The sequence below is a fragment of the Pleurodeles waltl genome, chromosome 1_1 (genome assembly GCF_031143425.1).
Source record: "Pleurodeles waltl isolate 20211129_DDA chromosome 1_1, aPleWal1.hap1.20221129, whole genome shotgun sequence".
Classification (NCBI taxonomy): domain Eukaryota; kingdom Metazoa; phylum Chordata; class Amphibia; order Caudata; family Salamandridae; genus Pleurodeles; species Pleurodeles waltl.
The window spans coordinates 435,428,508-436,400,939 of record NC_090436.1 but is presented as its reverse complement, the minus strand read 5'-3'; the positions used below and the strand labels follow the sequence as shown (position 1 = coordinate 436,400,939).

At 46.0% G+C, this 972,432-nt stretch overlaps 1 protein-coding gene across 1 annotated transcript; it reads right to left on the bottom strand.

Annotated features, from left to right (window-relative positions):
* Window positions 1–209,581: 209,581 nt before the first annotated feature.
* Window positions 209,582–788,700, bottom strand: LOC138284946 (baculoviral IAP repeat-containing protein 1-like). The gene is made up of 16 exons (XM_069224297.1): window positions 788,509–788,700; window positions 750,624–751,218; window positions 728,427–728,526; window positions 666,305–666,386; window positions 630,590–630,641; window positions 617,334–617,453; window positions 585,136–585,255; window positions 564,298–564,397; window positions 541,478–541,559; window positions 513,021–513,075; window positions 481,710–483,860; window positions 465,949–466,122; window positions 431,820–431,978; window positions 383,295–383,381; window positions 280,840–281,004; window positions 209,582–213,725 (listed from the first exon to the last, which is right to left on the bottom strand). Exons 2-16 carry the CDS (start codon window positions 751,213–751,215, stop codon window positions 213,388–213,390), a joined length of 4,377 nt encoding a protein of 1,458 aa, XP_069080398.1. The 5' UTR covers window positions 751,216–751,218; window positions 788,509–788,700; the 3' UTR covers window positions 209,582–213,387.
* Between the last annotated feature and the right edge of the window lie 183,732 nt (window positions 788,701–972,432).

Here is a 972,432-nt window from a genome sequence, read left to right as displayed (position 1 = left end):
ATTTAGGACTTAAAAAGTGTAAATTTCTAACTATGAGTTGGATTATCTAGGTCATTCCATTTCTTCAGAAGGCATTAAACCTAAGTTATCACTTACTCAAGCCATTACTGATGTTGACCCTCCAAAAGATAAAGATACACTTAGGTCATTTCTGGGCATGACAGAATTTTATTCACGATTTGTTCCAGGTTATGCTCAAGTAGTACAACCTCTAGGGTCTTTGCTTAAAAAGGGCATATCTTTTGTTTGGGACAGTTCTTGCGATGAAGCTTTCAATGATATCAAACAATTGATTATAAAGGCACCAGTTTTATCATCCTATATTTCGGGTCATAAATGTACCATCATGGTTGATGCTAGTCAAAAAGGGTTGGGTGCTGTCCTTTGCCAGTGGGTGTCAGGGCAGGAACGTACTATTGGATTTGCTTCCAGGAGTTTGAAGCTGGCAGAATCTCACTATAGTACAATTGAAAGAGAAGCTCTTGCGTGTTCTTGAGCTGTTGAAAAGTTCAAAACGTTTATATGGGGTACTCTATTTGAAATTTTTACAGACCATAAACCGCTATTACATTTGTTGAATGGAAACGGAACTGGTAAAGCGTCTTCCAGATTGGTTAGGTTACTTTCTCGGCTACAAGAGTTCAATTTTGAAATTTAGTATATTTCTGGAGGTCGAAATGTCCGGGCAGACTGCCTGTCCAGAATGCCACTACAAAGTGTTGGTCTAGATGATGAAAATGATGAAACCGAAGCTGTTGTGGCAATCATTGAGGATGTTTTGGATTCTGCGGGTAGTATTCAATATAAAGATTGGATGGATGCATCTCAAACGGATGCAGTTTTGCAGAAAGCAATAAGTTATGTAAGAGAAGGGTGGCCAAAAGAACGCTCTTTGCCTGACTCTTTAAAACCCTTCGCCCAAATTTCAGATGAACTTCCGTTAATAGAAGGAGTTTTGATGCGTGCAGATCTTTGTATTCCACCTACATCTTTACGCAGTAGTTTAATTGAGTCTGCTCATCAAGGGCACCTAGGTATTGGAGGTACTTCTAGAATCTTAAAAGAATATTTTTGGTGGCCTTCAATGGATACGATTGTTTCTCAATGGATTGACAAATGTGAAACTTGCTTGTTATCTGATAAACACTGGAAAACTTCACAGACACCGTTACATTGTGTTCCGGTCCCTGTTGAGTCTTGGAACAAAATTGCTTTGGATTTTGCAGGTCCTTTTGATTTGTTACCCTATGAACAAAGATTTCTTATGGTAATGGTTGACTACTATTCTAAATGGGTTTATTTTGAGTTCAATTAAACGCCAAACACAGCCTCTGTGATAACGTTTTTACACAGGATTTTTTATATTGAAGGGGCACCAAAAGAATTGGTTACTGATAATGGCTCACATTTCACCTTAACTCAAATGAAAAACTTTTTAGATTCACATAACATTAAACATCTCAGGGTTGCATTGTATTCCCTTTCAAATGGTTTGGTAGAAAGAATGAACAGATTTTTGAATGAGGGGATACAAACTGCGCTTGCTATAAATAATTCGGTGGAAAATTTTCTGAATAAAAAGGTGTGGTCTTATTTGATCACCCCGCATTCCACTACAGTGGTTTCTCCGTTTAGGCTGTTACGGAAAAGGGATCCTAGGACTGTAGTCTGTCCTGATTGGATTAAAAACTTAGCAGGGCAACCAAAATGTTATTCTTGTTTAGATTCAAATAGAATGAGAATTAATGTAACAACCAAACAAATGTGCAGAAAAGTCATTTTGATGCCACGCATCGTGTAAAAGAACAGAGTTTTACAGTGGGTGATTGGGTTTTAATCAAAAGTCCTGTTAGAGTTAAAAAAGGATCTTTTATTTATTCTTCACCAGTACGCATATTGAAGGTATCTAAAGGGTCCTTATTATTGGATAAAAAGGGGTGGTGGAGTAGAAGATGTGTAGTTAAACTGTCTTATGAACAAGCAAGAAAGATTTTGGATAACAAAAACATCCAGGAAGATGTTTTACAAGATACATCTCATCTGTTTTTTATTCATAAGCAAAGTGTTGATGTACTGAATGGTTCAGAAGCTTTTCATTCATTAGAGCATGGTGAAGAAATGTTAGACTCAGGTTCTTGTGCTTCAGAAATTAATAGGTTTGTTGCAGAGTCTTCACAGGTTGCCAAAGAAAGTATTCACTTGCAGGACATCACGTAATGTTTCTGTACCGTCAAGATACAAAGATTTCTTTCTTTATTAATGTGCTATAAAATAGAATGTTTTGTTTGCAAAAGGGAAAGAAGATGTAATGTAATATAGTCAGGTTTCGTATGATGTCACGTACACATGCACATGCATATTAAGAATTTCCTTGTATTATCTTTCGTGTTTTTAATTGTTTGAATATGTGTTCTGGCTCGCAGTGTTTAACTCCCTTTGTGTTCCGAATGTGAAATTACAGTTTTCACTCGGAAGGCACAGGAAGAGGTCGTTACGCTGTGGGCTCCTATTTTCAGTAAGAATAAACTTTAATTCAAAGTTTAACCTCACTCTGCTTCGGAACAGTTTGTTATTGACATTGTACTTTTCAACACCGTATTAACAACTTGATTTGAAGCAGGAAAGTGACAGTAACAATGCATGTGACTACATAGCATGAAGCCTCCTTCTCATTACAAATGTACATGTTGAACGTTCATATCCATAAGAAGTCGGCTCCTTTTGTAATTTTCTCCATGTTTTGGTAAGTTGAAGAACATACAAAAGCGGTCATGGCAGAAACGGACTAACATATACTAATGGGTTGGGGAAAAGCATAAAAGGACACTGCCATACATTTTACAGGTATGTTTTTGTTTGTAGGAGACTAGCCCATTTTGTCTCCATTTGTATAATTCTTCACACTGTTTTTCATGGTGAAAATTAGCCTCTTTAACTGACTAAAGTTCTCAAACATATGACAGCTCCTTGCAGCTAGTAATATAGCCAGTGTGTCATAAGCCCTAGTGCAAGCAAGGAAATGCCCCCGGTCTTGGTTATGAATTGAAAATACAGCATAGGGGCAAGGCCAAGATGGCAGCTGGGTAGTTTGCGTTTTCCTGTCCATCCAATCCTACCACCAGCGGACCCTGCTTGAGCCCCCTATGCAACTCTGAAACTGGGTCCACACAGTCCCCTCTGTGACCGGGCCCCCGTGCCGCAGAGAAAGAGGCAGAGCAGACCATGCTGGCTGGCTAAAGCTGAGTTGGCACCACAGCTGCACCCATTTTCAGGCAACAAGATGGCGGGTTCTGCAGGGACTTTGACACAATCTGGGCCGCAGTAGAACCAACTGCCTGAAGAAACCCTGCAGCGGCCCTGAGGTGACCTGGATGAGCTCCACTGCCCAGCTCACCGGAGAGCACTTGACAACGCTGAGCCTTGCTTGCCTGCCATTCCATAAGCACTGGCTGTGGCCTCTTTTCACCCATGGTGGCATTGACAAAGCAGAGAGCGAAATTGGACCTGTAGATCTGATGGGTCTTGTTGACAGCCGAAACATGGAGCTCGACTTCTAGAAGTAGGCCACTGCAGCATTGCCCCCTCCCGCCCCCAGCTACTAACCTCTATGGAAGGCATACACTCACTTCAAGCGCTGTGGCCTAGGATGTGCTGCAGCCCGCAAGTTTGAGGAGCCTTGGACCGGTGTTGTGTCGGTGTGTGGCGAGCTTGATTGTCCTTGGGCTCGGCTGCCACACCCTGCTCCACACAGGTTGAAGCCTTACCTCTGGTATCCTGGTAATGCCAACACCGGCCCTCCTCTTCAGCCATAGCATCCCTAAAGTGCACCAGGCCCCAACTGAGATGCCAGCGGGCTGCCTACACACTGTAAGAGGCAGACGGTGGCCACAACAGGATCTGTGCATGCCTGCTGAGGCAAAACACCTCTCCTGGACCAAGGTGGCCAATGCTCCTGACATTGTGAGAGTTCCCGCCCCCAGCTGCCCCAAACATGCACTGCGACTCCGTGCTGAATTTCCCTGGGGGTCTCCTTGCGTGGCCGAGTTTTGGGCCAAACTACACCCCTCCACAGGGGACTAAGCAGACTGCACACATGACTTATGGTGGAGGCCTCCTGGGGTCACGATGAGGAACTGTTTGGTGCCAGCAGGGGCCCACAGGTGAAGGGGAGAGCCTGGCACCACCAGTCGGTGGTGGCAAGAGGTGCTGGTCAGCTGAATGAGGACAATGTTTTTCGAGGCCACGGTGAGACACTGGGAAGACACCCAGCATAGCATCCAGATGAACCCAGGGCGATGGCTAAGGCGCAGTGTGGGGCCCCAAGCAACAAACAGCACTGTGTATAAAGGACACCCAGGCCTGAGTCGCCTATGGGGGCTTGCTCTGATGCTATGATTCATGTTGTACACTCTCCCCGCACAACAATCTGTAGGGTCCAATGCTGCCCTTGATTTTTGATTTCTTCTGTAGCAGAAGCCTTCTCAACTGTCATTGACACAGCAACAGCATGTCCTAAAAAGGTTCATTCTCTTAAAGAGATGTTCTAGAAACCCATAGGGAACCTGACCAGTCCTGACTGATCCATTGCCAATAGCGAGGATCTGCAGCCAGAGGGTGAGGAGATGGAGGACCTGGTGAATTGCTCCTTCCTAGAGGACTTTTTCACTTCTCTCAGAGACAATCTCCAGGAGGTCAAAAAGGATCTCTCTCAAGACCTAAAAACATTATGGAGAGACCTGGCTCAGCTGGGAGAAACAGTTTCCACCCTGGAGGATCACAAGATCAGCCGCGATAAAGAGATCGAGCAACTCCAGAAGGAGGTCATCCATCTAGGGGACCAACAAATTGATTTAAAAGCACATGAGGAAGATCTAGAAAAAACAGGTTGAGACGCAACAATGTATGTTAAAGAGAGGGCCCAACCACTGCAGAGGGAGATGACACTGAATCCTAGGTGAAGGCCGTCTTTGCAGAGATCTTGGAAACTTCTTCGGACACAGACATACAACTGAACCAGGCACACAGAGTGGGTCCCCCCAACCTGAGAACTCCAACCCGGCTGACATCCTGGTATGCATCCATGATTTTCCATTGAAAGAGCAGATTCTCTGTAATGGGAGAGAGACACATCCCCTGCAGTTCAGAGGTGATTCATTGATACTTTGCTAGGACCTTTCGGCACTACTGCTTCAAAAGGAACTAGACTTTCACCCACTGAATACCTATCTATTGGAGAAAGGTGTCTCCTACCCCTGAGGGCATCCATTTTGCATTGTCTTGCACTGGGACTGGAAACTTCACCAGGTCTGTTCCTTGACAGCTGCATCTGAAGTGCTGGGGATTCAAAGGGACACTGACACTGCAGCTTAGCCATGCCCCAAAGACAGGAGTCCACAAAGTTCTCCAGATGGCAGAGGAGCCTGACTACTGCTAGAGGCTTCCGACCTCACCTTGAAACCATAGCGCAGGAACGGCAGGCAGTTCTAGAGACGCTGTCTGGTGACTTCGACAACCAAGAAGCACCATGAAGCCAATGTGGGTCCCTTGTTTGCTTTAGTTAATTGTGGTGGGGTCCACTGGGGAGGGAGTGGGAGGGAAGCAGCAACACACTCACTGTACAATTGGGACGGCATGGGCTCTGGATGGAGCCCTCGACCTAGAGGGACATTGTGTTTGTTATGGTTCATATGGGGTGTTTTGAGGGGGTACTCACAGTTCCTATGGGTACATCAAACTTGAGACAGTCATCCACGAGGAGTCGAGCTGAAGGTGGACAGCCTACAGGGGGACTGTAGAGATCTTTTAGATAGAGAGAACACAAGAGCAGCTGCATTACACTCCTGCACCACACAATACCCCATGAACTGTTACACTTAGGGGCTCATTACGAGTTCAGGGGTCTTTTGGCAAGACCGAGGTGGTGGCGGCCGCCAAAAGATTGCCATGTTGGCAGTAATCTAACTGCCGCTAAGAGTCATACAGCTTAGCCTACAAAAAAACAGTCAACATTCCAAAACCGCCAAGACACTGCAGGACGGAAAAGAGGCGGTTCTACCACCAGCACCGCCAGCCCGACAAAAAATCTCTGATCATATTACGATCCACAAGTCACAAGAGCAGTTCTTCCATGGTGGAAAACTGTGGGCAGTGGGAACTGCGGCGGTCTGAACTCACATCAGTCAGCCCAACAAAAATTCTCTGATCATATTACGATCCACAAATCACAAGAGCGGTTCTTCCATGATGGAAAACTGTGGACAGTGGGAACTGCGGTGGTCTGAACTCACATCAGTCAGAGCATCACACCACATTGGATAGTTTGAATACTCCACACCTGACACACATCCACACACCCGTCACACCTACATTCTGCACTATATAAGACACCCCTACACAACCCACAATCCTGTGCAACCAGGACACCACACACAGGCACAGACAATCTAAAAATTTTAGAGATAGAAAAACCAACAATAGGCATCCCTACATATTTGTCAACACCAGGACAGCGCGCGCTCTACGGGCAACATAATGCAAAATGACAAACCTTATGCAATGTAATAATTCATGCACTGTGTGTTGATATTGCATATTAACTTTTTGCATTGCAGGTATTTATCTTGAAATGTCATTAATGCTGTTTGTAATGTATTGTTCATTTTCAAGCCTTTCCTGCAGCCTGGTTGGGTGTGGCATGTGGGCGGGGCTTGGGTCTATTTAAGGAACCCAGCCCAGCTCCACGTGCTCACCATTCAGAGGTCCTGGTGCAGAGCAGCAGCATTTTCCTGGGCTCCTGTTCCAGAGGCCTATTTGGACATTTCCTGGCCCTGTCCTCCTTATCCTGCTGATCTTCAAGCAGGGCGGTAAGACGGAGGCCGGGGTAGGCCCCCGACTCCGTTTCTAGAAACATTTGAGTATTTGGCTTTGTGATTTACAGTGTGCGTGATTTATCCTTGGCACTTAACACTTGCAGTTCGGATCGGCAGAGTGCACGATCATTTCGAGGCATTTGAATATTGATGGTTGAATCGGCAACAGTGTGCGCGATTCATTCTTGGCAATTAACCCTTGCAGTTCGGATCGGCAGAGTGCGCGATCACTTTGAGGTATTTGAATCTTGATGGTTGAATCAGCAACAGTGAGCACGATTCATTCTTGGCAATTAACCCTTGCAGTTTGGATCGGCAGAGTGCGCGATCATTTTGAGCCATTTGAATCTTGATGGTTGAACCGGCAACAGTGTGCGCGATTCATTCTTAGCAATTAACCCTTGCAGTTTAGATCAGCAGAGCGCGCGATCATTCCAGGTACTTGAGTCTTGATGCGCAGTCTGACAATAAGGTGCGCAATAATTTCTGGACAATTGAATCTTGAAACTTAGATCAAACAGAGTGTGATCTTTCTAGACAAAACAAGTTTAGTCAGTTTGCCTATTCTACAGTATCATTCATGAATCCTATAGCAGTTAATTATTTGGGAACAATTGTACTCATTGATTCTTGTTGTGATGTGATTGTTATTCTAAGGATTAACTTGAGAGAGTTCAATGTTCAGAGCATATGAGTATAAAAAGGTCAAGTTATTGAAAAGTTCTTGATCTCTCATGTTATTAGAGCATAAATAATTGAAACAAAGTTCATGAAGATTAATGTGAATGACCTTGCTATTGTGTTCTTAATTCTTGCTTCCACAGGTCTCCTTCACTGCTGTTCCCAACCTAAACCCCATCCCCCGCTTGGCCATTCTTTAACTCTGTGCTATGATAGCTAGTAGAGTTTGGAGCTGCCAAGAGGTGGACATATTGGGAACAGGCGCAAACTCAGAGGATCCGGTCTCGCTGACAGAATAGTGAGCCCACAAATTTTAATCCTCCTGGTTTGTGCTAGGTTTTCAATATGGCCACATTGGACGAGTTACTTAAGGTAATTATGCAGCTTCGATTACATGTAGTCGAATCTTAAAACATAGCAGCCAATCTAGCAGAAAGGGTGGATCAGTTACAAGACAGAGTGGGAAAGAAGGAGCTAAGTCCTATGGGTGCGGGTTGACTTAATCCTCCTCCTCAAAGTTCAGGAGGGAATCCTCCAACTAACATATCACTCACAGTTCCCACACCCATTCCTTTGGCTCCACCAGAAAGGTATTCAGGTGATCCTTAGAAGGTACAATCCTTTTTGACTCAAGAAGAATTGCAGTTCACCTGTAGACCAAACACATTCCCTGATCCCCAATCCAGGGTGGCCTTCTTGATTTCTTTTTTGACTGGAGACGCAGCCACCTGGGCAATCCCTCTCATGCGTCGAGATAATCCTTTGCTTTATAACTGGAGAGACTTTGTCCGAGAATTTGAAAGTGTTTTTGATCGAAGAACAGTTACTCTGTCTGCCGACCGAGAACTGTTAGAATTGCGACAAGGAAATAAGGATCTTGTCTCTTACTTGGCTAACTTTAATCGGCTGGTAGCAGAAACAGCCTGGCCTGAGGAAAAGAGATCAGCCCTGTTCTATCGAGGACTCAAAGATGAGTTAAAAGACATTCTTGCACAGATTGATCCTCAACCCACGGATTGTCAAGCTCTGGTAAATCTTGTTTTAAGATTAGACCATCGTCTTGCAAAACGACGGGGAACAAGCAAAAAGACTGAGAAAAATTCCTGGCGTGTTCATGAGCATAGAGAATCACAAGTTCATGGAGACAACAATCATGAACCAATGGAAATAGGAACCATCAGGCGGCCCTTAACGAAAGAAGAGAAAGATCTACGTAGAAAGAACGGACAATGTCTGTACTGTGGTCGAAAGGGCCATTTCGCTAAAGAATGTCCAGCAAAACCAAAAAGTAAACAAACCCCTACCAAGATGGTTGTAGCAAATGCACAGATCAATCAGGAAAACTAAAACACCCAAGGTGTAAGGAAGGGTTGCTCTTGGGTGTAACCGTGGACCCTTCACAAGATGCTAAAAAGGTTTTACTCGAGACAAGACATTTAAAATTATATCTAGAAGTAGTGGTTAAACAAAAGACTTATCTAAAGAAAGCCTTAGTAGATTCCGGGGTTACTGGTAATTTTATCGATGCACAATAGATTCAAACATGGGGGATCCCATGTAAGAAGAAGAAAACACCAGAAATAATACAAGCTGTAAATGGAAAACTCCTAGCTGGAGGTCCGGTGACTCTACAGACCCTCCCCTTGTCTGTGATATGTAAAGGGGGAAATGAAGACACCAAACATGTAGAATTATCCTAGGAATGCCGTGGTTAAGTTACCATAATCCTTTAATAAATTGCCAAGAAAGGAAAATCATGTTTTCTTCACGTCTGTGTAAAGAAAAATGTCTCCAGACATCAAGTGTCACAGATTCCCACAAATCCCACATAGTCTTAGGACTTGTATTGACTATAGACGATTAAATAAAATCACAGTAGAAAATAAATACCCATAACCCTTGTTCCCTGTCCTGTTGGATCAAGTTAAGAAAGCCAAAATGTACACCAAGTTAGACCTAAGAGGAGCTTACCACCTAGTCAGGATGAGAGAAGGTGACAAGTGGAAAATAGCCATTAAAACTAGATATGGTCTATTTGAATACACAGTCATGCCCTTTGGACTTTGTAATGCTCCAGCAGCATTCCAATTCTTTCTGAATGATGTCCTTAGAGAATGTCTAGATCTATTTGCAATAGTTTATATTGATGATATTCTAATCTATTCTGATAACGTAGTCGAACATGTACAACATGTCCAAAAGATTCTCACAGCCCTTCGGAAACATAATTTATATTACAAATTGAGCAAATGTGAATTTCATGTTACCACCGTTGAATTTTTAGGAGTCATCCTTACCCCCCAAGGCATGGTAATGGCAGAAAGAAAAGTGCAAGCAGTATCTGATTGGCCAATCACAAAAACTGTTCGAGATGTTCAGTGCTTCCTTGGTTTTGAAAATTTCTATCGTAGGTTCATAGACCACTTCTCACAGACAGTGGCACCAATCACCAAGTTACTACGAAAGAAAGAACCATTTGTATGGTCCCCAGAAGCTGACAAGGCTTTTTCAACCTTAAAAGAAGCCTTCTCCACCGCCCAAGTCTTGACTCACCCAGATACTAAATGTCCATTCATAGTAGAAGCAGATGCTTCAGATGTGGCAATTGGTGCAGTGTTATCGCAACGGAACAAAGATACCGGTCAGCTACACCCTGTAGCTCACATGTCTCGAAAACTAAACAAACCAGAACAAAATTAAGTCATTGCTGAGAAAGAACTTCTAGCAATCTGTGATGCCTTTAAAGAGTGGAGACACTATTTGCTAGGCGCCAAGTACACTATTTTACAGTATACACAGATCATCGTAATCTCCAGTTCATGAGTTCAGCTAGACTTTTGACTTCTCGACAATTACGATGGATGCTGTTTTTTGCCAAGTTTGATTTTGTGGTAACCTTTCATCCCAGCAAAGACAATCGCAAAGCGGATGCCTTGTCCAGACAAGACTCTACCATGTTACCCACAATCCAGCCCCCACGAGCTATCATTGCTCCAGACAAAATCCTTTGTATCCTTAAAACTGAAGATTTTTTTGAAAATAGTAGTAATTCTTTCACCATCGAAAAATGGCAGAAATGGGCTCAAGCAGAGCCCCAAAAGATCAATTAAACAAGGCCTACCTTTTCATGATGCATGTTTATTTGTTCCCACTACCAAGTTGCGCAAATTTGGGGCATATTTATACTCCGTCTGCGCCGAATGTGCGTAAAAAATTTTGACGCACATTCTGTGCAAACCTTGCCCCATATTTAAACTTTGACACCCGAGACCGCGGACGTCAAGCTCCCGCCATGTGCGTCATTTTCTGGATGCAGGAAACCACCTTGCGCTAATGATATGCAAGGTAGGCGTTCCCGTCCAAAAAATGACTTAAATGTCCGTGCGTCGTACTTATGCTACCGGGCAAAAATCCCGCACGGCCGGAGCAAAAGGAAGACATGGAGGTGTTTCTCATCCAGCGTGCATGCAGACGCAGAGTACAGCAACAACAACAGCAGCTTCTACAACACCAGCAGGGACCCCAAAGGCAACGCAGAAGGCAGGAGAGGATATTCCGCACCAGGACAACCCTTCATGGCCTCAGGGAACATGACATCATCCAGAGGTACAGGGTGAACTGGCAAGCCATTCAGCAGCTGCTGCACAACATTGAGCCACAGTTGGCATCCAGCTGGCTGACACCCTGCACCATCCCAACAGAAACCAAGCTGCTAGCTGTACTACACATGTTGGCAAGTGGCTCCTTTCAAACCACTGGCGCCCTGGTTGCTGGGATCTCACAGCCATCATTCTCTGCCTTCCTGCCCAAGGTACTGGATGCCATCATCAGACTCACACTCCACCACATCTGCTTCCCAAACACACAGCAGAAGCAGCGGGAGACATAACATGGGGTTTTACCTCATTAATGGATTCCCACATGTCCTGGGTGCCATTGACTGCACAGATGTACGCCTTGTGCCACCTGCTGCAACTGAACATCTATACTGCAACAGGAAAGCACACACACTCCATCAATGTGCAGGCCATTGTCGATCACCAAAGATTGATCACCAACATCGTGGCAAAGTATCCTGGGAGTGTCCATGACTCATTCATCTTCCGTCACTGTACCATCAATCAACACTTCCAGGATGGATGATATGGCAATGGACTACTCGTTGGTAAGTACAGAAACCTACTTATATACACACTGCACAGCAACCCTCTAGGACAAACAACACATACACCACAACAGCAACATGTGAACAGGAACACACTGAGGTTGTGACACCGCTAGGCATGTTTGATAGGTCTGTAGTGAACCTGTCATACATCTGAAATTAGTGTACAGTCAAATGTTTATACGTCAATGATCACAACGTATGGAGAGGTTTGGCTAATTGACACCTTGCAAAATGTAAGCGTCTCACTGATGTTTAAATTAATCCATTGCATATGTCTAAAAGTATGAGATGTCCAGGGTACATAGATGCTAACATGTTACCACCACTGTCAAACTGAATTTGTATATGGAACTATCATCTCACCCCCAGTGAAGACACAGGAACACCTGTATCACAAGTCACAAGGCTAGGGAGTACACACTGTACTGCAAATCCCAAAACATACTGCTGACAACCGGTCGGCAGGCAAACACTCGTTCAGCCAAGGAAACAACCCAATGCAGATGGTACATCCTAGAAGCCTAGGAATCAACACAATAACACAAAAGAGTCACAGACAACACAAGACAACTACTGGCCTGCAAGGTGATATTAATGGGGCAAGCTACATCAACATGATCTCAATCATTTTCTCTTTCAGCTGATCAGGGGTATGGGATCCAGCCATGGATTATGACACCATTTGGCAACCCAAGCACTGCAGCAGAGCGTGCCTACAATGAGGCACAGAGGAGGACACGCACCATAGTCGAGAGGACCTTTGGCATCCTGAAGTCAAGATTCAGGTGCCTCGACATCACTGGTGGCAGCCTCCTATACTCACCAGATATGGTCTGCAAGATCATTTTAACATGTGCCATCCTGCACAACATTTGTGTACGGAGGAACATTCCCCTATTAGAACCAGAGCCAGAAATGCCTGAAGAGGAGGATGCTGGCCTGCAACATGAGGGGGACCAACAAAACACAGCTGCTGGATTGCATAGGTGCCAACATATCGTGAACAATTTCTTTTGAAACAGCTCACCATCACCACTGTATCAACATATGTAAATAAACGCCTATAATAATCACCATATCATGGTCTGGGTAATAATTTTTGCTCACCTTTATCTCTAACTATCAGAATAAGAGTGTAGCCTCATGGAGCATTACTGACATACCGATCAGGACACAGAAATTTCCAAAGCAATTGTGATGCGTATTATACAACAGTCACATTCACACACACTGTAAATGACATATATCCTGTACATTTCACCTTTAACCCCTTCGCTGCCAGGCCTTTTCCCCCTCCTGTGCCAGGCCTTTTTTTGCCTATTTGGGGCAGTTCGCGCTTAGGCCCGCATAACTTTTTGTCCACATAAGCTAACCAAGCCAAATTTGCGTCCTTTTTTTCCAACATCCTAGGGATTCTGGAGGTACCCAGACTTTGTGGGTTCCCCTGAAAGAGGCCAAGAAATTTGCCAAAATACCAGGAAAATTTTGTTTTTTTTAAAAAAAATTGAAAAAGTGGCTGCAGAAGAAGGCTTGTGGTTTTTCCCCTGAAAATGGCATCAACAAAGGGTTTGCGGTGCTAAACTCAGCAGCTTCCCAGCTTTCAGGAACAGGCAGACTTGAATCAGAAAACCCAATTTTTCAACACAATTTTGGCATTTTTCTGGGACATACCCCATTTTTGCAGTTTTTTGTGCTTTCAGCCTCCTTCCAGTCAGTGACAGAAATGGGCATGAAACCAATGCTGGATCCCAGCAACCTAAACATTTCTGAAATGTAGACAAAATTCTGAATTCAGCAAGGGGTCATTTGTGTAGATCCTACAAGGGTTTCCTACAGAAAATAACAACTGAAAAAGAAAAATATTGAAATTTAGGTGAAAAAAACATAAATGTTTCTCTACGTTTTACTCTGTAACTTTTCCCTGCAATGTCAGATTATCGAAAGCAATATACCGTTACGTCTGCTGGACTCCTCTGGTTGCGGGGATATATAGGGCTTGTAGGTTCATCAAGAACCCGAGGAACCCAGAGCCAATAAATGAGCTGCACCCTGACGTGCGTTTTCATTCTATACCGGGTATACAGCAATTCATTTGCTGAAATATAAAGAGTAAAAAATTGCTATCAAGAAAACCTTTGAATTTCCAAAAAGGGCACAAGATAAGGTGTTGAGGAGCAGTGGTTATTTGCACATCTCTGAATTCCGGGGTGACCATACTAGCATGTGAATTACAGGGCTTTTCTCAAATAGATGTCTTTTTTACACACTCTCCTATATTTGGAAGGAAAAAATGTAGAGAAAGACAAGGGGCAATAACACTTGTTTTGCTAATCTATGTTCCCCCAAGTCTCCCGATAAAAATGATACCTCACTTGCGTGGGTAGGCCTAGCGCCCGCGACAGGAAACGCCCCAAAGCGCAACGTGAACACATCCAAATTTTTGGAAGACAACAGAGGTGATTTTTGCGAAGTGCCTACCTGTAGATTTTGGCCTCTAGCTCAGCCGGCACCTAGGGAAACCTACCAAACCTGTGCATTTCTGAAAACTAGAGACCTAGGGGAATCCAAGGAGGGGTGACTTGCGGGGCTCGGACCAGGTTCTGTTACCCAGAATCCTTTGCAAACCTCAAAATTTTGCTAAAAAAACACATGTTCCTCACATTTCGGTGACAGAAAGTTCTGGAATCTAAGAGGAGCCACAAATTTCCTTCCACCCAGCGTTCCCCCAAGTCTCCCGATAAAAATGATACCTCACTTGTGTGGGTAGGCCTAGCGCCCGCGACAGGAAATGGCCCAAAACACAACCTGGACACATCACATTTTTTCATAGAAAACAGGGCCTACCTGTGGATTTTGGCCTCTAGCTCAGCCGGCACCTGGGGAAACCTAGCAAACCAGCACATTTTTAAAAACTAGAAACCCAGGGGAATCCAAGATGGGGTGAATTGTGGGGCTCTGACCAGGTTCTGTTACCCAGAATCCTTTGCAAACCTCAAATTTTGGCTAAAAAAACATGTTTTCCTCACATTTCAGTGACAGAAAGTTCTGGAATCTGAGAGGAGCCACAAATTTCCTTCCACCTAGCGTTCCCCCAAGTCTCCCGATAAAAATGATACCTCACTGGTGTGGGTAGGCCTAGCGCCCGCGACAGGAAATGGCCCAAAACACAACGTGGACACATCACATTTTTTCATAGAAAACAGTGCCTACCTGTGGATTTTGGCCTCTAGCTCAGCCGGGCCCAGGGGGGGCAGAAATGGCCTAAAATAAATTTGTCCCCCAACCCCCCTGCCCCCCCGGGAGCGACCCTTGCCTATGTGGTCGCCCCCCCTTGCGTGACATTGGTGCCAAAAAAAAAATCCCCGGTGCCTAGTGGTTTCTGCCCCCCTTGGGGGCAGATTGACCTACAATCGGCCAATCTGCCCCCAAAGGGGGCAGAAATGGTCTAAATACAATTTGCCCCCCAGGGGAGCGACCCTTGCCTAATGCGTCGCTCCCCATCTCTAAAAAAACAAACAAACAAAAAAAAAACCACAAAAAAACTATTTGCCCAGGCGCCTAGAGGTTTCTGCCCCCCCTGTGGGCAGATCGGCCTAATACCAATAGGCCGATCTGCCCCCAGGGGGGGCCGAAATGGCCTAAAATAAATTTGCCCCCCTCACCCCCCCCCCCGAGGAGCGACCCTTGCCTACAAGGTCGCTCCCCTTGCGTGACGGCGCAAAAAAAAGATCCCTGGTACCTAGTGGTTTCTGCCCCCCTTGGGGGCAGATTGACCTAAAATCGGCCGATCTGCCCCCAAAGCGGGCAGAAATGGCCTAAATACAATTTGCCCATCCAGGGGAGCGACCCTTGCCAAAGGGGACGCTCCCCATCTGTAAAACAGAACAACAACAAAAATCCATGGTGCCTAGTGGTTTCTGCCCCCCGTGGGGGCAGATCGGCCTAATAAAAATAGGCTGATCTGCCCCCATGGGGGGCAGAAATGGCCTAAAATAAATTTGCCCCCCATGGGAACGACCCTTGCCTAAGGGGTCGCTCCCCTTACGTGAAAAACAAACAAACAAAAAAAACTCCCTGGTGTCTAGTGGTTTCTGCCCCCCTTGGGGGCAGATTGGTCTCATAAAAATAAGCCGATCTGCCCCCAAAGGGGGCAGAAATGGCCTAAATATAATTTCCCCCCTATGGGAGCGACCCTTGCCTAAGGGGTCGCATCCCACACCTAAAACACAAAAGAAAACAAATAAAAAAACAAAAGAAACAAAAGTATCCCTGGTGTCTAGAGGTTTCTGCCCCCCCTGGGGGCAGATCGGCCTATTATTAGGCCGATCTGCCCCCAGGGGGGGCAGAAAAGGCCTTAAAAAAAATGACCCCCTGGGAGCGACCCTTGCCCAAGGGGTCGCTCCCTTCTGTCAATTACATATAAAAAATAAAAAAATCCCTGGTGTCTAGTGGGGTTTCGAAAGCCGGATTGCAAGCAATCCGGCTTTTGAAACCCTCGGAGAGACTTCAGAGGGAAGGAAATACATTTCCTTCCCTTTGAAGCCCCTCCGGGCCTCCCCCACGTGATCGAAAGAGAAATGCTGAGCATTTCTCTTTCGATCGCGCTGGAAGCTCTGCTTCCAGCGCGATGGGGGAGGTTGTGTGATTGTCAGCGCGCGCTCGCGCGCTGACGTCACAGGGGGGGTGGGGGGTGGTCGGGGGTTGAAGGGGAAGGGATTCCCCTGTCAGCCCTGACCTAGGGGGGTGGGGGGGGTGGCCCTCGGGAGGAGCGCTAGCGCTTCTCCCGAGGGCAGCATTCAGGACGTAATGGTTACGTCCATGGCGCCACACGGGCGCTGCCATGGACGTAACCATTACGTCCCTGGCGGGGAAGGGGTTAAAGGGCAATAGCAGAGGACCACACCTATTTCATACATACATGTTGGCAACATGGTTCATCGCAGCATATGGCACACAAGTAAGACACCATCAGTCAATAAGGGGAAAAAAGGCCTCATACATGAGGCAGTGGATGTGTTATTGCATTGGTAACAGGAATGTATGACCAGACCCTTGACAGCAGTAAGTCGTACAGCACCTTTCTTTGCAAGGACTATCTGTGACTAGAATTCCATATAAGCAGAACATAGACAGCACAAGTGCCATACCTATGACAAACATAGTGCACATGACATTCCATGTACATGTCAGCCCATGTCCTAAGTCCTGACAAACCCATGCTCCTGGTCTCACCCCACCTGTCTTAAGAGGTCCCTGGAATGGTAATATGTGTACCCAGATATTCCCTCCTCTACACACACACAGACTAACAATAGTAAATCCAGTGTGCTTCACCCTTTAGTATGGTATGCCATTGTCATCGTACATCTGTCTGCATGGACGTCAGGTTAAATTATGCACTGGCTTGTAGTCTCTAAGCCCTGTTCTCACCTGTAGTTTACTTCCAATGTGAAAGGTACTGTTGGCCATTTGAACTCAAATCTCACCTACAGGACTTGTGAGAAACTGATGCAGCACACACCTGTGAGCACCTCCATGCAGACCAGCCATTTGAACATGCACTGCCCTTGCAGATGCTTGGAACAGCATAGAAGCTGCCATTTTGTTGATTACACTGTTATGCATTGCTAGAAAAATAAGATGTGTAACACAGCCCTTGGGTTTATGTGTCACCTTCCAAAACACAGGACAAACACAGTTTTCCATGTCAACTGTCTTGTTCTTCCTCTGACCACTCTTAGTCAGACTACTGAGTTATGTACCTTGTGAAATTGCTGGATCCTGATTGACCCTGCATCCTGCCAGCCTGACTGGAACCTGTCTGTGCGTTACCCTAAAAGTTCCTTGTGGCTACATATGTATCATACTTGCTTTCCCAACCCTCACATTCCTCCGGGGGTATTTTGTCAGGTGGTTCTTCAGTGCATACTCAAATACATTGTATAGCATAATCTGACTATTTATCGTACCATAATTGGGAACTTGTCTCCAAATACCCAAACCATGGCCTATCCCTTGTCTGGGTCTCATGTATGCATGAGTGACAAAGTGTGACAGTGTACCATGGCCGTATGCAGGGGTTGGGTATGGTGCCTCCAGCAGAACCAGCAACGTCAGATAATGTGCATGAAAAGTCCACACATGTTAGAAACCTGACAGTTCACACGCTGCATCACATTGCTCACAACATATTGATGGGCTGTGCGGGCTGAATAGCTGCAAGATTAATCAACACAGAGGCTACGATGTTCCCAGATGCAGCGGGAACTTTACAGGCCAACCTGTGAACAAATGTTGTAATGACACCTGCTGGAACAAGACTCCTGAGATATGATTTCACTCAGCACACCAAGGTTGCCCTGTTGACAGTCTCATAACACGTCTGCAGTGACAGGGTGGACCATCCCCATGTAGGTTCTTATATCCTCATTGGCTTTACTTCCATTGATCTCCGAAGGATACTCAGTAGATACAGGAATAGCCGCCACTGACTCATGATGAGACCTGAACGTAACTGTGACAACATAGACCCCTAAAAATATACAGGATCAACATTGGACCACACACATAAACCATACACCTCTGTGCAATTGATCACTGGAAATATGTGGACACATGCTGCTTCGGCTGCTGCTCCACCACTGCCACTGGAGAGTTGTGGCTCAGTCATATGACCACAACTGTGGCGTGATATTACATTTGTGGTTCACCTTTGGCTTTCCGTGTCAATAACATGGTACCCACTTAGTCTGTACGTGTGCCTGACTCATGGTGGGTTCACCAACAAGTGCATAGGAAACAGTATCCAAAATTCCAGGACATGTGATGGCCAAGTTTTGGACCATTGACATGAACAAGCGTCTGCTATCTATCCGGTGCATGTTTTGTCATTTGTGGTGTTTACGTTACCCAAAAACTAGGAAGTGCACACAACAGATGTTACTACATGTATGACTAACACATGTCCTCATTCATTTCCACACTGACTTGCATCTGAGGGTTGGACACATTGACTTCACATTCATACAAGCATATTTGCAATGATGCATCTTGTGATGCTCACACAGTGGGTCAACAACTACATTAGTAGCCAATGCACACACATTGAGCCATAGGCATTGAGGTATTGTACTAATGTGTGTCACCTTGCTATCCTCTCCTGACACCAAACATGTCCAATTTGTGCAATACAGATATGTAGGCCACACATTTGCCCATCTAGTGCGTCAGTCAAGAGTGAAAATCCTGTATATGAAGTAGCAGATCATGGTCCGCAGTAGTATGTCTCACATGTGCCCATACACCGTCATGACCAAAGTGGGTGCAATCAGCCTATCTCAGTTTTGTCACAAATGTAATATAACATTAAAATGGTAAAATGACCCAAACCCAGTTAATGCCTGAAAATTTTACGCATATGCGTCAAAAAATGACGCACAAGCGTCAAAAAATTACGCTTATACCCACCAAACCCCGCATAATGCCCTGAAAAAAACATTGCCCCTGAGCTGTATCTTCCACACTATACCTCAGATAATTAGTTAAGTGTAAAACTATTTCCAAACATATGGATGCGGGCTCAATTCTACTCCTGCACGTCGAAAACAATGATGCGCAGACTGCATGCGTCAAAATATTTTGACGCATAACGATAAAAACGCCCGACATTTTAGGCAGGTAGTGATGTAATAGGATATCCTGTTTACAGATTATGTACAGTGAGTGTACTTTCACTTTCACTTTGCAGTCTGTGATACTTCCTGACTGTGTGGCTGTGTTGAGAGTTTTGTCTGGTCAAATTGTGCTTTTGTCTCCTGTGTGGTCTATTTATTGTCTTTTTGTGAATAAAAATGTGTTGTTGTATCCTGTCTGAGTGTTTTTTGTGTACATTTGTGTTTTAAAGTATTGTCTTTGTTTTGTTGGGAGTCTGTTGTGGGTAGTGTTAGTTTGGGTATAGTTGGGTTGTGTTAGTTGTTTAGTTTAAGTATTTCCTGTTATATTTTCCCCCTATTCTCCTTTGTTCCCCTTTATCCCCTATTTCTCTGTTGCTGCTAAGATGTTGGGTAGGCCTCGTCTTGGCAAGATTGGTGAGGAGGAGCTGGGTGGATTTATATGGCTGGTGTGCCATTTCCTACCCCTAATGATTGAGGCAGGTGGGCGGGTGATACAGGGGTATCACACCGAGGCACGGAGGCTCAGATGGGCAAAGGTGTTGCATCATCTGCAACGGATTTATCGGACACCAAGGAACGACCACCAGCTGAAGCACCGGTGGGCTGACCTTATCTCCAGGGAGCAAGATCTGCCAGACCACCTGGGGATTGTGATTAGTGGCCCTGTTGGTGATTATAAATCATGGAAATGTGCACGTTTAAATGCTCTGTAGTGACATGTACTGCCATTTGATGGAGTTTGTTTTGACCAATGACTTTGTGTTTCACCACTGCGCATATTAGTTGCTCAATGTTCACCAGTAGCACATGGTATGTTTTGTTCAGTTTAGCCGCCTATGGGCTTTGACATGGCATTAGCCATTACTTTCTGTATTCAGGTTAGCTGCCTATGGGCTTTGACATTGCATTAGCCATTACATTCTGTATTCTGCCTATTGGCTTTGACATGCTGTATCCAGTCTAGCCGCCTATTGGCTTTGACATTGCATTCCTATTGGCTTTGACATGATGTATTCAATTTAGCTGCCTATTGACTTTGACATGCTATTAGATATTCTGCCTATGGGCTTTGACATGATATTATACATTGCATTTTATTTTCAGCTCCGCTGCCTATTGGCTTTGACATGATATTATACATTGCATTTTGTATTCAGCACAGCTGCCTATGGGCTTTGACATGATATTATACATTGCATTTTGTATTCAGCTCAGCTGCCTATTGGCTTTGACATGACACTAGACATTGCATTTGATATTTAGGTTAGCTGCCTATTGCCTTTAACATGACATTGCATTTGATATTTAGGTTAGCTGCCCATTGCCTTTAACGTGGAGTTAGACATTGCAGTTGAGAATCCAAGCTGTATTTTTCCAAGCTGTGTTTTTGCACCAGAGAACCAAGATGTTTTTCTCACAGTAGACTAGACATGATAAGAGAGAGTACATGGGTGTTGTTTTCTCTTCGCTTGAGCTTGGGAACAGGAGTAGTCTTGGAGATCTGGCCAGTCTCCATAAGGCTTGCTCAGTTTCCCAGGTCTGAGAGGAGGGGGCACACCTTTGTAACGGATGTAACAGGCTGCAGAGGGTCAGATTCGAATCTGCCGGACCTCGTGCTGGAGCTTGGCGCCAGCTGCCAGCAATCCCGTGTGGGTAGATGAATCTCTCTTTCTCGCGGCTGACAGGGGTCATCAGCTTGCAGACCTTAGAAAGATGAAGCTGTAGATAGTTCCCACACGGTGAAGTATTTGTTTTGCTTTGCATTCAATATCTTATAAATATAACCTGCTGTGTATATTGCAAACTGATATATTTTTTGTTTGATTAACGCGGACTTGAAAGCTACTAATTCGTCATTCATAAATATTGTGGTTGGGGAAGAATTAACAACAATAAAAGTCTTCTTTGACCTCAGAAGTGCATTTCTGTTGTGTTATGTTAGTGCTTAGAAACTAGATAAGAGGAAAGCACTACATGACATCAGATGATTTTTACAACATCTGCCGGCAATGTTGTTGAGTGTGTGGAATGCTACTTTTATCATACAGGGTCATATATCTACTTTGTTAAGGACCACAATTGCTAGCTGTTAGGAAGCAAGAGCTCCGCAATCTTACTGAATGCTTTTGCATTATGTAAGTTAGTGCTGCCTTTGTGTCAAACAGCAACACAAATAAGGAGCCAATTATGTATAGCTATAGGACACAGTTGCCTGTGAGGTATATAGATTTCCAAATAATTACCAACATTTGTTGACGCAACAGCTAGACTGACTTTTGAAACACTACATGAGGCTGAAAATGAGTTCAGGCTTCACGTCAATTGATGATAGCAATGTGGCCCGAACATATGTCTCATGTGTCTGGTGAGTGTGTAAGGAAACCGATCACGGAAATTCCTAAAATCTTAGGGATTATTGTGCCCCTCCTTCATTTCCGATACATGTCAGATCTGGATTTGGACACATAGGGAACAAGTTCTAGCTGCGCTCAGCTAACATCTTAGACTGGTATTTGGAGTTTGTAGTGCCACATTTCGTTTAGGGATGGCTGGCCAAAGGTATGCACATGGGTTCATATCTCTATGGTTGGTGCAACTCATCATAGCTGGGCCACATCAAATGAAGAAACTGTAACAACATGAGGGCTAACAACTGTCCCTGGCCCTCTGTACATTGTACCTGTGTGTCATAAATTAGTCATGGTCACAAGTGCTGGTTGACTGGTAATGCAGTCCTCACGGAAAGTGGCTTTGGATGTCTCTCTTGGATACACATGATGAGACGAATACACTCCATTATTATGTCTGCTCACTAATGAAGGAGCATGTTTGACACCACAGGATAGTTAGGGCCCTCATGTCTGCAGGTATGTGTGTAACACTCACTGGAGACCCATGGTTTGTACATGTTAGCCGTGCTATATCGGATGCAGTTTCATCATGTCTGAGAGGCTTTACTTTCTTATGTAATCTTACACATAGTATTTGTCTTTGGAAATGTTGTACAGTGCACAGACATTGAACACATTTCTCCCTTCCATGCCTTACAGGTGGACCGGCACCCTACACTGTTGGCGAGGTGGCTCGATTCGAGGACCCAGACAACTCCAGTAAGTGTAGATATGTCTGTTATGTGTTCTGTTTGCTGGTGATGTGTGATGGACTCCTGTGTGTTGGACACAAAGCAAGGTGTGATGCGCTGGCCAATCTTTTGTTTTATTCCATGAGTGGAATATCATTTTATCACCATTTTTGAGTTGGCCAATCCTTATCCTATTATCTTATTTAGGGATTCTAGGTCAGTCCTGTAGGCCCCACAATGTGAATAGGGATGAGTCATGTGGATAACACTTGAATCAGAAAGAGTCGCACTGGACCTAATTTGTGATTTAGTCAGCCAGTCAGACCCAAACTCTCCCAGAATGGGGCTGCCAAATGCTTACCCACAGACTTCTGCTTCCCAATTCACTAATGTACTTATTAAACTGTAGGTTGAACTTCCTAGCAGCATGTAGCTCCACATGTAGTGCTACGAGTATGTGGCACTTGAGTGCAATGGCCTAGGTATGAATGCAACTCATGGCCAGGGGTGTTCTTGCATCTCTGTGTCTGTTGTAAGTCATGGCTTACTGGTAGTAAATGATGTGGACAAAGGTCTGCATTTCCAAACATGAGTGGTGCTGGGATTGGTCAAGGGTTAGCTGTCTCCTATTTGGAGATCCTCCTTAACTGTGGTGTGTGTGTTGAGCCAAACACATGTCCAGCTTTCCTAAGCTTCCTGGGTGTCCTTGTTGTTTGAAATTGTTAGTTGTTAGTCCACCCCCCACCCTCAAACTCAGGCATAGGTTTGTGAATAGTGTACCTAGGACTGATGATACAAGTTTGGTACACAGACATGTAAATCAGTGAATCTTTTGTCTGAACCTAGTATACACACTCATGTTTCGCACATGAGTACTATACTAGCAAGTCCATTTACAACTTTCAGATCATGTGGCCATAGATTTCCATCCCGTACAATGACATTTTTAGCCCTGGCAGTGGTGGAGGATGTGCAGCACGATGGTTAGCTGACAAGTGGCAGAACATAGATGCCATAATCATTCCAGTTGTTACCCATCTTGTATGCTTTGGATGTGCTATGTGTGATAGAACCTTTGTAGGCTGGCTTGCCATGTACTTCCTCAGAGACAAACAATGATCTGTATGATGATATGAGCTGTTACACGTACAATCGATGTATTGTCTGATTTACTTCTTGTGCCATTTCACACAATGCAGTACCTAATGTTAGATTTTCTATTTGTCTTCACAGCTGAAAATATGACAGCCATCCAGGTCGGGGAGTTTCATCGGCGGGCAATGAGGTATCAACACATACTTCAAGTCGAGTCTGAGTACCGAAAAATGGCCCGCAGATACCGGCATGAATGGGCCTCCGAAGCCTGGAGGGCATTTACACAAGGCGGCCCTTCATTGCTCACCACAGCCCCCACCAGCACCACCACCACTACAACCCAGGTGGCACCACCAGCAGCTGGGACCGTTGCAGGAACATCCTCAGAAAGTGCTCCAGGCCCAAGCACAGCACCACCTGCAGGGCAGCCCACAGCCATGGACACTACACAGCCCCACACTTCATCGGCTGGCACCCAGACCACCCCAGCTACAGCCATTGACCCTGCTGCTTTTGGACATATGCAGCATAAATTGGACCGTGTCCTGTGGAAGATGAGTCGACTGCGGCAGGAGGTGCGACATGTCAACCGGCGGGTGCGGTCAATCAAGAGGGCCAACCTGCAGCAGATTAGACGGACATAATTCCCTCCCCTCCCTCCTCTTTCCTGGTTTTTATACTTTGTGGGTTTTGGGGGCTTAGTGTTAGGTTAGTAAAGGATGTTAGTTTAGTTAGTGTTAGTGGGTGGGGGGTCCTGAATATTTCTACTGTTTATTTTTAAGTATGTTGGGCAATGTTGGGGTTCTTGTGTGTTTAAAAAAAAAAATTACAAAAAAAAAAATATATATATATATATATTTGTTTAGTATAGGATAGTATGTGTTTAGGTTAGTAACTGCTGTCCTCCATGTGTCCCATCTCATAAGAGGGGTGGGGGGGCTGATGTTTAGAACGTTTTGTTAAATGTGATAAGTAAGTTTAGCTTAGGTTAGTTAGGGACAGTTGTGGGTAATGAGAAGTTAGAGTAGATTAGAGCAGGTAAGGCTTTTCCTCGAGTTTTCACTTCTGTTTTTACTGTTTAATAAATATGTAGTTAACCCTTTACAGTATGTGTGACATGCTTGTAGATCAAGGCCTTGGCATGAGTGTACAGTGTTTCTTTTGTATTACATTTTGTGTCCTATGCTGCTAAAAAATCCCAACTGAGCTGTCACATTGGCAGCTACCCCAAAGCTACCTTGCAAAGATTAGGCCATTCATTGCAACCACCAATCACAGTTACTATGGATCCCAACGTGTTTTTTTCATAATGTATGTTTTCAATGTCACATACAGTGCTTCCAGATTTATGATTGGGGACACTGTGTTATGTCTGACTGCAGTCTCATGTTCAAGGAAACCCTTATAATGTGAGTGGTAGTAAGCTCTCTTGTAGTATAGTGTACATAGCTAACATGGATCATTTGTTACACTGTTCAGCATGATTACTTATTTGGATGTAAACTCATACACCTCCATTCATGCAGTTTGGTGACTGTTCGATTATATTTGTGGGCAATGTTACATGTGTTAATTTTGCATTGAAGCAACATTTTGTAGGCACCATTTTATGGTTTAGATATCCCTTGAGGAAGCATTATTCTGTCCAACACAGCATTATGGTGTATAGTTTATCCTTTCCTCAGATATTACCCTCAGGAAGGGCAGAGTATGGTAGAATCCAGGCCACTGTGCATAGTTATCAGCCTACATTATTTCAGGACAGTTGTATTGACAAGCTATGATATTTGACAGGAGGCAAAATTCAGTGATCTTCTGCACGGTTGTTGTGTAACATTACACAGAGACAAAGTGTTTGTGTAAGTGCTATTTATTGAAAAGTGATGTAGTGCTATATGAACATTGTCCATGATTGTGAGTCCATTATAGTGACATCTTCCATTGTGATCCTACACAAGTGCAAAAGGATATTTCATTGGGCATGCTGGGGTGAAGTGTCAGACAGTGCAGAGGGACAGGATTTGCCAATGAGTTAGTGAGAGACAATCACAGGGCAGGGTGACAAGATAGACAGTGGTTTGCAGAACAGTGCTTGAGTACAGTTGTTGCAAGACTGGCATGTTACGAAGTGCAGGACCTTGGTAATAGGTGGCCATGTGGCAGGGACTAGTGCTTCAGAGTACTCCTACAGGTGAAGGTGATCTGTTCCTGGTCTTCATCTTCTGATGTGTGTGTTGCCTCCTCTGCCCTTGTTGGTGGTGGTTGTGAAGGGGCAACACACACCTCAGTGTGTGTGTAGACGTGGAGTCAGACATCCCACTAGCTGCTACCTGTGGGGGTCTTAAGGGCAGTACTGCTGCAAGGAGGATTTGCTGGTTCTTAGGAATAGCAGCCATATCACGATGATAGGCAGCCAGGTCGGCCCTGAGGGAGTCATGATTGCATTCATGCATGCAAGGTTTGGGGTGCGAGGTGTTGTGGCAACTCCCTTACTGCAGTGGTGAATTCATTTACAGTTTGTTGTAGTCCTTGCAGGATGGATGTTAGCGCTTGCATGGCTGCTGCCTGATCTGCAGATGACATCATGCACGAACGCATCCCCTCAAGGCTGGCTGCCATATTTTGCATCCCCACCCGCACCTCCTTGGCCAGCTCCCACTGTACTCCCACTACAGTTCTCTCAACGCTGGTGCCTGTGTCGTCAAAGTCCTCAGCTGTATTGGAGCTGGCAGGTTGCACAATTGGGGTGGTGGGTGGATCCTCTGCGATGGCTGCTTGTTCTGTGCTCCTCCTTCTGACTGAAGGTGAGGTCTGGAGGGTTCCAAGGACATCTTGGAGGGTCTGCTGACTGATGATTGTCAGCTTGCCATCCATGTTATCAGGGTAGTCTTGGACAGGCATATCCGCAGGAGATCCATCGTCCTCTGCAATGAAATAGGGTACAATTAGTGTGTCTGTGTTGTGGCATTTGTGATGTGACATGCCTGCCTTGTGATGATTTCACATTGTGATCTTGGTTCCTGTTCATTGATCCAGTCTTTCAGATGGGCATTCTCCCAGGCCTATGCCCCACCTGCATGTCACATGTATTGTGGTCAGTTAGTGGACTTGTCAGAATCACATCCTCTAAGTGTTGATTTTGGCCAAATAGTGAATTGCCACCTTCTTGTCCTACTCAACCCCCTCCTACTTCCATTCTCATGGTGAGACCTTTCACTCTGATCGCACTAGCAGCACACTTAACAATCTGGACCTGCCCCAGTCTCTGATCTTTCACATCCACCTATATGTAGTTGAAATGTAGCGTATACTATGCATAGCATTGTTATGGCACGATATGGATGTCAGCATTGGTAATGTGTGCAGCTGATGTTGGGGAATGTGTGGTACATTGGATTGCCCTGATTGTCGTAGTAGTGTCCTATTTCCTCCTCTGACTGTGCAGGTGTATTTCAGTGACCAGTTACATGTGTCCTCCCCCTCAAATCTGTTGTCTGAGCAGTATGACATTTGGGATGTTGCATTGTGACCCAGGCACAGGGTGGACCCTGACATATGCAGCATGGGTATGACATTAGTGCTGTGTACCTCCTAATGTTGATGACATTGGCTGATGTTTGCGGCAACTATGGGCATTCAAATTTGACATGACTGGAACATTTGTCTTGTTTCAGGGGATTGTTAACATTGTCATCCTAAAACCTCTACTTTAGGTGTGTGTGATCCATGGGGACGTTACTGCCATTGGCTATTTGACCAGCACACACAGCGGAGGTGGTAGTGGCAACTGTTGTCAATGTTACATTCCAGTTGTCAGCATGGCTAGAGGTTGTTAATTGGGCCCTAGTTAATGTAGGGGGTATAGTGGCTGATGTGTGACGGGATGTCAGTTTGACGTTGTGCCCTTCCCTCCTGGTGTGGCTTTACCTTTGCAACATCGTTGCCATGGCAGCATACCCACATGGAAAGGTTGTTGGTGTTGTGTTATGGTGTGCCCCAGCTTTTCTCTGTACAGGCAATGCCCCCCTGCCATACCCCTTTACCCATGCCACTCCATGTATATGATGACTTACATGCATTGTGTAGTAGGTATCCCCCCCCCGGTTGCAGTTAACATTAGTGCATTTTAGTTTCTCATGCCACTTACCCTACATGTGTGTTGTCTCCTGGTAGTCTGTGCTGTCCTGTCCTTGAATCCCTGTGACGATCTCCTCAGGGATGACGGCTGTGACCATCTCCTCCATGTGATCCAGGGGCTCCTGGTGTGCTGGACTCCCACCTCCAGTCTGCAGTGCTGCCTTCCTGGCCATCTTTTCATTGGTCCTGCGCTTGCAGTCATACCAGGGTTTCTTGCACTCGATGACTGTTCTGCGTACTACTGCCACACTGTTAATCTTTGTCAACAATTTGTTGCCATATTGCCTCTCTCCTACTGATTGGCAACTTTGAGGTGACAAACAGTTGGTGCTGGTGTTCCGTCACCTCTTTCACCAGAATTTCCTGCTCCTCTGCACTGAAGCGACACTTTCTTTTCTTTTCTTCTTCTTCCTCTCGTGGGTCATGTGTGGGTCCTCCTGGCTGGTTCCTGGTCTGTTGTCATCTTCCTGGGGTCTGTACAGGTGTCTGGGATCCATTTTGGCTTTCCTCTGCTGAAATGGCTGTGTTTGCGGTGAATTTTGATGCTATTGTGTCAAAAAACGCTGCATATCCGGTTTGCGGTGTCGTAAATCGGCTCACAGTCATTTCTGCCGCTTTAGCATCATTTTCCTTTACGACGTGACGCTGCGGAGTGCGTAAAAAAAAATGACTCACACCTGTGCATTGCGCCGCCGTGCGTCAAAGTATCAATTTGACACCCGCACGGCACACAGAAATGACGTTAGCCGGCGGTAATATTTTTGACACAAAACTGCGTCTGTGCAGTTTTGCGTCAAAAAGTATAAATATGGCCCTTAATGTTTCATTGGTTGTGCGTTATACCTACGGCAAGCCATCCAGGTATTCCTATGACACTTGAACTAATCCAACAATATTTTTGGTGACCTACTTTGACAAAAGACGTCAAGCAAGTGGTAACTAAATGTGAAGTTTGTGCTCGTACCAAGACAAGTCATTCAAAACCAAAAGGACTGTTACATCCTCTCCCAACTCCACTCCGACCTTGGGAACACATATCAATAGACTTTATTACAGGACTGCCAGTTGTTCAACATCACTCAGTAATCCTTGTAGTGGTAGATAGTCTCACAAAATATGCACATTTCATTGCTTGCAGGAAATTGCCTACCTACAGTGAATTGGCAACAATACTTTTAAATCAAGTGGTCCGTTATCATGGATTACCAAAAATAATTATTTCCGATCAAGGATCACAATTTGCCTCTAACTGCTGGAAAACATGGTGCAAAATGCTGCATGTTACATTATCAACCAGTCATCATCCTCAAACAGATGGCCAAACTGAGAGACTCAATCAAACATTGAAACAATATTTGCGTGCTTACGCTGAAAAAGCACTTCATTCTTGGGTATCAATGCTTTGGTTAGCTGAACTGGCCTACAATAACTCGTATCATACTTCTACTGGAGCGACATCCTTTTTCGGTCTATTTGGTTATCACCCAGATACTTTGCCAATCACAATTCCACAATAAAGTTCACTTACACCAGCAGTGTCAGAAACAATACAACAACTCCGTCAAACCTAGAAACAAATCCAGCAACATCTAAACAAAGCAAAACAAAAGTATAAAAAACATTGTGACAAAAAACATTGTGAGGGACCACAATATAAGCCAGGAGATAGAGTGTGGCTTTCCACACGCCACATTGATTTCAAGAATAGTCATATGTTTAATCCCAAATATATAGGTCCTTACACAGTTTTTCAACAGATCAATCCAGTAACCTACAAACTACAGTTACCAAAATCACTACGTATTCATCCGGTGTTTCATACTTCTCTCCTGAAAAGAGCTTTCCAGAAAACTCGCTCTAGACCAACTCCAGTACTGGTACAAGGAGAATCGGAATACGAAGTAAAACAGGTTCTGGATTCAAAATTTAGAGGTCGTACTCTCTGGTATCTAATATCTTGGAAAGGGTACGGTCCAGAGAATGACTCATGGGTCTCAGCATCTGCCATTCATGCTCCACGACTAGTGCAGTGTTTTTACTGCCTAAACCCAGACAAGCCAGACCCTAGAGCGCGTTCGGGAGGGGGGAGTACTGTCAACACCAGGACAGCGCGAGCTCTACGGGCAACATAATGCAAAATGACAACACATATGCAATGTAATAATTTATGCATTGTGTGTTGATATTGCATATTAACTTTTTGCATTGCAGGTATTTGTCTTGAAATGTCACTAATGCTGTTTGTAATGTATTGTTCATTTCCAGGCCTTTCCTGCAGCCTGGTTGGGTGTGGCATGTGGGCGGGGCTTGGGTCTATTTGAGGAACCCAGCCTAGCTCCACGTGCTCACTATTCAGAGGTCCCGGTGCAGAGCTGCAGCATTTTCCTGGGCTCCTGTTCCGGAGGCCTACTTGGCCATTTCCTGCCCCTGTCCTCATTATCTTGCTGATCTTCAAGCAGGGTGGTAAGACGGAGGTCAGGAAAGGCCCCCGACTCCGTTTCTAGAAACATATGTGTTTTTGGCTTTGTGATTTACAGTGTGCGTAAGCACGATTCATTCTTGGCACTTAACCCTTGCAGTTCGGATTGGCAGAGAGCAAGATCATTTCGAGGCATTTGAATCTTGATGGTTGAATCGGCAACAGTGTGCGCGATTCATTCTTGGCAATTAACCCTTGCAGTTCAGATCGGCAGAGCAGGCGATCATTCCAGGTACTTGAGTCTTGATGCGCAGTCTGGCAATAAGGTAAGCAATAATTTCTGGGCAATTGAATCTTGAAACTTAGATAGAACAGAGTGTGATCTTTCTAGACAAAACAAGTTTAGTCAGTTTGCCTATTATACAGTATCATTCATGAATCCTATAGCAGTTAATTCTTTGGGAACTCATTGACTCTTGTTGTGATGTGATTGCTATTCTAAGGATTAACTTGAGAGAGTTCAATGTTCAGAGCATATGAGTATAAAAAGGTCACATTATTGAAAAGTTCTTGATCTCTAATGTTATTAGAGCATAAAGAATTAAAACAAAGTTCATGAAGATTAATGTGAATGACCTTGCTATTGTGTTCTTAACTCTTTCTTCCACAGGTCTCCTTCCCCGCTGTTCCCAACCTAAACCTCATCCCCGCTTGGCCATTCTTTAACTCTGTGCTATGATAGCTAGTAGAGTTTGGAGCTGTCAAGAGGTGGACATATTGGGAACAGGCGCAAACCCGGAGGATCCGGTCTCGCTGACAATATTTCACTCAGCACTCATCCCACACCTGGACTACATACACCGCACACAATTTACTATCACACACAGTACACAACAACCATCACCCATTCACATCACAGAACCCACACCACATCACTGAATTTTTTTATCCCATTTTTTCACACCTCACCGTCTTTTCCACTACTACCATGTCCCCACAAAAACATCTGCGTTTCACTGATGATGAGTTGAAGGTCATGGTGGACGAAATTATCAAGGTAGAGCCATACCTTTTTGGAGCACAGGTCCAGCAAACATCAATAGCCAGGAAAATGGAGTTGTGACAAAGGATAGTCGACAGGGTGAATCCAGTAGGGAGTTAGCCACGCACAAGGGAGGACATCAGGAAGAGGTGGAACGACCTCAGGGGGAAGGTGCATTCCATGGCTGCCAGGCACTAGCTAGCGGTCCTCAAGACTGTTGGTGGACCCTCCCCTCTCCCCCTAGTTTCACATCATGCGAGGAAAAGGTGTTGGACATCCAGCATCTTGAGGGCCTAACAGGAATACCTGGGGGAGTGGAGCCTGGTAAGTCACTACACCATTCATGTCATCAAACAGTTTTGTCTTGCTTGCTTACTGATCACCTTTCACCACCTCAATGACCAAACCACCCCTGTGTCCAAAAGTCCAAGTACCCCTCTCGGGCATGCTGCATGCCAAATAAACTCACCTGGAACCACAGTGTTTGTGAATGGCATGTGAAGTACTGGGAACTGACAGCACTACAACTCCCAGAAGGCAATATTCCACCTGGAAGAAAACCAGAACAGTGTACTAATTTTCAAATGTCTTGCGTGTGAAACCAACAATCAATGTAACCCATCCTGAATGCACCACTGTTTAACAGTCCATGGCAATGATAGCAATGCAATAGCTCACTACCAGTACTATTACAAGCAAAACACAGCTACTTCTGTGTCCCCTACCAAAGTGGCCTTTGAGAAAACCTTCCAAACACTGCCATATGCTCACCTGGGGGGGAACTAAATGGCAAACTAGTTGCATTTGCAGTACATCCATACAGAGGCCTAGGTCAAATGGTAACTCGTATACTGTTTGCCAGCTCTGACACCATTGTGCATTGTTCAGCTGTTAGTTGAATCAATTATGCCATACACCTTACTAGGAGATAAATGTACATTTTCATTTCTTTACTCATATATGAGGGTATCAGCAGTCATCTAAACACCAACATACTCAAAGAGCTTGTAGCATGGTGTAGGCCATTTCACATTCCTGTGTCCCACATTGCATTAACCCAGATTTTGGAGCAGCTGTCATTGTCATATCAGGGGATTATGTAAAGGCAGTGTGTGCATCTCACATAGCATGTCCAGTGGTTAAAGTCAAACATTACTTGTTGCATCAATTACAGCAACTGTGTGTTCCACTTCTCCTACAGGTAACCTTGCCATTCTCACCATGGAGAGGACACCAGAGACTGCCACTACCCTGCTGGATGAAGGCCCTAGTGAGGAAACCACCCCTGGATGTTTGCACATTGAGTACGAAGCTAGCCCATCAGGGGCACCTGGTCAGTCAACAACTGTCAGCCTCACCCTGCCCACATCGACTCCTCCCAGCCCTGTTACATCCACATCACAGGCAACCATTCGCCCCCAAACCTGTGTCCTAAGGACAGTGTCTTCCATCGTGTGCCCCCCAGTACAGGTACCTGAATCTCCTCTTGTCACCCCTGACAATGATGGTCCTGCCACCAGTGGGAGTGGGCACACTGTGCCATAGGCGCAGGTATGTGGGGGTAGGGTGCATGGGAGGGATGGTGTGGGCCACAGGATGGGGGCTCCAAGGGACCCACAACTGACCAGGACACTATCTCCCAAGTCTTGGGAACATTCCCAAGGCATGATGGGCCAGGTACTGACCATGATGGGAGAGATCCAACAGCTGCAGAGGGACAACCACCAGGAAGCTATGCAGCAGGCCCAAAATGCCATCCTGGCTTTCATTGCTGGGGTGCTGAGGGGCATGAATACCCCGTCAGTAGGTTTTGCACCCAACATCAGGCCTCTTCCACTAGCAATGAAACATCAGGCACTTCTACATCTGTGGCTGCTAGCGGAATGGTGCCCTGCCAGGGGAAGGGAATGCCTCAAACACCCCACCCTCTGTAGCAGAAGCACCACCCCCCGCAAACGTAGATGTCCACTTAGACATCCAGGAGGAGCAGATGCCAAGACCAAAACCACTGCCAGGAAGTGAACCTCTACTGATTGGTTCCCTTTGTGTGCTACAGATACACCCTGTTGACTGTTCTGAAACCTCTCTCCATTTTCCTATGGTACAAGGACACTGGACTTGTGTATCCACCATGACTGAACTTTCACTGTTTTGTCTGTGTCATTTTTGTTTCTTAGCACTCATTTTGCTGTGCACTCCCCAATAAATACCATTTAAAAAAAAAATCAGTTTATTAAGTTTATCAAATTCTTTACAGCAATCCGGATATGTGACCAATTACAATGCCAACATTCCTGACATTAGAGCATCATGCCATATATCACTGTGCATACACAGATCTTAATAACCAAAAATTTAAAGTGAAGAAAGATACAATGGAGCGCAACCGATATAGAAGAAACAGAACTGCTCGCTAGCGGGCCAGTGACAGGCTGGGGTGGACGTGAGAAGAGAAGGAAGACGAGGCAAGAGAGAGGGAGGGGGTAGCAGCCACACGGGGAGGGCAGAAGGCAGTGGGGTAGCGCCGGCGGGACAACCCAGAGGGAAACTCCAACCACACGGAGCGACCCAACACTCGCATCCACTGAGCCTACATCTGTGGGGTCTATTGTAAGGGCGGCATCACCCAGAAAGCGCGGTCTCATCACTGTCACTATTCCCATGGCACACAATGCAAGGGCAGGCCTATGCAGCATCAAGGTGACTAATTAAACATTCCAGCCCGAGGCCTGGGGCTCCATGACCACCTCTATATATGTGTGCATTTATGTGTGAACATAGCGGCCTCAATTCAGGGTGGATGGGTATCGTCCTTATTTTCCAGCTGATCAATGAAGGAGTCCCATGTGTCCGCCCCCTTAACCATCACCCCCGTTTCACGGAGGGTGCGTAATACCTGCACCTCTGCTCTGGCCCAGTGTAACAATTCTGTTGACCAGCTATGTATGTCTGGGGCACTCAGTGACTTCCATTGTATCGCTATGAGATGTTTAAATAAAACAAACGCAAGGTCCACGCACCGATGTGCCTGCTTGCCCCCTCTGCACCGCCGGCGCACCCCTAGCAGGCAGGATTTGGGCGTAGGGAATAGAGATAATCCCGACCAGACAGCCGTCCGTGTTGTGTACCGGGGGGCACCTCCATGTCATATGGAGAAAATCGGCTTCTGAGTCCCCGCATCTAGGACACTCCGGGGCAGACTGAGGGAACATACGCTTAAGCCTAGTTGGGGTTAAGTAAGTCTGGTGTAGGTAATTAAATTGAGTGTACCGAAAATGGTAATTTCGTGACACCACACGTGTGGATGTAAGTGCTGCGATCCATGCGCGCTGAGTCAATGGTGTGGGCAAGACCGCATCCCACCTAGTCCTTGCCTGTGTCTGCGCCTCCTCAGGGCAAGCCAGTAATGTTTCATATATCCAGGATATGTCAGATTGTGTGCCCGCATCCAGTAGCAACTCGTGTAGAACCGGTGTCGTTTGTGGTTAATTGTTGCCGTTCCCCCATGTGTCGCACGCCAGGCGATGTAGCGCCCCCCACATGCAATAAACTCCCCCAGCCCTAGGTTGTATGCGTCTGCTAGTGCCTCATACGTTAGGAAGCGCCCCTCCTCAAAGATATCTCCTGTGGTCTGTATACCCTTCGTGGACCAGACAGCCAGTCCGTGTTGTCCAGCTATCCTGCCTATGCCCAGGATGGCAAGCAGGGGGATCCCGGGTGAGTATGGTGGTGGCCGTTGCCCCCCCTGCACATACTGGCACCAGACCCAGCCAGCCACATTCATCAGGGTATTACTGAGATGCTGCGGACCGTCCCGACCAATAAGCCATCTCAGCACATCCGAATGGCCTAGGATGGTGCCCACCGTCCGGCCTCCGAACCAAGGGGGTCTCGCAGCCAACGCATAATCCAATGTATCTGTGCCGCTGCATAGTACAACTCGAACTGCGGAGCGCCCATTCCCCACGCTCCAATGGCAGATAGATCTTAGTCAGGGCCACTCGCCGGTGCCCACTGCCCCACACCAATTCAGTCAACAGGCTGGTCAAAGGCTCAAAGAAGGCCTTAGGAAGCATCAGCGGCAAGGCCAAAAAATAGTACAATACTCCTGAAGAACAATCATTTTTGTGATCGCCACTCTCCCAAGTGGGGATAGCGGGAGTGAGCACTAGAAGGGTAAAGAGCCTCTTATTAACCTAATCGTCCGACCTAGGTTCCCCTCCCTGAGATCTGTGGCGTCATGATATATGTGTACCCCTAGGTATTTAAAAGTAGTGTAACCCCACAGCAAAGTATACGCCCAGATCGTCGCCCGTTGTGGCTCCGGGATCAACTGCATCATGAACAGACAGTAATTTGACCAATTTACTCACAGACCAGATAAATCACCAAATGAATCCAACAGCCGCAGCAGATCCGGGAGGGATTCGGAGTAGTTACTAAGATATATTAATGCATCATCTGCATATAAGGAGACAATCCGATGTTCTTCTCCGTCCAGAATGCCCCAAGTGTGGGGCCATACTTCTTAGCCGTGCGCAGAATGGCTCGATTGCCAGTGCAAACAGAATCGGCGATAAGGGACAACCTTATCTCATGCCCCTACCTATATCGAACCCCTCTGAGATAATCCCGCCATTCTTGACACTCGCTTTCGTTGAGTGAATGTAGTACTGATACCCAGCGTATGAATGTTTTACCAAAACCCATATGCCTCAATGCTTCCATTAAGATAGGCCACATACAGAGTGCTGTAGTATTGTCTAAAAGCCTCATTTATTTCCAGCTGTGTGTTTACTATAGTTCCGGAATCCAAACGGATGGCGCTTATAGGAGTATGCTGTTGCTCGCCTTTCACAAACCAGGCCAGTAACCTGCTTGATCGGTCTCCCTCAGAGTGCAACCGAGCTATGTGTTGTTGATAATCAAACTGCCATAGTCGCGAGTCAACCTCAGCCCATTTTTTCTTCAGCCCAATCAATCGACCCTGGTTCTCCCCGTCCGATGCCACTCCCCGCTCAACCTCGCGCAATCCAACATCAATGTTTTGTAACTCTCGAGTTAACGTATGGCGAACCCCCCGCCACCGACATGCACACTTACCACCACTTTGTGACCATCCCACTCGACAGCCCGTGACGACGCCATAGGAGGAATCTATACACTCCGCCAGCTCCGCACGGATGGGTCGGTCATGCAACAAGGTCGGCTGCAAGCGCCAAGTGGGGACATGCATGGTCGTCCTTCCCCACCATGCATCGACAAGCAGGGGCCAGCGGTCCGATAAGGTCTTAGCTAGGTATGATGCCCCATGGAGATGGTGAGTCAGCTCATATGAACTTAACAATAAATCTATACGAGTATGAAGACGGTGGACCGGGGAGAAGAAGGAGTATTCTCTATCCAGGGGGTGTAAGCCCCTCCAAACATCATGAAGCCTCCTCTCTAGCATCCAGGATTGCAGCGCCTGAGATAGTCTCCTGCTGGGGGCGCCCTCAATCGGCGGATGAGATCTATCCATATCTACATCTGGTACACAATTAAAGTCTCCGCCCCAAATACTGAGCAGCGACAGATCCCGTGTCAATTGCACAGAGGTGGATGGCAAAAATCTCCCTGCTTGGTGTTGGGTGCAGAAAATTCCCTTAATAGCCAGTTGTTTCCCATCCAGTTCCCCCACCAAGTGGACATATCTGCCATCCTCCTCTACTTGTGTGTGCTTTACTGTATAAGGAACTCCGGGGGCAATTCATGTTAGCACACCATTTGCGTATGCCGATGTCTTAGTGCCATAAACTGATACCGGCCCCTTCCTACCGAGATTAACCAGATCATGAACTGTAAGGTGCGTCTCCTGAAGTATATCTATATGTATTTCATGGCGTTTGAGGTAAGCATATATTCTGCAGCTTTTGGGGATGCCCTCACATTCCAAGTTAGAATATTTTATGTGGCCATGATGGCATGAATGTGGAGTACCACAAAGCCCCCGCCTGGTCGAGAGTCAGCTGCTCCCCAGGATTCACCCACCCGCCCACACCACCCCCCCATCCACCCCTCTACCCCGCCACCCCCCACCCCACGAGCATGAGAGAACTTGTGTGTAGAAAAGAAATAGAAAGAGATAAAGAACTTACAGAACCCCAAACAACAATAGACCTTGCAGCACAACCGGTGCAAACAGAGGCACTAGTCCGATCAAGTTCCATTCGGAAACCCATACAGGTGCAGGGGCACGGCTGGGGAGAGGCACGAGTCGACCTTCACTCACAGCCTTATGCGGATAGTCTTACTTTCTGTACGATCTCGGACACTCCGCCACTCGTGCACAGCCTCCCCAGCAAGGCAAGATCAAGCACGGCAGCCGGCTCTGCCCTCATCTATGTTGTGGGGAACATTTGCTCACTTGGGCCGTGGACTCCAATCAGCCATGACAAGAGCAGCTCCAAGCAGACTACGCACGTCCCGTGGTGCTCCTTTGTGTTTCGTAGATCTCAGTCGCTCTGACCCGCATGTATTGCAGTGCATTGTCTCAGATGTCATCAGCCGTGCGTGGGGTGAGATCAGGACTAAATAATAGCGGTGATGAAGGGGGACTTGATTGACACTGTGACGAGCCTGAATCTGTGTTTCTGACCTCACTTCTAATCAGTGTCTGGGTTGGCCTCTCTTAAGGCTTGCACCTGGCCGTCCGCTGCCTATGACCTGGACAGGTGCGCCTCGACCCCAGCGCCTATTTTCTTTTTCCTCCGAGGGCACGGGCTAGCTAATCCCCGCGTCTGACGTCCTCTTTGACTGGGTCCACCAGGCCCTTAGCATGCAGCCACGTCCATGCATCCTCCGAGGTTGGGAAAATGAGGGTCCTGTCCCCATCTACCACTCTCAGTCGAGCCGGGAACATGAGGGAATAAGCGATGTGTTTATTGCGTAGCAGTTCCTTCACCTTTGTAAAAGAGGCTCGTTTTCGCTGAACTTCCCCTGTATAATCCAGGTAGGCTGTGATAACAGTGTTGTCCATTAGGACAGGGCCCAGAGTTCTAAAGCCCTGTAGGACCTGGTTTCTGTCACAATAGTTTAGAAATCTTGTAATCAGCGGTCGGGGGGAATCCCCGGACGTGGCGGCCCACCCGTGATCCAATGGGCTCGCTCCACCACTAACATAGGTGGCACATTCTGTGACAGTACAATAAATTAAGTACACTGTTCCAAAGATAAAGAGAGTCAAAAAACACAGGGCTAGAGGTAGTCAGTAGTTAAGGAGAGCCCTCACACACCCAATAGGATGTCAAGCTTCATCACTGGGCAATCTCCTCGCCAGACCGGTGCTGCAATGCCTGGCGGGCCACCCCTATTACGGTGGTGGTACTTAACTGGAGATCATCTACCAAATTTGGTTCGACCTAGGATGAATACTGATTGTTGGAATACGTAGGAGAGAGGGAAGAAGTTAAAATTGGCTCCGAACCATAAACATCACATTTAATGAGTCAGGGATAGGTGCAGGCCAAGATTAAAAGAAAAAGGGGGGAGTGCTGATGGGAATAATGTTCCACTGCACTCCACACAAGGAAAAAAGGTACTGCCCCAAATCCTAGATAAATTTGGTCAACATGTTTCGCGTCTAAGTGGTCGTAATGATCCTGTGACGCTTCTTCAGGACCGTTCCTACTACTTCTCCTATACTAATGTGAAAAGATAAGTGCTGGATGGTCACTTACTTAATGAAGACTGCCCGTCATAGTCAGTTGGTCAGCCAGTCGCCCTGCTTAAAGTTGAGAACAGGAAGGTTCATTAGTGAAGGAATTAAAGTGCATGGTGAGAAGTAAAAGTGATCAAACAATAAAAAAACCAGTCCCAGGTGTGGCACATAAGGAAGTAACAAAATAAGGCTTACCATCCCATTGTAGAGTATGGACTTCATAGGAATGCACAAGCCTCAAACCAAGGGAGTAATGCTAGGCACAAAAATATTAGAGGAATACAAAAATTTGATACACAATAACAAGCTGCCACCTAAAGGTATCATGAAAAAAATAACATGAAAAAAAGTAACATGAAAAAAATATAGCATCAATCACAGATGAAGCACTATGTCCCTCCTAAATCAAAATGCAATTAGCTATTATGAGGGCTATAATGCTATGTCCAATCTTAGATAGCTGAGGTGGGTCTTACTAGCAGCTGTAAGCCCACAATCAATATCACAGAATCATAGTTTTAATAGCCAGTCGGGTAATGAAGAAAAGGTAAATAGATAGTAAAGCGATTGTCATTTCCATGCTGAATGCACTCGGTCCTTCAAATAGATTACCAAAGCGACCGATAGTACTCACAATTGGTAGTCCCTGGTCCGTGGCGTAGACCTACCCTGGGCCGCCCTCCTGTAAACAATGAGGGAGCGCGGTTCCGATTCTAATATATGGAAGAAATCGGACGCGATAACTCGCATGAAACCAGGAAGTGGTCCACCATCAGCCACAGAGTATGTGTACCGCAACAGGAAATACCAACATTCCATGAACATGCAGGTGATATGCAATGCCTCCTACATCATTACTGATCTCGTGGTCAGGTACCCAGGGAGCACACATGATTCTTACATCTTTCGCCACAGCGGGATTCACACAAGAGTGCTAGCTGGGGAGTTTGGTGAAGGATATCTACTAGGTAATGTCCCTCTGTACACTGGTGCATAGATGGCATACCCATGTCAGATGGCTCAGTTACTCATCACACCCTCTGTCCCTTCCAGGAGACAGTGCTTACGCATTGCGCACCTACATGATGAAGCCCTACCTCAATCCTACAACACCAGCTGAACGGAGATACAATGCAGCACACAGGGCAACCCGCAACGTGGTGGAGCGCACACTTGGACTGCTGAAGAGTCGCTTCCGGTGCCTCCACAAAAGTGGAGGGGTACTACAGTACAGTCCAGAGGCAACATGTAGAATAGTGGCTACTTGTGCAATCCTGCACAACATCGCTACAACCAGGGGGATACCTGTAAAAATCAGTGATACTGAATCAGATGAGGATGACAATCCCATACCACCTCTACAGCCAGCACACAGGACCAGTGCAGCAGAGGGAAGGCAAAGGCGTGCCGACATCACACACAACCATTTCAGACGTGAGTATTAATGACACAAATCCTCTGACAACTGTACCTGTAGTGAAAGAAATGTATTACCTTACGTCAGGTAATGTATGTGTGAGTAAGAAAAAAAACAGATGATGTGACAAAAGCAAACCAACGAATAACCAGAGTGATGCACTATTTCTTCATAGTGACAACAGCAGTCCAATGGCAGCAAGAGTCATTTTTTTCTACCACGCACACCACTCGGGTGCCCAGTTACGTCACTGGCACCTCTATTGCCACCCTCAGGGGCAGTGCTGTGCCTGGCACTGCGCCGTCTGGTGTCCGCTGCTGGTACCGCAACACTGCTGAGGCTGGAACTGTCCTCAGTGTCCCCCAGTGCTAGCTCCCTCGGAGTGGCTGATCTTGGTCCCATAATGTGTTTGATCACATTTGTGATCTGCACAAGTCCATTGACAACGTCCCTGCTGCTGTGTGCTGCCTCCACTTGCGCAGCCACTGCGCGACGGGCAATCAATGCTGTCGAATTTGCCATCCTGTTAGAGGAACGACAGTAGCTGCCAAACATGGTACGGAATCTGCGCTCCTGTCTGCGCTGGCTAACCCTTTCATGGCGCAGCTCCTGGCAGAGTTCAGGGACAGCACTTGTAAGGTCCCTGGTGTCCTGTGATGCCTGCAGCTGTCCCTCACGCAGCTGTACAATATTACTATTGAGTGAGTCAAGTTGGCAATGCAGGCCCATCATGTTGCGGTTATGTTTGCGCAGGTTTCTGTCTAATGCAAGGATCAGCTTATTTTGTCGACGCTGCTGCTGCAACATAGCAGCTTCCAGGCCACCGAATAAGGAGGGACCCTCACCTGACTCATGCTGCTGTGCCCAGGACTCTGTCGCAATCCTGCGTGGTGCTGTGGTTGGATGACACCTGCCCTCCGGAATCTGGCTGCGCCTGTCTGGTGCTGATGGTGTGCTTGGCCCTTCCTGCTGCTCATCAGAGTCGTTGCTGAGCTCTGGCAGTGGCAGTGCCCTGGGCCTGCGTTGTCCAGTCGACATGTGGAGGGACCCACTAGTGTTCGAATCTGAGGGCAGATGGGTGTCTGTCTCTCCTACACATGCAGATGGTGTGACTGCTGGGCCTGGCCCACCTGCAACAACAATATGCAGCATGTCAGTTCTGTATGTTACATTTTCTGTCAGACAATGGCAATAAAGGTACAGGTACTGCTCTACACGGTGTTGTGTGTGTTTTGTTTCTCTGGGTGTCACTATACCTAAATACATTGTTGTGCTACTTTCAGTTCTAGATTGTGGATTGCCACTCCCATAATGCATTGTAGTGCTGCCTCTAAGATGTGGACTGGACTACTTCTCACACTGTTTCACATTACTTGCTAATTCCTAAGGGGCTTTTGTGCATACACATATAGGGTTACAAAACAATATTGCAATTACCTTGGCTGGTACTCGGTGTGCTGGAGGTGTCGATCTCTGTGACCCCAGTCACAGCTTCAAGGAGGAGTGTGGACTCCACTAGGTCCTCCAATGGTGTTGATGGTGCCTCTGTGGGTGGACCGCCTACTGTACCCCTGGCCTCCGCAAGTCTCCTTGCCACCCTCTCCTTTGCACGGGACCGCAGGTCATACCACCTTTTTTTTATCCCTTCAATGGAGCGCTGTGCCACTCCAATAGCGCAGATTTTGGACTGTATGCCCAGCCATAGTCTCCTCTTTTCACTCTGAGGCACCTGGAGTGAGCTTTTTCCAAACAGGCTCCTCACCACCTCCTCAGTTAGTATCTCAAGCTCCTGGTCACTGAATTTCAGCTTGCGCTTCCTCTCACCCTTCTCCTGTGCTTGGCCTGGGGTATCCATCCTGGCTCAGGTGTTCTTGCTCCTTCTGAGTGCTGCTCTGTGTGGCTGGGCTGCTCTCTCTCAGGATGCTGATTTGGGTGTGGCACCTGAAACTGCCTGGGATGACTCATTTCCTGCTGGTGATGTCATCAGGCTCCTCCAGGTGTGCATTCTCGAACTTTCTTGCATTTTGCGATTTTTTACCGAATCGCAAAAAAATCACAATTTGCGATAATGCAAATTGCGATTCGGTAAATGGGCCTCGCAAATCACAAATAGTGAGTTTTAAGAAATCGCTATTTCCAAATCGCAATATTGTTACATGGCCAATTGCGACTCGGAAATAGCGATTTCTTACAAATCGCTATTTGCAATTCGCAGGCTCCAGTTTTCATACATATGGCCCATAGTGTTTCATCTGTGATTGATGCTATATTTTTTTCATGTTACATTTTTTTCATGTTATTTTTTTCATGATACCTTTAGGTGGCAGCTTGTTATTGTGTATCAAATTTTTGTATTCCTCTAATATTTTTGTGCCTAGCGTTACTCCCTTGGTTTGAGGCTTGAGCATTCCCATGAAGTCCATACTCTACAATGGGATGGTAAGCCTAATTTTGTTACTTCCTGTGTATCAAATTTTTGTATTCCTCTAATATTTTTGTGCCTAGCATTACTCCCTTGGTTTGAGGCTTGTACATTCCTATGAAGTCCATACTCTACAATGGTATGGTAAGCCTTATTTTGTTACTTCCTTATGTGCCACACCTGGGACTGGTTTTTTAATTGTTTGATCACTTTTACTTCTCACCACGCACTTTAATTCCTTCACTAATGAAACTTCCTGTTCTCACCTTTACGCAGGGCAACTGGCTGACCAACTGACAATGACGGGCAGTCTTCATTAAGTAAGTGACCATCCAGCACTTATCTTTTCACATTAGTATAGGAGAAGTAGTAGGAACGGTCCTGAAGAAGCGTCACAGGATCATTGCGACCACTTAGACGCGAAACATGTTGACCAAATTTTTCTAGGATTTGGGGCACTACCTTTTTTCCTTGTGTGGAGTGCAGTGGAACATTGTTCCCATCAGCACTCCCCCCTTTTTCTTTTAATCTTGGCCTGAACCTATCCCTGACTCATTAAATGTGATGTTTATGGTTCGGAGCCAATTTTAACTTCTTCCCTCTCTCCTACGTATTCCAACAATCAGTATTCATCCTAGGTCAAACCAAATTTGGTAGATGATCTCCAGTTAAGTACCACCACCCTAATAGGGGTGGCCCGCCAGGCATTGCAGCGCCGGTCTGGTGAGGAGATTGCCCAGTGATGAAGCTTGACATCCTATCCGGTGTGTGAGGGCTCTCCTTAACTACTGACTTCCTCTAGCCCTGTGTTTTTTGACCCTCTTTATCTTTGGAACAGTGTACTTAATTTATTGTACTCATTAGATTTCGGAGATTATGCACTGGACCACTAACCTCCCAGTCCCCCCCTTTTTGTGATACATTCTGTGACAGCACAGTTTCTTTCAACCAACACTCCAGGAACATTTCTGCATTGGGGAGCTCCGCTCTTTCTGGGATACCCAGGAATCTGACATTGTTCCTGCGCAAGAGGCCTTCTGCGTCCTCAGCCCTTCATTGCAATTGTGTTATCTCAGCCTCCATGAGTTGGATTTGAGCTTTCATGTCTGAAACATCAGGTTGGGCTGTGTTAAGCGCTGATTCAGTGATGGTGACTCTGTCCACCAATTTACGATGGATGGTCGGTTCTAAGGAGGTTGACTTCCAGCACTAAAGAGTCGATTTTCCCCTCCAGCAAAGTTTTAGTGTCCAACACCGCCTGCAGCAACTTGTCAAACTGGACTGAGTGAGTGGTCAACGTTTCAGACATCCTGTGTAGAGTGTCGGCTTGAGCGTCCGTGTCCCCCTCTAAGGATGAGGCTCCGGCCTCGGCGCTTGGATGTACCTTAGATGACTTTGGCTTGACAATGGTAGCTTGTGGTGCTGCTGTGCTATTCCCTGGATACTATAATGAGTCACAACTCTTGCCGCAGAGCTCGAAACCAGCCCGGACGGCTCACAGCCGGACAGACCGTGAAAGAGCCATGCCTCTTCACCGGCGTGGCCGAGCAGAATTACCCCCAGATCACTGTATGCGGCAACGCGGGGGAAGGCTATAATAATTGTGCTCCAAAGTTTTGGAGTACCAGGACCTGGGGGAACTATAAGACTGCTCGAAGCTTGTCCTTGGTGCCACTTAGGCAGGTTTCCAAAAAGCGTGCAATCCACTCCCTCCACATCATATCCTGGAGCATGTTGGCTGAACCTTAGCCAGCACCATGGGCCCCTCAGCCAGGTCAGAGGGGGTAGGAAAAGGCAGGGGGGAAAGGAGCCGATTCTTCTCGTTCTGGGTTGCTGTGTCACTTGGGTCGCCGGGTCATAGGAGGGAGGACACGACCCCTCATGCAACTGGGGAGCACCGCCAGCGCTCCCTGCGCACCACGGAGAATCCGGCCTGCCCCTCCAGGCTTCGCCACAGAGAACTCGGCACCCCGTACCTCCTGCAATTATTCCTTAAGGAGATCAACTCCTAAGGTGCTCGCGGCTCGACTCACCCTCGAGGCCCAGCCGCCGCACACTCCGTAAGGTTGGGCAGCCCAGCACCAGGTATCTGCACTAGGCCCACCGCGACGATGCGCGGGGGCCACCGCCGTCTGTTCTAGGCCCTTCCTGGCCCTATTTCACACCTGACAGCGGTCCGCCGTCTCCAGTTCTGGCTGTTATACTCCCCTGCCCGGCAGAGTCTTGCAACCACAACGGGAGGCTACGCTGTGTGCGTGTCATACACGGCCTCGACGAAGGGCCCTCTCACTCCACGGGGGCCAGCTGCCCGGCCACAGATATCTCTGGGTCCCGGTGTGTCGCTGAGGAGCACCGCGATGCTGCAGCGGGCGTCAGGACCCACAGGAACAGATAATTTTACAAATTAGTGTTGGGCCGCGAGCAGAGCTCTTTACAAAGCGTTCGCTCCGGCTGCCATCTTGGCCACGCCCCCCCAATAAATACCACTTAACCACAGATCATGTGTTAGTGTGATGTATCAACCATATATAACTGCCATGTATGACAAGTCTTGTACCAAAATGTTCCTCTCAAATATAAAACCTCTGTCATGGTCCTTACACATGTACTATATAACCAGGATACATATTGCATTGAGAATGTAATATATACATGACACAAATCACTTACATTGTACATTCACACATATTTATTAGGAGAATGCTAATCACCACATAGTGAAGTACTGCTGTTACCTTCAGTGTTTCAGGATAGGGGTCATACACTACCAACCCATAGACTACTGAAGTTAGGGACATCCTAGGCGGCAACATACCGCATTAATGTATCATCAGCTAAAGCCTTATCACATAGCCATACCATAGCTCCTAAATGACCATCCTCCATGAAACAGATAGAGGTCAGTACTAATGTCTCCAGTCATGGAACCTTCCCCTTACCATGGTAAGGTATCTGCAGGCTTGCCAATTACCTATGTCAGTCTTCAGAGACATGAACATTAGTCTGCAAAGTGGAAACACACTGACAGTTATGCACAAGTTGGTTCACATACAACACAAACCATCATGATGTTAGAGGGTCTGAATACCACATAATGACATGTGTCAGAGACAAATGAACACATACGTGCCACCATTGGCACACCTCCAATACAAAACAGATCTTTAGTGTGGAAATGGACACTACCATCCCACTGTCCTGACAGTCTTGGCATAGAACTCACACACCACAAATCTCATGCCAAACCGTACCTGGTTTAATCTATGCTCACTTCACATGTCATTCTGCAAATCTCATCTGCCTGTGACACTGTCTGATATTGGCAAACGAGCATGACCCAAACAGTCAATCTGCAAACTGTAATTGACAAACATAAGGCATAGGGCACAGTAATACACATACATTACACTGCGGAATCAAATGTACAAATGTGACTTTGAATGTACATTTTGAAAACATTAGACTATATACGTAACAGTTATGTACACAACTCCAAGTAACAATATGCATGCATAACTGAGTCATGGTCATAGGTGAGTAGAGGAGGTCTCCTCCAGACTTATCAATGCTGCGAAATCTAGCCTTCAGGAGCCCAAAAGTCCACTCCACGGCACGCCTTGTCCTTCCGTGGGCCTCATTGAAACTGACTTCCCCTGGCATGGCTGGATACCTCTCTGGGGTCAACAATCAAGGACGTTTTGGGTAGCCAGAGTCATCTGTAAGGTATGGTTACAACAATCCAAACATTAATCTTGGACATCCACATATCTGGTAGCAGAGAAAAGGTACAGAAACACATGACATATGTGACTAACCAATCAGCCAGGCCCTCTCTGTGTATAGTTGTGTCATTAGCAGTGGGATATTGCTGTTCCGCATGTTGAAGGAATCAGGGACTGACCTAGGATACTTTGCACCCATTTGGGAAATGTAGAGGTCCGCCAAACAGACCACTTGGAAGTTGATGGAGTGGAAGTTTTTCCTGTTCCTATATACCTGTTCATGGGCACTTGGGGGAACCCAAGCCGTAGGCGGTCACAACTACGGTGGACATTGCCATTGGAACACATTGCTCTCTTTGGCGGACTTGGGCTAATGATGATGTCCGGCTGCGGTGAAGGTCCTGTACGTGGCGGACGTGACTGCCATCTCATACTGACTCATGACGCTGCTGCCACCAAGACCTCCACGACCTGCGGTGCTGTGTACTGCCTCTGGGAGCAATCATGCCACATCCTGCAGGTGATAGGGCCCCTGCCTTCTCACCAGAAGAGCTGGAAAAGCTTGTGGAAGAGGTCCTACCGCTGCATGAACAGCTATATGGTGTACCAGAGGAGAAGGTAAGTGCAATGCAATACCAATGTTTGAAATGTTGAGTGCAGGATGATGTAAATGAAATGTGGTGGAATTAAGGATTGGGCTAATATGTGTGGGTCGAATGACATGTGATTAGTTAGATTTTGAGCCCTGATACATAGTAGGAAGTGTGTGATGTATGTACCCTGAGCCACATAAATACTGTACAACATCATAATTGATGGTGGTGTTAGAAATAGTTGTTTACTTATACCATGTTTAAAGACATGCTTGCGGTCTAGTCATATGTTTCAAGCCAACATCTGGTATTGGATATGCATGTTGTATGCCTGACTCCACTTCACACATGGCATGACTGCAGATGCTCATTGCACATATAAGGTGATGTTGGGGGAAGTGTATGTATGGCTACTTGCACTAACTTGTATTTGCACCCCACTTGTTTTGGTATGGTGCATTTGAGAATGACTGTCTCCTCTTGTCTGTGTCATCCATGCAGGTCAACGCACATCAGAAAAAGGGCATATGGTGTGCCATCTCCAAGAAAGTGCAGACCCTAGGGGTTCACAGCCGATGGAGCACCCACTGTAGAAAGTGGCGGGAGGACCTGAGACCCAGGGCCCGGGAAACCGCAGAGGCCCTCCCAAGGAGGAAGGGGTGCCTATCAGACCTTGACCCCCATAATGGCCTGCATATTGGCAGTGGCCTACCCTGAGTCGGATGGGCATTGAGGGCAGCACAGCAGCCACAAGGGAGTAAGTACTGACTTATCACATTTCATCCCTCTGACAGGTCAGTGCATGAAGTGATAGAATCTAAGCTGTGAAAATGTAGGAAGTGCAATGGGTAAAAGATCTCCTAGGAACACACAGATATAGATGTACAGTCTCAATATTGGTACACAGGTGTGCACATTCTATTGTGTATAGGGGCGTTTTACTTTCCTATGTTATCTCTTCTGTACAAAAGCATATGATTATGCACATGTGACTGTGTCATATGTGTTCCACTATACTGCTTTATATACGCTGCTGGTTGTTCCTTGTCACCTACAGATCCATACTCCCAATATCATGATGGTAAGTTGTCCAGGTCTTTGCCCTCTGTCCATTTTGATACCCCTTGATCCATATCTATGTGCATTATAGAGTCTGACAAGCTTCAGACATTCCTACTTTTCATGAGGTTTCAGATGAGTGACAACTTGTAAGGCTGTGATGTACATCTGACATTTTGCAAGCCATAATTGCTAATCTTACTCAGAGCTGTTAGGAGGTGTACTCCTTTTGGTAAGTGAGGGCTGTACAATGGCTCCTGTAATGTCTCATCTGAGTGGACATCCTACATGTTGGAAACCATGGAGGTATTGCTGGACTCCCAATGCAACACATACATTGAAATCAGAGCTCTGAATGTTTGTACCATGTACATGTTCTTTGGATGGTAAGTAGCTACACAGCTATTCCATTAGCCATTGTGTTGTGACAGTGATAAATAGGCCAAGACATCTTATTAACAGGTACATTCTTCACTTGTTTTTGCCAACATCATGTACACGTTGTTAGGCTCTGTCATAAATCAACATAGTAATGTAGCTAACACATACTTTTTTTTGCTATTTTGGATTTGTATTGAATGCTTTTAGGATGGAAACCTATTGTTTGCACTGACTACACTGCAGTGCAGGTGTGGTAGTTCACATTCACATGTGGGTGGAATGGTATGTGTAGTCAGTCATATGGCTTGCCTCAACGTTTATATCTCTATCATGGTATCCTCAGATGTAGTTTCTGTCATAGACATTTTCCTACAGTGATGTACGACTACTCATGTCTGAAGTGTGGTTAGTGATATTGCCACTCACAAGTTAATCTGTTGATGTTGCCACTCATCATGATACATTGAACTGTATGTGGCATTCATGCACATGGCAGGTGTCCATTGTATTTAAGGAGTAGGGATGCTACCTTTGGTTGTCTATGGGTAAATGCTGTGGGCTACCTAGGCCCCTATAAGTGTGCAATACATTGTTTACAGGTGGAGAATGACAAAGATGAATAGGTCAACAGTGTATGTATCATCCTTTTCAAAATCACTATTGGTATATGTGTTGGTGACATGTGTTTAGACTCTATCATACTCCAAATGTGGATATACCAAATGGAGTAGTTGCATGTCTGCAAATTCCATTTGGGAAGGTTGTGAACTCTGTGACATGAAATAGTTTTGGCTTGTACGTAACATGCTGTCTTGTGTTTAGCATATAAGGTTCCTTTCCTGGTAAATGACATCAGGTGATATTGTAAATACGCTTAGATATGGTGTATGTGATAGTTGGAAATTTTTACCTTAGCTTGGTTGTTGGTTGAATATGTTGCTGTGGATAGGGACCAAGATTCATGTTGCCAAGTCAGCTTGTCATGGAATGGTTAGTGTGATAGCTCTACTGATATGATAGTATTGTAGGTGTAATATAGGTGGGTTATGTGGTGTATGACATTGTTGTCATATAGGGGTGTGGGTGTGACATGATGTCGGCACCAACCTGGTTCTACATGAGGGTGTAGTACATCTAGATGTAATGTTGATGATATGTACAGTGTGATGTTACTGTGTTGAAAGAAACTTTCTGTTTTCCACCATCAGCATCGGCAGGCAAAGGAGACGGGGAACAGCCAAGTGGGGAAGCTGCTGGCCACGGGACCTCAAGTTATGATACCACTGACACTGAGGGACCCAGAGGGCGAGGGGAGTGTCACGGGGGAGACAGGATCCACCTCATCATCTTTGAAATCCTCCTCCAATGGACACTCCCTGGCAGTGGCAGACCCATCTGGGACCACCCCAGCACCATCTCTGTCCACCACCCTTCTTTCTACCACTGCCCTCCCTGTAATTCCCCACCCACTTGGCCGTGTCCAAGAGGGTAAGCATCTCCTTTGCTGCAGGCACCTCTGACCCAGCCCCTGTTATCCCTGCTGCCTTCAGTGAGGAGGCTATTAATATCCAGGGACTGGCAACTCAAATCCAAAAGAGTAATGTGGTCCTGGAGGGCACTCACAGTGCACTGGCTGGCCTACAGAGATCCTTTTAGGCTCTGGCCTCCACAATGATGGCAGCCTGTCACCCTTTGACTACTGTCCCCTCTCCACCTTCCTCTTCCCAATCCCAAACCCCTCTTCCCAGACCCAGCCAAGGCATACAAACAGACAGGCATGCATCCACCTCAACATCCAAAGGTAGCTCAGACAAACCAAAGCACCACAAGACGCACCACCGGCATGCACACAAGCAACATTCAGATGCACAAACAGCAACAGTCACAACCTGCCCTGACACCCCCATCACCCCCAGCATCACAGACAGCGCACCAGGCACACCTGCAGACACCATACCAACATTCTCAGATCCAGCCACTACACCTATCCTACCCAAAGACAGCACCACAGCAGACCCTCAGACATTCACCCGTCCCCACACCCACAGACACCACAGCCACAGACACTCCCACATGCAGCACATCCACCATACCTGCATTCACCAACCCAACAGAACAGCCACACAACCACCATTACATTTCCCAGCACCTCCACCCCCAGTCCAAAACAAATAAACGGCCTCACTTACCCACCCAACAGACACCCACAAGCATACCTCCCACAAACATGCACCCAAAACATCCACACCAACACCTCATACATGCACTCCCTCTCCGTCCACACCCAAACCCTTTTGCTATGACCGTCCCCATGTGTGTAAGAAATCTTTCCTTTTGGAGTTTACCCTTTTCCCTACTCCTCTCTCCTATGAAACCTCTAAATGTGATGTTTACCTCCCCAAGTCCATCGATGCCACCTTTAGGGCCTCCCCTACCCCCTGCAAGTGCCCATGCTCCTCCTCTCACCAAGAGGTCTACCCCTCCCAAGAAGATCCAACCCTCCCCCAAGCCTTAACCAAACCCCCCAACCAAATCCCAAAGTCCCCCTTCCCAAGCCTAAACCCAAACGCCCCCTCCGACACTAACCTCCAGACAGTCTCTAAAGGTGCATGCCCCCTTGATGCCCCTACCTGTGGAGGTTACATGGCAGTCCAGAGTCAAGTTTGGGGCACCATGATGTGCCTTTGCTGCTCATACCATGGACTACAGACTGGCACATGACTTACATCTCATTTTGTGAGAAATACATTAATACCAACCAGTTGTTGGTTTACAGGTTACATCTTTGTACTGCATTTCTTTGCCTAGGTTAGAGTTGTTCCTGGCTGACATTGGTTATGTGTCAGTATTTGTGTGGGTGTGGTGCTTCTTCTCCCTGTATTGTATGGCCAGTAAGTGTGGGTGTGTGCAGTGCTTTTGTCCCCCAGGGAAAGGGTGTGTGTTGTGGGATGGGTATGTGTATTTAGGCAACATGTTGTTGTCATGGTATTGAGTGACGCTTGTGTTGACATGTGTTTGTTGCTGTGTGCCTTTGTGTGTTCTGACTATGTGAGTGTGCGTGTTTTGTGCATGATATGATAGGTACGATGTGCTCTGTGTGTGATGTGTGTGTCGATTGGTCAGTTGTATGATTGTTTGATTGTGTGTGTGCGTTTCCTGTTGGTTTTATGTTGTTTTGTATGTCTGATCTGTCCTTGGGTAGTGTTGGTTGTGAGTGATTGCCAATGTGTTTATGATTGTGCAGTTGTAGTGTTGTTATAACATGTTGTGGTGTTCTGTGTTATTGTGTGAGACTGGGCCTGTGCTGTGTTTCCGTGCGTGTGTGTTTTTGACATGTGTGTGTGTGTGGTGGCCATAGTGTGTGTACTGTGTATGTGTGGTTGTGTGTGTAGCTGTATGTGAGTGTGCTTGTCAGTGTACAGTTACGTGTGTCACCCTTGCACCCCCTTCCCAATGGTATGTTGTGTAAGTGTACAAAAATTAACAATATACAACAGTAACAGGTAAATGTGTACTTACGGTTGCTGTTGGCGGCAGTGGCAAAGGATTCCGAAGTTTTCGGCAAGCAGGAGAAGCAGGATGATGTCTAGTTGTGGTTCCATGGTAGCTCCAGACGAGTATGGCTTCCTGAAGGTGAGTGTCTCCTTTATAGAGTTTGTTTCCGCCTGGGTTTCCGTGGTGGCGCGACTGTGGTAGAAATCTTGGCTGTGTGCAGCCTCGTAATATGTCCGGCGGCAACATGGTCTCCGCCCTGTTGCAGGTGCCTTCAGTTGTCTGTGGCGGTCTGTCCGCGGTGGCGGTGCCTGAGGTGCTTTGGCTGTATTCTGTGGGAATACCACCAAAGTCATAATTTGGCACTCTTCTCCCCCAGCCTGTCGTAATGAGGCCATTAATGTGAAAGGGCTAAACAAACCGGTTGAAAGACAAGCCATCCTATTGTATCTGGAACAATCAGGGGCAGATATCTGCCTCCTGCAGGAGACTCACTTGGTGTTGTGCAACTAGAACAGACTCAAGTCCCAAGCCTTCCCACAGCAATTCTTTTCCTCTGCAGGCTCCAAGATGGTGGGAGTAGCCATGTTGATCTCTAGATCCTTTTGAGGGACAGTAGGTGCTAAACTTACTGAAATTAGGGGCTGGCTGCTAGCATACCACATGCAAGTTGGAGACCATGCCTTTGTTTTTGGCTCCTTGTATGTACCTAATATGGGCCTGGAATGATTCCTCTGCAGTTCGTGGTGGAAGCCATGGTCTCCAGAGACAGACTGGTTCTGCTTGAGGGAGACCTCAACGTGGTATTCCACAACTACCTAGACTGCTCTGCACATAGACATGGGGGAACTGGGGAGATGTCTAAGGAGGGCATATACTGGTTCTGAGAAATGGGGCTGCAGGATCTATGGTGGGAGTGCCACCCACAGTCCAGAGATTATACCTTTTATTCCCATGCTCACAAGACATTGGTCTGCCTTGAATGCTTCCCGGGGTCTAAAGAACTGCAGGGCCTGGTCACCTTGATAGAAATTGAACCACATTCGCTCTCCGATCACGCCGCAGTGAGTATAGATCTCACCCACCCACCAACAAGACGTACACACCAGCCTTGGCGCTTATGTGAAACCCTTCTCCACAGCCCCGAAGTGGTCAAGTAGGTCACCCTAGCTATTAATAATTTTTTGATTATCAATGATAAGACACTTTTAGCTCACTTTTGTGGAAAACCTAAAAGCAGTGATTAGGGGAGAACTCATCGCAATATCAGCGGTGGACAACAAATTGCATTGGGACAAACGGGAACAATTACAGCAGCAGATGCGGGAACTGGAAAGCACACACCACCGTACTGGTGCCCCCAAGGTTTGGTGACAAGGTATGGCGGAGTCGGCTAGAAAACAACTTGCAGGGTTGGATCTTGACAGAGCTGGATATTCCCTTCTCCGTCTTAAACATTCCTTTTATATGGGAGGGAATAGATGTGGGGAACTACTAGCTAACAAGCTGCTAGCTCATTGACAGGCTGTGAGCATTGAGTCCTTAATAATGGGCTCAGAAACTGTGGGAGTCAGCCTGATAGCCTCCCACTTCCAGGACTTTTATAAGGACTTCTACTCGACTCAATCTCTACCCCCCAATAACCATGACCTCTGCCTTCAAGGTTTGCTCACATCACTGCTCTTTGAAGACCAACTGAATGGGTTAGATCGCCCCATTTACATATAGGAAATCATATCTGCTATAGCCTGACAGAAGCCCCTTAAGTCTCCTGGACCGGATGGTTTCCCAGAGTTGTTTTATAAGTCCTTCTGCAACACTGGCCCTGCTAATGACCTGGGTTTACAATTCGATCACGCCCCTCCATGGTTCCATCGTTGATGATGGAAGCATTTACAGTTGTCATACCCAAGCCTAGGAAGGACAAAAGACAGTGTGGGTCTTATGGATCCATTTCCCTCCTTAATGTAGATGCTAAACTCTATGAGCATCTTGGCTACCTGCCTGGATCTGCTCATGCTGGGCCTGATAGTCCCAGATCAGGAAGGATATGTCCTGCTTCTGCAAAGTAGCAATAACACCAATGGAATTCTACATTTCATTGACAAAGCCAAGGGCTCTAAACGGGAAATAATGCTCTTGGCCATAGATGCCGAGAAGGCTTTCAACTGCGTTCATTGGCACTACTTGGCGATGACACTTACCGATTTGGCTTTGGGGCGCAGTTCCACACTTTGATCTTGACCAACTACAGCTACCCGAGTGCAACCGTTAGGGTCAATGGCCAAACATCATTTGCAGAAGGTCGCAACAAGTGTGTCCATTTTCCACCATATTGTTTGCGCTATACAGGAACCATTCGCTGAAAGAGTGCACGACAACCAACACATTACCAGGGTTAATTTCGGCAGAGAATACCATACCATTTGCCTCTATACGGATGATGTTATTGTGGCATTGGACAACCGCCCAACATTTATAGAGGAGGAGGAGCTATTGGGTGGTGCAACTGGCTTCCAGATAAACATCCATAAATCTCAGGCCCTTAACCTCTTGGTACTCCCAGAAATGGAGGCACACTTTTCTTGTCGATACCCAATACAGTGGACATCAACATCCATTCCTTACCATAGTATACAGTTAGCTATGATAGTTGCAGACTCTGTTACCCTAAACTACCAGACTCTTCTTCTCCAGGTTACCAGGGATCCTGCACAATGGAGATTATATCAACACTCCTGGTTAGGCTGAGTTTCCACGTAAAAGATGACCAACCTCCCACATAACCTTTTTCTCTTTCAGACTCTCCCGATTGAAACTACCCCCTATGATGATCCAGTCTTTACCAGCAGCAATGCACTGCTTCATTTGGGCAGGCAGGGACCCACGACTGGGCTGGGCTGTGGAAGGTTTCATTTCTGAAACGGCCACAACAGGCATGGGGCCTTTAGTCTTCCCCAGTTACCAGATCAGTGTTGAAGTTATGGGACAGTGTAGCAACACATAATGGTTTAACTACAATACTGACTTTTCCCCGGGCCTCAATCAAACTGTGTTCCATCTGTGGCAGATGGCTACTTATTTGACAGAGACAGCTTTCTCCCCTTTGACCTCTTGCGAAAGGACTTTACACAGTTCCAGAGTCGGAACGACTACATTACCTGCAGGTCAGGCACTGGCTCTCGCACCCTATCATGTGTGTTGGAGCACAGTGCCCCCGACAGCATTTGAGAAGTGGCTGGTGACAAAAACCACAGACAAAACACACGGTTGCAAAACAAATAGCGTTTTACTGCATGCCTCCCCATTGCCTAAAACTCCAAGGCAGAAACACTGAGAACTTGAAAATAGGCAGACAGCTAATTCCGAAAGAATGGCATGAGGGGTATCATAGAGTTCACCACCAAATGTGCAATGTTGCTAGTATTGAGAAAGCCAACAAGATTATCACCTACTGGTATCTTACCCCTCCTTGTTTACACAAGGGTTACCAAGCGTTCAGCTAGGACTGTTGGCAACACTGTGGTTCACCTGGAACTCTACTCCACATTCTCTGGGAGTGCCCTAAGCTTGCACAATTTTGGGATGCGTTCCTTACAGACATAGATGCCCATTAAAGCACACAATTGCCTTGATGCCCTGCATACATGATCTTGGGGCTTTGCAACATGCTCACCTTCCGGTTCAAGACCTGGCAATAGGAGTGGCTCACCAGACCATCCCTGCACAATGGGGACACCCCACACTCCGGACACACAGGGGTTGGCTCCACCACTTATGGCATATCTTGGGTATGGAGAAACTTTCTTTCATACTGATATCCCAGGGGGACTCCTACAGGGAACTTTGGTAACCATACATCACTCTCCTGTCTAGAGAATACTCAGAACTGATATGTCCCAAATACTTACATTTGCTACACTTACCGGATATATCTCCTCCTACATTGACTGAACAGACCGGTGAGACAGACTTCACACCTAATGGCTAAGACATATGATAAATTTGAAGCTAGTGAGTACCCAGTGGGGCGGGGGAGAAACTGGGTGTGAGGGAGGGAATTGTTTAAATTTGTTGCACTGTGTTTTCATGAACCTTCTCATAAGCACTGTGACGCTTGTTGTTGTCTGACTATTCTTATATTGCCATGCGACAATAAAAACAGATTTGTACCATAAAATACAGCATAAGTCAGAATTCAGTGGGCCCCTCAGGCCTCTGAGCCATGGCGCCACTGCACCTGCTGCAAAAATACAAGCTACACCCCTGCTTTTAGCTGTTTCTGCCTCATTGATATGGAATAATATCATTGTCGTAAAATCGCATGATGCTTCATAGCACTTTTTAAAAGTCATCCCATTATCCTCCTCCTTCCAAAGCCAAAAGTTTACTGATTGCCAAAGCCAATAGGTCACTCATGGGCAAGACCTATTGGCTTTGCCAATGCTTAATGAAAAGTGGCCCTGGGGATGGGATCCCCTGGGCGTAAAAACTGTTTGGGGAGGGGGATCTGTCTGCTCCATCATCAAGACAAAAAAAAATAGAACCGCTGACCCCCGGGCCCTGGCCCACGCCGGGGTGGGATTCATTTTTTTTCAACCAGTGCTGGGAATCCTCCGCTGATCCAACGTGCCAACAAAAAAAATATATGGTTTTGGCCCCTCCCTGCCCCACTTTAGGTGGAGGGACTAATAAATAAAATTGCCTACAGGTATACAGACAGAGCACTGAAACTCTAATTTTAGTATCCTGTGGCAAGGTTATATAAGCACAGGGTGATATCGTTAAAGAAATTATTAGGACTCCACCATCTATTGGGTCTACATATTTCAGCCAATATCCTATGCCTGAAATTGTCAATTATCTTTTGTCAGGACTGGAACTCTAAACCCCCTTATACATAACAACAATTTGGAGCAGGATGAAGTGAAGCCAGAACAGTTGCATTGAAGTGGCCTGAGTTACACATGCCTGAGTTATATTCAATAAAACTGTGTGATAGACAGGTGACCAATGGAGTTTCACTTTGCCATACTCCTTAAAAAAACTGCAACAGGTCATAAGGATCAAGAATGACAGCAGGTGAATTATGTTATGTTGTGCCAGTGACATAACTAGCCTTGGGGCATTTAGGGCCATATTTCTACTTTTTGACGCAAAACTGCGCTGGCGCAGTTTTGCGTAAAAAATATTACCGCCGGCTAACGCCATTTTCGTGCGCCGTGCGGGCGTCAAATTTATACTTTGCCGCATGGCGGCCCAAACCACAGGTTTGAGTCATTTTTTTTTACGCACACCGCAGCGTCAAGTCGTAAAGCAAAACAACGTTAACGCGGCGGACATGACTGTGGGTCGATTTACGACCCCGCAAACCGGATATGCACCGTTTTTTGACACAATAGCGTAAAAAAAAACGCGAACACTGCCATTTCACCAGAGGAGAGCCAAAATGGATACCAGATGCCACTACAGACCCCAGGAAGATGACAACAGACCAGGAACCAGCCAGGAGGACCCACACAAGAACCAGGACACTTATAAGAAGGAAAAAAAGTGTCGCTTCAGTGCAGAGGAGCAGGAAATTCTGGTTAAAGAGGTGACGGAACACCAGCACCAACTGTTTGTCACTTCAAAGTTACCAATCAGTAGGGAGAGAGGCTATATGACAACAAATTGTTGACAAAATTAACAGTGTGGCAGAAGTACGCAGAACAGTCATCGAGTGCAAGAAACACTGGCATGAATGCAAGCGCAGGACCAAGGAAAAGATGGCCAGGAACAGGAAGGCAGCACTGCAGACTGGAGGTGGGAGTCCAGCACACCAGGAGGCCCTGGACCACATGGAGGAGATAGTCGCAGCCGTCATCCCTGAGGAGATCGTCACAGGGATTCAAGGACAGGACAGCGCAGACTACCAGGAGACAACGCACATGTAGGGTAAGTCGCATGGGGAATTGAAATGCACTAATGTCAACTGCAACCAGGGGGGGGGGGAATACCTACTACACATTGCATGTAAGTCATCATATACATGGAGTGGCATGGGTAAAGGGGCACGGCATGGGGGCATGGCCTGCACAGACAGAAACTGGGGCACACCATTACACTACACCAACAACAGTCCCATGGGGGCATGCTGTCATGCCAACGATGGAGCAAAGGGAAATCCATGCCAGGAGGGAAGGCCACAACGTCAAACTGACATCCCGGCACACGTCAGCCACCATACCCCCCACATTAGCTAGGGCCCTCTTAACAACCTCTAGCCATACCGACAACTGGAATGTAACTGCGACAACAGTTGCCACTACCACTTCCGCTCTGTGTGCAGCTCAAGTAGCCAATGGCAGTAACCTCCCCATGGATCATACACACCTAAATTAGGGGGTTGAGGATGATAACTTCAACAATCCCCTGATAAAAGACAAAGGCCCCAGTACTGTCAAATGTCAATGCCCATAGTTGTTGCAAACATCAGCCAATTTCAACAACAATAGGAGCTACACAGCACTAAGGACATACCCATGCTGCATATGTCAGGGTCCATCCTGTGCCTGGGTCACAATGTAACATCCCATATGTCATACTGCTCAGACAACAGCATTGGGGGGGGGGCACATATAATTGGTCACTGACATACACCTGCACAGTCAGAGGAGGAAATAGGACACTGCTACGACAATCAGGGCAGTCCAATGTACCACACATTCCCCAACATCAGCAGTACACATTACCAATACCAAAATCCATATTGTGTCATAACATTGCTATGCATAGGATATGCCACATGTCAAATACATTTAAGTGGATGTGAAAGATCAGAGATTGGGACAGGTCCAGATTGTTAAGTGTGCTGCCAGTGCCATCAGAACACCCACAGCCAGTAAAAGGTCTCACCATGAGAATGGATGTAGACGGATGGTTCAGTAGGACAAGAAGGTGGCAATTGACTATTTGGCCAAAACCAACACCTAGAAGAGATGATGCCGACAAGTCTAATAACTTAATAACATACATGTGACATGCAGGTGGGCCATAGGCCTGGGAGGATGCCCATCTGAAGGACTGGAGCAATGAACACGATACAAGATCACAATGTGAATTCGTCACAAGGCAGGCATGTCACATCACTCATGCCACAACACAGACACACTAATTGTACCCTGTTTCATTGCAGAGGAAGATGGATCTCCTGCGGATATGCCTGTCCCAGATTACCCTGATGACATGGATGACGAGCTGATAAACATTCCCCAGGAGACTATCCAAAAGGTCCTATAAACCCTCCAGACCCCACCTTCAGTCACAAGGAGGAGCACAGAACAAGCAGCCATCGCAGAGGATCCACCCATCACCCCAATTGTAAGACCTGCCTGCTCCAATACAGCTGAGGACTCAGATGACACAGGCACCAGCTTTGAGAGAACTGTAGTTGGGGTACAGCGGGAGCTGGCCAAGGAGGTGAGGGTGGGGATGCAAACTATGGCAGCCAGCCTAGAGGGGGTGCGTTCGTGTATGATGTCATCTGCAGATCAGGCAGCAGCTATGCAAGCCCTAACATCTATCTTGCAGGAACAGCAAAAAAACCAGAAGGAAATCAGCACAGCTGTAATACAGTTGACCCAACACCTACAACAGCAATCCTGTCAACGCATGCACGAATGCAACATTGAACCCCTCAGGGCCGACCTGGGTGCCTACCATCGTGATGTGGCTGCTATTCTCAAGAACCAGCAGATCCTCCTTGCTGCAGTACTGCCCTTAAGACCTTCACAGGGAGCAGCGACCGGGATGTTTGACTCCACGTCTTCTAACACTGAGGTGTGTGTTGCGCCTTCACAACCACCACCACCAATAACAGAGGAGGCAACACACACATCAGAAGAAGAAGACATGGAATAGATCACCTTCACATGGAAAAGTACCCAGAAGCACTAGTCTCACGGCCAACTATTACCAAGGTCCCGCGCTCTGTAACATGCAAGTCTTGCAACAACTCTACTTAATGACTGTTCTGCATACCACTGTATATCTTGTCAGCCTGCCCAGTGATTGTCTCTCTCCTACTCATTGGCAAATCCTGTCCCTCTGCACTGTCTGAAACATCACCCCAGCATGTGAAAAGCATTTCCGTAACCCCTTGTGTAGGATCACAATGTAAGATGTCACTCTAATGGACTCACAATCATGGACAATGTACGGATAGCACTACAGCACTTTTCAATAAATAGCACTTACACAACAAATCTGTCTCTGGGTAATGTGACATATCAACTGTGCAGTAGATAATTGAAATGTGCCTACTGTCAAATTACGTAGCTTGTCAATACAACTGTCCTGATACTATGTAGTTAGATAAATCTGCACAGTGGCCATGATTGCATCATACTCTGCCCTTCCTGAGGGACATATCTGATGAAGTGAGAAACCATACACCATCATGCTGTGTTGGACAGAATAATGCTTCCTCATGTGTTAGTCATACATGTAGCAACATCCGTAATGTGGACTTCCAAGATTTAGGGTAACGTAGACACCACATGTGACAAAGCATGCACCAGATAGATGGCAGACGCTTGTTTATGTCAATGGTCCACATTTTCAACATCCTATGTCCTAGAGTTTTGGTAACAGCTTCCTAGGCACTAGTTGGTGAATCCCACAGTGAGTCATACACATGCATTGAGGAAGTGGGTACCATGTTGTTTGCCCAGACAGACAAAGGTGAATCACAAATGTATGATGACACCACAGTTGAGGTCATAGAAGTGAGCCACAACTCTCAAGTGGCTGTGGTGGACCAGCAGACGAGGCAGTACGTGTCCACATATTTCCAGTGATCAATTGCACATAGGTGTCTTGTTCATGTGTGTGGTCCAATGATGATCCTGTATATTTTTGGGGGTGTAATTTGTCACAGTTCGGTCCAGGACTCATCATGAGTCAGTGGCAGCTATTCCTGTATCTATTGAGTATCCTTTGTTGATCAATGTGAGTAAAGTGGATGTGGACATGAGAACCTACATGGGGATGGTCCCTCCCTGTCACTAAAGACGTGTAATGAGACAGTCAACAGGGCAACCTTGGTGTGCTGAGTGAGATAATGTCTCAGGTGTCATGTTCCGGCAGGTGTCATTACAACATTTGTACGCAGGTTAGCCTCTGCAATTCCCACTGCATCTGGGAACATCATAGCCTCTGTGCTGATTATTCTTGCAGCTATTCACCACACACAGCCCATCAATATGTTGTGAGCATTGTGATTCTGTGTGTGAACTGTCAGGGTCCTGACATGTGTGGATTCATGGACATTATCAGAGGTTGCTGCTTCTGCTGAAGGCCCCGTACCAAATCCCTGCATACGGCCCTGGGACACTGTCACACTTTGTCATTCATGCATAAATGAGACCCAGACAAGGGATGGGCCATGAATTTTGCTTTTCACAGAGGATTGAACTCATATGGTACAGTTAAAAGGCAGATGATGCTATACAATGTATTTGGGTATGCATTGAAGAAGCCCATGCCCAAATACCCCCTGATGAATGAGAGGTTTGCTAACGCAAGTGTGGTACATATGTAGACAGAGGGATAATTTACTGTGACGCACAGACTGATGCCAGTCAGGCTGACAGAATGCAGGGTGAATCAAGATCCAGCAATTTGACAAGTTACATAATCAGTGATCTGACTAAGACTGTTTGGAGGACGAACCAGAGAGTTGACATGTCAAACTGTGTATGTCCTGTGTTTTTGAAGGTGAGAAATGAACCCAAGGGCTGTGTTACACGGCTTAATTAGTATCAATGCTTAACGGTGTATTTGACAAAATGGCAACTCCTATGTTGTTCCAAGCATCAGCAGGGGCAGTGCTTGTTGAAATGGGTGGTGTGCATGGAGGTGATCACAGGTGTGGGCTGCATCTGTTTCTCACAAGTCCTGTAGGTGAGATTTGCATTCTAATGGCCAACAGACTTTTTCACTCGGGAAGCAATCTACAGGTGCTAACAGGGCTTAGAAACTAGAAGCCAGTGTATTAATTGATCTGACGTCCATGCAGTCAGATATTCTATGACAATGGCATACCATAGGAAAGGGTGTAGCACACTGGATTGCTATTGACAGGCTGTGTGTGTGTAGAGGATGGAATATCAGGGTACACATCTTAGCATTTCAGGGACCTCTTCAGACAGGTGGGTTGTGACCAGGTGCATGGGTGTGTCAGGAGTTAGGAAATGGGCTGACATGTACATGGAAGGTCATGTGCGCAATGCTGCTCATATGTGTGGAACTTGTGCTGTCTATGTACAGCTTCTATGGAACTCTTGTCACAGATAGTCCTTGCAAATATTGGATGCAGTTGGAATAACTGCTGTCAAGGGTCTGGTCAGACATTCCTGTTACTAATGCAAAAGCACATCGACTGCCTCATGTATGAGGCTTGTTTTCCCCTTATTGAGTGATGGTGTCTTAGTTGTGTGCCATATGCTGCGTTGGACCTTGATTTCAACATGTATGTGTGAAATAGGTGTGGTCCTCTGCTATTGGCCTTCAAAGGAGAAATGTACATGATATATGTAATTTACGTGTGTGTGTATGTGACCACTGTATGTTACGCATCACATTAGCTCTGGGATTTTCAGTGTCCTAATCAGTATATCAGAAATGCTCCATGAGGCAACACTCTTATTCTGATAGTTAGAGATGAAGGTGTGCAAAAATAATTAGCCAGACCATGATATGGTGATTATTATAGGTGTTTATTTAAATTAGTTCATTAAAGTGGTGAGTATATTTAAAAGAAATTGTTCACAATATGTTGCCGCCTGCGTATACCAGCGGCCGTGTTCTGTAGTTCCCCCTCATGTTGCAGGCCAGCATCCTCCTCTTCCTCCTCTTCAGGCATGTGTGGCTCTGCTTCCAGGAGGGGAATGTTCCTTTTGATGCAAATGTTGTGCAATATTGCACATGTTAGGATGATCTTACAGACCATCTCCGGGGAATATAGGAGGCTACCACCAGTGATGTCGAGGCACCGGAACCTTGACTTGAGGATGCCGAAGGTCCTCTCGACTATGGTGCGTGTCCTCCTATGTGCGTCGTTGTAGGCACGCTCTGCTGCAGTACTCGGGTTGCCAATAGGTGTCATTATCCATTGCTGGATGTCATACCCCTGATCAGCTGCAAGAGAAAATGAATGGGATCATGTTGATGTAGCTAGCCCCATTGAAATGACCTTTCATGGCAGTAGTTGTCTTGTGTTGTCTGTGACTCTTTTGTGTTATAATGTCGCATCCTAGGCTTGTAGGATGTACCATCTGCATCGTGTTGTTTCCTTGGCTGAACGAGTGTTTGGCTGCTGACCGTTTGCCAGCAGTATGATTTGGGATTTGCAGTACAGTGTGCCCTCCCTAGCATTGTGACTTGTGATACAGGTGTCCGTGTGTCTTCACTGGGGGTGAGATGATAGTTCCATACACAGAATCATTTTGACAGTGTTGTTAACACGTTCATATCAATGTACCCTGGACATCCCATACCTTTAGACTTATGCAATGGATTAATGTAAACGTAATTGGGACACTTACAATTTGCAAGGTGACATTTAGGCAACCCACTCCACACGTTGTGATCTTTGACGTCTTAACATTAGGCTGTACAGTAATTTCAGATGTGTGACAGGTTCAATGGTGACCTAAGAAACATGGCTAGCGATGTCACGACCTCAGTGTGTTCCTGTTCACATGTTGCTGTTGTGGTGTATGTGTTGTGTGTCCTAGAGGGTTGCTATGCAGTGTGTATATAAGTAGGTTTTTGTACTTACCAACAAGTAGTACATTGCCATACCGTCCATCCTGGAAGTGTTCATTGATGGTGCAGTGACAGAAGATGAAGGAGTCATAGACACTCCCAGGATATTTAGCCACGATGTTGGTGATCAATCCTTGGTGGTCGAGTATGGCCTGCACATTGATGGAATGTGTGTGCTTCCTGTTGCGGTAGAGGTGTTCAGTTGCAGCAGGTGGCACAAGGAGTACATGTGTGCAGTCGATTGCATCAAGGACGTGTGGGAAGCCACTAATGAGGTAGAACCCCTGTTTTGTTTCCTGCTGCTTCTGAAGTGAGTTAGGGAAGCAGATGTGGCGGGGTGTAAGTCCAATGATGGCATCCAGTACTTTGGGCAAAAAGGCAGAGAATGATGGTTGTGATATTCCGGCAACCAGGGCACCAGTTGTTTGAAAAGAGCCACTTGCCAGCATGTGAAGTACGGCAAGCAGCTTGGTTTCTGTTCGGATGGTGCGGGTTGTCAGCAAAGTGGGTGCCAATTGCGGTTCAATGTTTCGCAGCAGCTGCTGAATGGCCTGCCAGTTCAACCTGTACCTCTGGATGATGCCGTGTTCCCTGAGGCCATGAAGGGTTGTTCTGGGGCGGAATATCCTCTCCTGCCTTCTGCGCTGCCTTTGGGGTCCCTGCTGGCGTTGTTGTAGCTGCTGTTGTAGCTGCTGGGCTCTGCGTCTGCGTGCATGCTGGATAAGAATCACCTCCATGTCTCCCTTTTGCTGCTCTACTGCTCTGCTGTTGCTTCTGTGTGTTCTGATTAAATACAGGTGTGTTTGCCCCATTTTAACACCTGCCCTGACCCAGGTGTTACATTTTGACGCAAATCAGGCTGTGAGTCATTTTCTGGCCCCGCCTCCTGGCCGTGCGTCGTTTTTGCACGAAAGCATAAATACGACGCACGGTCGTTTAAGTCATTTTTTGGACGGGAACGCCTACCTTGCATATCATTAACGCAAGGCGGTTTGCCGCATTCCAAAAATGACGCACACGGCCGAATTTTGATGTCCGCGGGCTCGGACGCCAAAGTTTAAATACGGGGCAACGTTTGCGCTGAATGTGCGTCAAAATTTTTGTCGCACATTCGGCACAGACAGAGTATAAATATGCCCCTTAAACTTAATGAGTGGGGGGAATCTGAAAGGTAGCCCGCAGCGCGGGTCTTATTGGTGTGGTACCGTAATTACATGGTGTAAAGCAATCAATGCTAAGATGGGCAGGTGGGCTCGGGAGTCCACCTGCACCAGCACTAGTGTGCCTACTACATTCCTGTCTCTGTTTAATTTATTGTAGGCGTGTAAGCCTTCGCACGTTGTCACGACCCAGCCCCCCCCCCAGTAGGTGCGAACCAATGCGCGGCACTGTATGTCTCACCAAGGGTGCAGTGCTCGTGCCACATGAGCCGACTGGTGCAGAGGACCCTGCTGTGCCAATTAGATGCAGGTGAGGCGGGCCGGCCACTCCAACACAAAGAGTAAGACATGCATGCATGTCTGCACCTAACCAGACAGTGCTGATCGGTGTGAGTGAGGAGCCCCTGCGGTTTCACACCAAAAAAAAGAAAAAAACAGGAAAGGAAAGGAGAATGAAGGAAAGAAGGGGTCCTGTGGCCTCGTGCACAAGTTTGTTACTGACCTGCAGTATTCAGAAGAGAAGTCCAAGCCCCTGTACCATCAACAGACATATGAGTCAGCTCTACAACCACATTCCCAAACAGCGCACAGTGACCCAAGCACATGGACAACATCCCGACAATAGAGCCGTTTGTAGTGGAAGGAGCCCCATCTATGTAAGTGCCCAGGTGGAAAGACTGGGTAGAAACAGTTTTGGTTTTTTCGAAGCCACAGAAGTGAAAAATGAACAAAAAGAAGCTATGATACTAAACATTCTGGGCAAGGCAATTCACAAAATTTCCAAAACGATCATAGAGGCAAACCCAAAGACTCATGAAATGCTAATAGCAGCACCTAAGGCCTATTTTGAACCGATGGCGAACTAAGATTACGAAACATTCATATTTCATCAGGCCAGGCAATATGCAGAGGAGCCAATTGATGCCTTTCATTCCAGATTGCAGGAGCTAGCTGGCACTTGTGGGTTTGGGGAAGAGATATGAGGTCAAATAATACAAGGATGCGCCTGGGCCAAACTCCTTGAATGCATCCTTCAGGAGTCAGGCAAGTCGCTGGCTGACAATCTAACGATGGGAAGAACCAAAGAACACTCAAAAGCCCTTGCCTCTCACAAGGAAGTGGCTCTAGAAAGGACAGTTTAAACAGTCAGTCAATAAAACTGGGCCCACACCCAGCATGAGCTTGCTTAACAAATCACACACCCCCGAGAGGTTGTGCAGCTATTGTGGTGGCCTGACCATTTGACCATTTGACCAGCAGACTGCTCACCTACGGGCAAAAAGTGTGCAGGATGATGTGCAGTATGTGCCAGACTCAACCACTTAGGGAAAGTGTGTTGTCCCCGCAAAGTACACACTCCCCTCACCACTGTCAATGTGGTGCCTGATTCCAAAGAGCAAAATAGTAACATGGATGATGACAGCTGTTAGAACTGGAATCCTGGACTTGGTTCCCCCTAATTTATTTTCCTCTGACCTCCTGCTTTTCTGACTCATTTTTTATGGGTTTTAGGGTTCTGTGCACTTTACCACTGCTGACCAGTGCTAAAGTACAGGTCTATGTACTCTAAAGAAATGGCAACATTGGCTTATCCATAATTGGCATATTTAATTTACTTGTAAGTGTCTAGTAAAGTGCATTAGGTGCACCCAGAGCCTGTTAATTAAATGGTACTAGTGAGCCTGCAGTGCTGACACTACAGTAGCCTTCAAACATCTCAGGCCTGCCACTGCAGAGCCTGTGTGTGCAGTTTTAAACTGCTGTTTTGACCTGGCTTGCCACTTGCCAGGCCCACACCTTCCTTTTTATTACATGTAAGTCACCCCAAAGGTAGGCCCGAGGGCAGGTTGCAGTGTATTTAAAAAGTTGGGCATGTACTTTCTAGTTTATCATGGCCAGGTAGTGAAAAATCTTAAATGAATTTTCCACTGCAGCAAAGCCTATCTCTTCCATAGGTTAACACTGAGATTTCCTTAAAACATATTTTAAGCGTAATTCACAATTGGGAGAAGATAAAAATATGGAGTTTGGTGTCTCTGGACACACAATTTAAAATAACAACTCATGGTGAAGTCGGATTTTAAATTGTTAGTATGAAAATGCTACTTTTTGAAAGTTGGCGTCTTCTTACTTTAACCATTCTGTACCTTAGCCTGTCTCTCAATACATGTCTGGGCTAGGTAACAGCTTCAGTTTGTGAATTCTCTCCAAACAGCCACAAACACAGGACACTCAGCTACATCTGCATACTGATGGGTCTTCCTGGGAAGAGAGAAGGGGAGGGATTTACATGTACACTTCAGTAGGTGGTATTCTGTCCCCACATAAAGGACCAAATACCCCTCACACATAGCCTGTCATGCAGTACTAGAATGAAAGGGCCCCTTGTGCACTTCAGATGACTTCTTTGAAGTCTCCTCCACATCAACTGCCTTTTAAGGTATAAGTACTGGACCCTAAACTCCACCAAACTAGTTAACTTGGGGCCCCTGAGGAGACTCTGCAACTAAGAGGAGCTACGCTGCCAGGAAGGACTGACACTTTGCCACTGCTTTGCTGTGTTGGTCTGCCCCATACTGACAGCTTTGCTGCGAGAAGGGACTGCCACTTTGTTCTCTGCTCTGCTGTGTTGGCCTGCTTCCTGCTACCCTTGCAGTGAGGGAGGACTGAACCTGCCCTCTACAGCCTCTACTTCACCCCAGAACTCCAAGGGCCTGCTGGCTTGCCCTCTGTTGTCTTTGAGGTCTCAGGGATATCAAAGAGCTTGCTATCTACTTCGCATCTACTTCCTACAGAAGGTTTTCTGACAAGGACCTGTATTCCACCTTTGGGAGCACTTTTGCACCTCTGCAACCCCAGCATGTGTGACGGGCTTCATTGCTTTTCTACTCCAACACCTGTCCGGCGCGCCTTCTTCTCTTTGAAATCAGCACTCCTGCGCCTCTGCAATTCCAGCGCACATGTAGCGCTTTCGGCATCAACGCTACAACACCAAAGAAAGCCGGTCTTGCAAAGCCACTGGGTTACCTGGTAACTCAGTACCCCATCGACGTCAGCCCTAGGCCACTTCCTGCATATTAAACAACTCGGGGTAGTCCAACCCAGTGAGGCCCCATTTGAGCACACTTGATTGCCTTGAGTCGTGCTGGAGTAGAGGTGTTGAGATACAGGAATCAGTCAAAGGACCTTAATGAAGCCCCTAGACATTTTTTTTTCTGAGCACCATGATTCTACATAAGAAGGAACTATCAACTTTAAGAAATTTCACATCTCTTTATGTACTGATTGGATTTTTTTTGTTTTGGTCTTATATTAATCAGATAAACTGTGGTTGAGTCCTTTTGTGGTGTCCTGCACTGTGTTGCTGTAATTGTGTTGCACAAATACTTTACATATTGCCTCTTAAGTTAAGCCTGACTGCTCTGTGCCAGGGTACCAGAGGGTGATATCACAAAATAAAATGATGGACGGAGTGTTGGCAGTTCGGGCTGGACTGTTCCCATGGGGAACAGGATCAAGACTGATTTGCATATGGCTGAGTCCAAACTGGAATGGCAGGAAAAGCAAAAAAAACTGATGGATTAAACCTAGATCTGTGACTGGGAGTGAATGTTTGATTTGTTCTGCATTCCATCCATCATCTGTTGTTTTTGCAAGGTACCAGAGGGTGAGCACAGATTAAATCAGGGTCTGCATCTGATTCACCCTGACTAGGATTGTGGTCCCTACTTGGAAAAGGTGCATACTTCCGCCAACTAGAGGCCGAGGCCCATATTTATACTTTTTTAGTGCCGCATTTGCGTCATTTTTTGCCGCGAAATCGGCGCAAACTTACAAAATACAATTGTATTTTGTAAGTTTGCGCCGATTTTGCGGCAAAAAACAACACAAATGTGGCGCTTAAAAAGTATAAATATGGGCCCCAGTTTCTAACATTGGTGATCAGTGATGAGATTAGGACTTTTATTTGTACAATGCCCTACAGTAATTTGGGGTACCATAGTGTTCACACCTAGATCATTTCAAATCAATTGTTTCTGTTCCCTATTGGTATTTTTCCCTACTCTCTTCCATTGGCAGTTTTAATTTTTCAATTCTCACTAATTGGCATTTTTTTTATTTTTACTCTAAATGTTGCAGCTATTTGGAAGTTCTGCACCTGCTCCTTCAAGGATAGAGTTTGAGCTGGCCAAGCTTGAGGATTACACTGTGGCCCAGCTCAAGGAATTTTGTAAGGGGTATGGACTGTCTGCAGGGAGCAAAAAGGTAGAATTGCAAAATGCACTAGGAGCCTATTCAGAAGCCCATGCCGAGGCCAATGAGACCTCAGAGGAGACTGAGGAATAGCTGGATGTGGAGAATGATTTGGACCACGGTCTGAGAGGAGGCCTCGGCCTGCTTTCTGTGGGGGGAGGCGAGAAGCTTACTCCCATGAATTAGGGCCCCTTCCATGACATAGAGCAGTGTGTCATCCAAGAGTGTGTCCCAGGAGGAGCTGAAAGACAGGTGGGAGGAGAGACAATTAAAGCTGTTGCTGGCTAAATCAGAACAAGAGTTAGAGGCAAAAAGATTGGCTGTGGAGGAGGAAAATATGATGTTGGCTCAGGAGTTGAACCTAAGAGAGCTGGATATCAAGGCCAAACAGGTAGAGTCCAGCAGTGATGGCGGCAGCAATGTTTCTATGCCCTCTGACAGGAGGGTCCACATACCAAAGGGTCTGGTGTCTGACATTGTAGTGGGAGATGACATTGACAAATGGTTTGAGGCCTATGAGATTTTTCTATAGATGCACAAGGTCCCTGAGAAGGATTGGGGAGCTAGTCTGTGGTGGCACATTGCTAGTGAGGGGAGAGCACTCTACTGGTCCTAGAAGGGAGAGACAGGATGAGGTATCCCTCATGAAGGAACCCCGAGTCAGGAAGATTTGTCTGACCCCAGAGAAATACAGACAGAAGTTCAGGGATAGTCAGAAGCTTTCCCAACAGGCCTGGGTTGATTGTGCAGATTCCTTTTCCCAGGCACTGGATGGTTGGGTGAAAGGCAGTGAGGTGAGAGATTACCAGAGGCTGTACAATTTGTTTGCAACAGAGCACCTGTACAGTCTTTGTTTTTACAGATCTGCACCACCTCCTTGTGGAAAGTAAGCTCTCTGACCCACACAGCTTGCTAAGGAGGAGGACTGCCAATTTATCACCTGGGTCCATAGGAAGATATCTGGGGGGGTCAAGCCAAAGGTAAAAGGGTCCTCACCAGAAGGTGGGGACAAAAAGAGTAAGGAGTTATCTAAAGGGCCCCAAACTAATACTGTGGGACATGACTCCCTTCCCCCTCTGAGAAAAAGAATTGGTTCCCTGAGAAAAAGGGCCACATTACGAGTTCGGTGGATCGTATTTCCTGTCTGCCGAACTTTCAACGGGAAGGTTGCCGCCATAGTGGCTACCTCCCTGCCGGGCTCATTAAGAGTTTCCTGCTAGGTCAGCGGGCGGAAACCTGAGTTTCTACCCGCTGGCCTAGTGGGAAACAGGCTACAGCATTGTCTCCAGCTCGCAATCGAGCCAGCGGCAATGCTGTAGCCTGCAGGATGCAAAACGGACAGTGAACATCGCGATGGTGCTGGCCAGGGGGACCCCTACACTTCTCATGCCAAGTGACTGGACAGTGCAGAGCCTCCCCCCCCGGGGTCCCCTGCACCCTTTCCCTGCCAGCCTTTTCATGGTGGTGGTGCTACCACCATGAAATTGCTGGCGGAGAACGAGGTCGTAATCCCCAGGGCAGCGCTGCTTGCAGCACTGCCCTGGCAGATTAGGACCGCCACAACAGCCAGCCCTCTGGGATCTCTGATCCTGGCGATGCTGGCGGTCCCACCATGGCCCGACCGCCACAATTAAAATATGGCAGTCATGATACTGCCAGGTTAGTAATAACCCCCCAGGTCTGCAGGGAAGTGGTATGAGTGCCAGCAGAAGGGGCACTCCAAGGGAGATGCAAAGTGTCCCCAGCAGGCACAGCCCCCCACTGGTTTGAAGTCATCGGGCTGACTAATGGTACGCTTGGGGAGGAGATGCCCCTAGAGAGTGCTGGGGAGGAAGTGCAGCTAACCCTAGTGTCCCTGAGTTAGAGAGAGATGGTCCAGAGAACCCACATGCCTGACAATACTAATAATTACAGTCAGTGGGTGTCCATCAATGGGCATAAGTGGAAGCTCTGAGAGGCAAAGGAGCCAGCATTGCAACCCTCAGGTGTCATCTGGTGTCTTCAGAGCAGGTAGTCCCTGACACGTTGAACCAAGTTGCTGTTGCTGACAACCACGAAAGCCACTACCCAGTGACTCAGATTCCCTTTGCGTTGGGGGAAGGGTCTCAGGTCTGCTGAAGGTCATGTGAGTCTGTCCATGCCTGTGGATTGTCTGCTGGGAAACGACCTGGAGCACACCATCTGGGAAGAGGTGGAGATGATTGGGTTACCAGAGTTGGTGTGCCCGACCACGCTGTCCATGGCAGCTCGAGAGGGTGGTCCTATGGACCCGAAGCCTTGAACAATGGCCCAGGGTTCTGCCAAGAAGAGAATGGGCAAGGGGTGCCTGAGAGTGTCCCATGGTCCAGGAAGAGGGTGAGCCTGAGGCCGATGTCCTGGTACCTACAGGAAAAGACATAGCTGAACTGGGGAACCTGCCAAAGCTGTCCACCTGGCATCAGGAAGTGGGCACCACCAGGGAAGAGTTTTGCAAGAGGCAGAGAGACTGCCCTACTGTTATGGGTCTTCTGCAACAGGCTGAGACCCAGGCAACTGGTGACGCCTTTGGCAACCATCTGATTTACTGGGAGAATGGGCTCCGGTATAGTGACCCTGAGGATCCTGGGCCTGGTGCAACCCCTGGTTGGTGGTCCTCCAGTGCTACAGATTGTTCCTACTAGGTCTGGCTCATGATGTGCCACTGGAAAGACATTTGGGTCAGCACAAGACCTTTGACATGCTTGTCACCCACTTATACTGGTCTCAAATGAGATAGAACACAGATGCATACTGTAGGTTCTATCAGACCTGCCAGGCGAGTGGCAAGTCAGAGGGAAGTGCAAGGCCCCCTGCAACCTTTACCTGTTGTGGGTACCCCTTTTGAGTGGGTTGGCATAAACATTGTGGGGCTTCTGGATCCCAAGTCAACCAGAGGTAACTGTTTTGTTCTGGTCTTGGTAGACCATGCCACTCGGTACCTTGAGGCTATCCTTCTGAGGAGAGTGACTGCACCCATTTTGGCCAGGCCACTGATGGAGATATTTACCCATGTGGGTTTCCCTAAAGAGGTGATATCTTACCAGAGTACCAACTTCATGTCCAATTACATGAGGCCTATGTGAAAGGAGTGTGGGGTGAACTATAAGTTATTTACCACCACCAAACCAGTGGGTAGGTTGAAAGCTTCAACTGTACCCTGAAAGACATCATTATGGGTCTACCCGAATCCATGAGGTGTAAGTGGGGTATCCTCCTACCATCTACCATACCTGTTGTTTGAATACAGAGTGGTACCTCAGAAGTGTGTTGGCTACAGCCCGTTTGAACTTTTGTGTGAGCACCCTGTGAGAGGGCCTATCACTCTGGTGAAGGGGAGCTGGGAGCAAGCGCCTAGGAGAGCCCTCCAGGAGCTGGTCCCTCCACAACCAGATAATACGCTTTAGGAAGCTCGCCCAAGAAAATCTAGAAGCCAGCCGAGAGGACATGAAATGCTGTTATGACCAGAATGCCACTTTGGTGGAATTTCAGCCTAGCCAAAAAGTGTGGGTCATGGAGCCTGTGGATGCCTGTGCTTTGCAAGACTGCTGGTCTGGGCCTTATGGAGTTAAGGAGAGGAAGAATGATGTCACCTATCTGATGGACCTTAAAACTCCTAGAAACCTTTTGAGGGTTCTACAATTGAGCTGCCTCAAGCTCCACATCAAGAGGTCTGAGGTGAACATGCTCTTGGTAACTGGCGATGGGGTGGAATAGGAGAGTGAGCCTGTCCCAGACCTCCTGTCTTACAAATAGCAGGAAGAGTCATTAGAGGCTGTCGGCCTCTCCCCTCCCCTGACCCTAGATCAAGAGAGTGACTGCCGCCAGTTGTTGGGGCAGTTTGCCTCCTTATTCTCCCATACCCCAGGGCTCACTATGTGGGGCACCCATGATATTGACACTAGGAGCAGTCCACCTGTAAAGAATAAAATGTACAGTTTGTCTGATAAGGTGAGGGATAACATCAAGGATCAGGTCTCCAAGATGCTGACCCTTCAATCAATCAATCTATCAATCAGTTATTTTTAGAGCGCGTTACTCACCCACAGGGTCTCAAGGCGCTAAGGGGTATGTCCTCAAAGGTCAGTCGAAGAGCCAGGTCATGAGGGCCTTCCTGAACTGAGGTAGCGATGGCAACTGTTTGAGGTGAAGAGGTAAGTTGTTCCAGCCTTTTGCTGCCAGGTAGGTAAAAGATCTTCCTCCAGCTGAGGTTTTCTTTATCTGGGGTACGTTGGCGAGCAACTGCTAGGAGGAGCAGGGAGGTCTGGAAGGGGAGTACAAGGTGATGCGGGGAGCCAGGTAGCTGGGTCTGATGTTGTGGAGGGCTCTGTCGGCATGTATGAGGAGTTTGAAGTTGATTCTCTTCTCGACTGTGAGCCAGTGGAGGTCTTTCAGGTGTTCTGTGATGTATTCACTGCGGGGGATGTTCTGGATGAGTCTGGCAGCGGCATTCTGAATTTGTTGCAGCTTTCTCAGGATCTTCTTGGAGGTTCCGGCATAGAGGGAATTGCCGTCAAGTCTGCTCATGATTGGGGCATGTGTCATGGTTTTTCAGCAGTCAGTAATCATCTGAAACGTTTCTGTAGGAGTCGGAGAGTGTGGAAGCAGGTGGATGGGACAGAGTAGACTTGTCTGGTCATCGAGAGCGTTGAGTCTAGGATGACACAGAGGTTTCGTGCGTGGTCCGACCCGCCAAGTGGGGGGCTTGCTGATTGTTGAGGGCCATCAGGAGTCATTCCAGGCTGAGGGGGAAGGTCCCCAGATAAGGATTGCGGTCTTGTCGGAGTTCAACTTAAGGCAGCTCTTCATCCAGGTGGCGACTGCTTCCATCCCTTCTCTGAAATTCTTCTTGACTGTTGAGGGGTTCTCGGTCAGGGAGATGATCAGCTGGGCGTCATCAGCATAGGAAACAATGTTCATACCGTAGTTCCTGACAATAGGGATGAGCATGGTCAAGTAGATGTTGAACAGCGTGGGGCTCAATAATGATTCTTGGGGTACTCCACAGATGATATCTGTAGGTTCTGACAGGTATGGCAGGAGCCTGACTTTCTGTGTTCTGCCTGTCACGAAGGAGTGTATCCATTGAAGGGCCTTGCCGCGTATGCCTACTCCGTGGAGTCTGGTCGATAGGGTGCGGTGGGACACTGTATCAAAGGCTTGGGGTTATTGAGCACTCAAACAGCCCTTGGTATAATCCAATGGTGCTGGTCCCCAAGGCTGCCCCCTAGGTATCACTCCTGAACTCTGGTTCTGCATGGACTACTGTGGGCTCAATGTGGTCACCAGGACTGATGCACACCCCATCCCCAGAGCTGATGAGCTTGGAGCTGCCAGAGCTGATGAGTTTGGAGTTGCCAAGTTCCTCAGCATGTTTGACTTAACTTCTGGGTACCGGTAAATTTCCTTGACCAATGGGACAAAAGAGAGGTCTGCATTCTCTACACCAGAAGGGCACTTCCAGTTCTCAGTCATGCCCTTCGGGTTAAAGAATGCCCCTGCCATCTTCCAAATGTGGGTAAATCCGGTCTTAGCTGGACTGCGGAACGTCAGTGCCACCTGTCTGGACAACATTGTGATCTTCAGTTCCAGTTGGAAGGATCACCTGTGCCACCTGAGGGAAGTGCTTTAGGCTATACATTGGGCAGGCCTATCAATGCCAGTTAGTGCCAGATAGGGCAGGGTTCTGTGGTCTACTTAGTAAACCAAGTAGGGTGTGGCAAGGTACAGCCCTTGTAACCCAAGATTGACACAATTCTGACTTGGAAACTCCTCAAGAACCAAACTGAAGTGAGAGCCTCCCTAAGACTCACTGGATATTACAGGAGATTCATCAATGGGTATGGCACCATTGTTGGCTCTTTGGCAGAGCTGACTTTCAAGAAGCAGCCACATCAGGTGATCCGGACAGAGGTGTGCCAGAAATCCGTTGACACCCTAAAAGAAGCCATGTGCACAGTACCTGTGTACAAGGCCCAAGATTTCTCCAAAGAATTTGTTGTTTAGACAAACGACTCCGAGAATGGCATAGAGGCCATGCTCTTACAGCTAAATGAAGAGGGCATAGATCAACCTGTAGTCTTCATCAGTAGGAGGTTATTTCCCAGGGAACAGAGGTGTAGTGTGATTGGAATGGAAGCCTTTGCTGTGTTCTGGGTGCAGCAGAAGATAAGGCCATCCCTGTTTGGTACTCACTTTCGGTTTCAGACAGACCACAAGCCTCTCAGATGGTAAATGCAGATAAGGGGCGAGAATCCCGAACTACTGAGGTGGTCTATCTCCCTACCGGGAATAGACTTTACGATGAAACACGGCACCGGAACAGACCCTGCCAATGTTGATGGTCTCTCCAGGTTCTTCTGCCTTAGTGAACAGAATTCCCAAGTGGCTCTGTAGCTCTCGCCGCTTTCAGCTAGGAAGGGACACGTGTTAGACCTGGCACCCTAGCATGGTTTCCCATAACTTTTTGCCCTCTGGCCTCCTGTTTTTCTGACTCATTTTTGCTGGCTTTTAGGATGCTGTGCACCTTACTACTGCTGATCATCACTAAAGTGCAGGTACGGTGTACTCTAAAATCATGGTAACATTCGCTTAACCACAATTGGCATATTAATTTACTTGTAAGCCCCTAGCTGCACTAGGCGTGCCAGAGCCAGTAAATTAAATGCTACTAGTGGGCCAGCAACACTGGTTGTGCCACCCACTACAAAAGCCTTCAAACATATCTCAGGCCTGCACTGCAGAGCCTGTGTGTATAGTTGTAAACTGCCATTTGCATCCTGGGAAGTATACCCACTTGCCAAGCCAAACTTTCCTTTTTATTACATGTGCATCACCCCTAGGGTAGGCCCTAGTTATCCCCAAGGGCAGAGTGCAGAGTATTTAAAAAAGTTGGACATGCACTTCTTAGTTTATCATGTTCCGGTAGTGAAAAATGTATTTTCAACTGCTGCAAGGCTTATCTGTCCCATAGTTTAACATTGGGAGTGTCTTAAAACATATTTTAAGTATACTTTCCAATTGGAAGAAGATAGAAAGTGGAGTTTGGTGTCTCTGGACTCGCAATTTAAAATCACACCTCATAGTGAAGTCGGATTTTAAATTGTAAGTCTGGAAATGCCACTTTTTGAAGGTTGGTATCTTCTTACTCTAACCACTAATCTGTGCCTCTCTGAATACATGTCAGGGCTGGGCTGGGCTGGGCTGGGCTGGGCTGGGTGACAGCTTCACTTTGTGAATTCCCTCTAGACAGCCACAAACACAGGACACTCGGCTGCATCTGCATTCATCTGCATACTGATGGGTCTTCCTGGGCAGAGGGAAGGGGAGGGATTGACGCTTACACTTCAATAGGTGGTGTCCTGTCTCCACACAAAAGATGGATTATCCCCCACAGATAGCCTGGCAGACAGGATTGGAATGAAAGGGACCGTTGTGCACTTCAGAAAACTACTTTGAAGCCTCCCCCACAACAAAATGCCTTTTTGGGTGTAGGTACTGGACCCTAAACCCCATCCAACTAGTTCACTTGCGGGTCCTGAGGGGACTCTGCAGCTAAGAGGAGCTACGCTGCCAGGAGGAACTGCCACTTTGCCACTGCTTTGTTGTGTTGACCTGCTACATACTGATTGCTGTGCTGACAGGAGGGACTGCAAAATTGCTCTGCGCTCTGCTGTGTTGGCATGCTGCCTCCTACCTCTGCAGTGAGGGATGACTGAACCTGTCCTCTACAACTTCTGCTGCACCCCAGAACTTCAAGGGCTTGCTGGCTTTCTGGCTTGTCCCCTGTTCTCTTATCAGTTTTTAGTGATTCTTTGTGCTCACCCACCCCCCAACCCTTCATTGTCTTTATGCGAAGTCAAGTAGATCAGCATACTCACTGACGAACTAGTAGATGAACATACGAAGGAAAAAGAAGCATTTCCACTGCCACAGCACTGAATTTTGACTGGTAATGTCAAATGATGCATAAAGCTGCGGCGCTCACGTTAGTGGCAGAAGCTCCATGTGTTCTGGTGCAGCGCATCTGCAATGTGCTTTCTTGGCCTGCTCCAAGGTATTTGATAGAGTGGAATAGATATTGCTTTGAAAGTAAACTTGTAATTATGGCTTTACCACTCCCAATAATCACTGTATTAAATAGTGTGTAGAGTGACAATTGCGCTCTGATGAAAACAATGGCCCGTATTTATACTTTTTTTGCGCGGCATTTTCGTCGTTTTTTGATGCAAAAACGGCGCAAACTTGCAAAATACCATTGGGGCATATTTATACTCCGTTTGCGCCGAATTTGCGTCGTTTTTTTCGACACAAATTCGACGCAAAACTAACTCCATATTTATACTTTAGCGTTAGACGCGTCTAGGGCCAAAGTTCATGGAGTTAGCGTAATTTTTTTGCGTGAACACCTTCCTTGCGTTAATGATATGCAAGGTAGGCGTTCCCGTCTTAAAAAATGACTCCCAGGCATGTGCGTGATATTTATACTCCCGGGCAAAAATGACACCCGGGAGTGGGCGGGGCAAAAAAACCCGCATTTGCGCCTCTTTTTAACGCCTGGGTCAGGGCAGGCGTTAAGGGACCTGTGGGCTTAGAATGAGCCCAGAGGTGCCCTCCCCTGCCCCCAGGGACACCCCCTGCCACCCTTGCTCACCCCAGGAGGACACCCAAGGATGGAGGGACACACCCCAGGGACATTAAGGTAAGTTCCGGTAAGTATTTTTTTTATTTTTTATTTGGCATAGGGGGGCCTGATTTGTGCCCCCCTACATGCCACTATGCCCAATGACCATGCCCAGGGGACAGAAGTCCCCTGGGCATGGCCATTGGGCAAGGGGGCATGACTCCTGTCTTTGCTAAGACAGGAGTCATGTTAATGGGGGATGGGCGTTGTAAAAAAATGGCGCAAATCGGGTTGAGGCGATTTTTTTGACTCAACCTGACTTGCCCCATTTTGAGACGCCCATACGCCATTTTCCCCGGCGCTGCCTGGTGTACGTGTTTTTTTTTCACGCACACCAGGCAGCGCCGGTCGGCTAACGCCGGCTAACGCCATTCTATAAATACGGCGCCCGCATGGCGCTTCAGAATGGCGTTAGACGGCGCAAATTTTTTTGACGCTAAACTGCGTTAGCGCAGTTTAGCGTAAAAAAGTATAAATACAGGCCCATTGTATTTTGTAGGTTTGCGCCGTTTTGCGTCAAAAAGCGGCGCTAAAAAGTATAAATACGGCCAATGTTTGGCACTTCACTACGGTTAGGCCAGTGTTATGTTATGGAGCTGGTATGGTATGGGGCTGAGCTATGGTTGTCCGATCACCCATGGCAGTTGGATATAATCAAAAGTGGAATCTGTTTCCAACATGAAACTCGACCCTGTACATCGTTTAAGGCTTGAACTTGTGTTAAAGTCGGGTTGGGTGGTCTCATTGGTCACTGTCATGCAGTGATGTGCTTTTTTTTTATCTAAGCCATGCTCCATCACATTCGTTATCAGTCAGGGTTTGGACTGAATTAATATTGAACAAAAATGTAAATTACGCAGCTTACAAACTTTATTAAAATAAATATTTGGGGACTTCTAACAGCCACATTACCCCAAAGCTCAGTACCATATATAGTCACAACATTAATTTTAGCAGAAATAGTTCTAATAGTGCAAAGTCACCGTCCCCCAGCATGAAATTGTGGACATGAACCTAAATTATCGAGATAAGAGTGGGTATTGCTATGGCTGACCAACTCACTTATGTATTTTATCTGATATCCACAGAATCAAACTTGTTTATTATTTGCAATCTATGGGTCTTGCTATGTCAGGCCTTCTGAGGCACATAAAACTATAAACAGCCATGATGGAAGATTTTTCTTCTTTGAGCTCAAGTATGTTCTGCTAACAACATACTTCAAAAGCAGATGTTAAGATTTCTCAATTTTTGCCAAGAGAACCACATCATCTGCATGACGCAAGTAAAGAGCAGAAACTCCATTATCAGCCAGACATTCCATCTTGTAGCTTTTAAGATGTCACTCCATAACACTCATAAAAATATAAAAGAGGTAGGAGCAAGCAAAAAGCCTTTTCTGACACCACGAACAACTTCAAAGTAGTCCGGTGTTTCCCCACGATTTCCATTACGGACCCCTGCCAGAGTGGATGAGATAAAGGACCTTTATTAAGTTCCTGTGGCTCCACAAGTCAAGGACTACTTCAACAGCCACATGTCCACCTTTTCAAATGCCATTTCTGGTCTAGGACGTCTAAATAAAGTCTGTCCTTCTCAAGGGTTATGTATGTAAACTGATGACACAAAGTCACCATCATGTATTTCTGCTTAATAAAATGTTAACTTGTAACATGCTTAACCATTATTTATATGTGTGCACACATTATTTTAGAGTTATATTTAGTGAAACAAGTGATTTATATGTCTTCGATTTAGGTATAGTTGAGATCTATGCATCTCAACATTGACATGAGTGGCCCAGGGGTTCAACTCCATTTTAAAGTCAATGAGTTGTTTGTGCTTGGTGTGTATAACTTTCTTATTCAGCTACAGAGACACTGTGTTCTCATTTAAAATTATTTTCTGTTAACGTGTTGTGTGAAGGTCATTTTTGTTGCAATTAATTGTTTGGAAGATGATTCTCAGAACCTACACGGGATGAGACAGAGGAAATGGATATTCTTCTGCTAGAAGAAATGGGAAAAGGAGATCAACACCAAATACAGTGGGAACACTGATTTTTGATTGGTTCTTAATCAATCTGACCCTGTGTAATGCATAATTTGGATGAAATTTCATGTTTTAACAGTGTGAAACTGGTATTAATGAGCATTTTCCCCTGTCCACCTTGGCAGGCGGACATCTCCTTTCACACTCGAGACCTAATGAACTTTATATTTCTGTTCAGAGACTTACTAGAGCAAGTACATTTCTCCTTTTCATGACTGGAATCTTCATTTGGTTCTATTTCGATGCTATATTTGCTGACAATATCTGCTTCAAAACTTTCGGTCTTACTCACAACCTTAGCTTAGTATAAGGGCTTTTCCCTTTATGGGAATCGAATTTTATCACGCTTTGCATGAGCTGTCTTTATTAATGTGGTACTTGCATTTGCCAAATTGAATTGTCTGGATTCTATTCATAGATGCTGTATTCAGGTGACTACTAACTTATTCTTAACTGATTCAATTAGAAATAGTAACTTTACAAATTTGTTAATAAGTCTTCATGGTTTGTAAAAATGCTCTTCTATGTCGTTCCTGTGGGGCAGACTCTGCTTCACTCACATTGATATGTTGCTGAATTTATGATTGTCACCTTAGTTCGAGATAAAGGTCCATTCCAGTGGACATATCGGAGATTCAAGTTTGGGAAGAGTTTGTCTGGTGTAAACACCATCGTTATCTTGATTTACTAAGCAGCTGGGCAAGAAACAGTACAACACATTCAAATCGTCCCCAATTCCTTACTTTGGTGCACCCTGAAAAGTATTTTCTGCTACCAATACTACGAACCGACATCTAAAAAGCAAATCAGGGATCACTCTATTGAAAAAAGTATATATAATTGATGGGTTCCATCATATTGAAAACTGAAGATAAAGCATGTCAATGTAGTGGTAAATTCTCTATATTTTCAGTCCAAAAAATAAGCTTCACACAGTCTTTAATTCAATTTCAAGTGTGAGCTCATAAAGCCAACGTCTTTAATTCAGACAAACTTCTTCAGAGTAATGGAATATGGCGAGGGTCAGATGCTAATAAATCACTTTTATTATGACTGTTAATGCAGTCTACTTCATAATTCATCCACATCCATGGTAAAGTGAACAGTAATTAAGACCCAAATCAGTATCTTTACCACATGTTTGTGATGGTATTCAACCATCCTTATCTCTCACACTATCAAGGTGGTAGAATAAAGTGGTTTTCACTGAGGCGTACTTAGTATTTGTCTCAAAATCTGGCAGAAATCTGTCCAGCCCAGCCTACCTCCCTGAGGGTCCCATGGTCACAGGAGTGTGAGTATAGTTAGGTTATACATCTTGTCAAGCATTGCGGTGTTTGTGGGCTTTGCTGAGTTAGTGTGCTGCGCAGTGGGGTGTCAATCTTGAGTCTAGGGGGACTCTGTTGTTGTGAGATTTCGATTGAGCATATTAAGAGAAACAGGCTTTCTTTAAGAGTTGAAGCTTTGTTATCAGACTTGGAAAAGTTTAAGTTCCCGGGGTTAAAATTAAGCATATTATGTTGTAACTTGTCTGTTACAGTTCATGGTGTCAGACTGCAAAGCACTATCAGCCACAAATCAGATAAGTATTTAATAACTCCAGTTGTGAGGGTGTATCAATTTAGATTTCTGTTGGTTAATCCTTTTGCACAAAGGAGAGACTGAACTAGTCAAGGGAATTTTCCATGGGTTGCGATTTCGCTTTGTGTGATAATGTGAGGAGGGCAGTATTTCTGTGTCTTCTTAGGTTATTCTTATTGTTTTTGAGTGTCAGTAATTTGGTATTGCGAAGCTGACCACTTTGGAGTTACAGCTGTTTTGAGGCGTTGCAAGTTGCGCCATAGGGTGTGGCACTGTTATTGGTTGGTTGGTGTGTGTGCCATGCTGGAATTATTCATTACGTCAGGGGGTCTCGCACTGTGAGTGGACAGTTCTGTGGTGTTGTGCTGAGATTGGAAGATTGGGTTGTATCGTTTTGCTCCATGATTTGCAGACAACTGCCAGTTATTTCAGTTGAAGCTGACCGAATTCATGATGTGTCAAATATAGAGTAAAGGTGAAATTGTTCATGAAATTAAGGGCTTTATTTAGTAATTATGTGAGAATACCTGTCCATGAAGGTGAGGAGGCCGCACACAAGAGGATGCTTGCTCATTACATGCCAACCAATGTCAAGGTACACATGTATTTGGCTTAAATAATGGAATAAGATCGGTTCAAATAAATGGTCCCTTCATTTCATTCCTATGCTACCTTCAATCTGATAATAATTGAGAATTTGAAGAGAGTGTTGTATGAAATGAAGCCCCCCTCTTGCACTTAACTAGCAGGAAAGCTACACATGGGGAATTAGGGACCATGTGGCACTGGTGACGGGGAAAGGGCTTAGATTGGCTGACTATCAACTGTGTCTACTACAGTAGCAGCATTGTATTCTAGAATGGTGGGCTTGATTTTGTATAAAAGAAGATCAATACACCATGCTTACTTCAATGTGCACCTCACCATCAGGGGGAACAGCCCGAAATTGCAAACTGATTGGATGATGACAGAGGGTTATTTGACTGACAATCAACTGTACAACAGGACATGAAGATTCTCACTAGTGCTTTTAGTCGGAACACAGTGGCATTTTAGAGCACACTGGACCAGAACTATACATTTTGCGATTTAGAGTTTGGACATTTTGCCCTAAGCACATTTTTGTGGAACTGTTGTGGCAAAAAGAACATTCCAATTGTAGAAAACTGTGTTTTTGGTTGAGAGGGTGAGAACCTTTCTCAAGCAGAAACCACAATCCCTGTCAATGAGAACCACAAAAGTCACTAAATTATCTTATGCCTAACCATGTGGTAGCTTGGCACATAAGCAGAGAGGCTTAATCTAGAGCAATGTGTTAAGTATTTATGCAGCACTGAAACAGTAATAAAGTGAAAACACAACACAAGACGACCCTAAACAATTTAGACAAATAGAGTAACATTTTATACATAATTTGACATCAGAAGGTCAAATTTCCAATCACTATATCCGGAGATATGGATTTTTAAAGTTTTTAGTAAAATCTAGCTCATTAAGGGCCAGATGTAGGAAGCTTTTTGCGCCTCGCAAACTGCGAAAAACGCAGTTTGCGAGGCGCAAAAGGCCAAACGCGATGCACAACCGCAAATTGCGAGTCGGTACCGACTCGCAATTTGAGGCTGCGACTCGCATATAGGAAAGGGTGTTCCCTTCCTATTTGCGACCGCATCGCCATGCTGAGTTGCTTTGGGACCGTGAATATGGTCGCAAACCAACACGCAGTTACCATCCACTTGAAGTGGATGGTAAATCATTTGCAAAAGGGAAGGGGTCCCCATGGGACCCCTTCCCCTTTGTGAATGTCAAAAAAAATATTTTTTCAGAGCAGGCAGTGGTCCTATGGACAACTGCCTACTCTGAAAAAAGCGAAACTAAATGGTTTCGGAAGTTTTTCGTTTTGCAGCTCGTTTTCCTTTAAGGAAAACGGGCTGCAAAAAGAAAAAAAATAAATGCTTTATTCAAAAGCAGTCACAGACATGGTGGTCTGCTGTCTCCAGCAGGCCACCATCCCTGTGAGTGCTTTGACTCGCTTTGGGGTCGCAAACTGCGACCCACCTCATAAATATTCATGAGGTGGGTCTTTGCGACCCCATAGCGAGTCGCAGAAGGTGTCTGAGACACCTTTCTACATTTCGTATTGCGAGTTGCAATTTGCGAGTCGCTATCACTCGCAAATTGCAAGTCGCTATTTTATACCCACCTACATCTGGCCCTAAAGATCAAAGCACCAACCATGGGTATTGAACTGTGCAAGACCAGGCCAAAATCAAAAGTTATGGCCAACCACAATGGAATGTGGTTCGGATAGACAAGGTGGTTTGGGCCCGGTTGCGGCTTATCTTTGGACTTAGAAGAAATTTTGAAAAAAAATTCTGCGAAAGTACAGTCAGCGGGACAAAGCAGCCAGTGGTGCCCGGCGAGGAGGGGTTAGTGTCAGGGAGCTGCTGGACGAAGTCGCGGTGAAGATTTCTACATTAGGACTTCGGACTGTAGCAGACTCGGACTACACATGGCCACATCCCCCTTCAGTAATAAGCCATTGAACAGGATTTGCTGCTGCAGCGAATAACTTAGTGGGAACCACCATAAAGTCAAGTCGAACGGTGAGGCACTTGAATGGATTGAGCAGGTATGTCCCAGTCTCCTGTCTGTTAGAGCACTTTTGGTGAAAAAATGTTCTATTTCATAAGTTTCTGTTTTTGGCTGTTTGGGTACCTTCAGTACCACTTCCAATGGTTCAGGACTGGGTGGGCACCATATGGAGGTCAGGACTCACTTCAGGCAGAGTCAAGGTGAGGGTTCAATGTTGTTGTAGCTTTTTATGCCCCTATAGCTCAGACAAGAGGCCAGCCAACCATCCTTTGACCATCCCTTGGAGTTACTCTTGTAGTCCTGGGAACTAACCAGCAAGGCAGGTCTCAAGCAGCAGGACAGTCCTCTGAAGGTACAAGGCAGGGTTCAAGCAGCAGTGCAGTCCTCTGGTAGCAGCAAGGCAGTCCTCCGAAATACAAAGCAAGCATTTAGCAGCAGGACAGCCCTCTTAAGTACAAGGCAGTCCTTCTGCGGGTCCCTTGCAGGTCCAGGAGTGAACTGAAGGGTGGGTCTGAGGGCCCTATATTTATACCTAGTGGCAGCATTTAGGTGGAAGAAACTTTACATTTTTCACCCCACAGATGGCTCTGGAATTTCTGACCTCCCTACCCAGGCTCCGAGAGGGTTGATGTCACAAAAGTCTAGCATGAAGTTGTTTGTGACCATGCTGAGGCAGTTCCTTTGAAATATAAGTAGGGCAGGGAACAGCTCCACCCCACACATCCTGGCCAGATGGCCCATCCTGCCAACACTTACACTTACTTGTTGTCTGAATGTCAGAGAGGAATACTTAAAGTTCTACTGCAATGCTAATCACAGTCATGTGACCCAGGAAACAGGCTGAAGGCACCAAATGGAAAAAAAATACAATGTTCTGAAAGTGACATATTCAGAATTGTAAGATATCATCAACGTTTACCATTAAAAATTATTTTAGATTACATTTTTCATCCCAAACGTGGCATTCCTATTTGTTCCCAATCAAAAGTTATCACATATATAATGTAATAAGGTAAACCAGTATTAGCTTGTAGGAGAGGTAGGCCTCACAATAGTGAAAAAAGGAATTTGGGAGTTTTTCACTACCAGGACATGTAAAACTTAAAAGTACATGTTAAACTTTTTAAATGCAATGTACCCTGCCACATGGGCTGTTTAGGGCCTACATAAGGGTAATTTATATGTATTAAAAAAGGAGGGTTAGGTCGGGCATAAAGTTTATTTTGCTTGGTCAAATTGGCAGTGTAAAACTGTGCACAGGCTGCATTGGCAGACTTGAGACATGTTCTAAAGGGCTACTTAAGTGGGTGGCACAATATGTGCTGCAGCCCACTTGTAGCATTTAATGTACAGGCCCTGGATGCATGTTGTACTACTTTACTAGGGACTAATAAGTAAATTAAATGTATCAATTGGGCCTAGGCCAGTGTTTCCCAACCTTTTGACTCCCGAGGACCCCCACTGAATCACTACTGGAAGCCGGGGACCCCCAAGAAATTTGTATGATATAAATTTCAAACATTAAAACAGTAATTCGCAAAAAAATACATAAACAAGTACATTCCAAACAAATACTCAAATTAGTAAATATATAATTATTTTATATCGGAAAAAAATTGCAAAAATTGGAAAACTTTAATGGGAAGGTTGGTGCTGCATCTCGGCAACTAACTTTTCAATGTTTGGTTTTATTTAGGAAAGTTGAATTCTCAAGTCACATTCTACATTTCCCAAGCGATTTTTGTTTTTACGTTTTAGATACATAAACTTTTTTATTTAATGTGTGGTGGGCAAAGTAAGTAAAACCATAAAAGCATCTCATCTCCATAGCCTCTCTGTCACATGTATTTAATTTGATTTATAGCACCTCTCTTACCAGTGAAGGGTGTCAAAACACTTTACAGGGGACTACAAGGTGTAGAATTCACCTCATCCATACTGTTAGGCATTTTCTAAGAGTACTTGGTCTTGAGAAACACAAACTCAGGATTCAGAACATAACACAATGGCTAGCCTTGACTTCAATAATAGCATACTCCTATGCAAGCAAACCTTTTTTTTATCAGAAATGAAAGAATTGGAAAAAAATATAATTTTCTAATTTGTTCCATGTACTTCTTTGTTGGCAGTTCATGACTCACTGTGCTAGATTATGATTGTGACTTATGAACTGCACAATAATAAAAGAATCTCTGTGACAAAAGTGGTAACCCACTGTGCTATATACATAAAATGTGGTTCTTTGCATGATACACCTTCTTTGCACCTAGCATATTAACCATCTGCACTACCTCCAATGAGTCAAAAATGCCACTATACAAACTCCCATCTCTCCAGCAGGTACATTAATCACCAGAGTTATCTTGACACTTTTATTTTTGTTGGAAAGCTTACACTGAACTTTGCAGTGTTTTAAAGCTGCTGCACAACTTAATAAACAGATAAAACAGCACGCACATGTTTCTGTAGAGGGTCCAGCTGGAGAAGTGCCTTCATGCCGGTCCAGGCCTGTCGACCCCCTGGAATGTGTCACGGATCCCTGGGGGTCCGCGGACCACAGTTTGGGAAACGGTGGCCTGGGCCACTTTTACCATGTTCAGAGTAGTGAGCACAAGCACTTTAGCACTGATTAGCAGTGGTAAAGTGTACAAAGTCCTAAGACCAACAAAAACAAAGTTCAGCTAACTGGAGGGAAGAAAGCCAAAGGGTTGTGGGAAGACCAACCTAAAGGCTGTCAGGTCTAACATCAATGTACCTTTGATCAGCAATGTGATTAAAAACTGCAATGAAAGATGCATTTCAGAGCAGATTGGATCAGAAACACTGATCAAACAGGGTCTTATGATTTCTCTGTAAGAATCATCAGGGGAAATTGTGCATTGTAACGCACAATAGGCTAGTAGCATAAGTTAGAATTCTGTATAAATTAAAGTTAATGTTCCCACAAGGGTTCAGGAGTGAACCGCCAGAGAAAGTCAAGCAAAGGATGAGCGCAATGCTGCATTTTAAGTCATACTGATTCAGTTACATTGATCAAAATTACCAGATTCATATTTCCCTAGTTGGGTACATATTTAGATGCTTCTATCAAAATAGCCAAGTTGAGTACACATTTCCATGCATGCATTACAATAAACCAGTTGGATACACATTGTTATGGCAATATCACTATACCAATAAGGCTCGTATTTTGATATAAAGTTTCCAATTTCTTCATGTGGGTTTACATTGCAATGTCTAATTCATATTTGCCACAGTTACGTTCATATTTTCATGTCAGTATCACCTATGAACTGACACCAACCCATTGATACTGCCGGTAGCAGGCAGCTGTAGTCTCATTATATACCTACCAAAGTATAATTATGTTGACGGTGTCACTCACCTAGGAATTAGTTTCACTGTCCTAACAAGCAGAATGCTTCCATTGACTTCAATGGGATTTTCAGCCACAAACACATGCCTCCATCATATTTGTAATCAGGGCCAGATTTAGCGCTGCTGGCACCCTGTGCGACAGTCTTTTTTTGGCACCCCCCTCCCCATGACCACCTCCTCGGATTCCCTAACTACCACCCCGAAAATGTGTCCCTCATCTCTCCATGGCCCTCCTTTCACATACATTCATTTGTTTTGAAGCGCTTGTAAAGGCTGGTTTTACTAATCCACTCAGCTATCCACATAAAATATAGTACTGTTCTTTGCGGGAGGCATATTAACCCTCTACACTACTTTATGGCGAGTCAAAGCTGCCATTAGACAAAACTCTAATCTCTCTCCCTGGCAGGAACATTAATCGCAAGAGGTATCTTGACATTTGAATTGCTTCCTGAAGGCTGGATGCACAAGGAACGTTTCAGCAGGTGCTTTTAAATTGCAAATTTTGAACTTATTACTAAACACAGCACCCCCTCCCCATTCCCCGCCCCTGATTCCAGGTCAGCACCCGGTGTAGCCACACCGCTCACACCACCCTAAAGCCAGCCATGTTTGAAACAGTAAGCAGTAGAAATATGTATTGTAATGTCCACAACACATAAAAATCACTTGATTAATGTCCTGATCTATTCTGTCTGCATCTACTATGGGTGACAGAGCAAGCACCACTGTACAACAATGCCTTTCATAGTTTGGTTTGTGTCTGCAATATATTGGTTTGACTCAGTTCATTTTAGGAGACAGGAGGAAAGGTCACAATGCCTCTGGAAGCAAGGGCTCAATGTTCTCAAGTACTCAGAGAAGAAACTTTCAATGCAGAGGAAACTTGTGCTGCTGACCTTCTGATCCTTGAGGTAACTGCAAGGGGAGAGTTAATTGCAAATCCCATGCAAGGCAATGTTTCTGCAGCCATAAATTAGTGATTATGCACATGAACTAAAATGTTTTGTGCATGAACCAGTTACATGAAAGTAACAATAACTAATTGAAAGCATTGAAAGCACAGGAGATCAATTTTAAAACTTTCTGTGAATTAAATTGAAATTTGTGCAAGTAAAAAGCTACATTTCCTCCCGCAAGAAATAGATCTTGATTCGCAGAATCTCAATCGTCAAATTTTTATGGGCACCGACATGTTTCACTAAATCAGAATATCTTCATGCTATATACATCTTCTGTGGCCACATGTATCCATGTGTGTGGAACTTGCGTAATTTGCTTTTTCATAATATGATGAAATTCTGCAAAAATTGACCAAAATTATGCAGCATCCAAACTGCACCATATTATTTCATGACAAATGCATCTTTGTGTCCGTTTTGGATAAGAGGACGCATTTTGCACTAAACAAGTGCTAAAAAACAAGATCTGCGAACAACAGATACTCACATACTGGACTCGTTTTTCTGACACGACTAGTCATTTTGGCATAATGGTGTACTTTTTGGAATTTGGATAAAAAGCTTAATGGAAAATGTGCAAGATTATGCCAGTGTAAAAGGAATTTCATCCAGGCCTCTTTGTAACTGGAAAATGGTTGGTCACATGGGAGTTCTGTGCCAGTATAGTGAGCAAACACAATGTTGTAGGTATTAGCAACCATTTCTAGTACATTATTTGGTGTGTCTAAGACTCTAAGGGCCAGATGTAGGTAGCCTTTTGCGCCTCGCAAACGGCAAAAAACGCCGTTTGCGAGGCGCAAAAGGCCTCACGCGATGCAGAAACACATTTTGTGAGTCGGTACCGACTCGCAAAATGTGTTTCCGACTCGCAAATAGGAAGGGGTGTGCCCTTCCTATTTGCGACCGCATCCCGATGTAGAGTTGATTTGTGACCGCGAAAGCGGTCGCAAATCAACTCGCAGTTACCATCCACTTGAAGTGGATGGTAACTCATTCGCAAACGGGAAGTGGTCCCCATGGGACCCCTTCCCCTTTGTGAATGCAAACATAAATATTTTTTCAGAGCAGGCAGGGACCACTGCCTACTCTAAAAAAAAACGAAACAAAAGGGTTTCGGTATTTTTTTCTATTTGCAGCTCATTTTCCTTTAAGGAAAACGGGCTGCAAAAAGAAGGAAAAAATAATGCTTTATTCAAAAGCAGTCACGGACATGGTGGTCTGCTGTCTCCAGCAGGCCACCATCCCCGTGAGTGCCTAGACTCGCTATGGGGTCGCAAACTGCGACCCACCTCATAAATATTTATGAGGTGGGTCTTTGCAACCCCATAGCGAGTCGCAGAAGGTGTCTGAGACACCTTTCTGCATAACATTTTGCGAGGTGCAAATTGCGAGTCGCTGGTACTCGCAATTTGCACCTCACAAAGTGTTTTCTTCCTACATCTGGCCCTAAACGTACACCTCGGAACTCAGCTCCCCTCATACATTTTCAGTTTTTCACTTGATACTGTCTTTATTCAATGGAAGGTACATGCATATTTGATGCACCAAGAACGTTTAATAAGACAAATTCCTGCGTCAAGAGACCCTGTTGGGTTGTGTGCAGGGTATAATTGTTGTTAGTCAGTCAATCACAAAACGCTATAAGAATTTTTCTTCAACTACCTTGGATACACGTCGCTAGAATCATGTTGACAAATCCTCAGCAAATTGCCTCTGGTGGAACACTCATGACTGCTATTCAATATACATGATAGAGGCAAAACATTGGCATTCAGTGTTTACTTTGTGCAAGGGATTGCAGGTGCCAATTCCACCTACATGATGCACTCCTAATATAAAGATATTCATTGGCCTAGTAGTTGCAGATGGTGGGAACCAGCACTCCGTTTCATTGTCATTGCCAAAGTTTGACCGAGAGCAACAAAGAGAAAGACAGAAAAGGGAGGAAGGGGGATCGATAGAGAATGAGAAAGATAGGAAAACCCACAGACAAGCAATAGCCTACCAGAGTGGGTAGTAGAAGAAAGAAGAGGTAGTATTCACAACTATGAAGCCTTGATATTTGGCAACCCTGTTAAAAACACAGGGGAGGCTCCTAAGAAAAACCTTGATCATTGCTAACATCACCACAGTGAGGTGGAGTCACAAGACTAAGGAGGACAGGGCAGTATTTTCGGCTTTCTGTAAATTGTCTATAGCGATATTCGTATACATTCCCCTTTCCTATAAACTCATAAATTTGTCTTCAGCTCTATACTGCCCTTTACTCTACCACTTAGTTTTCACTTTTATACTTGTGAAAACTCATTCCTCTATCCACTCACATAATTTCTATCTCCTCTGATCTCAAAATCCTAATGCACACTTTTGCCTCATTCACTTCCTATTCCTTCCAACAGTTGGTGATCCATTACTGACCTTGATACTCTTGTCTTGAAAATATATACATGGTATTCCCATTATTAGAGTACAATTTAATTGTATTGGATCTTTAGCCGCACAATATCTTGGGGAATGGTACCCTAAAGTTCACACGTCAATAATTTTGGGTTCCTGTTGCTGGTGAAACCATGTATATAATGCTGTAAGGTATGTCTAGAAAGCTGTTGGAAATGGCCATCATTTGTGTGGTGTACCCCCAGATTATTTTGTCTTGAATGCTGTTTCTGGCTGTGTTAACCAGAGGTAAAAGTGCCTGTGCTCCCCTTTCAGCATGATGAAATTGGCATATCCCTAATTGGCATATTTAACTTACTAGTCCCTAGTATATGGTATCTAACCCAGGGCCTATAATGTAAATGTCACCAGTGGGGTGCTATACATATTGTGCCATCCAATGGACTGACGGGACAAACGTAACGGCAGGCCTGCTATGTACAATACAGTGGAGCAGGTTTCAACTGCAAATTTGACTTGTCAAAATAACCCTACTTGAGAGGCTTAAACTCTCCTTTTCATTAATAAGCCACCCCTAGGTTGCCTTACTGTCCATTAAGTCTGGGTATTTAAGAGAAGCCTATGACATGTAAACGTTTAATATTAGTAATTTCCTTACATTGAACACTCAATTTTCACTGTAGCAGTGTTAGCTGTTCCATAGGAAAGCATTGCGATACAATTTAATATTGCTAGCTGCACTTAGGAAACACCAATGAGTTAATTCTTGGAAATTTTAAAATATTAATTACAACCTCAATTCACTGGTAAAGTTGTATTTGTGATGAATACTTTAGAACAGGTACTTTTAAAAAGTTGCCAGGTACCTGCCAAAAGCCTCTAGAAGCCCATTTGCATGAGCTTTCATTTGTCTCTCTGGGGCTAAGCATCCCCTTGATGAGGTGTGAAATTGATTCAGAGTTGAGACAAAGGTCTTCTGTGTGGGGGGGATGTTCTAATTCTCAGACAGATTAACCATCTGGGTTGTGCCCATGAACCCAATCAACTTCAAAAGGGCCTACTTTGTCACAGACAGATGAAGCTAACACCTGGGGCTGTCCCCTTCTCTGCAGCACTGCACAAAATCCGATTATACATAGCATCTCAAGGATAAGATATGCAGACTTGTGGTGCCCCCTTTGGCTGCAGCCTTGCCCCATTGGAAGAATCTGGACTCCAAAAACGTGACTAAGTCCGGAGGGAAATATGTTCAACGAGCAAAAGCATAAAAGTATTCGGCTGGTGAGGGACCTTCTCTGGGCGTGAAATTCAAATTTCCCCTTCTCTGAGATTTCTCATCAAAAGTCAATAGCTTCATAAAGACCTCACCCATTGGCTACTGGACATTTTCAAGCCCTATTAGGCCACAGCCTTCTGGGTGGTCCTTACCCTACTGAGGATTTTGGATTTCTATTACTTATATTAAGACCGAAGGTAAACCTTTTCACAGAGAAGAACCTGGTGCCTGCATTTGACTCACTGTCCATCTTTGTCTGCCTTAACTCTTACCCTTGTACCAGTAAAGCACAATGACAGAAGTTGTCGCTTAATGCTTTTTAGTGCTAATTTGAACCTTAAACATTAAAAATAACTCTGGTTTTAGTGATTTGATTTTTGTCATTTTGGGGTAATTTTATTTATTCAAATGTACTTTATATTTCAAAAATGGATTCAGATGGATTTCTTGGGTTATGTTTTGACTTAATACTGTTTGAGTACTGCATAAATATTTTACATATTGCCTTTAATGTATGCCTGCCTATTCTGCGCCATAGCTACCTCAGGTTAAGTTAGGGTTGAGGGGTTCATTCTGACAAAGATTGTGATTATTATTTGAGGAAGGTCCTCACTACCCTCAATCCTCAACTAATGCCCCAATTTCTTGCAAAGCAATGGAATAAAAACACATTACACATTTTAGCGGTCGAGTCACCATCCTGCTCAGCCAAACAGGAGGTATTAGCCGAAGTGAGATTATGAGTTCAGCGAGAACACCATGGGTCATGAGGGTGTCACCCTGGAATTCCAAGTGCTGAAAAATTAAATGCCAAGAATGGAATTACGGTAATACATGGGGAGTAGCATGTCAGAATTTACATGTAAAAATGGATTACTACAGATTGCTCCCAATACGAGCTGCAAAATTCGGTATGACTTGGTACAAGGCCAGGAGTACTGTTTGGTAATGTTGATACTGCACCCAGTATTGCTGTGCATCCTGCACTAGGCCACTTGCAATCAGCCCCTAAGGGTAGCCCATAAAAATTGGGAACTCTCCGCATTTTGACTAGGGGAGCAATGCTGGGCATGCCTCATCTTTCACGACAGGGCACTGCTGGATGCCCAAAGGCTTTGCAGAAAGTTACTAACATTCAGTACATTGCCATTGTTCATTTTCTTTAGTCAAAAATGCTTTAAAGTGTTAACGATGCGTTTTAAGTGAGTTAAAAATATAAGTACTAGAGCAGGACTTGACTTGATTAATTGGAGACCGCATCTAGATTTCCAGCTCTGGTCAAATAAACAGTTCATCTCCACAGTTCATAACTTAGGTATCCAGGGCCGGACTGGGAACCCAAAGCATCCCTGGCAATTTTGTCAGACCAGCCCCTGGGTCGGTGTGGCGGGGAGGGGAGGGCGGGGGGGTTTGGGGGGTATGAAGCACTGCTGCTTTTGTCCTTTTGCTACTGGAGGCCGATGTTTCAGTACTGCTACAAAACCGCCCCCAGTCACAAAACCGGCCCCCATCCTCTCCCAGCCCACCGGGAAAACGCCTGATGCCCACTACGGCCAGTCCGGCCCTGTAGGTATCAGACATACAAACCAAATAGAGCTTGGAATGAAATTACATGTACTACACACATCTATAATACACACATAATACCTCAGAAAACACAAGCAAGAGACTAACATTTGCTATTTGAATACATGCATGTCACCTACTTAGATCACTAATTTATATTTTAGTATATATTGTTGTTCATGTTTATATTTCAGCTAGGGCAGCACATGAAGGAATTCCGCTAAACATACAAAAACTGGATCGTTTGTGCATTCACGGTGTCACCGTGTCAGGGTGGAACAGCTTTTTTCTAACTCTTAGCACAGGCCAGACTTTAAACATTGGAACGTCAGCAGAGCCTCCACTCATCTTATGTCACGCGACCACGGTGAAATACTGTTTCCAGTGCATCGCAAGCCTTCCCAGCCTAGCAACAGTCGTCATGGATGGCTGGCTGTTCGATGCCAGAGATGTTAAGATGTTTAATGCCACAAAGAGCGGCATCCTCAGTTATGTATATATTTATTTCTTTATTTATTTTTATAAATCTTTTTATTGATATTATAAACAAGGGAGACAAAGCATGACAGCACATCAAGGACATTAATACCAACAGGCGTGTAGTGGCATCCGGACCTCCCCCCACATTACCATGTGCCCACAAATCAGTTGACCATCTCGTGGAGTTTACGTGAGCTCGGGTCATCCCTTGCTGGGTCCAGGGGAGAGGGATCAGTACAAACACCTCCCATAAGCGCATTCCAGGGCCCCCAGATCTTGGTCCGTTTGCAGGGATCGCTTATTGCTCTTAAGCATTCTTAGGCAATAGCAATTGACAATCACAGCGATTGTCCAGCAATAGATACATACTTGAGAACAGTTTGAAATACTATGGACTTGCATTTATGTTTTTGTTAACACAATACGTTACTCTAGCTAAGGCAGGTGAAACAAGTTTGTTGATTTTGAGTATAGTTATTGTTAAAATCTATGCCATAGATGATAAATACCGCATATGTCTTTATACATTAATGGTAATAAACTAGGTCAGCAGTTGTGGAAGTATTGAATATGACACTGATATATTTATTTTCATATGTTTACATATCAACAAGGTGCTTAGCTTTGTTCTAACAACCTATAACTGGTATTAATCACCTTTTAAAAATCCACCTTTCAAAGCCTACTTTCACTGTAAATTCTACAAAACTATATTTTTGAATTAGTAGATTATCTCTGTGTATTTGATAACAAGTGGGTCTCATGATCTAGTTCAGTGGTTCTTCAGCTTTAGACTTCTGTGGACCCCCACTTAATCATTACTGGAATCTAAGGACCCGGCTGAATCAATATTGGAGTCTGCATACCCCCAAATGAATCATTATCGGAATCAGGGGAGGACTGCTTAAGCAATTTTGATGGTTTGAACCACAAAACAATATACAAAAATACGAAAAAAAAATTCATCAAACAAATACGAACATTATGAAATATTTTATTTAATTCACAAATATAAAAAAATGGAAAAGTTGGGGCTTTCCGAAGTTCAATTGACACCCCCCACCCCCATCGTGCATGCTATATTTTGTTTGATGCACCTTCACTGCTCCCATAAATTAGTCTGAATATACCAACTTAATTTTTAGCCTCCAATTTAAAATTCCTTCACATTTACAGAATGCTTCACATTTTTCAATTATACGCTTTGCCTCTTTATTGATTTAGACTGTTAACATAATTTAATTTTCTAAGCTGCCGCATACCCCCTCTGTAAGAGTTGCAGACCGCCCAGAGTTTGGGGTGGGGGTTGCGGGGGCAGGGGGCATTGTCACTGACCCACAGGTCAAGAACCAGTGGTCTAGTTTGTTTTACTTGTCTAATGTTTTGTGTGAAGAACTCCTCTATCCCTGTGGTGAGGCCCAGGGTAGAGATATGCTTAAAAACATAAATTAAATAAAAATCATCCAGCAAATCTAGTTTCCTTATCGGCATAAGTGCCACTTAAATGAAATACTTACATGAAATACAAGGAGCCGCAGAAGTGACAATGCAGCGTTTGACATCACAGATTTGATCCCTTGTTCCGCCATTAGTTTCTCAGTTGCCTACAATTTCAGTTCAAGGGGATAGGGGAAGAGATAGGAAATGTTTACTTTCTTTTCTAGACAATGCATGTACAAACATATGAAATCGAGGGTAGCAAAGACAATGCCAGGGGGAGGTTGCTATTCCTTGCTGCCCATAATAAAGACTTCGATTTAAAATCATTTTTTTTGTTTGTGTTTTTACATTTCCTTTAACCAATACCACATCAACAATTTGCAGTAATGGTGGCTGGGGGAGGAAGATGTGTTATTAGGGCTCGTCCATTATACACACCCTCAGTAAGTAGTAGGGAACTGTAACATTATCAGACTCAACTACTAAAACCTCTGCCTTCAATTAACATGGATTAAAAAAAGGCAGAGCAGCCAATGGGATGTACTTGTTAATATTAAAAAAAAAATCAGGGACAAAAGGGATATGTGTCTTCTATTCAAATAAATATATGTTCTAAAGCAAAATGTACTGCATTCTCTTTGATAAAACTGTGGTACAAACCATCCAAAATGACTTCCAAAATCCTAGATATTGTTCAGATCACACAGATGCAGTCATAGGGGAGGATGAATGCAGCGATGTTGTCCATCAGTGGGCCGACATAGTCCGTGATGGTGCTGCCAAAGTTGATGCATGGTCTGGGTAACTGGGGGCAGTATTTAATTTATCTTAAACAATTCTAAAAAGTGTTATCAGAGCACTCTAAATGGTAAAACAATACATGATAAAATAAGACATATTACAGGATGAGGAGAAGTAGGGAGAAAAGGTAAATAGAAGTCTATAGAACTCAAATAGCTGTACCATTCTGAAATCCTGGTTAAAATATATTTTAGAATAGTGCTGAATCATAGCACTTACATGATGGTGGAGGTTCCATCTCTGTGGTCAGTGACCTAAGAGAATCTCTTGAGTTACACCTAGGCTTTGATAGGCCTTGGAGGGGGCAGTGAGCTTGTTAGCAGCTGTCCCTTATGAGGAGATGGTTATTTTGGTAAGAGGCTGTTCGTTAGGATCATTTTCACTTCCACAGGAGTCAACTGCGGAGTCCCCCAAGGATCCTCGCTTAGTCCCACACTGTTCAACGTATAGATGGCCCCTCTCACTGCCATCGTCAGAAGCCACGGTATGAACATCGTGTCATATGCCGATGACACACAACTCGTCATTTCTCTCTACGAAGACCCAGACACAGCCAAAAGGAACTTCCACTCAGGAATGGAAGCCGTCGCCACCTGGATGAGAGAAAGCTGCCTCAAGCTGAACTTCGACAAGACTGAGTTCATCATCTTCGGAAACGCCACCTCAGCTTGGGATGACTCCTCATGGCCCATATCCCTCAGCACCCCCCTGCACCCACTGAGCACACCCGCAACTTAGGAATCATCCTCGACTCCTCCCTATACACGACCTGCCAGGTAAACTCGGTCACCTCCTCCTGCTGGCACACACTCCGCAAACTTCAGAAGATCTTCAGATGGATTCCAGCAGACTTTCGCAGGACCGTCACCCACGCCTTAGTCACTAGCAAACTCGACTATGGCAATGTGAGGGAGGGATTCAGTCTCCATCTTCTTTCTGCCAATCTGAGTTTCCCTTTTTCATCATTGAGGTTTTGGTTAAACCAGAGATTTGATATTATATTTTTCTGTCTTTAGAGGCATAGAGGGGCTCTTTGTGTATGATTTCTGTCATTGTGTGGTTGTAATGTGCGGTTAGCTCATATACGTTCTTCATCTCCTTAGGGGGTACTAGGTTGCTCTGGAGGAGTGAAGAAAGCTCATTTCTACTAATATAATTGTTGTTTGTTATCCACTATTTGGGTTTCATGCCTCGTCCTTTGGGCCTCTGTTTGATGGTGGTGAGGTGGAACAGGAATTGATAGTGGTCTAACCAGTCAGTCTGTGGAATAGTCAAAGGTCACTGCCCATTATTTGGATATAATGGGGCCCAGCGTCGCCCCTTTGGTGTGGGTCAGTCCAGCACATGATTGTATGAGATTGTTATTAGTTCAGAGGTATTTTTGTGAGGTTATTTGTGTGTCTCCTTCATTCTTCCAGTGAAGGTTGAAATCCCTTAAAAATTGCATTGGAGTGGAGACGAGAGAGTATTGTGATGATCTCCATAAGCTGTTCCGTGAACAGATGGTTTTCTCCAGGTGGATGGTAGGAGAGGTGGAATTTAACAGTGGATTTACCTGCGGAGAGGAGTTCAATTTTCATATAGTCACAGGACGGAATGCTCTCAATAGTGAAGGTGGAAATGTTCAGGGAATTGTAGTGAAAAATTGCCACAGCACCCACAGGGTGGTTGACTCAGTTGAGGTGCTTGATGTAGAAGTTGGGAAAGGCCAATAGATCCATCAGTGAGGTAGAGGATTGATTAAGCCAGGTTTCAATTTGAAATAATAAATCTAGTTTTTGTGAGCAGACAAGGCTAACACTCAGGGTGTAGTTGGCAGTGATGAAGAGTTTGAAATTCAGGTGTTCCATGTTGCTGGTGGTGAATTTCGAGGTGGTGGAGCATTGGATGTATTCTTTAAAGATGATGCCAATTTCTCCTCGGAGTCTTTTTGTATTGTACTATTTTGCAACCTTGTATCCCAGCGTGGCGATGTTAGAGGCTGATGAAGGGGTCAGCCAGGTTTCTGTCAGGAAATAAGGTGTTGTGAGCGGTACTGTAATAGATCCCAGATCTCAGTGGCGTGTTCAGTGAGGGAGCATATGCTGAGGAGTAGGCAGAACAGGGAGGATTGAGATGCCGACGGCTTGGATGTGTGCTGTCGTGTGTGTTTGGTGGAATGGGTACAGATGTGTGGGGGGCTTGGGGTGGGTGCAAAGGGTGCATGTTGAGTGGCAGGTGGTGCAGGATAATACACCTTTGGTGCTAGACGGCGAGGCATGGTAGCAGCGCTGGGAGTAGCGACCAGGGTTCAAGGTACGGATGATGGTGATGGAGTAGCGACGAGGGGTGTGGAGGGTGGGAGGAAAACCAGGGGTCCTGTCATAGGATCCGGGGCTTTCACAGGATACGAGGCTTGGATTGATTCATACAGGCTTGCCTTTAGTGCGTCATCAGCGAATCACCGCTCCAGCTACCATTAAATAGGAAGGGGAGGAGCTTTGGGGTGGTGGGCGGGGCTCAGCAAGGAGGCAGAGACAGAGAACAGTGTGGTGGAGGAGGCCGGAAGGGACAGAAGGTGCAAGAGAGAGCAAAAAGAAGAGGAAAAAGAAAGGGAAAGAGGAGGTAGGAGGGCACTTAAGATTGTGAAAAACTGAAAACAAGGCAAAACGGCAGAGAACGAGTGCATGGCCAGAAAGAGGAAAAGAGTGAGGGAGGAAAGCACAATAGAGAGTGGCAAGGAAAGAAAAATGCAAAACGGAGAATGGCAGAAGCACGGAAAAGCAGCACAGAATGAATAAAAGCAGAAAAGCAGCACAGAATTTGTGACAGTGGGCAGAGAAATGCTAGAGAATGAATTATAATGGCGCAGAAAAGCAGCACAGAATGAGTGAAAGAGCAGTGAAAGGCACAAATGAGTGACGAATGCACAGAAAAGCACCACAGAATGAATGAAATGGCACACAAAAGCGCAAGAGAGTGAACGTAAAAAGCCCAATAAAGTGGCAAAGGAGGTCAAATTGTAAAGAAGCAGAGGAAGTGGAGAGAAGAGGAAGTTAGCAGGAATAAAAGAGAGACAAAGAGTGGAAGGTTGAGGAAGAGAGGGACAGGCGGTCAAGGCGTGGCACTAGGCCTGACCGAGGATAAGATAATTGCTTGTGCAAGGCAAGGTTCAGGCCAAACCTGCTTAATGGCTGGTCCATCCTGCAGTCTCCAATAAGAGCAGCCAGGGATGGGAGGGAAGCTTCAGGGCAGTGGCTTCTTGAGTAGTGGGAGGTGGGAAGGAGTGCTAGGCAGGAGAGGAGGCAGGAAGGTCGCTGTGTGGGCAGAAGGAGCGAAAAAGAGGATCAAATGCAGGACAAGCATTGGTAAATGCATTAGATTGCGTCTATGGGATTAATAATACGTTATGGGGTGTGGGAGTAGTGTATGAGTGAAGGGAGAATGGTGTGAGTGCTCTCTGCATGGTGAGTGGTGCATGAACGAAGTGTGTTCAGTGCAGAATGAGGACTGTGTGAGTGCACCCTGTGGAAGGTAAGAGGTGTGGGAGTATAGGGTGAGGGGTATGTCGATAGTATAAGTGCAGGATGAGCGGTTTGAGTTCAGGGTGAGGGTAGGCGGCGAGAGGAATGTGAGTGCTGGGTGGGAGTTATGTCAATGTATGGGAGTGTAGTCGGCACTGTGTGAGTGGTGGGTGAGCAGTATTTGACTGCCAGCGCAATATCAGGGTGACTGTGCAGCATAAATGGTGAGTGAGTGTGCAGGGTGAGCAGTGTCTGAGAGTAAGTGAAGTGCTTAGAAGTTCTTGTATGACAGAGCTGATATGTTTGTAGACAGAAGTAACTAGCGATTAGATGTTTTGTGGGCAGTAGGTGGCAGAGCTTAGAAGGCGCAGAAGGCACTAGATACTGCACACCCTGGCTTCAATCCCTACCAAGTGTTAGCAATTAGTATTAGAATGTCCTCAGAGTAATGGGTAAAAATGCTTAAACATACATGTACAATGTAAAATTAGCATTTGTTGTCAAAAACTCACATTGGGCGCTCCGGCGTGTGCTATGGAGGATCAAAGTGAAAGACCATGGTGGTCCCCTCAAGTTGATGTGGTTGAGAAACTTTGTCGTCTACCATCCGGGGAGTTTAAGGCATACAGTTAAAAAATCCTTTCTCTTTCAAGTCCCCTGTGCATGAAGGCAGTGCAGGCAATACATCTAGCTTTGGGGTAGTAAGGACCGAAGTCTTTTACTTATGGTTAACTCCAACTTTGGCCCATCACGGTAGTCTTGCGCAGTGGAGTGTTGAATCACAGGATCAGAGGATTACAGTCTTTGGAGCAGGTGTCTCCAACCAGTAGCTCGTGAGCTACTAGTAGTTCTCAAGCTACCCATAAGTAGCTCTCCTGTGTCCAGCCTAGCCTACAAAAACTGAAAAGTGTATATTTAAAATAAATATGTAAACTTGCCTGATGTGATCAGTATTAAAATTCTATAATATTCATAGCTCTGGATGATTTTCATTGAACATAAGTAGCTTTTACTGCAGAAAAGCCTGGAGACCCCAGCTTTACAGATCCGATCTGAGAGAACTGGATTTTGGTATAGGAGGTCACTGCACTGAAATGTAATTATTGTGTATGACTGTGTGACTATGTATGGCTGTGATGACTCTTGAATTAATGAAAGCAAGGGTCCCTGATATTGTCACAAACAGGATATTAATTGGTATGCTACGTAGCCTTGACTCGGGCCCAGAGTAGTGAAATGAATTACAGATTTTACTGAGTGATAAGAGACAAAGGGAGCTGGTGAGTGCAAATAATACTCTGGAGGACGTGGTTGACCAGTGAAGTGTGACAAAATCCAGTAGAGTGGAATTGACCCTTAAAACATCCTAATCAAAGTCATTTTGAAGGCCCAAAAAGAAGACCACCTGCTTTATAGCAGAAACTAAAATTATCTGCACTGTTATAGCTACAAGTGTTTTTGGAAGTGAAGTGTGATGTGATAAACCGTGATCAGTTGTTAGAGGGCTACAAAAAGGCTATGCTGGCAGCTAAAATGATTTACTTTCCAGAGCAACTGTACACCTCTAGAAATATTATGGACATACTCTTAAAATACATTGATGCAAAGACCTTTCCACGTATCAACCAGCTTCATCCGCCGCCCACAAGAAACACTTTGTTTTTTGATGACAAAATACATTTCAAACTTCTCCTAACATGGCCAGTGCTGCCAAAAGATGACCAGCAGGGAAGTCCTTCACTACTATCACCACAACCAGACTGCAAAAATTGATAAAATAGCTGAAACTCACCCTGATGGTGTTTTCCGTTGCATGAGAGCAGCTGAGAACAGTTTGCATTTGGTGATTATGGGGAAGAGCGGTGGCTTAGAAAGAGCTGACGTCACCAGTGCACTGAATGAGAGAAGTCAAGATTAGTGCATGTGTGGTAAACGGTAGCACTCACATGCCCAGCTAAGTTTGAAATTGAACAAGGCTGTGTATGAGAGGGACTGAGACCAGACTGCTGAAACCCATACTTGAGGCAGCAGACAGTGGGATTGATATCATCTGCAAAGGCTCAAGATTTTTTTGCTAGATTTTAATAGGATGCAGCTGTTGGATGGTTGGAACCTAACTGCACAAGGTGCTGAGTAGCAGCGGGATGCACACATCAAGAAACTAGATTCCCAGCAGAGCTTCAATAAGGTGCAGTACTTTCTTGATGGAGGATGGGGCATAAAACAAGTGAAGACAGGCACACAGCTGCGAGGGGCACAGCTCATTCTTCCTGCATGCTTGGTTGAACATATGTCGCAGCGGGGTCTATGCAAGTGCCGGCCTCTGCAACAAAAGGGAGCACTAGAGTGGGTGCCTGCTTCGGCCCTGAGGGGACAGGTGAGTGCCATGCCAGAACTGGGATCAGGAGGTCTCCACTGAGACCTGCACAACGCAACGAGCCCAAGGCACTCGGTCAGTGCTGTTGTTTCAAAGCAAGGGTGAAGATCTTGTAGTGACAGCAGGGGTGCTGACACACTTAACCCCTTCTGTGCCCCGGACGAGGTGGTCTCATCCTCGGCACCGGGCAAGACCACCTCATCCGGCTATGGGCCCCGGGGGGAGCGCTAGCGCTCCCCCCGATGGCTGAGCACCCACCTCCCCTGGGCAGAGATGGAAGGGGAATCGCTTCCCCTTTCACCCACACCCCCCCTGCCCCCCCTGTGGCATCTGATGACGTCAGCGCGCTTTCACGCGCTGACCTCATCAGAGGCCTTCCCCTAGGGCTGGCAGCTGAAATGGCACTAGACACCAGGGAGTTTTTTTTTTTTTTTGTTATTTGAAATAAGGCAAGGGCCGCTCCTCGGGGGGCAATATATTTTTTGGCTATTTCTGCCCCCAGGGGGGGCAGAAATCCACTAGACACCAGGAAACATTTTATTTATTGTTTTTTTGTTTTTTTTCTGTTTGGGGAGCGACCCCTTGTGCAAGGGTTGCACCCGGGGGGGGGGGGGGAATTATTATTAGGCCATTTCTGCCCCCCCCCCGAACCACTAGACACCAGAGCTAATTTTTTTGTTTGTTTATTTTTACTTTTTATGTTTGGGGAGCGACCCCTTGGGAAAGGGTCACTCCCGGGGGGACAAATTATTATTAGGCCATTTCTGCCCCCCCTGGGGCAGATCGGCCCTGCGAACCACTAGACACCAGGGTTTTTTTTTTTTGTACTTGCACATAAGGAGAGCGGCCCCTTGGGCAAGGGCCACTCCCCAGGGGGGGCAAATGATTTTTAGGCCATTCTGGACGCCTCTGGGGGCAGATCTGCCTAAAACTATTAGGCTGATCTTCCCACGGGGGGCAGAAAACCACTAGACACCAGGGATAATTGTTTTTTTGTTTATTTTTATTTTTTTATGTTTGGGGAGCGACCCCTTGGGCAAGGGTCACTCCGGGGGGGCAATTATTATTAGGCCATTTCTGACCCCCCGTAGGCAGATCGGCCTATTTATGTTAGGCCAAACTGCCCCCAAAGGGGGCAGAAACCTCTAGACACCATGGATTGGTGTGTGTGTTTTGCTTTGGGAGGGCAGCCCCTTGGGCAAGGGTCACTCCCCATGGGGGCACATTACTGTTGGCCATAACTGCCCCCCTTGGGGGCAGATTGGCCTATTTTTGGAAGGCCCATCTTCCCCCAAGGGGGGCAGAAAGCCCACCAGAGACCAGGGAAGATTTTATTTTCAAAATAAGAGGTTGGGGGAATGGCCATACCCACACCCCAAATAAATAGGGCCAAAGTTGTTCTGCCCACCAGTGGGCAGATTGGGCAATTACCCCCAATCCACACCCCAAGGGGTCAGAAAGTCTACTAGATGCCAGAGAATAAAAACAATAAAAGAAAATAGTGGGGTGGTGGCTACCAACCAGTATGGGCCTGGTTATGCCCCCACCTGAACTGAAGGGGCTAACAGTCATTCAGCCCTCCCCCGCACACTAAAACATCTTATCCCATGGCAAGCAAGAGGACATTTTATTATTTTGGGTTTTTGTTTTAAATTTGGGCCATGAGATCCTGGTAACTCTCAAAATCGCCCCACTTGGAATGGTGAGGGCTGCACTTTTATTTTACTTTGGGAAGCTGCCATGTAGAAAAATCCACAAGACCTAGACACATCTGAAAACTAAACATCTAGTTGATTCCAGGGTGGTGGGCTTCACATGCACCCGCACCATTTCCTTACCCACAATGCCCTGCAAACCTGCAACTTTGCTGGAAAGCACACATTTTTCCCAATTTTTTATGATGGAACCTTCCGGAATCTGCAGGAATCCACAAAATTCCCACTACCCAGCATTGTCTCATCTATAACGATAACATTTCTGCTGCACTTGTCAGCCTACATTTTTTTTTTTTAAGCTGCCCTTTTGGACCCACTTTGATTCCCCCTCAATTTTGATGTGTTTTTGGCTCATCCCTGTCACAAACATTTGGCCCACCCACACAAGTGAGGTACCATTTTTATCAGGAGACTTGGGGGAACGCTGGGTGGAAGGAAATTTGTGGCTCCTCTCAGATTCCAGAACTTTCTGTCACCGAAATGTGAGGAAAAAATGTTTTTTTTAGCCACATTTTGAGGTTTGCAAAGGATTCTGGGTAACAGAACCTGGTGAGAGCCCCACAAGTCACCCTGTCTTGGATTCCCCTAGGTCTCTAGTTTTTAAAAAAGCACAGGTTTGGTAGGTTTCCCTAGGTGGCGGCTGAGCTAGAGGCAAAATCCACAGGTAGGCACTTTGCAAAAACACCTCTGTTTTCTTTGAGAAAATGTGATGTGTCCACTTTGTGGTTTGGGGCATTTTCTGTCGCGGGCACTAGGCCTACCCACACAAGAGAGGTACCATTTTTATCGGGAGACTTAGGCGAACGCTGAGTGGAAGGCAATTTGTGGCTCCTCTCAGATTCCAGAACTTTCTGTCACCGAAATGTGAGGAAAAAGTGTTTTTTAGCCACATTTTGAGGTTTGCAAAGGATTCTGGGTAACAGACCCTGGTGAGAGCCCCACAAGTCTCCCCGTCTTGGATTTCCCTAGGTCTCTAGTTTTAAAAAATGCACAGGTTTGGTAGGTTTCCATAGGTGGCAGCTGAGCTAGAGGCCAAAATCCACAGGTAGGCACTTTGCAAAAAACACCTCTGTTTTCTTTGAGAAAATGTGATGTGTCCACTTTGTGTTTTGGAGCATTTCCTGTCGCGGGCACTAGACCTACCCACACAAGTGAGATACCATTTTTATCGGGAGTCTTGGGGGAACATAGAATACCAAAACAAGTGTTATTGCCCCTTGTCTTTCTCTACATTTTTTCCTTCCAAATACAAGACAGTGTGTAAAAAAGACGTCTATTTGAGAAATGCCCTGTAATTCACATGCTAGTATGGGCACCCCAGAATTCAGAGATGTGCAAATAACCACTGCTCCTCAACACCTTATCTTGTGCCCATTTTGGAAATACAAAGGTTTTCTTGATACCTATTTTTGACTCTATATTTCAGCAAATGAATTGCTGTATACCCGGTATAGAATGAAAACCCACTGCAAGGTGCAGCTCATTTATTGGCTCTGGGTACCTAGGGTTCTTGATGAACCTACAAGCCCTATATATCCCCACAACCAGAAGAGTCCAGCAGACGTAATGGTATATTGCTTTAAAAAATCTGACATTGCAGGAAAAAGTTACAGAGTAAAACGTAGAAAAAAAAATCTGTTTTTTTCACCTCAATTTCAATATTTGTTTATTTCAGTTGCTATTTTCGGTAGGAACCCCTTGTAGGATCTATACAAATTGCCCATTGCTGAATTCAGAATGTTGTCTACCTTTCAGAAATGTTTAGGTTTCTGGGATCTAGCATTGGTTTCACACCCATTTCTGTCACTGACTGGAAGGAGGTTGAAAGCACAACAAATCGTAAAAATGGGGTATGTCCCAGTAAAATGCCAAAATTGTGTTGAAAAATTGGGTTTTCTGATTCAAGTCTGCCTGTTCCTGAAAGCTGAAAGCTGGTGATTTTAGCACTGCAAACCCTTTTCTTTATTGCCAATTTCAGGGGAAAAAACTCAAGCCTTCTTTTGCAGCCCTTTTTTCCATTTAAAAAAAAAATAAACAAATACATTTTCACTGTATTGTGGCTAATTTCTTGGTCTCCCTCAGGGGAACCCACAAAGTCTGGGTACCTCTAGAATCCCTAGGATGTTGGAAAAAAAGGACGCAAATTTGGCGTGGGTAGCATATGTGGACAAAATGTTATGAGGGCCTAAGCGCGCCCTGCCCCAAATAGCCAAAAAAAGGCTTGGCATCTGAAGGGGAAAAGGCCTGTCAGCGAAGGGGTTAAAAGAAGTTCCAGGAAAGCGGATTGAAACAGTGCTTGGGCCATGAGAGGCTGATAAGAGTAAACGCAAGAGGGAGAACAGGAAATAGCATGCTACAGCCAATAGAAATGGAGGAAATGTAAGTGGCAAGCACAGGGACCAATGAAAAGCAAGGGGGCGGGATATAAGCTCTTTTAAGATACCTATCAACAATAGATTTTGCTGTGCAGGTGAAACCTAAATAAGGGGAGGTAAGAGAGCACTGCACCGTATTAATGCAATGCCACCTACTATATTACAATCAAACAGGCTACATTTTATTAGGACATTCCCTCTACACTACAGAGCATACGTTGCTGCCACTTGGGTTGTCAGTCACACATTTCATGTGGTATTAAACTTTAATCCATAGATCACTAGACCACTAGACCATTGATAAATCCTCTGAGCAAAACATTCTGCAGAGAATCGCGCACGCCAGCTGCCAGTGAAGCTACGAGAAATTACAGCACATGGTATGCCAAGGGGAAAGGGATATATACACACACTTTTTTATCATGCTAGGAAGGGAGAAACAGAGTTTAAGCATTCTTGTATGTAATGTTGCGGATTCAAATTGAAACATGAAAGGCACGGGCTTTTACTGGTGTTTACAGTTAGGCTAAATATTACACAAGTTTCACATTTGCCTGGCCCTACTTTGCCATTAGTTTTGACATAAGTGTTAGCTGCTTTCAACTGAAATTAATACATTTATAATAAATAAAATATAAGGACTTCCTGTCACAGCGCTTCTGGCATTGATTTGACGACTGTGTCAATTACAGTTTGGATCAGACCACATCAAAGTTTTTGAGTAGATGGCATGTCCTCTGTCTTGGCTGACAACACGGATTCTTTCCTGCTCAGCCTGCCGGAGAGCGGCAGCGCCAAAAAGCAAAGTAGCCTGCCACCACCATAATTCACTGCTCACTGGTCCCCCAGTGAGACATTAGCTCCTGTGTGCCGTGCATGTGATCAGGCTGGCTGCAGCAGCTCACCCCTTGTAGAGTGACTCTAGCCGCCGGTATGGCACGCAGTGCTGGAGAATCGTGTGTGCTGCTTTTAGGCGCTGAGCACTCTTCGGACTGCACTTGCATCACTGCTTGGTTATGGTTATGTTCAGAGGTGTATGAAAATATGTGAACAATTTGTCCCCCTTAAAACAAAAAATGTGCCCATTATGTATAGGAGGAAAAATAACACGAAAACATGTTTTACTATATTAATACATGATTTATTGTAATTTATTGTTTTCAAATAATATATTACATTATTGTATTTAATGAATATTTAAAACTAAAAAAGATAAACTTTCTAATATATTGTTTATCTTAAGCCCACTAGTGAATATTCAACAACTCACAATTTTCCTTCAGCTGGTGATAAACTGGGGAACCTGAAAATAGGATGTATTTTGTGTAGCTTGCAACCTCTGTTAATGGATGCAATATACAGTACTGCCCCTTGTGATGGCGCTGGTAACTACATTTCTCACAAACCTTCCAGATATCTCCGCTCATCCACACTCCTACTTGATTGCATCTCCTCTATATGGAAAACCACATTCTGCAGTTGAGCCTTCCGCTACATCGCTTCTAAAGCATGGAACAACCTTGCTTCAGCACAGTTTTCTATATCTGCTGGCTCTGGTGTAGTCATCAAACATATTGATCTACTGGTCATGTGAACCACTGAGTATTAGAAGATAGTGTGTCCGAGGAGCTAACATCAGAACATCAATTTCAAATGACAGTAAAACCAATTTGGCTCCACAAGAAAGATAGAGAGGAGGGTTTTCCAACTATGAAGGGTTTATTAGAAAATTAGTCAAAAATTCAAGCTTTGTTCATGTAATATATTAGTCAATCGAAGAGGCATAAAATTCAGTATTGTTATTCATTCCTCCCGATATTTATCAAGTAAAGAACAATGCAAATAATTATAAAGTACTATATGCAACATTGAAGATAAATTGTTTCCATAAAGGAATTCCATTAGTCTAAATGAAGCATCAGAAAGTAGCAAAGGATAAGCAACAGATGTCAGTCTGAAGTGCGACAAATAAAGGTTTGGGGGTCAACAGACAAAAGAGTTCAACAGTCTAACTCAAGAACCAGGGATGTAGAATATCAACAAAGTTAGGAAAAGGTCTTTCCTCAGTGGAGTGAGGATAAGATCTGCTCCAGCTATAACAAGATGCACAATTAAAATAATACAATTCGTTTATATGTTCTTCCATTTAACTCCCCAAAGATGGGGCCAGTCAGGCTGCTCTGTCATCTTGGATCAGGTAAACTCCACTCTTTCCCACCATCAAATGTGCACACCTTGAGCTTATCCATAGTCAGGACCGCCTGGTATAGGAAGATCTTCTTATCCCTTATGCACAGTGTAGATCACAGCAGACTGTCAATTAACCTAACCTTCCTACAAACAAAATAATGACCTACTGTTAAAGGTCATCTAACTTCTACAAGGGAAAGAAAACGTCAATGCACAGGTTGAAAACAATGTTAGGTTAGCAATGGAAACTTTGGGCAACTGAGGCCTAGTCGCAGCTAAGACAGTTTTATCGATGCACATTTAGTTAGGAGTTGAGAATTCATCAAGCTCATATATGGATACTTCAAATATATGTACATGGCCTCTTTATACATAGGTAGCTACATATAAATACACAGATTGGCTTATTGTTAGTAAAGATTTCGGATCATAAAATTTGCGCTGATCCAGTGCCCCCTCTGATGGCTAAAATAGCCATCACACAAGTATTTAAACACACTCATGAGTCCATCAACACTTTGTTAGTCATTACTGTTTGTGCCTAGAGTTCTCCGTCTCCCCAGCTCATCACAAATTCTACATTGCTTTCTTTCCTTGTTCTCCTTACATCCTTGCTCTCTATCAACATATTTCTCCCCTTCATCAGCTCAAATCCCTCCACTATGGCAAACAAACATACCACAAAAGTACCAACAATAAGGATAGGGTGCAATATAGAAGTCCAGCAATAATATTGCTGAGCCAGCTACCTATAGCAGAAAATTGTTCCCAATCACTTCACAGGCACCTGTCTCCTCCAATTCCTTCAACTCTTTTGACATACCAGTAATATTATTCACATACTTTCCGATCTCTTTGCTCTTTTCCGGGATGTAGTGCAGCACTGCTGTACCTTTGCAATCCTGTAGAATCCGCCATGTTTTGAGAGTAAACTATCTAAAACAAACTATCTAAAACAAGTCTATTCTGTAGTTTGCTATTTGTTCTGTATCAGTAACTAATGAAGCTTAAGCTGTACTAGTTGTAAGATGGTCAACAAACGTAGAATGCTTTCTGATCATCAAGTAATTCAAAACTATACCTACAAAAGGAATCATAGCGCCAATGATGCCTCGTAGAGTATGTGAAGCACTACTTTGCTTAACTCTACCAGGAAATCCATCTGCATGACTATCCATATTATCTACATCACATACTTTAGGAAACACTAATGCTAGATAGCAAGTTCCTGCCCAATTGCCAGGGAGTTTAAACTAAGCATTCTTTCTGCACATATAATAGACTTCCGGAATGACAAGATCCTTCCCTGCAAATATCTGATCTTTGTAACCCAAAATTTCAAACTTATGAGTACATTTACTCAACCACATTTGTTGATAATGTTGTGAATACTCACTTTCTCTACTTGTAAAACATAACTTCGTTTGATTTGCAAATCTAAACTCAGTTTGGATTGTATTCCAGGTGTTTTCTACTTTTCCTGTTCCTTTCCCCACACATTCTTCCCAATATCCCTCCCTGTTCTTGTCCTCTATTCACTCTCTACTCTCCTATCTTCAACATCACCAGTGAATTCCTTTTCAATTGGACTTAACAAACAAGTTCAATTTGTCTATTGGCATGGGCAATGTCAAGCTTACCTTGGGATCTAAGGAAGTGCCACGCGTTGGGTCTTTTGCATTAGCATATGGATTCAAATGTTTATACATAGGCACTTCTGAGTGAATCAAATCAATTACAAGAATTAGTATTTAAAGTAATCTCGACAGTACTGCAAAGTAAGGATTATACTACATGAAGTACCTTACGTAAGGGGCATGTGGTAGTAGGTCATACCTTCTGCAACAGATGAGGATGAATGGGTACATGCATAGCAGTCTATAGCCCGCATTATTCCTGTGTACTCATTCAGCACATTGAAAAACACATTAGAAGAAAAATTGCCATCTGAAGAGCTCTTATGTAAAATCTTGAAATCAAATCATACTGTTCTGCTGAAGCTGAATTAGTAGGGGTAAACTTAGAATTAGACTTGACAGGACTAGTTTCTCCAGAAGAACTTAAACCTACTCGTGGAGAAATCACGAGAATGAAAATAACAATCAACACTATAGCCACCAATATTCTACATTGATTTTTTTCAAAAGGATCACCATTGTTTCTCTATAGTCAGACCTCAGAAAAATATACAGCTGAAAACAGAAGGCTTAGGACCCCATTATGACAATGGCGGTAAAAACCGCCTACCGCCACAGTGACGGCCGCCAAATGATCCTTGCCGCAGCTACCATCTGTTCGCCGAATTATGACCACAGCTGGATTTCCGTCACAAGAAGGGTGGAAATCCATCTGTGGCCATACTGGCGGATGATGGTAAGTGGCGCTGCTACCACCAGCAGCGCCATGCTAGTAGACCTCCGCCAGCCGTATTACGATAAATAATATGGCCTGGCAATGTTCTGCTGCGGGCGCTGCTGGCTGTAGTAGTGCCCCGTCCCCTGCCGGAAGACCCCTTGGATCCACGTAAATCGCGTTTCCGACAGGGGAGGAAGGTGGGGGGTGTTGTGTGTGTGTGTGTGCATGGATGTGTGAGTGTATGCGTGAATGCGAGTGTGTGTTTAGTTTTGTTTGCGTGCATGTAGGAATATGTGTGAGTGCATGTATGAATGTGTGTGACTGCGTTTATGAATGTGTGTGTGTGAATGGTAATGTGAATGCGTGCCTGCGTGTAAGTTTGGATGTGTGTGCGGATGTGTGCATGAATGAATGAATGTGTGTATGCATGCGTGTATGTATGTTTAGATGAGTGTGTGTCTGCGTGTGTGTGTATGGGGGAGCGTGGATGTAGGGGGTGGGGAGGTGTCTGGAGAGGTTTAGGGGGAGGGGGCTTCCTATCAGTGACAGGGAAGGAATTCCCTGGCACTGATCGGGCCCACCAACATGGTTTTCGTGGTGTTACGAATGCAACGGAAACCATGGCGGTAGGAAGGGTCATGATACCGCTGGTGCTACAATGGCAGTCACCGGGCTGGAGATTGTTACCTCCAGCCCGGCGGCTGCTACCGCCATGGCGGCCGGAGTGGTACAGCCAGCCTGTTGGTGGTACTACCGCCACATTAGCTCCGACCGCTGGGGTCATAAGGACCCCCTAAGTACCACTGGTTGATTCTACTTTTGCAAAACTGTGTTATTTCAAACAATTACATTTATGTACAGTTGTCCTCCTTAGTCACCCTTAGCCCTACTTTATTTTCTTCTAAAATGCCAACCCCACTCTTCTGCAGGAGTCTTGATCCAAGGGAATCTTCAGAGCTCAATAAAGTTCAATTCTTAGCTGACAAGATGGCTGTCTAGACGTGTCTCAGGAAAGCTCCCTGGCCCGGGCACAAAAATCCTTCTATATCTTACCATGCCACCAACATCTAACAGCTCTAATTACGTGAGGTTAGCCTTGACGACATGGGGTGTCCTTTTTAAGATTGTCAGGTGGTTCCTGGACTGAGAAAAACCAACAAGAGTGGCCCCGGGGGAATAGTCACCGTTACTATCCCCAAGGTGCCAGAGAACCAACAGACGCATCAGGGAAGTGGGTGTATTGCCTGCTGGAAAGGAGTGTAAAGAGCAGGGGACACGGGGCTGATGACCGCCAAGTGACCACAACCTCAATACCTCAGAGGGTGCTGAGTGGAGGAGATGTCAGCAGAGAAGGCCTGCCTGGAAAAATGCAGGTTCCTGTGAATCGTGGGACCAAGGACTGAATATAAGCAGCACAGGGGAGTGCCCCCTAATTTAAACCTATGAGGGTGATGTAAAGCGGAGGACAAAAATTGAAAGCGGAGAGGGCCTGCCTAACAGAAAGTGCATCTCAGTGAGTCATGGACTGCTAAACCGAGCAGAGCACCAGACTCGATGTACAGAGGGCGGGCCCCTAAATCTCCCTTTAGTCTCTGGCGCATCCTATGAAGGAAAACCAGCATGCTGTGATCGGAATAGCCATCTGCCACCCAAACCTGCACTCTCACTGCCATGAGGTTCCTGAGCAGAGGGCTCTTCGTTGGAATGGGCCTGCCTAGAGGAATGCACAAAAGATAAAAAGCAACCCAGAGGCCTGCTCCACATGCAGGCCCTAAACTGGAAAGTAGGGGGAGGGCAGAATCTCTCTCCTAGCCCTGAATAGACACAGCGGAGGTTCGTCTGAAAACTCAGGCTGCTCTGACCTGCCTCGCCACCAGCAAATAAGTGGGATATACTGCCATAGAGAAAGAGGCTGAGACTCATGCTACGAGCAGTAAAGACATGAGTAGGGGGCAATAATTGAAACCACATAACGCAGATTGGAACCACCACTACTGCCTAGGAGTGGTGCAGGGGGCCTGTGAACTATCACAAATTTATCCGGACTATGGGGGTCATGATATGATATGACCAACAAATTATGACAATGGAAGTGAACTGGTTGTATTGCAGGCAGTTCACCACCTGTACCGCCAGGGGGGTAGGCCCGCCTGGCCGAAGGTTGACCACCTTTGACCCGGCGGTCCCCCTGACACCGCCCGCAGTATTGTGAGCATCCTTACCATTAGGGATTCCATGGCGCAGCCCTGCCACGGAATCCCTGGTGATAACAATACGGGCAACAGGAATGCACATTCCTGACACCACTGCAGGACTCCCCAACCTCCCTCTCCATGTAGGACCCTCCCCCCACTCCGACCCCATCAGAAGCCCCCCATGTCCCCAAGCAGTGACACCCTCATCCCCCGATCCCCATTCCGAACCCCCCGTACATCCACACAGGCACACATCACACATACATACATACACGCACACTCATTCACATACACATGCACACAAGGCCACGACACTCCCCACCCCCTGCACACACGCATTCACACATGCACACATACACTTGCAAACACGCACACAAACACACACAACAACCCTCACCCCCCTCCATTCACACAAACACCCCCCCATTCACGAACACAACACTCAACACCCCTCTCCCCCCTCCCCTATTGGTCAATCACCTTACCTGGTGGTCACTGTGGTCATCCGGGAGGCAATGGGGTCCATGGCACTTGCTCCGTCACCAGCGCCCCCCAACACACCACTGCCACGCCTGTTACTAAGTCGTAATAGGCGTGGCAGTGTTGTGTTGATGTGGCGGTGCCAGCGGAGCAACCTCCACTGCACCACCAACCGCCAGTATGGCTGCTGGTGGCTTTCCGCCCAGTTTATGGCAGAGCGCCACCACCAGTCATAATATGGCAGTCTGATGACGGCCATCACTGGCAGTCTTGCGGCTGGTGGAACTTCGGCTGTATACAATGTAATAATGAGGGCCTATATCAGGTAACTTCAGGAACTCAGCAAGAATTTTATGGGTGTCAAAAAATGGCTGTGAGAAAATAACATTAAATATAGTTTGATATTCCCTGTATGTCTCCAAATCCAGCACAAGGGTGAAGAGTCCTTCTATGACTCACCTCAGGAGGCTCATGACTGGATGGACTCAATGAACATCCAAATGAAAGACCTAACTCTCGAGTGGCGGGAATCTAGGCACGGGAGCAAGGTGCTCCAAATGTCAGAAAGAGACCACATCGAGAAAAGGCGAAACAGCCCAAATCCTACAGGGGAACGCATCTTGGTCAACTCTGATGGTACACAGGCTGGACCTGAGCCTCTTGAAACACAGAATCCATACTCGCCCTTGGACTCCATCCAAGAGACTCAAAATGATGATGCATCCATGGGATAACTAGTTGCAATGGCCAGCTAATCCATTATGGGAGCAGGGAGTGTAAAATGCTCTGGGGTCTAGAAACTGCAGGCCTATGATCTTAGATGATACTTTTTCCTACCACTTGAAGGTTTTGATCTATAGGGTTACAAATCCAGATCAATATAATGAGAAATAGAAGATGTGGCTGGTAAACGTCCAGGATGGGGAGGTCTAGGGAGGTCTCGGGCCGAGGCAAATTGCTGACCTCCAGGTTGGGGCCTATGACGAGTGCTGGTTCAGGGGTCGCAGTTAGTGAATACATACCTTGTTTCAATTAGGAGACTTACAAGGGTTACTAAGAGACTGGTAGGGTATCTGGGGCTGGGGCTGGGTTTATGGCTCTCTTGTCCGCAGGTTGAGTCAGGAGGGCTTGGTGGCCACTGCCCTTGGGAGCAGGTGAGTTGGGAACTGTTTAATGTCTGATTTCAGATGACATGTTTTTCTTGTTTGTTCTACACTATGATAACGAACTGTGGAAGAGGGAAGTTTCCATTGACAAGAAAAGATGCGGGCAGGGAAGAAGTTCACTACCCTCTATGCAGAGAACAGATCTGGTGCCTCATAAATTCATATGGCTAGTATGGAATCCAGGTATAAGTTTATAACATGGAATGTGCTGGGGCTCACTAGTCCAGTGAAGTGCAATACAACGCTGCAGCATCTTAAGCGGTATACAGTTGTGATAGCATTCTTACAAGAGACCCACATGTGGGTGACGGCATCATACATTTACAGGGGAGATGGAGGGGCCAGATCTGCGCTACTCAATACTCAGGTTATGCCAGAGGGTCCTGATCTGGGTAGCCCCAGAGATCCCATTTGAGCCCTCCAGGGTTCAGCGAGACAAGGAACAATGCTGTGTTATCCTAGAAGGGTCACTTGATGCCCATGACCTCTGTTTGGTCAATGTGTATGCACCAAACACTGACGATGGAAGTTTATGGGTAAAGTGGTGAAAACAATGCAAGTTCTGCATAGAGTGGAAATGATACTGGCTGGAGACCTCGATTGCGTATTAGATGGGGACTTATATTGCCCCTCTCGTGCAGGAGTAAACTAAGCACAAGGGCAGCCCTTATAGACATACTAAAAAGTCTGGAGGTGATTGACATATGGTGCCAGTGCCACCTGTCTTCAAGCACATATTCTTGTTATACACCTGCAATGGCCATGCACAGCCACATTGACTATTTTTTTGCTCAGTAAAACTCTGCACGTAGAGTGGTGAACATGCAATATCTGGTTAGCTATATCTCAGACCACTCATCTCTTATTCCCACCTACTTACTGAATAGGCAGTCTCCAAGGATACCGTTGTGGATACATTACACAATATTTTGACCAGAACTGGAAATCCACGGTTGGGCGGGCAGTAGAATGGGAAGACATGAAAGTGGTGATTAGAGGGGTGTGTCTGACCACTTCTGTAGGAGTGAAGCGCACTTTAGAAAATGATATCCCCGACAGGAAAAGGTATTTGAAAAATTGGGGAATAGGCTGCCCAAGAATGGGAAAAATCAGAAACAAGGTGTGAGAGCTTTGGGACCAATTAGAAAAGCTCACAAGAAAAACGATGCGGAGAAGATCATATTTTGAGGAGGATAAGACAGAGAGGATGCTTTCACACCTAATTAGGTCAGACACCGCACCATCTCCCATGTTAGCCATAAGAGAAACAATAGGTCGTACACTCCGCACGCAACAGGACAATAACGCCACATTTGCAGCATATTTTCAAAAGATGTATTGCATGCCGAAAGTGAAGTACAACCTCAAGTACTATTTGACTACCTGAGGACACTCCCACTCCAGAGCTTGGACCAAGAGGAAAGGGAAGCATTGGAGGCTACGATTATAAAGCAGAAACTCCTAGGAGAACCCTTGAATTCAGCAAAAGTAATGGGTGGCAAGGAACTACAAGCATAATTTTATAAATGTTACCCCCAGACACTGCTAGACAATTTGCTTGAAGTGTTTTTGAGGCTTTCGATAAAAAGGAGCTACTACAATCAATGACGTGGACACTAATAACATGGATCCTGAAGCCCAGCAAGGACCCGCTGGAAATATGATCCTAGAGACCCATCTTCATGTTAAATGTTGACCTTAAAATCCTAGGCCATCTATGGCCTCAGTGTCTACTCCCATATTTACCACAACTGATACTTGACGCCCAATCTGGTTTTGTCCGGCATAGGAACACCTTGCATAATTGACGTCGTTTGACACACATATTGCACTCACCGGGTTCACTGGATGGTCAGTATGTGCTGGCGTTTTTAGATATCGAGCAGGCATTCGATTCATTGCCTGGGACTACATCTGGCAGGTGATGGCAAAGATGGGACTCAGTCCTCCCTTTATTAGAGGGGTTCAAGTAATTTACATGACTCCTCAAGTGAGGGTATGCACTGAACGCAATGTGCAGCATGGCACCATGCAGAAGTGTCACCTATCTCCCCTGATCTTTGCCATGGCCATGGAGCCTTTAGCATGCAGACTCCAACATATATGTAAGGGCTAGGGTATAACAGTAGGATCTATGGAGCATATTGATTCACTGGATGCCATGTTGTATCTGCACCAGCCCGATATCTCGGTCCAAATTCTATTCAAGTTAATGACCGCATTTTGGGAATTGTGTGGACTTAAATTAAATACGAACAAATCGTTCCCGGTGGGTCCATCGGTTAATCGGCTGCTTACCGGACTACTGAACATGGGGTTACTCTGGACAGTGAACAAGGTGAAATATTTGGGTGTTTTTATTACGCATGACCAGACCCAATTCTATAATGGCAACATGGGTCGAGTACTGGAGAAGCTGAGAACCCCCCATCCCAGTTTGAAATACACTGCATCTGTCCCGGATGGGGAAAATAGCTCTTTTAAACATGGTGGTGTTCCCACAATTTTCATATATAATGCAAAATGCATTTTAAAATTTACCCCGGGCAGTGTTGAGGGAGCTTAATAAATTATTACTAGAACTCTTATGGCAAGGTAAGCATTGTAGAGTAGGTCTATCTACCCTTAAGCAGGAATGGGGGGAAGGGGCATGGACCTCCCAGACCTTGAATTATATTGCTATGCGGCCTAGCTGCAGGATACCATTCATTGGCTAGATGGGGAACCCGACTCAGGACGATCCCTATTGGCAGGGACATATGGAGATTATCAACTCAGGGCTCTCGTGATGAGGGGAAGACACATGCTGGGGGGCCTTCCACACCTGATAAGCCTAATGAGTGGGATCTGGGAAAGAACAGTGAGGTAGGTTATGAAATGGGCAGCGTATGCCCTCCACCTAGACTTCTGGATGTTTTGACCATTTGAGCAGATAGCCATTGTGATGTCCGTTACCAGATGGCAGGAAGGAGGATACATTATGCTGGCAGCTATATACCCTTAAGGCCGATTTGTCTCACAGCAGGATGCTATGACCATGTTTAATTTAGACCAAGGTCTGTTCCTCTACTACGCTAAGATACTTGATGGTTCTATAATAGTGGCCCATGTTTCCGGATGCTCCCGAGCCCTGGCAGCACTCTTGTCCATGGCAGGAGGGCGTAGGTTTATCACACACTTATACTAAGCATTGCGCTCTGACAGTGTCTTCAGCCACTACAGATAGAAGACACTTGGCAGCAGTTCACTGACGCACCCTCAACCCCAAACGAGTGGGCTAAAGTACATGGGGGGATTTGTAAGGTAGCAGTCAGTGCAAAGTTCAAGCTAATACAATGTAACATAGTCCATATGACTTATCTCTCCCCAAAGAGGCTGCATGGTATTTATCCGTCTAGAGAACAAAGATGCCCGAAGTGTGGGGCGGAGGAGGCAGACTTCTTTCATATGGTATGGTACTGTCCCAACTTGGTTTCATTCTGGGCACAGGTTTTAGATCACTTAGAGAGGGTGACAGGCTGGGATATGCCCCTCCCAGTAGACAAATGTCTATTGAGACTCCTCCAGGAGGATCCTAAATGAAAACTCAGTAGGCGCTATGCTATGTTGAATCTCATAGTTTCAAAAGAGAGTATTGCTATACCATTATATGGGCACGCATTCTCCCACATGAGATGCCTGGAAGTTGGATAAGGTGGAATGGGCGGGAGCAGAGGAAGCCCATCTAAAAAAGACAAGGCGCGATGAGAAAGCACAAGAGGTTATGATGGCTTGGGCTGGGATAACACAGACTTTATTAGAGACGTGAGACTCTCCATCCCCCTTTATAGATGCCCTGGAGTAGGAGAGGGAAGCAGAATGGGGTGGGGGATCCTGAAGTTTGGTCTCATGGGAAGCGCACACTGGAAAAGATATAGGATCAACAGGATGAAGTGTAGTTTTGCATCTGTGAAAGCTAATAGAGTGGGATTGGGAGGGAATGGAGGAGTTCTCTAGCCCATTGCCGGAAGGGATGAAGGTCACGAATGTAACATAAATGGTGTACGATAATCTTCTACAAATCATTCAAATACCAACCTGTATAATCACCATTTTCAAAGATTAAAATTGTGTTTTTCATGTGAAACTGTTAATAAAGATATTTAAAAAAGTTCAATTCATAGACATAGTTCACTTCTCGTGACAGTGGTCAGAAAACCAAAAATCAAGCAACTTTCAGTGTGATGGCCTCATTGACGGTGGTTCTTTTGGAACTATCCTTAACTATCCAAGTCATAAAAGATAGGATCAAGTCCACTTCCAGCAAAATATGTCAACTTAGGAGTACCTTCGACTGGGCATCCTTGTTCTCTTTGACCTCCTGGCTACTGGCTGTTGATCTTCACTGTCACTTTGTTCATTTAGCTCACTCACCTTGGTGACAGTTAGTGGGATGCTTTCCACTGATACACTTCTCCTCAGTCTCTAACAGCTTCCTGGCCACAATCGCCTTCTGTAGTCGCCACTGGTCACATTGCTTGTTTTTCTGGATCAGATCGTTCAGCCACTACTTCACTGGGTTGATTTACTGTGGTTACTCATGCCAACAGGGTGCCAGGCACGGCTTTCTGGTGACATAGATCATGGCACTGGTCCTTGCTTGGAAAGGCAATTTCTGCCTCAACCTGGTGCGAGAACGCGCAGTAGTCAAGAAACATCCTCTGAAATAGCCTTACGACTCTCCTCATGAGGATTTCATGTGGCAACAATCCTGTCCTTCTGTCAGGGGTACACCTGAGACTCATCAACACACAGGGTAAAGCATCTGACCGCTAGTAGATGTAGACACAAACCCTTTGCCAAGACAGGATTTCAGGTTCCCACTGACAAACCCTGTTTTTTCAGGCCATTAACTTTTAAAGCAGTCACTGCTCCAACTATAAGGCTAATCACACCATTTTCATGAGTTCCATGGTCTGACTCAAGAGAATCTGGTAATCTGAAACAAGGAATCAATTCTTGCAGCAATAGTTTACCCAGTGGGAAAAGAAGCACACCATAACTAAAACTTATCTCATTCCATTACACAAAGGCATTACATCATAGTCTAACTGCATGCGACTAAAGGGACCTCCTGATCTTCCTACATGACTCAATGTCACTGGTGTCCCCATTCCTACATTTAACTGTTGACATGTCACACAATCATGACACTGATTCTCAGCCATCACCCTAAAATGTGGGTTAAACCAATTCTGCTTAAACAACTGTATCATCACTCCCCTCCCTAAAGGTGAGGACCATGAAAGTGTTTCATCATGGGTGACAACAAAATGTTTGGCAACAAAGGGTTTTCATCTTCAGAAACCCAGATCACATCTTCATTCTTTACACAACCTGCTCTCACCCATTCCTGCTGGTCACCCGCTGGTGCCTCTTCCTGTAGTCTTCTGACCTCCTCCTATGTATCAGCAACAGTTAACAATAAATTCCTAGCAGTTTCACTTTCAGATTAGTTTGAACATTCCCCTCTGAAGGCATAGGACACATGAGCACATTATTGGGAACCTTTGTCAGCATATCAATTTCTGGCAGTGACAACATTATTTCTGCACCAAGACAAAAACTGGTAGCTTGGGAACACTTTACTGTACAACCTGTAGTATCAACAAAATGTCTCTCCTTGTAGCCCTCGTCTATAGGTCAGCTACCAGTTGACACAAAAACATAGACTTTGTTTATATACCAGAGAGACAATATAGAAGAGTATAAGATAGACACTATTTCTCAAACGAATCAACACAACGTACAAAAACAGAAGATTTTGTTCATCCTTTATGTTCTTTTTTCTTTTTCATACAAAAGCACAGCCTACGCCTTTCACTCAAAGTGAGCTTCATCAGGGCATGATCCGTCTCAAGAAAAAAATCCAAACAAAATAAGTATAGTAGGTACTGCAATCTTCTCATCAGAACACTTGTGTCGAGTATGATCGTCGAGTTGTAAAGCACTATGTATTCACAATAAATGTAACAGCAATACTCACCAGCCACCAAATGCGACAATCCTAGAGAAGTCCAGAAAACAAAGCCGTGTTCGGCACCAGCTCCGCGTCCCAAACCAAAATGTACCACAATATTATTTCTGTTCCTATGTGCTATGCATTTCACAACAGTTATCTCAATAAGCATTTGTAAAGTCTTGAGCAGCCCCATGGCAAATTGCTCATTGAGGATCGGAAATCCAGAAGATGAAGATGTTGTAAACCCTCCTTGTGACCACAACTGTCCAAAGTCATGGACCACACCGAAGCCATACTAACTATCAGTATAAGTGATGACTCTTAATTGGTCTGAAACACAGCAACTTCTAGTAAGAGCGACCAATTCAGCCACCTGGACAATGTTTACATCATGCAACAAGGAGGCTTCCACTACACCTTTTAAGGTGTGAACAGTATAATCAGCTGTTGTATTTTTACCTCTGTGGGGGGGAGGGGTCAACCCTGATGTTAGGCCTCTGTTTGGTTCACAACTTAGTGACGTTGAGACAGTCACGCTAAACCCTCCACACCCACATCCATTTCAGTTTCAGGCAAAGGTAATAATGTAGTAGGGTTTAAACACATACACCTGCTCAATGTAATGTTGTCTGCAGCCAGTATTATTTGTTAATTTATTGTGTCTTAGTTCTGGTCAAAAGAACCTCCACGGAGTGAGGTATGCTTACAGTAAGAGGGTAATGACTAACTATGCTTTCACTGTGTTTTATACAGACACAAACTGTCACCACAGCCTTTAGTCAACCAGGAAATCCTGCAGCAATTTGGTGAAGAGCGGCAGAAAAATAAGCCTCAGGCATCCTCGCATCACCATATGTTTGTGTGAGCACTGAGAGAGTGCACATTTCTCCCTCACAACAATAGACAATTAACCTTTTACTGTAATACGGTATTCCTTTAGCTGGGGCAAGACAGAGACTTTTCTGCAGCTAGAGGAAGCCATTCATGCTTTGGTTGTCCCAAGGTAGTAGATCTAACACATTTGTATGTCTTAGCCTCTGTAGGGGCTTTGTCATTAGGGAAAAGTTGGGCATCCACTGACAACAGTAGCTCACCCTTCCCAAAAACACTCCGACTTGTCTCTGTGTCGTTGTGGGGGGGCTTCAGCTTGAAAACAGCAGATATTCTCCCCTGTGACTCCTTCTTTCCTCCTTCCTCAGTATGATGTCCTAGATACAGGACTTCTTTCTGACAGTATTGCAACTTGCTTGGGGACACCTTATGTTCATTTTCAGCCAAATAATTCAACAGGGCAATAGTGTCTTGTCTGCATGTTTCTTGTGACGGTGATGCAATTAATAGGTCATCAATGTACAGCGTTAGGGCTGAATTGTGCTATAACTTCAGGGTCTCCAGATAATTTTTCACTATCTGGCTGAAGATCTCTGTACACCCTTGTGGAATTTGGCAATATACCAGAATTCTGTTTTAGAACCGAAATGCAAAGAGACACTGGCCCTCTATATGCAGTGGGATGGAAAATAAGGCTTGACACAAATCAATCACTGTGAACCACTCAGCTTCACAGGGTAAATAAAACAGTATTATGGCAGGATCGGTACCACAGACAAAATGGAACAAAATGGATCTTTCCTTAAATCTTTCTTAAATACATAGCTGGTTTTAAAATGACGAGAAGATACAACTATAAGTAAAAAGAAATAACCCCCCGAACCTAATCACTGAGCAGAGATGGTGTCTTAATTATTGCCTGACGTGGCAGTAAGAGAACCTATGTTATGTTTGGAATTGCTAAAAAGCCCCCATATTAGTGGGAAAACCCTTTTCACATAATTTTCTTAAATTAAATCAAGTGTGATGAAAAAAAATTAAACGAGGAACAATGTTTCACGATTTTTGTCATCCAATAATGAAATTCTCACAAGCCTAGAAAAACTGTTAGGAATATAAAAAATAACATGTTATTTACCTTCTTGACCCTGATAAGTCACTCCATTCATCAGCTAAAACCAAAACCAAAGATTCAAAGTTACCTTCTATATTGCCATTACATAAAGCCTACATATAGATGAAATAGCAAAACATCACATTCTCATTGTTGTGTCTATTTACTTGAAGCCGTTGTAAGAATAAGCCATTGTAACCCATACAGCCCCAAAACCCCCGATTACAAAAGGCATCAGAATACCTTATTTGAAAAGCGAAAACTCAAAATGCGTAATTGTTTGCACCTGTTTTCACCACAAAAGACGGAGCCTACTGTCTCATGTTAGTTTACCGATTATAAAATGGGCCGTAATACCTGTGTGGAATGATCCCAAACAAAAAGAAGTATTTGACATCCTTAACATGGTCCTGTTGTACCTACCACACGCCATTCATGAGTTGCGGCCCTCCGGTAAGAAATGTCAATCATGCTACAAACACCCAATTTCTGGCTCCATTTAGATACTGAGACATACTCCAGAATGCCATCAAAACAAAAAAAGAACTACATATTGACATGCAGACCACCACCAACGGTCGTAGCCATGTCAAAAAGGTAAAACAAACACTTGAGTTCCCTTCGAATTAGTAACAGAAAAGGTCAACATCTCACTTTCTTTAAATAAAAACCTGGAGATTCACTCTCTCATCGTAACCATATCGTCACCCTCTTTGGGTTGACTTTAGTTTGACAGATTCCCAAGAAACTTATATTCAGGGCATTAGATCTCACATGAACCTCTCAAATGTGTTTCACCAATGGAGATGACAAATAGTTACTTCTCACCGCCCTCATATGTTCCTGTATGCATTCTTCAAAAGCATGTGTGGGACTACCAACCTAAATAGTTTCAGATGCACATATCAGGATGTAATTAACTAATTGATGAAAGTTTGGATCTTACATGTCCTACTTCCATTATGAGTTTTGTGCATTGCCAGGCTAAACATATTACACATCCTGCACTTATAAAAGCCCATTGTTTTTTTAGGTAGCCAAGTTTGCTTGTCTTTCGCTATTGGGGGCAAATAGCTGTTGCACACATTATTCTTGATAGTCCTGTCGTAGTTGGATTCTTGCTATAAGGCTGGTTTAAGGATGACAGTACTTATGTTTGTAGGTGACTATGCCTATCCTGCAAAAAATTGCAACTGTAGTCCCAACCCTTCCGGCTCACAAGCAGTACCTCACCAGAAACCCAAACAGTTAAAGGTGATTTGTGGCAGCCTTTACGCATGGACTCAAGAGTATGACATCCCAGGGAGTGTCGTGGTTAAACGGAGATTACCCCTTTCTCACAGACCCATCATGTCTCAACCAAACACAGGCAATAACGAAGATGCAGTAAGGTTTCAACAGTTTTATTCAACATAATCTGCAATCTGCGATAAATTGCATGGGCTGCAATGATTAGGATACTGAGCAGTGCAAGAGACAGAACTGTAAAGACAAGAGTCGTGATTATAAAGACGCCCACCATCTTGCAGTAACATGGAAAGACATAGAGTGCATAATGTGTCCTACTACCCTATTCTGATAGACCTAACCTTCTACCTAAAGGAGAGCTGGGTATGTTAAACCTAATCTGCCAATGCCAAGTCCCTCAGAAGAGCCCCCAACCCTTGTTACCTTGGAATGAGGTCTCTAGCTCAGACTCCGTAGGAACACGAAGTCTGGGTCAGTGTCAAGGCGATGTGCAGCATCAATAGCAGCAATGGTATCTGGTCGGAATCCCTCTGATTATCTACTTAAAGTGAGGTGTATTTATACAGATCTACTTGGACCCCTGACGTAGGTTGTTCCCAAACAATAGATAACACAGCATGCTTGGGACGGTAATTAATATAAACAATTCCCTCAAAAGCGTAAAGAGGGAAAGTACCTAATGTGAACACCTACAGTTTGTTTGTGTTTGTCACTTGATTTCACGCCTTAGTGGGCTGGCACTGATAACATAAACTTAAACAAATGCCCTAACTATAAACAAGGCAGCCATCTTAAAAGAATTAATGAAATAAATGGGCTAAGGCAGAGCAAGCTAAGTAAGTTAAAAGTCACTAGGTGATGGGGACACGAGTCTTCAAGCCAAAGGCTAAGCTAACTCCTGTTATCCCATTAAAACAAACTAGGATTCACTACACCCTCCCAATTGCCGTAACAAGTATGACACCATAACTGGATGCCACCAAAGGTGAATGAATCCAAATGCTAAAAAACTACTCTGGACTAAAAGCTAAAGGCATAAAAATAAATTAAAAATATATTTAAAAAGTAATAGCTTAAAAAACAAAACATACAAAGAGACGTAATGTCGACCATGACAAGCACAGCAGGCCAAAGTAAAGACAATAAAAGCCTTCGTTGAACTTTGTTTGGTAAAAAAAAAAAAGTCAATCACTAATTTGTGGAACAATAGTCATGCTCTTGAAGAGTAGCTCCAAAGTCATCAACTAGGAAGTCATCAAAAAACGAGGCCAAATTGTCAGATGTTAGATCGATCACATGGGCGGATGGATTCACGGAGCAAAAGTGCGCAGTAGTCTCTTGTGCAGGTCCACCTGCAGTAGTGCCAAGTTCCGTAGAGTGAAGAGTCAACTCATTCAACACAGAGTTTTCCTAATAGGCCTCGCAGATCAGCCTTTGTCTCAGTGGGCACTACCGTGTATGAACCCTCATGGGGGACATTAGCAGTTCTTGGTCCACAAGAGGCACTGGCGTGATGGCAAGACACACTGTTGGCAAATGTTCGAAAAAGCACCATTCGCAGTGAAAGACAGGCTGCACGCACCAGAGGAGTGGTCAGAATGACAATGACCAATTCCACTCCAATTCCTCCAGCAAGGAAGCATCGAAGACCTGAACCATGCGTTCATGGCACAGTTGTGCTGGTGGTAGCTGCTCCATCGCTCCGTGTAGCTGTAAAGAAACAACCACCGCAAATCAGAAGAAATAGCAGCAGTATTCCGCCAATCAGAGCCAAAATTATAGGAAAGTCACCAAACACACTTGAAAAGAGCGAATGGATGGCCGACAGGATGACTCTGAAGTTAGTCTGGAAGATTGACACAAATCCAGACCCGACAGCCTTAAGGAAATGGACAATCCCAGTAGTACTCGAGGCGTTGAAAATTCTGGATACCAGCTCATCAAAGTGTAGGGAAATTGGTATTTAATAGGGATTGTATCTCGGCTGATGATGTCGCAATCTGGAGAGCATACGTCTCTCTAGCTGATGTCAACAAGACCTGGTTTTGAAACAGTAGCACCTTTAGTCTGCTCAGCTTGTCATAATTTACATTAATAGTATCAATGTGAGGCCACATTTCTGATACCTTTATCTCTCATGTGGGGGGGGGAATAAAACATATCAACAACACGTAACGACCTTAGAGACCGAAATTGTGTAGGCAATTCCTGGTCGCATACCGCAACAGCCTTGATCGCTCAGCACCATTGGAAATTACATGAAATGCTGGTCGAATCATAGAGACAGGAGTACCCTTCAGAAAACAGGCCAAGTTCGTGACCCCCGCATTGCAATGGCCGTGAAGGGACACCTGCTTGCAGATCATTGAATGACTAACAGTAGTCTCACATTCTCTTCCACTAAGAAAGACCTCTGTTTCGCTGTTCTGACATTTGCAATCAAAGGGAAACTCCCACTCTTCCTTAATATAGCTATCACCCAGATGCTCGTACCTGCCCACAGCAAGATGTTTTAGGCATTTCGAAAAACGAAAAGTGGAAATGGGCAGATTAATGATGCCATGTAGGAGCCATACTGTCGAAGGACTCTCTGCAAAAGTAAAAGGCAACTTTTCTAACTTCTCTATATGAAGCATGGTGAAACTCGCTTCCCTTTTAGCCATTGTCTTTTGTTCACTACCGTTAATGTATCTCCATGGAATACGGCCATTTTTCAGTGTTTGTAACATCCAACCAAGCTGCATAATGGAACGCAGCTGACTTTGTCCATGGTATAAACGGGACATATCTGTCTGAAAATCTATCGTAGACAACACTATGGGCCTCATTACGACCCTGGCGGTCATAGACCGCCAGGGTGGAGGCCGGAGGTAGCACCGCCAACAGGCTGGCGGTGCTACATCACAGCCGCGGTCGCCCAGCCGGGTCCGGCGGTTTCCTGGCGGATTTCCCCCGGCCGGGGGAATCCTCCATGGCGGCGCTGCATGCAGCGCCGCCATGGGGATTCCGACCCCCTTCCCGCCAGCCTGTTCCTGGCGGTGTAGGCTGGCGGGAACGGGTGTCGTGGGGCCCCTGGGGGCTCCTGCACTGCCCATGCCACTGGCATGGGCAGTGCAGGGGCCCCCTAACAGGGCCCCATTACGATTTTCAGTGTCTGCTTGGCAGACACTGAAAATCGCGACGGGTGCAACTGCACCCGTCGCACCCCAGCAAATCCGCCGGCTCCATTCGGAGCCGGCTTCATCTTTGCTGGGGCTTTCCCGCTGGGCCGGCGGGCGATCTTTTGAAGATCGCCCGCTGGCCCAGCGGGAAAGTTAGAATGGTCCCCGCGGTCATTTGACCGCAGGGCGGTGTTTGGGCGGTTTCCGCCCGGCGGGCGGCGCCCACCGCCCGCCAGGGTCGGAATGACCACCTATGTTTGTTAGTGAATAAATTCTGTTGGACAGAGTGTTCATGCCGTTATCGAAAACTGCCTTTTCTAAGTTTTCCTTACCTATTTGCCTTAAACGCGCAGCAGCTTCTATCTGAGAAAGTTTCCATATCTCATTCTACATAGCATAGATTAATCTTTCAGAGCGCTGTTTCATTGGACCTAGCAAAAAGTTCTGCAAGTCTACATCTTCAGAAAGCGCGTTAGGTGTTCTTTAACTGCGGTTAAAGTGTTAGACTGGACACATTGTTGGCACAGTTTACCCACACTGGATGTAGTGACTATCCCCGTGTGTTGACCTGAGACAAAGCAAGGATCTGGCCGGCTAATCTTGAAACCCCCTGAGGAATTAAAAAAACGCACCTGACAGCCATTGGTGTCTCCTGGCCAAATTAACCATCCGCCGGGACTGGAAAGTGAAGAATTATAGGTACCAGCCTGAACCTTTGCATCTAGCTCTCCCTCCGTGCTATTCAAGAAGAACTGCCAATCATTAAACTTCGCTGGTGTGGGAATACTGGGCGTGTTCATGTCTTATATTTTTGCTAACCCTAGGCAGGTCGTCTGACGAATCGTGTCATTTAGAAAGATAATTTGCACAGGAAACAGGCATTCCCTAAATAAGGCTACCCTGTATTTGCCAATCTTGTGTTCCCAATACACTCTTTAAATCAATAGTGTCCTTCCAGTGATCGTAACCTTCAACAGCAAGACGGGAAACAAAGGAATCTGAATAAATCAGTTTTGTGTCTGTTAGCAAAATTTTCCTAACTCTTGAAGGAGGTTATTTGAAAATATATGACTTGGAACTTTTAGTGTCATGCCCAGAAAAATAAGTAAATTTCACGAAATAACTTTTCGGGCTTCCCTCTGGTGGGGTCGAACAATGTTCCCACTGTGTGTAGTTGAGTACCGATCTATGTCTAGTTGCACGGTGCAGGTAGTAATGTCGCCAATTATTATAGGAGAACATTTCCCCGTAATTCATTGTATTTACATATACATCATCACTTTCAAATACTGAATAGTCCTTCATTTCAGTTAACATAGAATCAACTGTCTGGACATCCCAATCATCAGATACAATACTCAGTGTAATGACATCTGTCATAGATATTTTAAATACATATTGAATTTGAATAACCTCAGTAGTCCCGTATATTTCAAATGGAACTTTGTCCCACACAATCCCATCAGAAATGTGTACCGCTGAAATGTACACTGGGGACAAGTCTCTGCGGGCCTTGTGTGAGGAATGATATGGAGTTAAGACTTCATCCACAGGCTCTACAGAGGAGCGTTCAGGAATGTAATGACCATTTATGAGCAAGAAAAAAACAGTCACAAAACCAATCCATAGAAATAAGGCAGAAAATGTCAGGCTGAACCATAGATAGTTCCAGGGGTACATTAAGTAATTAGTTTTAAACCATAGACATAGCTTATATGTCTTTGAAACACTTTCAATCACTGGGGTGGATGAGTCTGAAGAAAAGTCATCAATATCGATGAAGTAACTAGAGGCAGTCTCTGGAAGTGCAGTACTTGTAGATGGGTCCACTTCACGTGGAGGCTCATAGCAGATGGAGCCATCAGTCTGTGTTTGGTATATAAAATGGCCAAATCTTGGACAGGAGTTGTCGTTGAAGTGGTAACAGGAATCAGCAAAAGCTCGTTTTTCGCCCTCCCCATGATCGAGGAGGAATTTGTTGGACATTGTTGCATAGTCCAAAGTAGTGTTGTTCATTCTATTCTGAAGTGGTATGTCCTGTTGGGTAGTGAGAGGGGATCGGGAACTACCCAAGGGTCATCTGTGTCTACTGTCCAGGATCAGCCACATGGTGAAGTTTGATGTTGTCAATAGAAATTAATCTGTTTCCTCGTGAACCAGGCAGCGGTGGCAAGATAACAGTTCTGGTACCTTGTACTCCCAGGACTGAGCCCGGTACTCTGTAGGATGGACCGAATTCCTTCTTCACAGCGATCTTTTCACAAACCAGATCCCCAACTTTAGGAATCCAGCCAGTGGAAGTTGTTGGTATATCCCTTATTCCTAAGGTGGCAGCACTGGTGGATGATTTATCATCACGATATTGCTGAAGCTCCTGTAAGACAGTGAGATGTTCATTTATGTCAAAAGGTGTTTCTGCTGCCACCGTACCAGAGCCATCAAGATCTGGGACATACATAGGTATCCAAAAGAGAACCTCATAGGGAGTGCGTCCCCCCAAGGACTGTCTCAGCAGATTATTCAGTGCTCTCTGAACCCCATATAGTTGATGAAGCCAGCTGCAACCAGAACCTAATGCTCTAGCTGTTAAGGACTGCTTTAGATCACGATTCCGCCTCTCCACAACCGAATTTCCCTCAGGTTGGTATGGAGAGGAGTAATGGAGTTCAACCCCATGGTATCCCTGAATGCCTTAGAGGCAAATGCAGGGCCCTGGCCCAAATGGAACGTTGCAACCACATATGTACTGATAAAGATCAGCAAGTCTTTTATAACAGTTCAAGTGTCAGCCGACTGCTGCGGCCATACCCACAGGAATCTAGAACAAGAATCTACAGCTACTAGGATGTATCTGTATGCACCATACGGCTGGAGTGGACCACAAGAGTCCAGGTACACACATTGTAATGGTCTGCTGGACACTACGAGGGATGTCTGTGGTGGGCGTTTGACATTGGAGCCCTTTATTTGCTGGCAAATGTCACAACAAAGGATGTATTGCTTTGCTTGTTTGTATAGCCCTGGCCACCAGAATCTTTTCTGCAAGAGTGTTACTGTGGCCGAAATACAAGCATGAGCAGAAGCGACACCCTCATGCACTGCTTTAACTAGATCTAATCTCTGGTCTTGGTTGGGGACTGCTCGGTCTCCAACCCCAGGAAGTGTTGCATAGGCAACATTCTGCGCACTGATGTGGTAAGAATATTTTGTAGGGTACCCTTTCGGGAGAGGCTTGCCATCAGCCGAAGCCTTCACAGCAGTCAGAATTTCATTATCCTATCTCGTATGAGAACGAGTCACTGCAGCCACGAAGCCGTAGCTAATGCGGATTTGACTGCTTCATCAGTTAAAGTGTTTCCGATAACGTGTTTTCCTACACGTTGGTGGCCCAATGTATGTACTACATGGACACACTGTAGCTTATCCTTAAGATCAGCCACCCTCCCTGATATGTATAGGGAAAGGTGCGAAAGACATTGTGACGCGAAGGGTTAATTAGCTTGAGCAGTGTAGATGAGCGTGATGCCTGCTGAAACCCCCGAACAACGTGGAAAAGTTCATGATGTTATTTTCAAGCTTGTTTGTGTAGGAAAATCCGTCTCAACCTTGAGAACAAGAGTGCAGGGAGAAGATAGAATGAAAACAAAGGCTGGGGAAGGGCTGAGCAGCCAAGAGACAAGTGCTGATAACATAGCTAGAAAATGCCAGAAAGAGATAGAATCCAAGCTTCGAGTTATTTAAGCACTGAAGTGCGGGTGAGGGATTTGAAGCTTGCAGATGGGGTTGTGAAAGCTGCCATCTTCAGACCCAGTGCTGCCTCCCTGTTTGCTGTTTAGAGACCGTGATGCTTGAGAGGGGGAGAGGTCCAAGTGGGCGGAAGAGGGCTTCCCAGCATTTTGTGAACTAAGTTAAGTTCCACACAGGGATGAAAGGCCTTTGTTTCTCTGCTCTTTTATTATGATTGATTATTATGCTTGCACTGTGTTTATAATCTGAAGTATTCAGCTCGTTTATATTTTGCTTTCTGAACATCGTAGTGTGAGCTTGCTGCAGTAATTGAAACATGCATTTTGGTATGCAGTTAATCAAAGCTAATCTGAAGTATTCAGCTTGTTTATATTTTGCTTTCTGAACATCGTAGTGTGAGCCTGCTGCAGTAATTGAAACATGCATTTTGGTGTGCAGTAAATCAAGGCTTATCTGAAGTATTCAACTCATTTATATTTTGCTTCCTGAACATCGTAGTGTGATACATTTTGGTTTACAGTTAATCAAAGCTTATATCTGTCAATGAACTCTTCGCTTATATATATATATATATAAATGCATAGATGTTCTTTGTAGTGTACTCATATATAAATAGATGCTTTTCATTGCTATTCTTATTCTACTATTGTTGACGTGCTAAACGGATACATTTAGTAAAGCTAAATTGTATTCATAATTGGCGTGTGGTCCTTCATTGAGCGTCCTTATTGACTTATACCGAACAGGTGTCAACCAGTCACCTGGATAAGACATTTTGGTACCAGAAGTGGGGTAAAAGTCAATAATGCCTCTTTGGGGACGTAAGAAAAACGGGGCAGAGAGCGGAAGGCAGCATGGGGCAGAAGCCAGATCCATTCCCGGGTGGTTAGCAACTGACCCGTTCTCTGGTGTGGCAGGACTCCTGAACCGGTGGGCAGCGCCAGTTTTATGGGAAGCAGTAGGTGAGAAAGTGACTCCTCTCTTAGTGGAAGATGCGGTCGGGAGTGTGAAACTAAGAGGGGCGAAGTTGGAGCTGAAAGCGGCAGGGCAAGTGGGATGGCTTTTCCTGTCTGCGCTCCGTATGGTATACAGGAAGACAAAACTGCTGGATGAGGTTGCAGCCTTGCAGGAAAGGCAGTTACTTATGAAAGAGACCATAGAAAGTGCAATGACTCAGGGTGATCAAATAGAGGCAAGGTGCACTGCATCAGCAGTATGAGTAGCAAAACAGAAGAGTAGGCAGAATCCTAAAATGCCCTCAACTGCGCAAGTGAGGGCACTGGTACGCAAACAGAAGAGTAGGCAGAAGCCTAAAATACCCTCAACTGTGCAAGTGAGGGCATTGGTACACAAAGAAAATTGGGATCCATATACTTGGGATGGAACAGTCTCAGATAATGATGACTGGAATTGGGAGGATGAGGTGGAAGTATTTGTAACAGAACTAGGTGGAGTTGAAAGTGGAGAAGGAAGTGTAGGTGAAGTTGAAGGTGGAAGAAGAAGTGTAATGGAGGTTCGCCCACTCGTGCAAAACAAATTAAAGGGAGTGAATGGTGGGCAAATACAGAATTCTCCTTTGGTGAGAGATTATACGCAGAGTGAGTTGTTGGAGATAACCCGTATGTTTAGGCAGATGCCTGCAGAGCCTTTGTTTAAATGGTTGGTGAGATTGTGGGACACTGGAGCAAAAGATGCATTACAGAATCCTTTTACGTTAGGTCCCATCACAGAAGGAGACCCGTTTGAGCTGGAAATGATAGTACAGGATGATGTAGATGATGTAGTGATGTGGAGCCTACGGCAGAGGCAGGGAAAAAAAAACGGGTCCCCTTACTAGGTTGGACAAGAGAAGGAGGGGTTGGCACTAAAGTAGCCAGAGTGCAGGAGTTTACCATCGTGAAGTGGAAATGATATCTGCAGCAAAGGGCAAAACCGGGACCAGCAGGAGTGTTGAAGTTACAAGAAGATACTCTAGGGGCAGTGGACTTGCAGGCAATGGCCCCTGCGCCAGAGCTCTCTGAAATGGAACCCTCACCATTTAAGACAGCCCCGCCTTTTGAACGACTCACTGAAGAAGAACAGCAAAATGCATGGTTCACAGATGGTACCGCCCGGTACTATCAAGGAAAAAGACAATGGCAAACAGTCGCATTCCAGCTTGCCACAGAAACGATGTTGCTGCGAGGAGGGGATAATGAATCAAGCCAGCTTGCACAACTGCAGGGGGTAGCAGCAGTGATCGAACAAGCCCCCATCAGAGAGAAAACATTTGTGTACACTGACAGTTGGGCCACTTACCAAGGACCAGAAAGCTGGGCCCTGACTTGGTGCAAGGATGGATGGAAAATCAAAGGCATCCCCATTTCGGGAGGCGAGCAGCTATGGGAAGAGATGTGAGAGAAAGGGCAAAAATGTCAAATCTATGTGGGACATGTGGATGCCCATTGCCATTGGATACCTCACTTGCATCTCTATTCAACAACACCGCAGATCAAATGGCCAAAACACGAACGGTGGTCATCAATGAGGAAGCTGAAGCTGCTTTAGCAAACAGGGCACATGCAATATCCGGACATCTAGGAGAGAATGGCACTTATGCATGGGCACAGCAACAACAAATTCTAGTCACTAAAGAACAAGTGCAAAAAGCAGTAAAGGAGTACCCCACATGCAACCTGATTAGACAAATGCCCTTGCAAAAGAAGCCTAGCGGCCATATCAGAAGAGGAACTGCAGCTACTACGGTGTGGCAATTGGACTATATCGGGCCGCTACCAAAAGAAGGAGGAAAAAGCTACGTGTTGACCATGGTGGACACCTACTCTGGCCTTATGTTGGGTATGCCCTGTAAGTCTGCAGACCAAAAGTCCACCTTGCGAGGGCTAAACTACCTGATAAAACATTATGGGGCACAAGATGAGATCCAAACAGATAGGGGCATACACTTTTCAGGGAAAACAGTACCGGCCTGGCGCAGGAACAGGGAATTTGGTGGATTTTGCACCTTAGTTATTATCCACAAGCTGTAGGCATGATTGAGAGATATAACGGATTGTTGAAAGAACAGCTAAAAAAGTTATCAGCACATGACAGACTTGCACAGTTGATTTGTGAACAAGCGTACACCCCACACATTGAAGAAAGATCTGCCCCCCGATAATACCCAGAGAGGTGAGGGAGGATTTGGAAGCACAGGAAGAAAAGTATGGGTGAACTATCCAGGGAAAAAGCCAGAGGCAGGAGAGATATTGAGTCAAGGGTTGGGGAGTACGTATATTGTACTTTTAAAGAACTTTAATGTACCTGTATTTTGTGCCTGCAGTGGGACTTACCCCACCGTCATAAACAATGACATCTGCGTCGATGACGTGGTTCCTGTGTGCGGTCAAACCAAATGTAGCAGAGAATGTCGTTACGGACCTTCATGTCACTTGTGCATCTCAAGCCGCTAACGTAACTGATGACCAGAGAAATGTTTCACTTTGCAACGTGAAGGTAACTGGACAGCAAATCCGACATGCCAACGGACTGAATGAGTTGCAGGGGACGCCAGCAACAGTACAGGCTTTGAATTACACGCTAAAGATGATATGTAAATATTGTGATGCCATTGTACCTTTTACACCAGCACAGGCATATCTGTGTAAACCTTATGATTGCTCTGACAAACCGATTATTTTTCCAGGACATATGGTGGTTGTTACAATGAACAATGGAACCAAAAGAGTTCGATACTCCAAACCACCAGCCTTCATGTTTTATGTAACCGAAAGACGCATGGTAAGCAACTTCCACAGTTCGATATAGAATAGGATGTAAGCAAGCTTTGCATGCAAGCATAATTAATCGTATTGTGTTACAGATAAATATTGCCAAGGGGAATATCTCAAAGTGTGATCCATTATGTGCACCATGGACACCACAGTCATGGCCCTTGCCAAAGTTACGCATTAGAAGAGATCTAGGGTCCTTGATAGCTGGGGCCACCGGAATCGGGGTAGGGGCCCTGAATTCTTTTGATGTTGAAGCCATTAGGAATAAGCTATCTTCTACAGGATATAGTACAGGAGAGGCTATAAAGTAATTTCTCGATGGGGGCCCACACACTCACAAGAAGTATTGAAAGTCCTGCGTGGGTTGTATCGCGATTGGCAATGGCATAATAATTTCACTTATGAACAATTCAGAAAAAGCTTTCAAAACACACAAACAGTGACTAACGGCATCCAGTGCATACTATGGCAAAGCATTGTTAATCAACAGTATGCAGACTTTAAAGCAGAATGGGGACAGCTTCAGGGTGTATATTGGAGACAACAATTGCATTTGCCTGAGGAAATCTGGGTAAAGCCCATACAGTTTCACTGTGAGGAAGAAATGTGTTATGCTCTTTTTGATATAGCAAAAAGTGATCTTCCTCCTGACATATGGTGCCCCTTTATATTGTTCCCCGTAGTGATAGGTAAAGAATGGTGGATACCTCACACTGACAAAAAGTGGATTGATCACACTAGATGTGCAGATTGGTCTAAGGGGTGGGTATGTACCCACACTGGATGGGTGCTAGATCCATGTCTCCACACAATACCAGGAGAATGTGAATGGTTACCTTATCCTATTAATGGCACAGACTTATATCAGATAGGGACAGAAAGCATATGTTATGTAACGGATTTATACAAACCACCGGAGAGCAAGCAATGTTTATGTGCAATATTACCAGCATTATTGACACAAGCACTCACATCTTGTACCGACCGACTAAGTTCACCATAACCACATTACAGACACAAATGCGAGTGCAGTTATAGTGGAACATCTTACTTGTTGTTAAGCTACCCAGATTAGAGGCAATCAGGCACTACGCACAAGTTACCTTTGCTAAAATTGATATGGCAACTAAATACACCAAGGATACAGCCATACACATGACCATAAACGCTAAATAGCTTACGCACACTGCTTCAGGCATCCAGCAAATAACTGAGCATCATTGGTATGACATCTTCTTAGGCTGGGCACTAGGAGCTATGAAGACGCTAAATATAGTGTTACATCCGCTAATTTGGTTATTGATTGTTTGTGTTACGCTAATGACTATACTATGTAGACTATATGTATGCACAAAACAGCTTTTTACTAAAATGCAGACGCTTAGAATAACGCTGACAAATATTCGTAGCAACCTAGCTAGCAGAATGTCAAAGTAAATGATATCTGTTTCACATGCATCGCGCTCATCTAAGGGGTGGAGTGATCAGTATAGGGAAAGGTGCGGAAGACATTGTGACGCGAAGGGTTAATTAGCTTGAGTGGTGTAGATGAGCGTGATGCCTGCTGAAACCCCCGAACAATGTGGAAAAGTTCATGATGTTATTTTCAAGCTTGTTTGTGTATGAAACTCCGTCTCAACCTTGAGAACGAGAGTGCAGGGAGAAGATGGAATGAAAACAAAGGCTGGGGAAGGCCTGAGCAGCCAAGAGACAAGTGCTGATAACATAGCTAGAAAATGCCAGAAAGAGATAGAATCCAAGCGTCGAGTTATTTGAGCACTGAAGTCTGGGTGAGGGATTTGAAGCTCGCAGATGGGGTTGTGAAAGCTGCCATCTTCAGATCCAGTGCTGCCTCCCTGTTTGCTGCTTAGAGACCGTGATGCTTGAGAGGGGGAGAGGTCCAAGCGGGCAGTAGAGGGCTTCCCAGCATTTCGTGAACTAAGTTAAGTTCCACACAGGGATGAAAGGCCTTTGTTTCTCTGCTCTTTTATTATGATTGATTATTATGCTTGCACTGTGTTTATAATCTGAAGTATTCAGCTCGTTTATATTTTGCTTTCTGAACATCGTAGTGTGCGCTTGCTGCAGTAATTGAAGCATGCATTTTGGTATGCAGTTAATCAAAGCTAATCTGAAGTATTCAGCTCGTTTATATTTTGCTTTCTGAACATCGTAGTGTGAGCCTGCTGCAGTAATTGAAACATGCATTTTGGTGTGCGGTAAATCAAAGCTTATCTGAAGTATTCAACTCATTTATATTTTGCTTCCTGAACATCGTAGTGTGATGCATTTTGGTTTACAGTTAATCAAAGCTTATATCTGTCAATGAACTCCTTGCTTGTATATATATATGTATGCATAGATGCTCTTTGTAGTGTACTCATATATAAATAGATGCTTTTCATTGCTATTCTTATTCTACTATTGTTGACGTGCTAAATGCATACATTTACCTGAAATTCTAGTAAAGCTAAATTGTATTTATAATTGGCGTGTGGTCCTTCATTGAGCGTCCTTATTGACTTATACCGAACAGGTGTCAACCAGTCACCTGGACAAGACACTCCCCCACAATGTCTTGTGTTTTATGGTGTTCCCTTAAGAATCTCTAAACCCGTTCAGCTTCCAATGATTAAGATAATCATTGTAGGACTGAATACAGTAATATGAGTCGCAGACTATTAAAGTAAGTTTTCCTGTCTCTTTGTGTTCTAGCACACAAATGAGGGCTCTGAATTCAGCCAATTGAGCTGTGGAGTCCCCTAGGGTCTGTGTGTAGGTATTGTGAGGGTGGAAGACTCCATCCTTCATTGCTCCACTCACAGCTGCGCAAGCCGCTGAGTACTGATGTTTGGTACCTACAGCTGGTTGCGCTGAACCATCTGTATAAATGACAGTATGGTAGTTGTCTAAAGGCAAAAGATGTAGAGGAGCGGGGCACTCCTGTTCGTACTAGAGAAATTCTTGTGTCTGGAGTTGCGGATTAATGATGTAATCAACATCAGTAGCGGTCAGAGGGGTTGCCCATTGAATCCAACGTGGATGTAATGCTTTAGCGTTAGGAACACTTGCTTTGGTGAGGGCCTCTAAGGCTAGCACTGGGGTAACAACACTGAAGCGTTTCCCTTGAACAAGTGGCCTCTCCTTTATGACAGCCATCTGAACTGCAGTTAAAACTTTTTCTGTTGGTGCAAAACGTTGTTCTGCATTGGAGTATAAGTGTGATTTATATGCTATGGGCACTGTGTCATCTTCATTGAAGGTGACATAAGTAAACCCAATGGCACCAGCAATTATTCTGATGACCAAATGTGTTTAATTGTCACATGCGTGCAAGTGTTTAGCTTCCAGCATGTCCTGTTGCAATTCCCTAAGGATGCATGTGTGTTCAACTGTCCAGTGTCTGCTAGAAAAATCTGGACGTATTAAGTCATAAAATGGCTTGATATGTTGTGCATAGTCAAGAATGTATGTTCTGCCAAAATTGAAGAAACCAAGTAAAGACTGTAGTTTCCTTAGAGTGTTTGGTGGGTGCAGTTGTGCACACTTCTCTAGAAAGTGCGGGGCCAGGCTCTTTCCCTCGTTTGATAGCTCATAACCCAGGAACAATACACTGAGAAAGGCAATCCTACTTTTCTTAAAGTTGTAACCGAGCTCTGCTAACTGCAATATTATTCAATCAACCCTAACAAGATGAATGTTGAGGTAGTCATCTGTGAGATAAATGTCATCCACATAGGATAACGCCTCGGGACCACTATCATGTAATATTGATGTTACTCGGGCTGAGAACAGCCCTGGGCTATGCTTATAGCCCTGGGGTAAACGGCGAAAGCGTCTTTGTGAGCCAAATGAGAATGTACTCAGGTCCCGACTTTCTTCCGCTAAATTCTAGCAGAAAAAGCCAATGGATATATCCAACGTTGTTTTATATTTTGTGCGCACTACGTTGTTTATTAGTGCTGTGCTATGTGCATTTTGTATAGCATATGTACGTGTATGGCTATTTAAATGTCTGTAATCTAAGACTATTCTATAGGAATGGTCTGGCTTCGCAACCGGAAATAACGGCACAGGGCTTATTCACTCCCTGATACCCTAGCTGAGTGAGGATCTCCCTCACCAGAGCTTTTGCTTCATGTTTAACGGGATATTGTGTCTGAGGTTGGGGTGTAGACCTGATGGGTATTACATGACATGGAGAGTCCTTGTCCCAACCTACATGATTGCGGTATAACGCAGGTGCCTGCGCTAAAGCCCATTTGACAGCATAGGCTGCTTTTACTGCTTCTGGAACAAGATTAGAGAAAGAAGGCAAAATTACATCTTCCCCATGTGGGAGCTTGCGGACATGTTCGGGTGGCCAATCTCCGTCGGTCAAAAGGATATCACAATTAAGTTCATCCCAAAATATCACACCAATGGTGTGCTCTACGTCTCCCTGAATTTGAATCTTCAAATCATAAACTCTATTGGGGGTGGAGTACGCACCCATCCCCCGTTTCAACTGCAATATAATCGCTAGTTGCTGTCGCATCCAGATGATCTTTCAGACTCTGGCGACATATCGTGACCTCTGCTCTGCTAGCTAACAGTGTCACTGCCCACGTCCTGTTCTTCAGCAACGTTCTCAAGTGTACTGGCATTTTTAACTGACAGTGCTGCCACCTTTTATTTTTAAACTGTGGCTTTTGTTGTTAAGTCTTTTCTTCTTTATTGACTGTAGACTGTATTGAGTCTTTCTTTTGTTTCACGTATTCAGGACGTCGGCCAGGACGGCCCCCTCTCTCGCTACGTCTATCCAGTGCGTCCTGAAAGGAAAGAGAGGGAAGTGAATCAGTATGTCTGTCTGGAGTTTTTATATTCTCCCTATTTCTGAGAGTGCACCTCCTTTTGGAGTTCTCCGGATGTGGAGAGTCTGCTCTCTGCTTCTGTCTATCTTTAAATTTTCTTGGCTTATCCCAGCGCTTTTTAAAACCCTCTTGCGCCTGTTTTGTACCTTCCTTAGGGGCGGTACTCTGTAATTCTAGCTTCCTCGGCTTGGCTCCCAGACCTCTACTAGTATAGGTATCGGAAATAATTTTTGGTAGCTGTCTCTCCTGTTCCAAATGTAGAGTGTCTCGGAGACGCTGACGTATAGCCAGTGCTACTGCTTCCCCTTTAATGTTACTGAGTATTACTGAGGAAACTGCGTCAAAGTTGCACATTAATTTCATCCACAAATCTAGGGCAGGTGCTGCCCCATGCTCATTCTGCATTTGTTTTAACACTTCCGGTAAATTGGCGAGTGTCGGGGTACCATGTGTGGTGATATAAATTGCAGCGAAGACTGTATCCCATGTCACGCAGTCATCTACCGAGGGAACCATCCCGAAGGGCAAGCACATTTTGAGAATTCTATGTTTCTCCTGTGGTCCCGTATAGGGAAATGTCTATCAAAAAGGTACACTGTTCCAAAAAACAAAATGTAGATTCTAAAGGGTGACTCAAGTATGGTTACCTCAGAAGCAAAAGCCCTGAGGTCTCATCATCAGGCTTGTTCCACATCAGACTGGTGCTGCAATGTCTGACGGGACCTTCAATGGGGTCACTAAGCCAAACTTCTATGCCAAACGAAAAAGGCAGTGAAGAGAAGAAAGAACATAAAATTGGCTCAACTTCCCTCAGGAAATTCCTTTAATTAGTAGCAGGGAACGTTGGTCTAGGTTAAAAACGAAAAGGTGAGTCTAAGGGAAACAATGGCCCTTGACTCTTTGAAAATGTGGTTGAGAAAACTATTTCTAACACCACTCTACAAGTCAACATGTTTCACTCCCATTCATGTCTTCACAGATCTACTGGCGCTTCTTTAGGATTGAAAAGAAAGGTCTTCTCCAACCAAAATAAACAAAATGTACAATGGTAATGATGTTTATAGCACAGATATCTAGTAGTGAGGCTCTACTCACACAATCATTAAATGGGCTCCTGCACATGTACCATACCTAAAATCAAAGACAAAACAATAATAATATACTTAATAATACAAAGGATTCTCTGACACCCATTGTATGAGAAATTACATGTAATTAATGTAATAAAAAATTAGAAGGATGTCATCCCTGTTCAGCTGAGGAGGATCTTCCCAAAGACCACGGACGTCTCTGTGTAATGGTACTTAGGGTGCCTGTTGTCTGTGAGACAGTGATAGTCGGGATGCCTGTAAATTAGTGCCTAAACACCATCGTTGGTGGAGCCATGTTGTAGTTGGACTCTTGCTCTAGGCAAGACTTCTGGTTTAAGGATGACAGTACTTATGTTTGTAGGTGACTATGCCTATCCTACAACAAGTCGCAACTGTAGTCCCAACACTTCCGGCTCACTAGCAGTACCTCACCAGAAACCCAAACAGTTAAAGGTGCTTTTTGGGAGCCTTTACGCATGGACTCAAGAGTATGACATCACAGGAAATGTTGTGGTTAAATGAAGATTACCCCTTTCTCACAGATACATCATGTCTCAACCAAACACAGGCAATAACGAAGATGCAGTAAGATTTCAATAGCTGTTATTTAACACAATCTGCAATCTGTGATAAATTGCATGGGCTGCAATGATTAGGATAATGAACAGTGCAAGAGACAGAATTGCAAAGACAAGAGTCATGATTGTAAAGACCCCCACCATCTTGCAGTAACATGAAAAGACATAAACTGCATAATATGTCCTATTACCCTATTCTGATAGACCTAACCTTCTACCTAAAGGAGAGCTGGGTATGTTAAACCTAATCTGCCAATGCCATGTCCCTGAGAAGAGCCCCCAACCCTTGTTACCTTGGAATGAGGTCTCTAGCTCAGACTCCGTAGGAACACGAAGTCCGAGTCAGCATCAAGGCGACGTGCAGCATCGATAGCAGCGATGGAATCTGGTCAGAATCCCTCTGATTATCTGTTTAAAGTGAGGTGTATTTATACAGATCTTCTTGGACCCCTATGTAGGTTGCTCCCAAACAATAGATAACACAGCATGCTTGGGACGGTAATTAATATAAACAATTCCCTCAAAAGCGTGAAGAGGGAAAGTACCTAATGTGAACACCTACAGTTTGTCGCTTGATATGACGCCTTAGCGCGGTGGCACTGATAACATAAACTTAAACAAATGGCCTAACTATAAACAGGGCAGCCATCTTAAAATAATTAATTAAATAAATGGGCTAAGACAGAGCAAGCTAAGTATATTAAAAGTAACTAGATGAGTCTTCAAGCTAAAGGTTAAGCTAACTCCTGGTATCCCATTAAAACTACCTAGGATTCACTACAGTCCTGCCCCCACTATATGGAGTGAAAAATGATAGTGTAGCTTTCATTGTTAATTTATTTGTTTGTTTCTTTTCTCGCATGAGCGTGTTTCTAGATGTTTTCCAAATTTTGGTCTTAGCCACCATAAGGGTTCTTGCTGAGTAACCTTTTTTGTAAGAATTTATTATAAAGTAGCTCCAGCTCTGTTTGGCAAATCGTGGACTCACTGCAGTTTCGTTTAAGTCAAAAATTTCACCATATGATATAGCTGTCACCTGAGCAGGTGGATGAGTCCTAGTGGCATGTTATAATGCACTGTAGGTTGTAAGTTTACAAAATAATTTTGAAAGGACCTTTTTGGAAATTGTGTAAGTCTCAATGTCCAAAAAACATATGGATTGTTTACTATATTCATGAGTCATCTGTATTTTATAATCATTATTGTTGAGAAAATCACAAAATTCCAACAGGAGTGGTTCTGTCCCTGTCCAGATCAGAAGGACATCACCTATATATTGTCCCTAAAAAATATATGTTCTGTTAGATGGGGGGGGGGGGCTGTTGCACCATGTATGTCTCAATTCAAAAAAGCCCAAGTAGATTAAAGCATATGAAGGTGAAAAATGTGAGCCGATGGCTAAAAGAGATGGAAGATTTTTTTACAAACGGTTGTAGGTTGTAGTAAGTTTTTCAGTTGGCGATCCCCGATATTGTTGGTCTGCCAGGTGGAGATGTGCTGGTTTTATGGATCTTTGGTAAAGAATATCGGCATTGTGTTGTAGGATGAGGGTTGTATATGTACCTGTATTCTAGATCTGTGATTAGGCATAGATCCCTCCATTTCCAAATCCCGCCTTCCAAATACCTTCTGATTGAAGGCATAGGATTATCTTTTAGTGCCATAAATGCCACTGGATCCGCCAACTGCCTGTCCACCTCTTCTATATAGTCATGTCTATTCATTATAACTATATTTCTTCCCTTGTCGGCCTCTCTAATTACCAGGGATTTGTTCAAACTAAGTTCATGGAGGGCTTTTCTCTCTCTTCCTGTTATATTCTGTGGTATACATGGATTCTTATTCAAGCCTCTCTTCTGAAGATCATAAACATATTTCATCACCATCTTATTGAAAACATAAATAACATTGTTGGCAGACGAAGTTGGTATAAACGTAGATTTGTGTCTAAGTCCATCTTCCTAAGTAACATCCTGCAATACATTCAGATCCTGTAAGGCTTGTTGTTCATTAGGTCCATCGTCTCCACTGTTGTCCAAGGATAATAATTATTCAATATCACATACATCGTCATTAATATATTCACTGACTACCCCCTCTCCAATGGGATATGCATGTATTCTCTGTTTTTCAAAGAAGATTTTTTAAAAGTTTCAGTTGCCTAGTGAACCTCAGACATCAGGCATATATCAAAAGCCAGAAATTGAAAAAAGTTCATAGAGATGATAATGATTATAAAAATGGGTGAATCTACACTTTCGCTAAGAAATTTGATTGTATCTCTATAAATGCCACTAATGCAAACGCAACAATGGATGTCAGGGAGCAAGTTAGAGATTTCAGTAATTTTTGGCGATGTAAGAGATGAGGGCTCTGTTAGTGATACAGCAAGCTCGACCTCAATTAACAACGACTCTGCTTCTTCCTGTGTTTTACGTGAGGCAAAAAGCTTCAAATCGGGCAACAAACAACATTTTGCACAACAAACAACCCCAAGTCCAGTAGGAAAAGAAGAACGGGCAACAGGAGGTGTAGAAACAAAGAACACACCCGGGGTACAAACGAGGGCCAAAGCAAAAACTAAAAAAACTTGGACACTGTGCTGTTTCAGGATGGAAGTGCAACTACCATTTGAAAAAAAGGAGCATACAATTTCAATTGCCAATTTATCTGATCATGTATTAACCAAAAATGAAATAAATGTACTAATCAAGGGTATGAGTTTCTGTTCATCCAGTCGGTTTGATACAACACAGATACATGCAGATCTTTTGAGGGTCACTAGACAAAGAAAACGTAAAAATTATTCTTTGAAAAACAGAGTATACATCCCTATGCCATTAGAGAGGGGGTATTCAGTGAATATACTATTATACTAATTATTATCATCTTTGGACAACAGTGGAGATGATGACCTTAATAAACAACAGATCTTACAGGATCTGAAAATATTGCAAGATGTTACTTTGGAAAGTGTACTTAGACGCAAATCTACGTCTATACCGACTTTGTCTACCAACAACGTTATTGATGTTTTCAATAAGATGGTGATCAAAGATTTCTATGAACTTCAGAAGAGAGGCTTTAATAAGAAACCATAATATCACCAAATATAACAAGAAGGGAGAGAAAAGCCCTCCGTGAACTTAGTTTGAACAAATCCTTGGTAATTAAAGAGGCCGGCAAGGAAGGAAATATAGTTATAATGAATACACATGACTATATAGCAGAAATCAGCAAGCAATGGGCGGACTATGTAGCACTAGGAGATAGTCCTGTGCCCTCAATTCCAAGGTGTTTGGAGGGCAGGTTACCGAAATGGAATGATCTATAGCTAATCACAGATCTAGAATACAGGTACATATACAACCCTCATCCTACAACACCATGCCTATATACTCTACCAAAGACCCATAAAACCAGAACATGCCTACCTGGCAGGCCAATAATCGCAGGGATCGGCTCACCAACTGAAACATTATCTGAGAGTATATTGATGGATTTCTACAATTATTTGTCAAAAATATTCCATCTTTTTTACAGGATACAAAGGATATGTTAAATAAACTTGAGTATATATCTTGGTCACCAGATATGAGTTGAGTAACATTAAATGAATGTACTCTATACTTGTATGCCCAAAATGAGAGGCTTAAAGGCAGTACGCCTTTTTCTAGCTATCAGATCAGCCTCTTCTATTGAACATACAAACATGTTGGTAGACATGATTGAATTTGTTTCAGAAAATAATGTTTTTACACATGAAGGAAAATGGTACCGTCAGGCCCAGGGAGTAGCCATGGGCTCATGTTTTTCACCATCATATGCAAACCTCTACATGGGCCTTTTTGAATTGAGAAATACATGGTGCAACGGACCATCCCCATCTGACGAAACAAATCTTTTTGAGGGGGAATTATATAGATTATGTCCTTCTGATCTGGACAGGGACAGAAGCCCTCATGTTGGAATTTTGTGATTATCTCAACAATAATGATTATAATATACAGGTGACTCATGAATATAGTAAACAATCCATCTGTTTCTTGGACATTGAGATTTATACAATTTCCAAAAAGGGCCATACACAATTATATAGCAAACCTACAGCCTACAATGCATTATTACTTGCCACAAGCGCTCATTCACCTGCTATCGTGTAAGCTATACAATATGGTGAAATATCTCAACTTAAACAAAACTACAATGAGTCTGCAATTTTCAAAACAGAGCTGGAGCTACTTCATAATAGATTCTTACAAAGAGGTTACTCCGCAAGAACCCTTACGGTGGCTAAGACCAAAATTTTGAAAACATCTAGATAGACTGTCATGCGTAAAAAAGAAACAAACAAATTAAATAACAATGAAAGATACATTATATTTCACACAATCTGTATAGATCTGATAGTAATGCAATATACGAGATATTGTTCAAACATTGGCATGTCCTTCTTACAGATAAGCCTTTAACACAAATATTACCATCTAAGCCTAAAATGGTTCATAAAAGGGGCAGGACTATCAGGGATATTATGTGCAACAGCTAGTTGCCCCCAATAGCAAAAGACAAGCAAACATGGCTACCAACAAAACCAATGGGCTTTTATAAGTGCAGTATGTGTAATATGTGTAGCTTGGCAATGCACACAACTCATAGTTTTAGTTTTAATGAAGTAGGACATATAAGATCCGAACTTTCATTAATCGTAACACCAAATTTGTTATTTACGTTCTGATATGTTAATCAGGAACTATTTGGTAGTACCACACTTCCTTTAATACCGGAATATATGAGGTTGGTGAGAAGTAACAATTTGTCATCCCCATTGGTGAAACACATTCGAGAGGTTCAAGTGAGATCTGATGCTCCGATTAAAAGATTCTAGGGAATCTGTCAAACTAAAGTTAACCCAAGGTGGGGAAACTGAGTAGTGGAACTGAGGAAGAATGAAGCACGGTGGATCATGAGACATAAAGCAGTGGAGGTAGGGATGAATCACAACAGCGAGATGCACCATTTCTTAGGGTAATATCATGAGGGTGAGCATTTCATTATGAGAGTAAGCTGTCCTTGTCTACAGTTTCACAATGTTGAGAAAAAATATGTTGAATCATATTTCACAATTGTCTAAAACAACTGATATTAAGGAGCTGACTTGTATATCAAGCAATCTTAGAATGGAGTTGATCATATAAATATTTGGTGACTTATGAATGGATAACCTAAGCCAACATATTGGTTTGACCCTGCACATTCTTGCAATGTTTATCTGTTTGGAGAGAGACATTGCATAAGGCTCTTTATCTTCTTACTCTAACTTTTCCTTCAGTTCTTTTGGGACTTCATATCATTAGATGTGAATTGTTTTTTATAAATATGGAAATAAAATGTTTTTAGGCTTCAATCCTCTGAAAATAATATTTTGGTATCCCCAGAGGGTCGCTTTATCTGACTTAGCATGTGAGTGGCAGACATCTTTTGTATATCAATAAGCCTATGATCCCCACAGTGCAACATTTTTAAACTGCACTTGCACAGGATATTCTGTTAGTGCATTTACAATGCGTGATTCTGGAAGGATAATGAAAAAGGCCAAAGATATGCCATTCATAATAAAAAATGTATTTGTGACCTGCTTTTCATTAAGCCGAATAATTGGTATCACTAGCAACGTGGTGTGATACCACAATCACGGTCAGAGGACGGTCCCAGAGAGACTTGGTAATGATACGGTTGGAGAGTGAAACTTCAGGTTTTTTTAATAAAGAAAGAGAGGTGTTGACCTTTTCTATTACTAATTTGAAGGGAACTTAAAGTGTTTGTTTTGCCTCTTTGACCTGGATGACCTGTTGGTGGCGGTCTGCATGTCAATATGTAGTCCTTTTTTTGTTTTGATGGAATTGTGGAGTACGTCTCAGCATTTAAAAGCAGCCGGAAATTGGGTGTTTTTAATGTGATTGACATTTCTTACTGGAGGGCTGCACTCATGAATGGCGTGTGGTAAGTACAACAGTATTTTACATCCTTCTTTTTGTTTGGAATCACTCCACATGGGTATTAAAGCACATTTTATGATTGGTAAACTAACATGAGACAGTAGGCTCCTTTTTTTGTGGTAAACAGGTGCAAACGATTCCGCATTTTGAGTTTTTCCTTCTGAAATAAGGGATTCTGGCACTTCTTGTTAACAGAGGTTTTGTGGCTGCATGGCCTACACTGGCAAATTCTGACAAAGGCTTCAAGTAAATATAAACTACAATAAGCATGTGATGTTTTGCTATTTTGTCTATATTTACGCTTTATGTAATTACAATATAGAGAGTAACTTTAAATCCTTGGTTTTGTTATTAGCTAATGAATGGAGTGACTTATCAGGGTCAAGAAGGTAAACAACATAGGTGGTCATTCCAACCCTGGCGGTCGGTGTTAAAGCGGCGGCTAACCCGCCAACAGGCTGGCGGTTAAAAAAATGGAATTCTGACCCTGGCGGAAACCGCCAACAGAGACCGCCACTTTAACACTCCGACCGCCACAGCGGGACAAACAAACAGCGCGGCGGTCACCGCCAACAGACAGGCGGGAGACAATGTACCGCCCACCCTATCACAACCCACCAATCCGCCACCTTTTCCGGGGCGGTAGCCCCGCCGATAAAAACACGTCGGAAACTGACATTTCAAACCGAAAACGCTCACCTCCATACACCCCACGAGGAATCTGGACAGCATGGAACCCGAATTACACATCCTACCAGCTATTGTATTCCTGCTCCTCTACCAGGCGCACGAACGCCGGCGCAGAAGACAACAGTGAGTACTGCACCTACAACATAGGGGAGGGGGAGGAGAAAATATTACGGGGACACACATATGCGACACCCCCACCCCCACCCACTACAACACACACATCAATGCATAGCAATACATCACTGTTACAACCCCCAAACCCCCCCGAAAGAATGCAAAGACAAAAGTAATAGATCATAAACAGTCGAATATATTGTATTAATGCCTTATAAAAATATCACACATTTAAAACTAATATATACATAAATATTAAAAGTCCGATAATTCTAGCTGTCATTGTCCGTGGACCACTGGGCCCAAATCACATGGGCAAGGCCCACACAAGATACCTGACACCAACGGAGAGAACACTGCAGGGGCATCAGATAGAAAAACTACAGGCACCTCAGGGGGAATGGAAGGGGGGGCACCTCAGCCACATGAGTACACGACGCCAGATCCACGAGGGGCCTCCATGGCCACTGTCCCATCCTGGGGAGTGCAAAGCTACAGTCTCACAAGTCTCTACAGTGGGTGGGTTGCCCACCGTGCCATCCTGGGGAGTGCAAAGCCACAGTCTCTCAAGTCTCTACAGTGGGTGGGTTGCCCACTGTGCCATCCTGGGGAGTGCAAAGCCACAGTCTCTCAAGTCTCTACAGTGGGTGGGTTGCCCACTGTGCCATCCTGGGGAGTGCAAAGCCACAGTCTCTCAAGTCTCTACAGTGGGTGGCTTGCCCACTCTACCATCCTGGGGAGTGCAAAGCCACAGTCTCTCAAGACTCTACAGTGGGTGGGTTGCCCACTGTGCCATCCTGGGGAGTGCAAAGCCACAGTCTCTCAAGTGGATAACAGTCTCCACTGGTACTGGAGGGGGACTAGTGCCCAGAGTGCCTCGTGCAGCCCTGCCCGACACAGATGCGGGCCTGCCCCTTCCGCCAATGGGCCAGCGGTGCTTGAGATGAAGGGCCCAGTTCAGCGGTGCTTGAGACGGCGGTGCCCAGCGGAGCGGTGCTTGAGATGAAGGCCCCAGTGGAGCGGTGCTTGAGACGGCGGTGCCCAGCGGAGCGGTGCTTGAGATGAAGGGCCCAGTTCAGCGGTGCTTGAGATGAAGGGCCCAGCGGAGCGGTGCTTGAGACGGCGGTGCCCAGCGGAGCGGTGCTTGAGATGAAGGGTCCAGTGGAGCGGTGCTTCAGACGGCGGTGCCCAGAGGAGCGGTTCTTGAGATGGCGGTGCCCAGTTCAGCGTTGCTTGAGACAGCGGTGCCCAGTTCAGCGGTGCTTGAGATGAAGGGCCCAGTTCAGCGGTGCTTGAGACGGCGGTGCCCAGTTCAGCAGTGCTTGAGATGAAGGGTCCAGTTCAGCGGTGCTGAGATGAAGGGCCCAGTTCAGCGGTTCTTGAGACGGCGGTGCCCTGTTCAGCGGTGCTTGAGACGGCAGTGCCCAGTTCAGCGGTGCTTGAGACGGCGGTGCCCAGTTCAGCGGTGCTTGTTTGAAAGGGCCCAGTTCAGCGGTGCTTGAGACGGCGGTGCCCAGTGGAGCGGTTCTTGAGATGGCGGTGCCCTGTTCAGCGGTGCTTGAGACGGCGGTGCCCTGTTCAGCGGTGCTTGAGACGGCAGTGCCCAGCGGAGCGGTTCTTGAGATGGCGGTGCCCTGTTCAGCGGTGCTTGAGACGGCGGTGCCCTGTTCAGCGGTGCTTGAGACGGCGGTGCCCAGTTCAGCGGTGCTTGAGACGGCGGTGCCCAGTTCAGCGGTGCTTGAGACGGCGGTGCCCAGTTCAGCGGTGCTTGTTTGAAAGGGCCCAGTTCAGCGGTGCTTGAGACGGCAGTGCCCAGTTCAGCGGTGCTTGAGACGGCGGTGCCCTGTTCAGCGGTGCTTGAGACGTCGGTGCCCAGTTCAGCGGTGCTTGAGACGGCAGTGCCCAGCGGAGCGGTTCTTGAGATGGCGGTGCCCTGTTCAGCGGTGCTTGAGACGGCGGTGCCCTGTTCAGCGGTGCTTGAGACGGCGGTGCCCAGTTCAGCGGTGCTTGAGACGGCGGTGCCCAGTTCAGCGATGCTTGAGACGGCGGTGCCCAGTTCAGCGGTGCCTGTTTGAAAGGGCCCAGTTCAGCGGTGCTTGAGACGGCGGTGCCCAGCGGAGCGGTTCTTGAGATGGCGGTGCCCTGTTCAGCGGTGCTTGAGACAGCGGTGCCCTGTTCAGCGGTGCTTGAGACGGCGGTGCCCAGTTCAGCGGTGCTTGAGACGGCGGTGCCCAGTTCAGCAGTGCTTGAGACGGCGGTGCCCAGTTCAGCGGTGCTTGTTTGAAAGGGCCCAGTTCAGCGGTGCTTGATTGAAAGGGCCCAGTTCAGCGGTGCTTGTTTGAAAGGGCCCAGTTCGGCGGTTCCGACCCAGGCATGGGTGTCACTCGCCACGTGGCATGTGGCTGGCAGGGCCTTCCTGCCCATCTGTCCGTTGGCTTGCGGGGCCCTCCTGGGCTGCCGTACCGGGCCTTTGGGTGTCCTCCTGCACACCTGGGAGGGGGCTGGTGGGGCACTCCTGGGCAGCTGGCCTGCTGCCGGACTTGTCGGGCGTGCTGCCCTTCCCAACCTTCCCAGGTCGTCTGTGGCCCTTTGACACCTTTGGCGGTGTGCCAGGTGGCACCCCACTTCCAGACGGAGCCAGGGTAGGGATTTTGGTCCCTGGTGTCCGTGGCCTCTCGCACCGGGCACTGCTCACTTTTGGGTGCTTTTCCGGGGGTGGGCTGGGCGTGCCTTGGCTCCTCGCTGGAGTTGTTGCCCCTGAGGGTGGGGGACTCCACAGTCCTTGGACAACAGTCCTGATAGGTCCTGGTTTGGTGGTGGCTGAGGTGCTGATTGCAGTCTTATGAGATGGACGGGGTGGGGGAGTTGTTGGAAAGAGGTTAAGGTTGGCAAGGAAAAGCAATTTTGAAAGAGAGTGACGGGTAGGTGTAGTGGGTATGGGAGAGGAGGAAGAGGATATGGTTGTAGGAGTGTGAATGCTGGTGTCTTTGGGTGCAGGTGCTTGGGCTAGAGGCTGTTGTGAGGTGGATGGCTGTTGGGTGGGTGGCTGCTTGCGTTTGTGTGGTTTGGAAGAGGGGGTGACAGACACACTGGGAGAGGACACAGGGGACGTGTACATGGTAGTGGGGGTGGTGACTGCACATGTGTGGAGTGTTCTGGTGGGTGTGCTGGTGATGGACGTAGTGGCTGAAGATGTTGTGCATGCAAGTGTGAGTGGAGACATCACAGGGAGGGAGGAGGGAGACGAGGAGGAGGGGGACACAGTGGAGGCAGTGGCTGTTGGTATGTCTGCATGTGGATGTTGCTTGTGTGATGTGTGGTGCTTATGTCTGGATGAGCTTCCCTTGGGTGTTGAGGTGTGTGCAGGCTGGTCTGATGGTGTGTCTGGGATAGGCAGTGGTACTGGGGATTGGGTCTGGGTGGAGGAAGTTGGAGGGGGGAGGCTAGAGACAGGGACAATTGCTGCCGTCAGTGCTGAGGCCAGAGCGTTGAACGATCGCTGATGGGCAGCCTGACCCGAATGAATGCCCTCCAGGTATGCATTACTCCAGTGCACCTCCCTTTCTACACCCTGGATGGCATTCAAAAGGGTAGACTGCCCAACAATGATGGTCCTCATAAGGTCAATGACCTCCTCACTGAGGGCAGCAGGGGTGACTGGGGCAGGGCCTGAGGTGCCTGGGGCGAAGGAGATGCCCACCTTCCTGGGTGAGTGGGCACGGGCGAAGGGTGAGGGGCTGCTGGCAGGGCGGTGCTGGTGCGTTGGGTGGCGGCTGTACCTGTTGTTGCGGGGGGCACGGCGGTTGCCGCCACCACAAGGGAGCTCCCTTCAGAGGACGAGTTGCTGCCACTGACATCAGCACGAGTCCCCGCTGTGGAGCTCCCCTCGCCCTCTGTCTCACTGGTGAAATCCGACTCAGTTGCATGGCCTGCCATGGCCATGTGAGATGCAGCTCCCTCGTGCTCCGATGCCACTTCTCCTCCACCTGATTATGCTGATGCACACATGAACAGGAAGACCACAAAAAAGGGGGGGGGGAGAAATAAAGACATGTTGAGTGCATGGATTTGCCGCTACCGTTGGCGGACAAGACAGACACAGAAGCCTCCTGCACTACGCCGCGCACTTGGGGTCCACTACGCAATCCGTGGGACATGGCCTACAAGCCTATCGACAACAACTGCACACATAGATGACACAGGGCCATGGATACCTGAACTTGGCACCCTACAGAGGTGGGGGGTGGGGGCACAGGGCCATGCCTTACGGAGGGGCCTAGCCTACAGAATTCGCCCTGGCCTAGGGAGGCCCACAGCCCTCCTCCCCCACCCAAACACCTCCACTGCGCGCAAAGTCACCAGAATGAGACTGTACTCACCCCCTTGTGTCTGCTGTGATGTCCTCACGCGCCCATCCAAATCGGGGTAGGCCACCGCCAGGATCCGGGACATCAGGGGGGTCAATTGACGACTGGCACCCCTCCTACGTTGGGAGGCCATCCCCAGCAGAGCCTCCGCCGTCTTCCTGCTCTCGTGGCGGATGTCCTCCCACCTCTTCCGGCAGTGGGTGCCCCGTCTGTTGTGGACCCCCAGGGTCCGGACGTCCTTGGCGATGGCACGCCAAATCGCGATTTTCTGGTGGGCGCTGACCTATGTGACATGTACAGGGAGAGAAAAATTGTCATCACCTTCTGCATGCTCAATGTGAGTGGCCCCCCATCCCCACACTTGCCATGTGGCACATGCTCTCATCTGTCGTCTGATGCATGACTCAATCGCTCCCCTCCCCACCATCTTTCATCCACCCGACTCAACCCAGGCATTGCCCACTAAGCATGGTCCCAGTGTACTTACCTGTTGGTCTGGAGGACCGTAGAGTAGCGCATACTGGGGGAGGACCCCATTCACAAGTTTCTCCAATTCTTCAGAAGTGAAGGCAGGGGCCCTTTCCCCAGTCGCAGCAGCCATTGTCTCTTCCAGACCGAGGTCACAGCAGCACTTGCAGTGTAGGTCCTCTCCTGTGGAAGATCAGGTATCGAGTGATTAAGCTGATAGAAAATGGCGGTCACGCCCGCGGCAGTGCGTACCGCGGCGGTGCGTACCGCGACCGCCGGCGCACATCATCATTGGCTCCTGAAACCCATAGGATTCAATGTGAACCAATGCGGCTTTGCGCCGTGGTCTTCGACCGCCTACCGCCACGGTGTGCCACGCCAGCGCATTGACCTCACATCCCATTGTCACACTTCACAGGTCAGGCAGCCGCCATTTCAAGGGCCCACATGGCTTAATTTCTACTGTGTCACACATACTTAGGCCTTTCCTCAACACTCATACACACCATTCAATGCATAGTGAATCGTGTTGTGTGCAAGCTGTGGGAACGTACCTGTGGGTTGATTGACTCTGTGCTCGCTGTTGTCCTTCCTAGGCACCGTCCGCTTGGCAATGGAGGAATCTTCCCGTGTACGGACCGCTGGTGGACCTGTCGACAATGGAGGAACGACATGTCATTCTGACATACAGGCTTGACCGAGCCACTATACATGAACTGTGTGCCCAGCTGGAGGCAGACCTGATGTCACCCATCCGCCAACCCACAGGGATCCCCCCTCTAGTGCAGGTGCTGTCAGTACTCCATTTCTTAGCAAGTGGGTCATTTCAAACAACAGTGGCCATATCATCAGGGATGTCTCAACCTATGTTTTCCAAGGTGTTGTCCAGAGTGTTGTCTGCCCTGCTCAAACACATGCGGAGGTACATCGTTTTCACTGAGGTGGGGGATTTGCCTACAGTGAAGGGTGACTTCTATGCCCTTGGACATATCCCCAACATCATAGGTGCCATTGATGGGACCCATGTGGCTTTGGTACCCCCCAGAGAAAGTGAACAGGTGTACAGGAACAGGAAATGTTATCATTCAATGAATGTACAGATGGTCTGTTTGGCAGACCAGTACATCTCACATGTTAATGCCAAGTTCCCTGGCTCTGTGCATGACGCGTACATCCTGCGCAATAGCAGCATCCCGTATGTGATGGGTCAACTCCAGAGGCACCGTGTGTGGCTATTAGGGGACTCTGGTTACCCCAACCTTTCCTGGCTATTGACCCCAGTGAGGAATCCCAGGACCAGGGCAGAGGAACGCTACAATGAGGCCCATGGGCGGACTAGGAGGGTGATCGAACGCACCTTTGGCCTCGTGAAGGCCAGGTTCAGGTGCCTCCATATGACAGGTGGATCCCTAATGTACTCACCAAAGAAGATGTGCCAGATCATCGTGGCCTGCTGTATGCTTCACAACCTGGCTTTGCGCCGCCAGGTGCCTTTTCTGCAGGAGGATGGTCCAGATGGTGGTGTTGTAGCAGCTGTGGAGCCTGTGGAGAGTGAAGAAGAGGAAGCCGAAGAGGACGACATAGACAACAGGAACACAGTAATAGAGCAATACTTTCAGTGACACACAGGTAAGAGTAGACACCGGCATATTACATTTACTTCAAGACTCCTACCTCTCTACTGTCTGACTTTTTCCCCCAGTGTATGGTAACTGTGTTGTGACCTTCCCTTCCGTTTTCAGAGCTGTGGACCCCACTGCGTGACATCTGCTTAGTTTCCCCATGGACTACAGCTGTGTGACAGCGGTTTTTTGGCATCAAAATGTGAATAACAATTTTGGCACTGTCATGTCTAATACATTTGTTAAAATCACAGACAGACTCCAGATTGTTTATGTGCAATAAGTGTGTTTATTCAAGTGCTCTAATTTGGATGGGTGGTTGCAAATCGGTGAGGGGTGATGGTGGAGGATTGTCCATGGCAGAGTCCAGACTATCAGGTTCACAGGTGCATTGTCCAAATGCCTGTGGGAAGTGGAGCAGGGGCAGTTTAAGGTTGGACAGGGTGACAATGTGGGACAGTGGGATGACAATCAGGGCGGTATCCTTTGCTGACGGGGGTCTTGACATGTTACTCTGTCTTCTTCCTGGATCTCAGGGCCCGCTTGCGGGGTGGTTCTCCTTCTGCAGGGGGTGGGGTTCTGGCCTGTTGGTCTTCTGTCGGGTCCTCCTGTCCACTAGCGCCGGCTGAGGTGGTAGCCAGTTCTTGGTCCATGCTAGTGTCAGGGGCCCTTTGAGGTGCCACAGTGGTCCGCAATGTGGAGATTAACTCATTCAGGGCCACTACGATGGTACCCATGGCGGTACTGATGTTTCTCAGTTCCTCCCTGAACCCCATATACTGTTGTTCCTGCAGAAGCTGGATTTCCTGAAACCTGGCCAGGACCGTCGCCATCGTCTCCTGGGAGTGGTGGTATGCTCCCATGATGGAGGAGAGGGCCTCGTAGAGAGTGGGTTCCCTAGGCCTGTCCCCCCCCTGTCGCACAGCTGCCCTCCCAGTTCCCCTGTTTCCTTGGGCCTCCGTCCCCTGGACCGTGTGCCCACTACCACTGCCCCCAGGTCCCTGTTGTTGTTGGGGTGGTGGGTTAGCCTGGGTTCCCTGTAGTGGTGGACACACCGCTGATTGACGTGTCCTGGGGACAGAGGTATGGGCCCGCTGGGTGGGTGCTGTGCTGGTGTTCCCAGAGGGGGGAAGGTCTGCTGTGGCCTGTGCCTGTCTGAGGGGAACCGACTGTCCAGATGTCCCCGATGGACCGGGATGGTCATCTAGATCCAGGGAGACAGAGCTGCTGTCATCACCGTGGGCCTCTTCTGGGGGTGGAGGGGACATTTGTGGACCCTCCTGCGCGGTGACCTGGCGTTCGGGTCCTGCAGGGTTATCAAAAGTATGGTTATTGCTTCTGTGTGTGCCAATGGCGTGTAATGGGTGGGTGCCCGTGTACCCCGGTGCCGGCATTCCTTTGTGGGGGCTGTTGTGACGGTGTTTTTGGGGGGGGGGAGGTGATGGGTATGCGCATTGGGCATGCTTTGGTGATGGGTGTCCATGCTTTGGGGCCGCATGCAGGGCTAAGTTTTGGGATGGGTGGGTTGTGATGGTGAGACATTTGCAAGGGGTAGTTGTAAAGGGGGTGAGGGTGGGGGTATGAGTTGGCATGCAGGTGGGGTGGGGGGATGAAGTAGTGAAGATGAGACTTACCAGAGTCCATTCCTCCACCTACTTCAGCGAGGCCCTCAGGATGCAGGATGTTCAAGACTTGCTCCTCCTATGTTGTAAATTCGGGGGGAGGGGGTGGGGGTCCGCCGCCAGTCCGCTGTACCGCGATGTTGTGCCTTGATACCATGGAACGCACCTTCCCCCGTAGGTCGTTCACCTCTTCCTGATGTCATCCCGATTTCTTGGGTGCTGTCACACAGCGTTGACCCTGTCCACTATTCTGCTCCATAGCTTCATCTTCCTGGCAATGGTGGTGTGCTGCACCTGTGTCCCGAACAGCTGGGGCTCTGCTCGTAGGATTTCTTCCACCATGACCCTGAGTTCAGCATCTGAGAACCTTGGGTGTCTTTGAGGTGCCATGGGGTGGTGTGGATGATGTGTGGGGTGGAGTGTGTAGTGATAGGTGGGGTGCTATTTAGTGGTGTGTTGTGTGAGGTGCGTGGAAGTTCTGTGGGTATTGGTATTGTGTGCCTGTGGATGCTTGTTTGTAGATTGTGGTGTTTCTGGTCTTCGTTCGAAATTTCTGGTCGTAAGGGTTTGTGGGTAATGTGGGTGTGTGTTTTATAATGTATTGGGTGTGTGGGAGTGGTGTGTGTATGTGTATCAGGTGTGTGTATTTCGAATTGTCCAATGTGGTAGTGTTTTGTAGGTGTATGTGTATTTCGACCGCGGCGGTGTGTACCGCCAATAGAATACCGCGGTTGAAAGACCGCCGCGTGGATTCGTGGGTCGTAATGGCATGGGTGTATTTCTGTTGACGTGACGGTGGAGGGTTGGTCATCGCCAGTTTATCGCTGACCTTTGGTGTGGCGGACTTTTGTGGATGGCGGTATTTTAGCGGTTTGCCTAGTGTGGGTCAGAATGACCGTGGCGGTTTACCGCAGCGGTGTTATGGCGGTCTTCTGTCTTGCGGTAAGCGCCTTTTACCGCCGAGGTTGGAATGACCACCATAGTCTTTTAATATTCCTAACAGTTTGTCTAGGCTTGTGAGGATTTAATTTTTGGTTGACAAAAAATGGTGAACCATTGTCCTCTGTTTTATCTTTTTTATCACACTTTCCCACTAATAAGGGGGATTTTTAGCAATTCCAAACATAACATGAATTCTCTTACTGCCGCCTCAGGAAGTAATTAGGACACCATCTCTGCTTAGTACTTAATTTTGGGAGGTTATTTTTTTACTTATAGCTGTATCTTCTAGTCATTTTAAGAACAGATATTCATTCTTGGGTGGCCATTTTAGCCAGCAATTGAGACACCATCCTATCTCTGTGACTACGAGTTTATGTATTCCTCTTGTAGATTGTGAACAATTTCAAATTGGGATTAATATAGCAGACATCTGTTGAAATTATCTGTTAATGTATTCATCTATATACAGCTTGATGTTGTCTCTTTCTTTCACAACAGTGTACATGTAAGAACGTATGGTTACCAACAAGGTAACAAATCATATACTGAGCACCTATATTTGTATTCGTGTTGATGTTACAGTAACATAAGGGTTCTGGCAAGAATTAATTTTGTATTTGTATCTCCCAGGTTAGTGTTTTTGATTTTTACTTGTTTTTTCCTTCCCTCTGGAAACCTTGTTTGTGGCTATCTTTGTGTTGAATCTGGGACAGGACAATTCCCCAGAAATAGGTTACCAGATATTCTATCTGCATGTCTTTCATGCCTTTTTGGGTTTCCTTGCTTTTCTGTTATTTTGTAATCCACTGATTCTCTTTTTAATGATGTCATATTGCTTAAACACTTCTTATTTCTTGACACAATGCTTTACATGGTGGAATTGTCATGAATCTTTTCTTATATTATAATCTTTTCTTCACAATGCGGTTCATCTCTTATAAGCATTTCTTATTGGGTTCTGCTAAGTTTGCGATCTCTTATGGTTGACCTTCTCAAGGTGGTGAAAACTGTAGTTTTATAAGGAAATTTCTTCTTCATTTGTATTCATTTTCTGGGCACTTTTTCACTTGTCCAAACAAATATTGAGAACGCACTTAGGGTGACGGCATTTAAGGTTTTAAACTATTTAAAGGATGTGTGATCTCTTGAAGATACTTCTTTTATTTGTTGCTTTCTTCTTTACATGTATGATCGTATCAGCCCTGAAAAAGTCCAAGGAATGGACGAAACACGTCAGCTAAATTATCTGTATTTCATCTCGTGCTTGGCCATTGGCTGAATTTATTGGATCAGAACAACTATTTAGTTGTCATGTACATTAAGAAGAATAAAATATACCAGCTGAACACAATATCAACAAATGGACTTTTGAGATCACTAAAAGAAAACCTTTTACATTAAAGATTTTTTAAAATTATGGGCTATAATGTTTCATGGTAGGGCTAGGAATTTTATGTAATCTGATGAGTGAATATACATGTGGGTTGCTCTGCTACTGAATTTCATGTAGTTCTTCGATCAAAAATGACACTTGGTGGCCGTTCACCTTACCATCTAACAAAAGGCCCTTCTGATCTATCTCCAAGAATGCGCCAAGTATGCAATCTTCCTCCCCTCTCAGGCACCATCATTGTTAGTGATCAGATGCATAGACTCCCTGATGCATAGAATACTGGAAACTGTTGTGAACTGCCATTAATCTGAAAAGAATTTGGTTTAGCTCTAGGAGCTCAATTTGCTTTATTGTCTCATAAGGACTTAAGCCGTCTGCATCATTGGGGCTTGGAACATGTGATGATTTGGAAGCCTCTGCATCTGCATGTTTTGTACTGGCATCTAATTAACATTTTGCACTTGACCATCACCTAACTTTCTATTTGGATTCAGTCTACACTCCTTCGCCCCAGTGGCCCCTCTTATTACAATAATTATAAGGATTAGACTTTTGGAGAATTGCCCCATCTATTCCAGTGTTCTGATTAATCAGCATTCCATGACCTCTACCTTGAGAAACACTGTTGATCGTATGTCCTTCACCTCGAAACACAACTCCTTGCATTTGACCACCAACACCTTGATGGTAACCTGCATTTCCTATGCAGGGACCATTCTGAAATCACTTCTGCACTAACTTTGTCTGCACCAACATGCGCTTCTCCTTAATCCTTTTCTGCTTCATTTCCAGATCAGTAGTGCAATATTTGACATAATGAAATATCTCATTCAAGACTTTACTCTGCCAACACATAACATTTTGTTGAATATGGAAACTGAACTTCAGATGCCACCCAAAATCAAATTGGAATATAAAACTGCTCACATTTCCTCTCTTAGGGTTTCAACACCACCCAGAAGTATTCATACTACTTAGCGTGTCACCTCTTATGTGTACTCTACAATTCTTTTGGAAAGTCTGACTTGTAGTTAAGTTGTCCTTACATTCAGAAGCTGCTTCTTCTTATATTTTTTTAGGCTTCAATAGTATTTAGGGTAACTTCCCTACACAGGAACTTAAGTTCCTCTTCATGGTATCCATCTGCATACCCCTCATCCAGATTTTCTTTGTTAATTCATCCAACTCTACATTGAACCTAACAACTTTTAGGGGCCCTGGGATGTCTTCCAGCCAATGAGGTTTTATGATGAATGAAAGAGCAACAGCTACTAATAATGTTGTCTGGATTCACAATTCTGCTACTGGGCCTGGTGCTCAGTGGCTACTATCTGGGATGTGCTTCAGATTCCGGGGGGGTGACATGTTTTGTTTAGCATGCAGGAATGCAAGGAAATGATAGCAGTAGTACTGATATCCTTGGGCTGTCACCGCTCTCCTTTATTCTCATTCGTTTTTAGATTGTGGCTTTCACTGTCTGGCAAGATCTTGATGTCACCACAACACCCCATAGCACAACACAGACTATACAGTATAAACATTTGGACGGTATTTTGTAGATGGTTATACTTTTTCAGTACTTCCTTTCATTTTACATATTTTCCATTTGTGTTGATATTTTGGGTAAATTACCAAAGTATAATGGGAAAATATTGTAATACATGAATATTGTGTCAACAATATTGATAACTAAAATATCGTGGGACAGAATATAGAAGGTAAGAATATTGTTTTTTACCCATATAATATTGTTTTTTAATTAGCTTGATAAATATTAGTTATTGTATCATGAAATGAAAGGTATCAGTATTACAATAATGTTTATATTTATATTTTAATATTGCAATATACTTCATCATTTTTAAAACATTTTACATTTAATTAGACATTTTTTTAATTTAGTATCAGGTTGTTGGGCTTGGATTAAGATGGGAAATTTGTAAATTGTTGTTTTATTTACAATTAATTTTTATAAATGTAATGTATTAATTAAGTTATGCAAATTAGTTATGTCATTTTAATGATTTGTTTTTAGCTCATTCACTGATCACTTTAGCCCCTCTAAAGTCAAACCCTTTCCCTACTGTTGCGTTATATTGGAACAGGAATAGTAAGTCTAACCCTTTCAAAGTCACAACACTTTCCCTGCTGTTGCTTATGTTGGATTTGGAATAGTAGGTTTGCCCCCGTGAGGTTTAACACGTTCCCTTCTTTCATTTATACTGGAGTAAGAACAGTAAATCGGAGTCATTGAAAGTCAAGCAGTTTGTTTACTATTGATTAGTTAGGATTATTAATATTTATAAAAAATATATATATATTATTTTCATTTGTTAATAAAATATATCATTTATATGTTTTATTTTAATTTAGTTGAGTTTGTACCAAGTTTATTTTTAATACAGTCTGAGGTATGCTTTTGTTACATATATGTTTGTTATTTCTTATTATTTAAAATTTGATGTAATTAGCTGTCTTGATTATTTAGACATGTGTTTAATTGTATATATTACCTAGTGGCGGTTGCCACTAGGTAGTTATAGTTAGGACCATGTTTCCACAGAAAATGTGTTTTTTAACTTGCCTTCATCCTTGGCTCAGTTTGATGAATCTTCACGAAATTTTCCAAAACAAGTGTGCCAGTGATTCTTGTTGCATACAGAAAGTTTCAGGGTGATCTGTCAAGCGAGGACAGAGAAAACTGGGGGGTCAGAAAAGTTGTGTTTCCCATGTTACTTCCCATAGGACCCTTAGAGACGACTTCAGCCTGAACCACTGGATGGACATTACAACTATTTGGCAGAAAGCTAGCTTTTGGTACGCATACTGTGCTTTCACTTATTTGGAGTAAATCCGTTCTGTCGTTTTTGAGAAATTTAGGGAAATCCAAATATGTATTTCGCTGGTCGCGGCAACTTTGCAATTATTTCACGAATATTTTATGTAAATGCGTGAATTTTCGCGAATGCACGTGCAAACAGAAGAGCTATAGTTGGCTGACCGCAACCTGATTAAAAAGTTGTGGTCGCCATTTTATTTAACAGGACACGGTCTCCAGGGGTGAAAATCCTAATTGAAAGTGGCATAAGTGGTCAGATCGAAGGTACCGTGACCCCAGGGGTATAATGTAGTTGCATTTTATGGGCAATTTAAGGGTTTAAAATAATTTTTATTGCCCAATATTTGTGAAAATTCACAAATTTCCACAACTTTTTTGCAAAATGTTCACGAATGTGAAAAAAATGGAATGAAAAATCACAGAATAATTCACACACCAATTCATTCACTCGTGCATGCACTCAGAGACTCATGCGCCCACTCACACACAGACACTCATGCACCCATTCAGTCCCACTCACACACCCACTTTCAGACCCACTCAGACTCGCCGAAAGACAACGGAATCTTCCTAGACGAGGAAGACAACACTCACCTGTTACATCTGTAAAATGAGTGAATTTCTACTTTTATATAACATACCATAGGGAGGGGAGTAGGAGGCGTATACTCACACTTAACATTACAGTGACAAACACACACATACAGAAACAAACACACCCACATATACACAGCACGCACACTGCAGCCAGCACACGCAATACACGTCAAGAACACACACTTATGCACTGCAACAGAGCACAGGCCCAGCCCCACCAATTCACAAACAACAAATTAACTCGTAGCAACAACACCACAACCGCACAAATATGAACACATGTCAAACACTCACAGTCAGCACTGCCCAGGAACTCCACATACATACAACACAATATTCAAACATCTGTGATGAAACACACACAATTACACCATCATACAACCTAGCAATCAACATACACATCACACACACAGAACATTGAACCTAATAATCCATGCACAACACATGCAGACTCAAACAGGCCAAACACACAAAGCCACACAGCACTACAACAAACACATATCTACACTAACACAACACACCACCATGACAACAAATCAGCTACAAACAAATACCCATCACACAAAACACACACAATCCTTGGGGGGAAAAAGCACTGCACACAACCTCACAGACTGCTCAGACAATACCAGAAGCATCAAGCAGCACACACACACACAAATACTGCCATACAACAAATGTCATCTAGGAACAACTGTACCCTGGGAAAGGAAATGCAAGACAAAGATGTAATGGTAAAACCAACAACTGGTTGGTTAAACCTTTATGTGGATCAAACTTGTACAAAACCATGTCCAAGGCCATTGGCCAGTCCATAGCTGTTGGAAAACAGCACCAAAGGCACTAAATGGTGCCCCTACTTGACTCCTGACTGCCCTCTAACCTCCACAGGTAGTGACATCAAGGGGGCAGGCAGGCACCTCCTGGATCCTGGGGGGTGATGGTGCAGGGGGGGTTTGGGCTTAGGTTAGGGAGGGGGTTTAGGCTTGGACTTGAGAGAGGGTGGATCTGTTTGGGAGGGGTGGACTTCCTCTTGATGGGGGAAGGGGCATAGGTGCTGGCAGGGTGTAAGGGAAGGCCTTGGAGGTGGAAGGGATGGACTTGGGAAGGGAAACAGAAATTTTAGGGGTGTCACAGGGGGAGGAGGAGTAATGAAGAGATCAAGAGATCAAACTAGGCAAAGAATGTTTTCTTGGACACCCAGGATTGTCATCTGAAGGGGGTTTGGGTGTTGAGGGTGAGGGTGATGTGTCAGTGTGGATGTTTTTGGTTTTTTTGTGGGATGTGTGATGCCTATGGTAGGATAGGTGTGGTGGCTGGATCAATGAATGTTGCAGTGGTGTGGTGTCTGCAGATGTGCCAGGTGCTATGTCTATGATGCTGGGGGTAGTGGCGGTGTCAGGGTAGATCATGACTGTTGCTGTGTCTGTAGGTGGGTCTTGTCTGTGTGCGTGCTGGTGGTGCTTATGTTTGTCTGTGCTACCCTTGGATGTTGAGGTGGATGCATGCCTGTCTGTGTGCTTTGGCTGGGTGGGGGAATGGGGGATTCAGACTAGGAAGAGAAAGGTGGAGGGAAGGACGGTAGACAGGCTGTCATCGGTGTGGAGGCCAGAGCCTGAAATGATTTCTGTAGGCCAGCCAGTGCACCGTGAATGCCCTCCAGGAACCTATTGCTCTGTTGGATTTGAGTTGCCAGTTCGTGGATGCCATTCACAATGCTTGATTGACCCACAGAGATCGACCTCAGGAGGTCAATAACATCCTCACTGAGGGCAGCAGGACTAATAGGGGCTGGGGCAGAGGTGCCTGCAGCTAAGAAGACGCCCACCATCTTGGATGGGCGGGCACGGACAACTGAGTGGGGAGCTACAGAGAGGGCGGTGATAGAATGAGGGATGGTGGACTTAGATGGTACTGGGGTGGTCCCCAATGGGTCTGTCACTACTGGGGATTGGCCACTAGAGGAGGATTCCAAAGAAGATGCACTGGATCCGGTTTCCCCTGTGGCACTCCCCATGCCCTCCAGGCCACAGGGTCCCTTGCTGTCGGTGTTCTTGTGACTGGAGGTCCCGTGGCTAGAAGCTTCCCCACTCGGCTGTGCCCCGTCTCCTTCGCCTGCCAGTGCTGATGCTGAAAGTCAGGTGTGGTCATCACATTCACAAGATCACACTTCCATCATACAGTACACATAAGTCACATTACAACCTGGTCACTCATTCCCCTAGGTAGTGCCAGAAAGTGGCAACATCATGTCACTACAGAATGTGATGTATGTCCCTCAATATTAATATGTTAAACACAAGCTAAGCTACCTAAGTGACACCTACAATACCATGAATGAAGTAGACCAATCACACTAACCATACCATTACAAGGTGACTTTTCCACATGATGCAGGTTCGCTATCCACAACAACATGGTCAAGCACTAATGAAGCAATAGTTTAGGAAAGTGAAATTGCTTTCACAGTGATCAAAAATACATACTCAGCACATACAAATATTTTCACCTGATGTCATGTACCAACCTGTGACACCTGTTATAAAGTAAAGGCAAGCAAGCCTGGTGTAAACAAGCCAAACCTACTTCATTTCACATACCTATAACCATATACAATGGACATATTCAAACCTGTAAGAACTCAAATTGCCATACATTGCAAGTTAAGGTAAAGGAGTCAGAACACATCATGCACACATGCACCAATAATGATGTATCAAGGATTGAAAAAAACAATGTGGACCACGTCATGTAGGTCATTGGTCTTCAGACAACTAACATCATCAGTCAAGTAAGGGGCAAGTTAGGTCTGACCAATGTCCCACACACAACCATAAGAAGTCAAGCAGAGTGTACTAGAAAACTGGACAAGTAAATTGTGCTGCAAGATGACATTCAGACCTACCTAATCATGCAATTAGTCCATCATTGGGCCACTGACTCTGTGGGTACATCAGTACACACACATCAGACATGCCAAGCCTTACATATGTCTGTGGAGGATTCTGTGGTCCAAAGCACATGTTGCTAACATGATAGGTACACCTACCATGATGCACCACTCAAGCCCAGATACACTTACATCACTACTCACATGTGTGTGTGAACTACCACACCAGGACCATATAGGTATCACGGCAAACATTAGGCTCCCAAACAGCGAGGACTCATTTGCCACAATGTTGTATTTTCACTGAACCTTTCAAATGATATATGATGATCATACATATCTGTCAAGGATGTAACTGTGAACAGGCTACCATTGCATATGTGTAATGCCTACAACAGTATGCCCAAGGGCAATGCTGTGTGGCCACCTTCCACTCACAGAACATTAGCAAGGTTGTAACATTCCTAGCTTCTGATATCAAAATATGTATACCCAGAGAAATGTTGGAACACATCAACGGTGTCCAGCATGCATGTTGTCTACTCTGATGAAGCATCAGAAATGTCTATGTACATCCTTCACTTACCAAGGGGGGTGACCTTGCAGCAGGTGTGAAGACGTTAACCATGTAGGTCATGTGACATGTCATCCATATCTACCACCTGGATAGGCAGACAATCATGGATCTCTGTTGCCAGTTGGAGCCAGATCTAATGCCTGCCATTCATTATCCAAATAGCATACCACCCATTGTACAAGTGCTGCATTTTCTAGCCTGAGGGTACTTTCAGAATACCGTGGCCCTAACTGCAGGCATGTCCCAGCCTATGTTCAGTCTTGTCTTGAAAGATGCACTCTCTGCATTGTTAAAACACCTTGACAGCTACATCATATTTCCACAACATGAGGATGTGGCACATGTAAAGGCAGATTTTTATGCTTTGGGACACATTCCACAGGTGGTGGGAGCCATCAATGGTACCCATATAGCATTGGTTCCCCCAAATGGCAATGAACAGGTGTAGCGGAACAGGAAGAACTTCCACTCCATAACTGTGCAAGTAGTCTGTTTGGCGGACCACTACATTTCCCAAGTATGTGAAAACTACCCTGGTTCAGTTCTTGATGCCTTTTTTCATGTGGAACTGCAATATTCCACTGCTGATGACACAACAGTACACAGAGAGGGCCTGGCTGGTTGGTAAGTGATATATCTGATATGTGTCAGTTTCTTATGTCTGATGCCAAATGTAAGTATGTGAAAGATTTATGTTTGCACACTTGAACAATTCCTTACAGGGGATGCTGGCTACCCAAACCATCCCTGGTTGTTGACACCAGTGAGGTACCCAACCACGCCAGGGAAGTTCACTACAATGAGGTCCACGGAAGGACATGGCGAGTCGTGGAGCAGACTTTTGAACTTTGGGCTCCTAAAGGCTTGAGTTTGTGCATTGAGAAGTCTGGTGAAGCTCTCCTCTACTCCCCCCCCAAAGTGTGTCAAATCATTGTTGCCTACTGCATGCCCCACAACCTTGCCCTGAGATGTTAGATACTATATATACCAGATGAGGGGGTAGCCAGCAGTTCCAGCGGGTGAGAATACAGAATTGCCAAGTGAGGATGACAGTGATAAGGATGAAGGTGGAGATAGCCGGTCAGATCTCATAAATCAGTACTTCAACTGACTGTAGGTATGTGTTGTTCTGTTACATACTTGACTCAGTGGGTTATTGGTGGGCTTAGAGAGGTTTGAGAAGGGTCTTTGCATGACAATCAGACAGCTCATTCATTGCCTAGCAGTACATAGCTCGGTGTGCATGCAAAATTGTACTTGGAGTTGTGCTTATCGTGATGATCTCCTTTGTTAATGTCTGTCACACTGTACAATCCGTATTACTATTGTATTTGGGACATGTTTGAATACGTCTCCCTTGCCATTACCTACCGACACCTTTTTGATCACATTTTCACTTTGCAGATTTCTTCACAAGGTCATCCTCATTTGGTAAATTCTGAATTCTGTTACAGACAGGTGGGATTAGCAGGTCTGACATGTGAGGTGAACATGGATATATCCAGGTACTGTATGTAATCATATTGGTGGTGTATGAGTTCCATGCCCAGACTGTCAAGACCGTGGGATGGTAGTGTACTGTTCTACACATTCAACCTGTGTGCCATGTCATCTGTGTCCAAGGATGTCAAATGTGTGATCTTGTATATCTGCCATGTCATCCTGTGCAATGCATAACCTCTCCCTTCTCATTGGTTTGATGTCGATGCTATTTAACTTGTACGTAGCTGTCAATGTGTAACCTCATTGCAGGCCACTGTGCATGTGTGTAATGACTTACATAGGTGAGTAGCATGCCTACTGATACCTGACCATTGTAAGTGAAAAGGTCAATGACTGGAGACTGTTATACTGACCTCTGCATCATGGCGTATGCTCATTAGAGTGGTATGGTAATTGGAGGAAGATAAAGCTTAAGTGGTTGAATAATAGAACCAATCTGTTTGCCTATTTGTATAGACAAAGGCGGTCATTACAACATTGGCGGTAAAAGCCGCTTACCGCCGTGCAGAAGACCGCTAACACACCGCTGCGGCCGCGGAATTCCGCCACAGCTATTATGACCCACATCTCGGAATCCGACAAAACTAAGACACCCACACAAGTCCGCCACACCAAAGGTCAGTGATAAACTGGCAAAAACAAAACCTCCACCGTCACGCCAACAGAAATACGCCCACACTATCACGACCCACGAATCCACGCGGCGGTCTTTCAACCGCGGTATTCCATTGGCGGTACACACCGCTGCGCTCAAAATACACACACACAAACAAAACACAGCCACATTGGACAATTCAAAATACACACACCTGATACACATACACACACCACTCCCACGCACCCAATACAATATAAAACACACACCCACATCACCCACAAACCCCTACGATCACTATTACAGAGAGAAGGCCAGAGAGAGACACCACCATCAACAAACTAGCATCCACAGGCACACAACACCATCACCCACACAACTTCCACGCACAAAACACCACACACCACTACATATCACCACACTTATCACCACACACACCACCCCACACATCACCTACACCACCCCATGGCACGGCAAAGACACCCCAGGTTCTCGGAGGAGGAGCTCAGGGTCATGGTGGAGGAAATCGTACGGATAGAGCCACAGCTATTTGGAGCACAGGTGCAGCACACCTCAATTGCAAGGAAGATGGAGCTATGGCGAAGAATAGTCGACAGGGTCAACGCAGTGGGACAACACCCAAGAAATCGGGAGGACATCAGGAAGAGGTGGAACGACCTACGGGGGAAGGTGCGTTCCGTGGTCTCAAGACACCGCCAGGCGGTTCAGCGGACTGGTGGCAGACCCCCACCTCCTCCCCACAACTAACAACATGGGAGGAGCAGGTCTTGGCGATTCTGCATCCTGAGAGCCTCGCAGGAGTTGGTGGAGGAATGGACTCTGGTAAGTCAAACCTTTATCTACCATATCCCCCACCCTACCTGCATGCTATCACACACCCCCACCCTCGCCCCCACCCCTATCACTCCAACTCCTCACAAATGTACCAATATCACAAACCACCCATCCCAACACCAAGCCCTGCATGCAACACCAACGCATAGACACCCATCACTAAAGCATGCCCACTGCACATACCCATACACCCCCCTAAACCATCATCACACAAGCCCACACACAGGGATGCCAGCACTGGGGTACACGCTCACCCACCCATTGCACACCATGACACACACAGATGCAATAATCATGTCTTTACACCCCTGCAGGACCACTACCCAACGTCACCAGACAGGAGGGTCCAGACATCTCAACTCCACCCACAGAAGAGGCCCACAGTGATGACAGCACCTCTGTCCACCTGGATCTAGATGAACAGCCCGGACCATCGTGGGCCTCGGGACAGTCGGTTCCCCTCATACAGGCACAGGCCACCACAGACCTTCCCCCCTCTGGAAACACCAGCACAGCACCCACCCAGCGGGCCCATACCTCCGTCCCCAGGACACGTCTATCAGCTGTGTGTCCACCACTACAGGGAACCCAGGATAACCCACCACCCCAACAACAACAGGGACCTGGGGGCAGAGGCAGTGGGCACACGGTCCAGGGGACGGACAGGCCAAGGGAACCCACTCTCCACGAGGCCCTCTCCTCCATCATGGGAGCATACCACCACTCCCAGGAGACAATGGCAACGGTACTGGCTAAGTTTCAAGAGACCCAGCGCATGCAGGAGGAACAGTATTTGGGGTTCAGGGAGGAACTCAGAACCATCAGCTCAGCTCTGGGCACCATCGTAGAGGTGCTGAAGGAACTACTCAACACCAGGAGGGACACTGTGGCACTACAAGGGGCCCCTGACACTAGCATGGACGATGAACTGCCCACCACCTCCGCCGGCGCTAGTGGACAGGACGCCCGCCACAAGACAACCACACCAGCACCCCACCCCCTGCAGACGGAGAACCACCCCGCAAACGGTCCTTGAGATCCAGGAACAAGACAGAGCACAATGCCAAGACCCCAGCCAAGAAATGAGACCACCCTGATTGTCATCCCACTGTCCCACTTTGTCACCCTGTCCATATTGAAACAGCCCCAGCTCCACTTCCTATGCCCATATGGGCAATGCACCTGTGAGACTAATAGACTGGACTCTGCCATGGACATTCCTCCACCATCACCCCTCACCATTTAACTTCCCCCTCCAATATTTTGTATTTAAATAAACACACCTAAAGCACCAAAAGATCAGGAGTCTGTCTGTGATTTCGAAATAGTGTATTTGCAATTACAGTGACAAAATGTTCTGGAAATTGTAATGTTAACATACCTATGTCACACAGCTCTAGTCCCTGAGGAATCTAAGCAGATGACACACGTTGGGACCCACACCTGTTAAACTGTAAGGGAAAGTGACAACTCAGTGACCATACACTGGGTGAAATCGACAGACAGGATAGAGGTAGAAGTGTAAAAGTACATGTAGTAGGCAGGAATGTATTCTCACCTGTGTTTCACTGGAAATATTGCTGGATGACTGAGTCCCTGTTCTGCATGTCTTCTTCCTCTGCTTCCTCCTCATCACTGTCGACAGGCTCCACAGCTGCAACAACCACGCCATCTGGACCATCCTCCTGCAGAAAAGGCACCTGTCGTCGCAAAGCCAAGTTATGAAGCATACAGCAGGCCACGATGATCTGGCACACCTTCTTTGGTGAGTAGAATAGGGATCCACCTGTCATATGGAGGCACCTGAACCTGGCCTTCAGGAGGCCGAAGGTCCGCTCGATCACCCTCCTAGTTCGCCCATGGGCATCATTGTAGCGTTCCTCTGCCCTTGTCCTGGGATTCCTCACCGGGGTCAGTAGCCATGACAGGTTGGGGTAACCAGAGTCACCTAATAGCCACACACGGTGCCTCTGGAGTTGACCCATCACATAAGGGATGCTGCTATTCCACATGATGTAGGCGTCATGCACTGAGCCACGGAACATGGCATTCACATGGGAGATGTACTGGTCTGCCAAACATACCATCTGTACATTCATGGAATGATAACTCTTCCGGTTCCTGTACACCTGTTCACTCCTGTGGGGGGGGACCAAAGCCACATGGGTCTCATCAATGGCACCTATGATGTTGGGGACATGTCCAAGGGCATAGAAGTCACCTTTCACTGTAGGCAAATCCTCCACCTGAGGGAACACGATGTAGCTCCGCATGTGTTTCAGCAGGGCAGACAACACTCTGGACAATACGTTGGAAAACATAGGCAGGGACATCCCTGATGCCATGGCCACAGTTGTTTGAAATGACCCACTAGCAAGGAAATGGAGCACTGATAGCACCTGCACTTGAGGGGGGATTCCTGTGGGATGGTGGATTGCTGACATCAGGTCAGGCTCCAACTGTGTACACAGTTCCTGGATTGTGGCACGGTCAAACCTGTAGGTGATTATCACATTTCTTTCCTCCATTGTCGACAGGTCCACCAGCGGTCTGTACACCGGAGGATTCCGCCATCTCCTCACATGTCCCAGCGGACGGTGCCTATGAAGGACAACAGCGAGCACAGAGTCAAACAACTCAGAGGTACGTACCCACTGTTTACCCAGAACACCAATCATACACAAAAAGTGGCCTGTATGTGTGTTGAGAGTAGGCCTAGGTATGTGTGACGCAGTTGGTAGTTAGGCCATGTGGGCCCCTGAGATGGCGGGTGCCTGACCTCTAAAGTGGGACAATGGGATGTGAGGTAACTGCGCTGGCGTTGTACACCGTAGCGGTAGGCGGTCGAAGACCGCGGCGCAATGCTGCATTGGTTAACATTGGACCCTATGGGTCCCAGGAGCCAATGACGATGTACGCCGGCGGTGATGGTACGCACCGCCGTGGACGTGACCGCCATTTTTTATCTGTTGAATCACTCGATACCTGATCTTCGACAGGAGAGGATCTATACTGCAAGTGCTGCTGTGACCTCGGTCTGGAAGAGACAATGGCTCGTGCGTTTGGGGAAAGGGTCCCTGCCTTCACATCGGAGGAGTTGGAGAAGCTCGTCCATGGGGTCCTCCCCCAGTACACGCTACTCTACGGTCCTCCAGACCAACAGGTAAGTACACAGGGAGCATGTTGTATGGGCTATGCCTGTGTGGAGAGGGCTGGTTGTAAGAAGGAAGGGGGCAGAGTTCTGAGTGAATGAAAGACGTTGGATGCATGTGCCACATGGCAAGGGTAGGGATGGGGGCCACTCACTTTGACGGGGAAGTTGGTAATGACTTCTCTTCTTCCCCTGTACATTTCATGTAGGTCAGCGCCCACCAGAAGAAGGATATTTGGCGTGCCATCGCCAAGGACGTCCGGACCCTGGGGGTCCACCACAGACGGAGCACCCACTGCCGGAAAAGATGGGAGGACATTCGCCGCTGGAGCAAGAAGAAGGCGGAGGCTCAGCTGGGTATGGCCTCCCAACTTGGGAGGGGTGCCCGTCGAACCATGACCCCCCTGATGTTCCGGATCCTGGCGGTGGCCTACCCGGAGTTGGATGGGTGCTTGAGGGCATCACAGCAGACACAAGGGGGTGAGTACACTCTCATTCAGCTGACTTTGTGCGCAGTGGAGTTGTCTGGGTGGGGGAGGAGGGCTGTGGGTTTCCCTAGGCCAGGGCGAGTTCCGTAGGCTAGGCCCCTTCATAAGGCATGGCCCTGTGGCCCCCAACCCCACCTCTGTAGAGTGCCAACTACAGCTATTCATGCACCTGTGTCATCTATGTGTGCATATGTCGTGCATAGCCTTGTAGGCCATTTCCCAGGAATTGCACCTTAGAGCCCAACAGCGCGACGTAGTGCAGGGGGCTTCTGTGTCTGTCTTGTCCGCCAACGGTAGCGGTAAGCCATGCTGAGTGCATACATGTCTTTCTTCTGTTCCCCCCCCTTTTTTGCGGTCTCCCTGTTCTTCTGTGCATTAGCATCATCAGGCGGAGGAGCAGTGGCACCGGAGCACAAGGGAGCTGCATCCCACATGGCCATGGAGGGCCACACTACGGACTCTGAGTACACACACCATTGGGACGGAGGGCGAGGGGAGCACCACGGCGGTGACAGGAGCTAAAACCAGCGACACGGACTCGTCCTCCGATGGGAGCTCCCTTGTGGTGGCGGCAACATCTGTGCCCCCCACTTCTACAGGTACAGCCGCCACCCCCCTACCAGCGCCGCCCTCCCAGCAGCCCCTCAGCCTTCCCCCGTGCCCGCTCACCCAGGAGGGTGGGCATCACCTTCGCCCCAGGCACCTCAGCCTCTGCCCCTGTCACCTCTGCTGCCCTCAGTGAGGAGGCCATTGACCTCCTCAGGTCCCTCACTGTTGGGCAGTCTACCATTTTGAATGCCATCCAGGGTGTAGAAAGGGAGTTGCAACAAACCAATGCATTCCTGGAGGGCATTCATTCTGGTCAGGCTGCCCTTCACCAAACCTTTCAAACTCTGGCCTCAGCACTCATGGCAGCCATTGTCCCTGTGTCTAGCCTCCCCCCTCCAACTTCCTCCACCCAGACCCAATCCCCTGTACCTCTGCCTATCCCAAGCACACCATCAGACCAGCCTGCACACACCTAACACACAAGGGAAGCTCAGGCAAACATAAGCACCACACATCCCATAGGCACTCACGCAAGCATCACACACATACAGACACACCAACATCCACTGCCTCCACTGTGTCCCCCTCCTCGTCTCCCTCCTCCCTCCCAGTCTCGTCTACACTCACACCTGCATGCACTACCTCTACAGCCACTATGTCCGGCACCAGCACACCCACCAGCACACCCCGCTCACATGCAGTCACCACCCACACTACCATTCACACGTCCCCTGTGTCCTCTCCCAGTGTGTCTGTGACGCCCCCTCCGAAGATACACAGGCACACACCCACCCAACATACATCCACCTCACAACAGCCTCCAGCGCATGCACCTTCACCCAAAACCACAAAACTTACACCTCCTACAACCACCACCTCTTCCTCCACTCCCAAACCCCCTCCAGCTACCCATCCAAGTGTCTCCAAACAACTTTTCCTGTCCACCCTTAACCTATTTCCCACCACCCCCCGTCCAACTCATAGGTCCCAAACTAGCACCTCAGCCACAAAATCTACGGGACCTGTGGTGCCTGCATGTGGAGTGCACCGGCCACCAGGACAGCCAGAGTGGCAGGGAGCCACAGCACAGCCAGTTCCCCCCTGTGAAGCACCAGAAGTTGGCCAGTGCCCGGCGGGAGAGGGGGAAGACTCCAGCCACCCTAGCCTCACCCAGGGGTACCGGGGGGAGTGTGGACTCAGCTGTGACTCCTCCCAAGGTGGGGAAGGGCCAGAAGAAAGCCGGCAAGTCTGGGAGGAGCAGCACGGCGGAGAAGACCACCATCATCCCCGCTGCCCAGGAGGCCCCCGCCAGCCCCATCGTCACTGCCCAGGAGGGCCCCGCCAGCCACAGCCCAGCTGCCCAGGAGGGCCCGCCAGCCCCATTGTCGCTGCCCAGGAGGGCCCCGCCAGCCACAGCCCAGCTGCCCAGGAGGGCCCCGCAAGCCCCATCCCAGCTGCCCAGGAGGGTCCCGCCAGCCCCATCGTCGCTGCCCAGGAAGGCCCCGCCAGCCACAGCCCATCTCCCCAGGAGGGTCCCGCCAGCCACAGCCCCGCGGCCCAGGAGGGCCCGCCAGCCACAGCCCAGCTGCCCAGGAGGTCCTCACCAGCCACAGCCCAGCTGCCCAGGAGGTCCTCGCCAGCCACAGCCCAGCTGCCCAATGAAGGACCGCCAGCCCCAGCCCAGCTGCCCAATGAAGGACCGCCAAGTCAAGCACCGCTGAACAGGGCAAGCACCGCTGAACAGGGCAAGGACCGCCAAGTCAAGCACCGCTGAACAGGACAAGCACCGCTGAAGAGGGCAAGGACCGCCAAGTCAAGCACCGCTGAACAGGGCATGCACCACTGAACAGGGCAAGGACCGCCAAGTCAAGCACCGCTGAACAGGGCAAGCACCGCTGAACAGGGCAAGGACCGCCAAGTCAAGCACCGCTAGCCCATGAGCGGCAGGGGCACTGACGCAACAGGGACCGTCACGGGTGAGTGATGCACTCTGGGCACAAAGCCCCCTTCAGAACCAGTGGAGTATCACATCCACTGCCTCAGTCCTTGGCAGGATGAAGCACTCTGGGCACAAAGCCCCCTCCAGAACCAGTGGAGTATCACATCCACTACCTCAGTCCTTGGCAGGATGAAGCACTCTGGGCACAAAGCCCCCTCCAGAACCAATGGAGACATGCATCCACTACCTCAGTCCTTGGCAGGATGAAGCACTCTGGGCACAAAGCCCCCTCCAGAACCAGTGGAGACATGCATCCACTACCTCAGTCCTTGGCAGGATGAAGCACTCTGGGCACAAAGCCCTCTCCAGAACCAGTGGAGTATCACATCCACTACCTCAGTCCTTGGCAGGATGAAGCACGCTGGGCACAAAGCCCCCTCCAGAACCAGTGGAGTATCACATCCACTACCTCAGTCCTTGGTAGGATGAAGCACTCTGGGCACAAAGCCCCCTCCAGAACCAGTGGAGACATGCATCCACTACCTCAGTCCTTGGCAGGAAGAAGCACTCTGGGCACAAAGCCCCCTCCAGAACCAGTGGAGACATGCATCCACTACCTTAGTCCTTGGCAGGATGAAGCACTCTGGGCACAAAGCCCCCTCCAGAACCAGTGGAGTATCACATCCACTAAATCAGTCCTTGGCAGGATGAAGCACTCTGGGTACAAAGCCCCCTCCAGAACCAGTGGAGACATGCATCCACCACCTCAGTCCTTGGCAGGATGAAGCACTCTGGGCACAAAGCCCCCTCCAGAACCAGTGGAGACATGCATCCACTACATCAGTCCTTGGCAGGATGAAGCACTCTGGGCACAAAGCCCCCTCCAGAACCAGTGGAGTATCACATCCACTACCTCAGTCCTTGGCAGGATGAAGCACTCTGGGCACAAAGCCCCCTCCAGAACCAGTGGAGACATGCATCCACTACCTCAGTCCTTGTCAGGATGAAGCACTCTGGGCACAAAGCCCCCTCCAGAACCATTGGAGTATCACATCCACTACCTCAGTCCTTGGCAGGATGAATCTCTCTGGGCACAAAGCACCCTCCAGAACCAGTGGAGTATCACATCCACTACCTCAGTCCTTGGCAGGATGAAGCACTCTGGGCACAAAGCCCCCTCCAGAACCAGTGGAGAAAGGCATCCACTTGAGAGACTGTGGCTTTGCACTCCCCAGGATAATGCAGTGGGCAAACCACCCACTGTAGAGACTTGAGAGACTGTGGCTTTGCACTCCCCAGGATAATGCAGTGGGCAAACCACCCACTGTAAAGACTTGAGAGACTGTGGCTTTGCACTCCCCAGGATAATGCAGTGGGCAAACCACCCACTGTAGAGACTTTAGAGACTGTGGCTGTGCACTCCCCAGGATAATGCAGTGGGCAAACCACCCACTGTAGAGACTTGAGAGACTGTGGCTTTGCACTCCCCAGGATAATGCAGTGGGCAAACCACCCACTGTAGAGACTTGAGAGACTGTGGCTTTGCACTCCCCAGGATGCAGCAGTGGGCAACCCACCCACTGTAGAGACTTGAGAGACTGTGGCTTTGCACTCCCCAGGATACATCAATGGGCATGGAGCCCCCTCGTGGCTCTGGCGTCGTGCACTCATCCGGCTGAGGTGTCCCCCCTTCCCTTCCCCCTGAGGTGCCAGTTGTTTTTCTATCTGATGCCCCTGCAGTGTTCTCTCTGTTTTGATCTGGTGTCGTGTGTGGGCCTCGCCCATGCATTTTGGGCCCAGTGGTCCACGGACTATGAATGGTGCAATACCTGGACTACTTGATCTTGGTTTATATTTTGTAAATAGTGTATATATGTATATATTTGCTTACTGAATTTTGATATATTACAATGGTTACACTCATTTCCTTTTGTCTTTGCATTCTTCCGGGGGTGTTGGGGGTGTAACTGTAATGTTTAGATATGCATTGGTGTGTGTGTGTTGTAGTGGGTTAGGGTGGGGGTGGGGGTGTTGCGTGTGTGTGTCCCTGTTTTTGCCTCCCCCTCCCCTGTGTCATAGGTGCAGTACTCACTGTGGTCTTCGCCGCCAGCATTGGTGCTCCTGATAGAGGAGCAGGAAGACTATCGCAGGAAGAATATGGAGTTCCGGCTCCATGGTGGCCTCCTTTCTTGTGGAGTGTGTAGAGGTTTTCCCTTCGAAATTCCTGTTTCCGCCGTGTTCTTATCCGCGGTGAATCCACCCCGGAAAAGGTGGCGGATTGGCCTGTCATAATAGTGTGGGTGGTACATTGTCCTCCGCCTGTCTGCGAGCGGTGACCGCCGCGCTGTTTGTTTGTACCGCCGTGGCGGTCTGAGTGTTAAAGTGGCTGTCTTTGTTGGCGGTTTCCGCCACAGTCGTAATTCCAAAAATTTTACCGCCGGCCTGTTGGCGGTCTTACCGCCGCTTTAACATCGTCCGCCAGGGTTGTGATGACCACCAAAGTCTGACATGTCCCTATTTTCATTAGTCTGTAGGGTACTTGTTATTCACACCTATCCTGAAGCTTTACATTGTGAAGCTGTACTGCATTGTGTGATGTTTGGCATGTTGGCAACCTATGTGCAGGAAAGTGCAATAAATGGGAATAGGAGTGTGTGCATTTGTATAAATGTACATATATCTAAAGCTAATTCAACAACACGTGTGAGATGGGACTTAACATATTTGGTACGTATGTGAATAACATGTGTAAGCAACAATTGTCACAGTTAACTGTTCAAAATAGCTGAAAAATGACTCTCAAACATGATATGTGGTTTAGTAGTGTTTATTTAAAAGTTCTCATGGATATTTAAGGAATGGGATCTAATCACTAAGTGCAAACAGTGAAGGGTTCAGTCATGCTGACTGTAGCCATCAGGTTAGCTGCAACAACATTTGGAGTAGTCCAGTGTCCTTGTGCGATTGGTAAATAGAGAGTGTTTGCAACACAGTCAACAGGGTGTATCTGTGACACACAAGGGGAACCAGTCATTAGAGGATAACTTCCTGGCTGTGGTTGATGCTGTGGCATCTGCTCCTCCTGGATGTTTTGATGGATGTCCATGTTTGCGGGGGGTTTCTTCAGCCACAGAGGCATGGGTGTCTGACGCATGTCCTTATCCTTGCAAAGGCTCCATTCCACTGGCTGCCACAGCTGTAGAAGGGCCTGATGTTACATGGCCAATGGAAGGCTTCTGCTCTTGAGGTCATAACTCAGGGTGCTATTAATGTCTCTGAGAACCCCTGTTAGGGAGGCCATGTTGGCATGGTGGGCCTTTCAATTTTGCAAGACTTCCTTGTGGTTGTCCCCCTGCAGCTGCTTAATCTCCCCCATTATGGTAAGTACTTGACCCATCATGCCTTGGAATTGTTGGTAGGCTCCCAAGGCTTGGGAGAGGGTGTCCTGGCCAGTTGTATCCCTAGGAGCCTCAATCAGCTGCCCTACACCATCCCTCCCAGGCACCCTACCCCCACATGCCTGTGCCTTTGGCACAGTCTGTCCACTCCCACTGGTGCAGGTCCTTCATTGTCAGGGTTTTCTTGAGCTGACCCCAGTACCTGTACTGGGGGGCACATGATGGTATTAACTGTCCCTGGAACACAGGTTTGCAGGTGACTGGATGCTTGGGATGTAGATGCAACAGAGCTGAGAGGGATCGATGTAGGCAGGGTGAGGCTGACAGTTCTAGACCGACCAGGTATCCCAGATGGGCCAAAGTCATCCTCAGTGTCCTCACATCCAGGGGTGTTGTCCTCACTGAGGGCTTCGTCCAGGGGGGAAGTGGCTGTTTCATGTATCCTCTCCCTGGTCATAATGGGTAGGTGACCTGTTGAAGAACTGGAACAGAAAGTTTCAGATTGTAATGCAACATGTGGTATCAAACTTTGACAGGTAGATATGCTTTGAGCCATGTACAGAACAGCTTAGCTAGATTCTCTTATATCACAGTGCTTTCACATGTATGTATGTATGTATGTGGTATTTATAAAGCACATTCCGACTCACAGGGAGCCTCGAAGAGCTAAAAAGTAGAAGGTGAGAGAGAAATCAGAAAACAAACCCAGCCCCCTTCCCGCCCGATCAGTTATACTGAAATACTGCTAAGGAAAAAGTAGGCCGAGGAGAAACTAGGCTATCGAGGAAAGAGCCAAGTTTTGGCCAGTTTCCTGAACCTTAAGTAGGCTGGTTCTTGCCTAATATTCAGCGGTAGTGAGTTCCAGCCTTTAGCAGCAGCCACCGTAAAACCTTTATCCCCCCATCTTGCTCTGTGTGTGCGTAGGACCTGAATTCTATATGCTTTGGCGGACCTCAGGTTTCTCTTTGGAACATACCAACAGAGCCTGGTGGTAAGATAACTAGGACCAATTCCATGAATTGCTTTATAGGTTAGGCAAAGTGCTTTAAAAGTAATACGCTGGGACACTGGAAGCCAATGTAGTTTCTTAAGACTCCCGCTGACTGAATTCCACCATGGAAGATTTAAAATTGCTCTAGCTGCTGCATTTTGGCCATTTGCAGCTTGTTAATCAATGTCTTATCCACATTAAGGAGTAAGGCATTACAGTAATCAACTTTCGACATTACTAGGGCTAAGACAGCAGAGACTCTCCATTCCTGCTTAAGGTAGGGAAAGATTTTACGGAGCATTTTAATCAGCCAAAGGCATGTCTTCAGAGTGTAATCTGAGGTAGAGCTATATGGGATTCAGGGAATTCCTATGACATACACCTTGCTATAGGATACCAAATTAGTTTGACAGTTGGATGTCTGTTGACACCTCATACCTTGTCTGCTGTGTAGCTTAATATTGCCCATGTTAGCTCACAGTTTGCAATAGTTCAGTATTGAGACACCAGACAGCTGCCGAGTGTGAACTAGAAACTGACCTGTACATCAGCTTAGGGGTAACCAATCTACCTGACCATATATATCAGGTTACACCTAGTAGAGCACACTGCAGATATGTGTGTTCCTCCCAGGTGAGTTGCTTTCAATGGGTTTTGGGAAGTAAAAGGGCTATTTTAGTATTAGTCAGAGCTGTAGCTGTGTGTTGGTGGTATTGCATTGGCAGATGCCCATGGCACTGCTGTCATTGCCCTAGACAGTGATATGGTGGATATTCAGGTGGGTTTAGTCGATTGTGTAGTTGACATGCAAGGTTATTTTCAATTTGTTACACTGTTCTTTTTTTTTAATGGTAGAACAGTGCCTGCTGGAGCTGTAGTGCTGTCAGTCCCTGTACTACCCACGCCATTCACAGACACTGTGCCCCCAGGTGAGTTAAGTTGAAATGTTGTATGCCAGAGAGAAATAATTGGACAGTTGGACACAGGGGTGGTGAGTGTGTTGGCTGCTAAGACATCAAAAGGTGATCAGTGAACATGCAAGACAGTACTTTAGAGTGACATTTTCAGTGTTGTGACTTATTCAACTCCACTCCCCCAGGAATTCCTGTCAAGCCCTTAGGATGCAGGATGTCCAAAACCTTCTCCTCCCATGAGGTGAACATTGGGGGAGATGTTGGGAGCCCACCGCCAGTCTTGAGGACTGCCAGCTGCTGCCTGGTAGCCATGGAACATCCTTGCCCCTGAGGTCGTTCCACCTCTTCCTGATGTCCTCCCTTTTGTGTGGATAGCTGCCTACACATTTACCCTGTAGACTATATTTTGTCACATCTCCATTTTCCTGGCAATCGAGGTTTGTTGCACTTTTACTCCAAACAGGTGTAGCTCTACCCTGATGATTTCGTCCACCATGACCCTCAACTCATCGTCTGTGAAACGGGGATGTTTTTATGGGGACATGGTAGTGGTGGACAAACAGATAAGGAAAAAAAATGAATGATGGGTGTGGGTGCTATGTTGTGAATGGGTGACGGGTGGTGTCTGAAGTGTGGATAAAAAAAATTGTGGGATATGGATGCTGTGCAGGTGTGTGATGATATTTGCAGTGCTGAGGGGTGCCTATTCGATGGTTCTGAATTTCAGAGTGCAGCCTCTATCTTGCATTGTATGGCGTTTTTGATGCAAAGGATTGTGGGGTGTGAAGGGATATGTTTAATAGTGTAGTTTGTAGGTGTGTCGGGTATGTGGATGTGTGTCAGGTGTGTGGCATTCAAACTATCCAATGATATGGTGTGGTGTATTGTTGTGTAGACCTCCGCGGTTCTCACCGCCATTGGTTAACCGCCATGGGAGAACCACTATCATGTTTTGTGGGTTGTAATTGGTTCAGTGGATTTTGGACGGACTGGCTGTGCTGGTGGTGGGACCGCCACTTTCCTGTACTCCAGACTCCTGGTAATGTCGGAATTTTGGCTGGATTTCTGCGGTCCTGGCTGTGTAACTCGCAATACAGCAGTCTGTATGACCGCCAACAGGGCAGTGTTTTGGCAGCCGCCACTGCAGCGGTCTTACCGTCAGACAGCCAAAACCATAATAAATCCCTTTATCCCATATATAATGCCACATATATAGATATTTCAACATGTCTAATTATTTTGTGACAATATTCTAGTCCACAATATTTATATATTTTTACAGTCTACATACAAAGTTAAACTCGGTATTGTGGTTCCCAATATTTATGTTGTAACATTTGCACACTGCAATATTTTTGTTACATGTATTGTCATACAAGCTTATTTTTCTAAGTTTAAGTGAGTGTTTTATAGCTCTTCTGACTTTTCTTTGTGTTTTTTTTTTGCATGTACCTTTCTTACTCTATGTTGCTGGAATTTAACAGCTTTGCGGAAATGCATCGAAGTGATTAAGGAAGTCCCAGCCTATCTGTTTGTAGTATGATTAATTATATAATTATATTTATTATATACCTCTGTTCTAATAATAACGGGTTGATTCAGGCGCATATATTTAAGTTTTTGTATGTTTTTTTACACATCAAACTGAGATCTGATTGTAATTTTGTAGTAAAATGAGCCTTGCCGTCCAGGGTTTCACTTATAAAACAAATAAGTGTCATGGGGTTATGTTTAGTTAAATAATAATATTACGTTCAGTGTTTCTATGTGAAAAAATATGAAAACAAAACATATGACCCGCATTATCATTTTATGACATCATAATACAAAAGTGTAAATTTAATGGTGCAAGAACACATCTCAAGAAATTAACTACACAAAAGACAAGCATGGTGAGAAAAAGTAATATACAACATGCTTAGTGTGCCCTACATTTTGGAGGTCAGATAAAATTGTTGTGGTTGAACTGGGAACTGAGAAATTCATGAGTCCTAATGCTCACAAGGACCAAGGGACCCCAACATCTGTTTTGGTTGGTTGAAAAACAGCAACAATTTGGGTGCAATGGGCTCCTCGTGCTTCTGGGTCCCTACATGTTTATTGTTCACCCTAGGTTTCGCTACATTTAAGTAACAAAAAATGCCTTCAGCAAACATTTCTGCTTCACATGCTCACTTGTTCTTTCTAAAAGTGATTTTGGAGACCTTATGGGTGCAGATTTACTAAAGGTTTGCATTAGCGCTTGGTGTCACAAAACATTGCAGTCAGGAGCAACAAATCAATTCTTATGCCCAAAAGCGATTGTGTGCAGAAAATTGACCCTCGCCTACACGGAACCCCATTTGAGCCATCTTTCCTATAATTTAGGCAAGAGGGTTATAGACAAAGCTAGATCTACAAAATTGGGGTATTCTGGCTTTGCCTCAGATCCTAACAATAATTAAAAGCAGGAGCTCGCAAGGGGTCAATTGTTAGATCGCTTGATAGATCTGCATGTTGGTGTGCTTTACCATAAATAATATAATTTATATGTTGTTGTCTACATGTGGGAATTTGTCCTCAAGATTCCCTCAGATATAAAGTTTTTGGTAGGTAGGGCAGACATGGTTGTGCACCTTATCTTGTGGCTGTGTGTTGCATGGAGTAGGCATTTTTAGCACGAGCACTACTGATGATCTCATTGGCAGGTGAATCATTATCATATGGTGCTGCAATTTGTACTATCATTTGTACAGCAAGGTCATTTTTAGGTCAAGTGCAAGCGCTCTGACGTGTTGTAATCTATCTCTGGGCTTTTAACCACACCCACCACACGCCTACCACTCGTTCATGGGCTTGCCTTTCAAAAATCCATCATCATTGGTAAATTTGTCCCTCCTTGGAGCAGTTTTTTTTACCGCCTTGGCCATCGACTGTGTACATGGATAATTGCATGTTTGGTGATACGTTTGACTGCAAGCAAACTTCTTTTTCCTTTTGTGTCTCTTTCACGCTCATAGTGACCGTGGTGCTTTGAATCGGCTTGCTTATGCCAACAGTTTTACTTTTCAATTTATGTGGCAAGAAAAGTCCAGTTAGGGATTTACAACGCTAATAGCTCTAACTCAAGCAAACGCAAGACCAATTGCATTGCAAATGCTTGTTCACCTTGTGCTCAGTTGTCTGATGCATAGTAAATTAGGTCAAAATCTTCTAATGGTGTCAAGATAAAACTAGCATTGGCAAAACCAATAACTCCGGATTCCATTTCCACTCATACACCAATCCAGTTGGCTTTGCCGATCCATGTTTATTTGCTCTCTTTTTATCCTTGTCCCTCTTTCAACAAATTATCTTGGGCATATTGTTTTGTTCGAACGATGAAGTGGATGTGCTGACCTGCTCAGTTCTTAGACTGCAACAGACCCCTCTGGGCTAGTTTCTGGTATCACTGACGCCCCAGCTGAAGTGAATGATTGCAGACAGTTGTTGTATAGATGTGTTTACATCCGAAAATGTTCTTTATATATATATTTAATTGTAGGCTAGTTGTTGTGATGTCTACCCTTTGTTTGAGGGGAGGGGGGATTGGTAGTGTGTTTATGTATAAAAGTAAATTTCTGTGACACTGAAGGTGAAGTGAATGCCAACAGTTGAATTTCAGACTGTGGAGGCTGAGTGGGGGGGATGCAATGAGTAAGCCAAGCCTTGATCCTATTGTCAAGTAAGAATGCAGTATGATATGGGTGATTGTACATGTACACGAGTGAATGAGACCCGGTACTCTCTTGCTGGATGTTTCTCTGATGCCTTATGGGATGATAGCTAAAGCTGTATTTGTAACTTGGAATGTTAGAGTGATGGCAGGTCCAACAAACCTCCTAAAGGGATTTTATGTGATAATATCGATCACAAATATATCAAAATGCAAAAGATTGTTGCAGGAATATCAAGAACAAACATATTGTGAAGTTAATAGAGGATTTACTATTCTTAATTCCACATCTATATACCTTGAAGATATACATAATATCAAGGTACATATGTTGAGTTAAGCAAGTAAATCTATACTACCTACATATGCTAACGTTCCTCAATAGAAGCACAGGCATGTCCTTCACATTTCTTTTAGAGATGCATGTGCCTAGACATGAGTAAACAAGATTACAAAGAAAGTGAAAACACCAAGGCCCTCATTACAACCCTGGCGGTCGGAGATAAAGCGGCGGTAAGACCGCAAACAGGCTGGCGGACAAAAAAATGGGATCACGACCATGGCAAAAACAGCCATCATAGAGAGCCACTTTAACACTCCGACCGCCAGAGCGGTAGCAACAAACACCGCGACGGTCACCGCCAACAGACAGGCGGAAGACAATGTACCGCCCACTGTATTATGACAGGCCAATCTGCCAGCTTTTCCGGGGCGGTACCAACGACATCGAAAGCACGGGGGAAACAGTACACTGAAGGGGAACCACTCACCTTTTGACACTCAACGAAAAACCAGGACGCCATGGGACCCGAACTGCAGGTCCTCCCCTTGCTGGTGTATCTACTAATACACCAGGAATTTGAAAGAAGGCGGCAGCAACGACGACGGTGAGTACTGCACCTAGCACACAGGGGAGGGGTGGAGGAAAAAGAGAGTGACACACACATGCAACACCCCCACCCTCATCCACAACACCATACACACAAATACATGCATCAACATTACATATACACTCCGTAACCCTCTGGAAGAACGCAAGAACAAAAGGAATTGTGTCAAATCTTTCATATATTAGAAATAGGCAGATAAAGTAAAAGATTTAAAAAAACAGGATAAACAAATAATTACAATATGTACAGAAGGCTGTACACTGTCCTTTGCAAATGTCCATGGCCCAGTGGGCCAAAAAATCATGGGCGAAGCCCACACTTGACTCCTGCCTCAAAACGGAGATTACACTGCAGGGGCATCAGGTCGAAAACACACAGGCACCTCAGGGGGAAGGAGAGGGGGGCACCTCAGCCGAAAGATGGTACTACGCCACTGCTCCTCGAGGCGGCAACAGGCCCACTGCTTGGTCCTGGGGAGTGCAAAGCCACAGTCTTTCAAGTGGGTGGTTTGCCCACTGCTTGGTCCTGGTGAGTGCAAAGCCACAGTCTCTCAAGTCTCTCAGATGGGTGGGTTGCCAACTGCTTGGTCCTGGGGAGTGCAAAGCCACAGTCTCTCAAGTCTCTCAAGTGGGTGGTTTGCCCACTGCTTGGTCCTGGGGAGTGCAAAGCCACAGTCTCTCAAGTGGGTGGGTTGCCCACTGCTTTGTCCTGGGGAGTGCAAAGCCACAGTCTCTCAAGTGGGTGACATGTTCCACTGGTTCTGCAGGGGGCCTTGTGCCCAGTCTGCTTCATTCTGCCAAGGATAGGGGGAGTGGATGCATTTCTCCACTGGTTCTGGAGGGGGCATTGTGCCCAGTCTGCTTCATCCTTCCAAGGATAGGGGGAGTGGATGCATTTCTCCACTGGTTCTGGAGGGGTCATTGTGCCCAGTCTGCTTTATCCTGCCAAGGATAGGGGGAGTGGATGCATTTCTCCACTGGTTCTGGAGGGGGTTTTGTGCCCAGTGATGCTGCACCTGGGGTGTGGCAGTTCACATTCCCTCACCTGGGTGTCTGAGGCACGAGATGTGCAGGGAACAGGTAGCATGATACTCCATGGCGGCAGAGACACACTCCATCCTGCGGCGACTTAGGCTGCAAACTGCTAGCAATGCCAGTGCTGGTGGTGGTGCCTCAAGGGGTGGGTGCAGGGTTCAGGACGTCTCCTGCAGCCTCCGATGGCTGCCCACTGGAGATGCTGCTGATGTCCGATATAGTGGCACCAGCTGGGCATGTGGCGGTGCATATGGCGGTGGAGGTGGGGGTGCGTGCGGCTGTGTCTGCGGCGGAGATGCTGCCGGTGCTGCCCGTGGTGCAGGTGTTTGCAGTAGTGGAGGAAGACACCAGGCCTTCTCCAGCAGCCTCGGACGGCTGCCCACTGGTGATGGTGCAGGTGACTGTCGTCGTGGCAGCGGCGGTGCAAGGGGCGGTGCAGATGGCGGGGCAGGTGCCGGTGCAGGTGGCTGTCATTGCGGCGGTGCTTACCGTGGTACAGGTTGCTGGCCTGTCAGGACAAATGGTGGTCACCAGTCCCTCAGCTGGAGGCTCCAAGCCCTGAAGTGACTTGTCCTTGCCTATGTGTCCCTTCCCCACCTTGGTAGACGCTGCTGGGACCTTGGCACTGTCCTCTTTGGTTTTGGATGAGGCCTTGCTGGGTGGGTGGTGTGTCTTGTCCGTGCTGCATGACGTCCCCTTCTTAACCTTGGCAGGTGGCGGAATTGGGTGGACTTTAGCATCTGTATGTGGCACACTGCCAGCCCTGACGGGTGCCCCCTTCGATCCTCCCGGACTTGCAGGGACCACAGCAGATGCAGAGTTGGTGGCTGAGGTGCTGGTCTGCGATCTAGACATCCTGGCCCTAGGGGAAGGACGGGGGAGGCGTAGGGAAGAGGTCAACGTTAGCCAGGAAACGTGTTTTTGACACACTGGGACGGGAAGATGGAGGGGGTGTGGGAGTGGAGGAAGAGGTAGTGGTTGTAGGAGGTGTACGTCTGCTGAGTTTGGGTGAATGTGCATGAGCTGGAGGCTGTTGTGAGGTGGATGGCTGTTGAGTGGGTGTGTGCCTTCGTTTGTGTACTTTGGGAGGAGGGGTCACAGACACACTGTGAGAGGATACAGGGGACCTGTGCATGGTTGTGGGGATGGTGACTGCTCGTGAGGGGTGTGTTGTGATGGGCGTGCTGGTGATGGAGGCAGTGGCTGATGATGTAGTGCATGCAAGTGTGAGTGGAGCTGCTACTGGGAGGGAGGTGGATGAAGAGGAGGGGGACACAGTGGAGGAAGTGGATGTTGGTATGTGTGCAGGGGTATTGTGCTTGTGTGAGTGCTTGGGTGCTTGTGTGATGATGTGTGCTGCTTATGTTTTCCTGAGCCACTTTTGTTGATGTGTTGATGTGTGTGCATAATAGTCTGAAGGTGTGCTTGGGATAGGGTGAGGTAGAGGGGGTCGGGGCTGCGTAGTGGAAGTTGGAGGGTGGAAGCTGGACACATGGACAATGGCTGCAATCAGTGCTGAGGCCAGAGCCTGAAATGCTGTCTGTTGGGCCACCACACCAGAATGAATGCCCAACAGGTATACATTTGTTTGTTGCAAATGCCTCTCGACACCCTGGACGGCATGCTGAATGGTTGACTGCACAACAGTGAGGGATCTCAGGAGGTCAATAGCCTCATCACTGAGGGCAGCAGGGCTGACTGGGGCAGGGCCTGAGGTGCCTGGGGCGAAGGAGATGCCCACCCTCCTGGGTGAGCGGGCACAGGAAACACACTGAGGGGCTGCTGGGACGGTGGTGCTGGTAGGGGGTCTGTACCTGTTGTTTGGGTGGGCACAGAGGTGTCCGCCACCGCCAGGGAGCTTCCATCAGAGGAGGAGTCGCTGTCACTGGTATCCCCTCCTGACCCCGCCGTGGAGCTCCCCTCGTCCTCCTTCCCACTGGTGCCTTCACCCTCAGTGGACTCGCCCTCATGAGCCATGTAGGATGCAGCTCCCTCCGTCGCCGGTGCTGTGTCTCCTTCGCCAGATGATGCTAATGCAGATAAGGACAGGGTGACAAAACAAGAAGGCGGGGATAGACAAGGGACCTACCCTGCCATGATCGCTCTGGCCTAATGGTACCCACAGCCCACATCCCCCACCCAGCTAGTTCCTAAAGCGCGCAAAGTCAGCTTTCTATAATGGTACTCACCCCCTTGTGGCTGCTGTGATGCCCTAAAGCGCCCATCCAACTCTGGAGAGGCAACCGCCAGGATGCGGAACATCAGGGGGGTCATGGTGCGACAGGCACCCCTTCCACAGTGGGAGGCCAGCCCCAGCTGGGACCCCGCCGTTTTCTTGGTCCAGCGGCTCAGGTCCTCCCATCTCTGTGGCAGTGGGTGCTCTGCCTGTGATAGACCCCCAGGGTCCACACCTCCTTGGCGATGGCACACCATATACCCTTCTTCTGGTGGGCGCTGACCTAGAGGGAAAAGACAGTGAAAACTGTAATTACTCACCCGTCCAGACCATCATACTCATTGCCCACCAGTTCCCACAACATGTGGCTTACATCCACACCACTCCAAACAGGCATTGCCCACACATCATGCTCACAGTTTACTCATCTGTTTGTCTGGAGGACCGTAGAGTAACGTGTACTGGGGGAGGACCCCATCCACCAGTTTCTCCAACTCCTCCACAGTGAAGGCAGGGGCCCTTTCCTCAGACACTCTAGCCATTGTCGCTTCCAGACTCAGGTCACAGCAGCACTTGCAGTGTAGGTCCTCTCCTGTTGATGGTCAGGTAGCAAGTGAGTGAATAGCTAGAAAATGGGGGTGACGTCCGTGGCGGTGCGTACCGTCACCACCGGTGTACATCGCCATTGGCTCCTGGGACCCATAAGGCCCAATGATAACCAATGCGGAGTTGTGCGGCGGTCATCGACTGCCTGCCACGACGCAGCACAATGCCAGCGCACTTACCTCATTTCTCCTTGTTCCTCCTCACAGGTCAGGCAGCCGCCATTTCAGGGGGGCACATGGCATGGCACCCAACTGAGTCACAGCACATATTGGCACATATACTGACTCTCAAATTCAAACACTCCTCCTGTGACATTAATTCTAACACAGTTGTGCTATCCATGTGGAAATATGACCTTCTGCTCACTGTTCTCCTCCATAGGCTACAACAGCTGAGGCAGATGATGAGATGGGGGCATCCTCCGGTGTACAGACCCTGGTGGACCTGTCGACAATGGAGGACAGACACATTATCATCACATTCAAACCTGATTGTGCCACAATCCAAGAACTGTGTGCCCAATTGGAGCCAGACCTGATGTCAGCTATCCGCCAGCCCACAGGAATACCCCCTCTAGTGCAGGTCCTGTCAGTGCTCTATTTCCTGGCAAGTGGCTCTTTTCAAACAACAGTGGCCATGGATGTCTCAGCCAATGTTCTCCAACGTGTTGACCAGAGTGTTGTCTGCCAAGCTGAAACACATGCGCAGCTACATCGTCTTCCCCCAGGATTTGGCCACAGTGAAAGCTGACTTCTATGCCCTGGGACATATCATTGGTGTCATTGATGGTACACATGTGGCATTTGTTCCCCCTGCAGAAATGAACAGGTGTACAGGAATAGAAAAAGCTATCATTCAATGAATGTGCAAATGGTGTGTTTGGCAGACCAGTACATCTCCCATGTGAATGCCAAATATCCTGGCTCAGTGCATGATGCCTATATCCTGAGGAATAGCAGTATCCCTTATGTGATGGGCCAACTCCAGAGGCACCGGGTGTGGCTAATAGGTGATCCCAAGGTCCCCACACAGTATAACTAGGTGTCTGGGCATTGGATTGTCCCAAATGGTTAGTGTGTGTCTAACAGTTGTCCCTCGATATTTTCAGGTGACTCTGGTTACCACTACCTCTCATGGCTACTGACCCCAGTGAGGAATCCCAGGACAAGGGCAGAGGAACGTTACAATGAGGCACAAGGGCGAACAAGGAGGATTATTGAGAGGACCTTCGGCCTCCTGAAGGCCAGGTTCGGTGCCTCCATCTGACTGGTGGATCCCTGTACTACTCACCCAAGAAGGTGTGCCAGATCATCGTGGCATGCTGTATGTTGCACAACCTGGCATTGAGACGCCAGGTGCCTTTTCTGCTGGAGGATGAGCCTGGTGATGGTCTTGTGACAGCGGTGGAGCCTGTGGACAGTGAGGAAGAGGAGGCAGATGAAGAATATGTGGACAACCGAACAAACATTATCCAGCAGTACTTCCAGTGACACAGAGGTAAGAGACTGTAACTCCTCTTCACATTTCTGTATACTTTTGGACATTGTACATGGCAGCCTCCTACCCTCTGTCTATAGCCACTGACTGTTCCCTTTGAATTACCTTTTTTCAGATCTGTGTACCCCATTCTGGCTCCTGCTATGTGTGCTGCTGCCCACCACTGTTATACATTGGTATAATTCAATGAACATAGACGTTGCAATGCTTTGAGAATGTTGTAATAATACATCTTTGCAATCATTACACTGACTCCAGTATGGTTTATATGTAAATGGTGTTTTTTTTTTGTGCTAAATAGTATGGGGGTACGGGCAAGGGGCTGGGGTGATGGTGGAGGAATGTCCATGGTAGAGTCCAGTCTCTTGGTATCACAGGTGCACTGTCCAATGGGGTATAGGAAGGGGAGTAATGGCAGTTCAAGGTGGACAGGGTGACATAGTGGGACAGAAGGGTGACAATCAGGAGAGTCTTATTTCCTGGCAGGGGTCTTGGCAATGTTCTCTGTCTTCTGCCTGGATCGTAGGGACCGTTTGCGGGGTGGTTCTCCTTCTGCAGGCTGGTGGCCTGTTGGTCCTGTGGCGGTGCCTCCTGTCCACTTGCGCTGGCAGAGGTGGAAGGCTGTTCCCCTTTGTTGTGCCAGTGCCTTCCTCATGGTCTTGCCCATGTCAACCAGCACCCCTGCTATGGTGACCAGGATGGTGTAGATTTTTGTGAGGTCCTTCCTGATCCCCAGGTACTGTCCCTCCTGTAACTTGGCCAGTACTGTGCCCATGGTCTTCTGGGAATGGTGGTATGCTCCCATTATGTTTGAGAGTGCCTCGTGGAGGGTCGGTTCCCTGGGCCTGTCCTCCCCCTGTCGCACAGCAGTCCTCCCAGCTTTCCTGTTGCCCTGAGCCTCTGTCCCCTGAACTGTGTGACCACTGCCACTGACCCCAGGTCCCTGATCGTCCTGTGTTTGTGGGGTTGCCTGGGGCCCCTGTAGTGGTGGACACACTGCTGATTGATGTGTCCTGGGGACAGTGGCATGGGCCCACTGGGTGGGTGCTGTCCTGGTGTTCCTGAGGGGGGAGGCTATGTGGTGGGTTAGGACTGTGGCAGGGGAACCGACTGTCCAGAGGTCCCTGATGGGCCAGGTTGGTCATCGTGATCCAGGCGTGCAGAGCTGCTGTCATCACTGTGGGCCTCTTCTGTGGGGGGACTGGATGTTGGTAGCACCTCCTCTCCGGTGACGTTGGGTAGGGGTCCAGTCGGGAGGCAGATGCATTGTTATTGTATCTGTGTGTGCCATCCTGTGCAATGGGTGTGTTTCCCTGTATATTTGTGCTTTCCCTGTCATCTTGGCCTTGTGTGATTGCTGATTGTGTAGGCTGGGTGATTCTCTCTACTGGGCATGCTGTGGTGATGGGTGTCCATGCAGGGCTGTGATGGGTGTCCATGCATTGTTGTTGCATGCAGGGCTTGGTATTGGGATGGGTGGGTTGTGATAGTGGGGTATTTGTGAGGTGGTGGAGTGATGGGGGTCAGGGTAGGGGTAGGAGTTTGTGATGGCATGCAGGTAGGGTGGGGGGGGATATAGTAGTAAAGATTTGACTTACCAGAGTCCAGTCCTCCTGCTACTCCTGCTAGGCCCTCAGGATGCATGATAGCCAAGACTTGCTCCTCCCATGTTGTTAGTTGTGGGGGAGTAGGGTGGGGGTCCACCGCCAGTCCTCTGTACAGCAATCTGGTGTCTTGAGACCACGGAACGCACCTTCCCCCGTCGGTCGTTCCACCTCTTCCTGATGTCATCCCTGGTTTTTGGATGCTGTCCCATAGAGTTGAGCCTGTCCACGATTCTCCGCCATAGCTCCATCTTCCTTGCAATGGAGGTCTGCTGCACCTGTGATCCGAATAGCTGTGGCTCTACCCAGATGATTTCCTCCACCATGACCCTTAGCTCCTCTTCAGAAAACGTGGGGTGTCTTTGGGGTGCCATGGATGTGGTGTGAGTGATATGTCCACGTGTGGATGTGCGAGGTGATGTGTGGGGTGATGTGTTGGGGTGTATACTGTGATGTGTGTGGATGGTGTATGCGTGATGGTGTTCTAAATGAGTGGGTGCTCTTTGCTTGTCTCTCTGTGCTTGGTCTCATTTTTTTTGTTATAAGGGGTTGTGGGTAGTGTGGGTGTGTGTTTTATAGTGGTGTGAGTGTATGGGTGTGGTGTGTGTATGTGTATCAGGTGTGTGTATTTTGAGTTCTCCAATGTGGTGTAGTTTTGTAAGTATGTGTGTATTTTGAGCGTGGTGGTGTCTACCGCCAATGGTTTACCGCGGTTGAAAGACCGCCGTGTTGATTTGTGATACTGTGGGCATATTCCTATTGGTTTGATGGTATGGGTTTTGGTACCGCCAGTTTATCACTGACCTTTGGTCTGGAGGACTTGTGTGGGTGTCTGTATTGTGGCGGTATTCTCAGTGTGGGTCATAATACCCGTGGCGGATTACTGCCGCGGTCACAGTATGTTGGTGGTCGTCGGCACGGCTGTAAGCTACATTTACCGCCAGGGTTGTTATGAGGGCCCAAGTGTTTAGCACATGCTATTCATTTTGTGCCAGAGGGGTTCTGATATGGGTCAGACTAGGAGTACTGGTTGAAAATATCTTAATGCAAATAGACAAGGAGGGCAGCAATGTTGTGGCAGAGGGCCACTCCATTTGCTTAGCAGCAGTGTACCGAATAATGTCTCAGTTTCCCTTAAATGCAATTGTCAGACCATGTTTTGTCTGTGTTTATATTAGGGATAGAGACTTCATTGGTGTAGCACAAATGGAGAAGGATAGATCCTATCTACCAATAACTGTAACTGCTAATGATGAAGTGGCATCTAAATTCAGGGACACTTTGTCACACTGTGTTTTCCATTACATAAGGCTAGCCATACACCCTCAAAACTGTGAATTCTCATTTTACTTCCTGGTCATAATTTGCACACCAGGCTGCATAATTCTCTAGAGGGCATTATAGAGTGGCATAATTTGAATATCTGTGCAGCACATTCTCAAACGAAATGGTTACTTACCAGTAGTAGTTTTGCAGCCTGAAGAGTTTCTGCTGTGCATTTTTCTGCCATCTAGTGGTTGGGTCTGGAATTGTCTCTTTTTTCCTTCTTTTTTTTGCCCATTTTGGGCATTGTCGACCACCATTTGGTGCTTAGTCTGTCCCCTGTATGACGTCAGACATCGCCCCGGAAGTTCCAATGGGAAGTAGCCATCTTCAGATTCTTCTTCTGTTCTTTTCTTCCTTTCTTTCTTTTTTCAGCTTGCTTTTATGTACATAAGACCTCTTTCTTACCTGTTTGTCTTGTTCTCATTCCCAGGGGGGATGCCCATGTCTATGGGCACATTTGCCATGAATGCTAGTGTTGCACCTTTTTTTCTCAATGAGTGTGCTTTGCGGCGGTAAGGTAGGCGTTTGCCAGTCAATGTATAGCATGTTTGGATTGTCCCCACAATCCATCATGCAATAGTTCCCTTTGTGATGGGTGATCCCTTACTGGATTTGGAATATGAAACAAACAGTTGCTTCCCTTTACAGACTTGTTTGGTCTCCTCCAGGTAGTATATCAGTGCTCTTCTCACATCCAGGGTATGTAAAAAAAAAATCCAATTGTGTATGTGGATTCTTAAAGAATAATGGCAACTAGATGGTCTGGTTGCCATGGAATTTTCTCACCACCTTAGGTAGGAATTGGGGATTTGTTCTGAGGACTACCTTGTCCTTGTGAATTTGCATGTATGGTTTCTATATTATTAGCACTGGAATCTTGCTTACGCTTTGTAGCAATGTGATAGCTATCAGAAAGGCAGTCTTAAATGTGATAAACCGGAGTTCTAATTTGTGCATAGGTACAAATAGTTTTGTCATCAACTGCGTCAAAACCTTCTTGAGGGGACGATTCTTTTGGATCCCTGCAGGAACCTCTTTATAAAAGGTGTTGTGAAAAAAGTTGTACATAAAGCTCCCATGATATAGGCCACAATTGCTGCCAAGTGTACCTAGAAAGTAATTGATTCCACTGTCCAGCAAGTGTGCAAGATAGGTTATTGATGTTTCCTGTCTAGATATTGCCTCCAAGGTATGCTTCTCTTTGCACCGCATGAGGTATCTTTTCCATTTTGATGCTTAGCATTTTCTTGTCGTTGGTTTTTTGGCCTCCTTTAGTATGCTGTTAGATTGAGTGTTGCTCGTCCCCTCTGCATCATGCTTTAAATGTGGTCCCCTGGTTGAGGGAGGTAACCAACTCTATCTGTCGTCTGTGATGTGAGGACACAGAAGATCTCCTCCATGTCCTCTGTTCATGCAATCATCTTGCACTAGAATGAAAAGCCCTACTAAAAAGCAAATGTAATGAAAAAGACACGGAGACAAGCAGTGATGGTGTGCTTTGCACCTGGTGACCTACAGCTGAACTGTGCTTTGGTGAAGTTTCTATTGCAGGTGTCACAAAAGCAGTATTTAATTAATCAGCACTGCCCCCCTTGTGAACCACAGGAGGTTAGCTCACAGCCCACTGCCTGACAATGGACTATGATGGCATCAAGCGATGCTCTGCTCACACTGGAGCAAGCAAAACCTTAAGTAGCAACACTCAACTATGTTTTAAAATTAGCTCCTATGGAGCGCAAGTCGAAATGACTGGACAATGTACATAATCACTTGATGGATACTTAGTAACATCATAAATGTTTTTTTTTCTTTTTACATATTGTTTATCTATTTTTATTTTTGTTATAACCTTAAGTAACTAAACAATAAATCTTCTTCTTCTTGTCCTTGTGAATTTGCATGTATGGGCTCCTGTATTGTCAGCGCTTGAATCTTGCTTGATCTTTGTAGCTATCAGAAAGGCAGTCTTAAATGTGATAAACCAGAGTTCTACTTTGTGCATAGGTACAAATAGTTTTGTCATCAACTGCGTCAATGCCGTGTTCAAGCTCCACATTGGGGCTGGTGCCCTTCTTCAGGAGACGATTCTTTTGGATCCCTGCCGGAACCTCTTTATAAAAGGTATTGTGAAAAAACTTTTACATAAAGCCCCCATGATATAGGCCACAATTGCTGCCAAGTGTACGTAGAAAGTAATTGATTCCACTGTCCAGCAAGTGTGCAAGATAGGTTATTGATGTTTCTTGTCTAGATATTGCCTCTAAGGTATGCTTCTCTTTGCACCACATGAGGTATCTTTTCCATTTTGATGCTTAGGTTGTCGTTGGTTTTTTGGCCTCCTTAAGTATGCTGTTAGATTGAGTGTTGCTCGTCCCCTCTGCATCGTGAGCAGATCTCGTTCCACTTTGATCTTGATCATTTGTCCCTTGGACAGTTTGAGTAGGTTTGAATACCACGATTGTCTGGCCATTGCGAGGCTATTAGGATGAGATTTGTCCCTGGTTGCCTGGCCTTCTCCAGTACTTTCGGTATTAGGGGAATCGGAGTAAAGGCGCTGGCAAATTTCCCTGACCAGTTTAGTGAAAGGGCATTTCCCTCTGACTGGTGGTGTGGAAACCTGGAGGTGAAGGCTTGGCATTTTTAGTATTCTGCTGATGCGAACAAGTCAATTGTTGGTGTGTCCAGAATCCGGAAGATTTTTTCTATGCTCCTTTGTATTATCTCCCATTCGTGTGTGCTGCTTTCCTGTCTCCTTACTCTGTCTGCCTCTATGATGTCCTTCCTCGGTATGTGGACTGTTTGTAAGTTGATCCCTTGTGGTATCACCCATTTCCATATTTCTTGGGCTAGCTTGCTTAGTGTAAAAGACTTTGCGCCCCCTTGTTTGTTCAGATAGAACATTGTTGTTGTACTGTCTGCCTAGATTAGAACGATTTTCCCTGATATTTTTGTTTGATAGGCTTTCAGGGCTAGTAACACTGTCTTCATCTATAGGAAATTGATGTTTTTGTTGCATCTGTCTTGCTTCACTGGCCTCGAATTCTCAAGTTGTCTTTGTGTGCTCCCCATGTCTTGTGAGATGCATCTGCTGTGATGCACCCCAATGGAGTTGCCGTCTTGAAAGGTCTTCCCTTGGTTATGTCTTTGGATGCCCACCACTTTGTCTCCTTCTGTATTCTCTCTGTTACAATCACTAGAGCCTCCCAATTCCCGGAGGTTTGTCAAAAGTTGTTGCCTAGCCATCCCTGGAATTGTCACAGGTGGAGTCTTGGATGGGTTATGTGGGAGATGCATGATGCCATCATGCCCATTAGTTTCATGACTGTCCTCACTGTCAGAGATCGCCCCTTCTGGTAAAGGTGAGTTTGTTCTGTGATTGCCTGCACTCTCTTCGGGTAGGGTATGCCTGTGCTTTCCCTGCATCCAGTCTGGCTCCTTGGAAAATATTTTCCAGTTGCGGCCTTGGGGATGATTTTTTTATGGTTTATGCTGAACTCCAGCCTCTGTAGGGTTGTGATCACTGTTTAAGTGTCTCTGACATTTTTCCTTTATATTTGCATTTATTAGCCAATCGTCCAGGTAGGGGTGTTCTTGAATCCCCTTCCTTCTTAGGAATGCTGCGGCTGTGCCAGGCATTTTGTAAAAACCCTTGATGCTGACTTTGTTCTGAAGGGTAAGGCCTTGAATTGGTAGTGAAGCTTTTCGAGTACGAAACTGAGGTGATTTTTGTTTGCCCGATTCATAGGTATGTGTAAATAGGCATCCTGTAGGTTTATGGTTGCCATGTAGTCTCCCTTTTGAAGGAGTGGAATTACTTCTTGTAGAGTTGTCATCTTGAAATGTTGTGTGGGGATGATTTTGTTCATAAACCTGCGGTCCGGGATCAACCCTAGTGTAAGATCTTGTTTTGGTACCAGGATGTAGGGTGAGTAGTTCCCCTTGTTTAACTCCTCTTTTGGCATTTTTTCTATTGCATGTATTTGCAGTTCTTTCACTTCTTTTCTTAGTTGTACCAGTTCTGTTCTCTGATATATTTTCTTCTTTGGTGGGTTTGGTGTTGGTTGGTTTGTGAGTTTTATACAGTAGCAGTGCTGTACCACGTTTAAAACCCAATTACCTGTGGTAATCTTTTCCCATTATTGTGGGTATTATGCTATTCTGCCCCCCACAAGTTTTGTGTGTGAGCTTGTGTGTGTTTTTGAGTTACTTGGATGTTTGTCCTCCTCTGGTGGGTTGGCGTCTTGCTCTCCCTCTACCTCAAAAGGGCTGTCTTGCGGGGTGTTGCCATTGCTGCTACCCGGTCTGTTCCCCGGTTTGTTGTGTCCTCCCCTGGGATGGTTATTGTTGCCCTGATGCAAAGGTTTCCCTTCCTGTGGGTCTTCTGAACGTGTTTCCTCCCCTCATGAAGTTGCCTCTGTATTGGATGGCACCCATAGCCTTTGCTGTTTCATTGTCCTTCCTAATTTGTTGCAAGGACACATCCACCGCTTGGCCAGACAAGGCATCTCCAGTGAAGGGCTTGTTTATGATGGAGGTCTGTCCTTCAGGCTTGAAACCGAAGATTCTGAGCCATACATGCTTCCTTAGGGTTGTCCCCATACACATTTGTCTACTGGCTGAGTCATCGGTATCCAGCGCTGATTTTAGGAAGGTGTTGGCAATGGTTTCCCTCTCTTTGATGATTGCTTTTGCCCTTTTCCTATCCTCTTCAGGTAGCCTTTTCATTAGCTCCTCAATCTCGTCCCATTGCTGATGGCCATATCTATTGAGGAGGGCATTGGAGTTTGCTGTGCGCCATTGTGTTTCTGTTACCCTCTCCATCCTCCCTTCCATGTCCGAACCTCTTGCTTTCCCTTTCAGAAGGAAGGCCTGTGGAGGAGTTTGCATAGCTCCTCCTTCTTGCCGTTGTGACTATGATAGAGTCCACCACTGTGTTCCCCTGGAGGTATATGGGGTCCTTTGGGGAAGGTTTATATTTGCTCTCCAGTCTTGGTGTCCCTTTTGCTGTAGCAGGTTCTTGAGAGGCCTCCTTGCCCTGGTCCGGTATGCTGGGTAGTACTGGGAGATACAGATTCCTCTTTCTTGATGGCATGAGGGTTTCCAATAGGAAGCAGGAGTCTCCCTCCTCTTCCTCTAAGGGTATGCCATATGTTTCTGCAGCCTTTTTCACTAGGCCGTTACAGACAGTGATGTTGCCAGGGCAAAGGCTTTGAAGGGTAGCTGTCGACCTCTTCTGGGGTCTCCGTGTCGAGGTTGTTCCAATCCTCCTTGAAGCTCCCTTTTGTTTCTTCCCCTCCGGGCCGTAGAAATCCTCCTATGCCTCTTCTTTATGGGGCTTGGGGATTGTCAGCGCCTCGAGTGCAGTCTCCTCCTCGACGTCTGTGGTTCTCAAAGGTTTTGGTGGGATTCTAAATTGCTTTAGTGCGTCAAACGCCTTTTTGCAATTTAGGACTGCTGCCATTTCGGCCTCTATTCGACACCTCTTCTTTTCCACCTTTAATGCCTTTTCAACGTCCTGTGTCTATGGTTGTTTTTTTGGAGTTGGATGTTCTTCCTCTGATGTTTTGGGGTTTTCTTTCCCCGTGGAGTGTTTTGCGTGTTTCAGCATCCGGCCTTCTTCAGTATCCCTGGTCTGGGATCCGTGGCCCTCATATGTTCGTGGCTGACTTTGAATCGTCGTTTTCTTGGACATCGGGGCTACCTTGTAGGACTTTTTATTGGGGATCTTCTCAAACGGGTTTCGTCGGTCTTTTTACCTTTTCAGGCTTCCTTTAGACGTCCTTCATCGTTTTCTTCAGCGCATGTTTTTTCTCTGCATCCTCCTCGAGAAATTCGATGTTCAACACCCCCATTGGTCAATTCTGCACCTCTGACCTTTTCTTCTTCGTTACTGGCTAGGCCGAGGTCCTTCAGGGATGCCTGAGGTTTTTGGCTCTGCATTGCTACGCGGTGTTCCTCTCTCTGCTTTCGACATGCCCTGAGAGTCTTGGGTACAAAAGCAGCACAGGCCTCGCAGCCTTCATCCCTGTGGTCTCTCAGCAGGCAGAGGTTGCAGACTTTGTGCAGATCGTGCTGGGCAAATTTGTGGTGGCAGTTCGGGCAAAATTTAAAGGTGATGTTTTTCATGACCCCTACCTTGCTTCGATCTCCTACCACATGCAAATTCTGCCAGGGAATATGTCTGGCTATCTCCTTCTCTCTGTCGCTCTTCTCGCCCCTCAATAGTTTCCCAAAAAATACCTGTTTTTTTCTCAACTTTCTCGATCCTTTTGCTTCCAGACCTAATGGCAGAAAAAAGAATCTGAAGATGTCTACTACGCACAGGAACTTGTAGGGCGCTGTCTGATGTCATTCAGGGGACGGACCAAATAGTGGTCGACAATGCCCAAAAAAGGAAAAAAGAAACATAAATAAAAGAAAAATGACAATTCCAGACCCAACCACTAGATGGTGGAATAATGCACAGCATGTGAATCCAGTGAATGATTCATGTTGCAAAACCATAGTTCTCTATCAGTGGCATTGGCGTAGAGAAGGCAACCAACGTATATCCTACAGGATGTCTGCAGGTCATAACACTACAAGATTAGATTTCACAAAGACTGCTAGAGACAGTATATAAAAGGAAAGGTTGTTTTATTAATATAGTTACACAATGAGAAGTGTTAAAAGTAGTCTCAAGGGGGTTTTATTACAAGTGTCTGTGGAGTGCACAGTACAATTTTACAAGATTTAACCCAGCTAAAAATGAGAAAAAGGATTGTGAGATTAAATGTGCAACTGACCCTCAATTCTGTGATCCATGGAGCAATATAATTTCATACATAGTGTGAAAAATTGGGTTGTTGTTTGAATAAGGGTGAACCCTGTTCATGCAACAGCCACAAAATTGAATAAAAGAACAAAAGTCCAATCAGTAGAACGTGAGCTATGAATTTAAAGTTAAAGCTTAAGGTAAAAACTAGCACCTATAAGATCAAAGCGCCAACTCTGGACATCTAGTCAAGCGAGACCTGGTCAAAGTCGAAAATATGTCCAACCACGAATGAGAGCAAATCGGATACAAGAAGTGGATTAGTTGGTGCTTACCTTCGGGTTTAGAAGAAATTCTGAAGAATAATGTTCTGAGAAACTAAAGTTCAGTGGGGCAGTGTTCGAAGAGGAAGCGTCATTGTGGAGCTGCTGAACAAAGGTGCAGGAGACATTTCTTCCTTCGGACTTAGTCACTTTTGGAGGTCAAAAACCTCCAGCGTAATGAGGCTGGAGTCTGTAGCCAACGAGAATTCTCGGAGGCCAGACACCCCTTTGGGCAAAGGACTGCTGAACAGGATTTGCTGCTGCGGAGAAGAACAAAGTGGGAGATAACGCGCAATGCACTTCGGTCAGGAAGACAAGCAGGTTTGTCCCTGTCTCCTCTTGGTTCTCAGAACAGTTTTTAGGGAAAACATTTTTAAGTAACAAGTTTTACATTCTGGCTATCTGGGCACTTTTAACAACACAACAAAGGGTCCAGGATTGTAGAGGCCTCACTTGGGGGAGTTAGGAGTCACTTGGGCTGGTTCCAGGTGCAGGTTCTAGATGGTTGGAGCCTTTTCTGTCCCTGAGGCTCCGATCAGGAGGTCAACCAACTAGTACTTGAAGTTACTCTGGTAGCCCTGGGTTCAAGCTGTGGAACGGGGCTCAAGCAGCAGGACAGGCTTCTGAGGGTTCAAGGTAGGCTTCAGGTTGCACAGCAGTCCTCCTATGTGCAGCAAATCAGTTTTATGGAGTAGACAGCAAGCCACAGGAGTAGGTAGTACTTTGAGAGTTCTTCCCAGGGTCCAGAAAGGAAACTGAAAAGTGGGCCTGAGGGTCCCAATTTTATACCTGATGGCTTCTTTGAAGTTTCTAAAGAATTCCCTTGTAAGTGTTTGATGTTTCCTGCTTCCTCTACTTTGGCTCAAAACTGGTTACATTCACAACGCAGGGATGACAAGTCCTTTGTGTGAAAGCAGAGCAAAGGCTATTCAGTTGCAAGTGGGACTGTGCCCAGCTCCGCCCTCCCCCCCATCCTGCCAGATGAAAGCCCATCCAGGCAGACCTAGTCCTTCTATTCTGTGGTTGTCTGGGAGGATTAAACAAAGTCCAACTGACAATTACACCAGTAATGTGACCCAGGAACAGGTTGCAGACACCAAATAGTTGGATAGGTAAATACCAACTTTCTAAATGTGGCATTTTCAAAACGGTAACTTAAAATCCGGCCTTACCATTAAGAGGATTTTTATTTACAATTTCCCAGACATCAAACAGGAAATGTTGACCTGTTTACAATCAAAACTTAGCACCTATTAAATGTAAAAGGCAACACAATATTATCCTATGGGAGAGCTAGGCCTCACAGTAGTTAAACATATGTTTAAGAGTTTTTCACTACCAGAACATATAAACCATAAAAGTACATGTCCAACCCATTTAATTACAATGCATCCTGCCCTATTGGCTACCTGGGGAATACCTTAGGGGTGACTTATATACAATAAAGTGGGAGGTTAAGTCAAAGAAAAGGGGGTTAATCTTGGCAAGTTGATTTGGCATTTTAAAACTGCATTCAGGATGCAATGGCAGGCCTGGGACATGTATTATGAGGCTACTTAATTGGGTTGCAAAATAAGTGCCGTTAGCCCACAGCAGCATTTAATTTACAGGCCTTAGGGCTATGGTATACCATTCTGCAAGGGACTTATAAGTACATTAAATGTGCCAATCAGGTTTAGGCTACTTTTCCATGTTTAAGAGAGAGAGTACAAGCACTTTGGCATCTGGATTGGCCTGAGGCAAAAAATAGGCCCATGAACCAAAATAAAAGCGGCCCCTATCAGCGAACCAGATAGGTATGAAGTGCCCCACATTTGCAAATCCGGACAGCTTTGAACTTATAAAGACACGCTGTATGAGTATTTGGCATTGTGTAATACTGCATTCCTTTTCGTTTGCTGCAGGCAATGTTTGTGGTAAAATCAATGAAATCGACTGTCAAAACCAGCCCACCTGGGCATATACCAGGCCCACAAACTACTAAAAGACCATCCCACACATTGATCTGTGAGTTCAGCCCTGTTTGGCACTGGTTGGCAGTGGTAAAGTGCACAGAGTCCTAGAGGCAACAAAAACGAATTTCAGCAAAAAGTGGAGGTTAAAGGGAAAATGTTTGAGGAAAGACCCCCCTAGGCTGACAGGTCTAACACTCAGATATATTAAAGCACAAGCAACACGTAGACTATTGGACATATGCCACAAAACAACACCGAGAGGACGATAAGTCTGGGAAAATGTTGGTCCAGCTGCTTTGATACACAGCAACCAGAATTGACTGTGCTGCACAGAAGCTACAGAAAAATGGCAAACATGTATGCAGAGATTCATTAGTTTTTTTGTGTGGAATATTACTCAAATCTATACTCTTAACCTCCAAATCCAAATTCTGAAGGGATCTGGAGCTTCCATGAGAAGTTCAGATTGATCCCATTTACACCTGAACCGTAGGAATGTGTTAGACAATCTCCTATTATCTATGGAGGTCTGAGAAGTCATTAAGGCGCTGAGTGGGGTAAGCCCCCTGGCTCAGATGGTCTTCCTGTGGAATTCTACAACACTCATTAAGCATCCTAATACTCAGATTGCTAGATCTCTATAGTTATATTATAAGGCCAAGTATCAGGGGAAGCTGCCTGCCACTATGATGGAGGCTAAACCAGACAATGAATCACCGCTTGAATTAGCATTGTACTGCCATTTGTTACTGTTGAATTTGAACTACAGGATATTATGCAAAGAACTAATGTCTAGGATTCAGTCAGTGATGATTGATCATCTGTCCCTATTAGTGATATTGTATCTCTGACTGGAATACACCGCTTAACCTTATGGTGATTGTTGCCCCGGATTTGAGTAGCTTTGAGGATTAGTCACTGCCCTCTATGGTCTTGCGAGGAATAAAGAAAGCATTTGATACACTTGGATGGAATTTTTTATCTGTGTCTCTATGCATCATGAAGTTTGGCTCCGTTATTATGGGATGGGTTAAGCTGTTACATATGCACCCAGTAGACAGAGTGCACATAGGGAGCGTCATATCCCAACAATGGAAGACAAGTGGGGGTGCCTTCTTTCACAATTGCATTGGCTATGAAGCCACAGGCATGCCATATGCATGAGGATGGCTTCCTGAGGTGAGTTAATGTAGATGGAGAATTATATATGACCTTCCTGTATGTTGATAATGTTCTGTTATATGACTATGACCGAGCTATAAAGACCAGCTTACCACTGCAAGTCTTTACCTCCACATGGCAGATTGTTAACCGTGTAATATGTGTTTGCTCCCCGATGCTGAACAAAATAAGATGCCGGTTTTGTTCATTAACCATCTCAATAAAGGGCATATAAAACTTTGAAAGCAGTTTTTATTATTATTATATCATAGATTTTTGTTGGATAACTACAGTGTCTAGATAACAGAATACATCACAAAAAGAATAATTGCATTGCTTCATAATAAGTTAACATTAATTACAAATGTATTATCATATATTATCAATGCACCCCCTTCAAATTGATCTTGATAAACATTAATTGCTCATGATTGGACATCTTTTCAACAGTTAAATGTGGTATAAAGAAAGGAACTTTCCCCGTTGTCGTCAAAGCACACACACATGCCAGAAATATCTGATGAAAGGATTACAAATGCCCACCACAAAGTTACATGTTTTGTTGGTGGTTGTAATAGATCCAGGTATAAGGAAACATCTTATTGTCAAAAAGGTTTTAATTAGCAGGGGGATCTATAATATGTTGTATCATACTAGATTGGTTTGTCACCTTACAATATGTGTAATATGATTTTAAGGTTTATAGTGTTTTATGCCACCCATGCGACCCATATCAGCCATACGCGATATCTTGCACACCAATTGTTTAGGTGTATTTTAGATGCCGCCAGTGTGTTCCAGAGGTTAGCATAATCTGCCTTGAAGCCCAACTTCTCCACCCATTCAGTACAAAACTGAATATAATTTGAGAATTTTAACATATTTTTTCAATCTTCAGTCCAAACCCTAACTGACAACAAATCTAATGAAGCCTGGCTTGGCACAAAAAAACATCACTGCATGAAGGTGACCACTGACTTCAAGCCTTAAAAGGTCCGAGCTCCATACCGTTAGCAGCCCTACAATCGAATAAATGTGTCTTTGGTGATCAGGCATCCATAGTTCAGCCCCAGATCATATGGCCTAACCATAGTGCAGTGCCAAACCAGGATATTTGTTTTCATCAGATCACAATTGTCACCTTACACACCAATTAAAACAGTGATTATTAGAAGCGGTATACCCATAGCTACTGCTTTACTTCCAAAGCAATTTATATCCCACTCTATCAAAAACAGTAGACCAGTCCAAGAAAACAAATTACCGATGTGCTGAACTAGAACATATGTTGTTTCTCGCCAAATCAAATCATATTTATTTCATTTAATTGAAACCATAATTGCACAATGTAAATGATAACAAATGTTCACAACTATTCAAAACAATGCACTTGTTCAGTGTACAGTGCAATCGTAGCAGCACGGCGAATGATAGCAGTGGGTGAGTAAATGAGAAACAAGCAAAGGGAGGGCCATTTCCAGGCATCAGTGACACCCCAACCCTTTTGTTTCACATGGTTGCCTATTGTATTGCTACCGTTTACGTAATACCAAATATAAAAATACAATAATAACAATATCAAATTTGTAGTAAAATTTCAGTAGAAGTGGTGGAAGGCATCAGGGCAGCATTTTTCTTCTTCCAGCAAACATTTGATCTCACAATGACTTGTCCATAAGACCAAATAAATGGTGCAATTGTGACAACACCAGAAGTGCTAATAAGGCCTATTGTCTATGCATTTTCTATAATATCAAAGTTACTCAATCCCCCTCACTCTGGAACATCTTCAATTTGATATTTAACTAAAACAATGACTTGTCCTCTCTTGCAATTGGAGCAAAAGTTGCAGTAAAGTGCATGAGTTGATGAAAAGACGGGACAGAACATGGAAATCCTGCATAGGGCCCCCTCGTATTCCTTTGGACCTTAACGTTCTTCATCATGACATGTGCAGCTCCTATCATACTTTATGTGTAAAGTGCTGAAGTAACAGTGAGGCTGAAAGAGCGGAGCTATTGTTCATACTTCCTTCTCATTGCTTTCTTTATCTAATAGCAGCTTGCCAGCTTTTATGAAGAATTTTGTGAAAACCACGATAACTCGGGGACAGTCACCTTTCAGACAAAGGAGTAAGGCATGGCGGCAAGTTCTAATACCGTTCTGGTTAAAAAGGTTACGCAGCAAAGCCTTACGTTCAGATACCAACTTGGAACAAATTGAGATGATGTGAGTCCAACTTTCTTTTATGAGACAGACAAAGCCTGCATTTAAAACTCGAAGATTTTCTTGTTCATTTTGGCGAACAATCATGAGTTTGGCCCAAGCTGAAGCATGCTTGAAGGAAATTGATTTTGATAAAAAAAGGGCATTAAAATAGTTAAGTATGGTTGCAGATGAGGTTGTTAGTAAGAATTAATCACTGTCTATGCATGGCTTTTTTTAACTAAATTCTCTCCTTGAGATCGTATTTATTTGTTTGTTTGAGCATGTTTTGAAGAGGGCATGCAACAGTGCTTCCCATAGATCGTTTGCATCAAGGGCATTCATAGCCAGAACAAACACCTGCGCCCACCGGTTTGTTTCTGGAGTTGCTATTAGGATATCTTTCTATATTTCAGCACGCAGAGTCAACCGGTCAGCTAGCCTCAGTAAATACATGTACTTAAGGAAAGAGCCATGTTGCACTAGTACTTGGTTTAATAGATCAAACTCCAGCGGCACATGTGCTGGAGCAGTGCTTTGTGGTAGACGAAAAATATGTAATTTTTTTTGCTTTGAGCAGAATTGAGAGCTTCCCCGGAGAGGCCACTGAACCAAAGCAAATTGTTGGGATTAGTTTTGGTTTTCTCACAGCAAGAACAGGAGCCAAGATAGGACTTTGCAGTTTGCAAAGTAAGGATTGGAAGGCTGCAATTAATGAGGTGGTTTTTGGCTTGTTAAAATGTAGATTTAAGTGGAATGATAAGCGCTCTTGCAGCTAGCCCCAAGATATTTATAACAAGTGCCTCTTGAGACCGACAGTCCACCCAGAAGCTAGTTACCTTTCTTCCGAACCTTCTTTCCAAATACTACAATCAGAGTTTTTGTGAAGTTCACCACCATTTATTTTTGGAGCAGTAGGCATGGCGATTTTTTAAGAGCCTCTAGAGCTAATGCCTATCACATTCAGCAGAGCTACATCATCTGCATATTGTAATGAGGCCACATGACAATGTCCCGGTTTTGGTGGATAAGATTTGGCATCGTCGAGGTGGGCACTTAGATCTGATATAAACAGATTGAAGAGCAGTGAGGCCATAATACATCCTTTTGATTGCTATTTTCGACAACAAGCCATTGTTTGAGCCACATTCAACCATTGCCCAGTTGTTTGAATACAATAGTTGGATGGTTCTTAGTAGTTTGCTGGAATGTTCCAGTCGGGCAGCTTTCGCCATTGGAGATTACGGCTGACATGGTCAAATGCTTTGGAAAAATTAATATAAGAGTTGTTTCCTGTTGATGATATATTTCTCAGCAATCCAAGAGAGTGCAACTAAATTATCTGTGGTGCTAGAATTGGCTCTGAATCCAATTTGATTGAAGGCAATTATCTTTTCTCTTCCCGCCCAAGCTTCCAGCTCTACCTATATTAAGCTAACAAGGATTTTTGCATCTACGTAGGGAAGTCATACTTGCCTTTCTTGTAAGTTGGTTGGAAAATTGAGCCACACCATGATTCTGGGACTACCTGCACAACAGAAATAGCAGTCTTGTTTGTAAATAGCTGCAGGAAGCCCATTTGGGCCAGGTGCCCCATCCCTTCTACATTTCTAAATTTTTCCCTTGATTTTACTTGCAGAGAAGAATAAGGTGGTTGCGCAATGATCGTTGTGCTATATAAGGATTCGATATGCCTCGCCTCACATGCAGCCAGATCTCTATTTAGTTTGTTGAACAGCAACCACAGAGATTTGGCATCATTGCTATTATATGCCTGCACAATGTCAATGCTCTCCTGTTCAGTTTGGGATCTTTTTGTTGAGAAGACTGCTTTTTTATATTCTCTGCGTAACTCACAGAAGTTTTCATACTGGAATGCGGGATCTGGATGAGCGTTGATAGCCTTCATTTCATTTGTCATTGCTCGGCATCGGATCTTTAATGTTTTTGAGTACCACTTTCTCTTTTTCTTGGGTTGAGTTCTCTGTAGGGTCCTTTTCACATATTTTGAGAGATGGATTTTGACTTCATCTAAAGAAGTTTTCCATGCCCTGATTAGGTCTTCATGGTCCCAATTTAATGTTGTGCTGGTCTGCTTCACTCTTTATAGCTAGCCATCCCTTTGCCAATGGCTGCCCGCATCCTGAGTGCCATTGGCATCGTGTGCCTGTACTAGTTCATTAGAGTTGTTTTTCTTGATATTCTAAGGTGACTGACCACTCTCACATCTTGCATTTATATTGAAGCTAACAACTTTATTGAAAAAGGGAAGCGTGACAAAAGGGTAGTCCAAGATGGACTCAGTTTTGAGAGATTTTCTTGTGGCAGTCATTGGGATATCACCTTGGCAGTGCCCACTATGTGCCAGATATACAAGAGCCTCAAAAATACAAAGGAGGGCATGGTTTATTTTATTAATGCAACTGTATTTTGAAGTTTGTAGTGGTATGACTCAGAGCACGTCCATTCTTCTTAATTTACCACTTCTTTTTCTTAGGTAATTAGCCAGGTTAAGATTCAATACGCCAGTAAGTATTCGAGGAATAGCATTATGCGTGCTTTCTGGTGCCATGAGAAAGTTTCAATCAGTGTTATATTTTTCTGCTTTTGCCTGGAGCCTGGTTTGATGTAAACATTTAGGATAATCATTGTACCCATTCTATTGCCAAAGTCCCAGCTGGATAAAATTAGGCCAAGTAAGTGCGGTGCGTCGGACTCCAAGCGACTCAAGCAGAATGACCTGCCCACCATGACATAGAATGAGAGGCTGCCCCTGGGGTGCCCATTTTTCTTGGCTTTTCCTGCTGGGGAAAATATTTCAACATACCCTTCCAGTGGCTGTTCCTCCATTTTATCATGTCTCCAGGAGGCAGATCACATCAGAATTCTTCATATACGCCTCACGTTTCTGGATCTGAGTGGAGGTTTTTAATTCCTGCTATGTTCCATGAGATAATAGACATGGAACATGATGTCCTGCTAAGTAGCTTGTTATCACAGCAAGCTAGGTTTTGTGTGGTTTGTTCAAAGGGAAGTTGCTGTGTCAAATATGTTATCCCATCTTGATTATCCAGGAGTGTCTCATAGGGATGTTTTGATTTAGGTTAGACAATACCCAGTTCAAATCTGTGGTTCGAGAAAATTGAGAATTCGCAATCCAACATTTGCGGCCTTATGAACTATTTAGTGAGATTCTTACAGGATCTATGAGGCTTCTCTCCATCAATGCAATTGCCGCTATTTTGTGTGTGGATGCTACATTAAATGATGCTACTGCAGTCAGGCCCAAAAAGGCACCACTGTGAAAGCTGTTGGTGACATTATTTTTTCAGCAATTAGTTTTATCATGCATTATTTACTCTTTCCTCTGTTAAAGATGCATCAACTATATTGTCAATAGGGCTTGTGTAATCCAGATCAGACACCAGTCTTTGTATAAAACATCTACACCTAAATCAGAACTTCTGCATATATTGCATGTACTCTCTCTCTCTCTCTATATACATATGTATATATATATATATGTATATATATATATTTGTGTGTGTGTATATATATATATTTATATATATATATATATAGATAAATATATATGTATAAATGCATAAATACATATGTGTGTGTGAAGTGAAAAACAAAGGTTGATATTATAGTGCAGTGTTGAAGTAACAGAAAAACTAATATTTAAAAAACATGAAATTCAACAGTTATACTTTACGAAGCTAATTAGAACTTCTGCCTAGTCATGCACTGCTTATCACCTCACACATGACAGCACTAAAGACATGTTAAATTATATAATTGATGACATCACAGATAACACCATAATAGAGTATGTAAACAGTCATATACAACATAAAGTTCTTGCGAACACGTGCAGGACACAGCATGGAAATAGAGTAAAGGGCTGATTACGAGTTTCACAGTTTGACCCTCAGACCGCCAAACTCGAGGGGATCAGGCCGTTGTCAAGCTGGCCGCCTCATCTCCCGTCGTATTACGTTTCCACTGCGGTGACCAGAGGAAACATTGTATTACGACGTTTCCTCTGGTCAGCCCGGTCGAAACATTGCAGTGGCATTGGCCTTGGCTCCCATAAGGTAGCTGAGGCCCCTGACATAGCACACCAGCACCCTCGAATACGCAATGCCTGCGCATTCCGAGGGTGCTGGCAGGGAGCCCCTGCACTGACTTTCTGCCAGACTTTTCATGGTGGGACCCCGCCATGAAAAGGCAGGCAGAAAGTGAAGTCATGATCAGCACAGCAGTACCAAACTTAGCACCGTTGTGGCTGACAATGACTCCGACCGCCGCCAACCCGTTGGGATCAATGATCCTGGTGGTAGCGACGACTGCCAGGATCATAATCTGGCGATTGGACTGCCAGGGCTGCGGCAGTCCGACTGCCACCGCAGATTCGGCGGTCCTCGGAATCTCACTAAACTCATAATCAAGCCCTAAGTCCTGTAGGCAAATGTTAATGTGCATGTTGAAAGTTATATGGTGCACCATTTGGAAATCAGTACAGTATTACTCCATGTTAAAGGTAAAAGGTGAGCGTAGTTGATGTGGGTTACAGAGGTATGTTTGAAGGTAGCTTGCGGTTTAAAGCTAATGCATGATGCAGACAAATGTGTTAGGTGAGTACAGTACAAACCCTTTTCTGAAAAGTGTTCAAGGTATAAAAAGGCAGAGACCCCATTACTTTTGAGACATTTTATTTGCTGGGTGGCAGAATAACATCCTCCAAATGTGGGTGACTTGACAGACATGCTATGGCCATTGTCAGGAGTGGTCCCAGCCAGGAAGGCAATCATTATTGCACCTTTTAAAATCGGATTCCATGGGGATCGGACTGTGAAAGGTGTGATAATTAGCTCCTACTTCAAGTGGTGCCCTTTAAAATGGGGCCTAAGATGCAGATAATGGTGCCTTGCGCAGCAAAATCCACATGTATCAGAATTTACTGGGCATTTTTCATTTGTAAAATTAGGCAGGTTTTAGAAAATTGAGAGGCAAGCAGTAACTACCACAAAACTCGTATTTCTGATTCCAGGGATGAGAACAGACAGGTCCACTCATAAGAGGTCCTATGTGCCCACCATGTGGTGAAGGAGCACGTCCATTATCACATGATTGGTGATAGAAAATTGCCACTGGTTTACCGTACTGAATTACTACAAACCCCATATTTCAATAGGACCCTGTCACAATGACAAGATATCAACAATGACGTCATTAGAGTTGTCATCAGTGATTACTAATATATCATGACGGATGTAACGTGGCAGTTAATAAGCAGTACAAAGCTCAATATATTATAACTGGTGAATGTCAGTGTTTTTTGAGTTTGTAAAGATATGTTTTTGTCCCAGTACAACATCTAACTGTAATGTCACTTTAACCTATATGTTTTTTTGTGAATTTCTATTTTTTTAGTACACGCTAATATTTTATTACCATACCTTACCATAACATTGCTTTAACCTTTCCCTTATTCAGTGAATTTCTCAGTTTTTTTTTTATCACATTCAAACTTGAACATACACCTGGCCCCTCAGATGACCTACTACCAACGTTGTGCACGACCTTTGGCCATGTACAGTGAAGGGTTGATTGCGGAGCCTGTCCTATGACCAACCACCTCCTGCACACAGCCTTGTGGCATTTCCAGTGGGGCCTGGCTAACCCTGTGGCAGCCATCTAACCTCTTGCTGCACACTGCCTTCAGATGTGCTTGGCAGTGGGTTGGCTACAGGGCCTGGCCTGTGGCCAGACCTTGCACCAAACTGCACTGTGATTAGCCATTGCCCCACTGCGTAGTTCTAACTTTCTGACAGCTTTGGTGCTTTTCTGTTCAGTCATATTTCTGTATTGGAGAACAAAGATTCGTATGAGATTTAGCATTGGAGATCAAAGATTGGGGACCTTCCCTTTTTCTTGACCTCCACTTGGTGGATTACCCCACCTGGAGTTGCCCACCTATGGGGGTTAGGTACAAGCCCTGAAGCCAACCCCAGCTGTGCATACCCAAAGGCCATGCATTGCAGGGGCCCAGGGGGTTTGTCCACCAGCAGTGTGGGGTAGGCCACCCACAGCAAGGGATTGCCTGCTGGCTGTGGGATAGGAGGCAGGGCTTCGGAAACTAACAGGCCCTGTGGCCAGCACACCACAGTGCACTTCCAGAGGTCGTGCACAGCAGGGGGTTGCCTGCCCACAGTGAGTTTGTGCAGAGCTGTGGGATTTGTTGTTAAGTATTCATGATGTAGAAAGCATTTGTTTTCGCTTGCTTCACTCCCAATACACATGCTCCTCTCCATGCAATACAGCAGAGGGATGTTATTGGATAACTGGCACTGTGGCCACAAGGCAGATGCAGTGCACATAATTCACCATTAACACCCCAGCAGTGCCTGCTCTGCTGGAACATGAATGTCAACAAAAATGTTTTTCCTAACTTGTGCAGTGCTATTCTAGAGCTGTTACAGTTCACACCTCTGCCCTATATTCCGCAAATGCGCTATCAAAGTTGGAGCCTCAGGATTTCTGACATTTGCCTGACAAAAAATATGATAAGATTTGTAATTTTCCCTATGACCCTGAAGTCTAACTCAAAAATGTAAACAAGGGAGATGGAAAGCGGACCCAGAGGGAAGGAAATTATCAAAGACAGATTTAATCTTTACAAATTATTTTTCAAATATTTTTCACTCAGAAAAGTCAGAACATAATTTAAAAAGATGAAAGAGGTGTTAGAATATTAGAATATAAGAAAAGCACTAATCAACTTTCCACAGAATTCAGACATTCGGTCATCTTCAGTAGCCAAAGGAGCAGATTTATGGCACTCCAGGAGAAAGGTCATGCTACGTACAGCTTCTGCCTCAGTTACCAACAGATGACCTTTCCCACGGCGCCATAAGAGTCTTTGAGCACCAAAGCTTGTGCTTTCATGCAACATGTCAAATGCAGGAGATAAAACTGCCTTGTATCTCTGGTTTTCATCCTTATCCCAGCATAAACATCCTAACTGCTCTACTTTTGCACACAAGCTGGGAGAGGTTGGGAGTAACAGGGCATTGAATGAAGGGGATGGACCTATGAGGTGGGGAAGCAGCACTCAAGGAAGACAGACAGAAAACAAATGCACTGTCATCGAGTGCTAAATGTAAAAAAGAAAAAAGAAACAGTAGTCCACTAAATGTGAGTAGTGGAAGGATACCAGCCAGTCAATCACAAGAGAGGCAAACAGGTTGTGTTCCAGGGAAGAAACAAACACAGGAAGATGAAGGCAAGCCACTGAATAGGAAACAAGCAAATGAGAGTGCTAAAACATCCAAACAAGAGTAAGCAATGGGTAGCCTGTACACCCATTGTAAGTTCACAATAGTTTTTTCCCACTCACAATATTGTTAGTGCATATTGTGGGATGTGTTAAGTGCTGAATCTACGGGGTGGTGCCATAGTGCCTCCAGGTTCATTGTATAATCCACCACCCTTATTTTGCATGCTGACAGATGCAAGACCAGAATTCTGACCAACGTAGCTTCTTTCAGACAGGCACAGCCCAATACTGGAGTGAAATATGTATGGAGTGGATATTTACGTTTACTAGCCAGAACGTTACAGACACACACAATAAATTAGTGAACTGTTGCATATATAGTGAGAAGGAGGGGAGGCGAGAGATGAATGAATGAAGGAGTTAACGTGTATTATAAAGCACACAGACACTAGGAGTGTCCCACTGTTATAAGACTAACAGTTCGTAGAGATACGAAAGTGTGCAAATGAAGCGACAGGGAAATGGGGCATAATGGGTCAGCAGGAAACATTAAAAAAGACCAAGTCAATGGAGAGAGGCATGCAGCAGACTAGTTTGAGTCAGAGAGTAACAAAGAGCATTGGAGAGGTGGATGCTAAGGGAAAGCAGCACACGGGGAGAGAGACTTAGAAAAAAAGAGTTCCCTGAATGTGAGCAATGAAAATGTATAAGCATCCAGTCAAATGGATGACAAAAAGGTTATGCTGCATGGGAGGGACAAACATAAGAATGGAAAGGCAAGGTCTGCTCTTTGAGGTAGGCGTGACCTAAAAATGGGACACTAACAATAGTCAGTGCTTAATTTGTGCTTGTTGTTTCCGGTGCGGTGCACCGGCACTTATTTCTGAGGGCCGGCACTTAGTTTTCTGCCTCAAGCATTTACTGCGAGCAAAAGACACGTGGGAAAGACGGAGGAAGAGTAAAAAGAAAAAGCGTCAGAAAGGGAAAAAGCAGGAAGCTGACAGAGTGAGCTGAAGGGGCAGGGAGTGGCTGTAGGTGGAGTGAAGAGGCCCGAGATGGCTTCAGGATTACGCTGCCTCACTATTATGTGCTCCCACTTTAAATTGCAGCAGCCGCGTGATTAAGAGGAGAGCTTTGAGCACCGGCATCTTTTCATTTACAAATTAAGCACTGACAATAGCCCTTCACTCTACTGCTTTTGCTATAATTCAAATACTTAAGTTTACATCAACTTCCAAAAAAGTGTCAGATTCTTTGCCTGGGGGTGCCGCTCTTTCATGGAATTGAACATTGCTACATCTTCTTCGTCGAACAGTAAACCATAAGTAACGACCTCTGTGATGCTGGGAAGTCTAGAGATGCATCGAACAAATGCTGTCATTGTGGTTGCATGGGCCTTAATTAGGTGTTTGGCGGCTTTGGCAACATTTAGCTCCCTTAAACAAGGCAGATTATCTAAGGTTTGAAAGAACTCTCTCCATCCAGATTCTGTAATTTCCTCACACAGGATACAATGCAGTGTCTCGAGATTCACAAGGCATCCATCTTTGGCTGCATTTGCTGAAACAAAATGAAACGTATAGTTGATATAGTCATCACTTCATGAAAAGATCAGACGATGTACATGGTCATTCCTTCACATTACTTCCCCACATTAAGTGTCCTCTAATTACCAAACTTCACTGCTGTACAGAAATGAACCTCCCAATGACTACCTGTGGCATTTGATGCAACAGACCTTAATTCCACCACCTTGCAGTTTTTCACCTCTATTTATATGAGGACATGCATTGTCCTGTTTCCTTTATTTACTCCTTGAAAATACAAAAAGATTCTCCCACAACATCAAGAAGTGCACGGCTACAATTCAGCAAGTTCTTTTCAGTTAAACACTAAACCCTGGCTCATAACATATACAACTAAGAACTCTGTATGGGAGTTGTCTTACACAGCCTGCTTATGGAATCAACCTGCCCTGGAAGTTTCAAGGTTATGTAAGCACTTGCACGTAATCCCTTTTGTATAGTACCTCAGGGGTCAAGGAAAGACTCTTCTCAGACGTCTATGGTTCTAGTATAAGCAGGTACGTGAAGACATTCTGCCTATCTGTCCAACTCGGAAATAGCATGTGGTAAGTCAGACAAGTACAGAAAATTGTGCTTCTTTTGAGGGACTCTCCATGATGTTCTTTGTGAATTCTAGGCCAACAGTGGAGCAGCTGAGCAGCTAGACACCATGGAGTGTTAAAAAAACATCATTACATTTCTAAAAATACATGCATATGTAACAAATATTTGTATATAATGCTAATATTTACCTGGGTGTAGTGTTTTTCTATATTTGACTGCTTAATTAGATAAAACGTAACAGGTAGCAAAGTATGAGGGCATGTTTATCAGCTAAACACATGCGCAGATATACCATTTTACTTCTCCATTTACTCTCAAAACACAAAAAAAATATGGAAAAACAAGAAGATGGCCAAAAAATAAGTATAGATAAGTACAGAGGGAGATGTGAAAAAAATAAATACCATAAACACCGGGAGCCCTAATTACAAGCTAGACTTCCAAGAAAACGATGGCCCAGCTAATGCATAAACAAAAAAGAAAATTTTTAAATCAGAAATGATTAGGTCTCTTTTCTTTTAAACATATTTTATTGAATTTTATAATGACAATACTGGTTACATAAACCTTCATGGTGTCACGTTTAGAAGACTCTGAACTCGTCCATATATGTCAGCTGATTAAACTGCAGGTAATCACCATTGTTGTATAAGGAAAACATGAAACATTTTCCCACAGTAATAGTAAATCGTCCCAAACAATATCCACTAATAACTGCAGTCACATAGCCCACCCCAATAGTTGCATCAGTAGTGATGAAGCAGAAAATAAAGGTTTTCATTTATTAGCGCTTAAACGTAGTGTTGAAATAATCATGTGTGACTTTAACCGAACTAATAAAGATTGTACGGGGACAAAATGTGCCCTCAGAGTAGTTTGCTAACATTTATAAGCGTGCTTTATATAACGTGATGTATTAGAATTGCACTAATCCGACATAATCGTAAACGTGTGCTATGATTTGCTTGTTTGAAATGTTTTAGCTTAGCATTACTTTAGTAGAGGCTTCGGCCTAGTTGCCTGGTCTCACGGTTTAGATACTCGTATTTTTCCAATGTGCTAATAAACGTGTATTTTTGCTTGAAGCTGTACTTTTCCACTGAGATCGTTCACATGCTTATCTTAAGGTTTCGTGCCAGCTTGGCATATTTTTCTCCTTACTCCAAGGTCAATCTGCAGGTGCGGACAATGGAAGCTCTGAAAGTGAGTTAATTGGTATAAAATGTTGCAACTTGCGTACCCATCTCCAAGGATAATGTATGCTTAAGTAAAAGCTTGAGAACTGTTGTTTTTGATTGGATAATTTGAAGCTAACCTATGAACCCTCCAATGGAAGACCCTACTGGACTTGAACTGTTGTCTATAAAAACCAGGTGCACGAGAAGAAATTAGCCATTACCAGCTCGATACCCGCCATTTTGCAGGACACCGTAGCTATTATGGCCCACCTTGCTGCGATGCCATTTTGAAAGAGACTCTGATGCTTTCTCTAATCGAGAGAAAGAGACTTTAAATGATTCTTGCCCTAGAGACTTTAACTTTGATCCCTTTGCATGAAGTAGTAGTTTTATTTTGCCGCCGTGAGGCAATTGCCCCGTCCACCCCTGCCCCTTTTGCCCCGTCCCATGCTGATCAAAACGGTACCCATGCTGATCGAGAAACGGTACCTGTGAGACGAAGATTTCCTTGTATGCTGATCGTAATTGGTAAATATGAAAGGAAATTGTACAATTGCATTGTGTTTCTTTTAGGTAACCAACTGCTGATTTTTGACAAGATCCCTAGTTAGGAGTTTTCTAAATTAATGTTGCTAAATTGTTTTGCATGAAGTCCCACATGCCGATGCTAATTTGAGGTTAGATGAGGATTCCTTCTGTTGCACGATGCAATTTGAGACCTTGTTATGCTGACTAAATGTATGCAATTAGCTCGTTACAGATCATAGTATTAGTGATTTGCATTGCTATCATCGAATGCCTTGTTATTCAAATGCTGCATAGATTGCACTTGTTTCGCCGCTATGGACAGCTATTAATGTTCATTTATGTTTATCGTTTGGTGTTGAGACACATTTATATTGTGCTAGCTTTGTTAATATAGGGAAATAAATTCACTAACTTTGAATAAACTGGTGTGGTTATTCCTGACTGAAAGGTCAGGGTTCGCCGAAATGTATTCTGGACTAGTTGTCAAGTGTTATGTTGATCAGGGTATTGCTTATGTTCGTTATTGATTATTGATTTAACGAAATTGACTGATTAAGGGTGTCGTGGGTCCCACTTAGCCAAAAGATTCATCGGCCTAAAAGAGCGTCCAAATACAGGTAAATTATTAGTGCGGACCGCTCTATCAGTAGATGGTAGCAGAGGACGGTTTCGCCTTTTGGGACCCCGTACTCTTAAAGTACATGGTGTTGAATTGACGGTTACGCCCTTTGAGACCCCACTCGAGAAGTTGAATTAGATTTTTCTTGGGTAAAATAGATTGACAGAATGATGATGGGCTAGGTCCACCGCGACTTTCCCGGGATCTCGGAGCTTGCGAATGAAGAGAATGGAGGTGTGGAATCGGCGTTGGCGGTACTAGTGATGGTATGAGTGAAATTAGGGTTTTGCGCTTGCACAGCTTATTGCCGCAGATTGGGTGAAAAAGGTTGCAAGGAATTTTTTTCTTTTTAGAGGATAGCGGAGGTGCGACTCCGAGTGTAGAAGTAGAGAAGTTGTCGAACTTCATAGAAATAGCGGAGGTGCGACTCCGAGTGTGAGAGTAGGGAAGTCGTCGAACTTCATGTGCGTGTGGCGCTTTGTGCATAAAAAGGTCCACGTGGTTGTTGTTGTTGAGACGGGCCCTGCGAGGTCAAGAGACTCCGGAGTATGTTGATTTATGTTGTGGTCTGGGCGGTTTAGTAGGTTGATCGGGCGTGGTCAACGAGTCGGTACGTGTGTTAAGGGAGTGAAAGGAACTTCGACTTCGGGCTTTGACAAAATTCTAAGTGCAATAGAATAGATCATTGACAAGTTGAGAGTAGGTCTGCGGGTCAGATTTGCTTGCGAACGTGGGGACCGAGAAAGATGGAATAACTGCTGAGGCTAGTGAAAAATCCCTAAGGTCCTGAAGCGATTGTGTTACCCTTCCTGTAGTAAACCAACAGATCTGTTTTATTTTTTGGTAGCTCGCGATACATGCAAGAAGTTGTTTCGAGAGGAGCTGAGTGAAGGAGGACTAGCCGCGAGGCTTTGTCAGCCGCAGTGTGTGTGAGTGTGACGTCACTAGGAGCCGCGCTGGGATAGGTTGGTTGCAAAGAAGGGTCGCGCACGGATTGGACGCAGTCCGTGGGGCTCGATTGGAAGGGGAAAGGCAAGCGAAGAGTATTCCGGGAATTAAAGTCACCTATTGATTACAAACTTTGTGAAATAAAAGACGAGAAAATGAAATTTTTTAAAGCATTAAGGAGTGCGATGAAGGGGGAGTCTTACATTAAAGCGAGCGTAGGAGAGGAGACGCCACCCGAAGGTACACCAGCTTACATTGTAATGGAGGAAAAAGGGGTAGCTCCGTGCCTTTGGCTAAAGCAATGGCACAAGCTGACAGAGAAACATGGGAGCGTAGCATTCCCGATCCATGGGACATTCAATATAAGGATACTAGAGAATTTGAGATTCACGATGTACGACATGAAGGTACCTCCAAGGCCAGCACAGTTTGAGGCTCTAGCAATTTGGGAACTGATGGCTAGACAGCAACAGCAAAATAAGTTCGAGAGCAGGATAAGAAAGGTAGAAAAGACACTAGCGGACGCTAGGTGGGATAATGCACAGAAGGTGTGGAGGTCAGATGTACTGCAGGGGATAAAATTGTTTCCCGCAATTACTAAGGAAGAAGAGGAGACAGGTAAGAAAGCTACCTGTAAGACAAACAGGAGGTGTTCCAAGGATAGAGAGGACGAGGAAAAGTTGAGAAGGGAAGAGGAGTTAGAGGATGAGGAGTTAATCATGCAATTGCTGAACGACCGTCCACCACCTTATGCAGAGAGTGGACAAGGTCCAAGTACCAGTTCTGCCCCTCCGGCATCGGTACAGAACGGTGAAAGTCAGAGTTCAGGAGCATCATCGGGATCTAAGGACCCGAGTCTACTGTTCACCCCGCAGATACCGCAGGTTAGGAGAATATATCCAGATGTGCCCATGTTGAAACCAGCAGAAAATTATCAGCCGCAGATTCCAGGATACTATAGCAGTGACAACAGTGCAGGAATGATTCTAGATCCAACCGTAAGGAGAGTACAGAGTGGTCACAACCCAACATTGGCACAAGCTGAATCAACTCAGTTTTTGATGCCTCAAAAGCAGATGCAAGGGGGAAATGCACATGCTCAGATGACGGGGAGTCAAATGGGCATGCCGGCAATGATGACCCATAGTGTGGGAATGAACATGCCTCAGAACATGGGAAATGGACAAAACCCAGATGCGATATCGCTACCCATTACTGTAGGTCCACCGGTACCTTTATACAGTCAGCCTAACTTAGGTATGAGCGGTCAGGGATCAATGCTGCAGAATGGGACCGAAAGGAGGTGCATAGAAAACACTCCAGGGATAACTCCGATAGCGGCTCAGCCAACTGGATCCGGATCCTTGATGGAGTTTAGTCCCATATGTGCTCAGTCAACACTGGTGAGGTCGAGTCCCCCACTGATGATACCGCTGTCATCGAATACTGAAAAGTTGCTGCAACCATCAATGGCAGTCGATGTGAATGCTACACTGATGGGGTTGAATGCGCAACAGCTGACACAGTGGTTCAACAGTCTAAATTCCACACAAAGTTCAGCCAGTGGGAAGGGAGAAGATTATCTGAATAGGGTCAGGTTGAACATGGAAGCACAAGAGTTGGCGGAAGGGACTATGGGTGTGAATAGGTTAGAGTCCTACTCGGAAGAAGAGCTGAGGTATCTATGTCCCAGGATTACGAAGGAAGTGAATAAGGTACATAAAAGCTTGCAGGAAATAGCTGACAAAAACGGGGTTGATATAGACAAGACAAAACACTTGAGCAGAAGCTATAGATTGGATTTTGGGACCACAGATTTTGAACACATGAGGTCAGCAGGCATGAAGGCGCACCTTAGAGAATTGCTGCAGAGTGCACAAGTGTGGAGGTGCTTAGACAAGTGGGAAAGCAGATGGGTAAAGAGAAAGGAAAAGAGGAGGGACAGTGCTACAGAGCTCAACGAGAAAAGACCACAGAGTAGCGAGGCAGTAACCATGTTACCAATGAGGGAGACAGCAGGGGGAAAATTAATACATGTACCATGGCACAGAAGCGACATTCAGTCATTTACGGATGATTTTCCCAAACTGAGAGAGAAGCCGATTGAATGGTATCAACAGACTGATAGGTTTGTGAAGCTTGCAAAACGTCTCTGGGAAGACCTGAACACCCTCTTTGAGATTGTGGTTCCGGCAGATTTGTGGGAGGATTGCAAAAGAGCTGTAGGTTGGCCGACAAGTGAACCAGAGAGAGACAGGGATACGGGTGCACCATCACCTATGGTGATGAGCTTGTACTACAAGGTGATTGAGCATTTGAAGACGAAGGTTGCCGCGAAAAATGTGGATTGGCAGAAGATCGATCGAACGGCCCAAGAGGCTAAAGAGTCGATTCATAGTTACTATGAGAGGTTGTTGAAGGCGTTTAAGAACTACAGCGGCACGGAAACATTAGAGGCGAAGGACATGCTTCATTTCGTGTTTAGATTTGTGGAAGGGCTGAGACCAGAGATAAGTCAGATGATAAAGTCGCATTTGATTTGTTGGCAGTCGAAACCGATTGATGAGGTGTTGAATTATGCGAAATACTGTAGCGACGAAATTGAAGTGAAACAGAAAAGGTTGAAAGAGAAGGTGATGATGATGCAACTTAAAGCAGCCCAGACAGGTCTGCAAGGTTTGCAAGGGATGCAAGGGTTCCAACAGCAGGTACCGCAACCGCAGCCGCAGTTGCAGGGAAATATGATGTTTCAGCCACAGGCCAGAGGCAGAGGAGGTTTTGTGAATAATGGTCCGGATTTGAACACTGTTGTGACTCGAGTGCAGGCAATGAAGAAGGTGATGCCGTGTCACGTGTGCGGAATTGTCGGTCATTGGAAACGCGAGTGCCCGATGGTGGTGCAGGAAGGTGCAGGTGTTGGTCAGCAAAACAATGATGTCAATGCATTTCAGACAATGAGGGGACCGAAAATGAGAGGTTCAAACCCAAATTTTCAGACCGTAAATCAGTTGCAGGGATTACAACCTATGCAGCCGCAGCAGATGCAGATGCCTCGTATGCAGATGACGCAAATGCAGCCAATGCAACAGCAGTTACCCATGGTACCTAATCAGCAAATGCAAATACCTTTGGCACCAATGAGTCAGCAGCAAGTGATGGTTCCTCCACAGGTTTTGGGTCAGGTAATGAGTACAAATGGCACAGTACAACAGTTCCCACTACACAGTGAGAGTGGAATAAACAATGTATGGGAGAGTGAAAGTTCAGAAGAAGAAGGAGATTGTGTGCTTGCAGCATCCTTGGAAGTTGATCAAAAGGGTCCGTACGTAGAGGGAAGAGTAATGGGTCATCGTGTTTCATTCTTGGTTGACACAGGAGCCACGCGTTCAACCGTTAAGAGCAGTGAAGTACCAAATTTGCCACTCTCAGGGAGGACAGTTCAAGTAGTAGGAGTAGCAAACAGGCACCTGACGAACCCAATAACAGATCCGGTACCAGTCAGCATCGGTAACTATCAAGGGGTACATCAGTTTGTGGTATGTGACTCAAGCCCGATAGCACTGTTAGGGAGAGACTTGTTGTGCAAATTGGGTTGTTCGATTATGTGCTCGAACGAGGGAATAACAATTCAGACGAGCAGTGATGGGGAAGAAGAGGACAGTGTAGAGGGGGACGAGATGGAAACTGTTGATGAAGAATATCCTCTGATTTGTCTTTTCCCGATGATAACTGAAGAAGATATTCCAGCCGAATTACGGGAAACAGTCGGAAAGGAAGTGTGGGATATGACAGGGAAAGAGGTGGGATTGATGAAAGGAGTGGAACCAGTGAAAGTGACTGTAAAGCCCAATGCAATCTTTCCCCAGACCCCACAATACCACATGGCACAAGACACCCTCATGAAAGTTGCTCAACTTATTGACGAATTTGTAAAGCAGGGAGTACTGAAAGAAGTGTTAAGCAGTCCATGTAATTCACCAATAATGGGACTAATAAAGCCAAGTGGAAAGGTCCGACTAGTGCAGGACTTGAGGAAAATAAATGACATCATAGTCAAGTGTTGCCCTGTCGTACCAAATCCAGCTGTGATAATGTTTCAAGTCCCTTGCGATGCCGAGTGGTTCTCAGTCATTGACTTGTCACAGGCATTCTTTTCTGTGCCTCTTCATGAGGACAGCCAATTCCTCTTTTGTTTCAAATTCCTAGACAGAGTGTACAGTTGGTGTCGAATTCCTCAAGGGTTCTCTGAGTCACCGTCAATCTTCAATCAGGTTCTAAAGAAAGATTTGGAGGCATTAGAATTGCCATTCGAGTCAACTCTAGTACAGTACATCGACGACTTACTGGTCGCATCTAAGACAGAAAGTGGTTGCACAGCCGATACCATTGCTCTGTTGAACCATTTGGGAAGGAATGGACACAAGGTGTCTCCTTCCAAATTGCAGTTCTGTCAGAAGAAAGTTAAATACTTGGGTCACCAAATAGAGAAAGGGTCACGGAGAATAATGAAGGAAAGAATAACGAGTGTACTTCAAATGAGTCCACCCAAGACAAGGAGGGAGGTGAGGACGTTTTTGGGAATGGTGGGCTACTGTCGCCAGTGGATTCCCAACTTCTCAACTCTAGCAAAGCCTTTACTGAAACTGACCCAGAAGGATGCCTTTGATCAAATTGAGCTGAAAGGAGATGAGATGGATGCTTTTATTGAATTGAAAGAATGCATGTGCAGGGCTCCAGCTTTAGGTATGCCTGATTACACAAAGCCTTTCACATTGTTTTGTCATGAACGTGATGCATGTTCTTTGTCTGTCTTGACCCAAGCCCATGGTGGCGTAAACAGACCAGTAGCGTATTTTTCAGCTACCTTGGATCCGGTCGCAGCAGCACTTCCAGGGTGTTTGCGCGCCGTAGCAGCAGTTGGTATCAGCCTCACTCAGAGTGAAAGAATAGTGATGGGACACCCAGTAACAGTCATGGTCCCTCACTCAGTTGAGATACTTTTGACCCGCTCCCGAACGCAACACATGACCGGAGCAAGACTCACAAGGTATGAAACGATAATTCTGGGCTCACCGAACGTGCAGCTGAAAAGGTGCACTACGTTGAATCCAGCAACCTTGCTTCCTGGTGAAAATGCTGAAATTGAGAACGCTGAAGACGTCGAGCACGACTGCCTTCAGGTGACTGAATTTTGCACAAAACCTCGACCTGACATTAAGGATGCTAAGCTTGATGAAAATGACCAAATTGTTTTCGTTGATGGTTCATGTCTAAGAGATGGGATGGGAATTTTGAAAGCAGGATATGCTGTATGTACTGTAACAGGTGTCTTGGAAGCGGGCTGGCTTCAAGGAGTCTATTCTGCACAAGTAGCAGAACTTGTAGCCCTTACAAGAGCATGTCAACTGTCTGCATTGATGAAAGTCACCATTTACACTGATAGTCAGTACGGGTTCGGAATTGTGCATGACTTTGGACAACTATGGTCACAGAGAGGTTTCCTGACTTCTTCAGGATCCCCAGTGAAAAACGGGGAGAGAATAAGGGAATTGTTACATGCCATTTAAATGCCAGCCGAAGTTGCAGTGGTAAAGTGTAGTGCTCATACGAAAGGACAGGATTATGTTTCTCTGGGAAATGCATATGCGGATCAAGTTGCAAGATTTTGTGCCTTGAACTGTATATTACTCAGGGATGAATGGAATTCGATAAGTGAGCCAGAACTCGAACCAGCTGAAGCATTTGCCTTAAAGGTCGTAGATACAATAGATGAATTAAAAGCATTACAGAATAACGTCAGGGAGGACGAAAGAGATTCCTGGATTAAATCACAGTGTATAAAGAGACCAGACGAGTTATGGGTTTCAAATGAGGGAAAATTTGTTTTGCCAAACAGTCTCTTATCACAGCTTGCGCGGTTCTATCATGGGCAAGCTCACCTAGGGAGAGATGCCATGATAAGATTGTTCAAAACTGATTGGTTTAACCCCAGATTTCGTCAAGCTGCAGAAGCAGTTTGCCATCGATGTGTCACTTGCCAGCAGATGAACCCAGGAAAGGGAACAGTTGTGAACGCGAGCCACATTGGTAGAGCAAGTGGCCCGTTTAGTCGAATGCAGATGGACTTCATTGAGATGCCTGTGCATGGAGGTCTGAAGTATGTGTTGGTGATTGTGTGCATTTTTAGTCACTGGATTGAGGCATACCCCACACGTAGAAATGACAGCCTTACAGTTGCAAAGCTACTGTTGAGAGAGTTGATACCACGTTTCGGATTCCCGATCTCTTTAGAATCAGATAGGGGAAGTCACTTCAATAACGAGGTGATAAAGTTACTTTGCGAAGCGCTGAACATTGAGCAAAAACTGCATTGTAGCTATCGCCCTGAAGCATCAGGACTGGTGGAGCAGATGAATGGTACACTGAAATCAAGAATGGCGAAAATATGTGCATCGACAAATTTGAAATGGCCTGACGCATTGCCCTTGGTGCTAATGTCAATGAGAAACACCCCTGATAGAAAGACTGGATTGTCTCCGCACAAAATTCTCATGGGCAGGGCTATGAGACTTCCTGCAGTTCCCGCAAACGCGCTTTTGAATATTACAGATGATATGGTGTTAGACTACTGCAAGGGTCTAGCTGACGTGGTTCGCTCTTTCTCTCACCAGGTGGAAGCAACCACCTTACCACCGATCCAAGGTCCAGGACACGCACTGAAAGCAGGTGACTGGGTCGTGGTAAAGAAGCACGTGAGGAAGTCGTGTCTGGAACCCCGTTGGAAAGGCCCTTTCCAAGTGATCCTGACGACAACTACCGCTGTGAAGTGTGCGGGGGTTCCCAACTGGATTCACGCCAGTCACACAAAGAAAGTGTTGTGTCCCACAGATGAAGAAGTTGAAGCGCTGAAACTGCCAGTGCCTGATAAAACAGTGCTGAGTGCTGAGACAGAACAAAACCGAACTGAAAGCGAACAGGCAGAAGCAGGAGAGAGAGAGATATTATTGGAGGACGAAGAGACCAACTCACTTGGGGAAGACCAAGGAGAAAGTTCAGACAGCGACGAAGAAGCTGAAGGTGACAAAGAACCTGAAGCAGCTGAGGGTAGCAAAGAGCCTGAAGCAGCTGAGGGTGACAAGGAACCTGACGCAGCTGAAAGTGATACAGAGCCTGACGAAAGTAACGGTGACGAAGGGCTCAAAAAAGGTGAAAAAGCAGGAGAGCCTGATCAGAGGAGGGCTTTCCCAGAAGCAGACGATACAGAAAAAGAAAAGGAGAACGTGATCGATTCCCCAGAAGGAGGGGACAAGGCAGGACAGAACGAAAAGGTTCAAGCTTCCACAGAAAGGGTCGCAGGTCCATCAAATGGACATGGTGCAAAGAGGAGACTAAGTATATCACCAGTAAAACAAAGGACTGAAGAAAGTTTGAACGACGGTGGAAGGCCAAAAGTGAAAGAGAAAAGAAAGGAAGTGTCTGTCGTGGTACCAACCTCAAGTGAAGGGAAAGACTTGACAAAAGAGGAAAGTACCAGCGAGGCAGAATCGAAAAGAGAAGCAAAATTGAAAAGGAAAAGGATACCGAATAGGAGATATTCCGGTCCAGAATGGGCATATGTAGCCAATGACAATTGGACTGACGAATTTGTATCTCTAAGCCTCGAGAACGAAGAAGAAGAGATACCAATAGAAAAGAAAAGTTTTATGGACTCTGTTGATTGAAAGGGTGATAAATGATATCGCTTGCTACAATATAACGTGAAACAAACAACCAGCTGAGACATTGCTAAACCGGATGAGACATTTGCTGAACTGATCAGGACTGAGTTATTGCCGAATTGAGACAAATGCTGCTAACCGATAAGTGACTGGCCTCCTGAAGAAAACTGTGTGAACATTGCGCTCGTTCAGCTTTGTAACTGAATTGCTAAATAGTTTCTTTATAGGTGCTTCTAGCTCTCTGATTCTATACAGATCATGACGCAAAACAGCAGAAAGAAATATTGTAAATATGTGTGTATAGGCTTGATAATTGCATGTGTACTAATAATAATGGCAATAGTGCTTGCAATGCATGGAAAGGGTGAGAATGAGAAAATTGACGCTTCTACTTTTGCTCCTGTTACTGTCACTGAACTAACCGCATTGAAAAGACTAGAATTAGATGAGAGACACTTGCATGATAAGAAGGAGCTTTCATATAATGTTTTCTATCGCTTGCTAACAGAATATGTTGAGACCATGGATGCGAAAGATTGTTATGTGTGTACACAGATACCGACATCAGTAAAGGAAGGGGTGACTTATCAACACATGCCTCTTACATACGGGATTACATGTAGTATAGTAATGTCTAGATTTTATGGTCAAACTAACATACAGTATTTTTACTCAAATTACGATGTTACCTTTGCATATGTTCCTATAATAGCGCAGCTAAGCCAGATTGCTAAAGATTGGGATGCTAAAATAATGAGGGAATTTTTCGAGCCAATGCTACCTTTTGAAACGGCTCACGCTCATAGGGAAAATCTTACCTGCTCGCTCTCTGCAGTAGAAATAAGCTTTTTAGATCATACAGATGATAGAAGGGCACAAATGAATGCGAAATTAGAAAAGGAGCTACATAAGAGGGCTTCAGTAGATAATTATGATTTTGCTGCAATAAAAACACAAGGGAGAATAGCTTTAGATGCTTGGCATGTAGGGAAGTTTTGTATATATCGAGGTGAATATTATTATGACAACATTTTTGTAGGAGCGAGTGAGTGTAAACATACGTTTATCTTTAAGGCCAAATGGACATTCATGATGAACGGACTTGACCCTGTCATTCCAGGTGTATATTACATTTGTGGGTATAATGCCTATTATCGTCTTCCAAAGGGATGGTGGGGGAGATGTTATTTGGGTATAGTGTTCCCAAAGGTTTATCAACTGGATGACCTATCGATGATTCAAAAGACATCTGGATCCCATCGTATCCAGAAAAGAGAGACCGCAGCTGCTGTGGTAGGAGATATATTTGGAGCCATGATTCCTTCATTGGGAGTTGTGCTGAATTCCATCAAAATAAGAAAGTTGTCTACTATAGTGGATAACATGTTGACAAAGTTTTCAGGTGCTATAATCCTGATAGATGCTGAACTTGCATCGGAAAGAGCTATGACTCTTCAAAATAGGCTTGCTTTAGACATTCTTTTAGCAAAGGATGGCGGCGTTTGCAAAATGCTTGGTGCACGACACTGTTGTACGTATATTCCTGATAACAGTGTGAAAATTAAAACTATGCTTGCTAATCTAACAAAAGAGAGTGCAGATTTGAAGGAATTGAAAGAACCAGGAGTGTGGGAGAAGGTTGGAAAAAGACCTGCTTCAGTGGGAAATTGGATTGGGGGAATTTGGAATGGAATATTACTAAAAATAATAGAGGGAATATTAATTGTACTGATTTGCATATTTGGAATTTGGGGAATAAAAAGGGGAATAATAATGATTATGGAAAGAATTAAAAGAAGAAAGGAAGAGAAAATAATGAAAAGAATGGCAGAAGAATACAAAGCGAAAACTAGGGGAACTAAAAGGAAAAGAGAACTGACAGAATTTTAATGGAATAAAATTTGTGGGCATGAGTTTGTGTGATGACAAGTAGTCATCAGAGGAGGGATTGATGAAGCAGAAAATAAAGGTTTTCATTTATTAGCGCTTAAACATAGTGTTGAAATAATCATGTGTGACTTTAACCGAACTAATAAAGATTGTACGGGGACAAAATGTGCCCTCAGAGTAGTTTGCTAACATTTATAAGCGTGCTTTATATAACGTGATGTATTAGAATTGCACTAATCCGACATAATCATAAACGTGTGCTATGATTTGCTTGCTTGAAATGTTTTAGCTTAGCATTACTTTAGTAGAGGCTTCGGCCTAGTTGCCTGGTCTCACGGTTTAGATGCTCGTATTTTTCCAATGTGCTAATAAACGTGTATTTTTGCTTGAAGCTGTACTTTTCCACTGAGATCGTTCACATGCTTATCTTAAGGTTTCGTGCCAGCTTGGCATATTTTTCTCCTTACTCCAAGGTCAATCTGCAGGTGCGGACAATGGAAGCTCTGAAAGTGAGTTAATTGGTATAAAATGTTGCAACTTGCGTACCCATCTCCAAGGATAATGTATGCTTAAGTAAAAGCTTGAGAACTGTCGTTTTTGATTGGATAATTTGAAGCTAACCTATGAACCCTCCAATGGAAGACCCTACTGGACTTGAACTGTTGTCTATAAAAACCAGGTGCACGAGAAGAAATTAGCCATTACCAGCTCGATACCCGCCATTTTGCAGGACACCGTAGCTATTATGGCCCACCTTGCTGCGATGCCATTTTGAAAGAAACTCTGATGCTTTCTCTAATCGAGAGAAAGAGACTTTAAATGATTCTTGCCCTAGAGACTTTAACTTTGATCCCTTTGCATGAAGTAGTAGTTTTATTTTGCCGCCGTGAGGCAATTGCCCCATCCACCCCTGCCCCTTTTGCCCCGTCCCATGCTGATCGAAACGGTACCCATGCTGATCGAGAAACGGTACCTGTGAGACGAAGATTTCCTTGTATGCTGATCGTAATTGGTAAATATGAAAGGAAATTGTACAATTGCATTGTGTTTCTTTTAGGTAACCAACTGCTGATTTTTGACAAGATCCCTAGTTAGGAGTTTTTTAAATTAATGTTGCTAAATTGTTTTGCATGAAGTCCCACATGCCGATGCTAATTTGAGGTTAGATGAGGATTCCTTCTGTTGCACGATGCAATTTGAGACCTTGTTATGCTGACTAAATGTATGCAATTAGCTCGTTACAGATCATAGTATTAGTGATTTGCATTGCTATCATCGAATGCCTTGTTATTCAAATGCTGCATAGATTGCACTTGTTTCGCCGCTATGGACAGCTATTAATGTTCATTTATGTTTATCATTTGGTGTTGAGACACATTTATATTGTGCTAGCTTTGTTAATATAGGGAAATAAATTCACTAACTTTGAATAAACTGGTGTGGTTATTCCTGACTGAAAGGTCAGGGTTCGCCGAAATGTATTCTGGACTAGTTGTCAAGTGTTATGTTGATCAGGGTATTGCTTATGTTCGTTATTGATTATTGATTTAACGAAATTGACTGATTAAGGGTGTCGTGGGTCCCACTTAGCCAAAAGATTCATCGGCCTAAAAGAGCGTCCAAATACAGGTAAATTATTAGTGCGGACCGCTCTATCAGTAGTATTTCTAAATAATCAACAGGAGCGGCAGCGCTCCTGGGCAATGAAATATAATCAGCTCATGGGTATTATTTCGGTTGCAGAGATTCGTTGGCGAGGGCAGGAAGCCCAGGTACAACTACTCAAAGTTCTCCCCAAGTACAAGAGAAGATTCCTAAGAGTCTTCCTCCCAGTCTTAGCCAATATCTTGAATGTCTGCCAGTACGGCTTCCCATGCCTGCGCCATTTTCAAGGTGCCTACTTCCTGTGTAGCTTCCCGTAGTAGTATGTCTCCTCCAATGCCCACTTTTCTAGCTCTCTACACCATTTCAGTATCCAGGGCCCCCCAGGTAATTTTAAATTCGTTGTGAAATCCGTTTTTGCCAGTAGGAAAGCGAGATCTTGGAACCTACTAGTGGCTTTAGTTTTGGGGGTATGTAGGAACCAACTTAAGAGACAGTGTCCCGGTGTGCAAGGAACTTCCCTACTCACAATAGTCTACAGAGTCTCCGTAATCTCTTCCCAGTAGGATCGTATCCGATGGAAGGACTACAACATATGTAGTAGATATGCCCCACCTCACCACATCTAGGACAGGCCTGATTCCCTATTTAAAAATAATGATGGATACATTCTGGGGTTAGATATGCCCTTTGTAAAATATCAAAATGAAGCAACTTGAAGCAAGCTTTTCTGTATATACGGGGGGTCCTATCAAGAATGGAAGCGCAGGCAGCCTCTGGTATCGGCATTCCCAGGTCACCCTCCCAGCTATTCTTCAGTTTCTCCAATGAATGACACAGGTCTTCCCCAGTGGCCTGGTATAAACAGGAGACAACTTTAATGGTACCAGTGGAAAGGGCTATGTAATGACTGCATTTGTGGGCCAGAGAGTCAGTAGCCCCCAGTAGCCCCCATCCGCCAGTGTTTCCAGACCCTCATGGTGACTGCTCTGTGTAGGAGGAAGTGTCCCTGTGGTAGGTCAAATTCTGACATAAGTCCCCAAAGGGAAGCAACTCCCCCTTTTTATACAGTTCTCCCGGCGTAGTGGCCCCTTCAACCACCCACTCTTCCAGACCCCTCCAGTCTCCTCCATGTGGTAGTTCTATCATTGTAAGCGGGAGATCTGGGGTATATGGGATCTTGGTATGAGTTTTTCATAAACATCGGGCCCAGCATCTAGTTATCAACCAGAATTCCCCTGTGTCCCTAGACGAGACCCGTTGCACCTGCAGTTGAGTCTTCACCTGGGCCGGCAGTGAGGCACAAACGGCCAAGAGTCCTGGCAGGTCTTTGACGGGCCGCCAGCCATTGTAGAAACCACTGGTGCTGAGCAGCCAGATAATATGCCTCAAAATCTGGCACTGCCAGTCCTCCCGCTTTCATTGGGCATTGAAGCGTAGCCAAGGCCACCCATTTACAGGCAGGCTCCCAAAGTAAGGCTACTAGCAAGCAATCTAAATCTCTGAATATTGCCCAAGTTATCCATGCAGGAAGTGTCACAAAAAGTATAGGAGGCAAGGGAGGGCAACCATCTTCAGCAGGGCTGTTCTACCTGTCATGGAGAGGGGGAGTGTTTTCCAGAAATCTATTCTTGATTTGAGGGATCTCACAGCCCCACCCACATTACCTTCAAGGAGGTCTACTCGGTCGTGGTAGATCTTAGCCCCCAAGGAGGGCAAACCTCTAGGAGCCCATTGCAGGTGAGACAAGACCTCAGGTGGCTTTGTATCCGGGGTTGCTGGAAGCACACAAGTCTTCTGCCAGTTTGCCTTAAGCCCCAACAGCAGGCCAAAATCCTCTAACATGGTCTTAGCCCTCTCTTGTTCACTGTGCATGTCCTTCAGAAACAGTAAAAGATCATCAGCACTGTGATGCCAGTGCCCTTCCGCAGTCAACCCACGGAAGTGGATTTCCAGTCGTGCCCAAGCCACGAGGGACTCCATGGCCATGGCCAGGGCAAAGAGCAGTGGTGACAAAGGGCACCCCTGCCACATTCCTCGCCCCACCCTGTAGCTTTGCAAGTTTTATGAGGAGGCCAGGTCCACATAGAGATGTAGATGATTTATTAAGTCTTCAGCAACAACCCCAGACATGTCCTATCCAGTCCAGTCTGCCCAGAAACTGTCAGCTTTTCCATTCTGCAGCCCACAATCTAGAATCTAGTAGAGTCAGCATCAACATTGCTAAGCTACAACACATTTCCCTTCTGCAGAACATTATACATACAGTACATATTTTATCTTGTTAAAAGTAACTTTACAAACATACATAGTCCTTGTGCCAGTTTGGTCTCCTTCTTTACTGTTCCTCTCTTTCCACCGCTGACTTTGATTCCTCGCCAAATTGTGCCTTCCCATTTCTTTTCTTCCTTGCTTTCTACCCACCATTCATGTTCAAACTCATTGCACAATGTTATTTTTCACACATTCCACTTTTCCCCGTGCTCCAACCATACATTATTTCCAATTACTTTTTTAATTTTCTTGGGTTCAGACCACTTTGTATGACTAGGTTTATTACTGCGCAGTTTTCAGCCAATCACCCATAGTAAATTTGTGTGTGCTCCTTTTCAATCTTTCATTATGTATGTGGACATATTTTTCTTGATACTTGCCTACCCTTTGCTCCAAAGCTTTCCTGTCTACTTCCTTCTTGCATGACTTGAACATCCATGCTAATCTACCTTTCAATAATGAGAAGGGGGTCTCTCTGGTAACTGAATGTGGTTTACTACGGTAACTCCATAACATCTCCTTAACGGCCTCTTTACAGTTCATTTCACTTTTCTCTGCCAATTGCACACTCTCCTTTAAAACATGATTAAATCTTTCCACAAGACCATTATCTCTTGGGATATACACTGTAGTTTTATGATACTTCTCTCCAGATTTTTTAAAGAATTCCTCAAACTTTTCTGCAATAAATTGAGGACCATTGTCACTGACAATACACTCTGGGAAACCCTCTCTCCTAAAGACCTCCATTAAAACTATAGCCCACCTTCCTTCTATTCCCTTGCCGCGGAATGGTCCACAAATGTCAATGGCTAGTTTTGGCCAAGGCCTTTCTGGAAGATTAGTCAATGTAATGGATGATTCTTCTGATCTGTGAGATTTATCATTACACATGCACACTGTGCAATGAAGCACAAACCTCTGAAATCTCTTTATCCATACGTGGCCACCAGAAACTTACACATGCCTTTCTTTTCATGCCAGACATTCCACCATGCCCCTCTTGCAATAAACCCATTAACCTCCCTCACAACCCCACAGGCACTACCAACCTTTCATTCCTTCTTAATACACCATCCACAAAAGATAATAAAGACCATATCATTTTGTACTCAGAAAGCTCACTTCTCCTGATTTCCTGATATCTATAACCGACACACAATTACTTTATGTGCAGTTTCCCACTAATAGAAAAACATTGGAGTTTGAGCAAATGAATAGGCAAGCCATATACTGTTAAAACTATTGAGAATTCATAAATAGGACTGTAACGGTTTTATACAAAGTTTTTGTTTATTATAACTTTGGTCTTTCAATACTAAGCCAGTATATCATCATACTTTTAGGAAGAAGAACATTCTTTTGGGCCTTTCTCCTTTATATATGAGGTACATGGGAAAAATAGCTGAGACCCGAAAGATAGAATGGAATTATAATAAGGAAGTGGGTCTACTATGAAGAATTCGTACATATGTTGCATTGTATTGAGGTCAGTACGAGACTTAACATTTTTAGGTGTATCTTATCCATTTAATTTCCAATCTAGAAATACAATCTGGCCCTCTCTTTGATTCTATAGCCTTAGACATCACTTTGGAACTTGTGAATATATGGACAACTAAGGTACTTACCTTTAGAAATAGTGAGTATGATCACCTAGGTGATGGCACTTAATATAGGTCCTATTCTATTAAATGAATTTTGGGGACTTTTTCGGAATACTATTCTGTGCATGGTTGGTTTTCTCGAAAGACATTCACTTTTCTATCACTTGAGCTCTTGGCTGTATTCACGGTTAATGTATAGCCATTTAACTATCTCTATAACATATAAGTAATAATGGCAACGGGCATCTGGTGTTGGTTCTCTTTCTACATTCTATATTACTATTATACACCTTGGTTGACTTGGTGTGTTTTTTAATCTATCTATAATGTGAAGTTATTATTGCAATTTCTATATAAATATTGAATAACTAGTAATACAATGTTTTGTATCATAATTTATCAGCCTTGAAGAAGTCCATTTTTGGATGAAACACGTGTCGGCTGATGCTCCATGTGGGCTCAACATACATCCTTTGGCCCACTCTCTTCTGAATTGGATTATCACAATAAGAATACACAACGTTTTCTGGGACAGATGCAATCCTGTGCATCTTCTTGTATTTCTTTTTTGTGCTTCAATTTGTTTTTTATGATATATGTTCTTTGTAAAAAAAAAATCTTTGTATACAAGACAAATTGGTATATATACTATAATAATATGAGAACTAACTCTGTTGCCGTTATCATATAAATATTATTTCAAGAATAAGTAGGAACGCACAATTTTCTTCTCGAGCCAAGCATTGGCCTCAAATACTTTGACATAATCAACATTTTGTGTGCTCCACTGTTTTTTTTTTTGTTGATGTTACTGGTTTTCTTTTCTAGAACTCTGGCATGCACATTATGGCAACAATGTGTCTTAGTGTATGAGCACCTTGAATTATCATTACAACTAGAGGACTGTGGGAATGTGCATCTAATGTATCTTCAGTGTTGCCAATCCTTTGTTTCATTCTCCTGATTTCCGCCTGCTTAGTAGAACTGGATAAGCATTCTGTGAGTTGCTTTACAACATCGTGTTCCACAGCAGCTTGTTTCCATTCTTCTTCTGTTATGGCACCACTGCACAATTCACTCACACTAGCCACAACTCATTCCTCACAACTGTCATGTCTTCCATCTACATCACATTTATTCAACAGTAATCTAGACAAGCGATCAGCACATACTTCAAATTGAATGAATATTCTTGTAAACGATATAGCCACTTGGCAATACTTGGTGTCGCCCTTCCTGATCCTTTTGTAGTGAATGTGTCTACTAAGGGTTTGTGGTTGGTTCTCAATTCGGATTTCATTCCCCCCACATAGGTTTTGACATGGCATATGCCCTACAGCACAATAGTGCCTCCCTTTCCACAACTCAGTATGTAACTTCCGCACCTTTAAGAGTTCTTGACACAAAAGCTACTTCCATTTCATGACCACTGGCATCTACCAGTATAATTGTTTCATCACGAGGAATGTATGGTTTTAATGCTGCGGCTTTTACAATATATGATTTGACCCTCTCAAACACTTGATGACATTCCTGTATCCATTGATTTATTGCACACACTTTTTCATCAATGCCCTCCATACATGTACTTTTTCTGTGACGAGGCGAAGACCGGTGGCGCCTCACTTACGGGCCGCGGTCAGATCGGCGGTACGCGTTTCGGACGGCCGTTTCTGCACGGTCAGCTTTTTGGCTAAACTTTCCCTTTGGGCACTGTTTACGCTGCCCTCGCTCTTGCCCTCTTTACTTGCTTACCTGTTCTTGCTGTTTTACTCTTCTTTTTTTCTCCCTTTTTTCTTTTCCTTGCCTTAGCCATGTTTATTCTTCCCAAGAGTCTGTGTTCCTTTCCCTGCATGCTTTGCTCTCTACCTTTCTATACTATGGCTATTTTTCCATTCACCAGAATGTGGTCTTTCCCAATCCAAGATTGTGTCTTCAATATGTTCTGTATGTCGCTTCCTGTTTTTCAGTATATAAGCACAAGTTGGTTTTCTGTCCCTTGCGTTGCAAACACTTCCTTCATGGTTGTGCTCCTCGCTCCCATATCCTGTGATTTTGGATTTCTCCTGTTTTTTTCCCACCTGCAGTTTGTTCCAGTTCTTTTTTGTGCATTTGTTCTTCTTTTTCCAGGAGTCCTTGATTCTGAGGTTTTTACCACGTTGGGTTTTTTCCTCTGGGACTCCTTCTGGAAGTTACGGCCTGCTTGGTGTTTTATTGTCAGCAGAACCATGGCTACTGGAAAGGGTCGCCTCTATCTTGGTCAATCCAGAACAAGCAGGAAACCAAGGGCCAGATGTAGGAAGCACTTTGCGAGTCGCAAACGGCAAAATTTGCCGTTTGCGACTCGCAAATGCGTGTTTCCTATGCAGAAATGCATTTTGCGAGTCGTTACCGACTCGCAAAATGCATTTCCGAATCGCAAATAGGAAGGGGTGTTCCCTTCCTATTTGCGATTCGCAATGGTATGCAATTCCATTTGTGACCGCTTATGCGGTCGCAAATGGAGTCGCAGTTACCATCCACTTGAAGTGGATGGTAACCCATTCGCAAACGGGAAGGGGTCCCCATGGGACCCCTTCCCCTTTGTGAATGGACCCCAAAATATTTTTTCAGGGCAGGGAGTGGTCCAAGGGACCACTCCCTGCCCTGAAAAAAACGAAACAAAAGGTTTCGGATTTTTTGAAATGCAGCTCGTTTTCCCTTAGGGAAAACGGGCTACATTTAAAAAAAAAAAAAAACTGCTTTATTGAAAAGCAGGTCGCTAACATGGAGGCCTGCTGACTACAGCAGGCCTCCATGTTAGCGAGTGCCTATACTCGCTATGGGGCCGCAACTTGCGACCCACCTCATTAATATTAATGAGGTGGGTCATTGCGACCCCATAGCGAGTTGCAGTCGGTGTCTGAGACACCGTACTGCATAGCAATTTGCGAGTTGCAAATTGCGAGTCGGAAGGACTCGCAATTTGCAACTCGCAAATTGCCACCTACCTACATCTGGCCCTAAGTGGTGCCCAGAGACTGGCTGATTATAGCGGTAAGAAGCACTCAAGTTGTGATATTTTCAGCAAAATGTTGCACAAACCTTGAATAATATTCGGCCAAACCGAGAAATGATTGTAATTATTCTCTGTATATTGGTGAAGGTGCACATTCAGTCGCTTCTAACAGCTTCATCTTAGGTTTAACCCCTTCGCCAGATAAAGTGTGACCGAGATAATCTACTTACAGCAAGCCAAGCTTGCATTTGTCCATGCTTACAGTGAAGCCAGCATCTTGTAGTTTACATAAAACTTCATTAAATTTGCCATTATGACCATCCATGTCTACACCCCACACTAGAATGTCATGAAATACCAGAACATTTGAAATTCCTTCCAATACTTTTCCTATCAGTCTCTGAAATACCTCAGAAGCTGATGCTAACACAAATGGCATCCGTACAAACTGAAATGCACCTTCTGGAGTTATGAATGAGGTAAGATGTCTATAATCAGAGTGTAGCCGAATCTGATGGTATGCACTTGACAGATCTATAGAAGAGAAATAATTTGCATCCTTAATAAATGAGACTATCCGATTTATGTGTGGTAACGGGCGACGATCTACCCATATGCTTTGATTTAAATCCCTCAAGTCAACACACACGCGTAACTTTCCACTGGCTTTAAAAGCTAAAACTATCGGACTTAACTACTATTCTATTGGCTCTATCACCCCTGCTTCACATAGCCAATCAAGTTCTTCCTTCAGTTGACCTCTTAGAGCAAGAGAAGCATCCCTTACTTTATGTACTTTGGGTTCACACCCACGTTTCAAAATTATGCGATGTTTAACATTTTCCAAATATCCCAGTTTGTCAGCAAACAATTTAGGATACTTCATGCACCATTTTGTTTTCTGAGCACCTTCCATCAATAACACTTGTTCAGGGTGGTTGGGCTCCAAAACTATGTCCAGAGCTTTCTGTTCATTCCACCCCTAAAGCACTCTTCCCTTCTCTACCACATACACCCTTCCTTTTGCCCACCTATCCTTGTATTCTAATTTACAATTGAAGTAACCTAACAGAGGTACATTTACACCACAGTAACCCTCTGGCTCAACATTAGGTGATATCAGTTTGCATTCCCTCAAACTCTTTCAAGTTTGCTTGTCAATTATTGTGTATGGAGAACATGAATCAGTCCAGAGTGTGACACTTATTTTATTCATATTGGTAATACATTTAGGCAGATCATACCCTTCTTTTATTTCTCCTACTATGTCTTCACATATCACTAGCACCTCCACTTTGTCTTCGTCCTCACTCTTATCCGAGTATACATCGCCATTGTCAGTTACGACATTTACAGTGCGTTTAATACCACCCTGAACATTCTGTTAGCACATACGAGAAAAGTGCCCTAGTTTTTTACATTTAAGACATTCAACCTTTGTTACAGAACAAGTTTCTGCATCTGCCATGTGTTTGGTGCTGCCACATCTGTAACACCTCCATTTCTCTTTATGCACAAAAGCCTTGTTTGTAGTATTAGTTTTTTTTTCCTCCTGCACCACACTTTGTTGTGATCCTGATCTTCCTTTAGTTCTTTTACATACCTAGACATACCTTCCACACATCTTGCTATATTTATAGTCTTTTGTAAGGAAGAATCTTCTAATTCTAATAACTTCTGTTGAATTTTAAATTGTAATATTGTTGGTCCTGGTGATAAATTAATCTTGTACAATTGTCTCATATAAATCACTGAATTTGCATGATACTGCTAGATTTCTTAAAGCAGATATGAATTGCTCTACTGTTTAACCAGGCATCTGTGCTATGGACCAGAATCTGTGTCTCTCGACAACTATACTCACTTTCGTTCCATAATTATCCTCAAGAGCTTTCACAGCATCCTTATACACCTCATCCAATTCAGATGCCTCTTCCCCTTTGCCATTTTGGTTACCTAGTGCTGAGTTCCAAGGCTTGGCTAATGTTTAAAGGACCTTCTTACCCTCTATGTCAAGACAATGCTTCAGTAAGGCTAATTTGCAGGATGAAGCAAATGTTTCCCCTCCACTGCTTCTAGACAGGTCTCAAAGGGCTCAAATCAATCTTCCCACACCATTATGGGTGAGCCTGGACTTTGTAGGAACGTGAGAGGGGCTATGATTGAAGCATCCATGCTGCTTATACTCTTAAATATATAATTGCTGTTTTATACCTCACCACTTTACTAAGACATGCTTCCACCCAATAAAGTCACTTCTTACTAAAGTCTTACTAAGTACAGTTGTAGTTAAATGGCTGATGACAAAACAAAAAATATAAATAACAGAAGTAGACATTGTCTTCTCATACACCAATTCTTTTCTTCAATAATTCCATCTCTGAAGCGCAGTCTGATTCCCACACGTTCCCTGCACCGCTAGCTCCACTGAACTGCTTGGTAACGATCCTACACTCACTACACACACGTATGTTGCGCTGCGTACCAACTAGCACCGTCAACCTTGCTGATATGTCTTCACGCACAGCTCGTGGTATGACAAGAGTCCGTTCGCTGCACGCATATACCCTTTTGAATGTCCACGATGAGTGCGCAAACTAGGTTACTAAGGTATAGCGAAGCGCCTCCTTTTTTTCTCGCTGCATGCAAATGCTGCTCGTTTTTGTTTAACCTTCTTTGCGCGCTCCACACACCGCAATTTCCTACTCCTGCCGTTTTATTTACTTTAGAAAAAGCTGCTGGTCCCCCGCCAAACTTGCAAAGTAATGTCGCTCACACTGCAGACTGACCCTTACCACCAATTCGCACACACTTGGCCACGCTGTTGAGGCTCGATTTTGCCTCAGAATGACAGTACATCAGGCTATAACAATATCAATGTCCAAGCTACAGTCACTTCATGGGTCACTCCCGATCCAGGTCCCGCTTGAGTCCAAAACCTGCTGAGAACACTGCTCTACGTGGAATACACTGCACTTGTAGCTATAGCGTGCAGTTCGCACATCAACACTTCCTCCAACTCCGCTCAGCTCATGATCCATGACATAAATTCAAGCAATAGTGTTACGTAGTGGCACCTTTAAATGGACATTTATCAGGTCAGATCAGCACAATCCCTCCATTCTCCATGAACTCCTGATTATGGTGTGTGAACAATGTGGTTATCTCTTCAATGTTAGACATGCAGGCTCAGGATGCTTTAGATGAGGACCAGAGGTCATTGATCATTCCATTGAATACTAGTTTCAGGTAAGGTTGCATCCCATCCGCATCGCCATTTATTATGAAGAAGCCAGGACCACGTATAGATGTAGATGATTTATTAAGTCTGCAGCAACAACTCCTTACAGGTCCTACCCAGTCCAGTATGCCCAGAAACTGCATGCCTTCCCTTCTGGAGTGCACAATCTAGAATGCAGTAGGGTCAGCATCAAGGATACTAAGATACAACACAGAGATCACCTTGTTTGCTCGGACCCTATCAGTTGGATCTGTGTAGAGTAATGTGGTCCAGGCTAGGAGCCCCTCTCCTAGGCACATATGCTTCATCACCTCATCAAAACACTCACATTCTAGACTATCAAAAATCTTCTCTATATCAACAGCCATGGTCGTCGCTTTCTCATGATCAACATCCCCATGGTCCAATACAGACAAAAGATGTCTAATGTTAAGACCCGAATTTCGCCCAGGTATAAACTCAGCCTGATCTGGGTGGATGAGTCTGGTCATGTAAGGCAAGAGTTGAGGAGCCACAATTTTGCTAAGTATTTTATAGTCGACGTTAAGAATCAAGAGCAGTAAATACACTTTGTAGTCACTGGGAGGTTTCCCTGACTTCAGCAATGGAACAATCAACGCTTCGAGTGCAGAAGCCAGTATATAGCCCGATTATCTGGCTTCATTATATAACGCCTCTAGTTTGGGGGCCTTTAGGTCTGTTTAAATGGCATACCTGTTGTGTAGCCATTTTAGTTATACCTCGATGCATGTTATTTTAGCATATAGGCCTGCCGCTGTGCACTTTAACCTAGATACATTTTATTCAGCTTAGTTTTATTATTCTTACAATAGCCACTTTTGCGGTCTTGTTTTATTTCTCTCTATCTAGCTGTTTTTGCCTAGGCCAGCACTATATTCTCAAACAAGTCATTCTTGCTCACTCTGTGCTTCTTTGAAGGCTGCAGTTAGATAGGTTGCCGGTGAAGGTGGTACAAGTTTTGTCTCTGACATTCATAGAAAACACACATCCTTACGTAGGGACATTTTCTCAGAACATCAGCTGTTTTATTGTAAAAACACTTCCCTGTCTCTTACACGTTAGAGAGAGATTCCAGCCAGAGAACCACAACTGTATGCTGATTGCTGAACACTTAGAGCTTAACATGCTGTGCTCTATTATAGCCTAGGTAGGAATTAGTCTATTGACTCTAGTGACAATATGGTAGTGTATTTCTATGCTTTACTCTCCTTGTCACAATTTTAATGTTGTCATGCTGTATCATCCTGGTTATTGCAGCACATGCTTTGCTATCTAAGATGCAGTCGCTTCATTAAAATCTTATTGAAACATATACTGCCTCTGTTGTCATTGTGTATGTGAGACTAATGTAACTGAGAGAAACGGATGAGACCTGGGTGACCACGGTTTCCCTGAGAAATCAATTATGTAATGCACTCAGCTGCCCAATCATCCTTGCCTTTGGGTAGAGATGAGGCACTGCTAGTTAGCCGGAACAAAACCCGGATTAGGGCGACAGGTATCACCTGCAGTGGGTCAGACTCAGTTTCAGTCTCCCACACCACGGGCAATTCTGCCACTCAAAATCCAGTTAGAATAATGAGAGCCTACGCTACATGGCGCTGCCAATGTTTGGCCAAGCTCTAATTTTTGGGTCCTCCTGAGTATCTCTGTCTCACTATATACAAAGACATCTCAGTTCTATATATACGGAGACATCCGTGGTATTGAGGATTTTCCTCCTCAGCTAAGTAGGGAACACCTATCTGATGCTGGAGGTTGTTCAAGCTTGAACTCTAAAAGGAAAATCCCCATTTGGTGTACTTATCTCTGAACAAATTTAACATCTAATATGGCGAGTCCGCAACAGGTAGTAATTGCAGTCAATATGAGACAACCCCTGACTGCACATTTATTGGCAAATGGCCCAGGGGGGTCCAGGCACATTTGTGGTGGATGCACATGCAGCTTATAGAACAGAACTCTTCTATTCTTGGGTCACATTTCCAGCAGTTGATGGGAACACGAACACATTTCATCACTATACACCTGCAAAAATACCTGGACAATACAGAGCATTCGCATATTTAGAAATACCTTTATCTTATCAAGAACATAATTATTGGCTTGATGGCGCCCTACCCCATACGATTTCACCAGTTGGGTTAGGTCCTTTAAGTAATGTTGGTCCTACCTGGCCTTTATTGGCCACTTACACGCCGCATCCTGCAGTAGCAAATCTAGCAGTAGCTGAAGTCCGTCACTTATACACTGAACAGACGGAGATATACAGACGATTAGTACAGTTTGTAATGCAAACATTAAATACAAACCCAGCACGTGCTGCTCCAGCGCAATCAGATGCAGTGACGCCAGGCCTTAACCCTGCAACTGTACATTCGATCATGGGTAAGGTATCCGCAAAACGAGAAGAAATTCCGTTTTGGTTAGCCAAAAAAATAAATGCACTGGAAGCAGTATTTCCCCATACGGGACCTCAGGATAAACATAGAATACAATGTGCTTGCAATTTGGGATGGTTCCACAATAGATAACTGTAATACATGGGGCAAGGTATTTGAAGCGCTCTATACTACCGCACACGGTATACCGACACCTGCCAACTTACCGGAAATGTCGAAAAAGATTCAAGATGAATACGGGGCTGCCCTGGCCCTGGATTTGATAGATGCAATTAATGGGCAACTTTGCCACAATATCCTCCATTATTTTAAGTAACCTTAAAGGGGAAGCGGTCGCCTTAGCTGCATGCTCCAGGATGTTCCTCAACAGGATCAAGAAAGTGAGCTGCCAAAGATTATCGCGGGGACCTACTCTAGTATTGGTCAAGATAGTCTGGGGGCCAGACCAATAAAACCAAAACTTCAGGGTAAATCTAATAAAGATTTTACCAAGCAAGCTCCTGAGGGTAATAAGAAATGCTGGGATATGCTGGGATAAAAAACAACAAACTCCTAAAAAAGAAAGGGGAGAATCTCCACGCAGGGAGACCCCACAGAATAGATAGTATCTCAGAAATAGAGATAATATAAAAACGCCTGACAGATATCAATATACTGATGCACACCAATCTTGTTCCTTTCAGGACTCATCGGAAAAACGCAGTGAGACCGAGACAGGAATCACAACGCTAAACAGAGGTTTCTGTTAAAAAGGAAGAGATATGTCCCCAACAAAAACCCCAATTTAAAAAGACAAAAGTAGCAGCAGTTGCAGTTCAACATGCCACTCAAGAAGAGGGTCCTCTTGAAGAACAGGAAGTGGGCACTAGCGTTGCTAGACAGTGCGGCAGAGGTCACAATAGTTTGCCAGAATCTTCTAGAGCATCTGGAGGTGAAAGCAACTGATGACTTTCTACAAGTAGAAACTGCAGACATGCGTGTCTCCATGCCTGATAGGGTGTACAAAGTAACGCTACAGTTAGAAGGAGACACTGAACGCACAATAGACGCAATCTTTTGGGATCGAGTAGTAAATATATATGATATTTTGTTGGCCGAACAAGATTGGCCACCTGAATTTGTCCGTACATGCCCATATGGGGAAGATGTTATTAAACCTTCTTTCTGCCCCTTGTTCCGGAGAAGCTCGCAGAATCCTACGCCATTGATTGGGCATTGGCACAGGCACCCGTGTTATATCGCAACCTCATAGGTTGGGACAAAGAATCCCCCTACCATTTAAGCCCTATTAAAAATCAACCCCAACTTCAGCCCGAATATCCAATAAAACATGAGGCTAAAGCACCAGTGAGAGAAATCCTCACACAACTGGAGTACCAGGGTGTAATTGAACCCTGCGTCTCCCCAATGAATAATCCCTTATTCCCAGTAGCCAAACCGGACCATTCATACAGAATAGTGTTAGACTACAGACATTTAAACAGTCATATACGCACATATGCTACACAAAACTCACATAGCACACCACTGATGAACAACATAGTGCACAAAAAATATAAAACACTGGACATTTCCAATGTTATTTTCTGCCAAAATATAGCACCTGAGAGTAGAGACTTAACAAGTTTCAGTGCACTAGGCTCCCAGAAAACATTCTGTCATTTACCCCAGGGGTACAAGAACAGTCCAGGACTCTTCGTGGCTTGTGTGACTTCAATCTTGCACGACACTGATCCTGAAGCATTGTCCTATGTAGATGATATCTATCTCACGGATGATCAATTGCTGCAACACTTAAGACGGGTAGCCCGCATTGATGTGGGATTTGCTGAATTTGGCTACAAATTCAACTTTAAAAAAAAATAGCCTTTCTCAGCATTCTGTTTCTGAGATATGAGCTATCGAGTGAAGGAAAGAGCCTAGCGCCACAATTCTTAGAAAAATGCGCACAATTACAACCTCCAAATAGCATTAAAAAACTTCAATCACTATTGGGTTTCCAAAATGTTGGCAGAACTTACATTCCAGACTATGCAACACGCATAAAACCTTTATATGACTCAATACGTCCTGACTTTTCAAGTACATTTTGGACAGTCGAACATACACGCATTCTAAGAGACCTGCGGACAGATATGCTTGCAGCACAACATTTACACACAAGGGACAACAATACACATTTGGTCATCAGGGTAATTGCTGGTGCCATTGGTTTCGCCTATGTAATCTTTAACGAGGGTGAGACCATCCCCATTGCATACAAATCACACTTGTACTCAGCAGCAGAACAACGCTTTTCTCCCACTGAGAAAATTCTCACTGCTGTACAGATGGCTGTCATTAAAGAAAGACCTCTAGCTCAGGGTAAACGCATTATTGTTGTCTCTCCAATTCCAGCCCTTGATGCTGTCACCAAAGCCAGCGTTCCAAACGCTAAAGCATTACATCCACGTTGGATACAATGGGCCACGTCTTTGACAGCCACTGATGCAGACTACATTTTTTACCCAAAATTACAAACTCAAGAACTTTTGAAATATGAATTAGAATACCTAGTTCCTTCAAATACACTGCCTATTGATCAGTATCAAAGAGTCATGTACACTGATGGCTCAGTGCAACCTGCAATGGGCACAAAGCATCAATACTCCGCTGCTTGCGCAGTCGTAAGTGGCTACATGGAGGATAATACATTTTGTCCCCAACATACGTATACCAAACCCTAGGGGATTGCACAGCACAGCTAGCAGAGCTTAATGCTCGGGGGATGGCACTGGAACAAACGGATCCTTCACTGATGATGCTGATTGTTTGTGATTCGTACTACTGTGTCCAGTCCTTCAATGAATACCTGCATTACTGGCACCAGAATGGGTTCAGAGATTCTAAAGGCAACACCATTAGACACAGAATTTTGTGGAGGAAAGCAGTGGATCTGAAGGAAACGCTACCAAAAGGCCATGTTGTACATACACTTGCACACCAGCGCATTGGAATACACGTTGCTGGGAATACACTGGCTGATGAAGCCGCAAAGTCAGCGGTAGCCACGGCCACTGTTGTTGCAGTAACCCCCTTTGGTGGGAAACCAGAAGAAGACATATGGGCTGCCGTGAAAGCTACGGCTGATGGTACGCCCTATCCAAAACCATTTCCTGCTAAATATTCCTACTGAATGGGAGGCTGCCTAAACGCTGAGGTTAAAATACCGGGTGTAGGGGTTCGAGATATTCCCAGCAAAGATATAAGACCAGAATTGATTAAAGCAGCGCATGAGGGGGCAGCATCTGCCTATGCTGGTGTGGCGGCTACAATATCAATATTACAAGCCAGTTATTGGTGACCAGGCCTATACAAAGAGGCCAAGCAGTATGTCCTTTGTTGTGACATCTGCCAACAAATTAAAGTTTCCACTGCTAAGTGCCCACTGCAGACACCCCTTCTAATTTCCAACAAACCTTTACAATGTGTGTACTTGGACCACTGTGATCCCCTAACACCGGACAGTGCATACAAATACATCTTAGTCGTTGTTGACTCCTGCTCCAGATTTCTATGGGTGTGGCCACAATGCTCGGCTGACGCTCAGACTGTTATTAAAGATTTGCGAGTCTTTATCGGTACATATGCAGTTGCGGCTTTCCACTCAAACCAGGGCCCTGCTTTCACCTCAATGTTATTCAGGGACGCCATGGCTTTGTTGGGGGTCCAACTCCAGTACTGGTCTCCATTTCATCCCAAGGGAAACAGTGTAGTGGAGTGACTAAACCCTTAACAGCCAGAGTCTGAGGTACGGGTCGTAGTTGGCTTAATCACCTGTATGGAGTCCAGAGAGCACTTAATAATCTGTCTAGAAGGTCCCTGGGGGGTCGTACTTTATATGAGTGCCTATTTGGAACTCGAATGTATGTTCCAGATCTTGATGGTCCTTGCGTGGAGGCGGCAGAGACACCCTTTGCCATAAACAAACGTGTCACAGTATTACAGGAATTACAACGGTTCAGTGACGACAACGTTTCTGCCAGTGCTGCCTCCACAGTAATTAAGGATGTACCTGTAACGCCTACAGGCTGGATTCCTAAAGTTGGGGATCTAGTACGTGAAAAGGTTGCTGTGAAAAAGGAGTTTGGCCCTTCCTATCGTGCACCAGTCCCAGTCTTGGGAATATACGGTACCAGAACTGTCACCACCGCTGGCAGGTGCCATAGAAAATCGCTTTGTATCTATCGACAATGTCAAGTTACACCATGTGGCCGATCCTGCATAGCAGACCAAAAGGAGCAGCCAGTAGTTCCCGAATCGCTCTCACTACTGGTCAAGAAGTTCCTCTACAAGTTGTAAGCAGCAACACTGACACCCCTCCGAGCTTGGGGAGGGTGGAAAATGATCTTGCATTGCTTCCACTGACGTCTAACAGTACTTACAAATTACTGATCAATCTGACACAACTTCAACACAGACAGATGGCGTCATCTATTCTGAGCCACCGCGGGAAACACCCACTCCACCTACAAACACGGCTCCAGATTTTACACAAACTGCTTCTGGATACTTCGCCGACATCAACAACAATGTATCGGGCTCATGCGCCTCTTTGACACCTGAACTGTCAAAACCACGTAAGCTGATAAATTGGCTTAAAGCAACTTACTTTATTTTTCCATGGAACTATCTGTGGCTTTCTTTGACTGTACTGGTTTTTCTGCTTTGGATTGGGTTGGTTATAACATTCTTTTTGTTAATACATGGTCATTTTCTTTCTGAAAGATCAACCATTGAACTGGTGGATGAGGTCCTAAAACCAAATTTTTCTTCTCACAAGGTCCGCAGAGAATTGTCTTTTGTGAACATTTCCGCTATACCAATTCCTGATGGGATTGTTTGGGATAAAGTAACATTTGATATATATACGGCCCCACACAGTTCATTCAAATACCATTTATGTTTAAACTTTCAATGAACAATATAATAATACCCGGAGTTGTTTCTGATGATTGGGATGGGAAAACAGTTGATTCTATTTTGACTGAATTGCAGTATTACACTGTATTTGAAAACGAAGATGTTTATCAATCTAAAGAGAATTATGGTGATATGTTTTTCTATAATTATTATGGGCACCATTTCATCCACAGAGCAAGTACCCTAAAGACGGTTTTTAATTACACACAATGGGAACATTGTCCAACTCTACCGCAAGGGAATTCTAAAACATACTCTGAAAAGTTTACATATTTTTCTGGGCACAATGTTAAAAATGCTGAGTCATTTTATTTTAAATTGCCACCAATAGAAAATGTACGCATATTATTGACAAATATGAAATTTACTTACTCGGATTCCTTTGTTTCCTGGTTGAGTATAGAAGGCTATGAATATTGGCTGAAGTGGATTGACTTGAAAAGTGTGGGGGGAACTAGACAATGGCAAATACGGGGGAAGGAAGATTTATTTAGAGCATGCCTGATACCTGTTCAAATTATATTTTTAAATGAAACTGTACAACAAACAGGTTGTTTAGGCTTAGCAAAGATTAAGGAATTGAACACGCCCAGTATTCCTGGACCTGCAAAATTTCATAAATGGCAAAAATATATAAATGCAACTGAAGATCAGCTCGATGAATGGGTCCAGAGTGGCACTCTTAATGCTTCACTGTCACGTCCTGGCGGGTGGTTATTGTGGCCAATAGATACCAATGGGTGTCATAAGCATTTTATAAACTCCACGGGGGTTTTAGAACTAGTAGGCCGAACCCTTGCTATATATCATCAAAACATGCGGGTATAGTAACAACATACAGTGTAAGGAAACTATGCCAGCAATGGTTAAAGAGTTCCTCACTAGATGCATTTAGAAAACACCTCAGTCTCCTGTCTAATAACACCGACTTACAGGACTCCTGTTAGGCCCCAGAAAACAACGCAGAAAGCGCTTCTTATATGAAGTATATAATGAAATTTGGAAGCTTTCCCAACATGAAGCTGCTGCCCGGTTGAGGCAAACAGACCAAGATAAGTTACAGAAGGCATTAGCTGTTGTAGATAATGGGATTAATACCCTGCTGATCGGATATACAGTACACCTTAAATAACATTGTCTCCTCTGCTAAAGACATCATGCAAACAGATATGTCTTCTTTACACCATGGACAGAGTCAACTAAGGTCCATTATGCAGCTGGGTTGGACACTCCAAACATTGAAGGCAGGTCGCATTCCCTGGCAACACGTTAGCGCAAGTGATATATTTATTACATTTAATTTAACACAACAACAACTAATGGCTAAGAAAGAAGCGAATTATGTTATGTTAAATACCGAAAAATTAGAAAAAATTTCTTTTACTGAGGCTGAAATACCATCTGCTGAGTGGTTAATACACATGGTCATTAATCTGACTATTTCCACACATTACGGTAGGCAGATATGAAAGGCTGAGAGATAGTTACATTCATGAGGTGTGGGAGCTGCCCTTCTCGTACAAATCTCTCAGTGGCATGAAAGAAGTCTTTCTTAGCGGTAGTGAATGCGAGACTTATGTCAGCCATTCGATGGTTTGTAAACAGCTGTCCTTGCATGGGGTGTGTAACGCGTATGCTGCGAACTTGGCTTGTTATCTGAAGGGAGTTCCAGTCCCCTTGATTAGACCTACGTTCCAGATGCTTTCAAATAGCAGCTATGTTCTCCTCAATGGTGAAGACTGTTGTGGGATGCGAGCCTGAATAGTTTATGTTGTTTCGGTCTCTAAGATTGTTACATGCTGCAGGAACGTACTTTTTCCTCCCACTAAATTAAAAGAGGTAGCTGACATTTGGCCCCATATTGCTACTTCTAATGTGAATTTTGACAAGTTGAGCAGACTCAAGGCTTTACTGTTTCAAAAACATGTGGCTCTCACATCTGCACGCAAGACCTACGCACTTCAGGCAGCAAGGTCGTCAGCAGAGATACAGTCCCTTTTAAGTACAAACTTTCCGAGACACTTTGGTGAACTTATGGGATGAATATTTAATGCATCCAGTACTACGGGAATCGCAAATTTCTTTAAAGCCGTTGGTTCTGGTTTCGTTCACACCTTGTCCTCCATATTCAGTTTGATACCATCAGCCATCCACTCAATATTCTCCAGTATTTTCAGGGGATTTCCAATAACTTTGGCTATATAAGTTGGCATTTTGCTGTTGATACTTTTCATGTGCAATGGCTGTCCCGCCGCAACAAGGAGGAATGAAAGCGCTCCCACCAGCGCAGCTGTGTTGTGAACGCATGATGCAGTACTTTGGAGCAACACTCCTGAAGGAATTGGAGTGTGACTGGTCTCTGTCATTTAGACCGGTTTTGCATTGTGTGCAGCCCGTGTTTCGGTGCCTTTGGTGCTCTTTCGAACATCCACTGGAAGTTTGTCTTTCTACGAAGCGCTTGCTTTCATTGAACACTTATCTGTTGATGTTCTCTCTGAGGGTTCATTACCGGACATGCGCATTGAGGGTGCGTTTGCTACGGGAAGATGCTTATGAGTTGCCCTTCCTGGAGGATGCGTCTCTTAACTCATTATTGGGCACAACACGGAACGCTGCTGCCTTGGCTGAGGCTCAGGCTATGGAACACAACTGCTCCATTGTCCTTCTGGGTGATGCCTTCCCAACTTTAACACCTGCCGAAGTGGAAGATTTCCTGTCCTCCATTGTTCTGGATTCAATTGGCAATTTTAAAAAATGGCTCTGACTCTTGAAATTCTGCCCTTTTTGCACCACATGTTAACATTTTAAATTGTCCTTTTATATGCTCATGTGTCCTTTTAACTTGTCATTATTGACATTTTATACATATATATATCTTAGGTTGAGTCTTAGGAGCTTTTATGTATATTTAGGCTTTGAGGGTGTTGTGTAGCCATTTTAGTTATAGGTCCATGCACGTTATTTTAGCATACTAGTTCTGCCGCTGTGCACTTTAACCTAGATATATTTTATTCAGCTTCGTTTTATTATTCTTATAATAGACACTTTTGTGGTCTTGTTTTATTTCTGGCTGCAGTTAGATAGGTTGCCGGTGAACGTGGTACAAGTTTTGTCTCTGACATTCATAGAAAACACACATCCTTACGTAGGGACATTTTCTCAGAACATCAGCTGTTTTATTATAAAAACACTTCCCTGTCCCTTACACGTTAGAGGGAGATTCCAGCCACAGAACCACGACTGTATGCCGATTGCTGAACGCTTCACTACAGCTGCTTATGCAGACTTCAGGCCTTTGCTCAGTTATGGGGGATGATGTTTTCCCAGGGGAACCTTAAGGGCAGAATTAGAGCTTAACCTGCTGGGCTCTATTATAGTCTATGTAGGAATTAGTCTATTGACTCTAGTGACAATATGGTAGATTTATTTCTATGCTTTACTCTCCTTGTCACAATTTTAATCTTGTCATGCTGTATCGTCCTGGTTATTGCACCACATGCTTTGCTATCTAAGATGCGGTCGCTTCATTAAAATCTTATTGAAACATACACTGCCTCTGTTTGTCAGTGTGTAAGTGAGACTAATGTAACTGAGAGAAACGGATGAGACCTGAGTGACCACTGTTTCCCTGAGAAATCAATTATGTCATGCGCTCAGCTGCCCAATCATCCTTGCCTTTGGGTAGAGATGAGGCACTGCTAGTTAGCCAGAGAAAAACCCAGATTAGGGTGACAGGTGTCACCTGTAGTAGGTCAGACTCAGTCTCCCACACCACAGACGATTCTGCTGCTCAAAATCCAGTAGTCTCATTAGAATAATAAGAGCCTATGTGACACCCTGGCCCATGGTCTTAATCGCGACTTTTATTTCTGGCTGGGTGATAGTCCCGCCAAGAGCTTTGCAGGGTTAGCTAGCCAGGCTAGAAGCATACTAGCCCAATCTCTCTCTCGATGCGTGCATGCCAAATGGTCCTCGTTGTCAAAATATCTGAGTCACTCGACTTGGACCCCTACCTCTTCTGTTTTGTCAAGGAGGGATTGCTGCAGATCTTGGTTACCCACCACCTCAACTCAACTTGGCGGAGGTCGTCTTCTGCTACTGAGATCTCTCTCAATAAGGTCCTCTTTATGCCCACTCCTGTAGTCAAGCACTGGTCCCTCAGTACCACTTTGAAAGTATCCAATTCCAACTGGATGGAAGATGCTGTCTCCGCATCATCCCCAAAATAGTGTGCTATCTTAAGTCTCATTTCCTCCCTGAAAACCTGATCTTTCAATACCTTATGTTTTAGGCGCCATGTGGGTATTAGGGGCTTAGGGCAATGCCATTCAAGTGGAGAAGGAGCAGTTTATGGTCTGAAATTGTGCGGGCCAAATATTCTGTACTAGACACCTTATTGTGTACATCAGGGGAACATAAGAAGGTGTCAAGTCTCACATGCAAATTATAAAGGCTAGAAAAGTAGGAGTAATCCTGAGTATGAGGGTGGGCGAGCCTCCATGTATCTACCAAACCCCATTCTCGCTGGGAGTCTGAGAAGGACCTGGCCACTCTAACTGTTGGAGAATCTAGTAGTGGGGGGGTGCAATTAAAATCACTGCCCATCAGTGTAGTATGTGTACAGCTGTGACAGAAATGGCCCCTGGTCCATGTTAGATGTGTAAATATTAATCAATGTCAGGTCTCTCCCCTCGAGCCCCTCTCTCACTACTACATATCTCCGTCAGGGTCTACAATGTAATGGATATGTTGGAAGGGGACTTCCAGCCCGCACCCATATTAGTACACCTCTGGCAAAGGCAGAATAGCTACAGTAATAGCCAGACCCTTCTTAGCAGTGAGATGAGTTTCCTGGAGGAAAGTCACATGTATGACTCATCTATGCAAAAATGATAATGCTTTGACATTGTGTGCATACTTTTAATATTCCAGGAGATAACCGTATATACCATTGAAGCAGTCATGAGGCATTATTATGCTATGGGCATAGGTGTTCCCTGCCCTTCCTCACTCCCCTTCCCGGCATTACCCCCAAAGTGTCTGAATCTGATACAACAGACCCACAGACGGATGCAACTCCAATATCCCCAATCTAACAAATTACAAACCCCTTCCCCATGGACAAGTAGGGCAGGACCCCTTATCCAAACTAACATGTGAACAATCCTAATATGCGGGCCATGCCACAAAATATGCATAAGAAAGTAGGGGTGGGACTCAAGCACGGGCCCTGGCTCCAGAGCCCCATTCAGTGTCCTTTGTCACATAGCCCCCTGCAGCTCTCCGGAGGGGTGGTTATGTGCAATGAAGTTCGATCCTCTGTTGGATTCAAGCAAAGGTTCCAATCAAAATGGTTAGTGTCAGAACATTTGCTGCCACAGAGTGAGCTATCTAATAATGTCATCAGCCAATCCCTGAGTGACGTGTGGCAATTGGATACTGGAGGTATCCTAGACACTAGATGGCAGGTCTGAGTCCTAGACGCCTTGCAATTTCCTCAGGTGTATGCCTTGGCGAACCTGGGCCTGATCGTCCTAATGAGGCCATTGCTCATTTCTGTTCCTCCCAGACCTCCTCTTTTCTTGGGGTTGTCGAAGTGTGTGAGCTACTTTTCTTCCTATTCCAAGGTCTGCAGTGATGCTGCTCCCTAGGTGTGTCACTGGGCCCAGGCTGTGGGTGATTATCAATCCAGTCTGAGACCTCTTGGGGGGATTGGAAAAACAAGGTTCCCCAAGTGGTTGGAACTCTGAGGCTGACTGGAAACATCATTCCATATTGTAGCCCCTTCTGGTGGAGATGTGCTTTAGCTTAATTAAAAGAACAGCAGCGTTTTTGGACTTCACGAGAGAAGTCTGGAAAGATTTTCACTTTGCAGCTCCTTCCAGCAGGTCACCCTTGCGACAGGCCTGGGCCAGGAAATGAATGCGATTCTTATAAAAGAGGAGTTTTGCCACTACTGGCTGCAGAGTTGCCCCGGGGTTGGTGTAGGACGGTCGGGCCCTCACTCAGTGGGCTCTCCCCAGGGCAAAAAATGGAGCGAGCACCTCCAGGGGGAAGTCCAATTGAAAGATAGTCTCCAAATAGGTTATCGTGTTGTCTCCTTACGACCGTTTCTGGAGGCCTAATATCCATACGTTAATGTGTTGTGACCTATTTTCCACGATTTCAGGGCCAAGCACTCTCCTCCTCCACTGACCGCTGGCACTGCTGACATGTCGTCCTCACATGCGGGCCCTCTAGAGTGCCGCCATCTTGATGCGCTCGAACGGCCGCCGGCCCGCTCTCTAGACACCAGTCGACTCAGGTGCTTCGGTCTCTCTGGAGGAGGCACGGGGTGCCTATCCTGTAGTGGCAGCTTCTGCTACCAGGCAGGCCCCCCCTGGGCTGCTCTGGGGTTACTGGATGACCTTGGATAGGGCACCGGGCTGACAGAGCTCTCACAGGTATGCCTCACTACATCGGTCCCAAGCCACACCCCCATCAGAAATGTTTAGGTCTCTTTATATGTTTGTTTGCATCCAACCTCAAGGACACAATGGTACAATCACAAAGCAGGTTCTGAGGTGCTGATTATTGCGCTGGTAAAACTTTGTGCTTAGACAGTAAGTGGATTATCCTTACATTGTCTTGAAAAAGAGAAGAAATGTCAATTTTTTAACTCACATTGGTGGTGCTAGACAGCCATGTGACTTATTTCACATGACGGAGCTGATCCAGGAGACAGCAGTGCTCACTGCCTCAGAGCAAGAGGAGGGGGATAATGAACCTCTACCAGGTATGTTGCAGTGGAGTGAGCAAGATGGCTTTAAGGACGAATCCTAGCACCCCAACCTTTTTTTCCAAGCAGGAAGAGAGGTATGAGTCCCTGCCAGATGGCTTCTCTGAGATTTTCTTCTTTGACACCAAGGGGGTCATTCTGACCCTGGCGGCCGGTGACCGCCAGGGTCACCGACCACGGGAGCACCGCTGACAGGCTGGCGGTGCTCCCTCGAGCATTCTGACCGCGGCGGTTCAGCCGCGGTCAGAAGCGGAAAGTCGGCGGTCTCCCGCCGACTTTCCGCAGCTCGGGGGAATCCTCCATGGCGGCGGAGCGCGCTCCGCCGCCATGGGGATTCAGACACCCCCTACCGCCATCCTGTTCATGGCGGGAAACCCGCCATGAACAGGATGGCGATAGGGGGTGCCGCGGGGCCCCTGCCAATGGCATGGGTACTGCAGGGGCCCCCGTAAGAGGGCCCCGCAAAGTATTTCAGTGTCTGCTATGCAGACACTGAAATACGTGACGGGTGCCACTGCACCCGTCGCACCTTCCCACTACGCCGGCTCAATTCTGAGCCGGCGTCCTCGTGGGAAGGTTGATTTGCCCTGGGCTGGCGGGCGGCCTTTTGGCGGCCGCCCGCCAGCCCAGGGCAAATCTCAGAATCACAGCAGCGGTCTTTCGACCGCGGTGCGGTGTTCTGACGGGGTTACTTTGGCGGGCGGCCTCCGCCGCCCGCCAAAGTAAGAATGAGCCCCCAAGTCTAATGTAATGCAGAATTGTAGAGTGCACTATAACCAGGGAGGGTATCCTAGTGGTGAAGTGCATGGTGCAACAACAGTATTAATCAAGCTATTGCATTTTTGTCAAGTCAAAGGCCACCTTGATGTCACAGAAGATGCAGTAACACATAGAGGTGAAGGTCACCAATGTGCTGGACCTCGGCATTACTGAGCCTTCACACAGCCCTTAAGGTAGTCCAGTGAAAGTTGTGCTTAAGAAGGGGGAAAGAAAACCCTGGTCATGAAGACCTTCCATGAGTTGATGAGTTTAGGATGCTCAATTTCTGAGGAACATCAACCTTACAAATGGGTGCTGGCAGAATAATCTGACCTATGGCTCCAAAGACTGCATTCTACACCCCACAAGGTCATACATGTTTGGGCTATTGCCTTTGGGTTAAGGAACACAAGACCTGTTTGCAGGAGTTGATAAAACATGTATTGCATAGCCTGGATGCATTCTATGTTGCCTACGTAGATGACACAATTGTGTTTGGTGACACAAAAACAGGTCACCTCGGTCACGTAGAGAGTTGCAGGCACAACAGCATGCTAAGCACACCGTGAAGGCAGCCAAGTGTCACATGGGGCAGAGCTTGGTGGTTATCCTTGGTCACCAATTGGGTCAAGGTCTGGTGGAGTCTCTCAGGTGCAAAATTCAGGCAGTCAGGAATCGGGAGATCCCGACTATCCAAGACCATGTGAAGTTATTCTTAGGCTCCTCTGCATACCATTGTACTTTACAAAGAAGTATAATTCTATCTTCCTTTTTCTGAAAATGCTAACATCTAAGGAATTGAAGTGATTCTGTATCTACTTAATGAGAATGGTAGGATTATCCAGTTACTTTAAAAAGATAACTTTTGCTCAAACTCTTCTGCCTAACCTGAAATGTCTTAACTATTTTAAACACTCTTTATCTACAGAGGTATTTGGATTCACGCCATAAAGTCCCATACTGACATTCTCAGTATGCACAAGATTCACCTTAAATGTCATGATAAGTAAACATTATGAAAGGAAAAGGGGATAAATTAAACAAAATTATATTTGATCACATTGACCTTAAAAGGCTTCTGTGCCTGCTTGTTTGGAATACTCTCTACGATCAAGATACATCACAACCCGAAAATTTCTGATTAAAGCCAGATAATCCCAAGTTACTGCTTTCATTGAAAAGACTGACCCAACCTGATTGGATGACCCTTTCCATTTGTGAGGATGCACTGGGCACCTATTGGTAGATGGCATGTGTGCAACTGCCCAGCGTTCAGTTATTTATGCTCGAGTTGCCTTGCTGCTCAAAGAACATTGTTTGGACACAGAGGCCCTTATTACGAGTGTGGCAGTTTTGAGATGGCCACCCTCGCAGTGGCGGTCCGACCACCATATTACGACCGTGGCGGAGCGCCGCCACGGTCGGACCACCGGTACTGCGGGTTGCCGCCGGTCGACATCCTGGCGGTGCCGGCGGCCGTAACCTGCAGTGCAGCGCTGCCCTGGGGATTATGAGTCCCCTCTCTGCCGGCTTCTGCATGGCGGTTCCACTGCCATGCAAAGGCTGGCAGACATGTGGTGCACCCGAAGCACCGCAACATTGCAGCCGGCTAGATTACGAGCTGGTGTCAATGTTGTGACCTGTTTCCCACTGGTCCAGCGGGAAACTCGTGATAGGGTCAGCGGGCAGAAAACCAGATTGGCGGTTTTCCGATCCAAACTCTTAATAAGGCCCAGAATCTCTGTAGACCATGCTGCTGAAGCTGCATTCCAGAATTTGAAACATTCGGTAACAGTAGGAAAAGGCATGCAGAGTGCCTCTCCCAGGGGAAGTTCCTGCTTTTGTCCAAAAAGGAGCTTCGGAACACATCCTGTAATTTGGAAGGGTAAGTAGCATTCTTGGAGGGGTAAGTGGAAACACAGACTGGAGAACGTGAAATTGAGTTAAAGTGATTCCTAAAGTAGTTTAGGTAATTTCTCTAAGAGACCCCAAGCCATTAAACTGTGCTTATTTTAATATGAGAGTGTGAGGGAGATGCCCTACTCCTAAATAGCTATGGAGAACACTCTTTAAGATCCTTAAAAAGACAACGGGATTCCCATGCATATGCTGATGGCACATTGTCAGAAATGTCAAGTTGTAGTTTTGAGGCTTTAAAATTGTATCTGGAAGAAGTGGCATTCTGGATTTACCATTTATCATACTCAATGACTGAAGATGGAGTTACTTTTGATGGGTAGTATCAGCTTGAAAGAACCCCTAAACCTTCAAAAATCCTGCCTAAACCTGGCATAACGTGCATGACTTTCTGACAGCTTTTGCCAAACAATTTATAATCATTGAGTTATCTGGGAAGCTGAGTTGAATCTGAATGTCTAATTTCAATGTGATTTTTAAATCAGATACCTTTCTTAGAAGGCTTAAATACATTGATTCCAGCCAAGAAGTATTATAAAACAAATGCTATAAATAATAACTTAAAAACTTGAATACGGGAATGGCTCAATGAGTGGGCTCGACCAGCATCAACTTGCCAGACTGGATGATGTCCACGATGCTGCCACTTGTTTTATCCTCATTAACAAGAAGATGGGGCATTTCTGGGGAAGTTGACTTTCTTCATAAGCTGCAAGTTTAAAAATAACTTTTGTTCAAAATCTTCTGTCTACCCTAAAAATGTCCTAACTATCGACACCCACTTTATCTAGAGAGAAATATGTATTCACCTCTTAAAGTCCCATGCAGATATTCTCGATATCCACAAGATTCACCATATATTTTATGATAAGTCAAGATTCTGTCAAAAACTATAACCACAAACATTTACTGTACCAGCATTCATTAAACACAATAAATTGTTATACAAGGACTCACAGTTTCTACTAAAAGACGAAAAAACAACACGGAAGGAAGGTACCTATTACTGAAGAAATCTATGTTAGGCAGAGAGATTATCCTGGCCATGATCCATATGCCGAAATCCAGCCAAGGTACTGTTCATTGTCCATTTCATAGGCGCTTTGAGTTTGAGGGGAACTAAACCTAGCTTATGACGGCCTTCTTAAAAGGTGATAAGACACCACCACAAAGCAATGTTCAAACTATTAAAATCAGTCTTACACAAATTACCATGGGAGGTACACAACCCTGAGTGGGGAACATCATTTTTTTCTCACAGAACTTACGCTTGTAAGATCTTTTTAGTTCCTCTTTCCTAAAGGAGTAGGAGTCCTGATATTATCACATAATGATCTACAGCGCTCCAAACTAAGAGCTAATTTTACCAGGGACTTGGTCACCTTCCTGCACATAAATAATCATACATGGCATTTTGCTTCTTCTTCTATGTGTGCTGCAGAATGCAGCTCACACACAGAAAAAGCAAAAAACGAGGAGGAATAAAAGTATTTCTCTTTGTTTTGCAATACCCTAGTCATGTAGGTTATCATTATCTGAATCAGGCCACTGGATTTGGGTGGCAGAATCACCTGAATTGTGGGGTACCAAGTACAATTCCACACGATCGGCCTAATCTGGGTTTTCTGGCTAACTAGCAGCTCTTCATCTCTGCCCAAGAGCAGGGATGATTGTGGCAACCAGCCGCATGACAGGAAAGACTCCTCAGGGGAATCGTGGTCGATCAGATGTCGTCCCTTTCTCTCGGTTACACTGGTCTCACACAGACAAAGACCAACAGAGGCAGAGTATTGTTCAATAAGGGTTTATTGAAGTAACTGCATGTTAGATAAAATGGCATGTATTGCAATAACTAGGATGATAAAAAACACACTAAAAGCAAAAGCGCGACAAGGAGTGTGAAACACAAAAACAGTCCCACCATAATGTCACTAAGAGTGATATATATCTTTCCTACCTAAGCTATGTTAGAGCACAACGTGATAAGCCCTAATCCGCCCTTCAGGGTTCCCCCCTGGGAATACATGATCCCCCCATACATGAGCAAGGAAACCTGTTGTCTAAAGAGACACCATCCCCATGTAGGCCAGGGATTAAGCAGTCTAAGCAAGCAGCTATAGCAAAGATGTTCAACAATCAGCATGCAATCGTGGTCATCTGGCTGGAATCTCCCTCTGACGTGTATAGGACAAAGAAGTGTTTTTATAATAAAACAGTTGATATTCTAAGAAAAGGTCCGCACGTAAGAATGTGTATGGTTCTGTGAATGTTAGAGACCACTTTTGCCGGGCAACCCTATCTGACTGCAGCCTTGAGAAAAGCACAGAGTGCATTGCTAAGAACATGATGCTTTCCTAGGCGAAGGAGCAAATAGATAGAGAAAATAAAACAACACCGCAAATAAGGCTAATCCTAGTAAAATAAAGTGATGCTACATAAAATGTAACTGGGCTAAAGGGCACAACAGCAGGCCTACTTTGCTGAAATAACATGTCTAAATTATGGCTAAAACAGCTATACAACACCCTGGGGTGGCGTCACCTGCCCCTCTGACGCAGAAAATTGTGTCAAAGGAGCCTATATTTACAAGGAGGCATAAAGCCACAAAAAGTGATGTTACACCTCCGTGTAAATATAGAGATGTGGTTCGCGCCACTGGAGCGTTGCAAAAAGTGATGCTCCGGTGGCAACAGCACATTGTAAATCTGGCCCCAAGTACCCTGAGGTGGAGGCTGCGTCAGGCCATTTTTCAAGACTGATATTCATAGTCACACTAAGGAACCTAAATCACAGAAAAGTGTATTTACCTCATAACCAGTAGAGGAGGCATTTTGGACTACTACTTGCAATACTATTAACCTGAAAACCCAAGAACTAGAAGAGAGAAATGCTGGAGCAATTACATTGCTAGAAAAACCTGCAGAGCAACAAATAGGGCAGATATTTACCTTTTCTATTTGGCCCTGACCAAAGACAAGCAAGGGCTGATCTTAGCATTCACGCTTAGAGCCCAATGGAATTGAGGAAGGCCAATGGAATTGAGCCCAATGGAATTGAGGAAGGCTGCCGAACGAATCCTAACAAAAGAATCTGACAAATTAGAGGTCTTACAAAACATCTATGAATCACTGCACAACATTGATCAAACCCTGTCCAAAGCCCCAGATGCTGCTACTCTAGTTACTATTTTTCACACACACACATTGCTTCTAAGCAGCCAACCAACAAGAGAAGTAGCTGTTTAGCCATTAAAGCACTGAAAACTAATTAATCCCCTAACCTGGACTATTCTGTGGTGGCTTTGACCTCTGGAGTGAAATACTCTTGGCAGGAGATGTTGGAACTCTTTTGGAACTCTGACAAATTCTTGTTTCACATTCTATGAGCCCACTCACCTCAGAGATTCATAGCACAATTGCTTGTGTATCCGAATATTGCAACATGAGTACGCGTGACTGAGTAGAACCAGCAAAGCGTCTCTATCGGGCTAATAAAGCCACGCCTCATAACATTAAAAGTCAACAACGGACTACCTTCAGCTCCCAATAAACGTAACAGACGCGCATTCGCGTGTGCAAGGCAACGCATCTCTTCCAGGTAATAGAGTAATCCCGTCTCCAGATAGAGAGAAAAAGACATATTGTGTTACGTTTATCGGGAGCTGAAGGTAGTCTGTCGTTGACTTTTACTGTTATAAGGCGGGGCTTTATTAGCCCAATAGAGACGCTTTGTTGGTTCTACTCAGTCACGCGTACACGCGTTGCAATATTTGGATACACGAGCAATTGTGCTATGGATCTTTGAGGTGAGTGGGTTCACAGAATGTGAAACAAGAATTATTTACAGCGATTTGGCAATTGGATAGTACCTTATTTTAACTTAATTTCGTATTGCAGATACACAAGCGATTATACAAGTTGCACTAAACCTACTTCGTTTTTGGAGAGGTAAGCCATTTTGGCAGAGGGACGTATTTTCTGGACATTTTGATCTTAGGCATTATATTCATTGAATATATTAATTATTATTTCACTCAGGTATATATACAACTCAACTAGTGGATTTTAGCGATTTTACGATAGAAGGGAGTACTGTGGATTTTTCATAACAGGTATCTTTTCATAAAATACTTTTTAACACTACATTTATAATTAAGATACTTATATAGTGACAATAATGAATCCCACTTGTGTGTGCATGTTTGTAACACATATATTTATAGAGGCTGGCATAGAGGTGTATGGTATAGGTGTTATTACTTATATGAATATTCTTCTACAATCTCTTAGAATATATTTCTGGTGTCATTCAAGGGATTTCCACTATACTAATTAGGATAATATGGATAAATATTTTGGTTGAACTATATGTATTGTTAACTATTTGATTATTTAGTTGTATTGAGGATGTAGATTGCAAGAATTTTGATTATTATTTAGAATTTATGTTATTGGCAGCCGCTTAAAGCCCTGATGAAGTCAATGGGGGATATTCAATCCAGATGAAACACGTGTTGGCTTGGCTGTATTTTTCTGTGAAGAAACAGGATTGGATTGGATTTACCAGTTAAGAAGAAATTAAAGAAGAAATGTTTGGATACTTGATTGCAGGACTGTTGATTTGATATATTGATTTTCAGTTTACTTATTGAAGAACAAGAGTGCTATTAGTTGTTGTTTATTATTTAATGTGTTGATGTACAGTCAAAATGTTTCCAGATTGTTGTGGGCTAAAAGGGAATTTACATGTAACCATTCAGATTCCACGTGTTTGGCTTTTGTATTCCACAACAGAGTGCAGTGAGCTTTCCTTTATTTGCTCAGCCGCTGGTGTGCAGCCTACTTTATTTTATTCTTGCTGTGTCTTCTGGTGGCAGCATTGGGGGCTGCTTTTTTTTTCTTTAATTCAATGGTATCCCAGGGTGCATTATTAACTTTGAGTGGTCATGGTTTCTTTGCCCCTTTAGAATGTGAAAAATCAAGTCTGTAATTGATGCCCAGTCATGTTGCAGGTTGGCAGAACATGCAAGTTTTTTAGTCCATCGTTCCAGGTAGTAAACAGAACCAAACATGCCTCTCTTGCTTACATGTAAGGTGCTCCACATCGGACTCTATAACAGTAGGATGATGCTCGCTTTCTGAGTGTCAATGACCGTGTGAGCTTCACATGAGGCCAGTAGTAAGGGGCTTGCAAAGGAGTAGTCCAGCGTGGTTATAAGTACTGTGGGTTCTATGTTTGGAAGTAAAGGGGATCTATCAAATTGAATTATAATTGTGTTTTAACTTTGATAATGGCTTAAAGTTGGTAGATGATGCAAAAGTGGAGGATGTTTGCCCTATTCAAGATGTCATTTTGACATCTAGATATGAATGATGGATTAAAAATACATTTTGATGGCATACATGAGTCGTCTTGGTTCAGGTTAAGTACCACTGCTGGGGATGGTTCTCTTTGTGAGTTGTAGGCACTTGAAGAGTGTGAGACTTTAGGTTCCCTCGCGATGGAAGAGTAGTTGTTCAAGAAATTGTAACAAGAGGAATCTTAGTTAAGGTGTATAGTGCCTGGTCCACTGTTGGCCCTATCTGTTGGTCTCTGTGGGCTGTTTGGAATGTTTGGTACCCCCCTTGCCATTAACAAGCATGCCTGAGGCAGTCGATAGGGGTTGGGGTGCCTGAATACTTACCTTTGGGGTGGTATACCCATGGGCATGCCCATGCCCATGTTCTCTGCTACCTGGATTATTGGTATCTGTGAGGCATCATTTCCCAAGGGAGTGGTACTCCCCAGGCGGGATGAAGTATTTTGGGGCTCTCGAAAAACTGGGAACAGTTTTGGGTGAGCAGGGTCATTGTTGTGGGTCCTGAAAGCCCGAATTAGTGGCAGAATGGACTCACCATTTGCAAAGGGAGTGGTACTCCCCAGCTGGGGTAGTGAGGTGTTTTGAGTCTCACATAAAATTAGGAACAGTTTTGGTTAGGAGGGGTCATTATTGTGGGTCCTGAGGACTGAGTTTAGAGCGGGCACCAAAGCTGCTAAACTTGTCTGTTTTTTCTTATTTTTCCAGAGCCTTTTCTTCTGCCTTCTGGTTAGGGGTTTGAGGGTTAACTGGGTTACCTCTGGGGGGAGATGGTGTGTCATAGGACCCCTTCCCAATCCGTTCATACTACTGTTTGTGGCCAGACTGGCATTCACTAAGGGCTGAATTACTGCTTTCAACAGAGTCCCAGCATTCCCTGAGCCACCTCAGTTCGTGTAAGGTGTGGCACATTCATTCATTATGTCCTCCTCCGAAGCAGTTGACTCAGTGATGTGGTCCACCGCTTTAACTTCTCCTTTTGTGGAGTTATAACTTTAACAGTTATCTACATGTACTGAAAGTAATTCTGGGAGTGTGCAAAGCATTTCCACTACTGGAGTACAGGTGCAGGTCTTGGTCCTGCCAGCCTAGAGTTGGGCATTTAGCTTGGCGTCCATGTTCATTATTTTTCAGTGCATTCTGGTTATTGCATTTACAAGAGATTGCATTAGATCGACCTGCAGTTCTAGTTTGTGTGACTGGCAGGTTAAATGTTCGTAGCGGCAAGGAGGGTTGAGTTGATTGACACCAAAGTGGCCTCATAGGGTTTTTTCCCAATTTACTTTGATTCCTCCACCAGAGAGTTTGTGCGCTCAGTCACATCTAGAAGTTTCTCACCTAAATCATTCAGTAAAAGAAACTTGCTGATTTCCATAGATGCATCTCCGTATCATTAATTTGTGGTTGGTGGTGTATTGGTGAGACCAGGGCGAAGGGGAACCTGGGGTCATCCATTGCCATCCCAGGTGCTTGATGAACTTGTGCGATCACCTTTAAGGGATGACCTAAAGGTGGAGGGGTGGAGCTGTTAGTTGTTAACCTTTCTTGGCAGGGACCCATGATTAATGAGGTAGATACCTGAAGAGTTCCATAATGGGAGCATTGCAGGTTTCGTTCCCGGGATGTAAGCACTGGCCCAGCTCAAAGTGGATGTAACTAGAGAGCTCACCTTTGGTATAGTGGTGCATTCTGCGGTATGGAAGGAGACAGCCAATGGTAGCTTATTGATATAAGGAAAATAGTGCTTGCTTGTATTTATGATCTTGTTGGCCATTGGTTGTCCTCCAAATGATAATGCTGTCTATAGTATACACATTTGGTCCTTTACTGATGCACTCCGTGTCTGTAGCTTGTTTCCACTTGTTTGTATACATTTTTTAAAGTAAAGCACACTTATGCTTCATATTGAGCATTTTGTGCGAGAGTTTCCACATATGTAGAAGTGCGTTAAGAACTCAGGTGTGTAAAGAACTCATGATACCTCTGCAGCTGCTGAATTATAAAATTACTTTTCAGTCTAGGAGCCAGGTTGTTTGTGGTAAACACTGGTGTGGCGGTGAGGCACTTGCCTACTGTAGCTTGAAACAGCCAGTGGCCTGCCAAGGTTGTAGATTTTGCTGCTGCCTTCTCCCCAGTCCCATGGTCGTGTCACCCAGATGGCTCATTACCGGGGGACAGTATGCCAACTCACTGTTGTCCAGGGGTGGGGGGCATGAGTACAACAATGGCAGGTACTGGTACAAGAAATAGCTGAAGAACAAGAGATTCAGTGGTGATTGTAAATGACTCCAAAATTGAGCTTGAATATGCAGTTAAACCTATTCAGAGTCCATTCGAGGTTTGTTGATTTGTGTCTCATTGGCGTGGCAAACACAGTCCATCAAATTCCAGCTAATCATTTTTAATTTAATTTTTTAATTTTTATTGTGTTTTATAAAGCACTCACATGACCATCACGGCATTGAAGCGCTGAACATAGGGAGAGCTGCTGAGGGCTACATTGTAGTAAGGGAATTAGGAAACAAAGTACAAAGAGTTTGACCAGCAAGATATAGTACAATAGGACACAGTATCAAATATTGGCAGATAAAAGTTTCAAAATAATTCTTTTATTCAAGATGTTTTTCTAATAGTACAGCTTTGACTTCTTTCTTGAAAAACTTGAGTCAGCTAATTGCTCTCGTTCAGGGTAGTAGGGAGTTCCACATTTTTTGGGGCAGATCTGGCGAAATTGGGACCATGGGTTTTCTTTTTTATTAATCTGGTTGGTTCAAGTATGAGAGATTGAGCACTTCTAGAATCCCTTCTGCATCCTGATAGCTTGATCCTATTAGCTATTGTAGGATGCTGGCCCTCTATGTAGTGTGCAAAACCAGGCACACTGTGTAGAGGGTCCGGGCAACCACACGTTGGTTTACAGACGTAAAAACTAGACCATCTAATGCTCTAATTGTTTAGTAGCTTGGTCAAGCAGTTAGGCTAATCTTGGAGAAGTGCAAAGCATTTGTTGTACTCACAGTATCAATAAGGCAAGACACCCTCAAATGAATACCTCAAGTTTACAAAAATACTCCAGATTTTTATACATTTTTTAAGGCAAAGATCATCAACATTGGGTACGTACTTTTTAAGTTATGAATTTTCAAAGTTTGGAAAATGTCTTAGTTCTGTGGGTAATTGCGCACCATAGAAATCAATAGAGAATTTAAAAATGCATATCAAATCAGGCAATGCACTTCCGAACGTCTCCTTTTGCAGATAAGGTGAGGTAATCAGTGGGCCCTATGAACCAGCTGTAGAAGTTAGGGCAACTCCCGGTTCTGGTGGGAGTTTTGGAAAAATGTCTTTGGATGTGGCGCAAGGCCACTGCAGGGACCACTTGGAAAAGCACTGCACTCCCCTTGGAGTATCGAGGTCTCAAGGGGTCGGGGACCCTTAGAATACAGCTGGATCTGTGGTGAAAGGCACAGGGCGGCTGGGTGCAGAGAGAATCTGTGAGCCAGGAGCTGTGTGCAAATGTGCCCTTGGAAGCAGGAGCTAGGTCACTTTGAGGGTCGCTTGCAGGGGCATGCTGGTGGGAGTTTCTGGTGGTTTCTGAAGTCCCCTGACTGAGGTTTCCTCCTTGTCCTTTTGCAGTCTGGAATGGACTGTCCTTCTGGGTGTCTGATGTTAGGTGACCAGTACCAGGGGTAATGGCATGGTTTAGACACTGGAGGGTGCAATGCCATCATACTTGGCACACTTGCAGAGTTTGTCCTCAGGGTCTGTTGGGTGTAGTTTGGTCTTCCTGCAGCATCCAGTTCTTTGGTCAGCAACCGGTCAGTGGAGTGGACTTCACTGGCTCATTGGTCTTTGTTGCAGTGGAGTGATGCCTTCACTCTGGAGGGAGATCTTCGGAGGTTTTTAGAAGTGTGGATGTCGTCTGGGGGTTTGTAGACTCCGTCCAATGTCCGAGCAACCCTTTCAATGGAGAATGTCAAGTTCTGGGTGCAGCAGGCAGGGTTTGGTACCATCTTCTTCATGCAGCAGGACCTCAGTTCTCAAGCCTTGGGTCTTCTTTGTTTGCTGGTCTTCTTGTGTCCTTGGAATCTGAATCTCTGGTCTAGGGGTGTCCACTGAGTACTGTATTTAGTGGGTGTTTAGGGGAGTATCTAGTAGTGACCAATGGGTCATCTACCTTAGGGTGGCTACACCAACTAAGTGACCACTTCCTGTGAGCAGAGGTTACTTCTATACACCTGATTGGCTATTTTCCTTCCATGCAAAATGGAGCAAAATGAAATGGAGGAATCACCTAGCATGCAACACCTTAGGGGTCGTGCAAGCTGGGGCTGAAAACTCCTCCTGTCCTTTGTGTGTTTTCCCATTGTTGCTCCCACCAAAAGTGGGGATTTGCAATGCGGGTGGCTATCTGCTGCTAGCAGCAGGCTTGGGGGTTGAGTTTCAAGAGTGTTAAGCCTTTGAAGCTCACTAGCAGGGCAATGCACATTCATGAGGAGTGGCGTGTTTACACCTCCACCCAGGAAGGGCTTTATTCTGGGACCCAGATAGCAGGATCACTCACCCCAGGGTTCCAGAATCTTGCCTGGTGGTAGCAGGCTTGTGACCGGCCAGCAACCATGCCAGGATTATTTAGCTTTGAAGTGTCACCACTAAGGTGGCCCCTTGGTAGCTTTTTCACTAAATCCAGTACTGGTACCAGTTTGGTCTTATCATTCTGAGTTGTTTGATACCAAACAAACCCAGGGTTCAGAGTAGCTGGGAAACTCGTACTGACCAGTGTTGAGCACATGCATTTAAAATGGCTGCTCTGTTCACTTACTATGTCTCAGGTTTGGCAAGGACACAGAAGGGGCATATTGCTCATGCAGCTATGCCCTCACATACAGTATAGTGCACCCTGCCTTAGTGCTAGAAGGCCTGCCAGAGGGGTGACTTACCTATATTGCATGCAGTGTATAGTGGACAGGGCACACAGGTTGTGTGCCATGTCGAGCTTGCATTTTAGGTTTGCACCAGGACACTCAACCTACAATGGCATTGCAGGGTGCATCTTGATGCATGGCCCTTGAGGGTGGCACCATCTGTGCTGCTGCCCTCATGGGCCTACCCTTAGTACCTCATGCCCTGGGTACCTACGTACCATTTACTAGGGATTTACAATGGTAGATAAAGGTGGTGCAAATTGTGCCAATGTATCACAGCTGTTTTGGGAAAAAGATCTGGCCCAGGGAACCTGGTTAGCAGGGGCACTGGGCCCTAACAACTTTGAGACAACATCAAATACCAGGCAAAATGTGTTGGGGGTAACTATGACAAAAGAGGCCTTTTCTCACAGCTATGTATGTAGGGCCAGAATTATGATGTGCTTTGTGTGTTATGCAAGCCACCTTTAGTTGGATCCTGGCTTCAACTAGGATCCAGTTTAGAGCTCTGAGTGATGGAGAGAAGAGATCGTAGCAATGTGTGCCTACTGAAAGTCTTTCTGTGGCATTGATTGTCGCTTTCATTGGAGCTAGGATGGCTTTAAGTAGATCTATGAGTGTGGCATTCCTGTAGTCCAGTCTTGGGAGCACTAGAAATTGAACCACTGTTTTTAGATCTCCTGGCGGTACAAAGGGTTTTAATTTTCTTAGGATGTGGAGATAACAGTAGCAGTTGTCGGCTTCACAGGGTGGGGAAAAAAGAATGAATTTGGTTTTCAGAGGGTGCAGGTTTAGCTGGCTGTGTGCTAACCAGTTCTGTCTTTTCATCAGTGCTTCATCTAGTCTCTGGATGTTTTCTTGAGAGAATAGTCTGATGTAGAGCTGAATATCATCAGCATAGATGTGATACGAGATTTCTGATTTTTGAAGAATTTCAGAGATTGAAGAGAGTTGGTGAGATTGAAGATCCTTAATTCTTGTTGAACGCCATTGGCTGTTGCGTCAGATAGGGTGGTACCTATTTTGACTCTTGTATGTCGGTCTTACAAGAATGAAGAAAAACATTTAAGGATAACTCCTGAAAGGCCCATTCTGAATTCAAGAGTTTCTCTGGGGCGTTTGTGGCTGACCATGTTGAACGCCGCAAATAGATCTAGAAGTATTAGGAGACAAGATTCATTTTGGTCTAGTGATGTTTGTATGTCATCTAGGAAGTTAAGAATGGCAACCTCTGTGTTTTGTCCAGGCCTGAAACCTGATTGGTGTTTGTCTAGAAGGCTGAAAATCTTATTGCGTTCGCACAGCTGATCGTGGGTGCATTTTTCTATCAGTTTAGCCAGGCAGATTGGATACTGGTCGGAAGTTGTTTAAGTCAGTATGTTCAGACCCAGGTTTTTTTTTGTTTTAAAGGGGGGGTACTTGACCCATCTTCAGGCATTCTGGGAGGGATCCTTGTTGGAGAGATGCATTTATAATTTTCATCCATAAGGGAGTGACGGAAAGGAGGATATCTTTCAAAAGATGCAGGAATGGGATAGTCGAAGTGTGTGGTAGGTTTCATTGACTTAAAGGTTTTCTGGATTTCCCTCTCCGGCAGAGATCTAAAACCATTCCAAAAGGCTCAGTTTTGATTTGGGATTATTGGGGTGTACTGGTCAGCATTCTTGCTGTGTGTTGTAAAAGTGGGGTTGATGGATTCACTAGGTTGTGTAAATCTTGGCTGGGAACAGAGTTGCATATGGTTGCAATTTTATCTTTAAAGAATGTGGAGAAGTTGTTACAGGTGTCAGACGAGTTGTTTTCTAAAGTGGGTTCTACAGGTTTTCCTGATTGTTGTTTTATTATCTAAAATACTTTTCTGGGTCTGTTCTTGGCTTTAACGACTTGAGATTTGATTGCAGCTGTTTTGACATTCAGGATAGCCTTTTTGCATGAGATTTTTTGCCTTCTCAATTGGTCAAGGTGTGCAGTGTTTGGGTCCTTCTTCCAAAGTCATTCCAGGTGTTTATGTTTTCTTCTCTCATTATTTATGCATTGGTTAAATCATGGTAATAAAGGTGAATTTGTCTGCCTTTTTAGCTGTGATGGGGCAACCTTTTGCTCTGTCTGTCATTTTGCTGTTCAATAGGGATGTGAGTTCTTGAATCGTTGTTTGTTCCATCCGAGGTTCCAGGGAAGATTGTCAAAGCTCCATCAGTTCTGTTCTGTTTACATTTTTGTAATCCCTCATCCATGTTTCTTCTCTTTTCATTTGTCCATGGCTTTTGTTTCTTGTGTGGATATTTGGAAGAGAACTTGATGGTGATCTGGCCAGTCTGTTGGGGTAATGTCTAGAATGTTTACTGATTCTGGTTTGGCTATGATGAGGTCCAGTGTGGCACCTTTGTTGTGTGTTGGTCCATTGCATGCTTGAATCATGTTGAGGTCCTGGATCCAGGAGCATGTTTTAGTTGTGCTAGGGGAGCAGAGAAAAGGAAGGTGGGTACTGTAACTAGTCTGTCTGGGCCTGGCCAGATAAACTAACAGAAAGGGGGCCAAAGTAATAAGAGGGAGGGCCACGAGCACTGCAATGAAGTTCAAAGAGATCCAGTAATGACTGAAAATTACTCTGAAATTGAGCCTGAATATGCACTTAAACCTGTTCAGAATCCCTAACAGAGTCCATTGGAGGTTAGTTGATTTGTGTCTCATTGGTGTGGCGTGGCAAACGCAGTCCACCAAATTCCCACTAGTCAGTGCTTTAACTGAGCTGGGGTAAGCAGGGAAAAGCAAGATTGGTGTTGGAGCTGGCCAGCCAGCCTGCAGAAGCGCCAATTGCAGATCACTGCCAGGCTGGACAGACTCACAGAGACAGGGCTGCAGTAATGGAGGTGAGGTAGGGCAGGGAGAGAGATTGCAAGCCCATTAGAGGCCCCAGTCCAGGGCCCAAGCAGCACTTCTGCACTTTAGGGTTTTGCCATCATGCCTAATGCACCTCAGCTTCACCTCGTAGACTTACCTCCAGCTGAGCTGCCGCCTGAGGTGCCTTTCAGTGTCCGCACTCACCACACCTGTGACCGACCCCACAGTGATCCCTATGCAGCCCTATGGTATTTCTTCCACTAATGAGTATCAGCAGGTCTGACTACAGCAGAGGGAGCAGTGATGCCTTTCTCTGCCCTCTCTACTGGCTCCTCCCTGCTGTGCCATCACACAGCATCACACATCACATCCACCAGTAAATACAACTAAGACACCTCACTCCACCTCAGGTGGGAGGGAAAGAAGCAACACTGGGAAAAAAGAAATGGTACCTCAATCACAGCACTAGCAGTCAAGGGACACTAATCAAGAGGACTGAATCTGTGTTAGATCCATGCTCCAATGAAGAAAGAGGAAGCGACATATGGCATTTGCTGGCCAAAAAGAAGCAGCAAAGAAGAGTGACAATGTTAGAAATGGGGTCTTTGGTTGTCAGTCATGTTACCCCCTGTCCAAGCAAGGACCCTCACTCTAATCCGGGCAAAGGAGAAACACACCTGGTTTATCTCCACTCACCCCCTTGTTAGCTTGGCACAAGCAGGCAGGCTTAACTCTGAAGCAATGTGTAAATTATTTGTACCAACACACACAGTAATACAGTGAGAACATAAAAAAATGGACACCACACCAGTTTAGAAAAGTAGGCACTATTTATCTAAATAAATCCAACATACAGAAGTCATAATATGAACTTTCAAAAGATTAAGAGTCTTACTCCATAGAAAACAATGGAAATGATGATTTTGCACAAAGCACCTGGTTTGCATCAAAAATAAAGCCGCACGGGCGAGCCTGCATCGGAAACGTCAGCGATGCGTCAATTCCTTACTCACAAGTGAGGCTGTGCATCATTTCTTCTCCGGTCGGGTAGGCGGTGCGCCATTTTTTTCCCTCGCAAGAGAGCGATGCATAATTTTCCAAATAGAGCACTTCGGATCAGGATGACTTTGATGCCCAAGGACGATGCATGGAAAATCTGGTCCCACGGTGTTAGAAAACCGTGCTGCGTGGGGTTTGCATCGTCATCACCAGCTGCAAGCAGGTGTCGCGCATTGTTCCTCCAGCCGCAATGCATTGATCTCCAAGCCACGATGCAGGTGGTGCGTCGAATTCAGCTGTGAAGCCGCCGATGCATCGTTTATCAGCCACATTGCAGATGGTGTGTAGAAAATTTCCCAGCACGGCGTTCTGTGCATGGATTTTCTGCTCTTGTTCTGCCAACTTCACTTTTCAATGGCCCGGGGACTGGATAGGGCACCACTTGGCAGGGCAGGGGTCTCAGCAGAGAGTCCAGGTGCTGGCAGAGGAAGTCTTTGATGGCCCTCAGACTTCAAAATCAGAGGCAAGCTCAGTTCAAGCCCCTGGAGATTCTTCTCAAGCAGGAATGCACAACAAAGTCCAGTCTTTGCCCCCTTTCACAGGAGAAGCAGAAACTGCACGATAGCCCAACAAAGCACAGTCATAGGCAGGGGCAGCACTTCTCCTCTGCTCTTTAGTACTTCTCCTTGGCAGAGGTTCCTCTTGAATCCAGAAGTGATCTTGAAGAAATGTAAAGTATGGAGTTATCGGTCCACTACTTATACCACTTCCTGCCTTTGAAGTAGGCAAACCGCAAAGGAAAGTCTCTGTTGTTCACAAGATCCTGCCTTGCCCAGGCCAGGCCCCAGACACACACCAGAGGGCTGAAGACTCCATTGTGAGAGGGCAGGCACAGCCTATTCAGGTGTAAATGACCACTCCTCTCTCCACTCTAGCACAGATGGCCCATCAGGATATGCAGGCTAGACCCCAGCACCCTTTGCCTCACACTGGCCCAGACAGGGAATCCACAAACAGGCAGAGTCATAGAATGGTTAAAGCAAGAAAATGCCCACTTTCTAAAAGTGGCATTTTCAAACTAACAATCTAAAAACCAACTTTACTAAAAGATGTATTTTTAAATTGTGAGTTCAGAGACACCAAACTCCAAATTTCGATTTGCTCCCAAAGGGAATCAGCATTTTAAAGTTATTTAAAGGCAGCCTCCATGTTAACATATGAGAGAGTTAAGCCTTGCAGCAGTGAAAAACGAATTTAGCAGTATTTCACTCTTAGGACATGTAAAACACATTAGTACATGTCCCACCTTTAACATTAACTGCACCCTGCCCATGGGGCTACCTAGGGCCTACCTTAGGGGAAGGTCGAATTGGCAGTGCAAGACTGCACACACAGACACTGCAATGGCAGGTCTGAGACATGTTTACAGGGCAACTCATGTGGGTGGCACAACCAGTGCTGCAGGCCCACTAGTAGCATTTGACTTACAGGCCCCGGGCGTCTCTAGTGCACTTTACTAGGGACTTACTAGTAAATCAAATGTGCCAATCAGGGCTAAACCAATCACCAATACAATTTACAGAGAGCATATGCACTTTAGCACTGGTTAGCAGTGATAAAGTGCCCAGAGTCCTAAAGCCAATAAAATCTGGTCAGAAAAAATAGGAAGAAGGAAGCAAAATGATTGGGGATGTCCCTGCAAAAAGGACCAGGTCCAACACAACCCCCCACCAGCCTAAAGCCAGGGGAGCCCAATCAATACCTTGATGGACTTCCCTGATTAGGGCAATAGAACAGGGACCCAGGCCCACAACAGCAGGGGCATGTTCCAGGTCCATGCCTTCCTGACTCCAGTTCGATCCCTCTGTCCATACTCTTAAGGCCCACTAAACTAACCCATGGGGAATCCTTCTCCTCATCTGTAGATACCATCTGTGCAGCACCTAACCTTACTTTGCTCACAGATGTATCCCAGGGGGCAGACAGTATCACCATTGCCAACTCAGTGGTGTTGCCCACTCCACCCCCAGGGTGTGACTCCTGTCCCCCCGCCAGGGGCAACTCTGTCCACCAGGACAGCAAGCTACAGTGGCCACTGACAGCTGTCAGGAATGAGAGCCAGGCCCCAGACCTTTCAAGGCTCTCCAACCACTGCGACTGTGGAGAGTGGGGGGCAGTAGCCCCAGGTACCTGGCACCCTTTGACCACTCTCCCTTCCACCAGGTCAGGGATGATAGCCTGACACTGGTCCTCCCCTTTGGGGCTCTGTACCTGTGGTATCTGGTATCTTACTAAGATAAAATAATAAGTGTAATGTTGTAAGATCGTTCTAAGCTTGGAATACTGAGAGCGCTCGAAGGCTAAAGTGTCAGTTGCCTGAAGCATCTGAGTGAGAGAGACGTTTTTCCTTTGGTGTAACTTAATAAAGGCTATGCGAATCAACCTACACCTGGAGAGATTACTTCTTTACACTGGTGATGAGTGCGGATACACACCGGCAGTGAACCCTTTTGATTTCAGACAGCTTCATTGTTTGATGGAGGAAACGTCTCAACACTTGAACAAAAAGTAACCTTCATTCAAGATTAAGGACCTTCGTTTGAGGCCACCGTTTGTGGCTAAAACAAGTATTTCTGCAATGTCAAGGACCCTTCGGAAGGCGTTGTCTCAGAGACCTCAGGTACTGTGATACAAGTGTTGTTACTGTGGAAATATATACTGAGGGAAGCGCTTTACTTTATTATTTATTATTAGACTCTGGCACTGACGTATGGAAACGAGCATTTTTTAAATTGTAGAGAGGCAACCTAAAGCAATTTGGAGAGTTGGTGCATTTCAAGGGAGCGACTTTTTCATAATGCTCTCACGACTCACTGTGTGGCTTCCAACACTGCACCTGATGCCCGCTCCACTCAGCTCTTCTGTGTGACGTCTCCACTCTACTAGCGTGCATGGATGTTGATCAGTGACGCGCACACTCTCTTCAATGGGAGGCACCCAGCATTACACGCCTTACACAAGTCAAGTTAGTGATGCACACACTCTCTTATGAGCTTCACGTCGCATGTACATACGCACTGGAGTCACGCTAGGAAGCCGGTGTGAGGTGTACACATTTCAAGATAGGTGCGCACTCGACCTCATAAAGCCAGAAATTTTTTGCACGTTTTCTACATAGAATCAGTGATGTGCACACTTTCTGGATCTTAAATATTAGACTGTTCTCCAAGCATGAAGAGTGTTTCAGCTCCGCCTTTCTTTTTGACTTCCCCAGGTGATCGACCTATAAAAGTGGAAGAACGTTTTCTTACACTATGCAGGTGTGTGTGGGGTGTCTTTAAGTGCAGAAAGCAAGACTTCGTTACTAATGTACTACTTAGGCTCTGAGGGTCAAGAATTCTTTGAACATTTGCCAGAGTTAAGTGGAGACAAGTGTGACAATCTCAATGAATTTGAAATATGTTTAACCAAACTTGATAAGCATTACCTACCAAAAGTAAGTATGATTTTAGAACGTTAGCATTTTGGCAAGCGTATGCAGCGACCCCAGGAATCAGTAGAAACATATGTCACAGACCTACATAGATTAGTAGCATCTTGTAAGTTTAACAATGCAATAGAAGAACGCATTTGCGATCAGTTTATGCTTGGTTGTGACGAGGAGAAAATAAAGGATGAACTGTGGCAGAAGGATAACCCTAATTTAGATGAAGTATTGGTTGTTGCAAAACGAATTGAACATTCCCTGGCATGTGTAGATATCCTTATGAAAGAAGGAAATACTGAACAATGTGGTAAAGTACAAAATATTACTAAAACTATCTGTAACAAAATTGCCCCTGATAAGAATAACGATAATTAGAAAAGTGTTCACAATAAAAAGAAAATAGTAGGGAAGTCAGATGTTTTTGTTGTGGTGGTCTGGGACATCTAGCTAATAGCAGGACGTGCCCTGCTCTGTCAGCCAAATGTCTCAGGTGTGGTAAAGTGGGACATTTTTGGAAAAACTGCAGAGCTACTCAAGTGATGTCTTATGTGAAAGAAGTTAAAATATTTGATGAGGATGAATATGAGTATGATGATGTCAACTGCAGGGAAGTCGTTCTTCAAGTTGATTCCTGCAAGAGAAAAGGTCCTATAGCTATAGTAATTGTACAGGGTCAATCAGTTTGGATACTGTTTGATTCAGGAGCAAAAATTACTCTGGTTCAAAATAATTTCTACTTGGATAACTTGTTGGGAAAGGTTCAATTGTTCACACCTGATATCAAACCATTAGCCTATGGGGGTAAGCCCATAAAATTACTAGGATATTTTTGGGAAGAGTTATCATACAAAGGTCGCATCACAGCAGGCAAGGTTTATGTCTCGTGTAAGGGTGATAGCATATTAAGCTAGATACACCAAGGAAATATGGGCATTATGCTAGATCCAAATGGCACACCTAGTATTATCCTAAAAGATAAACAATTTTGAGATGAAGTGGAACCTCACCAGTGATAAAGTCAATAAAAGAAAGTGTTGAAAGAATAACGACTTGTGGCAGGAGGAATTTATGGAAGTATTCACAGATAAGTAGGTTGTTTAACAAACTATGTCCACAAAATTGTACTCAAAAAAGGAGCTAAACCCGTAGTGTGCAAAGCCTGTAGTCTCCCTATTGCTTTATGAAGTTCTATGTTGGATGAACTTAACAAGCTGAAGGATGAAGGTAGTAGTGTGGAGACTGAAGCTACTGAGTGGTTATCGCCAGTTGTTCTAGCACGCAAGGCCTCAGGAGAAATAAGGCTTTGTGTTGATCCGAGGAGTCTTAACAAAAATGCAGCGGCAGACAAGTATCCCCTTCCAAATATATCTGAGATGCTAGCTTTACTGGAGGGAGCAAAGTTTTTCTCAACCCTGGATCTTACAGCAGCATATCACCAGATAATGTTAGATTCCACATCTATGAAGTGAACATCTTTTGTTATCCCGTTTGGTACCTTCAAGTTTACAAGGTTGCCGTTCGGTTTAAATTCGGCAGCCTGTGTCTCTCAATGAGTTATGGAAGATGTTTTAAATGGCGTGAGTGGAATTAAAATTTATCAAGATGATGTATTAGTCTTTGGGTCTTCTCAGGAAGAGTATAATGATAGAGTATGGCAAGTACTTGATTTAGAAATAGAGGTTTGACATTGAGAGAGAATACATGTCAGTTCAACCTCTCTGAGATAGACTATCTAGGACATAAGCTTACTGGTGAAGGAGTTAGACCTAAGGATCAATTAGTAAAGTGTATTGTAGACCTCCTTTCGCCCAAAAGCAGAGAAGATCTTGTCACTTTCTTTGGGATGGCAGAATATTTCAAGTTTGTACCAAGACTGGCTAGTCATACTCACACCATGAGAGAACTATTAAAAAAGGGAACCAAATTTAAATGGTGTGATAGTTGTGGAAATTAGTTTTGTGATATCAAAAATGCATTATGTGATGTGCCTTTATTAAAATGTTTTGATAGCAGTAGGTTATCCATCTTGGTCACTGATGCTAGTAATAAGCGTCTGGGAGCGGTTTTGAAACAAGTGAAAGATGGACAGGGTGAAACTATTATGTTCCTGTCTAGACCTCCTGTAGGACCCAAGAAACATTACTAGGTTATTGAAAAGGAGGCTCTATGCATATACTGGACTGTTAAAAAACTCAAGAAGGTTCTGTGGGGTGATTCTTTTTTAATAAGGTCTGATCATAAGCCAATGAAAGATGTGTTTATAAAGAAAAGTCTGGATGCTATTTCCTCACGCACTTGTAAATGGGTAATAGCTTTGTAAGATTATGACTTTAAAGTACAGTATATTCCTGGTCCAGAGAATAAAGTTGCAGACTACTTGTCACGTCTTGTCTCTGATCAGCTAGCTCAGACAGGTTTGGAAAAGTGTGGTGGAAGATCCCTAGGACTTTAGAGGACCATAAGGTGTGTGAGGTTACAGAAGGTGTGATCAAGGAAGAAAATTGGAAAATGTTATTGTGAAATGATGTAGTTTTACAAGAGGTTATTAAAAGATTGGTGGAAGGCTAGACTGAAAAAAAAACTGAAGAGAATTAAAAATGGACTATACGAGATGAGCTCTCTTTCAGAAATGGATTACTCTGGAGGGGCAACTAAGCTAGTGTCTCCGGTAAACTTAATGGAAAAAATTATAAACCTAGGTCACCAGGGTCACCAAGGGATATCCAAATCTAAGGAATGCATTAGGTCACATTTTTTATGGCCAGGCATGGATGTCCAGGTAGAGAGGGCTGTGAGGGATTGTTTTGGGTGGTTCTTGAGTAATACCGTTTTTAAGACAAGAGTAAAGCCTATGATGTTGAGAGAATTGCTGGTGAGGGCATGGCAAGAAGTGGCTTTGGATATTTTGGGTCCTGTAACCCGTAGGGATGGTCAGTTCTATGTGCTAGTCCTAGTAGAACCCTATTCAGGTGGCCGGAAATTCGCATAATGCTGTCCTTTGAGAGAAAGAAAGTGACTGAGTTTCTGGATGATGTATTTTGTAGGGAAGGTCTACCTGAAAGTTGGTTGACTGACAATGGAGTTCAATTAATCTCTAAAGAACTGGAGGCATTTATAGACAACAATGGTATCAAACACAAAAGATGCTCTCTATATTATCCAGAAACTAATGGAATGGTAGAGTGATTCAATAGCGTATTGAAAGAAACAATTCAAATAGTGAAAGTACAAAACAAAGAGTGGAAATTAGAAATTTGGGAGAGCGTGAAGTTATATAGATTGACTCCTCATTCCATCACAGGGAAAACACCTTTTGAGTTATTTAGCAGACATAAACCAGTAACTCTACTGTGCCCGGGGTGGATGAGAAATTAATGTGTAGGGGATGTTGCTGGGGATGCTCCTGGGTTGGACAATTGGTGGACTTCACAAAACGAAAAGTTAAAGAAAAGAAAACTCTACTTTGATTTGAGACATGCAACATCCCCAGCCAAAGTTAAAATTGGGGATCTGGTGAGAATAAAATATCCTCAAAAAATAGGGTCTAATAGATTCTCGGGACCTCTTAAAGTAATTAAATTGTTTGATAATGCTGTCAAACTGAATGACAATCAGCTTTCACAACCAAGGAGAAGTAGTCGTGGGACATCTAGGCCAAGTGTTTCACAACCAAGAAGAAGTGATCGTGTTTCATCTAGACCAAAACATTTGTGTGAGTTTGTTTGAACCTCAAGTAACAACCTCCATGTTGTTGTTGCTCTCAGGTGTAAAATTTCTTTAATATATCTCTCTATGATTTTGTCCTCATTTTAAAAAAAAAAGTTCTTATTTTTGTCTAGAATTTATGTTTCTGTTAGTTAGTCACTTGTTTTTATCTATTGGAGGGAAGGTGTGTGGTATCTGGTATCTTACTAAGATAACATAATAAGTAGAATGTTGTAAGATCGTTCTAAGTTTGGAATACTAAGATCGCTCGAAGGCTAAAGTGTCAGTTGCCTGGAGTTTCTGAGTGGGTGAGATGTTTCTACTTTGTTGTAACTTAATAAAGACTATGTGAATAAACCTACAACTGGAGAGATTACTTCTTTACAGTACCCTCCTCCTAGAAACGGTACCCCCAGAGTCCAGAATTGTCAGGGTGCTTGGGGAAGCAGTCCTGCACAATTCTCCCACCAGTGCAGGGGTGTTAACCTGCAACTGTTCTTCCAACCTGGGGTCTGTACCCTCAGGTTGGACCAGGGTCAGGGCTGAGGCTTCCCTACCGACTACCCTTCCTTCTGGGGTCCTGCACCCCCCCCCCCCTAGGAGTGACCCCCTCAAAATACAACATGGTAGGGGCACTGTTAGCAGTAGCCCCTCCCTCCAGGTCTGGGGGGACACCCTGAACCTGGCCCTTCAACCAAGGGTCTGTACCCTTGATTTAAACTGGGGTCAGGGGTGAGTCTCTCCCTCCCCTGCCCGTACTCCCAGGGTTCTGCACCACCCCACCATGGAGAGTACCCCTAGAAGTCACCCTGGTGTGTGAGGGGGGGGGATTGGGCAAACCGCCACCCAATCATATCAGGGTTTACCCCCGTACCTGACCCTCCACCAGCCTAGGGTCTGTATCCTCAGACTGGACTAGTGCCTAGCAATCCAGGAGTTCCTGGGGAGCACACCTATCCCCCATCAGGTCAAAGCCTGCCCATCCAACCCAGAGTCACCACCCTGAGGCTGGACCACTGCCTGGCAAGCCAGGACTTCCTGGGGGGCACACCTAACCCCCACCAGGGAAACACCTTCCATAAGGCTACACGAGAGTCTGGATGGTGCTGGTCCCCTGACCTCTGCCTGGCAGAGCTTGGTGCCCCCCAGCCCAGAAATGGTGTCACCAAGGTCATTCCTGGGGGGCTCTAACTCCTGACCCTCCAGGTTCTTCACTGGGGCCCGCAACCCCCTCTCAACCCTCTGTCTAGACTTCTGCACCCCCTCACTAGGAGTGGTACTGCCTGACACCAGAACTGGTGGGACACTGGCTACAGACGCCACCCAAGTTCTCCTGACACTATGGGGGTCTCCCTCAGCAGATGGCCCTATGGTACAGGCTAGGCTCCCCTCCTGGCATTCACCCATTGAGCCCTCCAGGACCTGGGAATGGATCTTGGGCACTCTGGAACTCAGCCCACCCTCATTCCCTCTCTTCTGAAACTGGACATGGGCTCCCTCACCCATCCCACTACACTGGGACCTACCTGGGACACTGCATTCCTTTCCCACCTCACCTGGTTGGGAAATACCTAGACCACTTCCTTCAGGAGCACCCCCAAATGCCTCTTCAGCCCCTCTGGAACTCACCCAGAGGACTGCTTCCAATGCAAGTTTCCTGGGGTCAGAGAACTCACACCCCACCTGGTGTTGACGTAGCACTGGAAAACAAGGACTGGACATATGTTCTCCAGCAATCACATTACACAGCTCCTCACATGAATTAACCAAACTACCCTTCACCTAACCATCTAGTGATTCAGCCTGGAAAAGTACCCCACATCACCCTCCTGAGACTGGTGAGACAGTACCTGACTGTCCCTGACACTCAACCCACACTCTTCAGGAGTGCTTCGACACTCCACAACCAGGTCCTCTATCTGGGGGGAACCCCTCTCCCTGTCACTCTCCCCTAGAGCCAGTAGAGTGTCCCTCCCACCACTAAGAATTTGACTCCCTATGCCAGTTCCCCAATCCACCTCAGGGATCCTTCACATCACTGGAGCTACCTCATACCCCTGAACCTCCTGGTGTATGTAAACCCCCTCCTTCAAGTTGGGCACCAAGGTTCTGGGCAGGTGCACTTCTTCATCAGTACTGAACATAAACCTTTTGCTGCAACCATCTGAGCTGGACTCAGCCTTCATGAATTCCAGCTTCCTTAATCCTAACTCATGAGCAAAGAGTATCCTTTTCTATTCTAAGGCCAGCCTTTTCTGCTCTATCCTCCTTTCGATCCTCGACTTCTCTAACTCCAACTTGTGAATCCTCTCTACCTGTCTGTCCTGCAACTCTTCAGGAGTCAGACCTCTGGATGACACACTGCTACCTGCCATGGATACCCTCCCCCAAGTGTAACAGGTACATCTGCTACACCATTGTGAACACTCTGCACCTCCCCATTCTCATCCTCCTCTTCTGTGTGCCCCCCAGCCTTCTTGGCTGTCAACCAGGCCCTCAGTGCCTTTAGCAGCTCCTCCTTCCTGGTGGAGCTCTTAATGGGACAGGCAAGATCCTTACAGAACTGTTTCAATTAAGCAACTTTGTAACTTTCCAGTTTCCTTAACTCAAAAACAGCTCAAGCTGGTGCATCTCCAGGTTGAGACATGATGGCAAATCAAAAGTGCAAAGTTCCAAGACAGAAAAAAGAGTTCCCAAGGAGAAATTCAAAGATCAACATAAAGATCACCAAAAATACGGAAGCAGAAAAAACAAGTCCAAAAAGAGCAAAAGCAAAAACAAGTAGTATGTGGTTAGGTAATGGTCTGCACTGAAAACAGTAGTGTACATTTAGTAACTGTATGTCAAGTACAAATACGAGTCCAGTCCTCACTGCTGATCAACAATGTTAGAAATGGGGTCTTTGGTGGGCAGTCAGGTTACCCCCTGTCCCGGCAAGGACCCTCACTCTAGTCAGGGCAAATGAGAAACACACCTGGTTAGCCCCCACTCACCTGCTTGGTAGCTTGGCACAAGCAGGCAGGCTTAACTCAGAAGCAATGTGTAAATTATTTGTACCAATACACACAGTGAGAACACTACAAAATGGACATCACACCAGTTTAGAAAAATAGGCCATATTTATCTAAATCAAAAAGGCCAAAACGACAAAAATCCAACATACACAAGTCAAAATATGAATGGTCTGGCAAGTAGCAATGTTTCAATAAATAAATGATAAGTATGTTTTATTTACAGATTTTTTACAATCAATTTAGCTTATTTCAGTTTTTAAGAATGTTTAATAATTTAATTTATCATTATTTTCTATTGGGCTCCACTTTAGTTTCCTATCTCCATAATTGTTTATTGGAGGGTGTTGCGGAATCGTGTAACTTACAAGAGTAAGTTACCCTTCTGAAAAGCTCCGGTAAAGCATATATATCCTTAGCAGGTGGACTTGGCGCTGCTTGTGATATTATTAAACTATAGATGATACTATGGAGCACATCTCAGTACTGCAATTAATGCCATTCAGGCAACTAGTGATATTTGTTTGGAGCTGCTATGCAGTGAACAGTAACAGGAATTGTCTAATACATACGCCCTTAATTCATCGAATTGCGTTTTTGGTGGATTCAGTTTATTTTTACATGCATCTAATAGAACAGCACAGAACTACATGAAAAATATAATACTCATACTAAATAGTAAAATAAATTAACTCAACTAATTTAGCAAGGCCACTATTTCCTGCAGTCAAACTGTAACAGAAGACATTTTTCTTTTTTTTTAAAGGCAAATAACGTACCAAGCTGTATCACACTTTCATCAGTTAAATTGCCATGGAATTTCAAAATGCGTAGAGATGGAAGTCGCTGGAGTTGCTGGATGATGACTGTTACTACTTGCTTTATTCCTTTCCCAAAAGGAATCCCAAGTTCTTCCAGATGAACTAAGGAACCCAGTGCATGTGCTGCAACAAAAACAGTGTTTTAGTCTCACACACACACTCACAAACACATACCCACACATAAAAGACACACAAAAGAATTATGTAAATAGCACAATATATGTGGGTTAAATATATATTGGTTAAAATACCCCCAACGTAGTTTATAAGAATATTGCAAGTCTCTGAGGATTTCTGCACCAACATATACAAGAAGGGTAAAGGCTGACTTCATTGATAAGGTGATCGAACTCCGGGGTGGCTTCCATTAACTGGTTAATGTACAGAAGATGGAACTATGGGCCAGATGTAGCAAGCATTTTGCATCGTGCAAACTGCGACAATCGCAGTTTGCACCATGCAAAATGCTCATCGCAATGCTCATTCACAATTTGTGAGTCGGTACCGACTCGCAAATTGTAAATGCGACTCGCAAATAGGAAGGGGTGCTCCCTTCCTATTTGCGACTCGCAGCGCGATGCTAAATTGCTTTGTGACCGCGAATGCGGTCGCAAAGCAATTCGCAGTTACCACCAGTGTCACACTGGTGGTAACGCAATCACAAAAGGGAAGGGGTCCCCAGGGGACCCCTTCCCCTTTGTGAATGTTGCCAAAAAGGTTTTTTCAGAGCAGGCAGTGGTCCATTGGACCACTGCCTACTCTGAAAAAACGAAACCAAATGGTTTCGTTATTTTTTTTATTTTGCAACTCGTTTTCCTTTAAGGAAAACTGGCTGCAAAATAAAAAAAAACTGCTTTATTTAAAAAGCAGTCACAGACATGGAGGTCTGCTGCCTTCAGCAGGCCACCATCCCTGTGAGTGCAGGGAATCGCTATGGGGTCGCAAAATGTGACCCACCTCATTAACATTAATGAGGTGGGTCTTTGCGACCCCATAGCGATTCGCAGACGGTGTCTGAGACACCGTTCTACATCAGGATTAGCGATTCGGAAATTGCAAGTTGCACCGACTCGCAATTTCAGAATCGCAAATTCTGACATTGCTACATCTGGCCCTATATTCCTTAGAACACAAGTTCACACCATCACACAAACTATTTAAACCACTATAACCAGATTTACTAGGGTTTGTGTTGCTCTTGAATCACACAAGGTGATGCAAAGCAATGCAAGCTCTTAACTGGGATTTACTAAGCCACGTGTGGTTCTATGTGGTTTAATAAATCCAAGGTAACACAAGGCAGAGTGTTGCCGTTTCCAAACATCCACCCATGAGCTAGGGCGCATTCCCAGATTTACAAACATTTGTAAACCTGGGAACGTGTCAAATTAGTATGCCTCCTAGGCATGATGAGGAGAAATATCTTTATTTCTCCCTGATATTTCCTTTTTCTATGTGTGATGCATTCCGCACCACACACAGAAAAACTTAAATGTCTTTAAGGATAGTTTTTTGTGCAGGAAGGTGTTCCTTCTTGCACAAAAACTATCCTGCTCATAACACATGCACTCTTGCACCATAGTGCAAGGTTGTCTGCATTGACATTAAGCAGCACAGGACTAGGAGGCAGGGGAAATGCACCACGTTTTGTAAATACAATGCATTTTTTATGTCTCCCTTTCACTCATCGTGGTGCAGCAAATTGCCTTGCTGCACTGTGTTGCGTCAAATGTTAGTAAATGTGCCCCTAAGTGTGTTGCTTTTTCATGTGAAAGACATATTATGACTGAAGTCATGAACAATATAGGCAGAATCTGCATAGTGAAATTCAACAAACTAAGAGATTAGTAATTTGTTTAAAAAAATATATTAGGAAAAGTTTAATGAGTTAAACAATGCTGTAGACCAGTAAGTGTAGAAGCATGCATAGAGATTCAATCTTTTCTGTAATTAGCGAAAGCATAAAAAATATGCATGTTGTATAAATATACCCTTTCTGCTGTCCACCGTTCATTTTAGAAAAAGAGATCAGAAGAATGAAAAGTCAGTTCTTGTTTTCGTTGTTTAAAGTGCACTTGTAGTTATGCTCCATGATCCTCCTTTCACCTTGGCTGCTTGTGTTGGTAGCAGGCATTGTGACATCACAATTCAACTGTAATAACTTATTACATTTGGGCATGTACATCACATTACAAGTCAACTGCAGTAAGAAACATAGAAACAGGCTTTTATACAGGCAGTGCAGGCTCCCATGTATCATAATTCTTATCAGTATATAGCTCAGTATATACCTCTCCACTCTAGCCCAGGAAGGCTCATCAGGATATGTGGGACACGCCTCAGCTCCATTTGTGTCACTGTCTAGAGGCAGTTCCCAAACAGCCTAATTTTCAGTCTGACCCAGACGTGGATTCCACAGGCAGACAGAAGCACAGAATGATTAAGCAAGAAAATGCCCACTTTCTAAAAGTGGCATTTTCAAACAGCCAATCTAAAAACTAACTCTGCCAAAAGATGTATTATTAAATTGTGAGTTCAGAGATCCCAAACACCTTATCTCCATTTGCTCCCAATGGGAAACTACACTTAAAAGATATTTAAAGGCAGTCCCCATGTTAATCTATAGGAGAAATAGGCCTTTTGCAGTATTTCACTATCAGGACATGTAAAACACACCAGTACATGTACTACCTATTAAATACACTACACCCTGCCCCTGGGGCTACCTAAGGCCTACCTTAGGGGTGGCTTACATGTAGTAAAATGGAAGGTTTGGGCCTGGCAAGTGGGTTACACTTGCCAAGTTGAATTGACAGTGCAACACTGCACACACAGACACTGCAGTGGCAGGTCTGATACATGTTTACAAGGCTATTCATGTGGGTGGCAAATCAGTAATGCAGGCCCACAAGTAGTATGTGAATTCCAGGCCCTGGGCACCTCTAGTGCACTTTACTACGGACTTATCAGTAAATCAAATATGCCAATCATGGATAACCCAATCATCAATACAATTTAGACATAGAGCATATGCACTTTAGCACTGGTTAGCAGTGGGAAAGTGCCCAGAGTTCTAAAACCAACAAAAACTGGTCAGAAAAAAGTAGGAGGAAGGTGGCAAAAGGTTTGGGGATGACCTTGCAAAATGGGCCAGGTCAAACAGTTCACAAATTTGTGAAGTGTGTTCACGCCACAAATACACTTGTAAGTGCGATACAGAAGGGAATTAAAACCCATAACACCAAATGAAAGACTGATTTATGAAGGAGACATCCACATTTAACAGTCTCTAAGTATAATAGCAATTAGATTACTCTTATTTTTTGTAATTCACCAAGTGTTGGGTGATTCAGTGAAAAATCTCTAATATCTTAATGAATGTAGAGCTCGCCTGTCCGGTTGAATAGCTGAATACAGTTGGCATGCGCAGCTAATTACTCCACATATTACATCATTAATGACAATGTCTATGCAATCATTGATATTATTACTGCAACATTTGCAGTAAAATTATTGGTGAGTTAGGGTGGCCAGAGACAGGGATTTTTCAGATTTTTGTCCCATCATAACTTTGCATCCATTTGACGAATATGTGCGAAACTTTGCAGACCTGCTGCCCCCGTTTCACTCTGGGAGGACTGACATTTTCGCAGCATTTGGTCAAGGGGGTGCAAAGAAAAAAGAGGGTGTCCCAAAACAGGCTTCAAATCCATTGCATTTTTCATAGACATTTGTATTTCACAAAGAGCATAAAACGGTAGCAGTTTTTTTACAAAATTTGGCAGTATTACATATAAGGCGCAGATGATTCTCTGGGGTACTGCATATGGGTAAATGGAAAGTTATAAGTTTTTTTCAACTTAGTGATATCTTGTAGCACAATATTACAAAAATACTAAAAGTAGAAAGGAAGTCCACAAAATAAACTTGACCGCATATGTAGAGTTTCAGATTTACTACATGAACAACTGAAAGTCTAATTTATGGTCACGTGCAAATTGAATCCTATAAACAAATACATAACAAATAGAATACAACCTAATCTACATACGTTTTCTTTGCATGCTCTCTTGCTCACAAAATAAAAGTGAACAATAAAAGCATATATTATGCAAACCAATAAACAAATACATAAGAAATACAATAGATAAAAAGTAAGAAAACACATAAAATCTGATTGCCACTCTGTAGTTATAATTAGTATTCCCAAAGCTAGGAATTCCTTGAATATTACCTCACTAATAACTTTCCAGCCATTTGACGAATCAGAAAACCTTCTAGATCTGCAGCATTTTCTACATTTTGAGATGATTTAAATTCTTGTGGTGAATCTTTAAGGGGGTACAAAGATAAAAGGGGATCCCAAAACATGCTTTTTCACCAATACATTTTACATAGATGATTATATTTGATGTAGCACAAAAATGGCTGAATGGATTTGCATGGCATTTGGCAGGATTATACTTAGTGACATCTGTCACTGCTGTACTTTCGCAGAATTTCACCAAACTTTGTGAAACTACTGTGATACATGGCTGTAAAATTATTTAAAATGTTATAAAAATAAATGTCCCCACCTATTACTATGTTAATAAAGTAGTTATAGGGAGGGACGTACTACTTACCTATATTTAAGACCCCAGCACTGAACACAGCCAAAGTGTAGTAAAAACAATATGGATGCCTTTTCATGCTCAGAAAACAGCCATTACCCAATTGTATACTGGCTTGTCATCACCACGTACCATGGTGTACTGCAAAGTTATCATGGTATACCTTGGCTCAAAATAACTCCAATCTATGCTATTACACTGTACGCAACACCACTGTATGCCATTCGAGTCTACGGGCCAGATGTATCAAAGGATTTTGCATTCACAAACAGTGCAAATCGGTAAATTCCACCATTTGCGAATGCAAAATCGCCTTTCACGATGTATGAAAGGCATTTGCAGTGCAAATTTAAGGAATCGCTAAATTAGCGATTTCTTGCAACTGCGACGAGATAATGAAAAACTCATGCTGCAATTCGCAAATAGCGATGTGAATTTGTGATTCGCATTCTGCGATTCACAAGTTCCGTATCGCAATGCAATGCATCAACAAGTCGCAAATTGCGAATATTCGCAGAATGGCTTTTTGCATGTGCAATTTACCACAAATTGAAATCAGGTGGTAAACAGCTGCAACCTATATAAAGAGGCCCAGAATGACTCAGCCTCTTTTCCACAATGGCTGCACTCTACGTCATGACGAGGAGGATGAGGATCCCGGCAGGTTTGAGGAGAGGGAGGAGGAGACAGGAGCGCATTTTCAGAGTGCGCATTACCCTTTTTGACCAGACAGAGGAGGAGATATATGATAAGTACAGGTTAAACTCAGCCATGATACTTGACCTGATAGCTGATCTACAACCCCTACTGCAGTGAAACACACACAGGACCAATGGCATACCCACCCATGTGCAGTTATTATGCTCCCTGCACCTAATAGCCTCAGGGAGCTATCAAGGGGCCATTGCAGCAGCTGGAGGTGTCTCACAGAGTGCACTTCACGCTTCTTCAATGCATTCCTCAATGCTATGCTTAGCAAAATCCATCAGCACATAAGATTCCCCAACACCCCACAAGAATTGCTACAAACCAAATACAATTTCTACCAGATTGCCCAATTCCCACATGTCACTGGCTGCATCGATGGGACACATGTACCTATCTGTCCACCATCGGCCACAGGGTATGTTTATTGGAACAGAAAGAGTACACATTCCATGAACATACAAGTCATAAGCAATGCCTCGAAGGTTATAACGGATCTTGTGGCCAAATACCCAGGTAGCACACATGACTCCTACATCTTCAGGCACAGTGGAATACACACAAGACTACTTGCTGGGAAGTTTGGCGAAGGATACCTACTTGGTAATGTAATAGTTGACAATGTTGCCCTGATGTATATGTAATGTCACGGATAACAAATACTCATTTAACTCTCCTGTCATTCTAGGAGACAGTGCCTATGCAGCGCGCTGCTTCGAACTTACATCCTGTCTGAATCCGGCCACACCAAGCGAAAGGAGGTATAATGCAGCACACAGGACGACACTCAGCGTTGTAGAGAGGACCTTCGGTCTGCTGAAGCGCCGTTTCAGATGCCTGCACAAAAGTGGTGGTGCACTGCAATACACTCCGGAAACACCTGCAAAATCGTGGCTACATGTGCTATGTTGCACAACATCGTAACAACGAGGGGCATACCAGTGGAACCCACAGAGCCTGACTCCGATGAGGATGACGATCCCTTGCCAACCCTTCAGCCAGCAGACAGAAGCAGTGCAGCAGAGGGCAGACGAAGACGTGCTGAGATCACGAGAAAACTATTTTTGATGTAAGTAATGACAACACTACGTCAACATTTATGTATTGCTGTAGGTAGCATCTTCATTCCCTCGACTTCAGGTAATATATGTGTGATTAGGACATAGGTAAGCACTATACACAAACAGGTGCTAGTAACAGTGTCACACTATTAGCACCATAGTATCACTGCATTGCTACATGATATGCAAGTCCCCTGTACCTCTCAACATTACTTTCTACATCCACCCACTCCACTTGAGTGCTCAGTGGTCTCGGTAGCACCTCTTGTTGCGGGTTCCAAGACAGTACTGTTTCTGGTACTGCGACTCCTAGGATCCATCACAGGGGCTGTGAGACTGCTGCGGCTAGAAAGCTTCTCACAATCCCCACCACCCAGTTTGCTGTTTGTAGCACTCGGTGCTGTCTGCATTGTCTCCAAAACATTGGTGATTTGCACCAATCCTTGTGCAACGTCCCAACTGCAATGTGCCAACTCCACTTGAATGCCCACAGCACGTTGTGATACCAAAGTATCTGTCTAGTGAGCTGATTGACAGATCTGCAGAACCCATCCAATCTGCCCATCAATTGGTAATGGCGCCTACGGTGGCTGACATGCTCCTGCTGCATCACAGTGCAGAGTTCCCTAATGGCATTTGTCATCTCCATTGCGTGTTCTGCTGCTGTTTGCTGTTCCCCCTTATGCAGCTTGCACATGTTTTCATTGAGTGACTCCAACTGCTTGTGCATTGATCCCATGTTGTAATGGTGAGACTCAAACTGCCTGTGCATTGCTCCCATGTTATGATCGATTGACACCAACTGCCAGTGCATTGACCTCATGTGTTTACATTGCAGGTGACGCACTTTCAGCATGGAAGCCTCAAGGCCACCAAACAGTGATGGGCCCTCACCTCCCTCTGTGCCCTGTCTGCCTTCCATGCAACGCCTCCTGAGGGGAGTGGACTGACACTGGGGCCGGGACTGCTGTCTGTCGGTGCATCTAGCCTCTGGGGGTGGTGTGGGTACTTCATCTGGGTTTTCATCAGAGTCCAGATTATACTCAGGGAGGAGTAGCACTCTTGCCCTGCATCTAGTTGGTGCTTGTATGAAGGACTCACTGGTGTTTGAGTCGGACTGTGGCTGACTTTCGCTATTCCCCACATTTCCACCTTTTGCTGCGTCAGGGCCCGGAACATCTGCAACAACAATGTGCAGCATGTCATTCTTGGATATGTACTCACACAGTTGCGTAGTAGGATTAAATTTACCCTGGCATAGTATCTCTGAGAGTCTTTTGTGTTGTGTATTTGTTTGGTCTTACACTATCTCGCTATTTATGTGGTAGTTGCACTTTAGGGGAGTGGACTACCACTCCCATAATGCGTTGTTATGTTGTATGTAAGATGTGGCATGGGCTACTTATCACACTGCATAGTGCCATAGCTATTTTCAAGGGCCATTTGTACATGCACATATGGGGAAACACATCATTACTGCCCTTACCTTTGCTGGTGCTGGGTGTGCCTGAGGTGTCAATGTCAGACACCACTGACAGCTTCACGAAGCAGTGTGGACTCCACCATGTCTTCCATTGGTGTAGACGATGTCTGGGTGGGTGGTCCTCCTCCAGTGCTCCTTGCCTCCTTCAGCCTGCTTCCTATCCTCTCTTTAGCATGTGAACGCAAGTCGTACCATCGCTTGCGTATCTCCTCGACAGAGCGCTGCGCAACACCCACTGTGCATATTTTGGTCTGGATGTCTGACCACAGTTTTCTCTTCTCACTTTCAGGTACCTGTAGTGTGATGTCATTAGGCTGTTCCAGGTTGCCGGTTTCGCAATTTGAGATTTGCAAATACCAATTCGCAATTTTTTGCGATTCGATGTTTGGAACTCGCAAATTGCGATTGCGATTTTTAAGAAATTGCGATTACCGACTCGCAATTTTCATACATCCCATTTTGCATTTGTTAAATAGTGATTTCTTAAAATTCGCTATTTAAGAAATGCAAACCAGGAGCTTGATACTTCTGGCCCTACATCACTCCACTGTACACCACTCCACTGAATGCTACTCCACTATACAATATTCCACTTCAAACCATTCCACTGTATGCCACTCAACTCTACTGTGTTCCACTGTATGCCTCTCCACTGTACAACACTCCACTGTACACTTCTCCACTGTATGCCACTCCACTGTACCCTACTCCACTCTTCACAGCTCCAGTGCATGGCACTCCACTCTACGCCTCTTCAATCAATCAGGATTTTTAAAGTGAGGCTAATCACCCAAAAGGGTATCTAGACGCTTTCAGGTCTAAGAGGCTCTTTTGAACAGCCAGGTCTTCAGGGCCCTTCGGAATTTTGAAAGTGAAGTGATGGTCCAAATTTGCGTTGGGAGGCTGTTCCAGGTCTTTGCTGTGATGTAGGAGAAGAAGCATCCTCCACTTCTGCTACAGTAGATGCGGCGAGTATTGGAAAGTGAAAGAGAGGCAGAGCGTAGTCTCCTCGGCAGTTCGTTGAAGTTCAGGTGGTGGTTGATGTAGACAGGTTCTTGGTTGTGTAGAGGCTTGTATGCTTGGGTCAGCAGTTTGAATTAGTAGCTCTTCTATACAGGAGCCAGTAGAGTTGCCTGAGGTGGGGTGTGATGTGGGTTCATCGAGGATGAGCGGGCTGCAGTGTTCTGAAGTCTCTTTAGGAGGTGTGCAGCGCTTCTTACGTACAGAAGGTTGCAGTAGGCCAATCGGCTGGTGATGAGGGCCTGTGTAACAGTGTTTTGTGTGCAAGGGTAGCCACTTGAACATATGTGGCATACGCAGCGTGAGGAAGCAGGTGGAGGATACTGTGTTGATTTCATGGTGAACATGTTGTCATTGATGATTTTGAGGTTCCTAGGTCTGATGACCAGCAGAAGCCGTTTAATGTGTTGCTGTTGTTGCCAAAGATCAGTACTTCTGTCTTGTCTGTGTTCTGCTGCAGGGAGTTGTTCCTAATCCATTCGGGATGCTTGTCATGCATCTGTGAAAGCTGGTTCTGGTGGGGTTGCTAGTGAGTGTGAGAATGAGTTGGGTGTCATCTGCGAACAAAAATATGTTGAAATCTTGGGATCTGATGATGTTGGCCAGCAGGGTCATATATGCATTGAAGAGCGTGGGGGTGAAGGATGAGGCCTGGTGTACACTGCAAGTAATATCCTTGGGTGTGGAGGTGAAAGGTGGGAGTCGGATCCTCTGGGTTCCTCCGATGAGGAAGAAGGTGATCAATCTGAGCGCGTCCCCTTGGATGCTGATGTTGAGTCATTCGATTAGCATGTAGTTAGATATGGTGTCGAAGGCTGCCGAGAGGTTAAGGAGGATCGGGGCTGCTGTTTCTCTTCAGTCAAGGACAGATTGGACGTATTTGGTGGCTGCGATTAGGAGTTTCGGTGCTGTGATTGCTGCGGCAGCTGGATTGGGAGGCGTTGAGTAGCTGGTTCTGCTCTAGGTGTGTCATGAGTTGCTTGCTGATGAACGTTTCCAGTACCTTCGCAGGAAATAGGAGAAGGGAGAGTGGCCATTTGTTTCAGAGTTTGCTGGGGTTGGTTGAGGGTTTTTTGAGTAGTGGTCTGACTTTGGCGTGTTTCCAGACATCAGGAAATCTTGCAGTGGTGATCGAGGAGTTGAGCAGGGCAGTGAGTTTGTGGCCGATCCTTTGGTTACCAAGGGTGAAGATGTGGTTCGAGCATGGGTCTGTGGGAGCTCCTGAGTGGATGGACTTCATGGTGGAGGTGTTGTCTAGGGATAGACAAAGAATTCCACTCTGTCAGCGGAGTTGGCTGAGCTTTGCCCACTCCGCGCTCCGTGCGGGGTTCCGAAAAACTCTGCGAGGTGATGTGGAGCAGTTTTGTTTCTCTCTTGTGGCTCACCAACATTAAGTTGGCGAATGCGAGTGAGAGAAATCGCTATGTTGGCGATTGCGAGCAAGGTTTCTGAACGTGGGTGGTTGTGGCAAATCGCTACTGCCTGCGTTGAAAAAGCTGCTGCTCCCGTTGAGGAAGCTGCCACTTGAGTAGAAAATCTACTCAAGCAGCAGAAAGAAGTTGGCACCTTCTGGCGCTCCACATTATGCTGTTCATGTTGATTTTACAGCAAGGTAGAAACTCCTGGTGCTGAAAATCAGCACGAAGCTCTAATGCTTGCGGAACTCCCAGTAGTGAGGCAGAGTGTTTTCTGCACTTTGAGGAGTTGCGCATAGCAGAACAGTCCTAGTGGCGGCCTAAGTGGAGAGGAAGTTCCAGGTGGTCAAGTATAGGTTTGTGTCCGTTGAGGTAGTATCTGTCGCATCTGTGGAGGAAGTCCATAGGTGTGGGTTAGGGTTCAAAGTTTCTGTATATGGTTGCAATCTTGTTGTAGAAGAAGCCGATGAGGTTGTTGCACAGATCTTGTGAGGGTGTATGTTGTTTTCATTGGTAGTTGGTTTGGAGAATTCCTTAACGATGTTCAAAAGTTCCTTGGTGTTGTTGCGCGGGTTTTCGATTTGTGCAGCTAGGGGTGTCTTCTTTGTTTCCCTTTGCAGGTAGTGGTAAAGGTTGAGGGAGGTCTCTGAGGCTGCATTGTCAAAGATGTACTTGCTGGTGCACTCTTTCTTCTCCCTCCACTGTACAAGACTGTACTATTCTGAATATCACTGTCCAACACTACTCCTCTCTAAGATACTCTTGTCCACTTTACAACACTATGCAATTCTTTATATGCCACTGCACCCCACTTTATTCCAATCTACTCTGACACAGTACTCCAATTTACTCCAATTCTGTGCTGTATGCCACTCCACTCTTCATCACTCAATGCCATTGTACTCTATAATACTGTATGACAATCCACTATACTACACTCTACAACACTGTACTGTACACAAACTCCACTCTACAAAAATCAACTAGACTGTATGCCACTCTACTCTTCTGTAGTCTAGATCACTTTCCAGTACTACATAATATGACACCCCTCTCCACTGTACTGCACCCTGGGCCACTATAGTTTCTGACATGCCACTTCACTCTATGACACTTTACTCCACTCTACACTACCCTATTTCAGTGTACTCCACACTACTATATTCCAGTCTACGAAACTCTACCACACTTTATCCCAATCAATGCCACAGCTCCACTGTCCAACACTCTACGCCACTCTATGACACTCAACTTCTCACTACAATATGCCACTCCAACATATGACATGGCATTCCACTCTACAGCACTCTCCTCCACTGTACTCTATGAACCTCCACTTGACAAAACTCCACTCTATGACATTCTACTTCACCCTACTCCACTCTAAACACTCTACTTTACTCTATGACTGTCTACGACACCCTATTCTATTGTTTGCACACCATTACATTGTACAACTCGCTGCTCTAGTCTACAATACTTGACCCCTCTATTTGAGACATAATACCACTACACTACATAACTCTTTACTCCAATGTATGATACACTACTATACTCTCCTCTATACAATTCCAATCTACAATACTCCAGTCTATGACAGTAGACTTTACAACACTCTTCTCTATTTTACTGCACTCCACATAACAACTCTCCACGTACAACACTGACTCTACGATTTGAAACACATTTTTATTGAAAAATTGCAAAAAAACATTGAAATTCAATTTAGAAAGATTAAAGCATAGTTATAGTTAGGAAAACGTATATCCCCTGTGCAAGCCAAGTTTAAACTACATAAACTTTAAAAATTCTGAAGTTATAGTTATTATTTTCATTTACAATTTATCTACTACCTTCAAATTATCTTAAGAAGTGGACCTCGTTACAGACTCTTTTCATCTCGCTAACCAGATAATACTAACTATATCTGGTCACTCTACCATGCATTGTGTTCTCACAAATAATGATGTTACACTATACAACACTAGATTGTACAGGACTTTCCGCCACTCTACTCACTACACTACACTCGTCACCACTGAACTATACAACACTCTATTCCACTACACTACACTCTTTGCCACTCTATGACACTGCCACTCTACGGCATTCCACTCAATGGTATTCCATTCCATCACGCTCCATTTCATGACATTCCAGCTGACAACACTCCACTGTAAAACACTCAGCTCTATTGTTCGACACACCACTACGCTGTACAACATGTCGTTCCACTCTATCATACTCACATCACACCACTGTATAACACTTTACTCCATTGTGCACTGTCACTTCACTCTACTCTACTCCACTCTAGTCCACTCTACAATACTTCACTCTATGACACTAGTCTCTACTACATTCTCCTTCTCTGTACTGTACTACAGTCCCTTTTAGGACACTACAATCAATGACACTTCACACTGGAATTCAAAACACATTTTTATTAAAATATAAACATACAATACAAAAAACGAAGGTTAAGGATAATTTATAGTTAGAAATATGTTATGTATTCTTTTTTAAACAAACCCAACTAAATGCACAAACATTAAAATTTGTAAAGCTATAACTTCAATTTAAATTTGATGCACCACCTTCAAAATCACTATGTTGCACACCTCCAAACACAGTCTTGTCACCTCACTCACCCACATTACATTAACTATAACTCATGCCTTTTCCATACACTGTTCCTACCCTTGCATACTACATCACTTATAGTATGTGAAATCATAGCATTCATAACAATACTTATAATTTCTCAAACAACATTATTTGTCACAACACAGTGCATGGTAGAGTGGCGAGTTATAGTTAGTATTGTCTAGTTAGTGAGCTGAGAAGAGTGTGTAACGAGGTCAGCTATTTATAATAATTTAAGGTCGTGGATACCAGACTACCCTAGACTTCCCTGGGTGTCTTATTCACAGACCTATCTGTTTGTTAGCATTCCCTGGGTGGCTGTCAAACCACGGCTAAAAAAACACAGCTACCCCCATTGCAAAATCACATCATTTTTGTGACAGGAAATGTTGATGTCTCAAAAATGTATATTGGAGACTTTCCTGTTGTGGACACTAAGCCTACCCACACAAGCAAGGTACCATGAGACTTGGGGAAATGGTAGGTGGCAGAAAATGTGTGGCTCCCAGCAGGTTCCAGAACTTTCCATCACAGAAATGTGAAGACAATGTGTTTTTTTAATCCTGGTTTGAGGTTTGAAAGGGCTTCTGGGTAACAAAATTGTTTGCGAGTCATACAAGTAACCCCACCAGAAACTTCCACCGGTGTCTAGTTTTAAGAAATGTACAGGTTTGCTACGTTTCTCTGTGTGCGAGCTGAGTCAAAGCCCAAAATTCACAGCAAGCCACACTGCAAAAAAAAGGAAAACTTTCAGTTGAAAAATGTGATGTGTCCATGTTGTGTTTTGAGGCCTTTCCTGTAGCAGGCACTATCCCTACTCACACAATTGAGTTACCATTTTTATTGTGACAGTTGGGGGAATATTGGGTGGAAGGAAATTTGTGGATCCCCGCAGATTCCAGAAGTTTTCCTCACAGAAATGTGAAGAAAATGTGTGTTTTTTTAGTCAAAGTTTGAGGTGCAAAGTTTTACTGGGTAAGAAATCCTGGTGGGAGCTCTCCAAGTCACGCCACCCTGGATACAACTATGTGTCTAGTTTTCAAAACTGTACAGGTTTTCTGGGTTTCCCTAGGTGCCTGCTGAGCTGAGGCCCAAAATTCACAAGTTCCCACATTGAAAAAAGGACCAGTTTTCAGTGAACAAAAAGATGATGACTATGTTGTGTTTAGAGCCCTTCCATGCTGCAGGCAGTAGGCCTACCCACACAAGTGAGATAACATTTTTATCGGAAGACATGAGGGAATACAGAATAGTAGAAAATGTGTTATTACCAATGGTATTTCTCTTCATTTGTGCCTTCCAACTGTAAGCCAGTGCGTGAGAAAGAAATCATTTTGATAAATGCCCTTTGGATCACATGGTAGTATGGGTACCCAAAAATTCAAAGATGTACAAATAACACCTGCTATACCACTAGGTAGTTATAGTTGGATCAGCTTATCCATAGAAAGAGTTTTTTTTTGTTTGATGATAACTATGGTCCCCTTTGACAAATCTTCACAAAACCTTTCAAAAGGAAACATTCATCCAACTCAGCTCCTTCCAGGAAAGTTTCAGGATGATCCATTAAACAGGGGCTAAGCAAAAAGGGAGGTCCCAAATTGCAAAATCCTGATGCATTTTGCATAGACTTCTTTGGACAAGGCTACAGTAAAACTGTTGAACGAAATTACACTAAATTCATCAGGAAGCGAGATCCTGGTCCTCAGATTGTATTTTTCTGTAATTTGGTGTAAATGCATTCAATAGTTTTTAAGAAATTAAGGGTCAAACATTATTGTATATTTTGTCAGTTGGTCTCATGGAGTCTCCAGAGAGCTTTATTTCCCTTTGGCCATTGCGCTCCCGCAGGAGTCAGACTCCTGCGAGCGCTCTGATTGGCTGCCAGCAATATGAGAAAAATGCTGCTGACAGCCATTACAGGACTAAGGGATGTAGTCCCCTGTCCTGAAGTTATAAAAAAATATACAGATATATGGGGGCAGGGTAGGGATACTCTAGCCCCTTTCAAGGACTCCACCCCCAGAGCCAAAAAGAAAAAAGAGGCAAACATTTTTGCAATTCCACAAGACTTTTGCTGGATCTAAAAAACTAAAAACAAAATGGTGGCCGGGCCGCATTTAAATATATTATGCCCCTGGGAGCCAATTTCAGGGGCTGATTTGTTGAATGGGTCCTAATCAAGGAGAAGCCATCTCCAGAGCCCACCCAAAGACTCCAAGGGTCAATGAGCTGGCCTCCTGTTCACAGCACAGGGACACAACAGCTGAGAAGCCTGCTGGGGCAAGTGGGTAGCTCAAAGTCTTCAACCCGCCACCACCATGCAGCACTAGGGACCAAGACCTGATGCACAAAGTTGCAACCAAATTCGCAAATTCTGTGAGTGTCATCGAGGTGCAGCTGGGACCCTCAGAAGATGAGTTATCGACCCAGGAAGGATTGGCCTATGACCGCAATAATGGGCGACTACAACTGGACTTCTACCAGCACTGTGAGGATTTCAAAGGAGATCGACCCTGTGACCAGGACCACCTCACCCCCTTCATTGAACAAGGAGTAGTTGCAGAAAGCCTCCCGTCAAATGCATCACATTCACAACATCCTTTGAGCATCTTCAGCATCCTTCATCCCGTGCATCAGGACCAATTCCATGGGAAAACACTGCAACGGATAAAAGTGCCTGGAAATGACTGAGGGCTGCTCCTCCTACTGAGGTTAACTGTCTCTGGGGACCTTCCTAGTCCACCTATCAGGCTCCCTAGTGAAGCTGGTCACCTAATGTGACCCTAAGTGATTGTATTCCAACTTGCCAAACTTTCTGGTGTCAAGTTCATGGCATTTGCCTATGCTTGTTGACAGTTGAGTAAAATAATCTGATTTACCCTTGGTGGATCTCTTTTGGTGTAGTGTCTAAAAATACATACAAATATAGTCTATCTGTATAAATTAGTGCCAGATTTCTTTGATGTCATGTTGATTTCTTCAATTGTTTTAGTGGTGTTTAAATGATTTACACTTGTTCCTTTGTGTAAGCCTTGCTGCTCAGCACCACAGCTACCCAGGGTTGAGCTGAAGGTTTAACAAATGAAACTAAGGGTCCTAAACGGGTTGGTAAGTGTATTTCTCAGTGAGGTTGTACAACCACACCATATAATACAACCCATTTCCTCACACAAAACCACACTTCTAGCAGTGCACCAGCGGTTGGCAGTGTTTTCTGTTCAAAATTGCAAACAGGGGCTCCCATAAATGTTTTAAGAAGTTTACACCTCTGTGGGCCTTAATGCTGACAAGAGCTGTAGACACATAACCCACCTCAATTAAGCAAATGGGAAAGTGGGATCCAATAAAGAGAAAGCTGTACTATATGTAATTCCCTTAAGGAGTTAGCCCCAAGTCCAGGTTCAGTAGCATCTTAACCCAGAAGCTGAGCATTATATGAAGGATATTTTAGATCAATTACAATATTAAGGTTTGATACTGCCTTCTCATTCCCCGCAGAACACTCCTCTTTTTCCAGTACTAAAACCTGTCAATTCTGTGATGTCAACAAATCTACTTTAAGAATTATGAAAACAAGAAGTTTATTTTAATAAATACAGAAGATTAGATCCACAACAAGTGCCGCAGAATCTGCTCCCCAACAGTTCTGCATATTCAAACATGCACACTGTACATTACAAAGTACCCTGTGTTTGGTTCACTCATACCTATATCTCTAGAATGTGCAGTTTTCAGACTGCGCTACCTGAAACACTGTGTTGCAATCAATTTATCACCCTTTACCAAATGATCCCTTTCAAAAGAAAGTTAATTTGATACTTTGCAAAATAACTGCAGACTGACATTGTTTTTTCTTTAGACCCACCTCTCATGACAAAACAGACGACCTTCTTCAACAACTCATCCAATTACAGTACTTTGCAGCAATCCTCCATACAGGCACATTTAACCCGATCTTCAACGTTAGCAATAATTCATTCTTCACCCTCTTAATCCACAGAAACATGTTGATCATCAACAGGCAGCCCTAATAAGAAATATGTTTTGACATTCTTATCACTTGCAATGTATACAATCTCAAAACTGAATATCAATAATTTTATTGACTAAGTAGATAACCGAGCATTGGCCTTCTTGATTTTTCCTTCTTGATTTTTCCACTAGACAAATTGTAAAACAAAGGATGATGATTGGTGTGCAGGCAAAATTCTCTACCCAACACATACAGTTTGAATTTTTCCATACCCCACATACAAGCAAGCACCTCTTCCTCACTGAAAGAACATATGGGATTCTACCTCAGTCAAACATCTGGACATAAACTCAACTGCCACTTCCTTGGAACAATCCCGTTGAGGCAAAACAGCCCCCATACCATATGCAGTACTGTCCACAGTCATATTTTGCAGCTTTCAAATTATGGCTGCAAAGCAGGAGCAGAGACAATACTTTGCTTGAAATTTTTCTGGCATACCTGTGATCATACACAATCTTGTGCTTCAATAAATTCCTATAACAATAAGTGACACTAGCATGATCCTTCATAAACTTAGAATCGAACTCGCACATCCCTAAACAAGAACAAAGTTGTTCTCTGTCTCATGGCTGTGGGTCTTTTATTATGCCATCAACAAGCCCAGGTTTACGTTTGGCACCATCAGCAGACAAAACATGCCCCAAGTACTCCGCTTCATTGACTCCTAATATGCATTTGTTCTTCCTCACCTTGACCCCAATTACCAATATTACACTGAGGACAGTATTCAAGACAATTTTATGCTTTTCCAATACGTCATCAAAACAGAATATGTTTAAGAATCACTTTCAAAATTTTGAACATTACCTTCTGAAATACAGATGCCGCAGAGGCCAGTCTAAATGGCTTTCTGCAAAACTAAAATGTACAATCAGGTGTTATAAACACAGTTTGGTACTATAAAGCTTTAGCTAATTCTATTTGTGACAGGCTGCATGTAGATCAATCTTAGCACACCATTTGAACTGAGTTACTTTTGTTATTAAATCATCAGTGCGAAGGACGGGAACATTTGCCACTCAAATATTGTTGTTAAGACACTTAAGATCGTGCTGATGCACAAACCATCTTTTTTCTATTCAGCTAAAACTACTGGGGAAGCCATAACCACTAGGGGAAGCCGTAACCCAAGCCATAACGTGGTATCCACTGGTTTCATTATACCATATTCCTTCATCTTAGTAAGAGTTTTTGTAAGTTAACCCCTCACACTGAGTGTAACCTTGCATAACATATGGACAATGCCCCTTTTCACCTTGATTGATTATATAAGACAAATTCTTGATGAAGGCAATTCCCTCTGGAAACACCACTAAATCCTGACATTCATTGATAATTTATGCAAGAGGAAGTTCCTGAAATTTGATAAATTCCTTCTAAAGATACTGGACATTTCCTTCCAAGTCTGATCACGATACCAAAATATGTATGATGCCACCTTCCTAGGACGTTAATCCCCTTCTGGGCCACATAAATCTTACCTTCAGAATTCCTCTCTTGAAAACAAGTGCCCATTTAGAAGTATCAGAGTAGATTAATTTTACTGCCTTCATAAGCAGTGGTAATAACATCAGGGGGTAATAAAGCTTTCTGAGTGCCTTCCTCCTTGTACTTATCTATGGCTTAGGAGCTCCTCTCTAACAGTTCTGCATATTCAAACATACACAGTCTAAATTCTTTAAAACAAAAAATTACAATAACTAATGAGATAATACATATGGGGATGACTGAGAGACATTCCAAATGTAAGAATGCCACCTATTCCTATAGAAAAGCTTTAGATTACACACATGTAAACACACACACACACACACAAACATATATATGCTATGTAAAATGCTCAAAGGCCAGGTCCAATAAAGAATTTAGTCAATGAAAAATATAAAACAAAGTTAGATATATCAAAGGGGTTTTTGTGTAAAATATAGCACCACAATCCCAGTAACTAACCACTTTTTCTTTCAGCAACTTTCAATAGGCTTATACAAAACTGCCTCAGAGGTATAAGAATAAATCTGGACTGTGCAGCAATGATTATAGAGATATTTTAAGAATATCCTGAGCAGCTATCATAAACTGCTGACATCTATCAGACGAAGCAGACAGGATAGCGACACTCTTAGACCGACATGATTATCAAACTAACAAAAAATATATAAAATTACACACCTTAATCTCATTTTCATGGATTTGAAGTATCCAGTAAGATGCAGGATTGTCAGCTAACTACTATCAGAAGCATTCTGCTTTACAACCTCTAAATACATTAAGGATGTCACAAGCCTTGATGGGGTTTCTTAACTTCAAGAGAGATTACTTGCCACATTCTGCTAAGTGAGTTAAGCTCCTATACAAATTAATTCCTCCCACATTTTCTGAAAAGAATTGGAAGAAAACACAAACAGCTATTTTACACAGACTGCAATCAGACATGTTAGAGACAAAATATTAAAGACAAGGGATAATAAAACGAAACCTAGTAATTAGGCTTGTACTCAACACTTCAGGCTGCACTTATGTGGCTTACAATGAATGACAAACAACTCCTACAGCGTACAAAACACATTTGTCTTTGTCTGATGAGGAACAATTTACTCCTCATGAGAAACATTCAACTGTTGTAAGACAAGCACATATTCCCCTTACCATCTCAGACAAAAGATTCAGAGTAATTTCCTCTATCATATTGGCCTACTTTTGAGGGCAATCAACATAAGTACATATTGTTTGGGGTCAAGTCCTGTCTAGTTTCCTTTGGGTTCGTCCATAAAAGACCGCCAGTACCTGAATGGTCATCAAAGATTCGGAGTGCCTAGCAGCAATGGAAGAATTTCTTACTTTTCCTTCAGACACTGGTCCTGTGTTCACCCCTAAGACGTTTATGGATGCTATGTCTGCTTTGGGAGTAAAAATGCTATAAGAGCACTTCAACACGTCAGAAGTAGTAAGTACTATATAAATAAATAAATGTGTATAAATATATATATATATATACATATACATATACATATACATATATATATATATATATATGCACACACAATTACAATATTCATATCTGTTCCACCCAGAACATTGAACCAACTGTGTGCTTAAACAACTCTTGACTGCTAGGGTACTGGATACAGAATTGATTTGTTTACATAGCCTCTATGGTGTTCAGACAGCACTAAATAATTTGCCTAGAAGATTATTAGGTGGCCACACCCCGTAAAAATTGATTTCCCTAGAAAGGTGGCAGAGTCTAAAATCAAATCATATGACCATCTTTCACAGTTATATTTATTGCACCCTGTTAAGAAAAAAATAGAACCAAATTGTCCGACGTGAAGAACTTGGACTTTGCCACAGCCGGATATAAAACTATTAAAGTTGGTAACAGGTGGCTCCCGGAGTGGGAGAGCAGCTTCAGAAAAAGATCCCTGACAAGAAAGTCATTAGACATTGTACAGACCACTTGTTCCAGTTTTTGGATCAAAAGGTACTCGCATAATAATTTTGTTGCAGCTTCTTGATCCGAAGGAAAGAGTTGATTGAATACAACAAAAGGCATTTCGCCCAATTCAGTTCAGCAGATCCTCATCAACACCAAAGTGCCCTTAGACTAGATCAATGCACCCGGTCCCTGCTCTGGGGGGAAGTCTGCAATGAAATCTTTACCCCCGTTCTGCAGTTTAATGAAACTGCTGTCTCCAAGTGCCCAGTATATCAAACGGTGAATCAAGTGATGCAATACAAGTGCCAGCTTCAACAAGAGGACCTGATGCTGCAAAAACAATAACTGCAACATCTGCAACTGCGGTTTACTATGGAACACCAAACAAAGCCACATCAATTGAAATGTTGCCACTGCAAGAAATGATGCAGTATGAAATGAGCTGTGATTCAGGTTTTGAAGCCAGAGAAATAATCATCCCTCCAGTTCATCAGTGCCTAAATGGCTTTCTGTTTAGTACTGTTTCTCTGACAGATATCTTTTTCCATCATGGTCATATATCTAGATTGCTACTGAGATCTGTTCATTTTAATGTGGAGTATATTGGAGATTATAATTTTGCTATTAGTACTTCGGAGCTACATTCCTGATAAAACAGTGCTGTGTCCTGTGGGTTTGGAACTGCAGCTGTATTCTTTTTCTCAAAGAGCTAAACAGGATAACCATACAGTGATTATTATTGTGCGGTATGGTGTTGGCTGGTGTAAGATTCTTTAGCAAATAATGGGTTCTACAGAAGTGATTCACATTCCCTCCATTTTGCAAATGTCCATGGACAACATCCTAATTCCAGGCCTTTTTGGAAATTCACAAGACAAAAACACTGTTTAATAATGAATGATTTGAGGTCACACGTGTAATTAGATTATGGCGATCCCTTTCTCAATGCAGTGTATCCTCATGAGGATTTCATCATTATGAACACTATTACATTCATTACACACAGTAGAGGCATTGTCGGACCACACCCATATATAGTCCTGATAATAATTTACAGAGAAGGTTTCTCAGTGATGGCAGGTCTGATCCATTTACAATTATTCAAGAACTAGAAAAGCTGAAAAAGATCCTGATCATGAATCACAGGTTTATTTTTTATACAGTTTGATTTGTTTGCAAAACATGTTTATGCATACTATAAAGGTAATTTTAATGAAACTAGTATATGGAGGACAACATTCTGGCAAATTGAGGCCATTGATGCCCTGTTTATGGCATGTATACTTCACAGAGAAAATATATGTTGGACCTGACAGCCTTTGTTTTGGTCTTACCCCAAATGTTTTGTTTTCTTATCTTCTGTTTGCTGAAATTTGTTTTTGTTGGCTTTAGGACTCTTAACTTTAGCACTGCTAACCAGTGCTAAAGTGCTTGTTCACTTGCCACTAAACATGGAAAATTTGGTTTACACCCAAATTGCACATTCAATTATAAGTGCATAGTAAAGTGGGGCTACCTGTACCCGGGGCCTGTAAGTTAAATGCTCCTAGCACACCTGCAGCATTCATTGCGCCACCCAGTGAAGTAGCCTTTTAAAGTATGTCACAGGCCTGCCATTGTCGGCTGTGTGCAGTTTTAAACTGTTAATTCGATTTTGCAAAATAGTCCCTTTGCCAAGCCTAAACCTACAATTTTAATGCATATAAGTCACTCATAGAGTAAGCCCTACACAGACTATAAGACATGCTACAAAGTATTAAAAGAATTGGGCTTGTACTTTAAAGTTTTACACATCCTGTTAGTGAAAAATTCCTACATTTGTTTTTTCACCACTGCAAGGTCTACCTCTCCCTTGAGTTACCTTCTTAAATTTAATAAGTGATAACATTTATTTGGGAACAGGTAGAAATGTCATGTTTACATTCAAATGAATTGTCACACAAAACTCTTTTTTATGGTAAAGTCAGATTTTCCATCATAATTCTGAAAATACCAGTTTTAGAAAGTTAGCATTTTCTTATCCTAACCACTTGATGCCTGCAGCCTATATTCTGGATCAAATGACTATGTGTAGTTGGCAGTTGGCCTTTGTGTATTTCTCCCAGACAGTAAGAAGGGGGACTAGGAGTTGGCCGGATGGGACCATCCTTCCAGGATTGGAGGGGCAGAGCTGTTCCCTGCCCCAATTACATTTCATAGGAGCTGCCTTAGCACACTCACAAAGAACTTGATACCAGCTATTGTCACCCCAGGCCTCTAAGAGCCTAGGTAGGGGAAGGAAGGGAGTTCTAGAACTAGGTGTGAGAGGAGGTCTAGAAATTTCTCCTACTTCAAAGCTGGCAGGCTGTATAGATTTTGGACCCTCAGACCATCTGTTCAGCACACTCCTGGACCTGTGGTTACTACAGAAGAGGGACTGCCTTTCTGTCAGAAGGCCGCCCTGCTGCTTGAAGACTGCCTTGCTATCTGAGAAAGGAAGCTGGACCTGCTTTCTTCATCCCGGCTACCAGAGTGACTCCAAAGGTCAGCTGGCTATCCTCTTGCTTTGAGCTACAGGAACACAACAAGCTTCAGAGGCCTCCCTGCAACTGCCCAGTTGACCTTCTGCACTGGATCTGCCTAGACCTACAACTTGTCATGCAGGAAGCCTGCTGGTCTCTGCTGGAGTGCATTCCTGATCCCCAATTAGGTCTTCTCTAGGTCCTGGACCCTTGGCTGCCATCAGTTGAGCTCCTACTGTGAAGAAAAGGAGAAATCCTGAAGTTTGGGCTCTTAGAGACTGTGAACTGGTCCGTTCACACTCTGATCTTGCCACTCACGATGACCACCAACACAAACCTCCAGGAAACCTGATGCGAGATCTGCAGTTTGTGCGACAGCATCAACAGCCTGCGGTGACCACCAACACAAAGCTCTAGCATCAACCATGACGCCGAAAAGGACCACTACAACGCTGACCATCTGCCCTGTTCTTTGCACTACAGCAACTACCACCTGTGACACTCTCCTTGCTCCTCACGGCCTCATCCACCATGAACTGTACTCTTTACACTGGACTTTGAGACAGTAACTTTTTCAACTGAACTAACCTGGTCCCTGTTGTCGCGTGGGCTCTCATTATCCTAAATGAGACTACTGGATTTCTAGGCAGCAGGATCGATAACGGTGTGGGGGACTGAGCCTGACCCACGTGTAAGGAACTCTGTCACCCTAAATCCGGTTTTTGCTCCAGCTAACTAGCAGTGCCTCATTGCTCCCACGGGGAAGAGATGATTGGGCAGCCGAGCGCATGACATCTTTGGAACTTCTCAGGGAAGTCGTGGTCACTCAGATCCAAACCAACTCTCTCATTTACAATATGATCTCATATACAAATGACTAAGACAGTATAAGTTTTATATAATGATTTAATAAAACGACTGTATTTTAGATAATAAGGCATGAGCCGCAATAACCAGAACCATACAACACAGTAGGATTGAAATAGTTACCAGGAGAGTAAAACATAATAACAAAGCGATCATTGTGTATAATAGTTTCTACTCTCCCTCTGCTTGTTCTATTTCGAGCACAGCATGTCTTCTAGCTTGCCTGTCTGTATCACTGGGGAGACATCAGCCCTCATACCTGAGCAAAGGCCTGTGATCTTGGTTCAGCATCTACAACGAGGCAGTCAGCGTCTAGTTGTGGTTCCCTGGTCGGAATCTCCCTCTTGCGTGTATTGGGACAAGGAAGTGATTTTATAACTAACATGTCAGCGTGATCACAAAATGTCCCTACACAGGAATGCCAAGTCTAAACTCCTACCACGTCTATCGGCAATGTACCAGACTGTATCCTTGACTGAAGCACAGAGTGAATGTGTTATGGAGAACTCCAGTGCTGAAGTAGGCAAAACAGTGTGATATGAATAAAAAACAATACCGTAGAACTGGCTATTTGAAAAATAACAGTACGAAGCCTAATAAAAAGCATTTAGAGCAAAGTGCACAGAGGCTCTAAGCTGCCAGCAAATGAATAAAATACATCCAGGGCAAAGTGCACAAAGGCCTAAAGCCTGAAGCTAAAGTGCAAAGGATACGTAAAACCAACCACACTACACTGTATCCAGCCCGGGTTCCATCGCGGTCAGCCTGAACTTGTCTACCAGTACAAGATATCCATGAGTGGTACTTTGTACTATTGAGCACTAAACTTACCTAAATCTTTGAAACTGCATATCTCTGGTTCTACTGGCTGGATTTGTATTGTATTGGACTCATTTTATATAATAATTGTTACTCTATCTGTTTAAATTGCTGTGGGAATTTTTTTGTGTTGTGTTGTGTTGTGTTACTTTACTACTGTTTGTGTGCTCCAAAAATACTTTACACATTGCCTGTGAGTTAAGCTTAACTATAACCAATGTCTCACAATATTTCTAAATGAGATAGTGCAGCAAGCCACATGCATTAGCTTTGCATCATTTTAAAGAATTAAATACACCATTCATTGCAAAACTCTTTGCAGGTTTTAAATCGCAGGGAAACATTACTGGTAACAATTCAACTGAAACCTTACAGAATGGAGAATATAATTTATCACTGTTTGGCTCAGATGGAATAGCTTTAAGACTAATAGATACTAAGGTATGCATGCATAGATTTTTGTCAAAAGCTGCTGGTCCACTGACCAGCAGACCAGCTCTCAAATACAACATATTATGATATGATTATGACTCTGCCGGATGGGACCACCAGACTGCCAAGGTGGTGGTCTGCGGAAGAGCACAAGGCCTCCGGACTCCCAACTGCTACATTATGAGTTCCCCACATGGCTGAGGGGAAATCAGCGGGGCAGGCACGGCCGCAGTACGCCTCGGCTATGGGAGCAAAGCAGCAGCTAATGCTGGCCACAGCACCCTTCCCCCAGCACGTCGGGCGCACTGTCCCCATGTACCATGCTCTGCATGGCACAAAGTGTGCCCAAAGATGTCACAAGCATGGGGGGGACATGGGCCCCTGCCTCACCCTACATGGGCTCATTCCCCCTGAGGCCTTGTATTGGGTTACTGCCACCCCCATGACCGCCAAAGTCGTAATCAGGCCTTATGTTTCTAAAGTATTTGTTTCATTGCAATGTGATAATTCAGCTTGCTGAAATATATTTATGTTATAGTTATTATGGTTTGAACTTTGTTTCTAGTTATTATTTTTAAATAATGAACAAGGTTTCATTGAAATTGATATCCTGATTTCTAAGTTCTTGTTTTTTTTAAAAGCAGTCTTTCACAGAATATAATGGGCTTCATTGATAATTGTTTATTCTGACTATGTTGAACATGGTGCCCAAAGTTTATAAACTGGAACAAAGCATTTTTAGATAGAGAGAACCTTCACTGCAGGGATTTGAGAATAAGGGACATCTGGTAGCTAGCTGTAAACACCTTTTCATGCTGAAGGCTACAGGCAAAGCACATCGATTCCTCTGTGCAGCTCAGTTTATCTGCCTGCTTGAGGACATAGCTGCTGAAACACAGAGACAGGAAAGGCAGCTGCTTTCTCCTTATTGGCCACTGCTCATATTGTTCACAAAGGTATGTGGGCATGAACCATCTATGAAACGTGAATAGGCTCCCTCAAGGTGCTAAGTTTAGCTTAAACTTAGTCAGCTAAGGGAAGGGAGAGGTTGGGGGCATAAATGCAGACAAATCCTGCATTACCATCATAATGTTACAGTATTTTCTATTGTTGTGTCTGCTGGCAAATATCATGGTCACTATCATGTTTATTTTTATATAGACTGCTGTGCATATTGTATTCATTAGGATAGGATTATGATTTTGTTAAATCCTGAAAATATATCCCTAGCTTCCTAGTATTCTTGAGTGTATCTATGCATTATAAGAGGATTGGGGTTCCTCAAACCATTCATGCGAGTCTCACAGGACTGATCATTACCTAATACACACCTAACATGTAAATGTTCAGTGGGTTGCAAGTGTTGCAGTCTATCAGGTTTTCTCTCACATGTTGGTAACATTTACTAAGTACTGACAGGGAGAGGGTCTAGAGAACCTTCTCTTGTGCCGTGTTCTGCAAAGAAATTCATAACATTTATCACCTGGATTTGATTATCATGAATTCTTGTAAAAGTTAATGTGGCATGTGCATTGGCCTTCAGTGTGGTCCCCAATGGTCACACTGACTCTACAATATTTGCTGCACAGCCTTTATGTCATGTACGATACTGGTATTTTATCAATCTGGCCTGTGTATTTTAGAACACATTATTTCAGCTTCAGTGTAGCTACCAGGATGTACCTTATGCAAACCACCATAAGATAGGCATTTTTATAGATCATTTTTGCAACTGTGGGACAGAGTATAGTAAACTTACTAGTCTAAGCAGGTAGGTGCCCAATCCAATTCTGCACATTGCCTCTTTAGAAATGGCCATTGCAACAAATGGAAAGTGTTTTTCGGCATCTAAGAACACCAAGACTGCATTTATTTGTGGTCAAATCTGGTGTAAAAGAGCAACCACAGGTCTGAGATTGTGTAAGTTTGCTCTTCCAAGAATAGACGCAGATGGTGCTGGTAGGACGAATCTCTCCATAAATGGCATCGATCTGCAACTACCTGGGCTGGTATTTTATTATCCATGCTTAGGAAGGATAAGGAACAGTAGGATGAATATGTTTTTTGTAATTCAGCCCTGGTTTCAATAAGAGAGCAATCATTGGCTCTATTGCTGTGGGTGGCAGGCAATTGGTTTGTATGGATTCGTTATAGACATCCACTAAGTGAGGTGTCAATTTTTCCTTGTATTCCTTATTGAAGTCAGCTAGAAAGCCATCAGAGTCAACTGTCTTTCAATTAGCAGTGCTATCCATAAAAATTTTAATTTAATCTATGATTAATGGCTGGACAGCAGCCAGTCCATGGTTCTCATACTGCTCGATCTGTTGGCTGCCTTTTAAACGGTCAACCACAAAACTCTCTTGGTCAGAATAGCCTTGATTGAACTTAATGGTACAGTACTGAAGTGGATAAGCTCCTACCTCCCAGATAGGTACCACGCGGTTGCTTTGCCCCCTTACCGCTCTGATTTTAAAACCATCTGCGGGGTTTGGATCTCAGCCCTCTCCTCTTTAATATTTACATGAGGCTGCTCATTACTCTTATCAAAGCCCATAATATCAGGCTGGTTAATTACGATGATGACACTCAGCCAATTATGTCCATCAATAATAACCAGCAGGATGTTGTTGACACTTTACAGAATTACGTGACAGACATTGCTAATTGAGTGAACACAAATTCCCTCAAATTTAAGGAGGGTAAAACTGGGTTTCTCTACTGTTCTGCAAATAAAGTCCCCATGACACTTCACTCTAACTCCTGGTCTCTCCCAACAGATGAAGAGCTGCATTGTCCTGAAATGGCCCACAAAACTATCCCTGGAGAACCATGTCAGCAAAGTAGCAGGTATTTGCTTTGCGCTTCTTCATGGTCTTAGAAAGCTTTTCCCACTGCTGCCAGCCCAGGCCAAATCTCAAATTATGCGCAGCATAATTTCAAACAGGCTAGGTTATTGTAATGCTCTGCTACTCAGAGCACCGGACTATCTCATTAACAGACTTTATGGAGTCCAAACGTCCGCTGCTAAACTTGCATTAAACAGACCTCATAGATCATCCACATATAATGCATTGAAAGAAGTGCACTAGCTTCCTCTGAAACAGAAGATAGCCTTCAAGTCTATGTGTATTATCTTCAAGGCAATTCAGGGCATGGGCCCTTTGCCCATCCAACGGAGTCTAAAGAGATATACCCCTGGGAGCGGCTTCCATTCAGCGTCAGCAAACCTCCTTTGGGTTACCAGATTACATAAGACTAGACAAGATGGATGAGCCTTTATGGTTCAGGCAGCACAGCTTCGGAATAAGCTACCAGTCACTCTCAGATCGTCTACTGATCTACTGCTCTTCAGGAAGGCCTTGAAGACCTGGCTCTTCTCCAAGTGACTGTGTTGTCTTTGTGTGATTACTTCAACAGATGGTATGTTCTGAAGAAAGCCCTCAACACCAGGATACCTGAAAGGTGACAGTTGTGCACTATAAATATGCTATAATAATAATAATAATAATAATAATAATAATGGCTTGATTAAAGGTTCTCTAAGCCTCTAAGATTGCCATCCACCTATGCTGGTGCTATTTCATTTAGGTATTTCTTTCTGGGATGGGTGATGTATGATTTTAGATGTATAAAGGTCTGTATAATAACTAACAAACTCTTGTAGGATCGCTGTAATACTGCTTCATAATTTGCTGTCATTTGAACACAATGGGCCTGATTTAGATCTTGGTGGTGTTACTGCCAGTCCGTGGTGGCGACGGACGCGTAAAGACTGTCAAGTTGACGGTGTTCTGCTGCCGTATTTGGATGTGTTACGGCTGAGCCGAAGACTGCCACAACAGAGTGCTCTTTCTAGCTGTCAGGCTGGCGGGTTCCCGCCGACCTTATTTGGATGTTACAGTCCTGTACTGTACTGGCGGCGGATTGCTGATGGTGGGAGATTGTTGCTGGATCCAATGGACATCGTACAATGGTACTGGCCATGGAATAGAGGTAAGCCTCACACACACACACACACTGTGCTTTAGCCATATGTTTCCCCTTGCATTACACACTACATAACACATGACACACACTTCTATCCATTGCCATTCCACTACAACAGAACACTAACATGCCAGAAACACACAATGCCATATATCCATGATACAACACATTGTTGACACTGCACCCACACACAACAACAAAAATCAACACAACTACACTCATCTACCCAAACACACTCACACACAAGCACAACTACACACATCACGGCAACCACACAACAACACTCACCTGAATGTTACACACAGCAACACAAGACACAACCAAACATACACAACAACATTGAACCCACATGGAAGTGGCACACATACAGACACAATCAAATCACCCACTCCAGCCCCCTCTGCCTCAACCAGCCAATCACATAGCACACACACATACACATACTGACTCACACACAACTGGTATCATCACAGGTACAGGTCCACTTGCAATGTGCACACATGGACATAGTCAATGGGTGGGAATGTAACTTCACTGTGGTGCCAGCATTCCTTTGGCAATGAATACTGACATCACAATGACAGTTGTGTATGTGTGCAATATGTGTGTCCCCTTCGATGTCCTACACAAATGTGTTCCCAACATATGCATGTCACAGTAATTCAAAAAATTACTTTGACATGTCTATGACTGTAGTGGTCCCGTGCCTAAATGCGGTAACCACACAATGTACACAGCCAATGCAGGTTACCTACCTGTGGGTTCAGCGACCGGGGAGGGGGTGGTGTTTTGTGTTTTTTCTGTGGTCCAGTGGCAGTAGTGACGGGAGGTGTTGTCCAGTCAAAAACGGAAGTGGAATGGGGAAAAAAGATAGGTTTTTACCTCATTTCCTATCCGTTCCACCAACTCAGGTCTGGAGGTATGACTGCTACAGTTGGCTTGGCGGTAAAGCACATCCAAATCTGCTTGGCGGTAAAGGTGGCTGGAGTCTGGCCATCGGCCCCAATTCTCAAGGCTGCCATCGAGGTGGTTAGAGACTCTTGGCAGCATCGGCAGGACTCATGTGGTCTCTCACCTATGGTCCCGCCAACATCTAAATCAGGCAGGAAGGTGGACTGCTAAGGCGGCGGACAGGTTTTCTGGTGGAAAACCAGCGGTGGGACCGCTACAGTCAAGATCTAAACCATGCCCAATGTTATCAATGTATTTTTTACGGTGTGCTTGTCACAGCAGTCAAGTCAAAGTGAACCTAGGCCTTCCTCCATCCATATTTTTTTCTATAGCATATTTACTTACATTTTCTCTATCTGCTTCTCAAAATAATTGCAATATACTATTCAAGGGCTGGATTTAGATGCCGGCGGTAACAGTTTTGCCATTGACTTTTCAAATGAAAACCTGTCTGCCCCATGACGGTCCACCCACCATATTCAGACATTGGCAGTGCCACAGACCAAAGCCCGCATTCGAACCACTGTCTCCGCCAAGAAAGACCACCCGAGTCGACGGTGCACTAGGTAAAAGTAGCTGACGACAGAACCCTAGACACCCTTCCCCCCTTTCAGATCTGGATGTGTCTTACCGCCAAACAAATGTGGCAGTCTGACCTCCATGTTTGAGTTGGTGGATTGGAGGGGAAAGCGGCTTAAAAAATTCACCTTTTTCCCCATTCCACCCCGTCTTCGACGGACACAACTGGACAACATCTGCCATTGCTGTTGGCACTGACCATGGAGAAAAAACGACCCTTCATACCCGTCGCCAGACTCGAAGATAGGTGCGTTGCATTGCCAGGGTAAATTGGGTGGGCATTGCATAGGAGGTCGGGCCACTGGAGGCATATACATGTCATAGTAATTTTTTTTTAAACTGTGACATGCATATGTCTGGGGCACGAATGGATCAGACACAGATGGGGACACACTGGTACACAGTTTTCATGGGCAAACGAATGCTGGCACCACAATGACAGTACATTTGCACCTGTCAACTGTGTCCATGTGTGCACATTGCCAGGGGATGTGTACCTGTCATGTTGTACTGCGAGTTGTGTGAGTCAGTACGTGTATGTGTGTGTGTGATGCAATTGATTGGTTGAGGTGGATGGCGCTGGAGTGGGTGATGTGGTTGTGCCTGTATGTGTGTCACTTGCACGTGAGACCGATGTTGTAGTGTATGGTGTGTTGCCATGTGACACATTCAGGTAAGTGTTGTGTGGCGGACGTTGTTGTGCAGTGTGGAGCTGTGCTTGTGTGTGTTTGTGTAGTGTAGTGTGCTGGTTGTTGTGGTTGTGTCCTTTGTAGGTGCAGTGTAAATGGTGTGTTTCTTCTGTCCGGATGTATGTCAATGTTTGTTTTCAGCATGTACATGTTGTGCTGGAATGGCAATGTGTTATTATGTGGTGTGTTGTGTAGTGTGTAGTGTAGAGGAACACATATGGCTAAGGGACAATATGTGTGTGTCACATACCACTCGTCCATAGCCCCTGCTATTGTACGAAGTCCATTGGGATCTGCCGCTGCCTCCCTCCGTCAGCAGTCCATCACCATTCAATCAACTTGCATAACTAACATCTAAAGACGGCGGGCAGAACACAGTTGGCTTCACAGTCTTTTTCGGGTCTGCCATTGTAGCAGCTTGGCAGTAACAACGCCAACATCTAAATCAGGGCCTAAGTCTCCAAATAACAACAGCATAGACTCTTTTTTATATTGTCTCTCTAAAGAGGATAATGAATTCAATAGCTGTTTAAGATGTATAGATTTTTAAAAAACATCTGTTTTGCCAAGGTTATTCCTTGGATGTACACCTTAAAAAATGTCCCATACTGTAAAGAAATGGGAAACTGATCCAATATTTATGGAGAAAAACTCTAGCATGGCGGGTGTATTTCTGCTCAAAAGACCTTATCTTATATGGCCTGAGATGGGATGCACCAATTGTTGGCCCCATTGCCCACAGGAAAGTGATCTGGTATGCTGCGTGGTAAGTATTGGAGATTTGCCATTCAAGACGTATAGGGCCTGATTCACAAAGGGCCTCCACACTTGTGGGCGAAAACTCCGCATTGAGAATGAGTGAATGAATGAAGTCTCATTGCAGAGATATCACCCAGAGTTTGGGGACTCCCCTATGACTGTGGGGCCCCGCCACAAGTGCGGAGGCTTTTGTGAATCAGGCACTGTTTTTCAAAATGAGCCAGAAATCAATTTGCGAAAATAAATTGTAGGCAGAAGAATAGTACAAAAACTTCTCTCACCCCCTCTTAATACCTACCACACATTTTGCAAATTAGCCAGCTTCATAATATGATGAAGAACATTTGCAGACTTCAGTATGATGATGTTGCGTCTTACCGGTTCTGTCATTTACTTGGTTTAACACTAGATTAAAGTCTCCGCCCCACGTTATGTCATTTGTGTTACACTGTGTACACAGGGTTAGTATTTCCTCATAAAGTTCTATCTAAGAATCCCACAACTTCTTCTTAGGGCTATTTAACCCTTTCACATTCCAGATTAGGAATCTAGTTTTAAGGGTCATTGCGAGTCACGTGCTAACTTGTAATTCTAACTTGCTGTGCCATAATCTTTCTCTTTGCCAATTTTGCCATTTCTGATATAATTTACCTCTAAGTGTAGCCGACATCAGGAAAATAATAAAACATCCAACATTTCCCCAACCTGTTTCCTTGCACTGATCACCTCATGTGAGTTTAATGTCCCAAGAATGCATCAAGAAAAAATAATTCAGCGTATAACTTTGGTGATACGCACATTGGGGAAAGTAGCAAAACAAGCTACCCAAGCCGTCGATTGAATTGGTTTGTCAGCTTAGAATGTAAACAGCAAGATAAGACACTAACCTGCATTTTCACAAGTAATACAAAATTGTTTTTGAGTGAGTTTGAAATTCTTATGAACCCAGGACCAAATCTACTAAGCATTTAGCGGTCACAAAGGATCCAATTCGCTGCTTGTGGCCATGAAAATGCTTTTACTTGAGTATTAATCTTAAGTTTTTCTTAAGTACTAAGAGGATATTTATGAAAGACTTGCATCGCCCTTGCACCACGCAATGGGGCGCAAAAGAGGCGCACTTCTTAAGTTGGATTCATCAAGCCTTGCCTGACTTGATAAATCTAAAGTAACGCAATGCAGTGCAAATCAATGCATTGTGTTACTTTGCCCTAGGAAGGCGTTCCATGGGTGGAGATTGGGTGTTCCACACATCCACCCATGGATTTTGGTGCATTCCTGGTGAACCTGGGAATGCATCAAAATCCTACGCCACCCGATGTGAGGTGTAACAAGGAGAAATATCTTTATTTCTTCTCATTACTTGCTCTTTCTATGTGTGCTGTGTTCTGAAGTACACAGAGAAAGAGGAAAATGCCTCAGGATTGTTTTTGTGCAGGAAGGTCCCTCTTCCTGCACAAAAACAATCTTGCATAGAACGCAGGCCCCCTTGCACTGTGGTGCAAGGGTGCCTGCATTGGCACTAGGCAGCGCATTGAGCAGGTAAAAGACAGGAATGTGCCATACGATGTTAAGTATGGTGCATTCCTGTCCTTTCCCTATCATGCAAAGCAGCAAGGTGTCTTGCTGATCTGTGTGATTTTTCAATAAATATGCCCCTCAATCACTTATCCCATTTTAGGAGTTAGAAATGTTTTCTGACTCCTAAAAGGGGATTCTAAATTCCGAATGGATACTGACTCAGTATCTGGAAGAGGTGCATTGTAGGTGTCCCTTCCAAACACCAAATAGCTATCTTATCTATAAATGCTTTTCAACCAAAATCAAAACATTGATATTTTACCAACACCTCAAAGAAGGTGGCAATACATTCACAAAAGATTTTAAACACAGTCCTGGTTTCCTTAAGGAAAATGGCTGCAGTAAAAATAAAAAAGGTTTGCTTCCTTTAAATTCACTCACAGACATGATAATCTGCTGCCCCAGCAGGCCGCCATCGTCTGACAGCCTCAAATAGTATAATAGTAGTGAATTGTAACTTGCAACCTACCTCATTAATATTCATGACTTACTTCGGATTGCTACCTAAAACGATTTGGAAATTTAAAAACTGATCTATCAGTTCATGGGACTGTTCCTTACTATCCGCATAAATTCTTATTGCAAATTCTGACCAGTAATTTGTGACCAGCAAATAGTACATCTGGCCCACAGTTCACATTTGTTTTTCTCATTGTTTCAGTTCCCTTGGTTTCCTGACTTGTTCCTGACTTTAACTTGCTTACGGATTATAATTTAGCTTGGTTTGCTTTGTTTTGTTCCTTGCTCTCTATTACCTGTTTTCCAGGATTGTTTTCAGCCTGCAGATCATCATTCCTGATACCGGCTTTCTCCACAGTGGCTTAAGTTCATTGTGCCCCGCCATTCTGAAGCCGGTGCACAGAAATTGAAAACTACTTTTGTTGTTGCACTGTTTCTGACTATGAACATTAGTAATCATTTGTTTTTCACATTCATAGTGAACATTTGAAATTTTTCTGTAAGAATATGCTGTCAGTCCTGTGAACCTGAAGAGACTTACACCAGAAGAGGTTGTGGAGCTCTGGTTGTCTCTTTTCCCTCTCATTCCCATTCCTCCTTTCCTCCAGAGATTGGTTGTGCTATTCATGCTTACTCATACTGGCGGTGTTATGCCTTTGAAGGGGATGGATTGACACCAAACTCAGCCATTCAAGTCATGCAAATCCTGACAGCAGGTACAGAGCCAATCGAAGTTGACACCACTCACAGAAACCGAGTAGTCCTGCACGGGCTCTCTGTTAATTATTTCCTGTGCCACTGTTTTCACAGGCATCATCCTCTTCTCAAAAGTTAGCAAATGTGCTGCTGTCAGATTGGATGAAAGCAAATTAAATGCTCTGGCCTTAGAGTGGTGCAATTATGCTGACATCCTAGCTGGCTGCTAGCCGCTCCCACATGCCCCTTTGTTTATAGTTCACTCCAGTAAACTGGAGGCATTTAATGGCTAAGGCTGAATCATAATCCTCTGTATGCAGAACAGGTTGTTTCTCTGCTTTCCTATAACATTTTGCATTCCTCCTAGTTTGTGAGGTTATGTCTCAGCAACCGGCTCACTGTAAATCAAATAGTTAAGAGACCATTGTCAGTTGGGACCAGCATGACCTACACTGCCTTCCTAAAAAAGCTCATTCAAACAAGATAAAGAAGCAAACTCTACCCCCCCAATTAGTGGGAAATATAACGTTTAAAGAAGGCTATAGCTTTCGTTGGATTAAATACTGCCTCTCTGAGCCAATTATGTTTTTTATTTCAACCGAACTTTGAAGAGACCCTAAAACACAGTGTAAAGAAATGAGGTTTTCAATTGGGTGCTTCTTGGGGATATGGGTCACACAATAGCCACAAGATCCTTTCAGATAAGCTAGCCAAAATCTCCAAGAATGATCAAGCATCAGTAGATCCTGAGGTGATGCAAAGTTGTCTTCCTTGAAAACATCGGAGGCAAGCTTGCATTATAGCATCTCCCAAGGAACCTTATGCCACCTGGTAGGTCATCAAGTGAAACAGCCAAAAAAATAGGAGCAGAGAAACTGAAGATCCCGCGTCTTCTCTTTTTCCTCTACTGGTTTCTAATTACTGGACTGTTGCTTTGTTGGGCCTTGTGAGCCTTGTGAGCTGAGTTATTTATATATCCTCCAATTAACAAGAGCTGACCATGCCACTCAGATTTTCTCTGCACTTTTTAATAGCTATTTATTCAATTTTTCTATTACGTATTTGAATTTCAATTTTTCTATGACATATTTGAATTTCCATAAGCACAAAAAGTACATTTATATCTTGAAAGCATATGCTCTCATTTCAGTATGTTTAGAGGGACACATTGCCTTCCTACATCCAACACGCGACCACGATATTATTAAGAGCTTTCAAAGTTGACAAACATGTAACAACAAATCAAAATGGTTTAACAAAGCAGAACAAAGTAGAAGAAACAAAAGAGTGCAGTCTTCACCATCTGTATAATTAAAAGGAAATAAGAATTCAAGGCTGTGCAATGTGAGAGGGTCCATGTCATAACATGTGAACCTTCAGTAGAAACCCTTGGGATGGCATGCTTATCTTTCATGGAGTCCGTTTATCTGATTTGGCCTCCAAGTCCAATTTGACCAGAATCGCGACCCAGTCTCCATGCAGGACGGCTCTCTGTATTGACATAATTGCAGCCACCTCAGCTTTAGTCTAGCTGTGTACATCGTGCAGTCATGCTGAAATACTGGAAGCTGCCACCACATTTCAACTGATGGTAAGATCAATGCCAGGTATATGAATGTATTGATTTAGTCCTATGCAAATAATTACAACAAACAGAGATCGGCGGCCACTACCAAATTTCCATCCATAAGATTGCTAAAACTGAACTGTTGCCGTGCAGTCCCATACCATGTGGTAAAATTCAACCTCTAGGCTCCCGCATCTTGGACAACCATCCATAGACATTGGATAGACTCTAGCAATTCTGGTGGGAGCTGTGTTTGATGAACATAGTTAATTTGTGTACACTTGAGTTTCTAATTTCTATTTATCTTTCTCACATATTCAAGCACACAGGACCATTCCTTGTCTCGAAGGCCCCTGTTAAGGCAAGATTCCCATTTCCTATCAGAGAAAAACACTGGAGCAAGAGCTCAGAACAAATACCATTTAAGCACATCTATCCATCCTGTGTGTCAGCAGCATAGTCAATACATCATTCTTGGGTGTTTGACTTGGCCCTTTCTGCTGGTTGTCCCCAAATCTTTTGCCTTCACCCTCCTGTTTTCTGAACCCATTTTTGTTGGCTTTTAGGACTCTGAACTTTACCACTGCTAAAGAGTACTAATGTGCTTGGTACACTTGGCCTACACCAAACTGGCATACTTAATTTACTTGTAAGACTCTAGTAAGGTGGTACTACCTATGCCCCAGGCCTGTAATTTAAATGCGACTAGTGGGACTACAGGACTGATTGTACCACCCACTTAAGCAGCCCTTTAAATTTGTCTCAGGCCTTCCACTGCAGCCTGTCTGCAGTTTTAAATTGATGTTTTGACCCAAACCTTCCTTTTTAATACATATAAGTCACCCTAAGCCCTGGACGGTTCAGAGGTCAAGGTGCAGTTCATTTAAAAAGTTGGACATGTTCTTTTTCATTTTACATATCCTGGTAGTGAAAACACCTTATATATGTTGTTCACTACTGCAAGGCCTACCTCTCCCTTAGGCTAACATTGCAGTTACCTTATTACATTTAATAAGTGATAGCTTCTACATGGAAACAGGTAACCAGTTTGTGAGAAACTAGGACTGATTGCAGAGGCCCCATAACTTTTTGCCCCCATTTTCCACTTTATGCTGGTGTTTTCCTGACTCTGATGGTGCCCTGGGTACTGCTAACCAGTCCCAGGGCCTGTGCTCTGTGTAAAATGGATATGCAAATTAGGCTCATTATAATTGGCTAAGTTAACCTACCTATAAGTCCCTAGTATATGGTAGGGCATGTAGGTTTAGGGACCACAGCATAGGTGGTGCACACCTAGGTGCATTGCTGAGGTGCCCAGTGTCATTTTAAAAGCAAGCCTGCCTTGCTGGCTGCTTTAAAATTAAAGTTATAGGCAAATTCGACTTTGGAATTAAAGGTACTTCCAAAGTCTTAAACTACCTTATTTTTACATATAAGTCACCCCTAAGGTGTGCCCTATGTGCCCCTAGGGCTGGGTGCCATGTAACTATAAGCAGGGATTTTATAAAAATAGATTTATAAGCCCTGGTGAGGTAAAAACAGCCAAATTCGTTTTTCCCTCATTGAAGTAAATGGCCTTCATAGGCTAGAATGGCAGACTTTATTTTAAATTTTAAAGTCTCCTTAAATGTTACATACCAAGAATTTGGTATCAAATTGATTGTTGTAATAAATCCCACAACTTCCAGTTGTTGGATTTAATATAACTAGTGCAGGTAAAAAGTTTAGACTTTACCTAAAAAGTTGCCAATTTGAGCTCTGCATTGTTTTTGCTGCTGTGCTCTGATTGGCCAGCCTGCAGCAGCTTCTGCCAGGCTACCTTGATGAGGTGTGAAGTGGCCTGACTTCACACAAAGGAATGTGCTTGGGGAGAGAATCTCCCCTCAGCAGATGGTGAGGCAGGAAGGGGGAGGGCTGCCAAACTGGTCTTCAAAGGCAGAGAAGGACATTTGGAGCACCCAGCAACACCCCCACATCCTGCAACCCCAGACAGCTAGGTGCCCCCTTGATTAGATTAGGAGAGGGCAGGAGAGGGGTGTGTTTATGATTTTTAGCCACACCAGTGGGTGGGCTCAGCCAGATGTAACCTCCAAAAATCAGATTCATTCATGTTGGATTTTTAGAGACTGTTGCCTTCTGGGATGGATTTTTGCCACACTTCCCAGGAAGTGGTCATCACAGGGGGACGACCCTGTCCCTGATTGGAGAACTAGGGCCCCCCTGCTTTTCACCCAGGAGCAAGGATAAAACTGGCAGACCTGCACCCACACCTCAGATCCCCTCCAGAATTCAACAAGAAAGGAACTAAAGAAGAAGAAGGACTGCCCTGCTGGACCCCTGGCCTGCACCTGGACCCTGCACTCAGAAGGACTGCACCAGCTGCACACTTGGGCTTCACCACAAGAAGGACTTTGCCTGGCTTCAACTGGTTCAAGGAGGGACTCCCTGTTTGCTACAGGTGAAAAATTGCTAAACCAGAGTCCCCTGCACCAACTCCTGAAGAAAGCGACCAGCTTACCACTGTCCAGTGGCCAAAAAGGAGTTTGCGCCAGGTGTATTCTGGGAGTTGAAGTCTGCACTTCCCAAGGACCATCACAGAACTTCTGGACCCTTGGGGTGAGCTGTGGACCCCAAAAGAACCTTAAAAGAACATCTGGGTGAAGCCCCAGAAGTTTGGAAAAGATTGGAGAATTTTTGAAAAAAAGCTCCATAAAGTGACCGACCCGACGCGGAAATTCTAGCCGGCTTGCCTCAACCGCGACCCGGCCTGACTTCGTGGTTCGTCCCGGTAAAGAAAAACATCCAAAAAAGAGACTAAGTCCGAACGTAAAAAGTTGACCGGGACCTCCCAGCCATCGTATCCGAGAAGGGCTCCATGGACGTCGGATCAAGATCCAGGTTTACCCCGGTCGAAGGATTTTCATCTCGAAAAAACGACTAAGTCCGAAGGTAAAAATCACCACAGAGGAAACCGACTTCGCGTATCCGGACAAGGGCTCCAGGAGGTCGGATTCAACTGGCAGGTTCGTCCCGGTGAAGAAAAACTTCAAAATAAAGACTAAGGTGGTCATTCTGACCTCGGCGGTAAAAGGCGCCTACCGCCGGTCAGAAATCCTCCATAATTCCGCCGCGGTCGCGGTAACCTGCCACGGTCATTCTGACCCGCAGCAGCCAAACCTCCGAAAATCCGACAGCCACAACAGACCGCCAGACCAGCGGTCGGCGGAAAAGTGGAGGTGACCAAACCTCCACCGTCACGCCAACAGAAATACGCCCATTCCATTACGACCCACGAATCCACGCGGCGGTCTTTCAAACGCGGTTTACCATTGGTGGCACACACCGCCGCGGTCAGAATACACACAAACGAACAAAACTCAGCCACATTGGCCGATTTGAATTCCACACACCTGATACACATACACACACCACTCCCACACACACAATACAATATAAAACACACACCCACATCACCCACAAACCCCTACGACAAAGAAAGAAGCACAGAGAGACACATCAGCGATCACAGAATACCATCACACAGAGGCACACTACACCATCACCCACACAATATCCACACACAAAACAACACACACCACCACACTCAACACACTTAACTACACATACTCCACCCCACACATCATACACACCACTCCATGGCACCCCAAAGACAGCCCCGCTTCTCAGACGAAGAACTCAGGGTCATGGTGGAGGAAATCGTTCGGGTAGAGCCCCAGCTCTTCGGCACACAGGTCCAATACACCAGCATTGCCCGGAGGACGGAGCTATGGCAGAGGATTGTCGACAGGGTCAACGCTGTGGGACAGCACCCCAGAAATCGGGAAGACATCAGGAAGCGATAGAACGACCTACGGGGGAAGGTGCGTTCCATGGTATCCAGGCACAACATCGCCGTGCAGAAGACTGGCGGAGGACCCCCACCTCAACCCCCACAATTTACAACATGGGAGGAGGAAGTCTTGAACATCCTGCATCCTGACGGCCTCGCAGGAGTCGGCGGAGGAATGGACACTGGTAAGTTGAAGCTTCACTACTGCTTCCCCCCCACCTGCATGCCAAATCATACCCCAACCCTCACCCCCATCCTCGAACCCCACCCTCACCCCCATCCTCACCCCCACCCTCACCCTCACCCCCACCACCATCCTCACCCCCACCACCATCCTCACCCCCACCCCCAGCACACCTATTCCCTGCCAATGTCTCACCATCACAACCCACACATCCCAAAACCTAGGCCTGCATGCGTCCACTAAGCATGGACACCCATCACCAAAGCATGCCCAATGCATATACACATCCCCCCCACAAGCCACCCTCACCAAAGCCCCCACACACGAATGCCAGCACTTGGGGACACGGGAACCCACAGATACACCCATATGCCACACATTGAAACTATAACCATACCTCTATACCCCTGCAGGACCCGACCGTCAACACACCGCCACGGAGGGCCCAGAATTCTCCACACCCCCCACCCAAGAGGCCGTCAGCGATGACAGCAGCTCTGTCGACCTGGACACCGATGACCAGCCCGGACCATCGGGGACCTCTGGACAGTCGGTTCCCCTCACACAGGCACAGGCCACTACAGACCCAAACCCCTCTGGGAACACCAGCACAGCTCCCACCCAGCGGGCCCATGCCTCTGTCTCCAGGGCGCGTCAATCTGCGGTGTGCCTACCACTACAGGGCACCCAGGATAACCCACCACCCCAACAACAACAGGGACCTGGGGGCAGTGGTAGTGGGCACACCGGCCAGGGGGCAGAGGCCCAGGGAAACAGGGCAACTCGGAGGGCAGCTGTGCGACAGGGGGGGGACGGGCCCAGGGAACCCACTCTCCACGAGGCCCTCACCACCATCATGGGAGCATACAACCACTCCCAGGAGACGAAGGCGACGGTACTGGCCCGGTTCCAGGAGATCCAGGTACTGCAGGAGGAACACTATCGGGGGTACAGGGAGGACATCAGAGCCCTCACCTCCACCCTGGTTACCATGGTAGGGCTGCTGCAGGACCTCATCAACACCAGGACGGACACTCAACAACAACAAAGGGCCCCTGCCACTAGCCTGGACCAAGAACAGCCAACCACCTCCGCCGGCGCTAGTGGACAGGAGGCCCCCGCACAACAGCAGCCCACCAGACCCCCACCTCCTGCAGGAGAAGAACCACCCCGCAAGAGGGCCCTGAGATCTCGCAAGAAGACAGAGTAGGATGTCAAGACCCCCGCCAGCAAAGGATACCACCTGATGTCATCCCACTGTCCCACATTGTCACCCTGTCCATCCTTGAACTGCCCATGCTCCATCTCTCCACAGGCCTCTGGACAATGCACCTGTGTGACTGTTACTCTGGACTCTGCCATGGACATTCCTTCACCATAGCCCCCACCCACTTGAAACCACCCATCCCATTTTGAGCACTGAAATAAACACCCATTTAGCACAAAACTATCTGGAGTCTGGCTGTGATTTCAAAATATTGTAATTGATATGACAGTGCAAATATGTCCTTGTACATAGTGAAGTCAACAAACAGCTGCCACAAAGCTGTAGTCCATGGGGAAACGAAGCACAGGATTCGTAGTGGGGACCCCAGATCTGAAATAGGGAGGGAAAAGCCACAACTCAGTCATCATACACTGGGGCAAATAGACAGGCAGCAGAGATGCAGGAGAGTAGTTCACATTCACTAAATTATGTTTGAATTGTTACCTGTGTCCTATTGGAAGTACTGTTCAATGATTCTGTCCCTGTTGTCTGTTTCAGCCCCGTCGTCTTCCTCCTCGTCACTCTCCACAGGTTCCACAGCTGCCACTACACCACCGTCTCGACCATCCTCCTGCAGGAAAGGCACCTGGCGGTGCAAAGCCAGGTTGTGAAGCATGCAGCAGGCCACGATGATGTGACACACCTTCTTAGGTGAGTACATTAGGGATCCACCTGTCATATGCAGGCACCTAAACCTGGCCTTTAGGAGGCCAAAGGTGCGTTCGATCACCCTCCTAGTACGCCCATGGGCCTCATTGTACCGTTCCTCTGCCCTGGTCCGGGGATTCCTTACTGGGGTCAGTAGCCACGACAGGTTGGGGTACCCAGAGTCCCCCAATAGCCATACACGGTGTCTCTCTAGCTGTTCCATCACGTAAGGGATGCTGCTATTCCTCAGGATGTAGGCGTCATGCACTGACTAAGGGAACTTGGCATTTACATGCGAGATGTACTGGTCAGCCAAACACACCACCTGGATGTTCATGGAATGGTAACTTTTTCTGTTCCTGTACACCTGCTCCCTGTCTCTTGGGGGAACCAAAGCCACACGGGTCCCATCAATGGCACCAATGACGTTGGGAATATGTCCAAGGGCGTAGAAATCACCCTTCACTGTAGCCAATTCGCCCACCTCAGGGAAAATGATGTAGCTCCTCACGTATTTCATCAGGGCAGACAACACTCTGGATAACACCTTCGAAAACATGGGCTGAGACATCCCAGAAGCAATTCCCACTGTTGTCTGAAATGACCCACTTGCCAGGAAATGGAGTACTGACAGGACCTGCACCAGAGGGGGAATCCCTGTGGGTTGGCGGATGGGGGACATCAGGTCGGGCTCCAGCTGGGCACACAGTTCATGTATAGTGGCACGGTCAAGCCGGTAGGTCAGGATAATGTGGCGTTCTTCCATTGTCGACAGGTCCACCAGCGGTCGGTACACGCGAGGATTCATCCGTCTCCTCGCCAAACCCAGCGGACGGTGCCTAGGAAGGACAACATGGAGCACAGAGTCAAGCAACCCACAGGTACATACTCACAGCTTGCACAGTAAACGATTCTCTATGCAGTGAATGGCGTGTCTGAGTGGCTATGCAAGGCCTAGGCCTGTGTGACGCAGTTGAAATTGAGCCATGTGGACCCTCGAAATGGCGGCTGCCTGACCTGTGAAGTGTGACAATGGGATGTGAGGTCAATGCGCTGGCGTGGCACACTGCGGCGGTCGGCGGTCGAAGACCGCGGCGCGAAGCCGCATTGGTTAACATTGAAGCCTATGGGTTTCAGGAGCCAATGGCGAAGGGCGCCGGCGGTGGCAGTACGCCCCGCCGCGGTACGCACCGCCGCGGACGTGACCGCCATTTCCTATCTACTTATCCACTTGCGACTTGAACTTTCACAGGAGAGGACCTATACTGCAAGTGTTGCTGTGACCTCGGTCTGGAAGGGACAATGGCTGCTGCGACTGGGGAAAGGGCCCCTGCCTTCACTGGAGAGGAGTTGGAGAAACTTGTGGATGGGGTCCTCCCCCAGTATGCGCTACTCTACGGTCCTCCAGACCAACAAGTGAGTTTAATTCAATATGGATTTGGGGCCACTGGCTGGCTTGGGGGCCTGGCGGGGGGCCTGGCGGGGATGGGGGGCATGTTGGGGCTGGCGGGGGGCCTGGCGGGGGGCCTGGCGGGGATGGGGGGCATGTTGGGCCTGGCGGGGGGCCTGGCGGCGGGCCTGGCGGGGGGCCTGGTGGGGATGGGGGGCATGTTGGGGCTGGCGGGGGGCCTGGCGGGGGGCCTGGTGGGGATGGGGGGCATGTTGGGCCTGGCGGGGGCCTGGCGGGGGGCCTGGCGGGGATGGGGGGCATGTTGGGGCTGGCGGGGGGCCTGGCGGGGGGCCTGGCGGGGATGGGGGGCATGTTGGGCCTGGCGGGGGCCTGGCGGGGGGCCTGGCGGGGATGGGGGGCATGTTGGGCCTGGCGGGGGGCCTGGCGGGGGGCCTGGCGGGGATGGGGGGCGTTGGGCCACTGGCAACGAAAATGCAGACAAACTTGAACGTGGTATTTCTCCCTCCCTGTACGTGTCACATAGGTCCGCGCCCATGAGAAGATCGGGATTTGGCATGCCATCGCCAAGGAAGTCCGGACCCTGGGGGTCCACCATCGACGGGGGACCCACTGCCGCAAGAGGTGGGAGGACATCCGCCGCGGGACCAAGAAGACCGCCGAGTCTCTGCTGGGGATGGCCTCCCAACGTAGGCGGGGTGCCTGCCGTCAACTGACCCCCCTGATGTTCCGGATCCTGGCGGTGGCCTACCCTGATTTGGATGGGCGCATGAGGGCAGCACAGCAGACACAAGGGGGTGAGTACAAGCATCATCTACTCTGTTGTCGCGCAGTGGAGGTGTCTGGGTGGGGGAGGAGGGCTGTGGGTCCCCCTAGGCCAGGGCGATATCTGTAGGCTGGGCACCCCCGTAAGCCCCTGTGTCCCCAGCCACCACCCTCAGTAGTGTGTCAGTACAGCCATCCCTGGGCCGTGTCATCCATGGGTGCAGTTGTCAACTCTAGGCGTGTAGGGCATGTTCCACGGAATGCGTAGCGGACCCCAAGTGCGCAACTTAGTGCAGGGGGCATCTGTGTCTGTCATGTCCGCTAACTGTACCGGTGATCCATGTACTCAAAATCTCTTTATTTCTCTCTCCCCCCCCCTTTTTGTTTGTCTTTCTGTGCTTGTGTGCATCAGCATCATCAGGCGGAGGAGAAGTGGCATCGGGGCAGGAGGGAGCTGCATCTCACATGGCCCAGGAGGGCCATGCCACAGAGTCTGACTGGACCAGTGAGACGGAGGGCGAGGGGAACTCCACAACGGGGACGACTGGAGCTTGCAGCGACACGGACACGTCCTCGAAGGGAGCTCCCTTGCGGGGGTGGCACCATCCGTGCCCCCCGCCATTACAGGTACAGCCGCCACCCAGCGCACCATCTCCGCCCTCCCAGCAGCCCCTCAGCGTTCGCCCCGTGCCCGCTCTGCCAGGAAGCCGGGCATCTCCTTCGCCCCAGGCACCTCAGGCCCTGCCCCTGTTACCCCCGCTGCCCTCAGTGAGGAGGTCATTGACCTCCTCCGAACGCTCATTGTTGGGCAGACTACCCTTTTGAATGCCATCCAGGGGGTGGAGAGGGAGGTTTATCGCAGCAATGCGTACCTGGAGGGCATTCATTCGGGTCAGGCTGCCCATCAGCGATCGTTCCAGTCTCTGGCCTCAGCACTGACGGCAGCCATTGTCCCTGTCTCCTGCCTCCCTCTACTAACTCCCTCCTCCCAGTCTCCTGTTCCTCTGCCTGTCCCACCCACACCATCAGACCAGCCTGCACACACCTCAACACCCAAGAGCCGCTCATCCAAACATAAGCACCACAGATCACGCAGACATTCACACAAGCAACATTCCGATGCAGACATGCCAACAGTCACTACCACCTCTGTGACCCCCACCTCCTCGTCTCCCTCCTCCCTCCCTGTGACGTCTACACTCACACCTTCATTCACCTCACCATCAGCCAGTGTTTCCATCACCAGCATACCCTCCGCTCCAGTCCGCACACGTGCAGTCACCACCCCCACTGCCATTTACACGTCCCCTGTGTCCTCTCCCACTGTGTCTGTCACCCCCTCTTCCACACCACACAAACGCAGCCACCCACCCACCCAACAGCCATCCACCTCACGACAGCCTCCCGCTCCTGCACCTGCACCCAAAGACAGCAAACTTGTCTCGCCTACAACCACATCCTCTCCCTCCACTCCCATACCCACTGTACCTACCACTCTCCATTGTCACAAGAAAATCTATCTCTCTACTGCTACCTTCTTCCCTGACCCTGAGCGGGGGGGCTCCTTCTCGTCGGGGTAAAAAGAGCACCTCAGCCACCACCAGCCCTGCAGCCCCCTTGACAAGGGTGCAGGGGTATTGGAGCCCACCAGCCCGCAGGTCTGGATCTTCGCCCAGCAGCAAGGGGACAGCCAGCCCACCCCCTGGGAAGAGGAGCAGAAGGCGGAAGGGCCGCCGCCGGAGCCCGGATTCGATATCCCCCCAGGACACTAGCCAGCCACCGTCAACAGCCACAGATCCAAAGGGAGGAAAGGGCCACAGACTCCCGACTAAGGAGGGCAAGGGCAGCAAGGCGGAGAAGTCAGGCAGCAGGCCTGCTGCCCATGGAGGACCCGTCACAGCTGCCCAGGAGGAGCCCGCAACCCCCATAGCCACTGCCCCGGGAGGAACCGGCACAGCTGCCCCGGGAGAGCCCACCACCCCCATAGCCGCTGCCCAGGGAGGACCCAGCCCAGCTGGCCAGGAGGGCCCCACCACCCACAGCCCAGGTGGGCATTGAAGGAGCACCATCCCCGCTGCCCAGGAGGGCACCACCAGGCAATGAGCAGTTGGCCATAGAATGGCCGCCGTCTCCAGCACCGCTCCGCTGGGGACCGCCGTCTCAAGAACCGCTGAACTGGGCCCTTCAAGGCAAGAACCGCTGAACTGGGCCCTTCAAGGCAAGAACCGCTGAACTGGGCCCTTCAAGGCAAGAACCGCTGAACTGGGCCCCGCCGTCTCCAGCACCGCTCCGCTGGGGACCGCCGTCTCAAGAACCGCTGAACTGGGCCCTTCAAGGCAAGAACCGCTGAACTGGGCCCTTCAAGGCAAGAACCGCTGAACTGGGCCCCGCCGTCTCCAGCACCGCTCCGCTGGGGACCGCCGTCTCAAGAACCGCTGAACTGGGCCCTTCAAGGCAAGAACCGCTGAACTGGGCCCTTCAAGGCAAGAACCGCTGAACTGGGCCCTTCAAGGCAAGAACCGCTGAACTGGGCCCCGCCGTCTCCAGCACCGCTCCGCTGGGGACCGCCGTCTCAAGAACCGCTGAACTGGGCCCTTCAAGGCAAGAACCGCTGAACTGGGCCCTTCAAGGCAAGAACCGCTGAACTGGGCCCTTCAAGGCAAGAACCGCTGAACTGGGCCCTTCAAGGCAAGAACCGCTGAACTGGGCCCTTCCAGGCAGGAACCGCTGGCCCTTTGGCAGACGTGGCAGGGCAGGATCTGTCTCGGGCAGGGCTGCAGGATGTCCTCTGGCCAACATGCCTCCTCCAGTGGCAGTGGAGTCTGTTATGGACTGTTTGGACTGTGGCTTTGCTCTCCCCAGGATGGCCCAGTGGGCAGGCCACCCACTGTATGGACTGTTTGGACTGTGGCTTTGCTCTCCCCAGGATGGCCCAGTGGGCAGGCCACCCACTGTATGGACTGTATGGACTGTGGCTTTGCTCTCCCCAGGATGGCCCAGTGGGCAGGCCACCCACTGTATGGACTGTTTGGACTGTGGCTTTGCTCTCCCCAGGATGGCCCAGTGGGCAGGCCACCCACTGTATGGACTGTTTGGACTGTGGCTTTGCTCTCCCCAGGATGGCCCAGTGGGCAGGCCACCCACTGTATGGACTGTATGGACTGTGGCTTTGCTCTCCCCAGGATGGCCCAGTGGGCAGGCCACCCACTGTATGGACTGTATGGACTGTGGCTTTGCTCTCCCCAGGATGGCCCAGTGGGCAGGCCACCCACTGTATGGACTGTTTGGACTGTGGCTTTGCTCTCCCCAGGATGGCCCAGTGGTCATGGAGTCCCCTCGTGGATCTGGCGTCGTGTACTCAAGTGGCTGAGGTGCCCCCCCTTCCCTTCCCCCTGAGGTGCCTGTCCTTTTTTCTTTCTGATGCCCCTGCAGTGTTCTCTCCGTGGAGTTCTTGTCGTGGGACTGGGCCTTGCCCCTTTGCTCAGGACCCCTGTGGTCCACGGACAGTGGTTGGACTACATTTAGTAGCTGTATATATTTTGTACATAGTTTATTTATTTATTTGGATTACTGCTGTCCATTTTTCAATATATCTGCCCGTTTGAGATCTCTTCTTTTGGTCTTTGCATTATTTCGGAAGGGGGGGGTTTGTGGGTCATGACAGTGATCTGTGGGAATGCATTGATGTGTGTGTTGTAGTGGGTGTGGGTGGGTGGGTGTGTGCCGGTAATCTTTTCCCTCCCCGGTGTCGTAGGTGCAGTACTCACCGATGTCTTCCGCGCCGCCGGGCGTGCTCCTGGTACAGGAGCAGGTATAGGAGTGCGGGGATGACCTGCAACTCGGGTTCCATACTGCCGGAATCTCGCGTGGTGTATGTGGAGGTGAGCGTTTTCCCGTTCGTAGTCTGTTTCCGCCGTGTTTTTATCGGCGGTGCTCCCGCCCCGGAAAAGGTGGCGGATTGGTGGGTCGTGATAGGGTGGGCGGTACATTGTCTGCCGCCTGGCTGTTGGCGGTGACCGCCACGCTGTTTGTTTGTTCCGCCGTGGCGGTCGGAGTGTTAATGTGGCGGGCTGTGTTGGCGGTTCCCGCCAGGGTCAGAATTGCATATTTTGGACCGCCGGCCTGTTGGCGGGTTGGCCGCCGCTTTATCACCGACCGCCAGGGTCAGAATGAGGGCCTAAGTCAGAAGGTAACTTTTTAACCGAGGCCTCCCGCGACTTGTAGCCGAGCAGGGCTCCATCGCGGTCGGCCTGAAAGTTTGACTTTGCCCCGGTCCTGGTGCAACCAGATGACCCGATTGGCGCTTTTTGTTTCTAAGCGCTAGAAAATAATAATACTTTAAAAATTCATATCTCCGGTTCCCCTGAACCGATTTTAATCGTTTTTGTGTCATTTTAAAGATAAAAATATAAGCTATTTTTATAAATTGGTTTTGGATTTTTAAACTGTTTCCTGTGTTTTATTTAATTACTGTTTTGTGATATTTGAATGGTTTACACTTTGGTCCTCATTCGGACCTTGGCGGGCGGCGGAGGCCGCCCGCCAAAGTCCCGCCGTCAAAATACCGTACCGCGGTCGCAAGACCGCGGCGGGTATTTTGACTTTTCCCCTGGGCTGACGGGCGGCCGCCGAAAGGCCGCCCGCCAGCCCAGGGGAAAACGACCTTCCCACTATGAAGCCGGCTCGTAATCGAGCCGGCGGAGTGGGAAGGTGCGACGGGTGCTACTGCACCCGTCGCGTATTTCACTGTCTGCTATGCAGACAGTGAAATACTAGCGGGGCCCTCTTACGGGGGCCCCTGCAGTGCCCATGCCATTGGCATGGGCACTGCAGGGGCCCCCAGGGGCCCCGCGACACCCCCTACCGCCATCCTGTTCCTGGCGGGCGAACCGCAAGGAACAGGATGGCGGTAGGGGGTGTCAGAATCCCCCATGGCGGCGGGTATTTTGACTTTTCCCCTGGGCTGACGGGCGGCCGCCGAAAGGCCGCCCGCCAGCCCAGGGGAAAACGACCTTCCCACCATGAAGCCGGCTCGTAATCGAGCCGGCGGAGTGGGAAGGTGCGACGGGTGCTACTGCACCCGTCGCGTATTTCACTGTCTGCTATGCAGACAGTGAAATACTAGCGGGGCCCTCTTACGGGGGCCCCTGCAGTGCCCATGCCATTGGCATGGGCACTGCAGGGGCCCCCAGGGGCCCCGCGACACCCCCTACCGCCATCCTGTTCCTGGCGGGCGAGCTGCGCCGCCATGGGGGATTCAAATGGGCAACGGAAAACCGGCGGGAGACCGCCGGTTTTCCATTTCTGACCGCGGCCAAAGCGCCGCGGTCAGAATGCCCAAGGGAGCACCGCCGGCCTGTCGGCGGTGCTCCCGCCCCCGTTTGCCCTGGCGGTGCAACACCGCCAGGGTCATAATGAGGGCCTTTGTCTCCTAAGTTAAGCCTTGACGCTCGATGCCAAGCTACCAAGGGTAGAGCTGGGATTAATTTACTGAGACCTAACTGTACCTATGTGGAGGTTAGTGGCTTGTTGCTAGGTGTAGGTACCTACCTGCCCTACCAATAACCCATTTTCCAACACAGTTCATATTTGGTGTCTTTCAAATTGTAATGAAAAGCACCTCCTATAGGACAGTTGTTGTTTAAATTAAAAGTTTGAAAATTTCACTTTTAGAAAATTGCCATTTTCGTGCCTTAGCCATTTAGTGCTTGTTGCCTTTCTCTGGGTCATATAACTAGGTATAGCTGAGATTAAGGCTTTGTGCATTCCTCCTAGACAGCCACACACAATAGAGAGCTTAAATGTGCCTGGATGGGCTGTCACTGGCAGGATGGGTGGGCGGAGCTGGGCACAACCCTACTTATATTTAAATAGGCTATATCCTTCCTCCATACAAAGGGCTACATATCCCCTGTAGTTAGTCTGGAGCCACGGCAGGGGAGGCGAAAACCTGTTCACTTCAAAGGGAAACCTCTTGAAGCTTCGACCACTTCAAAGGAAATACCTGGTTTAAATATTGGACCTCAGACACCAACTCTTCAGTACACATCTGGACCGGTGGAGGCTTTCAGGAAGAAGGACTGCTGTGCTGCTGAAAGGACTGCCACTCTGCTGGACTGCTGCCCTGTTGGACTACTGCCTTGCTGCTCTGCTGGCTTGCTGTATTTCTTCCATGCTGCCCCGCTGCCCTCCTGTCTGAATAAGAGGGATTGAACCTGCACCTAAACCCAGGAATCCCAGTGTGACTCCAAGGGCTAGTCTGCTGGCCTTCTGTTCAGAGCCACAGGGACATAACTTGCGTCCAACCACCTGAACCAGCACCCAGATACAGCTGGAGCAAGCCCCTGACGCAAGTGGAACCCCTCAGGTCCTGAACCCTTGCTGTATTGTCAGCAGAGATGATTTGAGGTTTTTGGGCTGTTCATGACCACAAACAGTTGGCGCCAATACCTTGCCACTCAAACTGGCTGACAAACACTGAACTGAGAAGGTAACTTTTCAGCCAGACTAATCTGGTCCCTCTATCCAACCCACACTCCATCACGGACAGCCTTGTGACCTTCTCCCAGTCTTGCATGACCAAATAGCAGAGAGTGGAGCTTTAAATCTTTCAAATTGCATATCTCTGGTTCTACTGATTGGATCTTTGTTGTTTTGGTCTTAATTTATTTATTACATTTTGCTCTATGTTTCTAAATTGAGACTTTTCTTATGTAGTGTTTTCACTTTATTACTGTTTGAAGTGCTGCATAAATACTTTACAGATTGCCTCTAATTTAAGCCTGACTGCTCTGGGCCAAGGTACCAGAGGGTTAAGCACAGGTTAATTTGGGAGTTTCATGTGCCTCACCCTGACAAGGACTGTAGTTGCTGCCTGCATCGGGTTTTTCCCCCTCCATGCTGCTAATGCTGCTTCAGTCGGGTTCGACCCCACTCAACTAGTAACCCAATTTTTCACACTGGGTGACTCTTCTATGTCAAATTACCATGTCAGTCATGCAGGATTTGTAAGGGACCCAAATGTGAGAAATTGGCCCATGCCTAAAACATACTCCTCTCTCAACAATTTAAAGATGTGGAACACTCCCTCATTATACAAGTCCCCTACTATCTCAATCCCCGACTTTGACCTTGTTGAAACGTTATGGGTTCTAGCTACAATTTTTAATCTAGGGAAGAATATGTCGAGCAAATATGCTACCTTTATTCCTCCTCACTTCAGATATTTATTTCAGCACCATTGTACTTCATGCAAGGGTCTATGGTGAATATTTGTTAATTTCATGTCTCTTGTCAGTACGGTCTCAACATATCATCCACCCAGACTCGTCTCAGTACCTTCCGAATCTCTAGCCTCTTTGTGCCACCTCATGGGCACTGCAGTAGTATTAAGATATGATAAACTTCATAACGGGGGAGAGGGGACACATAGCCCCCTCATCCAATGGACAATTAGCCTTCTCCTGAATTAGCCTTCTCCTATCTTGTTCCATATTAAGCAACAGAGGAGTGAGTTCAGTTATCTGAACAACCTTGGTGCTGTTCTCAGTGGGAGGGCCAAACAATAATACAGCAGACGAGGTAGCGTCAACATCTTAGCTACCGTAATCCTACTCACTGGGGACAAAGGCAGTCTGGTCAGAAGGGAATCACCTGCCTCATCAATGTCAAAACCCTGCCAAAACTACCTGTCAAGACCGCTCATTATTTTCAAAAAGTTGACCTCCAGGTATCTAAACATTGAACGCTGCCATTGATGCTAGGCATCTGACAGGACAACCTAATTTGGAGGATATCGTCTCAGGGAGGGAACTGCCATGACATTTCCTAGTTAATTTTCAAGCCAGAGGGGGCGTGGCCAAAGTGGCCAATATGGCGGACATCTTTCAGACTGACTCACTATACCTCCACAAAATCCAGCTTCATCCTGCCTTGCACTTGCTGCTGAAATCCCTGGTGTCTGACCCTGTGGCTTCTGCTCCCCTAGTGCATCTAGAGAAGAGTTTCCAGCTCTCTGTGGGTGAGGGGTAAGGGGTGCGGCCGGGTTGGAACATAACAGGCCTTGGCAGTCTGTGTCAGGCTGGACAGAGTTTCAGTGCCTGAATCCCTCTAAGCACCACGTCCACAAGTCGGACCGAGGATACGCCACCAGAGTCCGAGGAGTGAGGGTAGAGGGCTTGCCGGTGTCGTGACATGGCAGATCACAACATGAAACAAAGCCTGGGTCTTATGACACTGGTAAGGTTGCGGTTAGCTCTTTTTCATCCTGCTGTGTATTGGTGTACGGTTCCAGCAGCGAGGCTTTCCTGGCTGCAGGGTTTGGACCTGTGTGAACTGGGTGGTGGCCCACAGACTGCATAGACTTGGATGCTGGACCCTGGGCTTTCTGTGCCCTGTGGGGGAAAGCAACGCCAGGAAGAGTATGGCCCTCCTATCCTGGTTCCCCTTGGATAGAATCCAGAGTTGGATAAAGATGATGCGTCTGGATAGAGGGAGGCCAGAGCGCTCCCTAGGGACATACCTGCAGTAGACCGTTGCAGAACAGTGGCCCTGAACACAGTGGATCCCTTACTCCTGAGTAGAGCTTCTACCCTGAAGGTGTTGGCAGGTGCTAATGCTACTGTGGGAGCTAAGAGCTCCTTATAATGACTCAGCCACAGCGTTTGATCTGATACACCTAGCACTGCTCATCCCCTACCCCTGCTATACCTCAAGCTGCATCTGAACGAACAGGCGCCTACCCACTGTGACTCCTGAGGCCTCATGGGTTGCACTAGGCGCCCTGCTGGTGTTGGTCCCTACTGCCACGGGCCCAGGTGGTGTGCCCTGTGCTATTGTATGTGCTGCAAGACCGGCCCACACTATCAGCTGGTTGGTTGACTGCTCGTGCTGCCCTCTCAGCTATCTGCAGCACACCTGGACTTTGTCTCTCCTTTCGCAAGTGGATTGACCAACAGCGACTGTTCTAACAATGCCCTCCAGGGTCGAGGGACACACACCGGAAATATCTCAAAGTCAAGCCTGTTCACAGTAGAATAATGGGTAACGATATAGGTCCATCATCCCCGGCCCAAGCGATAATTGACAGATTCACTACAACATCGATGACTATGGGTAGTAATCGTGAGGATGGGCTGCTGACACCCCAAAAATGGGGAACTTATGGACATGGACATTATTCGCAAAGCAATCCATGCCTCAAAGGAAGTTTTGGAATCCAAAATTGAAATAAATAAAAGTGAATATGACCCTGCTAAGACCTCCGTAATGTTTCTTCTAGGGTCACAGAGGCAGAGGACATGGACTCTACCTTGGAAGACGATGTCAATACACTCAAATCCTTGGTCACCAAACTGCTCACTACTGCTAAACATTTGGACGCCACAGTGGAAGATACTGAGAATAGGTCTAGATGGAACAACTTTTATTTTTGCGGGTTCCCGGAGGGGGCAGAGAGGTCAAACTGGAGACTTTTCTTGAGTCCTGAAATGCTGGATACCAACTGAACATCTCTCTCAAATGGTTTGCACTAAAGTACACCAACTGGTCCCTGGCCTGCAAAACATCCCCAAGCGCAACTCTTGACCACTCATCGCCCATGTCTAACTTTCAAAATAAGTACATTATCTTTTGGGAAGCATGAAAAGGTAAAGATCTCTTTTTTCAACCCACACATGTTATGATATTCCTAGACTACTCCCAAAATGTACAGCAAAAGTGCAAATCCTTGCACAAGGTTAAACAAAAGATTAGTGTGATGAACCTGCAGGATATGCTGATGTGTCCCGCAACCTTAAAAGTAATACAAGATTCTTGCACACATTTTCATCACCCCCCGAGATGGCCTGGGAGTGGGAGGCCCAAAAGAAAATTTGCCTCAATCAATCCAAAATCAATCCTTCCGGCTGGAGTGTGGCACGCTGGGGCAGCCTCCACCAGGGACCTCCGCACCCCCCTGTTGCAGCACAAAACACAATCATTAAAGATTAGAGGCACTAACAGACGTGCATTCCAATCATCTGGATTGGATGGAAGCCTATTGTCCTTGGCAAACGGACAACAATGTGGAGCGTCACCCAACCAAAAACTCTCAGGGTCCAGGAAACCAGGAGGTTACTTAGAACCAACCACCAAAGCCACAGACTCCTTGAAATAAATGTGGCCTGGATGGCCACGACTCATAGCCATCATGCATACAAATATTCTTTCATAGTGGAGGCCCCCATCTTTTGCTCCAACAACTAGGAATAATGATTTTGTTGTATGGGGATTTCAGTCAACAAATGCTCCTGGAAGGGAAGTATGGGGTTTTGGAAGCTGGAGGTTAAGGGGACCGTTTTGTTTTGGTTAGCTTCAAAGTATTTAGTACAATTTTTACCATATACACAGTCACAATACACCATGCTCTTATTCATTCACTCCTAGCCAAACAACATATCACCAGAGCCGCTCCAACTGGACGGTTCACAGATGCGTGGTGAAGTCCGGGCCTGGGCCCACATGGGGCGAGATACAGCCTATCAATGGGAGATGTAGCAGCGGAGCAACGCGATTGTACTGCCGACCGCTCCCCGGACTCTAACCAGGCAACTTGATTAGCGGGTCCAGCTAATGCTGTCAGAATGGTGACCAGCGGCCGCCACAAGTATCAAAGGGGGCTGGTGGCGACTATGCTCCCAATATGGATATCTGAGGTCTGCTGTGGCCCCCCAGCACAGCTGTGGAATGCAAATGTAATTGGAGCAGCCCAGGGGACATGCCGCGGGTGAGTTGTGATTGCGCTCCGTGCACAAGAATCTGTTTGGGCCCGGACCGCACGTGAGGAGCCTCGCATGAAGACACCTGGGCCCATTAATGTAAACAAGTGCGGGCCCTGGTCTTAATGTTAGGCACATTGTTGCCTGACAGCCAACGCAACACTTGGTCGCCCTCGTCCAGAGGAGGGAGAGAGGGTCAGGTGAATGGTGCTGCTTGTCAGAGGATTAGGGGGCATGATATTGTGAGGATCGCTGGATCAGACACAGGGTGGGCCTTTAGCCAAGTACCGGCGCATGCTGGACTCCTTACGGTCCCACTTACTTGGACCTGCGGTCTGTCGGACACATCTTGCTGCCACAGTTGCGCCAGCCTATGAAGCGACATCCCCCTTTTTCTTTCAGAGGAGGCTCTTCTGACTAACAGGCACGTTATCACTGGACCAGGGGATGGATTGAGAAGCAGACGTGGGACTTCTACTGAGGAAGTGCTGCTGTGGATGACTGGGGGTGAAATACAGATGTGCGTGGATCTTCTGCTGTGTGAAAACCCCGTAGAATGGACTCAACTGCAGTGATATATGCAACAAGTAGAACAGAAGACCCGGTGCTGAAAACATCATATGGGCTGCACTTACTGGTCGACTGGCCTGTCTGGGTGAACTCCTATCAACTATGTATACGACACGCACAGCCCCGACCATATCTCCTGGAAGAGAGACTATTGTAGATGCTCTATTTCTCCCCCCCTGACTTGATGCTAAGCCCAGAGCCTGTAGGGGAGTGATGCAGCAGCTGCTAGAAAGCACCCCGATACTGGAGACCACAAACACACTAAGATAAGTGATATTCAGGTGACGGAGACACCTTTTTAGAGCCAGCGTTTGCCTGACCTTAATGCCATCACCTGGTCAATGGAGATCACAACAACTAGGACTGCCTGTGCTGCGGTGCACTTACTACCTACAGCCACCGGTAAGCGGGTCCTGGCAACCACAATAGCACACACCTATGCTAAGCCAATACAAGCCTGCTAAAACCAACATGGGACAACTGTGCACGATGGACCAGCATGCCTCCACGCACCCCCGGGTCTCACCTGCGATGCTGGCGCCGCCTCCGGACACACATGACCGCACTGATGGTCCTACCTCATTGGAAGGCAAACTGGATGCTGTATTAGCGGCAAATGAACACTCTAGGTCCTCACTAGAAGGCAAACTTGACACTGTTGTGACAGATCTTACCCTACTGCACACAGACCACTGGCTCTATCACAGTTCTTCTCAGTTGAGAGGGCCTACTGAGTATCTCAGAGATGTGGATGGGTGTGATAAATGTAGCCACATGCAGGCAGGTAAGCGTCGCCTGCATGTGGCACGACACTTCATGGCACGACACATGGGCAACAGCCCATCGAGCATGGCTTCTTTGTGAACCCCCTGGGTCACCACTTCAAGGTGTGTCAAGGGTAACAGCCGTCTGGGCTCCCCTCTGGATCTCGCTCCCTCACACATGCTCCTCTCTCTCACAGGGACACCAGTCTTGGCAAGCTGGCAGGAACTGGTGCTTCAGGCACCAGGCAGGTGATCTTGGTTTTCCTTGGGTGATGTCCTCTCACCCAGCGAGGAGACTAGCAGGCTGGGCTGCTAGTCCTGATTACAGGCAGAAGCCTTGCAGAGCTTCCCCTTCTCAGGCAGCCCGGCTGGCTACTTGGCAGATGACAAGCTGGGGATCTCAAACTTTTCCAGACACAAAAAATAATTTGGTGTCTGAGTCTTTGAAGTTTTATGTTGGGTTCTGTTCCTTTGAAATGGGCATCTTGTCCCTCTCCTTGTCTTCTTAAAGTATGTCTGTCACAGTAGGCAGGAGTCTGAAGCTGATTAACCCACAAGATTCATGGGAGTGACCAGAGTTCACACCTGGATGTCGGCCACAGTGATATTTGCATGTAAATGCTAATGCCGGGGCCACAGCCTTATTCTTTATGATTCCCTTTTCTGCCCCATCTCTCTCTTGCTGAGATGCATCCTGACCTTTTCCTTGTGATTGATTACTGAATCAAAGAACCTTTTGAAATGCACATGGAGAGCCTAGCTTTCCTTTTCCCAGTGTTCTGTCCCACCCGGCTTACAAGAATGAATCAATCCACAAACTCTGTCAGGGGGGGATGCCTCAGCTCCTCATGTTTTCACCAGGCAGCCCTGGGCTTCCTACATGGAACCCAAGGTCCTCCATGTAACATACCAGACCAGTGCAGCCACTCTGCACTCAGTGTACATTCACATTACATTCACTGTCCAGCATAGCTATCCTCACGCATTATGCTACCACCAGCATACTTACATACAGTACATGTTCTCACTTTGCACACAGTGCTTACAGTTCCCTTGTACTGTGCCAGTATGTCACTTTAAACACACACTTTCAAAATGCGCACATTTACCCTGTGCACACTGTACCACACTTCTTTCTCTGAGTAGTGTGTGTGTCCCGCGTGCTCACATGCAATCATCATGCTTACACAACGCACGCACTTCCACATCAACCTGATATGGGCAAAGGGTGAGTTAAACATACAGCAGTGTAACATTTAAACAGGTGAGTGAGCCTGTAGGCCCCACTCCACTGACATAGGGAGAATGGTCCTGTTCCCTACTACTATTCAATACTTGGTATGATGCCACCACCACACTTGTACTGGTTAACTCCTGGTGAAAGCCGTAGCCTTCCACCACTATGAGGGTAACGCTTCGGGTGCCCCTCTCGGTCCAACAAGACTGAAATCCATGAGAGAGGTCTACGTCATGGTACACACGCATGATCTGTGCTCACTCGCCTATGATAAAAAAAGTCAGCATTAGGGATCCAGACAACCATACAGTTGGGCACTCGTGGCAAGGATACCCGTCTTTACCATTTAGAGGAATTTTTTGTCCTAACAAATTTATTTAGAGATGTGTCATTTACTTATCATCCATGTTAGTACTCTGAAAAGCTTAACACATGTTTCTCTAGTAAAGCCTGGCTTTTCTTTACCATACTACCACAACTGAGCTAGGGATTTATTAGTGTGAATCCAAAGGGCCCAGTTTGGGGTATTGTGAGAGTACTACATAGTGAGAACCTAAGAAGCCTCACTGCATAATACTCCACTTTCCTACATTGGTGTGACAGGGTGGGATCCTGAACTTGAGTTGCATAGTACCACTTGGTCATAAGTGAATTTTGTATGAAAAATCCACAATTGACATTAAAACTAAAAATATGTTTTCATATTTTTTCAAATGACATGCTGATTGAAATTGTTAGGGCCCTATGCAGATCCCCATTCCAAAAGTATTCCAACTGTTTTTCCAAAGTTAGGAAAAGTTTAAAAGTTTCTTAAAAGTTTTAAGAAAAGGGTCCCAGCTTTCAAATAAAGTTAGGCACAATGGATGCTGACAAGAGTCTCGACCTGTCTGTCATCCCAGCTCCGAAGATCACTGATCTAAGAGTGATGTGCAAAGCTAGGGGCATTAGCTATAGAGTAACCAGGCAAAAGGAGGACCTTGAAAAGGCCCTCAGCTCATATGAGAGAGAAAGATTAGAGAGGGAGGGCCAGTCCTCAGAAGACTTTGATGAAGGTGAGGAAGATGCCTCAGCCCAAATTGAGAGTGATGAGGAAGAAGGTGAAGACCAAAACTCTCCACCCTTTCCCAGTCCCCCTTCACCAGTAGGAAGTGACAGAAGTCACACTAGCAGACCCCCTACTGGTAAGGTGGTAGGATCCTTTGAGGTTGAACTTGACCTCTTCTCACTAGAGGAGAAAAAGTTGGAGCTTGAGGAAAAGAGACTATTCCTTGAAGAAAAAGGGTCAAGTTGGGCTTGAAGCCCAAAGATGATGGCGCCAGCAATACGAACAGGGAGAAATGTGTGTCATCTCTCCGAACCCCAGTATGTTGAGGCTCTGGAGACTGAAATCAGAGCAACTGATCATACAGTTGTTCACCACTACAATATGGTTGCCACCTCTTTTTGATAATAATGGCACATGGAGCATCCTTTAAACTAGCAATATTGACTGACACTGGGTTGTTTTCTTGCAGTGGACTAAAAATGCACTATTTTGAGTACAGTAGGGGATTGAGGAAGTGCACCACCATAGACGTTTTGCTCATTACGAGGATGTCCCAGTTCAGTACAGACTTCCTCACTTGTCCAAGATGGCGACCATGTTTCTTACAAGACACCCAGAGTCTCTCGTCTATTTTTATGAAGGCGCTCCAGTCGAACAAGTGGCACCTGTAGACAGTCAACAGCTTTAAAGCCTTTATATACGGACCTCCTCTCCTGTTCAGTCTCCGTGCAGGCGAACAGAATGGGTGGGGGATAGGTCGCTCTTCGCACTACTGATCTGTGAGTATGATTTATTGTTATTTGTGTGATTGTGCTTAGAGGCATCATGTTGTGGAGCATTGTGTTACTTTCTAAAGTTATCTCTGCTGCTCCTTTCAGCTAGCAGCAGTGCGCTAGCCTCTGACCTTGACCTATGGGGCATTATATCAATTGTATTTAGGGTAAGGATCTCTACCTTTGCAAGTGCCTTTGATTTCACACACGGTGTGGTATCTAGATGTCTATATGTTTGTGCCTTGCACGTCAGGCCCTTCTGCCACTATATATGTGCTGTCTTTGTGGTGTGCCTGTTTTACATCAGTGTTATTAGGCACCCATGGTTGGCGCCAACTGCTTGACTTGGACTTAACAAGCATCAGAATTAGAGACTCAATCAGCTTTTCGAGCAGATGTAATGTTGCAGTAGAAAGGCATATACCGCACCAGAGATTTAGGACTTTCCTCTTTTGTTTCTCTCTTTTTCACAGGTTGGAATACCACTTGAATCCCTCCCTTGTTATAAAAACAGGGACCTCAATTTAAGGGATTTCCTCGGATTAGGAAAACAGACCTTTACCTTTACCCTTTACATAAAAGAGGTGTTACCCTTGTGGATACTGTTTTCATGTCACTTTTCACTTTATTTTCATGTTCTGATCTGACTACACGCGGATCACTTCCTTACACTTTAATTCTCTTTGGTCCTGAAGAAGCACCGCGGACCTGATTTAGTTAGCCCACTAGATGCGAAACATGGTGACCTGGTTTGTATAGGCTATGTGGGCACATTGAATCCCTGACATAGCCCATACTTGTTATATAGTGTTTTTAATCCCATCAAGAGTGCCACAGTATTAAAGGCTTTAGGTGGACTATCTTGGATGGTTTTAAATCTTTGTTTTTCCTTTTCTTTCACCTACCAATACTTCACACACATGATCCCGCACTATTAGGACACCCTCACACTGACCATCATCACCATCATATGGCATAAAGACAGAAGATCTCTGCTAAAGTGACCTGTCAAGGGGCTCGTAGGACACTGCAGCGCCGGTCCTAGAGGGAGTAGCCTGATGATGAAGCATGACATCCCTATGGGGTGTATGAGGGCACCACTAGACAATGCATCAGACTTCCCTTGTTTGGAACCAAGTGTGGTTTTCTTACCTGAGTTAGTGGTCTTTATTAGGAACAGTACCCTCTTTTGTAGTTAATGCCAAGCAGAGAAAAATAAACAAGCCCCCATTGTCGACCTATAGGCACATATCCTTCGACTAGAAAAACAATGCATTAAAAATTCCCTCCCTACCAAAAGACTTTCCCATGACAACTACAATTATAAGATGCCTGACAGTCCTGGAGAGCTTCATTGCAACATGTTTATCAACATGTAGATAAATCCAGTAAACTACTTCAATGGTTGGCCACCAGAAAGAGGACCTCAAGAGCCATCCCACGCATTGCGGACCACATGGGTGTATGGAGACGCATGTCCTCCACCGTAGCCACAAGCCTCAACGATTATTATCGCAACCTGTATGTCCTGGGCCCTCCATCCCCAACAGCTATATCTAACCCAATGTTACCTGGTATCCAGCTTCTATTTCTAGCTCTCTCTCAAAGGGAAAATCTTGACTCTCCACTTAAGATGGAGGAGATCAGCGATGCCTTGACTGATCTGAATGCAGGCAAGATACCTGGTCCGGATGGCCACCCAACTGAATACTATTGGAGGTTCCATGAGCTGCTTCCGCCCCCATAGCTGGACCTATACATAGAACCCAAAACTAACAGCACATACTCTAGGGGCTTAGATCTGGCAGCCATAGTGGTTGTGCACAGAGTGGGATGCCCACCTGACCATTGTGCCTCATGCAGGCCTATCTCTGTAATTAACATTGAACTCAAGCTTTTTGCCAAGCCTCTAGACCGACGGGTCCCTCAGGTACTCACAGATCATGTCCACTCTGATCAATGTAGCTTTATGCCAGGACGTTGTACTTGTCATTGTATCAGGTGCCTCCATCTCGAGTTGGCACGTAGATCAGTGAAACTAGACACGTACGCTTTACTTCTAATAGACTTTGAAAAAGTGTTTGACTCCATCCATTGGTCCTTCTTGGATGCTGTACTGGAGGGTAAGGGCTTTGGCCACAGATTCCATAGATATGTTAGCCTTCTCTACTCTACACCAAAGGCACAAGTTCACATCAATGTAACACTTTCAGAGCCATTTCCAATCAGACAAGGCACCAGATAGAGTTGCCTGGTATCATCCCTTCTCTTTGCCCTGGCAATTAAACCTTTAGCCCAACTCATACACTGCGATGCTCCAGTACAGGGTTGGAGATGGAGCCAAGAGGAGGAGGACCACATCTCCCTTTATGCAGATGATGTGCTTCTCTACGTCCGAAATCCCTCTGATACAGGGCTTCGGTTACAGCGGCTTTTGTCGCTCTACAAAGAAGCCTCTGGTTTGCACACCAACTGGGCTAAATCCCATTAGGTACCTATATCAGAAAATCTGAACACTAGTGCATGGCAGGTGTGGATTCCAATCCTTCGGCTCAGTTTCATATACTTAGGCATACATATTCTGGTGTTCCTGGAACTCTCCTGGTCCCTTTACATAACACCCATGGAGGTACGCATGAAACATAACAAAATTGGAGAGCTCTGCCAATAATTATTTGAGGTAAAGTGTCACTGTTTAAAATGATTATCCTACAGCGCTTTGTCTACGTCCTTCAAAATTTTCCATAAGTGATTTCAGCGCAGCGCTTTAGCACTCTCACGTCACACACTTGGTCCTTGCTATGGGCTGGCAAACCCCTCCCCGCATAGCATTTAAAAATGCTGCCAACAGTCTAATTATGGCGGTATGAGCATGGCAGACATACATTTTTATTATTGGGCTTCCTAGCTCATTGTGATCGACTGGCTGGAAGGAAGCTAGGGGAACCAAGCATATAAACTAGAATCAACTGGGTCTAGACAACACCCTGCATGTTCTCTACGGGAGTGCACTTCATCTGAGGCTTCTAGAGCCTACCTGAGTTGTTGTCCAGGTGTGAAGAGTTGCACTGCGGATGATGGGCTGGTAAAAAATAATTTACGCAGCAGACCCCACTGTGGTCTGGCTGCTGGTTTAGCCAGGTTTGACAACTAGAAGGTTTTGCCACATTGGACAAAATAGGGATCACATTTTTGTGAGATGTCTAGCGAGGTTCAATCTTGAAATCATATCACGATGTACAAGCCCAGTATTCCCTTGCCTTTCACTAATTCCATAGGTATTTACAGTTGAGGCACGCCCTCTTATGTTACCGAGGGAACATGGATGACCTCCCAGAATTTAACACCCTCAAATCCAAGCTCCTCTACGGCCCACTGGGGTAGGAGGTTATCTCCCAAATCTACAAAACACTTATAATTACCTCTCCCACTGCCTTGACTCACTTAAAACGAAATGGGATGCTTGGAAACAGCAACAGGGACTTCCAGTCCCAGGCAGCATTGGGCTAGAAGGAGGAGTCCTTATTAACATCACTTGTGCCTTTTGGCTGGCGCTATATAGTGTCTGAACTCACCCTGCTGCGGAGGATGCGCGCCGGGAAGGGCGAGCCCGTCCTGTGCCCGTCTGTGACAGGAAGAGGCAGGGCACCCCCACTTAGCCCTACACTATGATGCACAAGTGAGTGTAAGACTTTCCCATTAGCCCTAGGGAGACAAAGGAGATATACCCCTCGTCTACATTGATTACCCTTGTTAGTTTGTGCAGGGTAAATTCTGGGAAGTGTGAATGCTGGTATCCCCTGAGGTGAAAAGGCTCCCTGGCATAGCCATTGGTACCAGCCACATTGCCTCCGGACACTATAGAACTATTGAGACCTTAGGTCGTATAGGGACTTTGGCAGCTGTGTTTCCTTTTCCTTTTTTTACTTTTTTACGCAGCTTGATTCTGGCATTTGGTCTATAACTTTTGCTGTTTTGCTTGAAATATAAAGTGTGTGACGAGTCTCTTTTGGTGGCATTGCTGCCCTCACTGTGTGTCATCTGGTGCTGGGAGCACGAAACTGGTCTGTGTTGTTATCTAGTAGCGCAGGAGTTATAGGCTTTTGATTCCAGACTCAAGTGGGCAAACCTAAAGCCACAGATAACGCATGGAAGACCAGGAAGGCTAAAAAACTGGCAAAATATGCAGCAGTCAATTATAAGAGATGAAATTGAAGGGCTAATCGAAGAAGTTGAAGGGCTACTGAATAAGGAGGTTAGTGGACATGTCCCTGCACAGAGTAAGTCAAGGAGGAAAGGCATTAAGCCATATTTAGTAAAGAGTGGTTTAGCGCAAAATAAGCTGGAAGCTTCTGCTAACTCAACAATCAATGTGACTAATGGGCCATTGCCCAGCCCCTCGATAGCTGAGATAGCCCCATTTACAGAGCAGGAAGCAAGACACCCAGCCTCTATTTAAGGTCAATATGGTGTTCTAATAAGTTTATGCGCTACAGCCAAGTGAGATGGGGCAAGTCAGGAATGACGTAACCCTTATATGAAGGGATACTAGCTTGAGCCTCACTGCAGAGGACAGTGATGTTGTTGTCTAGTTAACTCTTGCTAGGGCCAAAATAGGTGATCTAAAGAAAGTGCTGCAATTACTCAGGAAGAAGGTAGACAAGTTAACTGACCTATTGGACAGGACCAAGGGGGAAGGGAGGCCTTGTCAAACTGACATTGTCAGCATGACTAACAAACCTGCAGGAGAATTGCACTGGGAACAATCTCAAAAGGCCTTTAGGTGTTGCTTGTTGTCCACCTTCACACAATGCACCTAATATCGTAAAGGCACCCAGTATGAGTGTCAAATTAGGCACTAGGGATTTGGATGGTGAGAGTAAGCGAATGGATACAAAATTAACAGTATGCCTCCCTGTATCATCACAATATGAATTACAGTCCCCCTCTAGTTGACTCTTGAAGAACACATAAACCTAATAAAGGCACTCGGATGTTGAGGAGAAGGGAAGACCCTTCGTGGGGAGGGTAGATCAAATTTTCAGCGTGGCGAAGAGATTTTTCTTATAAATGTCCCTAAGTTGCCTATAGGTTCTAAAAAGAATGAGGAATCCCTTATCAATAAATGTATTCATTGGGGCCATAAAGTCCACAATTGCAGTTCAATAATCAGAGAGGATACTGTTACAGTGAGGCGCTACAGTGGTACTCATAATGGCTTAGATTACATTGGCGGAAGATTTGCAAATATTAAAATAAATGATGGCCTAAATTGCTTTGGAGCACTAAGCCCCTATGCAAGATGTCACTAAAATACGCATTAAAAACACTCCTTCTGCAGCATTTCATCAGTTGGTAAACTTTAAAGGCGGTACTTCTTGTATACAGCCTTGAAAAAGGGATGGACGTGGCTGGAGCTGGCACTACTTCAGATATAGACTGACTCAATGAGCCACTGGCTTAGCACGCCCTTCCTGATCCCGAACTAATGTCCCCATTGGTCGAACATTACGCCAAACACCTTATGGCCTGATATTGAGTATTGATTCTAGTGACACGGTCAATGGTCGGGTTAAGTCGCCCATGTCTCCTAGACAGGTAGCCTTGGACATGCTCCAGTCGACTACTCCTGCCTTAAATAAGCACACCTTAGGAAATCAAGTTAAATTTATGTCATGGAATGTGGCTGGCTTGCAGGCCAAGCGATCTGACCCCGAATGGGGTGAGTTTATTGATGCCCACCAAATTATTTTATTACAGGAAACATGAGCTGTGGAGCCTGTCTACAGGCTGGGGTCTCTTACCTTTTATGCTAATAAAATTACAGTCAAGTCGAGCTTTTGGAGGATTACTCATTTGGATAAAAAACACTTAACACTATATTGATAGTAATTGTCGTAAAGGATATATTGAGTATCCTCATTGTAAATAGTGGTCTTTGTGTGTTTAAGCGCATAGTGGTGCTGAACATTTATGTTCGTTCTGTATATGATAGTGCAGAGTCCCCAATTGGACATATATTATGTTCCCTGGATGAGAATGCGTCATATCACTTTTGGACCGTGGTTATTCCAGGTGACTGCAACACCAAATTTGAACCTCTTGACTCTTTTTCAACTCTAACGGTCGAGGAAGATGCTGAGTGGGGCATTCTGGAGTTTACTGCGAATCTGACCATGAGGTGATCAAAAGTGGAGCTCCCCCTATTTGATCTTTTCATTTCAATTTTGGCTTAAGAGCTGTTGACCCCCTGTGTGCTGATGATGAATGGTTGTGTCATCAGCCGTGGTGGGTGTGTGCTGAGGACGGAACAATTCTGCCTTCGCCCATGGGGGAAGCGCTGGCGCTCCGCCCATGGGCTGCCCACTTTCACCCCCCCACCGGGGATGGCAGCAAAAGTGCTTCCGTAGGCACCCTCAACCCCCTGCAGTGAGCTCATGACGTCAGCCCACTTCCGGCACAACAACGTCATCACATACAGCTGGGACACGCTGGAAGCCTTTTGTATCCAGTGCATCCAGGGAGAGGACGAAAAGCTAAGTCCTTCTCCTGGGGGGTTTGGTTCTTTAGGATTTTTCAGATGCAGGGGGAAAGGACATTCCCCCTGCGCCTGTAAACAGTGGATTTCTGCTCCATGATCACAGGTGGTGCCGACATCGTGGACCAGCAATCCACACCACTGGGCCACCAGGGATTTATTTTGTTATATTTGGGCGAGTGACCTCTTAGGCAAGGGTGGGTCCCCTGGGGGGCACAATGTGTCTGAGTTGCAGCCCTCTCCTGAGGGCTGATTCAGCTGCTCTTAGGCCAAATAGTCTCCCCAAGAGGGGGGGTGGCTGAAACCCACTAGAAGCCAGAAATGTTTAAATTTATTATTGATTGCGGGAACTGATCCCTTGGGCAAGGATCGCTCCCCTGGTGGGGCATTTTATTATGTATTCCACCCCTCCGAGAGGGCAGATTGGCTGCTTTTAGGATGACCTGCCATGGGGGGAGGGGAGAGGCCACTAGGCCACCAGTGATTTTCCTTATTGTGGTTGGGGAGCGACCCCTTAGGCAAGGTTCACTCCCCAGTGGGCACATTACATCTGTATTTCACCCCACCCCACCCCCGAGGGCTGATTCGACTGCTTTTAGGCCAATCAGCCCCTCAGGGGGGCTGAAACCCACTAGAAGTTACATTTAAAATTGACTGAGGGGAGCGTCTCCTTGGGCAAGGGTCACTCCCCTTGGGGGGCATTTTATTATGTATTCCGCCCTTCCCAGAGGGCAGATCGGCCACTTTTAGGATGATCTGGTGGGGGAGGGGGGCGCAGAAGGCCACTAGACACCAGGGTTTCAGTGTTGTATGTTGGGGAGTGGCCTCTGGGGCAAGAGTCACTCCCCATTATTGGGGAAATGCTTTGGCCATTTTCTGCCCACCTTGGGGGCAGATTGGCCATATTTGTAGGACCATCTGCCCCACAGGGGCAGATAGCCACTAGACACCAGGAATTTTATTTATTTATATGTCGGCGATTAGCCCCTTTGGCAAGGGTTTCTCCCCTTGTTTGGGGCATGTATTTTGAATGTTTCTGCCCCCCTTGGGGACAAACTGGCCATTTGTTGGAGGTGGGGCAGAAAACCACTAGACCAGGGAATGTTTCTGTGTGTGTGTGAGAACTGGAGTTTGGCTGATGATCTGCATGTGTGGGCTAGCGCTTGGTTGGCGATGTGCATGGACTGTCGCTGAGTGTGGACTGACGTTTCGCTGACAATGTGTGTGGCTGCCATTTGAATGATGAAGGGCAGACTTCATATTGTTTTATATTGTTAACTGTTTTAGTTTATGTCATCATTTGTGATTATAATATTTATTTCTCCTTTTTCTAGTACTAAGCTTTTGTTTTCCTTTGCTGCGACTCCTGCTTGCGGTTTCGGCAGTGGTTGATCTGCAGTTGCATGTGTTTGGTAAGAAAAGGTGTTTTGTACTTTTTACTCCAAATGAGTCTAACTGCCCTGCAAATGCTGTAATAACAGCAACATATTTAGCTTCTGTTTGATTGTGTGTGAAATTATCTTTGGGTTTGTGCTCAATTTGTATTGTGTTGTCCTTTGTGTAATTTTCTTTGGTTTTTCCTTTCTAGTGGGATATTGTTGGTGCTTGCTGTGTCTGTGCAGTGTAGGTGCTGGTGAGTCTAGCTGTCTTTGGCAAGTGAGTGGTATTCTTTTTGAGTAGATAGGTCTTTGTGATAAACCCACACTTTGTTTATTACTTATTTTACACAGTGTTGGTTGTTGTTGACGTATTTGTCAAGTTACTTTTATTAGTAAGGATTATGGCTAGCCACAGGATTACTGCTCAGCAGACTGTTGGTATGCTTTTTTAATCTTCCTCTGACCATGATTATGAGACTGACTCCGCACCTAAGGCAGAGGAGGAATTGCAAGATTCTGGCAGTAAATTTTCTGTCAAAGAAGAATCATCTGATGATGAAGCCACTCTCAGTTTGGAAGAAGTGTTTCTTTTAGAGGAGGACACTGGTGTGCTGATAGTGCAGCCAGAGGCATCTGTATTGCAGCCTGAAAAGCTGAAGCCTGGGTTGCCCCAAACATGGTGCCTGCCTTTACTGGTGTCACAGGGTGTAGAGTGACTAATGAAAACTTTTTGCCTAAAAATTTTGTTTATCCTTTTTTTTTTAGAGATCTGTGTTCCAGGAAAAGAAATAGCTGTTGATGAGTCATACGTCCTGTTCAAGGGCCATTTGGATTTTAGGCAGAACATTCCTAGCAAGAGGGCACGTTATGGAATAAATATGTATATGCTGTCTGAGAATAGGACTGGATATGTCTATAATTTACAGGTGTACACTAGTAGGGATTCGAGTATTGACCCCACTTGTTGTCTGTCCACTTTTGGAGTTAGTGAGAAGAATGTGTGGGAAGTTGGTAAAGGACTTTTCTAACAAAGGTCACATTTATATGTATGTTCTACACTGGTGTGCAATTATTCAGGGAATTGGTCAAAGTGGACACTGTTGTTTGTGGCACAATCCGCTCTAACAGTAAAGGTTACTAAAGAGAACCTGTTTGTAAAAAGCTTCTAGTTGTGAAATTTGCAGAGAGGAGAGATGTCTACATGTTGACTACCATCCATGATGAAAGTACTTCACTTGTGACTGTTTGGGGTCAGGTTGCTGAAGTGCACAAACCTGTGTGCATTTTAGACTATAATGAGCACCTGGGTGGTGTAGATAGAGTAGATCAGAGGTTGGAATCTTACACTGCTGTTCATAAGGGTTACATTTGGTATAAGAAGTTGGCTATCCATTTATTCCACTTAACAAACTTTAATGCTTTTGTTGTATTTAAGAATTGTTCTCCAGAGTCCAAGATGACATTTTTTCAGTTTCAGGAGTCTCTGACAGGCAGCCTTGGTGTAGTGGAACAGGCACGTGTTCCTAGAGTTGAAGTGGTGGAGCATGTGGCTAGATTGAAAAATGGCCACTTTCCTGATCACATGTGGGAACTACTGTGAGCATATAAGTGAACTGCCTGTTCTATATTGCTTTGCATTTTCCGTTCAATTTCACAGTTGGCATTAGTGTCATGTATTTAGTTAGAGCTTTTATGTTTGCAGTTTTGTATTTACTTACAATTAGATTGTGTTTTCTTTTTTGTTAAAAAAAAGTGATGGCGGTGTGCGTGGACTGGTAGAGGTAGGTAGAAAAATACTTTAATAGTTAATAAAAACCATAAAAACATATGTAAGAAATACAATTACAGATATCAGTTGACCTAGAAAGTGTGCAAACAATAAAATGTAGACAGAAAATAAAAAAAGGTCCTCATAATTAAAACAAAGGAAACCCAAATACGATTCTGGACACAAACATAACCTATTGTTTTAAGAGAGCATAATCACAACCATCCCTATGAGGACGTATTGCGTCCTATTGTCTAAAGGTGCATTCAAGATTAACAAAACCCATACGTTGCTGATACCTATTGTCTATAGGATGGATTCTGATGTTATGTGACTGAACAATTCCCTTCTTTGCCTACGGGGTGCTAGATGAGCTTGCTGGAGCCGCCCGGGCATAAAAGATTCTCTGAAACTAGATTAATCTAATATTCAGATTTTCATTACTTGGGTCAAGAGCTGTCGTGACAACCCGACCTACAGGACCAGACTCCTAGGGTATTAAACTCTCTTCTCAGTAATTCCTTTCTTTGAGTTCCCATAGCTGGGCAAATGCAGACCACATGGATTAGGGTCTCCCTAGTTTGATGACACAGTCTGCAGGCCTGTGAATGCATCCCGGCCTCTCTTTTCCATTTCGGTAGGAAATCAAGTGTTGGTAGATCTCCCAACCTCTTCCATACGAGGGTCTGCTTAGTTTTTGGGGCTAATGAGGAGGACATGATAGGAGATTCCTTAAACAATGCTTATGAATTTAAGACCAACCATCCATGAGATCGGTTCGATAGGGCCTCCATTTCTTGTAACCGGCTTAAGTTTTAGCTGATTTGTTAACTCCTTTTCTAAAAGCTGGCGCCGGTAATGAGCTGCCCCACAGATCACCCACCTCCAGCCGTGCTATGCTATTTTCCCAGTAATCCTTAAAAATCTTATTGCCCCTCTCAAGATTGATTTCCTGCCAGACTAGATTTGCAAGAGTCCCTGTGAGTGCTAAATGTAATTTATAGCAGCCATTAACAAATGCTGCACGTCTTGCTAATGATTGCTTTGTTAGCGAGAACTCTAGTCTGACTTGGGCCGGGAGGCTGATCTAGGTAGTTGGAAGACTTGTTTATACGATTTCACTAATAACTTTTTAGTATGGCCGCCTCCGCCCTCCCATTATTTCTGTCCCATATGCAATGGTCGGAAGTAATTTCGCTCTCATTACCATGGTCATTGGTTTTAAGGGCCACCCAAGGATGGACTTTGCCAAGTTGCTGAATGCCCGGTTTAGGGCTTGTGCTTTCTCCCTTATTATTTCTTTGTGGGCTGCAAATGTGCCTTTAGAGTCAATCCTGACTACTTCCACAATATGCTGGCCATTCAAATACCACTTTCGGCGTAAGGTGGGTTTACGATTAAGGTTGATTATTTTGGATTTCCCATAATTTATTTCTAAATCATTAACCAGCGCATATCCTCCTAAATATTTCAAAGGTTTCTGTAAGCCTACTCTAGAATTACTAAGCAACAGCAGGTCATCAGCATAAAGTAGGTTGAATATTTGGCAACCCCCAAAGCTTGGTGGGTGGGCTAGCTGCTTTTCCAGGGCTGGAGATAGATCTGCTATGTACAGATTGAAAAGGAGCAGGGCTAGTACACAGCCCTGTTTCAGAACAACAGTGGTTTTGATAGGCCAGGATAGATAAGAGCCGTCTCCCAATTTGATTTTAACCCAAGTGTTAGAGTAGAGCATAATAATGGCATTTAATAACTTCCCCAGTATCCCCCACTGCTGTAGTTTTATCCATAATTTAGCCTTTGCTCAATTGATTACCAGGCTTAATACCATAAGGTTTGTTAGCGTGCCCTGTTTTTTAGCAAAACCTGTTTGGTTGATAGGGAGCCTGCCTTTATCCATGGCCCACTGTTCTAGGTGCTGCAGGATTCCTATGGAAAAATATTTTAAGTCAGCATCCACAAGGGCGATTACATGATAGTTGGAAGGTAAGGAAGCCTTCCCTCCCTTATAAATGTGGTAAATTATCGAACCCTTCCAGCTATCTGGGGCCAGGCCTGTTACTAGAATATAGTTGAACATTGTGGCGAAGAAGGCCGTCCATCTTGATGTACACTGTTTAAATAGGGCCTGTGGTAGGCCATTAGGGTTAGGAGCACAGTCTTGGATTGTTTTTTCTATTATCTTAGTTATTTCAAAAGAACTAAAAGTAATAGGCTCCTCTGGCTCCCTATTATCCGGAGTCGTTTCCCATTGGGCTATGGCTGGTGTCTGTCGGGGATATTTCTTTAAAATGAGATTTCAAGTATCCTACTGTTACCTCTTCTGTGATGTTTGCATTGTTTGCAGCTCTGGGGCCTTTCTCAATGTTGTTAATCAAGCTCCAGAACTGACTGGAGTTTGCCAGTGTCGATGCATAATGTAATTTTGCCCATAATGTTTCCTGCTTAGATCGTTTAAAGAGCCAGATGTCTCTCTTTAATAGTTTCCTTTCTTTCCGTAAAGTTTTTCAAATTAATTTGTCAGTCGGATATTTCTGTATTTGTCTCTGAAGCCTATTCACGTCCGATTTCCTCAATTGTATTGCCCGTGGCATGAGTATAATCCTTCTGTGCCCCAGGTATGCCCCCCTAAACCTGCCCCTCCCTGGAAATTGCTTAGTGAGGTTTTCTGTGAAGGACCCCCGTATGTCAACTACCCTTAATGGATCATTAGCCATATTTTCCAATTTCCCAAAATCTTCCTCTGCTTGGGCTGCGACCGACTCTGAGCTCCATTTTAGTCGCTTTAAGTTTTCAGAATAAAGTCCCCCATTGAGGAGGTTTGTTTCTTCCTGGATAGGCACTTGGCTCCGAATTGTAATTATTTGTGGATTATGGTCACTTTCTAAATGGTCTTGAATTCTGAAGTCCCTCACAAGTTTGAATAGGGGGGCCTTAACCAGGGTATAATCTAGGTATGAGACAACCTTTTCCGCAGCTCTTGTCCAGGCCGGAGGTGTGTCTGGCGGTAGCCGCCTATTAAGTACAAAGAGACCTGCTAACTCACAGCTCTTAATTAGCTTGGTACCAACTCTGTCTTTCTTTATCCGGAGTGGTACATTTTGAATGGGCAGTGGAACTGCTAGATGTACATGGTCCTCAGTTGGTAGGTGGAATAGATTAAGATTGAAATCACTGGAGACTAGCCAGTAAACAGGATTATACACATGTTTTATGTGGAGCAGATGTTTTAACAGAATGTTGGCTTCCAAATTTTTCTTTTTAGGATTGATGGACACATTAATCAGAACCAAAGGATCATGATTATTTTTTGCCCAGTTATCCAGGCGAACCCACAATACAGGCTGATCTCCCATCTGTCCTCTGGATGATTTCTCCCCAAGCTTAGAGTTGATGTAAATTGACAGACCTCCTTTTGCCCTTCCAAACGTTTTGTGTTTCACTGCAGGTATGTAAAACTCCTCATAACCAATTAGGGGATGATTCGTAACCCCCCATGTTTCTTGCAGCATTATGATGTCAAAGGAGCTCAGGAATTCAATAATCTCTACATCCTTTAGCTTTGATTGAAGGCCCTCTATATTCCATGAGCAGAAACTTAATGATCCTTGCGTCGGGGGTGTTTGTTGAACAGTCATTCAGAATTTTCAAGATAATCTGGGGGCTAGCATTGTTGAAAGCCAAGACCAATTGTCCTGTAAATGGCCATCTCTTGGGGGTTGTATGAATGTTATCTTTCTCTGGCCCTCTACTTCCCTTATTTCTATTTGTAAATCTAGTGGAGGTGTCACACCTTGACCTGGCAGGTCTTGGCTAGGTTCTCCAGCGAGGGGCTTCCTGGTTTATCCTCGCAGGACAGACCAGGTGGCTGTTTTGTTCCTGGTCATGTGACTTTTCTGCAGTAATAGATGTGGATATCTTTCTCCTAAATAGTAGTATACCTCAATTCCCCAGTCTTTTAGGATGCTTCTTTTTTCTATTATTTGCATTGGTAGTTCCGGAGATGCAAATATCACAACAGTTGTATCCGTATACTGGCTGCCCTGCGCTTGAATGATTCTTTTGGCAGTGATGTCATCATAACTCACTGGTGCCAGGTCTGAGAGTGCATTTATTAATTTGAGAATAGTGGAGCGGTTAAGCACATCTTGCGGACCTCTGGATTTACACTCTGGAATCCATAGTAGCTGCAAGCCTCGGTCCAGCATGGCTTGGTTTGAGCTGTCTGCCAAGTTTCGCTGTGCTATTATAATCTTCTGTATCTGCCCCTAGATAATGATTCCATACTGTCACATCTGCCCCCTCTAATTTAGTTGTCACTTCTGCCGGCCTACCGGGGGCGGACCTCTGCTCAACCTGACTGGGTACAAAGGGCCGCGATAAGATAGTTGCTTCCTGGTCCTTGGAGAGCCGAGTCTTACCTTCCGGCTCTGGCCCGTCCAGTGCCGGACCATGGGACGAAAGCCCCTCATGATCTAATGCCCAAGGCTGCATTGTCAATGAGGTGCTTGCTGTCCCCATATCCCCCTCCTGTACTATGTGCGGTAAGATTTCTATGTCGACTCTGGACACCATCTGAGTATTCTTTCTGCCCTTCCTTGCCCCCTTCCTCTCTCTCTTAGTCAGTTGATGGCCGGGCTGCCCTTCCAAATCCCTAGGTTCTATCAATTGGGATGAGTGTTCCAAAGCACTTCCTATTTTCTCAATTGCATTCCCCTCTGAGTTACTTGTCCTCGTAACGAATGGTTTTTGCGGGCTATTCTGGTTCTCCTCTGAGGGTGTTGGAGATTTGGGAGTTAAGGACAGCCCCACTGGCAATGGACTCTCCTTATCCATGATTTCTTCTTTACTTGCATGGCGAATCTCCTTCAAAATATCTTTGAAGATTACTGGCAATTGGCCCATGCGTTCTACTACCTCCTTACAAGAGCAAATGGTGAAGCCCTTAAGTTTTTTTTTTTTGTATCCTTGTTATTAATGAGTTTAAATATTGTAATTTACCATCAATTCCTGTGACAAAAACTGGCAGGGTATTTAACAGATATACCTGGATATCCATTTTGTGGGACTGGAACTGCAAAGCTGTTACAGTTGTCTGCATCAAGTTCAAAATTGTTGCCCATATATCCGTTGCAGGCGCCAGGGTGGCAGCGGGCTCATTAGAGTCAGTTCTTTGGGATGCCCAAAGATCTTGAGTAATCTGAGTGGATCGCCATGCGCCCCTAGCTTCTTCCGGTGCCCTTAATACTGGCTCCTCCTGGGCTGCATTTTATGGGCTGATGATGGGAAAGTGGTAGAATTTAGGTTAAAGGTACCTTGGGGGGGACTGGTGCCTCTCTCCCCCCCCATACCCTGCGGGGCGTTATCCTCATCACCCAAGAGGCTGCTTAGGCTATCCTGCCCGGGAGAGGCAGGATGCTGTTTGGGCTGGTTTCCCCACACCAGAGGGTATAGTACTGATTCCTGGTCCCTTAGAGTGGCCGATGCCCCCCCTGATGTAGGGGGGCACTCTTTAAGAGTCTTAGGCCCTCATTACAACTTCGGCGGTCTTTCTCCAAGGCCGTCTAAGCTGCGGGCGCCAGTATACCGCTGGCGGTATATCTGGCTCCCTATTTTGACTTTTCCACTGGGCCAGCAGACGGTAACAGTGTTACCGTCCGCTGGCCCAGTGGAAAATTCACATCAACATTGCAGCTGGCTCGTAATAGAGGAGCGGCAATGTTGATGTGCAGCGGGTGCAGTAGCACCCGTAGCGCATTTGGGCAGTGAAATGCATGATGGGGCTGTGCCTGGGGGCCCCTGCACTACCCATGCCAAGTGCATGGGCACTGCAGGGGCACCCCGAGTCCCCCTTACTGCCAGCCTTTCCATGGCGGTGTTTACCGTTGTGGCCAGGCTGGCGGTCAGGGACTCATAATCCCCAGGGCAGCGCTGCTTGCACCGCTGCCCTGGGGATTATGACCGCCAGGCGGTAGCCTGGTGGTATGTTGGAGGGGCCGGCGGTATGGCCGTGGCGATTGCGCCATGGTCATAATAGCTGGTGGAACACCGCCAGCCTGGTGGCGGTGTTACCGCCAGCTTACCGCCGGCCGCCAGGGTTGTAATGAGGTCCTTAATGTCTTTTGAGTCCATGGAGATAGCCCTTATGGTTCTCCCCTCCAGGATGCTGATAACAGGAGAGAGTGGTGGGGGCAGGGGATAGTTTTCTTTATCCTCTGGGCCTCTTCTCTGGTCGAGGACCTGATCCTGAGTCAGTATTAAGGAGGGTTGAGAGAGTTTGATACTTAGTACTCCTATTTGTTCCCCCAAAATAGTCTGTTATTTTACGAGGCTTGGATGCAGCTGGAGCTGGGGAAGCCATTCCCCAGGATTGGAGGATAATGGTCTCATTGAATGACTTGGCTATAGTCTCTACAATTACAAAGTCCTGTATTGACGTAGGCTCAGTAGGCGAGGTGGGAGGGTTCCTGAGGGACCTTGCAGGATAGACTATATTTTCAACTCCAGCTCTACTTTTGTTTGAACTCCAGTGGGCAGTAGTTCCTCCTTCCTCTTTCTCTTGCTTATAAGTGAGGTCCTGCCTCATATTTTGCCTGATCTCATCTCTGCTAACCGCAGTTGGGGCGAGTGTGGGCAGTATGGCAAATGGAAGCAATGTGATAGCAGCAAATGCAACAGATAGTCTCTCGGTTAAGCTGGCTTGTTGTGGGGTCGAGATTGGTTAGTTGCTTTATTGATTGATGCTTGATTGCTTACTTGCTTGATCGCTTATGAATGTGTGGCCAACCAAGGAAAAGGGTGTGGGTAGGAATGAACAAGGTCCAGCAGGTCCCTCCAGCCAGCCCCACAAGCCGCATCCAACCTAGCCGCGCCGCTTCCGCGGGGAGGCGGGGCACACACTCAGCAGTGGTAGCTAAACCCACTGCGCTCGCCATATTCAGTCACACACCCCCTCACCGTGTGCTCCTGAGCCACCGCTAGCCCAAATATTGACTGTTGTCTCTTATTCAGGGTCCACGGTCCACTGGGGTTGTCCCCGTCTCTGTCCCTGCGTGGGCTCTCTGCTGCTGAGCTGCACACTCCACAGGCTGGGCAGGCTGGGCGGCAGGTGGGCAGGCAGGTGGGGGGTAGGGGCCGATGGTTACTGCACACTCCACTGTGCATACTATCTCTCTGCCGTCTCACTGCCCCCGTGTGCTCGAGAGGGACAACCAAGCAGGATAGGCACTCCGGAGCGGCTGGCAGGGGTGCCTGGACCGCAGATGAAGCAGCAGGTAGGTCACAGCAGGGCCATGGGCAAGCCCCCCGCTGCCCACAGCACCACTCCTGTGCTCCTGCTCCCACTCCTGCTTCTGCGACGGGGGTCTACAACTACAATTGCGGCTAGGCGCTGCGGGGTCAGAGGCCGAAGAAAGTGGCATCAGATCAAAATGAGGTGGTGCTGGCAACTGCAGACCCGTCCAGGCCCCTCTAGCGCCGATGACCAATGACACCTGGCCGGCCGCCGGCAGCACAGGCCACAATCTTGCCGTTCCTCCGCTTCGCTTTGTGTTGCGCAGTCACACGCCGAACCAGAACCGGAAACAGAGAGGACCGGAAACCAGCATGGACTGGTGCTTAGCTGGTGGTGTGTGTGGACTGGCGTTTGGCTGGTGGTGTACGTGGAGTAGCACTTGGCTGGTGGTGTGCTTGGAGTGGTGCTTAGCTGCCAGTGTGCGTGAACTGGTGCTTGGCTGGCAGTGTGCGTGGACTGGCGCTTGGTCGGTGGTGTGCATGGAGTGGTGCTTGGCTGGCGGTGTGTGTGAGCTGGCACTTGGCTGACAGTGTGTGAGTAGTGACTTGCTGCTGGTCACTACACACAATGCTAGCCAAACCCCAGTCCACACACTCCGTCAGCCAGTGTCATTCCTGTGTCAGGCATGTGGGCGTATAAAATTGATAGGCCCTTGAATGGCGCTGTCTGTTGATGTGAGTGTTGTAAGGTGCTGGGCCTGCGTCTCGCGGCGTGAACGGTCAAGGTGTGTCACGTACGAAAGGTGTGTGAATGGACTGTAAAGCGGTTGGTGCCTTGACGCAGCTTTACAGCTCACAAGCTGTGAATCATCGCGTTTTTTGACCTTTCAATTATTAACAATGCATTTCATTTTTGTGAAATCTCTTGTTAATAAAATTTCATATATTGAACCATCACTCACCCTCGTGCCAAATCCAACCGGTATGTGGGTGTACTTGATGATTATATGGTTGTTCAGTAATAATGGTCTTTTCTGTCTTTCTCTGCTAGGGTGTACTTTGTCTCTACATTGTCTCTTGTTGTGAATGTTGTAAAATGGGCTGGGCCCGCAGCTGGCGCTGTGAATGGTCTTGTGTGTGTCATGTATGAAAGGAGTGTGAATGGCCTGTAAAGCGGTTGGTGCCTTGTTGCAGCTTTACAGCTCACAAGCTGTGAGTCAATAGTGCAGTTTTTTGACCTTTCAATTATTAACAGTGCATTTCATTTTTGTGAAATTTCTTATTAATTAAATTGTATATACTGATCCATCACCAGCCCTCCTTCCAAATCCAACCAGTATGTATGTTTTAAATAATGGTGGGTAGCCACAAGACGTTTTTATTGCTGTTCTCTCAGTTGGGAATTCAACTCACAAAAAAAACCTGCTCCGCTGTAATCAGGCATCAGAACACACCCCTGCCACACTAGGGGGGTCATTACAACCCTGGTGGACGGTGTTAAAGCGGCGGTAATACCGCAAACAGGCCGGCGGAAAAAAAAAAGGGAATTATGACCGTGGCGGAAACCGCCAACATAGACAGCAACTTTAACACTCCGACCGCCACAGCGGTACAGACAAGCAGCGCGGTGGTCACCGCCAACAGACAGGCGGAAGACAAAGTACCGCCCACAGTATTACAACAGGCCAATCCGCCACCTTTTCCGGGGCGGATTCACCGTGGATAAAAACACGGCGGAAACAGCCATTTCAATGGGAAAACGCTCACCTTAACACACTCCATGAGGAAGGAGGGCAGCATGGAGCCGGGACTCCAAATACTCCCTGCAATAGTGTTCCTGCTCCTCTACGAACATCAGCAACGCCGGCGCCGAAGACAACGGTGAGTACTGCACCTACGACATAGGGGTGGGGGGAGGCAAAAGTCACGGACACACACACGCAACACCCCCACCCCGACCCTCGCACACTACAACACACACACCAATGCATTTCCAAACATCACAGTAACAACCCCCAACCCCCCCGGAAGAATGCAAAGACAAAAGGAAATGAGTGCAACCATTGTACTGTATCAAAATACAGTAACCTAATATATACAGAAATATATACACAGTCCAAAGATATACATCACGATCAGTAGTGCAGGTATGCACCATTAAATGTCCGTGGACCACTGGGCCCAAAATGCATGGGCGAGGCCCACACAAGATACCTGTCCAGAAACGGAGAGAACACTGCAGGGGCATCAGATAGAAATACAACAGGCACCTCAGGGGGAAGGGAAGGGGGGGCACCTCAGCCGGATGACAGCACCACGCCAGATCCACAACGGGGCTCCATGCCCATTGATGTATCCTGGGGAGTGGAAAGCCACAGTCTCTCAAGTCTCTACAGTGGGTGGTTTGCCCACTGTACCATCCTGGGGAGTGCAAAGCCACAGTCTCTCAAGTCTCTACAGTGGGTGGTTTGCTCACTGTTACATCCTGGGGAGTGCAAAGCCACAGTCTCTCAAGTCTCTACAGTGGGTGGGTTTCCCACTGTACCATCCTGGGGAGTGCAAAGCCACAGTCTCTCAAGTCTCTACAGTGGGTGGTTTGCCCACTGTTACATCCTGGGGAATGCAAAGCCACAGTCTCTCAAGTCTCTAAAGTGGGTGGGTTGCCCACTGTACCATCCTGGGGAGTGCAAAGCCACAGTCTCTCAAGTCTCTACAGTGGGTGGTTTGCCCACTGTTACATCCTGGGGAGTGCAAAGACACAGTCTCTCAAGTCTCTACAGTGGGTGGGTTGCCCACTGTACCATCCTGGGGAGTGCAAAGCCACAGTCTCTCAAGTCTCTACAGTGGGTGGTTTGCCCACTGTTACATCCTGGGGAGTGCAAAGCCACAGTCTCTCAAGTAGATAACAGTCTCCACTGGTTCTGGAGGGGGACTGGTGCCCAGAGTGCTTCATCCTGTGCAGGACAGACGGAGTGGATGCAGGTCTCCACTGGTTCTGGAGGGGGACTGGTGCCCAGAGTGCTTCATCCTGTGCAGGACAGACGGAGTGGATTCAGGACTCCACTGGTTCTGGAGGGGGACTGGTGCCCAGAGTGCTTCATCCTGTTAAGGACTCAGGTAGTGGATGCTGTTCTCCACTGGTTCTGGAGGGGGACTGGTGCCCAGAGTGCATCACTCTCCCCGTGACGGTCCCAGTTCCGTCACTGCCCCTGCCGCACATGGGCTAGCGATGCTTGTGTTGGCGGTGCTTGCCCTGTTCAGCGGTGCTTGCCATGGCGGTCTTTGCCCTGTTCAGCGGTGCTTGACTTTGCTGTCTCTGACCTGTTCAGCGGTGCTTGCCATGTCGGTTTTTGCCCTGTTCAGCGGTGCTTGACTTTGCTGTCTCTGACCTGTTCAGCAGTGCTTGCCCTGTTCAGCGGTGCTTGCCTTGGCGGTCTTTGCCCTGTTCAGCAGTGCTTGACTTTGCTGTCTCTGACCTGTTCAGCGGTGCTTGCCATGGCGGTCTTTGCCCTGTTCAGGGGTGCTTGACTTTGCTGTCTCTGACCTGTTCAGCGGTGCTTGCCCTGTTCAGCGGTGCTTGCCATGGCGGTCTTTGCCCTGTTCAGCGGTGCCTGACTTTGCTGTCTCAGACCTGGGCAGCGGTGTGTGTCATGGCGGTCCCTCATTGCCCAGCGGGGCTGTGGCTGCCGGGGCCCTCCTGGGCACTGACTCTGGCGGTGGTCTCCTGACCAGTGACTATTGTGCTGCCCTCCTGGGCACTGACTCTGGCGGTGGTATCCTGACCAGTGACGATTGTGCTGCCCTCCTGGGCACTGACTCTGGCGGTGGTCTCCTGGCCAGTGACGATTGTGCTGCCCTCCTGGGCACTGACTCTGGCGGTGGTCTCCTGACCAGTGACGATTGTGCTACCCTCCTGGGCACTGACTCTGGCGGCAGTCTCCTCACCAGTGACGATGGGGCTGGCGGTGGCGTCCTGGGCAGCGGGGATGATGGCGGCCTTCTCCGCCGTGCTACTCTTCCCAGACTTTGGCGCTTTCTTCTGCCCCTTCCCCACCTTGGGAGGAGTCACAGCTGACTCGACACTCCCCCCGGGACCCTTGTGAGCGGCTTTGCCTGCAGGAGTCTTCACCCTCTCCCGTCGGGCACTGTCCAACTTCTGGTGCTTCACAGGGGGGGGACTGGCTGTGCTTTGGCTCCGTGTCACACTGGCTGCCCTGGTGCCCGGTGCACTCCACATACCTCTAACAGGCACCACTGGTACCGGACATTTTTTGGCTGAGGTGCTACTACGGGACCTATGAATTGGAGGGGGGGGGTGGTGGGAAAGAGGTCAATGTTGCTAAGGAAAAGTTTCTGACGAACACTGGGACGGGTAGCTGGAGGGGGTCTGGGAGTGGAGGAAGAGGAGGTGGTTGTAGGAGGTGTAACTTTTGATGATTTGGGTGCAGGTGCATGTTCTGGAGGCTGTCGTGAGGTGGATGGATGTTGGGTGTGTGTGTGCCCACGTTTGTGTACTTTGGGAGGGGGCGTCACAGACACACTGGGAGAGGACACAGGGGACGTGTAAATGGTAGTGGGGTGGTGAGTGCAGGTGAGCGTGGTGTGGTGCTGGGTGTTCTGGTGCGATTCCTAGTGGCTGTAGTGGTAGTGCATGCAGGTGAGAGTGTAGACGACACTGGGAGGGAGGAGGGAGATGACGAGGAGGGGGACACAGTGGAGGCAGTGGATGTTGCTGTGTCTGTATGTGGGTGATGCTTGTGTGAGTGCCTGTGGGATGTGTGGTGCCTATGTTTGCCTGAGCTGCCCTTGTGTGTTGAGGTGTGTGCAGGCTGGTCTGTAGGTGTGCTTGGGATAGGCTGAGGTAAAGGGGATTGGGTCTGGGTGGAGGAAGTCGGAGGGGGGAGGCTAGACACAGGGACAATGGCTGCCATCAGTGCTGAGGCCAGAGATTGCAGGGTTCGATGATGGGCAGCCTGACCAGAATGAATGCCCTCCAGGAATGCATTAGTGTGTTGCAACTCCCTTTCTACACCCTGGATGGCATTCACAATGGTAGACTGCCCAACAGTGAGTGACCTGAGGAGGTCAATGGCCTCCTCACTGAGGGCAGCAGGGGTGACAGGGGCAGGGGCTGAGGTGCCTGGGGCGAAGGTGATGCCCACCCTCCTGGGTGAGCGGGCACGGGGCGAAGGCTGAGGGGCTGCTGGGAGGGCGGTGCTGGTAGGGGGGGTGGTGGCTGTACCTGTAGAAGTGGGGGGGCACAGATGGTGCCGCCACCACAAGGGAGCTCCCATCGGAGGACAAGTCCGTGTCGCTGGTTGCTGATCCGGTGACCGCCGTGAAGCTCCCCTTGCCCTCCGTCCCACTGGTGTATTCGGAGTCTGTGGTGTGGCCCTCCATGGCCATGTGGGATGCAGCCCCCTGGTGCTCTGGTGCCACTGTACCTCTGCCTGATGATGCTGATGCACAAAAGAACGGGGAGAGCACAAAAAGGGGTTGGGAAACAGAAGAAAGACAGGTTGAGTGCATGGCTTACCGCTACCGTTGGCGGACAATACAGACGCAGCAGCCCCCTGCACTACGCCGCGCTCTTGGGCTCTACAGATGCAGTTCCTGGGATATGGCCTACATGGCTATGGTGGACATCTGCACACATAGATGACACAGGGGCATGTATACCTGTACTTGGCACTCTACAGAGGTGGGGTGGAGTGGCACATGGCCTGCATTACGGAGGGGCCTAGCCTACGGAACTCGCCCTGGCCTAGGGAAACCCACAGCCCTCCTCCCCCACCCAGACCCCTCCACTGCGCGCAAAGTCAGCAGAATGAGAGTGTACTCACCCCCTTGTGTCTGCTGTGATGCCCTCATGCGCCCATCCAACTCAGGGTAGGCCACCGCCAGGTTCCGGAACATCAGGGGAGTCATGGTGCAACGGGCACCCCTCCCACGTTGGGAGGCCATCCCCAGCTGAGCCTCCGCCGTCTTCTTGCTCCAGCGGCGAATGTCCTCCCATCTTTTACAGCAGTGGGTGCTCCGTCTCTGGTGGACCCCCAGGGTCCAGACGTCCTTGGCGATGGCACGCCAAATATCCTTCTTCTGGTGGGCGCTGACCTACATGACATGTACAGGGGAAGAAGAGAAGTCATTAACAACTGCACCGTCGAAGTGAGTGGCCCACATCCCTGCCCTTGCCATGTGGCACATGCATTCACACTCCTTCATGCTCGCAGAACTCAGCCCCCTTCCTTCTTACATCCAGCCCTCTCCACACAGGCATAGCCCATTCAACTTGCATGCTATGTACTCACCTGTTGGTCTGGAGGACCGTAGAGTAGCATGTACACGGGGAGGACCCCGTCCACAAGCTTCTCCAACTCCTGTGCAGTGAAGGCAGGGGCCCTTTCCCCAGACGCACGAGCCATTGTCTCTTCCAGACCGAGGTCACAGCAGCACTTGCAGTGTAGGTCCTCTCCTGACGAAGATCAGGTATCGAGTGATTGAACAGATAGAAAATGGCGGTCATGTCCGTGGCGGTGACGTCCGTAGCGGTGCGTATCATCACCGCCGGCGTACTGCGTCATTGGCTCCTGGGACCCATAGGGTCCAATGTGAACCAATGCAGCATTGCGCAGCGGTCTACGACCGCCTACCGCGACGGTGTACAACGCCAGCGCAGTTACCTCACATCCCATTGTCCCACTTTAGAGGTCAGGCAGCCGCCATTTCAGGGGCCCACATGGCTTTATTTTCAACTGCGTCACACATACCTAGGCCTGGACTCAACACACATACAGACAACTTTTTGGAGTTTGTTTCGTGTTCTGTGTAGATGTGGGTACATACCTCTGAATTGCTTGACTCTGTGGTCGCTGTTGTCCTTCCTAGGCACCGTCAGCTGGGACATGTGAGGAGATGGCGGAATCCTCCGGTGTACCGACCGCTGGTGGACCTGTTGACAATGGAGGAGCGACATTTAATCATCACCTACAGGTTTGACCGAGCCACAATCCAGGAACTGTGTGCCCAGTTGGAGCCTGACCTGATGTCAGCAATCCGCCATCCCACAGGAATCCCCCCTTAAGTGCAGGTGCTATCAGTGCTCCATTTCCTAGCAAGTGGGTCATTTCAAACAACAGTGGCCATGGCATCAGGGATGTCCCAGCCTATGTTTTCCAACGTGTTGTCCAGAGTGTTGTCTGCCCTGCTGAAACACATGAGGAGCTACATCGTTTTCCCTCAGGTGGAGGATTTGGCTACTGTTAAAGGTGACTTCTATGCCCTGGGACATATCCCTAACATCATAGGTGCCATTGATGGGACCCAGGTAGCTCTGCTCCCCCCCCACAGGAGTGAACAGGTGTACAGGAACTGGAAGAGTTATCATTCAATGAATGTACAGATGGTATGTTTGTCAGACCAGTACATCTCGCAGGTAAATGCTATGTTCCCTGGCTCAGTGCATGACGCCTACATCCTGTGGAATAGCAGCATCCCTTATGTGATGGGTCAACTCCAGAGGCATCGGGTGTGGCTATTAGGGGACTCTGGTTACCCCAACCTGTCATGGCTATTGACCCCAGTGAGGAATCCCAGGACCAGGGCAGGGGAAAGCTACAATGAGGCCCATGGGCAGACTAGGAGGGTGATCGAACGCACCTTTGGCTTCCTGAAGGCCAGGTTCAGCTGCCTCCATATGACAGGTGGTTCCCTATTCTACTCACCAAGGAAGGTGTGCCAGATCATCATCGGCTGCTCTATGCTTCGCAATCTTGCTTTGCGACGCCAGGTGCCTTTTCTGCAGGAGGATGGTCCAGATGACGGTGTTGTGGCAGCTGTGGAGCCTGTGGACAGTGATGAAGAGGAAGCAGAGGAAGAAGACATTGACAACAGGGACTCAGTCATACAGCAATATTTCCAGTGACACACAGGTGAGAACACTTTCTTTACTAATACATTTACTTTCACACTTCTACCTCTATCCTGTCTGTCAATTTCAAGCAGTATTTGGTAACTGAGTTGTACATTTCCATTACGGTTTCACAGGTGTGGTTACCAACGTGTGTCATATGCTTGCATCCTTCATGGACTTGTGATGTGTGACATAGGAATGTTGACATTACTATTGAGACCGGATTTTGTCATTGTCATAGCTATTTTGTGCTTCAAGGGTGTTTATTGAAGTGCTAATTATTGGACGGGTGGTAAAATGGTGATGGGTGATGGTGGAGGAATGTCCATGGAAGTGTCCAGTCTATTAGTCTCACAGGTGCACTGCCCATGTGGACATAGGAAGTGGAGCTGGGGCAGTTCCAATATGGACAGGGTTACAAAGTGGGACAGTGGGATGACAATCAGGGTGGTCTCATTTTTTGGCGGGGGTCTTGCCATCGTGCTCTGTCCTGTTCCGGGATCTCAGGGACCGCTTGCGGGTGGTTCTATGTCTGCAGGGGGTGGGGTGCTGGTGTGGTGGTCCTGTGGCGGGGCGTCCTGTCCACTAGCGCCGGCGGAGGTGGTGGGCAGTTCATCGTCCATGCTAGTGTCAGGGGCCCCTTGTAGTGCCACGGTGTCCCTCATGGTGTTCTGTATGTCCTTCAGCACCCCTACGATGGTGCCCAGGGCGGAGCTGATGGTTCTGAGTTCCTCCCTGAACCCCAAATACTGTTCCTCCTGCATGCGCTGGGTCTCCTGAAACTTGGCCAGGACCGTAGCCATTGTCTCCTGGGAGTGGTGGTATGCTCCCATGATGGAGGAGAGGGCCTCGTGGAGAGTGGGTTCCCTTGGTCTGTCCGCTCCCTGTCGCACAGCAGCCCTCCCAGTTCCCCTGTGTTCCTGTGCCTCCGTCCCCTGGACTGTATGCCCACTGCCCCCAGGTCCCTGTTGTTGTTGGGGTGGTGGGTTATCCTGGGTTCCCTGTAGTGGTGGACACACAGCTGATTGACGTGTCCTGGGGACGGAGGTATGGGCCCGCTGGGTGGGTGCTGTACTGGTGTTTCCAGAGGGTGGAAGGTCAGTGTTGGGCTGTGCCTGTGCAAGGGGAACCGACTGTCCCGAGGCCCACGATGGTCCGGGCTGGTCATCTGGATCCAGTTGGCCAGAGCTGCTATCATCACTGTGGGCCTCTTCTCTGGGTGGGGTAGAGATGTCTGGAACCTCCTGTCTGGTGACGTTAGGTAGTGGTCCTGCAGGGGTATAAAAGCATGATTATTGCATGTGTGTGTGTCATGGCAATGGGTGGGTGAGCGTGTACCCCAGTGCTAGCATTCCTGTGTGGGGGCTTGTGTGATGATGGTTAGGGGTTGTTATGGGTATGTGCAGTGGGCATGCTTTAGTGATGGGTGTCCATGCTTTGTTGTGTCATGCAGGGCTTGGTGTTGGGATGTGTGGTTTGTGTTATTAGTACATTAGTCAGGAGTTGGAGTGATAGGGGAGGGGGTGAGGGTGGGGGTGTGTGATAGCATGCAGGTAGGGTGGGGGATATGATAGTTAAGGTTTGACTTACCAGTGTCCATTCCTCCACCGACTCCTCCGAGGCCCTCAGGATGCATAATGGTCAAGACCTGCTCCTCCCATGTTGTAAGTTGTGGGGGAGGAGGTGGGGGTCCGCTGCCAGTCATCTGAACCGCCAGGTGGTGTCTTGAGAACACGGAACGCACCTTCCCCCGTAGGTCGTTCCACCTCTTCCTGATGTCCTCCCGATTTCTTGGGTGCTGTCCCACTGCGTTGACCCTGTCCACGATTCTTCGCCATAGCTCCATCTTCCTAGCTATAGAGGTGTGCTGCACCTGTGATCCAAATAGCTGTGGCTCTACCCGTACGATTTCCTCCACCATGACCCTGAGCTCCTCTTCCGAAAACCTGGGGTGTCTTTGGCGTGCCATTGGTTGGTGTAGGTGATGTGTGGGGTGGTGTATGTGGTGATGAGTGTGGTGATGTGTAGTGGTGTGGGGTGTTTTGTGCGTGGATGTTGTGTGGGTGATGGTGTTGTGTGCCTGTGGATGCTAGTATTATTGATGGTGGTGTCTCTCTCTGGCCTTCTCTCAGTAATTGTGGTCGTAGGGGTTTGTGGGTGATGTGGGTGTGTGTTTTATATTGTGTTGGGTGTGTGGGAGTGGTGTTTGTATGTGTATCAGGTGTGTGTATTTTGAATTGTCCAATGTGGCGGTGTTTTGGAGATGTGTGTGTATTTTGAGCCCCGCGGTGTGTACCGCCAATGGAATACCGCGGTTGAAAGACCGCCGCATGGATTCGTGGGTCGTAATAGCATGGGCGTGTTTCTGTTGGTGTGACGGTGGAGGATTTGTTTTCGTCAGTTTATCACTGACCTTTGGTGTGGCGGACTTGTGTGGGTGTCTCAATTTCGGCGGATTCCGTGATATGTGTCATAATAGCTGTGGCGGAATTCCGCGGCCGCGGCGGTGTATTGGTGGTCTTCTGCACGGCGGTAAGCGGCTTTTACCGCCAATGTTGTAATGACCCCCTAGGTGTCTTGGGTGGGACCCCACTGATGAAGCATGCCACCAACTAGGTTGGTGGGTTAGGAGTCATTTCTTTACAAAACCTAAGGGTGTTTTTTTCACAATTTGAGTGTTTCGGACATCACAGAAGTAAAAGACTGGGTAGCGTGCTCGCTTTTTGTCTAGGGAAAATCTACCTACTCTAGTTATGTTAAAAAATTAGACACACAGGGGAGTTCAGGGTGGTGTTCCTCTTGTGGATCCCAACAACTTTCCTTACCCACAATGCCCTGCAAATCTCAAAATGTGGTTAAAATTACATTTTCCTTGCATTTCTGTGCCATATTCTTCCAGAAACAGAATAAACCACAAATTTCCTACTGCCCAGCATACCCCTTGGTCTCCTGATAAAAAATTATACTTCACTTGTGTTGGTGCCCAAAGCAGAGTCAACCTTAAAACATATAGAAAAAACTGTGCTTGTGAACATGCTTTGGTCCCCTATCAATCTCTACATGTTTTGGCCCTTTGCAGGCACTTGGCCCACCCACACAAGTGAGGTATCATTTTTATCTGGAGACCAAGGGGAACACTGAGTGGTAGGAAATTTGTGGCTCCCCTCAGATTTCAGAATTTTCCATCACAGAAATGTGGGGAAATGTGTTTTTAAGATACAGTTTGAGGTTTGCAAGGGATTCTGGGTAAATAATAAGAGCCACACAAGTCACCCCATCCTGGATCTCCCTAGGTGTCTAATTTTCAAAAATGTACAGGTTTGCTAGGTTTCCCCAGGTGCTGGCTGAGCTAGCGCCCAAAATCCACAGCTAGACACATTGCAAAAAACAGTCCGTTTTCAATGAAAAAATGTGATGTGTCCACGTAGCGTTTTGGGGTGTTTCCTGTCGCGGGCATTAGGCCTACCCACATAAATGAGGTACCATATTATCAGGAGACTTGGGGGAATGCTGGGCATAAGGAAGTTTGTGGCTCCCCTCAGATTCCAGAACTTTGCATCACAGAAGTGTGAGGAAAATTATTTTTTTAAACAAAATCTGAGGTTTGCAAGGGATTCCGGTTTCCTCTAGGTGTCTAGTTTTTTTAAAAGGTACATGTTTGCTAGGTTTTCTTAGGTGCCAGCTGAGCGAGGGCCCAAAATAGACAGCTAGGCACATTGCAAAAAAACAGTCAGCTTTCAGTGGAAAAATGTGATGTGTCCATGTTGCGTTTTGGGGCGTATCCTGTCTTGGGCACTAGGCCTACCCACACAAGAGTGGCACCATTTTTATCAGGAGACTTGAGGAGATGCTAGGTAGAAGGAAGTTTTGGCTCTCCCCAGATTCCAGAACTTTGCATCACAGAAATTTTCAGGTTTGTAAGGGATTCTGGGTAGAAAAATGTAGTAAGAGCCATGCAAGTCACCCCATCCTGGATTCCCATAGGTGTCTAATTTAAAAAAAAACGTAGAGGTGGAAAATGTGATGTGTCCACGTTGCGGTTTGGGGCGTTTTGTGACGCGGGCATTAGGCTACCCACACAAGCAAGGTACCATTTGTACTGGGAGACTTATGGGAACACAGATCATCAGAATAAGTGTTATTATCAATTGTCTTTCTCTGCATTTGTGCCTTCCAAATGAAATATAGTATGTAAGAAATAAGTCAATTTAAGAAATGCTCTGTAATTCACATGCTAGTATGGGTACCCACAAATTCAGAGATATGCAGACAACCACTGCTTCTAAACTCCATATCTTGTGCCCATTTCAGAAAAACATAGGTTCCCTGGATACCTATTTTTCACTCTCTATATTTTACCAAATTAATTGTTGTATACCCAGTACACAATGAAAACCCATTGCAAGGTGCAGCTCATTTATTGGCTCTGGGTGCATCAGGTTCTTAGTGAACCAACAAGCCCTATGTAACCTCGCAACCGGAAGGGTCCAGCGGACGTAACGGTATTTGCTTTTGAAAATCTGACATAGTTAGAAAACGTTACAGATGAAAACAGACAGAATTGGCTGTTTTTTCCACCTCAATTTCAATATTTTCTTTTATTTTGAACTGTTACTTTCTATAGGAAAATCTTCTAGGGCCATATGTACGAACACATTTTCCCATTGACACAGAATGGGAAAACCCTTTGCTATATCTGGCCCTTAGTCCCAGTAAAATTTCAAAAACTGTGTTAAAACGTGGTTTTCTGATTCTAGCTTGCCTGTTTCTGAAAGCTGGGAATTTGGTGATTTTAGCATCACAAACCCTTTGCTGATGCCATTTGCAGAGAAAAAAACAGATGTTTTCTTCGGCAGCACTTTTTTCCCATTTGTTCCCAAAATACCCAAACGTTTGCTGTATTTTGACTAATTTCCCGTTCCCCTCCAGGGGATTCCAGAAACCCTGGATGCTGGAAAAAAGGACTCAAGAAGGAAAAGAAAACCCACTTCCTACAAAGGTTCTGCCAGCGGTCACTAGATACATCGGACCGCATATTTATGTGAAAGGCCCATTGAATTCCAGGGCACACTTGTGGTGTACGCTTGGTTTAGTTGCTGAGGCCTGAACTTACCGACATGTGTGAGATCGGGTCTGACGTATAATATACACACAGTGTGTGATATATGTTATGCTGTGCATTTCTCTGCACAATAAGTAGTAGATGGATGGATAGCACTAGAGACTGACTTTATGGATGGAACCTCTCTCTCTGTATATTTTAAACAAGTCTTGGACAATATGTCTGTGCCCTGAGGAAGGTGTGTGATCTGTTGGCCACATTACACCGAAACGTACGTCAGCACTTTAGTTTACGAGGAGGAAACTGGAAGTTCCTGGACTGTACATCTGAAGTATAACATGCTTACAATTTATAGAGTAGAGGACTATTTAAGGAGGAAACATTGTAAGAATCCTTCTACGAAGAGTCTGAATTGGAGATGAACTTTGATCATTGGAGAACCATGAGTTATATAGATTTTGTATATAAATGAAGTTATGGACAAGAGGGCCTCCTCTAATGAAATAGTTGATGATATATGTATTGATTCATGTATTTGCTTATTTAACTTATTTTTTTAGTGATGAAGGTATGTGGTATACTTGAGTATGAGTGTTGGCATTGAGAGAGTTTTCCAATTTTGACCTTAGAGCGCTCGTATACTTATACATAAATCAGGTATTTGTGATTAATTTAATATTAAAAAATAATTCTATATACTATTTATAATAGCTTATTGTTATATGTATGATTATTTTCTTATGCTCAACCAGTGTTTAATTTGTGCTTGTTATTTCCGGTGCTGAGCACCGGCACTTATTTTTGAGAGCTGGGGCTTATTCTTCTGCCTCAAGCATTTGCTGTGAGCAAATGACACATATGGGACAGACGGAGGAAGGGAAAAACGAAAAAGCGCCACAAAGAAAAAAAGTAGAAAGCTGCTGGAGTGAGCTGAAGGGGCAGGGAGTGGCTTTATATGGATTGACGAGGCCTGAAATGGCTTCAGGATTACGCCGCCTCAGTATTCCGTGTTCACACATTTACTTGCAGCAGCCGCGTGTTTAAGAGGAGGGCTTTGGGCACCGGCACGTTTTTATTTACAAATTAAGCACTGTGATCAACGTTGTTTATTTTTTTAGGATTCTTGTTGGAACCTTTGTAGGAGGTGGGTTTTCTTTTCCTTCTTTTGCTTATCCCTGTCCCGCTCCTCATCATTCATTCTGGGGTACCCGTTGTGTTATTTGGAAAAAAGGACTCATACTTGGTGTGGATAGCTATTTAGACAAAAAGTTATGGGGGCCTAAGCGTGAACTACCCCAAATAGCAAAAGACTTGGCACAGATGGGGGAAAAGGCCTAGCAGCGAAGGGGTTAATGGGATTAGTAAGTCTGACCATTGCCCTCATCTGACTTTTAAAGGAGGGTTGTATACAAACTACATACACTACGTCTTGTTAGAGCTAAGGTTTTGGTCATACCTGGCTAATATGATAGTAGCCAACAGTGCAGATAGCGATCATAACGTCACTAAATTTTACTCAGATATTTTTGGTAAGGCTCCTGAAAGTATTGTCAATTCTTTTATTAGCCCATTGAATTGTACAAATAATGGTTGAAATGTAAAATGGGCTACTATTAGTGAAAATTACTGTATTAAGGCCGATATTTATTATAAATTAATTAATAATTTTGGGGCCTTTGATTCGACTGTGCACCTTACAGATAGTATGTTTAGTTATACTAAACAACATGAGCAATTATTCGGAGCTTTAAAACTCCTATTTACGAAGTAAGCAGGGATGTTCGAGATAGACATAAAACTCACCCTTTGTTCTCAGTAAGCTTAAAGGCTTGCCAAGGGGAACTTGTTAAAAGCCATTAAGACTGGTACTAAAGGGGAAATAACCCTGGCAAGGAAGTTGTACAAATCTTGTCCGCTCAATGCTAAAAAAGTATGGGAGGATTGGCAATGGACACAGACGCTAATAACCTTGGGGAAACCCAATTACCAAACATTTTGGAAGATAGTGGCAACAGGAAACGGATGTGGTAATTCTATTGCTGAAGTGTGGGTTCCACCAGAAAGCTGGATCGAACACTTCAAAATGTTATTCAGCAAATATGAAAATGGCCATTCAGTTGTTCCCACAATAAACGATAAAACACTGACTGCATCTTTGGCTACATGCAATCTAAACCTCACTAAGGGCTACCCAGTAGTGCTTGGATAAAGCTAGATCTGCTCTTTCATATACAAAAAAGAGAAAGCTCCTGGTCCAGACAGCATACCTGTGGACTTATTCCACTTGAAGTCTGAGATCTGGATCCCGTATTTAAATTTGCTAACAAATGAGGGTTCACCGGGGGAGGAAATCCCTGAAACATGGTGAGGTGCAATCATTGTTCCTATTCATAAAAAGTGGGCTAAATATCCCCACTAACTACAGGCCAATCAGCCTAATAGGTAGCTCCCAGAAGATCTTCTGTCAAACAAGTTTTAGTCTGGATCCATGAGTGGATGAATGATCATAAGGTTCTTTCAAACTATCAGATGGGTTTTTGGAAGGAGATGAGGACAGCGGATCAGACATCCCGTTTTATGATGATTGTCTGTTGGAAATATATCACCATTGAGGTGGAACGACCAACATGGCCTAACCCTGCTTATCTCTATTGAGAGGGGGTACGCCAGATCTTCTCTTTTCATTGTTTATGAATGGAGTGGTGGATGATCTGTCCAAATGCCAGTACGATGCACCAAAGATAGCTGGTGTGTGTGTACCAGTACTGCATTTTTGTTGAAGATATCCTGCTGATTTTGCATACATTTAGGGGATTGCAACATTTGCAAGTTCACTTTTTTAAGTTTAGCCAACTTAGAGGTCTTAAAATGAATGCAGGGAAGTCTAAATTGATGGTAATAAGTTCTCATTGCTCTTTTAGAAACAATCTGACTGTTGATGTAACCTTAATGGAACAAGCAAAGAACTTTTATTACTTGGGAGTTAGGCTGTTGGAGAAACTCACCAAGGAGCTCCAGTTCCAAAAAAGCAATTCCCTTTTGTCCCATAGGTCAGCGGTGATTGCCAGTAAACAGATTATCCCTCAATAGAGCTGTTTCCCCAGTGTTTGAGGTTTACCATGCGGTGGCTATGGGTGGAGCACTTTATGGGGGGGAATATGGGGTATGGTCGACTCATCAAGGCTCACCATTACAGAAAATAGTTTCATTAGGTCTTTAGTGAATGTTCCATCCAGTACTCCTCTAAGACATCTAAGGTGGGACTTAAAATTGAAGAGAATCGACCATGTCACCCGCCTTAAAGTGTTGACCTATTGGGTCAGGATTTGGACAACTAAAGAGTTGACTCCCTACAAAGTAGCCCTGCAGGAGCTAATTTATCTTGATAAGAATTGTATTACCACAGGGCTGAGCACTGTGAGGTCTTTATTCAGCGATTTAAGTGTATTAAGTGTCCACAATGGACAGGAGCATAACCAAATGAATAAAAGGTCTTTACTGGGAGCATGTCCTACAAAGAACGTGGCGCGAATCAAGGTCTGAAGGGCTTGTGGACAAATTTCTGAGCCATAAACCCTTACCACAATTTGAAGCTTACTTTGACAGGGCGGTCCCAGCAGAGGTCAAGTCCCTGTATATTCATTTTCGCATCCGCACACTACCGTTAAGATCTTTCACTGCTAAGTGGGAACCTGGTGGCTCAGGGTCTAAAGTTTGTCCATTCTGCCCTAACACTACTGAAAATGTATTACATTTTGTACTGCTCTGTCAAAAGTGCAAAGTCCCAAGAGCTAGATGGATTCTCGCATTCTGCCGCAAGTTGGGTGTTAAACAGTGTGCAATAGTTCTATACATACTGAAAACTGATACAGTTGAAGTTATTATATTTGCCATGTCAAGATATCTCAAGTGGGCCTGGTCTCTCCGCTTAGTTGCGCTGATGGCTGGGTCATGAGGTGGGCTTGTTAAATGTTAAAACTCCCCTGTTATTGGTTGCCCCTGACTAGCAGACATTTTTTTGGTCTATAGCCAAGGTATTCTTTGTTCAATGGCACAAGAACTACCATTAATTTATTGCATCATTCACTTTAGTCCATCTGGGTATGCTTTAGCTCTTTGTCCTTTAATTGTAACTTTTACCTAGTATATTTATATGCATTTTATGTATTCTTTATTTTAGGTGTTTTACCTTGTGATATTTTATTGCTTTTTTGTTTGTAACATGTAATGTTGTTTGTTTGTGATGATGCACTGTACTTTTATGGATTAAATGGCCAAAATAAAGTAAATATTAATCTGGGGTTGGCACCATTGAAGAGGCTAACTGGAGGGATGCTTGTATGTCCCGTGATAGATACATACTGGGAAAACATAGCAGCGATAATGACAAAGGTTCTGGGGCAGGCAGTGGAATTCACCCTGAGGGTGGCAGTGTTGGGTATACTGGAGGAGTCGGGTCTCCCCGGACACGAACAATCCCTAGTAGGTATCACCACACTCCTGGGCAAACGGGATATAGCACGTTACTGGAGCACTGCCACAGACTCTAGTCTAGCAGAATGACCTCTGCCATGGACTGGTGTGCTAAGAGCTAAGATTGAAGAACCCATATATAGAGCCCAAAGGTCTCAGAAGAAACATGATAAGATATGGGGGTAATGGTGGATTTATTCAGGTATAGCAAATGAGCATTGAAGAGAGGCAGGGGAGGGTGGGCTGGCCACGTGGGGCAGTGGCACAGCTGGGGAGAGTGAGGGAAACAATGGGTGTGGGTCCTTGTAAACATATGATGCCATGGTGTATTTCAAACTTAATAAAGTTGGGTATGAAAAAAACAATTTCAAGCCAGAGACTTGCACAAACTCCATCAGAACCTGCAACACTGCAGGCAAACTATTTGTAACGTTTCTCAAAAATAAGAGAACATTGTTCTCATATATTGACATGATATTTAACCCACCCTGGAGCTATAAACCCACGGGAGATTTCTTCGGACCTTCTGGTGCAGGATGAAGATAGGGAGTCCCCAGAGCATGCACACCGTGGAAACTGTTGCAGTTGCTGACTTGGAGCTGAGGTTGCTGTTGCAGTTACAGCGTTTCTTGGAGCAGGCTGCGGTTGATCAGAGGTCAGAAGAGTCTGAAGTTGTTGCAGAGGATTCCTGAAGGAAACTCGCAAGCAGAATCTGAAGAGATCCCACAGGAGAGACCCTAAATAGCCCTGAGAGGGGGACTGGCTACCTTATCAGGGATGGACCTATCAGGAGGGGTCCCTGACATCACCTGCTGGCACTGGCCACTCAGAGCCCTCCAGAGTGCCCCCACACCTTGCAAAGCAAGGTGGCTGAAGTCTGGGACACACTGAAGGAGCTCTGGGCACCACCCCTGGGGGGGTGATGGACAGGGGAGTGGCCACTCCCCTTTCCTTTGTCCAGTTTCCTGCCAGAGGAGGGGAGAAACGGTCCCTGAACCAGTGTAGACTGGTTTATGAAAGGAGGGCACCATCTGTGCCCTTCAAAGCATTTCCAGAGGCTGGGGAAGGCTAACCCTCCCCAGCCTATAACACCTATTTCCAAAGGGAGAGGGTGTAACACTCTGCTCTCAGAGCAAATGCTTTGTTCTGCCTTCCTGGGACTGGGCTGCCCGGACCCCAGGAGGGCAGCACCATGTCTGTGAGGTAGCAGCAGCTATAGCTGCAGTGTAAGCCTCACAAAGCTGGTTTGGCAGTACTGGGGGTCCATGGTGGAGCCCCCAGGCTGCATGGAATTGGCTCCCCAGTATCAGATTTTGAATGGGGGGACAATTGCATGATCTTAAACATGTTACATGGCCATATTTGGAGTTACCATTGTGAAGCTACATATATGTATTGACCTATATGTAGTGCACGCATATAATGGCGTCCCCGCACTCACAAAGTCTGGGGAAATGGCCCTGAACTATGTGGGGGCACCTTTGCTAGTGCAAGGGTGCCCTCACACTTAGTAACAATTAGTAACTTTGCACCTAACCTTCAGCAAGTGAAGGTTAGACATATAGGTGACTTATAAGTTACTTATGTGCAGTGAAAATGGCTGTGAAATAGTGTGTGCACTATTTCACGCAGGATGCAGTGGCAGTCCTGTGTAAGGGTTTCTCTGAGCTCCCTATGGGTGGCAAAAGAAATGCTGCAGCCCATAGGGATCTCCTGGAACCCCAATGCCCTGGGTACCTAGGTACCATATACTAGAGACTTATAAGAGGGGTCCAGTATGCCAAATGAAATTGGTAAATGAAGTCACTGGCCTACAGTGACAAATTTAAAAGCAGAGAGAGAGCATAAGCACTGAGATTATGGTTAGCAGAGCCTCAGTGACACAGTTAGGCACTACACAGGCATATACATTAGGCCACAAACTATGAGCACTGGGGTCCTGACCAGCAGGATCCCAGTGAGACAGGCAAAAACATACTGACCTACATGTGAAAAATGGGGTTAACATGCCAAAGGAAGATGGTACTTTCCTTCAGGGGCCTACTATACATGCTTTCCATTGTTTCAAGAAGTAGCAGATCCTATGTCATTTCGACACCATAGCCAAGGCTCCCCCATTTCACTTTATACACTTATAGGTGTTGGCCATAACTCATGGCATGGGTACCCCTCAGCCTCTTCTCGTGACTTTCAAAAGGGTATGGCTGCCCCACGCAAAGTCTAGGAGGATCTGAGTATTGGAGATGGGGGGCATGCTATTTTCGGGTGGTTAATAATGGAGCATTATTAGGTTGGGTCCTTAACAGGTTCCCACTGTTAACTGGCTTTTTTTTTTAGAGCTACGCGTTCCCTGCTTGTGAGTGCTCTATTGTTCCAACTGAGACATGTTTACATATCTTGTCAACTGCATAGTTCATATTAGGAATGTCCATGTTTGGATTTAGAAATAAGAGAGGGACAAGGGCTAACAATAAAATCTCAGTAGTCTATGGATGCATCTGCATTTTAACGGTGACGCTCACTTGGAGCTTGGCTTTATTAGAAACTGAGCTTGGTGCCTCAGAAGTGGTCTCTTTAGGGTATGGAGAAGTTGTGGCTAGCTCACTAGCCATAAACATCTCTTCTGACTCATAAAACTTCCTTGAAATGCTTGAGATCAATTCACTGAGAGGACACTGCAATGAACTCACGACCAGTTTGTATCCTTTCTGAGCAACAGATCCCAGTCAGTTCAACTGGCTTCTTTCAGGTCCTATCCTCATACAGCTAAGCGTGGTGTTCCGCAGGGTTCATCTCTTAGCCCCACATTGTTTAATATATATGGGCCTGATATAGATCTTGGCAATAAAGGTCCCGCTGCTGACTCTTCGACTGAAAACCCATCCGCCCGTGTTGGTGGCCCCATAGATGAAAGCCCACATTCAAACCATCGTCTCCCCCAAGAAACACAGCCATGTTCACGGCGCAATAGGGAAAAGTGACTGATGTAGGAACCCCAGACTTCCTTCCCTCCGTGCACATCTAAATGTGCTTTACCGTCAAGCAAAAAGTGGCGGTACAACCTCCATGTTTGAATTAGCAGATTGGGGAGGGATAGGGGTGAAAACTCACCTTTTTTTCAGTCTTTGACTGGACAACACCTGCCACCACTGCCGCCACTGACTGACAGAGAAAACACGTCTGTGCCCTCCCCCATCCCCAGCTGAACCTGACTCGAAGGTAGGGACACGGCATTGCCAGGATATGTTGGGTGGGCACTGCATTGGAGGTCGGGCCACAGAAGGTATATACATGTCACAGCATTTTTTTTAATCACTGTGACATGCATATGCCGGGGACATACGTGAGTCAGACATGGATGGGGACACACTGGTACACAACACATATCACACACATACAGAACTGTCATTATGCTGCCAGTATTCATTGGCAAATGAATACTGGCACTACAATGACAGTATATTCACACCTGTCAACTATCTCCGTGAGTGCACATTGCCAGGGGACCTGTACCTGTCATGTTGTGCTGCAAGCTGTGTGTGTATGTCACTACATGTATGTGTGTGTGCAATGCGATTGGCTGCTTGAGATGGGGGAGCTGGAGTAGGTAAAGTGGTCGTGTCTGTATGTGTGTCACTTGCAAGTGAGGCTGATGTGTACGTTGTGTTGCCGTGTGGCACATTCAGGTGAGTGTGGTTGTTGTGTTGAAGTTGTTGTGTAGTTGTGCATGTGTGAGTGTGTTTGTGTAGATGAGTGTGTAGTTGTGTTTGTTGTCATGGCTGTGTCGTGTGTGGGCGCAGTGCCAATGATGTGTGTATGTTGTGTCATGGACGTATATCAATATGTGTTTTCGGCATGTACGAGTTGTGCTGGAATGGCAATGGGTTATTGTGTATGTGGTGTGTTCTATAGTGTGCAGTGCAGGGGCACCCATATGGCTAAGGGACAGTGTGTGTGATTCACTTACCTCTCTTTCATAGCCCCTGCATTGTACGAAGTCCATTGGGTTCTGCTGCCGTCTCGCTCCATCAGAAATCCGTCGTCATTTACTATGCTCGCAGAACTGAAACATCTAAATACGGCGGGCAGAACACAGTTGACTTGACAGTCTCTTTAGGTCTGCTGTTGATGCAGCTTGGCGGTGCGACCGCCAGCATCTAAATCAGGCCCTTAGATATAAATTATCTTAGCCATCACTAATGATAGGGATAATATATGCATTGGGGGAGTAAGTAGTGAGTACTCTTATGTGGATTTCGAAAACTATGTACAGCAATTATTCAGCCACAGCTTTCACGTTCTGAAGGATCACAAAAACGATTTTGGCTCACATTCCCTGGATCTACTCAGCATTCCAAAATAAAGATGTTCTGTCAAGAGTGCATTTTTTCAAAGTGAAGGAAAAATCATGAGATTTGCCCCAGGCATTAAGCGCTCACTTTCAAAGGTGACAAAATATTGCTGTTCCAGGATATCTCAGTGACCGTACTTACGAACCACAAGGAAAAGAAAGACTCTGCAGCACACCTTCCCTGTATAGGGCAGTCTGTAATGCCAGTATAATGCTTCCAGACATTAGACAATACCATTGGAGCTGCTGAATTACTGCATTTATTTCATGACTGAGGACCCATCAATTCGACTAGGTACATTACTATGGGAAGAAAGTTTACCTCCATGATATTTATTGATAAAGGGGAGAGTCCACACGTCAGACAGTCAATGATCAATGTATGGAAGATGAATGTGTGTTGACTAATTCAAAGGGGATAGTAACAGAAGAATCCCCTATATGGCCATCGCTTTTATGGAAGGAGTTGGCAAGTATGAAGCGATTTAAAGTCAGCTGTATGAAACCATTTTGTGGTTGCAAAACTTATGAGTCGCAAAATCATAGGGTTTGTGAACACAGTATAGTGCTTTGCCATGTTCTGAACTTACTTAGTGATTTGGTAAAGCCTTTCAGAATTGCAAAATGGGTTTAGCGACTCAGTCTGAATGACAAGTATGAGTGGGCTTGGCAATAGATTTGCAAAGGGGAATCTGTCCCATTTGGATTGCTTCAACTTTGGGAATTGCATTGGGTGGCATTGTAGGGTGGGAGGAAGTGGTCCTTAGAAGCAGCACCAGTTTCTCTAAGAAATACAGGGTGCTTTTAGAAAAAAAAGAAACAGTTTCCCATTTGGGAATGCAAACATAGGAATGGTGGTCTGCTGGCCACCATCTATGTTAGTAGCCAGATCACAAATAGCCACTTGCCTAATTAATAATCATTAAGTAGGCCATTCTGCACCTTCTACGACTGGAGATTTTGCCACATGAGATATTAGTACACAGGCCGCAATAGCAAAATAAAAGACTGGTCTTAAAACGTGGTTGCACAATTTGCAACCACTTTTTGTGACCAGTCTGTTTGTTCATCTAGCCCTGAGGTGATAGGCATCTCTAAGTTGGGAGCCCTAGATGGGATAGGAGGAATCATAACATTGGCTCAGTTGCAAACTCCAGATATCTCCAACACAGGAATTCTAGTCCACATGCCTTTTCCATACCTTGGCAAACCACATTCCTTGAATGGACAGAGCTGTCTGAAGATAGCCCTCTGGAGAACAGGCTTTGGACAAAAAAAGTTAAATAAAGGTGCCCTGTCATCTGTATATGGTACCCTTGTTGATAACACATTTGATTCCTTACTTTACCTTAGGAGTGGGTGGGTAAGGAATTAAGGAACCCTAATGGATTGGCGATAATGCACCCCAGAGACGTCACTATCTGAGTAGGCCTGAATCTCATTTAATTGATGATTCTCCATAGAGTATAATATATCAAAAATATGTTGCACAAAATGGGGTTTGTGTCTGATAGTAAATTCTTGAAATGAGGTGTAAGAGAAGGCAAACTTATGCATATGGTGTGGGAATCGAGTACTATCTAAACATACGGAGTAAATGTGCAGGCAAACATGCCGAAGGGCTGAGAGCAGGGATGCCTGTGAAGATGCAATACATGATTCTTGACATCTCCAATGATGTACATATGACATGGAGAAAGCTAAGGCTCAGCTCCCTTCACAAAAAGGGACATTGAAAGGGACATTGCAAGGGATTGGAGAAATGCAGAGCTTGATTCTCAATCTGCACTTGCAGTGCATTTTTTAATACTACAAAACGTATTACAAAATGTAAGCTTTGTCTACCCTTATATGTGCAGATTTCTCCGTCCCGACTGCGTGTGTCTTCGTAGATGTAACTCCAGCTTTCAGCAGCAAATGTGAGAGGGACACAGGACAGTGGGTGGCAAAAGGGGCAGACTTGCTACTAAAGGAGATGTGGTTAGGGAACAGTAAGAGGTGTTTAGAGCGAGTTACGGAAGGGTTTATGGAGGGACATCACCCACCCACACAAAAGTAGGCAAATTGTATTACTCTGGGAGTAGGGACATATAAATTACACTTTTGTAGTAAGTTACCGTTGGAGTTTGTAAATACTAAAAGTAGTAAACTTACTACAGAGTGTAAACGTAATCAAAAGTGTATCTTACCTTTGTGAATCAGACCCACAGTGTCCAACCAGAGAAAGATCGCATGCAGCCATGGGGCAATGCATGGAGGCTGGAAAGTGGCTGTGAAAGGAGAGATTGTCAAAGCAAATCCCATATAATTTGGAGACCCTGGAAAGAACATTTTAAACCAGACAATTTGAGTGGGAAAGTAACCCAAGATTAGGTAATCTCAGGTGGAGGGAATGGTAGAGATTTATCCCATTGGCTGAAAAATAAGTGAATTGTTTATGCAACTCCATAAACTATGGAGAACCCGGAGAGAACAGTTTGAACTGGATGATGCCTAAGGGCGTGAGAACAACGATTAGGGCATCTCTGGTGGAGGGAATGGTTGAGAGTTATAGCACTGGCTGAAAAGACTGGATGGACTGCATTGTCATTGAAAACTCCATAAATTTTGGAAACTCTGAAGAGAACATTTTGGATTGCAGATGCAAAAGGGAGAAATTTCCAAGATTAGGGCATCGCCTCTGGGAAGGGAAGGTAAAGGTATGTACAGTGCTTAAGTTGGCAGATAATAAGTGCTGGTGCCCAAAAGTGAATCTCAGAAGCCCAGCCGGCACTATAAAATATCAGCACACCGAATACCAAGGCTGCTAGTGCTGAGTCCAACCCAGCCTCTTCAATCCACCACCAGACACTCTCTGCTCCTTTATCTCAATCTTGCAGCTTCCTTCTTTCTACCTTTGTAATTTTTTTTTGTCTTTTTCTTCTTCCATTTTCCCCCGTATGTGTGTTTTTCACTCTCTTGTTCTCTGGAAATGTCCAGTGAAGACAAATAAGCGTTGGTACCCAAAAATGAGTGCAAGTGGCCACCACCGGCAACCGCCAGCTCAAATTAGGTATTGCTGCCCATATTTATCAATATTTTACACAACACAGCTATAAAGATAACAGATATAAAATAGAAATAAAAATATTTCTCCTCGTTGTGCCTCTGGTGGGGAGGTGTACAATTCTGACGCATTCCCGGGTCTACCAGTGTTGGTAAATCTGTGAATGTGTCAGAATGCATGGGTGGATGCGTGGGAACACCCTCGCTCCAACCACTGCATGCCTCCCTGCCGCAGAGTAATGCAAGGCAGTGATTTGCTCTGCCTTGCGTTACTCCAGATTTAACAAGCCACTCAAGGCCACGCAAGGTGTCCTTGCATGGCTTGGTACGTCTCATTTAGGTTTTGCGTCGCCCTCGTGTCCTCTTGCGTGGCACAAGAGCGATTCAAAACCTTTGTTTTGACCCCCTGGCTGCAAAAGAGCCAATGTGTTCCCAACTACACAACCTGTCTGACTAGTTGATGTACAAAGACACGGTGCTCCCTGCTGCTGTATGTTGTAAACTATTTCAGTAATTTACTGTTTTGTCTTCATACTTTCCACTCAAGGAAAAATAATCGTGCACTTTAAAAAAAAAGACAAGCCTTTGAATAAGTAGGAGAGTTATAAACCGTAAATGTCTGAGCTGCGTTTTAAGTGAACTTGAGTTACTCTTGTGCTAGTGGGGGGGAGTTCCTTACCTTTGTAGTCTTGAGGGAGATAACTCTGCACTCTTCTCACTCACAGTTTCAGGAACTTTTGACCAACTCCTGAGCTGCAGGTGGAGTGATCTCCTTAATTATAGCTTGTTGTGTGCTGGGATCTTGTTGAATGTAGCCTTGTTTGTATGAACTCTTTGGCTTTACTCTGCCTTGCCACGCGGACAATACACAACGTCTTACAAAGAATTCTATGGCTGCACGTGGAGCTAAGTGCAGGGGGGATCAGGCTCATTCAACCTAGGTGTAGCAGAGTACAGGCCGTGGTGTTTCGGGACTTTCCAACTAGGAACCGCTGTAATAATGCAATCTAATGAAGAAACTTAAGTGGTTTTTAACTGATGAAATTTTGACCTATCAAATAAAATGTAAAACATACCGAAATCTTGTGATATATCTTCGATCATAACATGCACGCCACCGAGATCCAGAACCTTAAGTGATGCAAAGCGAGGCAGTGCTGCAGCTAGAAAAAAATGTAACATCCAGAAATCACATTAAAAAGAGTGGTAAGTAATGGCCATTACATTATTACATTACACGGACTGCAAATAAAAAGACCAGGCCACATTCTGTCATGAGAAAAACATGGTCCAGATTCACAAAAAAACATTACCTCTGTTGGTTTGCACCCGCATTTAGTGCACATTTCTTCTATATTGTAAAGTAGAGAGAGGAAGACATGGTTTCACAGGAGTAGTTTTGGAATTCATTTATGAATTTACGTTTCGCCCAGGCAAAAGCATTTTTTCATATGTAAATGTACATAAGTATCTTTACAGAGCATAAATAATTTCCAAACGTGCATCAGTGGATGTGCCCATTTGATTCCTTTGAAGCAATCCCACATTGTAAGGATGAAATTGAACCACCTGGTGATCTGCATATAAAACTTCTATCCTATCTGAGAGCAGTATTAAAATAAACAGAAAATGAAAATGCAATGTACTTTGAAGAGATTTTGCTTACTCAAAGCCATTTTTTTTTTCCCTTTCCAATCGGTTGGAAACTATGTACTACTTAATAAAACTATTTAACTCAAAAGCATTTTGTGTATTCAATGTTGGAGTACCCTGCCCTCCAAACTCTTGGTCTACACCATCTATTTAGAGTTGGGCACTGTCTTGTTTCTGCTGGCTGCGAGTCCGCCCCAAGAACATCAGGCTGTTGGTCTAAGTACTTCAGACCATCCTCCCTATTCAGGACAGAAATTCTGACTTTCTTTCGTGTTTGGGCTTGCCAGGACACTCCTTGCGGTCCGCAACAGGAAAAAATAAAAATGGCCCCCATATGCTGGGAGTTGAGAGGAAAAAATCATTTAGACGGTGCTTCCTTAGTAGGAATCACAGCTGTTGAATGACCTGAACTTGGAGCAGATGCAGGGTGGTTTACATACAATCTGGAATTCTTATTGTCACCTCTGTTTCAGAGAATAATTGCTTGTCCAGAATCGGTGCCTTACAAGATTCTAACCAGAGTTAATGCTACCAGAACCACACATTTCTCTTATTACTTTCTAAATTAGAACAAAGAGCCCACACAACGGGGTGACAAATAGGAAGGCGATGGATTGGTATAGGCAAATAAAAAAACAGGCCCTCCAGCAGAAGGACCCAATAAACTTCCTTATTTAAAAAAATAAAATGATAAAACATTAGGAAGACCAGTAACACATAATGGAAAACCTCAATGAAAGGATAATCGCTGCAAGAATCTAGGATTCATTGAGGTTAAAAGCCTTATCAATGGGCCCTAAAATAAATTAATATCTAGCATGGCTTAACTAGCCACAGAAAAACCCCTCAGTAGGCTAAGGACCAGCAGGCTGCTTCCAGGGGTTGATGGGCAGAGGGATCTTCAGCTAGTCAGCCTGGCTAACAGCTATGGGAAAATACACATTTTCCTAGTAGATGTGTATAATTTGTACCCCCAAATCCTCCTGGAGACTATCAGACTCACAAGGTCCATTGGGGCTGGAATGCACACATTTCCTAGGGCGTCTATACAGGGACATCTTAAGGATTTTGGGGGCCTTGGGCCAAACATATCTTGGGGGTCTCTGTGCAGAAAAGAACTTTAGAATTTATGATCCGAATTCCAGCTTTTTCATTCCCTTTTTGACCACGTCACTGACAGTGCACAGGCACACACGTCCAGATTCTAAGTATGTTTACATCTATTATTCAGGGTCAGTGGTATGTGTTTGGATAATGTAACACAGCAGTACCTCACTGGCATTACTGCAAATAATCTCTGTCAGACCCTACTATCGCTCATATGTGAGATCCTGTTTTGATCTAAAAGAAACTTTTTTATGGATGTTGCTCGAAACATAAACAGAACATTGCTCTGCCAAATGTCTGTTATAGACTCTCATACATCACCCACATTAAAAATAAATTAAACAGAAAAGGTATTTAAAACCATCTGTTTAAGAATTATTTAAGGCCATCAGGGCAAGGCTCTGTAGAACAGCGCTGGCTCTAAGGCGCCCCCTCGAAAGGCTTTGGTCTTGCGCCAGAGCACACTTTGCCCACGCCGTAAAACGTCCCTGCTTCTATTCGCTCCCAGTCCGCGGGTGGTAGGGAGAAACTGATATACGCAAAGCGAGATGCAATATTCGTACTTCCAATTAATCTAGGACATTTACAGGATCTGTATTGTCAACTGCCCTGACGATTACTGCATTGTATTATATTTAGGGTGTTTGTACTCACCTCATTATGGATTTGAAATAAGTACAAACTTCTGCTGTTAGATTAGCAACCGCTAGTTTTGATTTTGTAAGGGAAATGACCCCTGATATATGTTGGAGACTTTTAAGTGATATATTCCAAACCAAGTTTTCTGCTCAGGGAAAGAAAAATCTCCGAGTCTAAATAAGGCAAATGGGGGAAGAGTAGACTTTCTGTCTTGGGAGAGAAAATATAGAACAAACTCTCCTCCTTACGAAAGCGATACTCTTCCACACTCTCTTCAGGAAAGGCCTCAATCAATATTTCATTATTACAGATGGCAACACTTTGCCTCTAGGCGCACCCCCTGTCCTGCTCAATTTTCAATCTATGGGGCTAGCTCTAAGAAATAATTTCGTTTGTAGAGGTGCTCATGAAATGCAGTCACTCATTCTCACTCACAACGTCAGCATTAAGTCCAGATGAAGAGGCCATATGCTTATATCCGACGGGAAAAGGAGAGCAACATGGCTAAAGATGGACGCTTTCAGCCAGGACCTGGAGCCAGATGTCAACGTGTAACTGCAATTATGGTGACTGAGTCTGCATTTTGCTCAGTGAAGCAAAGCGAAGCCTAGAAATAGATTAATTCGTGGGGCTGAAAGAGAGGCACAACACAAAGTGAGTGGAATATGGGGTTGCACCTATATGTTCATGAAAGGATCATAGACGTTGTAGAAGATGGCTAACTGAACAAGATTCTGGCTAAACCGACTTTGATAGCGGATAGAGACCCATCTTGCCTGATCTATGTGGACGCATTAGCTCACGAAACACAGAATACGTCAAATGTGAACCTTGGCACTATAGAAACCAAATCCTTATCCCTACCTTGGTTACTGTTCGCAATAAATCAGTCCAGAGAAGCTGTAGTCAATCCATATCTTCATAGTAAAAAGAAAGGTCTCCATTCATCAGCGAAAGAGATGCTTTTCTCCAATTTAAATTGCTTCTCTTTGTGGGATTTAACAACTTTAAAAAGTAAAGACTTATATTACTGCTATTTCTGTACAGGCAGCGTTATGTTGCAATCATAGGTATCCCTGTACATTTATTAACAGGCTGTTTTCCAGGCTTCTGGGTAGTGCCAGGTGATGTGTTGAATTAAATGGTTTGAGCACTCTGGGTCCCTGTTTTGTGTTACCAAATCTGCATGAATCTGTGCAGAGTGGAAAGACTCACTCTCTCCACTTGGGTACTTTGCGGTGACAGTGAGAAGATGCAATGGCATCAGATCTACCACATCACCGCTAGGCCATATGCATAAGATATTCATTGGAGTTCTTGTGCAAGGAAGACAGCAGGCAGCCTTGATTGTAACTTTGTCTCCAGGGACATCGAGGGCTTCCCTAGTGGGCAGAATGACGAGGAAGTTGCCGCAGAGTCTAGAAGGGAGCCTGAAGCAACAGGAACCAGATGTAAGCCTTGGATGGCTGCAGTGAAGGGGGTTCCAGCGCTGTACTGCATTTGTGTCTCCCAAAGGTAGGCTGGAGTTTCTAAAGGGAGAAATCCCCCTGCCCTCCAGAGATACCAGGAGTTAGAGCAGGTCAGGCCCCACAACAAAGGGCCCCTCATAAGAAGTCATTTATTGGAAAACGGCCTGACTAGTGGGCCCAGAATGAAGCAGACCCGCAGCACAAAGGTTTTGGGGATTTTGTATAGCAGTGTTGAAACAGGCACGAGGTTGGAACAAAGAGGAAGTGTCACTGGTGCTGGCCCCGAATTGTTATGTAGCATTAAGGACACCTCCTTGAGGGCGTGGCCATGCTGGGGACCAAGATGGCTGCACAGCAGTGAAGCTCTGCCACCGTATGCCCTCAATTGCTGCTGCAAAGTAAATTGTATCTTGGCATCACTTCATGGACCAGTGGAGAAATGTGTCACTGGTCCCTTGGATGCCGCTGAGCCACCTGCAACAGAGAAGTGACCAGCGGCCAAACTCCACAATATGTTTTTATGGCTGATGAGACGATGCAGGGGTGCCCCGTGTCACCCCCTCCTCCCTGCTGCACCTGGGAGGACTGGGTCAAACTACCTGAACAAATTCACCTGCCATAATCTGCCCTTAACACCAACCTCGACCGTTGCTCTGCACTCTCCTCCACCAACAACCTCTTGTATCTTCGGGGCTGGCTGGGCATGAGCTCCCCAAGCTGCTCCCCTCAAGGCTACGCGTTATTAACATTGATTGCCGAAGTAGCCCACAACATGCCTGAGCATCTTGTTCACACTGTTGTGGGCAGCTTAACAGGACCGATCCTTGTACCACTGTGTACATTGCCTGATTGCTAGCCCACTGGGAGGCGAGTTGTTCCTCCCTGCATACCTCATATACCTAAGCCCACTACTTAACTATGGGTCGGGGCGACCCACATTGCAAGTGGCAGTTTGAGCATGCTGAAGAATCTGAACGTAGAAGCCTTGAGAGCGCAGAAGATAGTGCAGCTGGACCCCCCTCCCCAAAGGGGGCCACCATTATATCCAAGCTACATGCAGGTTTCATGGCCATCAATGCCCATTTCGACAACTAGCAACCTAACAAACCACCTTGACCGCATGGGTGAACGACCGTCAAAAACTGCGACTTGATGGTGCTGAAGACCGCATTTCGACCCTTGAGGATGACGCCGGCGGCATCCAGAAATGGCTGGAAAAAGTGGAAAGATCCTAAGAATAGTGGCAATAAAGAACAAAGATTTAGAGGCACGATCTCAACGGAATAATCTACGCATTGTTGGCCTCACGAAACATATGGACACTGGTCATATGGATCTCCTCATCAAACACCGCCTCCTCGATCTTGTTGGGCCCGAAAAATGTTCTTCTACCTTCACAGTGGAGCGGGCACACAGGCCCCTGAGCCCTAGACCACCCCCGGCACCCAGCCACAGTCCTTCATCGCTACATTACTTATTTATCAAGACCGCGATCGGCCTGGAGATTGGTGCGCGAGGTGGGCTCTGTTACCTTTCAGGGTATGCAACTCTCATTCTACCCCAATTTTACTATTCTTTGCAAGGGACCTGCCACAACAACACAAAAACTGCACTACGCAACCTGGAACTTACATTTGCAACATTGTATCCAGTCAGGATGAGGGTGCAGGTAGACAGCAAGGCTCAATTTTTCAATAATCTGAAGGATGTGTTGGCCTTCTGTAAACTATACAGGAAAGGTAATTCCCCAAGTCATGATAAGGCCCTAGCGTCACCCAACACATCACATCAGATGACTCAGGAGTCTGAACTGGCTACATCTGCCTGCTCACACTGATGCTGTTTTGACACCTATATGCCAATTCACCCCCGGCGTTGCTAATCTGCCCACATCACTGGACACTGGCCTCCTTGTCATTGTGCTTTCCTTCTGCAACATCAAAAATACTTTTGCCTATTACGATCACCGGGCTTGGTTTGGCGCAGCGTTGCCCTCCCCCCAGGCGTGCATCGCCCTTACAATAATTTTTTTATTGTGTTGTTACATCTCTGTTTAAGTGGATGTTGTTTTCAAGTCTTCTATGGATTTGCTGTGCACTGTTGGGTCCGGTGTGGGTGGAGGGAGGGGCACTGTCAGTTAATGTGATGATATTTTTGTACGATCATCACGTATTTGGATTTCTAACATACACAAATATTGTAACACAACAGTTGTGCATGGTTCACATCCATATTGCTTCTTTACATGCAGACACACAGGGACCATGACATCTCACTAGAACTTAAATTCGTGACATGGAACATCAGGGGCATCAACAATCCACACAAGGGCAACCTGGTCCTTCAGTATCTCAGCCGGCAGTGGATCAATGTTGCTTTCCTCCAGGAAACCCACCTATTTTCCAATAGGCCTCACCACCATGCCTCTCACTGGGGCCCACTTAGATATTTTTCAAGCTACAGCACATATTCCTGGGTGCATGCATATTAATCCACAAATCCATACCATTTCATCCTACAGCAAAATACACAGATGCAAACAGGAGGTATGTGGCACTTACGGGCTCACTGACCAGTCATACGGTCCTCTTTCTTAATATATATACGTCCCAAACACAGACAATCCAGATTTATTTTATTCTGTCCAGTTCCTGCTAGACAGTGTCGATGTCTCACACATTATCATGGGTGGAGACCTTAATCTCCTTCTCGATCCTCGACTAGACTCTACGTCTCAGGCCCCTAGCATTAAACCACACTCCCTGCATGCGTTTCGCTCCCTTAATGATGCTCATGCCCTACGGGACACCTGACATCTCCTGCGAGGCGATGTCCTGGGGCATAAATTTTATTCAGCAACCCATGACACCTGGTCCCAGATCGATCACTGGATACTTTCAACTACCGTCATGCCCTGGTTGGGGAGATTAACACTCTTCTGTGTACATTATCGGACCACTCCCTTGTGCGCTTGGTAGATTGGATCCCATGTAGCAGGGGTCGGGAGAAATATTGGCGATTCCCAAGGACTCGGTCTCAACACAAGCAGTTCTCTGGGAAGCCTTTAAAGTTTATATAAGAGGCATTGTTATATCCAAACATTTCAGGGTTCTGAGGGCAATTTGGAACTCGATCACCCACCTTTAGGCCGATCTCCAAGCCATTGATTACCCTGACTCCATCTCAAGCAATGGCTCTCAGCAGGCAAGATGGCATACGCTTCTCTAGTAGTTCAGGGAAACCGCTGAGCAAGAGGTTTTGTTCCTCTGCAAGTACACCAAGCCTCAGCCGTATGGTGAGGGGGGAGACCGGACCACACTTTGGCCCGACTCCTACATCCCCCTTGCAGCAGTTCTCATATTCCAGAGCTCATTGATGACTCCGGTGCTCGGCTCACTGATAATAAAGAGATTCTACAGAAACTGCTCTGTTATTATACTGCATTATATAACACGCGTGGATCTAGTGAAGAAACAGCTCTCGACAATTACCTTTTCGAGATTGCCATGGTCTGCCTGCTACGCCCCCAATAGCAGTTGCTCTGCAAAACCATTGTTTGTGAAGAGATTATCCAAGCGATTGATGCTCCAGTAAGCTCAAAAGACCCTGGACTAGATGGCCTCTTGGGCACTTTCTATAAAATGTATAAGCAGATACTTGCCCCTCAGCTCCTAGAGATGTATGCGGAATCCTTAGAGACTGGATGTCTCCCCCACTTCCTGTGCGAAGCAGATTAACTTTGACACTAAGATACTGGCGAAGATATTGGTCACACATTTGTCCCTGCTGCTTGACCAGATAATTTCTTCACTGAAATCAGGCTTTGTAACTTTTAAGACCCAAGGACACAGTTGATAAGGAAGGAATGCTTTCATAAGATTTGCAGTAGCAACAACTGAAACACATCTTCTCATCTCACCAACTGCCTCCTTCTGTCCTGGAACCCACACTCTCGAATCCAGCAAAGAAGCAACCAGTTGCTAGGATACAACATCTCTCCCTTCTGTATAATACACAAATTACTTACATAAATATAAATAAATAAGCAAACAAAACATAGTTAACGTAAAATGCATTGGCAAACGTTTACGCTGTGAACTTGCATAACATTATGTACAAACATAGGGGGTTATTACAACTTTGGAGGAGGTGTTAATCCGTCCCAAAAGAGACGGTAAAGTGACGGATATACCACCAGCCGTATTACGAGTCCATTATATCCTATGGAACTCGTAATACGGCTGGTGGTATATCCGTCACATTTGGGACGGATTAACACCTCCTCCAAAGTTGTAATAACCCCCATAGTCTTTATGCCAAAAGGGTTTTCTTTTGATGCGATAACTCCCTTTGTTTGCAGCATGAGGCATTTTTAATATTATTACCAGGAACATATTTTAGTTCGAAATTGTACCCTTGCAAACAATATATCTACTTGGCAATTCTTGGGGTAGCTCTTTCAGCTCCTTTTGTGGCAAATATCTCAACCAGGGGTTTGTGATTGGTACGTAATTCAAAAACAGTCCCCAAGATATATGTTTATAAATAGTTTACCTTGCTTCAGCACTTTTTAATGTTCATGAAGCAAATGCTGCCACGCGCTTATGTCCATTTTTTTTCTGCATCAACACTGCACCCAATCCATATGCACTAGCATCAACTACAAATATAATTTTGTTCCTAGGATCATAAGGTTTTTAGGCCACTCCCTGCACGATCTCATTTTTAATACCTTCAAATGCTAACTGACATTCGGCTGTCCACTCGCATTTCATACCCTGTTTGACCTGGCGGCTTTTTGGCATGTCTCCCTGTCTTTTTGCCTTCTGACCTACTGTTTTTATGGTATACTGGACTCTGTTTTTGCTGGTTTATTGTCTCTGTGCACTTTTCTACAACTAATCAGTCCTAAAGTACAAGTGCTCCCTATGTAAATTGTATTGGTGATTAGGTTATCCATGAGTGGCATATTTGATTTACGGGTAAGTCCCTAATAAAGTGCCCGAGGGGTGCCTAGGGCCTGTAAATCAAATGCTACTAGTGGACCTCCAGCACTGATTGTGCAACCCACATGAGTAGCCCTATGAACATGTCTCAGACCTGCCACTGCAGTGTCTGTGTGTGCAGTTTTGAACTGCCATTTCGATCTGGCAAGTGTACCCACTTGCCAGGCCTAAACCTTCCATTTTACTACATGAAAGGTACCCCTAAGGCAGGCCCTAGGTAGCCCCATGGGCAGGGTGCAGTGTATTTAGAAGGTAGGACATGTACTGGTGTGTTTTACATGTCCTAACAGTGAAGTACTGCCAAATTCAGTTCTCATTGTTGCAAGGCCTATCTCTCTCATAGGTGAACATGGGGGCTGCCTTTAAATAACCTTAAAGTGTAATTTCCATTTGAGAGCAGATAGAGAACTGGAGTTTGGTGTCTCTGAGCTCACAATTTAAAAATACATCTTTTAGTGAAGTTGGTTTTTAGATTGTTAGTTTGAAAATGTCACTTTTAGAAAGTAGGCATTTTCTTGCTTAAACCATTCCCTGACTCTACCTGTTTGTGGATTCTCTGTCTGGGTCAGTTTGACAGTTGAGCTGTTTGCACCTTTCCTTTTGACAGCGACACAAAGGGAGCTGGGGTGTAGCCTGCATATCCTTATGAGCCATCTGAGCTAGATTGGAGGGAGGAGTGGTCACTTACATCTGAAAGGACTGTGCCTGCCCTCACAGAATGCAGTCTACAGCCCATGGGTGTGTGTCTGGGGCCTGGCCTGGGCAAGGCAGGATCTTGTCAACAGCAGATACTTTCCTTTCAAGTTGGGCAAGTGGACCCCAAACCCCAGACTTTTAGAATGTTTCTGGATCAAGAGGAACCTCTAGCAACACACAAGGATGATGGAGGGAGTGCTGAAACCTTTCAACTACTCACCCCCAGTCACAGATCTGGGTTTAATCCATTGTTCTTTTGCTCACCAGACCATCCCAGTTTGGACTCAGCCATATGCAAATTAGTTTTGACCCTGTTCCCCATGGGAACAGTCCAGCCAGAACTGCCAGGCCAGGTCCTCCCTGGACTGGAAATACGCATCCTAGGATCGGTTTCAGGGTATCACCCTTCATCAGCCAGGCTAGCTTGAATCCAGTAGCACAGTGAGCAAGGGACCCAACTCTGGGCATACCCTTTCCACTTAGGGCAACTTTAGCAACACAAAAGGATAATGGACGGAGTGCTGAAACTTTTCAACCACTCAGCCCCAGAACTGCCAAGGAGAAGAGTTGAAGAGCTGGAGGAGGAGTACTGCCCCATTGCTGTGTTGCTTTGCTGGGTAGGCCTGCAGTTGCTGCTTCTACTGTAAAAGAGCGCAAAGGGTGAACTTTGCTGTTTATCCTGCTTGAGAGAATTCTCCAAGGGCTTGGAGTACAGCTTGCCGCCTATTGGAAGTCTCAGGAATATCAAAGACTTCAGTTTCATCTGTCTACAGCATTGGGAACTGTGTGTTTTGTGCTGTTCAAGAAGAAAAACCACTGCAACGCCATCAACGACGCCGATGACTGCACCGTGACCTGCTGACGCCGCACGGAGCCGCACTGCCCCGCTTCGCACCGCAACCCTGGTCTCACCGACGCCGCCATCTGATGCCGCCACTGAGCCGCTGCTTGCACCGTGACCTGTGGGCCCCGCACTCCAACATCGACACTGCAGCCTGGGCATCCCCGACAACGACGTTCCTGCTGACACCGCTGCCTGCACCATGGCCTGTGGAGACCGCTCGTGAAGAACACAAAGCACCGCCCCGTCCCACACCGTAGCCCCAGTCCACCAATGCCAGCACCATCGACTCCTGTGTTGTCACCAGGCGTCCATGCCTGCACCACGACCCGTGGATGCCGCACGGAGACCGTCCCGTGCCACACCGCTGACTTGGACCTACTGACGACAGCGCATCAGCAACAACGACGCTGCCTGCACGTGACCTGGTGACACCACACGCCGCACCGCCCCGCTTCACACCGCAGCCCTGGTCTCACGGACGCCACTGGACTCCGTCACAAAGCCACTGCCTTCACCGTCACCTGTGGGCACTGCGCATCACATTGTTCTGCTTCGCACCGCAGCCCCGAAGCATCCACGCCAGTGCTCCTGACTTCATCAGCCTGGAGTTTGATCCGCAACGCAAATGACTTCAAGGGCCCAATGACCCCCGTACCGACCTCCAGAATTGACACCGCAACGCCAGCAACACTGCTCTCCGGATCTCATCGCAAGGATGGCGACGCCCTGCAATTCAAAAGGTACTGTTTGCGGGTCTTCCCGATACCTTAGCTGGCCCCCAATGCCGCAGCTGGCCTGAACTTTTGGTTTTGTTGATCACAACACCATAACAGCCCCAGGTGGAGCTATCGACTTCAAGGAACTGTATTTTTAAGTTAATTCTTGTAAAATTCATATATTTATTACTGTATGTTGGATTTTTCTCATTTTGGTCTTGTTTATATAAATAAATATTAGCTATTTTTCTAAAACCGGTGTGGTGTCCTTTTGTAGTACTTTCACATATTACTGTGTGTTATGTGCAAATGCTTAACACATTGCTGCTGAGATAAGCCTGACTGCTCATGCCAGGCTAATAAGGGGGTGAGCAGGGGTTATCTGAGCAGGTATCTCTCTTATCCTGACTAGAGTGACAGTACCTACTTGGACAAGGTGCAAACCGTCTGCCAACCAGAGACCCCATTTGTAACATACCCTTTTTCATAACAAAATGTAAAACGTGTATCTTGTCAGAAATGTTTTGTACAAATTTCAAATAGTATTCAGCAAGACCAAGAAATTATTGCAGTTGCTCCTTATCTGTGTAGGTGCACGTTCAATCACCTCAATTAACTTAAGGGTAGGTTTTACTCCTTCCCTTGACAATGTATGTCCAAGATAATTCACTTGTGACACTCCAAATTTGCACTTTTCCTCACTGACAGTCAACCCAGCTTTTTCTAATGTAGCTAATACATTATCCATGATGGAATCATGCTCTTTGGCGTCTACACCCCACACTAAAATATCATCCTGGAAGATTAGCACATTAGGAACACCCTTCAAAATGCTACTCATGACCCTCTGGAACACCACTGATGCTGACGCTAATTCGTACAGCATATGTACAAATTGGAATGCACCTTCCGGTGTAATGAAAGATGTGAGATGTTTGGACTCCAGATGCAAATGTATCAGGTGATAAGCATTAGATAAATCAATAGATGAAAAATACTTTGTATCTTTAACACTAAAAATAATTTCATTTATGTGCGGTAAGGGATGACGATCGACCCACATGCATTGGTTAAGGTCTCTCAAGTCAACGCATATGCACAACTTCCCACTGGCTTTCCGCACTAGTGCTACGGGACTAAGCCATTCCGAGGATTCTATGGGCTGTATCACACCAGCTGCACACAGGTGATCAAATTCCTCTTTGAGTTGGGTTCTTAGAGATAAAGGGACATTCCTCACTTTGTGTACTTTAGGTATACTATCAGACCTTATTAATACAATACGATGCTAAATATTTTCCAAACAACCCATTATATCAGCAAATAACTTAGGGTATCTCACTTTCTAACTTGCTTTTTGTACTTTCTCAGTAAGTAAAACTTGTTTAGGATGATTAGGATCAAGTACGATACCTAATGCTTTTTCATCTTCCCATCCTAATTAATCTCTGCTGATTTTCAAGATGCATTTTGGGGGCGATAACCTTCCTTAATGGCTCCCAATCAGTCTTAGTTTACTTCTAATACTTCTACTTTGTTCTTCGCTTCATCACTAGAACACTCATCACAGCATTCACTTACTACATTTACTACACGTTTGTTTCCCTTGTGATTATCAGATTTGCAGACCTGAGAAAAATGTCCAGCTTTTTCACATTTGAAAAATTTTGCTCTGGTGGCTGGACATGTCTCTGCGTCTGTATTATGTCTAGTACTTCCACACCTGTAGCATATTCTTTTATCATGTAATACAACTGCCTTATTATTCTCAGCATAGCCCTATTTCCCTTTATGCACCATTTTACTTTGATATGTTCGCTAACCCCCTTGTCTTGTCCCTCATATGGGGCCAGATGTAGCAAAGTTTTGCGAGTCGCAAATGGGCCGATTCTCTATTTGCGACAGTGCAAAATCGGAAATGGGATGCAAAACCCCCATTTCCGACTTGCAAAAAGCGATGGGACCCGTTTGCGAGTCGCATCAGTTGCGACCCCATTTTGCAACCCGCAAATTGCAAGTCGCAATTTGCGAGTCGCAAACCTTATGCAATTGCAACTCGCAAATTGCGACTAGTCGCAAAAAGACCATTTTGCACTTGCAATTTACCACGAACTCAGAGCAGGTGGTAACCATAACCAAAGTATAAAAGGAGACCCAGAAGGCATCTGGGTTACTCAACATGGCGGATATATACCTGATAGCAGTGAGAAGGAGAGTCCACGCAGCCCAGCAGAGGAGGAGGAGGGGCCACAGACAGGAGAAGATATATAGAACAAGGCAGACTCTTTTTCAGCAAACTGAGGATGAGATATACGATAAATACCGCCTTAGCAGCGCAGCCATACTAGAATTAATTGATTTACTGAAACCACAGCTAGAACACCAGACTCTGCGTGGCTGTGCCATCCCTACGCATGTGCAAGTGCTATGCTCACTGCACCTCTTGGCCTCAGGGAGCTATCAGGGGGTAATTGCTGTGGCAGGTGGGGTATCCCAAAGTTCAGTGTCAAGGTTCCTCAGGGCATTCCTAGATGCCATACTCACACACAGGTCTCACTTCATATACCTACCCAGGAATGAGGCAGAAATTAACAGCACCAAGCTGGACTTTTACCGCATTGCCCACTTTCCCCATGTCATAGGGTGTGTAGATGGGACACACATTCAAATATGCCCCCCTGCAAATCTGGAACATCTTTTCCGCAACAGAAAGTGTACCCACTCACTGAATATTCAGGTTGATTGTGACGCCCATTATGTCATCACGGACATTGTAGCTAAGTTTCCAGGCAGTACCCATGACTCATACATGTTTAGGCATAGTGGGATACATCAACGCCTGGAACGTGGGGAATTTGGAGACGGATACCTCCTAGGTAGAGCTACAGACACCTTGCAGACATACACACAGGTCACTGTGCACAACAATCAGGACTTCCTAACAGTGTACTTTTTGTGCCCAACAGGTGACAGTGCATATGCTCTAAGGCCATGGATCATGACTCCGTTTTTAACACCCAGCAATGAATGTGAGAGGCGATACAACAATGCACATAAGAGGACCAGGAACCTTATTGAGCGCACCTTCGGACTCCTGAAACCAAGATTCAGATGCCTCCACCGCAGTGGAGGTGCCCTCCAGTATACCCCCATTACAGCATTCAAAATTGTGGTCGCATGCGCCATCCTCCACAACATAGCCACCCGACGTGGGCTACCTCTTACCCCTTCAGACCCAGATCCTGATGATGAAGAGCAAGAACAACCACATCGCCATCATGGGGATAGGAGTATAGCTAATCAAGGCAGACTGAGACGAGAACACATCGCAACACAATACTTTGGAAGGTACATGTCAACTCCAACCATACTCACCTATTGACCAAAAACTCCATTTGTTAAGTGGAACAAAAATAACTATTTTATTAGTGCAGAAATGAAACTATTTACAAGTAATGAATGTCCATGGGCATGAAAATGCACACCAGGCATGTGGCACATTGACGTCATGTGCCACTTCTAATGGTCCAGGGTGATCCCTATGACCTTCTGCCCCTCCTGCCAGCCTGGCTGGTCCCTGGTGCTTCCGTGGTGCTCTGCCTGCTACTCCTGAGCACCCTGCTGTCAGTGACAGAGACACTGCTCACTGTCGAGCCCTCCTCACTGTCCTGGGGTGTTTCCCCTGTGCCCCTAGACATATTCCGTGTCTCCATCAAGTCAATGATGTGGGTCAGACGTCCCAGGCCCCTAGCCACATCCCCAGCGAAATGGCACATTTCCACCTGCAGCCCAACTGTCCTCCTCGACAGGCCTGTGATGTTCATGGCGAGCCTGCCGATGGATGTGGCCATCCTGTCCAGTCTGTGCAGGAGCTGACGGTCCCTGCGCCGCCCACCCTCAGCCTGGGCCAGTAGTCCTCCCGCCAGTTCCCTCATGGCAAGGGCAAGGTCCCCAGTGTTAGTGCAGATCATGTCCATCCTTGAGTTCAGGTGCTGCATGCTGGCATGGTTATTGCGCACGAAGCGGTGCAGCACACCACTAATCCTCCCTGAAATTCGATTTTGTAGGCGCTGACCATGCAGCAGATGTGCCTCACTGGTGCTGGGAGGTAGTTGCCCGGATGCAGACTGCAGCCCTGATGTCCTGGACCTGCGACGCCTGCGCAGCGGTGGCTGCCCTGTGATTTCACCTATCTCATCCCTGCCTGTTGCTGGGGCAGCCTCTTGGGATACTGTTGCAGAAGGTGTGGCTACTGCAGGGATGCTGTTGACCGTGCAGGTGGGGGTGCTGGCGGGTCCTGAGGTGTCCTCATGGGGCTGGCTGATTGGAGTAGTGGTGGTGTCTTGTTGGAGACCTGTGGGACATGGGGAACAGACTGTCACTGTCTACTATCTGTTGCACACTTCCTAATAAACATTTGCCTATGAACTGCCTACTTGACTACATTTCCCATAATGCATCACTCTGGCATTTGCTACCCTGAAATGGAGCTATCTTGGTTGTGCATGCCCCTGTGTACATCGTGGGTGGGGGTATGCCATTGATAGGGGTACAGGCATGTCACATGGTACTCACCGGTTGATGTGCTGGGCTCTGAGGTGTCCAGGTCCCCAAATCCAGAAACTGACTCCTGCTCCAAGGTTTCCTCCACGCTTTCTTCCAGGGGTGTGGGTGGTGGCACAGACGAATCTCCCCCTCCTGTGCCTCTCATCTCCCGGAGCCTTTCAGCCACCCTCTCCTTGGTCCGGGAGCGGAGGTCATACCACCTTTTCTTGATGTCATCTATGCTCCTGTGGCTCACCCCCAGGGAATTTATCTTGTCCTGTATGTCCTGCCACAGCTGTTTCTTGGTGGCTTCAGGAACATTGAGGGCTGATTTTCCAAACAAGTCATCATAGTGCTGACAGCATTCGTCTGTCAGCACCTCCAGCTCCCTCTCTGAGAATTTCTGCTTCCTCTTCCTTGGTGTTCCTTCCATGGCAGCTGCTGTTTGTCCTGTGTGTAGTTCAGCAGTTTTAAAAGGGTGTGGTCCTCCCTCCTCCCAGGTGTATTAGTAAACTTCCTGTCTGTGATGTCATCATCATGTGCCAGGAAGTGTTTCCAGAATGTTCTGGAGTGGTTTCTGGAGTGTTCTGCTGCACCTGTAATCAATTAACAAGCTAATCGCAATTTGCAACATCCACTCGCTAATTGCAAGTTTGTTTTTTGCACACTCGCAAAAAGCGACCTCGCAATCGGCGGACTCGCACACTGCGTTGCGAGTCGCAATTTCGGCACTTTTTTTTGCCTGCATTCCAATTTGCGACTCGCATTTTGCGAGTCGCACCAACTCGCAAAATCCGAGTCGCAAATTTTTTGTTTGCTACATCTGGCCCTAAGTTCTTTGACATATATTGTTGTGTTTTCTATCCTACGCGCTATGTTAATAGTTTTTTGCAAATGTGGATCCTTCAATTCTAACTAACTTTCTAAAATATTGCTGGTCCTAGTTTATGAATTGGTTTCTTATAATTTCTTTGTATAAGTCTCTAAACTTACATGTAGAAGCAAACATTCATGACACAGCCACATGTTGTCCCGCACTTTCCCCTGGCAATTGAGATCTTGGAAAAAACGTATGCCTCTCCATAACTATACTGTTTTTTTACCAAAATTATCCTGCAAGGCTTTCATGCCATTTTCATATTCATCTGTAACAATTCTCTTTGACACAGATTTACCATCAGCTTCACCATAATGGTTAGATGTAGATGTACGTGATGATATGTGCAATGTTTTTGGCACTTTCCTTCCTTAAATGCTCAAATTATGTTTAAGAAGAGCTAACTTACGTGATGCAATGTATGTTCCCCCCCACAATGGCTTCTAGATATGTCTCAAAGGACTCTAACAAATCTTCCCATCACATAACAGGGGTACCAGGAGTTTGCAAAAAATTTGGGGATGCAATTATAGATGACATATCCATACTAACTGGTATACTGGTGTAAGTTTACTCTATGAACTTGGCAAGAAAAAAATCAGGTTAATTTTGTAAACTTATGTCAGAGCTATAAGCTTGTGACCGAGACTATATTAACTTTATAGCTGTGCATTTTGTTTTTCTGCAAGTTAAAAAAAATAACACATTACACTTTATTGTAATAAAAAAAAACTAAAATAACCAGGTAATCACCATCGTCTGGGAGCAGATGAAACGCATTGTTTCCTGATGTCCTTACGACATTAAGTTTTCGAAAATGAACGCGCTGAAAATGGCAAGTTTTCTCCTCTAAATGCACATAGATCACCAATACTACGTTTCCTTACAAGCACACAGCTGATCGTGAACTTCACAGATCACGTTCCTTTATGAAAGCGCAGTCAATTGTGATTATGGACCTTTAAGAGGGCACAGACGATCGTGAGTTTCCTTCCTGGTTTGTAGGGTTGCCAGACAATAACCAATAACACTACTTAAGGTGAAAGACTTTTTTAAAAATGTCTCTATCTTTAAATCAAATAACTGCATTTACCATGATGCATTGGGGCTATTTTATGCTGGAGTGTGAGGCAGTGTGCTCCCTTTTTTTGTGTGTCTAATTGAAGGCTCCCGTGAGCCTACGAGCTGATAAGCTCTGGTGAGGCACCTGTTTGCCTACTGAGTGGTACAAAAACCTGTGAAGACGTTCGGCGGCATTTCAAGCAACCCCTTCAGATATATTTTCTCTCTGCTGATGATGGCCGAAAGCCAGAAACACGTGTCCAGACATACGGCACTTGCTGCACCTACTTGAGGTGAAAGACTTTTTGAAAAATTTCTCTATCTTTAAATCAAATGACTGCATTTACCATGATGCATTGGGGCTATTTTATGCTGGAGTGTGAGGCAGTGTGCTCCCTTTTTTTGTGTGTGTAATTGACGGCTCCTGTGAGCCTACGAGCTGACGAGCTCTGGTGAGGCACCTGTTTGCCTACTGAGTGGTACAAAAACCTGTGAAGATGTTCGGCGGCATTTCAAGCAACCCCTTCAGATATATTTTCTCTCTGCTGATGACAGCCGAAAGCTAGAAACACGTGTCCAGAGATACGGCACTTGCTGCACCTACTTAAGGTGAAAGCCTTTTGAAAAATGTCTCTATCTTTAAATCAAATGACTGCATTTACCATGATGCATTGGGGCTATTTTATGCTGGAGTGTGAGGCAGTATGCTCCCTTTTTTTGTGTCCAATAACAACGGATGTATATGTGATGTCACACGTCCACTCCCTCCTTGTGATTTCAATTTCGCTTGTGAATTTCCTGAGCCATCAGATTCACCCACATGCGCACCCAGACTACCGGGTGAGTCCTACTGTGCAACTCCAAAATGCACGCTACAAGCTTTAAAACACTGTTGTTGAGCGATAAATGCAGTGTTGCACAATGAGTAATGGATAGCCAAACCCCACACACATTAACACACGCTGCTTATGCTTTTCACCTTTATAGATACCAGTCCATGCGCATTAACGCGCTTTGTTTTTCATTGAAATTCAACGTTGTCAAGGTACAGTACTCGCGCGGTAACATGCGCTGCTTGACAATGAAATCCAATGTTGCCAAGCCGATGTTTGTTTCTAAACTTAGCTTAGTTACACATGCACACGGCGGACACCCAGAGCACACACTTGTTCAATCCTTATTACTCGAGATTTTAATGTTTAGAGTTTCTTTTTCACACGTCAACCTTCTGTCACAAACTCACTAGATCTGACTGTTTATCCTTCCAGCAGGCTTTTAACACTCATGTATTCTAACGAGTCCAGGGATATGCGATGAGAACCAGGGGCTGTCCAAAAGTGAAAGTTGTAGAATCCAAGTTATCTTGACAGTGTCCATAGTTCGGCATCCCATCCTCGTCGCCACTTTTAAGACTCCAGGACACAGTTGATAAGGAAGAAATGCTTCAATAAGATTTGCGGTAACAACCTCTGAAACACGTCTTCTCATCTCAGCAATTGCCTGCTTCTGTCCTGAAACCCACACTCTAGAATCCAGCAAAGAAGCATCCAGTTGCTAGGATACAACAGTACCCAGGTGCTCCACTTCTCACAACTTGTGCACCATCTTCGCCGTGCTCCACAGAATCTCACCTGAGGTGCCTGCAAGGTTGTACTTCTTGATGCCGAGAAGGTGTTCGATCCCCTCGAATGGCCTTTTCTACTTGCCACACTGCGTAAGTTGGGCCTCCCACGTGGCTTTGTATCCTTGATATAACTACTGTATACCCAGCCACAGGCTCACATTCAGGTCAACGGTTCCATCACCGCCTCGTTCAATATTACCAGAGGGACTAGACAAGGTTGTCCCTTTTCATCTATTCTTATTATCATAACTATGGACCCCTTGGTCTGCCACCTCCGAGAAAAACATCTTCAGTGTGGACTGCAGTTCCGCACTGGCCCCCTCCTCCTTTCCTTGTATGCGTACTGCAGCGGATCCTATCTAATATTATTGGGACTCAGGAGGTTAGCTTAGGATTTTGGCTTGCAGGCCTGTGTTCTTGTCCCCTAGTGACTTTTAACCTACTTAGCTTGCTCTGTTTTAGTCCATTTATTTTATTATTTCTTTTAAGCTGGCTGCCATTGTTTATAGTTAGAGAAATGTTTTGATTTGCATTTTCAGTGCCTCTCTGTGAAGGTGTCACTATCAGCGTCATAAGCAAGTGAAGTACGTAGGTATTCACATAATGTCCCCTTCTCATTTACGGGTGACAGGAACATAATGTACACTTGTTGGGGATTGTTTACATAATTGCCACCATAAGTATGCCTCCTTATCTACTGTTTGGGAACATACCTGCATCAGGGGGCATTCATGGTCTGAATAAATAAACCACACACAGACAAGTTTATCACAGGGATTCCTACCAGATGCCATAGACGCCATCCATGCTGCACATCACCTCGCTGTAGAATCCAGCCTTTGTGTCTGACCTAAAGACCTCATTCTAAGGTAACAAGGGTTGAGGCGGCGCTTCTCATGGACATTGTACTGGCAGATTAGGTTTATCACACCTAGCTCTCATAAGGTTAGAGATTAGGTTCTCCATGCAAGGGTTTTTCACACTTCATGTTTATTGCAAAATGGTCGGGTTCTTCGACTCTCATCTTCACAATTATGCTTCTTTTTTTATTCATTATCCTAATCATTGCAGCTCATGCATTTTACCGTAGATTGCAGTTATTTTAATAAGCAGATTGCAAACTTTCCTGCATTTCCTTCATTGCCTGTGTGTGACTGGGACTTGTTACTAATGAGAGAAAAGGGTAATCTCTGTTCCACCATGACTCCCCTGAGATGTTGCACTCTAGGGTCCATGCGTAAAGGCTGCCACAAATAACCTTTTACTGATTGGGTTTTTGGCGAGATACTGCTTGTGAAGGTTGGGCCGACAGTTGTGCATTGTTGTGCAATTGGCCTAGTCACCTACAAACAAAAATGCTGTCTCCCCTAAACCAGCAGTTTTGCCTAGGAGCAAGAGTCCAACTACAACAGGACGATATATTGTCAGAAACCCAGAAGAGGACATGACCCCCTCATACAGATGGTCACTAGATTTGGCGAGTTCTCAGGGCTCTGTATTAACTGGGGGGGGAAACTGAATTGTTTCCCCTCAGACTCCATAAGACCATTTACATGCACTTACCCCCTGCAGAGGAATGCAGGGCCCGTTCACTATTAGGGTATTTGGTTACATAGGGACAAGGAAAAGATATTTCGGCTGAATTATGGCCCTGCGACCAACCTCTTAACCTTGCAAATCGAGCAATGGTGTCGCCTTCCGCTATCTATGGCTGGATGTATAGCCATCATCAAGATGGTGTTCCTTCCCGGGTTTTTGTACTTGTTTTGTGACATTCTGATCCCTCTCACTAAAGCCTTTTTTTTCAACCATCAAGGCCTTATTACTTCAATTGGTCTGGGCAGGCCTGAGGCCCAGGGTGGGTTGAGAGACACTGGTGCTGCCCTATGTCAGAGATGGATTTGGGGTCCTCCATTTACAACTATACTATCTTGCTGCCCAATGTCAGCACTCACACCACTGGTTTCACCCGGATGCTCACCTTCCCTATGCCATACCTGAGCGTGATCAAGTAATCCCTGTGTCTTTAGCTTCCATCCTCCCGCTGGGTATCACTTTAGATCCCACGGATATACAACCACTCTCCACTACTTGCTGGTTGTGGCGGCGGCTTCTTCGATTGCTTGGGGGCGACCTCCTCTATTCTTCTGCTCTTCCACTGTACAATAATCAATGGCTCCCCCTACGCAGGATAAATTGGTACAACATACTCTCTTACACCACAAGCTTCATACATTTGGGACCTTTTCCTCAGGGATATGCTCTGTCACATGGCGATGATACCAGATTTGTGAATGCCACAGTGCTAGATCTCTTCGCCGTGCCCCACATACATAGTCCCCTGTGTGCCCAGAATCCCTCCTACACCCTCGCCCCGGACGATTTCTCCCCTTTGACTCTGGTAATAGATAATCTTGAGAGTAGCTGACTATTTTCTAAACTATATCACACCTCAATCGAGTTACTACCTACCCACGACTCCCGTCTGATGGAAAAATGGGAACTTGCTTTAGGTCAACAACTGTCAGATAAAGTGTGGACTTTTTGCTGCACACAGACCAAATCCCCCAACCACAAACACAAATTGATACATTACAAATTACTCAAACGCACCTACCTCTTGCCCAGCTCACTGGCTAAGTGAGATCCTTCTTGACCCTCTCTTTGTCCAAAGTGTAGGGCCCTTGACCCTGACTTCTTCCACGTGCCTTGGAACTGCTGTTACATCGGCGGGTATTGGAGAGCCATTTTTGCACAGCTATCCACAATGGTCAACACAACTATTGCACCTGATCCACTAATGGCCCTGGTGGGCTATGTAGTTGAGATACCCCTGGGGTCTCCAGATTTGTGGCAATATCTCTTTTACTGGCCAGGAGGGAGATTGCCCAGCGCTGGAATTGCAAGAGTTGCACAACTCCAACTGACTGGATTTGTAGTCTGATACACTGCAATACAACCAGCAAGATTTACGCGTCCCTTCTACTACTGCCTTCCAGATCACATGACATATGGCAACCCTTCAGGACTTTTCTTACCCTGCAAGAACGCTGTGATGCTGAATGAAGCTAACAGTCCATGCCGCTATGCCCTTGCATATATATTTTCCTCTCCCCCTACAGACCATACTGATAGCAACACTTCACACATACCCTATCCTCTGCTGCCTCTGCTTTTCTACCTCAGCCCACACTGCTCCCTGCCTTGTCTGCCACTGTAATTGGTGGCGTACCTGACTGTGTGTTACCATATGTGTATTGCGCTGATGTTTCTGTAGCACCATATGGTTTTCCACACGGACTGTTGTGCTGATTGTTTTTTATGTTTATTAAAAAATGATAAAGATTTTTTTCAAAAAGCATGCCTCCTTGAACAAATGAGAGGACCAGCCCAGCAGGGCCTCAAAGTGAAAACACAGCTGAGGGTAGATGGAACAGGTGCAAGACCACCGAGGGGAGATAGTGTAAGGTTCAGGATTAGAGCAGGCACATAAGCAGTTGCGCCCAGCTCCGATCTAGCGTTCTGCGGATGAGAAGCAGGCCTGCTCAGGTGCCACTGATGAAGCAAGAAGGGAGTCAGGCAGTCAGAGGCGGCTCACCTTTTAGAGGTAGAGAGAGCCAACGTTGTTACGACACCCCCTGCCTCAGTAAGATTGACCTTTGGGTCTACAAAACTGGAGAGAAAAGAAAGGGGCAAGGAGATGTGACCACATACCAGGTGGAGGTAGAAGCAGGTGAATCAGGGTGCACAACTGAGATGAGCACTTGATGGACTGTCGGCCTGGGGTTGGGGGCAGAGAGGCCATGGACAGATGGACAGCCTGGGAACAGCCTTCAGGCAGCATGGCTATTGGGGAGGAAATGATTGAAGGAAAGGAAGGAACATCCTTGGTAGAAGATGGTTTGATAGTGGGGAGGCAGCATCACATGGCTTTGAGGTGAGGGCCTGGTGGACAGGAACATCTTAAGTGTAATGTGCTAACAGGAACACCCTAAGGAACAGACAGGGAAGTGCAGCAGATAGGTAGCATGGTAAGAGGATTAATAGAATGAGGTGAGCTTGTTGTATATCCATTTTAGTAATGTCTTTAGGCACAACATTTTAGCAACAAGGCCTGCCGCTTGTGCCCTTTAGCCCAGTTACATTCTATTCGGCTTAATTTTTATTATGTCCGAATTTGCCACATTTGTGGTGCTGTTTTATTTTCCATATCTAGTTGTTCTTTCACCTAGGGAATCTTTGTGTTTCTAGCAAGACATTCTTTTCACTTTGTGCTTTCCTCAATGCTGCAGCGAGATAGGATTGCCAGCAAAGTGGTACACTACGTCTCCAACATTCACAGAAACATACACTTCCTTACCTGGGGACATTTTCTCAGAAAATAGGCTGTTTTATTATAAAAACACTTCTCTGTCCCATGCACGTTAGAGGGTGATTCCAGCCAGATGACCACGACTGCAAGCTGATTGAATTTGCTACAGCTTCTTGCTGAGACTACTGGTTCCCTGGCCTATATGGGAATGGTGTCTGGCTAGACAGTAGGCTTCCTTGCTCAGGTGTGGGGGATGATGTCTTCCCGTGGGGGAATCCTGAAGGGTGGAGTAGGCCTTATCACGCTGTGCTCTAACATAGCTTACGTATGGTGGAACTTTTCCAGTGTTTCACTTTTCTTGTCACCATTTTGCTTCTAACATGTTTTATCATTCTAATTATTGCAATTCATGCCATTTTATCTAAGACGCAGCTGATTCAATAAACCTTATTGAACCATTCTCTGCCTCTGTTTTGTCATTGCATGTGTGAAGCTAATGTAACTGAGAGAAAAGGATAAGATCTGATACACCACGATTTCCCTGAGAAGTCATTCTTGTCATGTGCCCGGTTGCCACAAATCATCCCTGCTCTTGGGTGGAAGTGAGGCACTGCTAGTTGGCCGGAAACCGGATTAGGCCGACAGCTGTCACATGGTGTGGGTTTGGACTCAGTTCCACACAATTCAGGCAATTCTGCCGCCTGAAACCAGCAGCCTCGTTAGGATAATGAGAGCCCACACAACAAGTGGCAGGCTACAGACTAAGATGGAGTGAATGGGTCCAGGCAAGGGAGAAAAGGCAGCTGTCAAAAAGGAGTGAAATGGTGAGGAGGGCACCAGTGAGAAGAGACTAAGGTGGGCCAAGAGCCCAGGCACTAGGAGAAGCACCCAGACTGGAACTATGACGGCAACTAGGTGATGCGTGGGAGTGTGATATGACAGAAGAGAGTGGTGATACATGGCAGGGAAAGGCATGGGCAGGTGGAGGTATTTTAGTCTTGTGTGATTTTAGAAAACAAAGAAATTAGGGGATAAGTGTCTAAAGACAAGGGACACAGCTGTGAGCCCAACTTCAGAAATGATGGGTATGGCAAGCCAAAAACCTAGTAGTGGAAACTGCAGAAAGTATATGTATATGGAAGGGCAGCCAAGGGGGAGATACTGGGGAATGAAATGTCAGGGTCAAAGCAGACAGAGTGAAGAGTAAAACCCATGAACAATGTAATGATGATGTAGTGGGAAACATAATGGGTTCCATCTGAAGGCAGCAGTAGCTAAATTGAGATGGCACTTTATGGGCATCGCAGCACCACTAAGGGGCGTCTGAACACTGACAAAATAGAACAGTATGGTTGGAAAATATGATGGCATATTTGTGACACATTGTAAAGAGAGGCCAGCAACAGAGGATGTAGAGTACCTACTAGAAACGATGGGTGGGCAGGGGTGTTTTATGTGGATAATAGCATCTTCTCTGGATAAAACCCGGAAAACAGCAGTTTGATACCTAGATGTTATCAATGAAGGAGTTACATATGGATTACGGGTGTGTATGGCAGTCTATAATGGGGTAGGTGAGAATACAGCCTTGTATAAGCTGAAGGAGTGATGATACCAGTGACAGACATATTGATGGAGTAGGTACAAGAAGACAGGATTGCAGGAATGTTGAGGAAATTCCAAGAGCAGACCAGACACGATTGCCACTGAGAGTTGTCCAGAAGGAACCAAAGGGGGGATTTCAGCTGAGTTATCACCTTTCTTGGCCTTAGGGCAATTGGAATAATAACAACATTGTCCAGAGTGTGGGTTCAGTTTCTTATCCCGGGATTGTTGAAACAGTTGTGATGGCCGAGAACGCAAGACTAAGGAGGAGCTGAGGAAGCTAGACAATAATGCAGCTTTTCCACTGTTACTAGGACACCTGGATTATTTTTGCCCACTAGGAATTTAATTGATGGCCAAAAGTATTGTTAAGGAGGAGATAAGGGCTTGCTCTGGGGCATTTAGCATTTTTGCAGCATTCAGTTCATTCATGTAACAGATTGTGAGAACTGTATAGATGTCTAAGCTAGTTGTGCCACTAAACAGCTGTCAGAGCACTCACAAGAGTAAAATTTTAAGAGTATGGTGATGTAATAGATCCTCTGTGTGAAAGGCAATCACGCCAGGCTCTGGTTCAGGATAAATTTATTTCTTGAAGCAGTTCAATCATAATAGGGAAATGTCCTTGAAATCATATACAATTAGCCTCCACAGCCAACACGTGTTTCGTCCAATGAGAGATCCCTCTCACAGACTTCATCAGGGCTGTAAAAATGAGAACACATTTGTATCTAAGTACATGTCATCTCAGACAGACAAGTTAAGAGCAGAAGTTATCGTGAAATTTGTGCAAGTCAAAACATGCTATATGTGACTTAGTCTCCCAAAATTTGGACAATAGAAAATATGCTGCAATCCATTTATAAAGGGTCAACATCTTGAGTCAAGTTCTCATAACTAGTCAATACTCAACCATTTAGGAATTATATCACCAAGTGATGATGTGTGAAGAGAGTTATAAATGAATATGAACGTCACCAGAATGAGAGATGTAAGGAATGTAGAACAAAGCATATGTATATACAGAATGAGAGAAAGAAGGAAAGAGAGAGAAAGACCTATTATCCCACAGATATACATTATCAAAGTATCAGGAAGATCAACAAAATAAATATAGATAGATATAGATATAAAGTACCAGTCCTATAATAATAGATATCCCGATCTGATATTGCACGAAAATGTGTCCAAACCTATGATAACATCGGAACTATGAACCCCATCAGAGTTGAGACATACCTTAAAGTCAGGTACGGCCTGTGTTCAACGGTACTCTTATCGTGGTCTAGGCAATCTATAAAGGCAATAAGTGCGAGTGACTATTGTGATGTCTAATAATAATATGAGGTCTAGTAGAATTATTCGTGCCACCACGTCTAATAATAACCAATCCGGTCTAACACTGACCTCGTGTGATGAACGCAGTTAATTATCACATCCCAGTATAATACTGCAGGAATCCTAATATGTAATCTGGAAACGAAATAGAGGAAACGAGTGCCATCATTACGAATATAGTAGGAAACAACTCGATAGAAAAACTACTCAACGTTATGCTCGAGTAGTTGAGTTCACAACACCCCTCAGGAACGCTCACCTTAATTAAATATGCTAGTATCATTATGGGAACATCGTAGCCGTGGTCAGATCATTGCACAGCGTTCCCTGTGACCGAGATCTATCATCGTAGAACGAGCGTCTGAGAACCGGCGCTTTTGTTCGTGATCACGTTCTTAATGATAACATAGAAGAGGGACTACAGTCAGCGCGCTGGTAAAAGAACAGGCGCCATCTTGAAAGGGAGTTGATATAAAGTAAAAATATAAAATATATGTAAGCGAACAAGTAAAACCTATTTCTGAGCCCAAAATTTGCATCTAACACTTGCAGAATAGTAAAGATACGACCATTAGTCATTAACACCAGCAAATAACTATAAACAATATAAAAGAAGAGAAACCACCTGCTTATACAAATACTAATCTATTTGGGACATCGTTACCGCTGGAGCACACTAAAAACAATTAAAGCAGACTCCGGGTTTGCCTAGCCTTAAGAGCGGCTGATAGTGACTTAAGCCCAATATCTAGCCCAGAGATGAAAAGAAAGTGTATTGATATAATAACCACTACCTAATTTGGCACGAGAATGATGAGGGGAAATCAGAGACAAGATATTACAACAAGTAAATGAAATGTCAAAAGTCGTTGGTTGTAAGGGAAACACAATAATCAAGAATCACAAGGTGTATAACCTAGAAGTGCAAATTCTGAGAGAATGCGTTACTAGTAGTCAATATATAACAGTATTATTGATAATCTACTATGATACATCCAAGTTAGTCCATAGTGTGCCCTAAAGAGAAGTTTACATATTGTTCATAGACAAATTGGTGAAGCATCATATATACAGTGTGCCCCGTTGGGCAAGATACAACATATCTTCCAATAGATATAGACACAGTCCAGCATGGAAGAAAGTTAGTGAGGAAATCAACATAAAAAGAACAAAATTGGGGATTATGATATACAGAGCAGTGAATAAATATATATACACAACTTTAATCAATATCCTATTCACCCAGAAAGTACTCCATTTCAAAATTTGTATACAGTCCATCTTCTACCGCTCTGAGTTTTAAGATCCATTGGCATTCCCTTTTTCTGAGGGCTAACTCTCTGTTGCCTCCTCTAGGATCTTTATTGATACGGTCAAAGCCAAAAAATTCGAAACCACATATATCATTCTGTTTGCGGCAATGCCGAATATGGCTTACTATAGGGTATCTCTCGTCTTCATGTCGTAAGGCTCTGAAATGTTCACTCGCCCTAATTCGCAGAGGTCTGATGGTGCTACCTATATAATAAAGCCCACATTTACAGATGATCATATAGATGACAAAATTGGTGTCACATGTGATATTATAGTCAATGTTGTATTGTACCCCAGTAGAGCCTGTGAATGTGGTGATCCCAGACCTGATCCATCTACACATTCCACAATGGCCACATTTGAAGAAACCTTTGCCACGGCTGGTAAGCCAATTAGTTGGATTGGGTTTATTGCGGTAATTGTAGCATAGAAAATTCTTGAGAGTTCTGCCCCTTCTATAAGTGAACACCGGGGTATCCGGAACCACTCTTTTGAGAGCAGGATCTGCTGTTAGGATGTACCAATGTCTATTCATACATTTACGTAACAGATTGGCAGTTTTGGTGTAACTGGTGACACAGCGGATTGTAGAGTCTCTTGTTCTAGATTTTTTACCCAATGTATCAGACCTCTTAACACGCATGGCTCTAGTACGGGCTCTGTCAATCACTCGGATGGAGTATCCCCGTGCTTTAAATCTCATGGCCATGTCTTCTATACATACGTCAAAATCCTCATCTAGACTACAATTCCGTCTGGCTCTTACCATTTCGCCAAACGGTATAGAGTTGATTTGATGGGCTGGATGTGCACTCCTTGCATGTAAGATAGAATTGCAAGAGGTACTTTTTCTGTAAAGTCTGCTCTCAATCTTGTTGTTAAAAATAAAAAGTTCTACGTCCAAAAACGAAATGCTGGAATCACTATGTTCTGAAGTGAATCGAATATTGTAGTCATTGTTATTAAGATAGTTTATGAAGTTATCCAGTTCTTGTAGGTCACCTGTCCAGATCATAAGGCAGTCATCGATGTATCTACCCCAATATAGTATATCTGAGACCCATTTACTCCCTTCGGTGCTCCAGATCTTTTTATGTTCAAAAAATCCCATAAATAGATTAGCGTAGGATGGTGCAAATTTAGATCCCATGGCTACACCACGTTTTTGGCGGTACCAGTCATTTTTAAAAAGGAAAAAATTGTTGTTTAAGATCAAATCAACCATATCGATCAACATTTGTGTATGGCCATATAGACCTGCAGATCTCTTGTAAAGAAAATGACGTAGCGCTTCTTTGCCTTGTTCATGAATAATACTAGTATTACATCAAGTGTGACTAGAATCATACCTGGCTCCCAGGTAACGTCTGTTAGTATGCTAAGAATATGTTTCGTATCCCTAATATATGATGGTAAGTTCCCCACAATAGTTTGTAAAAAAATGTCAACATATTCTGACAGTTTTTCAGTTGGTCCACCAATCCCTGATACAATAGGTCTCCCTGGGGGGGAAGTGGGATTTTTATGAATTTTAGGTAATATGTATATACAGGGATTTCTGGGTCTGTGTACCCGTAAGTACAAGTATTCCTCTTCTTTGAGCAGTGATCGATCCAAACCATCGTGTATAAGCTTATTAATTTTGTTGGCGAGAGCAGGGATAGGGTCAAATGCAATCTTTTCATAGCAGGAAGCATCTGTGAGTTGGCTATATATTTCTTGGTCATAATCTGCGGTGTTCATAATCACAATATTACCTCCTTTGTCTGCCTCTCTGATGGTAATCTCCTCATTATTCTGTAAAGATTTTAAGTACTGCATTTCTATCTGAGTGAGGTTTTGATGCCAAACATGTTGGCGAGATTTATTGTGTAACTCTAATTTATTTAAATCGTGCCAGACCAATTTAAAGAAAGTATCCACACAGTTGTCCTTAGTTAATGTCGGTATCCAATCTGATTTCCTCCTCAAACCACTCGGGAGTGAGTCAGATGGGATATCCAGATCTGATAGAATACGTGTTATAGTGTTAGGATCCTGTTCACTATCCGCAATAGACAGGAGAGTGGCCGTATCTTGTACATCCATAATGGACAAATGTTGGTCGTCATTATGACCAACAAAGACGGTGCTAGTGTCTGTGCGGTCAGGGTGATTGGCAAAAAACTTTCTCAGTTTGAGACGTCGAATAAACTTGAAAAAGTCAATTTTAGTTCTCTGGAAATCCCCAAAATCTCCTGGGCAAAAACCTAATCCTTTACTGAGAAGTGACAGACCGTCGGTTGTGAGTTCCAGATTAGAGAGATTAATCACATTGATGGAGTCTCTGTTGGGTACTCCTATTTCCCCCTGTTCCAAGACCTTGTTCTCATTCCTTTCTTTGAGTCTGTATGCTCTACCTCTGCCCCCCCGTCTGGTTTTTCTGGTTCTGCTCTGCGTCGACTTCCTTCCCATTGTCCCTGTCTTATTCGTTGGACCTCCGCTAAAAAAGAGGGAGTGCCCTGTTGTTCTATCCTGTCCTGTCTGGAGATGTTCGAATTAGAACTTATATCACTAATGTTGGTAGATACACTGTTTAGTGAAGATGAGGAGCCAGCATCATAGTTTTTTGGAGGTTCACACTTTTTAACTAGGTGATCATATTTCCGGGAAAATGTAAAAAATCCTTCCATTTTTATAATCTAACTCATCCCGCTTTAGTTTGCGTGCTTTTCTTTGTGTGATCTCATTTTGATGAAGTTCAATAATCTCATGTAGAATTCTATAATTTTTGGCAGTTGGTTCTTCCAAATTCATATTTTTAATTTCTAGTTCTAAAGCCGAGATTTCTGTTTGCAATCTAGTCACTTTTCTCTCCGAGTTTTCTATAAGAATGTTCATTAGTCTAAGTGAACTTGACAACAGTTCCTGTTCCCAGCTGTCCAGTAAATCTGGGTCAAGGTCGTCAAAAGTGGGAAAAATATGTGAACGTAGCCCTCTCGGTATCCTGTTAAGTTTTACATATTGTTTCAATGTGGCCCCATCCCACCATTTAGACACTTCTTGCTTCATTCGTTTTTCTAGTTTGAAAAATTTGTCTCGGAGTCCCTCTTTCTTTGATTGTTGGGCACCTAATGAGTGTGACTTAGGTATAGTTCCTGTCTGCTCTAAACTGCCAAAGATATCTGCAGCTAATTTATCCCGATCCATGTTTACAATATCAGTTACAAACACACACTGCAAGCAGTATAATAGTACAAATGGTCTGGAGCAGCACCCCTATGTGCAAGAACACAAAATTAGAAAATAGCCGCTAGGAAGAAGGTCATAGGTAACGGGCGCTCACAGTAAGTCCATGCAGTCGAGTTCACAAATTAGTTATGTCATGGTGCTCATGACAGGAGGATCTTCCTGACTCCTCCAATGTTTCAAAGGAAACTGACAGTAACAACAAACAGCTGTCAGAGCACTCACAAGAGTAAAATTTTAAGAGTATGGTGATGTAATAGATCCTCTGTGTGAAAGGCAATCACGCCAGGCTCTGGTTCAGGATAAATTTATTTCTTGAAGCAGTTCAATCATAATAGGGAAATGTCCTTGAAATCATGTACAATTAGCCTCCACAGCCAACACGTGTTTCGTCCAATGAGAGATCCCTCTCACGGACTTCATCAGGGCTGTAAAAATGAGAACACATTTGTATCTAAGTACATGTCATCTCAGACAGACAAGTTAAGAGCAGAAGTTATCGTGAAATTTGTGCAAGTCAAAACATGCTATATGTGACTTAGTCTCCCAAAATTTGGACAATAGAAAATATGCTGCAATCCATTTATAAAGGGTCAACATCTTGAGTCAAGTTCTCATAACTAGTCAATACTCAACCATTTAGGAATTATATCACCAAGTGATGATGTGTGAAGAGAGTTATAAATGAATATGAACGTCACCAGAATGAGAGATGTAAGGAATGTAGAACAAAGCATATGTATATACTGAATGAGAGAAAGAAGGAAAGAGAGAGAAAGACCTATTATCCCACAGATATACATTATCAAAGTATCAGGAAGATCAACAAAATAAATATAGATAGATATAGATATAAAGTATCAGTCCTATAATAATAGATATCCCGATCTGATATTGCACGAAAATGTGTCCAAACCTATGATAACATCGGAACTATGAACCCCATCAGAGTTGAGACATACCTTAAAGTCAGGTACGGCCTGTGTTCAACGGTACTCTTATCGTGGTCTAGGCAATCTATAAAGGCAATAAGTGCGAGTGACTATTGTGATGTCTAATAATAATATGAGGTCTAGTAGAATTATTCGTGCCACCACGTCTAATAATAACCAATCCGGTCTAACACTGACCTCGTGTGATGAACGCAGTTAATTATCACATCCCAGTATAAAACTGCAGGAATCCTAATATGTAATCTGGAAACGAAATAGAGGAAACGAGTGCCATCATTCCGAATATAGTAGGAAACAACTCGATAGAAAAACTACTCAACGTTATGCTCAAGTAGTTGAGTTCACAACACCCCTCAGGAACGCTCACCTTAATCAAATATGCTAGTATGATTATGGGAACATCGTAGCCGTGGTCAGATCATTGCACGGCGTTCCCTGTGACCGAGATCTATCATCGTAGAACGAGCGTCTGAGAACCGGCGCTTTTGTTCGTGATCACGTTCTTAATGATAACATAGAAGAGGGACTACAGTCAGCGCGCTGGTAAAAGAACAGGCGCCATCTTGAAAGGGAGTTGATATAAAGTAAAAATATAAAATATATGTAAGCGAACAAGTAAAACCTATTTCTGAGCCCAAAATTAGCATCTAACACTTGCAGAATAGTAAAGATACGACCATTAGTCATTAACACCAGCAAATAACTATAAACAATATAAAAGAAGAGAAACCACCTGCTTATACAAATACTAATCTATTTGGGACATCGTTACCGCTGGAGCACACTAAAAACAATTAAAGCAGACTCCGGGTTTGCCTAGCCTTAAGAGCGGCTGATAGTGACTTAAGCCCAATATCTAGCCCAGAGATGAAAAGAAAGTGTATTGATATAATAACCACTACCTAATTTGGCACGAGAATGATGAGGGGAAATCAGAGACAAGATATTACAACAAGTAAATGAAATGTCAAAAGTCGTTGGTTGTAAGGGACACACAATAATCAAGAATCACAAGGTGTATAACCTAGAAGTGCAAATTCTGAGAGAATGCGTTACTAGTAGTCAATATATAACAGTATTATTGATAATCTACTATGATACATCCAAGTTAGTCCATAGTGTGCCCTAAAGAGAAGTTTACATATTGTTCATAGACAAATTGGTGAAGCATCATATATACAGTGTGCCCCGTTGGGCAAGATACAACATATCTTCCAATAGATATAGACACAGTTCAGCATGGAAGAAAGTTAGTGAGGAAATCAACATAAAAAGAACAAAATTGGGGATTATGATATACAGAGCAGTGAATAAATATATATACACAACTTTAATCAATATCCTATTCACCCAGAAAGTACTCCATTTCAAAATTTGTATTCAGTCCATCTTCTACCGCTCTGAGTTTTAAGATCCATATAGATGACAAAATTGGTGTCACATGTGATATTATAGTCAATGTTGTATTGTACCCCAGTAGAGCTTGTGAATGTGGTGATCCCAGACCTTCTCAGTAAAGGATTAGGTTTTTGCCCAGGAGATTTTGGGGATTTCCAGAGAACTAAAATTGACTTTTTCAAGTTTATTCGACGTCTCAAACTGAGAAAGTTTTTTGCCAATCACCGTGACCGCACAGACACTAGCACCGTCTTTGTTGGTCATAATGACGACCAACATTTGTCCATTATGGATGTACAAGATACGGCCACTCTCCTGTCTATTGCGGATAGTGAACAGGATCCTAACACTATAACACGTATTCTATCAGATCTGGATATCCCATCTGACTCACTCCCGAGTGGTTTGAGGAGGAAATCAGATTGGATACCGACATTAACTAAGGACAACTGTATGGATACTTTCTTTAAATTGGTCTGGCACGATTTAAATAAATTAGAGTTACACAATAAATCTCGCCAACATGTTTGGCATCAAAACCTCACTCAGATAGAAATGCAGTACTTAAAATCTTTACAGAATAATGAGGAGATTACCATCAGAGAGGCAGACAAAGGAGGTAATATTGTGATTATGAACACCGCAGATTATGACCAAGAAATATATAGCCAACTCACAGATGCTTCCTGCTATGAAAAGATTGCATTTGACCCTATCCCTGCTCTCGCCAACAAAATGAATAAGCTTATACACGATGGTTTGGATCGATCACTGCTCAAAGAAGAGGAATACTTGTACTTACGGGTACACAGACCCAGAAATCCCTGTATATACATATTACCTAAAATTCATAAAAATCCCACTTCCCCCCCAGGGAGACCTATTGTATCAGGGATTGGTGGACCAACTGAAAAACTGTCAGAATATGTTGACATTTTTTTACAAACTATTGTGGGGAACTTACCATCATATATTAGGGATACGAAACATATTCTTAGCATACTAACAGACGTTACCTGGGAGCCAGGTATGATTCTAGACACTTGATGTAACCTCCTTATATACTAGTATTATTCATGAACAAGGCAAAGAAGCGCTACGTCATTTTCTTTACAAGAGATCTGCAGGTCTATATGGCCATACACAAATGTTGATCGATATGGTTGATTTGATCTTAAACAACAATTTTTTCCTTTTTAAAAATGACTGGTACCGCCAAAAACGTGGTGTAGCCATGGGATCTAAATTTGCACCATCCTACGCTAATCTATTTATGGGATTTTTTGAACATAAAAAGATCTGGAGCACCGAAGGGAGTAAATGGGTCTCAGATATACTATATTGGGGTAGATACATCGATGACTGCCTTATGATCTGGACAGGTGACCTACAAGAACTGGATAACTTCATAAACTATCTTAATAACAATTACTACAATATTCGATTCACTTCAGAACATAGTGATTCCAGCATTTCGTTTTTGGACGTAGAACTTTTTATTTTTAACAACAAGATTGAGAGCAGACTTTACAGAAAAAGTACCTCTTGCAATTCTATCTTACATGCAAGGAGTGCACATCCAGTCCATCAAATCAACTCTATACCGTTTGGCGAAATGGTAAGAGCCAGACGGAATTGTAGTCTAGATGAGGATTTTGACGTATGTATAGAAGACATGGCCATGAGATTTAAAGCACAGGGATACTCCACCCGAGTGATTGACAGAGCCCGTACTAGAGCCATGCGTGTTAAGAGGTCTGATACATTGGGTAAAAAATCTAGAACAAGAGACTCTACAATCCGCTGTGTCACCAGTTACACCAAAACTGCCAATCTGTTACGTAAATGTATGAATAGACATTGGTACATCCTAACAGCAGATCCTGCTCTCAAAAGAGTGGTTCCGGATACCCCGGTGTTCACTTATAGAAGGGGCAGAACTCTCAAGAATTTTCTATGCTACAATTACCGCAATAAACCCAATCCAACTAATTGGCTTACCAGCCGTGGCAAAGGTTTCTTCAAATGTGGCCATTGTGGAATGTGTAGATGGACCAGGTCTGGGATCACCACATTCACAAGCTCTATTGGGGTACAATACAACATTGACTATAATATCACATGTGACACCAATTTTGTCATCTATATGATCATCTGTAAATGTGGGCTTTATTATATAGGTAGCACCATCAGACCTCTGCGAATTAGGGCGAGTGAACATTTCAGAGCCTTACGACATGAAGACGAGAGATACCCTATAGTAAGCCATATTCGGCATTGCCGCAAACAGAATGATATATGTGGTTTCGAATTTTTTGGCTTTGACCGTATCAATAAAGATCCTAGAGGAGGCAACAGAGAGTTAGCCCTCAGAAAAAGGGAATGCCAATGGATCTTAAAACTCAGAGCGGTAGAAGATGGACTGAATACAAATTTTGAAATTGAGTACTTTCTGGGTGAATAGGATATTGATTAAAGTTGTGTATATATATTTATTCACTGCTCTGTATATCATAATCCCCAATTTTGTTCTTTTTATGTTGATTTCCTCACTAACTTTCTTCCATGCTGAACTGTGTCTATATCTATTGGAAGATATGTTGTATCTTGCCCAACGGGGCACACTGTATATATGATGCTTCACCAATTTGTCTATGAACAATATGTAAACTTCTCTTTAGGGCACACTATGGACTAACTTGGATGTATAATAGTAGATTATCAATAATACTGTTATATATTGACTACTAGTAACGCATTCTCTCAGAATTTGCACTTCTAGGTTATACACCTTGTGATTCTTGATTATTGTGTGTCCCTTACAACCAATGACTTTTGACATTTCATTTACTTGTTGTAATATCTTGTCTCTGATTTCCCCTCATCATTCTCGTGCCAAATTAGGTAGTGGTTATTATATCAATACACTTTCTTTTCATCTCTGGGCTAGATATTGGGCTTAAGTCACTATCAGCCGCTCTTAAGGCTAGGCAAACCCGGAGTCTGCTTTAATTGTTTTTAGTGTGCTCCAGCGGTAACGATGTCCCAAATAGATTAGTATTTGTATAAGCAGGTGGTTTCTCTTCTTTTATATTGTTTATAGTTATTTGCTGGTGTTAATGACTAATGGTCGTATCTTTACTATTCTGCAAGTGTTAGATGCTAATTTTGTGCTCAGAAATAGGTTTTACTTGTTCGCTTACATATATTTTATATTTTTACTTTATATCAACTCCCTTTCAAGATGGCGCCTGTTCTTTTACCAGCGCGCTGACTGTAGTCCCTCTTCTATGTTATCATTAAGAACGTGATCACGAACAAAAGCGCCGGTTCTCAGACGCTCGTTCTACGATGATAGATCTCGGTCACAGGGAACGCCGTGCAATGATCTGACCACGGCTACGATGTTCCCATAATGATACTAGCATATTTAATTAAGGTGAGCGTTCCTGAGGGGTGTTGTGAACTCAACTACTCGAGCATAACGTTGAGTAGTTTTTCTATCGAGTTGTTTCCTACTATATTCGGAATGATGGCACTCGTTTCCTCTATTTCGTTTCCAGATTACATATTAGGATTCCTGCAGTATTATACTGGGATGTGATAATTAACTGCGTTCATCACACGAGGTCAGTGTTAGACCGGATTGGTTATTATTAGACGTGGTGGCACGAATAATTCTACTAGACCTCATATTATTATTAGACATCACAATAGTCACTCGCACTTATTGCCTTTATAGATTGCCTAGACCACGATAAGAGTACCGTTGAACACAGGCCGTACCTGACTTTAAGGTATGTCTCAACTCTGATGGGGTTCATAGTTCCGATGTTATCATAGGTTTTGACACATTTTCGTGCAATATCAGATCGGGATATCTATTATTATAGGACTGGTACTTTATATCTATATCTATCTATATTTATTTTGTTGATCTTCCTGATACTTTGATAATGTATATCTGTGGGATAATAGGTCTTTCTCTCTCTTTCCTTCTTTCTCTCATTCTGTATATACATATGCTTTGTTCTACATTCCTTACATCTCTCATTCTGGTGACGTTCATATTCATTTATAACTCTCTTCACACATCATCACTTGGTGATATAATTCCTAAATGGTTGAGTATTGACTAGTTATGAGAACTTGACTCAAGATATTGACCCTTTATAAATGGATTGCAGCATATTTTCTATTGTCCAAATTTTGGGAGACTAAGTCACATATAGCATGTTTTGACTTGCACAAACTTCACGATAACTTCTGCTCTTAACTTGTCTGTCTGAGATGACATGTACTTAGATACAAATGTGTTCTCATTTTTACAGCCCTGATGAAGTCCGTGAGAGGGATCTCTCATTGGACGAAACACGTGTTGGCTGTGGAGGCTAATTGTATATGATTTCAAGGACATTTCCCTATTATGATTGAACTGCTTCAAGAAATAAATTTATCCTGAACCAGAGCCTGGCGTGATTGCCTTTCACACAGAGGATCTATTACATCACCATACTCTTAAAATTTTACTCTTGTGAGTGCTCTGACAGCTGTTTGTTGTTACTGTCAGTTTCCTTTGAAACATTGGAGGAGTCAGGAAGATCCTCCTGTCATGAGCACCATGACATAACTAATTTGTGAACTCGACTGCATGGACTTACTGTGAGCGCCCGTTACCTATGACCTTCTTCCTAGCGGCTATTTTCTAATTTAGTTGTGCCACTACCATGGGGATAGTCTTTTCGTAGGGAGGGCGGGCAATAGACAGCGGAAAGTAATTGGCTGATGACAGTACAGAGACAGTTGTCCACTGACTTCGGATGCTCTTGTGGCTGCGGGAAAAACCGAAGGGCCCGCATTGGTCATCAAGCTCCTGGGAATGGAGTTAGATTGGGTGGGCACCGTGTCTTGCTTATCAGTTGATAAGCTGCAATCAATGAGAGCATGGTTGCACGAGGTGGGTAATGAATAGATATGTTAATAGATTATTTAAATTTGGCCCGCATGGGGAAGACACCAGGTATGGCACTCCACAGACAAATAACTTTTGTTAAGAGGGGGCAACAAAGCCACACGATTGGACAAGAATTACTAAAAGGATTGGGGCAAGACTTGTGCAACTGGGTTAACTTTCTGGATAGCTACGATGGGGTTTCAATGTGACCACACACTGACCCAGTGGCTTACACTGTGCAGCTTTTTCCACAGCACTGAGCACTGTGGCTAGGAAGCCGACTCACATGGCTTACAACTTGGAGCCTTTCTTACACCTGGACTTGTTAATGACATGGCTCAACCCTTATCGTGCTTTCAGTTGGCAGGACCACGTGGACTACCATAGACATGGGATGGCAGAAGAAAAGCAGGATTACAGGAGGTCGACACGATTCAGCTGGAGGAGGTGTTGCATGCCTTGTCTACTGGGAGATCATAGCAGTAGGCTGAGAAATTTGTCAGGAGCAGACAAGGCGGCCTGCAATGGACTGTGCATGTAGGTAGGGAGGAAGGGAGGAGCGCATTTCATAATGTTATGGATAGTCAAGAACTTGTCTGCGGTGAGGGTTCAGGGAACTTGGCAGGTGTGAGGCTCAGTGGGAGGTGCTTTGGGAGCTAGGATCAAAATGAGAGTGGATTTGTGACAAGGAGATTGGTAGATGGGGTCAGAGAAAGGGGCAGGACAGGGACCAAGGATCAGGCAGTTAGGGTGGAGTTATTGGCAAGTTAATGGGGGTCAGGCGAGATATGTACACGCATCTGCCTGGGAGTGCTGGGCTACCAAGTGACTGTTACTATCCTATTACTGATGCATTTGGTGCATATGAGTTGATGGAAGCCACGGTCTGTGTAGGTCTTACAGAAGGAGACTTGGCAAGGGACCAAGGTCCATTGCTTACAGAAGATATACTGGGATGCGTGGGAAGGGAAAAGGCACAAGGCATGAGCATGGACAGACAGGTGCTGGATTGCTCGGGAAGTGCTTAAAGGGGATGGATTTTTGCATGCTAAATTTGGAATGTACACGTTCAGGAGTGGGACAGCAATGGAAGGATTTCAACTGGGTCGGGAGGGAGGTAGGTGGAAGTCCAGAGGTGTCAGGGGCTGTGTGAGGCCTGCGATTTAACAGGGGCTTAAAAGGGTAACGGGTGTTTTTTCCTTGCTGATACAATTGGGGGGGCCTATGGGGAAGTGCAAGGCAAGGATTAGGATTGGCAACCATCCATTAAAATATGGGCAGGGGAGCATGTCAAGAGACATAATTATGGCCAACAGCTGGGCTTGCATATGGAGCAGATGGCAATCTACTTGCATGGCTGGATAGGTATGTGATGGGGCAATTGTTGCCAATAGTGGGGGTGAGGAGAAGAATGAGAAGCAGCCTCAGCCCCTTGTTATTTTCATTTCCTTGGGGAAAATACGCTGCTCTAGCCCTCAGGGAGGAAGAGTTGATGAAAAGTGAACGGTAAGTACAACTGGTCTCCTGGTATGGTACTGTTAAGACATTGGCTAAATGGGTTTTGTTCGGGCATAACATTTGGAACAAAATACTCTGTAATAAGGGGCAAACACTGAGTTGATCCCACACTGTGTGCACATTAACTTGCCAGTTTTGTCTATTAAAGGTGTTATTTGGGGCAAGGGTGGATCACTTTAACTATCCACACTTGCATTTTCCCTTCCATAACACACTTCAGATGTTATCTAGCGGTATAAGAACATTATATTCCGCGACAGAGACCTGGACTGGGTCACCTCCTTTCTCACCGGCAGAACCCAGAGAGTCCGCCTCCCCCCATTCCACTCGGAGGCCACCGAAATCATCTGCAGCATACCCCAGGGTTTGTCCCTCAGCCCGACCCTCTTCAACGTCTACATGGCCCAACTCGCTAACATCGCACGATCCCACAACCTCATCTCATACGCCGATGACACCCAGCTGCACCTCTCCCTCACCAAATACTCCACCAAGACCTACCTCCACGAAGGAATGAAGGCCATCGCCGATTGGATGAAGAGCAGCTGCCGCAAACTCAATTCCGACAATACGGAAGTCCTCATCTTCGGCTCCAACCCTTCCGTATGGGATGACTCCTGGTGGCCTGCAACTCTCGGAACCGCTCCGACTCCCACCGACCACGCACGCAACCTAGGATTCATCCTGTACCCCTCACTATCCATTACCCAGCAAGTCAACGTCATCTCCTCCTCCTGCTTCAACATCCTCCGCATGCTCTGAAAGATCTACAAATGGATACCCACCGAAACCAGAAGAACAGCCACCCAAGCCCTCATAAGCAGCAAACTGGACTACAGCAATGCCCGTTACGCAGGAACCACGGCCAAACTCCAGAAGAGGCTGCAACGCATCCAGAACACCTCTGCACGCCTCATCCTGGACCTCCCCCGCCACTGCCATATCACAGACCACCTGAAAAACCTGCACTGGCTCCCAGTCAACAAGAGAATCACCTTCAAACTCCTCAACCATGCTTACAAAGCACTGCACAACACCGGACCAGAATACCCCAACAGACAACTCTCCTTCTACACCCGACCCGGCATCTCCGCTCCGCCAACCTCGCTCTTGCAATCGTCCCACGCGTCTGCAGAACTACTACCGGCGGTAGATCATTCTCGCACCTAGCTGCCAAAACGTGGAACACTCTTCCCACCCACCTGCGCTAGGTCAAAGACCTCCTTACCTTCAGTAAACTTCTCAAGACCTGGTAGTTTGAGCAGTAGCAGCACCTGCCCCCCAAACTTCTCCCCCCTCCCATCCTCAGTGACTTGAGACCCTCACGGGTGAGTAGTGCGCTTTACAAATCCCTGATTGATTGATTGAATATAAGAATGATAGTCCATGCACCAATATCTCTCCATCAGTGAAGTAATATGCACATTTTCCCCAAGCAACTCAGCAACAATGGTATGGTCTGATACACATCAAGCTTCCAGAGGTTGTAAACATTTCAGTAGAGGAGCTAATTTCCTTAAGACCATTCTCCTGACAACAGTTTTCCCTGTACATATCCCAGCACATGCCCATCGTACAACCACCTTGACTTTAACCCATTCAACTTCCACGACTCTCGTGGACCCTCATTCCCTGAGAAGTAACGTTTTAGTTTTAGTTTAGGGATAGTACCGTTAAAAGACAGGTCCTGGAGTGTTAAGATCTGAAAATAGCATTTTGGAATATATGTATTGGCCATCCCAATTTCACAGTCAGCAACAAAGAGTTATGGTTGTCAATAGACTTCCCCAGATATCCAATGTTTGTTGTGAAGCACACTCCTACCAGTGTTTATCAGGAATTTGTCCACCCTAGTATACAGTTTGTGTACAGGTAAATAAAAGGAGTACAAAGTGAGGAGCACATCATCCAACCAACTCTCCACCATAAAATACTCTCCCTTCATATGCTTCCAAACCACTTCTTTTTGAAATGGGACACCAGGTCTCATCCAGATAAACACTCCACAGATGTACAATGAAAAGGCGATGAAGTACAACTGTCTCATTCACCTCTTCACTATCTGAGCACCTTTATTTTTATCCAAGTGTTTTTCTTGTATTAATTGGGGAATGTGTGCCCCTTCTCTGCAGATAAGTCACAGCCCAGTGACTCTTACATAGATTTGCCATGCTCCTGACGTTATATGTCAAGAAAGTGTAATCTCTCTGGGGGATCATGTTGCATGAGGGGTGCATCTTACCCTCTCACCAGTGCACACATGTAAATCATATCATAGCTGTTCACTGTATTGATGGGACTAGGTGGGATACAGTGTCAGGGCTACTCACTGGGGTACAAAAAGAGTGGACCCCACTATCTGGGGAATGATACAGTAGCCATGACCATACCAGTACCTCTGTCTGCATGATATCACCTTGTAAGTCTATTGACGGGATGGGAACATGCTGTGGCAAATGCAGTTGAATCATTATTAAGATCCCCATAGTGCGAAGGACAGCAATTATCTTCAACAATATTCCTAACAGGATTTGGCTCTGTGTTGCTTACAATGGAGAATGCACAAAATGCAGTGCATGGAGCTGGGACACTATCCACCTCACCCTCACCCTTGCATGAGGCCAACTTCTCAATACTAAAGTACCCCCTTACAGCAGGAATGAAAACAATCAACCGGTCAAAAGAAACCTCCTAAACATTAGCTATAGTAAACTGACAAATAAAAAGATAATTAACGGAGCATTAGACAACCACCCTACCTCAGACTCATCAAGGTCCATTGACCCCATCCTTTGGGAGGTTACCCCAGCAATGTGCCACAAAGGGGCCATCAGACATCCAAAATAAACTGTATAAATGTTCATCATAAACAATTTAATTTAAGATGTCAAGAAGCAAGGAAAGAAAGGTGTAGGAGAAATTGGGAGTAAAGGCTTCAAAGAGCCCTATCCTCTTGCCACAATTTCAGAAAGTACATTTCTTGTATTCCCAGGTGACCAGAATCTAAGTGGTCACCAGGGCATACTTACACAGAGAATCATCTCATGACATGCCTACCCCAGGCCTACAACTAGATTTAGACAATTTAATTTGCTATCATAGGGAAAATAGCTAGTTCTATCTATTTATTTGCCATGAAGTCTTTGAGTCCACCCCCTATTTTGTTGAAGGAGAATCCAGTGATGATCGGGGTCCCAGGGCTCCATATTGCTACAACTGTGGCTATCGCCACAGTTCAATAAGAATTTGTCCATCTATTATTTCCAGTTTGTATGCATTGTTGTGTGGGCAGACCAAATTTCAGTCCAACCCCATGCCTTGACGTCTTAGTGAAGAGAGATTTCCCATTCAAAATTACTTTAAATTGGGCAAGGAAGAGTAGCATATGCATGCACTATAGTTTGAAAAGCTTCTTCTTTACCTCTGGAAATCAACAGTGTGCTTGGAGCAGGCTCCAGTTGTGGTTATTTCCTTGACAGAGAAGAACTTGTAAGACCCTTTGAAGCTAACATCAAACACAGCCTTTCTTATGGAACAGCTCTATGATTGGACCCTCCACCTTCTCAGGAAGGCATACTATCCTGATGTAACTTCTTCTAAACCAGCAATTGGTATCATCTGCATGGTAAAGCAGTGGCATTTCCATTCTTTGACATGGGGCCTAATTGTGGTTACTGTCATTTCAGTCACTGCTATCTTTCCTGGGATCTTACTTTAGTTGTCTCTCAGTGGTCCATCTGCCAGGACCTCAGTGTTTATCTTATTCTTTAGGACTATCCACATTTCGGGGACTTTCAAATATGCAATGCAATCTTTGCAGTCTGGGGCATTCCGGTCTTTGCCCGTTCATAAAGATGTGAGCTATTACATTCTCACCCTCCAGGAGGTCTGGGCCCATCTCTTTAGATAAAGAAGCTGGCATCTGGACTTCATTGTCCTCATCATTGAGGGTCAGAATAGCCACAGAGTGACTGGAAGCATTCACCATTACGCTCAGGTCTGCACCTCATTGTTGTCTTGGACCCGTTTTAATTAGTGGTGGAGGAGGAGGAAGTGTATGCAAGCTTCAAACTCAACCTGGTTCTTTCCTACATCACCCAACCCAGGGAAAGTTGTTATTGTTTTAAAATCTAGCCTTTAATGAAATGGTTTGATAAGAGATGCCAGTAATAACAATGTACCATCTAATGCCACAGCCTGAAAAAACAGCGCATATAAATTTTGTGACATATTTTTAGGCACATCAGATGGAATAGGAGGAAATCAGTACAATAAGGATAATGTAGATCGAACTAGAACATTTAACAATCAAGAAAGGTGGCCACAAAGCACTTTACGGTGTCTGGGTAGTTAAGAAAGCACCCAAGTGTTTATGAGTTAGGTATGCCTTATTCCTAGATGCTTTGCATGGGTTTTAGGAGAATGGCAGCAAATACCTGCAGATGTCACCAGGCCCATGGGGACTACTATGATTTAAAACTTTGTGTGATTATGCTCTGTGTGTCCAAGATTGATTGCTTAATGTGGTTTCTTGTCAGACTTTCTAGCTATGCTTCCAGGCAGAATCCCAATCTGAGGCCACAGATAGTCTGCCTGCAATGTTAAGAGAATGACGAAAAGCATCTACTTCAGCCTGTGCAAGCTTCCCTAGGCCATGCTTCCAGTTACTGTGGTCAAGAACTAGTGTGGATTGCCAGTTCAAGGAAATCACGCTCTTAGACAGAATCAATGCCAAAACCATGAATTTACTATGAGACAATGTTTTTTTGATCAGGGGTCAATCCAAGACTTACCAGTGGACAATGCAGGTATTGGCTACCAATCCCACCTTCTGTAAATCACCTCACAGAACCAGAACATATGGCTAAAAGAGGCATCTCTTTTGCCACAACTAGGGCAAAAAACTATCATGTCTGGGAACACGGCCTATAAGTGAGCTGGTGTCAGGTATGTACAGAATACAAACTTTAACTGTAAGGGCTTGAACAGCACATTCTTAGAAACACTGTCTATGTGGTAGGGCACGTGCCTACTCAATATATGTGATTTCTTCCCTTAAGCACTCCTCCCACTTGGCTCTCAAGATTGTCAAGCTTTTTTGCACATATCTCTGATTGACCTATAAAGTAACTGTGTGATGGCAGTGGCTCCATGTCTGAAGAATGTTTATTGTTCTGCCCGTTTCACGTACAGCATCCTAATTTCCCCATGTGCACCTCACCCCCCTCGATTGCGGATAGTGTGCCACAAATTGGACTCAAGAGAGCTCAAATGTGTTACTCAGTTTGTCAAATGCTAGGAGCACATCAGAATCATACTGCAGGTCCACAGTAGTAATTGTGTTTCTAGGCCACACTGTTGGGTCCACCACTGCAAAGATTTGGTTACATCAAAGAAAGGTGTTGGTTCTAGCAGCAATTTAACATGCTCTGTACTGGTAGGCAACATTGGAAGAGGCACCTTCTCATTTTAGGTCAGCACTGTGTTGGTTCTGAACAAGTGAAAATTAAGAAAACATGTGCTACCTTCATAGAGAGCCCAAATCCAACCAGGAAGCAGGTCATGTGCCTCACCTAACATTTAGAATGTAGTGTTGTGGGCTTACAACTCAGCTAGTAATCACAGTAGTGTCTTCACTTTCACAATTAGGTCAGGGATCAGGGTTAACAAGCTCCCATGCACCTGTGGCGGTCTGTATGTCTTCAAAGCTGATCCCTGTCCCAAATCAGTAGAGCCCTGTGCATCAGGTGCATCAGATGCTGCTACAGCTATAATCTCACTGCACGAGGAAGAGCAGGGAGTCCCAGTTGCTTCAAGTGTGAAAAGAGAGCGGCGTGAATGGACAGGTTGCTATCCACCTTGTGATCAAGTACCCTGTCACCTCTTTTGCCAATTGGAGTCCAAATCCTGAACAGCATACCTTGAGGAGGTGGCCCCTTCTGACAGAGCAACACTATGGCCCTCATTCTGACCTTGGCGGGCGGCGGAGGCCGCCCGCCAAAGTCCCGCCGTCAGGTTACCGTTCCGCGGTCGAAAGACCGCGGCGGTAATTCTGACTTTCCCGCTGGGCTGGCGGGCGGTCGCCTTCAGACCGCCAGCCAGCCCAGCGGGAAAGAGGCTTCCACAATGAAGCCGGCTCGGAATCGAGCCGGCGGAGTGGAAGCTGTGCGACGGGTGCAGTTGCACCCGTCGCGTATTTCACTGTCTGCGCAGCAGACAGTGAAATACATGTAGGGGCCCTCTTACGGGGGCCCCTGCAATGCCCATGCCAGTGGCATGGGCACTGCAGGGGCCCCCAGGGGCCCCGCGACCCCCCCTACCGCCATCCGGATCTCGGCGGTCCGACCGCCGGGATCTGGATGGCGGTAGGGGGGGTCGGAATCCCCGCGGCGGTGCAGCAAGCTGCGCCGCCGCGGAGGATTCAATGGGGCCGCGGTACACTGGCGGGACCCCGCCAGTGGTGCCGGTCCGACCGCGGCTTTACCGCCGCGGTCGGAATCCCCATTGGAGCACCGCCGGCCTGTCGGCGGTGCTCCCGCGGTCCTCCGCCCTGGCGGTCAAAGACCGCCAGGGTCAGAATGACCACCTATGTGCCACACTGGTACTTCAGACCTAAGCAACATGGCCACCCTGGACTGCACGGTCCACCTTGGCTTAACTTAGGGTAGCCCTCCCCACCTGCACATCCCATCCCAGGTCGAGGAATGGGTGATTGGCTCGGATCCAACATCATGCTCCTGTCAGGAGTCCTTCTATGGCAGAGAGCAGTGATAATGGCCAAGCTGACACTCTCACATATGCTGTGCCACTCCCCACTGCTCCACTGCCAGTCAACTGTCCGGGATCAGCTATCTCAAGACAGCACAACTAATCCACTTTTGCCTCCGGTTCATGTTTACTACAGAGGATGGATCAGAGAAGACTTGAAAGAGATCAGCTGGGATGGTCCTGCACAGTAATCTTTCACCAGCAGATAATCACCACTAGGCTTCACAACTTCAGGGTCTAGACTCCTTTGCTTTTCAAGCAGTATATTTTTCTTTGAGTAGGAGCTCATCTACTGAAAGATTAGGGCTAGCACAGCGTGTTGGCCACACTGTCCTCTTTGAAGCTACCTAATCTTATGATCAGGCTACTATGTACCTATCCTGGTACAGAAGAGTGGAACGCTTGAATTAATCACAGGCAGTGATGGTTAGCAAAAAAATGATGGGCTAGGATGCAGCCCAAACATTTCTATCCCATTGGACAGCTGAACATGCTTACAACATTGTTTGGAAAATGTGCTATCTTATCATGAGGCAACAACAACTTTTCCCATTAAAAAATTACCCAATATAAGCATGTAGAATTTTTAATTAATACTATTTTTACATTGTAAATTGCCATGGAGGCACTTATTCATGGGTGTAGCTTTCCATTATCGATACTAAAGCAGCCTCATCACTTGAATTAACCTGATTTTAAGAAGCCATTTAAGCCAGTAAAGATAAATAATGCAATTCTCCTTACCCAATCCTGCATCACTAACAATCACCACACAGTGCTTACGTTTAAAAAAAAAATAAGTGCCAGGACCCATGGCTTTCATAGGAGGCAACTGTGACCTGAATCGCTCTCTCTCTCTGCCTGTGCAGCCAAACGCCAGCACCACTGTCATCTGCTAACCATCATTCTCCAACAAATGTGTCCTTTATGTATATTGTATGTCACTCAAAGTTCTAAGAATGGCCTGGGCGATGTATTGCTATTTTAAATGTAAAGAGGAATTATTTTTAAACACCCCTCTGCTCCACTTTGCTGAAAAAGGGAAAGACAGCACCACCACGTGGTGAACTTTCACAAATAAGTGCCTGTGTTGAGAAATAACCAAACAACAGCACAAATTAAGCACTGTCACCAACAATAGGAAATCCACAAAGTTCCTGATTGTGTTTTGATATATACTGTGACATCATTCACTGGATAGCCCCTTTTACTTCATCCATATACACTATGACCATCTGGGGTTGTATTACATAATTGACGTGAGCAGCAGCTTTCTGAGCCCGTGGGAACCTTAGTATTACAGAAGGGGCTGCAGGCACGTGCGCATCTTCTTCAGTGATACAGATTACACCTTTGAACATGTAGCACTGGCACAATCTCAAGGAGGCATTTTCTCATTTGCAGTGGGTGTGGCTTCATGCACATGAGGGAACCTTTGCCTGTGTGCCTGTGCCACGTTACAGATTGGGGCACAGAGGCAAAGGAGCAGTTACGAGGCATACTGACACACAAAGAGGTGATGCACAGTAACTAGAAGCAGAATGGGGCACTTCGCCCAGACATAATATGGGCTCAGGAGTTAACCTCTGACCTTCTTTAATCCTCTGTTGCTGCTGTGGACAAGAGATCGGCGCGCTCTTTTTTTTCAAATAGCTCACTAAGAAAAACACCACTCTCACTCCTGTGCTCCACGTAAAAGATGGACGAATTTGTATTGCGTAGCAGCTGAAGGGAATGATAGGGCCTTTGTGTAGTATCCGTAGTTGCATCGTCATGACTGGGCCAATTTGTAATATTTTAAAATAGGTGCTATTATTTGAGTGAACATCTATGTGAAGCATAAACTAGGATTTTCTTCACTGCATATAAGCTCTACCATTACAATTGTGGTTCTAACATATAATTATTTAAATATTGTTTTTAATCGTTCTTATTATCAGCATACATAAAATGACAGAGGAAGCAGTGTTCTTACCAAGGGGGATTATTTCTTTGTGCTGAAAAAACCTTTTGAGTCTGATTTCCTCGAGGTTCTCACAGTTTGACAGCGCATTGATCAGCTCCTCAAAATTGTAAAACCATCCGCATTCCAGATGAAACACTCTGAGACTCTTGCAGGTCTGAAGACATTCGACTGTAAAAGCAAGCATGGGGTTGTAAGTCATGGTGCACCAAGCCGCAACGAGGAGCAAATTTCAAAATGTCACCCAAGGACCAGACCGCGCAGACGTCCTTCAAGCTACATTTACGAGGCATTTGCACATCCAAGCTGGATAGAAAGATTTCTCTGCTTGCAAATTACTATTAGTGCTGAGAAAATTTCACTAATATAGTGGAAAAGAGGTGAGGAACCATTGTCCCAGGACTGTGGCGGGGGCGCGGCCTTGAGGTGGTTTTGAACACCCATAGAGCGAAACTTTGTGCTCAATGCGCCATAGGTGAGACACCCTCAAGCTGTTGTATACGAAGAGGACGGACTTTCTACCAAGTGTGGACCCCAGGTCGCTAAGTACAACGTAGACAATGGCAGGGGGTCAAATTTGCATCCGATTTATCCACCTAAGGTAGTCACAAAGGTGAAATAGTATAACAATTAGCATAGTGCAATGGTGTTTGATCAGTGGCCCTGTGGTTCATTAACTATTACACTATCTCACTTATATGTAACTATTATCTTAGGTGGATGGATCAGTGGACACATCTGACCCACGGAACCATTGTCTACTCTGTACTCATGCTGGGTGTACACCCAAGAATGACATTTATCTTAACACTTTTGATCTTACAGTTTCAGATCAGTCACCTTTCCCTTTGCACGTTTTAACACTCATTAGATTGTCATTTATCGGCCAAAGGGGAGACAAGGAAGCCCTCTGATAGGGTTTCCAGGGGGTCTGACAGGGCACAGGTTAAAAGGCAAGGGGCAGACCAGAGCACCTGACGGACGCAGCACAGGGGGCAGGAAGAGCACGATGCCAGAAAAAACACACAGGCTAATAGGCTGGCAGGAGACCCACACTGCACAAGGGATCACAGGAGGAAGACAAGTGCTGTGCAGGGGCTGTCTGGCTGTAAACAGAGAGAAGTATAGTACAGGGGAGTGTTGGGCTGGGGAACTGAGCACAATGATAGGTTCAGTAAGTGACCAGGAAAAGGCGTGAGTGGGGCACGCTCTAGACAGAAAACGACTAGCAAAAGATGTGGCTGCGGATTGAGAAAATGAGTGATCCTTAGGAAGAGGCTGAAAGGACGGTGGCAGGGAGTAGGTGGGAGAAATGGAGGAGTCTCTCCCAGTGGTGGCTCCTGTCAATAAAAAGTGGTGGGGCAGTGCGGGGGAAAATAATTTAAAAAATTATAATGTGCTTACCTGCCGCTCGCTGCCTCGGTGCTCCTCTGCTCCCGGCAGTCCATGGGCCACACTGCACAGGCTCCCAGGCTCCCCACCCAATCCAGATGCTGCTCTCATGCTGGTAATGCTATTAGTCAGCATGAGAGAAGATCTAGGATTGGGCTGATTTGCTGCTCACATAGGGACAGGGAGACTGTGCCTCTTCTCCACCAGGCTGTGCAACACAGTTCGGTTTGGAGAAATCTAAGTGCGCATGTCGGTTTGGCCATTGTCAGACAGCTGGCAAAACCGACATGCGCACTTGCAGCACCCACCACTCCTTCTCCATGCTGATGCTGCTGTCCGTAGAGTATGGCCCCACCTTGCCCTAGACATGGCACAGCCTCAGCTCAATCAGTGAAAACATAAAATGACAATAAAATTGTTTTATTATCATTTTATTTTTCATCTGTTGGATCTCAGCAGTGGGGAGATGCTCCTCCGCTACAGCAGAGAAGCCGCCGCTGGTCTCTCTGCCACATAACAAGTGGCCTGCGAATGTCTGTGTTTCTACTGGAACCGTGCAGATGTAACAAGCGCCATTTGTAACATGCAACCTCTCTCTGTGCACAAAGTCTATGTGATACTACATTGCTATGCTTGTTTTCAGTTATTAGCTACTGTTATTCACAATGGTATTCATACTTTTAATGCATACACAGTTAAAGTACGGTAATATTAGATATTCAAGATGCACATGTATTAGACAGATGCATAAAAATAGCAAGCACAGCACATGAGCACACTCTCCTACAAATTGTGAGACTAGTGTTCTCACTACACGCCTCCACAACAAAAGACACCTCATTCTCCCTGTGGAAAATAATACAAAAGGAACGATTGTGCATGCATTCGGGGAGTACAACATAAGCATCCAGGGAGCTATATCTCAAGAATGCCCAGCATCTTTCTGCGGACTCTCCAGGTCAAAGGATGTATTCAGTCTGATCAAGGTTTGGATCTCTCTCTGTCACTTCTCATGGTAGGACACCTTCTCTGCTAGTAATTAAGGTTAGGATTCTTAGGAAATATAATTAGTGTATACATACAATATTTGGGTTCTTTATTCTGTATACGTTCTTCATGTTCACTATTGCCAATATGACTGTGATGGTTGCTACCATTTTGCTAGATATGTTCCATACTAGGTTAGTGAACAATAAAGCTCCATAATCTATGAACCAGATGCATACACATATCTGTAAGTAATGGGAGTTGGGAAACATGCAAATGAATCTGCAGAAGTCTCAAGCAGGGCTCTGTGTCATGCCCAAAATGGGCCCTTCTTCTAGTATAATGTAAGGGAATAGTTCATGTGCTCTGTGCAAGCAAGTGTATATCTTCATGGTCTGGGGGCCAAGAGAAATCTCCCAGGTGTGACCAAGTAACTCTTGATATGCATCAAGGTGACACATAAGTAATATACTGGCTGGATTCGAGAGGTATAACAGAAGTGCATCCTAGGAGATGGGGCAGATGTACAGTCTCTCTGAAGCAGGTCAGCAGCTGAAAGACACTACGTGACAACTAAAGCTCGTCAGCTACAGGCTCAGGTGCAGAGTCACAGCAGTCAGTGGCACATGAGGCTCGGCGGAGGGAAGACTGCATGAGTTCAATGAATCAGTCAGTATCGCCGGCACAGTGGCAGAAATCTGAGAAGACTTGTTAGACCTTTCACCTTTCGTGTATCTAGCAATCAGATGCTTCACAGTAACAAACCCACCTAAACCAGGGAATAGTCATGTAATACTATACTGGCAGAAGAACAGGTGACTGTTTTGTGAGATTTATAATATAGCAGAACATTTGGAAGGTGTATGGCATTTGCATCCTTTGGCAATTTCGGAGGTGTTTATTTGCTCACAGCAATGTAGTTAATACTTGTTTGACTTCTTTGTATAATTTATTAAACAGCATAAATTGGGGGGCGGGGGTGGGAGCAAAACATTATTGGGGTATTCATCAGTTTCATAACACCTAATTTACCAGGACCAGTTGAAGATGCTTCATTTTTCTACGTTGTTGTTGGGGGTTGCTTTTATATTGCTAGCTCGATTTGTCTACCCCTTTTAGCTTACCTGTCTGCTGGCAGTAGAACTAATGAACCCAACATATACTGAGCTTTGGAATCGTCCCTTGCTCCCTATTTGACGTCTTTCTTTATCTCAATATCATATTCCTGTTTTCTTCCCTCCCTATTTTTGTTTTTGGACTGTCCGAGAAGCAATTTAGTCTTATTATATATGTATTTTGGAATGCTTTTAAAAAAAATCAAAGATGCTTACTGTGTATTCATGAGCACGGTGTTTATCTTGGGGTCCCAGGCTGGACCTGTGATGCCAGTACTGACTTTGCCAATGCTTAGTAAAGAAAAGAAGATTCATAAGTATTTTACTTGTGAACTTTACAATGGTAGCAATGGAAATGATTAACCACGCATCTCTGGAAAAGGTTTCTAGGCTGTAGTTCACGAAACAATAATGGTTAATACTATCCGAAGATCCTCGTCCACTAAAACCCATCTTGCATTCTCATCAACCATTATTGAATGAAAAGGAATTATTGACAAAACACGTGTCAGCTGTCTCTTTTCAACTATGATTTGTCTGGACACACCTGACATCATTATTTGGCTGCTAACTACAACTGCTGGCCTTCTTGGCCCAAGGATTAAAACACGGGTATTACACATTATTTACCGTGAAAACGCTTGTGTTCACGTACAGAGATTGTAATGTAACCTGTCTGAAAAAAACATAGGAACAAGTTCCCTCCTAAAAAACCTGATGAACAGGACCTCACAGTCAATCTCTACAACTTTCTAAGCTCACGTTCGTAAATTTCACTGATTGTTGTTATTCTCCAGGTGAGCTTCAGTATTTTATTGTCCCAGGGTTCCACATCGTGCAGAGTGCTGAATGTAGTCGCTATTGCGATTAGGGAGTCGTAAAAATGGTGGTTGCTGGCATTTTGCTCTTATGATACTTAAGAACACATATCGTATTGTGAATAATGATGAATTATTTTCACCACCCGCATACAGGCTATAGATAGCCATGGTATCATGAAATTGTTGTAAGCAATTTCCATATGCTTGTGTTTGTGTTCCTAACACAAGATCCTGAAGGGGCAGACAAGTGGTGCCATCTTTCCTGGCAGTCAAGTCACATTCCCTCTAGCAAGTTTCATTTGACTGTGGCAATGGTGCACCTACCCTTTACACCCTATGAGTTAATTACGTCCAAAACCTGAACAAAATGGTTGTTCTAAGTGCTAGACTCATCAAAATTCATCACAACTTTTTTGGTGAACGCATATGCCTCTTAAATTGGTTTTTAATCTGCATTATTGATTTTAATCATTCCTGATCGTTGTGTTTAAAGTGTTAATCCACAAAAATGCTTTTTCATATCAGGTTCGTATAGCATGTTTGAAATTAAAGCTTGAAATCACCAGGTTTCTTTGTTATATGTCACGTAAACATAATGTAAAATGTTCTTAATCCTGCAATCTGACCGATTTTGAACCATCATCTTGAACAGGTGTGTTTAGCTCTAATATCTAAGTTTACCTGGGGTGGAGGTTTCCTAAATATATCTACTTAACATTAACATGTTTATTTACAAGTAAGTAACAGATTTCTTTTGTTCAGTCATGGTCTAATATCTAGAGGAGGCAATGTATGAAGTGGAATAAAGTGATATTGCTTTGGATTTTCGAGGCTTGTTGAACTATACAGAGGGTGCTTAATTTGCAAAAGAAAAAGTGCAGAGCCCAAGGATTTGTTCAGAAGCCTGCGGCCGGCACTGCTGAACGTCAGCTAGCCGAATACCAAGTCTGTGTAGTCATCGTTGCACCTCAGGCCTCTTTATTTACCTACCAAATCCTTGCCCCTTTAGCTCACTCTTGCATGTTCTATTCACTAAGTGCCAGTCCCCAAAAATGAGTGTTTGGGGCTGCCCCGCCGCCACCAACTCAAATTAGGCAATGCAGACATCAAAAAGTTGAGAAGAAATGTGGCAACATACAACAGGCAGTTGACAAAATTCTGATTTATTTAAATAAATAATTTTAAACTGCAAAATATGCACTTCAACTTCAAACCATGTAATTAGAATATGGAACAACACAGATTACTAAAGTCATTAATAACCAAAACTGCCAAAGTTTAAACTAAAAATTTCAAGTAAAAGCGACTAAAGTAAACCAAAACACACATTTGTTAATCCAAAAGGTCTAGCATTTAGGTCGGGTCCCATTTGAGCACACTATTTGCTGCAGGTTTGTACAATATTAGCTGTATCACAGGTCTTAATATATGTATAATTTGTGCACTAACTTAATTGGAGTCCATGATGGAATTCCTAGGGTTGATAATTTAGGCTTCTATTTGCTTGACTATGTTAGCCTTCTTTCTGCAGGCTAAGATTCCATGTGATCAATTGTCAGACATTTCTGTTTGGCACATTACAAAGCCAGTGAAGGATTGTTCTATTTCATAGTGTCTAAAGATCTTCTAGCAGGCCACCATGTGCAGGTTCCATGCGAGGCAAACTAAAAGGCACAATAGATCAGTCTCTGTGTTCTTTCTAAAACAAATAGGGCATTGTCTTATGTCCTGTGAAGCAAAAGCAGGATCCAAGCATGAGGGGCCCTCTCTTGCACTTTAAGCCCTAATGCTTGAAAAAGTATGACAGTCCATAGCAATAGGGGTGGAACAAGCAGACTGGCTAGTTTCTGGCAAGTGATGTTGAGGTATGTCACTTTTACAACAGTCTTTTTGCAACTTCTTACCTTTACAACAAATCTTTCACAACACACAAGCCTTTACAATGCCTACCTTTAGAAGGCATGTATGCAGGAGAAGGTAAGTATCTAGTAGTAAAATGAATATTTTAGGGTACAGGGGCAGGAATTAGTAAAGGGAGGTAAGGGTTTTGTATGGTTCAGGGGCCGATAGAAATAAAGTGAAGTAAGGGGCGTTTTAGGGATCAGGAGTGGGTGGATGATAGATAGTCATCTTTTTGCCCTGTTCACCCCAAGTTTTGTTGCTAATTGGTGCTGATGGTAACTGACTCTGATTGTGCCCTGGGCCAGTGCTATGTTAAAACACACACATGTAGTAGAGTACACTAGGTATTAGGGTAACCTTCCAATTGGCCTGACAGACCCTGTGAGTCCCTAGTATATAATAGTCCAAGGGGGTACAATCTGCCTAAAATCCCCTAGTACATAATAGGGCATGGAGATTAGGTGCCCAGCAGAATGTCTGCACCTGTTTGTCTGCTGTGTGCTTTGTCTGCTTAAAATGCAGGCCTGCCTTGCAGCCTGTCTTTAAAAGTTCAATTTATATTATTGCATGACAGCCCCTATAAGGTCCCAGTAAATAATATGGCAAGGGGGTGCCAACTACCTGTAAGACCCTAGTACATAATAGGGCATGTAAATAGAGGGCCAGCAGAATTGCTGCTCTTAGCAAGTGGGCACTGCTGGAGGTTTTTGGTCATTTTTAAATGGAGCCTGACTCTGCAGACTGCATTTACATGGAAATGGTGTCCCAATTCGACTTTGCTGCTATGAGCACTTTAAATGTGATGATCTATCTTATTTTCACATATTAGGTCTCCCCTAGGTGTCCGGAAAGGGAGGGGGTTAGGAATCATGTAACTATAATCAAAGGCCCTAAAAAGATGTTTTATAAACCCTGGTGATGGAAAAACTTGTCATTTCATTGTTCCTCCATTGTAGATACTGAGTTCCGTAAGCTATCACAGCAATATTGAATTTTATTGCAAGTATAGTAAGGAAAAGCGCTGAAAAGTCATTCAAGGACTTAAAAGATTTGTTTTGATAAATCCAGCAATTTGACATTGGTGAATTTTTCATAACTTGTACAGAAAATAAGTTATAAGGATTTTCTTTCTGTAAGCCAAAATCAATCCAGCCTTCTGAAGGTCCCCTCTGATTGGTCAGTGCAAACAGGATTAGCAGAGCTGCTTTGATTAGGTGATAGATGGTGTCCAGGTGAGAGGCTATCTGGTGAAGGGCAGCTCTGCAGCTGCACAGGAATGCCAGAGCAGGGGGAGGGGTAAGAAAACTTCAAGCCTCAAAGGAGAGCAGGACAGGCAGAAAATGTCAGGTCACCAACCTCCACCTTTCAGCCAGATACCAGGCTTAAGGAAGTAATTTGCAGATATCAGGAGGAGGAGAGCTATGGAAATGAGCCACACTGGGGGTTGGTTTAGTCAGCTCTGACTGCTTTGCTGCAATTTCAGCCATCATTGATTTTGGAAGAATGGTGCTTTGTGGGAGAGGAATATGCCACACTTTGGAGGAAGTGGTCATGCATCTGGGTGTCACCCTGCATTCTATTGGTCAGGGGTGCCCCCCTTCCTGAGGCCCAGGAGCTGGGAATAAATATGTGAGAGGTGAATAGCCTCTCAGATCTGCTGCCTGAAACTACAAGAGGAAGAAGGACTGCCTTGCTGGAATTCAGATCTGCACCCTTGGCCTGAACTTCTGAGTGAACTGCGCCTGCTGCACCATTCGGTACTGCAGCCCTCTGGACGGTGCCTTACTTTAAGAAGGACTCAGGAGTGGACACCCTGCAGCTACAGGTTAACAGAGCTTCACCTGCATCATCTCCAGCAAGAGTCCCCAGCCTGGAGAGCATCCAGTGGACATTTAGAGATTTGGCCAGGTGTATTGTCGGAATTGTGGTCCAACTTTCAAAGGACCACCCAAGAGATTCCAGACTGTCAGGAAACACCTCCAGAAGTTTGGAGACGTTTGGAGAATTTTGGTAAAGTTGGAGCTTTGTGTTTCTAAGCACTAGAAAGTGTTTATTCTTTAAAAAAACATATCTCCGGTTCCTTACATTGGAGTTTTGCTGTTTTGGTGTCTATTTACTCATACAAATATATCCAATTTGTTATAAATTGGTGTGGGATTTTTATTGTTTGTTGTGTCTCACTTATTTACTGTATTGGTGTCTTTGAATGCTTTACACTCTTGCCTAGTAAGTTAGGACTGTCTGCTCAGTTACAGCTGCCAAGGGTTGAGCAAGGGGCTAATTTACTGAGACCTTTACTGAACCTATATTTGCTCAGTGGACTTATTGTCAGTGGTAGGTTTATACTTACCACTACCAGTAACCCACTTTCCAACAGTAGAGGTAAAGGGAGGTACAGTTTTTTTAAGTTTCAAGGGCAGGTAAAGGTAAAGGGATGAGAGGTTTTTAGGATTCAGGGCAGGGAGAGGTAAACAGAGTAGGGGGTATTAGGTTTTCAGAGGCAGGAAGAGTTAAATGGAGGTAAGTGTTTTTTAGGCTTTAAGGGGGGGTAGAGGTAAAGGTGGATAAGGGGTGTTTAGGGTTCATGGATAGGTAGATGTAAAGGGGTGTAAGGGTTTTAGGTTTCAGGGAGGAGCAGAAATAAGGGGAGGTATGAATAAAAAGTGTATATGTTAGACATTGGGTCTCTAGTTCACAGAGATATGCGCCCTGTCCAAATAGGGACCACAATCCTAGTCAGGGTAAGTCACAATACACCCTAAATTATCCTGTGCTCACCTTCCGGTAGCAGGCAGGCTTAACGTAGAAGGCAATGTGTAAAGTATCTGTACAATAACACAGTGAAAACAAAATCAAAAAGTACTCCACACCAGTTTAGGAAAATAGATATCTGAATAAAACAAGACCAAAACGACAAAACTCCAATACGGACAAGTCAAGAAATCACTTTTTAGAGGTTTAAGTAAGTCTTAATCCATAACAATCAATGGATATATCTCTTTAGCACAAAGTACCTGCAAATAAAGACGCTGTAGGTCGCAGAGGTGATGAGGCATTGGAAAGTAAAGCAATGCGTAATTTTTTTTCGGCACAGCGGACGTGATGTATCGATTCTTTCCTCACAAGCAAGGTGATTGTGATGCGTTGATTTCCCGGCACGCAGCCTTGGTTTCCTTACTACGGTGTGGGATTTGATGACAAATTAACACCTAGGGACAACGCGTGGAAAATCCAAATGTGCTGTGATGAGTCAATTCTGCAGGTGTTGCATACATTTTTCAGCCGCAAGACAGCTGCTTCTTCGATTCTGCCAGGGTTGCGTCAATTCTTTCAGAGTGGTGGATATTCTCTCTTAGGTGAAGACTTTGATGGCTCTGAGACTTCTTAACAGGAGGTAAGCAGACAAGTCCTTGGAGATCACTTGTGGGAAGGCAAAGTCCTTCCAGCATACTCAGGGAGCAGCAGGCAGCAGGGCAACAAGCAGGAGAGCAGTCCTTCCAGAAACGAAGCCCAGATGAGTCCTTTGGGCAGCACTGCAGTCCTTCTGACAGAGTACAGTTGTAGGGCCAGAAGTGTTGGCTTTGAGGGGGTCACAGACCCAGTATATATACACCCAAATGTGCTGTTCAAGTGGAAGAGAGTTCAAAGAGAGGTTTTGAAGTGCAACAGTTCCCCTTTCAACCCAGTCCTGTCTGCCAGGAGATCTGTTGGGGGTTATCAGTCCTTTGTGTGGGTTCAGGCCACTGACCTTTGAAGTGTAAATGAGAGCCTCCTCCACCCTTCCTGCCCAGGAAGACCCATCAGTACGCAGATGCAGCTGGTGTCCTGTGTTTATGGCTGTCTGGGTGGAATGCACAAGGGGAGCTGTCAACCAACACAGACCAGACGTGGATTGGAGACAGGCTGTAAGGTGCAGAGAACAGTGAGCGCAGAAAACTGACTACTTTCTAAAAGTGGGATTTCTAAAATAGTAATGTTAAATGCAACTTCAACAGTAAGCAGGGTTTCTCCCTACCATTCCAACCATACCAAGCATGACAATGCACTCCTTTCAGATCAGAAATTACCACTCAAAAGTATATAAGTGAATTTTCAATGCTGACCTTTGAGAGGAGCAGGGTTCACGGTAGCGAAAAACGACTTTGAGAGTTTTTTGCTACCAGTTACCAGGACATGTGAAACTTACAAGTACATGCCCTGCCTTTTACGTGCATAGCACCTGGCCCAGTGGACTACATAGTGCCTACCTTAAGGGTGACTTATATGTAATAAAAGGGCAGCTTAAGGCTTGACAAGTATTTTTAAATGCCAAGTCAAAATGGCAGGAATTTGCAAACACAGGCCTTGCAATGGCAGGCCTGAGACATGCTTAAGGGGCTGCTTATGTGGGTGGCACAATCAGTGCTGCAGGCCCTCTAGTAACACAAAAGGATGATAGATGGAATGTTGAAACTTTTCAAACACTCACCCAACGTCACAGATCTGGGTTTAATCCATTGTTCTTTTGCTTTCCCAGGATGCTTGCTTCCAGTCCAGGGAGCACCTGACCTGGCAGTTCGGGCTGGAATGTTCCCATGGGGAACAGGGTCAAGACTGATTTGCATATACCTGGGTCCAAACTAGGGTGGCATGGTGAGCAAAAGAATGATGGAGTAAAACCCAGAGCTGTGACTGGGGGTGAGTGTTTGAAAAGTTTTAGCGCTCTGTCCATCATTCTTTTGTGTTGCTAATGTTGCCCTAAGTGGGATGGGTATGCCTAGAAGTGGGTCCCATGCTCACTGTGCCACTGGAGTCATGCTAGCCTGGCTGATGAAGGATGATACCTTAAAACTGTTGCCTGGCCTGGAAGTTCAGACTGGACTGTTCTCACGGGGAACAGGGTCAAGAGTAATTTGCATATGGCTGGGTCCAAACTGGAATGGCACGGCAAGAAAAAAAACTGATGGATTAAACCCAGATCTGTGGCTGGGGGTTGAATGTTTGATTTGTTCCGTATTCTGTCCATCATCTGTTCTTTTTGCAGGCCCACTAGTAGCATTACAAGCCCTGGGGACATATAGTCCACTTTACTAGAGACTTAGAGACTTATGGGTAAATTAAATATGCCAATTGGGTAGGAGCCAATGTTACTATGTTTAGGGGAGAGAGCACATGCACTTTAGCACTCGTCAGCAATGCTAAAGTGCACAGATTCCTAAAACTAGCAAAAATAAGATCAGAAAAATAGAGGGAAAATAAATAATTATAAAGGAGGAGTCGGGGTTCCAAGTATTCAAGTGTATGTATACGTGTGTGTGTGTGTGTGTGTGTGTACATATATATTTCTACTGAAAAAGCAAGGGTTACAGGGACATTATAGTTAGTTACTGAATTTACACGCACAAAACCATAGCAAGTGAGCTGTTACAGTTATTTCAAGTAACTATAACTCGTGCCCCAAGGTAACTATAACTCGCGCCCTCGCCATGCACAGTTTTCTCATCAATAATTCAGTTGCAAATGTTGTGTTCATAATATCAATGATGCCATAGAAGATGTCATCAATGGTGTAATATGTGGGCTGATTAGATGTGCATGGCACGTGTTGTAGTTATCTTGGGGCATGAGTTATGGTTAGTTGAAATAAATAGAACAGTCCCTGCAACCTTTGTTTTTTCTGCAAATTTCTATGTTTTTTGTTTAATGCAGGTGAGGGTTGGCTGCAGGGCCTGACCTTTGGTCAGACCCTGCACCCGACCCCCACATGCAGCCACCCCTTCATGTATCCAGCCCCACATGGTGCACGGCCTTTGGGTCTGTGGCCAACACCCTGTTGGCATCCAAACCTCGCAATGCACGGCATTTGACCGTGCGCAGCAGAGGTTGGCCAGAGGCCCAGCATCCAACCCCCTTTGCAGCCTCCCCACCCAAAGGCCGTGGCTGGGCGCAGGGCCTGTGGCCCGCATGCATCTAGTTCCACACCATGCACGATCTTAAGCTGTACGCACTGGGGGCAGGCCACAGGGCCTGCAGACAACTCCTGCAGGCATCTAATCCTGCGCCACACACCGCATTCAACTGGGTACGGTGGGAGTTGGCCCCAGGGCCACACCTACAGCGAGGCCCTGCAGCCAACCCACCCAGATGTACTTAGCCCCTCACATGGCCATTGGCCATGCACAGAAGGGGTTGACCTGCCAACCCCTCACAGGTATCCAACCCCGCGCCTTGCATGGCCAAAGGCCATGCACAGCGGGGGTTGGTGGGAGTTTGCTAGACTTTGTAAGCATCCAACCCAGTGCCAGGTGGAATTGCATACAAAACACCCTTGCTCTGCCTTGCATGAGTAGAAGAAGTTGGGAGGATTTGTCTTGTACAGATCCTTCAACTGGGGCAGCTGCTATGTTTATATTTTCAAGTTCTTTCTGTGAAATGAGTATCGGCATCAGAATGGATTTTCACCTGCTTATTTAAAAAGAGTCCACAGTTTGGAGCAAAATGTCTCCCCAACTGGAGTACTTTCTACTTGCTAAATATTAAGTGCTACCTGCTTGGGTAAATGTATAGTGCACATTCTACACTACCACTGCATAAGGACTATGAGTTATTGTCTCCAATGAAAATGTGTGCCGGCTCCCTGCCCCCTGTGGGAGTCAGCATTGCTCTCGTACACAGGGAGCAGCTAAAAATGCTGCTCCCTGCATGCAGGAGCAATCATTTCATCTGGAAAACATATGAGAAGTCCACTTCCAGCGAGCGGGAGCAGTTTTCCTGCTAGACCTGTTGGGACCAGACTTACAGTTGTCAAAGCTCCCACCAAGCAAAGGCAAACTGCTGTCTCTCAAGGGTGGGCACCTCTGAAAACAGGTAGCTGGCCCTGGGGGGGTGATGGTCCCAAGGGCCATTAATAGCTCCAGGAGGGGGGACTGAACGGTCCCCTTTCTTTAGTTTGCATAGTTCCAGCCACAGGGAGGTGTTTGTCCCCGGGGCTGAAAACATCCCTAGAGGAGGCTGCGCACCTCCCTCCCTATTTTCCTTTAGCCTTGCCCCGGGGAAGCAGAGGTCCCAGGGCCAAATATGGCCAATGGAGCCCCCCTTCCCCTTTCATGTACGTTTGTGCCCAGGGGAGGTATTGGCCACCTTCCTGAGACTAACATGTCATTAAATGCAAGGGCGGCCACTCCCCCCCACCCCTCCAGCCCCGGGGACTGCCACTTTCTCGGGGCTAATATTCAAAGCAATGCAGTGGGCTGCCCAGCCACCGCACAGACTGGGGAACTAATATCTAATTAAATGCGGGGTGGTCACCCAACAACCCAACACCCCACAGCCCCGGGGACCACCACCTCCCTGAGGTTAAATTTAAATAAGTTAGGGGGACTGTTTGGACCTTCTGCTCCAGGAAACACCACCTCCCTGGGCTAATTGCAATGTTGGAGGGGGGCACCCCAGGTTACAGGGACGTTATAGTTTGGTTCTGAATTTACTTGTACAAAAACTTAACAAATCAGCAGTTATATTTAGAGTTATTTCAAGTAACTATAACTCATGCCCTAAGATAACTATAACTCTTGCCCCAGCCATGCACAGTTTTATTGTAGGAATCATTTTACAACAAATGTTACAGTGATATTATCAATGATGCTATAAAAGATGTCAAGATTGCTGTAATATCTGGGGAAATTAGCAGTGTATGGCGAGGATGCAAGTAATGTTATAGTTAGGTGAATTTGTCCAAACCAACTTTAACGTTTTGAACTAAAAAAAAAAACATAGAAATTCCCCCCCGATAGAAGCGCAAACTATAACTTGCATCACTGCCATGCACGGCTTATGACCTCACATATGACATCACCAATGGCATATTCTATGACATAATTTATTAGATCACTGATGACATCTCAAATAAAACCATTGATGTCATCATCCAAGCTTCATTTTCCTGCATATTGCTGTATAATTTACTATAGAATTAGAGGTCTGACAGTTAGCAGAAAACAGCTCAGGAGAAGATCAGGCATCATTATCACCAACAAAGAAACAACTCCCTTATGTGTTGAAAGCAAGCGTATATGCAACATTTACCCCAGAGCATACATTTTACATGTAGCTTAGTTCACATTAACAAGCAACCACAGATATATTTGAAACCCTCATTGAGTACAGTGTTTAATCTGCATACAACTGTTCAGAGAAAGCCAAAAACGTGAATCCCAATTCCAAAACAAATGCTCAACTACGGACACCTTTTACCTGTTTCTAACCCCTCGCAAACACTGAACCTACATTAAGAAATGAAGTTGACTTCAGTAGAGAGCTGAGTGCTGTAGAGTGTTTACGATATAGAGAGAGTTCATTCTATACCACATTTTTCGCTAACAGTGAAAATCTCATTAGAAATACACACAGGATATTCAAAAGAATCTACTAAGAATAGTGCACATTCTATGCAACAGTTGTCAAAAAAGACACTAATTGCTTAAAATAACCAAGATTTGAAGATGCTTAAGATCATACTAACTGCTCCCTTCATACTGTGGAGAAAACTTTACAAATAGCCCTTCTTCTGAAGCAAACCAAGGACAGGCACTTGATTAGGTTATTACCTGGTGCACCCACTCTTCTATGGTAAGTATACATTATGATGCTGACATGATTCTCTCTAATAACTAAAAGCTACTTACAAAAGTTAGTATTAGCTACGTAGAATCTTTCTCCTGTTGGAAACTTTTTCAGCAGAACCAAAACGTTGTGTGGAGCATAATGAATGCAATTCAACTGTCACTTGCACACAGAGTTACTCTTTAATGCAGACATTTAAAACGTGTTCAATACCTCCACACAGCTACTTTGCATTAGGAGCACATCCACTTTGTAAACACTTACATCCAAAACCTGGACCCAGGCTGTACAAAACTAGTTAGAAAAATATTATGATAGTTACCCGCCACTATGTAAACTGTCAAACTAGCACACTCATTGGATTATGTCATCAATGATGTCATTTGAGATATCAGTGATGTCATAAATGATATCAGAGAACATGTCATGAGTGATGTCATATGTGAAACCATAAGCAATGCATGGCAGGGGCTCAAGTTATACTTAGCGCCGCTTAACTATAACTAGTAAATTTCTGTGTTTTTCAGTTAAAAACATTAATGTTACTGACAAATTTCCAAATTCACCTAACTATAACGCTACCTTAATCTTTGTTTTTTTTACAGAGAAAAAAAATATGCATATAAATATGTGTGTGAGTGTATATGTATATATATATATATAACCTAGTGGTGGCCGCCACTAGGTATAGTTAGGACCATTTTTTCTTTAAACAGAGCATTGTTTGTTTTGTCAATAACTTTGGTGCCATTTTATGAATCTTTGTGAAATTTTTAAAACTTATACTTTGGTCATTTACGTCATTTAAGCTGCTGTCTTGAAAGTTTTGGTGATCTGTCAAGGGATGGGGGCGAGAAAAAGGGTGGGTTCCAAAACACTTTTTCCCCATTCTACGTCAACGGGATTTTTCAAATTTTTGAACATCAAACCCCTGAACAGAATTACACCAAGTGTGGCAGAAAGCTAGGTCTTGGTCCAGAAAGCATGCTGATTTTGTGTAAATCCATTCACTGGTTTTAGAGATACTAAAGGCTAAAAAATATAGATACCTGGGCACACGATTACTCCACAGATCCAACTGGCCCGCACTGTTATCTTTTTTTAAAATTGTTATTTTTATTACGTTTTCAACTAAAACAGATGTGCACCCAACAAAGACAGTAATGTGCCCCTTGTAGGGCAGTATTTTAACACAGGTCAAGACACATACACATATTAAAATATACACTTGAAGTAAAGATAGGGCTTATATTAGCATATGTAACCTGCAAAGGATAGTGAACAGACTTTACAGTCAGCATTGAGAGGTTGAGAAGTCAGCGTGCGGCGAAATGCCTATTGCAGTTAAAGCAGTATCCTGGGCAGCAGGGCGGTTGTGTACATGGGTGTCCATCAGCTCTGGATCATTCAGAGTTAGCAAGTAGTCTTGTAACGGCTGGCAGATATCTTTCAGGCGTGAAGTGGGGGGTTGTAGAGAGGCATATACTTTGCTTGTTGTGTCACAGTATATAAGGCTTTGGAGCCATGTCTGTGACATGGGTGGGGTCTTAGAGCCCCAATGCAGGGCTATCTTGCGTCTGGCTAGTAGGAGGGCTATAGCTGCGAAGTAGTTTGGAAATAGTCTCCACATAACCCAGCAATGCCATTGGGGATCGGGGTAACAGTGGCCTCCAACATTGATGTAAGAATAGTGAAAACATCCCTCCAGTACTTCACCACCCAGTCACAAGTCCATGTCAAATGAGCAAAATTTGCACTATCTACATTACATTTCAAACAAGCAGAAGATCAAATAGGGTCTAGTTTGGCTAAGACACTGGCTGTCATATATATTCTGTGGAGAAATGTGTACTGTATGAGCTTGTGCCTGTGGTTAAGGGATGCCGTACACACTTGGGTGCAGTATGCACACCATGTTTTATCTGATAGTTGATGTCCCAGCTCCGTCTCCCAAGACCCCCACACCTGTTGGTCCTGAATGGGGAAGAGCTTAAGACATGTGTGATACAGCTTGGATATTAAGCCAATGCTGAGTTCAGCAGTGATAAGTAGTGTGAGGGGTGGGAGGTCCTCCGGTGCAAGTGGATAAGAAGGTATAAGGGCCCACAGTGCCCTTATTCCTTCAAAGTGGCAAAGGACAAAATGGTCTATATATGTTGCGGTCAAGAAACAGACATCTTTAGTCCGCAAAAACACATGACCAGCAGAAAGAGGTCACCGAGGGTAGAAAGTTGGAGAGAGCAAAGTGTGTCGCGCCCCAGTTTTTCCTGTGGGAGCCAAGGATTCTTTCCCAGTGGAATCACCGATGACTATATCAGGTTGCACGATAGAAGGCGCACCAACCATCGCCACGCCCCAGCAAGTTGTCTGGACGTCCGTGAGGTCCAGAAGGAAGCCAGACGGGAGCAGTGATTGTAAGCAGGTGGGAAATGCCAGGTCGCTCTCCGGTATGGCGTATGGTAACTGGGCGTTGGTACGATACCAGTAGTATGCATAATGGCATTGTGTAGTTAAGTAATATAACTGAAAGGAAGGAACAACAAAACCTCAGTGTTCATATGGAAGTGTTAGTACCTCCCAGCGTATGCGCAGTCACTTCCAGGGCCATATCAATCGCGCCAGGAAGCTCTGAAGTGTAGTGAAAAATGAATTTGGAAGGGGAATTGGGATGTTGACAAATAGATATAGGAACTGTAGAAGCATTTCTATAAGGGTGACAAGGTGCGCCATGGACAATGGAAGACGTTTCCAGCTGTCAATTTTGGTGTTCAATTTATCCAATGTGGGCTGTAATTTAGTCAGAGTATTGTTCCCTGTCTCTGAGTATGTAGATACCCAAATAATTAACCTGGTCAGTGCACCAGGAGAGAGGAAACTCACATTGCACATGGGCAGCCACCTCCTTGAGGGGGAACAATTCCGACTTAGTCCAGTTAATACATAACTCTAAAAAGTCACCAAATCGGGCTATTTCTGTGAGCACCGGACTCAAGTTAGTGGCAGGGTGCCGGGTAAACATGAGAATGTTGTCCGCATAGAGGGAGACCAACAAAGGCCTGGCCTTGAATTTTAGTCCTCTTTTCAAGTGTTTCTTTCGTAGATGTCGTATGAGAGGGTCCTTAGTGATATTGAAGAGGAGGGGGCAGGAGGCAACTCTGCCTTGTTCCTCTAGTGTCAGGGAAGGTAGGTGTCAATGTGCCATTAATTCGAATCTGAGCAGTTGGACAGTAAAATAGTATGATCCGGGAGGCGAAGCCTCATGGTATGCCAAGTTTGTGGATGGTTGCTTCCAGGAAAGGCCATTCTAAAGAATCAAAGTCCTTCTTCACGTCTGCAGAGCAACTGCAGCCAGAACATTGGGGGACACTCTATGAAGGGCTGTGAACACGGCAAAGAGAGTGAGAGACGTGGATCTGTTGGGCACAAATCCACATTGAGCAGGCAAAATATTTTGATTCAGTAGCAAGGACAATAGGTTAGCCACCAATTTAGCCAGAACTTTGTTGTCAAAGGTCAATAAGAACAGTGGTTGGTACGAGCCGCACAGACTGAGGTCATTGCCATGTTTTAATAATAGATTAATCACTAGTTCCCGGAGCGTGGGCGAGAGCACCCCGTTATCCAGGGCCTCCTGGTACATGTCCAGCAGGTGGGGGTCAGGAGGTGCTTGTATGCCTTATAAAAGACACCAGTAAAACCGTCCGAGCCGGGGTGCCTTTGAGCCATCTAATGAATCAATGGCAAACACTATCTCTTCTATGGCTCAGATACGGCTGTTGCGCCAAGCTTAGCCATACCACAGCCACCTCTTCAAAATATTGCATTATTGCAGGAGAGTAGCCTGTTATGGGAGTGGTGTAAAGCTGTGTCTGCACTTCGGAGGTGTTCGAAGCCATAGAGCTGCCAGGCTGTTGTAGCTCGGGGATATAGGAAATCAGCCTGGGTGTCCTTAAAAGGCATGCCAGGGTACGACTCGGTCTGTTGCTCTCACCATATTGACGTGTCCTGGTGTATTTACCCTGGAATTTTGCCTCACGTTACACCAATTCCCGAAATTCGTCCATCAGGATGGCACAGGTGTGCAAGTGTCACCTCGCAGCCTGCAAGGTGTCTCCATGGTCAACGTCCTCTAGCACTGGCTCAACACGGCCATTATTCCAACGGATGGCTTGCAGAACAGCTAAATGCTTAGCTATGCTGATCCCTCTAATGTAAGCCTTAAAGGCATCCCACAAAACAGCTTTGGATGTAACTGAAGCCGCGTTGATGGTGAAGTATTCTGTAATAGTAGAACAGAGGACTGAGCGGAATGCTTCATTGTGTAGCGCCACGGGGGGTGCTCCACATAGTCTATGAAGGGGATGTGTAGGTCGAGACGGACTGGGGAGTGATCAGATACAATGCGTGGGAGATTGGAAATAGAACCGAGCCAAGGTTATGTAGTAGGCGGCATCAGCCAGAAAACTATGCGGGACCAGGTATCATGAAGGGTGGAATAAAGTATGTATGTCAACACTGCAGCAGGAGAGAGCTGCCAAGGGTCTCGTAGTGAATGGGTCCCACACATGTCTTCTAATGTTTTGAGGGACTGAGGTTTGTTAGCGGGATGCGGGACGTGTTGTCCAATCGTACGTCTTGGAGCAAGTTGGATGTAACCGAAGCCGTGTTGATGGCAAAGTATTCTGTAATAGCAGAACAGAGGACTGAGCAGAATACTTCATTGTGTAGCGCCACGTGGGGTGCTCCACATAGTCTATGAAGGGGATGTATAGGTTGAGACGGACTGGGAAGTGATCAGATGCAATGCGTGGGAGATGGGAAACAGAACCGAGCCAAGCCCATGTTGTAGGCGGCATGAGCCAGAAATCTTTGCGGGACCAGGTATCATAAAGGGCGGAATAAAGTGTGTATGTCAACACTGTACCGGGAGAGAGCTGCCAAGGGTCTCGTAGTGAATGGGTCCCACATATGTCTTCTACTGTTTTCAGGGACTGAATTTTGGTAGCTGGATGCGGGACGTGGGGTCCAAGAGTGCGTCTTGAAGTTGAAGTCACCCCCAATTATCAAATGATCCGCGGGTTCCGTATCAATGTGATTTTGGAGTGCATTAAAGAAATCAGGTGAGTCAACATTGGGGGCATTTATATTGAGTAACTCAATCCTACGGACAGCCAGGATGGCCCTCACGAGGAGATATCTACCATGTTCATCTATGATATTGTGCTGATGATGAAAAGGTAAACTTTAGTGGATCGGGATATATACCCCACATGAGTATGAGCTGTTTTTAAGTAGTATTGATGGGGCCCCACTGTTTAGAAAAAGTGCAGCTGGAAGTAGGTGACAAATGGGTCTACTGCAGAAACACAACCTTTATTACAGCCTGGATAGGTATTGTAGGACCTGTTTTCCATTGCATGCATTGTTTAGGCTTCTCATGTTCCAGGACACTAATGTAACATATAAGGCAGGCCGTTGCTTTGCCTGTGTATCAATCATCTGTAGGGGAAGAAATGGTACCTATGTGTCTTGAGAGTGTGCACATAACAAAAAAAAAGAAAAGCAAATAAATAGCATAACAATCTATATACAAACATTCCCACCTCTCCCACCCACACCTGCGAGGGAATGTCAGATGATACCCAAATAAGAACTAAAACATGACAAAACCATTACATCATATAACGTGGTGTCAACCATGGAGGGATGACAAAGCTACAGCTGGTGGCCCCCGTGTCGCAAAAGGTATGTGGGGAACAGTACATTGCCTTTGAGGAGCTAGGAGACCAGACCACTCAACACAGTTTGTCAAAGCGAATATGTTTGGGCACTGGGCAGGTTAGCATGTACAAAGAGCAGGCCCCAAAATTGGGGGGCACATGCAGCGCAGCCTTTAATGATCCCAATCTTGACTGGTCGTTGGAAACATGTCTTGGCTAGAAGTTCCAGGGGTATGTGTCGGGCATTGACTTGGCGACGAGCGAGCTGAATGTGTGGTCTCTCTGGAATGCTTCAGGTTTTGTACGAGTAAATTCGGGAACTTAACTATAACATACCTGAAAAGTTTTTTTTTTTAAGTGGATATATAAATATATATGTATGTTCACTGAAAAAACAAAGGTTAAAGTGACGTTATACTTAGGTGTGGTTATAAGATTTTACTTAACGTTACAAAAAAAATCTGAAATTTTATGAAAACATTGAAGGTTAAAGTGATATTATAATTATGTGTGGTGATAAGATTTTACCTTATGCTAAAAAAAAACCTTGAAACACCCTAAAAAAACAAAAGGTTAAAAACTAAAGTTAAAACAAAATACTGAAATTCGTCAGTTATAGTTAACTCAGCCAGGTATTATTTGGGCCCTTGCCATGCACTGCTTATCACCTGTTAGACCTGTCAGCCTTACTGTGGTCTCCCCCCAAACATTTTGCCTGCTTGCCATGTGTTGCTTCTGACTGTTTTTGTTGGTCTTATGACACTAGGACCTTTACCACTGCTAACAATGCAAAAGTCCATTTGTTTCTTTCCTAAACATGCTAATGTTGTTGTATACACAACTGGCATATTCAGTTTACATATAAGTCCCTTGTAAAGTGGTATACCATATACCAAGGACCTGTAAATTAAGTGCTACTGCTACTGGTAGAATGGCAGCACTGCCTGTGCCACCCACACAAGTAGCCCTTTAAACTTGTCTCAGCCCTGCCATTGCAAAGCAGGTGTGAGTAGTTGTACTGTTACTTAGACTTGGCATTTAAAACCCTTTGCCAAGCCTTAAACTCCCCTTTTATTACACATATATCACCCCTAATGTAGGCCCTAGGTAGCCCATAGGGCTGGGTGCTGTTTAAGTAAAGGTAGGAAATGTACTGTTAAAGTTTGCATGTTTTGGTAGTGAAAAATGCCTACATTCGTTTTTCACTACTATGAGGACTACTCCTCTCATAGGGTAACATTGGGAATTCCTAAATACAGTTTTAAGCTGTAATTCCTGATTAGAAAGGAGTAGCTGTCTCCCGTTTCATATCTTTGGAATGGTAATGCTAAATCTTCTTTATGGGTAATGCTAAATTTAACATTACTATTTTAGAAATGCCACTTTTAGCAAGTAGACATTTCTCTGCTTTTACAGCCCTGAGTACCTGCAGTCTGTCTCTAATACATGTCTGGGGTGGGTGACAGCCACACTTTGTGCATTCCCTCTAGTCAGCACAAACAGAGGAAAGTTAGATGTGTCTAAGTGCTCATCTGCATTCTATTGGCTCTCCCTGGGCAGGAATGGAGGGAGGGGTAGACACTAACATCTGAATAGGTAGTGGCCTGACCCCACACAAAGTTCTGATTACCTCCCACAGATAGTCTGGAACCAGGGCTGAGAAAGAAAGGATACTTGTGCACTTCAAAGACACTTCTTTGAAATCACTCCCACTTCAAAGGCGCAGTTGGGTATAAATGCTAGGTCTCCGACCCCAAGAAATTAGACACTTCTGGACCTACAACTGGACTCTGTCAGAAGAACTGCTGTGATTAATCCAACATTGTTAATCTGCTGGATTGCTGACCTGGAAGCACTGCTTTTCTACTGTACCGTCCTGCTGCCTGCTGTTCTATGACCCTGCTCAGGGAAAGCTGGACTCTACCTAGCACCCTAAGTGATCCCTAAAGGCTTGTTGGCTTGCCTCCTGTTGTTTGAGGCTTTGGGATATTAAAGTTTCTACCCTGCTCCTGTGCCTGGTTCATTGGAAGTGGACCCAGGTGCTGCTTCAGCTGGAATCGACACGCCTACTGCGAGGGGTAGAACTGACACATCGCCGCTATTGTGCGAGTATAACCAGCATATTGCATTCAGAACTAGAACTTCGCCATCAACATTGCATCGGAACCACTGCCTTCCCACCGCTCCTGAAGGAAGATGGACACATCCTTTCTCTGTGTGGAGAAACCTGGCACTTTGGTTTCAGAACTGACGCTTCGCAACCAGCACACTGCAGCACCTGTACCTCGCCTTTGGAACTGAGGCATCGGCAGCACTGCATGAGTAAAATCAACGCATCTTGTGGCTGTGACCAGGATTAAGGTACTTTGATCAGCGCTCCCTGAGTGGGTCCTGTAGCCGGCCTGCGCTCCATCATGGGTGGCCTGAACTATTGACTTTGTCCTAGTCCAGTGCAACCAGATAACCCCCAATTAGCGCTTATTCCTTCTGAGCGCCAGAACTCTTTTTATTCTTTAAAAACTCATAACTCAATTTCTACTCATTGGATATTTGTCGTTTTGGTCTTGATTTACACAAATACTTTACACATTGCCTCTTTAGATAAGCCTGACTGCTCTGTGACAAGCTAATAGAGGGTGAGCACAGGTTATTGTTTAGTGTGCGTCTGACTTAGCCTGACTAGAATTGTGGTTTCTGCTTGTACACAACGCATACTCTGACAACCAGAAACCTAATTTCTAACACTGTTGATCAGCTGTGAGAATAGGACTTGTGTTTGCGCAATACCATATAGGAACTCATTGTGCATTACAATTCTATACTAAGACCAATTCAAGTCTTTTTCAATTCTCCCTAATTGGCCTTTTTGGATGTTTTTGCTAAACCATATCTCACTCTGCAGAAGAAGCATCTGCACCTGAAGTAATTTATTTTTGAGCTGGCCAAGTCAGAGTGTTGCACTGTGTTTCAGCTGAAGAGCTTTTGCAAGGAGTTTCAGGTTTTTATGAGAGGCTTCACTCGGGAGGTGGAGCTGCAGAAGGCTTTGAGAGCCTGAGGGGAGGCCCGAGATGCAGGGGCTGAGGTCGCAGAGGAGGAGGAGACAGAAATTCAAGAGGAGGATGAGCTGATCCTGGAGTATGATGTGGATCTGGGACTATCTATGGAGAAGGCCAGCAACTTGCTGGAATCATTTTGGTTCCCAGACCAGAGAGCAGCATTTCATCAAGGAACCTGTCCCCAGAGGAGCTGTCAGAAAGGAGGGAGGAGATCATGTTGGAGCTTGATACGCTAGAACTTGCTTTGGTTGAGAGAAAGCAGACTCTAGAGGCGAGAAGGCTGGTGATAGAGATCAGGAAGATGTCCCATGAGCTAAGCCTCAGAGAGCTGTACATAAGAGCCCTACAAGTGGAGTCAAGCAGCAGTAACCTGCAGTGCTGACTACAGAAGTAACAGTCCGGATACCCAAGGATTTGGTGCAAAGTGATGTGGTGGGGAATTACATAGACAAATGGTTTGCAGCCTATGAAGTGGCTCTAAGAGTGCACAAAATCCCACAGGAGTCCTGGGGTGGTTGTTTGCAGATGTACATGTCTACAGTGGGGAGGGATACCCTTCTCACATTAGAGGTGGGGGCCAGAGATACTACACTGAAGACCATACTAGTCAACAATTTTGGGCTGACACCAGCGGTTCAGGGCCAGTCAAATGATTGCATCAAAGAGCTGGGTTGGCTGCTTAAATTATGCTAGCAGGGCAGTGAGTGATGGATGAGGGACAGCCAAGTAGATGATTATTCTGGGGTGTACAACGTAATTTTGAAGGAGCACATGTTTGATCTTTGTTTTACAGAGCTACACCAACACCTGGTTGATAGTAATCGTTCTGACCCCAGGAAGCTCGCTGAGGAGGCAGACATCTGGGTCAGCACCACAGTTTCTAAGAAGGTATGTAAGGGGGACTCCCAAAAGGTCATCAGGGTTCCCATCAGAAGAAAGAAGGGGAGATAGAAAGACAGAGTTCAGGCACTCAAGTGGGGTAGTGTTTTTATCAGGAAAGGCAAGGAATTACTGGGTAGTAGGAATTTTGTGGATCCTAGCATATTCCTGTAGTTTGTGTGACAGAAATGCAAGACAAAATAGAGTTTTTATTCAACATTTCAGCTTTGCAGGGTATTCTGGGGGATCCACACAAGTCACACCTCTGTGGACTCCCCGGATGTCTAGTTTCCAGAAATGTCTGCCTGCCTTACAAAAGCAGTTTGTTTTGTGATCTATAATTTTCATGTCTCCACAATACGATTTGGGCGGTGGAATTTGGGCCTGAACTAAATTGGGTGAACTACCTTTGCTTCTTCCCTCAATCAGCATGTTCTTTCAAGGCACTCAAAAAACACCTTGTCACATACCAATCGTCTCAGTCTTTAGCACCTCTAGCGCCCAGTCCAACAATCATTATTGGTGTTCCCAGTATCATGTCCTCCTCCTCGGATTCCCTCACTACCCCCCAGCAAAAGTGCTCTTCATCTCTCCATAGCCGCCTGCACATACATTTCATTTGTATTATAGTGCAGGTAATGGCTGACTTTACCAATGTACTCACCTATTTACATAAAATACAGATTTACTCTTTGCAGTAAGCATATAAACCTTCTGCACTTCTTTATGGCACCAAAACTGCCACTAGACAAAAGTCTGATCCTTCTGTAGCAGAAACATAATCACAAGACTTACTTGACTTTTTTATTGCTGCCTAAAAGCTACAGTTGAAACGCGTCAGTTGAAGTATGTGCATTGCTTTGAAGACGCAAGCTGCATCTGCAAGACAACTGGAGGCAAATATATATATATATATATATATATATATATATATATATATATATATATATATATATATATATATATATCACTTTTATATGTGGGTCTGGTTTTCCTGGGTGCCAAACGCAGCCCCCAGGGAAACCACACATGCATTGACAAAAGTGATATATATTATTATATGTATATATATATATATATATATATATAGAGAGAGAGAGAGAGAGAGCGGTAGATAGAGCTTGAAAAACAAAGTGGTCAGATAGTTGCTGGGCGGCGCACTCCACTGCTGGTGCCCTATATATAGATCTATCTATATATGTAGATAGATATAGCTAACTATGTAGATAGATATATCTACGCAGACAGATCTATCTACATAGATAGAGATATATGGTTTCCTTGGGGGCCATAATGCCCCCCTGTCAAGTTCTTTATTTAAAAAAAAACAATTAGCCCCTGGGGGGTGCGCGATCGAGCGAGATCGCACCCACCCAGGGGACACTTAGCTTTAATTAAAAAAAATATGCCCCTGGGGTGGGGAGGAGGGGGGCCCGTTTTCCGAAGGGGGCACCCCCCCAAGTGAAATCCCTGGTGTCTAGGTGTGTTTCCTCACCCTCAATCGCAGCTGCGCTGCGACTGAGTGCCAGGAAACCCGTTCAGGAAGGCCTCATTTGAAAGGGGACATTCTCCCCTTTCAAACGAGGCCTTCCCGAATATCGGGAAGGCCATGTGGGGCCGTTTTCCCCATTGGAGCAGGAAGCGGCCTTGCGGCTGCTTCCTACTCGAATGGGGAAAACAAAACTGTAACGTCAGTGTGCCTCATGGCGCGCTGACATCACAAAGGGGCAGGCCGGGGGGAGACATAAAGATCTTCCGTGTCTCCCAGGGGGTTTTAAAAAAATAATAAATCCCAGGTGCAACGCACACGAAGATTTTTTTTACCCCCTCCCTGGTGTCGGGCACTGGTCGTGACCTGCACCAGGGAGGTAGTGTGGGTGTCGGCCACTGGCCGACGCCCGCACTAAACGGGTTAAAATGGTGCTTCCGGATGCAAACAAGGACAGTGTGCCCTACTAAAAATAATCCCTGCCCCCAGGGATGCCAGAAACTCTAGATCTAATCATTAGCAAAAGGCAGAGTGGCTCTGTCTTTCATAATGCAGGGGACACATGCCACGCTTCAAGGGGGGGGCAGTCAATGCACCTCCTGATGTCCTCTTTGCCTCTACACCAACATCCATAATATGGTACAGAACAGAGGTAAAGTATTTCCCTCATTTGCAAATGAGGGACTATCCGTTTAAGATGGTGGCAACACTATGGTGGTCATTATGACCCTGGTGGTCTTCTGTCCGCCAGGGTTAATGTGGCGGTATCACCACCAACAGGCTGCCAGCAATGACTGCCAAATAATGACCATGGTGGTGAGCCCTTCCACAGACAGCCAATGTACCACACCGACACCGACCGCCAGTGTGGTATGAACAACGAACACGGCAGTAGCCACCTACAGGCAGGCGGAAGAGAAGGATCAGCCCACCATATTATGACGTACAACACAGCCAGGATTTCGGGGCGGTACCAACGCCACCAAAAGCCTGGCAGAAACACATCATGTAAAAGGAGACATTCACCTCCAGGTACACAGAGGAGTCCACGCCCGCCATGGAGCCAGAACTGCAAGTCTTCCCGATGCTGTACCACACCATGGCCGTCCTGGAGCACCAACACCGACAAAGATGACGACGGTGAGTACAGCCGCCTAGCACACAAGGGAGGGAGAGAGGGGGGGAGAGTAACACACACACACGCGCACAACACACAGCATACACACGCCACACACCCAGAACCAGCTGCAGAGGAAACCAACAGTAACAGAACCCCAGAGTAAAGAAACCCAGGACACACACACAGTTCCAACCACTGTAATCCTGTTGTATGAATATGTAAAATGCAAAAACATACACAATTGCAGAAATAAATACATGTAGGCCCAAAGGCCAGTCGAACGTCACAAATGCCCACAGGGCAAAGTCCAAGCCCCAACCAGACCCCCGACAACAACGGGACTCCACTGTTCTGGGGCATCTTGTTGGAAGTGGGCAGGCACTTCAGGGGCAGGGAGCTGGGGGAACATTCATTGAGAGGGGGCTTCCTGCCCACTGGTTCTGGAGGGGGCTGCCTGCTTACTGGTTACTGATGGTGCTCTTTGGCCTCTGGTTCGGGATGCTGCTCCATGGCCTCTGGTTCGGGATGGTGCTCCTTGGCCTCTGGTTCGGGGTGCTGCTCCATACCCTCTGGTTTGGGATGCTGCTCTGTGGCCTCTGGTTTGGGATGCTGCTCCATGGCCTCTGGATCGGAATGCTGCTCCTTGGCCTCTGGTTTGGGATGGTGCTCCTTGGCCGCTGGTTCTGGATGGGGATTGTTGGCCTCTGGTTCCGGATGGGGCTCCTTGGGCACAGTTTTGAGTGGGGCCTCCTTGGCCATGGTTTCCAGTGGGGTCTCCCTGGCCATAGTTGTGAGTGGGGCCTCCTTGGGTATGGATTTGTGTGGTTCCTCATTGGCCTTGGATTTTGGTGTGGCCTCCTTGGCCAGGGATTTTGGTGGGGCCTCTTTGGCCTTGGATTTTGGTGTGGACTCCTTGGCCTTGTATTTGGTTGGGGCCTCCTTGGCCTTGGATTTTGGTGTGGCCTCCCTGGCCTGGGATTTGGGTGTGGTATCCTTGGCCTTAGATTTTGGTGGGGCTCCTTGGCCTTGGATTTTGGTGTGGCCTCCTTGGCCTGGGATGTGGGTGTGGCCTCCTTGGCCTTGGATTTTGGTGAGGCCTCCTTGGCCTGGGTTTTTTGTGTGGCCTCCTTGGCCTTGGATTTTGGTGTGGCCTCCTTGGCCTGGGATTTGGGTGTGGCCTCCTTGGCCAGGGATTTAGATGTGGCCTCCTTGGCCTTGGATTTGGTTGGGGCTACCCTTTTCCTGGGATTTGGATGGGGCCTCCTTGGCCCAAGGTTTTGGAGGTGGCCCCATGGTCCTGCCAGTCTGTTTGGGAGGGGGTGGCACTTTAACCCTCCCTTTTGGGGGCGGAGGAGTGTCCTTGGTGCAGGGGGGCTGGTGTCGGACACGTGCCCTTTAGAGACTTTGGTGGTGGAGGGTGCTTGAGGTACTGGGCTGGGGTGGTGGGACCTTCCTCTTATTGGCAGGACGGGGAGGGAAGAGGTCAAGATGGGCAAGGAAAAGTTTCTTAGGGCCAATGGGGCAGGATGTGGGAGGAGGAATGGGAGTGGAAGTAGAGAGAGTGGTTGTAGGAGGAGGAGGTATGCTGGACTTGGGTGCAGGTGCATGGACAGTGTGCATGGGTGAGCTAGATGGCTGGTGGGGGTCTGAGTGCGAGCGTGTGTGTGTCTCTGGAAGGGGCATACAGGGTTGGGGAGGACAAACAGGATGTGTGGATGGATGTTGTGGTGGTGTCTGCAAGTGAGGTGGGTGTGTTGCATGAGGTGGTGGTGGTGACTGCGCATGTGGTGTGTGGGGTGCATGTCTACGGGCCTGCTGTTGTGGTGACTGTAGGCAAGGCTGTGCAGGTGGCAGGTTCTGAGACTGTTAATGCAGTGCATCCAGGTGTGAGTGAGTATGTGACTGTGAGGCAGGAGGAGGAGGGGGACACAGTGGAGGCAGTGGATGATGTGTGTACATCTGTGTGTTAGCTGTGTGAGTGCTTGTGGACTGAAGTGTGCTGCCTGTTTTTGTCTGTGCGAGTCTTGTGTGTTGTTTTGGGTGCATGCTTGCAGGAATGTGAGCGTTTGATGGGTTGGGGTGAGGAGACTGGGACTGGGTAGTGGTACTTGGAGGGGTAAAGCATGAAACAGGGACATTGGCTGCCATCAGTGAAGATGCCCGAACCTGAAAGGATCTCTGTAGTGCCGCCAAGCCACCATGGATGCCCTCCAGGAAGGCACTGCATTGCTAGATCTTGGATGCCAGTCCCTGGATAGCATTCACTATGGTTGACTGCCCTACAGAGATGGATCTCAGGAGATCATAGCCTCCTCACTGAGGGCAGCAGGGCTGACTGGGGCAAGACCTGGGGTGCCTGGGGCGAAGGAGACTCCAACCCTCATGGGTGAGCAGGCACGGGCAACTTGGTGGGGGGCTACTGGGAGGGCGTTGCTGGTACGGGGTGGCAGTAGAACCTGTAGCTGGGGTGGTCCCAGAGGGGTCCACCACCACCAGGGAGCTCCCACTGGAGGATGAGTCAGAGTCAGTGGTATCACCTCCTGTCCCCGCTTGGTTCTCCCCTCGCCCTTCATCCCACTGGTCCCCTCAGCGTTGGTGGACTCTGCCTCCTGGTTACACATAGATAGGTAGACAAAAGGAGAGAGGGGGGATAGAGAGAAAGGGAGCACAGGGGTCAATCTCAACACCAACAGCACAGATGGCAGACACATCACTGTCATACATTGAGACTGAGAATGGGCAGTATGGACCACACTGGCATCCCATTGGCTAATTACCACAGCAGGTAGGACCCAAACACTGCGAGCTACACACTAACTGGAACCAGCTAAGCCCTGTCAGAGATGGGAAGCCACCTACCTATCTATCTAATACATGGTTTCCACCCTATTAACCTGAGGTTGATCACGCAGCAATGTCTGAACTGGCATACTGGGGCATCCACTGACTAATACCATGCACCCAAATCCCATGCCAGGCAACAGAGTTGGTTGACAAACACACTGTACTCAGCCCCTTGTGGCTGATGTGATGCCCTCAAGCGCCCATCCAGCTCCGGGTAGGCTACCACCAGTATGCAGGCCATCAAGGGGGTAAGGTTCCAACGGGCACCCCTCCCTCGTTGGGAGACCGTCCCTCAGCGTCTCAATGTTTCCTGCGGTGGGTACTCCGCCTGCTGGCCCACCCTGAGGACTAAGATGGTGGACTGAAGCCGCACGGAGCAGACAGGGCCCTCTGCCTGAGGGGAATCGATTAAGACTGAGAGGCAGGTGCGGGGGTGAGGCCGTGTGCTAGGAGCCAGTAAGTGGGGTGGCAGCGCAGAGGACCAGACCCACATCTTCTATTCCATCAACGTGGGCCTGGGTGGAGGAAGGCTGAAGACATGCACGCTGCCAGGCTCAGCAGAGCGCAGGGGGCCTCCCCCAGCTCTATTCTCTTGTGTCTCCTTCTGCCCTCATTTGATGCCAGAGGGCCCGGCCTGTGTGGACCTGGCTAGCCCAGGGGCATCTAAACAACTAAAAGCCCCCCCTATTTGGACAACCACTGTATCCTGGGCCGCGACCAGGCCCCTGCAGAGGAGAGGACCAGAAGTACAGTTTGGGCCCTAGCATTGTGCCCTGTGAGCACGCCTCCCTCGGGTGGGCTCCAGCCGCGCTGCCCTCTGGGCAGTGGAACACCTGGAGGGCCACCACCAGGCCACGCAGAACTGGTGTCTGAACGCCTAAATGGCCTTGTTTGGAGCACAGCCCAGTTGGAGTTCAGTCTGCCTACCTCTGGGGTGTGACAGCCATGTGTCGCTTTGGCCTTGACCCACCTAGACCCACCGAGGCCCCGGGTCTGAGGCTCCGTGGCAATCCCTGTTGGTGAATTATTGCCGGCCCATCGAGGCCTGACTTCAGTTACAACTGCGGAGGCGTGTGGTGCCCTGTGATGGGCCCCTTTTGAGTAATCCACCAATCCATTCCTATCATGGACAAAGTGTTGTGGGGTTGGGGTATATGGTTTGGGGCGACAGATGCTTCCCGAGGGGCATTATGGAGTGGGGGGGATTGGGGGAAACGGGAGGGTTGGTTGAGACAAGTTTAATTTTTTTTGTAGTTTTATGCACTCTAAACCTCTTAATCACAGGTAGTCACATTGGTCCACCGCTGTTACTCCAGCCGCTCGCTTCGCCCTGGTATGCACCTGGCTCAAGGGCCTGCGGGCCAGGGCCCATGCACTCGCTAAAAACCCCTGATGCTTCCATCCACTGACTCCCCCCGCCCTGAGAGGTGTCCCTACACATTAATTTCATGGAACATCAATGGCCTCCTTTACAAGATTAAGGCCCTCATTATGAGTGTGGTGGTCTCAAGACTGCCACACTCGCGATGGCAGTCAGACTGCCACAGACAGGGCGGTCTAACTGCCCTATTAGGACCATGGCAGAGCAGCCACGGTCCAACCACCGACACCACCAGGCTGCTGCCTACCTACAGCCAGCGTGCAGCCTGGCGGTCCCAGTGGTTATAATCTCCCAGGACAGCTGGGGATTACGAGTCCCCATACCGCCTTCCCAGGCTGGCAGAATGGGGGCATTCACAGCTCCATTGCGCATTTCACTGCTCAAATTACAGGCAGTAGAATGCGTGACGGGTGCTGCAGCTCCGCCACATTGGCGCCAGCTCCATTAGGAGCCAGTGTCAATTTTAAGGCCCTGTTCACCGCACGGCTGGTGGGCGGAAACGCTGTTTCAGTAGTTTTGGGCTGGTGTTAGGAAAATGGCTTCTTTAGTTGAAATTCCTGTGGTAGAGTGGCTGTGGCCTGCCAGAGAACATATGAATGTTGCGTTATGATAGAGTTGAAGGGGCTCATGGGTGTGCTTTAACTGCGAGGTATGTTGTAGCATTGTCTACCGTGGTAGGCCTATCAATCGCTGGTTCTATCGAGGCAGCAGGATGAGGAGAGGCTTTATCTGTCAGCATGTCACTCACAGCCTGCTGGATGACAATAGCATCTGCATGGTTCATAACAGTAGTATAGACTACATCTATAGTCTGAGCAGGGACCAGCAGATGGGTGAAAGAACATCCTGTTCTGTAAAAAGCCTTAATGGCTTCCACTGATGGCCTGCCCATAGGCCGGGCTAAATAGGCAATTAACAATGGGTGTCAAACAAACAGGAAGGGGAGGTGCAATTGTAGGAATATGAGAGATGAGCAGAGAAGGAGGGCATCTTTTCACTGCGGAACCAGCTGCTTCATTAGATGTAAGAGCTGTGCATACACTAGCATGTGCACAGGCCTTAATTGGTATGCTGGATCGGGAACAATAAAATGCAGATTGAGAAGACAAGGTATAGGGAGGAAAGGAGATGAATGAACCTGCAGGTAATGGCAACATGGGTGTGGTAGCAGCAAGGGATCTCAAAGAGGCGGACAAGCAGCTGCCTCCATGTAAATCTGCTGCTGCTAGAAAGACTAGACTACACCATCAGCGCTTTACCAAAATGGCCATCGCGGTAAAAAATAGAGAACATTTTTTATTTGCTAACTCACTCCAAATTCAATTAATATACAGGACTAAAAACAATCGTTTACTAGCATTTGACATAACATCTAAATAGACAGTTATCCTGGCAAAGTGACAAATTATTAGCAGTAAACATATTCTAGCAGCAAGGAAACTCAAAGAAGCGCCAAACAGCTGTCTCCATTTGTATTTGCTCTACAGTGCCTAGGGCCCCTGAAAACACACGCCCACTGTGCCCTGGGGCACTATACATAAGACTGCTCCAGAATGCTACCCAAGGGATCTACTTGAGGCCACTCAGCGAGATGCCACCTTGATTACTGATGCCTCCCTGGAAGGATGTTGATCGCATGCAGGCATTTTTACAGAGGTACACTGTCCCAAAAAGGAGTGCAACATTTATCAACCGTTGGCCGTAATACAGATAAGGCGCAATGTCCATGTGTGTGCTGCATCTCATCATTAATAGGGTGTGCTGGGTGCAAACAGGAACAGCGCACCCTATGACAGATAATGTGCTGCCGCCAGGAGAGATGTGAACTCGCAGCTGCCTTGCCGGCTGTGCATTTGTCAAGGCAGTACAGCACGCTTGTTTGAAGCAACCTCTGCTTCTGCTACCCCAAGTCCCAAAGGGTGCAGAAAGCTGACACACAGCCCTTGCTCCTCTAGCGACTTTATGTGATACAGGCCTTGGTCTCCGCCATCACAATACCACCGCATCACAGTAGTAACTGAGAGGGTAATGTTTTAACTTTAGAGTCCAGAAATTGTCTCCCTATACCCCCATGTCCTTCCTCCCTTCTTGTTTTCTGTCTTACTTCAACCTTCAGTGCTTCAGCAACACTCACAGTTCACTTCTACTGTGGAGGAGACATGGGAAGGCAGCCTACCTCACAATCTGATCACACATCATCGATGGTTAGTACAGTCCTGCTCTTTTTTCACTGTCCCAAAACAGTGAACGTTTGAATACATTTTCTGCTGCCACTTTCATCTCCTTACCGCATTGTTCACAAGTTCCTTCAGCAAACATCAATATAGTGGGCTCATAGTCCCCAGACCCAGTTAGAACTATTTATATTATACAGAGAGTGGAGATCAGAAGAAGTATCTTCAAGGAAGTCATTGCATGAATGCTCCACAAATCCCCTCTCCATAAAACGTAATGGGCATTTTCTTGTGCAGAGGTCATGGCCTCTCCTTAAAAATGCACATACCAGGGAGTACCAACACGGGTTCTAGACCCACATTATGCTGCCATGTTGAATTCTGCTTCAAGTAAATATCACCCAGACAGTCAAGGATCATTTCAGTAAACTGGAAAGGGGTTCAGCCATTGTCGTTTAACCTACCCAAAAAAATAATCCACAAAGAAATACAAAAAAGCTGACCTAAATTAGAAAAGCTATATTAAAACATTAATGTATAAAGTGCTGGAGCGTAATCAACTATAAAAGTTCAAGCCTACAATCTGCTTGTATATACACCAAAGAAAGTCATCCACAGTACACAAACCGAGTTTCAAAGCAACAAGAAAATGAAACCTACTTAGCTTTGACGAGGCCTCTTCTCCAAACCCTGCACTGGAGAGTGCTAGTTTTTCCAAGTTTCTGTGTTTATTAAAGTTTGTGAGTATTTCACTAGACATCTTGCAGTATTCATGTAGTTCCAAAGAGAGTTCCTTTAAGCAGGAGATTTTGTACAGTTCTGTTAAAATTCGTTCTGCAAGTAATTAAAAGAAAATGATCAACTACTGACTTTGAACTTATTAAAGCTGCCGGACGTAAAAACAAATGCAGCCCGACACAATATGGCAGTTGTCACGAAATAAACAAATATTTTGTTATCAGTATAAAAGGACCATCTATTAAATAAAATTATATTTGATCAACAGTGACATACGGGCATTTCCCCGGTCATGCTCCATCCAGAATACGCCCTTCTCGCCATTCTTTTTAGCCCTCAACCCCCAAATCTTGTGGAGCATACCCTTCCCCCTGCAAGCCGCCATTCTGAGGTTTCCCCAGGCCTTCCTGAGGCTACTGTTTTGTGGAAGTCTTCATCACACAACATACTAGGGACTCTGCACTGTATCCCACTAGACCATTTTGGGAAATCCATGACATGCAAGTAACATGCCTCTACTGGATAGTTTGTCTTCTGTACAACTGTAGTTTAGAGCTGGAGATCATGTTCAATAAAACTGAGGTTTAGCAACCCCCAGGATACAACTCATTGCTTGACCCATTCTTCAACCGTAGTTTGTGGTTAAGAAAATACTGATCAAGAGGGATTATTTGAAAGTGTGGATGAATTGGCATTCTGAGTTCTAGAAAGAATATGGCCAACTTGAAAACCATGAACACTTTTCCAATCATACTCAGTATTCCTATGTTGGCTTAATACTCTTGCATATTTCTATAACATTCAACATATGGGTGTGGCTATATCACCCATATATTGGTTTGATCAGTCACCTGCTTACATCTCTTCCTCTCTAAAACCTGCTGAACCATCTAACCCAGCCCGTTATCTCAGACTATTGAGGTCAGGCACAAAAAACTAAAGTAACATGGAATACGAGGTAACCTCCAGCATTTTCACATTTACATTTCTAAGCCCTACTGATCCTGAAGTACTATTGAAAAGTCACCACCACAAGATTTCATCCAGTCCTCACAAGTTCCACTCACTGAACATCAGAGAACCTAAGGCATGACTCACAGACGAAAACAAAAAAAGACCTACCTTGCTTTCTGCGTGGTCACACTGGATTTTTCAGTTTTTGCTGGACCCTATATTTTTGTTGGATTTAGAATTATGTTCCCTTTACTACTACTACCCTGGAGTAAACTGCATTATCGAATTGGCATACTCCTAATTGCCATATTTAACTTGCCTATGTTATGCGTGTGTTATTCACTAGAGTGGCAATGGAAACATGGCTTCAGGCCCACAGCATAGTTTAACAGTAGCAGTGTAAAACCTGCTAATTGGCCTGTCAAAATAAACCTGTGACAGGTTTAAATGTTAATATGCCACCTTTATGTAGACCTAGAAAGCCCTCAAGGCCAGATGCACTGTTTTTAAATGTAGGACATGTAGAAATTTATTGTAAGCATGTCCTTACAGGGACTAGCACCACAAAGCTATTTTTCACTCTGGCAAGCCTAGTTATCCTATGTAGAAAACCAGAGTACAGATTAAAATCCTAATACTGTATCTTGAGAATGGGACTAGGCAGCGGTATAACGAAACTTCAGGGGCCCCTCCTTGCAATGAACATGAAGGGGCCCCCTTCCAGACTCAGCCAGGAGCTCTGAGGCTAACGTACTGTACTGAGGTGCCCCCTGTAGCTCAGGCGCAGAGGGTACGGGGGCCTATGTTACGCCACTAGGACTAGGCAGAAAAAGAAGTAAACAACTATTATAATAGTTATTACAAAACCAATTTGGTATGGTAAAGTCAGATTTGTAATAAATATTAAGGAAAAATGTTTTTAGTAAGTCATCTTTTTCTTGCCTGAAGTGCCTGGAAGCTAATTTAAATTTGCTTTCCAACTTCTCCCAATCACTAATTAGCATGTGAATTGATGTAAAAAAAAAAGAAGGGGTGAAATGCCTACCAGGTGCAAACAATAGGCTGATCTTAATGGTCAAGGATCACTCCTTTGAGCTTCACAGAATATGGGGGGTGGAGAGTGTGAGCATCCTTTTTAAGTTTACGGTGTTAGATCCTGCTGGAGTGTCAAAAAATGCTTCACAGATCTGCTGGGGTTAACATCTCACACGTGGGGCACACATAAAAAGAAGAAAACAGGATTCCAAGATAATTCTTGTACATCCGCTGTCTAGTTACTTGAGAACCCTGCTTTTGTCCTACCAGATGTCTGTCTCTGGGTTTTACATACAGCACTTGGGACTCACTTGAAGGGAAGGAAACCGGATACCAAGTGTTTATCCACTGTGTGGGTGCTGAAAAACACTGCATTTGTCCTACCAGACTTCTCTATTTGGGTTATTAGGTTTACAGTGGCTGTCTCAAACTGGAGTTTAGTGTTATATGTGGGAGGACACTAGGTTTACGAAGGAACTCTCCCCACACACATGGCGCCAGCCCTCAGAGCCCAAGTGGATTGTGGCCAAAGAATTTCATAATCTTGAAAATGCCCAAAGTAGGTAGGGATGGCCACAGGACCTTTAACTCCATCGGTTAGGGTGTGTCCAGGAGTGATTTCCCCTCAGTTGCATGTGCCAATCATAAATGTGGTCTCTCCAGGCACCTACCTCAGAACATTACTTGACATGAAGAAGAAAAGAAGTGGCTTTGACATGCTGCCTGTGGCTTGAGAGAAACCCTGAAGGTCTGGACCACCTCCCTCTTGTACCCAAGACAAAGAAGTGGACACCAAGGATAATAAGGCTGCTCTCCTGTGCAAGCAACAGGGATGTAACAAGTTACAAGAAGCCTTTTCCTGCAACTGCCCAGCCCACCAGTGGCAACTGGACCTAGACTAAACCCTGCTGTTGGCCTATGCCTTGACACCCTCCGATTGCACCGCGACCATTGGTTATTGTTGGCACTTTGTGCTTCTTGGCACTAGTCCTACTTTAAACTTAAAAGTTCATATCTCGGGTAGTCTCGGACCTGTCCCCCACCTGCTTGGGGACCCACCAGGGATGCACATTATCCCCGCTTCTTTTTGCCCTAGCGATCGAACTGCTGACAAAAATCATAAGGAAGGCTCTGCTAATTAGCGGATGCGCTTGGCCCACCTGATGTGAAGACCACATTGCCGTGTACTGTGACGACGTACTCATTTATCTGACCAACCTAGCTAGTTGTAGACCCCGGTGTCTGCAGCTGCTGAAATTATTCTCTGAGGCCTCGGGCCTGATGCTTAACCCCAGCAAGTCCGTACTGGTCCCGTTGCATTCTGCAAGGAACTGCTACGATTGGCAGGACAACATCCCTATTCGATGTAACAGCTTCCGATACCTGGGTATCAACTGTGGCCCTTTTGCCTATGTTAGCATGGTCACTTAACATCACACCACTCACCCAGAAGTTTAGGGATGACCTCCAGAGATGGCAGACCCTACCCATTAATGGCCTGGGAAGAATAGCACTGTATAAGATGATGATCCTACTCTGTTTCCTTTATCTTCTCCAGAACTTTCCCTATCAGCTCCCCAAGCAATGGTTTAAAGAAATGGTTGTAGTGGTGTGGCAAATTCTGTGGCACAACTCTCACCCACGACTCGCACTTCACACCTGTCAGCGCGACGTACATGAAGGGGGGCTAGGAATGTCCAACTTATATCTCTATTATCTAAATACACAACTGCTGGTATTTAATGATTGGCTGGGAAGCGGGTGGTCGGACCCAGCGTACCAGCTTGAACTCCTGACAATGGGCTTCCCCAAGCTGCTTGAGTTATTGTATGGTACCCCCCTCCCACAAGAGATCCCTGAAGTGACAAGAATGGTACTTACAGGGTGGAGGGCAGCGCAAAGGGAGACAGGTGGTGGGCAAGTTTCACCCAGCAAACTCCACTGTGGCGGGGAACGTGGCTTTGTGAAGTCTCCGCCTTGGAGGGTTTCCATAAATGGGATAACATAGGCATTTCACTTCTAGGAGATGTCAGGGTGGGTTACTATATGCTGTCCTTCCAGGAACTCCAACAGCAGTACTCACTCTCCAAGACCCGGTTTCATAAATACTTGCAGCTCCGACTGCACTAGGCGCCCACATGCAGGCTGGTATGGTCATCCCTGAGTTTAGTCTGGCAGGGGTGAAAATCCTAATGGGTGACTTGGGCAGGGTCCCAGGTATACCACACACCTTGATCACCAACACGGCAAAACCACTCACTAGTCTCAGAGCGCGATGGGAGGGCTGGCTGAGTCAGATGGAAGAAGAGGACTGGCGGGATGCCATAATGGCTTCAAGGAGCCTGACCATAGCTACCTTTCTCTGATTGGTACACACATATTACCTATACACTGCATGCCTTACCCCCGACAAAATGCAAAGAGCAGGTCTCCGACCTCATGCTGATTGCCCCCGCTGTGCAAGACCAGATGCAGACTTTTACCACATGGTTTGGGCTTGTCCACGCATAGCAGCGGTGACTGCTGAACTCTCCAGAGTACTGGCTGTAGAGGTAGAGGTGACCCCGCTGCCAATCCTTTTGGGTGTCCTCGAGGGAGTGGGGAACAGCAGGGCTGAGCGTACCTTCCTGGGGATAGCATGCCTGGTGGCTAAACGAGATATAGCTGCCAGCTGGAACTCGGAGGCAGCACCAACGCTTGCCCGGTGGAGGCGAGGAATGGACTGGTGTGCCCAGCAGGAAAAGCTAGTATATTAGATGCGAGGATGCCCAGCTAAATATAACTAAGTGTGGGGGAAATGGAAAGGGTTTCGCAATGTCTGTTAATGTGAAGTCCCTTAAATCTGGTAATAACTGCTAAATGTGTCCTTGGACAACATAATGTATTGAAGATATGTTCTGATGAAGCCCAGTCAGGAATTGTACATTGCGATGTATCTGAGGTGTACATATGGCCTGTTGATATTACATTGTTGCAACAATAAAATCAATAAAGCTGTTTATCAAAAAAGAAGTTGATATCACTGTTTCGCTCCTACTGGATTTTTGTCAGTTAGGTGTAATTTTGTTTAGTAAATTGTAATCTACGTTTTAAATTCACTTTGGGATTTGTATTGTTTTGAATTTTGACATTATTACTGTTTTGGTATCGCATAAATACTTTATACATTGCCCTAACTTAAGCCTCTCAGCTCTGTGCCGCAGCTACTAGGGAGCTGACCACAGGTTAATTTATTGGCTTTGAGGGTTGTTTGGACCTGACCCTTTTTGCAGGGTCATCCCCAAACCTTTTGCCTTCCTCCTCCTAATTTTTCTGACCTCTTGTTGTTGGCTCTAGGACTCTGAGCACATTATCACTGCTGATCACTGCTAAAGGGCATGTGCTCTTCCTTCTTAAGTTGGTATGGTTGGCTTAGACCTGATTGGCCCATTTAATTTACCTGTACATCCCTTGTACAGTGATATCTCTATACCCAGGGCCTGTAAATTAAATGCTACTAGTGGGCCTGCAGCGCAGCTTGCTCCACAGAAGTAGCCTTTCAAACCTGTCTCAGGCCTGCTAGTGCACAGCCTGCATGCACAGTTTACTGCCACAGGGACCTGGCATCTGAATTTACTTGCCAGGCCTGGAACTCCCCTTTTACTACTTGCAAGTCATCCCTAAGGTAGACCCTAGCTAGCCCTATGGGCAGGGTGCAATGTATGTCGAAGGCAGGACATGTGCCTGGTTGAGTGGCCTGTCCTGGTATTGACAAACAGCCTATTTGGTTTCTCACTGCTGTGAGTGCTGCCTTGCTCCTAGGATTGCAATGTAAATGCCCTGCCTTATGTCTAGGGGGTATTGTCTGATCTATGAGGGGTAGCGCAGGCATGTTTGGTGCGGTTGTAATGGTAGTGAGAAATGCTGCTTACTGGTTTAGGTGGGTTTTTTATTACCATTATAGAAATGCCACGTCTAGAAAGTGAACATTTCTCTGTGCTTATGACTCTGGTGTTCTGCAGCATGAGTCCAATCCATGTTTGAGGCAGACTGACAGCTGGGCTTTGTGCATACTTTTCAGACAGCCTGTACACAGGGAGGGTGGAGGTGTCACAGCAGTGCACCTGCATATTGAATGGTCTTCCTGGGCTGAGATGAGAGGCGAGGCACACCTGCATTTGTAAAGGCTGTGCCCTGGCATCACACAAAGGGCTCCTTTACCCCCAACTGATGTCTGGAGACTGTGCTGGAGGAGAGAGGGAACACTCCTAGAACCAGTTGGAACTGGTTTGAACCTCTTCTCCCCCGTTTTGCGAAAGGTTGTTTTCCCCATGTTAGGAGAGACATTAATGGACTACTGACCTAGACACAGGATGCTGCTGGAGGGACTCACCAGGAGCTGTTGTGCTGATCTGTGATCTGCTGGTTCACTAGGAGAAACTGCCACTGACTGCAACCCTTTGAGCTGGCCTGCTTGTTTGGGCCCTACCGCCCTGTGCTCCCTTTGACTGTCTCCAGGAGCTGGGTGCTGAGTGCAGGAAAGGCGCTTTGCTTTGTTTCCCTGAAGCACAGGAAGAGTGCTTTGCTTTGTTTACTAAAGCGCGTGAAGAGCGCTCCATCACTTCTTGCCACTGGGAGGAGCACTTCTATTTGTTTAAGTGTGTTAGGAGTGCATTTTCCTCGTCTTTCCAAGGGAGTAATCACTGCTGCAACACAAGCGGGTCTAGCGCAGCCCCGGGCACAGGAGAATGAAGGGTGGAGCGATTGTGTTCCGTCTGGTGCCTCCAGGGTGAGGAGCATGGAGAAGAGTGCCGCTGGGGCACGGGCTGGCACCATTTATTGCAAAATCACCACTGCGGCCCGGGACGCTAGCAAACTAGATTGCGTGTGGGTGTGTGCAGGAGCCGTGGCAGGAGGGAAGGGAACCTCATTGGAGGTCCCTCCCGCCCTATGGGCTGCTCCAGGGCCTAGATCGCAGGGGCATTGCGCTCGGGGGAGATGCGTGGTCCCCCAAGGTGCGAGAGGCTGTGTGAGCCTCTGTTTCCCTCACCAGTCAGTGAGGAAGCCTCAGCAGAGGCTCCGCCGGACGGAGAGGAAGTTGTAAGGTGACCCCCTTCCGAGGAGGGGGCACCCCTCGAGTAGGACCCAGGGAGTAGAGGGTAAGTCCCTCTTCCAAGGTCACTGCGTGAGACACGTGTGAGCTCAGTGCGTTTGCAGGCCACGGGGACCTTTTTCTGACCCCCCCCCCCGCGAGAGCGGGTCAGGGCTATTGGGGGCTATTTGGAAGTTTGTGGCTAACAGGGAGAGATCACCCCATTGGAATGGAGGGTGTGTGTGGTTCCCCACCCCTCACATTCTGCGAGATGGATCACCGGGCGGAAGGGGATCCTCAACTGAGGTACCATTCCCGCAAAGCCGGTTAGGGCTTCATCTACCATGAAAGATGCGCTGGAGTCCCTCTATGTGGCCCCAGAGACCTGGCTTGTGAACAGACGAGGAATGCTTCATGGTTCTGGGCATTTCTGGTGGTTTGGTGCCATTTGTGCAATGAAATTCTTACTGTTCATGATACTGTTTGACCTTGTTGGTAACATGTGTTTTCCATGATGTGTGCAGTCCTGATCTTATGGTGACATTGGCGCAATATGATTTCTATTGTGTTCATTCATGATACTGTTTGACCTTTCTGGTGATATGTGTCTTACCATGATATGTGCATTTTAGCAATGTTTACCTGACTACTACTTAGGTTGCAGGATAACCAGTAACCTATGTGTTGTATGTGACTACTGCTGGCTTTTGCAGAGTAATAGTAACTGTGTAATGTTCTGACATCTCCGCGTGTAGCAGGGTATTACTGACAAGTTGTGTTTGGTCTAATGAGGTTGCGTACAATATACTTTATTTTTATATAAATGGGTGTTGTATTTCCTTTGTGGTGGTGATAGTGCGTCACATGTGTTGTCTGCGTGTTGTGTAATCGCTTTACACATTGCCTCTAGGATAAGCCTAACTGCTTGTGCCAAGCTACCAAGGGGAGGATCAGGGGTTATCTTGGGTGTGTAACTCTCTTGCCCTGCCTAGAGTGGGTGGGTTCTGCCTGACTTAGGCGCATACCCTTGGCAACCAGAAACCACATTTCTAACAAGGATTTACCCTGAAAAGGGATGTGATCATTTCTTGAGGTGGGTAGTCACCCATCCCAAATAATTATCCAATTTCCTACACTTGTCAAATGCATCATCAACATTGCAAATCATTCAAAGATCTTCTGTATCTGTTAGGAGCAGACCACCCTTAACAGTGACACTATATTCAAACACCAACCCTGCAAAACCTTTTTGAATGTCTTCAAGTCCATCTTCTGCAACTCATTCTATTTGCCTTTCCCTCCCAACAGCTCACACAAGGCCAGATACACTACTTACCGGTCTTAATTTGCAGCCAGTACTTTTGCAACCAGTGAGGAATTTTAAGAAACAGCCTATGCACAATTAGGTAAGTTCCTCAACTTCCAAATTATAAAGGGTATCTGTCCAACCTACCTCATGAATATTAATGTGACTCACTATGATTGGAGGCGCTCACAGGGATGGTGCTTTGCTAAGGTCATCAGGCTACCCTCTCTGGGATTGTTTTTAAATAAATAAATAATTATTGTAAATGCAAGAAACAGGGATGCATTTAAAATAAAGTTCCCTTGGGGCTACTGCCAACTCTGTAACAAACGTTTTTTACATTTACAAAGGAGACAGGGTCCTAAGTGTTTACCTTCCCTTTTGTGAATGCACTACAACCTCTTCTATTGTGTCAGTAAATTTTCAATGTTTTGCAACTGGATTTCAGTTGCAAAACACGAATACATATGATATTAATTCACTATTTAGAAGGGACTCCTACAACATGCCTTTTCCAGAAACTGAATCAGTATCTATTTCATATCCCACTTTACAAGTCTGAAAAATGTTTCCAACTCCCAAAATGGGATGAGTACGTTAACATACATTTTAACAGTCACAATCAGCAAATGGGAGCTTTTAGGAATGTTAAAATGCTTAGTACCTTTCACCCTAGTTCTCAAACAACATTCCAGGTAACCAAAAGGCCGCTGTAGCACTCAATAAATTGATACACCCATTATTTTTTTTTAGGTTCAAGTGGCCACAATCAATTTTTCCAAAATGGATGTAATGTCACCTGTATACTGGGTTAATTTGAGGAGGACCCCTTTACCTTGTACCAGGATTGCCAGTTTGAACATCCTGAAGGAGTTTAATTTATCATAGCACTCTGTTCTACAGATTCACCAGATGCGTTGGGACAAGAACATGATCTATCCAAATATCTAGTACTTCAGAATTATCTTCTAATGAGCAGTGTTGGAGCTGCTGCTTCATCCGCAACAAAAACTCTTGAGTCTTAAGTCTACTTTTCCAGTAATCCTTGCACTGCGGTGTATTCTCGTCAGTGCTCCAACCGTCAGAGGAGGAGCTACTACTATAAATCCGGGTTTTCCTATTCACAGTCGTGGATTCGTCTGAGGATCGTGATTGGGTGTCGATCTCGAAGTCTTCCTTAATATATGGAAAAACTGTCTCTCGTTCGAATCTATTGATGTCTTTTTGTAACTTAGAGATTTTTTGTTGTGTCAGGAACTCTTTGGTTTCATTGAGTTCCGTGTTAATCTCCAAGAGACGACTCTTAAATGCTGCTATCGTCACTGTTGCTTTTATGGACGCTTCTACACAGTTGATCTGAATGACTATAGACTCGGCTAGCCGTTTTGATGTGTTAATAATCAACACTAGCCAGTCACGGGTGCATTTCCATGCAATCTGTGCCCAGTCTTTCCTAAAGGCTAAATCTTGTAGGAAGATCCTGGGCACATTGGATACCAATAGGCCGTTGGGAGCGATATTGGCTCTCAAGTATTCGGTCATGATTGTCCCATGCATGACTGTCTTAATCAATTCTCTTTTCAGAGAGGATAGTTTGTCCCACTCTTCTTTGAGGCTCCCAGAGGGAGCTGAACCATCACTGGAGAGAATAGAGGGTGTCTGTAAAATAGCTGAGACGACATCATCGTCAAAGCTGAGGCCTTGGAAATTATCCATGGTCAGGAAAAAGTCCTGCAGCGCACCGCTGCTCAATATACTAACTTAACAAGGAGGACTGGGAGATTAGACTGGTCCAGTGTACTGTCTCCCTATACGCGAACTAATAGTAATTGTGTACACTGTTCCAAGAAAGAGAAAAGAGGGCGAGAAAGAAAGACTGTAAAGCCAATAATGTAGGAGTGCCCTCAAGCATCACAAAAGGATGCTGGGCATCATCATCGGGCTAACTCCTCGCCAGACCGGCACTGCAATGTCGGACGGGCCACCACACAAAGGTCGTGGCTCTTCAACCGGAAGGTGGTTTAACAGATCAGCTCAAATCCGTAGAATATGCTGACAGAGGAGAAAAGGAGAGAGGAAAATAAAATTGCCTATGAGCACCCAATAGCTAAATTTCATGTTTATAATGAGGGTCAGGCCAAGATTAAAAAACTAATAGGAGTAGACAGGGAATGATGTCACCTATACTCCTATAGGAAGGGAAGGAAGGAAGAGTCTCACTCCTACCGCTGGGTCGACATGTTTCGCGCCTATTCGGTCAAGGATTGATCCACTGGCGCTTCATCAGGACCATTTACTTGTAACTTCTCCTTCATATATCGAAAAAAGGGCAAAATAAACCAAAAAATATAGGTAAAGACCATAAATGCTGGGAGGTCACTTACAATCTATGGACCATTCGTCACAGTCAGTCTAATAGAAAGTCGCCCTGTGTAAAGAATAAAACACATATGTAAAACAGAGTGCAGTCAATAGACATACATTGGTGTCAAAATGGTGTAAATGTGATAGGTATCAGGTCCCAAAGGAGAAACACGTGGAGACAATTGTAAAAGTAACATTGACGGCTTACCATCCCATGTGAGGATAAGGCATCATAGGGACGCGTAAACCCTGTAAACACGGTGAGTTCACTAAATAAAAATTATAAAAGTGAAATCAAGTATGACTGAAACATTTATGGATGCTTGAAGTCATAACAGCACAGAATTTAACACGTTCAAAAAATTCAAAGTGAGAGAATTCCATGTCTGGGATATTCATATCTCTCTAACTATGTATTGATACATGGTCTCATAATATTCTCTATAACCACACTGTCAGGTCTGTCAATATCATACACACTCGTTTCTCTATCTCTAGAGAAAGTAGAGGAAACATCCCAGTGTAAAGACATGTGGGTATGTAACCCACCATGCATATTCAAAAGTGGGTACTAAAGGTTACTAATAAATAGTCAGACCTGGTTCAAACTAATAGCAAGTAAAAAATATCAGAGACAAGCATTATCAAAAAAAGCCTCTACGAGCGCTAACCGCTTGTTAGCTCACCACCTTAATATTAATGCGGGCTGTACACACGCAAACGGCGTGTCTGTAAGTCACTTACTTGACCCTGGTGTTTCACGGCTGTTCGCCTACCCCGGGACGCGTCCCTGAATGACAGGGATCGGGTGCTCCGGGCGCGTTTAAATCGGGTGCGGTTAATTCGCACAATTAGCCCTAAGTGTGTCGCGTCATGTTCGATGCCGGAAAAACCGACAAAGGACTAACGCGAAGGCTAGTGGTGGCGGCGGCCATCTTGGAACGGAGCATTTTCATGGTAAATACAAAGATGTATGATCACTATCATGTGTGGGTCAATCCGAATAGTCAAGGATATGTTGTGGGGGGGGAAAAAAAGCCTACTACTGTGTGTAATGATATCTAAAAAATAAAATATAATGAGACAGTAGCCCCAGTGTCATAGAGAATGGTGTGTCAGTCCACCATAAAATCTATGGTCTCGGACATAATGATTATCTCCATAGGACAATCAAGAAAAGGGGGTCAAGGAGATAGAGTCCACCAAGGAATATCGTCATTGAGACCCTCCCTAGCTGTTTTGAGTCGGAAAATCCACCGCTGTTCAATCCTGAACAAATATTTGGGGTCATTCTCATTGTATCTAGGTACTTGTAGGACAGTCCACCACAAATCATTGGGGCCATGTCTTGCTTCTAAGAAATGTGAACTCAATTTGGTCGTAATCCGTGCGCATCTGATGTTGCTACGGTGTTCATTAATTCTTAACTTTACTGGTCTCGTTGTCATTCCTACGTACTGTAAGTCACACGGGCATGTGATCAAGTATATGCAGTGCCGTGTGTTACAGTTGGTGTGTTTAGTCAAACGCCAGTCTCCAAAAGGTTTCAACTGAAGACTGTCTATTCGTTTGGTCAATGGGCACACGTTGCAAGAGCCGCATGGGTAATGTCCAGAGACTGGTGGAAGATTCCATAGTGTGGACTGCTCTGGAGAAACCTCCTGTCTTTGCGGTCGTGTGTGAATAATTAAGTCCCTAATATTTGAAGATCTCTTGAATGCAAAGAGGGGTCTCGCAACCTGTGATCCCCCGCTCAATAGAATATGCCACCTTTTATTGATAAGTCTTTTGACAGTATTAGAAAGGGGAGTGTATGTAGATACACAGGTAAGTCGTGTTTGTACATCTTGTCTGGATGGTTCTAAGAGGGCATCTCTATGGTTGTTTCTAGCTCTTTTATAGGATGTATTGATAATCTTGGTGGGATAACATCGACGTAGGACTTTGTCTTTCAACTCACTAGCCTGAGTTTCAAATGACTGTACAGAGGAGCAATTCCTACGTAGTCTCAGGAATTGGCCAAAGGGAAGGTTGTCGCGTAGAGCCTTCGGATGATGGCTGTCATATCTAAGTAGACCGTTTCTATCAGTAGTCTTATGAAAAGTATCAGTCACTAGTTTACCATCTACGTTGTGAATCAAAGCACAACAGGATGGTGAAGAGGAGATATGCATGTGGTGGATGCTCACATCAGGCAGCATTCCTGCTAATTTTAAAGCTGAAGCTGTCCATTTAACTCCAAAATGATAGAAGGGTTTGGCATATATTTCCATTACTTAAGTGGCACAGCATGCCATTCTCCCGAAATGGTAGTCTCGTAGAAGGGCACATAATCGCTAAAAGGACGGCTTCCCTGGAGTGGGATATAAAGTAGAAAAGGTTTAGACCGAGGGCACGTCCTGGTGTGTGCCCAAGAGGTGGAATACGCCAGAAAAGACATGATCAGTGGAAGCAGGACATCTATGAGAGGGCATGGTTAAGTCTAAAAGATGCATGTCACTGGGAATGGGTCTCTTTTCATTTGTAATGGTATCATGATTAATATGGTCCTTGTGTACTACTATAAAATCCATCCAGGTCGGATATTGAAGACATTCCCGTTCATGTTGCAGTTTTTCTGATCTAAGAGTACCTGCCTTTTGTGCCTAAAAATAAAATACATGATAAGCTACTATTTTAAGTTTTACCATCACGCAGCAGCATTTTTAATCCAATCCACCCTAAAGCGTTCGAAAAATTACGATTATTCATAATGTAGGATTACATGTCATTTTTATTGTCACTATCCAATTGTTATTACAGGGACCAAGCAGTTAGCACGCGAGGTAATAATCATTACTTTCTAAACAATAGGCCTTATATATAGAAAAACGTGTGTAATGGTTAAGTGCTCAAATTTCCATTGGTGATATTGTTCATTTTATTTGTTTATTCAGTAAACACTAAACAGAAATGCTGAACTGAGGTTACATCTAAAGTAACACATGTAATATATTCTAGTGCCCGGTCCACATCATACAGAATGCAGGCAGGAGGTTGCAGTGATACAGTGCTAACAATACATGAAATATGTAGTAATTGCCAGAAAGTACTTTGCCCAAGTGATGTTGGCAAAGGTGGTGCGGCCTTCAGGGGGTTTACCCTTATGCCAGAAGTTTTCAATTTGATGGGAGATAAGAAAGGAAGGAAAAGCATTTGAGTCAGGGTGGTTAGACATCTGGGCAATAAGGAGAAGGAGCAGGATGACCTGGCATGGGGGGTAGGAAGGGGGATAAGCAAATTGTCAGAGGGCTGGTTAAGTTCTGCACGAATCTGTAAATTAGAATGAGAAATGAATAAAGGGGCATGCACGATCAATACCTTGGGCAAAAATATCAAATGCTCATGGGTGGAGATGGAGTTAGACCTCAATAGTGATAGAGGGTACATGTTGCAGGATTTAGGATTTTTTGAAGGACATGGAAGAGTAATCGGGGAGCCCAAGAAGAAGCTGTTTCAGTATACTAGTTTACCAATGACTAAAGAGTTAACTATGCTTTTGAAAGATTGGACAATAAGGTCACGTGGAACTTATCCCTGTTCAGTAGGTTGCCTTGAGCCATGGTGGCAGTCTAAGTGATGAAGATGACAAACATTCTTAACCTTTCAAAGGTTTGAGGCAGAGCGTGAAGGTAGATGTTATCCGAAAAAGAAGCGATGGAGGACATTCTGGACTTTGCAGTAATTGATTTGTTAGGACAAAATCCAAATATTTTACCTTTAGAGAATTTTTCTATTTACAAATTGTCGTGTTATTTTTAACATATTTTGTTTCTTAAATTGAGGCATGCTAAACTATTAGACTTTAAAATGTCTCTGCTTCTTCGGTTTCGTAAGTGGAATATTAGGCAGGGCTTTGATCCAACTGCATTTTACTTCTTTTGCTGAGAAAGGGAAACAGACTTCAAAGGAATATTTTATCTAGCTCCACAAAAAGGCACAAATCAATTTGAAATTATTTTCAATTTCTTTGCTTGGACGTAGCAGCAGCACACTAGAGTATTTGTTACCTTGTGCTTTATTTTCCACTGCACACTTTTCTAGAATGTAAACACTTTTCATTCTATTACAAGAATAACCCAATACAGACCTGGCTGCCTTCCTGATCACCTATAGTAATGACTGAGTCAATTAATCTAACTTGACCTTTCGTCCACCTTTGATGCAAAATACCACAAGTGCTACTCAACGTTCTGCAAACATGCATGCGGTTCTCTGGTGTAGTCTGGCAGTGGTTCATTTCCTACCTCAAACAACTACAGCAATTCATTAAAAAGGAAATCCAAAGCTTCTGGAAACTATCTGCCTCCTGAAAACTGCCCCAGGGCTCAATCCTGTCTCTGTCATCTTCAGTCTCTAGATGAAACCCCTTGGAGCCCTTCTTACTGACAACAGCATCAAGATACATCAATACTCCAACGATACACCAAATCTCCACTACTCACCACAGCCAATAACTCAAAATATGTCGCTCCTTCAGAACTGGATGCCCTGCACCTATCTTAAAAGCAACCCAACTAAGGCAGATTACCTTCTGTTGGCCAGCATTAACAGATTATCACAAACTTTTATTTGTTTGGGTCAGGTTCACGCTTGCCCTCTTGCTTCTCCACCTAAAGGAATCACAAATAATGTAATTTATGATGCCATCTGTAACACTCTGTTAAGTCACAAGAAGTTATTTGAGGGAGCCAAGGAAGAACATTTTCCTTTACTTGTGCTTTTGAGAGTTTGCACGATTTACTTAACCACTCTTCAGCTGCACGTTTCATATGCAATATGTATATATGCAAGGATTTGCCTCTACCTTTAATGTCTTCACTCTTCCCTTAACTACGGAAACTTCATTTGTTGAGTGAGAAGCGCAATTACATCTGACATTAAATGAATGAAATAAGCGCATAAATGGAGTACCTGGGATATGTGCATCCTGCTTGCTGTGAATAACAAGAGATTCCATTGACGTCATCGAGAGGATGGCATTCTGCTCCTCATTGTTTAATTGAGAATTCTGGATGTAGCATTTGATGAAGGAATCCCGGAAGTGTTCAATCGATGGTTTGATACTTTCTACAAATCCACTGGCCTCACACAGGTGGAGCTCTATGTGCCGTGCAGCCCGGAGCAAGACTTCGAGATTCCTACAGTCTCCTTCTGAAAATGGCTTCTGACGGCCTACTTCAATTTTCATGAGCTTTACTTGATAGCCCTGAGCAGAGAGAAAGGGTCTGACAAAGGAGTCTTTGATTACAACCTCGTTTTTGAGAAATTGACTAATCCGATTTGTCTGCTCGGTTAGACTTTTGAGGCTCTGTAACACTTCATTAGCAAGATCAAATCCCATGGAGTAATCTGACCCAATAGTCTGGGGTTCCAGTTTAGGAAAACATTCTTTCACAGCACAGATATCCAGCACTGGCGTTCTGATAAAATCATTTAAAATAAGTTCTATTCTGCTAAGCAACGTTAGGCTTTCTGGATGTTTTTCTATGAATCTAAGTGTGGACTTGGAATGTTCAAAAGGAGAGCTCAGATTAAATGATAGTGTTTTTTCTTTGAGGAATTCTAGTATGGTGGTGGTGACACTTGAGTCATCAGTGTGTGATTCAGATGCATTCAGGGCAAAGTAGAGCAACTGATCTAATAAATAGATTTGACGCAATGCTGGGGCAAAATTTTGGCTCATAACCATAGTCAGAATTTGTTCCATGTCTGCTAGCTCAGGATGATGCTGCAAATGTTCTAGATCCCCTGCCGATGTCTCCAAGGCTGCCTTGTCATCCATTAAGTTTATTAGATGTGATAGAATTGTATGGGTTGCCCTAGAAGGAATACAAGTAGCATAAGTCAAAAAAAAGTGATAGCGTCCCACTATTTTCTGAAATGTGTCTATCTGCCGTAGGTAATGAAATCCTTTGTCCAAGACACCTTGCTCCTCTGATTCCAGGAGTTCGCACATTCTGAACGCAGCCAAAAACTCTTGAAATGAAGGGTTACAGAACCTGTAGATGGGACGAAGCCTTTGGGCAGTGAATTTATTTAACAGACCAAACCTGAGGGCATCGTCACCACTGACACCAGCCTCAGCGAGGTCCTCATCACTGAAATCAAAGCAGGACTTAAAAACACCTTCTAGAGCTAGCTCGCCACATAAGGCAATCACACCTTTTGCCTTTTTTCTTTCTGCAGGAAATTTGAATGTAGTGTACATCAAGTATGATTTAAATATGTTGGATTCTCTGAATATTTTAGTTTCTGGGTATTGCACCCATGAAGCACAGTGTGCAACTACAGAAAGAGGAGTGTTAAAAGCTGCTTGCAAGGTTGTAGATGCTACTAATTCATGACTAAATGCGCACACCAGTTTTAAATTGTGTGAAAATAGATTTTTTAGCAGATATACTGTACTGTATAAAGGAAACTTCAAGAAGTTTAGCACTGTATTTGCATTCTTCCTCACACTGCCACTGCAACTGCTGCGAGCTGCGAGAAAAACACATACTTTGTTTATGTGATTTTTATGAACTATTTCTTCTATAATTTCTGGTATTGATTCTCTCTCTCCATAATCATCAAAAAGAAACAAGACCTGGTTCTTTAGGCGCTGGATAATTTCCTTCAGGCTGGCTTCTGTCAGTGCTCCTGTGGACTTCAGCAGCTCTTTACTGATCATGTCAGACAGACATTGCCCTCTACTTGTGGAGCTCAGGGAGAGGTAGAACACAAGCCTGAACCGGTTTAACATGGGACAGTCTCCGGAGGCCCACAGGATTGCTATCTTCCTTAGCAGAGCGGTCTTCCCGCTGCCAGGTTCACCTTCAATCATAGTGATGGATTCCAGCTCTGAGAGGACCTCTGGGAAGGTGAGCATCTTGACCCGCTGATAGTTGGTGTCTTTAGTGACAATAACCTGATCGCCAAAGAGTGATGTCAAATCAATCGCAAGAGATGTAGAATCTCCAAAGGATGATATTTTACTAAAAGAAGAGTTCACGTATGCTCGGGTCAGCTGCCCATGCAGATTTTGCACAACTTCTGACCAATGCTCAGTATCAGGGGGTGTAGCTGTAAATGAAAACAAAATTAAATTAAATAATATGATAAAGACCATGTGAGAATGAGTTAAATATACATTAACTTGTTAGCGCCTGAGCTTGTATTGCATGATGGTCAGTTGAACGGGGATAAGTCATGGAGATAAAACTAGAGAGATACATATTAAAAAGCATGCATGAAAATGATATGATAGAAAGGTCTATAGGTGAAGCAACAGAAGCTTTGTACATTTGCCTCAAGGAAAGATCGGGCAAACCGAGGCAGAAAAATGGTTACTTGAGTTGAATGTTTTACTATTGTTTCAAATGAGGATAAATCTAAGAGGCATTTAATTTCCAGTTTAAATATGTTTCATCAAAATCTTTAAGCAGTTTAATATAATAAAAATTGGACGTATAATGACCTTAAAACATATTGAATCTAAACACACATGTAATAAGATTAAGTTAGGACACATTTTATTCCAGAAAATTACTCTTTTGTCAACATCAATAATGGGCTAATGTATCTAACTCAATCCTATAGCATCAAAGGACACTATAATAGCAGGTGCTCATCAGTTTATGTAACCTGGTTACGTAGGTGACATTGATGTGATTCAGAATGCAGTCAGTTCCCTGTGCAACTGATGACTATGCACCAAAGGTCAATCATCACATACATGGCATACAACGGCTTACTTTTCAAGTACATCCTATCTGTAATTTGGCCATTTGCAGGTTTTCTTTTCACTAATTGTTTAAAGCTATAGTTAGAGATTGTGACGTACACCAGTACACCAGTACATTACATAATCATAGCCAAACAATCCATTCCATTGTATGCAAAAGGATTTCTAAATTATGGTAATCGTTATAATGCAAGCTAAATATAGAATCAGGCTGAGAGTGCATAATCTCATACATCAGCCTCATTAGATGAATGTGAGGAAATGTGGTGTATTATATCATGTGGTTGTGAGACCTCACCTTGTAATACACTCATAAACCTGTCTTGGGTGCTGTCAGGCTCGTTTGTCAATCCGTAGCTCCACAGTGGTTAGCTGTGGCTTTGAGTAGTCAGGCTTAAACAAAGGAACAAGTGTAAAGCATTTAAACAGCAACAAAACAATTGAATAAGAAAGTAACGGGACTCAAGAAATCTGACACCAATAGACTGTACTTGTATGGATTTATAGAGACCAAAATGAACAAGATCCACCAGAGGGTTCCAGAGATATAACTATTTGAAAGAAACAATTAATAACAGCTTTTCACTTAACCGAGAGCAAGCACTGGTAAGCGCCACAACTTTGACACAAAGATTGTTTGAAGAAAACTGCCATCAAAGTTAAATGTGGTCACTTCAAATTACTTTGGGGAACCAACTCCGGCAGGGAGAAGGTAATGGAGGCAACAAGGTCCAACAGGACAACAAACTCCGCAAGACAGCAGTCTTCATTAAAGTTCCAGTGTTAATGGCAACTTGACATTAACTTCAATGAAATGGTCCTGATGCAAGGCCTCCGAGATGTAGATGCTTCAGTTGACGGGCGTCATTCTGGGGGCCATACCTCAGTCCATGAACACAGTAGGGCAACTTTAACGTTCCTTGAAGTCCAGATGAAGTCCAGCACTGAACCAGTCACCACTGGACTAGTGGCCTCTGGCTATGACGATACCAGTGCTTCTCTTCTTCTCGTGATAGCTTGCTCTCTGGACCAAACTGCATTCCGATGAGTCTTCTGGGTCAGTTTTAACTTTGGAGCATTGGGACTCGATCTCCCAGGCTGCACTTTGGTGAGGGTTTTGGCAACCAACTCGTCAACGCAGGCTTCCTCAGCTTTGTGGCCCTGGTGTCCAAGGCCAGTCCTTCTTCATTCCTTTTCTCCATGACAAATGAGAGCTGAAATATGGGTGCCAGGGGTGCCTCTTTTATGCCCAGAAAGTTTCCTCAGGTGATGCAGTGGTCACTAGCCAATGGGCTACTTGGATTCCTCCCGACTCATGACAACGTCCTGTGAAGTGTTGCATCTAGCTGTCCCAGAATGGTATGTTCTGCCCACTCTCAAGATGGCAGAACCCTCTCTCTCAGCCTGTAGAGTTTGGTAGCCCACCCTAGAGGTGTTGCTACCTGAGGGCTACACACCCTCAGGTGTTTTTCCCTATCTGTCCCAGATGCCAAGCTGTCTATCAGAACAAAAGAAGAGCCCCTCTCATGTATGTCAACCATTTACCCTTCACAGGTGTCTTTACCTATGAAGCTCGCCTTTTGGGCTCACACCCTACGTGGCTTCCTGCCAGGGAGATGAAACACCTCTTCCCACAGCAGGCATCTATTGTTCCCTTTCCTGGGTGTCGTTCAAGCTTCTCTCCAGGAGAGCAGGAGGATGTCTTGTGGCCAGCATCTGCAAATGGCCACTGGAAAACTTTGGAAATAGAGGGGTAAATCTCTAAAAGTTCCATTTGCTCAAATGTTACATTAAATTCGACTTGGAAAATCAAGTTGGGTTTAATGTAACAATTCTGTTTATACCCAGAGGTACCAAATTTAGTAGTCACATTCAGAAGATAGCATAGCTGAGTTGCCAGTTTGTAACCCTGTACTTGCCAATGGGGCTACTGGCCTTTTTCATGGTAAAAAAGACAATTCATGGTTTTTAACTGTCAGAACATGTAAAAGACATGTTCTACGCTTTAATATACTGCACCCTGCCTTAGGACTCATTAGGCCTGCTTTAAGTGTGACATATATATTAAAAAGGAAGGTATGGGGTTTGCCACTGCTTCAAATGGCAACGTCGAGTTAGCAGTTTACAACTGCTCTGTCAGTCAGCAGTGGCAGGCTGGAAGTCATGTCTCTGCTTTGTCACACTCATAGTGGCACAACTAGTACTGCAGTCCACAAGAGACACTTTAACTTACAGGCCTTAGGTACCCCTGATACCAAATACAAGGGACTTACAAGAACGTTAACGTATGTCATTTGGGTATAAGCCAATTAAACATGAGCCATGCTTAGTTCTGATTAGCAGGGCTCAGGGCATTTCAGGGTTGTTAAACTAGTGGTTATTAGTCCAAATGAGGGCAAAAGGTGGGGGTGAATCTGCAAAAAGCCTGCTTCCTCACAATAAGCATGATGTTAGTTCTAGCCTGATGCCTACACCAGCACAGGCTAAAGCAAAGTGATGTTCACTACAGTCAACCTCCAATACTATCCAAATGAGAGTAAAAAGTTGGCCTCAGCATACTGGTACCATAAACAGTTTGGGGAATAATTTTAGTAACATATGCCTTGACCAACGGGAACAACAAAATAGTATCCAAGAACCAAGACTTAGCCCACCCATGGTAAACTTTGTGGCCCTCTCCTTAAACCTTCTCATTGATCTCCGGTAAGGTGACCATCAAATAATGCTTCCAGACATGAAAATTCTTGCAAATTTCAGTCAATGACCATTAAGCCTCCAAGATTTCATAGTGAACTCCAGGCTGAATTTTATGATATTACACTTAGTTATATTTACCTATAAACTGGTAATGGCACAAAATTGAATAACCTTAGTAAATAAGTGATGAAAGCCAACTGTTAAGTGACTTGATGGAACCATGTCACTGGAATAAAAAGTGCTGAGAAGTTACACATGCATTTCACCTCTGAAGTAGCGTAATTTTTGGCTTCACCTCCTTAAATTACAGCAGCAATACAAATGTGTAACCGACATTGTATACTCTGTCTGCCTTACCATTATTAATGTAAAGTGAAGCATCAAAATGTATTATTGGAGATGTATTCACTGTAGAAACGAGAGATTATATACGTGTGTGCTCTAATGTTTAACTTTAACATGAAGATTTGTTGTTCTCGTTCACAGTGACACTTGTATTTCGATATTGCATTTATTGAAAGCACATTGCATATGTAATCATGAATTCATTTCTTCACGCTTTGCATTTATCCTGACATTATGCATGCACCTATAATTGTGTACCAGAAGTGCACATTGACAATGATTAACTTAAGTTAGCTAATCTAGGCCTTCATTTTAAAACAAGATGTATTTTTTTGTGTTCTGCATGTTCTTCTTTTGCAGGTGCGTGTTTGTGATTTCTTACTTAGAGAACGGAGTATTGTGTATTAGAGATAGAGTGGGCTGAGAAGAGAAATCAATGTAAAAAAAATAGAAGAAGCCTCCTATTCATCACATGTCAGGAACAAAGGTGCTCAAGGTTAACTTGGTCGTTCAAGCTCTGTGGGATGGGAAAATCAACACATTTTGCAGATGCTTCCAGTGACAAAGAGAAATAATTGGGTTTTCTGTGATGTGTTTAAAGATATGGATGCTCCTGGAATTTTCCACTTCAGTTAGAATTCATTGTTAGAGTTGCAGCAGATTGCTTTGGACTTGGAGAGGTGCAGACCTCTCCGCATTCCCTTGCCCTTAGTGAGCGTAGCTTTATGCTAACATTGATTCCCCTTTTTAGGAGACTTCTATTGGAGTCTTCAAGATGCTGACAACTACCTTGCTCCATTTTTTAATCCTTTGAGACTTACTCTGTACTTTCCCATTTTAGCAAAGAACTAGAATTAAATGCCCTTAGATTCATTCAAGTTTAGGAGTAGTAATCCAAATTCCTTTAAGGAATGTCAGTTCCTGTTTCTTAGTATCTGTATCACTGTGACTATAATTTCTGTATGCTTTATGATACTGAGAGTATATTTATTTCAGCATTTCAGCTTGCTGGTTCTGATTCTGATCCTTTATAATTTGATTTTGATATGCACCTATATTGGATTGATAACTAATTTGTAATAAACCTACTAAACCTTTCATATTGATTCCTGGTCCTCACTGTGTGGCCAAATAGCTAAATTGTAATACAGTTGCTAACTCTCTTGCTTTCCAGTCAGCTACAAGGTCCATCTGATGGAGCCTACCTTCCACTTCTATGCATGCTCTTACAGATGGTAGCTTGTCTAATGGTTAGCTACTAGAGCAGGGAGTTAGAATGACCTATTCTAGATTTGCCCAAACTCTGCCCAAGCCACTAAAATCCATGGTTCGAGTTGGAGAATTGATGGAGTTCCAGCAGTTAAAAAGAGAGTTGTAACAGAGGTGGAGACAGTATTAATAGGGTCGCGTGTTGCAATTGCTTATGTCTAGCTTGTGGTGTTTTGTGGAGACTGTTTGGTGTGATGCTGTAACATTTAAAAAATGTGTATGATGCTGGTGCTTGATGCAGAGAAGTTGAAGTTGTTATTGGGCCTGACATAGCCTAAGATCCATGGATAGTGATAATTATTGGTTGTAGAAAACACTGTGTTGTAATTGCTATGTTTTGTGATGTGAATTAGCTATTATTAGTAGGGTGAATCCCTAGTGCACAGGGAGAACCTACACCCATCTGGGTAATTTCTCACTGGTCGAGGTTTCATTCGAGTATGAGCCAGAGTCACTCTGGACCATTTCTTGTGTGAGCGAGTACTTTAATTTCTTTAGATGAGCAGACAAGGTTATTTGTTGAATTTACGTTGCGTTTTTAGAATTGAGAAGAGTGCATATGAGAAAAAATTGAGGGTGAGCCGCTGCAAGGAGACTGATGTTACAGTGTGCTGGTATTGACTGATATAGAGTGTTGTGCTTTTATTGACTGTTATTGCCAAATGAGAACTGTGGGTAAAGAGTTGCTTCCTGATTCAAAACAGATTTCTAATTTTGATTGCTGAAAATATTGTTGAAAAATGAAATGCCCTAAGGCCATATGATATCTAGGGCCATGTGTACAAACCATTTTGCATGGCGCAAACTGCGATTTTTGCAGTTTGCGCCATGCAAAACGGCCATCGCGATGCACATTCCCATTTTGCGAGTCGGTACCGACTCGCAAAATGGGAATGCGACTCGCAAATAGGAAGGGGTGTTCCCTTCCTATTTGCGACTCGCACCGCGATGCAGAATTGCTTTGTGACCGCGAAAGCTGTCGCAAAGCAATTCAGAGTTACCACCCACTTGAAGTAGGTGCTAACTCATTCGTAAAAGGGAAGGGGTCCCCAGGGGACCCCTTCCCGTTTGTGAATGTCGCAAAAAAAAAAATTCAGAGCAGGCAGTGGTCCAATTGACCACTGTCTACTCTGAAAAAACGAAACCAAATGGTTTAATTTTTTATTTTGTATTTCAACTCGTTTTCCTTTAAGGAAAACGGGCTGCAATACAAAACAAAAACTGCTTTATTGAAAAAGCAGTCACAGACATGGAGGTCTGCTGTCTCCATCAGGCCACCATCCCTGTGAGTGCAGGGAATCTCAAGGGGTCGCAAATTGCAACTCACCTCATTAATATTAATGAGGTGGATCTTTGCGACCCCCCCTGAGATTCGCAGAAGGTGTCTGAGACACCATTCTGCATACGATTTTGCAAATCGGAAATTGCGAGTCGCACCAACTCGCAATTTCCGATTCGCAAAATCTATTCTACCTACATCTGGCCCCTAGTGAGGAGAGATGTGAAAATACCTGTACGGGAGGGGGAAAAGGCACCATCCGAAGATACACCAGGTCATTATATGGCTATAAACATGGGTCTTCACACAGGTATTTGGCTGAATCAATGTTATACGATTACAGATAAAGACGGTACATTGAGGTTTCCACATTATGGGACATTTCATTTGAGAATCATTGAAAATTTGAGGAGTGTATTGTAAAAGATGAGCCCACAACCTAGACACGCACAGTACAAAGCACTTCATGTTTGGGAATGTGAAGCCCCTGCTTGGCAGAAGTAAAGATATCCTGGAAAAGTCTGAAAGGCAACAAGTACTTGTGAAGATGCTAGATCAGATGCGGAAAAAAGAAAGTGGAGGAATGATATGAAAAATTTAGCTAGATTGCACCCTGCATTGACAAGTGAAAGACTGATAAAGAAAAAGACAAGGGAAAGACAATGAAAAAGAAGGGGGAAAAGACAAAATACACAAAGAATATAGACGAAGATAGTGATGGTGACTCTAGCAATGACATTTTGGATGTGCTGCTATCAGCGAGCTCACCCCCATATAATAAAACCTAACATGAAGGAATGAGCGCTTCAGTTCCCAATGGACGTTCAGAAGTACCCTGTGCACCGGTAGACACAGTAATACATGTAAATCAAGCCCCAATGGGAGAGAGTTCAAAGATTAATACCTTTTTTCAATCCTGCCCCAGATGCATTTGCTGCTCCAGTCACTATGGGTCCCATAGATCCTTTACATAACCTGAGTCATCAGAAGCTGTGACACATGCTTTGACTGTTCCTACTGGAGTAAATTTGGCAACTGCTGTTCCTATCATCCCGGATGGGTAGGAAAAGAAAAATACTCTGTTGGTCCAGACTAAGGTGACTATGCCTCATGCTGCTTCTGTGTCTTCGATAGCGAATTAAGCAGGAATTTCCCCTATAGAAGAACCGGCCCAAAGATCACAACCTTTTGATATGTCCTTTTGGAGTTTACCTGTGAGTGTTTACCACAGTACTCCCAGAGGAGAGGTAGGGCCTAATGCTCCTGTAATGCTGGTTGTTCTTAGTGTGAAAGAATATGATGACTGGTTTAAAAAGTTAGTCCAGACCTCGAGGAAAGGTCCCTGTTCAGGATTAACAAGAGAGACACCTCTGGTCCTGATGAGAGAAAATGCAGTGCATGTTGTCAAATAAAGTTAGAACTAAATGAAATGATATCAGGAAATCTTGATCTTTCCTTATTAGATACTTACCAAGTGAAAAACCTTGTGTTTATGTATAAGGATGTCACAAAGTATGCAGAACAAGCACATGATAAGCTGCCTAAATTGGCTCAAAAATATGATGTAGACTTAAGTAGAACCAAGTCATTGCAGAGAGGCTACTGCATATGTTTTGATGAGGATAACATTTGCAGCATGAGAACCCCAGGAATGAAAATGCTGATTAATGAGTTGATTCATAGCACTCAAAAATGGAGAGAATTATATAAGTGGGAAAGCATATGGGAGAAGAAGAGAGATAATAAGAAGACAAAGGGAGAATCGCCCCCATCAGCAGTGGTAGGGAGAGAGGCTACATCAGCTTTTCCATTGAGGGAAGCACCTGGCTGGAGCAGGAGTGATCTTGCGTCATTCACTAATGATTTCTCCAAATTGAGAGAAAAGCCAGTAGAGTGGTATAGACAGGTTGAGCGGTTTGTGAAAATCTTGCAGGTCCTGTGGGTAGATTTGAATACCTTTTTCGACATTGTGGTATTGAGTGATTTGTGGCCAGAATGTAAAGTGACTACAGAGTGGCTAGAGAGGGAGCCACTGAGAAATCCATTGACAAATGCTCTGTCATCAGTAATGATGAAAAAGTATAAAGGAAAGATACCTGCTTAAGACATTGATTGGGTTAAAATTGACACGACAACACAAGAGCCCAAGAAGTCAGTGCACACCCTTCATGAGAGATTATTACAAATGTTTAAGCAGCACAGTGGAATGGAGACTCTGGAGATGAAGGACATGGGACATTATGGGGGTCATTCCGACCCTGGCGGTCCAAGACCGCCAGGGCCGGGGACCACGGAAGCACCGCCAACAGGCTGGCGGTGCTTCCCAGCCCATTCTGACCGCGGCGGTAAAGCCGCGGTCAGAAAAGGGGATCCGGCGGTTTCCCGCTGGATTTCCCCTGCATGGGCTGAATCTCCATGGCGGCGCTGCAAGCAGCGCCGCCATGGAGATTCCGACCCCCTTCCCGCCATCCTGTTTCTGGCGGTTTTTACCGCCAGGAACAGGATGGCGGGAACGGGTGTCGTGAGGCCCCTGGGGGCCCCTGCACTGCCCATGCCACTGGCATGGGCAGTGCAGGGGCCCCCTAACAGGGCCCCATAAAGATTTTCACTGTCTACTTAGCAGACAGTGAAAATCGCGACGGGTGCAACTGCACCCGTCGCACCTCTGCAACTCCGCCGGCTCCATTCGGAGCCGGCTTCCTTGTTGCAGGGCCTTTCCCGCTGGGCCGGAGGGCGCTCTTTTGGCGGTCGCCTGCCGGCCCAGCGGGAAAGCCAGAATGGCATCCGCGGTCTTCTGACCGCGGAGCGGTCATTTGGCGGTTCCCGCCAGGCAGGGTCAGAATGACCCTCTATGTGTCTAGCATAGTAACAGGATTGAAATCTAAGATTATCATGATGATTCAGCAGCGTTTGATTTGTTGGCAGAATAAGTCAATTGATGACATTTTGAGATATGCAAAATATTGCATTGATGAATTGCAGATGAAGCAGAAGATACTCAAGGAGAAATTGATGGTGGCACATAGGAAAGCCGCACAGAGAGGAGGAGAACATAGTCAGCATTTTGTAGGGAATATTGGCCCTATGCAAGGAGAGTATCAGCAAGGAATGCCAGCGATGCAAGATGGAAATGGGTTCCCACAGCAAGGACATGGCGTTCTGATTGATCTGAGTACTGAAACTGATGTAGAAACTTTGAAAAAGACGAACGAAAAAAGAACATTAGTGCAATAAGTTGAGGCAATGAAACAAGTGCAATGATTCTTCCATGCTAGGTATCTAGCTGGCAATTACCATGAGCACAGAGGTGACAAGAGCCTTGGCATGACAGACATCTAAGGGAAGCCAAGAAACGATAGTTGGAGAGCAGCCTCAAATAACTGTCATTAAGACCACCTAAGAATACTGCGCCCACGGAGTATAGTGGATAAGAGACTAGATAAGGCACTGAAGAGATAAAACAGCTGCAGAGCTCCCCTGCACAACAGTCACTCAGAACCTCTGACGATGTCAGTGCACAAGTTACCCTTGGATTGGGGATGAAGAACCAGAAGCTCAGACAGAGGCCTCCTATGTAGCACGAGACTATTCTATTCGATTAATTTCTTCACTTACTTTACTTGGGGGGAGGTAAGAGGTAAAGGAAAAGACTGGGTACTACCAACAGGGTCACTTGTATACTATTCCACATGGCAATAAAGCAATAGACGCTGATAGATGATACTCTAGGGAAGGTTCCAAAGAGAGCAGGTTCACACTACAGGGGGCTGGTGTTAAAGGGGATGAGGGATGCCGACTCCCACCGGGAAAGAAAAAGATGAAAAGACCGAGAAGCTGGAAATAAACTGCTTGTGGCTGTTCTGTGACAAACGGGTGTAAATCCTTGTGTTTTTTTTTAGGAAAGGGGGTCAAGGGAATGTGACTTGAGGCCTCCTCAGCATTGGGCGCGTGATAGCAGGTCGAAGTATTCCCCGCCCTTGAGGCATAAGCCAGACCTGTGACGACGAACTGGGGGGCATGGTGGATTCTCATGTTCACAAACGAGTTTCCCTTTTGGGCCTTCTTCACGTGGCTCAGGACGAGAATAATACAATGCTATTAGACTAAAATGGCCGGGGGCGGGGCAAGCCTCTGCTAATAAGGAAGGAGTGGGTGTGTTGCTTATTTCTTCCTCCTCCACCCCTCCCGGCTACTGCTGCCATTGGTCAGGACTCAGATGTGATTGGTGCGTTGGGGCAGGTGAAGGGGCACAGCAACACTACAAACTTGTCAGAACATCCGAGAAGTGCGTACATTCCAAGTTCATTCACATCATCTATGATATCCCCCTCGTGAACTGAGGGTACCCAGTTGGGCAATGTGATTTAGAGGCGGCCGTTTTCACGACCTCACCCTTGCCGTGGGCACCAACCACAGAAAACAATACTACTGAATGAAAGCCATTCCGTTAAACAACATAATAATTTAGCAGCTATTGTCTGGACTGCGTTTTTATGGCAATGACAGCCATAGTGTTCCATAGCGCGAGGACATGCTGTGTTTAGTTTAGCGCCCCTCAGCGCCAGGAGCTGCTGTTTGGTTCCCCAGTAATCCAGGCCATATCAATAGGTATCTTTCTGCTTCGTTCATTAGGTGTAATCGCAGAAGGCTCTTTTGCAATTATTCAGGACATTAGTTAATTGTCTGCTCGTGATATGCCCTGCATGAGAAGCATGCAAGCCAAGATGTACACAAAGGTACATCTTTAACCCCTTCACTGCTGGGCCTCCCCCTTCCCCAGTGCTGAGTCCTTTTTTTGGCTATTTAGGGTAGTTCACGCTTAGGCCTTCATAACTTTTTCTCCATATAAGCTATCTATGCCAAATTTGCGTCCTTTTTCCAACATCCTAGGGATTCTACAGGTACCCAGAGTTCGTGAGTTCCCCTGGAGAAGACCAAGAAATTAGCCAAAATACAACTAACATTTCGTTTTTTTCAGAAAAAAGGGCTGCAGAAGAAAGCATGTGTTTTTTCCCCTGAAAATGGCATCAACAAAGGGTTTGCGGTTCTAAAATCACAATTTTCTCAGCTTTTAGGAACAGGCAGACTTGAACCAGAAAACCACCATTTCAACACAATTTTGGCATTTTACAGGGACATACCCCATTTTTACTATTTTTATGCTTTCAGCCTCCTTCCAATTAGTGTCAGAAATGGGTGTGAAACCAATGCTGGATCCCGGACAGCTAAACATTTCTGAAAAGTAGACACAATTCTGAATTCAGCAAGGGGTCATTTGTGTAGATCCTTCAAGGTTTTCCTGCAGAAAGCAACAGCTAAAATAAAAATATATTGAAATTGAGGTGAAAAAAGCCATTTCCAGCCATGTTTTCTTCTATAACTTTTTCTAACTATGGCGGAATTTTTTCAAGCACTATACTGTTACGTCTGCTGGGCTCTTCTGGTTGCGGGATATATAGGGCTTGCGGGTTCATCAAAACTCCTACGTTCCCAGAGCCAATAAATGAGTTGCACCTTGCAATCGTTTTTCATTGTATACTGGTATACAGCAATTCATTTGGTGAAATATAAAGAATGAAAAATAGGTATCAAGGAAACCTTTGTGTTTCCAAAATGGGCACACGATAAGGTGTTGAGAAGCAATGGTTATTTGCACATCTTTGAATTCCGGGGTCACTATGTGAATTACATGGCATTTCTCAAATTGACTTCTTTGTTACACACTGTCTTACATTTGGAAGCAAAAAATGCTGAGAAAAACAAGGGGCAACAGAATTTGTTCTTCTATTCTGTGTTCCCCTAAGTCTCCCGATAAAAATGGTACCTCACTTGCGTGGGTAGGCCTAATGCCCGCGACAGGAAACGCAACATGGACACATCACATTTTTACTTTGAAATCTGTTTTTTGGAAAGTGGCTAGCTGTGGATTTTGGCCTCTAGCTCAGCTGGATCCTAGGGAAACCTAACAAACCTATACATTTTTAAAAACTAGACACCTTGGGGAATTCAGAATGGGGTGACTTGTGGAGCTCTTATCAGGATCTTACTTTCAAACCTCAAAATTTGGCAAAAGAAAACACCTTTTCCTCACATTTCGGTGATAGAAGGTTCTGGAATCTGAGTGGAGCCACACATTTCCTTCCACCCAGCATTCCCCCAAGTCTCCCAATAAAAATGGTACCTTACTTGTGTTGGTAGGCCTAGTGCCCGCGACAGGAAACGCCCCAAAACGCAACATGGACACATAAAATTTTTACATTGATAACTGACGTGTTTTTTGGAAAGTGCCCAGCTGTGGATTTTGGCCTCTAGCTCAGCCGGCACCTAGGAAAACCTAGCAAACCTGTGCATTTTTTAACATTAGATACCTAGGGGAACCCAGTATGGGGTAACATGTGGCGCTCTCACCAGGTTCTGTTACCCAGAATCCTTCGCAAACCTAAAAATTTAGCAAAAAAAAAAAACACTATTTCCTCACATTTCTGTGCTGCAAAGTTCTGGAATCTGAGGGGAGCCACAAACTTCCTTCTACCCAGCATTCCCCACATCTCCTGTTAAAAATGGTACCTCACTTGTGTGGGTAGGCCTAGTGCCCTCAACAGGAAATGCCCCAAAACACTATGGGGGTCATTCTGACCCCGGCGGTCTCTCGGCGGGAGCACCGCTGACAGGCCGGCGGTGCCCCGCAGGGCATTCTGACCGCGGCGGTTCGGCCGCGATCAGATGCGGAAAACCGGCAGTCTCCCGCCGGTTTTCCGCTGCCCATAAGAATCCTCCATGGCGGCGGAGCGCGCTTCGCCGCCATGGGGATTCTGACACCCCCTACCGCCATCCTGTTCCTGGCGGGTCTCCCGCCAGGAACAGGATGGCGGTAGGGGGTGCCGCGGGGCCGCTGGGGGCCCCTGCAGTGCCCATGCCAATGGCATGGGCACTGCAGGGGCCCCCGTAAGAGGGCCCCACCTTGTATTTCAGTGTCTGCTTTGCAGACACTGAAATACGCGACGGGTGCCACTGCACCCGTCGCACCTTCCCACTCCGCCGGCTCAATTCTGAGCCGGCGTCCTCGTGGGAAGGATGATTTGCCCTGGGCTGGCGGGCGGCCTTTTGGCGGTCGCCCGCCAGCCCAGGGCAAATCCCAAAATACCCTCAGCGGTCTTTCGACCGCGGAGCGGTATTTTGGTGGGGGAAGTCTGGCGGGCGGCCTCCGCCGCCTGCCAGACTTAGAATGACCCCCTATGTGGACACATTCAAATTATCAAATACAAAACTACCTGTTTTTGGGGGCGGGGCAGCACCTGCGTTTTTGGTCCTGGACTCAGCAGCCATCTAGGGAAACCTACACCTGAGGGAATCCATGGAGGTGTGACTTTGCGTGGATACCCCAGTGTTTTCTTACCCAGAATCCTCAGCAACCTCAAATTTAGCTAAAAAATAACATTTTCCCCACATTTCTGTGTGGGATCACTGCACTGGCAACAAATGTCATACCACCCAACGTTCCCCTCAGTCTCTCGATAAAAATGATACCTCACTTGTGTAGGTGGACCAAGTGCTTGTGACAGGGCAGAGCCAAAAAAAATGTTGAAATTGAGGGGGAACCAAAGCAGGTCCAAAAGGGCAGTTTGAAAAACAACGTTTTTTAGGCTGACAAATGGGGCAGAATTTTTATTGGTATAGATGCAACAATGCTGGGTGGTAGGAATTTTGTGGATTCCTGCTAATTCCGGAAGGTTCCATCACACAAATGTGTGATTTCAAGCAAAGTTGGAGGTTTGCAGGGCATTGTGAGTAAGAAAATGGTGCGGGGTGCATGTGAAGCACACCACCCCGGACTCACCCAGATGTTCAGTTTTCAGATGTGTCTAAGTCTTGTAGATTTTTCTATATGGCAGAGTCCCAAAGTCCAAAAAGTGGGACGATTTTGAGAGTTAGACAAGCTCTCATGGCCCAAATGTAAAACCAAAACCCAAAAAATTCAAATGTCCTCTTCCTTGCCATTAGGATAAGATCATTTAGTGTGCGGGGGAGAACTGAAAGACTGTTACCCCCCCCTTCAGTTGGGGTGGGAGCATAACCATGTCCATCCTGATTGGTAGCCACCACCCCACAACTTTTTATTTCATCTAGTAGGCTTTGTGCCCACCTGGGGAGTGGATCAGGGGTAATTGCCCCATCTACCCACCGGTGGGCAGAACAACTTTGCCCCCACTTATTTGGGATGGGGGTATGGGGGTTTTGAATAAAACCTTGCAGAGTGTTTTAGGCAAAGAATCCTGTAAAAAACTTCTATGTGAATGGTATATATATTCCCAACTAAATTACATAAAAAGTATCCGGTGGTGAACCCATCATGTTGGAGAGAATGCACTAAGGTGGGAGATTTGATCTACATATGGTGAGAGTGCTCAAAGATACAATCCTTCTGAAGGGAGTCAGTATATGTTCTATTTGGAATTAACTCGAAAGAGCTGCATTATCAATCTAAAGGTAACGAGCCTCTAGTCTGGAAAAATCTGGACGCAGTGAAGACCACCACTGCAGTCATTTGGCAAAGTAAAGTCCATCTCAGACACAACCTAATGACACACACCTTTGGCACATTATGGCAATTGAAAAGCTCTCTGGTAACATGTCTGATGAGGCCAAAGACTGTTATCTTAAATGGGAACTGTTAGTAAACTATTTAACCAAGGAATCCCCCGCAAGGGCCTATCCCCAAAAACTTAAAACATTCAGGCCCTCATTCTAACCAGGGTCGGCGGGAGCACCGCCGACAGACCGGCGGTGCCCCGCAGGGCATTCTGACCGCGGCGGTTTGGCCGCGGTCAGAAAGGGTAAACCGGCGGTCTCCCGCCGGTTTACCGCTGCCCTTAGAATCCCCCATGGCGGCGCAGCTTGCTGCGCCGCCATGGGGGATTCTGACACCCCCTACCGCCATCCTGTTCCTGGCGGTTCGCCCGCCAGGAACAGGATGGCGGTAGGGGGTGCCGTGGGGCCCCTGGGGGCCCCTGCCGTGCCCATGCCAATGGCATGGGCACGGCAGGGGCCCCCGTAAGAGGGCCCCACAAAGTATTTCAGTGTCTGCCTAGCAGACACTGAAATACGCGACGGGTGCAACTGCACCCGTCGCACCTTCCCACTCCGCCGGCTCAATTCTGAGCCGGCATCTTAGTGGGAAGGTTGATTTGCCCTGGGCTGGCGGGCGGCCTTTTGGCGGCCGCCCGCCAGCCCAGGGCAAATCCCAAAATACCCTCAGTCTCTTCTAATTAGGAGAGAGATGACTAACATACGCTATACCTCAGACATGAGAACTGTGATGCATCACATTGCTCTCTGCTTTTGGAAGCCCACCACTAAAGCCAATTTTGTGAGACAACTTGAACCTCTCAGTGTAATGTTGGATTAGGCATGATGTGGATGTCTCTTCCTTGGTGGGAGTACGGGGCAATTTAAGGGTCGGAGGGATAGTTGAGATAACTTCACCACTTACTCATTCAATACCTTATGCATGTAAAAGTAATAATGTAACATGCAAATTTTGAATGCAAATGAAAATTGCTGTATTGATACATGTGGCCATACTCCGTATTGCAGATGTTATCTAAAATACAATTAAAAATATCTTGTCAAAAGAGACCTCTGAAGATATCCATGTGCTAATTACCAGAAGATCAACAGAGAAAGAGTACCTAATAGTAAAAAGATGCTACTCAACATGTGGAATAACCACTTTGCAAGTTGTTTGTGGAATAATACATGATCAGAGGTCTCACAGTTTCGCAGTCAGAAGGGTGAGCTGCAAGAGACGCACTCACTCACGTCAGATCCAGGAGGCAGGAGGCGGAGGCGGAGTTTGTTGCTCGCATGCTGCCGGAGATGCCGGGGCACCGAAGCGTGGCTGAAGACACCGTGGCCAGATCTGAAGCTGGATTTCATGAAGGCGTTGCAAGGCGGTGAGGAAAACAACACGACCCCCCGTACGAGGCCCCCGTGTGAGAGGGGCTTATTGCACGGCCATATCAGCACCCCGGACCTGCTTCTGTGGGAGCAGCTGCGTTTAGGGGGCGCAGCACAGTGGCGTTGTTGGGGGTGACTTCTTTTGTTGGATCTTGTGCTTGGCCCCCCTTTGGCCCATTGCCTGGCTGGTTCCCTCGGGCAGCGGTTCCTGATCCCAGGCACCTGGACTTCTGGGCCTGTTCGTGTGGGGATGCCAGGGCCTGGGGGGGGGGGCCCGGTATGGCCTCGTTGGGCCAGCCACCCCATCTCACGACGGACAGATGGACAGACAGCCCTGTGACGGGGCGTCCTCCCTGGACGCAGCCCTCAGATGCCCCGGGGTACGTCTGCGGACGCCCGTGGCCCCGGGGGTACTTCTAGGGTCTCGTATCCCGACCCAGAAGTTTTTTTTGAAGGGCCACGAGGGACACCAAGAGGTTAGATGCTGCGGGGTCTTATGAAACCCTGGCAGAACAGGAAGAGAAGGCCGTCGCCGCCAAACACGGAGCAGTAGAAGATGGATGAGTTGATCGCGACAAGGAGAAAAGAACACCTAACCCAGCAGCCAAGCCTCGGACCTGGTGACCAGGAGGCAGCAGGACGCTGAAGCTGGCCACGCTCTAGGAAGAGCATGGCCTAACCAGGTATGGGAGGGGGGAGGTGAGAAAAGGGAGGTGCTTTTTTTGTTTTCCTTACCTTAAATTATTTTTGGATTTGAGTTTCTTCCCTACAATATTTAAACGGATACCCAAAATAAAAATAGAAGCCTGGATATAAGGTGAACTTTAACTTTTTCACACTCAAAAGATTTGTTGTTCGCTCTTACTTTAATCATTTTGTTTTATATATAGAAAAAGATGAAAGTAAAAACAGAACCAAAGAGGCAAGGGAACAGCAGGTTATGTTCTTTCTGACATCTTTATTTTTAAAAGTCATTGTTTTGTTTCAGTATGACTTATTGAGGACATTAAAAGTAGAACAGGACGGAAAGAAGCGCAAATAAAGATAGGAAAGTGAAATTAAGACAGAAAGAGAAGTAAGAAAAAGGATGGAGAAAGAAGCAAAAGAGGTAATTAAGGAAGCTATAAGATAGAATTATAACAAGAGAGGAAGGCAAGAAAGTAACAGCACAAGAAGAGAAAGAAAGAGGTAGAAAGAAAGAATCAGAAACAGTGAGCAGAAGTAAGGAAAGTAACACAAAGGAGAACATGAATACCAACCTTCTGTGTTCTTCTTGTCTTTACATGGTCCTCCTGAGTCGGTCCCTGAAAAACCCCCAAGAACAATAGAGAAGAAAACGTGAAGATAAAAGGAAAAGGGAAAGACGACGAGCCAAGACAGACCAAATATTACAAGATTTAGAGACTGTTAAACTCATAATTACCTTAATAAACTATTATAACTAAGACACGCGTATCGCTCCATTACTGACACTCCCCTACAGGCCCCTTGGTGGAGAGGACTTAATGCCTGGGCCAACATTGTCCAACAGTGTCCCTTTTAGGGAGACGGTGGCTTCGGGCAAGTACTTGACATCCTGCAAGTTGGCCCTTGTGATAGTGCCAGGGAGCGCATAAAATTGTTGCATAGACTGTAGGTAACTGGTTTTTGACGGAGGCGGCTGGCGTTAGGCCAGTGCAGCTTGTCTGGACGGTGTTGCCTTGCTCCTCCTGCCTTCCTGCCCCCTTCTGCCCTTCAACCTAAACGAGCCTCCCTCATTCCTTCCTTATTTCAAGTCTGCAAGTTTTAATTGGAGCACAGGTATCCCACAAGTGCCCAAAGTGCTCCTTTAAGGATTTAGGGACTTAAGGATCTACTCACCTGCACTGAGCACCATATTTCCTTCTCTGAGCTTCCCCAGATTTGAAGGAAGGGCTTCCATGCCCCTCGAAGCTCCATGAGTCTTCTCGTCTGACTTATTTTACAAAGTTGGAACCTTCGGCAAATGTGGGGAGAGAGATTAAGCCGGAGTCAGGCTGGAGTGTTCCTATGGAGCCTGCAGTTACCAATCCTTTACCCATTGCTTGTGGTTATCTTACAACAGAGACATAAGTCCACTGTCCAGTTTCTCCTGCCCCTCCCCAATTAGTATCTCAGAATGAAGTAAGCCAATCACCACCTCATGAAGGCCAGCCACCTGCATTTCTGTCAAAATACGAACTTTCACCAATTATCATCTCTAGTGACCACTCTTTAAACGCAGATGAGCAGGTGCCTTCTTTAGCGGCCTCTCCAGCAGGTTGGCCAGGCAAGATCGGTTGACTGCAGGCTGCTGTGACCCCCCGCAGGTTCACAGCATTCCCCCACCACCTAGCCCTCCGGCAGCCCAATGGACCCAGACTTCAACTGGCAGCATTCATCCAATGTTACCAATAAGGTCTTTTAACAGGGCTGTTCCCAGCCGGCAAACTGAGTTCATTAAAGGCGAGCTCAATGATCAATCGCTTTTTGACCTTTCCTGTCTTCAATCTGATTCTCTGAGCGGTGCTGGCAGGGAATTCAACCCTGTGCCTTCCCCTACGATCATGGCAACTGGTTCGGCCTGGCATCAGCTTCTGCAAACCCTCCAATCCACTGTGCTGGCTTTGAACTATCCCTCTGACAAACTGGACATCCAAGTTGATCTGCTGAGCATATTGGCCTCCTACGTAGCTGGCATTGATCAAAAAATTGAAAATCTCAACCAGCTAATTACTAGAGCACAGTCAAGCTCCAATTTTGTGAAACCAACATGTTGTTGTTCTCCGATTGTTGAAAGCTTTACATCCTCACCCACTTTTTAAAGTTCGGTTGTATGTGAAATCAAGAGACTATCCTTAGCTTCTGCGCCCCTGGTGCCCCCATCGACCCTAAGCTCCCTCTCCGATTTGGCCCAGGGGCCCACTCAACCAAAAACATTGGACAACTACTTTCTTCCAGCCAAGTGTGGAACCTCCATCAATCCTCGGCCAGTTGCTACTGGAGTCCTGGAGCATGTTACGACTTCTTCCTTTCCCGAACTTGAGTCCACAGTGCCTGCCCCTTCCCATTTCCCTTGCACTCCTGCACACCCTGTTTCGGTTCAACCAACACCCTCAGGAGCTGATCCCGTGGGTCCTCCGCCATTGAGCAAGAGGGAAAAAAAGACTGCGTAAACAACAGAACAATAGGTGGAGCCAACCCCCGCAAGGACTTTCAACAAACGTTCAACTGTTGATTCGTCCTGAGATGCAGCAGCTCTCGCAGTTGCAGGGTGCCCCCAGTGTGACATCACCATCCAATTCCTTGTTGACTTTATCTGTTGGCCCTTCCTCCAGATTAAGGGCCTGATTCTAACTTTGGAGGACGGTGTTAAACCGTCCCAAAAGTGGCAGATATACCACCTACCGTATTACGAGTCCATTATATCCTATGGAACTCGTAATACGGTAGGTGGTATATCCGCCACTTTTGGGACGGTTTAACACCGTCCTCCAAAGTTAGAATCAGGCCCTAAGTCTGTTAAGGACCCTTTGGTTGGCACTATTGTGCAGGAAACTGATCTCTTCGAGGATTGTTTGATCTCGGCTGAGAAAGGCAACCGAGGCAGTGTGTCGGTTTCGGTAGCCCGCATTGGGATAGTGGAGTGTCTGCTTGCCCTGCTGCCACACTGATTGTATCCAAAGCTGTTCATGGGATCACTGATGATGATGTTTTGGACCTTGGTTCTTTCCTCAAATTGCAGCCTGTCTGTAATTTTGCCACCTAGCCTCCAGCCCATCTCTGCCGATATTCCGGCTTTGGGGGACTCTGTGGACCTTCTCAATGCAGAGGAACAGCTACAGCCTTTATTCCCCTTGTGTCCCTCCACGATTCCATCGGATTGCTCAACTCTTAAACTTGTGTTCACCCCAGAATATCGCCCCAGAGGTCCTCATGACATATTGAATAGGGGGAACATTTTGATACTCTTTAATGCCATCCCGGATCTTAACTACATTGGTTCCAAGGACATTGCGTTCATTGAATTTTTTGGACTCTAGGGGGCCCCACCCAAGGGACTCCACCTTGGTTTCTTTAATTTCTGCCACAATAGCTCACTCTATTCTCTCTAAAAGAGATTTATTTCTCTGGTGGGGCATTACAATAACTCCCTACAAGGAGTCTGGTTACCCTGTGTTACTATCAGAATACCAATGTTCAACGACTCCCACAGTATTGAAGCTCTTTTCAATCTTGAAAAGTGCCCTAGGTGGCACCTCTACTTTTACTGGCACTTTTCGTACCAGCTCTGGTTCCCAGGGGTCTGCTAATTGGGTTGCCATCTACCCTCTCGCATGGACATCCCTATTGACCCTCACTGGTGGGTGGTTCTGCTCAAACACTTGGATATCTGTCCTTATGTTCATGGAACATCAATGGGGTTGCGCATAAGTTTGCCTCGGCTGACCTCTTAACATTTCTGAACAGTGACTATGTAGTCACCCTTGAGGAAACATGGGCTGAGCACAGCTGTCCACTGCCAGGGTATTTCGAAATATGGAAATAGGCCCATAGAATGAGCAAGAATGGCCGTGCTAAGGGAGGATTGGCCACCTATGTAACTGTTAAATTAAATGGGTGTATATCGCCACTGGTTTGGGATGATAACTGGATCCAGGGGATTATCTTAAGGAACGGGACTGCACAGCAGACCCTTATAGTAATTAATATTTACATTGCTCCTGGAACAAAGAAAAAAACAGGCAAGTTGTCTCGACTGATGCAGATTGTGGGCAACCTAGTTGGGGAATACCCAGGTGCTAATTATCTTATCACTGGTGATTTTAATACAAACCTGTTTCAGGACACAATGGAGGGTCTTGAGGGTCCCGATTGTGGTAAGCACCAGTTAATTCCCAATCAATCAAGGCCCCAGGGTTGTCTGCATTGCCCGTTGGAAGAGTATTTAGTGACGCACCTTAACAGTATGGGCTTTAATGTCCTGATTGGCCGTTTACCTGATGATGCCCCCCTCCGGTGGACAAGATCAGACCGTCGATCCCGATCCTATTTAGACTACACCATATGCAATATTGAATTATTTCCTTCCATTGAAAGGTTTTTGATTTCGGCCCAAAGTGAGAGCGATCACTGTCCACAAATTGTATGTAGCAAATCCAGATTTTCTGCACATGATGTGATGCGGACAGTGGGTGGTGGTGTTTGTTTCGGGTCACTAAAGCTCATAAAATGGAATTCTCCTGTTGGCTGCATAGTATTGATTGAATGGATTAATTTTTTTGACTCAGAGGGATCGGGCTGTGCGACCCCAATTCAGTTATGGGTTAAACTTAATTGACTTTTATGGTCAAAGTTCCACCAATCTGCACGTAATTGTGCTCCATCCCGGTCCGTTGCCATCTGTAGGGAAACTAGGAATCTAAAGAAAGCGCGTAATAGGCTGCGAAGGACAATCACAAAAAGTCCAGATTCTGAGTGTTTATTCATTAAATATAAACAACTGAGGAAAGATTACAGGAAGGCTGTTTATGATGACTATCAGTCCTATCTTAGCCAGTTTTGGGCTAAACTTTTAAGTGCAAGCAAAGATCCAAACCCCATGAAATTTTGGTCCCTTGTCAACAATTTAAATAGCAACCAAAGGGGCACTGGTGTTGTCGACATTTCAGAAGGAGCTTGGACCTCTTACTTGACTATCCAGTTTTCCACTAGCGAGCAGGATAGGAAACTACTGAATGAGGGGGCCCATAGATCTACTCTTTCTTTGTTTAATACAGGTCCCTTGTTTACAGGGTATTTAATTCCCTCGCAGGGAGTGAGGAAGTTCTTTCAATTAAGTCTTCCCCATATCATCTCGAGGGCTAAGCAATTTGAAGCCCCGGGTCCCAATGGCCATCCACAGGCACTATTTAAACAGGATCCTCTCTTTTGGTCTAACCATCTTGCACATTTGTTCGAGCACTGCCTCTTGACTTCAACAATGCTGGAGTCCTGGAGTGGTGCCATCCTTCATCCCCTATATGAAAGTGGTTCAAGGTCCGATCCTGCCAACTTTAGGATGATAGCCCTGCTGGACAATGAAGCTAAGTTCTATGCTAGTCTTCTGTTGCAAGATCTCCGTGCCTGGGCTGAATCAAAGGCTTTAATTCACATTGTCCACACAGGGTTCTCTGCTGGTTCAGGCTCTTCGACCAATCTATTGGCACTCTCTATTCTGATTGACAGGGCGATTGTGTCTGGTCTGATGCCTAATTGTTGTTTTGTGGACTTTACGTCGGCATTCGATCGGATCCCGCTGAGTGCCCTGTTGACTAAACTACAAAACTGGGGCATCCCCCCAGCACTCCTAGGTGCTATCATGGAACTCCATACAAACACTTGGTTCTGTATTAAGCTTGGTGATGGGTGCTCCCTCTCTAGGAAAATTCCCACCACCCGTGGTGTGAAACAAGGTTGTGTACTTGCTCCTCTTCTTTTTAATCTGTTTACTGCAGACAAGTCAACATCTCTTAATGCCGTTAACTCCCATACCCCCAAGATTGGTGGTCTTAGCCTTAGTCATGTGCTTTATGGCGATGATCTTGCACTATTTAGTTGAACTAAGACTGGCCTCCAACGGTTTCTTAACCAACTTGCACCTTATACTTCTGCAAACCAATTGGAAGTCAATTTGCTTAAAACAAAAGTGGTCTCCTTTGGGAGGAAAAAACACTTGGGCTTTAATTGGTATTATAAAAGTTTTAAACTGGTCTTTGCCAAGTCTTATAAATATTTAGGGGTACATATCGATTCCAGGGGCAGTTTTGTTAAACATAAGAAGGAAATTGAACTTAAAGCTGTGGCATTGCAGGTGGCCTTCTCTAAACTGTCTAAAGTTTTAAAGGGGCTGACCCTTCATTCCCTAATGGAAGTTATGTGAGTAAAGATTATCCCCTTGCTGGCCTACGGCCAAGAACTTTTGTTGGGCAAAGTCTCTTGCCTACTAAATAGGCTGGTCAATAAAATCTACAGTCTTTCATGTCCCCAACCTGGCTTCACCTGCGCAGGTACAGTTGGAATTTGGGCTTCCGGATTTGGTGGCAGTTGGTGCTGGTGCTTTGCTATAAATTGCACCAGGCCATGGACGGTCACTTGGAGGCAGTTTTGTGGCAAGAAATTAGTGAGTCGAAATTGAAGTGTACTTATTCTCATTTCTTGGTTGAATGTAAACGGCAACTAGATGCTGGTGATCTTTGGGCGAGTAATCCCCCCTACTCTCTGTTTAAACTAGATATTAAAAGGCTTATTCAATTGTACTCCTATCATTCAGACTGTTCCCTCCTTGTTCAAAGGAAGCATGCCTGGGCAGTAATTGAATCCTTTAAGCCAGGTATGTCTTCTAGTTTTTTCACTTGCCCCTATGGGTTCTGGTTAAAAAAGGCCTTTATTGCTTTAAGGATGGGAGATTGGTGTTTTTTAAAACATCTGCCCCAATGGCAGATATCCCCTGGGGACGGTGTGATATGGAGAGGCTGTAGTAACGCGGATGAAACCATTGATCATGTGGTTTGCCTGTGTCCAGCTTTATTAAAGGAGCGTAGATTCTTGCTTCGGTGCAAATGGAATAAACTGGGAATCCGCTCCTGTTGAAAGGCTATCTTCCACTCTTTGGACCCAGGCAACCCAATGTTAAATGTGTTATTGACTAAATGTATTAAAATTGCACAATCTAAATTCGATGGCACTGCGAGCAATGAACATGTATAATCGGAATCTTTTCAGCTCTTGCCACATTGCCTGTTATTGGTTAGGTCGAGGAGCTCTAACGGTATATGTTGATGTTTAGTGCAATTACCATTTAAGGCACCATGCACTTTAGGGCTGAGCCTATGCATTTTGTCTTTGTGTACTATGCGCGGTTCTGGGTTAGGTGGTTTGCTTTATTTTTTATATCGTAGGATGTCTTACACTTTTAGGCAGGATCGTCTTTTTTAATATGTCATGTGTGTCTAATTTATGGTGCGTTTTTAACATGAATTTAGTCTCTGAGGGTATTTATTCTTGATGGCTTTTTTGCTTCTTCTTTTTTTGTATTGGATTTTATTATCTGTACAATAACTTATTATTAATTCATTCATTCAGGTCCCATGAGATGCACAGGGAGGGAGTTCAAAGGCTTAGCAGTAAAATAAGAATGCTCTAAACTAATGGGGCTGTTTTGCCTGATCCGAAGAAGAAGAACCAAAGAATCAAAGACAGATCTCACATTGTGATTGGGTTTATAATGGGGAATGCTGGAGAGTGGAATAAGGGATAATAAGCGGTAGTGGGGGAGAGTATGAGACAACACTTTGTGGTATTTGTATATAATTCCCTTTGGCATTGAAACACAGTGGAGTTTGTTTAAATGGTGCCAGGACTGTTCACTGCATGATAAGCCAAGGCCCAAGCTAACAACTGAGTTTTGAATACCGCTGAATATGTGTAGTAGGTATTTGGGAAGACCAAAGTAGCAGTGTTTCCTTAGTCGATTCAAGGAGAAAGGATGGTCGGAGTTACACTTTTCCTACTAGAAAGAGTCAAAAGTGGAAGAATTATGTGAAACGATGTTGAGGCCAGACAACAGGAAGAAGTTACTATAGAGATGGAAGGCCTGAAAGAAAAGGAGGATTCAAAGTTAAATTTCTGGCTTAGGTCACAGGAACAGGAGGGTCACCTATAGACAGAGGCCATCAGGTATTTGTCCAAGGCAGAGCCATAGTTACCAAAAATGAGCAATTCCGCCTTATTTGTGTCAGGCTTCAGATGAAAGCTGAGCATTCAGTCAGAAATTGCTAACATGTAGTCACTGAAACACAGCTCAGCAGAAGGAGCTACAAAAACAATTACTGCATATCATCACAGTAATAATACCATTAGATGCCAAAGGATCCTATTGGTCCTGCTGAAGAAGTCATGTCTATGTTGAAATGTGCAGGGCTAAGAGAATTACCATGCTGGATCCCCCATGGCAATGGATGCAGCAAACTGAAAAGGGGGATGAGATACAGCATATTCCCAGCCTGGAAAAAAGGTAGACAACCTGTGCAAGAAAAGGCCTCCCACTGCGATGTAAAGAAGAGAAAGGAGTTTAGGGCAGTTTGAGTAGAACTATGGCATCTTTCAACATTATAAAGACATCATGGAGTGGTGCCCTAAGAAAAGACTCCATTCCATGGGCCTGATGATAGCCTGCTTGTGCTACATCCATGCAAGCCCTGGACTGCAAAAAAGTAGATAATTGTAAGTTGACTGCAAGTTTCACACATCTGGCAAGGGAAAAAGGAAAGAAATGGGATGAAAATTTACCAAAACAGCAGAGATGAACCAGACAAGTAGAGGAGGCCTTTCAAAATGAAGAACAGTGGCAAAGCAGGAATGGGTACAAAATTCAATGAGAAAGGGGGTAACAATAGGAGCAACCAGATGAAATGTCCTAATAGGTATAGGATCTAGAGGTGGTCCAGATTTAAGGGCGGTAAGCTTAGTAATGGAAATAGATTTCCTGGAAGTAGAACTTCGACACATGCTCACATGTAATCTAAAAGTCAAGAATTGGCCTATGTCAGACTGCAGGATTGGTTAGTTAAAAATGAATTGGAGAAATTTGAAATTTGGTTGTAATTAAAAGAACATCATGCCTTAACAAGACTTTATGTCACAATATCGAGGTCAATGATATTGCCTCCACAGTATTGACTCCATTATAATGTCAAGATACGTATATATAGGGAAGTACAGATTTACTGTTTTCAATTTCACATTTACTTACTTTGAAGATGTAGTAAAATCAATATTGTGGATTCAATACTGTTGCAGACGCATATTTAAATTTCAATCACAGTATTGTGACTCCCAACATTCCCCCACCCGCAGTAATTATTGTGGGGGGATTGACACCTTTACAAGAGGTGCAAAAGAACTGAGTGCGTGCTGCTCTTTTGTGCTGGGTTTTTAGCAACTTATGTTGTACAATATACAAAGGAGCATTGTGAATTAGCCAGTGGGTGGAAAATGTCATCAAGGTAGCATCCAAATCTCAAGCAGAAGAAACTAGTTGTCAGGGTGGCAACCAAGGAGACAGGGGCAGTAGCTGAGGCTTCTTTTAGAATGCTTGAAGTCACACCAGACCAGTTTCTTGAGAAAAGTGATGTAGGGGAAGAGAGAACTAGGAGGGATGAAAGTGACAGAAATATCAAAAAGCTGATCAATCCAGGGTAAAACTATTCACTGCTTGTACTCAAAACATTTCAGAGGTCAAAAAATGTGGTCTAGCGTGTGGCCAATGAGATTAGTGGGACAAAGTACCTTTCGATTAAGGATAATGATGTCACATGCCTCAAGCAAATTGTTTTCAGGGTAGTTATTATGACCTGCCCATATAATGAATTCCCAAATACGTATAAATGAGAAAACCTTAATTATTGATGATTCCTGAAGAACAAAAGGCGCAAATAATTCCACCAGTGCATTACCGGAACTGGATGTGGGCCAGGAGGTTGATAAATGGCAGAAAGGCACAATGACAGAGAAGGGGATACGAAAACATTGTTAGGAGGTGTTTCAGCTAACTTAAATGTAGCAGGTGGTAAACAAAGATTTCAACTTTTATTTTTATAAACAATAGCAAGGCCTCCATTGGCACATTTTAGGTAGCCCCTGTAAAGCATTTTATAGTCAGCCTAGGTAGTTGCAGCAATTTCTAGCAAAGAGGTTTCACCTAAGCAAGTAAGTACCATTTCCCCAATCACAGCTCTCACCAGTTATAGCTAGTTGTTGTCTGTTGTTCTCCAGGAAGGGGTTGCCCAGAAAGAGTATATGCTCTCCTTTGTTACTATGGAAAATGACTTGTGAGATGTCCTTGACCGCTGGTGAACAGCTGCAGCCCGTCCTCATGAGCGGAAGGGTTGAATTCTGCCAGGCCCTGTGGGCATGACCTCGTCAACCTGGCAAAGCACTTGGAGAAACTCCCCTTCATGACAAAGGGGCATGTCACTCATTGCTTTGGACCTGGGCACTTCAGTTTTAAGCCCTGAAGCTCCCAGGACCAAGTGTCTATCAAGGACACCTCAGCACAGCTTGGGGTGGAGTCTGCAACTCTCCCTGACCATATTCCACTCTGTGACGAGGTAGGGACTGCTGCCTCTTCTCACTGGCCGATCAAATGTCATCCAAATAGAAAAGGCAGCATTCACAGCTATCCTGGAACCTCCAAGTCTTCCCTTCAGAGATGCTGAAGCCAATACGTTTTATGTTTTGTAATGCTTGGTGCATGTGTGTGTGTGTGGATGTGGATGTGTATGAATGTATATATATTTGTATTCCCTGCACCCCCTCCAGTAACTTAGCCATACTCTTTATATTTCCACAATGGGCTCAATCTCCACTGCCTTACAAACGAGAAGTAACATTTTCCACCTTTCCCTCTACAAGAACTATTAGAACTGTCCTGAGTTTTACTGAGTCGGCCCTGCCTGGATTTAAACTTATGAATATCGGTGTGCAAAATTTGCACAATTTCCCTTTGCGCAATTATGTGAAATTTCGGACAAATTATGAGACACACTGCGTAATTACAAGAAATGCAAAAATTCCACCTGCCAGTATATTTTATTGCAAAATGCCTACAGGTGCCCAATTTGGATGTGCTGATTCATTCCACACTAAAAACAAAATGATGTAAATAACACAAGTGCTTCAAACAGGAGCTGCTAGCGTTCTGGTTGTTTGCATTTTTTAATGCGCTCACAGAAAACTGTGCATAATTACACAACAGGTATATAATAGCTAAATTTGGGGAATTAAGGGCAACAAGGGAATCATGAAATCTCCAAAATTACACATGGTTACGACAGCATAATGGAAATTTCACCAAGACCAACACAACCCAGACGTCAGCAGAGACTGCTCAACCTACTGGTAGGATCATTTAGGGCACAGGTGTAATAATAGAAATGTGTGGTCATGGAGGTACCACATCTGTACCAATGCACTGAGTTATTGTTTTGTAATAACACTGAACACATTAGGTAAATGTCATAAATGTTTTCCTCCAGCTAAAAGCAAATGGAATCCAGAAGCAAGAAAATATCCAGTAACATTAACACAAGTTAAATCATGGGATAATAAAATGTGGTAAATATATGATTACCTTGGGGACATTAACCTTGGATTTGGTGCAGTAATCTGAATGAGTTTGAGTGATCAAATGGGCTAATGAGAAGGGAACTGCTAAATCTCCTTCATTTACATAGTTTGATATGCGGTGCTAGACTACAGCCTCTAAACTAGGTTATCAACTTTATTGTTTGTGGGCAACCTGAGTATGGAAATTTGTGCCTAAATACCTCAATAGTTTCATGCCATAAATTGTGATTTAAGTGCCCATAGAGTGAACTATTCCTTAATGATTACAAGCTACGTTACGGATTACCTCATTGAAAGGGAGTTGTAGTTAAAAAGTTAGTACCAATTAATAGAATATGGGGGATTTAAAAAAATAGGTTTCCCTCTTAAATAAGGAGTAAATAAGGTATTGGTTGTTGACCTTAATGTAATTTTGAATTTATGACCTTTTGTTTTTCAAGTTACTTTAACAACATTTTGTAAGTGTAAATAGTTCTTATCAATATTTACATCTAAATTAATAGTTTGTGGGGCCTTTACGTTTAGCCTTTGTATTATCAGTATCTTCTTTTACCCCTAAATAGATCATTACATGACTAGACAAGCCAATGTAAAAACACCAAACACATGCAATCAAGAAATATTTGTACCTAACATACATATGTAGCTGTAGAATTCTCATGAATTTGAAATGTAACACTTTTCAGACGAACTCTATACCCTCTCCTTTACTCTCAAAAGAGAAGTGACCACACTGGGAAACAGAGAGAAGACTTTTTCAAGTGAAATTGATTGGTGATATGCTTACCGGTAACAGAAGTGCCAGTATCATTATTTCGTCCAATCATCTTGCTGTCAATCTCCTGAGACAGAAATGCAGGTAATTTACTATTCAAATGTGTATCTGTTATATAAGTAACATATATAGGATATCATATGACTATCATACTGAAATAGTGTGCTTGCTGCTATTGACCTCAGACCAACTGAGGTTCATTGGTTGATTATATTCAAACAAATTTTGGCCATTGAGAATTGTATCATACAATAAAACAAATAACGTGATAAAATACAATACACTGTCATGCAGTCAAACATAATGAAAAGCTAAGTAGAATTAAGACTTGATGTACATTGATGAATACACTGAGTTGATCAACAGGTTAACACATTTATTTCTTCAATCGTTGTAATTGTAATTTATTTAAATGTGTAATTAATAAAAACCAATGCATCATACATACGTTTTAAGGTACATACATTTTTAAGAAACTCCCCATTTTCAGACAAAAAATTTACTTTTTCTCTTTACATACAGTCCAACATTTCTAACCCTAACTTTCCTATTGTATATTACATGGGAAAGATAATGTTATTTAATGTTTTTTGCTGGTAATGACCTCCTATTCAGAGGTGAGCATATTATTGTCCGACAATTTTGTTGTAAAATACATCATTTAACAGTACCCTCGTCTTTGAACATGTGATCTGAGTAGGCTATAAAAGTAATACTTAAAAGGTAGGTGCTAAAAAATATTTTCGTATTTACTATATGAGCCCATGAACCAGCATGTACCTATGTTATATTTTTACTGATTTTGAACTTGTAGTAGTTGTTTTTTTATATCAACCGTAAAAACTTTGTACATTTTGCATTCAAGACAAAGTCAGAAGGTTTAAAGCAGGCAATCACTGCTTGTCTACAGGACCGTATCAACCTTTGGTTGAATGTTGCCTTTAATAGAAATTTTAGTTAATTTCGTAGGTTGTTACAAATACAGATCAGGTGAATTATATCTTCCAGTCCACATCCGCACAGCCTACACTGAGGAATTGTTACGGTGTGTTCCCATGGGGTCAATGGGCATTACCAGGAATAATGCCAAAGCGATGTCTGATGAAGGAATCCTTGTCTGCTTTTGACCACCCAGCCCCCAGATAAGGCTGATATTTCAGGAGTTTGTAGTCATTTATTACCATCAAAGAGTGTGATCTGGTAGCTAGTAAGCTCTTATCCATAATTACCGATCTTTTCATCACTCTTCAGTTTAAGATTTTTTTGAACGCGTAGTAGGGGAGATTTGAGTTGCATAATTCCCATACTTCCTAGTCTTCTAGGGCCTGATCTAAATACTGTCTTGACTTGGCTTTAGGATTTGAGCTTATCTCCTTCTAAAGTGCCTGGAAAAGCGGATTTCCTTTTGTTGACTGTAAATGTTTCCAGGTTTTGATGTAACTTGATTGCCTAGCTAGGCACTGGTTTAAATATCCAAACTCCTGCCTAATTTGTGCTTGGGAGGTGTACCCTGGTAACTGGAATAGAGACCTTAGTACTTTTCCTGTGATTCTGTTTAGGATGATGGCATCTTGTCCACACAGTGCTTCGCTGCCGTATCCTAGAGTTGAATTTAGTTTAGCTGTGACGATTTGCAGCAAGGGACGGTAGCTAGGACCGTTGAGCACCTTTCTCAGGGTGCAAAAGGCAAGCAGTAGAACATTTCCTTTTCTATGTAGTTCCTGCCTCTGAGGGAGAAAGGACCCCCGTTCATCAAATAGTACGCCCAGTATAGATATACTGATTTACTTGTTCCAATTCTCCCTTTTGTGTGTACCATTTTTTAGCTCTGGAGATTTTATTACTAATTTCCATCACTTTGTTTTTTTTCTGATTGATTTCCATTCCAATTTGCTCAGCATATTCCGATTACTTGACGGTAAGCCGTCGTAGTCCTACTTTAGTTTGACTCAGAAGTACTACATTTGGGGCGTATAGCAAATTGGAAATAAATATATCACCAAGCTTAGGAGAGTGCGCATTCGCCCTATTTAGCTTTATGATCAGATCTGACAGAAAAAGATGAAAAAGAAATGGTGCCAGCACACAGCCCTGTTTCAGACCTTGTTTTGTCTCAATTTCCCTGGAAAGGAAAGATCCGTCCCCTATCTTAACTCTAATCCATGTATCTGTCTATTGCTACTGAATAGCTCTGAGTAGATTCTTCGGTATTCCCCAGGAAGCTAATTTTTCCCACAGAAGACATCGGTGTACCAAATCAAAAGCTGATTTGAAATCTACAAAGCACAGATACAGAGGTTGGTTCCTTTGTTTGCATTTGTCAATGATAACGGAGAGAGTTAGTATATTTGTGGCCATTCTGGGGCCCTTTGCACAGCCTGTCTGATTGGGGGGAATAATGCTGTTCTCGGTTGCCCACCTGTGAAGATGCTCCAGTAGTAGCCCAGCATAGTATTTTGCCTCGATATCCGCTAGGGTAATCAGACGATAATTCTCTGGATGAGATTTACAACCTCCTTTAAATATTGGGTGGATTATCGCCCCCTCCAAGATTTTGGAATTGTACCTAATTCTATGCAGTTGTTATAAGTCGAGATCAGCTTTTCTCCCCAAAAGTCTGGATTCATTTTGAACAATGAATTTGGGATCCCATTTGAAACTGGGCCACCTCCACCTCCACTTTTGCTTTTCTTTATTAAGCTTACAAGTTCTGACGTTGTGAAGGTTATTTTTTCAGATTCCTTTGAGGGCTTTAATATAACTCCTTTGGGATTTGAGACATTTGTTGTCTTGTCTAGGTTTTTGATTGTTCCCTTATTTCCGCCAAAGTGATGAATTAAATAAGCGGACCATACGAATTCTGAAATATTGGAGCTAGTGATGGTCATTGGAGCTTTATTCAAGTCATTTACCATTTTCGAAAATCTCTGCGCATTTGATTTTTTGCTTAGGAATAAAGCCTTTGCCCAAAAATCATGATTTTTCTGTCTTTTATGATCCCGTATTGATTTCCGATAGATATTGTTTACATTTCTTAGGTCAGCCTTAACACAGCAATCGGTGGGATTTATCTTATATAATTTTAGGAGTCTATTTCGTTGTCTTCCTAATTTAATCATGTGTGCTAAAAATTTTATATTCTTGGTTGTTTTCGCTTTCCCCTGATTTAGGTAGTTCTTTTGCAACCTATCTGTGAGCAGACCAGCTGCGAATCTGTCCAGGAACTTCGACAAGATATTTATTGGGTCGCTAGCTGTATTGTTATAGCAAAGGTCTATTATCACCATTGATCGTTCTCCAATGGAGTCCAGTGATCCTTCATTCCATCTAAGTTTTTTGTAGTTTGTTGTAGTGACATCCCTTGGTGCAGTTGGTGCAGAATTAAATATGGGGATGCCACATCAAATCTCCAAGCATTGTTGACCATGATCACTTTTATCTGATTTTACGGTGTAGTACTTAATAACTAAAGTAAGTAGAAATAAAGAGGCCACAGTGTAGTCAATTGTTGCTTGAGTTCCAGTGACATAGCAGGTGGTTGCCGGCAGAGTATCCTGTGGAAACCTCCTGTTTAGGAGTCTGAGCCCAAGGGCTTCAAGATCTTTTACTAGAGAAAGTGCTGTTGTGCCTGGTTTACCTTGCTCTATTGACCCCAAAGACTGCTGTGTACTGCCCACAATGGATCTTGCATGGTAGTTTGGGCATCCCTTTCAAAGGGATTTAGTAAATTCAAATTGAAGTCCCCAGCTATTAGAAGCTCCAGGGAGCCTAAGTCCTGATGGGCAGTTAATATTATATCTATCAGTTTGGTGGATTTATGTTTCTTAGATCGTGCATCTGGATGGATGTAAACATTTATTAGCAGGAGTGGGCTGGAGTGTTCTTTATTCCATCCATCTAGCTTTACGAGCAGGAACTCTTCGTTTTCCTCATATAGTCGTGTACATGATATATTTAACCCTGCTGAAATAAAGATTGCTAACCCCCCCCTTTGGATGGCCGAACCTTTTTTCCGTGATTGCTGAAGAAAAAGACCCCATAAATCCATCAATGGTGAAGGGATTGGTAGCCCAAGTCTCCTGCAAAAAGATAATTTGATTTTTTTTTAATAGGTTTGTCAGATCCTTTTGTTCAGTGATTAAGCTAACCCTATTTATATTACAGGAGCAAACTTGGAGGGGTTTATCATGTGGAGTTACCCACCCATAGTGATCCCGACTACTAGGAAGTCACTGATGATTTTCCAAACAGATTGCTTCTGACATCCAACCCAAATCTAGCTGCATTAAGGGGTGCGTGTTTGGTACTTTGAACCCTGTGGAATGTTCATCATTTTTACCAATTGCGGATCTAAGAACTGAAAAAGGTTTATTTAGCACTTTTGGATTTGTTAGGTTCAACATATTAGTTTGATCCTCTAGAGGGTCAGGATAGCCTCTTTGTTTGGGTATACTCAATTTGATTCCCCATTTTAAGAAGGAGATTTTTTTCTTTGACAACTCTCCTAACCAATTGTGGTGTCTTCCAAGTTACCAGGGTTGATTCGTTTGATCCTCCTTCATTACTTTTGACCACCAGTAGAAATTCTATAGAAACAAAGATCCCCGCTGGGTCGGCGGGGATCTCGGCCGCAACACAGGAGCTGGCTCCAAATGGAGCCGGCGGTGTTGCGGCCGTGCGACGGGTGCAGTTGCCCCCGTTGCGCTTTTCACTGTCTGCTTAGCAGACAGTGAAAGTGGCACGGGGCCCTGTCAGGGGGCCCCTGCACTGCCCATGCCAGTGGCATGGGCAGTGCAGCACCCCCAGGGGCCCAGCGACTCCCCGTACCGCTCAAACCGCCAGGAAAAGGCTGGCGGTAGGGGAACTCATAATCCCCTGGGCAGCGCTGCTAGCAGCGCTGCCCTGGCAGATTACAATCGCCGGGGCCATTGTGGTGGGAAACCGCCGCTCCGGCGGTGTGACCGCGGCACTTCCGCCGTGGTCGTAATGACCTGGGAAGCACCGCCAGCCTGTTGGCGGTGCTTCCGTCATAACAGCCCTGGCGGTCTTGGACCGCCAGGGTTGTAATGACCCCCTACGTCTTTTAGAGCCGGGATAGCTTGTAACAATTTTAATATATTGCCTCTATTTAAGATATCATGTGAGCCCCTGCATTGATATTGATGTTCCAGAATTAGTTGTTTACAGTCTGTAGACGGGACATATTTGGGACTTCTTATAGGGTCCTCTGTGTCTTCCATTTTGGCTGTCCCCTTGTGTTCTGTTACATCTGACCGTGATAGAGATTCCGTATCTGACCAGCCTGTATTAGCAAGAGTTTGCCTCGCTGCTGATCTGTTTAGGGACTCTCCCTCCGAAAGTGGTCTAAGCCCTCTCCCTTTTTTAGACTGGTGCTGAGTCATTTGTGCCCCTATTTTAGTTACTTCACTCTCAGCATGTTCCAGATATGCAACTATAATTGTTATGCCTTCTTCGTCAAAAGACCTCCTATTGGTTAAGGGACTGTAACTTAGTTCAGCTTTCACCTCCCGTTGATGTAAATTGATGTTGTGTATTTCCTGCTTATTTTGGCCCATAACATTGGAATTTGGCAAAGCTTGTTGGCAATTATACTTCATTAACTCCACTTTGGAGTGTGGTACATTTTGCCCCTTGTGTTTTTGGAGAGTAGGGCCCCTTGTTTGAGAGTTGAATAATGGAAACAGTTTATTTGCAGTTAGAATACTTTTTATGTTTCTAATCGAGTCATAGGGCATTAACATATCATTACTTGTATCCAGATTTATAGCGGGGCTTGGCTTTGTAGCAGGAGGGCCCATAGAGGCCCCCCTATTTTGTTCCTTGCTTTTCGCAGTTTTTTCTTTGGTCTTTTTTGTATGTGGCTTTTCTAGGCATAGCAGATGCCCCACAGATTTGGGGGGGCAGGAGGAAGTGCACTTATTTGAATCTCAGGCTGACATCTTTTCCCCATCTCAGGGTATTTTAATAAGCGTGCATTTTCCTTTGGTACTCCTTCCTGTCCACATCCTCATTCTTCAGGGAATGCTATTACCTTGTCAGACATTTCCTCAGGGCAACAATGGGCTCTGTTGCCCGTATTTTTGTTGTTTCCGGCCTCCTCCCTTTGCCTGGGTGATTCTTCGGCTGAAATTTCATCCCCTCTTTTCATATTTAGATTTTCTTTAAGATTAGTTATCATTGAATTTAGCGCTTCTGGGAGTGTGGCCAGTTTGTTGATTATAGGCTCAGAGGTGCACTCTGTTATTGTCATTTCTGCAAGGTTCTGAGCTCACTTTATCAGATTGTTTAAGTTTGCCAGTTGCTGATCAATAGCTGATACTGAATTAGCCATAGCGTTCAGTAAATCCACCTGAACGTCCATTTTGGAGGACTGATAGGACAAGGCATCCTGCGTTAGTTGTGAGGTTTTGAAAAAGAGATCCCAAATAGCGTTTTGATCCAAATGATTTTGGGTATTTTGTGAGGGCAATATGTTCTCAGACTTTTCCTCCTTAGTTCTGAGTTCGATAATTTTTATTTTTAACGTGGCAGAGGCATTTGGGGATCTGTATTCAAGGGCGGAGGTATCCAGTTGAGTTCCTGAGGTTTCGGCTTGCTCATCATTTGGTTTTGCCTCCATTTCATGAAGGAAGGGTCCGTTAGAGGTATGTGCAATAGGGCTCAGATCCACTTGTGGACAGGAAGGTTTTAATTTTGGTGATTCTGGATTTTTGGAAACCTCCAAGGTGTAAATAGCTTCTGGAGGATGAGTCCCGTTCCACACTTTACAGTCCTCTTTTGGCCTCAAGGCAGGTAGAACTAGTGAGGAGTCCTTAGCTCCTTTAACAATCACATGTACCTCCAGGGGAGGTTGAATCCCTAATCGTTGAAAGCCAGTCTGATTTTCCAAAGATGGAGAGTTGGAAGTATTGGAGGACGGTCATGATGATGGGAGGGTCAGTAATTCTAGGTCACTGATTGAACCCCAGACATTTTCTTTATAATTGCCATTGGTTGTTTTTTTGGTGTTGCCAAGGGCAGTTTTTCTTGACAGCTCCTCCTCCTTGAGCTCGCTTTTATCGCCTTGCTCATATATCAAGCTGCTTTCACTTTTTATAGGGGAAATTGGGTGGGGTAAAGACCTGGAGCCGTTAGGTAAGGAAAAAATCGCATCCACGGGGTCCTTCAGAAAGTCAATTTTGCGAGGGACGTTCACCGATTTTTGAAATCTGTGAAAGAAGAGGTTTATCAGGGAAACCAAGAGTTGATGTTTTGACTTCATTTTTGCTTCTCATTTTGATGTTGAGTGCAGAGAGGAGGATTTGTTGGACTTCTTACTTCTTTTTGCCTGCAGCTGAAAAGCCCTTTCTTTTCCCGATCGCATCTTTTGCCATCTGTAAGGTTTTCCCTTAGGATTTTCTTTTTTTTTTTTCTTGCCTAGTATACACGCCGCCACACCTCAGGGTTGAGGGGCACGAGCATGCGTGGTTTTCCGTGTGGTACTCCTCGAGTGCCGCCCAATATTTATTGCTGGCTCTTGTTAGGTCGCTGGAGGTCTGAGCTTTCTGAGGCAGCCGAAAGGTCCCCATGAGACCAGCGGGGGCTTCCTCCGGACTTCCAGAAACCCTTAGATTTGTAGATTCGCCGCCTCACCCCAGGTGTTGAGGGGCACGAGCGTGCATAGAGTTCCTTGATCAGTTCCTGGGTCTTGCTGGGGCCAATGTAGAGACTGCAATTTATCTGATTGAGCCTTAAGCGCACTCAGTAGATTATGAGGATTGTGTTGGTTTACATTTGAGATTCTTATGGTCTGGCGACTTTTCACTAGTTCGTAGTATGGTGAGTATGGTTGAACCGTTGTGTCATTATGCTGCCACACAGAGTGGGCTGCAGCAAAGGTGCTGCAGGGGTGCCTTTTATCAGATTATGTTGCCCAGCTAGGTCACGGCTCCCTATATGATTTCCTGAGAAGTTTTAACCCTCGAGGGCGACCTCTAGGCAGTCTTAATGGAAAATAATGAAATTTGGAGGAGTATTGTCCCCTCTAGGCAGACTTAATGGCAATCTTAATGAAAGGAAAGAATCTTGAAAGGGTATTTTCCCCTCTGGGCAGTCTTGGTGACAGTCTTAATGGATAGAGTGAATTTAGAATGGGTATTGTCCCCTCAGGAGCCACTATGCCCAGCTTGCCAGTGTCAGACCTTATTTCTGCCTCCTGATCGCTTCCAGCTGCATCCGGGTCACTCCTCCGGATCACTCTGTGAGACCCCAGGCTCCGTCTGCCCCTTCTTTTCCTCCCTTCTTTCCACCGACAGGTACAGTTCGGGTACAGTTCCAGGTGCCCGACCGCCTCCCAATGCCGTCCGCCGTCCACCGCTGATGCAGCGCCCACACGGCCCCCGTACTGCCCCCATCTAGCTGAAGTAAATTTTACAGGGCTTTCTGTGGCTTTCTGGGGGCTTCGGGTGCGTCAGAGAAACACGCAGCCCAACTGCGCCCTGCTCCCCTGCTGCTTGCGCTCTTTATTTCGGCATGCACAAATAACGTCACCCTCTAGTCTGTCTTTCCTCAACGATTCAGGAAGAGGCTATTTAATCGTCAAGATGTCTCTTCTCTTTTCTGCCAACATTAAAAGGGGCCATTGGTCCACTCAGGAGCTCTTTCTTCAATCAGGGTGTAAAGCAGTCTTGTGCCACCTGACAATGGAAGGGTTTAGGGATGCCCTTGGAAAGTAAATCACCTCTGGATTTTGTTTTTGAATCCACCTTTACATTGCACTGTGGAAACAGAGCTAGCCAGCAAGCCCAACCCTTTCCAGAAGGGTTACAATGAAATGAATCTTATCACCTAAGAAAATAGGTCCTAGATTATCGCCTATGCACTGGTAGAACTCTCCTCCTGGATGGCAAGCACAGTTTCCAAGCGGAAGTCTCCACGCTTTATATGAGGGGGTGGGGATTGAAACCAGGTTTCAGTCATACGCCAGTGCAGCATGGAGATAAACATTTCAGCATTTTCTACTGAACATGCTGAATGGTTATCGGAAACTGCATTGATCTTGCCTAATTCAAGCAACTGTTAGAACTGCAGCTCCATAAATTTATCACACTATCTAGGCTCTTCCCTCTTCACCTTGGACTGTGTTACTTTTCTTACTTCCAGAAACCTAATACAGTCTCTAGAAAGCAGCCCGTACACCTTAAATGAAGGTCAATTTAACAGAGAAGACAGACCTTATAGTTACCTTTGCTGTTGATCTCTACAGGGAACTACAAAGTTTGCTTCAATACATCCTTTGTGGAGTGGAAATGTGGCAATGTGGCAGAAGCTGACTGGGTCAATGCTTTGGGCATGGAGGTATGGAGGAACACACTGAGGGGTATCTCATAAAGAAGTGGTACGATAAGATAAGAGGCGGTGGATGAAGAGGACATTTTCTAAGACACAGATAGCAAAGGCTGTACATGAAGGTAGACCCAGAGACCATGTTCATCTCACTCCTCTCGATGAACATATCCTCTTGACCATAAATCCCAATGATAGGCCAGGTAAGAACAAAACCCCTCTATCTTTTGTATACTACAGTTTCTTACAGGTTCACTTCCCTCCTCTTTAGAATGTAAATTGATAATGTTAGTCTTCTCCCAGTCCCCATGCCAAGTGAATTGGCAGAAACAGCTGGAGCAAGAGTAGCCGCTACTGTGGCAGGGCAACAATCAGGCTTGCATCTAAACACATCTCTAGCACACAAACACAGGTGTGTCACACTGTTATCAATACCACTAACATATTCCAGAAATGTGTATGTCTACGAGTGCTGTGCCTTAATACTGAAGTTACTGTATATTCTTTACATATGTTGAAACAAAAATAGGATAGGACGTAAACATCTTTATCATCTTTTACTTTGAAGGTGCTTTGTGGTCCTGTTATCTGTCCATCTGCCTCCTGCCATGACCTCCTCTTCTGCTCTAACCAGTGCACCGGCATGTGGACCAGCTACATGCCACAGATTGATTCAGAGGTAAGTCTCCAGCCAGATCAATGGTTTTCTGTATAAACATATCTCTCTGCAGAAGTGACAGCATAACTAACTGATTATTCCAAAACATAAAATAAACTCCAGGTTCAGCATCCGCTAAATACATTTTCTAATGGGAGAACATATATGTCTAATCTCTCTTTCCATTGACACTGCATACATTTGTCCACAATGCTGCTTCACTGGTAGATATATGTATTTGTCTCTTGCCACCACTCTATAAGACCATGCCCACACTGCACACAATTCCTAGTTGATATGTCCTTTTTCACATTACCTAACAGTCTCCCATGTATGCATGGGTACATACAAATGACAGCTGTAAATAAGGCTTTCGCTTTAGTAATGGGATGTTTATGTGGTGTTTGTGTACTGTGCTTCAATAACATTTCACTATAAATCATACTATTTGTATCGAGGTATTACCTAACTCTGTATTTGTCACGCTCAAGAGATTCAGTGGTACAAAGATCCCATGTGTCAATACAGTGCCCCAACCATCAGATGACTTCAGCTGACCTCCTGCAAGCGTCAATCAGGCTATTTAGCAGTTATGGGTCAGATAAGTCTGTGAGCACAATACATGAACTACTATCTACATCCGTTTGTAACTTTTTAAAATCCCTCCTCATTTCCAACGAATACTTGAGCAGAGATGCCCCATGAACTCCAGCTCCATTACACTGGACTTCGTTAGTGCGGGGATGTCATTTTACCCATGTACTGGATGAAGGTCACTCACTACCTGTGTCCAGCTACATAATGGTAACTTCAGACCTGGGCATGTTTGGTATCAAACAAGTCAGAATCATTCCCTAATACTGTTGTCAGTACTGGTTGTATGATTACATGCACGCTGGGAGCTCCTTAGAGGACCACCAGCAATGCTCCCACTAGTCTTCAGCAGTTTTCTGGGCAGCCCGCACTGCTGCCACCCTTCAGACAGGTTTCTGCCACCCAGCTGCTTGACAGCTCAGGTAGAGGAAGGCAGAGCAAAGGATTTCCTTTGGGAGGGGGAGGCAGCACCCTCTCTCCTTGGAAACAGGTGTTACATGGCTTGGGAGGGGTAACCTCCCCACGCCACCGGTGTGCTTTGAAGGGCACATTTGGCGCCATCCTTGCATAAACCAGTTTGCATCGGTCCCGGGAACCCTGGTCCCTGCTCTGGCACGAAACTGTACAAAGGAAAGGGGAAGTGACCACTCACCTGTCCATCACCCTCTAGGGGTGGTGCCCAGAGCTCTATCTTGAATCCAAGGTGAGCAGAGGCCCTGGGAGCATCTGAGTGGCTAGATCAGGTAGGAGATTAGGGTTACTGGCCCTAAAAAGGTTATAGTCTCCTCTGATCTACCTGTAGAATGTCTGCTATGTGATGACTTGGAGACTTCAGCTTGGGCTGAAGTGGAATTGGAGGCCCATGCAGCAATGCTGGGCATCCCTTGGAATATCTTTGCCCTTACCAGAGAACAGGCAAAGAAACAAAGGGAACAGGAGCCCTGTAGCCTGGAACAATGGCCCAGGAGGCTCCAAAACAAAAGAGCAGAAAGGGTCAAAACCCCATGCTGTGCAGACAGTGCATATTACAAAGGTGCTGGTGCCCCCTGCCGGCGGCAGCATTGCTGCCAGCTTGACACTGATGCTGCCTCTTTTCTGCTTTGCTGACTGGCAGAAACCTTGTTTTCCGCCCGTCAGTCCAGCGGGAATGTCGTAATGGGGCCAGCGGGGAAGGTAGCCAGTAAGGCGGCAACCTCCCCATCTGACGTTCGGCGACAGGTCTTCCCGTCCGCCAAAGTCGTAATCATTCCCATAGTTTTGCACCTAGGCGACTAGCCAGACACAGCTTGCTTTTTTCTTACCCTATGTAATATTCCAAACAGCGCCTGGGTCCTGGGTTATGATAAATACAGTTCTGATAAAAAGATAAAAAGGCATAATCTTTCCTGGGGTACAGAGACACTTGTTCTATTCATCAACAAGGAGCTGGATGCTTTTCAATTTTCTTTTAGCCTAAAAAAAATCCAAAAACAATGTTTGGGATTGTGCTGGGGAACTGATGCACCTCCCCTTCCTCTCACAATGTTTCTGTCTTTATGAATAGCACTGTGAAAAGAAGAAGCTGTGAGTCTGTGCCACAACAAGGAGCTTGATGCTGGCTGAATGTTTTCACACAAAATCCAACAGTGTCTGACTCATTGATGGGGCATGCACAAACAGCTAATAAAGAATCCAAAGAGTCTGGCTCCGTGCTAGTGCATAGACACAGAGCTCCTTGAAGGAGCCGTGTGTCAGAGCCGCAGCATTTAACAGATGCTGATTTGGATTTATTTTTCTAAGCCTATGAAAACAGATATTTTCCTTTTTCTGCTTTAGCCCACAAAATCTAAACTAAGATATAAATTGTTAGAAAGCAACAGAATTATGAATTTACCAAAGGGTTAGGTGGGTAGATTGCTCAAAGAGTTCCCAAATATATTTATTATTGAATTAAAAAATAATGAACACAATGGTAAACAAAAGAGATTTTTTACGTATAACCTTTTGCACAGAAAGCAGAGACAGAAAAATGATATACTATTTGTACCAGAAGGGCCTGATTTAGAAGTCAGTGGAGGGAAATACTCTGTCACAAACATATCTCATCTGCTGTATTACGATCCCACTCTATCCTTTGGGGACCATAATATAGCAGATTGGATATTGTGACATTTGTGACACAGGATTCCCTTTGCTGACTTCTAAATCGGGCCCTAAGTCTCTTCATGTTACAGAAATATGAAGTGTTTGCAGTTTGTTAAAGAGCCCACAAAACCCACAGCCAACAAGTGAGCCAAGGTTTGCAATTATTTTTTACTGTGCGTTGACCATGTAGCACTAAAGGTCACCCCTCAACCCTAAAGATCCGTGTTCAGTGGCCTTAGGTCGGTTTTGCTGCTGCCAGCAATGTTTGGGGCACTCATCTTTGCACTTTATAAATGATTTTAATGTGCTGGGTGTCCTCTTCTTACCTGCGCTTTGCTTACTGTTTTATATTGCCCAAGGACGCCGCTCCCCCATTTAAGAGTGAAAGCGCCTGATTGGGTGCCATTTTTTCTTCACTCCCGGTCCCCGCAGGGAGCCGCCATCTTGGGTGGCGATCTAGTTGCCACTTGACTGTCTCCCTGACCCCATAAAAGGGGGGCAATGCAGCGGATGCACGCAGCGGGTGCCAAAGGCACACCTAAGGCAAGCCTGTGTGCGCAAGTCCTTGCCCGGACAGGTCCAGGGGCCAGGGACCCTGGTCCATCTAATGTAGAATGGGTTGTCTACTTCCCTCATGTGCTGCCGTCCCTTAGACCATCTATTCCAGAAACATGGCAATCGCTTTCATTCTGAGTTTCGAGTATGGTCAGGTACTAACTGTCATTGGTCCCCCCAGATTGATCCAGGGACAGCCCCATCTGACCAGGACAGGGACACCAACACGTTTCTCCTGGCTATTGCCGGTCTCTGGCGGCCCACAAACTAGACATCTGCCTTCTCCTGGGCAAGCTGTCTCCGGTGGCCATGTTTCTAACTGAAACATGGCTTCATGGGGGGTCGTCTCCGGGCGTGGCCCTGGCACTCCCACACGGTTATTTGATGAACAGGTTGGACAGAGGCACTGCTGGGGAGGTGGAATCGCCATTATTCATACAGAGGTGGTAAAATGCACCTCTCAGCCTTTCTCCATTTCAGGCTGTGAAAGTGTGAAAGCTTGTCCTTTGCCCTTACACTAAATCCCCTGTACACACTTTCAGGCGTATCAATCTACCGTTCCCCGGGTCCCTCAGATGCTTTAATTCAGTCTCTCCCTGAATTGATCTCAGACCTAGTATGTAACAAACTGAACTTCACCCTACTTGGGGATTTTAATATCCATGTTGATGATACAAGCAACTCAGTGGCCAAAGGCCTTATTTAAGATCTTGCAGCTCTAAATCTGGTTCAACTGATCAATGGCCCCACCCATGCTAAGGGCCAATCTATCGACTTGGCCTTTTCCAATGTCACCAGTCTAACTTCTTTGCCTCCTCGACCCCGGGCCAGGTCAGACCACTTTCTAATCACTCTGAACCTCTCCATCCCTACGGTTCCCAGACCGCCACCAAGCATTAGACAACCACACTGACGCTGGCATAAGCTTGATGCTAATGACTGGGCTGGCACGCTCAAAAGCCTGAAACCTGCCTCCGTAGATCACACTACTCTTCGCAGAGAGGTTTAACAAGTGGATAACGAATGCCCTAGATACGGTGCTACCGTATACCACCAAAGTAGGAGGTTGAAGTAATAAAGGGACACAATGGTTCTCTCCCCACCGCCATCTTCTAAAAAAAGAGTGTAAACATCTTGAAAGGCCCTGGAGAAAGACCTATGACGGCTCACTAACAGCTAAGTATTGGAAAGCGATTAGGCATTACCACTCAGAAATCAAAACTGCGCAGGCATCCTACTACGCCTCCAGAATTGAGCAGTCTTCAAACTCTCCAAAGGAGGTCTTTCAGATTGTGCCACCAGGCACACACACTGATCTTATGTATGCATCACAAGAACACAGTAACAACTTAGCGCATTTTTTCCAAAAGAAAATCTTAGACATCTACTCAGCCTTCCCGGAAAAAATCTACCAGTCACTTGACTCTGTGAGTCAGCATGCGCCGCAGCACCATACCATCTCAGGCTTCCTCCCCCTTACAGTAGACCTGGTCACTAATCTACTTCTCTCCTTAAAGTCAGGTTCCCTGCTCAACCCAGCCCCAGCTATCATCCCACTCGATCTCAGTGCCGCGTTTGACACGGCTGATCATGGCCTTCTGATCCAGAGAACGGCAAAGGCTGGGATCACTGGCAAGGCTTTAAAATCACTGCCCTCCTTTTTGGAGGGTAGGACCTTTCAGGTCTTAGACCGTTCATTCCTCTCCAACTGTGTCTCACTCAATTGTGGAGTGCCCCAGGGATCCTCCCTAAGCCCCACATTATTTAATCTCTATACATACCCATTAGCAGAGATCATAAAACCGTATAGTCTTTCTCTAGTGTCGTATGCGGACGATACTCAGATGTTGGTCTCCTTTTCCACCAGATCTAATTTTGATCACTCCCTTTTCACCCCGTCTTCAGGCAGTAACCAAATGGATGTGTAACAGTAAACTTATATTAAATGAAGACAAAACAGAGGTGATGGTGCTGGGGAATTACTCCCCTCATGGGCCTCAACTTTCCATCCCAGACTCTGCCACCTCCAAAGATAACATAAAAGAGTCTGGTTGGACCCTGGGCGCACCATGAACCATCAAGTGAAGAAGATAGCAGCGACCTGCTTTAGTCTTCTTAGACTGTTAAGGAAAGTCTTTAAAATTATACCATTCATAGCAAAAAAACGAATAGTCCAGGCTCTGATTCTCTCACAGCTAGACTATGGCAATGTGTTGTACCTTAGCTCGCCTAAGTATGTGATTAGAAGACTCCAGGTGGTTCAGAATGCCTTGGCTCGGCTCCTTTTGAATATTCCCAGACATCAATCTACTAAAGCGGCCATTTTCTCTCTCCACTGGCTGCCGGTGGAAAAAACAAATAAAGTTCAAAGCGCTTTATCTTGTACACAGGGCATTGCACCACAGAGGGCCCTCCCTATTAAGATCAGTTGTTGCCTTTATACCCCTCTCAGGGCTCTCAGATCGTCAATGGCTGCTCTAGTCAGGCTTCCTACAATAAAAAGAGCGGGAGGTCATGGCCTTTCTGGGAGCCAAACTATGGAACTCCCTCCCCCCTGACCTCTGTCTGACCAGTTACAAACTCTCCTTCCGCAGATCATTGAAAACTATGCTATTTAGAGTCTAACCCTTCCCTGGTCTGTAGTGGTCCGAATTAGCGCTGGTAGGCCTCCGGGTAGCCATGCGCTTTACAAATACCTTAAACTAAACTAAACTAAACTTGATAATACAACATCTAGCACATACATATATGAGGTCAATCAAAGCTATAAATCCATGAATTTGAGTTTTGGAATAGAGGCCTTGTGTACCACTTCCATGTATTGATTACCTATCATGCTAGGTGATGGTGAGGTTTATTCAAAGTGTTTTGCGGACACCAACTTACAAGACAAAGTGAAAGAGATAAAAAAAAATCAAGTCATAATAGCAAATGTCCTATTATCCTGGTTTTCCCTACTTCTTCCACTGAAAACAGTAACCAAGAATTGTGGGTGGGACTGTAACTAAGGACAGTAAAGGCCCAAGACATGACTATGGAAAGCGCACAAAAGAAACTTAAAATTTGGGCGACTTTTGGGTTGTTGCAGTATTTTAAACCAGGATATTTGTAAAGGGGGGTGGCTAGCACAGAGGAAGCCACACCACCCTAGAATCTCTAGTTTTAATAAATGTATTGGATTCATAAGTTTCCCTAGGTGCCACCTGACCTCATATTTTGCAGTGTCTAGTGTGTGGATTCCTGCTCAACCCCATTAAAGATAACCATGTCTGACACACATAAACTCAGGAGACACAGTGGAACACAGATGTGTATCAAGTCTTGATAGGGACATGTTTCTGAATGAGGAAATCTGAACAGCATTACAGAATTTTGGAAATAAAATTCCTAAAAATCTGGCAAATGCAATGTTTTTTGCATTCCTGGTCCACCTAATCATGGTGAGGAAAAGTTGTTTACCCAGCGGCAAAAACTTTAGGATGTGTAGATGCAAAAAATATATGGTTGTTGTATATAACTCAGAGTTGATACCTGCAAATAAAAGACAGGCATGCTAATTGGAATTTCACTTTCAGTTGCTTTCAAATCCAAAAATGCACTTCATCCAGTTTAGTGCCAGAGGGCACCCTAACCCCGTATGAACTCATCCATGTCTCGTACTCACACACTCAAGAGACCCATTACTCCAGCTTGCTTGTGATGAGGGCCTACATGATGGTTTTCCAGTGTGCTGATTGGCAACAAACTGGAAATCTTAAGCATCTTTAGAGTATGGAAGAACGAGGCAGTGATGACTTGGTCAGTCATGCTGAGTTTGCTGTCAATGACAATCCGACGTTCTTGGCATGGGTGGTGGGGGTAGGCGACCAACCTAGCTCTCCTGGCCATCAGGTGGAGTCCCACTGTGAAGTGCTCTTCCTGAAGATCAAAATTTTGGTCTTTTCAGTGTTCAGCTTCAGACAACTGGTCTTCATAAGTGGGCAATATCAGTCATGCAGGCACTGAACTTGATCCGGGTACTAGATGTCCTGTCAGTGAGGGAGAGAATAAGTTAAGTGTCATTGGCGTAGGAAAGGACGATGATGTTGTGAGAGCAGAAGCCAGCTAGAGGCATCATGCACACATTCAAGAGGTTCAGGGTGGATCCTTGCGGAACTCCGAGAATGAGGTCATAGATGTCCGAGGTGTACGGTGCAGGTTGACTGCCTGAATCCTTCCAGGAGCAGATCCACCAGAGTGTGTTTCCTTGGATTCCGATGTTGTGTAGACACCAGATGAGTATGGGGTGGGAGACCATGTAAAATGCTGCACACAGATTCAGTAGGATGAGGGCTGTCATATATCCTCTGTTCAGATCATGTGGATGTAATCCGTGGCAGGAATGAAGGCAGTTTCTGTAGTTGGGTCTGAAACTTAAATGGATGGAATGCTTTTCAGCCATTGGTAACTATTCGGGCCACATCCCAGTCCCTTGAGTTTTGCACACCATGCCACTTCAGTTTGGACCCAGCGATGTGCAAATCAGACATGACCGTGCTCCAATGGGAACAATGGACTGGGATGTGGCTTTGGGTAATTACCAGTGCCTGAGATTCATTCAAACATTCAATCTATCACTTTTTGTATACTGTAGTGTGTCTCCCTAAGTGGAATGAGTATGCCCAAACGTGGGTCCTGTGCACACTGTGTCACTGGAACCAAGCTGTACTTGACCGATGAGCCCTTACTAGGGCAAAACCGGTCCTGGGTAGCTCGTGTTCTGGGTCATGGAGGACCTGGCCTGGTTGGGCGTTTCACACTGGAGCAGGGTCAAGACTGATTTGCATCTGGCTAGGTCCAAACTAAGGTGGTGTGGTATGCAAAAAAACAATGGGCTGGGATACAGCCTGGGTAATTACCAGTGGCTGAGATTGGTTTAATCATTTCATCCATCATTTTTTGTATAATTTAGTACCTGCAATGACAGCCATCTTAAGAGAGACATACTTGTGAGCTCAAATTAAGGCAAATTAAGGAGCAAACACATTGACGATATGTTTTCAAATACACATTTATTGTTGTTCGAGCTTTGCAAAAGTCCACTAAAAATAATAAATTTAAATTAATAAATTCAGCTCCTAATCTAGGCTTCATTCTCTGGTAATACTATAGAAATGTATGTATTTTATTACCCGAAATATGGCAATTATCCATGATAATTTATATAACAGCTTGTGTATTTACTCTACGAAGAAACAAGTTCCTGAAGTGCTTTTTGCATTGTGAGCTTTCAGTAAATCTGTTTGAATAGGAGATGAGTGAAAGGAACGTTTGCACTTTTGACCACACTGCTCCTCTGACTAACTCGAAATGTTTTAAGTTGTTGGCAAAGTGGCAAATGCCCAGGGGCCACACCTTCCAAGAGGCACCTGGGAAAGTGAATTTTCTCTCTCACTCGCTTCAGCGCATTTGTGTATCTCAATCTTTAATTTATAATTCGGTACCATTTGGCATTATAAGCAGAGGCAGCTCCTCCGTTAGGTCAGAGGAGCATCGCCCCCCCTGCCAGCTGCAGCAGCTGCAAACCTTTTACCAGGGCGGGCCACAGGCTGTGACGTGCACAGCACTCCCCTCGGTGCGCATGTATGTCTGGCCGGCCATCTCGGGCCAGCCAAACACACATGCGCAGAAGGCTCTCTCCAGCCCAGCAACACAGTTGCCGGGCTGGAAAGAGCCTACAAAGGCTCCTAGTCTGCCTGGGAGCACCCTGGCAGGGCGCTCCCAGCAAATCCTGACGCTGCTTTGAGCATTGTCAGGATTGGCCGCAGGGCAGGTTGGGAGTCTGTGCCTGCAGCAGAGGAGCGGATGAAGCAGTGAGGCGGCAGCAGTGGAGGTGTTTTTTAAAAATTATTTTTCATTTTTATTACCCCCTCCCCCCTGCATGCCGGCCCGCCCCTTCTGCTTGCCATGAGCCGCAAATGATTATAAGTTTTGAATTAGCAAATGGGTAAAAAAATTCAAAGTTGTTTCATGCAGGGCCACCAAAACAGGGACGGACGGAAGCAGGAACTGGCCAGAGCGCCAAAATAAAAGTGGCCTCCTATAGTGAATTAGATAGCCAAAAAGTGGCCAATCTTTGCAAACTAGGTCAGGTAGAACTTTTAAAGACAATGGGCCTGATTCTAACTTTGGAGGACGGTGTTAAACCGTCCCAAAAGTGGCGGATATACCACCTACCGTATTACGAGTCCATTATATCCTATGGAACTCGTAATACGGTAGGTGCTATATCCGCCACTTTTGGGACGGTTTAACACCGTCCTCCAAAGTTAGAATCAGGCCCAATATGTATAAGTGTTTTGCAAAGTATGGAAGACCTCATGGATTTGAGTATGCTGCAGGCGATTATTTTTTTAATACCAGGAAAATGAACAGTAAAATCCATCATATCAGACCATAAAACAGGTCAACAAACAGCCAAAAAAACAGCCTACACACTGACCTGTCAGATCAGTTCATTGAGTCCGATTGCTCTATAAGCCAATCGGATGCTGTACAAAAATCTTTCTTGCTTGAGCCCCCAAATTCATTAGGATGACACTGGGGCTAACTTTTCACCATGCTCTTTCACAGGATCCACTTCCACAGTAAGTAATGGCCAGGCTTAATGTTAGAGAATTCTTGAGGCAGCAGTAGGCTTGTCATTTAATATACAATGGCCCTCATTCTGACCTTGGCGGGCGGCGGAGGCCGCCCGCCAAAATCCCGCCGTCAGGTTACCGTTCCGCGGTCGAAAGACCGCGGCGGTAATTCTGACTTTCCCGCTGGGCTGGCGGGCGGTCGCCTTCAGACCGCCAGCCAGCCCAGCGGGAAAGAGGCTTCCACGATGAAGCCGGCTCGGAATCGAGCCGGCGGAGTGGAAGCTGTGCGACGGGTGCAGTTGCACCCGTCGCGTATTTCACTGTCTGCGCAGCAGACAGTGAAATACATGTAGGGGCCCTCTTACGGGGGCCCCTGCAATGCCCATGCCAGTGGCATGGGCACTGCAGGGGCCCCCAGGGGCCCCGCGACCCCCCCTACCGCCATCCGGATCTCGGCGGTCCGACCGCCGGGATCTGGATGGCGGTAGGGGGGGTCGGAATCCCCGCGGCGGTGCAGCAAGCTGCGCCGCCGCGGAGGATTCAATGGGGCCGCGGTACACTGGCGGGACCCCGCCAGTGGTGCCGGTCCGACCGCGGCTTTACCGCCGCGGTCGGAATCCCCATTGGAGCACCGCCGGCCTGTCGGCGGTGCTCCCGCGGTCCTCCGCCCTGGCGGTCAAAGACCGCCAGGGTCAGAATGACCACCAATATCTTTGTCTATAAACCTTTGCATGATTAGTTTGAATCTGCTGAATATGTGTGTACATTTGAGTGGAGCTGGCGGTACCTCTATTCTGGGAACTGGCTAGCAACCTTATATACTGCACCAGGTTTGAATCTCTTTGTACTAATGATGCAGATTTTAGATCACCAGCTAAGGGCCAGCAGACATATCAGGTGGGGATTTCATTACAAGACCTGAGGCTACCATTATGCATAAACCTTTTAATTGCCACTCCTGCAGCACCTCTAAAGAACTTTCCACAACAATGAAACAATCCAGAACTGGAATCTTAACAATCCAAAAATGGCACAGTAACAGAATGATCCTCCCCTTATAAATGCTGCTCCTGTTCAGATATGCATCTTTAAATATGTTCTGCTATTTTACTGGAAGTTCAGAGTGTGAAAGTGTGTTACTTTTATTCAAACAAGCTTCTAATTTATAAAAGCAGTACGAGAGATGTTAGTTGGAGTTCAATAAATTAGGAGTGTTTTGTAATATAGTTTTCTGCACTTGTGCTTGGGAAAGACAGACTAAGGCATTTATTTTTGTAAGGTTACATTTCTTTCCATATGGCACAGTATTTAGGGCATGGAGTGGTAATGGTCTTAATACTGCAGGCTTTTGAGGGATTCACCCGATGAAATGGTCAGGCATTTGAAACCGCGTGTGGTGCTTTTGGTCTGCTGAGTTCGCGCGTCCCATAAATGCGAGGCACGCATTCGAAAACGCAGAGGCTATGGTGACTACACATCCAATTTGTGATGCCGGCTCTGACCAAACGAGGAGTGCAGGGAACAGTTTGATTTTTGGCTCGGTGCCCACGCACCCGTGTTAAGAAGGGTGGGCAAGGCAGCGCGGTCACTGCTGAGTAGTCCAGCACAGGGAAACGTTTAGTTTGGCATTGGTGACTGTGCGCCTTTGTTTAAACTCAGTTGTGCGTCGAGAAAATCGTCAACGCACAACTGACTCGCCACCTCGAAAACAACAACATCCTGGACCCCTCCCAGTCTGGCTTCCGACAAAATCACAGCACCGAGACGACATCAGACGCCAAATGGGCAACGGCAAAACATCAGCCCTCATCCTCCCGGACCTATCAGCCGCCTTCGACACGGTCTGCCATCACACTCTGAGAACCCGCCTCCTAGAAGCCGGATTACAAGAGAAAGCCCTCGAGTGGACTACATCCTTCCTCTCCGACAGAACCCAGAGAGTCCGCCTCCCCCCTTCCGCTCCAAAGCCACCAAAATCATCTGCGGCGTACCCCAGGGCTCATCCCTCAGCCCAACATTATTCAACATCTACATGGCACCCCTCGCCCAAGTAGCCCGCCAATACAATCTCAACATCATCTCCTATGCCGACGACACCCAGCTCATCCTCTCCCTCACCAAGGACCCGCACACCGCCAAGTCCAACCTCCCCAAGGGAATGCAGGCCATTGCCGAATGGATGAGAATCAGCCGCCTGAAACTGAACTCGGACAAGACGGAGGTCCTCATCCTCGGACTCAACCCCTCCGCCTGGGATGACTCCTGGTGGCCAACATCACTAGGAACCCCACCAACACCGACCGACCACTCACGCAATCTGGGCTTCATCCTCGACTCCTCCCTCTCCATGTCAAAACAGGTCAACGCAGTCTCCTCCTCCTGCTACAACACTCTCCGCATGCTCCGCAGGATCTACAAGTGGATCCCAACAGACACTAGAAAAACAGTAACACAGGCCCTCGTCAGCAGCAGGCTAGACTACGGCAACACACTATACACAGGCATCCCGACAAAACACCTGCTGCGCCTCCAACGCATCCAAAACGCCTCCACCCGACTGATCCTCAACGTACCTAGCCGCAACCACATCACCCCCCACCTAAGAGACCTCCACTGGCTCCCCGTTGACAAGAGGATCACATTCAAGCTTCTCACCCACGCACACAAAGCACTCCACAACACCGGACCGGCTTACCTCAACAACAGACTCAACTTCTACACCCCCACCCGACAACTCCGCTCTGCAGACCTCGCACTCGCCACCGTCCCCCGCATCCACCGAAAGACATCCGGAGGCAGATCCTTCTCCTACCTCGCTGCCAAGACATGGAACACTCTCCCAACCAACCTGCGACTAACCCAGGACCTACTCACCTTCAGAAGACTCCTCAAGACCTGGCTCTTCGACCAGTAGCAGCTCCCCCCCCCTCCCCTCAGCGCCTTGAAACCCTAACGGGTATGTAGTGCGCTCTATAAATATATTGATTGATTGATAAATTGTATGTGAAGCAGCGTGTGGTCACAACATTTACTGTAGCATTTCCTTGCCGAGCGCTAACATTGGAAGGAGCTCTCGATGTTTCGTTACACATAAAAGACACACAAATATCATGTGATTTGGTGGCTATATTTGTTTGGGCTAGTTAGCAAGGAAGTGCATGCACAGCACGCTTGTGCTTTCAAAGCTTAATTTGTTAGCAATGGTCAGCAGCTATTCAGAGAGCTGTTTACAGGGAGGTTGGTTTATTTAGGAGAGGTTATAATATTGAAGCGTAGGATGGCATCAAATGATGGCAGTGTTGGGAAGTAGTTGGCAGAAAGCAGGATAAGTGAAGATAGTATTAAGTAATTAATTCAGAAGGAAGTTAGAACTTCTGTTAAGGAGGTAGTGGATATGAGTGGTGATGGTAAGGAAAACAAAGGATTGAGGATTTGGGGAGGGGTGCTGATCCTTATTGGACAAAGTGGCTGAGAAAAGTGTAAAACAGGGAAAAAGGCTGAGGGAAACAAAACATGTAGAGAAAAGACATTTGAATAAAAAGGAAGAAAGATAGATTAAACTCTATGATAAAGGTTGATGTTCATAGTGGCATGCAGAGCAAAGGTGTCCTTAGCGACATGCACGATTTGTCAGATGACAAGTTCATGAATGTTCATAGAGACATCATACAAGGAGTAGAGAAGATGTATGACAAATAAATTTTTGATTTGTATCAGGAAAAAGTGATTTGGGTTGTTCTTCAAAAGTGTTAGTTAAAATCACCCTAGAAGTGCTGATTGGAGGCGTATAACTGAAGATCCATGGGTAGTAAAAACTATCCATGGGTTTGAGATAGAGTTTGTAGAAGTACTTGTTCAGGTAAAAGAACAGAGAGAATTGTGCATGACACAGGATCAAAAGCTAGGGGATGGTGGAGAAACAGAGGCAATGTTGCAAAAGGAAGCTATATGTCCAGTGAAAGAATATTTAAAAGGGTTTGTGAGCACTTTATTTTTGGTGGAAAAAAGAACAAAGTATGGAGACCTGTGATAAATTTAAGGTTTCTAGATCGGTTTCTGGTCTACAGGCAATTCAAGATGGAGGGAATTCATCTTTTGAGAGATATGCTTTTGGAAAAAGATTGGTAAGTAAAATTAGATGTGAAGTATGCTTATTTTACGGTTCTGATGGAGGGAAGAAACCAGAGGTCTTTGAAATTCAGGTGGAGGACTCAGTTGTACTACTTTTATGTTTCCCATTTGGTATGTCTTCAGCACCATGACGTTTTACAAAGGTGATGAGAGCTGTGGCAGTTCATCTGATAGAAAGAGGATTTCGTATGAGTGTTTATGTAGACGACATACTGATAATGTCACAGGTTGTTGAGGAGTTAGTAGCTCAATTGAAGGTGGTGAAGAGGCTCAACAAAGAAAAGTACATTATGTCTCAGTCTAAGAAGGTGGAATTTTTGGGATTCCAGGGAGATACAGTGAGAGTGATGTTCGTACTGAAACAGACAACAAAGATAATAAAGAAAGAGGTTTGCATATATTGAAGAAGAAGAGTTTAACGTTAAATTACTTGGCAAGAATAACAGGGTTATTTTCATTATCAATCCAGGCGATTTTCCTAGTGCTTTACAAAGAGTGAAAGCAGAAGCATTAAAGAAGGGCTTTTGGTAAGGCAACAAGGTTGTGTTGAATCAGGAGGCAAAGGAAAGGTTGTGCTGGTGGCTGCATAATTTGAAGGCATGGAACGGGCAAGTAATTTTAGTTGGTGCGCCAGATTTTGTGCTAGAGACAGATGCCAGTTTGACTGGTTGGGGAGCTAGGTTGGGAGAGCAGGAAACAGGTGACACATGGTCAGATTTGGTGAAGAGCCAGCACATAAACTGTTGGAATTGACAGCATCGTTGTTTGCATTGGAGAGCTTCAAAGAAGTGTTACAGGGACAGATAGTTTTGATGACTATGGACAATGTGTCAGCTGTGTCTTACATAAACCACTTAGGGGAAGAAGATCTTGCAGTTTGTGGGACAATGTGAAGACAATTCGTTTTTTTAGTTTGGAACACAGGATAAATATGGGAGCAGCATATTTTCCAGGGGATTTGAATTCAAGGTATTTGACAAACTACATGATTGGAAGCTGGATCGAACCTGTTTCAAGAGAATAGATTGACTTTGGCATCCTTTTGAGGCAGATCTGTTTGTGAGCAAGTTGATGTTTCAAATAAACAAGTACTTCACATGGTTAACAAAACCAGGTGCACCTGCAGTAGATGCTTTCCAACAGAATTGGTCGGAGATGAGAGGTTATGCTTTTCCAACCTTTGCAATGATTCAGAGGGTGTGTTTGAAGGTCGAGAAGAGAGAGATCTCTATTGGTGCTGATAACACATTTTTGAATGTCTCTGGCGTGGTTCCCAACAGTTATGGAGTTGGCATATGAGGTTCTGTTGTTGATTCAGGTCGAAGAGGGTTTCCTGAGAAATGGAGAAGGGGAAGAACATCTGTTGATACTGAGCACAACACTGAACCTCGTTGATTGGAAGATGTCAGGATACATGGAGTTTTCCAAGGGCTTTTGCAAGGGGCTTAAGACTTGCTCGAGGAGTGTTGGGCCCCGGAAGATTTAGGTACAAAGGAATATGGAACATTTGGGTACATTGGTGCGTGGAAAGGAGTTTGGATCCCGTGGAGGCTCCTGTGGTAGAAGTGGTGAATTTTTTAGTTCAGCAATTTGAGAGAGGTCTAAGTTATTGTAAAATTAACTATTATAGATCAGCAGTTTTGGCAGGTCATATGCATGTTGGTGGAAGGTCTGTAGGATGTAATGTTTTAGTTTGGAGAGTTATGAAAAGCATGAGGCTTAGGAGACCACATCACACTAGATATGAGATATTGTAGGATGTATATTTGGTTCTGAGATGATTTCAGAATTGGTCAGTGAACAAATAATGAAATTTGAAAACTTTTACGCACAAACTGGCGACTTTGTTATGATTAGTGTCTTGCAGAAGAGTTTTGGATGTTACGTTTTTGGAGGTAAGTAAAAGAACATTTAGTCCAGATGGTGTGTATTTTGAATTTGGAAAAGGTCAAAGAGGATGTCTACTTCAATTTTTTATCTGAAGTTTGACGAATGCAGGAAAGTATGTGTGGTGGAGTGTTTCAAAGAGTGTGAGTTTAGTGATCAGGAGAATAGGAGTGGCTGCGAGATCAATTGTTTATGTTGTACGTAAAGCTTTTTAAAGCTGTGAGTTCCACCATGTCTGTAAGGTGGATTCAAGATATTGTGGGGAAAGCTGGCGCAAGTGTGGAAAGGTTTAAAACCCATTCTTTAAGGAGAGCTATGGCTAGAAAGGCCTGTTGGTCTGGTGGAACATTGGAAGGTATTATACATTTGCACAAAATTACTCTAGACCTATTGAGCACATGTCAAAGGTGCTGTTCAAGGGCTTTCAACATGCAAAATGGTAGCCGTCTTGTAATGAATGAAATGGCGATTCTCGAATTAACATGAATAGAGAATCAGGATTTCATTAAAGCCATTGAGGCTAGCATTATCCCTCCCTGATTGCTCTCCCTCTTAAAAAATATATATATCTGGGGTACACGAGTTATAAGATATTTTCAATTTGATGCATTGTTTGTCATAAACCTGTGCATTTTTAATGGTACATGATGTTGGTTTCAAATGTTATTTTCTTGTTCTAGATTCTCAGTAATGAAGAGGGAAGAAGATGGGTGTACCTGGTAGGGATAGAAGTCAGGAGTTGGGATGCTTTGCAGTTTCGCATTTAAAAGAAGAGGAACATTCTATAACAGTGTTATTCATGGATTGTTAAGATTGCAGTTCTTGATTGTTTTATTGTTCTTAAAGGTGCTGCAGGAGTGGCAATTAAAGGGCTTATGCATAATGCCAGCCTTAGTTTCTACAATGAAATCCTGATTCTCTATTCATGTCAATACAAGAATTGCCATTCTTAAGGTTTGGATACTTACACCTAATGGAACACTCAGGTGGGAACTCGGCTGAAGGTTTTCAGCAGGGGGCTTGTGCCCTATTACATTCAGGCAAGGCGTCTGAATTGGAGTCAGGGGGGTAATGTGGCTAGGTGGCTTCCAGAGCAATCTAACTGATTTATTACATTGTTCCTGGAAGGTATCCCCCAAAGTAACATGAATTTAGGCTGTTAAAGGGCTTGTAACTGTAACTGCTGAATATCTCATGCTCATGTTTTCCTATCGCTGGAGAAATGCCATGTGCGTTTGAGGCAATCATGCTCATAAATATGTCATAAGGGGGGGGCAATGGGGTCGAGGGATCGCAACACATCAACAAAGAGCATTTTTGGTGCGTGCTCTCCAATAACAATTATGTGTTCAGTTTAAGGATGCAGTGTCAATGAGTAATGTTGCTGCCCACATATTTTATTTTGTTCATCCATAGTAGATCTGACTGGACTTGTTACATGTTTTGAATGAAGGATTCATTTGAGCCTATTAAGACAGTTGTTCCTGGCTGGGCTGAAGAAACATTTCTATAAAGCGGGTTAGGGAAGGGTTGGGAACTGTTATTAGAAGGAGGGGGTCTGCAAAGGGGTAGGTAAAGGGGAGTCAAGCCGACGGAGGACTCAACTCATATAAGGGGGTGGATAGTGGTGGGAAACAGGGCATCACTGTCCTTGGAGAGGTACAAAAGGGCAGCGGTACAGAACTTAAGATGGAGGTAAGAAGAAAGGCTTGAGAAATCTGGATGTGTCGCTATGATGCGGGGACGATGATGACTCGCATGAGGGTACAGCGTTCTGAGTGAATCCCATCATGGGAGTAGTAAAAGAGTACTCCTCAAAGTAGAGAATACCAGCATGGAGGCCGTGGAGGAGGATTTTGGCACGGGACAAATGTTGGAAGATTTTTTCCACGAGTCTAGAACTTAAATTGCAAGAGTGGGTACCAGCATAGGTGAAGAGGAAAAGAGCATTGTGGAGGAGACTACCACAAAGGGGTAGACAACAGAAGCATCAGTCTGGGACAGATGTTATGTGCGGGTACCAACATGAAGGCAGGGACTTAGCATCATGAGGAAATCAACAACCTTTCAATTGTTCCCGCTCCTTTCTTTCCTTCAAATGACCCTCTCCTTATCTCCTTTTCCCTGCACGTCTCTTCTCTCTGAGTGTAGCCTACTCTAAGTCACATGCTTGTCTCGTGTAATCTTATTATTTTCCCCAAATTGTCTACACCTAGTTTTATAGATCACAATGTTTCCTTCTTTGAAACCATATTCCTGCAACCTAGCAATTCCTAATCTCCTCTAGCCTATCTATTCATTCCAAAAACTATTTGCAAGAACTACTATAGCCTCTGCGAATGATTACACATAACTCATATTAATTTAATCACGGAGAAACTGGAGTAAATACACGAAATGGTTTCCTAGGAGCACAAGACTAATTCCAATAACTACTTAAATAATTCCTAACCTTCCGTAATACTGGGCTTCTCACCGTAAAGCTCTTTATCCCTTTGTTAGGGGATCCAGGAGCTATATAAATATAGTTACAATACAATACAGTATAACATTACCTCTGATGGTGACGCAGTGAGTTGATTCTCCAATGTGATTCCATCATCCTCCTTTGACATCGTACTGAGAAGGTGCTTACAACTGAAACAAACCAATCTCATTTTAAACATATGTTGCAAAATCAAAGCAAGGCTTTATATTGTAAATAATGTACATCAATTAATTTCTATAAGCAATTTTTATGATTTATAAAAAAAAATGATTATCATTGATTTAGATCTTCATTAAGAAAATCTATGCTAAATCATGTCCTTTCAATGCACTTCTTCAGAAATATGGTCAGATGCTAAAGCACAGCACATTCTTACATACGTCTGCACACATTTCCTTCACAAAGCATGTTTATCTGTCACATAGAATAAAAATACACGAGAACAGGGGCGGGTAGGTATAAGGCAGTGTGAACTAGGACAAAGAAAGCCATTGGAGTGTATGCAAGAAGCCCCTTCAGAATTCACAGTGAAAAGACGGGGAGTATCTGAGTGCGCATTTCTGTTTCTACAGTTCTCCTACTTCAGCCAGTGGAGTCAATGCTGGCTCAGCCAGTGGAACCTTTGACTTAGGGCACATTAGATATTTGACCTCTGGTCAAAGTATTCAGACCAACAATCCTATTTAGGGCAGATGTTTTGCTATAACGTTTTCCTGACTACTACATGGTGGGAGAAAAGTCCTAGTGTGCCATTTCTTCTTTTTCAATAACAAACGGCTGCACTGGGACTTTTTTTTAAAAAGAACAAAAAACTTTGGTAAGTGGGGACATTAAACAATCAACAGAGCTGCCAAACAGCAGTTCTGCTGAAGATAAAGAGATCTCTGCCAGGTGGAGATTTCTTAAGTATGGCGGTCGTTCTCCACGGCAAAGTACATCCGACCACTGTATTGACAGACTGGATGCCATACTTTCAGTGAGGGCATTAGTCCTGCCAGCAAAATGTTTAAAATCTGTTACACTACATCCAACAAACAAGCCTGTTACTTTGTTCTCAATCAATCAATGAAACATTTATAGAGCGCGGCAAATCACCCGTGAGGGTCTTGAGGCGTTGGAGCTGCATGCTGCTGCATGGAGGAATGATCATTCAAACATCTAGGTCTTTAGTTCCCTTCTGAATCGCTGGATTGACGGTGCAGCCCTGAGGACCAGAGGGAGGTTGTTCCAGGCCTTGACTGACAGGGTTCCATGCTGCAAATGTTACTAGGATGTATTACTGAAACACTATACTATAAAATCTTTTCCTATTTGTTTACAACAACCAGTCACTCAAAACTGTGAAAGTACCATTGACTGGTCAGTACCAATATCTAGATTAATTACTCCACTATATTATCTCTGCGGCTAGCATAAATGCTAAGAACTTGACTACCCTTTTTGTCTTAAGATTTCCTGCATTTGGTCATACCATACTCAGACCTACCAAGGACTTAAAAGACATAATGAGACATTGAGAAGACTTAATTACACTTATACTGACCTCACACAAATAAGTTGGTATTCTTATTTATATCACACCTGTTTGAGATTATAGGTTTTAATTGGTGTAGTGTCATGATTAGGAGCAAACTTGTGAAGAATTTCCTTGTTTCGTTGACTAGATATTGTCTTGGAGTATGCTTAACCTTCACAGTTCCTCTTTTATAATATCCACATGGTTGGTTAACTGATGTGGAGAATCAGGATGTACTATAGCAATGGACTTTTATAAATAGTTCATATTGTACTTATTCTAGCCATGAAGATGTCAATTGTCACAAATTTGTAGATGAAACATGCGTTGGCAAGTGGACCTATGGACAGTCGTGGCATAAATGAAGCACAGACGAAGCAAAAACAATATTTTGTGAATGTTGCTCTTTGAGAAATTATTGAAGTGATTAAAGGAAATCTTTCAAGTTTTGGACTGTGTTCTGTTGAGGGCCGTGGGTGGCTGATCCTCCCTTCTTAAGTACCAATCAATTGACTAGGTGAATTTAAGATTTATGACTGCAAATAAATAACTGTTTGTTTGCTAAATATATCCCAGACAACCTTTGCAAAATTTAGAGAAATTCAAATTTGTATATATGTCTGGCCACAAAATATTCGCGAACAAAGACGAGCTTGTGCAGGGAAATGCACAGCTCTGAGTGGCTGCCAACACTTCAAACCAGGAAGTGTTCCCAGCAAAAGAGTAGAAAAACAGAAAAGAGGCCACTGACCCCTTAGCATTGGTGGGTGGGGGGGGTCCCAGAGGAACCACCCCAGAGCCCAAAAACATTTTTTAAATTATTTGTTTGCCACAAGTTCTCAATATTCGCAAATTTCAGTTAAACGTTTTTTTTAAAACAAGTGCAGGCTCCCGCACTTGTTTTTTTTATAGGCCCCTGGGTGGGCCAGGTCCCAGGGGCATAAAAACCACCACCTCCCCGGAGCTTTCAGTTTTTTATATGCAGGGGGTACATGCCCCACCAGCCACCCACCCTCACCCCACCCCGGCTGCCCTGGAGACCCCCTCCTCCCCAGGGCTTTCCTTTTTATCCAGGAGGGCCCACAGCCCCCCCTGCCTTCAAGACCACCACCTCCCCAGGGCTTTCCTTTTTATCTATGTAGGAGGGCCCACGCCCTCCCTGCCCTGGAGACCACCACCTCCCCAGGGCTTTCATTTGTATCTATGCGTAGGGGCCCACAGTCCCCCCCCCCCGAGGACCGCCACCTCCCCAGGGCTTTTCTTTTATCTATGCGGGGGTCCTGCAGCCTCCCTGCTGCCCTGGGGACCGCCACCTCCCCAGGGCTTTCCTTCTAAAATATGCAGGGCCCGATCCCCACCTCCTGCTGCCCCGGGGACCACCACCCCCAGGGTAAATATTTTAAAAAAGAAAAGGGGTCCCTTTGGGACCCCCATGCCCCAGGGACCACCACACCCCGGGGCTATGTCCTAGTTGAAGGGGGGGCACCCAGCCCCCCTTGAGGAGCCACGGATTGCCCTTGGGACCGCCACCCCGCCCCCAGGGCTGGCTCCTGCTATGTCCCAGGGTGCCCACACCCGGGAAACAGCAGTTTGTTGTGGCTTAGCTGCAGCTCTGCAGCTGCAGCCAAGCCACAGCAAACACTTGGGTTTTGACAGCAGGACCTGTAAAGCAGGTCCCGCAGTGAAAATCAGAAGTTTCCACTCTGTCCCTAAATGCTTCAGCAAGCAGAGAGCTGCTGCCAAAGTAGCTCCATGCTTGCTGAAGCAACGGTGCTGTGAGGGAAGCCTTAAGGCTTCCCCTGCAGTGCCATGTAGCCCGTAAAGGACGTTTAAAAAAATATATGGGGACCACGTGGAAGCCCTTAAGGGGCTAACAAAAAAATAAAAATAAAAACAGACCTTCATACTTCAGACATTTATACTGAGCTTGTGAGTTCCAGTCCAGCTGGACTCATTTCAATTTTTTTTAAATAATATCATATTTAAAAAAAATATATTTTTTATTTTAAATTAGAAACAAATAAATTATTCTAAGTATATGAGACATCATAGACTAAAAAACTCCCTTGCTCTCCCTCTCATTTTCTTTCGATATTTCCCTTTCAGTCAATTCTCCCAGATGGGTCCGTGGGCTTGGAACTTGACACAGCCACAACGGAGCGCTCATGCAGGGCTAAAGACTTTTATTGGAACAATTCCTGCACAATATATGAAACCCCACCAGAGGGAGAGGAGAACTGCTGTAAATTAACCCACCGGAGGGCAAGAATCGTTTTTGAGGCACTACAAAATCCAGCATGCTCTGGTATTGGGAGCCCACTAGGAGGCAGGAGTAAATATAATTAGTAATAATGTGCAACAGCATTGTTGGTTTGCCTCACACTCAACTGTGAACAAGGGCTCTGGAAGTCCGAAATGCATTAGGTGGAGAAAAAAGCAGGAAAAAATGAAGTGCCATGAAAGTATTGGATTTGTTCCTGCCTTAAATTAATAAATGGCCTGAACAAGAGTGTGTTTCTGTTTTCTGGGCACAGTATGGAGAAATATACTGATATATAAATATATACATATATATATATATGCTAATAAGTTATATACATGTCTAAACTTTAAGTAACAGGCAAAACATATGGACTTCTGCACAAAGACCTATAAATAAATGATTCAATATGTCTAGATTGCTCACAGAAATTAGTAGTGTCACTTCAATGATTAAAAAATAAGCTTTGTCATCTACTAAAATGTTTTGTTTTCTTTTGATTTAAAAAAAGGGGCATTACAGGCAGACATTGTGCTCCGCTACACATGGCACACCAACTTCTGACCCCCCCAGTGGGCTTCCTCAAGGTGATTTATTTAAGAACATATATGAAGGGAGATAGGTCACTGGTCCCTACATAAAGTAGGGGTACACTATGTCTCAACCCTAGATGGGGTGGCCTTGCAAGACGCTACTGCTTTCCACATGATGCACACTGAGTAGGGGTTAGGACTTCGTAATCAGGCATAAAAATGATTATCCTTTTTTCTACATTATTCTGTCAAGCTCCTGATCTAGACCATATTTACACTGCAGAAGACATCTTGTTCTCAGATGGATGTAATTCTAAGAGGCAAAACACCTGATTTAAGTCAAGAACTAAAGAAGAAGTGATCTTCTCACTGGATGAAATAGTAAAAGCTAAATTGGTGTAAGCATGGCAGAGGTTGAATAGATTAAAAGCAACGACAACTCTACCAACCTCCGGGAAAGCTTGAGCAACGTCGGGGTGAAGCAGCTCATCACTGACCCTACCCACATCGCAGGACACATGCTCAACCCTATCTTCACCTTCAGCGATAGAGTCAGGTACATCCATACCACTCACCTGGTCCAACCACCATAGAGTACACTTTACCATCTCCAGACCCACATACCCTGGCACCGTGCACCCCAGATCCATGTGAAGAAACTAGAAAAAGGTATCAGAAGACTAGTGAAATGACACTCTCCACCTCCACCTCCCACTCTACCACAACCATGTACAAGCAGCAAAGAGCTTCTCCCAGTGGATCACAGAATGCGCTGGCACCATTGACCCAGCCAAGACAGCCAAGGTCTAAGAACCAAGCAAAAGAGCAAGCTGGTTCACTGAGGAACTGCACTCCCCCTTATGCAACTGCTGACAACTTAAAAGGAAGTGGCGTTTTAGCAAAAACAAAAACGAAGACCGCACCACCTTCAGGACCGCCTTCAACCTGTACCACCACCTCCTGAAAGAAACCAAGAAGAACGCACTAGCAGACCGCATCAAAGCCAGCACAAACAACAGCAAAGAACCCTTCGCCCTCACTTAGGAGTCCACCAATCCCGCAGCCACAAAGAACGACATCACTCCCTCCCAGGAACTGTGCGACAACCTTGTGGACTTCCATGACAAGATCTCAGCTATCTATGAAAACTTCAAATGCCAACCCTCTGCCACAGACAGCAGCTCTCATGCACAAACACGAACCCTGAACACCTTCTCACCCATTGGGAACTTCTCACCATGCAAGACACTATTTCCATCATGAACTCCGTACACTTGGGAGCATTGATAGACCCTTGACTCCACCACGTCTTCAACCTCGGAAGCAAGACAATCAACAATGAGCTCAGGACGGTCATGAACACCTCCATCAAGGATCGTCCCTCAACTTAACCTTCCAACACCTAAATGATCCCCCTGGCCATCACCGTCAGATCACACATACTCAACATCATCTCCTAAGCTGAAGACACACAGCTCATCCTTCTCACTGTCTGAAGAGCCCTCCACCACAAAAGCTAACTTCCACAGATGCATGATGAATGTAGTGGACTGGATGAAGGACTACTGTCTCAAACTCTACACTGAAAAAACAGAAGTCCTTATCTTTGGGAACAACACCTCGCATGGAGTGACACATGGTGGCCTGCAGAGCTCAGCACAACCCACCACCCCAACAGACCATACCGCAACCTCGGCATCATCCAGGATAGCAAACTAGCTATGAAAAATCAAGTCAATGCAGTCTCATCCGCCTGCTTCCACACCCTTTGCATGCTCCACAAGATCTTCAGGTGGCTCCAGAGGCCACCAGAAGGCCCGCTACACTGGCCCTCATCACCAGCAGACTGGTCTGCGGAAACACGCTCTACGTAGGAATCCTCCTGAAGAAACACTAGACAATACAAACCTTAGCAGCAAGACTCATACTCAACCTCCCCAGAAGGATCCACATCACACCCCATCTCAAAAAATGACACTGGCTCCCCATTCAGAACAGATGCCAGTTCAAGATGCTGATTCACGCCTACAAGGCCCTGCACAACAAAGGACCAGCATAAATCAACAAATGCCTGACCTTCCACCAACCAACCAGACACCTCCAATCAGCTTCCCTCTCCCTCGCAGACACCTCACAGATCCATTGAGCCAACAGCAGAGGACACTCCTTCTCGCACCTGGCAGTCAAGGCCTGGAACAACCTCCCCCTGCACCTCAAGACTTTACCGTCACTACAGCATTTCAGAAGAGTACTAAAGACCTGGATGTTCAAATGATCATTCCTCCACCCAGCAGCATACAGCTCCAGCACCTCATGGGTGATTTGCAGCTCTCTATAAATGTTTGATTGATTGACATCCATGCTGTACGTATACAGAGGGGTAAATTTCTATTATACAGCAGAACCCTACATAATCAAGGAACAGTTGAGTACTGACTGTGCATGGCCATAAACACATGTGCTAATGCAGACAACACACACTGCACGCTGCAAGATGATCACATGGCTATTTAATGCCATTTAAGAACACTCTTGGGTGACCCAGCAACCAAATAGAGACAAATGGGGAGCAGAAACAGGCCTCATTTTCAATCACAAAGAATGGTAGAGGGTATTAGAATACCTGCAGAATATTTTCTGCAATGTCCTCTTCCAATGCATGCAATTCAATATGTTGCACAGGGTATATCTCACACTACACAACATCAATAAGATTTATCCAGGAATTCCATCGGAATGTCCCAGGTGTCATAGCATACCTATAGGGTTTAAAAACATGATGTGGGTTCGTGGAGGGCTGAAGCAGTTTTGGACTGAGGTACAAGAGGACATGTCCTGAACATCTGAAAGAACTGATATGAGACATGTGGAATGCTCCTTATTGACTACGTACCCAAAACTAAATAAGATAAGGTTGCAACAAGATTTATCGATCTTGTTAGCTGAAAGGGCCACAACTATGCCCTGGAAATCCTCTCAACTCTTACTCAAACTGCTGGAGTGAGCAACATTAGACCGAATGTATTAAAAGAAAAGCAAACAGCCTAATTATTTAAGTATACTGTAAAAAACATGTTAAACAAATTATGCATAAGTAATAAGAAGATGCGACTATTTTCTATTTTGCCTGAAATGACTGTACTATATAAATCAAATCTAAAAATGATGATAATTTTTTTTAAAAAAGGTACATTTCTAACTTTCAATATTTTCAAATCACGAGTTATGTGAAACGTGCCCTCTCAATTTACATCCTATTGCATATTCTAATTAAACTCAGGAGATTAGTCTTTACATGCATTCTGTTGATACCCTGCTGATGCTGGGGCTAGATAGTGTTTATAACTTCAGTTGTCTGTGGTCCACTGGCTATGGACACATAGATGAGCATAACTATTTAAGGACGGAGGTACTCCTGACTGTTGACGCCACCTGGATGAGCCCTCCAATCTCTTGTGCAAAATAAGGCACCACAACTGAGGTTTATCATCAACTAGTATCTACCACTGCTATTACAAGACAGTGCAGGAGTAAGCAGTGTTTTCCACCTCCAAATACTGATTATCACTCTTCTAATCCTCTCCTTTCCAAATTCATTTGTTGTACTGCCACGTTGACTATGAAAGCAACCACTCTTTGCTGAGTCTTGCAAACACCCTTTGCATCTTCATCACATAGAGAAGATTCTTACAAATGCCAAGCATAGAAAGAGACATTATTCTAACCCTACCTGCCAGGGCTAGCAAGGACCTCGGGGCAGCATGGGTCCAGGCACCGCCTACAGGACCTAGACTGCACCGCAGACAGGAGGCCCGCCCTCTACATCACACCACACCGCCCGATGCTTTTAAATCAGTGAGACTTCCGCTGCGTGGGATACCACAGCTGGCAAGTGTAGGAGGCTGGCCTGGCTTACAGTGGGCACCAATGGTACTTACACCTTGTGCCAGGTCCAGTTATCCCTTATTAGTAGAGTAGTAGTGTTCTAGCAGCTTAGGCTGATAGAGGTAGCTATAGCAGAGCAGCCAAGGCTGAACCAGGAGACATGCAAAGCTCATGCAATACCACTTATATCATATAGGTACTATGAGGGTCATTCTGACCCTGGCGGGAACCACCGAATGACCGCACCGCAGGGGCCCCACGACACCCGTTCCCGCCATCCTGTTCCTGGCGGGAAGGGGGTCGGAATCCCCATGGCGGCGCTGCAAGCAGCGCCGCCATGGAGGATTCCCTGGGCCAGGGGAAAACCGGCGGGAAATCGCCGGTTCCCCTTTTCTGACCGCGGCTTTACCGCCGCGGTCAGAATGGCCCAGGAAGCACCGCCAGCCTGTTGGCGGTGCTTCCGCGGTCCCCGAGGGTCGGAATGACCCCCTATATCATAAGAAAGACAATACTCATAGTTACTCAAAATAAAGGTACTCTATTTTAGTGACAATGTGCCAAAAATATCTCAGAGGATATAGGGCCAGATGTAGCAAAGGTTTGCGACTCGCAAACGGGCAGAATCGCAATTTGCGACAGTGCAAAATCGGAAATGGGATGCAAAAAGCCCATTTCCGACTCGCAAAAAGCGATGGGACCCGTTTGCGAGTCGCATCCGTTGCGACCCCATTTTGCGACCCGCAAATAGCAAGTCGCAATTTGCGAGTCGCAAACCTTATGCAATTGCAACTCGCAAATTGCGACTAGTCGCAAAAAGCCCAGTTTGCATGTCCCATTTACCACTAACTCAGAGCAGGTGGTAACCATTACCAAAGTACAAAAGGGGACCCAGAAGCCATCTGGGTTACTCAAGATGGCGGAGATATACCTGATAGCAGTGAGGAGGAGAGTCTACGCAGCCCAGCAGAGGAGGAGGAGGGGCCACAGACTGGAGAAGATATATAGAACCAGGCAGACTCTTTTTCAGCAAACTGAAGAGGAGATCTATGACAAATACCGCCTTAGCAGCGCAGCCATTCTAGAATTAGTAGATTTACTCAAACCACAGCTAGAACACCAGACTCTGCGTGGCTGCGCCATTCCTACGCATATGCAAGTACTATGCTCACTGCACCTCTTAGCCTCAGGGAGCTATCAGGGGGTCATTGCTGTGGCAGGTGGGGTATCCCAAAGTGCAGTGTCAAGGTTCCTCAGGGCCTTCCTAGATGCCTTAGTCATGCACATGTCTCACTTCATATACTTACCAAGGAATGAGGCAGAAATGAACAGCACCAAGCTGGACTTTTACAGGATTGCCCACTTTCCCCATGTCATAGGGTGTGTAGATGGGACACACATTCAAATATGCCCCCCTGCAAATCTGGAACACATTTTCCGCAACAGAGAGTGTACCCACTCACTCAACATACAGGTTGTTTGTGATGCCCATTATGTCATCACGGACATCGTAGCTAAGTTTCCAGGCAGTACCCATGACTCATACATTTTTAGGCATAGTGGGATACATCAACGCCTGGAACGTGGGGAATTCGGAGACGGTTACCTCCTAGGTAGAGCCATAGACACTTGCAGACATACACACAGGTCACTGTGCACGACTATCTGGACTTCCTAACAGTGTACTTTTGTGCCCAACAGGTGACAGTGCCTATGCTCTCAGGCCTTGGATCATGACTCCGTTTTTAACACCCAGCACTGAATCAGAGAGGCAATACAACAGTGCGCATAAGAGGACCAGGAACCTGATAGAGCGCACCTTTGGACTCCTGAAGGCAAGATTCAGATGCCTCCACCGCAGTGGAGGCGCCCTCCAATACACCCCCATTACCGCTTTCAAAATTGTGGTCGCATGCGCCATCCTCCACAACATAGCCACCCGACGTGGGCTACCTCTCACCCCTGCAGACCCAGATCCGGATGATGAAGAGCAAGAACAACCACATCGCCATCATGGGGATAGGAGTATAGCTAATCAAGGCAGACTGAGACGGGACCACATTGCAACACAATATTTTGGACGGTACGTGTCAACTCCCACCATACTCACCTATTGACCAAAAACTCCATTTGTTAAGTGGAACAAAAATAACTGTTTTATTACTGTAATTAAGAAACTATATACAAGTCGAAATTGTCCATGGGCAGGAAAATGCCAACCAGTCATGTGGCACATTAACGCCATGTGCCACATTTAATGGTCCTGGGTGTTATCTATGATCTCCTGCCCCTCCTGCCAGCCTGGCTGGTCCCTGCTGCGTCCGTGGTGCTCTGCCTACCACTCCTGAGCACCCTGCTGTCAGTGGCAGAGACACTGCTCACTGTTGAGCCCTCCTCATTGTCTTTGGGTGTTTCCCCTGTGGCCCTCGAAATTTCCCGTGTCTCCATAAGTTCGATTATGTGGGTGAGACGTCCCAGGCCCCTGGCAACATCCCCAGCAAAATGGCCCATCTCTACTTGCAGCCCAACTGTCCTCCTCGACAGGCCTGTTGTAATAATGGCGAGCCTGCCGATGGATGTGGCCATCCTGTCCAGTCGGTGCATTATCTGCCGATCTCTGCGCCGCCCAGCCTCTGCCTGGGCCAGCAGTCCTCCCACCAGTTCCCTAATGGCAAGGTCCCCAGTGTTCTGGCACATCATGTCCATGCGTCTGTTGAGGTGCTGCATGCTTGCATGGTTGTTTCGCACAAAGCGGTGCAGCACACCACTGATCCTGCCCAAAATTCTGTTCTGCAGGCGCTGACCACGCAGCAGATGTGCCTCACTGGTGGTTGGAGGAAGTATCCCGGATGCAGACTGCAGCCCAGATGGTCTTGTCCTGCGATGCCTGCGCAGCGGTGGCTGCCCTGTGCTCCCACCTGTGTCCTCCCTGCCTGTTGCTGGGGCAGCTTCTGGCGTGATTGTTGCAGCAGGTGTTGCTACTGCAGGGATGCTGCTGACCGTGCAGGTGGGGGTGCTGGCGGGTCCTGGGGTGTCCTCCTGGGCCTGGGTGCTTGCGGTGTTGGGGGTGTCTTGCTGGAGACCTGTGGGACATGGGGAACAGACTGTCAGTGTCTACTATCTATTGCACACATCCTAATAAACATTTGCCTATGAAGTGCCTATTTGACTACATTTCCCATAATGCATCATTCTGGCAATTTCTACCCTGAAATGGAGCTATTTTGGTTGTGCATGCACCTGTGTACATGGTGGGTGGGGGTATGGCATTGATAGGGGTACAGGCTTATCACATGGTACTCACCGGTTGATGTGCCGGGCTCTGAGGTGTCCAGGTCCCCAAATCCACACACTGCCTCCTGGTCCAATGTTCCTTCCACCCTTTCTTCCAGGGGTGTGGGTGGTGGCACAGATGATGGTCCCCCTCCTGTGCCTCTCATCTCCCGGAGCCTTTCTGCCACCCTCTCCTTGGCCCGGGAGCGGAGGTCATACCACCTCTTCTTAATGTCCTCGATTGTCCTGTGGCTCACACCCAGGGAATTGATTTTATCCTGAATGTCTTGCCAGAGTAGTTTTTTTGTGGCCTCAGGGACATTGAGGGCTGCTCTCCCAAAAAGCTCATCATGGTGCTGACAGCATTCCTCTGTCAGCACCTCCAGCTCCCTCTCAGAAAATTTGAGCTTCCTCTTTCTTGGGGTTTCCTCCATGGCAGCTGCTGTTTTTTTTTCTGTGTGAAGACTGGCAGTTATAAAAGGGTGTGGTCCTCCCTCCTCCCAGGTGTATTTGTAAACTTCCTGGCTGTGATGTCATCATCATGTGCCAGGAAGTGTTTCCAGAGTGTTCTGGTGTGATTTCTGGAGTGTTCTGCTGCACCTGCAAGCAATTTTCAAGGAAATCGCAATTTGCGACACCTACTCGCTAATTGCGAGTTCGTTTTTTGCACACTCGCAAAAAGCAACCTCGCAATTTGCGGACTCGCACACTGCGTTGCGAGTCCGGCTGCGAGTCGCAAAATCGGATCGTTTTTTTTTCTGCCATTACATATTGCGACTCGCATTTTGCGAGTCGCATCAACTCGCAAAATGCGAGTCGCAATTTTTTATTTTGCTACATCTGGCCCAAGGTCCCTTAGCAGGTAAGTAAAATACACAAAATATACACAACAAACCAAATCAGGTAAGTAAAACAGTCAGAAAGTAGTGCAAACACTGTGGAATACAATAGGTTGCAATAGGCCTAGGGGCAACACATACCATATACTAAGAAAGTGGAATGTGAACCACGAATGGACCCCTAGGCTAATGTAGTGTGTAGAGAGTCACTGGCAGTGTAAGAAAACACTAAGGATGTAAAAGATACCCCACCCCAAGACCCTGGTAAGTAGGAGTAAAGTACTGCTATTTCCCCAGAAACACACTAAAGTTGTGATAAAGGATTCTGCAAGGACCACAACAGACTGCAAAGCACTGAAGACGGATTTCTGGACCTGAAGACCTGCAAAGGAAGGGGACCAAGTCCAAGAGTCACTAAAGTGTCTGGGGAGGCAGGAGCCCACTAAACCCCAGATGAAGGTGCAAAATGGCTGCCTCCTGTTGGAAGAAGCTGAAGATTCTCCAACAACGAAGAGTGGTAGGAAGTTCTTCTTTGTGCGGAAGATGTCCCACGGGGTGCTGGAGGATGCAGAGTTGTTTCCTTGGCAAAATACCACAAACAAGCCTTGCTAGCTGCAAGAGTCACGGTTGGAGAAAAAGGGTGCTGCGCAGGCCCGGGAAGGACCAGGATGTCGCCGCTTGGTAGAGGAGACAGAGGGGGACCTCAGCAATGTAGAGGGCCCACGCACAAGCAGGAAGCACCCGAAGAAGTCACTGAACACGGGTTCAAGAAGACTGAACACGGCGGTCGTCTCAACACTGCAAAAGGAGGTCCCACGACACCGGAGATCAACTCAGGGAGCTGAGCATCGCAGGACGGAGTGCTAGGGACCCAGGCTCGGCTGTGCATGCAGAATTTCATGGAAATGTGCACAGAAACCCTTGTAGCTGCAGAACACGCAATGCACAGGATTACTGTCTGGGGAGGGGAGGCCAGGACTTATCTCCTTCAAATTCGGACAGTTGGACCACTGGACAGTCTGAGTCACTTGGGTCCACCACCTGTGTAGTCAGGATGAGAGTGGTCTCAGAGTACCGGTGAAGCTGAAGTTTGGTGCCTGCTGAAGCAGGGGGAAGATTCCGTCGACCCACAGGAGATTACTGGTGGCTTCCAGTGCAGGGTGAAGGCAGGCAGCCCCCAGAGCATGCACTACCAGGAAACAGTTGAGAAAGCTGGCAGGATTAGGCGCTACAATGTCACTGGTAGTCTTCTGGCTAGTTTGTTGCAGTTTTGCAGGCGCCCTGGAGCAGTCAGCGGTCGATCCTTGGCACAAGTCAAAAAGAGAGGTGCAGAGGAACTTTGGTGAATTCTTGCAAGTCGTTATCTGAGGAAAAGCCCACTGGAGAGACCCTAAACAGCCCTCAGAGGAGGACTGGCTACCTAGTCTGGTAAGCACCTATCAGGAGGGGTCTCTGAGGTCACCTGCTGGCATTGGCCACTCAGAGGCCTCCAGAGTGCCCTCACACATCTGGAAACAAGATGGCAGAGGTCTGGGACACACTGGAGGAGCTCTGGGCACCACCCCTGGGGTGGTGATGGACAGGGGAGTGGTCACTCCCCATTCCTTTGTCCAGTTTCACGCCAGAGCAGGGACTGGGAGTTCCCTAAACTGGTGTAGACTGGCTTATGCAAGGAGGGCACAATCTGTGCCCTTCAAAGCATTTCCAGAGACTAGGAGAGGCTACCCCTCCCCAGCCTTTAACACCTATTTCCAAAGGGAGAGAGTGTAACACCCTCTCTCAGAGGACATTCTTTGTTCTGCCTTCCTGGGACTGGGCTGCCAAGACCCCTGGAGGGCAGAACCATGTCTGTGGGGTGGCAGCAGCGGTAGCTGCAGAGAAAACCCCAGAGAGCTGGTTTGGCAGTACTGGGGGTCCATAGTGGAGCCCCCAGGATGCATGGAATTGACTCCCCAATACCAGATTTGGAAGGGTGCCCTCACACTTAGTAACTTTGCACCTAACCTTCAGCAAGTGAAGGTTAGACATATAGGTGACTTACAAGTTACTTAAGTGCAGTGAAAATGGCTGTGAAATAACGTGTGTGTTATTTCACTCAGGCTACAATGGCAGTCCTGTGTAAAGGTTTGTTTGAGCTCCCTATGGGTGGCAAAAGAAATACTGCAGCCCATAGGGATCACCTGGAACCCCAATACCCTGGGTACCTAGGTACCATATACTTGGGAATTATAAGGGAGTTTCAGTATGCCAACTGAAATTGGCAAAAGTGGTCACTAGCCTATAGTGACAAATTCTAAAGGCATAAGCACTGAGATTCTGATTAGCAGAGCCTCAGTGACACAGTCACTACACAGGTATACACATTCAGGCCACAAACTATGAGCACTGGGGTCCTGGCTAGCAGGATCCCAGAACACAGGCAAAAAGAAACTGACATACATGTAAAAATGGGGGTAACATGCCAGGCAAGATGGTACTTTCCTACAGCAAGGACCTCGGGGAAGCCTGAGTCTGGGGCCTGGCTACAGGGCCACATGTCCCTGGGGACACCTACAGGGCCCAGACCGCACAGCATCCAGGAGGCCTGGCCCCTTGCATCACGCCACGCGCGCCTAGAGGTGCTTTTAAATCACTGTGACTCCCGCTGTCCGGGACTCACCCGGGCGCATGCCCAGACAAAGACTGGGCCAAGAGCGGCCCTGTCAGTGCCCAGAAGCGGCTGGGCCACCCCCTTCGATTGTGTTGCCAGATTTCGGTAAGGCCTAAACGTTGTTTTTCAGCTGACACTTGTTTGGTGCCACGACCATGTTCTATATCCTCCCTGCTCTAATCAGGTTTTTTTTCAAATTTTCCTAAACTGCAGCGAAGGAAGCGCAAGATAGCGCCAGGCACTCCACCAGCCCTTCAGAGTACGAGTATGGACAATATTTTAACACGTGCGGTGGGCATAATTGATAAGGAAATAGAGTTGGCTGAATGCCGCCTCTCAACCCAGCTCCCTTCTCCCCGTGAATAACTGCTGATATAGCAGATAATCCTCACATGAACGTATGTGTCCCACTCACCCCCTCATTTTCACCTTCTCCCCAAGGATCACAAAGAAAACAGCAAACCAATGGAAAGATCCCCAGCCCCCTCAAGCTATCCAGTCTTCTATTCCGTTGGTCCCTGAGATTATGGTAGTGTGCTTGGGGAGTGGAAAAAACTTTGTGGGAGGAAAGAGAAAGAGACAGGAATTGGTTAAGTCTTCTAAGCGTGCAAAGGCTAATATGACTCAAGCCTCAAAGCAGAATAGCTCCCACAAGGGAGACGATCAAGAGTCTTTAGACTTATTGCAAGGTAGCATGAGGGACATGTTAAAAGAGGTGGGGAACTCTGCCCTGGACTTGAAACTAAAACCTTTAGTAGAGCACTTTAACACCATAGAATTAGAGCTTAAGAATTTGCTTGATTGTAAGAGGAATGGGGGGTCTTATACAAAGATGATTTACGCCCCTCTGTTGTAATTGCTGATCATAATCGCATACATTTAACTTTAGTCCTTAGTGGGCGGGGACCCTTGCCAATTCTCAAGGCAATTCGCCCCATCTGACAGGTGGGAGTATTTTTATGGACACAGCTAGTAGCGCCCCCAGTGCTGACAAAATCTCCAGTACTGAGGGGCACCTGACTGCTGTGTCAGCTTCTAGGTTGGGAGGCCGAAGGCTCTCAAAGGAGCCCACACTGGCTGATGGGGTTGTGGCTGAGCAGACACCCTGTGCTTGCCCGTGGCCAGATGAGAGGCCACACATCCCGCCTCAGTGCACTCCTTACATTATTATTTTAGAGAATGTTCCTCCCCTGCCTCTGGCTACTTTTGAATCTCATGTGTCCCTCTTAAACAAAGATCACTACTGGCTGTGGAAGCATTTAGGTTGGGGTTTTGATCTCTTCCAAGAAATTATCTCTGTCCGCAGGGTGCCCTTGATTGGCCCAACACCAAAAACTTCTTGGAGGGACTGCATAATTGTGAAATTCAAAATGCCTAGTTTAGTCTGAACTCTTCTACAAACTTTAAATCAACCTGCCTCTGACGGGGGGCATTAGAGAACTCCCTTTGGGCTTTTTATATCCCCCTGCCATCCTGAGACATGCCTTGGGCGTTTCAAAGCCCACTAGGAGTGAGAGCAGCCAGACTACAACAGGCAATTGCCAGACAGCAATCCTCACCTCTAACAGGTTTTTACCTCTGGCATCCTTGGAGGAATTAGATTAACTACCTCATGTAGGAGATCAACAGGGGGCCAATGATAGTCATCCCTCCATACACTTCGACAGAAGGCCCCGCCTCTGTGAAGTACTACCCAGTCACCCACAGATAGGAGATTCATATGGTAGAGGTGTTTTTGAATTAATCTTGTGGAATGTAGCGGGTTTGCACACTAAGTTAGAGAACCCAGACTGGGTAGGTCTAGTGTCCTACTATCACTTCATCTGCCGCCAGGAGACTTGGTTGTCCAAGCCCTCTTTTTTGGACAGATTTATTATCTATCACGTGGCAGCAATTCCGTCTACTTCAGGGCGTGCGAGAGGGCGTCCGGTAACATTCCTTGCTGTTGGATGGCATAATTACATTTTACAGTTGTCATTTAACAAGTCAATTATTACCACAACATCTTTACCCAGCAGTAACAAATATAGTAGAGGGGCTGGAGGATGCCCTTTGCAAGATTGTGACCGACTTAAGGAGGGAGGTTTTGCTTATGTGGTTGGGGAACTTTAATAATGAACCCTGTGAGAACTATGCCAACACTATTTGTGGCATTTGTGACGATTTGGACATCCACTGACACACTTTAAGCACACCCCCTATGGAAAGGCTTTAAATCGGATACTCTGCTCAAGTGATCTGGTATTTGTGCACCACCAGGGGCAGAAGGAGGGGCCCTCGATTCCCTCATTTACTGGCTCAGGGATAGGCATGTTTATAGATCAGATTCTGATTTCAACAGACCTGGTACCAGCTTCAGCACCAGCATTATTAGAATGTACAACGCGTACTTCCTGTATGAGCGACCACAACCCCCTAATTTTGGCATGTCACAACTTGACCCCAAATAAGGCCACTGGGAATACCCAGCAATTCTCCATCTCCCTTAATAAGAATAAGGGGCTAACTATTTCTTGGGGTAAAATAGATATTGAAGGTTTTTATAACGGCTTATTTGCCCAAAAACAGGGTGAGATTAATTTTATCCTTCGAGAGGATGCCTGTCCCCATGATGTAATCCTGGTTTTTACCTTTGAAAGAATATCTGGCAAGCAATTTAACTATAGGAATGAAAGGACTAGCCCGAGGTGGTTTGATTGAGCTTGCACAAAAGCTCATAAGGCGCTAAAGCAGGCCCTAAAGAAATGCCCACGAGACAGGGTGGCCATTGTGCAGGCCAGGAAAATGTACAGGGGAGTGATATTGAGGCATGGGAAAACCTAAGGCATGTAAGTGAGAGTAAAGACGCAGGGGCATTCTGGCAAGTAGCGAACTCCCATGTCTTTTCAGATGATGTGATTCCTAAGGTTGACTGCCTGGTTGCCAAGGAGGACTGGGTCAGCCTCTTTTCATCCATGTTTTGGGCCAAAGGCACAAGCAGATGACCTAAATAACAAAATTGTACTCACACTGGATCCCTTAGTGACTGTGAACCTATGTTCCTCAATTAGTTTAACTGATGTTACAACAGCAATTAGTAGTTGCCCCGCCGGGAAAGCACCAGGTCCGGATCAAATCCCGGCTGATGTTTATAAGTCAAACCTGGATTTCTGGAGACCCGTGGTTACTAAAGTGCTGAGAAGCGCAATTTGTGGGCCATTAGCACAAACATGGGAGGAGGCCATAATAGTCCCAATCCTTAAAAAGAGGAATAAAATACAACCTAAATCCTACCGACCAATTTCGCTTTTGGATAGTCAGTAAAGATCTTGGGAGGGGTGCTTCTGGCGAAATTAGAAAGTTGGGCCCTAGAGAACCATGGGTTATCTGATGTGCAATTTGGTTTTTGCCCAGGTCTCATTACAGTTGAACAGGCTCTAAATCTGTCGCTAATAATTCAGAAGTATACTAAGGCTAAGGGCCAGATGTACGAAAGGATTTTACCCATTCTGAGTCTATGGGAAAAAGCTTTCGTACATATGGCCCTAAGTTAGCTATTCTACACTTGGTGTTTATGGATTTGACATGTGCGTTTGATTCAATTGATCATGCTAAACTCTGGGAGATTATGTCACAGTTGGGCATCGATAGTGCTATCATTTCGCTACTCCAAAGATTACATGCCCATATCTCAGCTAGAGTACGGTATACCAAGCAGGAAGAACTTAAGGAACATTTTCCAACAGTGATGGGAGTAAGACAGGGTTGTGTTTTGGCCCCATTTCTTTTTCTACTCTAAATCAACGGACTGGAGGGTCACTTGGTTGGGGCTGGAGCCGACGTTCCTAAACCAGGAAATACCAGTTTTACTCTATGTAGACAACACTGTCTTGCTGGTGCACACAGCTAATGGTCTACAGGTTGTGTTAAATGCCTTTCACTCCTTTATGGAGAATCTAGGCCTTGCAGTTAACCATACTAAGTCGTTCATTTTGAAATGCAGTCCCAGTCTAAGACAAAAAGGTTTGTGATTGCAGAGGAAAAAGTTAAGAAAATTCCTCATTTTACTTACTTAGCGATTCCGTTTGATAATCAAGGTTTCTTATGAAAATAAAGATTTTGCAACTCTAGAAGTCCATTAACGCTGTCTTTAGGCTCTCGAAAAGATTTGGACACAAGCCTGTAAAAGAGTTATTGTCTATATATAGGAACAAATATGTGTCCATCTGTTCAATTGGAGCTGGTATATGGGGATACATCAATTGCACTTCTTTGCAGATCACACAAAGTAAGTTTATACTTAGGTTGCTGTCAATCCCCCAGTCTACTGCTGTTTCTTTTTGCAAACAGGAGGTGGGCCTGTTACGACTCGACAAGCTCATTCAAATGAAACCCCTCCTGTTATGGGCACGTGTTTGGAAGAACCCAGAAGCACACCTGACAAGGCTTATTTTGGCAGACTTACGAAGCTGGATAATATGTCGGGAGTCCCATGGTTGTCTTATGTCCGGAAATGCTTCGGGAGGATGGGTACCCCTGAATTTTATCATAGCCCGGATAGCCTTCTAGATGTTCCCACTAGAAAACTGAAAGGGCTTTTGTTAGAGTTAATGTATACCCCCCCCCATAGCCATGCTGGCAGCAAGGGAGGGAGAGATTTAATGAAAACTGGGACAGCCCAACCAGCTCTTTATCTACAAGTAATTGATAGGGAATGGCACAAGTTTCTTCTAACTAGGTTCCGTCTCAACACATTACATTTTTTGTGGCCTTTCCGAGCAGGGGGATGTGGTGTTCAGACTTGCCACCTTGCCACTGTGAAGCTCGGTCAGCTCAATCTACTCTTAATACAACCTTATTCTGCACATTTTATATACAAGTAAGGAAACGCTTCTTGCATCCCCACGTGAGGGAAGTAGGTCTTAAATCTTATACTGCTGCATTTGATTATCTACAAGGTTTGGGTAATGTAAGTGTGATTGAGACAGTATTGAACCTCATTTTAAGCATTTTAAAATTTGTATCTATCTATCCGTAACTTGAAGCAATTTTTTTAATAATGGCAAATCATATTGGCTGATATTTATATATTTTTTTTACGGTTTTGAGGAAAGATGGTTATAGGCTTTATTTTATGGGATTTGAGTATCTATAGGAGCTGGATTGTCTAAACGTGAGTGAGTCATTATCAAACTTTATCCCAAGCAGTTGAAAAAAGCCAGTTTTATGTATTTGCTAATTTAATATAACATCTTCTTTTTGTAGATGGTAAATTTTAATGTGGGATATATATATATATAATATATATATTGTATGTATCTTGTATGGCACGCTCTAGCCGAATAAAGTATTTACTGACTAACTGACTGACCTGCCCTTTGCTGGTTAGCAGGCTTTCTCTGATGTTTACAAAATCCACCAGAAGTGATGGATCCTATACTGTGATCTCGTATGAGTCCTACCATGTCACATTCAGCACAGGTCCAAAGTCCTAGCTTTTCCAAAATTAGGATTTCTCACCTAAGCTCTTTCTTTCCTATGATCCTCTTCACGCTTCCCATTGCCATACTGTATCGTGCAAGGCCGAAAAGAAACTATATGAAAATAAAGCCAGTGTTTAGGTCAGACTACCTTCAGCTGTCTTGATGACCTCATGTTATGATTTTTTTAAATTACAGTGAGATGAACAGCGGGAAAGCGGGTTTTGGGTGAAGCTCTTTTAGCCATTGGCTTAAATGTGTTTTTTGCATTTTGCAGTTGCTTTGGTCGGCTGTCTATCAACGTCGTAACATCTTAACGATGCTTACGTTGTCTCATTTGTGTTACCATTAGGTTTTGGTGATCGGGCTGAAGCAGTCCCTTTGTTGAGCTGCAGGTGAGGCATAACTTCTAGCGCTACAAAGTGGCAATCACAATTCCTCCTTGCTTCTTGATGTGTTATACTTTGCTGTCACGAAAGCATCTTCACAGCCTTACGGCTTAAACACTCAGTGCTATTACATAGGTGCTGTAAGGATGTTCCATAAACAGTTGTTAGTTCTCAGGCTCTGTTTCACTCACATTCTTTATTCTTTTCTCACCCAAGGCATTTAATATGTTTTAAGCAGTAAATCAACATATGGTAGCAATGGCTTATTTTTTCTCCACTTTGTACATATATGGCACATTCAGCTTTACATAACAACAAACTTTTTTCGTTATACAATATTGCCCCTTTTTAATATAACAACGTTTGCCAATTCCACTTTACGTTTTTACCCATACCTCTCTCTGCATGTGCCCTCTCCCTGCCCTTACCCGCCCCTACCTGCACTTTTCATAGGTGCTTCTCACTTCCTGCTAGCCTTCACCAATCGATCTCTATCTGCACCTTCCCGCCCCCTTCCCAGCCTGCACTTACATGACACACATCTGTTTGCGCCTCGCCCTGTCCACATCTCGGTCCAGCCCTCACGTGTCTCTGTCTGCACCTCTCCCAGCGTGCACCTCTCCTTCCCCAAACCTTTCCCTAACCTTGCTCAGCTTACAAGTCACGCTTCTCTTACCTCTCCCTGCCCGCCAGCCTTAAAGTCTGCACCTCAACCTGGCCGAACCTCTGTCTACCCATACACTTCCCATCCTGCACCTCTGCCCCCCCCATAAGTCTACCCTCCCCCACATGTACCTTTCCTTACATATACTTCCCCCCACCGGCATCTCTACCAAGCTGCACTCAACCTCCACCCGTCTCTGTGTTCGCCCTTCCCAGGCCTCTACCCCTCCATCTCACACCTCTCACCCCGCTGCAGTCCCGCGGCCACACATTTCACTTCAGCTCCTACGGCCTGCACTTCTCTCTCTCTGCAACTCTCCCTGTTTCATTCTCCTGCCAGTATCTCCCTCTCTGTCCGTACCTCTCCTTCCACGTACAACGCCCTGCCCCTACTTTCCCTCCCCTGCAATGCTCCTGACCTCCAGCTCCCCGTGCTTCTCCCTGCCTTCATTTCTCTCAGCCCCATCTTCTTCATACCCTTACTTCTCCCAGAATGCACTTCTCCCTGCTTGGACCTCTCTGCCTAGATCTTATCTGGCCTGCATCTTTCCCAGCCTGCACCTCTCCCAAACTGCACCTCTCGCTGCCTCTAACTAACCTAACCTAACTCTGCCTGCACCTCTTGCAGCCCATAGCTCTGCTTACCCATGCCTTCCCGCCTGCAACCAGCCAGCCAGCCGTCAGTTCTCTGTCCAACCCTCTCCTTGCATCTACCTGGCCCTGCCCACACTTCTCTGCCTCTTCCTCTCCATACCCACACTCCTCACAGTCTGCATCTAGCCCGCGTCTTCCCAATTCACACCTTTCTCAAGCCAAGACTCTCTCTAGCAGCATCTCTCCCAGCTCATATCGTTCCCAACCAGCGTCTCTCCCAGATTGTCTGGCTTTCGACTCTCTCAATCTCTCCCTGCCCAAACCTCTCCCAGACAGGTGTCTCCATCAACTCCTCTATGCCCAGCCCTCTCCCTATTAACACATCTCCCTCTCCCACTCTCAACCTGCTTAAACTCCTCGCTGCCTATATCTTCCCATGCCCACATCTCTCCCAGCCCACACCTTCCATTGCCCGTAACCCCATAGCTTGCACCGACCTTACAATTCTCCTTGCCCATACTTCCTTGGCACACCTCTCTCTACCAAAATCTCTGCTTGCCTGCACCTTTTCCCTTCCAAAATCTGTACACACACATTATTCAGACCTCACATTGTCACAGTCCATAGGCCAGGTTTATAAATGATAATGAAAACTAGACCTATTGAGTTTGCCAACGTTTGGTTCTTTATGTAATTGAAACTTTACTCCATGTGGCCTACTAGTGCTGTATTTCAACATTTTACCAGTAGCCAAGATAACATGGAATGATTGACACCATACATATTCCTTAAACATATAACGAAAAAAATCAATGTTTCACTGTATTACTTTGGGTGGTATTTTTTATGCTCCATCCAGGGATCATCGCCTTTTTCAAAACTGCAAAGTCCAAGTCCACAGCTAAAGCAAATCACAAAATCACTTTCACCTGTGGGAACAAACAGAAACAATGAAAACCACACATGTACAGCTTGTATCCCACAGCTTCTGAAGCCACCTCTCGCCTCTGCGTCTCCCCCACCACCGCTACCCAGAATGGTTGGTCTGTTCCATCTGGAATGCCTCAGAGTTGAAGGTGCGACGTGATTGTAATGCTGTAACATTGAGCTTTTTCATATACAATACGATGTGCATCTAAAGTGAAGAGCACAGATACCCAACAGGTCTAGCCTGTGCTATTTAAAACTAAAATAAATAAATAACTAAGGGCCTCATTTAGAGTTTGGGGGATGGGGTTACTCTATCACAAAGGTGAAGAATAACCCGCCTGCTGTATTACGATCCCATTATATCCTACTGGAATCGTAGTATAGTGGAAAGGAGTAACCCGTCCGCCAAACTCAAAATCAGGCCCTAAGTTAATTTCTGCCCTGGGGACAAGGCATAAATGTGGAAAATATGACAAGGTGTAGGTCAGGAAACATATGGGTTTATTCACCTGGTGATGTACCAAGTGCTGCTAACCCCTGCCAACCACAACTGCACTGTCATCTAGAATGCTGAATACAGCTGCACTGGGGGCAAACCAAGATGAGACAGACAGGGGGATGAAGGGCAAGCTCAAATAATGATGCAAGAAATAGAGACTAAAAGAATATATAACAAATATACAGTCAAGTGCAATAATAAAACTATACTATGTAACAAATCTCCCCTTTTTAAAACAAAACAAAACAACAAAACAAAACAAGGTAGAGTACAATGTAGGGTGCACTAAAGCAATACATAATAACAAGGATCAAATAATTTAGGACTTGGTTTCTAAGATGGTTTTCAAATTCTTTGCAGATATTTGTATCTGTCAGCGATAGAGTAGCGCTCATCTTTGTCTTGGTGAAGATAGAACTAAGATGCAGTTAGGCAGCTTTCCATCTGTTGAGTGAAAATCTCACCAGTACTACAGATTTGGTGAGGAATAGAATGATAGGCATTCTGGGAACTCTACACCTGACCAATGACCACCTCTCCATTTTTATAGTAATGAATGCCCACTTTGACCACTGTGTAGTATTTGTCACTGAATGCTTTTTTAATATTATGGTTGTTAAACATGATTCTATACCATCTTTCTACTCTTCTCGTATACCAGCTTTTATTATGTTGGGTCATGACATTGACCATGTTCAGTATGATAACTTTCATGGGAAGAGTAACACTAGGACATCCCTTGACAACATACCCAAGAATTCTCATTCTAACAAAATCACCTACTTCTGCTTGTGAAGCAGTACTCTTGCTCTGTTAGTCATGCCGTTTTTTAGGCTGTTTTTGTTTACCTTGAACATTGTTCCCGATCTTCCGCTGGGACAACATAAGACCAGAGTCTATCTGGAATCAATGTTCTCATACTCACCAGTGAAAAATCTGAGAAACAGGATGCCTTCTTCTTAGTAAAAATAAAATATAGGCTGACACCCATGGTAGCATCTGCTGCTGTCCTACAGGTATCAATTAAGCCATTAAACTTGCAACATAGTGTTCATGTGTTTTGTATGTTTTCATTTCTTCCATTTTTGTTGAGTTTAATTGTAACTAATTATTCAGCAAACCTTCTATGCAAAATACATCAGAAAGTAAATCCAAAATACTTTTAGTGTTTGGTTGCTCAAAAAATCCTTGTTTCAGGAAACTTGGAATGGTAATCAATAAGAACTAGAGAAATGTGTAAGTGTGTTGGAATTGAAAGGACCAACAAGGTCTAGGGTCAGCTTTTTCCACACAGATTTTTGCCACTGAATATGTAATATAGGTTGAGGTGAAGTAGAATATTTATTCTCACAGCAAACACATATCACATAATGTCACCCAGTTATCAGTACCAGCCTCCATGCAAGGGCACCACAAAAGGGTGCATAACAGATTCCTGAGTTCTGATATGCCCATATGACCTGATGACCTTTTGACTAAGGTTGACCTTATGACTTGACAAGGAATACACTCTCTAAAAACAAAATTGTCTTTTATTCCATGTTCTTAAGCACTATGGCCAGAAGACCTAATTGGATTTGAACGAAGGCCAACTAACATTAACAAGTTGTTTTACTTTCGAAAAAATGGCATCATTAGTATCAGCCGTAAGCCATGCCTCCCGATTAATCCCTCAAAAGGACTGGCCAACTACGTCATGGATAGCAGACACAAAATCAATCTTTTCATCTTCATCTGATCCATAGCACCTATGTGCATCTGAAGGAATGCATGTAAAAAAAAAAGCAGTGCTATTATTTTTCCCAGGGATAAATGTATCTACAAAGTTGGACTCTCGAAGCTTGGCACACAGGTAGACTTTAGAAGCAGTGGCTGACAACACACCTCCAGTTGATAAAATGTTTACTAAGATTATTCCAGGCTTATCTGCCCTTGAAGAAAATTTCCGTGGAGAAATACCTAATGAGCTCAATATTGTAACCATCAAAGTACAATGTATTAACATCAGGGTCTGGCATTTCACACACTACTGGATTATGCGTATATCAAATGGGTTTTTAGTGATCATGGTGAAGGGAGACCCAGAATCTGTTATTATCTCAATGGTCTTACATAACACATTAATATTGCACATTGCCCATGCAAGGACAGGGTCATCCTCTTCTGTTACACTACTGACGCTTCTCAGAACTATAATCAAATCATACCCTTAGTTTTATCACAGCGAACATCTATTTAACCCATGTAAGGAAATGCCTTCTTGCCATGGTTACCCCCTGACTTTTTGTCTTTGCTGATGCCAAGTTATGATTTGAAAGTGTGCTGAGGCCTGCTAACCAGGCCCCAGCACCAGTGTTCTTTCCCTAAAACTGTACCTTTGTCTCCACAATTGGCACACCCTGGCATCCAGGTAAGTCCCTTGCAACTAGTACCCCTGGTACCAAGGGCTCTGATGCCAGGGAAGGTCTCTAAGGGCTGCAGCATGTCTTATGCCACCCTGGGGACCCCCCACTCAGCACTTACACACTGCTTGCCAGCTTGTGTGTGCTGGTGGGGAAAAAATGACTAAGTCGACATGGCACTCCCCTCAGGGTGCCATGCAAACCTCACACTGCCTATGTAATAGATAAGTCACCCCTCTAGCAGGCCTTACAGCCCTAAGGCAGGGTGCACTATACCACAGATGAGGGCATAGGTGCATGAGCACTATGCCGCTACAGTGTCTAAGCAAAACCTTAGACATTGTAAGTGCAGGTAGCCATAAGAGTATATGGTCTGGGAGTCTGTCATACATGAACTCCACAGCACCATAATGGCTACACTGAAAACTGGGAAGTTTGGTATCAAACTTCTCAGCATAACAAATGCACACTGATGCCAGTGTACATTGTATTGTGAAATACACCCAGGAGGGCATCTTAGAGAGGCCCCCTGAAAACATACCCGACTTCTAGTGTGGGCTGACTAGTTTTGCCAGCCTGCCACACACCAGACATGTTGCTGGCCACATGGGGAGAGTACCTTTGTCACTCTGTGGCTAGTAACAAAGCCTGTACTGGGTGGAGGTGCTTGTCACCCCCACTGCAGGAACTGTAACACCTGGCGGTGAGCCTCAAAGGCTCACCCCTTTTGTTACAGCGCCACAGGGCATCCCAGCTAGTGGAGATGCCTGCCCCCTCCGGCCACGGACCCACTTTTGGCAGCAAGGCCGGAGGAGATAATGAGAAAAACAAGGAGGAGTCACTGGCCAGTCAGGACAACCCCTAAGGTGCCATGAGCTGAGGTGACTCTGACTTTTAGAAATCCTCCATCTTGCAGATGGAGGATTCCCCCAATAGGATTAGGGATGTGCCCCTCTCCCCTCAGGGAGGAGGCACAAAGAGGGTGTAGCCACCCTCAGGGCTAGTAGCCATTGGCTACTAACCCCCCAGACCTAAACACACCCCTAAATTGAGTATTTAGGGGCCCCCATAACCTAGGAAACTAGATTCCTGCAACCTAAGACGAAGAAGGACTGCTGACCTGAAGCCCTGCGGAGAAGACGGAGACACCAACTGCTTTGGCCACAGCCCTACCGGCCTGTCTCCCCACTTCAAGAGAAACTGCAACAGCGACATGCTCCCCAGGGTCCAGTGACCTCTGAAGCCTCAGAGGACTACCCTGCATCTAAAAGGACCAAGAGCTCCCAAGGGCAGCGGCCCTGTTCCAAAGAAACTACAACTTGCAACAAAGAAACAACTTTTAAAGGACTGCACGCTTCCCGCCGGAAGCGTGAGACTTTCCACTCTGCACCCGACGCCCCCGGCTCAACCTGCGGAGAAACAACACTACAGGGAGTACTCCCCGGCGACTGCGACCCTTTGAGTAGCCAGAGTTGACCCCCCTGAACTCCCCCCAGCGACGCCTGCAGAGGGAATCCAGAGGCTCCCCCTGACCGCGACTGCCTGCTTCCAAGAACCTGACGGCTGGTAAAGACACTGCACCCGCAGCCCGCAGGACCTGAAGGATTCGACCTCCAGTGCAGGAGCGACACCCAGGTGGCCCTCTCCCTTGCCCAGGTGGTGGCTACCCCGAGGAGCCCCCCCCCCCCCCTTGCCTGCCTGCTTCGCTGAAGAGACCCCTGGGTCTCCCATTGAAACCTATTGCAAACCCGATGTCTGTTTGCACTCTGCACCCGGCCGCCCCTGTGCCGCTGAGGGTGTACTTTCTGTGCTGACTTGTGTCCCCCCCGGTGCCCTACAAAACCCCCCTGGTCTGCTCTCCGAAGTCGCGGGTACTTACCTGCTGGCAGACTGGAACCGGGGCACCCCCTTCTCCATTGAAGCCTATGCGTTTTGGGCACCTCTTTGACCTTTGCACCTGACAGGCCTTGAGCTGCTGGTGTGGTAACTTTGGGGTTGCCCTGAACCCCCAACGGTGGGCTACCTTGGACCCAACTTTGAACCCTGTAGGTGTTTTACTTACCTACAAAACTAACCAATAATTACATCCCCCAGGAACTGTTGAAATTTGCAGTGTCTAGTTTTAAAATAGCTTATTGCCATTGTTGCCAAAACTGTACATGCTATTTTGTTAATTCAAAGTTCCTATGATACCTGAGTGAAGTACCTTTCATTTGAAGTATTGATTGTAAATCTTGAACCTGTGGTTCTTAAAATAAACAAAGAAAATATATTGTTCTATATAAAAACTTATTGGCCTGGAATTGTCTTTGAGTGTGTGTTCCTCATTTATTGCCTGTGAGTGTATAACAAATGCTTAACACTACCCTCTGATAAGCCTACTGCTCGACCACACTACCACAAAAAAGAACATTAGAATTATCTCTTTTTGCCACTATCTTACCTCTAAAGGGAACCCTTGAACTCTGTGCATGCTATTTCTTACTTTGAAATAGTACATACAGAGCCAACTTCCTACAACCCACTTCACTTAACTGGACTACTTCAAGTATGAAATTGTGTTTGATATTCCTAAATAACTTAGTAAAGTGACATATTTTGCCACATATTACAATGTTTGCCTAAATTAGGACGATTCTTGAAAGAGGCTATGCGAAAAAAATCCACAATGATGAGAATACACTGAATTTTTAACTCTTTTCTCTTTGGTGGTGTTGTAGTTTATTCCCTTAATAACAACACCAAAGACTTTGTTTAACTTTTCTATCATTTTTATCATCTTTAACTTCCTTGAACCATAAAAGAGATGTTTAACTGCAGTGACTGTTTTAAGTGCCTCATCTAATTTAGGGTTGCTCAATATCCACAATTGTTTTTACATTAATTTGAAACTTGTGTTGACCATTAACTGCTCTCTAATTATGTCCTTTCAGTTACACAATGTAGCTAAATTTAGGAGTGAGAAATTCTTCAAAAGGTTCTTTACCTTTCTGCCCTCTTGTGTAAAAGAACTGCCTTTCAAAACTGACACTAATGTTGGACTTAAATCCTTTCACTAAGGTTTGCATCAAATTAATTTAAATGACCAGTGTACTCAGCCAGGTCTACTGCAGGTAAATACCTAAAATTGTTGTGGCCTTCAGAACCAAGGCAATGCCATAAAATATATTTTTTCTGTTCACCAGCATTCTATCTGCCTTAATAGCTGTTAAATATGTTAAAATAGTTTTGGGGTTGATTACCTTTTCACTATAGAAATTGCTGAGGAGGTTTAAATTGGATGGTGAAGTAAACCATGAACCAATAAGAACACAATAATGGGTCTACACACAGAAGTAAAACTACACATCAGTAAATCTACTGTTTACAGTTACTACGTTGGTCTATTTAACATTTAAGAGTGTAAGTTATTCACAAATGTAGACACATAATCAACAAACCCTGAAATAGGGGATGGAGTTAGTAAAAAGTCAAATACAATCGTAAAATTACTATCAGAAGTGACAGTATGGCTGTATTTGACTTATGCACATGTGGGGAAGACCTCCACTAACAGGCTGGAGAGCTTCATATGGTAAAGTATAGGCAAAAGTTATAGAAGCTTATTGTTTTTTTTTTTTCTTTAAAAAAAAATAGACAAAATATTTTTAAGTAACATTTAAAAGAAAAATATTTTTGTAATGTTAATTAAAAAAATCCCACCTAAAGTAAAAAAGTATAGTACTTAATGTGCATTTAAAATTAAACTGTGATGTATAGAATTAATTGACAGTATATCCATTAATTTTTACCAAATGTTATTGTTATGCTATTTTTAAAATTTAAAAAAGATTAATAAAATATTTCTAAATTAATTAGAATTTAGAAAGTTATTTGATCATTAATACAAATGTATTATAGTTTTAAACTGTTTAAATAATGTTATTAATTTAGCATTATTTCCTATAGTGTTCTATTTTAAGTCCATATCTAAATTATTTTCTATGTGAGGGTGTTACAGTACCAGTAAGAGGCCAACGGGCTGCTTGACTTACTCCAGTTCTGAGCTGGAGTCCATTCCTGATTCTTTTTGGCCCTTTTAGGCTGCAGTAAATATGCCCCCCATTAACCACCCTACCCTAACCCTATATTATCCCCTCCTTACCCCTCCCACAGCCGATCAACTTTAGCCGTAATTCTTCCCCAGTTTCTATTGTCCCTCCCACATTTACTTCTAGAATGAATACTTGCACGTATGGTGACCTCTACAGTCAGGGCAGTGATCTCCTCCTACATAAGGTAGGAGAGACATAGACCTTTACACATAGATAAATTAATAATATTTTGTAGTACAATAGTCGTACTATTGTAATACTACTAGACACACTAAAAAATGCAGTTTGTGCATGAAACATTTTGGGGGGATCCATCAAGAGGGGAGTCCCAAAAAGCAAAATTCCACGCATATTCAATAGATGTCTTTAAGAAGGGCTACTGCAAAAACTGCTGAAAGGAATTACACCAGTTGTGTCAGGAGGCTAGATTGTAGTACACAGATTTTGCTTTCTGTGAATTGGTGTAATCCATTTAATAGTTTATGAGAAAAGAAGGTTGGAATACAATTATATATCTGGACAGATGGGTCTGCGAGAGGCTCAAGAGACTCACACAGGAATACCAATTTAAATATAGGGTGTTCTGATTGGTCAAAGGAGCTTTATTTAGTTTGGGCCATCTCGCTCCTATGGGAGTCACACTCCCGCAGGAGCAAGCACTATGTGTAAGCGAGCACTCTGATAGGCTGCCAGCAACATCAGGAAAATGCGGCTGATAGCCATTACAGCACTTGAGAGCTTAGTCCTCTGTCCTGAAGTAAAAAATAAAAAGTAATATAAGGGGGCATGCTAGGGCTACCCTGACCCCTAGGTCCTGGGCACAGGGGTAGAGGGGGGTTCCAGAGGGACTCCCCCAGGATCAAAAACAAACAAATTATCAGCAAAAAGTACTGCAACCCTGCAAGACTTTTGTGGGATTGAAAAAAATAGTGGCAGCCAAGCCAAATATATTAATTAGAAGGCCTGGGGAGCCAGACCCCGGGTCGTATTTAATAAGGGGAGGGGCTGCCATGTAGCCCCACTTGCTGAGCCATTAAAGGCCTCGGATAAAATTCATGAAAAAAGGAGAGGGCGGGCACATGGCTCCCCTCTCCGAGCCATTAAAGACCCCAGGGGTTAATCCCCTGGGGCTGATTTCAATAGTAAAGAGGAGGGGGACCACGCGATCCCCCTTCCCGAGCTATCACAGACCCCGGGCAACCCACCCCTGGGTCTAAATTAGTGTATATTGGGATGGAAGCTGTGCGGCCCTTCTCCTCAAGTCTCTAAAGGCCCCAGGGAGCCCATCACTGGGGCTGGAATTAATGAAAATGGGGAGGGGATAGCAGGGCCCCACTGAGCCATCAATGGCCCCAGGGACCCCATTCCCTAGGGTCAGCTCGCATGTTATGTCCCAGGGAGCCATGGGACATAGTGGTTTCCCTGCCTGCACCAGCACGGGCAAGGAAACATGTGTTTGCTCCTGCTTGGGGGTGTATTTTTTAATCTCCAGCCAAGTAGGAGCAAACACAAAGGGAGTCATTATGAATTTGGTGGGTGGAAACATTCATCCACCAAACTCCCGATGAGGATATTTCTGCAATGCTGGCAGTCTCTCCACCCGCCCCACTACACTTTCCCACTGGGATGATCAGCAAAAAACAAGGGCCTGATTAGGAGGTCGGCAGATGGTTTGAACCATCTGCCGAACTTCCAACAGGGAGGTTCCCATTCAGAGTTTCCCGCTAGGCTGGCGGGCGGAAACCAAGGTTTCTGCTAGCCAGCCCAGCGAGAAACTGGCAACAGCATTGTTGCGGGCTCGTAATCAAGCAGGGAGCAATACTGCTGCTGCAGGGTGCACCAGCACCTTGCAATGTTCACTCTCTTCACAGACATTTCTTAGTGGCGGTCTCCACTAGGTAGTTATAGTTAGGACTTTTTTTTACCTCCACCACAGCCCCAGGGACCACCAGCTACCCTGGGCAATTATTCATATATGTGCGGGGGCCATGCTGTCCCCCTGCGCCCATGGACCACCACCTCCCAAGGGCAAATTCCAATGTTTATATGGGGAGGCCCTACAGCTTCCCCCGCCGCCCCTGGGACCACAACCTCACTTCTTATACTGAATGCGGGGGGGGGTGCATCCCCCCACCACCTGCAGACCACCATCTCCCCGGGCCAGTTTTCTAATTGAGTATGGGGAGCCCAGCCCCCTCCCCCTGAGACCCAGAGACCACCACCTCCCGGCGTTATTTGTTTGAGGGAAGCCCCCCTCATTGAGCCACTGATGGCCCTGGGTCGGCTTCTGCTATGTCCCGGGGAGCCCACCCCCGGGACATAGCTGTTTGCTATGACTTGGCAGCAGCTTTGAAGCTGCCGCCAAGTCAGAGCAAACACTTCGGTCCGATAAAGGGAGAGCTTTCAAACAGCCCTCCCGTCAAGGGAGTGGAGGTTTCCTCTGTCTCCCTGCCCGGGGACAGCAGGCAGGGAGACAGAGAAAACAATTGCTCTCACAGAGAGGGAGCTGCTTTAGCAATGCTGGCTCTCGCAGGAGACGAGGGCCACCTGGGACTGTGGGGGCCTTATGGTGCTTGGGTGCCCTGGTCATACGACTGGGCGCTGGGGGATGGGGTCCCTGGGGCAGAGATCAGCATTTGGAGGGAGGCCATGCAGCCCGCCCCCCCCCAAGAAAAAATATAAATAATTAGGCTTTACCCCAGGGGATGGGGTCCCCGGGGCCAAGATTAGCCTAGGGAGGGGGGCCACATGGCCCCCTAAGCCAGGCTAAAAATAATAATTAGGCCACGCCCAGAAGAATGGGGTCGCCAGGTCCAACACTGGCCTGAGGAGAGTGGCTGCGCAGCTCTCCTCCCCCCAAAAAAATTTAATGTTTTGGCAGGGCTGTGGGGGATGGAGTCCCTGGTGCTGAGGGGGGCCTGGGAGGGGGGCCGTGCTGCTCCCCTCAGCAAAAAAATTTAAATGTTTAGGCGTGGCTGTGGGGGATGGGGTCTCCGGGGCCAAGGACGGCCTGGGGAGGGGACGCAGGACTCCCCTCTGCAAAAAAAAATTAAATATTAAGGCTGGGACACGGGTGATAGGCTCCCCGGGGAGGAGAGCAGCCTGGGGAGGGGGGGCATGCAGGGTTGGGTTGTTATAGGGACTGGCCACAGGGACTGGCCGCATGCCAGGCCCTACAGCCAACCCTTCCTGCACATAGCCAAAGGCCATGCGCAGCTCAGGGTTGGGTGGTTAAAGGAGTTTGCCGCAGGTCCTGGACACAGGTTGGGTTGTTATAGGGGTTGGCTGCAAGTTCTGCGGACGACTGTCGCTGCACTCAGCCAAAGGCTCATACAAAACCATAGAAATTCAGTATAGTTAGAGTTCTTTCAAGTAACTATAACTCGCATCCTAAGGTAACTATAACTCACGCCCTCGCCATAGTTTTGTACGAACAAATTCAGAACCTAACTATAACATCCTTGTAACCTTTGTTTTTTCAGTGAATATATATATATATACACACATACATGCATATATATATATATATATATATATATACATATATATATATAGATATTCTGTTCTCAAAATTACAAAATGGCACTGTTACCATTTAAATTATTTTGTACTGCACTTGTAGCTCATTAATGTTCATGTTTATGTACACTTTAGCTCAGGTTGTTGAGTATTATTTAGCCAGCACTTTTATTCTACTTTACCGTTTCTATATACAACTTAGTGCACAAATAAGACTATACTATATAAAAATACTATGTGATATTTATTGCACGAAAATCCACTTTTTAGCATCTTTTCAGGGCATACCCCATTCTAATTTATTTTGTCAGGGGAAACCTCAAGCATGCAAATGCGAGAATTTAATCCTTGTGTAAAATTACTTTACTCTGTCCCTTAAAGTTAGTTCACTGATTGGGTGAGTTAGGTCTTTGTGCAGGTGTGGCTCCACCATATGCGCGGAGGAGCGTCGCCTCTGCCAGCAGCAACCGCTGCAAATCCTTTTACACAGAAAGGATAATAAACTCTGTTTATTATCCTTTCTGTGTAAAAGGGGCGGGGCATTGGGGGTGACGAGCTGAGGGGAGTTGGCCGACTGTCTCGGGCCGGCCAAACACACATGAGCTGTAGGCTCTCTCCAGCCCAGCAACACGTTTGCTGGGCTGGAGAGAGCCTGCACAGGCTCCCAGCCTGTCTGGAACGCCCTGGCTGGGCGCTCTCAGCCAATCCTGACGCTGCTTTGAGCAACGTCAGGATTGGCACAGGGCAGGCTGGGAGCCTGTGCCTGCAGTAGCGACAGGAGAGGAGCTGCGCGTGGCGAGGTCAGCAGAGGTACGTTGTTTTTTTAAAATGATTATTTAGTAATTTTTTTCCTGTGCCCCCCTGCTCCCCCTGCCCCACCCAGCCCTAGCCACGCGAGCCACTCCTGTTTTTGTGGTAAAGTTCTGGTAACCCTTTATTTTAAAGTACCATGTTACCAAGAGCTATTCTTTCATTTCCGCTGTTCATGTAACTTGGTATCTCAAAATATGTAGTATTATGCTCTTAATCTTTCATTTCTAAGTGCTTTGTCCCAGATACACATAACCTGTGATCTTTATACTGTGCACTGAAATGTTATCTTTAAGTCTTTTTAAGTTGAGTGGCAGTGAGTCATACCTTTTTAAGCTAATCGCACTGTTGCATGCTTTTTATAGTTCCTTGGAAAAATATGTGATTTTCAAATCAGGATCCCATTCCCTTTGTGTGAAGATCTTTGTCATTGAGAATTCTGCGCAGAGGAAAGGGAATCGATTATGCTAATGCACATTTTTTTCCCTACACAGGGATGTTTTTCCCCATGGAGAAACCCCTTCCTGTACACTGCATTCAAAGTAGGAATCGATCCATTTCCTCTTCCACACTAACACAGGATTTATGCTGGCTTCTTTCCAGATTGGAAAGAGAAACATGAGACGTTTGTGAAGGCTCACACATGTACTTCCATGTGAGTGTTGACAAACATCCAAGACTAACTAAGCATTGAAACTTCCAGGAATGTCTTGGATACCAGCTGTTAAGTAGGATTTCTGGGTGCCATGATCACTGCGCTCATGGCAGAAATGTCTGCACCTGTAAAATAACCTACTGGATCTTTGTGAATTACTGGCAGGTTTAAGTGAGGTAAATTCAGTTGTAAACCTAGGTTTACAACAAAATTTACTTTTTGAATTCGCCCCATATTCTCTGTCCTATAGGATAAAATGTCAACTGTAGCCATAAGAAGATAAAGAACGCCTATGTGATAAGGAATGAAGCAAACAGCTTTTGGTGACGTTGCATCATATAAAGATGTTACAATGCGGACAAACAGCGCAAAAGGCTTTTACACAATTTTCGCTATTTGCTTAGTAATACCTTTCATGTCTGAAGAAAAGAGAAAAATTAGAGCCTGATTTAAAATCCGGTGGACAGGGTACGCCACAAACGTGATGGAGAACCCTGTCCACCAAACCCTTTGTCCACCCAACTCATTTAGAGATGGGTGTACCGTAATTATTCCATCTACAGAGTCCTCATTGGCCCCATAGAAGGAATACTTCCTCTTGCAGGGCTGACGGGGTACGTGCTGTCAGAGGAAGGACTTGACTCGATCTGCTCTATTTAGAATGTAGAGTGTAAAGTCTTTTTTTCGTATCTGTCACAGATAGGGTTTTCTCGGGCAAAAAAACCTGGCAGTAAGAAACATGAAAAAATACAATAATGACCCCCCGCCCCAACACATATCAAAACACATGTTTTTGATTATTTTGTTTTAAAACAAACTCCAGATTTGGGAGCTTGTTATTGAAAAACAAAGAAGTTTTGAAAAGCTTGACAGCAGTTTGTTATAGCTGATAGTACCACCCGTCAAACTTTGCCTACATTGACTGAAACCACCATGATGGTGGCTCCTGTCAATGTAGAGAGCTGTCTGGAGGGTCAGAAGACAACTCTACATTTGGCAGGCGGAGCTCCCTCTAGGTGGTGAAGGTACTGTGCTCCATCATCCAAATTTGGTAAACTCCATCTGCCAAACTCTTAGTCAGTCTCTTAGTTTGTTCTGTTTTATTTGACCAGCAAAGCAGAGCATAATTAAATCATTCCTTATTATAGTGCAATTGTTCACAAATCCTTTGTGGATTATTTCTTCTGTTGTGTGATGACCCAGAATTGTACAAAACCTTAATACACATCAACATTCTACTATCTGCCTCCAACCTCTGATGCACCAGAAAAGGTGACCAAAATCATCAATTATTACACTCAAGGACAGATACTGGGAAGCAATGCATGTAATTAAAGTACAGCATATTGGAATTCAAATAGTACATTCATCATTGTTGATAAAGTTTGATGCAGGAAGTTTTGTAACATGATAAACTGCAATATTGTTAAGTTATAAAATGCACGTTAAAAGTTTACATTTATAGCGGCAGTTATACATGGTTTTACGGTTGTATTAAGGGTAGTTTCATTACCACTCTCCCACTTTCACAGATGAAAATATGGGTAACTTCTCACCCTCTTCCCTTCTCCTACATTAAGACGCAGCAATGGTGATGCCCCGGGAGGGTGCTGGCTCTGCAGACTCTCAGCCAGAATAGCCAACAGGTGCAGAATCACAACAAAGGTGTCCAGAATCACAACAAAGGTGTCCATGCTGGGAACAGGGAGACCCATAGCAACAACCTGGACCTCTAAGCCTACTGAAGGGATTTCTCTCCTGGCCTACCTGGCTGATGGTACTGGACTTCAAGTCCCAAATATAAACATTTTCTCACCTTGCATTCTCATCAAAGCCAGAGTTTGGATCTATCTAATGGTAGAACAGCCAAGCTTTCTCATGGCTGCTTTGTAAATACAGTTATAGGTAACTAGGAGCCTTTGAAAGCGAGGGGCCTGGGGTAAACAACCCCAGTTTCCCACATTATGACAGCACACCATGGAGGCATTTTAAATCTAAACAAAGCGTACACATGTGCCACTTCAGAGCTTTGTAATTAGGAGGTTACAGGTTGGACACACCATCGACAAACATGCTGAAGTAATTTACATGTAAATACTTTTTAGCCATCAAGACAGTCACCAAGATGAGGAAAAATTGTTTAACAACGTGCAATATTGTACAGCATGGAACTCTTGCTAGAGTTGTTGACCCATCTGTGAACATTTGAAACTGGCTGTAGGGCAAGCTTACCCATCATTACAGCTGCACGAGGAATGACGGCCTCAAACTTTTTCACTTCCATGAACAGTGTGTGTTCTCGTCCTCAGTCTAAGGTGTCCTTTTATTCCTAATTATTACATTTGTATGCCTTTAACACTATTATCTGTAGGCTTGATGTTAATATTAATATACCATATGGCATTTGCACAATTAGCATAGTACTGCAAAACTACTTAAAGTCCTTCCTCCTGTCTTGCTTCTATGGATATGAGGGATGTAGGCGAGCGTGAGTGATGCAGAGCGGAGGTTCCTGGTTGGTTGGTGGAAGCGCAAAAGGTGATTGAGGTAGGTGGGACCCTGGTTGTGAAATGCCTTGTAGGCAAGGAAGAGCAACTTGAACTGGCAGCACTTCTGCATGGGGGAGTCAGTGTAGTTTTTAGAGGTGAGGTGTGATGTGCGTGTGGCAAGGAAGATTGAGGATTAGTCTGGAAGCAGCGTTTTGTCTGGTTTGCAGCTTGTGTAACAGGTGTACAGAGATGCCATAGTAAAGCAGATTGCCATAGTCCAGTCAGCTTGTGATGAGGTTCTGGGTAATCTCTTTTTGAATTCAGGAGTGAGCCATTTGATGATTTTTTTGGAGCATGCAAAGTATGTGAAAGCAGGCAGAGAAGACAGTGCTGATTTGATGTCTCATGGTGAGGTTGATGTCCAGGATGATGCCCATGTTTCTGCCATGGTAAGGGGCTGAGATCTAGTTCTTTGGACCACCAGGAGGAGTACCAGTGATTAATATCAACACTTCTGTCTTCTCAGCATTGAGTGTGAGGTAGCGGTCTCTCATCCAGTTGGCCACATTAGTCATGCACATTTTGAAATTACTTTTGGTGGTGTTGGTGTCTTCTGAGAGGTATAGGATGAGTTGGGTGTCGCCAGCATAAGAGATGATGTTGACTCCATGGGTCCAAATGATGCTTGCTAGAGGGGTCAAGAATATGCTGAAGAAAGTGGGGTTGAGTCAAGAGCCTTGCGGGACTCTGCAGATGAAGTCCTTTGTATTCTTCCAGTCAGGAAGGTGGCTATCCACTTGTGGGTCCTTGGATTCTGATTCTGTGGTGTATGGAGAATAGTGTGTTGCAGGAGACTATGTTGAAGGGGGTGGAGAGGTCCAGGAGGGTGAGAGCAGCAATGTGGCCTCGATCCAGTATGGTGCGCATGTCGGCTAAAGCTGCAATGAGGGCTACCTCGTGCTGGGAAAACCTGATTGCAAGTTGTCTGGGAGTTTGTAAATGTTCAAGGTAGTGGGAGAGCTGACGTTTGATGGCCTTTTCTTTGACTTTGGCTAGGAAGGGGAGCAGGGAAATGGGTCGGTAGTTGCTGAGGACTTCCGTGTGTGCAGATGGTTTCTTTAAGAGCGGGATGACTTTGGCGTGTTTCCAGACATCCAGGAAAGTGGTTTTAGCAATGGAGGTGTTGATGACGGTTGTGAGTGCCATGCTTATCGAGGGTCATAGCCGCTGTGTCTTCGTTTCTCATCGGGGTCCACTCTGTCAGTGGGGTGACCTTAGTGGTGGAGGACAGAGGTGAGACTGGGCATGGTTGAGAGTCTAAGTTCCTACAGATGTTATCTTGTTGTGGAAGAAATCAGAGAGGTGGTTGCAGAGTCCTTGTTATGGGGGATGGAGTTGGAGGTGGCTTCTGGATGGGTGAATTCCTTAATGATGGTGAAGAGCTCTTTATATTTGTTGTTGCTGGCTTCAATCTTCTGAGTTTTCTTCTTGGTCTCTTTCAGTTTATGGTGGTAGCTCCAGAGTGAGATATTGTAGGCTTACCTAAAGGTGGGCTCTTGTGAGGTTCTCCATTTTCTTTCTAACTGTTTGCATCGCCTCTTGATCTCTCTGAGTGCATCAGTGTACCAGATCACAAGTTTGATTTTCCTCTTTGAGTTGGCAGTTATGAGGGGTGCAAGGATGTTGGATCTGGTGGAGATCCAGTCATCGAAACAGTCCACTTTTCTGTTGGTGTCATCGCAGAAGATGAGGGATAGAGCTGGAGGGTGTTGAGCCATGTGACTTCAGTCATCTTCTTCCAGCTGAAGCTGGGGGTAAATATCCTCTCCGTCGGTGTGGTGAGTGTGATCGAGATGTTGAAGAGTATGATGAAGTGGTCCCTACAAGTGAGAAGGAAGATGTGGCTGACCTTGTCACTGGAGGTAAAGATGGGGTCTGGGGTGTAATCTACAGCATGCATGGACCCTTTCACGAGCTGAGTGAGACTGATGTTTGAAGGCTGTCTAGTAGGTCTGTGATCTTGGGGTCTGTGGGGTCATCAAGATGGAAGTTGAGGTCACCTAGGAGTATGAAGTCTTTGGAGTTTAGGGCAAATGGGGTGATGTGGTCAGTGAGGATGTTGCTGAAGTTGCTCTGGGATCCCTCGCCAGTATGCGAGGATCTCGCTGATGGCCAACAAGTTGCATTTTACCCCCCTCAGAAGTGGCCAAGAATTTAGGGGTGTACATTGACATCCATCTGTCCTTCAAATCCCAAATCTTAGCAGTGGTTAAAATCTCCTGTTGGATACTGAGGATGTTGAGAAAAATTCTTAACCTGCCCTAGGAAGCCCAGAGAACAGAAGTCCAGGCTCTGATCCTCTCAAGATTGAACTACGCTAACATTCTGTACCTGGGAGTCCCAGGCTAATTAACTCAGAGACTGAAAATGATACAGAACACAGCTATTTTTGTTTAAACTTGCCAAACACACCTCAATCTCCCACCACTGTAACCAATTGCACTGACTACCAGTGGGAAAAAAAGTTTATTTTTAAAGCTCTGACGGTGGCACATTCTGCCCTCTACAAGACTCGTCCCAAATACCTGTCCAGAAGGTTAGTAGAATACTGTACTAAAAGACCTCTACATTCACAGCCTGCCCATATTCCCTAAACTAAACAGAAGAAGTGGGGCGGTTTCAGTGTGCTCAGTTATGGCAGCCAAGTACCAGTACAAGCTCTCTCTGCTACTAAGGTGCATCCCAGAGAAGAACCTATTTTGATAACAACTGAAAACACATTTATTCAAACAGTAGGGTGGTTGATATTTTCCTTTTGGCCACCTGCCTCAGGGCTGGGACACTCTTGCAGTAGCTGTGTGCTTTAGAAATCCACTCATTCATTCATGGTAGGTTTGCGATCCATCAGGAGCTTGAAATGTGGTGCTCTAAGAAAGCAGTTTTTGGGTCGCTGGTGGTGGTGTATTTGATGGTGTCTCTGTGGATGATGGCGATGCCACCACTTGGTTTTGTGGTTCCGTCCCGGAGCAGGATCTTGTATGCTGGTGGGATGGCATTAGGGATGTCAGGGGCAGATGAAGGGTTGAGCCAGGACTCAGTGAGGAAGACGAGGTCTGGTGCCTGGGAGTGGATGAGGTGCTGGACCTCAAGTTGCGTGATTGTTGAGAGAGTGTGTTGAGGAGCATGCATGTGAGTGATTGCTGGTGAGCAGATGAGCCTTTGAACGAAGTGTGGGTAGTGGAGTCAGGAGTGGTGTTGTATGAATGGGTGTTGTTGGAGGGCGGAAGAGTATGGCCACAGGTGAAGTGGTAGTGTAAGCATGTGAAAGGATTGACCTTGGAGTGGGGTGAGGTGAAGCAGCAGGGGTCTTGGAAGTGTCCGAGGTTGCGACAAAGGAATTCCTTGGGGTAGTGTTTGTGGGTGACCAGAGGACCAGTGTTCCTGGTGCTGGGAGTGGCCCATGCATGGACAGGTGCAGACGGGTATGCCATTGGTAAGGGATGGAACACGCAGAAACTAGACTGGGCTAGCCCAGGAATTGATCCAGGCAGAGGAACAGCCAAGCCGTGGGTCACTGGGTGCCCAGGTGCCTACTCAGTGTGGTCACGCTGCAGCCTGCATTAAGAAGGTCTTAGGGTGAGCCGGGCTAAGGATCAGTGGGACCAGGGAGGACAGGAACTGGGCAGCGGCGGTGCAGGCAGCAAGCAAACAAGCAGGTAGCAACAGGAACGAGGCAGCAACTAGACTAAGCCAACCCAGGAACTGGTCCAAGTGAGGGACAGGCAAGGTGTGGCTCACTGGGTGCCCAGGTGCCTGGTATGTAACAGCTGGACATGTAAAAGTTAAGGTTCACTATGTCCTAACAGTGAAAACACCTAAGAGCTATTTTCATTGTAGCACGGCTAGTTTTTTCAGCAGTAAAACTATAGTTTATATTATTCTACTTATCCTACATTATGATGGTAATTTTGGGTTGGTAACAGCTTGAGAAATATTTCAAGGACTCTTCTTACTATTAAAACGAAATCTAATTTAATGCTGAAGTCAAAGTTTATCTAACTATTAAGGAAAAAGTACTTTAGGACATTTACCTTTTCCCTGCCTAAAGCCTCTCAGGTTTTTAATGTAATTATTTCAACTGTCACATTGCAGCTGATGCACTACCTGTAGTGAGGTGTGAATTGCCCCCATAACAGTGAAAAAGATCCTTGGGTGTGGGAGGGTGTTGCCCTTCCCATGACAAAATGGCCTGGGGAATGTTCCTAGGCACTTGATTAACTTCAAAGAAGGCTTACCCTGTCACAGGCAGATGTAGCTCACACCTGGGCCGGCCCCATTTTTTGCCCTTCTAGTCAGTCTGGCACCAATCCCTGTGGGAGGGGTAGCTACCCCAGAACTGGTGTAAAAAGACCACAAGGAAGGAGTTGCCCATTTAAATAGCCGTCGACACAGTAAGCTCTAACCAAGAGAAGAAAGGTTCAGACATGCTAGATTTAGAGAGAGAGAGGCACTGTGACATAGTTTTCACTACCACACACACAAAGTTCTGAAAAAGTAATTAGAATCACCCCTGGGAACATGTATGCCTTTTTTAGGGCGTAGCCAAGAGTCACCCTTACCCACACGCTGGAACTGGGCATAAAAGTGGTATCTACAGCACCCTCCTCAGAACACTGTTGGACCAGAGGAATATTAAGAAGAGTAAAACTCTGCTGTTGGAAGACCTGGGAAGACTGGGATCCTTGTGCCCAGGACCCTTGTACCCAGGACCCATGAAATGACTTGAAAGGGCATATGGCTGACCTTATGCGTGAGCTACAGGAATGCAACAAACTTCAAAAGACCTAATTCCTGCAATTCCTGTTGACCAGTTCCAACTGCACTGGTTCTGGGCACTGCTGATGGTCTCTGCTTCTGCTGAAGTGAGTCTTGACCCCTCAAGTGCTGTCCCCAAGGTCTTAGACCCTTGGATGTACTCAAAGTGAACTCCTTCCCTGTTTACTTCCAAAACCTGGAACTTAGAAACTTTTTGACAGGTTTTTGCTCTGAGAACCGGCTGCCCAGCAGATCATGTGCATTGCCTTTTGTTCTGAGTTCAACATAGCTCCCACTACATTCTTCACGGCAGCATTTCTTTCATTTAGTTGAATGAGCCTGATGAGGTTTCAGTACTAAAAATACAGGGACATAGCCAGAAAGGGAAACATAAAGGTATATGACTAGAGCACCATCTCTTACTGAACATATGTTTTCCTCATTCACCCTTAATCCTATTAGTGTACCTTGAAATTTCCACCAGTCACAGATTTTCAGGCTTTGCCCTTGCCAGGTCAGGTGATTGTTCCTACAGGATCATATTCCCGTTGTGTGGGATTCTTCAGAGTAAAAATGCCTGCAAAAGGTGAATAGGGACCCATGGGCAAATGCACACTTTTTTCTCTGAGGGGAAAAAAACTTTTCCATAGAGAAATCCCTTTTCCTATACCCCAAACAAATCTGGAGCTGATCCATTTCCCTTCCCACACCACAAGAGCAGTTCCGCAAGAGTAGCGCTGGAGTGACTGTCTGACTCATTCTAGGATGGAAAGGGAAGGGATGGCAGTTTAAGAATTCTGACCAGTGCCCATGTTTGTGACCATTCCGAGCTTACAAAGCAATTTGTGTCTTGGAACGCTCTCTTCCCATTCCTTGCATGAGATTTACAAATGTCAATCTCCCAACATTCATGGTGGAGATCTCCACACTCATAATTGTGTTTACAACTCCAAGGAATCGTTTTGGGAATTCAAGGAAGGCATATAAAATGTAAATTCAGTCATAAACATATGTCCAAGTCAAATCTATCTTTGTGAATAGGCCCATAATATTTATCAGTGAGGAGACAACACGACAACCAATATACACAGAAACGTGCAATGGGAAAGCTACGTGCTACATATAAACTATATATATAAAGTTTGTCAAATATATTTTGTGCTAAAGCATGCAAATGACTATATTCTGTTTTAAAGAACAGAAAAAGCTTGGGTAAGATAGATACATATGGAAACAAAGGGCCACCGAAAGAAAAGAGAGATCCTTGATGAAATAAACAAATGACAGGATACATCCATCAAATCAAAACGGGAGATTAGCTATGAGAAAATAATGTGGTTAATTGGCAGATATCTGCAAGTGTATCAATAGTTCTCGCTGATGTATTAAACTTTTCATAAGACCATTTCTTGACAAATCTCAAAACCTTCAGAAAACTGAGGACACGTATTTACCTCTGTAGAAAAATCCTACTTTTGCAAGCACGGCTGGATCTGCATGTGCTTCCTCTGGCCAATTTCTGAAAGACTTTAGTCGAATCTCTTCATCTTGATAGAGGTTTGAAATGGTTGAACCTTTTAGAGAAAATAAACAAAGTCTTAAATGGCTGAAGGTTTGGATCACCAACTGAAAAAGCATTTTTTCAGCTGTAAGCCAGAGCTAGTGGCTTTGCTAATTATTTGCTAACTGGCTAATTTGCTAATTGGCTTTGCTAATGCAAGCCTTTCCTTGGATTTAAGACATGAGTGATGAAAATGCCTGAATTAAACGAAAGTGACAATCTGTGAAGTTACAATTTTGGAACCAGTAACTATGGGCCCACGTCCTGGTTTCCTTACTAGTAAAATGTGGAACCCTGGACAAATGATTCAGTATCCCACCACATTTCCTTGCTAACATATTGGACTGGCTGACAATTTGGTACACTACTAAATAGAAAGCATCGAATGATCTTGTGCTTTATGAATCCTGAATCCCTACATTTAAAACTATCACAGAAGGAGGTACTGCAAGCCATTAACATTATCATCAAACTCTCCTAGGTTGAAAACCATTTTGGTAAATACGCAAACGAGGAATTCATAAAAGTTAGGGCTAACTTTGTCATTACAAAAAACAGTCCTGTGCAATAAATAGTATTGTTTGCCCCTGTGCCAGTCTAAATCCTGGGCCTCATCTTTTCCTGTTCCGGTGCAACATTCACTATTTTCTGCCTCGCCATATGTGCATAAAGCTGCAAGGGGCTCTAAAGTGTGTCAGGTGTGTTGCATTTCCCACCTGACAGTAGGCGCGGGGAACGCACTCCAGTAACGACAGGACACCAAGCTGGATTTTTGCTGCCCCCGCAAAGACCGGAGTCACCTTTATTTCCTCGCCCCTTACATCAGGGGACTACACCACTTGTAACCCACAGGCCGAGGTAAGCACGGCATGGTCTGGGGAGGATCCCCCTCCCAGTTAGACCAGTCCATGCTGCAACATGACATTCCTCCTTTACCACAAACAGAAATAAGGAATAACAAAACCCAAGACCCTTCTGAAAAACAGAATTAAAATATCTACAATGAACCCAGCATATCAAACATGTCTTCACAACATCTCCTGCACTCCCGTATCCCTGCAAAAAAAAAAGGTTCTGCACACCGCCTCATTAGGTCATTATGAAATCTCGTAGCTTACTGGACAGTAATGGTCTAGGCCGGAGATGGTATCTCTCAGCCCCAGCCCACAGAGGAACACTCACCACAGTCTCGGCAGAACCATCTAGTCCTGATGCCTCTGGCTAACGACCACCCTTGCCTCCATCAGATGTGACACCTTGAGAGCCCCCATTATTTTCTAAACACTTGCCTCGAGGTGTAGTGATCTCCAGCTCCGGGGTGCCTAGGCAAGTATCCCCCAACTCTTGGCCATCAGAGTCAGTGGGTGGTGGTGAAAGATCAGTAGCTGTAGTGGCCATGTCAGATCGGTATTGTTTGAAGAATGATATGTGGCGAGTCACTGACTCGTGGCCCTTTTGGGCAGTGACCAGGGTGCCTCTGATCCTCACAGCAGTCCACGGCGTCATCTCAAACGGGAGTCTAAACTTCCCACCTGGATGTCTATTCCGGACCAACACCTGGTCACCCACTTGCAGAGACACTGATCTCGCTCATCTCTTCCTTGACATTCGTTCATTGGCAGCTTTACGTTAGCACAATCTTTCACTCGCTTGCTCCTGCAGGGCCTTGGATACCTCGCATTGCGGAATGGTGTCTTCTATCTGTCTGTTCATACACAGAGCACTAGGTGATATATTTGTGGTAGTATGAGGGGTGAGTCTATACTCTCTCAGGAATGCGTACAAAGCACAGTCAACATTGTGGGTGTTAGCCACCGCTATCCTCAATACTTTATTCAGGGTTCACACGAAGAGTTCGGCCTCACCACTGGCCTGAGGCCAGCAGGGTGTGATCTTCCTATAGACAACACCATGCCTCGCGAGGTATTCTGCAAACTCTTGACTAGAAAAAGGCGGGCCATTGTCCATTCTGTGTGGTTCTGAATTAGACCATGAGTGGCCGTGACTTTTTCCAAATGAGGGATGACCGGCCCGCCATGGTTGTGTCCAGTATTTCCACCTCAGAATATTTGGAAAAGTCATCAATTACCACCAGCATGTGCCACCCGTCAGGCAAAACACCAGGGCTGTTTGGGCTTCCAGGTAACCACAATCGGCGAAACCCATTGAGTGGGTCCCTCTACTTTCTCAACAATGCCAGCTGTTTCCAGTTTTCATAACTCCTCCTCCATTTTAGGGCATAGATGGAAAGTGACCCTGCAATGTTTCAAGGCCACTGGCTGTATGGATTTGTCAATGTGAAGACGTATTAATCTTTCTTTCAGACACCCAATTCCATGAACAGCTCGGAATATTCAGCTATCAACCCTTCAATGTTTTCTTGATGCACGCTGAATGCAAACGACACCAGACCCAGCTGCTCTGCTGTTTGGCAGCTCAACAGCATGTCTGACCCTATCTTGGTGACGTAGATGTTGGTGCTAACCATTTGAGCCTCGTGCATAATGTCAGTTTTGAACACTCCTGCTAGAGGAAGTGGAATGGATGACCCAAACACTTTGGTGGTGGTGGTGTGAAGTATCGGTTTAAGTTGAAGGTTCTTCATCACCTGGAGAGCCATGATGTTGATGGAGGCTACCGTGTCTATTAGCGCCACCACTGGCTTGCCTCCCACCACTGTACTGCATTTAGGGATGCTTTTCCTAGGACGGCCTCCCGGTTGCATAGCATGTATTACATGTATGACGCCTTCTGATTCATCGTCATTCATATCCCCATCACCTTTGTCTGATATTTGAATTTGTGCCGCCTGCACTGTCTTGGGTTGGTTTGACTTCTTGGAGGAAGCGGATCTGCACAACTTGGCGAAGTGGTGTGGTTTGTTACAATTTGTACACCGTTTCCCCTAGGCAGGGCACTGTCCTTGATGAGGGTAGGACACTCCACACATATAGCATGCTCGTGTCACTGCACTGGACTTCATGCGTGACTTCTTTCGATCCACCAGGGCCGTGATAACCGCATTCACTGGTTCAGTCTTAACCAATTTTTGCAGGGCTGCCTCCTTATGGGCTGCGCGTGCTTTTGATAACTCCTTGTATCTCCCCAGTGTGAGCATATTGGCCATTGACATTCCCGGGACTTGTAAAATGTTGTCCCTCAGCTTGACCGAGGGACAGCCTTGTATAAATTGAGCCCGAATCTCGGCCTCCACATCTGGCAGGGTACAGGTTCTTGCCAATTCTCGAAGTCTCACATAGAAGGTATCCACCGACTCCTCAGGAAGTTGTCAAGCCTGAAGTAGAAGGAACCTTTTGTAATCTGGTTGGCTAGTGGCTCAAAATGGGCTGTGAGGGCTCTCTTTAGCGATTGGTATGTGAAAGGTGGCCCCTCTTCTGTGATGGACTTACTTATCTTGTGGATGGCCGCCCCTCCTAGATGTAAGAGCATGGGACGGTGTTGGTCATTGTCCAGGGCGACGGCTGCAAAGTACGTTTCCAGTCTCTCACCCATTCTTTCCACTTAGCCGCCGGGCTGATGGTGGGCCGTCAATTATGAAGGGTTCCAGCGTTGGTATGGATGACATTATGCAGCACAGGCGATGACAGCGCCCCTCCTAGTGACTTGTCCTGCACCTAGCATTCTGCGCACCCGTGAAGTGATGTCCTTGTGCACTACCAGTGATGGGCAGGTGCCTCCTTGGGAGCCCACAGCAGGGTAAATGGTAGGTGGTGTTAGCTGGAGGAAGAGTGTCCTTTCGTGCAACAAATGACAGTTCTATTGCGCACTGATGTGCCCAACGCTCTTGGTGCTTGGTGGGAAAGCAGCAAAGTGTGTTCTTTACTGCACCAAATAGCAGGGCTATTGACGTTTATGGTGTTTCACTCATGTGGTGCCTGGTGGAGGAGCAGCAGCTTAGCCTGTCGTTCGTGTGCTCCATTCACTTGGTGCCTGGTGGAGGAGCAGCAGCTCAACATGTGCCTGCCGTCCGACAGACAGATCTCCAGCATAGTCCAGCCCACGATGCTGCCGTAGTCACAGCAGCTGTGGTCAGGCCCAGGAGAGAAAAAGGAAGAAGCTCCTCGCAGCACATGGAGCACGATGGGGGCGGGGCCAGCACACCTTCAGCTGTGCGCGCTCAGCCCCTTAGTAGGTTGAAGGGCCCCCAGACCAGCATGCACATGGGCCGAGAACACGCTGGAGAAAGCATCCAGCATGGCTGTCCACAACGCTGCGACGCGGCGTTCGCGAGGCGTGTTAGCAGACCGACCCCTGTGACAGCCACGAGGACACACTGTGCGATGATGGAGCGTTGGGATGCCCACCCTCATCGCCAATTTGTTGCATTTCCCACCAGATGGTAGGCACGGGGAATGCTCTCCAGTAACGACAGGACACCAAGCTGGATTTTTACTGCCGTCACGAAGACCGGACTCACCTTTATTTCCTCGCCCCTTACGTCCGGGGACTACACCACTTGTAACCCAGAGACAGGGGTAAACGCGGCATGGACTGGGGAGGACCCCCTCCCAGTTAGACCAGTCCATGCTGCAACATAATAGGGTGAAGTAATAATACAAAGGAAAAGTTAGGTCTGTGCAAGGAGGGTGAGAGGAGGATGGGCGCGTCTGAAAAAGAGAGAAGGGAGGTCAAAGTGAAAATCATGAATTATATATAATTCTTGGCCACACATGCCCAGCTGGGGCAGTCCCCCAGAGTCTCACTGCAGGAAGAAAGAGTACCTGGTACTAAGGTGCAGATGAGGCATTATATTCCAGTCCTTGCTTGATAGTGCACACAGTAAGTGACAGATAGGCCTTGTGCCAAGCACAGTGCGGGTCAACCTGGTGGCATAAAACAAACACTGCACCACTGTGCACAGGAACCACTGGGGCCACCCGACTATAATAGGCACAGCACACATAGAAGAGGCATGACCTGTAGCATGGATGAACAGGGACTGCGGCCTGAACCCATGTCCCTGTTCCAGCTTATCCTGGGACATCGGAGGGGGTGACCTTTTCTCACCAATATCAAACAGTGCACAGCCCGCAGAGGGTTTCCTGCTGCTGCCTTTGGTTCTGTGCTACTCTGGTCAGTGACTGCAGTAGTGCTTCAAGGAGTGCATATATCAAACCACCATTCAATGGCCAGAAATTAGATGTTTCATGTTTTAAAATTGCTAATTATCACATTACTTGGAGTACAGCTGTCATCCTCACTAACCTCTACAGCCCACATAAACTACTCCAACATACTCCAACCTAAAAGGAAAGACACCTAACATGGTACAAAACGGGTCTTTGTTGGTTGGGTCGAATAGTGCCTATTACCCTCCTGCCTCTAACCGCCACTATATGCTCTAAAGAACATACAAAGTACAATCAATCAATTTATATGGGTAGAGAAAACACCTAAACTGGCGAAGCCCCTTGCCCAGATCCTCCCCGGTGAATGGGAACTTGGCTTCCCAAATGTGACCATATATTTTCAGGGTGAGCAACTAAGATATATGTTCAAACAGAGCAGAACGGAATCTGACAAATGCCGCTGTTTCATTGACCAAGTCATTCCAGGTACCCATATATAGAAAGTACCATGTCTACCCAAGAAACTTTGAGTATGGGGTCTCCTTTCTGCACAACACTGGCAGTATGGATAAACTTCCAGTGAGGGATGGACTAACAACATTCTCTTCCCTTCTTTTCAGAACAAACTAGACTTCTTGCTGGCCTGCAAGGGAGACCAGTGCATCAATTGGAGGGAACTAGGATGTAAGCGGATAGGCAACTTCTTTGACCTCATGAGACAAATCTTTTGAGACATTTAAAAGTGAATACGGTATAACAGAAACAGATAGAAAACATTTCTAACAAATCAGACACTGTACTGCAGAGCGTAATAAAACCCCAAAACTTCTAGACCCCTAACAGGATTTTTAAAAGGATTAATTACAAAAGAAGGAAACAGACATCTGATTTCAGAAATATACCAGCTTCTCATTCAGACAAATCATCTGGAGAAATCACCAAGTTAGAAGAGATGGGAAGCACAGATAGGTGGGACCTTCTCCAGTCAAGGTTGGGGGGCACATACTAGGGAGTCAGACCCACCTCCAGAAGCACACAAGGTAAAGAATGTCTCCTGAAAACAGCCACCCCAAAGGTAACACAAAGGGAACTACAGTAATTTGGGCTTTGCTGGAGAAGCCGTGGCACTGCTGACACCTTAATGCACTCTTTCTGGCATTGCTATCTAGATACTGGGAAGACGTTCTAAATGACATGGATTCAATCTTCAGAGATCAAATCCCCAGGTTTCCTGCATACACAATAGGGGCCTACCCAGCAGGCAAACATCCCCTGTATACTCACACAAAGGATAGCAGATGAGACTAGTTATCTGAGCAGTGAAACAAGTCTTTGGGACTAAATGGGTAAAAGATATGGCCCAAGAGCATAAATCATGGGACGGAAAAGACCTTCATAAACACTGAACAAAGGGGGAGACCTTCAGTGAGGCATGCCCATCCCCTTAATACACATCCTGTCAGTGGGGTACATGGACCTCAGACGCCCCAAATATCACAGAACCTTACAAATCACCACACAGGCAGAAGGAGTGAGCAGTGAACAGGGGATTTCTGACTACAATGTGATAAGGTGGTGGAGAGTCAAGAGTAGGAAGGGAAAGAAGAGAGATTATTCTGAAACCCTCTCACATTATTACAGTTTGTCAATGAGCAGACATTTATTTCCAGCTTAAGCCTGAATAAGACAGGCTGAGTAGGCAACGCATTTCAGTTCTCTCTGGTGGGGACAGAGTAGAGTTTTTTGTTACAAATACAGCTATTACTGCTAGTGGATGGGGTACAGTATATGTGTAAGTAAAGACATAACTTCAATAAAAAACGATTGACCCATAAAACCACTATCTGCTGTAATGATGAGGTCCGTGGAAATGACATTACAGAGTGAATCTCGAAATGGTGCAGCAGGTGCAGTCACTGAGTTCCAGGGGCCTGAGGAGGCAGTTGAACCCAATTATTTCTGCATTTAACTTCCAAACCAACGGTCAGGGAGGCCACTTTCTTCTCTTGCACTTAGACCCATGGCACTGTTGCTCTTCCATTTGAACCGATTGCACCTTTGCTATCTCGCTGTGACACACTGTTTGGTCCAAATTACAGCATAATCATTGGTGAAATTGCATCAGGTTCTCTGTTCCTAGCAGACTACCATGTCCCTAGGTGTTATGGGATTTGAATCCTGTTTTCGAGGTTGTCGATGAGTGTTTGAGGTAAAATAAACATGCCAAGAGCCTCCACTCGTACCACTGAATCCAGAGTACACAGATATTTACAGCCTCTCTCGATTACTTACGCACTTCTCTGGCAAAAGGCAAGTCTGCTTCAAACTTCTATGGGCTTTGTTAGTATGTTAATACCGCTGGGGAATTATTGTCCCAGATTTAAAACTGGCACCAAGAGTACAGAGGTTTAGAAGGGCCTCAGACAGTGATTTTTGATTTAGTGGAGGAAGGGATGGGCCTGCTATGAGGTGCATGCAAACTTTAAATAATATATGGCCGCTGTGAGTAGTGCATAAGTGTCAAAGCCTTGAACGCTGAGTGCTGTACAAGTCATAAGTTTCACCTAATATGGCTACAGTGCGTAATGAGCCGTTAAATCCAGTGTCACTGGATTGTGGGCTGGGTGCTGTTGAATGCCCAACCAAGCCATCAGATATGGCATGTAATCACTGCGCAGGCTCAATGTGAGGTCCCCACAACTCCAGCAAAACAGTAAAACGTAAATAAATGTATGCCCTGCGCAAGATGATACTTGCTCATAGACCTTTGAGATTCCCAGCTGTCATGTAGGTTGACAACAGCTCCGCACACCACAGGTTCAATGCGGTCACACCTCAGCTGCAACTCACATGTATCATCATCTGATACGCCAGCACCTCTGACTTACAGTGCACCTCCGGCCAGCTAGTCACCAAATTGTTGTAGACTAAATGCACTGGCATATTAATTTGAGTCATTACACTGATCTTTATTGCAGCTACAGCTCTGAATGACCGCCTCGCATGCTGGCCAGAGAAAATGTAAAAAATAGGGACATTATATTTCAAACAATACATAGAACCTCACAACGTTGAGTTTCTAGTGCAACTGCATCATGCGACCTGCGGTTCAGCATAACACGACCTCCAGCAACCTGCAGATCAACATAACAAGACCTGCAGTAATATAATACATTTCCCCAAGAAATTAATTAGTGCATGTTTGGGAGCCGTCACGCGCACAGCGGAGGAGAACTTTAGCACTTGTTTAAGGTGTGGCTTAGGATTTCTGGAAAGTGTGTTTCTCTACGGTGACGCACACACTAAGTGAACTTAAGGTGACAATTGGGAGTGCATTTCAGAGCAATGAAGTGCAAACCTTAATTATATTTTTGGGACACTTAGCTTACCTTTATCATATGTGTCTCTACAATTAGCCTGTCAACCATTTGTCTCTTGTGTATATCATTGCATATAGCTTCAAGGCAGATTAGTGGTGTTTTATATTCCAGTATTTAGGCGTCACCATGGTGTCTTACCATCTTTCTATTACTACACCACCAAACTTCTGACCACAGACTGGCGAGACTTCAATTCCTTGGGAACATTGGATACTTATGTTTGACAATGACTTGGTAGCAATTGATGGCCCAGAGTTTTCTGATGCACATAAGAAGGCTTTACTTTTGAGTAATCTGGGTAAAGAGGGTCAGCGTGTTTTTAGGTACTTATCTCAGGTGTTAGAAGCGAACACCGAACAGATTCAAGATGTGTTCAAAGAAGCTAACAGTAGGCTGGAGGTCAGATTCACTAAACAGGAGAACTTGGTCATGACAAGGTTCAGGTTTTATACCCAACATCAAACTGTGGAGGAGTCAATTGACAAATTTGTGGCTAGACTAAGGGAGTTATCTACCAAGTGTATGGTTGGTCCCATGACCGATGAACTAATTCGGGATCAATAAACTGTGCAAAGTAAAACTAAAAAGGCCCAAGAAATGTTGTGGACAGCTACGAACCCCTCATTGAAGGACGCAATAGATATTGCCAAGGTTACTGAACAATCCGGTTATTGAATGAAGGAGATGGAAAAGAATATAGGTCATGAAATTTCAGAGTTAGGGGCAGTTGAAAATCCAGATGTGGAAGTCGTCACTGCTGTCAAATCTCAGAAGAATTATTTGAAGAGATGTGTACATTCTAAGCAACCCATCACGTGCTGCAGCAAGTGTGGGAGCATGAATCATATGGCAGATTTTAAATTTTGTTTCACAACAAGAAAGAAAGTAGAAAATGTGGCAGAATAGGCCATTTTGCCAGAATGTGCAAGTCTTCTAGTCATGGCAACGTTGCTGTAATTTCAGAAACTTCTTATAGGGGCAATCAAGAGATTGACAGAATTTTGTGTGTGGAGAGTGAAGGAGACATTAGCTCGGGGTTCAACAGCAGTAATCAACCTCAGGCAAAGTTTGAGATGAATGGTCATCATATACAGCTCATGGTTGACACAAGGTCTATTTATACGATCATTCCCAGGAGCATTTTTGAGCATGAATGAAGTGGGATGGAACTGAAGCCCGAATACCTTTCCCCAGGGGGTATCAAGGAGAATCCATTTATATTTTGGGTGACATGGATGCAATCATTGAGTGGAAAGTTTTTGTGGTGGATCATGGACCACCAATCCTGGGGTGGTTACACCAATATGATCTACAATTTATTATCAATTATAGGGCACCTTCCCAAGTCATGGTGGTTACAGGCAAATCCTTGTTATACATTTTGGATATTGTAAAGCACTTTTTTGGAAACAAACTAGGTCAGATCAAGGGATGTGTACATAAGATCTTGTTGAAGAAAAGAGCATTACCTGTTCAACATAAGGTTAGTAGAGTACTAATTGTGGTGCGTGAGGAGGTAATCAAGCTGATTCAAGAGATGTTGGATGAAGGAGCCATAGAGCCTATGGAGGCATGTAGGTGGGTATCACCAGTTGTAATCGCTAGGAAGACAGATGGACGAATAAGGCTCTGTGTTGACCTTAGTTCTCTTAATCAGAGCTTCATAGCAAAAACATTTCCTCTCCCCCACATTAGTGAAATGGTACTCATGCTGAAAGGTGGAAGGTATTTCTCTAAGCTAGACCTAAAGAGTGCGCACCACCAGATCAAACTCATTGAAGATTCCAAACTACTCACTGCATTCATCATGATAGAGGGGGCTTTCCACTTTACTCACATGCCCTCTCAGTTGTCGTCGGCTGTGGAGAGTATTTCAGCGCATGATTAGTGAGGCGTTTAAGGACTAAAGAACATCTTGTATTTTCAAGATGATATCCTGATTTTTGGAGAAACCATTGAGCAGCGCAATGTTGTTCTCAAGCAGGTCGTGTAGAGAATCACAAAAGTGGGTTTAACACTGAGGAGGGAGAAATGTTCATTTTGGAGCACCAGGTTGAGTATCTTGGCTATACCATCTCTGAAGAAGGGTTCAAACCCAAAGAGAATATGTTAGCTAGCTCCCTCGCCTGGTGACAAGTTACAACTTAGGTCCTTTATGGGTCTCATAAGGTACTATTCTAAGTTTGTGAAAGGGTTTGCAGATACAACTGAAATTCTAAGATCTTTACTTAGAAAGCATTGTAATTTTAGTTGGGAGGGTGTGCAGGAAGTATTGTTTGTAAAGATCAAAAAGGACCTTTGTGAAGTTGGAGTGTTGGCACCCTTTGCCATTAACCTTGAGTCCATTGTAACTGTTGATTCCAGTGCAACAGGCTAAGTAGCCATCTTGTCCCAAAGACATGGTAATATGGAGAAGGCTGTGGGATTCACTTCTAGGACTCTTTCAACTTCTGAAAGAAATTATTCTGTGATTAAAGGAGAAGTGCTGGTAGCTGCTTGGGTGTGGAGTAGTATTGTACGAATGTGTGGGGGACAAAAGTTATCCTAAAGCCAGACCACAAGTCCCTGGTTAAAATACCCCTTCCTGGTGGAGCTGGTAAAGGGACAACATGACTAGGAAGATTAACAGTCAGACTTAAAGAGTATAGGTACCAAATTGAACATAGTCCTGGTTGGAGAAACATAGAAGCAGACTGCTTATATAGGATGTCTGTGGTGGGCAGCACTGATGATGCCCATAATACCTCATCCTGTCACAATGAGGGTGCTGTTGCCTCAATCCTGAATGCGATTGAGAGTGGTGAGGGTGCATTGCCGTGGATGAATGGCATCAGGAGATGGAGGTGGATGATGTGTTGAAGGTAGCAATCCGCATGTTGAATAGGGGTAGTAGAAGAGAGAGTTGCATGCCTGTGCCAGTGCAACCTTTTATCATGGTTTTAGATGAGTTAACCATGTTTGGAGATAGCGTGCACAGAAGAGGTGACAGATTTGTACCGCCTTGCGGCTTAAGGTCTAAACTGGAAACGTTAGCCCATGAGAGGCATTTGGGTCAAACGCTGACGCAACACAAACTTAAAGCACAATTTTGGTGGCCAGGTCTTGATGACCAGGTTACTTCCTGGATTGAGAAGCGCTATGTATGCAAAGAAGGAGAGAAGAGGCTGAAAGTGAGAGTGCAATCTAATTTGGGACATATTGAAAATCCAAGAAGGCCTTGACACAGCGTTTGTCTGTATTTCATTGATCCAAGAATGAGTTGCAAAGTGAGTGTAGATTTGCTTTGGTGCTTGTAGATATATTCTCCAAGTGGTTATGTGTAACGTTTCTGAGGGAGACCAGAACAGGAGTTGCTATTGGCAACCTCAACCGAATATTTTTTGAAGAAGAAATTCCATCTGTTATTAAAACTGATAATGGTACCCAACTTGTTTCTAACAAGATGAGGAAGTTCTTAACTGATTGTGAGGTCAATCATCACCACACTTCTCTTGTAACCCTCAGGGAAATGGCATAGTAGAAAGGGCAAATAGCATGGCGAAGGGAGCCATTCAAATAGTGATTTAGAGTGGAAAGGATGGGGAGAGGTCGGTCTAAACTGGTAGTGTTAGCCCATGAGAGAAATTCCATCTGTTATTAAAACCAATAATGGTACCCAACTTGTTACTAACGAGATGAGGAAGTTCTTAACTGATTGTGAGGTCAATCATCACCACACTTCTCTTATAACCCTCAGGGAAATGGCATAATAGAAAGGGCAAATAGCATGCCAAAGGGGCCAATCAAATAGTGATTTAGAGTGGAAAGGATGGGGAGAGGTCGGTTGAGAAGATGGTATGGCCGTATGCACCACTGTCCAAGAATCATCTTCAAAATCCTCTTTTGAAATAATGAGGAGCAGACCACTGAGTACAAAATTGGTTCCTGCCTGGATGAAAGACTGGATAGTTGAAGGTGGGCAGAAAAGTGGAGGAATGGGGGATAATACTGAAGGTAGGAATGGAAAATTAAAACCGGGTGATTGAGTGAAGATCAAAGCAGGGAGGTTCATGAAAGGGTTGTCAAAAATTCTATGTATCTTACAAAGTCAAGCGTGTGTATAAATTTCATTTGTTGCTGGAGAATGGTGAGCGCTGGAACCTTCGTAGGGTGGCGATGTATCAAGGGAGGAGAATGCCCCCCGAGAGAGAATGAAGGGTATGGCAGTTTTATGAAGAAGGGAGATGAGTTTAGTGGGACTAAGAACCACATCTAGTCATCAGTCTGCTATTTAGGGCTGTTCAGGTGTTAGTACCAGTCCAGCTATTAGTGCCAGACCTGCCAATCTAGCTGCCACCAGAGAGGAAAGGAGTGTGAGAGTATTCAGACCACCAGAATTTCTCAAGGACTATGGGCCTCATTACGAGGCTGCTCGCTCTGGCGGTCTTACCCCCGTGGACCTGGCGGTAAAGACCGCTACATCACGAGTTGTGCTGCTTGGCAGACGTCAAACCTCCACAACGCCGCCTGGCCCACCGGTGCGCTAGCACCGCCGCAGCCGGCGGTGAGCACCTCCAACCAGGACTCAGCATGCCAGCCGGATTACAAGGCTGCAGGCAGCCAGGCTTTCCGTGGAGGTCACCCTGCCATGAAAACCCTGGCCGAAATGTACCTGGCGACAGGATTCCCCATTCCAGTTGCCGACACACGTACCCCCACATGTCCACACACATGCAAACACCCTCTCCCCACCCGTCCACACACTCACAAACTCCTCCCCACCCCTTCACGCATGTATGCTTTCACATACACACCCCTCTGCTGACGCATACATTCACATAGACACCCCCACTCACTCGCATACATGCAGACACACACCCCCATTAACTCCCATACATGCAGACACACACCCCCATTCACAGGAACACACACGCACTCAAACATTCACAATCACATACACGCACGCATTCTCCACCCCCTCCCCCTGCCCCTCTGCATACTTGCACTCATACTCTACCCCCTCCGCATACTCACACTCACATACTCACACACGCATACACAGACACCCTCCGCACTCACACATACGCACCCCCCACATCTGCACACTTGAACACAGACACCCCCACTCACTCGCTCACACACTCATACACCCCCATTCACACACTTACATGCACAAACCACACACAGGCACCCAACACTCACCACCCCCACCCCCTTTCGGACGATCACTTACCTTCTCCGTCAAGGAGGTTGTCTGGGAGAGGATGGGTTATGGCGGTCTTGCATCACCAGCACCACCACACCAGCAAGACTCCGCCAAGCCGTATTATGGCTCATGATACGGCAGGTAGAGTCTTGATGCAGTAGTGGTGCTAGCGAGGCAACCGCCTCTTCTGAGTCTGACTTCTTCCTATAAATGGGTGGAAGTCCTCCAAAGACTTCTAATATGGTGGTCAACAGACCGTTAGCACTGGTGGTCTGTTGGCTGCAGCAGCTTCGGCGGTCTTCCCAAAATAAACGCCAAAGTCAAAATGAGGGCCTATGTGTATTAATGTTAGATTATATCTTAAATATTTAATATTAATTTGTGGACTTTCTAGTTATGGTTTACGTATTTTGAGGAAACTTATGTTTTTAATTGATACAATATTTATTTTCTTTCCTTTTCCTTTTACTTCCTAGTTGTCAATATCTTATTCTCATTGGTTTTTACCTCATTCACTTTTTAATACTGTTTTCTTTTTATTGTCAATACTATCAGCTGCTTTTGTGGAAAAAAATTGAAATATGTTAAATTGATGCAGGACATGCTATGTTGATCTGTAGGTTGCTGGAGGTCGTGTTGTGTTGATCTGCAAGTCGTGCGATGCTGTTGTGCTAGATCTCACAGATGTGTGATTCTATGTATTGTTTGAAATGCATGTTTGACAGTTTCTCTGGCCATCATGGGAGGCGGTCATTCAGAGCTATCACTGCAATAAAGATTAGCATAATGACACAAATTGATGTGCCAGTGTGTTTATTCTACAACACACCAAGAGTACAGAGGTTTAGAAGGGCCTCGGACAGTGGTTTTTGATTTAGTGGAGGAAGGGATAGGCCTGCTATGAGGTGCAGACAAACTTTAAATATTGTGTATTGGGCTGAGAAAGAAAAAATAAGAGAAATGAACATTACCAGAAAGCACTTTAAGAAGTGGGGTTAATCAACAGGAGCCTCTGTTGTGAACCATGAGATGGAAGTGGATAGGAACAGTTGAGGGCAGGCAGGGTAGAGGGCAACAAGAGCGGATGCAAAAAGAGTAGAGGAGTTAAAAAGCTCAGTTGGTTAGCAGGCTAATAGTGAGAAGCGAGAGTAAACGACAGGCAGCATGCTGGGTAGAATGGAAAAAGAGTAGTAATGGAAGCTGACATGAATGGCAGAGTACATCAAGGCTGGAAGGCCTGCAGGGACAAGGACAGAAAGTGTAGACAGCAGGCAGAATGACAGAGAATTACGAGGCTGGAGTACAGGTCAGGGAGAGTAGGGCAGTAGTCAAGCAGGGAGTGTACACAATACAGAAAATCACATCACATACCCAGAGCAGAGGAAATTACCCTACGGTCACCGACCCCAATGGCATCATGAAGAATACATAATGGTATAAACAAGGGTCTTTTTGCATTGTCTCCAGCCCAAAAATCACAAATGCCTCTACTCATTACCATCTTGTCTATATTCCTCATCCCAGTCTTTACTTTGTGAAATTGAGTCTCACCCTGAAGACAGATAGATACTTTGCTTCCCTAGAAAATAAAACTGTACATTTCAGCTTTGCCTCCACAACTACAAAGGTACACCTTGTCCCTTTATATACCAGTTGTTTCTGTCTCCATTCAGTAGTATTGGTCCTTTCCTGGGCTACTTATTAGAAGCCCAGCATTTCTCTGGTGTTTTCTTGCTTTCCATTGCTGGTCTGTTTTAGCAGGTGGGTATATGCTCCTTTGTGGGCTGCTCAGTGACTGTTTTGCTGAACTGTACATATCACCATTTGGGCACAGATAACAGGGAGATTTAGAAAACAAAACAGAGGACTTTATTTTTCTATTGGCTTACATCAAAGTGCAGGATGTTTCAAGTTAGAGAAAGTTAAAAGAAGCCTTTCTGTTTTTGCTAAAACAAATCGGGAGCCTCTTTCCTAAATTGGGAGTTTTGTCATGTATGGCTTACAGGGGGTGTCCTGTTCTTAAAGAAGTCCTGCCCCAGGTGGCACATGCTCTATCCATTTCCGTTTGGATTCCCAGCAAGAGGCTCTTTGACTGCACCTGGAGGGTTATTGCATGCACTCCCTGGGCTCTAGGGCCTGGTCAGTGCTTTTCTTGCTGATGTTGCAGTCGGTTTCTGTTTGCACTGAGCTCAGCTTTGAGGTCTGCCTTAACAGCTCCTCTCTATGGCTTCCACTACCCATCACTGCTTGGCTATGCTTAGTGGTGTTTGGGATAGGCGTACAAACGTTTGCCTTTGTCCCTCCTGCAGCGACTTGGGTGTGCCTGCTGAGATTCCCCCCGTAACTGAGTGTGCCTCTTTTGACTTTTTGAGGTTGGGAATATGTATGGCCATTGATCACTTTGCAAGGGCTTGTGCGCTTGTTCTTCTACCTCAAGGGAGGGAAGGGATACTGCTCTAGCGGCTCTCTTCATAATCTTTGGGCTAGTGGATGCAGAGCGGTTCCAGCCACTGCTTGCCATATGTGAGAGTGCACATGGCCTCCTTTTTTTGACCTTCAACTCTCTTTCTGGGCTGTTCTCTGGCCCAATGTGATGTGCTGGTTTGTTCCTGTGTGCTCTTTGGAGTTTTACGTTTGTGTGTATTAAGATCTGCCTAACTTTGCTCTTCTAAAACTTTGCATTCCTCAGAATACTGGTCCTCCCCTATCTTTTCTTCCTCTGCTGTAGGCATCTCTTTCGTCTGCAACTTACACTGCTAACTCAAGAGGCTCATGTCCCAACCTGTGCCCTATATTTCTTTTCTATCTGCTGGTGGCTTTTACAGGTGCTGAACATGGATGTAATTGCTACTAGTCTGGGTCCTTCAGTGGGTTTTCTGGTGGCATCCCCTTGCTTGTCTGAGAGTACGTGGTGAGCTAATGGGTGGGTCGTGCTGAGCATTATGGGATATTCATGCTTTGTACATGTCCTTGGAGCTGGGCCTCATTGCCTGTATTTTCTTTGAGCCATTCCATATTTCATCCCAATTGATTCTGGAGTCTCTTTTGATTACTTCATGACATAGCTCTGGGGACCTGGCTGTGTCTTACTTCCCCTTACTTCATTTGAGGCTTTCTTTCCGTTCTTGTCCCAGATTGGTTTCTGCTGGCTGAGGGCTTGGATGGTTGGACCTGCAGAGGCCTGACTGCGGCTTGTGTCTTCTCTGAGGACAGTTGGGTGCTGAGTTGAACTCTTAGTTTGGCTCTGTAGGGTCCTCATTTTGCCTGGTCCACAATTGCCTCTGTTTGCTTTTCTGATCCATTTTTTTTGTGTTGGAACCTCTGTTCTGATTCATTTGGAACAAGTGTTGGGTTTGGGCTGCAAAGCTTGTCTTGTGCCATGTGGCTGGTTTTGTTGTGCAGTTGCCACTGCTTTCTTGTTTAGTTAGTTTGTTTTCTGGCCTTTTGTGCTAGGTTGTTGGCTGACTGAAAGTTCATAGGACTCCTGGGTTCTTCCTGGCTAGTTTGGTTCGGCTGTGCCCTATTGCAAGTTCTTGCTGCTTTGTGTAGGAAGTTGTCCTTTCTAGTGTTTCTGGAGAACCTTCTGGTCTCTAGTGGCACGAAGGAGGATGCTGGTGCTTGATACAGCCTCATATGGCAAGACGAGGAGATGATACACCAATAACGTACTGGTAATCTTCATTACTCCAAGTGCAGGTTGTTCTCATTCCAATCTTGCACGCCACTCACCCATCTCCTTGGTGCTCTCCTTTCATGCATTCCCTGTCTTGCTAATCCACGGGACGTGGAAGAGGTGGGGTGACTTTATGCTGTCGGGGAGGTGTGGCAGAGCTTAATTGTTTATTTGTTTGGGGTAGTACAGTAGGTGCTTGTCCCCAGCACCAGACTACCCCTAACAAAGTAGGACTGGGAAAAGACAAATCAGTGCTGTATAGCTGGTTAGTAACTATCAACAAATGACTATGCAACTTTCATAGAACTTTTGGTACATTTCTTCATGATCAAGATGCAGCTTTGATCTTTTAACCAGTTTGCTTCACAGCTTTCCCAAAAGCAGCCAATGATTCATATAAATATATGTGGCCTATGGTGTTGCAGCAGGAGTGCTTTGGGTGTGGTAGTTACATTGCTGCTATCCTGAAATTGATGCAGTTTAGAGCGAAGTGGCAAAACAGGAGTTCACCTATATGGCCTGTCATCATCGTCACACTAAGTGGTTTGTTTCCCTTTTTGTGACTCTTTTCCTAAGAGTAACTTGCTCATCTGTGAGCCATAGACACCTTGCTTGTGATGGCAGTCAGGTGGAGGGCCACTCAAATTGCTGCTCTCTAGGCGCTGCTCTGCTGTTGGCTCCTGAGACTAGTTATGGGAGGGACTTGACTCCTGCGAGTTGTAGACTGGTGAATAGACTAAAATGTCCATAAAATATGCACACTGGCTAACTAGCACTGATAGAATGAATATACTTCAGGGAAGCTGCCTTCTGCCCTGTCTTGACTAATAAGTGCTGTCTGGATGGATTTCATTGAAGATCTACAGAAACATCACAGGAGATACTTTTATACAGCTGATTTTGGATGCTTTTGCCAGCTGGAGGTGTGCCGTAATGTGGACTCCAGTAAGGTGGTAAATCTCCAATCGAAATCTCTTTCAAAGGAAGAAAGACATCCTGCAGACTGAGAATGTGGAAGGGCAAGACAGAGATAATACTACCTAGCTCATTCTGATCCACCAGCTATATAATTTATGTTCACCAGACTGAAAGCTGGGACAGATGGTACAGCCAGCAATTTAGTTGCCTTAATCTGCAAAATAGAACTTATCTATGCCAGCCTGAGATAAAGCTGGTGCATTCTGAATTACAGACCTAGAAGATAGGGGAGAGCGGGTGGATTTATACAAAAGCTTGAATGCCAAACGTTTTAATTACAGTCTAAAGTTGAAGACTTTAAGGGACCCTCCTGTAGAAATAATGTTCTAATACTAGGCATATACAAAATAAGCAAAATAAGCAAACTAGACTCATAGAGACCTTTGTACAAAGTCTCCGAAAACCCTGTTTGGTGAACAAATCTTTTCAGCCCAATTTGCTTTTGACCAGGCACGTATGATACTATCTGCATAGTCTCCCCTGGGAGGACTCCCTCCCCAAAAAAAACAATCATAGCCCACCTGTGACAGTTTAGAGACGGAGATTAAATGATTGTTACAGCAAAGGAAAGGGGTGTTTTACCTTATGAGAGCTTAGAGGTGAGAATCTTACTAGGGTTTACTTAATCTGTTCAGACAGTCAGTAAAACGTTCCTCAATGGCAAAAAAGAGCTTTGCATAAAAAAGGTGCCATGCTGTCCCTTTCCATGTTCCACAAATAATACAATAAATGAACATGCTTCTTCATCTCTGACAAAGATGCATCAGACTTTGAATGTCCTCGCATCACAGAGAAGGTGGAGACAAATATTCACAGAGGAGTTGGAGACAAATATCAACATAGGAGGTGGAGAGAAATAGCAGGTTGGCACATGGGGATACTGGTTCACCCCTTGACAAGCAGTCACCCTGATGACCAAATGGCAGGGGTTTCGGGTACCACTGCAAGCCAGTTTGTAGAAGTCAGGTTAGTCATTCAAGTTGAACATAGGAAATGTCCCAGTGTGCCATCCCTAGATATCATAGTTATTTTCATGCAAAGATAGGAATGTAGATGGCACTGTTATAATTTCATAGGTTTTACAGCTGCACATTTGGTGGTGGGACTGGGGCTCAAAGAAGTGATGGTCTATGGCAGCACAAGAGCACAGCTGGAGTTGCATCAAGGCTCGCAGTTTAAATCAAGAGTTTGCTATCTTAGTGATAAATGGCATTGGGGATGGAGATGGTACAGTTGTAGGATTATCGGTCAGGGTGGTGGGAGGAGGGGGGTGTCGGTTTTTCATTGCTTGGCTGTAAAGTGATGCTGGCTGATAAAGTGAGGCTGAGAATAGACCCTGTCCTGCAAGATGCAATAATATTTACTGTAGAAAAAGAGGACTGAATGGTGGCAAATAATGCAGATGTTAACACAGCAGTATATGGACTGAAGTTACAACTACCTATTTGGACCGTATGTGTGTATAGGTGCACTGCGAATGAATAAATAGTGTGAGAAAAACATGTATATAGGTGCATTGTGAATGAAGAAATAGTGTGAGAAAAACATCTGAAGCATCAGGTCACATCTGAGGAGGTGGGAGGGCTCATTAGAATCAACATCACTACAGGCTACAAGCAGATAGTTATACAGCAAGTAACATTTTCCATTTGTAGCTTGTGCTGCTGTAGATAACATGCTCTGCATAGACCATAAAGCAGGGCACTCCACCTAAAGCAGTGGCTAGCATGCTGATGAAACAGAGAATTGAAATAAAGTTTTAAATAGTTTCACTGACTCTTAGCAGGTGTGAATGTTGAGACAGTAATGCTTAGTGGATATGTGTGGTGTTGACTGTGCAGCAGCCTTACAATTACCTGCTAGTGGTTTGTTACCTAAGAAAGCCATTGTCGCTTTTTTGTAGTAGAATGCATTATAGTCACCAAATGAGGAGCTCATTTTGCCTTAGCATAACATATTTGGATGCATTTAACTTTAAGTGTCCAACTTGTCTGTGAAATGGAATTTCCCAAGTGGGGTTTAGCGAATGCCACATAAAAGTTGCTTTGTCTTGCAAATGCCTTTTGTTCTAATGATGTAATAGATGATAGCCCTTTGATCTCCAATATGTGTTAAATCGTTTTGGCACAGCTTCAGCATGTGGGAAGAAGATTGGGGCTCAATGGATTAAATGACATCAAATGGGGAAACCCCCTTTATCAAGAAATTAGGATTTGGCCTCATTGCAACTCTATCCATGTAAACCTGGATGAAAGGCTCTTCTACTTCTAAAACCTGCAACTTGCTAACACTTTGCAAGGAAGTGATTGCTGCTAGGAATGCTGCTTTCCAAGAAAGATACTGTATTTCGAATGGGTTGAAATGGGGTTCCATAAAGAGGAAGCCAATGAGGTCCCATGTAGGACTTGCAGGAATTATTCTTTTAACAGCCTTCATTAAAGTCTTATTGACCAGAATTTTATATGAAGATGTATGTTGTCTGTTTTGTAAGCATAAAAATATGACAACATCACAACCTGTCAGTAAAACCAGTTAAGTTTAAACCCAATCATGAAAGGTTAGTATATGAATTAAAAATCGCACAAATGGACAGCCTCTTTGTGAATGCTAGCTTTCTTTCTAGAACAGCTGAAAGCTAAAGGAACGTTGTAGAGATGATGAATTATGTAGGATTAAACAATAATTTGGGGGGGGTGATCAAGGGTTTGTAAAAACTACTCTTCACATCTGAGGTCCTGGAGAATATCATAACCATGAGAGGTAAGGACAAATTGGTCTAAACTCTATTAACCGCTTAGGTGCGGGCGTCGGCCACTGGCCGACGCCCACACACCCTCCCTGGTGCGGGTCACGACCAGTGGCCGACACCAGGAAGGGCATTAATAAATCCTCGGGTGCGTCGCACCCGAGGATTTATTTTTTATTTTTTTTCCCCCCCCGGGAGACACGGAAGCTACCGTGTCTCCCCCCGCCCCCCACCCGCCCCTTTGTGACGTCAGCGCGCCGCGAGGCGCGCTGACGTTGCAAAGGTGTTTTCCCCATGAAAGCAGGAAGCAGCCTTGCGGCCGCTTCCTGCTTTCATGGGGAAAACGGCCTTTTTCACGTTCGGGAAGGCCTCGTAAGAAAGGGGAGAGTCTCCCCTTTCTTACGAGGCCTTCCTGAAAGTGTTTCCTGGCCCCCGATCGCAGCACAGCTGCGATCGGGGGCCAGGAAACACTTTCAGGAAGGCCTCGTAAGAAAGGGGAGACACTCCCCTTTCTTACGAGGCCTTCCTGAAAGTGTTTCCTGGCCCCCGGTCGCAGCTGTGCTGCGATCGGGGGCTAGGAAACACTTTCAGGTTTCCTGGCTCCCCCGATCGCAGCACAGCTGCGATCGGGGGGGTCAGGAAACATTTTGAAAAGGCCTCGTAAGAAAGGGGAGACTCTCCCCTTTCTTACGAGGCCTTCTGAAACTGTTTCTGGCCCCCGATCGCAGCTGTGCTGCGATCGGGGGCCAGAAACAGTTTCAGAAGGCCTCGTAAGAAAGGGGAGAGTCTCCCCTTTCTTATGAGGCCTTCTGAAACGGTTTCCTGGCCCCCGATCGCAGCACAGCTGCGATCGGGGGCCAGGAAACCCCACTAGACACCAGGGATTTCACTTTTGGGGGGCAGCCCCCCCCCCCCGGAAAACGGGCCGCCCCCCCCCCGGATAATTTTCCGAAAAAAATAAAAAGGTAGGTGCCCCCTGGGGAGGGGGGGGGGGCGCGATCGCGCCCCCCCCCCCCCCCCAGGGGATTTAAAAAAAATAAATAATAATAAATCAAATAAAAAAAAAAATGAAATGACAGGGGGTCGCCCGTGGCAATTTTTTTTTTAGATGTTGTAGGGTTTCCCTGGGGGCCATTTTGGCCCCCAAGGAAACCATACAACAACTAAAAAAAAATATATGTATATATCTATATATATATATCTATGTAGATAGATATATCTAGGTACATGGATATATCTATAGATATATCTATGTAGATATATATTTATATATATATATATATTGGTAGATCTGTATCAAAGAGATTTATAAAGCGCGCTACTCACCTGTGAGGGTCTCAAGGCGCTGGGGGGGGACGGGGGGGAGGGAAAGGGGCTAGGAGGTTCACTGTTCAAAAAGCCAGGTTTTGAGGCCCTTCCTGAAAAGAAGTAGGTTTTGGGTCTTGCGAATGTGGGTTGTGAGTGCGTTCCATGTTTTGGGTGCAATGTAGGAGAAGGATCTGCCCCCGGTGGTGGTGTGTTTGATGCGGGGGTCAGAGGCGAGAGAGAGGTCAGCTGAACGGACGTTTCGTGTGGGGGTGTGGAAGGTGACTCTCGTTGAGGTAGGCAGGGCCTGTGTTGTGGAGTGATTTGTGTGTGAGGATGAGGATCTTGAAGGTGATCCTTTTGTCAATGGGGAGCCAGTGGAGGGATTTGAGGTGTGGAGAGATGTGTTCGTGTCGGTGGAGGTCGAGGATGAGTCGTGCTGCTGAGTTCTGGATGCGTGTAGTTTGCACTTGAGTTTTAGAGTGGTGCCGGCGTAGAGGGCGTTTCTGTAATCAAGCCTGCTGCTGATGAGTGCGTGAGTGACAGTTTTTCTGGTCTCTGTGGGGATCCATTTTAATGTTTTTCAGTATACGGAGTTTGTTGAAGCATGAGGAGGTAAGAGCGTTGATTTGTTGGGTCATAGAGAGGGAGGAGTCTAGGATGATGCTGAGGTTGCGTGCGTAGTTGGCGGGGGTGGGTGCAGGGCCTTGCGTGGTGGGCCACCATGGGGGGTCCCAGGTTTTTTTGGTGAGGGCCAAAGAGGATTATTTCGGTTTTGCTTGAGTTGAGTTTCAGGTGGTTGGCTGTCATATATACATCACTTTTGTCAATATGTGTGTGGTTTCCCTGGGGGGAAAAGGGTCCGACATGTCTAGTGGCAGTTTTAGTGCCATAAAGAAGCGCAGAAGGTTTATATGCCTACTGCAAAGAGCACATCTGTATTTTATGTAAATAGCTGAGTACATTAGTAAAGTCTATGGAGAGATGAAGGGCACTTTTGCTGGGTGGTAATGAGGGAATCCGAGGAGGAGGGAGTGGGAGCACCAATAATGATTGTTGGACTGGGCGCAGGAGGTGCTAAAGACTGTGACGAATGGTATGTGACAAGGTGTTTTTTGAGTGTCTTGAAAGTACGTGCTGATTGAGGGAAGAAGCGCAGGTAAGGTGGCCTCTACTGTTGCACGTATCTCACACACACCATCGATTTTGTGACTGTCTACGTAGGCTAGTGTTTTAGAGCAACAGTTTAGCCAATAGCAGAGATGGCATCTTGATGGATGACTGCTGCCTGCACTCGGGTTATAGAGGACCGCTCTGACATAGGATCAGAGACTGAGACATCAGATACTGAGACAGCATCTGAGGGATAGGACAATGGCGCAGACTCTGGGAGTGATTTTTCAGTCAGAGGAGTCCCATTCGAAAACTCCTCTTCCAGTACATTATGAGGGAGGTGATGAGGACAGTCCTGCTGTCCCTTCGCAAGCTGTTCGTGCAACTGGGTAATAGTGGGTTAGGCCAACCCAGAGAGCAGGTGAATGCGGCGGCAAGCAGAGAGAGAGTGCTCTCTTGGGAGCTCACCAATTTAGTTCAGCCCCAAATTCCACCACCCAAATCATATTGTGGAGACATCAAAATTGTCTATGGCAAAACAAACTGGTTTTGTAAGGCAGGCACCTGTGTTTTTGGTCCTGGATTCGGCGGCCATATAGAGAAACACACTAAACCCAAACATTTCTGGAAACTAGACATTCGGGGGAGTCCACAGAGGTGTGACTTGTGTGGATTCCCCAAAGTTTTCTTACCCAGAATACCCTGCAAAGCTGAAATGTTGAGAAAAAACTCTATTTTTCTCGCATTTCTGTCACACAAACTACAGGAATATGCTGGGATCCACAACATTCCTACCACCCAGTGACTCCTCACCTGTCCTGATAAAAACACTACCCCACTTGAGTGCCTACACCTAGTGCCTGTGTCAGGAATGGATCACCCCAGGGTCAACAGCTGCCTCACGTAAGGACCAACATTGACCGTTGTGTGATCTATTCCTGTCGCAGGCACCAGGCCTAACCACACAAGTGAGGTATCATATTTATCGGGAGACTTGGGGGAACGCTGGGTGGAAGGAAATTTGTGGCTCCCCTCAGATTCCAGAACTTTCTGTCACCGAAATGTGTGGAAAACGTGGTATTTTAGCCACATTTTGAGGTTTGCAAAGGATTCTGGGTAACAGAACCTGGTCCGAGCCCCACAAGTCACCTCATCTTGGATTCCCCTGGGTTTCTAGTTTACAAAAATGTGCTGGTTTGCTAGGTTTCCCCAGGTGCCGGCTGAGCTAGAGGCCAAAATCCACAGGTAGGCACTGTTTTCTATGAAAAAATGTGATGTGTCCACGTTCTGTTTTGGGGCATTTCCTGTCGCGGGCGCTAGGCCTACCCACACAAGTGAGGTATCATTTTTATCGGGAGACTTAGGGGAACGCCGGGTGGAAGGAAATTTGTGGCTCCTCTCAGATTCCAGAACTTTCTGTCACCGAAATGTGAGGAAAACTTGTTTTTTTAGCCACTTTTTAAGGTTTGCAAAGGATTGTGGGTAACAGAACCTGGTCCGAGCCCCGCGAGTCACCCCTCCTTGTATTGCCCTAGGTCTCTAGTTTTCAGAAATGCACAGGTTTGGTAGGTTTCCCTAGGTGCCGGCTGAGCTAGAGGCCAAAATCTACAGGTAGGCACTTCTCAAAAAACACCTCTGTTTTCTTCCAAAAATTTTGATGTGTCCACGTTGCGCTTTGGGGCGTTTCCTGTCGCGGGCGCTAGGCCTACCCACACAAGTGAGGTATCATTTTTATCAGGAGACTTGGGGGAACGCCGGGTGGAAGGAAATTTGTGGCTCCTCTCAGATTCCAGAACTTTCTGTCACCGAAATCTGAGGAAAACTTGTTTTTTTAGCCACTTTTTGAGGTTTGCAAAGGATTCTGGGTAACAGAACCTGGTCCGAGCCCCGCGAGTCACCCCTCCTTGGATTGCCCTAGGTCTCTAGTTTTCAGAAATGCACAGGTTTGGTAGGTTTCCCTAGGTGCCGGCTGAGCTACAGGCCAAAATCTACAGGTAGGCACTTCTCAAAAAACACCTCTGTTTTCTTCCAAAAATTTTGATGTGTCCACGTTGCGCTTTGGGGCGTTTCCTGTCGCGGGCGCTAGGCCTACCCACACAAGTGAGGTATCATTTTTATCGGGAGACTTGGGGGAACGCCGGGTGGAAGGAAATTTGTGGCTCCTCTCAGATTCCAGAACTTTCTGTCACCGAAATGTGAGGAAAACTTGTTTTTTTAGCCACTTTTTGAGGTTTGCAAAGGATTCTGGGTAACAGAACCTGGTCCGAGCCCCGCGAGTCACCCCTCCTTGGATTGCCCTAGGTCTCTAGTTTTCAGAAATGCACAGGTTTGGTAGGTTTCCCTAGGTGCCGGCTGAGCTACAGGGCAAAATCTACAGGTAGGCACTTCTAAAAAAACACCTCTGTTTTCTTCCAAAAATTTTGATGTGTCCACGTTGCGCTTTGGGGCGTTTCCTGTCGCGGGCGCTAGGCCTACCCACACAAGTGAGGTATCATTTTTATCAGGAGACTTGGGGGAACGCCGGGTGGAAGGAAATTTGTGGCTCCTCTCAGATTCCAGAACTTTCTGTCACCGAAATCTGAGGAAAACTTGTTTTTTTAGCCACTTTTTGAGGTTTGCAAAGGATTCTGGGTAACAGAACCTGGTCCGAGCCCCGCGAGTCACCCCTCCTTGGATTGCCCTAGGTCTCTAGTTTTCAGAAATGCACAGGTTTGGTAGGTTTCCCTAGGTGCCGGCTGAGCTAGAGGCCAAAATCTACAGGTAGGCACTTCTCAAAAAACACCTCTGTTTTCTTCCAAAAATTTTGATGTGTCCACGTTGCGCTTTGGGGCGTTTCCTGTCGCGGGCGCTAGGCCTACCCACACAAGTGAGGTATCATTTTTATCGGGAGACTTGGGGGAACGCCGGGTGGAAGGAAATTTGTGGCTCCTCTCAGATTCCAGAACTTTCTGTCACCGAAATCTGAGGAAAACTTGTTTTTTTAGCCACTTTTTGAGGTTTGCAAAGGATTCTGGGTAACAGAACCTGGTCCGAGCCCCGCGAGTCACCCCTCCTTGGATTGCCCTAGGTCTCTAGTTTTCAGAAATGCACAGGTTTGGTAGGTTTCCCTAGGTGCCGGCTGAGCTAGAGGCCAAAATCTACAGGTAGGCACTTCTCAAAAAACACCTCTGTTTTCTTCCAAAAATTTTGATGTGTCCACGTTGCGCTTTGGGGCGTTTCCTGTCGCGGGCGCTAGGCCTACCCACACAAGTGAGGTATCATTTTTATCGGGAGACTTGGGGGAACACCGGGTGGAAGGAAATTTGTGGCTCCTCTCAGATTCCAGAACTTTCTGTCACCGAAATGTGAGGAAAACTTGTTTTTTTTAGCCACTTTTTGAGGTTTGCAAAGGATTCTGGGTAACAGAACCTGGTCCGAGCCCCGCAAGTCACCCCTCCTTGGATTCCCCTAGGTCTCTAGTTTTCAGAAATGCACAGGTTTGGTAGGTTTCCCTATGTGCCGGCTGAGCTAGAGGCCAAAATCTACAGGTAGGCACTTTGGAAAAAACAGCTGTGTTTTCTATAAAAAAAATAGGATGTGTCCATGTTGTGTTTTGGGGCATTTCCTGTCGCGGGCACTAGGCCTACCCACACAAGTGAGGTATCATTTTTATCGGGAGACTTGGGGGAACACAGAATAGCAAAACAAGTGTTAATGCCCCTTATCTTTCTCTACATTTTTTCCTTCCAAATATAAGAGAGTGTGTAAAAAAGACGTCTATTTGAGAAATGCCCTGCAATTCACATGCTAGTATGGGCACCTCGGAATTCAGCGATGTGCAAATAACCACTGCTCCTCAAAACCTTATCTTGATCCCATTTTGGAAATGCAAAGGTTTTCTTGATACCTCTTTTTCACTCTTCATATTTCAGCAAATGAATTGCTGTATACCCAGTATAGAATGAAAACCAACTGCAGGGTGCAGCTTATTTATTGGCTCTGGGTACCTAGGGTTCTTGATGAACCTACAAGCCCTTTATATCCCCGCAACCAGAAGAGTCCAGCAGACAAAACAGTATATTGCTTTCAGAAATCTGACATCGCAGGAAAAAGTTACAGAGTAAAACATAAAGAAAAATGGCTGTTGTTTTCAGCTCAATTTCAATATTTTTTTATTTCAGCTGTTATTTTCTGTAGGAAAACCTTGTAGGATCTACACAAATGACCCCTTGCTGAATTCAGAATTTTGTCTAGTTTTCAGAAATGTTTAGCATTCCGGGATCCAGCATTGGTTTCACACCCATTCCTGTCACTAACTGGAAGGAGGCTGAAAGCACCAAATATAGTAGAAATGGGGTATGTCCCAGTAAAATGCCAAATTTGTGTTGAAAAATTCGGTTTTCTGATTCAAGTCTGCCCGTTCCTGAAAGGTGGGAAGATAGTGATTTCAGCACCAGAAACCCTTGGTTGATGGCATTTTCAGGGGAAAAACCACAAGCCTTCTTCGGCAGCCCTTTTTTCCCATTTTTTTGGAAAAAACAAAATTTTCACTGTATTTTGGCTATTTTCTTGGTCTCCTCCAGGGTAAACCACAAACTCTGGGTACCATTAGAATCCCTAGGATGTTGGAAAAAAAGGACGCAAATTTGGCGTGGTTAGCTTATGTGGACAAAAAGTTATGAAGCCCTAAGCGCGAACTACCCCAAATAGCCAAAAAAGGGCTCAGCACTGGGGGGGAAAAGGCCCAGCAGCTAAGGGGTTAAATACTGCATTGACCCTGCTAGGGAAGCCTGACACAAAGATCAGGGCTAGATGACGCACAATCATTTCTGAACCTGATACTGAGGATCACTGCATTATCTTTGCAGGCGAATTAAGAGGGTCTTGTTTTAATACATACACAAATCCCTTCATTTTAAATGTCCCTGCTGAGCTAGTTAGCTTGGGTACTCAAGAAACCTCCAAGAGTGCTAGGAGATTGGCATCACTGGCTTTTATGATGGTCAAACAAGGTATGGCTCTCCACTCCGGCGGGAACAGCACATTGAGTATGTAGGACGGGTTGCTTGACCTCACAAAGTGACATGAATTTGAGGAAGATTATCAAAAAACAGATCCCTCAATATCACGCCTTAGAGACATCTGAGCACCATTTGTGGCCTACCTATTTGACAAGGACTGCTGCTGCATTGCTGTGGTAAACAAGAAGCATATTAAAGATCGTTATGTTGGTTAATATCAAGCCATAAGGTGGTGAGCAGGATACAATGCTGAAGCTAGGGTGTTTTTTGCAATGTCAACGTAGATTAATATATTCTGAAATGCTAAATTAAGATAAAAAATGTGCTTTATCCATATGTGTACATCTGGAAACTGATTTAATATTACAACTTCACATACTGGGAAACCCCTAAACAGCCCCTACTATGTAAATCACGTGTACAAAACCAGATAATGGATAGTTCCACACTCTATTATGCCTTCTACTCAGTTGCCATCTGTCTCTCAATATTTAAAATTGTTTATTTAACACCTCAAATGGTCCTAAAATATGTTCCTTAAATGTTGAATCTTATAGCAATGTGGAGCCAGGCTTGTCAGAAAGTTAATGGTGTGTCAGGCAAAACAATTGCAGACTACTCTCAACTTTACAAATCCAACATGGAATCAGGGCAAAACATTTGCTGGGGATAAATAACATGGAACTTGGCTCCACCTACTGTAGTTGCAATGTTACCCGCACTGTAATAGTACAGGTTAGGTCTGCTTTAATAGCATATTATTCAGTGGTCTAACTTCTCTAGGGGAGGGTGGGCATTTGGGGGGCATTCTTGGCAGCTGGATCTGGAGGCCCTGAGTCTGCTATCTTTGTTTCATTGTTTTGCATTGTGAGCCAACAATGAAAGACAAAACTGTGACATTTGGTGTAAAAAGGAAAGAGAGAGAGAGAGAGAGGGGGGGGGGACATATAGTCTTCCCTGCTTGTCCAAACTGTATGATCCTAGGCACATATTTTATCTCACAGACCCTCCTTTTTCTTTGTTATTGCACATGTGAGCACTTGTAAATACTTGAGTTCAGGATGTGCACTGTACAAGAACCTCTCATGTCTGATTAAATGGAATATAATGGTTCTCCATCTATGCTAAAAATCTAGGCCTTATTTTGGGTTTACATGACTATTGACTTGCCTCTTAGTTCACTAGTGTCATTGTCTTTGGGGTGAGCCATGAATATTTCTAAAAACTATCACTTTTAATTAATGTCTGTCTATGCAGTGATATAATCTGATGTACTAAGGTGAAACACATCCTTATGTTCAAGAAGTTACCTTTTTTTGAATTGTGAAGAGATTGTATCATATTTTTACATTATGCTTGTTGCACTGTATACATGCCAAATGTATTCATGGCTCGGATCGTGCACAGACTCTTAGAGACAGGCCAGACTCATGGCTCAACTCTGGCTCGGCTTGCCCTATTGATTTGTCTGCACACCCTCCTCTATTTGTGACTTGGGCTTTGTACATCGGGGCATCAGTTACTTGATAAAATGATTGATAACAGGCAAGGACTAGAATCATGGAGTCCGGCCCATATGCACCAATTTCACATATATACCATCACAGCTTCTTGTAGCACATATGAAAATTTAAAATAAGTCATCCCAGGACAGGGACTCAAGAGTGCTGTGTTGTATGTGACTGTAGTCATGAGTTCCCAGGGGGAACTACCAAGCCTAGGAGGGACGGAAGGGGCATGGCTTCAGCAGTGCTGACACTCTTCAAATGCATTCTTCATTTGGTATGGGGGCTAGAGTGGGGTCTACAATGTCCATGTCAGTTTTTCTCACCATTCTCATTTCACTAAGAGGTTTTAACTTGTTAATTTTTGGATCGGGGTCCTAAGTATACAAACTGACGGATTTACCAAAAAAGTAGTAAATATGCACCCAGAGAAGTACTCCTTGAAAGGGTACACATTTACTACTTTATGGAATCTACAAACATTGGAAGCAATAGGCTTGGAAAGCTGTGCCACTCTCACATATCCAGGTATACTAGTGACAATCAAACACCGTAAAGGTGATGTGATGAATGCTTGCAAACAGTCTAACCAGTGATAATTGCTCAGGGTAGTCATCAAACCCATCTTCTTTAACCCACTGTACCACTCTAGACAAAGGCCCACCTCATGCAAATCAGTAATATCCTTTTCCTCTTGGAAACAGTCCATCCCGAAACTTGGTCATCTAACACCTCCATCCTGCAGTCCACTGCTTTTACAAGTTGGAAATTTGAGATTCACACCCCCAGAATTTCACTGACCACACTACAACCCTGATATTAACACATTTTGTAATGGCATGCAAAGCCCGACAAAGCAAGGGCCTGGGGCAAAAAACCTCTGCCTCCCCCCTGATGGCACTACATGAAACACACACAAAGCATTTTTTAAAAGTATGGACCATCTAACATTTGATTAGCAACAAATCAATATCTTAATCTACTGTCTAAAGAATTAAGTTATCCTTTGTCTGTGTTCCCACGTTTTAACCTGAATGTCAGTGTGCATGCAAATGACATTGATTTGAGTGGTTCTTATAGGCAAGACCACCACATTTATGAGTTTCTGCGACTGCAGGGCTTTCCACCTAATTATCAGTATTAGCCACATAAGCCACCATTTGTTGTATAATATGCAGATTTCAACAAAACAGTGTTTCTGCCTCAAGCAGATCAAACGTTACTAAACAAAAAGTATCCCATGTAATGCTGCATGGTTGCACATACTTTTCAAAGCTAAACTGTTCACCTTTCCTTTGCTGATTCTAGTGTTACGCTAGTAGCAACGAGAATAATCTTTTGCTTAGACATACTTATTCTGTGTAAATGACAAAATAGCAAAATAATACTGTCACTGAACGTTCCACATTATTCAGCATAATTTGCCTTTCCTTGGCACAATTTAGTCAAATCAACTGCATAATCTGGCTCTTCATTGGTGCATAATTCCAGTGGGCATGCTATGAGGCCCTAAAATTGTAGAAACACATAAAATACTAATTTTCTTTCTTCATGGCAACTGATGTGCGCATAGTTCGTATAGTCAAATGGTGCATGGTGTTTAATCAAAAAAAAAAACGTGGCATCACGTCTGGCAGGTACGCATACTCAGGACAAAGCTAGGGAAATTTCCTCCCAACATTTACGGCAGCTTTTTTTTATTCTCCGTAAGATCCCAGGAGATGTTACAGAACAGAAATATCTAAAAGTCATAGATTCCCTAGATTACTCCAAGTCATAAAATGTACACCTGCAGAGGGCATTAATGTGCATGTGACCGTTTTTGACAAAACCACACTTACCCTCATGGCACAATGCGTGTTTCCTTCCATTTCTACCATGATAACGCACCTACTTTTGTTTTGTCAATAAATTTGCATGCATTTCGAGGATAGGAATCTACTTGCAAGAATTAAGTAAATACAGAAACCTATGAATTTATGGGTGTTTATCTACATCTGGAGGTAGAATCATACAGTAGCACGCACAAACAAACGTGGAATTTTCGCATTTGGGAGTGGAAAATAACGCAACTCCGATTTAGAGGTTATATCTTTCACCTTTAAAAAACACTTACCTGTATAGTAGTACCCCAAATATGCATAGGTATCTGCATTAACTTCACCTTCCTGTTTCCAAGTTTTGAAAGAATCCAGTCGAACAGCTTGATCCTCAAAAATGTTAGGAATTGAGCACTCTGTACATACAAAAACAGCGAATAATCTATGTAAATATGAATGTTAAAGGCTGCTATACTAATACACTTCTTCAAGTGCCATCTTTTCAAAACACGTGGAAGGGGAGTGACTTTATGGGGACCCATGAAGATCCACTTCATACCATCTGAAACCTCAGTTATGTTCGATCCGCGTAGGTGCCAGTGCTTAATTTGTATAGAAAGAAATACAAGTGTTCACAGTTTTCCATAGGAGTCTGTTAGGGTGCTGCTAAATGCCATGGTTACCCACTGTTGATTGCACCTCATACTTTTCTTCCACCACCATACACTTCCTGTCTCTTTAGCTCATTCTTTGTCACGGTTTCCCATCTTCATCTTCCTCCTTCCTTCCCCATCTGCTCCCTTTCTCTCTTTTCCTCTAAGTCAAAGTCTGGTGATGGAAAAAAGCCCCCATCCCTGAACCTTCACCTTCAACCACTGCCAAAAATTAAGCACTGACAGAAGCAAAGAAAAAGCAGCCCTCTGTGGGAACATGCCCTATATTTATAAGATACTAGCAGCAAAAGAGCTGGTGAAAGCTGAATGGTTGCTGGGATCGAGGTAATGGCAGCATTAAATGGGCGACAGTCGAATGATGGCTTTTGTTTTTTTCAGAGGTTTTTTTCAGTGAATTGCTGCTGGGAACAATAAAACACTGAGGACCCTCTTGGGGTTACAGATTGTGTTCTGTGGGATCCAGGGATATGACACATGGTGTATCACCTGGAAAAATGTCAGGTTTAAAGACTGTCAAGAACTAGCACTAGCTGAAACCTGAAGTAGGTGCCAACTAGGTGTTGGAGATATTTTTGATTAATAGCTAATGTGTGCTTAACATCATGAACATATTGAACTTAAAGCTATTTCACTGAACTCTATAGAACTATACTTTTTGGGAATGGCCAAGCCCTAGAGCTGACTTCATTTTATATTTCTGTGTGTCCATGTTTTTTCTTTTACCTCTCAATACGTGTAACAAAATGCACTATTGAAATAGTGCCTTGACACGCTGTTCTCAAAGAACTATGGAGGATAATTTCCTTCCAAATGTAACTGTTCTTTGTGCTGAATAACATATGCTTATTGTTACCCAACTGAATGGCTACTCATTTTATCAACCTGGGAATGATTAAAGACTGATTCGATCTGCCATGCACTGAACCTGTGACCATGAGGTCAAAAGAAGATTCCTGAAGTGGATGTATATGTCCACTGAGCCACCAGACCTACCACAATAATGCTTTTCTATTAACCAAAGTGGCAGTTGTGAGATGAGTCAGGATTGGTTCACACAAAAGGTGTGGTTCTCTATGCGGCTTGGCCTTCCTTTTGACTGCAATGCGGCCATGGCTTCAGATCACGCCTAACATCAAAGAAACTGTGCAGCAGCAAGAGCTAATGTCACACACCATCCAACTCATAGGACCTACCGCATTAGTAAGGCACACTAGGCATAAGGCCAAGTTCCCCAATACAAAAGCTTTCTACATTTATCTTCTGATCTCTGATTTGACCGTCAAGAAGGCCCTGAAGCCCGTGACCCAAACCTCTAGCTTTCAATTTTTCAGAAACCTTCTTAGCTTCATAAAAGTAATCTGCTCTTCTGGTATAATGGACTATTGAGAAGATCATTAAAACGTGCCTGTACAATAACAGAGACGCACTATGAAAACAAGACCTACATTTTCTAGACTAGTCTGTGTGTCTACCTTTGGTACCTCGTCCAACAAGGTAAAAAAAAATCATACACAAACACATGGAATTTACTTAATGATGATCTCATTTTACGTGACAAACCAGTGTTTCAGTGGCGTAACAAAAAGCCCCACAGCCCCCGTCGTGTTGGGGGCCCTTGAACCCAAGGGCACCCCTCAGCAAAACTCGTAGGTAGTAGCCCAGGGGGGAGGGGGCCCCCTCTATATACTTTGCAGGGGGGCCACTCAGGTTTCGTTATGCCACTGCAATGTTTGCATTCAAAAGAAGTACCGATATAAAGGACAGATTAGTAATGGCAAACATTGAACCTACAAAATGCACTATACAACACTGTTTGAATCTCCCCCCGATTGTTGGTCATTTTTTCGGTGTTGGAACTGTATGGCATGTGACACCGTGAAGTTGTAAAAACATTTACTCTGAATGGACTTAATTTCACTTCTAAGACCTTCTCAAATTGCACCACCACCAATGTCATTTATTGAAGTCAGTGCCCATGTGGGTTACCCTATTTTGAGGAAACAACACAACCAACACAAAAAATAATTGTACAACGTCAGTTGTAAATTAGGTGCAGAACCAAACATGCCCCGCTAGTAGAACATTTTGTTAAATTAAAAAATACAGCCAAAGGCCCCAAGAGCCGAGCACCGACTGCAGATTTCTTACACGTCATGGACCTGTCCCAGTATTAGTCACTTTTGGTGCGAGGCGCTGGATTGATTATCAGTCATTGTGGGGTGGTCTCTCATTCCTGATCCACTTACAGCGCTCGTCGGATATACTGGTGAATTGCCAAAGTCCATTAGGCGCCTCACAGCGATATCGCTCCTGTTGGCAAGGTGGGAGATAGTGCTCCGCTGGGGATCTAAGATTGCGCCTACCGCTGCCTCATGGTTGGCCGGTCTCACATACTGTGACACCAATAGTGAGCTGTACGCCTCGCTCCAGCCAGTTTCGTGTATGCCTAGAGATATCTGGCAACCACTGAGGGATTATTTAAATACAATTGCTGCTTCCTCGCTAGCCTCGCAAACTTCAACTGGTGCAAGCTCATGCTGATACCCACTTTATCCATGTTATTATCTACGTGTTGTTTCTTTTGGGCATTGTATGGCCCACTGCCCAAACAAGGCTTATAGTTATCACTACCATTGTATATGTCTTGCAATGATGGTCTGTTGATCACATGTGATGTTGTTCTAGCGGATTGTACTGCACTGCACTGTGTTTGTTCTATGTTATGACTGAAAATGATAAACAAAATTAAAAAAAAAAAAGCCAAAGACATGGTCTGGTGGGTGACTGAAGTGATCAATCCTAATGTTAGAACCAACAACACTAACAACCTATTAACAATGCATGAAAACAAGTGGATGTGGAAAGTTGATTGTGTTAAGAAGCATGGTTTGAACATTGCCGTGGAATGGTCCACGTTGGCAGCTCTTTGAAAGCGTCTTGAAAGGCTAGAGTTACATATTATAACCCCCCACCCTTTTGTTAGTGCCATATCACAGGATAAAACATTTATGTAACTTATGGTGATTTCAGTGTTTTCTGTTGATTTAACTGGCATAAGGATTCCTTGTCCACAACCAATTTTGATACTGTATGGGATTAAAAAGAAGTTTTTTAATGTGTTTTTAATGTGAATATTCCAGAAGCCATGCCCCAAAGATTTTGTCAAGGGGTTCTGAAACGTCAAATTAGACAAACATAGGGAGTCACGGTTGTTATGAGGACTTCTGAGGTAGCTGAAGTGGCACTTTTATAGTTTACTGTGTTCAAATGAATTTCCATAAGTATGGGATGTAACAGTTGGTCAAGCATGGTTGATTCCAGACAAATAGACTGTCTAGCAGTACTGTATGGTTCCCCTAGCAGTCTGGAAATAATTAATTTTGCTGACTACGGCCACTGTGTTTCAAATTTGTGATGATAGCTAGAAAATAATGTCTTGATTGAGATGTCACGAATATCTGGACATGTCTTGGTGTGGCCTTATTCCTCCGTACTGTTTCCAACATGGCTCCTTAATGTGTGTGCAATAATATTTGTCCCGAGTGATTTTCGTTTACGTTCTAATTTGCACATTGTAATGTTGACTTCTATAAATTATGATCATGATTGACCGGGTGTAATACAATTAGAATCACTAGTGAGTTTCTATTTTTCATTTTCTCTCCTTAATTTTTTTATGATGGCAGCCTTTCCAAATGTCATGCATCTCGCGTTATGGTAACTCATTTTCGGTCATTTTCCCACATTACCACAATGTCTGAGATTGTCAGGCAAGTCCCTAAGGGCAAGATGTAGGTAAGTACAAATTTACGACTTGCAATTTGCGAGTCATACCGACTCGCAAATTGCAACTCGCAAAAGTGCATGCAGAAAGGTGTCTCAGACACCTCCTGCGAATCGCTATGGGGTCGCAAAGACCCACCTCATGAATATTAATGAGGTGGGTCGCATTTTGCGACCCCATAGCGAGTCCATGCACTCACAGGGATGGTGGCTTGCTGGAGACAGCAGACCTCCATGTCTGTGACTGCTTTTTTAATAAAGCAGTTTTTTTTCTTTTTGCAGCCTGTTTTCCTTAAAGAAAAACGAGTTGCAAAAAAAAAAACTTCCGAAACCATTTGGTTTCGGTTTTTTCAGGGTAGGTAGTGGTCCATAGGACCACTGCCTGCTCTGATTTTTTTTTTTATCGTCATTCACAAAGGGGAAGGGGTCCCATGGGGACCCCTTCCCTTTTGCGAATGAGTTACCACCCACTTCAAGTGGGTGGTAACTGCGAGTTGGTTTGCGACCACATTCGCGGTCACAAAGCAACTCAGCATGGCGATGCGGTCGCAAATAGGAAGGGAACACCCCTTCCTATTTGCGAGTCGCAGCCTCAAATTTTGAGTCAGTACCGACTCGCAATTTGAGGTTGTGCATCGCGTTAGGCCTTTTGCACGTCACAAACTGCGTTTTTCGCAGTTTGCGACGTGCAAAAGTCTTTCTACATCTGGCCCTTAGTGCGGTAAAATCTTGTTCCAGTTTCTCACTTTGCTAGGTAAGCTCTGAGTAGTGTTTATCACAGGCCACAAGGTGGCGCTAGTATACAACGGGAGGTTTAGGATTCTCAACATAGTACAATATTTATATGGTTCCCTCGTCTTCATCGCTTGATTTTGCTTGCAAGAAAGTCTCACTCATAATCGTTGAAATCTCACTCATAATTACACTGAAATTATGAAAATGTCACATATTGCAATCTGAAACCTTGGCAGCTATGCATTAGAGCGGAACTCATGCTAGCATTCAGGCTATAGAGTGACTGATATAATCTCGTACAGACCGGGTGATTAATCAAAGGAATTGATTCCATAGCAGTTTTACAAATTTACAGCCCAATGGGGGGTTGGGTGGAGCGAGGGCTTACCCGGTCTCCCCCCCCCTCCGGGCTTATCGGGTGCAGATGGTGCAATCCTCCACGCAGGAGTTTAGAATTGGTGTAGGTGGTTTTGAGGTGGGACTTGTTTCGGGTTATATATAATTAGGGCGGGGTTTGGGGTGGCCTCTTTTGCCCGTGTCACACCTCAAGAGTCAGGGCGTGGCCGTTTTTCAGCTGTAGGTAGGCCTTTTTAGGATTTTCGGTTTCATTTGCGAGTTTCGGTTTCGCTGGAAAGTTTCAGTTAAGTTACTTTTCAGTTGATAATGGCTCATAGCAATGAGGTTGTGGAAGCTTTAAAAGTATTAATGGAGGAGGGTAGGGATGATTTGTTGCAGGCAGGGGTTCTGAAACAAGCTTGGGTTGGTCTTAAAAGGCCTAGAAGAGCCTCTGCTGAGGGTGTGGTGGCGGTAGTTATGGCATGCGCTCCACCTGTTCATGGCAGTAAAAAAATATGTAAAAAAGTATCACAGGGCGGCGGGCACGTGGCTCAGCTGATAATCTGGGCGCTCACGGTGAGGGGCATAATGTTCAAAAGGTGTTTGTTGTGGAGTCCGGTCCGCGAGGTAGGCGTTTATTAGAACACCATTCAGGGATGTCAGAGAGGCAGTGTATGGGAGGTAGAGGGAGAGGCCCTCATGGGAGGACTGCGTTGCGCAGAGTGAGATACTTGGGGGCTCACTTTGTGGAGGCACATGTGCAGTATGAATTAGGCATTGAAATCGACGAAGGCTTTGGTCTCGAGTCAGGTCAGGTGCAAGGCCTGCCTGACCCAGTAGAGGAAAGGCACTGGCGCGCAGCAGCAAAGATGGCCGCCCACATGAAATTAAATGAGTTGCATGTAATATCAGACTCAGAGATGGATACTGAATTGATTAATGAGGATGTTCACGCCGATGTTGCAGTTTTGGGGTAGGAGCAGCATTTTGTTAGGGCTGTACACACGAGGAGCCACAATTACTGCATAGGTTGGTAGCCCTGTTATAAATAAAGTGCAAAGATGGCATGTTAGGGAGAGTGGGATGGTACCTATGGATTTGGCATTGAGGCCTGAGTCTGGGAGTAATCAGTTAGTAGGAGGTGAAGAAAATGTTTCTGATGTTCGGAAAGTGCGGGTTGAGTAGGGCAGTTTGCATGGGAAAGGTTGGCTTTTTGAGACACAGTACATGGCGGCTGATGTATTTGGAAAGGGGTGTGACAACGCCTCAGGTCTTCATGGCTCTGGGGACATGGCCGGTCAGATTGCAGCAAGGAAGAGGCGAGCAACTTTGGTAGCACCGGTGAGGGTTCGGGCACCTTCAGGACATCGGTCAGAAGAGAGGGTTGTACCCACAGTGGGAAAGCTAACTTCGAGGGAGTGGCATGTTGAATCCGCAGATTCGGGACACACGCGTGACATGGAGATGCCGTCAACCAGCCGGAGCGCTGATTTAAGGGATGTTCAATTTGCTATACCTAACGAAACTCTAGATTATGATGATGATGAGGAGATAGAGGAAGGAGAAATTTGTGGTGAGGAAGGTGTGTTAGATGTGGGGGGCACAACAGTTGAAGGGTATAAATTATAACAAGGACAGGAGCATTGGTGTCTTACACGGTTTGTCATCCCAGACCGTCCAGCGCGATCGGATGTGTGAAAAGAATAGGCAGGTTTCTGCATTTGGATCTTTCAAGAAAGGTGAGAACAAAGAGATTTCTTTAACTAGGTTGGGTAGTGATACTACAAAGGGGATTCGATTGGCATCAGTAGCTGTGAGGAACAGTCCAATTGCAGTAACATCAAAAGGTGTGGGTAATTTTGGGGAAAAGGGCGATGGTAATGGAGCAAGGTCTCAGGGCAACAACATTGACATTGTCACTGCAGATGTGAGCGTGGATGGCAAAGAGGTGGTTATTGGAGTGGAATCTTCTTCAGTGGAGCAAGGAAAGGTGTGGCAGATGGGGGAAGCGTGAAGAATAAGAAGTTACCGTACATGGGGGCGTTGATGCCTTTGGGGGCGCATCTCACCCAGTTTATGAAGGAGACGATATGTACAGGTGAGTTTGTCAAAGTTTTTAAGCTATTACATAGAGAGGTTCAAGCAAAAGAAGGGTCTACAGAGGAGGAATGGGAGCTATCAAGGAGGCCAAGAATTCCCACCACAATTGAGAATTGGGCATCTACATTCTTAATTTTCACTAGTGTTTACTGCGAGAAGCATCAGGAGCGATGTGTTTCTCTTTTTAAATACATGGCTGTTGTGCGGCGTGCTCAAATGGATTATGGTGGTTTGGGTGGTTTAGATACGATGAGGAATTTAGAGCACGGATGGCATTATTTCTGGTAAAAGAGTGGGGTGATATTGAGGATGAGCTTTGCATGCAATGGTTGCGTACTTCCAAAACGGCTCTGGCTCTACACATGGAGAGTGGGCTCCCTGTCCCTTACAAGCCCTTTCAAAGACGTCCCTCCCAGGAGGGGTGGGTATCGCAGTTAGAGATCAATTCCCTCAGAACGGATCTTGTTGGTCATTCAACAGAGGTTCGTGCAAAAGGCTGCAGTGTAAATTTAGGCATGATTGCTCCAATTGTGGGAAAAAACACCTTTTGGTTCAGTGCTTTGGAGGCATGCAGTGGGGCTGGCAGGCAAATGGTGGTAGGGGAGGAGGCAGGGGTAGGGGTCAATTTCAGCAGGTGGTGGGAAAAGGCCCCTACTCCTATTAAGTTGGAGATTTTGTTCTACTGGCTGAAGTTTTATCCCAAGATTGAGGAGGCGAAGTTGTTATACTGGGTTTTTTTAGAAGGTTTCAGGTTATGTTATCAAGGACCACGAGTACGTAGATGGGTGAGAAATCTAAAGTCTGCATTCGAGAAACCGAAGTTGTCAGGGGGAAATTACTGAATGAATTGAAGGCTGGGAAAATAGTGGGTCCTTTTGATGTCTGGCCTTTTTCTAATTTAACAATTTCGCCTTTGGGCGTGCTTGAGAATAAACAGCACAGCGAGTTTCATTTGATTCATCATCTACTATGGCCAATGGATAAGTCTGTCAATGATTTTAATTCACTGGAGGATTCTATTGTTCATTACTCATCAGTGGATGAGGCGATTAGATTAGTCAGAAGGTGCTGGAGAAATGCTTTGATGGCAAAGTTAGACATTCAGTCTGTGTTTCGTTTGTTGCCAGTTCACCCAGAGGATTTTTCATTGTTAGGGATGCAATTTGATAATAAGATTTTTGTGGATAGAATGTTGCCAATGGGTTGTTCAGTGTCTTGTTCTTCATTCAAAACTTTTAGTTGTTTTTTACAATGGTTTTTTTCAACAGAAGACTGGTTTCAGAAACATTACTCATTATTGTTATGATTTCTTCCTGGTAGGTGATGCAGATTCGAATTTATGCAACACAGGTTTGGTAGATTTTCAGGATTGCATAAATTTGATTAGTGTGCCATTGGCTCAGGATAAGACTGAAGGTCCTGCCACTATTATTACATTTCTTGGCATTGAACTGGATTCGCAAAAGTTGGACGTTCGTTTGCCGGTGGAGAAGGTACAAAAATGGATTGCTTTATTGGAAGAGGCAATTTCTAAGGATAAGTTGAAGCTGTGTCAGGTGCAGGCTTTATTAGGTCATTTGAATTTTGCTTGCCGGGTGGTAAGAGTTGGGATAGCTTTTTGCAGAAGTTTGGGTTTAGCAGTCAAGGGTGCAAATTTACCACACCACAGAGTTCGGCTTAGGCAGATTTGAGGATGTGGATTTGTTTCCTGAAGGGTTCCAATGGTGTGAGCAAATTGTTGATGATGAATTGTTTTGGCAGGTGCAGATTTTTTCAGATGCTGCTGCTGCACACGGTTTTGGAGTTTTTTGGGATGGGCATTGGGTGGCTGAACCGTGGCACGATGCTTGGAGGGCTGTGCGCCATAGCATTGCCTTTTGGGGATTCTTTCTGTTAGTTGTGGCTTTGGTTTTGTGGAGGAAATTTTTGATGAATCGGAGAGTAGTTTTCAATGTTGATAATCAGACTGGGGTGAATTTGGTTAATTCTCAAAAAGCGCGGGATGAGAAAGCTTTGAAGTTGTAGCAGATATTCTTGCCTTATTGCTTGAAATTTAATATTCAGTTTAAGGGTTGTTACGTTCCTGGGGTAAACAATGACAATGCTGATGCGCTATCTCGTTCGCAATGGCAGAGATTCCTCAGACTAGCGCCGGGAGCGGATTTCATGAAGATGCCAGTGCCAGCGGAGCTTTGGGGTCTAGGGATGTGAGATTATTACAGTTGATCAGTCAATCTATTGCTCCCTCTACATTGAGGTCTTATGATAAGGCTTAGGCTGAGTTTATTGATTTTGGGGCAGCGAATAGGGCGAAGGGTCCCCACATCTTTTGGTATTGAAGGGAGGATGCCATTTGTTTTATAATGGCTCAAATTAAAAAGGGTCTCACAGCAGTAACTATCTTGGGTAAGTTATCAGGTGTGTCATTTTTTGGTAAGTATTTTTGGGGTTATGATCCTATGGAAGGGGAAATTTGTAGGAGGCTGGTGGCAGGTTGGGAAAGGGAGGGGGGTGCATTGGGATCGTAGATGCCCTATGTCTAGGGCTCTGCTAGCAGACATTTTGGGGGTGCTGAATCAAGTTTGTTTTTCAGAATGGGAAATAGCTTTATTATCTTTATGTATGTCATGGCTTTATCATGGGGCGTTTCGAGTTTCAGAGTTACTAGGCACCAGGGGTTTTAGTGGGTTACATCGGTCTCAGGTACGTTTGGTTAAAGGGGGAATGAGGTTATGTTTACTTTCATCTAAAACGGATAGAATTTATAAAGGTAGAGAAGTATTTTTTAAACCTTCAGTTATGCCAGTTTGTCCAATGCATTGTTGGTTGGTGTTTTCATCATAATTCCTACCTACTGAAAGTGAATATATATTTCAGCACGAGGATGGGTCTTTTCTAAATTTGTCACAGCTGCTGGCAGTACTGAGAACTGCTCTTGGTAAGTTGGGTTTATCACAGAATGTTTATGGTACGCATTCTTTTCATATTGGAGCAGCCACTGGTGTCAGAAGGGACGGTAAGAGTGATCAATGTATAATGGATGTGGGGCGATGGAAGTCCCAGTGTTTCAGGAGATATATTAGGTTTGGGCCTAATGATGTATGATCATTTGTTTTCTCTGATTCTTATTTCCTTGGGGTAATTTTGTTTTTCTTTTAAGGTTGTGTGGTTGGTCCGCAAGCAGAATGTGCCTCGTTGTGGATCATCGGTCATTTATTCATTCATTCATTGGGCTGCTAAACAAACAGAGTTGAGACCTTTTGGGAGACAGTTGGGTTTCAACGGTTCACAGGTGAAAGTTTTTTTGGTTGGGAAAAAGTGGTATGAGGTGGGGAGAGCTTTTGGCTATTCTTTCTGCAAGATGAGCAAGTGGGTTTTGTCCTGATTTGTGAGTTTTGCACTTAGGCGAGAATGATTTGGTGGATTTGTCAGGGACAGGTCTTATCAAAGCCATGAAGTTGGATCTGATTAGGTTGATTTCTAGTTGGTCTGGCATTCATGTTTTATGGACTTAATTGATGCCAAGGAAATTTAGGAGGGGTGCCAGGAGTTTTGATGGAATCGTGAAACAAAGAAAAAAGGTAAATAGGGAAATGAAGGGGTTCTGTAGACAGCGAGAATCTCAGTATTGCAGCATTCAGAAATTGTGCATAACAATGCATCCTTATACCGGCAGTACGGAGTGCATCTTTCCTTTTTGGGGAATGAGTTATACATTTTAGAGTTGAGGATCAGAATTGCTGAACTGTTAGGTGAGAATTTGTGGGTTTGTTGAAGTTGAGTTGTAATATTTGTTGGGGCAGGAAAACACATTCAGGTTTCCCTGGTTGGCAGAGATGAGAGACATTTCAGTGGTTGGGAGGGAGTATGGAAACACCATGATGGGAGGGCAAGGATATTGAGAAGGTCCAAAGGGATGGAGGGATGGAGGGGCAAAGGGAACAACATGAAGGGGACACTAGGGCACAGGGGTACTGGTTTTGGGGCAAGGAGATATGGGAAAGGACCATGGATTTTTAGTAGAGGGTGGGTTTAGGTGGATTTGTTATGAATTAGTTTTTTTAGGCTTTATGCCAAGGTGTATTTATAGTTACCAGACCTGTTCTATTAAAGCAGCCTTTTACCCCTTATTCAGTTTCTAGTGTGCCTTATTGATCCGTTTTCACCCGAGTTACCAATAAGATATATCCGAGAATACAGCCAGTTCCGTGATACATCTTACACCTAACCTCATACATTTAGCAGTGTGTAACGTATGATTCATACTTAATAGGGCTGCCATAGTTACTATCCCTGTTTTCAGAAGGTACCACTATATTTTTGTGTTTACTGAAATTTCTTTACGAACCAGTCAATCATTTTAAATATTCTACTGCATATAGCTGCATAATATTTGAGCAACTTTTAGCCCGGAATATGGTCAGCTTCTTTAGGAGGTTTGGCCATGCTGGGTAAGGGTATAAATATGGGGCAATCTTTTATGCGTAGTTGTTAGCGTTTATACAAGTGGGCAAACACTCTGATTTATTCATTGGAGGTGAGTTGTACTGCTTAAAAGGCTTCTTAAATTAATTTCCAATTTGATTTATACTTGCTGACTTTCTGCTCAATTTGTATTGCAGCTTCCTTCAGGATTTGCTTCTTCAAGTTTGCATTGTGGTTTTTCATAATTAATTTTCATCTGAATAATAAGATTCCTGTCAGTGTCGACACAGCTGTATGCCCCGATTTTGCTCTTTCTTTTATCTACAGACAACACAGACCACCTTTTTTCTGTAAGAAATGGTCGCAATGAATAATACCCCAGAATGGACTTTTCAAACATTAATCTTTGGTCTTACTTCTTTGTGAGATGTTTTGACTTGATTTACAAGTTTAATATTTGTATGGAATTATATGATTTGTACCTTGAATTGTACACAATGACTACAAGGATTTGTTTCTGATCTAAAGCTTGGTACGCACTGTACATTGGGATGAACTCCTTTATTTTTTATCATTAAATGTTTTGTTTTAATTTCGTTTCTTCTGTCACTACGTGGGCAGATCATTCAAGGTAAAACCACTATAGATAAATGATTTCCTTGTTGACCTTTAAACCTTTTTCATAGTTCATACCCCAACTCGCAAGGGATTACTGGGTTGCCCTTCCTCTTTTCTATGTAAACAGGAAAGATAGGCACATCTACCCCCTTGGCTCCATGTCTCCCCACTCTTAACCTGCATTGTCCTTCTCCAACCAAGCTGCCCTGTCTAAGCTGTGAAATGCCACCTAACACTTCTGCCCCCATCAACTTTATGATTACCACGTGACCAGTATCCGAAGGCCACACACACTGGCCCTGCCCATCACTCCAGGACAAATCTCTCTCTCACTTACCAGCACACATCATTCACAAACCCTACCGAGCACTACCACCACTGACCCCGACCTCTGCTGACTGCTTCCTTCATGTGCTGGCCCCTCCCCCACCTTTTACCACTGACCCTAGCACTCATCCCTCCCAAGCGACTGACTCCAGATGTTGGCCAACTTTGCTTGGTGCTAATATATACAGTACCTCACAATACGCTGACTTAATTATCATTTCTCCTGCCACCCTTTATCAACCTTAAGTTACCTACACTTGTATCGATTGGTAAGTATGCTCTGCAGCGCTAGTCCTAGGCATAGAGTTTCGAGAGAGAATATTCTAGTGTAAATTATATAAAATGACTTCAAACAAAAAATGCAGACACATTTGCAGTCCTACGTTTTCATTACAGTGTTATGTTATATGAACGAGATTTTACGTTTTATTATGAGTAAAGAAAATACATTTAACATAAGAGCTTTGATAATACATTTCAGTCAGAGCAACGCCACTGTTAAGTGTTTGAATTCGACAACTGAACTACTACCTAAGGGTTATTATTTAAAGCACCTGTTTTTCTTGGAAGCAAACGTTCTGCTTGCCTTGAAATGAAGTCTTTGCCCTGTAAAAGATGACAATAAAATGTACAATTACCAAACATAAAAAAGGTAAAATGTGTGGTGAAGTTCATTAGTGGTACAAATTCATATGTTGCTACTGTATAGTTCTATTCTAGCTCTATTTTATAAGGCTGTGAAAACAGAATTCAGCTAAAACGAAAATAAGATAACATATGCTAACTCTACTGCATCCAGTGTTTACTATATCTGTCGGGCAAGCAGTGGCGTAGCATGGGGGGTGCAGGGGGGGCCGGCCGCACCGGGCGCAACATCTTGGAAGAGACTCGAGTGCTAAAATCCACGGGTTAGGGGGCGCAAATTACTTGCCTTGTCCCGGGTTAGGGGGCGCAAATTACTTGCCTTGCCCCGGGTGCTGACAAGCCACGCTACGCCACTGCGGGCAAGAATCCATATTCTGCACAGATTTATATTAATTGCAGTAGATTACACATGTTGTGGTGGTCCCTCATTCTTGGTATGTATTAACAACAAACACAGTTTTGGACAGACTGTGTGTAGGGACATACAGAATTAGCGCTGAAAAGCCATGAATAACTCAGTTTTCCACTATGGGGTGTGCAAGTGGCAAAAGAAGAGAGCAAAGCTTGAGTTGTTTACAATCTCACGTGAAACCCCAAGGTGGAATTCTTTCCCTTATTGGGAGGTAACTATCTACAATTTAATGTATAGCTCCTGCACGAGCACCCTCTGCAAGTTGATTACATGGTTCATGTATGTAGGCAAAGGAAAGTCCTGGGACAGCTTCTCACAAATTGTCCTTCCCTAGTCTTCCTTGTGTGCCAGAATTCAATTATTACAGCACACAAAACCAGGTGTCCTGCACCAAACACCCAGTCCTTCTGGCCATTTTCCATTTCTTTTAATACATCTGAAAACAGAAAATAATACTAGGTGTTCTGCAAGCCTCCCCATCTTCGTCAGTAATACCCTCCCCTCCAGGGCCAGCTTTAGCACTGGTGACGCCCTGTGTGACAGTCTTTTTTGTCCCCCCCCCCACCCCAGGACCACTTCCTCAGATTCACTCACTACCATCCAGCAAATGTGCCCTCATCTCTCCATCTCTCCATATCTCCTGTTTCACAAACAGTCATGTGTTTTAAAGCGCTCGTAAAGGTTGGCTTTACTAATCCACTCAGCTATCCACATAAAATATAGTTCTGTTCTTTGCAGCAGGAATATTAACCATCTATGCTTCTTTATGGTGAGTCAAAGCTGCCACTCGACAAAACTCTCATCTCTCTCCCTGGCAGGAACATTAATCACAAGAGGTATCTTGGCATTTTGTTTCCTGAAGACTGGACGCACCAGGAACTTTTCAGCAGGTGCTTTTAAATCGCATGTTTAGTAAGTTATTGCTAAACACAGCGCCCCCCCTGAGATCAGCGCCCCCCCAAACCAGGCCAGCACCAAGTGCGGCCGCACCGCTCGCTCCGCCCTAAAGCTGGCCCTGCCTCCCTCCCCACCTTTTAAAAAAAACATAAAACACCTGCCAGCCTGGCACCTTCCCCTATCTCCTCTGGTTTCTCCCTCCTCCAGAGCCAAAGTCTGTAGCCTTCGCTCTCAGTGAGAGAGCATAAAACAGGCCTTGTGTTTACAGAGGGTCTGTGAGTCTCAGCTAGGGTGACCACCTGGCAGGAAGGCAGCTAGGGTGACCACCTGGCAGGAAGGCAAATTTTGGACAGTGACAGTAAAAATTTAGGAAAAGAGTCAAAATTCAGGACAAAAGTTCAGGACAATAGGTCATTTTTACAGACATATTTGAGGACATTGCGCAATTATAAAATAAATAGATGACAGAAGTCCAAGACAAGACAGGTTTATGTTCTTTAGTTTGTATTAAACCTTGGAGTGTTGAGCAAACATTCACAAACAGCTGGACAGATTTAAAGACAAAAAACTAGTAAACATATGCACTCCAAGCAGAATATGACAGTCGACATAAGAGGTAGGTTTCACAATTCTACCCCAGTACCATGAATGATCATGCCAGAAGATCTTAGTTGCTGAACACAGACTTAGAGTTCACAGAAGGTAGCAGTAGTAGAAAGTGAAAAAAAAGGAAATGATGGTGAGAAAGGAACTAGGGCAATATACAGAGAAGGAGAGACAGATGGAAGGAACAATGAGAGTAGGAAAGCAGATACAGAGAGATGCTGAGGATGACAGAGAGAAGGTTAAAAACAGAAGAAAAAGGTAGAGGGGGCATATAAAAGACGAGGTAGAGGGAACCGAGACGAATGGCTAGGTAGAGGACAGTAGGGAAGAGATAGAGAAAAGGGAACTGAGAGAGAAGTGCTTGAATAGGGAGTGAAATGATGTGAGGTTTCACTTTGTACTTTGGAACTTCAATTCCAATGCACCATATCCTTGAAAATCTGGTGCTGCTGTGCTCTTTCCCATTCATGCAGCGCAGCAACTTCACTTACTGCTCTGTGTTGCATGAAATGTTAGTAAGTATGCCCCTCAATAATACGACTCAAGTGTCCATACTTAAATTTTATCTTGGAACTAGCTGCCTTTTGGATAGTTTTGCACTTGTGACACAACATATGGATACATACAGGCATAAAATCAGTGCTTGTTTAAAAAAGGCAATGTTTCAAAGAATGAGGGAGAAATCCATCCAAGGCTCCAGCCCGGAGCCTTTGTCCAGCAGGTTACATTGTGGCACTATAAGATGCTGGGATTAGAACATTTGGTCATGTTATGTATGCTCTTCGTTCTCCATAAACGGGAAATTTTAAAATAAAAACTTCAAGAAAACCCTGATTATAATAAAATTGAATCCCTCTATTCATAGACTATGACATCCCACCAGTCATCCACAATCGAGAGTGTGAAAAATGAGGGAAATGATGCATTATACCACACACATATTATGCAGACAAAATGACTTGTATACATTTGTAAGTCAATGCAAAGGAAACGTTACTTGAGACCTGAGCCACTGGAATTATGCATTTCTGAGACTGCTGCAATTTTTGTATTATTATAGATTTGCTGCATTTGCCACATAATCCATCATCTGCTGCATATTCTGTAGATTTAACTCAAATGGTTCAAATGTAACTAAAAACGCAGCAGCACATGTTTCGCTGCAGTGGAAGACACTTTACAGAGCAGGACTGGCCACCTTTCTGTTACCTACTGCTATATTTGGGTATTACATTGGTACTAAAAGGGCGCAACCAATGTCCAGAGTGTGTTAACAAGTTTAAAAATGACAAAATAATTAAGTAATACTGTCTCAAAATGTGCCACATTACACCGCATAATTTGCCTTTTCTTGACACATAATTTACTCAACTCTGCTGCATAATTTGGCTCTCCTCTGACGTATAATTCCAGTGTCCCTGCTTAAGAAAAAAGGACCACAAAGTGTATGAGTCACATGTCACTTATACTGATGGGCATTATATGTTAAGAGTACTTAGTCTGGAGAATTACATACTCAGGATTTAAAACATAACAGTGATTGGAGATATTTTGACTAATACGTAAATATTATTATCAAAAGGAATCCTATTTAGCAATCTTAGACTAATGAAAGATTAAAATAAAACAGCAAAGGATGTAAACCCAGCCCTTGCATTTTCCATGATGCTGTTTGATTTCGGTTCATAGCTCACTGTGGATTGTACCTTACAAACTGCAATTATCAAAGGTGTCCCAGTGACAAAAACAATAACCCACTTTGCTGTCTACATAAAAGAAAACAATTCTTTTAACTTCATGTCACAGATTGTGCTATGCCTGAGGCACACTACACCTCTGTGCTACTTTATGGTGAGTCAAAACTCAGACAAAACTCAGATCTCTCAGACACATACACTAATCACCAAAGTTAAAACCGACGTTTTTATTATGACCTATAAAATACTGTCACTCAATCTGATGCCTGTGCTTTAATCGTGTAAGTAGTTTCAAAATGCAACTACACCTCTCCACCTCCCCAGACTTTGGGCCTAGTGTGGTGGCATCAGCTCCTGAATAAAAGCAGAATGCCATGTCCTAAACTGGGGCAGGAGGAGGCCCAACAAATGCTGTAACTCAGGCCCATTATCACTCTGTGTGCAATAATGGGCCAAACAGAATGAAAATGGGCTGATAGAAGCCTATGCCAGGCCGGGGAGGGGCTGCTGCAGGCCCTTGAGCTCACAGCAGGAGTCCGAGCCCGGGGGGCCCTGTAGTGAATGTTAGAGAACTCTGGGTCTTTTTACAGGGTGACAGCCCAGCTCCCTCCCATTACGGACGGACGGTCGGTGAAATTTACGGGCGGGTGTTCACCCTAGTCTCAGCGCCCACAGTGCTGAGAAGTCTCCCTCAGCCGAGGCTGCGCATTGGCCTGTGAGACGCAGAGGAGGTTGGTCTTGGCCAGGGTATACCAATGTGGCGGATATTGTAACCTATGGGCAATCATTCCACCATCTCCGACAGGTCTCCAAAGACCAGGGCAAGAGTGCTATATCATCATCCACCATAGCACCGCGCACTGTGCAAAACGTATGTTTTATGTTTTTTTCACAACTTTTATATCCGAACAGTGAATAGCAGGGGTTTCAATTGCGTTTTATTGAAATAGAAGCCAGACATACAGCAAAACATTATGAAAAATTACGTTGCATCCTATAAAGCCAAACATACGCGATGCACAGAACAATTAAAGAATGTACCAGCTAGAAAAAGTCAGAAAATCGTGGAAACATACAGAAAAACTGAAAATCAGAGAATGAGTGATGTAATATGTGAGGCCAAAAACAGTGTGTTGTAAAGGCCTTTGCTTCGTGCATTCATTGCAATAGAACCTGCTTGAGGTTCTACGTGTTTGTTTAAAGTGGGAGCGTTCCGAGTTGGTCAGCTGTTCCTGGCCAGCAAGGCAGCGACCACTCAAGACTGTAGCTCAAATAAACATTTCCCTGTACACACAACAGAAAGGTGTAACAGCATCTTCCTTTACCACACAGTACATGCAGGGGTGCAAGTTGTAGGTACCTCACTGAACTTTAATTGGTGAATTTCAGTGTTTTTTTTTGTTTTTAAACATTAATTTTAATCTAATTTACTACCTATCACCTTAACTTTTGTGTTTTTTTCATTGAATTGCTGTTTTTTTAAAGTAAGGGGAGATCATAATATAACATAAATAACTGAAGTGTTTCTATAACTTTTGTTTTTTCAGTGAATTTTTAAAGTTGTTTGAACATATTTCAAACATATTTCAGGGCTCACCCACGTACATATATTCAGCTGTTCAAAACCTCAATTAATATATTTTTAATATATTTTTTACTGGAAGCTAAACATCGGCAGAATTTCACTGTTATTTAGTGAGTTGGAAAGGATAAAGAGCTGAGTGAGTGTTGATGATCACTAGTGATATTTTTTCTGAAATGTATTCAAGGTCAGTTTGAGTAGTGTGGTGATGTGTTTCATAGCCTGGCTGATGAAGGGTGATACCCCAAAACCAGTCCCAGGATGCTTGTTTTTGGTCCAGGGACGACCTGGCTCAGCTGTTTAGGCAGAACTGTTGCCATGGGGAGAAGGGTCAAGACTGATTTGCATATGGCGGGGTCCAAACTGGAATGATGTGGCGAACAAAACAACTATGGATTGAGGCCCAGATCTGTGACTGAGGTGAATGTTTGACATTGTTCAGAATTCCGTCCGTCATCTGTTCTTTTTGCATTTGACAGAACTGCCGTGTCTAATCATGACTACTGGAGGGCTTTAAGCACCTCTGTACAGGATTCTCTTTGAAGTTAGTCTAAGTGCACATTCCTGAATTCTTAGTAGCTTTGAAACTGAACTTCTAAGGAGTTCTGTGCAAGAGATTCTTTAATTCTCTATATATTATCTTCACACTTTTGTCAAGTGCCATTGAAAGTACAAGGGGAACAGATACACTTGGGACAATTCACAAAGCCATTTATTTACATGTATGCGTTGTGGTCTATGCGAGATCAATAAATTAGAGAGCTGATTAAGGTCCATAAAGAGATTAACAAATGATGGAGCTGACTGAAGTCTATACCGGGACCTATAAGTGAGGGTGCTGTCTCATCTAGATGGGTCCGTGAGCGAGGAAGGTAACTGAGAACTTAACTGGGATCGATGAGTGAGGGATTGGTGATATCTACACAGAAATCACTGAATAAGGTGGCTGGCTAAAGTCTATGCATGGATCAAGGTCATGGAGCTGTCTGGGGGATCAGGGATCAGTGAGGAAGGGATGTGGTTGAGGTCAGTGCAGAAATCAGTGAGGTGTATAAAGGAGTCAGTGAAGCAGCTGGCTGGTGTCATATAGGAATCATTGAGGCATTTGTCTGAGGTCTATACAGCAATCAGCGAGGTCTATGTAGGGATCATTGAGGGAGCTGGTTGGGATCTATGCGGTGATCAATAAGTCAAGGAGTTTGCTGCATACAGCAATTAATGAGTGAAGAAGTTATCAGAATACAGATGGTAGCACACAAAGGAGTTGACTGAAATGTATACAGAAAGTGATGTAATTGGATGGGACGTAAACAGAAAATGAAAACATGGGTTGGGGTATAAAAAGATGGGAGAGAGGTTGTTGATATGAATGAAAGTGAGAGATTGGGGATGGGTGAACACAGAAAGGGGGCTAGCTTGGATGTATTGACAAGTAATGAAGCTCATTTAGGTGTATACAGAATTTTAGGGAGCTGGCTAAGGCATATGTAAAAACTGAGGGACTTTGCTGAGCTGTATGTAAAATGTGAACGATTGGCTGGTATGTCTACATAAAAGAAGGTGTTTGCAGTGGGTGAACAGTGAATGCGGGTACAGGCTGGGGTGTAGACTAAAAATGAGGGAGCTGGCATGGGTGCATTGAGAAAGAGAGAGATGGCTGGGGTGTATCCACAAAAAGAGGAAGCTGGCGAAGTGAATAAAGAAGTTCAGAGAGATGACTGGGAAGTATACAAAAAGTGAGGGAGCTCACTGAGATGGATAGAGAAGGGGTGGGAGCTGAATGTAAAGTGAGGAAGTTGGCCGGGGTATACACAGAAAATGAGAGAGCTGGCTGCTTGTAGATGGAAGATGACAGAAGACAGAAAAGTGAAAACGCTGAAACTGACTGGGTGTATGCAGAAAGTGAAGGAACTGGTTATGGTTTATGCAGATGTTTGAGCTGGCTGGGTTGTATTCTGAAAGAGATAGAGGACTGGCTGAGCATTTATACAGAAGGTGGGGCAGCAGGCCATGATGTCTGCAGGGATTTACAGAGTGAGAGCTGGTGGAGTTGTACTTGAGATCACTGGGCTCACTTTGGAGCCATCCCCACTCGCCCTAAATGCAGTCTTTCCTTTTCCTTGTATACACTGTACATTTATTCACAAGAGATAGAGAATTAAGTAAATGTAAAGTGTTCTTTTTTTGCAAAGATGTAATTAACAGAATACAGTATCTTTTGAGAATCAGCTTATTTTTAAAAAAGCCTTAAACTATTTAATATATTGAAATGCAAATTTATCAGGAATGTGACTTCATTTGACACCCACATGTATTCCAGTAGAAATCGTCAGTGTATTTGACACCAGACAAGCAAATGGACGCAAGTTGCTGTATGTCCCAATGTATAATCTGTTACAATTGTATTTTAAAGACCAATCAGATTGTCTATGTATTACAAAGGCGTTCTTGTATATGGGCAGTGTAGGGGCTCCCATGCCAGCACTTTCAAAATGCGCATTGTCTGCCATACAGACAGTGCCCATTCCGAGGGTGCAGGTGTGCAATGGCATTGGCTTCCGAGGCCGATGCTGCTTCACTGTTTCTGCCGGGCTGACCAGCGGAAACGTCGTAATACGATGTTTCCGCTGGTCAACCCGGTGGAAACATCATAATATGATGGGGGGTGACACCACTGGCATAATGGCAGCCTCAACCCCCGGCTCTGGCGGTCCAACGGTCGGACTGCCAAAGCCATAATGAGGCTCAAGATCACAATTGATCAAGCTGTCACCATAATTCATTCCATAAAACCGTTTGTGTTCAAAATAAAACATGTATGTGTTCTTCTGTAGTACTACTTTATGGACTCATATGTGCAATTCACAAAGTTAAGGGTGTAACTGTAGGCCTAGGCTGATCTCACCTTTCACATGCAGAGTTCTCCTCAGAGTGCATAGAACTAAGCTAATTTAAATAAACTTTTCAAATGTAAGTGTAGGATTGCCAATGGGAAGTGGGTAGAAAATTGACAATATGTATTGAAAATTGGATGCAAATACAAAAAAGCACAAAGCTTATGGAGCACGACTGATTGGGAAATTAAAGCTAACATTTTAATTTATAGATTCACATATTGTTCTTGCATCTCACTAATTCATAATTTATTCAATTACAGTTTTGTCATACTAGAACAAGATTTAGAACAATGCCCTTCTTGTGTAAAAGCTGTTTTCTTAATCTCTATTTGTAAATAATTATTCGCGCCAATCAAACAGCCCAGCTTTCTCTGTGCCCCAATACAGCCCAGTCATCAAGGAATGATAGGAGACTGGTAAGAGCCCCAGACCTTCTGGGAATTCTTGTTAATTGGTAAAAAGTGTTTGTACTGCTACCCGGGCCTATTTACAGTAGGCTCCCTGTGTTTCAGCCAGCATGGTGATTGCAAACTGCAGGTTTTTTTTACCCATGACTGTTTGAAATTTCCCTCCTAGTTTGTGACAAAAGACTGCATAAAGCCACCCCACCACTCCAATTTGAAAAGAAAAACACTACATACACCTCAGTGGCTAACCAGAGTGTTTATAAGAGAATGATTAATCTGCTCTGTGATTCAAACAGTTTTCAGAAAGTGTCTGCACCACTTGTTTTTGCCTTGAAAATGCCAAATATCCGAGTGTGCTGCAAGTTGTATTTCAGTAAGTTTTCAATCTGTCCCTTAACTGGAAAGTAGACTGATAGCTTGGAAGTGTGAATTCTGTCTTCTGTATCCAAGGAGATTCTGAATAGAGGAGCACCTCCCTCCTCCATTCCACAGGGGCTTGGGCATAAGTTAACTTAGCCCTTATAAAAGTTTCTATTGGTTGTTGCATATGTTGTTGTAATTGGTTGCTGGGGTTAGTATTTCTATTTGCTTAAGGAGTAGGGCTTCTATTGTGATTGGTACTAGGGCTAGAGTTCCTATTGGTCCGTGGTTTTAGGTTTTCTATTGTGATTGGTACTAGGGCTAGGGTTCCTATAGAACTGAGATTTTAGGGTTACTTTTGTGATTGGTAGTCAGGATTAGGGGTGTGATTGGTTAATAGGGCTAGGTTTCCCATTGGTTCTAGGGTTAAAAATCTGATTGGTTAGGGTTAAAGACTAGGGCCCTCATTACAACCCTGGCGGCCGGTGTTAAAGCGGCGGTAATACCGCAAACAGTCCGGTGGGAAAAAAAATGGAATCATGACCATGGCGGAAACCACCAACATAGACAGCCACTTTAACACTCCGACCGCCACCGGCGGTAGAAACAAACACCGCAGCAGTAACCGCCAACAGACAGGCGGAAGACAATGTACTGCCCACCCTATGACAACAGGCCTATCCGCCACCTTTTCCGGGGCAGAACTAACGCGAACAAAAACAAGGCGGAAACAGTACACAGAAGGGAAAACACTCACTTCTCCACACCCCATGAGGAACCAGGACGCCATGGAGCCCGAATTGCAGATACTGCTGATGCTGGTCTTCCTTCTCTTCTATCAGGAGCACTAAAGACAGCGGCTACAACCACGGTGCTTACTGCACCTACAACACAAGGGAGGGGGAAGGGAAAAGAGACACACACACACGCAACACCCCCACCCCCACCCTCACCCACAACACCATACACACAAATACATGCAGCAACATTACACATACACCCCCCACCCCCTGGAAAAATGCAAGGACAAAAGGAAATGATTTGAACAAATGTAATCATGTGAAATCTCATTATCAAAGTTAAAAATACAGTAAATACAATTATGTACACCAACTACACAAGTCCGGATAGTGCACCAATCATTGTCCGTGGACCACTGGGCCCCAAATGCATGGGCGAAGCCCACACTAGATACCTGACTGGAAATGGAGAGAACACTGGAGGGACATCAGATCGAAATGAAACAGGCACCTCAGGGGAAGGGGGGGCACCTCAGCCAGATGAACGCACAACACCACTGCTGCACGAGGGGGCTCCATACCCATTGCTGTATCCTGGGGAGTGCAAAGCCACAGTCTCTCAAGTCTCTCCAGTGGGTGGTTTGCCCACTGCTTTATCCTGGGGAGTGTAAAGCCACAGTCTCTCAAGTCTCTCCAGTGGGTGGTTTGCCCACTGCTTTACCCTGGGGAGTGCAAAGCCACAGTCTCTCAAGTGGATAACAGTCTCCAATGGTTCTGGAGGGGGCCTGGTGCCCAAAGTGCTTCATCCTGCCAAGGACTGAGGTAGTGGATGTCATTCTCCACTGGTTCTGGAGGGGGCCTTGTGCCCACAGTGCTTCATCCTGCCAAAGACTGAGGTAGTGGATATCATTCTCCACTGGTTCTGGAGTGGGCCTGGTGCCCAGAGTGCTCCATGTGCAGTGTGGCCGGTACAATTCACTCACCTGGGTGTGCGTGGCACGACATTGGCGAGGTACAGGTAGCATGATACGCCATGGAGGCAGCGACATACCCCACACTGGTGTGGCTTCGCATTCCACCTGCAGGTGCCAACAGTGATGACAGTAATGCTTCATGGAAGCTGCCCAGGGTCCTGGAACTCACAACCAGCCTCGGACCACTGACCACTGGGGATGGTAGGCATGTTAGCAGTGGTGCCACTGTCCGAGGACGTCGCGGGGTTGCTGGTGGTGCTTGCGGCGGTGCTGGCGGCGGGGTCTGTGGCGGCGGGGCTGAGGGCGGGGCATGTGTCAGCACCTGCTGAAGGAGAAAGCAGGATGTCTCCTGCAGCATCGGACGTCTGCCCACCGGGGAAGAGGCTGGGGACTGTCGCAGCGGCTGTAGACGTGCCGGGGGCGGTGCAGGTGGCGGTGCAGGTGGCGGTGTTCGCTGCTGTACAGGTTAGCGTGGACGTGGACAGAAGGTGTGACACTGGTCCCTGAGTCTGTGCCACCATGCCCTCTCCTGACCTGCCCTTCTGTTTTTGGCCCTTCCCAACCTTTGATGGTGGCGCAGTTGTCTTGCCACTATCCCCTTTCGTTTTCCCTGACCTCTTGGTGGCTGGTAATTTCGGCTTCTCCCCCTGGGATGTGGGCACCTTTTTCACCTTGGCATGTGGCGGAATGTCCTTGCCCGCACTACGTGGCACACTGGCAGCCCTGGGTGGAGGAGGTTGGAGGGGGGAGGCTGGACACAGGGACAATGGCTGCCATCAGTGCTGAGGCCGAAGCCTGAAATGCTCTCTGTTGGCCTGCCTGGCCAGAATGAATGCCCTCCAGGTATGCATTTGTTTGTTGCAAATGCCTCTCAACACCCTGGATTGCATTCAGAATGGTAGACTGCCCAACACTGAGGGATCTCAGGAGGTCAATAGCCTCCTCACTGAGGGCAGCAGGGCTGACTGGGGCAGGGTCTGAGGTGCCTGGGGCGAAGGAGATGCCCACCCTCCTGGGTGAGCGGGCACATGACAGACGCTGAGGGGCTGCTGGGAGGGCGGTGCTGGTAGGGGGGGTGGCGGCTGTACCTGTTGATGCGGTGGGCACAGAGGGGCCCGCCACCGCAAGGGAGCTCCCATCAGAGGAGTCACCGCTGGTCTCTGCTCCTGTCCCCGTCGTGGAGCTCCCCTTGCCCTCCATCCCACTGGTGGCTTCAGACTCCGTTGCTTCACCCTCCAGGGCCAAGTGTGATGCAGCTCCCTCCTGCTCTGGTGCCAATGCTCCTCCGCCTGATGATGCTATTGCACACAAGAACAGGGAGACCACAAAAAGGGGGGGAGACAGAAGAAAGACATGTTCAGTGCATGCAGCACCACTACCGTTGGCGGCCACAACATACAGTGAGCAGCCCTCTGCACTACGCCATGCACTTATAGTTCCTAGATTTTTCACAAGCCCATGGGGTACGAGGCCTAAGCCCAATTGCTGAACAACTGTAAGTCACAGGAGCCTGACTAGGTGTAGATGGCTCATACCACTAGTAGGGTTGGGCTGCCACATAGCCTGGCTCACAAGGGACCTTGCCTACCAGGATCGCCCTGGCCTAGGGGAACCCACTGCCCACTTCCCCCGCCCAGACACCTCGTAATGCCCGCAGAGTCAGCTGAATGAGAGTGTACTCACCCCCTTGTGGCTGTGTGATGCCCTCAAGTGCCCATCCAACTCCGGATAGGCCACCGCCAGGATCTGGAACATCAGGGGGGTCATGGTGTGACGGGCACCGCTCCCATGTTGGGAGGCCATCCCCAGCTGGGCCTCCGCCGTCTTCTTGCTCCAGCGGTGCAGGTCCTCCCATCTTTTATGGTAGTGGGTGCTCAGTCTGTGGTAGACCCCCAGGGTCCGGACGTCTGTGGCGATGTCATGCCAAATAGCCTTCTTCTGGTGGGCGCTGACCTAGAGGAATGGTATAGGGGGAAAGGACACTACTCACCCGGCCGCACCATCATACTCATTGCCCACCAGTTCCCACCCATGCCATGACGCTCATACACTCACCATCCGCACATGTAGGCCTCGCCCCCCCCCCATCTATCTCCCAGCCACACCACTCAAAGCAGGCATTGCCCATTCAGCATGCTCACAGTGTACTCACCTGTTTGTCCGGAGGACCGTACAGTTGCGTGTACTGGGGGAGGACCCCATCCACTCGTTTCTCCAACTCCTCAGAAGTGAAGGCAGGGGCCCTTTCCCCAGACACATGAGCCATTGTCGCTTCCAGACACAGGTCACAGCAGCACTTGCAGTGTAGGTCCTCTCCTGTTGAAGGTCAGGTATAAAGTGACTGAACAGACAGAAAATGGCGGTTACATCTGCGGCGGTGCGTACCGTCACCGCTGGCATACTTCGTCATTGGCTCCTCGGACCCATAGGGCCCAATGTTAATCAATGCTGAATTGCGCCGCGGTCTTCGACCGCCCACCGAGACGGTGTACAACACCAGCGCAGTTACCTCATATCCTCTTGTCCCACCTTACAGGTCAGGCAGACGCCATTTCAGGGGGCCACATGGCATTAATAATAATTGCGTCACACCTATCTAGGCCTGGAATACACACAGTTACAGGCACATTGCGGATTAATACATTTCTGCAAATGACATTTTGTGATACCTCAGTGTTGGCTGACTCTCTGCTCGCTGTTCTCCTCCAAAGGGCACGTCTGCTGGGGCAGGTGATGAGATGGCATCATCCTCCGGTGTACAGACCCCTGGTGGACCTGTCAACAATGGAAGAGAGACACATCATAGTCACATACAGACTTGATCGTGCAACAATCCAGGAACTGTGTGCCCAGTTGGAGCCAGACCTGATGTCAGCTATCCGCCATCCCACAGGGATATCCCCTCTAGTGCAGGTTCTGTCAGTACTCCATTTCCTGGCAAGTGGTTCCTTTCAAACAACAGTGGCCATTGCATCAGGGATGTCCCAGCCAATGTTCTCTAACATGTTGTCCAGAGTGTTGTCTGCCCTGCTGAAACACATGCGCAGCTACATCGTGTTCCCTCAGGTGGAGGATTTGCCCACAGTGAAAGGTGACTTCTATGCCCTGGGACATATCCCCAATATCATTGGTGCCATTGATGGGACACATGTGGCATTAGTACCCCCACGCAGCAGTGAACAGGTGTACAGAAACCGGAAGAGCTACCATTCAATGAATGTGCAGATGGTGTGTTTGGCAGACCAGTACATCTCCCATGTGAATGCCAAGTTTCCTGGCTCAGTGCATGACGCTTACATTTTGAGGAATAGCAGCATCCCTTATATGATGGGGCAACTCCAGAGGCACCATATGTGGCTAATAGGTGAGGCCAAGGACCCAATACAGTATGAATGGGTATCTGGGTATGGGGTTGTCCCTAAGGGTTAGTGTGTGTCTAACAGTTGTCCCTCGATATTTGCAGGTGACTCTGGTTACCACAACCTGTCATGGCTACTGACCCCAGTGAGGAATCCCAGGACAAGGTCAGAGGAATGCTACAATAAGGCACATGGGCGAACTAGGAGGGTGATCGAATGCACCTTCGGCCTCTTGATGGCCAGATTCCAGGGCCTCCATATGACAGGTGGTTCCCTATACTACTAACCAAAGAAGGTGTGCCAGATCATCGTGGCCTGCTGTATGCTGCACAACCTGGCTTTGGATGGCAGGTGCCTTTTCTGCAGGAGGATGGGCCAGATGGTGGTCTTGTGGCAGCTGTGGAGCCTGTGATGAGTTAAGAAGAGGAGGCAGAAGAAGAGGATATCAACAACCAAAACAAAATAATCATGCAATACTTCCAGTGAGACACAGGTAAGAAGATGTCACTGCCTCCCACATCTCATACAATTGTTGGAGCTAGCATAGGTCTGTCATTTTCACTCAGTGTATGGACCCCGACTTGTCACTTTGCCTTTCCATTTCACAGATGTGGGTCCCACTTTGTGCCCTCTGCTATATTTCCTCCTGGCCTACAGATGTGTTACATCGGTATGTGCACAAGTAAATTGGCATTGCTATATTCCATGGTTATTGCAATTACACATTTGTGAAAGCACAGACTGACTCTAGATTGTTTTGTGATTGAAGTGTGTTTATTTCTGTGCAAATAAGTGGAGGGGGTTGTAAAATGGGCTGGGGGGACGGTGGAGGAATGTCCATGGCAGAGTCAAGTCTATTTGTTTCACAGGTGCATTGTCCAAAGGGGCATATGAAGAGGAGCAATGGCAGTTTAAGGATGGACAGGGTGACAAAGTGGTACAGGAGGGTGACATTCAGGGGGGTCTCATTTCCTGCCGGGGGTCTTGGCAATGTTCTCTGTCTTGTTCCTGGATCTCAGGGACCGTTTGCGGGGTGGTTCTCCATCTGCAGGGGGTGGGGTGCTAGTGTCGTGTTCCTGTGGCGGTGCCTCCTTTCCACTAGCGGCGGCAGAGGTGGAGGGCTGTTCATCGTCCAGGCTAGTGTCAGGGGCCCCTTGTTGTGCCACTGTGTCCCTCCTGGTGTTGACAAGGTCTTGCAGCACCCCTGCAATGGTGACCAGGGTGTTGTTAATGGACTTCAAGTCCTCCCTGATCCCAAGGTACTGTTCCTCCTACCGCTGGGTCTCCTGAAACTTGGCCAGTACCGTTGCCATCGTCTCCTGGGAATGATGGTAAGCTCCCATGATGTTGGAGAGTGCCTCGTGGAGAGTGGGTTTCCTGGGCCTGTCCTCCCCCTGTCACACAGCAGTCCACCCAGCTTCCCTGTTGTCCTGTGCCTCTGTCCCCTGAACCGTGTGCCCACTGCCACTGCCCCCAGGTCCCTGATCGTCCTGTGTTAGTGGGGTTGCCTGGGTTCCCTGTAGTGGTGGACACACTGCTGATTGACGTGTCCTGGGGACAGAGGGATGGGCCTGCTGGGTGGGTGCTGTGCTGGTGTTTCCTGAGGGGGGAGGCTCTGTGGTGGCTTGTGACTGTGTCAGGGGAACCGACTGTCCCAAGGTCCCTGATGGGCCGGGCTGGTCATCTTGATCAAGTTGTGCAGAGCTGCTGTCATCACTGTGGGTCTCTTCTGTGGGGGGACTGGATATGTCTGGCACCCCCTGTCCAGTGACGTTGGGTAGGGGTCCTGTAGGGGTGTAAAGGCATGATTATTGCATCTGTGTGTGCCATTGTGTGCAATGGGCGAGTGACCCTCTACTCCAGTGCTTGCATTCTTGGCTTGGTCCTTGTATGATAGTTGGTTTGGCCTCTGTGTGGGTATCTGTACTGGACATGCTTTGGTAATGGGTGTCCATGCATTGGTGTTACTTGCAGGGCTTGTTTTTCTGATGTGTGGGTTGTGTTGGTGGGGTATCTGTGGGTTGTTGGGTTGATAGGTGTGAGGGTAAGTGTGGGTATGTGATGGCATGCAGGTAGGGTGGGGGATAAAGTAATAAAGATTTGCCTTACCAGAGTCCAGTCCTCTTGCTACTCCTGCAAGGCCCTCAGGATGCAGTATTGCCAAGACTTGCTCCTCCCATGTTGTTAGTTGTGGGGAAGGAGGTGGGGGTCCACCGCCAGTCCTCTGTTCTGCAATCTGGTGTCTGGAGACCATGGAACGCACCTTCCCCGTAGGTCGTTCCACCTCTTCCTGATGTCATCCCGTGTTCTTGGATGCTGTCCCACTGCGTTGACCCTGTTGACTGTTCTCCGCCATAGCTCCATCTTCCTTGCAATGGAGGTGCGCTGCACCTGTGATCCGAATAGCTGTGGCTCTACCCAGACAATTTCCTCCACCATGACCCTGAGCTCCTCCTACGAGAACCTGGGGTGTCGTTGAGGTGTCATGATGTGGTGTGGGTGATGTGTGAGATGATGTGTGTTGTGATGTGTGAGGGGATGTGTTGGTGTGTGTGTGGTTTGAGGTGCATGGATGTAGTGTAAGTGATGGTGTTGTGTGTCTGTGGATGCTGGTGTTGTTTAAGGTAGTGTCTCTCTCTGGCCTGCTTTCACATTTCTGGTAGTAAGGGTTTGTGGGTAATGTGGATGTGTGTTTTATATTGGATTGGGTATGTGGGTGTGGTGTGTGTATGTGTATCAGGTGTGTGTATTTCAAATTGTCCAATGTGGTGGTGTTTTGTATATGTGTGTGTATTTCGAGCGCGGCGGTGTGTACCGCCAATGGTTTACCAAGGTTTAAAGTCTGGCGCGTTGATTTGTGGGTCGTGATAGTGTGGGCGTATTCTTGTTGGCGTGACGGTGTCAGTTTTGTTATCGCCAGTTTCTCACTGACCTTTGGTGTGGCGGACTTGTGTGGGATCTGTATTGTGGCGGATTCCAAGCTGTGGGTCATAATACCTGTAGCGGACTTCCGCGGCCGCAGTGGTATGTTGGCGGTCTTCTGCACAGTGGTAAGTGGGATTTACCGCCAGGGTTGTAATGAGGGCCTAGGTTTCTATTGGCCAATAGGGCTATTTAAGCCTAGGGCCCATGGCGTCTCAGCCTGGGCATCAAGATTAGGAGCGGAGAGGACAAGGGCAGATGCCTGTTTGGGCCAGGTCAGGCCTAGGGCCAGAGATGCTGCCCATTTTCTCATTTACCAGAAAGAACGTTATTCCAACATCCAAACACAATATCAGCAAAGGCATTCAACTCCTGCACCACAAACAGACAGCATAAAGATTGTAATGTCTCATCAACCAACACAAAACCCCACATACCACACCTATACACATATCAACCACAACTACAACATTAAGACACCTTCATTCTCACACCAAACACAACTCTGTCCATTACTACTAACGCATCCAATCATCGCCCACAAAACCACATTATACGTTACTTTCAGCAATCCAGCCACACACTCCCTGTTCATACAAATCAATACTATCCTCTATTTGTTCCTGTCAGACCCCTGTTTTTCGTGACCAAACCTAAACTCAGACTTCCATCACACCATCTACAAACACCCTCCCCCTCCCTTCACCAACTACACACAACCATAGAATCCTTACGCTCCACCATACACATTACCTCTTCCAGTGATCTGATCTAAGACAAACACCCCTAACTCTCACCCATCACCTCTTAGACACCTTATACACTCTTCTCATAAACATATCATCACCCCCTGTAATATTCTAATACCACTCACCACCACTAACTCATGTGCAGAAAACCACTACATCAATATCTCCTCTCAATATTCCACCAAACCAAAACCACAACCATCAGCACATCAAAATAAGGCAATCTTTCATAATACTTTCCATCACACTGACTCCCACTCTCATGACTACACAAATAATACAAATCCTGACCAATCTTTACTCCTAAATTCTCACTCTTCACAAACATCTACCACGAGCACCCCAATACAGCAACATTCATGTACCTGTCTCTCATCCACTGCACAATTTAGAGCCTTACATTATGATCCACATGCTCCACCCCCCACCCCATACTCCTTCCACACTAAACAGATGCAACTAAAATAAACAGGCCACTCTTAACAACTTTGCATCCCCTTGTCTATTACACAATAAGGCTACTCTACAAAAAGCACTACACTCATCATGTCATTCTCAGGCACCAGGTGCACCACCAAAACACACAGACCCAACAAAATGCCTCCTAAGCTTGCTGGACAAGGAGCACTGTATAGAAAAACAGGACTATTGTGACCCTCATGCAGTTGTCACAACTAACAACATACCGGCTACAAGCTCAAAATGTACTGCTCACCTTTCTCCAAAACAAAATGACAATGCCACAAACACCCATTTTCTAAACTGTCTGCTCATAAATGCTCGATCCCTCTAAAAAAACAGGCACCACATCTACAAACTGCTCACTGACACACAACCTGACTTAGTATTCATAACAGAATCATGGTTAGGAGATGACATGGCCTCAGTGTTGCATGAAGCCGTTCCTCCAGGCTATGAAACTACCACACAAAACCATACAGGCAACAAAGGAGGTGGACAAGCTATTATATTGAAACGAGCAATAAATCTCAGTAAAACAGACATCTCCATTTAAGGTTGAGAGGCCCTCCTCACCAGATGCAACCCTACACCAACTTCCTCCTGTACTTTTCTCCTCCTTTCCAGACCTTCACCTAACAATTCAACATTCCCAGACACTTTATCAGACACTGTCTTTAACCTTATAACATTATACTCCAACCTATGCATTCTTGGGGACCTAAAAATTTGGCACATCCTAGATGTCATTTTTGCAAACCCAGAACTAGTTACCGTTCAAAGCAAAATGCAAATCACATGGTCAGTCCACCATTTGGTAATCTCGGACGCAAAACACCACAAATCCACACACTCTTTAGCACCTTACATACATCTATCCATCGACCATGAAACAAACTCAATTTTAAAGATTTAGAAACATAACTAAGAGCCAACACAAATCTAGAAACAATAAATTATGTTCCAAAACTTGAAGCTTTCGATAACCCAATACCACTCAGTAAAACTAAACAGGACAAAAGAAAACCGACACCTTGGAGAAACACAGAACTAAAAAATATAAAGCAACAAATCAGAAGGCTGCAACGGACCCGGCACAAAATGAACAACATTCAAGACAAACTTGAGCTACAGAAAATTTAAAGAAAATTCAAATCATCAATCAAAAAAAAGCTAAAAAAGGTACTACTCAGACAGAATCCAAAATGCTAAATCTGCAACTAAAGAATGTTATCAAATTCTCAATGAATTTCGAAAACCTAAATGCATGGAAGGAAGTTATCCCACTACTCAAGATTTCACAAGCAAACTGGCAATTCATTACACAACCAAGGCAGACACATTGGACTCCTATATAAAGCAAAAGAAAACCATCAGCACCAACCTGTTTCCTAAAATCCCCTCCAATAAACCAACCCAGCCCCTGCACTCCTTCAAACAAATATCTCAAGGTGAATTTATGTATTTTGCCAAAGCAAGCAGGCCTTTTGGCTGCCCTTCTGACCCTTGTCCACCACACATCTTCAAGAACATTCTTTTATCTACTTCTGCTGCTACACCTGTAAGAAGAATCACCAATAACTCTTTAACCTGACCTGAAAAAGGCATACATACGCCTGTTATTCAAGAAAACAAACCTGGACCCGCATGACCCCAACAACTACAGACCAATTACAAATGGACCTTTCATGGGCAAGCTGATAGAAAGAGCTGCATTCACCCAGATGTCACAATTCATTGAAGACAACTCCATACTTTCAGACTACCAAACTAGATTCCACCCAGGAAGAGGCACTGAATCCGCACTCATAGCAATCTAGGATGATCTTAAGAACACAGTCGACTTCAATAGACTTGCTGCACTACTTCTCGTGGACCTCTCAGCTGCCTTTGATACTGCTGAGCATTACACCCTAATTCAAAGACTTCACGAAACCGGCATAGAAGGGGACAGCTCTTGACTGCATTACATCCTACCTTCAAAACAGAACTAATATCATCCATCCTACCCCCTTCTCATCCAAACACTACCTCACAAAAGCAGGGTTCCCTCAAGGATCACTCATCTCACCTATGCTTTTCAACATCTACATGATGTCATTACCAGAAATGAGCAATGAATTTCAACTCACATGCTACAACTAAGCAGATGACACACAAATACTCCTTAAACTGGAATGCCCCAAAGACATTGGAATCTCACAATTCTTCAGTTGCCTCAGAGCCGTTGATCAGTGGATGACTTGGAGCCATCTCAAACTGAATGCTTTTAAAACCGAAATACTCACATGCGGCGACTGGAAAAATTATGACCTAGTGTGTGCCTGGCCTGACGATCTGGAACCACCTCCTCAAGTATCTAAGGATCTTAAAAACCTTGGAATTACCATGGACTCGAAGATAACAATGAATGCCCAAGTGGACAAATTAGCATGATCAAGCTTCATCACCTTGAAGACTCTGCGACGTATCTTTGCCCACCTCATATTTCCACACAAGATGCAGGCTACTATCTCTCTTGTACTATCTAAACTAGATTATGCCAGTGGCCTCTACCATGGATCATCTAATCTCTAAAGCCTTCCCAACCACCCCATTGATCTGCAGGGATGCAGAAGACAAGAAAGGTGATCATGTTAACAAATTCCACACAAGAACAGCCAGTGTATTATATCACAAATGTCAACAAGTCAATGAGAACCTGTCCAGAAAATCCTGTCTACCTGTGGCACATAGTAGTCATTGGATAAATGGAAATCACTGCACACACTTACCATAAGGGTGCCCATCTCACACATGTGTATCATTTCCATGGTGGGTCAGACAACACTCACTGTACACTTCACATGATGTGTCTAAACTCCAAACCTCTCACCTCATGTAGTTATATGCATAATAACCCTACCCTGTACGTACACTGTTAGCACTTACAGGAACAACATGACACAATCTAACTTTTAACCCAAATGCTGGGGCAAGACAAACTAATGTTGGAGCTGAGCAACTGTAACAGATATGCACATGGTGCTCTTACCTGCTCTTCTGGTGCACCATAGTGCTGTCCATCCAGGGGAAGGACCTCCTCCACAAGCTTCTCCAGCTCTTCTTGCGTGAAGGCAGGGGTCCTTTCACCTGTAGGACATGACATGATTGCTCCCAGAGGCAGTACACAGCATCTCAGGTCGTGGAGATCTTGTTGGCAGCAGTGTCAGGAGTAAAGTGAGAAATTCTGCAGGAGATAGCAGGGTCACGTCCGGCACGTACTCAACCGTCACCACTGGCGGACACTGCCATTGGCCTAGGACCGCCACAGGCAGCAATGTTATCCAATGGTTTGTAGCAGCCGCCTACCACCTTGGCGACTTCCGCCGGCGGTTGTGGTCGTTTCACATTGTCCAGTGGAGTAGGTCAAGCAGTCACCATTTTAATGCCTTTACATGGTGGTAATATGGAATATTTGATGTGTCACAATGCGATAAACAGTACTACATCCTCCACATTTGTGTTGACCTTGACTACAAATGTGCATTGTGCATTTACAGATAACTGGCTTATGTTGTAAAGTTGGCATGCTCATGTAAAAAAAAAAAAACGAGGGGGGACATGTCACCACGCTCTCCGCCATGGACAGACATGTGTATTGGGCAACTGACCACATTGAATGTCTGTTGTAATTTTCACTAAAGTATAATGTCAGGGATATATCTATGTATTTGGATATTGTGAAGAAATGTCAGTATGATGTCACTGATACCATTGTTATGTCATGTGTGACATGTTTTAACTTTTTCAATTGGCATGTCACATACAAAACACCTTATTTCCTCTCACATGTTTTTCCTGACATAAGAAGAGTCAGACAACCTTCAGTGTACCGTCCACTGACAGATTTGCAGATGATGGAGATTCGTCACCGGGATAGGCAGACATTCAAGGATCTCTGTCATCAGCTGGAGCCAGATCTCATGCCTGCCATCAGGCATCCAAATTGCATACCGCCCATTGTGCAAGCCATGTCTGTGCTGCATTTCCTGGCTACAGGTTATTTCCAAAATACAGTGGCCCTGACTGCTGGGATGTCCCAGGCTATGTTCAGTCTTGTCTTGAAGGATTTACTATCTGCATTGTTGAAACACCTGGACAGCTACATGCCCATGTGAAGGCAGAGTTCTGTGGTTTGGCACACATCCCATGTGTAGTGGGATCCATAGATGGTACCCATGTAGCCTTGGTTCCTCCACACGGCAATCAACAGGTCTATTGGAACAGAAAAAACTTCCATTTCATTAATGTCCAGGTAGTCTGTTTGGCGGACCTCTACATCTTCCAAGTATGTGCACGGTACCCAGGGTCAATCCATGATGCCTTCACCATATGTAACAGCGCAATTCCCCACCTGATGACACGACTCAAAGAGGGCCTGGCTGGTGGCTGTGTCACATTTGTCATGTATGTTTATATGCTATGTCTGCTGCCACATCTAATGATGCCCTGAACTTATGTCTGTACCCATGTTGCATTCCCTAATAGGGGACTTTGCATACCTAAATCGCCCCTGGTTGTTGACACCAGTGAGGATCCCACTCACGCCTGGGGAAGCCCACTTCAATGAGGCTCATGGAAGGACAAGGCGTGTTGTGGAGCCGGCTTTTGGGCTCCTGAGGGCAAGATTTTGCTGCATCGATAAGTCTGGTGGAGCCCTCCTCTACTCACCTGCTAAAGTGTGTAAAATCACTGTGACCTGCTGCATGCTCCACAACCTTGCCCTGAGGCAACAGATACCATACATCTCAGGTGAAGGGGAGCTAGCAGTGCCACCGGGTGAGATTGCAGATACGCCAAGTGAGGATGAAGGTGGAGACACGAGGGCTGATCTCATAATCAGTACATCACCTGTACATCACTTGAGTGTACGTATGTAATGATCTATGATTTAAATGATCCCTAGGGATACTATGGGGTTCATGGTTGTATGTGTAGGGTCTCTGTGTGATCATCTGACAGGGCCCTTGATGCTATGCAGTATGCAGCAGATGTTTTCTAGGTTTCACTGACTTGCACTTGTGACTTTCGTGAGGAACACCTTAGTTTTGGCACAGTCTGAGTCAATAAACAATTTGTCATGCAAACTTGTAGGTCATGTAAGCCTTCACCTGGCTAACATTCTGGTGTTACACTTTATCCTTCCAGGTCTCCTCACTATGGCATCCTTATGTTTCATTGGAAGAAGAATGGAGCAGGTCTGACATGTGAAGTGGACATAGATTGATGTAGGTACTGTGTTGTAATTCTATCTGTATTTAACCACCGGCTCCATCTTGACCACTGACTCCATTTTGTGCTTAGCTTAGCTTCAAACTGCATCACATTGGCAGGAATTTTTCTACGCACAGCCTGTTAACCTGTTTTCGCTTTTCTCACCAGGGAAGGGAACATAATATGGGGGAGGCAATACAAATAAGGATGTATCAGGCTGAGAATGTTTATGGCAGATCAGTCTCTATCGTATTTTTTTAACACTGACCTGGTACGGCCAGTGCTTGAATTTCACAACTTACTCAAAGGGAAGGGGGTTTCTAGAACCTTCCTCTTAAGTTTGTTTAAAGTATATAAGGTTGGGAGGCTTGGCAAGGCGTGGCACCTGAGAGATAAGGAACTCATCTCTGGGCATGGACGCATTGCTCAGAGGGTAATCCTATTGGAGTTGTTCTTTTTTGTCTCTCTTTTGTCTCAGTTGTCAAGGGGTCTACAACTTGAAGTTGGCAGACAAACGATGATGTTGGATTCAAGCCCCATGTTGATGCATTTTAAATTTTTGATATCTAGCTTTGCTGTGTGCATGCATGAATACGTAGTCACTGCATATATATATTATATTCATTGTTGATGTATTGCATTTTCTTTGATTATTATTATTCCACTGCTATGATTATTTTAGGAGTTGCACGTGTGTTGCTGCATTCACATTGTGTCCACATTATTATCTTTGTGTAACCTGGGAAGTGCCTTAATAAATTCATTACTTAGACTAAGCGCGCTGCATTCTTCGCATTCCTTTCACTTCGTTCCCTCTTGGTCTGTAGTAAAGCAGAACATGTGTTCTAACAAAATGGGATTTATGAGTGCCATGCCCAGGCTGCCAGGACAGTGGGAGGGCAGAGACCTGTGCTACACAATGGACTTGTTTGCCAAAGTAAGTGGGTACAACAGGGTTACTCTTTGTGAATTTGTGTCCCTATCACATGCAATCCAGTGCAAACCATTCCCTCTACCTTCACACTCTGTTGAGATATTTCATGTGTGACAGGTTTGTAGCTGTGACTGTGTTCCCTCATTGCAGGCCACAGTGCCAGTGGCACAACACTGACATAGGTGTGTCACATGCACACAGATATCTGGTCATTTTAAGTGGAAAGACCTCTGACTAGGGACTGCTGTACTGTTCTCTGTCTGTATAATGAGGTTTGTAGTTTTGGTAGGCATGATGTAGGAATGTGATGAGTGTGCATGGGATGACAATTACAATCATTCTGTTGACCTATTCAGTCAGACACAGCCTGACATGTCCATGACTTCAGTGACCAGTGGGATGGTACTCAAAGATACAAGAGCAAAAGAGTACTTTATATGGACAGACATGGCGATGACAGGCCTGACAATTGTGTTCCCTGTGTGCTGCACTGTGTAATGAAGATGGTTTAAATACGTTTTCAACTATGGTATTTGTGTAGTTAGGGATCCTCAGCATGGCATTACCTGTGACCTGTCCCTCCTGACATTCACCTACTTATGTTTCAATCAGGAACATGTGCCACATTTAAAAAAAAACACTCAAATTGGAGAAAAAGGCTCACACTACATAGATGCTGTTTTAGTACTGTTTATTTTGATGTGCACAGGATATTGGGCTGATTGTGTGAGAAACAAAAAAGGTCAAACAGTGAAGGGATCAGTCATGGTGGATGTGAACATCAGAGTAGCAGCCACAACATTTGTTGTTCCACGTCCAGTGTCCCACTATCATGGAAAACTGAAATGTTTCTAAGGAAACAACAACAACGTGCATATGTGGCAGACATGTGGGTTCCATCAGTCCGAGGTTACTTCCTGGCAGTGGGTGGTGTCTTGGCATCTGCACCTCCTGGTAGTCTTGGTGGACGTACACACTTGGGGGGGAGTTATCCATCTACAGAGGGAGAGGTGTTTGAGGCAGATCTTTCCCCTGGCAGGGCTTCCTTTCCATGGGTTCCTTTAGAGGTAGTAGGAGCTGGTGTAATTTGGTCAGTGGGAGGGGTGTGTTGTTTTTGTCTATCCCTGCGTAGGGTGTTGTTCATGTCTCTCAGCATCCTTATGAGTGAGGCCATGTGGCCACTGAGGGCCAACCACTGTTGCATGATGTCCTGGTGGTTGTCCCTCTGCATCTTTTTGATCTCCCCCCGCATGGCAAGTACCTGGCCCATCATGTCTTGGGATTGTTGGTAAGCTCCCAAGACTTGGGAGATTGTGTCCTGGTCAGAACTGTCCCTAGCAGCCTTATGGTGCTGATCCGAAACATCCCTTCCACGCCCCATACCCCCATGTGCCTGTGCCCTTGGCACAGTTTGGCCACTGCCACTAGTACCAAGTACATCATTGTCAGGGATTTGGAGTTGTGACTCCAGTACCTGTACTGGTGAGCACAAGATGGTGGTAACTGTTCTCTGGACACAGGTTAGGGTGCGCCAGGTTGCCTTTGATGTCGATGCAACAGGGCTAATGGGAGTGGATGAGGGCAGGGTGAGGCTGAGAGTTGTCATCTGACCAGGTTCGCCAGATGGGCCAGATTCATCCTCAACATCCACACAGCCAGGAGTGGTGTCCTTACTGAGGTCCTCATTCAGGGGTGAAGTGCCAGTCTCAGTAGTGGATTGAAAGGCCCCAGTGGCAGGTAGACCTGTTGAAGATGGAAAACAGACTGTTGCTGGTTGTATTGCGACCTTTGCCATCCTTTCCTAACAGTTAGTTTGGGACATGCATACGTTGGCCTTTTGTTTTGTTGCCCTTATGTGACAGTGACCTCAACTTTGAATCTCAGGGTGCTGCCCTTTGGGGTTTCTGAGGATTTATTTTCAGGTCACCATGCTACAGGATGTCTGGGTCTCTTGCCACTTCTCTGTCTGTTCACAGACCCATATATTGCCAGCAGTGGGGCATCATCGGTTTCATGCCTCCAAGTTGTATAAAAAATAGGTTTAAGTTTACAAACAGCTACACATTGTCATGTGGGTACTGATGTGTACATTAGATATGGTCTGACAATTCTAGCTGACTATATGAGACAGGTTACACCAAGTACAACACACTACTTAAATATATGTTCGGTTTACCCAGGTGCGTATTGTTCTATGGGTGATGGGAGTTAGAATGGCCAGAGTATCAGTGGACACAGTAGTAAGCAAGGTGTATGTAGGATCCCAGTGGCAGCTGTCCTTGGCATTCCTGTCATTAGGTGCCCTATGCCCACAGATTATACAATTATCAGCCCCCCCCAGGTGAGTACAGTTCTATGGGTGATGGGAGGTAAAAGGGACAAAGTAGCAGAGGACCCATTTGTACCAGTGTGTAAGTGGCTTTGTATAGGCATTGAGGTCACTGCCTGTCCTATACCCACAGTGTATACTGATATAAACCATTCATTTGAGTATTCTCCATTGTAAAGTTTTTGAGCGTGGCTATTTCAATTTGGTACACAGTTGTGAATTTGGTTCTGCTAAAACAGAGCCTGCTGGGAGTTGTAGTGCTATCAGTCCTTGCAATACCCACACCACACCCAGACACTGTGCCCCAAGGTAGGTTCTCTCCATATGTGAGATGACAGACACGCGTCTTTGGACAGTTGTACACAAGGGTGGTGAGTGGTGTGGCAGTGAGATTGGCAAACGGTGATCAGTGAGCATGCATGCAAATACATTTAGGTGACATTATTGTATGGACTTACCCGACTCGACTCCCCCAGGTATCCTGTCAGTCCCTCAGGATGCAGGCTGTCCAAGACTTTCTCCTACCATGATGTTAACTGTGAGGGAGGAGGAGGGGGACCACATCCAGTTTTATGTACTGCCACCTGGTGCCTGGCGGCCATGGAACGTAGATCCCTGCTGAGGTCATTCCACCTCTTTCTGATGTCCTGCCTTGTGCATGGGTAGCTGCCTACAGAATTGACCCTGTCAATATCATTTGCCACATTTCCATTTCCCTAGCGATAGTGGGCTGCTGGATTAGTGCTCCAAAGAGTTGTGGCTCTACCCTGATGATTTCCTCCACCATGACTCTTAACTTGTCATCTGTGAAATGGGGATGTTTTTGTGGTGGTATGGTGGTGGCATACGGAAACAAATTTTAAAGATAGAGTTTAGGTGCTGTGTGGTGAGGGCCTAATGGCTATGACTTGTGCTGTAGAGGTGCTATTGTGTGTTGTGTGTGTATGGTGCAGGTGTGGGATGTGTGGTTGTGAAAGTTGGAGTAGTGCCTAATATTTGTTTTGTGTATTGTTTCTTGCCTCTGTCTCTGTGTGGAATTTTAGTTGCATAGGATTGTGGTTTGTGAATGTGTGTGTTTTATAGTGTGGTTTGTGGGTGTGTATGTGTGACAGCTTTGTTGTTTTCTATTCCAACCAATGTGGTGTTGTACAGGAATGACCATAGAACCCCATGGTTCGGACCGCCATGGCATAACCACCACTGTGATTTGGGACTTGTAATAAGTTCAGTGGTAGGTTGACGGGCTGGCGGTGCTGGTGGTTGCACCACCTCTTTCCTGCTCTCCGAGTCCATGCAGTGTCTGTTTTTTTGTCTGGGTTTTGACAGACCTGGCTGTATGACTCGTAATACGGCAGCCTGTGTGACCGCAAACTTGGCGGTCTTTTGGCTCCCGCCACCATTGTGGTCTTGCAGTCAGACCACCAAACTCGTAATGATGCCCTATGTGTATACATTTTGGGACACATAGGGTGTCATGAAGTGTCTTTGAGTGTGTGTAGAGATGTGAATGATGCTAGATGTGTTGTCTATTTTTTAATTGATTAGTATATTATTTAAAACATGTATATCTGGTACGTTTACATGTCTACAATGTACTTTGTATGGGAGTCTGCAATGTGTAAAGTTATTTGACAATTTTTTCTAGCTGTTGGACCTTGTACTAGTAATGTTCCTCCCAGCATTCATTGATTTCCATATGGCTCCCTGGAAGTACCTGTGAGTGGCCATGCGAGGTGTGTGACTTACTTCAAGGCTAAACTAGATTAGATTTGAGCTCATTTGGGCTGTAGTACTACTTTATCAGATGTGGGTGTAACTTTTGTGAATTGCAACTAACTTACCCTTTGGTAGCTGTGACTTGGAATTTTGGTCCTTTTTTGCTACTTTATTATTAGCATAAGCAATATGTCTCTGGTCTCTGAATGCATAGACAATGATTAGCCTCCAATTTTGGCGAATACATTGATCTATTCTTCTCACATGATACATGGTTCCTCGGTCTGTTACACTATTTTGGTGTGTCACAAGTTCACAAGTATCCATGTGATATTAAAAGTAATATGATGTAACCATTACTAACCAGTGATTAACCATTGATTGGCTTCCTAGCCGAATGGCACAAGAAGCTTAAACATGGGTGTGACTTGTAAATGTTACAGACCTTAATTTACCCTTGTTATATGGCATTACAGATAACATATAGACAAAACAGCACCATATTAAAATTTAACAATGTACTATACAGCAACTGGATCATGTATTCACTTATATTACATCTGTCAAAGAGATATGGATACTTGAACACTTCTTCAATGCAATATATAAACCCTTGGGTGCTATAGGTCACACACTGGACTAAAGCAAGGGAAAGTGTGAAGCACCCAGTGAGCGGTAAATTGGAAGGCATGGGGTTGACCAGCAAAAGAAGAGGGCTGTCATGGTATGGACAGGTTTTTCTCTTTAACCTAGTGAACGTGAAGGCACAGGATTAATACATCCTCTTACCTTCAGTTCTCTTCCTAATCAATCAAGAACTTCCTTACATGCCATAATCTGTCAAGATTAATACATCTTCTTCACTTTCACTTCTCTGTTGCTGTTGTCTACCTCAATATGGAGCCCGGTTTTAGATTCAAATTTAAAAAAATCGTGGTACATAAATATCTTTCAAAATATTGTTAATACAAGAAATATCATGGTACAGAATATGGTTGGCAAGAATTTGTTTGTGGGGTAAATAATATTGTTGGCAAGTATACAGTTGTTTTTAATATTGTTTTCTTTAAAATAATTGTAAAAATATTGTTTTTAAAGTAAGTGTATTTGTTTTAGTTAATACATTAATTTTAGGTTTTAGCATTGTTAGTATAATTGTTATTAATTTTGAACATATAGTTGTTAATTGTAAGAGTTATAATTTATATAAAAATGTAATTAGTTATTTATAGTGAAATTGCTGGTTGTTCGGTTTGTAGGGGAATAGGGTGGGAAGTTAATTAAAATGTACATTCTAAATTGATTATTTAATTGATTTTACTTAGGATAACTGTTTGCTACAGTACATGTTTAAGTTACTTTGTTAATTTACATTTATATTTTATTTTTATTAGCAGTAAGTCAAAGTTTAGTAGAGCGTTGTTGGGATTGTAGGGGACTGGGTAGGACATTAAACTATAAATAATTTTAGTTAATTGGTCATTAGATTTGTATCGCAAAATAATTATTAAATTGATGTTTAATTTTCTTAATTATTTAATTGTTAGATTATTTTTCATTTAACTTTGTAAATTTTAATGTACATTTTGATTTTGTAAGTAATAATTATGTTTTTGTACTTGGCTGTTGGGTTTGTAGGAGAATAGGATGGGTAGATAAAATTAATTGATACTTAATGTAAACGTATGTTTCATTTAAATTACATATTTATCAGAATTGTATTGTTTATATGTTTATTATAAATGTATTTTTCTACTTTGGCATTGTTAGGAGTGGTATAGGGAGGGAAGAATTTCAATTTATAATGTTTGTGTAGTAATTGTTTTTTATGTAATGGAGTAATTGATTATGTATAATTTTAATGTATTTTTTCATGTTAATTATTTTGTTTTTTAATGAATTAAATTAATTGTATAGCAAGTGCTGTAAATTTGCAGGTGGAATAATTTTTTAAAATTTGTTTAGTATTCATTTAAATTAAATAATTTCATATTTTAAAATTTCGCAATTTGCAGAATAGGTAAGTTAATGCAAGCGTATTGTTTTACATTTTTATTTTGTTTTTAACACATTTTTCATATTTCTATTACGTATTATAGTATTTATATTTATACTTCCTTTTTATCACTTATTTACATTTTTTTAGTTAATTATTAGGACTTGGTTTACTAATTGTACCCTTCTGTCCCTTAGGGCCTGACTGAGAGTTTGGCGGACAGGATGACCTGTCCACCGAACTTCCGACGGGGAGGCTGCCACCATACTGGCTACCTCTCACCGGGCCCACTACGATTTTAAGGCCCAGCTGATAGGTGGAAAACAAAATTTCTGCCCATCAGCCCAGCGGGAAAGTTGCGGCAGCAGCATTGTCACCAACTCGTAATTGAGTACCCTTGAAAATTCTCACTGTCTGCTGTGTTGCAAGGGTGCTAGGTAGGGGGGCCCCTGCACCTGTTCTCCGCTAGCCATTTAATGGTGCTGAAACCGCCATGAAAAGACTGGCGGAGAACCAGGTCATAATCAGCAAGGTGGCGCTGACTTCAGTGCTGCCCCTGCTGATTCCGACCTCCGCCACTGTCAGCCCGTCGGGATCGAAGATCCCGGTGGAGATGGCGGTAGGTTGGCGGGGCTGCCCACCAACCTCATAATGTTGTGGTTGGACCACCACAATCGTGGCGGTCCAACAGCCACTGCAAGTGTGGCGGTCTAAAGACTGCCACACTCATAATCAGACCCGTATTCTGGATTGGGAATAGTAAATCTAACCCTTTCAAAGTCAAAGGTATTTCCTACTGTTGCTCTGACTGGAGTGGTTACAGTGAATTTAACAACTCAGAAATCCAACATTTTCCCTACTGTTCCTTAGACTGGAGTGGGAATTGTAAATCTAACCCCTCTAAATTCCAATGCTTTCCCTACTGTTGCTTAGAATGGAGTGGGAATAGTAAACCTAACCCCTCCGAAGTCCAATGCTCTCACTACTGTTGCTAATACTGAAGTGGGAATAGTAAATTGAACCCCCTCTGCGTTATTGTATATCAATTATATTCTGTGATAATATCTGCTGAAGTATGAATTTTGGGATATATATAATTACGAAATACTCTTTAGTTCAAGATGGCATCCGTTCTCATGTTGCTTACTCTGACGTTGTAAGAGTATGTCCCTTTTCTATTTTTGTAATTATTGCAATATCACGTTTGCGAACTTGACTTTATGTGATCCAGGCCGCTAGATGGCCGAAACCTTTGGATTCCACTGCAAAACTAAACACTGACGTTCATATATATATATTTAGACACATCCATATATTACCTATTGGCAGTCACCAGTAGGTAGTTATAGTAAGGACCTAGCTTACATAGGGAAAGCGCTTTTTGTCTTGCCTATAACTTTGGCGCTGTTCTGAATAATTTTCATAAAATTTACCACAAAATATGGCCTGCTGTGTCTTATTCTGCATGGTAAGTTTCTGGGTGATTCTTCAAACAGGGGCCAAGAAAAAGTGTGGGGGGGGAAGGAAGTAAAAAAAAGTGTGTTTCCGATGTTGATTTCCATAGGGATTTTGACCACAACTACAGCTTGAACTCCTGGACAGAATTACACCAAATATGGTAGAAAGGTAGGTCTTGGTTCAGAAAGCAACCTTTTTGCTATCTGGTGTAAATCCGTTCTGCAGATTTCAAGTTATTTAAAGAAAAACAATTTTGTATATCTGGGCGGAGACTAAGCACAGATCTCATGCTGAGATCTGATTGGCTGTCAGCACTTCAACCAGGAAGTGCTGACAGCCATCTTGGAACCAATATACATGATAGCACCCCAATGATATGCATTTTTGTGAATGTCAGGTTTTGAGGGCCACAAAAAGGAGAACATATAAAGGGTGAAAACAGATTTTAGTTACAATATAAATCATTTGTTCATGGTACCAAACTCGTTTTAGGAATTGCGGTGTGTTCTAAGGCGATTTTACCGTGTGAAAAAGCCTTCTGCTGGGATTTCATGAATCATGTTTGAGAGAAAACTGTTTTCTCACGCTTTTCCCATGCCATGGCAGCTGCTACAGAAGCCAAAATAGGAGCATATTTTCTGTAAATTCACACCATCCTTCTCAGCCATATGAAAAGGAAGTCTAACATTCTCAGTAAAACATGTACTTCCAACAGGAGCAGTCTGTCAGTTGATTCCCTTGTGTTCTACTGTAGGCTTCCTGAGTGTTCTGCAGAACAACTACAGCGCTAACAATCATACTTATGACAAAGGTGTGGCACACCTGAAGCCATCCTGATTGAATCAAACTGGTAAAACTTAAATCATTTAATTTAGAAAGGAACAAAATGAGGGGGTACATTTTGTCATTGAAAGTATGGTTTTTGCCATAGACAGAAAAATGAGGGCAAATTTTAAGTGAGTCCTCAATATTGTTCTGTTCTAATTCATTAAAACATTCCGACATGCGGACTGAAACAGGCACTTTCAACACCAGCAGCAAACTGCCAGTTATCTCCCTAGTGATCAGCTCACAGTGTTCAAATGAGCAACTAGAGTGCTAACATTCTGAATTCATGCCAGAAGTGTGGCACATCTGAACGCCATCTTGATGGAATTAAAGTGGAAACGTGAAAGCATTTTCTATTGAGGATACTGCAGTAAATAAGCACATTAGGGAGCTTCATAACAAATAAGTCCCCCAAGATGGCCACCAGAGAAAAAAAAGAGTCCAAATGTAGCACAAATATCACTGCCATGGTGCTCCCTCTGCTCCCCTGCATTTGTTCTCTGCCAGCCTTTTCATGGTGGTGAAGGCTAGCACAGAACAAGGTCGTAATCAGCAGGGCGACACTGACTTCAGCGCCGCCCTAGCTGATCACAACCAAAACTGCAGTTATCCCAGTGGTATCAGAGATTCTGTCAAAGATGGCGGTCCCCTGGTGTCAGACCGCCAAGATCGTAATGTGGTGGTCAGACCGCCACAGTCTCGGCGGTCTGACCGCCAGGCTAGTAATCAGGCCGTAAATGATTGGCTCAGAATCCAAGAATGTCAGGCTGACAGCAAAACTTGCACATGGTTCCCCTGTTGCAAAGTCTGCAGCTCTGTCGGTAACACCACATCTCTCCTAAGTGTAACAAATAATCAAGTGATCAACTGAACAAAAAAAACAAAGATAACGAATAATTTAACAGTGCTATGTCCCTATTTGAGAATTCAGAACATATGTACTCATTTTACTTTTTTAGAGCGCTATCCATAATTGTTATGGGAATAAGACCCTCTCCTTTTAATAATTTGTAAAGGAAATGCTTTAGGTATTAGAGTTTTGATTATATCAAGATGATGTCAGAAGTGACACACTTTTGAAAAAAAAATAGAATGTTAGCAATCTAGTTGTTCATTAGAATCCTGTGGGGAGGCAGAGGTCAGGGGTACGAACTGAGATAATTAATGGCAGGGAGGAGGGTGCAGAGGCAGCAAGTTACCACGCTGGACGGGCCGGAGGGGCAGTGGTAGTACAACAGACCATGGAGGGCAGGGGAAGTGGGGCAGAGGCAACAAACCATTTGAGCAGGACAGACAAGAGAGGTTGTCACAATATAGCAGTCCACTGAGGGCAAAAGGAAGATGCAGTGGCAGTACAACCATACATGCAAACAGACCCAATTCAGGCAAGAGACTCCATGTTTTTAAGTCCAAAAGAGCTTTATTTTATCTACCACCTGCATAAAATGTCCTCTTTCTCAATGTAAGTCAGTGGAGAAAATCGATTCCCCAGTTTTATTTCAAAATCTCCCTCCTACCAAGTTCAAAATGCTGGCAAATATGGTACAGTGGATCACGGGGGCAGGAGCAATGAGATAGGGACATGGACTCGGATAACAGAGGGCAGGGTGGAGATGGGCAGGGGCGCCAAGCTGACCATACAGGGCAAGCGTCAGGGGTTGCAGCAGCACAATACACCACACAGGGCAAGCAGGACAGCAGTGCAGCACAACAGACCATGGACAGCAATAAGGAGGGGACAGGGCTGTGCATATGGACAACAGAGAGCAGAGGGGAAAGAGGCAAGGGCAGCAAGCTGACTATACTGGACAGACAGAAGGGACAGTTGCAGCATAACGGACCATGAAGGGTACGAGAAAAGGGACAGTGGCAGCACACTGGACCATGCATAGCGGAAGGGAGGGAGCTGGTGGACAACAGAGGGTAGGGAGGTGGTGGATGGGGCAGCAAGCTAACTGTTCAGTGCAGGTGGGAAGGGCAGTGGCAGAACAACAGCCACACAGGGCTATAATGAATGAGCAGGGGCATGGACTTGGCCAATGGATGGCAAAAAGGATGGGGGGCAGGAGCAGCAAGCTTGGGTGGGAGCTGCACAATGCCATGCCAGGTGCTGCATCCAACCCCCCCCCCCCCACTGTGCATTGCGATGCGTATCTTAATTATTGTTAAAAAGTCTTAGAAATTCACTGAAAAAAACAAAGTTCAAAAGGAAGTTATAGTTAGGAATCAGAATTAAAAAACCTTAGAAATTCACTAAAAAAACAAGGTTACAAGGACCTAATAGTTATAGTCAGATTTTACACACACAAAACTAATGAAATTCCTCTGTTATAGTTAGAACTAAGTAACAATAACTCGAGCCCTAAGGTAACTATGACTTGCGCCCTTGCCATGCACTGCTAATTACCCCAGATATTACATCACTCATGACATCTTTGACATCATTGATAATATCACTGTAACATTTGCAGTAAAATTATTGATGAGAAAACTGTGCATGGCGAGGGCGAGAGTTATAATTACCTTAGGGCACGAGTTATAGTTACTTGAAATAACTCTAACTATCACAGCTGAATTTCTATGGTTTTGTGCATGGAAAATCTGAACCTAACTATAACGTCCCTATAACCTTTGATTTTTTGAGTGTATATATATATATATATATATATATATATATATATATTCCATCACAAATGCCACCTTTAGGCGGCCGAACACTTGACCTGAACGGCTGCTTAATTCGTGAATGGTGGCTTTATATATATGTATACTTTTAATTAAACATATCTATATATATATATATATATATATATATATATATATATATATATATATATATACACAAAAACACACATATATATTTAAAAAACTCATTAAATGTATTAAATAACAAATATATTACTTTTAAATAAACTACTTTAAATCATTGCATTAAAGTCAATATTCATTAAAAAAATATATATTTTCGCCTAGAGTAGAGAAAACGCTTGGTTTTGAAAGCATGAATATTTTTAATTTCTACCACAACATATACCAGCACTCTTACCGTAACACCTTTAAATCCATGATAATCTTGTATATACTCCTCAATTTCACTTTCCGTTTTTTCACTTCGAAGAAATATACACCTAAAATTTAAAACAGCAATTTTTCACATTATAAATGGGGCTAAGTAATATACTAGTGAGTATCTTTCTACATTTCTTAAAATCTGTGTAGACCTAAAATATCATCCCAGGAGCTGAGTGCATTTTTTTCTGTGCTTGTTCATTTGCATCTAGGTGGACCTCACCAATATTTTCCTAGGAAAAAGGAAAATGTTCTTCACTCACTGTAAAGTACATCAAGGAGAACCTTTGTAATAGCAGTATACTCTCCCCCAGCCTCACACATTAACTTGAATTCTATCTTTAATGAGCCTACAAGGACACCGTACCCATGTCACCCTAACTTCAACTGCAGTTGTGAGAACCTGTACTCATCTCATCTGACTAAACGAGGAGTTGCTGAAACTTGGACACTGAATAAACACCTTAATGTACACCCCTATACTTATGAAGGTAGATATTATATGTGGAACACAGTAGTCTGTGGCATTCCAACAATCATAACTGACCTTTTAGATTCCTGCATTATAGTCCCTGAAGCATCCCAAATAGTTTTTTTGAGGAGTTGTCCACTTCTCACATTCATGCCTATAAAAGGCTATTTTTGCTCAGAGTAGGATATTGCTTATGCCCTTGGTAGGGGATTAAGCATGCTTTTTTATAAGAGATATGTTGAAACTATTTTTTCTGCCTTGTAATGAGGAAGTTGTCCACCCAGGATGGCAGCCTGTCACCTGGGGCATTGCAATCAGTGAAACATAATATGAATATTGTGCTCTTTATTTTGCATAGGTTCATTGACCAACAATGACAAATCAAGTTTGCAAAAGTCTGAAAATATTCCACATCAGCCAAAATATATACTCAGGCCGCCCAGAACAATGGTTTGTTAGGAGAAGCAAAAACAATAATATCTGATAGGAGGAGATGCAGGTCTTTTTAAGGAGGTGGCACGTCAACAAATGGACGAAGTAAGAAGTGAGTTAGTAATACACATTTGGGGAGATATTTAAAAAAGAGTCAAAGTAAGGCCAGTTCACAGACTTGTGTGGTGTTATATGTAGGAAGACAATCAGGTGATGGCCTGGTCTCCTTTCCCATACTTCTGTGCCAATGTATTCTCAGAAGACAAGGCATGAAAGCACATTGGAGGCTCCATCGCTGTAACTGTGCCTCAGTAGATTAGGGGGGTCATTCTAAGTCTGGCGGGCGGCGGAGGCCGCCCGCCAGACTTCCCCCTCCGAAATACCGCTCCGCGGTCGAAAGACCGCGGAGGGTATTCTAAGTTTTTCCCTGGGCTGGCGGGCGGTCGCCAAAAGATCGCCCGCCAGCCCAGGGAAAAACTCCCTTCCCACAAGGATGCCGGCTCGTAATCGAGCCGGCGGAGTGGGAAGGTGCGACGGGTGCTGTTGCACCCGTCGCGTATTTCACTGTCTGCCAAGCAGACAGTGAAATACTTGTAGGGGCCCTCTTACGGGGGCCCCTGCAGTGCCCATGCCAGTGGCATGGGCACTGCAGGGGCCCCCAGGGGCCCGCGACCCCCCCTACCGCCATCCGGTTCCCGGCGGGCGGACCGCCGGGAACTGGATGGCGGTAGGGGGGGTCGGAATCCCCTCGGCGGCGCAGCTAGCTGCGCCGCCTTGGAGGATTCAATAGGGCGGCGGTACACTGGCGGGAGACCGCCAGTGTTGCCGGTCTGACCGCGGCTTTACCGCCGTGGTCAGAATGCCCTGCGGGTCACCGCCAGCCTGTCGGCGGTGCTCCCGCCGACCCTCGCCCCGGCGGTCTAAGACCGCCGGGGTCAGAATCACCCCCTAGGTCATGAATAATGGTATAATTTGCTCCATAGCATATTCCAAGCAGGCCTAAACATCTGTTACTTTTGAATGGGATGGCTATTGTTAGGTATCGACAAAGATCCTTACCTCCAGTGTGCTGGGGAGTAGCTAATGAGTAGCATCTTCAGTGACAGAATAGTATCTTGTGGTGCAAGGGTCATAATGTTAGGAAAACTAGGTTCTTTAATGGAGGAACAGTCCTCTGCTGTACCTGTGCTTAAGATGGCAGCTGATAAGTATAGAGTTAAACAAGTGTACAGAGTAACACACACAAACAAATTGGTTTGGAGGTTGTTCAAGAATATTGGTTGCACTTCTGTGCTGATCGCTGACAGTCGGCCTGTGGGTATCGGGCCACAGGATATGACAAATGTGGTGGTAATGATTGAAGACTAGTTTTTTTTTTTTTAAGAATTTCAAATGCAAAAAAAGTTGATTGGTTCACTTCACATATGATCTTCCCACTGTAGCAGATTGTTATGTAGTCAGATATAAAAAAATGTATAAAATGGGGAAAGATGAAAGGAAGGGCAAACCCCACAATAAGGGAATGTCACAGTAGAAAACGAGGGCATTCATTTTCTTACTGATCCGTAGTTATATACTATCAGTGTCTCCGGATGCAAAATGAGAGTGTCTGAGAGTGTTTATTACACAACCCTTCAATCGAGCTGGAGAAAGGAAGTTTGTCAGATAATTTGTTGTTAGTGGGACTTGGATAGCTTGTGGCTGCCTGTGGCGGAGTGCTGTGGCTCTGCACTACTGTGAGCGTGAAACGTTGCCGGCATATCTAAAGTTTTTTTTTACTTTGCATGTACATATGCATATTCATAAATGTATATGCATTCATGCATGTATGTATCAACATACATAAATATTTAGATACACATACATATATATTAATTGTTGCATCTAGTTGACTCCAGGTGCACATTGACTTTAATTGAGCATGAATAGTTAATATGTATATTTTTATTGTAGTGATATTGATGAGATTAGATATTACATCAAATGTGTTATTTGGTGGCCAATAGAGATCTAGCTCCATGTGCTCACAACCGCTGGAGCCTGGAAACCAGCTGAGCACATAAATGTACTTATATGTGTATTGCTAAAATATGTTATTACCTCAGAATTAGTGCTCTTAACTATTTTTATTGCAGCAGATATGTTCTTTCAAATGTGCCCTGTCTTGTTGGGTGAGCCTTAGCCAAGGTCTGGTGGGTGAGGGGTTTAGAACTGTATTGATAATTTGACCTGATGGTAGGCCAATTTAAGATCAATTTTAGTGAAATATGAGGACCCACGAGTGGCAGCTAGCATTTCCTGAATATTTGGCAGTGCGTGGTAATCCACCACGATATTCCTATTTAAAGATCTCAAATCAGCACACAAGCAAATCTCTACTGTTGTTTTTTAGTGATTACAACAGCAGAAACTCACTCAGAAGAGGCAGTGTGTTCAATAGTACTATCATTACACAAATCACAAAGGAAGCAGCTCATTCCTAACAGATAGTGGAACAGGGCTAACTTTATCAGTAACTGATATAGTCTTTCCTTTAAATTTAATATGAAATTCAAAGCCTTTGACACAACCAATATGTGAAGAAAAAACGTAATTATGTTTTTCCAGTACCTCTTCAAAGCTCATTGTTTCGGAATTCTCCTCCACAATTAAACCCGGCATGTCTCCTAGAACAATAGGATCATCCCAACCAGGTCTAAGCAAAATTCCTAGCTTTCCTAAATGTTGCCACCCCTACGATATTCCTACTTTTTTCTGCTACATACATTCTTGTTTTTACAAAGCTACCTTTAATCTCAAGTGTATCTTCAAAGTATCCAATGTGTTTATGTCAAATTCTCCAAAAGCTTTGGAATTAACTTCTGTTTTAGGTAGTGACACATTTTCCCACAGTTTACAGAAGGTATCATCACCCAAAGTGGTTATTGGTGAACCAGAATCTCCGCAATGTTAAGTTGTACAACACCAATGTGGACTTTTCCTAGCGGTGCCTTGAACCTGCCTGTGACAGTTTCAACTTTAAGAATTATATTTGTGCAAATTTGTTCATGAAACTCCTCAACCAAATTCACTTTAATATTAATAGTAGTTTACTGCTTTGATATTCAGTAGAAAAATTACCTATTTTTTTCACTTTTAAGACATTTTTCCCTAAAACTGGCCACATTGAATTGCTGCAACCCAAAAAGATGATGGACGGAGTGCTGAAACTTTTCAAACACTCCCCCCCAGTCACAGATCTGGGTTTAATCCATCGTTCTTTTGCTCACATGCCACTCCAGTTTGGACCCAGCCATATGCAAATCAGTCTTGACCCTGTCCCCATGGGAGAAGTCCAGCCTGAACTTCCAGGCCAGGTCCTCCCTCGACCGGAAACAAGCATCCTGGGACCCGTTTCAGGGTATCAACCTTCATCAGCCACTCTAGCTTAAACACAGAGTGTTGGACCTGGCCCTTTTTACAGGGCCATCCCCAAACTTTTTGCCTCCTTCCTCCTATTTTTCCTGACCTATTTTTGTTGGCTTTTTTGAACTCTGAGCACTTTACAACTGCTAACCAGTGCTAAAATGCATATGCTCTCTGTGTAAATTGTACTGTTAATTGGTTTATCCATGATTGGTATATTTGATTAAGTAGTAAGTCCCTGGTAACATGCACTAGTGGCGCCCAGGGCCTGTAAATCAAATGCTACTAGTGGGCCTGCAGCACTGGTTGTGCCACCCACATGAGTAGCCCTGTAATCATGTCTCAGACCTGCCACTGCAGTGTCTGTGTATGCAGTTTTAAACTGTAAATTCGACTTGGCAAGTGTACCCACTTGCCAGGCCTAACCCTTCCCTTTTCCTACATGTAAGACACACCTAAGGTAGGCTCTAGGTAGCCCCATGGGCAGGGTGCAGTGTATGGTTAAGGTAGGACATACACTAATGTGTTTTATATGTCCTGACAGTGCAATACTGCCAAATTCGTTTTTCACTGTTGCAAGGCCTAACTCTCTCATAGGTTAACCTGGGGGCTGTCTTTAAACATGATTAAAGCATAGATTTCCTTTGGGAGCAGACAGACATGTGGAGTTTGGGACCTCTGAACTCACAATTTAAAAATACATCTTTTAGTAAAGTTGATTTTGAGATTGTGTGTTTGAAAATGCCACTTTTAGAAAGTCGTCATTTTCTTGCTTGAACCATTTTTGTGACTCTGCCTGTTTGTGGATTCCCTGTCTGGGTTAGTTTGACAGTTGGGCTGTTTGCACCTCTCCCCAGACAGTGACACAAAGGGGGCTGGGGTGTAGCCTGCATATTCTGATGAGCCATCTGTGCTAGGAGGGAGGGGAGGAGTGGTCACTCTCACCTGAAAGGGCTGTGCCTGCCCTCACACAATGCAGTCTCCAACCCCCTGGTGTGTGTCTGAGGCCTTGCCTGGGCAAGGCAGGATTTCACAAACAAGTGAGACTTTCCTTTGATGTAAGCCTACTTCAAAGGCCTAAATGGGTATAAGAAGAGGACCCAAAACCATAGACTTTAGACACTTCTTGGGGTAGACACTCTACCTCACAAGCACTTCCTGGAGAAGAAACTTGCAACCAGAACCTGCATCTTGCCAAGAAGAACTGCCTGGCTGCCCAAAGGACTCACCTGACTGCTTTCTGTGAAGGACTGCTGCCTTGCTGTTGCCCTGCTGCCTTGCTGCTCTCTGGCTGAGGTGAAGAAGTGCTCTCCAAGGGCTTGGATAGAGCTTGCCTCCTGTTCCATGAAGTCTCAGGACCAAAAAGACTTCATCTCTTTAAGAAGGACTCCTTGTGCGACAAAATTCAACGCACAAACTGCACCGCTGTGAACATTTTACTGCACGCCGAACCAGATCGACGCAGCCCGACTTCGCTACGAGAAGATCGATGCAGCGCCAGCGTAGCAACCAGAAATTTGACACACGACCCACTGGATCGACACACAGCCGAGAACGGAATGATGCAGCCCGACTTCCAGAGAGGAATCAACGCAGCGCCTGCCGTGCGGTAGAAAATTCAACGCAACGCCCACCGGATCGACGCAGCTCCTGTGACTTCATCCTGCCAGCACAGGAAATCCACACACCGTCCCCGGGGTGCCTAAAAACCCCGCAACCCAAAGAGGATCCACGACCAAGCGCCGGAAATCGATGCACAGCTGTCCCTGCGTGGAAACTAAATGACGCATCACCGTGTGAGGCCCGAGAAATCGACGCACACCCCCTTGGTTTCCACGCTTCTCCTCCTCTGCGGTTCTTTGCAGAGATTTTTCACGCGAACCAGGCACTTTGTGCCTGTAAGAGACTTTGGCCCTCATTACAATCTGGCGGTCGGTGATAAAGCGGCGGTAAATACCGCCAACAGGCCAGTGATAAGAAAAATGGAATTATGGCCACTGCGGAAACCCCCAACACATACAGCCACTTTAACACTCGGACTGTCACGGCGGTAGCCACAAACACCGCAGCAGTAACCAACAGCCAGACGGAAGACAATGTGCCGTCCACATTATTATGACACACCAATCCGTCACCCTTTCCGGGGTGTTACCAACGCCATCAAAAGCACGGCAGAAACAGTACATAGAAGGCAAATGACTCACCTCTCGACACACAAGGAAGAACCACGACACCATGGAGCCAGAACTGCACATATTTCCAATGCTGGTCTACCTCCTCCTACACCAGGAACACGAACAGCGGCGAAGACGATCACGGTGAGTACTGCACCTAGCACACAATGGAGGGGGGTAGGAAAAAGAGAGTGACACAAACATGCAACATGCAACACCCCAACCCCCAACACTATACACACAAACAGATGCAACAACATCACATATACACCCCGTAACCCTCAGGAATAACGCAAGGACAAAAGGAATTGATTAAAGTGAGTGTAATATTACAAATTTAGACATATATACGTCCTTAAAGCAATAAACAGTATGTACAATATAAACAGATGGAGGGCAATGCCCACTCCAAACGTCCGTGGCCACAGGGCCATAACACATAGGCCAAGGCCACACTTGACTCCTGCCTCAATACAGAGAGAACACTGCAGGGGCATCAGGTCGAAAAGACACAGGCACCTCAGGGGGACGGGGAATGGGGGGGCACTTCAGCCGGAAGATGGTACAACGCTACTGGTCCTGGAGGGGGCTACATGCTCTCTGTGATGTCCTGGGGAGTGCAACGCCACAGTCCCTCAAGTGGGTGGTTTGCCCACTGCTTGGTCCTGGGGAGTGCAAAGCCACAGTCTCTCAAGTGGGTGGTTTGCCCACTGCTTGGTCCTGATGAGTGCAAAGCCACAGTTTCTCAAGTGGGTGGTTTGCCCACTGCTTGGTCCTGGGGAGTACAAATGGGTGGTTTGCCCACTGCTTGGTCCTGGGGAGTACAAGGCCACAGTCTCTCAAGTGGATGGCTTCTCCACTGGTTCTGGAGGGGGCTTTGTGCCCAGTGTGCTTCATCCTGCCAAGGAGGGGATGAGTGGATGCCTTCTTCCAGTGGTTCTAGAGGGGGCTTGTGCCCAGTGTGCTTCATCCTCAAAAGGAGGGGGTGAGTGGATGCCTTCTTCCACTGGTTTTGGAGGGGGCGTTGTGCCCAGTGTGGTTCATCCTGCAAAGGAGGGGGTGAGTGGATGCCTTCTTCCACTGGTTCTGGAGGGGGCTTTGTGCCCAGTGTGCTTCATCCTGCCAAGGAGGGGGTGAGTGGATGCCTTCTTCCACTGGTACTGGAGGGGGCCTTGTGCCCAGTGTGCTTCATCCTGCCAAGGAGGGGGTGAGTGGATGCCTTCTTCCACTGGTTCTGGAGGGGGCTTTGCGCCCCGTGTGCTTCATCCTGCCAAGGAGGGGGTGAGTGGATGCCTTCTTCCACTGGTTCTGAAGGGGGCCTTGTGTCCTGTGATGCTGATCCTGGATGGTGCAAGGTCACAGTCTCTTACCTGGGTGTCACACGTACAGGTGTTACAGGGGCCAGGACGCACGTCAGCCCATGTAGGCACGACTACAGACTGCTCACCGGCGGTGACGGCTGCTCAGTGGATGGCTGTTGCGCTGCAGGTGGCGGTGCTGTCAGTGGTGGGGGGAGGCTATAGCCCTTCCCTGCAGCCTCAGATGGCTGCCCACTGGGGCTGCTGCTGTTGGCAGTGGTGCTGCTGGCGGTGCAGGTGGTGGTGCTGCTGGCGGTGCAGGTGGCGGGGCTGTCCGTGGTGGAGGGAGGCTCCAGCCCTTCCCCTGCAGCCTCGGACGGCTGCCCACTGGGGCTGCTGTTGTTGGCAGTGGTGCTTCTGGCGGTGCAGGTGGCGGTGCTGCTGGTGGTGCAGGTGGCGGTGCTGCCGGTGGTGTAGGTGGTGGTGCTGTCAGTGGTGGGGGGAGGCTCCAGCCCTTCCCCTGCAGCCTCGGACGGCTGCCCACTGGGGCTGCTGTTGCTGCCAGTGGTGCTGCTGGCGGTGCAGGTGGCGGTGCTGCCGGCGGTGCAGGTGACGGTGCTGTCAGTGGTGGGGGGAGGCTCCAGCCCTTCCCCTACAGCTTAGGACGGCTGAAGTGCCATGGCTGGTGTTGTTTGCCCAGATGCTACTCCAGCCCCAGGCACCAGGTCCATCCTGCCTGCGGCGTCAGTTCCCTTTACATTGGCCTTGGCAGCTGTTGTTCCCTTCCTGCCCATGGCAGATGGTGGTGCCTCCTTGCTTCTGCCAGCTGGTGTTCCCTTCCTGCCCTTGATGGCTGGTGTTCCCTCCTTCCCCTTGCTGGCTGGTGGTGCCTCCTTCCCCTTGCTGGCTGTTGGTGCCTCCTTCCCCTTGCTGGCTGGTGGTGCCTCCTTCATCTTGCTGGCTGGTGTCCCCGTTTTGCCCTTGCTAGCTGGCGGCCCCTTCTTGTCCTTGGCAGGTGGTGCAGGCACACTGGCTGTGCTGACGGGTGCCTCCTTGGAGCCTCTCACACCTGCAGTAGCTGCAGGAACCACGGTGGCCGTGGACTGGATGGATGAGGTGCTGGCCTGGCCCACCCTGTCCTGAAGTGAAGGACGGGTGGGGAGGGGCAGGGAATAGGTCAAGGGTGGAGAGGAAAAGCCTTTTACGGACACTGGGGCTGGGAGAGGGTGAAGGTTTGGGAGTGGAGGAAGAGGGAGTGGTGGTAGGAGGTGTCAGTTTGGGTGCAGGTGAATGGGCTGGATGCTGTTGTGAGGTGGATGGCTGTGTGAGTGTTTGCAGTTTTGTACTTTGAGAGGAGGGGGCACAGACACAATGGGAGAGGACACAGGGGACGTGTGCATAAATGTGGAAGTGGTGACTACCAGTGAGGGGCGTGTTGTGATAGGTGTGCTGGTGATGAAGGTAGTGGATGAGGATGTAGTGCATGCAGGTGTAAGTGTAGATGCGACTGGGAGGGAGGTGGACGAGGAGGGGGACACAGTGGAGGCAGTGGATGTTGGTGCGTCTGCATCTGGATGGTGCTTGTGTGAGTGCCTGTGGGATGAAGTGTGGTGCTTGTTTGCCTGAGCCACTTCTGTGTGTTGATTTGGGTGCATGCAGGTCTGAAGGTGTGCTTGGGATAGGCTGGGGCTGAGGGGAATGGGACTGGGTAGAGGAAGTTGGAGGGGGGAGGCTAGAGACTGGAAAAATGGCTGCTATCAGTGAGTTGGCCAGAGTCTGGAATGCTATCTGTTGGGCCACCACGCCAGAATAAATGCCCTCCAGGTATGCATTTGTGTGTTGCAAATGCCCTGTTAGACCCTGGATGGCATTCAGTATGGCTGACTGCCCAACAGAGAGGGATCTCAGGAGGTCAATAACCTCCTCACTGAGGGCAGCAGGGCTGACTGGGGCAGGGCCTGAGGTGCCTGGGGCGAAGGAGATGCCCACCCTCCTGGGTGAGCGGGCATGGGAAACTCGCTGAGGGGCTGCTGGGAGGGCAGTGCGGGTACGGGGGTGGCGGCTGTACCTGTAGTTGGGGTGGGCCCAGTGGTGTCTGCCACCGCCGGGGAGCTTCCATCGGAGGAGGTGTCGCTGTCAGAACTGTCCCCTCCTGTCTCCGTTGTAGTGCTCCCCTCGCCCTCTGTCCTATTGGTGCCCTCACCGTCAGTGGATTCGGCCTCCAGGCCCATGTGGGATGCAGCTCCCTCCGTCGTCAGTGCCTCTCCTCCTCCGCCAGATGATGCTAATGCACACAAGGACAGGGTGACACAACAAAAAGTGGGGGGGGGGAGACAGAGGATACATTTGGTCAATACCAGCAACAACACTACCGTTGGCGTACACAACTCACAGGAAACAGCCCTATGCACTAGGCCATGCACTACCAGTTGCAATGCTAGTCACCAGGCCATGGGGTACAACGCCTAACACCATTAGCTGCACACCTGGAAGCCACAGGACCCTGCCCAGTAGTAGATGCCTACTAGCATTATTGGGGTTGGAGTGCATCTGGGCTTGCCCATCATGGAACCTACTGTGCCATGTTCACCCTGGCCTAAGGACAACCACAGACCAACATCCCCCACCCAAGTAACATCTTAATGCGTGCAGTCATAATTCTGAATCTGTACTCACCCCCTTGTGGCTGCTGTGATGCCTTCAAGTGCCCATCCAACTCCGGGTAGGCCACCAGCAGGATGCAGAACATCAGGGGAGTCAGGGTACGACAGGCACCCCTTCCTCGTTGGGAGGCCAGCCCCAGCTGGGCCTCCGCCGTCTTCCTTGCCCAGAGGCACAGGTCCTCCCACCGTTTTCGACAGTTGGTGCTCCGCCTCTCAAAGACCCCTAAGGTCCGCACCTCCTTGGCGATGGCATGCCAAATACCCTTTTTGTGATGGGCGCTGACCTGCAGAAAAAGATACAGCAGAAAAGGTATTATTCATACCGTCCAGACTGTTATACTCATGGCCCATCATATCCCTCTCATCCCCTTACGCACAGACATTGCCTACTGAACATGCAGCACTCTGTCCAGGACCCCTAAGCCTCCCCTACACGAGGCTTACACACACAGCACTCCATACATTCATGCCCCACGCATCGTGCTCACAGTGTACTCACCTGTTTCTCTGGAGGACCGTAAAGTAAAGGGTACTGGGGTAGGACCCCATCCACTAGTCTCTCCAACTCCTCTGAAGTGAAGGCAGGGGCCCTTTCCCCAGACACTCGAGCCATGGTTGCTTCCAGACACAGGTCACAGCAGCACTTGCAGTGTAGGTCCTCTCCTGTTGAATGTCAGGTAGCAAGTGAGTGAACAAAGAAAATGATGGTCACGTCCGCAGCGGTGAGTACCGTCACTGCCGGCGTACATCACTATTGGCTCCTGGAACCCGTAGGTCCCAATGATAACCAAGATGTGTTGCATGGCGGTCATTGACTGCCTCCCGCAATGGCGCACAACGCCAGCGGAATTACCTCATTTCCACTTGTCCCTCCTCACAGGTCAGGCGGCTGCCATTTCAGGGGGCCCAGGCCATGGCACCTAACTGCATCACAGCAGACATAGGCACATCAACAGACCTACACGTTCACATACTGTTTCTGTAAAAAAAGAAAGGCATAATAATCATAGTATATGTTTGAATATGACCATCTGCTCACGTTTTTCACCCTAGAGTTCAACCGCTGAGGATGAATAGGAGATGGAGACATACCCCCATGTACAGACCCCTGGTAGACCTAGCAACAATGGAGGACAGGCACATTATCCTAACCTACAGATTTGATAGGGCCACAATCCAAGAGCTGTGTGCCCAATTGGACCTGATTTCAGTTATCCGTCACCTCCCTCCCCCCCTCTAGTGCAGGTCCTGTCAGTGCTCCATTTCTTGGCAAGTGGTTCCTTCCAAGTGACAGTGACCATGGCATCAGAGATGTCACAGCCTATGTTCTCAAAAATGCTGACCAGAGTGTTGTCTGCCCTGATGAAACACATGCGCAGCTTCATCGAATTCCCCCAGGGGGTTGATTTGGCCACAGTGAAGGCTGACTTCTATGCAATGGGACATATCCCCAACATCATTGGTGCTATTGATGGTACACATATTGCCTTTGTCCTACCCCGGAGAAATGAACAGGTGTTCAGAAATCGAAAGAGCTTTCACTCTCTGAATGTGCAGATCGTATGTCTGGCGAGCCAGTACATCTCCCATGTCAATGCAAAGTATCCTGGCTCTGTGCATGATGCCTTTATCTTGAGGAATAGCAACATCCCATATGTGATGTCTCAACTCCAGAGGCACAGGGTGTGGCTAATAGGTGAGCCCATGGTCCCCACACAGTTGATGTAGGTATATGGGTGTGTGGTTGGCCCTAAGGGTGAGTGTCTGGCTAACAGGTATCCCTCGTTACTTACAGGTGACTCTGGTAACCCCAACCTCTCATGGCTACTGACCCCAGTAAGGAATCCCAGGACAAGGTCAGAGGAAAGTTACAATGAGGCACATGGGCGTACAGGGAGAATCATTGAGCGTACCTTTGGCTTCCTGAGGGCCTGATTCCAGTGCCTCCATCTGACAGGTGGATCCCTGTACTACTCACCCAAGAAGGTGTGCCAGATCACTGTTTCATGTTGCATGTTGCACAACCTGGCCTTGAGACGCAAGGTGCCTTTTCTGAAGGAGGATGAGGCTGGAGATGGTCATGTGGCAGCAGTGGAGCCTGTGGACAATGACGAAGAGGAGGCAGAGGAAGAGAATGTAGACAACAGAACTACTATAATTCAACAGTACTTCCAGTGACACACAGGTAAGACACTGCAACTTCACCTTCCATTGCAGTTTTGTGTTGGACATTGTACATGGCAGCATGATTTTCCTATTTCTATGGCCACTTACTGTATGCTATGGCATCTCTATTTTCAGATATCTGTGAACCACTCTGGCTCCTGGTGTGTTTACTGCTGCCCACTACAGGTCATACCTATGTATGTATAACTGTACATTGGAATTGCAATGTTTACAGCTTGTTAAACTAATACACATTTCAATCAATTGACAGACTCCATACTTGTATTTGTTCCAAGGGCTTTTATTTCTGTGATTATAAGTGTAGGGAGTATTGCAATGGGCTTGGTTTATGGTGGAGGAATGTTCAGGATAGAGTCCAGTCTATAGGTATCACAGATGCATTGTCCAAGGGGACATAGGGAGTGGGGCAATGGCTGTTCAAGGTGGACAGGGTGACAGAGTAGGACACAAGGGTGACATTCAGGGAGCCTTATTTCCTGGTGGGGTCTTGGCAATGTTCTCTGGCTTCTGCCTGGATCGCAGAGACCTTTTGCGTGGTGGTTCTCCTTCTGCGGGGGGTGCTGGTGGCCTGTTGTTCCAGTGGCGGGGCCTCCTGTCCACTAGCGTCAGCAGAGGTGGAGGGCTGTTCATCGGTGTGGCTAGTGTCAGGGGCCCGTTGCTGTGCCACTGCCTCCCTCATGGTGTTGGCCATGTCTGCCAGCACCCCTGCAATGGTGACCAGGGTGGTGTGGATGCCTCTTAGGTCCTCCCTGATCCCCAGGTACTGTCCCTCCTGCAACCACTGGGTCTCCTGCAGCTTGGCCAGTATCTGGCCCCTGGGCTCCTGGAATGGTGGTATGCTCCTAGGATGTTGGTGAGTGCCTCATGGAGAGTCGGTTCCCTTGGCCTGTCCTCCCCCTGTCACACAGCAGTCTTCCCAGCTTCCCTGTGCCTCTGTCCCCTGAACTGTGTGCCCACTGACACAGGTCCCTGATTGTCCTGTGTTTGTGGGGTTGCCTGGGGTCCCTGTAGTGGTGGACACACTGCTGATTGACGTGTCCTGGGGGACAGAGGAATGGGCCCGCTGGGTGGGTGCTGTGCTGGTGTTACCTGAGGGGGTGACTCTGTGGTGGTTTGGGACTGTGGCTGGGTCACTGACTGTCCAGCGGTCCCTGATGGGCCAGGTTGGTCATCCTAATCCAGGCGTGCAGAGCTGCTGTCATCACTGTGGGCCTCTTCTGGGGCAGGCGGGACTGGATGTTGCTAGTACCTCCTCTCCGGTGATGTTATGTGGGGGTCCTGTGGGGATGTAAATGCAGTGTTATTGTTTCTGCGTGTGACATCTTGTGCATGGGGTATTTGTGTGAGTTGTGATTTGGTTGGCTAAGTGATTGTTACTAGTGTGCGTGATGTTGTGATGAAGGTCTGTGATGGGGGTCAATGCATTGGTGTTGCATGCAGGGATTGGTAGTGGGATGGGTGGGTTGTGATGGTGGGGTATATGTGAGGTGGTGGAGTGATGGAGGTGAGGGTAGGGGTAGGAGTTTGTGATGGCATGAAGGTGGGAGGGGGGAAGTAGTACAGATTTGACCTACCAGAGTCCAGTCCTCCTGCTACTCCTCCCAGCCCCTCAGGATGCATGATCGCCAAGACTTGCTCCTCCCATGTTGTTAGTTGGGGGGAGGAGTTGGGGGTCCACCGCCAGTCCTCTGTACAGCTATCTGGTCTTGCAACCACGGAACACACCTTTTCCCGTAGGTAGTTCCACCTCTTCCTGATGTCATCCCTTGTTCTGGGGTGCTGTCCCACGGCGTTGACCCTGTCCACGACTCTCCGCCATAGCACCATCTTCCTAGCAAAGGACGTCTGCTGCACCTGTGATCCGAATAGCTGTGGCTGTACCCGGATGATTTCCTCCACCATGACCCTTAGCTCCTCCTCTGAGAACCTGGGGTGTCTTTGTGGTGCCATGGGTGTAGTGGGTGTAGTGTGTGTGGTGTGTGTGAGGGTGTGTGGGGTGATGTGTTGGGGTGTGTGCTGTGAGGTGCGTGGCTGGTGTATGGGTGATGGTGTTCTGCGGCTCTGATTCAGTGGGTGCTCCTGGCGTGTCTCTCTCTCAGTTGTAATTTTTTTTTTTTCATAATGGGTTGTGGGTAGTGTGTGTGTGTTTTATAGTGTTGTGGGTGTGTGGGTGTGGTGTGTGTATGTGTGTCAGGTGTGTTTAGTTTGAATTGTCCAATGTGGTGTTGTATTGTTAGGTTGTATGTATTTTGAGCGCAGCGGTCTGTACCGCCAATGGTTTACCGTCGTTGAATGTCCGCAGTGGTGATTCGTGGGTCATAATGCTGTGGGCGTATTTCTGTTGCCGTAACAGTGTGGGTTTTGGTACCGCCATTTTATCACTGACCTTTGGGCTGGTGGACTTGTGTGTGTGTCTGTATAGGGGCGGATTTGTATGTGTGGGTCATAATACGCGCAGCGGTATACCGCCACGTTCGCGGTATGTTGGCGACAGTCAGCATGGCGGTAAGCGTCACTTACCGCCAATGTCATAATGAGGGCCTATGTTTACTTTTAAAAGACTTGAGACTTTTCAGTGATATCTCAATATTTACTTATTGCATTTTGGTCGTTTTTACCAGCATTTATCCAGATAAATATTATATATTTTTCTAAACACTGTGGTGTATTTTTGTGGTGCTATATAGTTTTATTGTATGATTTATTGCACAAATACTTTACACCTTGCCTTCTAAGTTAAGCCTGACTGCTCAGTGCCAAGCTACCAGAGGGTGGGCACAGGATAATTTGGATGTTGTGTGACTTACCCTGACTAGAGTGAGGGTCCTTGCTTGGACATGGGGTAACCTGAATGCCAACCAAAGAACCCATTTCTAACACAGTGGCACTGTGAGCACCCAGTGGTATAGCCTGAAAGGATCCCTCCAGATCCTTTGCCTGCCTCAAATGCCTTGCACCGCTTGCTGACTTCCCGCACATGACGTGGACATGTTCCCTCATTAGTCTTTATTGGTGCAATGTGTTTGGCCAGCTGTCACTAATGCTAGGCACGATTCCTAACACTAACCCACTGATGGCTCTATGAGGGTAAGGGGCGATATTTCTAAAAGCCTGAGACATTACGCCGCTATCGCACTCTTACTGACCAAGAGAAAAATAGCACTCCTTTGGGGAACCAGGCAAGTGCCTACCATAAAGCACTGGCTTATAGGCCTGATTTATTGTGACAATGCTAGCGAGATATATGCATCTCTCCAGCCCCCAGCGTCTCGACCATGAGATATTTGACAACCGCATAGAGAATATCTGTGCACCCTTGACACCACTCCGCCCACTTCTCCACAACACACACACATGCACTGATGTGTGTTCTGCAGCTTATGTATTTTCTATTGCACCTGCATGTCTTTGAACGCTCTATTAGGTCAGTGTCTGTTGTCTGGCTCTTTATTGGTATGCCTTCATGATGAGTATGCCCGTTGTGCTTTCATTTTTTGTACATTGTATCTTAGCTCTCATTACATTGCTCGCTCCTCTCCTTATGACTCTCCATTTGCTGTTAGCATTGCTGTATATTTCGTGAAAATTATAAAGTTTAAAAAAAAAAAAATTATATGCAGAGTCCCACAGGGATCGTACCTCAGCCCCAATCTCTTCAACATATACATGACACTGCTCGCCAACATCATCTTATCTCAAGACATCACCGTCACCTCCGATGTCAATGACACCCAACTCACCCTCTCCCTGAGGGACAAGTCAACCACCACCAGAGCCAACTTCACCAACTGCGTGACCATCGTAGCAGTCTGGATTTGAACCAACTGCCTGCAGCTCAACTCCAAGAAGTACTGGTCTTCGGCAACAAGACCTCCCCAAAGGACTCCACCTGGAGGCCATCGGAGCTAAGGACCCACAGACACACAAGAAACCTAGGGTTCATCCTATATGACAAGCTCAACATGACAGCTCAAGTCAAAACAGTGTCCAACTCCTGCTTCCATATCCTACGCATGCTACAAAAGCTCATTAAATGGTTGCCTCAGACAACCAGTTGGAACATCACACAAGCACTCATCATGATTGCCTCAAAACACCAGAAGGACGTCACACAAGCACTCATCATCAGCAGACTTGACTACAGCAACACTCTACGCTGTAATCTCCAAACAACCCCTACACAGACTCCAGACCATCCAGAACACCACTGCAAGACTCGTTTTCGACCTCCCACCCCACACCCACATCACACTGCATCTCAAGAAGCTTCATTGGCTCCCCATTCACAAGTGCAGCCAATTCAAAGTTCTCACACACGCATAAAAAGTCCTACACAACACAGGACCACAATATCTGAACAGCCACATACACTTTCAACCCTCTGCCCTCACACTCACTTGCATACCTTCCCTGCATACCCAAAACCAAAATTGAAGATTGCTCATTCTCCTCCATGACACCCAAGACATTGAACGACCTCCCTCAACAGATCAGAGCCTTCTCCTCACTTTGTGGGTTCAACAAGATGATGAAGACCTGGATCTTCATATAAGTACCTTAGGTGCCCACACCTACACACCTGCCCAACAGCCTGGATACTGTAATGTCCTACCAAAACATTGGACTGTAATACATTGTTTATTAGCCCTCCGTGTTGTGTCTGCCCCTGCCCTGTCTGTCGCCCTAGTGTATCTGTGCATGTGGCTTTTGTAATGTTGAGAAGGCGCTCAGCGTTACAACAGTTGAGCTCCCATATTGTGTGAACAAACAAAGAAATAAAGAAGCCTTACACTTGGCTCCGTCTGCCTCGTCATTACAATACCCTGTCAGGTGAACAATGAAGTAAAACATTACTTTTCTTTTTTTGTATATTTGAACCAATCATCTGTGAATATCCTTAAATGCACTGCATTATTAGGGATATGTTTTTTACCATTTCATGAGGCCGAAAAAATTGCTGATGATTTGAGTGGGTTGTTGGTCAAAAGCAACTACATCTAGAACTACAACTTGGAACTATTCAAAGCTTTGAGCGAGTTTAAAAATCATAATCAACATATCCTACTGTTTGTCAATACAAAAATGGAGTGAAGTAAAGCACAGAACTATATGGTATATGTGAAAAGAAGAGAGCGAAAAAGTAAGCATAAGACTAACATAGATCCAGAATCATCCATGTTTGACATGGAGCAATTATGTTTTTTTTTTCTTCAAATAAACAGATTTATACCCCAGTCACAAACTGTAGCTATTTCATCCTGATAAAAAATACCTTGCCTGGACAGTATTTTGACACAAGTCCAGATGAGGTGTACTTGTCTGCCAGATATTCTGCTCTGCTGTCCAATGAAGAGAGCTGCATGAAATTGGATTATTATTTCGGCGGGAGACAGCCCACGGCAATGAATAATCACAACCATTCTCAGGGTGAACCTCCAAAGTCACAAAATTAACCTAAGCTCAAGCACCTGGGAGCCGTTGCTAAGAACAGACAGGCTTAACTTGGGCCATGTGTAAACTTTTTATGCCGTACCAAAACAATAAAAAGTTGATATGCAAAACAATAAAAATCTTAAACCAAATTAAAAAAAGAGAAAAATAAAATAAACAAAACAACACCGAAATGACAAAAGTCCAGTACGGGGACCCGGAAATATAATTTTTTAGTCCAATGATTCAGGTTGCTCCACCTACGTTTTTCTCCGTAGTAGCAAATCCGATTCAACAGGGCTTCACAGAGAAGTTGTCCAGCCTCTTGGAGCCCTTGTCAGTTACAGCCTGCAACCTTGCCCCACTTGAAGTATTCAAGCTCCAAACAAGTTATTAAGCCCAATGGTAGAAATCTTTACTGGGGGAAGGTATCCAACCAGCAAAGGGCATTCTCTTGGCACAAAACTCAAAATTATCCCACTAGGAGATTTCCCCCAAAAAGTCAACAGCTTCCCCAAGCTCTTGTCCAGCAGCTATCCAATGGTGTGGAGCTCTCTTCGGCAACAACCTGCTGGCTTGCCCAGCTAAGGATTTTGACTTACATTCAAAATACTAAGGGCCATATATATAAGTTGGCAGAGTACCCTTTCTGCAACATAATGGTCTGTCCGTCCAATTTGTTTTTGTCTTATAATTTGTTATTTAAGTTATTAAAATTAATCTAAGCTCAAGCACCTGGGAGCCGTTGCTAAGAGCAGACAGGCCTAACTTGGGCCATGTGTAAACTTTTTATGCGGTACCAAAACAATAAAAAGTTGATATGCAAAACAATAAAAATCTTAAACCAAATTAAAAAAAGAGAAAAATAAAATAAACAAAACAACACCGAAATGAGAAAAGTCCAGTACGGGGACCCGGAAATATGATTTTTTAGTCCAATGATTCAGGTTGCTCCACCTACGTTTTTCTCCGTAGTAGCAAATCCGATTCAACAGGGCTTCTCAGGGAAGTTGTCCAGCCTCTTGGAGCCCTTGTAAGTTACAGCCTGCAACCTTGCCCCACTTGAAGTATTCAAGCTCCAAACAAGTGATTAAGCCCAATGGTAGAAATCTTTACTGGGGGAAGGTATCCAACCAGCAAGGGGCATTCTCTTGGCACAAAACTTAAAATTCTCCCACTAGGGGATTTCCCCCAAAAAGTCAACAGCTTCCCCAAGCTCTTGTCTAGCAGCTATCCAATGGTGTGGAGCTCTCTTCGGCAACAGCCTCCTGGCTTGCCCAGCTAAGGATTTTGACTTCCATTCAAGATACTAAGGGCCATATATATAAGTTGGCAGAGTACCCTTTCTGCAACATAATGGTCTGTCCGTCCAATTTGTTTTTGTCTTATAATTTGTTATTGAAGAGACATAACAATATTGAGGTGCAGGTACAATGAACCATTGGACAGTACATAAGAAACAAAACCAAGCAACATCAAATATGAAAATAGAGAGAAAGGTTGTGGGTAAGGGGGAGGGGGAAGGGAAGAGGGTGAAGGGAAAGAAAGAAAGAAAAAATAAGGGTATAAAATGTATGATGCTATGAAACATTCCAATAATGAGGGCAGAAAGGCCGGTGAGTCCTGGGTGCGAGTAAGATCCTAACGTCAGTGGGTGAAAATGCTAGACACCCCGGGCTCAGAGGCATCGGAGATGGATGGGGAGAAGGACAAGGAAAAGAATGGAATAGAATAGAATAGAATCAAATGGAATAGAATAGAATAGATTAGGGAGACCAGCATCTTGATGGGTCTGGGATGGCGAGGAGAGTAAGAATGAGGGAGGGAGGGTAAAGGAGAGTGTGGGAAAAGGAGGAAGGGCCACAAGAGTACGTACCAAGAGAGGGGGTAGAGTAGGACAGGGAGATGAGGGAGGTAGGGACAAGAGGGAGGGAGGAAGGCATAGAGGCCCAAAAGGTAGGGTGGAGGGAGGGTAGGAGGCAGGTAGAGTGATGCAACTGGAGCAGTAGAGGCGTCATTGATGACTCACGTTCCTTGAGCAATTGTGGCATTGGCAATGGGGGGGTGGTGAGCACACTATGGACTGCCATTAAGAAAGGGCACCCATGTCTGCATGAACAGGGCGGACTGGTCTTGCAGATAGTAGATGAGGCATTCATGGGCGGCGGTCTGAATCGTTGCCACAGTCCTCACCTCCGGTGTAGGTGGAGCAGGGGATCTCCAATGACAGAGAATATAGATCTTGGCGGTCGCAAGGGCTGTGTGTAACAGGCAGCGTTGTGGACGGGACAGGCCTGGGTTAATCCCCCATATCCTGGAGGAGGATTGAAGAGGAAAAAAGGGGTATCCGAAGGGTCATGGAGGTACTGACCAAAGGGCCGGATCGAAGGGCATTCACAGAAGATATGTGCCAGGTCACACGAGTCACAGCAAATCGCCAGCAGTTTGCATGAGGTAGTAGTCCCGTTCTATGCAGTTTTGCTGGGGTCCAGTACCAACCGTGGATTGTTTTAAATAGACAAAACTTCAGACGGGCTTCCCGTGTGCCCCTACCTAGGGCCTCCATGATGTTGGTCCAGTCCTCCTCTTCAAACTCCCTCAAGAAGTGAGATTGCCACTTAGAGCAGAGACTGTCAAGGAGGGGCCCAACATCACGCACTTGGAACAGCCCCAAGTCCTAAGGTAGGATAGCATAGGCAAGGTCTGGAGGGTGCAGGGGTCAGTTTCCATGCAACGCTGCAGGCAGTGCTTTAGTCGCAGATATTGCCACTCTTGTTGGGGTTGGAGCCAATATTCCTCTTGTAGGTTTGTAAATGGCTTAAGTTCACCGTCTCTGAGGACCTGGTCCAGGCTTCCGATACCGGCTGTGCTCCATTGCGTCCAGTTGAGGGTGTCCCTCCGATGCGGAGCCCGTCGCTGCCCCATAAGTGAGCCCGTAAGTGGAGACGAGGGTGTACGTCGAGAAGGCAGTGTGCTCTGCATCAAGCTGCATGCATAGCCTGTTACATCAGGTTAAAAGGGCGAGGCTGGGAGGGGCCGACTCTACACAAGGGGTTTGAGGCCGCCCCAGCTGCAGATAACAATCATTCAGTGTTGACCCATTGTGGTGGGTCCGGTACCTCAGGGAGCATGTATGCTAGTTGGGAGAGATGGAGGGCTAGAGTGTAACGTTCTACCGAAAGGAGCCCCATACCTCCGCAGGAGCGACGTGCCATGAGCTTAGCAGGTGACAAACGAGGGAGGGAGGAGCCCCTCAAAAAGGCCCAAATTGCTGCATCTTTGAATTGGAGTGTCGATAGGGGCACCTTGAGGGGCAGCATACCTAGCACAAAAGTGAATCGTGGTAGAGTGACCACGCGCACCACTTGTACTCTGCCCCACATAGACAGTCCCAAATGGGACCACTTCTCGAAGTCCAGTTTTGTACGTGCTATGATTGGATCTAAGTTGTCCACAATCATTCGTTCTAATCCCCTATTAACAAGGATCCCAAGGTTTTTAAGATGGGACTGCATCCATCAGAAAGGAAGGCTGAACTCGTGGTGATGGTGGAGAGAGGCAGCGCTTCACACTTGTCCCAGTTTACCCGGTAACAAGATAGGATCTCAAAGCCATCATGATCTCTAATAAGGCCGGGATGGAACGGCCCAGGTTTGCTAAGGTAAGTAGGATTTTGTCTGCATATAAGTAGAGTTTGGACAGTGAGGAGAGGAGATTGGCGGATGGTGGCCACTAGCGGTTCCAATGCCAGCAGAAAAAGAAGTGGCAAAAGTGGGTGGGCAACCCTGCCTCGTCTTTCTCCGTATTAGAAAGGGGTCAGATAGGAAGCCACCACAATTAACCTGCGCCATGGGACAGTCATAAAATAGGCACAGTTTGGCAATGAATTGGTCACCCAAGCTGAATTTCTGTAGGGTTGCAAATAAATAGCCCCATTCAATACGATCGAACGCCTTTTCTGCATCGAGGGACAGGGCTAAGGCTTCATCCGGCAAGTTCCTAGCCTCCCAAAGGGCATGTGAAAGGGAGAGGAGATGGTTTCTGGGGCTGCGTCCTACTTGGGTATGGTGAATTAAAGACGGGATGACTTTGCGGACATGGGCCTTCAGGGCACTGGCAAGGATTTTGACATCCCCATTTAGAAGGGTTATGGGGCGATAGCTGCCACAAAGGAGGGGGGCTCTCCAAAGTTTAGGAAGGACCACAATCATTGCCCTGGTTTAAATAGAGCCCAGGGAGCCTTCCTGACTACCCTCCCGAAAGGTCTCATATACAGGAGTCAATGACCTCCTCACCGGCCCATTTATAAAATTGCACAAGAAAGCCATCCTCCCCTGGGGACTTATGGTATGAGAGTTCAGATATGGCCTGTGCTATCTCAGTCTTACTGATCCCCCTGTCAATTAGGGCTTGACCCTCAGTCGATAGGCGGGGAAGGCGAGCACCCTCCAGGAAGTTCTCTATTTGGTTAGAGCCAGTTACCATTTCTGGAGTGTACAATCGTCGGTAGAATGCTGCAAACTCATTAACAATATCCTGTGGTCGAGTGAGGAGCTTTCTGGTGAGGAATAAATAACGGGGATGGCTTGTGCCACTTCCCATTGGTGGAGTTGGGCTGCTAAAAGCCAGCGTGCCTTTTCCCACTGTTCATAGTGGCAGCCCTGCAAGCGTTACATCGCGTGTTCCGCCTTGGATGCAAACAGTTTGTTGAGAGCCACGCGAGCTTGCTCCAAACGCCTGCGCACTGGCAGCAAGGGGTGGGCTGTGTACAACCAAGTGAGAGAAGCAAATCTGTCTTCCAGTTCGGTTTGGTGAGCGATCCTTTGTTAGCCAGTACTGCATTGTGCATCATTTGCCCCTGTTTGGTTGCCTTTGCTGCTGCCCACAGTACCCTCTGGGAGAAAACAGAGCCTTTGATGTCCTGCATGTAGGCTAAGACATGCGCCCAAAGCTGAGATTTGCCCTGGGGGGGGTACGGTAAGGGTGTATGGCTAAGCACCAGGGTTTGCTGCCCGGAGTAGTTAGGCCTACGTCGACTTAGAGCAGGACTGGAGCATAATCAGAAAAGGGCAGATTCCAAGATCTGGGAGTACCGGACTTGGCATTGTATTGTGTATTGTGAGAAAATAGTCCAACCGTGACTGGGTGCTGTGCACCGTTGAGAGAAAAGTATATTCTCTATCAGTCAGAGGTGTAAGCCCCCAGTGGTCCACCAGTCCATGGTCAGAGTTCAAGTCTCTCAGTAATGCTCTATCCAGGTTGTTGCTGACGTCAATGGGGCCAGTCCTGTCAAGCACAGCATCTGAGGCTAAGTTCCAGTCACCTACGATGCGGTAACGGGAGGCCCCGATCTCAACAAGAAGGTGGCTGAGTTGGAGGAGGAACCTGCATTTAGATCCTGTGGGGGCAAAGACGGAGCCTACACAGGGAGAGTTATCCTCGAGCTTCAGTTTGGTGAACATGTATCTCCCGTCAGGATCAGACTACGCCTTGTCTGACAGTAATGGGTAATGTTTTATGAACAGGAACGCCACTCTGCACTTCCTGATCATCCCACCCCACTTCCTGATCATCCCACCCCCAACGTCTGCAGTGCCGGGCAGCTACTTCAGACTGTCCTACCCAATCCCGGTGCAGTTTACAGGATTCAAGGGCATCAAGGTGTGTCTCCTGCAAGAGGGCCACATCTGGCCGTTTCGATTGGCAATGAGAGTACCTTTTTATGTTTCACTTAGTGTGTCAGGCCGCTGACGTTCCATGAGAGAACATGGAGTGGACGGGAGGTGGGGGAACTTGACCAGTCATTGCAGTGGCGTGGGTGTATAACAGACAGAGAGGGGATTAAATGGGCCCAGGGGGAGAGACACCAAGTGAAGAGGAGGGGAGGGGGCAGTGATGGAAGAAGGGTAAGGCAGTTATGGGAGTGGAGGAATAGGACCCCCTCAGACCCAGGCCAGGGTGGGGATGGGGGAAGGAGAGGAAAGGCGCAGAGTTCTCACAGGAAGAGACTGAGAGGAGGTAAAATAGGATAAAGCGAAGGACAAAAAGGAGGGAGAGAAGGGGACGAGGTGGAAGAGAATTGGGGAGATGGAGCGGGAGGGGCCAGAAACCAGAAATTAGATGGTAAATGTGTCTCTAGATTGGAGCAAAGCCCCAAGGGCTGGAGTCTGTAAGTCGCAGGTCCAAGCCTGTGAAGTCAGCACACCAGGAGAGGCCCCGGAAGGAGGCAGGGCACACAAAGTAGGTAGAGGCATGGACAAAGGCCCATAGGGGGGGGCAACCTGGACAGGGGTGGATATTACAGGCACACTAGACATCATCAGCCCAGCATTGGACCAGGTGGGGCACACATCTCTGGAGGACCTCTGAGGGATGGAAAGAAACGCCCACAGAGGCCTACGGCAAAGGAGCGTAGTGATGGGAAGGGGCACCCAAAAGGGGGCAGGTAGTGAGGCAAAAATGAATATGAAGGCCGGGCAGCCCAGGTGAATGTCCGAACAGGTCGGGGAGAATCAGGATCGGCTGGAGACCTCACTGGAACTATCCTGGAATGGGGAAGGGTATACTGCCATCCAGAGAGTCAAGGCGGGTAGCAATGTTGGGGGCCAGTGGCTCAAATGGCGTTAACAGCTGATCCACAGAAACAATGTAAACAGTTAAACATAGCAGGCATATATACATTAGGTAGCAGCGTAGTAAAGTACAACAACAGCATATCACAGCTTACAAAACTACAATAAAACTCTAATATAACGTTCCAGTTGAGCGATAAGGGTTGGGGGAGCCGCAGGGATAGAACAGGTCAATAACAAAGCAGTTCAGCAATCAGTAGGGTATGGCTTGACCATTTAAGGAAGCGCAGCCCTGGGTACAGTGCAACACAGCATGGACATATCATATCCGAGACCGCCAGGGCTAATAGGACGGAAGCACCGCCAACAGGCTGGCGGTGCTTCCAGTCCTATTACGACCGCGGAGGAAGTGCCGCGGTCGCACCGCCGGGGCCGCCGGTTTCCTGCCGTTTTAGCCCCAGCGGTGATAATCCGCCAGGGCAGCGCTGCAAGCAGCGCTGCCCTGGGGATTATGACACCCCTACCGCCAGCCTGTTTCTGGTGGTTTGCACCGTCAGGAAGAGGCTGGCGGTAAGGGGTGTCCTGGGGCCCCTGGGGGCCCCTGCACTGCCCATGCCACAGGCATGGGCAGTGCAGGGGCCCCCTAACAGGGCCCTGGCCATCTTTTCACTGTCTGCATAGCAGACAGTCAAAAGCGCGACGAGTGCAACTGCACCCGTCGCACGGCCGCAACACCGCCGGCTCCATTAGGAGCTGGCTCCTATGTTGCGGCCTCATCCCCGCTGGGCCGGCGGGAATGTCATAATGGGGGCCGCGCGAGTGTGGCCGCATTGGCGGCCGCACGGCGGTTACCGCCTGGCGGGCGGCGGTAGCCGCCTGCCAAGGTCGTAATGACCCCCCATAGTGTCAAGATAACTCTTGTGATTAATGTTCCTGCTAGGAAGAAAGATGGGAGTTTTGTCAAGCAGCAGCTTTGACTCGCCATAAAGTAGCGTAGAGGGTTAATATGCCTGCTGCAAAGAACAGAACTATATTTTATGTGGATAGTTGACTGGATTAGTAAAGCCAGCCTTTACAAGCACTTTAAAACAAATGACTGTATGTGAAAGGGGGCTATGAATGGATGAGGGGCATATTTGCTGGGTGGTAGTGAGTGAATCTGAGGAGGTGGTCATGGGGTGAGGGTGCCAAAAAAGACTGTTGCACAAGGCGCCACCAGCGCTAAAGCCGGTCCTGTATATAAGCGTGCAGCAAGGTACTCAGCCTTCCACTGGGGAAGGAGTATAGTTCTCACGGCCCTATCCTTGGACCCCAGGGCAGACGGGTGTGCAAGTCCACAGAGGTCTCAGCTGGAGGCAGGTGTAGGTTTCAGAGGAGAACGGGACTTGTCTCTGTCTTGGAGCTGGGTGTGATTCCCACTGCTTGGAGCGCCTGGTGCCTGTCATCATAGGATCTCGACAACCTTTCAGGATCCATGCCTCTATGGTGAGGACCACCGTCGCTATGACTTCATCCATCCGGGGGAGCATGGTGAGGTGGTGCAACCGAGGCATTCCTAGGCGGCTGCGAGTGCAAATCCAAAGAGGTTGTGTCCATGGCCTGGGCCGACACACCATCCAGGAAGAGACGCTGGTCCTCTGGGTCATAAAAGTCTTTTGATCTGCCTCTTCTGGTGATCCACACTCACGCCGGTTCAAACAGGCCATATTTTACATCCATTTGGCAGAGCCGGGGGCGTAGGGAGAGAAACGCTTTGTGACAGTTAATTATCTCGCTTGAAAAATCTGCAGGGATTCGGATCTCATAGACCCTCGACCCTGTATGGACCGTGAGAACGGGCCTCCATGAAGAGTTGGCGGACCTGCACATGGCGCAGGAAATAGGCAATGATGGGACTGGGTCGGGAGGAGCCATCTTGCTGTTTCAGGCCCAAAGGGTGCGCCCGCTAGAACTCCAATGGGGGATAAAGCTGAGGCCCGTGCTCATGGGGAGTGTGCTTCAGAGAAAGGCTTGGACATCCAATACCTCCGTATTTTCTGGGAAAACGAAAAAGCGGATATTATCTCTATGACTCCTGTCTTCCAGGTCATTCAGCTTGCTGCAGAGAAATAGGAGGTCTTGACCCCGCTCTGGCACAATGCTGAAGTCGTTTTCTACTGCTGTAACGTGTTATTCCAGACCCGTCACATGCGACTGGAAACCTGCAATGTCCAGACAAATAGATTTAGTCTCAGCAGCCAGTAAGGAAAGTGTTGAGTCCTTTATCTCTAGCCTACGGTCTACTACTGTGATTTCCTGGAGTATGCGCTCCATGGTAGTATCCTGCGCTGGGCCAATGCGGGTGGTGGGCATGTCCGCCGTCTGTGTTCCCTTGGCCGAGGACATGGGGTGAGGGTGTTGAAAGGCTTCCAAAAAGAGGAGTTGTCATGCAGGCTTGCTAGTTGATTTACGGGTGAGTTTGCCAGTGGGCATTTCCGGACTGGGCTCCCAGGATTAAGATTGCGTACTGTGCTGCTAAAAGCCCACTGTCTGAGCCCAAAGCAGATTGCAGGTCACAATAGGTGTGGAGGGGCAGGTCCCAAAGTTGCAGCGATATAAGGAGCCGATCGCAGGGGGTCTTCAGCGGGGGTCAGGACTTGGCCCAGCTCCACTCCGCTCGGCAGGTTGAGGATCAGGAAGGAAGGGAGTAGTCACCCCAATGCCCTCAAGCATAAGAGAAAAAAGTTGGGGCCCCTTGGGCCATCTCCAAGTCATCTCAGGTGGTCACTGCTCCCGGCGAAGAAGGGGGGGGAGTGAGACGCCGCCGTTGGGTCCAGTGGACCCGGGCTTCTCACTGAGGCTTCATGGGCATCTTAACATGGTGTACAGACAGGTCCTACAGGGGCGGGGCGCTTCACATGGCTCTTCTTTTTCCAGTCCAATTGGGGCTCCAAAAGGGGTCCACGGGGTCTGAGGGGCATCCAGTCCCAGAGCACCCCTAGCAAGGCAGACAGCTGAGGTGGATGGCAACTCAGCGGATGGTTCCACAATTGTGCTTGTGCTAGGCCCCCATGTCCCTAGCAACAAACAGTCACCTATGGGGGCAGGGGGGACCTTCCTGTAGAGAGTAGGAGGTAGTTCCAGAAGGTAGAGAGTCTCAGTGGGCTCTACTTAATTCGATGTTGAATTGGCCCGTGGAGCTCCTCAATCAAGCAGCCATTGCGACTCATGGCCAGACCACGCCCCTGTCGGTCCAATTTAAATGTGAGCGGAACTTTGGTGTAACCGTTGCGGAGACTACCTTCTCCACCATGTCTACAGTCCTCTGACAGCCAGACAGAATAAGGGCCATCGGAAGTTGACCTGTATGGCTACCCAGCTAATTTAAATGGATTGACATACAGGTCAGTTTTCACTGACCGTCACTGCCAGGAAAAGCTTGGTGGTAAGGAGCAGTGAAAACTGTGAAATGCCCCCTTTTCCATTGGGGATAACTACCACTGGTGACGGGGCACCGTTTTTTGTTATTTTCAAAAACAAAATCCCACATAGGGTTTTTGTTTTTTGTTTAAAATAAAAAAAAATAACTTTGCCATACAGCTTTGTCATTTTGATAGGGCTGAACACTAAAGTTACAATACATTGGCAGAAACTGCTTTGACGGAAGCTCCTGTCAATGGTGAAATGTCCACTAGCCATTTAAAAAGTTGTTAGTCAGACCTCCACCAGGGAGACCGAGTAATTTCCTCTGAAGCCCTGGTTGAGGACAGCCCAAGGGCAAATATTAAATCAGGCCCTAAACTGAAGGTAGATGTTTTCACTGGGAGAAACCTGGTCCCTCTATGTGACCCACAACACTGTCTATGCTTTTAATGAAATCTGATGTTTGCATGAAAACTCAATTTGCATACAATTACAATTATGCTTTGGAATCGGCTAAGATTGACATTTTATTTACTGGACAAAATAAGCTCCTCTGACTTAAAAACAAGCACTGGCAAAGCACTGGTGTTGGTGTCCAACCATGGATGGCAATTCACCAAAATGCCAGGTGTAGCAGAAGTGATGTTAAACACCCTGTGACCTTCACCTCTCCTACATGCTTACACATACACACACATTCACACCCTTCTCACATAAAAATACCCCCACTCTCAAGCACATTCACAAAATACATTTACATTTTTTTACTTACCTCAGCTCCCAGGGTAAGTCAATAATCCAGCTAATTGTTCTGCATTTTTTGTTACAATAATAGTATATAATGTAATACTCTTCACTATTAGTGTAATTTAAAAAATGGACAGAAAATGAGGAGAGTGAAGTCCTAACCGATGTTCCTAAGGATGAGCTGCCAGAGTATTCCTGGCACTGAATTTGCTACCTCTGAAACCACAGGTTCCAAAGGCAGTGCCAGGGTTGCAAGGGGCAAGCCAGGGGTCACAGCTGCGACCCCTGGTAACCCTAAAAGACGTACATGTGTCCACCCTTTATTGGATCTGCCAATACTTGTTTTCTTTTGCAATAACTTTTAATGAAACCCGTTTAAAATGGCTACTTGTGCATTAGCACACATGGGCCATATAGAAATGGCTTTTATAATTAGGTTTTTAGAAGAAAAATCGAATTCATAGATGGTTGCCCAGGGGTGTGCATTTGCACACTTAGCTGCTATACAAAGGCACTTGGAGTATAGAAAGAGCCAGATTCTTTATAATCCATCCAACAAAAATTGAAGGGTACCTGAAACTAAGGAGAACACCAAAGGAAGATTATGAACATAAAACTAAGAGTAAAAAGTGCCACAGTGTTTAGAATAAAATCTAGGAGACGAAGGCCTTCTAGAACCCTGTACTACTTCAATTACATGAGGAGCCAACCCTTGCTTCAAGACTCAGCCTTTCAACCTCCAAACCACTAGGGTGAGAAGAAAAGGAAGCAAAGGGTTAGACGTCTTTAGAGGAGGGAAAAAGGGAGGTAGAATACAAATAGCGTAAACCACCATTTGCTTAAGAAGAGGAAACCAGGTTCTTATGGTCCAAAAAGGGAAGAGGCACCAAAATATGAACTTTCCCTTGCTGAATCTTCCTCAATAACAACTGAATCAACAGAAATTGAGGAAAGGCAAAAAACATCTTCCTCAACCTCTTTGCTGACTGAGCAGTGAGCTCCCAAGCCCCATGTTCTGGGACCCATGAGCAAAACCTTTGAAGTATCGTGTGGGCTCTCAATATATTAATTCAGGTGAGGCTGCTGCCAAAATCTTGGATTTGGGCGGCAGCATCACCTGAATTGTGTTAAACTGAGTCCAATCCTAAACCATGTGAAAACTGTCGGCCTAATTCGTTTCCGGCTAATTAGCAGCACCTCATCTCTGCCCAAGAGCAGGGATGATTTGTGGCAACTGGGTGCATGACAAGATGACTTCTCAGGGAAATCGTGGTGGATCAGATCTCATCCTTTTCTTTCAGTTACATTAGTCTCACACATGTAAAGACAAACAGAGGCAGGACATGGATCAATAAGAATTATTGAAACAGCTGCATCTTAGATAAAATGGCATGAAATGCAATAATGAGAATGATGAAACATATTAGAAGCAAAATGGTGACAAGGAAAGTTAAATACAGGAAAGGTTCCACCATACTGTCACTATGCATAATATATGTGATTCCTACCTAAACGCTGTTAGAGCACAGCAGAATAAGCCCTAATCCGCCCTTCAGGATTCCACCCTGGGACAACATCATTCCCCATACCTGAGCAAGGAAGCTTGTTGCCTATAGAGACACCATCCCCATGCAGGCCAGGGGACTGGTAGTCTCAGCAAGCAGCTGTAACAAAGTCAATCAGCATGCGGTTTTGATTATTCGGCTGGAATCTCCCTCTAACATGCATGGGACAGGGAAATGTTTTTATAATAAAGCTGCTGATGTTCTGAGAAAATGTCCCCAAGTAAGGATGTCTGTATTTCTGTGAACGTTGGAGACACAGTGTACCACTTGTGTGGGCAATCCTATCTCCCTACAGCCCTGAGGAAAGCACAGTGAAAAGAATGTATTTTTAAGAAACGCAATACTTTCCTAGGCGAAAGAACTAGATGAAGCAAATAAAACAACACCACGAATGTGGCAGATTCTGAAATAATAAAAATGAAGCAGAATAAAATGTTACTAGGCTGAAGGGCACAATCAGCAGGTCTAGGTGCTAAAATAACGCACCCAGAGACATCACTAAAATGGCTATACAACAGGAGTAGAGCATTTGCCTTGAATGCAAAAACTTCTATGAAACCAGCACAATTATGCATTAAGGAAATGCTGCTGATGGAAATCAATACACTCCTATGAAGTCTTTGCCACCATATAGGTGTTTTAATAAATGGAGAAACTGCAAAAAGCGAAAACGTGTCATGAACAAATGAATACATCTTTATCTGCCCCTTATAAGAAACACTTTACAGCATAGCTCAAACCACATCATTGCCATACTGGACACTTTTCAGTAAACAAATAGGCATTGGTTTGAAATACGTAGGGCATGAGGTTCAGCAGCTCCTCAAAGCATGACGCTCCCTCGATGGTAAAAAAGTGCTCACCAAGTCTGACAGGGAGAGATATTCTTGTACATGTCGGACATAGAAGTCCGACTCCCACCTCAGCACTCCTGGTCTCTGTCCACAAGTCAGGAAACAAAAGAGGAAGTGCTGGGGGGAATACTTTGTTATTATTGTACTCAGCTGAGGGTGGGTGAGATTTGTGGAAGCATTTCAATTTTGTTTCCTGTCCTGTGATTGGTGACAATCCTCATTATTTAAAGACTTGGTCGAGGATGAAGGACTTAGAGGTTAAAGTGTTTTTCTCTACAATGGTTAGCCTCCATAACCCCTTCACTGCTATGCCTTTTTCCCCCCAGTTCTAAGCCTTTTTATGGCTATTTCGGGTAGTTTGTGCTTAGGCCTCCATACTTTTTTGTCCATACAAGGTATCCACGTCAAATTTGTGTCCTTTTTCCCAAAATCCTGGGGATTCTGAGGGTACCTAGGGTTTATGATTTCCCTGGAGGGGACCGAGAAGTTAGCCAAATAGCAGCTAGTTTTGGATTTTTTGGCAAAAATGGGAAAAAAGTGCTGCAGAAGAAAGCGTCTGTTTTGTTTCCTTGCATTGCAAATGGCATCAGCAAAGGATTTGCGGTGCTAAAATCACTATCTTCCCAGCTTTTAGGAACAGACAGACTTGAGTCAGAAAACTACATTTTTCAACACAGTTTTGGCATTTTACTGGGAATTAACCCATTTGTCCTATTTGCTGTGCCTTCTATCTCCTTCCAGTTAGTGGTAGAAATGGGTGTAAAACCTAACGTGAATCCTGGAAAGCTATACATTTCTGAAAAGTAGACAGAATTCTAAATTCAGCAAGCAGTCATTTGTGTAGATCCTTTAAGGTTTTCCTATAGAAAGTAATAGTTGAAATAAAAAGATATTGAAATTGAATTGAAACAAAACAGCTATTTGTGCCTACGTTTTATCTGTAACTTCTTCTAACTATGGCAGATTTTCAAAAACGATATACTGTTACGTATGCTGGACCCTTCTGATTGTGAGTGTGATCACCGCACCAGCACAAATTTCCTACCACCCAGCGGTCCCCTCGGTTTTCTGATAAAAATGATAAAAATGATAACTCACTTGTGTGGGAGGGCCAACCACCTGCGACAAGGAAGGGCCAAAAATGTGTAGATTGCCCCTTTGGACCCACTTTGGTTGCCCCTCAGTTTTTTATTTTGTACGTTTTTAGGCTGACTCTGCTTTGGGCACCCACACAAGTGAGGTTACATTTTTATCAGGAGGCCGAGGGGAACGCTGGGTGATAGGAAATTCGTGCCAGTGCGGTGATCCCTCAACTTTCCCCCACAAAGAAATGTGACAAAAATGTAACCTAATAGCTGAATTTGAGGTTTACAGGGAATTCTGGGTAGAAAACATTGGGGGATCCATGCAAGCCTTACCGCCAGCACAATGCCATCCACACACACTAATAATATTCACACTAGGGCACACTATAATGGTCCATAATGTTCTTGGTTGTTGGAGACAAGAGTTCAATATATGTATGAAGTAGTAATCCTTTAGTTTTCCTTCTAATAATTACATGAAGAGGACAAACACGATAAGTCCAAAAGTGCAACATCCATGATTCTCTATTGATCCTTGCAATCGTTCATGAAGAGGACAAAAATCATTAGTCCATAGATGCACCAGCCAACACGTGTTTCGTCTACAAGACTTTTTTCAAGGCTGTAAGATGTAAATGCAAAACATAACATATGTATTCTAAGTTATGTGTAAACTATTATGAACAAAGAACAAGAATTGTACAAAAACCAAGAAACCATTACAAGAGACTCCAAGCACATAACATCTGGATATGTGACAGATTTCAACAAGTTAAAATTATTGGCCCTCATTATGAACATGGCGGGCCATTCCGCTCTGCCGGCGGTGGCAGTAGAAACCGCCAACAGAGGAGCGGGCCAGACTGCCAAATAATGAACCCAACGAAAGTCAGGCATCCCGCGAACCACCCACCGCCAGCAGAGGAGTGCCAACAACAATGGCAGAGTCCGCCCACAGGCCGTCGGAAAGGCCCAACCCGCCCATCAAATTATGAACCACCATTCCGCCGCCAGTTCCAGGGCAGGAACCACCGCCACACAAAGCCAGGCGGAAATGAACCAAATATAAGGAAACACTCACCGGAGTCCCGCAGAACACACCGTGGCAGACATGGATAGAGAGCTGCAGATCATGCCAGCCCTGCTCCTTGCCATATACCTCCACGACGAGACCGCAGACGAAGACGACAACGGTAAGTACCGCAACCTTCTGAACAAGGGAAGAAAGGGCACAGTCACATAACCACCCACTCCACCCACCCTGCAATGCCCCCCAACCCTTCACAGCAGCACAACCCATACCCCCCACAGCAAGAGGTACTTACCCGACACAGGGCTAATCCAACATGACTATAGTACATACAAATGCCCCACACCCATAACAAATGAAACAAAAGACCAGGGTTCAACAGCGTGCAGCCCAAACACAGGCCACACAGAAACTTTAATATGAAGCTCACTGAGCCAAACAGTCTAAACACGGCCAATGGCCAGTCCGTAAGGCGACAATTGCCATGGGCCCAACCTGACTTCCACAAGTGCATGGTACTCCATGTCATGGGGCACCATATGGGCATCCAGGCACCTCCCGGAAGGGGGCAGCGGGTGGTGGGGATGGGGATTTTTGACGGGGGTGGGCCTTTGACTTTCGTTTTGAAGGTGGGGGGGGCGGGCTTGTCCTTTGAAGGGGGTGAGGGCTGTTTGGATCGGGTGGAGCTAGATGGCCTAGGCTCAGTCATGGCCTTTTTCTTATCTGGGGAAGGGGCACAGGAATGTGAAGGGCGAACAGGGGTGGGCTGTGATGTGGAAGGAGCAGAAAGGGCAAGGAGGTGAGCACGTTTGGGGACAAGACGGGGTGAGCCAGTGGGTTGGAAGCGGTCAGCACGGGAGAGGAAAAGTTTCTTGGGAGCAATAGAGATGGGCGTGGATGAGGGCGTGGGAGTGGAGGCAGAGGATGTGGATGTATGTGGTGTAGAGGTGCGTGTAGTGGGTGCAGGTGACTGCTCAGTATGCTGTGTTGTGTTGGATGTCTGATGGGTGGGTGTCTTGGTGCATTTGTGTGTTTTGGGAGGAGGGGGGTGGACACAGTGGGAGAAGACAGACAGCTAGTGTGGATGTATGTTGTGTGGGTGTCTGCAAGTCTGGTGAGTGTGCTGCATGTGTCAACTACAGTAGTGGTGGTGAGTGCAGGTGTGGTGTATGGGGTGCATGTATGGCTTTCTGCTATTGTGGTGAGTGCTGGAAGAGGAGCAGCAACAGTGAGTGAAGGTGCAGTGCATGAGGGTGTGGATGTAGAGGGGACAGACAGGGAGGCGGAAGAGGTGGGCACACTGGGGGAAGCGGACGTTGTTGTGTGTGCAGGTGTCTGTTGGCTGTGTGAATGCTTGTGGTGGGAGGTGTGGTGCTTGTGTTTTGAAGTGTGTTTCTTGTGTGTTGATGTGCTTGTCTGGGTGTCTGAATGTGTGCCTTGAACAGGTGAAGGGAGTGGGGTGCTGGAAGGGGTAGAGGAGGTTGGAGGGGGGACGGAATGGCCAGGGAGACTAGCTGCCATCCGAGAGGAGGCCAGAGCCTGAAAAGATCTCTGTAGGGCAGACACAGCACCGTGAATGCCACCCAGATAGGCATTAGTCTGCTGCACCTCTGATGCTAGCCCCTGATGGCATTGAAGATGGTTGTCTGCCCTACAGAGATGGTTCTCAGGAGGTCAATAGCCTCCTCTGTGAGGGCAGCAGGGCTGACTGGGGCAGGGGAGGAGGTGCCTGGGGGAAAGGAGACGCCCACCTTTCTGGGAGGGCGGGCACGGGCAACTCGGTGGGGAGCCGAAGGGAGGGCAGTGATGGAATGGGGGTAGCGGAAGATGTCACGGTAGTAGTGTGTGCACTAGGGTCCGCCACCGCGGGGAGCCCCCATCGGAGGAGGTCTCAGAGTCACTACCTCCTGTGGTAGTAGCCTCCCCGTGGAACTCCCCTCGCCCTCCCACCCACTGGTCCCCTGGGAGTCGGTTGTCTCTGCCTCAGAGGATCCATGGGCCGCTGCCTCTCCACTTGCTGGTGCCTCAGCTCCCTCAACTGATGTTGATGCTGTACCAAACCAACACAAGAGAACAGGGATGGGGTGACAAAACAGGAGCGACACTTGTAAATAGCAGGTACATAATGGCCAGATTTACACCCACCCAGAAGACACACCCAACAGGCAGCACCGTTCATTATGCCCATGACCATGCCCTTGACTACTGACCAGAATACTGCTCTACACCCATCCCCTGGACTACCTAAGGAGGCGACGTAGGTGAGACCTGAGAAATACACCTCAACACCCTTTAGGGACCATAAACTAGATGGACACCAGTCCAAGTCGCTGCCTCTAAGCAGCATGAACCCTAATGCACACCTAGACATCCCTCCAGACTGAAGTATGTGAAATGAGTACTCACCCCCTTGTGACTGCTGTGCAGCCTTCATGCGCCCATCCAGGTCTGGGTACGCCACCGCCAGGATCCGTCGCATGAGGGGAGTTAGTGTCCAACGGGCATCCCTTCCATGTTGGGAGGACTTCCCCAGCTGGGTTTCATTGATCTTTCACGCCCAGCACCACAGGTCCTCCCACCTCTTTCTACAGTGGGGGCTCCGCCGGTTGTAGACCGCCAGTGTCCGTACCTTCTTGGCGATGGCATGCCAATGTGCCCTCTTCTGGTGGGCGCTGACCTAAAATGGCGACACAGAAATGGAACACAGAGGTCAGGCACTTGCACGATAGGAAAATCTGGCTAAACGTCCACTATGGGAAGGACAGTACTCTCAGACTTACAGGACAGTTGCACGCAGCATGCCATGCACCATGGCCCATCCAGGCTCAGAGGTGCACACATATGTGCAATCAACACCACCCATTACACACACACAGTGCCCCCCCAACCCAGACTCACCTGTACCTCTGGCTGTCCGTACAGTTTTGCGTACAGGGGCAGGACCCCGTAAACTAGCTTCTCCAGTTCCTCCTGGGTGAAGGCCGGGGCCCTTTCCCCTGCAACACGTGGCACATTCATAGCCAGAGGCAGGCCACAGCAGTACACAGAGTGGAGTACCTGTTCGCACGAGATCAGGGAGTCAAGTGATCAAACGATGACGAACGTGCGTACGTTCCGTGGCGGTATGCACCGTCACCGCCGGTGGCGATCATGATACGCCAGGATTCCCCATTGGCATCCATGTTAGCCAATGAGGGTGCGAACATCGGTAAACCCCGCCTTACGCTGTGAGGTCAACCGCTAGCGGTATGAGGTCACTTCCACAACGAAAGGGCAGATCTACAGTGGGCAGACATTTTGCCATCACCTACGCATCTAAAATTAATTACTACTCACAATGCAGGACATACTAGCTACATGAAGTACTGAGGCCCCTGTCCATTCAGTATTGTACCACACATGAAATACTCTGTACCCTCCTTGTGATGTACATGTATATTTGTCAGGTAGCAGTTATTATAGAGACACTACAATGAAAAATGCAGTGCACAAATGATGACAAGTGTGCCTATGTATGTGCCTTCATCACTCCTTTTTGTAACCCCTCGTAGGTACCGACCCTTGTGGCGAGGAAGGGCACCATCGGTGTACAGACCACTTGTGGATATGGGGATCATGGTGGAGCGTCAGATCATAATCACTTACAAACTCACATGTGCAACTATTCAGGACCTTTGTGCATTACTGGATCCTGCACTAACTCCAGGAAATCGTAATCAGCATGCCATTTCAACTGAAGTGCAGGTGCTCTCCGCACTCCATTTCCTGGCCACAGGCTCATTTCAAGTGACAGTGGGCATGGGTGCTGGTTTTTCACAGCCAATGTTCAGCCAGGTACTGAAAAGATTTCTGAATGCATTTGTCCGACATCTGCAGTCCTATGTGAGGTTTCCCCAAAGTACTGACCTACCTGCCATCAAGTCAGAATTCTATGCCTTTGCCAACATACCCCATGTCATAGGTGCCATAGATGGCACCCATATAGCTATCATCCCCCCCAAGAGTGAGTGAACAGGTGTACAGAAACAGAAAGAACTTTCACTCCATGAACATCCAATTGGTATGTACTGCAGACCAGTACATTTCACATGAGAATGCCATGTTTCCAGGTTCAGTCCATGATTCCTTTGTGTTGAGGAACAGTAGTGCGCCACAGAAGATGGAACAACTACCAGAGGACAAAGGGTGGATCATAGGTAAGTGTGCCTGTCCATAACTGCCACATTGCAGAAAACCAGCCTGTCTGACTAAGGGTCATATCAATGACGAGTCTGTATTGCACCATTTTCTGGTGATTCTGGCTATCCAAACTTGCGTTGGCTCCTGACACCAGTGAGGAATCCCAGGACGGATGCAGAGAGGAATTACAATGAGGCCTATGTACGTACTAGGAGGGTAACAGAGCGAACTACAGGTCTCCTGAAGGCTAGATTTTGTTGTCTACATATCTCTGGGGGCTCCCTGGCCTATGGACCTGATAAGGTGTGTAGAATAGTGGTGGCCTTCTGCATGCTGTACAACGTGGCAGTGAGACATTCTACCCCCCTCTTTGAGGTGGAGGGTGCTATAGGTCCTGATCAGCTACCTCAGAGAGGTGAAGAGAGTGATAGTGATGATGAGGAAGGGTAAGATGTCAATTCCAGGAAACAACTGATACAACTCTACTTCCAGTAACTGTGTGGGACTTATGCCTGTCATTGGGGTTAGTGACTAATACTGTCAGTGTACTCTGTCATATAGGGGGGGTCGGTAATGATAGGTGAAACATGGCCCACTTCTGCATGGTACTGACTGAAAATATACGCATTTCCTCCTTGCCACCATTTGGGCACACAGGACTCTCATCATGCACAGATTCGACAATAAAGTTGTTCTCTGCCAGTTGCATCCATACTCCACTTTGTTCACAATTTAACACAGGGGACAGTGTTACAGGTGTGAAAAGTGTTTTATTGGTTGAAGTGAGTGAATTGTGCAATTTACAGTGATGGGAAGTCATAAGGGTGAAGGGTCCTCAAGACCAACATGGTGGCAGCCTTGTTGGTAGTACTGATGGGTCCATATTGTCTAACAGTACTTCATATTGCCTCTTAGCAATGTGTGATTGGTGATTGGGTGGGATGGTTGCTTTGCATTTGTTGCAGAGTTAATTGTTGGAGGGGGCACTTGTTCTTAGCTGGGGTTCCAGTGCCATATCTTGGCCTGAGGGTCCGTTTGGGCGCCTGCTGTTGAGCTTCGTGGGATTACATGGTAGACCCTTGTGCTTCCTGTGAGGGTAGCTCCTGTGATGTTTCTGCTGCTGGGGTCATCTGATGCTGGTTGTCCGGTGCTGTTGTGGGGGCCTCTTGTTCGGGGTGGGTGTCAGACTGGTTTTTGACCAGCTGCAGCAGTGCTCCTGCTATTGTGGCCATTGTGGCATTGTGCTCTTTCCACTTCTCCATGGCCTGTTGGTGGTGTTCCTGCTGCATCCTCGGTCTGTGCTCCAGGGTGGACACAATCTGTGCCAACCTGTCATGGGTATGTTGGTAGGTCCCCAATACCTCTGATATCACATCCTGGGCTGCTGCATCCATAGTGTGGCCTCCCCCGTTGCCCACTGCGACCCTTGGACTTGCCCGGGACCCTTGCCTTCCTGCATGTTGGGAGTGGGAGACTGTGGCCTCTGTACCTGTGTTTCACCAGTCTGTGCCCTGGGTACATTGGTGTGGGGACGCCTGCCCTGGGCTGCTGGTCTTGACTGGATGGTAGGGGTGACAGTGGTTTCCTGGGTGGGGCTGCTGCATGGTGAGAGTCCAGGACTGTGTAAGTGGCCTGCCTGCTCATCAGTGTCCAGGGATCCTTCACCAGTGTCCTGTGAGGTGCCTCTGTCTCCCTGGGGGGCACTGGCACTCCTTGTCCCCTCCGTTAGGGTTGCATGAGTGGTGGTGCCTGTTGGGGGACATACATGTTACATCTGCATGAATGTTTGAGGTGAACAGGACTGGGCTATTTTGTGCTGGTGTTACTTTCTGTGGCCTTCCAGGGTGCCTTTGTGAGGTTGACATTGCAATTTGCGCCAGTGTGGGGTTGCATTGTGGTGGGGGGTGTTGTTCCATTGTGGGTACATGCAGGGGTGGGTCACTGTGCACAGCAGGAGGGATGTGGGCCTGTTAGTGGGTTTGTGGTCATGCAGGAGGGTGGATGTAGTGGCTGATGCCTGGGTGGGGTGTAGGTCCAGGTGGGTGTGGGTGGGGTGGGGTGGGGTGGTGCATGCATTACAGGTGTGGTGTATATGGGGTAATTGTAGATCACTTACCCGAGTCCATTCCTCCAGTGAGTCCAGTGAGTCCCTCTGGGTGCAGGATGGCCAGTACCTTTTCCTCCTAGTCAGTGTAATCGGTGGTGTTGGTGGTGGTCCTCCCCCAGTCTGTCCGCCGAGGTAATTTGTGCATCATTATTTGGAGGGTGGGATGTGGGTGTGCATGGCGGTGGCGGGGTGGGGAGGCCTGGGATTCCTGCCGACAGAGTCATAGTGGGGAGTGGTGGTCTGGTGATTTTTGGCGGGGTTGGGATTTTCGTTCATTATATGGCGGGTTTCCATTCACCGCCAACAGCGGGATTCTGTTCACCGCCGCCACGGCGGTCGGTGGTCTTTCCCGCCGTGTTCATAATGACCGCCATAATATATGTCCACAAGCAAATATAAATCTCAAACGGTGTATCATAAGGCCAATGACACCAGAAAACACCCGTGACCACAAACCCAAAGATAAATGTGGAAAGTGCGAAAGAAAGACCCACGCCAAAAACAGGTACACCATAGATATAAATGACTAGAACTTGTGCAAAGAAGACATAGCATAAAGATAGTGGACTAGTAAGGAAACATACCTCAAAATTGGACATAAACCGAATGTACTACGAAAACAGGTAGCCGCAATGCCGCTTTCACATACACTGCCAGGCAAGTGCCCCAATGGGGACAGAAACTGCCAAAATGTGTGGCCAAAAAATGGGTGTGACCCTTGCCTACGGGCCACTCCCTGACATGCCCATAAACATATCCTGGGGGGGCAGGTCGTGTGTGATAAGCACTATCTGCCCCCCAGTGGGGGTAGGGGCATTGGCATGCCCATTCTGGGCAGCCCCCACACCTACACAAAGAAAAAATAGTTCCTTGTGCCTAGTGGGCTTTATGCCCCTCAGGGGCAAATCGGGGGCTGTTGCCCATATCTGCCCTCCAGGGGGGCAGAAAGACTGTTCTCATTTTTGGGGGGGCAGTAAGAGCATTAGCATGCCATTCTGGGCAGCCTCAACATCTACTCTGGTGAAAAGAAATACTCCCTAGTGCCTAGAGGTATTTCTGCCCCTCCCAGTGTGGGCCACAAGCATGTGCTGTTTTTTTGGGTTGAGGGTGGGGGCATTGCAATGCCCATTTGGGCATTCCCAACCCTAGATGATTTTTTTTAAACCCTGGTGCCTAGTAAGCTTTCTGCTCCCCAGGGGGCAAATCTGGGGCTACTGTCCCCATATGCACCACGGGGGGCAGAAAGACTGTGCCACGTGGGGCCAGTACAATACCTGTTTAAGGTAGCCCCCATCCCTAGATCTACATAAAAAATAAATCCCTGTTTTCTAATGGGTTTTCTGCCCCCCAAAGTGGTGGAGTGGGGGGGTTTGGGGGACTGTGAAACGTTTTGAGAGGGGTGGGGGCATTACAATGCCAGTTTTGGCAGTACCCACACCCCTAGATGTATAGTAATAATAAATCCCTGGTTTCTATTGGGTTTTCTGCACAGAGGGAACAAACACCCTTGCCCAAGAGGCTGCTTCCCCACCCTGGCGCCTAGTGGGTGGATCCCTGCTTGTGGATCGCCCTCCTGTGGTGATCCCCAAGCAGGGGGATCCACTAGGGACAGGTACCATAGGGAAGGAGAGATTCTCCCCGTTCCAATGATACCTCTATAATCTGTCTCGGTGCTCGGGAGCTGAGACAGGCCTCTGAGCACCAAGGCAGAGAAAGTTAAATGAGCTGATGGGCTCATTTAATTTTTGTTTTCACTGAAATGACGACGGATTGCTCTTTCCCAGCTCCCAAGGCTATTTTTAGAAAAATCTAATCCCTCTTCTCTAAGCAGCAGAGGGATTTGATGGTCACATGCAGAGGACGCACACAACCACAGGTGCGCAAGATGGAACCGTTCCATCATGCACACGAAGGGTTTAAGCAAACTAATTAGAATAAATCAGAGACATGTCCCAGAGAACCCTAGAGGTTGCAAGGTGAATAAAACTTTTCCGTGCTAACGAGAAGGAAAGTTTCAATTCTGTTAGGGACAAGAAGGTGAGGATTATGCATTACTTTCTTCACTTAAATCAGCAGCCTTCAAAGAACATAAGTAAGAAAAAACATTAAGACTACATATCCCATAGACTACAGATCCCATTAACCTCTGGGAATGAGTCTCCATAACACCTACTTTCCAATCACATCACAGTCCAGTGTATATAAGTGTATGACGTCTCTTCCTGTTCCTCTTCTTCACTGGAGGAAGTTAACCTTGAACATATGTCCTATTCGAATTTTGTTTATCATAATCTACAAAAACAGAGAGGTAAACCACATTACTCAATCCTTTATAATGATTTACCAAGATATTGGACAAATCTATAACTCTATACATTGGTTCTTAACAGCGTGGGAAAGAACGAAACAACAAGAGAACCATCTGTAAACATGAATTAAAGCAACCAGACTTTACTTACTGAAAACAAATCACCATTAAGAGGGTAGAAAGTCACATATGGATGTTTTGGGGTGGGATAATCCTTGCCTCCTTGTCCTTAATAGAACTGAAACTTTCCTTCTTGTTAGCTAGGAAATGTTTCATTCTACGTCAGGACCAGAAGTGAGGATTATGCATGTTCAAAGCTTACTTACTACCAGAGCTGTGGCTTCAGAAATGTGTTTGAAATAAAACGTATTAAAGGTTGACTTGGATGACCAATTCGCCGTATTCATGATGTCTTCCAGTCTGCCACCTACCTGTATGGCCTTAAATGCCATGGCTCCCCTAATGGAATGATGCCAAATGTCTGAATGTCCATCCCCACTTCCTCCAAGATCCATCTTTGCCCCCTGGCATTGGAAGGTGACGAAACCGCTTTAAAAGGTTTCTGCAAAGTGATCAAGAGTTGCCTCTCACCTGCTGGTCTGACATCATTTGTAAGCTCCTCGTATGCCTTAATGCGTCTTACCACACATAATTCAGGACTGTCTGAAAAAGCAGGATAAGATACTGACCTGGTATTAGTATTAGGCAGTAGCCCAGATTTGCCCTATGTGGGAGCAGAAAGCCTACTAGGCACCAGGGATTTCTTTTTAAATTCATCTAGGGTGGGGGGAGCCCAGAATGGGCATTGTAATACCCACACCCCAAAAAATCAGCACAGTGTTCTGGCCCACCCCCTCTCAGGAGTGGCAGAAAGCCCTTTAGGCACTAGGGAGTATTTCTTTTCACCATAGTAGAGGTCGAGGCTGCCCAGAATGGGCATGCTAATGCCCTTACCACCCCCTCTTGATATAATAAATGTGACTTTCTGGAGTGAAAACTGATAGATATTAACTGTCTTGCCAATTCAAAATAAGTCTTAGTAACATGTTAACATCCCACAGACCCAAATATCTGGGTTCCGATGGATTAGAAAGTCGAATACCCTTCACGTTTACACACCCAAGGATGATTCCCAACGGGTGCATTGTCAATGGTGTCATGTCCAGCTGAGATGGCTGACCTAAAGGAATTGATTGTACTTTATGCTAGCTCTGACTTTGCCAGTTCTGCCAAAAAATGTAAGATCTGAGTAACTTAAGCCCGCAAGGGATCAAGATGTCTCTCCAAACACCAATGATGCCATTGTTTCCAAGCCGAACAATATTTCTTGATGGTGCCTGAAGCTCATGTCTGTTAGATAAAGTTTGCAGTGTCTGTTAAAAGGAAGGTGGTCGTTGTTCCAATGTTTCTGGAAACAATCCATGTCACGAGGGAGAGATGTCCCTGTAGGACCATGGGGTGAGGTAAACCTTCATGGTCACTGAGAGTCGAAGGGAAAGAGGGCTGTTTTATTGGAAAATCCCAAGAGAGTTCCAACAGAGTCAGGAATCATGCTTGCGACTTCCATATTGGTGTCACTAACACCAGTGATGCTGATTGTTGTTTGACCTGAGCTGCTACTCTGGAAATCATCATAAAGGGAGGAAAGGCATATTGGTGATCCTTTGACCAGTCCAGGAGGAAAGCATCCACTGTTACTACTTCCGGATCCGGTCACCAGCTCATATCATGTTAACTCATGGTTCAGTCGTGATGCAAATAGGTCCGAGTTGTACAGGGCCCATCTGTTCATCAGCATCAGAAAAACGATGCAATCCTGTTGCCAATCACTGCTGTTCATGAAGTTCCTGGAATTCCAGACCCCTATTGTATTCTGAATCCCTGGGAGGTATTCCACAGACACCAAAATCTGTTTCTGAAGACAATAATGTCAGAAGTCCTTCGCCAGATTTGAAAGGGTCGTAGATCCACTGCCTCCCAACTGGTTGATGTACTGAACTGCTGAGATGTTGTCCATCCGCTGTAGAATACAACAGGATACTCTGTCCCTGGTGAAGGATTTGACAGCAAATGGTCCAGCCAGGAGTTCCAGGCAGTTGATGTGTAACTCAATTTCCTCTCTCGACAATCAGCCCCCCATCGACACATGACCGCATGTGGCCCCCCAGCCCATACTGCTCACGTCCGATTCTATGAGAATGTCTGGGGTTGTCCTGAAGATCAATCTCCCGCTCCAGGCTTCCATGTGATCCATCCACCATCCTGGATTCGGAAGAAAGGGAGATTAGTTCTGAATAAGAAAGCTCCTTTCTGAAATGAGCCGCTTTCAGTCTCTATAAGGCTCGATAATGAAAAGGCCCCAGGAATATGGCTTAAATGGATGATGAGAGATGTACCACTACTCTGGCCAGCTGTCGTAGGGAGATTCTGTCCTGTCTCAAGACTTTTTTGAGTTACTTCTGTTTTCTGAAGACCTTTGACATTGGGAGACTCAAAGATGATTCGACTGAATTGATGAGAAATCCCAGGAAGCCCTTGTCCTTCTTCTCTAAGAGGAACAGATTGCCCAGAAAGCTATTTGGATGGAGTACTGACCAGTAAATGGAGTGTTTCTCCAGAAGCTCCGTCACTTCTGAGTCTATTAGACTCATCTCTGCGGTCGAGAAGACCAGGGGTCTAGTGTGTACCACTTGGGCTAGGGATCCATAAACTTTGATGTGGTAACCTCTGACTATCTGGAGAGCCCATGGGTCCATTGTAATCTTCCTCCAATTGTGTGCATACACTGGAAGTCTCCCCCCGCTAGATTTTGAGGGGAAAAAAGGACATTGCTTACCAGAATTTCCTCCAGGTGCATTTGTGGTTTTTTTACTGGATTGGTTGCCCTTTCCTCTGCTGGGATAGAAGGCTCCCTGTCGACCATTGTTCCAGTGGTTATTCCTCTTGAGCTGGCCTCTAGAGGAGCCCTGGTGATACAAACGGCCAGAGGAGTGGCCCATGGCTCATCTGGCCTCTGCAAAAATCTTCTTTTTTATAGAGGATTGTGCCTTGTCGAGAGCGGAGAAGGTTGCCACAAGTTTGCCAAGTTCCTTGACTAAAGGTTCCCCAAACAGATTGCCTTGAACAATGGCCCGGCTTCTGAAGTTGTGAGCTCCCCAAGTTTAGGGTCTATCTTGATGAGGATGGTCCTTCTTCTTTTGGCCGCAAGTGCACAGTCTGCATTGCCAAGCACACAGATACCCCTCTGCGCCCAACCATCCACTATGTCTGTAGACATGGGAACACCTGATTGTTTAAATTGCTCCGCCATCTGAATAACTTGGGTGAGGGGTCTGACTAGATCTAGAAGTTTATCTTGGCATGTCCTCCAAAATCGATCTAAAGCCTTCTTAGGGTCTCTCATATATTTACCAAAGAAAGTCACATTTTGGCATCTATATCCTGTGTAGCTGCCACCTTTCCTTTTATGGATGGTCTGTGACACTCAGCCCTATGTTTCACTCTAACCTCCCTTTCTAGGGGGTTGAGGATCGTACTAGCCACATAAACCACTACCTTTTGGTCTGGTGTCCATTCAGGAGATCTGGGATGATAGATATGATTGGGGTCAAACATATATGATGTTTCAGTGTCCCCGTCTGGGGAATCAGGGGGATAAGATCACAGAAGCCATGGTCTACCCGAATCTCCATTTTCCTCAGAGAAGATGCTTCCATATGATTCCACATTCTCTCTATAAGGGACCCCACTATTGAAGTCTAGGTTTGGTGTGACTGCATCGCTATTTTGTCTGGGGTCATCATCTGTCTGGTATTCACACACTCTTACAGAAGGTCTCTCTAAGTTTTTTTTTAAACTTCCAGGTGCCCCACATCACGCTTAATGGCCTCTTTTCCCCCATCACAGTTCCGCTAGGGCCTGCACCTAAGGAAGAAGGATTACTAAATACCCCAGTGATACTCTTCGCCAGTTTATCTACCTTATGTTGTAAAGGGGCCAGCACTCTAGAGATTGCATAGGAAAGCGCTTGGTCCACCCCTGCAGGAAGATATTGGGGAGGCCATTCGTCCTGTGCCTCTTGAAAAGAGAAATATTCACGATCACTCAGTTGATCTATAATAGGCTGAGGGTGTGAGCACAACAAAAAATATTATAATACTCCCAAATAATAATATGCTGGGCAGACTCCTCGCAAGAGCTCGTTCACTGTGTAAAAATGGGTGAAATAGAATGTAACCAACACCAGGTGGAGTTATGGTTGTGCGGTAATGAGGAGACAAAACAACCGCTGAGCGGTGTTAAATGCTAGGGTTGGTCAGCAGAATGACTTTGTGAGGGAATCTGAAAGGGAATTTCTTCACTTGTTCTTCTCCATAGCACACGAGCGAGCTTGGTGAAAGCGCTCCCAAGCTATCTTCATCAGCTGCAACCCGTCTGACAGGAATGAAGTTGGCGCAAAGAGTGCCCCTTCAGGACCCTTGAGGCATGAATGAAGCGTGCTTAGGCAAATGCCTACTGCTTATGTGGATAACATGACAATTATAAGACAATCCAAAAAAAAGCCCTTAATAATTTCACAACAATTTTAAATAAGCAAATGCACATGAATAAGAAAAGTTAAGAAGGCCTAGACTTAACTGGCGAGCAGTGAAGAAAGAGGAAGAGGAGGGGACGTCATACACTTGCATACACCAGACTGTGATATGATTGGACTGTAGTTGTTATAGAGATTTATTTCCAGAGGTTCATGGGATATGCAGTCTTTTTTTTCTTACTTATGTTCTTTGAAGGCTGCTGATTTACTAAAGTGAAGAAAGTAATGCATAATCCTCACGTTCAGTCCTGACATAGAATCCTGTAGCCTACAGGTCTCAGCAAAGCTGTGGATGCAGAAGATACTCGGTAACACCAAGGACAATGAGTTAATATTTGTTAAGTGTAATAGTCATGGAGTCATTATCTTTCAGTATAGGGTCCATTCAGCTCAATCGGGCACAGCAGAAAGTCGTGCAGCAAGATAGATGTAGGACTGGAACAGCTCAACAAGAGATGCTCATTGAGAATTTCAGAATTGTTTGGTCGTGCACAGAGTCTCTCCTGAATACTCTTTTCCAAAAGCAACAGGTCAAGAGTCTGCAAAGCTGTTTCAGAATGTCAACATGTAGCTCTCTGCAGACGCATTGTTATTGCTACATCTCTGAATGCAGGCTGTGTTATCCCTAGGACGAAGTGTCCAGCAGTTATTTTCACTTAAAATATACTAGTCCACCACCCCACAATCCTCTCACAACCTCCAATCACAAATGTAAGTGCCTCACTTCACTAGAGAATATTTACAAGCTTGTCGCATCTACCATTAAATTCCCAGAAATATACGTCAGCTACCTTTACATGGTGAGGTGCTTGTCATTTCCGTGGCCTGTTGAGAGCAGGGGTGTCATAAACGCCCCACTTTAGCAGCTACATCGGGGGGGGGGGGTGCTTTTGATGAGCTTCTCCTGCGCGCAACTCGACAAAGGCTCATTTTTAACGTGAAACGAAGGAAAGTGGGTGTTGAAGGGACGATGTAGGGATGTGCAAGTGAAATGGTGGATTACGGTGAGTAAAAGGGTGGATGGGGAGATGGATGAATGAATGAGTAAATAGATGGATGACTGAAAGAGTGGATGGATGAGTGAAAGGGATAATGGACAAATGGATGGATGGACCGCATGAAAGGGCGGGTGAAGGAAAGGATAGATGACTGAATGAATTAAAAGATGGATGTGTGGATGAGTGAAAGGGAGGATAGACGGATGGATAGAGTGACTGAATGGATGGATGAAGTGAAAGGGTAGATGAGTGAAATTATGGATGGATGAGTGAAACAGTAAATGGATGTATGAGTGAAAGCATGGATAAATGGAGTGAAAGGATGGAAAAATAAGTGAAAGGACGGATGAAGGGATGGAAGAGTGAAAGGATGGTTGGCGGACTGAAAGCGTGGATGGATGGATGGATGGATGGACGTATGGAAAGATGGATGGGTATGATGGATAGGTTTGAAGAGAGATGGATAGGTTTGGATATGGATGGGCGAAAGGACGTAATAGTGAAAGACTGACTGACAGATGAAAAAGTGAATGGATGAGAGAAGGTAAAGGTGAAATGCTGGACATCGATGAAAGGATGAACGGTTAGACACTTGGGTAGGAGAGACAAGTGAGCTCTTCTGGGGAGGGTTGCGATGACTTGCTTCGCTTGCTTGGTGCCATAAGAACTTTGGTTCGAAGTGGAGCGTATTTTAATTGTCTGGATGCTCCATTGCTTGAGAGCCTTAGGGTGCAGGCAGGCACGGGGCTTGGTCAAGATGGCGGCTGCATTGGATGCTTGCTGGGGAGCTCCGAGGCAGGCCCGACACTAATCCTGCCCATCCACCCATCGAGCTCATAATCCTGAACAGAACTGCCGAGAACCCTCGCTGCACACCATCGCTACCTTTTCCCGTAAAGGGGAAACAGTACTAGCACCAGGAACATTGTGGGCTGCAAATGTGTTCTTCTCACCAGAAGACATATGGACCTGCCTACATGCCAAAAGACTGACACAACCAGCAATGGAGGAGACAGTTGCTGGCGACTGGCTGGTACCAAAACCTCAGCGCCGGAAATGTTTAACCATCACCTCGAAACCGTCCGAGAAGTGGCAGCAGCAGAATAGGTACGTGCAGTGTCTGATGGCTCCCAAAAGAGCACAACTTCATTTGCAGTATTTCGGATGGATGAACCACTGACCTCTGGCTGGGAGGCAGTGCACTTCTCTACACAACGTCCTCAAGGACCCACAGATCACGCCACGATCTGCAGACGACTTATGAAATAAGTGAGGTTCCATTGCACAGAGAGGTCTCTGGAAAAGCTGTATACTGGTGAACCTGGTCGCTTCGCTGGTAGGCTAGGTATTTTGGGCACAATGGCTAGGGAATGCTACATTCTGGGCCTTGCCATGGGATTAATGATCGTTACTTTATCTGTGCCTTGAAAAGTAAGATTTAACAAGGAAATGTTTAGCCCAAACTTTATCTTTGCTGATCTGAAGGTTTTGATATGGAGCAATTAGCCGGGGAGTACCTGACCTGTGGGGATTCAAATGTTATGTTCTGGTTATTGTTATGAGTTTGTTTATATGAGGCCATTGGACAGATATCGATTCTTGAGAGATGGGGGAGGGAACATCCCTTGGACATTGTGCACAACAAAAATAGATTCTAGATCACCCTGCGCCCACAGTTTTGGGGACATCGTAAGTGTGTTAACAAGTCACCATGGGTACACACACGGTGCTGCACACTTCCCTTTATAATACAGTGATGTGGAATGTGTGGGGCATGGCAAGGCCAGCCAAATGCTATTGTGTTTATGCATACCTGAAACAACGTCATACACATATACCCATACTGCAAGAAATGCACCTAACAGCCATAGAACTTCAGAAGATTCGCACTAAATGGAGAGGTCAAGTATTTGGCACGTCCCCTCAGCATTTGCAAGTGGAGTTCTCATATGGATAGCACCTGGGGTCCCATACACGGTTAATGGGCACCATACAGATATCGGAGGTAGATATGGGGTGTTAGAGTGCCAATTAGATGGGAATCATTTAACATTTGTCTGGATTATTTGCACCTAATGCTAACCAAATAGAATTTTTTGAGAAACTCACCCCTGCCCTTTTTCATGACCTCACAGCACCAACTATCTGTGGAGGGGGTTTTAACTGTGAACCAGATGTTACTCGATCGGAATACCTAGCTCATATACTGTTGGACCATTGTCCACTGCAAGTTACTCTCCAGTGGGGCAGACAGCGTGCATGTATTCTTACCTGGCATCTCCAGACTGAGGCACTATCAGATCCCTCTTTTCGTGAAGGGCTTACTAACTGCATCCACCATTATTTGAATTAATAAGCGATTCACAATCCTAAGGGCTAGAGAATGGGATGCTCACAAAGTGGTGGTGCATGGTCACTGTGCCACAACCACCCTGGGTGTTCGTCAGACACTACAAGACGAGGTACTTGCAACAGAAAGAGAACTACACCCACTGGAACGAGCAGTAGCTGCCCATGAGAAAGGAGTTGAATGCCTTTGTAGTTTACAGGACAGACTTAAAAACGCAAAGACTAGACTAAACCATTATGATTACAAACAAAGACTGCATACATTACATGCAGAGGGGAATAGATCAAGCAGGCTATTAGCATGGTTGGTCAAGGAGGACCAAAAACGTGTTCAAATTAGTGATCTACGGTGAGAGGATGGTTTGCTAGCTACGACTCAGGCAGATATTAACGAGGATTTCTGCTACTATTATCGCTCTTCATATGGGGTAGAGCATGCTCAATTTGCGACCCAGATATCCAACTTTCTTGATGGGATCCCTATGCCGCGCTTGTCACCGATTCAAAGGTTCTGCATTAGACAACCACATAAGCCTCGAAGAGGTGAAGACTGCAGTGACATAAATGGCCTTCGATAAGAAGCCAGGTACACATGGGCCACCTGTGGAGTATTATGCTATATTCTAGGCCCTACTCACTCAACTCCAACTATAGGTGTTTGAGGAAGCTAGGAAGCAAGGCCAACTACAAGATTCACAAAGCAAAGCTCTGATAGTGGTTCTCCCAAAACTGGGACGTAACCCACTGGATGTCCGATCATATCTCCAACTGTACCTCCTTAATTCTCGACTATAGAATACTTGGGAAGATACTGGCGAACAGGCTTCTCCACAAGACTGAGATACTGGTTCATGACAATCAGTCAGGGTTTATACCAGGCTGCAGTACCTTCATCAATATACAACGGCTTACGGATTATACATGACATGCCTTCGGAGGCACATGAAAAGGTAGCACTGTCCTTAGACAATGAGAAAGCCTTTCACACCATCAGTTGGAAGTTTTTATTTAAAACATTTCAACACATGGGATTCAGAGAGGGGTTCGCTATACACAAAGTCGACGGCCAGGGTACAAACAGGTCAGTTAATATCAGACAGTTTCCCCATCTTCAGAGGCACCAGGCAGGGGTGTCAATTTTCACCTGTGCACTTTGTGATTGCCATGGAACTACTCGCCTGTTGGTTAGGGCAACGTGCAACAACCTGGGGGATTCCAGAGCTCAACTCCCACCACATTATGGGCCTGATTCTAACTTTGGAGGACGGTGTTAAACCGTCCCAAAAGTGGCGGATATACCACCTACCGTATTACGAGTCCATTATATCCTATGGAACTCGTAATACGGTAGGTGGTATATCCGCCACTTTTGGGACGGTTTAACACCGTCCTCCAAAGTTAGAATCAGGCCCTATGTCTCTATATGCGGATGATGTGCTGTTTTTCCTGTGTGACGTAAGGGCTTCAGTGCCAGACTTGATGCAGCTTCTAGACAGCTTCAGCACTGTCTCAGGGCTACGAGTAAACTGGCCCAAATGTTGTCTATAGCCTCTTGCCCCAACACCCCAAACCCCAGAGTTCCCCTTCATCTGAACATCATCTCAAATGTGCAACAATACGTTTGAGTACCTGGGTATGCACATTTACCACACTGACAAGGCTCTCAAGGAAAGCAATATCGACCAAGCGATACGCTCAGTCCGAGGCTCACTCCCTTTTTGAGGTTTGCTGCCCTTATTCCAGTTAGGATGGGTAGCTGTGGCCAAATGTTAGTACCGATCATACTCTCAAAGGTTTTTTTCCGCTATCTAAATAGACTTTTATTGCCGTTGATCTGGGGGATGGGGTGCCAGCGTGTTGCTTTGGCTACGGCGCAGCGGCCTCTACTGGAAGGTGGTATGGGGGCACCCAACATTTAATTATATTACGCAGCAGCCCAGCCCCAATGAGTGATGCGCTGGCTAGGAACTACACCGAGCGCTGAATGGATGGCAGTTATATTTAGACTTTAGGTGGTACGAGCGTGTACACCTGGCTCTCAGATGGTAAATGTCCTTCCCAGAGGGGATCGAACCTGATGATGCTGGCATGCGTGTTGGAAACAGTTTGTACATGGACACAACCCTACTCTTCCCTACTACCCATAGATCCCACTGGACCAATTCCTGGCCATGAAAGCAGTGGCCTCCCAGCACAATTTGACACAGATGAAAACAACGGGTTGGATACTATGGGAACCCTGTTTTAATGTGATACCCTCTTGTCCTTTGCTGACATAAGGGACATATATGAATTGAGTGCTGGTAATTTTTTGACATTTCCTGGCATCATTCGTGTGCTGAAATCTACATGGCGGAAGGGGAGAAACTCATCCTTGCCGCTTTTCATGACTCCACAGCACCAACCCTCTTTGGAAGGGGTTTTAACTGTGTACCAGATGTGAACTGGGACCGGTCTATCCCGGGGTGGTGGAACGAGTGACACTGTATAGCTGTTATGTGTTGCACTGATGGCTTCCACTGTACCAGACCCACAGAAAGCACTAGATCGACGGACCACAGTGCTCCCACAACCACTGACACAAAATGCTTGGACAAGGGCAGTACAAAATGTAAAGGAGGTAACTAGGAACCCCAGGTTCCGCTTCATGCAGTTTAACTACACACACCAAACATACCTCTTCCCACAGCAAATTAAGCATATCTTCCCTATGACAGCACCTGAATGCCCGAACTGCAGACTGTCTGAGGCTAGCTTTTATCACATGGTATGGGATGAGAATGTCCACCCTTGAAATCAGTGTGGATGAAGGTTACTATCATCATGGTGTAAATAACGGGCCACACACTGGAAGCAACTCCCGAGTCCTGTCTACTGGGCAGTCGAACTAAGGCCAAAGGCGAGAAACATTTACACAGGTTCACTGATTTAGCTTTTGTTTTGTTTAAGAGAAAAATAGCAATGCAATATAAAGAGGCTATGGTCCCAGACACAAGTGAATGGTTGGTTACATTATTGCAATGGGCGCGGGCAGAAGCTAGTGTATTGTGCAAACTGTGGGCTAGGGATTTTTCTGGGGTTGGAGGGGAAAATTGGGAGTGTACATAGTGAACATTGAGGCAAAAAACGACACATGCCCACCCTGAATGTAACGCATTGCTTTTGTGGTCACCTATATCAGCTGACGTTACTGGGGCCAAATATGGGTCGCACCGACCCACTAGGATGAGCTCTGGTCCCCCCTCCTTGATTACTGTTTATAGATGTATGAGAATTTCTGGTCTCCGTAATATACTGACCGGGAGATCCTTCCTGGGCTCCACCCTAATCCCCGTCCCCACACCACCTTCTGTTTCCACTTCCCTCCGACCCCCGTAATATTATATTGGAGATGTAAAATGCAATACTTTGATATCATTCTGTTTTGCTCCAAGCTCTGTAAGGGTTTAAATGACAGATGTGAAGTATGTATAAGTTATCTCCAATTGATTATATTACATGTGACCCTCTGAGCTATTTACCAGTTAAAACTAATAAAAAGATTTCATTCTATTCCACAGCATGGTTTTTTGTCATGTCGAGGTCTCAGTGTCACCACACCTGAAAGAGTGAGTTTCTGTTATGGTATGCCTATCAGTCTCTCCAGATCTGAGTATGTGAGCCATGTGGATTCTTTAGCTTAGTGTGTGAGTATTTCCTACCCACATATATGCCTCTCCAGATGCTTGTGACAGAGTCTTCATATTCTAGTGTCAGAGTCATCCCATCTCTGGGTCTTGAAATCAATCTATTTCCTAACCCACTATTGACGTGTTTCTACAACTCTGGCTAAGAAGATTACAGGGAAAAGAACTTGCTGCTTTGTCTCCTTAATTCGCACATTAAGATGCAGGGCTCGTAGTTCGAAAGAGGGAGGGACAGAAAGGGGAACTTTGGTTGCAGACTTGCCTTTAGCCTAACAGCGTACGGCTTGTGGGATGACAGGCCTTCAAGAGTTATGGAGACATAACCCACAAGGTGATGAGATACTCGCCCTGAACGGCACTCTTGGATTCCTGGGTGCTAGTTTAAGATTACGTCGCTCTTAGGAAGGATCAGTCCACGGACTGTTTGATAACTGTGTCTATTTTCTTCTACAGTGTAAGTTACTCCAGGATGTGCCTGATTTATTGGGCGATTGCGGCTGCTTGTAAAGGACTCTTTCACCAATGGCACTGTGGTGCCATTTCCCCTAAAGAAGACAGAACTACTGTACGGAGGAGTGGATGATCAGCACAAGAGAAAGGTTTTAGCGCTTAAAGGAAACCCAATGGTTACATATTGGAATGGTATATGAGGATGTTTCACAAACGTCTTGTCAGTCAAAGGATTCTGTGGTTGTTATATCAATAAGGAGCTGTGCTCCTTGTGGAACTCTTCCGACAACTCCTGGGGTAGGAATAGGTTTTTCCTGTCTTTAATAGTTGTCTGTTTCAATTTCTCAATTTTAATGCAGCCTAACTAGGTTTGTGTGTTATCCAATTAATATTGAACAGAAACAAAATATGTTTTAATTCTAGAAAAGCAGACCATAGAAATTAAACTGATTTTAGTTCACAAATAATAAACATAAATGTTTGAAGCAGAAATGCTTAATATTGTTCTTTCTATCACACACAAGTATTTTGAATTGTTACATAACACAAATGACCTATATATCCAAAGATACCAGTGGCCTGGGAATCAGTGTAAAACAAAGTCTTAAGTCAGTTGCATCCCTTTTTTCCAGATCTCTAATAGATTTTTGAGGAGATTTGTAATGTCTCTTGCATCTTTCATGGCGAAACATACTGGAGCTCATTCACAAAAGCAATTTTTGCACAGAAATTTAGTATTCTAGTACTACTACTTTATGTACTCACAAATGCTATTCATTATTATCTATCTAGAGATCTCTGTCTATGCCTACCGTATCTCTTCACGAAATCTTCACCAAGATTGTAGAGATCTCCGTACAAGGATGTATACTTTTTTGTAAAAAAAGAGAGAGGTACAAGAGAGAAGAGGTTGGAAAATGGAGAATACGTACTACTCAATGGACAGGGTTAAGGACAATTTAAGGAAGGCTTCAGTGCAAAGCTGCTAGAACTGGGGTCTTAGGTTGGCAGTCAGGTTACCCCCTGTTCAAGCAAGGACCCTCACTCTAATCAGGGTAAGTCACACACAATCCAAATTATCCTGTGCCCATCCTCTGGTAGCTTGGCACTGAGCAGTGAGGGTTAACTTAGAAGGCAATGTGTAAAGTATTTGTGCAATAAATCATGCAATAACACAGCATAACACCACAATAATACATCACATAGTGTTTAGAAAAAATATATAATATTTATCTGATTAAGTGCAGGTCAAAACGATTAAGATTTGCCAAGTACACTTTGAATTATCACTGTAGGAAATTATAAAATAAATATTTAGTCTTTAAAAAGCAACAAATTTCTCTTGCAAGCACAAAGTACCTGGTTTGCCTTCAAATTCTCCGCATAGCCCAGAGGAGGATATGCGTGGAAAACGGGGAGGTGTGCATTGATTTTTCTGGCGCACACAGACAATGCGTCGTTGAGTTTTCACGCAGGCCAGGCTTTGCGTCGATTTCTGGCGCGCAGACTGGGATCCTCTTCAGGTAGCGGGGTTTTCGGACGCTCCAGGGACGATGCGTTGAAATCCTGGGCATGCAGGACGAAGTCACAGGGGCTGCGTCGATCCGGTGGGCGATGCGTGGAAATTTCTGCAGCGCGGCTGGCACTTGCGTTGATTCCTCTCAGGAAGTCGGGCTGCATCGTTCCGGCTTGGCTTTGCGTCAATGCCATGGGCCGTGCTTTGAAGTTCCAGTCGCAATGCTGGCGCTGTGTCGATCTCCTCTTCTGGGAGCCGGGCTGCGTCGTCCTCATGTGCGGTGATTTTCTCACTGCAATGCAGGCTGTTTGTCATTTCTTGCAGGCTGTGCGTCGTTTCTTGCAGGCTGTGCGTAAATTTTTGCCGCACAAGGCGTTCTTTTGCAGAGATGAAGTCTTTTTGGTCCTGAGACTTCAAGGAACAGGAGGCAAGCTCTATCCACGCCCTTGGAGAGCACTTCTCAGCAGAGCCAGAGGTCAGCAAGGCAGCAGGGCAGCAGTCCTTTGCAGAAAAGCAGTCAGGTGAGTCCTTTGGGCAGCCAGGCAGTTCCTCTTGGCAGGTTGCAGGTTCAGGTTCAGGGTTTCTTCTCCAGTGGTATCTTGTCCAGAGGTGTCTGAGTTGGTAGGGTCAGAAACCCTGCTTAAATACCCAAATGTGCCTTTGAAGTGGGGGAGACTTCAAAGAGTGGCGTAGAAGTACACAAGGTCCCCTTTCAGTTCCATCCTGTCTGCCAGGGTCCCAGTAGGAGGTGTGGCAGTCCTTTGAGTGAGGGCAGGCTACTGCCCTTCGACATGTAAGTGCCATGCCCTCCACCCTCCCAGCCCAGGAAGACCCATTCAATATGCAGATGTGTGCAAGTGTGACTGAGCATTCTGTGTTTGGGGTTGTCTGAGTGAATGGACAAGGGAGCTGTCAACTAAACCTAGCCAGATATGGATTGTAAGGCACAGAAGGATTTAAGTGCAGAGAAATGCTCACTTTCTAAAAGTGGCATTTCTTAAACAGTAATATTAAATCCAACTTCACCAGTCAGCAGGATTTTGGATTACCATTCTGGCCATACTAAATATGACCTTGTTACTCCTTTCAGGTCAGAATCTACCACTCAAACTGTCTATGACGGTAGCCCTAATGTTAGCCCATGAAAGGAGCAGGCCTCACAGCAGTGTAAAGACAAATTTAGGATTTCTACACTACCAGAACATATAAACTACTCAGGTACATGCCCTGCCTTTTACCTACATAGCACCCTGCCCTATGGGTTACCTAGGGCCTACCTTAGGGGTGACTTATATGTAGAAAAAGGGGGGTTTAAGGTTTGGCAAGTACTTTTAAATGCCAAGCCGAAGTGGCAGTGAAACTGCACACACAGGCCTTGCAATGGCAGGCCTGAGGCATGAATAAGGGGCTACTTATGTGGGTGGCACAATCAGTTCTGCAGGCCCCCAGTAGCATTTCATCTACAGGCTCTGGGCACATGTAGTGCACTTTACTGGGGACTTACAAGTAGATTAAATAAGCCAATTGGGTATGAACCAATGTCACCATGTTTTAAGGAAGAAAGCATATGCACTTTAGCACTGGTTAGCAGTGGTAAAGTGCGCAGAGTCCTAAAACCAGCAAAAACAGTGTCCAAAAAGTGGAGGGAGGCAGGCAAAAAGTTAGGGGTAACCACCCTAAGGCTGTCAGGTCTAACAAAAGCATATAAACACGAAAACACACACAAAAGAGTAAGTCAAATGCTAGTAACAAAAGTTATATCTAACTCTACTAATGTAGCCCTACTGACAAAATAGACTTGAATCTACTATATTCATGCCCTGGAGTAAACCAAGAACCACAAGTGGCAAATCATAGGTATTGTAACACACTCTTATAGAAAGCAGTGGAAGCAAGGAAGAACACTAATAAAACACAAAAATAGGAACACAAAGGGAAAACATTTTCCCTTTATGTCTATAAAATATTTTTTATAAAACTGTTTTTATTACATAAAATTGTAAAAATAAAAACTGCATTAATTTTCTCTTCAAATTATCTAAAACATATGTTCCAATAAGGCTTCAACTCAAGCAGCACATGTCTACTGTAAAAGGGGGAGGGAGGAAACAGTCAGAATGCCACCACACTTCAAGAGGTGAAACTCATAAAAACATCATCCAATCACACACACAGTCTGCCAACTTAAAAAAACAAGACACAGAAAAAAAATGTTTGTTTCACTATGTTGGTGAATATTGTTTTTGCCTGACCCTCATTTTGGGGATACATAATTTGAGAAGGAAATAATAATTTACAGGCAAAAGATCAACATCTTTGTCATGTCGAGGAAAGCAGTAATTGCTGGATTCCACTTCTACCTGATGTGACCCTTAACATGGTTGCAGAGTGGGGAGATGAGCTCACTTCACCTACAGCCACTCCCAGACTGAACCTGCACATGTCAAAATACTGGCTGAATTCCAATACACAGCCACTGCATTTCTTCAGAAGGTCATTATATACAGTGTGGTCATCTTATAGGCAAGTTACTCATGATGTTAGTGACATTTACAGAGATACATCAGCAGCCAAGCACACCAGTTGGAAGTACACCTCCTCCAGCTGTTGCTAACAAAGCACTAGCTATCAGAACTGTATCAGAAAGGTAGAGAATGATGAGAACAATTTTAATAGTGTTCTCTCTGGATAGGGGGTGTGTTAAAGGCTGTGCATGAGGGACATGTGTGTGAATCTTGCCTATCTATAAAAACTGGGTGAAGGATAGAATGGTATGAGTGGTGATACAACTACTAGTTGAGAGAAAGGAACACTGAGTTCATATCTGGTCTTTGGTTGGGATCACCTGGAACAGACAGACCACATAGAAGGTCAAGGTGCATAGTGCTGTGCCCTCGCTCTTCGAGGGTTATGAGAAGAAGACACACTCTCGGTCAGTCTTCAGGAACAGCATGTACCTCCTGTATCCTGGAAAACTTTTCCTTCACTTGCTTCCTGTAGTCTTGTACTGTATTGACATAGTCTATCAACTCTTGTAATAGGACCACCTCCTCAGCTCAACTGGCGGTGTCGCGAAGCAGAAGTTGTAGATCCATGTAGTGATCAACTACAAAGGTAACTGCGAAGGCCGTCTCATCCTTACTATAGGAAACAGGAGGCCTTAAGTAAGAAACATGTACAGCCCTGCAAAATGTGCTCTCAGCAAACTGCCAGATTTTGAATGAATGAAAAAAACTAAAACAATGTACATGAGTGACATTGTGAGCTGCAAATGTTTTTGCAATTTTCAAAGACAATATTGTGATTTCTTGAGAATGTCAAGAAACCGAGGAAAGTAAAAGGGGTCTCCATTTCCTTGTAGTGACAAGCAAATGTATCAATGGTTTGCAAATGCTCCAGTGGATGTAGGGCACCGAAAAATTAACTGAAAAATTAACTTGTACTATTGCCAATCAGTAAATATTTGCACACCAGATGTTATCGATGATCGAGACCTTCCACTGTGGGAAGGACATCTGTAGGGATCAGGGAGCCAGACAGTGTCCCAATAAATGGCAACATGCTTCCTACTGTCAATTTCACAATGTGACACTATGGGGGTCATCACCGACCACGGGAGCACTGCCAACAGGCTGGCGGTGCTCCCACGAGCATTCTGACCGCGGCGGTTCAGCCGCGGTCAGAAGCGGAAAGTCGGCGGTCTCCCGCCGACTTCCCGCTGCTCGGGGGAATCCTCGCGCTCCGCCGCCATGGGGATTCTGACACCCCCTACCGCCATCCTGTTCCTGCCGGGTCTCCCGCCAGGAACAGGATGGCGGTAGGGGGTGCCGCGGGGCCCCTGGGGGCCCCTGCAGTGCCCATGCCAATGGCATGGGCACTGCAGGGGCCCCCGTAAGAGGGCCCCAGTGTGTATTTCAGTGTCTGCAATGCAGACACTGAAATACGCGACGGGTGCAAACTGCACCCGTCGCACCCCTGCAACTACGCCGGCTCAATTCTGAGCCGGCGTCCTCGTTGCAGGGGCATTTCCTCTGGGCCGGCGGGCGCTCTTTTGGAGAGCGCCCGCCGGCCCAGAGGAAATGTTTGAATGGCCACCGCGGTCTTTTGACCGCGGTGCGGTCATTTGGCGGCGGTACCTTGGCGGACGGCCTCCGCCGTCCGCCAAGGTTATAATCACCCCCTATATGTTGACATTGCAACCCCTGACAATTTATGCCTACAAAGTCACAGAAGAAAGCCTGCAGCACCCTGTAGGCCATCAGCTCAGTATTCACATATTTTGCAAGCATTTGCCTCTTCATGAATATTGATTCGGCAGGACTTTTATGACGGATTGGGTACAACCATTTTGTGTCCTGGTAGATCAATTCACAACGGTTTAGCGCAGGGACGATTTCTTCTCTGGAGTATAGGGACGTTGACCCCCTACTGAGTGCAGCTACGAGCATATCATTTTAAAATTCCTCAAATCTTTAAAGGATTGGGCTCGGCCTGGCTGGGTGAGGTCCAGTGCACATGTGGCGGTGGGCAGGGTTATGACTGTGTCCAACTCGACATGCGCACCTTGGACCTCTCAAATCTACTCTTGTTTAGGGTGTCTGGGAACCACAGCACAGGCCACAGTCTTTGTTGGAGCGCTGGGCTCACCTGCTCACAAGAATCATGACATTGGTCTCATGCTTTTATTGCTTGAAGCTGCAGGACAGCAAACTCTGAAATGGCTGTGGTGAGGTTAGCCTGTCCCCGCAGTCCCGTGCTTGGAGGCAGTGTGGCAGGCTGAATGGTTAAAGAACGTAGCCAGACAGTGGTTAGTTATGTGTCTTTAAGAGTGATGCAATGCTTTCCCCTCATGCACAGCACCCGTGACAGTATTATGCAAACTAGAAGTGGATGATAGCAATCACATTTTGTCACGGGTCCTTTGTGCAGTAAGTGGTGTTTGCGGTAACCAGATTTTGGAAAAGAGGAATTTCTTTTTGCAGAAGGAGAACAGATATAAAGCATGTCAGCTCTGGGGTGAGACGACTTTGGAATACTGCTCTGCTAGTTGAGGCCAGTAAATGACTATTGTACGATGTTTATGCTTTATGAAGTGCATGTTCAGCTGTAGAGAGAGAGTGAGAGAGCAAGAGAGAGAGTGATTGGAGCACAAGAGAAAGAGAGAAAGAAATCACTTTTTCAGATCTGGAGGGAATAGAGCTAACCTCTTTCAGAGGCAGGCATAAAGTATTTTCTGGATTAATAAAAAAAAAAGCATTAGAGTGACAAATATTGCAGAACACATACAAGGACACTTATACATCTGGCTAAAACATTGTATACTTTACTGACAAGTATATGAGCTATAGTGACTTTAAGAGATTCCATTATCAGAAATATTCCTCATCAGAGACAATTAAATTGAAAAGAAAGCTAGACTGCCCCTCCCCCTCTACCTTCAATAGGATCTGGCTTCACGTCAAATGTCCTCAGGTTTATAAAGTGGGCTAAAGTCTTTCTATTTGCCTTCAATGGCCAGTTCTTTATACAATGCACTGCTAACTGTGTCTGTTTCATGACTCTTGAATAACCAGAGGGGTTTTAAAATTGTATTTTTGACTATGTTGCTGTCGTCCTGGCCTGGGCGCTGCTGTTCTCCAGCTGGTCTGCATATGAACCCGGGAGAGACCCGGTTCTCAGCCCTAACCCGTTTAATTCCCCTCCCGTTTTTGACGGAGCTCCCTATGCCCATTTGACCTTCATATCGGCCTGGATGCGGTTTAGTTCTTTGCAATAGGAATCTCTCCTACCTCCCTGGAGCACTACCCTGAGGCTGGCAGGGAGCCCGCCCCTGGCGCCTTCCACCTCGGCCTATTCATTTGCAATCTCCCAAGCTAACTTGTGGTAGATGCTTTTCGTGCTCCTGACATTCGGCCGGTTTCGGATGGGACGTGTCCACCCGTGTCTGGTGTTTGTGCTACGAGGTGCATTTCCTGCCTCCTGGGTGGATCATGTGTTTGTGGTTGGATTACGCTGCAAAAATAAAACTGGTGAGTTCAAAGCAGACCCTGGCAATAAAATAACATTACTATTACTGCTGCTGTTCATGAACAGCTGGTGTTACATGTTGGGGGTGGGGGGAGAGTAAAGGGGGGTCATGAAAGAAAGTAGGACCTGGCCTTCCCCACTGTCACACTGTAGGCCGTAGCTAGAACTCTGGCACCCCTTTAGAAGTGGAGCTGCTCCATTTGGTCCCCAGCTAAGAAGATCCAAAAGTAGTGCAGGCCTTTTGCTCCATTGCGATGCTCCCAAGCTTTTCCAGAAGTCAAGCACAAAGGGAGAAATCTGTGTACCAAATGGCCTGAGGACACCACTGAACTACACTCATTCACAACAAAAACTCACTCTCAGCTTTTACACCCCACCACTTTCGAATGTCACCAGCCGCCACTGATTTACAGCACAGAGATTTGATCAAGTCTCATCACAGATGCTGGGCAAAAACAGCAGAGCAGTGCATCCTGGCCACTGTTCCACGTGGCCTATGACAAATACTTTTCTGTGAGACCACTAACAAAGACAAGAGCAAATGAACAAAGTAGATATTTTTTACTTACTCTGGGAACCATTTTGCATGCTCTTTCCAAGGATCATCCCTTTCCTCCCAGTTACCCAGACATCCCTTGCAGGAGAAACACTGCACCGTGTCCTTCCGTCCTAAAGGGTAAATATCATGCATATAAAAAAAATAAAATCCATCACAAACATAATTGTGCACCTGTTTTTGTTTTTTCAATCCTCAATTCTCAATGACATGGTGGTGCGAGTCTTCCTCATACAGTATTTGTTTTATCCAAAATATATTGTACAATACCCTTTCACATTTGAAACACATAAAGAAAGTTACTAACATGCTTTATGGTAGACTTAAACATGCAAGTCTACAACTATATTGTGTACGGTTATGAACATGATGTATGGAAAATGGCAAGTAGAGCATTTGTGAAATAGCACCTTTGATGGTATCAGAGGTATTGCCATAACTACAGTTGTACACTTAATATGCAGGGTTGTATGTCTATGGCAAATATATCATCTGACAGAAAAATTGTGGCATAAATACAATTTACAAAAATATTGTCCCACTGGGTGTGGACTTTCTTTTATTAACTCCAATGGGAGATATTTTTCTAAACATTATTTAAGACTTAATATTTTGCTCATAAAATTCTGCTACCATACCATATATACCTCACAACACTACCCACAAAGAAAACAGATATTACAACACGTCTGTTACCTAGTAGTGGCTACAACTCAACGGGAGTGTTGGGTATGGGGTATAAAAAAATAAATTTACAATTAAAATAACACCTACCTTTTCTGTTGGGAGAGACGGTTCCATCTTCTCTTCCCTGACTCCCAGAAGCATACAGGCTCCCAGACTACCCTAAGCCAATCACAACGCTGCTGTAACCAGCATGGTCTGAGTGGCCTGGTTCAGCACTCAGACAGGGAGTTTGAGCCTGGGCACTTTTTCCACCGGGTGTGCAATACTTCTAGGTGGAGACATACTAAGTGCACTTATGGTGCACTCCACTCACCTTCCAGCCCTCCTCCAGCCTAGCCCTGCCCTGCCCTAACTTGGCTCCCGAGGAAAAATAAAATGATAATAATGTTGTATTTTATTTTTATTTTTTTCACTGCACAAAGCAATGGGGCATCGCTCCTCTGCCTTACCGGAGGTACCACCGCTGCTGTTACCCTGAGAATCCTGTTATATGACAGAACAGCACTTTCCATTGCGACACACACCCTTACCACACATGTGTTACAACAAGAATGCCTTTACCATGCATAACCTTTACCACGCATGCCCTTACAACAAATTACATTGTAAAAGAATGTATGTTAATGCATATGCGTGATAAAGGTTTTTCCCGACCCCTGCCCTGAGTCCTAAATGCAGTCCAGTCCTCAGCCTGACCACCTCTTCACAGACCCCAAGCCCTTCTTAAAACTACCAAACCCCTGCCCTAAGCCCTAAAACCAGAGCCCAGCATGACATTCCCCCCTGCCCCATCCCTTCTAAAAACTACCTGACCCACTCCCAGACCCCAGAGCAACCCCAGCCCTTGCAAAAGCTACTCGACCCCTGCCCTAGGCCTTAAAACAAGACTCCAGCACAAAAGCACCCCCAGCCCATCTAAAAAATACTTGTCCCCTGCCTGAACCGTAAAACAGTACCCCCCACTATCCCCTGCCCGAGCCCAAAAACCATCCACCCGCTCCCACCCTAAAACCAACCCCGCTCCAAGCCCTAACACCATGCCTGCACCCTACCCCCCACCCTGAGCCCTAAAACCATCCCCCCTGCCCGAGCCCTAAAAACAGCCCCCCTGCCCCAAGCCTGAAAACTGCCCCCAGCTCCGAGCCCTAAAACCGTCCCCAGCCCCTGCCCTGAGTCCTAAAACAGTACAACCCCATCCCTCTGGTCAAATCCCACTTATCTCCTTCTCCAAGACAAAAAGCCAGTTTCCCTGAGGCACAGCGCAGGTCGTTCAGAGGAAACGGAAGGATGTCTCTGTATTCTCTAACGACTTGATAGCCTTTACCTCAATTACTATGCATAGCCCTTACCATGCATACCTTTACATGATAACTCATTGTAATGGTATGCCTGGTAATGGTAAAGGCTATTCATGGTAATGACGCATGCGTTGTAACGCATGCATGGTAAAAGCTATATGGGGAAACAGCAATTACAACACGGCTGTCACCCCTGAATAGCCTTTACCATGTATACCATTACAACAAATTGTTGTGTAAAGGTGAGGGTGGAGGAAGTACTGCTTTAGGGCTTGGGGCGGTTGGGCGTACGGTTTTAGGGAGGGGGCAGTGATGGTTTTAGGGAGGGGAGGGATGGTTTTAGGGCTTAGAACCTGGGGTACGATTTTAGGACAGGGGTGGGGAGGGGATGGCTTTCGGGCTTGGGGCGGGGGACAGGAGACGGGGATGGTTTTAGGGCTCAGGGTGGGGGGTAGGGACGATTTTAGGGCTTGGAGCCGGGGGTCGTTTTAGGCCGGGGTGTTTTTCAGGCTTGGGTTGGGGAGGATGGCTTAAGGGCTCAGGGCGGGGGCAGGGATGGTTTTAGGGCTTTGAGCGGGGGGACAGTTTTAAGGCGGGACAGTTTTCAGGCTTGGGGCAAGGGGATGGTTTTAGGGCTTGGGCCAGGCTGTACTGTTTTAGGGTTCAGGGCCAGGGACGGGTCTTTTTTTAGAAGGGCTGGGTGGTGTCTTGTGCTGGGGTCCGGTTTTAGAGCTTAGGGCAGAGGTTGGGTAGTTTTTTAGAAGGGTTGGGGCGTTGTCGCGCTAGGGCCTGATTTTAGGGCTTAGGGCAGGGGTCGGGTAGTTTTTAGAAGGGCTGGGGGAGTTGTGCCAGGGACTGCATTTAGGACTCAGGGCAGGAGTCAGGGAAAACCTTTTCCACGCATATGCCTTTAACATACATGATTTTACAATGTAATTCATTGTAAAGGCATGTGTGGTAAAGGTTATGCGTGGTAGTGGTATTCTTGTGGTAATGGCATGCATTGCCACGGAATGCATTCTTCCGTCATACAACCAAAAGCATTGTGATGTCAATCTCAATCCGCAATGTCACTGTGTCATAACTCTCTGAACACATTTGTGCAACCTGTAGGAAAAGCACACATTTGTATATAGAGCTGCCGGTGCACAGCACAGCTCATATTTACTTTATTATTTTGTTATTTCTCATGAGTGTATGGTAATTGAGTGACTGACATGTAGGAGACAAACCATTTCCAGCTTTAAAAAGGAAGTAGTTCTAATGAATATGTAGCACATGATACACATAATAATGTACTGAGTATTATTCTATAGTTGCAGGTGTAATTGATTTATGATGCATCCTACAGGTGACCTAGGGTGTGATGTGGCACCATCACCAATGACTCTATCCTTTACACAACCAGAACAAGCTTTCATCCTGGCACCCAGGAAGGTACAGAGAATCTCTAAAAGATATTTTAGAATACTGACATGCAACTGATGTCTCTTTAAAAAAAAGGAAAGCTTTATCAATGTTAGTCAACCTGGTGTTTTGGGTTCATGCTTGACAGAGACTGGGGTAAATAATAAAGAGCTGATCTATGTCATCCAGGTCTAAATACAGATTGTGGAAGCTAAATGTCAATACAATAGCTATGTGTGTCTGGCTTTGTAAAATCTTTGCATCATACTATGGAATGTGGAGGAGATGAGTTTGTGCCTCTGGTGACATGCTGATTGGGACTGGCTTTGTGGTATGGTGTTCCCAAAAATGTCTGACAATGCCAACTGTAGGAATCTAATGTTTTCGAACAGCAATATAACAATACAAGGTTGCATTTAAGTGCCCCCCCCAATAACCACCTCTGCCGTAGATTCCCTCACTACCACCCTTTAACAGAGCCACTCAGGTCTCCATAACCACTTTCTCTCATATGCGTTTAGTTAGTTTTATAGCACCACTCATACCAGTGTAGGGCAGGGTGTCAGAGCACAGAGACAATCTTTTGGAGGTGTGAAAATCAGTGTGTATGAAATGTTACCTAAGACAGAGGACTACAAGGTGTAGGAGTCACGTAATCCATAATGGTAGGCAGTATACTTTAATAGTGCTTGTTTTGGAGAAGCACAAACTCAGAATTTAAAATGTAACACCATGGTTGTGGGTTCTCTTTAATAATAGGAATTTATTTCTACCAAAATTAACCCTTTTTGCATTATAAGAATAAAGAAAGACTGGTTGTAAACTGCAAGTAACATAAGGATCTCTCTGACAAAAGCAGTAACACTCTGACCTTTTAGGGTCGAGTGTGCAAGCCCTCTGGCCACTGTTGTAATCTCTCTGTGGGCTTTTAACCACGCCCATGTCACGCTCATCACTTTCGTTGGTTTGTGGGCTTGACATTTAAAATTTGCTTGATTTCATTTGTGAAAGGCATGCAAACGTCATGCCTTTTCTGGTGTTTATCCCTCCTCGAGCGCACCGCCCAACTACTTTAAACAAACGAGGCTCCATGTTTTTCCTATGGTTTCTGGACTACTTTTTATTTTTATTTTGTAGTCAGCGTGATCTCGCTGGGTAGTAATCAAGCAGTGTTCATGACTACCAGTTTACTTCTATTGTTTATCCCAGCGCTCCTTGGCAAATTCACAATTGCAATTTATTTTTATTTTTTTACTGCAAGCATGACGTAGCTACAGTTAGATGAAGTAATATTCTTTTATTTTCTTTTGGTGGTATATGCTGGCCATAAAGATCAAAAATTTAACTGTTGTGCCAGAGTCTTTGCCAGTGCTTATTTTTCATGAGGCACACCTTCTGTGAAGTAGATTGTCTCGGTTCCCTTAGTTCCGCCTCGCTCTGCGTGGCGCCTTGCACGGACAGGCTAAGGAGGACGATTTCCCTGTGGTCCACGGTTTCTGGTGCTTCAGGGTTTCCAGTGGCTATAGGTGGGGGTCATTTCATTATATAGAGTGCAGTCAGTGCCCCCATATAGTGTCCGAAAGAGCAAAGTGTGTAGTTCTCTGTAAATTAATTTACTGCTTACTGGTCGCACTTAATCCTTGTTTTATGTAGAACCAGCAACTGCAGTGAAATATGTATACAGTATGGACCATTAATACCTACCAGCAAATACTAACAAGCAAAGTACAGAAAATAAAAAAGCAAAAAAAGCTGCATAGAGAAATGCTATCCCTTAAGGGCATTAGTTAAGCATTGACAATAACAAATACAACTTATCTACACTCTCATGCAGTGCTGCACGCACATCAGGACTGGGCCTGTGCCAGCTGCTGTCGTGTTAGTGGGTCACAAAGATAGCTGGGCTCATCTTGGTCAAAGATCACACAACTTCGTAGGTGGGCCAAATCGTGGCATGCCAATTACACTATGGTAGAAGAGCCCACCTGTCAGTGCAAGGGAAGAACCATCATGAGAGCAGTGCTCATTTAAGGGTGGGCCTGAGCCACCTCGGTAGAAAGTCCCGTTCAGGTTCTGTCTTACCTTTTTAAGGCAGGGTTCTTCCATGGTAGGACATATCCCAGCAAGATAGAGGGACCCATTCAATTGCGGTTGCGACTATTCCGTATGGTAGCAGGGCTCCTTAGGGCAGTGCCCACCTCTCCGTAGAACCAATGTGCATGATATTTTCCTTTTTAACACATGCTTTAAATGCGTACAGCCATTTACAAAATAGGTTGAAGTCCTTTAGGAAAGCAGAATGAAAATTCTGTCAAAATGTGTTAAATAATGAAGGTTAAATTAGTAGCAGAACTTTAAAATGTTATTCCAAAAACGTAATGGGCGTCAAAAAAGGAGGGGGCTGCACCTGTGTGTTCCCGATCGAGCACAGCAGCATGAAAGAGTATCAAGTGTCCAATGTTCACTGCTGCGCTCTACTTCACCGCCTAGAAAGGACAATGGCAGCTGTTGGCCTGCATGCTTTTCAGGATCTCTGCAGGCCAGGTGTGGGGGGCCTTTGAGTTAGTCTTGCGATATTTAAAGTGTAAAGGTGTACACCTTTTATTCACCAATGATGTATACTTACATTAAATAAGATCTGTTAACAAAAAGCAGGGAGAGTTCTCACAGTGACCGCCACAGAGAACCCTTTTTGTAGTTGGGGTGCTTCAAAGCACGAAATCTGAACATTTTGGGAGGCTCTGGGGGAAAAGATGTGGCAGGGATGGGGTGTTCCAGGGTTAGGAGATGGTTCCCAGTGGTTCTCTTCTTCGTTGAAATAACAAGGGTATAATGTGATCATTATGTGGTATGCCATGGGGCTGGGCTGGATGCTCCTGGGTTATGAGTTGGGACAGGGTGTTCGAGGTGCAAGGGAACGGCGGAGTTGGTGGTGCTGATGATAAGAGCTTGGACAGGTGCGTGCGCTTCCAGAGTAGGAGATGAAGCATGGTTGGTTCCTCCAGAGTAACTAGGATGGAGGGCAGGTGCCTCCATCTTGTGGCTGCTCCAAATGTGTTCCTCTTGATTGCTCATGCTTGCACAAGTGCTCTGGTTGCAGCTGGGTATAGATGTCGGTTGGTTTAAATGTTGACCACTCACAATTTAGTGAGGCACCTCCTTGTTTTTAGATCGAGCAGAGCAGCGCCGAAGTGCTGCTTTTCCGACGTGGTATTATCTATTTGGGCTTGTAACCACGTTCAACTCACGCTCATCAATGTAGTGTTGATGTAAAAATGGGCAAGCCCACTCCTCCGTGTTAAGTCAGGGGATTTACAGGTATCGACCCTGTGGTATTGCACCCCAGTGAGCGAGCCCGAAGTGACGACAGAGATGTAATATAAGGAAGAGAAAAACAGCGGGAAGGGAGTTGCCTTGAAACCATGTTGAATAAAGAGCATTCTTTTGCTAACGTAGAGTCCGCTTCTTTATTCACCTGGCGACAAGGGTGGACCTACCTGTTCGGGGTAGCGCCCGACATCCCGCGTGCGGCACCACTCTGAAACAGTGCCACGATTGCCCAGCGCCCTGCCTTGGCGCGTGCAGCGCCCCATCTCAGTCCAGCCCGCGGCTCTCCAAAAGAAGCCCAGCCAGGCGTGCCCCTTCCCGCAGTCGAGAGCAGGCGCAGCTCGGCTGCCGGAGGCCCGTGGAGCACCACCACGCCCTCCAAACTCCGTCTGCTCCTCACCGGGAGGCTGCGACCTACGCCTGCCTCAGTGCCTCGCCCAGCCGGACCCCCTGGGAATCCTTTGCTGTTTGCTGCCAGGAAGAACCCCGCAGTTTGCCCTCCACAGCCAGTTAAGGCTGCTTCGTGTCTCTGGCAGCCCAACGGTCCTGGGTCCTCCTTCCCCACAACTACCTGGCTACACATTGTGGACTTCCCGGCAGGCCCAGTAGAGGTCATGTCAACTGTGGACAACCTTCCTCCATTCCATGAGGTGAGGAGGCTGGTGACCCCAACCCCCCAACCAGACACTAAACACGCAGCACACCTTCCTGGCCCACAGGATCCCTCATCATGGCGGGCCTCCCTGCCCTGGAGCAGTTTACCAACACAGGAGCGCCCTCCACAAAGGCCGCAAGGTGGAAGGTATGGGTAGAGCACCTCGAAACCTAATTTGAGGCTTTGCACATTCAAGCTGCGCGCAAGACGCCCCTATTCCTCCACCTCGGAGGGGCGGACATCCATAAAGTGTCCAAGTCAGTAACAGAAGCAAGGCCACACACATATGACACTTTAAAGGGGGCAATCACGGTGCATTTTGAATCGTACGCAAATCCGGACTATGAGTGGTTTCTACTATGCCAAACACGCCAAACACCCAACGAGTCCGTTGACATCTTCTGCGCATGGCTGAAGGAGCTAGCCAACATGTGCACGCTTCCCGACGAAGATTAAATCTGGGTGCAGTTCATCCAGGGATGCTCCTCATCGAAACTCAGGGAGCGCATCTTACAACAGCCAAACATGCTGATGGGGGACATCCTTCCTCTTGGAGGGTCTCAGGAACTGTCGAAGGCATGCGCCGTGCACATGGAGCAGGCGCCGACATATCTGCGTTGGTTGACACAGGCGCCTCAATAAACCTTATGGCTACGGAAGAGTACCAGAGGCTATCCAAACCACTGCCGCGACTCAAACCCACCTGAGTACAGGTCTACGCATTTTGCAACACCTAACCACTCTAAATAGCTTGGGTTTTTACTGCAGAAGTCACCCACGACGACATCAACAGGTCCATTAGAATCTATGTATCCGAAGAGGGCTCAGGATTCTTACTCGGCTGCCAGACCGCCCAAGATCTCAACCTGGTGCAGTTCGCGTTTGGCATTCATGCTAGCACTCTGGAGGACCTAGTGAAAGAGTTCAGCTCTCTTTCCGATGGTACTGGCTCCCTGAAAGGACCACCCCTCCAACTTCACATCGATGAATCGGTGGCTCCCGTGGCCAGCAGACATCGGAGAGTGGCCTTCCACCTGCGTCAGAAGGTATAGCGAGAGTTACAGCTCCTGGATGGTCAGGCATCATTGAAAGGGTATTGGGCCCTACCCAGTGGGTGTCCCCGAACGTCATCACGCGAAAGCCCAAGCAACCAGAAGCTGTCCGAATCTGTGTGGACATGTGCTTTCCAAATCAGGCGATCAAGAGGGAGAGACATCTGACCCCAACCATAGATGACATTGTAGGGGAACTCTCTGGGTCCCGGTGGTTCTCCAAAATGGACCTCAGGTCAGGATATCACCAGATTGTACTACACCCAGACTCACGGCCGATAACCACCTTTTCCACCCACACTGGTCTCTGGAGGTACCCACAGCTAAATTTTGGTATCTCCAGTGCGGCAGAGGTGTTCCAACACACCATCAAGGGGGTCCTGCATCGGCTCCATGGAGTCCTCAATGGGAGCGACAACATCCTGGTGCATGCTCCAACCCTAGAAGACCACATGGGAAGGCTATGAGCAGTCTTTGTGAGGCTGCGGGAACACGGGCTAACGCTTCACAGATAAAAGTGTGATTTTCTCATGCGGGAGATATGCTTCTTTGGATACGTATTCTCCGAACACGGCATCGGCCCAGACCCACACAAAGTTAAAGACATTCAAGATGCCCCAGCTCCCACATCTGTTTAAGGGATCCGGAGTTTCCTTGGCATGGTCAAGTATTGTGGCTGATTTATGAAGAACCTGTCCAACATTACCGGCCCTCTGAGACAGCTCACTCAAGCTGACCACCAATGGGTATGGGACGAAGAGCAGGAGCGTGCTTTCCAAGCCACCAAGAATGCACCCTCTGCAGACACCACGCTAACATTTTTCGATCCCCATCGAGAGTTGCAGCTGGCTGTAGATGCCAGCCCCACAGGCTTGGGCACGGTCCTAGCGCAGAGACTAGATTGTGGTGAGTGGGCCCCCATTGCCTTTGCCAGCCGCACGCTCACGCCCACGGAGCAGAGGTACTCCCAGATTGATCGGGAGGCCATCGCCATCCATTGGGGGTGCCGCTACTTCCATCTCTATCTTTATGGCAAGTTGTTCTCAGTGGTAACTGATCACAAACCACTGCTGCCCTTCTTCAAAGGGTTCTCGTCAAAACCACCCCGAGAATCAAAAAATGGATACTGCAACTGTAGGAGTTTGACTTTACCGTGGAGTACCAGCCGGTAACGTGAAACTCTGCCTATTTCCTGTTGCGCCATGCCCGCCTGGCCACACCCGCAAGAGGTGGCGGAAGCTCAAGAGACTGAGGAGTACGTGCGGCTAGTAGTAGATTGGGTCAGGACCCTGCCCATACCACTCAACGAAGTGGTGGAAGCCACAAACCGTGACGAGTGTCTGCTGATCACGATAACAGCCACCAGGTCGGGCGACTGGCACCCATTTCCGCGCCCGGAGACCTTCTGAACGATCGATGCCCAAGCCAGACTGCAAGCCCTGTTCAATGTGAGGCATGAACTCTCAGTGAGCGAGGAAGGCTGCCTGCTGAGAGGGCTCCGTCTGGTGATACCATCTAGCCTGACTGCCCGAGCTGTATCCCTAGCCTATGGGGCTCACCAAGGTATTGTCAAATCCAAAAAACGGCTCTGGAACAAAGTCGGGTTTCCTGGGCTAGACCAGCTAGTGGAAAGCACTGTCAAAAGGGTTCCCTTTTTGCCAAGCCAGTGGGGCTCTGGACCCCCCAGCGCCAGTCATCACATAAGAAGGCCCATCATCCCCATGGCAAATGGTTAGTGCCAACTTCGGGAGCCTGCCTGATGGCTCATACATGATAGTGGTGGTAGATGACTACTCACGGCACCCTGAGGTAGAACTGGTGCAGTCCACATCCGCATCCATGGTCATCCCGAAAGTGGAGAAACTAATGGCGACCCACTGCCTCTTTTGGAGAAATCCGCACGGATAATGGGCCCCATTCAACTACCGGGAGTGGGCCGATTTTCTGACCTCCCCCAACACGAAGCATCGCCGGATCACGCCCCGATGGCCGCAGGCAAACGGTGAGGTAGAACATTTCGTTAAAACGCTGAACAAAGTGATTTGCATTGCTGCGGCAGAGTCCAGAAACATTGAGAGTGCTATCTACGCCTTCCTCCGGGAGTACCGGGTCACCACTCATGCTACCATCGGTGTGACCCCAAGCCAACTCTGTTTTGGGGGAACAGTGACAGACACCATTCCACACCACCCATCATGGGCAGCGCAGCCGCCGCTTTCAGAGTCAGTCTACAGAAAGGAGAACTCACACTAATGCCTATGCATCCCGGAGGCGGAGGACCCAAGCAGCTCAAGTCCAAGTGGGGGATGCCGTCCTGGTTAAGGACCGCCACCCGGGAGGCAAGTTCTGTTTGCCTTTTGAAGCGCAACCATGGACAGTGACCACAGTGAAGGGTACCATGGTGACAGCCAGCCGTGGTTTGGAGACTGTAATCCGCAACGTTGCAGAGTTCAAATGCCTCCCCGGAACTGTATGCACGATGGTGCCATCATGGCTGGTGCAGATGACTGAGATAGCTCCACCACCAAAGTACATACAATAAGCCAACAGGAGCGGGTGTCTCTACCGACACCAGCACAGACCAGGGACTCCTCTGCGAGAGCCGAGGTGCCTGGCGTGGGGCCAGGCCAGGTGTCAACGTCCAGGCGATCCGGGAGCGAGCGGTATCATCTGAGGTACAACCCAAACCCCTCCCGGCAATATGCAGACTTTGCACTTAACTGATCCTGACACCCGAGACACGCTGGCACCACTGCCCTTTCCAACACCTCTCTGAGTGCCCCTGTGCCACGATGGTCTACAGTTTTTGTGTTAGGGTTGTTCTCTCTCTTTTGGTTTTGTTTTGTTTCCCCCGTTGGGGAGGAATGTAGTGTTTACGTAAGAGTGGGCAAGCTCACTCCTCCGTGTTAAGTCAGGGGATTTACAGGTATCCCCCCTGTGGTACTGCGCCCCAGTGAGCGAGCCCGGAGTGACAACAGGGATGTATTATAAGGAAGGGAAAAACAGCGGGAAGGGAGTTGCTTTGAAACCGTGTTGAATAAAGAGCATTCTTTTGCCAACGTAGAGTCCACGTCTTTATTCACTGCGCGACCCTACAATCACTATCGCTCATTCTTGGGCTTACCCTTCAAAAATACTTTGTTATAATTGGTAAATGATTTACGTTTGTCCCTCCTTGGGGCGGTTTGGTTACCGCCTTGGACAATTGGACTAATTGCACTTTTGCCGATACGTTTGACAACAAGCAAACTTCTTTTTCCTTTTGTGTGTCTCCACGCTCATGACGGCCATCAGCTCACTTATGTGAAACTGTTTTACTTTTCATTTTCAATTTATGTGGTAAGAAAAGCCAGGTTAGGAGTTTACCACGCTAACAGCGTTAACTCGAGCAAATGTGAGACCCATTGCATTCCAAATGCTTGTTACATTATGTGCGCTTTGTGATCGGCATCGTACACATTCTTTGCAGCAGACATAAGTAACCCTCTATGTTACCTTACGATGAGTCAAAAATTCCACTAGACAGAACTCCGATCTCTCTCCAGGAAGAATAATCATGGAGTTATCTCAACATTTTTTTTGTTATCGGGAGGCAAGGAATGCGGAAGCAGGTGCTTTTAAACTCTTAATACACTTGCAAACACGGCGCCTCCACCAGAAGTCTGCACCCGGTGCGGTGGCACCGGTTGCACCGGCCTAGAGCCGGCCCTGTGTCAGTATAATACCATGCAGGAATCTTCTGTGGGAATCGACATGTTATTTTCTGAATTTCCCTTCGTGTTTTTTTAGATCTGTCCTTTGACATGCCTTTTCCTGCCCGTTTGGCTATTTTTTCAAAACAAAATCACACATAATACACATACATATAGGGACGTTTGGCCACCAGGTTTAATTTGTATATACATACACTCTGAAGTAGTTTGGGGTGTGCCACGTGCCCCTATTGCGAATCAAATGATACCAAAACGTAGGTTTAACAATAGTATTGCTCCTTCTGTACCTTTGTACTGTGTTCTTTTCCCTTGGCCATACTGCACTAGCCTTTCTGTTATCTTTAGTAGCAGGCGCATCAACAGACCTACAATTCCTATTTATGGGCTGATAGTTCCTCCGCTATCTCATTCAGACTCTAGCCACCGGCCAGCCCATAATAACATACGGGGTACGTCCAAGGCTTTAGCGGGCCGGGTCCTGCCGGTACTCAGCAATGGCAGTTCTAAAAAGCAGATGCTAAGACGGGTCCCTAACGGACTCTCCATTTTTGCCCTCTGTAGTGAAAATACGTATGTTTGACCACTGACTTTGTGTTTCACCACTGTGCATATTAGTTGTTCAATGTTCACCAGTAGCACATTACATTTTGTATTCAGCTTAGCTGCCTATTGGCTTTATCGTGGCGTTAGACATTGCAGTTGAGACATTGCAGATGAGCTGTGTTTTTCCACATGGTAAACTAAGCTTGTGTTTTTCATATTTTCTCCTACCAAACACGATAGCATGATAAGGAAGCGCATATTTTGTGTTTTTCTTTACTGCAGAAAACGGATTGACCTTGAAAGGCGTGTCTCGAAAAGGTGGCCAGCTTTCAACACATTCCTGTCAAGGTTTACCTAAACAAGCCAGCATTTTTTAATAATTCACATCTGAGAGGGAAGGCCTTTTAGAAGGCTTTTTCCATTATTATTTATTCTATAAAAGGTGTCCCTGGGCAGCCACAAGGGAATTTTCTGAGACTTCAGTCAGGAGTGGAGGTCAACTGCCTGATCTCCCGTGAGGGTGGAAAAACTCTTTCTCGCAGTTGAACAGGGGTCATCAGCTTGCTGGCATGAGAAAGATGAAGAGCGGTGATAGGCCCTATGGTGATGAATTTTGATTTCATTCTTTGCTGTGCAGTTATGCTATAATATAATCACATATATTTGCTGTGCACATTGCAGTTGAGAATCACTTTGATATATTTTCCTTTCATTGCTGTGACTATTTTTAAACGTGTGCCTCCAACCTACTAATCTCCTCTCTCAGGAACCTCGTGGTGAAGTAATAATAAATGTCTTCTTTAAACTAAGAAGTGCATTCCAGAGATTTTTGGCAGCTCAGTCATTAGTGAAAGCAAAACACACTCATACTCACAGAAAAAAAAATCTTAACTATGCAGCAGAACCACCCAGCCATGCCTTTGATGTCATTTCAGACTCGTTATAGTTCTTTCACAGTATTATCCATTTAAAACTGAAGCATTTTTAAAATGATGTACAACAATGCCATTGTTGTTACTTTGTTTATCTTTTGCAACTAACAACCATTTACAAAGCCAATAGTCCTGTCTTGTTTTAGGTGTAATGTTAGTTGCATTGTATTTGTAGATGAAATAACAAAAAGAAGCAGTTAAATACCAGTCCGGTGGCACACTATTGTAAGCAGAGATTTATAGTTTACAAGTTAAGCCACATCCTTGATTACATAGTCCACACCCCTTAGAGGGCCCCCCAACTTTTCAAAGCTTACCGGATGCAAGACATCTGCCAGAAAAATGGGGAAAGTTCTGCCCGCCTTATTTAGAGTGCATAGGCTTCTATGCCCTTTATTTAGGGTGTAAGAAACATCCACCAAATTCGGTGGAGAGCCTTTTGTTTTAGGCTACTTTCTGACTAACATGCGTCTGACCTTTATCCGGGCTGGCAGTTTCAAGAGATCCAATGGCCAGAATGTTTGTGTAACCATCATTTGAAAGAACACGGATATTGGTTCCCTGGCTATAGTCACTTTATCAATGGTTCACCTTACATGTCAGAGAGGTCATTCATAAATATCTTCTCACAGCCAGTGTGAGTGCGGGGAAAGCTAGGCAGGTATACATATGTCTTCAGATATTGAAAACAGTTGGGAGGAGTCTTTAAACAGTGGACAAAATAGATACAGAGAGTGCAACGTCGATCTACTTATTTGCGACCTCTGGGGAACCCTCAACTAACGCGCCATGACTACGATGAGGCCCGTCAAAGATATTACTATACACATGAACAACTAAAAAATTAAAGGATTTTATTACTGAGAGTCGCAAACATGTCGAGGTCCCCGTGCCATATAGGCAACCTGTTACTCATAGTACAAAAAAGGCTTACGTAAAGTACATTTATTATGCTTGAATGTATAGCTTCAAGGAGCAACTTTGTAAATATTAGCCGTATTGGTGGGAGATAATTATTTTTTAGGTGTTGCTCTTCTACAGCGTTTGTAATCTTTTAGTTGCCAGGGTAAATATATTTCATGAATGGAAAGTTTAAATAAATATGTCAAATATCGATTGTAGCTACGAAAATGCATTATTATTTCTCTGTTCGTATTAGAAACGTAAATACGTGTTTGGGAACATGGCACAGGGACAGCTCCTTGTGGCTTTCAAAATGCAGCTGTTTCCCGCTCATCTGCTTACTTACCCTGTTCTTAGTCTTGAAGACGATGTTGGAGTGTCTGTCCGCCATTACTCCGTGGCTTGTGGTATTCCCCAGACAGGCAGAGATGGGTCGCGGACATCCGCCTCTGTGCCCTGTTCTAAACTGAGAGCACATGGGCTCATTTTTAAGAATCCTTTGAAAAAAAACACATTACCTCTTCCCTTGGGTAAAGCAGGAGTAGATGAGAAAATAAGTTCCCCGGACAAGATAGAGGGGAGTATGTCAAAAGGCACACACAAACAAGGGCCCTGAGGAAGTTACAATTGGATAAGATGGAAACGATAGAGACAGGGGCGTTGCTTGGTCAGTAAGATTGGGTGGTTGTGAGCGTCAGATTATCCAACAATCAGGGTGGCATATAATGTTAAAACCTATTATAGGACAACCAGGGAGTATGAGGGAGGCCTAGGGAGTAGTGAAAAAGGAGAAGAATGCGGATTGGTAGGAGTACTAAGAGAAAAAACACATTATTTTGTGAAATAACCAACATTGCTGAGGACATTCAAAACAGAGGGGAGAGAGTGAGTGCATTTTTGTCTTATTTATGTAAAAATTCCTGATGAAATCTGACAGACATCGCACCATACCCAACTGAAAGCCCCCCTACCCAACTATTAATCAAAAAATACATTTATCTGTGGGTTTAACACCCCAAACACCCCCCGAAGCTACGTCCCTGGATAGAGGATAGTTCTCTAATGACTACCCTTTTCCCTCCACCCTCAGAGACTTTATAGTAAACTCATTGTTAGAAATGGGGTCTCTAGGTGGCAGTGGTTTGCACCCTGTCCAAGTAGTGACCCACAATCTAGTCATGGTAAGGGAGCCACACAGCTACAATAACCCCTGCTCACCCCCTTGGTAGCTTGGCACGAGCAGTTAGGCTTATCTCAGAGGCAATGTGTAGGTATTTGTAAGCGCACACAGTAACACAGTGAAAACACTACAAAATTACTCCAAACCAGTTTAGAAAAACAGCCAATATTTATCTGAGTAAAAGAAGACCAAAATGTCAAAAATCCAACGTACACAAGCAAAGATTTCATTTTTAGAAGATAAAATGCAATTGTAGTTCCTTGAAATCAAAGAAGCGCTTGACTAAGGCAAAGTACCTGAGATGCGTCAAAAATGAAGATGCGGGCCACCGGGGAGGTGATGCGTCAAAAGAGCCAGAGATGCGTCGGTTCCTCACTGTCACAGGGGAGGTGATGCGTAGTTTGCAGCACAAAGCAATGGTTCCTTACTGCGGTGTGGTGTCAAAGAAAATGGCACCCAGGGACGATGTGTGATGCGTCAGAAGTCAAGCCACGATGCGTCAATCTCATAGCGATGAAGAAGGCACTGCGTCGGAGTCAGGGCGGTGCATCATGGACTCCAGTGATCCAGTACTTGAAACTCATGCAGCAGTGGTTCTTCTGACACGCTGCAATGGAAAGTTGAGACCTGGGTAGAAAATGGTAGTCATTGCATCACGCGGGGTCCACACTCAGGTGCATGCAGCAGCGATGCGTCAAATTCTTGCAGTGATGCATCGGTCCGGAATGACGCAGTGAGACGATGCATGAGTTTCTCCTTGTAGCTCCAAAAAACTACTTCAAGAGCCCAGATTGGATTTGGCACCACTTGGTAGGACAGAGCTCCCAGCAGAGGAGCCCAGGTGCTGGCAGCTGAAGTGTTTGGTGTACCCGAGACTTATTAAGAGGAGGCAAGCTCAATTCAAGCCAATGGAGAACCATGGAAAGCAGGATGTAGAAAGCAAAGTCCAGTCCTTTTTACTCCCAGAACAGAAGCAGCAAGCAGTAGGCCAGCACAACAAAGAAACAGGCAGAGTGTCAGTCTCTCCTACAGCATCCAGCTCTTCTTCCTCAGTCCAGAAGTGTTCTAACTGTGTGGGGTCAGAGGTCCAGTACTTATCCCCATTTCTGTCTTTGAAGTAGGCAAACATTCAAAGAGAAGTCTTTGTAGTGCACGAGACCCTACCTTTCCTGCTGTGGCCCCAGACACACTCCAGAGGGTTAGACACTGCTTTGTGTAAGGACAAGCACAGCCCTATTCAGGTGCAAGTGTCAGCTCCTCTCACCACTCTAGAGCAGGAAGATCCTTCAGGATATGCAGGTCACACCTCACCTCCCTTTGTGTGGCTGTCTGAAGTGAATGTACAAACAGCCGAACCGTCATTCTGACCCAGATGTGTATTCCACAGACAGACAGAGGCACAGAATGGTTAAGCAAGAAAATGGCCACTTTCTAAAAGTGGCATTTTCAAACCTACAATTCAAAAACCAACTTCACCAAAATATGTATTTTTAAATTGTGAGTGCAGAGGCCCCAAACTCCATATCTCTGTCTGCTCCTAAAGGGGTATTTACACTTAAAGGGTATTTCAAGGCCATCCCCATCTTACCGTATAGGAGAGACAGGTCGTTCAATAGTGAAAACCGAATGTAGCAGTATTTCACTATCAGGACATGTAAAGAACACCAGTACATGCCCTACTTTTTAAATACACTGCACCCTGCCCAGGGGGCTGCCTTGGGCCTACTTTAGGGGTGACTTACATGTAGTAAAAGGGAATTTTTGGGCCCGGCAAGTAGGTGCACTTGCCAAGTCGAAATGGCAGTTTAAAACTGCACACAGAGACACTGTGGTGGCACGTTTGAGGCATGTTTACAGGGCTACTCGTGGGTGGCAAAATCAGTTCTGCAGGCCCACTAGAAGTATTTGATTTACAGGCCCTGGACCCACGCTGTGCACTTTGCTAGGGACTTGCTAGTAAATCAAATAGGCCAATCATGGATAAACCAATTACCCGTACAATTTAGACAAAGAGCCCTTGCACTTTAGCACTGGTTAGCAGTGGTAAGGTACCCAGAGTCCTAAAGCCAACAAAAACAGGTCATAAAAAAGGGGAAGTAGCCAAAATGTTTGGGGATAACCCTGCACACAACAGTATATGTACACACACCAAACAGTGTACACCCACACACCCTTTATCAGACAAGCAAGCAGCCATGTTCATACACCAATTTCCATGAGCATATGTACATGCACAAACATGCCATGTCTACACATACATTTGCACAGGCATCATCAAACGTTAATAAGCCTACCACTGTAGAGCCAAACAATTATCGTCATTCACATCCACATCCAGCATTATACATCCACACCACGATTATATGCTAACATACCATCTAGCATTTACCATTGCTCTAAGTTGTCACTCCAAGAACTTAGATAAATCATCAGGGAAACGTCTAAATACAATCAATGATTCTCTCACATACATCTCAGTTTAAGATTTCTGAACTACCAGGGGTGGGACATGAGGCTCACTTAGCACAGCAGAGTTTTGACAGAAGCTGATGATATTATTTATAAAACTTAATTTGAACAATTAAACAAAATAAATTCATAAACAAATAAAGTTGAAAGTGAGTTGAGGATGGCAAATATGTTTGTAGCAGCTTCACCACAAAAAATAGGTTGAGACATTTCCAAATTAAGGTGGGACTTTCACCTGTTGGTCCAACCCCTCAGTGCTAAATCAACCTTACCTCTCAACCCAGCATATAGTATTGGATACATCACACACTGTTTCAAACAAAAAGCAGCATAGTACCCAATATAAAAAAGCACATCATACACAACACCCCAACTATCATATATTCCTTCAACCATCCCACCTTCCTTCATACCCGCACCCACCCAACACCATATGGCAATACAACCACAATCGTATAGCCATTATCTGGACATCACATAGGACCACAAAAAGATATAACTCACCTAGAAAACTGTCAATGATTAACTATAACTTTGTGGACAAGCATCACCGACTACCACCTAAAGAAGACATCCATACAGTACTGAGTAGAGAGTGAGCACAAATCACTAATTATGAACATCTCCCTCAATATGTATAGTGCAACAGGAGATCAATGGCATAGCAGAAATAAGGAAATCCGAAACAGAACTAGACATTACTGGCAATCTGTCGAAATAGACAAACTTGACACCTTTCAAATTGAAGATCTTTAACTGGACCGATTCTCTATGAACCACTTGATGCTTGACAACAATACACGTTCAAAAAACTGCAAAATTCATTGAGATGCCAGAGGAAATGATAGTCAATATTGCATCATGGGTGCCAAGATATAGTTCTTGAAGCAAACCAAAAGGTGAAAAACAAAAATGTCTTGAGCCCTGATTTGATGATAAATGTAAAACCAGCGAAAACAGACTTTCAATACGTGCTTAAGGGAAACAACACACAAATCATCAAACACCGAAGCAAACATACAAAGCATTGGGCAATATGAAAAAAACACATCCAGAAATGTCAGTGTATTGTCTCAGAGAAGCAGCAGGGGGTGGTGGTGCAGCCTTTGCATTCTTAACTAACAATGCCTACTTCCAAGAATCTTGAAAAATAAACTTGAAAATGTGGCTACACGAGAAAGGAAAATTATCCAATCCCAGTTACAGACCCTTTAGCCTCTTCGACATCAATAAAAACACTTTATGAACATCATCTTGGAGCACATGCAATCATGTGCCGAAAACTATCATATCCTAAATCTGATCCAGGGCAGATTTATGGATCAATTCTGTTTCATTAGTTTTCAACCAAAAGCAAATTAACAACAGATATATAGGCCAGGGCAGATTTAGAAGACATCTGTCTGTCTACAACAGACGAAATACCAAACCCCTTATCCCACCACAAAGGCGTTCTGCCTCAAGAGGCAGACCCCTCTCTCTGGTGTGTCCTTGGACTTTCCCCATGCATTTGCCCTCACTGAAGGAGATTTGCTAAGGTTACAACTGAAAACAATGGGAGTGTCCAATTCCATGGGAATAGTAAATAGCCTCTATCCATAAGTGAAATAGGTATTACTGGAACTAGAAGCAAACTGCTTACCACCAACAGATGAGGAAAGCAAGGCTGCATCTTGGCTTTGATGCTATTGAATCTATATACAGACGACAGGTAAACTGACATACCAACAGTCTCTCAAAATGTACCTAAAATCAGGAAACCACAGGTTTCTTTGTCCCTCTGTGCTGATCACTCCATTCTACTGGTGACAAAAACGCCTCTGATGCCCAAATTAAACGAAGTTGAAAGATAACTTGTGCCAACAACAACCTCAATTTAAATCAGACAAAATCAAAGATCTAGGGCCTGTGGCCTCTGTGCTAAAATGTAAATCACTAACATGCCTGAGGGTGCCGCCAAGGCCAGCTTACTATCTGCCAAAATGTATGGCATCTTGCACACACAAAACCGTTGCAACGGAGTACCCTTTCCAGCAACATATAAATCGGCCCCACAGTCACACAATCCTAAGTATGTTGCACAGATATATTCAGAGGCTGAATGTGTCTGAATGACATCACAAAAGTAAATAAAGGTAACACAGCCACCATCATAGCCATACGGCCACAACCATACACCAACAACAAGCATCATACATACAAACCAAAAAATTGTTTAGACACACATCTACCACTATACACCTGCACAACCGCCATTGTATAAGATTTCACTAACGTTCATGCATTCACACAGCCACCATTTTGCAATGCTCAACAGTGTGTGCTTCTAAAAAATTTATTGCACCATCATGGAACGGGTTACACTCTAAAAACTCAAAATGTGCCAAGTAATAACGGGCGAAGTTAATTGACTTCGTACAGTAGAATTCGAACACAATATGAAACTAGCACCTTAACTTTAAGGGATTTCTTACCCTTTTATGTTGAAGACGCTATAAACAACATTAACTCTGTTTCGACTTCAGTTTTTTTAGGGACATACATATTTATTGCTATGCTATAGCAGTGAAAAAATGTTGCCCAATGAAACGTTATTTAGAGCAGCTGTACTGATAAATGCATGTTTACACCTTTATTACCACGGTGCAAAAATCTAATTCCACAAAATTCTCACACTAGAGCAAAATTTACATGCGAAATCACGGTTTAAGGCCTCTCAGATTACATATTACAATGGTTGTACACAGGGAAACAACTCTGCTAATTGTCACTAGGCTTCTACCATGTCATTTTACCTTAATGAAAACCTTTAACGCACTGCATCATGGTTTTTGTTACAAAAACATTTTAAAAAACCACAAATGCACACAAAATAATGCCATGGCATTAAACATATAGGGCCTCATTACAACCTTGGAGGGCGGCCACTGCCGCCCGCCAAGGTTTAACCGCCGCGCCCATTTTGGCATCCCCACAGGGCCGGTTGGCAGAAACAGTTTCCGTCCGCCGGCCCAGCGGGGATGTCGGCCGCAACATGGGAGCCGGCTCCAAATGGAGCCGGCGGTGTTGCGGCCGTGTGAAGGGTGCAGCTGCACCTGCTGCGCTTTTCACTGTCTGCTGTGCAGACTGTGAAAAGCAGTGTGGGGCTGTGCCTGGGGGCCCCTGCACTGCCCATGCCAAGTGCATGGGCAGTGCAGGGGCCCTCAGGGGCCCCGGCAATCCCCTTCCCACCAGCCTTTCCATGGCGGTTCCTACCGCCATGGACAGGCTGACAGGAAGGGGATTAAAACCGCTAGGACGACCATGGCAGGAAACCGACGGTCCCGGCGGTACGACCGCGGTGCAACCACGGCGCAACCACTGCGCTTCCGCTGCGGTCGTAATAGGCAAGATTGCACCGCCAGCCTGCTGGCGGTGCAATCGCCAAAACAGCCCTGGCGGTCTTTGACCGCCAGGGTTGTAATGATGCACATATTCAGTAGCTCAGGGTGCAAGATGCAATTTATTGCCACTGTTAAGGAAGGGGAGTGACTCATTCAAGGCTTCGCATCTTGCAAATCATGGCAACAAACCAGACTCAATAATAGTAATGAAGAGCATATTACATGCTGCACATCAACATATATATATTATATACCAATATGTAAGTGGAACTCTCTCTCTCTCCATATGTATGTGTATATATATATATATATATATATATATATATATATATATATATATATATATATATATACACATACATATACAGTGCATGCATATGACCTTACAATATTTATACCAGTACCAACACCTAAAGGTATAACGTAATTAAATACAAATACATACTCAAACAAATGATTATTACTACATTAATTGTCGTAATATGATAATATGCTATGTTACCTCATCTGTAAAATTACACTTTGAATTGTATTTCACTTCGAGGGCAAGGTCACGAGCACTGCATTTGTGTGAAAGATACTGTTTGCTTGGTTGTTGTGTGAGTTATGGATTGTGGTTCCAACAATGGTTATATATTTTAGGTACATACATATGTTTTACCTGTAAAGAAGAAACCTGCCCTTGCAAGTGTTTCCGGATCGGTCTTGGCATAGAAAGGCCAGCATTTGAAGGAGTACAGTCTCTGCTCCACAGCTATGTATATGTGCACGCTCTCTGGCACATTGTTCTCTTGGAACTGAACACGAACCTCGTACTTTGGGATGTTCCCCACTTCTTTACCTTGAATGAAGTCACAGGAAGGATGTATTTTCAAGTGGGTGCTGAGTGGAGTCGAGCCAATACGATGTCTGCAGAGAACTAACCCACAGTAGAAGCACTGAATGCTGTCATTTAAGCCTGTGCTAAAAAATCCAGCACTAGCCATTTCCTGGGGCGACCAAGCAGAGACATCTGTCCAAGAAATGAATGACTTTAATCTGGTAAATTCACTTCTCATCTGGTGGTTGTATGCAGGGTTTCTTTGTAACTGCTTACGAATCTTCTTAAATTCCTTTTCTTGCATAAGACAAAGTTTGGCATAATCTATTTTTAAAAATGCTGATAAAGCTGGGGGCTCAAGAAAGTCCTCCTCAGAGCACTCAGAGATTTCTGAGAGATCCTTAGCCTCAATTAAAATTGTGCTGGTAGCCATCACCTGAAAAATATGAAGAGCTGTGTCACTGCCTGTGTAATGCTTCATATGATTAATTACTAAAGTATAAAAAGTCTTAAAAGTTAAATTGAAACATCTGCCATTCTCAACTATCCTTAAGAGCTAAAGCATAAAAATAAAATGGTTCCTGTAAAAAGTGGTCACAGAAATTGTGGCGGCTTAGTAACGGAAACTATACATAGGAAGCTTGCCTAGGCCCTAAGAAATTAGCACAGGATATTGTCTGTAGAAAGTGGTATTTGCATAGAGGCATTTAGAGTCTCACCATGTTTTTCTAGGTATCCTACATTTCCTAAATTTTCCCTCTTATAATTATCAATGTTCAAGACACATTGACTTGCTAAAACAGTGATCCACCATATCAACACACTCAAGAGAAGGAATGTCAGTGGATCAGTTATCCCTTGCAGAGCTTTAGGTGATGGTAATTCAATTGTGTAGGAAGTATAGGGTTCTGAAGGCTGAATTTTATGGCTGTACTCTTTCAGTATTCCACTAAAGTTTACGTTGTGTAAGTAGCTTACAAATATTGCAAATCCCAGTCATGCAATCATGTGAATGTATGAGTATAGCCTAATATCCATAACAAACTCTTTTGCTTTTCTTTACCTTAGCACAAATCCACCTACCTGGGTATTTTGTTAACAGTACTATGTTTGTCGGATCAAGCAGTTTTTTTTACATAACTAACATGGTTTCACCTGGATTATAACTAGCTCTTTGTGTCCCATGTCACCCTAGTCTTGGCCTCTGTGACAAGCCCTGCTTTACCCCCTCTCACTATAAATTTCTTAATAATGTTCAGCAATATTGTTTTGTCCTTTTTGTGGTACCAGGTTTAGAAAAATCAAAATGGACAAAATGGACTTTAAAGAGATAAGCAGGCCAACTATGCAGATAGGTGACATCTCGCACTATGACGACCTGACTTTTGATCGTCATCCTTGTTACCTCTGTTGATGAAGCAAAAGCTACATATTTACAGAACCTCATGTCATGTATCCAGCCTCACCCAAAACACTGCTCTCAAACTTACCTTGCACAAATTCTAAGCCTTGGCATAATACCCTCTTAAATGTGCTCATTTTCCTCTCCAACACTAACCCCTCTGAGGCCCTACCTTATATCCATTCCCTGCCTCTCTCCAATATACATCCTATAAGATCCTTTACATTTTTTAATCTGCTAATCCCTGTGTTCCCAATCTGAACCCTTTTGCTTTAAAGTTGTTAAATCTAGTTGTTTTTTGTAAGATCTCACCCTCTCTCTATAAAAGTTCACTCCTTACTAATATATAAATGCATTGTTTTAAATTTGCAGTGGTACTATCTCTTTTGAAGAAACCATCGGCAGACACGTCTTCTCCCACCTTATCTCTCAGCGATCATTCATCTCCAAAATTCTTAAACATTGTGGGACTGATTCACAAAGGTAGACTTACACTTTTGTGCACATCTTCTGTTTGCTTGGTACTCACAAACTACAACTTTAATTTTACTAATAGTAATTTTATGAATGCCAAGACTCCGCAGTCAGGGCGAAGAACTTCACACATAAAAAGCTAAGACAGGCCGATTCTTTTATATACAGAGTCTCCCCAATGAGTGTGCAATGAGTTTAATTTTACTGATAGTAGTTTTAGGACTGCGGAGACCCAACTCTCGTGGTTGAGACGCCGTACATAAAAAGATAGGCCCCCCCCACCTGACTGCAGAGTCTCCGCAGTCATAAAATTGCTATTAGTAAAATTAAACTTGCAGTTTGTAAATACCAAAAAAATAGTAAACTTAGACAACAGTGTAAGTTTACCTTTGTGAATCAGGCCCTTTACATTCAAAAGTCTCATGGAATATCTTTCTTCTGCAAACCCTATTGGCCCGTTCCATCTAAATGTCAGTGTGATCTTTCCCACCCAGACAACTCGAATTCATGACGATAAGTTTATTACCTCATCACATCACAACAGATTATCTTTGTTTCTCAACCCCCTTGGCCTATCAACGCCATTCCACATTATCGACTACTCGATCCAGGCGCAACTTACTCACCTTCTTTAGAATTACAGTAACTGTGGCTGTTTGCATCCAGTCATGTTCAGTATATGGCTGAGCTATCCTATTCATTTCAATCACTTTACAAGTGGGTGCTCTCCAATGCTCAATCCCTTGTCCCTTTCCCCTCTCAAATTACACCCCCTCCATAAGTGTGATCACATCTTTCTTTGGCTGCTCTTACCACCAATATGGAGACAGCCTCATAATTGTATTCTCTTCACCTTCTTTCACTCCTCAACTATCTACAGCTATTGATCCCTGGCAGGCATGCACACTCATTTGAGATTAATTTATTGAAATCTTAAATCCCCTGCTTCACTTCTTCCACCAACTTAATCCTTCTCATCGTCTTTTTGCCAGGAATCATTACTGACTTTCCCACAACAAGAACCTTTGAAGCCCTTTTTAATTCTAAACTGAGGCTAGACACCTTTGTCTATACCACAGTCACAGTTGCACAGCATCAGCTGTTTAGTTTTAAAACACGGATTCTTATTTTCCATAATACAGTTGTGAATGGTAAAATGGAATTATGCAGCTTCTTGCTCCTGGGTCTCCCAAGTATGCCTTCTACTCTTTGACAAAGTTTTCAACTTTTTTGACTTGTGTACTCCTCTCTTCCCACTACATAAACATCTCTCCCACCACCCTTACCCTGATCTTCAGAATGATACACTGCCTGGCACCCCTCCATACCCCTGCAAAACACTCCAGCCAAACCCCAGCCAGATCTCATGTTCCCACCATCAAATGATGACAGTCACCAAACCACCATTTGCCTAATCCTATATTTTATCATTCTACATTTTTGGCTCTCTTAACTCCTCCTAGATTGTATGTCAATTTCCAGAACAATTCTCCTTCAAGAGTGCTTTAAAACACATTCTAAGTCAGGAATCCACAGGGCACATTTTTCTGGCCCATAAGCTCACTATAAATTTAGGAAAAATAGTATAAATCCATAAAAAGATGCTCAAGATTCATACTTCAATATCCCACTTTCTCAATTATGTCAACAACGTCAATAAACTGAACTCCTATGTACTAAAATTGGCCTTTGGAACTGCCTTTTTATTCAATTTGCTGCAGATTCAAATGTGTGATAATACTATGTGACTACACAAAATGGGTCATGTTCTATGTCCAAGCCTAGGGAATAAAGCATAAAGAAGCTGGGTCTACTTCCACAACTATACCAGGCCTAGACAGTCCCATCTGTACTCATCATATTGCATATAAAGTCTTGTATGAAGCCCAGGGTTCTGATGTGCCTCATCCTTACTTCCCTGAAGTTTATCCTCCATAGAAAGCATTTGTTTTCCTTGATGAGTATCACTGATGTTTCATCAGGTTTTAATTACCTAGTTGTCACATCGCTCTGGCATTTCTGCAATTCTCTGCCCCTTATCGGTGAGGTTCACATGACACTTTTGAAGGAGTTCTGTTCTCATTTTGTTTACATCTGGAATATCAACTGTCTAACGAGCTAGGATATTAACTGGCTGTTGTCTGTGACCTTTCACTCAATCTCATTATGGGACTCCAACAATGGACATTTATCCAGTGGAAACCAGCCCTTTTCTGTCAACTTCGTAATATAAACCACTTTTCATCTTTACCATGATCTAGTGTCCCCATTCTTCAAATCTCCTGGGGTGGTGGCACTAATCACTTTTCTATTAATGTCGCTTCTGCATCATTACGTTCCACTTCATGTATCTCCAACTAATTTGGCTAATGTTAGGAACAGCAAGTCTTTCACAACCTAAATATGGCTTCTAGCTCAATAGCTTTCTGTTCACAGGGTCCTCAAACTATCCCTGCACTAGCCTTGGACTAACTTCTCCATCTTGCTGACAGCATTCTCTAGATAACACAGTAATACCATTATTTTGGCTGGACAGAGATCAGCGGAGAACCTGACATACAGCTATAAGCAATGGCTCCTTCTAATTCCTCTGAGCAGATTTCCTTATACTGAAGCCACCTGTCGGAACTAGTAGGTTCTGGGATCTCTGATGGTGGCAATACAGAAGGTTCTATGGATTCCTGGTCAATATGGGCCATTATCCTAACAATCTATTACAAAAAAGAAAGGTAATAGCTGATGACAGTGACTTCATTTCTATATTACTTTAAAACGTTTGTTGACCAAGTTTGGAGCCTGAGAAATCTGGGTGGTGTAATGGGACTTTTTGGCAGAATGAATATCTTTCTTGTAAAATAGAAAATAATGGCCCTATTTAGAGTTTGACAGATGCAGGCTAACTACCAGAAAACAACAGATATCTGGTCTCCCCATTCCAATTATGTAGGGCTTCTAGGCACTGTGGGTCCAAATACAATTGGGGAGAACCTCAATTATTTTTGGCAGCTGTCCCTCATGTGCTAAACTCTAAATAAGACCATTAGTCACATATTGTGGTTTGCCCTACAACGTTTCTGCTTCAATTTCTGTTGTAGTTGACAAACCTTTAATTTGAGGTTGGCAAGATCTATAAAGCCAAGTGTTGATTTTGGTTGACTGCGGAGAGGCCATCTAGAAGATTTACTACATACAAGAATATGTAGCAAGTTAATTAGAAGTTTGTAAAAAGCTATAAGTTTTGGGGACTTGGTTCAATTTATGAACAGAGAAATCAGCACAGCTGCTTGCTCTAAATCTAGATACTTCCTGCGACCTTTGACTTGGCCATTTTTCGGAGTTCAGAGAATTTAATTTTGAAAGGGACTGCCTGGTGATCCTACAAAATCCGAGGTAGTCCAGTCACAATTTCCAGAGACAGGGATCTGAGGTTGAAAAAATGGTGTCGAATAGATGTCCTGAGTAGGTAGTTGGTTCATGATTCCTCATGACCAGATTAAAAGACACAAGGTCAATAAGTCTACACCAGTGGGAAATTCCAGCCATAAGCTAAAATATCCGAAAGCCATGACAGTGTCCCAGTTTAAAATGTAAAATGGCCGAAGATTGTAATAATGGAGGAAAAATAAAAGTGGTAGCTTGAGGGGGTTGGCAAATAAGTAGGAAGCTCAAAGTGGATGAAATATTTCCGAGATGCCCTACACATCACCCCTATGAGAACGACCAAAATGCAACCCCTTTAAGAAGGAAGTTTAAAACATGACAGGTGTTACAGCCAATATGACACTCATAAATAGTGCAATGAAGACAAGCAGTGAGTAAATGTCAGTAGTCACAAACAATAGTTTATAAAATAAAATGAGTCAATTATCTTCCATCATTGACATTTACAGGGTCTTTGAGTTCCAGGATAAGCTAAACGCAGGATTTGATCAACTGACTGACATATGTTTAAAATATGTTTCTAATTTGCCAAGATCATGTTCCTTGGTTCAACTGCGACTGGAATTAGGGCTGCACAGTATGAGATTTAAACTGAATTCACTTATATAATTTACTGTTTCCATATGAGCACGGCTACTCAGGGCTCACTTAAATCCCTGCTGCGGTTTGAAACCATAAGTCACCACAAAGTTAGAACAATGATCTGGCTAAGCCACCTTAAGATGATCATACATTGACTGGAAGTAGTAGAAGCTTGGAAAAGAACTATTATCAAATGAATCCTCTAAAACTATCATCAGACATCAGAATGCTCCCACTTAAATTATTATATATATATATGCATGTGTCTGGAAAGCAGAAGAAATCACACATCAGTCCTGGCCGGGACCAGGAAAACACTACAATCTGCCAAAAACATCCTTAGATTCAAGGAAAGCCAGGACACCTCCAAATGCGCTGTCAATTCATATAATTTATTGGAAAATCAGATCTCCCCAACGCGTTTCGGCCGTAGCCTTGCTCACGGATGTAGTGGGTTTAAAATAAACACCTTCCTTAAATAAGTACTAGACATACACAATGGACAAACCTACATGTGTCAATATTGCGGTGTCTAGAGTGGCAGCCATCTTTAAACATTATATCACAAACAGATTACAGTGTTCCTACCAAAATACTTATGTCTTTTTCATCCAATATGAATATTCCAATTATATAAAGATCATACAGAATGATATATTACATACTGAAAACCAAAAAAAGGACCCATAATATCATACACTTACTAAAAATTGCTACTTGTAAACCTAGTGAATAGTGCAATGAGTATTCCAGTAAAGCCCTATTAGGCATTTGATGTAAGGAATGTAGATGATAGATAACATATCCAATGGTAAACAAATAATATATACATTGTTATACTATGAATAGCATATATTTCAGATCGCATAAACAATATTACTGCAATCAAATCCAAGTGGGCATTTCATTGTGAGGGAACAAATATGAGAACCCATTGCAGATGCTAAGAACAGATCATTTCAATATTATGTATGGCCTATCATATAATTGCAGCATCCAATGTATATATTAAATACGTTCGAAATTATAAACACATTATATTTCAAATAGTGTATAGTGTATGGCACCTAGGCCCTACGATAAAAGGCAATTGCATTATGTAGCAACTTGTATCAACGTTCACTAACTGTCCTATAATTATATTCCCCCCAGCCGCGGCCTGTCCTTTAAAGCGGAGGGGAAACACCCCCCCACCTTTTGCCCCTCGTGAAGAGTGCCTGTCAGGCTGAGCAAAGTTCAGCCTGACAGACACTCTTCATTTTCAACTCAGGCAGCCAGGAGCAAGAGATGATTGATATGTGCAGACTCCTGGCTGCCTGAGCTGAACTTTTCTGGGCTAAAGAGGTCACAGCTCCTATGGGCGTGACGTCCTCAGCTCAGGAAAGGTGCCTCAAGGCCCTTCCCCTCAGTGATGAGGGGAAGTGTCACCCATTGACTCCGACCTGGGCTCTTCAGGTTTAAGCCCTGAAGCGCACAGGGCAAGTGTCAATCAGTGACACCTCGTCACTCTGTGACGAGGGTGGGACTGGTGTCTTCCATCACTGACTGACCTAAGGTCACACAGTGAGGGAAGGCAGCAGTTCCAACCCTCCTGGGACCTCCCAGGCAGAGCAGAAGGTAAGTGTGTGTGTGTTTTTTTTTTATGGACGTTTGGCACGTGTGCGTATGTTTGAATATTTGATGAGTGTTGTGAATGGATGTGCGTGTGCGCATGTGTGTGAATGAATGAGTGTGAGTGTGCTTCCCGCCCGTCCCCTTCCCTCCTAAAATTACCGGCCGCCTCTGATTCCCACGTGATTAAAAATAAATAAATTAGGCCAAACCTCCCGCCATTGACTTTATGTGTGCGCCCCAACAGTGAAAATAGAATAACACATGAATTGAAATCAACACCACATATTTAAAAACAAACTCATCCCCACGAGGCTCTATACATCTTTTAAAGTTCTTCCTTCTAGTTAAATCAAATGAACACACATTTCTACACTCAAATTCAGCCCAAAAGGATCAAGTGTATCAAATTCTATTATGTATTTGTATTCAAGTACTCTCAATTCCTGTTTTCTATTCCCTCCGCGACTGTTAACCTTAAGCTGATCAATCACTACAAACCGGAGTAGATTCTCATTCCCCAAATGATTGTTTTGGAAATGCCTTGCTACTGGGTAGCTCTGGTCATCATGTTTAATGGCTCTTCTGTGTTCCAACACTCTTTTTTTGGCACAATGTATCGTTCTGCCCACATAGATCTTCTCACATGGGCAGATCAGACAACAAACGCAGAAATCAGTATTGCAGTTGTAATGACCCTTAATGGTGTGTCCTTTCTTGTTACACTTCACTTTTATTTTCTTGCAGTTTTTACTATTCTTACATGCTTTGCATTGCATGCAGACATACAAACCAGCTGGTGCCCCAATTGTTGATACTTTATCCTGCACACGTATCACAAAATTGTGACAAAGATCATCTCTAAGTGATTTGCTTTTTCTGAATGTGCTCTGTGGTGTGTCATGTATGGACCTGCATATCACCGGGTCAGTTTGTAAGATGTGCCAACTGCTCTGCATAATACTCCTAACATTGTATGATTGGTTACTGTATGTTGTAATAAATCTAATTGTCTCCATTCTCATTTTTCAATATTAGGACAAGTCTTGTACAGTATGTTCTCCCTGGAGACCCTGTCTACCTTTTGTTTAGCCTTAGTCATATTTCCATATCCTCTTTCTTTAAATCGTTCACACATGATCCGTTGATAATCTGTCAAATTACTACAGATCCGCCGAGCACGTAACAACTCCCCATAGGGGATACTCTGGATAAGACTAGATGGATGTGCACTACGGGCATTCAGTAAACTATTCCCCACCGTTGGTTTCCTGTGTAGTCTGGTGGTTAGGGTCTTATTTTCTACTACAACTTCCACATCCAAAAATTCAATAAGAGCTGCACTGTGTTGTTCTACAAACTCAAGATTGTACACATTGTGATTCAGTCTAGATACAAATCTCTTAGCTGATATCTCATCCCCTCTCCAAATCACAAAGATGTCGATATAATGACACCAAAGGATTACTCTTTCATCAAAATCAAGTATTTCAGTGGACACCTGCTCCTCCCACCAGCCCATAAACAACTTAGCATAGCTGGGGGCGAAGCAGGTGCCCATAGCAGTCCCTTGATTTTCCCCAAAATTATATGAATTGACATCGCATTTGGAGGTGTTCTGGCTTTCCTTGAATCTAAGGATGCTTTTGGCAGATATAAAATGTGTTACCATTAATATCATGAGGTATTTTTTATTTTAAATGCAATAATAAACCTAATTAGTATATATTAAACTTTGAAATGTTTATTTAAAAAAATAAAATCAAACAATACACATGAACATATGAATTCATTCAAAACATAACTTTCAACAAAATTAACTACCTATTAAAAGCCAGTGCTTTAAAAAATTTAAATGTATGTTTGTATATGTATGTTTTTAAAAATATTGTTATACTTAATACTGCTTATTTAATATTGTTGTGATAAATATTTATAACCCCTAGGGTGCCCCAGACGATGTGGTCTCGTCCTCGGCACCGATTGCCCAGTTCTGAGGATGAGACCACCTCGTCCGGCTATGGGCCCCAGGGGGGAGCGCTAGCGCTCCCCCAGATGGCAGCGCACCCCCCTCTCTTGGGTAGAGATGGAAGGGGAATCGCTTGACACCCCCGTGGTGTCTGATGACGTCAGTGCGCTTTCGCATGCTGACCTCATCGAGGCCTTCCCCAAGCTCAGCTTCCAGCGCCCGAACCAAGGAGAAATGCAAAAGCATTTCTCCTCCGATCACGTGGTGGCGGCAGAGAGGCATGAAAGGAGAGGAAAGGCCTTTCCTCCCCTTCCATGTCTCTCTGAGCATTTCTGCTTGGCAGCAGATATACCACTAGACACCAGGGATTTTCTTTTTTTTTATATTTAATAATAATGAGCGCTCCTCGGGGCAATTTATTTCTTGGCTATTTCTGACCCCCTCGGGGGCAGATCAGCCTAATATTATTAGGCAGATCTGCCCCTGGGGGGGGCAGAAATCCACTAGACACCAGGGATTTTTTTTCTTTTTTTTAAATGTTTGGGGAGCGACCCCTTGAGCAAGGGTCGCTCCGGGGGGGGAAATTATTATTAGGCCATTTCTGCCCCCCCGGGGGCCGAAACCACTAGACACCAGGGATTTTTTTTTTTTGTGGGCTATTTAAAGTAGGGGGAGCAGCCCATTGGGCAAGGGCTGCTCCTCGGGGGTAAATCATTTCTAGCCATTTCTGCCCCCCCCCCCACTAGACACCAGGGAATTATTATTATTTATTTTTTTTATGTTTGGTGAGCGACCCCTTGGGCAAGGGTCGCTCCGGTTGGGGGGTAATTATTATTTGGCCATTTCTTCCCACCCAGGGACAGATCAGCTTCACGATCTGCCCCACCACTAGACACCAGAGAATATTTTTTTGGGGGGCTATTTCAAGTAAGGGGAGTGGCCCCTTGGGCAAGGGGCGCTTCGGGGGGGCTGGAATTATTATTAGGCCATTGTTGCACCCCCTGGGGGCAGATCGACCTTGCGATCTGCCCCCGGGGGGGGCAGAAACCACTAGACACAAGGGAATATTTTTTGGGGAGGGGCTATCTCAAGTAATGGGAGCAGCTCCTTGGGCAAGGGCCGCTCCTCGGGGGGCAAATTATTTCTAGGCCATTTATGCCAGCCCCGGGGGCAGACTGGACTAATATTATTAGGCTGATCTGCCCCCTGGGGAGGCAGAAAACCACTAGACACCAGGGATAAAAAAAAAAATTGTTTACTTTTATTTTTTTATGTTTGGGGAGCGACCCCTTAGGCAAGGGTCACTCCCGGGGGACAAATTATTATTAGGCCATTTCTGCCCCAGGGGGGCAGAAACCACAAGACACCAGGGATTTTTTTTATTTTATACTAACGCGTAAGGGGAGCGGCCCCTTAGGCAAGGGCCACTCCCCGGGGGGGCACAATATTTTTAGGCCTTTTCTGCCCCCCCTGGAGGCAGATCGGCCTAATATAATCAGGCAGATCTGCCCCCAGGGGGGCAGAAACCTCTAGACACCAGGGATATATATATTTTTGTATTTACTTTATGTTTTTATGTATGGGGAGCGACCCCTTAGACAAGGGTCACTCCCCTGGGGGGCAAATTGTATTTAGGCCATTCCTGCCCCCTTTGGGGCAGATCAGCCTATGTTTGATAGGCCAATCTGCCCCCAAATGGGGCAGAAACCTCTAGACACAGTTGGATTGGTGTGTGTGTATGTCTGTGTTTTGTTTAGAGGGGGCAGCCCCTTTGGCAAGGGTCTCTACCCATGGGGGCACATTACTGTTGGCCATAACTGCCCCCGTTGGGGGCAGATTGGCCTATTTTGGAAGGCCCATCTGCCCCCAAGGGGGGCAGAAAGCCCACCAGAGACCAGGGAAGATTTATTTTCAAAATAAAAGGTTGGGGGTATGGCCATACCCCCACCCCAAATAAATGGGGCTAAAGCTGTTCTGCCCACTGGGCAATTACCCCCGATCCCCCCCCTTAGGGGGACAGAAAGTCTACTAGATGCCAGGGAATAAAAAAATAAAAGAAAATAGTGGGGTGGTGGCTACCAACCAGTATGGGCCTGGTTATGCCCCCACCTGAACTGAAGGGGCTAACAGTCTTTCAGCTCTCCCCCGCACACTAAAACATATTATCCCATGGCAAGCAAGAGGACATTTGATTATTTTTGGTATTGTTTTACATTTGGGCCATGAGAGCTTGGTAACTCTCAAAATAGTCCCACTTGGAATGGTGAGGGCTGCACTTTCTTTTACTTTGCCATGTAGAAAAATCCACAAGACCTAGACACATCTGAAAACTAAACATCTAGTTGATTCCAGGGTGGTGTGCTTCACATGCACCCCACACCATTTCCTTACCCACAATGCCCTGCAAACCTGCAACTTTGCTGGAAAGCACACATTTTTCCCACATTTTTGTGATGGAACCTTCCGGAATCTGCAGTAATCCACAAAATTCCTACCACCCAGCATTGTCTCATCTATACCGATAAAATTTCTGCTGCACTTGTCAGCCTAAAAATGTTTTTTTTCAAACTGCCCTTTGGTTCCCCCTCAATTTCGATGCGTTTTTGGCTCTTCCCTGTCACAAACACTTGGCCCACCTACACAAGTGAGGTATCATTTTTACCGTGAGACTGAGGGGAACACTGGGTGGTAGGAAATATATCCCGGTGCAGTGATCCCACACAGAACTGTGGGAAAAATTTGATTTTCTTAGCAAAATTTGCGGTTTGCTGAGGATTCTGGGTAAGAAAATATTGGGGGATCCACGCAAGTCACACCTCCCTTGACTCCGTCGGGTGTCTAGTTTTCAGAAATGTCTGGGTTTGGTAGGTTTCTCTAGATGGCTGCTGAGCCCAGGACCAAAAACGCAGGTACCCCCTGCAAAAACAGGTAGTCTTCTACTTGATAATTTTGATGTGTCCAGATAGTGTTTTGGGGCATTTCCTGTTGCGAGTACAAGGCCTACCCACACAAGTGAGGTACAATTTTTATCGGGAGACTTGGGGGAGCGCTGGGTGGAAGGAAATTTGTGGCTTCTCCTAGATTCCAGAACTTTCCGTCACCGAATGTGAGGAAAAGGTGTTTTTTTGGCCACATTTTGAGGTTTGCAAAGGATTCTTGGTATCAGAACCTGGTGAGAGCCCGACAAGTCACCCGGTCTTGGATTCCCCTATGTCTCTAGTTTTCAAAAATTCAAGGTTTGGTAGGTTTCCCTAGGTGGCGGCTGAGCTAGAGGCCGAAATCCACAGGTAGGCACTTTGCAAAAAACACCTCTGTTTTCTTTGAGAAAATGTGATGTGACCACTTTGTGTTTTGGGGCATTATCCTGTCGCGGGCACTAGGCCTACCCACACAAGTGAGGTACCATTTTTATCGGGAGACTTGGTGGAACACAGAATAGCAAAACAAGTGTTATTGCCCCTTGTCTTTCTCTACATTTTTTCCTTACAAATATAAGACAGTGTGTAAAAAAGACGCCTATTTGAGAAATGCCCTATAATTCACATGCTAGTATGGGCACCCCAGAATTCAGAGATGTGCAAATAACCACTGCTCCTCAACACCTTATCTTGTGCCCATTTTGGAAATACAAAGGGTTTCTTGATACCTATTTTTGACTCTTTATATTTCAGCAAATAAATTGCTGTATACCCGGTGTAAGAAATGGGGTCTTTGGTTGGCAGTCAGGTTACCCCCTGTCCAAGCAAGGAACCTCACTATAGTCAGGTAAGTCACACACAATCCAAATTATCCTGTGCCCACCCTCTGGTAGCTTTGCACTGAGCAGTCAGGCTTAACTTAGAAGGCAATGTGTAAAGTATTTGTGCATTAAATCATACAATAACACAATATAACACCACAAAAATACACCACACAGTGTTTGGAAAAATATATAATATTTATCTGGATATTTGCAGGTCAAAACAATAAAGGATGCAATAAGAAATTGTAGAGATATCACTGACAAGGGATATGAAGTGTCTTAAGTCTTTAAAAAGCAAACAAAGGGGGTCATTACAACATTGGCGGTATAAGGCGCTTACCGCCGTGCAGAAGACCGCCAATACACCGCGGCGGCGGCGGTAGACCGCCACAGCTATTATGACACACATCACGGAATCCGCCGAAATTCAGACACCCACACAATACCGCCACACCAAAGGTAAGCGATAAACATGCAGAAACAATTCCTCCACCTCCACGCCAACAGAAACACGCCCATGCCATTACGACCCAAGAATCCACGCGGCGGTCTTTCAACCACGGTATTCCATTGGCGGTACACACACAGACGCGCTCACAATACACACACATCTACAAAACACCGCCACATTGGACAATTACAAATATACACACCTGATACACACACCACTCCCACACACCCAATACAATATAAAACACACTCCAACATCACCCACAAACCCATACAACCAAAAATTCAGAGAGAAGGCGAGAGAGAGAGCACAGAATCGAGAACCCCATCACACAGAGGCACACAACTCCATCACCCACACAACATCCACGCACAAAACACCACATACCACTACACTCACCACACTCATCAACACATACACCACCCCACACATCACACACACCACCCCATGTCATGCCAAAGACACCCCCGCTTCTCCGAGGAGGAGCTCAGGATCATGGTGGAGGAAATCCTACGGGTAGAGCCACAGCTACTTGGCTCACAGGTACAGCACACATCCATAGCCAGGAAGATGGAGCTATGGCAAAGAATAGTGGACTGGGTCAACGCAGTGGGACAGCACCCAAGAAATAGGGAGGACATCAGGAAGAGGTGGAACGACCTACGGGGGAAGGTGCGTTCCACAGTATCCAGGCACCACATCGCGGTACAGCGGACTGGCGGTGGACCCCCACCTCCTCCCCCTCAACTAACAACATGGGAGGAGCAAGTCTTGTCCATCTTGCATCCTGAGGGCCTCGGAGGAGTCGTTGGAGGAACGGACACTGGTAAGTCAAATCTTCACTATCATATCCTCCACCCTACCTGCATGCTATCACAGACCCCCACCCTCACACCCTCCCCTGTCACCCAAAATCCTCACTAATCTACCCATAACACCAACTACACATCCCAAACCCCAAGACCTGCATGACACAACTAAGCATGGACACCCATCACTAAAGCATGCCCACTGCACATACCCAGAACACCCCCAACCATCAGCACACAAGCCCCCACACAGGAATGCCTGCACTGGGGTTCACGCACACCCACCCATTGCACACCATGAAACACACACATGCAATAATCATGTACTTATACCCCCGCAGGAACCCGAAGGAATGTCACCACACCAGAGGGTCCAGACAACACCACTCCACCCCAAGAAGAGGCCCACAGTGACGAGAGCAGCTCTGCCCTACTGGATCTTGATGACCAGCCCGGACCATCGTGGGACTCAGGACAGTTGGTTCCCCTTGCCCAGCCACAGCCCAACACCGAACTTCCACTCTCTGGTAACACCAGCACAGCACCCACCCAGCGGGCCCAAACCTCCCTACCCAGGACAGGTCAATCAGCGGTGTGTCCACCACTACAGGGCACCCAGGCTAACCCAACACCCCAACAACAACAGGGACCTGGGGGCAGTGGTAGTGGGCACACAGTCCAGGGGACGGAGGCACAAGAACATAGGGGAACTGGGAGGGCTGCTGTGCGACAGAGGGAGGACAGGCCAAGGGAACCAACTCTCCACGAGGCCCTCTCCTCCATCATTGGAGCATACCACCACTCCCAGGAGACGATGGCGACGGTCCTGGACAAGTTACAGGAGACCCTGCGTCTGCAGGAGGAGCAGTATTTGGGGTTCAGGGAGGAACTCAGGACCATCGGCTCCGCCCTGGGCACCATCGTAGGGGTGCTGACGGACATTCAAAAGACCTTGAGGGACACCGTGGCACTCCAAGGGGCCCATGACACTAGGCAGGTCGTCGAACTTCCCACCACCTTCGCCGGCGCTAGTGGACAGGACGCCCCGCCACAGGACCACCACACCAGCACCCCATCCCCTGCAGACGGACAACCAACACGAAAGCGGGCCCTGAGATCCAGGAACAGGACAGAGCAAGATGGCAAGACCCCCGCCAGGAAATATGACCACCCTGATTGTCCCCCCACAGTCCCACTTTGTTACCCTGTCCAAATCGGAACTACCCCAGCTCCTCTTCCAATGCCCAGATGGGCAGTGCACCTGTGAGACTAATAGACTGGACTCTGCCATGGACATTCCTCCACCATCACCCATCCCCATTTTACAACCCCCCTCATTTTTTTGCACTTAAATAAACACCCTTGAAACACTAAATAAAATGGAGTCAGTCTATGTTTGTAAATTTGTATTATCAATTACAGTGTCATAATGGGTTACCCATTGGAAGGCAAACATACCAATGTCACACATCACAAGCCCTTCAAGGATGCAAGCAGTTGACACGTAGGTTACCACATTTGTGAAACTGAAATGGAAGGGGACAACTCAGTTAACAAATAGTGAGTGAAATTTCAGTACAGGATAGAGGTAGACGTGTGAAAGTGAATATAATGTTAAACCTGAAAATGTACTCACCTGTGTTTCACTGGAAATATTGCTGTATGACTGACTCCCTGTTGTCGTTTTCTTCTTAATCAGCTTCATGCTCATCACTGTCCACAGGCTCCACAGGCTCCACAGCTGCTACAACACCGTCATCTGGATCATCCTCCTGTAGAAAAGGCACCTGGTGTCGCAATGCCAAATTATGGAGCATGGAGCAGGCGATGATGATGTCGCACACCTTCTTCGGTGAGTAGAATAGGGACCCACCTGTCATATGTAGGCACCTGGACCTGGCCTTCAGGAGGCCGAAGGTGCGTTCGATAACCCTCCTAGTCCGCCCATGGGCCTCATTGCAGCGTTCCTCTGCCCTGGTCCTGGGATTCCTCACTGGGGTCAGTAGCCAGGAAAGGTTGGGGTAACCAGAGTCCCCCAGTAGCCATACACGGTGCCTCTGGAGTTCACCCATCATATCAGGGATGCTGCTATTGCGCAGGATGTAGGCATCATGCACAGAGCCAGGGAACATTGCATTTACCTGCGAGATGTACTGGTCTGCCAAACAGACCATCTGGACATTCATCGAATGATAACTCTTCCTGTTCCTGTACACCTGTTCACTCCTGTGGGGGGGACCAGAGCTACATGGGTCCCATCAATGGCACCTATGACGTTGGGGATATGTCCAAGGGCATAGAAGTCACCTTTCACTGAAGGCAAATCCTCCACCTCAGGGAAAATTATGTATCTCCTTACGTGTTTCAGCAGGGCAGACAACACTCTGGACAACACGTTGAAAAACATAGGCTGGGACATCCCTGATGCCATGGCCACTGTTGTCTGAAAAGACCCACTTGCAAGGAAATGGAGCACTGACAGCACCTGCACGTCAGGGGGGATTCCAGTCAGATGGCGGATTGGTGACATCAGGTCTGGCTCCAACTGGGTACATAGTTGCTGGATTGTGGCACGGTCAAACCTGTAGGTGACGATTAAATGTCTTTCTTCCATTATTAACAGGTCCACCAGCGGTCGGTACACCGGAGGATTCCGCCATCTTCTCATATGTCCCAGCTGACGGTGCCTAAGAAGGACAACAGCGAACAAACGGTCACTATTCCTCCAGGTATGTACCCACAGTTACACACAAGACTACACCAGACAATAAACCCTTCCTGTATGTGTGTTGAGTATAGGCCTCGGTATGTGTGACGCAGTTGAAAATGAATCCATGTGGGCCCCTGAAATGGCGGCTGCCTGACCTCTAAACTGGGACAGTGGGATTGTGGGGTAACAGCGCTGGCGTTGCACACCGTCGCGGTAGGTGGTCGTAGACCGCGGCGCAATGCTGCATTGGTTAACAGTGGACCCTATGGGTCCCAGGAGCCAATGAACAGGTGCGCCGGTGGTGATGATGCGCACCGCCGCGGACGTCACCGCCATTTTCTATCTGTTCACTCACTAGATACCTGACCTTCGACAGGAGAGGAACAAAACTGCTAGTGCTGCTGTGACCTCGGTCTGGAAGCGACGATGGCTGCTGCGTCTGGGGAAAGGGCCCTTGCTTTCACTGCACAGGAGTTGGAGAAACTTGTGGATGGGGTCCTCCCCCAGTACACGCTACTCTACGGTCCTCCAGACCAACAGGTTAGTACACAGAGAGCACGTTGTATGAGCTAGGCCTGGGTGGGGAGGGCTGGGTGGAAGAGGGAAGGGGCCAGAGTACATTGAACAGTAATGCATGGGAATGAATGGGGCACAGGGCCAGAGTAGGGAGGCGGCCACTCACATTGACGGTGCAGTTGGTAATGACTGTTCCTCTTCCCTTGTGCATGTCATGTAGGTCAGCGCCCACCAGAAGAGGGACATTTGGCGTGCCATCGCCAAGGAGGTCCGGACCCTGGGGGCCCACCAGAGACGGGGCACCCACTGCCGGAAGAGATGGTAGGACATTCACCGCTGCAGCAAGAAGACGGCGGAGGCTCAGCTGGGGATGGCCTCCCAACGTGGGAGGGGTGCCCGTCGCACCATGACCCCCCTGATGTTCCGGATCCTGGCGGTGGCCTAACCGGAGTTGGATGGGCGCTTAAGGACATCACAGCAGACACAAGGGGGTGAGTACAACCTCATTCTGCGGACTTTGCGTGCAGTGGAGGGGTCTGGGTGGGGGAGGTGGGCTGTGGGTGTCCCTAGGCCAGGGCGAGTTAGGTAGGCAAGGCCCCTCCGTAATGTAGGCCATGTGGCACTCTACCCAACCTCAGAAGGGTGGCAAGTTGAGGTATAGTTGCCCCTGTGGCATCCATGTGTGCAGATTTCCACCATTGCCATGTAGGCCATATACCAGAAATTGCATGTGCAGAGGCCAGGAGCACGGCGTTATGCATGGGGCTGCTGCGTCTGTCTTGTCCGCCAACGGTAGCGGTATGCCATGCACTAGAACTCTCTTTCTTCTGTCTCCCCCCCCCCCCTTTTCCTGCTCTCCCTGTCCTTTTGTACATCAGCATTATCAGGCGGAGGTACAGTGGCACCGGAGCATGAGGGAGCTGCATCCCACATGGCCATGGAGGGCCACACCACAGACTCTGAATGCACCAGTGGGACGGAGGGCGAGGGGAGCTTCACGTCGGCCACCGGACCACCAACCAGCGACACGGACTCGTCCGCCGATGGGAGCTCCCCTGTACTGGCGGCACCATCTGTGCGCCCCACTACTACAGGTACAGCCTCCACCTCCCCTACCAGCACTGCCCTCCCAGCAGCCCCTCAGCCTTTGCCCCGTGCCCGCTCACCCAGGAGGGTGGGCATCACCTTCGCCCCAGGCACCTCAGGCCCTGTCCCTGTCACCCCTGCTGCCCTCAGTGAGGAGGCCATTGACCTCCTCAGGTCACTCACTGTTGGGCAGTCTACAATTGTGAATGCCATCCAGGGTGCAGAACGAGAGTTGCAACATAGTAATGCATTCCTGGAGGGCATTCATTCTGGTCAGGCTGCCCTTCAGCGAACCCTGCAATCTCTGGCCTCAGCACTGATGGCAGCCATTGTCCCTGTGTCCAGCCTCCCCCCTCCAACTTCCTCCACCCAGACCCAATCCCCTGTACCCCAGCCCATCCCAAGCACACCTACAGACCAGCATGCACACAAGTCAACACACACAAGAAGCTCAAGCAAACATAGGCACCACACACACCACAGGCACTCACGCAAGCCTCACCCACATACAGACACAGCAACATCCACTGTCTCCACTGTGTCCCCCTCCTCCTCTTTTCCCTCCTCCCTCCCAGTCTCGTCTACACACACACCTGCATGCACCATATCTACAGGCACTAGGACTCGCACCAGGACACCCAGCACCACAAGCCGCTCACCTGCACTCACCACCTCCACTGCCATTTACACGTCCCCTGTGTCCTCTCCCAGTGTGTCTGTGACGCCCCCTCCCAAAGTACACAAACGCCGGCAATCACTCACCCAACATCCATCCACCTCACGACAGCCTCCAGTACCTGCACTCAAAACAGCTAAAGTGACACCTCCTACAACCACCTCCTCTTCCTCCACTCCCAGACCCCCTCCAGCTACCCATCCCAGTGTCCGTCAGAAACTGTCCCTATGTCAAATTGACCTTTTTGCACCCACCCCCCCTCCAATTCATCAGTCCCGTCGTAGCGCCTCAGCCAAAAAGCCTCCAGTACCAGTGGTGCATGTTCCAGGTTTTTGGAGTGCACCATCCACCAGGGCAGGCAGTAGGACCGGGAGCCAAGACACTGGCAGCCCACCCCCTGTAAAGGCTCTGAAATTGGGGAGTGGACGACGGGACCGTGTCAAGACTCCTGGTGGGACAACAAGTGAAATGGGATCCAAGGCGATTGGTGAGTCAGTTGTAACTCCAAAGAAGGTGGGGAAGGTCCAGAGGAAGTCTCCCCAGCCTGTTGTGAGTGTCACGGCGGAGAAGTGCGCCATCATTTCCGGCGGTCCAGACACAACCGCCAGCACCGTCGTCACTGGTCCAGAGACCACCGCCAGAGTCACAGCCGAGGAGGGCACAAGTATCGTCACTGGTCCAGAGACCACCGCCGTAGTCACAGCCCAGGAGGGCACAAGTATCGTCACTGGTCCAGAAACCACCGCCGGAATCACAGCCCAGGAGGGCACAAGTATTGTTACTGGTCCAGAAACCACCGCCGGAGTCACAGCCCAGGAGGGCCCAAGTATCGTTACTGGTCAGGAGACCACCGCCGGGGTCACGGCCCAGGAGGGCCCAAGTATCGTTACTGGTCAGGAGACCACTGCCGGAGTCACAGCCCAGGAGGGCCCAAGTATCGTTACTGGTCAGGAGACCACCACCGGAGTCACAGCCCAGGAGGGGACAGGATGCCACAGCCCAGCTGGCCAATGATGTAACGTCATGCCACACACCAATGTCCAGTGTGGAGATCGTCATGCCACACACCAATGTCCAGTATGGAGAACGTCATGCCACACACCAATGTCAAGTGTGGAGATCGTCATGCCATACACCAATGTCCAGTATGGAGATCGTCATGCCGCAAACCAATGTCAGTATCAGAACCGCCATGTCAAAGCACCGCTGAACAGGGCAGAGACCGCCATGGCAAAGCACCGCTGAACAGGGCAAAGACCGCCATGGCAAAGCACCGCTGAACAGGGCAAAGACCGCCATGGCAAAGCACCGCTGAACAGTCCAGAACCGCCATGGCAAAGCACCGCTGAACAGGGCAAAGACCGGCATGGCAAAGCACCGCTGAACAGGGCAGAGACCGCCATGGCAAAGCACCGATGAACAGGGCATGCACTGTGTAGGAATGAATGTACCGCCACATCAGGCATCCTTATCCCATGTGCAGCTGGGACAGTGACAGGACAGGAACTTTCTTTAGAGAGACTGTGGCTTTAAACTCCCCAGGATGGCACAGTGGGCAAGCCACCAACTGTAGAGACTTGAGAGACTGTGGCGTTGCACTCCCCCAGATGGCACAGTGGGCAAGCCACCCACTGTAGAGACTTGAGAGACTGTGGCTTTGCACTCCCCCGGATGGCACAGTGGGAAAGCCACCCACTGTAGAGACTTGAGAGACTGTGGCTTTGCACTCCCCCAGATGGCACAGTGGGCAACCCACCCACTGTAGAGACTTGAGAGACTGTGGCTTTGCACTCCCCCGGATGGCACAGTGGGCAACCCACCCACTGTAGAGACTTGAGAGACTGTGGATTTGCACTCCCCAGGATACATCAATGGGCATGGAGCCCCGTCGTGGATCTGGCTTTGCAGTCATGTTCTCTCCGATTTTGGCCAGGTATCTATTGTGGGCCTCGCCCATGCATTTTTGGACTGTTGGTGCACGGACATTGTTGTGTACATATCTGCACTACTTCTTGTATTGTATATATAATTATGAGTGATTTAGAGATATATATCTGTATATTTTTGTATGACATGTATATTGGCACATTACAATGTTTGACCGAAATTTGCTTTGTCTTTGCATTCTTCTGGGGGGATTGTGGGTTGTTAATGTGATATTTTTGACTGCATTGGTGTGTATGTTATAATATGCGAGGGTGGGGGTGTTTGGTGGGTATCCCCCTGACTTTTGCCTCCCCGTGTCGTAGATGCAATACTTACCGGTATCTTCTGCGCCTACGTCGCTGTTGGTAGTAAACGAGCAGATAGACAAGGGCAGGTAGTATTTGGATTTCCGGGTCCATGGAGTCGTCGTTCCTCGTGGGATGTGTTCAGGTGAGCATTTTCCCATAGCAAAAGCTGTTTCCGCCGTGTTTTTATCCACGGTGAATCCACCCTGGAAAAGGTGGCGGATTGGCGGCTTGTAATGGTGTGGGCGGTACATTGTCTTCCGCCTGTCTGTTAGTGGTGACCGCCGCGCTGCTTGTCTGTACCGCCGTGGCGGACGGTGTGTTAAAGTGGCTGTCTTTGTTGGTGGTTTCCGCCAGGGTCATGATTCCCTTTTTTTGTCCGCCGGCCTGTTTGCGGTATTACCACACCTTTTCCACCGTCCGCCAGGGTTGTAATGACCACCAAAGTCTCTTTCAAGCACAAAGTACCTGGTTTGGAGTGAAAAATCACCGCATAGGGCCGCAGAGGAGGAGATGCGTGGAAAATGGTGTGTGCGTCAGTTTCGCCCCTTTACACACGGACTTGTGTCGTTATTTTTCATGCAGGGAAGACGTTGCGTCGATTTCCGGTGCGCAGACAGTCTCCTCTGTGGGTCGCGGGGTTTTCAGACGCCCCAGGGTCTGTGCGTGGAATCCTGGGCTTGTTGTCCGGCTGCGCGTCGTTCCGGTTGCCTGTGCGTGGAATTTTCTCCCTCACGGCAGGCGCCGCATCGATTTCCTCTCTGGAAGTCGGGCGGCGTTGTCCAAGCGGGCCGGGCGGCGAAGTTCCGGTCGCACCGCAGGCGCCGCGTCGATCTTTTCCTTGCGAAGTTGAGCGGCGGCATCCCGGGTCGGCTTGCGGTGAACTTTTAACCACGGAGCAAGCTGTGCATCTAATTTTGTTTGCCACACAAGGAGTCCAGTTGAAAGAAATAAGTCTTTTTGGTCCTGAGACTTCAGGGAACAGGAGGCAAGCTCTATCCAAGCCCTTGGAGAGCACTTCTGCAGCAAGGCAAGAGTTCAGCAAGGCAGCAGGGCAACAGCAAGGCAGCAGTCCTCTGTAGAAAGCAGTCAGGTGAGTCCTTTGGGCAGCCAGGCAGATCTTCTTGGCAGGATGCAGGTTCTGGTTCAGGTTTCTTCGCCAGCAAGTGTCTGAGGTGGTAGGGCAGAGGCCCTGTTTTATACCCAAATGTGGGGGTGTTGTGGTCCTTTGTGTGAGAGCAGGCCCTCCACACTCCCAGCACAGGAAGACCCATTCAAAATGCAGATGTATGCAAGTGAGGCTGAGTACCCTGTGTTTGGGGTGTGTCTGAGTGAACGCACAAGGAGCTGTCAACTAAACCCAGCCAGACGTGGATTGTAAGGCACAGAAAGATTTAAGTGCAGAGAAATGCTCACTTTCTAAAAGTGGCATTTCTAAAATAGTAATATTAAATCCAACTTCACCAGTCAGCAGGATTTTGTATTACCATTCTGACCATACTAAATATGACCTTCCTACTTCTTTCAAATCAGCAGCTACCACTTCAACAATTTATGAGGGCAGCCCCGATGTTAGCCTTCGAAAGGAGCAGGCCTCACAGTAGTGTAAAAACTAATTTAGGAGTTTTACAGTACCAGGACATGTAAACTACACAGGTACATTTCCTGCCTTTCACCCACACAGCACCCTGCTCTAGGGGTTACCTAGGGTACACATTAGGGGTGACTTATATGTAGAGTTTTAGGCTTGGCAAGTACTTTTAAATGCCAAGTCGAAGTGACGGTGAAACTGCACACACAGGCCTTGCCATGGCAGGCCTGAGACTATGTAAAGGGGCTACTAAAGTGGGTGGCACAACCAGTGCTGCAGGCCCACTGGTAGCATTCAATTTACAGGCCCTGGGCACACATAGTGCACTCTACTAGGGACTTATAGGTAAATCAAATAATCCAATTGGGTATGAACCAATGTTACCATGTTTAAAGGGAGAGAGCATATGCACTTTAGCACTGGTTAGCAGTGGTAAAGTGCACAGAGTCTACAAGCCAGCAAAAACAGGTCTAAAAAGTGGAGGGAGGCAGGCAAAAAGTTAGTGGTGATCACCCTAATGCTGTCAGGTCTAACACCCAGTATAGAATGAAAACCCACTGCAAGGTGCAGCTCATTTATTGGCTCTTGATGAACCTACAAGTCCTATATATCCCTTGCAACCAGAAGATTCCAGCAGACGTAACGGTATATTGCTTTAAAAAATCTGACATTGCAGGAAAAAGTTACAGAGTAAAACGTAGAGAAAAATGGCTGTTTTTTTCACCTCAATTTCAATATTTGTTTATTTCAGTTGTTATTTTCTGTAGGAAAACCTTGTAGGATCTACACAAATTACCCATTGCTGAATTCAGAATTATGTCTACTTTTCAGAAATGTTTAGGTTTCTGGGATCCAGCATTGGTTTCACACCCATTTCTGTCATTGACTGGAAAGAGGCTGAAAGCACAAAAAATCGTAAAACCCTCCGTCATCCGCCCTGTTAGGCCCGGCTGCCCAAAGCCGTTTCTGGGTCCCTGCCAGCTCCCCGTGAGTCGGGGAAGCGGCGGGGCGAGCAGCTGGCCGGAGCCGGCGCAGTAGTTCTGGGGGTATGTCTGGCCCCCGCGGCCTGGTGCTGGCGTCCGGGCACTACGGGAGAGGCTTGCAACGCCTGCACCCAGTGAGTCAGGCCATCGGCCCCCCTGGGAGTGGGGGGCTCTTCGAGCATTGTGGTTGTCTCGGGGGCGCGGAGGACCATGCCTGCTCCCGGGTGTCCCCATAGCAGCAGAGTGTGAGGGTGGAGGCCCAGGGAGCGCCGGAGATTCTCCTCCTCCCCCCCCCCCCCCCGGAGCGAGGACCTGGGCAGGGGCCGTTGTTAAGGGCCGCGCATGGACTGGTGAGTGGAGGCCCGAGCCGCGGGGTGCGGTCGGGCCCCTGGCTCTTGGAGGGCCCCGCCGGAGTGCCAGTGGAGGACAGGTGGAGTGCGGAGTTGTTGGCTGCCAGTCTGGGCTATGACCGAGGGCCTTCAGGCCCACCACTGAGTGGAAAGAACGGTGCTATGGTGGCGCACTCGGGCAGCGGATCGGCTGCAGCGCCCTGAAGATGTAGGTGTGGAGTGAGGCACAGGGTTGAGCGGGGCAGCAGGTGCTGTGAGAGGAGAGTCGTGGCTGTTGGCCGGGACCCACGCCCGTCAGCTTCATACCAGTGAGGGGAGGAGCGGGCCCTGAGAGGGTTGCGGCCGCTTGGACCGACCCAGAGTGGTCACCTGGCCCCCCCGGAGGGGAGTCGCCCTTGGCCCAGGCGGGCATCTTTTGTGGACCCTGGTGAGCCGGGTCTGACTCGGTGGTGGCCCCGGGACTCCGACTTGGGGAGGAGATCGGCACGTTTTGCAGTTAGTGGTCTGGAGATGGCGATGGGGAAGGACAAAGCAAGCAAGCAACCTCCGGCATCCCAGCAGCGCATTGACCAATTTGCCAAACAGACATCCTCGCGGGAGGTGGGCGCCGCGACCCCCGAGGCGACGGCGGCTGATGGAGTCCACACCATTCTACAGGCCATTCAATCCTCGCAGTTGGCTGTCAAGACCAAACTCAGGGAGGTGCATGAGGACATGGGCCTTCTGCGGCAAGGTCTGCGATCCACGGGGGGTCGTATCAAGGAGGTGCAAGACTGCGTTTCTCAGGCCAAAGGCAAGATCACAGATCTTAAAGTCAAGGTTGCGCAGTTGCAAACGTGTACCGGTGAGCTACATCACAGAGGACGCAGAAAACCGTGCCAGACGTAACAACTTGCGTTTTGGGGGGTTCCCTGAAGACACAGAGGATGAACGCGCAATTGATTTCTTGGAGAGTTGGATAAAGTCGTGGGTCCCTGCCCAGAAACTCTCTCCCTGGTTTGCCATTGAACTCGCACACACAGCCCTGGTGCCCCGGCCCCCGCCGGGCGGCCCCCGCAGGCCAATGATCACACGGTTCCTTAACTTCAAGGACTGAGACGTCATCCTTCGGGAGGCGAGGGTGCAGTCGGACCTTCGCTGGGATAACCATAAGATCCTCATCTTCCCCGACTACACCCGGGAGGTGCAGGCCAGGAGATGATCCTATAAAGAGGTCAACAGAAGCTCCGGGTGATGCAGTTGACCTATATGCTACTTTTCCCTGCTTGTCTCAAGGTTCTCCACAACGGAAAATCCTTCTCCTTTGAGTCCCCGGAGGCGGCCTGGGATTGGCTTACGGAGGAGCACCGGATGACCCAGAGGAACTCTCCCAGGCTGGGCGGGGAGAGGCGGGTGCCCGCTCTCGGTGGCTCCCGCGGGGCTCAGGGGGGTGCAGGCAGACCCGGTCTCACAGGAGGAGGCAGAGCGGCCAGCGTGGAGGATCGACGGAGGACGACCGGGCGGGCCTGAGCCAGCCTGTGGATGGGGCGAGGGTCAGGTGTCAGCCCAGGAGGGCGAACGCCTCAGCCAGTCCCCTCGGATTTCTTGTAGCTGATCTCTTGGGAGCTCTATGCTGAAGGAAAGGGTATGGGCGTTGATGTCTGCGTGACATTGGACTTGGGACGGCAGAGGGCCGTATTGCAATTCTCTGACACACAGGAGGGGTCCACCACTCCACGCTTACTGTTGACACACTGTATTCACAGTTTTGGGCAACAGGTGCTTCGGGGTTGGAAGTATGGGGTGGGGGGTAGTTCGAGGGCTGGGTGGGAATGTTTACACATTGTTGCCTATGGTTGGGCGTGTTTTATGTTTTTCTATGTTTGGTCCACTGGTCACAAAGGGAGGCTAAAGTAGGGGCACTACAGGGGAAGCTATCACATGAGTACTTACGCTGGAACAGTCTCAACAGGTCCTCTTGTGTAATGTAAATGGGCTCTTAGATAAAATTAAACGGTTCGCGGTCTTTTCCTCTATCTGCAGGTCTACCCCGTCCGTCGTTCTGCTCCAGGAAACCCATCTGTTGGGTACCAGGTGCCCGGTGCTTATGACGGGGGGGTACGACAAAGTCTATCATGCTGGATTTTCCAAGGGCTCGAGAGGAGTGGCGATCTTACTGCACCGTTCCTTGCCACTGGTGGTAGCAGATTCCCGGTCTGACCCACAGTGGCGATATGTGGTGGTGTCCGGCTTGCTGGGGGGGCGCCAGATTAATCTCTGGGTGCAGGTCAACGGGGCGGTATCGGAACGGGTTGTCCCCTCTCCCCGCTCCTCTTCGGTTTGGTGATGGAGCTGCTGGCGAAACTAATTCGGGAAGACCCTCTGGTTGAAGGATGGTCGCGGCCCACTGGGAGGGAGGACCATGTAGCGTTGTACCTGGACGACGTCCTTCTGTACCCGGCGAGCAGTGGTCCCAGAGTGCTTCAGCTTTTGGGACTGTTCGCTAAGGGTCAGATCTGGTGGTTAATCCTAGTAAATCTTTATTGGTCCCCCTCAATCACTCCAGGGATTGTTATGACTGGCAGCACAGCATTCCTTTATCAAACGAAACAGCTTCCAGTACTTGGGGATCCACATAGCTCTTGCCGGAGTTGGCATGGTCTTTGAACGTCAAGCCTCTAGCCAGGCGGGTCAAGGACTACCTCCAAAGATGGAGATCCCTTCCACTAAATACCCTCGGACGGATCGCACTATATAAGATGATGGTACTCCCCCGGTTCCTCTACTTACTTCAAAACTTCCCCTATCATGTACCCAAATGGTGGTTCGCCGACATGGAGGCAGCAGCGCAACAGTTTCTGTGGCATGGATCCCGTCCACGCCTAGAGCTTCGGGTCTGTCAGCGGGATGTTTACAAGGGTGGCCTGGGGATGTCTAATCTTCACCTTTATCACCTGGCGATGCACCTGTTGGTAATTAACGACTGGTCGGGGTGGTTGGTCAGACCCCACCTATCAGCTGGAGCTCCTGACTATTGGTTTCTCTGACTTGTTCGGGATGCTCTACGGGGACCCCGTGCCATGTGGGATTCCCGAAGTGACAAGGGTGGTGCTTACAGGGTGGAGGGCGGCGCAGCGAGTGACGGGGTGGTGGTGTCGGCTTACCCAACAAACCCCACTGTGGCAGGGTACTTGGCTAGGGAATGTCTCAGCGCTCCGGGGGTTCCATAAGTGGGATCTTATTGGGATATCGTCACTCGGAGACATCTGGGCGGATACACACATGTGGTCCTTCCAGGAACTTCAACAGCAATTCTCGCTCAGCCAGACCCAGTTCCATAAGTGCTTACAGCTCCGTCATGCCCTTCAGGTGCACCTCCAGCTTGGATCGGTTCTCCCTGAATTCAGCCCCGTGGAAACCAAGACAATTATGGGACACCTAGGCAAAGGGGGGGTATCGCGCATACACTGCATGTTGATCACCAATACATTGCAGCCACTTGACAAGCTTTGGGCAAGATGGGAGCACTGGGTGGGTCCGATGACAGGAGGACTGGAGGGACGCCCTTATGGCCCCAAGAATGTTGACTATGACCTCACAACTGAGATTGGTGCAGACCTACTTTCTTCATGCAGCGTGCCTCTCCCCCAGAAGGATGCACATGGCCGGCCTTAGGCGGCTAGCGCAGTGCCCAAGGTGTGCAGGTCCGTCTGCACACTTTTTGCATATGGTATGGACATGTCCCGATATCGCTGCCTACTGGTGCGCTGTGTTAGCGGAGGTGTCCAGGGTTTTGCGGGAGGAGATTGAGCCTGCCCCCCTACCTGTCCTGCTGGGGACTCTCAAGGGAGTGGGCTCCAACAGGGCGGAGCACACCTTTGTTGGAATGGCTTGTTTGGTGGCCAAAAGGGATATTGCCTCAGGCTGGAGAGCGGAGTCGGCCCCTGCGCTGGCGAGGTGGCGCAGAGGAATGGACTGGTGCGCCTCCCAAGAGAAACTGGTTTATGAAGCATGAGGTTGTCCGGCTAAATACGAGCGAGTGTGGGGGAGATGGACGGGATCCTGGGAGGAGGACACAGGCGTGATCCCTTGGTGTGAGCTGGGAGGTGCACCTATGACTTTATGGAGATTATATGGGGATCATAAGTCCAGTGAATATGATTCATTTGTGTAGGATTCATTCGGAGGAGGTAAATCGTGACCAGTGGAGTAATGCTGTGTTGTTTTTTTTTGTTCTGCAATAAAATCAATAAAGATGTTTTATAAAAAAGAATATAGTTTGTCATTTGAATTATCTATTTTTTTTGTTCTATGGTATTTTTTGTTTACATCTAAGTCTGTATTTATCTATAGTTATTTTGGGTTTTGTGACAAAATAAGCTGAAATGAGTATATTTCCACATTTATATAACCAAATAATGGACACTCATACGTGAACACCTGCAACATTTCAAAGTCATGAATACCCATAAATGATAACTCAAATCCCAGGTATGAAGAAAATTTACATTTTAGTATCAATTTGTACACATCTATTGCTGTTTAAGCCTCATTAATAAAATCTATTTCTTCATTTTAATCACTTACTGTTAATACACACAGTTATTGGCCTGCCCTTTATGGATGACAGTATTTAAAATAACACAAAAATAAACAAATTTTCATTATTTTCCATGTTTAAAACGAAACATATACAGGAAAATAGATGGATTTCTGTCTGTATTTATCTGTAAAAATTAGTAAAAAATGAAAACTTGGAGCCTTATTTATAATGTGGCAACAGGTTGTTGGGTCTTTAGGGGAATATGGTAGGAAATCAATTAAATTGTGATTAGTTTTATTTTACGGTTAATAATTGTTTTTTGTTATTTAACTATTTAATTGATTATTCATCATATAAATGATTTAATTTTCACTTTTGTTGTTTAAATGTAATTTGTTCATTTTTATTTGTATATTTATGTTAGTAGTATATAATTTAGTATTAGGTTATTGCGTTTGTTGGTGAACAGGGTGGGACATTTATTAAATACAATTTATATATTAATTCATATTTATTTCAAATTGAAGTTTTAATTAATTAATAATTGAATTGTTTAATTATTTTTTATTTTATTTACATTTAATTTGTAAATTATAATGTATATTTTATTTTGATACTTATGTTAGTAATTTATATTTTAGTGGAGGGCTGTTGGGATTGTTGGAAAATAGGGTGGGAAGTTCTTGAAAACATATATTATAAAAATGAAGTACTACTTTTTTAATATTTGTAAAATGCATATTTTTATTTCTTTTAATTTATTTTTTATAATAAGTAATATTTTCATTTACTTTTGTTTATTTGTTTTCAGGAGTTTGTGTTTTTGGCTTGTGGAGAGGGAAGTGGATTTAATTTAAAATATTAAACATTCATTGTTAGGTATTTCAATAATCTGAATAACATAATTATGAGTTTGAATAGTAAAATTATCTCTTATGAAGTTCAATACTTCCATACTACTGCATACAGTGCAGTGGGACTAGCATATGTAATCCCTCCAAAGTCCAATACTTTCCCTACAATTGCTTAGACTGGAATGGAACAGTAAATTCAAAGGCTTCGAAGTCCAAACTTTTCTCTACTGCTGCTTAGACTGGAATGGGAATGGTAAATTTAACTCATTTGAAGTCCAAAACCTTCCCTAGTGTTGCATACACTGGAGTGGAAATAGTACATCTAACCCCCCCTGAGGTCCAACATGTTCCCTACAGCTGCTTACATTGGTTAAACTGGAATGGGAATAGTAAATCCAAATCCTCTGAAGTCAAGCACTTTCCCTACTGTTGCATACACTGTACTGGGGATAGTAAATCTAACCCCTCTGTAGTTCAACATTTTCCCTACAGATGCTTAGACTGGAGTAGGATCTAACATCTGTGAAGTCCAACACTTTTCCTACTGTTAATTAGACTGTAATGGGAATAGTAAATTCAACCACTTAAAGGTCCAATATTTTCTCTACCCTAGCTTAGACTGGCGTAGGAATGGTAATTTTAACCCCTCCAAAGTCCAAAAACTTCCCTACTGTTGCATACATTGGAGTAGCAATAGTAAATCTAACCCCATTGAAGTCCAACGCCTTCCCTACTGTTGCTTAGACTGCAGAGAGAATAGTAAATCTAACCCCTTACAAGTCCAACACTTCTCTTGCTGCTGCTAGGACTGCAGTGTGAATAGTAAATCTAACCCCTCAGAACTCCGACACCATCTCTGCTGTGGCTTAGACTGGATTAGGAACAGTAAATTTAAACCCTGATGTCCAAAACTTTCCATACTGGTGGTTTGACTGGAGTGGGAATAGTAAATCTAACCCCTTCTAAGTCCATCACGTTCACTACTGTTGGTTAAACTGAAAAGGGAATAGTAAAATCTAAATCATCTGAGATCAAGCACTTTCCCTACTGTTGCTTACACTGTAGTGGGAATAGTAAATCTAACTCATCAGAAGTTCAACACTTTGGGCCCTGTTACGAGTTTGGGGGATGGAAACACCCGTCTGCTAAAGTCCTGAAGGGTGGTTGCTACCATGCTGCCCACCACCCCACCGGCCCCATTACGACTTTTCCACTGGGCTGACTGACGGATACCCCAGCGGGAAAGTGGCAGCAGCATTGTTGTCGGCTCATAACAGAGCAGGCGGCAATGCTGCCACACACAGCGGGCACCAGCATCCTCGAAATGCTCACTGTCTGCATAGCAAATCAGACAGTGCGCATTTGAGGGTGCTGGGGAGGGTGCCTATGGGTGCTGAGCAGGGTGCAGCATAGGCATGGGCAGTGCAGGGGTCCTCCAGTGGCCCCCTCCACTTGTTCTCCGTAAGCCTTTGAACCACCATAAAAATGCTGGCGGAGAATAAGATTGCAATCGGCAAGGCGGCGCTGGCATCGATGCTGACTTGACAATATTTGTGACTCTCGATATTTTTGACAACAATATTCTTTCAGACAACCAACGGAATTTGAAACACTTTTGATGTAAAGTATTAGTGGTGCCATGTCCTGCCTGATGAGTCAGGACTAAAGACAGTTGTCCACAGATTGAAGGGTATTCCCGTTATGCAAGACCTGAAAAGGCTGGATTTCCAAATGGTTTGCAAATTTTCCTGCAGCGTTCCTTCAATTAGTGTGAAGAACATTTTAGCAAACAGTGTTCCATGTAAGCCAGCGATTGTGCCTCTGCGGGGCCTTCGATTGCTCAGGAAAGCATGAATTGGAGAAGTGTCATGGTGTAGGCAGGGCCTATCTGGCTTCTTAAATGGTGCTTCAGATGGATATTTAACAACAGTGCTGGAAAAGTTCTATTTGGAAATCATTTTGCCAGAAGGTTATAATGTGGAAATTCTTTATCACACGTTTGGTTTGACAGTTTTATCAGTATTGTTGCTTTCCTGTAGAGATGCTTCAAGGTGGAGAAACCCAAAAACATGTAATTGCCACTCTATATTACTCCATAGGTTAAGCATTGAATGCAGGATCAGATTTGTGCTAATCTGATCTGTGATAGGATGCCTACATATTTTATCCATCTCTTTGCAGCCCTCTAATAGCCTTTGGTTCATGGGCTGCAAAAGAAACTCAGCCAGAGCTTTTGAAATAATTAATCCAGTAGTGAGCGGATGATCTTAATAGTTAGCATCAATGCCTGACAACATATCCTCCAAAATATAATAGCTACATGAAGCATCCAGACTTTTTAATCTCAGTGTCGAACCTGTCTGGACTAATTATGAATCAGTACCTTTGAAACGGAAGCACTAAACCTGCAGGAGTAGCATACGAGTAGCATCATAAATATTTAGTAGAATAATCCACCATATTTATCATTTAGCACTTGCCCCAGAGCGAGAGTTGCAGCTCCTGCCACTATATCAAGTTATTAAGATTTGTGTCTCATGCGTGGGTGTGCGAGTGGGGTCAGGTTATGGATACCCTGTTTTCCACTCCTTGGTTCAATGCCATGCTCAGTCTTACCGGTACTCTCCTAGAAATACCCTTGTAATCAGTTTAGTCATCAGCATTACCTAACTCTTGGCCAGATCAATTTGTAGACTGAGACGGTCAAGCATGTTAGCAACAATATCAGTTATTTCGGTGCAGCCAATGTATGTAGAATATTTTCAGCATGTAACATATTTTTTTCTCTGAGTGAGTGTTGATGCTGTTGGTACTAGAGGTCTGCCTAATTGACCCCGCCAGCTGTTCAAGGGGAAGCAATAAAAGTGGGCAACAGAGGGCAGTTGTATGTATTGTGCTCCTTCTGCCTTTGAATAGGGCAGGTAAAAACTCAATGCATTTGGCCTGAGTTGTTGGTCCTGAGTACAGGCATTTACCTTTAGTGAAGAAGCTGAATCATACTCATATTTTTCCCAGTGTGCTGAATAAATAAAATCCATGTAACCAATTGAAAAGAGTCATCTTCTCATCAGAATCATCGTTAACTTGCCACAGAAGAGTAAGAAATGTATATAAGTTGTTCTTGGATGTATGACCAGGTAGAAACCCAGCTAGTGCATCATAAATAAGGCTTGCAATGTCCCCGCAAGTGAGTTGGCTAGGATTTTGGTTGAGAACTTCATGTCAGTATTAAATAGAAAGATTGGGAGATGCGGGCATAATGTAGCAGGCATTTTCATGGGTTACGAAAAAGTGAAAGGGTGGACCTGTTAAATTCTGCTGCAAGTAAGCCACTAAACTTTATCTCCGTGAAGACTTTGTACAGCACTGAGGATGATTGCAGTGTATCTATTTGTGAAAACTCGGTCTTCTCCTGTGACTTTCCTGGATGCCATGACTTTATTGACTCCAGCGACTTTCTCCAGTACGATGCTGCTCTTGAGTAACCACTGGGCCTCTGCAAATAGATATAGTGATTCCAGGACTTCACATTCACAATGTGAAGTTTTGATATGATCAGAGTTGTAAAGTATGGAAATAGTTTCCTAATATCCACAGGGTATAATAGCAGTTGACCATCCTTGTTGTGCGTCACTTGGATTGGTGACATGAATGCACATGTCTGTAGTTGAGCTGCCAAGAACCTCCCTGCTTTATGGCCAAGTTCATAACATCTCTATTTCAATTAGGATAGCGCACATTCCGCATTGAGGTGAATACGCTTGTATTTGTCTTCTTCCACATCATGTAAGAGGTTCTTGGAAGGCCATCTTGCATGTTGGGTGGTGATGTTGAGTACCTTTCTCTCAATGGCACCCGCACTCAATGAACATTTTCTTAGAGAGAGTAATGTGCCTCAACAGTTCATTCCATAAGAACTCCTAACCAGGTTTCCAGATTGTCTAACCAGAGTTCACCAGTCCATTATTTGTTTTCGAGATGTCATCATTTGTAGCTTGCATTTCTCTTCTGAGAACGTGAAACATGCGGTGTACACAGTCACTTCTCAGGTGGTGAGATATAGCCAAGTTCCAATTGCAAAAGGATGATGATGTGATACCATATTCCACCTTCCACTGTGGTGCTTTCGGAGATATCAGATAATATTGAATCTCTGGTCATGAAAAAATCTATGTTCTTGCAGGCATGCATGCTCACAGAAGAGAAATGTATATTCTGCGTCATAAGGATGCACTCTTCACTGTAGTCCAAGGAGTATGTGGTCGGAGTCCTTTGATAATGCCCTTGTCATGATTACCTGCAATATCCATTTTTCTAGACCTACTAATGATCGAGTCATCTGTTTGTCCCCCCACATGAATTCTCTCCTGCCGAATTCCTTGAATGTTCTCAAGAGAAGGACAAAGGAATGAATTATGCTGTATTTGTTGACATAGGTGTGGCCTACTGCTGGTATCAGAACCCGGACGTCAATTTTAGCAAATGTGTATTTGCCGTCTGTGTCAGTTCAGCTCTATCTTACTGATAGAGAATTGCAAAAGAGGATGGCTACGCCACACTTCAGGTACCCCACAAGGGATTCTGTTTAGGAGCATGAGGCAGTCATTAGTCATTTGCTTCTAAACTTTCCTGTAAGGTTAACCTATCAGTTTTCTGCAGTGATAAATGAGTCTCCTCTCTAGTACAATGTTGGGGAATTTTGAAATACGGCAGTTGGATTCTTTTTTTTTCTTGTTAACATACTGGGGTATGCCTTTAGCATTAAAAGGTATGAATTGTCAGTATTATAGATTTGCTGGTTGATGTCATCATCTTAACATCATAACATCATGTTATGTCTAGTTAGAGGAGGTTGTGTGGGAATATAATTCAGAGGTTGCTCACTGTACAGGGCAGAGTTCAAACATACTGGGGGATGGTGGTGGGCATGAGTAATGTTCGTTGAGTTACTCAGCTGACTCCATAACTAGGGGGTGTAAAAACGGACTGTGATTCTGAGACGATAAGCAGAAGGAAGAAGGGGATCCCACAGTGCTAGCTAATAGATGGGTATATCTGGAGTGGTCTGATTGGTGAGTTTAGGAACTCTAGTGACTTGTGGCGTTGTTTAACCACTTCTATTCCCATCAGATAAATGACAATGATCCCAGAGAATAGGCAGGACGTGTAGTATGAAAATATGATCCTAAGCGGATCTTACAGAAAGTAGCAGAAATATCAATCCAGATAGATGGAGGAAGGGTGATGTAGCTGAGGACAGTGCAAGCAGATGACATTCTCTTTTTGGAACTTATGTTATCTGTGGAACAGATGGTTGCTGTGGTTGTGTTAGAGCTAATAAGAGATAGCAGAGGGGTGAATGGTTGTGCCTTTGTGTAGACTAGTCCGGCTGCAGGAACATCATTGTGCAAGAAGGTGAGCATGTTTCATGTTTCAGGTCCTTATCATTTGCTTTCAAAAGCAAGCATGATTTGTCCGGTCCATTTTCTTCCTGTCCTCCCAAGATTTGCCTCTGTCTCCTATGGGCTGATAGATGGACCTGGGGGTTCTCTGTTAGGAGATGAATCCCAGCAATTGTACAAGAATGCATGTATGTAGCTTCGGTGGGGGGGGGGGGGGACTTTTGAGCATTACAGTGTCTGTCTGCAGTTCTTAGTTTTATTTATGAACTGGTCATGGGTGGGTCATGGAGGCATGGCAGGTGCCAAAGCCAAGCACAAACTGCAAAACGAAATGCTGGGTGAGCCGCCATGTATGTATGACTGTGGTGTTTCTTCAGGGGAAACCTACCTGTAAAACAGCGGCTCCATGTTTTCTTCTCCGTTTCCACTGGTCCTAACACCCCTCTCATACGCCCTGCTTGTCGTATAATGTGTTTTAACATTATATGCCACCCCTATCGTTGGAAAATCGGAAGCTCACACCCCCACCAATCTTCCTGCCCAAGCTACGTCCCTGCTTGCCTCCCTCACCCACAAGACCAGAATCCAGTTCATGCTAGCATCTCTAACTTTCAAAGCCATTCACCGCACACAGCCAAATTACCTACGATCCATTATAAAAAATGTCAGGTGGAAATAAATATCTCAGATTTTCTGAACCTGGAATGGAATATAACTGTCTGAAAATGCATCCTGCCTGTTCACAATCCCTCGGTGCTGCACCATCACTCTAGAATTCGACTGCAGCAGAAGTTAGTTGCCAAGAACACCCCTGAACTTTCTCAAGAAACTAAAAAACCTCAATATTTAACTGCTAGCTGAATTGTCTGACACCCTGATATAATCTAGCCTGCATCTTGAAATCGGTCTCTTTTAAAGCTCCCTCTCTTACCTGATCTCATATCTTCCGTTGACATGACTCTCTATTTATTCCCCTCTTTTCATTCTTCCTATCAACCCATCAATTCCACCCGGGCTTATTTCCTCTTCTCTCACCAAGTCTATTTCTTTTGACCCTCTCAGCTTACATGTTGCAAGACGTTAAACAGCCTGCATGCAGTTTCAGTTCAGTTTCTGTACTACCGCTTCAATAGACAGCTGTCTCCCTGTAAAATGTATACGAATAACTAAGATGCAATATGTCTGGCTAGGGTCCTTAGAAAGCAGCATATCCTAGGATGTCTCTTGTGTGTATGGTGTTAACATCCATAGGATACAGTGTGATCAGCAGTGTGGTGGGGTAATTATTTTAGGATGCACTGCAGTGTGTTAATGCTGCTAGGAGGTGGTAGGTCTGTGCCTCAGGGTTCAGTGCAGTGTTACTATCCTCAGGCTAGTAACATCCAACACTTATGTGACTTGTGTTGCAAAAGCAGAAAGAGCTAAAGCCCTCTTTAGCTAGACCTAATGTGAAGCATGGCATCTTCAAAACGAAAGTGAAAACCAAGGAGGAACCCTACAGGAACTCAGTTGCAGCTCGCAGCTCCTAAAAGGGGCAGGGTGGGTGCAACGCAATGGGGAGGGCAAGCGGGGAAGGGGGAGGTGGGAGCGCAGGGGAATACATTAAATTATTTAAAAAAAAAATAATAATTACCTTAACTCGTCGCACGCCCCTCCTCCATCTCTGCTGCCTTCTGCTGCAGGCACAGGTTCCCAGCCTGCCCTGCGCCAATCCTGACGATGCTAAGAGCAGCGTCAGGATTGGCTGGGAGCGCTCAGCCAGGGCGCTCCCAGGCAGACTGGGAGCCTGTGCAGGCGCTCTCCAGCCCTCTGGAGACAGCCTACTGCGCATGTGTGTTTGGCGGCCCAAGCAAGGTGGCCAAACACACATGCGCTCTGAGGGCTCAGTTCACATCACCACCAATGCCTGGCCCCTTTCAGAACGAAAGGATGAAAGGTTTGCAGCTTCTGCTGCTGGCAGGGGGGCCACTCTCCTCCACCCATATGGAGGAGCAGCCCCTGCAGGAACTCTCTTTGGACATAGATTTTCACAGGATCACTTTTGTTACCAGGCTCTTATATGAGATGTTTGTGCATCTGGGCAAAGGAGGGGGAGCAAACAGGGCTGGGTAGAACAGACCACAGTACAAGCTGAGGTTCAGTGCGGCAGCAGCACGCAGGCAGGGCAGTGTCAGCAAACAACCAGAATATGAGAAACAGAGAAAGAGAAAACGCACCTCGCAGTTACTAGCAGGAAATACCAAACTGCCAAAGAATGCAGTCTGGCTCGCGCGCAGACCCGTGGACTAACTTTCGTGAATAGGTGAACGCCAGCAAATACTCACGGTTTACTTGTGCTCGAAGCTAGGAGAAAGGACGAATGCCGCGACCTCTGAAACCTCAGTGGCAGTGCTTTAAACAAAAAAACATAAGGCTCAGGACTTTCCCTGAAGAACTGTTTCCTGGAATCAAATGGCCAAACTTTGAACAAGGAAATAAACAAGCAGCACAGTGCTAAATACGGAACAAACATTGAACAAGAATCTGCTGCATCAGAATGAAAGCTCAGAGGGTGCGATACATTACAAAACCCAGAGTGGAGTATTAGAAGTAGCTGGACTGGAATACAATACATGTGAGGAACAAAACAGAAAAATTCCATTACGTTGTGGAATGGAAGTACCGGTTATTTAGCGTGAACTGTTTATAACGAGCATTTAGCCCAAAGGTATTGGCGTTGTCAGTGTCTTTTAGCCATGTTTAGCCATAGTCTTTTTAACAGTTAACCTTTGGGCTATGTTTCAAGCTGCTCGAAAACTGGAAACATCAAGGCCCATATTTATACTTTTTTGCGTCGCATTTGCGTCATTTTTTGACGCAAAAGCGGCGCAAACTTAGAAAGTGCAATTATATTTTGTAAGTTTGTACCGCTTTTGCGTCAAAAAATGACACAAACGCGCGGTAAAACAAGTATAAATATTGGCCTAAGTGCTTAAGTGACTTAAAAATCAATAGCTAGATAATATAAATATTGTGGTAGAACTAAGATGTACAAAGATAAAACGTGATCCTGGTGTTTCTCCGTCAAGCTCTCTCCTTCCCTAGGTGCTGCTGCTCCACCTTTGAAGCTCACTTCCACAGGTAGAAAGGATCCGTGCAGCCCAGTTCAGGCGAAGGAAGAGCCTAAGAGGGAGTGCTGTCCATGGGCGGATCCTCCACTATGGTGGAGAAGAGTTCCCCCTGCCACCCCCAGCACCTTCAAAACTTTTGCAAGAAAACGATAATAAACTATGACTATTATCGTTTTCTTGTAAAAGTGGCGGGCCACGGGCTGTGACGAGCACTGAGGGGGAGTGCACAGCACTTCCCCTGAGTGCGAATGAATGTTTCGCCATCAATCTTGGGCCAGCCAAACACACGTGCACTAAGCTCTCTCAACCCAGCAACGCAGGCACTGCGTTGTTTGCTGGGTTGGAGACAGCAGGCAGAGACTTTCACTCTGCCTCGGATCCAATCCTAACGCTGCTTTCATGCTGCCAGAAGCATGAAAGCAGAGATAGGATTGAATGCAGGGCAGGCTGGGAGCTTGTGTCTGCTCTGCAGTCGTGGATTGGCACGGCGTGGCAAGAAAGGTACGTTTATAAAAAATATATTATATTTTGTGCCCCCCCTCCATGCGCTGCGCACCCTGCCCCTTTTTCCTCCGGCGAGCCTCCACTGTGGCTATCAGTGATCAGAAATATTTATTTCAGTGTTGTACATGGGATATTATAGAAAACAATGCTATTGCCTTGTCCGATATGTTTTTCCGTTTTCACATATCAAAGGGAAATGGCCCAAACTTCAAATTTCGTTGATGGATATATAGTGATCAAAGTGAAAATGCTTAAAAACATTGACATGCGACCTGCCAGATTGCTGTTCGACTATAAAGATAGCAGTTGCCTGTTTAGAACAGATTCAAACTAATATGTGTCATGCATGCGTCTTTTTTTGAGATTCAAGAACAAAGAGTTTCCATATCAGAAACAAGCATTTGCAATGCAATGGGTCTCACATTTTCGAGAGTTAGAGCTATTGGTGTTGTAAATGACAATGGTGGTCATTTTGATATTGGTGGTAAAAACTGCCTACCGCCGCGGTGACAGCCACCAAAATACCGCCACTGCGGCTACCATCCGTCCACCATATTATGCGAATTGCTGGGCTTCAACCACAAGAAGGGCGGAAATCCGGCAGTGTTCATGGTGGCGGACGATGGTAAGGGGGGGCTGCTACCACCAGCACCGCCACGCTAGTAGAATGCTGCCAGTCGTATTATGACAATTCATACAGCCTGGCGGTGTTCTGCTGGTGGTAGCAGCGCCCCTTCCCGTGCCGGAAGACTTCCTCAACCAAGGTAAGTTGGGCTTTCGACTGGGGAGGCGGTGGGAGGGTGTTGTGTGTGTGTGTGTGTCTGAGTGTGTGCGTGCATGTGTGAATGCGTCTGTGTGTTGTGTTGTTTGCATGGTTGTATGCATGTGAGTGAATGCGTGTAAGAATGATGAAGTGAGTGCGTGTCTGCATGTCAGTGTGATTGTGTGTAAGAATGTGTGTGAGCATGTCTGGAAGTATGCGAGTATGAATGCGTGTATGCCAGTGTGAGTGATTGGGTGTATGCATGGTGCGTGTCTGCGGGCGTGTGCATGTATGGGGTGGAGGTGGTGAGTGAGAGGATCGGAGGGGGTGGGTTGGGATCAGGGAGTGGGGTGTTAGTGGGTGTATGGAGGGTGGGGGGGCTTTGGATGGAGGGGCGTTGGGGGTGTCTGGTGTGTGTTGGGGGAGCTGCCAGGGAATTCCTTCCCTGTCATCGGTAGGGCCTACCGCCATGGTTTTCGTGGGGTTGCTAAAGCCACGAAAACTATGGTGGTAAGCAGGCTCATGATGCCGCCGGTGGTACTGTGCCGGCTGCTGGGCTGGAGATTAACATCTCTGGCCCAGCAGCTGATACCGCCATGGCGGTATGAGTGGAGAAGTGGCGGGTTGGCTGCAGCCAACACGCCATTCTCATAATGTGGCGGTATGTACCACCAGCCTGTTGGCGGTACTACCGCCATATTAACACTCACCGCCGGAGTCATAATGACACCCAGTGTCTTTTACCCATGTGTTTTGGTTTGGAATGGAGTGGATGTATGTGATGTTGAGTGGAATTATGTGGGTTAGATCCGAATTGTTAGTTGTGGAATTGTGTATGGTGGAATTTTGTGGTATGGAGTAAATTTGTGTAGTGGAATTATGTGGCATGGTGTGCAGTGGAATTATGTGGATAGTAATTATATGGTATTGAGTGTACTGGAATTATGTGGCATGGGATAGACTGGGGTAGTTGGGAGTGGAGTGGTATAGACTGGAGTGGGGTGGGGTAGACTGGAGTGGAGGGGAATCTACTGGGGTAGATTGGAATGGAGTCGGGTAGACTCGGGTGAGGTAGATTGGAGCGGAGTGGGGTAGGATGGAATGGAGAGGGGTAGACTGGGAGAGTGCAGTGAGCCATAGAGGATGGAAACCTGTAATAGGGTTAAAGGAAAGACCACCATGTGATAGCCATCTGGCGAACAACTAACCAGTTGTGGACAACATAAAAAGTCCCCTCATATCACTAATGCAGCATCATTGTAATAATGGTCATAGGACTTACACTCAAATGTGGCAAAAATGTGTGAAAAAATGACAAAGTAATTGGCTGGAAACCAGATTAAGGTACGTCCTGGACATCCCAAGTAATTGCATAACAAGGTGGTTTACTTACAAAAACAAATCAGCGTGTATTACTCGCTAAAAAATGACTCAGCAAACAAAGGGAATCCTACTTGCTATGATCTAAATGCTCACGCCAAGGATCAGATGTGAGCTGAGAAGCAGAAACAAGTCTTGTATCATGTACCTATAATGTGGGTGCTCAGGGCTGCCTACCACGTCCACTCATAAAGATGAGGGCAGGTAAATGAGCTAGGGCCACCCTTTAAATGGCGGTTACGAGAAGGAGACTACCGCGTGTTGTGGCCACCTGAGCTGCACTTGGTTGAAACAAATCAAGCCCAAAATAAATGTATGGCACAATGGAGCTCTAAATGGATTGCAAAAAATTTATCTGAATTACTTGATGAAAAAGTATGTATTTCTATGAAAGGAAAATGAGATCTCCATGTGCAGTAGTTGCAAAGGATTGGGAATCACAATAAATCAACGCTCCCAGTTCAAGCTGTTCTGCCTGTTGGTGCTGTGATCGCCATGGCCGCCATGCAGCATGAAGGGGAGAGACAAAAGAAAAAGTTTGCCCACGCTGAAGTATATTGGTAATCGTGCAGTTATCCATGTAACAGGGGCAGTCTGCATGGCGTGACAAAAACAGCCTCAAAGCGGGACAAACGTAAAGCAATTACCAATGCCATCTAGTGATTTTTGAAAGGCAAGCCCACGAACAAGTGAAAGTGATGAGCATGAGGTGGGCGTGGTTAAAAGCCCAAAATACTTACAACAGATCAAAGCGCTTGCGCACTCAACCTTAAAAAAGTGCAGCGTGAGTAACAGCAGAAAGGGAAGACACTCAATGACCCCTGTAAAAACAAATGTGGTCATATAGAAGCTTGTCACCATCCACCCACTTCTTCAGTATGTCCCTCCCCCCACAACCAGCAATCTGTGATGCACTTTAGAACTGTTAACCAACATTCTGCCCATTGGGTGCATGCTCAGTGAAGGCGTCCCTTTTGTAAAAGGTAGTGCCTGTCCTGCAATTTAAACTTGTGTATAGTGCACATCTCCCCCTCCATTGTGTAAACTGCACGGAGCAGCTGGATTGCAACACCACGTTGTACATTCATATAAGGATGCTAAAATGCTAGAACAAGATTGTAGGAAGTTGGCTCTGTATATACTATTTCAAAGGAAGAAATAGTGTGCACAGAGTCCAAGGGTTCCCCTTAGAGGTAAGATAGTGGCAAAAATAGATAATTCTAATGCTCTATTTTGTGGTAGTATGGTCGAGCAGTAGGCTTATCAGAGGGTAGTGTTAAGCATTTGTTGTACACACACAGACAATAAATGAGGAACACAGACTCAAAGACAAATTCCAGGCCAATAGGTTTTTATATAGAAAAATATATTTTCTTAGTTTATTTTAAGAACCACAGGTTCAAGATTTACAAACAATACTTTAAATGAAAGGTATTTCACTCAGGTATTCTAGGAACTTTGAATAATCACAATAGCATGTACAGTTTTGACGAAAATGGCAATTAGCTATTTTAAAAGTGGACACTGCAAAAATCAACAGTTCCTGGGGGAGGTAAGTAAATGTTAAGTTCACAGGTAAGTAAAACACTTACAGGGTTCAAAGTTGGGTCCAAGGTAGCCCACCGTTGGGGGTTGAAGGCAACCCCAAAGTTACCACACCAGCAGCTCAGGGCCGGTCAGGTGCAGAGGTCAAAGTGGTGCCCAAAACACATAGGCTTTAATGGAAATAGGGGTGCCCCGGTTCAAGTCTGCAAGCAGGTAAACCCCGCGACTTTGGAGGGCAGACCAGGGGGGTTTTGTAGGGCACCGGAGGGAGGGGACACAAGCAGGCACAGAAAGTACACCCTCAGCGGCACAGGGGCGGCTGGGTGCAGACTGCAAACAGGTGTCGGGTTTTCAATAGGAATCAATGGGGAGACCCGGGAGTCTCTTCAACTATGCCGGCAGGCACAGGGGGGGGGCTCCTTGGGGTAGCCACCATCTGTGCTAGGCAAAGGGTCGCCTGGGGGTCGCTCCTGCACTGGAGTTCGGTTCCTTCAGGTCCTGGGGGCTGCGGGTGCAGTGTAGTTTCCAGGCGTCGTTGTTCCTTGAAGCAGGCAGTCGCGATCAGGGGGAGCCTCTGGATTCCCTCCGCAGATCGAGCCGGGAGCGTCGGGTGCAGATTGGAAAGTCTCAAGCTTCCGGCGGGAAACGTGTGGTCTTTAAAAGTTGCTTCTTTGTTTCCAAAAGTTGCAGTTTCTTGAACACGGCTGCTGTTCTCGGGAGCTTCTTTAGAAGCAGGGTAGTCCTCTGAGGCTTCAGAGGTCGCTGGACCCTGTTGGATGCGTCGCTGTTGCAGTTTTCTTCGAAGTAGGGAGACAGGCCGGTGTGGCTGGGGCCAAATCAGTTGTCCTCTCCGTCTTCAATGCAGGGCTTCAGGTCAGCAGTCCTTCTTCTTCTTTAGGTTGCAGGAATCTGATTTCCCGGGTTCTGGGTGCCCCTAAATACTAAATTAAGGGGGGTGTTTAGGTCTGGGAGGGAAGTAGCCAATGGCTACTGTCCTTGAGGGTGGCTACACTATCCTTGTGCCTCCTCCCTGAGGGGAGGGGGGCACATCCCTATTCCTATTGGGGTAATCCTCCAAAACCAAGATGGAGGATTTCTAAAGGCAGGGGTCACCTCAGCTCAGGGCACCTTAGGGGCTGTCCTGACTGGTGGGTGACTCCTCCTTGTTTTTCTCAATATCTCCCCTGGACTTGCCACCAAAAGTGGGGGCTGTGTCCAGGGGGCGAGCATCTCTACTAGCTGGAGTGCCCTGGGGCATTGTAACACGAAGCCTGAGCCTTTGAGGCTCACTGCTAGGTGTTACAGTTCCTGCAGGGGGGAGGTGTTAAGCACCTCCACCCAGAGCAGGCTTTGAGGCCTCAGAGGGCACAAAGGCTTTCACCCCAGGGGATCAGAAACTCATCTTTCAGCAGCAGGCTGGCACAGACCAGTCAGTCCTGCACTGAAGGATTGGGTAAAACACAGGGTGCATCTCTAAGATGCCCTCTGTGTGCATATTTTAATAATTCCAACACTGGCATCAGTGTGGGTTTATTATTCTGAGAAGTTTGATACCAAACTTCCCAGTATTCAGTGTAGCCATTATCGAGCTGTGGAGTTTGTTTTTGACAAACTCCCAGACCATATATTTAATATGGCCACACTGTACTTACAATGTCTAAGAATAGACAGACACTGTAGGGGCATATTGCTCATGCAGCTATGCCCTCACCTGTGGTATAGTGCACCCTGCCTTAGGGCTGTAAGGCCTGATAGAGGGGTGACTTACCTATGCCACAGGCAGTATTTTGTGGGCATGGCATCCTGAGGGGGATGCCATGTCGACTTTGCCTTTTTCTCCAACCAACACACACAATCTGCAATGGCAGTGTGCATGTGTTAGGTGAGGGGTCCCTAAGGGTGGCACAACACATCCTGCAGCCCTTAGAGACCTTCCCTGGTCACAGGGCCCTTGGTACCACTGGTACCTTTTACAAGGGACTTATCTGTGTGCCAGGGGTGTGCCAATTGTGGAAACAATGGTACATTTTAGGTGAAAAAACAATGGTGCTGCTGGGCCTGGTTAGCAGGGTCCCAGCACACTTCTCAGTCAAGTCAACATCAGTATCAGGCAAAAAGTGGGGGGTAACTGCAACAGGGAGCCATTTCCTTACACAAGCCCCCCCCCCCAGCCCACAGGCCAGGAGACTCAGCCGAAGCTGGGAGAGTCTTCCTAGTCTGTCAGACGAAGAAGGGTAGGGGAAATAGGCTTGTTTGTTGCAGGGCCTAGTCTGCCTTAAATCTTCCTGTTCAGGTCATTCCCGCTGGGGAACTGACCCACTTCCACAATGATAGGACCTAGTCTGAATTGCCTCTTGTCTGTGCTTTTAATGTCTTGACCCATTCTCTCTATTTTGGGGTTAGCGGTATCCAGCTCTGCTAATCTTATGTTAGCCAGGGTCACCCCTAGCTTACCCAAAGAGGTTACCCAGAGCTGGAGTAACCCCACCATGACCAACAGGGTCAGGGGGCATAACTTGTTATTTGGCATGGGGTCAGACCACCATGCCAAGGATAGTGCAGCCATAAAGGCTAACACCCAGCATAGGCCACTGACACCTGTCAGTGCCCAGAACCACACCTTTCGCTCTTCACCTGCTAGGTAAGGAGCTAAGTTACAGGCTTCTTTGGGTTCAGGGTGCCTGTCTGCTGTGTAAGAGTGGGGGGTTACTACATCTTGTAGTAAACACCCTTCTTCCACTCTTTCTTCTGTTAACTGAGGAGCCACCCACTCAGATTTAACAGTTGCCTGACTAGCCAGGACTTCTTGTGGGTCAGGTTGGACTTTACCAGTGCCACTTTTGGAGTTCTCCCCTACTGTAGCAGAATCTCCTTGGCTTGATGGAACCTTGGCTAAAGATTGTCCACCCTTCCTACTCTGTTTTCTTTTCTTTTTCTTCTGGGGCCTACTTGCAGCTACTGCAGGGGTAGCACCTCCAGAATCCTTGGGAAAGGACTGGCACAGGACCAGTTCCTCTCTTGGGCTCTGACTAACCTCTGTGTAGTAATTTCCAAGGAGACAATCAAGGGGGAGGTCAGTACTGACTCCCACCCTTCTCCAGCTAAATGTCCCACCCACTTCTATGGGCACAAAAGCCACAGGCCTATCAGTGACCCTGTCTGGGCTAACTCTTACTCTGGCAGTCTCACCTGGGATGTTCTGGTTGGAGAACACCAGCCTGTCATGCACAATAGTGTGACTGGCACAAGTGTCTCTTAGGGCAGTGGCTGGGATTCCATTCACCAGTAGGTGGTGGAAGTGTCTACTTCCCTCTGGAATCTCCAACTCACCTGTTGGGCCCTTTTTCCAGTTGAAGGCTATGAAGACCTCTTCATCTGAGGAGTCATCCCCAATGGCTACACTGGTCACCCCTGGGATTTTGCAAGGGGGTTTGTTTTTGGGACAAGAAGTGTCCTTGGTGTGGTGCCCTGTCTGTCTGCAATTTTGGCACCATCCTTAGTGGCATCCCAGTTCTTACCCTGGTACCCACCTTTGTTTTGGGTTGTGACTTGGGGCCCACCCACCTGGTCTGGTTTTTGGGGGCCTACAGATGACTCTTTTTCTTTGTTTCCAGTGTCACCCACTTTCTCCTGGGGAGAACCCCCAGTGGAAGTTTTGATTACCCTAGTCTTGACCCAGTGGTCTGCCTTCTTTCCCAACTCTTGGGGAGAAATTGGACTTAGGTCTACCAGATACTGATGCAACGTTTCATTGAAGCAGTTACTTAAAATGTGTTCTTTCATAAACAAATTATAAAGCCCAACATAGTCATGCACTTCATTTCCAGTTACCCAACCATCCAGTGTTTTTACTGAGTAGTCTACAAAATCAACCCAGGTCTGGCTCGAGGATTTTTGAGCCCCCCTGAACCTAATCCTGTACTCCTCAGTGGAGAATCCAAAGCCCTCAATCAGGGTAGCCTTAATGAGGTCATAGGATTCTGCATCTTTACCAGAGAGTGTGAGAAGTCTATCCCTACCCTTTCCAGTGAACATTTCCCAAAGGAGAGCTCCCCAGTGAGATCTGTTTATTTTTCTGGTTGCACAGGCCCTCTTAAAAGCTGTGAACCATTTGGTGATGTCATCACCATCTTCATATTTTGTTCCCAAGCCCTTTGGGGATTTTTAGCATGTCAGTATTCTCTCTGACCCTATTTAAGTTGCTGCCACCATTGATGGGAGCTAAACCCATCTCTTTTCTTTCCCTTTCTATGGCTAGGAGCTGCTTCTCCAAAGCCAATCTTTTGGCCATCCTGGCTAACAGGAGGTCCTCTTCATTGAGCCTTCCCTCAAAGCTTTCAGAGGTACTTGTCTCCCCTGTGGAAGAACCAGTCTCTCTGACTATGATTTGAGGAGTCAGGGTTTGAGGGACCCTGTTCTCCCAATTTAGGACAGGAGGGGGGAAGTCATCCTCCTGTTCACTAATTTCCTCATCTGAAGGATTATCCTCAGAGGGGTGATCCCTTTTGAACTCTGCCAAAAGCTCCTGGAGCTCTACTTTGGTAGGGTTGGACCCAGTTTTTATCTTTTTTAGCTTACAGAGAGACTTTAACTCTGACATCTTTAGATGCAGGTAAGGGGTGAGGTTGAGTTCCACCACCATCTCTTCTGTGCTAGACATTACTTTTCTAAAAGTTGGGATACTTTTTAAGAATCTAAAACTATTTCTAGAACTTAAATCCAAACTTTTACAAACTTTTAAACTCTAAAAAAAAATGCTAACAGGGACTTACACAAGGCCGTAGGAGGACTTTTAAAAATTTTGAAAAATTGCTCAAATTAAAAAAATCAGTTTCTAATGACAATTTTTGGAATTTAGGTGTGTGATCAAGTATTGGCTGAGTAGTCCAGCAAATGCAAAGTATTAGACCCCACCGCTGAGCCACCAATGTAGGAAGTTGGCTCTGTAAATACTCTTTCAAAGTAAGAAATAGTGTGCACAGAGTCCAAGGGTTCCCCTTAGAGGTAAGATAGTGGCAAAAATAGATAATTCTAATGCTCTATTTTGTGGTAGTGTGGTCGAGCAGTAGGCTTATCAGAGGGTAGTGTTAAGCATTTGTTGTACACACACAGGCAATAAATGAGGAACACACACTCAAAGACAAATTCCAGGCCAATAGGTTTTTATATAGAAACATATATTTTCTTAGATTATTTTAAGAACTAGAGGTTCAAGATTTACAAACAATACTTTAAATGAAAGGTATTTCACTCAGGTATTTTAGGAACTTTGAATAATCACAATAGCATGTACAGTTTTGACACAAATGGCAATAAGCTATTTTAAAAGTGGACACTGCAAAAATCAACAGTTCCTGGGGGAGGTAAGTAAATGTTAAGTTCACAGGTAAGAAAACACTTAAAGGGTTCAACGTTGGGTCCAAGGTAGCCCACCGTTGGGGGTTCAAAGCAACCCCAAAGTTACCACACCAGCAGCTCAGGGCCGGTCAGGTGCAGAGGTCAAAGTGGTACCCAAAACACATAGACTTCAATGGAAATAGGGGTTCCCCGGTTTCAGTCTGCCAGCAGGTAAGTACCCGCGACTTTGGAGGGCAGACCATGGGGGTTTTGTAGGGCACCGGGAGGGACACAAGCAAGCACACAAAGTACACCCTCAACGGCACAGGGGCGGCCAGGTGCAGAGTGCAAACAGGCGTCGGGTTTTCAATAGGAATCAATGGGGAGACCCGGGGGTCTCTTCAACGATGCAGGCAGGCACATGGGGGGGCTCCTCGGGGTAGCCATCACCTGGGCTTGGCAGAGGGTCGCCTGGGGGTCGCTCCTGCACTGGAGTTCGGTTCCTTCAGGTCCTGGGGGCTGCGGGTGCAGTGTGGTTTCCAGGCGTCGGGTTCCTTGAAGCAGGCAGTCGCGGTCAGGGGGAGCCTCTGGATTCCCTCTGCAGGCGTCGCTGTGGGGAATCAGGGGGGTCAACTCTGGCTACTCACGGGCTTGCAGTCGCTGGGGAGTCCTCCCTGTAGTGTTAGTTTTCCGCAGGTTGAGCCGGGGGGCGTTGGTTGCAGAGTGGAAAGTCTCACGCTTCCGACGGGAAACGTGTGCTCTTTAAAAGTTGCTTCTTTGTTTCCAAAAATTTCAATTTCTTGAACAGGGCCGCTGTTCTCGGGAGTGTCTTGGTCCTTTAGATGCAGGGTAGTCCTCTGAGGCTTCAGAGGTCGCTGGACCCTGTTGGATGCGTCGCTGTTGCAGTTTTCTTCGAAGTAGGGAGACAGGCTGGTGGGGCTGGGGCCAAATCAGTTGTCGTCTCTGTCTTCACTGCAGCTCTTCAGGTTAGCAGTCCTTCTTCTTCTTTAGGTTGCAGGAATCTGATTTCCCGGGTTCTGGGTGCCCCTAAATACTAAATTTAGGGGGGTGTTTAGGTCTGGGAGGGAAGTAGCCAATGGCTACTGTCCTTGAGGGTGGCTACATTCTCCTTGTGCCTCCTCCCTGAGGGGAGGGGGGCACATCCCTATTCCTATTGGGGTAATCCTCCAAAACCAAGATGGAGGATTTCTAAATGCAGGGGTCACCTAAGCTCAGGGCACCTTAGGGGCTGTCCTGACTGGTGGGTGACTCCTCCTTGTTTTTCTCAATATCTCCCCTGGACTTGCCACCAAAAGTGGGGGCTGTGTCCAGGGGGCCAGCATCCCCACTAGCTGGAGTGCCCTGGGGCATTGTAACACGAAGCCTGAGCCTTTGAGGCTCACTGCTAGGTGTTACAGTTCCTGCAGGGGGGAGGTGTTAAGCACCTCCACCCAGAGCAGGCTTTGAGGCCTCAGAGGGCACAAAGGCTCTCAGCCCAGGGGGTCAGAAACTCGTCTTTCAGCAGCAGGCTGGCACAGACCAGTCAGTCCTGCACTGAAGGATTGGGCAAAACACAGGGTGCATCTCTAAGATACCCTCTGTGTGCATATTTTAATCAATCCAACACTGGCATCAGTGTGGGTTTATTATTCTGAGAAGTTTGATACCAAACTTCCCAGTATTCAGTGTAGCCATTATGGAGCTGTGCAGTTCGTTTTTGACAAACTCCCAGACCATATATTTAATATGGCCACACTGTACTTACAATGTCTAAGAAAAGACTTAGACACTGTAGGGGCATATTGCTCATGCAGCTATGCCCTCACATGTGGTATAGTGCACCCTGCCTTAGGGCTGTAAGGCCTGATAGAGGGGTGACTTACCTATGCCACAGGCAGTATTTTGTGGGAATGGCATCCTGATGGGGATGCCATGTTGACTTTGCTTTTTTCTCCAACCAACACACACAATCTGCAATGGCAGTGTGCATGTGTTAGGTGAGGGGTCCCTAAGGGTGGCACAACACATGCTTCAGCCCTTAGAGACCTTCCCTGATCACAGGGCCCTTGGTACCACTGGTACCTTTTACAAGGGACTTATCTGTGTGCCAGGGGTGTGCCAATTGTGGAAACAATGTACATTTTAGGTGAAAAAACACTGGTGCTGGGGCCTGGTTAGCAGGGTCCCAGCACATTTCTCAGTCAAGTCAACATCAGTATCAGGCAAAAAGTGGGGGGTAACTGCAACAGGGAGCCATTTCCTTACACAAGCCCCTCCCAGCCCACAGGCCAGGAGACTCAGCCGAAGCTGGGAGAGTCTTCCTAGTCTGTCAGGCGAGGAAGAGTAGGGGAAATAGGCTGGTTTGTTGCAGGGCCTACTCTGCCTTACATTTTCCTGTTCAGGTCATTCCCGCTGGGGAACAGACCCACTTTCACAATGATAGGACCTAGTCTGAATTGCCTCTTGTCTGTGCTTTTAATGTCTTGACCCATTCTATCTATTTTGGAGTTAGACGTATCCACCTCTGCTAATCTTATTTTAGCCAGGGTCACCCCTAGCTTACCCAAAGAGGTTACCCAGAGCTGGAGTAACCCCACCATGACCAACAGGGTCAGGGGGCCTAACTTGTTATTTGGCATGGGGTCAGACCACCATGCCAAGGATAGTGCAGCCATAAAGGCTAACACCCAGCATAGGCCACTGACAGCTGTCAGTGCCCAGAACCACACCTTTCGCTCTTCACCTGCAAGGGAAGGAGCTAAGTTACAGGCTTCTTTGGGTTCAGGGTGCCTGTCTGCTGTGTAAGAGTGGGGGGTTACTACATCTTGTAGTAAACACCCTTCTTCCACTCTTTCTTCTGTTAACTAAGGAGCCACCCACTCAGATTTAACAGTTGCCTGACTAGTCAGGACTTCTTGTGGGTCAGGTTGGACTTTACCAGTGCCACTTTTGGAGTTCTCCCCTACTGTAGCAGAATCTCCTTGGCTTGATGGAACCTTGGCTAAAGATTGTCCACCCTTCCTACTCTGTTTTCTTTTCTTTTTCTTCTGGGGCCTACTTGCAGCTACTGCAGGGGTAGCACCTCCAGAATCCTTGGGAGAAGACTGGCACAGGACCAGTTCCTCTCTTGGGCTCTGTGTAGTAATTTCCAAGGAGACAATCAAGGGGGAGGTCTGTACTGACTACCACCCTTCTCCAGCTAAATGTCCCACCCACTTCTATGGACACAAAAGCCACAGGCCTATCAGTGACCCTGTCTGGGCTAACTCTTACTCTGGCAGTCTCACCTGGGATGTACTGGTTGGAGAACACCAGCCTGTCATGCACAATAGTGTGACTGGCACAAGTGTCTCTTAGGGCAGTGGCTGGGATTCCATTCACCAGTAGGTGGTGGAAGTATCTACTTCCTTCTGGAATCTCCAACTTACCTGTTGGGCCCTTTTTCTAGTTGAAGGCTATGAAGACCTCTTCCTCTGAGGAGTCATCCCAAATGGCTACACTGGTCACCCCTGGGATTTTGCTAGGGGGTTTGTTTTTGGGACAAGAAGTGTCCTTGGTGTGGTGCCCTGTCTGTCTACAATTTTGGCACCATGCCATAGTGGCATCCCAGTTCTTACCCTGGTACCCACCTTTGTTTTGGGTTGTGTCTTGGGGCCCACCCACCTGGTCTGATTTTTGGGGGCCCACAGATGACTCTTTTTCTTTGTTTCTAGTGTCACCCACTTTCTCCTGGGGAGAACCCCCAGTGGAAGTTTTGATTACCCTAGTCTTGACCCAGTGGTCTGCCTTCTTTCCCAACTCTTGGGGAGAAATTGTACTTAGGTCTACAAGATACTGATGCAACATTTCATTGAAGCAGTTACTTAAAATGTGTTCTTTCATAAACAAATTATGAAGCCCAACATAGTCATGCACTTCATTTCCAGTTACCCAACCATCCAATGTTTTCACTGAGTAGTCTACAAAATCAACCCAGCTCTGGCTCGAGGATTTTTGAGCCCCCCTGAACCTAATCCTGTACTCCTCAGTGGAGAATCCAAAGCCCTCATTCAGGGTAGCCTTTATGAGGTCATAGGATTCTGCATCTTTACCAGAGAGTATGAGGAGTCTATCCCTACACTTTCCAGTGAACATTTCCCAAAGGAGAGCTCCCCAGTGAGATCTGTTTATTTTTCTGGTTGCACAGGCCCTCTCAAAAGCTGTGAACCATTTGGTGATGTCATCACCATCTTCATATTTTGTTCCCAATCCCTTTGGGGATTTTTAGCATGTCAGTATTCTCTCTGACCCTATTTAAGTTGCTGCCACCATTGATGGGAGCTAAACCCATCTCTTTTCTTTCCCTTTCTATGGCTAGGAGCTGCTTCTCCAAAGCCAATCTTTTGGCCATCCTGGCTAACAGGAGGTGCTCTTCATTGAGGCTTCCCTCAAAGCTTTCAGAGGTACTGGTCTCCCCTGTGGAAGAACCAGTCTCTCTGACTATGATTTTAGGAGTCAGGGTTTGAGGGACCCTGTTCTCCCAATTTAGGACAGGAGGGGGGAAGTCATCCTCCTGTTCACTAATTTCCTCATCTGAAGGATTATCCTCAGAGGGGTGGTCCCTTTTGAACTCTGCCAAAAGCCCCTGGAGCTGTACTTTGGTAGGGTTGGACCCAGTTTTTATCTTTTTTAGCTTTCTGAGAGACTTTAACTCTGACATCTTTAGATGCAGGTAAGGGGTGAGGTTGAGTTCCACCACCATCTCTTCTGTGCTAGACATTACTTTTCTAAAAGTTGGGATACTTTTTAAGAATCTAAAACTATTTCTAGAACTTAAATCCAAACTTTTACAAACTTTTAAACTCTAAAAGAAATGCTAACAGGGACTTACACAAGGCCGTAACAGGACTTTTAAAAATTTAGAAAAATTGCTCAAATTTAAAAAATCTGTTTCTAATGACAATTTTGGGAATTTAGGTGTGTGATCAAGTATTGGCTGAGTAGTCCAGCAAATGCAAAGTATTAGACCCCACCGCTGAGCCACCAATGTAGGAAGTTGGCTCTGTATATACTCTTTCAAAGTAAGAAATAGTGTGCACAGAGTCCAAGGGTTCCCCTTAGAGGTAAGATAGTGGCAAAAATAGATAATTCTAATGCACTATTTTGTGGTAGTGTGGTCGAGCAGTAGGCTTATCAGAGGGTAGTGTTAAGCATTTGTTGTACACACACAGGCAATAAATGAGGAACACACACTCAAAGACAAATTCCAGGCCAATAGGTTTTTATATAGAAAAATATATTTTCTTAGTTTATTTTAAGAACCACAGGTTCAAGATTTACAAACAATACTTTAAATGAAAGGTATTTCACTCAGGTATTTTAGGAACTTTGAATAATCACAATAGCGTGTACAGTTTTGACAAAAATGGCAATAAGCTATTTTAAAAGTGGACACAGTGCTAAAATCAACAGTTCCTGGGGGAGGTAAGTAAATGTTAAGTTCACAGGTAAGTAAAACACTTACAGGGTTCAAAGTTGGGTCCAAGGTAGCCCACCGTTGGGGGGTTCAAGGCAACCCCAAAGTTACCACACCAGCAGCTCAGGGCCGGTCAGGTGCAGAGGTCAAAGTGGTGCCCAAAACACATAGACTTCAATGGAAATAGGGGTTCCCCGGTTCCAGTCTGCCAGCAGGTAAGTACCCGCGACTTTGGAGGGCAGACCACGGGGGCTTTGTAGAGCACCGGGGGGGACACAAGCAGGCACAGAAAGTACACCCTCAGCGGCAAAGGGGCGGCCAGGTGCAGAGTGCAAACAGGCGTCGGGTTTTCATTAGGAATCAATGGGGAGACCCGGGGGTCTCTTCAACGATGCAGGCAGGCACATGGGGGGCTTCTCGGGGTAGCCATCACCTGGGCTAGGCAGAGGGTCGCCTGGGGGTCGCTCCTGCACTGGAGTTCGGTTCCTTCAGGTCCAGGGGGCTGCGGGTGCAGTGTGGTTTCCAGGCGTCGAGTTCCTTGAAGCAGGCAGTCGCGGTCAGGGGGAGCCTCTGAATTCCCTCTGCAGGCGTCGCTGTGGGGGAACAGGGGGTCAACTCTGGCTACTCACGGGCTTGCAGTCGCTGGGGAGTCCTCCCTGTAGTGTTAGTTTTCCGCAGGTCGAGCCCGGGGCGTCGGGTGCAGAGTGGAAAGTCTCATGCTTCCGGCGGGAAACGTGTGGTCTTTAAAAGTTGCTTCTTTGTTTCCAAAAGTTGCAATTTCTTGAACAGGGCCGCTGTTCTCGGGAGTGTCTTGGTCCTTTAGATGCAGGGTAGTTCTCTGAGGCTTCAGAGGTCGCTGGACCCTGTTGGATGCGTCGCTGTTGCAGTTTTCTTCGAAGTAGGGAGACAGGCTGGTGGGGCTGGGGTCAAATCAGGTGCTGTCTCCGTCTTCACTGCAGGGCTTCAGGTCAGCAGTCCTTCTTTTTCTTTAGGTTGCAGGAATCTGATTTCCCGGGGTCTGGGTGCCCCTAAATACTAAATTTAGGGGGTGTTTAGGTCCGAGAGGGAAGTAGCCAATGGCTACTGTCCTTGAGGGTGGCTACACTCTCCTTGTGCCTCCTCCCTGAGGGGAGGGGGACACATCCCTATTCCTATTGGGGTAATCCTCCAAAACCAAGATGGAGGATTTCTAAAGGCAGGGGTCACCTCAGCTCAGGGCACCTTAGGGGCTGTCCTGACTGGTGGGTGACTCCTCCTTGTTTTTCTCAATATCTCCCCTGGACTTGCCACCAAAAGTGGGGGCTGTGTCCAGGGGGCGAGCATCTCCACTAGCTGGAGTGCCCTGGGGCATTGTAACACAAAGCCTGAGCCTTTGAGGCTCACTGCTAGGTGTTACAGTTCCTGCAGGGGGGAGGTGTTAAGCACCTCCTCCAAGAGCAGGCTTTGAGGCCTCAGAGGGCACAAAGGCTCTCAGCCCAGGGGGGCAGAAACTCGTCTTTCAGCTGCAGGCTGGCACAGACCAGTCAGTCCTGCACTGAAGGATTGGGTTAAACACAGGGTGCATCTCTAAGATGCCCTCTGTGTGCATATTTTAATAAATCCAACACTGGCATCAGTGTGGGTTTATTATTCTGAGAAGTTTGATACCAAACTTCCCAGTATTCAGTGTAGCCATTATGGAGCTGTGGAGTTCGTTTTTGACAAACTCCCAGACCATATATTTAATATGGCCACACTGTACTTACAATGTCTAAGAATAGACTTAGACACTGTAGGGGCATATTGCTCATGCAGCTATGCCCTCACCTGTGATATGGTGCACCCTGCCTTAGGGCTGTAAGGCCTCATAGAGGGGTGACTTACCTATGCCACAGGCAGTATTTTGTAGGCATGGTATCCTGAGGGGGATGCCATGTCGACTTTGCCTTTTTCTCCAACCAACACACACAATCTGCAATGGCAGTGTGCATGTGTTAGGTGAGGGGCCCCTAAGGGTGGCACAACACATGCTGCAGCCCTTAGAGACCTTCCCTGGTCACAGGGCCCTTGGTACCACTGGTACCTTTTACAAGGGACTTATCTGTGTGCCAGGGGTGTGCCAATTGTGGAAACAATGGTATATTTTAGGTGAAAAAACAATGGTGCTGGGGCCTGGTTAGCAGGGTCCCAGCACACTTCTCAGTCAAGTCAACATCAGTATCAGGCAAAAAGTGGGGGGTAACTGCAACAGGGAGCCATTTCCTTACACAAGCCCCCCCCAGCCCACAGGCCGGGAGACTCAGCCGAAGCTGGGAGAGTCTTCCTAATCTGTCAGGCGAGGAAGAGTAGGGGAAATAGGCTGGTTTGTTGCAGGGCCTACTCTGCCTTACATCTTCCTGTTCAGGTCATTCCCACTGGGGAACTGACCCACTTCCACAATGATAGGACCTAGTCTGAATTGCCTCTTGTCTGTGCTTTTAATGTCTTGACCCATTCTATCTATTTTGGGGTTAGCGGTATCCACCTCTGCTAATCTTATTTTAGCCAGGGTAACCCCTAGCTTACCCAAAGAGGTTACCCAGGGCTGGAGTAACCCCACCATGACCAACAGGGTCAGGGGGCCTAACTTGTTATTTGGCATGGGGTCAGTCCACCATGCCAAGGATAGTGCACCCATAAAGGCTAACACCCAGCATAGGCCACTGACAGCTGTCAGTGCCCAGAACCACACCTTTCGCTCTTCACATGCAAGGGAAGGAGCTACGTTACAGGCTTCTTTGGGTTCAGGGTGCCTGTCTGCTGTGTAAGAGTGGGGGATTACTACATCTTGTAGTAAACACCCTTCTTCCACTCTTTCTTCTGTTAACTGAGGAGCCACCCACTCAGATTTAACAGTTGCCTGACTAGCCAGGACTTCTTGTGGGTCAGGTTGGACCTTACCAGTGCCACTTTTGGAGTTCTCCCCTACTGTAGCAGAATCTCCTTGGCTTGATGGAACCTTGGCTAAAGATTGTCCACCCTTCCTACTCTGTTTTCTTTTCTTTTTATTCTGGGGCCTACTTGCAGCTACTGCAGGGGTAGCACCTCCAGAATCCTTGGGAGAGGACTGGCACAGGACCAGTTCCTCTCTTGGGCTCTGACTAACCTCTGTGTAGTAATTTCCAAGGAGACAATCAAGGGGGAGGTCTGTACTGACTACCACCCTTCTCCAGCTAAATGTCCCACCCAGTTCTATGGGCACAAAAGCCACAGGCCTATCAGTGACCCTGTCTGGGCTAACTCTTACTCTGGCAGTCTCACCTGGGATGTACTGGTTGGAGAACACCAGCCTGTCATGCACAATAGTGTGACTGGCACACGTGTCTCTTAGGGCAGTGGCTGAGATTCCATTCACCAGTAGGTGGTGGAAGTGTCTACTTCCCTCTGGAATCTCCAACTCACCTGTTGGGCCCTTTTTCCAGTTGAAGGCTATGAAGACCTCTTCATCTGAGGAGTCATCCCCAATGGCTACACTGGTCACCACTGGGATTTTGCTAGGGGGTTTGTTTTTGGGACAAGAAGTGTCCTTGGTGTGGTGCCCTGTCTGTCTACAATTTTGGCACCATGCCTTAGTGGCATCCCAGTTCTTACCCTGGTACCCACCTTTGTTTTGGGTTGTGTCTTGGGGCCCACCCACCTGGTCTGGTTTTTGGGGGCCTACAGATGACTCTTTTTCTTTATTTCTAGTGTCACCCACTTTCTCCTGGGGAGAACCCCCAGTGGAAGTTTTGATTACTCTAGTCTTGACCCAGTGGTCTGCCTTCTTTCCCAACTCTTGGGGAGAAATTGTACTTAGGTCTACCAGATACTGATGCAACGTTTCATTTAAGCAGTTACTTAAAATGTGTTCTTTCATAAACAAATTATAAAGCCCAACATAGTCATGCACTTCATTTCCAGTTACCCAACCATCCAGTGTTTTCACTGAGTAGTCTACAAAATCAACCCAGGTCTGGCTCGAGGATTTTTGAGCCCCCCTGAACCTAATCCTGTACTCCTCAGTGGAGAATCCTAAGCCATCAATCAGGGTAGCCTTCATGAGGTCATAGGATTCTGCATCTTTACCAGAGAGCGTGAGGAGTCTATCCCCACACTTTCCAGTGAACATTTCCCAAAGGAGAGCTCCCCAGTGAGATCTGTTTATTTTTCTGGTTGCACAGGCCCTCTCAAAAGCTGTGAACCATTTGGTGATGTCATCACCATCTTCATATTTTGTTCCCAATCCCTTTGGGGATTTTTAGCATGTCAGTATTCTCTCTGACCCTATTTAAGTTGCTGCCACCATTGATGGGAGCTAAACCCATCTCTTTTCTTTCCCTTTCTGTGGCTAGGAGCTGCTTCTCCAAAGCCAATCTTTTGGCCATCCTGGCTAACAGGAGGTCCTCTTCATTGAGGCTTCCCTCAAAGCTTTCAGAGGTACTGGTCTCCCCTGTGGAAGAACCAGTCTCTCTGACTATGATTTGAGGAGTCAAGGTTTGAGGGACCATGTTCTCCCAATTCAGGACAGGAGGGGGGAAGTTATCCTCCTGTTCACTAATTTCCTCATCTGAAGGATTATCCTCTGAGGGGTGGTCCCTTTTGAACTCTGCCAAAAGCTCCTGGAGCTGTACTTTGGTAGGGTTGGACCCAGTTTTTATCTTTTTTAGCTTTCTGAGAGACTTTAACTCTGACATCTTTAGATGCAGGTAAGGGGTGAGGTTGAGTTCCACCACCATCTCTTCTGTGCTAGACATTACTTTTCTAAAAGTTGGGATACTTTTTAAGAATCTAAAACTATTTCTAGAACTTAAATCCAAACTTTTACAAACTTTTAAACTCTAAAATAAATGCTAACAGGGACTTACACAAGGCCGTAGAAGGACTTTTAAAAATTTAGAAAAATTGCTCAAATTTAAAAAATCAGTTTCTAATGACAATTTTTGGAATTTAGGTGTGTGATCAAGTATTGGCTGAGTAGTCCAGCAAATGCAAAGTATTAGACCCCACCGCTGAGCCACCAATGTAGGAAGTTGGCTCTGTATATACTCTTTCAAAGTAAGAAATAGTGTGCACAGAGTCCAAGGATTCCCCTTAGAGGTAAGATAGTGGCAAAAATAGATAATTCTAATGCTATATTTTGTGGTAGTGTGGTCGAGCAGTAGGCTTATCAGAGGGTAGTGTTAAGCATTTGTTGTACACACACAGGCAATAAATGAGGAACACACACTCAAATACAAATTCCAGGCCAACAGGTTTTTATATAGAAAAATATATTTTCTTAGTTTATTTTAAGAACCACAGGTTCAAGATTTACAAACAATTCTTTAAATGAAAGGTATTTCACTCAGGTATTTTAGGAACGTTGAATAATCACAATAGCATGTACAGTTTTGACAAATATGGCAATAAGCTATTTTAATAGTGGACACTGCAAAAATCAACAGTTCCTGGGGGAAGTAAGTAAATGTTAAGTTCACAGGTAAGTAAAACACTTACAGGGTTCAAAGTTGGGTCCAAGGTAGCCCACCGTTGGGGGGTTCAAGGCAACCCCAAAGTTACCACACCAGCAGCTCAAGGCCGGTCAGGTGCAGAGGTCAAAGTGGTGGCTAAAACCCATAGGCTTCAATGGAAATTAGGGTTCCCCGGTTCCAGTCTGCCAGCAGGTAAGTACCCGTGACTTTGGAGGGCAGACCACGGGGGTTTTGTAGGGCACCGGGGGGGACACAAGCAGGCACAGAAAGTAAACCCTCAACGGCACATGGGCGGCCAGGTGCAGAGTGCAAACAGGCGTCGGGTTTTCAATAGGAATCAATGGGGAGACCCGGGGGTTTCTTCAACGATGCAGGCAGGCACATGGGGGGCTCCTCGGGGTAGCCATCACCTGGGCTAGGCAGAGGGTCGCCTGGGGGTCGCTCCTGCACTGGAGTTCGGTTCCTTCAGGTCCAGGGGGCTGCGGGTGCAGTGTGGTTTCCAGGCGTCGAGTTCCTTGAAGCAGGCAGTCGCGGTCAGGGGGAGCCTCTGGATTCCCTCTGCAGGCGTCGCTGTGGGGGAACAGGGGGTCAACTCTGGCTACTCACGGGCTTGCAGTCGCTGGGGAGTCCTCCCTGTAGTGTTAGTTTTCCGCAGTTCGAGCCGGGGGCGTCGGGTGCAGAGTGGAAAGTCTCACGCTTCCGGCGGGAAACGTGTGGTCTTTAAAAGTTGCTTCTTTGTTTCCAAAAGTTGCAATTTCTTGAACAGGGCCGCTGTTCTCGGGAGTGTCTTGGTCCTTTAGATGCAGGGTAGTTCTCTGAGGCTTCAGAGGTCGCTGGACCCTGTTGGATGCGTTGCTGTTGCAGTTTTCTTCGAAGTAGGGAGACAGGCTGGTGGGGCTGGGGCCAAATCAGATGTCGTCTCCGTCTTCACTGCAGGGCTTCAGGTCAGCAGTCCTTCTTTTTCTTTAGGTTGCAGGAATCTGATTTCCCGGGTTCTGGGTGCCCCTAAATACTAAATTTAGGGGGGTGTTTAGGTCTGGGAGGGAAGTAGCCAATGGCTACTGTCCCTGAGGGTGGCTACACTCTCCTTGTGCCTCCTCCCTGAGGGGAGGGGGACACATCCCTATTCCTATTGGGGTAATCCTCCAAAACCAAGATGGAGGATTTCTAAAGGCAGGGGTCACCTCAGCTCAGGGCACCTTAGGGGCTGTCCTGACTGGTGGGTGACTCCTCCTTGTTTTTCTCAATTTCTCCCCTGGACATGCCACCAAAAGTGGGGGCTGTGCCCAGGGGGCGAGCATCTCCACTAACTGGAGTGCCCTGGGGCATTGTAACACAAATCCTGAGCCTTTGAGGCTCACTGCTAGGTGTTACAGTTCCTGCAGGGGGAGGTGTTAAGCACCTCCACCCAGAGCAGGCTTTGAGGCCTCAGAGAGCACAAAGGCTCTCACCCCAGCGGGTCAGAAACTCGACTTTCAGCAGCAGGCTGGCACAGACCAGTCAGTCCTGCACTGAAGGATTGGGTAAAACACAGGGTGCATCTCTAAGATGCCCTCTGTGTGCATATTTTAATAAATCCAACACTGGCATCAGTGTGGGTTTATTATTCTGAGAAGTTTGATACCAAACTTCCCAGTATTCAGTGTAGCCATTATGGAGCTGTGGAGTTCGTTTTTGACAAACTCCCACACCATATATTTAATATGGCCACACTGTACTTACAATGTCTAAGAATAGACTTAAACACTGTAGGGGCATATTGCTCATGCAGCTATTACCTCACCTGTGGCATAGAGCACCTTGCCTTAGGGCTGTAAGGCCTGATAGAAGGGTGACTTACCTATGCCACAGGCAGTATTTTGTGGGCATGGCATCCTGAGGGGGATGCCATGTCGACTTTGCCTTTTTCTCCAACCAACACACACAATCTGCAATGGCAGTGTGCATGTGTTAGGTGAGGGGTCCCTAAGGGTGGCACAACACATGCTGCAGCCCTTAGAGACCTTCCCTGGTCACAGGGCCCTTGGTACCACTGGTACCTTTTACAAGGGACTTATCTGTGTGCCAGGGGTGTGCCAATTGTGGAAACAATGGTACATTTTAGGTGAAAAAACAATGGTGCTGGGGCCTGATTAGCAGGGTCCCAGCACACTTCTCAGTCAAGTCAACATCAGTATCAGGCAAAAAGTGGGGGGTAACTGCAACAGGGAGCCATTTCCTTACACAAGCCCCCCACCAGCCCACAGGCCAGGAGACTCAGCCGAAGCTGGGAGAGTCTTCCTAGTCTGTCAGGCGAGGAAGAGTAGGGGAAATAGGTTGGTTTGTTGCAGGGCCTACTCTGCCTTACATCTTCCTGTTCAGGTCATTCCCGCTGGGGAACTGACCCACTTCCACAATGATAGGACCTAGTCTGAATTGCCTCTTGTCTGTGCTTTTAATGTCTTGACCCATTCTATCTATTTTGGGGTTAGCGGTATCCCCCTCTGCTAATCTTATCTTAGCCAGGGTCACCCCTAGCTTACCCAAAGAGGTTACCCAGAGCTGGAGTAACCCCACCATGACCAACAGGGTCAGGGGGCCTAACTTGTTATTTGGCATGGGGTCAGACCACCATGCCAAGGATAGTGCAGCCATAAAGGCTAACACCCAGCATAGGCCACTGACAGCTGTCAGTGCCCAGAACCACACCTTTCGCTCTTCACCTGCAAGGGAAGGAGCTAAGTTACAGGCTTCTTTGGGTTCAGGGTGCCTGTCTGCTGTGTAAGAGTGGGGGATTACTACATCTTTTAGTAAACACCCTTCTTCCACTCTTTCTTCTGTTAACTGAGGAGCCACCCACTCAGAGTTAACAGTTGCCTGACTAGCCAGGACTTCTTGTGGGTCAGGTTGGACTTTACCAGTGCCACTTTTGGAGTTCTCCCCTACTGTAGCAGAATCTCCTTGGCTTGATGGAACCTTGGCTAAAGATTGTCCACCCTTCCTACTCTGTTTTCTTTTCTTTTTCTTCTGGGGCCCACTTGCAGCTACTGCAGGGGTAGCACCTCCAGATTCCTTGGGAGAGGACTGGCACAGGACCAGTTCCTCTCTTGGGCTTCTTAGCCAACTGAGCACTGCATTCTGGGACTTGTAGTTTCACTTTTAACATTTTAAGGGCCAGATTTATATGGTGGTAATGACCAGCCATTGACTTTCAATAGGAAACCCTCTCAATATGACGGCCTGCCCACCAAATTTAGATGTCAGCAGGAACATAAGTGAAAGACCGCAAACGGTCCACCATCACTGTCAATAATCTTCTCCCACGGCGCCATAATCAAAAGCGGCTCTCAGCGGGACTCCAGACCCTTTTACCACTGAGCTAATCACTATGTGCAGTCCAGCGGTGTAACTGTGGTGGCTAAACCTCCACACTTGTGTTGGTGGATTGGCAGCTATATAAACATGAAACTCACAGTTTGAACCATTTCCGCATATCCTGTCACCATGAACTCGCTGCTACCAGTTCTCCCGTTGCTCCTTGGCCAGGTCCAAGATGGAAATCAACTCAGTTGTCGCCAAAACAGAAGCTAAGTCACAGCATTCCTGTTACCCTAGGAGTTGTACCTGCATAGTAAAACTGTACTTGTGCCTGACTCATTAATTTGTGTAAACACCTCCATTCTGTGTAGCAATGCTGAAGTGTGTAATGTAGAAGCCTGAAAATGTATTAAAGCAATTAGAACAAGATCTTAGGTGTCAACTGTAACAGTATCCCCAATTTGAACCAAACAGTCCCATGGTAATGTAGCAATTACACTACAACATGCTACAGGTGGACGTACACAAAATGTAACATTAAATTCACTGGTGACCTGCAAACATGACAGAGATGTGTGAAGGTATCCTGTCCCTTTGGTGTGTGCAATATATCACAAACATAAGATCACATTCAACTGCAAAGTGCCAGGTCATCTGTGTAATGGATATGTGCATAATATTGACACAAAGGCCCACATTATGAGAATGGCAGTAAAAGCTGACTATCGCTGCGGTGACGGCCACCAGGCCGTCACCGCAGCTGCCATCCGTTCGCCAGATTATGACCACAGCCGGACTTCCCCCACAAGAAGGGCGGAAATCCGTCTGTGGCCATACTGGCGGATGGCGGTAAGGTGGGACTGCTACCACCAGCAGCGCCACGCCAGTAGACCGCCGCCAGCCGTATCATGACACATTATATGACCTGGCAGTGTTCTGCTGGCGGGTGCTGCTGGCGGTAGCAGTGCCCCATCCCGTTCCCTGCCGGAAGACCCCCTAGATTCCGGCAATTTGGGCTTCCAACAGGAAGCAGAAGGAATGGTAAATTGGTAGGTTGGCTGCAGCCAACCTGCCAATGTCATAATGTGGCAGTATGTACCACCAGCCTGTTGGCGATACTACAGCCACATTATCACCTACCGCCAATGACTCCCAATATGTCAAAATAAACACACATGCATTCTCCACTCACAAAACAGAAGCACATATCATGTCGGTGTAAGTGTCCAGTAGCAGCATGAATGCCTGCACCAAAATGAATATGTCCATCACTAATGTGCAACACTAATGTATACATTAAAAAAAAAAACTAAAACATACAACCTGTGTTTGTCACTGTCACAAATGACAGGGAGTGCATGGCTCACACATACGCAGAAATAACATAATCAGTAAACAGTTAGTAACAATTAAACAATAAGGCCAGGACAAATGTATACTCAAAATAAAATACTTCATACAATGATGAGTTAAGTCACTCAGTGAAATGTCATAAGTCCATCCAATGTGGAAAATAAATGTCATAGCCCGCTTGGGGCCACAATGGCTTTGAGGCCCATCAATTGTCTCCTAAATTCACTGCCAGAATAAACCTCCTCTGGAAGGGGCATCTATGGGGCAGAGTGTCAGGACTCCAGTGACTCGTGGGCGCACTTATTCCTATGAAACAGCCACCATTTCCTTGACATCACACATCTTGTGTGGTAAAAGCCATCTATCTAAAAGATTGGGCCATTGGTGGTACCATTGTCATAAGCATTCTTCAAGTATAATAAAATAAAGAGTCTACAAGAACCAGGAAATCAGAAGGACTGCATTTCCCAGCCTTCTCTAAAACTAATTAGTCCTGGGTGTGGTCATAATTAGTCTTGGGTGTGGTCAGGCTATAAATACCTGCCACACCCTTTCAACAAACGCCTTCTATTCCGAGCGTTTTGTGAGGAGCGCGTCTCTTTGCTTCTGCTGCCGGGATTTCTGGATTCTTCATTTGCCTGGTAGCTCGCGGCCGGCTCGCGGCGGTGAGCGATTTCCTTTTGGGCTGTTGCCCATTTCTGAGAACTCCGCACTCGGAGTTTATTTATAGAGTCTACGAACAACAGGAGTGTTGTTCGGTAACATTGTATTCTCCCGTTCATTCTTACAGATATAAAGCAAAGTAACCATGTGCCTCCGGGCAGTTGTTTTTTTAAAAGGATTGCTTGTGTATATAATTGGAGATTCCGTTTAAAGAGTTGTGAAATCGTTTTAAAGGCGTTTTTGAGAAACGTTGTTAATTACATAGTGTTATTGGATTTTCTATTGGTATGTGCATATAAAGAGAAAGTGTCTTTTGATAAATACTGTTTAATATGAAAAAATCGAGTTTCTTTAAAATGCTAAGAAATAAGATAACAATCTTACTTTTTCTTTTGAAGGAGTGATTCAAGGAATTTATATTGTTTTTTGTGTTTCAAGATTATGAGATACGATTCTTGTGTGGAAATAGTTTTTGTGCAGAATTTTACTGGAAAAAAACATATTTTGGAGAATTCCTTCCTTCTGCAAATTATTCTTTGGAAATTAGTGAGATCTTTATTAGGCAGTGAATTATTTTAGTAAAAGTCATTACTGAATGTTTGCATTAACCTTTTTTCCTTTTCAGATCTCCTTCCTGGCTGTTCCTTTCCGAATACCCCTTCCCCCGGCCGGGCCCCTCCAGAGTTCAGCGCTATAACAGCATCTGACTTTGGTGTTGCCTGGAAGTGGGACCCTTATTCAGCATCGTGCAGATCCCGAGAATTTGGACCTCCTGACAGAATATAAGGCCCACGAGTTTTCTCTTCTCTTGATCTGCACAATAGTTGATAAAATGACTACCATAGACACTGTAATGCAGGCATTAACGCAATTACAAAAGGAGTTACAGGATTCTAGGAATGACACTGCAGCTTTAGTTACCAAAGTTACTCAGTTACAAGCTAAAATAGACAGTCCAGGAGGAACACCTTTACCACGATTACCTCCATCTCCCACTAATGTATCCGTCAATGTTCCTACACAAATACCGTTGGCTGCTCCTGAAAGGTTTTCGGGAGATGCTAACAAAGTCCAGATATTCCTTACCCAAGTGGAGTTACATTTCACTTGTCGACCAGCCGCCTTCCCTGATCCACAGTCTAGAATTGCCTTTTTAATTTCTTATTTGTCTGGAGATGCAGCAAATTGGGCAGTTCCCCTAGTACGACAAGACAGTCCTCTACTTTATAATTGGCGTTGATTTGTGGAAGAATTTGAGAAAGTGTTTGATCGACGAGCAGTTACAATGTCGGCTGATAAGGAACTACTGGAACTAAGACAAGGAAATAAGGACCTTATTTCTTATTTTTCCCAGTTTAATCGTTTGGTGGTTGAAACAGCTTGGCCCGAAGAAAAGAGAGCTGCACTTTTTTATCAAGGCCTTAAGGAAGAACTAAAAGATGTGTTAGCGCAAATCGATCCTCAACCTAAAACATGTACGGATTTAATAAATCTAACCTTAAGACTTGATCATAGACTTTCTGAAAGAAAAGGAGAAAGAAAAAGACCAGATCGCAATACTTGGCGTCAAGACAGATATCGTCCTTCCACTTCCTCTACCCCTTCAGATATGGTTAGTGAACCAATGGAAATTGGAACACTTCGTCAACCTTTAACTAAAGAAGAGAAAGAACAAAGACGTTGCAAAGGATTGTGTTTATATTGTGGGAAAAAAGGACATTTTGTAAAAGATTGCTTAGCAAAACCAAAAAACAAAGTTGACTCTTTTACTAATAATAAAAATCAAGTTGCTTCTGTAGGAAATGTTGAGGAAAACTAGTGAACCCAAGAAAAAGAGAAGGGAATCCCTTGGGTATTCTTGCAATCCCTTCTGTACATTCTTGTTCGAATCAACATAATAGACATTTCCGTATTTCAATACAGATTTTAATCTTAGATAAATGGCAAGAAGCTTTTGCACTAATAGATTCAGGGGCCACTGGTAATTTTGTAGACTCTCAAACAGCATCTCGATTACAACTCGCATGTCAAAAGAAAATAATACCAGAAAAAGTGCATGCTGTGGATGGCAGTGAACTCGCTGGAGGCCCAATCTCTTCTCATACTTTTCCAATCCAAATGACATGTTGCAATTCCAATGGTCGTCAACATTTAGAGCGAATACAATTTGATGTTATCAGAGCACCTCAATATGGTTTTATTTTGGGAATGCCTTGGCTCAGATTACATAATCCACACATAGATTGGAAAAAGAACACCCTAACCTTTTCATCATCTCATTGTTCAAAACAGTGTCTTTCCACTAAACCTATTATTCAACAGATAGCTACAGCAGCAGAAAAGGCAATAAAGTTACCGTCTCAATATGTCACATTTGCAGATGTATTTAGTGAACAAGCAGCTGGTACATTACCACCCCATAGACCTTATGATTGTCAAATTGATTTGGTGCCAGGATCCGTGATCCCTAATTGTAGAATTTACGCTCTTTCTGAAAAAGAAAATCAGTATCTACGGGAATATCTGGACCAATGTTTAGCAAACAATTTGATTAACTCTGCGAAAACATCATCTATACTGTAAACTTAGTAAATGTGAGTTTCATACGGAAGAAGTGGAATTCTTGGGAGTCACTCTAACACCCAAGGGAATGCAAATGACAGACAGAAAAATCCAGGCTGTTTTGGATTGGCCCACACCTTAATCTGTTCGAGATGTCCAATGTTTTTTGGGGTTTGCCAATTTTTATCGGCGTTTTATTGATAATTTTTCCCAAAAGGTGGCTCCCATTACAAAATTACTTCGTAAAAATACCCCTTTTCAATGGTCATCACAAACTGAAGAGGCTTTTCAAACGTTGAAACAAGCCTTTACCACTGCTCCTATCCTAGCTCACCCCCGAAGTTCAGATCCATTTATTGTAGAAGCAGATGCCTCCGATGTAGCATTAGGGGCCATTCTTTCACAACGACATCCTACTACAGGACAGTTGCACCCCGTGGCTTATATGTCTAAAAAACTTAACTCAACAGAACAAAATTATACTATTGCGGAAAAGGAACTGTTGGCAATACGTGAAGCATTCAAGGAATGGAGACATTATTTATCCGGAACTACCCATCGCATAACAGTCTATTCTGATCATAGAAATTTACAATTCATGAGCTCAGCCCGAGTATTACCCCCTAGACAATTGCGATGGATGTTGTGTTTTGCTGAATTTGACTTTGTCGTTACTTTCAGACCAGGCAGTGATAATAGAAAAGCCGATGCTTTAACCAGACAAGATTCTACATTAGTGCATGAAAAACCTCAACCAATGCCAATCATTAATCCCTCCAAAGTAATATGTTTAATAGCTGCTGACGAATTTCTTGATTCCATTTGTACCCATTTTCACATCACAGAATGGTCAGAGTGGCTTAAAAAAGGCGCTGATTACTCAATACAACAAGGTTTGCCCTTTTTTAGAACAAAAATCTTTTTACCAACAAGAGAACTACAACGCACAGCTTTTCAATGGTTGTACACACATCCAGTAGAAGGCCATCCAGGACCTCAAAAAACCCTAGAACTTGTAAAAAGATATTTTTGGTGGCCCACTTTTATTAAAGACGTTAAACAAGTGGTAAAATTATGTGAAATTTGTGCTCGTTGCAAAAGCTCTCATGTTAAACCAAAGGGTTTATTAATACCTCTACCAACCCCTGAGTACCCATGGGAACATATCTCTATGGACTTCATTACAGGTCTCCCTGAAGTCAATCATGTAAACACAGTATTAGTAGTCATTGATAGTCTTACTAAATACGCACATTTTATTGCTTGCAAAGGACTTCCCACATCAAGTGTTCTAGTTAATCTTATTCTACAGAATGTGGTGCGTCTCCATGGTCTCCCAAAGGTTATTCTGTCCGACAGAGGGTCTCAGTTTTCAGCACACTTTTGGCAGAAATGGTGCCAGGCCTTACATATCGATTCTAATTTATCTACAAGTTACCACCCCCAAACTGATGGCCAGACCGAAAGATTAAATCAGACGTTAAAACAATACCTACGTTGTTATGCAGCAGAAGACCCTTCTTCTTGGCCTACATTACTATGGCTTGCTGAATTAGCCTATAATAATTCTTGTCATACTTCAACAAAAAACTCTCCGTTCTATGGTCTTTATGGTCAACACCCTCGTGTTTTACCAGTTAATTTACCAGGTGCTACACAAGAAATGCCTGCTGTACAAGGGATGTTATCACATTTACAAAAGATTCACTTACAACTTCAACAAAATCTTCAACAAGCAAAAATAAAATACAAACAACAATATGACAAGAGACACCAACCTGGTCCAGAATACAAAGTGAAAGACATGGTCTGGTTATCTACAAAAACTTGACTTTCAAAGACAAGAACACATTTCCTCCAAAATTCATAGGACCTTATGAGATCCTCCGACGTGTCAACCCTGTAACATACAAACTGAAACTACCCCCATCTTTGAGGATTCATCCTGTTTTTCATACTTCCTTACTTAAACCTGCCCATACAAAAAGTGATACACGTCCACCACCAATTCTTGTTCAAGATCAATGGGAATACGAAGTACGAGCCATTCGAGACTCTCGATTTCGTGGTAATTCCTTATGGTATTTAGTAGCCTGGAAAGGTTACGGTACCGAAGAAGACTCTTGGGAACCTGCTTCACAAATTCATGCCCCACGATTGATACGTCAATTTCATTTTCGTTATCCCAATAAACCAGGTCCGCGCCCACGCCTGGGGAGAGGGTGTACTGTCAGGACTCCAGTGACTCGTGGGCGCACTTATTCCTATGAAACAGCCACCATTTCCTTGACATCACACATCTTGTGTGGTAAAAGCCATCTATCTAAAAGATTGGGCCATTGGTGGTACCATTGTCATAAGCATTCTTCAAGTATAATAAAATAAAGAGTCTACAAGAACCAGGAAATCAGAAGGACTGCATTTCCCAGCCTTCTCTAAAACTAATTAGTCCTGGGTGTGGTCATAATTAGTCTTGAGTGTGGTCAGGCTATAAATACCTGCCACACCCTTTCAACAAACGCCTTCTATTCTGAGCGTTTTGTGAGGAGCGCGTCTCTTTGCTTCTGCTGCCGGGATTTCTGGATTCTTCATTTGCCTGGTAGCTCGCGGCCGGCTTGCGGCGGTGAGCGATTTCCTTTTGGGCTGTTGCCCATTTCTGAGAACTCCGCACTCGGAGTTTATTTATAGAGTCTACGAACAACGGGAGTGTTGTTCGGTAACATTGTATTCTCCCGTTCGTTCTTACAGATATAAAGCAAAGTAACCATGTGCCTCCGGGCAGTTGTTTTTTTAAAAGGATTGCTTGTGTATATAATTGGAGATTCCGTTTAAAGAGTTGTGAAATCGTTTTAAAGGCGTTTTTGAGAAAAGATGTTAATTACATAGTGTTATTGGATTTTCTATTGGTATGTGCATATAAAGAGAAAGTGTCTTTTGATAAATACTGTTTAATATGAAAAAATCGAGGTTCTTTAAAATGCTAAGAAATAAGATAACAATCTTACTTTTTCTTTTGAAGGAGTGATTCAAGGAATTTATATTGTTTTTTGTGTTTCAAGATTATGAGATACGATTCTTGTGTGGAAATAGTTTTTGTGCAGAATTTTACTGGAAAAAACATATTTTGGAGAATTCCTTCCTTCTGCAAATTATTCTTTGGAAATTAGTGAGATCTTTATTAGGCAGTGAATTATTTTAGTAAAAGTCATTACTGAATGTTTGCATTAACCTTTTTTCCTTTTCAGATCTCCTTCCTGGCTGTTCCTTTCCGAATACCCCTTCCCCCGGCCGGGCCCCTCCAGAGTTCAGCGCTATAACAGCATCTGACTTTGGTGTTGCCTGGAAGTGGGACCCTTATTCAGCATCGTGCAGATCCCGAGAATTTGGACCTCCTGACACAGAGAGCAGGCACCTCAGTGATTTTAGTGAAGGGGTGGGTCCTTGGGTTTTGGAGCAGTGGGTTGGGGTCTGGAAGGGGTCAGGGCCAGGGCAAAAAAAGGTCTTCTTTGGGAAAATGGGTAGAGTGGTTGGGAGGTAGAGGGAGTGTCCGTGACTGTTGTGAATGTGCCTGTTGAAGGTGTGGGTGCCTGAGGGTCTGGTGTATATTCTGTGTATTTAGATTTGTGTTTTTTACTAATTGTCTTTTAGGTCGGTGTTTGTGTCGAGTATGTGCGTGTCTGTTGTTGTGGAGATTGTTGCTGTGGTGTCTGTGGGTGTGCTGGTGCATGCATGTGTGGTGGATGTGATGACTGGGGGTGTGGTGTTTGTGGGTGTTGCTGTAATGGTTGGTGTTGTGTCTGTGGGTATGCTGGTGGGGAGGTGCCTGTGTAGTAGTGGTGGGTGTACTGACTGTGACTGTGGTGGTGTTGGTGGTGTGTGTGGTATCTGCATGTGTGTCTGTGCTTATGTTTTTTGATGTGTCTGTATTGGGATGTGGTGCTAGTGGGTGTTATTGTGGATGCGTGTATATGCCTGTACTTTGGACAGGGCTGGTTTGAGGGATTTGGGTATGGGAAAGAGTGGAAGTTTGGGCATGAGGTTGGGGTAGGTGAGAGGCTGTGGCCAATGAGGAGGCCGCTGTAGGCTAGACAAGGCACAAAGAATGTCATTCTGGTAAGTCAGCATCTGGGTGTTCTGGCCAGCCAGCCCCTGGATGGCATTCAATAGTGCGGTCTGGCCTACAGCGATCATCCTTAAAAGATCAACAGTCTTCTCAGTGAGTGCAGCTTGGGACACAAGGGCAGAGGTACCTGCAGCAATGGTGATGCTGCTTCTTTTAGGGGGGCGGCAACAGCCAAGTGGGGGGGGAGCAAGAGGGAGGGTGGAGATTGGTCTATGGGGCGGATGAAGACGCAGGTGTCACAGTCTCTCCAGGGTCCACCCCCACTAGGGACTGGTCTTCAGTGGAAGCCCCTGAGGAAGATGTCAAAGCACTTGTGTCATCCTGGCCAGTTCCCTCACCCTCCGTGCCACTTGGTCCCTCAGTGTCTGTGGTGTCCACACCCAATACCGAGTCACCAGCTTCGTCTCCGCCAATGTGGCCACTGTCACCTTCACCTTGCCCAGTTGATGCTGAAACTAAAGATACAACAGTTATAGTGTATCTGTGAGAATACAATTGGACATCAGTGTGCATCAGACATTTGCAACAAGTTCAGTTATCCCCCTCTCAACTCTCATATCATGCATATCTTTGTCACTTATACATTTGGAGTCCACTCCATAACACAGGGTTCCAACAGCATGAGTATACACATAGGCCTGGCTACATCTCTGAACCACTGCAGTATAGAGCTATAATTGGTTGCCTTCTGCCAAAGTGTAAGTTTTTTGGATGGAAATTGTCTGCCCAAAATGGGACACTACAACAGCTATGTGATATTACCTTCCACATGAAAATGTCCCTTTCAGTATCACATTGCTTTTCAACCTCATTTTCTTTTCTGGCCACGACTTAGGGCTCAAACTTTTTGTCTGTGGGATGCACAACTCTCTCACCAATGTGGACACATTCCTGTCTGTTGCTTACAATACAGTTTGGTGTAGAAATTCACATTGGCAATAACAAATTGGCTTACATGCACTTTTGTGAAGGACTAAGGACTTAGGTCAACCAGCTACTGTCCACTAAAGTATCATAAGTTTGCTAGAGAAACTACTTTCAAACATGTGTCAGATGAGGAATGTTGCCAATGTACAGACAATATCAAAGCTTTCGGTGGAGATGCACATGCTCACATTGTCATAGCACCAACTTACCAATGTTCGATATATCAGCTGCTTCATAACTGTGCAGTTTGTCACAATCACCAGTTATGAAGCCTACATTCACTACATACATTTGTGATGAGCCATCACACCTAATCCAAACATGACATGGGGCATGTTTTGCGAAACTGTCCCTCATGTCATTGTGAAAATCCTGTCAATCCATTTATTTGCATACAGCCCTATGTCTGCCCACAACAGTACTTGCCTTGTGAGGAAGAATCTAGTGGCATGCTACAGGACAAAGCAATACACCACACACAGCTTTAGGCAGTATCTGATCAACTTACACCTCCAGAAATCATCATGGCCTTTGGATGTTTGTCTTCGTCAAAGTTAAGGGCATAAAACATAGCTGGAAAGTAAAGAGATCAAACCACAGCAATATCTACAGACAATGACTTACCCCCTTATTGCTGCTGTTGGGCCCTCAACTGCCCATCAAGCTTTGGGTAAGCCACCACAAGGATGCGGGCCATTAGGGGTGCCGACTTGGCTCTCAGCTGATTTTCTGGAAGCCCGACGCAGGTCCTCCCACCTCTTCCAACAGTGCAGGCTACGCTGCTTCTGGACCCCCAGGGTTTGCACCTTCTTGGTGCTGGCCTTCCAGATAGGCATTGACCTGTATAGATGACATAAAAAACAGGAAAAGACAATTCAGTGTCACTGTTGGGCAGTACTGCTGTGACATCACTGTTCATAAATGCACATGTACATTTATAAAACAGTTATTAGATTTGCTTGCCAAAAAACTGTCATAGGTAGAGTGGAAATACTGATTTGCAGTGATCTCATGTGCACCGTTAATACTTGCTTGTTTCTCATGTTACCTAATCAGGCCTCCAACATCAGCTTCAACTATGCAACTAATCCTGTTGTGAGAGCCACCCCTGATCACTCACTATCATTGTGAGCTACTGAAGGCCAAATAACCTGTACAATCCTTGCACAAAATCATACTCACAGCTACATTGGCTTACTGCCTAAACTCCCAAGAGTCAGAACTCATGGTCTTCATCACATACAGTGACTGATGGCAAGATATGAGAGTCTGGGATGGATGATGGTGAGCCAGTGTCATCTGAACTTGCTGCACCAAAAATAAGTCTACCTATATATGGCTCCATAACAGGTTTTAACCATACAGAGCAAACTGATACACAATATGTGCCTGGAATTCCAAGTGACAGTACAGCATCAGACATCTCCAGGCCCTCCACATTTTTCACTCAAAATCACTGTCATTTCAACATTGGCTGTATGTTGTTGGTCATACTACTGGTACATTGTCTACTGGCCATTGCTATTCAGTGGCCTGCAGTTTGTGTGATGAAAAAGGATTTGTGTGTTACATGGACACACATTACAGATTTTACTGTCAGGTGACTTAACATTGCCATGCACAGGCATTTTAGACATTGGTCACAAAAATATGTCCCAGCTACATCATTCTATCAACTCCAAACACAGCACCACCCACATTACCAAAAAGGAACCACATACCCTGTGAATCAGAAAGGAAGAGGTTACTCAGACAGATATTCCCCATTAAGACATGTACCTGTTCCTCTGGGGTCCCATGGAGATGACTGTACAGGGGCAGACCTCTCAGGGAAGGAGCTCCAGCTCTTCAGGAAAGAAGGCAAGAGCCCTGTCACCTGCTTTGCCTGGCATCCCGGCTCCCAGAGGTCAGTAACAGCATCAACAAATGAGGAGGTCTTGACGACTACAGTGTTAGGAGGCAACTGAGCATTTTTTCACAGTGCGGCATACAAGTATACAGGAGACGCGATCCATGACAGAGACGGACACACCCATTGGCTTTAGTGCTTAGCCGTCACACAGGTTAGCCTATGGCAGTACCCATCATGGAGGTTGCCAGCTACTACGCGGTCAACTTCTGCTGACAGCCGTCGGGTAGCCAATGTCCTGACAGCAAGGTCAGGCAGCCACCATTTTAGGGTGTGAAGCTGCACATTTTACAAATGTTTTTACGTCACCAGCACTCATAATGGAGGCTAGTGCATTTCTAAATGTCAAATATGAACAACAATTTCCTTGGCAAGAGGTGACACAATAAAAGGTCTTTGAAAGCGATAGTGCAGCGGGGGAAGTACTACCTCAGTTTACTATATTTTTATGCAAAATGTATAAAAAACAAAAAGGTGCAAATAATACAGTTCAAATGTATTATTTGCTCATGATGACCGAAAAATCCTAAATATGTATTTTGTAAGATCTTAGTGGACCAAATATTTGATGTCAATGTGTGTACATGTAATACCCAATGACATTTCTACTGTTACCCCAAATTCTGATGTGTCTTGACATTAAAAGTATGGAATGACCATGTCACGTGATCTTTTCTATTCCATACATACAGACATCTGAACCAAGCTTTGGGTCGGAGGCAACAGCTCCAGGTGTTCTGGCCCTTTCCAGATCTTGCCACCCTGGAGGAAAGCGACGTCATCAAGCAATATCGTCCAAATAGCCAAACTATCCTGGATTTGTGTCAGCAGTTGCAGCCTGATCTCCTGCCTCACAATATAAATCCAGTAGCCATAATACCAATAGTAAAACTCATGGCAGTACTGCATTTTGTAGCCACTAGCACTTTTCAATACACAGTGGCAGTATCTGAGGGCATGTCCCAGCTAACATTCAGTGATGTGCTACAAGAAGTCTTTGCTTCTCTGATGAAAAACATCAACAGCTACATCCAATTTCCACATCTACAGGTTTTGCCCACCATGAAGAGAGAATTTTACAATTTGGGTGGAATACCACATGTGGTTGGAGTAATAGATGGCACACATATTGCCGTGGTGCCAACAAACAACAGAGAATAGGTCTACCGCAATCAGAAGTATTTCTCTTCCATCAATGAGCAAATTGTCTGATTACCAGACTTACACATCTCAAGTGTGTGTGCCCTCTTCCCTGGGTGAACACATGATTCATTCATACTACCAAACAGCAAAATAACCATGCAGAGGTCACAACTTGGACCAGAGAGCGCCTGGCTTGTTGGTAAGTACGACTTGTTGATCATTTGCCTGTATCCTTGTTTAGGAAGTGTAAAGAAATGGCTCCCTGTTGCAGTTACCCCCCACTTTTTGCCTGATACTGATGCTGACTTGACTGAGAAGTGTGCTGGGACCCTGCTAACCAGGCCCCAGCACCAGTGTTCTTTCACCTAAAATGTACCATTGTCTCCACAATTGGCACAACCCTGGCACCCAGGTAAGTCCCTTGTAACTGGTATCCCTGGTACCAAGGGCCCTGATGCCAGGGAAGGTCTCTAAGGGCTGCAGCATGTCTTATGCCACCCTAGGGACCCCTCACGCAGCACAGACACACTGCTTGCCAGCTTGTGTGTGCTGGTGGGGAGAAAATGACTAAGTCGACATGGCACTCCCCTCAGGGTGCCATGCCAACCTCACACTGCCTGTGGCATAGGTAAGTCACCCCTCTAGCAAGCCTTACAGCCCTAAGGCAGGGTGCACTATACCACAGGTGAGGGCATATGTGCATGAGCACTATGCCCCTACAGTGTCTAAGCAAAACCTTAGACATTGTAAGTGCAGGGTAGCCATAAGAGTATATGGTCTGGGAGTCTGTCAAAAACGAACTCCACAGCTCCATAATGGCTACACTGAATACTGAGAAGTTTAGTATCAAACTTCTCAGAATAATAAACCCACACCGATGCCAGTGTTGGATTTATTAAAAAATGCACACAGAGGGCATCTTAGAGATGCCCCCTGTATTTTACCCAATTATTCAGTGCAGGACTGACTGGTCTGTGCCAGCCTGCTGCTGAGAGACGAGTTTCTGACCCCATGTGGTGAGGGCCTTTGTGCTCTCTGGGGACAGAAACAAAAGCCTGCTCTGGGTGGAGATGCTTCACACCTCCCCCCTGCATGAACTGTAACACCTAGCAGTAAGCCTCAAAGGCCCAGGCTTCGTGTTACAATGCCCCAGGGCACTCCAGCTAGTGGAGATGCCCGCCCCCTGAACACAGCCCCCACTTTTGGCGGCAAGTCCAGGAGAGATAATGAGAAAAACAAGGAGGAGTTACTGGCCAGTCAGGACAGCCCCTAAGGTGTCCTGAGCTGAGGTGACTCTGACTTTTAGAAATCCTCCATCTTGCAGATGGAGGATTCCCCCAATAGGATTAGGGATGTGCCCCCCTCCCCTCAGGGAGGAGGCACAAAGTGGGTGTAGCCACCCTCCGGGCTAGTAGCCATTGCCTACTAACCCCCAGACCTAAACACACCCCTAAATCGAGTATTTAGGGTCTCCCAGAACACAGCAAGATAGATTCCTGCAACCTAAGAAGAAGAGGACTGCTAAGCTGAAAAACCCTGCAGAGAAGACGGAGACACCAACTGCTTTGGCCCCAGCTCTACCGGCCTGTCTCCCCACTTCTAAAGACACTGCTCCAGCGACGCTTTCCCCAGGGACCAGCGACCTCTGAATCCTCAGAGGACTGCCCTGCTTTAGAAGGACCAAGAACTCCCAAGGACAGCGGCCCTGTTCACCAAAGACTGCAACTTTGAAACAAAAGCAACTTTGAAACAACTTGCGTTTCCCGCCGTAAGCGTGAGACTTGACACTCTGCACCCGATGCCCCAGGCTCGACTTGTGGAGAACAAACACTTCAAGGAGGACTCCCCGGCGACTGCGAGACCGTGAGTAGCCAGAGTTGCCCCCCCTTAGCCCCCACAGCGACGCCTGCAGAGGGAATCCTGAGGCTCCCCCTGACCGCGACTGCCCTCTCCTCAGATCCCGACGCCTGGTAAAGACTCTGCACCCGCAGCCCCCAGGACCTGATGGATCCGAACACCAGTGCAGGAGTGACCCCCAGGAGGCCCTCTCCCTTGCCCAGGTGGTGGCTACCCCGAGGAGCCCCCCCCTTGCCTGCCTGCATCGCTGAAGAGACCCCTTGGTCTCCCATTGAAACCTATTGAAAACCCGACACGTGTTTGCACACTGCAACCGGCCACCCCCGTGCTGCTGAGGGTGTACTTTCTGTGTGGACTTGTGTCCCCCCGGTGCCCTACAAAACCCCCCTGGTCTGCCCTCCGAAGACGCGGGTACTTACCTGCTGGCAGACTGGAACCGGGGCACCCCCTTTTCCATTGAAGCCTATGCGTTTTGGGCACCACTTTGACCTCTGCACCCGACCGGCCCTGAGCTGCTGGTGTGGTAACTTTGGGGTTGCTCTGAACCCCCAACAGTGGGCTACCTTGGACCCAAACTTGAACCCCGTAGGTGGTTTACTTACCTGCAAAAACTAACAAACTCTTACTCCCCCTAGGAACTGTGAAAATTGCACTGTGTCTAGTTTTAAAATAGCTATATGTGATTTATCTGAAAACTATATATGCTATTTTGCTAATTCAAAGATCCTAAAGTACCTACCTGCAATACCTTTCATTTGAAGTATTACATGTAAATCTTGAACCTGTGGTTCTTAAAATAAACTAAGAAAATATATTTTTCTATACAAAAACCTATTGTCTTGGAATTGTCTTTGAGTGTGTGTTCCTCATTTATTGCCTGTGTGTGTACAACAAATGCTTAACACTACTCCTTTGATAAGCCTACTGCTCGACCACACTACCACACAATAGAGCATTAGTATTATCTCTTTTTGCCACTATCTTACCTCTAAAGGGAACCCTTGGACTCTGTGCATACTATTCCTTACTTTGAAATAGTGCATACAGAGCCAACTTCCTACAGGAAGGGACAATGGTTTGATATGTGACTGATCTGTTGATATGTTAATTCTGTGTAGGAGATGCAGCATATCCTAACCGACTGTGGTTATTGACACTGCTGAGGAATCCAACAATGCCAGGGGAAGTCCACATTAATGAGGCCCATGGAAGAACACTGAGGCAAGTGGAGCGGACTTTCAGGCTCCTGAAGACCAGGTTTAGCTGTCTAGACAAGACCGGTGGAGCCTTCCTCTACTGACACGATAAGGTGTGCCAAATCACGGTTGCTTGCTGCATTCTCCATAACACAACCCTGAGGAGAGACATCCCTATAATTGCAGAGGAGGGAGACCTTGATTAGCCCCCCGGTGAGGATGTTGAAATGCCCTATAGATGATAGTGGCGAAGAAGAAGGAGTTGACTTACTGCCAAATGTGATTGTCCACTTCTTCACCCGAGTGTAAGTATCCCTTTATAAATGTTAAGCTCCAGTGTAAGTACACCTTGTGCCCTAGGATATACATATGTCTACTATGGTAATTTGTTAGGAATAGCCAGTGCAGGAAAGTTCTAGGCAAAGATGTTAGTGGATCAGAGTTTCCCTACATTGGTCATTGACATAGATGAACTGTGTTTGTGCTAAGTATGTGTGTCCTCACGACTTGTCAAGTGATTTCAGTTTAATATGTGGTGAAATTAATTCTCCCTTGTTATTTTGCTTCAGGGTCCTTCACCATGTCATCGTCACTTGAACATTTCAGTGCTGTGACCTTTGCTGTGACATGTTGCTGTTTTGAAGTACAAAGTGTACATGTGTTGATTCTGGAATAGACAACCACTTGGGATGGACACATCTTTTCCAAAGAACAACTTGCACTCTGATAGCGTGGAAGTTCTGAAGATTGTATCTGACCTTTTTTCTGTGTGATGGTGCCATCAAGGCAATATGTGCCACTTCAGTTGCTCAAACTACACATGTATGTCAAGCCCTAGCATACTGTTCTCCCTTAACATTGGCTAAATCTTCAATTTGTGGACTGCAGAGGTAGCTGTTGATGTGTTTCATCATAGGTGATAGGACTTTGCACACCACTGAATTGTGAATGTGTCATTACACCAGATATTGCCACTGTGTCCTTTACTGGTCATGTGGCCTCAAATGTTGCCACTGCCATGATGTAGAATATTGGTGTTATTGATCTAGGATTCCTGTTGTGAGGGCAGGATGTATGGCTCTAACTGAAATCAGGCATCAGTGATACTTTGCCTATTTAATTTGTTCTCATTGCATGTTCCCTTTCCCCCATGGTATTAAGGTAGTGGAGCATAGAACCCTGAATGTCACAGATACTGGAGTTAGCAGTGGTTTTTGTAACCGAGACGCCATTTCTACAGGGACCTGTTTGTAACATTAGTATGTTCCACATACATTCTCAGTCGTGTTTGTTTACTTTCAACAAATTTGTTGATATTTTTCCTTTTGTAATTTCACATTTCTTTCCTAAATGAAGGTTGGTGAAAGATGGCCATGAGAAAGGAAATGCCACAAGTGGGCACTGTGGCTCAATGGTTAGAGCAGCAGACCTCTGATGCAGAGGTCTGGCCTGGGACCAGGGTTCAATTCCCGCCTCAGCAGGTCTTGGGCTCAATTTCCTCAGACATTTTAATTCTCGCCTTAGTGCCAATCTAATCATGGGTCCCACTCTGTAACTCTGGGCAATAGCTTGCTTAATCTCCACAACGGCCCCAACAGCGCTGAGATGCCTGGCTTCACCTTGGGGGTGCCCAGGAGTGGGCACTTCACAGGGAAAGCCAGGAAGGGTCCCACAGCAGTATGCGTGCAGCACCAAGATGCCCAACTCACAGGGTAAAAGTGCGCTATACAAGTACGAAGTTTACAAATAATCTAACAAGATTTTTGTACCCTGTGCCAATTACATTTATTCTGATGAAAAAGCAAGTGTGAGGTGAAATAAAATAAGGTTAAATAAATTAAGAAGAGTCTATCATGGTGGATGGAAACATGGTAGTAGAGCCAAATTATACTTTGTGCATTTTATGTGTTTTTGTCAACAAAAGCGCCAACCTAAAACCTAGAAAGAGTGAGATTGACTGATTGGGCCTTTGTGTTATTTTCGTTGTTTTACCCATGCAGCCTGATTTACACAGATTGGAACTCCAGTGCTGACCCTATAGTGATGTCCTGAAATGGCAAAGTGTTAGTTCAGATTAGTAGGTTACATGTGACAGACATTGAATCCAACACAGTGGTGAGTAGATTGGACTACTGGACCATTCCAAGGCCCATTAGTCTGTAAAACATTAGATAACAAATGTGTGAGAAGAGGCCTCTTTTTGCATGGTTAGCCCCCATGTTTTACCTGATGTTGATGTGTCCTAGATGTTGGTAGTTTCCAGGACCCCTGCTAACCAGGATCCCTGGGCCAGAGCTCTTTTCCTAAATCTGTTGTGATACTTGGCACAATTGGATACACTCTTACATATCACAATAAGACCCTAGTAAATGGGTACCCCACTACCAGGGCATGGGATAGTATGAGTAGGCCCCTGAGAGCAGCAGCACTGATTGTGCCACCCTCTAGGGCCTTGCACCCAGATGCACCCAGCACTGCCAGTGCAGGCTGAGTATAATGGGCATACCCAAAAAGATAAACTCGACATGGCACACTCCCTGTGTGCCCTGTCCACCCTACACTGCATGTGATATGGGTAAGCCATCCCTCTGGTAGGCCTTACAGCCCTAAGGCAGGGTGCACCATACTATATGTGAGGGCACGATTGCATGAGCAATGTGCCCCTACTGTGTCCTTGCCAAACCTGGAACATAGTGAGTGAACAGAGCAGCCATTTTAAGTACATGTATTGGGCACTGGTCAAACACAAGTTCCCCAGTTACATGATGTCCACTCTGCACCCTGGGTTGTTTGGCATCAAACAGCTCAGGAGATTAAATCGAAACTGGTACCAGTATTGGATTTAACCCCAAAAGTACCCAGGGGTCACCTTTGAGGTGCCCCCTGCAATAGCTAACCTAACTGGCATAGTTGCTGGCTGGTTCCATCCAGCCTGCCACTTCCAGATGGCCAATATACAAACCTGGTGGAGAGCCATGGCTCTCTGGTTTGTAAAACAATGCCCTTCCTGGGTGGAGGAGCTAACACCCCCTCCCTCAGGAATGTGCACTGTCCTGGTGGTGAGCTTCAAAGGGCTACCCCCCTTGAAACTTGAGCCCCCAGGCCTGCTGCTAGTAGCAGATGGCTTCCCCCTTTGTCAATCCCCACTCTTGGCGGGAGCAAAGGCAGGAAACCACACAAAGGGTGGGAGGTGGTGTCTCACTGAGCATGCACCAGCCCTAGGGGCTTGCAGGCAAAGTGGACCCCCATTTCATTTTCCTTCATGTTGGATGGCAGGAAAATGTCCAATGAGGTTTAGGGAAGTGACCTTTCCCACAGGAAGTGGTCACTGTTGTGGGTGTAGCCACTCAAGGGTAAGTGTCCCATTGGACACTACCAGGTTCCCCCTAAAATGCCCACTAAATTCAGTATTTAGTGGGCTCCCCTAGACCAAGAATTTAGATTCATCTGGAGGAAAAGAAGACAGCACCAAAGAACCCGACAAGGCAAGAACATAGGACGTGCTGCACCAGAAGAGGCTCCAAGACACCTGCTTGCTGCACCAGAGTCCTGACAATAGCTGCTGCGGAGGAGCTGACCACTGGACCGACCTCGGAAGACCCCAAGGACCTCCAGGCTTCGCAAATAGCCCAAGATCTCCCTCCTGAGTGGAGGCACCACTCAAGAAACCAAAGGAACCAGCAAACCGGTGAGGGTCACTTCACCGACCGGACAATATCTCTGCAACTGGAAGTCACAGCTAGACCCAACGACACACCAACGACATCCCGGATGAGTCCTGCAAGTGTGCTAACCTTGGTAGCACAGCGCCCTCCAGTGGCACAGTTGTGGCAATACCCCAGTTACTGGTCAGTGCACATCAGACAACCCCAACAACAGCTCCTCCAGAGCTGCAGCTGGACCAGGAGGAAGCCAAAGTCGAGGGACTTCAGTGACATCCTGGACCTACCACCAGAGCACCCACGACATCCTGCAAGTCCCACAGAAGAAGACTTACCTCCAGCTAAAAAAGGTCCCTTTGCGCAAAGCATCCAAGACCTTCAAATAGTCCTGCGCCCGGCCACCCTGAGCCTTGCATCGTGGGATATGCTGTGTGCCCTGGGTCCCCAACCCCTTGCGACCTCAACAGCCCAAGGGGACCCCCTGGCACTACCTTTAAATCTGCAAACCAGCTCCTTTTCAAAGTGGCCCCTCCAGGTGGCCCTGTGCCTGTGCCAAGAGACTTTCCAATGCTGCTCCTGTCGGAACCAGGAGCCATCTGAGGCTCTCCAGCTGGCACAGTGTGCCCATCGACTACACTGACCACCCTGCAAAAGAGGAAACTGGTAACTCAACTGTACAATTTTTAATGCGTTTTTAAAAGTGACTGCCTATTGATACCTATGGTGCGTAATTACCCACAGAAAGACTAACATTATTAAAACTTTGAAAAGTCATATTTCAAAAAGTACTTAACTTATCTTAAAGATCTTGGTCTTAAAATGTATATAAAAGTCTGAAGTACTGTTATAAAGTCTGGTCTCTACTTATTCAGTGAGTGTGTGTGGTGAATGATTGGATTTGTGAGTACAGCAAATACTTAGCACATCTCCTGGATTAGCCTAGCTGCTTGACCAGCTATCTTAAAAATTGGAGCATTAGATGTTCTAATTTTTACCTCTGGAAACCAATGTGTGGTTGCCTGCACCCCCTGTGCAATTTGCCTAGTTTTGCAGACACCATAGAGGGCCAGCCTCCTACTAAGTGGTTCATAATGCACATCATACTATAATAGGTCATCATATGGTCAGTGATTTTTAACTTCTGTGTGGCTATTGATCCTGTTCGGCATGCTACAACACATTTTTGGATATCTTGGATTCAACAGACAATGAGTAATGTAAGCATTTTCATCAATTCAATGTAGCTTTGAGCTGGTGTCAACATGGTTGAGATACACAAAAAGTGATATTTTAATCCATGATGACTGACAAATTCACTAGTTTTTGAAATGTGTGTGCATATCAAAGTAAAGAGCAGTGTAACAACATTCCACTATTGTTTTTCAAATCCAATAACAGAGCATCATGGTAGTTGTAGTCATCTATTGACACCATGAACAATACGTGCTTGAGAAATAAGTTACACATATCACTTCCAAAGACTATCTTAGAGATGAAAGAAAGTTTTCAACTGGTACACACATATGGATATAATGTGCAACTGGTACACACATATAGACATAATGTGACTAGGAGAAAATACAATTTAGGAACACCATAATCTCCTGTGAAAATGGATGTAGCTTTGGACCTATTTTTGTAAGCACAACAACGTACATTGATAGATAGTAATGGACAGAGCCCATGCAAGGGATGATCCATGGAGTACTATACACAATCTGACTATCCATTTTGCATTATGTTAGAAGGAGAGCTACAACCATACTGCTGGTAATTTGTATGACACAACAGATTATGTTTATTCAAAATTAGCTATATCTATGTTGTTAAAGTTGTTGCAGCATTCTAAAAGACTATTCTAGGGGCAGGACTCCATTTGTGATTAGGGAGACATACCTAGGTCTGACTTACCAGTCTTCTCTCCACCAGGGATTCCAGTCAAGCCTTCAGGATGGAGGATTTACAGGACCTTCTCCTCCCAGAGAAAGATCTGTAATGAGGAAGAGGAGAACCACCACCAGTCCTATGGGAGTCCAGGTGATTCTTGGAGGCCAGTAAACAAACCTTACCCCCCAGGTCGTTCCACTTCTTCCTAACCTCCTCCTGTGTGCAGCGGTTGTTGACTACTGCATTCACCCTGTCAACTATTCTGGTCCACATTTGCCTTTTCTAGGAAATTGTAGTATTTTAGACTTGTGCTCCAAGCATGTGTGGCTTAACTCTAAGGATTTCATCCACCACCACAGACAATTCTCCCTCTCTGAAACAAGGAATTCTTCTCCCTGTCATTGTGAAATATATCTAAACAAAACTATATAAAAATTCGATTTTACAAAAAAGACAGAGAGGGGGAAGTAAACAGAATCAAAAAATCTGTCTCCTACGTTGTGGATTTTGCTGACTGTCTGGTCTTCTGCAGTGGAATGGCAAAGTATCATGGTCTGAAATGAAGTGTGTTTCATAGTGTGTTTTGTAGGTGTTCACAGTTGTCCAATTTGCAACAGGTGTAGGCTACAGGCATCCAACCAATGGCCATAGCCATGGTACTATACTGAATGGGTCCTACAACAGACTTCCGCCATCATGGGCCCACCGCTAGCACAACTGTGTGATCTAGATAGGCTTGGGGAGATGCCACTATCAGGATGGCGACTAGCGAGTGCTAATCGTCAGCATTGGAGCCTGCTGTGTTGGCTGCGGGATGCAGCTGGAGTGATGGAATACACTTCATCGTGGCGGTCTTTGGCTTAGCCACGATACATCTAAATACAGCAGGCGTGAGACCACGAATGTGGCTTGGCAGTAAGACCACAAACATTTAAATCAGGCCCTAAGTATGGGTCAAAAGACTCTTGGTGCAAAGCACTCTTAAATTAAATAGACAGAAAATTAGGATGCTTGGCTGGTATCGGTTTTTACTACACAGGTGCTTTAAAGGTACTTTTACAACTCAGATCTTCCCACCCACCCACTTCATTAAAAAGTATGGAAAAGTGGTATCCTTATAATCTATCCTATTGTCGAATGGATGCAGGGATGTCATAAAAGACACACACACATACAAATCAAGTATAAATAATGCAATGTAATACACACATGTGCCGCTGCATGCTATGGGGGAGATCAGCGTTATCATTAGCAAAGCAAAATAATGATAACATTTTCAGCAATCTGGCTGGTATGATTTTTATTACTCAGTGAATGCAACCACAGCTAGCAGCTGTCGGGGTAGCACAACCCAAACAATGGCTCAGATGAGGAGGAATGAGAAATAGATTCTAGAGAAAACATGTTTTACTTTGCAGATTCTGGACTCTGATGTCTCTTATTCTGTCCAATCAGCTCCTAATGCTGGAGCCAGTTCCATTGTTGCCTCATCATGGGGCTATCTGAGGTGAAATGATAAATGCTGGAAACACACACCAAACTGTTCAGAGAGAGTGTGGCTCCAGAGGGGTTCTGTTCCTGGCCAGGGAGAGCTAAAACAAGTGCACAGGAGCAGAGCTCGGCCATCTCCCAGGGATGTAGAGGAGGGAGCAAAGAGTGCAACAGTGTTGTCAGTGATGGGAGGTCAAGAGCAGGGGACATATAACCAGGAGCAGTGAGCGGGCATGAGAATGGTGGAGGGGTGGTGTGACCTGCTGGCAAAAGCAGCGGAAAGGAATTACCTGAACAAGAGAGAGGGGTTGGCAGCTTCCTGTCAGGGCAGTGTGGCTTTACATGAAGAGAATGAGATCTCAATGAGAGATGGGGCATGGAGGAGGAAGGGAATTACAAACAACAGTAGGACATTAACAAAACAAGCAACACCGGGACAGTAAGTAAACACACACCCTTAGAAAAACAGCGTCTGACATTTGATCTCGATCTTAGAAATCACAGCAAATGTGCCCAGATAAGATTTACAGCCCTGTTTACAGCAGAGCTCGGTAAACCACAAGCCCTCGTCTCAAGTGCGCCAGATTAAAGAAAAAAGTAGTTCTTGAACAGATGTTAAAATAGTCACCAGTACTTATTTAGTCCCTGCTATCAGGGAGGACGAAATGCAGCAAAATGCATGGCAAATGCATGCCATAGACAAATGAGGAGAAAGAATAGAAGAGTGACAATGGAGCCAGCAAATGGGAAGCCTATGAGTGGACTCAAGTCCACAAAATTTATACAACATATCTCAAAGAGACAGTGCAAGTGCTATCTAGCCAAGACCTAAAAACAAGTAATTCTTATTTGGAGGTCACCATGTTGCTCCATGACAGAAAACCACCACTTACCTTTTCTTTCACAAAACATTGTCAAAAGGGGTGCCAGTTAATCTGATTCAACTGAAGTAAAGAAAGACAAGAATCTGCAAAAAGCACTGACTTGAAGTAGAAAAATCTTAGGACTGCCCTTCTGACAAATAGCAAGGTAAAAAATAAATATGACTGCAACATGGGTTTCGAACATGGTGCTAGTGTAGGTGTAAGAAATTGGCTATTATTCGGGGAAGGTGACTACCCACCTCAAGAAGTACTGACAACCCTTGTCAGCGGTGGCGTAACGTAAAATGATTGGGCCACCAGAAGAATATGAAGAGGGGCCTTTGAGTCTCCCATGTCTCACAGATAATCATTAACCTTGGGTGGAATGGGGTCCCTCTGAAGTCTTTCACCTCTCCCTCCAACCACCACAGGTCTTATGCCCCTGAATATGCTGTGATTCTGGGCATATCACTTAGGGCCTCATTATGACTTTGGTGGTAAATGCTGCCTACCGCCACGGCGTCGGCCGCCAACATACCATCGCCATGGCTATTAGCCGCCAACCGCATTATGACTGTAGCCGGAATACCGCCAGAAGGCTGGTGGTATTCTGTCGACAGTCCTGGTGGCGGACGGCGGTAAGGTGGCGCTTCTAGCAAAACACCACCTACAGTATCATGAGCCATGATACGGCCTGTCTGTGTTTTGCTGGTGGACGCTGCTGCTGGCAGCAGCACCGCGTCCAAGAGTCCTGCCGGAGGACCCCCTGCAAGCAAGTAAGTGAGGTTCTCCAACAGGAGAGGGGGGTGGAGGGTGTTGTGTGGGGGTGTGGGGGTCTGTTTTTGTGTGTGTGAATGCAAGTGTGAGTCGCGTGGAATGCCTGCATGAATGAATGAATGTGAGTGTACTTGTATGTTGTGTGTTGTGAATGCGTGTGTGATACAATGTATGTTAGTGTGTGTTGCAGGGCGTGGGTATGTATGTGTGCATGCGTGAGTGGATGTGGGTATGCATGTGTGTATGAGTGCGCGTGTGGGTGTGTGGATGTCGGGGGGGTCGGGAGAGGGAGAGGGAAGGTGGGGGAGGACTCTGGGGAGGAGGAGCGGGGGAGACCCCTATCAGTGCCAGGGAAGGAATTCCCTGGCACTGATAGTGCCTACCGCCATGATTTTCGGGCGGTAGATTTGAACGAAAACCATGGCAGTAGGCAGGGTCATAATCCCGAGGGTGGGACTGTGACGGTCGCCTGGCTGGAGACTGAAGTCTCCAGCCCGGAGGCTGTTACCACCCTGGCGGAGGAAGTGGTACATTGGCGGTTTGGCTTGTGCCAAACCACCCATGTCATAATTTGGGAAAAGGAACCTCCAGCCTGTTGCCAGTATCTTTCCCCAAATTACTGCAGTCCCCAGGGTTGTAATGACCCCCTTAATCTCCAGGTGCTTTAAAAATTAATGTGAATTTATGAAAGTTTAATTAAAGCGCTCCAATACCTTCAAGTCGAGTTTGCAAAATATAAAAATGCACACAAAAAAAAGCTAGACCATGCTGTACAGTAAACATCTTGGAAGATTCTGTAGTTCTTTGGACATGGTTTCTCAATTTCTAACTGAAGAGGCCTTTTATCAATTTTCCAGAAATGTTTTTTGTTATTTTTCAAGCATCAAGCAGCTGCGCAAAGGCCTGAAGCACACAGACTATTAACAAGATAGTGTAGGAAAGCAAAGCAAACACAAGCTGAGTCTGAAGTTCCCCCTCAAGCTTATGTGGCGTGCCCCCCTCCACACAATGCAGGACCTGCAGGAGCATCCTTTACGCTTCTGCTTGTCAGTTTAAACCCTAGAAGCTACTAAATTAACCTGAGTTCAATCTGCTAGTAGGTATAGCAAGTAGCAGACAGGCTTACCTTAGTGCACTATTTAAGTAGTACTAAAACAGCAATAAAGTTGAAAAACAAAATAATAAAAATCCCAAACTGAATCAAAAGAAAATTTAATAAACTTACTAACAAAATGACACCAAAATAACAAAAATTCAATAAGGGGAACCAGAGATATCAAGTTTTAAACACTTAGGTAGAAATAGCACAGAGAAGTCAAAAAGAACAAAGTGTCAACGATAGTGAACTGTTGCAGTACACCAGGACCTAGGTGCAATTTGATGCTGACCACGATGGAGCGTGGGTTAGATGCACCAACCAGGTCCTGCCTGACAAAGGTTTCACCTTCTAATTTTAGGCCTTTAACCCCTTCTGTGCCTTGGACGAGATGATCTCGTCCAAGGCTACAGTTCCCCTGTGCCTTGGACGAGATCATCTCGTCCTAGGCACAGGGGAATTTGGGGGCGCGCTAGCGCGGCCCCCTTACACACCCCTCCCCCCCAAGTCGGGGATGGAAGGGGAAGACCTTCCCCTTACACCCCCGTATCCTCCCCCACCCCCCCTCCTGTGACGTCAGCGCGCGCGCGCGCGCTGCTGTGTCACAGGGGCCTCCCTAGTCGCGCTGGAAGCTCTGCTTCCAGCGCGATTGAAAAAGAAATGCAAAAGCATTTCTTTTTCAATCACTGGGAGGCCCGGAGGGGCTTCAAAGGGAAGGAAAAGTATTTCCTTCCCTTTGAAGACCCTCCGAGGGTTTTAAAAGCCGGATTGCTTGCAATCCGGCTTTTGAAACCCCACTAGACACCAGGGATTTTTTTTTTTTTTATTGAAAGTGACAAAAGGGAGCGACCCCTTGGGCAAGGGTCGCTCCCAGGGGGGGCATTTTTTTGAGAAGGCCTTTTCTGCCCCCCCCTGGGGGCAGAAACCTCTAGGCACCAGGGACCATTTTTTTTTTTTTTTTTTTTGTTTTATTTTTTTAAATTTTTGGTGGGGAGCGACCCCTTAGGCAAGGGTCGCTCCCCTTGGGGGAAAATTATATTTTGGCCATTTCTGCCCCCCTTGGGGGCAGATTGGCCTATTTTGATGAGGCCAATCTGCCCCCAAGGGGGGTAGAAACCACTAGACACCAGGGATTTTTTTTTTTTTTATTGTTATTGACAAAAGGGAGCGACCCCTTGGGCAAGGGTCGCTCCCAGGGGGGGCATATTTTCGGGAAGCCCTTTTCTTCCCCCCCGGGGGCAGATCGGCCTACTATTAGGCCGATCTGCCCCCACGGGGGGCAGAAACCTCTAGGCACCAGGGACCTTTTTTTTTGTTTTTTGTTTTTTGTGTTATATTTTTTTTTTTTTGGTGGGGAGCGACCCCTTAGGCAAGGGTCGCTCCCCTTGGGGGAAAATTATATTTTGGCCATTTCTGCCCCCCTTGGGGGCAGATTGGCCTATTTTGATGAGGCCAATCTGCCCCCAAGGGGGGTAGAAACCACTAGACACCAGGGAGTTTTTTCTTTGCGTGAATTTCACGCAAAGGGAGCGACCCCTTAGGCAAGGGTCGCTCCCTGGGGGGGAGGGCAATTTATTTTAGGCCATTCCTGCCCCCCCTGGGGGCAGATCGGCCTATTATTAGGCCGATCTGGCCCCAGGGGGGGAAGAAACCTCTAGGCGCCAGGCAAATTTTGTTTTTGTGGTTTTTTTTTTTTGTTGTTTCTTTTTTTAGAGATGGGGAGCGACCCATCAGGCAAGGGTCGCTCCCCTGGGGGGCAAATTGTATTTAGACCATTTCTGCCCCCCTGGGGGCAGATTGGCCAATTTTAGGTCAATCTGCCCCCAAGGGGGCAGAAACCACTAGGCACCGGGGATTTGTTTTTTGGCGCCAATGTCACGCAGGGGGAGCGACCCCGTAGGCAAGGGTCGCTCCCGGGGGGGGGTGGGGGTTGGGGGGGCAAATTTATTTTAGGCCATTTCTGCCCCCCCCCGGGGGACAGATCGGCCTATTATTAGGCCGAACTGCCCCCAGGGGGGGGCAGAACCCTCTAGGCGCCAGGGCAATTTTTTTTTTGTGTTTTTTTTTTTGTTGTTTCTTTTTTTAGAGATGGGGAGCGACCCATCAGGCAAGGGTCGCTCCCCTGGGGGGGCTTATTGTATTTAGACCATTTCTGCCCCCCTGGGGGCAGATTGGCCAATTTTAGGTCAATCTGCCCCCAAGGGGGCAGAAACCACTAGGCACCGGGGATTTGTTTTTTGGCGCCAATGTCACGCAGGGGGAGCGACCCCGTAGGCAAGGGTCGCTCCCGGGGGGGGGGGGGGGTTGGGGGGGCAAATTTATTTTAGGCCATTTCTGCCCCCCCGGGGGCAGATTGGCCAATTTTAGGTCAATCTGCCCCCAAGGGGGCAGAAACCACTAGGCACCGGGGATTTGTTTTTTGGCGCCAATGTCACGCAGGGGGAGCGACCCCGTAGGCAAGGGTCGCTCCCGGGGGGGGGGGGGGGGTTGGGGGGGCAAATTTATTTTAGGCCATTTCTGCCCCCCCGTGGGACAGATCGGCCTATTATTAGGCCGAACTGCCCCCAGGGGGGGGCAGAACCCTCTAGGCGCCAGGGCAATTTTTTTTTGTGTGTTTTTTTTTTTTGTTGTTTCTTTTTTTAGAGATGGGGAGCGACCCATCAGGCAAGGGTCGCTCCCCTGGGGGGGCAAATTGTATTTAGACCATTTCTGCCCCCCTGGGGGCAGATTGGCCAATTTTAGGTCAATCTGCCCCCAAGGGGGCAGAAACCACTAGGCACCGGGGATTTGTTTTTTGGCGCCAATGTCACGCAGGGGGAGCGACCCCGTAGGCAAGGGTCGCTCCCGGGGGGGGAGGGGTGTTGGGGGGCAAATTTATTTAGGCCGATCTGCCCCCGGGGGGGTGGGGGGGATCAGAAACCTCTAGGCGCCAGGGGAATTTTTTTTTTTTCTTTTTTTTTTTCTTGGTTTTTTTCTTAGAGATGGGGAGCGACCCATCAGGCAAAAGTCGCTCCCCTGGGGGACAAATTGTATTTAGGCCATTTCTGCCCCCCTTGGGGGCAGATTGGCTGAGTTTAGGTCAACCTGCCCCCAAGGGGGCAGAAACCACTAGGCACCAGGGCAAATTTTTTTTGTGTTTTTTTTTTTTTTTGTTTGTTTTTTTTTTTTAGAGATGTGGAGTGACCCATCAGGCAAGGGTCGCTCCCCAGGAGGGCAAATTGTATTTAGACCATTTCTGCCCCCCTGGGGACAGATTGGCAGAGTTTAGGTCAATCTGCCCCCAAGGGGGCAGAAACCACTAGGCAACGGGGATTTGTTTTTTGGTGCCAATGTCACGCAGGGGGAGCGACCCCGTAGGCAAGGGTCGCTCCCGAGGAGGGTGGTGGTTGGGGGGGAAATTTATTTTAGGGCATTTCTGCCCCCCCCCCTGGGGCCGGCTGAGCTGCAGGCCAAACACCACAAGTAGGCACCTTGCAAAAAACACCTCTGTTTTCTGTGAAAAAATATGTTGTGTCCACGTTGTGTTTTGGGCCATTTCCTTTTTTGGGCGCTAGGCCTACCCACAGAAGTGAGGTACCATTTTTATCGAGAGACTTAGGGGAACGCTGGGTGGAAGGAAATTTGAGCTCCTCTCAGATTCCACAACTTTCTGTCACCGAAATGAGAGGAAAAAGTGTTTTTTGGGCCAAATTTTGATGTTTGCAAAGGATTCTGGGTAACATAACCTGGTCAGAGCCCCGCAAGTCACCTCATCTTGGATTCCCCTGGGTTTCTAGTTTTCAAAAATGCACTGGTTTGCTAAGTTTCCTCAGGTGTCGGCTGAGCTACAGGCCAAAATCCACAGGTAGGCACTGCTTTTTATAAAAAAATGTGATGTGTCCACGTTGTGTTTTGGGCCCTTTCCTTTCGTGGGCGCTAGTCCTACCCACACAAGTGAGGTATCATTTTTATCGGGAGACTTGGGGGAACGCTGGGTAGAAGGAAATTTGTGGCTCCTCTCAGATTCCAGAACTTTCTGTCACAGAAATGTGAGTAACATGTGTATTTTTAGCCAAATTTTGAGGTTTGCAAAGGATTCTGGGTAACAGAACCTGGTCCGAGCCCCGCAAGTCACCCCTCCTTGGATTCCCCTAGGTCTCTAGTTTTCAGAAATGCACAGGTTTGGTAGGTTTCCCTAGGTGCCGGCTGAGCTAGAGGCCAAAATCTACAGGTAGGCACTTCGCAAAAAACACCTCTGTTTTTTTCCAAAATTTAGGATGTTTCCACGTTGCGCTTTGGGGTGTTTCCTGTCGCCGGCGCTAGGCCTACCCACGCAAGTGAGGTATCATTTTTATCGGGAGACTTGGGGGAACGCTGGGTGGAAGAAAATTTGTAGCTCCTCTCAGATTCCAGAACTTTCTGCCACAGAAATGTGAGGGACATGGGTTTTTGTTAGCCAAATTTTGAGGTTTGCCAAGGATTCTGGGTAACAGAACCTGGTCCGAGCCCCGCAAGTCACCCCTCCTTGGATTCCCCTAGGTCTCTAGTTTTCAGAAATGCACAGGTTTGGTAGGTTTCCCTAGGTGCCGGCTGAGCTAGAGGCCAAAATCTACAGGTAGGCACTTCGCAAAAAACGCCTCTGTTTTTTTCCAAAATTTAGGATGTGTCCACGTTGCGCTTTGGGGTGTTTCCTGTCGCCGGCGCTAGGCCTACCCACGCAAGTGAGGTATCATTTTTATCGGGAGACTTGGGGGAACGCTGGGTGGAAGGAAATTTGTAGCTCCTCTCAGATTCCAGAACTTTCTGCCACAGAAATGTGAGGGACATGTGTTTTTTTAGCCAAATTTTGAGGTTTGCAAAGGATTCTGGGTAACAGAACCTGGTCCGAGCCCCGCAAGTCACGACTCCTTGGATTCCCCTAGGTCTCTAGTTTTCAGAAATGCACAGGTTTGGTAGGTTTCCCTAGGTGTCGGCTGAGCTAGAGGCCAAAATCTACAGGTAGGCACTTCGCAAAAAACACCTCTGTTTTTTTCCAAAAGTTAGGATGTGTCCACGTTGCGCTTTGGGGTGTTTCCTGTCGCCGGCGCTAGGCCTACCCACGCAAGTGAGGTATCATTTTTATCGGGAGACTTGGGGGAACGCTGGGTGGAAGGAAATTTGTAGCTCCTCTCAGATTCCAGAACTTTCTGCCACAGAAATGTGAGGGACATGTGTTTTTTTAGCCAAATTTTGAGGTTTGCAAAGGATTCTGGGTAACAGAACCTGGTCCGAGCCCCGCAAGTCACCCCTCCTTGGATTCCCCTAGGTCTCTAGTTTTCAGAAATGCACAGGTTTGGTAGGTTTCCCTAGGTGCCGGCTGAGCTACAGGCCAAAATCTACAGGTAGGCACTTCGCAAAAAACACCTCTGTTTTTTTCCAAAATTTAGGATGTGTCCACGTTGCGCTTTGGGGTGTTTCCTGTCGCCGGCGCTAGGCCTACCCACGCAAGTGAGGTATCATTTTTATCGGGAGACTTGGGGGAACGCTGGGTGGAAGGAAATTTGTAGCTCCTCTCAGATTCCAGAACTTTCTGCCACAGAAATGTGAGGGACATGTGTTTTTTTAGCCAAATTTTTAGGTTTGCAAAGGATTCTGGGTAACAGAACCTGGTCCGAGCCCCGCAAGTCACCCCTCGTTGGATTCCCCTAGGTCTCTAGTTTTCAGAAATGCACAGGTTTGGTAGGTTTCCCTAGGTGCCGGCTGAGCTAGAGGCCAAAAGCTACAGGTAGGCACTTCGCAAAAAACACCTCTGTTTTTTTCCAAAATTTAGGATGTGTCCACGTTGCGCTTTGGGGTGTTTCCTGTCGCCGGCGCTAGGCCTACCCACGCAAGTGAGGTATCATTTTTATCGGGAGACTTGGGGGAACGCTGGGTGGAAGGAAATTTGTAGCTCCTCTCAGATTCCAGAACTTTCTGCCACAGAAATGTGAGGGACATGTGTTTTTTTAGCCAAATTTTGAGGTTTGCAAAGGATTCTGGGTAACAGAACCTGGTCCGAGCCCCGCAAGTCACCCCTCCTTGGATTCCCCTAGGTCTCTAGTTTTCAGAAATGCACAGGTTTGGTAGGTTTCCCTAGGTGCCGGCTGAGCTAGAGGCCAAAATCTACAGGTAGGCACTTCGCAAAAAACACCTCTGTTTTTTTCCAAAATTTAGGATGTGTCCACGTTGCGCTTTGGGGTGTTTCCTGTCGCCGGCGCTAGGCCTACCCACGCAAGTGAGGTATCATTTTTATCGGGAGACTTGGGGGAACGCTGGGTGGAAGGAAATTTGTAGCTCCTCTCAGATTCCAGAACTTTCTGCCACAGAAATGTGAGGGACATGTGTTTTTTTAGCCAAATTTTGAGGTTTGCAAAGGATTCTGGGTAACAGAACCTGGTCAGAGCCCCGCAAGTCACCCCTCCTTGGATTCCCCTAGGTCTCTAGTTTTCAGAAATGCACAGGTTTGGTAGGTTTCCCTAGGTGCCGGCTGAGCTAGAGGCCAAAATCTACAGGTAGGCACTTCGCAAAAAACACCTCTGTTTTCCCAAAAATTTTGGATGTGTCCACGTTGCGCTTTGGGGCGTTTCCTGTCGCGGGCGCTAGGCCTACCCACGCAAGTGAGGTATAATTTTTATCGGGAGACTTGGGGGAACATAGATTAGCAAAACAAGTGCTATTGCCCCTTGTCTTTCTCTACATTTTTTCCTTCCAAATATAGGAGAGTGTGTAAAAAAGACATCTATTTGAGAAATTCCCTATAATTCACATGCTTGTATGGTCACCCCGGAATTCAGAGATGTGCAAATAACCACTGCTCCTCAGCACCTTATCTTGTGCCCTTTTTGGAAATGCAAAGGTTTTCTTGATAGCAATTTTTTACTCTTTATATTTCAGCAAATGAATTGCTGTATACCCGGTATAGAATGAAAACGCACTGCAGGGTGCAGCTCATTTATTGGCTCTGGGTTCCTCGGGTTCTTGATGAACCTACAAGCCCAATATATCCCCGCAACCAGAGGAGTCCAGCAGACGTAACGGTATATTGCTTTCCATAATCTGACATTGCAGGGAAAAGTTACAGAGTAAAACGTAGAGAAAAATTGATGTTTTTTTCACCTCAATTTCAATATTTTTCTTTTTCAGCTGTTATTTTCTGTAGGAAACCCTTGTAGGATCTACACAAATGACCCCTTGCTGAATTCAGAATTTTGTCCACTTTTCAGAAATGGTTAGGTTTCTGGGATCCAGCATTGGTTTCATGCCCATTCCTGTCACTGACTGGAAGGAGGCTGAAAGCACAAACAATTGCAAAAATGGGGTATGCCCCAGTAAAATGCGAAAATTGTGTTGAAAAATTGGGTTTTCTGATTCAAGTCTGCCTGTTCCTGAAAGCTAGGAAGCTGCTGAGTTTAGCACTACAAACCCTTTGTTGATGCCATTTTCAGGGGGAAATCCACAAGCCTTCTTCTGCAGCCACTTTTTCCATTTTTTTTTAAAAAACCGAAATTTTCACTGTATTTTGGCCAATTTCTTGGCCTCCTTCAAGGGAACCCACAAAGTCTGGGTACCTCTAGAATCCCTAGGATGTTGAAAAAAAAGGACACAAATTTGGCTTGGTTAGCTTATGTGGACAAAATGTTATGAGGGCCTAAGCACGAACTGCCCCAAATAGGCAAAAAAAGGCCTGGCACAGGAGGGGGAAAAGGCCTGACAGCGAAGGGGTTAAGTAACAATCCATCACCAATATTACTAATATATTGACTGTACTTTCCTTATATATTACTGATTTTCTTCAAAACTATTTACTAATCTTCACTGTAGATGGTTTGTTGGTTTACACTCATTGCTAATAACACATAAAATTCTAATTTCGGTGGGTATTTGAATTTTATTTACGACATCTCATGTTAATATGAGCACTCCTATTAGGGTATGTATTACAATGCTCTCTCCAGGTCTTTATTTAATAGTTTACTATTGGAGATATAATTATTTGAAGATAGTTGGTATATAAGGTAGTTCCTCTCTTTTTTCGACCATTGTTATAGGTCTTTGTGAGACTCCCTCCAAGATGGCCGCCAGTATTGTAGTCCTTTCTTTATGGTTACTTTTTACATTTCTGTCTGGAAGATGTGATTCACTCTAAAGATGGCTGCCAGTATTGTAGTCCTTTCTTTATGATTACTTTTTACATTTCTGTCTGGAAGATGTGATTCACTCTAAAGATGGCCGCCATAACTCTTGGTCCTTCTTCTAATTTTATTTCATCGGTAGCGCGAGATCTCGTCTGTGGTCTCATATAAGGGACCCAGACATGAACACTCGAGTTTTGATACTTTATCCCTCCAAGATGGCCACCAGTATTGTAGTCCTTTCTTTATGGTTACTTTCTACATTTCTGTCTGGAAGATGTGATTCACTCTAAAGATGGACGCCATAACTCTTGGTCCTTCTTTTATTTTTATTTCATCGGTAGCACGAGATCTCGTCTGTGGTCTCATATAAGGGACCCAGACATGAACACTCGAGTTTTGATACTTGATCGATACACCTGCGTACTCGCGCTTCACATTTTGACTCATTGGAAGGTGGATTGAAATACCTGATATCAGGTAAGCTACATGCTTTTGGTATAAGTTTATTCAAGATTTCAGGATAGGACATAGTAGTAATGCTTTTTTTTTAAAAAGGGACTTAGGAGAGAGATATGATTACGATATACTTATATACTTGGCCTATTTTATTTATTTTGGAGGAATTTATTTAATAGGGCATGTTAATTTTGATAAGAACTCTGATTAGATAAAGATGGGATTTTAGGGTTCACTATGGTTCTGATTTGTTTCTTGATATTGGTTTGGTTGGACATGTTTGATAGTTATATCTATTTTTTACATAGCAGATAAGTTGCTTAACGGAATTATTCTGGGATTCGCTTGTAAGGAATACTTATGATATAGGACGCATCTACATATATGTTTAGGTAAGAGTATGGCTCATTTGCATGGGTTTTTAGTGGCAAGGGACATCACTAGGGTACGGGGTCAGCTCATATTCAGTAAATAAGGGCGATTTAAGTACGTTTCGTTTTTTTGATACTTATTCACTAATTCTTATATCCTAACACCATGTTCACCTTTCACTCAAGAATGGGTGACATAGTATCAAATAATAATATATGATGTTAGATACCTAAGGGTATGATACTCTTACATTTGGGAATTAAGGTGCACTGAGAACTAACATATGTCTGCATCCCACCTTTGTGTTCACATTTCATTCCACAACTTTTCCACTAATTTTTATATTCCTTTCATATATTTTCTTCACCCCTTTTTTACATTTTCTCATATATTTTTTTATGTCCATACACTGGTGAAGGTCTCTCCCTTTTAATTAGGAAATATGGATACACATATAATAATAGGTACTTATATAATTTACAGCCCTGATGAAGTCATTGGGAAACTCCCGGACGAAACACGTGTTGGCTATCAATTTGGATGCAGCTGCCAAAATTTAAATAATAAGCTATATCATCCTTTGAAGAATATGATTGAACCTTGATTTGGGAAAATCTGGACTGACTATCAATTTGGATGGCTGCTAAAGTTTAAATAATAAGCTATATCATCTTTTGAAGAATATGATTGAACTTTGATAAGAGAAATCTGGACTTGGACTTTGGATCATAGTAAACTTGGAACAACAGATCAATTAATTCTACTATTTGGATTTGGACAGTGATACTGTAATTGGGGATTATGTTGGAAATAATCCTATTAATTTTCAGAAATATATGACAAAACATTGCCTATGTATACTGACTCATGAGTACTATTATTTTTCATGTTATAATGAGTGCCTCTTGTATTTTATGTTTGCAATAGTGCTTTTAGCATCTATCAAGACCTTTTGGGTGTAGTCTTTCAAGAGTGCACCATTTCGAGATTCGTCATTCTTCGTTGATATTCACCTCGCTACCCAGAGCGCCTAGTTTTCTCCCAGTATAATACACCCACACGTAGTTAGAGTACAATCCATCACAGGAATTCACTCTCCGACTCTCCAGGACATCAGGGAAGGCACTTAGGGCCAGTTATAGGTAGCATTTTGCGTGGCGCAAACTGCGAAAATCGCAGTTTGTGCCATGCAAAATGCGCATCGCGATGGAAATTCCCATTTTGCGAGTCGGTACCGACTCGCAAAATGGAAAAGCGACTCGCAAATAGGAAGGGGTGTCCCCTTCCTATTTGCGACTCGCACCGCAATGCTAAATTGCTTTGTGACCGCGAACGCGGTCGCAAAGCAATTCGCAGTTACCACCAGTGTCACACTGGTGGTAACCCATTCGCAAAAGGGAAGGGGTCCCCATGGGACCCCTTTCCCTTTGTGAATGTTGCCAGAAATGTTTTTTCAGAGCAGGCAGTGGTCCAATGGACCACTGTCTGCTCTGAAAAAACGAAGCCACATGGTTTCGTTATTTGTTTTGTATTGCTACTCGTTTTCCTTTCAGGAAAACGGACTGCAATGCAAAAAAAAAAATCTGCTTTATTTAAAAAGCAGTCACAGACATGGACGTCTGCTGTCTCCAGCAGGCCACCATCCCTGTGAGTGCAGGGAATCGCTATGGGGTTGCAAAATGCGACCCACCTCATTAATATTAATGAGGTAGGTCTTTGCGACCCCATAGCGATTCGCAGACGGTGTCTGAGACACCGTTCTGCATCCGATTTTGCGACTTGGAAATTGCGAGTCGCACCGACTCGCAAATTCCGATTCGCAAAATCAGACATTGCTACATCTGGCCTTCAGAGACTAACAAGGTGTCAAGGCAAAGACCAACAGCAGGGTTCAGTCCAGACCCAGTTTCCACTAATAAGCTGGTCAGGTACAGGAAAAGGCCTCTTGCAGCTTGTTGTGCCCTGGAGCTTTAGCATGAGGTCAGCCTTATGACCCTTGGAGTCAACTTCTTTGTCCTGGGGACAAGAGAGAGCATGTCTAGTCCTGTATGGCTCTTCCCAGGTCATGGATAACAGGTTCAATCTCTTCTGATCTTCCTCAAGTCCATGTGTGCCTGGAGGTGCACGATTTATACCTAACATTAACATGAGCTAGCTGGTGGAAATGACTCCTGGGCACACTCTACCCAACGAGGTAACTGCTTTGGGAGGTAGGTGTGTGTGTGTACAGTAATCCAAGTTTCCTCATATGCCTAACACTTAAATCCAGTTTAGGGCAGTCACTCTACCCACAATAGACCCGGAGACAGACGTCTGGTAGAACAAAAGTAGGGTTGCCAGCAACCAAAAGCAGATACACAAGAATTGTTTTGGTATCATGTTTCCCTTCCTTTTAAGTGTACCCTAGTGTTATATGTAGAACCCAGAGACAGACTTCTGGTAGAATAAAACAGGGTTTTCCTGCAACCAGAGAGTGGATACATAAAAATAGTTTTGGCATCCTAATACCCATCATTTCAAGTGAGCTCCCAGTGTTATATGAAAATCTAGCAGACCTGTCACACAGGATGTTACATTCAAGCTGAAATATGGTTCAAAGAGGGGCATGGCCAAGCAGGCAACAATGGCGGATCTGCTTTAGCACCGCTCCGAGCTATCCACTTCGCCATCGCTATCAATCCCTGCATTAGGCCTGGCTTCCCTGCCCTAAGAGACCCCTGGGGAGAGACTCCAGGCTCTACTGTCGCGTTGTCAGAGATTTGGAGGGCATCTCCATCCTAGCGCCATGCATGCTGAGCACTACTGGGATGCATCTATGCCCCAAACAGTAATCAGCCACTCTTATGGGCCACCCTCACACAATTACTTGCCTATTTGGGCAGATATTGCATGGCTTCTGGGGGGAGATAACTACAACATCCCAGATGCCCGACTGGACCGTGTCCACCCACCCCAACCACATTTCCCAATACACCCACATTCACACTATTTGGCCACGCGGGCCTAGAAGTGGGCCCTACAAGATGTCTGGAGAGCTTGCAATCCAAACACCTGTTTGTTCTCCCACTACTTTCTTATGCTCCCCCAAATTAATACCACTCTGTAGCCACTCAGACTATTTTGGCCGAGTCTTTTCCAACCACACCGCCTGGGGTGCTCTACCAGCCACTCGTCCCCATCTGGCACCTACCTAAAGACATCCTAGATGACCAAGCATTCTGTGACGCCCAGCTCACCCACATAGGACAATACTTAGAGGCAAACAAGGATATGGCTGCCATGTGAACCGTTGAATGGGAAGCATTCAAAGTCATCACTAGAGTCCACTGTATGCAGAACATTGCATGAATGTGAAGGGAGTTGTCAGAGGCCCTCAAAGCAACTGACGACTTGGTCACTTCCCTAAACAATCGCCCCCTCGTGGGTGAGGCAGCAAGACAGGCTGTCACAGATGCCAAACAACGAAAGGCGGAGTCAGTGAAATGACTCCTGTGTTTCATCTTCACCACCTACACTGCACGTATACACGCCACCGGCGACAAACCGGGCCGCCTCTTAGCATGGCTGATCCGACAAGAAATGCAAAGCCCCACAATCACTGAAATTTGGACTGCTGTGGTTGGGCGCTTAGTGACTGTATTTAACAAGGCCCTCACCGTCAGCACACTCCCACCCTCCCTTAGAGAATCGGTTCTGGTCTTCCTTCTCAAAACAGACTGTGACCCCACTCTACTATGATCATACCAACCAATTGCGATTTTGGGAGCTGACTATAAAATTTTAAGTAAAATCCTTGTTAAACCCTACTTACAAGTCCTCCCAGCCCTGGTCCACCCTGACCAGAATGAGTTTATCCCAGGACGGAGTCCCTCCATCAACATCACACGCCTTTTCCACTTAATGGGCCATTCCTCCCTGCGATATCTGTGGGCACTTTCCTTAATACTAGATCTGGAAGTTCTCACAACATTAGGCATAGGCCCCAGACTTCTCACGTACACTAAGCTACTATAGACTTGTCCCACATCTTAGGCCCGCATAGGTCGCTTGATATCGCCCGCATTCCCAGTGTAGTGCGGAACCCAACAGGGATGTCTGCTCTCACCCATCCTGTTTGCCAGAGTCATGGAACACCCATCTCACCTTCTCAGCTGGGAAGTCCAAGCCTGGGGTGTTCACCTAGATGACACCACCCATGCCATGTCACCATACACAGATGATCTCCTCCTATACGTTCGGGACGCAACGCTCAACCTTTCACCAATTGCACTAACCTTTCACGACTTTACCACTGCATCAGGCCTGCCCACCCCCAAATCATACCTATTGGTGGGACCCCTCTAACTTGGACCACAGCTGCAGTCCAATACCTGGGAATCCACATTTATCACAATCAGGAGAATCTCTTTGAGGGGAACCTGCAACACTCATTCACTGCGATCAAATTGCAGATGGGCTTCTGCCAAAAACTACCACTAGCTCTCACAGGCAGGATCTCACTGTCTAAAATGATCATCCTCCGCCGCCTCTTCTATCACTTCGCTAATGCGCCTGTGGTCCCCAATCGGCAATTATTTCTGGGAATTAGGTCAGTTACTTGGAGAACAATTTTGAGACAAGGGGCGAAGATGAGTAGCCTTAGGTAAACTCCAATTACCAGTAGGGTAAGGAGGTCTGGGGCCCTGGCAGCTCAGCTCCAATGGCTTGAAGGAAGGAATACCTATGAAACCAGTACAGGTAAAGGACCACCACTCCTCCACATCCTGTATCAATTCCTCCATCCCACCATCCGTCACCATCAATCCTGGTCCCTCCATGTATGAGTGGCCCGCAAATGCATCACAAGAATATTACAATTGAGGCTACAGTTCATTCCATATGCCCCGATAACCCCCCTCATGGACCCACATGGGCCACTAGGACCCTTCACAGTCTCCCAACCCGCAGAATGGCACACACGATCCCTAATCACAGTGGGTGACCTCTTCCACAATACGGAACTTCTTTCATTCGAATGGCTCCACATGCCGTCCCACCTGGCCAGTTCCTAACAGACATTTATTAGAGACTCTTCAAACCTTCTGTGGTATAACTGACGAGGAGCCACCAATACACCAAATGACCCACACACTATATGACATGGGAGAGGGCCGTCACCTCATTATCGGGATACACACAGCAATTGGAGATCACACCGGACATCTCTCCGCCAGATATGGGAGGAGGACCTGGGCAGGCCCTTACATGACTCTGAGCGGTCCACAGCCCTGGAGTCACCACAAAGGGTCTCTAGAAATGCCCGTTTTAAAAACATTCAGTACACTACTGTTAGGTCATACCTAACACCAGCTCACCTGGCCTGCATGTTCCCCACGACACCACTGACATGCCCAATATGCGAACTCCCCTCAATGGACTTTCAATTCTTGCTTTGGACCTGCCCAGCCATAACTGCCTTTTATCGAGATGTACACTCCAGTCGAACTATGATCACTGAACTTTCAAACCTCAGCACATGGAGATCCACAGCCCTTCATATTTACCCATGACGAAAAACCCAAAAGGTTAGAGCCTGGTTCACTAATCTTGCACTTCTATCCACCAAATGTCTAGTCACCATGCACTGGTGCGCCCCCCCGCTCTTTCCCAATGGCAGTCAATGCTCATTAGATGGAGCACAGAAGAAAGTACTTCTCTGTGTTTGGAGGAAATGCAGTGAATACACAGGCACCCAATTGTGCCCGCCTGGGATACCATGCTATTCCATCTCCAAGGTCTAGCCGCAGAGACACCTCCTGCAACTTCCTCCACTTCCCCAGCCCCTAGCAGTGAAACTTAGTGACTCTACCCATTCACTAGCACCTTGCCCGCTCCACTCTCTAATGATCAAAACAAATATTATTCCCCCACCCGTACCCTGCCCAGTTACACCCCACTCCTGTTCTAGCCTCTGTGCCTCTCAGCTTCTCCCTCAATTTCTCCCTATTCTGAGTCTCACACTGACTCAACGAGGGGTTGCCAGCAAAGGTGTCACCTGGGCTCGCACCACTACTAGCTATCCCTTAAACACATGTTTAATAGACCGGACCGTGGAACCCCACCCTATAACCGAAAATACAAGGAACTTTCCCTTGTGAGTAGATCACAACACAATTAAAATACACTTATCCCAATTCAACTAACAGTGAGGGCCCTCGGACCCCTACGCCCTACCTCACACTATGCAATATAGTCTTCTTCCTTCACTTGTACGCTCCTCATCACTTCACCCTCATATTTTGCATCCAATACCCACTTTGTCCTCATTGTACTGAAGTGACTCAACAACTATTTGCTCTTTATCCATCCTAAACAGACTGTAAATGTTGAAACAACTGTCTCTATGTTTTTAAAACAACCAATAAAAAGTACCTTGTAAAACAAGACAAGGGATCCTGTTGCTCTGCTGCTGGGAGGCTGAATTCTCTGCACCACCCAGGATTTCTGCGCTTCTGCCGGGCTTATGGATGTCTCTGTCACCCTCAGGCAGGGCCACATGAACAGAGAAACATTCCTGCCACCTCACCATTCTTAATGTCGCCATTTTTAGCCTGTGGCAAACTCGCTCACAACTGAGAGGCAACTCACTCTTACAGATTGCCTCCTTGCATTCCCAGGACTACAAGGCCCTCACTACAACAAGCGTTGCCCGCAGCATCCGGGACCTCTCTTGCTTCCACTGATATCTACGCTCGGCACCTACATTGAGGTGCATCTTCTACTGCCAGTGTTCAGTGTAGCAGTAGGGAAAGTTGCGGAAGACATTGTAACGCGAAGGGTTAATTAGCTTGAACAAGTGTAGATGAGCGTGATGCCTGCCGAAGCCAGAGCAACGTGAAAGAAATTCACGATGTTCGCTTTCAAGCTTGTTTTCTTTTGACATTCCGTAGATAAACTCATTCGCAGCTGCATGTGTGAGAAACATGCTGTAAAGGAGAGTCAGTCTAAGCCTTGAAAACGAGACCACGGTAAAAGATGGAATGAAAACAATGGCCAGGGATGGCAAGGCAGCCAAGAGACATGAACTGATAACATACATAGCTAGAAAATACTGGAAGGGGGTAGAATCCAAGCTTCAGATTATTTAAACACTGAAAGGTGGGTGAGGGAATTTGAAGCTCACAGATGGAGTTGTGAAAACTGTCATCTTCAGACCCAGCGCTGCCTCCCTGTTTTGCTGTTCCAAGACCGTGACACTCGAGGGGGAGAGAGGTCCAAGCGGGCGGTAGAGGGCTTCCCAGCACTCGTGGACTAAGTGACTAAGTTAAGTTCCACCCAGGGATGAAAGGCTTTTCGTTTCTCTGCTCTATTATTATGATTGATTATTATATTTGCACTGTGTTTATAATCTGAGAAATTCAGCCCATTTACAGTTTTTTTTCCTGCTTTACTGAACCTCGTAGTGTAATTGCCACAGTAATTGAAATGTGCATTTTAGTGTGCAGTAAATCAAAGCTTATCTGAAGTGTTCAACTCAGCTCGTTAATATTCTGCTCCCTGAACATCGTAGTGTATCACATGTTTATATGCAGTTATTCCAAGTTTATATTTGTCAATGAATTCTTGTATGCATAGATGCACTCTGTAGTGTACGTATATATAATCACTCATGTAGATATTGTTTTTTTTTCATTCTTACTCTGTCAATGAACTCTTTGCTCATTCATATACATAGATACTGTCTGTAGTGTAGTGTACTTATATATATGAATAGGTGCTTTTGATTGCCATGCTTATTCCAATATTGTTAATGTGCTAAATGCTTGCATTTATATGAAATTATAGTAAAGCCAAATTTATTCATAATTTGCGTGTGGTCCTTCATTGAGCGTCCTTATTGACTTATACCGCACAGGTGAACCAGCCACCTGGATAGGACAGCCAGCCTGCCTCTCCACATAATAACTGTCACAACTGGGTGCCATGTATCCCTGGCAACTGACACTTGATCTTGTGCCATGGGACTGTGGTGGCCCTTGCTTCTTTGGCCCCAGTGCTGGATCTCGATAATATCTGCTGCTGCAAGAGGACACCCCACTCCCCCCATTACATCTAAAGTGTTACATGGGTGACTACTGATGCCTGCATAGGGAGAGCCATTGGTGCAGCAATTTCACCTACCTGCACCCTGAAGACTTGAGTCACATAATGTGACCACCACATGGACACCAACTATGATACACCACCATCAATTCCTCGCATCAGCTTGGGTCGGGTGCATGGTGACCTGGGGCTATAGTGGAGCCCCCCACCCAACGGAATGGCAAGTAGGTGCTACACCCCAGATCTTGCTAGGGGGACACTCCCAGCAGTGCACAACACTCAGTGCTCAATTTGGGGCACGGCGTAGTGGCTGATTTAATTACCTGAAAAACACCCTTGCAAATCACTCTCACCACACCTGGGTCCAGCTGTTGTGGTGAGGGACCAGAGCTAGCCATACTCCCCTCCCCACCCCAGAGTACACTCCCTGACTTTGCTTGTGCCACCTGTAAGCCGCAACAAGAACCCCACACCTAGGGGCCCCAACCACCACAGCCTGAAGACAGAGAACCACCTCTCCCTAGCAACAGTGATCATGAGCTGTCAAAAAGTCAATGCACCAGCATCCAAACCAGTGGTGCCAGATCCCCCCTCCACTATACCGGACACACCCTGATGGACTTCAAAGGTGATCCCTCAAAGCCCACGTGATAAACTGAACCAAGAACTGGCAGCCAGCAAGGTCCATGGAGACCTCCCTGGTGTCTTTAGTCTCAGAATTAAGCTTCATTTGGTACGACCACCGAAAACTCTCGGATCGGGTGACATACAGGGATATGGCGCTAGCCGAACTGCAGCTCCAAATGACAGACAACCAGCAGGCCATTCATGAGCTGCAGGAGTGTGTCCGAGGAAAGGGCAGACAATGCAGAAGGCCACTGTTGCAGGAGCAACAGCTGCATTCTTGGCATACCGGAAGGCCTGGAGGACAAGGACCCCTCTGAAATTCCTGGACACCTGGTTCAGGTCCTTTATCCCTCCTCGGAGTTCATATCCTTCTTCTCCTTGGAGAATGCATACCGTGTCCCAGTACACCGTCCCCCACCATCAACACTACCTCATCCTGTACACACCAAGCTCCTGCATTTCTGAGATTATGACACTATTTTGCGGGTGGTCCAGACAGCGGGCCCCCTATACCTTGAAGACAAACACATTATGCTTTTAACAGACCATACAATTGCAGTGGAACAACAACATGCCATCTCTCTGGAAGTTAAACCACAACTCCACCAAATGGGGGTCCAATACTTTCTACACTTCCCAGCCTGCCTCAAAATGCTGGGCCAAGGCAATCAACACTTTTTCACTTACCCCAAAGACTTTTGGGAGTGGATAGATCATCATTCAAGGTCCTCCCTACCTAAAACTGTAGACAGATCATCTTGGCCTCCAAAACCCAATCAGAAACCCCAGAGCTGCTCTTGAAGGGGCCCATCCTCGAACCTCTCACTAGGCAGGCCCAACACCAAGCACATCATAGAAGTCTGTCAGTGGGCCATCAAAGCTGCAGCCAACCAGGGTACCGAGGTTGACCCATCTGACCTAGACTGTGCCTGCACATATTCTCCTCTGATGGTGATTCAGACCCCTCCCCAGCATCCACACAAGCTACACCTCCTCTCCCATTGGTGACACCACAGATGGTGGAGGACATTATCTGAATGACCTAAATTCCCCAGGACCACTTATTATGACTGTTGTTATAATACAAATGATTCTGTAACGTAATGTACATTGAATATATCCTGCCACGTTCCTTTCACATTCTTTTCTCGCTGTTTTTATATGATCATGTTAAGGGCTCACAAGCCACTCCAGTCCTTCAGATGTTTCTACTCCCCCTATGGCTCATGCATACTTGATCTGCAGCCACTGGAAGTTGGACCGAGAATGTCACTGCACTGCTAAATTTCAGCTATACTGCCAGGCCGTCTACACAGTCTGTACATGGGGTGGACTGTGTTCCCCAACTTTTCAACTTCTCACCATGGCCACCCCCCACATATTACAAGCTGTTCTGACTGACACCCAGTTTGGGCATACCACCTGTTACTGTAGACTGTATTTGTTCCCTTTAGCATATAAATTCCCATATGGCTCTTAACCCTATCCACACTCTATTGAATTTGAGTTGGAGTTTATTTATTTGTAAAACGCATACAAGAGTGTTTAGGAGTGTTTAGGACAAAAGAAAGAGAGAGCGAAAAAGAGGAAAAGGAAAAGTGGTAGTCTAAAAGAAACATAGTCACAAAAAGAGAGTGAGCAGCTACTTAGATGAGTAAAAAGAAGCTAAGGCTGACTAAACAGCCAGGTTTTAAGCAATTTCCTAAAAATTAACAAGTTGGGCTGACGTCTAAGATAGCAGAGGTTGGAGTGAAATAGGAAAAACATCTCCGCAGAGGCATGTGCCAAGCAATTCAGCGTTTCAGAGGAACTGGGCTGGATAAGTATAGAATTTTGTGGACAATGCAAAGGGTTGTAAAGGCCACTCTTTTATGAAGTGGGAGCTAGTAAATATTTTCCTTGGCTTTAGAGACTGATTCATGCTTCTTTAGATTTTTCAACAGACGTACTGACGTGTTTTGGATTCACTCAAGTTTGCTTAGGATCCTGTTCTGATCCCCGGTGTACAGAGCATTGCAATAGTCCAATTTGGCATGGACTAGTGAAGTAACCACAATTTTCTGTAGTTCAGAGGGTAAAAATTAGAGAAGCTTTTGTATTAATTTCAGAGTGAAAAAGCAGGAGGATGGCAGCTTGTTCATGTGATCAGAGGAGGTGAGCCTAGAATCAAATACAACCCCCACATTTCTAACCCTACTAATGGGGGTAGGTGGTGGTCCTAAACAATGGGGCCACCAGTCAGAGCCCCAAAGGGCTTTATCGAGACCAAAAAGCAGGATCTCTGTTTTGTCCGAATTTATCTTTAGATAATGCTCACTCATCCACCTGACAATAGCTGACAAAGAAGATACTATAATTTGTGAATCGTCAGCTTAGGAAACAGCCACACTACCACACTCCCTGATGATGTTCATACGTGGAGCTATATTGATGTTAAAAAGGATGGGGCTCAAAGAGGACCTATGTGGAACTCCGCAAGGAAGAGTAAAAGACTTGGAGGTAAAAGTGCCCATTGCAACTGATTGCTCCCTGTCATCTAGAAATAAACTAAGAAGCTTCAGGGCTGGGCCATCAAGCCCAATTTCCCTCAGGCGATGCTTCAGAATTAAATGGTTGATGATATTGAAAGCAGCTGAGAGAGGTCCAAAAGGACCACTGCTGCGTTCCTGCCTTTGTACAGGATATCTCCGACTTCTTCCCACACTGAGCCTAGAGTCATTTCTGTACTATGTGCTTTCCAGAAGCATAGCAGACAGTGAAAAGCGCAACTGCACCCGTCGCATGGCCGCAACACCGCCATTTGGAGCCGGCTCCCATGTTGCAGCCCACATCCCCGCTGGGCCGGCGGGCGGAAACTCTGTTTCCGCCCGTCATCATGGGCACTGCGGGAGTGCGGCCGCATAGGCGGCCGCACGCCGGTTACAACTTGGCGGGCGGCAATGTAATGACCCCCATACTGTTTTCTCAGATTTAATCAAATCCTTATATTCTTGAATCAGCTGCTTATATTTAACTTTTTGTTCCAAAGTGTAAGAGGCTCTCCATAATCTCTCCTGCTTTCCACACTTTACATTCATTTCCCTAAGTTTTGTTGAAAACCAAGGGGCGTGATCTAGTAGATTTCAGTTTGACCAGGTGAACATCTTTAATTATCCCAGTGTGTAGCCAGTTGTTGTGGATGTCGGTCACTGCTTTGACCTCACCCACTGAAGTTAGTGGAGGGGTCTTCATGATTGTTCTTAATTCAGAAACATTTTCCTTGCCCCTCCCTTGCACGACCTTAGGGTGAAGTTTGACATGAGCTATGGGAACCGGGTTGGCCAAAGGAAGATAAAAATGCAGACCCCTGTGATTCACAGAACACCACAGAACTCTTTGATGTAGTCAAAGAGTTCACCAAACACCAATCGGAAACGGCAAACATCCCTCCATCTCAAGACCTCTGTGACAGACTAGCCAACTTCTTCCACCAAAAAATCAAAGACATATACGACAGCTTCAGACCCCAAGACCCTCCGAGCCCTCCAACAATCCCCCAGCTCCAACCCCATGAACCATCACAGATCCTTCACTGCTAGACCACCCACGAGACCGACTCCATCATGAGCACCACCCACTCCAGAGTCCCTACAGACCCCTGTCCTCACCACATTTTCAACAAAGCCAACAGCTCCATTGCACAGCTACCTTCCCCGAGGACTGGAAACACGCCAAGATCCCCCCGCTCCTGAAGAAACCCACGGCCCATCCCCTGGACCTCCAGAATTACAGCCTTATCTCTCTGCTGCCTTTCCCAGCCAAGGTCATTGTAAAGTTCATCAACACACAGCTCCATAAGCACAGAGGACAACAACATCCTGGCCAACTCCCAATCAGGTTTCAGGAGCAACCACAGCATGGAGACCGCCCTCCTCGTCGCCACAGATGATATCTACTCGCTCCTTGACTGCGGCCATACAGCAGCCCTCATCCTACTGGACCTATCAGTCGTCTTTGACGCAGTTTTGCACCACACCCTCTGCTCCAGACTTCATGCAGCTGGCATCTGCGGAAAGGCCCTTCAATGGGTACGGTCTTTCCTGTCCAGCAGGACACAGAGAGTCAGACTCCGCCTTACTTGTCAGAACCTATGGAGATCAGCTGCGGAGTTCCACAGGGCTCCTCCCTGAGCCCCATACTCTTCAACATCTACATGGCCCGCTCACATCCATCATCAGGAACCACAGGCTGAACATCATCTCCTATGCCAACGACAACCAGCTGATCATCTCATTGATTGAAAACCCCACAACTGCCAAGAAGAGTTTCCACAACGGGATGGAAGCTGTTGCCACCTGGATGAAGGACAGCTGCCTGAAGCTCAACTCTGACACGACCGAGATCCTCATCCTGGGACCCTCCACATCCACCTGGGATGACTCCTGGTGGCTAGCCACCCTCAGCACCCCTACCCCACTCCAACAAACCATGCACGCAACCTTGGTTTCATCATGGATTCATCGCTCACTGTGACCTGCCAAGTCAACTCAGTCACAACCTCCTGTTTTCAAACACTCTGACTTCTCCTGAAGATCTACAAATGGATCCAAAAGGACTACCACAGAACTGTAACCCTTGCCCTGTTTATCAGAAGACTCGACTATGCCAATGCCCTCTACGCGGCACTACCCAGAAGAACCTGAAGAAACTACAGCACATCCAAAACGCTTCCGCCAGACTCATCATGGACATTCACAGCTGTGAATACATCACCAATCACCTAAGAAACCTACATTGTCTTCCTGTTGAGAAAAGAATCAACTTCAAACTCCTCATCCAGGCATACAAGGACCTCCATGACATAGGACCTACCTAACTCAACCAATGCATTACCTTCTACTCCCCCACCAGACCGTTCCGCTCCGCTCAACAGCACAGTACCTTGCTCACGGAAGACCTCGGTTGGAAGAAGATCCTTCACCTACCTCGCGGCAAAGAGCTGGAACACCTTGCCCCTGCACTTCCGGCAGTCACCATTGTTAACTCAATACAGGAAGGATCTTAAAACCGGGATCTTCAACTGAAGCACAGAGGACAAACCCCCTCAGCGTCTTGAGACTCTTAAGCGTGAGTAGTTGCGCTCTATAAATCCTGTTTTGATTTTCATTTTGATCAGGCCAAGTCACTTCCTGACTGTCGGCTCATTTAAGGCCAGGTACATTAGAAAAAATGGCATCAAGCGTATGTCCGGCAGAATGTGTTGTGACATTAATCATCTGCTGGAGACCAAAACCTCTAAAATATCCACAATGTACAGAGGTATCACTGTTACTGATGTCCTCTAGGTAAAAGTTAAAATCACCTAGAATGGTTAGGTTGCTAAAAGAGATGCTGCCCTCCAAGAAAGTAGCAAGAGACTCCAGGCATCTGGATTTGAGGCCCAGAGGTCTATAGAGCTGCAATAGATAAAAGGTGGCGTTAAAATTTGCTTTACAGCAAAGAAAAAGGGTCTCACTATCTGTCCAAGAAAGTGGCAAGAGACTCCAGGAATCTAAACTTGAGGCCTCGAGGTCTATAGAGCAGCAATAGATGAAAGGTGGTGTTAAGAGGTTTTGTGGACATAGTTAGTTAATCTTTATAAATCACAGCTAGGCCACCACCCCGCTTACCAGGCCTGTCAAGTCTAATAATCAGCCGGGGGTAAGGCTTCTGCAAAGTTGGGGTCCAAGGATTTATCTGCTCAAGTTTCCATGATAAAGGCTATATCTGGGCCGGTCGAATTGACATAGTCCAAAAATTCTTATTTGTGCTTTACCAGCGATCAAGTATGTTTATTCTTCTGGAGACAGATGACTCGGAATTGCTATTTCTTCCTCGTGACAGAGAAAGTGGGTGCAGGGCAGGACTTGACTTTATTCCATCCTCCCTGAGAAGAACTCACACTCACTGCCTCAAAAATGGCACTTCTACCACTAGGCTCCTTACACTCAAAGTCAGTGGCATGCGCACTGCACATGCGCACATTATTTTCCCATAGGAGACACACACTACCTCTACGGAGCTATCTTGTCTCCAGAAATGCTAATGTGGGTCCACACATGCTACACTGTACTCTGCATACGCAAGATGGGCCATGATCTGGGTTCTCCCAGGCATTCTCTTTTAGGCCTCAGATACCATAATAGGGAGAGTCTATACATACTACAGAAGGTCGCCTCAATGGCCTTCCCGTTCTTCTTGGAAGAGTCTACACCCCAAACTCCAATCAAGACATGTCCTGGCCCAAAAAACCCATGTACCATGGAACTTAGTATACGACTACAATTATGCCCTAGACCTACAGCTACATCGCTTTCAACCCCCACTCCCACGCTTTCTCCCTTATACCCAGACAGAAAGTTTTACCAACTGGGTAGAGCACTGGCATCTGGCAGACGTGTGGAGTACTCTCCATCCTTCCTCTTTTGTCTGTTCCTAATCAATTCCCCATGACCTATCTGTATGCCTGGACTGGGTGCTCTGCTCTCACACCCTACTACCCATGTTCCAAACTGCAGATTACCTAGGTTGGGTGGTACCCGACCATGATGCCCATATTGTAGATGTGCAGTGGGGAGTTCCCCATCCCCCGACCTCCACATTGGCCCTACCCCAAGACTGCTTGGAAGATCCAGCTTTTAAAGACTCTTAAGAAACACACATGCATAATGATATCACCGAAAAATAGGGTTCTGCTTCTAACAAGCTTCTTGAATAGGACACTTTCTAAGCAGTCACCTGAGGTAATTTCTTCCATGAAATAGTATGCACTCGGAGGACACTCAATAAGGAAATTATAGAGATGAAGTGACATCTCCCAACCGCAAAGCACAATGCCGAATGTAATGCTTCCCATTTACCCGCATTACTTGAGGCTAAGCGCCAATCTGCAGCCCTTTTAGAGCGCCTGTGATGCATTAACTTTAGCACGTACGCTGCTAAGGCTCAAATGGAAGGCAATAAATTAGGTTGTCTTCTCGCCTGGCTAATTCATCAAGAGCGGAAAGAAGCCCCTATCCTAGCATTACCCTCTCCTGCAGGCACAATGTTAAATACACAGCACAACATTCTCCTTGAAATCTGGCCAAGACTAAGACATAAAGGGGGTGATTCTAACCCTGGCGGTCGGTGTTAAAGCGGCGGCCAACCCGCGAACAGGCTGGCGGTAAAAAATATGGGATTCTGACCCTGGCGGGAACCGCCAACACAGACAGCCACTTTAACACTCCGACCGCCACGGCGGTACAAACAAACAGCGCAGCGGTCACCGCCAACAGCCAGGCGGCAGCCAATGTACCGCCCACACTATTCCAACTCACCAATCCGCCACCTTTTCCGGGGCGGGAGCACCGCCGATAAAAACACGGCGGAAACAGACTACGGACGGGAAAACGCTCACCACTACGCACTCCAGGAGGAAGGAGGACAGCATGGAACCCGAATTAAACATCCTACCTGCTCTCGTCTACCTTCTCATCTACCACGAGTACGAAGTCCGGCGCAGACGACAACGGTGAGTACTGCACCTACGACACACGGGAGGGGGAGGACGAAAGGTTACGGGCACACACATATGCGACCCCCCCCCAACTATGTACACACCAATGCAGAGCAACAAGTCACAGTGACACCACCCAAACAACCCGTGAAAAATGCTAGGACATAATCAAATTTGGAATAAATATTTATGTACCAAAAAGCTCCAGAAAATTATCGTACAACCATGAAAGATATTCACAACAAAACTAATGACATACACATCAGTGTATAACTGAAGTACCAAGTCCTGCACATCCTACGAATTCATCATGTCCGTGGGCCAAAGTCTTGAGAAATAAGGGCAAAGCCCACACAGGAGACCTGAGTCCTTTGGAGAGAACACTGCAGGGGCATCAGATGTAAAAACTACAGGCACCTCAGGGGGAAGGGAAGGGGGGGCACCACAGCCACATGAGTCCACGACGCCAGATCCACGAGGAGCCACCATGCCCACTGTACCATCCTGGGGAGTGCAAAGCCACAGTCTCTCAATGTCTCTACAGTGGGTGGGCTGCCCACTGTACCATCCTGGGGAGTGCAAAGCCACAGTCTCTCAATGTCTCTACAGTGGGTGGGCTGCCCACTGTAACATCCTGGGGAGTGCAAAGCCACAGTCCATCAGGTGGATGACAGTCTCCACTGGTCAAGGAGGAGGCATGGTGGGCACAGTGAACTATAAACAGTGATTGAGACAGCGGTGCCCAGCGGATCGGTGCTTGAGAAGAAGGGCCCAGCGGAGCGGTGCTTGAGACGGCGGTGCCCAGCGGAGCGGTGCATGACAGGAAGGGCCCAGCGGAGCGGTGCTTGAGATGAAGGGCCCAGCGGAGCGGTGCTTGAGATGAAGGGCCCAGCGGAGCGGTGCTTGAGAAGAAGGGCCCAGCGGAGCGGTGCTTGAGACGGCGGTGCCCAGCGGAGCGGTGCTTGAGAAGAAGGGCCCAGCGGAGAGGTGGAGAGACAGCGGTGCCCAGCGGAGCGGTGCTTGAGAAGAAGGGCCCAGCGGAGCGGTGCTTGAGATGAAGGGCCCAGCGGAGCGGTGCTTGAGACGGCGGTGCCCAGCGGAGCGGTGCTTGAGACGGCGGTGCCCAGCGGAGCGGTGCTTGAGACGGCGGTGCCCAGCGGAGCGGTGCATGACAGGAAGGGCCCAGCGGAGCGGTGCTTGAGATGAAGGGCCCAGCGGAGCGGTGCTTGAGATGAAGGGCCCAGCGGAGCGGTGCTTGAGAAGAAGGGCCCAGCGGAGCGGTGCTTGAGACGGCGGTGCCCAGCGGAGTGGTGCTTGAGAAGAAGGGCCCAGCGGAGAGGTGGAGAGACAGCGGTGCCCAGCGGAGCGGTGCTTGAGAAGAAGGGCCCAGCTGAGCGGTGCTTGAGATGAAGGGCCCAGCGGAGCGGTGCTTGAGACGGCGGTGCCCAGCGGAGCGGTGCTTGAGACGGCGGTGCCCAGCGGAGCGGTGCATGACAGGAAGGGCCCAGCGGAGCGGTGCTTGAGATGAAGAGCCCAGCGGAGCGGTGCTTGAGACGGCGGTGCCCAGCGGAGCGGTGCATGACAGGAAGGGCCCAGCGGAGCGGTGCTTGAGATGAAGGGCCCAGCGGAGCGGTGCTTGAGATGAAGGGCCCAGCGGAGCGGTGCTTGAGACGGCGGGGCCCTGTTCAGCGGTGCTCTTCTGCCCCGCGGGCCCTGTTCAGCGGTGCTCTTCTGCACCGCGGGCCCTGTTCAGCGGTGCCTATCTCCACGGCGGGGCCCTGTTCAGCGGTGCTCTTCTGCCCCGCGGGCCCTGTTCAGCGGTGCTCTTCTGCACCGCGGGCCCTGTTCAGCGGTGCCTATCTCCACGGCGGGGCCCTGTTCAGCGGTGCTCTTCTGCACCGCGGGCCCTGTTCAGCGGTGCCTATCTCCACGGCGGGGCCCTGTTCAGCGGTGCTCTTCTGCCCCGCGGGCCCTGTTCAGCGGTGCTCTTCTGCACCGCGGGCCCTGTTCAGCGGTGCCTATCTCCACGGCGGGGCCCTGTTCAGCGGTGCTCTTCTGCACCGCGGGCCCTGTTCAGCGGTGCCTATCTCCACGGCGGGGCCCTGTTCAGCGGTGCTCTTCTGCACCGCGGGCCCTGTTCAGCGGTGCCTATCTCCACGGCGGGGCCCTGTTCAGCGGTGCTCTTCTGCCCCGCGGGTCCTGTTCAGCGGTGCTCTTCTGCACCGCGGGCCCTGTTCAGCGGTGCCTATCTCCACGGCGGGGCCCTGTTCAGCAGTGCTCTTCTGCCCCGCGGGCCCTGTTCAGCGGTGCTCATCCAGCAGGTCAAGGGAGCCAGACATGGCCTGGACTCCCGGCTCAGTCGCCCTCGGACCGTGACGTTTCTGGACCCTTCGGGGACGGACTCCTGGCCTCCTTAGTGTCCTCCTTCCCAGCTGGGATGTGGCATGTGGGGTCCACCTTCTCCGCGCTCCTGCTGCCCTTCCGCTCCTTTGATGGGGCTCTCGGGCCCTTGCCTCCCCTAGATGGTGTGGGTGGTGAAGTGGCCGCACATTGCTCCTTGGGGGCAGCCCTGTCGGTCCTCGCACGGCGGCCCTTGTTTTTGCGGGTCCTCTTGCCGGGGGGGGGCTGGACGTGTCCTTGCTGCTGATGGATGTGTCACTGCTGGCAAAGGGTGGGCTCCAGAGCCCATGCACAACAGTGACACCCGAAGCTGGGCTGGTGGTGGCTGCGGTGCTCTTGGGACTCTTTGAAGATGGATGGGGGAGCTCATCGGGGGGAAAGAGGTCAAGGTTAGCAAGGAAAAGTTTTTTAGGGCCAAGGTAAAAGGTAGGAGAAGTGGAGATGGAAGTGGAGGTAGAGGAGGTGGTTGTAGGAGAGTCAGGTGTGCTGTCATTGGGTGAAGGTGCTGGTGCTGTAGGCTGTCGTGAGGTGGATGGCTGTTGGGTGGGTGGCTGCCTGCGTTTGTGTGTCTTGGAAGAGGGGGTGACAGACACAGTGGGAGAGGACACAGGGGACGTGTAAATGGCAGTGGGGGTGGTGACTGCACGAGTGTGGACTGAACTGGAGGGTGAGGTGGTGATGGAAGCACTGGCTGATGTTGGGGTGCATGCAGGTGTGAGTGTAGACGTCACAGGGAGGGAGGAGGGAGACGAGGAGGAGGGGGACACAGGGGTGGCAGTGGCTGTTGGCATGTCTGCATCTGGGTGTTGCTTGGGTGAGTGTTTGTGGGATCTGTGGTGCTTGTGTTTGGATGAGCTGCTCTTGGGTGTTGAGGTGTGTGCAGGCTGGTCTGAGGGTGTGGATGGGATAGGCTGAGGGACAGGAGACAGAGAAAGGCTGGAGGCAGTAAGAAGAGGGAGGCTGTAAACAGGGACAATGGCTGCCGTCAGTGCTGAGGCCAGAGCAGTGAACGCTCGTTGATGGGCAGCCTGACCCGAATGAATGCCCTCCAGGTACGCATTGCTCTGTTGCACCTCCCTTTGCACACCCTGGATGGCATTCAAAAGGGTCGTCTGCCCAACAATGAGCGTCCTTACCAGGTCAATGAGCTCCGCACTGAGGGCAGCAGGGGCAACAGGGGCAGGGGCTGTGGTGCCTGGGGCGAAGGAGACGCGCGCCTTCCTGGGCGAACCGGCACGGAGCGAAGACTGAGGGGCTGCTGGGAGGGCGGGGCCGGTGCGCTGGGTGGCGGCTGTACCTGTAGAGGCGGGGGGCACGGATGTTGCCGCCACCACTAGGGAGCTCCCGTCCGAGGACGTGTCGCTTTCGCTGCTCTCACCAGCTGTCCCCGTCGTGGTGCTCCCCTCGCCCTCCGGATCACTGGTGCCCTCGGTGTCTGTTCCTGGGCCCACCGGGGCCTTGTGTCCTGCAGCTCCCTCGTGCTCCGATGCCAAATCTCCTCCGCCTGATGATGCTAATGCACACATGCACAAGAAGATGAAGAGAAAGGGTGGGGGGAGAAAAAAGAAGACCAGGTTGAGTGCATGCAATGTCAACACCGTTGGCGGAGAGGACAGACACAGGAGCCTAATGCACTAAGCCGCGCATTCGGGGTACACTACTCAGTACTACTGACTAGGACAACAGGCCAAGAGACGTCAAACGCGCACATGGGAGATGCTGGACCTTCAATGGCTGTACTTGTCACCCTACCGAGGTGGGGGCCGGGGGCACAGGGCCATGCCTAAGGGAGAGGACTACACTACAGAAAGCGCCCTGGCCTAATGTCACCCACAGCCCTCCTCCCCCACCCAGACGCCTCCACTGCGCAGAAAGATAGGAGAATGTGCTGATACTCACCCCCTTGTGTCTGCTGTGATGTCTTAAAGCGCCCATCCAATTCTGGGTAAGCCACCGCCAGGATCCGGGACATCAGGGGGGTCATGGTGCGACTGGCACCCCTCCTAGGTTGGGAGGCCATCCCCAGCAGTGTTTCTGCGGTCTTCCTTGTTCCGCGGCGGATGTCCTCCCACCTCTTGCGGCAGTGGGTGCCCCGTCTGTTGTGGACCCCCAAGTTCCGGACTTCCTTGGCGATGGCACGCCAAATCTCGATCTTCTGATGGGCGCTGACCTATTTGACATGTACAGGGTGGAAAGGAGGAATTCATCAATGACCTGCATGTTAGATGTGATTGGCCACCCCCACCAACTTTGCCATATGGCACATGCTCTCATGTGTCGGGCGTTGCACTCTCATTCGCCCCCCACCCCACCAACTTACATCCACCCCAATCCACACAGGCATAGCCCATTCCATGTGCACCCGGTGTACTCACTTGTTGGTCTGGAGGACCGTAGAGTACCGCATACTGGGGGAGGACCCCATCCACGAGCTTCTCCAACTCTTCAGACGTGAAGGCAGGGGCCCTTTCCCCAGTCGCAGCAGCCATTGTATCTTCCAGACCGAGGTCACAGCAGCACTTGCAGTATAGGTCCTCTCCTGTGGATGATCAGGTCTCGAGTGATTAAGCAGATAGAAAATGGCGGTCACGCCCGCGACGGTGCGTACCGCGGCGGTGCGTACCGCGACCGCCGGCGCACTTCGTCATTGGCTCCTGAAACCCATAGGCTTCAATGTTAACCAATGCGGCTTTGCGCCGCGGTCTTCGACCGCCTACCGCCACGGTGTGCCCCGCCAGCGCATTGACCTCACATCCCATTGTCCCACTTCACAGGTCAGGCAGCCGCCATTTCAAGGGCCTACATGGCTTAATTTTGAATGCGACACACAGGCCTAGGCCTTGCATTGCCACACATACACGCCTTTCAACCCATTGCCATTCTTTAACTGTGCAAGCTGTCTGTACGTACCTGTGGTTTGGCTGACTCTGTGCTCCATGTTGTCCTTCCTAGGCACCGTCCGCTGGGACTTGCGATGAGAAGGAGGAATCCTCGCGTGTACCGCCCGCTGGTGGACCTGTCGACAATGGAAGAACGCCACATCATACTACGATACCGACTTGACCGAGCCACTATCCATGAACTGTGTGCCCAGCTGGAGCCAGCCCTGATGTCCCCCATCCGCCAACCCACAGGGATTCCCCCTCTGGTGCAGGTTTTGTCAGTCCTCCATTTTTTGGCAAGTGGGTCATTCCAGACCACAGTGGCCATGTCATCTGGAATGTCTCAGCCTATGTTTTCAAAGATTTTGAGTAGAGTGTTGTCTGCCCTGATGAAACTCATGCGGAGCTACATCATTTTCCCAGAGGAGGGTGACTTGCCTACAGTGAAGGGTGATTTCTATGCCCTTGGACATATCCCCACCATCATTGGTGCCATTGATGGGACCCATGTGGCTTTGGTACCCCCAAAAGACGATGAGCAGGTGTACCGAAACAGAAAAAGTTATCATTCGATGAATGTCCAGGTGGTCTGTTTGGCTGACCAGTACATCTCCCATGTAAATGCCAAGTTCCCAGAGTCAGTGCATGACGCGTATGTGATGCGAAATAGCAGCATCCCCTATGTGATGGAGCAGCTACAGAGACAACATGTGTGGCTAATAGGTGACTCTGGTTACCCCAACCTGCCTTGGCTACTGACCCCAGTAAGGAATCCCCGGACCAGGGCAGAGGAACGGTACAATGAGGCCCATGGGCGAACTAGGAGGATCATCGAAAGGACCTTTGGCCTCCTGAAGGCCAGGTTTAGGTGCCTGCATATGACTGGGGGATCCCTGATGTACTCACCAAAGAAGGTGTGCCACATCATCGTGGCCTGCTGTATGCTTCACAATCTGGCATTGCGACGTCAGGTCCCTTTCCTGCAGGAGGATGGTGCAGATGGTGGTGTTGAAGTAGCTGTGGAGCCTGCGGAGAGTGAAGAGGAGGAAGACTCAGAGGACGACACAGACAACAGGGACAGAGTAATAGCACAGTATTTCCAGTAGCACACAGGTAATGATCACCCATGCCATTTTACATTTCCTGAAAGCCTCCTGCATCTCAACTTTGTCGGTTTCCCCCCAGACCTATGGACATGATGTTTGAATTTCCCTTCCCTTTTCTGTGCTGTATGAGCCACTGCGTGACCTCGGCTTGGTTGGACCATGGACTAATGCTAAGTTACCTCGGTATGTGTAATTCACAATGTTCACAATACGTAATTGATATGTAATGTGTCATACATTTGTAAATAAGACAGCCTGAGTCCTGATTGATTTCAGTGCAATGTGTGATTTATTATTAGTGCATAGATATTGGTACATGATGGTGAAACAGTGATGGGTGGGGGTGGAGTAATGTCCATGGCGGAGTCCAGTTCTCAGTCTCACAGGTGCATTGTCCATACGCCTGTGGCAGGATGGAGCAGGGGCAGTTCAAGGTTTGACAGGGTGGCCATGTGGGACAGTGGGAGGACTTCAGGGGGTATGTGATGCTGGCGGGGGACTTGACATCCTACTCTGTCGTTTTTTTTTATCTCATGCTCCTTTTGCGGGCGGTTGTTGTTCAGCAGGAGGTGGGGTTCTGGGGGGCTGTCGTTGTGGTGGGGCCTCCTGTCCACTAGCGCCGGCGGAGGTGGTAGGCTGTTCCTGTTCCTGGCTAGTGACAGGGGCCCTGTGTGATGCCACATGGTCCCGAAACGTGTCCTCTATGCGGTTCAGGGCCTGGACTATGCTCCCCATAGCGGTTGAGATGTTGGTTAGTTGGTCGCTGAACCCCATGTAGCGTTGCTCCTGCTGTGCCTGGATCTCCTGGAACCTGGCCAGTACCGTCGCCATCGTCGCTTGTGAGTGGTGGTAGGCAGCCATGATGGTGGTGAGGGCCTCTTGGAGAGTGGGTTCCCTGGGCCTCTCCTCCCCCCCCTGTCGCACAGCAGCCCTCCGAGTTGCCCTGTTTCCCTGGGTCTCTGTCCCCTGGACGGTGTGCCCACTCCCACTGCCCCAAGGTCCCTGTTGTTGTTGGGTTGGTGGGTTACCCTGGGGGCCCTGTAGTGGTAGACACACCGCTGCTTGACCTGTCCTAGAGACAGAGGCATGGGCCCGCTGGGTGGGAGCTGTGCGGTTGTTCCCAGAGGGGGTTGGGTCTGCAGTGGCCTGTGTCTGGGTAAGGGGAACCGACTGCCCAGAGGTCCCCGATGGTCCGGGCTGGTCGTCAGGTTCCAGGTCGACAGAGCTGCTGTCATCACTAGTGGCCTGTTCCGGGGGTGGGATGGACATTTCTGGTCCCTCCTGACCGGTGTGTTGTCGTTCGGGTCCTGCATGGGGTAAGAGGGTATGGTTATTGTTTCTGTGTGTGCATCAGCTTGCGTTTTATAGGTGCCCTTGTCCCCCAGTGCTGGCATTCCCTTGGGGGAGGTGTTGTGAGGGTGTTTTGTGGGGGGGGTGATGGGTATGTGCAGTGGTCATGCTTAGGTGATGGGTGTCCATAGTTTGGGGGTGGCATGCAGGGGTTGGTGTTGGGTGGGTTGTGCTGGGGAGACATTCTCAGGGAGGATGTGTGCTGGGGGTGTGGGGGTGAGGGTGGGGGTTAGCATGCTGGGGGTGGGGTGAAGTGGTTGGCCTTGTACTTACCAGAGTCCATTCCTCCGTGTACTCCAGCGAGGCCATCAGGATGCAGGATGTTGAGTACCTCCTGCTCCCATGTTGTGAATTCGGGTGGAGTGGGTGGGGGTCCCCCGCCAGTCTTCTGCACTGCGATGTTGTGTCGCGAGACCATCGAGCGCACCTTCCCCCGTAGGTCGTTCCATCGTTTGCGGATGTCCTCTCTATTTCTGGGATGCTGTCCCACCGCGTTGACCCTGTCCACGATCCGCTGCCAGAGCTCCGCCTTCCTCGCTATGGTGGTGTGCTGGACCTGTGAGCCGAAGAGCTGGGGTTCCACTCTTATGATCTCCTCCACCATGACCCGGAGTTCTTGGTCCGAAAAGCGTGGGTGCCTTTGTGGTGCCATGGGGTGGGGTGTATGAGGTGTGGGGTGGTGTATGTGATGATGTGTGTGTTGGTGTGTGGTGCTTTGTGCTTCTATGTGGTGTGTGTGATGTTGCGGTGTGCCTCTGTGTGTCTGGCTATCTATTCTCTGATGTGTGTCTCTCTCTTCTTCGTCTCTGGTTTTTGTTGGTAGGGGTTTGTGGGTGATGTGGGTGTGTGTTTTATATGGTATTGGATGTGTGGGAGTGGTGTGTGTATGGGTTTCAGGTGTGTGCCTTTCAAATTGTCCAATGTGGTAGGGGTTTGTAAAGGTGTGTGTATTTTGACCGCGGCGGGGTCTACCGCCAATGGAATACCGCGGTTGAATGACCGCCGCGTGGATTTGCGGGTCATAATGGGATGGGAGTATTTCTGTTGGCGTGGCGGTGGAGGTTTGGTCTTCTCCAGTTTACCGCTGGCCGCTGATGTGGCGGACTGCAGTGGAGGGCGGATTTTCGGAGGTTTTGCAGTTGTGGGTCAGAATGTCCGTGGCGGCTGACCGCGGCCGCGTCGGTATTTTGGCGGCCTTCTGACCGGCGGTAAGCGGCTTTTACCGCCGAGGTCAGAATGACCCCCAAAGCCTTGATGATCCCTTCATAGAGTACTACAGCGTCAGTAGTTTGGCACCTGGACTAGCTGCCATGTACAATTAGGCCCTGAAGCTGGGCTAACTATTGGCTTCCCTCTTGGAATCCCTCCTGATCTCTCTGCCCAAAACAAACCACGCCCCACACCTGTGCATCACCTTACCCCACCAATTGCTATATTACGGACAGACTACAAGATATTAAGAAAGATCCTGTCCACAATGTACGCCTAGATCCTTCTGGAACTTATTCATCCAGACCAGAATGTATTTGTCCCGGGATGCAGCACCTCTTGCAATCTTCTGCGCCTCTTTCACGTCCAGGATCAGGTCCAGGGGAGTTTCCCATTCACTGTGTGCCTGGTCCTGGATTCGGAGCAGGCCTTTGACTCTCTGGACTGGAGCTACCTGTTCAGGTCCGGACACGGATGGGAATTGGCAGGTGTTTCCTTGTATATGCAAATTATTATACAATAAACCTCTCCCATGGATTCAACAGGAGCACCACATATCAGCCATGTTCCCAGTTTAGCGCGACACCCGGCAGGGCTGCCCCCTCTCACCTTAACTCTTTGTGATGGCCTTGGAGCCCCTGGCTGCCCGCCTCCATCAGGACGGCAGAAACTGAGGTATCCCCCTAGAGGGTCGGATACATGCGGTGTTGTTATATGCTGTTGACCTTTTACTGTTTATCCGCAATGCTAGAATGGATCTCACTCTCTTTGAGGAGGCACCTCAGGCTTTCGCCCTCTCATCCAGCCTCACAGTCATTTGAGGCAAGTCTCCTGCCTATCTACTCCACTCTGATTCAACCCTAATGGGTATCACCCTGGGAGGGACACCCTTTACCTGGCAGACCTCTGCGGAGTGGTACTTGGGAATCCGCCGCTAGCAATCCCCACCGGATCTCTTTGATGGCAACCTGTGGCTTGTTCTGGAAGCACTGAGAACCTTTCTGTCTTTACAGAAAAAAACTACCTCTTCGCACAATAGGAAAAATTGCTCTGTTCAAAATGGTAATACTACCACCCACATCTCTTGTATTACTTCAACAACCTCCCTGTAGGCCCACTCCCCAGGTTATTTTAAAATCTTGACTCACTGCTTTTTGAGGCCATATGGGCAGTGGTTGCCATCAGATACTGTAGAAGGAACTCCAATTACTGGAGAGAAAGAGCTAAAAGCATTTCCCTTGAAGTATACTTCCTGGGAACACAACTTCAGTGGGTAACTAGGTGGATAGCCAACCACAATCTCGAGGAGACATGTTCCCACTCGCTCCCACTTGCCACCCCACCACGGCTGTTCGTGGTCTCTTGCTTCCTGGGATGGCTCCGCCACACTCATGCAAGTCCAAGTTGCCCATAAGTGCATTGCCTGAATCTGCTTCCTCACCCGACAAGTTCTTCCATATGCCCCATGGTTCCCACTGCAGGGCCCCCCACGCTGCTCAGGCACTTACAGTGCTTCCATCCTTCATAGCTGGGGGAGCACTTGCTAACGACTCGTTCTCAGATGGCCATCTCCTCTCCTCTGAACAACTACAAGCAGACCATGGCCTCCCAGCTGGACAGTTTTTTGCCTGTTGGGAGAGCACTATACAATAAGGAGTGGGGTCCGGGCTCTAGACTTCCCCTACTTTTTCTCCAGAAATGCCAGGATCAAAAACATACAATTCTATATCCTCCACCGTGCTTATTTAACTCCCGCTTAACTCAATTGCAATTTCCACACAGCAGACTTATGCTGCCCCTTTTGCAACTATGGGGAGGCGGACCTCCATCACATGCTGTGGTCTTGCCCTGCCCTGATCACCTACTGGCAGGACATTCATAATACGCTCTGAGAGGTCACAGAACTTACTGACATATATTCATGGAAGGCTTGTGCTCTCAGTGTCTTCAAACGTAGGAAGAGGCACACCGTTCGCACACGCTTTGCTAGCCTGGCCCTACTATTAGCCAAAAGAACACTTACTATGCACTGGAGAGCCACAACTGCACTGCCTGTGGCAGCCTGGCAGGGCACGGTATGTAAATGGGGGACTGCTGAGGGAACTGCCCTCTGCTATGAAGAAGCGTGCCATATTCAAAAACGCCTTATCTAACACTAATAATACAATTCGTCTGCCCCATGCCCCAAGACGACTCCTCTCAATGATCACCTCACCCCCACACTCCACCCTTCAGAACCTAAACCGCCTTCTCCCCTTACACGTTAGATTTAGTCACGCCCGCCTACCTGACACATGCCCATCTAGCCCCCCTTTCATACCCTAAAACCCACGGCTATGCAATACGTCCGCCCTCCCAGCTCACCTTTTTTTCTTACTTTATATGCAAGATGTTGTGTCACAGTTTGTATTATGCTATGTATACACATGGCCCTGGTCTTTTGTATCTATGCATATTTCCATGTTTCTCAATATAGTGAGCCATTGTAGTCGAGCACCTTGTGGAACTGCAACAAAAACATTTAAAAAACTAAAATCAAATATGGTTAAAAAGAGTGAAATTCACTGAAAAAATATTGTTAGAATGCAGTAATGGTTTCAAAACGTAATCTATAAACCATTGAAATTTACCAGTTATTGTTCATGAAATCAATCATACATTGTGCCGCCCTGACACGCACTGCTAATGACAAAAAACTCAAGGCAACAATGACTTCATTTAGCTGCACATCCCTACAATTTACTTAGATCATTTATACACATTGATGGTGCTCAAACACTATTACATATCTGTTGCCCAGGTGTGTGAACTGGATTCAGAAACCCAAACCAGTTAATATCAAAGCAAACAATATAGTGGAGCACACTGGGACTCAATTGTTGTGTATCAGGTTATTAAACTAGTATTTAGTGTAACCATATAAATAATTTAATTAAGAATGCATATTTCACAGAAAAACAACTAAACAATACCACATATCAATACATAGACATCAGGGTGTGTACCATTTTGTTCCTTTTCTTTACTGGTTTCTTTTACAAAAAATACTCATTACAAATATTCACATTCATGATTTCTATAGCCTCATAAGTTTACATAATTTCAGACAAACGAGACCAAGCTAACAGTTTTTACAGGGTTATATTATTATATAATTGAAGATTTACAGCTGTTCAGCCTTCGCATGTATTTCAGCAAATGATGGTAAGATTCATCCTGCAAATACTTCAGTGAATGATGGTAGAGTTCAGCTGACACGTGTTTCATCCCATTGCAGGACTTCCTCAAGGCTGATTAAATATCAACACAAAAACATAGTAATAAACAACCTGTTCCATATGTATACTCATTCAAAAATTATTCCCAAAAACCTTAATACTGAGATCACCAATGAGTAAAAAAAAATTCAAAAACAGTACCAAAAAGCACCACGTGCCCCAAAATCACCATTTCCAAACCATATAGTAAAATGTATTATGTTCATTCAGAAGAACACAAAAATAAAAAGTGCTCCAACACCCTATTGTTCACTTAAAACATAAGAACAAAGTTAGGAAAGAAACACCTTGTGATCCCATGTATAATAAAATATCAGAGGTGAAGAGTTAGTTTTTTGTATCAGTATTGTCCGAAAACAATCCTGTGCGGCACTCACTAACATGCCTACACTATTTCGCAACAGCTCATTTGTCATTCAAAGTCGATTACTCTCAACGTCCATTCTTAACTCCTTTAAAAAAAACCTTACCTTCATTTTCGGCACTTGACGTGGAACCCTGTGTAACATCCACGGCACACGCCAACCAACCTGGACTAATCAAAGCAACCCCATTTTAAAGGGCGGAGTATCCAATCAAAGCACGGCTCGTAAACCTTCAATGAGAAACAAAGCCCAAGCAGTCCCAACATAAAATAAGTCGCCATGTTAAAAAAGGCACGGATCTTAGACACATAAACTAAATGATTATTTGCTGTAAAAACATGTACAAAATATTTGTATATTATCTTCTAAAAGGTGATTATAGATAAATAAAACACCGTAATATTTGCTCTTACAATTTCTGGAAGATTCATTAATCCCAAAATGTATTATTAGCTTTTACAAACATAATATTGCCTGTATTTTTGCCATTCTACCCAAAACTCAAAAGCAACATCCACAGTATACACCAGCAAGCTGGAACCATTTTAACAACCCCATGTTTGAAGGGCCAAATATCCAATTAGATCAAGACTAATGGACCTTCAATCAAAACGAGAACTCAAACGGTCCCATCATGAAGTCTGTCGCCATGTTGGAATGGGCACAAATCCTGCACACATCAGCTACACATTTGCAACGTATGAGCACGTCAAGAGTGTCTATACACTAGCAAGAAATGGTCCACAGCAGAATCACCTACACCACAGTCGCATAGCAAAACGAAAACAATCGGACTCCACATCAGAAGTAAGTGACAGCCAACCGCCAAGCAACATCATGTCATAACATTGCCCAATTCAACAACTAAAAATAGAATCAACCAATTTCCAAGTATAAACGATGTATAGGTGATGGATTTCTGTAAGAACCACAACGTATAGTCCCATATGTGGCACATATTGTATACCTTATTATATTAATAAACAAAGTGTCCAGGATGCATCACAACTAAATGAAAGGTACATCAACAAATCAATCTTAGATTCTGCAACATTCTTTAGTACACCCTAGTACAGTGGAACAATGTTTATACAGATCGTTAAGTCTTTCATTTCATATTATTTTTATGATCAAATTATATCCACACAACAAACTAGATATCGCCATAGTAAACATCGTACCATAGGTTCCAATGGTCCCCTCTATAGTTTTTGATGGACATAAGTTGTTCCCAATTGTGGTTTTAGTTAGTAGCTAGTCCAGAGCATAATTTCAAGATCACAAATCTCCGAAATAGAAAGAAAAAGAAAAAAGAAAGGAGAAAAGAAATCAGAAGAAAATAACTCCTTGTGTATAAGGAAAGAGGAGGTGTCATACAAAAAAATACATAATTTCTAGATTAAAACAAATTATGATCTTTCCTAGGGTTTTTCCAAATAACGTAATTGTATCTATATAAATGAGTTATCCAAACTTTTAACACAGTTTCAGATTACTACCAGCCATTAAATTCATCAACACTGATAACTTTTGTCTACATCCATTCATTGGTCATATCAATAACATATCATCAAAGAGAGTTTTCCACTATATGATATATTTGTGTCACATCTTCCTCAATTGTTATATAATTATAAGAAATGGTGCATCTCATTATCAATATTCATGGCCAGTTCTATAGTTTGTAATCTAATTATCCATTTTGCTAATTTTTTTCTCAATTCGATCATCCGGTTGCCACCTCTAGGATGCACAGGAGTCTGGCTGATCCCCATGTATTTAATCAATGGGATCTCTGATGTTGGATGTTCCTTACTAATGTGACAAACTATAGGGGAAGAAAGATAATTGTTTCTCAGTGAACGCATGTGTTCCTGAATTCTCTCCTTAAGGGCCCTGATTGTACTGCCCACATAAATTTTGCCACATTCACATAGTAATACGTAAACAACATATCTTGTATTGCAATTTATGAAAATCTCAATTTTGTATGTTTTGCTACCATTAAAGCTAAAGTTAAGGGTCTGTGCAAAGCTATGCTACACATGTTACAATGACTGCATTTGTAGAATCCACATGTTTTGCCAGATAGCCATTTTTCTCTATTATCCTTAATCGGAGGCTAGTAAAAATTGCAAACCACATCTCTGATGGTTCTATTCCTCTTATGAATCATTTTGGGTTTAGGAGGTTTTATTAGTGATTAAGTACAATCTGTACGCAGAACATTTCAATGTTTAAGTAGAATTTTGTTAATATCAGGACTATTTTGACTGAAAGGTGTACAAAACAATATAGATTTCTGTGATTAAATATTTCGGGTCTTTTTTTGTTTACTCAATAGAGATGTTCTTGGTAACTTATTGATATTTTTCCTAGCTGCTGCTATGGTTTGTTTCGAGTAGCCTCTTTGTAGGAATCTAGGGCCAGATGTATCAAGCGTTTTTGCATTTGCAAACGGTGTCAATGGCCGTTTGCGAATGCAAAAATGCCTTTCATTTTGTATGAAAGGCATTCGCTATGCAATTTTAAGGAATCACTAAAATAGCAATTCCTTAAAATTGCGACTCCGTTTAGAGAATCGCAAATTGCAATTCTCTAAATAAGAAATCGCAAATAAGGAATCCTTATTTGTGATTTCTTAGGCACATGTAACAAGCTTTTCCTTAATGCGAATTGGGCATTAAGGAATCACTATTACCACCAAATACAATTTGGTGGTAACCATGTGCAAATTTTAAAAATGCATTAAAAATGAATTTTTTTAATTTACATGTAATGCACACATGCCCCTTTGGCATGTGTGCGCCTTAAATGTCCGCAAATGAATTTTGGAGGTACAGCAGAGGGGGCCTTAGGCCCCCAGCACCCTGGGGTTTGCATTTCCGAAATTGTGAATTCCAGTTAGGAATTTGCGATTTGAGAAATGCAAAACAATCACAAATACAGGCCCATAGGTGCGAATGGGGTCAGAATCGCAATTTGCAATTCGGTAATAGCATTTGCGATTTTTAAGAAATCGCTATTACCGAATCGCAAATATGATACATACCATTTTGCAACTCTGAAATAGCGATTTCTTAAAAATCGCTATTAGAGAATCGCAAAATGGTTTGTTGATACATCTGGCTCCTATTTTCTAAGCAATCCAACTCCGCCTCACATGAGTCTGTTTCGCTACAATTACTTTTAATTCTAGTCATCTCACCAAAAGGTATGGCTGATAGTTGAGTATTGGGATGAGAGCTAGCCGCATGTAACAATGCATTACATGCTGTAAGTTTGCGGTCGATTTTTGTTCGAACTGTATTATCCTTAATAGATAGTTCCAAGTCCAAAAAGTGTATACAGTCCTTACTATATTCATATGTCATCTGTATATTGAAGTAATTTGTATTGATATAATGAAAAAATTCTAACAATAACAATTCTAATACCCTTCAGATCAACAATATATCATCAATATAGCACCCCCAGAAAAAAATGTGTTCAGTCAGATGTGGGGGATTCCTTTGCCAAATGTGTGTTCCTTCAAACAGGCCCATGCATAGATTTGCAGACGATGGTGAAAATCGTGAGCCCCTAGCTACTCCCTGGGCTTGTCGAAACCACTCACCCTCATGAATAAATACATTATTCTCCAATATGAAATCAATCATTTGTAACAGCATATCAGTATGTGAGGCTGATCGATTTGAAAGGAAATGGCGCACTGCTTCCAAACCCTTGGTTTTGGATATACATGTATATAATGAACTAACATCCATTGTTACCCAGATCATCTCTGATGTCCATGTTATATCTTCTAATTTCATAAGGACATCCTTCGTGTCCTGCAAATATGAGGGTAGGATTTTGACAATTGGTTGCAGGTAACTATCGATGTATTCACAAAGCCTTTCAGTAGGTGAGCCAATCCCTGATATGATAGGTCTTCCAGGAGGGGAACATTGTTCTTATGTATCTTGGGTAGTGTATATATGCAGGATGCTCTCAGATACGTGTTTAGTATATACATACATTCCAAATCGAAAATTAAACATTGTTCCTGCCACGTTTGCAATAGCGTACCCAGTTTCTGAACAATCTGATTCATCGGGTTGTCCTTCAATTTTGTATGTGATATTGGTGGTCATTCTGACCCTGGCGGTCTTTGACCGCCAGGGCGGAGGACCGCGGGAGCACCGCCGACAGGCCGGCGGTGCTCCAATGGGGATTCCGACCGCGGCGGTAAAGCCACGGTCGGACCGGCACCACTGGCGGGGTCCCGCCAGTGTACCGCGGCCCCATTGAATCCTCCGCGGCGGCGCAGCTTGCTGCACCGCCGCGGGGATTCCGACCCCCCCTACCGCCATCCAGATCCCGGCGGTCGGACCGCCGAGATCCGGATGGCGGTAGGGGGGGTCGCGGGGCCCCTGGGGGCCCCTGCAGTGCCCATGCCACTGGCATGGGCATTGCAGGGGCCCCCGTAAGAGGGCCCCTACATGTATTTCACTGTCTGCTGCGCAGACAGTGAAATACGCGATGGGTGCAACTGCACCCGTCGCACAGCTTCCACTCCGCCGGCTCGATTCCGAGCCGGCTTCATCGTGGAAGCCTCTTTCCCGCTGGGCTGGCTGGCGGTCTGAAGGCGACCGCCCGCCAGCCCAGCGGGAAAGTCAGAATTACCGCCGCGGTCTTTCGACCGCGGAACGGTAACCTGACGGCGGGACTTTGGCGGGCGGCCTCCGCCGCCCGCCAAGGTCAGAATGAGGGCCATTGTGTCTGCCAATAGTCAATTGATTTCATTGACATAGTCAGATCTATTAAGGATGACTATGTTACCCCCTTGTCTGCCTCTTTGATGACCAACATCTGATTGTCACATAGATTTTTTAAAGTAAATTTTTCCTCTTGAGTTACATTATGTGATATGTACGAATTGCCCTTGTTGATCTTTTTTTCTCATCCATTTAGATCCTCTTTAACTAACTTGCCAAAGATATCTATAACATTATCAACGGGCAATACAGGTGTGAAATTGGATTTAGGTTTAAGTCCACTGTTAAGAGTTAAATCTTGTCTAATTCTTAAATCCTCTAAAATCATTTTTAGAGGATTGCCTGTCAAAATCATTATTATTCATATTATCCAAGGAAAGTAAGATATGAATAGCCTCAATATCTTTTATCATATATTCACTAGGTAGCGACTCCATTGAGTCTGTGTATTGTCTGTTGCTCTTTTCCCAAAAATATTTTTCACGTTTAAGTTGTCGCAAAAAGTTTAACAGATCTATATGGACGTGTGTCATATTACAAAGACTTGAGAGACAAAAATCCTAATGCATTGCCTAATACATTTATTTGTTCTTCTGTTAGTACACAATAAGATAAATTAACAATAGAAATTTAATCATTCTGCATAGTATTGTCAATTGCATTTCCATCCTGAAAACATATTGTTGTCAGTTGTTTTGATTTCTGGTATTGGCAGCCATGGTTTGTACTCCTGTGGCTGCAGTATCCCCGATATCCCCTTTTCCTTTTTCCCCTACGTGTTCTCTTGTTTTGGCGGGATCACACCTATACACCACGCATGCACTCCACATCACACACCCCAACACATTACCCAACTCACCCTCACCAACACACCTCACTCAACACCCATTGCACCAGAAAGACACCCCTGTTTCACAGAGGAGGAGCTAAGGGTCATGGTGGAGGAAATTATCAGGGTAGAACCACAGTTATTTGGAACACAGGTGCAGCAAATATCTATGGCTAGGAAGGTGGAGCTATGGCGGAGAATTGTGGACTGGGTGAACACCGTAGGACAGCACCCAAGAACTAAGGATGACATCAGGAAGAGGTGGAATGACCTACGGGGGAAGTTACGTTCCATTGCAGCAAGACACCAGCTCACTGTACAGAGGACTGGCAGTGGACCCCCACCTCCTCCCCCACAACTAACAGCATGGGAGGAGCAAGTCTTGGCAATCCTGCATCCTGAGGGCCTGGCCGGAGTAGGAGGAGGACTGGACTGTGGTAAGTCAACTTTCTACTACTACTATCCCCCTACCTGCATGCCAATACATACCCCCTCCATCCTCCTCAATCCTATCACTCCACCACGTCCCACACACCCTCTCATCACATCTCACTCATCCCAATGCCAATCCCTGCATGACCTAACAATGCATGGACACCACTCACAGCCCTGCATGGACACTCATCACTAAAGCATGCACACTATAGAGAACTACCTATCCCACCATACACCAGCGTACACAGGTGAAAGCTCCCAGGGCAAATACAACCAAAGAGGGCAAGCCACAGATGCACAATATGTCAGACACAGAAACCATAACACATCATTGGCATCCCCACAGGTACCCCAGCCAATGGCAGCGGAGAGGAGGTGCCAGCACTATCCAGTCCCCCAAATGAAGAGGTCCAAAGTGATGACAGCAACTCAGGTCTTCAGGATCTGGATGACCTACCTGGCCCATCAGGGACCTCTGGACAGCCGGTCCCCGAGGCCCAGTCACACACCACCACAGAGCCTCCCCCATCAGGAAACACCTCCACAGCACCCACCCAGTGCACCCTCACCTCTGTCCCCAGGACACGTCAATCAGCAGTGTGTCCACCTCTACAGGGACCTCAGGCCACACCACAAACCCAAGCCACAGAACCAACAGGCCACCAGTACCCCTGCAGAAAATGAACCACCCAGCCAACGTTCCCTGCGATCCAGACAGAAGCCAGAGACACTTGCCAAGACCACCACCAGGAAATGAGACTCTCCTGATTGTCACCTTTGTGTCCCACTCAGTCACCATGTCCACCTTGAACCATTGCTCCCCTTCCTATGTCCCCTCGGACAATGCACCTGTGCTACAAACAGACTGGAATGATACCCTGGTCTTTCCTCCATCATCATCCCATCCCATTGCACTTGCCCCTCAATATTTTAGCACTTCAATAAACACCTGTGGGAAAAAAAAAAGTTTGGAGTATGTCATGTATTACAACTATGTATTCATTGAAACAGGTAAAAACATGGCAAATCAACTGTACAGAAAATGAGCATAGATTAATGACCTGTGGCTGGCTGCAGTGATCACACCAGGTGTATATGTGAGGTCACCAACATCTGCAAAATGAATTGCCAGAGGGAACAGTAAGTGGGCAGAGAAGTGGGAAATATCAGCATGCCATTGCCACACAAAATCAAAGAAATATCATTGAAATGTGAAGTAACACTATCCTACCTGTGTGTCATTGGAAGTATTGTCTGATTACAGATGTTCTGTTGTCCTCATCCTCTGCCTCCTCATCCTCACTGTCCACAGGGTCCACAACTGGCACACAGGCATCTCAAGCCTCCTCCTCCTGCAGCAATGGGACATGGTGTCTGAGGGCCAGGTTATGCAAAATACAGCATGCCACCACTATCTGGCAGATTTTCTTGGGTTAGTAGCACAGGGATCCACCTGTTAGATGGAGGCACAAGAACCTGGCCTTCCGGAGGCCAAAGGTTCCCTCTATTATCCTTCTGTGCCTCATTATAACATTCTTCTGCCCTTGTCCTGGCATTCCTCACAGGGGTCAGCAGCCATGATAGGTTGGGGTAACCAGAGTCACCTGCAAATATTGAGGGACAACAGTTAGCCACACACTATTCCATATGGCCCACACCATACCCATACACCAACATATACTTGGTGGGGACCAGGGCTCACCTATTAGTCACACCCTGTGCCTCTGCAGTTGGGCCATCACATTTGGGATGCTGCTATTCCTCAGAACAAAGGCATCATGCACCGATCCAGGTTACTTAGCATTGACGTGGGAGATGTACTGTCCGCAAGGCACACCATCTGTACATTCATAGAGTGGAAACTCTTCCGATTCCTGAACACCTGTTCATTCTGGTGGTGGGGGACAAATGCAATATGTGTTCCATCAATCGCCCCAATTATGTTGGGGATATGTACCATTTCATGGAACTTGGCCTTCACTGTGGCCAAATCTTCCACCTGGGGGAAATCAATGTAGCTGCACATGTGTTTAATCAGGGCAGACAACACTCTTGTCAGCACTATTGAGAACATTAGCTGTGGCATTCCTGCTGCCATGCCCACTGTCACTTGGAAAGAACCAATTGCCAGGCAATGGAGAACTCATAGCACTTGCAGAAGAGGGGGGATCCCAGTGGGATGACGGATAGCAGATATCAGGTCAGGCTCCAATTGGGCACACAGGTCTGCAATTGTGGCCCTGTCCAGTCTGTAAGTGAGGATAATGTGCCTGTCCTCTAGTGTAGCCAAGTCCACCAGGGGTATGTACACGGGGGTATGTCTCCATCTCCTATTCATCCACAGTGGTAGCAATCTAAGGGACAAAAGAGTGAGGAGACGGTCATAATTTGAACAATGGTGCTAACACAGAACTTTGCATCCTGTAAACTTATAATGGGTCATTGTGATTTGTCCAGTATGTCCTAATATCTCTTGTGACGCAGCATTATTCCAGGGCCTCCCCCCCTCCTGAAATGGCATCCGCCTGTCCTGTGTGGAGGGACAGGTGGAAGTGAGGCAATTTCGCTGACGTTGTGCGCCATTGCGGAAGGCGGTCGGGAACCGCCCTGCAACTCCTCATTGGTTATAATTGGGCCCTATGGGGTACAGTGGCCAATGGTGATAAATGCTGGCGGTGACAGTATGCACCGCTGCGGACGTGACTGCCATTTTCTATCTCATTCCTCACTTGCTACCTGACCTTCCATAGGAGAGGACCCACACTGCATGTGCTGCTGTGACCTGTGTCTGGAACCTACCATGGCCTGTGTAACTGGGGAAAGGGCCCCAGCCTTCCCTTCGGAGAAGTTGGAGAGACTGGTGGATAGGGGTCCTACCCCAGTACGGACTGCTGTATGGGCCTCCAGACCAACAGTACACTGAGTACACTGAGTACACTGTGGGCACGATGCAGGTGGCATGAATGCATGGAGTTGTGTGTGTGAAGGGCTCATGTAAGGGGGGTGGGTGGATGTCCTCTGGGTGGCGTACAGGTTGTGTGCTGGGCCATGTGTGTGGAAATGGTTATGTAAACGGGAATGGTGGGCCATATGTTTAACAGGCAGGACTGTTTGTCTAAATTTATTTTTCTGTGTCTATTGCTTCTGCAGGTCAGCGCCCATCAAAAGAAGAGTATATGGCATGCATTCACCAAGGAGGTGTGGACCCTGGGGGTCTATGGCAGGAGGATCACCCACTGTCAGAAATGGTTGGAGGACCTGAAATGCTGGGCACAGGAGAAGGCAGAGGCCCAGATAGGGATGGCATCCCAAAGAGAAAGGGGTGCCCATCGAACCCTGAACCTCCTGATTGCCTGCATACTGGCGGTGGCCTATCCTGAGCTGGATGGGCACTTAAGGGCATCACAGCAGCCACAAGGGGGTGAGTACAGCCTTTATCATTACAACCTATGCATGGTAGGGTGGTATCCGGGTGGGAGATGTGTGTCAGTGGGTGCCCCTAGGCCAGGCCTGACATTGCAGCGTAGGTCCCCTGGTGGCTAGGGTTCAGAAGGGAAAATCTTGCAACCTAGCTCGTAGGCATCCACTACTGGTCAGGGCTGCATGAGTCCCAGGTGTCCTGCATTTGGCGGTGTGTGCCCCTCACCATGCCTTGGCCGCTAACTATTTCTCTGGTAGTGCAATGGCATATTGCGTAGGGCTGTTCCCTGTGTGTGAGGGTGCTGTGTACGCCAACGGTGGTGTTGGTGCAGCCATTGACCAAGTGAATCCTTTGTCTCTTTCCCCACCATTTTTGTTTTGTCATCCTGTCCTTATGTGCATTAGCATCATCTGGCGGAGGAACAGAGGCACCGGTGATGGAGGGAGCTACATCCCACAGGACCCAGGAGGCAGAGTCCACCAACGCTCAGGGCACCAGTGGGACTGAAGGTGAGGGGAGCACCACGGCAGAGACTGGAGGGGACAGTTCTGACACAGATACCTCCTCCGATGGAAGCTCCCTGGTGGTGGCGGACACTTATGTGACCATCCCAGCTACAGGTTGTAGGAAAGTACCATCTTGCCTGGCATGTTACCCCCATATTTCACTGTATATATGTTGTTTTAGTTGTATGTGTCACTGGGACCCTGCCAGCCAGGGCCCCAGTGCTCATAAGTGTGCCCTGTATGTGTTACCTGTGTTATGACTAACTGTCTCACTGAGGCTCTGCTAATCAGAACCTCAGTGGTTATGCTCTCTCATTTCTTTCCAAATTGTCACTAACAGGCTAGTGACCAATTTTACCAATTTACATTGGCATACTGGAACACCCTTATAATTCCCTAGTATATGGTACTGAGGTACCCAGGGTATTGGGGTTCCAGGAGATCCCTATGGGCTGCAGCATTTCTTTTGCCACCCATAGGGAGCTCTGACAATTCTTACACAGGCCTGCCCCTGCAGCCTGAGTGAAATAACATCCACGTTATTTCACAGCCATTTACCACTGCACTTAAGTAACTTATAAGTCACCTATATGTCTAACCTTTACCTGGTAAAGGTTGGGTGCTAAGTTATTTAGTGTGTGGGCACCCTGGCACTAGCCAAGGTGCTCCCACATTGTTCAGGGCAAATTCCCCGGACTTTGTGAGTGTGGGGACACCATTACACGCGGTCACTACCTATGTGTAGCTTCACAATGGTAACTCCGAACATGGCCATGTAACATGTCTAAGATCATGGAATTGCCCCCCCAATGCCACCCTGGTATTGGGGAGACAATCCCATGATTCCCCGGGTCTCTAGCACAGACCCGGGTACTGCCAAACTGCCTTTTCAGGGGTTTCACTGCAGCAGCTGCTGCTGCCAACCCCTCAGACAGGTTTTTGCCCTCCTGGGGTCCAGCCAGGCTTGGCCCAGGAAGGCAGAACAAAGGACTTCCTCAGAGAGAGGGTGTTACACCCTCTCCCTTTGGAAAAAGGTGTTAGGGCTGGGGAGGAGTAGCCTCCCCCAGCCTCTGGAAATGCTTTCATGGGCACAGATGGTGCCCATTTCTGCATAAGCCAGTCTACACCGGTTCAGGGATCCCCCAGCCCTGCTCTGGCGTGAAACTGGACAAAGGAAAGGGGAGTGACCACTCCCCTGACCTGCACCTCCCCTGGGAGGTGCCCAGAGCTCCTCCAGTGTGCTCCAGACCTCTGCCATCTTGGAAACAGAGGTGCTGCTGGCACACTGGACTGCTCTGAGTGGCCAGGGCCAGCAGGTGACGTCAGAGACTCCTTCTGATAGGCTCCTCCAGGTGTTGCTAGCCTATCCTCTCTCCTAGGTAGACAAACCTCCTTTTCTGGCTATTTAGGGTCTCTGCTTTGGGGAATTCTATAGATAACGAATGCAAGAGCTCATCAGAGTTCCTCTGCATCTCTCTCTTCACCTTCTGCCAAGGAATCGACTGCTGACCGCGCTGGAAGCCTGCAAAACTGCAACAAAGTAGCAAAGACGACTACTGCGACCTTGTAACGCTGATCCTGCCGCCTTCTCGACTGTTTTCCTGGTGGTGCATGCTGTGGGGGTAGTCTGCCTACTCTCTGCACTAGAAGCTCTGAAGAAACCTCCCGTGGGTCGAAGGAATCTTCCCCCTGCAACCGCAGGCACCAAAGAACTGCTTCACCGGTCCTCTGGGTCGCCTCTCAGCACAACGAGCGAGGTCCCTTGAACTCAGCAACTCTGTCCAAGTGACTCCCACAGTCCAGTGACTCTTCAGTCCAAGTTTGGTGGAGGTAAGTCCTTGCCTCCCCACGCTAGACTGCATTGCTGGGAACCGCATTTTTAACAGCTGCTCCGGCTCCTGTGCACTCTTCCAGGATTTCCTTTGTGCACAACCAAGCCTGGGTCCCCGGCACTCTAACCTGCAGTGCACGACCTCCTGAGTTGTCCTCCGGCATCGTGGGACCTTCCTTTGTAACTTCGGGTGAGCTCCAGTTCACTCCACTTCGTAGTGCCTGTTCCGGCACTTCTGCGGGTGCTGCTTGCTTCTGAGTGGGCTCCTTGTCTTGCTGGGTGCCCCCTCTGTCTCCTCACGCAATTGGCGACATCTTGGTCCCTCCTAAGCCACAGCAGCATCCAAAAACCCTAACCGCGACCCTTGCAGCTAGCAAGGCTTGTTTGCGGTCTTTCTGCACAAAAACACCTCTGCACGACTCTTCACGAAGTGGGACATTCATCCTCCAAAGGGGAAGTTTCTAGCCCTTGTCGTTCTTGCAGAATCCACAGCTTCTACCATCTGGTGGCAGCTTCTTTGCACCCACAGCTGGCATTTCCTGGGCATCTGCCCACTCCCGACTTGATCGTGACTTTTGGACTTGGTCCCCTTGTTCCACAGGTACTCTTGTCTGGAAATCCATCGTTGTTGCACTGCTGGTGTTGGTCTTTCTTGCAGAATTCCCCTATCACGACTTCTGTGCTCTCTGGGGAACTTAGGTGCACTTTCCACCCACTTTTCAGGGTCTTGGGGTGGGCTATTTTTCTAACCCTCACTGTTTTCTTACAGTCCCAGCGACACTCTACAAGCTCACATAGGTTTGGGGTCCATTCGTGGTTCGCATTCCACTTCTAGAGTATATGGTTTGTGTTGCCCCTATCCCTATGTGCTCCCATTGCATTCTATTGTGACTATACATTGTTTGCACTGTTTTCTATTGCTATTACTGCATATTTTGGTATTGTGTACATATATCTTGTGTATATTTGCTATCCTCATACTGAGGGTACTCACTGAGATACTTTGGCATATTGTCATAAAAATAAAGTACCTTTATTTTTAGTATATCTATGTATTGTGTTTTCTTATGATATTGTGCATATGACACTAGTGGTACTGTAGGAGCTTCACTCGTCTCCTAGTTCAGCCTAAGCTGCTCTGCTAAGCTATCATTTTCTATCAGCCTAAGCTGCTAGACACCCCTCTACACTAATAAGGGATAACTGGACCTGGTGCAAGGTGTAAGTACCCCTTGGTACTCACTACAAGCCAGGCCAGCCTCCTACACAGGTACAGCCACCACCCCCGTACCAGCACCGCCCTCCCAGCAGCCCCTCATTGAGTTGCCTGTGCCCGCTTACCCAGGAGGGTGGGCATCTGCTTCACCCCAGGCACCTCAGGCCCTGCCCCAGTGAGCCGTGCTGCCCTGAGTGAGGAGGCTATTGACCTCTTGAGATCCATCTCTGTTGAGCAGTCAACAATTGTGAATGCCATCCAGGGGCTGGCAGCCCAGATGCAACAATCTAATGCATTCCTGGAGGGCATTCACACTGGATTAGCGGCCCAACAGAGATCAATCCAAGCTCTGGCCTCCTCTTTGACGGCAGCCATTGTCCCTGTTCCTACCGTCTCCCCTCCAACTTCCACTGCCAAGTCCCATTCCCCTCAACCCCAACCCATCCCAAGCACACAGCCAGGCGAGCATGCACACAAGACAACACCCAAGAGTGTCACAGGCAAACACAAGCACCACACTTCATCCCACAGGCAGTCACCCAAGCACCATCCAGTTTCAGACACACCAACATCTACTATTTCCACTGTCTCCCCTTCCTCCTCCACCTCCCACCCAGTTCTGTCCACACTCACACCTGCATGAACTACATCATCATCTACTACTAGCATCACCACACCAAGCAGAACACACATCTCACTGGCAGACACTTCCACAACAGCCATGCACATGTCCCCTGTGTCCTCTCCCACTGTGTCTGCCCCCCCCCCTAAAGTACACAAACGCAAGCACTCAGACACCCAACAGCCATCCACCTCACAACAGCATACAGCCCATGCATCTGCACCCAAAGGCACCAGCCAAACACCTTCAACAACCACTCCCTCATCCTCCACTCCCATTCCTTCTCCCTCTTCCCATCCCAATGTCCCTAAAGAACTGTTCCTATCCACCATTAACCTCTTCCCTACCTCTCCCCCCGTTCTGTACGTATGGCCAGGGTAGGAAGAACCCAGCCAAGCACCTCAGCCACACAGTCTGCGGGCCCAATTGTCACAACACCCACTCGTGGTGGAAAGGGATCCAGACCACATGTCCTGAAGGCGAAGGAGCCTGCCCCAGGCAGCCTAAAGGGAAAGGAGCCTGCCCCAGCAGGCAAGAAGAGAAAGGAGCCTGCCCCAGCAGGCAAGAAGAGCAAGGAGCCTGCACCAGCAGGCAAACAGCCCAAGGAGCCTGCACAAGCAGACAGGAAGACCAAGGAGCCTGCACCAGCAGGCAGGAAGTCCAAGGGGCCTGGGCCAGGAACTGTGACGGAGCCCCCACCACCAACCATGGTTGTGCATCTGTCCAAGGGTGCAGGGGGATGGGCAGGAGCCTCCCCTCACCAGCACCACCACCACTGTGCGGCCGTCTGAGGTTGCAGGGGATGGGCAGGAGCCTCCCCCCACCAGCAGCACCCCCACCGTGCAGCCATCTGAGGTTGCAGGGGATGGCCAGGACCCCCCTCCCACCAGCAGCACTACCACTGTACAGCCCTCACAGGCTGTGGACGGTATGTAATTCTGCCTCCATGGGCTCCTGTGCGGCCCGTCCACTCCAGAACCAGTGGGTATGACACCCACCTGAGAGACTGTGACCTTGCACTCCCCAGGATCAATCACAGGGCAAGTTGCCCCCTCCAGAACCAGGGGGTAAGACACCCACATGCCTATCTATCACTCCCCAGGATCAAGCACAGGGCACGTTGCATGCCCATCACTCCCCAAGATCAAGCACAGGGCAGGTGGCCCCCTCCAGAACCAGTGGGTATGACACCCACCTGTGAGACTGTGGCCCATCACTCCCCATGATCAAGCACAAGGCACGTTGCCCCCTCCAGAACCAGTGGGTGAGACACCCACATGAGAAACTGTGATGTTGCACTCCACAGGACCGAGCACAGGGCATGTTGCCCACTCCAGAACCAGTAGTCTGGTTACATCTCCCGGCTGAGATGCCCTCAGTTCCCCATCCCCCTAAGGTACCTGCCTATTTACCAACTGATGCCCATGCAGTGTTCTCTCCGTGTTGAAGCAGGTGACGTGTGGCATTGGACTTTGGCCTGTGGCCATGTGGTCTACGCTATTTGTGGACTGGGCTGTGTCCCTTTTTCTGTACATATATATAGATCTATTATCTTGACTAACTTATTTTTCATGCTGTGTTGATCTCATTACATTCACTTTTGCGATATCATTTTGTCCTTGCATTATTCATCCGAGTTACGGGGTAGAATTGTTTTTGTAATGCATCTGGTTGTGTGTATGGGTTGGGGGGGTTGTTCTGCGTGTGTGTGTATCACTCTTGTTTTCCTCCCACCCTCCCTTGTATGCTAGGCGACTGTACTCACCGTTGTCGTCTTTGCTGGCGTTGGTGTTCGTGGTGGAGCAGAATGTAGAAGATCATGGGGAAGACATGCAGTTCGAGCTCCATGGCAGCGTGGTTGTTCCCTGTGTCTCCAATGGTGAGTCCTTTCCCTTCTGAGCTCAGTTTCCACCAGGCTTTTGATGTCGGTGGTACTGCCCCAGAAAAGGTGGCGGTTTCCTGTGTCTTAATATGGTGGGTGGAACATTGACTTCTGTCTGGCTGCAGGCAGCTACCGCCGTAGTGGCTGTTGTTTCCACCCTGGCGGTCGGTGTGGTACATTGGCTGTCTATCGGAGACCTTTTTGCCATGGTCATAATTTGGCTGTAGTTACCGCCGGCCTGTTGGCGGTATTACCACCACTTTAACACCAACCACCAGGGTCGTAATGAGGGGCTAAGTGACACAAATACAGGTGGAGTTATTTTCAAAGAAGCTGAGAATGGACTCTGTGAGTATGAATCGAATTATGTGTTGAAGGCATATTCTGGTTAGCGATTCTCTGAAGGGATATGTCATTTAATTTTGCAGATAATCAGATATTTCAGATTCTCTATACTTTAGCACAATGTTGATATGGACCTTCTTGTTGTTTGTTTATTCTTGTCGCATATATCTGAAGCATTCAAAATGTAGACCGGTATTGAAAAGTGTGGGCTCCCTTTGGAGAAACATGAAAATAACTATCGCGCTTAATAGGAATTTCGTTCAATCATTCCAAAAAATAATGAGGTTGGTCCATTCGTAGTTCTATAGGCACTTTTGTTGATATACACAGTCTAGAACAGTGTTTCCCAACCTGTGGTCCGCCGACCCCCAGGGGTCCGTGACACATTCCCAGGGGGTCCACAGGCCTGGACCGGCATGAAGGCACTTCTCCAGCTGGGCCCTCTACAGAAACATGTGCGTGCTTTTTATCTGTTTATTCATTTGTGCGGCAGCTTTAAAAGCACTGCAAAGTTCAGTGTAAGCTTTCTGACATGTCTATGTATCAATATTAAGGTTTTTGGGAATAATCTTTCAATGAGTAGACAAATGGAACAAGTTGCTTAATACTATGTTTTTGTGTTGATATTTAATCAGCCTTGAGGAAGTCCTGTAATGTGACGAAACATGTGTCAGCTGAACTCTACCATCATTTGCTGAAGTATTTGTAGGCTGAATCTTACCATCATTTGCTGAAATACATGCGAAGGCTGAACAGCTGTAAATCTCCATTTATAGAATAATATAACCCTGTACAAGCTGTAGCTTGTTCTCATTTGTCTGAAATTGTATAAACGTATGAGGCCATGGAAATCATGTATGTGAATATTTGTAATTAGTATTTTTTTTAAATGAAACCAGTAAAGAAAAGGAACAAAATGATACACACCCTGATGTCTATGTATCAATATTAAGGTTTTTGGGAATCATTTTTCAATGAGTAGACAAATGGAACAAGTTGTTTAACACTATGTTTTTGTGTTGATATTTAATCAGCTTTGAGGAAGTCCTGTAATGTGACGAAACACGTGTCGGCTGAACTCTACCATCATTTGCTGAAGTATTTGTAGGCTGAATCTTACCATCATTTGCTGAAATACATGCGAAGGCTGAACAGCTGTAAATCTTCAATTATAGAATAATATAACCCTGTACAAGCTGTAGCTTGTTCTCATTTGTCTGAAATTATATAAACTTATGAGGCCATAGAAATCATGTATATGAATATTTGTAATGAGTATTGTTTTTAAATGAAACCAGTAAAGAAAAGGAACAAAATGATACACACCCTGATGTCTATGTATTAATATGTGATATTGTTCACTTGTTTTTCCATGAAATTTGCATACTTAATTTCATTACTTATATAGTTGCACTAAATACTAGTTTAATTAGCTGATACATAACAATTGAGTCCCGGTGTGCTCCACTATGTATTTTGCTTAAGCACTGCTAGTGACCTTGCATATTAAATGACTCATGAAATGTTAACGTACATCATCATTGTACATACATACATTTCAGTTTTGTCACTTTGCTGCACCATGTAATCACCCCATGGCACTATAATCACCCATAATTGTGAATAAAAAAGTTATATTATGGAATAACTATCATAATTGACTGTTTGGAATTGATTGGATTGTTTTTCTTGTACTTATTATAAACTGTATTATTGATCCTTTCTGAGACACACACATCATTCACTATGTGGTCAGCTTGTGTCAGTGCGTTCTCTGAGACCTATCATATGATGAAATCTATCATAGGATGAATCTTGAACCGTGGACATAAAGACTTCATCTTAGGGACACCAAGTGAAAAGTGCTGGCTGCATTTTGATGGTCTGAACATTTCCACCCTCCCTAACTATTGCAGACATGCAATAGTTAGGAAATACTTAATTGAAGTGAAAAACACCATCCAAGACTAACGCCCTCATTACAACCCTGGCGGTAAATCCCACTTACCGCCGTGCAGAAGACCGCCAACACACCGCTGCGCCAGCAGAATTTCGCTACAGCGATTTCGACCCACAGCTCTGAATCCGCCATAATCCAGACACCCACAGAAGTCCGCCACACCTAAGGTCAGTGATAAACTGACGATACCAAAACTGACATCGTCATGCCAACAGGAATACGCCCACACTATCACGACCCACGACTCCACGCAGCAGTCTTTCAACCGCGGTATTCCATCGGCGGTACTCACCGCCGCGCTCAAAATACACAGACATTTACAAAGCACAACCACATTGGACAATTCCAAATACACACACCTGATACACATACACACACCACACCCACACACCCAATCCAATATAAAACACACACCCACATCACCCACAAACCCTTACAACCAAAAATTTGAAAGAAGGCCAGAGAGAGACACCACCAGAAACAACACCAGCATCCACAGACACATAACACCATCACTTACACAACATCCACGCACCTCAAACAACACACACCACCACATCCACACACCTCAAACGACACACACCACCTCACACATCACCCACACCACATAATGGAACCTCAACGACACCCCAGGTTCTCTGAGGAGGAGCTCAGGGTCATGGTGGAGGAAATCGTCCGGGTAGAGCCACAGCTATTCGGATCACAGGTGCAGCACACCTCCTTTGCAACGAAGATGGAGCTAGGCGCAGAATCGTCAACAGGGTCAACGCAGTGGGACAGCATCCAAGAACTAGGGATGACATCCGGAAGAGGTGGAACGACCTTCGGGGGAAGGTGCGTTCTGTGGTCTCCAGACACCAGATTGCTGTACAGAGGATTGGCGGTGGACCCCCACCTCCTCCCCCACAGCTAACAACATGGGAGGAGCAAGTCTTGGCAATACTGCATCCTGAGGGCCTAGCAGGAGTAGCAGGAGGAATGGACTCTGGTAAGTCAACACTTTACTACCTTATTCCCCACCCTGCCTGCATGCCATCACATGCTCCCACCCTCACCCCCATCACCCCAACACCTCACATATGTCCCACTATCACAACCCACCCATCCCAATACCAAGCCCTTCATGCAACACCAAAGCATGGACACCCATCACCAAAGCATATCCACTACAGATACCCACAGAGTCCCAAAACTAATTATGCAAGAATGCAAGCACTGGAGTACAGGGTCACTCACCCATTGCACACAATGGCACTCAGATGCAATAATCATGCTTTTACACCCCTGCAGGACACCTACCCAACGTCACCGGACAGGAGGTACCAGACATATCCACTCCCCCCACAGAAGAGACCCACAGTGACAACAGTGGATCAAGATGACCAGCCCGGCCCATCTGCGACCTCAGGACAGTCGGTTCCCCTGACACTGTCACAAGCCACCACAGAGCCTCCCCCCTCAGGAAAAACCAGCACTGCACCCACCCAGCGGGCCCATGCCACTATCCCCAGGACACGTCAATCAGCAGTGTGTCCACCACTACAGGGAACCCAGGCAACACCACTAACACAGGACAATCAGGGACTTGGGGGCAGTGGCAGTGGGCACACGGTTTAGGGGACAGGAAAACAGGGGAACTGGGAGGACTGCTGTGGGACAGGGGGAGGACAGGGCCAGGGAACCCACTCTCCATGAGGCACTCTTCAACATCATGGGGGCGTACCATCATTCCCAGGAGACGATGGCAACGGTACTGGCCAAGTTTCAGGAGACCCAGCTGCTGCAGGAGAAACACTATCTGGGGATCAGGGAGGAACTGAAGTTCATTAACACCACCCTGGTCACCATTTCAGGGGTGCTGCAAGACCTTGTCAACACCAGGAGGGACACTGTGGCACAACAAGGGGCCCCTGACACTAGCCTGGATGATGAACAGCCCTCCACCTCCGCCGGCGCTAGTGGACAGGAGGCACTGCCACAGCAACATGACACCAGCACCCCACCCCCTTCAGATGGAGAGCCACCCCGCAAACGGTCCCTGAGATCCAGGAACAAGACAGAGAACATTGCCAAGACCCCCGCCAGGAAATGAGACCCCCTGAATGTCACCCTTCTGTCCCACTTTGTCACTCTGTCCATCCATCAACTGCCCTTGCTCCACTTCCTATGCCCCTTTGGACAATGCACCTGTGAAACAAATAGACTGGACTCTGCCATGGACATTCCTCCACCATCACCCCTGCCCATTTTACAGCCACCTCCACTTATTTGCACAGAAATAAACAGACTTCAATCACAAAACAATCTGTCTGTGCTTTCACAAATGTGCAATTGCAATAACTATGGAATGTAGCAATGTCAATTTAATTGTCCACATACCGATGAAACACAGCTGTAGGGCTGGAGGAAATATAGCAGAGGTCACAAAGTGAGACCCACATCTGTTAAATGGAAAGGCAAAGTGACCAGTCAGGGTCCAGACACTAAAAATGACAGACTTATGATAGCTCCAACAATAGTATGAGATGCGTGAGGCAGTGACATCTTCTTACCTGGGTCTCACTGGAAGTATTGCTGGATAATGTTGTTTCTGTTGTCGATATCCTCTTCTTCTGCCTCCTCTTCTTCACTGTCCACAGGCTCCACAGGTGCCACAAGACCACCAGCTGGACCATCCTCCTGCAGAAAAGGCACCTGCCGTCGCAAAGCCAGGTTGTGCAGCATACAGCAGGCCATGATTATCTGGCACACCTTCTTTGGTGAGTAGTAGAGAGAACCACCTATCATATAGAGGCACCGGAACCTGGCCTTCAGGAGGCCGAAGGTCCGTTCAATCACCCTCCTAGTTCACCCATGTGCCTCATTGTAGCACTCCTCTGCCCTTGTCCTGGGATTTCTCACTGGGGTCAGTAGCCATGACAGGTTGGGGTAACCAGAGTCACCTGCAAATGTCGAGGGACAACTGTTAGACACACACTAACCTGTAGGGACAACCCCATACCCAGACAACTATTCACACTGTATAGGGTCCTTGTCCTCACCTATTAGTCACACATGGTGCCTCTGGAGTTGCCCCATCACATAAGGGATGCTGCTATTCCTCAGAATGTAAGCGTCATGCTGTCACGATTCACCCTTGGCTTACCGTCTATATCATAGAGGGATGGTGTGCGGCCCCGGTTCCTGCAAGTCCTACTCTGATCGAGGTAGGGGCGACCCCTTCCGGTAGCCATGGTGCTTTTGACAATAGTACGCCACCACAGTCCGTGCCCTCCAGAAGGAGTCCCAGAGGAAAAACCCCAAAGGGAAAAAACCTCCAACAGGAACTCCCTGGAACAGAAGAAGGACACAAGAAATTAGCACTCAGAAGTCTGGAAATACTTGAAAGCAGAGGAAAAACAGGAACAACTGGAGTCCAAGTGAATACCAGCCGGAGCGTGACCACCACAGCAGAAGTGTTGCAACGCAATGAGAAGAAGAATTGATTGCCCTTATGTAACCCTCGACAGGAAGTGATAGACAGGAAGAAGTAATACCACCATTTGGGATTGGGAAGGGGCTATAGCAATAGATAGGAAAAAGCACCATAGTAAAAAGGGAACCGATGCATGCAGGGAAAAGAGAGGTGCAGGGTATGCTGGGAAGAAGAAGTCCTGGCTCCAGGAAAAATGAGGAGGAAAGGATGGCTTTGAAATGGGGCACCCGGTGAGTTTCTGATGCTGGGTGGGGACACAGACACTCCACTACAATACCTGCGTCGCGCGCTGTGAGCGGCGAGGACCAACGCCCAATCCTGGGCCTCCGGCCTCACCGCGGCAAAAGAACAGTGCACGGCCAAAGAAAAGGGCCACCGTGGGCCCTGCGACCCCTAACACGGGCCGCGGCAGGAGACACTGTGGCCCACCACGGCGTGACACATGCACTGAGCCAGCAAATTTGGCATTCACATGGGAAATGTACTGGTCAGCAAAACACACCATCTGCACATTCATCGAATGGTAGCTCTTCCTGTTTCAGTACACCTGTTCACTCCTGCGGGGGGTACCAAGGCCACATGTGTCCCATCAATGGCACTTATGATGTTGGGGATATGTCCAAGGGCATAGAAGTCACCTTTCACTGTGGGCAAATCCTCCACCTGAGGGAACACGATGTAGCTGCGCATGTGTTTCAGCAGGGCAGACAACACTCTGGACAACACGTTAGAGAACATTGGCTGGGACATCCCTGATGCAATGGCCGCTGTTGTTTGAAAGGAACCACTTGCCAGGAAATGGAGTACTGACAGGACCTGCACTAGAGGGGGTATCCCAGTGGGATGGCGGATAGCTGACATCAGGTCTGGCTCCAACTGGGCACACAGTTCATGGACTGTTGCACGATCAAGTCTGTAGGTGACTATTATGTGTCTCTCTTCCATTGTCGACAGGTCCACCAGCGGTCTGTACACCGGAGGATGCCGCCATCTCATCACCTGCCCCAGCGGTCGTGCCCTATGGACGAGAACAGCGAGCAGAGAGTCAGCCAACACTGAGGTATCACAAAATGTCATTTGCACACATTTATTAGTCCGCAATGTGCCTGTTACTGTGTGTATGCAAGGCCTACATTGGTGTGACGCAGTTTAAATTAATGCCATGTGGCCCCCTGAAATGTCGGCTGTCTGACCTGTAAGGTGGGACAAGGGGATATGAGGTAACTGCACTGGCGTTGTATACTGTCGCGGTAGGCGGTCGAAGACCACAGCACAATCCTGCATTGGTTAACATTGGACCCTATGGGTCCGAGGAGCCAATGACGATGTACGTCGGCGGTGACGGTATGGCCTGCCTCGGACGGGACCGCCATTTTCTGTCTGTTTACTCACTTGATACCTGACCTTCCACAGGAGAGGACCTACACTGCAAGTGCTGCTGTAACCTCAGTCTGGAAGCGACCATGGCTCATGTGTCTGGGGAAAGGTCCCCTGCCTTCACTTCGGAGGAGTTGGCGAAACTAGTGGATGGGGTCCTCCCCCAGTACACACAACTGTACGGTCCTCCAGACAAACAGGTGAGTACACTGTGAGCTTGCTGCATGGGCAGTGCCTGTTTGGAGTGGTGTGGATTGATGATAAGGGGGGGAGGGGGAGGCCTGCATGTGCGGACGGTGAGTGTATGTGCGTCAGGGCAAGGGTGGGAATGTGGGCCAATGTGTATGACGGTCTGGATGGGTAAAGATTTTCCTTTTCCCCTGTACTGTTCCTCTAGGTCAGCGCCCACCAGAAGAAGGATATTTGGCGTGCCATCGACAAGGACGTCCAGATCCTGGGGGTCCACCACAGACGGAGCACCCACTGCCGTAAAAGATGGGAGGACCTTCACTGCTGGAGCAAGAAGACGGCGGAGTCCCAACGTGGGAGGGGTGCCCGTCACACCATGACCCCCCTGATGTTCCGGATCCTGGCGGTGGAGTATCCGGAGTTGGATGGGTGCTTGAGGGCATCACAGCAGCCACAAGGGGGTGAGTACACTCTCATTCAGATGACTCTGCACGCATTACGAGGTGTCTGGGTGGGGGTGGTGGGCTCCCCTAGGCCAGGGCGATCTTGGTAGGCAAGGTCCCTTGTGAGGCCAGCTCATTGGCACCCCAACCCCACTAGTGGTTACTGCCATCTGCACCTAGTCAGGCTCCTGTGACTTCCATGTGTGCAGCAATCGGGCTCAGGCCTTGTACCCCATGGACATGTGAATAATCTAGGAACTATAAGTGCATGGCGTAGTGCAGAGGGATGCTGTGTCTGTAGTGTCCGCCAACGGCAGTGGTGTTGCATGCACTGAACATGTCTTTCTTCTGTCTTTCCCACCTCTTTTTGTGGTCTCCCTGTTCTTATGTGCAATAGCATCATCAGGCGGAGGAGCAGTGGCACCGGAGCAGGAGGGAGCTGCATCCCACTTGTCCCTGGAGTGCGAAACAACAGAGTCTGAAGCCACCAGTGGGACGGAGGGCGAGGGGAGCTCCACGGCAGGGACAGGAGCAGACAGCAGTGATAGCGACTCCTCCTCTGATGGGAGCTCCTTTGCGGTGGCGGGCCCCTCTGTGCCCCCCGCATCAACAGGTACAGCCGCCACCCCCTACCAGCACCGCCCTCCCAGCAGCCCCTCAGCGTGTGTCCCGTGCCCGCTCACCCAGGAGGGTGGGCATCTCCTTCGCCCCAGGCACCTCAGGACCTGCCTCAGTCAGCCCTGCTGCCCTCAGTAAGGAGGCTATTGACCTCCTGAGATCCCTCACTGTTGGGCAGTCTACCATTCTGAATGGCATCCAGGGTGTTGAGAGGCATTTGCATTAAACAAATGCATGCCTGGAGGGCATTCATTCTGTGCAGGCAGCCAACAGAGAGCATTTCAGGCTCTGGCCTCAGCACTGATGGCAGCCATTGTCCCTGTGTCCAGCCTCCCCCCTCCAACTTCCTCCACCCAGACCCAATCCCCTGTACCTCAGCCTATCCCAAGCACACCATCAGACCAGCATGCACACTCATCAACACACAAGAGTGGACATGGCAAACATAAGCACCACACATCCCACAGGCACTCACACAAGCACCATCCCCATGCAGACACAGCAACATCCACTGCCTCCACTGTGTCCCCCTCCTCCACGTCCTCCTCCTCCCTCCCTGTCTCATCTCCACTCACACCTGCATGCACTACATCCTCAGCCACTACCTCCATCACCAGCACGCCCATCACCACACACCGCTCATGTGCACTCACCACCCCCACTACCATTCACACATCCCCTGTGTCCTCTCCCAGTGTGTCAGTGAGCCCTCCTCCCAAAGTACACAAACGCAAGCACACACCCACCCAACAACCACACATCCCCTGTGTCCTCTCTCAGTGTGTCAGTGAGCCCTCCTCCCAAAGTACACAAACGCAAGCACACACCCACCCAACAACCATCCACCTCACAACAGCCTCCGGCCCATGCACCTTCACCCAAATTCAGCAGACGTACACCTACTACAACCACACCTCCACTCCCAAACCCCCTCCATCTACCCATCCCAGTGTGCCACCAAGGGGTCAGGGAAAACGAAAGGGGATAGTGGCAAGACAGCTGCGTCACCATCAAAGGCGGGGAAGGGCCAAAAAGTGAAGGACAGGTCAGGAGAGGGCATGGTGGCACCGACTGAGGGACCAGTGTCACACCTTCTGTCTACGTCGACGCCAACCTGTACGGCGGAGAACACCGCCACCTGCACCGCCACCAAGCCCGCAGCCAGCACCGCCACCACAGAGCCCGCAGCCAGCACCTCCGCCACAGAGCCCACAGCCAGCACCGCCGCGACTGACACCGCCGCAAGCGCCGCCGCGACTGACACCGCTGCAAGCGCCGCCGCGACTGACACCGCCACAAGCACCTCCGCAACTGACACCACCGCAAGCACCGCGGGCGGCCCTGTGACATCCTGAGACAGTGGCACCACCACAGACATGGCTGCCATCCCCAGTGGTCAGTCGTCCGAGGCTGGTGGTAGTTCGTGGACCCTGGGCAGCTTCCAGGAAGCATCACTTTCATCACAGTTGTCACCTGCATATGGAATGCGAAGCCGCAGAAGTGTGGGGTATGTCTCTGCCTCCATGGCATATCATCCTACCTGTACCTCGGCAATCTCGTGACACACACACCCAGGCGAGTGTTTTGTTCCGGCGACAATGCATGTGGAGCACTCTGGGCACAAAGCCCCCTCCGGAACCAGTGGAGAGATACATCCACTACCTCTGTCCTTGGCAGGATGAAGCACACTGGGCACAAAGCCCCCTCCAGAACCAGTGAAGTATCACATCCACTACTTCTGTCCTTGGCAGGATGAAGCACTCTGGGCACAAAGCCCCCTCCAGAACCAGTGGAGTATCACATCCACTACCTCAGTCCTTGGCAGGATGAAGCACTTTGGGCACCATGCCCCCTCCAGAACCAGTGAAGACTGTTATTCACTTGAGAGACTGTGGCTTTGCACTCCCCAGGATGCAGCAGTGGGCAAACCACTCACTAAAAAGACTTGAGAGACTGTGGCTTTGCACTCCCCAGGATGCAGCAGTGGGCAAACCACCCACTGAAAAGACTTGAGAGACTGTGGCTTTGCACTCCCCAGGATAAAGCTGTGGGCAAACCACCCACTGAAAATCCTTTTGAGACTGTGGCTTTGCACTCCCCAGGATCCAGCAGCGTGCAAACCACCCACTGAAAAGACTTGAGAGACTGTGGCTCTGCACTCCCCAGGATGCAGCAGTGGGCAAACCACCCACTGAAAAGACTTGAGAGACTGTGGCTTTGCACTCCCCAGGATAAAGCAGTGGGCAAACCACCAACTGAAAAGACTTAAGAGACTGTGGCTTTGCACTCCCCAGAATGCAGCAGCGGGCAAACCCCGCACTGAAAAGGCTTGAGAATCTGTGGCTCTGCACTCCCCAGGATACAGCAGTGGGCAAACCACCCACTGAAAAGACTTGAGAGACTGTGGCTTTGCACTCACCAGTATAAAGCAGTGGGCAACCCACCCACTGAAATGACTTGAGAGACTGTGGCTTTGCACTCCCCAGGATACATCAATGGGCATGGAGCCCCCTCATGGAGCAATGGCGTCGTCCATTCATCAGGCTGAGGTGCCCCCCCCTTCCCCTCCCCCTGAGGTGCCTGTATATTTTCTATCTGATGCCCCTCCAGTGTTCTCTCCGTTTGGAGTCAGGTATCTAGTGTGGGCCTGCCCATGCATTTTGGACCCAGTGGTCCACGGACAATGATTGGTGCACTATCCGGATTTGTGTATTTGGTGTAAATATTTGAATATACTGGATTTGGACTTTTGACTTATGAATTTTAATTGATTACAATTGTGACAATCATTTCCTTTTGTCCTGGCGTTATTCAAGGGGGGTTGGGAGGGTGTATATGTAATGTTGCATCATGTATTTGTGTGTATGGTGTTGTGGGTGAGGGTGGGGGTGGGGGTGTTGCGTGCGTGTGTCGCTCTCTTTTCCCTCCCCCCTCCCCTGTGTTGTAAGTGCAGTACTCACAGTGGTCGTCGCCGCCGTCTTTGGTGCTCCTGATAGAGGAGCAGGAAGACCATCGCCGGCAGTATCTGTAACTCTGGCTCCATGGTGTCCTGGTTCGGAGAGGTGAGTGTTTTCCCTTCTGTGTACTGTTTCCGCCATGTTTTTATTCCCGGAAAAGGTGGCGTATTGCCGTTTTGTGATAGGGTGGGTGGTACATTGTCTTCCGCCTGTCTGTTGGCGGTGTCCGCCGCGCTGTTTGTTTGTACCACCGTGGCAGTCGGAGTGTTAAAGTGGCTGTCTATGTTGGCGGTATACACCACGGTCGTAATCCCAATTTGTTTTCCGCCGGCCTATTGGCGGTATTACCGCCGCTTTAACACCGACCTCCAGGGTTGTAATGAGGGCCTAAGACTGTCAATATCCAGGTAAATTGCTTTTTTTTCAATGTGCCACATACAATTGTGCCCTTTTTATGTGACAAAGGTTGCAGCATTGACACACGGTTCAGTAAGTAACTTACAAAATATTGTTATGGTTGAAGCTGTGGTTGTCAAGGATTTACATATGGTTGGTGTTTATTGGCTTTTTCTGTAATAATTCAAGTTTCCTCTGGTTTAGTGGGTGAATTGAGTTCCAAGATTCCTTCTCCTTCTTTCAGGTGCGAATTACTGAAATGTATATCTACATAATTTGGGGTTTGTTTGCAAGGGCAGGTTTCTTTCATTGAAGAATGAGTGTGGATGGTGTGGATGAGCATTGCTGGGTTTGGGAATTTAAATTTCAAGGGACATTAACCATGATTTCATTACGTATCCCATTTCCTCCTGGATCATCTGTTGGAGTGAGCAGACTTAAGAAATAAGAGATGTCATAGGTAGGATCATGAATGGAAGGGCAATGAACCTATGTACCGATTCCTCCAACTAATCCTTATTACATGGTGTAGTTTCTAGAAGAAGAATTATACTGATTATTTCCTTCAAATATGACAAAGTCACATCCTTTGATATTCTGCCAATGACTTTGGCTACTCTACAGTGACTTGCATAATTCATCTGCCTTCCCCACTATTATATATTGGTTGTGAATGTTAATGGTTTATGTGTTGATTGTGTCTGCTTCAGGCCAGTAATAAGGAATGAGAATAAATCATTTTTTGACATTAAAAATGTCTTGTTTGGGAGTGTAAGTATTCTGTGGGACTCATTAAAGGGCTACACTGGGGGCAGGTGAAGTGATTCATATCTCCTAAAACATGGATAAACCCATCAGGAACACCTGCATAAATTGAAAATCTCCCTACAAAATATGGAATTAGTAAAAAACATGACTAGGGTAGAGAAGGTGCTGCTTGACCAGGTTAAGGAAACATTGGGTAAAGTCTGAGATTTTGCTTAAAGAAAAGTTAAATATGAACATTACAAAATAGTGAAATGGCAGATAAGTAGTGCGGGGTAGAGCACCAGGTGGTTATGTTTCTTACTTGAGTTATACAGTAGGAGAGGGTAAGTAAAGAGTGTGCGGGAGCACCCATAAAAGCAGATGGTGGTCTCCATCTGATGGACCTTGCAGTAGACTGGGGCAAAGACATTAGTGGCAGATTTACAATTTAAAACTCATGAAGCCCATTTGGCCACGCAATGAGGACCAAGAATCAATATGGAAAATTTAGTAGGTTTATTTCAATTTAGTAATTACTTCAATAAATGCACAGATTACAATCAAATTGTAAAGGTACAGAATCAGAACTGGCAAGCTGAAACGCTGGAATAAATGAAATCTCAATAGCATAAGACATACAGAAATTACAGTCACAGCAATACGAATACTAAGAAACAGAAATTGGCATCCCTTAAAGGAATTCTCAGGTTCTAACTAAAATGGGAAAATTCAAGCTAAAGAGTCTCTCAAGGGGTTCGTGAAAGAAACAAGATAGGTGTCAGCATCATGAAGACTCTAGTAGAAGTCTTTAGAAGAAAGGAACCAGTGTTAGCATGAAGCTATGCACTGTAAGAGCAAAAAGGGCGTAAAGAGGTCTCCACCTCTCCAAGTCCAAAGGAACCTGCTGTAACTCTAACAATGGGATCATTAACTTAAAGTGGAAAGTTCCAGGAGAATCTATATCTTCAAACAGTCACCAGAAATCCAATACTTTCTCTTTCTCAAGGAGCACACTTGCAACATTGGATGAATATCCCACCCCACAGAGCTCCAATGACCAGGTTAACCTTGGATGTCTTCACTCCAGATATACAATGAATAGGATGCTTCTTCTGCTCAATAAATTGTCCAGTCGTGCCAAGATTTCTCTTCTCAAGCCTCTCTGTCTGTAACACACCATACTCGTTTCTCTAGCTATGAAATCATGAATGCGCACCAGCAAAAGAAAAACATACAGAGCATGGAAAAATACACTCATGTTAAAACGGAGGGCCTAGTTAGGCCAACTTCATAAATCATTGTCAGTGTGCACTCTTTATACACATTTGCAAGCATCACCTCAGAATAAATGCAAAATGTGAATAAATGAATTCATGATTACATATGCAATGTGCTTTTTCAATGAATGCAACATTTCAAAATACAAGTGTAAATGTGAATGAGAAGTACAATCTTTATGTTATGACTAAAGATTAGAACACACACACACACACACACACATATATATATATATATATACACATATATATATTCATAAAGAAGTCTGCTGAAAATTGTTTCCTGAAGTGCAATGCTCTTTATTTTGTATATATGTACTCTAACTTCTACAGTGAATACCCTCTCAATAATACAGTTTAATGCTTCAGTTTACATGAATAATGTTAAGGCACACAGAATATATGCTGCTGGTTACAATTTTTGTATTAATTCTGTAACATGTAGGGGTGCAGCCACAATCACCCTGCTCTAAGATCATTGAAATAATTGTGTCAGGGTGTGTTTCCTGTGGATGGAGTGAATTGGAACACTAAGGTGAAGTTTTTTAGAAGTATCAAACAGCAGGATGAAATCAAGGAAGCTTCAGCCTGCAGTATTCTAATGTCAATGGTATTCGTACTGTGCCACTTACCTTGAATATCACCTGCTGTGATTGCAATGGGCAGGATACAGAGGACCCACTGCAAGTCACATGTTTTATTTTTATCATACAGCTTGTTGGGTGTCTTGCATTTTGGCAGGAACAACAATGATGTCACTGGAGTAGATGATGTTCATTTCAGAACTGCTGTCCTTTGCCTGAAGACGTGCTTCAGGATTCCTTTAATCTCTGCCAGACCCTCTAGTCCTAGCAGCAGTTTCAAACACCTAGCAATTGATGCCTCTAGGCTTACCATGAATATACACACCCCAGCTAAATTAGTTTAATTTATTATCCATGTGATTAGGCAACCTCTGTCTATTTGGCCCATCTCTTCCACTGCTTTAGGAACCTCAGTAGAACTGTCCACATGGAAAACGGTTGAAGTGGTTGATTATTTTTTTGCTTGCCATCTTTGTTGGGATGATTGACCCAGTAAGGGGTAAGTGACTAGATATTGACTTGGAAAACTGGTTCTATCCAGTTGCCTCTCCGTGTGTAATAAGGGTAGCAGGTTAGTGGCCTCAAATGAAAAAGTAGAGACACTGCACTGGGCAAGCAGCTGAAATGCACCTGCGACATGTTCTGAAATTAAAAATAAACAACACAAACCTGAACATAAATAAGTCTTTTAGCTAGAACACACTTGCGCCAGGAATTAACTCATCAGTGGTTTAAAATACGTATCTAATAACAGGATAAAGAGAATGCAATAACTATGTATACAATCAAAGTAGAGCCCAGCAAGATAGTCACTATATGATTGCAACTAGGAGAGGTGAGAGGCTGGAGACTGAGCTAAGGGCAGGCTGGTAACTACACTTCCTCTAGTAAGAGACCAGTGATGGGATTCTGATCAATGTCAGGAACTCAGAAAAGAGGACCACATTGACAGTCTGGGTGCAGTGTGCCTTGCACATTAAGCACAGTTCATTAACAACAGTCCAACAGTCTCTGGGATCCATTTCATAGCAGATATCTTCCCATAACCTATGTCAGTGGGTTTGACACTAAGCCCTTAGCAGCACAGAAGACAGAAGATGGGAAAGAGATCATTCTGTTGTGATTTGTTCTTAGAATATCACTGACATTGTGTTCTATTCAGTGATGCTCCAAGGGTGCCATAGTAACAGGCACAATGCTAGGGGAGATTGTGGACAGCTCATGGGAGAAGAAGCTGGAAGGCTGTTCCTAAACTGTGTCTGCTGTTGGTGGAATAAAGGTCTTGAACATGCAACTGTCCAGCATGTTCATCGTAACATTAACGATGAAGATGAGATACAAACCTGCATGCAAAGCACAATGGATTAGCACAGTAATTCCTTTAATTTTTTTGATTGTATTGAATGACTGGAGGCATATTCTGTGCTTCATGCATGTTTTGTGCTCCAAAATAGGCTGCATTTTTATGGTACAGAATGAGTTCAAAAGCATTCCTGTTTTCCTATTTGTGGCATCTAGAACAGCAACTTGCCAGGTTACGGTTAAGTTCTGAGATGGGAGGTAGTGGGAGAATTATGAAGGGGAATACAGTTACTTAAACACTGATTTTCATTTGATTCTCATTCAATTTTATGAAGTTATCTATATTTGGATTTGACATAGTAGTGTTTTTTCTTGTAACATCTTTTTATGTTCCACTGTTCTAGAGATATGTGTGCTCAAACGTTTTCCCATTCTCCACCATTATATTTCCTTCCTGTGCTATGAGAACCACAAATTAAATAGCCGGAATGGAAGGAGTATTTTTTTAAATTACATTTCAGCATTGGAAGAAGAGAATCCGGATGACTTTTCACATAGCAGAAAAAAGAAAATCCCACTCCACAATCTTGGTCTAGAAGGGTACGTGCTTATGGGCAAATAGAGAAAAAAATATGGACCGGTGAGGACTATGGTAGTGTCTTTAGCCATGCTTTAGAAGACTTGGATTGTAATTATCAACCATCAGTTTGCACAGCAATTGATAGATATAACTGCTTTCAAAGGAAACAGGGCAGGTGAGAAACAGTTGAGGAATATGTTTCTGCCATTAAGAAGTTAGCGGTATATTGTAAATTTGGTTTGTTAGAAGAAGAATTGATCTGTGATCAAATTATAATGCCCACAAATAATTCCAGTATCCAAGAAAAAATATTGGTGTAGGAAGGAATTCCTTAAAGGAAATAGTGACTATAGTTAAAAAAGCAGAATTATCCAGGAGGTGTGCTCAAGCAGCTTTAAAGAATAATTATTCTACCCAATCGCTCTCTTTGTGTAAAGTTACTACTTCTGCCAACAGAAAGTAGAATATGTTTGGGAAACTAAACAAAACTTGAGGGGAAGAGACCAAACACAAGATTAAAATGTGAAAAGGTTTTAGATGTGAGAATAAGTGGCACTTGGTCAGAGACAAATCATGCCCCGCTATTAAGGTGAAGTGTGCTTATTGTGAGTTTTGGGGTAATTTTGCTAAGGAGGGTTGGAAAAAAACCAATGCCAATTTAAAAAAAAAAAATGTATTCCAGAGAATTCTGAGTCTGAACAAGAGGATGATGCTGAACCCTCATGTTCGGGCTGTATTTTGTGCATTGACAATCCAGTCTTGAATGTAGATACTGTCCTGAGGTACAAGCCCGGTTGTGTTATGTACATTGGAGGTGTAGGTATTAATATAGTGCCAGATTCTGGATCACCATACACCACTGTACAGCGCTCAGTTTGGGAGAACAGGTTTTCAAAAATGCTGGAAAATAAAATAACTCCTACAGATATACATCCAGTTACCTTTACTGGAGAAAAGATTCCTATTGTGGGATTTAGAGTACTATCTATTGAGTTTAAATGCAGATAACAGAGGAAAGCTATAGGTGGCCTAAAAGGGTCCCTCGGTTCTGGGCTAGATGGACCAGGGAGCGTTGGGTATCACACTCAATCCCAACAGCAAGGAACAAGTTGTGTTACTAGAAGATCCAGTAGTACACATGGAAAGGGAGTTAGTGGAACATTTTCACAAAGTGTTCTCTGATTCTGTGGGAAAATTAAATGGATTTTCACACAAGATTGTACTCAAGAGGAACTAGTATGTCATAAAGTGGGAAGCATACCCTTATGTGTGAGGGATGATGTGGCCAAGGAATTGGAGCAATTGGAAATTAATGGAATCATTGACGCAATAGAAAGTGCTGAATGGTTAGCACCCTTAGTGGTTGTCAGGAAAACTAATGGTAAAATAAGATTATGCATTAATCTTAGAGACTTAAAGAAGAACACTGTGGTGGACAAGTTTCCACTTCTTCAGATCAACAAACTTCTGGCAGAAACTAAGGGAGTAAATTGGTTTTCCACAGTGAACCTGACAGCAACTTACCACCAAATCCTACTTCATTCTTCCAGCAGGGATCTTACATCCTTTATGTCAACACCAGGACAGTGAGCGCTCTACGGGCAACATAATGCCAAATGACAAACCTTATGCAATGTAATAATTCATGCATTGTGTGCTGATATTGCATATTAACTTTTTGCTTTGCAGGTATTTATCTTGAAATGTCATTAATACTGTTTGCAATTTATTGTTAATTTTCAAGCCTTTCCTGCAGCCTGGCTGGGTGTGGCAGGTAGGCGAGGCTCGGGTCTATATAAGGAACCCAGCCCAGCTCCACATGCTCACTATTCAGAGGTCCCGGTGCAGAGCAGAAGCATTTTCCAGGGCTCCTGTTCCGGAGGCCTACTTGGACATTTTCTGGCCCTGTCCTCATTATCTTGCTGATCTTCAAGCAGGGCGGTAAGGTGGAGTGCGGGGAAGGCCCTCGACTCCGTTTTCTAGAAACATTTGAGTTTTTGGCTTTGTGATTTACAGTGTGTGTGATTTGTTCTTGGCACTTAACCCTTGCAGTTCGGATCGGCAGAGTGCGCGAACATTTTGAGGCTTTTGAATCTTGATGGTTGAATCGGCAACAGTATGCGCAATTCATTCTTGACAATTAACCCTTGCAGTTCAGATCAGCAGAGTGCGTGATCATTTCAAGGCATTTGAATCTTGATGGTTGAATTGGCAATAAGGTGCGCAATCACTTCTGGGCAATTGAATCTTGAAACTTAGATCAAACAGAGTGTGATCTTTTTAGACAAAACAAGTTTCGTCAGGTTGCCAATTCTACAGTATCATTTATGAACCCTATAGCAGTTAATTCTTTGGGAACAAATGTATTCATTGACTCTTGTTGTGATGTAATTGCTATTCTAAGGATTAACTTGAGAGAGTTCCCTGTTCAGATTATATGATTATAAAAAGGTCACGTTATTGAAAAGTTCTTGATCTCTCATATTATTAGAGCATAAAGAATTTAAACAAAGTTCATGAAGATTAATGTGAATGTCCTTGCTATTGTGTTCTTAACTCTTGCTTCCAGAGGTCTCCTTCCCCGCTGTTCCCAACCTAAACCCCATCCCCCGCTTGGCCATTTTTTAACTCTGTGCTATGATAGCTAGTAAGAGTTTGGAGCTGCCAAGAGGTGGACATATTGGGAACAGGCGCAAATTCCAAGGTTCCGGTCTTGCTGACACTTTATTACCCGGTTCAGATGCTACAGAGTTTTACTAATGCCCTTCGGATTGTTCTCCGCTGCGGCTGTGTTTCAGGAAGCCAGCAGATGCTGGAGAGGGCTGTGCATTCTGCCTCATTCATTTGCTTATGTCTCCAAAGGACAAGGAATACCCAAGATCATAGTATGTTCCAGACCAGTGTCTTGAATAGTGAAACCAACCACCCAGGACCCTGCCCAGACAGACAGCCTGGCGCCTTTCTAAGTTTAAGACAAACATGAGAACACTAGAACACTGAATAACCTTCATCCATAAGAACAAGCTAGAACGGCCTTTGAAGTAAATGTACATGTTCCATGAGCAGAGATAGTGAAGACAAGGGGCAAAAAGCTTATACTGTGAGGTCACTGAGGACCTTCCCTCTGAAGATAACACACCCATACACATTTCTATTGCTACCTTGTAATGGCATTTTATAAATAGTTTTAAGCAGTTATGATATATCTACATAAGCTAATTGCTTGAACTGAAGAAATACTTTTTGGTCTGTTTATTGTTTTTATTGACATTACACCTTCATAGGCAAAAAAGAATGAGCCATGTCTTCGAATAGGATGTCTGGTACATGAGTAAAAGGTTTCATGTAGGTTATTTCACTTTTATTATACATCAAGAACTTTGCATTTTGTTGGTTGTTTCAAGCTTGGCAGGTGCCACAGACCATATTATACATTGTAACTTTATCAACTCAACAATTCACCAAACTAAACCTGCACTCACCAGCTTGACCATACAATATATTGTCGGCACTTTCCCATTGTGCAGGTCTCCACTTATGGGGGTAAAACACGTATATTCTTTGAGGTATTCGAATCAGGGCCGGCTTTTGGGAGCGGTGTGAGCGGTGCGGCCACACCGGGCGCTGTGTTTAGCAATAACTTCTGAAACTTGTGATTTAAAAGCGCCTGCTGAAAAGTTCCTTGTGCGTCCAGCCTTCAGAAAACAATTAAAATGTCAAGATACCTCTTGTGATTAATGTTTCTGCTAGGGAGAGAGATGGGAGTTTTGCCTAGCGGCAGCTTTGACTCAACATAAAGTAGCATAGAGGGTTAATATGCCTGCTGCAAAAAACAGGATTATGGGGCATATTTAAGAAAATAAACACACATAGTACAGCGCCACTTTCCTTGCACCCCTTAGCGCCCCCATAACGCCACCATGTGTGCATCATATTTACAATGCGGCGCACTATGGCAGTAGTTAGGGGACTAGCATCAGAATATTTTACGCTAGTCCGGTGCATTGTAGGATTAACATCAAAAATGTTGACGCTGATCCTGTAAAGCACCCAGAGGCCCATTGTAACCAATGGAAGCCTGCTTTTAATGCCTGCTCTGAGCAGGTGTTAAAAGTGCCGGAACAAAATAATGCAAAGAAATCTGACAGATTTCTTTGCAAAACATTTTTGCCCCCCCCCCCCAATGGGGTATGACCCCTTTGTATACATTATGGCTGGTGCAAGCATAATGTAGCACAAAGGGTTACAAAGTGGCACAATGCATGCATTCTGCCACTTTGTAAATATGGCGCAGCGTTTTTGACTTTCTAACACCACATTATCATACAAAAATGACACTAATGCGGTATTAGAATGGCACTAAGGGCCCTTAAATATGTCCCTATGGGGCATATTTGAAAAAGGTGGCGCTGCAGACAGTGCTGCGCCACTTTTCTTGCGCCCCTGAGCGCTCCCCTAACGCCATCATGTGTGTGCAGTATTTAAAATATGGCACATCATGGCAGTAGTTAGGGGACTAGAGTCAGAATTTTTTACGCTAGTCAAGCACTTTGCAGGATTAGTGTAAAAAATGTTGATGCTAATCCTGCAAAGTACCCAGAGACCCATTGTAACCAATGGAAGCCTCTTTTTAACGCCTGCTTCGAGCAGGCGTTAAAAGTGCCGGAAAAAATGATGCAAAGAAATCTGTTAGATTTCTTTGCTCCATTTGTTTGGTCCCCCTAATGGGGGCAATGCCACCTTTCCATACATTATGCCTGGCACAGGCATAATGTAGCACAAAGGGTTACAAAGTGGCCCAATACATGCATTGGGCCACTTTGTAAATATGGCATGCCGTTTTTGGCCTTCTAACGGCACATTAGCATAAAAAAACGATACAAATGTGGCGTTAGAATGGTGCTAGGAGCTCTAAATTATGCCCCTATATTTTATGTGGATAGCTGAGTGGATTAGTAAAGCCAGCCTTTACAAGTGCTTTAAAACACATGAATGTATGTGAAAGGGGAGTGATGGAGAGATGAGGGGCACATTTTCCGGGTGGTAGGGAGTAAAACCGAGGAGGAGGTCATGAGGTGGGAGGCATCAAAATTAACTGTCGCACAGGATGCCACCAGTCCTAAAGCCGGCCCTGATTCGAATGCTTCCAGGTCTTCCTTCAGGTCTCTGCGGTAGGGTATTTTCGAGATCCCCTGCAGGTCTCGAGTTTCAGGACCACATTTTCACTCTGGGCCCTTTGGGCCACATCTCTCCTTTGTTACATGAAGGATTGGGCCTTGTCAGTCTTCCAGTTCATGGCTATGCACCTTTTGGCCACAGTGATCACAAGTGTCAGAAACCTGGAGCCCACCTGCCCTCTTGTTGCCAAGTGAGTGAGTCTCAGTACGCCAATTTCTGGGGTGCAGAGTACTTCCCCTCCCAGTGCCTTGGCAATTTGTTTCAAAGTCATCCTCTATAACTCTTTGTTCTATCACCTCAGAGTACCATACCATATGCATAGAGTCAGCATCCACAAGCTAACGTCTCAGGCAACTATGTAGAGTGCCAGAGGACATTCATGGCAGACTTTTTTGTGTTTAGTAGGTTGAGTAATGCCTGCAGGGCCATTTTAAGGCTGGTGCGACTGGTGCGGCCACATTGTGTGCTGACCTAGAGGGGGGCATTGACATCAGGGAGTGCTGTGTTTAGCAATAACGTACAATTTAAAAACACCTGCTGCAGAGTTCCTTCAGTGTCCAGCTTAAAGGCAGCAATCAAGATAACTCTTGTGATTAATGTTCCTGCTAGAGATAGGAGTTTTGTCCAGTGGCAATTTTGACTCGCCATGAGTAGCTCAGAGCGTTGATATGCCCTCTGCAAAGAACAGATCTATGTTTTATATGGATAGCGAGTGGATTAGTAAAGCCACCCATTAGAAGCTCTTTAAAACAAATGAAATATATATGAGAGAGTGGCTAGGGAGAGATAAGTGGCACTTTTTCTGGGTGGTAGTTAGGGAATCTGAAGAGGAGGTCAAGGGGCGGCACCAAAAATGATTGTCCGCGCCACCAGTGCTAAAGCTTGAAGGCAATTTAATGGCATACTTGAGGGGGGCTTCTGTGTGCTTCCTAGGGCCTCCTCCCGCTGTCTGAAAGGTTCTTGGATGCGCCTATCCCATTTAGCTTGTATCCAAGAAATACTTATTACTGGTTGGCATTGTGTAGCTTAGCTCTCATTCCACTCGTTTTTTGGCAAGTGGTAAGTAAATGTTATCTCTGCTTTAGATTAAATTGATCAGATCTAGCATTTAGTTCTTGGAACCATGAAAATGGTAAAACGTTGACTTTTGGGGCACGAGTCTTGAAAATGTTAGGAAGAAACGGAGAGGTCTTTCATTTTAGAAAAATAAACCTGTAATGAATCTCAATGTGTACGTTTATTCCTGTCACTTTTGTGGAGGAAATATACAATAACACAAGAGCCATCTTTATGTGACATTAAAACACATACCTGAAACCATGAAAACAAAATGGACAATGAAAGCTTATCCCAATGAATAACATGTGTATGTAGTTTAATTCATAAATCCACCAATGCATTTAAGTTTATCTTCATGTGAACTATTATCAATTCCACATCTTCAAAATCACAGATGCAATTTAATGAATTTATGCTACAGGAAAAAAACAAAAGTAACTTTTTTATACATAAAACAATGAAATATACTTAGTAGAAATTTGTAGGTGGGGTGAGGGTGCTATGCTCTAGACTCTGCATCACTTTAGTTTAGGGTCTTTGTAGTAGAATGTTACGGGTTTACGCATATGCTGTTTGTTGAGCGCTCTCGTGCATCTGTATAGCACAAGAGTGCTCTTGTTGTAGTTAAGTGTAATTCCATGTTCGAGAGTACAACAGTGACTGTGAGTGGCTCTCAGTCTTCATCTATACAGGAATGCAACACTGTCCATGGAAAGTGGGTGCCATCAATATTAGAATGGTTCACACTTTTTCTTGTGGAGAAATAAAAAATCACTGATGCCAAAGCACGTGTGCTACTAAGAAAGAACTGCAAAATGCTCGCAAAGCCTAAAAAAAAATGCACGCAGGTCAGACATAGGGTGACAGGCAAGGGGTAACAGACTGAGCATTCCCCTACCAAAGATATGTGCTGAAAAAATACAGATCAAAAACCCAGTGATGCATTTCCGGAGGGATGTCAATGGCCAGCTGTCAACAAGGTGCGGGTTCACCATTGCTTTGTAGTCGAAAGCTATGATTCGAGTCATATGGGGTCAACAAACTACCCCAATAAATACTAAATTGTTTTGTGATGTGGTGGCTTGATTGTGGAGCTGTCTTCACACTCCACTGGTTAATCAAATGGGAATCTAATATGAATTGGTGTATAGCAGGTATTTGGATAAAATATTGAGTTTTAAATATTGTGGTACCAGAATATCTTTGTAATAATGTTGTGATGGAGAAAATAACGTTGACAGGAAAATCGCTGGAAGAATATCGTATTTTAGTGCTGTTTTTAATATCATTGTAAAAATGTAATGGTTAAAAATATTGTTCTTGTGATATTGATTTGTTTCTGTATATTTGTAATGTTACAAGTGTTATTTATTTTGAAAACGTTTTTATATTAAAATATTTAATGTTTAGTTCAAATTCAGTTTTTACGTTGCATAGTTTTTCTTTTTTCTTTTTACAATTATTTAAATTAAAATAGAAAATTTGAATGTTTATGCTAAAGAACTTTTTAAAGAAATATTGATTTTACTTTGATCAAGTACTTTTTCTTAGCAGCAGGACGTGGAACTTGCAGGGATAAAGGTGTGGAAAATATTAAAACCATATATATTTTAGTATATAAAATATTCGTTATTCTATAAAGCATTACAAGGGAACCTGACTAAAGGCCCAAACAAGGCGAGAGCAGCGTGAGAGCTAGATCTGGGGAAACCCATTGAGGATTCAGACTGGGGACATACATGCAGAATGGAAAAAAAGGTATCCTACAACAAAAGATTTAAGTTGTTACACTTTAACTACTTACAATGAAATTATATAACTCTGACCTGGATGAATAGTGTTGACCCCGCAAGGGCAGCGTGGTGTGCACATTGTGGGGGAGGATGGCTCCATGTTCCTGCACCTAGCATGGCTGTGCACAAGTGTATATGAAATTTGGGAGGAGGTTGTACCCCAAATTGAGGGTGCTGCAGGATTGCATGCTGATTTCATGCTTACTGTGAATAGTGTTGAGGCCCAAGAGACGCAGGATCTCATACAGACTTGTGCACCTGATGCTGCTTCTTACCGAGCACAGAGTGGCTATTGGATAGATGCATGGGGGCCACCCCAATTAGGGGGGCCTCGCTTATGGTGGTGGTGCCAGGCCGGGACGTGGGGGTCGGGGAGCGGCAGGCTCCCCAGCCCCTGCCTGCAACAAAAACACAGCCGATTGGCTGAAAAGGGGCCCGTGGCCCCAGAGGCACTGTTTGTGCATCCGGGGTTGCGCACGAATATGACGTCACGCGGCCGACCTTATAAGGCGGCCGCGATTGGCGAGCGCATCTTTCTCGCGCTCGCTGACCGGATCAGGGGGCCCCAGTGGCCACAAAAAGAATTCTCTGTTTTGCTTCTCTCTTTTCTTTTTCTTGTTTAGTTTATTTCTTTGGTGTTTTAATCTGTTTATTTTTGCTTATTTTACAGACTACTTTTAGGAGCTCCTAAGAAAGATGAGGGCAATGCGAGTCGCCCAGTAAGCCTCACTGGGGGCCATACGGGTTTGAGCTAAGCTCATCTGATCCAAGTAACTCTCAATGGTGGCTCTTGTGGGGTTCCTGGGCTACTGGGTGAGCGGCCACCTGGCCAATTTTGTGTGGGGAGCACTAGTGACCCTGTTTTTCTTGGTAGATAGGACGGGGGCCCCTAAAAGTATAGTGGAGTGTAGGGGCGCCTTTGACATACCTATAGGGGGTTTGATTCGTGTTTGAGGGTAAGTGGGTCCTTACATTAGGTGCTTTTTGGCAAGGGAAGTTCCATAGGGGTCAGAAAGTGATTTTGTGTTTTGGGGGTGTTTTCCTTGTAGTGGCCTATTTATTTGGTTTACCCTATCTAGTGTCTGTGGGAGGGTTACTGCGTGTGTTTTTTGGCCATTGCTGGGAAACGGTTGCGAACAGAAGAGCTCCTTGAGGCCCTGATGCTTAGGATGGACGCTATGGACTAAGCCATAGCATCCTTGAAGGCGCAGACATCATCTTCAGTGGGGGCATCCTTTAACGAGGATGGGCCCCGGCTGGCGGGGCTACCATCTAGTGAGGCGTTCCCCCCAGCTCCAAAGAGGGTGCGCAGGCAGAGGAAGGGTAAGGACGCTGGGAAGAGGGAGATGGAGGCCCCCCCTGCGCAGGTTGGGACGGTCTCAATCTACCTTCAATGTAGCATGACGTTAGTGCATCCCCGGTGGTGAGTGCGGGGCAATCTGTGAGTGGGGGCCAGAGTCAGGCGAGAGCACAAACTGCGGGCGCTGTGGTCCGACCACAAAACACAGTTGTGGGTAAGGACACTGGGGCGCCTAGTGAGGGGGAGACCAGTCAGCGTGATCTTGTGGGCCACTTCACGTCCGTGTTGCCATGGCTGTCCACCAATTTAGTGGGGGACCCATTGTCAGGGCTAATGAGGGAGATTTTAGGGAACAGGCTTGACGATTGGTTTCCAGGTTGGGCACTGCAAAGAGTGACCAGGGGTCTCAGGGAAAAGGGTCAGAGTCAAACACTAGCGGGGGAGTGCAGGGGGCCAGCTCCAGCTCCTTGCCCTCAACCGCTACAGGGGGGACCAGTGGACTCCTGCTGTGGCATTCGTGGCACAACCGGTTACTTCTGCATCAGGTGCACCCGCCACCCAGGCAGTTAACCTCCCAGCGATGGTGACCTCTACAGCAACGACTTCGGTGGCCCAGGGAACCGCAAGTGCAGGTACTGGTCACGCTTCACCCCTTACAGATTTGGAGGATATTTGCTCAGAGCATGAACAGTTAGGGCTACATGTACCAGTTGGGGTGAGGGAGAAGATGTGGAAGGGGGCTTACATCAATATCTTTAATTTACTGGTTGACAAAGCTGAGAAGGAGGAGGTGCAGCATTGCAAAGAGTGCACACATTTGAGAGAGTGTGGTCATGGGCCACAAAGAAGGAGAGTGGAGGAGTCTTTGTCCAATTGGGTTAGAGCGTTCTCCATTTGTCAGGCCAGTCTAGAGGAACGTTTCAGTGACTTAGGTGCCCAGTTAGCTTGCTTTCAGAACTGGATCGTGGGAGGGCACGATGAATATGGTGGCACGGCATGGAAGGAATACAATAAGGAATTCAGGAGAATTAACGCACATAAGCCTTCGTTTGCATGGGATCAGATACACATAATCACTTGGTTGCGTTATACCAATCGCACTCAGGGGCCAGGTCAACAGCCCTTTTGTGTGTCTACATAGACGGGCTCAGGAGCCTCAGGGGGTACTTGGCCAAGAGGGGGGCCTTATTGGGATTTCAACTGGTGTACTTGCTTGAGGTCCCCCGGGACATGCCGTTTTAAGCACTGCTGTTCCTTTTGTGGCCAGGCCTCCCACCCAGAATTCAAGTGTTTTAAAAAATCACAAGATAAAGGTGCCAAGAAACAAGACTGACGATTTGGGGTGCGTGGGTCGCACAGTATCCTTTTTTGTTAAGGCTTCGTTCCCCGTTAATCTAATGGCTATGGACCCTTGGCTTAACGTTTACCCCAACCAAGCAGCTGCGCAGGCGTTGTATTTGGGCTTTAGGGACAGTTTTAGAATACCAGCTCAGGACTATGTTCGCTCGCCCCATTGTAAGAATCAGCTGTCTTCGTGCTCCAACCCTGAGGTGCCAAGTAGGAAAATGAAGACGGAACTGGATTTGGGGTGGGTGGCGGGGCCCTTTGAGGAAATTCCCATGCAGGGCTTTGTTTGTTCTTCTTTAGGGGTAGTCCCTAAGAAAGAACCAGAGGAGTTCAGACTGATTCACAATCTGTCTGCTCCAAAGGGGTAGTCGGTGAATGAGGGTATTGTGTTCGGTTTGGTATGCTTCTTTGGATCAGGCAATTCAAATGCTCCAGGAGCTGGGGCCTGGGGCTTTGATGGCGAAATCTAACATAGAATCCGCATTACGGTTGTTGCCAGTGCATCCCGAGGACTTCCTTCTGTTGGGTTTCCAGTGGGAAGGAAAGTTTTACTTTGATGGGTGTATGCCTATGGGCTCCTCTGTGTCATGTTCATATTTTGAGAAGTTTAGTACCTTTTTGGAGTGGGTATTTAGGGACAGGGCGCGGTGTAGGTGGGTTTTACACTATTTGGATGATTTCCTTTTTCTTGGGCCCGCTGGATCTAATCAATGTGCTGGTGCGTTGGACATATTTAAAAAACTCATGAGGGAGTTTGAGGTTCCACTTGTGGAAGGAAAGACGGTGGGCCCCTGTTCCACGATTGAATTCCTAGGAATAGAGTTGGATTCCATGGGAGGTGTGTCTAGATTGCCTTGGGAGAAGGTGGTATCTTTCTCACATGTGTTGCAGTCTTGCCTGAGGGCGCAGAAGGTGACACTTCATCAGTTGCAGTATTTGGTCAGGCAGCTCAACTTTGCACTGGGAATCATACCCATGGGGCGCTCTTTTCTCGGTCAATTGCTCAAGCCATGTCAGGGTTAAAAGTGAAGCATCATCACACTAGGCTTTCCAACGAAGTCAAACAAGATATGAGGATTTGGGAAACCTTTCTACGTGACTTTAATGGGACGGTGGTGTGGCCCAGTCTGCCTAGGTCCAACGAGGAATTTAGACTTTTTACTGATGCAGCTGGCAGCGAAGGCTTTGGGGCTATATTTGGTTCAGCATGGTGCGGTCAGCAATGGCCCTTACACTGGGTCCAAGAGAGCCTAGTTGCTAATATTGGTTTCTTGGAACTATTCCCATTTCTAGTGGCTTTGTCTATTTGGCCAGAGGCATTTCAGAATCAGTCTGTGATTTTCTGGTCAGATAATATGTCAGTGGTTGAGTGCATTAACCAGCAAGCAGCTAGGTGCAAGATGACCCTAAGGCTGCTGAAAGGGATAGTATTACTGTGTTTAAGGTTGAATGTGACCTTCAGAGCTAAGCACGTACCTAGTGTGTTGAATAACACTTCTGACACACTCTCCCATTTTAAGATGTAGGTTTTCAGCTCTCACCTCCCCAGAGTGGAGGAGTTCCCACTGCCCTTTCCAGAACATCTATGGCAAATTAGTGCCAAGGAATACCGGACCTCGTGGCAGCCAAGTTAGCACCCAGAACGCAGAAGGCTTACCAGGGAGCCTTTGCAGCATATGTTAATTTCAGGGGTGGGGCGGTATCGTCAACATGTTTTGATCTGGCTTCAATCTTTGCATTTTTAGAATTATTGAGGGCTGAGGGGAAGTCACTTGCATGCGCCAGGTGTTACTCCACTGCTATTTCTTTCTTTGCGCAACTGTGGGGGCTGCCCAAAGGTACTAAATCATTTTTGGTAAGAAGGGCCCTTAGGGGATGGCAGCACATTCAGGGCTCTAAGCTGGACTATAGGTGGCCCATTAATGTGGCACAGTTGGGGGCGTTGCTAGTCGCGTTGGATCACGTTTGTACTTCTCCTTGGGAGGTCACCTTCTTTAAGTCAGCCTTTACCCTTGCCTTTTGTGGTGCTTTTAGATTGGGTGAACTGGTCGTGCGCAATAAAAGGAACACCTCAGGGGGTCTGCAGTTGGCAGATATTCATTGGCCCGAGGGGGCTGGGTGTCTGGTGATCACCGTTCCACACTCTAAGGTGGATCAGGATGGACAGGGGGCCCATATCCTATTGCATAAAGCCCCAGGTAGCGCGTGTTGCCCTATACGGAACTTAGAGGTCTTCCTAGTGCAGCGCGCTAAAGGAGAGACGGGTGCGGTTTTGATGCATGCGGACGGCATGCCACTTACTAGATACCAATTCTCACAGGTGCTCAAGAGCTCCCTTCTGGCAGCGGGTTTGGATGCCTCAGATTTTGGCACTCACTCCTTTAGGATAGGGGTGGCCACAGCAGCTGTGGCAATGAGATTCCCTGGAGCAGCAGTTAAGAGAATTGGAAGGGGGTCATCGTATTGCTACAAGCGATATGTGAGACTGCATATGTTATGAGATCATGTCCTTGACACCTCGCTTTCTTTGTACTCTTTCTAGATGCTAGCAGCAAGTGTTTGACGGTCCCGAAGACTCTCGTGCACACAGGAGTTGCTGGTATCATCAAGGTGTGGTTATTCGGACATTCCCCTGTCCGACGTGCAAGTGAACTATTTACAAGGAGTGCCTTTGCGTCAGGGGCATTGGGGCCTGGTTTTTGTATCTCTTTCTTTGGCCCAGGTGGGCTGAGGCTCACTCAATTAAGGACATTCCTGTATTCAATGCCCCCCGTAGGCTACTCGTCTACAAACATCATTGTGCTGCCACATGGGGGTTATGATCTGGTTTCTCTAGGGCACCGGTGGCAGTTTGAGCTGGTAATATCGGAAATTGGATGGTTGGCCAAAAGAGTCCCTCAGACTATCCTTGCTTGGTAGAACATGATTCCTCATTCTCTCTGGAGGGGCGGGCTCTCAGTGAAACAGTGAAAGCCCTCAATGACTCAGTGAAAAGAATCAATGGCAAATTGGCCAAGTTGTTTCGGACTTCAAGGTTGGCTGTGATCTCGCATGGCTGCATTAAAGGAGACAGGTTTTTTCTGCAGGACGGAGTTCATCCTTCGCGAGTCGGCTATGAAATGTTTTTAGAGAATATACTCACCTAGCTCTCTCAGCATATGTGACTTCTTCCTGGGGGGGGAGGCCACATCGTCAGGCGACCATGTGGGCCTGTGGCGGAGTGAGATCATGACTGGGAATATAAACAGGTAACTTTTTTATTACAAAATTGGATGACAAGCTAATTGGACCCTCCAAGGGGTGCTGGCTGGGAAGTGTGGACAACATACAGGAAAGCGGGGTTGCGAGCAGTCGCTGGCATCTGGCCTCTAGGGCCAACCACCCGCGCATGCGCAGAAGGTCTGAAGCGAACACTGGCCCTTGGGGTGGTGGAGTCTGAGGCTGGCAGGAGCACCTGAGGTAGATATCCTCGCGGGCAGCCGGGCCCCCTCCACAGAAATCCAAGTTGGAAGGTATGAGAACACCCCGATAGAGATCCTACCCCTGGGATTTGTAGCGTAAGGATGGGCAGGGTTTGGGGTAATAGGAAAACAGTCATGATCTCATTTTCAGCCACCAACATTGTGTACGCAGGAACTAACTGTTTTAGTCAGTGATATGTGGATGTATTAGCGTACTCTGTTAAGGCTAGGCATCCCTTGAACTCTGTAAATACTTTGTAAATATGATTGTGGTTACTGCGTATAATTTTGATTATGATTAACAATATTTCGTTGATAAAAATAAGGCTGGGGGTTTACGACCCCTAATCCAAAAGTTAAGTGCATCTAAGGTTTTAATTTAAGCTTGCACGGGGGTGAGTGGTGTTTGGTGGTAGGAGGCCTCGACGATACCCGGCCATATGCATGGGGACCACACCAATCAGGGGGGCCCTGCTTATGGCGGCGCCGCCAGGCCGGGACGTGAGGTTGGGGGTCAAGGAGCGGCAGGCTCCCCGGCCCCTGCCCCGCAACAAAAACACAGCCGATTGCCTAAAAAGGGGCCCAAGGCCCCAGAGGCACTGTTTGTGCTTTCGGGGTCGTGCACGAATATGATGTCACGCGGCCGGCCTTATAGGGCTATGAAATTATGTGGAGTAAGACCATGTGGAAGGGCTTAATGCTGCAACAGCCAAGTTTTGACATCCTTCCTGACTGTGAGACTCTTAACCCCTTCACTGCCACGCCTTTTCCCTCTCAGGTGCCAGGCCTTTTTTGGCTATTTGGGGTAGTTTGCGCTTAAGCCCTCATAACTTTTTGTCCACATAAGCTACCCACGCCAAATTTGCGTCCTTTTTGTCCAACATCCTAGGGATTCTAGAGGTACCCAGAGTTTTTGGTTCCCCTGGAGGAGACTAGAAAATTAGCCAAAATATAGCAACATTTTTTTTATTTTATTTTTAAATGGGAAAAACGCCTGCAGAAAAAGGCTTGTGTTTTTTTCCCTGAAAATGGCATAAACAAAGGTTTGCTGAGCTAAAATCACCATCTTCCAAGCTTTCAGGAACAGGCAGACGTGAATCAGAAAACCAAATTTTTTAACATAATTTTTGCATTTTACTGGGACATATCCCATTTTTACTATTTTTTGTGCTTTTAACCTCCTTCCATTTAGTGACAGAAATGAGTGTGAAACCAATGGTAGATCCCGAACAGCTAAACATTTCTAAAAAGTAGACAAAATTATGAATCCAGCAAGGGGTCATTTGTGTAGAAACTACAAAGTTTTCATATAGACAATAGCAGCTGAAATAAAAAAATATTAAAATTGAGGTGAAAAAAAAGCAATTTTTCTCCACATTTTTCCATTACGTCTGGTTGTGGGGATATATAGGGCTTGTAGGTTCATCAAGAACCCTAGGTACCCAGAGCCAATAAAGGAGCTGCTCCTTGCAATGCGTTTTCATTGTATACCAGGTATACAGCAACTCATTTGGTGAAATATAAACAGTGAAAAATAGGTTTCAAGGAAACCTTTGTATTTCCAAAATGGACATAGGATAAGGTGTTGAGAAGCAGTGGGTATTTGCACAACTCTGAATTCCGGGGTGCCCACACTAGCATGTGAATTACAGGGCATTTCTCAAATAGGCGTCTTTTTTACACACTGTCTTATATTTGGAAGGAAAAAATGTGGAGAAAGACAAAGGGCAATAACACATGTTAAGCTATTCTGTGTTCCCCAAGTCTCCTGATACAAAATGGTACCTCACTTGCGTGGGTAGGCCAAATGCCTGCGACAGGAAACGCAACATGGACACATCACATTTTTACATTGAAATCTGACGTGTTTTTTGGAAAGTGTCTAGCTGTGGATTTTGGCCTCTAGCTCAGCTGGCACCTAGGGAAATCTAACAAACCTGTGCATTTTTGAAAACCAGATACTTAGGGGAATCCAAGATTGGTTGACTTGTGGGGCTCTCACCAGGTTCTATTACCCAGGATCCTTTGCAAACCTCAAAATTTGGCAAAACACTTTTTACTCACATTTCGGTGATAGAAAGTTCTGGATTCTGATAGGAGCCACACATTTCCTTCCACCCACTGTTCCCCCAAGTTTCCCAATAAAAATAACACCTCACTTGTGTGGGTAGGCCTAGTGCCCGTGACAGGAAATAAAACACAATGTGGACACATCATATTTTCCCAAAGAAAACAGACCTGTTTTTTGCAAAGTGCCTAGCTGTGGATTTTGGCCTGTAGATCAGCCGGTACCTAGGGAAATCTACCAAAACCTGTGCATTTTGTAAAACTAGACACCTAGGGGAATCCAAGCTGGGGTGACTTCTGGGGCTCTCACCAGGTTCTGTTACCCAGAATCCTTTGCAAACCTCAAAATCTGGCAAAACAAACACTTTTTCCACACATTTCGGTGACAGAAAATTCTAGAATCTGCGAGGATCCACAAACTTCCTTCCACCCAGCATTCCCCCAGGTCTCCCGATAAAAATGGTACCTCACACCTGTGTGGGTAAGCCTAGTGTCCGTGACAGGAAATGCCCCAAAACACAATGTGGACACATCACATTTTCCTAAAGAAAACAGACGTGTATTTTCCAAAGTGCCTAGCTGTGGATTTTGGCTTCTAGCTCAGCCGGCATCTAGGAAAACCTACCATACCTGTGCATTTTTTTAAACTAGACACCTAGGGGAATCCAAGATGAGGTGACTTGTGGTGCTCTTACCAGGTTCTGTTACTCAGAATCCTTTGTAAACCTCAAAATTCTGCAAAACGAAAACACTTTTTTCTCACATTTTGGTGATAGAAAGTACTGGATTCTGAGAGGAGCCACAACTTTGCTTCCACCCAGCATTTCCCCAAGCCTCCCGATAAAAATGGTACCTCACTTGTGTGGGTAGGCCTAGTGCTCACAAAAGGAAATGCCCTAAAACCCTATGTGGACACATCAAAATTATCAAATACAAAACTACCTGTTTGTGTGGGGGGCACCTGTGTTTTTGGCCCTGGGCTCAGCAGCAATATAGGGAAACCTACCAAACCAAAACATTTCTGAAAACTAGACACCTGATGGAGTCCAGGGAGGTGTGACTTGCGTGGATCCCCCAGTGTTTTCTTACCCAGCATCCACAGCAACCCTCAAATTTAGCCAAGAAATCAAATTTTTCCCACATTTCTGTGTGGGATCACCGCACCGGCATACATTTCCTACCACCCAACGTTCCCCTCAGTCTCCTGGTAAAAATTATACCTCACTTGTGTAGGTGGGCCAAGTGGCACGGAAAAGCCAAAAACATGTTGAAATTGAGGGGGAACCAAAGCAGGTCCAAAAGGGCAGTTTGAAACAAAACGTTTTTAGGCTGCCAAGTGGGGCAGAATTTTTATCAGTATAGATGCAACAATGCTGGGTGGTAGGAATTTTGTGGATTCCTGCAGATTCCGGAATGTTCCATCACAAAAATGTGGAAAAAATGTGTGATTTACAGCAAAGTTGAAGGTTTGCAGGGCATTGTGGGTAAGAAAATGTGCGGGTGCATGTGAAACACACAACCCTGGACTCACCCAGAAATTTAGTTTTCAGATGTGTCTAGGTATCGTAGATTTTTCTACATGGCAGCGTCCCAAAGTCCAAAAAGTGCAGCCTTCACCATTCCCAGTGGGGCAATTTTGTGAGTTAGACAAGCTCTCATGGCCCAAATGTAAAACCAAAACCCATAATAATCAAATGTCCTCTTGCTTGTCATGGGATAAGATGTTTTAGTGTGCGGGCGAGAGCTGAAAGACTGTTACCTCCTTCAGTTGAGGTGGGGCATAACCATGCCCATACTTTTTGGTAGCCACCACCCCACTATTTTTTTTCCCAATTCCCTGGCATCTAGTAGGCTTTCTGCCCCCCTGGGGAGTGGATCGAGGGTAATTGCCCCATCTGCCCACCGGTGAGCAGAACAACTTTGGCCCCATTTATTTAGGGTGGAGGTATGGTGATACCCCCACCCTCTTTTTTTAAAAACAATTCTACCCTGGTCTCTGGTGGGCCTTCTGCCCCCGGGGCAGATGGGCCTTACAAAAATAGGCTGATCTGCCCCCAAGAGGGCCAGAAATGGCCAACAGTAATGTACCCCCATGGGGAGGGACCCTTGCCCAAGGGGCTGCCCCCCCAAACAAAACACACACACCAATCCCTGGTGCCTAAGTGGTTACTTCCCCTCTTGGGGGCAGATCGGTCTAATAGAAATAGGGTGCAGAAATGGCCTAAAACAAATTTCCCCCCCAAGGGGGCTACCCGTCCCTAAGGGGTCGCTCCCCTTGCGTGAAATTGGCGCAAACAAAATCCCTGGTGCCTAGAGGTTTCTTCCCCCCATGGAGGCAGATTGGCCTAATAAAAATAGGCCGATCTGCCTAAAGATAATTTGCCCCCCAGGGGAGCAACCCTTGTCTAAGGGGTCGCTCCAGCACGTGTAAAAATAAAAAAAATTAAAAAATGATGCCTGGTTTCTAGAGTTTTCTGCCTCCCCCCAGAGACAGATCGGCCTAATTACAATAGGCCGATCTGCCTCCAGTAGGACAGAAATGCCCTTAAAATAATTTGCCCCCCTGGGGAGCAACCCTTGCCCAAGGGGTCGCTCCCCTCTTGTCAATAACACACAAAAAAGAAACATCCCTGGTGTCTAGTGGGTTCTTCCACACTGGGGCAGTTCGGCCTAATTAAAATAGCCCAAGGGACCGCTCCACTCATGCCAATTTCACCAACATAATAAACTCACTGGTGTCTAGTGGGAATTTCTGCTGCCGGATCGCTTCACGATCGGGCAGCAGAAATGCTTGGAGAGACATTGTAAAGAAATGGCTCCCTGTTGCAGTTACCCCCCACTTTTTGCCTGATACTGATGCTGACTTGACTGAGAAGTGTGCTGGGACCCTGCTAACCAGGCCCCAGCACCAGTGTTCTTTCACCTAAAATGTACCATTGTCTCCACAATTGGCAAAACGCTGGCACCCAGGTAAGTCCCTTGTAACTGGTACCCCTGGTACCAAGGGCCCTGATGCCAGGGAAGGTCTCTAAGGGCTGCAGCATGTCTTATGCCACCGTGGGGACCCCTCACTCAGCACAGACACACTGCTTGCCAGCTTGTGTGTGCTGGTGGGGAGAAAATGACTAAGTCGACATGGCACTCCCCTCAGGGTGCCATGCCAGCCTCACACTGCCTGTGGCATAGGTAAGTCACCCCTCTTGCAGGCCTTACAGCCCTAAGGCAGGGTGCACTATACCACAGGTCAGGGCATAGGTGCATGAGCACTATGCCCCTACAGTGTCTAAGCAAAACCTTAGACATTGTAAGTGCAGGGTAGCCATAAGAGTATATGGTCTGGGAGTCTGTCAAAAACGAACTCCACAGCTCCATAATGGCTACACTGAATACTGGGAAGTTTGGCACCAAACTTCTCAGAATAATAAACCCACACTGATACCAGTGTTGGATTTATTAAAAAATGCACACAGAGGGCATCTTAGAGATACCCCCTGTATTTTACCCAATTGTTCAGTGCAGGACTGACTGGTCTGTGCCAGCCTGCTGCTGAGAGACGAGTTTCTGACCCCATGCGGTGAGAGCCTTTGTGCTCTCTGAGGACAGAAACAAAGCCTGCTCCGGGTGAAGGTGCTTCACACCTCCCCCCTGCAGGAACTGTAACACCTAGCAGTGAGCTTCAAAGGCTCAAGCTTCGTGTTACAATGCCCCAGGGCACTCCAGCTAGTGGAGATGCCCGCCCCCTGGACCCAGCCCCCACTTTTGTCGGCAAGTCCAGGAGAGATAATGAGAAAAACAAGGAGGAGTCACTGGCCAGTCAGGACACCCCCTAAGGTGTCCTGAGCTGAGGTGACTCTGACTTTTAGAAATCCTCCATCTTGCAGATGGAGGATTCCCCCAATAGGATTAGGGATGTGCCCCCCTCCCCTCAGGGAGGAGGCACAAAGAGGGTGTACCCACCCTCAGGGCTAGTAGCCATTGGCTACTAACCCCCCAGACCTAAACACGCCCTTAAATTTAGTATTTAAGTGCTCCCAGAACCAAGGAACTCAGATTCCTGCAACCTAAGAAGAAGAGGACTGCTGAGCTGAAAAACCCTGCAGAGAAGACGGAGACACCAACTGCCTTGGCCCCAGCTCTACCGCCTGTCTCCCCCCTTCGGAAAAAAACTGCTCCAGCGACGCTTTCCCCAGGACCAGCGACCTCTGAATCCTCAGAGGACTGCCCTGCTCTAAAAGGACCAAGAAACTCCAGAGAACAGCGGCCCTGTTCACCCAAGACTGCAACTTTGTTTCTAAAGGAGCAACTTAAAGGCAACAGCGTTTCCCGCCAGAAGCGTGAGACTTGCAACTCTGCACCCGACGCCCCCAGCTTGACTTGTGGAGAAACAACACTTCAGGGAGGACTCCCCGGCGACTCTGAGACTGTGAGTAACCAAAGTTGTCCCCCCTGAGCCCCCACAGCGACGCCTGCAGAGGGAATCCCGAGGCTCCCCTGACCGCAACTGCCTGACTCTCAGATCCCGACGCCTGGAAAATACCCTGCACCCGCAGCCCCCAGGACCTGAAGGATCGGAACTCCAGTGCAGGAGTGACCCCCAGAAGGCCCTCTCCCTTGCCCAGGTGGTGGCTACCCCGAGGAGCCCCCCCCTTGCCTGCCTGCATCGCTGAAGAGACCCCTTGGTCTCCCATTGATTCCTACTACAAACCCGACGTGTGTTTGCACACTGCACCCGGCCGCCTCCGTGCTGCTGAGGGTGTACTTCCTGTGCTAACTTGTGTCCCCCCCGGTGCCCTACAAAACCCCCCTGGTCTGCCCTCCGAAGACGCGGGTACTTACCTGCTGGCAGACTGGAACCGGGGCACCCCCTTCTCCATTGAAGCCTATGCGTTTTGGGCACCACTTTGAACTCTGCACCTGACCGGCCCTGAGCTGCTGGTGTGGTAACTTTGGGGTTGCTCTGAACCCCCAACGGTGGGCTACCTTGGACCCAAACTCGAACCCCGTAGGTGGTTTACTTACCTACAAAAGCTAACAAATACTTACCTCCCCCAGGAACTGTTGAAAATTGCACTGTCTAGTTTTAAAATAGCTATATGTGTTTTATTTGAAAAGTATATATGCTATTGTGATTATTCAAAGTTCCTAAAGTACTTACCTGCAATACCTTGCATGCAAAGTATTACATGTAGAATTTGAACCTGTGGTTCTTAAAATAAACTAAGAAAATATATTTTTCTATACAAAAACCTATTGGCCCGGAATTGTCTCTGAGTGTGTGACTCATTTATTGCCTGTGTGTATGTACAACAAATGCTTAACACTACTCCTTTGATAAGCCTACTGCTCGACCACACTACCACAAAATAGAGCATTAGTATTATCTCTTTTTGCCACTATCTTACCTCTAAGGGGAACCCTTGGACTCTGTGCATACTATTCCTTACTTTGAAATAGTGCATACAGAGCCAACTTCCTACAGACATCAATGGAAAGGAAAGGCCTTTTCTTTCCTTTGATGCCTCTACCGCCCCCACCATGTGATCGGAGGAGAAATGCTTTTGCATTTCTCTTCCGATCCGCCCTAGAAACTGAGCTTCCAGAGTGGTGGGGGCGGCCTCTGATGAGGTCAGCATGTGAACCTGTGCTGATGTCATCAGAAGGTCACTGGGAGGGGTGAGGAGGGGCAGGGGTGGAAGAGGAAGCGATTCCCCTTCCATCCCTGCCCTGGGGGGATGGGGGAGAGGCTCATAGGGGAGTGCTAGAGCTCCCCCATGAGCCAGGTCAAGGACGTCCTTGGCGCCTCAGCACTGCAGTCAAGGACGTAAACATTTCATCCTTGGCTGCCAAGGGGTTAAAAAAGAACGACCCCCAGTATAAACTCAATAGATTCAATATGACTTGTGGAGGGCGTGATTGTCTGTTCTCAATGTCCTTACCGACTAATAACCGATGATTCTGTTTCTACGGTAGGCTGGGCCTTGCATATAAAGGGCATGTTGGACGTGGCAAAGCAACTTGGAAACTGCCCTCTTGCATATATGCAGTTAATTTAATGATGTTAACACTGGGGAAGATAGTGATCTGTTAGGTAGATTACAAATTAGCCTAACCGCACTATTTTGAATGTCTGGCCGAGGTGCTACCGCCACGATCGTAATGTGGCGGTCGGACCGCTAGGGTCGTAATTAGGGCCATAGTGTGCAAAAAATTCATAGCATTGGTTTTGGTCAATAGGTTGCACAAAAAAGTCATAATCCAGTCTCAGCTCCTCGATCATTCCTGATCTAGGGATTCAGGCTGTCAAAAAATCTTATAATCGGAGAAGTTGATCTGTTCATCTCATACTAGTGATTCACATCCATAAAGGACAGAATGTGGTATCCATCCTCAAATGACTTTGATCAAAGGTGTTAAAGCATACCCCTTATGTTGCGTGTTATTTCATTAAAAAGCCCAAAAAACTACAGGCATTAGTCCATGTGTTTTTTCCAGGAGTGTTTCATAGTCAATCGTTTTGGTGGGGGGGGGTGAGGCTGAGATTTCCCAGCAAGCAATGAGGTATACACAGCAAAAAAGGATAGGGTGGGCTGAGACAACTGGATGATTGTAATGGGCAGATTAGGGGGGTTAGTTTTTAGTTGTTTGGAAGAATAAGGCAAGCCAGTGTAGGAATAGTCTGGACTATGTTGTCCACTCTATCCAATTCCTCCTCAGAGCAGTGTAGGGCACATAGGGCCAGGAGAATGGGCTAGCATAAACACATGCCTAACATCAGCAGACCAAATTTACAACCTTTTTGGTGGAGAATGCAACTGCGCATGTCATAAAGAAAACTGTCCTGTCCCTGAATGCAAATACCTGGCTTTGACCTGGAATATGAACTATGGGCACAACACTTTGATGTCTTTTTTATATCCTCCATTTCCTTTTCCATTCATATATATATTGGAGGAATACATTTCATGATGCAACATTAATATGCAGACTGGGACCCAAGAACATATTGAGTGACAGATTAGGTTTTTTAGAAATATTTATATTTCAACAGTTCTACAACATTGATGCACCTTTTGTGAGTGCATGCTTAAAACCTGTCTTGATTTCCTATTTGTACTTTCTATGTGACCACAACTGAGTGTTCCTCGTGTACCAAAATCATTAAAATTGTTTATAAAAAAAGAACTCTTCTTGATAGCCCTGAAGAGGGTGCTCAAACGAAACACATGTTGGCTGTATCAGCTGCATTCACTGAGATCCTTCAGCACTATTACGCCCTATATTTGATATACAATCAGTGTAGCATTAGGGGAAAAAAATAAGACATACTATCTGCGTTCCTTGGTGCTCACTGTATAGAGCAACACTGCTCAAGCATATTGTAATGATTACTGTATTTTGTATTAGGATTTATTCTATGTACACTTATATGGGAGAACATTCATGTGTTGCTCAACTGTGTTCATTTGATAGTATAATAAAAGTCTTTTGTATTTTTAATCATTTGTATAATACTTTCCTATAACTTGGTTATGGTCTACGAACATTCAGATCTTTTTATTTTGGGGTCTACATTCAGTATTCACCCTGGGTACACCTCATAGAATCAAGTGCATACTCGGTTGAGCATCAAATTAAACATTAACTTGGCTTCATATCATAGTGACCACTTTGCAGTTTGAGGATTGTGCAGGTACTCTTCCACTGTGACTTGGGTGATAGTTCAGGCTTAGGATGGGCCAGCAAGAGTCTGAACACCTTTGTGACACACTGTCAGGTCCTGTGAGAAATTCACACTGGCTTCCGACTCATCTCCAGTGCTCTCATTCATGTCCTGTCATGATCACTCATCCACAACTGGAACTTATCCAGATGCCTAGAAGTGACTCTGTTCACATAAGGGTCATAAAATCCTACAGAAACACAACATCTGGAAAAAATGTATTACTCTTAGGGAATGCAAGATAACGTTAAAATCTAATCTAAACAGGGATTACATCTCTGTGTTTAATAACACAAGCCTTTTTAAAGTCGTCATTCAGAATTCAATCATTGTTTTTGTCTATAAAAGATATGAATTTAGGGGCTGATTGGGACTCATTTCAAAGTTTTTAATTTACTGGCACACCTGAGACCTGCAGGTCCGAACCCACTCAAAGCCGTGCAGGTGGCACTCTGGTGTGGAGTGATTGGTTGGGGTCCAATAAAATCTATGCCCACGACAAGCCTGCATAACACCTTCGTAGGTCACTCTGCAATCCCAGAAAAAGTCTCAGAAGTGGTCGGGCTATTGAAATCTCAAACCAGGTGTCTGGCTCCAAATCATCTCGAGGTCCTCTTGGGCCCTTAAGCCCAAAAACAACTGAACTGTTATGTGGCTTCTTCCTGCCCCCAGTGGCAGCTTGCAAGAGGGAAAAGGGGCAGGGCAGCATGTGGCGGTGAGGGAACAGAAAAATATATAATAATTTTTAAAAAATTACCTTACACGCAGCGCCAGTGATCTACTCTGCTTCACTCCTCTCCTCTACTGCATGCACCGGCTCCCAGCTTACCCTGCATCCAATCCTAATGCTCCTTTCATGCTGCTGGTAGCATTAGGATTGTAAAGAGCGCCCAGCCAGGGCACTCCAAGGCAGAGTGAAAGTCTCTGCCTGCTGTCTCCAACCCGGCAACACAGTGCCAGGCGGGAGAGAGCCTAGTGCGCATGTGTGTTTGGTGGGCCCAAGACGGCCGGCCAAACATACATGTGCACTGAGGGGGAGTGGTGTGCACTCCCCCTTCGTGCTTGTCACAGCCCCATGGCCCCACACCTTTTACTATAAAATGATAATAAAAACATGGTTTATTATCGTTTTATAGTAAACGTTTTGCTTCTGCTGGGAGGGGGGGCAAGACTCCTCTGCCATAGCGGAGGAGCCACCCCTGCCTGCTCCCAAGTTCTCACTTCATGCATCAACAATTAACAACAAAGCAGTGACATTTAATGTAGGATGGGCAAGAGAAAGACATACCTATCCAGTAGCAGAACTGCAAAAGGTGAAAACAGAAAATCAAGGGGTCAGTCCCAGCTTTTTTGCTTGAACTAATTGTGGGATCCTAGCCAAATCAAAAACCTGTTATGTTTAACAGACTATAATGTTGTGCAACCTATAATAATCAAGGCCACACATAGGGTACACATGACAACTGACTTCCCTTCGATTTCAGCAGTGATATTGTCATCATGGAAGCACAAGGTGTGAATATGTCTAAGTGAATGTTTTAAAACTATTACTTTTAATAATGCCTCTAAATGTCGTGATATAACCTGAAGTACTAAGGTGAAAAGCATTTGCATGTAAAAGAAATAACTTTTCTTAAATCAACTTTGTCATTCTTTTACATTATGTTTGTTGCATGATTTACATGCCACATATTGCTCGTGCATGGGCTTTTTGAGCCAAGCCTGACCCTTGGATTGGTTCTGGCTTGACTCTCCCTGTTAATATGTTAGCTTGCCCCTACTACACAGTTTGCAGCAACAGTGACTTAAAAGCTGATCCGACTGACACTGCTAGGCAAGACCAACTAAGTAATTATAAGGGGATGTCCGACCCCATACACCCCACCAGTTCAGGCTACCTCCCTGCTTTTTTCCAGTGGGTTTCCAAGAAACAGCTCTGGTGATCAGCATGCAATGCCTAAAAAGTTTGTAAAACTGAAACTGCTCTACTATTTTAAGCTTTGTTGCCCCAGCCACCATGAGATCTTACTTTCCTTTTGTCAAACACCACGACTTTTGTTTTTCAGTAATTACTAGTGAATTATTATGACAGTTGTAAGGCAGAAGGTCCAGCAAAGCTGGGATGAAAATGATTGCTGCTGTGAACACTGAATTTATTACTAATGATTTTTATGTATTTTGGATTATGAATTTGAATAAAAGTTTACTAATATAGAAAGTAATGTGCAACCTTTTTTTTTAAAGTTTCAAGTTTATTATGATACGGAACTCAATAGAGATCCACATAAAAGAATAAATACAGAAAATGGATAAATAACACAGTATTATATATACGACTATCACCCCCCCAAAGAGATCTGATCGCATTAAGCAAACATAATTTCAAACTTTAGACAGAATATGAAAATTGAATTTAATATAAGGATAAAAAACTTTTTAAAAAGTTAAAAACTCTATAGGAAAACATCTCATTGGGGGGTCAAAAAATGCCAACATCAGTAGCAGTGTGTAATGAAAGTTTGAGACAGATAAGGCGTATCCACTTATGACGGAAAGACAGCAAGGCCGGACATATAAGAACTTCATGACAAAGGTTACAACTGGCTGAGGAACCATACCATCTGTCCCGCAATGAGTTGAGGGGAAGCAGCCCCTGACGCAATAGGAGCCAGAATGGCCTGATCCCCTGGGGCAGGTTCCAGCTAAGGTAGGGCTGCATTTTCCTCAACAGAATGGTATAGGTTACAAATTGAAAACCCTGCCTGTGTGCGCAGGCCTTTTTATCCTGGCAAAGGCTAGCAAGCCAGGTTAATTGCCTGAGGATGGCTTTTAACTGTAACTGAGAGAGTGTGGGAATGAAGGCTGGATCTAACTGTAGGAAATCTATGGCATATAAGAAATTCGTGCTGATGGTATATTTTGACCTGCTGCCTGCCAAGACTTCTTTTTTTAACAATGATCTCAAAGAGTCGTCACCACAGTTCATCATACTAACCACCCAAAGTACAACCCCAGCGAGACCTTCAACAAAAGCACTTTGCAGGCCATTCTCAAGCCTCAAGGCTGCTGCGGAGAGGGCTGAGTTTGTGGAAGAGAGTTTCCTCAAAACGCGACCCTCTAATTTATCGAAAAAAGCCCATTTCGAAACTTCGATGTGCTCTAGGCCATAAAGTAAAGACGGAGGGATTTTTGCCCTTTACACCTCTAAGAGGTGTTTAAAATGTCTCTTGCCGGTATCCCTATAAAGAGTATTTGAGCCATTAGCTTGTGATAGAGTTTTCTGTTGGTTTAGTTCTATGTGTGCCCTGTCGCTGAGGTTCCCACAGACAATTTTACCCCAAAATGTATACGAATTTACCCTCTCAAGCTTGAGCACCCAGTGACCAGCAACAGTTACTGTATTTGAGCCTTTTTTTTACTGTGAAAGCACAGGATTTTACTTTTGGAGCAGTTTATTTTTTGAAAATGGGCTTCCGTGAACCGCCCCAAGGCCTGAAGACGATTATTTAACCCTATTGGACTACGATCCAGTATAATTATATCATCTGCATAGAGCAAGCAGGGTATGGACCTTCCTCCTAATATCGGGGCGAAGCCCTCGCACCGGGATAAGCGAGTGGGTAAGTCAGAGATGTACAAGGAGAACAGCATTGGGGCTAACATACAACCTTGTTTTAAACCGTTCTGAGTTGGTATTTGATGGGATATACCCCTATCGCCCCCTAACAACACCCTGCAACAGGTGGCAGAATGCAGGGCGATCACCAAATGTGCGACTTGGAAAATGTACCCACTTGAGTGGCCGCCATTAAAGTACGGAATATTCTTATTAAATGCATATTAATATTAATTGAAGTGCCTATGTTTAGGTTATTTTAGTATTGTGTTATATTAATGATTTTGCATTAAGTATTTGTTTTATTAATTATAGGCCTTAAGGTAGCAAGGTTTGGGCCTAGTTTGCACAGCCTCATGTTAATCTGCACTGCATGATAAAATCGTGGGAATGTATGTCCAGAGAAATTAATTTGTGTATTGTTTTCACTGAATTGACCAAACGTTAGCAGATGTCTTTAACTTTCTCATGAGAACTGCCTGCTAGAATATCTTGTATTACTAACTGCTACACTGTATAGTTTGATGCGTGAGACAGCAATGTTCCCAGGAGCTAACAAAGGATGCACTTACTGGAGTACTGATGGATACAAAAATGTTACTTGACGAGCCAGACGGTGGGAACAGGAGAAGAGGAGCCAATCATCGACATGTGAAAGACAGTTTAGTTAGATCGTAGACTGGGGAATGAATCCTTATTGGACTAATTGTAAACGTACTATTCTTTGACCAATGTCAATGTGGGAAGTTCTTTAGACTATTTTAACTTAGCCCGACTGCACGGAGAGAAGTATGCTTATTCCTACTTTGATTTCCTCCATAGAGGATTATTCTATTTTGTTTGGGAGCTGAACAGTTCCTAATGTGTTATTTCTATCCTTAACTTTATTGCTTATACTTCGATTGCTGAATGCAGACCCCTTCGATATTGCTTTCTAATGGTTCGGATAGCTTAGAGTCCCCGGTTCTGAACCATTCCCTTTCATGGTCCATTGCTGATGCTGACCGAGCAGATGTCCTACTGACGAAGATAATCGCAGCTTGCTGATCCATATGAGGAGAGGTATAACAAAATGCTATTGTTCTTGTTGTAAGTTTGTCTTTTGTTTCTAGGTACCAACCGCTATTTTGATAGAGCCATAGTTAGATGTCTTCCAAATTTATGTTGACTAAATTGTTTTGTGTGAAGTCCAAACATGCTATTCTAATCAGAAGGTTAGTGAGGAAATTCATGGCATGGTAACAGGTTACAATTAATAGCAATTGATGTTGCTCAGTTGCTGAACCTAGATGTATGTTATTTCTATTGCACAATCGTTCTTACTTTTAAGTTGTACTGTGACTCTTGAATGTTTAGTGATCAATGCACTAGTTGAATTGAGATTCCTTAGAAGATTTGGTCAACAGTGTTGTTTTTGTATCTTGATGGTTTTGAGATTAATTTACGTGATATTAGCATTGTTAATGTAGGGAAATAAACATTCTAACTTTACATCAAGGTGTGGTCATTTATGGTCAAATGGGTCATGGTGCATGACGATTTCTGACTCCAAAGGTATTTGATGTTGTTTATTGATGTTGTTGATGTAACTGTGTTGTATTAGGGATTTATGTGAGAATCACTCTAAGTGCAGTTAAAAGGTCTATTGAACCTCTAACGCGTCCCCTTATACATTAACAATAGAAGACCAAATAAGGATAGACACGCTAACACTGATTTAAGTGAACATGGTAAGTTAGCTAGTAATAGGCAGTAGAGGGCACAAGCTAAAATGCAATCTTTCTTGAGACTGTCAAATTTTATTGTGGCCATAAGTGTAAGCATGGTAAGTTAGCTCGTAATAGGCAGTAGAGGGTATGAGCTAAAATGCAATCTTGCTTGAGGCTGTCAATTTTTATTATGGCCCTAAGTGTACCATTGCTGAATACCCTAACGTGAGTGGAGAAGTTGGATTATGGTCCAGAGTACTTTATAATGGAAAACACTGTCAATGGTTTCTAATAATAAAATGAGTCCATAGCATGCAGTGTTTGCTTGTGCACCTTTCTTAAAAATGAAATGTATTAGCCACTTAACAGTGTTTCTTGGAAAACTCAGTGGACCATGGCATCTCCCCCGAGCGGGCGTTGGAGCGCTGCCCTCTCTATTTGGGGAGGATTTTAAAAAAGTCACTCACTTGTGGCCTCTGTCACTAAGCCAAATAACGTAACTAAACCACACACACGTACAGCACTCACCATCAGTTCCAGTCTCTAAAATCTGTGAATGGCACGTATGCGTACTTCTCACAGCCTGTCTTTGTACTGCCATCGATCAAATTGCCGGGCTGAGGATCTCACAACTCCAAGGCATGTGAGGTTATTAGCCTGGCAAAGCGCTAGCCTTCTGGGCTGAAGTCCACCCCTTGTTGACGTTTTTTTAAAGTTCTCCCTTGAGCGCAACAGGTTAATGCCCTGCAGCGCCAGGGGCTTCATGTCATTTAGCAATAAAGCAATGACACTCTACCCTTCCCTTGCTCGTCACAGAGTGGTGGGGTGGGGTCAAGGACCCTTACTGACCTAACCCCACTCAGTGATGAGTTAGGAAAGGGTGGGTTTAGAGGTTGCAGCAAGGAAGCTGAGCACTGGATTCTGCGCAGTGCATCAGCTCAAGAGTTTATGATCTACTACTGCACAGATTCCAGTTCTGCTAATCCAGCACTGCTAATCCAGTTTGACAGACTCTGCAGGACAAATTGCACTGCAGAGTTTAGGAAAGCTGCTTAGCCTTCAGTCTGTTGTGACGTGACCCTTCGCAGCCACTGGGAGATAAATCGAGTTTACAGCCACCTTTGATTTCTAGATTGTTGGAGCTCAAATGGGAATGTCTCCGATTTATAGGTGAAAACTGTGGTGCTTCTGTTAATGCAGACGTTTTAATGAGATTATTAATGATTATTCTTGTATCCTGAATGTTGAATTTTCGTAAAAAATTTAATAACGTAGGGAAAATAATGCACACATATGAAGGTGCTCCCACATGAATGGCCATCATTGTTCACAAATGGCCATTAATGGCTTATTAATAAGAAATAATGAGCTTATGTTGATTAATGTAGTAATATGTCATATTAAGGCTTATGCATTATGTATTAGCGTTATTAATTGTAGGCCTTAACTTAGCGAGGTCTTGGCCTAGTTGCACGGCCCCATGTCAAGCTGCATTTCTTAGGCGTTTAATAAAATGGCTGTCTAGAGAATTAAATTGTGATTTTCCACTGTGCTGAACTAATGTGCTTTTAACTAAAAGTCTTTCTCATGATAAACTGCTTCCTAGAAGATGCTATACTTGCTAATGCAACAAAGTTTAATGTATGAGACTGACTTTCCCAGGAGAAGACAAAGACCATACTGACTGGAGTATAAGCTGCAACAATATTGTTACCTGATGAGCTGAATGACGGGAGCTGGACAAGAGGAGCCAATGACCGACATGTGAACCATGTACTAGTAGAACTGTAGATTTAACCACTTCGCTGCCAGGCCTTTTCCCCCTCCTGTGCCAGGCCTTTTTTTGCCTATTTGGGGCAGTTCGCGCTTAGGCCCGCATAACTTTTTGTCCACATAAGCTAACCAAGCCAAATTTGCGTCCTTTTTTTCCAACATCCTAGGGATTCTGGAGGTACCCAGACTTTGTGGGTTCCCCTGAAAGAGGCCAAGAAATTGGCCAAAATACAGGGAAAATTTAGTTTTTTTCAAAAAAATTGGAAAAAGTGGCTGCAGAAGAAGGCTTGTGGTTTTTCCACTGAAAATGGCATCAACAAAGGGTTTGCGGTGCTAAACTCAGCAGCTTCCCAGCTTTCAGGAACAGGCAGACTTGAATCCGAAAACCCAATTTTTCAACACAATTTTGGCATTTTACTGGGGCATACCCCATTTGTGCAATTTTTTGTGCTTTCAGCCTCCTTCCAGTCAGTGACAGGAATGGTCATGAAACCAATGCTGGATCCCAGAAACCTAAACATTTGTGAAAAGTAGACAAAATTCTGAATTCAGCAAGGGGTCATTTGTGTAGATCCTACAAGGGTTTCCTACAGAAAATAACAGCTGAAAAAGAAAAATATTGAAATTGAGGTGAAAAAAACATCAATTGTTCTCTACTTTTTACTCTGTAACTTTTCCCTGCAATGTCAGATTATCGAAAGCAATATACCGTTACGTCTGCTGGACTCCTCTGGTTGCGGGGATATATAGGGTTTGTAGGTTCATCAAGAACCCGAGGAACCCAGAGCCAATAAATGAGCTGCACCCTGCAGTGCGTTTTCATTCTATACCGGGTATACAGTAATTCATTTGCTGAAATATAAGGAGTAAAAAATAGCTATCAAGAAAACCTTTGCATTTCCAAAAAGGGCACAAGATAAGGTGTTGAGGAGCAGTGGTTATTTGCACATCTCTGAATTCCGGGGTGACCATAGTAGCACGTGAATTACATGGAATTTCTCAAATAGATGTCTTTTTTACACACACCCCTATATTTGGAAGGAATAAATGTAGAGAAAGACAAGGGGCAATAACACTTGTTTTGCTATTCTATGTTCCCCCAAGTCTCCCGATAAAAATGATACCTCACTTGTTTGGGTAGGCCTAGCGCCCGCGACAGGATATGCCCCAAAACACAACGTGGACACATCACAGAAAACAGAGCTGTTTTTAGCAAAGTGACTACCTGTAGATTTTGGCCTCTAGCTCAGCCGCCACCTAGGGAAACCTACCAAACCTGTGCATTTCTGAAAACTAGAGACCTAGGGGAATCCAAGGAGGGGTGACTTGTGTGGCTCGGACCAGGTTCTGTTACCCAGAATCCTTTGCAAACCTCAAAATTTGGCTAAAAAAACACATGTTCCTCACATTTCTGTGGCAGAAAGTTCTGGAATCTGAGAGGAGTGACAAATTTACTTCCACCCAGCATTCCCCCACGTCTCCCGATAAAAATGATACCTCACTTGTGTGGGTAGGCCTAGCGCCCGCGACAGGATATGCCCCAAAACACAACGTGGACACATCACAGAAAACAGAGCTGTTTTTAGCAAAGTGACTACCTGTAGATTTTGGCCTCTAGCTCAGCCGCCACCTAGGGAAACCTACCAAACCTGTGCATTTCTGAAAACTAGAGACCTAGGGGAATCCAAGGAGGGGTGACTTGTGTGGCTCGGACCAGGTTCTGTTACCCAGAATCCTTTGCAAACCTCAAAATTTGGCTAAAAAAACACATGTTCCTCACATTTCTGTGGCAGAAAGTTCTGGAATCTGAGAGGAGCGACAAATTTCCTTCCACCCAGCATTCCCCCACGTCTCCCGATAAAAATGATACCTCACTTGTGTGGGTAGGCCTAGCGCCCGCGACAGGATATGCCCCAAAACACAACCTGGACACATCACAGAAAACAGAGCTGTTTTTAGCAAAGTGACTACCTGTAGATTTTGGCCTCTAGCTCAGCCGCCACCTAGGGAAACCTACCAAACCTGTGCATTTCTGAAAACTAGAGACCTAGGGGGATCCAAGGAGGGGTGACTTGCGGGGCTCGGACCAGGTTCTGTTACCCAGAATCCTTTGCAAACCTCAAAATTTGGCTAAAAAAACACATGTTCCTCACATTTCTGTGGCAGAAAGTTCTGGAATCTGAGAGGAGCCACAAATTTCCTTCCACCCAGCGTTCCCCCACGTCTCCCGATAAAAATGATACCTCACTTGCGTGGGTAGGCCTAGCGCCGGCGACAGGAAACATCCCAAAGCGCAACGTGGACACATCCTAAATTTTGGAAAAAAACAGAGGTGTTTTTTGCGAAGTGCCTACCTGTAGATTTTGGCCTCTAGCTCAGCCGGCACCTAGGGAAACCTACCAAACCTGTGCATTTCTGAAAACTAGAGACCTAGGGGGATCCAAGGAGGGGTGACTTGCGGGGCTCGGACCAGGTTCTGTTACCCAGAATCCTTTGCAAACCTCAAAATTTGGCTAAAAAAACACATGTCCCTCACATTTCTGTGGCAGAAAGTTCTGGAATCTGAGAGGAGCTACAAATTTCCTTCCACCCAGCGTTCCCCCAAGTCTCCCGATAAAAATGATACCTCACTTGCGTGGGTAGGCCTAGCGCCGGCGACAGGAAACACCCCAAAGCGCAACGTGGACACATCCTAAATTTTGGAAAAAAACAGAGGTGTTTTTTGCGAAGTGCCTACCTGTAGATTTTGGCCTCTAGCTCAGCCGGCACCTAGGGAAACCTACCAAACCTGTGCATTTCTGAAAACTAGAGACCTAGGGGAATCCAAGGAGGGGTGACTTGCGGGGCTCGGACCAGGTTCTGTTACCCAGAATCCTTTGCAAACCTCAAAATTTGGCTAAAAATACACATGTTACTCACATTTCTGTGGCAGAAAGTTCTGGAATCTGAGAGGAGCCACAAATTTCCTTCTACCCAGTGTTCCCCCAAGTCTCCCGATAAAAATGATACATCACTTGTGTGGGTAGGACTAGCGCCCACGAAAGGAAAGGGCCCAAAACACAACGTGGACACATCAAATTTTTTTATAAAAAGCAGTGCCTACCTGTGGATTTTGGCCTGTAGCTCAGCCGACACCTGAGGAAACCTAGCAAACCAGTGCATTTTTGAAAACTAGAGACCTAGGGGAATCCAAGGAGGGGTGACTTGCGGGGCTCTGACCAGGTTATGTTACCCAGAATCCTTTGCAAACATCCAAATTTGGCCCAAAAAACACTTTTTCCTCTCATTTCGGTGACAGAAAGTTCTGGAATCTGAGAGGAGCCACAAATTTCCTTCCACCCAGCGTTCCCCTAAGTCTCTCGATAAAAATGGTACATCACTTCTGTGGGTAGGCCTAGCGCCCACAAAAGGAAATGGCCCAAAACACAACGTGGACACAACATATTTTTTCACAGAAAACAGAGGTGTTTTTTGCAAGGTGCCTACCTGTGGTGTTTGGCCTGTAGCTCAGCCGGCCCCGGGGGAGGGGGGGCAGAAATGCCCTAAAATAAATTTGCCCCCCCAACCCCCACCCTCCCCCGCCGGGAGCGACCCTTGCCTACGGGGTCGCTCCCCCTGCGTGACATTGGCACCAAAAAACAAATCCCCGGTGCCTAGTGGTTTCTGCCCCCTTGGGGGCAGGTTGACCTAAACTCAGCCAATCTGCCCCCAAGGGGGGCAGAAATGGCCTAAATACAATTTGTCCCCCAGGGGAGCGACTTTTGCCTGATGGGTCGCTCCCCATCTCTAAAAAAATAAAAAACAAAGAAAAAAAAATTGCCCTGGTGCCTAGAGTGTTCTGCCCCCCCCCCCCGGGGGCAGTTCGGCCTAATAATAGGCCGATCTGTCCCCCGGGGGGGCAGAAATGGCCTAAAATAAATTTGCCCCCCCAACCCCCACCCCCCCCCCGGAGCGACCCTTGCCTACGGGGTCGCTCCCCCTGCGTGACATTGGCGCCAAAAAACAAATCCCCGGTGCCTAGTGGTTTCTGCCCCCTTGGGGGCAGATTGACCTAAAATTTGCCAATCTGCCCCCAGGGGGGCAGAAATGGTCTAAATACAATTTGCCCCCCCAGGGGAGCGACCCTTGCCTGATGGGTCGCTCCCCATCTCTAAAAAAAGAAACAACAACAAAAAAACACACAAAAAAAAAATTGCCCTGGCGCCTAGAGTGTTCTGCCCCCCCCCCCCGGGGGCAGTTCGGCCTAATAATAGGCCGATCTGTCCCCCGGGGGGGCAGAAATGGCCTAAAATAAATTTGCCCCCCCAACCCCCAACCCCCGCCCCCCGGGAGCGACCCTTGCCTACGGGGTCGCTCCCCCTGCGTGACATTGGCGCCACAAAACAAATCCCCGGTGCCTAGTGGTTTCTGCCCCCTTGGGGGCAGATTGACCTAAAATCGGCCAATCTGCCCCCAGGGGGCAGAAATGGTCTAAATACAATTTGCCCCCCAGGGGAGCGACCCTTGCCTGATGGGTCGCTCCCCATCTCTAAAAAAAAGAAAGAACAAAAAAAAAAAACACAAAAAAAAAATGTGCCCTGGCGCCTAGAGGTTTCTTCCCCCCCTGGGGGCAGATCGGCCTAATAATAGGCCGATCTGCCCCCAGGGGGGGCAGAAATGGCCTAAAATAAATTGCCCTCCCCCCCAGGGAGCGAGCCTTGCCTAAGGGGTCGCTCCCTTTGCGTGAAATTCACGCAAAGAAAAAACTCCCTGGTGTCTAGTGGTTTCTACCCCCCTTGGGGGCAGATTGGCCTCATCAAAATAGGCCAATCTGCCCCCAACGGGAGGCAGAAATGGCTAAAATATAATTTTCCCCCAAGGGGAGCGACCCTTGCCTAAGGGGTCGCTCCCCACCTCAATAAAAAAAAATGAAAAAAAATAAAATAAAATGGTCCCTGGTGCCTAGAGGTTTCTGCCCCCCCTGGGGGCAGAAAAGGCCTTTTCAAAAAAATGCCCCCCCTGGGAGCGACCCTTGCCCAAGGGGTCGCTCCCTTTTGTCAATTTCAATGAAAAAAAAAAAATCCCTGGTGTCTAGTGGGGTTTCAAAAGCCGGATTGCAAGCAATCCGGCTTTTGAAACCCTCGGAGGGACTTCAAAGGGAAGGAAATACTTTTCCTTCCCTTTGAAGCCCCTCCGGGCCTCCCAAGTGATTGAAAAAGAAATGCTGACGTCACAGGGGGGGGTGGGGGGGGTCGGGGTGGAAGGGGAAGGGATTCCCCGGTCAGCCCTGACCTAGGGGGGTGGGGGGGCGTCCCTCGGGAGGAGCGCTAGCGCTTCTCCCGAGGGAAGCATTCAGGACGTAATGGTTACGTCCATGGCGCCACACGGGCGCTGCCATGGACGTAACCATTACGTCCGTGGCGGGGAAGGGGTTAAAGTTTTAGTTTTATTGGCCAAAGTGTGAACATGCGATCCCCTGACCAATTAGGATGTGGGAAGTAGTTTTAGGAAATCTAACTTAGACAGGCTGCACTGAGGAGAAGAAGACACCATTTTGCCACTCACCATTCTCCCCATTCCTCTGGAGAGTTTAGATCATTTGCCCATTTTCTATCTTGCCATAATGCCATTACTTTTTTGACCGTCTTGAGAAGAGACATGCTTAATTTTACTGCTTAAAGAGACTTTGCCTTTTCTGAACTTTTATGCTGAATCCTGACGCCTAGATGACCAAACCGATGTCCTGAGGATGAAGACTGTCATAGCTTGCTTATCCAAACTGAGGATAGGTATTCTGACTATGATACCGTTTGCTATGTCTATTTTATTTTGTTTCTAGGTACCAACCGCTATTTTGATTGAGCCATAGTTAGATGTTTTTCCATATTTGTGTTTATTAAATTGTTTTGCATGAAGCCCAAACATGCTATTCTAATCTGATGTTACTTAGAATCCTCACTAATGAAGTTCAATACATGTAATAACATTTGATGGCTTTTCTTTGCTGAGTCTAAATGTATGTAATATCGTTTGCGCAGTTATCCTTGTTATTAATTTGCTCTGTAAGTTTAGAATGTGTAGTAGCCCAAGCTTTGATTAGAATGCGATTCTTTCGCCGCTTTGGACAGCCAGTATTGTTTCTGTATGTTTATCAATTCATTTTGAGATCAACCTACCTTACATTAGCATTATTAATGTAGGGAAATAAATATCCTAACTTTTACCCACAGGTGTGGTTATTCGTGACTGCAAGGTCATAGTGTGTGACAATTACTGACTCCTATTGATTACTAATGTTATTGATTGTTATTGATTATTGATCTCCATTCAAGGGACATATGGTGGGAAAACCTCGAAGCGAGTCAAAAGGTTCATCGACCTATTCACATCTCCTTGTAAGTTTACTTATTAGGGTCAGACGCGCTAACACTTCTTATGATAAGAATGGGTTTCCAGTTTAAGTATAATTCTATAATGAAGGGAATTTGTACTTGCGTATATTTCTACTTTTTCTTCACATTCTCCAAAACAGAAGTGGCTAGGTCAGTGGTTCCCAATTCCCAGATTAAAAACGTGTATATAAATAAAGAGGCTAAAAATACAATTCTACATTTTAAAACATACAGTAAATGTCAAGGAATTTGAAATTGGAGGCTAAAAATTTAATTAGTATCCTCAGATTTATTTGTGGGAGCAGTGCTGGTGCATCAAACAGAATATATTATGGACGATATGCGGCTTCAACTGAATTTATAAAAGCTCTAAACTTCCTATTAAAATTAATATTTTAATTTTTAGTATTTATATTTGTTTACAAATTAGATAAAATGTGTTATCATTTGTGCATGTGTTTGATGAATGCTTGTTTCTCTATTTTTTTGTGTACTTCATTTCAAAACATCGACAATATTTGGACTGCAGTCCCCGGATTCCAGTAATGACTCAGTGAGTGGGTCCTCGGGTTCCAGTAATGATTCAGTGGGGATCCCTGGGTTCTAGTAATTATAAAGTGGGGGTCCACAAAAGTCAAAAGGTTGGGAACCACTGGGCTAGGTAAATTGTTGGGGATCTGATTTGCAGGGAGTTCTCTCAAAACGCTTGGTGGAACTGGGTATCCACTGTAGGATGAATGCAGGATAGACGAGTGCCTGCACTAGACTCACATATCACATTTTAATTTTCATTCCCGGTAATGAATTGATGTGAGAGGGCTGAGGGTATATCTGGCATGAAGTGCAGGACAGAGGTGAGTGAGCCAACATATTTTCATTGACAGCCAAGGGTGAGAGTCGACACTGGCTCAAAGAGCCCTTGCATGACTCGAGGGCAGAAAACAATTGGAAAGGAAAGCAGTTGTTTCACCTTCCTACATCCGAATATCTGAGAAGCATTTATTAACTACAAGAGTGTTCAAAAGTGGGGGCGTGGCTAGCAGCCCAAGATGGCAAACGCCTAAATATGCAGCTCTGCACAGTCCTAAAAGTATCCTGAGTCTCCAAGCAACCTGAGGCACCACCAGCCCCCAAAACTGACAGCAACAACAGTCCCTTGCATCTGTGGCCGCAAGGGACTGTCGGCCCACAGTAGCTTTCATGCTAAGAATGGCAAAGGTTTGGCGGCGTAGGTGGTGGCTGCGGACTGCGAATGGCGGAAGGGGTGGCAGCACCTAATGGGTGGACAGCACAATGCTGGCCTCTTGGCTGTGGACACAGGGGCCGACACTGGGGTTTGAAGGTTCTTACACCGGATTGAGGCACAAGTGGGTGCCTCAACAGTAGATCAGGGGATGCTCAACAGGTGAGCGGTGAGGAGGAGGAGGCTTTGGGAAATGGATCATGTCCAGTGGGAGTCCAGGTTGTTCAGCCAGCCGGCCCCTGAGCAGCAAGAATCTTTTCCTCTAGGGCTATGATTACGGTTTGAGCCCTCCCCCAACTCCTGGGGCAGATGAGCAAGGAGTGTTTGGACCGGGCACCTCTGGAGACTGGTGCCAGTGTGGAAGGCACCTCACAAAATATCTCTGGGGACTGGCGCCTGCGTGGGAGGCATGGTTGGGGGCAGTAATGAGACAAGAGTCAGTGCCTAGCATTGACTAGTGTCTACTGCAAAGTGGGGCAAGGTGTAGGCCCTAAGAACCTGCTGTATTTCACGGAGCAGGGTTTTCCCTTGGTGAGTCGGGAGCACTGGGCACTTCTGGTGGCCCTTAACGGATCGATGGGCTGAGGGCCCTGCTCAGCTAATTGATGATTGGACTGGACACTGAGGGGGGGGGTCCTCCCCCGTACCTCTCCTGGTGCCCCCCCGAACTGAGTGGCGCACCCTGGGGACACTTGGGCTTACAGAGCCTGTTGCAGTGCTACACCAATTATGAGGGCACTGAAGGGTACTAGCACTAAGAGCCCACCCAGACCTGGACAACCTGTTGGGGATACGCCCAGGTGGCCTGCCTTTGGTATCTTCTTGACTGGATACTATAACGGCAGAGTGGGTAAATCAAAAGCAAGGTCTCATGCTCACAACCAGAGCTCCTAGAGTCGCTCAAAAAATCACAGACTCAAGACAACACTCCAGCATGAAATAGGTACCATGTCTGTTGGCCTGGGGCTCCTGCATACCGACCACCATAAGCCTGCTGACAAACTGAAGGGAGTAGAGCCAGCGGTTGAGTATTTTCAGCCTGGGCAGCAGGCACCGACATTGCAGCTGACAAAGTTGATGGGCAGAGTGCACATTCTTGAGTGCTGAGCTGAGGATTCCGAAGGGTGCAATCATCGAAATAATATATGAATCGTGGGCCTCCCTTAGGAAACTGAAGATGGAGACGTGGTGTCCTACTAGGGGAAATGGCTACAAACGGAGGTTGCCCCAACGCACCTGATTGCCTTCTTTGCCCTTTAACGTGCGCATAGAGTGCCGGCCCGCTGGCCGGCCCCAGGTCACTCGCCCAGAGCAGTGGTGGTCAAACTGTTTCACGACGGGGACAGGGACATGTTGTTGCAGTGTGCCAGTGGCCCTTCCCAGCAGGAATGCTATAGCTACATTGCAGGTCAAGAGGGACTCATTCCTTGATTCCTTGAAGTAAAAAAGGGCAGTTAGAGAGGAGGGGATATGGTACGCACTACTGTTCCCAGCCAAACTAAAACTTATGCTAGATGAAATTACGCATGTCTGTGCCGACCCTTGTGAAGCATGGGAATAGTTGGCGGCCTACAAAGCGGGAAGATACCATCTGGCGACGCAGGACACAGGACCTAAGGCTAAACGCAGACCCAGGAAACATTCCTGAGGAGCCTCCTGCGGGGGGGCCAATTAATAAACCATCCAGATCGCAAAGAGAAAAAGGATCCAAGCCACGGGGCTCCTGGTGGACAGCTTCCCCTTGGAGCACCAGTTGGTGATATCAGACTCTGAAGGCTCAGGGAACAACAGCAGTTACCTTCTGAATGTGATACCGCTTACTGCAGAGGACTTGCTCTAATGAGGAAGCCACAGCGATCTAGCTACTCTGCAGACCGACTGGCACGCTGGCCTGTCTTCCTGAATCCCAGCCCTCCCTTGCAATGGATGTCAAGACCCTCAGGAGGAGCCCGCAGGCTCCATGAGCTAGCACCTGGATACACAGAGACCTGTTGTGACTATTACTTTGGAACTTTGCACTGTGTGTGGTGGGGACTCTCCATGGGTTGCCATGGTCAATAGCGTTTGAATGTTCATGTGTCTGGATGGCGCAATTCATTAAAGCTTGTATGGAAATAGATTGTCCAGGCTTGCCTACCTCTCAATGCCTGGCCCTTGCCTAAAGGGAAGAAGAACCATGTTTGTAACACTGTTTTAACTCTTAAGTTTGGGTGGCCAGCTGTTGCTGGGCTGCCCTTGGGTTGGGGAGTTTTGGTCTTGTTTGATTATTCACTGTCTCGGGGACAGCTGTGCCTGTTGCAGTGGGAACTGTGGGTGCAGGGGGACCCAGAGTTACACCTGGGTATGCACAACACAGTTTAACTAATGGCTACTTCCCGCCATGATCTCACATTCCTGACATGGAACATATGGGGGATGGGGACTGGGGCAGGGATTAGGCAACATACACAGGTATCTCACACACAGAGGGGTACACATCGCCATGCTCCAAGAAACACATCTCACGGGGTGGAGACAGAGCGCTTGCAGTGCTGTTGGTGAGGGCAAATATATGCATTGACATACTCCGCACATGCTTAGGGGGCTTTCTTTTATGGAATAGACTGGGTCACTTTTGAGGTAGAGAGTATCATAATAGACAAAGGGATGGTATGTCCTGGTCAAAGGCAGGCTATTTAGAAGGCACATTATCCTAGAGATTGTTTAGGCACAAATGAAGCCCAGACCACATTCCTGCAATCCGTCTCAGCCCCATTGAGCTGCCTTACTGAAGAGGACCTACTCTTAGGTGGGGACTTTGATTGTGTGCAAGATATCACCCTGGTCAGTTCTACACCTCCCTTGCCTCAGGGGCTGGCATGCAAAGTGGCTGCAGGCTTGTGGGATTAGCTAGAGCACTGGGGCCTTGATGATATATTGTAGGTACCTCATGGGATAGAGAGGGACTACTCCTGTTATTCCCTCATATACAAGCTACACATTCGCCTTGACTGCTATGTTTGCTCGAGACAATTGAGCCAGTATGTGACCCGCACAGAATACCTTGGTCGTATTTTTTTGAATCACAGCCAGCTTCTAATGGGCTTTCCGTTAAATGAAGAGCACCCTGCTACACCCACATGGCAGCTGATCCCAGCAGCCCTGACCAATACCTTCTATAAAGACTCATTGAGGGAGGCTATCATGGGGTTCTTTGATAATATTCATGGCAAGGTGTCTGATTGCTTAGTAGAGTGGGAGGCCTTTAAAGTGGTGGTGTGTGGACATTGTCTGCAACAAAGTGTGGGTGCTTGACAGGAAATAGACAAAGAGCTATGAGCCCTAGATGTCATACTGCACTCTCTAGATAACATCCTAGCCAGCCCTGGAAAGTCCACATTGTCATAACTACAAATAGTACATAAGCAGGCACATGAGGAAGGTAGTAGGGCGACATGGGAGACTATTGACTTACCCATTACTCACCTTGCAGCAAATGGCACACTATTGTACTCCCTCATGACCATAAACAATGCTTTTAGGGATTATTATACAAAGCTGTACCAACAACCGGAACCCATCCTGGAGGGGAGTAGGGTGCTCCTTCCTGGAGTTAATCCTGCTCCAGATTCTGCCACAGGAGGTGAGGGAGGACCTGGGGGTTGGGAGACATGGATGTCCCAGGAGATAGAGTACCATCAAAGGCACGGCAACAGGGAAAAAAAAACAGGCCTGATGAACTGCCAGTAGAATTTTACTCTGCATACGCAGGACTGGTGGCCCCAAGACTAGCGCAAGCTATCAGTAGCTCTCAGACACCTTCAGAGTAGCTTGCAGCCTTGTGTTCATTTTTAAATAAGCACAGGTTCACATTTTTTTTTAAAGTTAAGGGAAGGCTGTGTTTACTTTACATTATAATTATTATCATCAGGCTGCAGATAACTGTTTTGCTTTTCTAAGGACCGAGCTGAAAACAATCTCTGGAATGCACTTCTTAGTTTAAAGAAGACATTTATTATTATTACTGCACCACGAGGTTCCTGAGAGAAGAGATTAGTAGGTTGGAGGCACACGTTTAAAAGTAGTCACAGCAATGAAAGGAAAATATATCAAAGTGATTCTCAATTGCAATGTACACAGCAAATATATGTGATTATATTATAGCATAACTTCAAAGCAAAGAATAAAAGTAAAAATTCATCACCGTAGGGCCTATCACTGCTCTTCATCTTTCTTATGCCTGCAAGTTGATGACTCATGTTCAACTGCGAGAAAGAGATTTTCCACCCATATGGGAGGTCAGGCAGCTGACGTCCGCTCCTGACTGAAGTCTTGGAAAATTCCTCCTCGCTGCCGCCCAGGGACACCTCTTATAATGAAAAAGCCTGCTAACAGGTCCTTTCCTCTAATAGTCAAAACATGCTGGCACCGTAGATCAGAGTTGGGAAAAAAACAAGCCGTTGGAGGTTGGCCAGATTTCCTAAAGCCCGTTCCTTCCCAAGGCTGGGTAGAGAGGAAAAACACAAAATATACGCTCCCTTATCACGCTAGGGCTCGGTGAGAACAAAATACGAAAAACACAGCTTGGTCTACCATGTGGAAAAACACAGCTCATCTGCAATGTCTCAACTGCAATGTCGAACTCCACGATAAAGCCAATAGGCAGCTAAACTGAATGTCTAATGCCACGTTAAAGCCAATAGGCAGCTAAACTGAATACAGAATGCAATGTCTAATTCCCCGTTAAAGCCAATAGGCAGCTAAACTGAATACAACATGTAATGTGCTACTGGTGGACATTGAACAACTAATATGCGCAGTGGTGAAACACAAAGTCAGTGGTCAAATACAATTAATGGCATAACAATAGCAGAGCCTGATAATGAGCATTGCTCAGTAAGATTTATGGGCTAGGCTGGGGCACAGAGCTGATGAACGCACTGAAGTATTTAACTCTTAAATAAAAGTTCTTGTCAACTCAATATTGGAGTGTGAGAACAAAATTATGTTTCTGAATGCTTTTCAATGGGGAAAAATTCAAATGAAAAGGTACCTTAATGATTAACTTTCATTTTAATTTTCTCCCATTTCAAAGTATGACAATTACAAGCATCAGGCATTTTGGTGGCAGTTAGACACTATGCCATATTTATAACTGAAAAATAGTCATTTTAATGGGGGAAATATAAAATTAAGAAAACTCTTTCTATGAACCATTAAGTCTTAATGTCTTTCTCCAACTTTATGGATCAAATCTGTTTATTATTAATTTCAATTATAAACATCACATATGCATTGCATCAAAAATAATACAGTTGCCGCAGTATAAGGCATGCTCCATGTATAGTGACAATAAACATGAACAAAACTTTAACATTGTTTGCTTGCTACTGGCACATCATACAGCCATCAGTCGGTCCCAGGCCTTGTTCCGCTATGATCTGGGTCCTACGTATAGATCTCTGATGCTCACTCATTCCCTTTCGCTCAATTCAATTCAACTCCAGCACCCTCAAGTAGGCCGGACACGTCAATTCTGTGAACTCCGTGGATAGTAGTTGTAAGAATGGTTGCCAGAGTTCCTTGAAGTCGCCAATGCGCTGCTGTGAAGCTAAAGTGAGCTTTTCCATAGCGAGAATGAACCACAACTTGTGGAGCCATAAAGTTACCGTCGGGATCTTGTCAGTCCCCCACACGGCCAACAACAGCTGCATTGCCACGTTCAAGGCCAAGGCCATCTGCCGTCCCTTCAGTGATCTCAGGGGGAAAGTAAGCGGGTTAGGCAGGCCCAGCAAGGTGTAAGTAGGAAATCTGGGGATCTGGGTATCAAACGCTGCATCATTAGTATCTATAATATTCTCCCAGTACCGATGAAGCTTGAAGCAAAGGCCATAGCAAATGAACAAGCGACCCTCCGCCCCCGCAGCCCCTCCAACAAAGACTACACTTAGTGGGATCCCAAGCATGAATCCTTGGTGGGGTGTAGTACCAATAGGAGGCCACCTTATAGGCTGTCTCTGTGCCTGCCGCATTATAGGCCGTATGGTGAGTCCTGTAGAAAATGCCCTCCCATTCCTCATCAGAAAGCTCTCTCTCCAGTTCCCTCTCCCACCTCAACTGACCCTTAGTCTTAGGCGAACGGGCTTCCCCCCTCAGGAGACCGTAGAGCTCCGAAATCACCCGCTTATCGTCCTTTTTCACTAAGATCCATTTTTCAAACGGTGTTAACGGCCTATCTATTAATGCTCTATTGGCTGGCAACATGGCCCAGTGCCGTATTTGGTAATACATCATCCTGTCTGCCTCCGTTAAACCATATGTCTCCCTCATCTGGTCAAAGGAGATCAACCCCTGCTCATCGAAAAGGTAACCTACCCTTTTACAGCCCCCTTCATACCAACGGCGTAGTGTCTCCTGTTGAAGGCCCGGGCCAAAATCAGGGTTCGCACCTAAAGGAGTCACTGGGGACGGGAATGTCGTCAAGCCCAGTCTGCTAGCTACCACATCCCATACCCTCATCGACACCTCCGTGACCGGGGACGCATACAACCCCCGCGCTCTGTGGCGGCGGCGGAGCCAAGGCTCTTTCCATATATGGGAACCCGCCACCGCTTGGTCCATGAAACACCAATGCTTCTCGGTAGACGGGCGACTCCATTCTAATAAACGCAGTTGTGCTGCCTGGAAGTATCGTAGAAGGCAGGGGACCGCCAATCCTCCCTCCTGCTTAGGGCGATACAACACCCAACATGGTAACCGCAGCGCCTTTCCTTCCCAAATAAACTTTAGAACCGCTGTTTGGAGGACTGCTATCGTCTGTGGCAGGGGCGCCACCGGAAGTGCCTGGAACACGTACAGAACGCGTGGTGAGATGGTCATGTTCACCGCCACCACCCTACCCAGCCAAGACAGTTTAAGTCTCCCCCAGGTCTCTAGGTCGCGCTGCACCTCCCGGGTCAGTTTCGTGTAATTCAACGTCGCCCTACGAGCAACAGTGGACCCTAAGTCAATCCCCAAGTACGGGAGTTTTGAGGAAGACCATATAAAGTGAAATCGGGCCCTCAGATCTCTTTCATGTTCAACACTAATAAACCTGCTCATGGCCTGGGACTTCAACATATTCATCCGGAATCCCGAGACACGTCCAAATTCATCTAATGTCTCCATTAGAGCAGGGAGTGAGGTTGCGGGCTCTGCAAGGGTAAGAATCACATCATCCGCGTACAATGAAATGATGTGCTCATCTCCCCCAAACTTAACTCCCATAATCTGAGGGTCATCACGAAGCCGCTGCACCATGGGCTCCATATAAAGCGCAAACAAGAGAGGCAACAGTGGGCACCCCTGCCGGGTCCCTCTTTGAATTGAGAACGGCAACAAGAGTGTCCCGTTGACCCGGACCGCCGCCCAAGGCGCCTGATAGATACATCGGATCCATGCCATGAAACCCGGGCCCAGTCCAAATCGTTCAAGCACCATGAACAGATATGGCCAATGAACCCTATAGAACGCCTTTTCGGCATCGATAGAGAGAAAGAGCGCCTCCCTGCGTGAGCAATCAGTTTTATCCAATAGATGGAGCAGTCTCTTAGTGTTATCACTACACTGCCTGTGCGGTATAAATCCTGCTTGGTCAGGATCCACAAGGCCCAGCATGTAATAATTGAGACGGTGTGCGAGTATGCCAGTGAACAGTTTGGCATCGATATTCAAGAGGGAAATAGGCCTGTAGGAGTCGCACTCCTCAGGATCCTTCCCCGGTTTAGGAATAACCCCAATAGTGGCACCCAGCATGCTGGCTGTGAGAGCCCCCGTATGCCGAAAGGAATTAAAGAGTCGCACTAATATCGGTACAAGTTCCACACAGAAGGCCTTGTAAAAAAGTGCGGAAAAACCATCAGGGCCAGGTGACTTCCCGACCTGCAAACGTGAGATTGCTGATATGACCTCTTCCGCCCTAATAGGTTGATCTAATGAGGTCACCTCTCTCTCGGTCAAAGAAGTAATTGCTATACCCTCTAGGAAGGCCTCCGGAGATGCATTACCCGGATCCTCAGCCCCATATAGCCCCCGATAGAATTCCGCAAAGGCCTTCGCAATTTGGTCGCTCGTGCGCGCTTCCGATCCCGAGGGAGAGCGAACCATTTTTATCATTGACGCCGCGCGCGGCGCTCGCAGCCGATGTGCCAGTAGCCTCCCACATCTATTGCTCCCTATATAGTACTTATGCTTAAGGTGCACCACTGCATACTCTGCCCTGTCCCAATCCAACCGCCTCAACTGTTTCCGCACTTTCTCAAGCTCTCGCCAGACTCTCGGAGCACCGGTATGTTTATGTGAACGCTCCAATACTCTCACTCTCTGTTCTAAATCCTCTCTAAGCAATCTCCTTGCTTTATTGTCCCTAGCGGACAGCGACATCACCTCACCCCTCAATTCAGCCTTCAGTGCCTCCCACAGCGTCGCCAAGCAAGTGGTCCCATCATCATTAAGGCTAAGGTAGTCTATTATTGCGCTACGAATCGCCTCTACTGTTGCACCGTTCTGAAGCATTGAGTCCCTGAATCTCCACCCCGATACGCCCACGCGCTCCATACTCATAACAACCTCAACAGTAACCGGAGCGTGATCCGACAGGGCTCGAGGCTCGATGATTGACTCCCTAACCCGGGGAAGAAACTCCTGCGAGGCCAAGAAAAGGTCAAGCCTAGCCTATGTCTTGGTCGCTGCCGAGTAAAAGGAATAGTCCCTTAACGTGGGATGCGCCCTCCTCCACACATCCTCTAGGCCACACTCACTCAGCCATTGACGACCCGCCACTGTCATTGACCCCGTCTGCCCATACCGGTGACCTGAACGATCCAAATCACCATCCATCACCAGGTTAAAATCGTCCCCCACCAGGATAGCACCGCCCGGAGATTGTAACAGCGGGGTCAAAGCCTGTTTTAGGAAGACTTCCTTCTGGGAATTCGGTGCATATATAGAAGCAATAGTGAAGGAAAAAACCCCCAGTCTCAATCTCATGGCTAGAAGCCTACCTTGCACCTCATGCAATTTTGTCACCACTTCCCCAGGGAATGAGCGCGCCAACAGTATCGCAACCCCTGCATGTTTCATTGATGCCGAAGACCAGAACTGCCTAGGAAACCACTTAGAGCGCATGCAATAAATATCTTTTGGGATGAGATGTGTCTCCTGCAGCAGGCATATGTGACTCCCCAACCTCTCTAAGGCGGACAGAATGGCAAGCCTCTTCGTAGGATTATTAAGCCCTCGGACATTCAAGCTTGTACATTTAATAATCATACCCTATAATGAGAGAAGTATTCAAAAAGGAAGGGACCTCACAGGAAGAAAACCCCCCGGGCCATAAGATGAAACACTTCAAACACCAAGGCATGATACTCTCTCCACACAGAGGCCAGCGTCGCAGGGAAACACAACAACATTCAAACAATGCGCACAACAGGTGCTCACAACCAAGAAGTCCTCGCGCATCCAACTTCACGAGGAAATGTGTCCACAGGGCCGTAGAACCATCCATGTTTGGTAAACCAGGTCCAACGCCGCCCCGACCCTCTCAGCGGCCGACAAGCCGTCAGCATCATGGCCTTCCGCAGTTCGGGTCCCTCCCACCCCCCCTCCTCTAGGCTGAAGTTCCGGCGGCTACGCTGTTCAGAACGGATTCCCGCTCCGACCTCAGCTCCGAGGCCGTAGGGCGCTGCAGTTTCCTTCTTTTCTCCTTCCGCTGCCACCGTGGGGGGCCCCCAACAGGCAAGGCCGCCCTCTCACCCGCGTCCCGGCAGATCTCCTCCAAGCCCAAGATCCGAAATGCCTCCGAAACGGATCTCACCTGCCGGAGCTGTTCCTCCCAACGGAAGATCAGGCGGAACGGGTGGCCCCAGGAGTGAGACACATCGTGCGCCTGCAAGTGCTCTGTAATAGGTCTAAATTCTCTCCGTCTCTGCAGGGTCCGCAAAGAGAGGTCATGGAATAATTGAAGCTCATGACCTCTAAAAAGTACCTGCTGGAGATTGCGGGCCCGCTGTAGGATCGTTTCTTTAAGCACAAAATTGTGGAGACAGGCTAGGATATCAGGAGAGCGGTCTCCAGGGCCACCAGCGTGGCCCACCCGATGAACTCTGTCCAATACTATCTCCTGAGTGTCCTCTGGGCCCAGCAGAGAGCCAAACAGGCCCACCACATACTCTCCAATGTCCTCCTTTTCCGCCCCCACAGGGGCGCTTCTGATGCGGATATTTTGTCTCCTCGAACGATTTTCCAAATCCTCGACCGCTATCTGAAGGGGGTCCTGCTGCTCTCGGAGATGGACGACCTCCTGCTTCAGGCCCGCCACCTCTTCACCACGAGGAATGTCGCCATCTTCCAGCTGCGCCACTCAATCTCCCAGGGAGGTGACCTCTCCACGCAGCTCCTTCACCTCCTGAGATATATCCCTGCGAAGCTCCTGGATGTCGCTCCGAAACTAATCAAACAGGGAGGTCAGAAAGCCTTTCGTGACTGGGGAGCCCTCATCCGACTCCATCTCCATCCAAACCTCCAGGGGTCTCGTCACCAGTGGATCCTCAGCCATGCCCCCCGATGCCATGCGGGCCCCTGTCAACATTTCTCTCACTGAGCGTTCCTGCTTGGATTTGGACGCCGCCATGTCTCGCGGGCACGGACTCGGCTCACCGGGTCACCCCCTCAAGTCTCTCCAAAAGCTCAGTCTGGGAGTAAATCACCAGGTGTCTTGTGTCAAAGATTGCGCCTGGCATTCGCACTTTGTAGCCTCCTCCTACGAATCCTCGCCTTGTGTAGCCTCTGCAGCCTCCCCCAGGGGCCCACACTTACTTGTAGTCCTTGCTGGTGAGTATAGTGCCCTCGGGGCAAAAATAAGGCCTCTCCTCTATTTGCCCGCGCCTCCAGGTCCCTCCACGGTCCTGGAGTGACCCTATGAGGAGTGGGGGCTCCCCTCCAGCCCCCAATCAGGTCCTTCAAATGGGGCACCTTCCACGCCCAATGCGCCCACTGAGCCTGGGATCTATGCCCCTTCCATGCCCCCGCAGCTCAAGGGGCCGAGCGTGATCCCTCTGAGGCTCCGATGCCCCCAGCCAAGAGCAGCGCCCGGCGCTTCGGGGGGGGCCTCAGGACGTCCCCCTGCAAGGCCAGTCCTCGGGGTACTGGGCCAGGGCGGCGGAGCTCGGACAGGCACGTCCTAATGCGCCGCCATCTTGGCCACGCCCCCCTTTCTCCAACTTTAATTAAGCCATTTACATCTCAATGTTTTATGAAGCATGTTTCTTACTTATAATTCCTCCCATTTAAACAAATGTATTTTCTGTTATAAATATGGCACCATGTCTACAGACCACTGGGAGCAAAATGCCTGGTGTTTGTCAATATGACACTTGGAAATAGGAGAAAATGTAAATGACGAGTTTTATGGAATCCATATCAATAAAGTTAACTCTTCAGTTTAATTTTCTTGACAGAGTTTGTGGGGAGGGAGAGGGTTGGCACCAGCCAAGATGCCCACATGATAAGTAAGCTCCACCATGGGCACTAAATTGACATCTATTTGAATCTCCGTTCCTGTCTGTTGTAGAGTGTGCATCATCGGAGTGTGTAGAGCAGGGGCCTTCAAACTGGGGGGCGGGCCCCCCTAGGGGGGCCTCAAGTGATCCCAGGTGGGGCACCAGGCTCTGTCCAAAAGAAAGATTTTGCAGATAATAGTGCTTTGTTTAAAGAAGAAACATGTTTATTGCACTTGTAAAAAGGTAACAGAACTTAACTGCAATGTTTAAATAAGTCTAGACTTATTTAAGCATTGTCAACTTAATAGAATAGTTTTGAAAAATGTTGAGGTGGGCCCGATGATCTATTTTTTCCCGGGGGGGGGTGGGGGGGGCAGCATTAGCAAGTTTGAAGACCACTGGTGTAGAGGCTGTGAGTGGCCGAAGAGGGTGTTCGATGCTCCCCCGATTCAAAAGACCACCGTGCACCTGGCTGAGAACGCAAGGGTGCCACCTCGTGTTGGAGGCCACGACCCGTGGGATCTGAGCCAGCAGAGGAGAGGCCACTGCTACCTCAGTTGACACCGGACCTGAGTAGGTGAGGACATAGCCAGAAAACCATCTATACCTCCTCCCTCCCCCAGATGGACTCTCTCCTCTCCCCCTGTTGTGAACTGGAAGGGCCACTAAAAGCACAAACGTCCAACACGGGTGGGCCGTGAGCCAGCTGTGCAGCCTACAATAGGGAGCCGATGAGGACGCTGTTCTGCCCGGGCTGCTTTAAATAGCCACAGTGATTTGAATATTCTGGCAGGAAGACACATCACCATCAGCAGGGGCCCGTCAGCCCATCTGGCAACTAAAGACGCCGCCCGTCGGCTCGCGGGACATCAAACCAGGCGAAAGTACAGAGCGCACCTGGCACACACGGCGAGAGCAAACCCCAACCTGTTCTGGGGGTGAGGCTGCTCAGACATTGAGTGACTGTGACGCTATGAGGGCCGGGCTGCAGTGCTGGAAGTTGCAGCCCCCTTGCCAACATCAGATTCCCTCACAGAGGTAGTGTGTTGCACAGTGCTTAATTTGTAAATTAAGAGGTGCCGGTGCTCAAAGCCCTTCTCTTAAACACGAGGCTGCTGTAATTAAATCTGCCAGCACTCAATACTGAGGCAGCGTAATACTGAAACCATCTCGGGCCTCTTCAATCCATTTACGGCTACCCCTGCCCCTTCATCTCATCCTGCAACTTTCTACTTTCTCCCTTTATGAGCCTTTTTAGGGTCGAGCCTGCATTGCATGTGCTCGCGCATGCGTATCGCAGCAAGACGCTTTAGTTATTAGAAAAGGGCTAGGAGCCCTGTCGACGTCACGTCAGTGTGTTTGATTGGTTCGTGGGCTTGCCTAGTAAAATCTGCTTGCTTTCATTAGTGGAAGGCATGCCCACGTCATGCCTTTTCTGGTGGCTAGCCCTCCTCGAGCGCAGCGACCAAGTACAGAAAACATACGAGGCTCGCTACTTTTTCTCTATTTTCCTAGCGTGATTTCGCTTGGCAGAAGTCAAGCGCTTACACAGATAATTTCACTTTTTTACGTACATAAAAGCACTTTTGCCGATAGATGAAAAGTCGGGTTAGGAGTTTACAACGCGATCAGCTCTAACATGAGCAAACGTGAGACCCGTTGCATTGCAAATGCTTGTTAGTTTTTCCTTCTTACGTCTTTCACATATGTGTCTTTTGCTCGCAGCAAATGCTTGAGGCATAAAATAAGTGCCGGTGCTCAGCACCGGAATCAACAAGCACAAATTAAGCACTGGTGTTGCAGAGGGCCCTGGGGTTAAGGTGACAGCGCTTTTGTTCTTAGTCTCCTCCACCTCCCCTACCACCCCCCCTCCTTCGTTACATGGTGAAAACAATATCTAGGAGCCTGCAATATGGAGAACTCGGGGACAATTGATCAACATGGTGGCATGAGCGAAGGGCTCCCACCTGATTGATTGAAAGCCAAGTTCTGGGTGTAAGTGGTGGCATGAGGCCTAGGTGATGGGTGCACGCCTGGTAGACTGAGCAACACACAAGAGGCATACAGACATGCACTGAGATGCTCCTGGCTGAACGGAGGGGTGGCACGGCAGACCCCAACTGCAAGGACCTGTAGATCATCTCCTAAATTTAGGAGGACTTGGCAACACTTGAGGAGGAACCATCTGGGCACTGCCACATTGTACAGCACCTCCTGGGGCCCGAGGACTGTGTTGAGCTACAGTATTTGTTCATGCACCACAGAAGAGTGATTGGGGGGGGGGGACGGATCCTGACTGGGTAGCCCTGCACAAGGATTCCTTAATTGTGGTGGCGGATGAGCAGGGGCAAGAGGGAGCGTCAGAGGAGGAGCCATCTGGGCATCACACAATCACACTGTGCTGCCCAAAGCCAGAGGACTTAGTTGAGAAATGGGCTTTGCGTATGCCTCGCGGAATACCCTGTGTGTATATTCCACCTGGGGCTATGGTGAGAAACAAGGGAGCGACACAAACCAACAAAATGGATAAATATGTGATATCTAGTCTGCCCCTGTCACAGCTGGGCCTTCCCTCAGTGCGATTATGGTCGCAATATGAGAGACTGCCACTGAACCGAAATTAGATGCAGTGACCGTGAATGTCACTCTTCTCAGGGCAGACATTTAAAAGATTTCTGAAAAAGTCATGTCCATGCCATGCTTGCAGGTATGTACCCAAGTCTTCGGAGGGCAGACCTGAGGGGTTTATGGGGAGCACTGGGGGGCCACAGGTCACCACCAAACAATCACCCTCAGCGGCTCAGGGGCGGCCGGGTGCAGGTTGCAAACATAGCGTTGGGCTTTAAAATGCTTTCCTCTAGGGGAGCCCCGGGGTGTCACAAAAGTGCTCCAGCTTAAGTCCAATGGGTCGGTTCAGGGAAACCAAAGGCTGGACAAAGAGGAGGGCCGCATGGTGGATGTTGCTGCACCAAAGGTTGGATTCCCCAAGGCCAGGGGGCTGCGGGTGCAGGGGCACCTTTTTGGCGTCGGGAATCTTTATCCAGTTCTGTCGTGGTCAGGGGGTCCTCCGGATTCAGGCTGCAGGTGTCATTGTGTTGGACAGGAGGGGTCAACCCAGGGAAGGCACTTGCTCAGAATTGCCTGGGGACCAGCTCTAGTCAGTTGGGCCACCAGTACATGGGCCGTGGGTGTTGGGTGCAGAGTGTGCAGTACTCGCAGATCCAAGGCAGTTCTGGAGTCCTTGGATGGAGTTTCTTCTTGAACAGGGCCCCTGTCTATGAGAAGTCTTGGCTCTCAGTGATGCAGGCAGTCCTCTGGAGGCTTTTCAGAGGTTGCTGGTCCTGCAGAATGTGTCGCCTTCTTTTAGCAGGGGTTTAGAAGCTGGAGACAGGCTGGTAGGGCTGAAGCCAAGTCAGTTTGCGTCTTCAGTCTTCTCTGCTGTGGTTCAGCTAAATAGTCCTTCTTTTTTCTTCTTGTGAGGTCGTCAGGAATCTGACGAGCTAGGTTCAGGCTAGAATCCGGGATTTAGGGGCACTACAGGGGTCAGAGGGCAGTAGCCAGTGGCTACTGTCTCTGAGGGTGGTTACACCCTTCCTGTGTCCCCTCGCTTTGGGGAGGGGACACAGACCTAACCATATTGGTCCCTGCCCTCCAAAGTAAAATGGAGGATTTTGCAAGGAGGGGTCACCTCAGCTCTGGACACCTAAGAGATGGTCCCAGCTGAGGTGATCACTCCTCCTTGTTGTCCGTAATTTTCCCACCGGACTTGCTGCCAAAAGTGGGCCATTGTCCAAGGGGCCGGCAACTCCACTACCTGTAACAAGAGGCCTGAGCCTTTGAGGCTCACCACCAAGTGTTACAGTTCCTGCAGAGGGGAGGTGTGAAGCACCTCCACCCAGTGCAGGCTTTGGCTCTCATCCCATCTGGTTAGAAACTCGTCTGCGAGTGGCAGGATGGCACAGACTGGTCAGTCCTGCACTAGCAATTTGGCTAACATACAGGTGGCATCTCTGAGTTGCCCTCTGTGTGCATTTTCCAATAAATCCAACACTGGCATCAGTGTGGATTTATTGTGCTGAGGAAATTGCTACCAAGCTTCAAAGTATTCACTGAAGCCATTATGGAGCTGTGGAGTTCGTAATGACAGACTCCTAGCCCATATAATCAATATGGCCACATTGCACTTACAATGTCTAAGAATGGACTTAGACACTGTAGGGACATACTGCTCATGCAACTATGCCATCACCTGTGGTATAGTGCACCCTGCCTTAGGGCTGTAAGGCCTGCTAGAGGGGTGACTTACCAATGCCACAGTCTATGGTTGGTGTGCATGGCACCCTGGGGAGGGTGCCATGTCGACTTTGTCTTTTTCTCCCCACCAGAACACACAAGCTAAAATGGTGGTGTGCATGTGCTTGGCGAGGAAAACCCCCAGGGTGGCATAATACATGCTGCAGCCCTTGGGGACCTTCCCTAGCCACAGGGCCCTTGGTACCATGGGTACCTTTTACAAGGGACTTAACTGTGTGCCAGGGGTGTGCCAATTGTGGAAACAATGGTATAGTTTTGGGGAAAGAACACTGGTGATGGGGTCTGGTTAGCAGGATCCCAGAATACTCTCAGTCAAGTTGGCATCAACATCAGACAATAAGTAGGGGGGGTTAACCATACCAACAAGGGCACTTTCCTAAACAACCCCCTCCCAGACGAAAGAGGATGAGACTAACCTTTGCCAAGAGAGTCTTCATTGTCTAAGTGGAAGCACCTGGAAAGTTCATCTTCATTGGCATGGGCACTCCCAGGTCTGTGTTCCACTGAAAAGTCAATTCCCTGTAGGGATATGGACCTCCTCAAACGTTTAGGGTACTCACATTTCATTTGCATCAGCCATCTGAGAGTTCGGTGGTCAGTGTGAACAATAAAGTGAGTACCAAACACATATGGCCTCAGCTTTTTCAGGAACCAAACCACAGCAAAGGCCTCCCTCTCAATGGTACCACAGTGCTGCTCCCTGGGGAATAACCTCCTGCTAATGAAAGCAACAGGCTGGTCATGGCCATCATCATTGGTTTGGGACAGGACTGCTCCTATCCCATGTACAGAGGCATCTGTCTGCACAATGAACTGCCTAGAATAATCTGGAGTTTTGATATCTGGTGCTAAGCACATTGCCTCATTCAGGGTATCAAAAGGCGTTTGACCGTCAAGAGTCCAGTTTACCTTTTTGGGCATCTTTGAGGCCAGTTCTGTGAGAGGTGTTGCAATGGACCCTTACCCCTTCACAAACCTCCTGTAGTAACCAGTCAGGCCAAGGAATGCTCTGAATTGGGTCTGGGTTTTTGGAGCTTCCCAGTCCAGAATGGTCTGGATCTTGGGTTTTAAAGGTTGCAGTTGGCCTCCACCTACAAGGTGGCCCAAGTATACAACTGTGCCCTGCCCGATCTGGCACCTTGATGCCTTAATAGTGAGGCCTGCTGATTGCAAGGCCTGAAAAACCTTCTCCAGGTGGATCAGGTGATCCTGCCAGGAGGAGATAAAGACAGCAATATCATCTAGATATGTGTAGGAGGCTGGCCTGGTGTGTGGTGGGTACCTATGATACTTACACCTTACACCAGGTCCAGGTATCCCTTATTAGTGTAGTGTAGGCAGTATATAGAAGCCAGGCTCTCTAGAGGCTGTGGATGAGCAGCCAAGGCTTATCTAGGAGACATGCAAAGCTCATGCAATACCACAGTAGTCACACTTAGTACTTAGACACATGAAAGAAAACACTCAGGCCCTCATGTCAATGGCAGTAATGACTGCCTACCGCCGTGGCGACGTCTGCCAAAACACCGTCGCGGCGGCTCCCTACCGTCCGCCATATTATGACCATAGCCGGAATTCTGCCAGAAGGCTGGCGGAATTCTGCCTGCAGCCATGGCAGCAAACGGCGGTAAGGTGTCACTGCTGCCAGCAGCAGCGCCGCGCCAGTAGACCGCCGCAGACCATATCATGACCCATGATATGGCCTGGCGGTGTTCTGTTGGCGGATGCTGCTGCTGGCAGCAGCGCCACGTCCCGTCTCCTTCTGGAGGACCCTTAGCAAGCAGGTAAGTCGGGTGCTCCAACAGGGGAGAGGGGTGTTGTGTGTGTGGGGGTGTATGTTTCTGTGTGCATGCATGCGGGTTTGTGCATGAATGGTGTGAGTGTGCATGTATGTTGTGTTGTGTGAATGCGTGTGTGCTTGTATGTATATCAGTGGGTGTGGATGTGGGTGTAAATGGATGTATGCATGCGTGGGTGAATGTGGGAATGAGTGTGTGTATGCGTCTGTATGTTGGTGTGTGTATGTCGTGGGGGGGTCTGGAGAGGGGTGGGAGAGGACTCTGGGGAGGGAGGGAGGGGAGACCCCTATCAGTGACAGGGAAGGAATTCCCTGGCACTGATAGTGCCTACCGCCATGGTTTTTGTGGCGGTCAGAAAGCCACGAAAACCATGGCAGTAGGCGGGGTCATAATCCCCCGGGTGGGACAGTGATGGCCGCGTGGCTGGAGACTGAAGTCTCCAGCCCAGCGGCTGTTACCACCCTGGTGGACAGAGTGGTACATTGGCAGTTTGGCTTGAGCCAAACCGCCAATATCATATTTTGGTGAAGAGTACCGCCAGCCTGTTGGCAGTACTTTTTTCCAAAATACCGCCATCCGCCAGGGTCATAATGAGGGCCTCAGTGTTAGAAAAATAAAGGTACTTTATTTAAGTGACACAAATACCAAAAATGTCATAGAGGCTATACTCCCTTGGGAGGTAAGGGCTGGGTTGGTTGACAGCTCCCTTGTGCATTTCACCCAGACTACTACAAACACAGGATACTCAGTCACACCTGCACTCATCTGCATACTGGTCTTCCTGGGCTGGGAGGGTGGAGGTTCTGATACTTACATTACACTCTTTGAAGTCTCCCCCACTTCAAAGTCATTTTTGGGCATATAAACTGGGTCCCTGACCCCACCAAATCAGACACTTCTGGACCTGAACCTGCAACCTGTCAAGAGCAGGTGCCTGGCTGACCAAAGGACTCATCTGGACTGCTTTGCTGCGAAGGACTGCTGCCCTCTGACTTTGCTGAGAAGTACTCTCCAAGGGCTTGGATTAAGCTTGCCTCCTGTTTTCTGAAGTCTCTGGGCCAAAAAGACTTCATCTCTTCAAGGAACTCCTTATGCTCCGAAAATTGATGCACAAACTTCATGTCTGAATACATGAAGCCTAGGTGGGATGTGTGTGGGGTGACCTACTGGTTCACCAACCCTTACCATCCTCAATTCAATGGTCTTGTTGAGAGATTCAACAAGACCTTGAAAGGCATGATCACTGGCCTCCCTGAGGCCATGAGGCGTAAGTGGGTCATCCTTTTGTCATGCCTTCTCTTTGCTTATAGAGAGGTGCCCCAGAAAGGGGTGGGCTCCAGCCCCTTTGAACTTCTCTATGGGTACCCAGTCAGGTGACCCCTTAGCATAGTAAAAGAGGGGTGGGAGAAAGCTTCCAAGAAACCCCCCAGGATGTGGCCAGTTACATGCTGGCCCTCCACAACCAGATGCAGCGCTTCTGGAAGAAGGCCAGGAGCAATCTCGATGCCAGTAAAGAGGTTACTAAACAATGGTATGACCAGATGGTCACCAAGGTAGAGTTTCAACCTGGCGACAAAGTTTGGGTGATGGAGCCAGTAGAGCCTAGAGCTCTCCAGGACTGCTGGACTGACCCATTTGAAATCAAGGAGTGTAAGGGAAAGGCTACTTACTTAGTGTACTTACTTGAGACCTAAGGGTGCTCAATCAGAACCGACTGAAGCCTCATTTTGAGAGGTCTGGGGTCAGCATGCTTCTGGCGACAAATGAGCGTATGGAAGAGGAGAGTGAACCTCTCCCCGAACTCCTCTCTGCCAAGGAAGGTGATGGGTCAGTAGAGGGCGTCAATCTCTTTGAGTCCCTTACCCTGGATCAGAGAGGGGACTGCTACCAGTTACTGGAACAGTACTCCTCCCTGTTTTCCCTCACCCCTGGACTCACACAATTGTGTGTCTATGACATTAACACGGGAGACAGCCCCGTTGCAAAGAACAAAATTTACAGGTTGAAGGCCAGCATTAAGGAGGAAGTTGCCAAGATGCTGGCTCTTGGGGTAATTGAGAAGTCCAGCAGTCCCTGGTCCAGCCCTGTGGTACTGGTTCCCAAGGATGCCGCCGCGGTGCCAAGCCTGAACATAGGTTCTGCGGGGACTACCGGGGTCTCAATTCTGTCATGGAGACAGACGCACCCCCCAAGCTGATGAGATTGTAGATAGGTTAGACGATGCCAAATTCCTCAGTACCTTTGATCTCACATCAGGGTACTGGCAGATCGCCTTGACTTAGGGGGCTAAAGAGGGATCTGCTTTTTCTACTCCTGAGGGACATAACCAGTTCAGACTAATGCCATTTGGATTGAAAAATGCCCGCTACCTTCCAACGGTTGGTTAACGGGGTCCTAGCTGGCAAGGATGTGTTCTGCGCAGCCTACGTAGACTACATCACAGTCTACAGTTCCCACTGGGAGGAATACCTGCTCTACCTCAAGGAGGTGCTTCAGGCTCTGCAACAGGCAAGCCTGACCATCAAGGCCAGTATGTGCCAGATTGGGCAGGGTTCTGTGGTGTACTTGGGATACCTAGTAGGTGGTAGCAAGGTGCAGCCCCTCAAGGCCAAGATTGAGACAATCATGGCCTGGTAACCACCTAGATCCCAAACTACGGTGAGAGCCTTACTGGATCTCACTGGGTACTACCGCAGATTTGTTAAGGGCTATGGAACCCTAGTGGTCCCCTTAACAGAACTCACATCTAAGAAACAACATAGATTGGTGAATTGGACAGAGGCTTGTCAGAAAGCCTTTGACTCCCATAAAGAAGCCATGTGCATGGCATCCGTGATCAGGGCCCCTGACTACTCCAAGGAGTTCAGGGTTCAGACAGACACTTCAGAGCATGGCATAGGGGTGGTTCTAGCGCAGCTGAATGAGGAGGGCTTAGACCAACCAGTAGTCGTTATTAGCAGAAGACTATTACCACAGGAACAGAGGTGGAGTGCTGTAGAAAGAGAAGCATTTGCTGTGGTCTGGGCACTGAAGGAGTTGAGACCATACCTGTTTGGGACTCACTTCCAGGTTCAGACAGACCACAGGCCCCTCCTATTTTCATGAGGGGTGAAAATAATAAACTCCTGAGGTGGTCCATTTCCCTACAGGGGATGGACTTTACGGTGGCGCATCACCCAGGGACCGATTACGCCAATGCTGTTGGTCTCTCCAGATACTTCTGCCTTAGCGATGAGAGCACCCAAGGGGTTAGGTAGCTCTCTCCAGTTTCAGCTGGGGAGGAAACATGCTCCCCAGCCTCAGGGTGGTCATCCCCCAACTTTTTGCCTGCCTCCCTCCACTTTTCAGACACGTTTTTGCTGGTTTTAGAACTCTGCCTAGTTTACCACTGCTAACCAGTGCTAAAGTGCATATGCTTTCTCCATTAAACATGGTAACATTCGGTCATACCCAATTGGCATATTTGATTTACTTGCAAGTCCCTAGTAAAGAGCACTACATGTACCCTGGGGCTGTAGATTGAATGTTACTAGTGGGCCTGCAGCACTGGTTGTGCCACCCACATAAGTAGCCCCTTAACCATGTCTCAGGCCTGCCATTGCAAGGACTGTGTGTGCAGTTTTACTGCCACTTTGACTTGGCATTTAAAAGTACTTGCCAAGCCTTAAACTCCCCTTTTGCTACATACACGTTACCCCTAAGATATGCCCTAGGTAACCCATAGGGCAGGGTGCTATGTAGTTAAAAGGTATGATATGTACATGTGTGGTTTATATGTCCTGGTAGTGGAAATTGGTTTTCCACTACTGTGAGGCCTGCTCCTTTCATAGGATAGCATTAGGGCTACCCTCATATACTGTTTGAGTGGTAGATTCTGATCAGAAAGGGGTAACCAGGTCATACTTAGTATGGCCAGAATGGTAATAAAAAATCCTGCTTATTGGTGAAGTTGGATTTTATATTACTATTTTAGAAATGCCACTTTTAGAAAGTGAGCATTTCTCTGCACTTAAAATCAGTCTGTGCCTTACAGCCTGTCTCCATTCCACATCTGGGCTGGTTGACAGCTTCCTTGTGCATTTCACCCAGAAAACCACAAACACACGATACTGTCACACCTGCACTTATCTGCATACTGAATGGGTTTTCCTGGGCTGGGAGGGTAGAGGGCCTGACACTTAGGCTAGTGGCCTGCCCTCACACAATGGACTGCCTAACCCCCTACTGGGCATCTGGCAGACAGACCTGTACTGAAAGGGGACCTTGTGCACTTCAAAACCACTCTTTGAAGTCTCCCCACTTCAAAGGCATTTTTGAGTATATAAACTGGGTCCCTGGCCCCACCACATCAGACACTTCTGGACCTGAACATGCAACCTGTCAAAATGAACTGCCTGGCTGCCCAAAGGACTCATCTGGAATTCTTTCCTGTGAAGGACTGCTGCCCAGCTGTTGCCCTGTTGCCCTCTGACATTGCTGTGAAGTGCTCTCCAAGGGATTGGATTGAGCTTGCCTACTGTTTTCTGATGTCCCAGGGCCAAAAAGACTTCATCCCTTCAAGGAACTCCTTGTGCTCTGAAAATCAACGCACAGCCTGCCCGAAAAGACGCACAGCCTGCACTGTGAAATGAAAATTGCTGCACGGTTGAACCGGAATGACGCAGCTTGACTTCTTGAGCGAAGATTGAGGCAGCGCTGGGTTGCAACTGGAAATTCGATGCATGGCCCTACCAGATCGACACACAGCCGAGCTGGAACGATGCAGCCCGACTTCCTGAGTGAAGAATCGAAGCAGCGCCTGCTGTGCAACAGAAAATTTGATGCATCCCCTACCAGATCGCTGCCATGCATGTGACTTCATCCCACACGCCCAGGATTTTCCCTGCATCGTCCCAGGGCATCCAAAGATACCCGCTTCGCAGTGAGAAATCAAGACTGCGTGCCGGAAATCGACACAAAACCCCTTGCAGAGTGGAAAGAAATGACGCATCGTCTGTGCAGCATCAGAAAAGCCGACGCACACCTTATTTTTCCACCCATCTCCTCCTCCGTGGGCTCCGTGCGTGGTAATTTTGACACAAACCAGGTACTTTGCGCAAACAAGAGACAACTGTTGATTTATAAGATTTAAGACTCTTTTTAAACTTGCAAAAGTGATATCTCAACTTGTGCTTATTGAATCTTTATCGTTTTGTACCTTAATTTAACCAGATAAATGTCATATATTTTTCTAAACCTGTGTGGTGTATTTTTGTGGTGTCTTCACTGTGTTACTATATAATTTATTGCACAAATACTTTACAGATTGCCTTCTAAGTTAAGCCTGACTGCTCAGTGCCAAGCTACCAGAGGGCGGGCACAGGATAATTTGGATTGTGTGTGACTTACCCTGACTAGGATTGTGGTCCCTATTTGGACAAGGGTGTATACCTCTGCCAACAAGAAACCCCATTTCTAACAGGCGGTAAGCAACAATGGTAGAAAAGCAACACACAATGTTAAAGAAACACCAAGGCTCACAGGAGAGACTATGCTTCTTTCATTAAATGCCTAGAAAGCTTATGACAGAGTGCATCCTTCAACAAACTACGACAATGCTTGGCTTTGGGTCCTCATGAACAAACATGGGCTAGGCCATTTATAGAGCCCCTAATGCCAGAGCTAGATGAAATACAGTGGATGCAGCAAGAGTCTTGGTGTGAAGGGGAACGGACAGGGGTGCACCCCTTCTTTCCCTGCCATTTGCACTGTATATGGTACCAATGACTAGGCATAAACACCAAAATCAGAAAGATCAACCTAGGTCCAGACAACTTTAAACTCTCAATCTTTGCTGACAACATATTGTTTACCCACTTCAATCAGAAGAGGTATTTGTTTTATTTAATGTTGGCTCTGAATGTCTTTGGCAAAGCATCAGGTTTTTAAATAATTGTGACAAACTCAGAGGCACTGGAACTCACAACTGCTCCTGACAAACAAATTACTTACTTTCGGTAATGTCTTATCTAGTAGAGACTATGGGGGTCATTCTGACCCTGACGGGCGGCGGAGGCCGCCCGCCAGAGTTCCCCCCTCCAGAACACCGCTCCGCGGTCATAAGACCGCTGCGGTGATTCTGGCTTTTGCACTGGGCTGGCGGGCGGCCGCCAAAAGGCCGCCCGCCAGCCCAGTGCAAAAGAGCCTTCCCACGAGGACGCCGGCTCAGAATTGAGCCGGCGGAGTGGGAAGGTGCGACGGGTGCAGTGGCACCCGTCGCGTATTTCAGTGTCTGCAATGCAGACACTGAAATACAATGTGGGGCCCTCTTACGGGGGCCCCTGCAGTGCCCATGCCATTGGCATGGGCACTGCAGGGGCCCCCAGGGGCCCCACGACAACCCATACCGCCATCCTGTTCCTGGTGGGAGAACCGCCAGGAACAGGATGGCAGTATGGGCTGTCAGAATCCCCCATGGCGGCGCAGCAAGCTGCGCCGCCATGGGGGATTCCCAGGGCAGCGGAAAACCGGCGGGAGACCGATGGTTTTCCTTTTCTGACCGCGGCCAAACCGCCGCGGTCAGAATGCCCTGCGGGGCACCGCCAGCCTGTTGGCGGTGCTCCCGCCGACCCTGGCCCCGGCGGTAGTGAACCGCCGGGGTCAGAATCACCCCCTATATCTAGTCTCAGATCCCTTATCTTAGAATTTCCCCAGGCCTCAGACTGGATCCGGAAGATTTTTCGTAAGGAGTACCACTGCGCCGGTATGTAAATTTGTTTGGCTCCGCATGCATCTTGGGCCTCGTCTACACCAAAAGTGATGTCTGCGGTTAGTATGGAGGCGCCCCCATTGGTGCATTGACATCAGTTTCTTTTAACAACTTTCCACGGATAACAAGGCCTGGTGCTCACTCACTGTTTAGGTAGATATAATTGTCACCAGGAAGGCTGTTTTGGTTGTAAGGAGCCTGAGGGGACAATTAGGGGGAGGCTTGAAAGGAATACACATCAAGAATGTTAGCACAATATTAAGGTCCCACTGAGGCATGATGAGCGGTGAAGGGGGAAAGAGATATACAAGACCCATTTACAATAGGGGACTTGAAGAGAGATGGGTGGTTAGGCAACCACAGCAAAGAAGAGATAGCAGAGAGGTAGCCCTTGAGAGTGCCCGGAGTACCTTCCAGCTGGGCAAGAGGAAGCATGAAAAAAAGAACCTGAGAAAGATGGGCGGAAATAGGATCAATTTGTTTTTCTGCACCATGCCACAAAATTTCCCCAATGGCAGGCATATACTGTTTTGGTGGAGGGACGTCTGGTTGACAAGATGACATCACAGACTTCGGGAGGAAGGTCAAAAGCTGTCAACTGTCGCCGCTCAAACTCCACACAAGAAGGTGGAGACTTGACAGGCTCTAGTGGAGAACTCTCTCCTGCTGCTGCAACAGAAGATCCTCCCACATGGGCAGCCTGATTGGAGGATCGATAGCCATGCTCTGTAGTAGCTCAGGATACCAGACTCTTCAGGCCCAGTCCAGAGCCACAAGGATGACTTGGGCCCAATAGATCCTCATATTCTTGAGAACTCTGGGCAGGAGTGGTATGGATGGAAAGGTGCACAGGAGGCCTATGCTCCACTCGAGATAAAAAGCATCCTGCATGAGAGCCGCCTTGAAACTCTGGTGCGTAAAACTGCTGACATTGCACATTCTCTGCAGAGGTGAACAGATCTTACCAAGACTCTCCCACTGCTGAAAGAGACCTTGCGAACCCCCAGGTGGAGATGCCATTTGTGATCAGCTAGACGTGTTCAGCTGAGTTTGTTTGACCTGTCATTCAGAGAGCTCGCCAAGTGTTGAACCACCAGGGATATGCCCGGACGTTCAAGCCATGTCCAGAGAAGCAGGGCCTCTTGACAAAGGGTTCACAACCCCAACCGCCCAGTTTGTTGCAGTAACGCATGGCAGTGGTGTTGTCTGTGAACACCTGCACTAGCCTTCCCTTGATGGATGGCAGAAAGGCTTTTAATTCCAGTCGGACGGCTCAGTGTTCCAGCAAGTTGATGTGGAGTCCGGATTCCACCGGAGATCAAAGTCCTCTGATCTC

Excerpts from the sequence above, each read along its gene's own strand:
- LOC138284946 (XM_069224297.1), bottom strand. The coding sequence starts at position 751,215 with ATGGCTACCAGCACAATTTTAATTGAGGCTAAGGATCTCTCAGAAATC. Across the intron at positions 666,387-728,426 it reads CATGCAAAATGGTTCCCAGA|GTGTATATTTCTTCGAAGTG; the intron begins GTAAGTAAAAAA and ends TTTAAATTTTAG. Across the intron at positions 630,642-666,304 it reads ATGGATTTAAAGGTGTTACG|GGCAAAGACTTCATTTCAAG; the intron begins GTAAGAGTGCTG and ends CATCTTTTACAG.